Genomic DNA, 1,153,433 nt, shown 5'->3' on the forward strand with positions numbered 1-1,153,433 from the left:
TTTTATAGATTTGGGCTTTTAAATTTGATGTTAAGAAAATTCCAGCTGTTAGAGACAAGGTCATATAGATATCCACATCGGGGTTACTGAGGTTAGCTGCCCAAGCTGCTTCGTTTTTTTCCAAGTCGTCAGGGCTTTTATCAATGAGTATTTTATAGTAATCCCTGATTCTACTCGTTTCCCTAGTTACTATTTCTAATATTGGAACCTCCTCCATCTTGATCTTTGGCTTCCGTGTGATAAGGATATGTTTGATCTGTAGGAATTTAAAGTCTTGATTATCAAGTATGCCAAAGACCTGCTGTATTCTAGGGAATTGAGCCTCTCGAACCTCTTGAACCCCCCCACAAAAATCGCCTATTGTACGGATCCCTTGTTTTTCCCACCTTTTCCCCAGATCATCATTTGCAAGGTGGGGCAACAGTGAAGAGTGCCATAGAGGGGTATATCTAGAAAATCTTGGAGTGCCCATAACCTTAGAAACCTGCTTCCAAACTTTCCATGAGCCATAAATTACTTTGAACCGCACCTTTTTAAAATAGCTGGGTTCCAGTTGTCTCAGTAACACCCCAGAGGCTTCTCTCCCGAGCGAAAGTTCGTAAATTGTAGGTATATTTAAGCCCTGTGTTAATTCCTTATTGCTGTTAAACGATAGGAGAGTAGTAATCTGGAATAGAAAAGCTGCCCAATAATACTTCTTAATATTTGGGACTGCGAGACCTCCCCTTTCCTGGGGTAAAGTTAAGTATTTAAGGCTTCTTCTGATCTTCCCATATTGCCAGATAAACCTAGAGAAAGCTGTTTCCAACATCTTCAATAGGTTATCGTCAACTGCCAGAGGTATAGAGCGAAACAAATACAGTATTTTCGGCAGTATAGTCATTTTTAAATAATTACCCCTCCCGATGATAGAGAGGTGCAGCCCATTTACCCTCCTTAAGTCAATCTCAATATTTCTGATCAATATATCTGATCTGAACCTATTACAGGTTTTTAATGCAGCGATAAGGGGGTTTCTGCCTGCATCTTGGCCAGAAAGTATTATCGTACCAATTATTAAAAAAGGAGATAGAGGGAAGGCAAATTGTTAAAGACCCATATCCCTTCTGGACTCAACCTCAAAATTAATGGGACAAAATCTTTCTGAAGCCCAGTATGGGGTCAGAAGGGGAATTAGAACTGTAGAACAGTGTTTAAACTTGGAATTACTTATAGGAAAATATACTCTTGCTAAGGAGGGTGCTCTTCATCTTTGCTTTGTAGATTTAACAAGTGCGTTTGACCTCGTCAATCATACCAAATTGTGGCAAACCATGAATGAGCAAGGAGCACCCACTGATATAATTATATATTTGTCCCAAATGTACACATTTTTAACCTATAGAGTGCGTTATGGAACCAAGGGTGAATGTACCGAGGATTTTAGAGTTTAAGGGGAATACGCCAGGACTGTGTACTGGCGCCACTGATCTTTTTTTATATATCAATAATATAGATACCTACTTACAAAATGAAAATGCAGATACCCCAAAAGTTCAAACACGCAATACTCCAGTTTTACTCTATGCTGATGATGCTGTCCTTTTATCGAGGACAGCGAATGGCCTACAACATTTAATTGAGAAGTTCACTGAATTCATGTCAAATAAGGACTTAAAATTAAACCTTACTAAAACATTTGTAATGACGTGGGAAATCTAAGTTGAAGCATAAAAAACACCATGCTGGAGGAGTAGCTATAGGGAGAGTTATAACGTTCTCTTATTTAGGTCTTCTATTTAATAGTAAGGCCTCATGGAAACCACATATCGACTCATGCAATCTGAAATTTCTTAGAATAATTGAAGGAATTTTCAGATTTGCGGCAAATATGGGAAATAAACCCATAAGCGATATGGGGGAGAGCAAATATTACGTCCCTACAAATACAAGAGAATACATTTTTAAAAAGAGTATTGGCCGTCCCGAATTCCACAGCCAATTTTATAATACATAAAGAACTGTCGGTATCATATATTAGTGATTTTATAAATATCGCAGGACTTACATTCTGGCGATGGTTATGGGTCAAAGAGGAGAACAAATTTACAACGGAGCTGAAAAAAGGACTGTTTGGCCCTTGATCACAGTAAAACAAATCCCTGGCTAGAGCACATCTCTAATCTATTTAAATATTGTAAGAATAAACTTTAACAAAATGGATCCAGAGTCTATTCTGGATATAAGTAAGAAATATCTGAAGCTGAGATATACTCTAGCCAGTGAACAAGATAGACATGATGATACAAGACAGAAGCGAAGTGTTACTACTTACTGTGAAATTCCCTTGGTGGAGGGTATACAAACATATCTAACCCTAGTAAGGAACACCCAACACAGATACTACCTAACAAGGCTCAGACTTGGTACTTTACATTACCTAATTGCATTCTCCGATAAAGAAAGGTGGTGCTATAATTTCCCAACCTGCCCGTGCAATGGAAACACCCCACAGTCCACGTTGCACTTTTTATTATTTTGTACCTTCTACAGTGATATTAGGAACACTGTCTTAAAACCACTTTTCCTAACTAATCGGCTCTTTGATTACAAACAGGCTTTTATATTTTTATATAGCCTGGACAATATGAAAACTGTGTATTCTGTTATTCGCTTTATTTTAAAAGCAGTAAGGAAAAGAAGAGAACTATAATTTCTAGATGCATTATTATATGAGAAACCTGACTAGAGTAACTAGGTTTGTTTAACACTGAATTAATTTAAGAAACAGCCTTGTAGAATAAGTACACTTTAATACATGAGAACATTTAATATTCAAATGGTATATATAGTTGTGTATTTTTTAAATAAGTGTATATATTTTAACTGTGTATTAGGAGGAAGTTTTAACATTCTTACTGACAAATTATCTGTGCTCCCTCTAGTGAACTATTGGTACTTTGTAAAATGTGTATATATTAATTGTTTTTCTTGTATATATATTAAATTGTTTTTTGTTTGTAGTATGCCTTTATGGTTGTACATTTCTCACAAAATAAAGCTGATTTGATTTGACTTGAAAGAGTGGGTGGGCTGGGAAATGAGGATAGGCCAGGAGGGGAACCCCTCTTTGACCTTGAATCTAACCCTGACCAGGTGGAGCCTGATGGCTTCCACCTGGACAACTCGGATGTCCCAGAGGATACTACAGGAGGCCAAGAGGATGCCTCCTTTGTTCCTCCTGGGGAAGTGCAGAGTAGACCAAGGAGGTCTAGATCCTCCTCTGCAGAATCCAATGCCTCCGGACATTCAGTAGGGAACCTCATTTCTAATAAGAGGGAGACCTTCTTGTATAGGGAATACCAAATGCTTGAACCTGAGAAAGCTAGACTTGGACTCAGGCACGAGCAGCTGGCCCTAGAAGTCCAGAGGGCTAAGAAAAAACTGGGACTAGAGTCAGTGGCAGCAACAGTGTCCCTAGAGTTAGAGAAACGTCTCATGACCATAGGAACCTAAGCAAGATAGTCCCTCCCTAGCATGTTGGGGATGTCATCCACAAATGGATAACTGCTTTAGAAAGGGCCTGTAAAGTTTAGAAGGTCCCCAGTAGTAGTGGGCAGCTATCTTGTGGCTCTCCTTTGCTGACAAAGGTAGAGGTATGCTCCTCACTGTTAGAGAAGATGATGCTGATAATTACTCATTTTTGAAAAGTGCTCTCATTGATGGGTTTGGCTTAACCACTGAGCAATACAGAATGAAGTTCAGAGACACACAGAAAGCACAGACCCAGGACTGGGTAGATTTTGTGGATTGTGCCATTAAGGCTCTGGAAGGTTGGTTACATGGCAGCAAAGTGCATGACTACTTAGGATTGTACAATTTGATTATAAGGGAGCAGATCCTTAATAATTGAAAGAACCAGCTTGTGCACCAGTACCTGATGTCTCTGATCTGACTTCTCCCCAAGAATTGGGAAAAAAGGCAGACACATGGGTCAGAACCAGGGTGAAGGCGAAAAACCAGGGTAATGGTGGTGACCAGAAAAAACACGATTCTTCTAAGTCTCAGGATAAGGGTGGGGACAAAGGCGAAGATAAAAAAAAGAGTCTTCCCAAGGGCCCCAAAAACCTGCATCTGGAGGGGGAGTCACAAACATCCAAGAAAGGCAAGAAGAAACCTTGGTGCTATGCCTGTAAGGTAAAGACCCATGAGCAAAGGATGCGGATTGTCCTAAAGCCAAGGAAACTTCTACTACCACTGCCCCTAAGGCAACTGCACCTCCTAGCTCCAGTACAAATTGTAGTACAGCCCCCACGGGATTAGTAGGGTTAACCTTGGGTTCTGAGGTGGGTTCCGACTTACTCAGGACTCCAGCTCAGGCTGTTTTAGTCTGTGATGGTGGCATAGATCTTGCCACCTTATTGGTAAGTCCCACTAACTTGGGCAAGTACAGACAACAGCCTTTGATAAATGGACAAGAGGCAATGGCCTACAGGGACCAGTGTCACAATGGTGACAGAGAAACATGTGTCTCCTGACCAGATCATACTTGGACAAGTGTACCAAGCGACCAATGCTAGCAATGTCAGGACCGACCATTCCTTGGCAGTTGTGAATCTCAGCTGAGGAGGGGTAACTGGACCTAAGAAGGGTGTGGTATCTTCAGACCTACCAGTAGATTTTTTGTTGGGCAATGCTTTAGAAATTTCAGCCTGAGCTGAAGTAGCGTTCAGGACTCATCCAGAAATGTTGGGCATCTCTGCAAGTGTGCTGGCTGTGACAAGGGCTCAGGCCAAACAGCTTTTCACTGAACAGGCCCTGGAATAATGGACCAGGTGCCTTTCAAGAGAAGGAGCAGGAGGGTTAAGTCTGTGTCCTCCCCACAGACTCAGAGTGAAGATGAATCCCTTGAGGGAGATTATCATAGCCTCTGTGAAGGGACTGCCTCAGATGAACTTGAACCTGATCAGTTTGAGTTCTTTGGGACAGGGGGCCCTTCGAGAGCAGATTTGAGTTTGGGGGAGCAAACATGCCCCTCTCTTGAACCCCTCACACAGCAAGCCGCTGCTGAGGCCTCAGGGAATATGAGTGGGTCCCATAGGATATACTGGGATGAAGGACTTCTTTACTCAGAAGGTAAGGACCCCAAGCCTGGTGCCACCACGAGGTTGGTTATACCCCAGAAGATTAGAGGGTTCCTACTCACCCTTCCGCATGATATTCCTCTGGCAGGACACTTAGGGCAAAGCAAGACTTGGGACAGGCGTGTCCCTCACTTTCACTGGCCCCATATGTCTAAGGGAACTAAGGAGTTTTGTCACTCCTGTGCCACCTGCCAAGCCGGTGGTATGTCAGGTGGTACTACAAAGGCCCCCTTAATTCCACTTCCAGTGGTTGGGGTTCCCTTTGAGAGGGTTGGAATTTATATTATTGGTCCCATGGACCCTCCAACAGCCCCTGGGCACAGTTATATTCTAGTGGTGGTGGACCATGCCACTAGCTACCCAGAAGCTATTCCCCTTAGGACCACTACAGCTCCTGTGGTGGCAAGGGCCCTCTTGGGAACTTTTATCAGAGTGGGCTTTCCTAAGGAGGTCTGAACTGACAGAGGTACAAACTTCATGTCCAGTTATATAACTGCAATGTGGAAAGAGTGTGGAGTGACAAATTCACCACACCCTACCATCCTCAATGCAATGGGCTTGTTGAAAGATTCAACAAGTCCCTCAAGGGTGTGATCATGGGCCTCCCAGAAAAGCTTAGGCAAAAATGGGATGTCCTACTACCCTGCCTTCTCTTTGCCTACAGGGAGGTTCCTCAGAAGGGGGTTGGCTACAGCCCTTTTGAACTTCTGTTTGGACATCCAGTTAGGGGTCCTTTGTGTCTGGTGAAGGAGGGATGGGAGTTACCTCTCAATTCTCCAAAACAGGACATAGTGGACTATGTACTTGGTCTGCACTCCCACATGGCTGAGTACATGAAGAAGGCAATCAAAAACCTGGAGGCCAGCCAAGAACTGCAAAAAGCTTGGCATGACCAAAAGGCTGTCCTGACTGTTCACCAGCCAGGAGTTCAGAAGGTGTGTGTGTTGGAGCCTGTGGCCCCAGCAGCTCTCCAGGACAAATGGAGTGGACCCCACACTATAAATGAACAAAAGGGCGAGGTCACCTACATGGTGGACCTTGGCACTCCCAGAAGTCCCCATAGGGTACTGCATGTGAACAGGCTTAAACCTTTTGTTGACAGGGCTAACATGGGCTTGCTCATGGCAACTGATGGGGGACAGGAAGAAGAGAGTGACCCTCTCCCTGACCTGATCTCTCTCAGAACCCTGATGATGGAGGGGCCTTGGTAGGCAGCCTCACTGATCAGCAGCAGATTGATTGCAGGAAGGTCCGTAATCAATACAAGCATATGGTTTCTCTGACACCCAGTCAAACAACCTGGTGTACCCATGAAGTGGACATAGGCGAGAGTCTACCTCTCAAGGATAAAATCTACAGGCAGTCTGATCATGTCAGAGATTGCGTCAGGACGGAGGTCCAAAAGATACTGGAGTTGGGAGTGATTGAGCCCTCAGATAGCCCTTGGGCTAGCCCAGTAGTCCTGGTACCTAAACCTCACACCAAGGGTGGAACATGAGAGATGATGTTTTGTTTGGACTACAGAGGTCTGAATGCAGTCACTAGGACTGATGCCTCAGCCAAGTTATTGAGTGCATGCGACCTGACAGCTGGTTACTGGCAAATCAGACTAGCTGAGGATGCCAAACCAAAAACAGCATTTTCAATCCCTAGTGGGCCTTATCAATTTATTGTGATGGCTTTTGGTTTGAAAATTGCACCAGCCACATTCCAGACGTTGGTGAACACATTTCTAACAGGTCTGGAAGCATACAGTGCAGCATATCTAGATGATAATGCTGTCTTTAGCTCTACCTGGGAGGATCACCTGGCCCACCTCAAGAATGTTTTGGAGGCTCTGCAGAAAGCAGGCCTCACTATCAAGGCTACTAAGTGCCAGATAGGGCAGAGTAAGGTTGTGTACCTGGGACACCTGGTAGGTGGAGGCCGGGTTTAACCACTACAGAGCAAAATCCAGACCATAATGGAATGGGTTGCTCCAACTACCCAGACTCAGGTCAGAGCTTTCTTGGGCCTGACTGGGTTTTACAGGAGATTTATAAAGGGATATGGGTCCATAGTGGCTCCTCTGAATGATCTCACATCAAAGAAAATGCCCAAGAAAGTTCAGTGGACAGTCAGCTGTCAAAGGGCATTTGATGACCTTAAGCAGGCCATGTGCACTGCTCCCATTCTGCAGAGTCTTGATTACTCAAAAACTTTCATTGTGCAAACAGATGCATCTGAGTTAGGGGTAAGGGCTGTGTTATCACAACTGAATGCTGGGGGCCAGGATCAACCAGTAGCTTTTATCAGCAGAAGGTTGACCCCCAGAGAGAAAAGTTGGTCAGCTATTGATAGGGAGGCCTTTGCTGTGGTCTGGGCCCTGAAGAAGTTGAGGCCATACTTGTTTGGCACTCACTTCATTGTTTAGACAGACCATGAGCCCCTCTTATGGCTTAAACAGATGGAGGGTGAAAACCCCAAACTTTTGAGGTGGTCTATTTCCCTACAGGGGATGGACTATACAGTGGAACATAGACCTTGACTCTCCATATATTTCCACTTAGAAAATGAAGACTCAACTGGGCAAGGTTAGTCTCATCTTTTTACGTTTGGGGGGGTGTAGGAAAGTAGGATCTGCTTTTATGGTTACCCCCACTTTTTGCCTGGTGCTAAACTGTTACTGACTAGTCTGACTGGGATCCTGCTAATCAGGACCCCGGTCTATCTGCTTACTCCCTTAAATTGGTATGTTCAGTACTTCGGTACATCCCAGATTGGATACTAGGGTACCCTTATCAGTCCCTAGTATGTGGTACTAAGGTACCCAAGGCATAGGTACCCTAGAGGTCCCCCATGGGCTGAAGCATGCACTATGCCACCTATGCTAGACCTGCACTTAAAACCTATTAGTCACCCCTATAGCAGGCCTTATCAATCCTGTGTCCACCTCCCAGACAGAATTTAGTGTTTTGGGACAGGGTGGGTGCACTTGCCAGCACCACTCAGTCTGCATGAGGGGCACATTTGATATCTCCATGCATAACCCAGTTCAAACCAGTTCTGGGAACCGTTGGTTCCCGCTCTGGCGCAACACTGGATAAAGGACATGAGAGTAACCTCCCCACTGTCCAGGCCCTCCGCTGGGAAGGTCCCTTGAATCGTCCCAACCCTTTCCTTAGGGAACTTAAGGACTTACCTGAAGGTGGGTCCCTAGATTCGTCATGGGACAAGATTCAGACCAGACACCACTTCTTCTTCTAGCGTCTGGGCACTCTAGACTACGCTGGACTTCGTTTGGGTTCGAATTTGTCTCCCTTCCAGTCTGCTGCATTGTCTGTGCCTGTACACCATACAGGAATCTTCCAAGGCCTGTGGGCATCAAAGACGCCTTAAGGAATCTCCCTTAGAGTGAAGGAGTTACTCCCCTGCATTCACAAGCACCGCAACTAAGTCAACCGGTCTGCTGATCCTGAGCTCCTCCGGACTCCATAAAGTTTTGCAACACATGTGTTGGTTTTCCACAGCTTCGGAGGCTTGCCCTTCCCTCTCATCAAGTTTGAGGCCAGTATCCCTTGTGGGGGTTGCAATAACCGAACCACTGTGCACTGCGCCAAATTGCAGTTGCAAAGGCTTGTTGACTACCTTCCAAGAAGATCTTCAGGCTCCAAGTAGCCTCAACCTCGAGCACCTCCAGTGACCAGAAACTTCTGCCCCGCCTCATCGTTGTGCATTGTGGCCTGCCTCTTATGGTGAGCCGCTTGAGGGACCCACAGTGCCTCTGGCCTGTGGGTCCATTTGAGGGTCACCTTTGCATCTTCTGGGCTCTGCTGATTGCTCGGGGACTGGCCTGACTCCCCTGCTTTTGGTGAATCCCCTGGACCTTGCTGGTCCCAACATTGCACCTTCTTCAACTTCTGCGTGGGTTGCAGTTGCCAAGGCTTGTTGGTGCTCCCGCCGGACAACGACCCCTCAGCAATCGACACCTGACATGGGACAGCTCGTGCATGGCTCCTGGTCTTCCTCAGCATCGCCTTGTCCTCACAGCTGCCGAGTCAAGGTCATCGTCATCCATCCTGCAACACCCAACATCAGAGGGCATTCTTCTTCCAAGTCTCCTGGTCACTCCTGAGTGACTTAGACTCTGTCCCCTCTGCTTGCAGGTACCTCTCAACTAGAATCCACCTTTGGATTCCACGGAACACTTTCTCCTCTTCTAGCAGCAGCACTTTCCTGAAGTCCTCCATTGGGTTCAGTGGCTGTTTCCGACACCACTTCACACCTCTGCATCCGGGTACCATTGATGATGAGGATTGGCGGGACGCCATGATAGCCCCTCAGTAGCTCACTATTTACACCCAATCGGTGTTGGTTCAAACATATTATCTTTATTATGCATACCTTGCCCCAAACAGAATGTATCGGGCAAGCCTCCGTCCTACCTCCTTGTGGTGTGGATTCAGTGAATTTTTTTCACATGGTATGATCTTGCTCTGTGGTTGCGAATTATCGATGACCCGGAATCTATCGGGCATCCATGTTACTATTGCTTGGTATGCTTGAGGGCTCTAGAGACACGAGAGCGGAATGGTCGTTCCTGGGTACGGCCCTCTGGGTTGCCAAGCATGACATTGCTGCTCGATGGCTGTCCCTTGCCACCGCTGAGGCATGCCCTGGTGCAACATGTTTCCAAAATGAGACTACACATCTGAGCACCCATAGTGTGCAGCACCACTTCAGAATTTGGCATTTTTCACAGACCAACTTTATTCTTAAAGCACCTGGTTTGTTAATTTTTCAGAAGTGAACTGCAGTTTTGCATTTGTTCTTGATTTCTTAGGGACCGATTCACAAAGGGCTTCCGGACACATGGCGGAGGTATATGGTCATGGCGGGGGGCCCGCAATGGGTAACTGCAGTACGGAGGTCCCACAACAAGTAGAGCGGTCTCGCCACGAGTGGAAGACCATTTGTGAATCGGGCCCTCAGTGTTTACATATATGCCATTCCAAAATGCTCTATTCATCCCTGTATAGTTCTTCGGAATACGTTTTAAGAGAAGCTTTTCTGGGATTAAGTGTTTTAATCCAGTATTTACTTGTTCTTCCATTTTGGCCCTTGCCTATTATAATACACTGAGTGAGATCTTATGTCTTTGGGATTACCTTTTGATCATACCAGACTCTTTTTGCATTACTTGAAGAAAACGTATTATTGCCAGCTTAATGTCTTATCTCATAAAAGACGTTGAGTGTCCCCTTGGAAATTGAAACCTTGATAGCTAATATGTAATGCTTTGGGTCTCCCAGCCAAAGTATTATTAAACATCCACCTGTTTAATACGCTATTAGGTTAGGGTAATCTGTTTATAGAATATAGGTGCTAACACTTTACACATATTAATTAAAATGAACGTAAAACAAATTACACCCTGGACTTCAAATCTATCCTAACATGTTATATTATATTTGGTGATATTTACGTGTGTTGTTCTATTGTGCAACTGGTTATTTTAGCTGTATCATGCCGTAGAGAGGTAACTTTTGATGGTGCCCAAAGCAGAGCCCTGTTGGATGATGGAGCACGATGGTGCTCTAATTTGTAGGGGTGCATCATAATCATGGATAGTTCGCACCCGCATATATTCTTGTGTTGTATTAACTTTGATCATTAGAAGTGTGTCGTAATAATAAAAATGTGTAAGTGGACGAATAGAAAAGTATTTTGTACCATGCAAGAGAAATGAAATGGCGTTTATATTTGAAACTGTAACCTTTAGTATATTGCATTTGCCTAACGAAAAGCTCATGTGTAATGTAGTTCATTCTGATTTAAACGTGCACCATGATGAAGATTGCACGAGGAAATGACGAATTGTGCTTAAAATGTCATAATTATAGGTGTTGCAAAGCAAAGCAATATTAACATGTGTATAATTGTATGTGTAAAGGCCTAAATGAACTGTTCACGTTGTACATTTGAAGGACCTATTCGTTAATTCTTACGTTGGCTGAATAGTGTAGGCCTGAAATTGTAATTTCCCTGGAAAGCTCTTGCGTTTAGAGGTAGTCAGCGAATATCATGTGCATGCAAGGTTTTTTCTGTTCTCACGTTTCAGTTGCAGGTGGAAGAAGCTGCCTTTGTTAGAACGAACGCTCTTTGTTTTAGGAGTTAGGCATGGAGGAGAAGGGACACTTTGGAAATGGAATGTCGATATTTGGGAGCCGGTGTTTTTTCTCACCGAGGAGGCTTGGGAAGCAAGGTCATCGGACTGAACACTGGAAGGAGTGTGGAAGACGGTGGAAAATTACCTAGGAGATGTGTCCGTTGAGATGAGGTGATCTGTGGGCGTGTTTTACATTTTTGCACTTTGTATTAGGGAAAGTGTCCTGAGGGAGCAGAAGTAGAAGGAGACAGGATAAGTTAGGAGAAGAGGTTAGAAAATTGAGTTGGAAAGAGCATCTTAGAACGAGCTCTGTAACTTTGCTTACTTGATCCCTACATGTGAATGCACTTCTTAAGAAGTCTTCACGTGCGGACACCTTTTACTGACTTTGCCTGGGAAATGCTAAATAGGGACGGCACCTTAGAGATAGAGTAAGGATAACCTAATGCTTTTCACATTTCAGCCACAGATGAAGTCCGATTTGAATATTGGCGCCATCCTTGCTTGTGTCCAATTTCTAGAACTTTTCATCCTTTATATGATTCATCGGATCAAGCTTACTCGTAGACATGGTTTTGTATTAGTTCCCATGTATTTTTACAACCTCGTCTTGAGGTGTTTGTACATCCAATTGTTTTTGGCTTTGTAATAAACCCCCTAAACTGGAGTTTGGAGTCTGTGATCTTTTGAGCCATAGCTACTACTGACAGTTGAATTGCTTAAAATTAGTTATTTCTCCCCTTTACACTTCTCAGCAGGTAGAAAAGAGACATCGAACCAGGGTTCCTCATTAAAATTTTGGTAGCAGAACCCGGCCTTATCAGTGCCAAAGAAAAATAAACAAGAGAACTTGTGAAAGATGTGCAGATAAGGGATCAACTTTGTTCTAGAATAGACTTCATTGTGAAACTTGTGCTAAAATGCCTTCCAAATTAGCAAATATAATAAAGCAGTGGCTTTTACTTTTTTTCAGCAGATAGCCATATATTTAAGCATTGCTATCAAAACATGCGGACGTTTCTTTTTTTAAGGGATTTCTCTTCTCTGTAATACATCAGAAGCACAGAAGTCTGTTGTTTACCTTTATTGTTTTATACATTATGGAGGGTGAGGAAACAAACCATTGTCTCTTCCATTCAATTTCTTGCTATTTAAGACATCCTTTCAATATGAGAAAATGTTTAAGACATTTTGCCACTGTTTTCAGTAGCTTCACACCCGATTTCAATGTTTTTAACTTTTTTTCATTCCCACTATAAAGCAAAAGTTTTTGGAAAAACCTGCATTCTCTTTCACATCCATAGCAGCATAAAAATACCGCCTCATAATTGTTGAAAGTAGTATACCATTTCAAATTAACAAATTCTGTTTAAAAATAACTTGATGTTACAGCACCGCTCGCGCATAATTTAACAAATGTCCTTCTGTTCTTACATCGACTGTTACCAAGACAATCTGTATGCTTTTTTTATTTTTACTGAACAGTTGATCGGTAGTGCATTATCAATACATTGAGGACTGGTCCCAATATAATCATATTAAACAAATCAATTAATTATTACCCTTGTACAGGAATTTGAAATGGCAGGGCCGCCTGCATGAATTGGGGGGCAATGCAGCGTTGTGATTGGTCTAAGTGCCTTGGTTCGGCGCTCAGGTGGGGCAGGCCCGCCTGTCTGCTCGCAAAGAAGTTTGAACAAATAAAATGATAATAGCATTTAGGTATTATCATTTAATTTTTCCTTTAGTCACACTGCTTAAAAGCAGTGGGGTGACACTCCTCCGCCTTAGCGGAGGAGCCACCACTGCGTAATGGACAATATTTATATTTAAAAAGTGTCAGGATTCAGACTAGAAACAGACACGGAATCATTCAGACAAAAAACAGACACGGAATCGTGCGTAGGGCTAGTAGGAGCCAGCAACTAGAGAACATTACATAGGAAAGTGAAAATACTTGAACACTAGACCGCTGAACACTCTGGTACATTTGCACACTCACTTTCTGGTTACTAGTGCACTTCCAGGGCATAAGAGATAGAGCTGGTATTTAAGCCCAAACTTACATAGGACTATGTCTTGCAACATGTTATTAATTGTTGTGACTGTCCACTAAGTATTAGTATCTCTCCCTCACATTTGTTGTTTTGTTCCTTTTTTAATTCCCTTGCGGTTATGATTGATTCTATTACTCTTGATTACAGTGCTTCTTGAACAAGTTACTTACCTTCGGTAATGCCTTACCTGGTATAGACTATCTAGCCGCAGATTGCTTACCTTAGAATATTCCTCAGGCGTCAGACTGGATCTGGAAACTTTTGTTGAGCAGTACCTCTGCAGACTTGCAGGTGGCGTTGTTTGGCTCTGCGTGGTGTTGTCAGCGCTGTCCGTACCGGAAGTGACGTTTGCGGTGCCTATATAGGTGCCACCCCAGCGCGCTGATGTCAGTCTCTTTTTGCAACGGTCAATGCCAGAAGCTAAGAGCCACAATGAACATTGATCACTGGTGTGCATGTCCAGGGCCATTAGAGAGGGGTAACTCTGTCACTGTAATCGGTTCGCAGAGTGGGGAGGATGGAAGGGTCAGTAAGGAATCTTCAGGTAGATAGAGTCTCTAACAGATAAGATGTTACCAAAGGTAAGTATCTTGTTCATCTGATAGAAACTTGTAGGCGCAAATTCCTTACCTTAGAATAGATACCCAAGCAATACCTCCCTGAAGGAGGGGCTGCAAAACAGATTATACTAGAAAATCCTGCAGGACTAAATAGGTGAAGTGCCCGTCTGGACTGGACTGTCAAGGCAGTAGTGTTTTGTGTACATGTGCATTGACACTCAGGCTGCTGCCTGACAGACTTGCAGGACAGGACAGGCACTCCGCGGGCTAGCGCAGTTGTCACAGCTTTGGTTCTGATAAAATGAGCATGCAAGCCCTCTGGGAACCAATGTGTAGCAAGTTTTGATGAGTACTATCCAACGTGAGATCGTGCTGCCTTCCCTTTCTTAGCCCCGACATATCCTGCAAAAGTTGATCATCCACCCAGAACTCTTTGGTACGATCAAGACAGAACGACAACGCTCTTTATGGGACCAGGCAGTGGAGTCTCTCCTCCTCCTTAGTAGAATGCAGTGAGGCAGAGTGATGGACTGGCCTACATTGAATGGAGTTATCACCTTTAGCAAGAAGGATGCTTGAGTCCAAAGGACCAGCTTGTCTGGATAGAACTAGACACATGGGGGGTTAGCAGACAGTGCCTGCAGCTAACTGACCCACCTGGCAGATGTTATTGCCAGGAAGAATACCATCTTGATGGTGAGGAGTCTGTGTGGGCAATTGTATAGCAGCTCAAAGGGAGCGCATTAGGAATGTCAGGTTCAGGTCCCATTGAGGCATAACACAGAGCGTCGGAAACATTTGTTGAAGACCCTTAAAAAAACTATTTACAATAGGCAACTTGAAAAGGGCTGGCTGGTCTAGCAACTTCCAAAAGGCAGAGAGGTAACCTTTGATGGTGCCCAAAGCAGTGCCTTGCTTGGCCAAAGAAAGAATAAACAAGGGAACTTGTGAAAGAGGAGCAGATAAGGAGCAATTTGTTCTCTACACCAAGGCACAAACTTCACCCAACTGCAGGTGTATACCGTCTTGGTGGAGGAATGCCTGGCTTTCAGAATTACAGTGCAGACTTTGGGTGGGAGGTCAAAAGCTGTAAATTGTCATCCCCAATATCCACGCAGAAAGGTGAGCGTTCTCAGGTTTGGGTGCAGCACCCTGCCCTGTTGCTGCGACAGGAGATCCATCCGAAGAGTCAGCCTGATGGGAAGACCTATGCTCATGCTCAGGAGTTCTGGTTACCAAACTCTCTGCACCCAATCTGGAGGCACAAGGATGATTTGGGCCCAGTTGTTCCTGATATTCTTGAGTACTCTGGGCAGGAGTAGTATTGGTGGAAAGGCGTACAGGAGGCCGAAGCTCGACTTGAAACAAAACGCGTCTCCATGTGAGATCTGCCTTGATTACTCCAGTGTGCAAAACTGATGACATTGCCCATTCTCAGTGGTGGCAAACAGATCTAACCAAGGCTCCCTCCACTCTTGAAAGAGGCCTTGCGCCATCTCCGAATGGAGACGCCAGACATGATCCGCTAGGCATCAGCAGCAGAGTTCATCCGCACTGGTGTTCAGAGAGCCCGCCAGGTGCTGAACCACTCGGGATATGCCCTGGTGTTCCAGCCACATCTAGAAGCACAGCGTCTCTTGGCAAATGATCCACGACCCAACCCTGTCCTGTTTGTTGTAGCACCACATGGCGGTGGTGTTGTCTGTAAATACCTGCACTAGTCTTCACTTGATTGAAGGAAGAAAGGCTTTCAATGGCAATTGGATTGCCCGAAGGGCTAGAAGATTGATGTGGAACCCGGATTCTGCCAGAGACCAGAGTCCTGTGATCTCCAACTCTCCCACGTGGCCATCCCAATTGAGTAGTGACTCATCTGTCACTACAGTCCACTCTGGTTGAGGAATGGAGAGGGGTCTGCTGTTGACCCTATTGCGGTTAGCCAGCCAAAACAGCAGGTCTTTTGCAGTACCCTCCGAAATCTGGACCATGTCGGAAAGGTTCCCCTAATGTAGCGCCCACTGGATTTTCAGGTACCCCTGCAAAGCATGCATATACCAATGGGAATGAGTCACCAGCAGGATGGAGAAGGCCACGAGGCTCAGCAGCCTCACCGAAACCCTGGATTGAGGCTGAAGGATCAGTATCATAGCATGAATATCCTGGGCTCAGTTTGCAGGAGAATAGGCCCGAAATGGCACTCTGTCCAGAACAGCTCTGAGCAAAGGTAGCATCTGAGAGGGAGTCAGGTGTGACTTCGGCACATTGATAGTGAACCCCAGTGAGTGACAGGGTCTCCTGGTAGGGTACTGGATGAGGAAAATGGGGTCCATTAGGAGCGGGGCGATGGCGGCAGGCAATAGTCCTATTTGCAGGAGTCTCTGCGCAGGGCTTGGACCAGGCCCCATAAGGGCATCTGAAAGTGCTTCCTTAAAAGACACTACACATTTGGATGGGGTAACTCCTGAATGGAGCACATCTGCCACCAACAGTGACTGAAGGTGCAAGACCTCAGCTGCCCTCTTCACCGCCATAGCAATGGAGGCATCCATCTCCGTAGCCATGGTAGTGGGAGAGACAAGGTCAGTGTCCGGGGAGTTGTCCAAACCACTGGCATATGTCAAATCCTCATGCCAGTTGTCCTCAGCATCTTCTACAGAGCACCGATAGCCATAAGTGCCCTCAGACCGCTCCCAAGTCCAGGCCTATCAAAGAAATAAGGCACTCGCTCTAACAGGAGGGTCTTCTCCCTCCCGTCGGTGCCAGAGCTGGCGTTGGACGATGCTCGTCTGTGTCAGAGTCGCGGATGACGATGGGGATGGCGCCGATGTGGGGCATCGGCATTGGAGCAGGTGCTCTGAAAGGTTGAGGTGACTCAACCGGCACAGCTCCGGATCCATAAACGGATCCAAGGGGCCTGAATTGTGCTGGTGTGGACCCGCCAGCAGAAAAACAGTAGAGGCCCCTCCTGCGCCCAGAAGGGAAGGGCCACCCAAATATGAGGTGCATTGCCTCATTGAATGCTCATAACTGGGCAGGGGTTTCTCCAGCTTCTGGAAACTGTGGGAGGCATGGAGGCAACGCAGGCTCCACCACATAGCTAGGCCTCAAATGCCGAAGCTCCCTTGTCTCGTCAGAGGTCTTCGACGGATGTGGCAACGCTTAAAAGCTCTTTGGCTTCTTGTTCTTCTTTCACCTGTGGGACTTACTCAATTTCCCCAATGGCTTCGACAAAAAGCACCTGGAGTGTCTCTGTGAACGATCTTGGGACCTTCCTCTTGACATTATCTTTGGCGTTGCAGCGTGAAGCAACGAGGAGCTTGAGGGGCTGATCCCTCAATGCCTTGGGTTACATGGTGCGATAGTCAACACAGATCTTGGTGTCATAGTCACACTCCGAACACCAGAGGCACTCCAGATGTTGGTGCTATACAGTTTGAAACCAGCCCTCCTGGCAGACATTCTAACACACCAGGAGACAAATCCCCCCCACCCCCCCCCAAAAAAAATAATAAGTTAAAATAAAAAAGGGTCAGCCGATAAAGACTGGGGGTAGCTCAGGCTGACTGAAGCAGTAAGAAAAGAACTGCCATCAGCGTGCTGGGGAAGCACCACAAACAAAACATCTGGTGCGGACAACGCAGACGATGCCACATGGAGCTGAGCGACACTACCCACAGGTGCACAGGGGTACTGCTCAACAGAAGTTTCTGGATCCCGTCTGACGCCTTGGGAATATTCTAAGGTAAGGACTCTGCAGCTGTAAGTCTCTGACAGAAGTGCGCGATACTCTATATACTTATCTTACCTCCTCAATTCCTTTCCAGTGTGGTTACATATCTGGTATCCTGGTCTCCCAGGGGGTTGAAACAGCAATGTCCGCTGCTGAAACTTCGCTGTCTCAATCCAGTCTGTACAATGTATTTATTTGTGGTCTCTTATATATCACTCCTGTACCAACAATGTTATCCAGTGCCATTCCTTACCCGTGACAAATCCATTCCGAGTGAACTTGTTGTTTACTTCACACAACCTTGCATGGGTGTTAAGGGCTGTCAAGGTCTTTCATCTTCTCTGATAACCAGGTATCAGATACAATGAAATCTAAATTCATGTTTGTCATATAGTAAATAAAACTCATATTTTGCAATTTAAATGTAATTTTTAGGAAGAAAAGGGCTGTTTGTTCTGTGACAGACAGATGAAATCCTATAAACAGATCAGAGCCTACCTAAGACCTAGAGATTGAGATGCCTACATCTCAATACACTGGGTGCATAATTGTCAGGTGAGGGCAGATGTCACAAGGAAATCCCTTCTGTTTGAGAACGAGTGCGAACAGTACGAACAATAAGTCTATGTCCAGTCATATACTTGCTTTTATACAAAGAATAAGTATTTTATTTTTAACTCTACACATGAAAAGGTATACAACATTAAGAATCAACAACACAATCCCACTTGAGATGGGGGCTTTAGTAGTTGTCAGGCAAGTCCCTGTCCCACCCTTTCTTCACATAACGTGTTCAGGGTTATTCCCCATTCACTGGTGGCCGCATTATGGAATGCACATTATTAGACTGTACTTAAGAGTTCCCCTTTTACTCATCAGGATTTTAGTCTGCTAGTATCATTAGTAGCGAGTACCCAGATGCCAAACTGGAGCGAGCACCTAGGAGTCCTGCTAAGTTCGGAGAAGTTAGACTACTTCATACCCACTGTTCTCCTGAGCGGCACTGCCAGAGACCTCCTTAGTTGTCGAGGCAGCTCCCTGCTTGCACAGACATGAAAAGTTGGTTTTATCCAGTGGGTGGGTGGGTGGGTGGGTGGGGGACGGGGGGAATCCTTTCTTTGCTCATGACTGAAGCCCAGTGAGGGTGCAATGTCATCCACAGAGTCCTTGGCAGTCAGGTAAAGTTCCTTCGCAGTGCCGGTCCAATACACCAAACTTTGCCTCAGTTTGTCCTTTGGGTAGCGACCGTAATCCTTTGGTATGTTGGTACCGGCAGCTCCTCCAGGCATACAGGGCTACTGCAGTACTTGATCAAATGGGTGCAGACTTTCTTGGTGCACACGGACACGCTAAGACAGTAACGGGCCAGAGCAATTCAGCAGTGATAACTCATGGTGCTTCAATCATGGCTGAGTATCCAGGGACCCTATCCTGGCATACAGGGGTTGAAAAGTGAACACAGGAAACAACCCAATCGGTGAACAGCCTCACACCTCACTCGGGGAATCCTCTGCAGGGCTCCCCACTAGACCTCGCTCCCTCAATGCTCTCCTCTTCCTCAAAGGGCATATTGGTCTTGCAAGCAGGTGCTTCAGGCTCCAAGGTGTTGTCCCCTCACCCAGCACGGAGACTAGCAGGCCTTTGCCCCCAGTCATGGTCACAGGCAGAAGTCTTACAGAGTTTCCCCTTCTCACACTACCTGTCTGGCTGCTTGGAAGATGACACATTTTGGGGTCTAAGCCTCCCCTTGTTATAGTCCATTTCCAGACACCAAATATAAGATAGGGTGTGTCTTTAAAGTTTTATGTTGGTGGTCTGATTCTTTTGAAGTGGACCCTTCTATCCTAATGAGAGACTGCCTGTCACAGCAGGCAAGACCACCCAAAGCTGATTGTCCCACAACACAGTTCATGGGTGTGCCCAGAGCTCACACCTGGATGTCAGCCGCAGTGATATGTGGATCAAAAGGTTAATCCCAGACCCTCAGCCCTACTCTTTAGAAATCTGTTATAAGCCCCGTCTTCCTTCCTGAGATGTGTCCAGGCCCCTTCCTTGAGATGTATCACTGAATCAAAGAACAGTTTATTGAAGTGTAGAGTGTGTTTCTTCTATTTTCCCTCCAGTGTGAGTCCCACACAGTTCACAGGAACGCAACAAAATGTAAATCTGTCTGGGAGAATTCCTCTCCTCCTCATGTCTTCACCAGGCAGGCCTAGGCTTCACAAAATTGAACCCAGGTTCCTCCATGTAATGTACATTGATGGTACACTTACTCGGTGTACATTCACAACACACTTACTACCAGCACTGGTACCTCCATGCATTGTACCCTTACATGTACACACACAATCAGCACACACACTCCCTTTGAGCACACTGTTCAGCACTGAAGCTTTTCCATATTTAACCAGGGTATGCTATTTACAAACACACATGGCCACCACACAATATTACCCTATGCACACTGCACAACACTTCATACTTTGTGTATGTTAATTCACAAAAGCACACATACACCCAGCAGATGCTCTCATTGCGCATGCACTGCACAGCACTACAACTCTAATTGTCATGTTTACCTTACAGGCATAAATACACCCAGAATACGCAATAATCACACATGTACTCCACAGCACCACTCTATCCCTGTATTGTTCCCTTCACAGGCACACATACAACCAGCGCAGTCACTACTCTGTGCAGCACTCCACATCTACCTGATGTAGACCAATAAGGTCAATAACCACAGTATTGGTAAACAGCACACGAAAACCAAGTTTGGCAAAGGAGCTTAGATAGGACGCGATTGTTAAGATTAGCAGCACTGTTGATGAAGTGGTTTGACAGGTTATCACGTGTTCCAGGGAGTGTTTTACATTTACTGAAGTGCTGATAAGGTTACAGAATTCATCGACTATTCTGAAGAGCTCTCAGTCTGTGCGTATAACCTCAGAGATGTGCTGACACAGGTGGGACCTCTTCACTCTTTTATTGTAGATTCTGTATTGATCACGGAGTTGTATTGTTTCACTCCAAAGAATTTTATGCATCTGGCTTATTGTTAGTTTGGTAGTATCTGATTTTCAGAGGGACAATGATGCTAAAAGCCTTTGTCAGCCACTAGCGTAACTGTCACAATGTTATTCCAATTCAAGAACGTGGGAAAGAAAAAAAAAGTTTGTTGTAATGACTTTACATCAATTCTTTTTTACGGCCTAGGTTGTATTAGAACTTCAAGAATGTTTGATAGCCCTAGGAATGTCCGGCAAATAGTGATGCTACGATTGTTCTTTGTAGTAGGGTTGTTTCCACTGACCCTGCTTAACCTTATTTTTTATTTTATTTATAACGTTTTATATAGCGCGAACATGACCTAAGAGGGTATCAGAGGGCTTTACAATACAGTTTTTAAACATTAGATGATAGGGGTTATATACATACATTCAATATTCAACAATCAATAGCACACAGCAGCGGAACTTTTAAAAAGTGAGTGAGCCTGTAGGCCTCACTCCAGTTATACTGGATAAAAAGATTCTATTCACTACAAGGTATGCTGCCACTACTGCTCTCGTGCTGCTTAACTCCTGGTGAAGGCAGTAGCCTTCCACCCATTTGAGGGTAGCACTTTGGGCACCCCTCCAGGTCCAACAAGACCGCAATCCGTGAGACAGACCTATGTCGTGGCGCACACGCATGACTTGTGTTCAGCTATGACAAAACAATCTGCATTAGGGATCCAGACAACAGTACAGTTGGGCAGGGGTACATGTCTCTTACCATGCAGAGAGCTTTTCAGTCCCAACAGGTAGGGAGAGTGGCCTGCTGCTGAGCAACTTGATGTCCACCTGCCAACACTGAAGATCCTGGGTTATCTACTTCGAGATGCAGATGCCATAAGACAGATAACCTCCCATTGCAAGGCCTATATGTGCCATTGGATATAAGGGACCAAGAGGATGCATGAAGCCAGAAGCCTCACAACCATCCTTACTGAGAACCAAAACTGAGCCTGAAATATCGGGATCATATTCTTAATCTCCCATACTCACAACAGGGTAGAAAGGTCTTCAACGCTACCATGTGCCGGATGCCTCCTATGAAGGGAATCTTTCGCAGTGGTGGCAGACTGAACTTTGGTTTGCTGATGGAACATCCCAGGAATGAGAGACGGTGGATTATTGTCCAAAGGTAGCCCATTACTGACTGCAAAGTGCATGCCTTGAGCAGCCAGTCATCAAGGTATGAAAATACACGTACCCTCGATAGGCAAAGGTGGGCCACGATGACTGCAATCACCTTTGTAAATACCTGATGGGTGGCAGTGATGCCGACATGCATGATAACAAACTGGAAATGCTCAGAATCTAAGGTAGCATCTATAGGACTATAGAATGGGTTTATGAAAGTTTGTGTCCTGCAAGTCCAAGGACATCAACGAATCCCTGGTTACCAGGGTGGAACAAATCTTTGCCAGAGTGAGCATTTTGTATTTGTTCTTTGATAACAAGGCATTGAGGAGCAAAGATTAAAAGTCAGCCGCAGGTACCATATTTTTGTTGTTATTGCAGCTCTCACCGACCTGAAGTGTTGGATGCCCAGGCAGGTAGGAAAAATTGAATAGGGCCCCTTACAAGCGTTGTGCATCCAAAAGGGAATCAGATCTGTTTGGAAGCTGTTGCTGCAGATGAGGAGGTGGAAGAATGCTACCCTTGACTCTATTCCCTCAGACAAAATCACATACTCTAAAGCTGTGACAATTCTGAGTTGCTGGTAAATTGACTATGAGGGTTGCCACTGTCACAAGGATAGATACAGTGAGTAGCTTCCAACATTTCTTCACTGCTTGTGAAACTGATAGGCCTAAGAGAAAGTCTAGGGAGCTGGCCGTAATGCTGCTGTTCTTGAAGCATTCCAGTCCCAAGTTGGTCTTTTCCACATAAAGCCTGAACCCATCAAAAGCATTCCATAAGAGATGCCAGGATATTGCCAGAAAAGTAAGTGGTGCATCCGGGCACGATACCAGAGCACAACACAGGTGGCCATGGCATAGCCCATAGTCTGTTGTGTCAGGGTTCGCCCATAATACATGTGCAGCTGCGTCTTGCCGATCCTGAATTGTTGGGGGAAATGTTGTCTTGGATTCCTCAGGGACAGCCAGCAAGATCTTGCTGGCCTTATTCCAAAGGGCGTGTCTATAACAGCCCAATCGGCAGACTGTTCAGAGACCCAGAGCTAAATTGGCAGGTAAAAACACTTTCCTGCCTAAAGCATCAATGTGCTTCTACTCCCTACCTGGCAGAGCACAAGAGAAGGTGAGATGCCACATGCAAAAGGCTTGCAGATGTGTTACGAACATCTGCTTTCTGCAGTTGCGGCACAGTATAAAATTGGTAATCTAAAGGGGGACGATGGAGAGAGACTTTTTTGCTTGAGTCTTTTAGGTGTCAGTAAAACCAATGAAGTTGGGAGTTGAGTGAAATAGGAGTGGCACCTACGTGTGGCTCTGCACCATCACTTCTGGGGTGGCATGAGGCTGCGTGGGAGCAATCGATTTGAAAATCAAGATCAAGCCCGATGCCTGGAAATATTCTTAAGGTGAGCAATCAGTGGTTTGAAGAATCCAACAGAAACAAGACCATAGGCTCAATGCCCTCTACAGCATTTACACACCTATATCACTAGAGATTCCCTTTATGGAAGTCCTGGGTGAAAAAGTTTGGAATCAGCTTAGAACGGAATCAGTGGCAAGATACAGAAAAGGACAATTAACTTCACAATACACACAGAAGGCAAATAATCTGTATGTAAAATCGGATACAGATGATGATAATATGATAATGATAGAAAGGCTTCCATTCATAGACAATGAACAAAGTAGCGCTTGCTGGAGAGGGTGTGGTGATGAAGGCACACTAGCTCACAGTTTGGGTGTTCTGCAGTGAGATTTTGGCGGGTTGTTTGGGGGGTCTTTGGGGAGGTCACAATTGGAGAAATATCCTGAGGTTGTATTGTGGGAAGCACTTTTAAAGCAACATACCCATTGCACACCAGCAAAGGACAAAATAATTTCACACTAGGTCTTAGTAGTGAAGCAAGTCATTTTTAGTGAGATGGGCGTTTGACAGTGCATCCTTCAAGAGGTGGCCTGGTCACAAATATAAAGTGGATCCTGGGGGCAGAGAAACTTATTAGAACAGCTCGGGAGAAGAAATGTGATTTTAGGAAATAATGGAGCATTCTAAGAGACTACCTAGCTACAGTCTGTAATTCACTTCACTGTCCCAGTCGGCTGCGAGTCCTCAAAATCATCGAGGACCCTACCTCACCTAATGATGGCGTCTAATTTCATCAAGTTGTCCCAACAACAGTGAAGTTAATCTGAAGGCAGTGACATTTATTGATGAGGCTAATATCTGGTACCAGTGTATGACTTAGGGAGAACGGGTTGCCAACCTGTATGGAAAGGGTGTTCATGGGAGTGGAATGTTTACCATGATAGATGGTAATGTTCATGTATATGTTGCAAAATTCATTAAAAGACGTACTGAAATCTGATTGTAAGTTTTATCTGCAAAAAGGTCTCATGGTATAAAAATAACTAACTAACTAACTCAAATCACATTTATGAAAAGGCGGCTAAGAAAAATCATACTAATGTAACTTTGTGTGTTAATTTATAGCTGCAATTTATGAAACATCGTTCAGAATAGAATCTCTCTTGGGTGTAGGTAAAATTAGGTTGCAACAGTTCTCTGTTAACCAAGTGGTATACTTTTCAGTTCTAGTCGTAGTTAAATGACGTCAACATATTCATGGCTGGAGGTGCCCAGTTCATCACTCATGCCCTCCATGGGCTCTAAAGAATGTGAAAAGCAAGGAGGCAAGGTGGATTCCTGTGCCCCCATATGGTACTTCACAGGCGTAATCTGGTCCGGCTTCACTTTACCTTTTGATTTTGACTGGAAAGCTAGTATACGCAAACCATCTCCAAGCCATGGCGCCGAGTTCTCCAAATATTCTAGAGTTTAATGACATCCTTGATAAGTTGTACTGACTGCTGCTGACAGTATGTAGGTAAAATAATAGCCACCACATCAAGCACGCCCAGATGGTAAACCAGCAGCTGCAGAGTGGCAGCTAGTCTAGACCAGCCAGCTTGATATTATCATAGCAGATGGACCTCTACAAGCTGCTGATATGCAATACGCGATGGTGCAATAGATGCTAACTGGTGATTGTGCAATATATGTGGGCCACAGTAATATCAAAAGACAATTTCTTTAAAAGTAATGTGAAAAAACTAAACTAACTAGTCTGGTAAACATCTTTAAAATTACAGACATTACCCGATACCACAAATACCACAATGCTCAAAAAAAGGTGACTGGAAGATTATCACTTATGTCAAAGGTGAGCTTTAGGCCACCATTCATTGCTGGTAATTCAACAGAAGTGACGCATAAAAAATTCTGATTTAAGAGAAATGAACCTTAAAGCATGGTGCCATGGTAAAGCAAAAGAAAGAGATTAAGCTCTACCATAATACAGCAGTAGAAATTTAATGTAATTTCAACAATGAAATTATCTTAATAAAAATAGGTATTCACTAGGGGCCAAACAGTATGGCCTGGGGGTTGACCAAGAGTTTATTGAGGCTAGCGAAGATATGGGTGAGAGGGGGTAAAGTGATTGTGAGGGTTGGAGGCAAAACATGTACATGATTTGGATTGGCGGTCAAGGAACACACTTTGGGGGTTTCATCCCATACTGCCCACCTGTCAATTAGGCCCCATTCTTTATGAGATACAGATCGTTAAAGACATGAGTTTATCTAGTGTAAGTACTGAGTCCTGTTGTAGCTGAGTACTTATCCCTCGGTCCCCCACAGCAGCAAGCCTTCTTTGCTAGTTATTGCTACCTTTAAAGACTAGAGTTTACATAGGGACTAACTTGGTTACTAAATGGGATTGAAACACTATAGGAGGCCTCAGAAACTCATTCCGCTTTTAATCTATCTTTTTAATATCTTATCTGCCAATACTGGGTGCATTTAGAAACAGGCTCAATTAAGGTAGTAAGTATTATACAAAAAGAAATGATAAGACCCCCAATAAGGTAGACAGAAAAACAAAACCTTTACCAGTACATCTGGTCAGGTGGGAGGGTTTATGCATCGCACTTGAACACTTAACATCTAATCATGGCTTTACCACTTTGTAGAAATAGACAGGTAGTGAACACTGTTACACACATGAGGAGGGTCCCCTAACACAAAAAAGAAATCTGGAGAGAGCAGTCATTGCCACCATTCTGACAACAAATGTGGTGTAGAGAGCAAAATAGAAACTTGGAACTAGAAGAGGGTTTTTTTTAATTCCAGCCCCCCGCCATCTGATCAATTGTGCGTTTTTTTGGAAGCCACTTTTAGAACACAAAATACGGGTAGTAAATGTGTGATAATAAAACTTGATTGAAACCTAAAACACATTGGATTTTACCCACGTGGGAGTCATCACCCAAGATCAGACTCCACTCACTGTGGTGTAGTGGGAAAGCTGTGGAGCTGCACTGCTGGCACTCCTACCTGACGACAACCGTTGGATCTTGGAAAAATCATGATCTTTCTACGCCTTTGTTCTTATCAGGGATGAAGTCAAAACTTCGAAATAGAGACTGCACAGCAAATGATCACCAAGGGCATCAGTATGTAAAATAAAATAAAAATAAATCCCAGGAAAACACACTCAGCACCAGTTTATTCATAGATGTTTATGATTTAATTATAGTTTCATGTCCCAGATTACTAACATACCATAACACACTATTAATCTCAAATGACGTCTACACTCTTGTATTACGGTTACTACAAAGCTGAATAGCTATTAACAAACCTGCTCCTTATCCCTTGATTGTGGAAAATAGATTTTATGATCCATAAAGTTGTATTTTCCTACTTTTTATTTTACAGACAGTAAAATTGGTCAGATTATCTCAGTCGCCGTCACCAGTCCCTGGAGTGGCCAGTAACTCATTTTGTTTTTCTGACAGCCCTTGCTGATTTACCATTGCTTTGTGGGTGTTCACATTCGCCCTTAGTATCTCTACACAGGCGCGTTTCCAAAGCTGTGAAGTGCAGGACACCTTCTGTGCTTCAGGTCTGTAATTGCAATTAGCATGCAAATAAAAGCAGTGCCCGCTTATCTCGTTTGCTTGGCTGAATCAGTCGGCAAGTAAACAGCAGCAGAGTGCAGATGTTTACCAGGGGCCACATGAAAAGGTCAGGAGTGCCACAAGCCGTCCATGGGCTGTAGACAGAATAGTACGGGTATTAAAGGTATCTTATCAGATCGAAACACTTCAATACCTAAATGGAGTATGGCCAATCAAGGTGCAATGAAAGTCCTACAGACCACTGGTAACAGATAACTTTGACTGCATCACGAACACAGTACATGGTCTGCCCTCCCTGTAAAACCGTACTCTGATTGTAGGTCTGTTCTCTGCTTTATACAGCGCTCCCCTGCCTTTTTGGCTAGATTTGATCTATACAAACCAATTACATACATGCGCCACCATCGACGTCCCGTCATTGCAGTCAATGACCCTTGCTTGAACCAGATTGATACCTTTACATCTGCTTCTTTACATTCAGGTCGCTCCACCTTCATCAGTGGTCCCAGAAGAAGTCAGATTTCATCTTCACGTCACTAGCCTCATAGTGTATCGCAGTATTTCGGTGAAGTTTTCCTACCTTTTGTTGAGGTCCCAAAGCACTCTGCAGACTGGCAGTTCCAATACTGATGCATGTATGAGAGAAGGGGATTGCTTGAGGTGTCGTCTATTGGTGCAGAGAATTGCTGTGGTACGTGAGTGTGTTGTAGACATGCGATGTTTTTAGTTTGACAATTGATTTTCTAGTGAGTCCATTTGTGTAATGCATTCTTGATATCACTCCCACGAGTGCAGTGGTGGCTGTCACCCACGGAGAGCGGTGGGGAGGCAAACGGGTGGTGGGTGAATGCAGCGCAAAATAACGCTAACAAGATGGTCGACATGCATTAAATTATTGTAACTTTAAAACGGGAATGCAATGCAAGTCAGCGATTTAGTGCACATTACCACACACTTAAAATATTTTAAAAAATAAAGCTCACTTACCTGCTGCACGTCTTCACTCCAGTCCTGTGTCCTTCTCTCCTCCAGCACGGGCCCCAACAAACTCCCCTAACCAATCCTGGTGCTGCACTCATGCTGTTAATTAGCATGAGAGCAGCGCCAGGATTGGATACAGCAGGCCCTCTTAGTGCTCCAAAAAGCACTGGAGGCGTTTCCTTGCTTTTAACCCAGCTGTCTTAAGAGAGCTAGATTGAGAGGTTTATAGTGTGCATGTCTGGCTGGCCCTCGTAAGACAGCGGCCAAAGAGACATGCACACTTTAACGTGCCCTGCCCATCACTGCTGCCAGTCAGCAGCAGTCGCACTCCCGTGCTGACACTCGGGACGGGGTTGTTGAAAAATAAAATGGTAATAAATGAACTTTTTTACCATTTTATTTTTTATCTCTGGGGCATGGGGGGCATTTAAATCAGCAGGGCAACGCTGCTCTTCTGCCTTAATAGAGGAACCACCCTTCCACGATTGATACCTGTATCATGTGTGAGAGCCCTAAATAGGGGTACATGTATCCTAGGATATTCATGGAGAATAAATCTCTCATCACTTTGTTGACATCAGGTTGGAGCCCATTCAAACTTCAAGGCTTTTTACTGTAGTCGAAGTGATAGGTGGTTGCCCAATTTCCTGATGCTAAAGATGGGGAAGTCATCAATTTGGCACAATTCACAGTTATTTCTTTTTTCGAGGAGTTAGGAAGATTCTTTAACAGCCATTGTTCAAAGGCAAAAGATGTTAGCTGTACCTCGAGGTTTTCACCTTTGAGGGTAATTCAAGTTCTAGAATATTTTGCATGTCATCAGCATAGACGTAGCAGGTTCAATTTAAGGAATACACCAGTACAGGAAGAAGGGCTAGTTAAACACTGAAGAGTAAAAGCCAAATACCACAGCTCTGGAGGACGCCAGGTGATAGCAAGACCAGCTTGACCTTGTCCTTAAGGAAATCTTTTATTTGGTTGAGGACTGTGCCCTGTGACCTTGTAACATACAGGCTTAAGCCTAGTATAAGGTGGTTAATTGTGTCAAAAGCTAGCGACAGATCTAATAGTAGTAAGGCAGCAATCACATTACTATTTCCGGCAGAATTCATAGAGTCATCTCAGATAGAACAGATTCCTTGCTTTTTCCATTTAAATCCATTCTCTCAATGGCAGCTAATTGTTCTTTTTGATGAAGGTTGATATTTGGGCAAAGGCTGCCTTTCAAAAAGTTTACCCAAAAATGGTCCATTAGCTATTGGTCAGTAACTAGCAAGGTCATTCTGGTCAAGTCCCACTTTTATTGATTAGATGATGTTTTCATGTCACTTAGGAATTCCCCAACTGATAGGAAGAAGTTGATTATCTCTCTTCCGGGTTTGGTAGCAGGACTTGTGTAGGATTGATTCGAATGTTTGGCAGGCAAAGATCTGCTGGTAAACAAGCAATATTTTTGGGATTAATTGGGCCGGTGGTTTCTTTTTCGTGTAATAAGGTTGAACAACCACAGTATTGGTAAATAGCACAAGAAAACCTAGTTTGGCAAAGGAGCTTAGATAGGACGCGATTGTTAAGATTAGCAGCGCTGTTGATGAAGTGGTTTGACAGGTTATCACGCGTTCCAGGGAGTGTTTTACATTTACTGAAGTGCTGATAAGGTTACAGAATTAATCGACTATTCTGAAGAGCTCTCCGTCTGTGCGTATAACCACAGAGATGTGCTGACACAGGTGGGATCTCTTCACTCTTTTATTGTAGATTCTGTATTGATCACGGAGTTGTATTGTTTCACTCCAAAGAATTTTATGCATCTGGGTTACTGTTTTCATTGTTTCCTTGTTAGTTTGGTAGTATATGATTTTCAGAGGGACAATGATGTTAAACGCCTCTGTCAGCCACTAGCGTAACTGTCACAATGTTATTCCAATGCCACAACATGGGAAAGAAAAAAAAGTTTGTTGTAATAACTTTTCATCAATTCTTTTTTGCGGCCTATGTTGTATTAGAACTTCAGAATGTTTGATAGCCCTAGGAATGTCCGGCAAATAGAGTGATGCTATGATTGCTCCTTGTAGTAGGGTTGTTTCCAGTGACCCTGCTTAACCTTATTTTTTATTTTATTTATAAAGTTTTATATAGCGCAAACATGACCCAAGAGGGTATCAGAGCGCTTTACAATACAGTTTTTAAACATTAGATGATAGGGGTAATATAAATACATTCGATATTCGACATTCAATAAAAAAGAGGTAGACAGTGGTATATAGGATAGCTTATGCGGCTAATTGTCACCTATGAATTAAAGTCTTAGGATGTGAGGAGGAATTCCATTTTTTTGGTGTTAAGCATGATGTGGTTGCCAGTGTGCTAACATTGAGTATTATATAGAATAGCGTTGAGGGAAATGAAGTCATCTGGAGAGGAGATTTTAATGTACAGTTGTGTGTCATCCGCATACAGGTGATATAGAATGTTCGCAGAGTTCAGCGCGTTTGCCAGTGGTTCTATGAGTAGATTAAAAAGAATGGGTGATAGTGCTGAGCCCTGTGGAACCCCTAGGGTGACCATGGAGGGTTGAGAAAGTGATTGCTTCATCTTGATTCTTTGGGTTCTGTTATTTAGAAGGAGGTAAACCATTGTAACACTGGGCCAGCTAGGCCCATCCTTCGTTCCAGTAGGGACAATAGTTTGTCAAGCTTAACCATGTCGAAAGCGGAGGATAAATCAAGAAGTATCAAAAGACATGATTCGTTATGGTCTAACATTTTTAGTATGTCATCCATTATGTGGGTGAGTGCTGATTCAGTGCTGTGACCTTGACGGAAGCCGGATTGGTGTTTGTCTAGGAGGTTGTAGTTCTCAATGTGGTTGCATAATTGAATTTGTACACATTTTTCCAGCAGTTTCGCCAGGGTGGGGATGTTGGATATAGGGCGGTAGTTGTTAAGATCTGAGGAGAGGGAGTTGGCTTTCTTTAGTATAGGTGTGACCTGCCCTACTTTAAGACAGTCAGGTATGGAGTCTTGCCTCAGAGAGGCATTTACAATCTTTATTGGGGCAAATGTCCCATTAAGATTGTGGCAAGTTGAATAGGTGGGGACAGTGACCAGTTGGTGGAAGCGGAATGCTTCAATGTTGAAGAGAAGGCATTAGTTAGCATGCTTAGTAGGTGGTTGGACACAAAATGTGATTGGAGGATGCTTGAATAAGTCTAACCACAGGCAATCGCTCAGGGTAGCGCTCCAACCCATAGTTTTTTTGCCCACTCTGCCATCTCAGGTTAGACTCAACCATATATAAATCAGTATTTATCCTGCTCCAATAAGGATGTCTAGCCAAAACTGCCAAGCCAGGTCCTCCCTGAACCAGAACATAAGCAACTCAGTCTTGGGTTGCCTGTGTTCCGGTTCGGGGAGGACCTGACCTAGCAGTTTGGGCTGGACTGTTCCTACTGGAGCAGGGTCAAGACGAATTTGCATATGGGTGGGTCCAAACTGAGGTGGTATGGTGAGAAAAAGAATGATGGGTTGGGATGCTACCCCAAGCGATTGCTAGTGGCTAACCACCTACTAAGAATGCTAATTCATGTGAGACCCCTAAACAAAAACCATATTCAGAATGCAAGTGGTTAGACAAATTGCAAGCATTCCTCCCATCACCGTTTGTGTGCTTAACAGCTAGCGTTTGGCTGAGTATAGCAGAGTATCAGGCTACTGATATTGGCATCATTATAAGCGGTCTATATAGGGCACTTTGTCTACATGTCTATGACCGTGCCTAGTGACAATTCCTCTGACTGACACACTAAAACTTCAGTTAGTCTCGGACAATACACATTTAGGTGTGGGGAGAACATATTTTTGCATTAAGCATCTCATCATGCAGCTCGTGTTGCATGTCATGTTTTGGCTCATGTTGCAGCTCTTCGCATTGTGGCAGCAGAGGCAGTGAGCATGATCTATCGGACAGTTCATCCAGGTTCTCCACTAAGCTGATTAGAGACTTTAATAGTTTTGAATACAAGAGGGAGAGATATACACCATGAGGGCTTGTGGGAGAGTTGGCTGTTTGAAGGAGAAGCTTGGGATAAAATTAAGTAGTTAGAGGTTGGGGAGTATCTAACAGTAGGGGATGATTAATTTAAAGCCACAGGAGTTTATTAACATGTCCGTCTGTGTTATGATAAATATTGTAGCTGGGGGCCTGCGTGAGAGGGAATGGAGGGCAGTCACTGAATGTAAATTGTACTTGTAATTTGCATATCACTTACAACCCCTGACAAAGCGTTGAGGCACTCTGCAGGTAGTAGCACACTACAGAACCCTAGGATACCTTTAAATAGTTAATAGATTAGTAATATGTGTTTCTCCATTTTCTTGTGGCAAGTTTGTGCCCTGTAGTTCTTGTGTGTTCAGTAGAGTTTTCAGTAGGGCTAGAATAAGGGCAGTGGATTAGAAAAAGGAAGCCGTAAGATGTAATTTGGAGTAGCAGACATATGCACCTATTGGTTGGGTGAAAAGGCTAAAAGGGAGAATACATTTTTAAAAGGATGTTTGGAAGTCATAGTAGTCAGAAAGGTTTCGGATGAATCAGAGACATGAGGAATGGGACAGAGGTTTAAGAATAATAAAATATTTTCGGGCTTGTTTCTTTTTTTTTTTTTTTTAAGTTCAAATTAATGTGTGCCTTTGGGATTTGTAATGTAAAATGCAACACAGGAGGGAGGTAGGAGGGAGATGACAGAGATGTATCGGGGTCATGAAGAAGCTGAGATGGGATAAATGAGGTGGCGTTAGGCTGTGTTCAAGGGCTGAGAGTGTTTATGGGGACAAATGAGAGGGAAGGAGGTCAAAAGGGCACTATTGGTGAGGAGTGATATGTAGGGAGGAAGTAGTTCAGCATGGGGAAGGACGATTCGATTGGATGGACAAAAGAATAGGGGTTGGGTTAAGGGGAGAATTAGATGGCGACTGGTGTGTGGGAGGGAGCAAGGAGGTGACAGAATTACATTCTGAAATAATGGAATGCAACCTGGAGTATTTTCGTTTATGAGAACTGTGGTATTTCTTTTCCGCAAATATTGACTATCACATTCTATCTTGACCACAGATGGTGCTCAGTCTGAAACTCTGAGGCTAGGCTGATGTGTGGTTTGTTCAGCTGACAGTTGACAGTAATAGCAACAGATCCATAAATAGTAAAATAAGCTACACCTGTGTATGCTCAAACAACACAAAGGTCTGTGAACCTTGCTAAAAGGAAGGGTAAGAGAACCCAGATGGGGACATGGACGCTTTAATGGAGGGTCGGAAAGACTTAGCCAGTAGCATAGAGTACTTAAGGAAGGTACATAGACCGCTACAGTAGTAGGTCTGTGTATCGACCCAAAAGTAGCATTACAGTGGCCCAGAAAGGGCAGTAAATGCTAGTCGTAGGTGTTAGGGTCTCCCAGACATAGGTTGAGAGCAAACCAGGAGGGGACTTAAGATACTACTCTAGTAGGTCTTAGAGGTCTACTTAGAAGCTGAACAGGGGTAGGCACAGCCAGGCCACCACTCACCAGGACATAGAATGACTTCTTCATACATTACAGTAAGCTGAAAATCGTAATTGTAGCCAGTACCAATAAGGAATGGACATCATCCAAAGGTCAGCTGGCATTAGACATGCAGATAGCCAAGCTGCCAAAGTCAAAAACGGTGCAATTCAAGGTGGGATGCTTTTTGGATTCCTTGACCAGGGGAACTGCAGGAAAAGTGCTTGGAATTAGTTTTGAAATTAATGTCTGAACCACCAGACTAACTAGAGATGGGTGGGAAGACAAAAAGAGTGGGTCACATGGAGCAGGTCTATGGGCATCTAGCGATCTGTCTGAACTGCTGGGTCCAAAAAAGGGTTTCTGCCACGGAGCCACTACAGGGAACACTGAGAGCTTATTTAAATTGGAGCAAGAATCTGGGGAGGATTGCAATATTTCTGTCAAAATTGTAGACTTAATTTCTGCAGAAGACAAAATCAGTTCAAAGGGTCTCCATCGCCTCCCGAACTACTGTTGTAAAAGATTAGACCTTCTCTGAAGCAGGGTCAAATGGGTGGGCAGTTAGCATTTTGTGAGTCCTAGAAAATGTTGACATCAGTGGTTGATGCAACTTGAACACTAAATCTGATAAGCGTCGAGTGATACAGTAGATATCAATGATCTTACTGATACTCTGTATTCTAAATAATAACCAAAACAGATTAGTGATCTAAAGGCATATGTGATTGTCTTATGTATTCAAGTAATTATTTTGTTCTCTTATTAGAAATGTGATTGTCTTTCATATTTTCCTTGTCTCTGCCAGTATTTAAGTGTTAAATTAATGAACTTGTTCCCATATTAGAAAATGTTGATATTTGATATTATAGAAAGAGATCTTTCCACCATTGTAAGGGAGGAATAATATGGTGAATTGGCTGTCCTTTTTAAAAAAAAAAAAAAATATTTAAATTAAAGATAAATATGATTGCATTATTGCACAGTATAGAAATAATTACTTTTTATTAATAAAGTTTCTCTATCAATGTGGGGCTTCACCTTGATGTACCCAGGGGAATTTTAAAGTGATGAGTAAGATTGTGTAAGGAGTATGAATAGTGTGTGAGATCCGCTCAAATAAACCCAAAGGGAGTTCTTACCTGACTGGATACCCACTCCTCAGAGAGAACCCTCTATTTGACTAAAGCCATTTATGAATAACTAACTGGATTTGTAAAAGTGGTTTTGTACTCGGACGTCAAGGTATGTGCGCTTGCAAGTCTGATTTAAAAACGAGGCCTTGCTACTCAGACAGGACCCTGTCCTTGACCTGCAAATCTGTTTCGGCAAAAGTCGCAAGTCAAAATCAAATATTGTTTACTGGATCTTGGAGAAATCTTTAGAGTTGGTACTGTTGGTGGAGGGTGTCCAGCTACAATACCTTTTAACATTCTGAAGATAAAAAAAGTTAAGTGTAAATGGGCATTGGCGTCCTCTGTGCGGTCTTGACAGGTATGAGAAGGGTGCCCAGGTTTGGCACATTTAAAGAAGTCAGAAGGGTTAGAACGGACCGGGAGAGGATTGGACAACGCATCCCCTAAAACAAGGCCTGGAAGGAAGGGGCACATATCCCAGTTAAGGGCCAGTTTACCCATACAAATAACAGGCTACCTCGTCAAGTTTGGAGCCATGATTAGACTATCGTTATCAGTGTGTTGCATCTTGCTCTCTGGGAGGGTTGTACCTCTTGCCTGAAGCACTGCTTGCACAGCATCTACTTAGGACGCACACAGTGGTTTCACCCCCATGCTGGTGTTATTGATTCAGCCCGCTTGGGCACCGTGCACACCGTGCAACACAGCACAGCGTGGATTTCAATTACGGACGCGCAACGGGAGCCATGTGGGGACCGGCTCTGCACGGCTGTTCAAACTGCAAGACAGACTCATTAACAAAGCCATAAAGGCCACGCCAAGCTCATAAACCATTCCTAGAGTGTGGTGTGTGAAAGGCGAAGGTGGATCATGTGTAATCTGTGCCCAAGGGTCAGGACAGCAAGATTTATTTCTTTGGGTAAGGTCAATAGCAGCACAGCGAACCGGTAACCATCAAGGAAGGAAAAAGACAGGCTAACATGAAAAAAACACATTTTATTGCACTTAAGTTATAAGAAAATAAAATTTCTAAATGAATCAAACCATAGACACAATCCCTTTAAACAATGCGCTCCTCCATCATGCCAGCTTGTAACGTAACTGTAAAATTAACCAAAATGGAATCCGATTGTTTCAAAATCAGACTATAAATTAATTTAATAAAAAGGAGGAATAAAGAAATAAACAAAAGACTGCCTAGAATACAGTGTTAAACCACTTTCACAGTTCAGCTTGAGTTGTGGCTCTTGGAGAACAAGGAAACCCATGTTGTGATGTAATGTGTTGTGATTTTTTTTCATGTTTTGTCTCTGCGCTCACTGGGTCTCCATTTCACCAGCTCGCTGCAGCAACAACATTGAAACAGATGCCCTCTCTGCCCTGAATACTGTAATATACTAAGTCTGACCAGCAACGTAATTTTCCTTTGTTTTGCATTTTTGTAATTTTTTCTGAATGTTTTCAGTTTTATTTTGTATGTTCATTCCATTCACCACAGCCCTCACAAAGAAAAAAAAATCTCTCCACAGAACAGGCCGCAACGGCTTTGTTCTAAGGAATGTTTTTACATTTTGCCCAGAAGCAAGAAAAAAAAGCTTTGCACTCTCAGTTCTTTACTTGCAGGCAAACGTCTCTCTAATCACCCGAAACCCTCCCACTATCAAGCCTCTTAGAGGCACAGTAAGTTTAAGTTTCAGTGGCAAAAGTCTTTTATTTTATTTTTTCGGTACCAAACTAGAGTAAATTTGGAATTCAGTCTGGGACTAAAACGTCACAGCAGTAAAAACAAAAAAATGCTTTTTTCTCTCTTTCATTTAGCAGCATAAATATGTTTTGGCCACTGGGAATACAGTACAGCGGGTGGGACAACAATCCCGTTTTTTGAAGACCTACTTCTAGCACCGGCATCAAGAATTAAATCCATCTGAGAACTCAGGACAGCTTGCCACCTCAGAGTAACACACTGAAGAGTGTCGATGGAAGCAACAGTAAACAGATTAACAAAGGCTTAATACTGTGATCGAATGACATTGGCAATGGTTGGCAAAAAAAAAAAAGAAATACAAAAAAAAAGCATTCCCTGTGGATAAACTGTACAAAGACCATTTCACAGTAAAGGTTTTAGCTTTCCGAGACTGGGTATCGGCGTATACTTTTGATGCAGACGTTGTGAAGTAAAAAAAAACAAATCATCGATTTGTAGTCGCTACATTTCTTTGTTGTGGAGCGTAACAACTTCAACGCCGCTGTAACAGCTTGTGCTGCTTAATGGCCACTATGAGAAAAATGAAGTAATAATTGCACCTGGTTTGATTTCAAGAGTCCCATTTTTTGACAAAGGCCACGCCCTCCTTTCCGAGTTGGAAGGGAAGCCTTTCCAAAGGGTGAGACTGCAAGTGCTTCCCGTGTCAGTTAGAGCTTGCCATCTATGTCTTCTCATTCGTAGTCTGTAGGTCTCAAGATCTGTTGCCCCAAGCCAACATACAGCCTGCATCACCATGGCCAAGGGATTTTCATGGCGGGACGGTGGGCGAGGAAGAGGGGGCTGGATTGAGGAGTGACACAGTCCACGCACTTGGACAACATCCTCGGTCTGTCATTCACTTCATATCAACATCGAAGTCCAGCACCAGCAGCTTAGTCTCCTCAGTCCCATTCCGGCTTCCCACAGCACACACCAACTTTGTGTTAGACGCTCGTATCCGCCATACCACTCCTCCGCTACCCCCGCTTTCCAAGGTGACAAGATTTCTGATAAATTCACCAGTTTTTAAGTCCCACAGTTTCACAGTCCCATCGTCTGAGCTGGTGATTACAAAGTTCTTGTTAAACTGTAAACAGGTCACAGCACTCTGATGCTTGTTGGGTCCTAGGAAAGATCACATGAGTAGACATGGTTAGCAATATAACCCACTACTTCCTGGATTAGTAAATATTCCCAATGTACTGCATGCAACAAGTAGATATTTTCTAAATAAGCAGTTAATAGGGCACAAAACCTAGAGTCCAGACTGGAACTTGAGTTTGACTTCTAAATATTTTTAAAGAAGAGTATTTTGTGTTTTCAAGCAATCTTTAGTCGCATCCTGTAGTCTTATCTCTTTCAGCTGGGATTATGTATAATAACCAGCAACGCAATTGATTTATATGCTATATTGGTTATTTCAAATTGTTCAGCATCATTATTTTGGGTGTGGCATGTTTAGGTCTTGTGTTCTTTTACTAACGTTTTATTTTCTAATGAGTTCCGTGGATGTATACTTTGGCACACTCAGCTGTTCTCATCCACTATAGCCAGTGTGAACCCTGGATATGGTACTGAAACTTTATTTCTCAAAATCTGGGAGGGCTTCATACTGGCGATCAAGGAAAGAAATTTGTTCAGCACAACTAGACCTATCACAAATAAGTGCAGTAGAGCTGTAGGCAGATTATGAGTGACTGTATTACTGTCGGAAAAAAGGAGAAGCCGGTCCAATTTGGACGTTTACAGAATTCCTGTCCAAGAGCCAAGGGAGGGGAAGAACATTCCTGAGGGCCACCAAGGCAGACTCGACCTCCTGTTGGACTCAGATCAGATTTTGGCCTAAATATAGAGACAGTTTGACTCCGTGCTCTCAATAACCATCTCCTCTCGGTTTTTAATAATACCAGCAGTCCCTAATCAATAAAGGTGTTGCACCGAGGAACTGCAAGGTATTCTTAACTCACTGATCTGGATCCTGTCCTTATCTCGAAGCCTTTTATCTAAAAACTCCCTCCTGATCGGAGTCCAACAGGAGGTCGAGTCTGCCCTGGTGGCATTGTCCTACCAGGGTGGGGAGAGGTTGCTGATGATGAAGCATGACACAATTACATGTGTGAGGCTTCTTCTTCCATAAGAATTATCTTACTTTTAACCTGTGTACTATTGACATCCTGTTTTCTGTAAAGTGATACCACAATGGCCAAAAAAGAAAAGCTACAGAAACGGTCAAATGTACCATAGCTGCAATAAAATACCTACACTGGCAGCATACCAGAAACACTGAATAAATCATGAAAAGTGCATTTCAAATTATTTTCTAAAATAACCAAAATTAAACGATACAAGATGCAAAAATAGCCTTCTTACCCATCCCCCATGTTTTTATGAGGGAAAGGTGTTGTGTTGATGTTGGGCGATTAAACATTTCTATAAAAGAAAGCTTATTAATTCTAGGTATAGTGTAGGTCCTGTGAAGGGATGGTAAATGTCTATGTGGAGGTTTAAGGTTATAAATATTGTGTTTGACTTTAAAAAAAAAAAAGTCAGATGCCACTGCCATCTTGCAGAGTGCAGGACACAGAGCACAGTACGGAGGCGGCAACTCACTGCAGCCAGACTGCTTATGCACTCTGGGAGCCACTGCAAAATGTCATGGCCAATGGGCTAATTGGGTTGGAGGTCAGCATGTGGCTCTCCAATAAAACATCAAATTAGCAGATATTCTCTTCTCGTGTCATAGGAATGCAGACAATTAATCAACTCGTTCTTTTAGAAACACAAGATGTGGGGTCAATGCTAGGCATAAACTGGGTGGGACAATTCTTTTCATATTCAGAGTTTCACAAGTCAAGCCGAAGTTTTAACTTGCGATGATTTAACTAAGGTGGTAAACGTTTATCAGGTCTTTGAACAGAAATGCAAATCCAGAACAATGACCGGGCTTTTTCAGAATTATTTTATTAACTCAGCCATCACGTCCAAAAGTGTTTGCCTTGGTATGTAATCCACATAAATAATGCATAGGGAATGAGTGTGCTCTATGGGTTGTCCCAGCTTCTGTCAAAGCAGAAGAGAAGACTCAAGTCACTTGATTAGAAACATTTCTATTATTAACATTGATCTACAGTCATTCAACGTCAATTATTCCTCCAGCAGGATATTCTTTTAACGAAAAGCAAAATATGCCAGTAATTTACCTTGTAACGTCTGTAAACACTGTCCCGTTTTGATGTCCCAGATTTTGACAGTGGAATCGGCATTGCCAGAGACGAGGATGTTATCCTTGAGTTCCATTCCGCTTGTTAACGACTGGTGGCCTGTCAAAGTGTGAATGCAGTTTCCCGTCTCCACATCCCAAACTCTGATAGAGGTGTCAAGAGATCCACTCACTACATGGACTCCGTCAAACTGTAAAAAAATAAATATCAAGACCAGATCAAACGTAAGTCTACTTAGGAGGTCAACACAAAGTGGTGATTAGGTTTCTTCCGTAAATAAGCGAGTTTTTCTCTTTCTTCCTGGAAATCTCATTGGAATCAAAAACATGTGCTTAGTCAGATCACAAGTTTGAAATGCAAATCATGCCTGCAACAACACTGTAGCAGCACCAATTCATACTACTAAAGACAACATTTCCACTTGCCCCACAAAATCAAATCAGGAAATAAGAGAATGAAGGGGAAATGTGCATATTCCCTTTAGCATTTTTGCAAATGTACTCTACACTTCTACAACAATGCATATACAAGCCAAGCCTTAACTAGAAAATCTGACATGACTTTTCTGCGAGATAGCTAGGGATTAATCATTCAAACTTTGATGTACACGGCACTACACCCTGAGAAGCTGTGCTGGACACCGGTCCAATTACAGACTCTCAAGGCAACGTTCTCTTGGGAAACCTCAGAAGAACACTGAACGTCTGCTCTAGGTCCCAGATGGCAGCTCTTTAAGAGCCTTCCTGTCTGTGATGAGGCTGGGAAATCAGATCTACTTTGATTGTCCAAGGCATATCCTAAGATCAAAAGGCTTTCAAAAGTCACACCTGCAAACTTCCCTAACTACTTACAATTTCTACTAGTGGCATGCCTCTAATTCTCAGATCAGTACGTGTGTAGGTGCCAATAAACAAGTCCAATCAGAGCCAAACCTAGTCCCAGCTGTACAATGGACTGTCTTTAAGTCTAGGTTCCGCACGGACAGATGGTCACATATGTATAACAGAGAATAACCTTGTTTACTTAAATGTGAAAGCACGCCCTTCTAATGCACTGGCTTGGTGCACGTTGGCCTGATCTTGCCTCCTGATGAACACCTGAAAACTTAAGCATTCCTAATAATTTGCTTTCAACCGCTGTTTAATCGATGGATTAATGCAGCCACCTACAATTGGGGTATGTAAGGCTTAACAGCACAGCAGACGGCACTGTGCTAGTGCCAATTCTTCCATCATAGTTTTAAAGAGTCGCGGCAACGATGCGTGGGCCTGGCAGCCTCTCTGGATTGTAGAAGAGTGGCTCAGAGAGCCAGTTGGCAATCACCATGGTCTCCATTACTGTTGTTTCATACACATGCACCTGATTTTTGCATACTCGTTCCTTTCCATCTGTGCTTGGAAGCTTAAAACTAGTGCGTCAGGGGTCAGGGGTTTCGATAGATGCATGCCCCATGGCCTAATCTTAGTTTGTGACTGGAGGCAGAAACAAACCGCAAGTAACTGGCTAGAGAGCGAGGTCTGCAGTGAATAGGTTATTAATCAATATACTATGATGCTGTAGCTATTTTATTTAAAAAAAATAAATTAAAAAAAGGCAGTTCCCGTAACTCGAAAGCACACTGCCAGGAAAATCCGCTCGATGTGAATAATACATCTTGTTTGCATAGCAGACAGATAACAAGCATTCTAGAAGGCTCCACTTATTAAAACAACAGAAGGACTCGATCCAAACAAATATTAAAGGATGATCATGTTTACCCATTTAATATTCGCGCAGATTAGTGGCGTTCGAAAGCTGTGCCAACCTGACAGGCAGGAAAAGCATGAGGGAAAGCTTCCACGCACAGACCCACAATTTGCGACCTCGTCATACTGCATGCCACCAATTATTCACACATCCTTGAGAGTCTTGGACACATTCCTTTCATTAATAACCCCCAGCACTCCCTTTTCAGTAGTAGAATGTGTTTGCGCCACTCTATTTGCTGGGTGGGGGGGGGGGGCGAGGGGGGGGGGGGGGTGAGAGGGGGCAGCTCCCAGGCTAAGGCTGCCGGACATGCGATTTTAACTTTTACTTTTAAAAATCTAACATCTCAACTTTCATTTGCAGCTGTTATACTTCGTTGGTCGCATTTTAACCACACTTCTTCAATAGCCAGTGATGGCTACTGGAATGTCGCTTGTTGAAGTTTCATGTACCTGCAGCGGAGAAGTCTAGGACTCTCCCTTACAGAAGGATGACTAACAATGCCAAGCATCCTTGCTCTTCTAATCGGAAGCTCCATTCAACTAAATACTAGAGAGGTGTAAGAAGTTCTGAATATTCCTTAAATAAAATATAAATGCTCATAGGGTCGTATATTCTATTAAACTCTGAGTTGCTCATGGACATGTTAAACAGCCCAAAAATGGATTCCTTGTGGGAAGCAATGGTGGTTTATTAAACCACACTTGCAACTACCATCCCAATCGTAACAACATATTTTCCCTTCATTTTATGAGAGAATTTATTTTCTTGTTATGGCATTTTACTCTTCATATTAGCACCCACTACTTGGCCTTCAGGTCCCCCTCACAACTGTCCAGTTAAAGTAACACATCTCTTGTCCCTTTGATCGGTATTGAAACTTGGAATTGTCTCCCCATCACCACGAAACAGTAGTGCACATTCACCTTTTTAAAAACCACCCCAAGACCCCAATCCTCCAGGCAAATTATTGTCTCATCTGACGATTTCCCCTTCCATCTAAATAAATTCGGAAAAGCAGCATTTGCCTAAAGCAAAATATGACTAGAAACACCAAAATACTGAGAACGGGCGCCGAGATCACACGCTGATGGGGTGGTGTAGTAGCTTTGGTTTTTCTAGATCTAGTTACTATATCAGGCAAAGTTGACTATCAGCTGCTGCTGATTTGAATATAGGAGGAGTGAGATGAAAACCAATCTTCACGTTCGATTGAATAATTTTTAATTAACAAATTTCATCCAGATGGTGGACATCGGCCCTTTTGAATATTAAAAGACGAATGCTTAGCTTTAGGGATTGGAAGGGTGTGGTCGCCTCTACGTCTACTTGTGCAATAATAACACTCTGATACTCCTCAAAATAGGTCCAGATATGGATGACACCATGGAAATGATTTCAAGGGTTTCTCCCCTTGGGTGCTGATGCAATGTATCCCTTAAGGTTTCACCTTGGATTTATGTTTTTCCCCAAAGTCATGATTACGAATGAATACCTTTCATTAGAGCTAGATTACAGCAATGTTGTCTACTGGCATCTCATTAAATGATAGCAGCTTATCCTAAACTTGATTGAGTCCGAGGTGTAGGGACAACATCAACCTCAATCTTACATTGACTGCATGTCCAAGAAAGGACCAAGCAAAAAGCATCAAGATTGGATCACAAGGGAATTCACTGAGGGAGAGTTGTGTTCTTCCTCACTAAATAAGTCTCAGTCAAATCACACTCTGTGATTGAGGGACATCATGCACCTGATAATACCAGAGGCCAGATGTATCACACTGGGTGGGAGGTCCCTTTCGGTCCAGGTTACTTCCTTCTGGAATTTCATACCTGTACGACTATGGAAACAGACAGATGTGCTGAAACTCTGCAGGGCAGACAAAATGTGACGGTGTCAATACTAGAGCACCATTGATAGCAATAATCCTGCATGAATGCACTTCACAAACACAAGAAATACAAAACAATAAGTGATCTAACTAAGGATCACACATCTTTGACACACAAAATATTCCAATGTGATTGACTACATACGTTCTACACTCACCACTACTTTAGGGGGGTGTGTATGTGTGCTTTTTGTTTTACATAGAAATCGATCATGGGACATCCTTAGCCATGTATTTCATCCCCAACAGCCACAATGCTACAAGCAAATCGAACTGACTTCACCTGGACAGAGAAGAGGATTCATGAGATGAAGCCCGAGTTCTCCACTTGAGGGGGTACCAAGTGCCAAGACTTCTGATATTCTTGCATTTTAGTTTTTACTTTGTTGCAAGGGATCACATTTCAGATAGACCAACTGAACTCAACATCATCTTTCCCCAGGCTAGAATTAACTGATGAGGCAAAAGTCGAAATGGCAGAAAGGGCATGGTTTCTTTTCATGCCTAATTTAAGTGTATGTCAGTGTTGTCAGAATTTACTATGATGGCTGCATACTCCCCAATATTGTTTGCAAGAGGGTGTGCATTAAGCTTTCCCAAATAATGAGAGAGAAGACACATGTTAAAGCAAACCAATGGTGCAAGAGATCTAGAAGAAGCAAATAGCATTGCCCGTGATTTTCTGAGGCTAACATTTTCAGGCAAAAGAGCAAGAAGCTCACCCACTTCTCTCATCTGTAGATAACATCAAAAGCTATAACCCTACATATGAAACAACAACATCTGTCAAACAAATTTCAAAACCACATGTGACTGGCTACATATACAATGTTCAAACAAGCTCTCTTCGAGTCTAGACCGAGTGAAGAGCTTCAATCAATCAATATTTTCAGAGCACAATCTGTGTGGTTTGTTCTGGTTCTTGCCTTCAGCATCTTCACTTCCAATTAGGGGCGACTGAATAGGCTGCTTGAAAGAGACCTACAAGCTTGTCTATCTTTCAGTGGTGGCCATCTTACAATGGCTTTGTACCCATGATTTTCATTCAGATAAGCAGAGATGTGGTTTATCGTGGTGGTTACATGTATTCGCTACTTATCAAAGATTAGGAACCACAACCAATTAAATTTATTTCAATATTCTCCAGTCAGCTCTACTAATTGAAACATAAAAAGAAGAAAAAAAACAATAATCAGGCCACGGTGCCCGCTAAATTAAAAGCTAAGCTTTGGGTTAAAGCACTTGTTACAGATATCATTCTATTCTTGCAGCTGACTCCCTTAACTTGAACGACAGATCCACAAAATCACTCACCAAAAAAACCTGTCATCAACATCAAGGGGTCCCATTCAGTTCTCACCTACAGATAAAATGTGCCATATGTCTCTATGCCTTAATGATATGCTAGAATGTATAGACACACTGGTGAGGGTCACGCTTAACCAGTGAACAGACGTATATTTATGAGCCCGTACTTCCAATGGTACCAGCACCATATTTGATCCACCCATCCCTCCCTTCCTATCGCCCCAGCCAATATCCTCTCACATTACATTTGTGCTGGACAAATACCCCTATGAAAGAAACAAGAAGAGTATAAGCTCTAAATATATACACTGTCTAAAATAACACAAACATAGAAAAGGTTACATAAGTAATAATGGAGACCTCTACATAACTGCAACCTACAAATGCTAATGACAGAACCTAGACTACTCCTTTCTGTAAACCACACAAGCGAAGATTACAGAACGGATATCCCCCAGTCATGCCACCGACAGTTCTGTTCCATCAATTCCCAGACTAGAGTTGGTCTAAGTTCCTACACAATTAGTTACTTAAGTATATGTAGGTGCAGGAAATTTAAGACAAATGTTCTCCTTCTAAGCCCAGAGCTACAGATGGCAGAAATTAATCAAAGTTACTACAGCGTGAACAAAATACAGATTTCCCATTGTATAAACGTAACTCACTTGATTAGACGCCTGCCTTATAAAATGACTATTCACTATTGGTTGGAGCATAATGGCGGATGGCATTAAGTTAGCACTCTCATTCAGAGCTTGCAAACTACATTTTCCTAGCTAAAGGCAAGTACAATGAAGTACATATAATTCTTGAAGCCAAATACAATCACCTGATACCTGACCACAATTTAAGCACTTGCAAGAGGCTTAAATGACCTGACTTAAGGTGTGAACTCTACAATCGTACCTTGAATCTCTCTCCTGAAGTGAAAACATCAGAAGATTACAACATCCACTGTAAACAAAGAGCTGAAGATAGGGGAGGAGCAGTAGCCCTCATCTACCACAAATCAATGCCCAGTACAGGAATCATGGGTGCGCCGATGACATCCTTTCAATATTTGCTGATAAACATCACCCACCATTCTACCTCTGTTTTGGGTTTACTTGCTTAGACCATCCCTCTTGTAAAAAGTATCACTGCATTCTACTGGTGACCTCTTCAACTTGGAACCAAATATCCTGGTTTCTCTAATGGCATCTGAGCACGGGACCCAATGCCCATTCTAACAACTATGCCTTAAGGACAATGTAGGTTTCATCAAATTGTAGAAACAACAAAGCTTTTAACTGACTGTACTCTACACACATTGTTCTCCCTGATACTAAAAGCTGATATCTCAAATGATCAACATTTTTCCTCAACCGACTAAGCCTTATTTAATTTTTTCATCAACAGTGAATTTTATTTTAAACCAGGTCTGTTGAGAGATCAGGCACAATCTTTGCCAGCAAGAGATATAAATACTTATATTGCAACCAATTCACTTAAGCTGTTCTTAATCCAGACACCCTTTTCCAAAAGGCTTCTTTCTCATCTCAGTAATGAGGCTGAATTATTGGTGACAAAAACTCACATTCTCCAAACAATGTAGAAGAAGAATGCAGACAACTGGTTCAGTGACCAACTATGTACAATGGTATGAAAGGCCAGAGCACTCAAGTGACACGAAGGCCAGCAGACAACAGTGATTTGTGGATAAGAGTATGTCTGTAGCACCACATTAAGGTACAATGGAAGGCGGCAAGTTGTGAGTTAAGTAAAACAATAAAAACACAGTTTAATAAAAAGTATGTCTGTATCAGGGCAAAGAATGCCAGAAGCAGACAATTCCACTAGAGACCTGTCTTGGGTCTACAAATCACGTATAACTTCAAACGTTTTGCATTAGCTTTACCTTCTTGCAAGGATCCTTTTGTCAATCTCAGGGCACGTTATCAGCCACAAAATGGACACCCCTATACACCCAGCAGCACTTTATTTACATAACAAGCATTACAAAACCTCAGTCTCTCCACCCCTACTGCAAATACACTTCTGCACAAGAGTGAGATCACAAAGCTCCTATCATCCTTTACAAGATAATCTCCTCCTTCTCAAATCTGTATTGCACATCTCTTCAAGTAGGGTCTTCGAGCCCTTGCTCACATCATCATCAATCTCATTAAGAGGTGAAACCGCCATTATCATCCCTATGCTAAAAGACAAATCGGGGAACAAACAGGTATACTGTCAAACTACAGGCACAGCTTGGTCTTGCCATGCACTGGAAAGGCAATGAAGACAGCTGTGACAAATCGACTGTCCAGCCACCTTGCAAAGAATGATAAGAGAGGGAAATTGGCTTGTTTTTTCTCTGGGTGTCCTTTTCCCAGAAGCACATTACAAAAACGACTGTCAACAATGAATTTCAATACACATTAACCTGCATATTTTATTTGTGAACATAACAGACCATAATTACAAGGTTGTCCCTACTTTTGTGCACCAAACAATTCATTAATCTCATCTAAAGTGGTGAAAACTTCTGCAGATGCAAATATAGAAAGTGGCCAAGTGTAATGAGGGAATGGCTTACCTGTAAGGAATACACTCTGTTGGTATGGCCCTGCAGCGTATGTAAACACGTCTCTGTTTCTGGATCCCAAACTTTGACCATGAAATCATAAGCTCCACTGACAACCCTTCTGCCGTCATACTGAACACACCTTACAGCAGCTACGTGACCCATCAGAACATGTAAACACTGTCCTGTCTCAATGTCCCAAACACGAAGAGTTGCATCTCGTGACCCACTGACAACCCTATGGGATAAGAAAAAATGCAAATAAATTTACACCAATGGAATTTCAGAAACTACCTTCCAACAGCATCATCTTTCAGGAGAGTTACTTCATATTGTAGTTTTACATTTGCTTTCAATAGATATAGGTAACCGAAGTATGCTATTAGAGTTTAACTTCAACTGATTGCTAAAAATGCATTTTCAATGTAATAAAATCATTGTGACAACAAGAACGCAGATCCAAAAGGGAAGCACTAATCCCCCAAATGAAGAGTGAATTGATCCATCCCCATCGCCATTCTGTCATGGAGCCTTGAAGTCACTCAGAGGGGCCCCTGATAGCTCACTGTGCATTACAGATTACTCATTTTGTGCCTTTACAACCAACCACATCATTTCATAGTGTCAGTTTTTTCTTAGTCCTCAATGTAAATGGCAACTGACAGCCTAATGTTCAAACGTCTATCAACCTCGAGAATTAAGTTCTGCTTACCTGGAGCATCATATTTTTTTAAAATAGTAGAACTGAGGCAGGTATGTGCTTAGCCAGCTTGAATTATTATATGCATACAATGCCCCACTTTTACACAAAGTGGGTTTCCTAGGAGTCCCAATTTTCACAAAAAGTGTGACATTTTCAGTACCAACACAGAACATGAATTATGCTTGACGGTTTCAAGACAACATAGTTAATTAGAGATAGTAATATCAAGTGAAAGTCATGAACTAGTAAGGCACTGTGGGAAATAGTTGTGTGTTTAAAGAAAGGGATAAAAAAAAGGCAGGTTCTCAGACACTTACCTTTTTTCGTGGAGGTGCATGCAGCGAACTGTGGAAGTGTGTCCATATAACGTGTGTATACATTCTCCCGTCTCCGCGTTCCATACTTTGAGAGTGCGATCTGTGGATCCACTGATGATGATGTTGTCCCTCATCTGTGATGACCACACTCCACCCGTATGCCCAACCAACGTCCTTAAACACTGTGGGGAAAAACCAGAGGGCAGTGTAAGGAAACACGACTAGTTAGTAGCCTCAGTCAACACAGGTAAGCAAGAGTTCGGGCTTCTGGGAAAGAAGAGCCATGGAAATAAAGCAGAGGAGGCATCTTAGAAATGAAGGGCCCTATCACAATGAGCCGTGCTGGCTCAGCCCAGAGCCAGTTGTTTGCGATTAAAGTGTATAAAGTTCTCTGAGTGAATGCATGAACTTTAATCAACACAAATCGTAAAGGGAGAGAGCGACAATGCATTTCATGCATTCACTCAAGAGAAATTCTCCGTTATATATATATTAATTTCAGACACCACAAACATAAAAGTTTAAGGCGCTCGGCTCTGTGCTGAGCTGGGGCAGCTCTCCATAATACGGCTCCAAGTGTTTGTCTTGGATCTCACCTATTCAGACACCTGTAACTATGGACATTTCCATGTTAGGTGTTATGTCTCAAGTAACCCTCTAGCGACATGGGCACTCTCTCTTCCATTTTGTTCCACTACTTTCTGCCATATCAGTTGTCTCGACACTGTGCAGTATGTTGGAGTCGCTCAAGGGCACAATATCCTGAAAACATTTTTTGTTTACATTTTCCCCTTACAATGTAATGATAAACAAAAAATTCGGAACATTAGATGGTCTTTTTGGGACGGTGTCTGAGAGCTGCGTGGAGTGGGATGAGCTGCGCCTAATGGTGCTACTTAAATTCTGGGGTTGGTGTCAGTCCCTCCAAGGTGCAAGTCAAACCTGTAACAAAACCCTTCAGTATGTGTTTTTGGGTGTGCTCGGTGAGCAAATGTGCTGCTCCGGGGCAACAACTCCAGCAATGCCTGTCAACTACACTGTTTGACGGACAGCAACGCTGAGTTTCTGTCATGGGAAAAGTATCGACTGAAGAATGCGAGTGGAAAGGGCGTGCCGGGTATGTCACATCTCCTCAGGGCCCTGAGTGTTTAAAGACTTCAGAGCATGAGAAGAAGGTCAAGACATTTTTGCGAACACTAAGGGAAAATGTACTGCATGAAGAGTCTTTTCATAAAACACTTCAGTTCACTACTTCAGTTGCAGTCTGAAGGTGAAAAGTTGGAGTACTAGGAAGCACAAATGGACAGACAATCGCGCACCAATACCAAATATTTCTGCTGATAAACACATTGTCCACCAAAAATGACTTTCTACGCAAGTATAAAATATGAATTCAGTTTTACAAATAGAGGTAATTTAAGGACAGCTAACCCCAAAAAATTTGGGTTAGCAATAGATTGGGATGTCCTCAAAATCTACTCAGTGATTTTAGCTTCAGCCGCGAAACAAAATGATTCCGAAATAATACTGGTACACACCAGGCATGTGTTTCGGATTACTCTGATGTACAGAAAAAACGAATCCAAATAGGTGCATACTTTTTAGCTGTGCTGATTTTCTTGCAATGGCATCACCGTGCCTGTAAACTTCATGTGCAGCCACAGAGCTAATCCACAAAGGAGCAAAAGAATACATGTGAAACCTGAACGACCACAGGAAACACCAAACAGAAGATGTGGAAGAGATATCAAACGAACGAAGCTAACTTAGGGCACATTGGAGAAGGGAAATAAAGTGAAGAACGAGTGAATCAGTGAGGTGGGGTAAATTACTAACAAGTGTTAAGGTTGTGGCTGAATGTCACCTGGGAGGATCTGACACAAAGCGCGACTGACCACTGGGGCAAAAGCCATCCAAGTGACCTCTGCAAAAATAAGCATTCACACAAGGACTTCTTTCAAAGGCTTCTGCGCTGCACATCAGGCGATCCACAGGCTGCGACCTGACTTCTTACAACCGAAATGCAAATACACAGCCAAATGAACCTCAGATCAAGACCATCCCCACTACTGATAATTCCTACATTTTAGAAATCATACAGAGGAGGTAACTGTTTCTCAGTGTGGGCATGCAACTATGGAGTAAACTCCCATATAAAACTGGATCCATCCAGAAAAAAGAATTTGCAATTCAGAAGAGACTACGGTCCTGGATCTTCCCATTTATACTGCTTGCAAACCTATCCTCAACACTTTCCCACTTTCTGACACAAACGATATATGCCATCATAACTTGTCACATCAAGCCTGGAGCACATCCTGGGCTTCACACAGGGCGCCAATCCTCAGTTCTGATAGATGACACCACTACCAACCCTTCTCTCGTCCAGGCACCGGAGAATCAGAACTAATGACCCCGATCCGCAAAGCATTTTGAGGCTTTCAGGGGTAGAAAGCGCTAAGAAAATAGTACAGTTACCAGTCCAGTCTCTTACATGGAGCCTGCCACCTATATCTGCTTTCAAAAGAACTGGATAATGGAAAGAATGCTTGCTTATGCGACCAATGAGGGTGTTTTTGTCGCTGCCAGATGCTACAGTAAAAGGGCTTCTTTTCCAGGGGTCGTGGTCACTTTGATTGTTGCATTCTCTGCCATATAAAGTTGCGGGAAATGCATAATCGCAGAATGCGCTGGTGTTTAAAGCCAGTAGGACCATCAACTCTGCACATTTCACTGGACACGTTGTACATCCTAGACCGGCAGGGGCTACATTTGGCTCTTGAGTTCCCATTCCAGGAAGAATGTGTGATGAGAACCCAGATACTAAGACTTCCAGCTTCTGCTGTCTAGGAGCCCGCGTTCTTCTAAAGAGGTAACAACAAATGAAGGTCTACAGAGCTGGCGTGATCCAGATCATTTATGATTTGTCAGTGTGACGCGGGCTGCCGCTTTCAACCCGACACGTGCCACTTCACAGCACTGGCAAACACCTGGATAGTTGAAAGGAGAACAGAATGAAAGCAGACAAAGAGAAAAATAATACAGTTGGCAACTGTTACATAAAAAGAATCATAAACCTCTAAAAAATATCTGAAAAAACCAAAAATACAAAGAAACAATTGAAAGCAGGGCCAAAGAGGACGCAGGAAAGCAAGGTCAGCAAAATACTTCAAGGGTGACCAGAGTAATACAGATGACATGCCCGATTTCCCTGGAACTCCAGTTAGTTCCGTGAATAAAGAACTGCCCAGTGCCAAGCAGCTTCCACATCTGCCGAATAGCCGACGAAGGTGACCTTCTTGTAGCTGGATTTGCTCCAAAGAGCATTAAAAGGTTTGCATTTTATTGAACGTTTCTGTACCTGTGGCAGCCTCTAACTCCCTGTCTATCAGATTCCAGAAAGCAGTCTTAAAGGGAAAGCGCACCAAACATACAAAATGGACTGATTCTCCGGCACCTCAGCCTACGTGTCACATACATGCAGACTTTTCACAACTGCCCTATAGATGGTCAGGACCACAAGGGTGCTCCAATTGAAAAGAGGTGTGCTTTTTGAGAGCACCTAGACCAAGAATAAGCCCTACTGAGAGAAATCTCTAAAAAACTGTTTCTATGTGAAGTCCTCATCAAAACTGCACAATGAGAAAACTGAATGGCTGGATGGACCAGCGAGAACTACTAACATAGTAGACATCTCTTTGCTGAACAGTGCAGCGTAACAAGCCAGCGCACATTCCGGAAAGATTTAAGTAAATGTTATTGACTTTTCACTTCCTACTGTTTTGAAATTTATATTTTATGAATAGCTGGCAAACAAAATCAAAGCTTTCCAACTACAGAGGGGGTATGCATATCGGTAGCTTGTAACATATACTTGCATGGTATCAGAAGCTGCTTTTATCAGATGGCATCAACATAGAAAGTGGTAAATAGAGATCCACAAACAGCCAGCAATGTCTCCATGCAGACCCTTGCTGAACGGATATGACATCATGACATTAAACAGCCACGCACTGCCCCCTGGCTCTGAAAGAACGCCTGATGATCGATTCTTTTTCGCCTATATTTTATCAATATGATCTCAATGAACTCCTTTGAACAATATTATTCCCGAGCAAAAAATTGCCCACCAAAGTTACTTCAAAGTGACCCATCCTGCTTTTTAGAGGATTTATAATTACACTGCGTGGGTTTGAGGTATAATATTTACTTTGTACATCATTTAAATTTTTTGTTTAATGACATTAAATTGTTCAGTATTTCATTTTTGTAAACATTAGTAAGACGTTCATAGAGAATAGGCGCTTCTGTAAAGCGACATAACACACAAATAAACAATACAACACCCACATGAAAGGAAATGCACTGTGCATTTTTTAAACCCTTCTTTCCCTGTACATCCTTGAAAGCTGAATACAGTTTATAAAGCAGAGTGATGACGTAAAGGAATAGCTGACAGAACCCCAGTGACCATGTTCACTACAGTGTAGGAGACAATGATGCCTGGTCCTAGTTAATGGTTTGTTTGCGACAACCAATGAGAATATATTGATGAAACAGTTCTAGTGGGTCTTCATAGTGATGAGATTACATGTCTCGCACTATACACTGAGCGAGGTAGCCCCTACTTTGAATGCTACACTGAATACACAGTCTCTAGGCGCTGAAGAAAAGAACAGTGCAAAAAGTGCCAATGACCATACACTGTGCACGGACAGGATGTCCTATTTTAAATTTTTATTTTTTTACCTTAAACACACAATATAGAATTTTGATTTACAGATTAGATATTAAGTGCAACGTATCTCCTTCCTATTCACAGATGGGCCAAAAGATGAAGGGCCAGATTCACAAACAGTTTGCTATGACTTATTTTTGTAGAGCTCCTGGCTTACTAGTGAGCTGCAGGCACCTCTGCTGGTGCCAACATATCTGACTCTCTCAAAAGAGGAGCTTTCCATTGAAAAGCAATCTGATGGGAGCACCAGACGCACAATCACCAGCGAACCAACAGCACGACTGAGGCACGCCTCTGGCAATCAAAGCGTAGCGCTGAGGAACGTAACTGGGAAGGGCTACAATGCCGTAAAGAGCAATAGGCCCACCATACTGAAGATGTCTTCTATGCAACACAGCTATGGCAGCGTGAGTGAATTAGGCTATTCACCCACATAAGTTATGGAAGGCAGAGGGTTCAATGTAACTTAATCAACCTGAAGTAACCTACGATAAAAGACATACCTGCAATTGACACCTTTCCAAAAAGAAATGCAAATGAGTCACCAGAACTGTTTCAACAACACGAACAGTAAAACAAAAAACTACGACAAGGTAAATGAGGTGTTTAGATTTGCCTTTAAAGGTCTGTTTTAGGGACATCGTACGTTCTCTCTGACTCAAGAGAGAACGTAGGATGTCCCTAAAACAGGACTTTAAAGGCAAATCTAAACACCTCATTTTTTGACAATGATTCTTTATACACAGAAAGATGATGTATCTACTGATGAATCGAATGGCAGTCAGCAGACGCCATGTTACCGAGATCATACTACAAGTAGGAGTTTGAGGAGATAAAAAAGCCCACATATTTAGTGCCATGTCAAACACAGTGCAGTAACTATCCAACTGATGTGTGAAAAGAAGTGTGATTAGGCCGTGCGATAGGCCAACATTGACTTGTGACAGCTGATACGAGACACAGACCAACAGGAAGTCAATTTTTCCTGTGGTAAATAGGCAATATGAGTATTTCAACATTGGATGAGTTTTTATCCATTGCACTTACCATGTTTAAATAAATTATTGACTAGAAAGATACACAGTAGAAAGAATTGCATAAAACTTCAATTGGCAAGTACCTCTTATTGCGTTCTCCAAAGTCAGTGATTTGATTGTAAAAACCTTTTTTTTGGTACAGAAACATAACTCTTGTCCTTGGAGGAAATTATTTCCAAGTGCTCTGAAAAATATAGGCACTCTGCGTTCCTTGGTACTAGAGCAACTTATTGTTGAGTTTCTGTTTATGTGCAACATTCTACAGAACCAAAATTTACTCTTGCAAAAGCTATGTGCAGTCTGTAAAGTATATTTTATGATTTCCACTAGCCATTATAATGATTCCACAAAGTCCTACATGGATTACTGACAGACACTTAACAGATAACCTGAAGAGCAACTTACCTTGCCGGTGATTGCTGACCAAACCTTTAACGTGTTGTCGTCAGAACCACTAACTATTCGGTTTCCACAGAACTGTAGGCATGTGATCACGTGATCGTCGTGTCCCTTCAGTACCTGATGAGATAAACCCCCTGTTACAAACTGCAGGGAACGGGTGGCTTGCAGAATAAAGATAAACAAAAGGACGTGTTCCGATTTGTCTCAAGGTAATACGTTATGTGAAAATTAGCTTAACTTGTTCTTCTTACTATGGTGCAAAATAGAAAAGAAAAACAACAAAAACGCAAATGAAGGTAGATTTTAAAGTGGCAGTGGGTGCATGCCGTGCAGGTGAAGACTTGAGGTAGGCAAGTCAAAAACCGTAACATTACCATGGTTTGAAATGAGATAGTACCATGAAGTCAAATGACTCTGCCATATATGGAAGTTAATTCTCAGAAGTACATGTATTCAAAGGTGATTGATTAATCAAATGAAAGACCTTTAAGGATTGGGACATCATGTGGAGGAAATCGCAAGCGTAATGGTAGTTGTGGTCTTCAGGTTTTCAAATCATGAACAAAGTGAGCTCAGCAATGAGATCTGCGCATATGAAATAGAGGTTTTACAATGGATTGACCACTGCAATGAATTTTTAAAGTTTGCGCTGTTTCATACATGAAGTTGTGTATAGCTATGAGTGACTAATCCACGGCCACTTCAAAATTATTTTTTAAATGCTTACATTTTGTAGTCACCATCACCTGTCGCATATGATTAGGACTTGCAAGGAGTCGAAATGCGTTATGCGGCAAGACTTGCAGAGTTTAAAGAATTTCCACCCACCCACGTCTGGTGGACCGGTTTGCATGCTACTGAAGGAGTACATGTTTTCGTTTGGAATATATTGGTGACAGACGCACCCTGACAGGCCTGACCGGACAGCCTGAGCGTCCGCAGTGTTGCATGCTTTTGTGTCAAATTTGGTGTCAATCCTTTCAGCGGTTCAGGCAGTAGTCGTGTTCACAATCTCTATGTGAAATTGCACGTGGGAAATGAGTTTTGGGACCCCCCCTTTTTTCTCTCAGCCCTCGCTTGACGAATCACCCTAAAACCTTAATGACAGCAGATTCGTCAAGCAGTGCCAAAGTTATTAACACAACAAAAAACACTTTTCCTTTGGAAACCAGGTCCTAACTATAACTACCTACTGGCGACTGAGAGTAGGATGGATGGATAGATTTATATATATATATTCGTGGTTTTTTTTTTCAACCAAGCCTCGAAAATGTTACATCTAAATGTACTGCTGTTTAGAATGAACCCAAAGTAGAGAATGAGTCACTTCTGGGAATGTTCATTTTAGCACTACTGGTGGCTGTGTCTGTATGCTTTCTTTGCTAACTGGGTCACTTACAAAAGCTTATCCACAACAGAAGAAGGCCTGACAAGTGATTGGCATAAATGAGAGCAATTCAGTTTACAAAAAGATTACCTTAGGAGATTTCAGTTCTCCTCGTCGCCAGTTGGTATCGATTCGGTGCTGCCGTATGTACGCGCTTTTCCAGGGACTATGTGTGAAGCCAGGCTTTATCACTTTCCTCCTCTTTATATGTAACGGTTCATCGATGCCTTAGAGATGAAAGAATAAGTGCAACCTCATCTACTGTTCCGTTTCATCAGTCCACAAATAATCACAGAAGTTGTCAGACTCCATGAAACCCTACATGTATATGCTGAAGTAGCACATAACATAAAATCAAATACTTCTAAGACCACCAAGACTTGCAAACAATAGATGACGGTCCACTAATTTTCCCTAAATTCGAGCTCCCATGATTACTATTCAGTAACAAATCAACTGTATCAAAAGTCACCGTTTTCTCTTGTTCGAATGGTCACATTGGTGCATGTAGTAAGGGACAGTGTCTAGACCAAACTAGAATCTGTTGCAGAGTCACATAGGATGCACAGGCCCAACAGAAACCTGTGATTAGTTAATAACACCTTCTCTCACACAGAGGCAGATCCCTGGGAGTCTAGTAAACGAGACGGAGGTACTCAAGCCGCAGGGCTAAGCCAAACCACTGCAATTTAAGAACAGGCATGAAAATCAAACTGTTCCAGAATGCATTCCATGAAAGCTCACAGTTCCAGCGGCAGTCTGAGGACTATCATCAGCCATACTCTCACTTCCCCCTTTCTATCCCATCTAGTACGCTGAAGTAACTAGAAGGGGACACTTGACACTCTATGAACACTCTAAACAAGAATGAATGCGGAGCCTCACCATCTTCCTTGCATTTCTCTCTCCAGAGAAGGTTGTCTTCTGCTAGAATCCTCCAGTACCGACACGTCTGAGCAGCCTGCAGCAGGTCCTTGGGTTCCAGGAAAGAAAGCACATACAACGCCAGCTAGAAAGCAATGATAAAAGAACCTTATTGGAACTGATAAACTAACAGTCAGAGATGCAAGTACTAAAACGAAACGGGTTCAAAGCTGAGGGGGGGGGGGGGGGGGGGAGGCATGTGGACAGCGCAAAGAAGACCCGTGGGGAGTACCAACCGTGCACTTTTGCCGTTGCTGCTTAGATTTTGGCACTGCTGGGAAACAAATGCTGCACCACGGCATAGCCACAGTGTTGAAAGGAGAGTACATGGGCCTTCAACATATTTGTTCCTGGGGTTTCTTCTTCTCATGGGGGTGATGTCAATTTGAAATTAAACGGTAGCCAATCAAAGCATGAACTTCTGGTCGAATAGCCGGTCCATAGTGCAGGTGCAGAGACCCCTGAGGGCGCTGATACTGAATCCTCACATTGGAACACAGGTCTCTTTTCAACATTTACACCACCACAAGATTTGGGTAAAAAGGGCAGAGTGAAGCTTAGAGGGACAGGCACCCATGATGGGGATGAGCACATCAGTGTCTTGCAGACGGCTACCGAAACCTCTGTGCACCGGGGATTTCACGCGGGTGAATACAGGCTGGCAGTTAGTTTGGTGGCTTAGTGGAAGGACGCCAGGTAACATCTTCATCCTGGCAGGGTAAATGCAAAGGGTTGTAGGAGTGAGTGGCATACGGCTAGACATTTGATTTTTACATTTGGGAGGGGAGGCGCCACATTATGTATTGCTACTCCATTATTACTCTGCCCCAGCGTAGCAGTTAAAAGCAGGGGCAGTTGAATGTGGGGGTGAGTCATGCTCCACATAAACTTGTAGATAGGTTAAAAGTGACTACCGGATGTGTTTTTCACTTTAGATTTCTAAGTGACATCGAAGCTCTATGAGCTTTGCTCGTTGTTCCTTTGTTGTCACTCAGAGCTCACTCAAAGCCCCGTAGAGAAAAACATCCTGTTATGCACAGTTACCCACCTCTGATGTTATATACCCTGACCCAGAGAAGCAAGTGGTGTAAAATCACCTATCATGTACATCATTTTTATAAAAGGACACATGGTATATCGCAAGGGGAAACAGAGACCTGGACATTACCTGGAGCTTCCCCAATTCAATGTTAACCAATTTACGCACACTGGAAGGATTGAAGGCTGAGGTGGCCTTGTTGAGATTCAAACTTTTGACAAGGAGATGCCGGCTGTAAGCATTAACTCTCTGAGCCATGTAATCAGCTTAATGAAATGGCAATACGTGAAACGTATGGAAAACTGAACACTGTGAAACAGGAAAATATAGAAGGAAAGAACTTCTTTAGGGCACGGATAAGATTACTCCAATCTCTCTCTGATGTCTGGTGGTTTAAGCCATTCGAAATACTGGTAGTCTATCTCTGGTCAGTTATCATAGACAGAGTACAAAAATGCACGATGAAGAAAATCGGGGGCTGACGAGAGGTGGCTCATGAATTTGGACAAGTTTATGGTGGAGGAAATGCTGGCAATGTAAATGCGCAAGAAAAACACTAACATTTAGAGAGACGGGACAAAGTGCATGAGGCAAACATTTTTGAGGGCTTCTAAAACATGACGCCATGATTGGAGAGGCTTGATGAAATGTAATAAACCATTATCTTATTAAGTGCAGTAAATGGATGAGGCAACCTCAAATCATTAACGGTTCAAATAAACAAGTTACTTGCCTTCGGTAACGGTGTATCTGGTAGAAACATATATTAGTGGTAGATTCCTTACCTTAGAATTTCCCCAAGGCGTCAGTCTGGATTCGGATATTTTTTCTTCAGCAGTACCCCTGCGCGTTGTTAGGCAGCGACGGTCAGCTCCGCATCCGTAGTCTGCGTCGTGGGCACCGGATGATGTTGCGGGACCTACATAGACGCCGCCAATGCGTGCTGACATCAGGTCTTAACACGACTTTCCATGCCAGAAGCGCAGAACCATATAAGACACCGACCACTGGTGCGTCAAAACTAGGGCCCTTTAGGGAAGTCCCTATCCCTAGAAATCAGTTTGCAGAGCGGGGAGGATGGGTGGGGTGGTAAGGAATCTACAACTAACATGTCTCTACCTCTTCCAGATACATCGTTAACGAAGGTAACTACCTTGTTCATCTGATAAAGACTGTTAGTTGTAGATTCCTTACCTTAGAATAGCAATACCATCCCTGGAGGAAGGTCTGCGAACCAAGATTAAACCAGAAAGTCCTGGAGGACTGAACAGGCAAAGAACCCATCCGTCCGGAATTGGCTATCAAGGCAGTATTGTCTGGTAAATGTTTGCAGGGATGCCCATGTTGCTGCCTGACAGATGTCAAGGACTGGAACTCCACGTGCTAAAGCCGTGGTCGCCGCCGTTGCTCTGGTGGAATGAGCAAGCAACCCCACAGGAGGGTCCTTTTTCGCCAAACCACAGCAAAGTTTGATGCAAATGACAACCAGTCGGGAGTTGGTCCATTTTGAAAAGCCCGGCATTTCTTGGCACTCACACAGCCAATGAAGAGTTGATCGTCCACCCGTAAGTCTTTTGTGCAATGATGATAAAAAGACGATGAAAGTTTTCGGTCCAGGCGGTGGAGTCTTTCCTCCTCCTTGGAGGGGTGAAGGGGTAGATAAAAGGTGGACAGAGTGATAGATTGTCCCACATGAAAAGGCATGACGACCTTAGGAAGGAATGAAGGCTTGGTCCAAAGCACCACTATCTGGATAGACAGATAGAAAAGGGGGCTTAGAAGATAAAGCCTGCAGCTCGCTCACCCTGCAAGCAGAGGTGATGTCAACAAGTATGGCACTTTTGAGAGCAACCTGAGGGGACAGTTAAGAAGAAGCTAAAAGGGAGCACACATAAGAAAGGTGAGAACCAGATTTAAGTCCCATTGGGCATTACAAAAGGACATGGAGGGAACAGATGAGTAAGACCCTTAAAGAATCTGTTAACGATAGGAGATTTGAATAAAGAAGGCTGATCTGGAAGTCAAAGAAAAGTAGAGATGGCTGAAAGCTATCCTTTAAGAGTGCCCAAGGCAGAACCCTACTAGACAAAACAAAGTATATATAAGAAAACCTCTGAAAGAGGAGCAGAAAGGGGATCAACAGCCTTTGATGTGCACCATGCCACAAATTTGTTCCATATACAGGCGAATACCATTTTAGTGGTGGGACGCCTGGCTTCCAAGATAACTTCACAGACTTTGGGCGGAAGGCAAAAAGCTGTTAACTGCCGCTGCTCAATCTCCACGCAGGTAGGTGGATTCTGGACAGGTTCGAGTGAAGAACCCTCCCCTGCTGCTGCGACAGAAGATCCTCCAGAAGGGGCAGTCTGCACAGAGGATCGACAGCCATGCTCAGAAGGTCGGGATACCAGACTCTTTGTGCCCAGTACAGAGCTACAAGAATGACTTTAGCCCGATCACACTTGATCTTCTTGAGCACTCTGGGCAGAAGTGGTACAGGCAGAAAGACATACAAGAGGGCAGGCTCAACTTGCGGCGAAAAGCGTCACCGAACAACTGCCGCCTTGGAAACTCCAACGTACAAAACTGCTGACATTGCGCGTTTTCTTCGGAGGCGAATAGATCTAACCAAGGCTCCCCACACCGCCGAAAGAGACCTTGCGCCACCTCCGGATGGTGATGCCATTCGTGATCAACTAGGCACCGACGGCTGAGTTTGTCAGCCCTGGCATCCAGGGAGTCCGCCATGTGTTGAACCACCAGGGTCATGCCCTGATGTTCCAGCCATGTCCAGAGGCGGAGAGCCTCTTGACAAACAGTCCACAACCCTACTCCACCCTGTTTGTTGCAGTACCACATAGCGGTGGTGTTGTCAGTGAACAACTGCACTACTATCCCCCTGAGAGAGGGACGGAATGCTTTCAGTGCCAGTCTGATCGACCGGAGCTCCAAAAGGTTGATATGGAGGCTGGACTCCGCTGGAGACCAGACGCCTCTAATCTCTGCCTCTCCTATGTGGCCGGCCCATCCCAGAAGTGACGCATCTGTCACCACTGTTTGATCTGGTTGGGAAAGGGAGATGGATCTGCCTCTGACCCAATCTTGGTTGGTGAGCCATCACTGCAGTTAGTGCGCAGTTCCCTCTGAGATCTGGACGTAGTCAGAAAGATTGCACTGATGCTACGCCCACTGGAAATTTAGGTCCCACTGCAGAGGCCCCATATGCCATCTGGCATGATCCACCAGCCTGATGCAGGGGTCATGAGTCCGAGCAGCCTCAGAGTCATTCTCACCGAAATCCGGGAAAGAGGCTGAAACATCAAAGATAAAGCCCAAATATCCCGGACTTGCTACTCGGGAGGATAGGCCTGAAACTGCACTGTGTCCAGAACCACCCGATGAAAGTGAGCATCTGAGAGGGAGTCAGGGTTGACTTCGGCACACTGATAGTGAACCCCAGTGAATGCAGGAGGTTTGCTGTAGTCTGGAGGTGGGAAGAGGACAGCCTGGGGAGAGCCCGCCTTCAACAGCCAGCCTTTGAGATAGGGGAAGACTGGAGCCCCTGATCTGCACGGATGGGCTGCGACCACCGCAATCACGTTTGTGAACTCCCAAGGGGCACTGGTAAGGCCAAAGTGGAGCACAGCGAGCTGAAAGTGCACGTGGTCCACCAGAATCGAAGGTAACGTCTGTGGGCAGGCAGAACAGGGATATGAAAATAAGTGTCCTGCAAGTCCAACGCCACCAGCCAGTCTCCTGGGTTGAGTGCAGACAGAACTTGGGTTAGGGGGAGCATTTTGAACTTCTCCTTCAGGAAGAAAGAGTTGAAGGCCCGGAGGTCTAAGACAGGACACAGTCCTCTGTACTTCTTGGGTACCAGAATGTAGTAGGAATAGCAACCACAACCTACTTCTGGCACAGAGACCCTCTAAATAGCTCCATTGGCCAAGAGAGCCGATACTTCCTGGTGGAGAAGTGTCAAATAATCCTCTGTCATACAATCGTAAGAAGGTGGTATGCAGCTAGGGGTAGCCTCGAAGGGGAGGCAGTAGCCCCTTCGGACTACTTGCAGAACCCACCTGTCTAATGTGATGGATTGCCAGTGGGGGAGGTGATGCGGATCCTGCCTCCAACTGGCCGTTGATGGAACTGTAATATCAGACTTGGAAGGTTTGGAGGCAGTGGCAAGGGGGGGGGGGGGGGGGGGGCGTTGGACTGACCCACTGTCTGGCTCCTTGCCCCGCGAGGACGGTGAGTCTGGACAGTCTGCGTGACTCTGTGGCTGGGCGGACTGACATGGATATGAGGGAGCCGCGAGGCCCAAGGATATGGCCATAGCTCAAGAATCACTGAGGCGCTTATCTGCCTTGTTGCTGAAAAGGCGAGTGCCATCAAAGGGCATGTCCATCAAAGAAGCCTGGACATCCCCTGAGTAGCCATAAGTCCTCAACCAGGAGTAGTGTTTAACAGCTACTGACATGGTAATCATTCTGCCCAGTGAGTCGGTAGTATCCAGTCCACATCGTATGGTGAATTTGGTTGCATCTCTCCTGTCTGCCACTGCTTGAGTGAGAACAGCCTGGGCCTCCTCCGGTCACTGAGGCAGCACCTGTGCGACCATATTCCAGACAGTATGGGAGAAGCTGCTTAAGAGGCATGCAGTATTCACCAACTGCAATGCCCAGCTGGAAGAAGAGAACATCGTCTTCCCGAGATGGTCCAGCTTCTTGGATTCCCTATCTGGGGGAACAGAAGGGAATGCGCCTTTTGATGAAGAGGCTTGTACTACCAAGCTCTCAGGGGAGGGGTGTTTGGTCAGGAACGCTGGGACGCACGGAGTGGGGCGGTGGCGACGGGCAATCGTCCTATCCACAGAGGCCCCAGTAAAGGGCTTGGACCAAGTGCCCGGAAGGACGTCTGTGACGGCTTCATTGAATGGCAAAAGGGGGTCAGAAGAGGAAGCTGCAGGCTGAAGCACCTCTGTCAAGAGGTTAGTCAGCTCGAGGCTGAGGACCTTGGCTGCCCTCCTCACTACCACAGCATAGGAAGCTCCCTCCTCTGTAGCCACAGTAGGGGGAAAAAGCAGGATAGTGTCAGGGGAAGTGTCCATACCACTGGCATCACCAAGGTCCATTCTCCAGTCCGGTTCCTCAAGCTGGTCAGTTAAAGGGTCCAGCGGCTACTCCCAGTCTTCTTCCTCACCATCTGGCCCAAAAGGAATGCCAGGAATGAACACAGGGACGAAAGTCCCTTCCAGCGTCGGAATCGACGATGCTCCGGCTCCGTGTCCACTTCGCGGATGACAATGGAGTCGGCGCCAACCGGCGGTACAGTTGTCATCGGGATCGACGTAAGGGAAGGTCGAGTGAGATATACCGGCGTTGATTCAGATCCATGCCTGGAACCATGGGGACCCTCCGTAGCCGGTCCCGGTGCCGCCATAGTCCCAGCGCCCTGACCGACTCCACGGTGCCCGAAGGCGCGCTGACAGAGCCGAGCTGCTCAAATATGAGGTACAAGACCTCATATGACTTCTAAATTTGAGCAGGAGATACTTCGGCTCCCAGAAAAAGGAGGGAGGTGCTGAGCCATATCTGTAGTAGGCTCAGGAGATGGAGCCTTTGAGCGATGATGCTCGGGAATTCACGTGCGTCTGCTGACTGAGAGGGAGAATTCGAAAAACACCTGTGCTTCTTCAACTTCTTCTTGTGTTTCCCTGACTTACCGAAAGATGTCCCAGACTACTTCGAGTGCAAGGAGAGTGGGCTTCATGACCGTTCTCCAGACCTCCCCTCGAACGATAATGGGAACGACGTGGAGCCGAATGTTGGGCCTCTAGCAGCTTTCGGGATCACTCCTGTAAAGCCTTCGGGAGTATTGGCCTGGCACTCGGAGCACGACTTCGGGTTGTGGTTGCGCTCCAGACACAAAAGGCACATGAGGTGCTAATCCGGCACAGACATCATCCGGTGGCAGGAACCGCTGGGCTTGAAGCCGTTCCTTCAATGGGACATCCTCGATGCTCCAGGAGTCTACGACTCGAAAAAGACGTAGACAAAAAGTGACTGGGGGTAGCTCTGTCCAGATATGTGCTAGGCTGGCGCGCAAAAAGAAAGAACTGACGTCAGCTGCATGGGCGGTGTCTATTTAGATCCAGAGACGTCATCCCGGCTCCCACGACGCTGACGACGGACGCGGAGCCGACCGACGCAACCTAATGACGCGCAGGGGTACTGCTGAAGAAAAAATCTCCGGATCCAGACTGATACCTGGGGGAAATTTTAATGTAAGAAATCTACAACTAACAGTCTCTATCAGATAATAATAGCACAGGGATTTAAAGAAGCTTTAAAAGATACACATCGAAACAACAGTATGGACTGAGCAAGTGAATATCAGGATACCATGTAAGGTATTTATGTCAAGAGAAACGTGTCAATAGAACAGACATAGCTGTCCTAATCTACCATACAATTCGAGGATCATGGTTTCTGCCTGAAAGCTAAATCTGGAGTGAGGATATTTATACACTTTTTAAACTGGAAAAAATGCAATTGCCTCAAACAGTAGAAACAAGAGGAGGCAGGGGTGGGGGAAGATACAAACAGAAGATGCTAATCCTGAATAGGCATAGATTAACAGTCTGCACTTTGATGAAGCAGGTAGGTGACTGGATGTTCAGAGCAGTCATCAATGAAGAGAGAATCAAACCAACGTGTGGCAGAAAAAAACAGGCAGCAACTAAGGAAGCTAACAAAAGAAATGCAAGGTGAAATAAAGGCTCAGTTGGTGGGTCACTTGTAAGTAACAGAACGTGAGTTTGGAAACCACCAGTGATAACTAGGGGTTCTGTACAGGGAAAGGACAACCAAGTACAAATGTAACAGATATAGCGGGCGGAGGGGAAGGGACTTAGCTTCCACTAGTGCAGTAGGTTAAGCGCTAACGGGGAACAGAGACACCACTGAACCCTGATTATTGCTGTTTTTCTCATTTAAAACAGTGGCTCAGGGGGCAATTTCCTTCCTTGTATTATGGCTCATGATACACCGGCTATGCCAGTGGTACAACAAGAAACAAATAGTGAATCTAACCTCCAGTTCAACTGTTACCCCAAGGGCAAAGAAAGTAAGAGAGACATTGGAAGGCTACAGAAAAATAATGGTGTCCGGAAGAGAATCAGACATCGGAGAGACAGGGGATGTAGATTTGGGATAGGTCAAGCTTTAAACAACAGGTGGTAATTCGCTGACAAAAAGCAGAGAGGGGTAGAGTACAGCCAATATGGAAAGGCTTTAAAGTAGAAAATAAATAAAGATTTGTGTTCAATAGTTACATGGATGGTGATGGGTGGACGGAACCATGAGGTGAGATGAGAGTATGCGATGAAATGAATGGAATTTAAAAATGGAAGGAGAAGCAAGGCAGAGAGAGAATCCTGCGGAACAGGCTCTGAATAGGTAGTGGATGTGAGAAGGAAGGCTGACTAAAATAACATGGCTGGTGGTGAACGAAGTGGCCATTAAAAACTATTTGAGGATTGAGCTGTTAATGCAAATAGCGAGGCAGTGAGAATGTTTGTTTCAAAGCTATCTAATGAGGCACCATTCAGCTGTATTCATCTATAAAGGTAATTTATGGGAGGAGTGGGCAATAAGAGCTTAATTCTCAACGAAGAAAGGGGAAATGCCAAGAAAAATAAAGAAAAACAATCACACAGTATACTGACTACCTCACCCCAAACATGTTGGCCTTCAATAAATGGCAGTGAAAAGCCTGGTCACATAAACGCTTTTAGGGCCCCTTTGCTTGTTGCCAACAGTCCCCTGCAGGTAGCACTGATACGGCTCTTTCAGAAACCAGAGCATTTGGGGGACAAGAGTGATTGGGGCGCGGCGTGCGAAGTATCCCTGCATGGGGAGACAAAAACATGCTTCTTGGGAGGGTTCCCTGGGGATTGTTCACCTTTAAATGTTAAGCGAAGCCCTGAAGTCAGTAGCTAGTTCTTTTAGAAAGATTATTCTGCATATTTGCAGAAGCAACATTCTTTACTATAATAAATCCTCAATCTCAGGCACAATACCCTAAGGAACATTTTAAAAGTAATCGGAGAGAAAATCTGTAGATAATGCAAGCTTTTATGATGCTAAAACGTAGGCACTTTTCACAAGCAATAACGTTCTAACAAAGTTCCATCAAATCAATCCACTACAGTAACATAAAAGCAAATTGAAGGCATTCCAATGCACATAAAATAACTATAAATCTAAAATCAAAAGTTAACTAAGCCCAAGAAAATGCCACATTTGACAAACCTCATTACAACTTTACACTTCAGTGATATCCAAAGGAAGTAGTGATCTCATGGGTCAACTGTAATACTCCCTAGAACCAATGGAGCGTTAAAACAAATGACAGAGTCCCATTGCAGAAGATAACATTGTAAAGCATAAAACAGGAAAGCTAAGCCATAAAAATAAGTAATCAAATGCCATAAAAAGCTTGGAAAGAAAGTGGATAAAATCAAAGGAAAACAGCAGGCATCAATTGGGATGTAGTGTGGTGACAAAAATATGAGTGGTAAAAAAAGAAACCGCTGCATAAATGTACATGTGAAAGCAACAGTTTGGGAGTTCTGGAGCCAATACTGCATAGAAGACTCCAAGATGGCCAAGACACAAGTTTGACACGATCATATTGCCACCATTCACTTACACACAAATGGTGAGGTTCTACCTTCAAGATCCAAGGGTCTATGCTGAGCAATTGGTGCCCCTGTAGAGTTGTAGGCTAAGGTGGGACCTTTAACCAGCCATGAACATAGATACCCAGGGATTAATGGGCCGCACAATATTAAGTATGGAGAGGTGTAACGGGCTATCATCCACAGCTAACCAGCAACGCACTGCGTTGCAGTGCCTGGTGATCCAGATGAAGGCTCAGACAAGTCATTCTTACTGATGCAGTGCTAAAGAAGGAATCCTAGGAAAGCGCACCTTTTGAGATAGGACAGCGTGAAGTATACTTAGCCGCTCTGCACAGTATCAAACATTCATCATCTGTTAAAAACGTGTGCCTTCTTTTTCCAGCCAGTCACAGATAGCAATTCAAACAACTGCATAGAAAAACACTTTTCGAAGAGGTAGAATGCAAATGCATTTCCAACTTTCCCTATTGGAGAGTTCTGGACTAGCAGGTTTGCATTTTCCCCTTGGGTTCTTTTCCCATTATGGCTCGAATGCTTTTAGATGAAGTATATTATAGAGAGACAAAATGTTTGGAGTACAGCATGGTACAATGCCAAGCTGCAATTAACTGCTCGCTCTGATAACCGCAGACTTTCTGTGCTGAGAAACCATTACCGGCCTCTAAATACAGGTGACTAAACAGAGGAGCCGTCAAAGAACCCATCTTGCAGCAGTCACCACCCAGTGCTGAGCTGGAATCACTCGTTCACCCTGAATTCTATTCGACTGCATTTGATTACAGCACCCTTGAGATGCCCCAGGTATAGGGAAGTGGGCAGGACAGAATAGCATGTCACTCAAATTTGTACAACACAAAATCGTGTGTGCATGTGTGTTTGGCAGGCTAAACACACATGCGCACTTAGAAGTGCACAAACCAGTCCTCCTCCCTCTCCCATGGCCCTGGCCCCGCTCCTCCCTATGTACGCTGGCTTAACCAGCAGGTAAAAAATCAAACAATGATAGAATATTGTTTTATTTTTCACCTGCTGGCTCTGAGGCAGTGGGGTGACGCTCCTCCGCCATTGCGGAGGAGCCACCTCTGCACACCCGTTTCCCGTGTTACTTTATAACCAAGCTGACGCAAAGCGTCAGAGCAAACCATTGGCAACATGCCATCAGGAGAGTACCTAAAACCCCCCTACATCATGTGGTGTTACTTACATGGTGCAACACTACAGCTCCAAGCCAAAGCAGACACTGACGCTGCAGCTTTGGACCCCCCCACCTCTCTGCCACCCATCCGTGGGGCCAACACATTTAAATAATGCCCGCTCTCCAGTATCTGTGTGTTTGGGGAGTGGGGTGGTAACACAGATTTGTGCCCCAGGTAAACTCTCTGGGTGCTGACCAGCTACCAATGCGGATAGCGATGGACTCCGCTCTGAAGGACTGGACGCCCGATAGACTATCTCGTAGCTCTGCGCATCACCCGAGGGAGCCGCTCTGCCTGGGCTGCCTACTACAAGCGTGACGCTGGTACAGTGAGCACCAGCATGGATGCCAAAGTTAAAGGACAGGGTAATGTATGCCAGAACACTGCAGCACTGAGCCCCAGGCGCGAGAACCTCTATCTCAGCCTACCTACTACCACGTGAGCACCAGGTAGCAGCATTGAGGTAATTTATCAGAGAGAACAGCACCAAAAGTGTGGCTCCAGTACAGGAAGCATTTTAATGTCCCAGCAGCTACAAAATGTATTTTTCCCTTATCTGTACATACTTTAAACAGCGCATGTAAGAAGAAAACAGTATAAAATATGTACTCAAGGTGCCATAATTGCCCCTGACTGATAAAGTGAACAAAGACAGCAGAAAGGGCATTAAAAAAAAAAAAAAGAATACGGACAATTTCATATAAAGTTCCATTAAAGAATCAAGTTCAGACTTTTGCAAACTGTTAAAACATGAGATGGTGGCTGGTATTCTTTTCTGCAAAAAGAGGCAATCCTAAGTGAGCACCATTATTGAGGCCGCAGTTGCTGGTAATGCACGCCAGCACTCTCTGCAGCACTGAGTCCCTGACAGATGACATTACAATCATCTTAGCAAGGGGCAGAAGGCTAGTAAACTTCCATTTCAGGTATTTTGTAGCAGTTTCAATGTCTTTTTAGGGCTTTTCATTGTTTGAAAGTGTGCAATTTCAGATCTTTAGTTCTGTCAATGCACTTCATTGCTTGGTTTGACTTGCAAAAAAGTGTCACTCGAAGTGTCACTCGAAGTGTTACACATGTTGCCATTGAATGTCACTCATAACTACACTGGAAACATGAAAATGTCACACCTCTCTTACAGGGAACTGCAGTCATTAAGTCAATCCAGTTAGTGCCCTTTCATTTCTCATGCTTTGCAGCAGTTTAAAGATCTTCTTAGAGTTTCTCGTTGCTCAAATGGGTGTAATTGCTGATATTTATGTTTCCCTCTTCTTCATTGCTTAATTTTGCTTGCCAGAAAGTGTCACTCATAGTCATTGAAATGTCTCTCATAATCACACTGAAATTATGAAAATGTCACACATAGCAATCTGAAACCTTGGCAGCTATGCTCCACTGCCTTGTATTACAAAACAGAACAGAAAACTTCCCTGAGCTAACCGAATTTACAAGCACACTGTTTAAATTAGAAGACACAGATCTGGGAATCACTTTGTTCAGGCAAAGAGGCTTTCAAATGTTCTCAAAGTGAGAGCAATAGCGATTACCAGATCACACATAAAATAAAGGATGTCTCTTGAATTGGAAGCACGGGCCAAGGCAAAAAGTTGGACCACTGGCAACCAAAAAATAGCAGCTTGCACTCATGCCTTTTGGGGCATCTAAAATAAACTGTGGGCCCATAAAGTGAAAGTTTTTTCGCAACATCAGCAAAACAAACAGATGGTCCTTTCTAAAATGTTCTTATTAATTAGTGGTGCAAGTTGAATGTTTTTTGCCACTACACTTCATCTTGGCTCTCCTCAGGACCAGCTACATCATAATCTTTACATTAAAGGAAAATGTATATTAAATCAGAACTCCTGGACTTAGGGGAATACACGTGTTAATCACACCAAGAGCAATTATCTGAAACACACAATTAGGCGTTACTAGAAACATGTACGCAAAATGGCTCACCACACACCATAGATGTCCTGCAAGCTGTTTCAGAATGAATCAGTGCCATTGTAGATTTAATGACGAGGCAGGACAAAAGATCCTCACTGACTAGCGAGTGTTCACTGGGCACATGCTACCCACTAAGTTCAAGAATCACAACACAAGGATTGGGAATCGCATCACAAAAAGGAATACATATGTCAATGTATAAACATGATGGGTCTCAACCCCTCTTTTTCAACTAATGTTGAACCACATGGTTTAATTTATGTTTTATTTTATTTGAGGCTTTTGCAAAACACCGCAAAGTTCCTGACAATAGGTAGAGTTCTGGATCAGATTCCTAGAAGGAAGACAACAGATCGAGTTCTGGATACAAGCAGACATTTTTGGGAATAATATTTGCAAACACAAAGTTTTTGACAATGTTTGTACGCAGATAGGAAGGTAGTAAAGCTACAGTGAAGATTCAAAAGGGACAGGAGTATGCGGAAAGAAAAGGGTGGAAGCCTCCACTTGGCACAACGCACTAGTGGTGCCCCTTGTGAAAGATGCACCATCGGATTCAACAATCTTGGAGATCGACGTTCACAGCAACATGTGAACTGTTTGTTTTCCAGAAAGCCTCCGTTGGCTTTTTAACAATCTGAATAGCAGCTGCCTTCCTCAATGCTCCTAAGAACACGACTCCCCTATACACAGTGTTCAATACACATTCCTCAGTGACCATTTGAAATTCCATTTCACACATCTGCATCGCTGCTTGCAAGCATCCCCACAACTTCTCACATCAACCTCAATCCTTCTTCCATTTAAACACTCATCCACATGTTTAGTCTGTCGCTTTTCTACCTCTTTACCAATTCTCCCAATTCATCACCTACAATATATAAAAATGAAATGAACTTCACACCTGAGAGGAGCTGACAGATTGCCTCCTTTGGAAGATCTATATAAAAAGTGACAGTTTTATTTCGAAGATCAGTTTCCGATGAAACACATTAGGCCTGGCTGTGGATGAGCTGATCCATCAGGCGGAGAATATCTTATTCTTTCCACCATCTCTCCCGCCCACTCCTGAGCACCTTTGATAGGAGCCGAGACCTTCACTTAACACTGCTTTCAACGAACATGTGCTTTGTACGAAGGCAGCTTGGGGATGTGTGAGAAAAGTCCCTGCATGCTTGGCAACACATCCTGACTCCTCAATATACATACATACGGCCAAGCTCAACGTCATCATATTTAGGTTTTAATCAACACTTAAACATTCTTTGTATGTTAACCAAAAAAAAAATGTAAAGATAAAAAAGTAAAGTCATACTTCAACTAGGAATGAATGCAAATGCCCCATAGTGTGGGCAGAACTTATATAAAATAATAAAGTGAAGAACAAAAGAAAAAAAAAATCAGAAATGAGAACTGAAAAACACTAACAAACTGAAGGTATTCTAGCTTTGCAATAGGCCGGTATTGGCAATGCCAATGCTTGTGCTGCGCAAGTACCAGAAAAAATCAATACTGACCGGTGCGACTAGCATGGATTGGCTATCTTTTCTATTGTTTGTTTGTTACACTCACACCACTGCAAGATAGCAGGTATGTACACGCAATGTAACACAAAGACCCATCCATATAGGAACTTGGAGAGAAAGCGAGGATCTAGGAAAGAGCGAGAAGTGCAGGTAAAGAGCGTGGAGACGGCCTAGGATGCGATGGGGGAATGAATGATGAAGAGAGAGAGAGATGAGAGAGGAACGAGTGACCAGACATATGGGTGTAATCGCCAGCCAGGTGGGTCAACAGAGAAGGGAAGTAGGACAGGAACAACCAGATTCAACAATGGGAAAAAGAATGGACTATGCACTGTCTTTGAGCGCTAGATGACAAATGCCACAGTAAAAGCAAGAGGCGAAAGTAGTGCACTGCGGTCAGTTGTGGAAAGATACAACTCGTTCAAACAAAAATCAAGGTAAGGAAATAATGCCCCAGAAGCCTGGCGAACACAAGACTAGGGAATCAAGTCATCAAATCAGGAGCTGGGACTTGGAATGGGCATGAAAGCTATACCAAACACAAGGAGATGATGGACAGAGTGCAGACACTTTTCAAACACTCACCCCCGGTCACAGATCTGGGTTGAATCCATCATGAAAGTTATACTGTCATGATCAAGAAACTAACCCATAGCCTCAAATACCCAATGTATTGTATTTGTTATCCATAACAGCCGGAGAAAATGGTCTATAGCGAGAGACAAAAAATGGCACAGCTTCCTACCATGTTGATGAGTATTCCAATGAGCTCTTTGGGTGGGTAATGTCACATTACAACACAAAATACAATGTGCATCGGCAGAACGCGAGATCCTTACCTCTTTGGGGAGCAAGGAAATGAAGTCTCGTTGAAACTGAGGCTCAATCACTTGCATCATATGCTTCACTTGCGTCGGCTCACAACTGTCGATGAGTTCATCGAGAGCAAGTAACTTCTCCGGTCCACTCCAGCTCTGCGAAAGAGAGAGAAGAAGTTTAAATACTTGGGCAAAATATTATGTCAATAGGAATGCAATTCGAACAATGTAACATGTTTAAAATTCAACTGATTACACACCTGTTTGCAAATTATTTGCTGTAAAGTGTAATTTTGATTCAGTTATTGAACTAGAATTAGAACAATTTCCATACAATGGTGTCCAGTGAAACAAACAAGTTAGTTACATTCTGATACAATAATCCTCCGGATGACAACTATTCTTCTAAGGATGAAGGTCATTAAAATAGGTGTCCTCCAGTCTGCTGGAAAAGTACATCTTCTTTCGCAAAGATCAAAGGACACTGATTACTTTTTTAATTCCCATCAGAGCCAGGTCTGACCCAAGGGGTGGTAACGGGTGCTGTGGATTCAACAAGAGTCTTTTTCATGGGAAGAGTCATCATTACTGTGCAAGTAAACTCTGCTCCTTTTGCATGTTTGATATCCAAACTCTTGAATCATAACCAACAAAGGAGGGATGCTATGGACCAAATAATTATTTGACAAATAGGTTCTGCAGCGAAGCCATTACAAAGTATATGCCAGCATCAAATTTAGCGTCACAATAAAACAGAACTTTGCAGAAAGTGTAATGGCCAAGTTATAGTGTGCTCTCAACAGCAGGTTTAACTACACTACTTTAGTGGCTGTGATAAAAGAATGAGCCGGAGACATATTTCAAACCATACAATCAAAATATTCACAAGCCAATGACCTATTATACTAATATGTAAGAAAATGACAACTATGTTCACAAAGAACCCAGAAGCATGTTTAATCATGTCCTTGTTTGAATAGAAAGTTGGTCAGGTTTCTCCCCCAAACACATCAGAAACGTAAAATCTAGTGGATTGCTGCTAAGCGCAATACATTTTATGAAATTAATAGAATCTAGGCACTTGGGAGGAATACAACATCAGTTCACCCCTTACCTTGGAATGATATACAAATGTGTTCATTTTGTATAATTATTTAAGCATGGGTTTTCTGTCAGCTTTTATCAAGGACATGCATTCAGCATGAAGACTGAGATGTTTGAATGTTAGCTCGGAAGGACCTTTTTCCAATTATTTTGGCAGATGGACCCAGATGCTTCTTTAAGAAGCGTTGATTTGCACGCTGCACTTGCTCACTGTTGAGTGGCTCCTCCGAGTTTTTTTCATCGCCTTGTTTTGGGCCCCAATCCAGCTCTGGGCCTTAGCTTTAATCAAAAGCAGTGACAAAATGCCCAAAACGTCACCCAAAGTGAACCAGAGAGTGGGCTGTGTTACAAAGGTCTTTGAGGAGAAAAAAAACATGGATGTAGAAGTATCACGTGCCATGACAATGGGCTTGACTTGCGGGTGTGGATAACTCTTCGTTCCTCTACCCCAAGTTTGATTAAGGCAATTAAGATTGAGTAAACATCAAACTGGCATCCATCAATCAATCTATGCTTCTTTATAATCTTTAAATCCCCAGTGTCTCTATGTACATCCCCTGCTACACTTCAGGTTTGCTTGTATGCTTGATGTCTATGGCACCAATTACGAGTTGAGGTGCTATTTATCGCACCTGCTAAACAACTATTCCAATGGGTGAGTTATTTATCGTGTGCGACAAATAGCACCCATTACAAGTTGGTGGGAATAACATGCGGATTTTGGTGTTTAACACACCAAAAACCATATGATTTGGTAAATACCACATGCTTTCCCCCCATTAAATTTCGACAGGTTTGACTAGCTGAAATGTAACAACGGTTGAGGTATTTAACGCATTCAATAGTTGTCGAATTGCCTTAAATACCTTCCAACTCATAATTCCGACCCATGCGTAAACATGGGTCGGAATAGAATTGCCCACTTGTAATCACGCCCTACGTGTTGGTTTGTAGACAAGAGTACCTGACTCTCTCCAGCTTGTCCGGAAATCTCTCTAAATCTACCATATTTCTTAACTTGAAGTCAGGTCCAGCCTACTCACACAATTAGCGCCTCCATTTCCAACATTTATACCTCAAAGCATGTCCTACTCCCTGCTTCTCTTTCATGTAACCTATTTGCCTCTCCTGCAACAACCTGACCATTCAGATTTTAAAAGTCAGAGATGTACTACAGCCCATTTCATTCAAAAGTCTCCTTTGTCACTTCCTCTGATCACTCATTGTCAACTTCCTTGAAAAATCAGATCTGCTACTTTGAGGTGATCTTAGGGAAGCATAGGCACTAAACATACAACCAATACAACATTACATATGCCTTTTTGCTGTCTTTATAATCGACGGCATGCCTGGTGGTCTATGTGCATAAGTGCATGTTTGTCCACTGCCTTTGTCAGGAAATGCGTTAGTCTGTGTGACTGCATAGGTCTCTGTAGATATGCTGACCTGCATATATTTGCTATTGCTGTGCCAGCATAATGAATCAGTGAAATCACGGTTTAACACAAACTTTATTTGATGTACAGGTCACAAATCTGAATCCCACCACAGTCTATTTATAATTCCATCAGTCAGTGAGGTTAGTACCACTAAGCCGGGCAATAACACTTATTAGTCACAGAAATTAGTTACACCATAAGTGTGGTATGAAGTAATCTATACAAAGCTATTACATATGTAAGTGGTGCCAGGATATTGTGTGTCTGTGTGCATGAACTTTATAAAAGTCAAACTGATTGGCTTTGTGAATGCTTGTTTAATAGGTGATTATATTGGCTTTCTTATCTATACTAATCAGAAAAAAAAGAGTTTAACTAATAGGTCAGTGTATGGTTCGCCACCACTAATGTGTCAGAGAATATGTTCAACATAACCAAAAAACACAATAGACACGTTCTAGACATTTTGGACAAAGATTACTGCTGGGTTCACAAGGAGTACAAAGAACTGTACTGATGTAGCAAAGTACTGAATTACATTTTAACGATCACATTCAAGTGCAAACAGCATAAAAGGCCATCTGCATGGCCAATGGTCTTCTAAACCAAAATGAATATACGTGTGAAACATATAGAGAATATACTTCTGTTTCAGCAGAACAGAAATGATGACATGGCTTTTACCAAAAGCATGTGAGATTTGTAAGAACAAACGCACATAATCTGCCTGGAAAAGACTTGAATAGCTCCAGCTATAGTGCCTATCTGCATTATAGACAACAACTTCTACAACAGTCAATCAATCAATCAATGAGGGAATTGTAAGCGAGCTACTTCACCAGTGAGGGTCTCAAGGCGCTATAGGGAGCAGGGGGGGTCGTTATCCGCAGATCTGTTTAGCCGAAGAGCGAGGTCTTGAGGGTTTTCCTGAAGGTGTTCAGGGAGGGGGCGTGTCGGATGTCTGCCTGTAGCTCGTTCCAGGTCTTGGCTGCAATGTGAGAGAAGGATCTTCCGCCTGCTCTAGCTCTGTGGATGCGCGGACTTTCAGCCAGTGCGAGGTTGGAAGATCGGAGGTTTCTTTTGGGTACGTGGAAGTTGATTCTGTCGTTGAGGTATTTGGGTCCGTTGTTGTGTAGGCATTTGTAGGAGTGAGTGAGGATTTTGAAAGTGACTCTTTTCTCCACGGGGAGCCAGTGGAGACTTCGTAGGTGTTGGCTGATGTGTTTGTGTCGGGGGATGCCGAGGACGAGTCTGGCGGCTGTGTTCTGTATTGTCTGGAGTTTGCGGAGTAGGGACTTGTTGATGCTGGCGTAGAGTGCGTTTCCATAGTCCAGTCTGCTGGTGATGAGTGCGTGGGTGACTGTCTTCCTTGACTCAGGGGGGATCCACTTGAAGGTCTTGCGGCGGATGCAGAGGGTGCTGAAGCAGCTGGAGGTGACGGCGTTGACCTGTCAGTTTATGGTGAGTGATGAGTCGAGTACGATGGCGAGGTTCTTGGCGTGGTCTGAGGGGGTAGGTGGGCTTCCAAAGGGCAGTCGGCCACCAGGTGCTGTCCCATGCAGAAGGGGTGGTACCGAGGACAAGGACTTCTCGGCGTGGAGCTTCAGGCAGCTGTTGGTCATCCAGACTGCGACATCTTGCATTCCTTTCTGGAAGTTGAATTTGCCAGTGGTGGGGTCTTTGGTGAGGGAGAGGATGAGCCGGGTGTCGTTGGTGTAGGATACGATGTTGAGGCCGTGTTGTCGGAAGATGGCTGCGAGGGGGGCCATGTAGATGTTGAAGAGGGTGGAGCTCAGTGATGAACCCTGTGGGACTCCGCAGGTAATTTTCGTGGGGTCAGAGAGGAAGGGTGGGAGTCTGATCCTTTGGCTTCTTCCGGTGAGGAATTATCGGATCCAGTCCAGGGCTGTTCCTTGTATGCCTGCGTCGTGTAGTCTGACGACTAGCGTGCGGTGGTCGACGATGTTGAAGGCCGCTGAAGGGTCGAGTAGGATGAGGGCTACGGAGTAGCCTTGGTCCAGGAGGGTGCGGATGTCGTCTGTGGCGGCAAGTAGGGCGGTCTCTGTGCTGTGGTTGCTTCGGAATCCGGATTGGGACGGGTCGAGGACGGTGTTCTCTTAAATGAATCGTGTCAGTTTCCTCTGCAACTTTGGCTGCGAAGGGGAGGAGCGAGATGGGCAGATAGTTCTTGAGGTCGATGGCGTCAGCTGTAGGCTTCTTGAGCAGGGGTCTGACCTATGGGCGCTTCCAGTCGTATGGGAAGGTGCCTGTTTTAAAGGTGGTGTTGATGGTGCGTTGTAGTTCGGGTGCGATGGCGGCCGCGGCTCTGTGGTAGATGTGAGGGAGGCAGGGGTTGGTGGGTGCCCCCCGAGTGGATGCTTTAAATGGTCGAGGCGGTGTCTTCGGCAGTGATCGGTATCCAGTTGGAGATGGTGGGCTGGCTGGTGTCTCTTGGGTGTGGGGGCCATCTGTGGCGCCTTGTGGATGGTCGATGAAGTTGTCGAAGAGGTTTTTGATCTTGAGGTGGAAATAGGTTCCAAGCTTGTTGCACAGGTCTTGGGATGGGGTAATGTCTTATGCTTTGCTGCGTGGGCTGGTCAATTCTTGAATGACACTGAAAAGTTCCTTGGAGTTGGTCAGGATTTTGTTGTGGATGAAGTTCCTCTTGGTGGCTCTGATCTGGTTGTGGTAGTCTGTCATGGCGTCCTTGTAGGTGGTGTGGTTTTCGGTTGTCTTGGTGTTTCTCCAGGCGTCTGCAGGTTCGTCTTGCTTCTTGGAGAACAGTGGTGAACCAGGCGGCTTTCCTGGGACGTTGTCTGTCGGGGTTGCGTAGCGAGGCAAGCTCGTCTGCGCAGTTGGAGATCCAGGTGTGGAGTTCTCTGGCTGCGTCATTTGCGTCAGGTGCCCAGGTGTGGTTGTCTCGGGTGAGGGTGGAGTTAAGTTGCTCGTCAGTAACCTTGCTCCAGTTCCTTCGTGGTGGGCGTGGGGCTGGTTTGGGTGCCCCACAGTAGCCCGGTGTTACCTGCTGACGTTGCATCTACTACATATGAACAAGGAACATTCAATCACACGTGACAATAAAGAACAAGTGATAAAACCAATTATGCAGGTACGAATTCAAGGCTCTACTTTTCTTTTCAGCCATCCAGGAAAGCACAACACAAGAACCTGCCCTTCAGAATACTGTGCAAGAGAGCAGAAAAAGCCTACTTTTGCTGACTGGACTTTCGGACTCACTGAGAAACAAAAGGAAGAGTTCCACTGTGTATCCTGATCAGACACCAAAAACTCATGAAAGTACAGTCTGCACTACTCCTGCTGCTAAAAAGGAATGCACCCAAAAGTGGGGATTCAAACTTGGACCCACGATGCTGCAACCTCAACTGTCTTGAGTCTTCGATCCCACGCCATTGTGTGTGCCAGTCATATGAGCCCGATTTTCCCAATGTCCACACATCCTTCAATGAGCATGCTTTGAGGTGGCAGCAGGGTTGTGGCTCTACAAAGGAGAGGAGGCATCAATACATCTTAAAACACATGCAGTACAAGGGGGTCCCTTTAAAGAATGCAATACAAGACCTATATAAAGCCACTGTATAATCTCAAAATATCAAACAATTCTAGGTTAACATCTGTCAACGTATGTGCCTTTATTACTTTCTCCCCGAATTTCTTCAATTTTTTCAGGCATAAGAAAATATAATTTCATTGGCACATTTCGTTAACGTTTTGTTACCATCTTGTTTTAAGGATCTCCTGAAACTAAAAGACGGCTGCCGTGAAAACCCCATATCTACTGCTGCTCCATGGATTCACGGTTGCAGAATCATGAAACACAAAGACATCATTAGTCTGAATGGCAGATGTCGCTCGCCAGGCCGGTCGCCTGCCTATTCTCAACATCCTTGAGAAAGTACAAGAGCCCTGATCACCGCAGACAAAGCTCAAGTCTGAGAGGCGAAAATGTGTTAGTGTACACCGGGTTATTGGAGCTGTGAAGAAAACATACTCGTTCACTGCCCACAAATTACTACAAGTAACGCCTAATCTGCGCACGATGCAGTCATTTAGCGGTAGCAGGCAAACATCATTTTATTTTGTAGACATGAAATTACACATTAAGGAGTAGATGGGGAATTTTGACGGGCAATTTTCCGTACTCCACATTTCTACTAATGGGCGCCATAAAATGTGATGCTTTAGAGGCGGCCATCAGAGAGCCCTGCAGATTTGCATCATGATGATTTAGAGAAAAGTGAATAAGTAAGATGGCACACATCTGAGGAGCGTGCCTAGCTAGAGGTCATCTCAGCTCATCAAAGGGGTTTGATTTCTTATGCACACATGGATTAAAGGGAGAAAGAAAACAAACATTAAAGAGGACTTGCCGGTTTAACAACACACAGCACCAGAAGAAGGACTAATCACATCACACAATGAGGGAGCACTTGGGATTTTTACAACTAACACAAACAGAATAAATAAGCAGTCCTGAGGTTTTTTTGGCAGCTTCAGTGGTGAACAATATGCAGCCCATGTTTCATAAGAATTACCTATACTGAACAGAGTAACTGGTGAGGATCAGTTGTGTTGGGAGACTAATTGTTCTGTGGATAAAGAATGATAGGCAAAAAACAAACATTTCCAAGTTTTCTTTTTGGTGGTACCTGGCATCCCCAGGTGTATAGGTGAACGCCCATAAGGTATTTAAAGGTACTTCTGAGACGTTCAATACTAAACCTTTTGAAAGATGTCAAGGTGATGACGCCTTTAAGAAGCGTCGGTGTAAAGTAGTATCGAGTCACTTTCTCAGGAAGTTTACAGCTAACCCCTAGTCTACATCTGACGGCCAGATACTAGTAGGCAGTGACAATTTGCTAAATGCCATAGGAGGTTAGAAGAAGATCTTTCATGATTCGACATTCATCGGACACATATACAAGGCAATTCTATGATCTGCTGCTTTGGACACAGATCCTCGAGCTGCACTTCACTGATGATGCCCAACACAACAGAAACCTATGTGGGTTGTTTGTGTTCCTCTTTAGCTAGGGTGAGGCTTTGCAGTTCAGCCAGGACGGTCCATGTACAGGAGGGACCAAAATCAATGAGGAACAAGACAGACATCCGGGAAAAAAACACTACCTGATGAACCAGAATAATACAGATAAAATTCAGTGATTCATTCTTTCATCACGAAAGTACAACTGTCACCAGAGAAGAAAAATTGAGCAACAAATTAGTCCTTCTTGCACAAAAGCTGACATGAAGCACATTCAGACACACACACTATTTAGTTTTAGTGTCCACCAAAACCTCCCTTTGCTTAAAGGGGCCGAAGGAAAATCCTTATTAACGCAGGCTCGTATCGCTCGACACACTCTATTTTCTATGTTTCCAGATCAGAGTCAAGACTTTAACCTGCCTCAAAATGTGCAGTGGTAGTATTTCACATAAGACCAGGCTTCACATACACAGCTATCTTCAGAAACACCTAACAGAGGATATATATATATAGGCAAATAACCTCGCCTGACGGACACTACTTATACTGCATATATCAAGAGCTTGGCATAAACGACATCTCTCATTATACATGTGTTTTCCAATGCTAGGAGTATGTTGCAAAAGATTTACATGGTAAGGTTTATGTAGAGTAGTTTGCTATATAGTTGCACATAACAGTGGCGTTATTAGATTTGATTTAAAAGAGAGGTAACAAGGTGACATGGTGCTTCGCCGCATAACCTAGCGGAAAAAAAACGCAAGTAAAATGATGACGTAATACAGTTGAGTAATGTATGCTCCTGCTAAATTAATTGACACTGTGTTCATAAATGGCAATGGCCAGACACACAGATACAATATGGAAGACGGAGGTGAGCAAGCTAAAGGTCCTCGTCAGTCAGAGTTAGTGGCCACAGAACACTATTCATCCAGATCCATATTTCCACTTATGTGGTAATAGCAAGTAGGGCAAGTAAATAGGAAACCACTGACTAAACCAGTTAAGGTGCCAAGTGCTCAACCTAACTAGCGCATTTCACTAACACACTACTGGTATTGTCATTTTATAGTGCATTCTCAAGCAGTCTATGGGACGTTGACGACTAATGCACAGTAACATCTGAAAGTGCATTATTAATCCAAGTAAAATGCAGTATAACTTGAAAGACTTGAATAGAAGGGAGGCAATCGATTTAGGAGAGAGAGAGGTGTATGTGTGTATATATACACACAAGTACAGAAATACACATGCATGAATATATGTTCTAACATTCATACGAGCATGCAATGTTTTTAGAAGAGATGCTAACTTTTCAGCCTACAAGGTCAGTCCAATGAGGTCATGTCAGTACTGTATGACCTCAGCAATCATGCAGACACACTCCTAAGGCTTACGCACAGCATCATGTTTTGAATGTTGTCGTAGTCTATGGATTACAAATAGGTAAGGTTTGTTACTTTTTTTGCATGGTAACTGAGTCTAAGATGGCTGGACACCAGATTTAAATGATAGAACGCAGTGGCACTGACAGGGTTTAAGGAAAAGGGATCACTACTTCAGGTCATAATTCTCAACACTGCAAACGTAAATATATGTATTCTTCGCAGCTCTTTACAAAACACAACACATGGGAAACCCCCCTCCCTTCGGCGATCGATCATACAAAAAATGTAAACTAAAACGTTCCACATGCATAGCTTCTTCATACCAGTAGAAAAAGAAAACGGAGCACTTCCTGTGGAAGAACTTTATCACAAACTAAGGGCACAGTATAGCCAAAAAAACAAGAAGTAAGCCTGGCACACAGGTCTCTAAACTTTTTGATAGTGAGCTACTTCTGATCTATGAAAAACTTCCTGAATTACTGCCCAATACATGGATTAAACAATGGCACAAAAACATGATCACCCTACTTAAATAATACCGGTACAGCAACCATTTCTGATGCAGTAAGTGCACACCATTAGTGGCAGAAGAGCGGACAACGAAAGGTTGTGGTCCTGAAGAACCTGTTTTGTCTCTTTACTCTTCTTTAAGAATTATATGAGAAGACTCTGAATGGTTTTATGGTCTCTTTGTCATTCAATATATGGGAGGACACTACTCTCATTAGGAGAACTAGGGCCAAAAGATTCCATCATCAGGCTAACTGCACTAAAGTCCACAGTGTCCAGAATCGGCCCTGCCTTAGTGATTTAACATAAAGACTAGGTACTTGTAGACTTCACGGCACTCTACAAGCAATCATATCTTGACAGCCATCCCCATAAGTATAGGTTTGAGGCAAAGAAGAAACACAAATTAATAACAGAAGAGATTGATTTTAGAAGTTAAGTATTTTGAACGATTGATGAGGAAGTATGACAGTAGAGGTAAAAAAGATAAAAGGGAGCAAAAGGAGAGACGGAAAGAGAAAAATAATGTGATGGAGAAAAAAGAGGAAACAAGGACAAGTATTGGCAAAGCAACAGGCTTTTTCAATGTTTTTAATCATGTTATAAACAAAAGAAAAAAAAAGTGAAATGACGCAGTCAACACTGGCCACCTCATACCACTCCCCCCCCTTACTTTCAACCAAGCTGCTCAGCAGCCACAGTGCTATGCAACACGAGTTAATAAGATACTGACACAACCAAACAGTAGGAGTATTTGGCTTTGTCAATATTTGTGTGCCATGATGTAAAGCAGCCCAACTGTTGTGCAACTTGGTTTTCCCTAACCCTGCTGACCGAACGCCTACAGGAATTTGGGAATTAAAGACTGGGCTCTGAAACTGCTGACCTCATTTCTTATAGATAGATCTCCGAGGGTGACTGTGAATCAGTTCCAATCGGTCCCATTCTCCTTGCCATGTGAGGTGCCGAAAGGTTCATCCCTGAGCCCCACAATTTATTCTTTACGTCTCCCCATTTGCCAGGCTCATACGCTCTTTTGGCTGCAGGCTGTCTCATTTGCCAGCGACACTCAGATAATCATCTCGATTTCAAAAGACGTGGATGGCACTGCAGCCAATTTCAATAACTACATGACGGCAGATGGATGGGCAAGAACTAACTGAAGCTAAATGGGGAAAAGACGGAGCTGCTGCTCTTTGTAAGACATCCCCCATTTGGAACAGGAATTGGTGGCCCGATACGTTGGCTACCTTACCTATTCCAAAAGACACAGCAAAGAAGCTAAGTGTTATCCTGGATAGCAAGTGGTCACTGGACCTGCAGTTAAATCTTGCTAGGACAACCTGCTTTTGGATCATTAGAATGCAGAGGAAAGTCTTTCCATTTATTTCCCTCCCGGCACATAAACAGGTAGCTCTTGCGCTTGTCTCATCAAGGATTGATTACTGCAATGTGCTTTGCCTGAAGACCAACAAGATTACTCAAGCAAAGCTGCAACTAGTGCAGAATACGTCAGCAAGGCGTACCTTGGATATCCCTAAACACCAATTGGTGTCCAAGAGACTACATGAACTGCATTAGCTTCCGGTAACAAAGCGCATTATGTTCAAGGCTTTTTATTTTGAGGATTAGGCTCTTTACAGTGTCAGTTCTGTTGGAATCAAAACCATGTTTCAAAGGTACACTCCTACGAGAAATACAAATTGGGTAACTATCCAGAGTTAAGAAGAAGAGATGGCGAGGCAGAACTTACTCAGTCGCAGCATCAAGGCTGGAATGCTCTTCCTCATCAGCTCACGTGTCTGAAGCTGCATTTTCCCTTCAGGAAGGCCTTAAAGACCTGTCTTACCCCTTGGTACTAACACTAAAAGGTTTGAGCTTTGGCCCTATTGCCACTCTGGAGCCCGACAGCAGTTCTAACCATGTAATACTGGGAAACGATTTGAGAAGGGTTCGTTGGGATAAGGTGGCTCTTGATGAAAAGAGTGTGCTAGAAATTAGGGCATTCGTGACAGGATCAATGGGGAAAATTAACGACTGCGGTTCGCATGAGACACTCAAATCCAAATTGCCAACAATCCATAATGAGCTCTTTAGTAGGCTGAAAAAGTATTTTATAAACACCAAGCCGATTAGAGCAAATCGTAAGTTGGAACCCATCTTGTGGTATAACTACCTATGTAGGTCTACTCACAAGGTTCTTGTGAATGCCATCAAATCCAGGAACCACACTTCCATCCAACAGTCCAGGGCACTCTACAAATCCACCTTAAGAACTGCAAAAAGAGACTGGGACGAGGAGCGATGGAAGGATCTATTGCTGGCATGTAAAGGGAGGAACATGACCCAGTTCTGGGACTTAAAAAATGGGGGAACGGGCAAAGGTTGATCACCCCAAACAATAATGTGGATCCACACCACTGGGTTGCCTTTTTTGAAGCTCAATATCGTCAGGGTACGGAGAGGGAAACCACCTCTCCAGCTAGAAGTATAGATACTCCCTTGACGTTTAGTACCAAGGAGGTTGAGGTTGTTCTAAGGAACATCCCAAGTGGTAAGGCACCTGGGCCCGACTGCATTCCCCCAGATTTATTTAAACAGCTTGGTGATCTCTGGGTTCCCTACATCACAACCTTGATCAATTCTCTGGCGGGGGGTACTCCATTTCCATCTTCTTGGTCCGGGGCGGAAATCATCCCGATTTACAAGAAGGGGGACCGTTCCGCTCCGGCCAACTATAGGCCCATCAGCCTTATTGATGCCCTACAAAAAGTCACAGCTCGGGTCCTTCTGGGTAGGATCCAAAGCTGGATGACTAATGAAAATATTTTAATCTCCCTTACAAGTAGGGTTTCGGGCTCACATGGGGACTTTAGATCAAGTTTTTAGATTTGTCATGCTCTATTGGAGGGAGGTCATCCTAGGTAAGGGCCTGATTTTCGCAGCATTTGTAGATCTAAAATCTGCGTTTGATCTTGTTCCCAGATCTAAATTGTGGGATGTTTTGTTGGGACTGGGGACGCCTAAGGAATTGGTGGACTTTGTGGTTAAACTCCACAACTCTAACTATGCACAGGTCCGGTGGGGGAAACCAGGAGAGGTCACTGAGAAATTTAGTGTGGGGAAAGGCGTTCGTCAGGGGTGCGTCCTGGCCCCAACACTTTTCTCATTGTTTATTAATGGGGTGGTACAGTACTTTGATAACTTTCCCACAGATGCGCCCATGTTGGATGGCCAAAGTGTACCTCTGCTCATGTTCGCCGACAATACTCTGATTCTATCAAAAACGAGGCAGGGCCTCCAGTTGGCACTGTCTCGTTTTGAGGAGTTCTGTAGCGACCATGAGCTAGCGATTAACGTGGGTAAGACCAAATTTATGGTACTCCATGGGGCGAGGCCCGTTACTGCAAGAGTTTATATGAGCGGGAAGCTCCCGGAACAGGCCAATGTATTCACCTATTTGGGAATCACCATAGGAGAAAAATTGAGTTGGTCCCCCCAGGTGAAGTTACTAGCACTGAAACATTCCCAGTTAGCTGGGGCGCTGATAAAGGAACACAGGCTCTCCCAGACCAAGCCAATAGCTCCAGTTGTAAAAATGTTTACCCTGAAAATCATACCAGCTATTCTCTATGGTGCTGAGATCTGGGGTTGTAGTAATCTAACCGATTTAACATTGGCCCAAAACAAGTTTTTAAGATCTATTGTGGGCCTCCACCAATCGACTCCCCGCATTCCCCTCCTTCTTGACCTGGGTTGCAATGCAATCGAGGATATTGTGCACTTTAGAATGCTGGCTTTCTGGAGAAGGCTCTGGACGGTTCCAGAATTACTCCCATTTGCCAACGCTTTACTCGAAATAAGGGGTCTGGATCGTTCAAACAAGATTTTATGGCTTCTCAGAATTAAAACTCTTCTCACTGAGATGGGGTTGAGGGACTTATGGGTGTCTCCAGAGTCGGCTGTATTCCCAACGAAAGTACTGTATAAAGCAGCCTTCTGGGACTTAATCAAAAACCGGAGGCACTCCACCACGGGTGGTTTCCCACTGACAAGAGCTTTTTTGAACTTTAAAGATGACCCCCGGATGGAATGCTACTGGGATTTGATCATGAAACCTAGAGATCGCAGGTTGTTTCACCAGTTTCGAGTAGAAACCCTCCCGCTTAGGAAATTCACACGCAACTGGTCTACTGGCAAGGGAGACAAGTGTCCATTTTGCCCAGACTTTGTTGAAAATATTGACCACCTTTTATATGTTTGCCCTGCTTACCGCTTACCCAGAAGCGTGTGGCTTAAACCCCTGTGTAGAAATCTGGAAACAAACTCAGCAATGATTGCTAAAAGGCTCCTGAAAAATGGTGGCGACTCCACTATTACAATAGGGGTCGCCAAGTTTTTGAGTTGGTCCTGGGCAATTCGTGAAAGAGAAGGAGGGTGATGATCGCCAGTCAAGGACACATTCAGGATTGTTTTATCACGTGCTTAAAACTAGATGTATGTATATATGCAAAGCCCTTGGAATTATGAGTTTACTCCCTTGTACTCTGCACTTTATATTTTGCCATGCACTATATGCACTTTAGATCGTGACCTCCTGGCCCGTTATTGGGAATGCCATCACTAGGGATTTTTTGGTAGTGGTCCGAGTTGTCTTTCCGCGCCTTGCACTTTATAAATGTTTTGTACCTCACTATATACCAGGCCTCAGCATACTGGTTTGATACCAGAAACACTCATACAGGGACCCTCTTGGTATTCGCATGTGCAGGCTTTGTATGGATTTCCACACAATATTTATGGTGGAATTAGGAAAAACAAGGACTACTTGTACTTGAATGATTTTGCTCTTTTGCACATTGTATTTTATTATGTTCCTCGTTTTATATTATTGTATTTTTAGATTATGGTCACAGGGTCTGATATCAGGAATACTTTAGCTTTTTTTAAACTGTGTAACTGAAATGTACTGTTGTATGATATGACCACTTTTATGGCATTAATTTGTCGAATAAAGTATTCTTGAATTGACCTGTCTTTCCACTTTGTAGGGAAATCTAGTTCCCTTGGCATCTTTTGGAAGTAGCATATCGCCTAGTGGCATAGCAAGAATTTAGCGCCTTAACGCCCAAGGGCATTTGTTGCGCTCTCATAAATCTTGTTCATTTCATGTCATAGTAGTATCACTGTAAGGAGTTCCGTAAAAAAGCCTCATGCGTCCACAATCATCCGGGCAGACTAAGTGGACGACAGAGCAGACAGTTTTCAGTTAGTGGTCATGCTCATTTTCAGCATACACGGACGCCGTGTTATAGACTATGTAGCTCCTATAAATGGCATTGAACAACTGCCTATTTAAATCCTCCAAGAAGCATCCCAATAACTTGCAGAGAACTGACATTGTTTTAACCTGATTGAGCTACTTCTTTCAATTGCTTACCTACCTGATTGCAATATTTCTTTACAACTGTTTGATTCATTCTAAAATGCCTTCACAGGCGCTAAGTAATGTTTTGTAGGACTTGCATTACAGTTTGTCTCATTACAAGTGCTGTTCAAGTGCTGTTCAGTTCTTGTGCGGAGTCTAGAAATGAATGCTGGCAAAATCCTGCCAAATTCCCAAGATCAGCCGAAATCTCGAGAGTAGCGTAAATCTCGTTCGCCATTTTTAAGGAAGCCAGCCAGGATCTCCCTGCTTGTTACTGAAGCAGTTCCTTGTGGTGCTTGTCTTCGGGGGTCGGGGTGCCACGTTTCTCAGTTTTGAATCCATCCAGGTAAACCTCTGTCAGAAGGGGAATACCCACAATACAAACACTTGCATGTACCACCAGTCTTGTTAAGACTTTCAGTTTTGTTTTTCTTTTTAATGAAGCAACCTCGGACAAATATTTGAAGAGACTTCGGCACACCAACTCCTCGAGCATTGCACAATTGTATCACAATTTCCGGAGTCCTTTAGAGATAAGAGACTTTGGAGCCCTGAGAGCCCTACTGTTTATGTTGATGAATGAGTAAATCAAGCGAGAAAGGATTTCAGAAAAAGCATTATTCTCGGCTCAGGCTCATTGTGCATTAAGGTTGTGATATTCGGTTCTAAAGGCAATATTCTTTGCTGCATTAAGAGACTAAAAGATGGACCTTTAAGAGGAAAAGATGAGGACAGTTCAGAGGCCAAATTGTGGAAATAAGTTTCTTCTCACAGCTAAGTTAAAGACTAAGAGTAAGACTTGGTTAAAGAATTCAAGAACAAGTCAAACAGAAATAAGTTGGGTCTACCTTCTAACGGACGGAACACTTTCATTCCAAGTCTCCTTCCCCGCAGTACCCTCCCTAAATCCCTTCCCCTCATCGCTGGCTAAACTGAATCTCTGGAATGCTCACTGCATAATCGGTGCTGCCAGAAGGTGGGCATTTTGAGGGTTCTGCCCCTGAGGAACGTGGAGTCCTGTCAACCACGACAAGTCTTCATATGCGACCAGGACAACGGGTAGCCTCCTGATATTCCTTGCTGCAAATGGTGCAGCTAACAAAGTGAAAAAATAATTATATCTTGAACATAAATCTACCACTGGTGAAGCCAAACTTTGCATTAAGAAATAAGAATCTGAAACAGGAACTTGTAAAAACTCACAATGTCAAAAAACAAAATACTAGGCATTAATGTCTTTAATTTTCTACTGATTCAAAGGCATCACAGGTGTGGCTCGTGTTTGATATACAATCGTAGCAGGCACTGAATTTACAAATGGGCCAGAATAATCTACCCAAATTCAAATAATGTAACGGAAGGAATGTGATAAACGCTATTAGTTTTCCTTGTGATCTACCCTACATCTGAAAGACTTACTTGCAGTTGCAACATCTGAAAAAGCATTAATACATTTGAGCAGAGCGGGGCACAGAAGAACTTAAATGGTCACAATGTTAATACTTAGGAAATTAATCAGACTTTGGGGAAAATAGAATTACGCAATGCTTTAATACTCTATCCATATTCCATGTTTGTATCTGAAAACAAATTTGCAAATACAACTCGAGCTGAAAAACTGACTTTGGCTTCTGTGTCCCAGACTATATTTTCCAGAAGCCTGAAGCAAGCATAAAGGTTGCCCTTGCAATCATCGCTATCTGACGTAATAGTTACCCCAGCAACGAACAATGCAGGAAGCCAGCATGCCATTGCCTGAGATGCAGATAAACAGAAAAATAATGCATTAGCTAGTGCCATTCTTGTGTAGAGAGAGCGCGGGAGTGGGCAGCTCCACTTAAATCAAAGTCCCAGGCCAGAACCAAGCAATTAATGTACCCGCTAAGTGTTAACCTTTCTTAAGGGCTCGGAGGCATTGCAAGCAGTTACCAACAACCAATGTATACGATTTATTTCCATGAAGATCATGCATAACTGGTACAATTAAGTAGTCACGGAATCTAAGTATGCTGAGCCTACTATAAAGGGTAAGCAGCTTCAACGCGCGTAAGCTATGCACACTGTGGGCTATTCAGTGTGAGGTTCTAGATCATAACTATATAATTGTCTTTTGTAATACCACCAAATACGACATTTTAAATGGCCTGGTAATAATATGAATTATTATTTTTAAAGCTCTTCTGGGCAACTATAGCCATCGTCAATATTTACTGAAACCCAAACACCGCTTGCTACTCTGCTCAAATTTCTGTTTAAGATACATGGAAATGCATGTTCTGCCTCAGTCTTAAACTACAGGTCACGGTCATTAAGCCCTGCCATTTAATTACTGAGACCACCATATGAGCTCACACACTAAGATCACCATCCTCCGTAAGTAGGCATATTGTATCATGCACTCCTGAGGAAGACCACAAAACTGTTCAGCATCTTAAGTAGTCGAAATGCATGGACTACAAATAGGAGAATTTGTCACCCAAACAGATATAAAATGAGACCAAGCACTATTAACACTGCTTTTCTAAATTATCTTTACACTTGAGACATACGTGCTTGTACGTCAAGTGAGAGATACATGCAAGACACAGAAAAGAAAATATAAGGCAAATAAAGATGATGAATTATGTTGGTTAGACAACAAGATATTTTTTTCTGCTAGCAGCCACTGGAATTTAAGTTGTGCTGAAAAAAAACTCTGCATGACCGTCTATGAAGTTGCAGAGATTGTTAAAATAAATCAATGAGGATACATGAGGGGCGACATGCAGACCATATTTAACAAATTCCCATTTGATGACCAGGGGAAGTAACTTTACTGATAAATATGCAAATATGTCTATGTTCGCTTTTTAAATGCCGTAACCTATTTGGCACTCCAAAAATCATGGAGCTGCTCTGCTGTGAATTTAACTCCTGGAACTCACACACTGTACACCTGAAGGCGGTGGAGACCTTTGCATGGCTTGGTGAGAATCTTACTGGCAAGTAATACACGGGTTCCACCAATTTCCATTTGCCCCAAACAAAGATAGCAAGAAAAAAAATGAATCCTATTTCAGGCGACAAGATCAAAAATCACCATAAACGAAAAGCCAACTTTCAAATGGGCTCGCAGTGTTTAGTTGAAAACGTCCAACTTCTTCCCACACGTCTCCCTACATGAGTTTCAGAATGAGTACCAGATAAAGAGGTAAAAACACTTGTGTCTTTACTTTGAAGCTTACAATGTAGTTGTCCAGAAGTCATGGAGCTGGCAAAACATTAAAAGAGACCCTCGGCGTAAACAAATAACTGTTTTTACCAACCTTATTTGCAATTGCAAACAGAAACCGAATTCCTTCCACATCTCCGATGTGCTCAATGGCATGAACAGGCACATTGGTTTTCTTTTAGGTTACAGTTCCAGTGTTTCTGCAAACATCATAAGATATCTCATCTGGAACTCTCAGATGGAAAGAAGTCTTGCATTTTCAAACATTCCTCTTCACTACATCTGGGTATCTCTTGCACAAGCATTCCACCTGTCTCTCTTTATGTATGTGTTGAACCGTTTTCTTATTTACTTCAGCTTATCCCAAGCAATGAAGCAGGTGTGAGCCCGGCGGGTTCAGCACTCCAGTGATATTATACCAGTTTAACAAGTGAGCGGAGATGGGGTGGCTACAGAGGCACGCTCATGCCCATTACAGCATTTCAATTGTTGTTCTCCCGCCAGGATGTTCATTGATTTCCAGCTTTAACTGTGAGAAGTCAACATAGCAACTCTCTATAGCTATGGAATATGGATTATTTAAAGAGGCTTGTAATTAATTTTAGTAATCTGAAGGTCACTCCACCTGTGCGCAACTGGGTGTTTTCTTATCCCTCTCAATTCCACTCTACTTAGAGCTTGGCTCTCCCCTGTAACCCCAAGCACACTCTCTATGAAGAGCTTGCTTCTCTCCTGTGACCCCCGTGCACACTCTCAACGAAGAGCTTGGCTCTCCCCTTTGACCCCATGCACACTCTATACGAAGACCTTGGCTCTCCCCGGTGAGCCCGCGCACACTCTCTAAGAAAACCTTGGCTCTCCCGTGTGACAAGAGCTTGGCTCTCCCCTGTAATCCCAAGCACACTCTCTACGAAGAGCTTGTCTCTCACCTGTGACCCCTGTGCACACTGTCTACGAAGAGCTTGGCTCTACCCTGTGACCCCCATGCACACTTTCTACGAAAACCTTGGCTCTCCCTTTTGACCCCACGCACACTTTCTACGAAAACCTTGGCTCTCCCGTGTGACCCCGCGCACACTCTACGAAGAGCTTGGCTCTCCCCTGTAATCCCACGCACACACTCTACGAAGAGCTTGGCTCTCTCCTGTGACCCCACGCACACTCTATACGAAGACCTTGGCTCTCCCCGGTGACCCCGCGCACACTCTCCAAGAAAACCTTGGCTCTCCCGTGTGACAAGAGCTTGGCTCTCCCCTGTGACCCATGTGCACACTGTCTACGAAGAGCTTGGCTCTACCCTGCGACCCCCATGCACACACTCTACAAAGAGCTTGGCTCTCCCCTTTGACCCCACGCACACTCTATACGAAGAGGATGTATGACGTTACAACGCATGCTATTACAACGCATACCTTTACAACGCATTTTTTACAACGCTAGTACTACTACAACGCATAACTTTACAACGAATACTCTTACAACGCAAAACCTATCTAAATACTGAAAAGTGCTGTTACAACGAAATCTCTTACAACGCATACCATTACAACGCGATTTTTTTTTTTTTTAATTAAAAGTACAATAAAATCTGGCACGGGATGCAGGGAAATTAGGGGTTTTAGGGTGGGGAAGTGTATTAAAACGTGGAGAAAAACTGTACGTAAATCGACTGAAACGCATTACCAAATTAATACTCGAGTATTAAAATTAATACTCGAGTATTAAAATTAATACTCAAAATCCCCCATAAAATTCCGTTTTCACACATTTCAAAGTTTTACAAAAATAACGAAAATTTAAATAACAGTACATAGACATTTTTATCATGATTAGATCGGAAAGTAAGTAAACAAAGTAAAACATAAGACACATACACATAGGCGCCATTTTAACCATCTCACTTGTAAAACTTGTCCTACCACAGTTTCTATGTAAACAATACCAAAAGACATGTTCCAAAATGGATGCCAAAACGGAGCAAATGAATGAAAACAATATTTTTTAAAACGCATTTTTAAATTATCATTTTCCACAGTAAAACAAAGCATTTAAAAAAACACAACGAACGCAGTTTTTTATAAAATTAATAGTGACACAGAGTAAAACTTATAAATACAAGGGAGACACCATTTTGCACTCAGTTGATTATCAACTAGCAGAGAGAGCAGACGTAATAAGCTGACCCTCTGTCACCTGCACTGCGACCTCCTCAGAGAGAGCACGGAATTCACTCGTGAAAGCATAACAACAGAACAACTACTAGTAAGTTATTAATATATTTCTAAACGTTAGTTTTTAGAAAAATATATTTTCTTAAGCCACAAAAAATATATTTTTAATTAATAATAAAAACTTTACAAATGTACTGTTTCCAATATATTATCAATAAAATTAAACACAAAATTAAAACAAGTATTTTATTTTCCACAACCAGAAAATCGGAAGATTTTGACATTCCACAATAGCTGAACCTATTTGGTCACCCCCACCACGTTAACGACTGACAAACTCAATAGTTCAGGTAAATGTTATTTATGTGTAATGGTTTTACTTGTAAAAAATTTTTTAAAAAATTTCCTAAAGTCATGTATGGCAAAGGTGTTTTTTATTAATACTCAATCTCATCACATAATAAACGAAATATTACCATGATGCTGGAGTAACAATTTCTAATAAGACTTCAGTTAGTTACCACATCTGCAAAAGCGTTTCATATTACTAGGGCAAATATTTCTATTCTAAGTCCATGAATGTTCTGCATTTTACTAATTTAGTAATAGTTTCGAAATTACCTGTTATGTTTTTTTTGAAAAGTGCATCATATGTGCAGTATGTTTACTCTCACCAATTGTTACTCATACTCCTTTTTCATATTACAAATGGTTTTTATATTTTATTTTTTTTTGCAAACCAACGTTGACAAAGGAACAATTATTTAATTTTTTTTTTCCCACCAGTGAACATCTGTTCCCCCAAAAAACTTTAACCTCCTACAAGCATCAGGTTAAAGGCACGAAAACAAAAAAACAACTGGAAAAGGTATGTTACCTTTTCCATTGTATTATTACTATACATTATTAATCCTTCCTTTTGCAATTATTCCTCCTCTAACGTACCTAATTTGAAAAGTAATGGATAGTTTAGAGAAACAATATACTATTTCTACTCTAGAAATGAGCAACATTAGGGATATTTCTGTGTAGTGTAGGGGTACATATCTCTATTTCTACTGCAGTAAGGTGCATTGATTAGGACAGTGTCATGTAGTACAAGTTATAATGTATTTCAGTATTATTTTAAAGATACTCAGTTTCAACATTTCTAACCACCGTTAATTAACTTTTTATCCTCTTTTTTTTACCCAAAGAAAACAATTTAAAATCACAACTAAAATCTTGAGCCAACAAAGGAAATCATATTCAGCCACCTCATCCTGAAAAGCGAGTTCTACAAAACAAGGTATTTATTTACAGCACGGGTTCTTAACCTTCAAAATAGTAGACTAACTATCACATTGCTAAAGTTTTCCAAAAAAAATCAATGCAATTATGATTACATTTCCCCATTTCAGAGTTATATTTCATGTATAAAGGATGGTTTAGCATTACGGAAATTGTTATGTGCTGCAACTTATATCACATGTGCAATTTTTTTTGAAAAATTTAAAAAAAAGCATTTCTCAACTTCGTTCTGTTATCAAATTTTTTTCTTTTATCACTTTTCCAGACATTAATTTATCCATTCCACAACAAATCACCTCTTAAGTGTCTACACAAGCCTACACACCAATACCACTGAACAAGAGTCAGCAAGAAAAGCAATTTCGAAAGAAAAAGGTAATTTCAACCAACATTGTAAGGTGCAGCAGTTTTTAAAATGTACCATGCTGTAGAGGTAACAATTTACTATTCAAAATCCAGGAAGGGGCAGCAGTAGGGAAAGTGTTGGATAGTGTAGGGGTATCAATTTACTATTCAAACTCCAGGAAGGTGCATCAGTAGGGAAAGTGTTGGATAGTGTAGTAGTAACAATTTACTATTCTAACTCCAGGAAGGTGCATCAGTAGAGAAAGTGTTGGATAGTGTAGGGGTATTAATTTACTATTCTAACTCCAGGAAGGTGCATCAGTAGGGAAAGTGTTGGATAGTGTAGGGGTAACAATTTACTATTCTAACTCCAGGAAGGTGCAGCAGTAGGGAAAGTGTTGGATAGTGTAGGGGTAACAATTTACTATTCTAACTCCAGGAAGGTGCAGCAGTAGGGAAAGTGTTGGATGGTGAAGGGGTGCAATTTACTATTCTAACTCCTGGAAGGTGCAGCAGTAGGGAAAGTGTTGGATAGTGTAGGGGTAACAATTTTCTATTCTAACTCCAGGAAGGTGCATCAGTAGGGAAAGTGTTGGATAGTGTAGGGGTAACAATTTACTATTCTAACTCCATGAAGGTGCAGCAGTAGGGAAAGTGTTGAATGGTGAAGGGGTGCAATTTACTATTCTAACTCCAGGAAGGTGCAGCAGTAGGGAAAGTGTTGGATAGTGTAGGGGTAACAATTTACTATTCTAACTCCAGGAAGATGCAGCAGTAAGGAAAGTGTTGGATGGTGAAGGGGTGCAATTTACTATTCTAACTCCAGGAAGGTGCAGCAGTAGGGAAAGTGTTGGATAGTGTAGGGGTAACAATTTACTATTCTAACTCCAGGAAGGTGCAGCAGTAGGGAAAGTGTTGGATGGTGAAGGGGTGCAATTTACTATTCTAACTCCAGGAAGGTGCAGCAGTAGGGAAAGTGTTGGATAGTGTAGGGGTAACAATTTACTATTCTAACTCCCGGAAGGTGCAGCAGTAGGGAAAGTGTTGGATGGTGAAGGGGTGCAATTTACTATTCTAACTCCAGAAAGGTGCATCAGTAGGGAATGTGTTGGATAGTGTAGGGGTAACAATTTACTATTCTAACTCCAGGAAGGTGCAGCAGTAGGGAAAATGTTGGATAGTGTAGGGGTAACAATTTACTATTCTAACTCCAGGAAGGTGCAGCAGTAGGGTAAGTGTTGGATAGTGTAGGGGTAACAATTTACTATTCTAACTCCAGGAAGGTGCAGCAGTAGGGAAAGTGTTGGATAGTGTAGGGGTAACAATTTACTATTCTAACTCCAGGAAGGTGCAGCAGTAGGGAAAGTGTTGGATGGTGAAGGGGTGCAATTTACTATTCTAACTCCAGGAAGGTGCAGCAGTAGGGAAAGTGTTGGATAGTGTAGGGGTAACAATTTACTATTCTAACTCCAGAAAGGTGCAGCAGTAGGGAAAGTGTTGGATGGTGAAGGGGTGCAATTTACTATTCTAACTCCAGAAAGGTGCATCAGTAGGGAATGTGTTGGATAGTGTAGGGGTATCAATTTACTATTCTAACTCCAGGAAGGTGCATCAGTAGGGTAAGTGTTGGATAGTGTAGGGGTATCAATTTACTATTCTAACTCCAGGAAGGTGCAGCAGTAGGGAAAGTGTTGGATAGTGAAGGGGTGCAATTTACTATTCTAACTCCAGGAAGGTGCAGCAGTAGGGAAAGTGTTGGATAGTGTAGGGGTAACAATTTACTATTCTAACTCCAGAAAGGTGCAGCAGTAGGGAAAGTGTTGGATAGTGTAGGGGTATCAATTTACTATTCTAACTCCAGGAAGGTGCATCAGTAGGGTAAGTGTTGGATAGTGTAGGGGTATCAATTTACTATTCTAACTCCAGGAAGCTGCATCAGTAGGGTAAGTGTTGGATAGTGTAGGGGTATCAATTTACTATTGTAACTCCTGGAAGGTGCACCAGTATGGAAAGTGTTGGATAGTGTAGGGGTATCAATTTACTATTCTAACTCCAGGAAGGTGCATCAGTAGGGAAAGTGTTTGATAGTGTAGGGGTATCAATTTACTATTCTAACTCCAGGAAGGTGCAGCAGTAGGGAAAGTGTTGGATAGTGTAGGGGTATCAATTTACTATTCTAACTCCAGGAAGGTGCAGCAGTAGGGAAAGTGTTGGATAGTGTAGGGGTATCAATTTACTATTCTAACTCCATAAAGGTGCATCAGTAGAGAAAGTGTTTGATAGTGTAGGGGTAACAATTTACTAATCTTACTCCATGAAGGTGCATCAGTAGGCAAAATAATGGATGGAGTAAATGTTATGTTTTTAAAAAATATTAAATTATATCAGGCTAATTTTTTTATCTTTCCTCCTTTTTTCAGATAATGTCTAGCCTTGGAGCAGCCAACTTCAATAAATCCAGGAAGGGCAAAAATTTGTTAAACCATGGTGGATACATATATAGTAAGGAAAGAATAAGTTTAACTAGAAATCATTGGAGGTGCGTGCAATACTACACTACCCATTGCAGTGGCAGAGCGGTTACTGTTGATAATTTGGTTGTGAAAACCACAGAACATAACCACTCTGCCTCTGCAATGGATGTAGAAATCAGAGAGACAATAAATGAGATGAAAGCTATTGCAAGCACCTCCAATGATTCTACAGGATCAATTTTAAGGGAGGTTGCACAGCATGTCCCCAGTCATGTTGCTAGTAACATGCCTATAATACCCAATTTGAGAAGAATTATTCAGAGACAAAAGCAGGCAAGTAACATTCAATTGTCTACACCACATACATTCTCTGACATTAGAATTCCTCATGATCTTTCTATTTCTTTTTCTGATGAACCTTTCCTTCTGCATGACAACGAAAACCCTCAGAAACGTATTCTAATTTTTAGTACCCCACGTAACCTTGCTAAGTTAGAAAGTAGTGAAATTTGGATGATGGATGGGACGTTTAAAAGTACACCCCATCCTTTCACTCAAATTTACACTATACATGCTAAAATTAACAATAGTGTTATTCCCTTAGTGTATAGTTTGCTACCTGATAAGACTTCTGCAACATACACTGAACTTTTATCAGTGATTAAAAGTAAAACATCTGCAAGTCCTCGAAAAATTATTATTGATTTCGAATTGAGCATGATCAATGTGATCACTAAAACGTACACGGATACCCAAATTCAGGGATGTTTTTTCCATTTTTCGCAGGCATTTTGGCGTAAACTACAGAAAACATCCCTAGTTGCAGAATATTCTCGGGATAGCAAACTACAGTTTGAACTAAAAAAATTAACTGCACTTTGTTTTGTTCCTCCCGATAGTGTGGACGAGTACTACACTGCAATTATAGAATCTGTTTATTATACGAGTAACGAGGAAAAATTGGCACCCATTCTAAATTATTTTGAGGACACATGGATTGGACACCTAAGCAGATCGGGTCGCAGGAGGAAGCCACGATTCCATGTGGAGTGGTGGAACTGCTACACGAGTTGTTTAGAGGGAGAGGCCAAAACAAACAATGCCATTGAGGGGTGGCATAACTCCTTCAATCATACAATTGGAAAACCACATCCTAACTTCTACTCATTTTTGGAAACTTTGAAGAAGGAGCAAAGTTTCCAAGAAATGAGAATAGCACAAGCACTCGCAGGTAGTCTAAACCCACGAGTAACAGTCAAAACAAGGGAAATGTCTGAGAGACTATTGGCAATTCTACAACAGTTTTCGTTGTGTGTGGCTATAGACTACCTGGAAAATCTTTCTAACATTCTTTCTTTTTAAAACAATGAATTTACTTACTTTCCTGCTTTGCTTTAAATTATAGCAATTTTTAAAATGCAATTGGCATACAAAGATTTTTTTTTTTAAAAAATTTTCAAACAAACAAGTCGGGTTTCTTTTAATTTTTAAAACAAATCTTCATTTCCACCAAAATAAACCAATGATTACAAATATACTGTTCCATAGTATTTGAACCATTTTTCATTATCGGAACACCATTTTTCAAATTACCGAAAAAATCCAAATTAAATACCGTCAAAACCAATCACCAAATCTCAAACAGATGTATAATATACAAATCAAACCATATTCCAAAATGCACTTTGCAGCTGAATCATCATTTGCATTTCAATTTTTTATTTACAAAATTACAAAGTACGCTCATTTTTTGAACTTAGAAATGAAGATCGACAGTACGTTTTTTAATACGTAAATAAACAAATAAACTGTCTGAACAGTAACTTTTAATTTTGTAAGAGTTACATACTTTTTTTAAATAACTAACTTACTTTTAGCGACCCGACATAGGCATGTATTAATGACATTAATGTGGACATGTTTAACAACATTTAAGACATCTATTAGTTTTCCAGCAACCTCCCCTTATTCTTTCCTTACTATATATGTATCCCTTTTAAAGGTTTAATCTATAATATCAACTGAAAATATTTCCTACCTGGACGCAGATCAGCTTCCTGCTGCTTCCTCCTTCGATGCTCTGCAAAATGGCGTATTACGTCGACGCACACGTCCTTACGTCATCGCGTGCATCTCAATTTATGGCGGACTATTTTTTTAAATTCATCTGTAAATAAATGTTAATATATGTAAATAAAATATATATATTTTGTTTAAAAAATAAAACTTACTGTGATAAATTTTTGAAAAATATGCTTTTTTTTTAATGATTTTTTAAACAAATAAAAATGTAAAATCAATAATTGTTTGCTGTCATTATTTTAAATTAAGTTTTTTAAACTCCAATATTATTATTAAATAAATGTAAATTAACTAAATATGTTCCTTACCTTGACTCTATTATCTTTTCCCTTCAAAACTTTCTCTTTCTACACTTTCTGAACCTTCTTTTCTTGTTCCGCGGGTTGTATATTCTGAGGCTGGCAAAATAAATAAAGGACAAAGACGCTCATAGACTTCAATGGAAAAGCGTGGGAATTTATTTCAAAAAGTAAGTTATAATTGTTTTTTTAAATTTTCTAAATTTTATTAATGTTAAATTGGTAAATTTATTACTCTTTTAATATTTTAAGTTTTTTTTTTTTTTTTTAAATAAAATTATATTATTTTTATAATAATTAAACCAAAAATACTCTTCCATTACTTTAAAAAAGGGCACTTTCTTTTGTACTTATAAATACTCTAAAATTACTCTAGTATTTTAAATTAGGTACTCACTCATATTTATTTAAATTATAATATTAAATACTCTTTAATTTTTTTAAAAAATCAATCAATTTAGAAAAATACTCAACTAGTAAATTTGGTAATTTTTAAGTATCAACTTTTAATATTTAAATACTCTATTAGTTTTTTAACTATCCAACAAAACATTAATATTTTGATAATCTACTCACTTTTTTCAAATTAATATTGCTTTATTAAAAATAATTAAAATACTCAAGTATTAATTTAACTGCTATCCATCCAAACATTTCTACTAGACAAAATACTCAAGTATTAATATTTTGAAAAACAAATAACTTTTGTCAAATTACAATTGCTTTTTTTAAAATAATTAAACAAGATAAATATTTTTTTAAATGGAAACACAAAGAAAAAAAAATGCGTTGTAATAGTATATGCGTTGTAAAAGAACTTACCATATAACATCTTGCGTTGTAAAGACATGCATTATAAATGCATGCGTTGTAAAGGCATTTTCACATAATGCGTTGTAAAGGTATATGCGTTGTAACAGTACTTACCATATAATGGCACGCGTTGTAAAAGCATGCGTTGTAAAAGTTTTTGCGTTGTAAAAAATGCGTTGTAATAGCATAGCGTTGTAAAAGTTGCGTTGTAAAGGTGGTTCCCCATACGAAGAGCTTGGCTCTCCCGTTCTACGAAAACCTTGGCTCTCCCGTGTGACCCCGCGCACACTCTCTACGAAGAGCTTGGCTCTCCCCTGTAATCCCACGCACACACTCTACGAAGAGCTTGGCTCTCTCCTGTGACCCCTGTGCACACTGTCTACGAAGAGCTTGGCTCTCCCCTGTGACCCCACGCACACTCTATACGAAGACCTTGGCTCTCCCCGGTGACCCCGCGCACACTCTCTAAGAAAACCTTGGCTCTCCCGTGTGACAAGAGCTTGGCTCTCCCCTGTAATCCCAAGCACACTCTCTACGAAGAGCTTGTCTCTCACCTGTGACCCCTGTGCACACTGTCTACGAAGAGCTTGGCTCTCCCCTGTAATCCCAAGCACACTCTCTACGGAGAGCTTGTCTATCACCTGTGACCCCCGTGCACACACTCTACGAAGAGCTTGGCTCTCCGCTATGACCCTGCGCACAACTGCGCTGCATCATTAAGCCCTCAAAAAGCACCCGGGCTAGCATGCCTGAGCACGGCTATGCCCTCACCCAAAAATCAACATTACTAAACCAAAGAAAATACAAATAAAAACACAGAAGAAGCAGCACGTCAGCTGTACAACTATAAATAAACACTCACTGCAGGGAGAACACTCTTGGTGACGTGGGCGCCCTGAAGGGGTCCTGATGCGACATGCATCAGCTCCTTCGAAATCGTAAACAAATCGTACATCATTTTTCATTAGACTCCTTTTCTCGAAAGATTTTGAAAAAGAACATCAGATTCATTGTAACAGGCACTTTTGGACATTGGCTATGGGTTCCGAGCCCGGGGGCCACTGGCCTGACTTGGGTCCTGTGTCACTGGGTGCTCCACCCTGTCCTCGCCTGACCCCGCGCGCGAGTGCGCACTGCGTAGTGACCTTTGCTTTCCACTGCCGCCTTCCGATTTCAAACGTGGCGCATGGTTTGCCTCTATTGAATTTACGACTGTAGAGGGGAAGATGCTGATGCGAGACAAATAAAACCCAGGATGCAGCGCACAGCTAAAGGGCAGAGTTAGGAATGGCGGCTCGTGCTCCCCGACATATAAACATCGCAATTCAAACGGCACCGTGTTAGTGCGCTGCTTCAACACAACCGCGCCAATTTAAAGTCATGATTTCTAACAGGACAGAGTACTTGAAATTACAGTTTTTATTTGTTCTCGAGAGTAATCTGCACGGAATGGTCTGTGCTTCCTGTAACATCTGCACAACACAGCTGTCTGCGCTATGTCGCTCATATTAACCATCCAGTCAACGCGAGACCAGGCGCGTTAAAGAAACACCTGGCACCGCAGCCTCACAAATCAACTGCGCCTCGAGCTTCGAGTGTTATTATGTGACGCATAATTTGAAGGGAGCCCGGCCAGGACAAGCTGCAACAAGGCACAAATATGTAGTCTTTCTGGAAAACCAGATTTCAAAGCAGTGTTTGGTCCTGACAAGCCTTCCGAACGTCCCACTGGAAGCATGCAGAGCCCGCCCCTCGGGCAACAGCTACACGCAGTGTATATGGGGCCTGCAGGAACGGCTGTCGTGCGAGAGGCGCAGTCGAAAAATGCACGAGTCTGAGCTGCGTACTCTGCCTGCGTCACAAGTCCGGTTCCAGAGTTTGGGATCTGGGAGGGCCATGGAGAAGAATGGGTGGGCCAGAGTCTCCCAGGTGTCTGAGAGCTGGGTCTGGGCATGCTGGATGGTCTTATACGAATGTTCGATCATATAGGTTTCAACTGTGTATTTTCAGATGTTTAAACCTATGGGCTTGATCTCTTCTCCTCGCACTACCTAACCATCCTTTTTCTTCCGATTTTACTCGGCTGTCCCACTCACCTATACCTCTACATCCTTCTAACCTACTTTCTTCACCTCATGCTAGTTTCTTTCCAACATATCCACTTGCTTCCCTACTGTGCCTTATTCTTTCTTCACTTCACCTCATATTCCTCTCACCTCAACCTCCTCTCTTTCCACCTCACCCGAGATTCACTCTCTCCTGACTTCGCCATCCTTCCACTGTGCATCAACTTACTCTCACTCCACTGCCCCCTTCCATTTCCACCTCAACCTTCTTTCTCCTTGTCACCTTTAGCTCTCCACCTCACTCTTCTCTCTTTCCCTCATTGTCTTTTCTTCCTAGCCCTTTTATCGCTTCTTCACCCTCCTCTCAGACTTCCTCTCACTTCTCTCTCTTTGACTCACCTTCTCTCTCTCACCATCCTCTTTTTTTCCTCACTATGCCCCTCTGGCTCAGCTTCCACCCTATTACCCTCCTGTTTCTCTGCTTCACCCTCCCCTCTCTTCACCTCACCCGTCTATCTCTTCACCTCACCCTGTACTCCCTGCCTCACCGCTTCAGTCAGGCTCACCTTGTCTGCTGCTGCCTATGGGGTCATGATTTTGTGTATGTGAAGGATAAGGGGAGATTATGTGTTTGTGTGGGTGCAAGATGTGCATAATCAGGCCTGGCAGTTCTCGGCCTCTGGATCTGTTCTACACTGGTAACTCTCCAAATTCTAAACAGTGGCAGCACTCAGACCTGGATTATATAGCGCATTCATGAGATCTGCAAAGATCTGGGCTTATGCATATCTTAACCAAATAAGTGAGGTAACAATTGGAAGAGTAATCCAAGAGGCAATGTAAGCAGACATCAAATGTGGGCCTGTTTCTACTAATATCTACACATTGTGCCTAGAGTACATCTTCCAAGGTTGACGACTGGACTTGTAATTTGAAAACTACTTTCTCAACCACCATTTTGTTGTCAGTCTTATGAACAGAATGCATCTTAAGGGAACAAAGAGGAAATCTCTCATCTCTTGAAAGAAAAATCCTCTCCATGCGGGCGACGCTCAGAAAAGTTTAAGCAAAAAATCTCAAAAGCTTTAAAGTCCCACCTCAGATTAGGAGTTTGTTGCTTTTTAAGAGGTGCAGAGATCTCTGCAGGGGATGGGGCTGAAATTAAATCTGAATCTGTGGAAGTGCAGGTTGGGGTCCCTCTAATGCTCTGGGGTACTCGAGGACAGGTTTTCAAAAGTTTCCAAAATGTTCTGGTGCCCAAACAACCACAGGAGTACACTTCTATGGCCACATGGATCTCAGGGGAAGGCACTTAGAGACTCCCAGGATATCAGGCAGAGACCAACTGCCAAGTTCAATCCAGGTCCAGTAGCCACTGGTCAGCTGAGCATTTTGATAAAAGGCCTCTTGCAGCTTGTTGTATCCCTAAAGCCATATCAAATGTCAGCCAACAGACCCTAGTTTTTTTGTCCTGGATACAAGAGGGATCAGCTCTAGTTCTACAAGGCTCCTCTAAGGTCACAGACAGCAGGTCCAGTGATCTTCTGACCATCTACTGGTACAGACAGTGTTGTGAGGAGGGTGCCTTGGGGTGATACATTTATTATTGGCGGAGGCTAGTGGGTGGGGGCTACTCCTGTTTTAATCTGGTCTCTGTTTATCTGTATAGGACAGCCAGGCCTGCCACAGTGAAAATAGCTTTTGGGGCCTTGTTACCTTCGATGAACATGGTGATATTAATTTGTTATGTATCCCGCTTCCAGAATGGCTTGCACTCTACCTTGTGGGTTACAAGGCTTACACAGAGGAGGCGTTTTCACATTTAAACGGAGATCTTTGCCTGTCAAAGGGGTTATCTTAACATGTTACAATGCAGGTGTTACACTGCAGCAGTCAGGTTGAAATCGTAGGCCTGAAGCCATGTTTTGCAGGCCCACTTTGTGGATTGCACAATAGGTGCTGCAGTCCACAAGTGCAATTTAACTGCCATTTAACTTCCAGGCCCTAGGTGGATTTTTCTAGACAATATAGTAGGGACTTACAGGCAATGTAAATGGGTCAATTAGGAATAAGCCAATTTAGCCATGTTTTAAAGGAGATCACAGGCACTTTATTCCTGCTTAGCAGGGGAAAGGTGTACAGAGTTAAAAAAACAGCAACATCGTTTCCCGAAAAAGGTGCCAAAATTTGAAGTGATCATGCAGAAAAGCAGATTTCAACATTGTTGCATTTTTCTTCTTCCAGAAATGGAAGGCTGAGTAGCAAGGATTGATCTTGTGAAGCCACAGATTGTAGAAAGATCTCCACAGCAAGTGCATTAGCCCAGTATATTATCTTATCAGTTTAGAACCGGAGGGGTAACAGCTGCACTATAATCAAGGCCATCGGAATTATGCGAAGGGAGGACCAAATTATATATTAGGGTTGACTAAGCTAAGCAGCGCAATGTGGGGTAGTTTTTCTTTATTATTTTGTCATTTTTTACACCTTAACACTACCTTGAGCAAAGTTTACTCTCATTAGTACCAGTTTAAAACCCAACTACAGCAATAAGCAACTAAAAGATGACCAGTAAGTAAACCTTTGTAAAGGGGCTTCCACTGTGCAGCAACTTGTCATTGCGTTTTTAGTAGCTTTTGATCTGCTTATGAAGGCTTTTTGTTAAAATCTGCAAATTATGCAGCGATGACGGATTATGTCGCAAATGTGACAAATCCATAATTAGGCATAACATGCTGCATCTGCAGAATACATAATTATAGTGGCCCGGACTGTAAGACATTTCAGTCTATTTATGACAAAACGAACAAAAAACTGTTGGGTGAGAATAAATGCAGTCACCTGTGCCCCAAAGTGTAGTGTCTTTTCTTTAAGTTTCTTAGGAATTGCGTCAAAGCAGAAAGAAACATAACAGACCACTACTAAGACATATATCCTGATTGAATGCTCATTTTCACTTACTTCCCTTGCAATGGCAAAATTCTTCATATTGTTTCTGCCAAGAAAACGGATTCGATCTCTTAATTACTGGGAGCTTGTGGCCTCGATATAAGGGGGGGGCGGTGTCTCAGGTACCCCTTAAGTTTATACGTGCACATTAATAGCAGCCACCCTCCTGTGACCTCACCCCTCTCCCCAGGCATTTAAAGTAGCCCTAGACATTAGCGTTATAGATTAAAGCTGCACAATGACACTTTGATTGCAAGTCTGCAGGTCTGTGTGATTTTTTTATTAAACAAAAAGAACAGAAGATGTTTTCTTCTTGTGCATGGACCTTGGGTGGGCCATGGTGCTACTTTGGGTGGGCCTGGCCCACCCTCTAGAACCAGACCTGCTGCGTCAACGTGCAGCTGCTATAGAGCTAGACCCCCTTCGAGTCTGCACGACTGGTGCAACGTGATGCATCTGGCTAAGAGTGGAGGGGTCAACACCCCGCTCTCCCACCATTCAGCCCAAGGTCTATGAATATCTGTGAGATATGGGAGTCTCAGGGAACCCAGAAAAACAATCTGCAAGGGGTCCCATTATTTGGTGTTACGCCACTGGCCTCCTGGTAGAGGTGGTGCGGTCTCAAAAGGTGTGCGCACACTGGCTACCTAGATAAAATGCCTCACCTACTCCAATCGCTTCCATTTGAGATATGTGGTTTCCTCCTACAGTCAGTGGACATCTGTCCTTGGCTAAAGAACTCACTGCTGGTGTGAGTTGTGCAATCAGAGGATTCAGTGAGTAAAGTATAAAGCAATTGTAATCCAAGGTGCATCAGGAACACAGAAAATATGAATCAGAGTCTTATATGACCGACTTGGAGGCACATTATAGGCAGCTCGCCTCGTTGTCAAGACGATTCTCAACTGCCCAGTCTTTCTCAACAATTGATACTGATTGTGTTTATAAAGCGCACGATTACCTGAAGGCGTCTAGGAGCTGTTGTCTGCTAGAAAAATGTTCAGCTCATTGAGTGGCAGAGATGTAAAAGAACAGGTTTTGAGTTGTTTTTTAAAATAGAGGTAGTTTGTCTGGTCTCTCAGATTCCTTAGCATTTTGTTCCAGAGTTAACAGGTGGTGAAGGTGATACCACGACCACCGCAAGAAGCTCTTTTAATGTGAAGGGTTACAACTGTTCCTGATGTAGCAGGACTAAGGGTTCGACTCGGGTGTGCCATTTTAATTTAGTCTTGAGGTACTCAAGGCCTGTATTATGGAGAGATTTGTGGGCAGCGCATAATGCCTTCAAGGAAATTCGATTCGTAATAGGAAGCCAATGTAGCTGCAACAGGGGATTTGAGGCAGATTTAAACTTTGGGATTCTCTTTAAGAGGCAAGCAGCTGCATTTTGGAGAATCAGCAGTTTATTAAAAATCCGTTGTTGGGTGCCCATTTAAAGTATGTTGAGATAATCTAGTCTAGATAAAACCAGTGCAATGATTACCAACTTCTGCAGTTCAAAAGGACTAAATGAGAAAACCTTTCTTAGCGATTTTAGTAGAAGAAAGCAAGAAGAGGTAAGCTTGCCAATCTGGTCAGAGAAGGTAAAATTAACATCAAAAGTGACTCAAAGGTTTTTTCGTGCCAGGAGAGAGCGGGGACCTAAATGCTGGGGCCACCAGGAAGAGTTCCAAATAGAGGTCTGTCTCCCGAACAAAAGCACCACGTTTTTTTCAGAGTTGAGCTTGAGATCATTTTATCTCATCTCATTCAACTGAAAACCTCGATCATGCAGTTGTTGAAATGTTTAGCAGTGCTGACGTCTGTCGAGATTGACACCACGATTTGCGTATCATAGGCATAAGCAATTGTGGAGAATCCAAAAGAACGGATCAGTGCGGCCAGGGGGGCAACATAGACATTAAAAAGGGTGCAGCTCAAAGACCACCGTTGCGGGACGTTGCAGGGTAGAGAGAAGGGTTGCGATGTAAACTCTCCCATGGATATGGACTGTTCTCTGTCGAGAAGAAAGGAACGGAGCATGAAAAACAAATCTAACACTCCATCTCATGTCTGGCATAGGAAAACAGGAAGTGACCGCAGATGTATAGGCAACCTCAGCCAACACTATAGAACATACACAAACAACTAAAATCTAGGCACATATACTTATGCCCACTGATATGCAGCCCCAAGTCCTTATAAATGTGCACAGACGCACATTGACAAAACATATAAAAGCCCAACCTACCAATCCATGACAAGAATAGATCTCCCGATTTCTAAACAGGGGAAATATGCAGTTCAGTGTGCGTTATGTAGACTTACAGCGCTCCTTAACCCGCAGGCACACCAATACACCAAAAGTTTAGCAAATTGGTTGTAATTCATTTTACCATTGTTTATCCATCCCAACCAATCAAGTTTCATTAAACAAAGGCAGACACACCATATTAGGAGAGCACATCAGCGTGTAGAAAAAGCAAACAGAAAGGCATAACCAGCAATTCTGGCATGGCTTGATGCCAGGAAGGCCCAACATGCATTAAAATGTGTCTGGTAGGGTATTGCTTTTCCATATCGATATCACAGGTAAATGGACGCTGCTCCAGGTCTTCCCTTTTGGGAATGGGAATGCAACAAGGCTGTCCGCTCCCTCTGCTGCTCTTTACGTCAATCAGAGAATCCTTTGCATCACGGATAGGATCGGACTAGAAAATAAGGGGCATTCGTTTTGCCAGAAAGGTGCAAAAAAACTATATTGTTCGCGGATGATGTCTTGCACTCTTTAACCTTAACAGCCACATCTTTACAACAACCACTGATACAACTCCAAGACTTTGAAGCAGTTTCAGGATTTAAAATCAACACTGGTAAATCAGAACTCCTAAATCTCAACCTATTACCCGAGTAAATGACTGGCTTGCAGACAAAACACTTTGGATAACCAAAAAGTATAGTAGGTATTTGGGGATCAACATTACCCCGAAAATACACTGGGAGATTTCACTTTTCCCGTCATCCCAAATGCCATCACAACCCTGCCTTCCCAGCACCGCTACACCTAGGGCCTTTAGATTGTTGTAAAGTGGATGAGTGCCTAACTATCTCTTATTAGTTCAAAAATGAAGAAATTTGACCCTCTGAGGCCACCCGGGAACTACTACTAAAGTTTGTATCTGAGGGCCTACCCCAGGCTGCCTGCCCTACTTGGCTGATAGCATTGAATCTGTTCCACTACCAAAGCATAATGACAAGAGACGAGGGGTGAGTTATATACACTCAGTAGGCACAAGTGATTGAAGAGACTGTGGTTAATAGCGTCAAACTCAGACATGTTCTCTATGTTCACACACATTCTTCATTTACGTATTTTTTTAAGGTTTAAGTATTGACTTATGCATCAGCTTCGGTTTATAATATACCAGGTTTGAAAACGGATTAAAAATCATATGGATAAATAAAACACAAAGGCACACATAGCCAACACGTACAGGAAAACATACACAAAAAATCATGTACTTTTACATACAGAAAACTTCCATTCGGGCTATACGCAGGGCCACTGGAATTATGTGTCAGGGGAGGACCAAATTATGCAGCAGGGCTTACTAAATTATGTGGCAAGAAGAGGCAAATTATGCAGCGTAATGTGGCATATTTTGTGGTAGCATTACTTCATCCATTTGTCATTGTTACACTTCTTAACAGTGGCTGGACATATTAGTACCAATTTAATATCCAAATATAGCAATAAGATAGAGAAAGGTGACCATGCGGCCTTTTACAAAGAGCATTCTACTGCGCGGCAGCATTTGTTGATGTGTTTTAGTAACTTTTGATACATTTGAGCTAGAATTCTTTTTTAGTTAAAATGTGCAGAGTATGCAGCAATGATGGGTCATGCAGGAAATTCATAGTTATGTGGAAAGCGTGGGGCCCAAATTCGCATAATTCGAGCGGTTCCGGCTACAAGGTATGTACTGGAAATACATGTAAGTGCAAGCACACACGAAGCTATGGCATTAGTGGAAGGTAAAGAAGAGCAGGGGATGCCCAGAGAATGTATGAATTATTTGCAGGAGGTAAAGTGGGCACGGGCTTCTCTTTAAAGGTATTATTTAAGGCTTAATGGTAGGAAACTGGATTTATTGGCGGAAGCCTGTGTGCAACAGGAGCCATTGTTTTGGTTTAATTATTAGTGGCAGACCATGCCCACGGGGGAATGAGGGGAGATTGTGTCAAAACGTAAAGCAAGGGGCAAGGCACCGCAGAGCACTGCTCGCTGCCTTCAATTCCCTCACTTCAACCGCGCACGTCCTTATTGGGAACTGCACAGACGAGGGACATTTTATTATCTCACCGACCAGCTATGCTAGAATGCAGTTTTATTAAGGAACGCGATACAAATGTTCCTATCTTGAATATAAACAAATGTGCTACGACGTTTCATGAAATAATGTCCTCTCTGCAGCCTCGCCCCCAGCCCCCAAACATCAGGCAGACATGTTCGTGTAGGGTGGCTCCAGCACTCCAAACCAACGACAGCTCTAGCCCATCTGTGAGCATTGTCTCACCCTTAGCCCTATCCTACTTTCAGAGGCGCTTGTCAGGGGCAAGGGAGGGCAGGCTTCACTAAAAGAGCAGACGCGCATAGCAGCCCCGTCTCCGGCTGCGGCTACTTCCGCCGCAGTGAAATTCCAATGCTAAGGCCCCACAGCAAGCAAGGCCGTGCATAAAGCAAGCATTACTACTAAACAATCAATCGCAAAGTTTAAAAATGTTAAACCAACACTACCGTCGGCGTGGATTACAAAGACTCTGGAACTCTCGCCTGCAGACCACACAGGAAGCCCCTCACTGTGAACCAGCGGTCACAGAACGGTCTGCGTCTCCTCCAGAACAAGATACACGCATACTGCACAGTCCATCACTCTCACTCGACTGCAGACATATCAGCATTGCGTCCGGCTTAATTTTACATTAGGGCTGGGAAAATAAGTATGATTTGAACTGCACACAATCGGTTTCACTTCCGGTTAGAAGCCGAGTGCTTTCAGGGGGTTCACGGCGACCATCAGCGGTGAGACTTTATGTTGAACGAGAAGTTAAGCAAAGGAACACGTTATTGCATCCCTAGCTCCCTTCTACGTTGACGCAGCTCAAGGAGAATCCTCTTACTCATTCAGGATGGGCCATGATCCAGTACACGGAACTTCAAATATTTATTTTACTTCCCATTTCCCTACTGTATGCGCATGCAAGGCCCTAGACAATACGCAATGTATATTTGTTTTTAGAGACTCTGCGTTTGGGCCAGCACACAGACCTGGGCGAGCTGCTGGATCTCAAAGAAGAATGCTCCCACCTGTGACAATGCAGTAATCTGCTGGGCAGGAAGTACGAGCTAAAAGATATTTGCGAGTGGCGTGTCCTTCTCAGCATATCACCAGGAACAGATATTTACCTTTCGAGAGTGCGGAACGAGGCAAGAAAAGCACATGTGAGGGTGGGGTGGCCCAAAAGGGCCTGAGCGCCTCCAATTATGTTTCTATGTATTAAGGCATGCTCTCACACGTATTCTCCCGAACATGTAGCCACAACATGACTAAAAGAAAGAGAAGTGCAGGAGGCCTTGCCTCTGGTCAAGTAATGCCCGTAGATCGGATCTTTTAGGAGTAAAGATGAAGGCAAGACAGCTCAGGGTGCCGTGCAAGCTCTGACTGGAACCGTGGCCGACATGCAACGCAATGGTTTAAATCCTGGCAGGTCATTCGTCACCAGGCTGGTAAACCAGAAACACTGAGAAGGGGAAAAGTCATTGGTCTTCCGAGCTACAAGGTCTCTGCAGTGGTAGAGGGAGGTATACGAGATAGAACTATTATTGTCCAGTGCATCTTGGGTGCCCAAGCACACTAGATGGTCGTTGAGTGTCACCCCCAGAAATTCTGTCACAGAAACAACGTTGCGAGCTACCTCTGGAATTGATGTTATCGTAATAACCATGGTAGAACCATACCTACCACTGGAGTGCTGTGGATCTGCGCATGTTCACTTTTATTTTTGCTGTCCATACATATCTTCTACTGAACTACATTGCATGAACATTTCAGTGAGGTACTTAATATTTGCTAAGCTCACAGGTCTGGTTTTTCTGCTGACACAGAATTAGAAAATGTATTTCATCTATCTACATGAACTATGCATGCTTTGCTGTAAGGTTGCCTTTTACAACAATCACCAACACGCTCGACTGCATGCTGCTAGTTGTCCATTTGTCCATCATGCAGAAACGGTGCAGAAAAGCCTAGACTTCCTGCATTATTCAAGTAGTACAGTGCACTGGCCTCTTCAGATCCACGCTGCTATACAAGCCACCAATATAGTAAGCACATTAGGAACCTGGTTGTGAGCATCACAGACTTCGGGAGTGATGAAGCACAGACCTATGGTGCTCGAGTACCCATGCAATCTCACGCACTGTAGAGGACTTGTCCTGTGTTTAGTGGTCTTCTTCGGCTAGGGCCAATATTGTGCGCACACATGCATCATCACTGATGACCATTTCAAGATTCTAGTAGTGCAGTGCATTTTTACTGCTGATAGGTAATGAGATCTTGTAAGGCAGGGGCCGGCACTGGACACGCCGCATGTATGGTGATCGTGCTGGCACCCGATGACGCCACAGGGAGGTGGGCCCGGTCGCGCGCAATGGTGATGCGGCAGGCGCGCCTCACTTGGCATTGGTTTGCCAGCTCGTGCCCCGGAAGTGATGATGATCACTTCCGGGGCATGCGTCGTCCAAACGCCGGGGGCTGGTTAGAACCGGCTCCCAGCTGGGAATTAGTGCATAAAAGGCTGGGGAGCGGCGACTACAGCCTCCTTGCTCGCCGCCCCAACAGCCTACACAGGGAGCTCCTCAGCCTCGCTAGGAGGCTGCATTCAATTTCACTTCTTTTTGTATATCAGGTTGGCGGTACTCGGCAGAAACAGTGGGAGCTGCGACGCGGATCTGGGGCATTTCCAGTTGTCGGGAGGCAGAGACAGCGGGAGCTGCGACGCGGATCGGGTGCATTTCCAGTTGTCGGCAGACAGGAGCAGCGTGGGCAGCTGCCCTTCAGCTGGCACAAGGAGCTCCTCAGCCTCGCTAAGAGGTTTTATTCGATATTCTTTTTGTGATTTCAGGTCGCCGCTTATTATAGACTGCACGCTGATCGGGGGCAAATTTGTCCTTTTATCCTGTGGACAGGAGTAGCTTGGCAGGCTTACAGGGCGCAGAGGACCAGAAGACACCACCAGGCAACTTGAAGCAGTGTGTGCTGTGGCAGGCTTTGAACAGCAGAGAGCAGCAGCGTGGGTGCTGTTTTGGAAGTATTTTTTTGGGTCTCCAGGGCTCGTGTGCACTTCAAGGGGACACTGACAGGCCTGCATTCCAGCACTTCTGGGAGCCACGTGGGTTTGAGACTACTCACCTGACCCACTGGATAGCTGGCGGGCGTGGCTCTGGTTGCGTGGGTGCTTGTGGCCTGTCGTGTACCCCCTACGATTGCAAGGTAAGGGTCGGGCAGTGTCCCAGGCCACGTCGTACTGTAGGAGTGTGTTAGTGACTAGTATTGGTCTGTTTAGTCTGCTCCAAGGGTGCCTTTAGCTTTTTAGGGGGCACTATTAAGTTGGGGTAGTTGGTGACACATCTCTAAACGTGTGTTTCAAGCAATTTAGCGGTTTATAGGTGCAATGGCCCCTAAGGCAAAGCAGAGCGAACAGCGCTCTTGCATGGAGAATTTGATGGAAGCAATGATGCGTAAAATGGTTAATATGGAGGGCAGACTGATGAAAGTTGATGAAATGGGGTAAGCCATTGCGGACCTTAGGGATAAAGTTATCAGGCACGAAGAGGTAGAAGACAGGCCCAGAAGAACCGGGGTGGCTCCCAAGGCAGCATTCCCAACCGTCCCCAAAAGGAGTAGATCCGAGAAAGGTGCCCCTGGGGGTGAGGGAGCAAATGGACCCATTGAGCCAGCGGCCCCTGTGACAGTTCTTCTCAGTTTACATGGCAGTTATGGCAGAACGGTTCCCAAGCTTAGCAGCAGAAATGGCATGCTACCAGAGCATGATCACTGGTGCACATGACAAATATGGTGGAGTAGGATGGAAAGAATATGATAAAGATTTCAGAAGAGCGAAGGCTTCTGATCATGCCCTCACATGGGATCAAATTTATATGATTTCGTGGTTAGACCACTTTGGTCGTGTGTCGCAAGACAGTCCCAAGAGCCAGTCCTTTCGGTCATTTCCCCCCGCTAGCTCCAGCAGTGGGGGAAGGGAAAAGAGGGGCATGTTGGGATTTCAACAGGCGCACATGTACTAGGGCTGCAGACACGTGTAAGTTCAAGCACTCATGCTCTTTCTGTGGCAATACATCCCACCCCGAATCCAAGTGTTTTAAGAAATCAAAGGATAGGGGAGGATAGAGGCAGGATTGATGGTATTTCATTTACTAAAGCCCGTTCTCCCATAATAACAAGTGCATTGATTCCATGGTTAAATAGATACACTTGTCCTTCAACAGCCAGGCTGTTGCTAGAAGGTTTTAGAGATGGTTTTAGGATTCCCGCTCCTGATTATGTGGGGACACCCGAATGCAAGAACCAGCTCTCGGTGAGGGCCAATCCAGGGGTGGCAGCAGCAAAAATAGAGAAAGAGCTGCACTTGGGCAGAATTGCAGGGCCATTTGGCAGCGTCCCGGTAAAATAATTTATATGCTCCCCTCTGGGGGTGATTCCTAAAAAAGAAGCTGGGAATTTAGGCTGATTCATAATCAGTCTGCACCTAGGGGTCAATCCTTGAATAATGCCATTGATGACAAGCTGTGCACCGTCAAGTACTCATCCTTTGATCAGGCTGTTGAGATGCTCAGGGGTTTGGGACCTGGCGTGATGCTGGCGAAGTCAGACATCGAGTCAGCTTTCCACTTGTTGCCAGTCCTTCTTTTAGATTTTCATCTTCTGGGCTTCCAATTCCAGGGGAATTTCTACATGGATAAATGCATGCCTATGGGTTGCTTGGTCTCCTGTGCTTACTTTGAAAAATGTAGTTCATTTTTGGAATGTGTTTTTAGACAGGTGACAGGGCACCAGTATGTTTCGAATTACCTTGATGACTTCCTTTTCCTCGGATCACCAGGCTCCCAGGAGTGTGGCTGGGCACTGCGGAAATTTTGAACCCTCACGCAGATTTTTGGGGTACCAGTGGCACAAGGGAAGACGGTCGGGCCATCCACACTGATTGAATTCTTAAGGATAGAGTTCGACTCGGCCCAGGGTTGCTCAAAGCTGCCCGAAGAGAAGATCACAAAGTTCAGGTCAGCTTTGCAGCATTGCTTGGCAAAAGAGAAGGTTACGCTGCATCAGCTGCAGCAGACAGTGGGTCAGTTAAACTTTGCTTTGCGGGTCATCCCTAAGGCACAACCATTCTCACGATCTATCTCACAAGCCATGTCAGGTGTCAAAGCAAAACACAGTCACACCAGTCTGTCCAGCGAGGTTAAGCAGGATATGCGGATTTGGATGGCATTCCTGTGTGACTTCAACGGCACGGTACGGTACTATGGCCCGGTCCGCTCACACCTTCCGCAGAGTTAGGTTTAATGACCGACTCTGCAGGTAGTGCGGGCTTTGGAGCTATACTGGGTACGGATTGGGTGGCACAGCGCTGGCCGGCATGGTGGGTTCAAAGCGGTTTAACAGCCAACATTGGGTTTTTAGAGCTGTTCCCCATCTTTGTGGCATTGACAGTGTGGCCAGAGCAATTGAGGAATCAATCAGTGGTTTTCTGGCCAGACAATATGACTGTAGTTGAATGCATCAATCAGCAAGGTGTAAGATGATCCTACGCCTGTTGAAGGAAATAATTTTGTTGTGCACGAAACTGAATATGCAATTTAAGGCTAAGCATGTCCCGGGGGGGTTAAATCATGCTGCTGATGCACTCTCTCGCTTCAAGATGCAGGTATTCAGGGCACATCTCCCAGCAGCGGCAGAGAACCCAACACCTTTCCCAGAACGGCTTTGGCAACTTGGTGCCCCCAACTACCGGACCTCTTGGCAGCTAGCCTAGCACCCAGGACCAGGAGGGCATACGAAGGGGTGTTTTGGGCTTACTGTAACTTCTTGGGAAAAGAATGAGGGGGAGAGGTGGCATGACACAGGGGATGTTCTCTCTTACCTGGGGGCATTGAAAGATGAAGGGCGCTCAGCGGCAAGGCGACATGTAGCAGCTATCTCTTTCTTCGCACAAGCAAGGGGCAGGGCGGGCCCCGCTAAAACTTTCCCAGTCAGGAAAGCTCTGAAGGGGTGACAGTGCCTCCAAGGTTCGCAGCGGACCCACAGCGACCAATAGGTGTTAATACCTTGGCAATGATACTTGGGACTCTGAGCCAGGTTTGCAACACGGAGGCAGAAGTTTTCTTGTTCAGCGCCGCCTTTTCACTAGCATTTTACGGCGCTTTTAGGATTGGGGAACTGGTGTCAAAGAACAAACAGGATGAGCAGGGTGGACTGCAGTTTGGCCATCTCAGGATCCAAGGCGACTCCTTGTTCATATCAATCCAGAGATCTGAGACCGATCAGGAGACCCGCGGGGAAGGGGTAGTGCTGCGCGGTGCACAGGGGAACCTTTGCTGCCCTATCACCAACCTAGAGGCCATTTTGGCGCGCAGGCCCAAGGGTGCAGGGGGGCCATTGTTAATTCATGCTGATGGTACCCCACTCACGAGATTTCAATTTAAAAGGGTCATGGATAGTGCAGAAGGCAGGTTTGGACCCCAGCAGCTTTGGGTGAGAGTCTGTGAGGGCATTGAACCACTCTGTGAAAAGGATTAACAACAAAATGGAGAGGTTATTTCGGGCTCCACATTTACAGACTATCGCCCATGGGTGCATCAGGGGGGAGTCGTGCTTCTAAAAAGACGGCGTCCATTTGTCCAAATTGGGTAATGAGCTCTTCATGGAAAACCTTTTGGCTTGGTTACAGGTGTCAAGAGACAGGGCATGAGCTTTTGTTGAGCGATGGGGAGGGGGGGGGGGGGGGTGTATGGGGCCTGACAGTCGAGTAACTATGCAGGCCTGTGGCGGTAAGGTCATGATTGGTGAGCTTTAAATCTAAGGTGCTTAGAGGGCGGCACCATTATTTAATGAGGTCGCACAAGGGGGAGGGACAAGTGGTCTCTCATGAAACTCCAGGGGCCGTTACAGCCGGTTGGCTGGAAGGGTGCATGGGGAGGGGAGCTAAGCTTTCCAGTAGGCTGGTTGGCCACCCCACAAGCGCACAAGGGCGCAAGTAAACTGCGCATAACTGCAAGGGCCCCTTATGGAGATAATCTGCAGGGTGTAGGGGGGGTGGGGGGGGGGGGAAGTACCCTCCCGCTAAACGGGCACCCTTGCGCATGCACACTCCGGTTGGAGTGCGGGCATAGTTTGATCAGGATAAGGCGCCAGTCATTGACCTTGCCGTAGGCTCAAATAGGGATACGCAGAAAGATAACGTTATTTGATTATTGAATACTTAGATTCAGATAGAAATGTCTATGTATTAGTAATATGTTAAGGTTAGCAAACATGACATATGTACTTATTTATTTATTTTTTATTTATTTAAGCTTGTACCGCGCACAGCTACCCACAATGGGTTTCCCGGCGCCAGGGATAGACTGTAGAAGAAAAGAGAATGTCACCTTGACTTAAGGCCTCTGCCGACTATTGGTCACGCTTAGTAAAGAGCAGGGTCTTCAAAGCCTTACGGAAGCGGAGTAAGTTGGTCTCGGATTTTAATGCCAGTGGGAGGGAGTTCCAGTATTTAGGACCAAGAGTGGAAAAGGAGCGGCCTCCCATTTTTGCCAGCTTCCATCTTGGTACTGTGAAATTGCCAATGTCCGATGACCTTAATGAGCGCAGGGGTCTATAGGGTTTTACCAGCCCCTGAACATATACTGGGGCGCTACCCTGCTTAGCCTTGAACATATAGCAGAGTGCCTTGAAATTAACGCGTTCTGGGATGCTCAACCAATGGAGGTCACGCAAAGCGGCAGTGGCTGAGGTGCGTCTGGGGACATTCTTTAGCAGGCGCGCGGCCGCATTTTGCACCACCTGCAGCACATGTATAGTAGCTTTATCTGCGCCCAAATAGAGAATGTTGCCATAGTCCAGGCGTGATGTTACAAGTGCCTGGACTACAGTTCTGCGAGAAGAGAGGGGGAGCATCCACAAAATCTTGTGAAGCCATCGCAAGGTTGAAAAGCAGATGGCTGAGACCTTAGTAGCCTGTTGTCTCATAGTTAGCCTGTCGTCAATAATGACGCCCAGGTTGCGAACTGCAGTAGATGGTGTAGGCGCATTTCCCAGTTCGATGGGCCAATGGCGAGGACCCCAAAGATGTTTGTTCTGTCCCAGAATGACCACCTCGGTCTTCTCCCCATTCAGCTTGAGACAATTTCTCCGCATCCAGTCGGCCACAAGAGTGAGGCCCGACTTGAGTGCGGAGATGTTGTTTACGTCTCTTCCTGACAAGGAGAAGACAATCTGGGTGTCATCTGCGTAGGAAAACAGGGTTAGCCCAGCTTGTTCGACTATGGTTGCCAAGGGTTTAACATAAATGTTAAATAATAAAGGGCTAAGAATTGAGCCCTGGGGGACGCCGCGGGTGGATGGACAAATGGCGGAGGCAGCTTTAGAAGAAAACACTTGGAAGCTTCGGTCACTAAGGAAAGACGCCAGCCAGGCCAAGGCCTGGCCTGCCACACCTAGAGATTTCAGAGAGTCAATGAGGATGGAATGTGACACGGTGTCGAAAGCTGCGCTCAAATCCAGCAGGATGAGCGCCATGGTGTTTCCCTGATCGACACCGTGCCTAAGACTCTCTGTCACCCCCAGGAGGGCTGTCTCGGTTGAGTGCCTAGGCCGAAAGCCCGACTGAGAAGGATGGAGAAATCCAGTGTTTTCAACCAGTTTGGAGAGCTGAGAATTTATATGTCTCTCCAATATCTTTGAGAAAATTGGCAACAAAGATATAGGGCGAAAGTTAGCAGGATTTGAAGGATCTGCACCCTGTTTTTTTAATAACGGTACAACCATGGCGTGTTTCCAAGGTTGTGGGACATGGGCCTCGCTCAGAGAAGCGTTGAGTAATTTAATGATGGGGGGATGAGTGAGGGGGTCTAATTGTTTTAATATTTTGGCCGGGAGAGCGTCCTGTGGGGAGCCCGATCTCACACTATTTAAACAGGAGAGGAAAGAAATGGCGTCTAAGGGCTGCCAAGTAGTGACTACTGCATCAGTGTCATTGTTTTCCAATTTTTGGACTATGTCAAGGGCAGTGTACATAGTACCTAGAGGTGTAGTGAAATTTTCATAGATAAGATCAACTTTATCTATGAAGTAATCCGCTAAGGACTGACACTGAGTGCCATCAAGTGCCGGGGGAGGAGGGATCGAGTTAGCACCAGTCAATTTTTTGACAACAGAGAATAGCACCTTTGGGCAGTTTTGTGCATCAGTCACAGTTTTCCTTGTGTAGTCTGCTTTAGCAGTTTTACAACTGTAGTGGTATTTTTTTAAGGCTTCTTTATATGTGGCTTTACGTGAAGGAGAATAGCCTTGTCTCCATTTACGCTCCAAGGTCTTACAATGTGAGCGGAGGCTTTTAAGTTGTTCCGAATACCATGGAGCAGGAGGGTGGTGTGAAAATGCGGGCTTTGATGTCATTGGAAGCGCTGTATTGACTGCAGTGGTTAGCCAGAGTTCAGTGGCGCAATTGAGAGCGGCAGTTGGTAGTTCAACACATGGGAGTGTTTTGATCAGTAGTTTATTGAGTTCTGGCAAGTTAATCTTCCCCCAATTCCGAACTGGCCGCGTAGTTTCCACCTCAGGTCTTATTACTGTATCAGCCATGTCATAAGAGAAGGGGACAGCTAAGTGGTCGGACCAGGTGATTTGTAGGGCTTCACGAGAACAATCTAGGGACAGGTTAGATAGGATCGGGTCCAGTAAGTGACCGGCACAATGAGTGGGACCTGTGTTTAGAAGTTGAAGGTTAAAAGCTTCCAGAATAGGGAGAAGCTGATTCCTATTAGGGCACTCATGGTCGTCTAAATGTATGTTTAAGTCCCCTAAGATTGTGAAATTAGGCGCTTTAAGCAGTACTGGGGCTAGGAAGTCCGGTAACGATGTTATCCAAGGGCTCGCTGTCCCAGGGGGACGGTATACCAGTAGCCCTGACAGCGTAAATTGGGGGGTAATGGATAATTTAAAAAGGGCTGATTCACAATCTTTTTGAGTGGTGTCTACCAATTTACAAGTGTATACATTTTTGTAAATAATTGCAATTCCTCCACCCCTACCGGAAACTCTATCCTGACGAAGAATGGCGTAGTTAGAGGGAATGGCGTCTGCCACATCCGGGCCCGAGCAGTCTCTGAGCCACGTCTCGGTCAGGAATATAGCATCAGGTTGATTTTGATCTAGAAAATCGTGGATATTGTATCTATGTTGTGGTAAGGATCGGCAATTTATGCTCCAAAATCTTAAGAGGGGGCGAGTGGAAGTTGTCCTAGAGCATACCTGTCTCTTTCGTCTGCCTTGATGTTGGAGGGATCTGCATGTGGTAGGGGTTTTTAATGAAAAGTTGCAGCGAGGACAGCTGAACTTGTGAGGCGGGAAAGGGTAGGTGGAGCAGTTATTATTGGGAGCACCACGTAGCGCGAATAACTCTTCGGAGGAGTATGTAAGAGTCATGATGGCTATAGTGGCTTTACTCACCAATAAAGGGTATGCCAGAGCCCAGAGCCCAGCCTAGCGCGGACGAGCGCAGACGGGCAGGACTCTGGCTGGACTCCGGCGCGACTATGGCGCGCCCGCTGTGCGCGTTCGCTGCGCGAAGCAATGGGCGTCTGTTTTTATACTGTCCCTATCCAAAATGGCCGCCGCCGTCTGCTCGAGCGTGGCCCTCCTGAGTCAGCCCTGAATCGGCTGTACACCCAGGGAAGGAGGCAGGTGAGCGAAAGTGCAGCGCTCCCTCCAGAGAGTAAGCTCAGTATTTTAAATCGCCTGAGCGGTAAATAGATCGAGCAGCGCGAAATTCCGTGACTGCTTGCAGGGGGGGGGGTAGGACACAAAGGATAATCACAGTAACAAGTTAAAATCTGAATCAGAGCGTTTTTTAAAAGCTAGCAGCCCGGCTCAAGCCTCAGGCAATAGTGAAGGTAATCTCCAATGTAATCAATGTAATGCACTGGCTTTCTGCGTATTGTGTACTTAATGTATATAAAAATGTTTTGATTATTCATTTGTAATAAATACGGCCGGGGTTTAACTACCCCTAATCCAAAAATCCTTTGTGATAAATGACTTGCCGCCTATGGGGTAAGGCACTGGGAAAACGGGCCATTAAAAATGGTTGTAGTCAAAGCAAGAGGGGGTCTAGGCCGTACCTGGCCATATGAAGTATGTAGAATTCATTATGCTGCCTATGATTCGTCATAGTGCTAATATCAGGCACAAGCAGAGGATGGGAATAAACTGTCAAAAACCAAGATAAGAGCACTTTATACTGTTGAAACATGTAGCTGTCAAACATAGCTGTCAAACTGGGGAATGAATGCGACTGAAGCTATCCCAAAAGACAGCGCTTAAATTCTGTGGCACTGCTGTTTGACATTTAGACGCTACGGGTGGGGATAAGAATTCAAGGGTTGGTATCACTGAAATCTAACTTTGCTTTTATTTTTCATGCTCATGTGAAAGGATTACATTTTTAAATGTAATTTTTTACATACATTTGGTAAACCTTCGAAAGTTCTAAAAAAAAAAAAGGTGCCGATTTTCTTGAATATTTACATCAGTGGCATAAAAAGCGCAATCCGATTTAACTGGGCTAATAGTTTTTTGCATTATTGTCAAGCAAAAATAACAGTTTTTTGGGGGGTTTTTTGCAAAGCGTTTAATTGGTTTACTTTCTCAAGGCAAAAAGGCATGATGTTTAACTACATACCATGCACTAAGTACTCATCTGTTAAGACGATTGTCTTAACGCCCATTTGGGAAAAACATGTTGATTCAGCCCCCCAGCTGGCATGTAGTGCCCCAAAAAGAACAACAAATAAACAAAGAGCTTCGTGAGTCAGCAAAAAGAACCACAAATAAACCAAGAGCTTCGTGAGTCAGCCTCTACTAAGTACCATGTGTTGGAGGGACTGAAAGTCACATCATTGTGGGGTTTAAAACATGTAGTACGGTGAACAAATGTTTGGCTTGCCTATACATATTTTTTTAAAAAAACACGATATGAATATACAAATACAAAAATAAGAAAGCACTTCAACAAAGACGGGTCTTTTTTTATCCTGAAAATGCTTTTACTAAACTTTCCAACAAAAGAACAGCAAACTTTTTGACGACCCAAGAAAAACAGATTAGGCAGTTGGTCCCCCAGATAAGACATTTTAGCAGAAAAATGCACTTCCAAGAAGGCACGTTCATTCCCCAAAAACCGTCAAAGAACTAATATTACATTCTACAATTACAATTTGCAAATTACATTTAACAGCATGGAGCACAAAGATGGCTCACATCTGGGCTCCACCCTGGAGTCCATTTTTGGCACGTAAGGCCCGACATTGCCGCTGACCTGAGTGCAGAAAGGACACAACCATAGAGCAGCACAGATGTCTGTGTTGGAGGTTACCGCACAGGCAGTATTGAACTATAGATCTGGACCTACATCCTCCTCTCTGGTTGAATGAGGGCTATCATGGCAGCACTGCAGTAGTGGAGGAGCCCCAACAAGGCCAGCTGGAGGGTCCTTGGAGAGGCCAGCAGGTTTAGCACTAGCTTGGTAATGGAGTGTTACCCTCAGAAGTGCTGGGGAAGATTAGGAGATGCAAGCCGCTAACCGGGCGGGTGAGTCACATAACGAAGAACCTCACGGACTATCAATTCTCCCACAGTGGAGGAAGGAGAGATAAATGTTGCTATCACAATAGATTCACAAAGATGGAGGGAGCCCACTCTGTATAAAAGCATGGAAAGTGGTAGATCACGGACCTGGGGAACCGGGTTCGAGTCTCGGCAATGACGCTCAACATCCTGTGATTCTGGGCAAATCACTTAACCTCCCCGTGCCTAACAAAAATGAATGGGTTTATCTGTAATGAAACTGGCGCTCATGTAAAGCGCTCTGATTCCCGATGCATTGGGTCTAGTTCGCGCTATATAAAACTCTAAAAACAAAAAAAAAGAAAAAGAATGTTCTTGGCCTCTCCTTTGCAAGGGTTCAACCACTGGGCCACAACAGGGAGAAAAAAGATGATGAGTGAGCTATTACGTCAACAAGGAAATTATGGGTCTGCAAGTATTGCAGGAGACTGCGCACTGTTAAGTGTTTCTATAACGAGTCATCATGGTTTGCAGTATGATGCATACCAACCAAAGGGGCAAGCGTTCTTTATACCTAGCAAAAGCAAACTGCTAAGCTCTCAGAAGGAGGCTACTTTTGAGGATTCATAGGAGGAGCTGTAGCTTTTTCAAGAAGAACTGGGGCTGAGGAAATCTACTAATGCTCTCCCCACTACTCAATACAAATATGGAGGGAACAAAGCAAGCAACCAGGAAAGTTCAAAAGCATCTACAATTTCTTGTTTTATTTTATATCCCTGATGTACTCTCATTCTAAAACTAAATAAAAAATTTCAACACAAAAAAAAAAAAAGACAATGGATGCCGTGCCTGGTATGATTATTGTTATTATTGACCTGTTACCCAGGAAGAAGGAGGAGATCTTTTTTGCGGGAAGTAATATCAGACTGCAATAAAAACCGTAGTGCATGACTTCAAAGAGCCACTTAACTTTTTAGACAGTGGAGAGTTACTTAATCAATTGACAGTGTAGGGAACCAACAGCACTGGCCTGTAAACCTCAACAAAGCAGATCAAGATATAGACACACTTAGCAAATTTAAAATCTTCCTTATTCAAATTTCACTGGCAGGTCAACTGAGACAGGAAGGCTCATTGACCATGGGTTCACTAGAACCTGTAATAATGGTGTTCAAGGTACTGACTGTTGCATTAGGGTTCACAGAGCCAAGAACTCTGTGGTTTAACCACCTTATAACTGTCTGATCACACAGGCTTCTAATAACAACAGCTAAGTCCCTTGTGTAGTTAACACTTAGCTTCCAGGAATAAACTGTACTTTAAAGAATCAGCCTGACCAGATTTGTCATAAGAAAAAGAATTTCCCAACACAAGGCTAGAAAAACTCAATTTCCAGTATTTCTGTAATTCGCGGAAGCACATAGTAGGAGAAAATGCTATACAAAGGGAGCAGAAACAAAAAAAGATTTAGCATGAAGGCAAAAAGCATAAAGTGGAAGATAAAACACTGCTCCGGATATCGGGGTTTAAAGGTGTAGACATATTCATATCAACTGAAGAGAGAAGATTCAAAAGTACCAAGTATCAAGTCATATATCAAATCATGATTGACTTCGCGTCTTCAGTAGAACTGACAGAAACCGATGAGCAGTGATTAGAAGTGGTGATGCTCCTCAGGCAGTTAATAACTCGTTTTGGGAAAGATTCTGCAACACTGCAAATCTACAATGACTGGGTGCCCTTTGAAACAGAATGCTGCAATGGTTATGAGAAAATTGGCAGGAACTAGTACGAGTTTCAAATGATTGGCTCTAGGACTTCATCAATACAGACTCTCTAGTCTTGTGACGCTTTCTGACTTCTGAGATATAAGTAGTGCCTGCAGTACTGAGCTTCATCTACTGGCTATTACACCCAGTCATCTTTGTCTTTTTACATCCCACATTACTCTGCCAAGAAGCGTGGAAAGCAGCTATAAATACAAGAACTATCTAGGAGAGTCCAATACAAACACATCCCAGTCACCCACTGAACCCGCCCATCTAGGAACATGCGGGCAGCTTGTTGGGCTTCGGAGAAACTGAAAAGCACCTGCTCCTGGTGACTCCATACCTTCAAATACTCTGGGCGAGACAGTCTGGAGGCCTAGAAACATTCCAACAAGTGACGTTGGATTCAAACTTCTATTACTTACTAAAAGGGACATATGGAATACTCCACTCTCACCAGCTGAACGGTTTGATGCAGGAGACAAAAAACACATGCACCTACTGGTTTGTTAACGAGAAATATTTTCATGGTGTTTACTTTATTTACAGACTTGTCTGATGATAAAACAAAGTGTCTATGTTGTAATTTTTGGATTTGCATCTAACCGCTAGATGTGAATTTAAACTGAAGCAGTTGCTTGCTCATGCGCACTTAGAATGCTCCGAAGATCTCTCTGTGTCAATCTGGAGATGACTGAAGCTTCCATTACTGTGGCTGTGTGGGCACCAGGAGGATTACTCCCCCAGGAGGCCTGGGGTGACAAACAGGTCCACAGCTGCTGCATGTTGAGCATTATGAATGACATTAATAAGCGTGAGGAAACGTCAGTCCTTGGAGAGCTATTAACCCTCTCAGTCCGCACAGCCCGCGGCCATGGGTTCCAAAGGCCGGGATCCATCCCTCTTAGCCTCCAGCTAATGAGGAGCTCAGCGCTGCTCCTATAAAACTAATGAGGAGTCAAGCGCTGTTCGATGAAAATAAGCTGTTGAGGGGGGATTAAGGTAACCCCTCAGTCACGGAATAGCCCATATAGTGCATAAGCTACACGAAGCACACAAACATTCTATACCCCATACTGAAGAGGCAGATGGCGTGTTGCTGTCCCTCACAGGACATACACCAGCATCCAAATACCTCACAAGTGCTGTAAATGATCAATTGTGACAATCTAGATTACAGTGGGTCTCACACAGATATGTCTGGTGTAACATACAATCTCACAGTAATCCTTGCACTAGCCTGCAGAAAAAGAAAGGATTGGGGATTATGTGCTTTCTTGGCAGACTACAGGGGGTGTAAAGGACAGGATGACGTCTGAAACGAGCAGCAGGCACTGCATGTTTTTCAACCCCATTCAAGTCTTCAGGCAATGACTGGTACCAAAATCTAAAATGCAAATCCTCGCCGTTGCCAGTAGCACATTACAAGTCGAGCTCCTGGGATATAAATTGTATGAGAGGGGCCTGGGCTGTCCGTAGTGACGCTTTATTTTGTAATGCAGGGAGTTATGTACACATGGTCTATGTATTCAGTCAACTGTCTTTATAGTATTCGTCATTTGATCATATCAGAAAAGTCACTATTATATGATGTATTTTATTATTTATACATTACAAACAAAAACGCAGCAGCGATTAGTACTGTGATAATGGGCTTGTGTGGATACACTCTGTTCTTCCTTTCTTGGGTTATTGGGAATTTGTATTATGTGCTGTTCTGAACATCACATGTTTAAATAACTTAGAACTACACCTCATCAACAGAGATGTGGCTTCACAAGACAGTGGCCCTAGCATGCCTTAACACATACTACATTAGCTTGCTGAACCTACATTATAGTCTGGTACATTTGTGCCATTACATCTTATATCAAAAATAAAACCAAGTACAATCAATCCACACTTGTAATGTATATATAGATTTAACATTTGGGAGCTCATAATATAGTAGCGCATCGAAACCAGTTGCATAAACCTATAGAACCAGAACCTTCCATTCCATTAAAATATCGGGGAGTCAAGTCATTGAATACTTAACAGAATAACACTGGAACAATTCCTAAACTTTTGGTTGTCAAACCGTGATAAAGTGCTGCCAACCACAGATGTCATTAAAATAGCAGCAATAACAACAGAAAACCAATACGAACAAATGTAATGCCAGTGGGCAAGGATTGCTGTTACTCATTTACGTCTGAGTGTTCAATGGGGAGTCCTTGTTTTTCAACCTGTTGTGCCTTCATGGAGGCAAGGAACCGAGACAATTCTTTGCAATAACAGTGCAACCATTTATGATAGTTGTGGTGGGCAGCCTTCCACTGAACATTCCAGGCCTGAGTTAGAATAATATATTAGGTTTCAAATGCAATGTCAGCCACTACTGCCACAATGGTGCACATGAAAGCAAGGTTTTCCATGCAGCACTCCCCCATCATCAGGGCTCTAGATATTTGTGAATCACCACCATGCTCGGAGTACGCTACTACTACTGGCATGACTCAAAAGCCTTTGGAAAAAGTATTAGAAACAAAAAAGGAATATACTGTACTGTGTAGTACACGCACTCCTCTATTGAGCAGGGCACTGCCACACATCAGATCCACTTAGAATGGAAGCAGTCAGTGTTGGCTCTAGGGTCATTCCCTTTCCATGACCATAATTAATTATGTGGTGAACCCTTGTTGCTGGATCCATTTGACACAGTTAATTTCAATGGACCCCAGGTAACGTTCGTAGGAGTTGGGAAAGAATCCAAAGGGAAGTGCGGCTATGAGCACAAGAGAACAACTCAATGAACAATAAAGTTCCTTAAGAGCCTTTATTTACTGGACTTCAGCCATGAAAATATAGTCAACACAGACACTTACTACAAGTATGGAGGGGCGATCACCGTTCCCTTTTTATTACTTAAAGCTCAAGAAAAGAATGTCCTAGAAATGCCATGGCACTTGCCTTGCTCTGCATAAAAGTGATTAGTGAGAACAAGGTATTGACCGTGATAAATATCTCCTGACAGCAGGCTTACTATCACATTATTCCATATGGATTGCTCGAGGTCTAAGAAATGAAGTATTCAACAGTATCGCCAAGGTCACATGACAATCTAAATGTAATGGCAGACAAAACAAACTTAGATGAGTACAGAGAACCACCTTGATTAAGTAAAGGGGTGTAGGGCTTACAAACTAAGTTCACCAGGCCCAATAACCCGAAGGGGAGTTTTGTGATTAAAGATCATACAAATACTGTCTGTGTGTACCTAGTTTATTCCCATCAAAGTTGTTTTTTTTATACATTTATTTTTAACTCTGCAAAACGTTTAACCACAACTAGTGTTCCACGTGTATTAACCAGTTCAAGAAATAGCATGTCATTTTCTTCTCCATAAGTAATGTTAAAAAAAAAGTAGGCACATAGGAGTACAGAAAATCTTTGACTTAAGAACAAATTGGTCGGCACAAAATTCAAATCATGGAGCGGGGTACTCTGTTGTCAACATTCTAATAATCTGACAACTTTACCACTACGATGCAGGCAAATAAGGCTTTGAAATAGAGTATGGAGTCATAGTGGTCCTTTATGGCATGCTAACGAAATTAAGCTATCCATACACCCACCACCCCTTCCCATCCACAGCTCTTAACTATTGAATAAAATAACACACAGGGCTTGCCTGATATGTGGTGATCTGACTCCATTACATTCACTGTGTCCGCCAAAGTACTAATGGCTGAACGCTTATGGGTGGAATTGCTATTCTTAACAATTGTGAAGATCTCCAGAGGTACCTTTGCGATAGTTCCTGCAAATCAGAAATACCATATAGAAAGATAAGTGATCTTCAAGGTTACTTGAAAAGACTGCTGCAGCCACTTCACAATAAAAGTCTGCCAGGTAATAGTAACTTTGATAAGCTAACTTATGGATGGAGCTTTCTTTCCAAAAGAATTAAACACTACTCTTCACAAAATGTAACATTCCCTTCATGCAGCTCCATCTTTTGTTAGAAGAGAGATCATTCCACGTGTGCAAAAGAAACCCATTCAAAATGACACTCAGAACACCATGGCCGACGGACGTACTAAAGGGAATCTTCACAGTACATTTCTACATAGGAACTTCAGAACAGCCTCAGAAAAATTATTTCATAAATCCTACAGTACTGTATGTATACTGTGTGGGAACTAAAATCAGAAACTAATCATTGAGACTAGTTCATGATTCTGTTATTTTTATGACTAAACCACTATCTTGCCTCTTCTATCCTTTTCTCCTGTAGTTTAATCTCCCTTCTCCCAAATCTGTGTATTTCAATTTACTGACAAGCCCTTCAAAGAAATGAGCACTGTTGGGCTGCATATTTACAAGGACAATAGCAATTTAAAAAACAAAGTATGTTTTGTATAAAACCGCACTGATTCTGCATGTCTGAACAAAACAGACTACAATCTCCATTCTTAATTTGCCTTCACAAAAGAGCACCTTACAAGCAGGGTTTTTGAGCAAATTATCCTTATGTTCAGACCTGATTTCCATACGGTCTTTATAGGTACATTGAAAAATAAAAATGGGTAAAAGGGCATAATTAAAACGTGCTCCTTAGGTTTTATTCATGTTCAAAGAAGATGGAAGGAATCAATAAATTATGAATCACCATCATTAAAATGTTCTTAAACTTGGAGTCTCTTGCATAGTCTCACCTGCAGAAAGAGCTTCACCCTATGCAGAGTTTATGCTCCCACTCAATCAACTTTTGTAATTAAACACGTTTTAATCATGCTAAAGAGTTCCCAACAGAAGCCCACCATGAACCAAAGACATTGGATGTAGCATGCTTCATATGATGGAGCATGCTGCTTCTAGAGTGTTAGGGTTTTTCATCCTTTAAAAAAAAAAGCATAGCTACTGGTGTCATGAAGTAGGACTGAACAGACAGGCAGGTTTGGCTGGACCTAAATGAGGCCTATTATGGTTACAACACTTAATTTTCATGTGAATAAAAATGCACAGTAAGAGATGCAAGGCTTTAGAAAGTCGGTGCCACACGACATGTCAATTCCCTCAAGGCTACGCAAAGTCAGTGCGCTAACAAAAAACAAAGGTAATCTCCACAGCAAAAGAAAGTAATACCAATCTCCACAAGGTGAGCAGTGTAACAGATAATATTGCCTATTTTTACACAGAGGGTACAGTAACAGAAGATAGTTCCAATGTCAATATGGCTTGCAACACAAGTAAATGCCAATGTGAACAAGGTTAGTAGAGTAACAGATGACAATGCCAATGTCCACATGGCCAGGACCGTGACAGAAGATGGTGTCAATCTCCCCATAACCAGCAACAGAAGATAAAAGAATTCTCCACATGACCAGTATTCGACAATTATTCTAGTGCCCCTGTCCTCGTATTACCTTTTCCTGTGGATCTCCATACTAACTCCCAAACTCTAAACAGCCAATAAAATAACTCCATCGTGTCCATTCAGAGGTCATCAATTGATCAGTCTAATTTCCAATCAGTAACTAAGAGCAAAGGTACATTAATTATCAACTTGGCTACAAAGTTACAGGATATAAAGAACACTTTACAGGTTGTGCCGTGGATTCATTCAAGGTATTGTTTGGGAAGGGAGTACAAATTAAAGAATATTAAGTGAGTAACATTTCTAAACAATCTGCCAAGATTAAAAATTGGCACAATGCTTTCCAAAGCCATACTGCCCGGGTGAGTCCTCTAGCCCTGGATATAAAAGTGTAAGCAGAGACTAGGTGCTGTAAGTCTGCAATCCTTTATCAATGCATGCAAATATGTAAAAACTTTAGTAGCGCTTTATTAGTTATTTTTTTCTGCCATGTTTGACCTTCTGTAAAGAGAATTAGTTCCATCAGGATAACCTCAACCAGAATTTTAAAGCAAGTCTCTGACCCTTATGTTATATGCAATTGTTCCTGAATGCAGATCATTTGCATAAAATATGGCACGCTGTATGTCAGAACGCTAGGCAACTATTTAGCATAAAAACGGCACATTTGTTTAAACAATGGACAGCTGGGACCTTTGATGGGGTAGTGTGGTTAGCCATCGCTGTACAATACTGAAGCAAGACAGCTTAGAAGTAACCATGCCACATTCATACAGCAGAATTGGGTGCAAGATTTACCAACACATTGGTAAAACGTTCCTTCGGTAACAAGAATAAAAGCAGAAGACAGCGTCTGTTACCGTCTATTGAATAAACAAGGCATGAAGGGGGAAAACAGGCAGACAGCGGGCACCTCACCTGAAAATTGTGCTCTAATGGACAAGTGGCAAGTCTTATGGCAATTTTATGCTCGACTCAGGGAAGACGCAATGAGAGTCAGCGTGTGAGCATTATTTTTAATGTAATGTTTACTCAATATACTTTGCTCTGCACGCTGGAGACTCACAATTATGTAGTTTAAAATCTTTACTATATGTATGTTTTATACAAGAAAACTCCCCCCCCCCCTTTCTTGTTTTAAGGTATATTATCATTAAATGTATATTACGAAACTTGTATTCTCTCCTAGGCATCTAGGCTACAAACAGTTGGGTACATCAGTGGTCCGCTAAGTATCTTTTACAAAAGAAGTATCCAGAAGAAACCACTGCTTGTTTCTCAAAGTCCACACACCAGAGCCATATTCTCACTTCACCACTTATAAATTAAAGCTTTTGGGATTTTTACAAAAAGAACTAAGACTCGATTGCAATAAAAAGGGAGGAAGACGTATACCATTTTCTGGACAACCTGAAAAAGAAATTACAAAAACGTCAGTGTAAACCCTAGGGAATTACGCCTGTCCAACAACACAGACATGGCTTGAAACCGAAAGCACGAATAGAACACACTAGTGCTCTGGAAATCAAATCACAAAAGGATTCCTCACTTGTGTGATGGAAATAAGGAGGAGGATGCTTTCCACAACGTAACTGTCATTTATCACTTCACACGTCAAATGCAGACTCCCATTTTCGTTTGACTATGACCGATGCACAGAGCGGTAGAAAGCCACTGGGTTCAGTAGAGAGAGACTTATTACGGCAGCAATCGAGACAAGCCATTAACAACCTGGCCAGCCCTTGCCTTTAATTTCCTAAAACCATTTTCTTAAAATACATTTTCACTTAAAGCCAATTTATCTCTCGCTAGTCCTCAGTCAACACAGCACGCGTAAATTACAGCACCTCATTTAGGATGTGCGCCGGACAAGTATTGTGTTTTAAATAAAGCATGTTTTCTGTGTAAATCATTTGACACGAACAAGTAACGACTGTTTACTAGAGCGCAGTGCCTCCCCGGCCACACCCCCACCCACGCCAGGCACTTCATTATCGGCAGCGCCACGTCAGGGGGATGTTCTGATGTTCTATAAATAAAGAACAAGCCGCTTGGGGTTGGAGGAAAAACACGTTTTCCTTCCACAGCCTGGGAGAGCTGCTCTGAAGCCCAGGTGTGGAGTGGTAATGCATCCCGAGGGAGCGCGGGAAGCGCTGCGCCGTCTCGCGCACAGAGATGCAGCGTGTCAGAAAACGTGCTCGGCCAAGTCATTCGGAAGGACCCCGCACTGCGCAGATACTACTGCCTTCCCACTCCGGGAGACAGCAACGGCAAACAGCCCCAAGGCTTGGGGGAAAGAACAAACAATTACAGCTATTCGCGCCCCCTCCCCGTGCTGTGCCAAATAATGTGCATTATTGAGCAGACTAAATGATAGCTGTGGGAAGAGCATCTCGCGTCCCTCTCGGACAGGGGCGCTCTCTCTCAGTATTACATCTCCCTCCGCAGTGGTCGAGCATTCAACTCAACTGTACCTTTTTAGGTACTATGCTGCCTCCACAAGGCTAAACAATCCACATGGGGGACTGACTCCATTTAAAAACACGAACCAAGGTTCAAAGCAGAGTTTAAAGCAAAAGATTGGACAACACACACATCCTGTCAACCATAGCATGCTACTGAGAACAATTCGGCTTCTTCCCGGGCAACCTCTTGCCTGTGGCATTATGCCACTTACAATATATGCAGGATTGCTGGACTTGTAGGGCACCTGTAGATTGTGTATTGGCAGAACGTTAGCTAACTCTCCTCTGCCTACAAGGGCGGGCACTACTTCCTCCCTGGACGTTGGTCTTCATGTGCAACTTCCCAATCAAACAGCCGCCTACAAACCACGCCTGCCACCACTTTGCAATGCAAGATAGCGACAAGTTTTCATTTCTTTTTACAGCATGCACACTGCTGGCTCATAGAGGTGCTACACCCACAAATGATGAACGGAATGCTAAATAAATCAATCAAGAGATCTAGGTTAAATCTATTGTTCCCCGAGTGGGACGGGTATGCCCAGACGTGGGTCCCATGCCCTCCATGCCACTGGAGTCAAGCATTCTTGGTTGAAGAGGGCTGAATGCCCGAAACCGGTCCTAGGATGCTCGTTTCCAGTCCAGGGAGGACCTGGCCTGGTAGATCGGGCTGGACTGTTCCCATTGGGCGCAGGGTCAAGACTGATTTGCATATGGCTGGGTCCAAACTGGAATGGCATGGTGAGCAAAAAAAACGATGGATTTAGGCCCAGATCTCTGTACTGGGGTGAATGTATGACATTGTTCTGCATTCTGTCCATCAATTGTTCTTTTTGCATTTGGCTCAGAGGTGGGCAGGCAAGTAAATTCCTAGAGCTAGTTAAGTCAAGGGTCTGGTCTGGCTTAACTCTGGGAGCCACAACACAAGCCAACACATCAAAAGATTTGGCATTCAAATTACCCATTAAACATATTGAAAATATATAATAAAGACGCTTTGAAATTGAAAGTAAATTGCTTCGCACCGTAGATTATTTCACTGCATTAACTGACACATATATTAAAGCTGAAAAATTGAAACATAAAAGCAGCAGTTTTTGGCCTCAAAAACATTAATTGGGAAATCAAAGTCGAGTGCCTGGTATACTTGGCCCGACTATATTTTAGCCAAATGGTTCTGCTAGACCAAGACCTAGATATTCTGCGTGAACCATGTTCGAGCCTTGCCTCGCTCTCCGACCTCGACCTGGTGATCCATAGTGCTTCTGCAGACCAAAGGGGATCCACTTCCTAATCCCTTAAAGGCACTTTCTACCCTCACATAAAGAGTGTGTGATCTGAAAATCTGTAGATGCTATATTAAAGTATGTATTTCAGCATGCAAAATCTTTAACTAAAAAATGGCAACAAAACTAAAACTCAATTAAGGTGCAAAACAGCTGCAAATCAAGGGCAGAGGAAGACTATGTTTTTAGAGTTGGACAGGAATTAGTACCTTCCTCGAGATTAAACTTCTGAATGTGATATTGTAGATAGCGTTAAACTAAGGTTTTCAAAATCATGGTCTGTTAAAGACCATGACTCTACGAGACACCCATGTGTTTTCTGGAGCTACCAGAGGAGCCACTGCTCAATGCAGCTGCTAAACACGCAATGGATTGTATATGTAGCCATAATGCATGAGTTAGCAGCATTTGAATTCTCGCGGCAGAATGCCTTCAGTCTAATGTACAAAGAAAGCGGCATAAAACATCCAATTCTGATAATTAAATAAGGTCTCATTGGAGAGTCAGGAAAATGCATGGTAAAGAGTGCTGCACGGTCACTTAGTCATGTCAGGAACAGTAGTTAGATAAAAGTAGAGTTAATATTGTATGGTGATCCTTCAATCTTAAGGAGTGAGTGGGTGGTCTGTGAACCGAAATATATTAATTCTGTCCTCTACACTGAGGAAAAAAATAAAGCAGTGATACATTTTTATCAAAAGTGGCAGATCTCGCCACTACCAAGAGAAAATAGGCTGTTCACGTTAAGCCATTTAAAGATATCGTCATAAAAATAGTAAAAAATATGAAAGTGATATAACAGTACTCCACAAGCAAGAAGCTTCTGGCAAAGTCTTCTAAACAGCTGACAGAGGAAGTGGTTACTTTTTTCGGCAGTAAAATATCTGAAGTACACATTCTTTAACTTACAGTGGTTCGCTATCAAAGGAAAATATAAACAGCTGGGAAATGAGTTGGTTTGTGAAGTTCTTATTGAATAGCATTAGTTGGCCAGTAGAAGAAAGGGGCATAAATACCAACTTCTTTACCATCAGTCATGCGAGGCTTTTGAATACATTGTACATTTTGTGGGAATCAGGTGTGTTTCCTAAATGTAACCATCTGTTGTTCTGTAGCAAGTACTAGTTTCACATGAACTACTTTACATGCGATCCACATTTCACCTTCTCCTATTTGTGGAAGCAGTAGAAGTTAATTCCAAGCACGAGGTCGTGTATACCCTCAGACCTACTCTTGCTTATGGGCTTGGCATGTGACCGGCTTTATGTGGTTTATGTCCTGCTCTCAAGCTGGACCAGTACTGTGCAAAGCAGAGTGAAGTGAGAGGACATTGGCAGGTCTTCTACCCCAGGAAAGGCCCAAAAAATGGTAGCACTTGTTGCTTCACATGTTTTTTTTTTTTTTTTAACTACTCACTGATATTTTTCATTTCTAGCTGAGAGGAATAAACCTCAATATACCTTGCCATCATTCTGATATGTCGCACACTACGATTTTATTGATCATACAGTAGGTAGGCAGACTGTGGGGAATGTCCTGTGGTGTTAGGGTTTTAATCAAATCTATTAAGCTCTTTTAAATTCCAATTGAAAGGACGACTCCTAGAGTTTGATATACGCTGCAATTTAAATGTTTTGTTACTGCCGTTAGAAAAGCCGAACAAGTTTTGGAAGACAAGTCCTCACTTAGAGTATGATTATCTCTTTTCAAGACTTTTCAAAGGCTGCAGAGTTTTTTCCCAAGCTTGTCCTCATCAAGTAAGGTGTTTCTGCTGCTGAGGGCACAGAAGAGATCAACACCACAGAAGCGTGGAATAAGAAAGCAATACCAGGGTCTCCCCATGTCACATTGGAAAATGTGTGCTTCATCAACAGAGCTTGTGGGCAAAATATGGTTATGAGGGAAAAAGGAGACAGACCCAACAAGAGCAATGAGCATGGTGCTGGGATGTATCAGAGGCCTGCCCACTGATGAAACCAAAAAGAAGATTCTCTTTCACATGAACAATGTTTGGCAGCGAAACACACAAATCGTGGAGTGGCAGAGTAAATATGAAACCTTGGCACAATTAATACAGCAGTTTCAGCAATACTGCCAGCTGTCATTGGAAAGTTGCAGAAGTTCATCACACTTGCTTCCATTTTCAGTAGGCTAATGAAATGTCTTCCATGTTCCACAAGCCTTACAGATATGTTGTTCGCTTTTATAAGACCATGCACACATATGGTCAGTGTTCTGAATAGGAAAAATTGTTTGTTTCATTTTGTAAGCCTTTTGTTTTATTACTTAAAAATGCTAGACGGGTAGATTCAAATGCATCCATCAATTGGCAGGAGTGGGCCTGCATTCTTGCTTGCCAGGCATTTTAATTGAGGAGTAATGGCTAGTATGACTGGTGAATATAGCGACCAATGACAGGAATTTCCTACAAACATGCACAGGTAACAAGTCTACTTTTGGAGAGAAAAAAAATCTTAAATGGATTTGTGGCTACGGTGAATCCAATAGTTAATTAGCTTTAAATATACCTATACTATTAGCCTCTGTTTCTTTATGCAGAAATCTACACTGACCATAAGACCTAAAGGCATGATCAGTTTTTTCACAGACTCATATTTTAAAATGTATATATCTACAGGTTTTTCACAGGTGTTTTAAGTTGTATAGTACAGTTGTGGCACATTTTGTTGGGTTTACTCTCCTAATAAACATATTTATTTTGATCAGTTAAGGACAGAGGATTCTATTTCAGACTGTATGCACTGAACGATGCCTGTTATTTGGTGCTAACGACTCTGGACTGTTGGGGAGAGGAAATTTTAGGATACTTCTGTAGTTCTAAGAATTTAGTAGAATATATATTTTTTTACTGGTTGTACTGTACAGTTACGGCAAAATGAATACGATAGCCGCCTCTAAAATTTTATAATTTTCCGAACACAACTCAAAAAACGTTAATTTACTAATGTTGCGACTGATCATTCTCAGAGCTTGAAAATAATATGAACTAATAATTTTAGAACATATTTAAAATAGATAAAATTGAAAATCTTTTTCTTCAATGCACAATCAAGAGACCAGGAGCATGTGTACAAAAACTGTCAGAAATTGGTGCCACATGGATGAAGCACCAAATTTAGCTGAAAAAAACGTACCTGAAACATTTTGAGCCATTCCTGGAGACCTGCAGGAGGCTGGACAGATGTTATCCGGCGCCGATGCTGACCTTGCCCGTTCGCTGCTCTCAGGTCCCCAAAGGTAGTTGGCGTGGCTGAGCATGGCACCAATCCTGCCGTACTACAATTCAAACAAACAAGATGATAAGAAACTAGAAAGGCAGCTTGCATGTTGACTGCATGACACAAATAACATAATTGCAAAGTCGACATTTTATTGTATGACCCTCAATTTATTTTAATTTATTTGCTCATTTTTCGGGGGCGAGCTCCTCACTCTTCTTCTACATTCTACTCTACTAAAGCCATTTTAAAACCATAAGCTGTGTGGAAGCAAAAGTTAAAACTTCCAAATTCATGTACAGATCAAATACCAAGACACAACATCATCTTCTAGGGGCAGCCATTTCATGCCAGATCAACCAGTTTTCCAAATCACATGACTCAGTTACAGTACGTAATTGGGGTTTTGATTCAGTTGCCTAGGCCCTGCCATCTCTACCCGAGAAAGACCAGAAATACTTCACTGTTCAAAAATCAAAACTAATGGAAAAAGTTTCCAGGGAGGATTTAACTATAACACCAATTCATTGACTATCAAAACAGCCTAGGGAGGCAAAGCATCATAAAAACTATGTATTATCCCATGAGTCATCTCACTTCGACTAATATAAATAAGACAATGAATGTGCCAAGGACAAAAATAGGAAAACATGTCAACAATATGATGCAACTTCCCCTTTCAACACTCGCTGCTAATAGGACTGCTACTCTCGACATTGGACGCAAGTATTGAACTGGACTCCCTTCTATTAGGAAACTTAAAGGCAGCACTATGTGTTCATACATACAGATGACATCACTTTGTTGATACGTTTTCCTATTTTTGTGTAAGCTTTGTTTGGTACATTAATTGTTCCCAATAATCTGGGTAGGATAGGTGTTCTGGAAGGTGCAGTAAGGGACTGGCTAATGCCTAAAGGACTAACAGTACCGTCAATGCTGAGAAGGCTGCTAAGAATACTACAGGATTAAGGGCGGATTACAAAGTGAAAAACAATTGGAAATACTAAAATGGCAATGCACGAGTGCTATGATGCCTAATCCATGCCCCAGGGGTAATGAAATGTGCCTTGTAAAAGGTGTCCTGGGGAACAAAGAGTGTTGCCAACCGCTGCTAGTTGTTTGCCGATAGACCTTTGCTTCAAGATGGACTGCCTTGTCCTCCCTGTCTACTCTACGGGGGTGCCAACACCATGTGAGGCCACTATGTGGTCCGCTGGTGCAGTACTCTTTTTGTTTTTTGTTTAATTGTGTTGGGACTGCAGGATGACCTTGGTTGCTCCATCCTAAAGCTAATATTAGGTCCCTTGGTTGAATGGGAGGGAGCAGGCTGGGTCTCAAAGGATTGAGCATCAGTAGTAATGCACTTGAAGTGGAAACAGCTTGCTTCCGCCAGGTGCTATGAGAGGAATGGGTGTCATAACACGATGGCAGGACTCAATGTGATCCTTGAGCACACAGCCGGCGTGTTAAATAAATGTTTTCAAATTTAGGACACTGGTCACAACATGCCTGCAGGGACCTGATTACGGACTTCAAAGAGTTCAGGGAACTTATGACTACATTAAGAGATTGAGAGCAGGATTGTGCCAGAGGCAGTAAGTGAATTTCAGGTTTTTCCCTCTGGAGGTGCACCTCACAGCTGCAGGGGTGGACAAATCACAAAGAAATGGAGAAGTCAGTATCACCATTCTTCATACTCCTCTTACTCCAGGGAGTTGGGTAGCTCCAGGGACACATTTGCTGATGACATTCTTACATTGATTTGGATTCGGAGAGAGGGAAGGGTACTGCTGAGAGAGTAAAGAGCGATATTGGAGAACAGATATAAGGGCACTGAGGAAGGCATCTGCCTCTTGAATCCTCCTACGCCTCACTAGAGAAGAAAGAGTGAAGCTCTTTCCAGGACCCATTACGCGCACAATAGACTATACAACTTACTGAGAACAGCCTCTGCAGAATGTTGATAAAATTCTTGGGAAAGCCCTAGCTAAAAGGGTAAGAATTACAACAGGGGACCGATATATGAGCACCAATAAGAGTTATAAATAATAAAAGACAGTGAATCTGTGACATTTTGCAATGGACAAAGTGACACAGGGAGATAGGGAATTTGTTTTGGTGATTTTGGATGCCGAAAAGCATCTTGGACTAATTTACAGGAGGTGGTACCAAGTCTGACTTCACAGTTCCGAAAAGAAGGGACCTGGACAGGGGTGCAAGGCAAGGAAGGCCATGATCTCCACTCCCAAATACCCTGCAATTGACACACTTGTTTGCAGAATGAAGACTGCCTTTAGGAGCCAACAACATAGTCTGGGCTGGAATTACTAGTTGCCGATGACAAGCCTGTTTATTTGAAAAAAAAACGCTTATGTCGGTTGTGTAAAGTAGGAACATTCGATGACATCTGAGAAAAAATTGGGAGAAAATATTCTATTTGCATAGGGGCACTGAAGGATGACAGTGAGGGACTCTTCTGGTGCTCCGCCTGTGATGGGACAGGAAATCTTTCTAGCACCTGGGAATAACGATTGCCAACAACCCACTATGAGTGCTGAAGAGGAATTACGAGAAAGTCATAGCTGGCTTGTGAATATCAGTTACTCTTTGGCTCATTAATTCCGTGCCTACGATGGGATGGATAGCACTGAGGGAAATTGTGGTGCTACTCTGATGCCTACATGTGTTCCAGGGATGCAAGAGGCTGTTTCCTAGAAAAGTATTTTAAGAGGTTGACAACATACTGATAGAATTACTCTGGGAATGGAAGCGCGGCACCATTAGGCTTGAAGTATGTCCCATTTGTGAATACCAATAGCCAAACACTTAACTACAGTGAGCCTTTGTGAACTGGCCTAATAGCTTACTTGGATTTTGGACAACTGTACTAGAATCTCATCAACCTGGGCTGAGACTCCCCAAGTTGTTCAGACTTGTGCCATGGGTTTTTGAGAAACTTAGGCAGAGACCAGAAATATCCTAGACAATGTGATACATTGTAACGTTCTGCCTGGCAGCTATGACCACTGACTGGTTGCAGAAAATAGCCAATAGTAAGCCTGAATCTTCACAAAATCTGACAAAAAGGAACCCCAATCCGTTCCCCATCGGAAAATACAACCACAGAACTTTGTATTAATTTACTTGGAGCAGCTAAGGAGTGTTTTGAGTGCTTTTTAGACTTGAAAATGCTAGAACCATCTTCATTTTGTATTGATGTTTTCTTAATTTGTCCTATTTTCCTACTGGGCCATACAACACATTTTTCAAAGCTGCGGCTCTGACCGAACATTGAAGTTATTAGATATAAAACCGGTCTCATACTGCAGTTGAGTTCAACCTTCTTCTATCTACTGGAATAAACCTTGCAGTTCTTCCGTTACCCCTGGAGAATCAAGTGTACAGGTCATTACCAGGTTATACAAGCATTGACCTCGGAGCACCAAGGGCACCAGCGGTAATTAACAATCCCCCATGAACACTGCCAGTAATCACTCCCTATACCAGGACCTCGAGAAAAGGCGTCACAGGTATCCAATGTTAATATTACCCTACTCAGATGCATTGATTATTGACCTCAGACTGAAAGGAAGAGTTAACCAACAGGTTATAGAATCAATCATCTTATAATGATACATGATTGCAGCAGATACATACATCCACAGAGCCATCCTATTAGAGAAAGGTTCACTGGAAGCAATCCTTTTTTCGGCAAGCTGTCAATCATATATTATGTGAAGCCAGCAACAACTGTCTTGGAGATCTGTTGCATTGTTTAGGCTCCCAGAAACGAACTGGTGAATGAAATGAAATGAAATAAAAATAAAATTGATAAAGTGCAACAATCACCCGGGGGTATCAAGGAGCTAGGCGGACAATAAAGCTAAGAGGTTCCGGAAAAAGACAGAGTTATTTGCAGAATAGCCAGGTTTTTAGATGTTTCCTGAAATCTAGCAGATTGTCTTAATTTTAAGTTCTGTTGTAGGAGAGTTTCACGGCCTAGAGGTGCAAACAATGAAACCTCTCCCACCCCAGTTAGCTTTTTTAAATCTGGGGATTACAAGATTACCGCTTGTGGATGAGCGTAGAGGACGAGAAGGAATGTAGCGTTGAAAACTCAATCAAATAGTCTGGGCCGACAGCTTGTTGAGCTCTGAAGGCAATACAGAGTGCCTTAAAATGAATGTGTTTATCAATAGGGAGCTAGTGTAGTTGAATCAGAGCTTGGAAAGCTGATTTATATTTTGGAATGCCCAGTAGTAGCCCTGCCACGGCATTCTGTAGCGTTTGTAGATCTTGAAGAAAGCGCTTTCGGATATTGATGAAGAGAGCGTTACCATAGTCTATTTTAGAGGAGATAAGAGTTGTACCTACCCTCTTTTGTAGACTTGATGGGATATAAGGCAACACTTTCCTTAGAGTTTTCAGGCTGAAGAAGCATGAGGAAGTGATATGTTTTATCTATCCTTCAAAGGATAAGTTAGTGTCAATATTTATCCCAAAGTTTTTATTTTTGCTTTGTCACTGAGGGTAGGCAAAATCCCTAGTTCCTGGGGCCACCAGTTGTTGGACCAAAAAGATGGATCGGTGCCAAATAGCATAACCTCAGTCTTTGTGGAGTTCAGTTTCAGACAATTGCTGCTCATCCACTTCCCAATGAGGTGCATGCAATCGTGAAACTGAGCTGCCGTGTCCCCAGGATTGTCAGTGATCGATACAACAATCTGTGTATTATCTGCAAAAGAGACTAGGGAGAAGTCAAATGATCTGATCAGGTTTGCAAGTGGGGTCAAATAAAAGTTGAACTAAGTGGGGCTCAAAGATGAGCCCTGGGGGTCCCCACAGGCCAATAAAAAGGATGGTGAGGTAAAATCACTAAGAGAGACCGTCTGGATACGGTCTTCCAAAAAAGAAGAGATAAATTTAAGAGTAACCTTTGATCCCTATTGTTTCAAGGCGATCAATTAGGAGAGCCTGGTTGACCATATCAAATGTGGATGACAGATCCAAAAGGATCAGAGCCGCATTGTCTCCGCTATCTATGGTTTGCCTGATTTCTTCCGTAGCTGTGATCAGTGCCAACTCGGTACTATGGTGACTATGAAAACCGAATTTGTGCAAAAAGCAAGACCTCCATGGACAGAGCAATGCACTCTCCAACAAACCAAGAGATCTGAAGAGTAGAGGCCCCGCCCCCGACCTTCAAAAAGGCCTATCACAGGGAGCGTACTATACTGCGAAGATCTCTCACTCCCTGGACTGGAGTCTTGAATTGCTTCAGGCAATAAGGATGTTTATAATTTATTTAATTTCTTGGTCACTCAAGAAGAGGGATCTCACATAACTGAATCATGAAAACACGTGACAATAATCATTCCAACTGTGAAGTATTGTCTAACACTCAAAGTAACACTCAAAGTAAATGAAGTATTTCTCCTTACAAATAGGTGATATTACTACCAAACACTTTGATACACGTGTTAACTTCTCTAAAGGATGAACGTCCGAGTTTACCCTACCAGAACTGGAGCCTGGCACCTGCAAGTCTTTCTGCAGGACAGTCATTTTAGCCACTTTTCTTCTTCTCCCCTCTATTTGCCATGGTAGAGCAGGGTTTAAACTGCAGTACTAATGAAAAGGGGTGACCTTCGAGAATCTCAGTGAATGCTCTTATTGTGCACTTATGATAATGTGCGTTCCTCCAATGTGCAGCCAACTATGCTTGCTTTGGGAGCAGCTTTGTTTTACTACAAACACAAAGCAGTTCACATTCACCGGCTTATTCAAGCGATGTTAATATGCAAACACAAACGCCAAGGCCCTTTCATATGAGCAAACAAAGCACGTTGAGCAGAAGTTTCAGGTGAAACAAACAGTATGCTGTAGGTACAGCAACGGTCACGGAGCGCACCTCTGGTCTCGGTGCGTGGTAAGCCCCTCCCTTTCCAGTCCTCCCAGTGGTGTGAATGTAGGTTAGCCTGGAATTCCCTTGGATATAGTCTAACCCTTACTGTGCGAGCACCACACATTGCCAAACCAAATGAGTTCCTACTCTGGGTAAAAAAAAAAGTTGATAACTACACAGACAAAAAACCCAAGCGCATTATAGTAAATGAGAAATCGTTGCGCAAAATGGGGGATATCTGCAAACTCAAGCAGGAGTTATTTTAGTTCTCCCTCCTGATCATTCGACACTATGCCTGCTGTTTACACCAAGCCAGCCTTGCGTCCCATGCGGAATGGTAGACATGACCAAGTGTTATTTTGAACTAGTCATCACTTGGTCGTTCCCCATACATCGACTGCCGGGATAGTGCCCTAGGTAAAAAATAGGTTGCGTCCTCCCTGTTGATGATGGATAAAATTAGGCCGCAGGGAGCCCCTTGTGTGTTCAAGTCAGTCCCTGCCTGATGACATCAGAGTTGTGACTGGCCTCAGAAGCATAGATCTCTGCACCTCCCCCAACTCACCTGAACTACTCACAGGTAAGCTCTGCAGGCTGGGGCCAAGCTGTGTTCTTGGGAGGGGGGTTAATAGTATGTGGCAGCGGGGAATGAGAGGGCAAGAAAGCAGGCTGTCGGGTGTTAAAAACAGCGCCTGCGACATGTTAAAAAAACGAGTGAAAGCACTTTGATGTGCATAACTGGAGCCAGGTGAGAAGGACTCTGGTATCTGCATGACCTTCATGTAGAGAGCGCCCTACTTCCACTCTTAAGACTGGCGGCCTGGGCCCAGCTGGAGCATGTCAAAGGCCGGCCCCGTGTGGCGCTACAGGAAGCAGCATCCGTGGGCACGACGCAGCATCCGTGGGCACGACGCAGCATCCGTGGGCATGACGCCGCTTTTACACATCTTCAAAAATAGAAACGCTACAAAGCCAGTCCTTTTCTCAGCTGCCCTGTGTGGAAACTAGAATATCCCACAGGTATGTTAGGAATCCGAGGCTCTCTCCTTTTTAAGGACAACATTTAGATGCCCTTGAATACCGAGTAAAACTGGGCGCGGGGATTCCAGCACCCAGGTCCTGGGGTCCCGGTGTACTCTTTACTGCCCCAAATCTGCAAGGAACTTGGCTACAACTCCGGCGAGATGGATTTCAGAGAGACCCTCCCAGTGTATTCTGTCTGCACTCAGAGAAGTCTAACGAGGCCTCTGGTGTAAATACTCTGTCAGACTTCTTTCGAATCAGCACAATTTATGGAAAATTCCATTGACACAAACCTGGGGTTTGGTGGACCCCAGGGCAGCCCCTTTCTTTACTAACGACCTATAGCTGGGCCTCTGCTGTGTAGACCCTCTGTGACACTATCGAACAACTACCATGAAGATCATGTGAAACACAGGGTGGCCCCCAAGAACTCCCCTTTCTTCACTCAAGGACCACTGTCTGCCCTCAGTGCATTTGTTCAGCATAACCAGGCCTCGGCTATGGAGACCCTCGGCCAGACTCCTTTAGAATATACACAGCTTGTGAGTAGCAATCCAGAAAAACACAGAAAAATGGGAAGCATGGTCTACGTTCGCTGGGGTGGTGTTGTGATTGATCATATGAAGGCCATAAGTGAACAGAACAGTATTTTGGGGCATGGGATGCCTCATGCCCTCAATACGTACTAATTTGTTTTTGCTGTCACACTGAGGAAAACATCTTTACACACAGGACAACAGGAAGGGTTACAACCTAATCAAGAATTTAATGAGAAGCCAGTCTATGGGAATCCACCTTACATACACTCTCTCCATCAGTTTTTCTACAGTATCCTGTTATGACCTTCAAAAAGAGGTCACCATGCACACTCTGATCAAGCAAGAATTACTGGGCTGAGCACATCCCGAAAACACTTCAACAAAGATTGCATACAATTCCAAAATGGCAAGCACAAAGCGATCTGCCGCGACTAATTGCATCTGGCAAGCGGAACCCTTCAGTAGCGGTAAACTCCTCGCAGCGGGGGAAGTTCTGAACCCTTGCAAATGCTGGACTGATGTGATTGACTATGGCAGCAGCTAACAATTGGAGCTCGTTGTTACGTTAGGAGGGAGCAAGGGCATCAACATGTATAATCGCAGAACTCCTTGCCTATGCAGTAAATATAGTGCCAGGTGCCCTTAATGATGAACGGCTGACAACAACTATGCTTGAGAGAACTCACTGGCGGAATAGAGCCAATGCCCCAACTTGAGTTCACTTCTGAACTAATTTCACTCCGGCAACTTAGCAGAGTGCTCGATTCCCTTTGTGAGCACTCTTCTCAAGGTGTGTCTTGAGTGACTGGCAGTCAGAAATACGCGGGTTCAAGCTCAGTCATCTGGCACGGGGAACATCTTCTGCCTTCTTGCTGTGAATATGACCCATGGTGAAACAAGGCTTCATGTTTACGTTAAACCAACCCGACATTACAGGCAAACAAATCATAACAATGAATGGAGCCTACGTTACAGTAAGGATCGGTTGATATAGAGGGCCTTAGGATGGCGGCAGCTATAGAGAGGCGTAGATAGGTTTGTGCTGTGCAGTGCCAGACACGCTTACCCTGGACATGTCTGAATGCATGGAGTGCCAGGCACCTGTGCCCTGCGATAGCTTACACCAAGAAGGGCCCCACACGGGTCTGCAGCCAAGAATTGCCGTGCATTTGTGCCCTATTATAGTTTCCACTAACAGAGAGCGACACGGTTCTGAAGCCAGGGATTACCATGCACCTATGCCATAAGATGGTTTCTGCTAATGAAGATCCCACAGAGTTCTTCAACTAGGGAAAGTCATGCATTTCTGCCCTATGAGAGTTCCCACTATTGAGAGTGCGGCACAGGCCTGCAGCTATGGACTGCCATGTACCTTCGTCTTATGACATGTTATACTCCGGGCCCTATAAAATGTGCCCTGGGTCTGTAGGTATGGAGTGCCACACACCTGTGCCCTATTATAGTTTGCACTAAGGATGGACCCACACAGGTCTACAGCTAGGGAGAGCCACGAGACTGTGCCGCACGATATTTTAGACTGCTGGCCCTACAAATGTGCTTTGCGTCTACGGCTATGGAGTGCCACACACCTGTGCCCTATGATAGTTTGCACTAAGGATGGACCCACACTGGTCTACAGATAGGGAGAGCCATGAGACTGTGCCGCACGATATTTTAGACTGCTGGCCCTACAAATGTGCCCTGCGTCTACGGCTACGGAGTGCCACACACCTGTGCCTTATGATTGTTTGCACTAAGGATGAACCCACACTGGTCTACAGCTAGGGAGAGCCATGAGACTGTTCCGCACAATATTTTACACTGCACACCCTACAAATGTGCCCTGGGTTTGCAGCTAGGACGTGACATGTACCTGTAATTTGTCATAATTTGCACACAAGACCTCACGCCTGTACCCTAGGACGGTCGGCAAACATAGAGCATCCAGCACCTATGGTCTAGGATAGGTTTGTGCTAAGAAGGGCACTACACCTGTGCCCTGGGCAGGCCCACAGCCATGGCATGCCATCACCCTGTTCCCTATGAGGGCCCTACAACCATACCCTGGGTAGGTCTGCAGCGAAGTCTCAGACTTAGGACAAGTATGTGCTATGGAGAACCCCACACGTGTCCTGAGGCAGGGATGCTAGCCGAGCTGTCCTCACACTAAACATGTGTCCTGGCCACTGGGAAAACAGGGTACGCACAAGAACTACAGATATGGATGCATCAGTGAAGGTTATTACCTGGTGTACTCCGAACCTTTGCAGGGCTTCTTTCCTATAGAGAAAGAACGGACCTCTGAGCCATGGTCCAACTTTCTCTTCATCTGAAATGGGAGAAAAAAGGAGGAATGAATTACTGAATGTGCCAGATGCAGTGCGATTCATTGTAAAAGGTTACAGTTTACTTTAATTTGAGCATCTCACCAGTACTGTCTGGCCTTCCAGTTATTAGTCTGAGCAAACCAGGTCTTCAAAATGTGAATTTTTCACTGTAGATTTAACTGCATGATTCCACTCCAGTTGTTATGGGAACACAATTGCAATGCAGTCGATCAATATTTTCGGATTATGCGCTTTTGCTGACTGGCCCCATATCAAGAGGGCCACTGTTAGCTACCCCCACATTTTGAGACATGAACCCTTTTAATTATGGAGCTTGTAGTTTTACGTTTGCAATTGTGAGTATTGGCCTGCAGTTTCAGCATGCACACTGCATTTAGCCATTAAAAGAAATGCGACTGGCTGTTTGACCCACAGTACATAGGCCCTGTTGACATCTACGTCTAGGCTTAGATGTCCCATTAGTGCCTGTGTTGTTGCTGAAAAGTCCTGTGTTGCTTTGCTCTACATAGTTCAAATGAAAGGATACACTGTGATCTCGTCAAGCATCAGAACCAAAGGACTGTCCAGGCATTAATGGCTAAAATTCGGGGGTATCCATCCAACCTGTTGTGTAATAAGAGCTACTTGTGTTCAATGAAAGTCATTGTGAGTTACTGACATTAGTGTTGTAATAGTGACCACACCATACAAGATTACACTAGTGGCCACCAGATGTAAAATTACAAGCAGTGATCCCCTCAGTGCCTTAGACCAGGTTGCCAACACTGTTGTAAAAAAGGCTATGTCTTTTGGAATTCCTTTAGATGGGTAATGGCCCATGGCTGCAATGCCCCGGGCACATGTAACGAGAACCGTAAAGTCTCGCTAAATGATTTATCACTCAGAAGTAAGGTTTAAATATATTTCAGAAATCCATTTTATACAAACATTAGCTGGTGAGTAATGAAAATACAGACTTAGTTGTTGTCTTGAATACACAGTTTTGGCATAAATACAGTTTAGTGGTGCAGAATGCACACAGGCGAGCTACTTAAAGGTAGCTGGAGAGCTACCAGGAGCTCACGAGCTACTCGTTGGAGAAGCGTATGGTAGATATTTTTTTATTAAACAAAAAATATATATTTTAACTTTTTTCCTATTGCGATAGGGAATCAGACAGAGTTAAACAACGCTTCAGAGCTCAGATAAAACCATACTTAATGTTAGATACATTTTTCAGAGCACAAACAGCATTTGGCAGACGGTACTTGCTTATTACAGCTGAATACAGTTAGAATTACATTTGTAAAACAGTACCATGTAAAGACTGGGCACGCCTTGTGGCTGGGGGAAGAGGCAAGTCTTGGAATGGAGACATCGCTGGGGTGAAGGTGAACTTGCTACAAACTATTGCAAATTATCAGGAAATCGATAGAAAGCTGAAGAATCGGCGGGAGAAAGGCAGCTCCGACGTATTAGTTCTGATACGGGGACTAATTAATCAAAAGGGTCATGGGTTCCGACAGGCCTCTCTCAGATTTATGTGGGGATCAGGGCTTTGTGTACACACATGGAGACTGACGCTGCGCGCAGCACATTGATAGTGCTACGTTTCCAAACAACTTGCACTGGTGAGCAGGCTGGAGACCTGCCGCACATGCGGTGCAGGGACCTTCCACTGCATCCCCGCCTCAGGTGCAACCTCTGTGCAATAAGTACTCCAGCCTGGGCACTCGCAGGTGAGCAGGGTTACAACGAAAGGTGGCATCGTGACGTTGCACGTTCTCTGCTTTCATCAGCGGTGCTAACAGGGCACATAGGATCTGTTCTCACTCAGAAGACGAGCCAAGGCTCACCTCCACGGACCAAACCTACACACCCTGGGGCAACAGTGCAGCCAATGTCACGTGTAGGCATCTGTCGAGTGGGACAGCCGGACAGACGCCGCACTGCTGCGGGGACCGCTCACCCACGCGCCGCCGTTTACTTTAAAAGGTCTTGAGAAACAAACACAACAATCCGATCCGTGCGAAGTGCTCAGGGGAGACCACCCGAGCACGAGACTTTGAAAAGCAGGCTCCGGGAGGATTCCCCGGCCCCTCTGACCATTGAAAGGATGTTTTAATACTACTCTCGTTCTCTGTGCCCCGGGTCAGCTCCAGAGAGAGGGCACAGCTTCCACCGGTGAGCTATGCCGGGGAAGCACACCGGCGCCTTGGGCGAAAGCATCATCGGATCTCATTTACTCAATAGCTCTCTTCAATGCCTGTACGTTGGCATCTCTGGGGGCACCGATAGCATGCCTCCTCCTGGAGATATTGTTGCCATGCAGTGGGGCTTGGTAACATCCTGGCGCAGCAAGAGCCAGGTGACACCAGGGAACTGAACAGCCGCAATGTGCCCAAAGACTCATCAAACACTGTGTTTCGGGGGAACAGGGCACAGGTAGCAGGAAACACAAGGACGTGAGCATCCACACTCGAGCGCCCAGCACTCGGCCTCGGCGGGCGCAGGGGCAACATTTTGCAACACATCCTCACAGTGTGAATCCGAGCAATGAAACACAGATGCACACTCCAGGCACCGGAAGGCTTTTGGCCACGGCAATGGCAGAACAACAGTAATCAAAAAGAAAACACATTAAAAAGCAACACAACACGAGGCGCTCGCATGAAATGTCGGCAAGCAAAACCACGGCATGTGCATCGAAGCCCGCGGACTCCGCTTGGGAACTGCTCGGTGTACCAGCGCACTGGCACAGATGTTTAACATGCAGGTTCGGGTCCAAGGCGTCCATCCCCGGGCATCAGGGGGTATCGGGGAGCCACTTACTTTATAGAAGATCATCTTGAGCGTGCCGTAGAAGCCCATGGTGGTGGCAGGGGTCTCTCAGAGGATGCAGACGCCCCGGTGTGTAGGTGCCCAGCAGTGTGCGCCCTGCCCAGGTAGGTCTGTCCCAGAGTCTGCTATGGACATGCTCGGGCACGTCAGAGGCGGGCAGGAGCAGCGCGGTGAGAGCAAGGCAGCTCGCTCGCTGCACAGGCACGGTGTGCGCAGCGGAGCCCGGGGAGGAGGCGGCGCCTGTCACAGGCTCACAGAGAATACACGGCTCGGATTACAGCCTCCCTCCCACCGCCGCTGCAGTGGTGCAGTCCGGCTCCTGCCGTGCGCGCACGACGCACCGGGGCACTGGAGCAGACGGGGGCAGATGGGTCCGTCTGAGGGCGTGCGTGGCATAAGGCGGGGGTCGGGAAACGCAAAGAATGGAGCACTGAAGGCAGAATAAGTGACGCGCGGAGGGGACAACACGGAGTGTTTCTGGGGAGTAGGAGGGAGGTGGCTGAGAGAACGCAGAGGACAGATGTCCCATGGCAAAATGCTGGAGTATGAGGGCACAAGGGACTGAAGGGAAAACACAGGTGGCGCGGGGTGAGGATGATTGGGCCGAACGCAGGCCATAGTGTGATGGAGCACAAGGAGGCAGGGGGCACAATGGAGAGGAGGGGGCTGAGGGAATACAGACATGCGACAGCGAGGACCAAGTTTACAACGATTACGGAGGTGGCTATCGGAAATTACAACATGGAGTGGGCCATGGGCGGATGGACTAAGAGCCCCAGGAGGTGGGGAGGGGGGGGGGGGGTAGGGGAGGGGCGAAATGTTGGCGGCTGGGCACAGGGGGAGGCCGGGGGTTGACTATACTGCAGAAGGGCTAAGAGCAGAACTAAAGGGGGAGGGGGGAGATAAGGTTTATATAAAGAAATTCAGGTGGCATATGCGGGGAGCAGAAGGCACAGGACAGGATGGCAGGGGTCAGTGTGAACTGTGAGCGAACACAGTAGAGTTGAGGGCATAGGGAAAGGGGACATAGAAAAGGTGGGCAAGGACACAGTTGTGGCCAGAGCACAAGTGAAGACGAGAGGCAGATATAAAGGGGTAAGCGGGAAAAGTAATGCACATAGGACACTAACGCACAGCAAGGTGGCTAACGGTACAGCACGTAGAGGGAGGGGTGGCACTGAATATCAAATTGGGTTTTTGAGTAGGAGTCTTTATTAACTACGTTTAGGTGGTGAACGCAAGACTAGTTCGTTTTTACTGGGCATATTTTCAAGTGGGCAAAAACTATAACCAGTAACCCTTTTAGTGTCGGGTGCGAGCGTACTTATTTAAGAGGATTACTTTTAGGTCCCCACCACTAAAGGGCCACATTGAAGCCTTCTTTTTATATACACACACACACACGCCCAGAAAAGGACACAATAACACCCCCTTGCGTGCCAACAAGACTAGAGGTATATCGATACACCCGACACGTTTTTAGATCACGGACAGGGGTGGGCCGCGGCAACCCTTTTTATTGAAAAGCGTGCTCTCCTTTTAGCTGATAAACTAAATAAATGGGCATTTGTGATTTTCATTTTATAGCCCATGTTTACCTAAAGCAGCAGCAACTTTTTGGTGGCGCGCCACTGATGATGTCACTGTCGGGCAACTGCCACCACTATCCTGTCCTGTCACGATTCATTACTTAGTTCTATGGGGTACTGAACTACAGGGGAGGCAGAGAGTGCGGGGAGGCACTCTGGCAGAGAGTGCGGGGAGGCAGAGAGTGCGGGGAGGCAGAGAGTGCAGAGGCGGATTCAACTGTGACGAAGGCACCGAGACCTGCGGCGCAGAGGCGGAGAGCTCCCAGCACACACTGTGGCGGCTGAGCAGAGCACAGGTAGGGCACGGAGGGGAGGGGTGCAACGCCAGCCTCTTTCCCACCGTACCGCCGTGGGAGCGTATCTCGGGAACGCGGCTGTTTCTTTTTTGTCACTTGAGGAAGCAGGTGGAATGCTCCCAGGGATAATTTTATTGCATAAAGTGCTGCATACTTCAGGACTGGTCGACTGGATCAAACGGGCACATTTTCACTAATTAGGGTCGCGTTCGGCCGTGGGGCAACCCAGGCTTGAACGGCTGGTTTATGTAGCCCAAAATTACATGCTCGAAACCCACCGAAAAACAAAAGACTGTGCGGAACAACTGGGCATTTTAAGGTGCTTTGGCAGCGGCTGGTGCAATCTTTATTTGTTTTTATTTTAAAAGTTTTATATAGCGCTAGCTTGACCCGTAGGTAACAGAGCGCTTTACATACATACTGTAAAGAAAAACAGACGGAAATTGCATTACATAGTAGGCAGGCAGTAAGGAAGCAGAAGCAGGAATAAAAAAAAAAGTCCAGTCTTTGCCTGGTTTTGGTAATGCCTCGCGCCTCTGCCCCCACTCCCTGCATACGTTTCAGGGGGATGCTGCTGGAGGCTTCCTTGCTCTCACTAGAAATAATACTGCACTCCAGCGCCTCACAGGGGAGCTGTGCTCAGCTGCCTAAATTGCTGGGCATGGCCACGCGCACTTTCTTACCCGGAGCACGATTACCATTTGTCTGTTTGTCTGTAACGTAAACGGGCAGTGCTTACACCACAGCCAGGCGTCATCAATTCGTGCAGCGTTCTACAAATGCCTACTTATTTCTATTAACAAACAATTTTAGTATTATGGTCGTTTTTGTATCGAATCGAACACATTGTCTTACATTTTCGAATTTGCTCTGTTGAGATGCATCTTTCTCTGCAACACCTACCGCCCGTCACACAACGCTAATGTTCCAGACAAGATTGAGAGTAGGCATCGGGACATTTTTAATTACGCAGGAGTTACTTTTGTGATGCAATATTACCGAAAACTACGCAATTGTACCTGTTTGCATAATTTTTAGTAATTTCAGGCAAAATCCATACATAAGAACACAGGAAGAGGGCGCGAGCAGCTGTCAGCTGATGGTGTTTTGCTGAATTTAGCACTATTTGCTTAGTGCAAAATCCATCCTCGTGTCCATTTTGAATGCAAAGGCACATTTTGCGCCAAGAAAACAGCACTAAATGCAAGGTTAGACTTCTCACGTAATTCTGCTGTAATTTCCAGTAATTATAGTACAGCAAATTAAATGAGTCCCACCAACCCCTGAGTGAGAGTTACTGTTCAGTTATTCATGAGCACCAGTACTTCCATAGAAAATGCTCATCACAGAGTCAGCCTCTTAACTATGGGCCCTGTTTTGGTAGACCAAGGGATTTTTTGGGTTGCATTTTTTTATATAGCGCAAACTCGACTTAAAGGTGTAGGGAGTGCTTTTCATGAGAACCAGTTACATGGCATAGGGACCCATTAATCTTTTAGGAACGGGGAGAATAAGTGATTTGACTAGAATCACAGTATGTTAAGCTGATGCCTAGACTCAAACCTGGTTTCCCAGTTCCAATGTCGGCAGCTCTGGCTGTTACACCACATCCTCTCTTACTAATGGTATCCGGCAGCCTTTGCCCATCCACAGGCCATCATATTATATCAAACATTCCTGCAGACCCAGTAAACACCAGCCAGGCCAAGCACCCACATGCAAGGCTGTAACCTATTGGTCCGTTATCAAACAAATTTCCTTCTTCAACACACTGACTGACACTGGATCAATGGACCGCAAATTATCGGATCTATCTAAAACGTGTGATATCAATAGCTTGGTTGAAAAAGTTACGGATGACAGAACTGGAGTGGACTAAAGGATAAGAACGCAAGACTGGTGCAAACAGTATTAAATATCAGAGAGATCTAAAGGTGTGCTCTTGGGTGCAACAGTTTGCAGTATTAATGCAAAGTTAGCAACAGATGACTCTACTACTGCAACTGTATGATATTGTTCTGACAATGGATAACAAAGTAGGTATCACATGAGCAGTCAGCATGACTCGGTGTCAATAATGTGTCAGACTGGTTCAAACGAATAATGTCTGAAAACTCGCATTTATTTACTGTATTTGAAAAACATTTTATGCAGGTGGGAGCCATATCAGAACACTCTGGGTGTTGGGGAGGAAGGATTGTGGGCACCAGAGGGGATATTGAGGAAAGCAGGTCTTCTGCTGTGTGCAAGGAGGTTGGTGATACTCCAGGTAAGCAGAGTGGGTACAATGGAAAAGCCTTCGTTATGAATCAAAGTGGTCTTGTAATTTTTTTAAAAACAATTATAGAATATATATCTATAAGCATGAGAGGTGCAATCAACAAGAACTACTTAGTTTAGCATGCTGTACATTAAGGCGACACCAGCATCGCAGCACAGTCCTGGCCGGACACTAATCCGAAGTGCAGATTCTGGACTTTCTTGTCAACTAAAGCACCTGAAGTGATTCTGATTAGAAGGCAAGTAACTTCCCACCTGCAACTTAGTACAAGGACCTTGCCACACCAAGGCACCATGGTAATTTGCTTTTGGGGCACTCCTTTTCTGTCTCAATGACATTTTTAGGTTATCTGTAAAATTGGTGCAGTAAGGAAGCTTCCTTTAATGGCATTGATTTTAAGCCAAACCATTGAAGTCACAAGGACAACAGTAGCTCATGAGAGGCTACACTAAATCTCTACCTACGAAGGATGGTGGCAAAGCATCCATCTTGAACAGAGAAGAGCCCCCCTGGTGCATTACCAGGAACTAGTGGAATGAAAAAGATGAGTGGATCACTCTATCCTGGAGCGAAGCTGGAGCACAAAGGTGGTAACAGGTTGGTGGAATTAGGGGGTAAGGTCTGGAAGGAGGACAACAAAGGTGGCTCTGTATCGCCACACGGTAAGGTGGCGCCGATGTTGAAGGCAGACACTCATTCTAAGAGCAGGTGGCCTGTTTCCTCTGGGTGGGCTTCTCCTCAATCTATGCATGCTTTCCTCTTTCCACCTGGCTGACAAGGAGTGACCAATGAACCATAAGAACGGAGTCTGGACAGCTCAAAAGGACGTCCATAGGACCACAACACCTAGCCTGGTATGTAGACTCCTGAAATGTCTGATTCCCCTGTTCCCCCAGGAGGCCTTCACAAAAGCGAGCCATGGGTGCTACTACCACATCTGCTTTTAAGTTGAGTGAGTGAATCATTTGCCAGTCGGTTACATACATTCTATCACAGAATATGTATATGGCACTGTCGTCCCTCACTGACTTTGTAGAGTGCTGGATCAGACTATCACAGCTGATTGTGTGGAGAGTGACATTTACAGAAAAACAGTTCTTTCATAATCCTGTGATTTTGTTCAAACCATTTCAATAACCCCGAGAAATATGTTTTTTCAGAAACCTGCAGTTGAGCCAGTAAAACCTTTGTCTCCCATTGGTCCATTTTGCCCAGGTTATAAAAAACCCAAACACAAACTATGGAAAAACAGCAACTGTATGAGGAAGGAGGCCTACGCCTCCCACAAATGGAACTTTAATTTTAGCAGTACAGCTACAATACACAAGTACTATGGGCTGGTATTAGAAAAAAAGTTGCTTATATCGATATGGCTAGCTTGTTATCAACAGGCATTCAGCGAAGTGCCTGCTTGCCGAAGCAAAATTGGAGATATATATATATGCTACATACATCCCCAAAACACACAGGGCCTCACTACGATGCCGGTCGGACAAGCGTCCGACCAGCATCATGTCGGAAACTGGACCGCCCGACAAGGAGTTGGCGGCCCTGCTTCCATAATTAGGATGTGACCGCCTTCGCAGTGGTCACAAAGTGCACATTTCCTATTGCGGGCTTGTGCTTCGGGCTGCAGCACAAGCCGAAATAGGAAATGTACACTTTTTAAACATCAATGCACCATCAGGCAGGCACCATGCGGTGCCAGACACACAATGCATGGATGTTTGAGGGGTCACAGGCTTCATAGCAGAGGCCGTGGGGGTCGGGGTCCTGCTAGGGACCCCCAAAGTTAGTTTCCAACAGCCTCTCCATGGCGGTCGGACTGCTATAGGAAGGCTGTAGTAAATGGGCATCGTCATCCCCACGGTGGAGCCTGAGCAGGCACCGCCTCCATTTTGGGGATTACGATCCGCCCTCCGCACTGATGGGCTCCTGTCGAAGGCAGAGCGGATTCCCCTAGCACGCATCGATCGGACCACCTGTATCCTAATATCGCGGTCGAACTGATGCCTCAGATGTCGGGCAGGACGCCACCAATGAGCTGTAGGATGGCCTTCCGCCCGATATCGTAATGGGGCCCATAGTAGACAAACAGTGCCCTCTTTGCAAAAGGTCCAGTACAGATTAAAACTATTTTAATGAAAATCTGAGGACACACCGGACAAGGAAACCTACACATGAATCGGAAGTTGAACACTTTCAGTAAAATTAGGGAATTATTTTCAATACTGCACAGTTCCACCACTATGGAGAACTTGTTCGAGTAGTTTGAGACAGCTACAATAAACACGGTTTGAAGTCAAGGAATCGGTTATCCCTTGAGTGATACCTGGACGGGGCGAAGTAAAAACAAATTACCATGCCAATACCATATTGAATGGACTCTGGAGTCACCAGTACCACAATTAGGAAACTCTGCTCCACAAGCAGGAAAAAATCCAGCCAGAAAATCACAAATGTTCGATGTACTATTATGTTCTATAATATCAATTCTGCTTTCCATGTAGAAATACAACGTAACTCTCGTGTCCTGCCAAAACCAGGGTGCCTAAACATGTGGAGTTATTAAATTCTCCCATTCGGTATCTTTACTCTTACTGTACACACCTGTGAAAGTTTATGACTTTCTGCATACTGGGAGACAGGAAAACCCACCTGTGTAAAACAAATTCCCCACGTGAATCTAGTCAAACTATTTCTCATTGAGATTACCACAAGCACATTTGTTGTGTTAGGGAGTAGAAAAAATACACAGTATCACACGCTGTGTTTTAGGAGGTCTGAACTTAAACTCCACAAGAGTAAGTTGTAGAAAAATCATAAGGCATATTTATTTTCTGCAGACCAACTACTCAGATATTTACAAGATTCCCATACTATGCAATTGTAAACATTATGGTTTACAGCACTATCCCACTAGAGATGGTGCACAATGACTGTAAATCCCAAGAAATTAGTACATCTACCTCCCGGTGTACGTGGTCCATAAACTTGTTTATTAGAAATGCACGAGAACTGCATTAGATTCAAAGGTGTGCTTCCTAGCATTTCTGTCACCAGGGTCAGGGAGTTTCATGCAGGTAGAGCCTCCCTTAATTACACTACACAATTTTTCTTTTTTAGTTAATATCAGCTAAATAACATCAGCAGAAGGATCTTGACAGCTTCCTCGATAGTGCTAATAGATGCTAATGTGAAGGTGTTTGCACCAGGAACTTCAACCAAGTCTACAAGGACCTGAGCTATATGCTGACATCTAGTATTAATTTCTAAAGCAGCGTGGCTCAATCTGGGCCGATGCAAATTTACAAATCCCCCAGGAATTAATCTGCCGTAGACTTGCGCCTTAAACATCACTGTTAACAAAGGCCATAGTTCACCGAGACATTAATGCATTTGTTAAAATATTTGATAGCAGAGCACTCCAAGTGGAAACTGATTGTCCAGTTTTTACTGCAAGCCCCCTATCCTTGGTTGATGCAACCAGTCTCATATGGAACACTACTTTCTCATTTTACTATCTTTCGTCCCACTAGCGGCACGCTGCAGTTACAACATGGTCTTTTCTGGGACATACCATGGTCCAAGGACTGGCAGCAGATTCTTGAAAGAAGTCAGCTTTAAACAGAAGAGAAACAAACATATCTCATCCTTTACCCAGTGGTGTTTCTTTCCTGCTCTTGTTGGATTAAGTAAGGACAAGGCCGCCTCGTTCGCCCTCATTTGTTGTCGGCCTATTGACTTTTAAGGACTGAAAATACATAGCCTACCTTGTGTCCATTATTTTTGAGACATACAGATATAGCCTTGAGAAAGTACCATTTTTGGGACGAAAGAAGTGCCTGCTGAAGTGTCTATGAAATATCATCACTGTAACATCTGTAACTATTGGTTTGAATTGTACTGAGGAAAAAAAACATTACCTACAATACCACAGCAAAAAACTTTGGAAAATGAGAGAGTATTGTTTCATATGATACTGGTTACATCCACCATGGTTAGAGGGCTTGCAGTAAAAACTAAACGATAAGTTTACACTTAGAGGGCTCCGCTATCAAATATTTTAAAAAGTAGGTTGTGGTATGATCAACGTTTTCGGAGTTCTAGCTGGGACACATTGTGGTAACAGGTGTGACAATAGCGTTTTGAGCACACAGATGTTTTCTACTACAATGCTCTGAAGAGAGGGATGTGTGACATTTCTACCAGTTTTGCCTTCCTTTGTACAATGACATTAACACAAGAAATAATTCAATAACAGCTCACACTTGCAGCGTTCCACAATGTATTTAGGTTATGTAAAGGTGCACAACGAAACAAAGTAATAATGACAATAAAACAACGATGATGTGCTTCATTCCAATCTCAATGATGTGATTCTGATCCACTGTAGCGCTCTGCTGCCCACTCTGATTAGCTCTTATACTTCTCAAGAGTGCCTAGAAGCAATTATGGTATGCATTATGCAATTCAGGAAATTTTTTTAATAAATATACATTGTTTACCATACTTAACAGCATTGATGGTACAGCATAAATCATAAATGTGAGATTTAAAGGTCGATCTGCATCTTTTAGGATGGCGATAACATGTCAACAGCGCTTTAATTATGCAGGGTTTCTCCGGTCTCAGACCCAATAGTAATTAAAAACATACAGTGAAATGGGTCCCTATCGGCTCTTGTATGCATGTCCTTAACTTTGGTGGCAAAACACTGATTTCTGAAAAATTAATGTAAAAATAAGTTACAGTAGTAAATATCAGCAGCTGAGTTCCTCTTTATGTCACATGATTTATTTAACCATGCATGCTTTAAGAGTGTTAGCTATTTCCAGGATATTGTGTTTCACACACTGCAGCTTTTTGTTTATGCCATTCTCCTATATTAGAGGCCACGCCCCCACTTTTTTCATCCCACTGAAAGCCCTACGTGTCAAATATTACACTGCTTGCTCTTCAAAAACCATTCCATAGACTTATTCACCAGGTAGTGGAATCAGGATGAAGCGTAACAGCCAAGTACAACTAAGTCTGGGCGGTGAACTCCGCTCCGCTCGCAGAGGTTGCGGAGTTTTCCGCACTTTGTGTTACGCGGAGCTCAGAGTTTTTTTCCTCACTCATGTTCGTCAACTTCAAGTTGGCGAGTGAGGAAAATCCACCTCCCGGTGATATTTTTCCTCATTTGCTATTGTTAACGTCAAGTTGGCGAGCACGTCTGGCAAACAACAGGGTAATACCCAATTGACCCTTTTAATACCTGGGTAAGGAACAATAAAGAGCAAGCAACAAATTGGTACAAAAGGAAGAGATAAGAAAATAACTTTGGTCAAGAGCACATTAATTGACTCTATATCTAGTTTATTAATCTAGACAGATTTTATCAAAATATTTGGACTTTCCTGCATCAGAAATGACCACGGACCTTAATGGAAGCAACAAAGCAAAAAATACAACGACACAAATATACATAAATTGAACATGTGCCGAACGTCACCAACAAGAAAAGACTAATAAACACAAAAAAGTTAACCCCTAAACAAACATATAATTTTCTGTTAGTGTCCTCCTAATAATTTCAGGACGAACCACTGGAAGGAAGTCCACAGAGCGCGCTGCGACTCAACAAATTATTGTCGGACTTTCTCAGCACACTCAACAGTGAGTAACCACACTGTACTTATTTTCAAGGACTCCTCCTTCAAAACCGGGTCTACGCAATTGCGTTTCGGCCATATATTTTCCTCGGCCTCCTCAGGACAGGGTTAATACAAGGAATGTACACACAAGTGGTAGGGTGGCCCGAAGGACGCTCCTACGTGTGGGTCATCCGGGTCCACAGGTACCCAAAAGGGTGCCGACCCTTCCTTCACCAGGAAGTCCTCCCTGCTTACACTGGCTGGCAACGACTTGTATAATTAGCAGAACGATTACTACCTCAAGTACGGTTGACTGTTCCTGCCTGCTTGGATTTGAATTTTCATCCCCGTTCTGCTACGCGCGCTGTCGGCGCACAGTCCAGTGTCTTCTCTGACGTCGACGTCTTCTGATCTTCACCAATACGTAAAACATGTATTGGTGAAGATCAGAAGACGTCGACGTCAGAGAAGACACTGGACTGTGCGCGGACTGCGCGCGTAGCAGAACGGGGATGAAAATTCAAATCCAAGCAGGCAGGAACAGTCAACCGTACTTGAGGTAGTAATCGTTCTGCTAATTATACAAGTCGTTGCCAGCCAGTGTAAGCAGGGAGGACTTCCTGGTGAAGGAAGGGTCGGCACCCTTTTGGGTACCTGTGGACCCGGATGACCCACACGTAGGAGCGTCCTTCGGGCCACCCTACCACTTGTGTGTACATTCCTTGTATTAACCCTGTCCTGAGGAGGCCGAGGAAAATATATGGCCGAAACGCAATTGCGTAGACCCGGTTTTGAAGGAGGAGTCCTTGAAAATAAGTACAGTGTGGTTACTCACTGTTGAGTGTGCTGAGAAAGTCCGACAATAATTTGTTGAGTCGCAGCGCGCTCTGTGGACTTCCTTCCAGTGGTTCGTCCTGAAATTATTAGGAGGACACTAACAGAAAATTATATGTTTGTTTAGGGGTTAACTTTTTTGTGTTTATTAGTCTTTTCTTGTTGGTGACGTTCGGCACATGTTCAATTTATGTATATTTGTGTCGTTGTATTTTTTGCTTTGTTGCTTCCATTAAGGTCCGTGGTCATTTCTGATGCAGGAAAGTCTAAATATTTTGATAAAATCTGTCTAGATTAATAAACTAGATATAGAGTCAATTAGTGTGCTCTTGACCAAAGTTAAGTTGGCGAGCACGAGCATGGAAAATAAACCTACCGACGAGATTTCTCAATGTGGGCGGTCAGATTTCTCATTGCGACTGCTCGCATTGAGAAACCGTCTGTTCAAGTATAAAATCTACTCGAGCGTCAGAAAGGAAGCAGTGCCTGCTTGCGCTGTGCATGGTGCCGTTCGCGACGATTGCACAGTGCGGACAAGCACCCGACGCTGAAAATCACTGCGAACGGGATTTATCTAACACACTCCGCCGCTTGCGGAGCTCCACGTAGCATGGTGGAGTATTTTTATTTTTTTTTAACTTCGCAGAGGTCCGCGTACCGGAACTTCGCCCAGGCTGAGGTACAACCATCGGATCCTTGTGTATATTTTCTATGTAAAACGTTTGCAAACTGAAGGTTATATTTTTTTTAAAAAACTCGCCTGAATTAGGTAGTTCACCACAGAAATGTGAATTAAAGTTTGAGGTTTACCATGCTCCAACTAGACCTGCACATCATTGCTGGAGATGAATACGTTTAATAATTGTCTCAACCTGTTTACACTATTTCCATTTCTCATTTGCCAGCGCCATAGGTCTGCTAACCAATTTAACTTCCCAAGTCCTTTGTCACAAACACAGTCTACACAGAATTATTAAACAGTGTCTTAAAGTAATTTCCTTCTGCCTACTAAAACATCTGCTGCTGTCCAAAAGAACACAAATGGCAGGCCTTCTGCTTCAAATTCATTATGTTTCGAAAGGTCAACAAAACACTCCTGATAACCACGCAACGAGTTGTTTTAATGAATGCAAAGATGCAAGGGCCACTAAGTCCATTCTTCCGGGTGACACTTTGTTCTGGCACCTCCAGCAGTTTTTTGTGCGCATACTGTAATTAACACTTGTCTACTGCCTCCAAATGAGCCACCAGATCAAATTACACCAATCAACCACTAAGCGGAAATACCCAGAGGGGGCAGGAGGAAAAACCGGCTTCGCACCAAGTAAATAGATCCCACTTTTCTCCGACACATGTTGCCACAATCAGCTCTGTAATATAGAGAACATCTGCAGTTTAAATGTGTGTTCAGCTGTGTGTCCCAGAGACTTGGAAGTTCCCAGGGTTCACCTTTATTTGTGTTAACAGATCTATGCATTGTCTTTCTACATTTCTTCTGTATCTCCCAAACTGTGTAACACTAACACACACACACACACACACTAACACCCCCCCTCCCCACACACACACACACACATCATTTCATGCTTGAACCATGTTCTTTCTTGGATGAAGACGACATGTCCCTGCATGAATGGTAGAACATGAGATTCTACTCACGGAGCTTCAGAGCCTGGCTTGCTAAGAGTTCTCACAGTTCATACACAGGTGTGGCCTATGCTCGCCTGTACATCATTAAGGGGGTACGCTCGGGCCGTTCTAGAAATGCTCAATAACAGTGCATATAATGAGAAAAGGCCATATCCCGTGTGCTATACCTACGGTGCTTGACTGTATTAGCGGTGCCCTTGTATGTAGCGAGCACAGGGAATGTATGGGCAGAAGCCACGACAAGTATGCTCTACATTCAGCTGATGGCACACGCCACTCCCAAGGGAGGCACTTCAGTGACTAGCGATATAATTTGTGACGTTGTGTAACTGTCCCCAGTGACCACTCCAGTGGCGATGCTTATGGTGGCGTACTGTACCATACTGGCAAACCATAATGTTGCTGTAACGTTTCAGGCTCCACACACAACACACCACGCATTGCCACGATTCTTGACTGTTCGGAGAGAGATATTAGTACACACTGCCGCAAATCCACGAGTTTGTCTGATAGTTCTTTTGCTCGCTCCCGTGAACAGTAACATCAGACGAGCTACTGGCAGAGGGTGCATTTTAATACCAGATTGTTACAAATGGTTAAATGTGGTTAATACCGGTAGTGGCAATATGTAGGGGTTGAGGCTCAAAGACTTCCACGAGCTTGGCCTAACGTATGACATCAGTGTAGCTTTAAGCTGGAATTGATCAAACATCCGATATGTTAAGGATTGCGGAGAGATCGCACACCTATAGATATCCTTCATAAACCGCGAATTGACGCTCGGCTGAGGGGGGTGCAATGAGTGTTCTCCAAGCGGCCCTGCACTCTGAAGCAAACCACATCCCGTCTCGGTGGCAGAGACCGCAGGCTCGAGCGCCGCGAGTCATTCCTCGTCTGCCACACGAACACTTCTTTCTGGCTTTTACACTTGGTATGCAGGAAGCGAGCCGCAGATAAGGCGAATCTCTTCCCTGTGTCAGCGATCCTGCCTTTATTGTCATGACAACGCACTTTCCATCAGTCTGACGGTGAGAAAAGGGGGCGGCCACCTCCCACGGAGGCGCACGGCTCGACCATGGCATGCTCTCTGGCCCCGGGGAGGGCAGCACGCAGGAATGTCAGGCACGCAGGGGTCAGGCCCAGCCTTTGAAGCCTCACGCAGCCACTGTCAGGAACCTTCTGCCAGGCAATTTCACATTAACGGAGGCCGCGGGCGGGGCTTGGGAACCTGTCCGACGCAAAAGGGAGTCTCCGGCAACAGGTGTCGGCATCTCCGGATCTGTTCACACACTTCTCCCCTTTAATAGCGCGCGTGCTTCTTGCCAGGAGTCTTCCTCACAAAACACACGGGGACGACTACCATGTCTTAACTGCGCCAAAAATCCTGACGATGGAGAGCTCTATGCAGAGGTGCAGTATATGTGTTACCTGACACTTTCGCACAAGCATAACATTTACACAGAGGTGGGCGAGCTTGAAAATTAGCAGAAAGAGCCGAGCCGAAGGTATGGCTTGGCTCTTTGAGCCAGTGCACGAGCCGAGAATGTAGTGTTGCCTCAAGGACCACTGTTACGAGGGTCCCCAGGTGGTGTTGGGCCAAACTCCCCCCCTGAGCGTGTACGTAGTGGATACGCCCGACGTCCCCACGGACGGCGTGCCGTTTGTAGTAATAAATAGCCCGGAGCACTGGGCGTGACCAGGGATTACACTGGCCACTACCTGACAACACGTGTGGCGTGACCTTATTTCCAGGCCTTAGGTCCCGTCACTACATTGGCGACGAGAGTGGTCTCGCCACCCCCATCGCGTGCACTGGTTCCCTCCTATCACGCTCTTGCCCAAGGAGCGGATCGGCGCAGACACTGCAGCCCTGCTGCCTCCATCATCGGAGAGGCTGTGTGCCCCCTTCCCCGGCGCTGCTCCAGCGCGTGTTGCCCCTGCTGCCTCGGAGCCGTAGACACCCTGCCTGGCCTCCCTGGCTGCCTCATCTGTCGGGCCGTGCCCACTCAGCCCCGGCGCCTGCTTTATATCAGCCTGGATGCCTGCCGGGTATGCGGAGCCGGCACACGCGGTGCATCGGGACAAGCTTGCCATTCCTCACACTATACGCGTTCGACGCGGGACCCGAGCCTGCCGTTTTTCGCGCATCTCGCGTGCAACGCGGGACCCAAGCCTGCCGTTTCTCACGCATCTCACGTGAGGTGCCGATTCGACGTTTGGAGGCCCCAGGTTGCCCTTCTTGATCTCTCAGGCGCCTCATCAGCACTGCACTGGGTACCCGCGGCCGACGCCGGGGAGGTTGGTGTACATCCCCAGAAGTGTGCAAGTAAGGCTCCCGCTGCCCGCGCCCATCCTCTGCAGCCATGGCCAACATGCCCCCCCTGGAACCGTTCGCAGTCACCGGCACTCCCCCGTCGCAAGCCGCCCGGTGGAAGAAGTGGGTGGAACGGCTGGAGAACTACTTCGTCGCGGCGGACGTCGCGGCTGAGCGGAGGTGTGCCATGCTGCTACACCTAGGAGGTGAGGCGATCCACGACATCTCGAAGGACGTAGCTGAGGGTGGCCCACCCAGGATAATACGACACATTGCACGACGCTATCACGGCGTACTTTGAACCGTTCGCTAGCGCTGACTATGAACGGTTCCTGCTCCGCCAGGCCCGCCAGCTCCCAGAGGAATCGGTGGACATCTTCTACGCAAGGTTGAAGAAGCTGGCCAGCACGTGCACCCTCCCTGATGCGGACGACGAGGTTTGCGCTCAATTCATCCAGGGCTGCGCGTCCTCGAAACTACGCGAGAGGGTGTTGGAGGCGGACAACATGCCCATGCGCGACATCCTCACACTGGGGCGATCGAAGGAACTGTCCAAGGCCGGAGCCGCGCACATGGAGCCAAAGCCAGCAGTCGCAATCAAGACAGAGTCGGTGTGCGCCCTCAAGACCGAGGCCATCGACAACCGCACAAAGCAATCCCGGCGAAGAAATCCGAGACCGGCTCAGCCCTCCCCCGGCCGCGCCTGCGCATGGTGCGGAGGAGCAACGCCCCACAGAGGAGCATGCCCGGCACAAGGCAAGATCTGCAGCGCATGCGGCAAGGCCAACCACTTTGCAAGCGTGTGCCTGTCGGCACCAAGGAAAAAGCAGAGTGGCCCACCCGGAAGGGTAAGACAGCTGGAACCGCTACCCAGCACCTCTACCAGCAGTGACATGGACGACGATGAAGCGGATGTGACCTCCGTCCATGTCGTGCGGGTGCTCAACACCCTTGCAGCCACACCGTCCGCAGAACCCATGTGCACAGTCAATGTACAAGACCAAGCCATAGCGGCCTTGATCGACACCGGCATGTCAATCAACCTGATGGCTGCCAGCGTATACCAGACACTGAAGAACGCACCGACACTCAACCCAACGAGGGTGCAAGTATACGCCTACGGCACCAGTCGCCCACTACGCCTGTGCGGGATGTTCAGGACGGATTTGTCCCACGACGCCATTCGGCTGCAAACCAAAATCTACGTGTTGCAAGAAGGATCCGGGTTCCTGCTCGGCTGGCGAACGGCCCAAGACCTCGGGCTGATCCACTTTGCACTCACAGTCCAAACCCGCAACTTGGACTGTCTAGTACTGGAACACGCGCCACTATTTGAAGGAATCGGACTTCTGAAGGGACCCGCCATTCACCTTCACATAGACAAGTCAGTCGCCCCAGTGGCCCTCCGGCACCGACGCATTGCGTTCCACCTACGACCCAAGGTTGAAGCGGTACTACGGATATTCGAGCGGGCTGGAATTATCGAAAGGGTAAGCGGGCCCACTCCATGGGTGTCGCCCATCGTGGTAGCCAAGAAGCCGAAGCAGCCGGACGCAGTGCGGATTTGCGTTGACATGCGCATCCCCAACCTCACCATCAAGCGCGAGCGCCACCTGACACCGACCATAGACGACATAGTCGGAGAGTTGTCTGGCTCAAAATGGTTCTCGAAGATGGACCTAAGATCGGGGCATCACCAAATTCCTCTACACCCGGACTCCCGCCCAATTACCACCTTCTCCATGCACGCCGGCCTCTGGCGGTACACCCGGCTAAATTTTGGGATATCGAGTGCGGCGGAGGTGTTTCAGAACATTATTCAGAACGTCCTGCAAGGGCTGGACGGCGTCTTGAATGTCAGTGACGTCATTTTAGTCCACGCCCCGACCCTGGACGAACACATCCGACGCCTCCGGGCAGTGTTTACCCGGCTTCAAGAGCGAGGGCTGACCCTCCACAGGGAAAAATGCGATTTCCTACGTAAGGACATTAGTTTTTTTGGCTACAGATTCTCCGACCAGGGAATAGGCCCGGATCCGGAAAAAGTGAAAGACATCCACGCAGCCCCCGCGCCTACTTCGGTGACGGCCGTTCGCAGTTTTCTCGGGATGGTCACCTACTGCGGGAGGTTTATCAAGGACCTGTCCGACCTCACTGGCCCCCTCCGCAACCTCACAAAAGCCTCTGCCACCTGGGAGTGGGGTCCGGACCAGCAGGAGTCATTCCAGAAAACCAAGGCGGCGCTCTCAGCGGACACGACCTTAGCCTACTTCGATCCCCGGAACGAGTCACAACTCGTGGTAGACGCCAGCCCAACAGGCCTAGGAGCCGTGCTAGTACAACAACAAACGTGCGGAGAATGGGCCCCCGTCGCGTATGCAAGCAGAATCCTCACACCGACGGAGCAGCGATATTCGCAGATTGAAAAGGAGGCCATCGCCGTCCTGTGGGGGTGCCGGCATTTCCACATTTATCTGTATGGACACCCTTTTGTGGTAATCACGGATCACAAACCCCTCGTCCCGCTGTTCCAAGGCTCCTTGTCACGTCCTCCTCCCCGGATTGAAAAGTGGGTGCTCCAACTCCAGGAATTCCAGTTCACCGTGGAGTATCGACCAGGCGCCCGAAATCCAGCCGACTTCCTATCCAGACACGCCCGCCCGGCTACCGACTCGGAAGCCACGGAAGCCGCGGCCACGGAAGAATATGTCAGGATGATCGTGGAAAGATCCAGACCTCTACCGATATCACTGGAGGAAGTGGCGCGAGCAACCAAAGACGACGACTGTCTGCAGATCGCCATCCAAGCCGTCACGTCGGGAAACTGGAAGCCACTCCAAAGCCCGTCGTCCTTTCGCACGCCTGAGGCCCAAGCATCACTGAAGGCGCTACACCAAGTCAGGAACGAACTGTCCGTGTCTCCGGAAGGATGCCTCCTGAGAGGCCCCCGCCTGGTGCTACCTAGCAGTCTCAACCAACAGGCCGCACTCCTGGCACATGGCGCACACCAAGGCATCGTCAAGTCGAAAAACCGCCTAAGGAGCAAGCTCTGGTTCCCAGGCCTCGATAAGGTAGTAGAAAACACGATCCAGCGATGTCCTGTGTGTTTGGCGACCAGCCTACCCAACCCTCCGGCACTAGTGATCACTGAGGTAGGCCCAACGTCGCCATGGGGGCGAGCCAGTGCAGACTTCGGCAGTCTACCCGGGGGAAAATACATGCTAGTGGTGGTGGATGACTTCTCGCGGTACCCCGATGTAGAGATCCTGCCCTCAACTGCCGCAACCGAGGTAATCCCCAAGTTGGAGAAAATAATTGCCACCCATGGCCTCCTTGGCGAACTGCGCACGGACAATGGTCCACCTTTCAACGGTGCTGAGTTGGCCGAGTACCAGCAGTCCCACTGCCACAAGCACCGACGCATAACCCCGAGGTGGCCGCAAGCTAACGGGGAAGTCGAGAGGCTAATGAGGACTCTAAACAAGACCATTCAGATCGCACTAGCGGATGACCAAGGCCTGGAACTAGCCCTCTACCAATTCCTGCGCGAATACAGGCTGACGCCCACTGCACCACAGGGGTTCCTCCTAGCCGCCTCTGTTTTGGCAGAGCAATCAAGGACACTATCCCGCACCACCCCACATGGGAGTCGTCACCGAACCCGCCCAACCGATCCATGGAAAACAGAACAAAGACCAATCGTGAAGCGTCCCGGAAGAGGAGAGCCGCTGACAGCCCGATCCAAGTTGGTGACAGGGTACTAATGAAACACCGACACCCGGGTGGGAAGTTCCGCCTACCATTCGAGCTAGACCCTTGGACTGTCACAAACGTCAACGGTACCCGAATCACGGCAGTCAGGGACGGAGAAGAGGTCACTAGGAACGTATCGTTTTTTAAAAAGGTCCCACAGGAAGTCGAAGAAGATCTTCCGGAGCCAGGAGACCACCGCCCAGCATCATCCCCAGGCCCTCGGGAACCTACAGAGGATGAGGGCCCATGCACGACAGGGAATGGCTTGACCCCGCAAGCCCACGGAGTGAATGTGCCACCAGGGACACAGAGCCGCCCAGACACGGCCGTGGCAGATGGTTCCGAGGACATGTTTCAAACCCCACCGGACGGGCGCAGCCAGAGCAAGTACTATCTACGCCCATGCCCGCAGCCATCCCAGAAATACCGAAACTTTGTGGCCCGCTGTCAACCGCTGAAGTGAGAGCAGGGTGCGCCTCCGCCAAGACCAAGTAAGACTGTTCTGTTGTTTGTTCATGAGACTCACAAACTCTGTTAAGATGTTACGCCGCCATAAGCGGTGTTGTTTGGTTTTTGCACCTCCGGGTAAAGGAGGAATGTAGTGTTGCCTCAAGCTGGACTGGACCACTGTTACGAGGGTCCCCAGGTGGTGTTGGGCCAAACTCTCCCCTGAGCGTGTACGTAGTGGATACGCCCGACGTCCCCAAGTACGGCGTGCCGTTTGTAGTAATAAATAGCCCGGAGCACTGGCCGTGACCAGGGATTACACTGGCCACTACCTGACAACACGTGTGGCGTGACCTTATTTCCAGGCCTTAGGTCCCGTCACTACAGAGCCCTCAATCAATCAATCAGGACATTTGTAAAGCGCACAAATTACCGTGAGGGTCACAAGGCAGAGGGGGGTGCTGCCTGAAAATATTTGCTATGTAAATCATACAACAAACATCACGTAAAATATGATAGTCTTTTCAGAATTCGATAGTCTCTCCAGATTTCAAACTGTGTATTTCGTTTACAATCAATACGTCACATTATAGGAGGACGCCGAGAAGTACCTATTAAAAGTGATAGTTTTTAAACATGAACTTAGGCCTGTCCTCATATTGGCGACAGTGCCATTAGTTAACTATGAGGCAAGACGGCAAGATCTTTATCGACTAACGTTACAGTTTATTAAACCAAACACAATACGTTTTTGTGCAGCCGGTTGGTGAAATAAAATATTTGGTTCAAATCACACAATTTAAGAAGGGAAGCTGCAATTTCTGGCTTCCCTTTCTGAAATTCAGCCACCAACCGTTTTGCAATTGTTTCTCCGTTTCATGTTAATACATCGCTTTTACCTCTTTTTGCATTGTAGTGATGTTTTTATATAGCACGCAAAATCGACCCAAAGGTATTGGAGCTGCTTTAGATAAGCAATAGTTAAATTACACAAGGATACATTCGTGTTTTTAGGCACTGGGAGATCAGGGAATTTACCCAGAATCACAGGCTGTTGAGCCGGTGTCGAGAGTCTGTAAAATGACAGCTCTGACGGTAATCCCACATCCTGGGTAAACCACATGAAAGCTTGGCTCGTCAGGGGCTCGAGGTTCCAACAGGCCCTCGAGCTGAGTCAGGCTTCAGACTCGAGCCTGGCTCGAGCTTTCTGTAGCTCGTCCACCTCTACATTTACACAACATGGTTCAAGAAAATACAGTGCACTAATGTGTCATTTTAAAAGGTGGGCTACTGCAGCAGACAACATAAGCCAAAATGCCAAGACTATCTAAGCATATAACACGAGCCAAAGTGTCAAAGGATGGGGAGCGCAGCACGTACACCCCTGTAGTTGTTTAGTTCAGTTCTAAATATGAAACATACATTCTTGTAATTAGGATCACGTCTATTTTAACCCAAGCAAATTACTGCCATTTAAGGAAACTCCATAAGAAGTGATTAGATGCTTTCCGGTCTGAGTGCTATGCAAGTTGCATAAATCCGCATGAGCAAATAAAAAAACAACATTTATACTCTTATTCTGGAGGGTTCCGTGAAAATCCTGTTGTAACAAATCATACACGAGCCATAGACATTCTGCATGAATAAAGAATCCATTAAGAGAGAAAAAAGATACAATAAACGTGAGACCGTTTCCCCTTGTTTCACTAAATATTGTGACAAAATCCACTAGTTCCGCTCTGCCTATTGCGCTTGGTTGTCTCAGCTACCTCCCTCCTGCTCTTGTAAGAGGCCTGAAGACCAATCTGCAAAACTTAAACCCCCACACCAGTTGTACACACTTCAAGACCTCTTACACTTGCGTTAGCAGAGAATCTCATAATGTCCACCATTTCCCTCTTAGGCATGATCCCTTCTCATTCAAAGCATGCCCCAAAAAGGAAACTGACTACATTGCAAATGTACATTTTTTTGCACCTTTTTGTTAATCCTTTCCCTTCCAGTACACTAACAATCTTCCTTACCCCTGCATCATATTTTTATCTCGTCTCCCCCATGACCAAAAATGTAATTTTCTAAATAATACCCTTACAATCCCTGAACTACTGGCACACAAACCTTTGAAATGCAGCCGTGGCGGATAGGCAAACATAGGTCATGCAGACAAACTGATAGCACCCAAGTCGCATAAATGTAGAATAAAAGCAGTGCAATTCATCCTGTTGTTTTATGTGAAGATACCTGATAATAAGATGAAGCTATATCTACTGTGCAAAATCACTTCACTTCTTTGGTCATGGTTAGAAGCTCGTCAGTCATGGGCACTGGGCATTTATAAATAAAAATGCTTTTATTCAAATCCCTTAAATTTATGCTGCACCCTAATACTGCCTGCTTGGACACAATCATGGGGGAAATCCATTCCGTTGATTACACCACTTAAATGATGTTATATTTTTGCAATGCATTCAGTTCTCTTTCTCCTTCATCCTTAATGCTTATTGGAATATTCATAGGACTGTGAGTAACAAGTGTTGCACTATCTTTAAGTAGAACTTTGTGTGGGAGCTCTACTAATTTTCCAACTTTTCCTGGAAACACCAATGGAAAATCCTTACAAATATTTTCCCCAAATTTTCCATCAAGTCCTTTGAGTAGACTTGAGCACAACTATTTGGATCCAAGGTAATGTTCTTTAATCTCTGATCAAGCTGTACAAGAATAGGTGATCTTTTCTCTGCTATATATAGTTTTCCATGGACTTCCTCCTCTTGAACTCAAAGAAAGGGTCCTATACCCTAGTAATGTAATTGGTTCTTCTGTTAAACTTTCGGGACATACATCTGGGGTTTCCAACTCCTTCTCAATCACATCCTTAAATATCGCCTCCCACATAGTTCTGTCAACCATAGTAAAGGGCAAGCCAAGGTCCACCACAATACTCCGAAGTACTCCAGCAATTCTCATCTCACAAATCGGCTTTTTGCCTTGAGTTCAGATTCAAACCTAATACATTGTCACTAATAGTCAAAAACCCATTCTCCACTATGTTATGGTATGTTATAGGTATTTCCAAAGCGCAAGAATTACCCAGAGGTGTCAAGGCGCTAGACCTTAATACAGATTTCATAATGCCAACTAATAGTTAAAAAGACAAGTCTTCAGTGCCTTCCTGAAAGACAAAAGATCGGGCAAGGATTTAACCCCTTCGATGCTCATGACGGAACGGTTCCGTCATGAGCATCGGTTGAGCTGTGCTCATGACGGAACCGTTCCGTCATGACCACGCCCGCGCTAGAACCCTTCAGCACCGCGGGGGAATCCGTGCAGCGCTGAAGGGGTTAATATGTCCCAGGAGAGTATTCCAGAGTCTGGAAGCACACACCACGAAGATTCTACCGCCCCATGTTGAGTGTGTGATAGTAGGGTCAATAACATTTCTGGCAACCCTGGAGCGAAGAAGGCTGTTGGAATGGTAATACTTAAAACTATCTTTGAGAGCATTAGGGCTATGTCGGGCGATGCTTTATATGTGATGCATATGGACAGAGTGCCCCCTCACATGGAGGGGAAGGGCGCGACCCTTAGCACTTGGGCCTCCGTGGCCCAGGCCCCTCGCGATCCGGCAAAGTGCCGGCCAAGGGCGGCCCAAGGGCGGCCCAAGCCGGTTCCTGGGCTCCTGTCTTCCAGTCACCGCACCTCACTATAGGCAAGCGGCCGGAAGCATGCCAACAACGCTCGTCGTCACCGGGCTGGCCAGGCAGGGGGTATAAAGACCCCCAGCCCTTTGGCTTTGGCCTCTTTCCCTACCTGGCCATCCGGCGGCAACATGGAGAGGAGCAGATGAGCAACACTTTGAAATTTATGTTTACGGTTTTTTCACATGCATTTTCTTCACGGTTTGGTGACAAGTGTTCCAACTGTATTTTCATGTTTAATTTTATGAATATGTGTATTTTTAATAAAACGTATCCACAAAACAAAGCCTGTCTTTAATACTGTTGGTACCTCGTTTGGGTGGTGCGGGGGTCCGGTCCAGTTTGGGGGCTTCTGGGTCCTATGGCTTTAAAGCATATCCTTTGTTCGATCGGTAACCAGTGCAGCTTCCGCAAGGCAGATTTTGCTGACTGAAATTTGGGAATCTTCAGCAGTAGCCTTGCTGCTGCATTGTGGTGGGACTGACGTTTCTTTACAAACTGCTTTTGCATATTCAATCAGAGCCCACTACAATAGCCTAGTTTAGATATAACCAGACTTATCACAATGTTGGTTGGGAAGGAAGGTGGTGTATATGGAAGATTGTTCTTCAGTATCTTTAGTGTATAAAATGAAGATGAGATAGTGGCATTCACTTGATCCGCAAAGGCAAGCTTATTGTCCATAAGGACACCAAGATTCTTTACTTTCTAGTTGGCTCAGGGAGAGGTCCCAATACTTGAGGCCACCAAGCTGGTGACCAGAAAGAGACCTCTTTGCCGAACTGGAGGACCTCAGTCTTTGCAGAGTTCAGTTTCAGGCAGTTTTTGTCCATCCAGTAATTACCTGCTGGCGTACAGTTGTTCAATCTATTACTGGTACTATCATCCTTCCCCGAAACGGAGACCACTATCTAAGTGTCATCTACGTATAACGTGAGAGAGAAACCGAATGATGTAATCAAACCTGCCAATTCTGTTATATTTACATTGAACAGAGTCGGGCTTAGCAAAGAGTCTTTAGGGACTCCACAAGGCAGGGAAAAGGGTTTTGATTCAAACCCCGTAAAATATACTGTTTGGTCTCTCTCACTAATCTCCCACCCTTCTCAAGACTGGCCATATTTCCTCTGTGGTCACTATCAGTTGCGTTTCTGTGCTGTGGCCGCTCCTGAACACAAATTGTGTAGAGTCCATGAGCTGATGCTTCTGAATAAAAGTAGCCAACTGTTGGTCAAGGCGTTTCCTACAATTTTTGCGTGAAAGGAAAGCCTAGAGATGGGGCGATATCTATTGGGGACCTTAGGATCAAGATTACCCTTTTTTAACAGTGGAAGGATTGATGCCTTCTTCCATTGTGTAGAGAAGAAGCCAGATTTAATTATTTTGCTAAAAAATTCAGCGAGGTAACTAGCAGGGTATCTTGGGCCAGCGGAACAATGGAAACAAACTGGGCATGGATACGAGGGGAAACCAGACTTAGTTGATATATTCAACTCCGCTTTCTGTTCCTTGCTAGGAGAAGCAAATTCGGTGAGCGTATTGTGCTCTAGTTTGGATGAAGAAGGCCTACTCCCATCTAGGACAGATTTGTGACTAGAAAATAATTTATCATAAATAAGTTCAACTTTATTTTGAAAAAAAAAATGCCAACAGTTGCAAACAGATTGACTTCCTTCTGCCGTGTTTTTGCCTGGAACATTAGAGAAGTTCCTGACTGTAAGAAATAGTTCTTTCACCGAGTTTTCTGCAGCATCAGTCTCCCGATTGAAGTATCGTGACTTTTTTCCACTAGTAAGATTTTATAGTCTGCAAGACACTATGGACACCGTCACAACCAGAACAATCACACTCTAATTCGCCTACAACATATTTCGCTTGAGAAGACATGAGCGCCCTTCTGCACACACTAGCTAAGTGGCCCACAATCCCGCAACTGGAGAAGATTTCTTATGCGCCAAGTGTTCTTTACTGCCAAACTTGAACTTTCATATCTTTAGACATACTGACCTTGTTCCTAGAAGATTTACTATCCAAATCCTCCCCATCATTTGGTATTTTGATATTTGTTCCTTGTACAATAACTTTTCCATTCTGAAACCTTATTCTTCTTCTTCTCGGGGTCAAATTCATCAACAAATCTGTGTTATGTTTAAATGGTGCCGGTAGTCAATGATATGGTCCATAAAATGTATTCTTCAGATGCCAAGAACAGCATTTGCACTCCAAGGTCTCCTGGTCTCACCAAGGACCTTGGCAGAGCAACTTTGTTCTCAAAGTATGACATTGCCCAACTTATACATGTGCTGAGTACACGCCTGAATATATGTCCAGTGTGTGCAGGTTTCAACATTACACCAACCAGGAAAACCCAACTGTTCTTCCAGTTGGAAATAGGCTGCAGCAAGCATAGGGCCTATGGGCTGGAGCAAGACAGCCCCCAAATGAGGAAAGTTGAGGGGCAGCTGGTCTGGGTGACAGATACCCTCAGAAAGGCAAAAGGTATACAAGCAGAAGGGCTATGACATGGGTGCTGCACATGCTTCAAGGGAGGCCTGCGCTCTGGCAACAACAATGTAGCTGCCCACATCTAGCATAGGCCAATGCTCTATGATGAGGTACTATGGATCAAGAAACAAGGTGGCCACACGCAGAGCCTGGTAATCAGAAAAGATTGCCCTCTCTACCAAAGTCTGTGCACATTGCAGGAAAGGGTGTGTCAGCCTTTCCGAAAGAAGGTACACTTGGTGCGCTTCACTGTCTCTTGCCCTGGACACTGACCGGTGTAGGGGTGTCTGTATAGGCAGGGTGACCTAATCGGTCTACAACAGTATCTGGTCCGAAGGAGGAGCAGGGGCTGTAGGTGAGAGGGACATGGAACCTGAGGGTGAGCAAGCACTGCTGATGGACCGTCCTTGGAGAAACTTGAAATCAGCCCCAAAGAAATATCTGGCCATGGGTTGACCACAGCTGGTAATTCTGGTACCCTGATGGGGCATGCATGGAATTCCCAACAGCCCCCCGCCCGCCTGCTCAATTGGCAGAAGACTAAACTATGACTATGGTGTCGCCTCAACACACCAACTACTGAAAAGTACCTGTGTCTGCACCACCTGGTGTCCGATGTGACGGGCCGAAGAACTTTAGGGCAGTAAGTACAGACTCAGTACTAGTAAGGGGTTGATGGATCGCCATGGCGACAAAAAGGTTAAGAAGGAGACAATGGTCAAATACAAGATCACCAGCCACGAGAAACGACTCGCAACACAAGCAAAAAGGGGACAATGCTCATGACTCAAAACGTATCCCACAAGCACACAATTCCTCAAAGGTCACAAAAGACTTAATGGAAAGATTGTTCAGGGCCTTTAAAAAAGATTTCGCCAGACCAAGGGCTGAATTGGGTAAGGAACGCCATAAGTTAAAGAAAGATGTTCAGGATCTGGGGTAGAGAGTATTCTACCAAGAAAAATCCACAGATGACAAGTCTATGTAACAGAAATTCTAGTGGCAAGAGGTGACCACTCTACATGAACAAACCATAATCCTCCAGGAAAAGCTTGTGGACCTGCAAAACCACTCCAAGAAATGCAATCTACAGATTCAAGGGGGTCAGTCAGGGAGCAGTGTGTAAAATCTAGAAACATATGGTCAGCACATGTTCTGAAAACAGATGGAGCGTAAAGACTTGGACTGCATCAAGTTGGACAGGACCAACAGGGTAGTCGGCCCATGGTGGCAGGGGACTCAGGCATCCGAAAACACGGACTATAGTTCAGCGCTTCCAATCAAAGATGAAATCATGAACACAGCCAAGAAAGTAGAGGGCCTTGAATATGAAAGGCCAACACAGCCACGCTCCACCAAGTCCTCTCAACTCAGACACTTCAAAGATGTAGGTCATTCTGACCAATCATCAACTTTTTGAGAGCTAAGAACAATACCTAGAAATGGGGCTACCCGTTTCAACTCATATTTGAATGTAACAAGCAATTACACCAGGTAAAGTCCTTATCAGTGGTTAAATAAATCCTAGGCATTGCAGAGGACCTAAATGACTATGCTGACTAAATTGCCAGAAGCAGACACAAGCGGAAGCCAATGGAGAGAACAATGGAAGTTTTTGTCAAAGTAAAAGTTGGCCAAACCATTGATCGGCATAGTCAGAGAACAGGGAGCAGCCCTCCATTAGGCAAAGAAAGCAGGCACCGCCTGAAAAGATGGGGATTGAGAGGACCAGGAACCAGAGGAGGCCGACAATGACTGAGGCCTGGGCACAATGGGCCCCAATGGTCTTTTGAACAACGTAGATCAGAGCCCGGAGGGACTCTTCACTTCTGCCTACATGGTCAGAGTTCAGTCTGATGGGATTCTAACACCACTCAGTAGTGCCGCTGGTGGAGGAATCCCAGAGATTATGAAGATGTTGTAATTCATTTGGTTGATTAGAGATAGTTGGGAAACAGGCATGATGCTTGCAAATAATAGAGTAGAGAGATATTTTATTGAGGGGATTGTGTCAGGGGTGACATACTCGAATAGAGGGTTGGTGGCTGCCATGACCAGAGCTGAATAGGGGACAGGGGAGGTTGCACAGGCAGAGAGGGAGACAGAGCATGAATACAGGGCATACAATATCTAAGGAACCAGGATTGATCTTGTACAATGTACAAGAATTAGACTCCCTTAGCAAGTGTATAATGGCCCTGTTAAGAAGCAATCCTAAAGGCAGATTTTCCACCCACTCTTTTGTGGGTGGTATGTACCTCTGTTACGTAAAGAGAACATTAGAGGTAGATACCACCCACAAAAGAAAAAGAGATGGATTACATTGCCCTGTCCCCAGCGAAAAGAAGCTGCTCCTGCTTCCAGGATGGTCACAGAAGAAAAGGAGGTAGCCAGGGCCAGCCCGGCCTAAATAACTCCTGGTCATCAAAGGGTGGATGTAATGTGCAAATCACTCGCGAAACAGGAAGACCAAACCCAGAAGCAAAGAACCCCCTCTTCCTGATTTCAATCTAAAGGAGATACAATTTTCTCAACGGTGTAAATCAAATCCTACCCTACTTTTCTTTTATACACAAAAATTAGATTATAAAAATACCGGCTACAACCAATAGACAGCAATAGACACAAAGCAAGACTTTAATCAGCCGGAATGTTCTCCATAGCATGTCAGATTATACCAAAAACATGTAAGGAACAGGATGTCGTTGAAAACAAAAAAGCTTCAAATGGAATGTAAAATGTTTCCTGACAGCACCAACATTCAAATCTCGACTTTAGACTGAAAAATACGCAACAGTAAGGCCATTCTTAAAACAGGCTAATACCCCAGCCTTTTTTTAAATAAGAAACTGTGTGCATTCCTATATATGATATACAAAAAAAGTAAGCTATGACAAATTTGAAGGAGCGCCAGTTCACATGTTCAAAGACAGGTAAGTCCATGGGAGAGAACTACAAGCCAAAAACTGTGCTAAAAGGTCTGCCCTTCTTATTTTGTTCTCTGATCTTCAATTTCATCGTGAGAGATTCAGACAGCTCATATAATGCATTTATTAGGAGGGCCTCGGGCTACAACACTCCCACATTTCCCAGCAAGGCCATAATTCAATGTACTTTACAAACCATAATATTCACATGTTCTCATATTTGGCAGACTCGTACACATGGCCCAGTTACAAAATATCTTCCTTCATTACAAAGCCTTTGAAAAGAAATAACCCTGTTATCCGTGTCTAACCAAAAATTGCTGAGACATTGCAGGTTTCCAGGAGCAAATTTGGAGTTTTCAGATCTTGATGCTTATTTAGTAGAATTCCTCTTTTTGCACTGGAAATGAATACCAGGTTAGAGAGCCTCAAATTAATTTGTAAACAGATTACTTTGATAGTGTGCTTTCTTTGAAAGCTTATGATACACTGACCCATATAAATGCCAGTAAACACATTCTCTCTTCACTAAGGGGGCCTGAAATTTGAGTAATTTAATTTGAGCAATTTTGGAAAAAATATGCAATATGTAAATTAGGCATTTCATGTTATATTTTAGTGTGAAACGGGTCCTCGCATTCATTTAGGACACAAGGACACAATTTGTGCTAAGAAATAGTGCAAATCCAAGTGCTGCAAATAACAGCCCCTCACATTTTGTTCCTTCACGTTGTGTCTGTGCTCTCACGGTAGGATTTTTACCCACACTTACTTAAAATTAGGCGACACGGTGTCATTTCTCATAACAAGCGCAATTCAAAATGCCAGAACTCCATTAAAGTATACCAGCGTAATGACAATTGTGTCCAAGCCTATGCCAGACCCACAGCAGAGATAACACATTTTATTACAAAAAAGCGATTGTGTTCTATATTATCTTTTGCTCTTCACTGAAAAGCTTTAGAATTACTAAAAAATTAATTGAATATACTGTAGTGTCAGGGTTTTACTTCCTTCTGCTTGGGTCTACTCAATACTCCGACAGAGTATAACCATATTTTTGCCAAGAATGGTTGTTGGGCCTCGGCGGTGGGTCAACTGTTGTTTTCCAGGTGCTTTGCATCCATGTGGCCCCGTTGCACCACCCTTCACTTTTCCTTTAGTCTCTCTGGTTGTATATCAGAATATTAAGTATTTCACCTCGACCTACAGGGGGGTTGAATCCAGAGTGTTGAATACATCACTGTTTTGTCGAAGTATGAGTGGGTGAGTGTACATTTGTTGTTATTGACTCCACATCTGGGTACCATGGCATCGTATAAGTTGTCATGGTATGACGTTATATAAATTGTCAGGGAGCTTGCATATTTATGTAGGGATTGAAAGAGAGCGCCAACGCCCAGGAGTCCTTGTACTACCTGGGCAGACAAAAAAAGAGGGAATCTTAAAGCTGAAAAAGCCAGGTATTTCATGCTTTGCAGATTTCTATGTAGCTAGAAAAAGAGCGGATACTGATAGGAAGATAGTTCCAGAGAGACACAACTTTGAACGACAAAGCTGTCTCAACATGTAGAAGTTTACGGAATATGAATACATAGAGTAAAGAATCCTAAATTGATCTGTGATTGTACATGAGAACATATCATTTGAACAAACACTCAAAACAATGTAGGGGCCGCTGAGTTTAGAGCACTAAATCTTTCATTTGGATGTGGACTTGGGAGTGGTGAATGTTTGCTTGTCTATGTACACTTGCCTTGATAATGTGGTGGTGGTCGCTGTTCTGAGTAAGATGTTTTGGTGGGTTGATGTGAAACTCTATAATGTAGTAGAACACTGGCTCCCCCTCCCCCAAAATTGCCATGTTACTATAGTTGCTACTTCTTTTTCTGTGCACTTCATCTTTCCTAACCTCTCCTTCCAGGGAGTCCAACCCTGGTGTCCTGCTAGAAAGGCATAGAAAATAGTGTCTTCTGTTGCATCTTCTCTATTTCGGCCAGTGAAACCCTTGGTCACAGCCCTGACTTTTCTCTCTCGCTCCACTAACACCCGAGTATATCCAACAGGTTGGCACTCTGTATCTCATGGGTGGACTTAACAGAGTGAGCCTTGCTGGCCTAACAGTGCCTCCGAGGAACCAGTCCTCTGTTTCTCCTGGCTGGATGCCATGTAGCGTTATTTGGTGACTTAACAAGTACCGTGAATAAGCTGGTTCTCTGTCACTACTCGGTGGACAACATATAGCACTCCCTTGTGATTTAACTGTGCAGTCAATAGGCAGTCTTCTGTTTGTTACAGGTGGACTGAAAATAGAATTAATTGAGCAGTTACTCTGATGCTCCTTTGTGGACTCCATATACCAGTGGCTGGACCCCAGTGGGTTGGGTCTTTTAGTTTTGGCTTACAGATTTTGTTGGTCCTAGGTGGGCCCAACTGATGTATGTCAGTTGCTATTTCTACACATGATACTGTCCACCCAAAAGGCGGTAAATATTAGCATGTGCTACTGTCTATCCTCACACTCTCCATTACATCCCATGATAATGCACAGCGACATTAAACGCAATGTGTTTCCACTTCAATTAATCTTTATACACTCCACCCAACAATTGCCATATATACTAAATTACATAAAAACAGTCTTTCAACAAATTAATTAGGAGAATACCAAGACACACAATACAAATCAGTCCACTTGACAAACTTGATAGGGATATAAAGTTAGATATAAATAACGGAATCGGGCCATTCAAAAAGTACATTAGGCTTCGCAAGAGGCATGGAAATACCGTTTTCCAATATAATACAATTTTGGATTCCTTCTGTATTAGCAGGTGTAAATTGGGATCCTACTAATGACTAAATATGCTTGCTTTTAGTAACAAGGTCCTTTAAGTATTTGGGCAGTTGTGATTTGCACCCAAAGGTTGCATTTACCACAGAATGTGTACAATATCCCCAAGATACAAGGTGTACGTTCGATCCTTTTCAATTTTGTGAATATGTATGAATTTTCCACGGAAAAGGAGCTGAGGTTATAACTTCAGTTGCAAGAACAGAATATGCCTTCAGCATCAAGGAAATGAAGCAAGCACCGGGCGCATGCTGTGGAGTGTATTACACAAGTAAAATGTCCCAAAAAGCTGGTGTTATTTATTGAAACAAAGTAAAATAACTCGGGGTTCTTACCATTTCATTGATCATTCTGTGCATATGTATGTACCAGAGTACAATGTGGTATCAGAAAACACTGCTAAATCCCATTTAACAGTGCCTAAGGTGCACATGCTACAGCAAAAAAATACAACCACGTGTCATCCTTTGCCCAATCACACCGCATTGAGGGCAGGCAGACTTCAAAAATAAAAGGGGTATCCCTGCTGTGAAGTGCTCTCTGGGCAACTGGTGTCCTAGCAATATAACCCCCAGAGATGCGAGTCTGGCAGCAGAATATAAAAGGCCATGGAAAATCAGTACCCAGACAATGTTAGAACACGCTTTCATTAGCAGTTCACAAACCCTACAAAGAAAATGGAATCCAGACATCAAGGCTATTGACAAGTAATGACTACTAATTTTGAAACAAGGTTCAGCAGGTTGCCCGTAAAGGAACCTAATTATGAGGGCCTCATTCTTCTGCCCCTCCATGTTCGGCCACTGCAAATCAATTGTGTTTTCCCCTTGTTGCAGGGCCATTATTCTTCAGTTACCAATTGGATAAGCAATTAAAAGCAAAATTCACTAACTGTTATGTCCCAACTGGAAGGAGACCTGTTTTATGAAAACTCCCAATTCACAGTTACACCGCCATCATCCCAATTCATTGAAATGGTGCATTGTACGAACGGCCTACAACAGATTGTCTTCATTCAACACTCCCTTCCCTGCTGTTCTTGCAGCTCGGAAAAGCCAGAAACTTCAGAGTATGGAAAGCCTAATCGCGAACAAATGAGTGACGATATTGAGTAATTGGTATGTTACCACCGTACTTCGAAGACAGCAAGGGGGGTTCCTATTGTAAGGGTACCATATGCAACTGTAAGCAGACACTGAAATGCCTTGTGCTATTAATCATGTTACACAAAACCCGGCTTCACAGTAGTAAAGGGGGCATGTCATTTACACCTGCCTATGCTTTAATCCGCTTTGAGGCTAAGGCATTATTGTTAAGTACAATCAAGTCAGGATCCTGTGTCAGAGCTCTGAAGCTGCAGCGTGTCACTCACGAGCATCTCTTGGAATTCTGGTTCAAGTAATGTTGCATTGTACATGGATAATTCAAAAATATAAACAACGCGTTGAAACACAAAACTGACTAAACGACTCATTCCTGAAACAAAAAACTTGAGACCTCTGCCAAAATGTGAGTTAGACTAAATTGTGATTACAGAATCCTGGTGTGCGCATAAATTCATATCACTTACAAATGAACGTTCTCTGTTTGAAAGGTGCTGCCATGATCTCAGAGACCCGCATAAGAGCAACCACGCCTTCTGGGAAGTATTTAAAAGTAAACTAAAATGTACTAGTTTTGAAAACGATACACAAAGTGTCCAATCCACAACCATAGCAATGTACATAGTGGTCTGTAAATCCTACCAGCCTTCCCGTCTTGAAATTTTGCCACAAAACGCAAACGAAAATTATTGGGCAACTCCATCCCCCAATAATAACATGGTCTTTTGAGCCAACCACGTTTTTGCTGGGGTTACAGACCGAATTAACTGACAAATGCAACACCAACCCCAATAAGCAGACTTGCATATTCTATGCTATACTGGGCAAATACAAGCCATTACTTCAACAATACAATTTATACTTAAAATATCATTAGCAAACAGGTTTCAATGCACGCTAACTCAACTGTGTTCACCAGACTAAAAAACATATAGGAAATATTCACTTTATCCCAACAATGCTGGCATCTTCTGGGATGGTGTAATACACTGATGTCCCTTTACCCATTTCAGAAGACATACGCACTGTGGAAATTATGCATGGACTTGATTCTAAGGTTGATCTTATGTTGGGATGCACCACTATTAAACACGCTCAATTAAATGGTGGAATAATTAGAGGTAGATTCCATTCAAATGGACTAGATAAAAGCAAAATCGGCAGGACTCAACTTTTCAATTAAGTCTTACAAAGTTAAATTGTCCCTTTGTAGGTCTGGCTCGACAGTGCAGCTGGGGCCAGATATAATGTATTTAAAAAAAAGCGCTTTCAGGAGTGCTCCGCCCAGACGTTGGTTCATCTGAGTACAAATTTTGATTTGGCCAAAGCTGAGTGCTTCCACAGAAAGAGTGCTTAACTTCCAAGTAGTTGTGTGCGCCATGCCTCTTTGTCAAGTCATGCTATAGTGTTACAACAGGACCCTGATGTAAAGCCCTTCAAGTCTCACACTAGTCACTACAATTTTTCTCTAGCAGCAGGACACATATGCGGAACGCAATAATGAGTAATGTATTGCTGTATTGCAATCCAAGCCCCTTCCCTTTCCGTCCACTTCAGAGATCCTTTATCATGCCGCCCCCACAGAGAATGGTGCCTTTTCCTTTCTAATGGGTAGTTTAAAGGTTTATGGGCTTGAGAGACTTGCATATTGAGCTTTTTATGCTCCTTGGCTCCCCTTTGCTTATTCCTCTCTCTACCTTCCTGCCCATGGTCCACTCAGTCGTTACTTCATCAACCTTTAAATCAGGTGTCATCACATCGCAGTCAGTACATCAAGAGTACTATTCCATGGCAGTTTTTACATTTGTAGTGCCTTTACTTTGCAAGAAAATGTATAAGTAGCATTCTATATTTCAATTCCCCCAAAATAATTTATGAAATTCTAAGTTAGTATTTGAATTTAAAAAACTACAATACTATATTATATATATCTTTACTTTATATGTATTTCTTTATATATTTAATTAATTGTAACCCAAATTCTCTGTTCTACAACTGGAGTTTTAATTTAGCAATTACATTTACTTTGCATTTGATTTTTCTAAATATGAAATTAATGTATTTAATATACGGTAACTTTAAATTACTTATCACAGAACCCGAAAAACTCCTTAATACCTCTTAACGCTACACTTCTCTGTACCCTAAAAACACTTACTAACCATCAATGCTACCAATCCCTGAAAGCCAAGACCCTTACTGCCCCCTAAAAGCTACACTTCCCTGCACCCTTAAAACCTCTTTCTAGCACTTAATACTTCCCTTCCCCGAACCCTAATAACTCCTTACTACCCCGTAATGATTCCCTTTGTGCCCTCTCAAACCCTTTCCCATGCAGTACAGCTGTCTGTCCCTGAAAACCCATCAATGCCATCCTTTCCTGAACCAGCAAACCATATTACCCTTAACACTACCCACCCCTGAACCGTAAAACCCCTGTAATACCTCTTTATTCTACCTTTGTCTGCACTCTGAAAACCTCCACTACCACTTAATGCTATCCTTCCATGAACCTTAAAAACCCTTATTATACCATAAAGATGTCAAGCGTGAACCCTAAAAACCCTTACTATCAATTACAGCGACTCATCCCCAAGCTCCAAAAAGCCCTTACTATGCGCTAATGCTACCCTTCCACAAAGTCTATGAACTCATTCCTACCCCTTAATGCTACCATTATATGAACCCTAAAAGCCCTTTTCTACTTCTGGACACCAGTCGTCCATGAACCCTAAAAAGTCATTTTACACCTTACAGCTACCCAACCCTGATCCCTAAATCCCATTACTAACTCTTAAAGCTACCCTTTCCTTAAACCCTTACTACTCCTTAACACTGCCCTTTCCTGGACCCTAGAATCCCCTCAATAGCCCTTAACGCTACCCTTACTGGAACCCTAAACCCCTTATACATTTTACAGCTACCCACCCTTGATCCCTAAATCCCATTACTACCGCTCAACACTACCCGTCTCTAAAAACTTCTCCTTGACACTACCCTGAAACCTACAAACCCTTACTACCGCTCAACACTGCCCATCTCTGAACCCTAACAGCCCCATAGTATGCCTCAACGCTACCCTTCCCTGAACCATCATAAACCTTTACTGACCCTCAAAGCTTTCCTTCCCTGAACTCTAAAACCCTTTAGTACCCATCACCAGCCCCCTTTCCCTACCACTTAAAACTACCCTTCCTTGAACACTAAAATGCCCTTCCTACCCTTAAAGCTACCCCTTTCTGAAAACTATAAACCCTACCCCTTAACGCTACCTTTCCCTGTACCATACAAGCTCCTTACGACCCTTTACGGGTCTCTCAGGGACTCTCCAGCTGAAAGCGGTTGGAGCCCTATGGGAAAAAACAGAAATGGCAATCACTGGCTCCCTGGCAATCCCTCATTTCTAAGGGGATCCTCGTTGTCTCACCCGTGATCCCTGCTGTTGCCATCTCCACCACCCTGCCCGTAGTTATCAACGCCCCCGGTATTGGTAAGTATGGGGAGCAGGTACCGGTGGTATCAGGGATGTGGTTATATGGCCCTAAGCGTCGTCGAGCAACCGAAAATGTTGTTATGGCATCTAATCCTTCACTCTAACTTCAATAGTTCTGCTGACGACGGGGGCAACAATTGACCCCCCTCCCCCCGTCAAGAGATTTAGATGAAAAAAAGAGTCCATGCCGGCCGGAAGCGCCTGATAGCGGAGGTGCCCGCCTGACACTAAACAAAGAACGCACAGTTCAAGGGCTGCCGCATACCAAACACCACCTTCATCTTCGACTTTAATAACATCGCCCCAAAAACGCGATCACTGTGGAAATGTCGGTGCGTGGAGAGCCTCCGAGTCACTCCTGGCGTGCCGCGGCACGCGCGCACTCACACATCAATGGAGCGCGGGACTTCAAAGCAGGCGGATGCTTCAATATTTTATGGCGGCACTTTATTCCACATAATTCAAACTTTACAAATGGGCGGACCTTTCAGGCTATCCGTGGAAAGCACGTAAATCTCTGACGTCATTGAGTTGTATTCTCTAAAATGAATGACCAACATACTGCTCTTTGGGTGCCTGGCAGCCCTGAGTTCAGAGGTCTCCAGGGAAATGCATAATCATGAGAAAAAATGCCGTCGTCACTTCGGCCTAACCGGGTTAATTAATATTCTATCAAGCCCTCGCGCTGCTGAATACCTCTCCAGCTCTGAATTCATGGGGCTGACCTTAGACGTCGGCAGAATGATTTTTAATGCAGTGCGCTATCAGCGGGACCCGCTGGAACACATGCCCCATCTGGCGGGGCCCCATTCGCAGACAGTGCCGCTTCTGCCGGCTCCACACCCCTTTTCTGCGGGCCAGCTGTATGGTAATGAGCGCCAGCAGCTGAAACATACTGCACGGCAACGAAGCTGCTATGAAATGGGCAAAGCGAGACTCCCGCCGAACAAAGGCCGATGCCGCATGAACTTTGGAGATTAGCCCCTGAAGCAAGGGGAGGCGCGAGAAGGAAGGGTGGCGAGGGGGCAGGAAAAATGAAAAGCGGTGTATTGTGTCAAAGGCAGCCAAAAAGGGCTAATTGTCACAGCATGCTACAGCACCTAAGGGAGGGCTCTACCCCTGCTTAGACTCGCCCTTTCAGCCTGTTAAGTCCCACTCGCTGCCTCCTAATGATATGCCAAGCTCCAGGCTCATCACCTCAAGACCAGCCAGTGTTCAAGCAGGGCAAGCCCTTAATGAATACTTTCCATTCATTACCTGCAATCCGCTCGAACCACTGGGGAGGGCGCCATTAATAATCTGGAAGAATCCATTATTTATCACCGTTCCAAATGCTAATTTGCATGGGGACTTTTTTTTTTTTAAATGCCCAGGCCAATAACCCGGTTTAACTCCAGGCAACAGGTTACCAATCAAGAGACTCTTCTTCGATGCTGGCTAGAAGCCACTAATAACAACTGCAAACAAAACAAGCATTGTAATAGCCAATAGGTCTCGCCTTTGGGGCCTTATAAGTGTTTGGTTATCCAGCACAATATCCTTGGTGCAACAACATCAAGTGTTGCATGGCTAAACACTTATAAGGTCCCAAAGGCGAGACCTATTGGCTATGCCAATGTTTGTTTTGAGAGAGTGGCTCGTGAGGTAAGCCACTGTGAGGTAGAGATGCTGCGAGTGCTTTTACAGGAGCCCCTGTGACATTGCACCTTTTCAAAATGTATCTTGGATCTGGTGTAATACTTATAGCCCCTATTCCCGTCTTCTCGCTCCCAATGCATCCTTAAATGTCTCATGTACAGCCGGGATTGACACTCCCATTACCTCTGCCCTCCAGTGACACTTTACCTGTCACGGGTGGTGGATGTGGTGGTGGTGGACGTGGTGTTGGTGGTGGACGTGGTGGTGGATGTGGTGGTGGTGAATGTGGTGGTGGATGTGGTGGTGGATGTGGTGGTGGACCTGGTGGTGGACGTGGTGGTGGTGGACGTGGTGGTGGTGGACGTGGTGGTGGTGGAGGACATGGTGGTGGTGGAGGACATGGTGGTGGTGTTGGCGGTGGACGTGGTGGAGGTGGTGGACATGGTGGTGAACATGGTGGTGGTGGACGTGGTGGTGGTAGATGTGGTGGTGGATGTGGTGGTGGTGGATGTGGTGGTGGTAGATGTGGTGGTGGTGTTGGACATGGTGGTGAACATGGTGGTGGACATGGTGGTGGACAACGTGGTGGTGGGGGACGTGGTGGTGGTGGACGTGGTGGTGGTGGACGTGGTGGTGGTGGTGGACGTGGTGGTGGTGGTGGACATGGTGGTGGTGTTGGGCGTGGTGGTGGAGGACTATTGGGTAGGAGGGTGCTGGCAGAATGCAGATGGAGAAGAGGATCTCAAAGGGGGCACATGGGAGAGCAGAAAGAGGCCGAATATTAGATACAAAAAACGGTGAGTAGATAGAACACAAAACAGATTTAACGGGGTGGTCCCTTCTTATAGCGCATGTGAATGTTCCTTAGCACCCCGTTTTTAGTAAACAGGGGGCCATGGGGAGATTAATTGATTAATCACGCATGAAGCTGGTGTTTTTCGAGTCACGGCGTTGGCTTACCAATGTGTGATTCTGGGCAAATTAGTTAATCTCCCGTGCCTTCTAAAAGGCAATGTGTTCCTGTGTGAATGTGCTCTTGTGTAATGTAACTGGGTGTCTTGTAAAGGTCTCTACTACTCTTGAGTTCAGTTTGCACTGTATGAATCTGCAAAACAGCCAGCCAGCAGATCTTGTAGAGCAAGAGCCTATTATATCCGTTCATGTAGCGCACGCATAGCAATGAGGGCTCTGTACAGCCCAGTACTGCACACTACACAACAAACAAATATCCGTTCATGTAGCGCACGCACATCAATGAGGGCTCAGTACAGCCCAGTGCTGCATTTAAAATTTAAAGCGTATTAAAGCGCAATGCTCCGTTAATAAAAAAAAAGATGTCGTGCCTGCAGTGAGTGGCTCACAAAGAAAATAAACAAGCCAAGGCATCGCTCTGGTTGATGTTTGGGAGATGGGAGGGGTGTTCTGTGCAGAAAGGCATTACGGCGCTCTAGTCAATAAATAAAACAAGCGCGGTACGCGAAAGCGACCGCGTTTGGAGCTAAAAGTACATGCTGTGCTTACTGAGCCATGACGAGGCAGGAAAGCCGCGCTCGTTCCCGCGGACCCTATGCCAGGGCAGAGAGAAGGCGGGACATGCGCCTGCCTTTGGTCAATTACGCGCTGTCTTTCTTAGAAAGACGCATGCAAAGGCCAATAGTAGGTGAAGAAAACAAAAGCACACGCACGAGCGTGTGTTCCAAAGTTTAAAGCCCTTACTAAATGTCTCGCAGAGCAGCGCAAACTAAATGCTTACATACAGAAGAATATGCTGTACTGTTATTATAATTTTTTTTCCCCAGAGTTTTATATAGCGCAAACTTGAACCAAATCCAGTCAGGTTTCAGAGCGCTTTACGTAGCACCAGTTACGTTACATGAGGACACACATTAATTTTTTTTGTTTAGGCACGGAGAGATTAAGTGATTTGCCCAGAATCACAGGATGTTCAGTGTCATTACTGAGACTCGAACTCAGTTCCCCAGGTCCGAGGTCGAGCGCCCTAGCCGTTAGGCCAACTCCTCTCCCCTAAATGTTATGTTTGAGTACGGTAGTTATGTAGGGAAGAGCCAACTTTAAAGTAGTCTTCTGAAGATAAGATAGTTATCCATGGATCTTATGTTTGGGCGTAATCAGTGCCGTAGTTTGGCTGCTTGAACAGAGAAGGATGTGCCACCTATGGTTTTTTTTCTTGCATGTTGGGATTTTGAGGTGAGGTGCTAACCTAGAGCGGAGGTTCCTTTGTTGATGAAGAGCGTCCCTGTCCCATGTATTGCTTTGTGAGTGATACAAAGCAACTTGAATGTGGATATTCTGGCAACCAGTTACCAATGCAGGGCCCTCAAGGCACGTGAGATGTGGGCTTGTGGCTTTACATGTGGGAGTGGTCTGGCAGCAAAGTTCTGAATATGTTGTAGCCTTTTCATAGTTGCCTAGTAGAGGCCATTGGCGTAATTGAGTTTAGACAGTAGGAGAGATAGTAGCCTGGACCTTGTGTGGAAATCCCAGGTGCGGGAAGTTGCGTTGCAGAGTTTTTATAGTAATGAAGCTTGATCTTGCTCATTTATCTACTTGGGCATTCATTGATAGCTTGGAGTCCATGGTAATTCCAAGGTTTCTTACTTCCTTAGAAACTTTAGGCAGTGTTCCCAGGTCGTCAGTCCAGGCAGAGAGTGGGTAATAATTTTTCCAATCGCCACATGTGAGCATTTTTGTTTTGGTAGCATTCAATTTGAGATGGCTCCATGTCATCCAGTGATCAACACATTTGATGCAACTGAAAATTTGTGAGTTCCAAAGTCTTTGGAGCTTTCCAGTTTAAGGAGTGTTTGTGTGTCATCTGTTTAGTTATAGCATGTGAGGTGAAATTCATTGATCAGTGCCGTTAATGACTTTATATAGATGTTGAAAAGTATGGGTGAGATTGATAGATCCTTAAGGGACACCTGCTTTTGTGAAGTACAGTTTGAATAAGAATGGGGGTGTGGATGGCATTTGTTCTATTTTGAAGGTAGGATGTGATCCAGTCGAGAGCAGTCCCCTCTATGCCGGCTTTGTAGAGTCTTTGTATTAGAGGGTCATGGTCAACTGTGTCAAAGGCAGCTGAGAGGTCCAATCGAAGTAGTGCACCAACCCTGTTCCGATCTACTGAGTTCTTACCTCCAAGCTTCATTTAATGGAAAGTACTAGTTTCATCCACTTGAATACACTAGTTTCATCCAATCAAATCTACTAGTTTCATTCAACTGAATGCATTAGAGTCTTCATTTTGGACACCCTTGGCTTTCTACTATTGAACCTACTAATAGTATGTCAATAACACCACTGGTTTATCCCTATGAGCGTACTAGCTTCATCTGATTGCAAATTCTAGCTGCACTCTAATGAATGTACTACCTACCTACAAATTAACATCTTGGCATTTTTCTGTGGATTGTAAAAGTTTTATTATATTAAACAGATGTCCTGAATGTACTAACATCATCCTACTATACAGATTAGCTTCACTACATGAAATATACGATTTATCTAACAATCCACTAACCACCCCATCCCCAGGGAGCTTACCTAACCCCTATGCCAAAAGGGAACTTAACAAATTTGGAAGCCTTAATAACACTCAACAAGGAGACAGAGTTAACAAACCTAATATGAAGCAGGGGGAGAACAATTAAGCAGGCAGAAATTGGGTCAAGAAAAAATGGTTTTAAGAGTAAGGTGGAAAATGAGCAGGTTGGAGGCCAGCTTTGTTTCTGGCAGAAGAAGTTGCCAAGTACATGGTGCAAAGCACAAGTTTTTATCTTTTTGGGGCATGGAATTCCCAAGGTGAGGAGGGCTTCCTTACACGTCAGCTGTGTCATGCTTTTTCCAAAAGAATATTCATATTTTCATTCCATTAACCAAACTAGCTTCCTCTTGTTTAATGCCGAAGTTCTCTGTACTATGGTTTATCGCACATATCGGGCCACTAAACAAAAAATATAAAGGAAGACTGTTCTGACCACACAAAGGCAAACATATGCAATGCATTTACTATTCCGGCATTTCGTTTGTATTTGGCCTAATGTTCAAAGGCTTTGTAGCAGTAGCTTTATTTTTAGATTGTTTTTTATAGGTTTTGATCTTCACCTTTCAGTGCTCTTTTTTCCTTTCCTTTATGTTGACAGGAACCACTAGCAAATCAAATATCCTCCCGTCTTGGTATCAGTTTACCAAAGAGATGGGATCCACTTTTGCACCTGCCTGCTCTTACCATCGCTTTGAGAGGGATTTTTTAAGAATATCTAATAGCCTAAATACTCAAACTTTAAGGATAAGTTAGCCTCAACACAAACAAGCATTGGCATAGCCAATAGGTCTCGCTTTTGGGACTTTATAGGTATTTAGTTATGCAGCACAATATACTTGGTGCAACAATATCAACCGTTGCATGGCTAAACACTTATCAGGTCCCAAAGGCAAGACCTATTGGCTATGCCAATGCTTGTTAAAGACAGCCACTAGATATACATGCTTTGCTTCCCCATACACCCACTTTACACCCCCTGCTGGGATCAGTGTTGCCCTTGGTCACACCATAGACCAAACTTTGCCCCCCCCCCCTGAAAATGTTTGTGAGTATCCATTGCTGTAGCATATCCTTCGGAGCCTGCTCCCTCTTTACTTGGTCCTTGGCTGGGTACCCCCTGTCGGGTCACGTGACCACAGCTCTGGCTGAAGTCTCCCGGGGCGAGCATTAAACCATACTGACTACAGGGAGGGTCTACCTGTCCCCTCTCCCCCATTCTTCAGCTCCGGCAGGTTAAACATTTGCCCGCTTGTGCGTGCGGGGAGTTGGGGGAGATATTGCCGCCATTCAGAGGTGAAAAGGTTGAAGGGAAGGGGGAGACCAGGAGGAACCCCAAACAAGTCAAAGTGGGCGGAAAGGGGACAGAAGTTCACGTCTGGAAAAAAAACCACACGTTGATCAGTGACAGCAGCGAGGGCATCGCGTGAGAAGGCAGCAGGGAGAGTTCAAAACACAGCGAACCTGGGCATGCCCACAGGGCACCGGGGAGGTCTGTGGGGGGGAGGCTCCCGCCACGGGGGCGGCCACAGATAAGGACAGAACAATGCAGAGCTTTGGGAAATTCACACAGGGGTAGAGGGGCAATGGGCGGAGTGGGAGCTGGAGGCTTGTGTGAGCGAGGGGGAGCGTGTCAGTAGCAGCAGCAGCAGAGCCGCAGCAGGATACCCCTGTCTGGGGCAAGGGGTCTGGGGCAGGTGTCGGACTCACAGGGGCTCTGTTGGGGCCGCGGTGAGATATTCTCTTTTTATTCATTTTGTTTGCAGTTTTTATACAACGCATACTCGACCCGAAGGTCTGAGACCACCTTACATAAGCACCAGTTACATTACAGAAGGACATATTCATTTTTTGTAGGCACGTGGAGATTAATTGATGCGCCCAGAATCACAGGATGTTGGGCAGAGTATTAGCGATGCCTCCCAATTCTCATCACTGAGAAATGGGAGGCGCAGCTAATAGCAAAGGAATGCTTTATAAATGGGACAGGTTACAATGGGAGAGGGCCACAGTCAAGAGCAAACTGTTTACAAGAAAAAAAAGAGCTAGAAAAAATAGCAATAATCGTGAAAAAAGGAAAGACGGATTGCGAAAGTGAGAAACGGACATACAAGTACAAAAAAAAAAAAAGCTAGTAAAGACGAAAAACTGGTGAGAGTAAGAAAACAGAGAGAAAGAGAAGTTAAAAAATGAGAGAACGGGAGTAGAAAGAGATTAAAAAAGAATTAGAGCGACAGAATTATCCAGAGAAATAAAAGTAAAGAAAAGATCGAGAAAATGAAAAGACACACATTAGAGGAAACAGAAAGAAAACACAAAAACAGTGTAAGAAATAAAAGAAACCCATCTAGAATAAAGAAAAAAAGAGATGAGAAAAATCAACGGAATGTTAGGATCAGCGAACAAGAAAAAAGAATAAGAACAAGCGCGCGTGCACCTCGCGCTGAAAGCAAAAAAAAAATAATTGGCAGGAGAGGAGGAGGCAGCAGTGAGAGGGGAGAGAGGAGGGGGCCTGTGCCTGTTTCCCTTGCGGGAGCGAGCAGGAACCATCTGTTAATTACAAAAAGATGGTTTGAAAGCTTGCTCCCACAAGGGAATCGCCAAACGTGCACACGTTGCCATTCGATGCAATGTGTGCACATTTTTGCCTGAATCGATTTCTAAAGTTCTCCTTCTATGCAGCGCATGTGCGCCACGTAGGCGAGACCTGAAAATTGGGTTCACAAGCAAAAGCTCATATTCATATAATAAAGTATCGCTTCAACTTCTAGATACTGTGACGTTAAACTACAAGCTGTATTTTAGAGTGTTAATAATTAACGTCTTATTACATATAGCACATTGCTTTTTAATAACATAACTGCGACGCTAAACTTATGTAAAATGTTTTTTGTAATGAAACAGGAGCATTAAAAAAATCTGCAGCAGATATAAATGTGAGATTTTGCAAAAGAACAGTGGCAAAGAAAAAATTCCCATCAATCAAAGGCAATGGAGGAATAAAACGCAAATATGCTTGAATAATTTTTATTTTGCATTTCATTTTCAGACAAGTAATATATTGTAAGAAATTCCTTTAAACAATTGTATACATGCAAGAGAGATTTGGAAACGGATGCACTACGGAAACTCTGCATATGTCAAGGACTGTGATACCAGATCAACTACAACAAACGCACCAGGTCAGAAGAATGCAACAAACTGGGCCCACTGAGACAAATGCATCATAACAGAATCCATAATATGGTGTCCAGTGAGACAAGCGCATTGTGCTATAATCAGCTATGCTACTTGCTGAGGTCCAGTAAAACAGCTAGGCTGGTATTCGCGTGTGGGAAATAGGCCCGGCTCCAGAATTCTCAACCTGGGAAGGCCATGAAGATGCATGGGTGAAGCAGGCAAAATCAACTTTTACTGGATACATGGAAGGGGGGCATTGACACTCTTACTTCATGCTTCTTATTCAATGGACTTCCTTCCTCTTCTTGTGTTTGTTTCTCCCCTGTAGCGTAACTCATTTTTAACATTTTTTTTTAGGATGACCTCATTTCATGAATCAAAAAGAGGGACAGCCACAGACGTAGAAAAATAACTGCACGTTGGCTTTGATAATGGTTGTTGAAGGATTACACTTAATACACTCAGGGTCTCTTTTCTGAATACATATTTATATTCATATCCTCAGGAGGATGAAAATTAAGTAACAAAACACTCCCTATGCTAAGCTGCTCCAGGGGCAGGCTACTGGCGATCTCAGCCTATGGCATGTGCACGCATATGTAATCAGGCATTTGAATGGGTCGCAGCACCTTTTTTTTTTTTTGCAGCTGCTGCATCTGAAAAATGCATTTTGCTTTTTACCAATGCTGTACAGTGTCGCAAAAAACATTAGCAAAGCCAATAGGTTCAAAGGCAAGCCTTGTTGGCTTTGCCAATGCTTGCTTTGTTTACAATTCACATGTACTTTGTTTGCATATTATGTGTGCTGTGAAGTCTCCTTTTAAAAACAACAAGGATGGAACCACTGATGCTTGTATATGATTCAATGTGACCTGTTAAAATACAGTCGGCAACATTTTCAGGATACTGTAAAACCTCTCTTTTTTTGCCCTCATGTAAAGCAGGAGTAGCAAACTTGAAATTCTGATCAGTTCTCCAGATCAATACTGCATTTTAAATAAGGTAAACGTGTGGCTCTCGCCTATTTGCTGGCATGCGCTGCCTACACTGACTTGAGGAGAGTGGATTTTTGTATTGGTTATTCCATTTGGAGCAGTCCTGTTCAGACAGAGAAAGCGCTATCATCACTGGCAGAGATGCCCTAAAATCAAGAAAAAAACGTGCTCTATTTAAGGGTACAACCGAAAGTACCTGATGTGTTTAGTATGGAAAGCACCTCTCAGTAGCGACACCAAACAGCCGTATGTGCACCAAAAACACAGAGCATGTGCCACACTCAAGGCTGCGCTTTCCAGTGACTAATGCTTATATTTTTGCTGCGTTGCCACAAAACTGCAGTTACTCTTTCCAAAAGACGGCGAACTGCAGACGTTTTCATGCACTGACATTCACAGCATGCAGACCTAGTCTAGTGTTCTGCTGTGTTTACATTTCCCAGTGGATGTGCGTAGCAGCATAGCCATAATGTTTTAATTTGAACCTTTTTAATACTATTTAAGCTTGGCCCAGCTACATTGCATGCCGCCCTTGCTTATCATGTTACTGGGTGTCTAGAGCTACGCGGCTCTGTTTCAGTGCACTAACTTAGGATAGCAAGCATTGGCAAAGCCAATAAGTCTCAGCAGTGTCCAAGCTATTGGCCTTGTCAATGTGAATGCCTTTTAGCCATGTTGTCTAGAAGCACATCTGCTGTTCAGCCCGGCTGAAAGGCACTGAAAGCCCAGAATCACAGGCCGTTGAGCAGAAACCAAGTCTCATCGCCCCCAAGTTTAGGGTTATTGTCCTGCGCCTCCGAACACAAAAAAGCGCTGTGGCATGGCCTACATCATAGCGCTTTTTTCAGTGACTTTCAGCTATGCTAAACAGCAGACATCATGGCTAAAAGACATTCGCGTAGACAAGGCCAATAGCTTGAGCATTGCTGAGATCTATTGGCTTTACCAAAGCTTGTTCGGAGTTGATCGGATCTTGCTGAACAAATCTGAAAGCAATAGTGACAAACAGAAGTAAACCGAGGATGTGGTGAAATGGCCAGAGCTGCTGACTGGGGAACTAGAAAACCAGGTTGCAATCTCAGGGTCGGCTTAACAGTTTGTGCTTCTGGGCAAATTGATTATGCTTCCCCCTGTGTATGACAATTAATGTGTCATTGTGTAACGTAACTTGTGAGCACTTAAAGCACTCTTATACAATCGACAGGTGATAGCGCTATGGCAACAGGGAGGACGGAACAAGCGATACAATACCATCAGATAGTGCAAAAAAAACCTAAAAATAAAAACAGCAGCGACCGAGGGAGGTAGTGGGGGACGGGTTAAGCAGGAGGGCATGGGTAAGGGAGGGAGAGGGAGGTAGCAACAATGGTGGGTGTGGGGGGGGAATACCTTAACTGAAGCAGGATCAGAAACAAAAATGAATGTGTGATTGTGGAATGTAACTGGTGAGCACTTAAGCGCTCCAAGACCGTCTGCTTGGGTTTGCGCTATACTAAGACAGAGGATGGAGTGAGAGCTCCAATACCATCGGATCGTACAAAAACAAACAAGCGCAGTTAATGTTTTAACAACTTTTTAAGAAATGCATTTGCTTATGTGCACATGCATGTATTTTAGTGGTATGTATGTATAAAAGGGAGACTATGGCAAGAGCAAGGACGCAACAAATGCTCCAATACCATCAGATCATACAAAAAAAAAAAAGCATCAGCAACAAGTGATTTATTGGGGAGACGGGTCAAGCAGGTAAGCAGGGGGGAATGTGGAGATGGGCAAGCAATGACGGGAGAGGGCAGGAGGAAGCAACAACAGAGGAGTAAAAAAAAAAAAACTTCATTTAAGCAGGATCAGCGAGAAAAATTAATGTCACATTGTGGAATGTAACTGGTGAGCACTTAAAGTGCTCCAATACCACTGGCTTGTGTTTGTGCTATGGCAAGACCGAGCAAGCACTCCAATACCATCGGAAATAATAAAGAAGTGCTGTTTGTATTTTAACAACCTTTTAACGAAATGCATTTGTTTAGGTACATGCACATGTATTTTAGTGTTGTGTGTATATGTACAAGGGAGACAGACTGAAAACACAAGTGCCCCTACTGAGTGCTTGAAAACAAAGAAATAATTAGCTCCGCAAGCCAAGAACAGTATTAAGGAGACATGTGCTTAGCCCATGCGCTATGGGAGGGCCAAACACTAGAAGAGGGCATGACCCTGCACGTGCCATGACGAATGACATCAAAGGAAATGAAAGCGACGCTTAAGTTTACCAATGGCAGGAGATGGGAGGTCCGTAAGCCCACAGATAGAACACAACACATCTCTTCGAGCCAGCGTATGCGCTGTCTAGCCAAGCAGCGCATACACTGTCTAGCCGAGACCTAAAAACAATAGATCTCGCACAGGCAAAACCTACTGGCTTTGCCAATGCTTGTTATGTTTAGAAACAGGAAGATCCGTAATCACAAAATATGGAGCTGAGGCCAAGGCTAAGGAGATAATATGCCATATTTTCGAGGGAGGGTGTGGCGTGCCGACTATGGAACTGGGAACCCAGGTTTGAGTTCCGTCGTCGGCTTAACATCCTTGATTCTGGGCATTTCACTTACTCTCCCAGTGCCTAAAAAAATGAATGTGTCCATTTGTAAAGTAATTGGTGCTAATGTAGAGTGCTCCAATACCTTCGGGTGGTGTTGGCGCTATATAAAACTGCACAAAAACACCAGAAAGATTAAGTGTTACGTTGGTTTACACTAATGAACATGAGAAAATACATTGCATGGCAACCACATTAAAAGGACTACATTTGCCATGGACGCTGAGGGGCAGGCAGACATTGATGACATCAAGACTCAGCCTAGCTCCTTTGAAGAGAATTCATGCTAAGCAACAATGGCGCACGGAAACACTTCACTAGTGAATGCGGAAAAAGTACTAAAGTGTCCTGACGGAAGAAATTTGAAGAAATAGAGTCCCACCCTATGAAATGAGAAGCAACAAGGTGAGACACAAGCAGTTCAATCATTTCGCACATGAGAAACATGCCTATGCAATTACAGCAGAAGACACAGGTGTTTTAGAAGCTCTGACATGCCCTGTGATAATGCATACCCGATTTACTTGAGGTCTTATTTTCCAGCTATAAATACCATTACCGAGCGACCACATATGGTGTAAACACACACAGACACAAAATATAAACCGAGACTACACGTGTGCCAAGTAATACTAGTAGTGCACACATGCTCCAATAAACACGTCAACTATACACTAACAGGGCATTAAAAGGCAGAATACAATCACTCATTAGAACAAAACAGACTACAATGGGGGTTTAAAGCAGTAAGGGACACGGGGAAGGGCATAATTTGTGGATGGGGTAAGCACCGGGAGGTGAGAGGGAGCAAATAGAGTCTGGAGGGAGGTGGTGGGGGAAATGGAAAGTAGCAATGAAGGGAAAAGCAGTGACAGGTTTGCGAGAGGGGTTGATCTGTGGACAGGGCAAACATCGGGAGGTGCGAGGAAACAAACCGACAGAAGGGAGGAGGTGGGGGAAAGGAAAAGCAGCAACAATGGGAAAAGCAGTGACGGAGAGGGGTGATCTGTGGACAGGGCATGAGGGCGGGGGGGGCGGAGCTAGTAGAAGCACAAGCACAGTGTAAAGTGCTGAATTAGAAAGAAAAAAAGAAGGTCCTAAATTGGTCGTAAAAACGGGAGCACTGGATGTGTACAAGTATTTGTTCAAGGAAGGGGGGGAGCTAGACACAAGAGGAGGCATAACCATGCGTGCCAGGGACAGAGCCCATAGATTAAACACATGTCTCTCTGAGACAGTGCATGCACTGTTTAGCTATGACCTAAAAAGGGTTACAAATAGGAAATTCAAGAAAATGTAAAATGAGAGAAAGGGGGCAGTGTGATTGGAGGGTAGACATTGGCCAAAAACCTGCTTGAAAAAAAAACTGGCACTTTTCCTATTGATGTTAGGCAGTAACAACAAGAGAAACGGGGCCAAATTTGCCACAGGCTGGCTCCATGGCGCTCCCTTGGTGGTGAGACCGTGTGTTTATTTTTATATTGCTAAGAAGCTATTCTAATTAAAGTGCTGTAGATGACAACAAAGTGAAACCTAAGATCTGACTCAAGAGGTTGTTGGCAGAAACACGAGTGACTATTCTCAATGGAAATCATCCCTCCGGAGACGTGGGCAGGGCACTGCCTTGCAAGAATAATATGCCGTGGTAGCATACACACCTGGGTGATGTGAGAATCACTGCATGTCGGCAGAATATAAAATGGCACCCAAAAGGGGCGGGGGGGGTGAAGCATGATGTCATGCCAACAGCAGCATGACAGACATGTTTGCTTTCCTGTCCCTCGCCACAAATCTCTCCTACGGCTGGTGCATCAGCCTGGAAAAGAAAGTCACAGGGGCCTCCTGGCTTGCTTCTGGGCTACTTGGGGAGAGAATTACTACAATTTACAGTAACATGGAATAGGATACAGCAGATTAATGCATGAGATATGTTTGCTAATAGGAAAGTGCTAAGCAACCATGAATTGGACAATGGTAAACTGCATCTGGCAGCTGGAAGGTTGGCCCAAGCTACACACCTGTCTTTCTAGAGATATAAGCCTTTGTAGAAGTAATGGCTTATTACACCCTCTCTGGGTATGCTGTTCAGCCAACACGATCTCTGAGATCCATAAATATAGTATTTTTGGTAGCCCCTCGTGTTCAATGCTTATCTTTGGGGGACTGAGCTGTCTTGGCTGCCACTGCAGAAAGATGGAACTAGTTCTCGGAACATTTTAAGAAGAAACCTGATCTACTGAAGACTTGGCTCTTCTAAAAACTTAGATAAACGTCTGAATGTTTTTTTCTGGACTGGCATGCTTTCCTGTTTAAGTTGCAGAAGGTTTCAAGCACAAGTGGTGGTGAGAGTTGCGCTTTTGGACTCATCTTGTAGTAATGCAATATGCGGAGTTCAAAAGTTGACAAGTTATGTTTTCGCTGTTACTTCTTTATAGTGAGGGACAAGGAAGCTGGGAGAAGGCACAAGCATGGCTGCTAGCATGTAGAGAGGAGCAAGGACACGCAACGAGAGAGAGCCTCAAAGCCCAGCTGTGCCTTAAATTATACACAGTTTGATGAAGATTCACATAAAAGGATAACAAAAGTGGTGGTCTGCGAGGCGGTGGGAGGACTCACACTAGTCGTCAATTCTGGAGTGGGAAAAAGACTTAGACAGGTGTCAGTGGGTAAAGGAGGAAATTCAACGTAGCAGAGGTAGCCCTGGGAAGTGGGAGATGGTGTGGGGCCCGTGGCGGAAATACAGGGGTGAGCACCACGAAACACGATCGTAGCTGGAAGATTGGAGACAAACTCTCCCCTCGAAAGTGCGATCAGGAATAGTACAACTGTTAAGTCCTGTAATACCTTATTATACTGTTTGTATTGACCCACTGTATCGTATGAACGTGGCAAGATACCCTCCAGATGTATTAGAGATACCATGTTATATATAGGTGCCAGCTTTGTACTTTCAGATGTTGTACTATGTGATGAGCTTGTCTAATAAAAAGAGTTTTAAAAAGAAAAAAGGAAAAGAAAAGTCATGGTGTACAAAGGAAATAATACAGGAGGGTTTATCCTAGAGACCACAGACTACTTAATCAGCAAGAATCGCACCTGTGTATATAAGCATTTAATACGTGTATTTCTTTGTACAAATATGTATAATAATTATGTATATAAATATATAGATATTCTTTAGGTCTGCTTAACAAATGTACTCATTACTTATGGTTGTATTACTCTATGCTGAACATGTATATAGTTCACTGCATAGCTTTCATATCAGTTATTTGATAAGATGCTTATGGTTCTCTGTTATTCATAACAATATGTAAATCTTATCAGAACTATATCTATAATTGCTTCACTATTGAACTATTAAAAAGAAAAAAACCTGCACAAATAAATGGCTTAAAGTACAGCAACACTTGAAATTCTGAGTTTATTAAATACACCTTAAATATTGATATATTACCTTCCTTATACATGTATACTATCATGTACTTTATTTATTACTGTACTCCTACAGTTGGGCCTCTTCAATGCACTAACCTATGTTTCACCCTATACCTCTCTTAATGTATTATTTATCTCCACTCTCCGACTCATTCCAAACTTCATTCTGCTACTATGATCTCCAAAATATCCCTTTCTAGACTATTCCCTCCTCTATCCCTCCTTGCATCACCCAAACCTCATTTTACTACAAAGATCTCCCAAACAACCCTTTCTAAATTCTTCCCTCATGTAGCCTTCCTTAAACTCATCCAACACCTAATTTTACTACTATGATCTTGATAATTCATTTCTAGAGACTCTCACCTCCTCCATCTCTCCTTTACTCATCCCAAACCTCCTCCTACTACTAGGATCTCCCAATAAACACTTTCTAGACCCTTCCCTCTTCTATCCCTCCATTCTCCTTTTCCATCAAACTAACAGACTCGCAAGATCACCGCTCAAATTAATTCATATTTCCTTATACTAATTCACCACAAATCCTTTTTGGGTTCCAGAGTAGCGTGCTACTCATCAGAAAGTGCTTTAGCACCTCGTTGAGGGGAGTAAGCGCTATATAAATACAATTAAAATAAACCTGCAAGCAAGGGGGAAATTTCTGTAGGTAGAAAATAATGTGATGTCAAGATTTTCAGGACATCAAATTAAAATGATACTGTAAGCAAATAAGCCAAAACGTTGAAATGGCTTGCTAGAGGGAGAGGTGTGTATCTCTCAAGATATTCTGACAAAAATCGATTTTCAGTCGTGCCTTCTATTTTCTCACATAACATTAACACCCTAAAGACTGAAATGGTTGTTATCATTTTAAAAGCGTATTTTGCCAAGTACGTCAGCAGAAAGCTTTTGGCTTTCAAGCACATCTGGGGTGTGGCTAAAGATGCTTCACTCATTGCCGCGCATTGGTCACTGAATATATTTTCATCCTTCTTGGATTGGGCACCCAACAGTTTGAAGATGCCAATCTCAAAGAACTGTTTTCAGGGGTGATGACACAGATCTCGGCTTAAATGGCAGGGGATGGGGGAGGGGTAGTGTTGGAGGGAGTAGTGCAGCACTGCATTCCCCTGCCATTTCTACTAAAATATTACCACGGATTGCAATTTTAAAACTCCATAGTGGAAATGTTTCTCAATAACAACATTGCTACTCTGACGAAATACCCATAAATGTCACACGCAGTTCGTTTGTTTGGATTAACTATTAACTGTGTATTTACGAATTGTGCTAAGAACATAGTACATAATTAGATGTAGTAAAGTAGTCAAATCCTTCTCCATACAAAGTTGCAGGAAAAACGCCGCTGTAACTAAAAATAATTTGCGTATTTTTTAAGTTCACGGTAACTCACTTGAGATGTTATGACACTTGATAACAGGTGTTTATTGTTACTGAAACCAATGGTATCATTTTAGCTATATTGGAAGCAGTGCTTTAAAAAGTGCAGGTATTCCCTATTTAGTGTACCTGTTTAATCCTGAGAAATGCCGGTACTCTCCCATTAAATGCATTGCAGCAGTGCCGAGAAGCGCAGGTGCTCCCTCTTTCAAATTAAAGTAGTGCAGGTACTCAGTACCGGACAGTACCTGTCCATTTAAAACACCGATTGGAACGTTGAATGGACTCTCCGGATTTCAGCCTGTGGCCAAGAGGACAAACGCGTTCTGGAGTCAATGCAGTAGCCCACCATGCCATCGGGGTGTAATAAGTATTTAATCGACAGGGAGTGAGTCATAAATTATTCGATGCAAAGCAATAATGGTAATCTTGGGCCCATTACCAAAAAGGTCTGTGCATACAGTACAAGTTCTTCAGTTTCAAATAGTGCTCTGTGGGAGCCAGAACAGGACTCCCTGTGCCAGCCAGTGTGCATCTCCACATCTCAGACCCAATACACTCTTGGATAGTGATCATGGACCAAATGGAGTTTCATTCGCCAGCAGCTCGCAAATACAGAATCTTGTAATGAGCCAACTGAGACAACATTACTTTGAGAAGTATAGAAGTGCAGAGAGACCTTGCAGTTGAGTGAAGGAGGGGAGCAATTAAGGAAATCCCAAACCCATTTTTAGTGACTGTAATGCTAGTGGGACAAGAAGCCGCGGTGGAATCCAGTGGAAGAGTCCGCGTAAAGGGAGCATTGGCTTGAAGTGACTAGACTTTATTCTTCTGTTCGCTCTCACCAATACTGCTTCTATTTGACGCTATCATGACGTATATCAGAAACTGTATGTCAGGCTGTTTTTAGTCGAGCCTAGGCAGCACGCATGTGCTGTCTGAAAGATATGCTGTAATCACTGTATGGGCTTTCATCCAACCTATTGGCTTTTTATTTGTTGCTTGCATTTTCCTTTAGAAAGCGTTGCTTTTTATTGGTTAACATTTTATTTCTGATCCTCCTATGTGTGATTGGCTCCCTCCCAGCGGATTTCGCTAATTGTTCTTTTTTGTCAGCCATCTGAACGCGTCCACAGTTTCTCCTGGCTGACCACTGCACACAACAGCAGTAGTATTTCATTCATTGTTCATTCATTTTCTTGTTGTAGTAAGCACTCGTGGTTACGAGCTTCAATGCCTTTTAAGTACTTTGCTGGAAGATGATTTGCAGCGTGGTTAAACGGAGCGTATTGGCATGCTATTTTGTAAAACATTGCAACAATAGAACAGTGTTTACTTTGGAGGTCGCATTTCTGTGTTCACCTAATTTAGTTGATTTCTTTAACCTTGTGGTATCGCTGTGCTTTTCTTACTGATGAAGGTTGGTTCACATTTCTAATTAGTTAACAAATTGGTTTGTACGCACCAAAATAACTTGCTGCTGATTTCTATATGCATGCGCTGTACAGTGGAAAATCCTCATTCTTAGTTTTCTAGATAGTGCTGCTAGCTGCTTCTCTGGTTAGTGGTAACTCCTCATTCTAAGTCTTCCAGACAGTACTGCTACCTGCTACTGTGGTCCCGTCAGTAATTCCTAGATCTAAGTCTTCCACACAGTGCTGCAGCTGCTTCTCTAGTCCCAGTGGTAATTCCTCAGTCCTAGTCCTCTAGGCATTGGTGATACCTACTTCTATGGTCCCAGTGGCAATTTCTCATTCTAAATCCTCTAGACAGTGCTGCTAGCTGCTACTCTGGTCCCGTCTGTAATTCCTCATTTTAAGTCCACTAGGCAGTGCTGCAGCTGTGTCTTTGTTCCTAGTGGTAATTCCTCATTCTTAGTCCTTTACACAGTGCTTCTAGTTTCTTATCTGGTCCTGTCAGTAACTCCCCCATTTCTCTGCTATTAGCGGCTTCTCTGTTCCCAGTGGTAATTTCTCATTCTAAGTCCTCCAGACAGTGCTGCAGCTGCTTCTCTGGTCAGTCGGTAATTCCTCATTCTTAGTTCTTTCGGCAGTGCTGCAGCTGTGTCTCTGTTCCCTGTTGTAATTCCCCATTCTTAGTGCTCTAGGCAGTGCTGCTAGCTGCTTCTCTGGTCCCCTCATTCTAAGTCCTCTATGCAGTGCTGCAGCTGTGTCTCTGTTCCCTGTTGTAATTCCCCATTCTTAGTGCTCTAGGCAGTGCTGCTAGCTGCTTCTCTGGTCCCCTCATTCTAAGTCCTCTATGCAGTGCTGCAGCTGTGTCTCTGTTCCCTGTTGTAATTCCCCATTCTTAGTGCTCTAGGCAGTGCTGCTAGCTGCTTCTCTGGTCCCCTCATTATAAGTCCTCTAGGCAGTGCTGCAGCTGTGTCTGTTCTCAGTGGTAATTCCCTATGCTCAGTCCTCTAGGCAGTGCTGCTAGCTGCTTCTCTGGCCCCCTCTTTCTAAGTCCTCTAGGCAGTGCTGCAGCTGTCTCTCTGTTCCCAGTGGTAATTACTCATTCTTAGTCCTCTAGGCAGTGCTGCTAGCTGCTTCTCTTGTACCGTTCGTAACTCCTCATCCTACTCAAACTAATAAACCCAATTATAATTTCTGCAATATGGCATCAAAATAAAGCAAAAATACCAAACATTACAAAAACCAATAGCTCTAGCCAAACACTTTTAAGGTCCCAAAGGCGATACCCGTTGGCTATGCCAATGCTTGTTCTTGTTTCCTGGAGCTTACGCTATTGGTGTTATTATTATTTATGGTGCAACAGTCTGCTGCCACCCACCCTGTCTGATGCCATTTCAGGTGAGGACAATAACTGAGCCAGTAGGTATGGCAATGAAAGCACAGAAAAAATAGACATTGGGAAAAAAAGATATGCCATATTGTATTTTTATGTTAAGTAGCATGTTATCAGAATCATTAGCTACAGCTAAAAAAAAACAAAAAAAAAACTGTAATTGCAGCTCACATCCCCAGGAACAAATATGAAATGCGTAATAGGACAGTGAGAGCAAGCACCTAAGTCCCTGATAAGGAACACATTAACCTCGGAAATAAACAAAACATCCAGGAGCTCCGTAGAATGCCCAAGTTATGCCATAATGGCTGTTGGCCAACAAATACACCGAGACTGCTTCGGCGTCCAGTGTTGAGGCTCACAGACTCTCTCATTCCAGGGCAGTGGGTATGCACCAGAGTACAGCAGACCGAACTCTGCTAGGAACAGGTCTAGATATAAACAACAGAGAGGGGCAGTCTGAAGTGTGTGCCTTTGGCGACGCCGTAGTAAAGCTGCACATCTTCAGGCGTTTATTAGCGACCTTCAAATTGCCACGAAACAACATTACCACGTGTAGAGCCGGGGCGAGGCAGCCGTGGGTGTAGCATGCTGTGACAGGTGTAGCCTGAGTAACCACAAATTACTGCGGCCTCCCTGGCACGCGGGGAGACGTTAAACCCCACTAATCGTCTCAGGGGAATAATAATTAGTCATTAGGCTCGGGATAATCACGCTGTTGCCGGACGTGGCTCAGGTGTGCCGCGAGACATGACGACAAAGGAGAGATAAACCCATCAGCCAGGGCTACAGACGCTCTTAGGAGTGCTGGGGTTCAACGGGGCAGGCTCCTCGCATCCTCGGCAGCGGGGTGCTGGCTACCGCTCGCCCTCGGCAAGAAGCCACCATTGCAGCTCCCTCGCATCCTCGGCAGCGGGGTGCTGGCTACTGCTCGCCCTCGGCAAGAAGCCACCACTGCAGCTCCTCGCATCCTCGGCAGCGGGGTGCTGGCTACTGCTCGCCCTCGGCAAGAAGCCATCACTGCAGCTCACGCAACGTAAGGGAAGGAAAATAACCCTTAATGCTTCTCTGTGCTCCATCCACAACAGGAGCACGGTATTTTAAAGCAGACACCAACTACGCTGTCCAAGAAAAGGATCAGATTCCTGGGAAAAATTACAAATATTCTAAAAGGTTGGCCAAATCAACATTTTTACAACCTCAAACTAAATTGTCCAGAGGCATCTGACATGTATCGGATGTCTTTCCTCTGGCAATAGAAAGCCAATCTCAAGGTCCGAAATGGTCTGAATCCCCACCAGAGATGCATACGGTAATCTGTCCTGGAGTTCAAGAGCCATTTCCCGTTAGTAGGAGCTGTCTTGCTAGTCTTCGTGCAGGCTCGCACCTCTGAGGGCCAACTGGGTGTAATCTGCTGTGAATTACTTCAGAAGGACGGATTATCTTTGCTGCTCTTCCTCTCCGCACAACGACGTATTCTACATTCCCAGTCATGCTCTTACTGTTTCATGTGACTGCAGCGTTCAACTATGTAGCAGATGTCTAGCTGGCCTAATGTACACGTCTGTTTGAAATGTTACTTGTTGTTACAAACAAACATAACTAATGTGTAGTGACCCAAAAACATGGAACTTGATAGCATTTTATAACCCATCTTTACTCAATTCTACATGGTGTCTCGCTGTCACATTATTTATCCAGTCTTTTAATTTTAGTCTCCACCATTTCTGCTCTATGCATTCAGTGCCTTTCCAGTAACAACATATATCCCACCGTTGCCCATGAGCTCTGCACCTCACTGGTTTTCAGGTGAAAAGTGCTTGCCTTGTGTACTTATTTCCTTAGGGTCGATGGAGGGAGAGAAAAGCGCATGCGTTGTTTTGTATTCCTGGGCCTCTTCTCATAGGGCTCGAGGTTCAATCAACGCGCCGTGGTGGTAGTCCGGCTCTGAAGCGTCTCTAGCTTATGTTCTATGCTTCTGGAAACGAGGCCTCCAGAGCTTAAGGATGTCCTATCACTACATGTAAGGGAGTCACCAAGTGTCTAGCCCGAAACTCTGATTTAACCATCACTGTGCTGGGGGTGTAATAGAAGAAAAAGACCAGTCCCAGAATATGGCAGTAGTTAGATGAAAGCTCATCACTAGAAACACTGTGTCCTCCTGATGGAGCGATATGACAACACTGCCACAGGCGAACGCAGGTACCCAGACGAGGCATTTTCAGTTATATAAGTTGGCATAATTAAAGATAACGGTACCCCCTGCCTTTCAACGCAAGAGCTGGAGTTCCCTCTACAGTTTAAAACACACGTGTTTCAAGCTGCACAAACATGTTTGACAAGACCAAGATAACCCAAGTCCCAGGCTACTGCATTTACATGTATTGCTAATTCTAAGGCTGGGGACGGGGTGAGGGGGTGTCAGGTTCCCTTCTCTGTATCTTACATCAAGGGTTCCCTCATTCTTGAGTAGTTAAAAAAGTAACAAGGCTAAAGATGGAAACCCGAGTACTGAAAGTGTCCGTCAGTGTTGTGTTTCCGAAGTGATATATGCGCGCGTATATGGAATGAGGAGATGGGCGAGCAGGCTTGAACTGAAAAGAGTCTTTCCTCTGAGTGGTCAGTGGTCCTTGAAAAGGTCACCACAGTTCCTGTCGGGCAGGCTTGTTGTAGACGTGTGAAGGGTTGCTTCCAAGGCGTCCGTCTCCTTGCGGGGCATGTCCAGGGCCCACACACGTGTCGAGAGCTGCCCTGGCAGCTCCTGTCTCCAACGGATGATCGGCAATTTCAGCCTCCAGCCACTCGCTGGCTAAACCCCGACAGGTGTCAGGGCGGATAATGCGGGGCCCTTCCGTTGTGTCTGTAAAGATTTGTTTTGTCCAGTGTGCTGACACCCGCCTCCCATCCAAGCGCCCATCAAGACGCTGTGCAGGCCCTGCTGTAGCTTGCAGGGAAGGCCAGGCCACGGCGTGTTCGACTTCCTGTCTCCTCAACAATCTTGCCTGCTCCTCGGACGCCTCTCGGTGCGGCCAGGGCGGTCAGGGCGAGCACTTCCTTTTCATTTTTGCCTTACTACGAAATCAATGTTGGAAAATGGAATCGCAGTTGTACCTCGAGGGTTAGAGGCCTTCTTTACTGGTTGGCGTGCGTGAAAGGAAAGCATGATGACCCTGCATTCCACGACAAACAGTACAAAGAGCGTTCGCCGTGCTACCTCTGCCTATAATCTTCGCGCTGTAGTTAGACCGCCTATGAAATGTGATGAACAGAATCCCACATCAGAGTCCGCGCTGACCGAGGAGCCGGGGTTCACTGCTTGGAACATGCACGGTGCTTGGGGTCAGTCGGCAAGGCACACACAATCAACCCGGGGGTAGCTGTCGCAACCGAGAAGCTCTTTCCACGAACAAGAGCTTTCTCGAAAAATACATTTGAAAGGAAACGGAGGATATATTTGGTTGGCGTTAAAGACCAGCATTACAAAATTGTCTGAATGCTTTGCATGGGAGCTATAATTAAAACTTGCAACACAAGTTTATAACTACATAAGCGCAAATACTCTTCTGAAGTCAGGTAGACTGTAGGAAACACAACCTGCACACAAATAACAGCATTTCTACTACATTTGAGACCCTTGTTTTGCCCCGGGGACTGAAGCAGAGGCGTTCACCCGCAGGCTGTAAGGTGTACCCCAGCACTGAAAGTAAAGACACTGCCAATGGGTGGATCCAATAAGCTGAGTGGTCCTTCTGAAGTCATTCTTCTCAAACTGGCAACCATTCTCAATTACTTTGTGGCATAACAGCCACTTGTTCGCATATTAATCAGCCAACGGTGCCCTCAGACGATCCCAATATATATTTAAAGGAGTAAACCAGGTATGATAAATCAGAAAAGCAACTATAATATTTCTGCCAAGATACAATATATGATGCCACCCAATCCTTTTCTATTGCGAAATGTACAGATCACAGCACATGTAAAATGGATAGCAAGCAGAACTGCTAAATGATGAGCTTTCTGTGGGAGGGGGCAGACACAGCAGAAAGCCCTCAAGAACAACTTTGGCACAGAACTGGTAAGTGGTGAAACAATACCATGCTGCCCCACCCCAGTGCTAAACACAGCCTTGCCTTCTATTGTACTCAAGCACTGATCTGAAGCACATGATCACTGTGCAACTTGTGCACATGAATAGCTGGCAGTTAAGTCGTCAATGTATAAAGAACATATATATTAAGAAAGCGTGCCATGGAGAAAGGTACCTGTAGTTCTTTCAACGGACAAGACAAAGGCCATTTCGTCCGGAGTCCAGAAGTAGGGCATCACCCCACCACCTCGAACCCTCCCCGGCTGACTCGGGTGCTATGCTTTGTTCCTACTCATGGCTTTTGTTATCACTGCTTTACCCCCATTTTAAAAGTTTAGGGATGGCTAGGCAGTGATGCAAGATTCGTTTTGGGAAGCGTAGACATACTCCGAGAGTTTCAAAAGTCATCATACTCGTATGTCAAGAGACTGAGCAGCCAGCCATAGCACCATCGCTAAACTGTAATTAGAGAACAGCTCAGACATTGCTCACTACTTTCAAACATGCTTTTTTCTCTTCTAGCAGATTACTTTCTTATTTTCTAGGTGCGCTTTACAAATTAAGTGCACCGGCTGACAGAGAAAACTGAAGAGGATATTTAGGATCCTGCAAAGAACCCTTAATGGCACCCAGCAGCAGCGGCGGCGGCGGCGGCGGCGGCAGCAGCAGCGCGTGATGTATGTGTGTGTATATATATATATATAATTCACTGAAAAAATCATTGGTTTCAGGGGCGTTATAGTTAGCTGGACATTTCCCTCGAACAAAACCATTGAAATTCACCCGTTATAGTTAGTTCAGCTAACTATAACTCGCGCGCCCGCAATGCACTGCTGATGACGTCACATATTACATCACTGATGACATGGTCAGTGACATCACTCATGACATCACTGATGACATCTCAAATGACCTCACTGATGACATCATCCAGTGAATGTGTGTATTTCTGAAAATTAAATATGTTTTATATATGTATATCTCAAGGTCGATGGAAGAATAAATGGGTATATAAGTGTCTAAATGGATGGTTTTTTTTCTGAAAGATTGATTGTATAACTGACTCATTAAGTGTATCTTAGTGCATACATGGGTTAGTGAGTAATCTTAAAATATGTAAATATCTGTAATAGTCTCTCACTTTGTGTATAAGTGGGTGCATGGGTTGGTAAGTAGCTACATGCGTGTCTATATAGGTTATTTGTTGGTTTTTTGAGTATTAGTATGAGTGTCTGAGTGGTTCGGTGGGGGGTATTATGTATTGCATAGATGCATGAAGGAGTGACTCACTGTTTGTATGTGTTGAAGACAGCATGTGTGCAGGACTGTATGGGCGGATGAGTGTGTGTATGCGTGTGTTAGTGAGAGAATGACTGTTTCAATAGTGTTTATATTAGTAACTACATATATTTTAAACTATTATATGTGAGTATTGGTGTATATAAGTGAGCATATGTGAGAGTTAGAGATTGGAAGAGGTCCTGTATGAATAACTTTGTGTTTCTATTAGTGATTGTTTAAAATAGTAAGTATGTGTAAGTTTCTGTATAAGTAAGTGTGGTGGTGTGTGTATAACTGTATATGCAAGTAAATGGTTGTTTGATTCATTATTAGCATGAGTGACTATGTGTGTGAGTAACTCTATGGATGAGTGGCGGTGTGTAACAGGATGTATAGGTGTATGAGTACATATTATGAGTGAGTACATATATGAGTGACCATATAGGACTGTTGGTGAATGAGTACATGTGTATGTACATCTTAGAGTTACTGAATTGGTTGTTGTAACTGGTTTTGGTATGTCCATTGTTTTGACGATTTTAGTTTCTATTTCTGTATGTGTGTATCAAAGGTTATATTAGGGTAAGAGGAGGTCTGCCACTCTATCACAAGGATGATGTCATCAGTGATGTCATTTGAGAAGTCATGAGTGATGTCATGAGTGATGTCACTGACCATGTCATGAGTGATGTCACTGACCATGTCATGAATGATGTAATATGTGACGTCATCACAAGTGGATTGCGGGCGCCCGAGTTATAGTTAGCTGAACTAACTAGAATGGGGAAATTTCAATGGTTTTGTACGAGGGAAATGTCCAGCTAACTATAACGCTTCTGAAACCTATTTTTTTTTCAGTGAATTTCAAAGGTTTTTTAAATGCTAATTCCTAACTATAACATATCTCAAACCTATGGTTTTTTAAGGGAATTTCAAAGGTTTTTTAAATGCTAATTCCTATTTATAACTTATCTCTAACCTATGGTTTTTACAGAGTTTCATAGGAATTCTAAATCTTTATTTTTCAGTGCATCAATTGCTTTATTAACGTTTTTTATACTGTTTTTCTTCATTTTTTTAAAGTTCTTTTTTTTACATATTAAAAAAAAAAAAAATATTACATGTTTTTAATGAAAATGTTTTTTAAAAATATTTGTAAAAACTTTTTAACTATTTAAAAAAAAATATATATTTTGCAAACTATATTGTTAATATATATATATTTTTTTGATTTCGCACACCCAACGCGCTAGGAATCGCGCACCCAACTCGATAGGAGTCGTGCACCCAACGCGTGCACACCAGGTGGCCGCGCTGAGATAATAGCCCCTATCACAAATTTTTATTATCCCCGGGGACCCCATCCCCCGGGACTTATAAAACAACGTTGGGGACCGTGGGGGGAGCCCCAACGCCCCCACGGTCCCAGCCGGCTCCCCGCGTCCTTCGGGAGCCGGCATTGCTTTTCCACATGGGGAGCTGCTGACATGCAGCTCCCTGTGTGAAAAGCAATATGGTTTGGATTTTGAAAGAGAGCAGGTTTTCCTGCTCTCTCTTTCAAAATCCAAACGAAGTTTGATATGGGAGAGCGGGAGACTCCCGACCTCTCATAGCAAACAACAGTGTCCTGGGGGTGGGCACCCCAGGACACTGCAGGAGCCGGCCCTGGGAGGTGGCGGTCCCCAGGGCCCTCGGGGGCTCCAGGAGGGGGGCCACGCAGCCCCCCTCCCTCAATAAATAAAGCCCCGGGGGGTGGTGGTCCCCGGGGCTTGGGGGGGGGGGCATTGAGCCCCCCACCCATTTATTTTGTAGCCCCGGGGGGGTAGCGCCGGGGCCCCCCATTACATTTTACAGTTTTTGCCCCCGGGATTTGGTCCCCCCCGGGGGCTAATTATTAAAGAAGCGCAGGAGACCGCGCTTCGTTTTTTTTTATTTATTTACAGCCGGATCCGCGCACCCAGCACGCATTTTGCCGTATTTTCAAAAAAGGGGCCCTGGAAGTCCTTCTGGGACCCCCTAAGCAGGTCTAGAGGGTCAGAGTATTTCTACCCTGCCCCCTTTATATGTTTTACACACTTATTCCACAGACTTCTTCAGCCTCGCTTCTACCGAGGCACAAAATGGCTGCCAACAGTTCCTGGCTTCGAATGTTGACAACCACTTGACAGCCAATTAGCATTCAGTGTGTGATCGGGAGGGTGTGCAGAGGGTGCGATCAGGGTGCGCATAGGTGCACGGATCCTCCAAGGCCATAGATATATATGTACTTTTAACTGTAATTTTCTCAGGAACTACTCAACAGATTGACACCATTTGAGCAAAAGGCACGAGTCTGAACTGAGGACTACCTCTTTGCCAAATTTGGTGTAATTCCGTTTAGCAGTTCGGGCTGTAGCTGCGGCTAAAGGTCCTATGGGAAATTGCATGGGGAAAACACGTCTTGGGACCCCCCTTTTTTCTCGGCCCCCGCTTGACGAATCACCCCAAGACTTTCAGGATAGGAGCGGACTGGAGCTGGCCAAAAGTTTGGAAAATTTCGCGAAGATTTGTCAACTGGCGCGAGACTTATTGGGAATAGAATGTTGCGGATTTCCTATGGAAAATAGGTCCTCACTATAACTACCTACTGGCGACCGCCAGTAGGTAATATATATGTGTGTGTATATATATATATATATATATATATATATATATATATATATATATATATATATATATATATATATATATATATATATATATATATATATATATATATATATATAGACATACAGATGTGTGGGTGTAAAGCCATCATATTTAAATGCGAAATACTTACATTTGCATAGTAAAGGCATGCGTGGAAATTATTTTGTGGTAAAGACATGCGTTGTAAAGACGAATGCGCTAAGACCGCGTTGTTAAGGCATGCGTAGTAATATCATGCCGGCATATAACCCAAAAGAGCTGTGGGATAAGAGCAGCAAGTGTCTGTTCTTTACCTCACAAACACACTTTCTCTTCCGTGGAAGGAATGTGCGCAGAGCTGTTCTGAACCGGTATGAATGGAGCCCAGCAATTCTCCTCCGCTTACTGACGCATTCCTTCAAAGTATGTGCCGTCAACATTTCCACAGCGGAAAGAATGCCAACTGCAAGAGCGCTACTCTCAACACCGGGCTTTGTTTGGGAAGGTTCTTGAGGAAAAGTGCCAGCTTCCAGATTACAAGGAACTCAAATGAGTCACTTCAAGAGGGGGCCGGAGGACGCCAGACTAATCATGAAAAGTAGCTGAATAAGAAGCTAGGCGGGCAAGAAGAGCACCGGGACATCTTTGGACTCAATGAGCATTCCTGATGCTGGGCACAGAAAGTTAAAATAAACAAGCATAAACGCGCCATCCTAAAAGCAGGGTACCTCAAAAAGGCTTAAGCCCATTTTCTGTAGATAGTTTTAGCTAAGCCCCGTGCTCTGGCAGCTATTCTATATCTTAGCATCTATTTGAATGATCTTTTTTTTTTAAACAGGCTTTTAACCACAATCTCCTGGTGTATTAATAGAACAACGTTTCTTAAGAGACTCGACCACAATTATGGAAAACACTTTCTCTGTAATTAACAGTAAACATAGCTCTTTTGTGATTATGTACTCTAAGCGACTCAGAGTGCCACTGGACGACGTGTGGGATGGGCAGAATGTGGCCCTTTTGCCTTTTTAGCAATATGTGTCATTAAAATAGAGAAGATAAATTATAAAAATGAAGTGCATATTGATTACCATAAGCAAGACCCCTTGATATGAAGGAATGTTGATGTGCTACTCTTTTGTGAGGTGGACCACAGCAGGGATTCCTTGCCGCTCTCCAGTGATTACAAAGCTCTCCACGAAGAATACTGCGAAAGCGGCTGACGTGGTAACAGAATGGAAAAACAATAGTCTAGGCAAGGAGCAACAAGCTGCTTGTTGGTTCAACCAGACTGTGCCCAGGCACTACTTATATGGAACGTGTCTGTAAGAGCGAGGGATTCCAAAGTCTTTAACGTTTTGAGAAGGTGCTGAGCTGTTGTAAAGATCACACCACCTGCACCTACGTAATGACCCAGGGAACGTTCTTGCCTCTACTGACATTTCAAACCATGTTTCCTTCCTTGCACGAAGTTGCAGTCGGTGGTTATTCCCACTATAAAGTCTATGTCCCTATTGTGATCTTCCTGTGTTTAGTTGAATTACGAAGAATCTATTCACATATTAGCAAGTTGACTTGTTTCGTGGTATTGTTTCTGGCCCACAGGCTGCAGTAACCAGGGTACCCCTGATCTTATTCGTAAGCTAATCTGAATTGTCCTCCTGGGTGTCTATCCTGTGCTAATACTTGCTCACCCATATGAATGACATATTCCTATGCTCAGGTAGTAGGCCATTGGTGTTGTTGTGTTGCTTGACTTTGGTGCCTACTTGTTCTTGATCACTCATAGTTATAGTCATTACTAATCTATGTTTTTTCTTTGTTTAAATCATATCTTCTGCTATGCATTTGTCTTCCAAGTTACAAGAACCCCAATTTCCTGTGCTATTTTATTCTTTCATCACTACACAGGGCTATTCTCCTAAACGAAACTGCTGTTGTATAGTTAAAAAATTACCTCTATCACGCTACACGCATGTAGTGTCAGTAATTTACTTCTCTTGTCTCCCTCTTGTTTACTCGCAGGCTATGTAAGGAAAACAGCTGTCCAGATTAGCAGCGACTTCTCCATTTGCACAGATGCGTAAGGAGGGCAGCCACTCCCCTCAATGGGTGTCGCACGTTTCTTTTCCTTATTGTCTGGTTTGCATTCGAGATATGCGTGTGTCCTGAGGATACTGTCCTCTATCGCTAGTTTAGTGTTATTATGCGGTGAAGAGAACATGCAAGATGGAGGCTTGAGGAGAAGCACTGACACCATACTGAGACACTATGACAATTACTGAATATTGACTCGAGCACACAACATACCTTTATTCTTTACCTATTAGCTGCATCCTGCCACAGACTGCCTGCATGCATGAGGGTGGGGAATATAACCATGCACTTTGGTGAAAGAAATGCAGTGTACATTTGCCCAAACCTCTTTAAAGGCCACACCCACTACAAGGTGTCTTGGCAGCAGCATTGAAAGGGGCGGGAGTTAGGCTACGATTACACATATACTTGTTAATATTAGAAACAGGATGATTTTCGCCAGGACAACATCACCCAGATTCTGGTTAAACTGCACAGTTTGCAGGTAGATAGAGCTAAAGGGGTTTGGTGTCACCCATTTGGCTTAGCTTTGACTGACAGATAATTTCACACATCGCTACTTACTTAAAAATGCTTAAGTGAAAAATTATCTCTGGATTACAGGTTTCGGTAAATCAGGGATTGGAGAACAAACCTTCAATGCACAACTTTCTTCCTTTTGGAATCATATCGGTCTTTTCATATAGGCAAATAAACACTACCTGTATTTTGCAGGCTTGTAAAGACTCTGGTACACACTATGCAAGTGGCCCACACCCCCTGCTGGCAAGTCTCTCAAACTTCCTGGCCGTATAAGGCAACCTTTGAGCATAGGTGCTGATACTGGATAGAAATGCTAATGTGCAGGAACCTCCTAACTGTGGGAGTTGCTGGCCAGCTTCACCTGTGCACTGTTTTGCAACAGTGGCATATAGTGTGCTCATCTATGTGTGGCAACCTCTGTCCCTATCCTTCACAAGACTAGCTATTCATCAGTATTAAGTATATGAAAGCAGAAGGCTGGTCACTTCCCAGAAAAAAGCCAGCATTTTCCTGGACTACTACTGGACACTTTGCACAGGGAATATAATTGGGACAGCTTAGTGGGTGATTCACAGAGATGGAGTTCACTGATGCGCCATCACTTGGCCCCACCTGATTCAGCTCAGCAATCTGCCTCCTTTTATAATGCGGCCTGCAAAAGGCCAAGGCAAAGTAGAAACTAGTGTGTTTGGGCTGGACTGTTCCCATGAGGCACAGGGTCAAGACTGATTTGCATATGGCCATGTCTGAACTGGGGTGGCGTGGTGAGCAAAATAACGATGGATTAAACCCAGATCTATGACTGGGGTCAATATTTTGCCAATGTGCAACATTCCGTCCATCATCTTGTGTGTTTCATTTTCCAGGCTCACCCAAGTAGAGTTTTCACTCTCTGCCTCAGTGATCCAAATATTATTTCCTCTCTAAGGAGCGCCATGATTTCAAATGAGTTGATCAAGAGTCAGGTCTTCAGCACTCATAAACTACTACTGTGATATACCAATGCTTTACTGGCCGAATAACAAAGTGTGTGGTATCTCACCCATATGCACGATTTTGGGTCACTGCAAAGAGAGGCGATCAGAGGAGGCAGGGGCTCAGTTCCACCATTCATTTTCTTTTGTATAGCTACCTAAAGAGGACCCTTAGCCAAAACATACATTTCAAAATTAATTGGAAGGGATCTTCTACATTAATTAAAACACAGCAACGTATACCATTGATATGATGGATTACAACAATAAACAATGAAAAGGAAATAAAAAAAACTCTGCCAGTTTCTCCAAGATTGATCGGGCAGCGTGAGACATGGCCCTAGGGAAATGTTTAGGCTTGATGGGTTTAGTTTGTATAAATGGAAGGACGGAGACTGATCGGCCAGCCAATCGTACATTTAAGGTAGGCCATCAACCATGTCCCATACACTATATTTTTCTGCACGCATAGAACTTTGAACTAGTTAGGGACTTTGAGGTGGTGAGAGCTGAGGGAAGTGATTATTTCCCCTGAAAACTGGAAATAGTTGGAGGAAATAAAAAACGAAGAGATATAGCCATCCCTGTACAAATGGACTACCCCAGGAGGCTCTTCGCATGTCGGAATAGCATATAGAACAATTGGCTGCTTTTCAGCTGAGTCAAATCTTAGGAAGTATCCCCAATACTCTCAACCCAATCCCTCAAGTCGACGCTACAAAAAACTCAAACTTGGCTGGCCGAAAACCATTTGAAACTAAACTCCCTCAAAATGGAATTCCCCCTAATCGCACCCCCCAACCAATCGGCCATCATACTCGACTGGATGAAGCACCTAACAGCACCCAAAAGGCAACCTATCATTGTAGATTCAGCGAAATCGCTGGGAGTGACGCTGGACAGAAACCTAAAGATGCAGAAACATATCAGCGCCTCTACAAAAGGAGCAAATTTCCACATGAACACCTTGAGAAGACTGAAACCCTTCCTGCCAGCAAACGACTTCAAACAGGCAGTGCAAGCTCTAGCAATACCAAGAGTGGAATATGGGATGGTAGCCCTATGCGGCCTCCCCAGATCAACAACGGCCCAGCTAAGAGCCTCAATCATCTCAGCTGCTAAACTCATCACTGGCTCAAAAAGAAACTGTCACATCTCCCCAGACCTTAAAGCCCTCAACTGGCTAGAATTCATCTGAAAAATCGCATGTATGACGCACAGGGCCTCAAATCACAATACCCCGAGTTATCTAGCTCAGAAACTGGTTCTCCCTTGTGGTAATTGAGCCTCCAGGAATCTTTTTCTGAAACCACAACGATTTGTCAAGAAGAAAACTTACAACCAGACCTTCTCAGGAATGGCTCCCAGAATCTGGAATGCTTTGCCCACAGAAACAAGACTGAACCCTTCTACTGCCTCCTTAAAAAAAAAAGTGAAGTCGATTCTCATGGCTAAATTTACTTGAATTACTTACTTATCACTGTAATACAACTACTAGTCTTTATTAGTGATCACTTTATATCTGAATCACCTATATGTTTATTCCTCTATGCTTGTACCGTTTCCAACATCTTTAAAGCGCTCGGATAACCGCAAGGGTATTGTTCGCGCTATATAAAACCTTCAAATAAATAAATACTAATATAGGATGGTTTGAAAATGTAATCAGACAACTGGTCCAAAGTCTAAGGATGGAAATAAAAAGGAACAGTTTTGGAGAACACAGGAAGAAGAGAAGCCAGAGTAAAGATAAGGACTGGTTTAAGGAGGAATGCCAGAAATTGAAAATGAGTTTAAGAAAAGGGGAAGGAAGCCTGAGGTTAAAGTATGATTTAGAGGAGTTCAATTACCTTCAGAAGCTAAGGAAAAATATAAAATGGTTATTATGAAACAAAACAGAATGCATAAAGAGCTGCTGGGGAACCCTATTGGCAACAATAGGATCAAAAAATACAAAAAGGTTTTTGAAACAAATCCAAGAAGGCTTCGGTAAGATCCAGGGAACTTTGAACTGTGTGGTGACAGAAGACGCTTGGGAGGGGTATCGGAGAGAAATATATGGGAAATAGGCAGAACCAGTAAGGCAGAGAACTACATGTTGGCCAGCTATTGAGGAGGATATTAGTTCCCTCTTTACAGCAAGTAATGTCAGATGAAATATAGCAAAATTAACTCTGACCCGAGCAGCTGGTCCAGATAACCTCCTGGCGGTGGTTATAAAGACCCAGCCTCATTGATGAACATAATTCTTCTCCCAAATATTTGTTGGTATACTAGACTCTGGGCAAATGCCCGAAAACTGGGGAGGGGCAATTATCAGACCCATCCATAAAGGGGGGAGACATAAAGGCCTGAAGAACAATAGGTTAGTTAACATACTGGATGTGGGAGAAAAGGTCTTTGCAAAAACTATTCGGAAAAGACTTAAGGAATGGGCAGAAGTAAATCAGATTCTGCCTCCCGAACAGGTTTCTTTTAAGGAGGGCCACTTTACAGTCGATCATTGTTTCTCTTTTTGGTCCACTGCGCGAAAGCCGATGGAGCAGAGGGGGGGGGGGGGAATTTGTTCTGCTGCTTTGTCAACTTCCGGGCTGCATTCGATCTGGTGGACCGAAATCTATTGTGGTAGATGTTGACCAGGGGGGATATTCCTAGAGGTCTCCTGGCCATAATCCAAGAGTTACAGAGCTATACTTGGGCCCAGGCTATTTTGGATACAACGGGGACCTTGTCGCAGAAGATTTTAATTGGAAATGGGCTAAGACAAGGGTGCCTCTTGGCCCCCTTACTTTTCTTTCTCCCTATTGACAGCTGATTTACCATCTGACCTGGGCGTGATTCGGGGGGCAAGCCCTAAATTAGGTGGGAAACACATTGCATAGTCACTTTATGCAGAGCATCTAGTAAACCTAGATCAAACAGAGCTAGGTCTGCAAAGTTTAATGTGTTTAGTGAATATTGCAGCTTATAACAAGTATTCGTATGGAACCAATTTTAGAACCAATTTTATATTTTCACACAATATTATTTTCTGTCAATTTACTTAAGAAAAAGGAAGATAAAAATAAGGCAGAAAACATCTGCCTCAAGTTAATCCACAGCATAAATTAAATCCAGTAGCCCAGTTGTTATCTTCTGTTAAACTCAATTGAGCCGAACTGAGTAATATATTTGATTAATGTAACAAGGAGAAACAAGGAGGAAAATGCACAACAAAATTGTATTTTGACTTTATACATGCGGTTTTATCGACACATAAGATGTAGTTAGTGGTGTTTTTAAGAAAAAAAGTGATAAAGAGCCCTCAGAAATGGAACCATAACCAAACATATAGAAATAAATGTGAAAATTAAGTGACTTGAAATAAAAAAAGTTTATTGGTATACAGACCAATAACCTTTTTAAAGTCAAAATTCTATTTAATTGTACATTCTCCTTTTTTCTCCTTGTAACATTAATCAAATACATATATTACTCAGTTCCGCTGAATTGAGTTTAATATAATATAATAACTGTGCTACTGAATTTAATTTAATTTATGCTTTGGATTAACTTGTGCAGATATTCTCTGCCTTATTTCGATCTTCCTTTTTCCTTGGTAAATTAACACAAAATAATATTGTGTGAAAAAATAGTATGGTTGCTCTTGTTTTTTTTAAAAGATAGTGAATATTGCAGCCACAAAAAACTTGTAGTAAATATGGAAAAAAATAAGGTCCTGAGCTTTGGCAAAATGACAGCAAAATTTAGATGGTTCTTGGGCCCTACGAAGCTGAAAAATGTAAATGAATTCAAGTATTTAGGGGTTTGGTTCAAGATATCCGTGAAATGGAATATCCGTTTGGACGCACTGAGAGTAAGGGCCCTTGCTTCAGTTAGTGGTCTGAAAAAAATGTAATAAAGATTACAGAGAAATGTCAGATAGATCTGTTTAGAAAGCTCATACAGCCCAGACACCACCTCAGTTCCAAAATGGAGCTGAACTGTTATATTTAAGAGGTAAAAGTAGGTGGGATGCTTAAAAGGGGAAAAGTTTTTAAAAACTTACTGTCCCTACCCAGGTATTCTATGATCCAGGAAGTAAGAATGGAGACCGGAATGGTATCCTGGGATATAATGGCACGTATGGCGCTAATAAGATTCTGGCAGTGCCTGGGCTGCAGGGAGGAGCAAAAAATATCACTATGGTGTAAGAGTGAGATACTGCAGAGTGAATTGAAGTGGCCAAAGGGGGTTAGGGAAACCGTAACAAAGGCTTGCAGGGACATGAGAATCAAGTACTGCCCACAGAATTTACAAATTGAGATTGCTAAGAGGGAACTCAGGGTATTAGGGAAAGAAATATCTGGAGACCATCTGGAGGAGAAAAATCTGTGTATTTTATGATTAACTTGTCGCAAAATGAACAACAATTTCCGTATCTCCCAATTGTTGGCTTAAAATTTAACTACTAAGGTTAAGGATTGGAATTAATCCCTACTATGCCAACGACTGGATAAAAGGGGCTATGATTGAATCTAAAAGGGAAATGTACCTGTAATTTAGGCACAAAATGCGATACTTTGCACATATTATTAGATTGTTTAAAGGTCCTTGCTGCACGGAAAATGTTTTTATGCCCAATTTTCTTAAAATACGGTTTTGGAAATTGTACACAACCTGTTGCTCTGTTAATTGAAATGCGCTTTTAGGATATACCATGTGCTATAGGGAGTTTATGCTCAAAGGTAAACAATTTTCTAAAAGTGTATAGAACTAGAGCTTTTAGATATGTTTACGATGAAAAGTATTCTGCATAGAAAGGCGGAGTTATTAATGAATTTTGAACATTATGGAATTTTATGTAAGGTTTTACTCTTTTTATATAGCTTATTTAAGGGACTGTATTATTGGAGGTTTTTATGTGCTTAAGGACCAATTGCTCTAAATAAACATTCTTTTTGACTAACTGACAAAAAAATAAAGAACAGAAGGGACAATATTCTCTGCTATGGAACATTGGGAAACATTAAAGTTAGCATGTTTGCTTTTTGAACAGAGTCAAAATGACCTTAATGAACATTTTATGAATATTAATCGAAAATTACGTTTTTACAGACCGATTCAGAGTAGCAAACCATCAGAAATTGCACCACGAGAGTGGGGTAAATTGAAAAAGAGGCCACAGAGGGATTTAAATAAATTTAAAAAAAGCCCGAACCATGTGCAAATAGCTGATCGGTGGTCGAATTATTTTCATACAGTGTGCATGCTGGATCTGTTTGGCATGGCATGTCTGTCATCAATCATCCTAATGTCCTTGATTTTAGATTCAGTAGCGTGTATGCCATGTAAATGTCTTAAAGCACCGTCTCTTTCTCTTGGCTTCAGCTCAGAGATGTCTCTGCCCTGGCACGCTCAGCGCCTTCACACTGAAGGCTGATCAGTCCCCTGGGACTGGGGCTGAATCCAGCAGCAGTGCAAAGCATCAGCGTTCCCTTAGTAACGCCTTCCAAAGTGCATTTACAACACTATTTTGCGTGGCTTCGAAATAGCATGTTTGGTACAATCCTTTTCACTCTGCTTTCCAAGGGCTACTCACAACCCATCGTCAAGAAAAGGGTTCTCATTTGAAGCGGCCTGTACGGTCCGGCAAGAAACATAGGCACTAGATTATTCAAACACAGAGGGCTGCCTCGCAGGTGAGGCACAGTCCTGCTCTGCCGATAAAAAAAGGGCATACCAGGCTACATGCCAAGAGCCTGCTGATGTCAAATCAAGCTTACCAGCCGGTTATTAATTCTGAGCCACTCAAAGCTCAGCATCTGCTAATTCACCTTCTAGGAGTTTGTTATGCCTCACCTCCCAGGGCGCTTCCAAAGCAATAAACCCACAATGATTTAATATCAATGGTGAAAGAAGAGCGGGGGAAAGACGAGAGGGGAGACACTGCCCAAAGCCGGGATTTCAGATCTTTAGAGGGTGTAGTGCGAGTCTGCAGGGCAAAAAAAACAAAGGCAGACATCTTGGAGCTGTGGTGTGGACAGAATAGGGAGCCTGATGCTCTACAGGGGTGATGGAACCAAAGGGTGAGGAAGAAAACTGAAAGAGACAGGAATGTGAAGGGGAGTAAGAGTTCACAAGCAATGGCATAGCCAATAGGTCTCGCCTTTGAGACCTTATAAGTATTTAGCAGCATATTATCCTGGGTGCTACAACATCTACTGTTTATTAATGTGGAAACTTTGACACTAATAGGCACATTATAGTCCTGCATTGAGAAGTACTTATTTAAAGTGCTATTTTTGTACAACTGCTAGTCTGAACACGCGTATCTGAAAGTCCTTTATACGTAATAATGAGGAAAAAGAGAGACACCAGTTCTCCTTATGCACTCTGCTTGAGGTGTAACAATCAATCACACAAGTGTCAACTAAGGCACAAAAATGCACACCAGCAACTACATCCTCAACAATAAGTGTAAATTTAACATTCATGTAAAAAGCACTCTTACCCACCACACTTTTGTGTCGATGAAGGTGGTCCCCTAGTTAGGCTGGAGCAATATAAAATAAAAGTCTATGCCTGCAGGATAAATCTGAATTTTTTGCTGAAAGAGCAGGTGCTCTTATAAAAGGTTCCTTGTTGTTAATTATGTGAATTGAAACATGTGTGCCTCTCTCACAGTCCTGCTGGCTTGGTCTGTTTACCTTCCACCCTCTGGATATGAGGCATCAAGGAGCGAGATATCTGCTGAGACTCTGTACTACCCTCAGAAGCTGCGAGCATACCTTCCCACAGCATTACAAAATGTTTTTTTTTAAATGAAAAGATCTTAGATTACTGCCTATCAACTGTCCTTGTCTGCGTCAGCCCTCAATGTCAGCGAAAATGGGCCCGTATAGGAAAGGTTCAATTAAGAATAAACCTCCCACCCCGTCTTACAGAGGAAGCCAGCAGTTGGATGTCTCTTAGATGTTTGAGATGGTGCATCCCTTGTTCTATTGCCAATCAATGAGTTTCTAAGAACATGTTTTATTGCAGCAGGAACAGCACGACTTAGACGTGTGGTACCGAATGTCTGTGGAGACCAGATTATGAGGTAGCAAACTGGATAGGCAATGCTATAATATTGGTGTCCACCATGCATTGTAATAAACATTAAAATGCAGATTAAAATTCAAGTGAAAGGAAGTCGGCGATTATAATGAACAACGCACAATTTTTGCAAGGAAATGCGCAAAGTGCATTGTCATGTCGGGCCGGCAGATTAATACCAAACATCCACCCTGAGGCGGACAGTGGTGAATTAGCCATTAGATGGTGTTTGATTTACAGTGAAGAGGCTAGCGTGAGTGCTGTGATTGCCGTTCGCCACCCCCTCAATACACAGCCCAGAATTAGCAAATATTAACTTTGTGCAATTATCACAGCGATATGCAGCTGCAAGCAAAACTGGCGCTTTGATTTTTAGTGTCTGTTAGGCGTTCGACAAAAAAGAAGAAAAATAAATAATAACATTTGCTCACCTTTGATTGGCATATGAGGAATTTACACAACTGGGAGCCAACAATGTCAATAAACAGGGTGGGAAGCACGTGGCCAATTATCATTGTTGAAACCTTTAAGCACATGTGCGTACACACATTTATCACGTGTTGCTGTGGTGATTTGACCAACAGATTGAGCATTTCCAGTGGTATTGGATGGAAGTCTCGTGCACATGCGAGCTCACACACAGAAATTAACACCAGAGTCAAGCATATAGTGTGCCCCCGATGTCGGAATCATGAGCACCATTTAAATGTCCGAATCACTGAAATAAAAGGAGGACAGAGAGTTCAAAGCCCCTGGTGGAAACAAAAGAGAGCACTAGAGTGGGTCCCTGCTTCAGCCCCAGAGGACCGAACTGAGTAAACATTGTTTAATAACTCTTACCAAGCACGTGGACAGGTAGAAGATTAGACGCCAGGACTTGAAAGGAGAAACGAAAATGAACGAGTGGTGTGTGATGTGTGCACGCTGTGAGGGTGAATCAAGCGAAAGCGTGGCTTGTTGTGTGGGAGGAAGAGAGGGGAAGAGTGAAGGGGGAATCTATCATTCCGGATCATAATCTTCCTCGTCACGGTCCTTACATTCTAGGGTAAGCATAGTTTCAAATCCCCAAAATACGTCGGCCACAGTTAGAACTAATCTGCCACGGCCAATGGATGTCGAAGGACTACAATGCCAGCAGAAGACCGCTGACATTTCCCAAATTCATGCATAAGCAATGCGTTCAGTCACGGTTTTCACTTTGCTTTCTGTGAATTGTGGTCCTGGTTTATAATAGACTAAAAAAAGGCTACAAACCTCAGCCTGCTAAGCAAAGACCTGGACTGGATCGCCTACTCATTCATTGACTTGAAAGCCCTCTCGCACACAATGACACTGAAGAAAGAGCTTCCCAGCACACCCCCGCCACGGCGAAAGTGAGAGCGCAGCGCCGCAGCGAAAGTGAAAACGCCTACTCATGCATTGACTTGAAAGCCCTCTTGCACACAATGACACTGAAGAAAGAGCTTCCCAGCACACCCCCGCCACGACGAAAGTGAGAGCGCCGCGGCGAAAGTGAAAACGCCTACTCATGCATTGACTTGAAATCCCTCTTGCACACAAAAGTGAGAGCGCCGCGGCGAAAATGAGAGCACCGCGTTTGAATGACCCGTGACGACGGAGGAAAGACAGATGTCGGCGCGTGCACGCGTGCGTAACCGCACACTGGTGGCAGGCAACAGTCTTTAGTAGCACTTTCAGAAGCCAGCTACTAAATGTCTCGTGTAAAGCAGCGCATGCGCTGGCTCTAGCGAGACCTAAAAAAAGAGTGAACCTCACTGCTGAGTGCTGGAGTGGGAGGAGGAAGAGTAAAAGATAAAGGAGAGTCTGAGAATTAAAGGGAAGCAAGCAGCCAAAAGATGAGACTGAAGGTATGTTACGGGACTACGAACTAAAGAAGACAGTATCTCATATGTGTCCAGAGATATAGCATGACTGAGGTAACAAGTCATGGAAGAGATGGTATGGCTTTCGCCAATTTGAATTATTTTCTTATTCGTTTTAAAAAAAAGAAAATAATAATAATATTTCTGCCCAATGCAATTTAATAGGAACAAAGAAAGAAACAGGAAGAGTGGAACATCCTGTGCAGGATTTGAAGCAAAATATGGAAGCTCACCGATCTATATGCAGGATCCAAGCTGGTGCAACAAAATAGTTCGGTATGGTACTGACAGTTGTTACATACATTTACAAAAGCTAGACAGCTTTATATGTGAGAAGTGGAAGAAAAGATTAGTTGAAAATTGTGAGCGCTAAGCAAAATGCACTGCGATGTGCATAGAAATTGCGTGGATTTCTTACACAAACACATTGAATTGCCTGTGCATGGGCTGACGCTGCCTTCTAGGACCACAAATTGCTGTTCTTTCAGCAACATGATTGGCCATTGTTCAAACTAATCAGAAGAGGAACATGTGTTAATCCCATTCTGATTGGTCATTTAGAACAGCCCTTGACCTAACTCCACAAACAGACAGCGCCTCAGATGCACAGGGAGGAGAATTAATTTTACCCCATAAACCACAGCAAAAATACTGCCTACAGTTTGCCCCCTCTTTTAGCCCACTGAAGACATAAGTAGACTCTGAAAAATGGAGATCTGGACAAGGGTTAGCTTTCTCATATCTTGGACTCAAAACTATTTTGCCATCCCTTCTAGAGACAATAGCATGCACAACACTCTTGGGAACAAGAGGTGGAACAGAAAACACAGGTTTTCCAAGAAATAAAAAACATAAGCATTCTCAAAAACGAGCCACACTCTAAATGGGGGAGTCACAGTTTAAGCCTCACTTTCGCCAATGGACTGGCCCACCGCTAAATGGCTAAACCTGAAGCAACGTCAACAATTACATGCTTGATCTATAGGCTGTCCAAATTAAAATCTGAATTTTGCCTAAATGAAGGACCTGAACCACGTCTAATGAAAGAGAAATGCATTTTCATATATACACATTTTAATTGTGCTTTGGTGTATGCAATAGCTTATTTGAATTTAAATGCACAATCCCTACAAATCCAACTCTAATTAACACATGTATGTGCTCTGAATCAAAAGTGGAGGGTGGGGGGTTTTGTACTGTCTTATTGCAGGCCTTTGTGAATCACTATGATCCTCTTCAAATTTAAAATGGTTCCTCGGGAGGATGAAATAAGTGGGTGACTGGCACCAAGGCAACTTAGAAAATCAAACTAAAATGCAGGGAAGATCTTTAAATAGCATAGAAAGCATGATCAGAATTAGTTTTGAGCTGATAATCAGAACAAATATTAGCATAATGTGCTAATCAAATATTCTGTGTTAAAGGAGAACTTTCTTTTTGAAGATAGAAATGCATTGGGCCTGAAAAAGCACTGCAGTATAGCAGTATAGACAGATTGCAAAAGGGAAACAGGCGCAGACAGAGATTAAAAAAAAAAATATTCACAGTACGACAGGGAGAGCAACGCCTGGTAAAATAAGTAGGCCTGGGCAGAATTTTTAATTCCGCCAGTGGAAATGGAGGAATTTTGGTAATACTGTGTTACTCTTGCAACGCGGAATTACTGGTAAATTAGAATCCCGCCGGTGGAATTGAAAATGATGCAGTGGTTTCTAAAGTTTAGAAATCACCGATTACCACTCGGCGCCCAAACTGTAAAGTGATTTAGAGTTGTAATCACTGCAGAGAATGTAAAGGTGATATGCAGTGGTTTCTAACATTTAGAAACCACTGCTACCACTCGGCAAAGCCCTTACATACTCTGCAGTAATTAAAACTTTTAATCACTACCGTATATGGAAGGCGCCGAGTGGTATTACTTAGCGCAAATGCATCCTCGCGTCCATTTTTGGACGCAAGGATGCATTTTGAACTAAGAAAAAAAGTGCCAAATGCCCACTGCGGCCAGTTGCGGAATTCAACAGAATCTTGTGAAATTCTGATATAGTACTGCAGAATCAAACTCTGCAACTTTGCAAATTCTGGTTAAACACCGTAATGAATAAAGAAAAACATGCTAAATAAATTGATAACCAGGGCAAATTACAAACTTAGAGAAAGATGAAAAAAGGGACAGAAATAAACGCAGTGTCCGGTTTTGAGTCTTATCAATTTGTCGCAAACTGCATGTGTCGGCAATAATCCCCAGGTCACTTCACTTTCTTCTAACCAAATGGCGTGAAACTTGATATCACACCTTAGACATGCTTGAATTAGGAGCACACAAAGTCCAAGCGGGCTTTGCCTTGAATATGTGTCTTTATAAAGCTGTGTTATGGTCACATATTCATGAAGTCTTTGAAGAGGATGAACTCTAATTACACAACATGCAAACGTGTAAGACTACCCACCTAGGGACAGTAGATTATGCACCTTTATTGGCTGGGGTGGTCACCATACATGATTAATGCATGGTCCAAAACAGAAGGAATATTTATTTTCAGGTAAAATATCAAGACTGTAGAACAACTATAATAGCTTCCTGCTTCAAGTGGAATTCTGCGAAAACATTTAGTATAAAAGAAGTATCAGACAGAGAGCTTCTTTTTTATTGTGGTTACATTGCAAGTTTCTTCATAAGAAAGAGCCAGAAAGCTTTCAATCCCTGTCTCAGAGTTGACTGCAACCAGAAAGGCTGTTTCCAAATCAGCAAGTCATTGTCACAAGAAACAATAGGTTTGAAAGGCATATGCATAAGAAACGGTAAAGCAAGGTGGAAAATTCCCATTGTCTGGCTGGATCTCTGAATCAGAAATAAGTGACCGAGTAGTACTTCTGGCATGTTTAGATAGGAAAGGCAGTGCTTATGGATATGTGCTAAGGACCCGGTGTCAGTCAGGTTGAATCATAAAAAATAACCCAACAGTCAGAGAATCATTTAAAGGGTCCTCCTTTTGTGAAGACACCGCATTAAGTCAAAACCATTGGCTCTTGGGGAGCTATTTTCTGGAGTTCTTCCCGGTGGCACATCTTGTGATCTAAAATGCGCATGCTCTAGTTTGCCTGGACCCAAGCTCCCAAGTGCACAGATGGAAGAGTGCTCCTTCTGATGAGCAAGGAGATCTAGGAACTGAAACAGTTCCAGGAACTTGTAGCACAGTAAGTTAAGTTCAGGAAAGCATATCTGACAAGGCCATAATGGGTCTATAAATGAATATCATCACAGAAATGCTGAAATTCTACACAGTTCAATGGATCTTCTAGCAAAGGCATTGAGAACCTTTGCCAAAAAGTTTAGAAAAGCACTATCTTGCCCACTCCCAGACCAAAGGCAAACTTGGGATACAGTGGATTGCACTTTGTGGCAGAGGTCTATCAGCGGAAAATCACACAATGTTACCACCATAAAGACCCCCTAATGATTGCCTTGTTACTTCTGTGTAGCACGATTGAGCCTGCTCTAGGTATCTTCTTCCAAATTCTCTTTCATCTAGGTGAGGCCCAACACAAACAATGTGCTCTGGTAAAGGAAATAAGGCCATGACCTTTCCTAATTTTTCAGGAAGAACATAGCAAATGTGTTGTCTGAACGCAAAACATATTGCTTTGTAGAAGCAAGAGAAATAATTTACTTCCAAATTAAATGATCTGGAGTTTGAGGTGATCATGTGGAGAGACGTTTCTTTATGGATCATTCATTTATAACTCTGGAGGACTTGGCAATCAACTCTCCAAACGCATCAAATTTTAATTGTGATCTGAGGAGTGGTGCTTGAAATGGACCGCCCTTTAGTAAGCTGGTATTAAATGGCAAACACAAATGATAATTTAGGTTGTAAAGGAATAGAAGCATTTATTTGCATGAGGTCTTGGTTAAGTATATTTTAAAGGTCATATTGATGTTCAACAACTCAGTCTAAAGAAGGCACGAAAAGCCACATGGAAGAAAGAAGCCTGAAAGTCTGTGCAACCACTAGGTGGAGGTTAAATCTTGTGAAATGAAAAGTCAGATTGTCTTTTTCGCAACTAACACTTTTGGAAAGAAGAAGGTTGTGGCCTTCCAGTGCACAATGTGTAACAAGGTTCCTATGAAGTGCAAATTCTTGCATCGGATAAGATAAAACTTCTTTTGGTTGACGAGGGAAGCCAAGTAGTGTATAATAAATCATAAAAAGATTTTCATAACATTCTTCTGCAGTGCATTGACTAGCCCGCCATCTAGGTGTAGTGAACATGCATGTCTGCACTGAAGGATAGGAATTCACTAGAGAGAGCACTTTTGTGAACAGTCATGGAGTCTAGCTGAGTACAAAGGGAAGGTAGCCTGCTCTACAGTTATCTGTAACCATTTCTTGAAGACTCCATAGTTTTTTTTAATCAAAGCTTAATTAAGCTGGATGCAGATGTTTTGACTCATTTACTAAAATACAGGTGTCAGGGTCTGTATCAACTTTAGTTGTCTTAGCATGAGAATGTAAATAAGTAGACTATAAGTCTGCTCAAACATTAACTGAACTGAGGCTCAACAGAACTTGAAATCTACTGAGGCACATTGTAGGGCCCTTGCCCAAACTCAAAATGAGGGTATGGAGAGGACTAGGAGTTGAATTATGTGCATAAGAAGATATGTGTCCTTTATGACGGAAGTATAAAACTGTCCAGGAGAAACAACACAAAAGTGAGTTGGATCTAACTCCTACTCCATTTCAGAAGCAGAGAGGATAAAATCAGAACAAGGAAGGTTGAGGTACAACATGTTGTAATGAGAAAGTAATTCCTATAGGTGGTTAAACTTGGCATGAAGGGTTCTGAAAATTCATACAATTGATAACGAACTGTTCTTCCTTCTTCTGAACTCTTTCTTTGGTTTTGCATGCAAGGCGTGTCCAACGTAAGTTTAGTTACGTGTTTATACACAGATCTCTGATCCTCTGCCCTGCTCATCCATATCCATATCCACGTAGCCTTACGCATACTGGTAGGACTGGACATTTTCAGGCTCTTAGGCACAGCTGCACTGAATCTATAACTCACTGGTATCGATGTAGCGCTACTTGGACCTGCTACGTTGACCAAGGGAAGGCTAACTCAACCTCTGTTGGAAGAAATTGGCAACAGGGCTAAAAACTTAGGTGGGGGAATTTTGCCTTGGCGGGCTGATTGAACCCTAGAGATTTCCAATCCCTTTGATAACAAGGTAAAGCACTTTTATGGTACTTGCACAACATTCCCACAAGCAGACACTCTCCAGTGCTTATGCTTGTGGTTTGAAAGGCCACAATGGACGATTGTGGGGCCCGAATTGGGTAGACACACCTTAAAGCAATACTGAAAGGATTTCGTTTTAGGGTCCACAGCGAGCCCTGAAGCCTTATTACCGAGTTTCAACAATGCAACTTGTGATAAAATCAATGTTCTCTACTTATTGGTCTCGACTGAAGCATCTACAGTATCTATAAGCTCCACAATGTTAGGAGGTAACCAGTGCAGAAGGGGCAAGAAGTAAACAGCTGGAAGAGCACAGAAAGGACACGTGCTTTGTACACACACAGCTACTGAGAATTACCAGCTACACTTGAGGCTTTGTTTGAAATCTGTTGTAAAAGGCAGGTTCAGAGAAGAGAAATATAGAGTTTTATTCCAGCCAATTGAAATAGGAATAAACAAAAAAAAATGCACACTCCAGAAAGGAGAAACAGCTACAAAGAAATCCATTACCTAAAAAGTGAAATATTTGGAGACGTGATCTAAGTCTGTTGCCTCTGGATAGAATAAACAGTAAATACAACTGATGGCTCGTGACATGGGTGGAAAGAAACCTGCTCTTGCCAAGGAACACTCCTATTGAAGGACTTTCATAGCTCTGAAAGCGACAGCACTCTGCTTAAGACGATTTTTCTAACCCTACCTGTGGTGTAGTAGTCATATACAACAAAGATAAACCCGTTAACCATCCAGGAACCAGTGCAATATTGAATAAAAAAACAATGGCTCACTCTAGCTTAGCTTCAACAATATTTAGAAATATTTTCCCAATTATGGACGTTCAGTTTATCCACATACAGTCGTCAACACATACTAGTAGGCAGTGGCAGCATAGAAGAGCAAAATGAAATTAAATTTCCTACAATAATAAGGAGCAGAAATAAAGTGCGTTGTGGAAATTATACTATGCAAAATCGTAAGAAGTGTTAGAGTCTATCTAAAAACATGTAAGCACAATTGGTAAGATTTTAGATTTGGGCACATTTCTGGATGTATTTCCAACTAACCTATACACAACAATATGCCTCCAGTCCAAATGTGAAGGCCTAGATGGTACTTCAGTCTATAAGTTCGTATAAGGCAATCACCAGGATGTGTGTAAATACAGCACACAAGGGATAGTCTCATGGAAATTAATTTTTAGCAATTACTATAAACCAACCATTAAGCCCCATCATGAAGGGCTGTGGGAGAAGCGCACAAAGAAGAAAGTTTCAGAGCATGGGAGGGTTTGGTGAAGGGAAGAAGCACATGAGACAGAGCTAGCAGCACACAAGGGAAACAGCAGTGCGGGAAGGTATTGGGGGGCAGAAGCAAAAGAGTTTTACAGCTGGAAAACAGACATTTTCATTCAGTGTCAAGCCAAAAAGAAAAAAATATTTGCCTAAAAGTGAGCAATGGAAGACGATCAGGGAGCTGGCAAAAGAGTCTAAGCTGCAGGAGACGGATAAGTTGGGAAAAGGAAAGCCTTCAAATAAGAAGCAAGCAAATGAGATTGACAAAGTAGTGAACCAATGGTAAGCAATGGGCAGGCTTTAAGCCCCTGTAAACTCTTGACAGGTTCACAATAGACCTTTTGCAACCAGACCGTGTGAAATGGTCAGGAAAATAGCGCCAGCCGTCTGTCAGTTTCACCATTGCCTACCCGATAACCAAGAAAACATATTGCCACATCTATGTCTTTTAAAATTATGCCATAAAATATCCTGCAATGTCTATAAAAGACAGCTTTGGATTAACATAAATTAGATCAGTGGAATGCTATCGTTGTGGAGATTCTCAGTTTTACATAGGAGCCACAGTAACACTTGGCAGTGTAAGCAGAAACTTTTTTTTTACCTTTGGCTGCAACACACAAATGACAGGAGGAGAGAGAGAGAGACAAGAACTGGTGAGTATCTAAGGTTTGGGGCAGAAGAGATTCTGTCAAGTCAAGTGGAGCTAAAGATCTGCGGCCATCGTCCACCGTGGATGGTCTGTCTACGGGGGTTTGTTGGGGTCCACGACTCTTGCCTCCCTGCTCTCAAACACAGAGGTTGTCTGTTTATGCACACATTATTCCGCTGCTTTCTCAGAATGTCATATTGCAGCTGGAAAAGCCCGTGGCTTGGTTCAGCTGGAATAATCATCTCTGAAAAAGAAGTGGCACAATTAATTAACAAGCTGGAAACATACATTAACGAGCCATGCAAGCATGAAGCTCTCGCTTCTGAGGGCTGGCGTGTGGGTCTCCCGAAGGCCGAGTCCTTGGGCGGTGCAGTCATATGATCAAGAGCTCACTGGTGAGCACTTTCAGCCGAAGAGATTACTGAACGTTCAAAGCGGTCAACAGAGCAAACCGATCAGGAATACGTGCATTATGGCACTATAATGCCAATGATGGATCCTACAGTACACAAACCACAAGACAAAGACAACTGTTTGTCTATGTCACTTGAAGCCCGAAATGGCATTACTGGACTGTTAGCACACTCGATTCTTGTGCTCGTCAAACTGCATCTAAAAAATGTATGTATACCATATTTGAAACTGGCTACAAAATTCATAATTCTGTGAAATTGTGCGATTCCCGTGAATTACCAGTACTGAAAACAAAGACTAACAAAAGGTTAACATGTAAACATACTTTGTTGTTGATATTAAAAGGGACGCTGCACCCTGGTGCTCTATCAGTGAAGGGATGGGATAACATTAGACCAATGTTAGGGAAGGTCCATTTTCAAATGCCATCAGAAGCCGTCTTGCTTGCCCGGGCAGACAACATAAGGCAACAAGCCTATTATCGTTATGTCGCATAACCAAGATATTGCACAGTACCATATTTCACCAAGTTTAAAAATGTGTCATACACATGGAATGACACAATCACAGTGGACACATTATACACTGGGCGCTAATAAGCTGAATTACATGGACTACAAACATGCACTATATCTATTTATACTATGACAGTGAAAAACATTAGGCCCAATACCACTTAGTTAGAGCAACTGTGTAGATAAATGCACATTCACACATGTATTACTACAGTGCAGTGGTCAAATTTGATATCCTTACTACAGCACAGTGAAATCAACGCAAGAAGATCAGTTTGCAGCCTCACAAATTACTTGTAACAACTGCTTTACATATGGAAGAACGCTGCTCATAGTCGGAAGGCCTCTACAACGTAACTGAAACCTTGCTGCACAAATGTAACCACTTGCATCCTAGTGTTGGTTGAATACTTAAAAAATACACCGGCGTAAACCTTCCATGCAGCGATGCAGCATATCATGTTCTATCATCAATACTAAGGGACGGGAGCGGCATCATGTCCCGCTCAAGGCTTCGCGTCTCAGTTGAGTCATGGATTCAGCAGCGGAAGTAAATCGCATATTACACACGGCACATCTGTAAATGTACTCGTTATGTTATTAATAAATACATTTCGTAGAATAAGCATGTGTTCATTTATTTAAGAGAGGGAATAATTCAGTTAAGATATGATAATTGGTCATCCACAGAAAGCCATACTTCACTAGTGCAAACAGGCCATATTTGCCTTTTCTTTTACACCCACTGCAAAGGACTAACGAGGTCCACTGTGTCAGGATATGGGCACTGTATTATTCACCTCAAAAAAGTAAGCACTAAAATAATACTGGGGTCAACGGCATCAGTTGAAGTGAATACGCATCTGAAAGACCGGACAGTCCGGGTGGGTGAAGGGGAGTTCAAATACATAACTGAGGTTGAAGTGATCAATGCAATAAGCTCATTCATGCTTTAATTGATAGTCACTTTCAATTACGCAAAGGAAATTCATGTAATTTCCCGATTTTTATATTATGCAAAATTTCCTGAAATTCCACATTATGCGACTTTGCGTATTTTTTTAAATTTTTTTACCAGAGTTCCCATCCCATGTTATAAAGTCTCGCAGGATACGTGCAAGAGAAGATATCTTCCCGAGAGACATCTTATAGTCAATCCAGGCTCCTGCAAACATTGTGTGACACTTCTTTGTATTAAATGAACACGAGGCGTCGTGTGCTAGGTTTAAAAAAAAAAAGTGAAGCAAAATACTGACAAATCACATTTAGGTACAAAAGCGTAATTTCACGTGGACCACATACAAGCCATTTCGCCTGGTTCTAAAATGGCCAGCTGTGAGCCCGAGAGAACGGACACACATACGTCATGGTGTGCCTGCCACAGGCCGTCTGGTCAAGCTCTTTTAACCACTTCTACTCGTACCCGCCGATTTACTAAACGGCTCGTAAGTACGGTAATCGGGAAGCCCAGTCACAGGCTCTCTGGTGGCCAGAGGTGCCCACATTGCAGTCACAGACCCGCGCCTGCCAGCAAGGCCCATGTTTTCCACCTGTTTCTACCTGCACAGAAAAGTATACATTAGAGCACTTAAATTAGTTCATTAGGGGGAGGAGTCGGAGACCCTCCGACCTTTATTTGAGGAAGAAAAGCAAATCGATGCAATGCAGGAAGGTCAACAACATGGCAGACTCTGTTGCCGCTTGGAAAGAGCTGAAAATAGCGATCACTGCAGTATTTGCCTAATAATCTCTCCAGCTGCTCCCCAGAGGAAACCTGCGGGGGCCGACGAAGAGAGTAACACGAGGACCATCATCGGGGCAAGGGAAGAAATGCTGCAGGCTGGGGGGCCAGGGCGCATCTCGATGCACTCGGCTGCCCGCGGTACCTGAAAGAGAGAGCCCCGCCCAGCACAGGCAAACAGCAATCAATGGCCGACCCAAGGGCTCGGAAACACCACTCAGGGCTGAGGTCAAGCGCCGAGATCAGGCTGCGAGTGACACATTACTGCCCCAAACCAACCACTGCGCCTGCGGGGATCACGGGCCAACTTCCCTTGATTATTACAAGTGATGCCTTTTACATAGCGCTAAACGTCGCTACGAGGCTACTTCAAAGCGCCGTTTACGTAGGCTCACCATGCTGAACCTCTCGGGCACCTGCTACAAATGCTATTTGGAGAGCATTCTGTGGCGCTAACTACTTCACCAGCCCCTGGGCACTCTAAAGAGGAAAATTCTAAAATAAAGTAAAAAGAAAGGTAAAGAAGATAGACGAGAAAGTCAGAAACGATGAGAAGTGAAAAAGAGGAAAAAGATTAAAATAAAAAGCAGAAAGGTAGAGAATGTACAACCCAGAGAGAGAGAGAGAGAAAATATTTAACCAATAAAAAAAGAAATGAAAACCAAAGCATAAAACCAAACATCAAAAAAGAGAGCAGAGAAAGACATGTAATGGAAAAGAACGCAATTAAATACGAACACAAGGATAAAAGGCGAATGAGTTGTTACGTTGATTCCAGTACCAATTTCTTAGTTCTATGTTGAATCAGGAAGCCAATGGTTGCAGCCCTGGAAGTTAGTCCTGTAAGCTAATATGCCTGCAGAGAGTCATTTGCATCCGGCAGCGGTCTAATTGGGAATAAGTAAGGGAACTGTGTTGCAGGAGGCAAAGTGATGTAAGTAAACACAAGCAGGAATGCAGGAGTCTCTTCTATATAAAGCAGGATCTTTATTTGCAGAGCACAGACAAAGAGTACACCACAACCGCTGACCGGACACCAACTGCCCCCAGCTGGAATCCCCACAACGGTAACATGCTAGTACTAAGAACGCTACAAGCGTTCTAGGATCTGAACTGGGAAAGGACACAAAGGAAGGCTTGACCCACACACAAGAAGCAGGGTAAGTACTAACAAGGCTAATATGTAAATAAGTATTTACAACACATCTTCTTCCCTAAACCAAAACAAAGAAACAATATACCCCAAGCTACAATCACATCACTTGTGACACAAATAATCATCCAAATAAGCTGGAGGTCTGCGAGACCTCACCACTCTGGTCTCCTCGCGGTGAACAGAATCATTGTTAGCATGGGCTTGACTCTGTATATCAAAAGAACTACAAGCATCACCACCACCATCCTCCCTACAGCGGCTTGAACTCAGACCCGAAGTAACATCCTCCGGAGTAGAAAACAAGTAACCGCTACTGGTTGAACCTGAAACAGCAGGCGTAGGGAAATCCTTAACCACTGCAGACTTGCTATACAAAGCCACCCTCCGAAGATTCCACTTCTCCCCATTGTCAAGCACCATATAATGCTGAAAAACCTTCTTCACCACATGTGGACCCCTAAATTTCGAAAGACCCTTGGCCACTCTCCCCGATTTGACTTTGACTAAGTCACCCTCGGAAATTGTACTCCCCGTTTTAACAATTGTCTCTTGCTGAGTACAACCAAGAGCTGAATTTTTAATCCAAGAGGGAGCTAGTTTGGTGCCAGGACGTCTTCCCCGCATGAGTTCAAAAGGCGATTTAAAGTCCGCTTTATGAACAGTGGTCCTATAGGCCCATACCATGTTTCTGACCATTTCGTGTGCAAACCCACCTGAAACACACGACATCTGAATAATACCCTTGACCACTCTATTAGCCCTCTCACACACACCATTCGCTTGCGGGTTATAAAGAGAAGTGCGGTGATGAGTCACACCACACCCACTCAGAAACACACGCATCTTCTGAGACGTTAGTTGAGTACCATTATCTGTGATTAAAATTGAAGGATACCCCTCATCCAGAAAAATCCCTTTTAAAAACTGTATAGTGCAGTCAGTGGTTATGTCCTTAACGAACTCCACAGCAAGCCACTTCGAGTAAACATCCACTATTACAATGGCAAACCGTTGAGCAAAAGGCAATTCGTCCATTGGACCTATAAAGTCCAAGCTCACGGTATGCCATGGTAAACCCGGACAAACAACGTGGCTGGGCGTAGAACTAGACCCAATCTTGAGTCTCTTTTCACTGTCCTTACACACTGAGCAATTCTCCACCCATGAAGTCACCTGTGTGTCCATGGCAGGCCACCAAAAATCCATTTTCAACCTACGCTGTGTAAGAGTTTGCCCTAAATGACCCTCATGAGCCAACTTTACAATTTTCAGTCTTAAACCATATGGTGGAATGTATCTATCGCCTCTCATTAAGATCCCAACACCATACAATGACAGCTCATCCAACACCTTAATGAAAGGTCGCACCGGTGGTTGGACACAACTTTCCCGCCGGGAGCCTAATTTCACCAAATCAATCACCTTCTGCAAAACTATGTCTTTTTCCATGGCATCCAACCCCTCCTCCTTAGTGAAAGTACCATCACTCAAGGCGACCACATCTTGAATGACGGCAACAGCCTCATCACAATGCGTATCGGACAACTCCTTCAACGTAACATCCTCTCTAATAGGAAGCCTTGATAAACAATCCGCCTGTACATTACGCCAACCTTGAACATATGAGATGTCATACTGATACTCCTGAAGTTTTGAAGCCAATCTTGCCAATCTCGGTGAACCCTTACCCGTTCCCCCTGGGGACAAAACCTTTAACAACGGCTTGTGATCTGTTTTGAGCTGGAACTTAGTTCCCCACAAATATGTCCTGAAGTACTGGACACCCCAAGCAGCAGCCAATGCCTCTTTTTCTATAACAGAATAATTCTGTTCAGATGAGGAAAGGGTGCGAGAAGCAAAAGCAATAGTCTTTTCGCCTTCCTGCCATCTTTGCAACAAAATCGCACCTATTCCTATGGCACTGGCATCCACCATCAATATGGATGTACGACTAATGTCGAAGGGGGTTAACACTTTCGCCTGACACAACTCTTTCTTAATCAGGTTAAAACATTCCTCATGACAAGCACTCCAACAAAACTTCACCCCCTTTTTGAGTAACGATCTTAGGGTCATGGTTTTGCTAGAAAAATTCTCCACAAACTTCGAGTAAAACTCAATGAGACCCATAAAAGACCTGAGTTGCTCCTTATCCATGGGACGCGGAGCTAACTTTATAGCCTCAAGCAAATCCTTCTTCGGCTTGACTCCCTGAGCTGAAATCTCATAACCCAAATACTCTATGTTTTGGACAAGAAACCGACACTTCTCTTTGCGTAAAGTCAACCCAGCGTCTTGGATTCTCCCCAAAACTCTTTTAAGTACTACGTTGTGTTCTGTAATGGTGTCTCCAAAGACTAATATGTCGTCCTGAAAGAACACCGCTTTCTTAATCCCTTTAAAGATCTCGGAAACCATGCGTTGAAACACACTAGCTGCAGAGCTTAAACCAAACGGGAGTCTCGTAAACTGAAACGTGCCCTCAGTGGTAATGAAAGCTGTGAGTCCTTTAGACTCATCATGAAGGCGGATTTGGTGATATGCACTCTTTAAGTCTAACTTTGTGAAAAATTTTGCACCTTGTAAGGTTGAGACAAGTTCGCCTATATTTGGAAGGGGAAAGGTATCAGCCACAACATACCTATTCAATGACCTCAAGTCCACACAGAACCTAATTTTGCCATCAGCCTTCTGCGTGATGACGACCGGAGATACCCAAGAAGATGCCTCTACCGGTTCAATGACACCCCCCTGTAACATCTCCTCAATCACATTCTTGACTTCATCTTTCACTGAAAGTGGTACTCTCCTCACCTTATGCTGCACGGGAACTGTGTCATGTTTCATGACTATCTTGTGGACATATCCCTTCAACTCTCCCAACTCGTCCCTAAACACACTCCCTGCTTCATTGAGAATGTCACTGAGAGTGTGTTCATCCACAACCATGACTTGATTGGGTGCTCTGGGGTTCACGATTATATGCAAGTCATATTGATGAATCCAACCCAAGATTGGTGGACCATCAACTGCAACATAAACTTTCCCTTTGATTGACCTTCCTTCAAAGTGAATATCCGCATCAAAGTAGCCCAACAAGTCTATCCTCTCTCCTTGGTAACCTGTTGGTGAGATGTCACTCTCCTTTAAGGGTTGACTACCCCACTCGCCCCTGAATAAAGGCTCGGGAATAATTGTGTGTCTTGAACCCGTATCGACCATCAGAGTTACATTATGCTCATTAATCACAAACTGTGCTTTAGGTCTCACTTCTCTTTTCTCATTACAATTGCTCACACAAACATCCTCAACACACAATATTTTGTCTTTATCACGCTTTAACCCTTTGGATTCATCTTCAACGAAAGCTACACTAGCATTTCCTTTCGTCCTGCACATCCTAGAGAAATGCCCCAATCTCCCACACTTGAGACACTCTTTATTGTTCGCAAAACAGAACTTTGCGTCTGACTTATGGTTATTGCTACCACATCTAGAACAACAACCTCTGTCGTTCGAATATTTCCCAACATTACTTTTCTTTAAGGGATTCTTACTCTTGTAACCCAACGCAGCTACATTCTCTTCATGACCTGACTCACACTCAATGTTTGATTTGTCGGAAACTACAGAAATCAAACCCTGTTGTGAATTGCAACCTTCTAGCTCTTTTATACATTTTTCTGACTCTTCTACCACTTTGGCTAAATCTATAGCTACTTTCAATGACGGATTCTTAGCCGCCCACAGTCTCTCCTTTATCTTCTTATTGTTGCACTGCACTATGAGTTGATCACGTATCAACTCGTCATTCATTACCCCAAAGTTGCACTTAACCGACAGTTCCCTGAGGCGTGCTACAAAGTCATCTATTGACTCCTCCGTGCGCTGTTTGTGAGTGTAGAATTTGTATCTATTCATTACAAGGTTCTCCTCTTTACCAAACCTCACTTCCAGTCTCGTAACAGCTTCTTTATACTCATTAGGAATAGGCTGACCACTAGCTTGTAAAGCTTGAGGAAGGTATTGAAATTCTCGTTGACCCTCTTTGCCCAGGGCAGTCAGGAGTAATGCTTTCTTCCGTTTAGCAGGAAATTCTTGACCGTCTAAGGCGTCCAAATAGTTCTCGAACATACGTATCCAATCTTCCCAAGAGATCGATGGGGCCCCTGGTTCGCTAAGAAATTGAGGTGGAAGAGTCACATTGACTTGTTGGTTAGTTTGCTGTGCCATGCTGGCCTCCGTTTGCACTAAAGTTAATGTGTGACAATATTCTGAAAGTGACTCTTTAGCGAAAACAAGTTGTGTATGGAGTTAAAAATACATACTATTTGCTTATGACTCTTAATAGTTTCCTCCGTTTGTGAGAAAAGACACTTGTTCCTTTATAATCCTTAATCCCCACTTGCGGTGGATTTTGCTTCAGAGCTGTTCTAAAATTGCACAAACCCGACCTAAGACGGCCGCTCAATAGCGTGAGATTGTTAGCGTAAACTCGCGGAAACGAGTTGTTGTTGACAGTCAGTCCTGCTACTAGGCAACGCTCGCGCTCTACTGCCTCATACGCGCATTGGATTTATTGCCTAGTAACGCACTGTGTGGTTACGCACTCACGCTGTTATGTTCACGCCTGGCTGCGCTTCTCTTCGTAGCCGCTCACAAGATTCGAAAAACTCACAGTTCAAAGCGTGACGTCAATTTCTCTCCCAAATGTCGCTGAAGAGCCTTTTTTCGTAGTAAAAGATTTGGATTCAGGGAATCGCTACTACGTGCCGCACGTCGTGAGTTCTCCTTGGTTGTTGTCGCTCGTTGTCCGTCTGCTCTGCAACTTCCAATTCGTGTGCTCCTACGTCCGGTCTGCTTCTCCAATCGTCGCCAAAATGATGTAAGTAAACACAAGCAGGAATGCAGGAGTCTCTTCTATATAAAACAGGATCTTTATTTGCAGAGCACAGACAAAGCGTACACCACAACCGCTGACCGGACACCAACTGCCCCCAGCTGGAATCCCCACAACGGTAACATGCTAGTACTAAGAACGCTACAAGCGTTCTAGGATCTGAACTGGGAAAGGACACAAAGGAAGGCTTGACCCACACACAAGAAGCAGGGTAAGTACTAACAAGGCTAATATGTAAATAAGTATTTACAACACAAAGCAATGGGCTCCAAGAGGGTTAAGACAATGGGGTGGTATGGATAGAAGGAATCTGGATATTCCTCAACCAACCGACACCTAGAGCATAACAATGGACAGTAGTGGTGCGGGGGGGATTAATGGGGGGAGGGGGGGGGGAGTTTAATAATAATAATTTAAAAAGGAAAACACACCTGAAGCTGTCGACTGCCTCTCGCGTCACGCCTCAGCGTTCTTCCTTGTCCCAGCAGACACTGGGACAGCATTCCAGACTCCCTGTGCACTCCCCGTGCTGCTCTCATGCTATGAGAGCAGCACGGGGATAGGCCTGAGCGGGCAGGCTCGTTTGACGCTCTGCTCAGGCACAGGAGTCTGTGCTATTTCTCCAACCCGGTTGTTCAATACAGCCCGGTTGGAGAAACCTAAGTGCGCATGTGTGTTGGCCAGCCTTAGACAGCCAACAAACACACATGCACAAGTGCACAAGTCCTCCTCCCCCCTCCCATGGCCCTCCCTGCACACGCTGGCTCAGAGCCAGCAGGTGACAAATAGTATATCGTTTTATTTTTCACCTGCTGGCTCTGAGCCAGTGGGGTGATGCTCCACTGCCATTGCCAAGGAGCTGCCCCTGAATGGACAACTACAAGTCCCAGAATTTAGAGCTGTAGCAAAAAATCCAGACCTGGATTAAGGTGTCACATAGAACATTGAACATTCTTGCAACATATATGGATGTTGCATATGAAACAACAGTCACACAGTTTGAAATGGAGAGGCCTAATTCTTGAGAGGATATATTTTGGGAAATAGTAGAAAAGGCCTTTCGAATGCAGATGTGTGTATCAACATTCTAACGATCAAACATTTTCACTCACCTGGAAGAATGGGGCTTGCTGGTACGCCTGACTGCACAGCTGGAGAGCACACAGAGACTTGGGTCACAGGCTATAAAATCCCTGCAGCACCACCCTTCCTGTGTAACCTTCTCTCATCAGTGGCAGAATTTGTACGAAAAGGCGTGATCCCGTGTTTTACCAGCAGAGCACGGGCATGCATACAGGAAGTTCACAAGTTTTACCCACTGGAGTCTGCTGCCTTTCAGAATAGCTTATTTTTTTTTTACATAAAGTGTAGGAACTAATTTGGATTAATGGAACAAGCATTGGCAAACCTGTAATTTTTTAGTGTATTTTTCCCCCAAACCGCTGCAACAGAAATTAAAAGGGAGAAAGTGCTGAAAAGTAACAATGTTGCCATTTAACTCTTTCACCTTTGGACTGTTTGCACAACTCTGTGTTGGGGCTTTTTTTCTCAAAGTGGACATTAGCTGTTTCATGCACATGTTTCTCTTTGGTCTCTGTGCACTCAAACTATACGTTTCTTTTTTTGGCGCCATTAGGGCTATGTATTAGTGCAAAATCTGTATCAATATCTCGCTGCTGCCTGAAAGTATAATGAAAAATGTAGAGATATTTTTTAAAAAAAATCAACAAATATTCTCAGTATTTAGCTCTATTTTTCAAAAGGACAAATATAAATCCAAGAAAACTAACTGAGGAAATGTTGACCTGGAAGGATGGAGTCCAGCAATATCAAATATGCCAAGGTTTTCCTTGGGAATGTAGTTTGCACGATCAGTTATGCAATACTGGCATGTATGTTTTCTACATTTTTCTACAAACAGACAGATTGGTTCCCTAGACACCCTGGCAATAAGAACCCTGTCAATGTGCCAACCTGAGTCAGATAACCCATTGTACTGCAACCACCCCACAATCCACTAAACAATACTTGAGCAAGATGAGCTTCAGGTAACGACCAACCCCATGAGATATTACGGAGCTAGTAGAATAAGGAATAACACACTCAAGAACAGTAGAACACAAGGGATGCATTTTAAAGATTTTTAAAATCAAAATCACAGTCTAGTGCACAAGATATGATTTGTAACAATAATCAAGACAAATAAAATGCAGACACAGCGCTTACTAAAAGTGTGAGTAAGAGGAACCACTTCAACATGATTGCTGTTCAAAATGTATAGCTATTTTACCTTCAGTCAGCTACTTCAAATCCCCACTCAAATTCTAGCACAGCAGGAAATACAAACAATTTTGAGTTTCAGAGATGGTACACACTTGCAAATCTGTTTGGGCAATAACTACCTGAACAGTCCTATCTCCTTCCACCAACTATCCAGACACGTCCTCTCTGCAGGACTCCTACTTGCAACCATCGCATGCATACACAGAACCAGATCAGGAAGACCAGCATTTTCTTATATCACTTCTCGGGTGTGGAATGGCTTCCCTCTCCACATCAGAGACTCCGCCTCTCTTCCAATTCCGCAAGAAGCTGAAGACCTAGCTTTTAATTTAACCAACCTACCATAGGTAGGGTAGTCGCACACACCTACTCAGTGCTAGGACACCCTGGCAGGGATAGTGAGGTTTACAAATACACATAACGTAGCAATAGGGCTTATAGTTCAATGGAAAACAAGGCTTGCGATTCTCGTTTCATGAAGCCAGCTGCATTGATAAGTCAGTCAGAAGAGGCTAAGTAACTCCCGTCCCAGTGGACTTCAGTTGGAACTGGAGGCTTTGCACAGCCTGGCCCAGTGTTGCCTGCTGGGAGGATTCCCCTCTACCCTTCGTCCTCTGTGCTCTGCGTTTATAGCATCATTTCAGGGTTGTTAGAAACTCTTAACAAACAATTAACAGAAAGTGGCCTGGTGCCCTCTCAATTATTCTCATTCTGCGAGGCTGTTTTCTTTTGAATAACAATGGATGAGACACGTAGTTGTCAACTTTCTAGAAACTCCTAGAAATCAATAGCAACCTAATGTAAAAGAAAGCATACAGATTTAGATTAAATACTGTGAATATATTTGAGGTTGATTATCACACTGCATAACATAACATCAACTAAATGTGCACGGCATTAAACAAACGTATCCAGTAATTTAGTCATCACATGTATTCCCTTTTGAGTGACTGAATACCCAGAATCGAGAAGACAATATTCACAATAGGTGAAGAGCACACAATTGTGGCAGAATCTGCATTTATGGTGCTCAGTACATTTGATGACCAATTTCAAACTCGGGTCAAAACAATAAAAAACAGAATCATACAATGAAAGCAGGGATTCATCTATCAGCCCTCCCAACAAAGTGGACATATGTACATGTTCACGAGCTGTCACTCACAGTTTAGAGGGCCAGTGACTGAAGTGGACTGGCCTATTGCCTCATGCTGTATGTAGGCTATGATATGCAAAAGCAAAACATGACTGGCACTCAGTGGAGGCTCCTCCGCTATGGCGGAGGAGCGTCGCCCCACTGCTTTTAAGCAGGGTCAAGCCGAAACATAAAGTGATAATAACTTACAGTTATTATCATGTTATGCTTGGTGTCCTGCTGCTTTGCGGGTGGGCGGGGCTGCTCTGCTCTTGGAGCAGGGGAGGAGTGGTTTGCCCACTCCTAAGTGCGCAATGAATGTTTGGTCGGCCCTCTCGGGCTGCCCAAACCAGTCATGCGCACTTTCCCCGTTCTCAATGCAGGCTGCATTACAGCCTGCATGGAGAACATGCCCACCCCTCCAGCCCCTGACTGGCATTCAGACCAATCACAATGCTACATTGCAGCATTGTGATTGGCTTAGGGGAGGGAGCCTGGCTGACAGCTTCCTGTTCCTGGAGCCAGAGGCAGGAGCAGTGAAGCGGGACGGTAAGTTCATTTATTTTTTATTCCCCCCATGCGTGCTGTGACCGTCCTGCCACCTGTGAGCCATGCCAGCTGCCACTGCTGACACTTGAAAAGACCAATGGATAAAGAGAGCGGACCAAAAGCCCTTTTAAATATTGAAGTATACATTATCATGATTTTTCATGTCTACATTTTTATGTTTTTTTTTTAATACAAGGCTAGTGAGAGAGCTGCAGCGGTTTCTAGGCGAGACCTATGGAAAAGCCGATCACAGTGTTTGACTCCTTCTACTTCTGGCAGCCGTCAAGTTGAAGGATTTAATCCCAATCAGAAACACCAGTCAGTGATTATTAATGAGACAGCAAGAGTGTGTGTGTCATTGCGGATGAATGAGTGGGTGGGTGACTGAAAGAAAGAGTGATCGAGTGTATGGAGGAGGAGTAATTCAGCGAAGGGAATGCACTGCTGTCCTTGAAAAGCTGAACACGGATCACAGTGGCACAAATTCAGCAGGAGTAGAATCAAAGGGACAGGAGTGCCCAGGACCCAGTGGGCACACAATGAGCCACAGAGAGGGCTGCAGCTGGGAAGATAAATGCGGAAGATGACAGGATATTTAACACACAGTGGAAATGTACCTGTGTTAACAGGTTAAAGCCGGAGCTATTGGCGTTGCCAGTTCGCTTTTTTAAAGATAGCTGCCTACCTGCAAAATAATTGCATCAAACATGTTGCCATCTTTCATTGCTATTTCTTTTCTCACTCTTTTCAAGATGAGAGATGTGTAGCAGAAACGCTAGAATTGAAAAACGATGATAAATGTGGTTAAATGAGCAACTATCTAGGACTTGTTCCTTTTACTGCTTTGACAGTGCCGCATACTACCTCACAAGCATCATTTGTATTCCACATTTACCAGGCTGATATTTAGAACATCAGATTATTAATTGAACAGCATAGGATGCGCATGAAGGATTATCAGGAATATTTGAAGGGAAACAATGGTTTGATCATTGCTATCCAAGCAAACACAATTTCCCTCACTCACGAGGGCCCTGCCCTGCCTGCACTGATGATCCTGCACTCAAAAAGGCAGAGAAGAGTAAGCGATGCCTCGCACTGCTTCAATTGTGCCTACTTCACCAGGACTGAGCCGCCTGTGCAGCACTGCAGACTGACACATTCCTCTCGGGTATTCATTTACGTGAACCCTGGCATACTGCTTCAAGAAAGGAGGAACTAGGAAATATTTGGCCAGTCAGTCTGGCCAAAATTTTAACTAAGCTACCACAACTGAATACAATTTTACGAAATTTCGAATTCTGCCTCACTTTAAGTGAGCACCCACCTCTTGTAAAATCTTGCAAGCAACCAATTGAAGATCTGTAGGTTTCCAACGCAACTTGTTTGTTGAAGCCAGGTCCTCACGCGCTTCAAAAACGGCATGTTAATATCCGCAACCACAATTCAGAATTGATCACACCTCTAGCAGTAAGAGCTCCACAGGGAACGCACAATACAACATTTTACAAAAAGCGCACATTGTTATAACTATGCGCCAGGGGCTTCTGCAAATTAACAGGACACCCACTGGATAGGAAAATGTAACCTGATATAGCGTGTGACACAGTGCACAACCAGCAGCAGGTTCTAGATTTAGGAGTGTGGGTAATATGATGTAAAGGTAAGAAAGTGAAGAGGTGATAAGAAAACGTTTTAAGACCTCAGAAACGAGAGATGGGACACAAAAAACGGAGGGCGTCAGAACGTTTGTTTACTGCTTGATAGCTCACCTGAGGGACTTAAGACGGCTACTAGTGGGGTGCTTCTTGAGTCTCAAGGGGCAGGCAACAAGAGAAAGCAGTCAAGAGCAAAGCAAAAAGCAAAAGGGGCTGATACAACTACACGTCGCGTAGACGCAGCCCAGGCATCATTGGCTCACACAGTAGCCCCACGGAGAGGGAATCCATCCAGCTGCGTGATCTTTTTCGGAGCAGAAGACGTCCTGGAACATGCGCACCAGAGAAGTGTTAGAGTGCTAAATAATGTGAAACAGAAGGAGGACTAACAGAAAGGCAACAGTGTTTTCTTGGCACAAAACAAGGCGAAAGTGTTGCCCAACCTGGAATGTAGGTTTCAATGCTGGAAAAGCCGTGGTATTGCATGAGCACCCACAGTTACACCAGCAGGAGGTTGGGGATAGCAAGCGCAAGCAGTGAACCCAGAGGTACGTGATGCAGTGCGCATGTACTTATTTCAGACGGGGGACAGTATTACACAATTACAGTGCGTTAAGTGCAGCCCTAGTAGTAGAGCCCACTGGACTGCACCTCATACTTACTCCGGCTTGAGCAGCTTAAACAGTCTTCAGAGGAAATGTTGTGCAGAGCAAAGTGATGAAGTGTCCCCACCTCCTCCAAAGCATACTACAGCAGCACAGAAAGAGCAATATAAGCACAAGCATTGGCATAGCCAATAGGTCTCGCCTTTGGGACCTTATAAGTGTTTAGCCATGCAACAGTTGCATAACCAAATACTTATAAGGTCCCAAAAGCAAGACCTATTGGCTATGCCAAGCAGCCGCGAAAGTGATCGCGATCAAACATCAAAGCGGCAGTGAAAGCGAAAGTACTCGCGTCAAGCGCGGCCGCGCACATGCACTGTAGGTCTAGGCTGGCCTGGTAGCACTTTTTGGAGCCCTCTCAAAAAGTCTCGCCAGACCAGCGCATGCGCTGGGTCAGGCGAGACCTAAAAAACAAACCACTAATAAAGAAAACAAAAAGAATTGACAAGGATTAAGAAGTGCACTACTTTTTTGGTGGATGTGCCCAGGAAAGATGCCATCACACAGTGAGGAGAGCTGCTGACTGAAGTGGGCTTACTAATTGCCCTGTGCTATATATGCTGTGGTGGGAGGAAGCAAAATATGAATGACAATTTATCAGACTAAAGGGGAAAACTGCTGAACCAAAGGATTAAAACCGATGACCCAAGGCCCCCTATGTTTGTATACATTTATACATTTTCTTATTTTTTAACTTTTTGGGAAAAGCTTAGCCTGACAAACAGCTAAGTATGGTTCCACGGCGGACCTAAAAATGAGTGAGTTAATTTACCTACTGCATTACTGATGACTACATTATCTACCACAGATTATGATCATATTGAGATACATTTGTGAGTAAGTGCACCTGGTGCAGAGATGTATGCGTAGCTATTGATGACATGTTCCAAACTATTGATGACATGTTCCAATCATTCTGGGACACATCAGTGGGTTAATGCACCTAATACTGCACTCTGTAAGCATCCTGGATAGCCTCCTCCGGGCAGAGCACTGAAAGTGTAACCTACGGTCTACATTAGACAAAACTTACAAAACAAACATTCTAACATGTACATCTAAAATATAACAATTGCACATCTCAGACCACCTCAAACTCTAACCTCCCTAAGTGCTGCCCCTACGTTAAATCTGCCACTGAGGAGGGAACCAGAAGTAAACCACACAACCCTGGATAGCGAACAGTTTTGTTCTAGTGGCTGCAGTGTTTGCTGTCATTTCAGGGAACTTCACTTCTAACAATTCATTGAATAAATGTATAGTCTGGCTCAAGAGCAGCAGCACCAGAGAATAGGACATCCGCAACAGGAGGTTTGGAGGAACACCTATTACTAACACACGCTGTGGCGGAGAATACGCGATTTTAGAGCCACATGCCTTTTATCTGGTCTGAAGCTGGACTGCAAGCAAGGTTGGCTAGCCACATTTGCATCCAGGCTCTGCCATCTCAGTGCCAATAGGTACATTTAGGGGGAGGGTGTGCCTAGAATTAGCCAGCAGATACTCTCCCTGTATTGCAACCTTTGCAGATACTTGCTCTTTAGTGCTATGCAGAAAGTGAAGCGTACACCCGGCGCTTCATGGGTTGTATGAGCATCTTAAATGTCCAAACCCTGCCTTCAGTCTCTCAAGGAACCAAATCCTCAACAATATGCATTCAACATCCCCGGGAACCCATCTCTCCACAATACGTCTACAGCGCTGCCAAGCACAGCGCAAAATACTTTATCTATTGCCTCTCTAAGTACCTTCGGCATCTTCAAGCACTGCACTTTACTGTCTCTTTATGTGTCAGGCCCGCGAAGGACTGCATACGTCATTTCAATATGCACGAATATTACATATGCATGTACCATTATGTAACATGTGTATCTCCAGAACTACAGAATGGATTTAAAGACATTCATTTAACAAATCTGTTTCATTCCAACACTTACAATGCCACACAAAATACATCGGAGAAACCTACCACTCTTTAAACATTTAATTTGAACAAACTGTTACTCATAAAAAGCCGTTATTGGTTCAGGCAGCAATCCTTCCTGTACAAGAGCTGTTCTAGTATGAGTTTTGCTGAGCATTGAAAAAATGTGCAACAGGATTTCAACAGAAAATCAAGTACTCTTTGCACATTTACTGTGCATTCATAAACAAAATGAAGACATGATGAAAATAAATGGCCTGTGGCAAGACTAACGGAGGTAATGGAAGCGCAGGCTAACCCAAAAATTAATTCGCGACGAAAAGCCTGGCCCAAACAACCGCCGAGAGACATGGTGGAGGCGGCAGCTGGAACGTGCAAGCAAGCTGCAGCATACCCAATGTGCCTGATGCCCGCTGCTTGACTGATGAATGCAGCACAGAAGAGTATAGTGTCAGCGACACCAGCCCCAGTCCCTTGCCCGATCTCCCCGAGTTGTGTCTCCCCAGTTCGGCTGCATGAATCGATTTTAATTTCATAGACAGCGAGGGTGCATCAGCTACACCCAAGAACTAGACACTCCACTATGTCACCAACTATCCCAGAACAGGCACACATCTCTGCACACCACATGCGCCAATATAGGTAATGCCTCGACGGACTCGAATTCTTTGTCATGATACCGTGAACAATGAACGCCAAACAAAGATTAAAGTTTAAGATTGATGTATATCCTGTATGTTATGTAACATTTCCTATACACTGATTTACACACCTATGATTGATTGTCTCTGTGTAATGTGTGTGTGATGCAAAGTGCTCGAACACCCTGCACTGGTATGAGTGGCGCTATATAACTAATTCAATGCATCTGAGAGAGTGTGGTTATGGAGACTTCGTCACTGTTAAAGGGTGCTAGTGAGAGACTCCCTGGTGGAGGTGGTCATTGGGGGGGCGCCAACAAACATTGTCGCACAGGGCGCCACCAGCACTAAAGCCGGCCTGTTTTAATTTTTTGACATTTAAATTGTAAAAATTGCTTGGGGGTCCCCGGACTCCAGTAGTGATTCAGTGGGGGTCCTCAGGAGTCAAGAGTTTGGGAACCACTGCTGTATGGCAAATACAAAATCCAATAAAAAGGTTTATTAAAAAAAAAAAAAAAAATCTGTGAGACGAGAATCATACGCAGTTCAGCTGGATTTTATTCTGTGACTCAAGGAAGCCCCTTAAGAATTAATGCACACAGACCTGGCTCAGGTATTTGGTTGGAATACTGTTAGGTCTCCAGTAGGAAGGGGTCAACAGGTTATGCATCACTTACGTGGCAGAGAATGGCATTGCCCAGCTAAGTGCACACAGACAACTCCACTCAATGCCGCCTCTGACACCAGAGCTCACGGCTGAGTGTCCCGTCACCTGGAAGACAAAGTTCCCAACTGCTTCTAACACAATCTTCAATTCTAACGTCCCACCAAGGACACAGTCCTTTCCTTTCATACAAATGTGGCACCCTGAAGGAACCCAGTAGCATCTAAAGGATCGAAAACACAAATAAATACATTAAACATATACACTTACCCATTTCAGCGACAGTACCTGATACAACAGTACAGGGCGTAACCGGTAAAAGGGGCGTGAAGGAACAAGGAGTCTGAGGATTACTAAGGACTATGCCTCGTATCGCATCCTCTCAGGCTCCTCCAGCGAGTAGCTCGTGAGCTACTGGTAGCTCTGCACCTACTCGAAAGTAGCTCTCCAGTCCAGATAACTAAATTCAAAGCTTTTGCTTGGTTGAATTGGTATATGTATACCGAAACTGAAAAGTGTGTATTCCACAGGAAAATGTATGTATTTTCAGAACTCATAACCTGTTTTTAGGCAGAATTATTACTAATATTTCTCAGTTGGTGTCCAGGCATTGTAACTATTTCTGTTACGTGTTATCCATGTAGAGGCACTCCACATTACCACTGGCAACCGTGCCTGATGCACTGAGGTGACCACTGCAGGTAACCTTGCATCTGGTGGTCACTACTGTTACCTTGTCTGAAGTGGTCGCAATTACAACACTACTAATATTAATAGCTCATGGTGGCTCTAATTGATCATAATGATCTCTTATTGCAGGAAATGTTGGATGCCCCTTGCTCTATATTTTTCCAGTTTCAGAGGAACAGTTTGTATATATCTGACAGAAAAGACAGAAAATGCAGTTGCTTCTGGTCTGCTCTGTAAGGCTGATGTTTGGTCGGGTCTATGCATCAGTGAGGAGACCGAGCCATGAAGTACCACAAAAAAACATACAGCAACAACTGTGTCAGTAGGGCAAATATGAGAGCATGATTTTTCCCCCACACAGTATTACGGCATTCATGAGGACAACAGGTGTAAACATTTGAAAATGTAAAGTGCTCTCCAAAATAATCTACATTTAATGGGACAAGTGCAAATCAGAGATGGTGCAGACTGCACAATAACACACTGATATATCAAGAGCATAAACGCATCTTCTCAGCGTGACTATCATATGATTATACGTTTAGGCATCGTGTTGATGGTCAAAATAAACTGGGCACGCCTATTGTCCTATACAAGAGATTACGAAAATATAAAAGACTGCACAGAATAGAAAAAACACCCTGGTAAATATGTTCTACAGAACAAGAAGATTCAAGTTGCTAAAGTAAATCCTGCATACCACCTATCACTTTCTAGTTACCAGGTCAGAAGGGATATTTCAAGTTCCCTGATTGGCAAAGAGAATGCTCAAACATAAGGGAAACCAAAGAGTGAATATGTAAAGTGGCAGACACATGGCAAACCACCAAATGCGCCGCCTACACAAATATCTAAACGAGTTGACCAATCTGCGGCGAGGAAACTGGGTGTTGCACTAAGGTATATTTTTGACATGGTCTAGCAATATTTGTTGGAAAATACGTTCACATGGTAGAAATGATTTTTTAATCCAATTAAACTGACAGATTCCCCATTCACCGCACACACTGCATTCCAATACAGAGTCTCAGAAAACCCTTGGAGGCAAAACTGTCAGAGAGTTGCACAGGATGCAATATTGAAATAATTCACTAAAAATGTGCACATAAGGCTTATGTAACTCCACAATTATTATATAAAATGGAACCCGAGCTGTCTGATACTTATCTAAAATATACCACACAAAACAGGAGGTAGGGTGAAAGAACGGCTTTAATCCACTAGCAATTGCTGAATGTTTTTAAGAAAGCACACATGTTTTTTGAAAACTGCCCTCACCCACAGCAAGTTGTGGCATGCTTCATCATCGGGCTGCTACTAACGCCTCTGCGCAAACCAACGCTAGAGGCGGAGCAATAGGGAGGGGTAGACAGTACAACAATGATACAAACAAAAACAAAAGAAGGCTGGATCCTTAAGTGCAGAAAAGATGAATCTTAAAACTGACCCACCCCTCCATTATGCAGAATGGAGGGGTGGTGAGCACCTAATTAACTCACTCCACCACCATCCATTTGGGTATGTAGTCTTTTCACATATATATACCTTTTTAATCTGACAGGGGAATCCAGGAATAAAATTATAGAGAGATATCCCTGGGTCAGTTTTAAGATTCATCTTTTCTGCAATTAAGGATCCAGCCTTCTTTTGTTTTTGTTTGTATCATTGTTGTACTGTCTAGCCCTCCCTATTGCTCCGCCTCTAGCGTTGGTTTGCGCAGAGGCGTTAGTAGCAGCCCGATGATGAAGCATGCCACAACTTGTTGTGGGTGAGGGCAGTTTTCAAAAAACATGTGTGCTTTCTTAAAAACATTCAGCAATTGCTAGTGGATTAAAGCCGTTCTTTCACCCTACCTCCTGTTTTGTGTGGTATACATAATTATTGAGGAGGTTGAGGTAGGGTTTGTACCTTCTTCCCCTTCCCTTTATTGTGAGTAATAAACTTATCTAAAATACACATATGGCGGGAGTGTGGGGATAACCAAGTTCTGGAAGGAGGTGGTTGAAAAACTATACGCCCCTGGCAGCCATGACTCTGTAACCAAACATTTGATTTTGTTAACTGGTTAGTCCATCAAGAATAAAGTTACTAAACAAATGTCTAAAGTGGTGGGAATAGGGCTTGTTGTGGGCAAAAAGTACATTGCCTTTAGATGGATTAAGGAAACAGCCCTAAGAATTCAACAGGGGGACAAGAAAATGATCATACGGGGTAAGGTGGACTGTGAGGCACTTAAGAAACTGCAGTAACGAGCTGGTAGCCAGGAAGTCTATGTCAGGATGGAAACTGAACTGGAACAAAGACTGCTAGGTAGGAATATGGGAGTGCCGTGATGATATTGGCACTGCTAATTAGAAATGTTGTATTATAACTGAGATACTGCGACAATATGATTGATGAAGTGAGCTCTTGTCAAGAATTCCTGTCATGCGAGGGGAGGAAAACGGTAACCAGCGAAAACGGACTACATCTCCCAGGATGCTTAGCGGTTGAGAGGTTATGTAAACAGGAGAGCTGTTACATAACTCAAGGAAAACACGCCCTTATGTAAACAGGAGAGCTGTTACATAACTCAAGGAAAACACGCCCTTATGTAAACAGGAGAGCTGTTACATAACTCAAGGAAAACACGCCCTTATGTAAACAGGAGAGCTGTTACATAACTCAAGGAAAACACGCCCTTATGTAAACAGGAGAGCTGTTACATAACTCAAGGAAAACACGCCCTATAAAGGGAGGAACCGGGAGGTACAACGCTGTCGGATATTGTGTTTACACCAACGTACCTGCTTAGTGAAGAGCAGTGTTCCGGAGTGGTGCTCCAGTAAAGCAAGAACGGAGGTAGGTCGAGTCGTTACTCCCTGGGCCATGTCTTGCCCCATCGTCACCTGTGAAGGACCCGGAAGCTCTACCGGATAACCATTGAGCTTCGCTTTTTGACTCGGCTGAGTCAAAGCGCAGTGGCGCTTTTGCTGGTTGGAGTCTTAACTCCCAGCCCGACCAGAGATACAGGGACTGCCAGCTGTAACGCACACCAGGAAGTGTTTGCCGCGTTACAGACTCGGAAGTCCACAGGATCGATCGAGCGGCTGCTCTCGGTTCAGTCTTCTTTGCTTGTGATTGGGGTATCGGTGACGCATCACCAGGAGGTGACTCCGTGTCCCGGTGCAGTCTGAGGAAGAGGTTGAGCGGCTGCTCCCTTCAGGTAGAGACCCCGGCTGGGTGTTTCCCTGACTCCTCGATTCTCCCCAACCCTCTTCGTTCCCCTCACAGCCTACCGATTGGCATTGTCGGCCATTTCATTTCTGCCCTCTGTTGGCATACGCCGGGATCGGCGTATATGCAGAGGACGGCTAGGACCATCCGTGCTGTGGGCTGGTAACGTACTTAGCCTGGAGGATTCCAGTGACTATAACCTTTGTTTATTCCTTGTATTATTTTTGCCTTCATTAAAATAACTAAACCTTCACAAGTGGTTGCGTTCTCATTATCGTGTCTGTTAAACGATCCTGAGACGTTCAGGGCGTTACAGCTCTCCACGAAAGGAGAGAATGGGAGATGGGTAGCTCTGGGATTTATCCACGCGTTAAAACTAATTTAAAAAAAATTTAAATACACATTTGCATTTATGGGAATCCCCAACTACAAAAGAAAAATGGATACATAAAGATAACAGAGGCCTTAAAATTAGAAATACATTTTTAAATAAACAAACTGCTTTCAGGAGGTTTGCATTTTTAATCCATAAGAAATCATTTTATTTCCACCCTCAAAAAGTAGAGAGCAAAATACCCCCATTTCAAAACATTCTCAAGACTTAACGAACAGAGCATACATATAAGCAGGGGTTTAAGTGGGATGAAAAAACTGGAGGGTCTCTCAAAGGAGCTTGGCCAATGTAATTGAGGGCGTGGCTTAAAAACACAAACTAAAAAATCTGTGCTTAGCATAGTGTGCCCTCCGACTTTTATTTTGCTGTTTCTGTCCTTGCATCTAGATATAATACAACACGTAACATCATACCTACAACAAGTCAGGACTATTGGCTTTGTCAATGGTTGTTAGTAGCATTAGATAAATAAGCAGCAACTATGGCTTGTTGTATATAACATTGAAAAAGCTTCAACTTAGAGCCCTGGTGACACCAGGACAGTGTTGCTGCTCTCGAGTTTCAAAAAGAGAAGGGAAATCCAGAGAGAAAATGACTCTCTTTAAAGTATTCCCCTATCCCTACAGCACTCACCTGGAATTACGTCATTCTGTAACTTCTCCACATATGAGAAGTGAGCAATGTGAGCACGTGCACATGATTATGCCTGCTGTCACTGCAGTCCGTAAAAAAACTGACCGCCTGTGCCAGGGCACAAAACAGAGCCCGAAAGAGACCCGTTTCGAGGCCCCCTTTAAAAAACTGCCGGTGCTCAGACCCGGTGAGACCCGGCCCATTTAAAGCCCTGCATATAAGGGGGGAGAAGAGAGGTTTATTTAAGAATGTAGATTCTTGTACAGTACAGCCAATATTCCAAGCAATGTTAGAGAACATTACATCTGACATATGAGGAGGGAATAACCCTTTCTTACACCAGGAAAAACAAAGAATATAAGAGTTGTAAAAAAGCCTAGATAGCACAGCTGGAACACCAAATCTGGCTGCTACACCCACCAGCTCTTTATGAGAAGAAAAGAAAACCCCCAGCAATTTAACTTGATAATTTGCTCAGAGATAATCTAGAATTTGTAAGTCTTTTCATATTTCTCAGGCTCTGCGTGTAAATTAGTGAGACACATAGATCATGCATGATCTGTAGAAATACCTGGTATGTCTTTATACGTGTTGAACAACAGTGATGACAATTATTCAAGTACCACATATTCCACACTGATTTTTGGCACCTAAATAAGTGTATATCAATGTCTTTTGAAACCATTTTTCAACTTTAAATTAATGAAAGATTGACTTAAAACCTACTAGGGGTGCATTGCAGATTACATATAGCAGTATGAAATATGCACATAACTATCTGAGCAATTTTACCTGGATTAGAACATGCAGGTAACAAATACTGGTCTATGACTTTTATGTTCACACTATGCTCTGCAACAGCCACTTTACCCACCAAGCTACTTTAACATGGTTCAAACATGTGACCTGAAAGTGCATACAAATGTCTCCAGAAAATGCATTACCTCTAGTTATGTCAACAGTAATATAGCCTGAATCCTTGCTACACATCTCTCGATAGAAGGCGCCTTATCCCAACCTTAGTTTAAAATGCAGGCTGTCTGTGACCAATTAAGAAAGCCAGAACAGCTTTACTCCCACGTTTTCCTTGCTGCCAATGTCTTTGGGGGAAATGCACAGGCTCTCGTTCACCGAGCTCTCGAGGGCTTTTCCCTCCAGACTCAAGCCTTCAAGATTTTGGTTCTTTCTGTCACAACCTCCAATTCACGGGTCTCTTGAGAAAATGTTTTCAATTTCCAGCACTGAAAATGGTTGAAAAGGCCGCGGACACGGCAAAATGAGATAACCCGAATCCCTTCTTAGTGTCTGCACAAAGCGTTTACTTTCACTTTTAGTGAATGGATTAGAAAAGCGTATTTTGCAAACCGTATCCTTTCTCATTGAAGAGTCCTTGTGCGCGCGCAGCAATTCTCGTCCTAGATATTCCATTTCTGCAGCGACAAGTGGAGCAAACAGCACTGGAAGGCGGAGGGGTATTTTCATGATATCCGGCACTCTGATTACACCACCTGTGACTTTCATTTCTCAAATGACAACTCAGCCTTCCATCCCACCGAGGTTGTAAACTATTTGTTTATGCAGTATTTGGAAGATATGCCTCTTTTTACAGTCCTCCGTGGCATCCATTCATAGGCATATAAAAAGCTGATGAAAACTAAGAAAAGCAAACTTTCAAAGGGACCCAACTTGTGAGGGAAGCTATGTCCCAAACATGCTGGGGGCGGGGCGAGTCGGCGCTCATACAGGTGCAGTAAAGGATGCTACCCTGATGGATTTATGACACCATTTAGAGAGGTCGGGTAAACACTTCTGGCTGGGAGATAGCAGTAAAAAAATATTTATTTTTATGACGGCGGGGCACAGGAGTTAGGGGACACAGGTCTAATACATCTTAAAGACATTTGGACAGGACACCCCGTTTGAGTTTGTTTTTATAGTTATTACTTGTGGTCTCCGAAACGAGGCTATAATTTGACGCTGACCCCTTGCAAATATCAAATTGTCATGAAATACAAATTGAAGTGAAATATAGTTGATTGTAAAACTACTTAAAGTAATTTGCCCTTAACGTTCGAAAAGGTTCAAAACCAGTGCTCGGAAAGCTATGTGTCTCAGTTTCCCAAAGCCTTATCTTTCTTTACATTTAAATGTAAAAGTGTGAGGTAGGTGACGGGTTACAAAGACTATAACAGCCGGAAGCCAAAAGGAATCGGAGGGGGTCTGGAGTCTATGAATTAGCTAAAAGAAACCAAGCAAAAGGTCTCCGTCACGCAGTCCGTTAGCAACAGTTACTAGAAAAGCACTGCTGCCATCTGGTGGCCAAAGCTTTACAAACATATAACATTCTTTTTTATCCTACAGGGAAAACCGCCCATTTAGAAATGTGGCAGATGATTAACTAAATATACGGGCAACTACAAAGCCGTTTTTCTAGCTCATTTTAGGCCTCTAAGTGTCAATGCTGAGAAATTCGCGAACAATACATACGTTCACTTTTCAAATGGTAACCATTTTCGCTCATCAACTAATAGTGGAGTGACGCAAAATGACAGGAACCCAAGCAAAATGTGTTGAGGGGAACCAGAGTCTCCCATATCTCAATGAGATTAGGGCGGAGGAGCGTCGCCCTACTAATAAAAATGCCACCAAAGATGAAAAATAAAATAGTAATAAAGTTAATTTATTACCATTTTATTGTTCACTAACCTTATGTCCTGAGACGAGTGACAAGGTGGTATGGAGCCATTGCTGCTGAGTGGATGCAGGAGGGAGGAGGGAGGAGTGGTGGGCTGGGCACTTTAAACTAAAGTGCGCATGTCACTTTGGCCGTCTGTCTTGTGACGGCCAGCCAGACATTCGTACTTTAAAACTCTTCAGCTGGCGGCTGGCAAGCACAGGTCTCCAGAGCCCTCTGCAGCACTGAAAGAGGCCGCTCCATCCAATCCTGGCACTTCTCTCATGCTGGTTAACTGCATGAGAGCAGCAAACTGGGGCCCGTGATGGACGAGAGAAGGACGCCGGGACCGAAGCGAGGACGTGCAGTAAAGTAAGTTAATATTTTATTTACCTTTAAAATGTATTTAATGTGCTAATGTGAACTAAATCGCCGACAGGCATTACATTACTGTTTTAAAGTTAAACATTCTAACTTTAAAATGATGATGTGATGCATGCTGGTAATTTAGTTAATGTGATTACGTGCATGCACCCACCCATTTGCCTGCCCTACCATTCTCTGTAGTTGGCAGCCGCCACTGTATCTTACTGATATTCAATTGCCTTGGAATGAACTGGGGCCCCTTGGAGGGTCAAGGTTCACCTTGACTGGGCACCCTTGCAGAGGCTATAGGGGACTGTGTCCCCTGCTAATAGTCCCCATTTATTTTTAAGAAAATGTTCGACACCTCATATTTCAACTAATCGATTATTCTGAAAAGTGACCCGAAACCGTCTTTGATTAAAAATTAAAGCATTAGTCTCGTATGTTTGTGAACCGTTAACATGTAAGGATAACAGTAAATTAAGTGATTCACGGCTGGGTTTTTAGGGCGAGTAAACCGAAATTGGATTAAAATCTATCCCAGAATAAATGCATCGACAACATTGCTCAAATGGCTAATGATAGTTGTTGTGTAGAGAGCAAAGATACAGATCAATGCAAACGCTTTGGTTTCCTAATCAGCATGTAACGCGCTTTACTGGTCAAAACGATTTCTCATTAGCAGAGCAGCAACGCTGCTTCCAAGCAGACTCTAGTTCACCTACAGCGCCCGCCAGCATGGTGCCTCTTAAAACTAAAGTCTGATTAACAAGGGGGAAAGAGATCTCACTCTCAGGCGGTATGTCACAGCTTGCCACTGGACCGCCATTTTTTTCCACTCTGGTAGTGCAAGCAAACAGGTTGCTTAACTCCCCTTAGAATACTCCCCACGGGTGAGACCGGATCCAAAAAGTTTCCCCAGCAATGACTTCGCAAGGTGGCCGTGACATTCCATATTCATTCTGTACCGTCCCGGAAGTGGCAGAACGGAACCGCATATAAGCGTCACTACAACGCGCTGCTGTGCCTCCCACATTCAGAGAGTGAACCATTGTTGGCATAAATGTGCCGATTCCAAATGTGGGCCCTTTTAAGATGTTAAAAAGAGGCCATTCCTCAGATTGGGGCGGTGAGAGGGCGGTGAAGAGTCTGCAGTTAGATAACAGAATCCACCAGAAAGAGCGTAACAGAAGCTAACTTGTTCTTCGGAGGGATACTTCAAATTGTAGATTCTTTATCATCTTGGATCAGATACCAAAGCAGTATTTCCCCAAGTGGACGATCTGTCGAGTGAAATCAGACCAAGAAGTCCTACAGGACTGAGTAGGCGAAATGTCCTTTCCACCGGACCTGGCAGTCAAGGCAGTAGTGCGTCATGAATGTATGCCAGAATGCCCACATGTCAAGGACAGGCACTACACCTGCTAACGCAGTTAATATCAGCCTTAGTTCTGGTGGAATGGGCGCTCAAATATTCCAAGCAGCTGTTCTTCATGTACAGGCCTAGGGCTATACCCCTCAACAGGGTCCTCTACCTTCCCTTTTTTCACCCCACCCACCAAAAGCTGGTCGTCCACATGGAGGTGTTTGATATGAACAATAAAAAAGCTTAAAGTCTATTTGGGGTGTAACCGATTAAGTCTCTTCTCCTCTTTGGAGGGTTGAGGGGCAAACGCCACTGGCAGGGTTATAGACTGCCCAACGTGTAAAGGGGTCCCAACTTTAGACAAGAAGGCCGTCCGAGTCCTCAGAGCCAGTTTGTCTGGGAAAAATGAAAGTGCAGTGTAGTTCCTTCGACATTCCTGAAACGAACTCATGTAAAGAGGTGAAGTAATTGCAACGAGGAAGGCAGTCCTCAATTCAAGAAATGCAGGGATTAGCTCTGCATTGGCTCAAAGGGCGTACACATGAGAAATATCAAGAATACATTTAGATCCCACAGTGCCTTCACTACTATCTGGGAGAAAAAGCATGTCAAACCTTTTACAAACCCCATCAGATTATACGGAACACATAAAAAGGCCAAAAGGGTTGACAACCATTAATAGTGTCCACTGCAAAGCCTTTTTGGGCCAAAGATGAAACAAACAAAATAACACTCTCAAAGCTTTATGTGTAAAGGGCAAATCTTCTGGATACCACACCAGGCCACAAATTTATCACGGTGCCTGCACAAATAGATTTTCTGGAAGGGTGCTTGGTTGCAAAGATGCCATCAACCACTTCAGATGGCAGATCTAAAACATTCTACTGGCCCTGCTGAATATCCATGCATGGAGGTGTAGATTGTGCAAGTTTGGGGGAAGGACCCTTCCTTGCTACTATGACAGAATATCATCCGGATAGTCTGATGCTCAAGCCCAGAAGATCCGGGTGCAAAACCCTCTTGACCCAATCCAGAGCCACTAGGATAACTTGGGCCCAGTCATTCCTGCTCTTTTTTAGGGCTCTGGGAAGGAGCAGCAGAGGCGGGAATGCGTACAGGAGTCACTTTCCAGCTGGAATGGACCTGCTTACGAGTGTTATTGCAAAAATACCAAATTGCAAAACGTCCGAAACTATACGCTCCTGATAGTGGCAAAAAAGTGTAGTGAAGGCTCTTCCCACTAACGGATGATGTCCTGCACAACTTTGGGATGTAGACCCTCTTTGTGATCTGCTAAACACCACCTACTTAGCTCGTCTGTGTTGGCATTCAAGGATCATACCACATGGTTACAGACCAGGTAAATGCCCTGCAGCGCCAACCAACTCCTGAGGTGCCGAGCTTCCTGGTGAAGGGCTTCACTTCGCCCTGCTCATTTCAATACAACATGGCAGTGGTGTTGTCCATGAAAACCTCCGCTTGAAGAAGGGCAGGGAGGCCTTCAGAGCTAGATGAGTAGCTCAAAAATTGCAAAAGACTGAAATGGTGCCGGGTTTCCTTGGGAGGCTAGAGTCCTCTTCCCTACATCTCTCCCGATCCTCTGAAACTCAGCAGTGATCAGTCTGTCACCAGGTCAGCTCTGGGTGGGGAAGGAAGAGCAGCCTTGCATTGAACAAAATGTGCATGAGCAGCCACCACTGCAAAGCCTCAGGAATCGGGAGAGATCCTTGATACCGGGCAAAGCAAAATAAAAGCTTATCCAGTAGGGTGGGCTCCTACCGCACCCAGGATTCCCTTCCCCACAATCCTCACTCAACCTTAAATATGCAGTGGGGTGCCCTGGGGCCCGCCATCATTTAAAACCATTTTAAAGCCTTTTTTACTAGCTCCTGTGTGGAGTGGGGCTTCTTGCAGGGAGCCTGTAGGGCGCCACTGTGGACCCCATTATACAAAATTAAAAAAAGGAGAGGCCTGACCCACTCATTTATTATTCATTGCTCCTAGCAAGTATTGCTCCATAATGTTCAAAGGCTTTTTTGAACTGCATATTTCCTGGCTACTGGTGCCACTAGAAGAGGCAAGGGCATCACCAAACATGTTTTTAATGCTGAGGGGGGCAGCAGGGAGTGCTGCAGACCCCAGTAATATAAATTAAAAAGGTGAGTTTACCATCTTTTTAAAAAAGCACTCTGAGCCGGAGCTATATGCTTTGCAGCTGGAGTGTGGGGACCTCTAGACATTGGTTCTAAGGTTGTACTTAGTGCCTTGAAAAATGTTAAAAGAAAGACTCAAAGTTTTTTTTAAAGGTCTTTATTCAAAATATTTTGAAAATCACTTTAATTAAGCACTGCAATGTGTTAATTTATGGCAAATACATTTGCTTCTAGTCATTGGTGAATTGTTTGATGTGGACAGTATATTTGCCTTACTTAAAATGACACTGTTTATATTGCTACACATAGTAATGTTTGTGTGAATTTCTATGTTTTTTAAATATTTTTTTTACGTATAGTAAAATCTCCTTTGCTGTGTGCAGCATGGGTTTGGGCAGGCTGGGCACAACCGGCCCTGTGCCCAACCCCAATTGCACACAGCCAAAGGCCATGCATAGCAGGAAAATCTGAACCCAGCATGAGGCTGGGGCAGGACCTGGTCAGAGGTTAGGTACTGGTCTCCAACCTCACACCACACATGGCAATAGACATCTTCCTTAACGTTAAAAAAAAAAAACATTGAAATATACTGAAAAAACATAAGTTGAAATACATATATACATACAACCGTGATTTCAGCAGATCAGTGATTTGCTTTGAATAAGTAAGATTGTTCCCTCCGAAGGGTCCTTCAAATGCTAAATATTGCTCTCCTTCTCAAAACCAAATTTGGATCTAGACATAGTAAACAGGCTCAAGTTAGCAGATCACAGGTGTCACCCTGGCCTAGGTGGCAGAGGTTCCTGGAGGGCAAACATATTAGGTTAAAAAGAACAGTCCTTTATTCGAGCCAAAGGTGTCTTCCATGAGTTGTTTATATACTGTCACATCAACTCAGGGTCCATACGAGTCAGATCACTTTATTTTGGGACAATGCAGCAGGACTGAAAAGTTCCTTAAATACACAACACATTTCAGCAATCCAACCAGGCCTTTAAAGCTGCACTCATTACAATCCCTCAATCCTTAGCAGACAAAAAGTGAATCATGCTCTTCAAAACTCCTAGGAGTAACTCCTGGCTATATTTAGAAATCTAAAAGAACCACAAACCTGATGCCCTTTTCTAGGCAGACAACTGGTTTCCAAAATATAGCAGGAGATGAGAATTGCTGAACCTAGAGAGTGCTTTTATTCCAATTTAGAAACAAGATGACCTCTGTCTAGGTGTCACTGAGATGGAAGCAACTGCCTCTCAATCTTTACTCAATGCTTTGAAAGATAATTTACCAAACTCTCCATACAGGTTTTCTTTCATGAAATACCAAGATAGACCTGAACGTCACTGGCACAGGATTGACAGACCCTAATCCGAAATACATATTAGCACAGTGAATAGCACAACAATGTAACGGTTTGAATCAGCTTTGGAAAATGGTGATCCCGGCCACGGTCCACAGGCAAAAGAATTCTCTGCTGACCAGCTCATCCAACACTGTTCAGAACGCAGTCTAAATGCTATTTAAGGTTTATGTATAGTCCATAATGGACCCTTAAACTGGAATAACGGACAAGTTTGGCATCTTGATTGAGAAGCTCAAGTCAGGAAGCGTGTCAGGAACAAAAAGACAGCACATCACAATAAAAAGCCAGAGAAACCGTTCCCCGGGACAGAAACTGTTAAAAATAGAAAAAGTGGATAGGAACCGCAGTATTTATGGTAATGCCATACTGCAATCAATTTTCCAGAAAGGTGCCTAAATGAATTATTTATTTTTAAGAAGTACCATATTTGCATAAATCTTCTGTGTTCTCACCTCCAAACTCACAAAACCACGTTGCTTTAAGGAAGGTTATCAAAATATGGATCTCCTAAATTCTGTTTTGTATAAAAGACCTTTTTCTCTCTCTCCCTCCTTCTAGCTCCCAGCAGCAAGAGGCCAAATAGATGATGAATATAGGGCTCCAACAAATTTCGGCCATGAAATGCAGGCACCCTAGGTGCAATGCAGGCATGAAATAAACATGTCTTAGCTTTTCATGCAGCATCCCCATACCTTTTTTCTGTATCTCTTGTATAACTATTTCAATCTCTTCCTGTAAGACCGCCGATCTCCTGTCCTTTTACAGTTTCAAATAGAAGAGCTGCTACATCTAGTAGCAAGTTTATCAGACACTCCATCACTTTTAGACACAGTGGCTGTAGGCATCAGTACTGGATTGCCTGCCTACCTGCCAGCAAGACCAGTCTCGCCTGGGCTCCGCACCTCTGGACCAAGGAAAGGTAATAGGGAAACCAAAGAGACGTGGTAAGCTGACTTTGTCCACAGGCTGCCAGGAGTTTGAACCTATTCACTACAGCAGCAATACACCAGTGGAGAATCACTTAGCTTAACTCCTCTTGTATTAGTGTTGGATACTGAGTGCGAGACATTAACACGTCTATAGCCAGAGAAAGAGTCACACCTCTTTGAAGCACTCCCCACAACCTGCACTGGGACACTACGTGATCAGGCCAGCCATTGGGAGTTGGTGTATATGAATAATTAGTTTAGATTTTACAGGATAGGACCGTTGTTCTGGTGTCCCTGAAGCCCTCACTCCATCAACGGGCACTGCCACCTGCACAGAATTAGCACACGGCCGGGTCAGTCTCCAGTGAAAGATACAGTAATGCCTGAGGCAGCAGGATGGTTCACCCCCACGATACATGGGTTGAACCAAAAGGGCATTAATTAAAATCTAGTTGAAGACTCAGCCTTCCACCCTGGTCTATATATTAATTACATTCAGGAACAGTAAATGTATTATTTATAGCACTAAAGTGCTGCGTGAAAAACACGTAATATTTTTCAAACTGCGGACACAGCTCTCGTATTGTCACATCCTGCCTCTGTTTTTTTCACTATGTATTCAATGAGTTTAGCCCTGATCCTACAACAGAGGCATCTACAAGTCCCAGAATCCAAAGAAACGAAATAGAGGATAGGCTAAACTCACCGTTTACCAAGAAAAACGGATGCTCACTTGGTGGGGCTAGGGCAATAAAACCCAATGATTATATGAAATAAAGTACCTCCTAATTTTACATGATAAAAGGATATTTCAAGACGGAGGGAATTTCAGTGACCTCATAGCTGCAGCCTCGTACCTGTATAGGCTCAAGGAAGTGCTTGTTGACTTGCAATGTCCTACTGTACAGCTGGAGATACATTACTATTTACAATGCCACTGTTTCGATTCTCCTGGCATTATAAACCTCAAGGTCTAAGACGTGGTGCTTGTATATGTCACCAGATCGTCTACGTATCAATATAGGTCCAGAAAGCTGAACTCGCACTAAAGGACAGCATGACAACTCATTTGTGTACATTTTATCTTTAAAGTGCAAGCAAAATATACAATATAGTGGTTAAAAATCCATAAAAGACCAGAGTCAGATTATGGCAACGAGTTACAGGGTTCAGGAGCCAAACATGTTATATATTTCGCTACAGTTTAAACACTGGTGGTCTAGTGCACTTTCTTCTTCCATGTCCTGTTAATTATCTAAGGTATGCAGATGCAGAGCGATAACCCTAGCTTGTTTCGGCGCTTCCTTATTTTTATGGCAAGAGTCCAGGAAAGCACTGCTCGAACGGGAAGCAAAGATAAATGCTTAGCAAAATGAGATGTAAGCATGGGGAAATTACATAAAATGATGATTAACAATGCATATCCTTCTCCATAATTATTTTAATCCATTCTCGTTATCTGAAAAGTATGAGCAGATAATTATACCACTATAATTTGTCAGTCAAGTCAGACATAGCGTACCATCAATACTTCATCATGAAACGACTTCTGAGATTTTAGTTTGACTGGAATGACAAATTATATTTAAATATTTATCCCAAGTCATCTCAATATTCAAACCCAGCCGCGCATTATGTTTTTTGCAAGCCGGTAATCTTAACAAGAACTTTTAAAACAAATTTGATTGAGATATTCCACCGCTCACAGAAACCAGAGCGGAAATAATCCTATTTAAGAGTCCTGTAACAGTATAGCAAAATAGGATTCATGCAGCAACGCTAGGTTTAGGTTTATACAATGTAATGCCCTACACAGGGCCTATTTATCACTGCCCAAATCCATGAATACTGTCCAAATGTGAATGCTCACTGCCCACGTTGCAATAGAGATGAAGCAACCATGATGCAGATGCTATGGTCCTGTCCGCCTGTGTCACGGTGCTAGTTACGCTCACAGTACTGGTTTACACTCATGGCGCAATTTACGGGACTCCAGTATAATACTGTGCATACATGGGAGGCATGTGTCCTGGGTAATTTTCGCCAAACTAAAAAAAACATAAGTTAGAGGCGAAATTTCTTGATTTTTAATTTGTTGGCAAATCTCCTTGTATGATAAGCCACGATAAGTGTGAAGTCTCCTTAGCCCAAAACACGTAACATCAATACTTTTGAGCTAGATCATGTCTTAAATTGTGATGTAAACTGTTTGGTTAAAATACATATCAAAATATGATTTATCATTGGACTAGAGGTACCACCTTTCGTAGATATGGAGGCCCAATGCTCAGGGGCTTAGCCTTGGGGCGAGCGCAAGGTAAGCAGTGTTAATTATTTATTTATTTAATAGTTCTTACCTCTCGCATGTCAGTTTCACGGCCCCCCCAACACCCTGCTGCGCTTACCTGCACGGAACGCCACTGCATGGGCCCACCAATCCCAGAAGGCAAGCCACTAGGGCAGGTTCAAGCACAGCTCTTGGAGCAGCATTGGACTGTGTCTGCACTTCCCAATTTCATGCATCACGAGGGGTTAAACTAATTAATCACCCCAGAAAGGTTATGAAGTTGAGTAGACGCTTTGAGGTCTGGAGATTAAATCAAATATAAAGAAGGTAGAAACTCGCACGGTAATAATGTGCCTATAAACGGGCATCAAAGGTATTTCGGAGCATAGGGAGGAGTCTTGCACATACTCTTAGATGTCCTAGTGAGTCAGTCCCAAACGCTCAACTTCTTACTGGTAAAAGTGCAAAGTGGGCACAGTCCTTTCTTTTGTACTATATGTATATTAACATTACTTGCATATTCTCATTTTTTCACATTTTAGATGTTTCGGGCCAATTTACGACGTCATGAAAGAGTACAACAGAAGTACTAGTTTACATACTCCAAAGTCCCTTCGTGTATGGCCTCCCATAATATTTAGCTGCAGTAATTGAGGAGTTCCTGCTATATTCTTGGCTTGCATCACAGACGCTCATTTTGTGCGCCGTGGAGAGGCCCCCTGGGCCCACCATCCTTGCGTTTTCACCCAGCCCTCCACATCCGGTGGCACGTGCTGGCAGCTATTCTCTGAATCCGAGGCATCCGCCAGAACTGCGGGAAATGTCATCTCATTCCAGCAACCAATCACGGCCGCAGACCACACAACAAGGGCGAGAGTTGTATTTGAAGATTAAACAAACGCTGGCGATAAACAGCCGGGCCGCGCTGTGCATTCCTTACAGGGCCTACATCTGAGAGACCATGACCCGCTACTAATCTGTTTAGAGGGGAGCCGGGGACCGGCTGGAGGACTCAAGATGCAGCACTTTTTTTGATCATGCGAATAGAGGCTTCAAAGCATAATTTGAAATCTAACGTTATAGTTAGCGCCAAAGGTATGTAACGTTCTTGTGACCTCAAACTTCAAGCTGCGATGCGCTTTGCAAGCAACTAAGACTGCTTTGATTGGAGCAACCTCCACTCACACGACCTAAACTGCTGGGCAGGCCGGAAGCCGAATGCGTACCTGCTAACTTGAAGAACAATCTCACCTGTGAGGAGGGGGTGGGCAGGGTCTGTTCTGGGATTTTTGGGGCACAAGGCCGAGAGGAAATGTGCGAGGCCCTCTAATTTACATAAGTGATACATTCAAGGCTCCGGAAGCTGTTTTGTGCAGACTCCTCCTGGGCCGCACCTCCTCCTCTCAGCCACCTACAAGCACCTCTTTTACAGCTCCTACCAGCTGATGGTGTGAACATTGTTTGCGGGCTGAAAGTTAAAACTGTGGTGGCGCTTAATTGCTGGACAAAGGGCGCCCCACCTGCAAAATGTATCTCATTGTAACTGGGACAAGAGGAAGTGTCTCCCTCAGATAGGCCTCCCCCACACCATCTCTCAGAGGCCCAGGGAGTGGGCCCCCTCCCATGGGCCCAAGTGCAAGGAAACACCTTTCTTTCAGTTGGATCGGCAGGGGTATAAGAGCACCAGTGGTGTGTTGCACTGGGGGGGGGGGGGGTCATGTTGGTGGGCTGAGTGCGAGGCCCTGGGCAGCTGCCCATGCCTACCGCTGGCCCTGGGAGTGGGACCTTGAATGGGGTGGGGTCTCATGCCGAGAAGTACCTACGAGGCACTTTTGACCCCCACTCCTCCCCCTCCCGAAAAAAAGCTTGCTGAGGCTGATGCCAATGTCCTGGGGAGTTTTCAAGCCCCTTAATGGACATTGGCAGTTCAAGACTCAGAAAACGAGCTGGAAAACCACTATTTACAGTGGTTTTCAGCTCATTTTCCCTGCCACCGTGTGATATCGGCTCCTCACTGGGAGACCGTGTGATGGCAGCCGATAGATAACATGTGTCACACGGTGGCACTGTGTCAGCTGACAGGTATGCCGATGTGAGGAAGTATAATGACCTAGGCAGCCCCTTGCTGAGGCGCCAGACAGCTGGCACATGAGAAAGGATTGACAACCCAGTCCTGGCACACTCGAAGTGCCCTGACTGGCCAACAGGCAACTTAAGGAGATAGCCCAGCTCACCGGCCTTTTATCTACAGAGTAGTAGAGGTTACGGGGCACCTTGTCTCAAGACAGGAAAGCAAGACGAGGAAGCCAGACAGCCACCCCTCCACCCCATTGAGGGGATTATAAACACAGAGCAGAGACAGACCATAACTATAGGTTAACCTACACCTCAAGGCTAATCAAGCACTGTTGGAACATGCTCTTTTTTCAGGGTTATCCTTAAACTTTTTGTCTTACTCCTGTATTTTTCTGACTTTTTGCTGGCTTTAGGACTCTGGGCACTTACCACTGCTATTCAGTGCTAAAGTATATGTGCTCTCGCCTTTAAAGTTGGTATGATTGGCTTACACCTGTCTGGCATTTTTAATTTACGTTTAAATCCCTTGTACAGTAGTATCCCATATACCCAGGGCCTGTAAATTAAATGCTACTAGTGGGCTTGCAGTGCTGCTTGCACCACCCACCAAAGTAGCCTTTCAAACCTGTCTCAGGCCTCTGCCGCTGCAGGGCCTGCATGCGCAGTTTACTACCAGAGTGGAATGGCATGTAAAGTGGTTGCCACGTCTGAAACTCCCCTTTTAGTACATATACGTCACCCATAAGGTAGGCCCTTGCTAGATCTACGGGCAGGGTGCTGGGCAGGGTGCTGTGCAGGTAAAAAGTAGGTCTTAACTGTGTGGCATGTCCTGGTAGTGACAAACAGCCTATTTGGTTTCACACTGTTGTGCGGCTGCTCCTCTCATAGGTTTGCACTGGGTATTCCCTGCTATGTGTTTCAGTGGTCATTTTTTATATGAAAGGGGTAGTGTGGCCATGTTTGGAATAGCGGCTATAAAACCTTTTTATTGGTGAAAGCGGATTTGTTCTTACTATTTTAGAAATACTGCTTTTAGAAGTGGGCATTTCTGTGTGCTTACGACTCTTTGTGCCCTGCCTGGTTGTGTATTCAACATCTGGTTTAGACTGACACGAGCAGGGGATGTGTATTCACTATAGACAGTCAAAAAGGGGGTTAAGCTGTGTCGTGCCTTTCCTGGGTGACTCTTAGTGGGCTGAATAGGCCTGGTCTGCATTTAGAGTGGTGGGAGGAGTTGTAACCTGTACCTGAATAGTGCTGTGCCTACCTTTAACAATGGTGTCTCCGCCCACCAGTAGTGTGCCTGGAGCCAGGGCTGGGGATTGAATGGGGGTGTTGTGCACTTCTGAAGGTTGTTTGAATTTCGCCCAGAACGAAGCCTTTAAGAGTATAAATACAGGGGCTGTGACCCCATGATTTTAGACACTGCGTGGACTTGTAACCAGACATTGCTGGCTTTACAAATTGCACATTGCCAGGAGGATCTGTTGTGCTGCCAAGAGGAACCACCATGGGACTTTGTTATGCTGACCTACCCAAAAGGACCCTGAGTGCTGGACTACTGCCTGCACTCCTCCTTTAGTGCCCCAGTGTTCTCTAAGGAGTGCTGTTATGCCCCTTGTCTTTGTAAACTCTAGTGCATGGTGAAGCGCTTAATCTTTGGTTACTAAAAAGTCTCCCTGTGTTCTACTGTTGAAGAGCTCCCTTGCACTGACTGGAGCAAGTATTGCCAGGCACTTTGCACTTGAGGGAGTGTCTCCCTGCGCGTCGCTCCTTGAGATTCAAGGGAGCGTTCATACAGCTTGAAGTTTTGGGCTGAGCCCACACCCCTTCGAGTGCGGACCAGAGGAAGATTTGCCCCTGCCAGCGAGGCCCCTCGTCAGCAGGTCCAGCGCAACAGAGTGGATGTTGCTAGGTGATTGGCACAGCTGACCAGAGTTACCGGCTCCAGCCAGCTACACTCCTGGAAGCTAAGGAGGATGCGGGTGTTCCACTGACACCCAGCACTGTCGAAGAGGAGTCTCCGGTCCAGGCAGAGCAGGATGCCCGCTGGTCAGCGACCCGAGGAGGAGCCCCGCCCATCACCGGACAGAGCTTCACGGGCTGTGGGGAGTCCAGGAAACAAAGACCCCAGGAAACAAAGACCCCAGGAAGTGTCCTGCTGATCCGGGCCCCTTTACCCAGTGCCCTCGTGCCCACCGCAGTAAGCGTGCAGTCGCCCAGACAGCCTCCCGCCACAGCAGGGCACCGGAGCGCTGTGCTCAGAGCTCCTGTCACAGTGTAGGGACCCGGCAAGCACAATCCGGATCACTGGTCGTAGCGTGGGCATGTTATGCTCCTCGCTGCCTGAAGCATAACCTTCACGGCAAATGCACTGTGTGATCGCTGGCAGCTGCCTTTTTTGACATACCTTGGGGGCACTTGGGTAGTGTGGGGATACTGCAGGGTGGAACCTCGATGGTGGTTGCTGAGTCCCGGTGGTAGTTAGCCACATTTGGAAAGGTGACCAGAATACCTTAACCCATGTAGGATGTGCCCAGAGGCTTTTGCGCCCTACATAGTGCATGTGTGTGATGTTACCTGGTTATTTATGTGAGCTGGCTCTAACCTAACTGCATTTTATGCCGTAATGGTATGATGTATGTCGATTGATACCTTACAAATAACAGGATAACGAATACCATTTCAGAGTGTACATGGTATGCATAGAGATGGTGGGGTTTATCATGATACACACCATATCATCCTTGTCTATTGCACTAACTGATGTTATGCCAACTGTTTCCTAACATGTGCAACATGTAAGGGTGTACTTGATTGCACTACCATGTGATGTTATTACAATTGCCAGGTTGGTAAAGTGATTTATGATCTGTGTGACATCATGACAGATACCTAGATGCACAGTGAGTTATGTGATTGTGGTCTAATGTGTTTTTATGTATAAAACAAAGGATATTTTTATATGACCTTGAGTGGAGTCTCTTTTTGTGGTGTGCCTAGTGTGTCACTGGTGTGTGGGTGTGTTACGCAAACACTTTACACATTGCCACTGGGATAAGCCTGACTGCTGTGCCAAGCTACCAAGGGGGTGAGCAGGGCTTATCTTGTGTGTGTACCTCCCTTACTCTGACTAGAGATGTGGGTTCTGCCTGGCTTAGGTGCACAGCCTAGCCAATCAAAAACCCAATTTCTAACAAGCACCCTTGCCCTTCACAGGCAATCAAAAAGCATAGTATGCTCTGGGATATGGAGGAGGGGGGGGGAAGGAGATGTGCTATGCTTCAGAACATCACAACTTCACTGGAAACTTTACAGAGAGAAAACAGGAGTTGCATGCTGTTCCTTAGTCTGGGGTTCAAGCCATAGATCCTTTACAACTATGCATCACCCTTGCTCTCATCTTGCCACACACACCAATAACGACAATGCCTGCTCTACGTTGAACACTGTCACAGAGCTCCTCATCCCCAGAAATTGCCCATAAAAGAGGTTCTGCCCTACTTGCAGACCCATAAAAAGACTCTACGGCCTCACCTTGCCCACTTCTGATGGTGTAAGAAAATAAACAGAGCAGGGAGTCCTCTGTAACTACGATAACCATTTTGGGACTGTTGGACTTGGCCCTTCTGGCAGGTTCACCCCTGAACTTTTTGCTTTTATTGGTGACTTGGTGATGGTGCTTTTTGGTTTCTGCGCACTTTCCCTGTGTCCCAGAGTAAAGTGCGTGCGCCCTCTGAGTGCATGTGGTGAGATAGGCCTGCCCTCCCATAGGAATGCATAGGGAATGTATGTGTCCCTGGTAGTTCCTGATGCGTGGGGTGTGCAGGGTCGAGTCTGGTATGTACGGACTCGTGTGATAAAATGCTGCGCGATGATGTGTGCGGCGTGCATGTATCTAGTGTGGAAGTGCCACTTCTAGAAGTGGGCACTTCTGTGTGCAGTGTGAAATGTGTGCCTTGCCTGGTGATTGGCTGGCTGAGGTCAGGTGACGGGCTAGGGAATCCCCAGAGTCAGGGGGAGTCACCCAGTGGTGAATAGGGAGATCAGCAGCTGGATGGGTGGGAGGAGTACACCAGAGTCCTGAATAGGGCTGGGCTTTCCCCACACAATGCTGGCTCCGCCCCCTGTGGTGCGACTGATGACCCTGGCCTGCACTCTGAATAGGGAGAGGGGCTGAGCAAAACAAAGTGCTCAGGAACCAGTTGTAACTGGTTCGCCCCTTCCCTGCACCCTGAGACAAAGGGTTTTACTGTATAAAAATGGGGCTGTGTCCCCACAGAAACTGTTCTCTTGCTGATCCTAATTTGAGGGGGGCCTGCTGCTGGGCACCAGGAGAGACCGCCACTGGGGACTGCCTCCCTGCTGGAGGGCCCTGTGAGCTGGCCCCTGGGCCCAGTCTTTGCCCCCCTGCTTCTGAGGACCTTCTGTCTCCCCTAAAGCGCCTGGAAGCGCTTTTCTCTCACTTCTAGCGCTGGGAGCGCTTTACTTGTGGCAGCAGCGCGGCGCTGCAATTATTAGCGAGGGAACCCCGACGTAGGGATTCCCTGCTATTTAGCCATCTTCAAAGCGGGTGCCCACCCCGCATTGTGGTGCTCGAGCGGGAGCCTACCCCGCTTTATTGGGAAGTTATTACTCCTAGCGGGTGCCCACCCCGCCAGGGACTTTGCCGCTTTCGGTTATTGACCCCCCCCCATAGCGGGTGCCCACCCCGCATCACCGTGACCAACAAATCACCGCCGCAGCCCGGAGTCCCGGCCGCGTCATCCCACTGCCGCGCTGGGATTGGTCCAGCGGGAGGGAGTGTGGCCCACGTGATCGGGGCCTCCAGGAAGAAGCCGCGTCATGAACAAGTGAAGCGGAAGGGAGCATACCCCGCGCTTCCCCGGAGGGAGGAAGATTCAGCGAGTCTCTACGCAGCAGCGTCGCTGCTGCCCTGCAGGAGGGCTACCGGCCACTGCCCCAGAAGCGGAGACGATGCGGGAGTCCCCCCCAAGGACAGCCCGGTAAGTAAGAAGGGCTGGGGGACTCCGCACGGGTACTGTGGGTGCCGGTCCCAGACCGGCTGATTCTTCAAGCGGCCCCTGCCTTACAGAGAGCCTCGCTCAGCTCTCCAACGTTCTGGGGGCATTCTTTGCACGAGAGCGGCCCCAGATAACAGCGTGCTGCTCCCGGGACCAAGGCTCATTTTTCCGCTGCCCCGCCTGACAGTGGGCAGCGGCAGCGTTTGGGGACATTCTTCTTCTCGAGCGCGAGTGGCGCTCCAACGAAGGGACAGTGGTTGTCCAGAGCGCGAGTACGCTCCAACGACGGGGGCAATATTTGCATAGAGCCCTGACAGGCTCCAGGGGGCATTTCGTGTTGTAGAGCCCAGAGGGGCTCAGGGGGCCACAAGTGTTGCGTATTTAGAGTCCAGGAGAAGCTCCAACCCCTGCCATATTTGTTTAAGAAGGCACAGTGGTGCCCCAGCATTTCTCCAGTTGCCCAGCACTTAGTGGGCAACTGCCACATGTAGGTTGTGCTTTGTGCGCCCTGGTTTGCGCAGCCTGCGCATGCGAGCCCTGACTCTGCTGGACACAGGGCGCCCTTGCCCCTTCAAGGCCAGTTGGCCTAGGGACTGCCACAGGTGGTGGCTAGTGTGAGTTTTACGCTATAGTTCCTTTCCTGCACCTCTGAATGTGTGTTTATGCGTCATGTGCCTTGTTTTACACCGCTGAATGTATTTTATGCATCATGTGTTTTCCTTCCCTACACCTCTGAATGTGATGCATCATGTGTAATGTGCGTTTACCCCTACAGGTATTGTGATACTTAGGTGGTTGTTTTCTCCTAGTACAGGTGGTGCTAGTGAGGTCCTGGTTCCCTGCGCGATATTTTCCTAAGGTGGTTAGGGTTGCGTAGGTGGTACTTACCTGTTACCAGTAGTTACTGGTTGTGTGCTACATTTGCTATTTTGTACTACAGTATTTTATATCCTATGTGCTAATTTCCCCTAAGTGCTAATTCCTGACAGTGGTCCATGTGGCCCTGTCCCCTGTACATACAATCCCTTGTAAACTCTGCCCGTGCCTGTTGGCACATTGTAAAGTGTGTGTTCTTATCTAATGTGTTTTGGTAATACAAAGGCTATTTTTATATAATACCTTGTGTGGAGTTTCTTTTGTGGTGGCCTTGGGTGTTGTTGCTGGGTGCGCGCGCAAACGCTTTACACATCGCCTCCGGGATAAGCCTGACTGCTGGGGCCAAGCTACCAAGGGGGGTGAGCAGGGGTTATCTTTGGCGTGTAACTTCCTTGCCCTGACTAGAGTGGTGGTTTCTGCCTGACTTTGGCGCAAGCCTTAGCCAACCAGAAATCGCCATTTCTAACATTGGTGATCAGCGGTGGGATTTGGACTTGCGTTTGCGCTGTACCGCAGCAGCGACTGGCTGCACCACAAAACTCTGCATTTAGATAGTCACATGGTATAGGGATTATTGTTCTTAAATGTCATTTCTGTGGAAATGTGTTGCTTGTGCACTTTGAGTTGAGTGTCCTGCCAAGGACAGAAACCAGAAACTGTAGGAGGTAGACAGCGATTTCTGGGGTTGGCCTGCAGTAGAAGCTGGAGGAGGTAACTGCCCCTGTGCTGGTTGTTATTTCTGGGGTTGGCCTGCAGTAGAAGCTGGAGGAGGTAACTGCCCCTGTGCTGTTTGCTATTTCTTGGGTTGGCCTACAGTGGGGACTTAATTGGTAGGGAGTCACTAGCTCGGGAGGGTAAATCATCCCCCTAAGTGCATTGTGTTTTCTGGATTCACCAGAGGGTGGGATCCAGTGGTGGCAGCATAATAGTGTCCAGTACATTTGTTCCCCGCCCTGCGCCTAGAGTTTGGTACCTGTGTCACTTGTGGTCAGGTTGAGGAATCAGGGGTGGTAGAAACTGCCTTACCAGTCCGAGGGGAGGGTTGTGTGTGGATGAAGGGTGTGTGGCACTAGGCAAGTGAGTGTGAGTTCTCTGGGATAGAGAGCTTGCTGAACCCTTTTTGTGAATTGTGTGCTCCTGTTAAGCTCAGACCCCTAGGTTCCCTGTGTAATCTTTTCACCATATCGTCCGCCAGAATGGAACCTGCTTATGATTCCTGTGATCTAGCTTGCAGGGGCGGCTCTAGGCTCATGGTGGCCCTGTGCAGGGAGCGCAGGTAGGTGGCCCCGGAAGAGAGGGTCCGGGCGGGGCAGAGCTCAGGAAGGTGTTTTAATAAAACGCCCAGAAAAGGCGTTAGATGACCAGTAACATGGTAACAGAAAAACGACGTTTACTTTTTGAGTGCTCATCACTTGGATACTTTGTTTTAGAATCTGGGTCTCTGGAGGGACCCCTTTCAACAAGAAAAACACGTTGCGCGTCCGTAAGAGAGTTCGGCCACAAAATAGGATCCCTCCAATCACATAAATCATATTCAGAACACGGGTCTGTAACAAGGTCTTGCTCTTTGGCTTCCTTTTCAATACCAGCATCATCCGTCTGTAAACTCTGAACCTCCTTCAGAATGCCAGATGTTGATGGACCGATGAATGATGTTTCAGTTTCTCTGTCTGAGGGTCTTTTGTAATAATCCTCATCCTGAGTTGGTAATTGCTGCATGTTTGTATCAATTTCAGAGTCACCTTGTTCATTTTCATTGGTCTGCTCATGAGTATCATTCTGCTCATGGATATCATCATTTTTTTGTTCTTCTTTATGGTCGTCAGCGCCTGTTTTACCGAGTGCATCAGCAGTACTCTGGCCAGAGGATTCTCCATCTTTAGGTTTCCCTTGGGTGATAAAGTTCAGGATTGCTCCTTCCTGTGACACTACGAAAGCCTGCTGAGCCACCTTTCTCTTTTGTTTCGAATAACCAGATTTGTGTACTCGAATTCTCTTCATTTTGCTTGCAATGCAGCGGGCGAGGCTAGCAGTGGGTAGGGAAAAAAAGAAGACAATCAGCAGTGGCGGCTTTTTATTTTCTTGCAAAAACAACAGTTGATGGACAGAATGCAGAACAATGTCATACATTCACCCCAGTACAGAGTTCTGGGCCTAAATCCATCGTTTTTTTGCTCACCACACCACCCCAGTTCAGACATGGCCATATGCAAATCAGCCTTGACCCTGTGCCTCATGGGAACAGTCCAGCCCGAACTGCCAAGCCATGTCTTCCCTGGACTACACAATGAAGGACCAGCATACCTTAATGAACGAGTGAATTTCCACCAACCAACCAGGAAAATATGTTCCAGAACCATCTCCCTTGCAGCCACCCAATGCAGCCGCTGATAAAACAGTGGAGGCCGCTACTTCTCCCACCTGGCAGTGAAGACCTGAAAACCCTCCCCCTGCACCTCAGAGCCTCACCATCGCTCCAGCAGTTCAGGAAGGACCACAAGACTTCGCTGTTCAACCAACAAGCAGCATGATCCAGCAGCATGAATCCCACACCGCCTCGAGACCCTTATGTGTGAAGCAGCTGAGCTTTACAAACCCTGACTGATTGATAGTAATTACCCTTCCCACTACATGTATGACACATTATGAGGACTAGCCACATATGGAAAGTTTATTTGAAGAGTGTTATAAAACTATAGGGTAGATCATGTGACTTGGCATACAAGGTCTGTTTTCTCAGTCCACTGAGAACAGTAGAGCCTGGAGAATAGTTCATGATCTATTTGGGAAGTGACCTTAGCAGGAAGAGAGTAAGCTACCTTGAAATCATGGCACACAGAGACCTGTCTCAGTACGTCACTAACTGATCCTGAAGACAGCCTACAGGTAACCAAAGACTCGTCCACTTTACCACATTGTCAAAAGACAAAATACAATATATTTAATTAAGGTTTCTTGTATAGTGCCATATTCCAGCAACCAGTTCTGCTCGCTTTCAGAGCACCTATTAAACAAGGATTAATTACAGTGAGTCCTAAGGCTATGAAAAGGCACTAGAGGTTCACTGAAGAAAAATTAATGTGCAAGGAACATCCAGTCAGGAGACAACTTTCAAGCAGACGTACGAATCACTAGCACAGCGTACCAACGACCCCATGGGCCGTGGCATAAGCAAGGAAAATGGCCCCTTTGGCTGCTGCTCAGGAAGTAAAATATAGCAATTATCAGGGTTCAATGGGCCCCTGAGGGTTTTGGGTCTCAGTACCACTGTACTTGCTGAACCAATGGTAACTATGCCCCTAGTATGGACAGAGAAGGCTGCTTTACCAATTGCAAACTGAGGACTAGTTAAACTAGTTTTCTCTGCTAGTCACATGACAAGCACTGGAATGTAATTAAAGAAATGATCAAGAAGCCAGTCTCCTACCAAGGTCTCTGCAAAAGAGCATTAGATTGAGTTAACATGGGTAGGCACTGCCATCCTATTCCAGGCGTCCATCCATAGGTGCTTGCATTTCATGTCTGCCTCAACACCATATAAACAGACATAACCAAATGCCAAGTACATTCGAACACTTGATGTTTTAAAAGATGTGTGCAGCCAGATCCACTCATTAGATCACAAGTATCAGCTTCATACTCTGTTTTCCTGATTGTTGATAAGTAATTGTAATCATTTTAATGAATCCTTAACAATACGTCTAACACCTCGTACCCTGCTCTCCTCTTCCCCCCAATACGACCGTGCCTCCCAAGTTACACCTCCAAAAGTCACCATGCCTCCCCTCAGCCACAAGTAAACACCGCCCCTGCACTCCTGACTCACATTTCCCTCAACGTACAGCGCCGATCTGTACCACTCCCTACCCCTGGCGCACGGTGACCACCTCTCCGACCCGCGCCCTCTCAGAGATGAATCGTGAGAGAGAGGCTCTCTCTCACGATTCATCATGCCCTCCCTTCCCATGACCACCAGAATACCTCCAGCTCGCCACTTCACATGGCTTACCTCCACCCAGACCCAAAGCACACACCATCTACAATAACATCCTCACCCAACCTTCCCCACGCCCCCGGCTCCTCACCCCCATGGGCTGGGGTACATTCCTATGCCTGATCTGCCCTCCTCCCCAGGGCTCCCCCACCCTCGTCCAATGGCTCACCTTCCCTCAGGTTCACTCTGCAGTGGCACACGTTGACCTCCTCACTCCCCCTCCCCATGCCCTGACCCTCGGGCTGCTCACCTCGCAGCTGGCACCAAAGGTTGCACACTGGCATGCTATCCTCTGCAAGGCGGCCTTTCTTGCCCAGGGTCTATAGGCGCGCCGGTGCATGGCCTCGGACGGTCTCGGTGCTGCTCGCTGCACGCCGGGCACGGGTGCTGCCACCCCTCCTGCCGCCAGTGATGCATGGTGCTTCTGTAACCCCTTCGCTGCAGGACTCGCGGGCACTGCGCATGCGCGCGCATGCGAGCCTCCGGAGGTGCCAGATCTGGACTATTAAAACAAGCTCGATTCTCCTGGAAAAAAAGTTCTAAACAAGCACAAGACCTACCAGAAGAGCCCGAAACAAGGCCGACCCCACACAAAGACGAGACTGGGTTAGAAAGGAAAAGAGTATAAGAACAACCATTCAGCGTGCATCACATTGGATTTAGCACGCCTCAGTCGTTCATGCGCCAAATCCCTGCCAGGGGCCGCCACGAATATGTATTGTATCCGATTCCTCGTGGTGGCCCCTGGGGTTTGGTGGCCCTGTGCAGGTGCACAGCTTGCACATGCCTAAGGCCGCCCCTGTAGCTTGGCACCAGAGGCAGGAGTTGGAAAGGTCCTGTAGAGAGAGAGGTATAAGGGTGAGAGAATCAGACACACTGTACGAACTTCAGGCCCACCTGGTCCTATGGCAAGAGGTTCCATGGGATCTTGGGTACGGTACGGAAAGGGCCTGGGCCTCACACCTGGAGGGTGGTGGGTCTGTGGGGAGCCCTGAAGATTCAGAAGAGGAGGAAGAGGATGACAGTACCTGGGCGCCAGTAGAGAGTGAGGACCCCATAGGTAGGGAGTCCCTTGCTGGGTCCAGCGTAGGAGGCAGCGCCTCATCCCTTTCCCTGTCCCCAGAGGAGTGGGAATATAGGAGGAAAGAAAGGGAGCACCAGCTGACGTTAGAAAAGCTCAGGTTGGAGCATGCCCAGGCTATGGCGCAGCTGGAGGTCGCGAAGCAACAGCTGGATGTGGAGGAGAAAAAGTTGGAGACCGAGAGGGTCTTAGCGCAGGAGAGGATAGCGGAGGCTGAGAGGGCCTTCACCAGGGAGAAATCAGCTCTGGAGGGTGGACTATCCCCTGCGCGCAGTTTTAATTTTCTGGGCTCCCCAGGGAGGGTTGAGTCCAGTGGTGGTAGCTATATAGATTCCAGTGTAGGAAATCCCAGTCCCAGTTCCCCCAGTCTGGTACCTGTTTCCCAGGAGGAGGAGTTAAGGTTGAAATTCAGGGGCAGTAGGAAGCTGTCTCACCAGTCTTGGGAGGAGTTTGTGGATGGATGTGAGGATGCACTGTTTGATTGGATAAGAGTTCGCACGCTCTCTGATTTTGATAAACTGTGTGAACTGGTTCTCAAAGAACACCTGCTTAGTTGTTGTGTGCCGAGGTTGCGCCAACACCTGTTGGGGTGTGGATTGTCTGAGCCAGGTGAGCTTGCGGATGAAGCAGAGCGCTGGGAAAGTGCTAGAGGTTCTCTAGAGTCATTAGGGAGTGACTCCAAAAGTAGTGGCTCAGGTATCTTCCAGCCCAGCGTGGTGGAAGAGGCTCAGTGTAGCCCAGCTAGGTCCCAGGATAGCGAGGAGGGTGTAGGGGCTCACTGCCTGGCTCAGTGGAGCAGGAGTGAGAGGGTGACCGAGGGTCCCCAGACGCACGAAACCCTGCCTCAGGACTTGGATGGTTTCATGAGGGAACACCAAGTTGGGGACCTAGGCTGTCCTGTTAGTCCACTTGAGGAAGATCTCTTAGTGAGTAGAGGACCTGGAGCGCCTGTAAGCAGGGCTCCTGTGGTTCTAGAGTCTGGCAGTGCCGCTCCGGTAGGGAGGGTACAGGAGTCCAGTGTGAGGAGTGATTGGGGGATGAGTTTCCCAGTGGAAGAGCCAGTGGGTCAGGGACTACCCAGTTGGGCTAGGATCCAGTGTAGTGACCATGGTGACAACACTTCTGTTCTGGGGGATCTCTGCGCACTGTCAGGTGGACAGGGGACGGGAGATCAGCGCCAGACAGTCAGTCACTCGACATATGTGTCGTTTGTTAGCCTAAGGGGGATGGAGTGTAAGTCCCCAGAAGTCCTGGAGTGACAGGCAATTATTCCACCAAAGGTTCTAGGCCGGCGGTTGGAAGGCCAGGTTCAGGATCAGCCTGACCTGAAGGGTGGGACGTCTGTAACCAGCGTCCCGACCGGTTCTTCTTCCAGAGGTACCGCCCCAGTTGGTAGGGAGCAGGGCACTGGAAGGGGGTGCAGAGGGTGGGAGAGCCCACCTCTGACCCCGGTACAACCTGAGGGGTTAAACCATGGGTTGTAATGGCGTTCTAGATGTACCCCTCGCCAGAGGAGGAGGAACCCTAGGAGAAGAGGTAGGGGGAGGAGAGCCTTCCCTGCGACTCCTGGTCCGCCTGAGGGTGCAGACCCTAGGCTGGAGAACCAGTGCCAGTCTAGTCCTGTCTGGCAGACAGGAAGAGTGGAGACTGGCCGCTATGTGCCAGGGGTTACTACCCCCCACTCTGTGGTTAGGCAAGGACCGGTGGCACCTGGGTGGCCTAGGGCCTGGTCTTGGCCGCGGACAGCTTGGGAGTACCAGTGGGGTAGCCCAGTTGGTCCAGACAGTGGTTTTAGAAGGAATTCCATGGGTTCACCGTGGCGTAGAACAGGAGGGTGTCCCTGCAGTTGCGGGCCCGCGTCCGTGTTCTATCGCCCCAAGCAGGGAAGTCCATCACGGTGGTGATTGGTCTACCCTGCGTTTTGGCTGGAAGGGGGTTGTGTTGGACTTGACCCTTCTGGCAGGTTCACCCCTGAACTTTTTGCTTTTATTGGTGACTTGGTGATGGTGCTTTTTGGTTTCTGCGCACTTTACCTGTGTCCCAGAGTAAAGTGCGTGCGCCCTCTGAGTGCATGTGGTGAGATAGGCCTGCCCTCCCATAGGAATGCATGGGGAATGTATGTGTCCCTGGTAGTTCCTGATGCGTGGGGTGTGCAGGGTCGAGTCTGGTATGTACGGACTCGTGTGATAAAATGCTGCGCGATGATGTGTGCGGCGTGCATGTATCTAGTGTGGAAGTGCCACTTCTAGAAGTGGGCACTTCTGTGTGCAGTGTGAAATGTGTGCCTTGCCTGGTGATTGGCTGGCTGAGGTCAGGTGACGGGCTAGGGAATCCCCAGAGTCAGGAGAAGTCACCCAGTGGTGAATAGGGAGATCAGCAGCTAGATGGGTGGGAGGAGTACACCTGAGTCCTGAATAGGGCTGGGCTTTCCCCACATAATGCTGGCTCCGCCCCCTATGGTGCGACTGATGACCCTGGCCTGCACTCTGAATAGGGAGAGGGGCTGAGCAAAACAAAGTGCTCAGGAACCAGTTGTAACTGGTTCGCCCCTTCCCTGCACCCTGAGACAAAGGGTTTTACTGTATAAAAATGGGGCTGTGTCCCCACAGAAACTGTTCTCTTGCTGATCCTAATTTGAGGGGGGCCTGCTGCTGCTGCTGGGCGCCAGGAGAGACCGCCACTGGGGACTGCATCCCTGCTGGAGGGCCCTGTGAGCTGGCCCCTAGGCCCTGTCTTTGCCCCCCTGCTTCTGAGGACCTTCTGTCTCCCCTAAAGCGCCTGGAAGCGCTTTTCTCTCACTTCTAGCGCTGGGAGCGCTTTACTTGTGCCAGCAGCGCGGCGCTGCAATTATTAGCGAGGGAACCCCGACGTAGGGATTCCCTGCTATTTAGCCATCTTCAAAGCGGGTGCTCACCCCGCATTGTGGTGCTCGAGCGGGAGCCTACCCCGCTTTATTGGGAAGTTATTACTCCTAGCGGGTGCCCACCCCGCCAGGGACTTTGCCGCTTTCGGTTATTGACCCCCCATAGCGGGTGCCCACCCCGCATCACCGCGACCAACAAATCACCGCCGCAGCCCGGAGTCCCGGCCGCGTCATCCCCCTGCCGCGCTGGGATTGGTCCAGCGGGAGGGAGTGTGGCCCACGTGATCGGGGCCTCCAGGAAGAAGCCGTGTCGTGAACAAGGGAAGCGGACGGGAGCCTACCACGCGCTTCCCCAGAGGGAGGAAGATTCAGCGAGTCTCTACGCAGCAGCGTCGCTGCTGCCCTGCAGGAGGGCTACCGGCCACTGCCCCAGAAGCGGAGACGACGCGGGAGTAAGAAGTAAGAAGGGCTGGGGGACTCCGCACAGGTACTGTGGGTGCCGGTCCCAGACCAGCTGTTTCTTCAAGCGGCCCCTGCCTTACAGAGAGCCTCGCTCAGCTCTCCAACGTTCTGGGGGCATTCTTTGCACGACAGCGGTCCCAGATAACAGCGGGCCGCTCCCGGGACCAAGACTCATTTTTCCGCTGCCCCGTCTGACAGTGGGCAGCGGCAGCGTTTGGGGACATTCTTCTTCTCGAGCGCGAGTGGCGCTCCAACGAAGGGACAGTGGTTGTCCAGAGCGCGAGTACGCTCCAACGACGGGGGCAATATTTGCATAGAGCCCTGACAGGCTCTAGGGGGCATTTCGTGTTGTAGAGCCCAGAGGGGTTCAGGGGGCCACAAGTGTTGCGTATTTAGAGTCCAGGAGAGGCTCCAACCCCTGCCATATTTGTTTAAGAAGGCACAGTGGTGCCCCAGCATTTCTCCAGTTGCCCAGCACTTAGTGGGCAACTGCCACGTGTAGGTTGTGCTTTGTGCGCCCTGGTTTGCGCAGCCTGCGCAGGCGCGCCCTGACTCTGCTGGACACAGGGCGCCCTTGCCCCTTCAAGGCCAGTTGGCCTAGGGACTGCCACAGGTGGTGGCTAGTGTGAGTTTTACGCTATAGTTCCTTTCCTGCACCTCAATGTGTGTTTATGCGTCATGTGCCTTGTGTTACACCGCTGAATGTATTTTATGCATCATGTGTTTTTCTTCCCTACACCTCTGAATGTGATGCATCATGTGTAATGTGCGTTTACCCCTGCAGGTATTGTGATACTTAGGTGGTTGTTTTCTCCTAGTACAGGTGGTGCTAGTGAGGTCTTGGTTCCCTGCGCGATATTTTCCTAAGGTGGTTAGTGTTGCGTAGGTGGTACTTACCTGTTACCAGTAGTTACTGGTTGTGTGCTACATTTGCTATTTTGTACTACAGTATTTTATATCCTATGTGCTAATTTCCCCAAAGTGCTAATTCCTGACAGTGGTCCATGTGGCCCTGTCCCCTGTACATATAATCCCTTGTAAACTCTGCCCGTGCCTGTAGGCACATTGTAAAGTGTGTGTTCTTATGTAATGTGTTTTGGTAATACAAAGGCTATTTTTATATAATGCCTTGTGTGGAGTTTCTTTTGTGGTGGGCCTTGGGTGTTGTTGCTGGGTGCGCGCGCAAACGCTTTACACATCGCCTCCGGGATAAGCCTGACTGCCCGTGCCAAGCTACCAAGGGGGGTGAGCAGGGGTTATCTTTGGCGTGTAACGTCCTTGCCCTGACTAGAGTGGTGGTTTCTGCCTGACTTTGGCGCAAGCCTTAGCCAACCAGAAATCGCCATTTCTAACAGGGACAAACTGTCACTCTCCTCTAGCAGATTAGTGTTAGACCTGGCATCCTTGGGGTGGTCTTCCCCCATACGTTTTGCCTATCTTCTCCTGTTTTTGCCGATTCTTTTTGTTGGCCTTAGGACTCTGGGCAATTTACCACTGCTGGCCAGTGCTAAAGTGAATGTGCTTCTCCCCTACACATGGTAACATATGTGTATACACAGTTGACACATTTAGCATACTTGTAAGTCCCTTGTAAAGTGATTTACCATATACAGAGGGCCTGTAAATGAAATGCTACTAGTGGGCCTGCAGCACTGATTGTGCCACCCTCACAATTAGCCTTTCAAACCTGTTTTAGGCCTGCCAAGGCAAGGCCTGTGTTTGCAGTTTCATTCCATTTTGACTTTGCATTAGAAACCCTTTACCAAGCCTGAAGCTCCACTTTTATTTCACATCAGCCACCCCTAAGGTAGGCCCTACGTAGCCCATAGGAGAGGGTGCTATGTAAGTAAAAGGTAGGACATGTACGTTTAAGCTTTGCATGTCCTAGTTGTGACAAACAGCGAAATCAGTTTTTCACTACTGTGAGGCCTACTCCTCTCATAGGTTAACATTGGGAAGTCCTTAATACATCTGTACGCTGTAATTCCTGACTACCATTGCTTATATCTTTGGAATGGGATTGATAAATCCTCTTTACTGGTAAAGCTGGATTTAACATCACTATTTTAGAAATGCCACTTTTAGAAAGTCTACTGCTCTATGTCCCTGCGGCCTGTCTCCGATACACGTCTGGGGTGGGGTGGGGTGGGTGACAGATAAACTTTGTGCACTCTCTCTAGACAGTCGCAAACACAGGAAGGTTAGGTCTGAGTACCCATCCATAGTCATCTGCATTCTGATGGCCCTTCCTGGAGAGGAAGGGAGGGAGGGGCAGACACCTGCGCCTGAATAGGAAGTCCCCTGTCCTCACACAAAGGGCTTATTACTCCCTACAGATAGTCTGGAGCCAGGACTGGGAGGAAAGGGCTTCTGTGCATTTCAAAGACCTTCTTTGAAGTTACCCCCAATGCAAAGGCACACCTGAGAACCTATAAGAACTGGGTCTACGACCCCTTCAAATCAAACACTTCTGGACCTGTAACTGAACTCTCTCAGAAGAACTGCTGTGCTGCATAAAGGAATGATACTCTGTGGGATTGCTGCCCTGGGAGGACTGCTTTTTTCTTGTACTGCCCTGCTGCCTGCTGCTCTCTGACCCTGCTTGGGGAAGAGCTGGACTCTGCCTTCTATCCAAGTGATCTCCAGGGGCTTTTTGACTTGCCTCCTGTTGTTGAGACTCAGGGAAATTAAAGTCTCCACCCCTGCTCCTTAGCCTGGTCAACTGGAAGTGGACCTCGATACTTGCACCAATGAAAAATATTCATCTCCCGCCTGCTGGAAGCAGAACCGACACATCACTTTTGTTGCCGGAGTATAATCGCATCACAGTTTCAACGCACATCTTCGAAAACCAACGCATCACCAACAATGTGTGTGTGAAATCAACTGTGACATCGACCCCGCATATTGTGATTGCAACCTCGATCAAAGTACCCTGCTCCCCAGGCCTGCATAGCTCCTGTACCCGATCCATGCTCCATCGAGGTCGGCATGAACTGTTGACTTTGCCCAGGTGCAGTGTGACCTCACGTAACCTCTTAAGCAATATATGCTTCTAAGCGCTATTTTTACATGTACTCTTTTAAAATTCATATATCCACTTGTAATGATTTGATTTTTGTGGTTTTGGTCTGGTTTTATTCAGGAAATAATGTATTGTTCAACACCTGTGTGGAGTCTTTTTGTGGTGTTTTCATTGTGCTACTGTCTTTGTATGGCACAAATACTAAATGCATTGCCTCTTTAGATTTGCCGGACTACTCTGTGCCAAACAACTAGAAGCTGAGCACAGGTAATCAACTGAGACCCAGTTTCTAACAGCAACACTAAGATGCCAACTCCTCTATTGCATCATGAAAGCGACATGGCCACCTGCATTGTATCATTTGCAAAACATAAAAAAATTACACAGCAGGCAGCACAGCACATTCAGCGATTAGTGAGTGGGCAATAAATCTGCAGGACTTTTGGAGAGGTCTGGGAAGACACGCAACCAAAGTGACCATAATCATCTCTGCTTAGATGAAGTGTTGTAAGGTCCACAACACTACACTCTCCAGACACTCATTATAGCCAGTGGTAGACTGGAACTGGTGTCACTACTGCCTTCCCACAAAAGCAACGAAGAGGTGGTCCCTAAATGAGGTGCAGGCATCTTAAGGTTCAACATGTCGGCATTCAAGGAGTCGATTTCTGTGCCCGTTACATCTTCCTAAGCATCGCAATTGATAGATCTGCCAGAACCTAGGGTTTTAATATAGCGAAATAAAGGTAGGAAGAAAATGCTGCAGACCCTTGGCGGTGGGGCAGGCGCAACAATGGAAGCACTCATATACAACAAGCATGTCTACCTCGAGTGATACTTTGTAAACACCTCTTGCCTACTTTTGACAATGTTTCCTACGAAGCCTCTGGAGCTGTACAACAGTTGAGTCAACTAATAGAAAGGCAGACGAGAGAGTAAAGAAGGAATATTCATATTTATCAATGCATAACAATTCGCTAGTATGTTTGTGAATACAGAACGAACAGCTTGCAGAATTATACGTACCAATCCATTTGACCAAATTCTGTCTATCAAATTTGGTGAGGCGTGGTTTAGCAGTGTACATATCTAACAAAGACTTTCCCAACACATGGCTGTGGTGTAGTTCACCAACCCACAACTTCAGCACAGTGCTGCATAACTGCTGTGTTCCACTGGTTTTAGGACGGGATGTATTTTTCACTGGTGCAAAATAACCACTTCATGGGTAGCACCGTTTGGGCGGCATCTGTGATAAAGTACCCCTCATTGAAAGCGACAGTGCTTCTGTAAAATAAGGAGCGCTGTGGAAGTCTAGGCACAGAGTAAATATTTAGTCCCTAATTTAGAATAAATCATTAAAAACAGGTATGAAGCAGTAGTTAGCTTAAAAAACATGTTCACAGTATTCAAAGTTACTAGTTTTATTGTATTTAATGGGTGTCTCTACATCATCTCGAAATCAGCTGCCCTACCAGAAAAAAAGTTTACCAAATTTCTCACAAACACCCGGTATTTATTCACGTTATGTCTGTCTTTGCTTCGGTAATCATTCAGGAATAGTTCACATAGGTATGCAATGCTTGGAAGTGATATCTGTATGAATTTGCTGATCGAAGTGTAGCTTTTGAAGGTGTGAGGGGAGGGCTGGAGGGACCAGCTTTTGCATTTTTTTTTTACCATCCTTGACATAAAAATTCCAGCCACGCCAGTAACACTAGCCAGGTGAGAAGGGTACTACACAATGCCCTCTATGATTTGGTACAGTACTTTCTATCCTATTCTCCACCTGCTTCCCAGTAAACATCCTTTCTCGGCAGCTTCTACACTGACGTTCTGTTCCTTTGGAACTATGCAAAATCAGAAAGGTGCAGATAAGGGTCCGAAAGAGGAGCTGAGACACGTGTCCAGCTGGTTTTTACAACATTTATACTTAGAAGCAGGATGGCTCTAAATGGTGCTGTGACTGGCCTGTTATCCAGATCCCTCTGCCACCAGGCATGTCCCGATCCAGGATGTTCTTTCGTTCTTGGCACATAAGGCAGACTATAAAAGCACATCATGACTAACCAGTTGGTGTTTGAATTCTTTCAACATGCATGCATAGTTTGGACAGAGGAAGCCACTTGGGCGCCTGATGCTTTAGAGGCACTCCTTCCTATCTGCTTGGTGGAGCTCTGATGCATACACCGAATACAGGTAACTTGTTTCACCAAAAACTACAGTTCACATGAAGTAATGGTTAGAAGTTTTGTAACTAGGCCAAGGAGAAATTTTCATTACGCTGATATAATCATGTATATTTTCCAGCATTTTATCTTACACTTGTTACAAAAAACTCCCAAAATTACGTCATTAGTCCTGGTTGCGTAATTAAAAAACATACAGGTAAACTCCTGTTGTGGAATCACGGGATCAACGCGCATGGCCAAAATGTGATCAGCTGTTGTTTATATTATATGTCTCTTTTTTTTGCTATTTTTTTTAGCATGAAATGCACCCTCACATCCAAAAAAGTTGAGGACGCATTTGACACTAAAATATAGCGCTATATGTTGGATTTCATTTTTAATAATTATTCCAAAATTTCACATAATTTCCAGAAGAAATTACGTGAATTTCCACACCATAGTTATTACACCATAACACATTTAAAAAACCTCTGAAATTCACTGAAAAATCCGCAGATAAAGTGAAGCTATGGTTACAAAAAACAAAAACACCACCACTGATTGGCTCCTCAATCTGTAACTCATACAACAGCCATGTAAAGCATAACTCCAACATCAAATGAAGTGCTTCTGACAAGACGATATTTATACAAGTAATTAAATACCTAAAAGCACAACATTACGGTACAAAACTGGAATAACGTTACATTCATAATAGTTTCATTAAAAGTGTTAATGGTTAGCGATATGCACTCTAATCTCTAATAATATACACATTTGAAATTGTATTTGTCACATCAAATATAAACTCAAGAGATCTGCCATTGTGGTTACAAACCACTGAAAAGGTGCTGACTTCTCAAAGTTGATGGTAACCTATCCTCAAAGAGGGAGCGGTCACTGTTGGACAGGTTTCACTTTGGGAATTGAGTCAGAAGGCCTTGGGGGAGACGCCAGTGTTTTCCCAAAGAGAAACCTTTTTTTTTTTTTTTGTAAGCAACACTGAATCCTTTTATGGAACACTGCTGCCCACTTGGGAATGCAGGGATGGTGTCCTGCTGTTCTTTGCAGCCCACAGTCCCAGTGCATGTAGACCATCACAGAGAGCTGGAAATAGCAATTGGCTTCATTAGTCTCCAAAAGGCAAGTTGTGGTAGGACCCCCTACAACTGGAGATGTTGTGACATGACCTATTAGTACACAGGTCGCATTGCAAAATTACAGTCTGGTTTACATCGTACCCTCAATCACCGAAGTCTCAAAACACTGTAAATAAAAGGTGTTAATATTTCGCAACAAAGTGGTACTTCTGTTATCTGCTTCTGAAAATGAAACTCTACTGGTTGGGTCAAGATCTAAATCTGCAAGTTACATACTCAGAGTTCTCTGTAGAAGGAATACATTGCATATTATCTTGTTGCTCAGCTTGAAAAATCCCAATGAAAGCATCCCATTTACAGTTTTTACCTCCTAAATGCTTCTGAAAAATGTCAATCCTATGGGAGGAGAACCGACACACAGAAGCATAAAATCCAGGTAACAGAGTAAAAAATCCAGGTCTCTTTTACAATATAGTAGTGTCTTCTTTTGACAGTCCTTGTCAGTTTTTGAAAAACAGGAAAAACAAGCACATTCCGAAATGTATGATTGAAATAGTCAATGCAAAGACATTGTACGCTAATATTACACTGGTGCCTGCATGTTCAAATGCCCCGATATGGACATTAGACGCTGCAGCCAACGCCAAGTCTTTAATGGTGACACGTGGCAACAAAATCCCTTCAAAGCTGGTTATTTATATTCCTCAACACGACATGAGTAGCGACATCTCTGGTCTGAAATTCCATTAGGGTGCGGTCTATAGCCGTGGGAACATACCGTATTTTCCAGGAATACACCATACACCACAACGTTTTCCATTTGTTGTAGCTACGTGGTAAGCAAAGGCACCTCGAACAATCTTGTCACTGTCAATGAACAGACCAATATGATCTTCTGTACTAGAAAGGGTAAACCCCAAGGTACACAGGAATAAACACCGAATACACAGACTGAAGTAAAAAGGGTCATGTACAAACATGATGTCCAGAGATCTCCTAGCTTTGTAATTCTCCTTGACTCTCACCATCAGTGGTCTGTAGGATGCTGGATGGAGGTATAATAATAGCACTCCAGCGATAGGTTAGCACAGTGAACAATACACCAACCAAGCCCATTTGAAACATACAAGAGCGTTACAGCCAACTGATGACTGGCATCGTTTGTATTTGACGCTGCTCAAATCTGAAAACGAGCGATAAAAGGCACTCCAATTCGGAGAAAATTCTCTCAAGTGCACGCTGGCCTTAGCACACTCCACATTCTAGCGATCTCCAACCACTATTGACAGTCAGTTCTTGGTACAAATGGCTAATAGTAAGGTTGTCAGCAGAGTGTTTGCTTCCTAATGCTAGGATAATGCCCACCCAGAACCGTAGAAGAGTCCGTCTCACTCAATAGGGTGGTTTTCACCCAAGCGATGCGATTCCCAAGAAAGAGAGAAAGAATCTGGCATCGGAAAGCTGAGCTGACGAGAATGACTGTGTTCAGTGATGGACTATTGCGCCTTAGCCTGACAGTAACATTGCCAAAGATACAGCAGGCTTGACCATACCCCACTGGCAGATAGGAAGGCATGTGGCATACCTCATGTGCACCCCTTACATTTTCTCAACTAAGCCCAGATACACCGACTCTCTAGGGGTTCCCTCCGGTCTGAGGTATGTGTAACTTCAAAACTCGCCAAATAATTAATATCAGCCTTCTATCTATAAAACTGAGCATCAGATATCCAGAAAATCACTGGGCACAGTAAAAGTGCAGTCAAAAAGCAAGACAATCTTCCATATGAACTCACTTGTGCAAAAATGTTCAGACAGGTGAAGGGGTCCGGCATGCTGGAATTCAAAGAATGGGGTTCACATGTTTTTAAAATGAAAATAATGGCATTCACCATTCATGCACCCATGATCTTGAGCAACATTCCCATATCCACCGGACTGATCCAACCCTGCGCCAGTTCAGGAGAGAGTTTAGTACACAACTCTTTAAAGAACAATACATCATAATGCTGTAACAGTACACTTCACTTCTCAGAATCCAGCTACCTTTCCAGTCTTTTTGGCTAGGTTGGTGCTTTACAATACAAATATCACTTCTATGCATAGGTACATACAAAGAGGTCAGTGAAAGCAGCCGCCCTGAGAATGTGCACTCTATATAGCTCCATCCATAACAAACTGCTTCACCTGGTGCGGTATAAAATCCAACTCTGTAGGAAAGTGAGACAAGTATTTGTGTTCTCTTTTCCTCGATAAAATATCTTGAAGGATTTTTCTAGTTTAAACATATAATTATTGTAACATCATTCATACGTGTATTTATTACACTAGGTTACGCCCTAGTGTTGGATAGCTAGAGAATTATGCACTGATTCAAGATCTAGGAGTGCAGCATTACATAAATTTGAATACCCAAAGGAATAAATCAGGCTTTCATCCTTACAAGGTCAATATAAGCATCAGTATTGTGCAATTAGATAATAACAGCTGTCATGTATGACATCGCAAATCAGCACGCGTGGAAGCAAGTACAGTATATATACACAAGTTATTTTTAGGTGTGGGTGACAATGCAGCCATCTGAAGAATTCTTGTTACCAATTCTTTACAATACGCAGAGAGTAGGCTTTGGCTCCACTTCGAGGAGCATTCTTCTCTCACCTCCTGCGACTGGCTGTTTGGTGCATCATTCCTCCTTGTGGGACGTGCTACCACTGAATGCGCAGGGGACTATTTAACATCTGAAAACTACACTCATACTAACTGCCACATGCGATTCTTTGCTTTCTGCATAGAAGATATGCAAGAAACAATCTTTCTTCAAATGTTTTCCCCTGCATGAGCAAGTTCAAAAGGTATGGCTTTCATAAGATACACTGCATTTGTGGTTACATGTGTTTGAATGTGTTATCATATTAATGGGCGGCCAATTGGCCTTGATCTGCTTGTTGCTATGGTTATATTTTAGTGCTATCTGCATTTTATTATTATATCTGAGAAATCAGTGTTGCACTATATATAATTATCATCATTTTTTCCCCTCAAAGTCTTATTGGTATTTATAAGTAATAGCATTGCATTTGTATGAATGACCATTTACTTTCAATTACCATTTATCGACAACTTTCTGCCGCACACGATACTTTCGAATATAATGCATAAAGAGTGTCTCAATAAACTAACTCCCCTACTCCGCTCCCTAACTTCCCCAATTCAGTCCGTGCCAGGTTACATGGTTACGTGCACAATACAAAATCCTTCTGTTTGCTGGAATAATAAGCATGGTCTTGGCAGTTTTCCACCCTTATTCCCTGTTTTGGAAATCCTCCCCTCCCATGACCTCCTGAGATGTAGGTGTTTGGTCTCCCTGCAGTTCCGCCAGCATAGCGGCCCACACTAGTAAATCTTCCCCAACCTTATCATCCGACCTCACAAATTTCATTCGTACCAATTCCGCAGTCTCCCATTCACTCACATCCCTAATCCAGTCCGCAAGCCTCGGGGGCCGAGGACACATCCACGCTATAACTACATGTCTCCTAGCTGGGACCAGTCCCAGATTACCAAATCGCCTGCTTAGTTTCTTGTGTTTTGACGTCGGCAACACTCCCAGTAGTGCTTGCCGAATACCTCTGGGAATGATCCAGCCCGTGGCTCCTCGCAGACGTGCAAGTACTTCCTCCAAATAAGGGAGTAATAATGAATGGGGCCAGACCATGTGGAGGAAGTCCGCCCCCTGCTAGCTGCATCTGGGACACTCATCCCTCCAGGCAGGATAGATTAGGTGTAGCGTACGTGGCGTGAGGTACACTAGATGTATTAAATTGTATTGGAGGAGCTTAAACCGTGCATGTGCACTAACCCTCTTAACCCTTTCATGTACCCACCTCCATTCGCTCTCTGTCAGGAGTTCACCCACCAGTAAATCCCACTTCTGCTGTATTCCCAGGGTCTTCCCCGGTAAATCATCTCTCAGTGCTCTGTAGAGATGAGAAATCAGTCACCTGCCCTGCGCCATGTACAACAAGACTTTCAAAGTATTGGTGGTAGGAGGTTCCTCCAGGAACCCCGGCCAATGCTCACGGGCAACACTAGAGATTTTCCCATATTGCAGAAATTGACAGAGTCCTAGATCAAAGTTATCTTGTGCCTCCTCTCGCATCACAAATATCCTGTCCAATTACAGGTCTCCCAGCATCTGGCAGCCTCCATCCCTCCAACAGCGCACCGACATGGAGTCTGCGATACTGGCGAAAGGGTGAAAAGCCCACAGGGGCATATCTGGAGCGAACAGGGCATGTTGCACCACTCGTCGCACCACATTCTCCTATACTGTTGCTACATGGCGCACAATAAACAGGCATTCCTTGGGAAATCCACCTCCCAGCATCAGCAGCTCTGTCAGCGAACCTGTCACCGTAAGTTCCCGCTAGCAATTGCTTCTCTCAATTATCTTCACCGTCAAACCAGTGAACCGCATGCTGCAATTGAGAGGCCATGAAACAGAACTCCAAGCGAGGCACCTCTAGTCCTCCCTTTTCCCACATCCCCTGTAACGTTGCTAACTGCACCCTTCTACGCTTCTTACCCCAAAGGAGGTCTACCAGTAGACTCTCCAGTGTATGGAAACAATGCCGCAGGATTATATAGAAGGAGTCCTGCATTACATACAGTCAGCGAGTTAGAACAACCATTTTAATAATTGCAATGCGCCCCATGAGTGACAACGGCAGCTCTGTCCAGAATCGGATCAAGCCCCTCAACCCCTCAATGACCCGACCAACATTATGCTCGAGATGAGCCTGGCTGCTGTGTTCGCCAGGCGTATCCCCAAATACTGCGCCCCCTCCCCACGGCAGCTCAGAGTGCGATCGCTCCGCCACAGGTACCATGGCCAGTCTCCCCTATGGGGACTACCTTGGACTTCACGGGATTAATGCGAAGTCCCGAAACATCACCGAAGGTCCGTAACTCTGTAAGGAGCAATGGTATAGAGCTCTCCGGGTGTGTCAAATAGACCAGTGTATCATCCGCGTATAAAGTAACTATATGATTGGTCTCCCCTAGCTTAACACCCCAGGGGGCCAGTGCCATCTGCAGGCGTGCAACCAGAGGCTAATTACCATCAAATGTATATGTTGTTTACAACCAGGCGTGGCAACCATAGGCTGTGGTCAGAAATGCGGTTAATAATTTGGGAGAGCAGGCATCCCTATCAACTCACAAAACCCATTGTGGTTAGGCCAAAACACAGCTCTGACAGAACCTCTGCTCATCCCCTCTTGGATATGGCACATGCAGTAGGCAACACCCAGGGGAGTGTGTGCTAAGTTCAAGTACTACAACAATTTATTTGACTAAAGAACACATCATACAATTCCCCAATAAATTTAGACAGAGAAAATGTAATGAGTAAAAATGACACAAATATAATCAAAATAGATTAAGGGGAACCTGAGAAACTTTTTTTTAAAGTTTTATAGCAATATGCACCTAAAAAAGTGAAGAAATATGTTAACACAACAGGATGTGGTAGGCGCAACTACATGCTGAATGAGACGGAGCATAAGTCAGATACACAGAAGAGGGTTGCCCCAGTCAAACGTTTTGCCTACAGATTGCTTCTTACTGCTGGGAAAGCTTCTTTTAGCTAATCCTGCAGCACATAGGCCCTCAAATCAGGCATCTGGGCTTTAGAACTCTCAGCAGGCAGGTCTCCTGCAAGGTCCAGTCCTATTTAGGCAGCTGGGCCCTCTAGAGTCAGGAACCCTCCTGCTTTTTTGTGCCCTTGGAGCAGGTAAATAGGAATCCAATCACTTGACCTGTGGAGATCCATTCCCATCCCCTGGTGCCAGGAGATTTCAGGGATCCTTGAATCCTTGTAGGAGTTCTCTTCTTCCAGCAGGAGCCAATTGTCAGAAATCAGGATACTTCTTCCAGCAGGGCCTTCTTCTTCAGACTGAGTGGGGTGGTAGTGGTGGTGATGGTGTCAGATTTATCCTGTGCGCTAGGCAGCAATTAGGGAACTTCTACTGCTTAATCCTAGTATTTTTCATCCATTTCCCCCACCTCCTTTGTTAATATGTCATTTCTTCCTAACTGTAAAACTATCCAGGAGCCCCTGTTTCTAGATGGTGGGACCAGGCTGCCACCAGGCAAATCTGTCTCCAGCTTATTGGCCACTCCCTTACCTCGTAGGGTAAAAACTGGATTTTCCTCCTACTGTGGCTGGAGCCTAATTGTCTAAGAGGGTGAGGGGATGGATATAAGAAACCTTCCTTGGCACCTCCAGGCCAAAAGAGGTATTGCAGCTGCTGCCTTTTGTTCTTCTTCCAACTGTTCCAGTCTATTACCAGGTAGCCAATCCCTGCTCAGTGGTCAGAAGTTACCACGCAATGGCCTGTCCTGGGTCCAAAGGCAAGCCATTTGTCCTCTTAATCAAGTCTTTCATCCAAAGGTGTGTATTACATCTCTGGAGGTGTGATGAGTGCCAAATTGGGTTTTAAGCCAGTTCTAGCTCAGGCAGCCTAAAGTACATTTTCACTGTTACTTTTCTGCTTAAGTTCTCAAATACCTGACTTCACCATTAAGTTAGATTTTAAAAACTAAGCAGGAAATAACTATGAAGGATTTTTTGTATCCCTTTCCTAAGTGGATGTGGAAAATAAAGATCTTATTCCCACCTATGCCTAAAAGTGTCTTGTTTGGACTACACAGTGAAACCGATTAAAAGTTTTATTCCACTGTGAAGTACATTAGTACTCCGCCCTGAGGGTCTACAAGGCGCACTTTAGAAGTACCTTATGAATACATATTAATAGGCTTTTCCTACATGAAAATGCATTTTTACCTGTTGTGTGTTTGCAGCGCATTTAAACAGCAGCCTAGCCAGATAACAGTGCTGCTCACGGCATAAACATCTGCCATACTTTTGGTTGGTAGTAACACACACTGCAGGCCACATGACATTTTACTTTCCATGCCATAGGTGCACTTAAGGTACACATTATAAGGGACTTCTAAGGCAGGTAAATAGGGCAAACAGGAAGTTTCAATATACATCACATTTAGTGGGGAAGCACAGGGACTTTATTACTTTTGAGCAGTGGTAATGTGCATAGAAAAAGCCAGCAAATCCAGGCATGGAATACTTTAGTTATTTCCCACAGTAGTCGAGAAATGTGTCTTTTATGTAAAACATTCTACCTTGCCAACTACGATGGGAACTGGCAACGGTTGGCTAATTAAAGAGAGTTGAAGATAAAGGAAAACGTATTATTTACCCATTTAGTATTTTTGTAATGCACTACTAACCACCATTTGGCAAACTCGGGGTATTTTTACTAGGCTAAATATAAAGGAACATCTAAAGAAAATAATCAGCTGCATTAACCCAAGAGGAAAAGGATGGTCTACCAGCGAGGCTGCAAAAGTGTGAGCCTCTTATTATTTTCAGATTCAGCTAGAAGGAGGTCCAATTTAGGAATGCACATGCTCCCTTTATCTCAGGTAAACACTCCATCTTTGGTAATCTGCTCACCCGTTCTTTAAAATAGGCAAGCAAGTCGCGTGTAACACTTTAATTTGCCCCACCACTACTTTTCCATCCACTCACATGCTGCTGGCCTCTCAAGTAGCTTGAAGAGCTTTAAATTAGCACAAAAAAAGGAGAACGGCTAGAAGGAGAAGGCCTGCTAAATGAGCACTCTGGCTTTGCCTCCAGTGAGCCACACGATATGGCTTTCTATCTGCTATCATAGACACCCCGATGTGAGGGCACCAAAACTAAGACATTAGGAGCTGGTGTGCCCGGCCTAGGTCAGAGTTGGAAGAGCACGGGGCAGCATCACGACTGGGTGTCTCCCTAACCCTGTCTGATTTTGGAACATTGTGCTGCTAGTTGCAGATGGGCAAATTGTGTTAAAGCCACAGTTTCGAGGGGGCAAACTAAAGCCTATTTACTTCAATATGGGCTACTTCTTTGGATCTCTGGAAAACTGGGCCTAGAGAGCGCGATATTTACATATACTGAACAAATTGGTGGCCCTGTGAATGGAAATGGGGGGCATGAACTGCACGTCTTGTTAGCATTTAAAAGGGGTGATTTGGAGCAAAAGGCAAGAACAAAATCTAGCCTAGAGTGAAAACACTGAAAGCCACAATGATGCTGCTGGTTTAGCTTCTCAGATTGAATGTAATTGCAAAGTCAAAAATAACTTATCTTGGCAGTTCTATGAAAGCAGCAGGGATATAAATTTGATGTGCGTGTGGGCTTAAATCTCGATCTGCAATCTCCGGCTTTTCCAAATGCCCTGCCGCCTACCTTTAAGCACACGTTTCAGAACAGCCGTCAAATCCCTTAAAGATTTGCCACCGAGGTCACACGGCACCGGCCCAAACTGTACATGACAAGCTCTAACTCCCTTTCAAGCCCCCCTGCAAGCCAGGCTTTTGAACGCGCCTCCTTTGACTGAGCGGGCGTCGAGGAGTAGGCCGCACCTATTAACAAAACATCTATGTTCATCAGACTCTGTGGGCCAGGGAACTCTCATTTTACCCAGCTTATTATACTCAGATTTACACGCCTGCACTACTGAAACTGGACATACATCAAGGCAGGTCACCACTGAGGGTTCATCTGTGACAGAGCCGGACAGCGCCTAGGGGTACGCACCGGGATACGGCCGGGCAGAAGGAGGTGTGGTGGTTTAACCCCCCTGCACCACAGCATGGTGAAGGCAAAAATGACCGAGCCATATCCAGTCCTCTCGACGTACATGGCCCCTTCGTGAGGCAGATGGCTCGGGTGGACATCAAGTGACTTGTGTGCAGAACCGTCCGAAGGCCCCTCTCCTCTACCGGAATCGAAGACTTTATTTGAAGCAGCACCCAAGACGAACCGGCGGTCACTGCCGAGCATGCCAGAAACGCAGGCCGGGCGCAGCGGCGCACCCTTATCTTGAGAATTCATTTTGCAGTCCGTTTTATTATTAGAAACGAGCTCGGGAGAAGGCTGACGTCTGCAGGCGGAGTACCAGCCCACCGCGGGTTAAGCTGAACTTCCTAACAAACGTTTATCTCTAACTGCTAATACGGGTGCGAACCAGAGACGGCCGCAGTCTTGAAAGCGAGCCGCGGCGCTGGAACCCCTCTTACAGGGCATTACATGTACCAAGGGGTGCACCGCATGCAAGAGGACTAAAGTTATGCGGACCTTCGAACAGGAACATATCTAAAAGACAGAAAGACACTCGTTTGCTGTGTGTTCCTCCATTGCAGTGTTCAAGAAGCTGCGTCAGGCTCATGGCGCCTTCCAGCGGCTCGTGGTTTCTATATGTGCCCTCCACGCTGGATGCGGCACAGCTGAACCGAAGGGCACACGTTTCCCATGGGTTGGGTTACTGGGCAGGTACGGGTCTGGGGAGGAGGGCGACAGATATGTGGGTACGATGTTCTTTTTAGCATGTAATGCCATCTGCCATCATGATTCCACAGCTGCTGAGAGAGGTAATGGCGGCTTACAAATACCACAGACAATCCTGCACGATAACAGCAACAACAAATACCAGCAGCGCACTACAGAAAATTACCACTGGAATTAAAAGATAATTGGAATTACAGAAAACGCAAAGGAACTTGCTTCTCGTCCTGCGGAGGCAAATTAATTTAAAGTACTAGCCATTAAATGAAATCAAAAACGAAATGTCAAAGAAGAAAGCTTTCTCCTCAAGTGCAATTAAATGAATAGCAAAGTATCAAGGGCCCTTTTCTTCACTGACTGTTATCAATGCTTAAGCAATAAAATTGACAAGAATATGATTTTGCCTAAAGAGCTCCATTAACTTTATAGCAAGGCTATTTAATTGTGTAATTATTATAAGTGCAGTAGCTTACAAGCAAGAATACAAATGAAGCAACTTGCCTTTCTTCCTGAGAAGAAAACACAAGTTCCGTTAGAAAAAGAAGTTATGAAAAGTTGCCAGTTAGTTTAAGAACATATGTAGTTTCAATTTTAAACTCCCTTTATCCCCAATCTGAGGAGACAGCACCACCAAGTGGAAGGTGCTAGCACCACCATGTCGAGGGTGTTGCAAATGTGCTATAGCCATATGCGGGGAGGCCATAGTTGTAAGCATGAGACTGCCTGTCTAGACAATGCCTGGAAGTGAGCTCACCCCTCAACTCCCTAACAAGGGACAACCAGTAGCAGGACGCCTTTACTTTTATTTAACGATGGAGTGTGTCTTTGTGAATGGAAGAACCTAAGGAAAATATATCACAACAAAAAAAACCTTCACTTTTAGTCTTTGGGCCAGTTAATGGAAAAATACAAACCAAGACTAGGACAGCTTTTGTTAAAAAAAAAAAGAATATTCCAAAGACAGCCTGTCCAAACTGAGCTCCCAAATTGGACATGTGCATCCAGATATGAATGGGGTTATTGCGCATGTGGGGGAAAGCCATGTGACAGTAATGGAAGCACACGTCGGGGATAAAATGTCACTGCATTAAGCTCAAACTAGGTTGGCTTAAATCGCTTCTGAAACAAAGTTTCCCAGAATTGTCCAACATCTGGACACGCACTATGCACTCAAATGAGGAGAAATGGAGCAACCTGAATCGCGGCCACTGAGCGTGTGCCTCTATAGTGTTTATGAATAACTCTTAGAACAAAAAGGCGAGACAGGACAAGAACATTGTGTTAAATCCATGAGTGAGCTATCTCCTGAACAGCCGTGAATCTCTCTCTATACCGAGCACATTGTCAATCTGCAGAATGGTAAAGAGCTCCACCTGGAGGATTCTTCGAGTATTCAACTTGTATGCGTCCACATAGTGCACTTCCTGGAAATGACGGCTTATACAGGTTCACTACACACCTTTGTTGCTTACAGGAAAGCTGGCTTTAGAATTAGATGCTTACAGACCTCTGCTTACAAGTGCTAACTAGACTATCTAGATGTCAAAAAGCATTTAATTTATGTCATATACTCTCAGAAGGATACGTTTTCTGAGTTAATATGCGAGCTTACGGGCCACGCATTACTTTACTTATAGATACATCATCAAAGGTCAAGCACCACTCAGAGCGTGGGTTATGACTATTACATGTAATACAACAGAGTTGTCTCAGCTTGCACCATACTCTAAAGTTGCAAACATCAGGCTTGTGACTTGACATTTTTTTCAGCAGTAAAAGTCTGAAATCACAGGCTGGGTCTTATTCAGACTCACGGTTTCGCTCTCGTGTGCTCATCACTGCAGATTCAGGAACAGATCAAGGGACCATCATGGGCCCCTCAAGCCTGAAAAATACATCTCACGATGACGAGCACGACGGGTGTGAGCCAGGGAGTCATATTTACAAGCCTGGGCTCAAAACTACAGCATTGGGCTCAAGCTATATTAAAGGCACTCTTCAAGAAAGCATGACATCGCATCAACTATTATTTAATCTTTAGAACAGAGCAACTGTTAGACAGTTCTACAAACCACAAAAATGCACGACAATCATGCAGAATTCATCCGCGTGTATCTATGCAGAAATGCCACCTGTTCACACATCAGCAATCTAGTTCCAAGTAGCCACGGTTTAAGAATGCATGGAGGAGATTAGGTTTAGTGCCACCTGTGAAACCCATAAACCCTGGTGCCAACTGATGAGGCCTCGACCTTACTTAGTCAGATTGTGTGATCTTGGGAAATCACGTTTTCAACTCTTAGATAATTAACTGCTGATGAGTCTGCTTGTTTTAACGGAGTTATTTATCCCCTCCTGCTCCTCTCCACAACTCTTTGGTTAAAATAGGGAGCACTTGGCAGTTGTACTATGCAATATGCAATATGCTGATATTAATATAAACATTAAGACTGACCATACGGGGTTCACTTAAGTGCATACGTTTTTTTTAATTATTACTACATGCCTCAGAATTAAAAACCATTCTAAAACGTACTAAGAAATGGCCAAATACGTACACATTACCACTTAAAATGGAGATTCTATTACAGAAAAAGCGTTATGTGACAAAACGTGACTAGTAACTGTCTCGGAAAACATGCGAATTAAAAGTAACACATTAATACAAGCCGCAGCACTATTTCTGGTGTTAAGTGTGTTGCATACGAGTTGAAAGCGCGACAGCCAAATAAATCCTGAAAAGAGCCTTCGAGTACTATCCACAACACGGAGTCGGTGACAGATTGCGCGCAAAGCCTTTATTGCCTGTTCTTCCCATTCCATATTTTAGAACAATTTACACTAATGAAACGTTTATAAAACGAGATGCTCTCGGTTCCGGCCGGGCCTGCTGGGAGGCCGTGCTGCGGGCCGAGGCACGCGCTCTCTGGCCGCCCTGCGTGCGGTGCTGGGAGAGAGGTGCCCTCACGCACAGGGGGGTGTCCACACGCTGCCCCAGCGGGTCTCTCTGCGCCGGTGACTTTCAGAAAGTACAGACGGCGGCCATGAGCCCCCTGTCCATTTATAGGCAAGTGCTCGAGAGCCGGCAGCACTCCAGCGTTCACCCTTCAAACCACACCACGCGACGCTTCCCTCGTCCTCTAGATCACACTTCCGGTCAAACTCCCTCGAGAAAAACAAGAAATCCACAACAGGATGTAGCCACAGGCTCTTAATCTGTGTCCAAATTCGCGATATCTTCATATCAAACAATACCACGAATTCATAAACACAATTATAAACGGCAGGCGGCATACTTTCAATGTCCTTTCTAGTATTTCTTACTGCTCAAGCTCCTAGAAAGTAAAATGCGCGCACGTGGCATCCACGTCGTTGTCCCTACAGGAAGAGATCGGCATATTAAAAATGTAATTCGCTTTTGGGCGTAAATTAAAGTACTCTAGGATACTGTCAACACGAGCCTTTGAAGGCCAGCCGAGCCGGGTTTGTTTTATTAAGTTAGCTTCAATGTGGGTTAGCTCCACTCAAGTCTGAACAAAGTCACCTTGTCATGGTCGGTTTACTGTGAGTCACAGCACATACACAAAACTCCTTATGTAAGAACAGCTCAAAGGCACTCAGGGGGCCACGTGCAACCCAAACTCCGCTCAGACCAGGGCTGGCCTGGGAGTGGTCTATACTGCACGCTCTCTGGTCCAGTCGGAGAGGGGCAGGAGCGAGCGCGAGTCTGCTTGGTTCACAACGGGGGGAACGTCTACCTGTGACTGATATATATATACAGCAGTTTTATAAAGAGCGAACTCGACCGGATGGTATCAGAGCGCTTTACATAGGCTCAAACATCCTGTGATTCCCGGTAAATCACTTAATTTCCCCATGGCTAAAAAAACATGTGTCCGCAATGTAAAGTGCTCTGATACCATCGGGTCGAGTTCGAGCTTTATAAAACTGATTATATATATATATATATATATATATATATATATATATATATATATATATATATATATATATATATATATATATATATATATATATATATATATATATATATAGATATAGATATATATATATATAATATATAGATATAGATATTATAGATAGATAGATACATCACCTTTTTTTAACATTTGTTTTTAGCCATGGGGAGATTCAGAGATGTACCCAGAATCACAGGATGTTGGAGCCTTCCTGCCAGTCTCGAACCTGGGGTCCCAAGGTTTCAGGTCGGCCGCTCTAGGGTTAAGCCACACCCTCGGTGTTCAGCATCGATCCACTAGCAGAGCACTTCGTCTCTATCGCGAGGACAGGCTGCGTGCTCGTCTTTAGAATGCACATTAGCGTTTGCAACTGGCACAGTTCGCGAATTGAACTAACATCTTCCAACTTTTAATTATATTTTAATGAGTAATGGGTGCCATTAGTCAAAGGTTAAGAAAGGAAAACTAAATGGTGGCGGACTATGTTTACGAGGGAGCACAGGCTGACTTGGAATACTACTTGTAGAAAATGTAAAACTTTAAAGAGGACTGGTAGTTACTAACAGCTTAACGCCTCAGGACAGGTTCCAACATGCTGGACGCGCACACGCGCCTCTCAATCATCAGATGTGAACATGAACCATGTCCAAATCCTGGAGCAGCATCAAGTGAAGCACACGGCGCCTGAACACGTGTAATCTCAGCACCCCGAGCACGGGCAGGGTCCTGGACATTCTCTGTGCGGAGGGGAACTCGAAGAACTGCCCTGGGCACAGCGATCAACAAAGGCGCTGGAATTACAGAGTGCTTCAGAAGCTAGCACAGAGGGGGTTCTCAATCAGTTTCTATATGCAATCATTTGTTTTGTGCTCACTGTTGATAAAATCAATAGAACTGTTTTTGGAACACTGGTTTACATCCATTGCTGGAGGCAAGGTGCGACTCGAACTGAAGCACTGGAGCATTTTAGAAATAAAAAGCGATTTACTTACGACATGCTCGCGGCTGCACCAATAGGCGCATACGGCATACTTAGATAACAGGTAAGAATAACTCCGTGCCTGTCCAGGTAGGCAGTGTACAGCTATCTGTCAAGATACAAACTTCGCAGAATCCGTGCCAAGTAAAAGCGCCGTGGCCTGCATGGAGCTTGGCTTGCTGGGGACCGAGCCATTGCAATCGAGGACTATCTATATATAAACTAGCCGTCGCATGGTAACACGCTATTTTTATTTACCGTAATTGAAAAAAATGAAGATCTACAGGGTACGGAGAAATACATTGTTTTCTTCGAATACAGGCAGTAATTATATTTCAAAAGCAAAACGAATATTATCTAAAGGGAGTATGAAAGTTTTAAAAGTTCATGGCCACTTTAACTGAACCCCAAATCTTTGACAAAGCAAAAAAAGACAAAGTGGAGGAGAAACCGTGCCAACCGTTAACCCTTCTTCCCAAGACTCTTCTAGGTACAGTCCTTTTAAGTGAATAAAGCCAAGAGCGCGTGCAAGGACGCAGAGGTTTGTGGAATATAAAAATGACAACAAGCGATAGGCTGCTATTTCTCGAGATTGCACAGTGACTGGAGCGGAGGCATGCACAGATTAAACACCGACGCCTTGATGCAAAACCCAAGCTCCCTCACAGCTCGGGAGGAATGTGGCCCAGCATTAGGTTTCAAGCAAGTGCGTAGCAAGGGCCCCCTGGCCCCCTAATGCGACAAGCTACGCCCTGTTTTTACAGCTAAAACAACCATTAATTGGGGGTACGGTGTGCCCTTCCTCCCGGCTCCGGTACAACTGCACCTGACGCACCGCTGGTTCAAGTGTTTCAAGCTCAGAATATTTTGAGAGGCGACACTCACTCACCCGCCGGCGGCAGAACGGGAGGCCGTACGCCACGATGCTGATACAAAATGTCTTCATCGTCTGGTGCGACAGAGGCTCTTTGGCACTCTTGGGGTCGGCGGCGGCCGAGCCATGGCCCCGAGCCTGCTCCTCTGGCGTGGTCATTGGGCCGACGCTACCTCTGACCAGTTGCTGTATCTGCAATGCACGAGCACTGCTAAAAACCCAGCGGATAAGAAGACATTTTCAAATGAACGTGGCGCCCTGGAACCCAAGGCCTGCTGCTTTCCCGTCCAACCTTCTCTGCCCACTGCCCAGTTCGGTCTGCGCTCGGCGGTGCTCGGGCTGTCCTAGTTTAGCCAGGAATTAAAAGCCCCCAGACTGCTCCTGCCACTCAGGCCGCCGAGTCCTGCCTGCTGAGCCTAAGAGAGGGTGCGAGCGTGCGCGCGCACACAAACCTGTGTCGTCCTTATCTGTCCTTTCGGCCTTTCCACCCACAGGGACCCTCAGCACATATCCACTGGCTTGCTCGATAACGTTTAAAGGCAGCTAAGAGAACTCTAAATCAAGTTCTTCACTTGCCCAGGTTAACTTCTTCGGGCCCGATTCACACTTAAGCCAGAAAAAAACACACACTGGGCATGCAGTGCCGCAGGATGACTCCTAGGTTTGGAGAGCATTCTTGACTGTTTAGGAATTCACAGATAGTTCTGTAGTAGTCATGGAAATTCGCAACTGTTGCACAAGCCACTTCTGCACTCATAAATGGAAGAAGTTTATACTTCTAAGAGTAGCAGTGTGACTCCAACTGCACTTGAAACCATTATCCGTTTTCTCCAAGGGCTAAATATATTTTCCCATAGAGAAACTCATCACATGCAACTCCACCAATTATGGGCGTGCACCTTCCCAAATCCCATTTTAAAAGACATTTACACTCCTGCCCTTGACAGAGCTAAATCTACAGGCTTTGAGGGGTGGGAAACCACCTGCAAACTCTTAATGAGCACCCACCCACATGTGCTAGTTTGTGTGCAAACCAACTGTTGCTGACTAACCAACCACCCAATATTGCTCCAACCTCCACCCGTAATAGCAGAATTTGCTTACACAGAAATTCTGTTCCGCCCTTTTGGTGTAATTTCCATGTGAGCAAATCCTATATTCAAAGATAAAATCACACCACTTGTGATTCTGTGGACCATGACGGGTACTTTGCACTCTCAGATGGCATTTCATGCACACTCAAGGTGCATTTTGTCTTGTTTCACTATTGTCTTTTGAGAAAAAAAATTTGCTAATAGAGGTTTCAAAGTCCACAGTACCGAAATGATTTAAGGGGCTCAAACCAAATTATATTTTGGGTTCTTTTTATTATTCATATTTGTACTTAAGCTGCATTGGTATTTTTTCCTACTAGTGTAAAGCGATGGCAGAGTACCACTCAAACTACCAATGTACAGCTTGTGTGTTTTGCTTGATTTAATTTAGGGCTAGTAATGAATTTGTAAACACCTTTTCTGTTCTCTAAATTTGCTGCATATTCATAGGCCCACTAATGAGGGGTACCTGAGAGAAGGATAATAGGCCCTAAAATGACTTATTTTTAGCACCATTAATACAGAAAGGGATTTGGTCCCAGATATCGATTGATACCTTTGGAGAAGTGTTGCACTTACAGCCGTTAGAGGATAAAGTACAGGATGAGATCATCCTAATCGTAGTGCTGAAAACAGGATCCCTCAGCTTCTTACTTAACACAATTTTTCTGGATCTCCAGTACAAAACAGTGCATTGAACATCCACCTCATACACAAAACAAAGAGCTGCAAGTAATGTCCGCTAGTGACACCGGCACAAATTAAATCAAGGCCTGACAGCTGCATAAATCTAATGATAGCTTAAATCATTTTAGGCACACTCTTCAATGATCAGGTCACCAAGATGTTGGTGTGCTTGTATTGCGCTAAAGCTCATACAATCATATTACCAGCCCATTTAATACCACTTGCACAAAACTCAGTGACCTGCTCAGGACAAAACATACAGTATCATCAGGCTTGCACGAGCTAAGAGGCATGACCAACCATCCAGTGCCTTTAAAGACTAGAACGTAGATAGAATTAAAAAAAACACAAGATTTATCGCTTCCACAAATAAAATCTAAATAGGTCTGAGTACGACAAGTGCTGAGGTGATGAAAAGCCTTATGCATCAAAGGGTTTCTCATTCTGTGTCTATGGGAAATGCGTTGATACATTAGGACTTAGTTCGGCTCAAAGACAAAAAAATACGCATCTACCCCAACAACTTGGTGTCATCTTAATACCGAAATTCAGATTTTTTGAAAATTGTCGTGGAACATGCAATCACTGATGCCTTATTTTACGCCTTTGACTTATGTGCAAAAGGAGATTGCATTCAGGTTGGCTCAAACCAGCACCATGTGCAAAAATTTGAGTTGCGCTTGATGTACATCCCTTATGATAATGAAGTAAGCTGGCTCACATAGAAAACAAGGAAAACATTGGTGAAAACGGGCAGAACCAAAAAATCAGAAGTAGATACAGTCTGATCCGGCACAAGTAAGACTAAGGCAGTGTGAATTTTAAATTCTGCAAAGTTCTTCAAAGTTCACAGCTTTGCTGGTAGGAGCATTTTCTGACTAAATATGGTTCACGATTTGTTTACTTCAGTATGTGGGTGGTATCTACAAGGTATGCCTTCTTTTTAAATCATTCTAGGCCTTTGGAAAGAATACCAATAGCACAATGGGAAGGGAAAACTGTATTGGTGTCCTTTGCGCTGCTGGGAGTTGCTAGAGAAAAGAGTAGTCCCCATACAGATGCCAATAATCAGCATTGGGACTTGGACCATGCTTTAGATTAGAACAACCACAATAAATATTATCTCAAGGAGGTGGGCTGATAAAAAAAATAAATAGAATTCTTACTGTTCTCCATTTCCTTTTACATCAACGATAATGATCCGAAAAGTGCTTCTACTGTGCAAAGGCTTTGTGGAGTATTGAGAACCCTCTTTCCCATTTTGCAGAGACTTCAGGATTGAAACTGACAGATAGAATTTGGAGAGAACACACTGCTGTGAGAGGTGTTTTGACACTGGTGACCTAAATTATATTTGTTTTGAAAAATAAATGCCTTAACTGGCATTTAAGCACCACAAGGACGGAGATAGAGCCAAGCCATTATTGTTAATTCTAAAAATGTAAATGATATAAGGAATATGTCTAAGCTTCTACGAGCATGGGAGAGGACATATGTGTTACGAATAATAGAATAAGCGCTTGAACTAAGGAGCTATCATAGGAGGTTATTAGTTTTAGCCTAGACTCGGAGAACAGGGATTCCAGCTTGTGGCTAGAGAGTTGCCTTGGAATAAAAGTAACAGACATCGATGTTTCAGACGGGAACTGTGCCGGAAAGGAGACATTCAAAGTGGTCCCTACAGATGAATGTCCCTTAACACTGGAATCTGCCGTCAGCTTGGGACACCAAAGCCCATGACACCAGCCCTCGAAGTTAATGATGTAAAGATGTTGAACTCTTTAATAAAGGGAATGTTGTTTTGTAAGTACACTGTATTATCCGCGGTGAAACCCCAACGATAATAACTACAATATTGGCTCAAACTCCAATCCTTTGGATCTGAACGCCTTTGAAAGTACCACCCACAATACTTAGACACTTTCCGTAGTACTCCAGGGTTAGTTCTTCCTCCTACGTCAACCTGCAGGCATGGGTAGGATATCACACAATTTCTGGGCTTGGCGACATTGCACAAATGTGGAAAGGGAGAAAGGACTTGACTCTGAAAGATTAAATACATAGGAGGTTTCCTGTACTTGCACATCACCATCTCATGACTTCACAGATTCCATCCTGATCCTGCCATCTCTGAACATACTATTCTCCAAGACCAGCTGACAAAGAATCAAGGCGGCCTCGCTTGTTGCTAAAATATGGGAAAGCATTCCAGATAAGTGCAGTTGTTACGACTGCTTTTTGTTCTGCAAAAAACAGAGCGGATGTATTTGGTACTCTGGTTCAGTCTAAACTGATGCCCCCAGTACACTAAGATTCCCCTGCACCAAATGTGTCGTTGCATTAATGTGTCCACCAATTTGGCTCCTGATTCTACAGCATGCACTCTTCACGCAGTTGAGAAACATACCCAGGCTTCCCATTGAGAAAAGAAATACGTTTAAAACCTAAACAAACCGATCTTTATGGTAGGACCTAACCCGAAATCACCAAAGGGAGTAATGCATGTTCTTTGCTCTGCCAAGGTTCACTTGCAGACCAGATTGAGTGATACACCCCAGTGTCCTGCATCATCTTAGAAGGCTAAGCATTTCGCTCATGCCCAGCTAATATTGTACAAACGTTGGTGCCTTTCTGGGGTGTTGTATGAATGTGTTGTATGAAAGTGACATGTATGTAGTATGATGAGAGGAGTGATCGATGTGGGGACATTTTTTGAATTACTGTGACAATCTCATAGATTTATCAACTGTTTATATTTGTATACCCTGTGACTATACAGCTAAATATATATAAAGGAATAATGATCAATTCTGTATAGCTTAGCCTTTTTAGTAACAAGAAAATAATTCAATGTATATCAGAGAAGAATGTATATAAATCAAAAAAATGAAAAATAATTTATAAAAATAAATTTAATAGATAAACAGTATACACTTTTGGTGATTTTTTTCTTTATGTGAACCCACAAAAAGTGAATAGCAAAGTTAAAGCAATATAGGTCGAGAGGGATACTTACTAGTATAGTTTGTTGTGCCTTGTTCCCCCTGTTCCCTGACCTCGAATCAAGTTTTCTAGGGGGTTACCTTTTTCAAATTCACTTGCAGAACTATCAATGTGCAGCAGGACAATGTCATCATATCCCAGAGAACTCAGTGGACCCTGATTATGGCTCCATTTCACCACCTAAACAGCTAACAAGAGGCCACTTTTCCCTTCTAGTTCTAGGGCAAAGGCTCCTTCGCTATCCCACTGTCACTTAGTGGTATTTATACTAGGGTCCAATGAATACAGAATTTCATTCAGCGGTTACTGCATCCCATTAGGTTTTCACTGAGACTTCATAGCTTACAGGAAGTTGCTATTGGTCGTGGTGCGTTTTATTATGGATGCTTCAACGGCAATTCTGCCCGGAGGTGCATGTATTACAAGTGGATAAATAACTAAGTATAGTTTTTCCAGATGCCTTCAGGGCAAATTGCAAAGTAATAACCTTAGCAAATGAGGAACAGTGCATAAAAACGAACAACTTGTCAGGCAATTAAGAGTGCACACCCGCTGTCATTTTCTACCCATCGTGAAACTGCTACACTCTACCATTCGCTACCCACTGTAAAACTGCTACCAACCGTGATCTACCTCTGCTTCCACCACATTATCCCCTAACTCCAGAACTCTATTAAACGCACCCTCTTTCACTTCACTATGTTCTTTTGTGCTCTAACGTACCAACTCCTAAATCCAATTTTCCCCAGTGCTACTTGCACAAATTTACCACTTTACTCACTACCACAAGCCCAACTCACTCGCAGCTGTACGTCAAAACCAAACCACAATATCGACCCACAAACACTGCGCATAAAAACTGCAGATCCATACCCCAAGACTTGCAACAAAGATGCGATTTCACTTTGCCTGTATCGGCTGCCCCTCAAAGACATCACTGCCTGGTCTCTCCAAAACGTCGAAGGGGAGGATCTCCCGTGAGGGATACCAGAGTTCTGGCTCCTCCTTTGGTCTCTCTGGGATGGCTTGTCAGGCGCCCTCTTCCTCTCTCAGGAACAGGCTTCACCCCTCGGATGTGACTCCTGAATGGGGAATTAGGAAGGCTCACCAGGGTCTAAATAAGGGATGATTCGGTGCAATTCTAACCAAATGAATATTATATTTACACTATGGACCTTTGTGTACCTAAAGAAAGACGTTAAGCTCTTCTCTAGGATCTGCCAATGGGAAGTTGCGAAATTGGCGCCGCTTTCGCATACGATGTAAATGTAAATATAGTAAAGCCCTACAGAAATCAGAGAAGGGCTACAGACACACTATAGTAAAAAATAAATGGTAACAAGTCTTTTCGAAAGTCTGATTAAATAATAAGCCCTGCACAGGCCACAAACAATTATTTCAATGACCCTTCTGGGACAGGCTACCAGTGCACAGGGACAAGGCTGAGTTAGAGAGTAATCTCAATCGCTTAGCACAAGCATGGGCACATCTGATCACGTGCCTCCAGCACAGAGCTTCTTACCCCAACTGTGCAGCAGTGGCACTTACTTAAAAAGCAGGAACTGGTGCAAGCACTTAAGTCCATTTTCCAGAGCTTACAGTGTTTGGACACTCAGACTCACTTATAGAAAAGATCCAAAAACTGGGTGATGGAAAAGCAGCACATGTAGGGGATCTACATAGGTCAGAACACCATTTATCACTCATAGATAGGCTGCTATGTCTCCCTGGACTTGCTGTTAGAACATCACTTGCGTACAAGGGATCGCAGATTGAGGACCTAGATCAGAATACAACACAGCCTTCCTGACCAGGGCGAGCAAGAGGTCTGGAATTCAGTTTCATAGTGTAAGAAAATGCATATTTTTTCATGTTCACCCTTCACAGTTATGGACTGATGCCGCTGGGTTTTTGGCTCGGAGTGCACTGAGGCCTGCTAACCAAATGACAGTGGCAGTGTTCTAACCCCGTACAGAGTATATGTCGAATAGGATATCCCCAATCGGCAGATACTGATTTACTTATAAGTCCCAAGTATATGGTACCCAAGGTACCTAGGGGCAAGCAAGGCTGAGTTTACACCCCGGACTGCAGTACTGATTGTTCCACCCATGTGAGTTAAAGTATAAAATGGCTGCAGATTGGAAGGGCAGTTGTAAAACTGCTAGTTCAACGTTGCAATTTAAAGCAATGGCAAAGCCGCAATGTCCCATAGCAATACATGCAAGTATCCCCGAAGGAGGACTCTTTGGCCCTAAGGTAGGAAGCTGTATATTATTAAGTAGGACATGGATTATTATATATTTTTTTTACATGTCCCGATTGCAAAGCTTCCAAATTGTCGTTTTTGCTATAGAGTAGTTTGTAGCCAAATTGGCTAACACAGAGCTACTGGCTGACCACTCACCCCGGCTAACTTCTGAACAGGACTACTAAAATGGGGTCTTTAAGATATCAAATTAAGCATGGCGTTAAACCAGACTTGATGTTCAAGTTGAATTTAATGCCACTTTTATGGAAATGCAACTTTAAGAAAGTTGCCACTCTCTGATCCCGTTTGTCCAGTGGCATCACACGGTCCCTGGCCACCAGACAGCTTTCTTCCCTCCTGGGTAGTCATGTAAACAACTCTCAGGCGAAGCAAGAAGAGTAGTCTGCTAAAGGGAGAGGTCCCTTGCAGGAAGTCACTCAGGGTTTTGACCCAAAAGACGAGCTGAAAGGCAAAGCCACCTATGATGGACAAATGGCGATCACACTCCTGCCTCTTTGTTTAAGTAGACAGGCTGGCCATGGGGACAGAGAGGAAGACCAGTGACCAAACTGGTTTTCCTCGGGGCTTCATGTCCCCAGGTAGCCACACCTCTAGGGTGTGCTACCAAGCTCGTAACATTCGATAAAGAGTACAGACATCTTTGGAGTGGACAGAATAGTGCACTGTGGAATTACTAGATGCCAGACATAGCCAGAAGTTGTAAAAGGGTGGCAGGGATACTGGTAGCCCATGAGCTAGAGACCACATCATCTGGGCAGAAATATGGCATCCCTGACACCCTGACATCACAACGGAACTGGAGACAGGACCGAAGAAGGACTGCCCTGCTGATTCCGGAACATGGCAAAGAAAGAATGCAGAGTCTGCTGGACTGCACCTCCTGCACCTTTGGCTAGCGAAGAGAGGACTGTGCCTGTGGCTCCTGGCTTGATGAAGTTACTCTCAAGCCCCAGACAAAGAAGTGACTCCAAGGGTCAGTCAGCTAACCCCCTGCAACCAGCACCAGGGCCATCAAAGCTGAAGTAGCCCATCTTAGCACCTCAGTAGCCACTTCTGGAGAATCGCCAGTGACCGTTGCTGGTTGCCACAAGAGACCAATCCTCGATGGCCAAAAGTAGGACCCGAGCCAGCCAGACAATGAAGTATTGCCGGAGTACAGATTGGCACCCAAGAGGGACATTAGCCTCCACCAAAGGATACCGCTGGGATCGCTGTGGACGGAGACCGGTAGCCCAGCAGCAGCTGGTCTTCTACTGGCTCAAGGAGGACTTCGCGGGACCCAGACCTCTTTGGCCAAAGTGGCCTCAACTGACCCACGGACCAAGGAGTAATAGGAAGGACACCTCCATGGACCGCACAGCATCCAGAGCATCCTCCATCTCCTGCATCCACAGCATTAGGGCCCTGCATTGAAGTCTATGGCCATCATGCTGTAAAGTTCAGAACTAGACTGGAGAACACTTAGGTGGCCAGGCAACTGCCCAAATACTCCTTAGCGGACCCCCTGACCTTTTTCCTGTTGGATTTTGTTGCCCCTGTCAGGCCGGAGTAGTTGATCATAACTGTAGCAAACTTTTTAAAAGGTTGACAAACTTTTCAAAAGTTTACAAACGTTACGGTTACCATGCTTTTTCGCGGTTGGACTGAGATTTACCTTTTATTTAAAAATCTATACATCTGAAATCATCCGGTAACTTTGGCTTGTCTTAGTCTCTAAAATTCATAAAAATATAATCTATTTTTATTAATTATTGTGGGATTTCTTTTGCGTTGTGCAACTTTCTTATTTAGTTATTTGGGGATGTTAAAAATGCTTTACTAGTTCCTTTGTTTAAGCAACAGGCATACTTGGTACAAGAATAGGTTCCATGTGATCATTTATGAAGATGGGACCAGTGGGATCAGTGCAGCTACATTTAGAGTGTTACAAAAGGGGGTGGTGATGGACGGAGCATCAGAACCAATCAAACACTCACACCCAGTCAACAGATCTGGGTTTGATCCATCACCGTTCTTTAGCCCACTCTGCCACCCCAGTTCAGACATGGCCATATGCAAATCAGTCTGACCCTGTGCCTCATGGGAACAGTCCTAGGAAGCTTGTTTCGGTCCAGGGAAGACATGGCTTGGCAGTTCGGGCTGGACTGTTCCCATGAGGCACAGGGTCAGACTGATTTGCATATGGCCATGTCTGAACTGGGGTGGCAGAGTGGGCTAAAGAACGGTGATGGATTAAACCCAGATCAGTTGACTGGGGGTGAGTGCTTGCAATGTTCAACACTCCGTCCATCATTTCCTTTGGTTTCTGCTTTGTTCGCCATAAGTTGGCAGGGTATGCTCAGACGTGAGTCCCTTGCTCACTTTGCCACTGGATTCAAGCAAGCCTGTCTGAAGACGGCTGAAATGCCAGAAACCGGTCCTAGGAAGCTTGTTTCCGGTCCAGGGAAGACATGGCTTGGCAGTTCGCTCTGGACTGTTCCCATGAGGCACAGGGTCAGACTGATTTGCATATGGCCATGTCTGAACTGGGGTGGCAGAGTGGGCTAAAGAACGGTGATGGATTAAACCCAGATCAGTTGACTTGGGGTGAGTGCTTGCAATGTTCAACACTCCGTCCATCATTTCCTTTGGTTTTTACATTTAGAGTGTTGTCTGTTGCTGCAGCATAAACTAGCCAAATGTCCTAATAATGACGCATGATTCAACTATCTTAATGGTGCATATTCCCAGCTATAATCACAATCCATAAAAAGTGGGATATGCATGAATTTGGGGCAATGCCTCATACTGCCTCGTTCCCATTCCACCATACTCTTTTACGTCACAGTGGTGTCTCTTGTGTCATGCCCTCTTGGCAGACCATAGACCATCCTGGGGGCACAGCGACAAGCCATAGCCAGGCCTCCCGTCACATATGGCGACCTCCCGCCAGTCCATTGTCAGTGAGCTGACCTTATATCATCTCCAGGCTCTCTATGTGGGCTCGGCGTTAGGGGGTTCCCTCAAGTCAGTCAACATGGCCACTCATACTTTCACGTCATCCTCCAACTTTTCATCCTGTCTGACATGTTTCGTGCATACTTCCTCTGCCACTGCCCATTCATACATGACCCTAAGCCAGTCCCCATCTTTCGGGGGCTTCACCCCAGCCACTTTATAGCTATGCGGCGTTTCGCCAAAGCAGGCAGAGTAGTATACATTTCCTCCTACGTTTCCTATCTGCGGGTGAGGGAACCAGGCTCAACCTAACCTGCTGTATTGTGTAATGCAATGCCCCAACCAGTGGCTCTAATAAGATTCTCCAGCATCTCCTGCCAGAAGGATGTCAGGGGTGGGCAATGTCATACTACGTGTAAGAAGTCTGTCACCGGTCTTCCACATCGGGTGCAGCAATCCATTCGGGTATTATATATAGTATGTAGTGTTTTTGGAGACATGTCTGATGTACGTAATTGTACTGTATCAATTTAAATCTGGCATTGGCACTAAATGCCATTACCCCCTCATGTACACGTTCCCAGTCGCTAACAGTAATGGGCTCGAGTACCTCCTCCCACTTTGCGTGTCATCTCCGGGAGACTGTCCCACAATGCTCAGTATACAATTGAGATCAATGTATACCCCCCTTGCCATGACCAGTAGTGCTGTCAGTGTATAGGAGTGCAGCAGCTCCTCCGGGAAGCACAACCACAACTTGTGTGCTGTTGCTGAAATCCTTGCGTATTGCAAGTATTGGCCCGTCCCTAGTACACAGGACGCTGTAGCGTCCTCCCTCGTGATAAACTGGACACCAGGGTACCGGGCACTCAGCATGGCGCAACCCTCAACACTCCATTTCTATACAGACATAATTCTGGCTATCTCGAGGAACGGCTGCAGGGAACACGTGTATTACAGGCATCTCCCTTAGCCTACACACCTGGCAGATAATATAGAGTGTGCCCAGCGGCTCCCTTGAAACACAGGCAGCGACGACCCACCATGGGAGCCACACAAGAGCCCTTTCCACAGCTGTCATCGGGTCCAGCCAGTGGATAGCATGCTGTAAATATGTTTGCATGTTACTATGCTGGGGACTTATAAGCCCCCTTTTCCCAAGGTCATCTTGAACCTAACGTGTTATCACGCTGAAAAATATTCATCAATGGAGCCATGATTTCTCTCCAATCTAAGTGGATACAATTCAGAAACAATGAAATGTGAGAATAAATAGTGCATTTTGAAAGGAATTCAGGCTCTGTACCTATAAGCAAACTACTGACCTGCAGTACGTAATTTCTGGAGAATGTTAGGGATTGTGTATAAAATGATACTCAATACTAGGTATAATATCCTCCAAGCTGCGCTACTGGAAATAATTTCTCATCATTTAAATATACATTGGGTCTTCTGGCATAGCCTGCCTCCTACAGGTTAGGGTCATGGCTTGATGTGTAGGGGAAATCTTACAAGGATGTTTATACATCTTTTTGAGTATTGGCCAAACAGAGCTTACCAGATCCCAATGTCTCCGGAGGGAATAAGGTACAATAGGAGGACAGCAAACCACTCTTTTTCTATGTGAATGTTGCCCAGGGGTCTATATAGGGCAGAGAGCAGTTATTCTGCTGATTCGTGGACTTCAGGTCAGTATTCACACAGTTGGCAGATATCCACTTTTGCAGAGGCTGCGAGCTTAGAGTATTAACATAACTTGATAGAAACGTTACCAAAACTTCACCCTGGAACACTGTCGTGTGTTATTTGAGGTTACAAAGTGCTCAATACTAAGCAAATACTAGTATTACATGGTGTCAGACCAGACCTATACACGGGCATCCATTATTGAACCATTCAGTCAAATTAGAAACGACCATATTAGTGCTTAATCCATAGTAATAACACATTTCTAAATTATTCAGGTCTAAAAGTGGAAAACTGGCACTCTAGCGGGAGACTGGAAACCCAATGCAATGGTAATTACCTTGAGGAAAACACAATCTTGGACTTTAGCCTTCAGCCGCTGAAGATATCCTGGCACTTGTTGATAATCGGAGTTGGAAGTGGTTAAAATCCATTAGCCTATGTCATACATTTACTTCAAGTTTATTGTGGGCAGCATCTATAGAGGTGACAATTCATTCCAACACAGGAGGTTTTAGCTGGACAAAGCCAAAGTCAGTGGCGCGAGCAGGTAGGAACTGAAATGTATGCCATGCACAGGAGTCTTCTCTACAGATACACCACACACATTGTTAATGGTTCATCTGTTTGTGGTCAGTCAATAACTTGTCGGTGCAGAATTTGTGGGAGTGCAAAACAAAGACGTTCCCATGGCCAGTCCTTGAAAGGATGAGTGCTTCTGAAAGAAGGCCTTGATAGATTCCCAAGCTCTCCAGCACAAGGCTTGAGGAAGAGCTGAAGGAGAGCACTTCACTCACCTCTCGCTTCCTGCTGGGCGTGCATTTTAAAAGGTTCTGGTGTTCAGCCTTTAATCACAGAACATACAGCATATAGACAGGGATCCCATACACAAGAAAAATTAGAACAAACTAGCAGAATAACAGAGCCAGTCTTGGCTGTAGAACAACATGACCCTCACTTTGAATACCAGCACAATTGTCTGATCAACACATAGGAGAGTCAAATTCAAATTCAAAATTTAGCTTTATTGGGTTTTCGTTTTTAGATCACAAAACCGTAAAAGCACAATTTCACAGTATACATCACAGTTATTCCACAACAACCATTTAAAATCAATTATTAAAAAAAAATCAGAATACTTTTATCGTGTTCAGGCTGCACGTCAGCCATTAAAAACATCATTTCACAATATGAATCACAATTATTTAAAACACCCGGTTAAGATCAATTTTTTTTTCTTTTTAAATTCAAAGTTGTTTCCTATATTTAATTACACTTTTTTTAAAAAAGAGCAGTGTTTCTTGTAAAGCATTCATTGTCTAAAAACTGCAGTACCAAATAGGCAGGGCAGCATTGCCTCAAACCCCAGATTCTCAAGATAGGTAGGATCCAACTCTTTCTTTGGTCTGAATAGTATTTACTAAATAAAACAACATGGATTGTTGATTGGGGTGAAGATCCATCCCATGGGCAGTTTACTAAGTTTTTGGACCAGTCGTTTATCATAGGAAAGGATACGGAGTGATGGAAAAGATCTAATCTAAAGCGTGTAAGAACAAATCTGTCGTACCCAGTTATGTAATAAGTTAAGTATGGTTGCATTATAGTAGTAGAGAGAATCAGCTGGTTCATTTGTACTGTCGGTTTGAAAACCTCACTGGCATGTCTAATTTCCTCCAGGTGAGTCAAACATAGTTTTTAAGGTCTCGGGACCATCCGGTCTGCCGAAGGCAGAACCGGAAGTCGAGAGATTTAATGTTTTGGAGAAGAGGGGCTTGAACCCGCCCCTCTTCTCCATTGGCTGGCCTCTTGAATGCTGGCCAGCCATTGGAGAAGAGGTTTGTCTCTCCGATCAGGCCCCGTCCTTTTCGGATTCGGGGTCGTGTTTTTTGGCTACTTTTCTCATTTTCTCCTCCAGCCAATGGCAAGAGGAGAGAAGAGAAAAACACGCCCCCGAATCCGAATCCGTCGCTGCCTTTCTCCGAGGCATTTCTGCTTCGCCTCGGAGAAAGGCGGCGGTGTTCATGGCGTCCTCTCCCCCTGCTCTTGGCTCTCTGATATCTGCTATGGTTACTTAAAATTGTTTATATTGTCCGGATGCAGTCCGTAACTAGCACGGAGTGAATGACTCTCCAATCGTGTCTCAGAGGATCTAGGTCCATTACACTAAATTTTCTCCTTTATGAAAAGTTCTATTTAAGTAGCATGTCCGAGCCTTTTCAGAATCCTAAAATGTAAACGTACGGCGCTATTTTCCCCTGGCAGAGGTGGCAATCTATTTTAATTGGCATCTTGAACCCTGAACGATACGACAAATTGTTGGTTACAAAATATTGACAAATATGCTGCTAGGCAAGCAAAGCCCTCATGAGAGTAGAACATCTGCATTGAATGTAGATAGGAGGAATTCTAGTTCTCCTCTCAGTGTAATATTTCGGGTCGCTTGTTTCTATTATTCTCACACTGTAGTCTTTCTTCGTACTCTTTTCAATAACTTACGAGGACATCTTCCTCTTTCTCCACCACTATTGTGTCGTCACTCGGAAGGGCGTGGCTTAACAGCTTCTTTGCGTGACGTACTGGTGTTTACAGCTGGTAACACTGTGGTCGCCGGGAATTGTAGTCCCACCGTGTTCCCTGATGTCAGTGTTACCGACGTTTTGTACCCCACATCCCACCGTGCCTCTCGGTAGCTTCGGGAGAGCTGTGTGTGGAGCCGTACAGAGGGAGGCGGTACAGGGTGCAGCACCGACGGGCCAGGACAGAGGAGGCAGCAGGTATGCACAGGAAAGGGCGGAAAGGAGGCCAACCTAAAAGTTAGATGAGAGATATGAATTGCCATGCGGTTAGAAAAAATGACACATCGCCTACAGTTCCTGAAGAGGTGCAGGCCTGGACGTTGACAATCCATTAGAGAGGGATTCGTTTCTGTTGAAGGATAGGGGACATCTGGCATAGGGCTCTCCACCCTGGAGGGTGAGGGGAGAGAGGAAGGGAACTCAAGAGTTAAAAGGTAGCACGGCTGCATGTTACACATCATAGATGGGTGGGGGAGGTGATTCAGAGTTTAAAGGTAGAACGGCTGCTTTCTGCAAATTATAAATAATGAGCGAGCAGAGTGCATGAGTCTAGGCGCAGCTACATACTCCGATCTGGTCCAGGTGTAATCATGGCTTCAGTGAGCTCTTCAATTTTCTTGTAGTTTTTATATAGCGCGAACTCGCCCCGAAGACATAGAAGCGCTTTACTTGAGCACCAGTTACATTACACACAAGTACACATTCATTGTTTGTAGGCACCGTGATATTAAGTGAATTGTCCTGCGATTACAGGATGTTGAGCTGACGCCGAGACTCGAACGTGGTTCTCAGTTCCGAAGTCGGCACAATCAAAGCAAATATATATGTAGAAACATATATGTATGGATATAAGAATCAGAAAATAAGAAGGAAAGGAAAGAATCAGTAAAGAATTAAGAGACAGTTAGTAGCAGAGACACCTCACCTACTGCTTCATCATTTCACCCAACTTTGCTCAAGGGGAGTCCATTGCTTGAACCGGGTGAAAGCTCAGAGGTGACACCACTCTTCCGTGACAACACGCCTGCTCCACGGCGTGAACTTCCACCAGGTCAGTGTAGGCTCCCCTTTTTAATACAAATTCAAACACAACGAAGCTTCTAGCAAGCCTCGCCCACTCGTTCTCATGAGAGCCCATACCAGCCTGCTCCAAGGCCACTGCATCGGTTGATCAGGCCTTTGCTATGGCTCCGAGACAGACCATGTACATTCCTCTGATAAGAACTAGTTCTCTCTAGTCAGTAAAGTGTGAAAAACAGGAGAAGAGCAAAACATGCCCTCCCCACCTCTGTAGCTTCGTGCAGGCACAGAAAATAGCTTCAGTATGGAAAATGGAGTTAGTTAAGCCATGCACACAAAGGCCCAAAGCAAGATGGAATCAGAAAAGCAAGTATGACATGAAACCATGTCAAAGGCAATAGTCATCACTGCCATGAAGCAAGGTAAAGTCAGAAATCAGAATGACATGAAGCCATGTCAAAGGCAATAGTTCAACACATAATTCACATAACCCAAATAACACTATAGACTTTATCCCTCAGTATACAACATTGAGCACATGTGTGCACCACCAACCACAACACTGCACCTCAACATCCCATACCTTCTATTCTTGGCAAGACTATTCTACTAAAAGACAGCAAGATTACAAGACAGAAGAGAAGCAGGCATATGCAAAACCATCCTACATTAAGGCTAGGGTAACATAACACACATAAGTCAGTACAAAATGGTGGTGGTTGAGGGTCATCATAGGGTGTCAGACCACAAAAGTGGCTCATTCACTACAGTCAGTAACCAGCTTATGCAAAAGAGGGAATGGTATACCCAAAGTAACAGGCTATACCTCCAAAGCTGCCTGGGGTATAAGCGGCGAATCTAGAAACAAAGTCGAAGTCTACCCCTCCCAGAAACGCCTCCGTCAGCAGACCAAATACAGCTAAAGCCTAGCATCAAATCGCTATGACAACAACTGGTATATATAATATGCAGTTTAGAGGAATTTAACAATCATTTTTCTTCCAAGCAGTGGAATTTCCACAAGAAAAACTAGGTTTTACATGAAACATTACTGGGGTCTCTGAACAAAATGAAAAGAAACAACCTCGCCTGACTTTAATATATTGCTTTGCACAGCTGAACTGAGAATCGAAGATAAACCCTATATTTTAGACTGCAGAGGATAGAGCACACACAGTTCTAGCGTTTGGTGCCTTTCACCACAGGAGGCACGAATGTCACCATGCCAATGCAACAGGTTACCAGAATGTTAACTCACTCTGTCCCTTCACGGTGGGTGCAGGATGGAGAGCTGGACCACGTGCCTTGGATAAGAGTAAACAATCAAGTGTTCATAAAGAGAGGCTCACACACTGGAGAATGCGGGTACTTTTTTAGTTCGTTTTCTGAGAGGGGTGTGAGCAAAAGTGCAAAATGAAATGACTGAGCCAGAACAAAGCGGAATATTAGAAGGAGGTAGAAACATGGGCTAAGGCTTAGCTAAAATAGCTGGACTGCTGGAACATGTTCTCAGCGAATCATTCTTCACGGAAGGTAAACAAATAACGCAGACAAGGAGGCAGTTGACTGCCAGTGCTTCAGGAGAAAATGTGGGCTCCGATTCTAAATAGGCTCACATTATGTTATTTTATTCCTAATTTTCTAGTGTTACCCACTAATGTTAAGGCAGCGTGTAATGCATTCTCCATCTGGGAACATTTTAAGGCTGTTGTGGTTGGAATGTCCTCCACATAGTGAATAGACATGCACCCCAGCCCAGAGTGTCAACCTGCAATTAAAATTCATATTGCGACTTTTATTACACTAGATTATGTCGTACTGTAGCGTGTGCCTAGAAGCATAGGTCTATCCATGCCAGCGTGAGTTCCAGGGCCTGTCATGTGACCTACAGGGGTGCACCTAGCTTGCCCTAGGCACACAGTGAGTTATGTAGCAATGGGGCAACTCGATAGGCCACTGGACCCGGGTAAATTGTGGTACAAAAGATAAGTGTCACAAAGGAAAGCAGTCACTATACATCAGGAAAACAAGAAATGGTCTACGTTATCTAATCAAAGTCAGACACCACCATTAAATCATTCCACCAATGGATATGATTTTATTTCATCACAATATTGAGGAGAATCAAATCATAAGGTTCAATTTATTACACATTTAAATATTTTTGAAACACAGGTGCACACAGGTTGGAGTGATAGGTGCATGGGCGGGATTTGTGAAAAGTGATGTGGAAAAGGGACGGTAGTGCGCATATATACATCAGCAATTAATAACAACAACCTATCCAGCAAGATGACTGGCATATACATAAATGACAAATCATAACATGATTGAGTGGATGCAGATATACACTCTGTCATTTATGTTTGATAATCAAATAAAACAGTGTCGACGTTTCGACTCCTACACAAAACAGCAAACTTTGCGCCTTGGGGATGGAGTCTTCATCAGGACCGAGGTGACGAAGGGTAGTGGGCACCAGTTGAAAACAGCGAGAATACTTGAGGCTGGGGTTTGAAAGCTGGGCCTTGTGGGCTCTCAGAATTATTCACAGAAGATCGTAGTAAGCGATATGCAGGCCAAGGTTGATCATTAACCTATGGCTCAGGGCTACTGGAGGGAACGGCAAATCAGCTAGGGCAAGCTAGGTGACCTACAGGGGTGCACCTAGCTTGCACTAGGCAGACAGTGGCCAACTAACGATGGCTTGGAGTATCACATTAAGTGGCGGTGGCAGCGTACTACTGTAACCCAGACCTTTTTTCTGCATTAGTGGGAGTGCGGTCTACTGATACCACTTGTGTAAACTTCAGCTGTGATATATAAGCCTGAAACTTGTGCTGGATTCCTGGTCACAGAGAGAGCGAGAGAGAGTGCGGGCACCAGCACCCAGTGCATTAATACACATGCATTCTAGTATGACTCTCTGGATAGTTTGAGTCGGAGTACTGGTGCCAGTGTGGCCCATTCAGGATGCCCCTAGCTGAGCATGGCACCAGAAGAAGGATGAGGACAGCTACCCTCACACAGTGGAAGTGAATTGTCTGCATTCCTGTTCTTGGACGGTGGAGAAACAGACACAGGGGTAAGGAGGTCAGAGAAAGGGGTTCCTTTAGAAATTCCATAAGGACCTTTTTAGCAAAGAACAGCAGATTAGTCCCTCCGGAGCACTTCTATTTGGATGACAGTAGGGGTTTGGATGGGACTGCAGGTTCTGTTTTTGAACGGGAGGAAGTTTCTAGCCAGAGCCTGACATTTTGCCTGCCTCTAGATAACTGCTTGAGCAAGGTTGATGACAGCCAGTTGCAGAATTTGTGTCCATGTTGTGGATACACTTGCTTGGTTTATTATTTGCTGCGTGAGCCATCCTTTGCCCAAAGTCACTGTATGGAGAGCAGCCCGAAAATTACATTTGAAAGAGAACCCATCCAAACATGTTCTGTAGCCTCAGAGTTGATTTACATCCCCTGTATGGAAATTGTGTATACAAGAGGAATCCAAATCAACCCACTTTGTATCAGTTCCAAGTTCTTCTTGTCTAAGGGAGATATTAGTATTTAAAGAAAAAAAAAGGGATGAGGGGGTTGTGTAGAGACCGGGTAAAATATTAGGGTTAAAGGGAGGGGTATTTAATAAAAGGGTTTGTGGGTGGGAATGGGAGCAGTATATGGAAATGGGGAAGGGATCGGAGAGAACCTTTAGCAAGAACATGCCATTAACATGCATGGTTTAACAACGAAAAACGTTGTAAAAGCATGCGTGGTAAGGGCATTTTCGTTGTAAAGGTTATGCGTACTAATGGCATGCTCGTTGTAATGCATGCGTGCTAAAGGCATGGGTTGCAACGGAATACGTTGTAATATCATACAACCCAACCTGAGACCGTCCAGCAAACCTTGTCCTGGGTGAGGCCAGCACCGCGGTTCTCCCTGTGAAATGAAAGTCAAGTTTCAAGGACGGGAGTGCAACCCGCATCTGCAGCAGGTCTAGGACTGCTTCAAGGAACCAGTAGGTCACTGTGAGACTTATCATGCACACTATGGAACAAGACACGGAGGCACCTGGGCAAGTCCAATGGACTAGTTTGAGACTATATTATAATAAAAGAACAATTAATCATTGAATTAAGTTGCTCATAGATCCAGTGAAAGCTTTAGGAGTGATCTGCACCGGAGCTCAATCTAACCTGACCCCAACAGGGGGTTGTGGATGCAATAGCTGGATCTCGAGTGTACGGAGGGAAAGCGATTACCAGGAAGGCAGGTGAGGGTGGAGCGTCTCATTCAACTTGGTGCAACCTATTATGTTGTACCAATTGGCTTGTGTACTATTAAGTACTGCAATGGTATTAAAGTAATTTGTTTTTCATAAAAGATAAGCAGTGGGCTAGACATTAAGTTACTGTGTCTGTTGGTTGATGGCTTCTGAGCTCTTGCCCCTAAACCATCTCCTTCAGAAGCCTTTGACTACTCGCCCTTGGCACCCTGAGAATCAAGTTCAGAAAGCGTTGCGCATGGCCCGGTTTCTAGAGCCATAACAGGACGGAACCCAGGAAACTCAGCACCTCGGTCAGACATGCATCACAATAAAAAGTCCCAAATCCATATAAATTTAAAAAACAAAGCATCAATTAATTGAATGCAATTGCAACTATATGGGTAAAACTGAAACATTAAGCAGAATAGACCATTACTAACAGAACAACAAGACGCTATAGTTTTTAACCATACTGGTGAGTTCAAAGGGCTGAGTGAATAACTAGAAACAAGCAGAAGCCCGCACCAATTTGATCAGTTTTAAAAAAACAGTATATCTAAAACGTGGTTACAACAAATAATCTTTGAGATTACACTTGAAATGGAAATGTTGATATGACTATACATTTAAAGGCAATAATTATATAACTTAGCACCAGCATCCTTAATTGAATGCCTACTGGTTTCAACAAACTTCCACTTGGGAGGAACAAGTTTAGAAGATAGTCTAGAAAGAAATGTTGTGCTTAACTGCCTGAACTCAGTCATAAAAAGTGTGTGACCCTACCTTTTATGTTTAAAGTCAACAGTTTGTCTTTCCAACACATGATATTAGTGCCATGGCTTGTATCAAGGCATTTTGTGAAAATAGTACTGATTATAGATATCGTAAATAGGTGGTAATGAGGTGTTTTTTTACCACAGAAATTAAGGGTCAAAACATAACTTCTTATCAAAAGCTGTTCCCAAGATTCCAGATGGAACAGAAATGTTGACACGGTAGATCGGATAGCTCTAGGGAAGAGGGGCTACGTTTTTACAGTGCATCATTAAAATCTCTATTTACTAACATTTAAACAAAGACTGTTTTTGTCCAGGTTTTGACTGCTAATAACATTTTCTTCCTGAGCTATATCCTGTGAGTCCCAAATGAGGTCCAAAAGAACTTTGCTATTGTTGCGACAATTTAAGTGACAATATAAAAGGTCACATTTAAATCAAAAAGATTTACATTTTTCCAATGTAAAAAACTTTTTTACTTAACTATTAAAAAGTTTTCATTTTTACCAGGAACGATTTACTATTTCTAGCCCCTTCAGACACAACAGTCAAGCTGTTGTAATGGTGAGTTGTAGTACTAGTTAACATTCGAATTTAAAATCTTTTCAAACGAAACATTTTCAAACATAAAGCTTTTTCTTTTTTTAATTAAATGTTCACATTTTCAAACATAAAGCTTTTTCTTTTTTTAATTAAATGTTCCTTGCTAAAAAAAAATTATTAACGCTTTGAACTACATGCCTGGTGCCATTTTAACTCAATGGAATACAAGATCAACTGTTCTCTTTTTGATCCAGGATCTCACTGTGTGAGGTCTTCTGATCAGCACTTGATAGAGAAGGACTAGTTCTAATAATTAATAATAAGGTTTTTCTCCATTTCTGTCGAAGGATCCTTCTTTACATCTGTCAAACGAGTAGAAGGGGTGAGAGGAGGGTTGTTCAGAAGTTTATGCATCAAAATGTAGTCCATGGAGTTCAAATATATTATAAAGAAAAAAGGGAATCTGCTGCTGGGAATCTTTATAAAACTCTTATTAGTGGAACACAGACGCACACAAGACGCACTCTTGACTATCTGAACAACTGATATCCAAGGATAAGACATGTTTACTGCTTGGTTGACAATAAACCACATAACCAGGGCTTTAGGTGGGCCGGGTCTCACCGGTGCTGTGCACCAGCAGTTTTTTAAAGGGGGCCTCAAAAAGGGTCTCTATCGGGCTCTGTTTTGTGCCCTGACACAGGCGGTCCATTTTCTTCCGGACTGCAGTGACAGCAGGCACATCGATGTACACTGCTCACCTGTGGAGAAGTTACGGCATGACGTCATGCCAGGTGAGTGTTGTAGGGGAAGGGAAATCCTTTAAAGAGAGCCATTTTTTCGCTGGATTTCCCTTCTCTTTTCAAAACTCGTGTGCAGCAACATTGTCGCGGTGTCACCAGGGCTTTAAGTGGAAGCTTTTTTTAGTATTATATACAAGCCATAGTTGCTGCTGATTTATCGTATGCAACTAACAACCATTAACAAAGCCAACAGTCCTGACTTGTAGGTGTGATGTTACTTGTTGTATCATATATCTGTATGCAAGGACAGTAGCAGTAAAATACCAGACGGGCGGCACACTGTGCTGAGCACAGATTTTTAGCTTACGTGTTTACACATTGGTCAAGTCTCTTTGAGAGACCCCCCAGTTTTTTCATCCCACTCAAAGTCCTGCACATAACCATAGGCAGAAAGGAATATGTGCAGTGTCAGAGTGGACATCTCCAATACGAATAGAACTTGCTTCAATGAAAAGCAATTTAGGATTGAGTTGAGTAAAATTCCATGATCCATTACATATTTTTGTAAAGGAGTTAAATAATTGATAAAAGTGTTGAATTAAGTAATTTAGAAGGGAACTGGAAGTTTTTCCGAAATGCATTAAGCTGAACGAATATGTAATGTTAAAAGTATGTAATGGATGACTGATCTCAATTAGAATTAAATTATTATAAGGGAAAATATACATATGATGATTCATTTATTAATCCTCTTATGAAAAAGTGAATATATTTGAAGAAAAGGCTATATTTCCGAAGTATGTGCCCTCTTTAAATGGAACAAACAGTTACATTTTTCATGCTAGATATCCTGGAGTAATCCAGACCCTAGAACGCACACGGTGTCACCGCTCTTCACATAGTTACCTGCTGAAGAAACATCACACAGCTTAAATTAAGGTGAGCTGAACACTATTATACAGCAGCTTTCCAGCTTATCCGGAGGTTTTGCACAGTTTGAGTTCATTACGCATTTGCTTGTGTTTTTGGGAAGGGTCGTGTGGCTACTGAAGCAGTGTTGGAGTTGCCATGGCACACCTTTCTGCAGAACCCTGCCTTCTCCATGGGACCACTTCCAGCTCTCTCATAGGAGAAAATTATGTCAAGGTGCTAGGTCTGAGACATACATGCCTGGTGCATGCACTTTGTTCGCAGGTCTTCAAACTGTGAAGCAGGCCGCCCTTGCCGATGGCCGGGAAGGATCTCCCGGGGAATGGAATATATATATATATGCAATTCATGCCTTCTGTCAATTTATTAGACATTTTGTATAGTGGCACACGTGGCATAGGACGACAGCGTGATGGACCAGAGAGAAATCGAAGGAAACATTCCGAATGCTAGGGGGCAGCGCCGGATGTGTGGGGTGAGCCTGGCAGTCGTGGATTACAAGAATGCAGAGACATCGGAGCATGCATGCCATGTAACAAAACATCTAACACACAAAGCAGAGCTTTGGAAAAGCCACAGGACAGGATGGGGGCGTTCATGGGCTAACTTTAATTAGTGAGTGGGAAGAATGCATGCTCTTCGCGTTCATTTTCTGAGAAGTCCAAGTTGATAGGGTTGATTTCTCCCAATTAGAATACTTCATTGGAATCCCAAAAGACTGAACGCGGGCGCACTGCTTTCACTGTCCTCGGTCACTCTGGGTCTGTCATGGCCTCTTATTCACAATGTCTTTGGTGCGTAGATCTGCTTCTAAAGAGCACTCTTGAATCAGCCGCGCTGTTCGTGATACAACAGTCCACCCTCAAAGATCAATTAAAGTTCACACGTTTATAGATTCAAAGTTTCGAACAGACTACAACTAAACTCTAAGGTCCGTTCAAAAGCGATCACTGCAGTGAAAAAATGCTGCACGGTTAGCAGCAGCTCTGCGCCATCCCATCACTTACATGTTTTAGACTCTTCCCTAAAAGCCGGTTGACTACCGCCATCCTCTGGGCACACAGAGCATCACAGGCTTTCTTGCTAATGGCTGCTGTCCATCCTTCTCTCAATTTCAGAGACGGTAGTCAAAAATACGACAGGCCATAGTCAGCTAACAGTTTATACCTGGACTTTTAAAAAAGAGGCTTTTAACCAGAAATGTGTTAACGAGACTACGTTACGCAAGTCGAATCGTGTCAAATAAACGTAAACAACAACTTTTTTTGACAAGTGTTACATGCAAGAGTTATTTTCCTTTTAAAAGCCACAGACTTCCAACAGGAGCGCAGGGAAAAGGACCATCTGCACTGAAGTAGAGGCAACATAGGCTCCTTCACACAGTGACCTGCGAGGAGCGGATATCACACTGTAGCAGACAGTGTGATGTGGGAACCCATTCAGAGGGCGGGGTTCCAACTCGTGCGCAGGCTCCAGCACCAGCCCATACGCTTCGGATTGCTTCCAAGGAGCATAGAGTGGCTCTTGTACAGCAAGCCTAACAACACAGTCCACTAAAAGCACAGTTCTAAAAGGGCACTCGGGAAATATTTCAGTATTGTCATGGTATACCAACTTAGGAGGAGCCGCAGAAGTGTTGCAGGTTTTCCTGCTACAAGATCATTTTAAGACAGTGATGGCAAACAATGCTTTCTTTCATACAATTTCAATAAAGAAACCTAAAAGCCATAAATGAAAGAAGTAACTCCGAAAGAGCAAGTTACCTTCGACTACGCTCTTTCTGGTGGATACTCTAAATGCAGAATACTGATCTAGTGAATTAATCCAGGTTCCAGGCTGGACCCCAAAACTCTTGGAATTGCTCCTGCGCACCATTGACCTCCAGATGCAATTCTGTGCCACCTCCAAATATTGTTACTGCAAAAGGTTTCTATGCATCATCAACAATGTGTATTCTGCATTTTCACACATGATTTTACATATACAGACTGATAGTGAATGTTTTTTCAACAAATTTCGTATGATGTATAGAAGTGGGTTTAATAATATGCTTCAGTTATGCCACATATTTGTGTAAAACGCCATCTTGAACAAGATGGAAGTCACCTCTGTAGCTCACTTCAGATTCACCACCTGCGCACATCCTCTCCCCACTGACTCCGCAGTACACAGTCAAGCTGAGGTCTTATTTGTTTATTTTCATTGCGGTATTGGTTTACTCACGATGAACTTTCCATGGCGTGGACATAAAATTGTTACTTGTAACTATATCTTTTGTTTCTACATTGGACCTCTTCACTTGAAGAAAGTCTTATCGACAATGTTTCATATTTTATTGGATTTATCCAGATGAGCTTAACATAGACAACACTGGATAAATATTCATAAAATGGGTTAGTGCTTAGGTGCTAAAGCGATATGTTTATTTGCTATGTGCTCTGATTTGCCGAAAAAATGATGCATTTGCTTACATCATTCAGAAGCAGCAGGACTGTTGATTCAATATGCAAGAATTGTGTATAAAAACACAGGGATTTTGGGGGTGAGAGATTTTCCTCTTCTACTAGAATATATTCTGATTTTTACACACTAAGTACAACTCTGCATTCGAGAGCCTTCATAGCATTGAAACTGTACCACGTATTTGGAAAGTTTGTTATAAAACTCTTTATCTTTACATTGATCTAGAACTCAGTTATTGAGTGGACCCCATTACTTAATGAATTGCTTTACTCTGCTGATTTCATGTTTGCAGAGGTGCATTAATGTGTGGACCCATTGTCTATTAAACCTCAATTTTACCAATGTCTCTGATCCAGTAAGTGTGGGAGATTTGAATCAGGTACATTTTCAGGGTGTCTCCATTTTGGGGGCACTGTTCTGCTCCCGCATTATACAGAGCTGCATAAAGGGGTAGGCCCCAATTGGTTCTTTGCCCAGTTATGCAAAGAATAAATAACATAATTTATCTTTAAATAGCAGCGTTTAATACCCAAAAGTCCATTCCACAGAGTGGGGTGGACAGTGGTCAGTGAGGAATCTACAGTTAGACTGTCTACCACAAATAAAGTTATCAACGATAAGCATCTTATTCATCTGATGAATATTTCCAACTACAGATTTCTCACTTTGTGACTCAAGATCAAAGCAATGGCCCCTTCAAGGAGGAGGATTTGCAGGACTGCATTGACCAAATGACCTCATTGTGTACTTGTGAATCAATGCAGTATTCCCTGGTGAAAGTTTGGACATAAACCCTTGTGGTTAACTGGCAAATATCTAGAACCAGAACGGCCCGAGCTACAGCAGAGAAATTAGCCTAAAAGCCCTCCAGGGGATCTTTTCTGGCCAGGGCTTTTCACAGTTTCTGAGATGAGGTCAGTGTCTTTCCTTTCTTCGCACCAGCGAACCCAATAAAGAACTGATCAACCACTCAGAACTCCTTAGCCCTGTCAATGCAGAACTTAAGGTCGCAGAGTGAATCCTAACGGTGTAGCTTCTCCTCTAACATTAGGGACCAACTGCCCATGAACAAGACTGGGAGTGCAGAAACAAATTGCCGTAATCATTTACCATAGCATTAATCTACAATTCTACTTTTCATTTCCTTTCATTTTTCAGTCTTGCCTCTTCTAAGTAGATTCTATGTCAGGGCAAGTCAGACTTTATGGATTAGGGTTTCGGACAGTGGTAATGATTATCATTCAGATATATAATTGGAAATGTCAATTTTGTCCCCAAGCATCAATTTGTCAGCTTATGAATATACACTCATTTTTCGATCAAATACACAGTTTTCTTGTTATAACACAAGCGACTCCTCCAAACAAAAGCTTACCCTTTACATGAAAAAACACTTCAGTCCTGAAGTAATTCCTTTTCATTTTTAGCAAACTAACGTTTAGGGCCCAAACATCAATCTATCATTTCTATCAACTACTCAAATGAACTGCTGCCACACAAGGATACACGCTTCTTTAGACACCTATTTACCATATCATGCCAGAATTACTTCTACTGTGCTGGCTGCTGCATTGTACCAAGGGTAGCACTGGGAGCTATCATGCCATGGATGGCTCAGGTACCCTATGTATAGCCGCCTCTGTGCCAGGGCTGGCATTTTGCTCAGGCAGAGCACCATTCTATCATAGATGCCATCAAAGAGCCAATGATTACTACCAACAAGCCAAAGTTGCCTCAAAGAGGTAAAAAATACCACTAATATGCCACAGCCAGCATTTTGCCCACAGAAGGCACCATTCTACAGTGGATAGTTGCAAAATGCAAGGATTTAAAATGAAATATGCCAGAGTCAGGAGCCAACCAGCACACATGCGCACTCACCTTCATACATCACCCACACTCACATATACACACATGCTCACATCTCAACCACATATACAAAGACAGCATTTCAGAGTTAACTCAGGCCCTATTCGCCTCCCTTCCTTCCCACTACTTACTTACCATTTCAGCACTCCACGGTTCCAGGGTCTTCAGCCGTCTGGCTCCAGCATCATGACTAGAAGGTGGTGGGAAGGGGGAGCAAAGAGGTACACAATCATGGGCCACAGAAGGGTGGCACTGGAGACTACGGCTCAAAATCATCCTCTAGGCACCTACGGGTCAACAAACTTGCGACAAGGAGATTGAAAGTGGAGTGGGAGGCAAGTCACTGGCAATGGCCACTGCCCTGGCTGGATTTTATAGGCCCATGCTCCATGCAGGAACGAAATATATGGCCATGGCTCTTTAGTGCTTCTGTGTGAGCCTTACAGGCTGCACAAACCGCACCACCATATATGAAGGAAGCCTCTCTACTCTGGGAACAAGTCCAGACAAAGAGGGACAGGCAAGTGTGACAGCCAAATCATATGGGTTTTCCTTTTTTTTGTTGCAGATTTATATAGCGCGAACTCGACCCGAAGGTATTGGAGCGCTTTACGTGAGCATCTGTTACGTTACACAAGGACACATTCATTTTTTGGGTGGTCACGGGGAGATCAAGTGATTTGCCCAGAATCACAGGATGTGGAGTTGAACCCGAGACATGAACCTTGGTTTCCCAGCTCCAAAGTCGGAAGTCTAGCCGCGAGACCACATCCTCCCCCAGGACAGTGACCCCCTACACTGTTTTCTCAACATCAATGAGCGGCCAAAAAAAAGGGGCGAAGCCGTAACATTCATACGTAGGAGATGCCACTGACCAGAGGCGCACCTAGAGTCAAATTTCGGGGGGGGCTGAGCAAAAATTTCGGGGGGGGCTGAGCAAAAATTTCGGGGGGGGGCTGAACTTGAAGCAATAGGCAGAGTGGAGCTGCAGGGGCTCTTAGAAGGGGTGAAACAGCAAGGCCTCGTTAACATGCAAATGGTCTTTTAAAGACCTGTGAATTGCTCGGTGCGGCTGCTTTTTTGGCCGGGAAGCTAGTCTCCTCCCGGGCAGCCACACACGACGGGGGGGGGCTGAAGCCCTGTGAGTCCAATGGGTGTTGCGCGCCTGCCACTGACTGCATTTGGGGCAATAGAAAAAACAGAGAACAGAGGTAGAATCTAAGTAAAAGGACCCATAGAAAGAAATAATTAATTCTAAATAAACATGCAACACGCTGCTGTGGAGACTAAGAAAAAAACATGTTTAACCAATAAATAATGTACCTATGCTTTAAACTACGTTTTGAGGTAACTCAGCCGGAGTAGACTGCTTTGAACACGTAAATGGAATGTTCACGTTGAGAGCAATCACTATCATCTGGAAGGAGAGGGCAGCATAAGAGGGAAGCAGTGGGAATCCCCTCCGGCGTCTAAATGGCCACCATGTTACTGAGTCACGTCTGGTATATGAAGGATATCGAGATTTCTTAGGGCTTGTTACTTGGTAGGTTTGAATTCCTTTTCTCCACTGGAGAAAATGTGGAAGTTCATGTTATGCCCAATTGTTAATATCCAGTTGAAAGGTATGCATTTCCATGCTGAAATGTGCATTGACCTACCTTTTTATAGTTACTCTATTCAGATCATACATGGCCCTGAAGCAGGCTGCACGTTATGTGGGATTTGTCAAACAGAATTTAGCTAAATGAGTAGCTTCACAAGATGTAATCAATAAAATATTATATGCATAATTTGAAACATAAAGAAGGGTGAAAAAAGGAATACTGAAAAAAAGAGGCAAGATACAAATCATTAAGAAGTAGAGCAGTGAAAGTAAAACAGTAGTTGGGAAAAATGAAAATTTTTCCTGAAAATGAGGTGTTTCCTGTTGTATTTAACAGAAGGGATTTCTAAATTACTCCATTAACTGCACTTCACATGCTCCATTTATCCAGTAGCAGAAAGAACAGGAAAATCATTTGCTATCTTGGGAAAACGGACCCTATAACGTCGGTCCAAGCACTGTTGAAAGCGGTGCATAGACAAGACAACCTACGTGAAACAGCGTCCAAAGTGGAAACAGTTTTTAAATTGGGGGTACGCTACTTGCACCCCGAATAGACCAGTTCCCCTGGCAGCACCAGACCTCTCCATTTGTTTACTCAGGCCCCGCTGGGCCGAGTTGGAAGGGGCAAGTTGTGTTTTGTTCCTGATAGAAAGTTCTTGCCACCAGAACTGTTGGTGTTCAGCCACCTGCCCTTGAAAATATGTAAATCTTGGGGACCTTGCACAAGACCTGGCTTCTGTCTGGGCCTTGAAATCTCTCTTGGGCCCAGAGGCTTCTTCAGCAGCACCTCAAGGCATAGTGCCATCTGTGCCTAAATGCTTCAGGCCCCACGGCCTCCTAGAGGCCACGTGTAGAGCACATAGTGCTACGGAAATCAGGGTCTGCCTCCTTCTAGAGGTCACACTCCTGCAGCACCAGTACCTAGAAAATGCAGGAGCGCCCTCCAAGGTTCTCCCTCTGCAGGTACATCTCTCTACTGCCCTCAAAAGGGTGCAGGGGTGCCAGCACCAGTGGCCCTAGAGAATCAAATCCTAGTATCCAGATGCCAACTGAAGTCAATCCATCCTTGCAGCAGGGGGTCCACTGCCCTCTCTCGTCCAGCTAAGCATTGCTCCAACGTCGCTTTCCACAGGTCCTGGCTGTTCTCAAAAGTCTCTCTTTTTTTCATGGGTTTTTAATTGGGGGTGGAAAGTTCCAGAAGGTAGGCACCTCTGTCCAATCATGGGATAACACATCATCAGTATGAATGCACACTCACATCGGACAGCCTACACCAGGTCAGCACTGTGAGCAATTGAGTTACTGGGTGAGGGGGATGAAACCCTACTCAAGCAGCAACCACAATACTTGTCAGGGTGAAGTCACAAGCAAACCTCAAATTAACCTGTGCTCAACCCTCTGGTAGCTTGGCACAAAACAGTCAGGCTCAACGTGTAAAGTATTTATGCAGCACATCAAACATTAATCAAGTGAAAACGCACGAGAAACATCCCACACCAATTTAGATAAAATAGAACACATTGTAATAAATAAATCAAAACTAAAAAGACAAAAATTCAATCAGTAGAACCGGTTATATGCAGGTTTAAAGATTTTTGTAAAAATAGCACCTAAAAGCACAAAGCGCCAACTGTGGTTATCTAGTCGAGCTGCACCGGGACAAAGTCACAATTTCAGGCAGAACGCACTGGAGCGCAGGTCAGCTACAGAGACTCACTTAGGCCTCCTGAAAACAGTACATTAATCTATGTTGCGAAAAGATGCGAAGTCCCAGGTTGAGGATGAGTTGCACAGCAGAGGCAGTGGGAGGTCAGGGTGGAGTAATGCATTGTGCAGCAGCAGTTCTGTGGAGCTGCAAAGTAAGAGGCCGTGTTCTGGCGTGGAGATATGTCGTGCAGCGGTGAGGCATGCATGTGAGCGAGGTGATGTGCCAGACCTGCAGGATATGTGCAGCGCTGTGAGGGAGGTATGTTGATTCTGCTGAGTACACAGATGGGTTGGCTCATTTCCAAGGGTCCAGGACTAGGGCAGCACCATTGGGGAAGGCAGGACTCACAGACAGAGTCCAGGTGCTGTGTTCAGGATGGTTGGAAGACTGTTCTAACTCTGAGGTCTCTGATCAGGAGGCCAGCAAACTAGCCCCTGAAGTCACACTGGGGTCCTTGGTTTTGAGCTGAAGGTCCAGTCTGCCTCACCAGGGCAAGAGGGCTTCACAGAAGCAGGTCAGAACACCAGTGCAGCAGAATAGCAGTCCTTTCAGCAGCACAGCAGTCCTTCTTCCAGAGAGAGTCCACATGTCAAGTTTAGGTCCGAGGTCTAATATTTATACCTGGTGCCCACTCTGAAGTTGGGGAAGCTTCTAGAGGTTTCCACCCCCTCCTGAACTGTCAGGCATCCCCTTCCTCCCTGTCCTGGCCTCCAGTTTGTTTGGGGCCACAATAGACTAGGGTCAAACCCTTTGTAAGAGTGCTCAAGCAGGGCCCTTGTGATGTGCAAATGTGGTAGGTGACAGCTCCTCCCCCTAATTAACTTGGAGATGCCCATCCTGGCAGCACTTATCGTCTTGTCTCATTGTCTGAGAGCAATTGACAAATACCAACTGACAGCTATACCTAATCATGTGACCCAGAATACAGGCTGCAGGCATGAAACTGTTGGTATACAAAAACGCCAACTTTTTTAAAGTGGCATTTTCAGAATTGGGACTAAAAAAAAAGGCTTTACCATTAAAGAGGACATTGAATTACAATTGGTTAGCGTTCAAACTTGACGGTCTACCTACTCCAAATTGGGAGTTACAGCTTATTAAATGTAATAAGGTAACTCCAATGGGAGGTAGGCCTTGCAGTAGTGATAAACAAATTCAAGAGTTTTTCACTACCAGGACATGTAAAACTTAAAAGTACATGTCCTACTCTTCAAATACACTGCACCTGGCCCAATGGGCTATTTAGGGTCTACCTGAGGGATCACTTAAATGTATTAAAAGGAAGGTTTTGGCCTGGCAAAAGTTTTATTTTGCCAAGTCGAAATGGCAGTTTAAAAACTGCGCACACAGGCTACAATGTCAGGCCTGAGACAGGTTTAAAAAGCTACTCAAGTGGGTGGCACAATCAGTGCTGCAGGCCCACTAGTAGCATTTAAATTACACGCCACGCTATCATCTCACATGCTCAACCCGCAAGCCTTCATGTGCAACCTGCCCAGAAGCGGATTACCCCAGCTGCACAGCAGCAGATCTTGTTTTGAAAGCTGACACTGGCGGTTAGCACTCTCAGTCCACTTTCACAGATTTTAAAGTGAGTAAGACTCAAATAATAGCAGACGTTCTTAAATCAGGTAGTTTAAAAGCCGAAAATCAATGCTGAACACATTTCTCACATCATCCAAAAGAAATGCGGAAACAAAATCTAAGTAGCATCTCAATAAGAGTAAGGGCCATCAATATGTACAACAGTTGAGAATCAAAATAAATGTTTCTTCTTAAATCTGCAGTTTGTTAGTCAGCTGCTCCCCACTGACCCTATTCCCACATTGTAGAATGTACCAATTAAAAACATTCATTAAATAACTAAGTGTACATAACATTGCTTCATATTATTTGCCCAATTGCTAGAGTGCCTGTGCAGACTGGTGACAGAGGGTTTCCCAATGTTTAAAAACTTGGCAATGGTGTATGTACATATTATAAGAGATTATGAAATTACCCTTAATGTGTGACAGGGAGACAGACAGACACAGACACACACACCACTCCCCCTCCCCCTCCCCTCTTACACCTTTCCCCAATCAGTGAGCTTGGAAGGATTTAAACTCATAAATTCAAAACACTAGCTTAGACATTACACTTCTCGGATAGCCTTGTCCTCTCCCTGAAACCCCTGCATTCTGTCCCAACTCCTGCACCTGCCCCACGCTCAGTCCCGGTTGTCACATGCCCCAGCAAGTCAGACCCTCCGTCCTGCTCTACCATTCACTCAAAACTAGCCTAGGCAACTCCATCGATTTGAGCCTTGTGACACATCATGGTTCACATATGTCTTAAATGAAATTTAAAATGTAAGAGTCAGCCTCCCACAAAACTCAGGTTCTCTACTGTCTCCCCGCGTGCACATCCCAAATCCACTCAGATACGTGGAAACATGCGTCTCTTTCTCTTCTTCAGAAGGTAATGTACGCCCTTCCCTCATGCCCACGCTTTATGTTAAAAAGGAAATTGACAAAATCCGAGGTGTGGGAAAAAATCATTCAAAACAATCCCAAATGAGGGAGTAAACTGAATGACACGTTTTTCACCACTCATGGTTAACTGAAAGCAGAGGGATAAAAGAATATCCAAAGACATAAATGTAAATCTTGCTTGGAACACTATTTGGCATTCAATAAAGTACATGCCCACTATTTGAAAAATTGTGGTATTGTCTGGGAAAGGGTAAATAGAAATAAGGACTCCGTTTTTTTTTCCTAAAAAAGGACAGGCACAGTTATAAGAAGGAGAATAGCTTAATTTTCTTCCAGATAACTATTGCCAAAAGCATTACACATGGCCTTTTTGTCCTCTGTCAACACCAATACCCAGAATACCTATGACAATTGGAAACATCTCTTGGAAATTAACGTTTGCCAAGACGCCACCAAATTGGAGAAGCTGCGCCTATGGCAGTTGCGCCGGACTCAAGCCTGCGGGGTTGGGGGTGGCAGCGGGTGACGCCGCCACCATTCGCCAGTATTGAGGTCTGTGATTTGACCCGGCATGTGGTGACCTGGAAGCAGTTTAAGCACTTCCGGGCCACGTTCGCTCTGGGCCCCGTCCATAAAAGGTTCTGAGGAACGATGCAGTGGTCTCTTTCCTCTCGCCGCTCCACCGACAGGCTACTGCTGGTCTCCCAGCCAGAGGACCAGAACTGCACTTCTTTGTGTTTTATCCTGTTGACCCAGGCCAGTCATCAACAGGCCGAATAATGCCCTGGAGGTCTCCACATGGGATACATTGAGGGTATCCGTGGAGCTGAATAATAAGATAGTTGGTAAGCTGCTTAGATCACCAAGATGGCAGGCTACTCAGCATGGGTGTATTCCAAGGGGATAGTTTTTGGCCCAGGATGGGGTTCATCTCTCTAAACGTGGTAATGAGAGTTCTTAAGAACATCCTTGCATGGTTGATACATTGGCCACCTTGACATGACCATTGGGGGTGGGGGCAGATAGTAGGTGTACTATGCTGGCCTGTGGCAGGTGAGATCATGATTGGTGGGGAACTTCGGGTCCATAGAAGGCATCCTTTCACTTGGAATAGGTGGGACAGCGGTCTCATGGGGACCCCCAGGGGGTGCTTGCAGCAAGTCGGCTACAGGGTGCGTGGTGTGGGAGTGCTCGCTGCCAACAGGCCCTTACAGCCAATCCCCGCACGGGTGCCGCATGGGCGCCAAGCTAGCACAGGCCCTTGGGGTGGATAATGTGGGTGTCGGGGGTACCCGAGGTAGGTAACCTGGCGGGCAGACTGGCCCCCTGCACAACCTTACTCCGGGGAGGGATGCAAAGGGGGTGTGCCCCTCATTTTAGGAAGGGGCCCCTCACCTATTAACCAGTCATGATCTCACTCGTAGGCTCAATACTGGATACGCAGGGACAAGGCTAGATATGCTTAGGAACTTCTATGTATGAGAGTCTGTTGAGGTTAGCCATCCATCAAAAATTGTAAATACTACTGCACGTTTATTTATGGTGTTTCTGCATATATATTTTGTGAAGTGATATTGAGTGCATTTTTAATGTGAGATGTTTTGTTATCCTAATAAATACAACTGGGGGTTTACGACCCCTAACCCAAAAGTTTCAAAGTTTGGTGTGCGCTGTCTTTATCAATGGGGGGCAATGGAGGTACAGGTGGGAGGATCCGTGGTCAATTCATGAGAAAGGCTGGGTCTTGGCGATACCTAGCCATATGCATCCACTCGTCCCATTCCAACTACCTCAGGTTCCAGCCGCTCGTACTCAGTCAAACCACTGAAGAGGTTAACGCGAACGCCTGGAAAGTGGATCTTTGTCTTCCAGGCGATCTGTGAATTGTGCTACATGGGCTATTAGAAAGAGGGTTGATAGCTGGCAAAATACACATGCCAGCAGATCGAGAAGGTCACTCAAGTTTTGAAACATGTTTACTTACTCTTGTGTGTGTGCCCACATGCTGGACTCATGTTCACTTACGTTATCAGCAATTAAAGGATGTGTGTGGTTAGGAGACGGCACAGCCTGGAGTATAGAGTAAGCTAGTCTTACAGTGGTCAGACTTAACGCAATGGGTAAGAACTACAGCGTTTACCACACGGTCAAGCATCCTGTGCTAGGTGTGGCAGTGTCCATCCTGCTGTCAGTCTTTGGCCATCAGAAGATCACTCTGGCCCATAAGTGCTCCCAAAGCGTCCCTTCTCCCCCTTTGGTGCCACCAGTTTCAAAGCATATGTCTTGATCATTTCATTAGACACTTAAGGAGGCATCTCAGATATGCCCTGGCAAACTGACAGCTTGGCTGTGAGCATTGCAAGCATTCCCCAAATGTGTGTCCAATGCCTGCTGGTGAGTCCCACGATAAGTTCGCGCTATTAGCGGCGAGTGATCGTGCCAGTTGCTGCCCCTCCAAAAAAAAAACCTTCTCCAGCTGTTACCACAACTATTCGAAAACTTGTCAAGATATTTAATCTGCGGATGCACCGTTAAAAAGAACTGCAATGCACAGCAGGTAAGACAGACATGCTTGGCATTGCATTTTGAGATCACATGGGGTGCCTTGAAAAATGCCAACTATTTTGGGAGGGAATTAAGCCAACGAAATCAAAGACTCAGAGGGATCTTGCTATGCACACAGAGGCCTAGGCGGGAATGATCCTCAAAATACAGCAGGTGTGAGGAGGCACTGGCCTGAGCTGAGAGCAGCAGGATATTTCCAGCAGATCTCAGTGTTACTCTATGCGCAATGCAGTGGAAAGGCGGCTAGTACTGCACCGGTGCCTGCTACGTCTGGGACCGGAAGTCCAATGAGACTAGGGCAAGATTGTGTACAAAGTACCAAACCCTTGATCCAAAAACGAACAGCGTGTGTTCCGTGCATGAAAAACGTGTAAAGGTCTGGGGCCGGCTTGGATAATCTGCCTGGCTGGTACTAGTTAGCTTGCACGTTAGTGCTAGACAGCACCTATTGGGAACCGGTAAGGTTGTGTTATTTAGTTCCATTGTTTTAGCGGCAATCAGTGGCGTCTCAGTAAATGTTCATTTTTATAGTTTAGTTTCCCTAGTGCAGAAAAATGCCAACATCGATTTCAGTGGCAATATAGTGAACTGGCCCCAGCTCCACTCGACCCAAACGGTTCGGATGCTACTGTGAAGCCCTGTACATCCCTGTTTTACCTTTTTTAAGTGCCAGCTAGGAATACGTTTTCTCTATTCTAGTGCTACTTAACACAAAACAAGCCTTTTGGGGTGGCTTTCAAAATCCAAGCTCCATGCATAAGGCAGAGTAGAAAAAAACCTGCCCACTATTCAAGCCTCGAATCTGATTTGGCTTGCCCTAAAATCGCGCTCTTTCGTAGGTGGTGCTCTGCGGTGATGATTGACGTTTAGGCCTAAAGGTAACATTTCATCTAAGGCACAGCATTCTTCTGAAGCCCAGTTCTTCAAATAGATGTGTTTTTTTAACACTGTCATTGTTGTGTAAAATTCGGATACATATTAGTTTCAATGCCTTTAAATAGGGCCAATGCTACACTTGAAGAACCCGAGTGAGCTACACCTTCATAGCAACATCGGAATCCCGCAGCTACAGCTAGCAGAACCCCTGTGTGCTAACGAGGTACCTTACGACACGTATCTGCCAACCCCTATGCCAAATAAAAAGATCGGAGTTCAGGGTAGTAAAGTCCATATTGGAGCGCAATATAGACAGGTGGCAAGATGCTGCGGCAAAACCAAATGCTGATTCGGGACGCAATCATGCTGGTGACTGGTGCACTGCAATGCTGATCCCAGGCAAATATATCAAAGTGCGTTCAGGTGTTCAATGTTGATATCTTGTATGCTTTGTAATGCATTGTACAGCAATAATCCGATGTATCCACTGCATGTCAAAGACTACTGCTTCTCAAATCAGAAGGAAGCCCAAGAAACAAATGCTGACCAGCTCAATGCCCGGAGCACTTGCGCAAGCAGGGCCACACATAAACAATCCACAACCTGGAGCTTGGCCACTACCAGTAAAGACCTAAATGACTACTATGACACAGGGCCCAATCACTGCACAAGTGAAGGAAAGTCACATGAGCATCTATTGGGAAATAGTGCACGGTTACAGGGTCAAAGGCAGAAGGATGTATGCTATAGGTGTTTAGAAACTTATTTTAAAACTATTTGACATGAAATTAAGGACTGCAGATGTTTCTGTATCTAGAAATGTGGAGCTGCACCATCATAACGAGCAATGCATGATGAGGGCAAATCCATGTGTATGCTAGCTGCCAAAGTAGTGCAGCAAGTTATGAGCTTGATGTAGGCCTTTGGTTTAGCCTGCAGGCCACAAGTCTGAACACGGGTTTCACCCTTACGAGGATGGTACCTTACGCAGAGTTAAACTGGGTATTGCTAACACCTGTTGCGTACATAGCTTAAACGCTGCAATATTACACACTTTGAAAAAACGAAGTATTAATTATTTTAAAACAACTGGTTCAGAAATTATAAGGTTTACAGCCACGTGTACCAATAATTTCAGATGAACAGACATTTGAGAATGAATACTGGCTAACTCGTGAAGCGTCACTGGAATACGAGAGACATAGCATCAGATAATACTTGTACAGCACCTTTCAAATTGAAGTCCAGTTGCGATGTACTTCCCGATTTCCCCACATGGTGGCATTACAGCCTCAAATAATATTATGAGTACGCTGCGCGTAATATAAAATGCAGGAAGATGCATAAACGGAAACAGACTACAGGAGGTAGCCCATAAACCCTAAAGAGACCAGGGCAATAATCTGTAACAAACAACGTCTCAAGGGTATCTTTTCAAGGGGCAGGTATATACATATGTGTAATGACACAGTTACTTAGACAGGATTTAATCCAAAAAGTAAAGAAACCAGGGAAACAAATCAAATAAATGCAAAATATATTTCATGTAGTAAACATGTTGGACATATTAACTTCATATGTTCAAGCACGAGTCAGTAGCACTGCGTTACATTCAATGGCATGTAACCAACAAAATACTGCGCACAAGTACTCGTGAAGTATGGTGATGGCGCAAGTGACACATGACATGGTATGAACATTGAAAATGATGGGGGCAACAACAAGTGAGATAAAACCACAATTTACATGTTCAGGATACCGCGACAACAAATGACGAGAGGAATCAATTTTTAATGTGTAGGGTATCCGTAGGTGGGGGCGCCAAAAGTTCCACTGTGGGAGTCAACGGCGTTTCGGCCTGCAAAAGTCTTAGGCCATCATCAGGAACAGGTTACATTAGTTCAGTTGCAGTGCTGGGGAAAGAAGGATAAATATGGAGGGCTTGGTATACTCGGTGGACCAAGAGGGACAGGTAGTTTCCTAAAAAAGGAAAGAGGGGTAGAGGTGGAGCCCTGATAGAGTCATGGGTTAAAAAAAATGCTGCTAGAAAAACCGTGTGTCTAGGCTCCTGAAAGAAAGAAGGAAGTGAGAAAAGCGCTTAGGAGGAAATGAATTAGACTCACTCATTGTAGCCAGGAGTGAATAATCCAGGCAGTATTCCAGTCCTCGCAAAGTTCGGGACGTGAAGTAAGCTACTAAAGAGCTTCAAATTGTGAGAATATCTGTGGGAAAAGAAATTGACGCTCAGGCAGGCAGGTGAAAGGTAAACATGTGTGTGATGGATGTGATGGATAAATCTATCATGCGGTCATCTCTCCTGTGGTCTCGTTGAGAATGGATCAGGGGGCGACGGTGATTAGGAGTGAGATATTCACCGACTGGGCGATAAGTTCCATGTTACTGTCCTGTGTTTGTCGGGTTATGGGACAATAGCAGGTGTCTGGTAAGGAGGGGAACTGGGAAAGGAAGACCGAACGTGTGCTGGAAGGGGGTGCAGTGGAGCTGGCAGGCACTAATGGCGCTTAATGGTATTGGAAAGTCCAAAGTGAAGGAATCTTACAGGAAATGGTAAGGGCATTAAAGAGAACCAACGCGGTGGCGGGAATCGTTTGGGATGCCTACTGCAAGGTATCAGTCAAGTGGCAGGTTATACGTGAAAGCGGGAAACCCTGAGGCAGACGGGCGCTAATGACGTCCTGAGCTGAACGGAAAGACACTTAAAGAAAAAGTGCGGTGGTTGTAGGCGTTCCGGAATGCCTACCGCAGGGTACCGGTCAAGGGGAGGGTGCACATCAATGCGGGACAAATGGGGCTGCCAGTCGGCCGTGAATAGAAAGCGTGCAGCGGAGTACTTACTCATAAATTGCCGGAAGTAGGACAACGGGCAGCCTATGGGTCTGTCAGTGTGTCTGGAATCAATCGTAGAATGCCGGTAGAAGTCAGGCTGTGTTTACGTGAACGCAAAGGAGGACGCGTTAAGAGCGTTTGGCCGGTCACGTGATGGGGGCGGGGTTGTAACGCTAGAGCATGCACTGAGATAGTAGAAGGGATTAGTGAAGACAGACTGAGGCAGAAAGGAAAAAAGGATTACAACGTAGGTGGGAGCTCCATAAGTTGACATGATTTTAAAGAGTTGTAATTAGGGAAATGAAATAACAGTAATTAACAGTCACTGTGGGTGAAGGACAAAAGCATCATACATGTTAATTGATAATAATTGACAATATACGTCAATGTGGTCCATTCCTAAATCAAGAGGAATTAGTTTGGTTGGTCTTTGGGTACCCACATAAGAAGCAGTGACACGAGGAGCACACAATTGTAATAGCCGATTACATGAGCAGCATTGGCAATTTACACAGAAACAAGACAGTTAGTGATGATAGTACTTAGGATCTCAACATTGTAATGGATCGAGCTAGCGCAGTTGATCATGTAAAACATTAGTACAGCTAGCGAAACCATAGAGTGGGAGGAAGCTAGTCAACCACACTGCCTATATTGGGAACTATCAGGGGTGGAGGGATAGAGGGAGTGCCCGCAATGTGTGTATTCTCTCAGGCTGCGGAAGAAGGGAGTTCAGACAAAGGACAGAACGAGATGGGTCAGGACAAGGTTAAGAGAGTGTGGTATTCCGTTCATCCGAAGTGTTCAGGCCCTGTTCAATTGTGTTAAGACAGGCTATCCAACGGCATTCACATTGGTTTAGGAGTCTCTGGATGTCACACCCTCTTCTGGGGATGGAAGGTTGGTCGATCACCATCCAGGCAATGTCATTCTCATTGTGGTTGTGTTCCCGATATTGTGTAACCAATGGTGCAGTAGTCACCTCGCACCGGATGCGGCTGCGGTGTTGTAGAACTCGGTCCTTGACCATCTGAGTAGTCTGTCCAATGTATAAGAGATTGACCGTACAGCGGATTGAGTAATAGACATTCTGTGATCTACAGTTAGTAAATGATTTCAGATCATATTTTTGTCCGTTATGTTCGAAGCATTTCGTGTTCAATGTTAGTGGGCATTACGGACGATGCATAAATGCACACAGAAAAAGTTCGAGAACTATAAAACATTGTCACCCCCAAATGTAACCATCATAGAAAAGCAGCTGCAAAAACGTTTGCCAAATACTATTTTCAGTACAGGTGAATACAAGATATGATAGTACCGTTATTCGTTGTCAAAGAGAGCACAGTGCACAAACGTCACAGCATTAAAAATGGTTTCTGAAAGGTGCATATCCAAGTAACCAGAACAAAATTGGCCTACCCAAGATCTGAGAACTCAAGGCTTAAAATGGCACAATCTTGGCGTGCGTAGCTGCTTTATAGCTACATGGTCTACCCCCTCAACCCCCTCCTCCCCACAATCCCATCCCTCCCCTCTGCAAGCATGAGAATCCAGAGGATCCTGCCATAACAGTGCTCCTTTTCACTAGGTACATAAGTAGTTCATATCAATGAGTACTTGGTAAACAATACAACCAAAAGCCCTTTGGGTGGGTTAGAACTGTGGCCCATTAAACCATCCTGCACCACTACACCGAGTTTCAAGCTTGCATTGCCAAAGGCCCTAGCTATGAGTTTAATGTGCTTAGGCATGCAGCATTAGAGCAACAAACATGGGAAGGGGCCAGCCGCAGCGGGCAGAGAAGTCTGTAGTTAAAAAGCCCCTCGTGCAGTTCAGTGCAAGCACTTCACTAGAGGCAGAAGGATAACCCAAAAGCCAACAGTATTAGGGTAGAGATGAATACTCCACTGGGGTGAACCAAGACTTGACTAACACAGTCTAAAGCCAATGGTTGAAAGGAGATGACCCAGAGCCCACTCTGTACATTATTAGCGAAAGGCATTTCTGGCAGCTGCTGAGTCAAAACCCAGGACTAAAATGTGTTTGGGGCTAGAAGGATTAGATGGCTGTACATAGGTATGTGATTTTAGTTCCTCAATACATACAAAGCTGAATATCGTACACTCCTCTACAAGAATGTAACATCATCCTCAGTAGGGCACCATCACCCTCACAGGATACTCTTCGCTGCCCATCTCCCATTCCCCTTTTTGTTACTCCTCATCCTTCACTTGGCACCCCCTCTTCCATTACTCCTTGTCCTCTCTTCCCTTTCCCAATTCTTCAATTCTCCTTCTTTAATCCACAACACTATCATTAATCCCCCACTTTTGATTCATCACTCCTCACTCTTGTGTCACAATCATTCCAAACCCCAATTCACTTCCACCCAGGCCATTCCTCGTCACTTACTCCCCACTCTTCATCCCTCACTCCCCACCCCGTGTCCCTTCCCATTCGTCGGCCTTCACTCCTCACCTCTCTTTACTTCTCAAGTGAGGAGTAAGATACATGAATGAGATCTCTCCCCCATCCTTTTTCAGGGCATGCTCATCCCTCACTCCTCAATCCCTGCTGCCCCGCATTCATAGTCCTTCTCTTTCCTCATGCATCCTTTAGTTGAAAGAGTTAGTTGAGGGGAGTAAAGAAAAGCATTCAGTGCAGCACAGGGCATGCATAAAAGCCGCAGTGAAAGACTTGCTTTCCATGCACAGCCAGGCTCGTCTACGGCTTTGGAGTAAACGCAAGCAGGACCTGTGCACAGGATGTTTGCTTACCCACAATCCTTTTCACGATAAGTCACTTCTGTTTTAAATCCCATATGAATAAACATATACCTAGAGCTTTGGTGTTCTACATCACACATACAGTGCATTATGGAGGTCTTCTAATGTTCGGGGAACACTTCCAGCTCCACTTTGATAGGTCACTGTCCTGGGCTTCCTCATCTCTTAATTAAATTCGAAAGGGAAATATTAATGCTTTAGAATCAAAGTGCAGATATGGGAACGTGTAGGGCTGTTGACTCGATTCTCAATCATTTGTTGATTTGTGTTTGATCAGTTTGTTTTGCAATATTTGAAAAAAAGCTTGTATTTACTAGCTAAATGCATGTCTCGAAACCACTGAATCTTAATGAGTAAGACTACATTGGGCATATCGAGCACTCATACTCGTTATATGAGGTTGGAAATGGGGGGGTACGGTGGAGTCATAAGGTGGGGTGAGGTATAGGGAGCTATGAATGATAACAGCGGCAGCTCCTTCCCCAAGGCGGAGAAGCGTCGCCCCAGTTCTCTCTGAGCAATGCAAAGGGAAAATAAAATGATAACAGAACATTCTTATCATTTTATTTTTAGAATGAAGCCAGGTGAGGGAGGGGTGGGGCTTGGGATCGCGTCAGAGGGAGGAGGAGCAGTTGGTGCACCATATATGTGCATGGCGGTTTGGCTGGCTGTCTTGGCTGGCCAAACATTCATGCGCACTTCGCTTGTTCTCCACCCGACTGTATTGCACAGCCTGGGTGGAGAACATGCACAGGCTCCCACTCCCTGTCTGAGCGCCGAACCAGGCCGCTCAGACAATCATGAAGCTGCTGTCATGCTCGTGATAGCAGCGTTGTTATTGGCTAGGGGAGTCTGGGAGCCTGCGTGCTGCATGGAGCCAGGAAATCAAAGAGGACAGAGGAGAGACGGTGGCTAGCAACCGGAAACCAGCAGGCAAGCCTTTTATTTTCTTCTCCCTGCCCAGACCACCATTCCCTACCAGCCGCCACTGAATGATAAGCAAGGTACGGTGAGTAAGGAGCAAGGATTCAGATATGCGGCCTAATGGATAAGGAGAAGGGCTGAAGAGATTCAATAGGAGTAAAGGGTAAAGAGGAGTCGTAAGGAATGGTGGATAAGAAGTGAGAGAGCGCGAGACAAGAAATATGATGGGAGGGTTCAAAGAAAGAGAGGCAGACAAATGAAGGCTGAGGAGTGAGGAATGTGGTGAAAGGAATGGGCAGTAAAGGACACTGAGAAGAAGTTTAAGAGGGATGGTGCATGGAGGCATTAGAGATAAAGAGGATGAGAAGGTAGACATCGGCCTAAATGGATTCATGTTTATATTTAACTGAAACATGAATTTCATATTCAACAGTCAGTTCCAATGTGCTCATTATCTGAGAGAAGAGGGAAAGTTACGAAGGTGGGATGGATGGGAGCGAGGAACGAGAAGTGAGGGGCTTCAATGAAGGGCGGTCAGTGAGGGAAGGGGTGAAGAATGATGCTTGAGGGATGAAGAGCAAGGAATACACGTGAGGGATCAAGAAATATGGATAAAAGTGAGAGCCGATGAACTAGAGGGGATGGTGGGTAAGGTCTGGCTTGAGGGATACGCAGGGAGAAGAGGAGACACAGGGAAAAGGGGATATAAAGGGAAATATGAACAGGGAATGATGAGGGAAAAGGTAAATGGCTTGAGGGATCTAAAGTGATGGGTGATGTGAAAGGAAGATAAAATACTAAAATGGGAATGCCATGGAGATGTATACTTTTTTAGCTGAAACCTGACATTCAGATTTACTAAAGAGTTCAGATATGCCAATTTTGTACATCCCTCCAATTCAAAGTGAAAAGCACATAGAAGACTACAGAACCAACAAGGTCATTCCACTCTTAATAGTACACAGCCTAGAGTAAATCGACATTGGCGCACTGTGCTAGTCAGCTGCCCCTTTACATAGGCTAAAAAGATAACATCATCTCATGCAGAAGTCATTATGATTCAGGGAAGGGTGGGTACAGTCGAGGTTCCTCACATTGCTGGAATACAGCCAGTGCCAAAAATGGAAAGTTTCACACCGTGCCCAGCCCATGACGGAAGGGGCACTCAGGAAAACTTGAGCACATATAACTGGATTCAAGTGAATGTCATCTTGAAATCACAATTTTTGAATTGCTTAGATGGATGAACAAGCAGCAGCGTTAACGTCTGTGAGTAATCACAGGGCCATGTTTTATCCTAACATCTTTGGTACTGGACTGTACACTTTTTTTGGTAAGAAAAACTGGTCTAAGCCTGCTTACCGCATTTCAATGCCCACTGGTCAGCATAAACAAATGTAGACAGACTGACTGTATTAACTGCTGGCTCAGACTGTCAGATAAACACAAAACAATATAAAGAAATGTTGACTTTGATTATTTTCCTGTCAAACCCATCTAACCTGCTATTGCTCCATTCCTCTCACCCGCTCTCCAGGACGCCTTTGTTTTCCCTTCGCTGCTATTAACGAGCCGGAAGGCACTTCCGGTGGACTTCTGACTAGCCAAAGTAAACAAGTAACAAGCATTTGCAATGCAATAGGTCTCGCATTTACGCGAGTTTAAGATATTGGCATTGTAAATGACAATGTCTTTTATTTATGTTTTAAAAAACTATACATAAATAAAAGGCATTATCGTTTACAATGCCAATAGCTCAAACTCGCGTAAATGCGAGACCTATTGCATTGCAAATGCTTGTTGTGTTCTGTAATTGGTTGTGGTGTTCCAGCCTGCTGTCAGTGTCCCACGCCAGGGACACCACAGAGGTGTGTGTTATGCCCCTGTAGGAAGTGCACGGCTCTTGTGTACAGACCACTTCTTCCTTAAACGTTAATCTGTCAGCATCCAGGCAGCGAGTGATGTACGACGTGGAGGGGAAAGGTTGGCAGCCATAGCAGGGGCACTGAGGGGAGCCGAGCCATGGACACGCGCAGGAAACGCAAAGGGACCCGGCGGGTGACTTCTGTCTGCAGTGTTTGCAAACAGAGGCGAGAGCTTCATTTCCGCTTCTGAAAGCAGCCGCTCCCCAGGGAGCAAGCATGGCTTCGGGGTGCAGGCACTTCATAAACCGCGCCTCTTTCAGATCTTTACTGCTCTCTGCCTGCGCTGCAAAAAGGATTCGGAGCTTATAGGATGACAATAACAAGATGGAGAACGGATAGCACATGCCCTAACTGCCTCCGTCGCCTGCTGCTTTCCAGGGTCGGCTGCCCACCCTCCCCAGACCATAAACCGGATCTCGGTATGTTTGCTATTTATTCACCAAATTTAAAAAAAGAGTCCTCTGTATACCCAACTAATGCCAGTTTATTTGAGAACTCACTTACAGCAAGTAGGGATTCTTGGGATAGGAAGATGATCTCTGCGTGAAGAGATATCCTCTCAACAAGAACCATTCTAGAAGATAAAAAGTTATAGGCATGATCAAGTCACAAATAACCAATCTGCTAATCAAGGACGGTGCCCAGCAAAAATGAAAGCACAAAAGACCATTGCGACTTCACAATGACAGCCTACCAGATTCCTCTGGGCAGAAGAGTGTGAGGGGTGGCCAGCAAAAGGAGAAGGCTGTACCAGTTCTGCTCCAAAAAACAACACTGATCCACGTCTTTTGACACCACAGCAGACACTAATCAATGAAAGACGATTATTAATTATACTTGGCTTTTTGTCCAGGCAGCAAAAATTGTCACCTTTCAAATAATTAGAGCATTTGTTTCACTTCAGCTGATGAAACAAGGCAATGGCAGAGATGTGTTTTTAGTGAATTGTTTACAGGAATGGGGTCCTTAGTTAAATACGAGCTGATCTGTCTTCAATGAGCGTGAGCTCAAGCACATGGGAAACAGGCACCCAAACTAAAAGCTACAGTACCAACTGTTGAGGAATGTTCTTGTTTTGGAATCTTTAAGCCCGAAGTTCACTTTACACATCTTTTTACCTATGCTTGTTCATGAATTGAATGTAGAGGCTCAGCATTTTCCAGCATTACATACATGAGATGACAGATGTTTTGGTGAAACTACAAAAGAGATCTCAAGTTGCCCAATGCCAGGTATAAGTAGCTAATCTGGCCTGAATTATGAATTGAAAAAGCAGGTCTACAAACAGCACAGTGGACACTAAAAATAGGACACACACACACAGAAACTGAAATCTATGCTGTAGCAGAAAATGGTAAATTGAAATTAATACTTCCTTTGAAAAAATCCAAACAGTGTCATCATAAACATCACTTTAAAAAACAGAATCCTATTGTAACTGGATACCGCCGTAATATGAGGGTGGTTATCACTCTGCTCTGGGTAGGTCTTGCCTAGACAACGCATCTGCGGCCTCTTCGAGACATGCTGTAATTACTCTATGGGCTTCCATCAAGCCCATCCATTTTCATTCATGTGCCTTTCTAAATTCCTTTCTTTTCATTGGTGAAACGTTGCTATGTGTCCTGCCTTTGGGTGTGTTTTGAATTTTATGGCTACTGCCCTTGTTACATTTCCCCCTACACTTGTGCTTATTTACAGTTTGTTCAGCGCACTCTTTTTCTTTGATGTGGGCTTTTCTTCCAGTGTGCATTCCTTCAAAGGCAGTTCAACCATTGCCAGTACAGCTTAGCATTTACAGATCAGTATTTGTAATTTCTTTTTGATGAGGGCTTTTCTTCCTGTATGCAATCACCGAAGGGATTTCAACCATTGCTAGTACCCATCGGTATTTGTAACTTTGTTTCCGTTCTGTATTTTGTTTAGATTGCTATTGTTTAATTTTATTTGTTGCGATCTGTATATTTTTAGGTCTCGCCTGACCCAGCGCATGCGCTGGTCTGTCGAGACTTTTGTGAGGGCTCAAAAAAGTGCTATCACTGTAGCCTAGAGCTACAGTGCATGTGCGCGGGTGCCTCACTTTCGTGGCGGCACGGCCACTTTGATGTTTGATCGCGATTGCGATCACTTTCACGGCCGCTTTAATGTTCTCCGTGAGCCAGTTTTTTTTTCTCCTGTTTATTACTTCTGTGTAGTAATGGTGGCACCCGTGCGCCGCCATTACTACTGAGCAGTAATAAACAGAAACAAGCATTGGCATAGCCAATAGGTCTCGCTTTTGGGACCTTATAAGTATTTAGTTATGCAACTGTTGCATGGCTAAACACTTATAAGGTCCCAAAAGCGAGACCTATTGGCTATGCCAATGCTTGTTTTTTAGATACTGGGAGAACCAACGCGGAGACTCGAACCCAGTTCTCCAGTCCCAAATGCAGCAGCTCAGTATGTTACACCACATCCTCTCAGGCCACTAACTTGTTTAGCTTTCATAGTGTTTATACACTACAGTGGCATATGCAGACTTGACAGCCAATAGGCATGTCCCAATTCTGTTCAGTGCACCTGAATTGGCTGTGGTAATACGATCTCATAACACAGTAGCTCTTTATTATATATTTATGCTTCGACCTGGAAGAGCGCAGCTTTATTCTTCTTTTACCTATTAAAACTACCACAAGCAGTTTCCTATCTAAGATGGCTACTGCACTGGTAGCTCTCTCTTTTGTTTGCATTCTAAGCGCGTAATGCACCAGCTTCCGGTTCACAGCTTCAGCTTGTCTCTGGTTTATTTTGTTCTGCTCATATGTTTGAAATGTCAGCTAAATGCGTTCACCAGTCCGATTTCCAGTATAGCTAATAAACTTAAGGCATTTGTTTACAGCTTTCGCCATTCTTTTATTACATTTTTTAAATGGGCTTATCACTGCATTCGTTTTTTAGTAAACACGGGGCCAATGCCTAAGCTAACCCAGTTCACAGACCCATGTGGTGAAATAATTTGTGCCCCTAAGACCACTGCATTGGTCAGGGGAGAGAGTTCTACACAATGAGCCATGCTGTTATTTACTGTGTTTTATAAAGCAATAACTTGCAGCATCAATCACTTTACCAGCATTATCTTAAAGCCCAGGATGGCTTAATGATAAAACAAGTATATAATTAGAAGCATTATACAGCGCAGGCTTTATAGAGGTGTCAGCGAGCTGAATACATGAACAATATATTGCTCATTTGTATCAATTCATGACATAAACGGTCTTTCTGCCCTTAAATAGCACGCAGTTTGCGCTTGCTGCCCAATCCAGTGTTACTGATTTTATTGACCCCAGAAATACGAAGGACTAGCCTCCCTCTCTCACACACCTAGCCTAACAGTGTATGCATTAACCTCCTGAGCTATCACGCGGTTTCACTGAGTCCGATGCAGCATCTCTGACTAAGGAGGGCACGGCCTCGATGCTGGTTGGGTGGTCCTCAATAGCGGATGGTGACAGCATGTCTTGAGGTGGCTATTTCTAAATAAGTTCTGGTTCCCCGATGGCTTTCAGGCTACACCCCAGGGGTTCCTAAATGTGACCTGCAGTTGCTATCAAGTCACTTAATCTCGTATATGGTACCTTCAGCCAGCTCTGCCTGTTTGGTCAAAAGCACCCAGCACTCTCCATAAGAGTGCATGTGCTTTCCCACTTCTCTTAGCACATTTATTTACACAACATTGTAAAAGTTATACTTACAATGCGTTTTCCCTTCAAGCTGCTCACAGTGCGTTTGCAGTTTTGTCCTTCCACTTGCTCTCCTGTGCACTATATCTAAACCATTTCATCTAAGGCCTTTCCTATACTTTTACGTTCTCACATCATTTTGTAGGTGCACATGCCTACAAGCCACGTAGGCTTGTCTTGTTTTTATTAGGCACAGAGAGATGAAGAGATTTGCCCCCAGAATGACAGGATGTTGAGTCAACGCGGAGACTCAATCCTGGTTCTCCAGCTCCATGGTCGGTAGTTCTGGCCCTTACACCACTTCCTCTCCTTCTGCTCCCACTGGAATTCAGGTACCATTTATGCGCCATGATGTGGCCTACACTGTGTCTTAGCACTTAAATAGCTTCCTTTTAAAGTTATCCTTACGCTCTCTCATGGTTTCTTCTCATCACATCCCGAATATTGTTTTTGCAGCTTTGAGCATTCCTCGAAGTTGACTGAACTTTTGTTTATTTTTATGTTCACCACAATTGCAAGGGTTCCCCAACACCATTCATCTTACACGACCTGGGAAGGTACATTTGTATACCTGAAGCAAAAATTGGCCGGCCGCACCTTCTGTTATTCTGCTAATGATTTTAATTTGATAATAAAATATATTTTTTTTAATTGCTGTTTTATGTGCATATGACAGTTATTTGCTGCTCCAGTACTTTGGGGAAACCTCAAGAGTTATTCTAACCAATGAAGTCTTACAAGTTTTCTTCTGGAGGTAGGCTCTGTATCACATGTCTTGAGATGTCACTGCTGAGATGCCACTGCTTTGATTGTCACATGCGGTTAAAAGGGCTGGTGATGCGTTACTTCACTTTGGCAAACTTAACTCGTTTTGTGATGTAATGCCTGTGATGAACCCTGCACCTATCATTTTTTTTTCTTTTTTTATGTAGCACAAACTGAACCTGAAGGTATTGGAACTCTTTACATGAACAGCAGTTACATTACAAAAGGGACAACATATATATATATATATATTTTTTTGGGTACGGGGCGATTATGTGTTTGCACAGAATCACAGGCTATTGAGGCGAAGGCAAGACTCGGACCCGTTTCTCCAGTTTCCACGCCGACAGCTCTGGCAATTACGCAACATTCTCTGACCAATGCAGCAGTAGTGTAAGCATTACTAGGCTCTGGCATTTTTGTTTAGTATGGGAAAAATGCATGCTTCTTTATTAAGGGCAAGCAAACCTTCCTGTAGGAGGACTAAAGCACCACAACAGCAGTATGTTGCTTTTGCTATGGAGAAGCTAGCCATGGTAAGCTGCTTGTAGGCAAACTGCAGCCTTCCTCACCTTTAAGAAAGGCAGTTGTCTTTTAGAAATGGTAGGCCCTAGTTTACCCCTGAATTGTAAGGCATGTTGTCAAGTTTAAGAGACAATTTTTCTGAGAACATTAAGCTCTATTAATAGTCTGAATTTCCAGTGCTGCCGTGACTGGCATTTCAAGGGCTCCCGTGCACTGTGTTCTTGGTATGCTGCTTGTATGCCGATTGCTGATGTTTTGATTTTCAAGAACTTCTACCTTTGGTAAAGCTCTGGACGAATGACTCTGGATCACCACTGCAGAGTCTGAGGTAGAATTGCCGTTGCCGGAACATCATATATTGGGCTTGTAGGACATTTGCAGCTTTCTTCCACTGGTGCATTTGTTGCCTGATCAAATGGACCCTCAACACAGCCAGCAAACGTATACAAGCTTCCAGCATGCGTCGAACTTAAAGTTCCCCCCTTTATGCTGCGTGATGCACTGCTTTCAAGGGTAATGTCTTTGAAGAAAAAAAAAGAGTACAGCTTTCTTTAGAGCTCTGTAATTGTTCTGCCCTTGCCTCATCCTTTCATTAGCCTGGATTCTCATAATGACTCGCTTTAAATTTTGTAACTTTATTCCTGGTTATATAGTCACGATAAAAGGCATAAACTGTTACTACAGATTCGTACATACATGCTTTTTTCTTGGCGCGCATATTTCTTTAAGCAGTTTGCAACGCGACAACAGCAGAATATAATCTGTTGTAAACCAACACAGCTCGTTTTGTAGCAATATGCCCTCTGTATCGCCCTTGGATCACACTGGAAGCATTTCTACATTTTGTGTACCTACGCTCGCCATTTCCTCACATGGGCTTGTAATGAGATGTTGAAGATTTTCACACTTAAGAAGTGTTGCCTCTCCCGCCTCATTTGCCAAAAGCAGTATGAAGATGTAGAACTATGGTGCATTTATCAAATACTCCTGTTTTTCAAACTTCCCTTACAGGTATGTTTTGCTTTACAGTTGGGGCACAATTATGTGCCCCTTTTTAGGCTGAGCCTGCGAAAGTGTGCACTCGCTAGCAAGACTTTTGTGTGTAATAATGGGCTTGGAACCTACCCATAGCCTACCATTCGTTGGTGGACTATCTATAAACCAGGCCACATAATTCAACTACACAAATCCACTCCACCACACACAATTCCAAAACAATTCCAATCCAACCCACATAATTCCATTCCACACCATATACATCCACTCAAAACCAAAACACATGGGTGAAAGACATTGTCATTTACAACACTAATAGCTCTAACTCTCGCAAATGCGAGAGCTATTGGCATTGCCAATGCTTGTTTTTCAGCTAAAAGCACTGATCACCGACTTGGAGTTTCATAACATGCCTATTGACCTAGGGGAGCGTGCAGAGTGCTGTTGACTAAAAACCTAGGCCTCGCTGGAACTCAGTCTTGTGACAGGAGTCTGGTGACAGCAAGACAACAGAGCTGTTTAAAAGCAATACACATTCAGGGCAAAACCACGTTGTTCACATAAGTTTTCTAAGGAGCTATAACAATGAAATCAACAAAATTGGGTCTTTATTCCGTTATATGAGGTAACAAAATGTTTGGCATTTTAAAGTTTTACAGTGTAAAAATTCAGTCTATCAATCTACGGTGGCCGCGGTGCTGCCGCCAAGGTGTTATGGCAAAGCAGGAGCTTTTCAATATTTCCAGGCAACACATGCACCAAAGCACAAATGGCTAAGCCCATCACAGAAGATGTCTGTATCTCTATACGTATCTAGAAAAGGGAGGCAAAGACGAATTAAATCGTAAGCTTTATAAGTACCCCCAAATAAGTTTAAATGCTCCGTTACTATATATCAAAAACAGACTGATCTCGAAATGTAAATGTTAAATGTATATCGTGCTTTTTTACTATAGTAAAAAAAAATCTAAGTGTAATTCAGAGGTATATGCAATAGACAATGGAACAACAATATTAACATTTACTTTCTGCCATGAAAAAGTTTAATTAGCACGACTATTCAGAAATGACATAACTAAAATTGATGGACGTGAACTTTTAGCTTATCATGGATGAAAAAACTGTTAATCTTCTTTAAAAACACGTTACCAAGTGTATACATAGGTGTGTCCAGGAGTTCCTATTTCATTCAACAAAACTAAAAATAATAACATGAAGAGAGAGAAGTAAGATTCTCCATTAAGAGAAGGTCGCGGCACGCATAACAAATGACAGACGCTCACTTATACAAACGGATGTACAGTGCAGAAAACGTTCCTTATTGGGCTTTCCATGTGAGGGGGACTTGTCTGAAAATCGGCAAGTGCGGAGCAGCTACCCTCTGCATGGCGTCAGCGCGGCTAAAACAGGAGCATTCGTCTCATGTCACGTTAAATAGTTTAATCCGAGCAGCGATTCCGGCCAGCATGTATACAGAACGTAGAATACTATCTGGAGAAGGTAATCTTCTCTGAAACTTATTTGGAGAGTATAAGTATTTTTGCGGTTTTCATCGAGCGAGCGCTGAAAGGCCCAACTTGTACCCGGGTTTGTTGCAAGGTTTGTTTTTCGACACGCCTTGTTTTACAACATAATGTGAAGCTCGTTTGATTCAAATTCCGCACTCTTACATTATTCTGAGCTCGCGCAGATTAACAACGGGGTGGGAGAGAGGGGTGTCGGTTATACTTACAAGAGAGACCAGACCTGATAAACACCAATAAAAAAAATATTCCAATGAATGACATTTCATTGCACTTGTAGCACAATGCCCGCTAATGAATGAGATACTAGTCTAAAAGGCACTGATAAGGCCTTTGCACGCTTTAAAAAAATGTCACACGACGAAAACACGCGGGAATTACACATGGAGGCAAACTGTAAAGGTATATTAGCAATACCAACCATCAGCATAAAAGCATGGGTCCCCTGAAAACGGAAGACGGGCAAGCAAGCATTAGATGCCCACTCACTGCCCAGGCAGGTGCATTAGAAGCATTGTGCCGCACTTATGCATGCCAGCACTGAAACCAACCACAATGACACAACGCTATACTTGCAAATCACTATGCTCGTGTCGGACTCCATTCTATGATGCTACCACTTATGCTCAACTGCACAAGTGACATCACTTGATACCCCACCGAATACATGCAGTTCACTACTACAGACATGGATACCGCCACTGACACGTACATGAACACATGCACGCATCAATCTGATGCAGTAATTAGAGGCGCCAATAAAAGGCAACCCACTCCCTTATTTCCGGAGCGGCGCGGGTTTTAGCACTGGAAACTCACCAGTATGAAGTGAATCTTCTTGACACTTCGGTTGCCCATTGACAAAGAGGAGAGCAGAGAGCCGCTAGCACTGGTAGCCACTGGCGATCGCTGTGTAGCGAGAGCAGCAATGCGGGCTAATGAGCTGCACAGCACCTGCCTCCCACAGAAACACATGGCATACCCCGGAGGGGCAGAGCTCCGAAATACCCAGCCCGGCATAACTGCGCCATGCTGCTGGAGGGCTGCTGCAACACGTGGGCAATGATGACTCAGCCAACACAGAAAATAAATACACAAAGAGAGTTGAAATGATCCACGCAGTGCGCTCTAATTACACTGCTTGTAAAGTGTTTTCAAGTTAACAAACGACACACAAACTCAAGAAGTATCTCCACACAAAATTGGCAACGCTTGTTTTCGTAGCTCAGTGTGTTGTCGTGAAATACAAGACCTTACTCTCACCCAAACGTATTCAAATATCAGAAAATCGCCCTTGAAATGTGTCATTTTTTTACAAGTCCAAATCTCAGCGTTTTTTTATTTTTTTTTAACGTACAAAATATACTTTTTTTTATAATGGAAGATTTGTGTTATTGGCCTATTCAGCCTACCTAACGAATTCTCAAACCATTTCACAAACATGAAGGGGAAAGAATAAGATAATGTGCTGTAGTACGCTGAGCTGGCTTCAATGCGCCCTGAGTAGCACAGCGTTCCTCAGATAGGGCGCTCGCGCGCAGCTGATGAACTCGACTGAAGTAATGCTTCCGGCAGGCCCTGGTCTGAGCATGGCGGCCATTAGGAGGAAGCAGCCTGGCTTCAGGCACACTGAATGAATGATTCCCTAAGCTGTGCATCAGAGGGCAAACTATGATGAGCATTTCGTGTTGAGCAATGGGTAATTCTCAGCCACTGAACTAATGCAGCAGACAGTTGCCCAGTCTTAGCAGCAGGAATGTGTCGCGTCAGCAAATTCCCACCACAACATTAAACACAGAGACCAGAAACATCTCTGGAATGCTTCAGGGAAGAAGAAACACATGCACCCGGACACACAGCTGGTTTCGGAAGGCGGAGCTGTATTCCACGTCACAGTTACACGATAAAGCAGCTACAGCGGTACGACTGTGGAACAAATGCCTATTCACATACCATTAACTTTAAATGCCAGCTATTTATTTTGCCTACAGTTGTGTGCTCTGTTAGATGGTGATTTATTCTCCACCTCCCTTTGAAAGATGCTGTAATAAAAGGGTATAAGTAACACTGTAACACTGCAGCTACCTGCTATTTGAGGGCGTGATGTATTCTGGTCTACTTGGCAAATAATAATTGCAGTGCATGGTAAAACTGAAAGGATTGTCATCTAAAAACATCAATAGTAAAGTGCCCGCCTTAGTGAATGCTTTTTGAAAATTATTATTGCAAGCAAATAGCAGCAACACTTAGGTGGTTGCATATTTGTGTTCATTGTATTTTGTGATATATGCTATAACCATCGCACCCTGGCAATGAATTGCATTTATTTTTAGGTATACATGCAGATGTGATTAGGCATGCCACATGGGGCAGTGGGTTTCTCAGCCAGATCTGAAAAAATGCACATTGCAAAGGTGTCAAATAGGCCCAGGGCATTTTGATAACCTGTTATGGATTTTCAACATCAGCATAAAGGATGCTGGGGCCTTTAGACCAAAGGGTGTAATGTGCAGAGTGAAATAATATGTCTCATTAGACAAATCTGGATGAAAAACCAGGACTAGATGAGTTATGGTTACCAGATGACTGTTTCAGCAGGGACGCCATCTTTCTTTTGCAAACCACTGTTTTTGGGGTGGGTTAGTCCAATTGGCTCGGTTGAAATGAACCACGATTGTAACTCCTAAAGCACGTTGGACTGTTAAAGAAACACCAAGAACTGGAACATGGTGTCCCGATGACCTTATTGAGAGTCACCGTCATGACAAGGTCCAGCTGACGACTTCGATCAGTGACAGAATGAAAAGTGTTTTAACCTGCAGCACCAGTGGCTGTTTGCAAGTTTAAAGGGAAGAGTTTTGTGTAGGTTAATCAATGTAGGGGCCTCACAGAAGTGAGAGTTCCCCAAAATTAGATGCCGGAACAAGACTAGTGGGCAAGGCAATAACATTGAGAGGCGTTTCTCCCTACTCCCAGTCAGAAAACAACCAATACGAAAAGTCACTACTGATGTATTTTGTTCATACTGTACACATCTCAGACCAATTCTATAAGGAGAACTATACCTATACAAAAGGGAATGATGAAGAAGAAACAATCTTTTGCCTATTTGAGGTAGAATGTTATATATCCCAAAATAATAAGCACACATCAGAGATCCACCATGCAACCTTATTTCAAGGGATTTAACTCCAGAATCAAGACCCAAGTAGAACCTGTTGGAGAGGTTGAGTTTTTCTTAGCTCCACACATTTTAGTGAAAGGATAAAATCATGCCATGGGATATCGGCAAGGTCACTTAACGTTGGAAGCCAAAGACACACATCGCTCATAGCTGTTCAAAAAGCAAAGAACCTTATCACAAAGCATGTATAACATACTATGAGATGAATAAAGTAACAGGAAAACAAATATCACAGAACTGTAGGGTACAGACAGTAAAGCAATAGAAAAAAGCCACCAGCTGCAATGTGCAACAAAATATTCCCCTTCGCAGTCTAGCCACACACAGTCGCCACCTGATACTCTTTACAAAGGGATTTTGCCTCAGGGTAAAGCCACAAGCAGAAGCCGTCGGTATGCAATTCCCACCAGGAAATGGCCACCTATAGTTTTAAAATTCCAAACTCAAGAACCCCATAATCTGCATATACTACCTTAAAAACATTAACCATCAAACTAAAAAAGGGACAGGTGCCCATATCCCCTTTCGTGCTTAAACCAACACTCATTCCTTTCTTTTTGAACTCGTCCGAACCAAAGCCTATCCACTGACCATATATGTTTTTCTCATGCCACTTCTAAGCACATTTTATCTTTTGGGGGAGGGGGAGAGATTTGTGTACAAGGGAAGTGGAGGTTGCTCAAACCAACCCTAAAAATAACTTTTTAAAGCATCTGTTCAGACTGAGCACTTTTTAGGTTGAGCCTGGGCAGAGCATGCGCTGCTCTGCGTAGCATGCTGTATTAGAGTATGGCTTTGAAGCCCCGTCTACTCTCCGCCTATATTTGTCATTGGTTTGTGTCATTGTCCTTTGTAAAAGCTGGCTTCTGATTAGTTAATAGGCTTGTTAGTACCTCCTTAGTACCACCTTGTCTTCATTTGTAACCACCAGGGGAGTCCCGGGCTTCCAGGATTACATCTAAAAGCACTGCCCTAGCGCCAAGTTGCCCCGGAACCAGCCTGGTAAGGGTAGGACAGCAGAGGCCTACCCAGAAACCGCTGCGGCTGGTGGTGGATGCCAACAACTGCCTGCACTGGCTCTACGGCAGCTTCTACACCGACTGGGTGAGCATCGGCCAATGGAGCCACATGCTGGGCTACCTGGCAGCGCTAGCCCACGCCTGCTTCCGGGGTAACATCGAGCTCTTCGTTCTCTTAAATGGCGCCCTGGAGAAGGGGCGGCTACACAAGTGGGGCAAGCGGCAGGGCAACGGGCGCCACATGGCACAGCAAATACACAGCCAACTGCAAAACAAGGGCAGGCCGCCGCCCAAGGCCGGAGTTTATCTTTTTTTAAATAATAGAAACAAATAAACAGGGCATGGCACACTGAATCAGCCTGTCATTGCTTTGCTTCCACAGCAAGGTAAACGGAGCCACGGCCTGCCTGTTCTCCAAGCCCGGTTTATCCTTCTTCCGGCGCGCATCCTAGTGTTTTCACTGGCACCCCATTTTCCACCATCAAATCCAGGACTCCAACAATGTACTCATCCCACTGCTGCTCTCTGCTGTACAATCTGTCTACCTGCCCTCTCCACTATACCATCTCCTCACAGAACTACCCCTTCCGTGTCCGCCACTGCTCCCACAGGCTCTGCCTGTCAGGGCCGCCCTGGCCATGATTAGTGCCGAAATGCTGGCACCAACCACCTCCTTCCTGCTGACAGGACTGTCTGCAGTGACGGCCTGTGCTGCAGCCTGTTCGGTGATAGTAAACATAGGAAGTTAATGAGCAAGGGGCCTCTTAGGAGGGCAAAGGCTACAGCTCAGCCTTTCACACAGACTCACCCATCTCTGCCTGTCGAACCAGGACCTCACGCCCCTCCCGACCCTCTCATCTCACTTTGTCTGCCACCGGTTGATAGCTGGTCAACCCCCTTAGGCACAACCAGTTTTGTTTCTATGGGATTATCACGTCCTTAAACTCCACCCACCAGCGACAGCTTGTCACACCGCCTACATGTCACCCCTTTAGCCTGCTAACTTTCCCATTTTCATGTTCCGCCAGTAAAAACAAAAAAAAGTCTTGTATAGATATAACTCATCACTCATTTGGTACACTACTAGCCATGCATCTCAACGCCAAGCTTTCCTCCCTTCAGCACGTCCGTTGTCCTTCAAAAAAGCTACCTAATTATTATGAGCACCCTCATGTCTTCTGCTAGGCAGTGTATTAACTTACATCATACTCGCTGTAAAAGTTCAACTACCTAAATGATGTGTGTAAATATTGTATATTTGTAATGTACAAAGTGCTCTGATCTAGTCGGTTAGTGACGTGCCCACAATTCATTATTATTTTTTTGGTGTGTTAATCGAATTGATGTAATCGAGGTAAAACAATACTGCAACACCTAGAATGTGTTTAGTTAACACACGGAGGTCCACAGCTTGAAACGGCATCCTTGACGACCTGGATGGAGGTGATCACCCTATGGATACTGGCCTGCTCTATACTACACTCCAAAATACAGTTGACCTTCTCAATTTTTCATTTAACTTTGCTTGTTTTAAGGTATATCTTGCTGTAATGAGGATCTAATCTACCTTTTTACACAAACAGAAAGGATGATAATTGACAGCTAAATCGAAAACAAATGCCTGAACCAGTCATTTACAGTGTTTTTGCCAAACTGTATTGCAAATCAATTGAAAAATAAATAAAAAGCACTTCACAGAACCCCACTCCCTCGATTCTCCTTCAGGTCATTTGCATACTGTCCTCACAACTTTGTAGAAATCTTAGCAATCCTGATCTACCACCATTTTTTAATCACTCAACATAGCAACATTACCCCTATGTTTCTTCCAACCTAACTGGTTAACTCTTTTATCTTATAGAAAGCTGCTGTTGTAATTTTTTTCTTTTTAGTCCAATCAAATGACAATGGATTTTATTTATATGCACTTTGTACTTATAGTCGCTGCATTGCAGGTTTTCATAACATAAATAGAAGTCATTGTCATTTACAATGCCAGTAGCTCGAAATCTCGAAAATGCTAGACCTTTTGCATTGCAAATGCTGGTTCAATTCTGTACTAAAGGTGCTCCAATTTCACATCAAGGGTATACCACATGTGATTAATGTTATGATAGCATTACACATATTTAGAAAGGCTCTTCAACAATAATGTTAAGGCTAATACCCCCGTGAGCCGTGCTTAGTCCCAAATCTGTTCAGAAAATGCAATCTTAAAGAGACAACTTCTGACCCTGAGTCAATACACATAATCTACGTAACTAGTTTTCAAAGAATAGCTATGTTTTATGCTATATATTAATTGGTGCAGTTCTTCGAAAGCAAAGCAAAGGATAATCACTTTAAAATTAAAACATAATGGCTGAAATTAGCCTATGTTATCTATCACCCCTGTTTTAACATTAAGCAGCACGTTAGGTACTCAATATATACCAATATATAATATTTGGGATAATGACAATGTTTCTTTTCTTCACAATAAAAAAAATGACAGAATGGCATAAAAAAATGTAGTCAAAGCAGCGATGCCGGCGTATGAATGTTTACGAGCCGTCACTCTTCCATCATTCTACATTTACAAGTTAGTTTTTGTTTTACAACAGTAAGTAGGATCCTAGATTAAAAACCTCGCGCATTTTTATGGAATTGGTTGTAAGTTGTTTTCTTCGATGTTTGTAAGTGAAGAATATTATCTTGGTTCTATCGGATGGAGACACACGTGCTTCCTCCTCCTCCATACTCTACAAACTATGTTTCCTCACTTACACCTTGCTTCCTTATTTTAATCTCCCTTTAGTGTCCCCTTTCATAATCTCTCAGTTGGGAATCATGTTCCCCCTACAGCAAGCACCTCGCGCGTATTCCCTCGTTAGCCAGTCATACCCACCTACACTTACTGTTTTTTCAGTTTAATCTACCATCATGATTATTTAATGGCCCCTAAAGGTTGTTCTGCTACTATGCAGTCTACAAAGAATTATTTCCTGTCCCTTTTCTCTCTCTTGTTCATTTTCACTTCCTCAAGGTCATTACACAGACCACCCATTCTGCTCATTTTGGAAGGCTTTCTTAACTGGTGGCAATTGAAGACTCTGATCTCATAAGGCCTCCACCCCGCCACAGTAGATGAGTGGGTGTCATTTACCCAACCTCTGCCGGTGCTCTATACTTGTGCTATGTAGTTCTACAAAAGTCTGTTTGCAAAGGCAGAAGTTGATTCCCTGCAACTAAGCACGGCTCCACCATAATGATTTCTGCCAAGTGCGGACATAGGTAGTCACATATCTTCTATACCATTGATTCCATGGTTTTGACCTTACATTCTTACTCACTCCTTGTGCAAAAATATACCAATAATTAACGTGGTGGTCATGTGTAGTGATTTTCAAAAGCCTGGACTTTTGAAGGGTGCAATGGGTACTGCTTAGCTTTGTAGACAACCTTGGGTGAAAAGGACTGAGGGGTGCTTTGATGATAACAGCACTAATAGTGGGCTCTAGTGATTGAACTTACTTTTCCCCCGTTAACACATAGACCTTAATTAAGAAATACAAAGTGTTGTACCTGCTAAAGGGAATTTAGCTTAACTGCACTGAAAATACATCATCTTTACCTTATTAACTCACTAAAGGTGCAGTGGACTTCCTATACAGGGTGTAATGACTACCTACCAAAGGCTCAAAAATCTAATATTATAGCCTTATAGCCCGCCGTAGCGGGCTATACCGGCTTTTAAAGGCCCGCTGCAGCGTTAAAGGCCCGAGCCGAAGGCGAGGGACTTTAACTAACGCAGCGGGACTTTAATAGCGGTATAGCCCTGCTACGAAGGGCTATAAGGCTATTAGAACATTCTGCCACTAGAGGGCAGAATGTTCTTACAAAACGAAGCCTTCAGGGAGCGCGAGGGGATTCAAATCCCCTCAGGCTCCCTGAAGTCTTTGTTCACAGCCAGAGCTGTGAACAAAGACACATTGGAATGTTGGTGCTCCAGGCTTATACCAGCCATTATAAGCCCGGAGCACTCCATTGTTTTCAATGGAGCTCCCAACATTCCAATGTTCTAATATAGCCTTATAGCCCGCCGTAGCGGGCTATACCGGCTATTAAAGGCCCGCTGCAGCGTTAAAGGCCCGAGCCGAAGGCGAGGGACTTTAACTAACGCAGCGGGACTTTAATAGCGGTATAGCCCTGCTACGAAGGGCTATAAGGCTATTAGAACATTCTGCCACTAGAGGGCAGAATGTTCTTACAAAACGAAGCCTTCAGGGAGCGCGAGGGGATTCAAATCCCCTCAGACTCCCTGAAGTCTTTGTTCACAGCCAGAGCTGTGAACAAAGACACATTGGAATGTTGGTGCTCCAGGCTTATACCAGCCATTATAAGCCCGGAGCACTCCATTGTTTTCAATGGAGCTCCCAACATTCCAATGTTCTAATATTGGATAAGGTGAACTCACCCACATAATGTGGCATGCTTCATCGCTGGTCATCTCACCCCATCCTGGTAAAATGGTACTACCAGGACAGACCCAAGTTTACCTATGAGAGAGTTCTAAAATATAATCAAATCCTCGTTATTACAGGGATCCAGATAAAAGAGATAAAAAATACCTTAGGGTTAACCACAAGAAATTTCCTTTAATGAGTGGTACCTTCAGTACGATTAAAAGCTAGATGTTGTGGATGGTCTTTGGGCATAATGGCCCAATCAGCTTTAAAAGTGTCAACATGTTTCTGCCCACTCCACTGCCAAAAACCTGGCCGGGCATTCTTCAGGGCTATGTGTGTATCCCTAATTCATATCATTATTTGTGTACAAGCATACACCAGGTGAGACAGGGATTTTCTACCTTCACCTTGGGTTTTTGGATGCCAACACAGAAACATTCAGAAACAATGTGTGTCATAATATCCCTAAAGCACTCTCAGTGCAAAATGTGAGACACATACACCCTTGACAGCAAATGTTGTAATGACATGACAGTGTACGAGACCCAGACAATATTGGTGCAGAATGAGGCCATGCTCATGCAGTCCCACACAATATTGCTATGCTTAACAAGAATAGAATTGTAAAGTGCTGTATTGCCTGCTCAGGGTTGGTAACTCCTTTAGTCACACACTTGTTTATAAAAAAGAAATATACAAATCATACACACATCATGTGTTATCTGGGCATTCCTTATTTTAGGATTATGGTCTTGCTTTTTTCGATAGACCCTATCCAACCCAATTCTAAATGGATGCTAGGCCAATTCCTCATCATAATAAGTCCATGACCAGCTTAAAAAGGTGCTGCACTTCTCAGTAACGGCACTCTACAATTCATAATGTATCATCCGTTTGGGAAAAGCATATCTTATAGGACTGCCCTCACAATTTAAAAGCTAGAATCAGCTCTCTGTAGTACACATGCCCACCCGCTTACTCACCTCAAGGTGGTGTGCCTGGTGCTTCCACCTACTGCCTCCCAATAGTCAGCCGAACTGTGTGTTCAGAACTTACTACGGCTGCGCTTAAGAGCCTGCAAAGCGCTCGTGTTGGATGTGAATTGCATAACAAAATGTAAATGTAAAAATGTAAATTTGATACTTGTATAGCGCACTACTCACCCGTAAGGGTCTCAAGGCGCTTGTACGAATACCGCTGTGGAACCCATCCTGGCTTTCCCTGTGAGGTGTCCACTCCTGGGCACCCCCAAGGTGGAGGCCAGGCATCCTTAGCGTTGTGGGGGCCGTTGTGGAGATTAAGCAAGCTATTGCCCAGAGTTGCAGAGTGGGACTCCATGATTGGAATAGGCACCGAGGCAAGAATTATCAGGTCCGTGGAATTTTTGAGGCCAAGACCCGCCGAGGCGGGGAATTGAACCCTGGTCCCGGGCTAGACCTCTGCATCAGGGTCTGCCGCTCTAATCATTGAGCCACACTTCTCCACCAAGAAATCCCCATTTGATATTTGAACGTGTGGCGCATCCAGTCAGTAGTTCATACGATGAGTGAGAAGTAGATCTCGCCTTTTTCCAATCGTGGCACTTAGCTCCCCCCATAGGTGTCCCAATTGTACCCGCTGTATCAACTGTTTATTTTGCCGATATTTGTGGAAAAAGGGGCACAGAGTCCCCGTTTTGTTGCATGTAAATAAAGGCACAAGCTGATATTGTTAGATGCTTCATAGCGAGGTGCAATTATACATTTTCAATCCATGCAGACTTTGCTCTAGTATCACCAGTGTGATTCACTCAGGATAAATTATCAGGGTAAGGCATACAAACAAGTAAATAGGCCGGGCTTATTTTTTGTGGATAGATTCCTGCTCATAGTGATGTACAATCTGTGACTTACTATGCGTGCCTATTCAGCTGTACCAATGGAATATCATCATTAAGTCCTTGTGAGTTTGTCTTCATCCTCTACAACCAGCAGTGCTCATACCTTAACAATGCCATTCTCATATCAGTGTGAAATGGTTTGATTTTTTCAATGTTAAACACTCAATGTCGTCCTCAGTGTGACCCGTCTCAAGATAGTGTCTGGTTAGGTTGGTATTGTCCTTTTTGCACCGAATGGTGATTTTGTGCTCTCCAATCCTAACACATAAGTTACGCACAGTCATACAACAATGAGCAGGGACACTGCAGTACACAAATTACATTTTCTGAGTTACAGTTGGCCAGATTATTTAGTTGCCACCATGCCCTCAACCCCAAGTCTAAGTCTCTAGTTTTCCTCGTAAAACAACATACTCCACACCCTCCGTAAGGATAATGTCCTTTTGCTGGCGGTAAATTCCACAGGGTAGACACAGTTTTTGCAGAATCAATCTTTTTTGGGCGTGTGTATACCAACATATCACGCAAACTGTGTCCCCTCATAAAGGAGAAGATAGGCCTCTCAGCCGGAGATCAAGATCTTCCAGTGCTCTTCACTAGCTTCTTTACTCTTTGTGAGCAGGGACAAAATGTTGCAACACAAATTGGTCTTGTGATCTCCGACTTTCGTTTAGTAGTTAGTGATGTGTCCCTATTGTTGTAAGTGCCACTTTTTTTCGCCTAATTATCTTCTCAGGGTAACGTCTTTCTCTCAATTTATCAGTTAATTTATTTGCATGTTTCCTCAATGTACTTATGTCTGTACAATTACACCTTAGCTGGAAATACTGACCCACTGGTAGACCTTCCCTCAGGGAGAAAGGAGGGTAACTCTCAAACCAGATTAGGCTGTCTGTATCAGTAGGTTATAATAAACCTCAGTTTTGAGAGTCCCCTCCTCCGCCAAGATTCTCAGATCTAGAAATGCTATTTCAATTCTGCTCATAGTCAAATTAAATTTCGGATAGGTGTTGAAAGAGTTTAATCAAAATGCAAAAGATTCAGCAGCTTTCTCTGTACCTGTCCAAATTAAAAGGATGTCGATTATATATCTCTTCTATAGACTAACCTGCTGTTTGCAGTGAGTTTCATGTATCTGACCGACATTAGTTAGGATACAGGAGAGTCTACCGTACAGACAATGGGCCAAGGAGACTGCATTCACGCTTTCAGTACCAGGGACATATCTCCTTGCCAGGACCTCAAACTAAAGCAAAGGTGCTACAGCTGGGTGTGTGCTCATTTGGAGGCGAGGGAGTTTCTCCATGACAAGCCCAAACCAGAGGTGCCAGTTCACCCTGCTTGCCTCTACAAGGTAGATGTAAATATGTCCTTTCCTCTTTGAATTTTGGAATGCACTGGTGACTTGAGTTGAAATGCTGTACTGTCCCACTTTACGAGTGGCAGTTGTCAGGAATGTTTCAAAGTTACACTCTGACCCTACCTGGGGGGCAAATACCCAATGATTCAAAAGTATCATTCACCTCAAAAAAGAACATAAGAATATTCTAAGAGGAATCACACTAGCATACACAAGTGCACCAAAGACGGCACCTAGATGCACCGGTGGACTTTTCTGTGCAGTCCTCATATTGACTTAACATGGGCCTTCCAATGCAACAGTGTCAGCAGGCAGAACAGCCTTAGCGGCACATTCCGCGCAGTGGCTGGGAAACATTTCCGGCGCATGGGAGTGCTGCGGTCAGTGGTATACAACCAAGCATGAGGTTTATTATTAGCATTCAGCAGCTTATACCCCATTCCAGACCACGTAAAAAGGAATTGAGTTTCAACTTCAACATTATCTGCTGACTTAACAAAACTAATTCCCTGAAGAATCATGGGGCTATGGATAGTGCATGGCTGCTACGTCGCAAAGAAAATGCTGCTTGCGCCCAGGAGACAATCCATCTTTACCGTAGACAGGGCAAGTCTGGGAAACGCACATGAATTTTACAGCTTTTGGTTCAATCTTCAATTTCTCTCCTGCTTCTTTACTTAAACCTGCAAGAGTCGCCCTGTGCAGTGCTAAATATAGCAACACAGAGCACGAAGGCTTGGGGGAAGGATACGGTTACACATGCCAACAGAGAATGGAAGAGGTTTGGCCTTCCCTGACCTTGTTATTTGCTCTGGCTTTGTAAGCCTGCTGAGGTTATCACGACCCGGATAAAGGGGTTTGCTAAGCAGGTAAGGTTTTGAAGGGCCAGTGGTTCACGTACTAATTTGGAAGCAGGGCGTGAAATATATGTATGCAAATTATACACATACATCTCATGGGTTTTTGTAACGTGATGCATACCACCTTCTAGTAGTAATAACCCCTGCAAAGATGTACATTGAACTTGATGGTCGTTTTCATGGGACAGAAGCAGATGCTCTGTGGTGCTAGTTGCTCTAAGCGCGTAGAAAATGCAGCACAATATTTAGAACTGGAAACAAGCCAACAGAGCCAACACAAAGATACGGATCATGGACCTTGACTAAGAAGTGGCCGTGCTCTTTCACCACCGATGCAGTCTCAGAAGAACTAGAGTCCAATAGTGAAACTCGGCAATCTAGGAGGGACATTGGACCATTGCATCTGCTCCATGGACCTCAACACTGCTTGTTAGCAAAATAAAAAAGAGCCCTATGTTTTGTAACACTCTTAAAATAGGATAGACTGTGTATCAAGATTAGAACATAATGCTACAGTCACTATCCTGAGCACATTCTTAGTTGAGTCAGACAAAAAGGAGTACAGAACACTGAATCTTACTACTTTTGGTTTTCAAAGCACAAAATATATTAAGGCATCTTTAAGAATCCTCTACTGATTCACGGTTCCAACGCTTGATATGAATGACTGGGTAATAGGCATCATGTTCATCAGGGGAAGGCCTGGCCCTAAGGTTTACCTGAAACTTTTGTTCCAGTCGATCCTTGGCCTTCAAAAGGTGCAGCTTCACAAAACAGGGTTAGGGTGAGTGCATTTCACATTGCAGTGTGTTCAATAAGGGAACGACCTACATCTCTTCTATGGCAAAGAAAACTGAGAGTCTGACTTTGAAATGAAAAGAAAAAAAATCATAGCCAAGTAAACCCATTTTAGGTTTTCACTAAATAAGTAACTCCTTGGTTAGCACCGACAGAGTGTGGCTAGAGGCAGCCGTACCCTTAAAATTGGCACTATAAATCAGCTGGGTACCATAGAAGAATAAGGTGCAAACAGCTGCAAGAACAAGAGCAACTGTTAATGCTGAATTCAGTCCAGAGAAGTGCTAGCCCTGTTTTAGGGAGTAAAGCAAGACATTACTCTCTTCAGAGAAGATTTGAGGAGTAACCACTTTCTTTTTAGGACAACAGAATGGCATATGTTTTATACAAAACCATATTTTTCCCCATAAAATTAAATTAACTAATTGCGACGGCCTTAGGAGCTGGGTGTACATCTTCACTGCTGGCAGGCATTAAGGACATGTTCGGGCCGCCCTCATTTAAAAATAAAACCAAACGACAGCACTGACAGTTATGTGGGGATCGCCAGCCCTATCCCTCTCCAATTTGCTTCTCATCTGCGTGAGCTTCATGGCATTTGGATGCAGGACATGCCACAGTCAGCGCAGGACACAGATAGACTGGTCAGGATCAGTTTCATCTTCTAGACCGCGTGAGCATGCACGTCTTTGGTCATAAACTATCCATGAAGATATTCCGATGTGAAAATCCCAAGAATTCAAGAAAGCTGGTAAATGCTCCTCATTATGAAAAGGCTGTATGCATCAGTGACTAAGAAAACAATTTAAACTCTGCCCTGACACAAAGAATACAAATTCTGCAAAATATTGCTGTGTAGTTTATAAACAGGCTTTGTGGGTAATTTGACATGCAAAAAACGATCTGTAGGATAATGAATCTAAAAATGCTTCAGAATTGCTCCATTGCGAAATTGAACGCTCACAGATAAAAAAAAAAAATACAGAAAATCATGTTATGCAACAATGCGCACACATTTTCTTCTGCATAGTTCAAAAGTTTTACTGTCCTTGATGCTTCAACAGAGTCGTTCTGTTCTAAGAAACAATCTGTTTACTTGACAATTCAAGTGTATAATTAGGGTAATACAGTAGCACAAATCCTTTCTTCGATATATGGCCAATATTAATTTCACTCTTAAAAAAAAAGTAAATCTTTAATAAAATAACAAAACAAAAGCATTGAAAGTTCTTTACATCTTCAAACATTTTCACACAAAAAGCTAACAGGAAAATGCAAATAAAAATGTAGCTCTCAAAATGCAATGGGGGAGCAAAAAAGAGCTCAAGAGAACTAAAAGCAAGACTACGCTATGCGCTCAAGGACTCTTACTTAAAGACTCCATCGAGGTGGACAACTTCCTGTACAACTGCCAATCAGACTTCAGCCTACTTAGAGGCACCATTATTTACCTTGGAAGATATCTGGCAGGTCTTTCTGCTTAGGTGGCAGGAGAACCAGAATCCTTATCCTCCTCGATATCTCTGTTACACACAACATTGTGGACCATGGAAATTATCCTTGAATGGCAGCATAGCTCAGAATAAACACATAACTCTACTTCATCAGAAAGCACAAACAGCAGTTTAAAGTGTTTGCCAGCAACAGTGAGCCCTACACACCAGACATATGTTTTAAGATCATATATTCCCGGATGTAAAAGAAGTCAATGAGCCCAATGATAAAAGCTGACATATTGGATATCTAGAGACTGAACAAAGCTGCTCTCTGCTCGTCTTGGTGCCAAGCTGGAAGACTACACCACTCCACCCTGCAGCAAAGAAAATCACAAGCCTATGGGTACCGTTCATAAAAATCACACATCAGATGAATCCTCCTGGAGTTCAACATCCGATTCAAGTTCACTAGAGCCGTGGTACTTTCAAACTGGACTAGTTCATCACAATGTATCCAAGGCTAGAACAAATTCTTTCAAAAGCACCAGAGAACAAAGGAATGCTAGTCCCGAGCTTAAACAACTTCGAGCACACCCCTCCGGCCTTGGAAAAGCCCCATCAATTCCCTGCGCAGCAACGAAGCAGATTCAAAATATCCTCATGCAGCATCTTGGAGACAAAGCCCAGAACGGTTGCAGACCCCTGCGTTGCTGCCCACCCTTCCCTGAAGCCGTAGATCAGATCCCACAATGCTGAATAAGCAAAGTTGACAGAAACATAGAACAAAAGGAAGGCTAAGCCATCGAAGTACTGAGCCCATGGCTTTGAAAAATCACGAGAACACAATTGATGAACCGTTTCAGCCTCTCATCATTCAAGAGAGGCCTGACGATGGTATTGCCATGGCAGTGATAATAAATGTGGCCAAACATCATTCATTCTTTAGAGCAACTGTACGAATAAACGCAAACTCACACATTTATAACTACAGTGCAAAGATCAAATTCAAGTTTATTCCCAGAGTACAGCAAAATATTAAAAATGATAAAAAAAACATTTTCCAGCATTACAGATCACAAATAACCAAAGCTTTTTAGAAGGAAAACAGCTCAGTATTCAAAAGGTCTTCTCAATCTGATTGTACCATAATGACACATGTTATATCTTGCATCTTTCTATCAGTTAAATACCTTTTGTTAAAACAAGTAGGCATGAACAAATAGCATGGCACAAACCATATATGCAGATATGAAGAATCTAATATTATATTTAGCACAATTGTTGAGGGAGGGGAGGGAAATCATGACATACTCGCGGCTGCGCCCATCATGAGTCATGGCCACTCCACATTCAAAAGTGGCAATAAATTGCCCATGCACTCAGCACATAGATGATATATTCACTGGAAAGAACAGTTCAAAGGCGAGCTATGCTTGAGGCTCAAGCGCTCAAAACTACTGAAACTGGCCAATTAACTTTTAAAACACAGACAACTCATAACAGCTTTTTCAGTGAATGTCATTGTTTTTTTATGATTTACTTCATTTCCCACTCTGCTACGCATGCCCTTTAGTGTTGACCTGCCATAACTTACCTCAACCGCAATGTTTTTTTCTTTTTATTTTGGATTGTTTGCAAATTGGCATTTGCTTGTGGTGTGTGTTGCGAACAATAACTGGCAAACTTCAGTGGTTTCTCGTGTTTGAGTAAAAACCATAACACTGTTTTTCCAGTGAATTTCATATTTGTTTTAATTGATTTCCAACCACTGCACAGCAGGGATTGGCTGCAGGGCCACTGATTGCTGAGGCTAACCTTTGACCAGGCCCTGCATCTAATGTACTATGAGCGGCCCAACCCCACAGCTTGCATCCTTCAACTAAGCTCAGCAGGGGCTGGGAGCTAGGCCTGGCCTATATGGAGGTCCACTACCCAACCCACTAAAGCCTGCCAATCCCTGCAGCAACCAGCCCTTGGCTATGCACATCAAGAGTTAGGAAGACAGCCTTCCTGTGGCCAGGCCCTCAGCTCAACCCACTGCCTTCAGCCAACGACCACGGTTAATGGCCATGGCATAAGGAGCTGGGTGGAGGGCCCTGAGGGGGTGTGCACTGAGCATGGCCTGTAACCATTCCCTGTACCATATCCACTGCCGTCTGCTTACACCCAGGGTGCACAGCTTTAGGTCAAGGGCAAGACGGGTTGGGCATAAGGGCTTAATCTTTGCTTGTTAAAGTGTTTGCCATTGCATTTTTTTTACCAGTATGTAACTCTTCAGTCAGAAGTGATTCGAAAGTCAAAAACAAAATGGTACTCCGACACCTAAAATGGCCACTTGCTTGACTCAAATCATTAGTGACTCAAGAGTGTTTCGATTTTGGTGTTTTTTCCTGATAAGGTACTTGAATTTCTGATGCCCATAGGTACCACTTAGCAGTCAAGAAAAGAAGAAAGGTCTGTCCCTAGAGGAAGAAACCTGTATATCCCTACTGCCAACCACGATTGTCAGGACCAAATGCTTCTTTCACTCGCTAGTGATGTGGCATGCTTTATCATCTAGTCCACACACCCAGCTCAAACTCACTTTTGGAGGGAGCACTCACATATTCTAAAATCATGTATTTTAGCCTATAGTGACGGCTGGGTACACTAAGTGAGAATCTCAAGAAAGAAAGTTATATTTGCCTCTGGGTAATATCTCACAAAAAATACATTCGAGGGACCACTGGCTAGATTAAAAACAAACTTGATGTACTAGAAGCATTAACTCTGCTTTCTCCATTTAGTTGATCAATATGTTTCATTCGGTATAAAAGATTTGATTTTCTTCAGGACATATAGGATCCCGCTATTATGCCCTAGATTTCAGGGTCCAGTGTTTCTTGAAAAGTGCGTCAGTATAATTTACACCACGCACACTAACTCATTACCACTCCCACAATTCGGGTCGTGTATCTCATCTGGCGCTTATAAATTATCCTGCGCTCTTCAACTTTCAGAAATAGGAAAGAGGTAACACATTCTCAATATTACTCAACGTTACTTATTTTGTGAGTATTAAGGTGAGTCACTGCAAACATTAGTGACTTTAAGTGTGTTTTTCCACCAGTATCCACTGTTTTAGGTATTCCTATCCCCAACCGGGAAATCAAGTTTTCTTCCCTTCCAAATGTTGCTCAGCATCGTTGTGAAAGTCAGAGATAAACTTCATATGTATATTAACCCTATATATCCGACTTCTCGTGCACCCTGGAATGCCAATATTGTATCGGATTTATGTTTCACACGCAAAAATGTGACAATCACTCTTGTCTGCATATGTACATAAAATTGGGGTTATCATCACTCACTCCTAATGTAATAACTGGCAGGTTGGGTTCCCGTGTCACACGCTACAAACAAGGAACAGATTATGTTAGTTAGGGGGAACCTTGTGGTAAGAATCAATGGTGCAACACAAAGGTAGGTATTAAACAAATACTTCATTCCGAAGAATGGAAACCCACGATGCAGCACATCCAGCCAGAACAGATCCCAACGGCATACTGACAGCTGTCAGGAATCCTCCCTGACCGTTTGTGTAGCACGTGTGCCTGGTCAAATAATAATGCATGCATACCCACGCATATAGCCAATACCATGGTAACGCGCCTAACAATGCATTATATTACATCACCTCCCCCCCCCTATAAAAATGAAAAAGAAAACTAACCTTCAAGGGTAAAATGAAACTTATAAACTTCATATTTAAAGAAAGTCACAGTGTGCAACAATAGAACATATTCGGCGCAAATACAGTCAATATAGCAATTACGAAAGCATAGAATCATCAAACCTCTTGGGAACCCTTCTATTGCGGGAACCCACAGAACTCATCCCCGACCGGTAACTTGGCTCATCAATACTTCCAGAAGAACCCTCCTCAGAATGTACATGGTTACCTTCCACTCCGTTGCAAGAGTCTAGCTGAGCACTTGTGGGATATAACCATTGTGCCTAGTCACCATTTTGAACAGGGCCTTTCCTTTTGCACATAACACTCACTTGCTCTGGTGTAAGCTTCACTAGCTGCCTCTTGTTCCAACCTTTTCCCATTACAAGTGAAGCACCTTTACTGACTTTGTCCACTTGTACAGGTACGGAGAACTCCGACTCACCCTTCCTAGTTCTGATGGGATTTTTCATTATAACCCAGTCACATACCTCTAAATCTACCACTCCTTGACCATGTTTTTGTAGAAATGTTGCTTTTGTTTCATGCTAACTTGTTGTACTGACACCTTTGAGGCTATGTTATCTCTGTCCAGGCCTAAACTCCTGCCTGTGTGGGTTCTTCTTCTCAACCACAAGGAAAACAGGGTGTGCACTTTCATGCCCCTCAGCAATGAAAAAGGGGTCACGCCTGTGGTACAGTTGCACATTATAACTCAAGACTTTCATGGTGACAAGAATTCTACTAATGCGGTTGAACACATAGTGTGTACCATTGTCCATACTTACAATTTTACGTTCGCCCTCCAAAACAAACATTTGTTCCATATTTTTATAACAGTTTCAGGGCCTGGTGACTCTACAAATGAGCGATACATCCATTCAGAGAATGAATCTACGAGAAGAATGATATACTTCATTTAGAAGAACCTGAAAAATCTAAACCTACTTTTTCCCAAGCACTCTCATGAAAAGGTGTCGGGTACAAGAGTGTCTGCATACTCCTCCAGTGCTGGTCAGTTAGAAGATACTCAGGAAACCTGTCAATCAAAAGCTTAACTTGACTAGCAAAAGCAGGCCACCAGTAGTGCTGTTTGATCTTAATGCATGTGTCTTTGTGGTACATAAATAGCATAAATGTGCCTCAGAAATTATAACATTGCAAGTTTGTTGGTGGAACAAAACAATCTCTTCTGAGTATAACTCCACCAGCCACAGAAAAATCTTCAGCAACCTGAAAAAAGGATTTCAAATCTCCATCTAAGACATCCCCTCTGGCCAAACATGCACAATGTTCTCAATACCCTTTCTAAAAGTTTGATCTTCAGTATAGGCACTTGTTCATTCATAACCGAGTGATACTGAGCCCCTGCATCTAACAGTGCCACACACTCCACATCACCCAGTGAAACATCATCATCCTTATTAGCATCATCGTCTAAGCCATTCAGGACGAACATACTATGCGAAAATTCAAGCCTGGAATATGTTTGATAGTGAAATTGTATTGTAATTTAGAGACAAGTCTGGTGAGCCTGGCAGACATGTTACCTACGAGGACAACTAGTTAAGATGTGCATGTGCGGTTTGTGGTCTGTGTTCAACTCAAACCTGGTACACATTTATGTCCAGAAGTTATGTATAGCCCATACACATGCTAGAGGTTCCCGCTCTATGGTGCTATACTGACATTCATATTGCCTTAGTGTCCTGGACACAAATACAACAGTTTGTTCATTACCTGCAACCTTTTGACTCAACACAACCCCTAAACCATGAGTGTTAGCATCCACAGTGATAACAGAAGACTGATTCTAACAGAAAGCACTTAAGGCTGGAGCTGTTAAAATTAATGATTTGACATTCACAATGGCTATCTCCAGTTCAATTGATCATATGAACTTCTACCCCTTCCTAAGTAACACTCTGATATGCTCAACAGCCTGTGCATACCCAGGGACAAAGCGTGCATAGTATTCGCCAATTCCCAGGAATTATCATAATTCATCTTTGTCCACCGGTGCTTTTGCTTCCTCAATTGCATTGTTAAGAGACATTTTAGGTTTTATACTATTACGTGATTCATTATGCCCAAGATACTCTAGTTTGTTAGTGACAAACGTACACTTCTCCAGTCTGATCGTCATACCTCTTTGCATCAAAATAGATAAAACCTTTCTCAGAATCTTGCTGTATTTACTCACATCCTTAGCAAAAATCAAAATGTGGTCTTGGTACGCCTGCAAGGCAACGATGTCTCCAAACAAATTGGCCATGTGTTTTTGGAATATGCTGGCAGCAGACACCAGGCTGAAGAGCAATCTAAGAATTCTGAAAGCAAAATAAGGCGTCATGAATGTTAAGTCCAGTGAGGCGGTGCTCAGGGCGACCTGATGGCAAGTGGACCTTAAGTTGATTGTGGAAAACCACGTTGTCCCACCCAAACTGGATAATAGATCATGGAACTTGGGGAGTGGGTAGTAATCCACTACGTTGTTTTAACTGAGAGCATGCAAGTTGGCGCAAAATCTGATCGCGCCAGAATTTTTGGTTGTCACCACAATGGATGACACCCACTGAAAAGAATTTGTGGCTTGACTGATACCTTGAGACAACTCATCAAGTGTATTCTTTATCTCTTCCCTTATTCAGAGGCACTGAGAGTATCTTGTGAGCTATTGGTTGCGCATTAGGGACTAACTTAATTTGGTGTCCAAACCCTTTAACCATGCCCACATGCTTACCAAACAGTGATTTTAACTCACACATTTTATCCTGTACATCACCAACAAATGAAACTGGAAAATCAACAACCACTACAAGGTTGTAAGTCCCAGGGCCTAGGCGTAAACCCATTTTAGCAAGGTCCTGCCACCCTATAATATTTTTGCCCTACACAGCAACATACACTTTGATGTTAGTCTCTCTACTAAGACAAGACGCTATGGAATTGAAATAGCCTAGCATTTCAATGTCCTTTCCCCCAAACACCTTGGGATTTACATTTGTGGGAGACGAGACTAAATTAGTGCCCCAAAATTCGTAAAATGTGGTATCCCTCAGAATAGTGAACACATTACCTATGAAAGCCTCACAAATATGGGCTTTAACAGGCATGGGATGACTGGTACACTCTAAGGTGAGAACAACATTTTTAACGGATTCCGCACACAAAACCAGTTCACCGTTCGCCATTGGCTGTTTAGCACTCTTACACATAATTTGAAAGTGACCCATTTTTTTTCCTTTTACACAAAAGACACCTTTTGCCCACTGTGGGACAACAGGGAAAGTTGTTGAAGTGACTTTTTGAACCATATCTGTAGCAAAAGCCAAAAGTCTTCTTGCCGGTGTTCCTGAATGACTTTCCGTTCGTCTTCACAGCACAAAGATTCTGAAAAATCTTCGGTGGGGACTATGGCAATGACACCAGAATCATGATGCAGCATTTTTTAGGAACTCAGCACCCTCTGATGCTCTTGGCTAGGTCAACGTCACCCAACGTTGGATTCCTGCAACTTAAAGGTCTCTCCTGCACCTTCCGTGAAAAACAATTAAACACAAATTGGTCACGAATGTAAATGTCAAGATTGGGACCAAACACACATTTTGTAGCCAACACTCTAAGGACTGACACATATGCTTCCACGTTCCACTCTGGCTCTTGTTTACACTTGTAGAAGCTATGGCGTTCAAGCATAACGTTAGGCTCATCAGAGAATTGTTTACACAGCCTAGCAATAGCCCCCAGATAAACATTCCACAGGCCATCCCCAGGTAGTGCGTGTAAATGCGGTAGACTGTCAAAAATGTGTTGAGCTGCAAGACCAAGGCTACAATATAATATGGAAAACCTGCAAGTAGGGCTGTAACAATTAGCACAATGAGTTTCAATTAACCTAAACCGCTGAATCCATTTTATAGGTGGTTTATCAGGTTGGCCTAAAAATGGAGGTGGTTGTGTAATTATCTGCTGAGTGGCCATAATAGTATGTGGAGTAATTGAAGAGCAATAATAACAAGCATTGGCATAGCCAATAGGTCTCGCCTTTGGGACCTTATAAGTGTTTAGCCATGCAACAGTTACATAACTGAATACTTATAAGGTCCCAAAAGCTAGACCTATTGGCTATGCAAAGCGGCAGTGCGGCCGCGAAAGCAAAAGTGATTGCGGTCACGATCAAACATCAAAGCGGCCGCGCGGCCGCTAAAGTGAAAGTATTGCGGTAAAGCGCACCGCGCGCCTGCGCACATGCACTGTAGCGCCAGGCTGGCCTGGTAGCACTTTTTGGAGCCCTCTCAATAAGTCTCGCCAGACCAGCGCATGCGCTGGGTCAGGCGAGACCTAAAAACAATGAACTCTATAATCCAAACTAAAAAGTAATATTCTTTAACAGCCCTCACCACCAAGAAGTCATAACACTAGCAAATGCTGCTACTCAGCTAAAAGTGCAGCTTTTATTACTGTGATAACGCAGCCTGTCAGCTTCCCACACAATGGGTTCTCAGCCCAATCCAAATTAACCATAACCCATACGCCTCCGTCAGCTGCGTTAACAGACTACTCCTTTTTGGCTTACAGCACTGGGCGAAGGGCACATGGTTTCTGCTATCGCAGTGCCAATAAGGAGAGCTACAAGAAGAACAGGACCGGTATTTTGAGGAGAAGAGGGTCTCTTTCCTTCATTTGTTAAATCCTATTTATCATTGAAATTGCACTGTCTGCCACTTCTCCACTCAATTTCGAAACACTATGAAAGAAGCCACAGGCAGTGGAAAAGACCAGCATTGAAAGAGTGTCTCGACTCAAAATGTATCACTGCTGCTCAGTACTAAGGCATGGGTGCTGCTTAAGTTGGAAAAAAATGAAGTGGAGTTGCCCAAAGATTTTCGTAGGATCTTACCAGCAGGACAACCCATATGTTGGGGTTGCTGAATATGCCTGGTTTTGATTTCAATATCATGCCTTACTTTCCACCACACTGAATTTGGTATCTCTCTTACTCTTGCAGGTAATTTATTCACCTCCACTTTCTTCCTATAATTCTCTCAGTCTTTCACACCCTTTTGCTCTGGGTCAAACCCTGATGATTAAAAATAAGTCTGGGTCTCTAAAAATGGATGGCGCTGCATAACCCCTCCAACCACACACATAAATTAGGCACTGCAAGGTTCCAGAACAATGGCTCGGGGGCTGCCTGGCTAGTCGATTCTTCACTGATTAGAGGAAGTGCGCTCATCAAAACTGTCAGTTGCTGAGATGGGTCTTCTCTCCCAACATCGTATACCTGCCATGTCTACATGTCCTGCCGAACGTTCCATTGGGGTCTCAACTGCAGCACGCTGGTATATCCACTGCAGTGCTCAGTGAAAGTGGGCCAACGGCTGTGTACTCATGACTAAGAGTCAATGTATACAGAGCTACCATTAAAACCCATTCAAGTATCAATGGTTCCCAGTAAGACGTGGCCAGAAGATGCAGTATTTGCCACAATTTTTACGAAAGGTGTCTTGACGGATAATACACAAGACTTTGTATAGCTGTATGTGTGCGCTCTTCAGTTTTCAACAATTTTTACAGGCGCTTTCAAAACATCACTGGACACATTTCTTTAATATTCTCAATATTAATTTCTTAATGTGCTTTAAAAAAAACACAGTTTCATAGCAATTATCGCAAACAGTTTTAAAGGTAAGATAATATTAATAGGAATCAAAATTCCTGCACATATAGCTTGCTCTTTAAAATCTCACTATTTTGTACCATTATTAGGTCGAGGCTGGGCAGCACATGCGCTGCTCTGCGAGCCATGCTGTATCGGAGTATGAACTTGAAACTCTCTGCCAATATTTGTCATTGGCTTGTGTCATTGTCCTTCATAAATGCCGGCTTCTAATTTGTTAATAGGCTTTAGTCCCTCCTTAGTACTGTCTTGTCTTCATTTGTAATCTCCCAAGAGGACAGGCCCTTTTACTTGGGTGGTTACACAGTAGTCTTATTTATTCTGAAACCACTATTTTCTTTCATGGTTTCTCTTACTGCAGGCACTAAATGCTTTCTGCAACATTCAGCGTGCCATGAGCCCTTTTACCAGGCGCTTACATTAAAAAAAAGCATTTGTTTGTCATGTTCACAAATAAATGCTTTTTTTGGTAAAAACAGCCAATGCCGCGTTTTCACTTTAATAGCAGCCGTGGACCTTTCTTTAGAAAAGGCTTGTCTAAAGAAAGGGGCGTGGCCTCTATCAACGTAAAAGCGCAGAAGGGGGCACTTGTAAACAACAAGCATTTGCAATCCAATAAGTCTTGCATTTTAGAACTTTGACCTGTGTTGTACTTTATTATTGCACTTTTGCAGTTCAAAATTACGCAATTGCGAGACCTATTGCATTGCAAATGCTTCTTAAAAGATACTGTGGAGCACAACCCTGCCCAGCCCCGAGCCCGTCAGCTGGACATCTGGGGAAAAGTGCGGGGTTAATGGACAAAAAGAGAACGGGAAAAAAAAGAAAGTTCCTTAATAGGGCTGGAAAATAGTGTACTGGGAGTAAAGAGAAAACAGATATGGGGATGTAAAAAAAAGTAAATAAAAAGGAATCTAAAAGCAAAAACATGAGATTCATAATAGAGATAACGTAACTTTAAATAGTAAAAGTAAGAGTAGAACGGTGTGAAAAAGGATCGTTTCTATTACTCACAAAAGAGAGCTAAGTGAATCAATCATCTCTCGATAAAGTGTTACTTGAATTATCACACATATTATACCGAGGAGCATTCATTATAAACTCCAAACAAAAGAACGACAAACATAAGCAAATGAAAACTTAGCATACTGGTCCATTGGGGGCGCCCACGCACGCCCGCCAGCCAAACTGCGCACTGTCACTACAGAACACTACATAGAAAAGCCTACAACACTGGTCAGTGCTGTGCACCGGAATAATCAGTTAGCCGATACTGGAGTTCTGAGCCTATCCTGCAGGAACAACAATCACTGGTAAACTCTGCCCCTCCCGTATCATACACCTCAACCTGAACATCCGTGTGTACTCTACACCAATCCCGCCCCACCATGGCATCACAAAGCTAAAACATGTAAAGAAAAACATCACTTACATGGCGAGGTCCCGTCCCTTTCTCTTATAGAAATCAAGGACTCTTGTACCCTCAATGCTTTGCTCCTCTCTTACATAACTGTTTTTTTCTCTTTTCCTTTCAGGGCCTCCTCTTCCAGTGAGCGTGTCCTTCTTCCTCAAAGTGACCACATTCCAACAATTTATACAGACTCTGTTATTAATCTTTTTAAAGCAGAGCGATATTTCTCAGCAAATTCAGTAATTCCGGGTCGCATGGAAGCCAATCCCATGGCTGCGCATATTCCGAGGGTCGTCCTGTATCTGGAGGAACTGGTAATGTGTAAGTAGAATGGGGATTGGAGCATTGCCGTTTCTTCCTATAATCCTAATAAGCTTCGTAGAACTTCGATGTGCCCATTGGCTGTGGAGTCCTCGTCTGCTTCGTTGGTATGTAAACACTGACCTAGACAGTGTGTGTGTGCCCGAATTTCACACTGTTCAGTGCGGGCATAACGGACCTGGCAGTAAAATCTGTGCAGGGCGTTGACAGCTGGTAGCGTCCCGGGAGGCCCTGCGGTTGCCACTGGGCTCTTAGTGGGCTAAGGAGGGAGATGAGAAGAGGAGGGCGGTGCCGGGAGAATAAAAACAAGATAACACGACCAGCTGCGTATTCTCAAACAGCTGAAATTAAACAAGCCCGGCGGAGCGTGGCGCGCGCGCGCTTGGGGGCGGGGGAGCGGACCCTTTGAAGTGCTCCCAAAGAGCGGAGTATATGGCGGCACCAAGCGCGTGATTGTGCGTGTGCTAGCAATGCAATCCGCTTTTTGGGAGCACTTTTAAAAGCCCCTATAGTCTCGCTTTGCGATCGCTTACGCGATAGCAAGGCGAGACCTAAAAATGAAGAACAGTACCAAGAGAAGAAACCAAAAACCCCTACTGTCAACAGTACTTCAAAATAGAGAAAATAGCAGTCAAAAAATCAGGCCATAACACTGCCTGAAATGTATCTTAAATGAACAACAGAATCTGGTTTAGCACTCCAGACAATCAGTACAATAGCCAGCAAACTATGGCCACCGCATAAAAATGAGGTGGCGTCACTTCCTCACACTGTAATTCAGTGCACAAGTCTAATTCAAGATGGCCGCCGGCTGACGTAAGTAGAATCTATTAGGCGATGGGGCTCAGTAAGCACATATCTTCAACCAGCAATTGAAATACCTTCTAAAAGGCCCAAAAGAAATCAAAGATTTGGACCTGTGTAGAAGGCTAGATGCAGTGATGCTCCTCCAGGCAGCAGCGATACCCCCGCACAGTGGTACATCCGATAGTGATGATGAACGATGAACAGCAGCACAAACACCCAAAATTGGCAAATCCAAGCGTCTGTGGGCGAATATCTAGGTCGTCGCCAAATGTGTTAAGAATCAATGGTGCCACACAAAGATAGGACATTGAACAAAAACTTTATTCTGAAGAATGGAAACCCACGATGCGGCATGTCCAGCTAGAATGGATCCCGACGACACACTGACCACTGTCAGGAATCCTCCCTGAACGTTTGTGTAACGTGTGTGTCTGGTAAAATAATAACAATGCACGCGTACCTACACGTATAAACAATATCATGGTAACGGGCTTAACAGTGCACCATATCACAAACCTGTCTGTCAATAGCGGTATCTTAAGATGTCCGTACTCGCAACCGACTTGCTGTAAGCAATATTTATGGAAAAAAATAAACTGAGATTTTAATCACTACTTCATGGAATCACTGACAGAGAACCTATCTGTCAGTGCCTGTAATTCATGTATTGTCAAGGGCAGGTCCTGGAGCCAGTGTTTATATAAGGCGGCGTCCTCCTCCCTTTGCAATGCTGAGTGAACACCGTGCCATGATCATGTTGTCACGTTTCCAATAACCTCATACTGTAGTGAGTCTGTTCTGATCACCATCTTCAACTACATGAACTCATATCAATATAAGCAGGGGTGAACACCCAATAAAGGAATGCAGTAGTGTTTGCATCACATCAGTCCAAATATGAAATTTATGAAACTGTGTGTGAAGAATAAACAAAATATACTTCTTTGACAACACATCTGTAATAAAAATACATAAATACACACATGTACTAGGTTTTTTTTATGGTCATTTCCCGACCCCTGACCTACAGTGTGATGCAGAATTAATTACGAATGGTGGGTCATCCAACATTTAACCATTGGATATCATCACTGAGGCCTACCTTGTATTCGCCTATAGGAATATCTGCAGAACTACAGAAAACGTAGATGACCCGCCTGAGGCATTGAGGCATTAAGGAGAGAGATCAACATGCTGGTTGAAGAGACCTAGACTAATAGGTGGATTTTTAAAAAACACAGGCACAAGTTCTAGAGGCAGAGAACCCGATTATTCCAAGTTTTTACACTCTTTCGAAGATCCACAAAACAGAACACCAACACCCGGCCTCCCCATATTTTTGTGGATAAATTCGATGTTGGAGTTGCTGTAAGTTCAGTGGCCACAAGTACACAGTAATGGCTGCCACTGTGTATCACCACTATGTGGTATATATACACACACAAATTAATTTTAGAAGGGAGGTATTCAGGACTTAGCCGGGGATAAAAGGATCAGCTGTAGGCCATACCGGATGCTAAATAACCTTTACTCACAACAATATAAAACCCATCAAGACAACATGTCCACACAAAAAAAAATAGAATTGTGGATTATTTAGCCTTACTTTTTTAAGTTCTCCCTATTCCTATATTTATTTCACTTCCATACAAGTATACACTACCACTTTGTGTACTTACGCTCCTGTCAAGGCAGTAAAGTATTACAGCACTCTCACTCATAAATATCACACTCAAGGGATGTTCAGGGCAGAGACGCACACTATGGCCTCGGTGATCAGATTGCAGTTAAATCGAGTAAAGAAACCAGTGAGTTAAAGCTTTCAATCAAAGCTGACAGCAATAGCAATAGGAAAAGTGCCAATGGCCGCCTTCACAATCCTCTGCAAAGGGTGTAGCAGGCACTCGTGCAAATGTGACCCCCTAGTGGCTATAGAGTGCATTGCGCACACTTTTCAAGTGCATTTACTGACTTTGTGCTCTCCCTTCGAAGCTCTGAAAGCAGAGGGCTTCGTGTTCTTATTTGTCTATTGCGGCTTCTGGACCCGAGGACAGCATCATGTGAATATAAATGAATGTTCTGCTCGGGAATTTACGTTGTCCGTACAATAAGTGAGGTGTCTATATTACTTACACGTTTCTCAGCTTAGGTCTATTTGATAACTCTGAGCCAGTCCATGCTTACTTAAAACCAACCTCCTCTTTAGGAAAAAGCCAGCACAGATTAACAATAACTTGTTTTTAAAAAAGAGCGGTCTCTGGCTGCTTCTGCCATCTCAAAGCACAGCAAAAATAAGTTCTTGATTAATGATGAATAATAATTACAGCCAAAAATCCTCTATTTCTCTGTGTTTTATTTTTAACCAAGGGAAAATATTTTAGCACTTCTTCTTTTTATTAATCCACTATGCTGTCATTGAGGACTGCTGGGCCAATAGCAGCACAGAGTGAAATGCAAGGTGGTTAAAAACTGCGGCAAGCTGAAGCTTTAAGCCGTTTCCTTGAGTGGTCTGCACGTGAGTGGAGCATTATATATCGATTCCTAAAGCACTGAAGACCACGGGGGCCTCCACCTGCAAGTGTACCAAGAATGGTCAAACAAATGGGGAAATGCACTAACCTCCGCTTACAGTTTTAATGAAATAATCACTAAATACGGAAAACACAGATGAAACAGCAACAAACTAATATAGATAATTACAGATGCAAATATCTAAAACAAAAAATATCATAACATCTGGAGCCCGATTTATAAGCAACCTTAATGCTTTTGAACTCTCAAGGTCTAGAACCAGTGACCTGCCCTGCCAGTTACCACAGAACTCAGTAGAAGACCCTTTCCACACTGGGATACTTTACACAGTATTTCATCGATATGTTATCCCAATCTAAAGTAAAACATTTCTTAACCCAATGCCTAGTTAAGCGTTAATGCTATTGGGATAAACCAATGAAACCAACAAGCAGTGATTCTAGACAGTATTTATAATGTAAAATGGAAATATGATGTATGAAAATAGTAGTGTCCCAGACCTGAGCCATTTCTACAGATGGGCAGGTTTTTGAAATAATTTTAATTGCTTTCTTCAGAATATGATAATCAGACAACGTGCTCTCAGTTTTACAGGATGTCTCTCTATAGAAGCGTGTGTGTGTCTCTTAGCCCTACCCACTTTAAGCAGGATCAACCTACATCAGCCAACTATTCTTAGTGCAGGTTACGCCTGTAGTTCACAATACTTGGATTGATTTCCGTAATTTTAAGGTAAAGTGCAGTCACTTTTCCAACAATAAAACTGATTTCATTAAAATTAGTTTACATATTTTTTTGTATCTATTTCTTTATTGTTCAAGAACACGTGCTGAATATATAACCCCTTAGCAAGTGCATAGTGAACAATGACACACAGCTTCACTGTAGACAGTAGACATTATACACTATTGAACACGCAGCGCATCTTTGCCGGGGGACAGACCTGCTACAGCAACCCTGCCTACAAGCCCCAGGAGCCTGAGGGGCAGTGCCGGACAGGCGATCCCGCCCTTTGCTCACCGGGCGTTCCTTCAAAGCACCTCGCGTCTCCCGCTCCGCGGGAGACGCAGCGCATCTTTGCTGGGGGACAGACCTGCTACAGAAACCCTGCCTACAAGCCCCAGGAGCCTGAGGGGCAGTGCCGGACAGGCGATCCCGCCCTTTGCTCACCGGGCGTTCCTTCAAAGCACCTCGCGTCTCCCACTCTGCGGGAGACGCAGCGCATCTTTGCTGGGGGACAGACCTGCTACAGCAACCCTGCCTACAAGCCCCAGGAGCCTGAGGGGCAGTGCCGGACAGGCGATCCCGCCCTTTGCTCACCGAGGGAGTTATTAACAAGCAAGGGGGACGCGCTTTACTTACTCTCAGCTTCTAAGCCCAGAAAGCCTGCCGTGAGGGAAACGGCCCTGTGGGGAGTATCGCCCTGCCAGCCGACCACCGAGACTCCTCCCGCACCGCCGTGAGGTGAACGGCCCAAAGACCACAAGACCCAGCAGTCTATGCTCCGGGCGCCTGCCGCTGACGGCATCAGGCAGCGCCCGGGCTCCTCTTAAGTCCCGCAGGCTCCACGCAGCGCGGGACGCGCGCGGGCAGCGCCCGGGCAAAGCCCGGGCCAAGGGCAGGCCCGTCCTTGCCCGTCACTGACCGGAGAGGACTGGGCTGGACTAACTCCCTAACATCTGTGGTGGGGCTGCGCTCTCGCCATTGCACCATTTGTCGCTGCTGTGACTGGAAAGCACTCAGGAGGCTACAGATCCGGAACTGTGAGTTGGTTGAGTGGTGAATGGTTGCTGGTGATTTATCCAACCCTTCTCCCAGTTCTAGCCTTGGTTTGGTGTATTACCCTAGGCAATTGTGTTACTACTGTGGAAGGTTGGTCTCCCTCTGCTTTGCAATATGTCTAAAAAGAGGGTGGGTGACAAGGGGACGGGGGGAACCCTAGATGACTATTTAATACGAGCTGAGTCAGCATTGAACCTTGAAATTTTAGCGGTGGAACGTAGACTCTCTCTGGACCCTGTTTCTTCTTCCCTCCCTTGTGCAGAGTTACAGATGGCTTCGCCTGGCTCGGGTCATCTTAGTATAGTTGACGGGTCTATCATCCCCCCTATGTCTACCTCAGCCACTCTCTCTGTTCAGAAGTCATTGGTCACTGATCAGGCATATGATGATAACCAGAGTCCTGCTAGGGTCATCACGAGAGGGAGGTTGGCTCATAAAGGAAAAAAAAAAGTAACTACTTGTAACACCCAAAAAGGACAAGGATCCAGCAAGTCTGCTGCAGAGTCATCTTATCCTGAGCCTAGTGGGTCCTTGGTTGATGGACGTAATCCTGTTCACAATAACACTCCCTTGAACCAGGACCAGTTCCAGCCACTTTTGGATTTTCTCCTCGTAGGTCTTAAGGACCATTTTGCAGGTCTTTTAGCCCCCGTACTCCATAAATTGGATTTGGTAGCCGATAGATTGGATATTTTGGAAACTAGACTTATCGGCGACAAGCCCCCAGCTGTAGGGCCTCTTATACGAACACATGGGGCGCCAGTTTTAGGAGTGTCCAATAAGGCCAATAGTGTCTGTTCAACACGGCCAGTAGGAGCCTTGCCACCTTTACCATCTATGGGGGTAGAGAGGGGCTCCGATTTAGGCCTGGAAGTGGCTATTGCTAGGGGTTCCACCTTTAATTGTGATGAGCATAGATGCCCTCCCCAGAGTAATAGGGCCGGTATTGAGGGAGGAGTAGTTGGGGTTTCTACATTTCCCCCTAATTTACATCTTCCTCCCCAAGCCACCCAGTATTCTGTAGTTTTGGCTAATGTTCCACCACTTTTGGAAGGAACATACGAACATTGGTCAAACCTTAAGAACAAATCCCTGCACTATTTGAGCTCTAAAATTGGTAATTGTAGGGCCTTGTTTGATGATTTTAACATGGTCAGGCGTATCAACTGGATTGGCCAGTCTAATAAGTTCCTTTCTGGGGATTGCGTGGTGTTGAGCTTTAAGTCCCCAGCTTTGGTAAGATACATACTGGATATCTCTCAACACTTACCTTTAGTACCGAACTCGATTAAAATCCTACCTCTGGGCTTCTTTTATAGGCCAGGTTCTTTACAGCCAACGCGGGTTAATCATGCTTTTCCAACTTTTCCTGCAAGGTCCAATCTGCCCATAGTGACTTCCAATCGTTTTGATATCCTCTCAACACTGGAGGATAATGATTGACGTATGGTTGGTGTCTCATGTTCTTCATCGTCCGCTCTTGGGTCCTTGGGTCCTACCTGCCAACAGAACCAGGATATCACTACTGGGTCTCTTTTTCCTATAGGTATTTCTTCTACGTTTAATGTAGATGGTACCAATCATCCATCCCCTGTTGTAACAATCACCCCCCAGGTTGTTCCAGGACCAGCTGTGGGCTCAGGGGGTTGTTAACTCTTTTTTAAAAATTGGTTCCTGGAACATCGCAGGATTGGGGTCTAGACTTGAGATTCCAGACTGGGCTGATTTTATTGATGAGTCTGAGATATGGGCTTTTCAAGAGACCTGGGCAGTGTTTCCCCATTACTGCGCAGGTTTCTTGAATTTCTTCAAGCCTTGTGTCAAGGGTCCTAGGGGCAGACCCATGGGTGGTTTAACCACTTGGGTCCGCCAATGTGAAGGTGTCACGGTGTCAGAGGTCCCAATTGATAGTCCGGACATTTTAATTAATCAGGCTTCAATCTCGTAATGGCCTTAACTTTCTTTTAATAAATATCTATGTAAGGGGCCTACCGGGAGGCAAATGTTCCCCCACTTGTCTTCTCTTGGAAAACTTCCTAGGGTCTGAACCCAAATTTAATAACAAGGTTGTGGCTGGTGACTTTAACGTTTGTTTTGAGCCCTTGGGGGTTGACAGTGGGGACTTTACTGAGGATGAAGACTCCACTTGGGGTGTTCCCTTACTGGAATTGGAACCTATAAGCAAATGGTCCCAAGCTGCCCTGTTTATGAAAGGCCTGTGTTTAAATCAGGGCATGAGAGCTGCTAATGGGCGAACTGAATCAGACAGGTTGGGGAGGATGACCTTTGATAACGGCAGAACAGGGAGCCGAATTGACTATATTTTAGTCAATTTGGAATTATGGTCACTCATTCACGATATGGTGGTAGTAGGTAGAGTCGAGAGCGATCACAATCCTCTTGTGTTGTGTATTAATGATAACAGCTTTGCAATCCCTCAAACTACTCTTGAGGGTAGAATCCCTATGGATGTTATCCCCACAAATGATCTAAGAAGGGTGAGATGGCCGAAAATTGCCACTTGTGAAATGTCACGGGTCGCTATTAGGAAAGCAATATCTAAGACTATGGCCACACTTAATCAAATGAAGTCTCACTGTTTGAGCATGAATAACATTCGGGATATTCACAACACGCTCTTTGCTGAACTGAAAACATTCTTTGCTAAGCCCCATCCATCTTCCGGTAAAGGTAATGTACCGAGACCACGTACTTGGTTTAATAAGGATTGTAGGCAGGCCCGTAGTGCCCTGTTACAGGCCATTAAAACTGGTTCTCCCCTTACCATACGTAACTGTAGATTTGTATATAAAACTGCCCAACTCAAGGCCAAACAAATCTGGGATGAGGAACGCTGGAGGGACCTATATCAGGCTTGTTATGACCGTAACATGGTCCAATTCTGGCACCTTCTCAAATAGGGTAACAGCCCATCGGACATTCGCCCCACTAACCAAGTGGAGCCTCAACAGTGGGTTGCGTACTTTGAGGAGCAATTTAAGGTTGGTGATAGGATGGCTAACCAATTCTCCTGTCCATCTGGAGAGGGTAATCTTTTAGAATTTTCCCCTGGTGAAGTGAAGTTAGTATTAAGATCTATCAAGAGTGGTAAGGCCCCGGGTCCAGATTGTATCCCTGCTGACCTATTTATTCAGGAGCAGGATGTTTGGATCCCGTACCTAACCCTGTTGGCTAATGCTTTGGCGGGTGGTGCTGCTGTCCCAGACTCGTGGCTCGGGGCAGAGATATTGCCGATCTATAAGAAAGGCGATCGCTCTGCCCCGGGCAACTATAGACCCATTAGTCTCATCGACGCAGTACAAAAAATAATAGCCCGCCTTCTACTGGGTCGCATTCAAACCTGGATGTCTGACTTTGATGTACTGTCTCCCCTTCAGGCGGGGTTTCGTGCACATATAGGGACCATGGACCAAGTTTTCAGGGTTGTACTCCTCTATTGGAAGGAAGTCGTTTTGGGGGGAGGTAAGCTTTATGCGGCCTTCGTGTATCTAAGGTCCGCGTTTGACCTTGTGCCGAGGGACAAGTTATGGGAAGCGCTTTTGGGGATGGGCTTCTTTTATAGGCCAGGTTCTTTACAGCCAACGCGGGTTAATCATGCTTTTCCAACTTTTCCTGCAAGGTCCAATCTGCCCATAGTGACTTCCAATCGTTTTGATATCCTCTCAACACTGGAGGATAATGATTGACGTATGGTTGGTGTCTCATGTTCTTCATCGTCAGCTCTTGGGTCCTTGGGTCCTACCTGCCAACAGAACCAGGATATCACTACTGGGTCTCTTTTTCCTATAGGTATTTCTTCTACGTTTAATGTAGATGGTACCAATCATCCATCCCCTGTTGTAACAATCACCCCCCAGGTTGTTCCAGGACCAGCTGTGGGCTCAGGGGGTTGTTAACTCTTTTTTAAAAATTGGTTCCTGGAACATCGCAGGATTGGGGTCTAGACTTGAGATTCCAGACTGGGCTGATTTTATTGATGAGTCTGAGATATGGGCTTTTCAAGAGACCTGGGCAGTGTTTCCCCATTACTGCGCAGGTTTCTTGAATTTCTTCAAGCCTGCTGTCAAGGGTCCTAGGGGCAGACCCATGGGTGGTTTAACCACTTGGGTCCGCCAATGTGAAGGTGTCACGGTGTCAGAGGTCCCAATTGATAGTCCGGACATTTTAATTAATCAGGCTTCAATCTCGTAATGGCCTTAACTTTCTTTTAATAAATATCTATGTAAGGGGCCTACCGGGAGGCAAATGTTCCCCCACTTGTCTTCTCTTGGAAAACTTCCTAGGGTCTGAACCCAAATTTAATAACAAGGTTGTGGCTGGTGACTTTAACGTTTGTTTTGAGCCCTTGGGGGTTGACAGTGGGGACTTTACTGAGGATGAAGACTCCACTTGGGGTGTTCCCTTACTGGAATTGGAACCTATAAGCAAATGGTCCCAAGCTGCCCTGTTTATGAAAGGCCTGTGTTTAAATCAGGGCATGAGAGCTGCTAATGGGCGAACTGAATCAGACAGGTTGGGGAGGATGACCTTTGATAACGGCAGAACAGGGAGCCGAATTGACTATATTTTAGTCAATTTGGAATTATGGTCACTCATTCACGATATGGTGGTAGTAGGTAGAGTCGAGAGCGATCACAATCCTCTTGTGTTGTGTATTAATGATAACAGCTTTGCAATCCCTCAAACTACTCTTGAGGGTAGCATCCCTATGGATGTTATCCCCACAAATGATCTAAGAAGGGTGAGATGGCCGAAAATTGCCACTTGTGAAATGTCACGGGTCGCTATTAGGAAAGCAATATCTAAGACTATGGCCACACTTAATCAAATGAAGTTGAAGTCTCACTGTTTGAGCATGAATAACATTCGGGATATTCACAACACGCTCTTTGCTGAACTGAAAACATTCTTTGCTAAGCCCCATCCATCTTCCGGTAAAGGTAATGTACCGAGACCACGTACTTGGTTTAATAAGGATTGTAGGCAGGCCCGTAGTGCCCTGTTACAGGCCATTAAAACTGGTTCTCCCTTTACCATACGTAACTGTAGATTTGTATATAAAACTGCCCAACTCAAGGCCAAACAAATCTGGGATGAGGAACGCTGGAGGGACCTATATCAGGCTTGTTATGACCGTAACATGGTCCAATTCTGGCACCTTCTCAAATGGGGTAGCAGCCCATCGGACATTCGCCCCACTAACCAAGTGGAGCCTCAACAGTGGGTTGCGTACTTTGAGGAGCAATTTAAGGTTGGTGATAGGATGGCTAACCAATTCTCCTGTCCATCTGGAGAGGGTAATCTTTTAGAATTTTCCCCTGGTGAAGTGAAGTTAGTATTAAGATCAATCAAGAGTGGTAAGGCCCCGGGTCCAGATTGTATCCCTGCTGACCTATTTATTCAGGAGCAGGATGTTTGGATCCCGTACCTAACCCTGTTGGCTAATGCTTTGGCGGGTGGTGCTGCTGTCCCAGACTCGTGGCTCGGGGCAGAGATATTGCCGATCTATAAGAAAGGCGATCGCTCTGCCCCGGGCAACTATAGACCCATTAGTCTCATCGACGCAGTACAAAAAATATTAGCCCGCCTTCTACTGGGTCGCATTCAAACCTGGATGTCTGACTTTGATGTACTGTCTCCCCTTCAGGCGGGGTTTCATGCACATATAGGGACCATGGACCAAGTTTTCAGGGTTGTACTCCTCTATTGGAAGGAAGTCGTTTTGGGGGGAGGTAAGCTTTATGCGGCCTTCGTGTATCTAAGGTCCGCGTTTGACCTTGTGCCGAGGGACAAGTTATGGGAAGCGCTTTTGGGGATGGGCCTGCCTAAAGAGTTGGTTTCCCTCCTGGTCACTATTCACGAAAATACGTATGCCCGTGTTCGCTGGGGCAAACCAGGGGAGGTGACGGACACATTTAATGTGTCTAAAGGTGTCCGCCAGGAGTGCGTGCTCGCTCCAACATTGTTTTCTTTATTCATTAACAGGGTTATTAATTATTTTGCTAATACCCCTACTGATGCCCCTTCCTTGGCTGGTGTGAAGATCCCCCTTCTCATGTTCGCTGACGAGATACCCTTCTGATCTCGAAGACGAGACAGGGCTTGCAGTTAGCCCTGTCTCGCTTTGAGATCTTTTGTCGCGAACATGAGTTGGAAATTAACGTTGGGAAAACCAAGTTTATGGTTTTCCGAGGATCTCGACATATCAAGGCGCAGGTGTGTCTGGATGGAGTCAGTCTGGATCAAACGGCCGTGTTTTCTTATTTGGGGGTTACTTTTAGCGAGACATGCAGCTGGTCTCATCAGCTGGATCTTCTCGCACTTAAACATGCCCAACTAGGTGGAGCCCTGCTGAAAGAGCTTAAACATTCACTCACTAAACCCATGGCTCCCCTAATGAAGATCTATGGCTCTAAGATTCTGCCTGCCATTTTATATGGCGCTGAGATTTGGGGTTTCAGTAACCTATCTAGGCTGACGACAGCCCAGAACAAATTTCTCCGGTCAGCCATTGGTCTTCCACAATCCACTCCGCGGATCCCCCTACTATATGATCTGGGAATCCAGCCTATTGAGGACTTGGCAGGGTACAGACCCTTGGCGTTTTGGCGCCGCTTGTGGACCACACCCGAATTATCAACCTATGCTAATGCCCTTTTGGAGGTTAAAGGGCTGGTGGGTTCGCATAGGATACCTTGGTTGTCTGGTATTAAATCCCTGTTGATAGATCTTGGGTTTGGTGATTTATGGACCCACTGCGGCATTTCCATCGAAAAATGCCCTAAAGGAAGCCTATTGGGATTTTATTAAGAATAAGAGATATGTTTCCTCTATAGGGTCTTCAATGACTGTTTCATTTTTATTTCTAAAGGATGAGTCTGTCTATGAAAGCTACTGGGATACCATTTTGAAGCACTTTGATCGCAAATTGTATCACCAGTTTAGAGTGGGTGCCCTACCACTGCGAGGCCTCACCAAAAGCTGGAGTCCTCTTGGTAGTGACAAGTGCCCCTTTTGTGTAGATATGACTGAATCCTTGGATCATTTTCTCTTTTGTTGCCCAATCTACTTACTCCCTCGACGTGTTTGGCTTCGACCCGTTTGCAGATTAATGAGCACTCGTTCTGCACAGGTCGCTGGAAGGATCCTGAAAACCGACACATCAAAACCCATAGTAATAGGCGTTGCCAAATTTATTAGTTGGGCATGGGTTCTCAGGGCACGGAAACTTAAATCTTGATTTGTGTCTTAAGACCTTGCCGCTACCAATAAGTATTTTATCTGGACTATGATACCATATGGCGTGTCTCACATTATGTTTTATCATGTTGTGATTACCTTTTTTATCAAATTTACATTTTTATGTCCCAAGATTTTAGAAGTTTTATTGTGTATTGTAATTTGCAGTCTTTTATATATGAATTGTCTTTTTAATATGTGTACTATGTCTTTTATGATGTGAATCGAATAAAGACTAATTGACTGACTGACTGACTGACTGAACAAGCACTCGCTCCCGCCTCGCGGGACGCGTGCGGGTGGCCGCCGGGCTAAGCCCGGGCAAAGGGCGGGCCGTCTGTCGCCGTCAGGGGCCGAGGGAGGCCGGGCTGGGCCACCCATCTAACATCGCCAAATGGGTAAGCGCAAGCAGGGTAATCCTGCAGAGGGGGGAAAAGACGTCAAAGTTCCCAGGAAATCGGAGTCCATTATATCGTACCTGTCGTCTGCAGTGGGGGTTCTGACGAAGGAAATAGCAAATGCGGAGTTGGAACTTGGCCTACAATCAACCCCCTCACTCTGTAATCCGCTTGCATCCCCGACCAATAAGGGGCCCAGCGTCCCCTTGGAGCCAGTGGTGTCTGTGGCTAAGCCCCCTGTTATCGGTGATCTGCTTGCACCCTCGATAGCGAGTAACATCAGCCAGGAACCCACTGTCACGAACATACGGGGATCAGTAAAGGGTCCTAAGAAAACACCCAAGAAGACTAAAGCCCAAGTATCGCTAATGCCTGGTACTGCCGTACCTTCGATACCCTGGGGGACGTGATAGAGTCATTGGTCATCTCATGACTGGAGCCAATCCTCACAGACCTGGCTAAAGACATTGTGGGCACCCTGAACACTTGCGTTGCTGGACTCTTAAAAAAATGTGCCCGAATCGATGACTTTATGAGAAAGTTTAGGGCACAGAACACATTGGGCGCGACTGTAGTTAGCAAATCAGGGGATATTGCTGAAGCACATAAGTCCAAACCCCTGCTAAGTTGTACCAGTATATATAGCCCAGACCAAGGTAAGGACGCTGCCTCTCACCATGCAGTTAGGCCCCAACATTACCGGGGGGTTCCCATGGTAAAGGGCAAAGTAGTTCGAGCAGTTTTTCAGCTCGTCAACCCCATGGTTTGGTTAATTTGGCCCCTGATTGCCCTGCTAGACTCGACCTACCCCCAGAGGCGGCGCCCCTGGTGGCAATTCTTGTAGGAGTCCCGCAACTTCGGGCTGGGGAGTCTGAATCAACTGGAGCACTGATGAGGAAGGTTAGCTCCTGGTCCGCGAACTATTGTAGTGGATGGAAAGATATCGCCACAAGTATAATCATGGCCAGAAGGGTGGGGTGGTTAGGGCATCGGCCGAAGACAATTAAGGGGGATTGTATTGTAATTAATTTTAATAATCCCAATATGGCACACAAAATGTTTTGGGATGGATCAAAACCTGCACAGGAGGGGATGCGTCCAGTCTCTCTAGAGTTTTTTTACCCGTCCTCATTACTCCCCCAGGGTATTTTTAGCCCCCCCATTAACAACTTTGCCCGTCATAAGGCCCTGTTACCTTGCGGCTCCCACTCAGTACAACAAAATGACCCACGACATGAGACAAAGGGGGCCCAAATCTTGGATGGCACAGGCAGCACAGCCCCCCAACTACACACAAATGAGGCACAGGCACCACCTCTACTGCTAGGCAATCGCTTCAGTCCCCTATCAAATCTAGATTCTAACGATTGACGGACGGCCATAGTCAGCCCCCAAGAAGTTTACCCCACCACAGGAGTCGGTCCGGCTGGCTGCAAAATCATTAGTTGGAACATCGCTGGCATCAGACAAAAGAGGTCTGATCCCATTTGGATTGACTTCATAAAAAATCACGACATTATAGCGGTACAAGAAACATGGGACACCTCATTAAGTTTTCACTTAGATGGTTACACTAGTTTCTTGGTCCCAGCTACGGCGGGTATAGTGGGTAGACCAAAGGTGGGCTTATTTTCCTGTTTTCCGTAAATCTTGTGGGCTCTCTTAGGCAGCTGGATTCTGGTTCTTGCAACTTTTTAATAGTAGAATGGGTTATACCCAATTTTAGAAATGTTCTTTTGATTAATTTCTATAATCTCAGGGAGAAGGAAAATTTAAATTCACATATAGCCGCCCTGGGATCTTTTATTTCTGAACACAGTATTAATCAAAGCACAGCCTATGAGCTTATCTTAATGGGCGATTTTAATATTCACCCTTGTGAGGAGGGTTGCTATGAGGGGGCGTTTGAAGGACCACCTGGAGCTGCGATACCACACTTTGAGCACACCAGGCAGGGGGAGGCACTTGAAGAACTTCTAGCCAATTGTAACGTTTTCGAATCCGACCACACAGAAGGGGCGGTCAGGAGTCCCACCTTTAAGGGACCAAGTTCGGGAACTGTGATAGACTATCTTTTCATCTCAATGGGCCTTTTGCACTTGGTCAGGACATACGGGGCAGTTCCCTCGATCTTTAGTGACCATAATCCAGTATCTCTTGAGCTGAACTTGGGGGCCATATCCTCCACCGAGAGTTGGACACATGGAGTGGGGGTTTCCCTAGCTACAAAAGATCAAGGTAGGAGAATAAAGTGGAAGCGAGTGGTGCCTGACACTTTTTTGGAAACCCTAACTTCTAAGGTAGAAAGACAGCTGTCTATCTGTTTGGATAGCGAGCGAGCAGATAAAGAAATTATAAGTGCTTTTGAGGATATTTGCTCCCAGATCGCAGTGGACCTCACTAACACGAAAAATTATAGTGGCAACTCCGACCCTAGGTGGTTTGACAGTAGTTGCTCCAAGGCACACTGGGCATTACTCCAAGCATTAAAGAAGAGCCCTAAAGATAGGGCGAGCATAGCTAATCTACGTAAGGCCTATAAATGAGCTATTCAAGGGCGTAAGGATTACATCAAAAGGGAGGCCTGGGAAAAGCTACTGTCATTAGATGTCCTGCGGGATAGTGGCAAGTTCTGGGCTACCATTAATGACCCTTTTTTTTCTGGCCTAGAGAACTCCAATACGGATTGCGTCATTCAAGACGATGCTTGGCTTCATCATTTTGAGGAGATCTATGGAGCTGGTGGTATGAGCAACCAGGGTCTTCCGGTAGTAAATTATCCCATGTCCCCGATAAACTTTAATCTGGGGGAGGTTGAGAGAGCAATTAGAGAAACACTAAAGAATAAGGCACCGGGTCCTGATGGGGTCCCGGCAGATTTATATCTAAATGCTCCCGCTTTCTGGGCCAAAATTTTAACTAATGTTTTTAATACTTCTGCCTCCAATGCATTCCCAGCTTCTTGGTCTACCTCGGTTATAGTCCCGATCTTCAAGAAAGGCCAGCGTAGGGATCCCGCTTGTTACAGGCCTATTTCCCTGCTAGACTCTGCCGTTAAAATCTTGGGCAGAGTCCTTCTATATAAACTCAGGGAAAATGTGGAGAGACTAGGGGTGCTGTCCAACCTACAATATGGCTTTCGAGAAAAGAGGGGCACAATGGACCAATGCTTCAATTTACATCTCTTAATAAGCAAATATACGGTGGCCAAGGATGGGTCCCTATTCATGGCGTTTATGGACCTATCCTCGGCCTTTGACTTGGTGAACAGGGCTAAGCTATGGAGGATTCTAGATGACATTGGCATTGATCCCCCACTAATTAACTTCTTAGCTGCTTTACATGAAAAACTTTTCGCCTCCATCAGGGTAAACCAAGAGGGCAGATGCACACACCAATTCAGATCAGGGAGGGGGGTTAGACAAGGTTGCGTTCTGGCCCCCCTCCTGTTTACTATCTACATTAATGCCCAGGAAAGCTTTTTGGGCACCACTAAGGCAGACGTTCCGCGTGTAGGAGATCTATCAATCCCGGTGCTCCTATACGCGGACGACGCAGTTCTACTGGCCCGCACAGGGGTGGGATTGCAAAGGTTGTTGGACTCCTTTGCCTCCCTTATGGATCATTTGGATCTGAAGGTGAATATAACCAAATCTCATGTCATGGTTATGGGCAAAAACAGTTGCAGACACAAGACTAAAACCTTTTACTGTAAGGGGGTAGAGGTTTCAAGGGTTCGCACTTTTCCATACCTAGGCGTCCTTTTTGATAATAAAGGATCCTGGGCACCCCAAATAAAGTTAAAAAGTATTACCATGGCAAGGTCCACTAATGCCCTTATGGGCTTTTCGAAAAGGCTGGGGGCGAGGCCAATGGATGCCCTGCTAAAGGTATATAATGCAAAATGCATGGCCATCGCCCTCTATGGTGCCCCGCTGTGGGGCTACGTAGCCCAAGTTCAGATGCAAAGAGTAGAAAATAGGTTCTTGCGATCCCTTCTGTCGGTCCCTCAATCCACCCCCACTTTTTCCATTCATACAGAGGTAGGGATTGAATATGTCACTGATAAGCTGAGGTTGGCCCCCCTGGTTTGTTGGGCGAAAACATGGCTAAACAAGGAAATTAGGCTGAATCATGTCATACTAACAGACATTGTTGCCATGGAAAATGTCAAGAGGATTCCCTGGGTAGAGTATGTGAGAAAGTCCTTTGTTGACCTAGGACGCCCAGAGCTCTTCACATCCCCAGAGAACATCTGTGAGAAGGACATCCCGTGGATTAGGTCTAATTTTTTAGAAGGGGCAAGGCTGACCAGGGAGGAGATGGAGCTTAAAAAACCAGCAGTGAGACTGCATTACGCCCTAGTCACCTCGCCCTCCCTGGAACCATATTTGCATCTTGTAACTAAACCTTTTCATATATTTTTATTGATTAGGTTCAGATTTAACCTAATCCATTTTTCCTTGGGAAGTTATCCTGTGTGGGCAAAACCAGAACATAGCATGGCCTGCAGGTGTGATAATTTCTCAACTCAGGACACCTTACATTTTATCATGTTTTGTAGTTTTTATTCTGACATAAGGAAAAAATATTTGCTACCCCTATTAAGAGAGAAAGGGTTTATTCAAGTCAGACCTGCCCTAATTTACCTACAGATGCTGAGTTGCACTCGCGATATTTTACACATTGCTAGTTTTTTGGTGGCAGCTATGAGGTTAAAGAACAAAAAATTGTCCTCCCTCGATGACCCTGATTGAGGTTCCCTTTTTACAAGATATTAGTTAATGCTGATTTGCACATACGATCGTTTGTTCCTAGATTTGTATTCAATGACCTTCATATGAACTTGCTTTTATATATAGAGTGATTTAGTTCCACTTCTGTTTTAACGAACATGTTTAATTGAACTTTTTTATAAATTGTATAGCCAGGATCGCAAATTGTTGGGACTTTTTTGTGTGTTTGGACCCTGCTTTTATGATTTTTAAGTAATCGAATAAAGTGCTTTGACTGACTGACTATTGAACACACAGTAAAATTAACTGAGGCCAGGTTTTCTTTGTTACAAAGGTAAGAAATTCTTACAATGATTGTAAAGTCACTAGTCCACTTCACGATGGCCTTAAGAAGGTGCCCTCATCACCGGCTTTGCAAAATCAACCATCGCTTCCTCATAAGGTGTTTAATGCGGTGGCCAGAGCAGCTGTACGCCTAAAAGATTTCCCCTATCAAACCCAAACTTCAAGAGCTCAACTGACTCCCTGTCCGGCCGAAAGACAGTTGTGCTGAAACCAATGGTGCAGTGGTGGTGCAGCACCCCCACAAAACTTTAAAGAGTTTAATGGAGAATGAACAATAAAGGCACATTTGTAGTGTGTTTCTTTGGCAGCATTAGTTGCGTTTTCAAAAACAGACTGCTATATCAACCATACCTTTAGTGAGGCAACATTATTGGCTTGCACCCCACTCAAAAAGGTGTTCCACCACCACTAATGAAAGAGTTCTCTTTACTTGAATTATCCTCGTAAAAGAGCAAGCAAACTGTCAAAAAACAACCAATAACACACAACTCCAAACAGTAAAATCTCAAACTCAAAAACCACTCACAGAAAAAGTAAAGACGCAAGTCAAACAGTTTTTACAAAGGCACCCCTAAAGCTTACCCTACCAAATTCCGATTGTCACTTATCGAATCATGTACTTGAGAATTTCTCACAGTTATGTCTGTTTGTGGTCTCAAATGTAGCCATATTTATAAAGTGTAATGAGATGGAACAAAAAAGTCTGGCAGGCACACACGGAGAGAAAGGAGTGCTGATACAGCTTTTGTACAGAGTCTTGCATGGCTCGGTGACAGAAATAGAGGGCCTTGAAAAGGCAACATTTGCTTACAGGTAACTAATGAAGAGCGCAAGAGTGGACAGAAATACTCGTGCATATGTTAAGACATAAAATAAGATGAGTAGCCGCACTTTTAACCGTTGCAGCCTACAGAAAAGATGTCTGGAAAGTCCAATAAAGAGTTGGAGTTGTCTAACCTATTGGTGATGAGCGACTACACTAATATTTTACTGGATGAATCAGAGGGATAATTTTCTTCAAAATAAAAAAAGCAGGTAGCCTTAAGTTTATTGATACATGCTTCAAATTAAAGTTTAATATAAGAAAATGTCCCTAAATTATGCACATTGGAACATCGAGTGAGATAGACATCTGAAGACTTAGGCCACCAATTCTAAGTCTAGATGGAAAACAATTCCTAACATAATTCATCCAGTTGGCCACTGATCAAAGACAGCTTCTAAACTGGTCCTGAAGAAGTTCAGGTTCTCCATCCAAATGCAGAATATTTTGAGTAGCTTCCACGTAAGAATAGAAAAGAAAAACATAAGATGCTATATGGTCAGCAACAAAAGGCACAGAGATTGGATAGTGTGGGGGCTCAATGAGGAACCAATGGGAATCCCCACTGTTGACTATTTAAAACACAGAACCACCATAGTGGGCCATGGAGACTGCCCGAGTACATCCCTTCAGGAAAGAAGTGAACCAATGGAGTATGCGGTCATGTGAACCAACTTCAGATAATCTGTTCAAGAAATGGGCATGAGAAACCATGTTGAAAGCTGTTGATAGGTCAAGAAGAATAAAGGCAGAATAGCACACCGCATTCCTAATCATCCGGATGTTATTGTTGGCAGCAGTCAACATGGTTTCAGAACTGAGACTGGATCGGAAACCGGATTGGTAAGTGTTGAGAACAGAAGTATCCTATAGATATTTTGATAATTGTCTTAACACAGTCTTCTGTAATTTTAGCCATCAGAGGTAGTAAAGATATTCAGCAATAAGTGGACAGTATTGCTGAATTAAGTGTGTTTTTTTATTAGCAGTATAATAAGCAATGTTTTCCAAATAATATGCACCTTGCCAGAAGAAAGGGACGCATTGCAAGTTGATGTTATAATATAATCTTGTTTATATCTCTCAGTGTGCATGGTTATCCAAGAGTCCTCTGAAAGTAATCCATGTTTTTATTCTTTACATTACACAAGCACAGCCTGAACCAAGGGTATGCTCAAAGTGTTTACCCAAATACAGTAACAGGCGCCTTATGACCCTCACAATACATTGTGGAGACTGATAGTAGGTTGCAGTTGAGATTCCAGTGGAAGACAAATGTCTTGTTTCTAAAAAAAACTAGGAAAGGAGTATAATCACCAACTGGGCTTTTTAGCACTAACTGTAGACCTGCCCAGGAACAAGCCATTCCCTGCTTGAAGTGTCTTCTCCACCAAAGCTCAAATCGAAATCCTGTGCCCCCCTTCTCTTTAGCGTTGTGTTGGAAGTGACCTTGAAATCATCAAGATCAATTCAAGAAGTCAGCAATGCTCCACATGGACTATGCATTCCGTTGATATCTGGGTGCCTACTCTCAGCCATTCTTTATGGGAAAAGGCCAGGAAGCCGTGCCCTTTTCTAGTTGGCCAAGGTTATCGATTTTGAACATGGCACACCATTTGACTGTCAACCGGTATCCAGAGCATCAACCAGACAAGAACTGGTGCAGTTTCAAAACCAGTTACCTAAATGAATCTGGGCATCTGGAGAAGTTCTGCCGCCGCAGCACCTAAGGAAATAGGGCCATGAAGTACACTCTTAAATGTGTTGCTTTGGTACAGGATGCAATGTAAGAAGAGGCCAAGAGCTCTCGCAAATAACAGTATACTGACACCTATCCTGGAAGAAGAAAAAAAAAAGTTGCACTGTCCAATATATGGACATTAACTGACCCTTGACTAGGAGGTCAAAAGCACTGCCCAGCAACCTCAAGCCTGAGTGAAAGTTGTTTCTGTGGAATGGAATCACACGGGTGACACTAGAATGTTGCAGTTCAACCGGCCAGGAAGAAACCTAAGACATACGCTTTGCAATGGGGTCAAGAATGTGTAAGAAACATTTTAGGACTGTAGCAAACATACATGACCCTGGCACAACTCATACTGCCTGACTATGTGGGAGCCTGTCTGACTCCCCTTCAGCCAGATAGTGACATGGGTGATTTTCTGGTTTCACTTCAAACCTTAGGAAAGTGGTTATAACTAGGCGGTCCAGTTTTCAGCGGTTATGGTTTATGCATCTCAATGGTGTTTTCCAAACCTTTTGAAATCAGTGCTTATCAGTGTTTAATCCACTGTCTAGTCCCTAAATTAGACAAAAACTGTGTTTTGCCAGTCTTTACAAAACATATTTTTTTTCCAACAGAGTTTGTTGTAAAGCAAATATTTTAAAGGAGAAGTAATGCAGGGTAAATAGGGTCTCTCCATTGGCAATGTGTCCAATGGACTGTTTTAGGTATAGTCTGTGTATTGCACTCTCTCTCCCTTACACTCACGTCATTACCTTCACTCACATGTTGTTACCTTTTATTTACATCTCATTACACATTCACTCTTTTAGGACTCTTCCTGGTTTAGAGGACTAATAATGGGTTAGAAAAGAAAGAGTGCCGCCAAATTCGATGTTTAATAAACAAAATTCTGAATACAGCTGGGGGAGTCATTCATCTACTTCTTACTGAATATTATGACACTGAAAGAGTGAACATCCCTGCCATGTGAAACCTATAACATTATGAATTACACCACATTCATCTGTGGCCCTACATTCTAAAGCACCTGACATATAATACTTTAAGCATGCTTTCCACTGCTTTTCTGCACTCTTTGTCTGACGACATTAAGGTGGTTCTGCTGCTATGTCGCCATTTATAGCAGCTAAGTGTCTCCAAGGCAAATGTCTCACTTTAAGTCAGTCCCGACCTTTTAACAGACGTCGCATTGTATTTTGGGACTTGAAAGTTTGTGGTGAACATTGAGACTATGGGCTCAAAAGACCTAGCAATAAAGTGCATTTGGGTAAAAAGCCAGGCCAGGATTAGCTGAAGATATCACACATAACAATGAGATACCTGGTAGTTAAGGAAGTTGTTGGTATGTGGAAACTCTTCTGTGTGTGGTTGCTGTGTGTAGTTGGTGTGTGTGTGTTCCCCAATCAACAACATTTGATTGGAATAATCTCAGACAAGTCTTTCTTGCTGCTACTTTGTATAAAAAAATTACATAGTGTTGGCCTCTTCAGGAATAAATTAAAATACCACATGTTTTCTCTCTTTCCTTGCTTTGTATGGTATTTGTGTTTGTTGTTGCTCAGGTGTTTATCATTGCTCATATGATTAGAATGAGGCCGGTTTCCCTTTTAGTGGGGTTTTATCAATTACTATAGGTTTAAAGCTAAAAAAGTATAACCTAGTTATAGCTAGTCACACTGCTTCTGAACAGTTTGAACCATCGTTCTACCACATACCATTCCAGCAATGCCATAGTTTATAGGCATCTTGAACACAAACGGTAAATCCAAATTTATGGTCTATCGGCAAGAAACAGTAGTTATACTTTGGGTGCCCCTAGCAACCAAAAAAGTTGACCATGAGCAACTCTGCATGAGGTACGGGACCCTAAACTTTGATACACCAGGGGACCATCCTTGAGTACTGGCACAATCCTAGAACCTTTAATCGCCCATCTGTTATAAGAGACCTACTGGAGCGCTAACTGGTATTCCCCTGAACTGAATGTCCCCGTCACAAAACATTGTGGCTTTGATGACCTTGTTAACCTAACTTTGAAACTTTGACTTGAGACCCAGCAACTTGACATAGTAAAATAATAATTTTACTGTGGGTGGGAATCCAAATTCCCTCCTGGTTGTTTTCTTATAGGGTGAGTAAAATATGTTGGGGCTTTGTGACATTTTTGGCAGATTCTAAACAGGTAGGGCTCCGGGCTACTGCGTGTTCCTACTAGTAGCCAGGACTGCAGAGAAACTAGGATGAGGGTTGGACATTTCACATCATACATAAAATATTGTAATGTTCGGTCTTGGCACTTTGACTTCTTATCTGTGGTTTTTATCAAACAATATATTAAGAACTGAGATCCAATGTTTCTAATGATAGCAGACAACCTGTGAACATGTACCTATAGGCTAGGACTGTTGCTGGACCCCACTGTTATTTGAATTACACCTTATGGCATAAGAACAATACTACTATTTGGGTTTGTATCTCTACAACAGAAGGCGCTAAACCCTACTGGTTTGTTTTGTTGTTACTCAGTCAACTGCCCTACATGTCCAACATTTCAATAAGATCTATTATTTTTAAAGTCATAACTCTGACAGGACATTGATCTTATTTGGAGTAATTACTGTGTCGTGCTGGTTCTAGGCTCCAAACATATTACCGCTGTCTGGTGTTATCCTTGACTGCTCGCGCTATCAAGCGACAGAGGGCATACCCCTTGGATACTGAGGTGGTGTACTATAGTACTGTACTTTAGTACTGGAGGACCTGGGGCACAAGTGATAAATGACAGCTTCCCCACTGACTTTCCCATCAGCCAAGAAGAGCTGCATAGAAGCTACATTATCAGCCAAATTCTTAGAAGCATGCGTCGCTAGTACAAACAGGTGTAAGACGGAGTAGATGTCCTTGCGTTTTGCTGAATAGGTCTTTACTTTTGAGAGCATCACTTACTGTGGATGTCATCATTTCAAATTCAGCTATTTACACAGCTAAATCCTCTGATTAAGGTAAAGTCTGCAAGGCTAGAGAAATTAGGCGTTCTCAGCTTCTAAATGAAAAATATGGTTTAATATTTCCCCCGTAATAGTCCAGTTTTCACTTTATAAAATATGCCTATGAGATCCCCCCTACCTTAAATAGACTCCCAGCACCTGACCAATATGTGTCAGTTGCCACGATATTACTATGACTGCTCAACACCAATGAGACGCCCAAAGGAAGCAAAATACAACACTGCAGCTCTGCCAGATGCAGGACCGAGCCACCCAGAACCTCAAGGACGAGTACATGCTTACAGACTGCCTACTTTATACTACCCTTCCCCTGCCAAAATGCAGCAGGACACGGTTTACACAGCAAAAACAAATATATATATAAATATCACTCAGCATGGCACTTTAGCATGATGTCATCAAAAGATCTGAGGCACTTTGTAACTACCATTTTTATGTGTACCTTCCCTTTTATGGTGGGGCTTATATGGACATCCATTTCTGTTTCATCTCTTTTCTTACCTTATTATCAGAATAAATGGATCAAATAAATGCAGTCAATAAATTATGGGCTTGTGCTGATAGATCATCAAGGCCACCGAAATCAACTGCAAGTCCACAGAAAGAGCAATACATCGATTTTTCAGTTAATCTCAATATAGGGTTAATATTGTCATTAACACGGTTTCCTATCACTTCCCCTGTTGGCAAAGAATGGAACTTAAACACTAGGGGCAAGAGGGCACTACAGCACACCTTACCACCATCGTTTCAGAGCTGCCACCCAAAAATAACCTGCCTCAACTCTAGCAACCACTTCGTAAACAGCGTTTAACGTCAGCATGAAGAGCAAAACTAATAAAGAATGACCAGCACAATTAAAAAAAAAAACGTCTTCTAGAGTTGCAAAGACGTAACACAGACACACACTAGTAATAAAAAAATAACCACAGAAGCTTTGAAACTATTGAAGGGTAATAACTGTAAGCTAATTAGGCCATATTGCCACTTGATCTCTCAAGCAAGACCCCTTGCTTAGTCTGATTCTGGATTTGCGACTCCTCACCCCGGTTCTATCGACCAGATGTAATGAAGAATATACACTTTGCTGTGCAGGGATATATCCATATTCACCCCTGCACCACACATTAGTGTTGCAATGTGGCACGTTATTAGCATCAAAAGAAAATGAGCCTCTTGTGATAGTGCATGGTGGTGGTGGCTATATTTACAACCATATCAGAAAAACTTGGTAACTGGGTCAAAGGGTATGTGTAAAAGATGTATGTATGTATGTATGTATGTATGTATGTGCGGTCTTATATAGCGCTCAAATTACCCATGGGCATCTCGGCGCTTGCATTGGGAACCCGTCCTGGTTTTTCCCTGTGAGATAACCCGTACTGGGCATCCCCAAGGTGAAAGCCAGGCATCCCGCCGCGGGGGGCCGTTGTGGAGATTAAGCAAGCTTGTTGCTCAGAGCTGCATAGTGTGAACTCGTGCTTAGAGTAGGCACCGAAGCGAGAATTATCGAGTCCGTGGACAATTGGGCTCCAGACCCTGCCGCGTCGGGAATCGAACCCTGGTCCCGGGTCTGACCTCTGCTTCAGGGTATGCCTCCTCTAACCAGTGAGCTACACTTCTCCAAAGATGGCGTCACAATTTACTTTATTTCATTTTTGATGTATTTATTTATAGAGTGCTGCAATCCACTTTGCGTGTGCTCTAACGAAAATTGCAAATTTCGTCAAAGTGCAGCCTAGAAGCACTAACTGAGGTGAGCACACAATTCCACCATGCACTTAAACACTTTTACAGAGGAAGAGGTATACCTCTTTTGTGATATCACCTCATTGCGAACAATGTAGAAATCTGTTATATGGGAAGATAAATTAATAAAGCAGATTAAGAGAAGATGCACTTCACTGTCTTATGCCACTCTTACGTTTTGGAAAGAGTTGCTCTATTTCAAATGATATCCCTTCCATGTTTTTAATATCTGGCAAAACACCTAACATTGGGTGCTTCAAATCTAATTTTAAAAGTTTGGTGCTCTACTGAGAATCCTACTTTGGGGTACAAATACCCCCTGGATCTCTATGGTTACGCCAGTGAATATTTCCTCAGCCCATCTAAAGGACTACTACTGTCCAGCACACTTGGGGATTCAGTATGGCTGGTCTCATTCCCATAAGAAAGAACCATCAATTCATTTTGAAAGGTTAGTTATGGAAAGCAAGACTCATCTGCATTTCCTTTGTGGTGGATAAAAAGAATGGGAACTACAGCAGGCTGGTTGCAGTGGTCAAGGCATGTAAAGCCGACGTGAAACTAGTGGCTACAAAGAAAACCCCTCGGTAACAACTTCCATGTTCAGAGATTTAGTGTGAAGAAATGAGATGAAATGTTTTGATGAGCTGTATGTGGGAGCTGATCTAGCAAAAACCTAACTCTACCAACACCACAGAGGTCGACATGTTATTTGAAGTTCTGACCTTAACTAGTGTGTTGTACTTGATTATTATGACAAAGAACATGGAGAAAGTGGCAGAGCAATTTCTAAAATACATAGAATTTATCTGCAACATGTCGGATACTTTATTAATCATAAAAATAAGATGGGCGGCAGACCAGGGCCTAGTTGAAGTCAATGAGTGGAATGAAGCCATATCTCGCCCCGGGCAGGCGGTCACTCAATCCAGCCTGGAGAATCATACAGCTTATAAATCTGTATACAATACATTTTAAAAGACCTACATGGCTTGCCGTGGATCTAATAGGACCTCTTGTGTCTGGTGTAAGAGTGAGGAGGACATCTGTGTCCACTGCTGTGGCAGTGTAAAAAAAATTCAAATGTTTTGGAATAACGTTAATACTGAATAGACATCAGTCAAGAAAAGCAAATGTTACTGACCCCTCAATTGACAATGCTGTGTATCACTGGGCAAAGTTTGATTTATTCTATGCAGCTGTAAAACCTGAGGAGATATAGCTAGATATTGAGATAACGCCAAGTTTTCAGACATTGTTATATGGAGGAAAGAATGGATAGGTGCAGGGCTGCACAAAAGACCGGGCAGAGGATGTACTGGGAAATAGGAAAAGTTTGAGTCCCACAGGAAGATACCCGATTGAGCTACGGTTTAGCGAAAGCAATTGTGAACTCAACTAAAATTTCGGAGGGGTTGACCAGTGCATGCTGTGTATTTATGAAACCACTCAATAGACTGTAGCCCTAAACTGCAGCTCGACTTACAAAGCTGTTGCATCCTAATGTTATTTTTTCTTTTTGGTTGCACAGTTTCTAACGTGAGTGTGTGATTTTGGTTGAAATGTGCTGTTAGGCCCATAATGGTGATCTCCTGTGTTGGGCACAAAACCGTTTCTTCTTCTTAAGCACCACAAGATATTTGTATGTAAAATATGAATTTTCACGTCAAATCCTACATGACACTTTAACCAAAATGGCCATTCATAGTATATGCACTTAATTCAAGTACAAATGGAGGTTACATGTGCGGTGCAATTTTGGCCTGAAATGCTTATCAAGTGATGTACTGACTACATTTTTTAATCTACACACTGTGGCTATTTAAAAAAGTTTTACTGAGGTTCTGTGTTGTAATTAAAAGATTCCCTCTTGGTAAGCAGGAGTCAGGTAGCCAGGTCATGTAGAATAGCAGGTTGTCGGTTTATTGACGAGGTTACAGATAGCACAGTTAAGTACCCCGCCTGGAGCAGCATCCTCTCTACCCCGTCCACTCTCTCCAACTGCCAAGCAACCTCCAGTGACTCACCAGCATTCCATGACATCACACACTACTGAGCAGCGCAGGGAACAATGGAGGCGTATGCAGAGTGTATCACAAGCACAGCAGATTATAACATTCCGCCATGTTTTATACCAAGATTAAATGTATTTCCAGCCCCGCCTGCCCAAACAAATATAAATTCCGCCCTAACAGTACTAAATGATTTAATCTTATTCTTTTGTTGATGTAAACATTTCAGACTCTAATTACTAGCTTGCACGGATTTCAAGTGTAACTTAAACATGTTCTCAATAAAATTCCAAATGCATTTACAGAAATAGTACTGCTTCCCATCAGGGAGTCATATGTAAATTAACAATATTTGGACTTCAATAAGAAAGTATTGCAATTACTTAGACATAGACAAACCAGACTAAATTTCTTTAAAATGGAATCTGTACAGGCTCCAAAGCCTTGGAAAGCCTCAACACCCGTAACCATCTTAATTAAAAAACCCATCTGCTAGCTGTTTGAGAGTACAAGCATCTATTTTATACGCAAATGCTTTAAAAAAATACATTCATGTTGATTCCACAGCTGGCCCTGGTGAATGCAGCTATCTACATGCTACAACATAAATGGCCTCTAAAGGTAGAATCATCCTGTCACATCTGATGTGCAGCAGCGATGCGCTAAAAAAATTATTTAATTTGTAATATTGGCCTTCAAAATAACTTCAACTGAAGTGAACTTAACTCATTACATAATAGCTAAGAGACGAATTCCACACAGATGCTTGTGGTAGAAAGTAGAAACACCCTTCAAACTTCCTGGATACAATTTTGATTACAGAAAAGACAACGCGCCGCCTGAGGGCGCCAGATCCCTACCAAAAGCATGCAACGTTTAAATCAACTTAAGAGATCTTCAAAAGATGAAGCAGCCAGAAGTGTTAGAAACTGACCAACTGTTATGCAGAGTGAAAACAGCTGTCAACTTCCGGGTAGGCGATAGACCGCTATAGATAAAGGAGAGATGCAATATACACCCATGCATGAGGATGGCAAATGGCTGCAATAGGCGGATTTAAAATACAGTCTCCTCGTCGGCCCTGGTCGAATAAACACGAGCAAGCCTATACCTGGGGTGATGTAATAATACAACATTAAAACAGAGAACATGGACGGGCCACGAGCTGGACTCAGCTCACTGAAGTCCAGCGCCTGTGAATGTGAGGAAGAACGCTGTGAGTGCATACATTGACACTTACCAACAGGTCGCTTCGCTTAGAGCATCACAGGTGAACGCATGTAGACAGGAAAGCGGATTTACCAGTGTATATAATTAGAAAGTTGACTCACCTTAGTCTTTGTGTAGAAAAGGGGTGATTGCTGGTGTATTGATAAGCCCATGATGGTTTTGGAATTTAAGAGGCAGTCTCCGTTTGTGTGTGCATCCTCCCTGCCACTGTCCTCCGAGGGATCAAAGTCATCACTGTCTTGGTCCATTTCCTCCTCTTTCTCCTCCTCAGCAGCACGTTCCTCGTCGTCGTCCGGGTCTCCTCGGTCCCCCGTGGATTGGTCATCTGGCGAAGTGACGCGGTTGTTGTTCTCTTCCTGCCGCTCGTGGCCAGGTGTCCCGGGCCCACCTCCATTCCTCACGATGTGTCCCGCCTCCTGCTGCCGCTGGTGCTGTGCCTGCTCCTCCACCACCCTGTTCATCTGCTCCTCATCTGCGTGGCTCGAGGACGCGTTCCCCCGGACAGCGCCTCCAGTGCGTCGTCTCTTGCTGCCCACAGAGAGCAGATCGTGATTCATTTCCAAAAGCCAGCTTGCCACTTCTTGGACCTTGGCTAGGCTGTCTGAAGAAGCGAAGGTTTTCACATTCTGGGGATACAAACAAATGCAGCATTAATGCCAACGCTTACTGCGCTTCACAAACCTTACCTACGGTAACTTGGCCTCTTCAAAATGAATGCATGCCTAAGGCAAAGTCAGAACCATTTGGTCACACGTGACAACTTGCACCTTAACAAAGGAAAGCAAACTGCAATGCGAGAAAAAAGGACGCAAAACTGCTGGATTTGCATACGATAAACAACGAAAGATTAGCAGTAAAACAAGCATTTAAGACTGCCAGTTCACCCAAAGGAATTGTCAACAATCGCTCAGTGGTTCTTAATATTTAATGACCTTCTCTGTGGCCCTACGTACACTGATTTCCCAATGACTACTTGGGATTATTTGCACAGGCTGCCATTTCTGTACTCAGGAGTGTTTTTCCCAGGTAGCCCCTTCACATTACACTATTTTATGGTTTATAGCCTAATACAGCAAACACAAGGAGATGATGGACGGAGCGCTGAAACTTTTGAGACACTCACCCCCAGTCACCAATCTGGGTTGAATCCATCATCGTTCTTTAGCTCACTTCGCCACACTAGTTTGGACTGAGCCAAATGCAAATCAGTCTTGACCCTGCACCTCACTGGAACAGTCCAGCCCGAACTGCCAAGCCAGGTCTTCCCTGGACCAGAAACCCAGACCTTATAGTGACTGGGGGTGAGAGTATGAAAAGTTTGAGCGCTCCGTCCATCATCTCCTTGTGTTTGCTTTATAGCCTAACACACCAACATCATTGACATTTCACATTATAAACAGATTACAATGGCTTCTCAGGAGAGATCTCAGAGGGTCCTGTGCAGTGGGACGGGCCACAACAGGAAATCAACTAGACCGATCAAGCTCACCCATTGCAAAGGAATCATTTATATTTGCTTATAACAAATTGAGAATATCTGAGAAACTAAGTAAAACCTCTACACTATAAAAACATCCCTAAGTGCCAATGCATTCCTTCATGCAAAACCAAGATCTGTTCTTTTGCTGCAAAAAATGCAATCCACTTCTTCAATAATTTTGGCTCTCCCACACTTACTGTTCACATTAAAGCCAAGCTCACAGAACAGCCTTCCACCAAGAAGCAAATACTGTCATCTTTTGAAAAAGGTATCACACCAATAAGCAATACTACGTATTGCCATATCCTCCCACCCAGCATTAACCACCAGGTGTGACTCCTTTGCAAAAGAATAAAAGCACCGAAGGTTTTTCTCAGTAGCCTGCAACCGGCGATGCCGAACATCAGCGTTGAGAAACACCTAGACTGCTTAGCCTTGAGGCCAATGCATGCCTCCTTCTGCCATCACCCGACAACCTCCTCTCTGTCTCACGCTTGGAGGTTCTTTCTCGCCCTTGCTCTCTTCCTTTGTCACTGTTTTACAATATTTGACAATATTATGCCTTTATCTCTCTTCCTCTGGGACGTAGTCCAATAATGAAAAATTATCCAGGTCCCAAAAAATGATCGCTGGTGCCAACCACCTGCAAGAAGATACTGGTACCTGCAAACAGGATTACAATAGCCCCGGCACCCCGTCTGTTCCATATGCCCATGGTCCTAAGAATACTACCCCAGTTTCACCCCCCAGTTCAATGTGGACATTGGTTACCGAAACGATTGTATTGAGTGCAAGATGGAAATCAATCCAGAGAAAAGATTGTAATGCCCAATGTCGATTATCACATGAAATGAAGCCAATTTCACATGTAATGCAATTAGTTTCTATTACAGAAATGTTAATAAAATATTTCAACAAAAAAAAGATACTGGTACCTGCAGTAACTCAAATGGAGGTACCCCAATTAAAACAATCCATTCAATTCTAGTAATTAATAAATGTATGGGCCTTCAATATACTGTTTGCAAACTTTGTATACACTTAAATGACTGAAAGGCTTAAGAGCTCTCAGAATCAGCTGGAACTCCTTGCAAAATAGTCAGCATTCAAAATACAATAATGGACAGTTTGAAACTCTGACATCAACCACGATACAGCATAATAACAATGTGTATTTGTAAAGCGCATGTTCACACAGAAGGATATCATGGCGCTGAATAACAGATGTTTATTGTTATCTAACTCAGTGGTACTCGTTTTATCGACCTCAGAACGATGAAAGGCTGAGTGGAGCCGCCTGGATTTGAAGCAGTGACCAACAGGTCAAACACTGGCCCCAACGGGGAACACAGTAGTCCACAAAGCCACCAGACCCTGTGTAATAGCTCATAAGGCACTCCTGAGGCACAATAAAGAGCATGGTTCTGAAACTGGGGCTACTGAACAGGCAGCAGATAGCAAGCACTGACAAAGCCAATCGGTCTTGGCAATGCGAGAGCTATTGGCTGTGTCAACGTTAATGTCTTTAAGCCAAGTAGCCCAAGAGCACACAATTTAAGCACAGACACTGTGATTTATTCTCGTTTGCTGGTCTTCCCCTTTATATTTGTCTATTTTCTGTTTTGTACAAAGCATGTTAAAGCAGCTGCAAAGACACAAGTAGACCTCACCAAAATGCTTATTAACATAATGTGGACTATGCACTACAGAAAAAGTAACACTGAAATTATTTCATAGACCTTGCCCCCCGTGCTCAGCCTGGTCTCTCTCGTTCCCCCAATCCTTTTCATAAAGTTTTGGAGGGCAGCCCAACTTCGAAATATTTTGCTTATGCGGGGGTTAAAAGCAAAAAAAGTTTGAAGACCCCTGCCATACCCCCACAGGCTATTATCATTGACTGAGGTAACCAAAAGGTGACTTAATCTCCGCCACTGGTAATAACCCTGGTTTTGCCCACTGCGCCGCTCCAGAGACAAGCCATCTGCATATCATGTTTGGGCCTGCTAGAAAAAAGGAACCATTTAGCTAAACTTCCAGGCCATGTTGCCTGAGAACAGTGAAACAAGCAACTGCAGGGTGGGTTCAAACTATTGGGCATCCCGAGGTGCAGCTATATTCCTAAATCTCAGGGAACACAAGATCCACATCTGGGCATAACTGCTGCACCGAGGAAAATAAACAAGCACTGGCATAGCCAATAGGTCTCGCCTTTTGGACCTTATAAGTGTTTAGCTATGCAACAATTGCATAACTAAATACTTATAAGGTCCCAAAAGCGAGACCTATTGGCTATGCAAAGCGGCCGTGCGGCTGCGAAAGTGAAAGTGATCGCGATCACGATCAAACATCAAAGCGGCCGTGAAAGTAATTGCGGTAAAGTGCGGCGCGCACGCCCGCGCACATGCACTGTAGCTCTAGGCTGGCCTGGTTGCACTTTTTGGAGCCCTCTCAATATGTCTCGCCAGACCAGCGCATGCGCTGGGTCAGGCGAGACCTAAAAAGCGTTAAGTTGAAGGCTTGAATCAAACTCAGTCACAGGTAAACATAAATAGTTTATTGTTTGATTACTTAAAATCTTTATAATACTGTGCAAATTAATGATTAAAAAAGCATTACAAATCCATTTTAAAAAGCATACATCTACAAGTTAGGTTGCTAACTCACTCTCGGTAGCAGGGCCCAATATTCTGTTCCTATGGTTGCACTGCCAAACCTTAAACGTTTATGGAGCTGCAGACTCCGTTTTCTTCCATTGGACTAACATAAATGATCAATGTCGCTGCCAGCCGTAGCTGTTATGCAGCTACTTGTGTGTGTGAGACATATTGGGTGAATTCTGGCTTTCGAGCCAACAGCATCTTGCAAGGTGGAATGTTTGTACAGTTAAAAAGCGATACTACAAACACATTCCAGAAAGCAAAATCTGAGTGTATGAAAGAGCCACAGCTAGCTGAAACATCACACAGGCACGATACCACTTGACTGCAATGAGAACTATAACAATCAAGAGATAGGCGACCCAGAAAAGAACCCAGACAAGGAGCTACATGTGTAACCCTCTGGATATAGAATAATCACATGGGTGAGGAGTGAAAATGTACGCGATATGCGGAAGCGTGCATCTGTAAATATGAAGATCTGCTGTTTCGAGTACCTTCCTTCCCTTCCTGTGGGTTCTCGGTGAGAGGAAGTTGGTGTACCTTTTGATTCCATGCCTAATTCAATATGACATATCAGATCCATGTAGCCTGGTAATGGATATTTATTTCTTATATAGTTACCAAACCATCCATAGTTTCAGCCAAAACTACTACCGGAAGAGGTTACTGAAACAGCGTAAAATGAAAGAAAACATACGGTTCAGTAGTGTGCTGATTCGACCTCTCTTTTGATGCTTGTGGTTAAAATAACACATTTGGCACCCTCTTGATCCGGATGTATGTCATATTCAATTTGATTTTGTATCTGCTTGTCTAAAGACGGTCAGCGTGCAGAACACATGAACATAACAAAGAAAACACACAAGCTTTCATCTGGAGCCCATGAAACCTAAGTTGACTGGCTTGATCCGACATGGGACCTAAAGAGAGCAGCGCCGACATGACGCACCAGCTACAGGGTTCAGCTGTACTGATACTGCAAGCTGCCGGGTACTAGTGCCCTCTTACAACTCAGACGTGAGGACAAATCTTCAACCAAATGCCAGCTGTGTGAGGGGCAAACATAAGCACTGCCCCAGATTTTGACATTCTTGGCTATTTGCAATTTTCTGAATACAAAAGGAAGCAAACTCGATAGCTTTAAGGCTTATGTACTGTACAGAATTGTAGTGTGCCACGGGTCACAGCGCTTACTACTCCCTATGTGGGGGTACTGAAGCGCTTACCTGCCCCAACAGCAAGCTACACCATGTAGGTAGTGTGAGCCTTTGCTTTGTGCCTATGTGGATTGTGATTTCAAGTCATGCCACCACGGTTCTTCTACAAAGCCTACGAGAACCCTTGATTTATAGAGTTGTGTTGCAGGCAGTACACACAGTATGTACAGTGTTCAGCAGATATTGAGTTAATACCACAAACTGGTAGTGAAGGTCATCAAAACACACCTAACAACTTGTTTTAAATAGGGCTTGCTAGCATAGCTTGTGACGTCTTTCAGCGACGCGAATGACAGATTTTTCTATTTACCACTTTATTTTATTTCACTCACATACCTTGCAACGATCAATGGCTGAGTTTTGGCCAAGCATGGATTTATCGTCCGCGAGTCTTTGACTCACTGAGGAATTTTGACACGTATATCTGAGACAGCACTCATTTATTTATTTATAAAGTTTTATATAGCGCGAACATGCCCCACGAAGGTATCAGAGCGCTTTACAGTCAAGAACATAAATGGATGAGGTGTTATGCACATATTCAAAAGTGTCAATATGAACATAAGAACTAGCAAAATATAAGAATAACATACATAGAGGACCATGGAACTGCAGGATGTTTTACAATAGACAGTTAGTGAAAATTAGGTGATTGTGCTAGCAAACATATATACATATTAAGACCACAGTCGATTCACAATCGAAATAAAGTGTATAGTAGACCAAGAGGGACCCACCACCAGCTATAGCGTTACATAACATACAGTTGATGAGCAGTATGAGCTGTGCTAATGGTCAGAAGATTCGACCAATCACATGAGATAGGTAAAGACATTCGGGTCATGAAGATAACTCCGTGACATCCTAGAGTTGAAAATTAAGGCAAGTATTTGTTCATTAGATGTATTTTTACTTCTTTTTTGAAGGCGGTAAGGGAAGTGATTCCACGCACTACTGGAGGTAGGGAGTTCCAAATCTTAGGTGCAATCCCTGAGAAGGCTCTACAGCCGGTTCTCTTCTTGAGGAAGGATTGAGGTTTCAGAAGGAAAGTGTTCGCACTTCGCAGTTGTCTACAACCTCCAGACCTTTCTAACTTTTGAGCCAAGTAGCTGGGTGAATTGTTGTGAATTGCATTGTGTGACATGCAAGCCACTTTAAGGTGTATTCTTGCCTCGTAAGGTAACCAATTCAGGGCTTTCAAGGTTGGCGAGATGTGAGTATTTCTTTTTGTTCCTGCTAACAGCCTGGCCGCGGCATTCAGTGCAGCTCTTAGCGGCGCCAGCTTGTATTTAGGAAGACCACAGAGGGTAGTGCTTCCGTAGTCTAATCTTGATAACACTAAGGCTTGAACTGCCATTTTTAGATCAGACTGAGGGAGGAAGGGTTTGAGTTTCCTTAATATACTCCACTTATGATTAGCACCCTTGGTGGCGATAGAGATGTGCGACTGCATATTCAAATGTTTGTCTATAGCGATTCCAAGCGATTTTGCTGAGTCAACGATGAGGGGGACACAATCGAAGGAGGTTAGGTGTTTTAACTATAGGTCTAGCTTTGGTGTGTGGCTCGGTGGCGAGATGAGGATGAATAGGCCAGCGCCAAGCATGACACCACATACAGAAGCACTTACTGCTTCTCTAGAATGTTCTGAATGGGTTGGAGATGGAAATGCCGCCATTAAATGATGCTGTTCTAAGGGTTCGCTGGGGCTTTACATTGCCTGGGTGGCGCTGCGGGAATGATTGTGACACATGGGCCACAGGATTGCAGTATTTAGTCAAAGAAGGTAGAGGAGGTAATGTTGGTGCAGTAAACTGGCCTTGAAGTAGAACACATCTTTAAACAGTGGGTGCAATACTTGATTATGGAACGGCAAGCTTTAGAATATATTCTATTTAATTTATTTTGTAACTGGAATTTTAACATTTTTATTGCGCTTTCAAACCACTTAACCAAAAGTGGTGAATTAGAGATTTTCTGTAGGTAGTAGCATATTTAATTTATCGGGTTTGAGTTTTAAAGGGTGGAAATACTGATGCGAAGCCGCTTTACGATATATAAAAAAGTGTGCAGGAGCATTGACGTATGACTTGTACAGTGATCCACTGTGGTAAACGTAATGGGGCAACCCAGTGTCCCTCAGAACCTGGGTATACGTATTAAAATAAAAAAATTGGTTCTGTCAGGGTTTTCAATTACTTAGGGCAAGTAGCAACAGCTTACTTATAACACATATCAACGATTTGCAAAGGAAGAATATAACACACACCAAAATTAGGATTCAATAATCTATTCAGAAAAAAATTAATGTATTCAGAAAAAAATCAGATAATTATGGCTGTCGCATTTTACAATTTCAATTGCAATGTGAAATACGTGACTGTGGTGAAAAAGTGACATGTGGTGGTTGGTGATAAAGACAGTACGCTATATACAGAAACAATTGAGCGTGCAATAAAAGGAGGGGAGAAAGATTTTTTTCGTATGTCATTATTTTAGCACATTTGCTTCAGGATCCAATGACAAATAAGACTGTGATCATGAGCGTTGTGTAGACATATGCAGTACGCCGACGTTTTGACCCTGTGAGTTGCGCAGAAGTGTAATGCGTCAAGGTGGGTCTTCTTCAAGGCAGGAGGGGGGGGGGGGAATTGGCAGCCAAAAAGTAGATTTCTTTGGTATATCTCTAAATTATCATTTGCCTCCTAGTCAAATATGAGTTTGAGATTAAACCACATGCATCTCCACCAGTTTCTGAATACATAATTGAATCCTAATTTTGGTGTGTGTTATATTCTTCCTTTGGAAATCATTGATATGTGTTATAAGTAAGCTGTTGCTACTTGCCCTAAGTAATTGAAAACCCCGATAGAACCAATTTTTTATTTTAATAGTGATCTACTGTGGGCACTAGTTATGACAACGTCCCAAAAAGGTTACAGTTTCTTCAGTTTACTTCCCTCAACTGAAGAGTCAGAGATCAGCAGGAGTCGAGGGCTTGATCATGGACAAAACTGATATTTTTTTCATATACTGCCATAGACTTCAGCTATGTTTCAAGGTGGCACAAAGATCAGCGATGTGACCGCGCCATCACCGTCCAAACTAATTCATGATCTGCTAAAGAACCATACGTCTAGGATTTCACAAGTTACTACTGTAAGTGAGGATGTAAAACTAAGGAACACCACAGCCATCCTTGAGCATTTGGGACTTTGGGTGAGGTAATCCTAGACCAGAATGGTCAGGTGAAGCAGGGGTCTGAAACTCCTGCTTCTGGACCCCTAAAATATTTGCTTGGGTCCAGGGCAACAAGATTTCGTGTTTATTTCTTCTTCTTAACAACACACAGCACCACGTTGTATTTATATTATATTTATGGGAAAGAGGATTGTTTCTACTAAAGCAAGGTAGGTGTCCTGGTGTAGGAGTTGTTCAATCTTCTACATAGGAGTCGTTAATGAAAAGTCTTTGCTATTAGGGTGAGCACTCGAAGGCTGTGAGCTCAGCTTACTTTACTTGACAGTAGTTCTAGTATTAAAACAAGGACACCACCGCACATTGTAACAATTTGAGGTTATTTATGTCACTAGAGAGCTCTCTAACTACATGCAAATACACGCATAAGCATTGGTGAGTGCTTTCAAAATAAAGGAAAACAAAAAACTGAAACTACGAAAAAAACACATTTTACAAACTTATTGTACAACGTTAAATATTTCTCTGAGGCATCATCTAGTAAAATATGTTTGAAGCATGCCTATATTAAAAAGATGATTATTAACTGGAAATAAGTATAAATCCATTAGGGGCAGCAAAAAAATAAATAAGGTGCTTGGTTCCTAAAGAAAGTCACAAAAGAACACCACTGGTATGGTGCTGGTGCAGATGTACACCTTTCATGAATTTACAAGAGTTTGCAGAAGTAGGCCTGGAAACCTTACTTCTAGCAAACTGTGTGAATGTCATTTTCACATGAGCTAATATACCCGAGTGTATGCTTATGTAAAACTCTGATGAGCAGTTACAAGTTCACTTTTCCCACACTTTTCCCCCTCCCTTTTGATAATTTTTTGTGACACTGTCGGGAGCAAAACGTTATCTTTTTCCAATGAGGAAAGAGACTGCATACACTAATATGTTCGCTTGTGGGTGTCTAGAGTCACATCACTTCCTGTTTACTTCCTGCCCTTGTGCAGGAAGTTGGCAAAATCACCGCCTAGGTAGAATCTAAACCCTGATATAACATGAGCTCTGGCATAATCAAATAAGCTACTATAGATGCGATATAATGAGAATGTTGCCATAGTTGGACCCATCACTGCATGGCACCAAAACAGAAAAGTGGATTTTTACCGTGGAACTCGATTGCTAAAGGAACCACACCCCGGTCAAGCTAAGAGCTACATCACTTTAAAATGAACTTAAGAAGAGATCCGATCAACCATCCCAGAGAGAGGCAAGCCAGTCACACAAGTATACTGCACCAGCCTAACTGCAACTACCCTTGAGAAAAAGATGAAAGGCAATGAACATTGAGATGAAGATAAAAGCCCCAGCACTTTACAAAGAGTGAGAAGCACAGTGGGGCCCTGCTGCCAAACAGAAGAGGGACAATATTGTACTTGGGGAGTTAATGACTACTGATGGAGCCACAACTGAACCACTCAACTAAAGCATGCAACTTCACTCACAGAGGGCTGCTGGCGCTAATCAGAATGGGGAACTTAGGAACCTGCACTCAAACAGACGTATCAGAAAAACACAGGCTCGCACCAGGGGCCATACTGCATAATAATCTTCTTCCAAGGTGTCATTCATGGGCTGGATCAACATAAAACCAGGCAACTTATTTTTCACTCCTATGCAAGAAAGTCTACCAGGAGAGGTTAGTTTCATCACCAACTCAAATGAACTGGAAAAATGCATCAACTAGGCAGCATAACCCCAAATGATCTGGCCATAGGAAAGGTACCTTACCTCAAACAAGGGTTCAGCAACAAATAGGGCACAGTGAAAGCGGAGAGAGCTTTGCTAAATTTCAATTAACCATTTCAAGGGGCTTCTGTCAATAATGAGTGCGACTGGAATGCAAAGCAGTGTGCACTTAAAATAAAACTGAAACATAAACCAATACAGTGTCAACCAGCTCTATAAATGAAAGAAGCAGAGCGTGACTAAGGCATTCTCTTTCAGAACTGGACTTATACAGACATCTGGCAAACATATTATAATGTTAAACCACTTAGAACAAAATACATTTTAAAAAATCCAATTTTAACGATGAATTTCAGCAAATCAGTGAAGTTGCATCCACTTTAGCAAGGCAATGGTTTTGCTATCCACTTCTCTTTGTAAGGGGGGAAGCTCCCGAAGGTTTAGCTTGAAGCGGTTTCTGTTATGCAGCACTAAGCATCTGGATTACTGCCCGGAACTGAATATTTTAGCCATGGGAAATTCTGAAGCAATATTCCATAAACATTCTGTAGCATTTACCAAGGGAAATAATCAAAGGGCGACAACCCAAAGGGAAACAGAGTGCTTTCGGTGGTACTGAAAACGTATTCAGCATTTCTTATAAATATGATATTTCCAAGTAATCCATTTTTCAAAGTTATGCTATATTTTTAAATTTTTTTAAATAAAGAAATGAAAATATGTCTAAATAAACGATCAAATATAGCAATGAGGTCAATAGAACAGCATATTATGAGATTAATATAAAAGGAATAGCTAGAGTAAGGTCTATTCAGCTCTCACCTTGGTTCATCACTGTCATTCTCTTGTATCACCAGTAGGTGGACATAAAGGTAACCCAAATCCAACGCCTCTAAATTTGGCGCACGGCAAATATCATGCACTTTTAATCAATCAATATTTATATAGCGTAGCTTATCACCCCAGAGGGTATCCAGGCGCTAAAGATTATGGAGAGCCTTAGTCGAACAGCCAAGTCTTGAGTCCCTTTCTGAAGTCGGTGAGTAAAGGGGAGGTTCGGAGGTGGAGTGGGAAGTCATTCCAGGACTTGGTGGCAAGGTAGGAGAAGGAATGACCTCCACTGCGGCTTCGCCGGATGCAGGGGAAGTATTCTAGGGCGAGGGAGGTAGATTGGAGTTGTCTGGTTGGCTGGTGGAAGGTCAGGCAGTGGCTGATGCAGGAGGATCTGGCATTGTGGAGGGCCTTTTAGACGCAAGTCATCAGCTTGAACTGGCATCTCTTCTGGACGGGGAGCCATAGAGTCTTCTGAGTTAAAGGTGATGCTGGTTCGTTTGGAGAGGTCCAGGATGAGTCACTACAGTGATCTATAGCCGTTTGAGGAGAAGGGTGGTGGTTCCAGTGTAGAGTGCATATCTGTAGTCCAGTCGGCTGGTGACGAGGGCTTGAGTCACCGTTTTATTTGTGCTGACGGGGATCCACCTGAAATTCTTACGAAGCATGCGGAGGGTGTGAAAACATGAGGAAGCTACTGCGTTGATGTGGCACTTCATAGAGAGATCGCTGTCCAGAATGATGTTGCGATTGGAGGCATGGTTGGTAGGGGTAGGTGAGAGTCCAAGTGTGGTGGGCCACCAGGTGTCATCCCATGAGGAGGTGTTCCTTCTGAAGATGAGCAGTTCTGTCTTGTCCATGTTCAGCTTTAGGCAGTTGGATCACATTCAGTCTGCGACGTAGGTCATGGCGATCAGGAAGTTGGACTTGGGAGTGGTGGTGTTTTCTGTGAGAGAGAGGAGTAGTTGGGTGTCATCAGTGTATGAGATGAGGTTTATTCTGTGGGTGCGGATGATGTTAGGCAATGGCATCATGCAGGCGTTGAAGAGGGTGGGGCTGAGGGACAATCCATGGGGGTCGCCGCAGATTATGCTCTTGGGTTCGGAGATGAAGGGTGGTAGGCGGATTCTCTCTGTGCGTCCTGTGAGGAAGGAGGAGATACACTTGAGGGTGTTTCCTCTGATGCCGATGTGGTGGGATATGGTGCTGAAAGGCACTGAGAGGTTACGGACGATCAGGTCTGCTGTCTTGCCGCAGTCAAGGATGGATCTGATGTCATCGGTTGCGGCTATTAGAGCCATCTCGGTGCTGGGGATGGAGCGGAAGGAGGACTGGGAGGTGTCAAGTAAATGGTTTCCTTCCAGGTGATCTGTAAGCGCGCAATTAATGGCTTTCTCCAAGACCTTGGCCGCAAAGGGGAAATGTGAGATGAGGTGGTAGATCTTGAGCTCACTGGGGTCGGCAGAGGGATTCTTTGGGAGGGGTTTAACCTTTGTGTGCTTCCAGGTGTCGGGGAAGGTGTTGATGGATTAGTTGAGGATGTTGTTGAGTGTGCTGCCAATTTCCAAGGTTGAAGGAGTGATGTGGGCAGGGGTCTGTTGGTGCTCCGGAGTGAACGGAGGTCAGGATTGTGTTGATTGGCATGGTGAGTGGAGTCCAATTGGTGAAGTGGCTGTTTGAGTTGTCGGTGTGTCTCAGGAGGTGGCCGAGGTCGGTTGTCTGCGGGTCGAAGTTGCTGTAGATGTCTACTATTTTGCTGTGGAAATTGTCTGCCAGGGAGTCGCAGAGGGCTTGGGAAGAGCGGACCATGGTCTAGGTGGCAGACGGGCAGGAAAATTCGCTGACAATGCTGAAACGTTCTTTAGTATGATTGGCACTAGCCTCAATGAGGATGGCTAGGGCTTCCTTGAGGTGGTGGTGGTATTTGCTGAGGGCAGATTGGAAGGTGGTGAGGCCTGAGGGGATCCTGCTGGAGCCCCATCATCTCTGCAGTTGCTTGCACACAAGTTTGAAGGCCCGGAGTTTGGGGGTGAGCTGGCATGTCCTTTGGGTCTGCTGAGCTGGCCGCTTGCATGGGGGCAATTCTGTTGGCGCAGTTGGAGATTCAATCAGAGAAGTTTTGGATGGCTAACTCAAGGTTGTTGGTGGTATCAGGTCTTGTAGTGAGGAGGGGGGCAGTCCATTGGGTCTCGGTGGTATTGCTTCATCTGCAGAGAGCAGGGGAGGGAGCATGTAGGTGGGTTGTGGTGAGCCTGCGATGGAGAAGTGGACAATGCTGTGGTGTGTCCAGGTGAGCTCGGTGGTGTGGCTGAATCGGATTCTGTCACTGGCTGTTAAGATGGGATCCAGGGTGTGTCCTGCGCAGTTTGTGGGGCTGGTGTCCAGCTGCGTGAGTCTGAGGTTGCTCAAGCTTTCCAGGAGGTTGCCAGAGTTGGTGTCATTGGAGTCGTCGAGGTGGAAGTTGAGGTCACCGAGAAAGATGTAGTGCTTGGTGTCGACTGCCATTGGGGCGATGAGTTCTCAGATCGCGTCACAGAAGCAAAGGCCCGGGTGTCTGTAGGCGAGGGTTCCTCTGATTGTGGTGTTTGTGTCAAATTGGATTTGAATATGAGGTGTTCCATGAGGTGTTGTGTTTAGTGGTGGTGCATTGGAGGGTCTTCTTGTGGATGATGGCGATGCCTCCTCTGTGTTTGTTGACGTGGTCTATGTGAATAAACTTGTATGTGTGCGGCATTGCGATCGCGATGTCAGGGGTTGTGGATGGTGTGAGCCACGTCTTGGAGAGGAAGATCACGTTGAGAGTGGACGAGAGGATGGTGTCCCGGATTTTTGTGGCGTGCTTGCACAGTAAGCGGGCGCCAAGCAGCTTGCACTGGAACTGTTCCGAAGCGTTGGAGGACAGCTGTGTAGGATCTGCAAGGGCTTCGGTGTTGCAGGTGAATTGGCATCCATGGCAGGCGAAGGGTCATTCTGTGTATCTCGGGAACGAGATGCAACAGTTTCGGCTTCGTATATGTGCGGACTTCATAACTTAGTATCATATTTTTGAAACATAAAATATCCAACTATGGAAGGCCCCACCTCCAATTCAATCCCAGGGACAATAGAACTCAAAATGATTGAACACTTGCATACAGGCTTGGAAGTATTTTCGTATGATTCTTTTACACAATATAAGAGAGAAAAGTCTTAATGGGAAAGATTGCTAAATATAATCATGACTTCATTCAAGTACTGCTAGAATCTGCATGACAAATGAGAACATATACCTTCTTTCAAAGCATTTTGCTATTGAACCAGAATTTAAGTGAAACTGAGTTAATGAATGAATGCATTCCAAGTGTTCAAGTTGGTGTCTGAGGTTTACCATCAAAGCTTGAGGATTTACAAAGCTGTAATCACAGAGTAACCCTAATTGGATTGCTAGATTTATTTTCTTACTTGCCTTTGCCAGTTTGATGTTATTTCTTCCTCTTGCGACATCTACGTATTCTCATTTATTTATTTATATTAACCGATTACACTCAGAAGCGTTAATAAATGAAACACCCCGTTTTTATTTTTGTTCTTCTGCTTTCTGGGGCAAAAACCACACAGTAGAAAAGTTTACTGATTGAAATTGGGCTTCACATAGCCTCCAAAACACATAAAAGTAAAACAACAATTACTACAGCACACAGCCAAAGTAAGGAGGAAAATTACCTCTTATAAAAATTGGTCCTTTAAGGCTGCTTTAAATTTGAGCTCTGCCACAGGTGTATCTCTCCTGGTCTTGACAGGATCTTTAAATTTGCCCTGAGTACTTGTTTACAATGTTTTAGCATACAAAGGCAATGATTTGTTTAATCAATGGGGAGAGGACGCGGCCTAATGGCTAGGGCAGTCGCCCTTAAATCTGGGGAACCGGGTACAAGTCCCGGCAACGACGCACAACATCCTGTGATTCTGGGCAAATCACTTAATCTCCCCGTGGCTATCAAAAATTAATGTCTCCTTGTGTAACGCAACTGGTGCCCATGTTTAAAGCGCTCGGATAGCGGATACCTTTGGGTCAAGTTTGCACTATATAAAAGTCTGAAGAAAAAAAATGCAGGACTGGGACTTGCATAGGTGTACCATGGTGGATGGCCTCTCTGTATTATGGTGTGATCGGCTGTGAGGGATGTGCGGTGCCAAAAAAGGTAGACATTCATTCATTTAATATTGGAACTGAACACAACTTATATGCAAAATATTTGCTCTTTGCTCGCGCTATCGAGGTTCAACTCCTCAAAGCAAATTGCACTTGGAGCTCAATTTGGGGCCATTATTTGTTTACCGTCTTACCAACGACATCTCTGAATGTTACAACACAAATTTGAACACGCGCAAGAGTTCAATCCTGGAAGAGTTTAGATCCAGACTGGATTTGTCAACGCTAAATAAAGCAATTACTTTGTAAAATTTACCACTGCTGGGTGAACTAGTGGCAATGCAAAAAAATCAAGGCAAGATTCTGATCAGAAGAATCTTACAGGTGTACAGCCGTGAAGAAGACCTGTCCTCGATTTTGTCGTATGAGTAATCGGATTTCCTCTCATTCTATTCCTCAGCAACCATACATTAACTCCAGCCTTGAAGCTGCAATAAGGAGGAAATACTTACCTTTTATACTGTTGTGTATTCCCTTGCAACAATTTGAAGGGTCGTGGAATATGTGCTTAACGGCCATGAAGGAATGCAAATTATGCAGCTATAAATCTGAAGCATTTGGTCATTTTGTTTGCCTTTGCCCTAAGATATTAGACCTTCAGAGGAAATACCTACCGGCGGCATTCAGAGAAGCTAAAATGCAGATAATTCACAAGGCAGTGAAATTTTGTTTCAACTCTCAATCTAATGCTTTTATCAGTAAACTTGTGACATTTTTACATCACGCCTACTATTATTTTAATCAAAGGCAAAAAGGCTATTAGATCTCCGGAAGAAATATTACAGCCAGTGCTTAGAGTTAAAATATAGACATTTAATGAGACAGTAAATCTTGTTTTTAACATGCTTTTGGTAAATTCATGGAACCCTTAGATGCTATTTGTATCAAACTGTATAACGATCTTTCCCTTTTAGAAAAGAACTCCCACATTGTTTTAAATGATGTGTTTTATTATCCGTATTATTATTGTAATCTTTGGATTTACATAATAAATGATTACCAATATTCATTTAGCCTGTCTTTGAGATGGTTTAGGCAAAATGTATTTTCCTAGAGATTTTCGCATTATTTTACCTACAGCAGTGCAAAGTAAACTACATAGGCAAATATTCACAAACGAGGTTTTTGCACATGGAAATTCATGAATGGTGTACTACAAAATTACAGAGCATTTCATAAATTGACACATGGAACCCAAACAAAAATTCACATTAATCAGAGACAGAACTCCTCAATAGGGTTAGTTAAATTAATACATGTTGCCTCCTCCCATAGTCCTGCATTCACTGTATCTCAAAACAGAAACTCTGCCCAGGGAGATATGCCAACGGGCTCGGTGGGCTGTGTAGGCAGCCGAGCGCGTTCCCGTGTGTGAGTTAGGCGTCACAGGCAGTGGAAGCAGTCTGAGAACGGATAGCAGCACTGGTCTGTAAAGCGCTGACTGAAAGACAGACACAAGGGAAGCGTGCCGCTGCCTTTTCCTCCGAGGACACCTCAGATTACAGTCCCGTCGTCATGCTTAGCACGGAGGGCGCAGTGGAGTAACGAAAGTTTAAGGGGGCCGGCCCCCTGCAATGTACACGAAGGGGCCACCGCTCCGAGCGCGCAGGCCTGAGTACTGTGCTGAGGGACCCCCCTGCAGCTGTATTACGCCCCTGGGAGAGCGCATGCGCATTGCTAAAAGGAGGGCCAGGTGACACTCGACCTTGACACTCCTCTAGTCACCGGGTGAGGTCAGTGTTTGCCACTGCCAGTCAGACCAACCCCGCCTCTCTCCACCTGTCCAACTACGAGTCTTGGTCCTGCACAAACCTTTGCAAAGCAGTTTTCTTTTGCGTCTCATTCGAAAGTAAACGACATTCGAAAGTAAACGACAATCGAAAAAGCGACCTAGGACACATGATGCGCGTTTTTACAGTGACCTCGACTGAGTGGCTGCCGCTAGGGATTAATCTGCTGACGGGACTGAATGCTCCGAAACGATGACGAAAATGACCGTGGGAAAAATGACCAACCTCCCCCATCCGGAGCGGAAGACGAACGCGTTAAAGGCACTGATCAGCTTTCTGGAATTCAACTAGCATCCTGGTGGAATCCGCATTACTGTGCTTGAAATAGAGCAGAAGGGCAGTTAATGCAGCATCAAAGACAATAAACAAAACGATGATTTTATGGTGGGAAAACTGCAGTTAAGGACCTGACCCTAAAAACGATGATGCTACAGATAAAAAGCTTTGAGTATAATGCAGTATCAAAGAATAGGTCAGCTTTGTTTTATAATAATGTTTAAGATCAGGAATTATAATTCATTTGAATCTGTACATGCGTCCTCCAAATCCCACTACATGACTTTTTCAGACACCTAAATAATTGGGTGGGTATAGGGTGGTAGGGTCGGACAATACCTCTACCTGTATTTTAAGAATATGTTAATATTGAAAGCACTTACTTATTAGTTCTCAGGCGAGCCTAGACTGAAGAAGACCTGACCTGCCAGGAGAGATGCTTGGATGGGAAGTGCAAGCTGCAGGCAGAGCATGTAATGCATGAATGACTGCCCACTGCATTACTCGTGTTGAAACAGGGGATTACTCAAGGGCACAACCCGTGAAAAAGCAATAGGGGTCTGTAGGCCTTTATGGACCACTCTCAGTCCATACCAATGGATGCCCCAGAACCTGGCCCTTCGTGTCTACAACCCTCTTGCAATCCAGGAGCCAACCAAGGTGAGTGTTCATCTGTTTCTTCTACAGCGTCTGGAGGGGCAGGCTCCAGGGTTTCATCCACAGTTGGGAGGCCTTATACCCGATTCCTGGGTCCTTCAAACAGTATGCAGTTTCCACAGTGTTTTACAGCTGCCCCTTCCAAGAGTAGCCCCCTATTCCTTTGGTCTTCTCATCTGCACATGCCGAGCTGGTGGTGGTGGATATAGAGGTGGCACAACTTCTGTGAAAAAGTGTGATAGTGCATACGCGTCCACACCCGAGGGCCTTTTAAGCAATCTCTTTATGGTGGACAAACGGGATGGAGGCCAGCGGCCTGTAATCAACCTGAAGGAGTTTGAGTGGTCGGTTTACCACCATTTCAAGAAGGAAGGTAGCCACATACTCAGGGATCTCCTCCAGCCCAAAGATTGGATGGTACGCCTCAATTTAATGGATGCCTATTTAACCATCCCAATCTTCTTTACTCACCGCTGCATCCTCCATTTTCAGGGGCCGGGGGACACGTTCGAATTCACCACACTCCCCTTTGGTCTGGTCTTCGGCCCCCTTGTGCTTCACCAAAATAATGCGCCCTTTGGTGGAATTTCTCAGAGACTGGGGCGTCCGACTACCTAGAAGACATCGTCTTCATGGATCAGTGTCCTCAGTCTCGGTCTATGGACCTTCAGACAGCGGGTTCTCTCCTGGAGTCACTGAGTTTCAACATCAATTAGAAAAGGTCGGTCCTTATTCCTTTTCAGTCCCTGGTGTTCCTGGGTTTTGTGGTGGACTATGACCAGGACACTCTCAGCCTCCCTGCCTGTAAATTGACCAAGATAAAACACGAGCTGCGTCGCCTAGTAGCGAGACCCTCCACCTCCCTGAGACAGATTGGGGGTGAAGGGGGCTGTTGTCATCCTCCATTCAGGCCATTTTCCCAGGACCCCTTCTTTATCTGGCCCTCAAACGCTTGAAAGCCTTTCACCTCAGGAAGGGCCTCATATATTCCAGAGTGGTTCCTCTCTCAGAAGAGGCTTGGGAGGAGATTCTGTGGTGGTTGGCTCTTATGGAGGCATGGAATGGCCTGGTGATTTTTGGTTCTCTTCCGGATCTGGTCATAGAGTCAGATGCAAGCAGCACGGCCTGGGGGCGAGATGTGATGACTTTTCCACAGAAGGAATATGGTCCTCGCAAGAAAGATCCATGCACATCAATTGCCTCGAACTCTTGGCAGGGTAATTCGCAGTCCAGTGCTGGACCAAGGGCCGGGTGCAATGCTGTGTCCTTCTCAAGATGGACAATGTGGTGGTAGTGCGTGACATAAATCACCTCAGGGGTATTCGCTCCAGGAACTTCTCAGACATGGCCTGCAGCTTCTGGGATTATTGCCTAGAGAATCAGGTCTCGGTGACAGCGGAACATCGCCCATGGGCGACCAATCAGGTGGCAGATTGGCATTCCAGAGGTGACCAATCAGGTGGGTGATTGCCACTCCTGTCACCTCCAGAACGCGAATCTTTGGCGTTTGCACCCCTCAGTGTTTCAGGACCTTCATGACAGATGGTGCCCAATCACAGTGGATCTCTTTGCCTCTCACTTGGCCCACCAACTCCTGAGGTATTACAGCTGGCGTCTGGACACGGAGGCAGAGGCCACAGATGCCTTCCGCAAGGACTGGCAATCCAAGCGGGGCTACGCCATCCCTCCATTTGTGATGATCATGCGCCTCTCGACTCAAGTATGGAGACAGGAGGCAGATATCGTTCTGGTGACTCGGACTTGGAAATCACAAGTCTGGTATCCGGTTCTAATGGAACTTTCTTGGGGTTTTCCCAATCTATTTAACCCCGTTTTAGGATATACTCAAGGATGCGAAAGGGAATCCAGGCCATCTGGTCCTTCAGGGGTCTCTGTCGCTTATAGCCTGGTGGATTACAGGTAACGCTGGAAAGGCCTTTTACGACAGGCGGCATCCCTTCTCTCCGGAGCATGGACAGACAGCACCATCAAGCGCTATTAATTGGTGATGTCTAGATGGCTTGCCTGGTGTCATCAACATCAGGATAACGTGGGGACAGAGATTGTCCGCATCTTGAATTTCCTCACCGCCTTGGCGTTAGAGGGACTTGCATATAGATCTATCAATCCCTTCAGGGCGGCAATTTCAGCAGGCCACTCGCCAGTTGGTGACCATCCGGTTGGGGAGCATCCCCTGGTGCGTAAACTTGAGGCATCTGCCTATCCCTTCCCCTGGAACCCATATATTTCATCCTGCGGGATGTAAATAATGTCCTTAACATGTTCTTGTCTTGGCAATCCAAGAAATACCTCTCAAGGAAGAAGCTCTCGGCAAAGCTAGCCACTCTTCTTTGTTTGGTCTTACGTCGGTGGGTCTCAGATGTACGAGCACTGGACCCAACAGTTAGAGTTTTTACCCTGGACGGGGTCACTTTCCACATTTCATGATGTACAAAATATAATTCTCATCTGGTTACTTATCTTTCCTTTCCACATTCCCAAAAAGAATGCATTTTGAGGTGCATAAAGAGGTAAGAGGCTATGACAGCAGACACCCGCCTACATGGGGAGAGACAGCTATTAATAGTCCTAAGGAAACCATTCTGGGCAGTCTCTTCGCCTACCAACAGCAGATGGATTCGATGGGCCATGCAAGAAGATGGCCTAGGAACCAAACTGTTTGGGGCTCACTCTGTCAGAGGAGCTATGGCGTGAAATGCATTCTCCCTCGGAGCCCGTTTAGAGGATATCCTCAACACAGCGCACTGGTTTTCGGACTACATTTAAGAGGTTCTATTTCAAACCAGTCTACCAAACCTACTATGGCTTCTCCGATTGTGGATAAGTTTTAAACCAGCGTAATCCTCGTCTCCGGTTCAGATATAGAATGAAAAAATTCATAGCCATTGTAACAGAAACTTTAAATTCTATTAAATACATGGACACAAGGATTAAACCTCCCAGTATTGCATATTCCCTCCCTATGAAGCAGAGCACTATGTATGGGCGGGTATGCATTAGGCAGTTTGATATTAAACTTATAAAGTTGACTTTCTTCCTTTATGATGATGCTGCATGCGGATGATTCCGTTCGGAAGTATATTCCTGATATAGGTTCATACATCTCCGTTCCTTTCCCCTTGGATCTGATGGGTCAAAACAGGATTAAGGATGCCACTGTCTGTCTGCAGTCGCAGGAAGAAAGAGGAGGTGGCAACAGAAACAAGGGACTATGGCGAGGTCATAGCTTCAGCTGATTCAACATTGTTAAAGTTTAAACTGTGACTTTTTCCCCAAGGATTGTGGGAAATTAAGTCTGTTGTTTCTCTAATGGCTGCTGTTAATAAAGTGAAGAAAGTACAGTATAATACACGCCTCCATGTCCTTAACAGAATTGAAACCTTCCGTACAGATAGCTAGGACATTTTTCATTATCATCGCTTCACCAGGGCATAAAAACCAGTACATTTGCAGTAACCTACAGTAATTATATACTGCATACATTACATCTAGTATTTTAACAGTTTTTGACATTTAATCGAAAAAATATATACATCAATTGAACAGATAAAGACTCTGCCCCTATTTGACCCCTACCAGTAAAAGACCACAGATAGCCTGAAATGCTTCCAATTCTGATTTAACATAAACGTGAATTGGCATTGTTTCACCAACTTCGTGGTCCTGGTGTTTCCAGTATACTCCAGGACCCTTTATTCCTATTCTCCCTTCACAGAACTCATATGCCATTTGTGGTGTTTTTGGGACAACCACTAGCTTTGTTTATTGGCATTTCACAGTGGAAACACACCTCCAGCTCAGCCTTCCATCTAGCAATTACTGGAAACGCACTGTTCTTCCAGTGTTGTGCAATTTCTTGCTTCATTACATCTCATTTTAGGTGGGACATCACACCCATTTCTGTACTGTATAGCAGTTCTTTGTATATTGCATTTATCCCCACTGGGCCTAGACAATGTTTTTTAAGTGCAGTCTGCACATAATGCCAGAAGTTCAGTATAGCAGCCTCACCTGCTGGACTGGAAGACTGTGGAGCAAGCATCCCTGGAGTAGGATCCTCTGGGCTTGGTAGGTGGAAAGTATCCAAGGTACTGCCTAGAACGTAAGGGGAACGGTCATACCCAAGGCCCCTCCATAAAGGACAAAGAAGGAAAAGAGGTGAAAGAGGTCAGGGGATGCAAAAAAAAAAAAAGAACAATATCACTGTTTTATTTACAAGAAAAATGTTGCTTGTATGCAAAACATTCCGGATGCACACTGGGAAACATTACATTTGAATAAAAATTAGGGCTACAAAAGATGCCTAAACCTGAGAAAAACATCTATTTTTTCTCTTCTATGCCGCCTTCCATCTTGGGTCTTTCTAGGAGAAGAATAATGGCTATAAGAATAGATCTTTTCAATGTGGGAGGCTCACTACGGAAGAAAAGTATACCATATCTCAGCCCAGAAACCCTAGGCATGCCCTTAACTAAACTAGACCTAACATGGAAATAAGCATTGGCATCACCAATAGGTCTCGCCTATGAAAGAGTTACTAGCTTTGCCAATGTGTTTTAGCCATGCTGTACACCAGTGTGACTGCTGTTCAGCATGGCTAAAAGTTAGTGGCGCACAGTGGAAATGCGTAAAGTAGTATGGTTATACATGGAGTGGTTGCACACTTCCATTAGTGACAACACGTTTTCAATTGAAATGACAATTTCATTTGCACATACAGTTTTACTGATAAATAAAACTATACAGCGCACAAACGATAATGTGAGGAAATGCCATCATCAAGTGTATTAATTTGTTTTGATCGTATTCAAATATTTGTTTCTACCACACTTCAGAATTACCAAAAAGTGTACTTGTTGGACCAGGCACTTTCCACAGGGCTATCCCCAACAATTTGCCTTCTTCCTCCTATTTTCTGACCCTCTTTTTTGTTGCCTTTAGGACAATTTACCACTGCTAATCAGAGCTAAAATGCATGTGCTCCCTCCTTTAAACATGGTATAATTGGTAAACACCCGCTTGGCATATTTAATTTACATGCAAGTCCCTTGTAAAAATGGTATCCCGTAAACCCAGGGCTGGTTAAATGCTACTAGTGGGGCTGCCGCACTGATTGCGGCAGCCATAAGAAGACGACTTTGAAACCGGTCTCAGGCCAGCCACTTCAGATCCTGCATGCGCAGTTTACTGCCACTTTGACTTGGCATGTACAACTACTTGCTAAGCCTTAAACTCCCCTTTTACAACATATAGGTCACTCCTAAAGTAGACCCTAGGTAGCCCTATGGGCAGGGTGCTGTGTAAGTAAAAGGTAGGATGTGCCTTTATTGTGTGGCATGTCATGGTAGAGATAGTCTATTTTGTTTCTCACTACTATGAGGCCTATTCCTCTCATAGATTAGCACTGGGAAGTCCTTTCTATGTGTTTAAGTGGTAATTCCTGATCTATCGGGAGTAACTTTGCCATGTATGTTAGGTATGGTGGTGAAAAACCCTGCTTAGTGGTGTAGTTCGATTTTACATTACTATTTTAGAAATGCCACTTTTAGAAAGTGGGCATTTCTCTGTGCTTATAACTATTTGCGCTTTGCAGCCTGACTTCAATCCACGTCTGTGTCTGGTTGACAGCTACACTTTGTGCATACTTTCCAGATAGCCATTACACAGGAAGGGTTGGGTGTGACAGGGTTAAATCTGCATACGGATACCCTTCCTAGGCTGGGAGAGAGGGAGGCAGGGCACACATATTTGTATAGGCCGTGTTCTGCCCTCACACAAAAGGCTGATTTACCCCCTACTGATGTCTGGAGCCAGGGCAGGGTCTGAAAGCGTTGTGCACTTCTAAGGTTGCTTTATGAAGTCACCCCTAGATCAACGACAATTTTGAGAATAAGTAAAAGGGGGGCTCTGACCTCATGTGGTCAGAGCCCTTTTGAAACTGGGACTGGACCTCTGTCAGAAGGACAGCTGTGCTGCACAAAGGACTTATCTGGACTGCTCTTCTGCTGTTGCCCTGCAACCTGCTATCTGCTGGGTGGCACAAAGAAACCACTGGATTGCTTTTCTACCTGTTTCTCTGCTGACAGCTGCTCCCTGACTCTGTTCTGAAGGGGCGCTGTGGTGCTGCAAGGAGAGATCGCCCATAAGACTGCGGGTCTGGAGGGGCTGGTCTGCCTGACCCTCAAAGTGCATCTCAAGGAGCCCAGCACAGGGGGAGCACTGTTTTCCTGCTCTTTAGCTCTTCCAACCCAGGCGAGCGCTTTGCATTCTCCCTTCACCAGTGCTTGGTGAGCGCTGATTGTGCTCCTGGCCTCTGCATTCACAGCGCATGGTGAGCGCTTCATTTTCCACTTACTGACAAAGCTAGCGCCTGATGAGCGCTTCAGTTTTGGTTACGTCTTCCCCATTGCCTCAACCAGTACATGTTCAGCGCTATGCAACATTTCCAGTGTGTGCCGAGAGAAGCCCCGCTTTAGAACCATGTTGCCCAGCAACCCTGAGCACCCAACCTTTCTGACATCTGCTGCGAGGATTTCCAGCTCCATGCTGAGGGACGCTTGTGGGGTTCGGACAGGGGATTCTGTGGGCGGCAGTTGCTGCTGAGGTGGATGGCTGACGGTCAATAAAGATACGTCCTACTTACCTTGACTTTCTGTGCTTCCTAAAAACAAAACCACTGTGGTTCGTGACAGTTTGGGTGGTTGCGATGATGTTGTGTTCAAGGATGGCGGGATGCAGCTATGTAAGCAATTTGACAATGATGCCACTGTTACTGGAGCTGGTTTGGGTGGTACAGCTGTTAAAGGGGCAGTCAGGAACAGGAAACTTCCAGCACGGTATAGCGATTATGTTACGCATTAACTCATTTTGATTTTGTTTTCTTCTGCACCCTGTTATTTCTGTGCTCCTCATTATTGCACCATTTGTGTTAGTATGGTTTTATTTTCCTGTTCATTGTTCTACTAGTTATCATTTGCATTCTATGTTTTATGGAAAGAAGGGATATATGTGGGGTCCGGAATAGAATAGGAACATTGGGGACAGGGGATTCTGTGGGCGGCAGTTGCTGCTGAGTTGGATGGCTGAAAGTCAATAAAGATACGTCCTACTTACCTTGACGACTCATGGACATCTTTTCAACACTGCGAGTTCCAAGCACCCTAGCCGCAGAGGAGAGGAAGAAAGACCACTGCTTCATCAGCCCTGACACCGGTAACTCGCCCCTCCCATGTTGGGAGACCCACAACAGGTACTGTGCCTGCAACCTGAACCACAAACTCATGGCCAAGTATTAGCAGGATCTCCTAGCTCCACAACTGGCATTTCCGCACTAGCGCAGGGGCATCCACTTACTTAGTGGGTACTAAAAAACCCTTTTGGGGGCCCTACTCTCCCTGCTCCGACACTAAGTATGTACATTCGCCACCCCTAACAGAGACCGCTGAAGTCACACAAGGATTACCACTCTGGCACTAAGAATGTACATTCAACACCTCTAACGGAGACCGCTGAAGTCAGACAAGGATTACTGTAAAGCCCCAAGTAGTCACGCAGGGATTCCTTTGGCCTACACCTTCTCGAAGGCAGGATGTGTATTTACACACTTCACCATGCCATAGCTTGAAAAGTACTCAACTGCGGTTCATCATTTTACCTTTTGATGGTTTAAGTGTGATACTCTGCCCCAGTCGCCCATGATGGTATTTGGGGATTTGTGGTTGCGATAAACCACATTGCATTATTTACCCAGTAAATGTGGTGACGCTATAATTTATGCAATTATGATGGTACTTGGGGATATATGTAATCCCTAACCAAACTGCTGCATGTTATGCCATGACTATTGCTAATGTATGTTGTTTTGGAACCTGCAAAGATCTGGACAACGAGTAGCACTTCACTATTTACATGATAAGCACAGAAGTTATGATTCATGTCGTTTTGGTCTATGTGATATGTACAATATACTATATATTTTTATATAATCCTGTGTGACGTCTCTTTTGTAGTGTGTTCATTGTGTTATTGGTGCGCTTTACACATTGCCTCTGATGATAAACTGGACTGCTCTGCGCCAAACTAACAGAGGGTGAGCACAGTCTATCTCTGGTGTGCAAGTTACTTGCTCTGACTAGAGTGGTGGGTTCTGCCTGACTTAGGTGCATAGTCTAGCCAACGAGAAACCCCATTTCTGACAGTGCTTTATTCTTGATTTCCTAATTCGTATATTTTCTGAAATATCTGCACATTTCATATATAGACATTTAAATTTGGTGTTGTGGTAGAAAAAAATATCATACAGCCGTCTTGGTAGCCGGAGTACCCAGCATGATTGACACATAAATCCTCTCACTTTGAAGTCAGAGAAAGAAAAGTAAACACCTAAGTTCCCTGAAAGACTGGGCTTGACATATGACCTCAGCAAATGTGACAAGATAAGAACAAAATGTAAATGCCTGTTGATAGAAAGCGAGCACACATGAAAGAAAACAAGGAGCCCTCGTAAACAGGCTATGCTCCATAAGAGGGACTAGCTCAAACTGGACCGCCTAAAAGAAATAAAACCAGCAAGCAACTGAGTTACAGAACACAAATTCAATGGGAAGCAATGAGCGGAATGTATTACTGGGGAAGCTTTCAGAATCTTCCCAAGAAATCTTTAGCAAACCAGACAGCTGTGTTGGCTGCTGTTTAGCATGGCTAAACGTATGTACAGACTAATTATTGGTTTAAGTTAAGTCTGGTAGCAACATGGCCAAAACATGGAAATACTCTGCTGTCTAAGTTGGCAGCTTCAGTGTAGCCAAGTTGAGTGTTTCCCTTTTGACTTCTGAAACTGTCAGGAGTTATTAAAAAGGTGACTTAGTATTGAGGCATTTGAATTATCCTCTGTGAGAAATTGGATTATTACTTGGGGTGGGTGACAACCCATCTCAAGAAACAATTACAACCCTTGTCAGGGTGAACCTGTAAGGTCAGTAAATTAACCCAAGCTCAGTCCCTTGAGCGCTATGGAACAGAGCAGAGAGAATTAACTCAGGGAAATGTGTAAAGTATTTATCAAGTGCCAAAACAGTAATAAAGTCGAAATGCAACAAAATAAAACTCCCAAAACAAGTTAGATAAATAAGAGTGAAACTTAAGAAACAAAATGACATAAAAATTTGAAAAATCCAATGAAAGGGAACTGAAATATGATTTTTTAAAACATTTTAATTAGGATTAGCCCCAAAAAGTATAAAGTTCCAATGATAGACAATCGTCTTGGTGGTCAGGGACCGAGGAATAATTTGAAAATGAATGCGATGTGGTACGGGTCGGATACACCAACCATGTTCGTGCTGGCCAAATATTTTACCTTCTGAATTAGTCCTTGAGTTCCAATCCACAACACGTGTAAATTTTTAAAGTCCCCCACAGGACCTACGGAAGACACTTAAGAGACTCTCTGGGCATCAGGCAAAGGCCGAAATCAGAGTTTAGTCCAGGTCCAGTTGTCACTGGTCAGCTGCAGGAAAGGCTACTTGAAGCCTTTTGCATCCCTGTAGCTTTAACAGACGGACACACTTATGACCCTTGCAGTCTACCTTTTTTTTGCTGGGTACAAGACGAAGAGCAGGTCAAGTCCTTCAGGGCTTTTCTGAGATCATAAACTGCACATCCAGGCCTCTTCTGCTCCTTCACAAGTCCGGGGGGAGCATTTTGAAGTGGGTGCCTGGAGGTGCCACATTTATGCCTGGTGCTAGCTATTGGGTGGGAATGACTTTGGTACACACCCTAACTAATGGGGTAAAAGTTCCCAGGGCTAACCCTACCCACGTTGGGAAATTTCAAGATGGCAAAAGTCTTCTGCAACACTAAACTTGGGCTTTGATTGCTGGGGTAATCCTAACATCCACCAATCACTAAAATTCAGTTTGGTGCAATCACTATACCCAAAATAAACCCAGAGACACAAGACTGATACAACAAAAGTAAAGTTTTCCAGCACCCAGAGAGTGGATACACAGGAATTGTTTAGACACCCATTTCCCCTTCCTTTCAAGTGCGCCCCTAGAGATATATGTAAAGCCAGCAGACCTGACAAGAAAGATTTATCTTTGAAGCAGGAATTGACTCTGTAAAGTCCAAAAAAGATCTTCTCAGCCCGACCCTGCATATTCTGTCATTTTCAGAAGAGTCATCTGTTCCCATTCAGGCAATCCATTGTTTGCTCCTGGGAGGCACTTCACACCTATTTGAATGTTAATTACTGGCTGGCAGAAGTCTGAGATCAAATGCAAATTTAGCATCTAGAAAAGTCAGGTTTGGAAAAGATAATGTTCTAAAAGTTACTTTTCCTTAGTTATTTTTTTTTCCACCACTAAATTGGATTTTTAATATTTTTCAAGCTAATCCCATTCAGGAGATACAATATTATGATTTTTAATTTGTACTCTGGTGTTCTACATAGGACAGCTACGCCTGCCACTGTGAAAAATAGCTTTGGGTGCTGGTCCCTGTAATGATATGTTACATTAAATTCCTAAATGCCCTACTTTTAAATACCATGCACCCTACCTTGTGGGCGACAAAGCCTTCTTAGGGGGGGTGACTTAATAATATTTAAAGAGGAGGTTTAGCCCTGTAAAAAGGGTTTACTTTGACAGGTCGAATAGCAGTTTTTACACTGCCACACTAAGGCTACACTAGTATGTTCCAGTGGGTGACAAATTAGGTGCTGCAGTCCACTAGTGACATTTCGCTTACAGGCCCTGGGTACTCTTTGTACCATAGATTAGGAACTTGTAGGTAAGTTTAATATACTAATTAGAATTATGGCAACTGGATCATGTTTACAGAGAAAGCATAGGCCCTTAACGGTTAGAAGAGGTAAGTTGCACAGAGTTATAAAAAGTGTAAAAATATAGATCCCAGCAAAAGGCAAAAAATACTGGATGGCCACAAAGAAAAAGGCGGGTTTTCCTGTAGTCACAAAATGTAACTCTTTAGGACACTTCTCGATAAATTATTTGATTGGTCAATATGTGGACAGATGTAGGATACAGTTACAGCCTGAGCTAAGCCCATGCTCTTTGAATGATAATTAAGTAGAAGGTTATTATAATTACTACTGGCCAGCATGTATTTTATTTAAAGCAGCCAATGTCTCTTTTAAATATGGGCATAGGATATGGAATCCCTCGAGATTTCTGGGTTATGGCTGGATCTTGACTCCACTGACAGCTACATAATACAGACAAGCAGCCCCACCACCAAGGTTCATCTGTGTAGTCTCAAGGATCCACCCAGTATCCTTAAGCTTTTTACATCTATGTGCATTCCAAGAGTACTCTGGTTTAAGGTGAAGAAAGGGTGGGGGCATTGATGGGGATATTAAGCAACTTCTAATCAGAAGGTCGTTGTTTCCGCCTTCAAGGCTTTAAGCTTTAAATACCTAAATAAACATGAATGAAAATTACATTTATTATCTGGTGCTTCCACGTAAAACCTCGATTACACTTCGACTTCCAACAACATTGAGTCTTTGGACACAGAGTATGTGATTCGCAATTTATTATCAACACCGTCATCACTGTCAGCTCTGGTAAGGGTAGGGCGAACAGTCTATCACAAATCAGGTTGGAAACCTTCACTTACCATTGTAGGTCCAGAGCCACCTGGTCCAACACATGGATAGTGTCTGAGAGGCACCCCCGAGTTGGGCCATTCAAGGCAGAAAATGCACTGCAGGGCCTACATGTGCCAGCAGACAAAAGACAACAGAAAAGTACATATGACAATACAAGAAAGCCTTAGACCTAGGCCTGGGCGAAATTTAAATCACACAAGAGTAATGTGCATAAATTTGGGAATTTCACATTACACGTGTTACGTGAAATTAGTAAAATTGCGCCCTAATGCCAATTCACATAATAAGCAATATTTGCTGCAAAATGTTACGCCAATAGGCGCCATTTGCAGTAAAAATATACCACAAACTCACAGGAACAACAGAACCAGAGCAATTTCGAGCTAACATATAGCACATATTAGCAGCTTTGTATTTTGCATAATTATGTGTAATTTTGCAAATATTTCGCATAATTACCTAAAAGCACATTTTCTGAATTTCACACAGTTCTGCTTAGAACCATCCACAATGAACACAGGACAGAGACCAAAACATCGAGATCATATCCTGAAAGTCCAGAACTCGCTGAGTGGGCAGAAACGCTTTCGACATCACCATGTCCAGAATGCCCCCCTATTCAAGGGAATCATCTGCATTGTCCTAAAGTGGAATTTCAGATAATTGTTTAAGAACCCTAGAGAAGACAGAAGCAAGCTGGTCGGCTGAAGATGGTCCCTGACTGACTGTAGAAAGCTCATCTTCAGAAGTCAGTCACTGAGGTACAGGAATATGTGCACTTGCAACCCGTGAAGGTGGGGCGACACACCAACATCATCTTTATAAACACCCTGGTGGCTTAAGTGTGACTGAAGAGCAGGATGGCAAACTGAAAGTGTTCTTTGCCAACAATGAAGTGCAGGACTCAGCTGAGGGACTGCAAGACAACTACATAAATACATGCTGGTCCAAGAACACCATTCAACTTTATGTCACGATGGAAGACTAGCATTATGCATATAACTTTTATTAGCCATCTCTGAGCAGCAACCATTAAAAGCTTTCATATAACTCAAACAGCATGAAATATGTTCAGTCCCATAAGTAAAGGGAGTTACACCAACTGTCCCTATTCTTTTCGGGGACTCCCCATTATGCCTTTATCCAGCTATGACTAAACTCCTTTGCTAAGCATGGAGGCATGTTCTGGCAAAGTTCTGAATCAAAACAGGATGAATTGTGGGGTGGGGGGAATTTGGCAGGGTGTGTTGTATAGAAAGTGAAGGGCGTAACCATGGCTGACAACCTTCAGTTCAGTTTCGAAACTGTTCAGAGAGGGCCAGAAAGATCTTGCTTGTCATATCCTAGGAGGGTTATAAGTGTAACTGCACAACAAGCAGACCACATGTAGAAATTACAAAACCAAACTGGCAAAGACCACTTGCCAACTTCAATTCTCTATCAGGTGGGGCGGTAGGGCAGGCATTCAAGTTGACTTTGCTGCAGGAAGCATGAACTACAAGGCTTTCTGGAGTCGGGTGCTCTGCCAAAAACACCATATCACATGGAGCAGGTCAAGGGCCTTAAGGATGGAGGCACCTATTGCTGGCATTAAACAAGTCTTTGACCATGCCACAATCAGTGTGTGTGTCAAGGCCTGACTAAATGGCAACAAAGTCTCTGAGGTTGAAGGGCTAAAGTGCAAAATTTCATTAAGATTAGCTTTGGTTTCTACTGTTGGCAAATGTAGTTCCAGCACCTCTGCTGCCCTGTGAACTACAACTATAATGAAAGAAAGGTGCTAAGAGGGGACCGAATGGAGAGTCCAATTCAGTCTCAGGTGAAGTGTCAGACCACTAGCACTGTGGAGGCCTAAATATAGTTCATCATCAGCAAGCAAGGGGGCAACACACTATCAGTCACCTATCATCATCCTCATATAAGAAATTCTGCAATTCTTGTTTGGGATCTGACTCTGAGCCAAATACGTCATCAAGGAGTCACATATATTGGCGCCAAGGCAGTACTGGAGAGCGCTCATACACCATTAAGGGTGACTTGGCAATTTCATAACAAGACACTGGTCAAGATCAAGCTGAACTTAGCTCCTTATCCGAAACTGGAATTCTTTAGGCCAGCGGAGGTAAAATTGGTGTCTCCTCAAATAAAGAAGTGGAGGTAAGACCCAGCTCCAGTAGGGGTCAAGTTGAAGTCAAACATGATGATCAGCGTTGGAGTATGTCCTGCTTGTGAGGCTTGAAGGCACTCCTGGGGGACACGGAAATTGTCAGCAAAAGCTGCAGCATTGCCTTCTTGAAGGCCTCTACTGTTACAAAGTCAAGGATGGACAAGGAAATACGGGGCACACCAGCGCCAGCGGTGGACTGAGTTTGACGTCAGAAGACACACGCAGAGTCAAGCCTTTAGACTGCTGACTGCACTCTTCTTGTTGCTGGGAAACAGAATGAGGACTCATGGCTGAACATTTTACGTTTGCACCAAGATGTGTCCTTAGTGTCACCTTAGACATAACATGGGATGGTGACCAGGACCTGGAGTGGGACATGAAGTGGGAATAGACTTATGACTTGGAGCATGACCATTTTTTGTCTCAGAAAACTTGGTCTCTTGTTCCCTGATGTCCTTCAGGTGCATCAGGGAGCATTTGTTGCATGACTTCAAAGACAGATGTCACACAGGTGAGTAGCCAGCATGTGCTTCTTGTAGATGAAGCACAGCCTGAAACCTTCAGTCTTCTGGGGACACCTCCCTATGACAAGGTCACTGAAAATAATTTGATGAGGAACAGAAAAAGTTCAGGAACGGAGCACCGGATCCTCGTCAGAGGACAAGGAAATATAAGGCTGAGGCACCAATGAGCCGGGGTAGCACCTATATATGGCTCTATGCCATCACTTCCAGAGGTGGATGAGGGGTCCAATGCTGCCACCTATTGGGGGTGGGACAAATTAGTTAAAAGAGTTTCCAGATCAAGTCTGACGCCTGGGGCAAATATCTATCACAAATTCTATAAGAAATTGCTTTAATTTTATCTTAGTTATTTTGTGTAGTTTATTTATTTGTTATTTTAAATAAATACTGCAAACCTATTACTTCATTAGGCAACATGAAGCATGTTTTCTCAAATTCAGAAACAAAACCATCACTCGGACTTTGATTACCCCCAAACTTGACTTCTGCAATTCCTTCTTGGGGGTCATTCAGTTCACAAAACTACACGTACATCAAAACTTTGCATCTATGCTCTGTGGCGTAGCTTGAGGAGGCATATTTGGGTGTTACACCCCACCAAACAAATGTAATTTGTGGTAAATATTTGGGTACTGGTGCTTTAAGTCGGGATGGTGCGGTCTGTCAGATTTCACCAGGAATCTTTACATATACACAGACAAAAACACCCTCACTCTCTCTGTTTTGAAATTCTTCAAAAAAGTTTATTTTACAAAATATTGGGGTTTCTGTCACTTAGGACCCCTACCAATCCGCATTCTTCTCCCTTTCCATTGCCCCTTACGCCCCTCTGATGCGCTCGGCTTCTTATAAAATTTATTTTAACATTATATGGCAGCGTGATTGTTGGAAAATCTGAAGCTCACCACCCTCCGCCCCGGTCTATGTTCATCAACAACGCCAGACCTCAGGATTACATTCAATTTGTTGTGAAAGTTGCTCACTGAATAATAGTTACGGAAAACTTTAGTGGCAGTAAACTAAACTCTATACAACAAGACCCCCAACGGCCTTTGAGATCTTATGGCCCATTGTCAGACTAAGGCACTAATATTCAAAATATACCTCGACCCAACAAAACATTGATTGACACTCTCTTCCACTCACTTCCCTCTTCAGAATGAGCTCCAGTAGTGCGAGAAGATTTTCTGAGTCTGCAAAATCCCTTGATAATGCCATCTCTTAGGATCTCTACTCATTTTGAAAAGATCTAATAACATGGCTACTCAGACAAAGCACTGAACTTCTAGCATCCTCCTGATCTTGTGTCATTTCATCAAGCTTACTTACTAGTAAGATTCAGATGTTAATGGGGTAAACCGCTGCATGTCAAGGCATTTCTCTATGTATCCCCTTACTGTGATGCCTACACCATAAAGCAGGCCTGGTGAAATTTTAGAAAAGCAAGAAAACAGTCCTTTTTTTAAAAATACATACCCTGCGTCACAGCAAACCGTCTATGGCCTGCCTCAGGTTACCTTAACTATCAAGATTTATCAAGTAGCTGCCAGATCGCATATGCTATAGAAAAAAAACACAATAAATCATGTCACTACATATTTTTATGCACCATATTTTGTGTGTTTATTACATTATTAAACACTGTCATAAAATGCACCATTAGATTTTTCAGTCTCAATACAATAAATGAAACAGAGAAACCAAACTTTATAGTTTTGCTTGTAAGCTCATTGTAATATGGTTCACTGTGGGCAATTGTGAGGTAAACTTCGTTGCTGAGTATTTCAATTTAACAAGCTTGATGTACATACTTCAGCTGATATTCTTGAATGATTGCTAAAAAAAATTGTTACAAATGGTGGTGGGTCTGCGGAGTTTGATTGCAGTTCTAGGCTAGTTTTTGGGTATGTCCAAAAACGTAGAAAACATTTATATTTCTAGACAATTTCTTAATTATTATGAATACAAGTTTCCCAAACACCACTCCAGGCACAGCCAGTGTCCTATTGAAAAATCCTCCCTGTACCAAACAAAAGGTTTGCCTTGAATCAGAACGAGGGGAAAATACAAGACTGAGAGAGGAAATACTACATACAATAGAATATATTAACACTATTGTAATTTATCACCTGACCTAAAGCTTAATTTGTTTGGGAAGGATTCTATTTAGCAACAGTGGCTGGTAAGGCAATCAGGAAAACCACCTAGGGGCCAAAAGGTCAGTAGCAGATTTGGGAAGAGTAGCGGTTTCTTTGGGTGTCGGAGGTGGTGGCTAGGGACATCTGGCTACTAATGACTAATAAGTTAGTTCATGCTTTTCTCTCCAGCTCCTCACTATTACATTGCCCATCACCTCTGCCTTTTCTTCTGACCATGATTGTTTTTATTTTGAATAGTAAATGAATGGTACCAGACGTGAAAGGAGAGCTAATGAGGTATGTAACAACTAAATGAGTCAAACCAGAAAGAAGAGCGAAATATGCAGTCGAGCACATCAAATGCTCAAATTTCTTAAGGATCACTTGATCTTTCTTTAATGCTGCTCACACATCTGAAGTTCTAAATGAGCAGGAATCCAAATGGACTGTAATGTAATGTAATGTAATGTAATAGTGCATTTATAAAGCGCGAACTGTCACTCCGCGAGGAGCCTCCTGGCGCTGAGGGGACGAGGAAGGAGAAACTGGGAAAAGAAAAAAGAGGATGGGAAAGAAGTTAGGTTAGTGCAAGGCAACGGTCATCTGGGAAGTTGTAGATCCAGGTTTTTAATGCTTTCCTGAAGAGTAATTCCGATTCTTGCATCCGTAGGCCGATAGGGAGTGCGTTCCACGCTTTAGAACCAAGGTAGGCGACCGTTTTCCCTCCTTTGGTGGTGAGTTTAAAATGGGGTGGCTTTAGCAGATTAGCTGAGGAAGATCTAAGAGTCCTGGTGGTGGTGTAGGGAGAGAAACAAGCAGTGAGGTATCTGGGACCTGCCCGGCGGGTGGCTTTATGGGTGATCAGAAGGATTTTGAAGAGGATTCGTTTATGGATAGGGAGCCAGTGTAAGGTCTTAAGTGCCGAGGATGCCGAAGATCTACGTGGGAGCCTGAGAAGCACATTTACAGGCAACAAAGGTTTTGTTCATTCAAATTATGAGGAATAACTGGCCGTGATTTGTAGAGAGGGGCATGGATAAGGTATGTATTTTGGAGAAAAAAAAAGGATGACTAAAAAATAAGCTTCCACAAGAGTAGGAAGAGTTCATATGAATGAGCAGCTTTTGGTAGTGGTGGATTCATTCTCTGCTATAGCTTCTTCTGTGCATAAAGAGAAGATTTATCAACCTCTATTCTGGGGCTTCCCTTTCCTAGGGCTTGGTTAAATCCTGGTTGATATAGATGCACTTCAGTGGGGAAAGATGTGAAGGATCTAGATAGGGTAAATTCTTACGTCTTCACCAAAAGGTGAGCAAGGAAAATCTTCCTTTTTGTTTATTTACCCTCACACACCCTAGTGGTGTCATGCTTCATCATCGGGTCACCCCGACGCCTAAAAGTCGGGGTGGGCTCAACCACAGTGTTGGGAGCTCTTGATAGAAGTTGTTGACCTGGGGGGCTGAATAAGTTAAAATACCTCAGACAGATCCCCGGTATCCCTTTATTCTTGGGTCTGTCTGGGTAACTAAAAAACAAATATTGGGTCTTATTAGGAATCTTATGGTCCTAAGACCCTAGTGCCAACATGTTTCAGTCCTATAATGGCCGTAAAGGTCCTGGACTTTCATCAGGGCTAGGTTGGGCCTCCCTAGGAGACAGGACAGATGGGAATTCCCTATCCTGTACGTGGTGCAAGGGCAGAGTAGCTGCTCCTTGTTTGGGTGATTGATTATTTACCAATCATATATTATACTCCATCTGTAAAGAGAAAAACAGACAACAAAGAAAGACACAAAAACAAAAACAACATACATTTGTATAGTAATGTCATAGTGTCTCCGCAATATTGTGTCCCACATTGCGTGCTTTGGAAATAATTAAAGAACCACACGTGCCAAATTGTGTCTATGACATAGTGGTAATCAATTTCTTCCAAACTTGTGCCACTCACGTGCATATCTTCACATAATGCTATTACGTGACAGATGAATTGTGGGGTGGCAATTGCACTCAAAGACTTACCAAAATTCATGTCAGTACGTCTATATATTCACTAGTAACACACTCCATGCCTCACACTCACTCCACATTCATACCGTGTTTGTGAATAGAATAACGGTAATCTTAGTCATGTTCATTTATCATTATCCCTCCTCATCATGATTTTGTGCGTTAAAAATGAAACGAAACATTCCCTTACCCAATTCTTGAATGGTTTCTGTATCTCAGGGGACCGTAAAGCGTCTAGGGGTAGCTCTATAGTCAAACCCTAAAATTTTGACCCCAGGAGGTTAAGGGAAACGTAGGTAAACATAGTGAGAGGTTTTTTCTAAAAACCGCGTGTATAGACCCTCGTATTCCTCGTGTAGAGGAACACAAGATGAGAACGTTGGCAATGGAACTCAAAATGCCTATCCATAACTTACTTCTTCAAGAGTCCTGCCCCGCGTGCACACCTACTTGGCTTCGGTTCCCGGCTTTCGCGTTAGTAATGCGAAGGAGCCGCGTTTTTGTACCTCTGTGTTGTCATAGGTACTGATTGGTAGGCGACACTCGGCGCGGTCAGAAGTACGTAATGACGCCTATGACGTACAAGGAATCATGGGAATTGTAGTTCCTTGTAATAATCGTGAGACACTACGGAAAATGTATATCTTCTGATATATCGTCTTAATTTCTTTTCTCATTGTAAACAGACATAAAATCAAAATAACGTGCAATACTTAAGCGTTAGATGCAGTCTGTATCGTCATAGGTACTGATTGCTAGGCGACACTCGGCGCGGTCAGAAGTAACTGATGACGCCTATGACGTACAAGGAATCAAGGGAATTGTAGTTCCTTGTAATAATCGTGAGATACTACGGAAAATGTATATCTTCTGACATATCGTCTTAATTTATTGTCTCATTATAAACAGACACAACATCAAAATAACGCGCTAGACTTAAGCGTTAGATGCAATCTATAGTGTTGTATCAGTAAGAAATGTGAAGCACCATATGTTTTTCTGCTTCTCCGATTGATGACACGAATATGTTATGCAAAACTGTTTGTTTAATTAAATTATGCACGAGTCCCAAATTTTATTAAAAAGGGGGTCGGTATAAGTGATAATTAAATAGGCTCATGCTGTAGGTAAACCTAAGTAGGTTTCTCGAGCCGGGTAGAAAACCAACGTACTCTTACAGTGATCGTGGGGACTGTAATTGCCCAATTTGTGAAAAACCTTTTAATGCGTTAAAGTCATTAATACATATGAACAGTTCTCACTAATCCCCTAGTGATAGCCATTCGGGGAATTTTGATTTGAGTCTTGGTATCCAATGAGAAATATTTTCCTCGTATAGGGACTGATGCAATGTTGTAGAATATACGATGATCATATTCATTTACCCTTCATGAAAGGCAGATGTGCAAGCCATAAAATAATATGTTCAGGTACTGTTATTTTAAAAAAAAAATTGAATCAACGCTCCTATGGCCACCATATTAAGGTCCCTAAGTTGGATATACTTAAAAGTGTATATCCAACTTAGGGACCTTAATATGGTGGCCATAGGAGCGTTGATTCAAAAAAAAATTTAAAATAACAGTACCTGAACATATTATTTTATGGCTTGCACATCTGCCTTTCATGAAGGGAATATGAATATGATCATCGTATATTCTACAACATTGCATCAGTCCCTATACGAGGAAAATATTTCTCATTGGATACCAAGACTCAAATCAAAATTCCCCGAATGGCTATCACTAGGGGATTAGTGAGAACTGTTCATATGTATTAATGACTTTAACGCATTAAAAGGTTTTTCACAAATTGGGCAATTACAGTCCCCACGATCACTGTAAGAGTACGTTGGTTTTCTACCCGGCTCGAGAAACCTACTTAGGTTTACCTACAGCATGAGCCTATTTAATTATGACTTATACCGACCCCCTTTTTAATAAAATTTGGGACTTGTGCATAATTTAATTAAACAAACAGTTTTGCATAACATATTCGTGTCATCAATCGGAGAAGCAGAACAACATACGGTGCTTCACATTTCTTACTGATACAACACTATAGATTGCATCTAACGCTTAAGTCTAGCGCGTTATTTTGATGTTGTGTCTGTTTATAATGAGACAATAAATTAAGACGATATGTCAGAAGATATACATTTTCCGTAGTATCTCACGATTATTACAAGGAACTACAATTCCCTTGATTCCTTGTACGTCATAGGCGTCATCAGTTACTTCTGACTGCGCCGAGTGTCGCCTAGCAATCAGTACCTATGACGATACAGACTGCATCTAACGCTTAAGTATTGCACGTTATTTTGATTTTATGTCTGTTTACAATGAGAAAAGAAATTAAGACGATATATCAGAAGATATACATTTTCCGTAGTGTCTCACGATTATTACAAGGAACTACAATTCCCATGATTCCTTGTACGTCATAGGCGTCATTACGTACTTCTGACCGCGCCGAGTGTCGCCTACCAATCAGTACCTATGACAACACAGAGGTACAAAAACGCGGCTCCTTCGCATTACTAACGCGAAAGCCGGGAACCGAAGCCAAGTAGGTGTGCACGCGGGGCAGGACTCTTGAAGAAGTAAGTTATGGATAGGCATTTTGAGTTCCATTGCCAACGTTCTCATCTTGTGTTCCTCTACACGAGGAATACGAGGGTCTATACACGCGTTTTTTAGAAAAAACCTCTCACTATGTTTACCTACGTTTCCCTTAACCTCCTGGGGTCAAAATTTTAGGGTTTGACTATAGAGCTACCCCTAGACGCTTTACGGTCCCCTGAGATACAGAAACCATTCAAGAATTGGGTAAGGGAATGTTTCGTTTCATTTTTAACGCACAAAATCATGATGAGGAGGGATAATGATAAATGAACATGACTAAGATTACCGTTATTCTATTCACAAACACGGTATGAATGTGGAGTGAGTGTGAGGCATGGAGTGTGTTACTAGTGAATATATAGACTTACTGACATGAATTTTGGTCAGTCTTTGAGTGCAATTGCCACCCCACAATTCATCTGTCACGTAATAGCATTATGTGAAGATATGCACGTGAGTGGCACAAGTTTGGAAGAAATTGATTACCACTATGTCATAGACACAATTTGGCACGTGTGGTTCTTTAATTATTTCCAAAGCACGCAATGTGGGACACAATATTGCGGAGACACTATGACATTACTATACAAATGTATGTTGTTTTTGTTTTTGTGTCTTTCTTTGTTGTCTGTTTTTCTCTTTACAGATGGAGTATAATATATGATTGGTAAATAATCAATCACCCAAACAAGGAGCAGCTACTCTGCCCTTGCACCACGTACAGGATAGGGAATTCCCGTCTGTCCTGTCTCCTAGGGAGGCCCAACCTAGCCCTGATGAAAGTCCAGGACCTTTACGGCCATTATAGGACTGAAACATGTTGGCACTAGGGTCTTAGGACCATAAGATTCCTAATAAGACCCAATATTTGTTTTTTAGTTACCCAGACAGACCCAAGAATAAAGGGATACCGGGGATCTGTCTGAGGTATTTTAACTTATTCAGCCCCCCAGGTCAACAACTTCTATCAAGAGCTCCCAACACTGTGGTTGAGCCCACCCCGACTTTTAGGCGTCGGGGTGACCCGATGATGAAGCATGACACCACTAGGGTGTGTGAGGGTAAATAAACAAAAAGGAAGATTTTCCTTGCTCACCTTTTGGTGAAGACGTAAGAATTTACCCTATCTAGATCCTTCACATCTTTCCCCACTGAAGTGCATCTATATCAACCACGGTTGATCTGTTAGAGTAATTTAAGTGATTAAGTGACTATAACATAGGAGGAGTTACTCTGACTTTGTAACCTCTTTACCCTTCCAGGTATTGAAAAAAAGTTTTTTTCTACTTTACCTTTAATGTGAACACTTGGTTAAATCCTCCCTGCTCACGACTCCGGCTACCAAGAACCATTGTGGTTGGGTGGGGAGAAGTACCTGTGGAACTTTCTACTCAAAGACACCAATTTGCGCTCACTTGTGTTTCCACTTAGCAGGTAATGAGCTCAAACATCTGCCCAACTGCTTGTGTTCTCTGGACGGCTGGACAAAACTAGCTGGATATTGCTGGCAGATACTGAGGACGGGGAACCGTAAGGTAAAATGAAACACTAGGTCTTAGCTTTTTCAGAATTCACTTGGGAGTAGTACCACACCCAGTTTCCTGGAAAGGGTCAGGCCTTCTCATTCACTTCAATGTGTGAGGGTATGAACATTTTTGCAAGAACTGCTACAGAATCAGATGGGCCATTATTCTACTTTCAACAAACTCATGTCAAGCATAATATAAAAATAAACTGAGGAGGAATAAGAATTCAAAACAGACGCCTCGTACACAACAAACCCTGACACTTCAGTGACGCAAAGTTTCACATATGAAGCTACACTGAGAGGACAGCTTGGGAGACCGGTTTCACTCTGTTAAGAAAAAGTGGCTAGTGTAAGAATACAAGCTTTTTCTAACATGCGTTGCATACCGAATGCACCCAAAAATAACACGTCCACATCTGTAGAGCTGGAAGATGGTTCACCAGTAGAACACTGACAAAAATATGAAAAGGTGGCTTCTTGTAAGAGACACGCTTTCACTTTAAATATCCAGCAACTCTGCCCTGCAATCACAACATCCATTACAGTCTTCCCCGATTCCTAGCATGTGGTTGCCAGTAAATCACATGATCCGATTCCAAAATCAATTACTGCAGTACATCTCCACTGCCACAAACCTTGAGATGCCAAAGGGATATTGGGTAACTCGCTGCAAGGTCAACAATTTGCTAAAATCCTCGGCTCGGGGACTTTCAACGTGGCTCCAAAGGACACTGCAATGCATCGGCTTGAATCTGAAAAGAAACAAGTTACCTTTGGCTGGCTGGGGCACTCGATGGACAGACTCTGCAACCGGTCCGATGCATGGCTGCAGGACAGCACGTCGGAGCAGCAGGCCGCGCGGCCCAGCCTCTTCATTAAGGAAGAAATGATGCTGCCGCCGCAGCCGCACATTGGCTTGATCATTAAAGGTGGTTTTCCGGACGTTGACTGCAACTGGTGCTATGCCAAGTGCACTTGGACTGCTCCGGCTGCCTCATTCCGCAGCTCGCCGGGCTGGACCGAAGGGCGGCAAACAATACCAGCCCTGCAGCAAACACCAACCTATTTCTCATCAGCAATGAAATTCTCGGAATTAAAACAACGGAGTCGCCTGGACAAAACATTTAAAGGTAAGATGCTGTAGGGCTTCTAATCACCCTCTTGGCAATGAGAGCAGGAGAGGAAAGAAGAAATGACATTGAAGGAACTAACATCTCCAAAAAAGCACTTCCCTGGGCCACGACTGCTCTCCTCCATCAGCTCAGCTCCATTTCCCCACTTCAGTAGCTCAGCACATTCACCCTGCTCCCCCCCACTGCCGGTGCCCTCGGTTCCGGCAGCCAACGCGAATGAGCCACACCTCTCTCCTCGCCGTCCCCATGAACCCTGTGTGCTCAGGAACCGCTCGATACCCGGAGAGGAAGTGCTACTTGCTGCTGCAGCGATGCTCGGGGCAGTGAGCGCGGCTCACTGGGTGTATTCATTCCACCTGCCAATCAGAGGTGCTGACCTTTCAGGACTCGATGCTTAGTTGAAGCTGCTAATTACACAAGGATGCTGCTCTAACCTCATCATCCATTTGTCACAAGCGTTCAACAAGAAGCGGCAACAATCATCCTTCCTACGGTGATGTATGTAGATTGAGGTCTGCATAGAAATGCACACAAAATGCATGCATCTAATGTTCATCAGGAAGAAGCGGGAGCCCAGCATTTCTACGCAGAATGACTTAGTCGATGTTTGGTTGCACAATAAGAACTAGCAAGAGGTGAGCAGAAACCAGAGCAATTACTCTGCTATCTTGGACATGTTCCAAAATGCATAGACGTGACCCTTGAATAAAAGTTACATTTAGAGATGCTGAACAGACTATATCTCTACCCTGCGAGGAGCCTCTGCGGTGCCACGCGTGACTCCTTTGGAAATCAATGCACCAGCGGATTTCAGGATAATTGCAGATGAAATAATTGCCTCTCGCTAGCCCGTTTCTTGGGATACAAGCACTCGACTGCATTGACGGCATACTCATTGCAAGGTGTAAAAATAGCATGCTACAGAATTACACCGCTGAGCCTGACCAGAAATGAGACCTGTTCTCTAAGCTCACCTTGCTCCTGCGGTGATTCCTCTCTTTTACGCCAAGGTCGCTAACTGTGCCGCGACCTAAGCGTTCCTTTCTTATGGTCATTACACGGCCTCGGCTGTGAGGAAGGACTCCGCATGAGCATGAACCAAAACATAAACAACCCTTGCAGACGCAGGCTTCAGAGGCACAGAAGCGGAACGCAATAACCTTCTACGCGCCTGGTGGAGGTACCGTCTGCTGCTCAGAATGTTAAATCCAGGACTGCAGCTGGAACGGAGCTCGCGGGCTCTGCCGTTCCGCGAGCCGCTACCGGGCCCGACCGTGTGACGAGGGGGCCGCGCGCGCCGGATAGAAGGTGAAATACTCCGCTTCTGCGAGGAGCGCGCCAACTTCCACGGAGCTGCCCGCCTCTCAGCTCACGAGCACCTTTTGCAGGTGCGCCCAAGCGTGCCCGGGGAGGCGGCAGGGGGAGCGGAGGGTTACTTCACACGCAAGATTAGGATTTCACCTGCCCATCCTACCAACCACACAATGGGAGCCGCATACTTATGAAGAGTCCTAACTAGTTAAAGATGACTCCAGTCCCACCTCCAGCCCGCCGCTGACCGTGATGTGTACATGTGTTCAACTCTGACAGTACATGAACGATGGGACTATACAGAGGCACTCGTTTTTCAAATGCCTAAATCAAACTAAATTGCGAGCGACTCCTGCTTTTCCGGCAATAGGGACCCCTGAAGAATACGAGCGCCATTCGTTATTTATGGCTTGTTTTCCTAGTGTCAGCTGATTTAATGCGCTATCGATTTTCTGGCTCTAAATGCGACTAATGACAGTGCAGACAATATGGGGCTACAGTTCAGATGAGGGGGCGCTCAATATAGTTATTAAATGCACACGTTAAAGAGTGCTTGAAATTGAAAAATATAAGTGCTGGTACTCTGTGCCAGAGTACCTGCTTGTTTCTGAGAAGTGCCGATACTCTCCAATTAAAAGTACTACGTTGTCCTTGAGAAGTGCGGGTGCTCTCCCTTTCAAAATAAATTGAGTGGGGGATGGGGGGGTTGATTGCTGGTCCCTGCCTGCTGCCTACTGAACACTTCAGACGGTGCATTCGCTTAACTAGTGTTTTGATTTCTGTTACTGCTCACCTGCCGCTTCTGTTTTCAATTATTAACATATATACATATCTGTCATTGTAAACAAGAAGCAACAGAACACATGGCAAGCTAAGCATGACTAGGAGGCATAGGCACACATGTTTACACATGTTAGTGGAGCAACATAACAGATTAGCAGTGATAACAAGGAGCTCCCCAAGATAAGGGCACTGAGGCGGAATTAATCCCCCTGTAAAAAGGATATAATTTTTATATAATTATAGAAGGGTAGCTGTCCATGTTTAGTCAGTATCCAGGTGCCAAGTAACATCACATAGACAACGAGCGCAAAACAAAGTTCATGTCTAAAATGTCAATTGGAATCCAGAGGTGGAAATCACCACGTCAGTGTCAACTACCCAAGGATCATTTTACGTTGCGTATGTTCCCACCCTAAATTCCTTTCCACTGCCCAGCTGATCCCAAAGACCAGCTTTGGAGGGATAGAGCCTAGGAGTCCGAGGGGAGTCAGGTACAACAAGGCTTCAACCACCTTTCCCTCTAGTTGTAGTTCAAAAACTAGCAATAGCAAACCAACAGATCTCACCTTGTAGACCTATTGGCTTTACCAGTATTTAAGGCACAAGGGCATGGCTGCGTCATTCTGTAGGCGCACACAAGCATTATGAAGCATATGGATACCCTCAACACTCTCATGGAGTGCTTAACAAAAAAGAAAAAAGTAGTTCCCTAAATATGAGTAGCGGAAGGACACAAGTCAGTCAATCAAAAGGATGGTTCAGAGGTTAAGCTCCAGGGAAGCATAAGCAGAAGAAGAAGAATAAGAAGAAGAATAAGAAGAAGCGATTGAATAAGAAGCACACAAATGAGAGATACTGAGCCAAACAATGGTAAACAATGGGCGGGCTTAAAGCTCACTGGAAGTATTTGGTATAGTCCATATAACAGGTATTTACCTACAGACAGCTGACAGCTATCTAGTAGACAAGCCCTAATAACAAACATGCTATCCTACCAATCTAGTCTTCTGCCCCTTGTCCCTCCAGCCAAAATATTTTAAAAATAACAACTGGCATACTGTCAATCCCCTTCCCCACCAACCGTCCTTGGCAATACCCTTTCTTCTCTTCCCCCAAAACCCAAAATATTAGCCGACATCATTCTACAGTGAGTTACCACCTTCCATGTGAGCCCAAGTTGAAAAACAGTATGAAAGATGGGAACCCTCACCCATCCTCGTCGCCCCGCTCCAAGAGCTCCTCCTAGGCTTGTGGTAGTCAAAATAGTAATCTTCTGTGAGAAAGATGTGCTACTGTGGGCAGCAAGACACGTGGGCAGCTTGGCCTTTGAGGGTGCACACATCATATTATTTACAGATTACACAGTCACGGTGCAACAGCGCCAGGCTTCATTGATGGGAGTTAAACGCAAACTCAGAGACCTACACCACAAGTACTCTTTGCTTTTTCCAGTTACATTACAGATCATAGCTAATCGGCGCAACAACTGCTTTACAGCACCAGAAGAGGCATTGAACTGGGTGGAGCAGCAGGAGAAAGCACCTGCACCTGAATGCAGTTTTCTCTGTCCTCTGCAAAAGGTTACTGCCCTTGGCGTAGACCCACTCAACCGGGTCGGTGCACCCATCTCTACTGTCCTTTTCTCCCCAGACAACATTATATGCTCGCAAGCAGCCATTCACCCTGCTTTTTGTTCACATTACACTGCCCTGTCTAGTCCTGCGGTCTCCCCCTGGCAGTCCCACACTGCAGTGATAACATTGCTGAGTTCTTAGACAGGTTAATCTTCCCTGGGGTTCCTGCTATGCACATGGACGCTATGGAGTGTCCAATCACAGAGCAAGGGATTTGATGAAGTGTGTGACATATAAATCTCCAAGCTTAGATGGCCTTCCGATCGAATTTTACAGCACCTAAATGGATCTGTTGGTCCCAAGACTAGCAGAGTTATACAACTCTGTGCTACATTAAAGGGCATCAACTCTTTCTAAGAGGAAGGACTTCCTGGTTTCCATTTGCAAGACCCCTTAGATGTCTCTACCTAAAAGCCCCTAGTCAGTCTCAACAGGGACTACAAAATCCTGAGTTAAATTCTGGCGGCCGGATAATTTGGGAACATGCCTGGTATGGTCATTGTGACCAAAATTGCTTTATTTATGGTAGGCGCACGTCCCTCAACAGAGATCATCTCCATAGATTTCTAGATGAGGTGCACCAAGGTGGCCCTTTGCTGCCTGTCTAGTATTTAACTTGAACTAAAACCTTTGAAGAGATAGACTGGGAATACATGTTCACTGTACTATAGAAGGCCGGGCTAGGCCATAAGATGTTGCAAATTAATAAACTGTCGTATACCCACCTTTCTGCCAGAGTCCGAAGTGCCAGCTCACCTCTAATTTGTTTTCTAGGTGGGTCAAGCAGCAGGGATGCCAACTTCCACCCAGTTATCTGCATTAGCGATAGAGACTCTGTCCCTCAACTTTTGGCAACTGGGTCATGATTGCAGCACCCCCAATCATCATGAGACCCATATGGTGTCCTTGTACACCAATGACGTCTTGATAGATTTGAAAGACATTCACAGGGCGTATCAAGAGGGTGCAGGTGCCTCGGGCCCTCCAGGTTAACTTGTCGAATACTTGCTTGTTCCCCCTGAACCCCAATTGCCCTGCACACCACATAGTTGTGGGTGGGCACCTGGTCGCACTGGGAGCCCTCACCCTTCTAATAACTAGATATCCACATGTATCATGCTAACAAAGACTTACTTGATGGCAACCTGATGGGGGCAGTATCCTCGCTCAGGGCCCAGATTTCATTTTGGAGGTCTCTTTCCCTGATGGTCCAAGGCTGCATAGCCTTCGCCAAGATGATAACGTTGCCAAGCTTACTTTAATATTTCTTCAAACTCTCAATCCCTGTTCTGGACCTTAGATGGTCGATTTGATCTGGAATAATGGAAGACACATGGTTGCCTTAGCCAAGCTGAATCTTCCCACAGATCAGGGAAGGAAGTGATCCTAGGTGCTCCAGATTTGAGAACTATTACTTTGAGGCACAACTGTAATGACACGCCTGCTGCCTAGATGGCCATCATTTATTCGAGGTGGGAGACCTTGGCGGTCAGGACACATTAGACACAATAAGGGAGATCATCTTACCCAAATCTCCGTTGCCAAGGCACCCCAATAAGTTAAGCATAATCCACGATAGCTACGTTCGACCCTTGACTGTTCTCCAACTGCTCCAGGAATCTCCTTGAAAATTATCCATAGTTTTGAGAGAGTGTCACAGAGGGAGCTACTGAGGCATAGGAAAACTCAGTGATTACTCGTGTGGATGTTTTATTCCTGGAATAGGCTTTGATCCCATTTGACCCCCTGACTGAATAATTTGGTCTACCAACAGGCCAACTCCTCACTCTCAGACGCCTTACTGTAGTGTTGGGTTTCTTATTTGGCATTACCAATAACAAGCCTCCCACTCACCCACTAGCCCAAACATTGTTAACTTTTGGATTCAGTCAAAGACTAATCTCCTGGCTCATAAGAGTCAACCCAGACGAACTGGCAGATCCCTTAGCAAAGTTCCCTAATAAATGAGAACATGACGTAGCCCATCCTTTTACCGAAAAGGAGTGAGGGAAACTACTTTCCCACAAGGTTTCTCGTAATGCTGATTTTAATACATGCAACATAATATTTTTCGTTGTGCCTACTTAAAGCATGTCAAGGTAGGGAACATGCAAGAGTCCCTTATTTCAAGAGGTTAACGTTGCCACATTAAACACATGCTCAGGCACTGCCCCATTGTGAATGTATACTGTAATGAGTTCAGCGCTGAGTTGATAGCCACGACAAGCCAACATGAGCTATACAGCCTTAAATGCTGCGTTATTGGGTTTACACAAGTCACGCAAACAAGAGAGCAAAATTCTACACCGGACACTCCTCCTGGCCATACGCCTTACCACAATGAAATGGAAGGTCCTTCCCAGCCGGGAATATCCCGCTGGCATGACATAGTGTTTAGCTGGGACGAAGTAGTCACTTTCCTTAGACAGAAAAGAGGCAAGGGGATTATGCAAATTACCCACTGCAGCTTGATGGAATGAAAAGATACTTAGCTTTATAGAAGGTGAAAGAGGCTTTACAAGACCCCCTTGAGAGTCTCCCATTTTTTCTCGCACACTTGAAAGTTACACTTTGCTTCACTGAGTGAACGGTGCCTCTCGTGGACCTCTTGCCATTCTACTAGACCTCCCCAGGACTCCAGGTAATTATTTCTTTGGGGAGCCCTGCTAACTAGCAACATGGCGTCTTCTGTATGGTAAGTGGCAGGATTCCCTTTGCGACTGGCCCTCCGTTTCACATACTTATGTAACTTAACCAGGATTGTCACTGTTTGGTATTGCTGTACACGGTTTCTTTTATTTACACTGCAATATATCATATGCATTGTCACTATAGCTCTGATGGTGCTTCTCTACAACATGTTATGGTATCCGATTACAAACCAGACCACATCACCAACAACTGTAGGATAAAGACTCAAAGCACATCTCCTGAGTTGATATTATGCTCGTGCATTCTTCACTGTATAGCTTTTGTGTTTTTAAAACCAAAATTGTGTCAAAAAAATGGGAAATCTCCCAGATTCCTAAAAAATGGTAGCATATAGCCTAAATGATACAGAAACCTGCAAGGTTATTATCTTATTTGTGGCATGACAGAAAAATATAATGGCACCATGGGGAAAGCAAATGTAGCATTTAAAGAAAAATTGGGTCAGGTAGCCCGCCCCTCTAAGATTAAATTAATCTATAAAACAGGTAGGCGTGGGCTAGTGATACAGAGTTTTGAAACTCAAGGAGATGAGGCTGCCTCTTTAAGATAACATCAACTCATAAAGAGAACGAGTAAGCTACAAGACACACAGCTCAAATATATATATTTTTAAATGAAAGAGGCTTTCAGCATACCAGCGGGCTTTGAAGCGAGACACACACTTTAAAAATCTCTTCCTTATCAAGGCTTGGGGCAGACTGGACCGATGTCCTCTAGTCAAATCTGGGGCCACTACCTTCATTCAACATGACTGTTGATCCAAGAAAGCCATTGAGCAGACCGAGTCAACATCTCATGGTCCATTCCTCACTGGTTTGCTTCATGCAAACAATTATGCAGCAGAGATTCATTACAAACATGAATGTCTATGCTATGGGACACAAATGCCAAAACATCAACTCCTATCTATGACCTTCAATCATGTCAAAAGCGCAAGCGATTAACTCTCATCACTTATTAAATTCTTCATTGTCGACAAAACATCTTCTATGGTTTTGTAACTGTAAAGCTTGCAATGTCAACTATGTCCAGCAGGACAGCCTAATAACCAACATGAAACTTTGTACATAACATCACATGCATCCAACCCAGCACAGATTTCCATTTTATTTCATCAGGCACTATCGGCACTTAAAACCCACCAAAAATTCCACAGTACACATTAGGCTGACCAATAAATTTAAAAAAAACTACAACCCAGGACAGATCTGCTTTAAAGTTGGTTATCAAAGTGTTCACTTTAGGAAAAAGCCCTTTTTGGACTGTTACACCCCAACTATTGCTCCAAACGCTGAAGGTTATGACTCCGATAGTGCACTGGAGTCTGCTACCCAGATCCCAGTGCTTGTGCTCTGTCCCAAACTGTTATGTTCGACTTGGTAATCCCAAATTGGCATAGGCTTTACCCCCTTAAAAGTCCCTAGTATATGGTGCCAAGAGCATTGGTGGTAAAAGGAGTCCCCAGGGCTGCAGCACAGTTTTGTGCCACACTGGGTGACCCATGCAAATTATTGACAGCAGGCCTGCCATTGCAGACAGCAGGTGCAGTGCAAACTGATCAAACTACACTGGGCCCTCACCATGTGTGGACAGTCCCACACACTGCCTTTAATATATATACGGCACCCCTAAGGAAGATCTCCGCCAAATCTAGGATTTAAGGGACCCCCCCCTCCTCCCCCGACACCAAAACATTAAATCTGAACAACTTACTTCAAGAAAGGGCTAAGAGGAGACTTGTGTTGCTGACAACAGGACTTTGCCCACAGCACCAAAGCAAAAGAGGGACACCTTGTCTCTGGGGCAACAGACTTGGAACTTAGGAAATAACCCTCATCCTAGGCTAAAACTCGACACTCCCAAAGAGAGGGACCCTTGTGGAAGCCAAAAGCACACTCAATATCCCCTGGACTAGCGGCACTAGTCCCCTGCAAACTGCAGGTAAAAACACTCACCAGATCCCAAAAAATCACTGGCCATTGGGATTGCCTCAATCTAGGTGGTCCAGTGCATTGTGGGGGTTGTAATCTCGCCTGCCCTGAAGTTTCAACCCACTACGTTACTACCCTGGACCCAATGAAGTTCCAAAAAGCTTTTCATTGTGCTTACCGCTGCCAAGACTTGTTGGTCGCTTACCCGGTAACCAAACCCACACTCAACACTGCATCTACAGAGAACACTGTACAACCATCATCTGACATCGGCAGTTGAGTACCTGTTGTGTTTTTGCATTTTGTTTCTTGCAGTACTGTGTAAGCGGTAAAAACAGCACCACCTGTGACTCTCGTTCAGCAACAAGGACAGCCAGAAAAACTCTGCGCTAGGACTCCATGGGCTAGGTATACGTGATCTGACTGTTGTGGCCTGGTCCTGGGGCCCACATGACCATAACCCTTTAAGGATTCCAAGTAACTCTACCTGCAAGTGACCGATTGTCACAAGTGAATTTTGCCATTGACAAAGTTATTTTGTCTATGTATTTTACTGCACAGATTTAATATTGCTTCAAAAATCGATAAATCCGGTTATATGTATGTATTCCGTTCGCTTTGGTGTCTAAATTTAGATAAAATACACTATTTTATAAATTGGAGTAGGATTTCTCGAGTCGTGTCAATTACTTATCGTCCATGTTGCTACTCTGAAATGTTTAACACGCCTGACTTCTCTTTGCCACCCTACCAGGACTGAGCTAAAGATTTATTAGTGTGAATCAAAGGACCATCTTCGGGGTATTGTGATAAAAATTACATGGTAAGGCTACCCAGACATCCCACATAAAATTCCACTTTCCAAAACTCACAATAGTACTTTCCACTCAGAAACAACACATATGAAAACATCCAACAAAATCTATTGGAAAGAATCCCCTGTGCCCCTCCAACACAACACATCTACACTACGTAATTAAATATCTTATTTTCTCCAAATGGCAAATGACAACAGAACATGTTAAACAGACTCGTTACTTCCAGTCAGCTCAATCCAATTACTATAGCAGACGGATATCACAACTCGCCAACACCACTTCTACCTTCAGTGAAACTCTTAACATCCCGAGCTAAGGGACAAGCCAAAATAATCAAGACAACCCTTAAATGATTTGGCAGGCCTCTGGTTATACTCACTAAACTTAATACCCATCAGCCTATGAAATATTAATACACAGCTATCGTAGACAAGAGAACCAAACTACAAATACATTACTGATGTTAATGCACCCAAACCCAACCAGAATCAAGTTCTGGAGCAATGTGTATCCCAAATTACCTTGAGACACCAATACATTTCGCAGGACCTCTGGCAAATACCCATTCAACTTCTTTACCAATCGAAGTAGCAATCGAAGTAGCAATCATAAAAGTCTTACTATAAAGCTTACAGTAAACAACAACAAAACTAAACTACAAAAACGTTAGTGGCGTTACTGCTCATAAACCTAACCGGAGTGTGGTCTATGCAGGCCTGTGAGGGCTCAGGTTACACAGTTTCAAGGCCCCTCTCTCATATAACATTTAAAGATTTTAAAAACTACATTGTCCCATTTATGAATGATGAGTCAGATAAGGTGGTTAATATCATTAGATGGCACGAGATGCAGAACCTGCCATGTTTTCGCTTTTTTTGATACGTGTCCCTCATCCTGTCTAAGTCCCGCTTCAGTCTGTTAACCTGAGCCCTGCAAAACGCCTGACATGCCTTGATCTAAGTCAGAAACCTTGAAATGCATACTAGAAGGTACAAGACCATCAGAAAATTGCAAGGTCAGACTAAAGGCTCAATGCCGGTTATAAAAATACATCTAATGTAACATTTTATATAATGAACTAAGGACAACATTGTTGCTAACTTCATTTATGCCACTAGACAGCAACAAATAAAACAAGCATTTGCAATGCAATCAGTCTCGCCTTTGGGACCTTACATGTATTTTGCTATGCAGCACATTCGCATGTGTGCTGAAATATCTACTGTTCTTTAACATTGAGGGAAAGTAAGCACCAAACTGCGTGGCACGCCAGGTATGGGAACACATGGAGAGAAATATTGCCTTTCAGAGGGAAATGGTATAGTCCAAAGCTCTGTTTTTAATATAAAATCAGGGCATGCGGTGGTCATATCAATGAAAAAACAAGATTTGAAAAAAATATTGTCTCCGGGTGCTCGTCTTAGACAATTTCTATGGACTGGAATCTAGAGAATGCTAAAGTGATTCTGGTATTTTACTAACCTCTGCTGGTCGTTTTTTATCAAGACAGTTAAATAGAGGCATTTGAACAGAAAAAAAGTCCCCTAGTGGAAGCAGACAAGTCCTAGGCCTGATCTCCAGAGCCCACAAAGTACATACACATACAAGTATATACTAAAGTATATAAGTATATACTAAAGTATATACAAGAGGCCTTGAATGCTCGACCTAAAAAGGTGAGACTGAATTATTGAAACTGTCTGTTTATAATAAACGTTGTCCCGCCAAGCCCTTTTTTCTTTTCTATTCACCAGACAGGTAACTAAGGAGGGGTTGATGCATGACAGTGTGTAGTGGAGAAAGTAAACCATGAAGGGCATGGAGCAGAGACATATTAAACCTTTGCAGCAGTGGCGAGGTAATTGGTAGTGAATTGCTTTTGGTGTTAAGAACTGTACTTTTGAAAGAAATGTGAATTATTTATGGCTCATGCATTCATCTAATGCACTAGGTTAGGCGCAACAGAGGAGAGAATGGCATTTAGATGCTTCACGGTTTTTGTCTTTACCATATGACCTGGTGATCAATGCGGATAGCTGTTGGCCTTCTCAAACGTGCTTTTCTCTCTCAAATGTAGTATTGAAATACCAGTAATTCCATACTCGTCTGCGCTGCCAGTGCAGCGCTCGCACCACTTTGAAGTCTGTGTGTGGGTTTCTGAGGCTGGGCGCCAAAGATGGGCAGCACAAGCTGAAAACATCATAAGTGGGGGAAAGGAGAGCATGTGGCAAGTTCAAGGGCATGTTCTCGTCCCCTGCTGTTCTGAGGAAGTGAATGAGGTCACCTCGGCTGCCCTGTTAGTAAGTAAATGGTTTCCTCATTTTCTAATCTGGATTCCTTGTCAGCAGATCAATACAAGCAACGATAATCTTTTCATGTGCACGCTTTCTAAGAAGCACACACAAAATTCAGAGACATTTTGAAAACAGAGTATATTCTAATCTAGAGTGTAACATTTCTTGCTTAGTAGGAGAATAGCACAGGGAATAAACTATTCGTCTGATAAAGATAACATCTCAATTAAAGGGAACGGTTGAATCCATGGAACAATTACAGGAACAGAAAGTGTGACCCTAAAGAATAAGATAGATTTTTCAGATGCGAACAAATGACAGAATGATTGTAATAGAAAAAGCCAGGTAATCTATCAAACAAATCTACAGATATATGGTTTTCTCCCTCCCTGGACCAGTCTAGGGGGCTACGAAGACCAATCTAATAACTCAAGAAGAAAATAGATAGATTATCCCGTTGCATAAGGTGTGCTGTAGAAAGCTCAAATGAAATGTAAATGCCTGAAGAAGCTTAGCAGGTTCACCAAGAGCAAAGTAAAGTGTTAATTCAGAGAGGTCAAGAGTATAACAAATGTAAGCGAAGAGTCACATGGAACTAACAACATTTTGTTGAAGCATTTTGTGCAGAAAGCCGATTGGGTGGAAGTCAGCGAGGTATGCGAGAAGCAAGAGCTACCAAAAATGCCTCCATCAGACAAAAAAACAAGCAGCTGAAAATAATTTTCTACTTAGGTTGCCTGGGTCAAATGCCTGATCCAACTACTATGGAGCAGGCATAGTCGCCAAAGTTATACCTGACGCAATGTGCACCCAGCTATACTTAGCATCTGATAAAGAGGTTGGTTGCTAAGAATGTTAGCATATGAATCCAATCAGAATGCTTACACCAGTGTTTATTTAAGGGCCGAATCACCACCAGAGCCTGAAGTGGTTCTCCTTGCCTACAAAGGTAATCTCTGAGATTTCATGTAATACAATTCATGACTGCATGCAGCCTCTAACACAGTGAACGAACAATCCCCCTTAAACGCCTACTGAGTTTAACATATGCATTTTATAATAAATAAACGAGGCCCTTTGGCATACCGTTTCATAATAAATAAGTCCTACAGCCTTCATCATTGGCTTAAGACTGTAGCAAACACAGTCCGGGGTATGGAACATAAGCCTTTCTACAAGGCAACAAGAGCAATACAGACACTATTAGTGTAAGCGCACAACTTCTGCTCAACTAAGAGCTGTAATTGAGAAAAACCAAAATGTGGGGAAGCCCAAGCCCCTTTCCCAGTAATACATCTGGAAGCTTTTTATCCCTGTTGATCATATAAGGTATGTGACAGCCAGACCTAAAAATTGAGATTTTCGTTTCATTTCATCAGTTGCATAGGTTAGCTTTATGTTCCTGCTGTGGATTCTGAATTACAGTTTAGCAAATAGAATACTGTCAAGCCATTAGGAGCAGCATCTGTATGGTTACTCAAAGAATCATCTACATGGCATAGAGCTGTTATTGAGTAAGGTATATATTGGATAAAGTAACCCTTGCGTGCATGATAAGGCTAGTGCAAGTCACAGAGGAGGAGATTTCCAATATCCTTCTCATGTATGGCAGGGTTTTTTTTACTCCTTATAATACATAGTCACACAATCACCTTTCTCACAAGCCACTTTAATACCCGGCGAGTACCTCTTTCATATAAAAGAAAGCAGGTTTGCAAACATGAAGAATAAAAATAGAATCTCTAGTGTAGAATGAAACAGATCAAAAAAGTTGTTAGATATTTGTTGGACAAAATGTTAGAAGCAGTTTAATATGTTTTTTTTTTTAAATGGCACAATATAAACTTTTTTGTTGCAGTTTGATATAGTGCAAACTCAATTTGAAGGTATTCGAGTGCTTTACATGAGCATCAGTTATATTACACAAGGACAGATTAAAACATTTTTTAAATGGCAAACTATCTGTGGCAATTAAAAACTATTTGCTAGTCCCACTACCTACCAAGGCAAAAGACCCAAGATGGTTCGACTCCGCCTGTTCCATGGCAAACAGGGAACTGCGCAGGGTATTAACCACTAAGCCAAGGAATATAGTGGAGGTACAATCAGCTAGGAAACTTTATAAACAAAAAATAGCTGAAAGAAAAGCGGCACTCTTGATGGAACAATGGGAGTCCCTGGTTGTCAGCGCTAACATGAAGAGCAGTGGACCATTTTGGACCGCAGTTAGGAAAATGCGCGACACGGGTAAACACCTATCCCAAATTGGCTGCAATATAACCAGCAACACTTGGGAAGCTCACTTTTCCAATATATATGCTGCCCCTTTTGAAGAAACAAATACCCCAGACTTGGGACAGTTGCGAGACTTGCGGATCGATCATTCCGAGGTGATGACAGCCGTCAGAGAGAGCCTTGGCAACAAGGCTCCTGGACCAGACGGTCTTCCCATAGATATTATAAAGCACAGTCCAGATCTATGGGTACCAATTTTACATAATGTTTTCGACAGCCTGACAAGAGCGCCTATCCCTATGACGTGGTCCTCTAGTATTATTGTCCCAATTTATAAAAAGGGCGATAGGTCAGACCCAGCTAACTATCGCCCAATCTCGCTCTTGGACAATACTCTAAAAATACTTGGGCGAGTCATTTATAATAGGGTGGTAGAGTGGGCGGAAGATTCTGACCTACTGGATCCATGTCAGATGGGATTTAGGAGCGGGGTGGGCACGGTCGAGCAATGTTTGAATTTAAAACTAATAATTGATAAGTATACCGTTGCTCGATCGTCCCCTATATACCTCGCCTTTATGGATCTTTCATCTGCGTTTGATCTGGTAAACAGATCAAAACTGTGGCCCATGCTTCTCAACTATGGACTGGATGAGCCCTTAGTGCATTTTTTGGCGCATCTCCATACTGACCTTAGGGCTCAAGTTAGAATTGGGTCGGGGGGCGAAGTTTCCGGAGCCATAAAAATTGGTAGGGGGGGTTAGACAGGGGTGCGTTTTAGCACCCCTGCTGTTTATTATTTACATCAATGACATAGCAAAGGTTTTAAAACAAGTAACCAGAGATGTCCCAACTGTCCAGGGGCATCCCTTGCCAGTTCTGCTATACGCAGACGATGCGGTCCTTATGGCCCGCACCCCTAATGCCCTCCGTTTGCTTGTGGAAAACTTTGTCCATCATATGGAGGGATTAGACCTGCGTGTGAACTTTAAAAAATCTTTTGTCATGTCATGCGGACCTGGAAAACGGAAACTTAATGCCATCCATATCGGGTCCGACAAACTTGACTATGTAAATTCTTTTATATATCTTGGGGTGGCCTTCGCTGCGAACAACTCATGGAGTGGGCATTTTGCCCACGCCACGAGCAAGTTCTCGAAGGCCATCAACTCAATATTGAGTCTCCCACGCCCTAAAAAATTAGGGGCAACCAGTGCTATTTTAAAAATTTTTAGATTGCAGTGTATCCCTGTTGCCACTTATGGGGCGGAAGTTTGGGGCCCTGCTAAAAATCCCGGTATCCAACGAGAAGAGACACGTTTTTGCAGGAAAGTATTGGGTGCCCCAATTTCGTCCTCTGAATTTATTTGTCACAAAGAGTTGAACCTCCCTTATATTAGTGACTTTATCAGATGTAGACCAGCCCTATTTTGGCTGAGAATCTGGAGGAATAATGCTGCCTCCTTAACACAAGACATAATTAAAGATTGTCTTAAATGTGATCACGGCCTCTTAATTCCATGGCTTGCTGGGGTCCTAAAATTATTAAGCGCCGTGAACAAAGGAGCTCTCTTTTCAGATCCCTCCAGAATCGGATGTCAAGATAAGGCTGAGGTTAAACAAGCATTATACGCACTCTTTGAAACTGAAAGGATGGAAAGGGAAATATCCAAATCAACTGTTGTCAGATACATGGAGGATGACCTGTCCAGGCAACCCCTCCCACTCTATCTTACCTTGCCAATGTCCAGTTGGGAGAGGTCTCTGTTATTTCGATTAAGGGCAGGTTCTATAAAATTTTCGCTGGGCTTTCCTTTGGGGTATAATCACACTACAGAATGTAACCCCTGCCCCTGTGATGGTACCAGCAAACAGAATGATCTGCACTTTTTATTCTTTTGTAAATGTTATTTAAAATATATTAATTGGTTCTTAACACCCTATTTTAGAAAACAAAGACCCCTCTCCTTGGAGGAGTCCCGCTTGAAGTTACTCTCCCTGGACACAGAGGAACTGACCTTTCGTACCAGTACCTTTTTAAGATTAATAATTCGTGTACGCAATATGATGGAAAACCCTTGAAAGATTGCTGTCTTAGTTCCTTTTTAAATTTTTAAAAATATTGTATCTTGTATATTGTATTAATGAATTGTTTTTATGTCTGTACTTTTATGAATTCAAGTAATTCGAATAAAGGTCTTTTGATTGATTGATTGATTGAAATGGCACAGTGAGATTAAGTGGTTTGCCCAGAAACACAGGAGGTTGAGCCAGATTCGAATCTGGTTCCCCAGTTCCAATGTCAGCAGCTCTGGCTGCTATGCCACACCCTCTCCCTGTGCAGAACGTTTCTAACTTTTCTATAATTACCAAAGGATAGCAAAAATAAACTTGAGCAATAAATATCTCCCTTTCCTCTTGTCAATTTACAGGTAGAAAAACACAGCTGCTTTAATTACCTTTAGTCACCTGACCTGCCTTTCCCTTAGCTCCTGGCTTCGGAAGCAGGTATTATGATATCATACTTCAACTGTAATACCTTACTACAGTTGTGTTACAACGTCATTTTTTTTTATATTCGGCGACTAGGTGGTTTACCAGTTGCAGATTAGAAACTAGAGACAGGTTTTATACAGGGATTGATTAATCCCATGTATTATAACTTCCAAACAGTAATATCAACTCATGTCTAACAGCTTCAGCAAATAACTCGACTTAAACTAGTTGTGTTTTTTGGTAAAAGCAAGGACATCATATAAACTGGAAACAGCAGGCAGTGATCTGCACTGGAGCAAATGAAAGATCCAAATCCTACAGTCAATCTGAGACTTGTCAATCTGAGACATCCTCGAACAACGATTTCTTGCAAATCAACTACTCCTTGATCAACAATTTTGTACTGGAGAAAACTACAGCAGCATCCTTTTGTTAATGTTGCATTATCTGATCATGCACAAGCAATGCTTGATAAAAATCTACATAGGCGTTATTAAACATAAAAGAACAGCTTCTAAATTTCTAGGATAAAAACGCTGGAATGGTTAGTTACACTAACATAAAACGGGAACCGAGAAAAGCACAAACTGAATCTGAATGATGAGAGAGTTAAATGGGAAGTCATAAAAGATAGATTTAATATGAATGTATTATACAACAAAATCACAGAAAAAAAACTGGCATCAGCAAGATGTTGAGCAGCCTGGCCAAAAGAAAAAAGCAACAAAAAAAAAAAGAAAGTGTAATGATGCGGCCATGCCACTTTGCAGGTACATGCATGCGTGATGACATGTATGTGCACATGCCTCGTTACGCTGTGCTACCACAAAATGAGGCTGGCGCTATTTCTTTTATTTACCAATAAAAACTGGCAAATTAAAAAAAAAAATGTGGAATTTCTTTTTAAAAGGGAGATGGTGCGGCAGCCATGTGCTGTCAGGTCCTCCACCAAGAAACGACGAAATACAAATTCAAATATTACATTTTAAAATGCCAGTGAGTGTAGGGGAGGTTGATAATTTGAGGGGGGATAGCTGGATAACTCAATAAAACCACTGTAGGTAGGTCAAAAAAAAGTTTGAGAATCTCTTCTCAACCCCTGGTAGCTATGGGCAAGCCCAGTTAAGTGTGAGCTAAGTTCAAGCAGTACCAACAATTTTAAAGTAAAGTAGACAACACACTAGCATTTCCAAACCATTTAAAAACGTAGAGGGAAAGTGAATAAGCAAAAAGATTAAAAAAAAGATCGTCAAAACAGGTAAAGGGGAACCGAAGATATGAATTGCTAAAGTTTTAAGGCAAACCACCAACAAAAGTGAAGTACTCTGACAAATTAACGTTTTGCAGAGGACCAGGACCAAGGTGCAATTTCAGACAGACGTCAAGGACCGGCAGCCAGCTAACACAAGAAGGTGGTCCCAGTCAAAGCTTTTACCTAAAAACAATGGGTCTGATTCAGAGTTTGACAGATGGGTACTCTGTCACAAACGTGAATGATATTCCGTCTGCCTTATTACAAGCGCTATAGGATATAATGCACTTGTAATTAGACAGACTGAATATCAGTTATGTTTGTGACGGAGTAACATGCCCACCCAACCCTATACCAGGCCTTTAGTCCCCAACTGTTGGGAAAGCTTTCTCTCGGGAGTCCTGTAGCGCCCAGTTCTACAGGAAAAGCTTTTGGGCACCAGGTCTATCCCCACCCAGTCTGTTGCAGAGTCTAAACAGCTTGGCCTTTCTTTTTATGTCTCCGATGCAAAGCAAACTGAAGACTACCCAGTTGATCCTTGGCTAGCATTTCGAGTCACTGGATGCATCAGAATGCACAAGTCCTTGAGTCCTAGCATAATTCCTCATGAGTCAGAAGTCCGGATTCTTCTTCCAACAGGATCTTCTTCACATGGAGTCTTCCAAAATCGCAGAATGTTCTGAGGAGGAGGTGGTTAAGGTGCCATATTTATTTTGTGCACTAGCCAGTGATTGGAGAAATTCTAATACCCAATCCTAACTATTTTCTTTCAGTCCATAACCTCCTTTTGCAGCACTTCCTCTTTGTCTAACTGTAAAATTACCTGGGTTCCCCTGATTCAAAATAGCAGGGCTGCCATCAGGCAGGCCAATCTACAGTGTCTTGGCCACTACACTACCTGACATCTTCAAAACTTCTTTTCCTGCTTACTGTGACTGAAGACTGTGAGTCTGGGAGGGTCCTGGGAATGAATAAGAGAAGCCTTCCCTGGCACATACAAGTAAAAAGAGTTGGTGCTGAAGCTACCCTTTTGTTCTGCAAATTGCTCCTGTCCACTTCCAGGTAACTAATTCCTGCAACGTGGTCAGCAGTTAACTCAAAGTGGTATTTCCTGGACTCAGAGCCAGGCCATTTTTTGCTAAGCCGGAGTCTTTATCTCTCCCTGCCAAGGATGTGTATGCCAGCTCTGGAGGTATGATGAGGAGCAGAATCAGATTTAAGGCAATTCTGGCTCAGGCAGTCTAAAAAACAAGTCACTTAACTTCAGTAACACTATTTTTGGTAGATACCCTATATAACCACAGATTCCTCATCTTTTGAATAGTCCCCAGGCATCAGGCTTGATACGGAAACTTTGCAAGCAGTGCCACTGTGCATCATGCGGCTCCGCACTGACGTCATTTTGCTCACGAAGTCTCACATAGAACAGCATATAGGCTCCACTTGCGTGTGCTGACGCTAGTTGCATTCTAGCATGTCCGTGCCCCCCTATGTACAGAGGCCAGCAGCTAAGTGTTTTGACCAGATTTCTATACTTGGGGCTTGTTTAGGTGGAAAAAAGCCCAGTTCATCGAACGGACGGATGGGAATGTCGGTGTGGAATCTGTGGTTAGGTAGAGTATCTACCAGAAAGAGCGCTACCGAAGGTAAGTAACGTGTTCTTCTGATACATATTTCTAACCACAGCCCGCTCCTTTTTTGAATAAATGCCAAACCAGACCTCCCAGGTGATGAGTCAGTGAACTGGCTCAAACCAAAAAGTGCTGCAAGACAGAGTAGGCAATATGTACTTCTTGACAGACCTGGCTGTGTCCAGACAGTAGTGTCTAATGAACGTGTGGAGTGATGCCCTCCACTCTGCATGCCAAAACACTGGTAGCAGGCTTGGTCTAATGGAATGAGCCCACAAACACTCCAAGGGCTTCTTCTTGGCCAATGTGTAGCAGATTTAAATGCAGAGCAAGATCCACTGAGAGATGGTCCTCTTCTCCACTGCCATGCTATTTTTCAATCCAGAGAATCCCACAAAGATGATACCTGATATGATTGGTGGAAAAGCTAAAAGCTCTTTTAGGATCTAACTGATGGAGTTACTCCTCCTCCTTTGAGAAGTGTAGGGGGGAGAAAAACATCAGTAGGGTGATGTATTGCCTCACATGAAAGGGAGTCACAATTTTCAGAAAAAAGGAAGCTTGGGTTCTCAGAACCAACTGTAGAGTAAGGTGGGTTAACTGAGAAGGCATACAGTTCGCTCACCCACCACGCCAATGGCATGGTGATGAGGAACACTGTCTTGAGGGTAAGAAGCCGTAGTGGATAGCAGTGCAGTAGTTCAAAAGGAGTACACAGCAGGAAGGTGAGGACCAAGTTAAGGTGCCACTGGGGCATGATAAAGGGAAAGTGTGGAAACAAATGTTGGAAACCTTTAAAAAATGCATCACAATGGGTGATTTAAACAGAGTTGGTATGGCATCCGCCAAAAAAGCTGAAAGAGCAGACAGGTACCCTTAACGGTGCCCAAAGCAAATCCTTGCTGGACACAAACAGCAATACTTTAGATAACTTGGCTTGAAGTGGGTCAATGTGTCAAGTTGCACACCAAACCACAAACTTGTCACAACAGCAGATGTGTATGGATTTTGTCAAACGATAACCTCTATAACCTCTGGAGGGGGGTTAAATGCAGTCCTCTGTCGCCGTTCACTCTCAAAGCATGGCGGTGAAGATTGCACAGGCTAAAGTGCATGACCCTGTTCTGCTGCTGCGAACATCCTCCCAAGGTGGCAGCCTGATCAGAGGACAGATACTTATGCCGAAGAGTTCAGGAAACCATACTCTCCATGCCCAATCTGGTGCCACTAGGATGACTTGGGCCCAGTCATTCCTGATCTTGTTGCTGCATGAAGCAACAGAAGTGGTCAGTGGGGTAGGTGCAGTGGTGAGTAGATGAGGGGAGAAAAAAAGCAGCATACAAGGGCGAGCAACACAGACGGGAAAGAAGCACATGAGCAAAAAAGCAACCTGGTGTGTTGGAGATTCACAGAGTTTGTCAGGGGGAGAAGCACACAAGAGAGCTTGCAACATGAGGGAAACAGCAAAGCTGAGAGCATGGGAAGCACGAGACAGACAGCTAGAAAACACATACACTCTCATGGAGTGCTTAAGCAAAAAGACAAGAAGTAGTTCCCTAAAAGGGAGCAGTGGAGTGACAGAAGCCAGGCAATCAAAGAGATGGTTCAGGCTACGCTCCAGTAAAGGGGCAAACAAGAACAAGTTGGGAAAAGGAAAGCAGTTTAATTTGAAGCAAGCAAATGAGAGTGACAATTAAGTTAGGCCATGGTAAGCAATGGGAGGGCTGTAAACTCCCGTAAACTCTTGGTAAGGGAGGATATGAGTTTTGAGAAGTACACCCTCTGGTTTCCGGAAGTTCCAATAATTGATTGATGCTCTTATTCTGTAGAGGTTTAAGATTTCCATCGACTACAAGAGAGCAAAATTGACATTTTCAGAATACTCATTCGGATGCTCTGTAATCTACGTGTGTTAGGAGTTTTTTTTAAATGTAATTGCCTTAATTAAAAATGCAATAAAAAATACTTATGTAATAATTTTGTAGTTTAGTATTACTATGGATGGTGATTTATATTGATATTGTGTAAGCTGTCTTGTACCCTGTGATAATATTCAATCAAACGTACAAAAAACAACAGTTTATGATTAATTTCCAAATTACTTCGTTATTTTCAAGCAATTTAAACAGCTATTATGTTTTTTTTTGCAGAGATCTTACACTTACTGAATTAAAGTTTCCCAGCACTCAACTGGTAACATGCAAACAATAAGGTCCAACAAAAAGCAACCCTAAAAATCTTATAAGGATTGGGCAGGAGAAACTATGTGTTGTTATTGCATGAACATAATTATTCTATTCTAGGCACTAAGCTGGAATTGTGTAAAGTCATTAATATTTGTTTTAACAATCAAACATTGTTCTGGAGCTGTGCTGGCAATGTAAAGTTTTTTTTACTAATATTTTAATTATTAAGCATTCTTGTATAGCGCACGTGAATGAAGTGGTACTAAGGCAGTTCACATGTAACTCATTTATTAAGATTCATCAAGCCACAAAGACTAAAGCAGTAAAAAGAAGAGTAAAGGGTGGGGTTATGATCGGCAATTATAACATCATCAATAAGAGATATCTGCCTATTATATAGGATTAACTTAGGATAGAATTAGTTTAGGAACTGGCACAGGAGATGGTTGTTAAGCTGTTTTTTGAAGGTAAGAAGGATGGGCTTCATTCTGTTATCAAGGCACGCGTTATTAGCATAGAAAAGATAGAGACTGCCATTTCACTTTTAAAGCAATGTGCATAGCACATTGTACCAAACACACCCTAGACCACTATTCCTAAAGCACAAATGCCATGCCTACCCCACCATGCCATATCACTCTCATTTAGGTTAGTTTCGCTCTTGGTCATCCCTTCCTTCAAAATAGAAACTCTTTTTCAGTTTGATTGGCTATGGAATTTATACCCCTTGGAATAAGAATATTTCATACCCATTGTGAATTCCAGAGAGTTTTAAAAAGCTGGCTCTTCCGTGCACACAACGAAACTCCTTCCTGCCCAAAAGTGAAATAAAGTATTAACATGCAAGTTGGGGGAATGACTAGAACCCAAGAGCAGGACCACATCCTTGCCGTCTTCCTAGTAGAGCTAATTACCCCACTTCCAGACCTGAATTGTTTAAAAAAAAAAAAAAAAGAAAGAAATCCAAGCTATTTTGGGGTTCATATTGTAGGCAGAGGAAAATGGGAAATTGTCAGCATTTAACTTACAGTGGAGGCCGTACTATTTATCCGCTAGTGATAGCTGTCTCAAGACCCAATCTTAGCACTGAAAAAAGCTGATGAACTTACCCCCTTCTTTCGAGTTTGACAACCTTTGATCCCATAGCACAGCAACAGCCTTCACTCTATTTGCATCTCTATAGACCTTCTTTCTCACCAGAACGAATTTCACTGTCTCATATACAAATTACCTACCTGTTTATAGTCTTAACACAACCGTTCTTTTAACCTGGTGCTGGTTAGTACATTTTCTCTTTGCAGCACTGCTGAGAGTTCCTCTGCTATTTGGTTGAGCAAGAAGAGACATGGTCAACCTTTGCACACTATTTTGTTTGAACCCCCACTTGTATTACTTAGTTCTCATTGGCTCCTTAGCCTCCTGTGTAATTACCATGGTGAGCCACAGGTGTACTAAATGCTTTTGCCACTCTGTCCCGATTAAATCAACACCACGGCAAGATGACTCCCATGTTTTCCATCACCCATAAGTCTTAGCAGTTGGCCAGGTTATCATCGACATTCAACCCTAACTCAGGTTTCTCATATATAGTATAATTCTTGAACGTGCACTTGTACCTTGTGCATATCCAAGAAGAGATATTCCAGGTATCTATGACACTTGGTGCCCTTACCATCTCCTACCATGCACAGCTCCTTTTCATCCACAAACAGCAAATCAAAAGTGCTAGTTAAATGTTTGTTTATTTTTTGGCTAACCTACCTCTCTTGCCTACAAATCTAATTTCAGCAATGCCCAGAACAACAGTTACCAACTTGTGGGGATCCTGGAGTCAGCTGCACATGCAGATAGTGGGTGCCATCTAATGCACATCATCTGCAGAGGGTTGACGCCGCCTCGTTTGCATTAACAGCTTTCTATCTTTTGATCGCCTATGGCTGATTCTTCACCCCCTTTATTCCCTTAGTTTTCCCATTCAATAATAGTTCCCACACGGATCTGCAATGGTCAAAAAGCTCAAGAAGTAGCACGTTTCATGGCAGCTGCACATGTGGACAACCATCTGCAATCAGGCTAGCTCTGCTACTTCAGAAAACCTTTAACAAGACTAGAATTATGACCTGGCCTGCATCTCAAAACAACCCACAACAATATTTCTAAACTCCACCCCCACTCCACAAAATCATCAAAAAAGTAAGGTTTGTTTCCTATGTTTTTATTCGATATTCGCTCTGCTGCATCATAAGGCTTAGATCTATGTGCTACTATTGATGATTTTTCATGAGTCATTGAAATGTGAATTTCTGATACCTTGGGGTATGAATTTCTATAATAATTCCCAGTGGTTAAGCCATTCGTACCAACAGAATTCTAAATCATTCCCTGGACAAGGGCAAATTTCATTTTCACCACAGCACATCTCAAAATGAAGAGTAAGTAACTTAAAATTGTATATTTTGAAGGAGGAGATAAAGTTAATATACAGTCTATCTAATCATGAGCATACATCGACTACCTTTCCCACAATGATAATTATACTAACTAAATAGCCTGGGCTGGATTATTTTCGAATAACTCCGCAATTTTGTGGGTAACCCAGATATGCGCTGGTAGACACAGAGTGTGGATGCAGCTACTGAAAATATTGTTTTGCATATCTCTTTCAAAAAGCCAATAATATGCTCATATTACAACGTCCTACAGCATGTGCTGGAGTTGTACACCTGAGGCATGAATGTATTAATGGGCAAGTACAGGAATGTAAAAAAACATTCTGTTGATCATTATGAGCAAATTCGGGCTTAGCAAACTGGTGACGTGCTTTCAAATTGACCCTTCCAGCAAGTAGTCTTGATACAGCAGTTTTACTTAAAATAAGCAGGAATTGAGGTAACTATGTACATTTAGATGCATGAATTTTCCATTAACCTATTGTGAGGAGACAATGTCTTCCGTTACATTTACCTAGTTGCTTGGAGTAAGAATGTAATGCAGGATTCCCAGATGGAAAAACAGAAACTTGTAATAGCTTTCACTTGGACCCTATCGCCCAAGTTCCTCATCAATGAAGAACCTCACGTTTTAACACGGGGGTGACAGTGTAGAAATGTACCTTTTTAGGGGTACACTGGTGCAGGGTCACCCTCTCATCCACGAGTTCCAAAGACTAACAAAAAGAGATCGGCACTGGAGTTGAAATAAAATAACAAGTTTATTAATCACTCATGAGTGGGACCATGTCCATACAACACGCTCAAGTGCTGCAGGAGGTAGTACACTGAACTCACAAACCATCGACCTTATATACTGGTTTTCTGCAATGTAAGCATGTGGACAGAAATGGAGAGAACAAGTTTGGAAATAGCTATCAGCAAACATGGGCAGATAGATAACCACTTGGTCAGCAAATACGGAGGGGGAGCAGGAATGCTTATGGCAGCAGTAAACAGTCAACAGATAACATCTAAGAACAGGTGCACTAGCAGCTACAAACCCCCAGCACGTACATAGCTTAGCCATGTCAGGAGGTCAACTAAAATAGATGACACAAGCAGCGTGAAAAGGCAAACAGCAGAGTACGAAAGAATTACGAAGGAAACAAAATGGACACCACAGTCAAAATGGCTGCAGCTTATGCTAAGTAAAATATTACAGTCAAATATTACACGTTTCCACAACAGGAGAGCGAGGGGCCCGAAAATGACTAGATGTCAGAGGATCAAAGGATGTCGGAGTCACCAAATACCAATGCTTGGCTATTAATGAAATTTAAATAAAGCCAGTCGGTGCTCCACTTACTGTCTGCATAAAGGCATCATCTCCCTGGGTGACTAAGCATTATTAGGGTGGTAGTGGAATGAAAGACAATAAGACAAAGCCAAAAAAGATACCAAATTCAGCCATTTCAAAAGGCATTGGGGACAATGGCAATCCATTTTGAAAAAACAGGTAAGGCTCAAATAATGATAAGACGGGTGCTAAAGTGGAATAATTTTTATCAGCTGGTCAGAAAGGGTTTAAGACACTTCAAGGCAGCTCTCCCCAAAGCAAACCCTTTATTATTACGTGTGTTGAGAGATGTCGTGATTGAAGGCATTAAGCCATGTTTAAATATTTAACAGCATCAGCCCATTGGCATCGATGGGAGACATTTTCTTCCTAAGACTGTGGGCTGAAGGTATGGATCAAGTGAAACCAGGTTCGCATGTGTTAAGGAGATCGTTTCCCTTCAGGTTCACCCTGAGCTGCTCGGGATTTGCGAAGCATGGTAATGCTGTGGCAAGAATGATACTGAACATGGCAGTAATTGCTTGAGCCAGAAATGTCAAGCATAATTATTTTCAGCAAATGCACAATTAATATCAAAAAGTTTTCCAGGGCGGGGTTTTATGGGTAAGCCAGGGCAGTATGTCATATGTCCGAAGGAGTGGTTGGGCGGGTGTTGTTAAAGTGGGAAGGCATCCGGAGTTTGTTTTTTTACTCTGTCGTCCAGCTGTCCCCTCCTTCCTAATTGTTGAGAACCTGATTCTACAACCAAACAGCATGCAGAGGAGAAAATAGCACCTGACAATTAGGTCTCAAGCAGATACGTTGCGTGGAACTTCAGGAATGAAAGTTGTTTTTTTCTGGCTGATGCTTTTCAAAAGTCACAGCATTGGTTCAAGTTACCCTCCTTTTGAACATGTGTGCAGCCATTTCAAGAAATAAGATTGTTTCTTTAGTGAAACCATTAATCCTAATTATGTATGTAGCTGGAAATGTCCTCGAAGGGCTTAAAGACGGAGGTACAAAAAATGTCATGACCAATAAATGTTCCTTGGTAAATAATCCAAAAAATGTCTTTACAAGAAAAAATAGTACAATACTATATCAAATGGCTGCTAAAGCTCGTGTAATCTGAATGTTTTAAAATTATGATTATATGTATATAAAATGTTATTTATATTATTACATATGCTATGTTGAGAAGTATGCAGAAATCTAAATGGGAAATACATAAAGTGGGGTGCACTTGTGATACAAATTGTTTCAATCAGACCTACTCATTGTCAGGGTTTGTTTTCGGCTGCAAATAATTTGTTACGCAAACAAACTATGGACGGAATGCTGAATAAATCATACATTCACCCCCAGTCAAGAAATCTGGTTTAAATCCATCATTTTTCTGCTCACCATGCCACCCCAGTTTACACCTAGCCATATGCAAATCAGTCTAGACCCTGCTCCTCATGGGAACAGTCCAGCCCGAAGTGCCAAGCCAGGTGCTCCCTGGAGCGGAAACAAGCATCCTGGGACCGGTTTTGGGGAATTACCCCTCATCAGTCAGGTGAGCTTGAATCCAGTAGCACAATGAGAAAGAGACCCATGGCTAGACATACTCATCCCACTTAGGGCAAAAAGTGCTACGCAAACAAATGATAGAGGGAATGCTGAATAAATCATACATTCACAAGAGATCTGGGTTAAATCTATTGTTCTTTTGCTCACCTTGCCACCCCTGTTTAGACCCAGCCATATGCAAATCAGTCTTGACCTAGCTTCTCATGTAAACAGTCCAGCATGAACTTCCAAGCCAGATCCTCCCTAGACCGGAAGCAAGCATCCTGGGACTAGTTTTGGGGTATTACCCCATATCAGCCAGCGTGGCGTAGTGAGCAAAATAACAGTGGATTAAACCCAAAACTTTGTGACTGGGGAGAATGTTTGCATTGTTCAGCATTCCGTCCATCCTTTTTTCCATTTGTTACTTTTCCTGTCCCTCTTACAAATACTTTGTTAGGCACTTACAAGCAGTACACAGGGGTTTACCGTGGGTAACATGCAGTGCAAAAAGGTTACCACACTTTTTAGAGCACACCCTCAACTCCTAACCTTTGCGTATCTCTATGAATCTCAGAGACCTCTCTACTTATTTTGCAATAGAGCGATGACTTCATTTTGTGTTAGGTCATTAACAGCATAATGAAGGTTTGGTAATAGTGTTCAAAAGACGTTTCCACTCCAGAATCCTAGCACGTTTAAAAGTAAAGGGCAAGTATGAGCTAACGAATATATTACGTCTCAATTCCAGGCGAGTTCGAGGAAGGGGGGGGGGGGGGCAACGAGACCCCGACTTACAACATAAGAAAGGGCCTAAATTCCAGACTTTCAGCTAAAATGTGCCATTAGCGCAAAAACAACATTGCAGCAAGCATGCCAGTCTGCTTCACTTCAGACCGCGAGGCCCTGGCTCACTAAATATCCTCATGTTCAAACGTAAACTCTTCATCTGGTCCTTAGCCAAAGAAATGCCACCGCCTTTAAATCTTACAATTTCATTAAAAAGTCATATAATCTCGTGCCGTGTCATTACACTAGCCAACATTTCAGCGGATTCAAAACTCTTTCCCTTGTAGGTTGACTCATCTTCACAGAGACCTGCCTCTTTCTGGAAGCCTTGAACCTCACAACCTAGAAGGGCATGCTCACTTAACTCGGCTAACTGCTAAACGAAGAGAAGAAGGTTTAATTCGGCCAACAACAGGAATTGAAACGGCCACAGTATAAAACCGAGCAATGTTTGATAAGGATGGAGGGAAAAAGACACAAGCAAGAACACAAACTGAAAATGCTCAATGTATAGGTTAAAATAAACAATGCTCAACGATTCCGAAGCAGAGTGTGCCAAAAAGTGATTAATAATCCATGAAAGGGATAACTGCGGCAACGAAAGTGCTGAATACTAATGAAAGGCTGATCGGATATTGGCTCCATCCTCAGTTTAAACACTCCACTGTAGTGTCTGGAGACCAAGGTCATGACGAGACTTGTTCAACACTTCCACCCGCAGAACGGTACTACATATCAATTTGTTTAAATGTACCTGCTGTGTACGGTTCTCACAAAGAGCAAATAGTGTGAAGAATGGTTTTGAAATTCAGCTATGCATGTGCAGGCCATTGTGCCTGTGCTGGGAGTAGCTCTCTCAGAGCTGCTTTCAGCACAACCCTCTCTGTATCAACAGTGCCCTTAGAGTCACTGCCGTCATGCAGCCTGATCTATTTCCATTGAATGTGAAGAGCATGGTATACAGACAGGGATGCTTCCTGAGAGGATGGTGGGTCAGCGGCCAACGAAAAGTACGGTTATTAAAAATATTTGTGAAACATTTGGATAGGTTTAAGTGGTGAGGGAGAGTGTCAGAAAGCGATGTATTCTTTTTTTCCACACCACTTTTTATTTTTACAAGTTCGGCCCTGGGCAGGGCATGCGCTGCTCTGCGAGGGATGCTGTATTTGGCATATGGTCTATAGGGGAATTTGGACATGGACATCACTTTTAGTTGGTTAGTTGAGGTGCTTTTTAAAATGTATTTTCTCTGGTTGGTTAATATTGTGCATCTTTCCCGCCTTTCGGTGTTTGGTTCCCTCCCAGCAGACATCACCAATTAATTCTTTTGGTTGACCAGTTCTTGCCATTTCTTGACAGCTACTAATCAATACTTCTATATATCACTCAGGAAAGGGGGAACAGGGTACAGACATTAAGATTTCACCACATAGCTTAATTTGCTGCAACTATTCCAACTAAGAGCACTCTAGTAACTACAAGACAGATTTAACAGCCTCAAGCCCGCTTCTTCTATTTTGTCTCGGTTGTCCTCCCAACAAATCAAAGCGAAGAAGGTAAGAGGACAGTGGTGTGAAAAGTATAAATGCCACAATGTCTCCATATTACCCCTTAAAAAATGCTCCAAATACATGCCATTAACCACCCTATACAGCATAAAAGATTTCTCAGACCAGTACTCTTCATTTCAATTAAGGTCTCAAGTGAACCAATGATCAATTTCTCTTCACAAGACAGATCCACGTCGAAGTGCATGTCCATTTTAGAAATACATACCAATTGTGCTTTACACAATTAATAGAACTAAACAGAATTAAAAACGAAACAAAATGAATACAATTAAATCACTAACAAGTTCCATATCAAACAAAATAGTAACATCCCGAAAAAGCCCTTAGTGCAATGAACAACTGCCCCAACTGGTTTAAACAGAAGCAACAAAAAAGGCACAGTGCCACCCCCCCAACCCCAAGCACCTTTAAACATTTACCTTTTAGTCACTATGACGGACTGACAGTAATCCTTGCTTGACTCGTAGTATTTCCACTCTTAAAAGAATCAAGATAGGGTTCGGTAATCTAATTGCATTTACATAGTGCTTACTACCCCTGCCGAGCACTGAAGTGCTTTATTCCAGGCAGCACTCTGCCTGACTCTGAAGGTTAGTGGTTAATTCAGTGGTTATTGGCTATTGTTGGTAATTGGGACTAGGCCTGTGCTATGAAGGGGACTATTCCATGCATTTACTCCAGTGTCTCTGTGGTGAACTAAATTAGTTGGTGTAATTATTAGTGGGAGGAGGGGGTATGTGAGGTCAAGTAGATGGTTGGTGGGAATAGCAGATGTGCTAAAGACACTGTTTTTGTCAAGTTGCACAAAAATACTTTCAAAGGAGGACAGTCTCTGAATTTTGAGATGCGATGTGGGAAATTTGCAGAAATACAATAATAGACATTAAGGCAAACAAACATGCATGTGGTTTAGAGTAGGCAGTACTCAAGAAACAAAAGGCATGCAGAGGATGGAAAGTAAGGAGACAATCAGAAGTTTTAAGTTAAGGTCAATTTTTTCCTGAAGGGTTTGACGGAAAAGAGAAACGAGAGCATCCAATCTGTGTATGCAATCATTGTGGAAATGGAACATCATTATTACCAGCGAAACAGAGCTATATTTGGTACTACTGATAGGCCTCAGAATTAAGCTAACAGCCTGGCTTCTGCTACTGCGAATTCAGCAAGTGTAACCGATTAGCTCAAGTGTTGAAAGCGTAAAGTAACTACTGAAAGCATATAAAAGGAAATATCAAGAGCTTTAGGCTGCGCTTGAGAAAACAGTGTCCTCCTGATCATAACAGCCTGTCAATGCATAGAGAAAATAATGCAAACATCGAAAAGGAGATTTTTCAAATGCAGCAGCTGATGTCTTCCCTTAAAGATTGGCTCACATTACTAGTTATCGAAGCAAAGTGGGATCAATTTGGATGATCTATGGATTAGCATGGCAAAAGATGGGGGTGAGGACAGCCACCCCAGACAGTGGAAGTGTATTGCTAGCACTCCTGTGGCTGATCGGTGGAGACACAGACACTCAAGTGAGATGGGAGACACTGGGCTGCCTTTAGAAATGTTGCTGATCACTGCCTTTTGGTGGATGGAAGGGGTGAGGATGGAATTATGGTTTCTGTTTAAGGTGATCAAGTTCTTCAGACAGGCCTGCCATTTGTCATGTCCCCTTTAGCAAAGATTGCAGAATCTTGCGGGTTTGAGACAATCTCTTACGCAGACGACACCCAGTTAATTTTCAAAATCAACCCTAACGCATCTACTGAACCCCTACGTTTCGCATCCGGAATGATTACCATTTCCAACTGGATGACGGATAACTATCTCCAATTGAAACCCAGCAAATCGGAAATTCTGCTAATTGGGAAGGCTCCTCTCTTCTGGTCCGAGAAATGGTGGCCGCCTGAGCTGGGCACCGCACCAGCACCCAAACAAGTAGTGAAAAACCTGGGTTTTAAAATCGACCCGACCCTCTCCATGAAGGATCACGTAGCTGCTATCTCCAGCTCCTGTTTCTTTAGCCTTAGACTACTACGAAAGATCCTCCCCTTTCTCCCCATCAAGTATCGTAGAACTCTAGTCCAGGCCATGGTGATCAGCCGCCTCGATTATGGAAATGCTCTGCTGGCGGAACTTGGCCCGACACTGCTAAAAAAACTTCAGATTATTCAAAATACCGCTGCTCGCATGATCCTAAATCTCCCCTCTGGCACACCGTCAGCCCCGCTGCTTTTATATCTGCACTGGCTCCCTATTTCGAAACGAGCACACTCCAAGACCTGTTGCCTCACCTATAAGGCCTTAGACGGTAAAGGTCCTAAATACCTGGCAAATAAACTAACAAAAACTACCTCTACGCGTAATTTACGATCAAATGCGCAGGAGCTCCTGAAGACCCCCTTCATCCGTCTTACCCGCGCCGGGGGCAGGGCCTTCTCATATCTTGCACCGCGTTACTGGAACACACTTCCCATCGGCATTCGCACCTGCCCTTCCTTTACTATTTTTAGGAAACATCTCAAAACCTTCCTGTTCTGATTCTTAGAGTCTCTACCTATGCGGACGTGTCTTTCCCCCTCTTCTTTTCCCTTCTCAGCAGACCACTAGGTATAGCGCCGAGATGCCCCAGGGTGAGTCGCGCGCTCTAGAAGTGCCCATAACATAACATTAACTACTGCTTCAGAAAGTACTATGAAAGGCAGGCCATGAGATCTCAAGCCAGACCCAGTACCACCTGCAGTGAGAAACATCATTTTACACAAAGGCTGTGTCTCGAGGGAAGCCTGAGAAGGACACCAGAAAGAGAACCACCCCAAACCGATTCTGGGGGAATCTGCAAAACATCCACATTAATTTATAGAGTTGACATGCCACAGAGTCCCTGGATGAGGTACAGAAGAGAAGGGAGGGCAGCATGTCTACCGCTCAGAGATTGTGTTCACAACAGACATCTGCATCCAATCTCCCTTGAACAAAGTAAGGGAAGCCACAGAAAATCAGATTTCACTGTTTCCATCCATCAATCAAACACACATTCTTTTGATGCATTATAGCTGATAATACCTGGTTTCCCTGTATTATCAATTATCACTGTTTCTTCAATCAACCATCTAAAATGTGTCCCCCATACAATTTTAAAACAAGAACGGGTATCCTAGGAAAGAAACAAAAAACGCCTAGCTGAGGGGTTGTTCAGTCGTGGCTTAGTTGCAGGCCACAGCCAAAGAGACGTGCATATGAATGCTGGCTACTCTAAGGGGACAATCTGTGTGACTTTGTTCAGGTCCCAGTTCTGCTGGCTCTACAGTTACATTACCCAGCGGTGGTGCCCTCTTTAGGGTGGAGGAGCACCGCCTCGCCTGCTGCAGCAAAAGTAAATAAAATAAAATGGTCAATAGTCATTACCATTTTTGTGAAGTACACTGCGTCTCGAGTATTAGGGCGGGGCCATTCGTGCTACTCATTGGCAGCAAGAATGACTTGCCTAAAGCTTAAAGTGTGCATGTCGGATGGGGTGGCTGTCTTGCGATGTCCAGCCCGACATGCGCACTTCAGACCGCACCAATCTGAGCTGTATTAACAGCTAGGCGGACTGCAAACACAGGTTTCTAGTCTCAAAAGAAGCGCTGCGTTAGCCTGCCCAGACCAAACATGGTGTTACTCTCATACAAAAAACAGATGAGAGTAGCTACTGGATTGGTTAGGTTCTTTGGCTGTTTGCTCCTCTGTGGTTTCTGGGAACAGTGCCTTCTCCGAAGACACCAACCGGATGGTGGTCCTGCGTCTCCAAGAGATACTGAGTTCTCGAGATAATTGTGTGTGCCTGGCACGCCTGATGCCAAATACCAACCGAGATGGCCAAGTCTTCTAACTCCGATAACGAAAATGAAGGGGAGCACGAGGTTTGCTAAAAGAAAAATAAACGCATTATCTCTCTTCGGATTAATCCATTTGTTAAAGTTGGCCCTTTCCGCAGGGTCATCGCCAAACATTTTGCCTCTTTCCTCCTATTTTTCTGACCCTGTTTTCATTGGCTCTAGGATTCTGGGCACTTTACCACTGCTAATCAGCGCCAAAGTGCATATGCTCTCTGTTTAAATTATGACACGACTGGTTATCCATGATTGGCATATTTGATTTACTGGTGAGCCCCTAGTAAAGTGCACGGTGTGTGCCAGGGCCTAGTAAATCCGATGATACTAGTGGACTAGCAGCACTAGTTGTGCCACCCACAGGAGTAGCCCTGTAAATGTGTCGCACACCTACCACTGTAGTGCCTGGGCGCTCAGTTATAAACTGCCACGTTGCCGTGGCAAGTGGACCCACTTGCCAGACCCAAACTATCCCTTTCCTTGCATGTAAGGCACCCCTAAGATAGGCCCAAGGTACCTCCATGGGCAGGGTGTAGTGTATGTGAAAGGTAGGACATATACTGGTGTGTGTGACATGTCCTGATAGTGAAATACTGTTTATTTTGTTTTTCATATTGACAGGTTATCTGTCCCCATAGGCTTATCATTGGGGTTGCACTGTAACATTTTTACATGGGTAACTTTTAATAGGGACAAGATAGAAAAAGGAAGTTTAGGCTCTCTGAACTCCCGATTTCTTTTTTTTTTACGCACCTTTCGGTAAAGGTGGTTTTTAAATTGTGTGTTTGAAAATTCCACTTTTAGAAAGTGGGTATTTTCTTACTTTACCATTCTGTGTGCCTCTTGTCTGTTTGTGTATTCAGCGTCTGGTGCTTCAGTGACAGGAGCTAGGGATGTGCATTCGCTTTAGACAGTCACTAGGGGGCGTTGAGGTGTGCCCTGCGTTGCATGGGTGACTCATCACAGGGCTGAATAGGGCTGGCCAGTGGTGGGAGGAGAAGGCTTACACCTGAATAGGCTGTGTCCCCTTTTTCACAATGCTGTCTCCGCCCCCTGTCATGCTGCACCAGGGAGGAGAGGACTGGTTTGCACTGGGTTCATAGTCTGTTATAGCAAAGAGAGCAATGACATAATGGGGTATAAGTATTGCGCCTAAAACCCCAGGACTTTATATTACTTCAAGGACCAAGAGGACCTTGCCTAGAAGAAAAGCTGAAGGACTGTGTGAGGAGTGCTGCCTTTTTTGAGTAAGGGGTGAGTAGGTCTGCAGTTGCTGCTTCTGTCTGGGGTGGAGGAAAATGACTGACTCTTTTGCCCTGCTGTGGTAGCCTGCTTGTGAAGGACTCTCCAAGGATTTGTGTGTGCTGGCCTCTTGTTCTTGGAAATCTCAGGGACACAAAAAATTTCAAGAGAGATCCTTGCTGGATCTGAAGTGTCCTTCCTGGGAGGAGAGCCAGAGGAGCTGTGTGAGCAGAAGAGGGAAAGCGCACATGGCTGTTATGGTCAGCCCGAGAAGGCTGGCCGAACAGTCATTGCGCACTTGGGAGTGGCGGCAAACCACTCCTTGGCTGCTCTGTCAGCCTAGCTCGTCCCCTCTCGCCTTGCAAAGCTGCCTGGCAAAAACAAAAAAAATAACATGATAATATCAGAGTCATTATCATTTTATTGATTTCTTATACTGCAAAAAAAGTGAAAAAACAGTGGGACGATGCTCCTCTGGCTTAGCGGAGGAGCCCCCACTAAGGTTTTGCCTGGCTTAGGTGTATACCCTAGCCAACCAAAAACCCGATTTCTAACAGCATTCAACTGGCTTATCAAGTGATAAAGGGTGAGTTAGGCACCTGGCAAACTTTCTCACACATCCCTTGAGCCCCCAAATACTACTAATAGCCTAAACCCCTTCAGGGTCTTTCCCTTCACACGTAAAAATGGCATTAGTATGTACTTTTGTTATCACGTGGGTGTCGTTTTTTATAACTTATTTAAACAAAGTAAATTTTCCAACTGTTAGTCAAACTAATTTGACTGCGGTAGAGAGCTATAAAGTTGTTCCCGTTAGCCCTGAGCCCCAAGACCTGCTGCTGCTGATGATGATTCGTTGCATCTAGGTGAGGGGAAAAAGGTCCTCATCCCTTACTAGTCATGTAATAAGCATGTATCGTTCTTTGCTGTTTCTGGCCCAGAAACAGGGGAGAAACCCCTATCCCCCTAATTTGAAGTAGGATTTGTTCGGTGTGTCCAGGCGAGAGTATAAATTTTAAGTTGATTAGGATAAAATATCCAATTGGCCTAGGGCTTCCTCAGTTGTGTAATCCACAACCGCAGAAACCCATCGAGACCTGGCATTAGCCGAGACCAGAGAATCGTCGGGTTTACAAACCCTCCCGTTTCCTAAGATATCCCATTACCTGAAAACCCGCCCTGAGGAAGCCCTAGGCCTAATGGCCAGTTAGAGGGCGAAACACGTGTTGGCTGTGTCATCCATGTTCTTTTCTTGCAGACTAATAAAAGCACAAAAATTCTTATCATCATCATCGGATATACTTGCATCAATTGGATATTTTATCCTAATCAACTTAAAATTTATACTCTCGCCTGGACACACCGAACAAATGCTGATGATGATTCTCCTCACCACTTTAAAATGTCACTAGCCGCAACTGATATCACCTGCCAAAATGTAGTTGCACCAATTGAAATCTCAATAACGTGCAACACAACCAGTCTTCTGTTTGAGAGAGCGAGTGTGTGCAACTCCTCAAAACCAGACGTTTCTTCTCACCTGGCCCAAACGCTCACAAGCAAGAACACTGCTGCATTATCCACTGACCGGTGCAGTTTGGACACCAATCTCCTGTTCACCTTCATGCATTTAATTATTTTCGAGTTTCTATATGGCGCTAGCTAGACCCGAAGGTATCGGAGCACTTTACATGTTATGCATAAGTTTACAAGAGGTACATGTGAGGGTTTGTACAGGTCACAAAAAAGTCAGAGAGTCATGAAAAGTATGTAACAGTATGGCATTAACGTTATAAAATAGAGACTGCGAGAGTTAGGCAACCGTCTCAAAGGATCATATCAATGAGGGTTGGATCTGTAGGAAACGTAGTTCAGCCTGTGTGCGAATTGCAGTAGTTGTTAAGCAGTAGAGATTTGAGGTCCCTTTTGAGGCAATAAAGAGAGGAGCTGCAGCGGAGGTACTTAGGGATCGAGTTCCAGAGACTGGGGGCGTTTCCTGAGAACGCATGTGCCTGAGATGATTTCTTCTACAGGTAAGGAGGTATGAGAAGAGAGTTGGAGCGTCTCAGTACCCAGGACTCTTCCTGCTCTTTATAGTTTCGTTTCTAAGTATTTTGGCTTTTTTATGTGAAGTTATTTGTAGGTGATACAAACAGTTTTGAAGATGCATCTTCCTTCAATGGGAAGCCACTTGAGTCTATTGAGGGCAGGTGAGATGTGATCAAATAGTTGAAGTCCTGTGAGGAGCCTGGCAGCCACACTGAGAATTGCTCTTAGGGGCGCAAGTTGACTTTTCAGAGTTTCAGTTAGGATGGTGTTCCTGTAATCAAGTTTCGAATGAACTAGCGATTGCACAGTCATCTTCAGATCGTCAAGGGGAATAAACTTTTTGAAGATGTTTTAGTGCATAGGACGCTCCTTTGGCCGAGTTGTTGATGTGCTCTCTCATTGCCAATTTTTTGTCCAGGGTGATATCAAAGGACTTTAAGGAGTTAGAAAATGACAGAGAACAGTTTAGAGCATCCAAATTCTTGAGCCACTCTTGGATAGGTAAAAGGTAAAAAATTGTTTTTTGGGGAGAGGAGTAGTAGTTCAGTCTTGTTGGGGTTCAGCTTACGTGGGTGGTATTAAGCCAAGTGTGTACCGAAATGAGTGTGTCATTTAAGTGCTGGATGTCACTTGGTGATTTTATTTTGTAGTAGAGTTGTGTGGGCCGTCGGCATATAGGAGATATTTGATCCCTGCTTAGTACAAAATAACTCTATGGGGTTCCATGAAGACAATAAATAGGGCTGAGGGGAGGACTGAGCCTGTCCATTTAGCATTGATTTCAGTTGTAGGGGATTGCTATTGATGTTAGTTTTTCTTGTGTCACTCCGGTCCTTAGTTTAAGTGTTGGGGAGAAGTTTCCGTGTAGCCCTGTGTGTCGGGGGAGCAGGTGGTTTGGGATATCAGATTAGTGTCAAGGATGAGAGATTGTAACATTTTTGCAACTTTGTTAGTGAGAAAGTCGGCTATTTGTTCACAGCGTTCGTTTGTGGCTGTTTCATGCTGTGAGTTAAGGGTAGTTTGCTGTTTAATTATGTTGTAGAGCTCTCTTGGTCTGTTCTTTGCATGCTCAAGTTGGTCAAGAAAGAAAGTGGCTTTTTCTCTAAGATGTGTTTCTTGTAGTACAGTCCATTGGATCTTAGGAGTGAGAGGTTTTCTGGTAATGGGTTTTGTCTCCACAGCCTTTGGGTCTGTCTTAATTGTCTCCACTTATTGTCAAGGTCTAAGTTGAACCAGGATCTAGATTGGATACTTGTAGATCGCTGGTTGGTTAGGTCATCTACGTGTGAAAGAGAGGCTGCAAATGTAATTGGGCGCTGATCCTAGATTGAAGTTCCGTTAGAGGAATCTGTTTGATGTTCCCTGCGCAGTGTGTGGTTTTGTTGGAAGGGGCTGGGTAGGATATAGGGTGAGATTGAACAGTATTAGATGCTAGTCGGACCAGTCGATGGACATGATGGATAAAAGGTAGACAAGCTCACTCCTAGTAAATATTGCATTTAGGGTAAAGTCTTTATTGCGAGTCTATTTGCTGCAGAGTTTCTTGAAGTCATTGATTTCAAGCAGGTTTATTAGGTTACAGACTGCAGCATCTTCTGTGTCATTCCAGTGCAGGTCGAAGTCACCTACGAACACTTCGCTGGTGTCAGTTAGGGAGTACTGTGTAATTAGGCATTCAATAAAAGGTAGGGCTGTGTCATCGATTGGGGAAGTGTAGAGGGTTTGTTTGGGCTGGGTGGGTCCTACAAAGGGAGTTGGGGTACTGTTGAAGGAGGCTCAGTGGTGCAAGATCTTGAGTTGGGACTGGCACTATCATGGGCTATGTGTCAGTGTGGCCGTTTGCTTGGGTGGTTGCAGTGGAGGTCACACTGCTGCTTTCTTGACTAAGGAGTGTGTCAGAAGGTGTGACGATAGGGCAAAGTGTGGCAGTGGTGTCCTGGCGGCAAATGGGTTCACAGTTAATAGACAGGGTAGAAGAGGGGAGGGTGTTTTAATAGTATTACTATATTGTAATAAAATATCTTTTATGCTCTCAACCGTGAGTGAAATAATTAGGGCATGCAACAACATTAGCCCAACATTAAAAGAAGTCTTCAACTAAACATAAATAAAATTCCATCTATTCACACAAGCTTACAGGATACATCTTAAAATGACTGTAGGGCAATGCAGTACAGACACTCTGGTTCACTTTCAACTTTATAGCAACAGCAGAGGTGTAGTGATCTCTTATACAAAAGTAAGGTTGTTATTAATCACCATCACAAGGACAAGTTTGTTCTTTCAGTACCTGAATTAAGGGACTACTATACTGTAAACATGTTAAGGGCTTCTCCTAAATTTCTTAAACACAATAGAAAATTCAATTTCATCCACCCTTCCAACAGATTTGCAATGTTTCATAGTCAGTTAGGAAGTTGTAAGTTCCTTTAAATCCGGGAATACATTTAAAATATTCAAGAAGGTTTGGGAGTTTAAATGGCATAATTAATGTTTCAGGTCCAATTTGAACATAGTCAAATTGCATTTGCCCAACAACTCCAAGATATGGACTTGCTTGAAGCAAATTTATTTTTTAAAAAGCAGTTCTTGCATATATATGCAGACCGAATGAATGAATGGATGTTGTATTTATAAAGTGCAACTGTCGCTCCCAAAGGAGAACCCTGGCGCTGCACGGAGAAGACAGAGTTTATAACATTGTAAATGATCAGAACAAGAACTCATTGAATAATTGAATGACACAATACGTCAGGGGCCGCAAAGTCCCAGGTCTTTAGATGTTTTCTAAAGATGGGTTCAGATTCAATGAATCTCATAAAGCTAGGGAGTTGGTTCCATGCCTTTGTCGCCAAGACAGCAAAGGATTTGCCACCTCTGGTTTTGAGCAGATTTGTAAATGTGGATCTCAAGATCCTAGCAGTGATATAATGGGTGAATCTAGCAATTGGATATTGTGGCCCTACTGCTCTGTATGCTCTGAAAGTGAGAAGAATTTAAAAGAGGATCCTCTTGTGCACTGGTAACCAATGTAGGAGTTTAACTGCTGCTAAAGTTGATAATCGATGTGGCAATTTTAGTACCAGCCTAGCCATCGCATTTTGTACCACTTGCAGTATCTGAATTGTTTGTTTAGTGCCACCTGCATATAGACGATTGCAATAGTCCAATCTGGCCGTTATTAATGCAAAAGCCACTGTCTTTCTTGCTGCAAGTGGGAGGTAGTCAAATATTTTTTGCAGGGATTTTAATAAATTAAAGCACATCCCTGTCACTGCAAGGGCTTTAGGGCGAAAAGATAAAGAGGCATCAAATTTCACTCCAAGCTTTTTTTAGTATTTCCACTGTGGTAGGGGGCGGAGGTACAGAATTCGGCCACCATAGCTCAGGGTCAAAGGAGTTTGAGTTGCCCAGCAACATGATCTCCATCTTGTTGGTATTACATTTTAAGTGGTTAGATTGCATCCACTGGATAACTTCAGTTAGACAAAGTTTGAAGTTAAGTTCCAAGCCGATGGATGCTTTGTCCAAAGCCAAGATCAGCTGCGTATTGTCAGCATAGGATGTTGTTTTGATTCCAAAGGATGAGATCAACAAAATTAGGGGGGGGTCATATACAAGTTAAATAGCAGAGTGCTGAGAGACAAGCCCTGAGGAACTACTAAAGTAACAGTTTTTTCAGTTGAAAAAAAAGGTCCTGGAGTCACTGTTATGATCTGTAAGGAAGGATTTAAACCTTCTACCTATCAGGCAAAAGGTTCTGATTTTTATTTTTATTTATTCTTCTAAAATAATGGTTTCCAAAATGTCATGAGCACCGTATTTCATTAGGTCATCCGTGCCTGCTAAATTCCCAATCAGCAGTTCTTACATATATCCGCATCCAAATTATAACAATGAGGAATGAGGTCATCTTAGCTGAATGGGGCTTTAATTGAAGGGATTGGACTGCAAATAAGTAAGATTCTTTTACAAGACCACTGCAATAGCTGTTTACAGGAAAATCATTGTTGAATTTGGATGCGGATATATTAAGAACTGCTGATTGGGAATTTAGTAGGCACGGATGACTTAACAAAATACGGTGTTCATGACACTTTGGAAACCATTATTTTAGAAGAATAAATCAAAATCAAAATCAGAACCCTTTGCATGATAGGTAGAAGTTACACAGAAAGAACACTGAACTATAGCCCTGACGTCCTACGTTGGACGAAACGCGTTGGCTGAATTTATTAGGAACTTCTGTTGATGAACTGCTACAAGCTTGTCACTTAATATTGATGAACTGTCATAATCGTTGTAGAAACACTATCCTAAAGTGACGTGCAATAAATTGTGGATCTGTGGATTCAAGGAAATCTGTCTTTTTGATTAAATCAGTTGGGAACAAATTTGCATTTGCAAATACTGATTACTGAATACGGCGCTCCCTTCAATGTGGTATTTTTCATTGGAGGTGGTCCTGCAGCGGTGGGCTACAGAAGGTTGAGCGTGATTGATTGGATTAATAACATTGAATTGATATAGCAATAATTCTGTCCTGTGCGCACCAGTTGGAAGCCCTCACCACTAGGGATTATTATTGATTTTTTTTTACATACTAAATTATCTCCATCTGTTACTTGCTGATACAAATGACAACTTTGGCTATACAAGTTGACTTATACTGGCAGAAAAGCATTTATACACCCCATGACGCTGTAGTGATCAGGACTGCTTGCCGAGCACGGCAGCTTCTCATTGTTTCGATCTCCCTCAACACAGCTTTCAAATATTCCTTCCATTATGCACACAAACCTCCAGCTTGGACCTCTATTGTGTGACTGCAAAGACTGTCATTGTATAATCAGACACACCTGTGTATTGCTCTATGAAGGTTCCTAGAGAAGAGGGAGTTGTTCCTGTAATATACTTCTGTGCATATTTGTTGCATTATAAATAAAGTGGTCACTTATGTATTTTGCATGTTGTTGGTGCCACATCTTCTTCCATTTTACTCACCCCACACGTCACCCCGATTATCCACCAACACCCACCCAGCCCAGTTACCCACCCCTACCTGATTGTCAAAGACCGTAGCTCACCAATAGACCTAGACCTATTGGATTTGCTTGTTTACTTTGCCCTTATTGGACTCAAAAACGACATGTTTATACTGTGGTGGTAGCATGCCTTATTTCTACACTATGATGCACCTTCAAATTACGTTTTATGCAGCCGGGGTTTATGCTGCACAAAGATCATCCACATACATATTGGGTGAATGTATTTTTTAAAGTTCGGAGCATCAATCTTTGAAGGCACAGTAATTAAAAGAATTGGGGGGGGGGGGGTGCAGTGCATGCAGTTCTCTTTTCCTTCATAGAAAGGACTGACACTTGAAAAGAGGCACAAAGGGGTATTAATAAATGTGTTCTCCAAATGCTCACTCTTTAAAGCCACACTGGGCCCGGAATTGCTCCCCCAGCCAGTTTTACGTACTATAGAGGGAAAAGAGGGGAGCACGATTTTAATGAGGTTGCATAAAATTACTGAGCTGAGCACCAGCAGCCAGGGGCAGCTCTCCACCATGGCACACGCTGCCACACACACTTTAAGCAACTGTCAGTAAACCCCCCCCCCCCTCCAAACGACATCTAGCACTCCTCTCAACTACACGCCAAACCAAGGACAGCGAGAAAAAAAACAATGAACACAGAGCTCTGCTCCCACCAGCCTCAACATCTTTTATTGATTGCACAGCTGCACCAAAAAGCAGGTGCGAGAGCCAGAGCTGAGGCTCAGCACCTCCGTGTAGTATGCAGATGATAATACTGATCACGTGACACCGCCAGGACCAATCAGGGAATGAAGCTTTAAGTACTACCGTGAGTGGTGAGCAAATAATGGCGCGGGAGGAGGAGCGAGGGATGAAGTAAAAAAATGTTTTACCTCAATCTCAGCACAAACAGTGGAAGGATACTAATCAAAATAACAAGCAATCAGTAATTGGCCCAGGTTCCAAGGAAGGGAGAATCAAAGGAAGAGAAAATGAAACTGGAACACAATGACTAATCAGGAACAAGCAAATAAGAGTGACAATGAAGTTAACCAATGGTAAGTAATGGGCGGGTTCCAAACTATTCTTTTTTTACCTAAGTAACAAAATACCTCACAAGCGAGAGCACATGCACCGTCTCAGGCAAGACCTAAAAAGGAGAAAGGAGTACCCAATAGCATCTTTACCTGAAACAAAAATAAGAATAAGAAGCTGACAGATGTGGAGGTACTAAGATGCATGTATGCTTTGCAACACAAGGGGACATTTTTTGCTGGAAAGATGTTAATCTGGTAAAATACTTTTGTTTACTAAAACTGTTTTCAAAGGGCCCTGGTGCTCTGCCAACAGAGCAGCACCCTGAATAATAGGGAAGTATAGCAGAATACATCAGGTAAAAAGTGTCCCGATGGTAGAAAACCTTACAAAATGGGAGCACAAACACAGATTTCCCTAGCAATTTCCAATTTCATGGTCTAAAACCCACAACAGTGCAGCAAAACCACAATGGGTAGGGCTCAGGTCGAGGATAGACGCCGTCTGGTCTAGCTGCTGCAAAGCTGGCCACTTTCAGGGGAGTGCCAGGTTCCTTTCCTACTCCCTAATATACTGAACTCGTTCTGACACCGTAACACTTTCAGCAGCACATGCATGTTGTCTGCTTTTGTTCCGAGCAGCAACGTGTAGGCGGGGAAGGACTTATCAGATTCAAGCTGGGTCCTTAACAAAAGCTTGAGTTAAAAGGGCCATTAGGCCTCGTTTTGTTGGTGTATCCTGGCTGGGAGCTATGGGGAACCTCACACCTAGATGCAATGGAGGGCAAACGAAGGCTCACATCTTATCACTTCACAGGTAATTAAGAGAGAAATGCTTTTGACTTTGTTCAGTCCCATTATATAAGAGATATGCATACACTGTAAGAATGTCAGATGTGCTGGTTTGTCCCAGTATTTAAAGAAATAAAAATGTTGATACCACTACTTTTCGTTTATAGCGCTCTAACACTACAGTAAAGCACTATAAAAGAATTAAAACAAAATAGTGGTATTTAAATTGTTATTTGTGTACGTGTGGTGTTAACCCCTTCCATGCTGCGCAAATTCCGCCGCTGTGCTGACGGTTTCTTGCGCGGGCGTGGTCATGACGGAACGGTTCCGTCATGAGCACAGCTCAACCGTGGCTCATGACGGAACCGTTCCGTCATGAGCACCGAAGGGGTTAAGCGCTCTGACACCCTGCATTGGGAAGAGTAGTGCCACTACTCATCCCAATGCAGGGTGTTGAGCGCTTTACATCACAGGCACAGATTACACATTGACAATAAATCATGTGTGTGTACATCAATTGGAAAAGCGTGGTCTTTAGAAAAGTGCGCCATTAGGATTCAACGCCCCGGGATCCCGGCCACGCCCTCCCCCCTGACTTCAGGGTCATCCGATTGTTGGAGGTGAGGGAGGAATTCCTTCCGGGGCAGGACGTGACATCAATTCCTGCCGGGACCGGTGATGGGGGGGTGGAGGGGGAGGAGTGGGTGGGGGCCTATTTAGGGCACCTTGCCCGGGCCCTCATCCTCTCTTTCTTCAGCGCTGGCCCCGGTCACAGTGAACTCCGTCGCAATCGATCCACCCACCCGTCCCTTAGATTTAGAGTTTGGGAGGATGTTGGAAATCGATCTGTGAGTGGCAGTAAGGAAGCCAGAGAAATAGACTTACATTGTTTACGGGAGTCCTCCTGCATACTCCCCAGGCAAGCACTGAGGGGGAGAGACTGTAAGCTCAACCCAGAGAGAATGGGGACACCAGCTGGGGTCAAGGGCGCCAGGTTACAAACTAGGGCACGGGGCTGCGGCCCCTGGTTAGACACTACAAGCCCCCCCATTAAACAGCCTGGTGGTGGAGGGGTGAGTCCCTAGGGTAGCAGACAATGACTAGATGGCAGGGGCTCACATCTCAAGGGTGCAGGTGGGTTGCCCCTTGCGTGGTTCTCAGTTGGGGGACGCGAGCCAGAGGGCCCCTTAGTGCTGGAGCGATAGAGAAGTTTGTATATAATATTAAATCGGTCATTTTTCTTGCTGATGATTTATGATGCTAGGATCAAATGTAAATATTGCTTAGATATCTATTTAATAAATATGCATTTTAGGAAATGTGAATTTGATTAGATAAATATCGTCATGTTTATGTGCGATTGTTTGGATTAAACATGGCCTCTTTTTACCCACAACTCTGGTAATCAAGTCTTGATTGTAGGTTCCGTGGGGGCGGGACCGGGCCAACCTGGGGGGTCCAGGTCCTAATAAAGGATGTGTTACATAAGACGGTGAGGGGTACAAGGTGTGGGAGCCACATGTCCTTCATACCTCACTGTGCTATATTAGGATGACAATTTATAAACTGCAAGTAACAAAAGGATCTCTGTCTTAAAAGCAGTAGCCCACTTACACAATTACATCAAATAAAATAAAAAATTAGTCATTTGTGCGTTACATAATGTGCTTTTTAGAAGACATATTAACCCTCTATGCTACTTTGATTCAAAACTATGATTAGGCAAAACACAGATCTCTTCAGAAAATACATTATCCTCCAGAACTATCTTACCATTATTATTATTCCCTGAGATTTAGCTGGCACACAAAGATCATTGCAACCAATTAAGCAGAACAGATTTACTGCTGAATTTCTCCTTGTTTCTAATTTACTTGTGGCAGGGATTTAAAAAAAATAGGGGCCTCGTTTACAAAAATCTTGTCGTAGGGCAATGCAGCGAGGCTTCTTGCTGAACTGCCCTATGCCAATGTGAAAGGGCAGGAATGCACCTTATTTATGAAATATGGTGCATTCCTGTCCTTTTCCCATGTGCAGGCACACAATTTGCTGCCTAGCGCCAACGCAGGCACTCTTGCACCATGGTGCAAGAGTGTATGCATTGCATGCAGGATTGGACACATTTTTGCACAAAAACAATTCCTGAGAGGCTTTTTCTTTTTCTATGTGTGCTGTAGAATTCAGCATACATGGAAAGAGGAAAAAACGAGGAGAAATTAAAGCATTTCTCCTCGTTACGCCTGCTCTGGGGATGCGTAAGGTTTTGGCACTGCCCCACGTTTACATGATTCTGTAAATCTGGGGCAGCATCAAAATCCATAGGTGTTGCAATGGAACACCCACCACAACGCCCAGGGAACGTCTCCTTGACGCAGAGTAAGGCAACACAGCGCTTTAAGCTGCCTTGCCTTACTCCATATCTATAAAGCCATGCAAATCCACACAGGGAGGCTTTGTGTCACCTTAAAGATATGATTGAAAGGCTTGCTCAGCCAGAGCGTCAAAAAAGTGACGTTCCGGCAGCGCAGGCCTGTTGTAAATAAGCCACTAAATGTATAAATTGCGGCTCAGATTTTGCGTCTGGTTGCGTCAATATTTTGGTACAACCCCAAAGCAAAATCTACTTTGTTAAATATTGTAATGTACTCAAACGCACTCCAGAGAGACCAGACCTGCTAAACATATGTGGGGTTTTAGGATCTGATGTCACTTCTTGTGAGGTCATAGGTTGAGATGCCACATGCGATGTCACCCGCTGTGATGTCACTTCCTCATCACAGGAAGTGACGTCACTTCCGGTGATGTCACGCGCAGTGATACCACACACGGTGAAGTCACACCCATTCTGCCTAACTTGGTGAGTCCCACCACCATTTGTTTTAGGACTTTGTGCCCTCACAATGGGTAATTATCCTATCCTGCAGAAACTTCAGAGTGCGTTATTACCACAACGGTGTTCCAGGTGACCTCATAATGAGAGCCTTAGACAGACCCTTCAGTCTCTCTTTGACTACACTTTTTTTTACGTGATATTCTAAGTGACCTTGCAAAATAGGATTTCATACACAACGAAGAAGAGCAAAGAATGATGCAAGGTACAGTCATAAAATGTCTCTTACAACGAGCCGGTGTTGCTGCTTTCCATTAACAATAAACACCTTTCCTCCTAGAACTTAAGACGCAAGCAAATAAGCAATCTCTATAGCTCTCGCCTTCAAACAAACGACGTAATAAAAAAAAGCACATCATATTTGCTTGCACCGTGAACGACCACAATTTGTGGTGGCAGAAGAAACACAATAAATCTATTTCTTTATATGAAGCTAAGAGTATAATTGCCTCGAGGAGAGAGAGTCTGTACTCTCCGCCGGCTGCAGTGTCTGCACAGACGATAAGCAACAGTGATCGGTGGGTTATCACTAAACTAGGCCATGAGCAGGGAAGCCATCATGCCACCTCACAGCACACCTTTTCCTGTCTGGAGATGAAGCTACGCCAATCTCCTGTAACACGAGCACCGATGTTCCGAGCTGCAGCTCTGAACACAGCATCTGCGAGCTGCAATACAAAGGCACGGGCAAGGAAACCTACATTACTCCCTGGAACTTTACAGCCCTGAAGAGATCTTATCACGCTCGAACTTCGGCCTATTTAGTAAATACAAGCAAGAGCGCGTGTACAGCATTGCAACTCTACAACCCGCTTTAATCATTCGTAGGGCAACCACTTTCTCAAACGAGCCGAGGAAAATATTTGGAGATGTCTAAATTCCAGGCTGCTTCGCTTTGTCTCTGCTTATGCCATGGAACCAAATGCCAGAAGTGTGCCGAAAGTATCTCTCACTAAAATTGTGACTTCAATACTTTTATTAATATTGAATTTAAAAGTATGTTGAATAAATATATTATAAGGGAAACTGAGTTGTACATGTATTCATTGATGGAAAGGGGCGAGGTGAAATGCTATTACTATTCTATATTTAAATGTATCTACCATTTGTACAGCATGCAATCGCCACTATTTTAGCATCAAAGCGTTCAAGCTTTCCAGCGCACTCAGAGTCGAACTTGCGTGTCTGGTTGGGAAAATATGTGGTTGGAATAGGTCTAACCTATGTAACTATAAAAAATATAGCAGCAGTGTTTTGGCCCCACACGGACTAATTCAAGATAAAATGTAACCCAAAATCAACCCACAGAGTAATACAATATGGTTTATTAGGCATTCCAAGTCTTCTGATCCAGTAATACTCCAAACAAGAATTTTGAAATTTCACTGAAACAAGACAGAACACAAAAGTCTGATACCTTATTGTTTAAAAAAAAGAATAAACCGAATAGCCTGTATTCAATCCCCTTTTTAAAAGCATAATAATATGGAATAATTTCTAAGGAGATTTTGTTCCTCAATAAGAAATGTTCTTGTGGAACAGTCGGGAAAAGAGAAAGCAACTGCTATTTGCTAGCTCTACAATGCTATAAGTATCAGTATCACTTATTTGCAAGCGGCCATGTCAACTATTTCGCATAGATAAATTTGACCACTGTGATTGATACCTCTGTAGATGTTTTTTCAATCAGAGATGTCATATCTTAAATTAGTCTTTGTTAATACACACACTTAAATGTTAGAGTGAAGCAAGTCTTAAAAGGGGACAAACATTTTTCTCAAAGTAGTAGGTGTAGATTATATTCAGTATTATTATTATTATGCAAATGCTGAAAAGGCACAATTGATAACTAAAAGTTCAGCAGGCAAACACAATCTCAACCATTCCAGAGATACTCTCTTTCTGTTGGTTATTTTTGTTTCAGTTCTGCACTCTGTTATTTATTTTAGAAAATCTATTTATGTACAAGTTAAACGCCCCTCCAAATGGAAAAGCATCGTCCTACAACATCACCCAGTCACAAACTCAATCAGAAATTCCCTATGGCTTCAAATTATCTACCACCCCCTCACCTGCCTTTCATGGTGAAATTGACATCTCTATTTTTAAAACGGACAACATCCTCATCCAAGCCGCTGAATTCCACCTCACCACATTTGAACACCACTTCAGCACCTTAGCCCTCAAACTTTACAAATCAACTCCTAACCCTCCCTCCTCTCATCCACACAACGCCCTACCGGTTTTCCCCCTATATCTTACACCCCCTGCCCCCATTCATCCCCTATAGACTACACCATCCTCCAAGCATTAACCCCACTCTCCTCCTCCGCTGATATCTCACCTGCCAACACCACTCCTTCGCTGCCCTCCATTTTTCCACCCCCCGACCTCTCCTTTTCCTGATATGCCCACTACACATCCCTGCTCCCAATCCCCCACGCACTCTAACATCCCATCCTCTCCCTCCCCTAATACTCTGATTCCTTACCCCCTGCCTTCTCTCCTTTCTCCCTTCCTCTCCACCCTGTAACCCCTTCCATGCCACCTCCGGCCCCTTCATCTCCCCCTCCGAAAATTTGTTCTCACCCACAGAAATACTTATGCCCCTTACCCCGGAGAATATCCCTCTCCTTACCAGTCTCATCCTTCTAACATCACTTCCCCCGTCCCCTGAGGTCCCGTATCTCCTGTCCCCCTTCACAGATCCTTTCTCACCCTTAAACAGTAGCTCTCCTCCTACCCCCCCCACGGCCTCTCACTAATTCCAATTAACAAACCCCCTTCCAAAGCCAATACTGAACACCCCCACCCCCCTCCTCACTTCCAATAAAGTCCCACCTCACTCTTATAACCCAATCTCTACACAACATTGAACGTGAAATCCCCACATTGTCTAGAGATCTCTCTCGTCTTAGAATAGATTTCAATGCCCATAGAACCAGAACCCTCCCTTATCGGGTGAACGCCCCTTGGACTGGCCAAAAAAAACACCACCAACGACAAACCTTGGAGAACGACTCCTCTCCACTGCCGTTTGCATAGACCTCTCCGCACCTCCTGCCATCTCTCCCTGGCCGACAGCACTGACCTATGCAACTCCTACTGCCCCAACTCACCAATCAAGAATCTTCCATCCCCTTACTCCAACATCCCCGTTATATTGGGGACAAACAGAATTCCCCTCTCTCCTGGCTCTCCCAGACCCCCTCCTCAACTCACCACTATCCACTCTCGCCCTCCCCCAAATGTAATCCCAAACCTCTCGCATGCATGCTTGTGAATTGTCGTTCCACTGTCCGACATGCCTGAGAAATTTTTTAAACTATCCTTAGTGAATCCATTCACATTGCGTTCCTAACGGAAACCTGGCTTAACGACCATTCTACGAGCATTCTTGACCTACTCTCCCCTCCAGGATATTCTATTCTTAGAAAAGACAGACTTGACAGAATAGGTGGTGGATTAGCCATCATCTTCAAAGACGAAATTCAGATCTCACTTGTTAATAATTCCGAACACTCCACCTTCCAATACCTCGAAGCTGAACTTAAAGTTCAAGGTTCCCACCCAATTCGCCTACCTAATATCTACCACCCTCCTGGAGATCCTCTACCCTTCGTTGATGAGTTATCCAACCTTCTGACACAATCCTCAATATCGAACTCTAAAAATCTCTTCCTAGGAGATCTTAACCTCCACTGGAACGATACCGACGACCCCATTATCACCCTCCTCACCAATCTTCTCGAGAGCAATGACCTCATACAACTATGTCAGTCCCCTACCCACACCAAAGGAGCCATCCTAGACGCTATCATTAACAATAAGGACCTGGCCTTCTTGTCCAATATCGTACCCATCAACTGGTCTGACCATCATCTTGCATCCATCTCCCTCACATCTGCCTCTCCTCAGACTAGCCAGATCATCCTACAAGAAACACATTTTAAATGAAAAGTCATCCTTCTTCCGATCTCAACTCGATCGGGCAAAGAACAGGCCCAGAGAACTGTTCAACATTGTTCGTAACCAAACTTCTTCCGCACCGCCTATACCATAGGCTGCAACGCCCAGATGTGAAGAAATTGCTCTCTTCTTCTCGGATAAAATCGCGAAGATAGAACAATCCTTCCTCTCAAGTCTGATCCCTACCACCCCCAAATCACTCCTGACATCCCCTCTATAACTCTCTCGACACCCCCTGATCACACTAATCACACTTCTTCCCAGCTTACTCCTTTTCCCCACCCTCACCTTTCCTTACACACACTCACTATAATACCCCCCCATAATCTCTCCCCGCACTTACCCATAATCACTCCTCTTGAAACCAATCACCCTAATTAACAACTAAACAAGCATTGGCATAGCCAATAGGCCTCGCCTTTTGGACCTTATAAGTGTTTAGCCAAGCAGCACATTATCCTGTGTGCTGTGCCGCCAGGGATTGAAGAGCTATACAATTACTACACACTGGGTGTGAAAGAAAGCGTGAATAGTTTTATGGCTAAATATTGTCAGTATAGATGTTTTAAGTTTGACAATTGGCAGGACTACCTTATAATCTGTTTAACGTAGGTAAAGCCCCGAGGTACACCTAATGCTGGAAAAGGCGAATTTGGCGCGGAAAGATCTTGCATGCACATTACACCTAGCTAATTGCTGTAAATGCAGTTTGAACATGTACAGGCTCTTACTGGAAATAAAAAGAGGACTAACAGAATATCAATTGCACCACTAAATTATATACACTTAACTGCCTCAATTCGAAAGAGCGTTAGAATAAGGTGTGGCATCAAGGAAAAAAATAGAACAAGCTTCATGCAGCCAAAAGGATCGTGACCAAGAGGGCAGTATGCAGGGCTTTTGTGGGATGAAAAAACTGTGGGGTCTCTCGAAAGGGCGTGGCCAATGTAATTAAAGGCGTGCTTAAAAACACATACGTTAACAATCTGTGCTTAGCATTGTGTGCCGTCCGACTTGTATTTTGCGGTTTCTGTCATTGCATCCAGATATATGATACAACAAGTAACATCATACCTACAACAAGTCAGGGATATTGGCTTTGTCAATGGTTGTTAGTTGCATAAGATAAATAAGCAGCAACTATGACTTGTGTATAATATTGAAAGAGCTTTCACTTAAAACCCAAGTGACACCACAATGTTACTGCTCCCGAGTTTCAAAAGGAGAAGGAAAATCCATAGAGAAAATGACTCTCTTTAAAGGATTTCCCTTCCCCTACAAGGCTCACCTGGCATGACGTCATGCCGTAACTTCTCCACTAGTGCGAAGTGAGCAGTGTGAGCAGCGCAGATCGATGTGCCTGCTGCCACTGCTGTCCGGAAAAAAACAGACCGTCTGTGCCAGGGCACAAAACAGAGCCTGATAGAGACCCGTTTCGAGGCCCCCTTTAAAAAACTGCCGTGCTCAGCACCGGTGAGACCCGGCCCACTTATAGCCCTGGCAGTATGGTTCGGAAACTTGAAAAACTACTAATAGTAATACATAAACGAAATTTGCTGTTTTCTATGACACACATATATCAAACATATAAAATGATGATATGTTTATCAAAGATGGTAATTGTACATTAATTTAGACAAAAATATTGATGTGAAAGAGGTAACTGCTTCCATGTGATGAAGAGAACATTCTATGGGTGACCATTAACTAGAATTTACAAGTTAAACACAGTATTTTAACTTACGAGTCACAGCCAACAAACACAGCTACACTACGAGCACACAGGTGGTGTCAAAAAGTGGAAGGACCCCATCAGCTTGTATTCACGATTATTAGGAAGCAACGTATTGAGTGCTTAATTATCAAAACCTGCCTTGCTATGACCCTGGAAAACTGCAAAAAAAGTTTTACCGTTGTTTACTGTAAATATGTCACCATAATGGGGCCATTTGGTCCCTACTTAAGAGCGGCTGTATGCATGCCAACCAAACTTTCTAACGTTATGGGGTACTGGCGCCAAAACATGTTTAAGAGGAACATTTAACAACCTCTTGGGCAACTTCACTGGTGAAGCAAATTTAATTGCATCAATTACTGTATTTTCCGATCCCTGAAGGTAGCATTACCCGTGAACTTGTGGAGGCTGGGGCGTTTCAAGAGAGGTTAGTGGACTTTAGCGCCCGGGATAGTAGCGCTCCTCCTCTTTTCAACTGTGTACCGGACAAGACCGCATTTTTTACAGCAGAACTACTCCATGAACCATGCAAATATAGAGCATGCCTCCACATATAGTCCTCAGCCAACCCACTAGCGAGAATCAGATGATAGAAAAGGAACACATATCGCCCGTTCACTGTTCCTCCATTAGGACTATCTGTTCCCTATCTACTTAATGCAGTGTTTCAATAATGTTAATGCTGCATCTAAGTTCTTGTTAACTGGTGAGACACTGTCATAAGTTGCCAACAGTTAGAGTATACAAGCACACATGAAGGCTGTGTCACAGGACTGTATTAGGAAGCTTCCAATACCATGCATCAAAGGTAGGTGAAGGGAGAATTACATGCCTGCACAACCAGTCCGTAAACGTCCCACCCCAGTGAGAATGATTGGTGGCGCGGTCTGCAGTGTCAATGCGAGCATTCAATGTCCAAAAGGGAAAAAAACAGCATGCGCAACATGTACACGTTCTTACCAATCGCAAGATCGTGCATGCTGCTCCTTCGCCAAATGCTGCACCTCATTATCATCTCAGCCTGTGCGTAGAACCCCCCCGAGGGAGGGAGGGCAACTGGGACTGTACAAGGCCTCCAGACGTAAAACAAGGTTTTCATGAAAGCCAGGGCTGGCGCTAGCCCGCCTGAGACACGGGAGGACATATAATGTAAGACAAAAAAACGAGGTGAAACCAAGGTAAACGCCACTGCCACGCCAAGAAAAGAGGCAGACCTTATTAACGCAGCCAATTTCCAGAACTCTGCGACTGCTAGGCAGAATCTTTTTCGCAACATACCATTAGCGAAGGAACAAGGGGGGAGCCACTTAGAAGAGGATTCTTAATGCAATTGTTCGCCCACACTTATAAAAAGTAAAATACTGTGCAGTGCTGCAAAGGTTTAAACAAATGTTTAATAAAAACAAAACGAAACCCATTAAAAGAAAACATCTGTTTAAGCTCCCACCGTCGGGTTTCCCCAAAATAAACAAGCGCCATGAGGTTTCAGTAAACACTCGTGCTGGCATCCACGAGAGCGAGCAGCAGCGCGCGGACCATATGTTTTCAATTAGCGCGCACACCCCTGCTCACTCCCGCAAGGTGGATGCCAGCACAACCTCGAGTGCTGGAAAAGAGCTGACCAATTTCTAAAGGTCATCTCCTAGGGTTGCGCATGCGCGCTGCCCAGGCGAGACCTAAAAACAATGCCTCCTGCCATGATTTCCACCCTGTAACTGAACGTGATGGTTTTAACATCATTTCTAAACTTAAACCGTCCTCCCACACCAAAGACCCCCTCCCCTCTAACCTAGTCCAAGACCTAAAACATGTCATTACCCCATCTTGGACCTCTATCATCAATATCTCCCTTGCCTCGGGTTGTGTACCCACCTCCCTTCAACTTGGACAAATCACACCCATTCTTAAAAACCCTACGGCTGACCCCAATGACCGTAACAATCTCTGCCCCATCTCTAACCTCCCCCTGCTTTCTAAAGCCCTTGAAAAATGTGTCCTACTCCAATTAGATAAACAAATTGAAAAATTCAACTTTCTGGACCCCCTTCAATCTGGCTTTAGGAAAGGCTGCAGCACCGAAACTGCTATGCTCAACATTGTCGACGACATACACCACTCCCTTGACAATGGCGAGACCTGCCTACTAATCCTCCTTGATCTCTCCGCTGCAATCGATACTGTCAACCACGCAGCTCTGCTTAATGTTCTCAGAGATCATTTCGGCCTCAATGGCACGACACATAAATGGTTCGTCTCCTATCTCCAACACCGATCACAGCAAATTAAAATTCACAACTGCCTATCAAACCCCACTCCGGTCTCCCTTGGTGTTCCTCGAGGATCTATTCTCTCTCCCTCTCTTTTTAACCTTTTCATGGAACCCCTCACCCTCATTCTTAAACAAGCTGGGATCAACTACCACCTCTATGCCGATGATACCAAACTCTACCATAAGATCAAAACCCACGCTGACATCTTACACCTTAACAACACCCTCATCAAGATTCAATCCTGGTTCCAATTAAATCATCTCAAACTTATCCCCCAAAAAACTGAAAACATTCTCTTCTCCCCTAAAAACAACCACCTCCCCATTCAAACCTGGATCTCTGACCTCAATGCCCTAAACTGCTCCCTATCCCTTTCCAACTCAGTAAAATCCCTGGGAATCTCCCTCGATAATAGCCTAACCCTCAATGTACACATCAAAACCTCGCTAAAGGAGCCCTCTTCACTCTCCGTCATCTAAAGAAAATCAAGCCCTTTATCCCAACTGAAGATTTTAAACTAGTTGTCCAATCTCTTGTCCTGTCGCGTATTGATTACGGCAACGCCATCCTCACCAGAATCCCCAAAATCCACCTTGCTCCGCTTAAATCTGTGCTCAACCTTGCAGCAAGGCTCATCACCGACTGCAAACTCTTCGACCACATCTCCCCTGCCCTCAAAACCCTTAAATGGCTCCCCATCGTAGGCAGGTCTGCCTACAAAACCGCTTGCATTACACACAAAGTCCTCCACCAAAATACGCCGACATACCTCGCCAACAAAATCTGCATAGCGGGCAACACACAACCCTTAAGAAACACAAACGCTCTCCTCCTAGTCCCACCCCTACTAACAAAGAAATCCACTCAGTCTCGCTCCTTTTCCGGCAATGCCCAAATCATCTGGAATGCCCTCCCAAAAGACCTACGATGTAACCCCTCCTACTCCAGCTGAAAAAAAAACTCATAATGCACCTCCTCAATACATTTTGGGGTGTCTAACCTGCGACATGATCCAACGCCTAATAGACTTAAACTCACCCTTTTCCCCTTCCAGTCTCTCTGGGCCCCCTTCATTTCTAAGATTCTCTTTCCTCCCCGCCCCCCCCATCCCCTTGCCGCCACATTCTACTGGTGCTTATTTCACTCCCACCCACCTCCCTCTTCCTCTAACTCTCTCAGTACTCTTACACTACCGTCCCTTCCTACCTAAGTTTCCCCTTTGTCTCCCTCCTCCCGGTTTCTTGTCTAACCTCCCACCCCCCGCTGTCTACTTGCCTTTCCCCTTCTCACACCACCATTCAAAATCTGATCTCCCACTTCCTGGTTTTACTGATGTATATTGCCCTCGCTCTCGCTATAGGTGTTTTGTGATGTATGTTTACCTAAGCTGTTTTTAGTTTTTTAACATCTTGATTTTTTTCATGCTGTTGTTTTATTGTTCTATACTGTGACCTCCTTCCTACCCATGTAAAGCGCTCCGATACCTCTGGGTCCAGCCAGCGCTATATAAAACTTCTAAAATAAAAATAAATAAATACAAGTTACCGCATAATCCTACTTCAAGCTCTTTCCTGACCGCACCAACCTACAAGGAAAAACAAGCAAAAACTATTATGATTAAGCATTACAATCTTAATATTAGGTGAGTGGGTAACATACCCCATACCTAATTAGAGATCAAAGGGGGCTTTGGTCAATCACAGTGCAATTCTGCTAACAAACATAATGAAGGTCTTGGGAATCGTAAATTGAATTTTCAGCAGCTATATAGTCCTTACATTTGGTTCACTGAGCAGACGACGCCTTGAATAGACCAGTAACATTTAGGAATCATGTACAACTTTACTAAATAATGAAGTAAAATCCTGGGCACTGTTAAGCAATATGGAACATGAGCCTCCTGTGAAGTTTGCCTCATTCACAACTAATCATTACAAAGAAACAGTAATTAACACGACTGACACAAGTCTAAAATCTATATCCACATGATGCAAATTAAACCAGATTGCAAATACATCTTTTAACACTGATACAGTGACAATGAACAAAGAACGTCATCACATGAATGCTAACTTACCCAACAGTGGCTTAACCTTCAAGTCCATATCGTCTTCAAGACCTGCAACATCGCCTACAAAGCCATGACCACACGTTATCCAACAAAACTCGCTGGAGGCTAACCAATTTAAGCATTTATCACAACACTAGAAACAAAACCCTCACCAGAGAAGAGCTCCAAATATGCAACAAAAAAACAAAGACGCAAAACCCTGTCAGTGTAGTCTGACACTATTAAACATCTTCAGGTACTTCAGACTTTCACATCTTTACTGCCATTCAAATTATAAGGTGGCTTTCCAATGAGCCGACCATGGCGGAAAGACCGCCTGCTTCGAGTCTGCAGAATCGAAGGATTTGGGGTGCATACTCACCCACTTCCTTTTCTTCCCTTCAGTCTCCCACGTGGATCCCTTCCTCCAGGTCCACCTTTTACAGCAACATCTTGACTCTCAAGAAAACAACCCTGTTGAAGCCGAAATCCAGGTAAGTCCGTTTTGTACTATTTACATATTGACTGGGCACATATGGTCCAGACTCCAGCAATGGGAAAGTACTCATAGTAGGTATTTTCTTCACGTCATGAATGTGTGTACATTCAACACTTGTGCAGTCAAAATATACACACATGCATCGACACATGCATGTGGGTGGGTGGGTGGGAGACTCCCGCCGCCAGGGTACGGCAGTAAGTCCGCCAAACTCGTAATCAATCTTTACTTAACAAATCATTCAGTCTCAGAACCCTCGGGGGGCGGGGGGTGAAGGAATCACGTATGCTGGGGAATCCAGAGTCCGATCACGTTTATCCCCAATTCTTCTTGTTGAAGTCAGACCATTAAAGACTCCCCTGTCTTAAAAACATATCTTTCCTCTTGTGAGCCTCCCTTTAAAAGCAAGGTTACCCCAAGAAGTCAATTTTATGACCGGTGTAACCTCCAGGAGAAATATCAGGCTTGCTGAAGTACTTTCTTTTCACAGAGTAAATACTGCAGATTTTCTGGAAAAGGTACACCATGCACTTGAATCTAGAAGCATTCAATTCTCTTTAGTACCAATAAGCATTGTGTAAGATGGAAACGGCTTGCGCAAACACCAAATTAGAGGTTGTAAACCTTTTATTTAGTCAGATTTGTATTGCGCATAGCTGCCCCAGCAACGGGGCGTCCCAGCGCCACCAAAGACTGAGGCCATGAGCCTAGGAGGAGACAAAGTTAGGCAGAGAAGAGCCAGGTCTTTATGGCTTTACAGAAAGCAAGGTGGTTCTGGATCGCTCTGATGGAAGCAGGGAGCAAATTCCAGAGTTTCGCAGCAAGAGTGCGGAAAGAGCGGCCACCAGCTCTAGCTTTCAGAACTCAAGGAATGCTGACCAGTGCTTGGTCAGCAGATCTAAGGGAACGCCGCGGCACATAGAACTCTAGCAAATTAGCCAGCCCTAAAGGTGCCTGTAGGGTCAAAATCCTATGCGACATGCAAAGCGACTTGAACTGAATGCGCTTTTCCACAGGCAACCAGTGAAATTTGGGAAGCACATGAGCAACCGAGCAAGATTTCGGAAGTGCCACCAAGATGCGGGCCGCTGCATTCTGCATTCTCTGCAGACGCTTGATGCTGGACTTATTGGCACCCAAATAGACGGAATTGCCATAGTCCAGCCTTGAAAGAATAGTCGCCTGGACGATGGTCTGACGCACCTTGGGAGGAAAGAAACCCAACAGAGGTTTCAAACCTCGCAAAAGCCCAAAACAAACCCCTGCCACAGCCTTCGACTGAATGTCAAATGTCAGGCCACTGTCAAACCACACGCCCAAATTCTTTACAGCCTCCTTAGGCAGGGGGGCGGGTTTAAGACGATCCGGCGAACACTGCTCGGACCACATCTCCTGATCCTTCCCGAACAAAAGGACCTCCGACTTACTTGGCGTTCAACTGCAAGCAGTTTGCTGCCATCCAGTTCGCAACCACTAAAAGGTTCTCTTTAAACTTGTCTAGATTGGCGCTGCATTTCTGAGAGAAGGCGATCACCAATTGGGTGTCATCGGCATACGACACCAGAGACAATCCCCTACCTTTGGCTACCGAGGCCAGGGGTCGGACATAGATGTTGAACAATAAGGGGCTCAAAATTGAGCCATGCGGCACCCCCTGTTGCAAAGCAAACTCCTGCGAGTGAAAGGGTGGCACAGAGAACTGAAACGACCTACCCTCCAGAAAGGACCGGAACCAATCCAAGGCCACACCTCTGATACCGATCTCCTGAAGGCGCTTTAAAAGTATCACGTGAGAGACAGTATCGAACGCGGCACTTAAGTCCAAAAGGACTAAGGCCGCTGAATCATCGACATCCAGACTGCCCCCGGATCACTTCCGTCACTGCCAGCAGGGCAGACTCGGTACTGTGACGTGCTCGGAAGCCGTTCTGTGACGGGACCAGGATGGCATTCTGCTCGATAAACTCAGAGAGTGGAATTCACATGAGATTCCACCAGCTTCGCCAGAAAAGGCAGCTGGGAAATGGGGCGATAATTGCCCAAATCGGCAGGATCCAAGGAAAGTTTCTTTAGCAGTGGAATAACTTTGGCGGGTTTCCACGCCCCGGGTACGGATGCTAAAGACAATGAGAGGTTAACCAGATCAATGTCCACAGGAGAGATAAGATTATGAAACTGGCGGAAAAGGGCAGGTGACAAAGGGTCAGCCGGCGAGCCCGATTTGATTTTCGAACAAAGGGACTCAAATTCCATGGGGGAAAGGAGAGGAAAAGATGACAGTGTATTCCCCACCGAGAGACTGATAGCCCAACCACCTCAGCAGACGGGGCCACGGAAGGCAGTCCAAGATAAATCTTCTCTACTTTGTTCACGAAGTGCCTAGCCAGCTCATTGCACTGACGGTGCGAGGCAATCGGGGAGACCCCAGAAGAGCCCGCGCTCTTCATGCCTTTAAGCAGAGAGGGCGGGATTCGAACTAACCGAAATTTTATCGGCCACGTACTCCGCTCGAGCTCTCCGGATAAGTTTGTGGTACTGCTTGATGGCCGCTCTGTATTTACTTTTTGCAGCCACATCATAAGAACGTCTCCAGGCGCGCTCAAGCTGTTTACAACCCTTTTTGGCTGTAGTTAGCGAGTCATTAAACCACGGATTAGACGGCCCACGGTTCTTCCCCCCCAATTTGACCGGGATACAATTATCCAGACCTAGCGTCAGCCACTCATGAAAGCACGAGTTAGCCAGCTCTACGTCCAATGGCAACTGAGGCCTGTGGCTGGACAGGAAAGCATAAAAACAACCGATGTCCAGTTTATGCCAGGGACGTTTAAAGACTGGAACAGGACGGGTCTGCCTTTCCCTGCAGCCGCAACGAAAATGGGACCAGGAAATGGTCTGTCCAGGCCTGCGGAACCGGCGGCAATACCTTTAGCATGCTTAGTTTAGAGAATAAGGGGTCCAGTAGGTGACCGGCCACGTGCGTGCATTCAAGGACCCGCTGGAGCAGTTGGTAAGCCTCAAGGTCAGCCAAAAAGCTGGTAATCTCAGCCTTCCCACAATTCTCGAGATGGAGATTAAGGTCGCCTAAGATGGTGCACTGCTAGCGTGTAGCATGACTTTGTTCAGTAAATCTTCCCTGAACAGGCTAGAGGGGCCAGGGGGACAGTAAATGAGGAGACCAGATACAGTGAAGTTATGATTCAGCCTGATTTGAAACAGTGCACTTTCACAATCCACTATATTCTCCTTACTGAAACTACAGATGTAAACATCCTTGACAATAATTGCGATACCGCCCCCTCTACCAACTCCTCTGTTTACACAATTCGTCACAAAACCTTGGGGAAGGGCCAACCAGGGCTCTGCAACCGAATCTTGAGTGAGCCATGTCTCCGTTAAGAATAGCACATCCGGTGACTCATCAACTAGAAGATCAAGGACCTCGGCATGATGTTTCACCAATGACTGGCAATTCAGACTTAAACATTTATAATCCGTGTGGTCAGGAGGGCATGGGAAAGACTCCTCCAAAGGGAGTTGAAATGTGCAAAAGTTGCATTTAAAAGGGCCGTCTTGATGTACCCATGCTGACGAAGGACATTTGAACTCCAAGGACAGGAGCTCATCGCGCGAGTATCTGAGATGATCGGCGGAAAAATGGGCATGGGTTCTGGCGCTTGGCGACGTTCCGGTGTGGACGGGCGCAGACGGGCTTGCCTTTGGTGCGCCTTCCGTGCGGACAGGCACAGACGGTGCTTGCCTTTGGCGCGCCCGCTGAGCGCGTCCGCTGCGCGTTGGCAGCTGTGCCTCCATTTCAAGAGTCAGGGGAGCAAACACCGCTTGATGCATTTGACTCTGAAACCAAATGTACTTTCTCTATGACAGAACTTCTGCACCCACTACCAAAATGGTCTCTGCTCCTGCACATACGAGTGTTGTCAACTGCTGGGCAATTTTAATATTTCCTATATGATTACACATCCTACATCTGTAATATGAGATCTCTTGGAAAATCAAGTTTCTTATGCACTGCATTAATCCCAGACAAAGTATACTATTAAGAAGTACTCTATCGCCAGAACACATTTTTCAGAATGTTCTACAAACTTGGCAATGCCGGTTGCAGCTTTCAGAATGAGCTCAGTGCCAGCCCAAAGCCACTTTTGAGTTTTTCTGCTATTGCTTTTTATTAATATTTGGTCTCTGAGGACTTGACTGTATGAGATATGTTCAAAGTCCCATGCCACAGTAAGAGACCAGCGTGTGGTAACAAAAACTTAAATGGTTTCTCTTTCACCCTGTTTTCTCTAACAGAATTCGTATCTTTCCAAGGCAGGGCTGGTAATTTTCCCATATCGTAGGTCCACTTGTTTAACTGCTACCTCAAATACATCAAGCCTCTGACTTGGTTCAGTGCCTTAATAGGAGTAGATTCTTGAATCCTTTAATGTAATACCCCCCAAACAAGATTTTGAAAGATCAAGCTTTTCTCTAAAACGTCAATGTGGGACAAAAAAAGAGGGTACCACAGTTCCCATTGATTGGGAGGCTTGCCCGGAGACTGAAGCAATGGCCATGTGGAGAGTAATATACAGCTAATAATAAAGGGACAGTCCCATATAGAGAAAAAAAGAAAAACCCACTACTGCTTATGCAGACATTAGCAATGGTACCACTCTTGAGCTATGCAGATCGATAGAAGACATTTCCATTACATTCCTGTAGATTAACAACTTAGCCCAGTTATTCAGCTGCTGTGCATTTAAGTATCTTGGGTGTCCGCATCACTAACAGCAGACACACTTCAAGGTGCTTGCATCACCGAAGAAACATGCGTATCATGCTGCCGGAAGTCATTATGCACATAACGTTCTGAAAATCAGTGCCCAAGTCTAGCACTTCACTCAGGCTCTGCTGAACTCGTTATCAGAATGTAAAGGTGGAGCCTTGTGCTATCTTCGCTCAAACACAATAAAGGACGGCAGGCGCTGATCAGTAAATTATCTGTAGGTGGCAGCAAGATGGAAATGCATCAGATCTGCTCCTGTAACTAGAATCGATTACTTATGATCTTCCCACCGGCTTCCTGCAAACCAATCTCTTGCAAAATATGTTACAAATCCTGCCCGCCATTCTTATTCCAAATTATCCTTTGCATTCGGAATTTCATCCCTCGGGCAACCAGAATACATTCACACTGCCTACTCATGCAGACATGTGCACGCTCCATAACACAACTACCTCATGAGTTTATCTAGTTTACAATAACAGCGATTGCTATGGGATGGGAGTGCTTATGAATTACAGACAATATTGCGCAACTGCGCAATTTTTCACTACCAAAACATGTCACTACTTAAATCGAAACTGCTGAAACTACGGTATGTCTTTTCATAATCATCACTAGGCTTTTCAGATTTGTATAAGCCCCCGAACCTAGAGAGCGACATTGGCTGTGGAAGTATTTCGAGTGATGGGCCAAGGAGGATGGAAACCCCCATGATTACTCATTGCCCTTCCACCTAGAAGCCTTAGCACATTGACAGAAAGTACAAAGAGCCACTAAATGGGTGCTTACGAATAATGCTTATGCTACAAATGCACCTGACAGATTTCTTGCTACCATCTAGGAAAACACGCATGTTTTGTGTGGACCGAATTATAAACTCCTCTAGCAGCAACATCAGCACCCTTATTAAGGCTGAGTTATAACGCCCACGCTCTAGCAAAAGGAAGTTAGTTTCCATCCATATATAGAAGCAAACATACTTTATTATAATTTGCTTGTGTGAAAGCAGAACCAACAATCACTAAAATCGTTTTTTTCCTCTTTCCTCAACTCGTGCCCTTTCATCCTCTTCCACTCAGCCAAATTTCCCAACTCACTGTGATCCACAACATGTTCTTCCCTATCTCGCTTCCATTTAGCAATGCAAACCATGTGCCGCACTTTACTATCACTCAGAACTGCATTGAATAACACTTTCCTAACTTTCAAAAGTTGGGAGAATCCACACTCACTTTTCCTAACTCCAATCTAGCAGCAAGTTTAATTTCACAACCTTCGCCTCATGCTCCACTTCATAACTTGTCCTGTATGCCAACTAAGTACTGGCAATACTCTTCCTCACTTTCTCCACAGACCACTCGAAGTCTTGATTTAGGCATCCACCCTAGATTATCCTTAACAAATGGCACCCTGACTTTCATCATTACAAGCGGACTGCGACCCATTACCTCAAAAGGTGTAATCCTGTGCATGCTAAACATTTGCATCACCTCCTTCTCCCACTTCTGTCTATAGTTTATTGTCGACTAGATAAAACCCTTAACCACTCTACTGAAGTATTGCACACTTCCAATGCCTTCAGGGTGTTAAATAGAAGCCAATTTGTGCTCTTTGCCAATCCTATTTAATTAGAGTTGGAAACACAGACATGATATGTGAGGCATTCTCACTCACTATGCTGAAAAAAAATCTTGCCCAAGAACTTTAAATAGTATCACAATCTGCCTTTCGAGCTATTGGAATTTCAAAACACCAAGTGAAATGGTCTCACACTACAATAATATTTCTAAACTCACCATGCCCTCCTGGATCGACCCAAAGACATCCATTCTTAGCCTTTGCCATTGCATGTTGGGACTGCTAATGGGACATACTGTAAGTCTAAACAAGACTTATGATTTATTTGAATTGTTATATGCAACACAATCCCCGACCTTCCCCTTAAAATCTTTATCTAAACCTGGCCTTAAACATAAACTCTTCATCCTACTATTCATTTATATTCTTCCCAGATGACCTTCAAGACATATCAAGATCTCTCTCCCTCACACGCTACAGTGGAAACAACTGTGCAACCCTCACTAACAGATCATTTTTCACAGCCAACTTGTTTCTACCTCCTAAAAGGCTTTCAACTCTTAGTTCACATCCTTCTTCAATGGCCATCTTTCGCCCACAAACCTATTCACAATCAAAAAGGTCGTATCGTACAAAGCTTCCCCCATTATTCCTTACTTATTCCATGTTCTTCTTTGACCTATAGTCCGACCTCACAAAATTCACCACATTCACCAGTAATGGCATGCAGCCTTAAAAATATGGCACATTGTACTTTACCCAAGGCATGTATTGCACTTAACTGTAAACTAGTAATCTTAAAGACATTTGAGTCAATTGGGGTGGCGAAGAACTTAGTAACCTCTTCATGGCAAGAACCGTAGTAAGTTATTTATGGTCACAACATACTATTACCGGTGACAAGCACACATATTGCCAGAAATGTTCCATATTAAATGCATGTTAACATCTCCCTGTCAATCACAGAATACTCCTCTTAGATTGTTGTTAATGAGTGAGAGAAGATATCGATCACTACTTCTTTTCCATCACACTTTATTTGTTAGCACAGCTCTCAACCCTTTCCCACTAGCCACAACAGTTACCAACGTTTTACAATCAGGTTTAAATCCTTGAGAGATGAGGCACAGAAGATGTACTCCTCAAGCTTGCTTCTACTCAAACGTTGTATCTTTTTTCAATAACTGCCCAGGGTGGTATTTTTTTTTCTACATAGTTATCCACAATTTTACATTAAAATTCGACGAATGCATATGGTCCTAGGCCGCGCAAATGTAGGGATAATTGCTCCCATTAATCCGTGGTACTTACGTGACCCCGACATACGTAAGAAGATAGCTCGATCCACGGATCATTATTTCCTAGAAAATATGGGAACAGTGCAGTCAGTCTAAACGTTGTGGGAAGCCTATAAATCGGGTATTCATGGGGAGGCTATCTCCCTCATAGCGGGTAGGAAAAAGGACACGCAAAAAGACTTGGTAATAGCATTAGACAAAGTGCTTAAACTGGAGGAAGAATTGGAACATGTGGTGACGCCTGAGAAGGTGCACCTACTAAGCTTAAAGCAAGACAAATTTAAAGGTATAGCAACGGATAGAGCTAGGGCATTAGGGAAGGAAACGCAGAGTAGACTCTATAAACATGGAGACAAAGCAGGGAAATTGATAGCATGGTTGGATAGGAAGGAATGGACGGTCCGTCTGGTGCCCGAGCTGAATGGGGAAGGATCCGATCACGGACCCACAATGCATAGCCGATCGGTTTGCAAACCATTACCAGAAAGTCTACAGAACGGAGGGGCGCTACACGGAGGGGGACAATTTTGCCCTGCTTCGTGATATTGTGCTCCCCACCCTGACAGACGAGAACCGTGAGTACCTTGAGTCCGATCTCCCGACTGATGAGGTGGCGCAGGCGATACGGGCGATCAAATCCGGGAAAGCTTCGGGCCCCAATGGTATTCCGATCGAGCTTTACAAGCTGCGACCGGACAAAAAAGCTCCCCACATTCGTTGAATGTTTATAGACAGCAGAGAGAGAGGAACACTTCCTATAGATCAGAGAATCGCCAACATTGTGGTTATACATAAAGAAGGTAAACCTAAAACCTGTTGCATGTCGTATAGACAAATATCAATACTGAATGCAGAGCTCAAGATCCTAGCTAAAGTATTTGCTAAGCACCTCGAAAAAGTGATAAGCACCCTGGTTCATCCTGACCAATCTGGCTTTCTGCCACAACGAAACACTGCCTTGAATCTGCGCAGGCTGTACGGAGTGTTGGGTAGAGCTGCAACCATTTTAGAGCCCGCAGTCCTGGTATTGCTGGACGCCACCATGGCATTTGACATGGTGGAGTGGCCGTATCTCTTTGCAGTATTGGACAAGATGGGATTTGGGCACCAATTTGTGAGTTGGGTCCAACTGCTATATTCAAAGCCCATGGCCCAAGTCGTTGTGAACAATCGTAAGTCAGCAACGTTCTAATTCAGCCGTGGTACGCGTCAAGGATGTCCCTTATCGCCGCTCCTTTTTTGCCTTGGCGTTGGAGCCCTTGACAGCGTGGATTCGTAGAGATCCAATGATCCGTGGTATGCGATGGTTCCCTGTTTGGGAAGACAGGATATCGTTATATGCAGACGATGTCCTGCTGTATCTCACTTCCCCGAGGGCCTCTTTGATATGCCTATTAGACATCCTCGCAATCTTTGGCAGATACTCCGGATTTACCATAAACTGGTCTAAATCTGCGATTTATGTCCTGCAGGGAAAACCGCCTGTTATTCCCAAAGGCTCCCCGATACAGATAGCATCAGATGGCTTTCGTTACCTCTGAATATTTATCACATTGGACCCTACACTCCACTTTACTCAAAATCTCCTACCACCAATTCAGAGGTTAAAGTGTGATGTCAACCACTGGAAGTCCTTGCCTCTCTTTATTGGGCAAAGCTGCCCTGCTTCCTCTATGCCCTTCAAAACTCCATGGACCCAGTTCCCAAATCATATTTTAAAGAGGTAGAAACCCTGCAAAGAACTCTTTTATGGGAAGGTAAACCCCGGATTGCCCTAGCTAAACTCGCCCTCAATTGGTACGATGGTGGCATCAGTCTCCCAGACATTAGGAAATATTATTGGACGGCCCATCTGACCGCGATAAACCAGGGGATATATGGTCATCCGGATGATCCAGGCTACGCCATGGATAGATGGCTCCTCCCTGGTGGGGACTATCTTAGAGCACTCTATTCTAAAGCTCGTAAATACCCCCCCACGGGCCCGACTGCACACTCAGTCCAAGTATGGCACGAGGTTAACAAGCACCTGGGATGGGACCGCAGGCTCACATTGGCAACTCCCCTATGGCAGTCCGAACAGCTGGGGAGCCTCTGGCGAACTAAAGGGTTTGACAAATCGGATTTAATTGGCATTTACCCGGTCAAAGACCTCTGGGTCAAGGACGATGTTCTCTCCTTCACCTCCCTTCAGCAGCAATTTCGCCTGGCAGACACCGAGTACTATAGAAATTTGCATGTCCGGCATGAACTTCATGCCCATATAACTAGTAAGTCCTCCCTCCCCGATGCATCCCCCCTCGAAGATAGCCTTCTCGGGAAGATGACCATCGAGTATTCTATCTCACTGACCTACAAAAAATTAATAAATAATATGGAACACCCACTCCAGTCCCTTAGGGACAAATGGGTTAACGGCGGCCTAGAACTGGACAACAAAGACTGGCGGTCTCCTCCCCTAGGGAAGTAGCGATCCAAACAAGGTTGCGTTTAGTGCAATTAAAAATTCTACATAGAATTTATATCACCTGGCCGGGCTTGGTCCGTCAGGGTAGAATGGATTGTGGAGAGTGTAGACGTGGTTGTGGGGAGATAGGTACGTTAATTCACATTATATGGGAATGCGAACACATACAAACATACTGGCGTGCTTTGCACCCTATTCTCTGGGAAGTACTAACTGTAGACTTGCAGCCCGAGGCACGTAGGTGCCTCCTAAACATTTGGGAGCCTACAGACCTTACGTCTTACATGAAGCAATGGGTAACTCTGGCTGTTATGGTGGCTAAAATGAATATAGCACAGACTTGGGGGGCTCAAAAACCCTCAGAGCTGGTGAAATGGAAGGAGGATTTAGACTGGTGCATGTTCCGGGAAAAATCTGTCTATGTTGCCAGGGGGTGCCCCGGGATATGGAGCAACGTTTGGGGGCCCTGGAACACCTATAGAGGAGATATTTGTACCCCGCCAATTTCCATAACTGATGATGAGACTCTTGAAACCCCTTAATGATCATGTATTGCTTACAGTGATTTGCACCTCTGTAACCCTCGGTCTGAACATTGAAAGATGCATGGTCTCCTGCTCATGTTGAAAAATGATCTGTAATGTCAATTGTTTAACAATAAAAAGGTCAACAACAAAAGAAAAAATTCAACGAGCTCAGAGAAGCCCTAACATAGTCTAATTTTTAAGGAAGGGGCGCACTTGATGCCTTCTATTAACTTCTTTCTTGCTTCTGATCTTGTGACCTAATTATGTTACACTTTTTCTTGCAAACTTGTATTGAAATATTCTGACACAAGACCAATCCTTAACAAAGCTTCTCAGGAACTCCATCAACTTTGCATCATGATCAGATCTTCACCTTCCCATTACAAAGATATCATCTTGGAAGAAAACGATGTCCGCCACCCCCTTGAGCAGTTCATATATCAGTCTCCGTAACCTAGCCTCTGCTGAAGCCCAGACGAAAGGAATTCTTAAGAATCAATAGCATAATACGGGCGCGATGACGGCAGTTAATGTTGCGTTTTCTGGGTGTAAAAGAACTGTATGGTAAGCAGCTATTAAGTCAAGAGATGAAAACCATTTTATTCCTGTGGTCATTAATAGCAACTCCTTGATCTTTGATAGTGGAAACAAATCTACAATTTTTTTTTTGTTGAGGTCTCTCAAATCAATGCTTCGTCTCATTTTTTTCCGGTGGGACACTGTCACAACAAAAGGCTCTACCCTTTCTGATTATTCCATATGCTCTACCACTCCAGCCTCTTAATTTCTGTACAACATCTTCTCTAGAAGACAAGGATATATCATAAAACACTAATGCAGGTTCTGTAATGTTAAAATTCAGGTTCATACCTAGATCACCTTGGTCTCGCCAGCCAAGCACTGATTGTCTGTTTTCTGCTACATACAGCTTACACTCAGTCTTTCTGTCTTTAATCTGAAATACCAATCTGCCAATTGGTAACTCACAGCCAGTCTGTCGTAGGTAATACAATCTCACATGAGGTACCAGCCCTACCCATGAAAGTTGTATAAATCTGCGTGCTACATGTTTTACACTTTTTATCTTGAGAGGTTAGTCTCACCAATAATTAGTCTTAAAAGGAAGTGCACCAAAAGTTCAGCTGCTGTGCTTTAAACAATACATATGGTTCTCATATTGTGCAGTGATCTAGATAATAATTATTTTGTATCATCAATAAGCCTTGTGGTGCTCCAATGAGCTTCCCTACTTGTTCTCGAATGCCGTACTTATTCCACCACAGGATCGAAACAATGTTTGCAATTTTCCTCAATACGTGCCGCCTAAAGTCATATAAGTGTGACCTTACATGATGATGTGGTTGCTCTACTGAATGCGCAGACATCACTGTGTAAAACGAGATGCTGCCTGCCCCCAAAACTTGATCGACACAGAGATTTACGAGCCCATAAGACACCCTTTACACTATCCTCTTCTGTTCATAAAAAAGTCCTTTACCATGTTGCATTTCAGACGGTCCCTTCCAAGGCTTGTTGTGTGGCTGGATAGCCCAATGAATACCTGATACAGCACGTACATAAATTGTTCTGCTGCCCTCAAATTCACCAGGGTCATGTGGATCTGTCATGTCAGCGCTGGTACTGCATTCGATTGCTACTTTTTGCCAGATTCTTAAACCAAAAAGTAAGTAGAGAGGTGTTAAGCAATTCCGTTACTGCAGCCCTGGCAGGCATCAGGTAAAGGTGTTGGACCCATGCTGTGCTCCCACAACTGCCTTAAAAAGAAGCCCCACACAAACAATGCGGCATAGAGTACAGAATTTAGAACATGCTATGGTGGGTCAGGCGGGTAAACCAGGAGCAATGCACGGCATGACACATATTCAAATGTATTCAACACCCTACAACACTCATGACTTGATTTTACCACATACAAAATACTCATCAGTAGCCTTATCAACTAGAGGTAAGAAATCCATGCTGACGGGTAGAAATGCAAATATAAGTGGTAGTGAAATTCACAATTAAACACGTACTGCAAATGTATAAATGTAGCAGACCACAATCGATAAAGCTGTCAAATCGTTAAAGCATTTCTATGTATTTCCTACACATTCTACAACAGTCCTACACTTTCTACAGTAGGTTTTAAAAGAACAATCGTGTTTTTGGTAAGGTGTAAGATCCTTCCCTGGAGAGCTTTTTAATTGCAATGATATACTTGCTTTTTAACCAAAGGTCTACAAGTATGGCACAAGCCTCATGTAAAAAAAAAAATGCCCTACATTGGTATCGGAAAGTGAAAACTGGCAAACTCAGTGATAAAGACAACCATTGGTGTGCAATGGAATTTGTAATTCTATTCAGTCATTTACTCCGTGTCTCGAACAAAAAATGTAATCATAAGCAGAACAGACACTTAGCGCGGATTGGTGACAAGAGCAGTATTTATGGCAGATGGTAGAGAGTAAAACAAGGAAAAATACAGCTGCTACATTGAATACTACAGAGCGAGAAGAGACCTATTATAATGTACGCTAGGCACGTGATGTCACCATGAGATACTGTAGAAGGGGAGGCTGCAAGTTAAAAAACAGGGGGGTTAAGTGGTATTTTGAAAGGGCTCAACAAGATGGATCGTTACTGAGTTGGAGGAGGGGTGCAGGTTTCTGTCATTTGAAGCCAGGAGTTACAGTGGTCTAAATTTCGAGAAGTAGCAGGTGAGATGGTGATGGGAGTGCTGGATATTTAACCAAAAGAAGCAGTCAGTAAAGGGACACAATATGTGTGAGGTATTGGAAAAAATCAAGACATAAATAAATGTCAGTCAGTCAGTCAAAAACTTTATTTCGGCCACTCGAGCCATAAAAGTACATTAATAGATAAAAATCTTCACACATTTACACAAACTGATAAATATTTACATCCCATACATTTGTGCAAGATTAAAAAGACTGACAGCTACACAAGAATTTAAAGTTCATAAAAACAGTCATTAAAATACAATGAACAGAATTTACATGAGTTGTGATTTATTTTGGAAGCACACAGAATATAACTTGTAATGGATTTTTCCAAATGATCCTCCCCTATAATTACTTAAAAAACCCTCTCCTAATGTGCCACATGGCATTTAAAAAACAAGATACGGCAAATACAATTGGAGGATCAGTATCATATTTTAGCACTCTGTGGGCCTCTAGACAACGAACAATCCCTACGTTTTTGCATAGTTGGATTATCCAACGTTTACGGGGCAGAACATATGCAGGGCAGAAGAACAGTACATGAATTTCAGACTCGGCCGTTAAATTACATGCAGGACACACACTCGAGTTCCCTGGAGCCCATAAGCTAGTGTGCGCTGCCAGTGGTAGATTCCCCAATCTGAACTGCAGATACAATTTCCTAGCCATAGTAGGGTAGATTCCATCCAGAAACAGTTCTTTTTTGTATACCTCTTTAATTTGTAGGAACTCCATCGTCAGCCTGCCCTCTTTGGCACTTTCTTGGAGGGACAGTAGGTTGCATTGCCTATAATGTTTTAAAAGGTCCGACCTAGATATCAAAGCACAGGAAAACTCTGGGGATGACCATAGCTCTGGCCTGCCCAGCCTAGCTGAGAGATTCCTTATGTGGGCCAGCCACGGTATTTTACTGTGATTTAATCTTGGGAGGAGCTCCTTTAGCTCGACTTTGCAGGAGGACAGCGCTAGAGTTACCCATACCCGGTGCCAAAAGGTCAGAGGCCAAAGGGCAATCTCTTCATCAATTGGCCTCATGCCCAGATCCAAACAAAGGGGAACTGGTGGGGTGCTGCGTGAAAGGCCTATAAGCCGTCTCAAAGTTGTTTACAGGCTTGACAAGATCAGAGGTAGAACAGTGCCCCCAAAGCTCCGCCCCATATAGTGTAGCCCCCTTTGCTTGGGCCTTGAATATCTCCACTACAGGAGCTGCTGGCTTATATACAGATGTTCTAAACAATTTCATGATCCCGCCCACTGTCTGGGTTAGCCTGAGTCTTGCTTTAGCCATCGGGGGCCCCACCCAAGTTGTCAGATAATGTAATACCAAGGTAATCGAATATCCTCACTTTTTCAAGGAGGATACCGTTGAGAGAGGGGTTTGGGCGCGTACTCATCGGAGGATTAAAGACCATAAATTTGGTCTTGGATGAGTTAATCTCCAGACCTCTCATATAGTAAAACTGTGCAAATCCATCCAGGATGTGTTGGATACCTAGAGGTGACTTGGACAATAGCAGGGTATCGTCTGCGAACATCAACGCGGGTATCTTCCCCGTGGCTAACTTAGGGGCATCAGTGTCTTTTATGTTGTTGAGAAAATCAATAAGCCCATTAATGTAGAGACAAAATAGGGTGGGGGCTAGTACGCATCCTTGTCTCACCCCCTTTTTGACAGGAAAGCGTGTAGAGAGGTCCCCATATTTTCCACATCTTACCTGTGCATAGTTGCCAGTATGTAACCTCACTAACACATTAAGGAGGTAAGGAAGAATCCCAAGGTCGCTAAGCACTTCCCAGAGCTTCTTCCTGGGTTCGAGATCAAAGGCCAACTTCAGATCAACAAATATAAGATAGAGGCTGCCACCCTCCATCTTCACCGTTTTCCAGAAAAGTAAATGTGCATTCTACACATACCTGGTTTTAAACCTCTACATAGTTGGTTTTAAACCTGTGCATACCCGGTTTTGAACCTGTACATACCCGGTTTTAAACCTTCAGCATTTTTATATGCAGTTGAGAATATATAACCACATAGTGTGTGTACCCAAACTCTGAATATCTCTTTCATGTACTGCTGTTGTTTCTGGGAGTTTCAAAGTGCTATGCTCAGCATGTTTACACACTTGCAGTTTACACTTTGGATAAGCTCCGTGCAGCGTGTGAGGCCACTGTCAGAGCTCTGGGATCTCATGGTGAGAAAGTTCCCTCTACAAGCTTCTTATACATACCTACACAACACTGGGCCTTCCTACCTTAGCAGTGACTAACACTTATATGTTCCTTCCAGCCAACTTTACTCCTCAGCCCTGCTGGCTTTGCAGCCTCGTCTGGACGGATAGAGAAGGAGGGCGCTCCTTTTCCTACCTGGCTCCCAGCCCTTAGAATAAACTTCTCCACTTTATACGTACCGCTGGATCGCTCTCAGAATTTAGAAAGAAACTTAAAACCTGGCAGTTGAAACTCCAAGCAATAACTTTCTGATCCTCATAAGGATTCCCTTATAGGTGAGAGGTATGTGTTACAGATACAAATAATAAAACAAATAAGATATATCAGCCCTTGCTTCCTGGTGCAGTACATTATAGATGTGTTGGCAGTGTGGATCACTGTGGACTCCGTGCAGATCACCGGTCTGCAACAGAACATGAATGGTCTGAAGAGACAGAGTTGACACAAGGTTTGGATTTTTTCTTTGAGTAAAGGTTAGAGAAAAGGCAAAGATACTAAGAAAATGCTGTGCTTCGAATCTTGTGTTAATAAGTAGCAATTGATAGATGCTACACTGGTCTAGGAGAAGATGGTACACCACCTCAAATGCATTGCAGACATTAAGATTAGGTAACACTGGATGAGTGGTGCCAAAACACTAATTGGAAGCAAAGAATTGGCATTTTGAAACTAAGACTTGTTTCCCAACTTGATCAAAATAATACCTTTATATAGAACCAGTGCTTAATTTGTGCCGGTGCTTACTAATGCTCAGTGCTGTCACTTAATTCTTAACACAGGCACTTTTTGTGACAGTCCACCACATGGTGATGCTGTTTGCCTACTTTCAGCAGAGCACATCAGTTTAGCAGTGCAACATGCACTAAAAATAGTAATCACAGTGTCTTCACAGGCCGTGGTTACTGGCATTTTGCAGCAGTTGCAGAGGGTGACGCAAGCTACTGTTGCATCCTTGGCAATACCTTGGGACCAGGCACTTATTATTGTTATTATTTATTTATTTTTAAATTAGGCACTGTATAGAACTATCCAAAAATACATATAGTGCACCTGTCGCCCCTCCTGAATACTACTGCTCCAAGCCGATTGGTAGCAGGTGAAAACGTGGCGGCACTGCCTGAAAAAAAATCAACTACTGCTCTGTTTATTTAGGAATAGTATTTCCTCAAGCAGTGGATTTGTGACTCCAGTTTCAAACACCTGCCTCATCAATTCAAGAAGTGCCACCCCTTCCAGGCTGCCCTGACTGTCCATCTTCAGACTCTCCCAACCCATTTCTCAATGCGGTTCCAGAGTGCTATATCGATTGTAGGAGGCTGTGTAGGCAATACCAGTGATGCCAGGAGACTTCTAACACGGGCTGTCCATGCCTGTCAGGCATCTTTGTGGCGCAAGTCAGGCGATTACAAAGATGGGTGCAGTAACAGGGACATAAGGTTACCGAGAGGAGTTAGCACAATGGTTTAATGACTGTACGTGCATAGAATGAGGGAAAGCAGAAGATGTACATGTGCTCGAGCAGATTGTGATCCCAGCCAATCAGTTCAGTTGGTGTGGCGTGGCGTAGGTGGGATGCTGTCTAGAAGCAAAGAGGGGGGCTTTGAGGGATTTTCTTAACTGCAACAGAGACATTGCAAGTCCAAGGAGAGAACTGTTAATTGCTTTTGAAACATTATATATATGCGGATATAACATAGTGCGTCTTACTTAAGTGTTGATGTCTCTAAAAACTTAAGAAGGTGTGGCTATTACCTAACTTGATGCCCAATTTACGGACCTTTGAAAATGGAAGGTAGTTTTGGTGTTGCATGTCACAGCAGGGGTAAAGTGCGAACCTAAAACTCACCAATTCATCATACCGGTCTCGCCTCCTCGCGTCAGATTGCGAATTAAAATGGCTAGCTTTTGGTACCTGTTTTTCTTAGGCTCGAGTCTAACAATGCTTTCTATTAACTAGAGGCAACAATCTTAATGTAGAAAGAAAAGGGTCATTATAAAAAAAAAAAAGGAAAAGGTATATTTGGAATGCCTTTTCTACTTACGTCCATAAAATGCTTCTCTGCGCCATGTGTAAAAGAGTAAAACCCGAGCAGGCCTGTGTCGTCAGTCAGAGCAGGCACGCGTCTGTGCGCAGCTCGAGCCCCCCTGCTCTGGGTGGACGTGCACTGGCGGTCCTGGAAGAGGAGGCAGCAGTGACTGTGGCAGAGGACATGCTGCTGCGTGACGCGCCCCCAGAGCAGTCTCGCGCATCTCGGGGCACTTCGGAAAGGATCGTTAACATGATGCAAGACTCATATTTTCCAGTCGACGGAGGCGAAATGAAAACGCCAATTAAGAGCATTTAATAAGAGCAGCCTTTCCTCGCTGTTACGGCGCAGCAATCCGAGACGGCCCCGGCGTGACCTCTCCGCGATGCTGTGCGGCGTGTGGATGTCATGCTGAAGGAGCCGAAGAACAGTCCGTACATATTCAACATGCGTGCCAGCCAGCGCGACGCGAGGCTGGCATATTCTCTCTTTCACACGCCGACAGTTCGCACAACAAGGGTGCTCGCGAGCTTCAGTATCGCCTTCTCCCGCCCACGGGCCGTGCGGGCCGCACTGAGCCAGGAGGCCTCGCGACGAGGCGTGTCGGGCTCATATTCTCCAGAAGGACCGCGCGGGCTCCTCCACCAGGCCGTGTGTAGACGGGCACATCTGTAAGTGATTGCCGCTGCAGTCATTCAGAAGAGCTACTGTGGAGTTTAACATGCTTCTCGCAGACGGAAGAGGCACTCCAGAGGAGACAGACTCACCCGGCCCCCTTCCACTGCACCCCGGCCGCTCCGACCTGAGCTGCTGCTTCCCTCCCTTCCGAGCCTCAAGTGAACATGGCTAAGTTTCGTCTTCGGGACAGCAGGATTGCCAGCATTATGCTAACAGTTTTGCTCGCGCTATTTTTTTGTTTATATAATGTGCCACAGATGCCACCAGGGTGGCTTCGAATTGGTCATGCCGGGTCGGCCGGCTGCATTCAAAGCTTTCAGGGACACTCCGCAGAAGGCAGGGGCGGCCTTAGGCATGTGCAAGCTGTGCACCGGCACAGGGCCACCAGACCCCAGGGGCCACCATGAGGAATCGGATACAATACATATTCGTGGCGGCCCCTGGCAGGGATTTGGCGCATGAACGACTGAGGCGTTCTAAATCCAATGTGATGCATGCTGAATGGTTGTTCTTGTACTCTTTTCCTTTCTAACCCAGTCTCGTCTTTGTGTGGGGTCGGCCTTGTTTCGGGCTCTTCTGGTAGGTCTTGTGCTTGTTTAGAACTTTTTTTCCAGGAGAATCGAGCTTGTTTTAATAGTCCAGATCAGGCACCTCCGGAGGCTCGCATGCGCGCGCATGCGCAGTGCCCGCGAGTCCTGCAGCGAAGGGGTTACAGAAGCACCACGCATCACTGGCGGCAGGAGGGGTGGCAGCACCCATGCCCGGCATGCAGCGAGCAGCACCGAGACCAGCCGAGGCCATGCACCGGCGCGCCTAGAGACCCTGGGCAAGAAAGGCCGCTTTGCAGAGGATAGCATGCCAGTGTGCAACCTTTGGTGCCAGCTGCGAGGTGAGCAGCCCGAGGGTCAGGGCATGGGGAGTAGGAGTGAGGAGGTCAGCGTGTGCCACTGCAGAGTGAACCCGAGGGAAGGTGAGCCATTGGACGAGGGTGTGGGGAGCCCTGGGGAGGAGGGCAGATCAGGCGTAGGAATGAATCCCAGCCCGTGGGGGGGAGGAGCCAGGGGCGTGGGGAAGGTTGGGTGAGGATGCTATTGTAGATGGTGTGTGCTTTGGGTCTGGGTGGAGGTAAGCCATGTGAGGTGGCGAGCTGGAGGTATTCTGGTGGTCATGGGAAGGGAGGGCATGATGAATCGTGAGAGAGAGCCTCTCTCTCACGATTCATCTCTGAGAGGGCGCGGGTCGGAGAGGTGGTCACCGTGCGCCAGGGGTAGGGAGTGGTACAGATCGGCGCTGTATGTTGAGGGAAGAGTGAGTCAGGAGTGCATGGGCGGTGTTTACTTGTGGCTGAGGGGAGGCATGGTGACTTTTGGAGGTGTAACTTGGGCGGCACGGTCGTATTGGGGGGAAGAGGAGAGCAGGGTACGAGGTGTTAGACGTAATGTTAAGGATTCATTAAAATGATTACAATTACTTATCAACAATCCTGAAAACAGAGTATGAAGCTGAGACTTGTGATCTAATGAGTGGATCTGCCTGCACAAATCTTTTAAAACATCGAGTGTTCGAATGTACTTGGCATTTGGTTATGCCTGTTTATATGGTGTTGAGGCAGACATGAAATGCAAGCACCTATGGATGGACTCCTGGAATAGGATGGCAGTGCCTACCCATGTTAACTCAATCTAATGCCCTTTTGCAGAGACCTTGGTAGGAGACTGGCTTCTTGATCATTTCTTTAATTACATTCCAGTGCTTGTCATGTGACTAGCAGAGAAAACTAGTTTAACTAGTCCTCAGTTTGCAATTGGTGAAGCAGCCTTCTCTGTCCATACTAGGGGCATAGTTACCATTGGTTCAGCAAGTACAGTGGTACTGAGACCCAAAACCCTCAGGGGCCCATTGAACCCTGATAATTGCTATATTTTACTTCCTGAGCAGCAGCCAAAGGGGGCGATTTCCTTGCTTATGCCACGGCCCATGGGGTCGTTGGTACGCTGTGCTAGTGATTCGTACGTCTGCTTGAAAGTTGTCTCCTGACTGGATGTTCCTTGCACATTAATTTTGCTTCAGTGAACCTCTAGTGCCTTTTCATAGCCTTAGGACTCACTGTAATTAATCCTTGTTTAATAGGTGCTCTGAAAGCGAGCAAAACTGGTTGCTGGAATATGGCACTACACAAGAAACCTTAATTAAATATATTGTATTTTGTCTTTTGACAATGTGGTAAAGTGGACGAGTCTTTGGTTACCTGTAGGCTGTCTTCAGGATCAGTTAGTGACGTACTGAGACAGGTCTCTGTGTGCCATGATTTCAAGGTAGCTTACTCTCTTCCTGCTAAGGTCACTTCCCAAATAGATCATGAACTATTCTCCAGGCTCTACTGTTCTCAGTGGACTGAGAAAACAGACCTTGTATGACAAGTCACATGATCTACCCTATAGTTTTATAACACTCTTCAAATAAACCTTCCATATGTGGCTAGTCCTCATAATGTGTCATACATGTAGTGGGAAGGGTAATTACTATCAATCAGTCAGGGTTTGTAAAGCTCAGCTGCTTCACACATAAGGCTCTCGGGGCGGTGTGGGATTCATGCTGCTGGATCATGCTGCTTGTTGGTTGAACAGCGAGGTCTTGTGGTCCTTCCTGAACTGCTGGAGTGATGGTGAGGCTCTGAGGTGCAGGGGGAGGGTTTTCAGGTCTTCACTGCCAGGTGGGAGAAGTAGCGGCCTCCACTGTTTTATCAGCGGCTGCATTGGGTGGCTGCTAGGGAGATGGTTCTGGAACATATTTTCGTGGTAGGTTGGTGGAAATTCACTCATTCATTAAGGTATGCTGGTCCTTCATTGTGTAGTCCAGGGAAGACATAGCTTGGCAGTTCGGGCTGGACTGTTCCCATGAGGCACAGGGTCAAGGCTGATTTGCATATGGCCATGTCTGAACTGGGGTGGTGTTGTGAGCAAAAAAACAATGGATTTAGGCCCAGATCTCTGTACTGGGGTGAATGTATGACATTGTTCTGCATTCTGTCCATCAACTGTTGTTTTTGCAAGAAAATAAAAATGACACATCAAAATCTTTCAGCAGCCGCCACTGCTGATTGTCTTCTTTTTTTCCCTACCCACTGCTAGCCTCGCCCGCTGCATTGCAAGCAAAATGAAGAGAATTCGAGTACACAAATCTGGATATTCGAAACGAAAGAGAAAAGTGGCTCAGCAGGCTTTCGTAGTGTCACAGGAAGGAGCAATCCTGAACTTTGTCACCCAAGGGAAACCTAAAGATGGAGAATCCTGTGGCCAGAGTACTGCTGATGCACTAGGTAAAACAGGCGCTGACGACCATAAAGAAGAACAAAAAAATGATGATATCCATGAGCAGAATGATACTCATGAGCAGACCAATGAAAATGAACAAGGTGACTCTGAAATTGATACAAACATGCAGCAATTACCAACTCAGGATGAGGATTATTACAAAAGACCCTCAGACAGAGAAACTGAAACATCATTCATCGGTCCATCAACATCTGGCATTCTGAAGGAGGTTCAGAGTTTACAGACGGATGATGCTGGTATTGAAAAGGAAGCCAAAGAGCAAGACCATGTTACAGACCCGTGTTCTGAATATGATTTATGTGATTGGAGGGATCCTACTTTGTGGCCGAACTCTCTTACGGACGCGCAACGTGTTTTTCTTGTTGAAAGGGGTCCCTCCAGAGACCCAGATTCTAAAACAAAGTATCCAAGTGATGAGCACTCAAAAAGTAAACGTCGTTTTTCTGTTACCATGTTACTGGTCATCTAACGCCTTTTCGGGACATTTTATTAAAACACCTTCCTGAGCTCCACCCCACCCGGACCCCCTCTTCCGGGGCCCCCTACCTGCACTCCCTGCACAGGGCCACCATGAGCCTAGAGCCACCCCTGCAGAAGGTGATGACAATCCTGCTTAGTGCCCTCTCAGGTCGCCTGTGCTGCTGCTCCTCTCTCTTAGTCACACTGACAGGCTCTTCGGCACAGCTTGTGTTCAAAGTACAAAACTGTGAGACAGACATGCAGTTACGGAGCTCGAGTAATGCCAGTTCACCCCTCCAAGATGCAACTGATCCGGGTGAATAATGTGGGCAGTTGTTTGTTTGGTCCTCCAATATTTTTATTCAACAAAGAAAGTAAATAACTAAATGAGTTACTTGGTGGGTGAGTTGCTGAGCTTATTACTAAGTAAATTGAGTAGGCTGAGTGAGCTGGCCAACAAGTAAGGTTGCTCCCGTTCCCAACCTTCCTCGTCTATACCCCTTTTAAGCTTTGTTGCACCTCATCAGGATTTTCTATTGCATTTCGCCATGCTATATCATATATCTCTAAATTCTAAATTTAAAGTAATTTCGCACAGTTTATGGTTATCTCGGTTACCAACTGTATTCTCACCCACTATCACCAAAGACTCACCTTCTAACATGCAACACTCATGTGCAACCCAGTTCCAACGTCATAGACTCACAAATAGCCATTTTATTATTTGACATCTCACTTTGATGACAAAACTTATGTCATGTCATGAATACACCCCTAGCCATCTTTGCTATACTGACAACTTACTGTGAACACAACATAACCTGTTGCAACCACTAATTTTGACCAACAGCATCTGCAATTCCCCTGTGGATATACCATACTCACTCATACTCTCGAAACAAAGTACTCAAAGGGCGCAGACCACAGCACCTTGATTCTAGGCTCGACCTCTCATGACCTCCACCGCCCATTCCCTGAATACATTCCTCTTGGTACCACCTCAGGATACCTAACCATATGTTACCTACAATGCTATCTATTCACTTTTCTCAGTTTGTTCTCTCTTTATCTTCCTTCTCTCAAGCTCCTTCTTTGCCCTTTCCTCTTTCAACCCCTACCACCCACCCACCCCTCGCCTCACCCCCCACACGTCCCACCTACCGCTGTCCTCACCATTCCCAACCCACAGACCCAACCCTCCTACCCTCTCGCCACTGCAAATTACATGGGACAACTCTGACATAGCCCACACCCCCTCTCTATGCATAGCTTAAAGATTCTCTACCTCAATGTTAAGGAATTAAACCACCCAACGAAACTGCAAAAAAATCTTAGCCTTCACCCCATAAGCTCAAGGGTGACCTAGTACTCCTACAAGAGACTTAGGCCGCCTTGAAAAACACTTTTCTTCTAAAGAAGTCCTGGGTGGGTGACATATCCTGTGCCCCAACCATCAACAAGAAAAATGGCCCAATCACCCTCATTTTCATCCCCTTTGGGACACACTATTACTGCAACAGAAGCAGACCCTGAAAGCAGATGGCGGCTCATTACCAAACTTCAAAAAGATAATATTGACCTTATAGTTGTGAATATCTACGCTCCAAACAGCGATAGCCTACATTTTGGTCAAACTTCAACAAAAACTTGTCGCTCTTACCCGCGCTCTGCAGACTTGTCGTGGGTGGGGACTTTAACCTCCCTTGGGATGGTATACTAAATCGAAACTCCACTTTCTCTTTTAAACCCAACAAGCCTCACAAACGCGAAACCTCTGTAAAACCCATAAGCTCAAAGATGTTTGGAGACTATTCAATCCCACAGGCAAGGACTACTCATTCTTCTCCCACCCCCACAATTTTTAGGTCTCGCCTGACCCAGCGCATGCGCTGGTCTGGCGAGACTTATTGAGAGGGCTCCAAAAAGTGCTACCAGGCCAGCCTAGAGCTACAGTGCATGTGCGCGGGCACACGCGCTGCGCTTTACCGCAATTACTTTCACTTTGATGTTTGATCGTGATCGCGATCACTTTCGCGGCCGCACGGCCGCTTTGCATAGCCAATAGGTCTCGCTTTTGGGACATTATAAGTATTTAATTATGCAACTGTTGCATAGCTAAACACTTATAAGGTCCCAAAGGCGAGACCTATTGGCTATGCCAATGCTTGTTTCTCCTGTATTGACTATATTTTAGTTGATGAAGCACATGTCCCAGCTACATCAAACCCCACCATCGATCCAATCTTAGTATCTAACCACGCCTGCATTTCCATGCTCTACATTTCAAGCACTGCTCCTAAATCCAAAACATGGAGAATGAATGACCCCCTCACAGAAGACCCTACTTTTCAAGAAACAATCAGGAAAGAAATTGATCAATACATAGAAATAAACAGAAATTAAGTCCCTAATTCCGAAAGTGTGTGGGGCCGCTCGGAAAACCACCATTAGAGAACACATGATCTAACTAATGACAAGGAAAAACAAGCAAGACAGCCTTGCATTAGACCGACGGGAAAGCCAAATAAAAGCATTCGAAAACACCCTTTAGCCCTCCAGCGATAAGTCACAACTAAGCCAACTGACCAAACTAAAATACAACAACATCTTAAGCAACAAAGCCCATCTACTGGTTTAAAGATACAAAGGCATCAATGTATGCAGACATAATAAAGCGGGTACAATACTAGCTTATTATCTTAAACAAAACTATTGAACACCTAGGATAACCTCCATAACGGAAGAACACAGCATACCCGGCAAAAAAGATAAATACATTCTTGCTGCCTTTGAAAACTTTTATTGAACACTTTACACAAAAAATAATGACACTCTCTATGAATCCTGCTTAGAATAACTTAAAAAATGAACTTCCACAAAATAGATGAGGCTACCAAGCTCTTGACTCAAAATCCTATACACAATTAAAAAACTAAAAGCTAGGAAAGCTCAGGGCCCGGATGGCTTCCCAGCCTCCTTCTACCAAACATGATCCTCATCCCTGATCTCTCCGTTAGAGGACCTTTTTGCAAACATCGTCTCCACAAGCTCTACTAAACGAACAGCTGTGGAAGCAACAATAATAGTCATTCCCAAAGAAGGGAAAGAGCCATCTACTCCCGAAAATTACCATCCCACCTCCCTAATAAATATCGACCGTACAATCTACACAAAACAACCTGGAACCCATACTTAGCAAAATCATACATCCCTTCCAAACGGGATTCATCAGAGGCAGATGTAGCACGGATAACATTAGACTATTCAGCCACGCAACAGAGAAAGCCCCGCACCTAGATCACCCAGCCTGCATTATAGGAATAACGCTTGTTTGGGGACATCCTTGTCTCAACCAGCCATAAAGCCATTCTGTCTGAATGGAAAGACATATCCAAACTGTACCCCCACACTTGGCGGGAATGGGTACAATTCAACAAAAGGGAGGATAACTCACTAAACACATACCTAAAGACTACATCCAGGAATAAAGATAAAATCTGGTTCAAGCTAGACAACTTTATGCTTATCAAATCCCCATAACTGCTTACACTCCACCCCCTCCCTTCCCTACCCTCCTACCCTCCAACCCCTCCCACCTCCTCTCCTCATACCTCTCCTCCGACTGCTCTTACTTTTCTCTTGCTTGTCCTAACTCCTCTCTATTCTTAGCTCTCTTTTTCAATCCTCATAACGTAAACACTTGGGGTGATCCACACCAGAAATTCACAATTCAACCCCTCAATTCCCCCCATACAAACAATAACAGTACCCAGACGATCAGATCAGATCCATAGGACTATACAAACCCAACGTTTTTATTTTTCACCTCTCTCAACAAAACCGAGAATACTGTACTCCACTTCATTTATGTCTCCCCAACGGGAAACTGTTGATTCGTTATAGAGCAACCATATCTGTACTCTTATGCTCTTATAAAATCTCAATAAAAATGACTTGAATAAACAAAAAACGCATTTGAGTTCTCAAGAAGACTTAACCAACTCCCAAGGTTACAAGAAGTATCCATAACTGATGACATTCCTTGTATTCAAAATGCTCTTACTATGCAACTGCTTACGTCAAACAAGTCACAATCCTCTTAATGTTGGTACTATCAAAGTTTTAAATGAAATGGTCAGCGTAGTTAGCTCTGCTCTCGCAGTTACTTTGAACTTCTCATTTTCTACAGGTAAAGTCCCGAAGAACTGGAAGAAATGTTGTGAAGCCACTACCCGAAGAAGGCTAATGTGGATTCCGAGCTTAACTCTAGTTATAGGCTCATTACCCTGATCCTTTCATGGCGAAAACGGAGAAAAATACTTGGCCAACTGTCTGTCCAATCACATTGAGCATTACAATCTACTGGACACAGTTCAAACTGATTTTCGTCCTGGTATGGGCACGAGACAGCCATAGCAGCAGTACTCAATTATCACAGAATAAGCCTTGATGATGAACACCCTCCAAGGTTCATTCTACCTGATCTTTCTACAGCTGCTGACACAAACATTTCATCCTGGTCGACGGACTGGATGCTCGTCACTGGCCTGGTTCTTCTGTTTCTTAAATGGCCAACGTCACTCTACTGGATGACCCTTCATATCTAAATCTAGTGAGGTGAGCTATGTAGTCCGCAGGATCTCCTACATAATTTAATGTTCGTATTCGGCCATTTGTTAGGATCATTTAGATCCTTCGGTATTGACTATATGTCCTATGTGGATGATACCGAACTTCTTTTTGGAATGCATCGTCCTAGGGAGGAAATGCAACACCTTTTATAACCCTGCCTTTCAACCCTTCAATCCTGGATGTGAAATATGCTCAAACTCAATGCTGATAGAACAGAGGTGCTCATTTGTAGGCAAGTTCACTTTATGGAATGTTACCCCTTTGGCCTAGAAAACTACAGGTTCTCCCCTCCCAGTTAGCTTGGTCAAAAATCTTGTATTTAAGACTAGATAAAGAACTCTCAATTGAAGGGCAAATAAACAATGTTTTATCAACTGGTTTCCATCAATTGAAGCTTTTGAGGAATTGCTGAACAGTGATTCCTAGAAATATCAAGCTATGATGGTACTGCAGTTAATCTCTCCACACTGATTTGGGCCAATCACCTGAACATTGGCTTCCCCGAAACACTGCTCACTAAATTTCAATTGGTTCAAAGCATGGCAGAGAGATTTGTTTTTGGTTTCTGCAAATGTTATCATCTTACCGAAGCCTGGAATATTCTGGACTGGTTACCAGTGGTGTAAAGAATCCTCATTAAGTCCTTGAATCTGGACCATTGAGCCTTATAAGACACTTTGGCCCCAGCGATCAGGACTCGTATAGCTGAATATATGCAGACTCACCCCTTCGTTCTGTGTTTCAAGACTTATTCCTTATTTCAAGTGTTCTTCCTTAGAAGGAAAATCCTTTTCTGCCCTGGCATCCAAGGCCTAGAATCAACTTCCTGCACCTCCCCCCTCACCACTTCTGACCATGTGATATTTTGTAAAACTTTCTGATCTCTTTCAGTGGAAAGTTTCTTTCTCTTCAGGCCAAATAGTGTGTTGGCGCTCTATTTTCTTATCTGTCATGTGTTCCATTTCTTTTTTTATTAGCACCAATGTGCCTTCTGGTGTATGTCTTGGTTACAAATACCTTACTCGTTCTTTCATTCAACTGTATTTCTTTCTGTTTCAGGTCACTGCACATTCCCTTTCCTCTGTCCTCAAAACCTATATATGAAATATAGCCCAGCCCGAAGAATAACTGTTGGAAAATCCTAATACTGTTGACTAGGTTGGCCAGCAAAACCATGTTTAATATATGTATTTATTTATGGTAATTTATAGAGTGCAAACAAGACCCGGCAGGTCTAGGGTACTGCACAGCCTGAATAAAACCTAGAACATAAAAACCAAGCATTTGCAATGCAATAGGTCTCGCAATTGCGAGATTTTGAGCTATTGGCATTGTAAATGACAATGCCTTTTTCTTTAAGTGTTTAAAAAACAACCATAAATAAAAGGCATTGACATTTACAATACCATTAGGTCAAAGCTTCTGAAATGCGAGACCTATCGCATTGCAAATGCTTGTTGTTTACAAGCTTCCCATGCTGCACTTTGATGTTAATAGAGGCCACGCCCCTTTCTTTAAACGAGCCGTGTCTAAAAAAAAGGTCTGCGGCCGCTATAAAAGTTGAAGTGTGGTATGGGCGCTTTTACGAAAAAAAGCATTTGTCGAGTTGAGAAACAAATGCTTTTTTAAATTTAAAATAACCCAGTGAAAGCACGCATGGTGCGCTGAATGCCCTGAATGTTGTAGGATGTTGCAGGAAAGCATGTAGTACCTGCAGTAGGAGAATCACATTAAAGAAAATAGTGCTTACAGACTAAGATATACTGTGTAATAACCGAAGAAAAAAGGCTAATCCTCATGGGAGGTTACAAGTGTCGACAAGGCGGTACTAAGGAGGGACTAACAAGCCTATTAACAAATCTGAATCCAGATTTTACGAAGGACAATGACACAAGCCAATGACAAATATGGACAGAGAGTGGGCGGAGCTTCCATACTCTAATACAGCATGCCTTGCAGAGCAGCACATGTGCTGCCCAGGCTCGACCTAAAAATACACACAGTAGAGTTGAGGTACACAGTAAAGGCATTGGAGTACAAGACAGCCTGACAAACCATCTTAAAGTTGATTTCAGTCTTAAAGCAAATTAAGAGCAGAAACTAATATACTTTATGAGACAATAAAATCCACATTATGACAACAATAGAGAAAGACAGCTTGAACACCCTAGAACGGTGAGAGATATTGTGATTAAACAGCCGATGCTCGAGGAGGAAACTTTAAGTTAGATGATGCCATGGTATCAGCGTGTATTAAAGCGCAACAATGAGATAGGGAACTTAACATATTTGTGTAAGAGCAAGTTTTTAGTGACTTTTTGAAAATATGAATAGAAAGGGATATTCTGATTTTCGAAAATGTAGGGCATTTCCCTAGAAATATCTGCTAAGTGTGCTGTTTTTAGGTCTCGCCTAGCTATTGCGTTTACGCAATCGCTAGGCGAGACTCTAGTGAGAGGGGCATTTCAAAGTGCTCCCAAAAGTGGATTGCATGGCGAGCACGCGCACAATCACGTGCATCGTGCCGCCATGCAATCCATTTGGGGAAGCGCTTCAGCCCACTGGCGCGTGCACGTGTAGCCACAGCCTCGGCATCATACTTCAAAGGGTCCGCTCCCCCGCCTGGAATGCGCTCCCCCGCCCCCGCCACAGCATGCCGAGAGATTGTTTCCTCATGGCGCCTCTCACAACTGTCCCTCACCCACCACAGGGCTAATCTCACAGACGCCTTGCCATCCCTCGATTTCACTTTCATGCCCGTGTTCTCTTTGCCTTTCATCACACAGCCCGCCCCCCCCTCCGTGTTTTCTTGCAGCTTTGCCCAGATCTGAGTCTCAAACAACCAAAATTATAAGTTTGTCCTGCACGCTTTCTGCGCTTACAAAGTTAACATATGCCGCGCTCATTCCCTTTTCATCCTTCTAAGGTCGATAACATTAGCTCCATTAATTCTGCGTCTAAGGATTTAAATAACCATATGTTTTCTTGCAACTTTAGGCACTTCACACACACAGCCCCACTGCTCACACACACAGGCATCAAGGCAGCAACAGAATGCTCTGAGCCCCACCAGTGTTTGCCACACACACATGCCTCTCGCATCTCGTGTTTTCTTCCAGCTTTGGCCCGTGTTCTCTTTGCCTTTCAGCACTCAGCTTCCCTGTAACCACCATTTAACGACCATCCTGCCACACTCATTCCATTTTCATCCTCGCTTTCACTTTCATGCCCGTGTTCTCTTTGCCTTTCAGCACACAGCTTCTCCGTAGCCACCATTTAACGACCATCCTGCCACACTCATTCCATTTTCATCCTCGCTTTCACTTTCATGCCCGTGTTCTCTTTGCCTTTCAGCACACAGCTTCTCCGTAGCCACCATTTAACGACCATCCTGCCGTAAACACCATTTAACTACCATCCTTTTAGTTAAAATAAAATAATTGCCTCTAAGGGTTTAAGGAACCATAGAAATACAAGGCAAGGCAGCAACAGAATGCTCTGAGCCCCACCAGTGTTTGCCACACACACATGCCTCTCGCATCTCGTGTTTTCTTCCAGCTTTGGCCCGTGTTCTCTTTGCCTTTCAGCACTCAGCTTCCCCGTAACCACCATATAAATAACATCCTGCCACACTCATTCCATTTTCATCCTCGCTTTCACTTTTATGCCCGTGTTCTCTTTGCCTTTCAGCACACAGCTTCTCCGTAGCCACCATTTAACGACCATCCTGCCACACTCATTCCATTTTCATCCTCGCTTTCACTTTCATGCCCGTGTTCTCTTTGCCTTTCAGCACACAGCTTCTCCGTAGCCAACATTTAACGACCATCCTGCCGTAAACACCATCCTTTTAGTTCAAATAAAAGAATTGCCTCTAAGGGTTTAAGGAACCATAGAAATACAAGGCAAGGCAACATACACTCCGAATGCCACTCAGAGCCACATAATTACATGCCACATAACTACAATGGACTCAATACAACAGACACTCCAAAAACCAATCAGTGCCACATAGCTACACACCACATAATTACACATCGCTCAATGCCACATACACTTCAAATACCACTCAGCGCCACATAATTACACACCACATAATTACACTACACTCAATGCCACATGCATTCCAAATAACACTCAGTGCCAATTAATTACAATGCAAGATACACTCAAAATAACACTCAATGCCACATAATTACACGCCACTAAAATCAACATACACTCCACACAAAACCACTCAGTGCCACATAATTATATTCTACATAATTACACTATCTATTGCCCTCACTCTCTATCTATCCTATCTATCCCATCCATCCATCCATCCATCCATCCATCCATCCATCCATCCATCAATCTATCCATCAATCTATCCATCAATCTATCCATCAATCTATCCATCAATCCATCCATCCATCAATCCATCCATCCATCAATCTATCCATCAATCTATCCATCAATCTATCCATCAATCTATCCATCAATCCATCCATCCATCAATCCATCCATCCATCAATCTATCCATCAATCTATCCATCAATCTATCCATCAATCTATCCATCCATCTATCCATCAATCTATCATCTATCCATCAATCTATCCATCAATCTATCCATCAATCTATCCATCAATCTATCCATCAATCTATCCATCAATCCATCCATCCATCCATCCATCCATCCATCCATCCATCCATCCATCCATCCATCCATCCATCCATCCATCCATCCATCGGACTATTGCACTCTATCTATCTATCTATCGCATCACCACAACATCACTTAGCACCACCACAGCATCACTCAAGGGCACCACTACATCACTATGCGCTACCACAGCATCAATTGACGCCACAGCATCACTCGACACCACCATAACATCACTCACTGCCACCACAGTATCAATCTGTACAACCATTCAACAACAAATGGCTCTAATATCTTCTCTCAATATTTAGGCTTTATTAAAATGGCACAAAAAAAATGATAATATTTAACTTCTGTTCTTGGATTTTAGGCGCAATTAAATACACTAAACATAATCTTCACAAGAGTTATAAACATACAGAGTCATGATGCTGATGATTTAGATGATACATGTTCTTGTATCTCTTCTTTCTTTATGATATTTTATGTTGATGGATGATACCAGTGTCATGTTACTCTCTAATAAAATATTTAAAAAAAAAAAAAAAACAAGAGTTATAAACAAAAGTTTAAACGATTGCCATTATAATTTTCATTAACTTTTATTTAAGTATTAATTATTTGCAAAGATTAAAAGCCATTGTTCTTTGTAATATCAATACATCTAAGTCACGTAAATACAACACATATTGCAATACAAATGCTATAGGTGTCACATTTGCAACAGTTAAAACTATTGACATTGTACATGAGAAATCTAGTAATTTCAATATTTTCAATACCAACACATAAATAAATAATTAGTCAATTTACAATACAAAAAGCTCAAATTTTCCTAATGCGAGACCTATTGCATTGCAAATGCTTGTATAAGCATTGCTATTTCACTGGGTGAAGTCGTTTGAGCTTCTGATGCTGCAGGAGCCACCAGAATGATTGCACTTTTGAGCGAAGTACTATGGGTGTTAATGGCTTTATATACACGAGGCATACTACTAAAAGACATGCAAGTATCATTGCTCGATCACTTAAGGGATGATAGGCGTGAGATGTTCTTCTTTCTTTTAATAAGGAGCAGAGCGTTAGAGTGAAACACCACTTTTTAAATCAACCAGAAGAGAATCTAGTGAAACTGTAAGCAGAAAAATACCAACCCCGGATGCCTTCTTGGGATCAAATCAGATGGAAGGTGTTCGAGTTTTCTGAGAGGGCTAACAAGAAATCCGGCCGATTTTATTCATTTTCAGAATATAGGTATTTAGGTGGGAATGTTCAGCATTGGTGAAACTAAGGGATTTGGCCAATATTATATTTGGTAGTCATGGCTGTGCTTTCAATTAAATGTATCCATGTTTGACTTCTCAGATTGTTTTTACTACACATCTCAAAAGCCAGCAAACTATAATAATATAGTAATACAATATTTTGTGAGTTCTATTTAATATCTCTGGGACATCCATTTTTGAATGCCTTTTAAACTTGCTTTACTATGTTAACTAATGCTGGGAGTCAATCTTAAAACATACATGAATCTCAACGACCCGTTAGTGGAATGGCAACCCAATATCCGTAAATTAAGTCTACAAACGTATGATTCAAAGTGCTGTATACGCATCTCATTCTCATCTCCTAACCCCTTGTAGGGCCAGTTGTACAAAGAAGGTTAAGATGGCGATAGTGCCCAGCCCGTACTGAGGGGATGGGTCCATTTAAGTCTATGATGCAAGTCAGCACAAGGTGTGCACTACTTGAACTGTAGAATACTAAAATCTGTGTTGAGCCCTGTGTGTATGTCTTGTCACTTGAGTAAACTCATATTCCATATATACGTAGTTTAATAAAGTGTTCACTTTAGAAACTCAGCTGTGCAACTTTGAAGATTTAGCCAGCTATCCGAGCAATCCTAGAATGAATTAGTCTGCATATAATGACTGACTGTGCTTCTCTGGACTAAATAATGTAACTGCTCATCTTTGGAAGAATGAAGCGGAAATAAATACAACAGTGATCTTCCTGACATGAAAATGAGACAACCCTTGGAAGAAAACCAGGTATTATTCTCAATATAACAAGAGTTTTAGCAAAGGCTGTAAAAGGCAAAGAAGAAGAAAGAACAACAACCCACTAATCCTTCAAGATGAAATATCAGCCAATAAAAAGGCTGCCTTCTGAGGCAAAAACTAGAATGAAGGGGCTCAAAGGGAGAAGCCATCGGAAATCTGATAACTACATCAAAATCCCATGCTGGAACGAAAGGATTGGGTGGATATTTATTTTGCAAACGTTTAAGAACCTGACAATTACTTGTAATTTAAACAAACAGCCTTGAACAATTTTTTTTAAAAGCGCAGGACGAAAAAGCTACTAAATAATTCTTAAATGTGCCAGTGATAGAGCCTTTGCAGGGCAATGAAACTGCAAATTCATTAAATAATGCACAATCTCTCTAGACAATGGATCAATATAATAAAAAACACAGCTTGGAAAACCTTGCATTTGACTTGAAATAAACAATGTTATTTTATTTCCGGGGTATTTAATAAAGCAACTTATTCACTCAGAATGGGTCTCTTGGCACTACGGAAGGAATAACAGGAGTCATTTAATCATCAAAACATCTAGATGGTGAAAAGGTAAGTTCTAAGTCTCTTACAAAACTTAAGTTGAATAGGTTCAGTACGAATATATTCTGGGATCAAATTCCATAGCAATGCTCTCTAACAGTGCAAAGCTCAGAGGTATTTTGAATAAATTGTTTTCAAAGTAGCTCTGCAGGAATTATATTTAACATCTATTTAGACCTCCATAATATCACTAGGAAGCAGAATGGGCTAACCTATCAAGTTTCATATTTTAAAACGTAACGCTACCTGGTTAGGCTGTGACATCTATCCCCACTCTCCCACCCAACACCCAGCTATGATGGGAGAAACTCCCTCAAAGTAAGCTGATAAGAAGGGAACAGACCGAGATGTAAACTATTGATATAACATGATATTTTGGTAAAATCCTGTGTACTACCAAAACCAACAAAGAGGGGGTGAACAAAATGTATGAGGATGAGTGCCTCAGGTCACGGGGGATCAATGGAAAATTCCAAATGGGAGGGAGTCTTCCATTCTGTCTTATCTCCTACTTCGAGGTGACTACTCCTATTTTTTTGACAGACCCTCACCCACATTTTTAAATGTGTCATGCGTCATCCTGGGGTCCTCGCCTGGTATGATTGACAGTACCGGGTGGGCTCAACCACGTTTGGGGAGAAAATGGATGTTGTGGAGGATCACAATATTGGGACCATGGAGAAAAAGAATAAAATTGCCTGCAAGTGTCCTCTTCGTTATTTAGGGAATTTATTTCAGGGGATTTATTTCTAGGCCAGCTTATGGTAGAACACATTGAAAAATATGGGTGAGGGCCAATCAAAAACAGGAGTATTCCCTTTAAATTAGAATAAAAGATAGCATAGGAGGTTCCATCCCTTTTGGTATTTACTGTCGAATGCTGTGTAGTCAACAACATGTGAGCCTGCAAAAGCAAATCAAAATCATATGTATAATTATTTTGATTAAGTGGGTATATCAACATCACTTGTATTTTGAAAGTTTATCTGCACAAAGGAATTAGTGAGTTTTTTATTTAAGTTATAATCATCCTCCTCACCGGCCAAAAGGGGAAGAGGAAAATGCAGGGCATCAGAAAAAGGGGAAACAGGTAATCTGTCCCCTGAAAATACTCCTGTCCAGGATATATTGCTGAGGAAACTAGACTCCTTTAAAAATGCCTCAGCATTTTGTTTTACTATCCTAATGATTAACTATGAAAACGCCTAGGAGGACCACGCTGACGCCCGGACCAATGTTTCTAAAGCTAATGGCATCACACACTACGAAACTGGGGGTGACTAGGCTGGAACAGGTACTGGACCTAAAAACAGATTCTGAACACAGCACAGTCTATTGTGCAGCTACAGCTAAATATGCAGTCCCAACTCCAAAGGGAAGCTGCCCAATACCAATGACTCAGACATCAGGGAGACTCCTGAAGGAAGTCAACCAAGTGGAGGGCTGGAAATAACCATCAAAGCAAAGCCTCAACAAGATGGGCAGACACCATTAAGAAGGGAAGCTTATATGCAGGATCTCCTGCAGAGTAGAAACAGGATCAAGACATAAGAGGATTCCTTTAACCACTTGTGCCTTGAAAAAGAAGAGAGATCCTTATCTTTTTTATGATGCCTAATAATGCGGCTCCTGCAATGTTCTTGTGACCTCTGAACTTTAAAGGAGACTTTGTCTCATCTGAATCAGTAGATGCATCAATTCTCAGCAATGATTGAGGAAACAACTACAGAAACAGTCAGTGCTTCAGATCTGCACACCTGGAGGCCTAGGAAAACGAAACTGAAATCACTAACACCAGAACACGTAAGTAGCTGCAATAACGTTCGACTAAGATAAACCGAGCTCAACCTATGATGCTAGAGATGCCAGCACTGGAGCCACAGCGGCTGAAAACCTTCCAAAATAGAACCTGCCACTGGTGACGGCCCTCACAAGAAAACCATGGGTGCTAGCGTCCATCACAGGCTCTTTTTTTGTAGTAGGGCACTGAACCCTTGAACCAGCACGTGGAAATGCTAAACGTGCGGGAGAACTGAAAATGTACTGTATCCCTTGGTGTAATATTGGAATCCGAGGATGTACTCAGTCATGCTGTAAGATGATTTGAGATGTTTCCTACCACTGAGGTGTTTGGCAGTAGGTGGATAGGAGTCATTGCTTTTATGCTTTGGGGGTGTTTGGGGAGCTTCCCACCATCACAGTTTAAAGATACTGTTGGCCCATGAGAACCTCTTTTGGCCTCTACATCTTCTGTTGATTGAAAAGCTGATGAACGAAATGTGAACTCCTTGTTATTCTCTCATGAGAAAGAAAAAGGTTGCCTCTACGAAGCATCTCTCTGTACTTCCCAAATGTGGGCAGATAACAGCATCTATATAAGTTATATCTGATTGGTTAACTTTGGTTGGGTTATTGTCTTTTGTAGGAGAAACAATGCTTTTATGTAGAATATGTAAAAAAGATTCCAGGATAAATAATTCGACCTTAATACGAAGAATCAGTAAAAAGACTATTTTAATATTGATAGATGGACAGTTCAAAGAAAGAGATAAATAAAACAAGCATTTGCAATGCAATAGGTCTCGCATTTGCGAGAGTTAGAGCTATTGGCGTTGTAAATGTGTGAAAAACAGGACCACTCTTTAAATCTCACAAAATGTCATCCTAATTATAAAAGCAGGGAGGGGAAGTAGAAATGTTATTTACTTATTATAAGTAAATCTTATGCTTAGGCCGTATATTTATAAAATGGAAATAAATGACTGCATTTCAGCTGTGTGCTGTAGATGTTTGGTAGGCGGGGACGAGTTTAACAAGCGGCACAGGCCATTTATTATGTGTACATGCAAAGGGTATAGAAAGTTTGCTCATGCTGTGAAAGACTGGATCACCCCCCCAGCAATTGTATACATAGTAAGCTTGAACCGAAGGTATTGGAGCCTTTTACCAGAGTACTAGTTATATTAAGCAAGGTCAGATTCAGCAGACCACAGCAGGTGCTGTACATTTACTCAACACCATGGTGCGTGTGCATTTTTATTCCAGTCACCCTATTTTTTACTCAAAGGTACAGGGTTTGAGGTGTAAGCGCAAAGTACGCGTGTTAATTAGATTAATGATTAATTTCCCCAAATGCAACGTCCTGCTAGTTTGTTAAAGAACTGGGTAGCCCTGCACTCTTCCAGAACAGAGTTAGCACACAGATTCTCACTCGGCGTAGAAGTGGTGCCCATGCGTTACGCTCTTGTGAGCAGGTGCTTGCCTTTCTTCCGCGTGTGTTGCAGCACAGATAAAAAAAAGTTGCCATTTGTATGTTACGCCTTCCTGTTTAATAAATGGAGCATTTTTACAACCATCGACGCAGCCCTTTATAAATAAATTCCTAGAGACCCTGTCAATCCTACACGGTAGTATTTAACTGCGTCACACCAATGCACTTCAAGAGGTGCACTGTATAACTAGGTAAAACCAGTTCAAGCACACCCCGGCATCCCATCTTTAGGCTGTGCAGTTTTAGGCAACTCACCAAACATGCACTGTGGTTTAGCACATACTTTATAAATGCCTGCACCCCCGCTCTGCATGCCCGTTCTCCTTAATTCAAGCTGTGTGTATGTCTGTAATGCAATTGGTGGTGGCGTAAAGCGCTCTGATACCTTTGGGTCAAGTTTGTGCAATAAATCAAAGTGCAGAAAAATAAATATTTTTTATAAAAAGCCTACCTCTAGCACGTTCATTCTTATTCTGCAATGACACGTGCCTTCAGGTCCCTGTACTGCTTAATTGCACCCAGCTCTAGGCGAGTACCATGGCAGGCATAGTTTGTTGCAGAGCCATGGCATGTAACCGTTGTCTAGAAGCTGCGTCGCGGGGCAATAGTGCAGGGGCAGGAAGGGAGACAGTTGGTGTGGCTGTGCCATGTCAGTGTAGTTCTCTGTGCAGGCCAGGCACGGGGTTGCTGTTGGCCGATGGGAGGTGGTGAAGAGGTGCCGGTTGGGAGTGCCAGCTTCCTGAAACACTGATCTTGAGCTGGCGTGGGTTGGCCAAGAGCTGGGGCCCTGCGGCCCATGTAGATGTAAGCCAGCCCATCAGGGGGCGGAATGTGGCAGGGGAGTCAATTGGCACGCTGCAAAAAGGGCCGGATCTGTACTCATCGAAGATGAAGCCACTGCCATCACTGGGGGAGCTTGCCCTATGCCCACCAAAACACTTCTGGAGTGCAGAGTATGCGCGCCATGTGAATGAATGAACAATCTAGACTGGCATTGAAACATCTCTCAAAACTCAATTTACCTCGAAGTTCACGCTCTTTACCATTCTACACTGCAAATGAAGAACAAAATTGTTTTAAAAAATGTGAAAAGTGCTCTACACTCGTAATTTCCTTTGTAGCTCACGAGGTGGAAGTTCCCGCAGTTCTGTTTTTGTTCAGATGGGGGGATATACGGTATGAGTTATAGGAAACCGCTCGGTTTCACTGCTCTTTCGTGCATTCGGTTTCACATTGTGTGATAATGTATATAGCTCAGAGTCCGCCAGGGGCTAGGTAGGAGTGGCGAAATGCGGGGGGGTTGGTGGCGAGGGGTGTAGTGGAGATAAATATCCGAAAGGAAAAGAGGCAGGTCCCTAGAACGGGCTGAAGCAGTCGAAGAATAAAAAGGTGGGAGACGAGATCGGGATAAAGAGAGAGATTGCAGACGGACAGTAGGACGAGGGAGTACGAGAAGATTGATAAACAAAGAAGGAGGCAGGAAAAGGGTAACTGTCGGAAGGAGCAACGAGGGACGGGAAAAGGCACCAGCCAAACGGGTTGCTCGGCCTGGGGAGGCAAAGCGGCGGCAGTAAGCTGAGTGAAAGCAAATTTGTCATATGTTTACAATTACGGCGAGACGCGGCGGAGCGTGGCGCGCACGCTTGGCGGGGGAGCGCATTCCAGGCGGGGGAGCGGACCCTTTGAAGTATGATGCCGTGGCTGTGGCTACACGTGCACGCACCAGTGGGCTTAAGCGCTTCCCCAAACGGATTACATGGCGGCACGATGCACGTGATTGTGCGCGTGCTCGCCATGCAATCCACTTTTGGGAGGACTTTGAAATGCCCCTCTTACTGGAGTCTAGCATAGCGATAGCGTAAACACAATAGCTAGGCGAGACCTAAAAACGAAGGCCATAATATGGTATGATGAGGCAGTAATAATCCCTTTAACCGAATGCCCTCCATGCTCTTCTTCATTCTTGACCCTTGCTTCTAAGTGGCGACAGAAGAGTTCTTCTCGAATCTTCTACAAATATCCCTCGGTCTTCTTTACAACATTTCCTTCCACAGCAGGCAACGCAACATGTGGAGCCGGGCATGTGGAGTTCCTTTGCAAAATGTACATTTCTATGAGTGTGCCAACTCGGCTTGTTTTACAACAATAGATGAGGAGAAAAGTTGTGGAGTGGAGTTTTTTGCGAGGACATTTGCACGTTTATTGCAAGCAGGCAGAGGAAAGCAAAATATTAAACATCCTTAACAATGGAGAGATCTGCTAAGTGGATGAACTCGGCGGGTATTCATATTAAATTAGAAGGAGAAAAAGTGGGAGGGATGAGTAATGTTTAGTTTATTTGGGAGTTTCATAAAGTGCAATCTCTATCGAAGGGTATCAGAGAGCTTTACATGAGAACAGTTACTAGCGCAGGCCAACAGTTTACACAAAGACACTTCATATTTGCATTAAAAAGTTAACATCAGAATGTTTCAAATGTTGGTGAGACTTGAATAAACAAGCATTTACAATGCAATAGGTCTCGCAATGACATTATTTTGAGCTATTGGAATTGTAAAAGACATTGTTTTTTTTTCCTTTCTAAAAAAACAAAGAAAATGCTCTAATGCAAAATGGCAATAGATAACTTTTTTGTAACTGCGAAATCTATCGCATAGCATTTGTACTAGTGTGAGTTATCGGTATTGTAAATGGTACTGGTCCTTTCGCTAAGAGGAAGAGTACACAAGCATTTGCAATGCAATAGGTTTTGTACTTGCGACATTTTGAGCTATTGGCATTGTAAATGGCAATGCCTTTTATTTATTTGTTTAAAAAACCTGCAATAATAAAAGACATTGTCATTTACAATACTAATATGTTAAAGTTTCGAAAATGCGAGACCTATTGCTCTGCCAATGCTTGTTTTCCAATGTTCAGAGGGACATGACTGTATAATATTCGTTGTCGTATTGCTAGATGTACAGGATTTGTATACCTAGACGTGTGGCGTGCCAGGCGCCATCAAGCACTGTGGGCAGTGCATGCGTCATGGTTAGCTGATTAGTAAACATCTGGCACAGCTATTGCACCATTTCAGTATTACACATCCAGCACGACAGGCATCCACGTGTGTCCCTCGAAGAACCAAGAAACCGGTGGCGTGTGTGTCCGTGTGTGCAGAGCTGTGTGCTGTGATTCAGGTCTGAAGTGGGGTGTGTGTCTGTGTGTGCAGAGCTGTGTGCTGTGATTCAGGTCTCAGGTGGGGTGTGTACCTGTGTGAGCAGAGCTGTGCGCTGTGATTCAAGTCTAAGGTGGGGAGTAACGTAGCAAGTGCCATAGGCCATGTTGGAAGCAAGAAAATAGCACTTTGTGGCTGCTCTTGGAACAGTAAAATACGGCATTGGCAAGGTTCAATGGGCCCCTCGAGCTTCTGGGCCCCGGTGCAACTGTAGCTGCTGCGCCCCTGGGCAAACCCCTGCAGTGCACTTTGCACCACCCCCTTGGAGCCCAAGGGAACACTCTCCTGTGCATTTAGCGTGGCTGTCATGAAATGCCCCTTTAAGCACAGAGCATGTAATTCTAATCTTGGTATTTGGCCAGCCTTCCATACACATTATTATTAAAAGTCACAATTGATAATGACTCGTGTTGCTTTATTCTATTAACTCCCATAGAGGTCTGACTTCGATCAGGAGGGGCACTTCACCTTTTGAATACAAGCATTTGCAATGCAATAGGTCTCGCATTTACGCAACTTTGAACTATTGGCATTGAAAATGACAATGCCTTTTATTTATGTTTTTAAAACCAAAACATAAATAAAAGGCATTGTCATTTAAAAAGCCAATATCTCAAACTCGCGTAAATGCGAGACCTATTGCATTGCAGATAATTGTTTAAAGACCTGTGAAGTACTCGGCTGCGGCTGTGTGTGTGCCCGGGACTGTCTCAGCCCGGGCTGACACACACGACAGGGGGTGTGGGGGATGTGAAGGAGCTGAAGCCCAGTGTGTTTAAAAGTGCCTGAAAGCACGCGGCGGGGCGAGAGGTTGTTTGTTCCAGCAGTGGAACGATGTCAAAGTGAAAAATCAAAATGATTTTGGAGGTGGTGAGGTAGGCAACACTTGTGTAGAGCACAGCTACGCAAGATTATTTATGCGCTATAGTTAGAAGAGTTTGGGATCAGGGGCAGGGGCGAGTTCAATAATAAAAATGGGCTCAATATTAAGAGTGAGTTGTTCACTGATCACTTTTCGGTCAGGAAATAGGAGTGTGCTCAGTGGTCAGGTCGCACCTAATCCTCGCCGGCGCGAAATCACTGGCCAACCTCATACAATTTGTTGGCCCAAGTCCGTTGCCCTGTGGTCATGTGTCCACTTGTGTAAAGCTCTCCTCTGGCTGGCAGTCACAGCAAAGAGGACAATTATTGAATGGGAAAACGTTCAAAGAGTTGAGTGCTTTGTAAAGAAGAGAACACTTTCAAAGACCTGCTCGACAGACTCAAGTCTCACAGCCCGTTAAAACCACACTGTTGTTTTAAGGTGGGGCGGGTGGTGGGAGAGGAGACATGAGCCTGAGGTGACAAAGTGATCTGCTCCACTGGGCCATTTGACAGGGGAGTACCAGGTGGTGTCAACCCGCCGGGGAGGGCGCATGCCCCATATGAAGAGGCGAAATCAGCTCGAGATTACAGATTGGATTAACAGATGTGGAGCAGAGGGCTGGGGATGGAGTGAGGAGGGCGACGACTCATCCTAAAAAGAACACAAAAAGAAGTTTGGGAGCCGCATCCCTTCCCCCTCCATGACCAGTCCCCGGAGCACAGCAGCTCCCTTTGTGCTGCTTGTGACCCAGTAATTATGAGTGCGAGAACCAAGCCGGGCGCTTCCCTTGTGCTGGTATCAAGCCTCGCAGCCTAACAATGGAAAGGGGAGAGGGCAGGTCTGGGAAAAAGGCAGAGAGGGCGATGGCACGGGGAGAGAGGAGCTGCCTGGGAAATACTGGAAAAGGATCCTGGCGAGAGGGTAGAGGCACGGGGTGGGTATGGCAGAGGCACAGGAGTGAGATGGCGCAGAGTGAAAGGAATACGTGAGAAGCAAAAGCAGACTTTGGAAAAGCAAAGAGGAAGAGGGGACGGGTTTGAAACACACAACCGAAGAGAAGAGGAAAGGGGGAGAGAACAGATACCGACACAGGCGCATGACACAAGGAGACGATCTATGACATTCTATCAAACGGGAGAAATGGCCTTGAGAGCAACACTCAAAGGTATTATTGATATTGAAAGGAATTGTTTTTATACAGGGACATAAACATAATCAGTCTCGACTGAATGGCTCTGGCAAATCTGTGCCAGCAGCAGCCCGGGTTAGGAGAGCCAGTGTGAGGAGAGGGGGGTGGAGAGAGCAGGGCAGGCCGAGCAACTCCACTGTCTGCCGTGAGCCGGGTGCGTGACCGCGCTAAGACCACGCTAATTAGAAACAGATGGCCCCCCCTAAAGATAAGAAATTGCTTCATGACAGCCGTGAAGCAGACGACCCAGTCCGGATGGGCCGTCCAAAAGGGAGAAAGGGCAGTGACCAAAAAGCATCCTTTTCAATGGGAAGCCAGCGTTTAGCATAAAGCTGACGCGACCCAATGAAAATGATGGGTGGGGCTTCAAGTCTCCTTCTAAAATCTCCTCTCCCACAATATGTCTCGCCGAGCGAGCAGCGCATGCGCACTGCAACGATAGGCAAGACCGTAGAAATAATAATGACAATCCAAATTCATTTGAGGCAAGGATCATCACATTGTACTCCAAACGAGTAAGCATACCTCCAATATGGCACTGATGAGGCCAATGGAACAAAGAACAGTCTGGATCAGTGGTTCTTAACCTATGGTCCGGCAGTGCTTAATTTGTAAATAAATAAATAAATAAATAAATAAAAAAGGTGCCAGGTCTCTTGTCAGAAGACCACTGCAGGTACACGCCGCTCACGCTTGCTAAATGTACTCTCGCAGTAGCCCCCCCATTACTCTTAATTATGCAAGCAGGAGTAATCTCATAATCATCAGTAATTTTGTGTCAAGCAGTAATGCGGAAATCACCAAAATTACTCTGGCGTGATCAACATTCTGCTAGGGCCTAATTAAAGGACATTATTTCGGTTTCCTTTTTGTTTTTTCCATTTTTGCTGTAGGTACTACATTATTAAAGGAAATGGAATAACCATACTATTCCAAATTGCCATGAGGTCGATTACCGAACCTCTGTTACTTGCTCTTTTAAATTAACTACATCTTGTGCCAGAAAATGTGTGGCTTTGAGAAGATCAAAAACATCTCCTACTGACTTATTTTCTTCAGTTATCACTGCACGTATATATATATCAAGCATGTTCTTTCTACTAATGTAGAACGGGGCCATCCTCTGGCACGACGGACTGCACCGAGGTCACCCCATCCAGTGCACATTGTTGACTCTAGATGAAAACCTCTTGTATTGTGTGTTTATTTGTGGTGTTTGCTCCTCTTTGGGGAAGCCTACGGAGCTAAAAGGTGGGAGAAAGGACTTTATTTGTTAAGTGTAATTCCTTCAGTTCTCCATCTCAATGTAGTGCACTGGGGGAGGGGGGGGGGGGGGTCGATATTAACACATGCGTTTTTTTAGGTCAAGCCTAGCAACACATGCCCTGCTCTGCGAGGTACACTTTATATACTCTAGGGACAATAATTATATTGCTTGCATGATGCACAAAGCCCTTCATTTCAAGACCCCCATCTATCTGGCTCAAAAACTAGAACAATCAGGGGGCTGCAGAGGATCACGACGTGCACGTACAATGCTCCTGAAACCACAGAATTTCCACAAAAAGAGATCGAGTAACAGAGCCTTCTCTTGCATGGCCCCAAAGATTTGGAACTCTCTTCCTCCGGAAATCCGTACAATCTCCTCCACTGCTTCCTTCAAAAAGGAAGTGAAAAAAATCCTAATGCTCAAGTTCCTGCCGGAATAGCCAATGGCTACTAGCCTCCTTTACTGCCCTCTATTCGGTCATCTTGATTGACTTTTGAGATGATTATATACCTGTGAATAACATTGTTAGCATGCATTGTAAATACATATGTTCGAATGTTCCTCACCCATTACTGTATCCGCCCTACCCTTATGTAAAGAGGTCCGATACCTACAGGAGTCTTACACATGTCTTGCATAATTATGTAACAAATGTTTTGCTTCCCAATACTGTATCCCTCTTACCCAAAGTTGTGAAGCGCTCTGATACCCATAAAGGTCACTTTCGCACTATACAAAACTTTATAAATAAAAAAAAATAAAAAATCCCTCACCCCCTATTAGCTCCTTTGTTTGCATGTCTAAATTCCCTTCCTTTCAGGGCTAATTTTTACATATGTCCCTCCTTTTGGTGGGTGGTTTCTGTCCCTGGCGACTGGCCCTGTTGCAAGTATTATTACCCCTCTGTCCACTTTGGTACGTTTGTGCACTTCATTTTTAGTTTCTGACTGCTTTCGAAATGAAACTGCTCATTATCTCTTAGCCGCACATTTAATTTAACCCACGTTTAATAAAAAACAAAAATTTTACCAACATAAGCACGGCGCTCACTTAGCGCGCTTGCATTTTCCAACAAATACCATGTGTAAAAAAACGTTCTTTTTCTGCATGGTGCCCGCTTCATGGACTGGTGCAATAGGTCTGGATTTTTTTGTGGGCAAGGGGAGAGTATTTTCCTAAATCCTCGTGTATACGGATTTCACACCATATATGTGTTTTGCTTTAACAAGAGGCCTGGCGTTAGGATGACCAGAAGTCTCTATTTCCTGAGACAGTTTTTTTACTTGTTTCCAGGCGTACCTATACTTTTAGTAAAATTAAATACACGTCCTGGTTTTTAGCTGATGTTCGGGTGAGCATTACCACTGCAAGAAAAACACGTTCCACAGACTTTCATCCCCATCAAACTAGATCTGGGCGGAGTTCGCGGAAATACTCTGCGGAGTTTTGCAAGCTCCGGAGTGTGGCGCGAACTGCCGTTCGCGCTGCTCTTCTTGCTGTTCGTGCTGCTCTTCCTGCCGCTCGGGTAAAAATTCTACCTGAGCGGCAGCTCGCGCTCACCAACTTTCTGGTGGCGAGCATGAGTGGGGAAAAAACTCTGCTGCGCTATGCGCATGCACAGCAGAGTTTTCTGCACTTCGCAAGCTCCGTGAAGTGCAGAAAACTCCGTGAACGAAGAGGATTTCACCGCCCAGGTCTACAGCAGACCCTCTCACATGCTGTGTGATACAAAGGAAGGCATCCCTTAATATGCACCACTCCTGGCTTTTCTCACTTCCTGTCTAAGACAAGTGTTAGCAGCCCAAGCTCGACATGTGGCACAGCATGGCACGGCACGGCACGTTCAGCTTATCTTCGCTTATCAAACTGTTGTCTGTTTATGAAACCGCTACATAGGTATATTTTTGTTTGCATACATGCAAAGCAAGTATCATATTTTTGGAAGAATAATAAATGGTGTGCACGCATCAGTTAGCATCAACAGGTCAGCAGCTCCAAAATACCTGGAACACAAGCATACGTTTTTTACCCAGCAGTTTGTTGTCATTTGTCAATGCCAAAATACGCATATTTATTGTGAACTACAAAATGTACCTTAATTTTTTTACTCTGTATTTAACATGAAAACACCAATTTTGGTGAGTAAACACTATTTTGTTGTTCGTTTTAAAAGTGAACTATGTGTGGTAATGTCTCTGAAACTTGCCGATGCTCCACAGCACGGGTAAAATGCATTAGCAAAGCCAATACACCCCAAAGGCGAGACCTATTTGCTTTGCAAATGCTTGTTAAGCATCTAGGAGAAGCCACTTGTGGATCTGCTGCACTGAAGGCTATCTCTAATACACAAGTACAGTGGAAACATGCAGTTCTATTTAAAATAATTCCCTCTATTTAACATGTGTCACTCAACTGCCTCATGCACAGACTGGCGGAAAACATCTACCAATCTGAAGGTAATCGCAGTAAGGCTTTGGCTCATGAATCACACACTTCCATTCCTCCAGTTATTTTCCATACTGCTGTACGATAATTCATGGTCCTACCTATAGATGCAGAGGCACTTTTGTTTGGTGTACCACAACTGTTTCTGCAAATGGCAGACAATGACGGACACGGACAGTGGAGTTATATAATCCTGGGCAGGCACCGGCTCTGCTTGAATCTCAGGTCATTTGAGTACCAGTCCACCTTCACAATCCAGTCAGAAAATACTACTTGCTGCCAGCGCTCACTCTACTGCAACCAACAACTCATATCCCAACACTGGCTGCAACTCACCATTCATAAAACTAATGCAGAGCTGGTGCCAGGGAACCAGTTGACAATGCAGACTAAGGACTAGCTTATCACAGGAGCATCAGAGGTTAACCACAACTAAAGAAGCTGCACAAATAGTCACTCATGAACTACTGCTCCAACATGCAACCTTGCATCAAAGACAAAAACCCAGGTGTTATGAGAAGGCCAGGCCTTCAGAGTCAGGCAGAGAAGGAAAGGAGCTGGGGTAGGGGGAAGCAAAGCTGGACGGCGATTTGCTTGTTTACCTGAAAGTGTTGTTTACAATGAGTCTACTGCAAAAGTCGAGAATTTTCAGAGTGCTGCTCATTTTTGCACAGGAGCACACAACCTGACAATTTACTTAAATGTTGGCCATGGAACCACCACAAAAAAAGCATTTGTAAAGCCAATAGGTCTCGCCTATGCGAGATCTATTCGGTTTGTCAATGTTTTTTTTCAGTTACATAGTACAGTATGACTTTGTTTGGCCTGTCATAGTATAGTATGTAACAGGCTGTCATTGTATAATATGGCATCTTTTGGAATATCATTGAGGTATAGCTGCAGAGGTAGTCTGAGCATCATTTGTGGGTTGGGTGCTAGAAGCTAAAGGCTGAGCAATGAAAGGAGACTAAAACTACAGTGGTTGATGGTAGTGGGTGTCTAGAAACCTACATCCTCATTTAGGCAATGACAACACACAGTAATTTCTACTTTTAGAAAAAATAAGAAACAATAGTATGATCAAATATCTTTAAACATGTTACAACACAAATCAAACGTATCACACACAAGACACTTCAATGTAGATAAACAGGATACGGATAACCTGTCTGCAAAGCGAGTTCCTAATAAATAAAAATGGAGTATAAACAAGTAATCTCATCTAACAATCTGTAGCTACGACAACATTAGTTGAGCACTTTGTGCTCTATTCTCAACCAATGGGATGCATTCTTGATTTTTTTATGGACAATTTTAGTCATGCGAATTACTGCTATGGTGTTTTTTGTTTTTTAAACAGTGGAACAAAATTGTACATTAGGCGCCCAGATTCTCTTTCAAGGATAAACACGACTGGTATTGCAATTCTAAATTTCAAATATATCATTTTTTCAGCAACATTATTTGAAATGAAATAAATAGGCCACTTTGCTGAATAACATCATTTTGGTACAAGATAAATGTACAAGTGGAAGTTGTTCATTCTCATTGCACAGGAAGGGACGCAAGAGTAGAAGTAAAAATATAATGGAGTGAAGAAATTGGTTCCAGTGAAAGCAAATATTTTCACATCACTGTGAGAGTATTGTTCCTGCTCGTGATAGTAAAAGAAATGTGTTGCGAGAAGATATATTCCGGGCTTACTCAACATATCCCCAATAACGTGTTCCATTTACAGAACGCAGAAAATTCACACAAAACCTGACTGGCGTTATTTTTAATGACCAATGCATATCGAAGCAAATTGAAGAGTCTGTCGTATCATCTAACAGCACTGGCTTTACTCACCCTCAACCACACAAGCTATCATTGTACACAGTGCAAAATGTCCTTTACATAACCAAGATAAAGGAGAAAGGATATGGGGTGCATGGGCACGGTATAGCGGCCAATGGACAGGGTCATGAAAAGTGTTCCAAATTACCTGCAGGTTGAGATGTACTGATCTATCTCTCGAAAGTAAGGCTGGTGATAGCCAGTAATTGCGATAAGATATTCGTTTTGTATTGTGCTACCTGTGACTAATGTTCATCCTGAAGTCTCAATGCGAACATGCTGTTTATCTGAAGCTTGTTTCCATGTTTAATAAAAAGAATTAAAAAAAAAAAAAAAAGAATGGCACAAGAATTTGGATGCCCTCTCTGCGATACCAAAGGGGATGATGGACGGAGCGCTTGAGCAAATCAAACACTCACCCCCAGTTAACTCATCTGGGTTTAATCCATCATTCTTTAGCTCACTCCACCACCCCAGTTCAGACATGGCCATATGCAAATCAGCCTGACCCTGTGCCTCATGGGAACAGTCCAACCCGAACTGCCAAGCCATGTCTTCCCTGGACCGGAAACAAGCATCCTGGGACCGGTTTCGGGTTCATAACCCTCATCAGCCAGGCTATCTTGAATCCAGTGGCAAAGTGAGCAAGGGACCCACGTCTGGGCATACCCTGCCAACTTAGGGCTAACAAAGCGATACCAAGGGCACAGGGTCAAGACTGATTTGCAGATGGCAGGGTCCAAACTGGAATGGCATGGTGAGCAAAAAAACGATGGATTTAGGCCCAGATCTCTGTACTGGGGTGAATGTATGACATTGTTCTGCATTCTGTCCATCAATAGTTCTTTTGGCACTAAACTGTTCTCTGTCAACTTCTAACTCCGTAAAGTCCTTAGGTATCACCCTGGACAAAAACATGTCAATAAAAGAGCACATCAACAACTCTCAAAACTTGATTATGGTAACGCCATCCTAACTGGAACTCTGAAAAGTCACCTTGCACCCCTAAGAACGACTCTCAATGCAGCTGTCCGGCTCCTCACAGGAATTAGACGGTTTGATCACATTTCACCTGCTTCCCATTAAAGCATCTTCAAGATCGCTTGTATCACTCACAAAGCCCTTCACACAAAAAAAGCTAAAATACCTAGAACCCAAACTATCAAGAGCAGGAAGAGTCCAGACACTGAGAAGCTCCAACTCTCTTCTTCTCATACCTTCTAACCTGAAGAAGGAATCATCCCAGGCACGTATGTTCTCAGGAAATGCCCCTGGAACACACTGCCTAAGGACCTCCGCTGCAACCCTTCTCCGTCTTGCTTCAAAAGGAACACTCTAACTCTGACTATTTGTGACCTGTACAAATCCATACATGTACCTCTTGTAAACATATGCACATAACATGTAACATGCACTGATACCTTCGGGTCTAGCTAGCGCTATATAAAACTAAAAAATATGTACATAAATAAGAATTAAGCGTCTTCCTACAGGAGCCAGTAATCAGCAGTGCAGAAAGAAGGGAGTACTAACGATAGGGCATCACCAATAATGGCATACTCATTTATAAAGCAGTGGAGAGAGAAGCACAGAAATGTAACATGTCACAATCATACAAGCATACTATATCCAAACTGGTAAGGAATCTTATTATACGAGAGAAGGTGGGCGTAGCCATAAATCTGCTCATTACATCGAATAACAAATAAATTCCAAAATACCTCATCATATTCAACATTCCTAAAAGATATAAATAAGGCATATATTTTCTTGCCCACAAAAAATAAAAATAAAGAGTATCCCTGTTATACAAAATAATGTAAAATCTGCAGCATCCTGCCAAATCATACTTTAACAGGTTGAAAACCAAGGCCATATATAGCTATTAAAATCATCCTGCGACACCAGAACAAAAGGCAACCAACTAACATGTGAGAGATTCTAATGTCTTCAGTATCAATTAACTGAAATAAAACTTTTTTTATTTTTTATTTTTTTTATCAGCGAGGCGGAAAATTACGGGAGGACAGGGGGCAAAAAGATTTCGCTTGATTCATAGCCAGAGAAGATAGTATTAACAATGGTACCATCCAACCAAAACCATATGATGTCCGATTAAGCGGAAATTTATATTTACTCACAAAGAGAAATGTATTCACCAATACACTTACATTTTTTGTAAAATAGACTTCAACATTTGTTCCACACGAGATCTGCAGAAAAACCACAGATGTGATAGAATCCTATGTCAGGACTGGAGGCGAGGAGTATGCCTTCTTTCTTCACTTTATTCATTGGCAGCCAATCAAAACAAACAAGACTACATTTCCCAACAACCCTGGGGAGAAATGTAGTCAAACAAAATGTCCAATTAGAACTGTCCTGGGTGCACCAATCGGGGTCCTCCCGGCTCCAGATAGTCTGCCCTCACTGGCCCTTCCTCCTCTTTCTTCGCTGCTACGCAGTCGAGATAAGTGTTCCCTCATTGCTCTGTGTTTTTCTCATGTTAATGGTGTTGCATTATGTTTAACTGCCTATTGTGCTATTAGCGCGCTGTTATACTGCCTTGTGCTTTGACGCACTGTATTCTTTGTTTCCCTGCATTTCTGCTTCTTGAGTGACTGGATTGTTTCAGTTTATGCGTTCGGGCCCTGTAGCCCGTTTCTTCTGGTGTATTTTACATTGGGGCTCGTTCTGAGGCAGCGCTGTGTTTTCCCTTCACCACGCGCTGTTAGACCTAAGTTTACATTTTTATAGACGAGTGCCACGCCTCTGAAGGAGCTGCAGGGTCGTCTCCGCCCTTTATGCGGCTCGTTTGATGCACCCACGCTCCTCTGGCCGCCAGGGGGCACGTGAGGAGCGTTTCTAACGGCGCACACCTTCAAACCCTGAAGGGCTTGTGTGACGCGCCGTAGTTGCGGGTTTCGCTGGCCTGAGAATGCCGGAAGGTGTAATTACTGCGATCGGTTGCTGTTTTTCTTTTAAAGCATGATTGGCGGTGCATTTGTCACGCTCCACCAGGCACTTTAGGTGGAGTCTGTATTTATTTAATTTTTCCTCTGATGCCCTTTCAGGGTCTAGTATCAGCGCTTCGCTCAGTGGGCCCCTTAGTCCCAGGCCAGTATTCTTTTCTGCTGACTGTTTGTACCACCTTTTTTCAGCCACAAGACACTAGTGCCCAGGGGTTTACCCCCCCCCCCCGATTATTAGAGTTGCGAGGCTCCTCGCCCTTCATTCCGGCTGACACCCACCCTCCCATATAGCTGGTTCTTCCTCAGCCTGTTCTGACGCTCAGAACCTACTATTGAGGAACTCAATTACTTTTTACCTTTCATCATGGAGTTTGGGTACGATGATGATTCCCAAGGAGGGGAGAATGCCCTGGCCGACCTCCAGTGGGACGATGAGTTCTATGATGCTGTGGATGCGTCCATTTGCAGAGCGGTAGGGGAGGCTATCACCCTTCTTGAGGAGAGGTTAACACAAAAAATAGATCAAGCGCTTGCGCGCCTAACAAGCCTACCTGTCCCGCCCCCCACCCCACCCCCCCCCGGCGGTTCCTTCAACTTCACTGCCGGACTCCTCTCCTCCTCCTGCTAAAAGCCCTCAGGACGCGAGGGTGGACGCCACTGCTTTTAACAGACCTAAACAGGCCTTCCTGGTTTCTCAGTCGAGTCTACCACTGGGGGCTCCTCCCCCCTCTGTCCCTCAGGGCGCAGAGGATACCACCGATCCAGACCCCCACTGTGCCAGATGTGTCTGACATGTTTGATCCATCCAAGGACTTCCGACTGGGCTCCAGGGGATAAAGTGATGGAGTATGTAGCCTCTCGCATTAGAAAACCTTTGAAAAAGGAAGCCCGCAACTGCCCCCGGGCGGAATGTCCCCGTCAGTCTTTGGACGGTAAAGTAGCCCTCACGCCGGAGATTGACACCCGTATAGCGACATTCCTTCAAAAATTCATGCCCGACCCCAAAAAGGGGACAGACAGATCTTGCCGCTCCTGCCAGGATAAACTTCTTGATGTGCTAGGCCCTTTGACGAAGATCCTCGACATGGCAGAGGAGGCCAAGTCATCAGGCTCACTCATCTCCCTGGACTCTCTCTCTGGATGGGCTCAGAGAGCTATAGTTTTTCTTGGCAACGCTAACTGTGCCATTTCGACCGAGCGCTGTAGCTCTTTCCTCATCAAGGTGGACCCCAAACTTGGGGATCTTGCAGATTCTGAGGCCGGAGCAGTGCCCAAGGGGGCTTGTTTGGCGACCCGTTCATAAGAGAATTTGGAAAATTTGTTAACACTTTTACTTTACTGGACAGAGCACAGGCGCTCGACCGGCCGTGGTGCCAACCACCAGCCGAGAGGCCAAGGCTCCAATAGAGGACACTATCAGGACCGGTTCCACTTTGGCAACTTTTACCATCGAGAAGCTGCATCCTCTTCCAACGGTGAGTGTCCTCCCTTCTTCCCTCTTAAAAATAGGGCGGAGGCTGGGGAATTTTGTCCAGGCTTGGACTTCTGTTACGGGGGACCAGTGGGTTTTACAGACAGTCCAGGCCTTCCACATAGAGTACCTGGGCGTTCCCTATCAGCGCCACAGACCCCGTCCCATCCAGTTATCACTTCAGGATTCGGCTCTAGGAGACAAAGAGGTTTCCTCCCTCCTTTCCAAAGGAGTGATAGTGCCAGCGGTCCTACACCCACAGGGCTTTGTCAGCAACCTGTTCCTAGTGGAAAAACCAGATGGAGGCACGCGCCCAGTAATCAACCTAAGCAAGTTCAATGAGTGGTTGGTTCACCGCCACTTCAAGATGGAAGGCATCCATCTTCTCAGGGATGCGCTGCGCCCGGCCGACTGGATGGTCCTCTTCGATTTGAAGGATACTTACCTAGTAATTCCTATTTTTCCTCCCCACCGGCGGTTCCTCCAGTTCCTTTGGCGAGGCCAGACTTTTGAGTTTGCCTCCCTCCGTTCGGCCTGTCCTCGGCCCCTTGGTGTTTTACCAAGGTCCTCAAGCCAGTGGTGGAGTGCGTAAGAGCTTGGGACATTCGGATGATCATATACCTCGATGATCTTCTTATGGATGCTTGCCCTCGTCTGCTTCATCGTCATCTTCAGTTGACAGTGGACCTCCTCCAGGGTCTGGGGTTTGTTGTCAACGAGGCAAAGTCCATGCTCTCCCCCTCGCAGACTCTGACATTTCTAGGTTTCGTGATAGACATAAAGTCCTCTACACTCAGTCTCCCTCACCGCAAAGTCACAAAGATCCGCCACGAGTTGCGTCGGGCTCTGACCAGAGAGCAACTTTCGCTCAGAGACTTGGCGCGACTGGTGGGTCTTCTCTCTGCCTCTATCCAGGCGATTTTTCCAGGGCCCATCCATTATCACGCGTTGCAACGTCTAAAAGCCCTGCACCTTCGGAAGGGATGCCCTTACTCTGTCTCTGTCGGAGGAAGCCAAAGAAGAGATCCAATGGTGGCTCCAACACATAGAGGCCTGGAACGGTCGAGCCATTTTTGGTTCTACTCCAGATTTATTATCAAATCTGACGCCAGCAATCTGGCATGGGGAGCCAGGTGCGGCGTTTTTTCTACAGGAGGATTGTGGTCTCCAGACGAATGCAAATTACCTATCAACTGTCTGGAGCTACTGGCGGATTCCTTCCCTGCGTTGTTGGATCAGGGAGTCCATCCAGTCTTCGGTCCTTCTCAAGATGGACAACATCTCGGCAGTCCGCTACATCAATCATCTGGGCAGCTCCAAATCCAAAGCCCTGTCCGATCTAGCGGCCAGCTTTTGGCAATACTGCCTAGACTACCATGTATTGGTGACAGCGGAATACCTTCCAGGTCGGGAGGATTTGGTGGCGGATTTCCAGTCCCGCAACTTTCGGGATTCCAGCCTGTGGAAGCTGGACTCCGAAGTTTTTCGGAAATGTTACGGCCTTTGGGGGCCTTTCTCAATTGACCTCTTTGCCTCGAGGCTCAATCACCAACTACCTCGGTTTTACAGTTGGAGGCCAGACCCCTTAGCAGTGTCCACGGATGCCTTTCTCCAAGATTGGAGCCTGGAGTCGGGGTACGCGTATCCACCTTTTGCGATGCTTACCCGAGTGACGGCCCACTCCCGGCGCCAGAGAGCGGACCTGGTAGCCCTCTCTCTCCTGTGGAGGTCTCTGGTATGGTTTCCAGTTCTTCTGGAACTTTCCTGGGATTCTCCAATCCTACTCCCCTTTCTGCTGCATCTGTTGCTCAATCCCGACGGAGTTCCTCATCCCCTAGTTCTGCAGAACTCATTGCGACTTGTAGCAAGGAGGATTACTGGAGACGATGAATCCCGGGCCTTTTGGCAGAAGCTGAAGATCTCATCTCTAAGGCGTGGGCGGACAGTACCGTCAAACGATATCGATCCGCTTGGGGCAGGTGGTCCTGTTAGTGTTTGCGAGGGAATATCAATCCCTTGGACGCAGATGTAGTGTATGTTCTCAACTTTTTGGCTCCTTTGCCATCCAGTGTTTTAGCCTATCGTTCTATTAACACTTTCCATTCTGCTATCTCTGCTGGTCACGTTCCCTTCAACAACTCCCCTTTCAGGGAACACCCTCTTGTCTGTAAGCGTCTGAGAGGCATTAGGCTTTCCTTGCCTCCTGAGCCGCGTTACTCGGCTCTTTGCGACGTAAACCAGGTTCTTTATTTATTCTTGTCCTGGTTTCTTTCAAGGAAGGAGCTTAATTGGCTATGTTACTTTGCCTCATTTCATGCAGGATGTTTACTTCCTCGGGTGTGACCTTTACATTGCACCGTCGAACGAAGTGCCATACCAGGGTGATTTCTTACCCGGAGTTCCCGGACTCTACCAAAGTTGTGCGTTGTTCGCGGTCTAAAAGCGTACGAGGAAATGACGGAGGACTTTCGCCCTCCAGGCGAGCGCCAACTCCTCATTGCTCTACGTCAGCCTTTTAAGGCATTCTCTTCTCCTACCATTGCCCGTTGGGTTAGGTGGGTTAAGCAGGAAGCCGGCATCAGCCTCCGAGACTTTGGTGCCCACTCAACTAGAGGGGCGATGGCTTCAAAAGCATTTGGCTTGGGTGCCCGTTTAGAGGATATCCTCAACGCGGCAGATTGGTCCTCGGATTCTATCTTTAAAAGGTTCTACTTCAAGCCTGTGCTTGAAATGGCTCACCTCGTTGTGAGTAAGCTTTGAACTAGCATAATCCTCGCCTCCAGTCCTGACATAGAATGAAAAATTTCCTAGCTAGCATAACGGAAAGTTTCAATTCTATTAAGGGCTCGGAGGCGAGGATTATCCCACCCTAGGGATCGCTAACAGGATTTCCCCCCCGTATTGTAGTAAGTAAACAGATTTTGTGTTCTTGTTCTACTGGCATGAGCGGTTTGGTTTCCTGTAATGATGATGTCACATGCTCCCAGGCGTTCTCATTGGTGATGTTTAGTACATCTTTGCATGCTCTTTTGCTTGCTGGTCATGATGGTCAGATAGCTGCCTTTTGCTGTCTTCTGTCCACATCATATTTTCCCCATGAGTTGATGTCTCCCTTTTGTACTCGTAGGTTGAGACTCGAATAAACAGGATGCCCGAGTTTGAGTTAACGGCTGACTTCGCGCAAAGAAAGAGGAGAAAGGGCCAGTGAGAGCAGACTGTCTGGAGCCTGGAGGACCCCGATTAGTGCACCCAGGACTGTTCTAATTGGGCATTTTGGTTGACTACATTTTTCCCCAGGGTTGTTGGGAAATGTAGTCTTGTTTGTTTTGAATGGCTGCCAATGAATAAAGTGAAGAAAGAAGGCATAATCCTCGCCTCCGAGTCCGTAATAGAATTGAAACTTTCTGTTACGATAGCTAGGAAATGTTTCATTACATCCACTATCTACATTTTATCCTCCAATCTCACCAGTTAGAAATAATGCTCTTACCTTGGAAAATCTACTAATAGCAAAACTAGATACATTTGTGCTATTCAATTTTAATAAGGATATTTCCAAACAGCAACAACAGAAGAATGTTTTCCTCTGACACCTTCGGGTAAAGTTTGCGCTATATAAAAACGCATTAAATAAATAAATTGTACCCTTGTAGTATTGCACGCAAGGAATTAAGGCATGCCCGTGTAAATTACACAATAGAGAAATACACAGAAAAAGACAGAGAATGGTTTGTAACAGAAACTCATACCCAAAAAAAGACACCCACTATGTGTTTGATTTGTAATGCAGCTACAAATCGTCGAGGTCACTTCGCAGCGCATGGAGCAAAGGCTAGAGCAGACAGAGAAAATTATCATACATAAAGGCCATACCGAACATACTTCAGGCAAACATGCAGGGGAAATTGTTGGAGCTTGGATAGTTACATAGTTACCCCAGATAAACGGCCCTGACCCTCAAAGAGGCCGAGCAGGGGAAGTGGTTCTCGTAGAGTTTATTTAAGGAGCAAAAGTTTCCTGGAAAAGGTCCGCCATCAGTGTTTTTTACAGGATGTTGAAGTTAGGCTCGGTTTGAGGGAATAGGTGCAACATATTCCACAGTCCCTTACAATGAACTCTCGCTGTTGTACCCCATGCTTCTTTCATCTTCATTTTAGCATTTCAATTAGCTTGGTTCTAGTTTATCAGAGAATGAATCTCGGTGTCTAGTACGTCAAATTTACGAGCTAGAGCGGGAGGTCTCCTTTGAACACAAGGCACAGAACCCTGAAGGTAATTCTTTATTCGACTGCAGCCAGGGCTATAGGACTGGGGTAATATGGTCATGATTCTCAGCTTTCAACAGAGATTCACTGCTTGATTCTCTATCCTCTGGAAATTACTAATTTCATTCTTTGGTGCACCTGCCCAGACCATATTAGAGTAAGCTAGTCATGAAAATACTAGGGATTTTGTGAGTTCAAACTTAATTTCTGTTGAAGTAACAGAATTGTCCTTCTCAACCTCAGGAGTTGGAGGTTGGTGATCTTCACTACTGAAATTTCTTATTTGTGCCAAAATGGTTGGTGTGCCATAAGGTCAACAAAAAGGTTACATTAAAAAAAGCCTTTGTATAAAAAAGAGACAATGAAAACAAGCAAACTAATGACAGTGACTGAATAAATTTACAGCCTATACATTTTTGGTGCTGTTAGGAGACCTTACCAATGAGCCCCTGTTGGAAAGCGCTCCCCGGGGAGGCTGCGGAGTGTGCTCCCGTCCACCCTGGGGCCCACCTTTCCCAGAATTAGGCCGAGCAAGAGCAGAGAGGCCCTGCCTGGCAGGGTCTCGCACCTAGGTTCGCACGCGCTGCGCTTACTCTCTCTTCGGATAGAGGGACACCACACAGTAGGTCGTTTATAAGGCAATAAGTCTTTATCGGTAGTTGTCAGGGATCTTTTTGATCCGGTAAGCAGGTGCCAAAGTAAATGCCACAAGCGGCAGCGATCTTGTGATGAGGGAAAAACGGGGTAGCGGGACAGTCTTTGAATCAGTGTCTCTGCGAGGTATCCAGCGCCCAGCTCTCAATCCTCGAGCTGAGGGGATGTTGCTTCTCTCGGCGATCTCTACCGATCTTCTTGGAGGAACGGGCCGCGAGTCACTCAGCAGGCACCGGAGGGTCTTAGTTCAGGGAGCCGCGACGGCGTCAGCAGGGCTCAGATGGATCAGAGTTCGGGGAGCCGCGACGGCGTCAGCAGGGCTCAGATGGTCTCAGGGTTCGGGGAGCCGCGACGGCGTCAGCAGGGCTCAGATGGTTTCAGAGTTCGGGGAGCCGCGACAGCATCCGCAGGGCTCAGGTGGTTTCAGAGTTCGGATAGCGATCTTCTGTTCGGTGAGCGATCGAGCCGCGACCAGGTCAGCAGGCTCTCGTCAGTCCAGGTCTTCTCCGCCTCTCGTCCCTTCAGCCCCCCTTGTTATACTCCCCTTCCTCTTTGAAGTCCGGGGTCCTCGCGGAGAGGGGTCTGGTGCCTGGGGGGGCGGTGTGTCGGGGTTTCCTGTCGCTCAGCCCCTTGATCTGTTCAGATGTGTCCGGGAGGGACTCCAGATGCCCAGCAGGAGAGGCGCCCGCTCACCGGGGGCCTGGTGGCCGATCGAAACCTCCCTTGGGGAAGAGACCAGAGGTGTGACAGAGTCGGCGCCTCTCGGTCTGGTTTGGGGGGGTGTCGTTCTCCCTCGGCCGGGCATGCGTGTTGGGGACCTGTTCGGCCCTCGGGATGTTGGTCCACGGAAGCCGAAAGGCCGTGCCCACGAGGTTCGGCGTGTTTGTAGTGTGACTTGCTGGTCGGGAGGGCCCACGCCACGAGGCCGGTCTCACACGTGCCCCCCCCAGCTGAAAGGCGGGGAGAACTACCCATCCACTTGGGAGTTCTCCTCGCTGAAGCGGAAGAATCGGGACAGGCCGTCCGCGTTGGCGTGGTCAGTCCCGGGGCGATGTTCCACAGTGAAATCCATCCCCTGGAGAGAGATGGACCAGCGTAGCAGCTTTGGGTTTTCACCTCGCATCTGCATCAACCACCGCAGGGGTCGATGATCCGTTTGCACTCGGAAGTGTGTTCCGAACAGGTAGGACCGTAGCTTTTTGAGGGCCCAGACTACGGCGAACGTCTCTCGTTCAATTGTGCTCCACCGCTGTTCCCGGGGCAGCAACCTTCGGCTGATGAAGGCGATGGGCTGATCTATGCCTTTGTTGTCATATTGCGAGAGGACTGCCCCGATGCCGTGCTCCGAGGCGTCCGTCTGGACCACAAACTCCTGGGTGTAGTCGGGTGCTTTGAGTACCGGAGCCGCGCACATTGCGGCCTTTAGGGTGTCGAACGCCTTCCGGCAGGCGGGAGTCCAGTGTATTTTCTTGGGGTGTTTCTTGGAGGTTAGTTCTGTGAGAGGGCCGGCGATGCTGCCATAGCTTTTAATGAACCTGCGGTAGTAGCCGGTGAGGCCCAGGAAGGCTCGGACTTCCGTTTGGGTTGTAGGGGGTTCCCAAGACAAGATGGCGTCGATCTTCGGCTGGAGGGGGGCGACCTGCCCACTCCCCACCTGGTGCCCCAGATAAGTTACGGAGCCGTGCCCAATCTGACATTTGCTAGCTTTGATGGTGAGGCCGGCCCGGCGCAGAGCCAGCAGGACTTGACGGAGATGCTGGAGGTGCTCGGTCCATTGGGAGCTGAAGACTGCTATGTCGTCAAGGTATGCCGCGCTGAACCCCTCTAGTCCGGCCAGGACCCTGTTCACCAGCCGCTGGAAGGTGGCCGGGGCATTTTTCATTCCGAACGGCATCACTCTAAAGCGGTAGTGCCCATCTGGAGTGGAGAAGGCGGAGCGCTCCTTGGCTCCCTCGGTGAGGGCAATCTGCCAGTACCCACTGGTCAGGTCGAAGGTGCTGAGGTAGCAGGCGGCCCCAAGGCGGTCAATGAGTTCGTCGGCACGGGGGATAGGATGAGCGTCTGCTCGGGTGACCGCATTGAGGCCTCGGTAGTCCACGCAGAATCTCAGCTCGGGGGCAACACCCGGGGTAGTCGCTTTCGGAACCAGGACTACCGGGCTGGCCCAAGGGCTGTCGGAGGGTTCAATCACCCCGAGGTCTAACATCTTTGCTACCTCGGTCTGGATGCAGGTCCGGACCCGATCAGGGACCCGGTAGGCCCGATGTCTCACGGGCGGGCTGTCTCCGGTGTCCATGTCGTGGACACCAGCTGGTGACCCCAGGGGTCAGGGAGAAGAGATCCGCGAACTGCCCTAGTAGCTGGCGGCAGTCGTCGGTCTGTTGGGCTGTGAGGGCGGTCGACAGTCTCACTCCTTCCACAGATCCATCAGTTTCCTTCGCCCCCAGGGGGTCTGGGAGGGGCTCGGTGTCTTCTTCGGCCCCATCGTCGGTGGCTAGGAGTAGACTTAATTCGGTCCGTACAAAGTGGGGCTTGAGGCGGTTCACGTGGAGAACCCGGAGGGGGTTCCGCGGGGACCGCACATCGATGAGATAGGTGACTTGGCTCTTCCGCTCGATCACCTTGTAGGGCCCAGTCCATTTATCTTGGAGAGCGCAGGGTCTCACCGGGGCCATGACCCAGACTTGTTGGCCCGGCTGAAACTCGACCAGCGTAGCATTCTGGTCATACCAGCGCTTCATCTCTTCTTGACTGGCCTCAAGGTTTGCTTCTGCGAGTTCCCTGAATTTTCGGGTCTGGTTGCGGAGCGCCAAGATGTAACGGAACACGTCCGGAGGGGTCCCCCGGGGGGTCGCCTCCCACCCCTCTTTGACCAGGCTCAGGGGTCCTCGGACGGGGTGTCCGTATAACAGTTCGAATGGGCTGAATCCCAGGGATTTTTGGGGAACCTCCCGGTAGGCGAACAGGAGACATGGGAGGAGGACGTCCTACCTCCGGCGTAGGGGTTCCTCGAGGCCCATGATCATCCCCTTCAAAGTCTTGTTAAAGCGCTCGACTAGGCTGTTTCCTTGGGGGTGGTACGGGGTGGTGAATTTGTACGATACTCCGCACTGCTGCCAGAGGGACTTCATATAGCGGGAGATAAAGTTTGTGCCCCGGTCACTCACGACTTCGCGGGGGAACCCCATGCGGGAGAGGATCCCCATCAAGGCCCGGCCCACAACGGGGGCCGTCACGGTGCGGAGAGGGATGGCTTCGGGGTAACGGGTGGCATGGTCCACCAGGACGAGGATGAATCGGTGGCCCTGGGCGGTCTTGGGGTCCAGGGGTCCGACAATGTCGATTCCTACCCGCTCAAAAGGGGTACTGACAACGGGGAAGGGTTGGAGCGGAGCCTTGCGCTTGCCCCCACTCTTTCCGCTGGCCTGGCACGTGGGGCAGGACTTGCAGTGGGCCTCCACATTTGCTCGCATCTTGGGCCAATAGAAGTGGGTGACGAGTCGCTGGTAGGTCTTATCCTGGCCTAAGTGTCCGGCCAGGGGTACATCATGGGCCAGGCCCAGGAGAAGATTTCGGAAGCGTAGGGGTACGACTAGTACTCGGGCCGATCCCAACTCGGCCGACTTCTGTTCGCTGTAAAGGAGTCCGTTCTCCCAGTATACCCAGTGGGTGCCAGTCCGGTCGCCGGCTGCTTGGGCCTCGGCCTGTTGTCGGGGCCCAATGAGGGACGGGCAGGTGGATTGTTCTTGGCAGAGCTCTTCACGGGAGGGGCCCCCTTCGCAGGGCCACGGGGCCAGTTCTGTCAAGTCCCTGAGTTTGGTCAGGGCTTCGGGGTCGGAAGGCCCGGATTCTTCGCCGGGAGCGGTTGGTTCATCCAGAAGGGGGTCGTTGGCCTCTGGTGGTGTATCCTGGCTCTCGGGGATAGTGGCGGTGCTCAGGGGCCTGGCCTCTCCCCCCTCGGAGGAAGGCGCCCGGAGAGCCATTGAGCGCGTGGTGGCGCATACCCACTCGGGTAGGCCCATCATCTCGAGGTGGGCCCTTCGTTCCACTTGTCCCCACGGGGAGTTCTCCAGGTCGTTGCCCAGGAGGCAGTCCACGGGCTGGGAGGTTCGGACCGCTACTTTTAACTTGCCGGTGACCCCCCCCCATTCGAAGGGGACTAGGGCCATCCGGCAGAGGCTCTCGGAATTGTCTGATGATATGACGGGGCAAAAGGCGTCAGGCAGGATCTGATCCTCGGAAATCAGGTGGCAATGGACCGCCGTGACACTCGCCCCCGTGTCCCGGAGCCCCTCGATGCGGTGACCGTTGACCGTTACCTGCTGTCGGTACTTCTTTGTGTTGGCGGGCAGGGGCGTTCCGGGGACCATCTCCCGGTCCCCTAGGGAGACCAAGGCCATGGCGGCTGGTTCCCATTCTTCGGAGTCTTCCACCTCTTCTCCCAGGGCTACAGAGGCCATCTGTCGAGCCGGCGGGGTTGTGGTGGCGGTCCGCTGGTACAGGGGACACTGAGGGTCACTGGCATAGTGTCCGGTCTGCTGGCAGCGGAAACAGGTGATCCTCACTCGGGGCCCCGGCCTCCCGGGTGGCCCTGTGCTGGCCGGAGGTGGAGTGGGAAAAGGTGGAGATTGTCCTCTGGGAGGGCTGAGTGGGGATCCCCCCGGGAGCTCCCTTGGCCGGCCTTGGTTCCCCCCGCCCCTCTGGCGGGGGGGTCCCTGACTGTGGCGACCGTAGTCTCCCACGGGCCCCCGGGAGGTCCGGGTGTTCACCCACCGGTCAGCCTCGACGGCCAGTTTCCGAGGGTCTGTGAGTTTGCTATCCAGGAGGTGCTGGCGCAGCTCTACGAAGCAATTAGCGGCCAAGTGTTCCCATGCGATTAGGTCGAACAGCTCCTCAAAGGTGGAGACCTTGCTGCCCTTGATCCATCCGTCCAAGGCCCGGCTGTAAAAGTTCACGTACTCCACCCAGGTGGTACCGGGTATCTTTTTGCAGTCTCTAAACCGTTGCCGGTACATTTCAGGAGTGAGCCCATATCTCGCTACCAGGGCCTCTTTCATGTGACTGTAGGAGTTCATTACCGTGGAGGGCAGGTCCAGCAGGGTATCTCTCCCCTCACTCAGGAACCGGCCCCACAGCCCAGCCCCCCAGTCTTTCTGCGGGACTCGGTGGGAGGTCATGGCGACTTCGTAGGCCTTGAACCACTGCTGAATGTCGTCGTTCTTATAATATTCTCTCACCACATCCTTGGGGATGTGGACCTTCGGTTCCACGGTGGAGGAGATGGGTTGGGTTTCCGAGGGTCGGGCCTCCGCCCTCTTGGCCTGGAGCTCGATTTCTTTTAGGCTACGTTCGTGCTCTAGTTGGAGTTTCTTTTCTTCGTGTTCTCTCTGTCGTTTCTTTTCCTCTAGTTCTCCTTGTAGGCGTAACTGTTCCACCGCCAGTTTTTTTCTCGGCCAGTTTTATCTCGCCTTCGATTTTTAGTTTTGCTAGATCCAGTTTGTGGTTGCGACCTCTTTCTCGGTCCGCTAGTTCCTCAGGGGATAGGCCCCCCTCGGGGGCGCCGTTCCTCCCCGGGCTGCTTCGTGGTTCGTTGGGGGTTTCTCCTTCTGTTCGTGTCCGGGGAGCTTCTGCCTCGACCCAGGTTTTTAACGCCCCCTGGAAGTCCTCTTTCGTGCTCAGTCCGGTGGTAGCGATTCCAAAGTCTTTGCAAAATTGTTTCAGTTCTCGTTGCGTATAAGATTCTAACTGGTCTTTTTGAAATGCCGTGCTTGGGTTGGTGCCTGCGGCACCTAGGGAAGTTTCTCCTTCCATTCTTCTCGGTAGTGCGTCAGCCGTCTACTGCACGATCTCTAGGTGTTGGCTCGGATCCCACCGCTGCCACCAAATGTTGGAAAGCGTTCCCCGGGGAGGCTGCGGAGTGTGCTCCCGTCCACACTGGGGCCCACCTTTCCCAGAATTAGGCCGAGCAAGAGCAGAGAGGCCCTGCCTGGCAGGGTCTCGCACCTAGGATCGCACGCGCTGCGCTTACTCTCTTTTCGGATAGAGGGACACAACACAGTAGGTCGTTTATAAGGCAATAAGTCTTTATCGGTAGTTGTCAGGGATCTTTTTGATCCGGTAAGCAGGTGCCAAAGTAAATGCCACAAGCGGCAGCGATCTTGTGATGAGGGGAAAAAGGGGGTAGCGGGACAGTCTTTGAATCAGTGTCTCTGCGAGGTATCCGGCGCCCAGCTCTCAATCCTCGAGCTGAGGGGATGTTGCTTCTCTCGGCGATCTCTACCGATCTTCTTGGAGGAACGGGCCGCGAGTCACTCAGCAGGCACCCGAGGGTCTTAGTTCAGGGAGCCGCGACGGCGTCAGCAGGGCTCAGATGGATCAGAGTTCGGGGAGCCGCGACGGCGTCAGCAGGGCTCAGATGGTCTCAGGGTTCGGGGAGCCGCGACGGCGTCAGCAGGGCTCAGATGGTTTCAGAGTTCGGGGAGCCGCGACAGCGTCCGCAGGGCTCAGGTGGTTTCAGAGTTCGGATAGCGATCTTCTGTTCGGTGAGCGATCGAGCCGCGACCAGGTCAGCAGGCTCTCGTCAGTCCAGGTCTTCTCCGCCTCTCGTCCCTTCAACCCCCCTTGTTATACTCCCCTTCCTCTTTGAAGTCCGGGGTCCTCGCGGAGAGGGGTCTGGTGCCTGGGGGGCGGTGTGTCGGGGTTTCCTGTCGCTCAGCCCCTTGATCTGTTCAGATGTGTCCGGGAGGGACTCCAGACGCCCAGCAGGAGAGGCGCCCGCTCACCGGGGGCCTGGTGGCCGATCGAAACCTCCCTCGGGGAAGAGACCAGAGGTGTGACAGAGTCGGCGCTTCTCGGTCTGGTTTGGGAGGGTGTCGTTCTCCCTCGGCCGGGCATGCGTGTTGGGGATCTGTTCGGCCCTCGGGATGTTGGTCCACGGAACCCGAAAGGCCGTGCCCACGAGGTTCGGCGTGTTTGTAGTGTGACTCGCTGGTCGGGAGGGCCCACGCCACGAGGCCGGTCTCACAGCCCCTCAGTGTCCTACACATCAGGGGAAATTTTGGTGACCACTATGTCTTTTCTTGAAACCAATCGTCTCTGTTTTTAGTGTTTTCTCCGTCACCACACATTAAGTATATCTTTTTAGGAAAATGGAAAGACTGCTTGGATTCCTAGATTAAAAGTTTTTGTAATACATGCACATTAACAAAAAACACTTGCTAGCATTCAAAATTGAATCCCTGAGGTTGTCCTTTTACAACAATTGTATTTATTCCAATGGGGTATTTTATAAACCAAACTGTTACCAAATTATTATCACTTAATAGATTAGTCCTCCAAAATGTTTACCAAATTTATTTATTATCTTGGTTTGTGCAATGATTAAAAAAGAAAGGGTTTGTCACACAACTGTAATTTCACTTTGTTCAGTATAGCCTATATCGGCCATCTAATGTGCCTGATGGCACAGCATACCTCTCACCCTAATCAACCAACAGTATAGGAAGGCTCAACAATACTATCCCAGCTGCCTTTTTGACCATATGAATCAACAGAACCATCACATCATCAGTCGTACAACCAATGCCAGATCTAAACGCTAGATCGCAACATATCACCAACACAATAGAACAGAACAGCAGCGAAACAAGAAAATGGAATCAACAATCTCAACTCTGATGCTATACTGGATTGACCTAAATAAAAGCTAGATGAATCGCCTGGCCTTCAATCACAAACTTCAAAATCACAGTTGAGTCCAACGTCGGCTCTCAGCAAGAGCAACCTTCACTGTTATCTAACCAACCAAGGAATACCCCACCCCCCCCAGTGTCCAAGTAATCATTTTCATATCCTGTATATTAATCAATGCCACATTAAGGGGGTCATTGGGATGGCAGGCGAATTGCCACTGCCAGCGGCGATCCGCCCGCCATCCCAACCTGATTTACCCCCGCCATATTATATTGGCGGGGCTATTGTGGCAGACGCAAAGTTCGCCCGCTGCTTTTCCGCTGGTCAGCAATCGTTTTGATTGCCGGCCAGGCGGACTTGGGCCTCAATATGGTGTCAGTGCCTAGCAGCCACCACCATCCATATTAGGATGCTGGGTCTCAAAGGCCTTTCCATGGAAAGGCTGGCGGGGAATTGCAATGGGGGCCTGTTGCGGGACAGTGGGGGGTTTGCACTTGGGGGGTACCCATGGTACCCCCCTCCATTCCTATGCACAAGGTGGCAGGCACCGCGGGGTGCCTGCCATGTTGTGCATGGGAATGCACAACATGGCACTTTAGCATTGCGGAATGCGATCACCAGGGTGGCGGTCGCATCCTAATTCGCGGTGCAGGACCGCCGCACGTCTGGCGGCCGGTCCCAGCACCGCGAGGATGGCGGGCGGACTAAAGTTCGCCCACCATCCTACTCATCCCCTAAGTCTTGCACATAATGCAGTTATTCACCACTCATAATTGACACATATCACCCTCTTCCAACCATACACAACAAATTGAATAGCTACTTACCTGACTAACTGAAAATTTCTTTGAAGCATCGGCAAATGTGAATATGTTATACAAATGCTACAGCACAATTCAATGTTGTGTTTCCCTTGGAATTAGACCACCAACTGTCCTTCTAAATATCTGGACATCAGAGGAATGGTGGTTTAGACTACAAGCACCCCCAATCCTGAAGATGTATCTAAAGGTGACTAGAGACTATTACCAGCTCTCAGGCGCATCGACTGATAAATATAGGGCAGGTGCACCAGGAGGACAGTGTGGGAGGAAAGAGGCTGCCTTATATGGTGTTTCCTCCCGGAACAAGGTCAATCACACAAGAGTGGCTCAGAATAACAGGGTAAAGACATTTTATAAAATAACTACTTATTCGAGGAAAGGGATACTTCAGAAATCTACTTGCTACGTAAAACATCCACTGTCCCATTTGGTTCCAGGAAGTAAGGTGCCAAATTATGGTGGCTTTCTCATTGGTTCACAGCTCTAATAGAAGCCTCCCAGATTATACCAGGGCTCAATTTATATCAAAATGATGTTCTACTGATTCACTTTTTTCACACAGCAGTTGCTATAATAGAGATCCTGATGAAAGCTACGACACTTCTTGGGTCTTAGGCTGAAACATGTCGATCACTACTCCTTGCGCCGGCACCTAATGTTTGCAGCCGCACTTTCTATCTTCTGTTTTTAAACCCGGCACAGGGTAGCAAGAAAAAAAAACTTATCAGGCTAACCCTGTAGCTAGTTTTACTTACTCACTTCCTTGCACTGGATCTTTCCCAGGACTCCATTTGCTTTCATTTGGTTTTAGGAATACCCCGACCATCTGAAAACAAACCTGAGCTCCTCCCTCACAGCAAAGGTGTTGCAGCCCTCATCATTACTAGGCTTCATGATGCGAGGAGGATTCTATGTCAGGACCGAAGGCGAGGATTATGATATTCTTTCTCCACTTTATTGAATAGCAGCCATTTGAAGTAAACAAAATATAAACTACCATTTCCATGAACCTTGGGAATATCATTAAAAGAAATTGACAATTGAGTCCAACATGTAGATGGTCCATGCACCAATCAGCAGGCTCCAGCCGGGTGATAGTCCCTTGTCACTGGCCCTTCCTCCTCTTTCTGCACTGCTCGCAGCCAAAGATAAGTGTCATTCATTCCCTCTCGTTTTGACTGGGTTTGCTTCACTGAATTTATAAACTTTTATTGTGTTTTTTCATGTGTTAAAGTATGTTTTTTTAGGTAATTGCCTCTGTCACAGGTAACTGCCCTGTTATTGGTTTGTTAATGTCATTTCTCCTCAGGAGTTAATTGAACTCTTGATTGCCTTGTGCGCGCACCTCCATCCCTGCTATTGTGGGGAGCGGCGGTGCCCGTTTCATGCTGTTTCCTTAGTTTTCTCGCACTGTTGTGCTCCTGGTGGGCTTCTCTGCTTAGCGGTAGCCCGTCCCGGCCGCGGGAGCGTTTTTCTGCTCCTTTGCGGCCGTTACTTATTGGTGCAGGATTGGGGTGGAGTCCTCCTGCCGCCTGAGGGCGCATAATGCGCGTCTCTCGTCTCAGCACGCGCGCTCAGATTCCGCTCATTCCACACATTCTTGGAGTCGGAACGGCGGTGCCTTTGAGTTGAGCCTTGCTGTCTGGAGAGGAAAGCCTGCGCTGCGGGTCTGTACACGGTATTCAGCCCCTAAGCCCTGTCTAAAAGGGTCCGTATGTGCTATTAAGCACCTGACTATTCTTACGGTCCCGCAGGAGTCTTTAATTAAATTTATTGCCTGTAAGGGGACTGTGCTCTCAGACTTGTTTAGTGCCCATTGATCATTGCACCAGGCTGACAAACGGTCCTGGTCTCAAGCCCATTATTAAAGCGGTTTACTCCGCATAAACGTGTAGGCTGACACTTAGCCCCCTCAATACTAGGCATACCCTGCCAAGACAATCTTTTTCCTCACGCAGCTACTTGTGGTTGACAGGAAATAGACACATAAGCCTGTCAGGGACCCACAGATGGCGGATCAAGGGGAGGAGGAGGCTCAGCGCTCTTAAATATGATGAGGACTTCTATGATGCGGTTGACGCATCTATATATAGGGCGGTCTCTGGGGCGATGGCCCCCCTAGAAGAGCGCCTCTCGTGCCAAATTGCACAAACCTGCGACAAACTGTCAGGGGCTGTCTCGAATTCCGTCAACCCGCCTCAGGCTGATGGCCTTTCTACCCCTGACACACAACCACCATCCAAGAGTCCTCATGAGGCGGGGGTCGATCTTGACGCCTTCGCTAGACTTAAGCAGGCGTTCCTGGCCAGCACTGTTCCCCCAGTCCCACCTGCGCTTCCCTCAGACACTACTGATGGTGACCATAGGGACACAGATCAGGATGCAGGCCCCTCACGGCCCTGGCTCCCCTCTGCCCCCCCCCCCGGCTGCCCAAAATGACCAGGGTCTCTGTGAGGACATGCTGGACCCAGACGAGATCCTGCACCCGAGGTCTTCCAAATAGGCTAGGTCGGACAAGGTCGCAGCGTATGTGGTGAGCCGCGTTCGGTAGCCGCTCAAGAAAGAAGACAGCAACTGCCTCAGGGCATAATGTCCCCACCCGTCCTTGGAGGGCAGGGTCGCTATGACCTCAGACATCGACCTTGCAAAAGTTTGTCAAAGACCCTAAAAAAGGGATTTACAGATCTTGGCGTGCTTGCCAAGACAAGCTTTTAGACACGCTTGGCCCGCTCACGAAGATCCTGGATACGGCGGAGGAGGCTAAGGTTTCTGGATCCCTTAAATCGACAGATACTCTATCCTCTTGGGCGCAACGGGCCATTGTCTTCCTGGGGAATGCCAACAGTGCCTTATCCATTGAGTGGCACAGATCCTTCTTGATCAAGCTGGACCCCAAGCTTGGGGATCTGGCAGACTCCGAAGCGGGTATAGCACAGGGTGGCCTTTTTGGCAAGCCCTTCATTAAGAAGTTGGGAAAGTTTGTCAACACTTTTTTCTCATTAGACAAAGCCCAATCTTCTATTAAGAAGGTTTTTCATCATCAGGTTTTCCATGGGGCTGGTCGAGGAAGGGGGCACTTATCAGGACCAGACAAGATTCGGCAACTTCTACCCCACGGGAGGTCGACGGGGCAATAACAGAAGAGCCAGAGGCGCCAACACTTCCAGTAACACCATTGAGTGCCATTCCTTCTTCCCTTCTAAAGTAAAGGGACCGTCTGGCAAAGTTTTTCCAGATCTGGACTTCCATCACGGGAGACGCCTGGGTCCTCTAGATGATTCAGGGCTTCCGGATGGAGTTCTATTGGTATCCCTTTCAGTTTTTCTGCGGCGGACTCCGCCTTGGTAACACAAAAGGTACAGTCTCTACTGGCCAAAGGGGCAATTTCCCAAACCCTTCCCCATCCCAGGGGATTTCTCAGCAACCTTTTTCTGGTGGACAAGGAAGATGGGGGCAAATGCCCGGTCATCAATCTGCGCGAATTCAACAAGTGGCTGGTCTACTGCCACTTCAAGATGGAGGGAAGTCACCCCCTCAGAGATATCTTGAGACCTCACTATTGGATGGTACGTCTGGACCTCAAGGACGCCTACCTCTCGGTTCCTGTGCTTCCACCCCACTGGAGGTTCCTACAATTTTCTTGGGAGGGCAGAACCTAGGAGTTCACCACTCTTCCCTTCGGCCTGTCCTCGCCCCCTTGGTGCTTCACCAAAGTCCTCACACCAGTGATCGAATCTCTGAGAGCACGAGGGATGCATCTCATAGTCTATCTCGACGACATCCTGATGATGGCACAGTGCCCACGGACACTTGCACAACAACTTCAGACGGCGGTCGACCTCCTGCAGAGCTTGGGTTTTGTGATCAACGAAACAAAATCCTATCTGGTTCCCTCCCAGAAGGTGATTTTTCTAGGTTTCTCAATAGACTTCATCGAGACTACTCTCAGCCTCCCTTCCAGGAAGTTGGCAAAGATCCGCCAAGAGATTCGGCGAGCACTAGCAAAACTGCGCATCTCCCTCAGGCAGGTGGCCTGCATTGAGGGGCTCCTGTCTTCCTCAATCCAGGCCATTTTCCCAGGGCCTTTGCATTATCGGGCCCTTCAACGGATAAAGGCTGCTCACTTTCACAGAGACCTCGCCTATTCTCAGAAAGTGACCCTAACACCAGAGGCCAGGGAAGAACTCACTTGGTGGCTCGCCAACATGGAGGCCTGGAATGGACGAGCAATTTTTGGATCTGCTCAGGATATTGTCAAACAGTCCGATGTCAGCAGATTAGGTTGGGGAGCAAGGTGTGGCTATTTCACTAAGGGAGGTGTGTGGTCTCCTTTAGAACAACGTTTACATATAAACTGCTTAGAGCTCCTGGCAGGATCCTTCGCAATCCAATGTTGAACCAAGGACTCAATTCAATGCTGTGTCCTCCTCAAGATGGACAATGTGTCCGCAGTAAGATACATAAACGGCTTGGGAGGTACCCGCTCCAAAGCAGTATCGGACCTTGCAGCCAACTTTTGCCAATACTACCTGGATTGTCAGATCTTTGTCACGGCGGAGTACTTGTCAAGGCAGGACAATCATGACGCCGATTTCCAATCACGCCACTTCCGCGACATAAGCCTGTGGAAGCTACATGTGGGAGTGTTTGCGGATCTTCAGAGCATGTGGGGGCCCTTTTCGGTGGATCTTTTTGCCTCCCGCTTGGATCACCAGCTACCCCGGTTCTTCAGTTGGAGACTGGACCTGCTGGCAGAGAGCACGGATGCATCCCTGTAGAACTGGCATCCGGTATGGGGTTACGCTTTTCCCCCACTCACGATGATCACTAGGGCCTCGGCCCAGTTTCAGAGGTAAATAGCGTACGTGGAGATTGCAAGTTTGGTTTGTGGTACTTCTGGAACTTTCTTGGGATTCTCCAATCATACTCTCCCATTTTCCAACTCACCTTCTCAACTCGGCTCAACAGCCTCATCCTCTCATTGTAAAAGTGTCTCAAGCGCTCATGGTGTGGTGGAGTACCGGGGACGATGGGCGGTCCCATGCCTTTCAGGAGCAGCTCAAAAATTCATGTCCAAGGCCTGGGCAGACAGCACAGTTAAATGCTACAAATCCACCTGGAGGAGGTGGTCCCGTTGGTGTCTGCGCCAAGGTCTCGATCCCATGGAAGCAGATGTGACCCACATACTGATTTTTTTGGCCCCTCTGGCAGAGGACGGGTCGGCTTACAGATCCATCAATATGTTCAGATCTGCTTTCTCGGCTGGCCATGTTGTGGTGGATAGATCCCCTGTGGGGGAACATCCGTTTGTCTGTCGCCTTTTATGGGGTATATGGCTGTCTCTTCCCCCAGAACCAAGATATTCAGCGCTCTGGGATGTCAACCAGGAGCTCAACCTCTTCCTCTCGTGGCAGCCGAACAGATTCCTCTCCAGAAAAGAACTGCCAGCTAAGTTAGCCGTGCTCCTTTGCCTGATTTCCTGTAGGCAGGTGTCGGATGTCCACGCACTGGATATCTCCGATCAGATTATTTCCCCCTCAGGAGTTACATTCAACATCCACAGGCGGACCAAAAGGTGGCACGAAATCTATTTCGTATCCGGCTTTCCCGGATTCCCCTAAGATATGTGTGGTAGCCTGTCTCAAGGCTTATGAGGAGATGTGAGAAGAATTCTACCCTCCGGGCGAATAACAACTACTTACTGCTCTGCGGGAAACCACACAGAGCTGTTTCCTCCCCCACGATTGCCAGGTGGGTGTGCTGGGTGATGCAGGAAGCAGGCATTGATCTACACAAGTTTGGGGCCCACTCTACCAGAGGGGTGATGGCTTCTAAGGCGTTCTCGTTGGGAGCTCGTTTGGAAGACATCCTCAAAGCCACAGATTGGTCTTCGGACTCTACATTCAAACTGTTTTATTTCAAGCCGGTGCTGAAAATGGCACACTTGGTGGTAAGTAAGCTTTAAACTACCATAATCCTCGCCTCCGGTCTTGACAAAGAATGAAATATTTCCTAGCTATCGTAACGGAAAGTTTCAATTCTATTAAGGACTTGGAGGCAAGGATTATCCCACCCAGGGTTTGCATACTTCTGGAACTCTCCCACCCTCGTCATGGATTAAGTATGTATTTTGAGTCTTTCTTTGATATGTATAGTTTTCGCAATACGTTCTACAGACTAATATTTGCTCATATTTCCATTTTAGGGCTAATCCTTAGCCATGGCTGTACCCTAATATCTATCATTTTGATCGTAGGATTGGACGCAAGCAAACAAGACTCATGAATTGCCAATGGTGGCTGGGCTCGCGCGTTGAAAGAGGAGGAAGGGCCAGTGACAAGAGACCATCACCCGGCTGAAGCCTGCTGAATGGTGCAAGGACAAGCTACATGTTGGACTCTATTGTCAATGTTTTTTTTTATGATATTCCCAAGGTTCATGGGAATGGCAGCTTATATTTTGTTTACTTCAAATGGCTGCTATTCAATAAAGTGGGGAAAGAATAGCATAATCCTTGCCTCAGAGTCCTTAATAGAATTGAAAAATTCTGTTCCGATAGCTAGGACATTTTTCATTCCCCATGATGAAGCATGACACCTTTGTTGTGTGAGGGAAACTGTCCTTAAAAGGGAACCCCCCCCCGTAAGTCAGTTTGTTTCCCGTCTGTGACTGCACTCAGTGTTTCCGGACCCGAGGGCTTTTTGTGTATTGTGTCACTGACTGGAAGACTGCCCTCACTGGTCCCTCTTCTCTCCTCAGGCACTCCTTGTGTGTATACCGTTTTGAATCAAACACCTTGTCTTGCCAAATCCATAGTGATGCCAGAATCAGATTTGTCCTAACATGCACTTCAAGCGCACCTTAGAGGTGACCCCTGAAACCTGCAAGTCTCTTAGTGTGCTAGCGTCGTCCAACCTGCCACCACAGATGAGTTTCTGACCCACTGAAGGTGAAAGCCTACGCTCTCAGAAGCCATAAACAATGCCTGCTACGGAGGAAGGTGTTCACCCTTCCTCCAGCCAGATGGCTGGTGAATTAGCACGTCAAGACTAGAGGCTTCAAAGCTTCCGCCATTTTTGATATACGACCTTGGCTTCCCCCCATCCTGGGAAAAGCCACCCCCTGCCTTGAGCCCCATCAGGCACCAGAGCAAGAGGGATAATTAGCTAGTCAGAAGGTGTCTCATACTTACAGGCTGGGCATACCATTATGGTGGGACATCTGAAGTGGACTGTTGAAGAAGAGTTTCACCATCTCGTTTGTGTTGAAACTAGGAACTCTGGGTCAAATTTAAACCCACTCTCCACAGGGAGAGGACATACAGGGAGTGTTGTCACCCCAGGGGTGGCAGCCCATTGGCTATTACCTTACCCTCCCCTTAACACCCCTAAATTCAGTATTTAGGTGGCCCCCTGACATCAGGAGATTAGATTAGACTTCCTAGGAACTGAAGAGGACAAAAGAAGAGCAGTCACTGCGAGAACTGAGACTGTCTACGAACTTGGCGCAAACCCCTGCCTAACTGCTAGAACTTCAGCAATTGCAAAGACTCGGCTTGCCCAAAAGCTTTGAACCCTCACCAATGCTTAGAGGACTGTCCCAGCACTTCGGCAACCAGTTAGCATCTCCCTTTGGATGGAGGAGCCATTCCCCTGCAGCGGCAGACACTGCCAAGCATCTGTCCTGCCCACTGTGTTGCTGGCCTTCGGGCCCACCGAGGGAGCAGAACTTCAGAAAGAGGTCTTTGTTGCTCTAGGAGGTCAGATTATTCTCCCTGCCAAGTTTGGCGGATCCAATACCTCCAGGAATTTCCCAGCACCAATACCCTAGGCACCGGAGCATTTGCAGCAATCAAGGCTTGTTATGCGTCCAGTCCAGACCCCACTGATGCCGACACTAACCTACCGATGAGGGGCTTCAGGATCCATGAGGGCTTCAGCAAGAGGGGCCCTGCTGCAATGTTTCCTTCCTCTCACCAGGTCACCCAAGATCCGCGAGAACCTGCAAGTCCTGCGACCCAATGGACAAAACCTCTCCGCACCTGGGCCCCCCAACCCAGGGTCCACGGAAACTAACTGTATCCCTGAGCCCCAGAGAGCCTCACGAGCCGAGCCCGCCGTCTGGTTCTGCCAGACTTGTCCCCATGTCCATACTTAATAAAACTTTCTCTCACAGGTCCCCCTTCCATTGACTTTAGCGTGTTGTGCTCAAGGCTACCATCGCGACCAGCACCTCTGCACCCGGACACCCCAGGGCAGATAAACCCAAGCTGGTGGTTCTTGAGACCTTGGCTCCCAAACACCTTGAGTCCTGAAAGGCTCCCCTTTAAATATTTTGCAATAGCTGTATGCAGCGTTGTTTCTCCCATAGGATAACATTAACGCATTTGAGACTCATGCCTCAAAAACGTTATACAAGTATTTTTGCTCACTGTAAAAATTCATAACTCTGACGGTACTTACATGATATCGATGATCTTGGTGTCTAATATGATATAAAAATGTGTGTTATTTTTCTGAATTGGTCTCGGATTTTTCTTCTGGAGTGTGTCTCTTTTATTAACTCAGTGTGTACAACAAATGCATAAGAATTGACTTTATGAGTACATCTAAACTTTGCTAATGCAGCCTGGTTGCTAAAGAGACCATACTCACAGCTTCCACACGGCAGTAGTCCAAGATGTTTCTGCCTTATGGAATTTTGTGACGGGTCATCACACACAAAGTCGTCCAACTGTAACACTAACTTGCCCTAAGAAAAAACAGATCTAATTATTTTGCAAATGCTTGCTTTAAACGTGTCTCACTTACTCTACGGGGCACGCTGAACAGCCAGGAAGAGTTTATTATTAAACGACTCCACTTGCAGAGGTTAATACTGAAGCAGGACCCTAGCAGGGTGTGGAATTACATCTCCAAGTATGCAAGTGTTTGCCAGCAAGGCTCTTGGTGTCTTCAAGTTCGATGATCGATTAAAATGACTGGACTACCTGGCCAGGTTAAGTCATTTATCTACCGCCAGACACAGCTTTTTCCTGTGACTTCTGCATTTTATGTGTCGTTCTAGTACGTTTGCAAGGACGGTATGGAAGTATTACAGTGGCAAGCTGCAGCAACCAGGCCCGATTATGACCATAGTTGGTACTGGACCCTCTCAAACTTTTCACAGGCCGCCATCCAACAGGACATCAGTCTTTGATCTACAAGAACACAAGTACTGATTTTAAGACCACCCCATATGCACCGAAAATAGTTCCCATGTTGCTTTTTAGCATCTTCTATTTCAAATGTCATTAAACACAGTTAGTATGTCCTCATTTTTCCCCACAACTCCCATAACATTTTCCGCAGTTACCTATGACTTTAAGCCGGCGTTCCCAAAAACCCTCCAATGTCCAGACCTGGCACACTGCTTCCACTTAAGAGTGGAAGACATCTCGCCCTTGCCTCGCGGCTCTCACGGAGTGCCTCCCCCTCCCTCTCCCCCATTAGCAATCGATATCACTTTCGAATTCTGCAAATACTATTTTGAAATAAAATTGCGTTATTACAAACATAGAGAATGACAACTTTCTCAAAATATGGAACTCTTTTGGCGATCAATTTAGAGTTGATTGAGCGTTGAGATATGCAGGCAGCGCCAGTGTTCACACTGCTGTGCAGTGCTTTGGAGCCCAGTCTCTCATGCATTCGAAGCACACTGCACATTTATTTAAGCATGTAAAGTAATTTCATTTACAAGTGCAAACTGTACAAGAAGTGATAAGACACAGGTTACTATCACAGTTCTGCTGTGTCCCCAAATGCTCGCAGCAAAACAGTACAATGGTTTACTGGCCATCTTAGGGGCTTGATGACTTGTAAAGGGTGGCGAGAGACACTAAAACACAGACAATCTGGAAGCAGGTTGCCTGAGAAGAAACCCAACCTAACCTTAACAATAACCTGTTTCATGAGGTCTTCTGCAAGCGGAAACATCAAAAATCAACCTTGCGCATGCGGGAGAGTCTGAGATAAAGTATGCTGGTACTGTGGGGTACGGGGAGGGCAGGATCCTAGAGCACCTGCTTCTAATTACAGTACTATAACAACGCGTTTCAGCACCTCGAACCTGCTACAGTACCAGGGAAAAGGAATCCGTTCCACGTTTACCTTGTGCATTACAGCGCCACTTGTCTTGTTCCATACCTGTCGTTGCCATTCTTAGAAGACTGAAGACACATTTTTAAATTCAGGAACAGGGTGCCTTTCCTTCAGAATGTTAGCCACGTTCGCAGGCATTCTGATGTACCCTGCTTTTGATTTCTGAACGGTTTCTCCGTCTTAAAAAAACGGAGTAGCTGTCTTCCAATGATGGGCTCTGAAAACCATACAAGGCATTAAAAAGCTTTGGGAATATAATAAAAACTGCTCAATGAACTTGAAACTTATTTAAAATATTCCAATAATATGGGACCTGCTCCAGCAATAACAGAGTTCAACTTAGTGTGCAAGCTTTTCAGAGCAGCCGTCCTGGAGCCAGCTGGACCGGAACTTTCAAATACATCTGTCTTAATCTCTGTCCATTGTAGGAGAGGAAAACTAGTAGCAACCAATGGGAAAACCAGATTCACCCCAAGGGCCTCCGTCACAGTCTGACGAACTACAGCAATTCGTTTCCAAGTCCTGAAGCGTGAGCCACAAGAAACGTGGAAAAAGCTGCTACGCCACCGCATGTATTGTACTTCGGTACTATCGATCTGTGCATCGCAGAGTCCAGTCAAAGCGGATTTCAGAGCGCTGTACCTACCGAGAGGTTACATGTTTACTGTGGCAAATATTATCAGGAGACCAGTAATGGGGAAACGTCAGTGTGCATGACCATGCAGCTTACATGATGTAACAGCAGCGGGGCGTGCAATAGGTCAAAAGGACCTGACGGATACAGTGCTCGACCTCGGAGCTGTGGAACCAGGTACGCGTCTCGGCAGGAACGCTCAACTGGGCAAATCACTTAATCTCCCTGTGCCTAACAAAATAAAAACAAGCATTGGCATAGCCAATAGGTCTCGCCTTTGGGACCTTTTAAGTATTTAGTTATGCAGCAGGTCCCAAAGGCGAGACCTATTGGCTATGCCAATGCTTGTTATTTTATTTCTGCCAGCAAATTCAAAAGAATTGTCGCAAAACACAAGCGGAATCTTTCCTTTCTTGTCAGATCTGCCCATGTCAGTGCAGGAGAGGTCCTTTGAGTGAAACTCACCCTGGGGTGTTTGGGGAGAGGGGTCAGGTGTGTGGGCTGGTAAACGAACATGGTGGGCTCCACGAGGCTTTTTAATATGCTGTGGAGGTTTACATAATTTCTGTTTTGCATAGCTACAGTGATCAGAAGACGAAACCCTTTTACTATATATTTCCAGATCCTGCAAGGACAGGTATGGCAGCGTGGCACAAACAGAAAGGCAGACAATGCCACAGAGAAAGAAATCTGGGGGCTCCTCAGAACATGGACTACTGGCTGAGTCCCGGCAAAAAGCGCCGTGGACAAAACGTGTGCATATCGCAAGAAGCAATCAAGGCAGCAGAGTGCGTTAATGAACCTGCTACAGAAATTAGTGTGCAAATAAAAAGGTCACGGTTCTGGTGGTTATTATGTCACTGCAGTTGTTGACGCAACCTGCAAGTTTCATAATTAGTATGCAATTTCACGAATGAAAACACAATTCCTTCCAGAAGCCTGACTTGTCTTTCTTCGTCTATGTACAGCGTTTACCTTGCGGGAGCGAGCAGCGGCGGGCGCGATAATTGCAAACAGATGGCGCCGCTGCTCGGTCCCTCAAGGTAAGGTGATTCCAAGAGGTCACTCCAAAGTAGCTGAGTAGGCGAGACCTAAAAAATTAATGTGTGCGTCTATAATGCAACTGGTGCTCATGTAAAGCGCTCTGATACCTTCGGGTCTAGTTCGTGCTACATAAAACTCCAAGAAAAAAAAAATCGTAATAGGGCAAAACTGATGGGCATTAAAGAAATGCACACAAAGAGCTAAAACAAAGTGTGCGTGTATTACATACTCACTGAAAAAACCAAAGGTTACAGGGAAGTTATAGTTAGGCTACTATTTCACTCATACAAAACCATAGAAATTCAGCAGTTATGGTTACCTGAGCTAACTATAACTTACGTCCCTGCAATGCACCGCTTAGGACCTCACATATTACATCACTCATGACATGGTAACTGACATCATCCTTTGATTGTGGGTGTAAAGATGTATAGTAAGATAGTACAAATGTTAAATGAGTACACTTTGTGTACTACTAATGAGTGATACTATTTGTTACACATTATGGGAGTGGCTGTGTGACTGCATCTATGCGGAGTAGGTGTGAGTAGCTCTATGGATTTGTGAGTGGTTGTATGAGTGAGAGTGTCTGTATTGGCGTGTGAGTGTCTGTATTGGTGTGTGAGTGGCTGTGTGGGTAAGTGGGTGGGTCTGTGGTGTGTAGGTGAGTAAGTGGGTGTCAGTGGTATATGGGTATGTGAGATGATGTACGGATGAGTGATGGGGTGTAAGAGTGGATGTATAGGTGAGTGAGTGGGTGGGTGTGTGAGTGACTATCGGTGAGTGAGCAAATGTGTGAGTAACTGTATAGGTGAGTGACTATGGTTGAGTAAGTAGGTGTGTGAGTAGCTGCATGGGTGGCTGACTCAGTGTGAGTGATTGCATGTGTGAGCAAGTGACTGTGAGAGTAGCTCTATGAGTGAGTGGGAGGGTGTGTAGGTGGCTGTAGGGGTGGGTGAATGGCTGTGTGAGTGGCTCTATGGGTGGGTGAGTGGCTCTATGGGTGGGTGAGTGGCTTTATGGGTGGGTGAGTGGCTGTGTGAGTGCCTGTATGGGTGAGTGAGTGGCTCTGAATGGCTCTATGGGTGAGTGACTGGATGTGTAAGTGGATGTATGGGTAAGTGAGGGGGGGTGTGAGTGGTTGTATTACACCATAAGTGTCTGTGAGTGGCTGTATAGGTGAGTGAGTTGTTGTTTGAGTGCTTGTATGGATGTGTAAATGAATATTTAAGTGGTTGTGTGGGTAAGTGAAAGGGTGTGTGAGTGGCTGTGTCGGCGAGTTAGTAGCACTGTTAGTAGCTGTGTGGGTGGGTGAGTGACTGGCTGTTTGAGTGGCTGTATGGGTGGGTAGGTGGGTGTGTTAGTGTCTATGTATAAGTGAGTACTTGTACGAGTCTGCCAATAGGTATGTGAGTGGTTGTGTGGGTATGTGAGTGGATGTATGAGATGTTCTAGGGGGATGTGAATGAGTGTGTGAACGGTTCTGTGGATGATGTCATCCGTGATATAATTTGAGATGTCATCAGTGATGTCACTGACCATGTCATGAGTGATGTAATATGAGTGGTCATAAGCAGCACATTGCGGGGGCGTAAGTTATAGTTAGCACAAGTAGCTATACCTGTTGAAGTTCTATAGTTTTGTATGAGTGAAATGTACCTAACTATAACATCCCTGTAACCTTCGTTATTTTCAGGTAATTGTTAAGGTTTTTTTAAATTCTATTTCCTAACTATAACATCTCTCTAACCTATGTTTTAATCAGTGAATTTCTAAGGTTTTTTAATGTGTAACTGTCTGTGTGGGTATTACTAGATGTACCAGTGAGTGGTCCACAACAGAACATACCTGCTCTTTTAATGAAAAACAATATATAGTTTCCTCAAAATAAGTATCCAAATGACAAAGTTTCTACTGGTTAATTAGTAGGTGCCATCTCCTTGGGTAAACGTCTAGTATGTATTTTGCACTACAGCTCTGTAATGGAGTAAGAGGAAATGTCACCAGTGACATTGTGTGAGTTTTGTAAATGTTCTTGTTCCTTGCACACCTTTATCCGGACGTTTCTCATGACAATCTTCCTTCATAAAAGACGATGCAAGTACAAAATATATCCTTCCACCAAACAATGTTCATTCTTTTGAACTATATATAGTAAGTGCTTGTTTGTGTAGCAGAGTTTTGGTTATATTCCTCATTATGAAGAATGCGTAACCAAATTTTGTAGCATAGGCACTTGGGGACCTTTTCGTGTATAGACCATTTTCTTGATAAAACACAGATGGTTGTTTAGTGTCTACAGTAACGTGTTGTTTGAATTTATAATAATATATGTATATATTTAGAGTAATGCACCTGTTGCAACGCCTCATGGGGTATACGCGACCCCGCCTTACTTTTGGTAATAGTAAAACACATATTTAGACACTTTAAAACTTTAGTTTAAGTTGAGAGGTTTATTAATAGTGTATGAAAAGTACTATGATAATAAAGTAAAAACATTTTAAAAGGTAGTTTGAATACTTTTTGGGGAGTTCCAATGCCATCATGGACCGTGCTGGCACGTATTTCCAGATTCGCACTGGGGAAACAACTCCAGCATATTTTTGGCAGTCGTAAAACACAGCTATAGAAACATTTTGAAGGTTTACTCTAAGGAAGGAAGTTTACTATTAGAATAAAAAATTAGCATAATTAGAGAGCAAATACATTTTAAATGTGATTTTCATGCATTTTGCAAAGCTGCGACAGATCTGCGTCGGCATCGCAAATTCCATGTGTCACAGAAACAAATGGATTTGATAGGTTAAATATCTTTCTATCATCAATACAGGAAGGTCCCAACCCTTTCCTCCATCTTTAAGGAGTGGCTCGGATTTTTCACACTTTCTATTGCCACTGACTATTTTGTGTTTTTGCTTGGTGTTTTTTTTTTCCCCTACTGATTGAAGATGGCATCTCCTTCGGAGGATCAGGGACAGCAACATGACAATTCTTCAGTGGAAGAAGTAGTTCAGCTGAAAAAAAAGCATTGTTTAGCAGTTTTTTCTATCCTGCTAGGAAAAAAAAACACATCAATGCCAGAAAAAGGGACGTGTATGAAGATTTGTTCTCGTGACAGTGAGAAAAAGTACTCATGCAGTACTTCAAGCATGTGTAAACATCTCAGAACCATATATAGAACCCACCTGGCAAGAACAGAATTAGAGAGATTTAAGAGTCAGCAAGGAAGATCTGCTCCTGGAGAAGAACAAGAGGGCACATAATCTGCTAGTGGACAAATTGCAGGCATTCTGAACACTATCCCGGAATTCCAAACGTTGGCATTATTTGCCCAAAATACAGGGGGATATTCAGTGTAGATGAACAAGGTATACCAACAATAGTGCAGATAATTAATGTACACCATTATTATTATTTTTTTACAAATTATATAGCACTTACTGTTCTTGTGTGCTTTTTCTTCCGAAGGAGGTTTCACATTTTTTTCTTAAGAAACCAAAAAAGCAAAAAATACAAAATTGTAAAAAAGAAAAAAAAGTTTAAAAAAAACAAAAAAAAGGTTTTGGTAAAACCACTAACTCCAGTTTAGAACGAAAAATTATATACTAAATGTATGTTTGTAACAGTGTGAATACGTCTTGTTAGGTCTACTGGTATGTTACTGAGTTTTTAAATGAGTAAATGGTTGTGTAAGTGATTGAATGTGTGAGTGAGTGCATGTACTTGTTGTTATATGAACAATTAAGTGGCTGTATTAGTCTCTGTTACAGTGACTGACTGGGTGTGTTAGTAGTTGTATGAGTTTGTGGAAGGGTGTTTCAGTAGAGTGTAGGTGTGAGCGAGTGTGCAAGTTGTTCTATGGGTGAGTCAGTGTGTCAGTGATGTTTGACTGAGTGAATGCGTGCATGAGTGTATGTACAGTTATTGAATCGGTGCATGACTAGCTGTATGGGGGTGTGAGTTGTTGCAGGAATAAGAAAGAGCCTGTCTGAGTGACTGAATGGCTGAATGAGTATGTCTTAGTGGTTGTATGGCTGAGTGAGTGGCTGTAAGGGTGAGTGAGTGGGTGTGTGAGTAGCTGTATGGGTGAGTGAGCGGGTGTCTGAGTGGCTGTGCGATTGAGTGAATGGCTGTTTTAGTGGTTGTGTGAGTGGATGGATGAGTGGTTGTATAAATGAGTGAGTATGTGTGTAAATGGCTGCATGGGGGTATAAGTGGGTATGTCAGTAGTTGTATGAGTGAGTGAATCTGTGAGTGGTTGTATGGGTGAGTGGCTATATAGGTGAGAGAGTGGCTGTATGAGTGAGTGGGTGGGTGTTAGTGGCTGTATGGGTGAGTGTGACTGAGTGCATGAGTGGTTATATGAGTGAGTAGTTGTATGAGTGAGTGGGTGGCTATATGGGTAAGTGTGTGTGCATTACTGTATGGGTGAGTGATTGGCTCGGTCAGTGGCTGTATAGGTGAGGAGTGAATAGGTGAGTGAGTGGGTGCCTGAATTGCTGTGTGGATTGGTGATTGGATGTGTCAGTGGGTGTATGAGTCAGATAGTGGGTGTGTCAAAGGCTTTTTGAGTGAGTGGTTGTATGGGTGGGTGAGAGTGGCTGTGTGAGTGGGTGAATGAGTAGATGTGTGAGTGGTTGTATGGGTGCATGAGCTGTATGAGGGAGTATCAGGGGGCATGAGTGACTGTACGAGAGCATCAGTGGATACACAAGTGAGTGTGAGAGTAACTATGGGTGAGTGAGTGGCTGTAAAGGGTGAGCAAACGTTTCTCCCGAACACTCATGGGAGCTCCTTTTGCTAGCTTCATTTGAAAGAGATCAATGGCATCTCTGTTTACTTCTTCAGAATGCAGAGGATGGATGTTATAGTGTTCTTAAGTCTCCTCTGATCTGGATCGATCCACTTTTTCAATCAGTCTACTTGATGATAATGTTCCATGGTCTACATATGCTACATCTTGATCAACATCAACATTTTTCTAATAAACATTCTTTTGTACCTGGTATAATGTTGCTTTTTTATTTTACTATCAACTAACTCTTGCCATTTTTTTTATTCTTTGTAGGCACACCATTTACTAGAATGACAACGGGTTCCTGATCCTCTCTGTGTTCACCAACAGTTTCAATATTCTGTTTGGAATCTAGAGGTAAGTAAACAACTCGCCCTTTAAGGCCTTTCTGTTGGTAACATCTTCCCTGTCTAAGGCTCCATATGAACTATAGCCTGAAATGGGTGTACACAGTGTATGAGAATCGATTCATACACATTTAAATCTCGTTGTTCTTGTGGAATAAATACTACTTCTAACTTGTTATGTACTGCTCTAGCTGTCATTTTATTATTCTCAAACTTATCGGAGCAGTACTTACATATAACTTGCCATGTCCATAAGTCAAATCATTCCCCAGCAAATTCTTGCCACTTATATCTATTCTCCGTTTCTGTTTTTGAGACTACATCTGCATTGCGAGTTTGGCTTTTGTAGAGAGTGCGTTGACAACAAATACAAACACAGTTTGCTTTCTCAGAAGAAACGGTGTTAAAATTCCTAATCTCTTCTGTAGAGTTATCAAAACTAATCCTTGTGTTGGGTTCCTCTTCACCTCCACATACCAACTCCTTATTTTCTCTACACTCCTCTTCAGGACCAAAGAAACTAAACTGAACATTTTCACAAACTTTTTCTATTTCTGCAAGTGAACCATGCATAGGAGCTCAGTTCATTTCTCCTAAACATAGTGCAGGAGTTTTCACACAAAGTCTCCTAACTAAATTTCACATTTTAGAGTGGTGAACAGCTAACATTCTAAAATGTTGAAAGGTGCTTCAGCACACTTTATTTGATAGACATGCGAATGAATGTCCCTGTAACTTACTATAGTTCTTCAATTTGTATATATCTTATCCTTCCAAAATTGCAATTTTCGGTTTCAGTGTTCTGCACAGAAACTCACGTAGGAATGTTCTCAATTGATCCCTGACTGCTACTGCAAATACTGCTACAGTTCCACTTGTATATAGGGGCCGGTCTTCAAAGTGCATGTCTTACTTCTAAGTACATACCCCCCAGTCCTATGGCTTAGCTGTAGCCTACCTTAGTAGTGACTTATATGTAGTAGATAGAAAATGTAAGGTTTATAAGGAGTTTTAAATGTGAAGTTGGCCTAGCAGAAAAACAGCAAATACATACTCTACAGCAGCAGGCCTAAGATATGCTTAAAGGGCTACTTGTCTGCATGGGTGACTTGTTAGTGTCAGTCATCAGTACATATCTGAATGCATGCCTCAGTCCCTATTTGGGTGTGCCATTGGATATTTAAAAATGTATGTTGGTATATGACTAAGTCTCAGAGTAACTCTATGGGTCTCTAAATGTGTATGTAAGGGACTGAATGGATTAGTTACAATATCTGTTCCAGAGTATTAAGGTATGTAACTATGTGTGCAACTGCCTCCATTAGGCCGACTTACATAAGAGGTGTGTGTGTGGGGGGAGGAGGATGTGTGTGTGTGTGTGTGTGTGTGTGTGAGTGAGTGAGTGAGTGAGAGAGAGAGAGTGAGCGTGAGAGTGAGCGTGAGAGTGAGCGTGAGAGTGAGCGTGAGAGTGAGCGTGAGAGTGAGTGAGTGAGAGAGTGTGAGAGTGAGTGAGAGTGAGTGAGAGTGGGGAAGGGAGAGTGAGAGAATGTTGAAATGTCTCTGTGATTGGCTGTGTCTGGCTCTATCCTTTTGTAGATAGGTATGTGAGTTCTACTATGAATGTGAGACTGGATTTGTACCAGAACATATGGTCTGTAAGTGCACGTCAATCACAGAAACTGCAAAGTATATGTCTTATGTTTTAAGCACATAGCTCATTCCCTATAGCCTACCTACAGCCTATCTTAGGGTTGACATATGTAGGACAAGAGTAGTTAAAGTCTTGGGAACATGGTTTGAATGTCAAGTTGGCCTAGCAGTAAACCAGCACATATAGGCTTTGCAGCAGCAGGCCCGAGACATGTTGAAAGGGGTGCATGGGTGAATTGTTACTGTGAGCTCCTCAGTGCATACCTGAATGCGTGCCTCAGTCTCTATTTGGATGACTGTCTTAAAATATTTAAGGAAGTATGTTGGTAAATGACTGGCTCTCAGAGTGACTCTTTGGGTCTCTGAATGTGTATGAAAGAGGCTTCATGGATTGCTTACTGGCTGGGTTAGTGAGTTTTGGGGTTTTTAATTGTGTGTGCAACTCCCTCCATTACCACTACTACTACTACTACTACTACTACTACTACTTATTGGATACATAAGTGCTGTTTGTGTGTGTGAGTGAATACACAAGTGCCTCTGCCACTGTCTGACTGGGTGTATTAGTGGCTCTATCCTTTTATACATACGTGTTTGAGTTTCAGTATGGGTGGGAGACTTGACATTTGGGTCCGTAAGTGCTAATGTAACTCAATGAAACTTCAAAGAACATGTCTTATCTTTTAACCTCATAGCTCCTTCCACTATAGCCTACCTAAAACCTACCATAGGTGTGACTTAGATATAGCAGAAGAAGAGTTTAAGGCTTACCAACAAGTTTTGAATGTGTATACCCGGCCTAGCAGGAAAACTGTGTACACATGCTCTACTGTAGCAGGCTCGAGATCTGTTTAAAGGCCTATTTGTCTGGATGGATAACTTGTTAGTGTCACTTCTTCACTGCATACCTGAATGAGTGAGTCAGTGCCTATATGGGTTTGTCATTGGATATCTTAGAAAGTATGTTGTTACATGTCTGGGTCGGTTAGTAAGGGACTCTCAATCTGTATGTTGAGCACAGGGCGGGGGAGATAAAAATGCGAGCTGCTTGAGGGTCTGCGCCCAGAGCTCATTGATTTCGCACACTTGCACTCTCGTTTGTGGTTGCTATACTAATCGATTTTTTTAACTGCGCTATTTTAATCATTTTTAACTGTGTCGGTAATTGAACTGCTTTTATATACGCACCTTGAATTTGAAAATATGTGTCGTGGCAGCTAGTTACTCTTCCCGACCTTCGGTCTTTTCCCCACAGTTCTTACTTCCTGCTGTGACAACTAGAGACGCCATTTTGGGATGTGCGTGCTCTAGTTGATCACAGGGCGGGGGAGATAAAAATACGAGCTGCGCAAACGTCTGCACCCAGAGCTCATTGATTTCGCACACTTGCACTCTCGTCTGTGGTTGCTATCCTAATCAGTTTTTTTAACTGCTTTATTTTAAATCATTTTTAACTGTGTTGGTAATTGAACTGCTTTTATGTACGTACCTTGAATTTGAAAATATGTCTTGTGGCAGCTAGTGACTCTGCCCGACCTCCGTTTTTTCCCCCGCAGGTTCTACTTCCTGCTGTGACAACTAGAGACGCCATTTTGGGGAGTGCGCGCCAGCTATTATGCCGGTGAACGCTCCCATATTAGACCGAATGCTCTTCAGTATAACAGGGAGGAACTCTGCTTTCTTAACTCCAACAATTGTGAGGGTTGTAGAACTTGGGATGTTGCAGTGGAAAACGCTTATGTATTTGATAACTGCAAGTTAGTGCTTCCCCAGTCCCTGTCTGTCATTGTTGACACTTCTGGGGTAAGGCATGAGCCACTCGCTATTAAGGCAGCGCTGATCATACTCGCTCTGTCTCCAAACACTGTCAAGACATATTTGACCTGCTCGCAGACGAGTCCCTAGATCTCCTGTTTCTAACCAAAACATGGTTGACGCCTTTTTCTAGCCCGGTCATTGAAATGGCTATCCCTAAAGGGTTTTAAATCTCCGGAGCTGATCACAAATTGGGGCGGAGGGGGGGGCGGGGCGGGTTTTGCAGTGGTGGTGAAGGAAGACTGGGAATGTCAATTTAATGAACTAATGGACTCACCTGACATCGAAGCTCTTGACTTTTGTGTTAAAATCCATCTATCCCCACTATTGTTTTGGGGGGGATCCTGCTCCATCGACCCCCTGGCCCTGCTGGTTGCTTCACTAATTTGCTCAATAACTGGATTATGCCAAGAGCTCTACGTTATACGCACTTCTTGCTATTAGGCGACTGTAATATTCACCTTGACAACATGGATGGAAGTGACATGCGTGATTTCCAATCCGTGCTGCATGCGACCCAGCTCCAGCAATATGTAACCGCTCTGACTCACAGAGGGGGCCATACGCTTGATCTCATCTGTTCCAGTCTGCCTCTGGTGGTAGCATCCCCCCTGCAAGTTACTTGGTCTGATCACTATCTGATCCATTTCTCTTGGCATATTGCCAGGGGGACGTATTCGTCTAGGACATGTGGAACGGGCACGGGTAAGGTAACCCATAAAATACAGCCGGCTGCTTTTTATCAAGCCTTGACTGAATGTCGCCCTCAGCTCGCTGCGGACTTCAGACTTGCTCTTTCGCAATTCAATGTTAGATGGAGAAGGTGGTGGCTGATCTTACGCCACAAGTGAGATCCAAAGGCCGGAATAGTCCTCTGTTCAATCCATGGTTCTCGTCTGAGCTTACATGACAGAAACAGCACTGGAAAAGTCTGGAAAGGAAATAGAGGCAGGATTTTAGCACAGAGGCCAAAACTGCTCTGAAATCAGCCCAAAAATCATATTATGCTACTGTCGTTTTAGCGAAACGCGCATACTATACTGATTTGATTACCCGGTCGGGCAATAACGCTAACGAACTGTTTAAAATTGTGAAAAATGATGTGTCCCCCAAAGCCATCAGCAACACCCATGCCCCTTCTCCCGCTTGGTGTGAAGAGCTTTCTAATTTTTTTATTAATAAAGTTAGAGGGCTTCAATTGGCTTTCGGCAACCAAGATGCCCAGGCGACTCCGGTGCCTTCTGCCCAACTTATTTTTTCGCCTGCTAAAGTTACCTTTTCCACCTTTGATGCTCTATCGCTGATGGATTCTTTGGGTTCTCTATCCTCCCTTAAATCGGGCTCTCCAAATGATCCCTGTCCTGCTAAACTTATGGCCAGCGCGGCTGTTGTCATCAACCCGCTCCTTAATCAGCTGATCAATGCCTCTCTGACATTGGCCTCTGTTCCCACTGAGTGGAAACAGACACGGATTATCTCTCTTACCAAAAAGACGACCCTTGATCCCAACCTCCTGTCCAGTTATCGCCCTATCTCGCTGCTCCCTGCTATCGCTAAAGTATGCGAAAAAATGGTTAATAAGCAGTTAACTGCCTTCATTGAACATCATGGCCTTCTGCATCCGGCTCAATCTGGTTTCAGGGCCTCGTACAGCACGGAGTCTGCCTTGGTGGAAATCACGGAAGCTATCCGTGAGACTGTGGATGGTGGGGGCAGGGCAGCTCTGGTCCTGTTGGATCGCTCTGCCACTTTTGATACTGTCCCCCATTCACACCTTCTAGCCCGTTTACCGAATTTAGGTATCATGGGTGCTGCCTGTGAGTGGCCGACATCGTTTTTAGAAGGCAGAACCCAAAAAGTATGGATCCCCCCCTTCACGTCCACTCCCGAAGCCCTTTTGACAGGGGTTCCGCAAGGGTGCATACTGAGCCCACTTTTGTTTAATCTGAACATGACACCTCTTATTCAGCTGGCATTGGATCTGGGAGCTAAAGTTGTTGCTTATGCAGACGACACCCAGCTCCTGTTCACTTGGAAAAAATGACACATCCCACTGCTCATGTTAAAACGTGTTCGGCTGAGGTGTTCAATTGGCTTACGTGTGCTCAGGTGAAATGTAATGAAGATAAAACCGAGATTCTATTCTTTGGGGAGTTTTCCCCTCAGGTTTGGCATACTTTCTTGCCAGATGAGCCTCCCAGGCCCTCACCTTCAGGGCTCCCTGTAAAAAATCTCAGCATTTGGTTTAATGAAAAGCTGAGTTACTGCAACCAAATCAATAAACTAACAGGTACCTATTTCGGCATCCTGAAGCTCCTCCGGAAAGTTTTGCCTCTTTTGCCCTTAGCAGCAAAAGAAACGGTCGGCTGAGCTCTTGTTACCTCCCGCATTGACTATGCGAACACACTTTATGTGGGCCTTCCCACCTATCTAATGGACAGACTTCAGGTAGTGCAAAACGCAGCTGCTCGTCTGCTCCTTGACCTTCCCAAACAGTGTCAGGCAACATTTGCGTACTCTGCACTGGCTGCCGAAGAAGGCAAGGGTCTCTTGCAAAATAACGATGGATTAAACCCAGATCTGTGACAGGGGTGAATGTTTTGTCAATGTGCAAGATTCTGTCCATCATCTTGTGTGTTTTGCTGTTCGCCCTATGTGGGAAGGGTATGCCCAGACGTGGGTCCCGTGCTCACTACACCACTGGAGTCAAGCTGTGGATTTGGGAGTCTTTTGGGGGACCACCCAAAGGTGCAGGGTCCACCCTTCGTCCACGGGTCCGGGATACAAACTGAGACCAACACTAGAGCGCCGAGAGAAAGGATATTTATTACAATCTCATGAGATGGAGAGAGAGCATCGGCAACAGACACCCGCAGCTTGTCTGAGGAGGCAATCTCCTGAGTGCTTTGCTTCTGCACCTTTTATACCCTTCATCCCCACCCTGTGCGTGCTAGGTGAACAATAACAAACACCAATAATTTACAGACAAGCAATGGTCAGTTATGATACAATCAGCAGGTGGTGGCTGTTTGGCCCCTGCAGGGCATAGGTGAAAAAGGCATGATTATATGTCAAACAAAGGTTAATCTGATAAGTCCACAGATGGTAGCGGCGAGGCCCCTGCAGGGTGTAGGCGAAAAGCATGTTTATACGACAAGTAAAGTTCGATCAGATAAGTCCGCAGATGGTAGTTGTTGGACCCCTGCAGGGCACAGGAGAGAGGAATGATTACACAGCAAGCAGAGGTCAATCTGATAGGCCTGCAGATGGTAGCTGTTGGACGCCTGCAGGGCATAGTGTGCAGGGTGAGGACGATAAACATCTGGGAAACTCCCTGTCCGACTGGTTGAGCATGGGCTGGTCAGTTTGTGGCAGGTCAAAGCACGAACAGGGTGTGAGCGTCCGTGCAGGAATGTGGGAGGTCAAAAGTGGAGCTCCAGAGTGATCGTGAAAGAGAGAGAAGGTCAGTCATGAAGGGTATAGCACAAAATGGTGGAGTGAATGGCAAGATAACAGACCTACTTTTCCACAGTCCCTCCTTTTGCCATAAGCGAAACCATTTTTTTTTTTAAGTCAATTACAATGTTCATCAATAGCTGTGTCTCACGTTCAGTCCTTATTTTATCGTTCTTGACCTGTGCATTTACGGGGACTGACTTGATAGCATTTGCGCAGAGGCCACAGAGTGGAGGACCACATTGAAGGCAAAGACAACAAAAGAGAACCAGGGCAAGAGGTATCAGGATGATCATTAGAACCTTCCATCCCCATGTCAGCAGAAGTTGCCATATCCAAGAACCAAGGGACCATGGGTCTGTATCTTGATGGAGGTCAGAGGCTATTCGATGGAGTGCGGAAACAGCCTCGTAGACAGATGATGAATGATCCGGAACATACACGCAACAGCTGGTGCCGATGATGCGACATGCTCCTCCGCGGTCAGCTAGGATGACATCAAGGACCATGCGATTTTGTAGAGTGACGAGGCGTACCGCTTGGAGCTCCGCAGTGTTGTTGGCCAAAATACCAGCTGTGATGTTGACGGTGGCTTCCATGACTCTGGTGAGGTGGCGAATGGCTCTGCTGTTTGCCATTGGTCCCCAGAAGGGAAGGATGCCCTTCATGGCATCCAGGAATTGTTGAGAGATTGTGTCTGTTTGTTCACCCACATCGTTGCTGCGGCGGGCGTGATGATGAAGAGGAGAAGCAATGTAGACAGGGGGAAGGAGGAAAGCAATGTAACATGTGCCTCCCCAGTTCTCGTGAAGCCAAGTGTAGGCCTTTGTTCCACACACGAAGTAGGTGTTTGGGGAGGCAGCAAGGGGCGGTGGAGATGTCGTATTCAGAGTTGTTGTCACGACACAAGAGCTGTCCCCAACGTACTAAATACCTAAGCCTCTGATACACATTAGTCCAGGAATGCGAACAACAGCTAGCGGTGGGGTCTGCTTGGCGAGTGTCTTTGCTTTGAAGCTGGAGAAGCTTATTCTACTGGTAGAGTCGAATACCAGCATTTCCTCCTTCTCATCCTCAGACATGCGTGTAGAATTGTTCTTTGGACAAACAGCATTGCCAGTTTTGTTCTGCCAGAACTCATCTTGCAACTGTTGGACAGTGATGTCGGCAAGGCCGCTGGACCGATGGGCGCCTATGATGAGCGACATCCAGGCAGCGCAAGAGGCGTGTATAGAGTAAGAGTAAGGGAGGAAGGGAATGTTATTCTCCGTGGAGTGAGGCAGGAGACCACAGACCCAACAGTTTGTTTTATTCAATACCTCATTATGTTGATTCAACATTTGGATGAAGGTGTTGTTCCAAAACTCTTGTCGCCTATTTTGGAGATAAGGGGACAAGGAGACATGGGAATGTTCAGGAGGCGTGGCATCAGTGGGCAATATGGTATCCTTGGCTGGTGCCCCTTCCTCTAGGATCCAGAAGAGGATGCCAAAGATAATAGTGAGGAGGAGAACTGTCGTCAAAGCTATTGACCTGTTATTATGCAGTTTGTTACATAGTGCTATCTTCTTGTTGGAAAGTTCCATGGTTTCTTTGTTTGTCATAATCAGTCTTCTTTTGGGCTGTACAGCTGTTGGAGAGAAAAGGTGAGCCCTACGCGTTGCCGGTAGCTAGTGGTTGCTTCTCCTGGCTAGGCTTCTCAGTACCCCGCTACCTGGAGTACCAATCCACCCTTCCAGATAATACTACCGCCCTGCGACTTTTGGCTCACCTCCCCTGTCCGGTCGCTGGAGCTCCAGAGGCCATGCGTGGGCGTAGGTTGTATCTTTCTTTAGTTGGCACGGTGTTATCTTTGAATAATTCCAGTTCTGGTTCTGGGAGACCACACACAGGGGGGTCGCACGTTAGAACTTCCTTGTAGGTGGACAAGGTAGGATCAGTTTGAGTGATGCTTGTGGTCTTCCGGCAGTGCACAGCATGGATCCAGGATTTCTTGCCTTCCACTCGCAGGGCCGTTCTAGTGGTCAGAAGGACTAGCAGGGGCCCTTTCCACCGGGGTTCCAGCGTCTACTTTCGAGCAAAGTTTTTTACCATGACGAAGTGGCCGGGTCGGATGGGATGTCCCGGCCCGGTGGATCGATCAGGCAATGCTTCCTGGACCTGCTGATGAATGGAAGACAAAGTTTGTGTAAGTACGGACAAATAATCACTCAGCAATTCACAAGCTGAATCAGACAATGTGGTAGCAGGGAGTGCGCCCCAGATGTTCATTGGGCGTCCAAAGACCACCTCATACGGAGTCAATGAGGTGCGGGAATGCGGGACAGATCTTATTGATAGAAGGGCCAGTGGTAGTGCATCTGGCCATTTTAGCCCCGTAGTTTCTACTATTTTGGCTAGTTTGGATTTGATCGTGGCATTGTATCTTTCCACTAGGCCTGCTGATTGGGGGTGGAAGACTGCATGAAATGTTTGTCGAACACCTAATCCTGATAGTATATGCTTGACTATTTCTCCAATGAAATGACTCCCACTGTCATACCAAAGTGACTGCAAAGGCCGTTGTGGGGAAATAATTCCTTCAGCAATATCTTGGAGGTGGTTAGGGCAGTGTTGTCTCTAACCGGGTAAGCCTCCACCCATTTGCTGAACGCGCAGACAACCACCAAAACATATTTAAGGTTGTTGCATCGTTCCATTTGGATATAATCCATTTGCAGCACTTCAAAAGGTGATGTGGGGATGGCATATCCTGCCCGAGGTACCCGGGTCCCTTTACCTACATTGTAGCAGAGACAAACCAAACACTGTTGGACCAGCCTGGAGGCGGTAGACCGGAGTTTGTGGTTATCGCACACTTCCTGTAATATTTTAGTCATGGTGGCAGCATTGGTGTGTGCTGGCAAATGAGTCATGTTCAACAATGGGAGGAGATAAGCATTTGGCAATTTCCAAAGTTTTGCATCTTTGGATCGCCCACAAATTTTCTTCATCAAGCATGCCCTCCTTCTCCCAATTTTGAAGTTCTTCAGAGGTGGCAGTGGACTGGATGACCCGGATCTGTTGTCTAACATGATGCCACTTCTCTGCTTGGGATTTTACTATGTACATAGGGGTGTGTATTCTTCCCTGTGCTGTAGCCCGGGCTGTCTCATCAGCAAATGCATTTCCTAATCCTATTTTGTCTGTGACCTTCTTGTGTGCGTTGCATTTAACAATAGCTAATGTTCTGGGTAGTGTCAATGCTTGGAGCAATGCAGTGACTAAGTCACCATGCTGAATGGGCGTACCATGTGACGTTAAGAACCCTCTCTCCTTCCTAAGGATACCAAAACTGTGGGCCACTCCAAAGGCGTATTGGTTGTCGGTATAGATGGTGACAGCGAGATCCTGGCTAAGGATACAAGCGCGGGTGAGAGCTATAAGTTCTGCGGCCTGAGCCGATTTCTGAGGAATGCGTGCAGTCTCAACAAAGGTATTGGTAGTGGTGACGGCATAGGCAGCAGATGTGGTACCGTTTGATAGTTTAATACAAGATCCGTCCACCCACAATTGCCCATCCTGTTCCGTGAGAGTGGTGTCTTTTAAGTCTACCCGTCCCTTAGTCTGTTCTTCTGTTCGAAAGAGGCAGTCATGTGCAATGTCTGGGATGTCAGGATCTGGTGTGGGCAGGAGTGTGGCAGGATTCAAGGTCGCACATCTCTTTAGCGTGATATGGGGTGCTAACAGCGTAAGTTCATATCCTGTTAGTCGTGCACTAGTGAGGTGTTGTGTCTTTGTCTGATTCAGTAATATGTCGACTGCTTGTGGAACTAATACAGTCAATCTAGTTCCCAACACAATCCCTTCACTTTGTCGGATAGAGACAGCTGCTGCTGCAACTGCTCTAAGGCAAGAGGGCAGACCTCGGGCCACAGGGTGTAGGCAGGGCCGGACTGGGAACTGAAAGCAGCCCTGGCAAATTTCATCAGACCAGCCCCCGGCCGGCGCGTAGCGAGCCGGCGCGTAGCGAGCAAGCTAGCCCAACCGCCACTAGGGGAGTTGGGGGGGTTCTCCCCCCAAGAAAATTTTGGAAAACGACAGACCAAAATGGTGAATTTTACAGCACATTTTTCATTACATATTCAATTGTATCAACTTTCAAAGCACAGTAAATAGTAGATGATGACCTTAAAGAGCACCAGGTTACCCACCCAGTCATATGTGTACCCTTAGACATTCTTTCAGAGAGCACCAACAATAGACACAAGTAGCGAATCAGAGAGAACAAAGTAAAAGTGACACCAGCCCCCACATGGTGTATAGAGAGCAAGCGCAGTAAGCAACCACTACTAGGGGGAGTTTGGGGGGTTGAACTTGTCCCTCCCAAGAAAATTTGAGAGACGGAAAGGCCAAAACAAAGCATTTTTCAACACATTTTTCATTACATATTAGATTGTATTAACTTTTAAAGCATATTAAATTGTCACTCATGTTGTCACACATTAAGCACCGACATGTGATGTCACACATGAGCACACAGGCCACTGACTGAGGCCAGAAACTGTGGAAATGTCACACATAAGCACCTAGGCACTGACCCAGGCCTGGTCACACCACCAGGCCAGTACGCATGCAAACATCACACATAAGCACCTAGGCCAGTAAGCATGGAAATGTCACACATGAGCCTCCAGGTCACTGAGGCCAGAAACTATGGAAATAGCACACATAATTAAGCACCCAGGCCAGAAAGCATGGAGACGTCACACATAAGCACCCAGGCTGACAGAAGGCATGTCTCAAATGGCACCATGGCCAGAAAGCATGAAAAATTAACACAAAGGCCCTGGCCTTGACATGACATCTTTAAATAGCCTACTTAAGTGGGTGGCACAATAAGTGTTGCAGGCCCACTAGCAACATTTAATGTACAGTCCCTGGGTACATGTAGAACCACATTTCTAGGGACTTACAAGTAAATTAAAATTGCCAATTCAGTGTAAGCCAATTTTACCATGTTTGAAAGGAAAGAGCGCAAGCACTTTAGCACTGGTTAGTGGTGGTAAAGTGTACTGAGCACTAAGAGCCAACAAAAATTGCCTTTTTTGATGTCATAAAGCAGATGAAACCAGATTTTAATTTAGAGGAATCTGAGGCCAACAGGGATTTATCTAACCATGTCTCAGCAGTCAGTATGAACAATATGTATCTAAAAAACATTTTACATGTGCTAATGGCGCGGGGACTTTTTCCGTAGCTAGACCTAAACAAGAGTGCTTTAATTGTGCAGGGACTATCAGGTACTCGCTACCTGCACTTTAATTATGAAGGAATAGTACGGGCACTTCTCAGCACTACCCTCAATTCTTTTAATGGGAGAGTACCAGCACATCTCATCAGCAAATAGGCAGTCTGAGATGAGGAGTACCTACGATTCTATATTTCCATTTTGAGCACTAGTAAAAACTCTCCCTTTGGTGCAAGCTACTTTGGATGTTGCAATATTTTAAGGCCTTCCCTTCAACCAACCTCACCTCATCACCCTAAGGGTGTGGGTTTGCTTGTACACTGATTCACTGGAGAAACTTTTCACCACATGATGCATGGAAGGGACCTCGGTTACTAAAGACGGACGATAACCACTCACTTGCAACAGCGCATCCCTCCTTGTCACTGTGCAGTTTAGGACACTCCTTACCCAATGATCCTTCCTCATTTCTTATCCATGATAACTAACACCTGCCCTCTGCAGAGCTACGTCCCTCTTCAAACCAGCAAGTATAGCGTTACCTACATCATGTTACGCAAACTTACTAGCACATTCACAGGGAAGCCACATGGTGTGGGGTTGTTCCCCTTAGCAGCAGCAACTCATTGGTCCTGTGGGGGTTGAATTCGGCAGTCTGATGGTGGGGAGATTGCTCAGGGTGGTTCTGCAACGGAGCACCTGCACACAACAGCAGAGCAAAGCTTGGACTGGGCTAACTGTAGGACAGAAGTGCACCATCGGCCGAGGGGCGTGACTTTCCACCACCATGCCATCCACCGACGGAACGCACATTTGCTTTAGGTCCAGGCGTGGCGTACACGCACCAACGACTCTTCTCATTACTTCTGTAAGATTGACCGCATCGACATCAGTGACACAAAAACTGAACTATAAAGCCACCAGCCCCTTTAGACTGAGATTTTTGAAAGAGCAGAGGGACACGGGATACAGACACTAGTACCATGGGCTCGTAATGGCCATACACAAGCTCAGACTTCCAGACTGCACCGTGGTCCTTTGAGTACTTGGTGTATGATATAGTAAGTCTGGTCAGTCGATCTCTAGGAGACAGGTGTAGGTTCAAAGCTGGCTAATTTATTGTCCAGTATCCATTTTCTGTTCCCAGTGTTTCCTTGTGACTGTTTGTAGGGATCTTCCTCGGTGTGGGACAGTGGAAGTCAGTGGATTGCATTTCTTTATTTCTGCATTTCAACCCTCTGGAACAACTTTCATGGATCTCCTTGAAAACGAGGGAGGTCTTAAATAGTGGGGTGGTACACTAACAGTCAATATGGCACTGTAGACTAAAAGCAGAGGGCTGCCTGTTAAAATCGGTGAGGAGCTAAGGATTTACACACTTGAAGGAAACATCGTTCAGTTGGAAAGCTATGATACAGGTCGTGTGAAAAAGAATCAGAAGTAGTGGCACCCGGTGGTACAAAATAGATTTGCCAATGTTAGAATCTTACCTATAGGTGTAAAAAGGACCCTACAGCCTTCTGAAGAGGAACAGACAGGTAGAATGTTACACAACGGTGCTAAATGGCTGCTGTAATGATTTAGCAGTTGAAGTCAAGCATCTGGCGTCCCTTGTTAATTGCTGGTACCACATTCTGTGGAGCACATGTGAGGCGCTTGGAGAATTAAGTCATACCGTGCAATAAGCAGAGTGAATCTGCTTGTGTGCAGGGCCGGGCAGTAGTCTCTGGTGAGGTCTCAAGTTAATCGTAGCGTTTCCAGATGGAGAGGGTGCCAGGACTTTGAAGGCAATTGTTGGTTCCAGAATGGGACGCCGGGGCGAGATGAGGCCTAAGATTTGCTGCAGAGGCAGGAGACCGGGGCACAAGAGTCAGTTCGGGCCCAGGCCCATACAAAGTAGTGCGTGTGAGGTGCAGGATATCCACACGTCTGTGCTCTGAGTCTAAACCGGGGGCAGTTGCGGTAGGCGGGGCAATGCTCCAACTGGCATGAAAGACTAGAGGGCAGCCCAGAGCAGCTTGACCTGACATGCACCTGCACGCAGCACACCCAATAATGGCACATAGAGGCCCAACGAGATTGTGAGAGATCCGGGGGCCAGCTCGGCTCTAGGTCTGACCAGAGACGCCAAACACTGCACCACTCTGCTCCACTCGCCCAACTCCTGTCCCCAGCATTGAGAGTCCCACACTCACAAGTGGACACACACGCATTATGGAAACCGGTACATGGGGAAAACGGCGAACCTTCGACTTCGAGCGAATAAACTTCCTGTGTGACAATTATGAAAAGGAAGGAGCTCCACCTACTGTCCCAGCCCTGCACAATACCACCTCCCGGTGACCCACTCCAATTCCACAGCACCACCTACTGTCCCAGCCCTGCACAATACCACCTCCGGGCGCTGAGCGACTCCAATTCCACACACCACCTACTGACCCAGCCCTGCCCAATACCACCTCCGGGCGCTAAGCGACTCCAATTCCACACACCACCTACTGACCCAGCCCTGCACAATACCACCTCCGGGCGCTGAGCGACTCCAATTCCACAGCACCACCTACTGTCCCAGCCCTGCACAATACCACCTCCGGGCGCTGAGCGACTCCAATTTCACAGCACCACCTACTGTCCCAGCCCTGCACAATACCACCTCCGGGCGCTGACCGACTCCAATTCCACACACCACCTACTGTCCCAGCCCTGCACAATACCACCTCTGGGCGCTGACCGACTCCAATTCCACAGCACCACCTACTGTCCCAGCCCTGCATAACACCACATCCCGCTGACCCACTCCACCCAATTCTAAAGTGAAATGTTTCATTATGAAACTGTGCAAGACAACTTTTTAGGCACTGACCAGTAAGCACGTGCCTAAAAGATGTTCTTACTAAAAAAAAAAAATGTGTAATGAGAATCCTCTTCAAAGGCCACTGAGGAGTGTGGGTGTGTGAGGGCCCTTCCGGGTCCAAGGCTTTCCTGTGCATGCTGGTACTTGCATTAGCGTTTATCTGTCTGACATGGGACTACAAGTCCCAGAATGCAGAGGGAAATATGGCCCTGTACTATGACTAATTCTTAGAGTTGCTGAACTTGCTATCTCTGGTTTCCTGAAACTCCTGTACTTTGACATTGCTTCCGCAATAGGAGTCATTTATTTGTCGAGAAATGAAAACATCAGCACTCACCTACTACAATGACAAATGAAACTAAACTACATGAGTGACGAATCTCCACAGAAAATTGGCCTCTCTCAACTCCTGGGTTTTCAAATGACCAGCAGAGACAAAAGGCCTAAAGATGATGAGCTGCAAAAACCCCTCGTTTCAGGCTCACACCAAGATGCCTAAAGAATGCAAAAACACCCCATGTTAAGAAGCGATATTTTATGAATTCTAGGAATAATACAAGTCTGACTCAATATTGATGGAATCTCCGAAACAACAGCTAGCTTTAAAAAGAAAAAATACCGTAATAACCAGAGCTACCTCGCGGACTTTCACGAATCACCTAGAGCAGGGGCGACCTCCCAGTGCCCGCTGGCCCCTTCTGACACCCTGCGGAATTCACAAAGACACTGATAAAAGCATTGCGAAAAGCACAGGCCCTTACCGACGGTTAGCAATTGCAAAGTAAACTCGATTATCGTCCCTGGAGTCAGAGAAAGGGCGGAGATGGTTGCCAACAAGTAATGGCCAGTTTCCATTTCTTGTGAAGCGTTCACCTGCACGGCGCTTCCCAGTAAGTTGCTCCTCTCATCTAGATAACGTATCTCACATACATCACATCTCGTATCTGCGCACTGTGCATTATTTATCTGAGATAATGCACAGTGCGCAGATAAGAGATTATCTGAATGCACAATGCAAAAATGAAAAAAACAACACTTGACTCACCTGGCGGCGGGCGGCACCGGCAAACCGTCGGCAGCAGCCAGGGTCTGTGGACACTCACACAGTGCGGGGGGAGGGGGGGGGGCTAGACTATAAATAATTAAATTATGGGCAGGGTGGCGACTGCGAGAGAGGGCCTCTCGTCGTCATGATCTCACTCTGGATTCTGGAATCAGTGGGTCACGCGCACTTTTTATTGCACGAGCCCCAATGCGCATGTGTCGCCACCAACAGCCGCGCCCGCCCACCCCCCTAAGGAGGGTGAACTTAACTAACTGTGAATGACTAAGCAGGCCGCGCAGACGCGGGGGTGGAGACATCTGTGCGCCGCACCTCCCAAAATGGCCTTGAGACTGCTGCTGCATTATTTATCCAGCACTGAGATTGTGCTTTTTTCCCCCACGGAGCGAGGAGACAGTGAGAAGGGGCAGACACAGCAGTACAGTAGTGAGTAAGTGACTAGTGACTACTGTACTGAGTGCAGTACGAAAAATCGGCCCCCGGCCCCACCCAGCAACAAAATCGGCCCCCGGCCCAAAAACCGGCCCCCACCCCTGGCAGCCTACCGGGGGATTGCCCGGTGCCCGGCATTGCCAGTCCGGGCCTGGGTGTAGGGTGGCTGAAAAGTAAGCGCATGGGCGTGGTTTGGTGCCGTGAATTTGGGTCAGGACTGAGAGAGCACATCCTGAGCGCTCATGGGTGTAGAGGCAGAAGGGTTTAGAGTAATCAGGTGTGCCCAATACTGGTGCAGAGCAAAGAGCGTGGCGTAAGTCTTGAAAGGCTTGGTCGTGTTCATGTGTCCAAGGAAGAGGTGTGGGTGTGTCTTTTGTAAGCAAAGCAAGGAGTGGCTTAACTATGAGGGAAAAATCTGGTATCCATTGGCGACAAAAGGAAGTGAGACCAATTAGTGCACGAACATCTCTTTGGGTGGTGGGAGAGGAAAGGTGTAGTATTGTTTGGATGCGGTCAGGTGTGAGAGTAAGTCCCTCCTTAGACAGCAGACGGCCGAGGTAGGTCACCTGCTGTCTACAATACTGTAGCTTATTCTTGGATACCTTGTGGCCCTGTGATGCCAAAAAGCGCAGTGTAGTAAGAGAGGCAGTGCGAGCCAGGGCCGGAGTGTCTGCAGCCAACAGAATGTCATCGACATATTGGATGAGAACAGCGCCGGGTGGTAACTGTATTTGGTCGAGCTGTTGTTTAAGGGCCTGGCTGTAGATGCTAGGGCTTTCGGTATACCCTTGAGGAGCCCGACAGAATCTGTACGATCTGTTTTTTATGGTGAAACCAAAAAGATAGCGTGACTCAGGATGTATTGGTATGGAGAAAAAGGCATTTTTTAGATCTATTACTGTGAAGGTAGTAGCAGTTGAGGGGATCATTGTCAATATAGTTGTTATGTCAGAGACCACAGGATATTGTGGGACCACTAATTTGTTAATTGCGCGGAGGTCAATGACAAAACGGTATATTTTCTCAGAAGTGGATGTACGTTTCAAAACTGGAAGGATGGGGCTATTGCAAATGTTAGACTGAACTTCCTCAACTACCCCAGCTGCAATCATATCCTGTACTATAGTCATGAGAGCCTTTTCGCCGTCTGCAGAAATTTTATACCGAGGGAGGCGAGGAAGAGGTGCATTCTGTTTTACTGTTATGTGGACAGGATCCATCACAATCTCCCCCACGTCGGTGTCCATGATGGCCCACAGGGTGTCCGGTAACTGGGACAAATCCTGCTGTTCGGAATCAGTGAGACAATAAAGGCGAGATTCATAACCAAGGGGGCAATCATTATCAAACAGTATGACTCTGACATTCTGAGGAGAACAGCGAATGGTGGCTCTGAAATGCTTTAAGAGATCAATGCCCATCAAATTGTCTGGGCAGTTTGGGGAGAGCAGAAAAGAGGCCATCACTGCGTTCCCCTGTATGTCCAGGGGCACCTCAGTAGAAAGGGGGTTGGTGGAGGGCGTGCCGTCAAATCCTACAGATGTGACCGATAAGCCAGACAGGGGTGCCCTAGGAATCAGCTTATGTGAGAGGGCACTTTTAGAGGCCCCTGTGTCGACCAAGAATTTGCCCTGAGTTCCAACCACTGAAGCTGTGACATAAGGCCCTGATTGATCAACTGGAAGTTCCACTGGTTCCTTTCCCTGTCCCTGGCTGTCTCATGTAAATTCACTGTCTGGGAAGTGGTCACCAGAAAAATGTGCAAAAGCCTGTCTATTGTTATCGAAGACATTGGGGCGTTGTCCGTTGGAGGGTGGGACTCTTCCTCTACCTCTACTCAGTCCCCTTCCCGACCCATTGTATTTCGCTGTAAAAGAGGACAATCTGCGCGCCAGTGGCCTGTTTCCTTACAATATGCGCATTGGTCCTGGGACAGTTGATGTGGGGTGGGTGTGTTCCAGCAGTTGCGGGCATATAATTATACTGTGGACCTCTACCGTTTCCTCCCCCACTGATGCTTATTTGGGAAAGCATTACTTTTTCTTAAAGTTCTTTTCTTATCTTTTTCCTCCTCTTTCTTATTCTGCAGATGTTCATAAAATTGGGCCATAGTCAAGATCTGTGTGGGTGTTGCAGCAGGCCACGTGCTTTCGCTACTCTGTAACTTTGTGGAGATGGGTGGAGACAATCCTTTAACAAAAGTCTGAACTAGTAAGTGTCGACCTGTCTCAGTCGTCGAGTCCTGTCCACTATAGTCAATAAACACCTGGCTGAGGCGGGAGAAGTAGTCAGATGTAGTTTCCTCAGATTTTTGTTTACAAGCAGTGATGGCTGTCCAATCTACTTTCCTAGCTGGAATTGTGGCCTTCAATTTTTTTACTATGTTACCTGGCAGCTCTAAAATAGCTTCTGCAGGCCTTTCATCTGGTTTTCTGTCCCTATCCATTGTTGTAAAATCCTCCCACTTATGTTTGAACAAGGCCTCATCGTCAACTTTCCTTATGGGTCTCCAAATCTCTGGGGGCAGAATTAACCCAAAGAACTAATCTATGTCAGTCAGTGTCATCGTATAAGTGGTAATAACCGTGTCCAGCCCTTCGTAGAATCCCGTAGGATTCTTCCGGGGGTCAGGCAAGTCCTTTTTGAAAGTTAAGATGTCAGCTCGAAGCCACGGAGTGTACACCCAAATTATATAACTTCCTACTTTTGGCATCTGGACTATCCAGTCCTTCAGCAGTACCTGCCCCTCGAGCGGGGACAAAGACTGGAGCTGCTTCCCTTATTATTGCCATACAACCTCCAGTCGCACCGTCCATTACTAGTGGCTTTTCCTCTTCCTCCTGGTCTCTCCTTAGACCCTCCATCATTTGTAGCGTGAGTGCTAACAAACTGTTGCTTTCCTCAGCACTTCCTCTCCTCTCTGTCAACATACGATACAATCCTCTAACATGGTCTGCTGGTGTCACTTCGTGGCGTTTCTCATAAAGGGGGAATACTTCATAAGCAAATTGTTGTAGGAAGTAGCCCTTTTGAGGTGGTGCATAGGCCTCATAGATAGCACGGACTTGGCTAGAGGTGAAAAGATCCTCCAGGCAGGTGCGAACTAGACCATCCAAGGCCTGTTTCTGTGCGGATGTAATGCGGGGTGTGTGGGATCGAGCAGAAGATGTGGTCTCGGGGTCAGATTGAGCGGGAGGGGCAGTGGGATCGGGAGGCAGGGGTTGCGCATTTTCAGAGGGTACATTTCCATCGGCCGCCCGTGGGATAGGATGGGGAGGGACATGGTACGGTGGTGGCAATGGATAGAGGAGAAGCTCCTCTTCATGGGGGTCTGCTTGCGCTAGTGGTGTATGACGCACAGGATACTGACCAGACACATTCAACCTGTGTTCTCGGTCTGTGCAAGCAAGATTGGATGCAACTTTTTCCTGCTGTAATTCTATTAATGTTTGTTTATCGCTCTTTCGAGCCTCTTTCTGTAGCCTCGCCTGAGCCCCTCTCTCTCTTTCAGCTCCCTCCTTTTTCCATTGGCCCAGGGTGTCAAACATAGCTTGTCGCGACCTTCGTCTAAAGAGCTGTATTACTACAGCCTCAATTTTGTGAGATTCAAAAGAACCATATATGGGCCACTGAGTCTCTTTATCCTTGGACGTGTATTTATGCCATAATGAATTATACATTATGGGAGAAATACCGTATTTTATGTACATATCCTTACTTGAGGTACCTTCCAGGGGAGCCGGCTGACTATCTACCAACACCCTCGATCGAGATATACAACAACCAAACCATTGTGCAAATTTACTAAACGCGGGCATGTTTTTCTATGTTAAAAAACGTCTCTACAAATTTCTAGTTCGGACAAAAAGTCCACATTACCCGCCCAGTATCACTCTTTGCAAAGAGTGACTTCTTACCGAAGAAAACCAGCTAACCAAACAAATAACAAAAAGGTGTCGCAAACCAGCGACCCTACCAGAATCCTTTGTCTCGTTCTCCAGGCGGTCTCTTTACTGCAAAGATCGTCCAAGTCTATCGGGGGCCCGAGTCAGGACCGGAGCCACTTGCGGGGGTCTTTTTGGATGTAGTGAAGGTCGGGTGCTGGCTGCGAGGGTCTTTTTCGCGTAGGCATGCCCCACCACCGTCCGTTCAACTTCCTCCTCTGGACCCCTCAACCGGGCAGCCGCGTCTCTGATCGGACTCCACGTTGGGCGCCAATTGTGGATTTGGGGGTCTTTTGGGGGACCACCCAAAGGTGCAGGGTCCACCCTTCGTCCACGGGTCATGGATACAGACTGAGACCAACACTAGAGCGCCGAGAGAAAGGATATTTATTACAATCTCATGAGATGGAGAGAGAACATCGGCAACAGACACCCGCAGCTTGTCTGAGGAGGCAATCTCCTGAGTGCTTTGCTTCTGCACCTTATATACCCTTCATCCCCACCCTGTGCGTGCTAGGTGAACAATAACAAACACCAATAATTTACAGACAAGCAATGGTCAGTTATGATACAATCAGCAGGTGGTGGCTGTTTGGCCCCTGCAGGGCATAGGTGAAAAAGGCATGATTATATGTCAAACAAAGGTTAATCTGATAAGTCCACAGATGGTAGCGGTGAGGCCCCTGCAGGGTGTAGGCGAAAAGCATGTTTATACGACAAGTAAAGTTCGATCAGATAAGTCCGCAGATGGTAGTTGTTGGACCCCTGCAGGGCACAGGAGAGAGGAATGATTACACAGAAAGCAGAGGTCAATCTGATAGGCCTGCAGATGATAGCTGTTGGACGCCTGCAGGGCATAGTGTGCAGGGTGAGGACGATAAACATCTGGGAAACTCCCTGTCCGACTGGTTGAGCATGGGCTGGTCAGTTTGTGGCAGGTCAAAGCACGAACAGGGTGTGAGCGTCCATTCAGGAATGTGGGAGGTCAAAAGTGGAGCTCCAGAGTGATCGTGAAAGAGAGAGAAGGTCAGTCATGAAGGGTATAGCACAAAATGGTGGAGTGAATGGCAAGATAACAGACCTACTTTTCCACAAAGCTATCCTGGCTGAAGAGGGGTGAAACCCCGAAACCGGTCCTAGGATGCTTGATTCCGGTCCAGGAAAGACATGGCTTGGCAGTTCAGGCTGGACTGTTTCCATGAGGCACAGGGTCAAGACTGATTTGCATATGGCCATGTTTGAACTGGGGTGGTGTGGTGAGCAACATAACGATGGATAAAACCCAGATCTGTGACTGGGGGTGAATGTTTTGGCAATGTGCAACATTCCGTCCATCATCTTGTGTGTTTTGCTGTTTGCCCAATGTGGGAAGGGTATGCCCAGACGTGGGTCCCGTGCTCACTATGCCACTGGAGTCAAGCTATCCTGGCTGAAGGGGGGTGAAACCCCGAAACCGGTCCTAGGATGCTTGATTCTGGTCCAGGGAAGACATGGCTTGGCAGTTCGGGCTGGACTGTTCCCATGAGGCACAAGGTCAAGACTGATTTGCATATGGCCATGTCTGAACTGGGGTAGTGTGGTGAGCAAAATAACGATTGATTAAACCCAGAGCTGTGACTGGGGGTGAATGTTTTGCCAATGTGCAACATTCCGTCCATCATCTTGTGTGTTTCACTTTCAAGGCCCGGGTAACAGCGCATGCCACGCTCTACGAGCATGGCCCACTTTATCTCAGGAAACGCGTACAGTTTTACTCCCCCAGTGGACATTTACGTTCCACCGAACGTGCTTATGGCTGCTATCCCTAGATTCCGCTTGAAAAGAAAGGGCGGCAGCTCCCTGGCCTATTTAGCAGCTATGGCATGAACACCCTCCCTTTTGACCTGCGCAGTGTACAGAACTCTAACCAATTTAGGAAAAAGCTAAAAATGTTCCTTTTCAATTAAGCTGTTTTTGTTGTTCTCTTTTCTCTATTCTCTCTCCCTTCTTGCTGTCTCTTGGGCTCGCGCCAGGACACACTGAGTAGCTGTGCGCGCTATAAAACCGGGATAACATAAAATATGTAAGGAGCTCCATGGATTGCTTACTGGCTGGGTTAGTGAGTTTTGGAATATGTTAACTGTGTGTGCAACTGCCCCATTACTGCTGGATACATAAGAGGTGTATGTGTGTATCAGTGAATGTTTAAGTGTCTCTGTCACTGATTGACTGAGTGGGTGTATTATTGGCTCTGTATGAGAATTCTATTATGGGTAGGAGACTGCATCTATAAGTGCAGTTATGGGTCTGAAAGTGCACATGTAACTCTACAAACTGGAAACATGTCTTATCTTTAAAGCTCATAGCTCCCTATGGCCTATCTACAGCCTATCTCAGGAGTGACTTATATGTAGTAGAAGAGGAGTTTAAGGCTTAGCAACAGGTTTTAAATGTTAACTCCGCCTAGCAGGAAAACTGCATATATACGCTCTACTGTCCCAGGCCCAAGATATGTTTAAAGGCCTAATTTTCCGGATAGATGACTTGGTAGTGCGAGTTCTTCACTACATATCTAAATGAGTGTCTCATTCCCTATATGGGTGTGTCATTTGATATGCAAGTAAGTATGCCAATATATGTTGGGCTGTTTCAGTTACTCTATGGGTCCCTAAATGTGCATGTACTGGGATGTATGGATTGCTTACTGGCTAAGTTAGTGAGTTTTGGGGTATTCAACTGTGTGTGCAACTCCATCCATTGCTGCTGGATACATAAGAGGGGTGTGGGTGTGTGGGTGTGTGTGGGTGTGGGGGTGTGGGTGTGTGTGCGTGTGTGTGCGTGTTTGTGTTTAACTACCTCTGTCGCTGTGTGACTAGGTGTATTAATGGCTGGCTCTATCCTTTTACACATAAGTATGCGAGTACCACTATTGGTAGGAGACTGCATCTATAACTGGAGATATGAGTGTGCAAGTAAGCATGCAACTCAATGAAACTTGAAACATCTCCTCTTTTCTTTTAAGCTCATAGCTCTGTGCCCTATACTCAACCTATAGCTTACCTCAGGGGTGATATATGTAGAAAAGGACTTTAAGCCTTCGCAACATGTTTTGAATGCCAACTCTGCCAAGCAGGAAAACTGCATCTAAACATTTGACTATACCAGGCACAAACATGTTTAAAGGCCTACTTGTCTGGATGGATGGATGACTTGTTAGTGCCAGTTGTTATGGTATACCTAACTGACTGTCTCCGTGCCCATGTGGGTATGATTAAATATGTAAGTAAATATGCAGATATATGTCTAGGACTCTTAATTTGTATGTAAGTAGCTGCTTGGGTTGCTTCCTGGCTGTGCTAGTGACAACTGGGGCATTTAACCATGTGTACAACTGCCTCCATTACTGCTAAATACATAAGAACTGTATGTGTTAAGAGACTATTTAAGTGCCTCTGTCACTGCGTGACTAGTTGTATTAGTTGCTCTATAATTTTACACAAAGGTATGCAAGTTATAATATAAGTAGGAGACTGGATCGATAACTGGACATATGGGTCTGGTGGTGTGCATATAACTCAATGAAACTTGGAACACCATATCTTATCTTTTAAGCTCAAAGCTCCCTGCCCTATGGCCTTCCTACAGCCTATATCAAGAGTGACTTATAGCGAGTAAAAGATAACTTTAAGGAATTTATAGTTTTCTAAAAAGGTATCTCAGTGAGTGCATAGATAAATAGGTGGATGCGTTACTGGCTATACTGGTTTGTACCATTCAAACACATACCTTCCTTCCCTATTAGCTACCTACAACTTACGTTATGGGTGTTGTGTTTCTTTGGAAACTACAGTTAATCTCAATTCAACATAGCAGTTTAAACTGCAAAAACGGGATTTGCAGTACCACTTCTTACACATATTTGAATTTCCTCTTCTCTGTGTTGCATAATCAGACATACAATACCTCTACTAGTAATTTAGAAATCCCAACACAACTTCAGCATCAAACTACAGCCTTACAAATAAATGTAATGTACCAATTATGAATAAAGTAACAAAACTATATGCCGGGCAGAAAATATTCACTTGACCACTATCAAAGTTTGCAATCACCTAATTCCAACTACATTTGTTAGTGACTGCTTTATTATCTAAATCCATAACCACTTCACCTCTAAGTAACTAATATTTAAACTTTATTACATTTACCTGACACTTATAACTCACTAAATGTTTCTACATATACATTATCAATATCCCCATTGTTAACATACCTCTCAATTCATTTTCTTGATCCTCAAATTTTAACACACTTTCACTTAAAGTTTCTTCTCATGGAAAATGATAAGTACCACTCGATGTAAGGAAGAACCAGTAATGGCAATTTTCCCCCCTCTTTTTCCAGTGATACGGATATAGTTAGCAAATCAAAACAGTCTCTTCATTTTTTCATGTTTTTATTCCAGTTTTCATTGGTCAGTTTTTTTAACCCTTTATTAGTCCCCTGATAAGAAGCTAATCTGGAAGGGCCTGTGGGTGGATTCATGAATCCGTCGCAACGCCCAGCACAGCTCCCCCGTGCAATTTCATGAGGGAGTCACAAATCCATACGGGAGTCCGTTAAAGCATTTACAATGATTGTGGTATCATTTTTCAACTCCATTTGAGATCCTATCATAGTAATGAATTAGAAAATTGATATTTCATAAAATATGATGTCTCTAAATTACTCTGCATTCTAGTTTCAAAGAAAAGTGTATTTGGAGCCTCTACCCCACACTACTTTACTGCAGTTGCCATAGCAACCTCCTTTGAAACATTCTACTGCACCAGTAATCAAAAGTTCCCAGCAATTTCTAACAGGAGCATACCAGCTTCAAGTTGAACCGTAGCTGGTCCAGTTGACTGCTTGAAAATGTAAGCATACCTACAATAGCGTAACTTCTTTTTAAACTAACTAGAGCTAATCACAGATCTACTTACATTATCTATTAAATTACTATCTATTTTTAGCTACCACATTATTTTTAACACCAAATCAAATACATCCTTCTCTTAAACCAGGCCCACTCCTCCATTTTAACCGCCTTTCATGCTGTCAACTGTCGCATTCTGCTGCAGCCATCTCCTGTGTGCCACTGCTACTTCCTTTAAAATGGTTACAGCGTGGATTGTGGGTCAAAGCTATGTTTTTTTGGGCCACAGTGTGTTCTAGAAAGAGTGGCATTGACAGGGACTTGTTTGTGCCTAATGTGGGCATTGCTCCGATTGCCACAGAGGGTTAAAGTGGCAGCAATGGCTGCCTTTGGTTGAGAGCATTGCAGATTGCCAACACCCAGACCTCTTAATTGTGCACTGTGGTGGCAATGACCTAGTTACTCTTACACGGGTAGGATTGGAAATTGCAATGAAGGAGACCTTTGGTCAATTAATGTCACTTTTCCCTCACACTGCCTTGGTGTACTCCAACATTTGCCAAAGGCAAAAATGCAAATGGTCAGATGAATTCTTACCACAAATACACAAAGCATGGAAACATGTTAATAAAACTGTTTCTGCATTCCTTATAGACCACAATATGGGCTCCATCTACAACAACTTGCACTTTGACATGGAGTGTGTGTGTATATATCTCAAAAAAACAAACCTCTCAATACAGAGGTAAGACGAGCCTTCCAGCCGGTTTTAGTAGCAAAATCTCTTTATAGGTGAATGTTCTTTCAAGCATAACGCGTTTCAACTCTAACTGAGCCTTACTCATATGCGACACCTGATGTGAACAGTTGCCTGTTTTTTAAAGTTTCACAATCCATAAACATTGAAGATGGACTACGTCTTACCTCTGTATTGAGAGGTTTGTTCTTTTGGAATATAATAGTGGTGACGCCCGCCTACGAGCCCCTGTCCGACAGGAAGGGCTTCCTTTAGCGTCAAAGCTTCATTTGGAGATATACATATATATATATATATATATATATATATATATATATATATATATATATATATATATATATATATATTACCTACTGGCGGTCGCCAGTAGGTAGTTATAGTTAGGACCCTGTTTCCATAGGAAATCCGCAACATTCTATTTTGAATAACTTTGGCGCCGGTCGACGAATCCTCGCAAATTTTTCAAAATAGGTGGGGCGCTACGCTCCGCTCCTACCCTGAAAGTCTCGGGGGGATTCGTCAAGCGGGGGCTGAGAAAAAAGGGGGGTCCCAAAACACGTTTTCCCCATGCATTTTTCCATAGGACCTTTAGACACAGCTACAGCCCGAACGGCTGAACAGAATTACTTGAAATTTGGCAGAGAGGTAGCCATAAGGTCAAGGAAGTGCCTTTTGTAGGTTTGGTGTAAATCTGTTCAGTATTTCCTGAGAAAATAGCATTTAAAAGCATATATATATGTGGGCGGAGCCTAACCACACATCTCATCCTGAGATCTGATTGGCTGTCAGCACTTCATCCAAGAAGTGTTGGCAGCCATCTTGGGACCAATATACATGATAGCACCTCATTAAAAAGCATTGCAGTTAATAGAAGGTTTTAAGACTTTAGTTACATTATAAATCATTTGTTGATGGTACCATACTCATTTTAGGAATTGTGGTATGTTCTAAGGTGATTTTACCATGTGAAAAAGCCTTCTGCTGGGATATCATGATTGAGAGAAAAATATTTTCTCATGCTTTTACCACAGAGGTTTGGAAGGTGATCTATAGGCTAAACTGAGAGCTTATTTTCTGTAAATTCACATTATCTTTCTCAGTCATGTGAGAATGAAGTCTGACATTCTCAGTAAAACATGTACATCCAACAAGGGCAGAGACTGTCAGTTGATTCCTTTGTGTTCTACTGCAGCTTCCCAGAGTGTTCCAAAGAACTACTAGAGCGCTAACAGTCCTACTTATGATAAACGTATGGCACACCTGAAGCCATCTTGCTTGGATTAAAGTGGTAACTCTTAAAACATTTAATTTAAAAAGGAACAAAATGAGGGGGTTCATTTTTCCATAAAAAGTATGATTAGTGCTGCAGAAAGAAAAATTAGGGCACATTTTGAGTGACTTCTCAAATCCTCTTCTATTTCATTAAAAAATTCTGACATGCAGACTGAAACATGCACTTTCAATACCAGCAGCAGTTTTCCCTGGTGAGCAGTAGCTTTACTACAGTGATCTAATGAGCAAAAATAGTGCTAACATTCTGAATTTATGGCAAATGTGTGACACATCTGAATGCCTTCTTGATGGAATCAAAGTAAAAAACTGAAAGTATTTCCTACTGAGGAGACTGCAGTAAATGAGGAAATTAGGAAACTTCATAACAAATAAGTCTCCCAAGATGGCCACCAGAGACAAAAGAGCCCAAATGTAGCCCAAATATCACCCAGATGTAGCCCAAGTATAGCCCAATGACAGAATGTCCCAGAATGTTCTTAAAAACAACTAGAGCGCTTACTGTCTTCATTATGACAAAAGTATGGCACACCTGAAGCCATCTTGATTGGAATAAACTGGTAACACTTAAAACATTTAATTTAAAAAGGAACACAATGAGGAGGTTCATTTTGCCATAGAAATTATGATTAATGCTGAAGAAAGAAAATGAGGGCACATTTTGAGTGACTTCTCAAATCCTCTTCTATTTCATTAAAAAATTCTGACATGCAGACTGAAACATGCACTTTTAATACCAGGAGCAGACTTCCATGGTGCAGTAGTTTTACTACAGTGATCTAATGAGCAACTAGAGTGCTAACATTCTGAATTTATGGCAAATGTGTGACATATCTGAATACCTTCATGATGGAATCAAAGTAAAAAACTGAAAGCATTTCCTACTGAGGAGACTGCAGTACATGAGGAAATTAGGAAACTTCATAACAAATAAATCTCCCAAGATGGCCACCGGAGACAAAAGAGCCCAAATGTAGCCCAAAATCACCCAGATGTAGCCCGAATATAGCCCAATGACAGAAGTGTGCAAAACACTTATTATTTTGTGTTTTTGCAGTGTTATATAGTGCAGACTTGTCAGGTATTGGAGTGCTTTACATGAGCATTGGTTACATCACACAAGAACAAATTCATTTTGGTTGTAGACATGGGGAGACTAAGTGATTTGACCAGAATCACAGAATGTCGAGCTGAAGCAGAAACTTCAACCTGGTTCCCCAGTTGCAAAGTCTGCAGTTCTGGAAGTAACACCACATCCTCTCCCCTAAGTGCAACATTTAATCAAGTGGTCAACTGGATAAAAAACATAAAGATAACAAATAATTTAAAAGTGCTTTGTCGCTATTTGAAAACTCAGAAAATATGTCCTTATTTTAGTCTTTTAGAGCACTAACCATAATTTTGATGCCAATAAGACCCTCTCATATATGTAATTTCTAAAGGAAATGCTCTAGGTATTACAGTTTTGATTACATCAAGATGATGTCAGGCGTTCCACACTTTTGTAATAAATATAGAATGTTAGCAATCTAGTTGTTCATTAGGATACTGTTGAGAGGCAGAGGCCAGGGGCACGGACTCTGAAAATTGAAGGCAGGTAGGAGGGTGCAAAGGCAACAATTTAACCACACTGAGCAGACAGGAAGGGCCGTGGAAGCACAACAGACTATGGAGGGCAGTGGAAAGGGGGGCAGGGGCAACAAACCAACAATACAGGACTTGCAAGAGAGGCTGTTGGAGGGAAGATCTATTACGGGTCAAGGAAGCTAGGGGCGGTCCCCAGATCCCCGGGAGCCACCACAGAACTGAGCAGGAGAGTGAGTCAGGGACAAAAGGGGCACCTTAATTTGAGCCGGGGTGCCTAGGATTGCTTGCTCCAAAAATGAAGAAAACAGACATATGAGACATGGAATTGGAGGCAGAATACAATGGCAGTTTAATGAGAAGATGCAACTTCAAAGAAACCGCAGAATAGAGACATAAAGTACAAAATACAGAATCCAGATAATCATACAGCTGTCATGATATTCTCTGTATCTCAATTAATGTACTGACAGAGAGAGAGAGAAAACACATCTATAAATGCATCATGAGAAACAAGTTACACCAAGGAAAATGTTACCTAGGAACACTCACGTTTATTCTTAGAGCAAGCATTCCTGCAATTACAATACAAAATCTTTTAAATGCAAAAGTAAAGAGAACAATGGTTAAACATAACATGACATTTCATATAGGTAAAATAGAATAAGATACTTCAAGCAAAGCAGAGCAAGACATTTTAAGCAAAGGAAGACAAGAGCTCCCAGCTCTTGGGGAAAACCTGCACTGCCTGTTAACCTACATACAGACGGCGAGGTAGTCCGTCGATATCTGTGGGTGCTCCCTTTTTATATCATTTTGTGGGCTCCTTTGCACGCTACATCTACCTACGTATGCTACCCAAAAGCTTCGTCTGCAGATTTTACCAGACATTTCGTCATTTACCCACTTAATGCTGACAATGGACTGGGTGAAAAGGTCAGTCTCTCAGGCCAATCGCTTATCGTAAGTTCCATAGAGCAAGCAGAAAATAATGGGTATTGTACGGGAATTCAATATATTCATGTATAAAATCTCATCAGTTCTCCTAACTTGACGCTCTGCGGTTGCCACTTCCTTAAAAGCGGGAAACCTGCCCAGGAAGCAAGTACCAGTCCAGGATGCAGCCTACTGTATGTCGACAGCTTCAGGGGGATGTTGAACTTTGATACCGAGCACGGAGCACTCGGGTAGGGTGGGGGCTACTAGTTTGGAGCAGAAGGCCTCGCAGACCTGCCTTCAGACTGCTATACACTAAAATTGCAGAGCTATGGTCAATTTAACAAAGAGGCCAACATATTGAACAGAAGGGCCTACACAGGGGTTTTATGCTGGCTGAGTGGTAAGGATGTCTCAGGATAATTATATAGCAACACAGGACCCGCTGGTCAATTTAATACGGCCTACAAATGCAGCTGGCAGGGCAAGGACAAGGGTCTCATACTTCAGGTGTGGACAGAACGGGCCAGGGGGCCCCTGTGATACAAAATCTACCCTCCTTCAAGGCTGTGGCAATGTAATAGACCATTGTGGGCAGAAGGAAGAGGCAATGGTAGTACAACCATACATGCCAACAGACCCGATTCAGCCAGGAAACGTCCAATGTTTTTAAGCTCAAATGGGCTTTATTTGATCTGTCTCCTGTCTACAATATCCTCTTTTTCAATGTAACTCAAAGGGGAAAATCAATACCCCAGTTTTTTTTCAAAATCTCCCTCTTACCAAGTTCAAAATGTTCGCAAGTATGGTACATTGGATCATGGAAGGAAATGGGATAGGGACATGGACTTGGATAACAGAGGACAGGAGGCACATGGAGAGGTGCACCAAACTGACCCTGCAGGGCAGGCATCAGGGTTTGCAGCAGCACAATACACCACACAGGGCATGCAGGACGGGAGTGCAGCACAACAATCCATAGAAAGCAAGAGGGAGGGGACAGGACCATGCACATGGACAACAGAGAACAGAGGGGCAAGAGGCAATGGTAGCTAGCTGACCATAATGGACAGACAGGAGAGAAAGCTGCAGCATAACAGACCATAAAGGGCAGGAGGGACGGATCAGGGGCATTACAATGGAACAGACAAGCCAGGAGGGAGGGAGTAGGGCTGGGGGCAAGGGGGCAGGGCAGGAGCAGCAAGATAGCCATGGAGGTCAGGCAGGATGGGCACTAGAAGCAAGACACACCATGAAGAGCAACAGTGAGACTGTGATGGCATACACACAGACCATGGAGGGAAGGTGGGAGGGGGTCAGGGGCAGCTAACTGACCACACAGGGAAGGTGGGAGGGGCCATGGCAGCACAGAGGACCATGCATGGCAAGTGGGAGGGTTAGTGGCAGCACAATGGCTATGATGGGCAAGAAGGAGGGTGGAGGGGCATGCACAAAGGACGATGGAGGATAGAAGGGAGGGTCAGGACCTGTGCACAGACAAGAAAGTTCAGGGGAAGGGACCTCACAACAGACCACACGGGGCAGGCAGGAGGAGCAGTTGCAGCACAACAGACCAGGGAGGGCAGAAGGGTGTGGCAGTACAATGGACCATGTAGGACAGGAGGAAGAGGATAGGGGCATGGCATGGTGGAGGTGGCAGGGACAGGTTACAGTCATCTGACAATGCTAGGCAGGTGGGAGGGGAGTGGCAGCTCAACAGAACACTCAGAGTAGATAGGAGTGGCAGGTCCATGGGACATGGTGGGCAAAAAGGATGGAGCAGGGGCATGCACAAAGACATCGGAGGGCAGGGGGAAGGAGAATAGGGGCAGCAAGCTAAGCACAGAATTTAAGCAGGAGGTCAATGATGGGGCATAGAATTGGGCAATGGAGGGCAGGAGGAGTGGACTGGTACATCATACTAAATTGAGGGCAGTGGCAGCACATCAGACCATGCATGGCAGGAGGGAGGAGGCTAGTCCATGGATTCACACAACAGAGGATAGGGAGGAAGGGGATGGGGCAGCAAGCTAACTGTTCTGAGAAGGCGGGTATTAGGAACTTTATTGTTTTTAAAACATTGTGTCTGTGCGAACTACTTAAAATATGAACAAGTATGCAGCATAATCTCACTTTTATTCAGGAAGAAGAGGACGTTTGTGACTGTGACTCCGGGCTCACTTGGCAGAAACACCCCCTGACCCTCCACCCCCTATCGCAAAATGTAATGCCTGTGAAAAGGGTAGGTGAACACAGTGTTATATAGAACATAGTCCTGAGAGCACGATTGAAAATGAAAACTAGATATAGTGTATGGTATAAACTATGCACCAAAAAGTGTGATATAAGATGAACCGGGCGTGAAATATAATATGCAATACATTGTGCGCAATGACAGATTCATTGGAGAGTGCGAGATAGCACAGGCACTAGCGCGTGCTATGCGATATGCGCCTTGGAGTGTAATATGCACAGGGCAGTGTTGTGTAACCTAACTAGTCTTTAAAGTTGTAATATAAAATATGTGCTGGGGAGTGTAACGTTGCATATGCACTGTGACAAAGATATGGATCCCAGATTGTAATATGTATGGCATAGCACTGTGCGTTATAACATAGGCATCGAGGAAGGCACGTTAGATGGGGCAATATAACCCGTGCGAAGACAAGTGTGGCATGACATATTCACGGGGTGGTGTTACAGTGCACATGGGCTAGAGAGTGTCATAGCATATGCACTAGCTAGTGGAATACAACACAGAGGTGTGTGGCACTCGGCAGGCAATGGTGGGTGTAACACAGCATTGGGCTCTGTCAGGAGCGCCCTGTGACTCCAAAGTGATGTTCGTCCCCTTTCCAGAGAGTCAAATAAAAAGTATTACACATCCGGATGTGTGTTTTATTAACCGTGAGGGGGGTTTCTTGCATAGTTTTGGTCGAATTTTTGTCGAATCCCCTTTGAATGGCTTGGTGTGCATGTGTATTAAATGTGCCCGTCAATAGCTACCCATGTTTGTATAAATAAACGACAAGGGTGTCTAGCGGGATTAGGCACGGTAGGGCATCAGACATGTCAGAGCTTCACTAGTGGTGTAAATACATTCCACGTGGATTCATTGCATGCATAGTCGCCTTTTAATGAATATCACGCAAATCGTCATGGTGATAGGTACGTACGGTTTGTCCAGCATGTCCTAGGTGTGTCTATAAATATATATTTTTTAAAAATAATAAAAAACAGTGGCCGGCCCTGGGGATTGGGGTCAAAAAAATATAATTAGGAGACTGGCCCTGGGGGATGGGGTCATCAGGGCCAATAAATTAGAATAAGAAGGGGAACCAAACAGCCCCCCTTCTTAAAAAACTAAAATAAATAAAAGACTGGCATCGTGCCGTAGGCCATGCCCCCTCCGTGCAGCACTCTGCAAACGCGCCCCCAACAGGCATCTCCAGTATGCGCCAGGGAGCTGCGCTGCAGCCAGGTGTTCTGAGGCCAAGCCCCTTTTTACACCTCTCTGCAACGCAGCTCTGTGGCGCTTACTGGAGGTACCTAGTGGTCTAGTTTGACCCTAGAGACCCTTAGGATTCAAGGGGACTTAATCTCTCAACTTAGAACAGCCACAGGGCGCGTTTACACAGTGGTGAAGGGAGGGACGGGGCCTGAGGTGACGTGTGCAAACACGCACTATGGCACGTTTTAAATTGGGGATATAATTTCCCTTCAATACTGAGGGCCCCTGGGGGCTAACTAGCCCACCAAGTGCTTCCAGTAAGCGCCACTGAGCTGCATTGCAGAGAGGTGGTCCAGGCCGTGCCACTTTTTACACCTCTCTGCAACGCAGCTCTGTGGCACTTACTGGAGGTACCTAGTGGGCTAGTTGGACCCTAGGGACCCTCAGGATTCAAATGAACTTAATCTCCCAACTAAAAATGGACACAGGGCTTGTTTACACAGTGGTGAAGGGAGGGGACGGGGCCTGAGTTAACGTGTGCAAAAACGCCCTGTGGCCTGTTTTAAGAGGTAGTTTTAATCCCCATGCCCTATTATATACTAGGGGCTTACAGAGGAGGTCATGCTAATCACAGGGGGACCCCAACGCATAATGTTCTCTAGTGTATGTAGGTGTTTTCACTGTATTCTAAGTGTCTTTTAACATAGCACTGGCTCTAGGACTGGTTAGTCAGACTCAGTTACCACCAGTATCCGTCTGAAAAAGTTGAGGGTACAGGATGATTTTGCAACAAGGCTTCTTTCTGCTCTTCTTTTTGTTCTTTCTGCACGTTATCCTTCTTCCTGCACTTATCTTCGTATTTGAGGACTTCTGTTGCTTCTTTCTGCACTTCTTTTGTTTCTTTCTGTGCATTTTTTCTTCTTTCTTCACATGTCCTATCTCTGTAGGCATAGTTAGAAATTAGCATTTAAAAAACCTTTGAGATTCACAGAAAAAAACATAGGTTTCAGGCACGTTATAGTTAGGAATTAGCATTTAAAAAACCTCAGAAATTCACTGAAAAAACCATAGGTTTCAGGGGTGTTATAGTTAGCTGGACTTTTCACTTGTACAAAACCATTGAAATTCCCCCGTTATAGTTAGTTCAGCTAACTATAACTCGCGCGCCCGCAATGCACTGCTGATGACGTCACATATTACATCACTCATGACATGGTCAGTGACATCACTCATGACATCACTGATGACATCTCAAATGACATCACTGATGACATCACTGATGACATCATCCAGTGAATGTGTGTTTTTCTGAAAATTAAATATGTTTTATATATGTATATCTCAAGGTCGATGGAAGAATAAATGGGTATATAAGTGTCTAAATGGATGATTTGTTTTTGAAAAATTGATTGTGTAACTGACTGATTAAGTGTATCATAGTGAATACATGGCTTAGTGAGTAATGTTTAAATATGTAAATATCTGTATCAGTCTCTCACTTTGTGTATAAGTGGCTGCATGGGTTGGTGAGAAGCTACATGGGTGTCTATATAGGTTATTAGTTGGTTTTTTGAGTATCAGTCTGAGTGTCTGCATGGTTCGGTGGGGGTATTACGTAGTGCATAGGTGCATGAATGAGTGACTCACTGTATGTGTTGAACACAGCATGTGTGCAGGACTGTATGGGTGGATGAGTGTGTGTATGGGTGTGTTAGTGAGTGAATGACTGTCTCTATAGTGTCTTTATGAGTAACTACATATGTTTTAAACTAGTATATGTGACTATTGGTGTATATATGTGAGTATATGTGAGAGTGAGAGATTGAAAGAGTTCCTGTATGAATAAGTATGTGTTTCTATAAGTGATTGTTTAAAAGACTAAGTATGTGTAAGTTTCCGTAGAAGTAAGTATGGTTGTGTGTGTATAACTGTATATGCAAGTAAATGTATGTTTGATTCTTTATTAGCATGAGTGACTATGTGTGTGAGTAACTCTATGGATGAGTGGCATTGTGTAACAGGATGTATAGGTGTATGAGTACATATGATGAGTGAGTACATGTATGAGTGACTGTATAGGACTGTTGGTGAATGAGTGGATGTGTATGTGGATCTTAGAATTACTGAAGAGGTTGTTGTAACTGGTAATGGTATGTCCATTGTTTTGAAAATTTTAGTCTCTATTTTTGAATGTGTGTATCAAAGGTTATATTAGGGTGAGAGGAGGTCTGCCACTCTATCACAAGGATGATGTCATCAGTGATGTCATGAATGATGTCACTGACCATGTCATGAGTGATGTAATATGTGACGTCATCAGCAGTGCATTGCGGGCGCGCGAGTTATAGTTAGCTGAACTAACTATAACGGGGGAATTTCAATGGTTTTGTACAAGTGAAAAGTCCAGCTAACTATAACACCCCTGAAACCTATGGTTTTTTCAGTGAATTATATATATATATACACACACACACACATTTCTCTCAGAGAAAGGCAAAAAGATATTAATTTGAAAGACTGCATCCTGTTTTATGTGTAATCATCTACACACAATAAACCCAAGGCTCTTCTAAGAGCCACCCTATTACCAAGCAGTAAATAATTTTCATTTTAACTACTTACATTATTATTATTTTTTTTAAAACCCTTCGGAGTCGTGACTCTATCCCGGATCCGTAAAGCACAAATTTAATGTACAACAGCACATTTTTATTAAGATTTATAACTCTCAGTTTGAATGTGGCAATGGCACTGTGAGTAGTTTTGTGAGTGTGTAAGTGGGTGCATATGTCTGTCGGTGGGGCTGTCAGTGCATATGTCACTTTGAGTGGGTGTGTGAGTGGGTTCACAAGTGTCTCAGTGGGTCTGGGCGTGGGTGCACGAGTATCTGAGTGGTAGGTCAGTAGGTGCATGAGTCTGTGACTGCACCTATGAGTATGTGCATAAATGTCTGAGTGGACCTGTGACTGAGCACTTGAGTGCCTTAGTGGATCACTGAGTCTGAGAGAGTCTGTGAGAGGGTCTGAGAGTGGGCACATGAGTGTGGGTAGACCTAGGAGTGGGTGCGTGAGAATAGGAGTGGGTCTGTGAGTGGGTCTCAGAGTGGGTGCGTGACTAGGCATGTGAAAATGAATGAATAGTTTTTGGAGTGTCTAAGTGTGTGTAATTGGGTGCATAAGTTTCCCTGTTGGTACATACTTGCCTATTTGATTGGGTGCATGAGTGTCTCAGTGGGTCTGACAGTAGGTGTGTCAGTCTCTGAGTGGGTCTGGAACTGGGTGCATAAATGACTGAGTGGGTGTGTGTGCGTGTCAGTGAGTTTGTGAGTGGATGCATCAGTGACTTAGTGGATCTCTCAATAGGCATGTGACTGCCTGAGTGGGTGCATGAGAGTCTGAGTGGGTTGGTGAGTGGGTGTAAATCTGAGTTGGTTTGTGAGAGGTTGCATGAGTTTCTGGGTGGGTCTGTGAGTTTCTGAGTGGGTCTCTCAGTGGGTGCAGGAGTGTCTGAGTAGGTCTGCGAGTAGGTGCGTGTGTCTCTGAATGGATATATGAGTGGGTGCATGAGTCTCTGATTGGATGCTTGACTCTTTGCACATGACAATGACTGTTAATAGTTTTGTGAGTGTCTAAGTGTGTGTGTACATGGGTGCATATGTTTCTCAAAGCGTCTGAGTACATACATCACACTGAGTGGGTGCACAGTGTGAGTGAATCTGGGAGAGGGTGCAAAAATGTCTCAGTGGGTCTGTGAGAGGATGCATCAGTGACTTAGTGGATCTCTAAAAAGGTATATATCTGTCTGAGTGGGTGCATAAGTGTCTGAGTGAATCTGTGACTATCTGTATAAGTGTCTGAGTGTGTCTGTGAGTGGGTGCGTCAGTTGGTCTGTGAGTGGTTGCGTGAGTTTGGGTGGGTGCATGCATGCGTGAGTGGGTGGGTGCGTGAGTGTCTCAGTAGGTCTGTGAGTGGGTGCATGAGTTTGAGTGGGTCTCACTGTGGGTGCAGGAGTGTCTGAGTGGATGCATGAGTGAGTGAGTCAGTGAATGGGTGCATGAGTCTCTGAATGGATATATGAGTGGGTGCTTGAGTCTCTGAATGGGTCTATTTGTGTCTAAGTGGGTCTGTGAGCAGGTGCATGAGTCTGAGTGGATCTGTGAGTGGGTGCATGAGTGGGTTTATGAGTGGGTGTGTGAGAATGAGTCTGTTAGAGCATGCATTAGTGTGTGAGGTAGTGTGTGAATGTGTATATATATATATATATATATATATATATATATATATATATATATATATTATCTACTGGCGGTCGCCAGTAGATAGTTATAGTTAGGACCGAGTTCCCATAGGAAATCTGAAAATTCGATTTTGAATAACTTTGGCGCCGGTTGACTTATCTTCGTGACATTTTCAAAACTAATGGGGCGCTCCGCTCAGCTCCTACCCTGAAAGTCTCGGGGTGATTCGGCAAGTGGGGGCTGAGAAAAAAGGGGGGTCCCAAAACGCGTTTTCCCCATGCATTTTCCCATAGGACCATTAGTCGAAGGTACAGCCCGAACGGCTGAACAGAATTACTTGACATTTGGCAAAGAGGTAGTCCTCAGGTCAGGCATGTGCCTTTTGCTTAAATGGTGTAAATCCGTTCAGTAGTTCCTGAGAAAATCAAAAGTAAAATCACATATATATCTGGGCGGAGCCTAACCACACATCTCATCGTGAGATCTGATTGGCTGTCAGCACTTCATCCAAGAAGTGTTGGCAGCCATCTTGGGACCAATATACATGATAGCACCTCATTAAAAAGCATTGCAGTTAATAGAAGGTTTTAAGACTTTAGTTACATTATAAATCATTTGTTGATGGTACCATACTCATTTTAGGAATTGTGGTGTGTTCTAAGGTGATTTTACCATGTGAAAAAGCCTTCTGCTGTGATATCATGAATCATGTTTGAGAGAAAACTATTTTCTCATGCTTTTCCCACAGAGGTTTGGAAGGTGATCTATAAGCTAACTGAGAGCATATTTTCTGTAAATTCACATTATCTTTCTCAGTCATGTGAGAATGAAGTCTGACATTCTCAGTAAAACATGTACATCCAACAAGGGTAGAGACTGTCAGTTGATTCCTTTGTGTTCTACTGCAGCTTCCCAGAGTGTTCTAAAGAACAACTAGAGCGCTAACAGTTCTACTTATGACAAACGTATGGCACACCTGAAGCCATCTTGGTTGGAATAAAGTGGTAATTCTTAAAACATTTAATTTAAAAAGGAACAAAATGAGGGGGTTCATGTTGCCATAGAAAGTATGATTAGTGCTGCAGAAAGAAAAATGAGGGCATATTTTGAGTGACTTCTCAAATCCTCTTCTATTTCATTAAAAAAATCTGACATGCAGACTGAAACATGCACTTTCAATACCAGCAGCAGACTTCCCTGGTGACCAGTAGCTTTACTACAGTGATCTAATGAGCAACTAGAGTGCTAACATTCAGAATTTATGGCAAATGTGTGACACATCTGAATGCCTTCTTGATGGAATCAAAGTAAAAAACTGAAAGTATTTCCTACTGAGGAGACTGCAGTAAATGAGGAAATTAGGAAACTTCATAACAAATAAATCTCCCAAGATGGCCACCAGAGACAAAAGAGCCCAAATATAGCCCAAATATCACCCAGATGTAGCCCAAGTATAGCCCAATTACAGAATGTCCCAGAGTGTTCTAGCGAACAACTAGAGCGCTAACAGTCTTACTTATGACAAAAGTATGGCACACCTGAAGCCATCTTGATTGGAATAAAGTGGTAACACTTAAAACATTTAATTTACAAAGGAACAAAATGAGGGGGTTCTTTTTGCCATAGAAATTATGATTAGTTCTGCAGAAAGAAAAATTAGGGCACATTTTGACTTCTCAAATCCTCTTCTATTTCATTAAAGAATTCTGACATGCAGACTGAAACATGCACTTTTAATACCAGCAGCAGACGTCCGTGGTGAGCAGTAGCTTTACTACAGTGATCTAATGAGCAACTAGAGTGCCAACATTCAGAATTTATGGCAAATATGTGACACATCTGAATGCCTTCTTGATGGAACCAAAATAAAAAACTGAAAGTATTCCCACTGAGGAGACTGCAGTAAATGAGGAAATTAGGAAACTTCATAACAAATAAATCTCCCAAGATGGCCACCAGAGACAAAAGAGCCCAAATGTAGCCCAAATATCACCCAGATGTAGCCCAAGTATAGCCTAATGACAGAATGGCCCAGAGTGTTCTTAAGAACAACTAGAGCGCTTACTGTCTCACTTATGACAAAAGTATGGCACACCTGAAGCCATCTTGATTGGAATAAACTGGTAACACTTAAAACATTTAATTTAAAAAGGAACACAATGAGGGGGTTAATTTTGCCATAGAAATTATGATTAGTGCTGAAGAAAGAAAAATTAGGGCACATTTTGAGTGACTTCTAAAATCCTCTTCTATTCCATTAAAAAATTCTGATATGCAGACTGAAATATGCACTTTTAATACCAGCAGCAGACTTCCGTGGTGAGCAGTAGCTTTACTACAGTGATCTAATGAGCAACTAGAGTGCTAACATTCAGAATGTATGGCAAATGTGTGACATATCTGAATACCTTCTTGATGGAATCAAAGTAAAAAACTGAAAGCATTTCCTACTGAGGAGACTGCAGTAAATGAGGAAATTAGGAAACTTCATAACAAATAAATCTCCCAAGATGGCCACCAGACACAAAAGAGCCTAAATGCAGCACAAATATCACCCAGATGTAGCCCACATGTAGCCCAATGACAGAAGTGTGCAAAACACTTATTTTTTGTGTATTTGCAGTTTTATATAGTGCAGACTTGTCAGGTATTGGAATGCTTTATATGAGCATTGGTTACATCACAAAAGATCAAATTCATTTTGGTTGTAGACATGGGGAGATTAAGTGATTTGACCACAATCACAGAATGTTGAGCTGAAGCAGAAACTCCAACCTGGTTCCCCAGTTGCAAAGTCTGCAGCTCTGGAAGTAACACCACATCCTCTCGCCAAGGTGCAACATTTAATCAAGTGGTCAACTGTATAAAAAAAACATAAAGATTACAAATAATTTAAAAGTTCTTTGTCGCTATTTGAAAGCTCAGAAAATATGTCCTCATTTTAGTTTTTTAGAGCACTAACCATAATTTTGATGCAAATAAGACCCTCTCATATATGTAATTTCTAAAGGAAATGCTCTAGGTATTACAGTTTTGATTACATCAAGATGACGTCAGGCGTTCCACACTTTTGTAATAAATATAGAATGTTAGCAATCTAGTTGTTCATTGGGATACTGTTGAGAGGCAGAGGCCAGGGGCACGGACGCTGAAAATTGAAGGCAGGTAGGAGAGTGCAGAGGCAACAATTTGACCACACTGGGCAGGCAGGAAGGGTAGTGGCAGCACAACAGACTATGGAGGGCAGTGGGAACACCCTCTACGCCGGAACCACACACAAACTTCAAAAAAGACTCCAACGCATCCAGAACGCCTCCGCACGACTCATCCTGGACATCCCCCGACAAAGCCACATCACCGGACATCTGAGAGACCTGCACTGGCTCCCCGTCAGCAAGAGAATCACGTTCAGACTCCTCACCCACGCACACAAGGCTCTCCACGACCTGGGCCCCAAGTACCTCAACGACCGCATGACCTTCTACACGCCCACCCGCCAGCTACGATCGACCAGCCACGCCCTCGCCACCGTACCACGCATCCGCAGAGCCACCGCCGGAGGAAGATCCTTCTCCTACCTGGCAGCCAAGACTTGGAACTCCCTCCCCATCCACCTTCAGCTAACCCAAGACCATCTCTCCTTCAGGAAGCAGCTCAAGACCTGGCTGTTCGAGCAGTAACGTACCCCCCCCCCCCCCCCAGCGCCTTGAGACCCTTCCAGGTGAGTAGCGCGCTATACAAATGTCGTGATTGATTGATTGATTGAAAGGGGGACAGGGGCAACAAACCAACAATACAGGACTGGCAAGACAGGCTGTGGCAATATAATAGACCATTGTGGGCAGAAGGAAGAGGCAGTGGTAGTACAACCATAGATGCCAACAGACCCGTTTCAGCCAGGAAACGTCCAATGTTTTTAAGCTCAAATGGGCTTTATTTGATCTGTCTCCTGTCTACAATCTCCTCTTTTTCAATGTAACTCAAAGGGGAAAATCAATACCCCAGTTTTTTTTCCAAAATCTCCCTCTTACCAAGTTCAAAATGTTCGCAAGTATGGTACATTGAATCATGGTAGGCAGGAGGAATTGGGGTAGGGACATGGACTCGGATAACAGAAGACAGGAGGGACATGGAGAGGTGCACCAAACTGACCCTACAGGGCAGGCATCAGGGTTTGCAGCAGCACAATACACCACACAGCGCATGCGGGACGGGAGTGCAGCACAACAATCCATAGAAAGCAGTAGGGAGGGGACAGGACCATGCACATGGACAACAGAGAACAGATGGGAAAGAGGCAATGGTAGCTAGCTGACCATAATGGACAGACAGGAGAGAAAGCTGCAGCATGACAGACCATAAAGGGCAGGAGGGACGGATCAGGGGCATTACAATGGAATTGACAAGCCAGGAGGGAGGGAATAGTGGGTCTGCACATGGAAACAGAGGGCTGGGGGCAAGGTGGCAGGGCAGGAGCAGCAAGATGACCATGGAGGTCAGGCAGGGTAGGCACTAGAAACAAGACACACCATGGAGAGCAACAATGAGACTATGGTGGCATACACACAGACCATGGAGGGAAGGTGGGAGGGGGTCAGGGGCAGCTAGCTGACCACACAGGGAAGGTGGGAGGGGCCATGGCAGCACAGAAGACCATGCATGGCAAGCGGGAGGGTTAGTGGCAGCACAATGGCTATGATGGGCAAGAAGGAGGGTGCAGGGGCATGCACAAAGGACCATGGAGGATAGAAGGGAGGGTCAGGACCTGGGCACAGACAAGAGAGTTCAGGGGAAGGGGCCTCACAACAGACCGCGCGGGGCAGGCAGGAGGAGCAGTTGCAGCACAACAGATCAGGGAGGGCAGAAGGGTGGGGCAGTAAAATGGACCATGGCGGACAGGAGGAAGGGGATATGGGCATGGCATGTGGACAGGCAGGGTGGAGGTGGCAGGGACAGGTTACAGTCATCTGACAATGCTAGGCAGGTGGGAGGGGAGTGGCAGCTCAACAGAACACTCAGAGTAGATAGGAGTGGCAGGTCCATGGAACATGGTGGGCAAAAAGGATGGAGCAGGGGCATGCACAAAGACATCGGAGGGAAGGAGAATAGGGGCAGCAAGCTAAGCACAGAGGCTAAGCAGGAGGTCAATGATGGGCCATAGAATTGGGCAATGGAGGGCAGGAGGAGTGGACTGGTACATCATGCTAAATGGAGGGCAGTGGCAGCACATCATACCATGAATGGCAGGAGGGAGGAGGCTAGTCCATGGATTCAGACAACAGAGGATAGGGAGGAGGTGGATGGGGCAGCAAGCTAACTGTTCAGAGAAGGTGGGTATTAGGAACTTTATTGTTTTTAAAATGTGTGTCTGTGCGAACTACTTAAAATATGAACAAGTATGCAGCATAATCTCACTTTTATTCAGGAAGAATAGGACGTTTGTGACTGTGACTCCGGGCTCACTTGGCAGAAAAACCCCCTGACCCTCCACCCCCATCGCAAAATGTAATGGCCGTTAAAAGGGTAGGTGGACGCAGTGTTATATAGAACATAGTCCTGAGAGCACGATTGAAAATGAAAACTAGATGTAGTATATGGTATAAACTATGCACCAAAAAGTGTGATATAAGATGAACCGGGGCTTGAAATATAATATGCAATACATTGTGCGCAATGACAGATTCATTGGAAAGCGCGAGATAGCACAGGCACTAGCGCGTGCTATGCGATATGCGCCTTGGAGTGTAATACGCACAGGGCAGTGTTGTGTAACATAACTAGTCTCTAAAGTTGTAATATAAAATATGTGCTGGGGAGTGTAACGTTGCATATGCACTGTGACAAAGATATGGATCCCAGATTGTAATATGTATGGCATAGCGCTGTGCGTTATAACATACACATCGAGGAAGGCACGTTAGATGGGGCAATATAACCCGTGCGAAGGCAAGTGTGGCATGACATATTCACGGGGTGGTGTTACAGTTCACATGGGCTAGAGAGTGTCATAGCATACGCACTAGCTGGTGGAATACAACACAGAGGTGTGAGGCAATCGGCGGGCACTGGTGGGTGTAACACAGCATTGGGCTCAGCCAGGAGCACGCTGTGACTCAAGTGAGGTTCGTCTCCTTTCCAGAGAGTAAAATAAAAAGTATTACACATCCGGCGGTGGATGTGTTTTTTATTAACCGTGAGGGGGGTTTCTTGCATAGTTTGGTCGAATTTTTGTCGAATCCCCTTTGAATGGCTTGGTGTGCGTGTATATTAAATGTGCCCGTCAATAGCTACCCATGTTTGTATAAATAAACGACAAGGGTGTCTACTTGGAGAGTACCCACCGGCGGGGGCGCCGGGATTAGGCACGGTAGGGCGTCAGACACGTCAGAGCTTCACTAGCGGTGTAAATACATTCCATGTTGATTCATTCTATGCATAGTCGCCTTTTAATGAATATCACGCAAATCGTCATGGTGATAGGTACATACGGTTTGTCCAGCATGTCCTAGGTGTTTCTATAAATATATATATATTTTTTAAATAATAAAAAACAAAGGCCGTCCCCGGGGGATGAGGTCCCCGGAGCCATAAGTGGCCTGAGGAGGGGGGCAATGCAGCCCCCTCCTAAAGAATTTAAATTAAAAAAAGGCCATGACCCGGGGGTTGGGGCCCCCGGGGCCGATTAATGCCTTGGGAGGGCCAAATTGATTTTTTTCAACAAAAAAAAATTAGGGTGCAGGCCCTGGGGGATGGGGTCCCCAGGGCCAGTAAATTAGAAAAAGAAGGGGGGCCACACAGCCCTCCTTCTTAAAAAAATAAAATAAATAAAAGACCGGCATCGCGCTGGAGGCCACGCCCCCTCCTTGCAGCACTCTGCAAACGCGCCCCCTGGCCAGTTGTAAGTTTGGGAATTATTTCCCCTTCAATACTGAGGTTCCCTGAGGGCCAACTAGCCCAACAGGTATCTCCAGTGTGCACCAGGGAGCTGCGTTGCAGACAGGTGTTCTGAGGCCACGCCCCTTTTTACACCTCTATGCAACGCAGCTCTGTGGCGCTTACTGGAGGTACCTAGTGGGCTAGTTTGACCCTAAGGATTCAAATTAACTTAATCTCCCAACTAAAAACGGCCACAGGGCGTGTTTACACAGTGGTGAAGGGAGGGGACAGGGCCTGAGTTAACGTGTGCAAACAAGCCCTGTGGCGCGTTTTAAGTTGGGGAAATAATTCCCCTTCAATCCTGAGGGCCCCTGGGGGCTAACTAGCCCACCAGGTGCTTCCAGTAAGCACCACTGAGCTGCGTTGCAGAGAGGTGGTCCAGGCCGTGCCACTTTTTACACCTCTCTGCAACGCAGCTCTGTGGCGCATACTGGAGGTACCTAGTGGGCTAGTTGGACCCTAGGGACCCTCAGGATTCAAATGAACTTAATCTCCCAACTAAAAACGGCCACAGGGCGTGTTTACACAGTGGTGAAGGGAGGGGACGGGGCCTGAGTTGACGTGTGCAAACAAGCCCTGTGGCGCGTTTTAAGTTGGGGAAATAATTCCCCTTCAATCCTGAGGGACCCTGGGGGCCAACTAGCCCACCAGGTGCTTCCAGTAAGCACCACTCCGCTGCGTTGCAGAGAGGACAAGCTGGAATATAACATCAAGGCACAGCGCCTACTATAGGAAAGCACTGTAACTCACCTGAAGAACTGCGAAATCCAGCATGCAATATGGCATTGTAGTAACAAAGTCACGCCCACTAAAGGCTGTTCCATGTCAATAAAGGAGGAACAAACAGGTGATGTAAATGTTGTGCCTTGATGTTCAGCCCATGAGGAAGAGGCGCGATTGCCTCGAAACGCGTCGGGCATGGTAGAATCTGAGGAGGACTGACAGCGAGCTGCAGCGAGGCAGAGAACACCGCAAGGTGAACGACAGCGTCGAGTGCCCGCCTGAGCGCCAGGGCCATTGTGATACAAAATTGAAACGCGGCTGCCCGAGCCGCGGTAACAGGCTGAGCACCATTTCTAACAATTGAGCAGTGTGCCTCAATCAAGAGCCATTTGAGGTAGACAAAACCTGGGGTCTTATGGCCATATTTTGTAGTGTTGCTGAAAAACCTGACAGCAGCAAGGAGAACAGATCTTAGTGTTGCAAGTCTGTTCCCGAGGCCTGTTATCAGGGCAGAACTATACTCAAGTCATGAGATAATCACAACCTCATCTGTTAGTTTTATATTCTGGGGGTGAGAAGGCATTTTAAATTACTATGTTTATATGGATGGAATAAGCAGATTTAGATGAAACTTGGATATGCCCCTTTCTGTTTAAAGTTTTTGCCAACACAAACAAAAGGATTTTGCACTGGTATAAACTTAGGGATTCATGGAAGCAGTCTTTAAAGTTTCAAGCTAGAAAATAAAGGTTCTGGGTTAGCAGATGGGATTCGATCTCAAGCATTGTATTTTAGTTCTTTTTATTCCATATTTTTGTGTATGTAATTCATTGAAAAAGTAATCTTGGATACATAGTAATGCACTATGAAATATACCTTGGTGTCATCTGTGCAATGTTTGTTCTGGGCACACTACCTGCTACAAACTGGATTTTAGTCAAATTAGAAGAAGAACACTAGGATTACCATAGTACAATAACCACACACACACCCAACCCTCAGAGCCCAAGTGTAGTGTGGCCCAAAATGTAGGCCATCTTGAAAATGTCCTGCCACATGGCAATTTGGACGTGTTCGCAATAAGGCATAGATAAACTATGAAAATGGGCTAGGATTGGCACTGGGAATGTTTACCAAATTGGTTATAGAGGGACCAGGAGTGAAACCACCCACTTGCTTGTGCGAGGCATGAAGGGCATCCCCAGGCACCCACTTCAGAACTCTTTTCTGAACCCACGGATGATCAGAAAAGGACTGTTCTTGCTGTCTTCAACCTGTGAGTTTCTCTGAAGGACTTGAGCTGCTCCTTCGTGCATCTTGGATGAAGAAGTGGACTTCAAGGGTCCACTGGCTGACCTCTAGCATGGCTAACAAGAGACAACATGCTGCAAGAGGCCTATTCTTAGAATTACCCAGACGACCAGTGGCACCTGTACCTGGACTACACCCTGCTGTGGGCTCTGCCTGACAACCTGTGAGTCTCTAAGTGCCTCCCCAGAGGTCCTGGGGGACTTTAGTAGTGTACTCCTGTGGAGGTTTGGACTTAAAGTTTTGACTACGGCTTAAGGTAAACTCTGTGACCAGGTCGAACCTGGTTGATTTACCCGACCAGCGCTCCATGGCCATCAACCTAAAATTGGTCTAACGCAACCATAGACTATTATTGGCTCTTTGTGATGCTATTTTCCCTTAAATCTTTAAAAACTCATATATGTGGTCCAGGTTATTGGGATTATTGGATTTTTGCCATTTTGCCGTTATTTTGTTTACTAAATATACTCACTTTTAGATCCACCATAGTCCATTCCATAAAGGATTGAGAATAAAGGAATAAACGGACAGCAAAAAGGATGGCAATTACTGCTAGAGTAGGGAGTATGCTTAGCGTCATATGTGATTATATCAATAAAAACATAGATCTAGAAAGTAAATGAGAGCGGTACAGAATTAACAAAGTGGCAACAAATGCAGAAAGAAAACAAACAAAATGCTACTAAAACAATCAGTAACTTGTGATGCAATGCAAAATAAACTTAAAAGCTTTTGTGATAACCCTGTTATGAAGTGTGCATGGATAGAAAAAGAAGACCGATCTCCTACTTAATGAAAACTTGAGTGTACTGTAGGAGGTATCCTTCTCTTCGTAGGTCTTAATCTGTGTTTGTATTTTTTGTTCCAAATGACTTCTGTAATGCAGCCTTTTATCATTTATTCTCATCATATTTTATTTATTTTTACAACTTTAATTTGGGCCAAAAGACTTTCACTTGAAATGTTAAGCTTGGAATAAAATGTTAGATCTGTCTACAACACAGTCTTTGTTGCAGTGTTCTTTTTTATCTAAACTAACTAACAACAATGCAGCTTGGAATGAGAGAGCTGTTGCTGTAATTATATTAGGGGAAGAGATAATGAATGCTGGACTGCTACTACCTAAAGATGGAATTCCAGGTCCCAAATGTGATTTGGATATTTCTGTTGTTTTAAGGAAGGCATATCAGTTAAAACTGGCCAATTCAACAAAACATCTAAATATTACCCTGTTGTTAGCTTGAGAAGAGTGGCTTTGGACCACGGGAAATACATCTGATTTATATGAAGCTAACTGCAGCTTTTAGAAGTAGTTTCCCAGGCAACCTCACCTGCTGAATGTAAAGACCATTTCCCAGGCAACCAAAACTGTTTTACACTTTCCATAGAAATTCAAGCAAGCACAAGCTCAACTCACAGCCCAATTAAATTCAACTTAGGTCACCAAAAATAAAAACACAGATTTTTTTAGATTATGGAAATCTACATAGTACTATTGAACAGCAAAATAATCACAAACGGAAAACAAGAAATTTGGTATCTTATTACGTGTGGCAGATAAACAAATGACATTCAGATTGGCAGACAAAAGTGGTGCATTAGTAATAATGGACAGGTGGTAGTAGGAGTCCAAAACGAATAAACATCTGAAAGATGAATCCCACTAATCTAAAATTAGACCAAGACCCCCCCCCCCCCCCCCCCACCTCCACATGCATTTTGAGAAGGCTTGAATTCCGTTCTCATAAATGACGACAATCATGGTTGGGACCCACCGAAAACCACACTGCTAAACCATTTATTTGATACTTAAAATTTACAAAAATCAAGATGGAAAATATTTGGACCATTTCTCGCACTGAATAGAACACACATCATTTCAAGTATTCTAATGAATTTTTGATTAAACTGCAACAAAAAGGCATTGAAGCAGAGAAGTGGGCACTACTTCACAGTGATATCCAAGGAACCAACAAAATATTTTTACTGGAACATTTAACCTTCACACTATAACTCTTTTCAATCAATTTCTTCCGGCAAATGATGATGATGATGAAAACGAAGACAGATTTATAAAGCGCGCAGATGCTCCTGGGAGTGTCCTGGCGCTAGTCTAACAGCAAGTGGAAATATTACAGAATGTATAGCAAAGTTTTTAACCCTTTCCTTAAAGCAAGTTCGGAACATTCCTGCCTCAGGTGCAGAAGAAAAGAATTCCATGCAGGCGCACAGAAGAAGGAAAAAGAGCATCCTCCAATCCTTGTCATCCTCACTCTCGGCACTCCCAAATACGAGGACCGGAGGTTCCTGGTAGGATTGTAAAAGTGAATACGGGTAGCCAGGTAACATGGGCCAATATTGTGCAAAGAAATCGACACTAGTGCTTTAAACAAAATTCTCTTCCTTACTGGTAACCCGTGCAAGGAAGAAAGGTGCCTAGAAATCCTAGCTCTCCTCTGCAAATTCAGTAGAAGTCATGCCGTGGCATTCTGCACAATTTGAAGTCTGTGGATGGAACACTCCGGAAGACCGAGATATAAGGCATTAGAATAGTCCAGGCGAGAAGTTATCAGAGCCTGGATAACTGTTTTCCTGGCCGGATAGGACAAAGAACAAAAACTTTTTCAGAGCCCGCAGGATACCAAAACACATTCCAGTCACAGCACTGACCTGGAGGTTGGAAAGATGAGTAGTTGTCAAACTTAACTCCCAAATTCTTGACTGTTTCCGTGCAAGATGCAGGCAGAACAAAGCCATCTGGCCAGCATGCCGACCAGCTGGTAGGTGCCGTAGTGCCCAAAAAAAAACTATTTCAGTTTTGTCTGTATTGCAAATCAGTTATTTTTTATCCAACTAGACAAACACAGCAGTTAGGTACGATTTAATAGATTCGAAAGCTAGATCTGCCCAGTCTTTAAAGGAGAAAATAATCTGCATATCATCTGCATACAATACAATCTTGGCACCAAACAACAACTACAGAAGCAATTGGGGTAGGACAGACATTAAACAGAGCTGGGCAGACCCCTGCGGGGCCCAACTGAAATTGCCTTATTACCGGAAGCAAACACAGGAAGCCAGATCTCCATTGTCTAAGAAGGAGGTTAGCTACCTAAGGGCCAGACTCTTCACTCGAATCCTAGAGAGGCAATCCAGCAAGGAGGAGTGGGGAACCGTATCAAAGGCGGCAGGCAGATCTTACAGAATCAACACTGCCTTGCCCATGACATCCAATGTGCCTTTGATTTCCTCTGACACCTCGATAAGGGCTGTCTCAGTACCTAAATTCTTCCTGAAGCCCGACTGACTAAAATAAAGGCGATTGTTAGACTCCAGATAACAAGAAAGTTGTTTGTTGACTGATTTCTCCAAAATCTTAGATGGCAACAAGGAATTACAAGGCAAATTAGGGACAGCCGAGGGTTTCTTCAATAACGGAAGAATTTTAGCCTGACTCCAATCTCTAGGGACTATTGCGGAGGTCAGCGACTAATTCAGCATCTTATTTACCCATGGATTAATTACCTCTGCCGCCATGATTAATACACTGATGGGGCAAGGATCAGAAGGTGAGCCTGACTTGAGACATAGGATGGCTGCTAGCAACTCCTTAATAGAGATGGGTTCAAAAGAAGAGAGGGAGCACCCTACCTCTTTGGTCGCTTTAGTGGTACGGCCAATGGATTTTTGACAACACTAAGATATGCAAATCTCTTTATCAATAAATTCGATCAGGATCACCTTTTCCTATTGACCAAGTGGAACAGCAACCTACACATGTATGTATGCTTCATAGTTGTTATCTTCCTAATTAGGAAAGGACCTAAAGAAAAAATAATAGAAATTATATGAAAACTCATTAATCAACATGAATGCATGCAATTCACAGATCACATCGACAGGTAATGTTTACTTTTTGGGAAGTTAAAGTTTATGTGGTGGATCAAAAAATCGTAACAAACATTGATGGAAAACCATAACAGGAAAAATCTGCAACATGTTATTAGTTTTCACAACAATCCTCTTGAATTGAATTTGCCGTATAAAACATGTTGAGAATTAAATATCATTTCTAGAAACAAGACATCAAAACAGGAATAAAATAAGAGGTGAAGGGTTTTAGTGGATATCCTTAAAGTAAAATTGTAAAATGCTATTACCAAGTAAACAATTTACTTTACAATAGAGGGTGCTTTAAAATCTCGATTAACAAGCATTTGGAATGCAATAGGTCTCGCATTTGCGAGATTTTGAGCTATTGGCATTGTAAATGGCAATGCTTATTAATTATGTGTTTGAAAACCTACAAGCGGTGCGTAAACACGCACTTTCTACTTATGGTCCTTGCTTACGAGAAGCAAAGCTGGCAGTAACTGCGCCTCTTTTACTGCCAGCATTGCTTCTTGTAAGCAAGGACTAGTAGGAAATGTGCATGTTTATGCACCGCTTGCAGGTTTTCAAAACATATAAATAAAAGGAATTGGGTATTTACAATACCAATAGCTCAAATGCTAGCAAATGCGAGACCTATTGCATTGCAAATGCTCGTTTTAAAGTAAGCCGTTTCTACTGAACTTTTTTGCCCCAGCATCTTACAACAATTTGATCTCTGATCAATTAGGTGGTGAAATCTTCAAATTCACAGTCAGAAGACACAAAACGCAAAGCTGCCGTGTACGAGTCAATTGACTCTCCCTGATGGTGTTCACTGGTGAAAAATGTGTGTCTATTGAAAACCAACCTTTGTTGAATGTCAAATGGTTTTCCCAATATTTTAGCCTCTTCCCGATATTCATGAAGCTCATTCTCTTCATTAGAAACCTCATAAGATGTTCTTAAGTGTTCATACATTGCCTGGCAAAGCAAACCCCAAATTTTGCTCAAGCAACAATCTTGTCCTCTCTGGACAGTACCTATTGCACCCAATGTCACCCAAATACTTCATAAAAACTCTAAACCAGATTTTCTATTTTATAGGAAGATCTCCTGGTATTTGTAAGAATGGTGGTGACACATTTATACTCTGCACATATTGTCAGGAATCTGTGAAAAATCACCAAAGCACTGAGACCACAAAATCAGGTTACAGATGTCAACAAACATCAGAATGAATGTGTATCAGAACCGCAGTGTAAGACGTAGAGGAATAAGGGTGCGTGTCATTGGCAATTTGGCAATTCTCCCTCTCTTTTGTTAACTTGCAGTAGTGACAAACCTGGTTTCCTCAAGACACATGGAACAATCACAGGGCAAGCAAACCAACACAGACCAATTAGATCAATATGCTTTAGTCACTGGAGGTGGAAGGTCGTTACCAAGTTTGAAAATTCAAGCACAAGATGGCACAGCAAAGTCATTAAGCCTGACTTGTTCAAAGTATCAAAACTTAAAAACACCCTTGAAAATAAAACTGATCACATTTCTATGAAGTTTACCCTCCTGCAGATTTATCTGATAACTACATCTGATAAATGTAGTAGGTCAAAGAGAGATGGGGCGTGGGTGGCTACAAACCTTTGTCAAAGCACTGTCATAGCTCGAGTAAAGTCTGGAATCACAGGAAGGGGATGCCAAAGAGTGGCCACAAAGGAATAATGGAGGACTATTTTGTTTTACAGGACGGGTGGAGGATTTCTAAGTTGAACTCTTTCTAGAAAATTGCATCCAAATCAAAAGGAAGCCCAAAGGTCTGTCATCATGCTTTCACCCAAACCGAGAGCTCTGCCTACTGCTTTGATACTTACTTTTCAACATAGAGATGACATATTACGTCAAACTAAAAAAGTGGGCCCACTCAAGTTGAAGGCAGCAATGGGAATTAGATCTTATCGTCTACAGTACAAAATTGATGCAGCAATCAAGCTGAGACTGCTAGAAAAGAAGTGAAAGCGTGTTAATGTTTTCAGCAATGTTTAAAGTTATCAAAGAGGATATCAAGAAATCAGACAGTGCATGGGACTGACTGGAGGGGTGGGAAAAAACAGGACACAGCTCTAGAATACCAACAACCTTCTCAGGTCTTTACTGTCCTGGACCAGCTACTCTTCCAGAAGGCGTCAATCACTGAAAGACTAAGGGACAGAATGGAAAAAGGCTTGCAGTTTTTTTTTCTGTTTGTTTGTTCTACTTTACATTGCTTACCACTATGAACTGTGCTATTGTATCACTTGCCACATTAGTAGTCTGGGAGCAGAGCAACAATAGGGATAAGTTACCTTTTGAATCTATGCTGAAATTACCCGCTACGTTTAAAGGAAGAATGAGTGTCCTCAACAAAGGGTTGATGTGGGAGTGTGGCGTGGATGGGAGCAGGAAACAACCTGGTGGGTTTTCTCTTCTAAGCGAGTGGGTTGGTGGATTTCTTGGTCTACAGGATTCTTCTGGTTTTAGAAAAACTGTCAAAGGTGGAAGGGTAAGCTACATGGCCTTTTTTTTTTTATTTGGATCTATAACTCCCTTTAAGTGATTGAGCAAAGCTGAAACGAGCCCCATCCCTGCACGTTGATATCGGTTTCTCTTTTTAATTTTCGCTCCCGCATGAATATTTGTTGGTACCAATGTACTGAACTCTAACCTGGGACAAGGGGACAAAAACGTATCCAAACGTCTGGCATAAATGGATTTGGTAGAAGGGTGCCTGGCGGCAGGGATGACATCCACCACCTCAAGTGGCTGGTCAAATGAAGTATTTTCTCTGCTCAAGCTCCACACATGTAGGTTTAAATTGCACAGATTCGGGAAGAGGACCCTGCCTTGTTGCTGCAACAGAAGATCCTCCATATGTGGTAGCTGATGCTCATGTCACCTGGCATAATTGAGAAGGAGGATGAAGGAAGCTAAGAGACCAGGATGCCTTATAGCAGCTCTCACTATAATCCACGGCCGAGGCTGGAACACTGGAATCACAGCCTAAATGTCCAGGACTTGTTGCGGGGGAAAAAATGCCAAAAACTCCACTGTGTTCAAGACCGCTCCAATGAATGGGAGCCTCTGCAAAGTAGTCAGGTGTGAATTTGGCTTGTTGCTCAAGACCCCCAATAAATTCAACAGCTTCCCCACTGTCATAACGGATAGTGTAGAACCTGCCTTCCACACCTAGGCGTAGGGGGGGGGGGGGGGGTGATTGGCGGTATCTCCCCAAAATCCAAGGTGTGCTTGTGTGAACACCTGAAGGCAGGACAGTTATTTGAAAATACTCATACTATTGGTCCAAGAACACCATCCAGTCACCAGGGGAGAAAGGATCTGGTACAGCGCCAACTTTTGGAATTTGAGAACCCCAGCTTTTATAAGCACAATGAACTAACGAGAGTAACAACCCTCTCCTCTTTTTACTAGCCTCTTTAAAATCCATGAAAAAGTTATTATCAGTGTAATAAGGGAGAAAAAACCATCTCCGTCCCTCTAGCATCATGACAGAGAGGCAAAAGCATACCAAAGATTTGCAGTAGAGTCTAAATAAAGGATTCAGTCTTCTGCGGAGTCATCAATGACCCAGGGAACTTGGTGAACACCAGGACCAGCAGAGAAATATATTCTGCGACTAGAGACCTCAATGGTTCATAGTGGCAGGACTGGGTCGAGTCCAGCTTCCTTTTTTTATGTCTTAGAAGTTGACTTGAATTTACTGGCGGACCGCAGTCATGTAGTTGACCGCTCTCAGGAACGGCCTTGGGAACAAGACAGAGTCCACATTCATGACTTGGAGTGGGACTTTCATGAAGGTATCAACTTTTTGTTGTCAGAGATATACAGCTTCACCTCCAAGTCCTTGACAGTATTTTTGTTTCAAGAGGGCACATTTATCATACATACTAGAGACACCTCATGTGGGTCTATCGTTAACATTTATTTTCTACAGTGGTTGCATGGTTTGGACGCTGTATTTTTAGGTGGGGACATTGCTAACTAGGACACTGGAATTCGATTCAGATGCTGTTGGAATGCGGACATACTTGGAAGCTGTGCTCCGGATCCGCTTCGGAAGTCACAAAAAGAAAAGAACTGACTTCAGATTCCAGGGGTGGCTCTTTTATGTAGCTCCACTCTGTCACTTCTGGAGCAGTACAAAGCCAGTGTGGGGCTGCATAGTGTCACCTAGCAGCACACAGGAGCACTGCTGAAGAAAAGTTTCCGGATCCAGTCTGGCACCTGGGAAATATTCTAAGGTGAGGAATCTTTGGTTAGAAATATCCACCAGAAACTAGAATGTGGGAGGAGTGGAGGAGTGGAGATCAGATACAATTGCTGCAATGAGCAAGACCTCCATGATGGCGCTCTGGCCAAGAAGACCTCGATGGGCAGACAACCAGGGGTCATAGGTACACATACAGCCACAGTTATTATGGGGAATAGCAGAAAACTACTTGCATGGAATATTCAGATCTTAACAACCCATCAAACAATGTTGCGGATCCACAGGAAAGAAACATGCTTGTCCTAGGCTTACTGGATGCAAATGGTTGGCCTTCTGAGTTTATATGACCTGAATGTTGAGGATCTTTTTTACACTGCTAACACTGTTTTCCCCCTAACTACATAACCAAAGGATACTGATGAAGGACATGAGTTATATGCTGAAAGGAGAATGGAACAAGCTTAAACCGCAGAAACACATCCAACAAAAACACCAGGAAGTACTGACCAAATGTATGCAGAGGGCAGGTCTAGCATTGTAATAGTTTTTATCTACATATAGGTCCTAATTATAAAGACAGATGCGCAGATACAATACATGGAACCTGTCAAACCACTCCAGGTTAGATGTGACCAATACTCTCACACACAAGCAACTGATTAATCACAATAATTTTTCTAGGAAATGTTTTTTTTTATCCTTAGGGAGCGAAAGGGATTCTCTCCTTTGTCATGAAGTAGGTATTCGCCTCTGCAGTATCCACAGATGTGGGGATATCCAAAGATACTGGATTAGACGCCTCACTCACTTATCGTGACATGCTTCATCATCTGCGCCTATCCACACCCAGGTAAGATGATACCACCAGGGCGGACTCAACCATAGACGGAATGGGAGTTCTTATATAAAGTCAAGCTGGTCATGCAAGGATCCAGAAGCGTGATTAGTTAAAAATACCTCTAGGTATGCCTAAAGATGCTTCTTTATTTTTAGGGTACCTGTGGTATGAATATAAACGTGAATTTATAGGGTTCTATTGAACATAATCGTTCACTTATACCCTTTTTGCCAACAGATGCCGGCCCACTCAAAGATCCTGATCGGGTCTGGGGGCTTTGTCAGGGCTTGATTTTGTGTATCCCTGCTCTCTCTCGTGAATGCCGTCTGCCTTCAAAGTACTGAGGTAATCCCACGGTGTTCGATCTTTGAAGAAAGTGTGACCACAAGACGACACCACCCGCATGAACTGCTTGACCCTTGGATAAAAAAAAAATACATAAATCGAAGAAACTCCTCTGAAAAAGATCAAGACAGGTGAGAGCGTTAGGCCTCACGAGTTTGTATGGTGTGCATGCACGAGAGAGAGGAGGGATACACAAAATTCAGCCCCGACGAAGGCCCCAGAACCGATCAGGCTCTGTGAGTGGGCCGAAATATGTTGTCATAAAGGGTATCATTGAACGATTATGTTCAATAGAACCCTATAAATTCACGTTTTTATTCAAACCCCAGGTACCGAAAAAATAAAGAAACATATTTGGGTATACCTAGAGGTATTTTTAACTAATCACTATTCTGGATCCCTGCATGTCCAGCTTGACTTTATCTAAGAACTCCCTTTCCATCTTTGGTTGAGTCCGTCCTGGTTTCTATCATCTGTGGAACTAATCACTATTCTGGATCCCTGCATGTCCAGCTTGACTTTATCTAAGAACTCCCTTTCCATCTTTGGTTGAGTCCGTCCTGGTTTGTATCATCTGTGGATAGGCACAGATGATGAAGCATGTCAGGATAAGCGAGTGAGGTGTCTAATCCAAAATCTTTGGATATCCCCACATCTGTGGATACTGCAGAGGCGAATACCAACTTCCTGACACAGGAGAGAATCCCTTTCCCTCCCTAAAGATAAAAAAGATTTTTTCCTTGAAAAATTATTTTGATTAATCAGTTGCTTGTGTGTAAGAGTATTGATAGCGGGAGAGTGCAACTGGTTCAATTGTCTCTTGCTCTGCGTCGTGAAAACAGCACTAGATGTGAACTATACCTACAGTAAAACACAGGCCTCACATGCTAACCTGGAGGCTGTTTGAAAAAGCACTGCAAGACCTAGTGTACAGACTGTGATACATGAATTAAATGTCCCGTACGTGACATGGTAAGAGGCCTGGATTGGCACAACTACCTCATGTGAATCAATGGGTGTTTGGACAGTCTTATCGTGACAAAGCAAGTTGAGCAGAATGAACTGTGAAAACCAAAGAATAAAAATGAATTTGAATCACGTAAAGTTTGTGAGTCACTTCGTCTAAAGCTGTGCGATTGGTGAAACAGCACAGAGTTGCTGCAATCGTTGCTCAACTCTTTACAGAGGCATGTAATGGAAAACACTGAATTTAGTTTGTATAAGTAAGCTATGCAAAGCCACGGCTGAGACAAAAAAAGTTAGACAATTGGCAAACAAGAGGAAGAAGCTGGATGCAGAGGCACTCACTAGTCATTAACAAGCATTGGCATAGCCAATAGGTCTCGCCTTTGGGACCGTATAAGTGTTTAGCCATGCACCAGTTGATGTTGTTGCACCAAGGATATTGTGCTGCATAACTAAATACTTATAAGGTCCCAAAAGCGAGACCTATTGGCTATGCCAATGCTAGTTTTAATATGTCTTTGTCAGTTGAAGACCGACAACATTTCCCCCCGCCCCCTCCCTACTTTAAAACAATCTCAGAAGACCTGCGCCCTTTTAGGGTCAGTCGGTGGTGATGGATGTCAACAAATTCTGTGTACCTCACTCAGAGAGAGAAACCTTGCTTGCCCAAAATGTGATTTTTCAGGTCTCTGTTAGAGAGTTAGTGCGAGTGGTGTTTGTCTTCCTGCGGTATATATTTCATGAAACGGCTGAAAGCAGAGTGTTCACGGGGGTTAAACCCCATACATGATATATACATCGCTTCTTCCCAGAATAGGAAGATATGGCCCTGGGCTTAAAGTGGGGCGTGTCCAGTCAGTGCTCAGCACCGACAATAACTAGACTTGGACGTTGAAACGGGACCCGATTGGGCTCTGTATTTATATTCTTATCTGAAACAGTGACTCTTTCTCGACAGTGTGTGCAGAATTCCTTCTTAATATAATTGAGTGATGCATTTCTAGTTAGATTCCACAGGGATTACTTCTTGCTGCATGGTGTATGTGTCCCTATTTCCCAAGAGTATTTTCTTTTCTCAGATCTTTCTATAGTTCTTTTTTCTGGCCTCATGTGGCTTTTGTGAAGCGCCTACTGTGAACGGAGTGACCTTAGGCGCTTGGGCTGCTCCTGATGGAGTATGATTGACAGATTTGGAGTTGAAGCTAAAGGCTGTGCGAGTTTCTCATAGTTCTCGCCAGTGGCTCATAAAGATGTTTGGACTACATGCCTATCCAATTCGTGGCCTCTCTGCAGAGGGCACAGATTGTAAATCGTACAAGTGCCAATTGTACTTAGGATTCAATGGTAAAGCGTGTTCAGGAGGTACATAGCTGTTGAAAATATTTACACAACTAGGGAGAAGAAAAATGTAGCGTTCATTTGTGTTTGTACGTGTGGGGTAGGGATGGCGGAGTCGAGGAGGCGCAACTAACAACACCCAGACGAGTGAGTGAAAAGACACCTATGGAGAACAAGCACGGCTACGCTAATTACCAACAGATGGCCCCTACGCACCGCTGCTCGCGGTAGCCTGTAACTTAAAATGCAGAAAAACCTTGGAAGAATTTAGGACAGGCAAGGCAAATGTAAACAAGCGCGGCCACGCTAATTACAAACAGATGGCCCCTGCTGCTCGCTCCCACAAGGTGGATGCTGTGGCATGCACGAGTTTCTAATAAGTGTAGACCGATTACAAAAGGTCATCTCCTAGAGCAACGCATGCGAGCTGCACTAGGCTCGACCTAAAAAGGACACAATCAGAGCAATGATGAGATGCAAAGTGGGAGAAACTTATGATAAACAGAAGAAATTCACTCACACACAAAACAGATACACAAGAGTGAAAAATCGTGAAGATTATTAGAATGGCTTGCTAGAAGGGAAGAGCTACAGATGAATTTACTAACACTGTGTAATAACAGAGAGGAGCAGGTAATCCAAGTAATCTCTCGGGCAACAATCAACGGGGTCTTTCAAACTATTTTAACTATTTTTTCTTCTTAGCTACATCTGTCTTCACATGTGAAAGTACTAAACTTCTTGACCTCCAAAGATTTGATTAAACCTAGGCAAGAAGAAAGGGGAGATTTGGAAAGTTCTACTACACAGGGAGGATTCGTTGAGATCTATCCAGAGAAAAAATAGAGGCAAAACTCTTGTAAGCGGCACCCTTCTGGCAGAATTTTACATAACCTACTCAGAAATGGTGGAGGATAGGCTCCAAGAGATTTAGGCAAAGGCCAGACAAATGCTAATATCAGGGTAGAGATTATTTGAATCATAATTCATGAATTGTAATTGGATCTATATAGCGCCTACTACCCCCGACGAGGCGACAAAGTGCTTTTTCGGCTAGTGGCACACTGTTCCGGAACCCAAAAAGGATTAGCGGTGAATTAGTAAAGTGAAATATGAAATTAATTTGAGCAGTGGACATGTTAGTCTGTTATTTGGATTGAAAGGCTAGAAGAGGGAAGGGATTTTATGTACATAGCGCTTGTTACACCTGATGAGGTGTTAAAGTGCTTTTCGGCGGCTAGCAATCTACTCTGGAATCCAAAAAGGATTAGCAGTGAATTAGTATTAGTATAGGGAAACATGAAATTAATTTGAGCTGTGGACATGTTAGTCTGTTATATACCCCTATTAATGATGAACAATACTCAGTAAAGCACTTCTGAACAGACTAAAGAGGCTAATGAGACATTTGGTGCACCAACATCAAGAAGGAGCAACATCTTACATTTCTGAGGTGAATAGATCACCTAATGGGAACATGTGGAAGCTGCACTTGACATCATAAACAAATTCAATATCATGAGCTGAGAATATCATTATTATAGTACATGAATTTTGGGCCACACTTTATTGGATGGATTGAGCTCCTCTACACTTCACCTCCGAACAAGGTTCGGGATGGGAGATATCGGAGAACTGGGTGCTAAGAAAGTACCAGCCAAGGCTCTTTCCTCTCCTTCCTCTTATGCGCATTAGTAAAGGAACCACTAGCGAGTAAACTTAGACAGAACTTGTCAGACTGGGGCATACATGTGGAGATTAGCATGCAAGACCTTTTGCTGTATGAAGATGATATATTGATCTACTTATATGAAAAGAAGCCCAAAGTGTCCTCCCGCCTAAAACAGCTAGATAACTTTGGTAAGCAGACTAGTCTCCAAAAAAACTAACTGATGCTAGTCTATTTTGTTCGCTTTCGGAGGCCAATGGTGGGAAGAGAAATGCAAGCTCTACCAGATCTGAGGAGGAGATGTGAGGGTCACAAAAATCAACGCTTGGGCGTACAGCCTCCTCACAGAAAAATGTATATGATTTATTATAATGTGATTAGAGAGTAATAGTATTGAAAAAAATGTAATCCCGTCTTGCATCAGGCTCTGCCTCTAAGTTATGGGCATGGTTGCTCTTGTGAAAATGAACATGCATCCCAGTTGTCTCCAAATGCTTCAAGATTTAACGTGTCTCACACAAACCATGTGAGTTTCTTTTAAATTGTCCTCAAACATTTACCTGTCCACCAATTCCTCAAAGCATTATTTCTGACAAAAAATGATAAAAATTAATGTTTACAGTTTTTCCATTTAGCTTCCTGCTAAGAATTTCGAAATGCTTAATTGGAAGGGTATTCCTGGATTTTTTGCACTGAACTGCACCCTCAAGGAAGCAGTTTTTCCAATTAAAAATTATTACTTTTCAACCCTTTCTAAAAATACTTGGGGAATTTAAAACTTTCCTCAAAATATTCCAGGACTTGAGTTAGAATAGTAAATAAAACCTCGTGGAATATCTGGGGGCATTTGCTCTTTCCCCAAAAGGACTGGAGTTAGAATGGTAAATGTAACCTTCTAGTATCCACCATGCCCACTGCTGCCCTGAGGGCGCAATTCATGGCAAGAAACACAAACGAGCCATTATAAGCCTGACTACTTATTGCCTTTAATTTGATAACCTATTCAGTTTGATTGACAGAAAAGGGAGTTTAGTAGCCTCCTAAAATTTATGATTTTCCCTCAACTTTTCCTAGAAACAATGGCCTTGTGCTTGGTCTTCAAATTTTGTATTTCTAATTCGGGTTTGAACCAAGTTGCATCTGCTGTCTTCCAGAAATCAGCACCCACAAAGAAGAGTCTTTCTCATAGAAGTCAAACACATCCCAATTCATCTCATCTAAGAAAGGGGAGTTATTTGAAAAAGATGCTTCTACTTTCAACCCTACCCAAAATCTAATCAGTCCAGGAATATGAATTTTTAGTTTTCGAATATAAAGAAAAGTATTTTTTCTTGGATTCAACTATGTTCAGGTCAAATTTAGAGATGTGAGACCATCCATAACTACTGGCAATACCGAATTATTTAATAAAGTGAGACGACAAGGATATGTCCAGCTCAGGGTTCCTTACCAAACTGAGATCTTCACAGACTACAAGCTCCCCGTTTGAAAGAGTTTATGTGCTGACAAAGATCTGTTAACATAGGCACTTATCCACCGCTGGTAGCATTTGTTAAAGCCACCATGAATGTCCAGTCATGGAATTCTCACTTGAGAAAAGGATCCTGCAAAATCTACAATCAGGTCTTGATGCCTGGGAAAGGGAATGGAAACACCAATCGTCTCTTCCTAACAGATGAGAAATGGAAACTAGAAAATGAAAACTTCTGGTATAGAAATGTGCCTCTTGGACTAATAATCTTGGTTTCATCTCCTGTACATCGCAAGACGTGTTTAAAATCCAACATGTCGCTGAGTAAGCTATATAGCTAGAATATGTTAATCACTGTACATTGAAAAGGTCACAAATCTGCATTTCTATACATGCAGTAGCACATAACCGATGGCATGGTAAGGATAGACATTCATCATCTAGTAATATGTTTACATCTTGCATCAAGATACACTGTAAACTATGTCACACCACATCCAACACTGTTTTACGACAACAATCTCAAGGCCCCATTGACCAGGCTCCATAATGATGTGCTTCATTGGAGGACACTGCCCCTTACCTTGATCGGCAGGGCGGCATTGTTCAAAATGCTGGCGCTAGCTCGATTTCTGTATGCACTGCAAAATTCCCCCTAACAAGTCCCTGATGCCTATTTTACGAAGGTAGAGAGCGAGGTCAGAACCCATTTATGGGACAGGAAACACCCTCGAGTAGCTATGCACAAATTAACCAGGAGCTGGTACGACGACAGAATTGCGCTACCAGACTTAAAACAATACTACTGGGCCTCCCAGCTTGCAGTGGTCTTTGCCCCTCCATCCGAACCGGCATACCGTACGGACCAGTAGCTAATGACTCAGGGGGGATTCCGGCGCGCCCTCTACACCAATCCCAAATGCCAAAGCCTCACCGGTCCCACGGGCCAGACAGTAGCAATTTGGCATTGGGCGACAAAAGCATTGGGGTGGCATAAAAAACTGACATTACTCACTCCCCTGCGGGAATCCGAACAGCTGGGTCTATTGAGCAGCTGTGCGGGCTTTGATAAATGGGACCTATTCGGCATCTCTTCCATTGGGGATCTGTGGAAACATAATGAGATAATCCCGCTAAGTGAATTACAAGCCGAATATCAGCTGGCGGAGTCAGAAACGTTCCACTACTTACAAATCAGCCATGCCCCGACCTCAGTTGTGACTAGTGGAGAGGCTACACCCACGTCATCCCCACTAAAGGACCGACTCCTAACAGACCCAAGGTCACATAAAGCCATTTCACTTACATACCGTAAACTAATGAACAATAAACCTGACCCGCTGGTGCCCCTCCAGCAGCTGTGGGAGTCGGACCTTGGGTACCTAGAGGACGATGACTGGTAAGAAGCCCTCGCCTCTCCCAAAGAGGTTGCAATCCCAATGCGACTACAATTGATTCAACTTAAGACCCTACATAGAGTTTATTTAGCAGCCCAGACACTGGTCAAGATGGGGCGTCGTCCGGACCCAAGATGTCTTAGAGGGTGCACGGCTGAGGGTACCTATTTACATAGGATTTGGGAGTGTCCAGCCCTTCAGCCATATTGGGTGAGGATTGTCAACACACTTACCAGGGTATGCGATAAAAACGTTACTCACTCCCCGAAATTATGTTTGCTAAATATGTGGGAAGCCACTGACCTGACTCACACTGAGCGCACATGGGCGTCACTGGGGTTCATTCTCGTCAAGAGGAATATTGCTCAAATGTGGGGGACCGGGGATCTACATACATATAAAAAATGGGCCAAAAATATGGATACTGCGATGATTACAGAAAAGGATGTCTTTAAACACAGGGGCTGCCCTAAAAAGTGGGACCATAAATGGACTAAATGGAATGTGTCAAGTGGTGAACTATGTGTGTCTCTAACTGTCGAATTACGCAGGGTGACCTTGGGCATTGATCCCTTTCCTCCCGAGTAATATGTAATGCAGAAACTCATTCGCCATATTGTCTATGCCCCCTTTTTGTAATGAATGTTGATAACTATGTGGCCTCACGGCCTTCCACTGTACAATCGCAAACTTTGAATAAAATAAAAAAAGATGTTTAAAAAAAAGGTGCACTGTAAACAGGAATAAATGCTGCATCACATCCTAAAGAAGTTTGCATTCATAATTGAGGGTCTGGCCAACTGTAGATTGAGGTAAGGGTCATGTTTGCCACTGTAGGCTACTCAAAGGCCAAGAGAGGCACGTACAGCATATTGATTCATCTCATTTTCTAGATGCTCTGACAAGACACATGCAGGGCCTATCAGCATATGCAAGACTTTAGAAAGTGCAAATTATAAGTATTTATCAGTTATTTAGATCATTTATTGATTTATTTAGGCCAAGAAAAAAGAACTCCCCTTGTCTTAACCTAAGACGCAGCCCCTGCATCCTATCTTTCGAGAAAGGTCTCAAGACTTAACTCTTGAAATATTAACTCTGTGATGATTAAATACATTTCTTGGCCACATTGACCACCTTCAACACAGAGCTCATGTGTTCTCTTACTGTCATATCCGAAGTGAGTACATGACTTCTACTCAGTTGTTTAATGTTGTTCAATCCTACCATCCTCGCTCACCCCAGCATCTCTCACCTCCGCGTTTCTTGTATTACTAACTCATGTATACCGTTTTGCTCTGTAAAGCACCTGAATACTGGCCTGGTGACAAGGCACTATATATAAAAACATCTAATCAATGAACAAAAAACAATACCAAACATATCACTTTGAAAAAGAGAAGAACAGTCTTGATTGCTGACACAAAGCTTGATGTAGGCCATTAATAACTAGAGATCAATACATCCAATGCACATTCAAAACGTTTAACGTATCATTGCAAAGATGACTAGATTAAATCCTTCTCCCTACTCTACAAAATCGTGAAACCAGCATGGCTCAGACGGAACCATCTATTTACAGTACATCGGGCCTACCTTTCCCCGCTAAAACTCTCAAAGTACCAGCAAAATAAAAAGTGCAATAAATGTAATCTTCCCAATGCATCGGATGTTCATATGTTCAAAGACTGCCCTTCCATCGGCCGGTTTTGGGAAGAAGTTATTACATCGTTGAATTCCATTCTAGATGCCAATTTGATTATAACTTTGCCATTAATTGTTTTTGGATTAGACCCTAATGTAACAGGCCAGGCCAGGCCAGGTCATTTTTATTCTATGCAATGCTTTTGGCCAGAAGACAGATTTGTAAAGTCTGGGTTGAACCATCTGTGCCTCAGCATGCTGGCTGGCGGACGTCCTTAATCGAGACATCTAAGGTGGACTTAGCCAGGCTGGGTAACAAACGTAATCGAGCATTTTGGGACTTCTTGATTCATTGGAGATAGGGTGCCGGGGTTTTGTTTTTTTTCCCCCCCGGGTCTTATGATTATGCCTAAATAACTCCAAGGATCTAGGATCTTCGATCTCCGGTTTTTCCCACCAAGATCCTACAGGTTGCGACACACCTAGTTGGGGTGAGTGATTACTCTCTTTTTCTGGTTCATCATCATCCGCCAATATGATATCGTGCCTAGGCTCGGGAGAGAAATTAATCTTGTTCTCTAAAGGGGGGCACGCTAGGTGGTCGGTGTATTCAGAGAATGAGGGATTTGGCAAATGAGGACAAAAAAATTAAAAAAATAAAAATGTTTAACGTAACAAGGAAGGCAGAAAGAAGGATGCATAATGAGAGCAGGCATAAAGTAAGTAAGCGAAAGCCTTCCCTTACCACTCTCTAACTTAAGTGCCCCCCTTCCAAAATCACCATTTGTGAAAACACAGTTGCAAAAGCATTTTGAAGTTATTTTAGGGGGGGGAAATCTAAACCCCTTATGCTGAGAAACATCAGTATGCGCCTCTCACCTTTGTGAGGCTCCAGGAGCCATGGCTTGCAGCCTTATGCAAATCCGTTGCTTTGGTAGATAAGCTCCTCTTTGCCTCGGATGAAGCCACCAATCTGTGCACTCGAACAGACTCCCCAATGCCATTCGGGCTCTAAAAAGAAAACAGAAAAGACTGCGTGTTTAAGACCTGCTTGTGATCAACACAGCAAAGTGGCAGCTAATGAGAGTCAAAGTAAATGCTCAATTAAGGTGTTCATGTATACAGTATGAAGAAAAAGACACAAAACACAAAGTTAAAATACTAAATCACACTTTTAGTACCGCCGCTAACATACATTTCTATTGAGACCATGTCTTAGTGACTGGGTGCCACCTCAGTCGCATGAAATAATGTGATTTATTAAGCAAAAAGGGGACAGAAAATGAAGGGTAAGACAATCAAAGGCACTGGAAGATCCGAGATCTACTGTGGGAGTTCACATCCAGCAGCCTGACAAGGTAAGACCCACACCATGCTTTAGAGAAGGATCATAATACACATTGCATCATGGCCTTAAGTGAGGCTGCAGCTTCATGGCCAGGTGGTCATGACCCTTCCCCTACCTCCCACACTGTCCCAAAGGGAATATTTTGGAGTACGATTTTAGAATCGGTTTAATAGGGTCTAAGGAATTTCCAGAACTATTTCATTCGTGTATTACATTGGTTCAAATAAGCAGCAATCGTATAGCTCTGTTTAGAGAAAAGTGCAGCAACTTTTGCCCTCCAAGAACAGTAAACATTGAGGAGATTACACTGGTGGTGATATTTATAAAGCTGCATGCGGTCATACAGACTGTCTTCCCATAGTAAGGTCAGCATCACTGGGATATCCAGAACCATAATGAATCTCACTGTACATGCACAAGAGCCAAGCATAGGTGAGAAAAGTGTAACTGCAATAGATGGCACATACAGAGTGCATAAGAACAATCCGTTAAATGGAGACCAAGAGAGGTACAAGGAAGCTTGACTTTGCAAAAGCTGGGACACAATTGTGATCTCAGTCTCTGGACGTGAGGCATAGCGGGGTTGATTGTGTCATCACTTATAGTCACACAAGCTGAACGAATAATGAGCTGATATTATATCATAACGAATATGCTTTTAGCAGATATAAAACAATGAAAAATAAAAACAAACTGTAACAGATAATAGGTTCAATCTTCACCGGCAAGTTTGATTAACATTACTGGTTGACAAATGACATTTTTCGTTTCTTATTTGGTACCAAGTGTTCACTTTTTCACCTTTTGACTAATTTCTCATATCTGTTTTGCACTTTTAGGTTTTAATGTATCCAGTATGTGATTCTGGTGTGTGCTGTACACAGCCAACAGCACAAGAGACATGAAAAAGAAGTTCCACAATTCCATTTCTTCATCAACATTTTCCTCCACACAAGATTGGTCACAGTTCCGAATCAAGCGCAGGTTGGGCAACACAGGCGAGATCAATGATTGACTGTGTCTCAAATCACATCTCATTTTAGGCAGTACTCTTAATTCCAACTCTCTGAATTAGATCGGCCGATGGAGAAAGCAAACTAAAACCTTCAACAGTTCCTAAGGCTTCTAATGCCAACTGGTGAACAAGCCACACTCCCGACACTGGCAGAATCTGCAGACAACAACGGACTCTATGTTTCACTTTGCGGAGTCCAACTCTAAACCGAGTGCTGCTAGGTATGTCCTCTGCCTTTCATGAGGATTTGACAAGAACACTTAGGAGGAACCTTCGAGCAAGTACAGCAGAGACTGGAGAAAAAGTAGCCAGATTATGGAGAGTGAGGAAAGTAATAAGTATATGTGAGTCCGCTTTAGAGCGCTGCATGCTTCGTTTAGTGTATATTTGGAAGAAAACCTCACATAGTTAAGCTTCCAAGCCTTTGAACTGCTGCTGCACACATCGGAGGCATCCAATGTTAGTAAGAACTGTAAAGGACAGAGCATTCAAGAGGGCAGCCCCTTACACTGGAAGAAAACGTTGCGCTGCGCAAGATTAGTAAACAGATTACACTTTGAGTGCTACCCAGGTGCATACAAATTTGGCTGATGTTGCGAAAATATTTTCTACACGAATTGCGTTTTATTTTTGTGCAAATTAGGTGTACTGTGACAAATACGCTTGGGTGAAATATGTAAGCGAGGTATGCCTCCGAGCACCGACGTCGCATGAGAAACGCGTTCCAAATATTTCCCCTAACAGTTGCTTCGGCAGCGCGGGCAACGTTGTTTGTGCCACACGAACAGTGGCAAGCGCCCAGTTTCAGTGTCTAAGAAATGATCTGCTCAAACCAGTCTTCATGGGCGAAAACTAAGCGCATATTCGCAAAATGCATTGTGTGGAACTTATGCCAGAGTACATTCGCATAATAAAAATGTTGTCCAAGTCTACAGACATGTACAGCACCCGCAGGGTAAAAGTTTTATTTTCAATTTACAATTTAGGATGAAGTTTTAAGTCTCACCACAAAGTGGCAGCAATTTCCACAAGTGTGGGATGGCGGAGAGTATTATGTAAGACTACATCAAACTACAAGAAATCTAACCATCCTATATCGTGCAGTCGGGGGTAGCGACTGTAAAACGAGTTCCGCCCTAAATTCAGCTCTCAAAACTTCAATGTGAAGAAAACATTTTTCCTTCTAAACTTAAAAATCTGCACATTGGATAATTCAATGGGGCTTTCCATACGAAACCCAAACACTGGTAAAACAAAACAAAAAATCCTGTGGCAAATTTCCATGCTTTACCTTACCCAAACATTTTTCTTTTTACTAATCTACGCCGGAAGGCAATCGCAGGCAGAAATTGGAAACCTAGCCCTGCTGTGGAGAAGTGCACAACATTTTACAGGACTACTCAATTTTAGTCAATAACTAGTAAAACGAAGTAGCATTGAATTCCCAGCATACTGCACACCTGGCGCTGGAAACATGTCATCTAATTTTCACTTCGGAGTGTTGAGCCTGCTTCTGACTTTATCTCTGTGAGCTGACCTTGAAAATGTACTATATCCATTATTTAGTGCAGTAAATAGTACTCAGGGCTCCTGCAAAGACGGAACAAATAAGTACTAATTGTGAAACTGCTCATGAACCCGAAATGCCGGCTATTAAAATATGCATGGTCTATCTTTGCCTGTCATTAAAATATACATGGTCTCTCTTTGCCTGCCAATAAAATATGCATGGTCTATCTTAAAAATCAGTGAGAGCTTACATCTACGAAATTAAGTTCTGGCAACAGATAAGAGAGCTCTACTCACTGCTGACTGTGTACCTGCAACACTACAACCAAGTAAACTTCTCACCAAGGATGATCACCACCGGTATTGATTTTACACACTACGGAAAAGGTTCTGGCAACCTGTATGAGGGGCACTGGTGCACCCTCGATATATAGGGCTTTAGGCCCTGGAGAAGTACCAGGATGAACTCTCAAGAGGCTATATGGACGTAAACCATTCACAGGGAATGTAAAACAAGTAGTGGTAGTTTTTCACTTGATGCGGCACGGACATATGATTCAGGAGTTTACGATCCTCAAACAAACGGGGTTCAGCCCTAAAGACATGACATGGCTCAAACTAATATACAGAGACCCAGTGGCTAGAATCAAGGGAAATGGTGTAACTTCAGAGGTCTTTTCACTGAGAAAACGGGTGGGGTACGGTTTCACACTTTCTCCTATGATTTTTGCCTCAGCGGTGGATCCCCTGGCCTGCTGGGTCAGGAGGGACTCACTGTTTAACGGACTGAAATGAATGAATTTCATTATATGCTGAAGACGTCCTTTTTAGGTCTCGCGAGAGCTTTAGTAAACGGGGGGATTTGGAAGTGCAAACTAGTTCTTTCAGGCCTCCAAATACAGTGCATGTGCGCCGGGCGCGCGCACCATTTGGCAGCCTGCGTGATCATTTCGCGGCCGCTTTGATGTTCTCAGTGAGCCGCGCGGCCACCGAGAACATCAAAGCGGCCGCGAAAGTGCTCACCATTTGACAGCCTGCGTGCCTCTCTCCCCTACCCCCTCCCTTATCCCACTTCCTTATAGTGCGAGGAGCTGTCTATCCCTAGCGCGCGCTTCAACGTTCCTCCCCCACCACAGAGTGCGACTCGCGGCCGCGCGTCTTCCACAACTCCCGGGCTTGTTCTAGTACCCGTGCATATTTTTCTCTGCTCTGCCCCTCTAAGTACCCCCAACCCATCCCTTCTGCAGCCACTGCTGCTGTGTGGAAGGGTATATATGTTTATAAACTGCTACTTTACCAATAATCTAGTCTTAGTAACAGTCGCAATAAACTAACCACCGAGACCTGGACTGAATATAAACTGAATACAACATATTGTCTGTGATCACTAACTGACACTCAGCAGTATCATCACAGGTACAGTGTATGGAACAGCAGCCCATGCTTTCTTCACACATACATGAGGCACACCACATGCAGGAGTTGTGTACGCTTTGTTTGGAGGCAGAACAGGTACAATACACCCAGCTGTGGCGAAAGCGCAGGGGTCAGCGCTTTCGCCACTGCTATTCAACCTCTACTTGCAACCACTGGTAGAGTCGCTGGCTAAGATGAAGTGCAAAGTATTTAACTATGCCGACGATACGCAGCTACTGCTGAGCATCGACAACACTTCATCGGCACAATCAGAGGCCAAAGACATCCTACGCTTCACAGTGAATTGGATGTCGTCTAATCTGTTGAAAATCAATCCGGATAAAACAGAAGTCCTGGTTGTCTCAACTGCTGTGTCCCCTTGGAGTGATCTATACTGGCCCCAAGAGCTAGGCCCTGCCCCTAAATCCTGCCCCAATGTCAAGAGTCTTGGGATGAAAATCGATCAAGATCTCTCAATGGCTAATCAAGTCTCTGCTGTAGTTGGCTGCTGTACTAACTTAATCAGGCAACTACGCAAACTTGCCCCCCTGCTCTCGAGAAATATGCTGCAAACCATCGTGTCAGCCACAATAGTGTCTAGAATTGACTATGGAAATGTGCTGTACCTCGGCCTTCCGAAGTATTCCATCAGCCGTCTCCAGGTCATTCTAAACGACGCAGCACGCCTGGTCTTTGGAGTTCCAAGGAGGACCCATGCCTCCCCCTTGCTCCATCGATTACATTGGCTACCCATGCAGCAGAGAGTGGAGTTCAAAAGCATGTGCATCTGCCATAAAGCATTACATGGACAGGCGCCAGCCTATATAAAGGAAAGGCTCGAGCTCCACGAACCCAAACGCGTCTTGCGATCGTCGGGCTCTTTCGTATTGTCTCAACCACGCTTTAAGTTGACGACCAAAGGAGGCAGATCGTTCTCAGTACAGGCCCCCATCAACTGGAATAAGCTGCCAGAGGCTCTTCGTAGAGAGCCCAATCTCCTCCGCTTCCGGAAGGCCTTGAAGACTCTACTCTTCAAGAACGCGTTCCCACTTCATTAACAAACTGCTAGACCCGTTACCTTCTATCTCCTCCATCTTTGTTCTGTACTTGGTCAGTAGCGCTTTGAGACCTGTCGGTGAGTTGGCGCGATACAAAACCCAGATACAAATACAAATACAAGAGTCAAACGGAACAGTTTCAGCCCAGCAGATGCAAAATCCTCTCCCAACTCAGAACAAACTTAGAAAGGGTAACAGTCAAAGCTTCTCTTACATGAAAATATGCATGTCACTGTCACAGACCTCTAGAGTAAAACTGTTAACGATGCAGAGATTCGAATCCTGTTCCCAACGTCCAAAGTCGGCAGCTCTAGAGGTTACTCCAGTCTCTCTCCTGCTAGACATCAGTGTGTTTGGCTGCAACTTTCATATTGTTTTCCGCCCTCGCTTAAAGCGAGCTGTCGATGGAAAAGCCTGCTTCCGGGGCTGGCCTTGATTATCCTTCCAGCGCCATGCAGCCAATCTATCTTTTTACCTCCACCCAGGCCTACTCCCACCGCCGATATCCTGCTGTCCATACTAGGCGCCTTCATAGCAACATAGCGGTAGCTTAAGACGAGAGCTCCCGTAGGCGGGAGGGTTCGAGGCTCACCGTAATCCAGGGCAGCTCCCATGTGCGGGGGGCGCCTCCGAGACCACAGAGGCTGCTCTCACCTCCAGGTTGTGCCGTCAGAGACCGCACAGATCGCTCTTGACTTTAAGAAAGCCCTATCGCTGTTAGGAGACCCGCAAATTCACCCCACAAGCCTCTGGTGGTTCGGAGGGTTTGTGAAGGCGGTGCGTTTACTCACAAGGTAATGACTTTCACTTGCACCGCAACTGCACATTTTTACAGTTTGCGATATCTTTTGTAGCACCAGTCACCTTAACTGAAGTTAATTTCAGCCACGGCTCCTGCCTCCTAGGGGCATGGATATTTAATTCATTCACGTACCGCCGCCAGCGGCGAGTTGTGTAATGTTGCAATCTTCGCGTTGCGGAGCAATAATTTTCTAGCAGTTTAACTCGCCATCTTTGTTTATGCCACAGCTTCTGCCTTTATTAGGCACAGCTGTTTTGACCATTACGGTTGCAGTGGCTTATTTAAGCAGGACCCACGGAGCCTACTTCTTTTCGTGCACTAGTTTTCACTTTGTGCCCGTGTGAATGGCTGGTGCCGAGGCATTTTACTACTCCACTGCCTAGAGGTGATATGGAACTGAATTCTTTGCATGCAGTGATCATTAAAGAGGGGCATCAAATTATTTCCGTTGGGCTGCCAGAGCCACGGCAACGCTGAGCCGAGCTGGTGTGCTGCAACCCGCACAGCCTCAGCTGGCTCAACCCTCGACACTAACCCTTTAACAAGCATTGGCATAGCCAATAGGTCTCGCCTATGGGACCTTATAAGTGTTTAGCCATGCAACAGTTGCATAACTAAATACTTATAAGGTCCCAAAAGCGAGACCTATTGGCTATGCCAATGCTTGTTATGTGGTGCAACATAAAACAACCTTAGATAGATTTTTACAAATTCTGAAATATTTGGGAAATATTCTGGATTCCATATCAACTGGGAGAAATCAATGATATACCCACTGACCACTTGGAGCCCAGTTCAAATCCACCGATGTCCAGCAGAGGTGACTGGTAACTCTAAAGGGATTTAAATATCTGTAAATTTACATAGTAACATCCAGATGACTTTCTTAGCCACACCTTGTACTGTTTACCGCCACAGATTCAGGAAAGATGTAAAATGCTGGTGAAAATGACTGCTTTCATTATTAGGCACATTTGCGCTATTTAAAGTGGTGCCACTGCCGAAGATTTTATATGCTCTTTAGAATACGCCATACCTGGTTCTGGAGTGATTTTTCCAGAAATTAGAAAAGGCAAACAGACTACATCCTATGGGATAAGAGAGTACAACAAATAGCACTGTAGAAGCTAGTCAGACTCACACATGATGAAGACATTGTGCTCCCAGACGTCCAAGCATATTATTGAGCCGCACAACTAGTAGTGATTAAAGGTTTGGCCCTTGCCTCTAGGGAGGAACCCTGCTTTCTCAGGCCTGATAGACATGCATTTGGGCCTTAAGGCTATACAGCCGCAATATATGGGAAGAAAAATAAGATTAGCAAGACTCAGTAGCGACGGCTTGGAGGGCAGCATGGGAGGGAACTATGAACAGACAAACCGCCCGTGGGAAAGGTATTTGTTGTGGGAAGTGAGCAGCCTTAAAAAAAATCCAGAAATGGGATCTAATAGAAATAAGCAAATTGGTAGACTTGTGGGGCCAAACACAAATGAAAACCTTTGAGGCATCTATGTCTGAATACAAAATGGCAGGCCCTGAGTGGTTCTGGTATATGCAACTAAGCCATGCCATCACAGCACCTACAAGGAAAAATAAACACCAAGAATATAGCTCTCCACTGCAAGATCGAATCCTGGCCAAGCCATTCCCAAGAAGGCAATATCCACAAAATACAAGAAAATATTAAGCAATGCGTCAAATGGGTCAGTGGAAAGTAAATTGAAGTGCTCTGGAAGAGGAAGAATGGATGGAAGCAATACCGGATTCAGATTTGGAGGAATGAAAACAAACGAGTGTCTCAGGGCCTGTGGTCTAGCAAGCACCTTCCAACACACAATAGGAATGTTTTGTTTAAGCCCCTTTTGGGAGGACTCAAAGGCATCCCTTGTAAGAATCACAGAGTTCACAAGAGAACTTGGCTCAAAACTCTTTGTTTAGAGAATAAGGAATGAAGAAGCCCCACTGACTATAGGAAACTGTTCTGTAATCTGTAACAGATCATAGCAGGAAGAAATATTATTAAGATTATGGGAGCAGGAACGCCACCATTGCTAGAAGATTGGAAAAGAGACAGAGTGGACAAGCATGAACAAAAAAAATGTATATGAGGGAAGAGGGTGCCAAAGAGATATTACAAAATTTGAAGCTTACGGGTAACACAGGATTGTGATAAGGTATGCAACATGCTCAGTTGGGGAGTGATGTCCAAGAAAAGGGACAATGAATGAACACCACACTACCCTGCATGTAAAGATTGACACTCATGCAATACTTCTCAATGGGGTTTAATGAAATGTTTCGGACACTGGATGTTAATGGGTATTACTTGAATGATTGGTCACACAGAAGAAGACCTAGAATTATGCCTTGTTTCTTAGTGAAAATCAATAAAGTAAAAAAGAATGTCAATAAAGAGGGAAGGAGAGTCCTAAACAACTGCTTTGTTACAGTCATAGCACAGAGTCTGCCACTGCTAGAGCGATTTACAGCGGTCTGTTGTCTGGGTACCATCCATCACAGCGAGTCCATCACAGACCGGCCTATAGAAGTTATGGTGATGACCTGTGTAAGCGTTTCTGGTCCAGGTACATGATTGCACGGTGTGACTTGCTTGGTAAAAGGATTCTTGGCAGACTGGTCTGTGAAGGTTCACCAACCATCATTATGGGAAGTTTGCAGTAGATTTCAAATGCATGGGCTGTGGCTGAACGGTACTGGTGTTTAAGAAATAAAGACCAGAGGCTTTTCAAAGCTGCTTCTGCAGATGTTAGGTCAGTAGAATGCCTCTTGCCCAGCGGTCTTGCTCTTTAAACCATGCAACAGATCCGCATTCATGATAACCAGATATATTGGGGATGTCGGGGCTGTATTGGTTGAAAACGACCTGCTCTAAATACAGTCGGGTGATTTCGAGTGACAGGCCTTGCAGTTTAATACTGTTGGGAGCTCCTTGAAGCTCATCTGAGACGATACATGTAAAGTATTCTTTCTAAGGTGTTCTTGCGGGATGTTTTTGTATGTCGTGTCCAGGACAGACCTGTTAGGAACCCCTTGAAATGCAACTATGCAGCATTTCCCTGCAGTGTGGGTGCAGGCAGTGCTCGGTCGAATGTGTCCAGTTGTATGCTCTGTGTACCAGGTCTAGGTGGCAAGTATTATTGGGAAGAGACGGATTAGCCAGCGGTGAAGGGTTTGCTGTGCTGTTGGGAGCACATGGGGCGCTCTGTCTACAGGGTTGATCAGGCTGGTGTAGTTGCAGCATATACCATGAAGCGATCTTTCTTGCTGGCTAACTATGGAAAGAGGTCGCTGAAGCAGACAAATGCAGAGGGGCACATGAAGATTCACCAACTCCAACTAGCAGTGACTGCTTTGGAATGCCACAAAAAGTAACAAAAAAAGCCAGAACCCCCCCAAATATACACAGAGACGTTTTATCAAGACTTTCTGCACTGGTAACGTCGAGGAAAATTAAAGAGTGTCATTAAAATATGGCCTTCGAGCTGAAACTTGAAATATCAGCTGTGGACATGTCATCATGGTGTAGGATCACTGACTACAAGCTGCTAGTCATTCGGATAATATTGCATTGTTCATCAAAAACGAACAGTTTATTACTTTGGATATACTTGAGACCGCCACCGAGCAGTCACACAATGTAAACCTGAGCTACAATTCTTTTTTCTCGTTTATCCGGCAATAGATTGTCTCTCATAATCAGGAGTGCAAAGTGCTATTAAGCAGCAGGGGAGAACCAAATTATTTGGCAAGGTTGCTAAATTATGCGGCAAAAAATACGAAGCATTATGTGGCACATTCTTTGATAGTATTACTTCATTATTTTATGATGTGTGTGGTGTCGCTGGGGGCCTATGCTGATGACCCCCACTGGATAGGCCCAACACGTGTGCTGGAATAATTACACGGGACACTGGTGTGGTGTAATCTCCGTCTCCGCAGCCGTGGCGCTTCTGCCTACGTGCCTGCGTGACGTAGTATTTATTAGGGGCTGAAGTGACGTGCCCTGACGTGCACGCCAACGCGTGTCACGTCAGGGGTGATATCGCGACACTACATTCCTCCCCAACACACAAAACAACAAGATAGCATGACCCCAGATTCGTGACGGCACCCTAAGGTATGGACAACAGGTCTCATAGTGTCCCGCACCTCTGCCTTCGGCATCTGCAGTCTGAAATTGTAACAAACAAAAAACTTAAACAGTCTTACTTGACGTAGTCACGTAGCCGCCTGGAGGGCGCGGGGTGCGGCCGCAGGTCATATCGCACTCCACCACGGTCCACCACAACATCCTGACCTCCGCTCCCGGAGTCGCCATCTGCACCGCTCTCTCCGGTCTCAGGCACGCCGGCTGCTTCGGGTGGCAAGTTCTCTGGCTGGTGCTGCCTGATGTCAAGTCCATGACCTGTGGACTCCGCTCCTCCACTCGCCTGGCCCTCGAGCTCTACGAGTCTCTCATCTCGCGGCATGTCCATCATAGCCCTGTCCTGGCGTCGTTCCTCCACTCCGGAGGGCACTGGGACTTTCTTGAAGTATGAAACATTCCTTGTTATCTTTTCGGCCCCTTTCCGGGCTGTCACGCACGTGCCTCTGACTTTCTCCACAGTCCAGGGCTGAGGTTCAAAGTTCAGACGAAACTTGCCCCCTGGCATCCGATTGCGGATCAGTACATTGTCACCTGGGGCTAGTGGTGAGGACACTGCCCGCCGGCGGGCGTCGGCGTGAGCAAACGCTTCCCGTCGATGCGCATCAATGGCACTGTCATTGGGAGTTTCGGGCTTCCATTCTGGGTGATGCGGTATTGAGTCGGTGACAACCCGCCCCATCAGCAGGTGCGCCGGTGCTACTCCCGTAATTGAGTGGGGCGTTTGGCGATAGCTGCGGAGAAATGTGAAAATGGCAAGTTCCACAGACTGGCTCTTTTCATGGGCAATCCGTATCACTTTATTGAGTGTCCTCATGAAGCGCTCAGCTTCTCCGTTCGCTTGAGGCCATCGGGGGGTGATTCGCCGGTGATGAACCCCAAGAGTCTGTAGGTACGCCGCAAAGTCTTGACTCTGAAAAGGTGACCCATTATCAGTTCTGATCTCCTTGACGATACCGTGTGTTGCCATGATTTTCTCGAGCTTCGGAATTACTTCCTGAGCACTCAGGACCGTCAATATTTCCACTTCCGGGTACTTGGAGTGATCATCTATGGCCACCAAGGTGTGCCGTCCGTCTGGCAAGCTGCCAAAATCGACGCTGATCTTGGACCAGGGCCTCCTCGGGCGAGGCTCCATCACCACGGGGGCTGGCCGGGGCACATCTACGGTTAACTGGCACGCTTGGCATTCTCGAACGGTGGCCTCCACAATTTCGTCCATGAGAGGGAACCACACCTTGGTTCGGAGCCTTGACTTAGTCTTGACCATGCCTTGGTGACCGACGTGAGCCAGATCCACCACTCTCTGGGTGAGGGACGTCGGTATGACCAGCCGGTGGCCTCTCAGCAAACACCCTGTATTGTCTTCCGTCAGTTCTGTTCTCACATGGTACAGGCTCTCCATTATCTGTTTCGCCTGAGGCGTCAAACTCTTCCACTCCTCTCTGGCGCGGGCCCAGCTGTTGTCTCGGACCGCCACTCTTGCTCTTTGTAGGCACTCGTCTTCACTGGTGGCCTGAGACAGGCTAGCCATGGACACTGGCCGGGGACATGACCGCGCCGTGATGCACCGGACATACTCTTCTGTTTCTGCCGCCTCCTTCATTTCTTTTGGAGTGGCTGTACGAGGGTGGCGAGATAGGTAGTCCGCCGGGTTCCGCGCACCCGGCTGATACTCGATCTTGCAGTTATAGTCCTGTAGTTGCAACATCCACTTTTCGATTCTTGGCGGCGGCTTAGTGGAGGTGCCTGCAAACAGGGATACCAGTGGCTTGTGATCCGTGGTCACAACAAAGGGTTTGCCGTAGACATACAGGTGGAAGTGACGACACCCCCAATGAATGGCGATCGCCTCTTTTTCTATTTGGGAGTATCTCTGCTCCGTCTCAGTGAGGGACCGGCTGGCGAAAGCCACCGGGGCCCATTCCTCGGCACTTGTCTTCCTTTGCAGCAGGACCGCGCCCAGCCCGACTGGACCGGCATCGACAGCGATCTGTGTCAGCTTGGCCGGGTCGAAGAAGGCCAGCGTCGTGGCTTCTGAGAGTGCCTGTTTGACTTCCTCGAATGCTCGGCTCTGGTCACTGTTCCATGTCCAGGGGGTTGATTCCTTAGTGAGTTCTCTCAGTGGCGCCGTGAGGTTCGCCAGATCCTTGATGAACCTGCCACAGTAGTTCACCATTCCTAGAAAGCTCCTCACCTCCGTGACATTGGCAGGGGCGGCTGCCTCCTTGATGTCCTTGACCTTGTCCGGATCCGGGTTGACACCATCGGCCGAGAAGGTATAGCCGAAGAACTGGATCTTCCGGCACAGGAATTCGCACTTCTCCCGATGTAGCGTGAGGCCTGCGTCTCGTATGCGTCGTAGCACCTGCACCAGTCTCTCGTTGTGTTCCGCTACGGTCGTGGCATGGACCATGATGTCATCGCTGACGTTGATCGCTCCGGGGATTCCTGCGATCAGTTCTTGTATTACGTTCTGGAATACCTCCGCAGCGCTCGACACCCCGAAGCTCAGCCTCGTGTACCGCCTCAGACCTACATGGGTGGAGAACGTGGTTATGTTCCGGGATGCTTCGTCAAGAACTAACTGGTGATACCCCGATCGTAGGTCCAGCTTTGAGAACCACTTGGCGCCGGCCATTTCCCCAACAATGTCATCGATGGTCGGGGTGATGTGTCGCTCCCTTTTGATGGCAGCGTTGGGGAGCCTCATGTCCACGCATATTCTGACAGCGCCTGGCTACTTGGGTTTCTTCGCCACGACAATTGGCGACACCCACGGGGTCGGTCCGGATACTTTCTCAATGACCCCCGCTGCCTCTAGCTTCTTCAATTCCGCTTCCACCAGTGGCCTGAGGTGGAACGCTATGCGGCGGTGCCGGAGGGCTATCGGCTGGACAGTGGGATCGATATGCAGGTGGACTTCTTTTCCCCGGAACTTGCCTATCCCTTGAAAGATTTCCTCGAACTCCTCCAGGGTGTGGTGTACTGATTCTTGGTGTACTCCGAACGCGAACGTCACCACTCCCAGATCTTCTGCCGCCCGACAGCCCAGGAGCATGCCTTGTCCGTCTTCGGTGACGTAGACATTCGACGTGATGGACCTCGTCCCATGGGATATCACCGTTCTGAACTTTCCTCGTACCTTTAATGGTTCTTCCTGTCCATAGGCGAACACCGTGATTGTCGAGGGCTGGAGCGTGGGCTGTGGGCGCATGGATTTGTGCATCGCGGCAGCCATGATGTTGATGCTGGCTCCTGTGTCTACCACTGTCGTGACTTCTTGTGACCCTACTCGGATGCTGCATTGCGGCAGTCTCCTCGTCCGGCGGGCCGCCGTGCCGATCATGTGTACCCGGTGTATGACTTTTTCCTCCTCTTCATCGTCGTCCATGTCGCTGGCCCCCGGACCTCCTTCCTCGACCGTGTTAACGGCTTGGCGGGGCTTTCGGAAGCCCTTCGATCGGCACACTTTCTCAAAGTGGTTAAAACGTCCACACCCTCTGCACTTGGTCCCTCGCGCTGGGCACTCCGACGGGGTGTGGGGCGAGCCACCGCAGTACCCACAGGACTTTGGTTGTTCTTGAGCAGCCGGGCCTGGCTTTCGTCGGGGCCACCTCTGTTTAGGCTTGACTGCCTCAGCGTTGACCGGCTCGGTCTTTACTGGCACTTGCAGGGCCGCCTCCATGTGCGCAGCGCGCGCCTTGGACAGTTCCTTTGTTCGGCCCATCGTCAGGATATCAGCTAGGGGCTTATCGGATTCCTCCAAGATCCTCTCCCTCAGCTTGACGGATGCACACCCTTGTATTATCTGGCCTCTTATCTCCTCCGTCTCGTCCCGAAACCCACAGGTGGCCGCCAAGTTCTTTAGACGAGCGTAGAATTTGTCAAGGGACTCCTCCGGCAATTGGCGCGCCTGGCGAAATATGAAGCGTTCATAGTCGCGGTTTGCCATTGGCTCAAAGTGTTCGTTGAGCGCCGCTATTAGCGTCGTGTGCGTCTTGGGGGTGGCTTCCGCAAGCGTCTTCACTATATTGTGGATCTCTTTCCCACCTAGGTGAATTATCATTGCACGCTTTTGATCCCTGTGGACCTTCGTGGCTTCGAAGAATATGCGCACTCTGTCCTCCCAGTCTCTCCATCGGGCCGCAACCGTCGATGGGGACCCCTCGACAGAGAACGGCTCTATTGGCGGAATTGTCGCCATGTTGCACGTGCGCGGCTTGCGCTGGACAGAACCTCCTTCTCACGTGTGTGCTAGCGCTGGGCGAGACCTTCGGGCACGTGCGCTCTAGCGCTGGGCGAGACCTTCTCCACCCCAGGACAATGAGGGCCTCCACGTGGGCTGCGGGACCTTTACCCTTAGGCAGTGTCAGATTCCCCAGGGGGGGGGCTCCAGGACAGCAGGGATCGTGATTAAGGGCTCATGCAGGCTCAGGGCACTTGGTCCTACCTTCCAGGCAGCTGCAGGCCCAGGCGGCGCTATCTGTCACCACAGCAGACAGGAGGCAGGGCACGACAGGCGCTGCGCGCTCTCCAGGCCAGGGGGGGCAGGGCACGTGAGGTTAACGAAGCGCGCTGGGGCGCCGATGCCAGAGACGGCCCCAGCGCGAACCACCAGTCAACACGGAGCACTCCGGCGCTTCCGCGCACGTCTCAGGCAGACCTGGGAGGCAGGGACAGCAGCGCGCTCCGGCGGGGCACGAGCACCGCGAGCGAGGAGCGCGGACGGCCGCCACACCGACCGGACGCGCAGAGCTGGAGCGGGGGCACGCCCACCCTCGTCGCCAGTTTGTGGTGTCGCTGGGGGCCTATGCTGATGACCCCCACTGGATAGGCCCAACACGTGTGCTGGAATAATTACACGGGACACTGGTGTGGTGTAATCTCCGTCTCCGCAGCCGTGGCGCTTCTGCCTACGTGCCTGCGTGACGTAGTATTTATTAGGGGCTAAAGTGACGTGCCCTGACGTGCACGCCAACGCGTGTCACGTCAGGGGTGATATCGCGACACTACAGATGTGTACACATGTGAACGATGTCTGGGCAACGGTTTCACCTCTTTATTTCTACATTAACATCCAAACACAGTTAAGCAACCTAAAAGTGACCAGTCAATATTTGCCAAGGGCGATCCACTACTTGGCAACACATGTTGCTGCGTTTTTAGTAACGTTTGATCGGTCTGAGCTAGAAACACTTTTTAGGATTAAAATCTTTAGATTATGCAGCAAATGATGGATTACATGCCAAATTAGGCTATTCCAGAATTATGTGGAAATCTCCATAGAATTGCATAATTCCAGAGGCCCTGCTCTTAATCCTCGCATTCATTTCTCAATGCACTATTTCGCCTTGCATCAATTTCGGAAAATGTTCCTTCGTTGCCTCATTGAAATATGAAAAGTTAAGGTTAGGTGTGCTAACATGCTCTTAAACGAGCGAGTAAGGCACTTTTATTTGGTGGTGTTGGATAAAAGCATAATGATATATTACTCATATTTCATAGGCACCTACAGGTCATCCTTGATAATGTGACTGCTCTTATAGGGCCTTTACCCTAAAGTTTCTGAAAATATAATTATCAGGTTACTGAAACAAAAGAACGACTTTTACATAGGGCCGGAATATCTGCTGAAGTTAAAAATTGGTTCAGCAAATCCCAAAATATGTTGGGCACATGGATTTTAAAACCAGGCCAGAAAGTTAGATTTTGCTTGTAAGGCACGGAAATACTTAAAGAATATCCATGTTCACAAAACCAGAAAGAATATTATGAACCAATCACACTTTTCATACAGCCACATTTTGAAGCATCTCACGATCAAATGATGCTTTTATTTGGTCTTTAGAAGCTCAGTCGAAAACACAACAAAAACAAAAGATTGACGTAAAATAGCAGTGTACATTTGAAAATGAATGCTGCAGTTAAACTGACAAACTACCAAAGGAGCAGGCATGAACCGTAAAAACCATGAAAAATGCTTACCCCCATACTCGCACAAATAAAAATGATGGCTGGGAAACGTTGAATCAACATCTGCCTAGAATAGCATGAAAACAGAATATAAGTCCACTGCTAACCCTGTGCTTGAGAATCACACGGGCCGGCCCTTGCGTTTGTACAGACCGGAATCATGACACCATCCCTTAAGTGCCCAAACCATCACAATCCAGGGCAAACGCAATAATTGTACACCTCCTCTCCACACACGATGTAGCAGATCCTACTAGTAACTACATCTACAAAGTAAGAATTCCCAGGAAAGCCAGCGCCAGCCCCACCAGTGTCTTTTCCAGTGGACAGCCCACAGAGAGGTGTCATCACAAAAGGACACTGCAGTCTGGGAATACTAGAAATACTACTAACACCTAAGGATTACAGTGAGTTGGAGGAGTAGTCAAACTACAACTGAATATGGTGTTCCTGCCACAGAAAGAAGAAAAAGTCAATTTAAATGATGTAAAAACGGAAAGTGTGCAGTGGCTGTACACATGGTGTATATCTTGTTCAAAAGGGTCCTTAATTGACAGTTGCAGCGATTTGGAAGGCCTCCAAAACCACAGTGACAGTTGCAGCGATTTAAGGGGCTTCCAAAACCACGGTGTCTCACTTCGTCTTATTTGGACCACAGTGACATTAAGGAAAAAGGCATATATGGTGGTACACTGTTGGAGAATCACAAGTTTTGGGCTTAGAAGTCTTGCTTTATGCTCAATCAAGGTCTCACAGGAATTGGAGTGTAATAATGATCTACGTGCAGTTGTTCTGTCCTGGTTGTTATACCAAGTGCTACGATGCGACAAGCTGCTAGATGGAACTATGGTATTGTCCTGTTTTCGCCAACTTTGAGGATGTCTATGCTCGGGGCTCTCCGGGTCGTGTTGACTGTGAGTTATGTCTGCAAGGGAGTGAAGATCCACTCCGAACGGGACTTGCACGTGTGTTGGCTGCCGCAGGATTGGCAGTGTCTAGCAGCGTGTGCACTGTTGTGGGACTTTGTGAAGTGTGCACACTACCCTGCGATTGACGCGACGCTGCATTACATTTGGCAATCTTTAGTGCTGAGTTGGCGTGCGGTATCTTTCTACAGCTTGGACCTGTTCTACTTGTTGTGTGGTGGGGTGCGGAGACAATTGCACAATTGGAGACTTTTGGGCGCTTTGTGAGGTGAGCCATCATTTTGTATTATCTGTTTTGGCTGCGCTTTACTGATGCCATTTTAACCGCTCCATTCACATTCAAACATTTGAAAATGCCTGCTCGTGCCACTCACCGTTGTTCGACGTTGCGCGAGGCTGCTGTGGAACTTTGGGTGACGCCTCTTCTACTCTGCTGCTCGAACACCCCGTTTGGACGTTTTGGTGCGCGGACGCACCGTGAGCCACTCTGCAGCGACGTCGATGACGTGCCACCATTTTGTGGTTGGCGGCCGCTATTGTGTGTTTCCTTTTGGTAGTTCCTGTTTGCGGCAGACTATGTGCCTTCGTTAGTGCCAACCATTCTAAATAAAGTTTTTCCTATCAACAGTGGATCGGGGACAACGCGGTGTTCGTGAGGGAAATTCTAGTTGTAGGATCTACTGACTACCTGGATTTCGCCAGTACTAGTTGAGGAATACACCGTGAGGAATGGTGAAAACCCAATTTTGTTGCACACTGTGTGTATATATATGTATGTACTTACAATGATTCAGGTACAAAAGTGACCTGTAACTCTCACATGTTTTCTATTGAACATTTGGTTTTGTCATAGCTCTGTGTTTATGGTGGCTGTAATGGTTTATCATTCTTTTTGGTGGAGCTTGTGTTTTTTTTTGGGTTCCCTTACATAAGGGAAGTGCTGTCCAAGCACAACTCGGGTGAGAGGGTGCATACTAGCATGTGTGGTGTGGGCATATTACTTTCTTTAGAGGCATATGTATAGTGTGTAGTTTATTAAGCCACAATGTTCTCATTTATCAGAGGTTAAGATAGTGAGATTAGCACATCTTTTGTCGTGATGCCACAGATTTTCGTTTTATTTTGGATGGGGCGTCTAAGGTCCTGTGGGTGGTCATCACATGGGAGTGTGTAACCTCTTCAAGGGGTTTGGAGTACCTAGGTTAACCCTCACACTGGGTTGGGTTATGGCTTTGTCCATAGATAGTTGCGCGCAGTACTAATGTACATTTTTTATGGTTAACCCTCACACAGGGTTGAGTTATTGTTGAACACAGGGTTGAGTTAGTGTTGCACACAGGATTGAGTTTTAGTTGCGCGCAGTACTTATGTATGTCCCTTCATGGGAGTTTCTATGGGTGACGACCCATATACATGTTTGGTTCCCTTTCTTTTGGGATTGTTGTAGTAGAGTATGCTATCTTTAGTGCTACTCTAGGTTATTACTTTGGGCATTGGTTGGGTGGGGTCTTTTACCCTTTGCGTTGTAGTGCATTATGTCACAGTGTTTAATGCAAAATGCTTCAAATCTATTTCGGGTAATGTTATTCTTGCTTCATAATGTTTTTTATTTCTTTAAGGAAGGGATGGGAGATATTGTTTATCAAATGTATTTATCTTATCCGTTCTTTGTATAATGGTTCTTTCTCATGCGATGTTTTATTTTTATGTTTGCATCCGTGGCACTTGTACCATTATTCATTTTTCTTGTGGATAGTTCTTCCTTGATGTTTTATCGCTAGCATGTTTGTTTTCGTTGAAGAAAAAAGGATAATGTCACCTGGAGCCGGGATGCATATTTAAGTCTTCTTTATTATCTCTCTGTCCAAGATACATCAGTCTTGACTCCAGCCAGCCTAGTGTGGTACCAGCCCCACCAGGAGCAGCCTCCCTAGCTGCTCAGCCCATCTTCAACTCAGGATGACACTTGTAGCCATGTTGTAGGTTTCAAAGCCTTCTTTATTAGTTCCAGTTCCAGATCACTTCAGACAAGGTTCAGCCACGTACCAGCTTCATCATTAGCCTATCTTAGGCCCTTGTTACAGCCTCTATGTCAGCCCATGTAACAGCCCCACCAGGAGCAGCCTGCCTAGCTGCTCAGCCCATCTCCAACTGTCATCACTCACCCACACAGGCACCCAGGCATTCCATTCATCACAGTCACACCAACATTCCGTTACCATCTCTCACTCTGGCTGAGCAGCTAGGAAGACCTAGGCTAATTACAATTAATGTAAAACTCAGGATATAACATTATCCCTTTCCTTTTAAAATGAAAACAAAGTTTACATTACTACATCAAAGAACTATACACAAAATAAACCGTAATGTCCATAACTCAAGGATGCAACCAAAAGTAAAACATCACTAAAGCAAGAAAAAAGCAAATTAAAGAGAAGATAGGAAAAAACGACATATCATAATATAACATGCATCAACATTACCCATCCTCCCTCATGAATAGTATTATAACAATTTACAACGCACCTAACACTGCGTACTTTGGAGAAGACTTAACACTGTCTAACTAGCAGTGACCCCCTCCTTCTTTCCCCTGAACATACAAAATACACGTGGTGAAAGATGAACACACCACGACAAACACCCAAGGCCATATACAGACATCAAGGGTGAACCGACACTACAAATACACGTGTACCACAATATGAACCACATAGAGGGTACACACAGTGAGGCGCAGGGCGACTTACACACGATCACAACTGAAGCGCAGGGCGACTTACACAGGACAACACGTGATGCACAAGGCGACTTACACACACAACAACATCTGAAGCGCAGGGCGACTTACACAGGACAACATGTGACGCGCAGGGCGACTTACACACATACAACATCTGAGGCGCAGGGCGACTTACACAGAACAACACGTGAAGCGCAGGACGACTTACACACAACACAAAGAAGTGGGAAACCACCCACCAAGACCATAACCACCCTCACATAAGAGAAACTGTGGCATACACAAACAATGTACCCTTGTACATACATCAGGAATAACACCCACTGGTATAAAGATGATAATCCATATACCTACCCCCATGTAGAGGACACTAACTGGGACTTAAACCCAACCTCACCCCTATTCCTAAGGGATAAACTGTGATGACCACCCACCATGAGACTAAGGTGTCCCATCTAACAACAGCATAAAACAACTGTGGCATCACGACATAAAATGAACACTATAACACATCAGCAAACTATACCCAACGCCGGTGAGCGACCTCTCACCCGAGTGCTAAACTAGACATAATGTTCTTGTTCCTCAACTTTGAAATTTTCACAAGTGCTACTTTGACTTTCAAAAGCTAACTGACAGCACTAAAACTAAAGATGCACAACACATCATTGATCCATTGTCAAACCGGCCAGAGTATCACCATAGCTGCGGGGCTCCTTCTGATATCACGTTTCCACACCGTCACTGTTATATTGGCATTGAAATGTATCATCCGCTTTGGTAGCTTACCGGCAAAAACAAAGTTCGATGAGAGTCTGACCTCGTTGTGGAGTCGACGTGAGTCTGACAGTCCTCCTTCAAACATTGTTGCTTCCATCACGTATAAGTCGCGTTGTCCCTAGACTGCATGACGAAACTTTATTTAAAGATAAACGAACAACAGCATGGTTGGCAGCAAATATCATGCATGGCAATGACGAAGGCAAACACAGCAGATAGCCTCCAAACTCAAGATGGCGGCACGTTATACGACGTCCGCCGGGTGGCTCACGGCACGCTGTAGCTCGCAAAAACGTCTAATGACAGAGCTCTGCACTGTAATCAACGTCACAGAAGATCGAAGAGGGTACTCGCGCAACTCCAAGAATAATGTGAGTGGCACGCGCATATTTAAATTTTAACTTGCAAAAGACCGTTGTTAGATCCAAAAAGCTGAGTGCAGATCGTTGACGATAAAACGTTCACTAAAACTTGCCATGCTCTCGACAGATCTCATGACATTAAGCCCCTTCTGTTGTCTACTGCCGTCGGCGGTGAGGGCACATAAACAACATGTTAGAACCGATGTCCATTACACGTGTGCCACGCCTCACAGACACTTTGTACACCCAGCACAACTTCTATTACGATAGAACAAGGCACTGTGTAGATTCATGAAGGCAGAGATACACCAGTATCTAACAACAAAGTCAGACGTCACATTTCCTTTAACACCCTTGCCTTTTCCGGATTATCTTCAGAAACCAAGCAGATCATAACAAAATGATCTCCAGGCACATAACTTCTACAGCATTCAGTTTGCATACTTGTACATTCTATGTGCCAACAAAACACCAATCTTAGCAAAACCACACTGCTACTGTGTGGTAACTGTGAAAAAGTTTCACTGAGTTAGTCCATTACTCACATCAGAAATGCCACTATTCCTTTAGCAGTAGTTACATCTATACTGCAGATCCAAAAGGAAGTGGTAGGGTGACAGGCAGTCATTTCACACCCTAACATACAGACCATACCTGTGGTCAAGTCCATGGAGCAAGATCAGGCAGGACACAGGTTGGGGCCGTCCGATGACAGGACACTGGTGGGGCCGGCTTGCCTTTTACTCCATACTGTTACATGCACATTTCTTTTTTTTTTTTTTTTTTTTTTTGTAGTTGCGCTGGTTCTCACAGTTTCTTTGTAGTTGCGCTGGTTCTCACAGTTTCTTTGTGGTTCCTTGGTTTCTGTTAAGTCCTTAAGTACGCTTGGGTCCAGCCCCGCTCGTCGCCAAAATTATGTTATGCTCTGTACATGAAGACACTGGTAGCCATGTTGTAGGTTTCAAAGCCTTCTTTATTAGTTCCAGTTCCAGATCACTTCAGACAAGGTTCAGCCACGTACCAGCTTCATCATTAGCCTATCTTAGGCCCTTGTTACAGCCTCTATGTCAGCCCATGTAACAGCCCCACCAGAAGCAGCATGCCTAGCTGCTCAGCCCATCTCCAACTGTCATCACTCACCCACACAGGCACCCAGGCATTCCATTCATCACAGTCACACCAACATTCTGTTACCATCTCTCACTCTGGCTGAGCAGCTAGGAAGACCTAGGCTAATTACAATTAATGTAAAACTCAGGATATAACAAAGTTCATACAGTTTCTCCTTATCTGCCACAAGGTTTTGGTCAAGCAAATACAACTTGTGAAAGTATGCTACATACGATATTACTTGGTGAAAATGGGACTCTAGAAGAAAAAAAAGAAGAAAAAAAAAAATCACAATATCTGGGCACTTGCCTTACAAATGCAGGCCCAACCCTCGCCCCAGTATAATGAAGACCACATCAAAATGATGACCGCTTTCTTGGGGGGCATAAGGACAAGTGAACTGATAACTCATTGTACTGTATGGCAACATTTATACAACGCTTTCTATACCCAAGTGAGGCACCGAAGCGCATTCCTTCATGGGTAGTGTAGCATCCACCCCAGCCTGGGTACCTGCCCCCCCAATGCCTACACTACACACAGTGCTTAATAGTACACATCTTTATTCCTCTGTGTGTAACTGCGAACTCAACATTCTTAACCAAGCTTTCAATGCATTCTGCTCTAACACCTCCATCACAGTTTTACAGAGTCTGGTAGGAACCAAAAAGGTTCCATCATAAAAGCTCCTAAGACACTACATCTCAGTCTTGGTTAAATAAAAACTCACAATTTCTTTTCTTTACAAATCAGCATATATACACATACATTTATATCTGTCCAATTAGTCTTTTTGGATTATCAATCACACTGCCTGATCTGGTTATTGAAAGCTGGGATCTGTTGTCTTCAGTGTCCGAGATCTTCAAAGATGGTGAAGAAACAACAGTCTTTGTTTTTTCAGACTCATTTTTTGGTTTATCACTTTGATCAGGAGATCAAAGAGTTTAATGCTTAAAGTGAGAAAAGTCTCTGGTTACAGACTTCCGAGGACGCTGTCACCATATGTCACCATATGTCCCATGGCGGATACCACTTGGAAGGAATCAACAACATAGGGAGCATCAGACTTCCTTCTTTGTATCTGGCGCGTGACACCAAGAGCTCCTTCTTTGAATATGAGGTTCTTTGCCTGTCGCCTCGTCTGCATAGCTTTCATTTTCTGCTTTTTAATCAAGTCCTTTGTGTGAATGGTACTTTCACTATTTTCTCGTTAGGTGGTTCATTGAGGCAAATTGGTAGTCATTGGGCTCCCGAAAATTAAAGTCGCAGGACTTTCGCCGGTGTTCAAACGCGGAGTTGAACGACAGGCTCGTAGGGTAGAATTCAGTACAGTTTTCAACTTGAGCCATACTAGAGTTGCAAGCTGTACTACTTTCTTTGGCATACTCATAAAATGCTTAACAAGTCCACTAGCTTGCGGTCAAAACGTTTTACTCTTCCGATGCTTTATGCTTTATGGAAATCCTTAAACTCCCAACTATTAAAGGGCGTGCCATTATCAGACTCCACGATGGCTGAAATGCCCCATGTCGCAAAAATGTTATCCAGTTTATCAAAGACTCATTCATGAGTAGCGGGTGAAAGATCTTCTATCAGTGGGAAGTGGGAATATTCATCCACAGCTACCAGCAAATGATGTCCACTATCAAGTGGACCATAGAAATCGATGGCTATTTTCTTCCAGGCATACTTACGGAGGTCTGACATATTCAACGTATGTTAAGTCCTGTTTGTATAAAGGCAGTCGCATAGATGACAGGCCTCGAGTCTCTTTTAAACTAACTGATTTAAGTATGGGAACCTAATTCTATCTCGGAGAGCTCTCTTTGTGGCAACTATACCACTATGTCCTGGGTGAGCCACTTCAATCATTCTCCGTTGCAGCGTCCCTGGAATTACGATTGTCGACCCTCATAGCATGACTCCTTCCTGAGCCGTGGAGAGTTCATCTTTAACGTTCTTGCATTTTTAATATTCAACATCATTGTTCAGGGGTCAAGTGTTTCGGTTCCATGACTGATGTGTAATTATATCTTTCAGTTTCAGCATGTCACTATCATAACTTGTGGGAGTGACAATCTGGGCAAACAATATGGCAGCTGATGTATTTGTTTTGACAATGAAATTGATATAAGCTCAGCCATCTTGGATGGAGTACCTCAACCTTGTATAGGCACTCTGGAAAAGTAGTTAGCAGAATTCAGATCCTTTCCTTGACGATGCACAATGGTATAATTGTACTTTTGCAATCGTAATCCCCATCTTTAAATTCAAGGAGGTATCTTGGCTTATGACTTGCCAAATATAGTCAGTAAAATAGTCAGTAAACATTGATGATCAATTACTAGTGTAAAAGGTTTCCCATACAGGAACACATGGAAGTATTCATAACCCCATACCACATCTAAACTTTCTCAGATTGTGAATAAGCACTTTCAGTCTGGGACAAACTTCTATAGGCATATGCCACAATATGTCGTCGGGCATTTGGCTGACCATTGGCCAATGTGCGGTCCAAGAATAGAGACTAACTAACCTGACAGGGCTAGCATCAACAACAACCTCTGTATGTAATGGATTAAAGTAGGCAATATCAGCAGCACTTTCAATGGCATGTTTAATTTTCCTAAAACGTTTTGTGCATTTACAGTAGCAAAGTATCTTTTGTATCATGAACAGTAACTGGCCATGGCAAGAAACGAACGTTGCACCGAAACATCTTGTGGGGAATCTGCATTTGAAAGCACTTGGACTTTTTCAGGATCAGGTGTCATGCCCTTATCTGAAAAGATATGGCCAAAGAATGTAAACTTCGTCTTGTGAAACTTGGATTTGTCTGCATTTAATGTCAAAGCTGCATCAGTAAGTAAATGACATACTTGTGCGACAGCTTTATTGTGCTCCTTTTGTGTAGCTCCGAAAACCAATGTCATCACTATAGTTGAATGCATTCACAACAGGCTATATGATACGTTAAATTACGTCTTGGATAAGTTCTGCAGCTGATGGCACACCAAAACTGAGTCTCTTGTAATGAAACAGGCCATGTGTAGAAAATATCGTAATGTACTTGCAATCTTCTTCGAGTTCCAACTGATAATAACCTTTATATAAATCAAGGCTAAAGAACACTTTTGCACCGTTTCGGTGGGTTATCATTTCAGCAATATGTGGAAATGGATATTGTTTTCTTTCAATTGCCTTGTTTGCCTGACACATGTCAACGCATGTGCGTACAGCTCCTTCACTGTCCTTTTTAGGCACTACGACCATGGTGTCGGACTCAGTAGAATGCTCAATAATATCATGCTTTAATAACAATTCAAGTTCTTTTTCAACAGCTTCTTCTAAGTGGAAAGCAATTTGTCTATGTCTCTGAGCAACAGGACGGACATGTTCATTAATATGCAATTTCACTGTCAAAGTCTTAAGTTTTCCTAAGCAATGAACGGAATTGACTTACTATTTCGTGAAGAGCATTCATATTGTAATTAATGGAAAGAAGTCCCATATCAGCAGCTGTGCTGAAATAGACAGGCACTTGACGCCTTACCTTGAAGCGCATGGATGGTTGTGTGCACCTTCATTTTCTCATGTTTCATTGTCGCAAAAAAAGAACCATGACTTTTTATGGGAGTCAATGCAGCCCATTATTACGCTTTTGTTTTCGATGGAGTAAGTTGTGGTAATGGAGACTGTGAGAAGTTGGCCTGATGTATGATGTCACTAGTTCTAGTGTACACCTTATATCAGTCCAAACAACCCTTATGGTGATTGGTTGTAAAGTCAACCTTATAGACCAGCTATCCTAGTGGTAGCATGGACAAGAGCAGTCTTAGGCTAAACTCTGAATGGCATGTGAAGCCAGCTGTGATACCATATATAATCCCTTGAATACCAAATGAAAGGACACCACAACAGATATATATATATAAAATAAAGTGTATTTATTCTAGTCAAACCCTCAGCACTCTTTATGAGATTAGAGGTAAGTACAACACAGTCTTATTTATGCATACATTAAGTACATGAAGTCACACAGGTAAGTAATACAGTTAGGCCCTAGGGGCCACGCAAACCATATACTAAAGAAGTGGTATAAGGACCACTGTCACAGAAATAGAATAGGCCTAGGCCATCGCTGGGGCTACACTACACTAGCAACAGTTAGGAAGTGGGAGGCCCACGGGATTCAGGTGCAGAGTGGAAACACTCACGCGTAATGCGTAAAAGTCGATAGAATTACTAGCAGTTAGAAATTAACAGTTTAAGGACACTTCTGAAGCAGCTAGAGAGTCGAGACTCGGAAACTAGACCCTAGGATAGTCACTACCCTTGTGAGCACCAAAGTACCCAAGTTACCTAGCCCACGGGCTGCGGGTGCATAGTTGTGAACTTGCGTCGGGTTTCGTCGTGGACTTCTATGGATGCCTGAAGGAAAGTTGCTGACAGGCAGTCAGTGAAGAGTGTCCGGTGGATCCCAAGGCTGGGATCAAGAAGAGAGGAGACCTGCAAGCAGAAGGGACAGAGTCAAGGTCACTAGCCAGTGACCACGTGGAACCAGGAAGGAACCAGGCGATGTCGTGAAGATTGCAGGTGAAGGTGAAGCTTGTCGCTGCAGCCACGGGGACCAGGAGACGTCGAGGACGACCAGGAGGCGAGCTGTCCCACGAAGGCTCTTGCTGTCGGCGGCGTCGAAGTCGAACTAGGACTCACCAAGCCTTGGCAAGCGGAACCCACGAAGAACGGAGGACTTGCTTCTGGTGGAGACCAGGAAGGTCTGGGGTGCTTCTCTTTTGCAAAGAAACGGGAGCCAGTCTGGAGGAGCCAAACCAGCGGTGAAGATTTCAGGGTGCGTCGTCACAAAGGCTACTAGCCAACGGGCAAGCAACCGGACAGGCGCGGCAAGCAGGAAAATGCAGAAGGGCCCCACGCAGGACTCGTGGAGTGTGGGGGGCTGATCTTCGGTGCAGTTGGTGCTTGGGGCTTCTCAATCCCCAGTGCACAACTTCGAGGGTGCCTCAGAAGCTGCGCTGGAAGATACTAGCCACTTTTCCCAGGTAGCCGGTCCCATGTCTCTCGTCGCCTCCACGGATCTCAGCTCGGCTGTGGATGTGGATCAGGGTCGGAGAAGTCTGGAAGTCCAGGCTCTGGTCGGGCTCTGCAGTCGGTCCCTCGTAGAACTTCAGCAAAGCAAAGGGTAGTCTCTTGATGGTGCCTGTTTGCACAGGGTAGCCACTCCTTGACCACAAGGGAGATTCTTCAGTCTTCTTCTTTCATCGAATGTCGAAGGTCCAGAGTTTCTGTTCAAGTTGCAGGTTCAGGATAATCTAATCTCCTGGGGCCCAGCTACCACTCTTATCCAAATCTGGGGGGCTGGGTACCTGCTAGGTCACGCCTTATGGGTGGGACCTGGGAGGGGGGTGGTTACACCCCCTTCCCTTTGTCCAGTTTCGCGCCAGGACTGGGGCTGGAGTGCCCCAGCACCGGTTTGAACTGGACTATGCACGGGACACCTTGTGTGCCCCAGGCATGTCTCATTCTTTTCATCCCTCCCTGCCCCAATACACTAAGGCCTGTCTGGGGTGGTGCTTGCACCTCCCAAGGCAGGAAACCTATTGTCCAAGCCTCCCTTGCCGGGATCACTCCCAGCAGCAGGAGGTCAGACTCGTGTCTGTGGCAGCAGCATCCATTTTGTGATGCTGGGGCTCTGGTTAACTTTAACCGGGTAAGTAGGTTACAACATGTCTTCTCCCTCTAGAAGGGAGGGATAATATCCTCATCCCCAGAAATGGGATGGGGGTATTATTCCAAAGTGTTAGACACCTTACACGACATGTTTTGATAAAGCCAAACCATAGTTACCATAACCGTTTAAGATTATAAGGCACTTTAAGAGTATATGGTAGGCTATATCATAGAACAGCTATAAGGACATGGTTCCGAAAGCTGAAGACAGGCTCAGCTCATGCTAGAGCACCATCTCACATGTTACCAAGCACTCTGCCTCCAGGATTGTTAAGGCCTGCCATAGGAGTGGCTGATAGGTACACATGTGTCTATATGTAAGTTAGGTATAGGAATACTACACTTAAGCAAAGAGTGATTACACTACCTTGCCCCAGCTGAGTGATCAGCCAGTTGTGTCATAATGGAAGGCCAGGCCAGGGGTGGCATAATACATGCTGCAGCCCCTGGTAGGCCTAGGGTACACCTATGCCCTGGGTACCTAGGGTACACTGTACAGGGGCCAATAAGGTGATCCTATCCAAATAGGTTATGCACCTAAAGTACATAGTTCAATTTAGAGAGAGAACAGCAGGGCTGTGGGTCTGATTAGCAGGCCCACAGCCACATCTAAGTCGAAAACCAGTAAAGCAAAAGCAAAAAGTGGGGGTGAACATAGAAAGCAGACCCTACTCTCCTACAAAGACAGTTCATTATATTTCTCTTCAGGCACTATGTTTATTGAGGCACCACTGTCGATGATAAAAGGCAGCAAACATACATTTATTTTCAATGTCATCTTTGGACAATGTTTATATGACTTTGGTGCTTTATCATGTCAATTTGTATATGACGGACCTCTTTTCTCGCATGCAGCTAATCCAAAATGTGCATGCTTCTCGGAGGTAAACATCGACATGGCAAAACCAACTCGATATTGAGGCAGATGAACAGTTTGGCGAAGATAGACTTCGTTCAGTGTCGATTTGTCTCAAGATATGTCGCCACTAGGCCCTGTGGGCATGCGTCGAACGTTGCTTCTGGAAGGTTGTGGCAGCCATTTTATCTTCATGCCGTGACACACATACTTTTTTCTTCACTTTTCAAAATGTCACAAAATGGTACTCCTTTCCACAGCCTTACATATCTGTCCAATGGCGGGACATTTATCTTAGAGTGGTAATGAAAATCCAAATCTAAAACAACTTCTTTTTAAGATTAGACGTCACTTTGTGTCCTTCTGTCTTTCGCCTTAGTTTACTTTTTAAGCTCATGACTGACTCACTCAGAGCACCTCCGGCCTCCATGTCAGCAGCTTGTCTTTCAGTATACTCTTCAGCTCTGGCAGTTATCAACACTTCCTCCAGACTAAAAGTTTCTCACAGCATTCGTCGTATGAATCAATCTGACAAGTATTAATCTAGAACTCTAAGACGCATAGCTTCTACATAATTAAATTCATTGATCTTACGGTGTTTGATCAGCAGAGTATCGAGTCTCTCCACAAAATCACCAATGGTTTCAACAACTCTTTGTCATTCTTGACTGAAAATATATCATTCGCAATCAACGTTTGGCTCGGGATTGAACTTGAGATTCAACGTTTCTTTAATCTGGTGGTACGTGAGTTATTCGTCAGTTTACGGCATTTTCTTTATGACTACTTTCACACCTTCACCAGCAAGATTTTTGAGATACTTGATAGTCCTTCTGATATCAGTCTGAAATCATCAAATGTCTCTATCCAAGCAGTCCATCTATCACCAATAGTTGGGATTTTTGACGCTATAGAAAGGTGGTGGTGGTAGTTTCAGGAACGCAGCAGCCTTGTAGACCAGTGTGGAACTTACTGACACTGCTGGTGGATCACTGTGACTTGGTTTAGGCAACTCATCTGTGAGATCTTGCGAAGTGCTGGCCTTGAGATCACTTTTAATGATAGCTGGAAACATGACTTTCTTCCCTGCCATCTGAAAAATTTTACTATTCCGAGTGTCGCTATCAGCTCTTTATTTTTCAAAGACTTGTGAAGTTGTTCTGAGCCCCACTCTGCAGTTCTGGTGGCTGGCCACTTCAGGTACTGATGGCTCAGTAAACACAACCCCGGGCACTTCTCTCTGATCCACTTCACTGAGTGTTGTGGTACGGTGACTCTTTAATGGATTAGGCAAGTCATTTATTTCTTCTCTTCTAAATGTCAATTTGCATATTCTGACACCTAGTTGATCTCTGCCTAGCAGTGCTTCTGTTCAAGCATTATTTAGCAAGTTATGATTATCAATAGCTGCGCTTCGTAAACCTGGTTGAATCTGCCTACAGCATTAACACTCTGTATAATGTACAACTTTATCTTGCATGACAATGTGGTACCTTCATGTATGGCCTGACCAACAAGTTCTCGACCATTGACATGTAGATTCTTTGTACGGTTTTCGAAATCTTCAAATGCTTCACAGCGGCTGGAGCTGCACTTTGACTCTACATGCATTAAACGTCAATTCTGTACTATGACAGCGACACACGTGGCACATACAAGCAGTCTGCCTGGATCATGCAAACTCCCTGGGAGAGCACAGTCATTCTTCGGGCTACCTATCCCTATCTCATCGTCAGTTGTAGTGTCCCCCTCAGCCTAGGTACCTGTCAATGACTACACCGCACACTGAGCCTAATATTACACGTCTTTATTCTTCTGCGTGTAACTGCGAACTCAACATTCTAAACCAAGCTTTTAGTGCATTCTGCTCTAATACCTACGTCGCAGCTGTATGACCTTGGGCAAGAACCAAATAGGGTTCCATAATATAATAAAGACTTATAAGACACTACAGGTACAACATTACACCATGCAGGGTGTGTGGTTCGCAAGGTGTTGTCTTTGTTTTGATCCTATGAGGGAAGTGTTTCCATGCAGAGTGTGATTTTCACAGAGGTGCAGTTATCGTGTTATAGGGTGCCATGCTTACCAGTGTGATGGAGGAAGAAGTGTGAGAGAGGCACACAGTTTACGGCTTTCAATTAGCTGGCTCTGCTAGTCCTTCCATGGCATTATTATTTTCATAGTCCTCTTAGCTGGTTAGTGCAATGGGTTGTCCACTCTGAGATAATATGTTTAAAGTGTATAGTCCTGAACAGGTACAGGATGATGGAAAAGGCATGGATCGAGGGATCAGCTGTGATGGATTTTGCTACAATCATTCCATATCTGAATGCTATTGTGAGCTGTCAGAAGTGGTGAACTAAGCTACATTTTTCCGTTGGTCAGTCGTATTTGGCTGATTTCTTCAGTCATTCAATGCCAGTTCAGTTGGTGATGGATGGTTTATTGCTGTAGACTGGTACAGTAAAAAAATGATTATGCCGTCTGTATGAACACAATTGACTGCCCAACACCTGAGTGTTATGGAATTAGTATTTATATGAGCCAGGAGGGTTACATACTGTATCATATTGTAACTGCATTTATATTTGTACCACTTAAACCCAGGCTGCACCAGAACCCAGGGTTAGTAGCTTGAATTTTTTTTATTTTGGTGTATTGTTGTTTATTGGGATTAGTCTTGCACACTTGATGAAACCACGCCATGCAATTAGTCCAGTCTCTTTATTGTAGATTAAATTAATAGGCGTGCTCTTTGGGGGGCGGTGGAGGTGTGAAATTATGCAATGGTTGGAAGTATTAATAGAGGAGCTACAAGAAATTAGGCATTGTTTGGTTCCAGGATATGATTTTTAAAGGAACATTTGTAATCTTTGAAATGAGTTGAGGGAAATGTTCAGAGATAAAACAATATGGATTAAGGCAATCATACATGTGAGAGATTTAGAGTAGGCTGTTCTCAGAGGATGGCGTGAGAGGGTGGAAAGGAAGGAGGGAGTCATTAAAAACACAAGCATTGGCATAGCCAATAGGTCTCGCCTTTGGGACCTTATAAGTGTTTAGCCATGCAAGTGTTGATGTTGTTGCACCAAGGATATTGTGCTGCATAACTAAATACTTATAAGGTCCCAAAGGCGAGAACTATTGGCTATGCTTCCAGCTGCCTGAGTCCGGGGAGCACGGCCCCCTTAACAGTCATCCCTGCCCAGTGACTGTCCGGGCTGCTGGTGCCCGGCTGAACCACTCCTGCCCTCGCCCGGAGCCCTTGGCCTGGTATTATCATCTTCATTATCAATGTCCTTAACGGCGTTTTAGACATTTTCATAAAATAGCTCTCAGCCAGGGGCAAAGCACTATCAAAAATAGTGGATTGACTAGTGAAAAATGTTTCACTGCAGCATCAGTTTTACCTGGGGAGAGAGTGTTTTCTATTTGCAAAGAAAGGCCTGTGTAGCTGTGATAGGATATTGGATTGTACGTAGGTCCATGTAAACCAGAGAGCAAACAAAAGTAAAAAAATTAATCAGGTTGGAGAGTTTATGTGGGAGTGCACGAGAACACACCTGGGAACAGCTGCTCGCGCCCATCAATTCGACCCTGCAAGTGCACAAAGGGTGAAACTGACCTACCATCCTGCATGCAAAAACCTAGTGCTCCCGTGTCTCGTGCACAGACTGGCATTCAGAAGTCATTTACATTCGGATCACACACAAGTATCCTTTGTAGCCTAACGAGGCATCCCTCCATTGCAGTGCTGTAAGAGTGATGGTTTAACCTACACCCGCAGGCACCACTTGGACCACAGCGGCTGCTGTTCCTCAAAACACCGCCCTTGTGGCAGGCCGGGTAACACGCTCAGAGCACCACCACGAGATGCTCCTACTGGGGAAATAAGGCAGCTTCCGGCTGTACTTCTGAGGGCCGATAGAGAACCCCAGGTGCCCCAGAAGCCTGGGGTCTTCTCTGGGGTGACTAATAGTGAGTTGAGGCAGAGACCGGCTGCTTTCTTGTCAGAAGATCTGCTCCAAATAGCGCCCTGGGAGGATGCAGACATGCGAACAAACTCTATGGTTACTGTTGCTCTCCTTGTGCTTTTGCACCATCTAGGTGCTCATAAACTGCGTGTTTGTACATGCAGATGTTGGATTTGTTTTATTTAAACTAAGCACATGCCACGTGAACCTGTTGGTGGCTCAGGGAGGAGATCTGCTGATCCTCATCTTCTAGATCCGTTATTTCGCAGCTGCTACCGAACCCACATGCACAGCTGGTCCCAGAAGGGAGCTGGATGGGCCAACTTCTGGCACACAGACTGTCTGCCTCTGCCTAAAACTACACTCCTCCCCACGACCTGCTGGGTAGCTTTAAAAAAGATATCCTTACTGTTAGTTAAGAGGCAGTACTTTATAGCCACGGTTTTCATTCTAATTTTTAAAAGAGCTGCTTACAGTTGCCTTTCTTGCAGCCAGTAGGCGGCTCCCACGGGGTCCTCGTGGGAGGGATGCGTGACGCATCATGGGTCACACCAGGTCACAATGAGTGAGCGCCACCCTGGACCCTGGCGAGCGATGACTGGGTGTTCCGTCTGTCCTGCCAGAGAGCACGAATTTATTTGACCTCGACGGAAAGCAGAGCCCGGGTTAGGTGGGGAGGGGGAGAGAAAGCACAGTGAAAAAGCATTTGGATTGGTCCAGGCTGGGCGAAGCACACGCTGTCTCTTCTGTGTATAGCCTTTAGTGTATTTATCTTATTCGTGTATTCATCTCGTAGGCAGGGGTAGGTCGGGCAGCTATTTACTAAATGATACACTTATTTATTTGACCACGGCGGAAAGCAGAGCCCGGGTTAGGTGGGGAGGGGGAGAGAAGGCACAGTGAAAGCACTCGTGCATGTACGGCATCTACCTTGCAGTGCCATCTGTTTGCAATTAACAAGCACGGCGTGGGCGCAATAATTGGAAACAGATGGTGAAGCTGCTCGCTCCTGCAAGGTGGATGCCGTACATGCACGAGCGCTCATTGGAAACAGTGCAGTACATGCATGAGTTTTCCAAAAAGTGCAGACCGACTGCAAGAGGTCACTCCTAAACAGCGCTTGCGCGCTGATTAGGTGAGACCTAAAAAAGGAGAGTTGATAATCGAAAGCTTTTAGTCAAAGTTAGCTCCCATGCAATGCCTTTAGGAATATATATTTTTTTAAAACATCTTTTTATTGTTTTATACAAAAGTAAACAAAAACAATCGGCAATGGCACAGTCATACTGAGACAACACAATGGTGACAGACGCAAAGAAAACTACATGGTTCAAATGGTAACAAATTATCTTTTGAGTTGCCTCAAGAGGATAGTAATTCCTCCTCCGAGGAATGCACAGGCGCTACACAGATTCCTCCCGGTAGTCGTTCCACCCAGCCTACACCGCAGACCACTTTCTGGGGCATCCTCGTGCTACATATACAGTCTTTTCCCTGAGTATACACCAATCGAAACTCTTCTCCCATGAAGCCAGGGTAGGTGGAGCAGCCGCTCCCCACTCCTGGGCTATATCTCATTTGGCCCCCAGTGTGGCCCAGAGCCTCGCCATACTCGTTAAGCCAGTGGGACCCGTCATGTTAAGAAGACACCGTTTAGCCTCAGGACGAATGGTTTATGTAGCACCTTCTCCATCACCTTATGTATTGCTCACCAATACCTTCGTATCTGATCACAGTCCCACATTATGTGGATGAAAGTACCCACTTGCCCACAACGGCGTCTGCAGTCACTCTTCACTCCTCCCCATATGGACTAGTTGTGGCCCTGTGATATATGTCCTGAGGAGTATCTTTAGTTGAACCAATCGCAGACGTGCCGAGATCGCCACCTCTCTAGGGGAGGCAACTGCTTCACGCCACCCCTCGTCATCAAACTCTAAGCCATCTCTTGCCCAGTGGGTCAGGGGCGTGATTGATCAGTTTTTTATATGTAAGGGAGATTGCTTTTTGGGGAAGGTAGCCGTCCAGCAAACTATCTTCTAATGCTGAAGATTCTGGGGTGTTGTGCCTCTCTGTAGGGCCGTGGTGATAGTGTGTCGAATCTGCATGTATCGGAATAGTTCCGAGTTGGAAAGTTCATACTGCTGCTGAAGTATGGCAAAAAGGACCATAGCACCCTTAACCCAAAGATCACCCAGGAGGGTTATACCAATCAAGTCCCACTTATCAAACCCTTTCGTAGACCAGAGGTTACCCAACAATACAGAGTCCCACAGCAGTGTAGCCAGCGTGAGCTTCCGGTCCCAACCTAGGCTCTTATTCACGGTGTGATAAATAGTCACAGAGTGTTTGGTGGACCGTGAGGGGGAGTCTCCGGGGGTTGGAATACAAGGCTCTATTAAAATTCCCTCCAGGCAACAGCCACCTGCCCATAGTAAAAGCAGGGTCGTCTGGCTGGCGATACGTACATTGATTAATAGCCGCTAGGTGGGATGCCCAATAATATCTCCGAATATCGAGGAGGCTGATACCCCCGTCATACCAGTTTAGGACCAATTTGTTGAGCGCTATCCAGGGCCTTCCCTCCCACAGCAGCTCCCTCTGCAGCCCTTCGATTTCTCTAAAATACCGAGCCGGGACCGGATCTGGATAGTTTTGCAAGGTATATAGCAGCCGAGGCAGCGACATCATTTTAAATAGTGCTGCTCTGCCCAACAAAGAGAACGGTAATGTGCTTTTAGGAATATTAAGGCAGCTTTTTGAGACAGCAGGCACACCTGTAGAGAGGAATAACATTATTTTCATGTGTTGCAATATCATTGAATGCAATGAGAACATCAGGAACCACACACACCACAGTCACACGTGAGTAAATAGAGTTAAAATAAATGTGTTTTCATTTTTCCATGATATCCGATGAAAGGAAAACACAAACGGGAATGTACTTTAAATGTTTGTGCTAGAGATGCGTGTCCCTTTTACCTCTAATGATCAGAGTGAGATGAAGGAGAACATAGACTTTTTAGAGAGGTTGTGTAAAGTAATGATTCTCAGGGCAGGCATGTCTAGCAAAAGTCTGTAATATGTTTTACTGTCTTCAAGCATCACATATTTTCTTTTAAACATTGACAAAACTGTTAGAATTAAAACAAGCATACATTTAGCCTTTTTTTGCCTCTCACCATATATACATCCAATTAAAATATGCATATGAATATTTATACATACATTAATATATACTTGACAACGAATAATATTCCCCTAAGGTAACACATTCAGCACAAGGGAAACAAAAGCACATATTCCACCAATTTCGTAGTTAAAAAAACCCATTTATTAAGAGCCTGAAGTTAAGTGTTATGCAGTCTGTTTTAGGACACTGGCAGCTGACTGTGTTAAAGGAGTATGAAGTCCTCTTTCTTTTGCTCCTCATTGGTCTGTCTCTTTCTTTCTTTTTATTTTAAAATCGTATTTTCAAAAAACGATAACGGTGTTTACTGAATTATGGAAAACGGTATATTTAATAAGCTGCTTTGGTAAGACACAAAGCCAGGCCACGTCTCTAAATATGAAAATCATATCATTACTATGGAGGATCAAGTAACATGCGTGGCTTACAAACACAAGAGGTGCATCACCTACAGCAGTTCTACAGATGTGTACCCATATGTAAACTATAATAATTAACTAAAAGTGGCAAAAGTCCTGCATGCTACACCGCTTGTAAATGAAATTCACTTACAGTGAATTCACAGCCAATGTCCCAATATGTTAATTTTAAAGCCAAGCTCCTCAGCTATACTTACTGACCAAATGGGGGTGTCTGAAGGTGGAAGGACACTCTGAAGGGCAGCTGGTTGGGTCTAGAGGTGAGCTCAGTAGCCACATTGAGGGTCTCTTAGGGTAAAGCAATGGCCTGATGGAAGTGTCCAGGGGCACCAAAAGATTCTCGAAGCACAGCTAAGCTGTTTAAATATCAGATGGTGGTGTCTCAATGCAGGATTAGGTATAGCTGCACATGTTTGCGGGCAGAATAGAGATATCTATGGAGCAGATCGACAGCTTGTGGATGGTTTCAGATGGTTAGTTTGTGGTAATGGCATTAAAGAGAGTGAGCATGTCTGAGGTTTGTGAAGGGCTGAAAGCAGGCGCACGTTTGCCAAGGGACTCACAATGGGATCTTATGACCAACAGGATGGAGTTGTCCTTTGCGTTTAAGGGCTTGCCAATGTATCTAGAGGCCAAATAAGGGTGCCTTGAGGCTGCTTTAACCTGAAGCACTCCGAACAGAAGTTGAGGATCATTGATGGCCAGTTCAGGGAATTAACAGATATGCTGTGGGCGTCTCATTGTACACTGAAGATTTCTATGCTTGGCCAACATTCTTCGATGGTTTGTTGGAGATGTCTGAGCCATGCCATGGGTATCTAAGGCTATCTGAGGGTGTTGAAGGACCAGATATGAGAATCTGATATAAAGCTATCGCTACAGGCCGGAGATGGGTATATCACTCTTGGAGAGCTCTCTACAAATGACCAAGGGTGATTTGGAGTTCTCAGACCCTGAAAGTTGTCTGAAGGTCTTTAAGTGCTACTAGTTGTGTCTGAATGTGAGATGATGATTGCCGATAGCAGGAGGCATCTGAAGGCCAGTGTCTCAGACATGTTGAGTCTTTGATGGTCGCCTAATGTGTCTACAGGCCAACTAAGGAGCTCTAAGAGCCTACCGGGAGAGAACAGACTGAGGATTTGTAATGGCATGCTGATGTTTTCGGAGGTCATGCTAGAGGTTATTGTGGGGACACAAAGAGTCTCTGAGAGTAGACCAGGGGCTTTAAATTAGCATTTGTGGTAAATGAAGGAGTGGTGAAGGTCTCTGGTGATGTGCAGAGCTCTATAAGGACCAACTAAGTTTTATAAAGGAAAGTCAGCAGACTCCAAGTGGTGTAAAGCTGCCGGGAAACTCCACAGCTACTCTTCATAGTTATATTTTTGATTTACTATCAAATACGCAATCCCCTGTGTTTGTCTGATAATGTGTCATTTCACGTTTAGTAGCGGATTATGACAGGGCTTCAGCAAAATAATTGTGCATTTCAATTTTGAGTTGTGTGTGCACTTTAAAATTTCTCCAGTACATCCCTTTACGTTGTTTTTCATAATTTGGTTACATGGCTACTTTTTTTTAGTTTGATATGCCATGTTATACATGCAAACACTCTTAGTCTAGGTGGGAAGAGTCGACATTCTTTAATCTAAATAGAAGCGTTATTTAAACTCTCTTGACATTTCCTCGACTCTAATACAAGTAAATGGGAAACATAAATTCTCCTGATTTGAGCCCATAAATCTGTTCTTAAATGAAAGAATGTGCATGAGAGGTTTTCGCTGTAGTGAAGGCCTGACCTGCTTTGATTTGGGCCATAATCGATGCACTGGTTGTGGAAGTAAGAGAACCAGAGGCATGTATATTGCTTTCACCAGACTGTTTACTTCTGTGAGTTTGAGCATGTTCTTTTGTCATAGGACAAAGTAGTAATGTTAAATAATGTCCCATACTTAAAATGTGGGTATGTTTAATCTTGATTTTCAGATTCACACATAAAGTAAATTGTATTGTATTTTATTTGCATTTATATAGCGCTTACTACCCCTGACAAGTGCTTTATGTCAGGCAGCACCCTTCTCCAGCTTTCCCCTCCCACTGCCTGGTGGCCTTTGGGTGCATCAGGAAATATTTTTTGTATTACAAAACAACAGGTTATACGTTGGTCTAGCGAGCTTAAAAAAGCTTCATGGACATACAGCACAAGCAGAGACCTTCAGTCATACCGAGGGGAAATCCCTTAAAGAGGACCGAATCCCATCACCCATCGGAGTGGCATGCTTCATCATCTGGGATCTCCTCTTGGTTGAAACACCTAGTGCAGCCAAGGGCTACAAGCCCCTCACTATGAGGGAGGAGCTCAGGGATGTTTTTTTTAGATGTTATTCAGTTATAGGATCTCCTAAAATCTATCAAATGTAAAGTGTTGTAATTTAAGAGTGATGGGCACAGTGCACTAGTGGGAAAAGTGATGTGCGATTTAAAATTGGCTACACTTTTTTCTTTCTAGGTGTTGTCAACAAACAGTAACCCACTGAAACCGATACGACAGGTTCTGTAGGTTGTATACGTTTGTAGACCTGATTTCTGGACAAATGCAGTCAATATTTCGTTAACTCCTGGTGTCAAAGGTTAAAAACAGTGCACATGCAGTTACGAAATATTGACTGCATTTGTCCAGAAATCAGGTCTACATGTTTTGGCCATTGTGATCTCAAAGGTATCATGGCCTTCCTCAGGACCTAGATGTTCTATGCTACTGCGTATCAGTGAAAAAAGTGAAGTTGTTATCATGACCTTTTGATCAAAACGTATACAACCTACATAACCGTATCGGTTTCAGTGGGTTACTGTTTGTTGACAACACCAAGAAAGAAAAAAGTGTAATATGAAAATAATTATAACAACAAAGAGATCAAATGCTTGTACTAATTAGTCTGGCAATCACGTTGGCCATAAGTACCCATCATGACTTATTTTTAGAGTGCACTCAGAATATTAATTTGTTATGAGTACACTCTAAAAATAAGTTTCTTTCTAGGTTTTGTCAAAAAACGTAACCCACTGAAACCGAGACGACGGGTTCTGTAGGTTGTATACGTTTTGATCAAAAGGTCTGGATAACAACTAAACTACCCCACCCTACAATGGCACTGCTGGCTTCCCCCTTAAGTGGGAGTGAGTTATGCAGAGCAATAACAAAATCAGGATACAACAGCTTTGCAAAATGTGCATGTGGCAGTTAAAGGTAATTAAATAGCAGTATAAAACATTGGTGCTTTGAAAGTGCGAAGGCCAAATTAACAGCAAACAGTCAAAACTCAAAGTAGCAAGATGATAAGCATCGTAGATACTGTTTGACTCATAGAAGATATGCTGCTCATTCGAAAATGACATCTTTGTTTCTCATTCAGGAGATGTCAGCTGATCTATGTACACTGAGCAACCAGAGGTGTATACGAGTCTGCCAACACCCAGTGACTAGAGCGTTAAATGGTACTGTCCAGGGGCCGAATTATGCAATGCAGCACATTCCCCTTGAGAGCGCCAGATTCGGCACTAACAAGGAGAGTGCATCGTATTACACTGAATGCACTGCCCCAGGGCAGCAGTGAACTCATTCTTCCCTGGGGGCGGCGCATTCAAGTGAAAAACGGAGCGGCTTTGAAGCAGCTGCTCCATGTTGGACTGTGCAAGCAGCAACCCGCCTGCACTTTTAAGGAGGATTAGATATCTCCTTGACTGCCCATACCGCGCTGACCAGGCGCTTCATTGTGAGTTTGGTGCCCAGGATGATGCCAAAGTTACACGCGTGGTTCGAGGGGTTGGTGTGAGTCCGAGTTCAGTGGGCCACCAGGAGTCGTCCCATGGAGATTTGTTCCCACAGAAAATCTGCACTTTTGTCTTGTCCGAGTTCAGCTTTAGACAGTTGGACCTCATCCAGTTGGCGACGCTGGCATTCTGGAAGTTCCATCTGGTGGGAGAGGTGTCTTCATTGAGAGAGAGGATGACTAGGGTGTTGTCAGCATAGGAGATAATGTTCAGTCAGTGTGTGAGGACAATGTCCGCTAGCGGAGTCATGTAGGCGTTGAACAGGGTGGGACTGAGGGAGAAGCCTTGTGGGAACACCGTAGATGATGCTCCTTTACTCGGAGGTGAAGGGGGAGTAGGCTGATTGTCTGAGTGCGTCCGGACAGGAAGGAGGTGATCCACTTGAGGGCGTTTCCCTGGATGCCGATGTGGTGGAGTCTTGTAACGAGGGTGTGGTGAGAGACGGTGTTTAAAGCAGCGAGAGATCAAGGAGGATCAGGGAAGCTGTCTAACCTCGGTCGAAGAGGGTTCTGATGTGATCGGGCACGGAGATCAAGGTGGTCTCGGTGCTGTGGTTGGTGCGGAGAAGGAGAGCGGGAGATGGGGTGGTAATTCTCGAATTTGTTCGGTTTGGAGGAGGGCTTCTTTAGGAGGGGTTTAACTTCAGCGTGCCTCCATGTGTAAGGGACGGTGGGCGTGGTGATGGATGTGTTGAGGATGTGGGTGAGTGCGATGCTGATTTCCTTCTGTCCCAGGTGGAGGATGAGGTGGGGCAGGGGTCAGTTGGTGTTCCGGAGTGGATAGTGGTCATGATGGCTGACATGCTCAGCGTCGTGAGTGGCTTCCAGGCGGTGAGCAGGTGGTGATTGGAGTCGGTGGGTTGTGGGTCGAAGTTGCAGTAGATGTCAGATACTTTTTTATAAAAGTAGTCTGCCAGGGTGTCACAAAGGGTTTGCGAAGGCTGATGGTGTTTTTGGTTACTGAATGGCAGGAAAACTCTGACGATGCTGAAAAGCTCCTTCATGTGATTGGAGCATGCTTTTAAGGGATATTTTGGAGGTATTTTTTTGGGGAGTTTTCTATAGTGTGAACTTGACCTGAAGGTATCAGACGGCTTTACATGAGCGCCAGTTGCATTACAGACGGGCACATTCATTTTGTTAGGCATGGGGAGATTAAGTGACTTGCCCAGAATCACAGGATGTTAAGCGTCCCTGCCGAGACTCGACGCCGGTCCGCCAGCTTCGAGAGCGACCATTCTAGCCGTTAAGCCACATCCTCTCCAGACTCCTTCTTGGCTTCTTTGAGGAGAAGCTGGTAATTGCTGAGCGCCGATTTGAGGCCTGCTGGAATGCCATTGTCTCTCTAGTCACTTACATTCTCATTTGATGGTCCGGAGTTTGGGGGTGAAACCAACTGGCATGCTTGCTGGACGGTTTTATGGGGGTGATGGTGTCGGAGCTGTTGGAAATCCAGTCGGAGAAGTTCTGGATGACCTGTTCCAGGTTGCTGTTGGTGGCGGGATTGGAGGTGCTGAGGGTTGTTCTTCCTTGGAACTCTGTGATTTTGTTCCATCGGCGGTGGGGGGTGGGGTTGGGGGGTTGGTGGTGAGTCTTGGTGGGCCTACGATGGTGAAGTGGATGACAGTGCACCGCCTGACAGCTTCTTTGGCTCTGCGCCCTGGTCTATAATACAGCGAAAGCGTAAGGCAACGGGATTCCCTCATTTGCATGGGGAAACACCCCTATGTAAATGAGGGAACACCCTCCGGTGACAGCGCTGGCCCTATATGTGCGTCGGCACTCTCTTTATGTCAGACAGGGTGGCACAAGCGTCTGTGGCCATTTCTGTAATACCAAAGTACTCGGGACGTGCAAAGGGGGCGCATATTCCCGTTGCGCACCTGGGACTCTGTTGTCAGTTTGAGATGGGGGTCTCGGTTTCTCTCGCTTATGATTTGTCAGTTTTTCCAGGTCTGCAAGTGTGTGTCTAGGACATAATTTCCCGTTCAAGAAATACGACTTTGATTATGGATAAATTGTGATTTGATATGATGCTTTTAAACTTCATCATGCATCCAAGGCAGTGTTTTAAATAAAAATATAGAAGTGCAGTTATTAACTATTTTGAGTACCTTTTTCTTCCTGAGAAGCACAGGTACTCTCCATTAGAAATAATGCGTGGATGCTGAGAAGTGCAAGCACTTTCTCTTCCAAATGAAAAAATAGCAGTTAATCAGTTCTGGGGCCGTATTATGGAAGTGCGTGTTTATGTTGAACAAAGATTATTTTGTTTCCTTTTTTAAAAAAAAAAAAGCATGTCACATGTCATGTTATTGATAAAAAATGAAATACACTGTCCCACAAATGCTAACCCAAGCCACAATCATTAGAGGGGATATCATGAAGATAACATATACGAAAGCATACATTTTTCATGGCAAGCTTCCATTGCTTCCATCTTAATACTCCTAGTGCTTCACTTTTATGACAATGAAAACTACAAGACCAAAGCGCAAAGGTAAACAGAGATGTGCATGTCTCATCTGACATTAGCCAACTTAGCGACCAGTGAGACTCGGGCATCCCCCATGGCCTCTTCTATACTGGCTAACGAATGATGATTTGAAAAGAACTAGGATAGAGACAGCTGTCTGCGATACCCGTGCCAGGCTATTCGTTCAAACGTAGAGCGATGCCCCTTGCAGGATAATATTCATAACGGGTACAATTAGGGTAAGCATAGTTTATCACTGATGTGGTATAAATATTTGCCTGCAAAGCATTCGATAATGGCTCAAGCATTTCTGACGGCCACATCGGTGGCTTACTGTTTTAAGCGGTGATTTATAGACTGTCAATCATCAACATTTACTTAGAAAGAAATGAACACTGTGCAAGGATGGGTGTGAAGCCTAAGCTTGGGTGGCACACCACTGAGGTACATGCGGGCTACTGTTTGGTCTTGTGTGGCAACAAAGTGTTGTGATAAGTGTTTCCATTTGTGTCAGCACTGTCACAGATTGCCAGTGAGGGACATCCGCCCTCACAGCATCTTTTAGACATGGGCTGCAATATGCAGGCTCCCGGGGGTGGGGTGGTAACTCCTCCTATGTGTATATGCTGCAGCATTCCTTTGTATACAAGTAATCATGTGTGCTTCAGTGAGATACTTCGCCACAGGCTCTCTTTTTTGCTTCATGTAGCCCACCCGCCAGCTCCGCTCCGCCGACCACACCCTCGCCACTGTCCCCCGCATCCAAAGAGTGACGCCCGCCGGCAGATCATTCTCCCACCTCGCCGCCAAGACATGGGTCTGCCGAAGGCGGATGGGGAGGGTGTTCCAAGACCTACTGACCTTCAGAAGACACCTCAAGACCCGGCTTTTCGAACAGTAGCAGCATTTCCCCACCCCTTAGCGCCTTGAGACCATCACGGGTAAGTAGTGCGCTTTACAAATGCTTTGATTGATTGATGTAGACATGATGGGGGCACCTCAGTCGGAATGTCCTACGTGCCCTCTCACGTGTGGTAACATTACAGTGTGCACCAACGACACCAAGATGCGGAAACGAATACAACAAAATCGTCATAAAGGACCAGCCTTGCATTATACTCTTCCCATAGAGTATCTGTACTTCTCCCTACACGGTGGGCACACCTGCACGTTCCCCTGGCTTGGCAGCCTCACTGTAGCAGGCTGGCGGCACAAAAAGGCCCATCTATGCTCCTTGGGTAGTTTCCCTCCTCCATGAAAAAGTTTTGACTGTGCCTTCACAGAAGGTCAGCGGCTACAGCTTATCTACCCTCACACAATGGCGAATTGAAACAGGAACTCGGCGCTGTTCGGGCCGACAAAGCTACCAGTATGTCTAAGCCAATAACGTGATTTCTTCATTAAAGCCACTTATAAAGCAACCTTTTGTTAGCCATTGTAGCGTCGTAAACCTCAAGCAGCGCCACAAAGTTTGAACGTCTGAGTCAGCCACAAAACACAGCTCTCCTTCACTCCCTCTCATACCTGCACTACGTAATGAAACTCTAAGACGGAAAGAACAGTACAAGCCGGTCGCATCCCTTAAAATCACCTTTCGGCACCTGTACGCGTGCAAATCTAAAGGGGCCGATGAGATAAAGCAACCGCAACAAGAATGAAATCCGTAATCTTGTATTGGAACCTGACGTGGAAACTGGAGAACCCATTTTGTAAACATGGCTAGAATAAAGCGGGAAAAATGGGCCCGACTTACCAAATGCTCCAAACAAACAAAACGTAAAGGAAAACTAATCATGGAAAATAAGTAATTCAACTTTTTACACATGCTTTTCGATGCGCCACCTAACACCAACATTTCCACTTCATGTAACAAATAATTTCTGAACCATTATAATGCTTCGGCCTTGGGAAGATAAAGGAAGGAACAGGCAGTGCAGAGTAGGAGGAAGCTGATGCACCTCTTTTGATTACATTTTTAACCATTGTTCAGTAAAATATTTATTCTATTTAGCCCTGGAATAAACCAGGCTGCAACACCACTTCATAAAGGAATTTTTTTAAGCTGGCCACATTGCTCCAGAACTATGAATGGGAGACTTTAATACATAGGTTGATGTACAAGGCAACAAACGCAGCAAAATAGCTGTGGATATAACAATCAACGTCGATTTCTGGTGCTAAATTTATTAAGACCCTCAACTCATTAAGAATACATATCTGCCCAATCAGAACCCTCTAATAATAAAAATAGCCAATTGGGAAGTGGAGCATCAAACGTCAACAGATCATTCCTTAATCAAACTTAAAATGACCAATGGATCTGCGCAGGTCCCTGAAGGGGAAACTCGCCCAGAACGGCTTATGCCCCCGCTCATTCGATGCAACTGAATGCCTACCTTAAGTGAAGCTCACTATATTTTTTATAACCATTCAAGTGAGTTTACAAAACAGTAAATATGCCATATGCAGGAAATCAAAAATGAAAAGAACTGAATGCACATGAAAAGATACAAGTCAGTGAGAAAAGTGGGGGAAAAAACCAAGATGCAGTACAACTACCTCTCTCCACATCTGGCTATCCGCAGTCACGCAGATGAGCCTGGTCAAATTCAGATGGTGGGCGGAACAAGCGCTCCAATACCATCAGATCGTGCAAAAAAATAAATAAAAGGAGCAGCGACAAGGGAGGGAGTGGGGGGACGGGTCAAGCAGGGAAGCAGGAGGGGATGAGGAGATAGGCAAGCAACGACGGGAGAGGGCGGGAGGAAGCAAAAATTAAGGGGGGAAATACCTTAATTAAAGCAGCATCAGCAACAACAAGCATTTACAATGCAATGGTCTCGGCATTGGTAAAGTTAGAGCTATTGGCATTGCTCATGACATTATTTTTGTTTATGTTTTTGTTTTTAAAACATTTAACCCCTTCAGTGCCCGCCCCTTTCCCCGCCCTGTGCCGGCCGTTGTATTAGCGGGCGGGGTTTATGACGAGCTGGTCTCATCATGGGCACAGCGCAACCGCGGCCCATGACGAGACCAGCTCGTCATAGGCATTGAAGAGGTTAAAGAAACGGCATTGTCATGAGCAATGCCAATAGCTCTAACTTTAACAATGCCGATACCGTTGCATTGTAAATGCTTGTTTCGCGGGGGGGGGGGGGGGGGCTGTGCTGAATTTTTAAGCAATAGGCAGAGTGGAGCTGCAGGGGCTCTTAGAAGGGGTGAAACACCAGCGAGGCCTCATTAACATGCAAATGGTCTTTCAAAGACCTGTGAAGTGCTCGGGTGCGGCTGTGTGGGCACTGGGAAGCTGTCTCATCCCGGGCTGCCACACACAAGGGGGGGAGGGGGGGATGGAGCCCTTTGAGTCCAATTGGTGTTGCGCGCCCGGTACCTGGGGACGGAGATGAGGAAGTAAAGGGGGTGGGGGGAGGAGTAGAGAGGTGGGAGTGTAGGGGCCGCCACAAGAGGGCCCTACCCCAGTTTCTGCCGCGTCCTCGGACAGCAGCCCTTCATACCCTAAGCCCCGGCTTCGAGTAGCACTCACCAGCAGACACGGCTCCTCCATGAACGCGATTCCTCCACCCCAAGGCCAGGCTTCAATGCGCACTCACCTGTAGCCCCTCTTTACCCCGGCTGCAAGGTACACGCACTTGAAAGCACATCCAACGTCATACCTTCACCCCGCGTACAGGCTTAAAGGCGCACTCGCCTGTAGGTGCCGCGACTCAGTGAAGCCACCCCAGCTGCAATGTGTACTCACTTGTAAACACCTCTTCCTACAACGCCATACCTCCACCCCAGACCCAGGCTTCAAGGCGCACTCACCTATAGGCTCCGTCTCCGTTCAGGTAGTTCTGCCCCGGCCCCATGCCAGGGGGGTACTGCAGGCTGGCCAGGTCGTAGCGGTGGTACTGCTGCTGGTAGGCCATTCAGTCGCCCTGCATGGGGGCATAAGCGGCATTGTGTGCCCAGGTGTAGGGCTCCATGCGCGGGCTGCCCCCGGGCCCGTGGCCCATCATGGCCCCGGAGGACAGCGCGTACTTGGCAGAGTCCTTCTTGAGGGCAGCCTTGCTCTTGCGCCGGGGCTTGTACTTGTAGTCCGGGTAATCCTTCATGTGCGTGGCCCGCAGGCACTTGGCTTCGTCTATAAAGGGCCTCTTCTGGTGGCAAGGGCGAGTGAGGTCCTGGCGAAGGCGCAGAGACCCGGAGGAAGTGCGGAAGCGAACGAGGGGTTGGAAGCGGGCGAGGTGAGGGCCAGGAACACCACAGCCTTTCTCCGAGGCAAAACAGAAATGCCTCGGAGAAAGGCAGCGTCGTTTTCGGATTCGGGGGCGTGTTTTGCTGTTATCTCCTCCTTGAGACTTCTTGCAAAAAACACGCCCCCCGATCCGAAAAGGACGGGGCCTAATCTGAATGACTGACCTCTTCTCCAATGGCTGGCCAGCATTCAAGAGGCCAGCCAATGGAGAACAGGGGAGAAGAGGGGCAGGTTCAAGCCCCTCTTCTCCAAGTCATTAAATATCGGAGCTAGACTGCGCAAGCGCAGCCTTCGCAGCCGAGACCTAAAAATGAATGTGTCACTGTGGAATGTAACTGGTGAGCACTTAAAGCACCCCAATACCATCGGCTTGTGTTCACATTTTGGCAAGACGGGGTGAGTGCTCCAATACCATCGGATTGTGCAAAAAAAATAAAAACAAGTGCGGTTCATGTTTTCACAACTTTTTAAGAAATGCATTCGGTTATGTACATGTGCATGTATTTTAGTAATATGCGTGTATGTGTACAAGGGAGACTATGGCAGGACAGAGGATGGAACGAGCGCTTCAATACCATAGGATCGTACAAAAAAAAAAAAGCAGCAGCGATGAGGGAGGTAGTGGGGGGGGGAAAGAGGGGGACTGATCAAGCAGGAAACCAGCAGGGGATGAGCAGTTAAGCAACCAAGGACTGATAAGGAGGGAGAAAGCAACTATGAAGAGGGGGAAAAATAACTTAATTGAAGCAGAATTCGCAATAAAAATGAATATGTCATTGTGGAATGTAATTGGTGAGCACTTAACGTGCTCCAATGCCATCGGCTCTTATTTGCGCTATGGTAAGACAGAGGACGGAGCGAACTCTCCAATAACATCAGATCGTGTAAAATAAGAAATAAACAAATGCAGTTCATGTTTTAACAACTTTTTAAGAAATACATTAATTCATGTAAAAGCACATGCATTTTAGTGGTATGTGTACAAAGAAGACAGCCTGAAAACACAAGTACTCCTATAGAGTGCTTTAAAACAAAAAGGGAATAGCTGCGCAAACCAGGAACAATGAAAGAAGAGTTGTACTACGTCATGTGCTATGGAAGAGCCAAACACAAGAAGAGGACAGGACGGGCACATGCAATGAAAAATGGCATCAAAGAAAAGGAGAGCGATGCTGAAGTTTACCAATGGTAGGAGATGGGCGGCCTGTAAGCCCACAGATAGAACACACCCTGTCTCTTCGAGACAATGCACGGTTGTCAAACCGAGACCTAAAAATAATAGATTTTGCACAGGAAACCTACTAGTTTTGCCATTGCTTGTGTTTAAAAACTGGGAGATTTATCCATAATCACAAATGTGCAACTGAGGCCGAGACTAGAGAGACTATGTGGCGTCCTCTTGGGAGAGGATGTGGCATAAGGGTCAGAGCTGCGGACTATGGAACTGGGAAACAGTGTTCGAGTTTTGGAGTCAGCTCAACATCCTTGATTCTAGGCATTCACTTAATCTCCCTGTGCTTACAAAAATGAATGTGTCCGTATGTAAAGGAACTGGTGCTATTGTAAAGCGCTCTAATACCTTTGATTGGTGTTGGTGCTATATAAAACTGCACAAAAAAGTAACTGGTGCTAATGTAAAGCACTCCACTACCTTCGGGGTGGTGTTGGCGCTATATAAAAAAAACAGAAATAATCAGTGTTAGGCTGGTTTACAGTAGTGAACATGAGTACATGCATTGCATCGGCAACATTATAGGACTACTTTGCGATGACACTAAAGGACAGGCAAACCTTGATGACTTCAAGACTCAGCCTGGCCACTTTGAAAAGAATTCAAGTTAAGCAGCAATAGCAAACGGAAACACTTTACCGGTGACCGCGGAAAAAGTAAGAAAGAGTCCCAATGGGAGAAATGTGAAGAACTAGAGTCCCACCCTATGAAATGAGAAGCAACAAGGTGAGACACAAACAGTTCAATCAAGTCGTACAGGAAAAATGTGGCTATGCAATTACAGCAGAAGATATGGGTATTTTAGAAGCGCTGAAATGCCCTGTGATAATGCATATTAGTTTCACCTGAGGTCTGATTTTCCAGCTATAAACACCGCTGCCGAATGATCACATATGGTGTAAACACTCAAAAAACACAAACGAGCACACACAAACACATCCCTGGGTACCCACATGCACGGAATATAAACAGAGACTACACATACCAAGTAATAGCAGCCTGGCACACATACTCCAATCAGCACATCAGTTATACACTAACAGGACAGTAAAGGGCAGAACAAAACCACTCACTAAAATGAAACAGACTACAACAGGGGTTTAAAGCAGTGATGGGAGAGGGGGTGATCTGTGGATGGGGCAAGCACCGGGAGGTGCGAGGGAGCAAGCAGCAATGGAAGGGAGAAGGCGGGGGAAACGAAAAGCAGCAATGGAGGAAAAAGCAGTGACAGGGTGATCTGTGGACGGGGCATGGGGCAGGCGCTGGTAAAAGCACGAGCACTGCGTAGAGTGCTGAAAAAGAAAAAAAAAAAGAGGTCCTAAAATGGTCGTAAAACACGAGCAGTGGATGTTTCCATGCACGTGGTCCACTCTCTGGGGGAGGGCTAAACACAAGAAGAAGGACTAAAGACTTACCCGCTGCGGGATCCTGACGAACGAACGACGCTGCATGAACGAAACCGAGACGGCCGGTGCCCAGAAGCAATTGCCATGCACATATCCCTCTTTTTGTTGAACTTCCCTTGACGGCCAGAAAATCGGCTTACCCTCCATCTTTGCGGAGCTGCGGTTTATTCTGCTCACAGATCAGACAGCATTGTTGCGAGCCATCTATCTCTATATTCTGCCCTATAGTCTGAACCTGAATTGATCTGACTCTCCTTGTGTTTGATGAAGACACCGGCCTGATATCAGTACATTGATTATCCCTGCGCTGAGATTAATTGTTTTATCGAGTTATGCCACATAATGAAGACGTGCAATTAAACCCCTATATTTAGAGGCTACAATTATTTTTTTTTTTTTAAAAGAACACGTATAGCCTTTGTCCCCCTCTACCCACCAGTCTGCGCCCTGATGAAGGTGGGACCCTAGTTCGGGTCCAATACCGAAACGCGCGTTGGCGCCTATACCTTCAGCATCTTCTACTTCATTGTACCGTATGCCTTCCATCTGGATGATATATATGTTCATCGTCCATACGACTACATTGTTGCAAATTTTGACATCTTGACTGTTATGTACTAGTGGAACTCTGATGGAATGAATGTTTGTATGCATGTGTTGAGTGTTAAGCGGGACTTGTTGCTATTTGTTTATATCAATACCATGTATGGTTATGTATATTTGTTTCACTACATTAATATGTTTATGTACAAAAATTCACAAAAAGTATCAGAAAATATTGAGTTTGTTTTATATATAAAAAAAAAGGCACAATAACCCAAAAAATTATATTTTTCTATCTAGCTATTCAGATTGATATTTTGTTATAATCAGATTGTCGTCTTCAGCCCAAGCTTAGTGCTTTTTGATTCTGTGACCTATGCATTAGGCCCATTTATATATCAAAGAGGGTGGGTTCTTCCTCTCGATTTATACTAAACACAAGAAGAGGCATGACCATGTATGCCATGGACAAATGGTGACAAAGAATATGAGACAGACGATGCAGCGAGCAAAAGGGAAGCCTGTAGGTGTGCTGAAGCCCACAGATTAAACATAGTATGTCTCTTTCAGACAGCAGATTTACTGTCTAGTCAAGGTCTAAAAAGGTAGATGTTCTATGGCACATGGAGTGTGCACCGAAATGTCAGACAGATAATATGATCAATGCTAAAAATTTACATCAGAAAAGATGAAATCTTACGCCATGACACTCTTCAACATGATCAGGGCCATATTGGAATGGCCACTAGCTAAAGCATGACTGAACTATATGAACAAAGAATATGCTGGGTGTCTGATATTCTAATAAATGAAGGGTCTAAAACTTTGCAGTGAAGATTATGTGATTTCCCGGGAGTGCGCAAATAAAATTTAAGACAGGATGCCTGAAGGACAAAGCTATTTGTTTGTCCGTGCTTAAGAATCTCCAAGATGAAACATCAATAGATATCACCCTAATTAGCTTGACTTCTGAGGTGTTCCCCATCAAAATCAAATCACTCAATAGCAGGTTTTCCCCAGAACACTGTTTGAAGGTGTGAAGTGTTCTTAAAGACTTGAGGAAAATCACCTTGTGTTTTGGCAACAACTGAAAATAATGTGATCTCCACCTTCATTTTGGACATGCACAGCGCTTCAGCAATGCTTCTTCAGCATTTCTTGCTTATTTTATTATTGCCAATTTTTTAGACAGTCAATACCATATGCAAGCTCTTTCAGGTACCATTGGTTAGATTGACAATATGCGGGCCGCAGTGTTTTCAAAGGATTCACAATTATTTCAGACCATATGTGAACTGGATGCAGAAGTGCCTTAGTTCACCAACATCGGTATCATGGAACTACAGTTACAATGAAAATATTTTAGTCTGCATTAAAGATCTTAGTTTTTTTTTTCTTTTTTTTTGAGTTCCTTTGCCCAAAACAGAAGTGGTAGTTTTATTTTTTTTTTAAATTTCTTTATTGCGGTTTTAAGGTTCACGGCACATAGTAAAACAGTAGCATTTTACAAACTATTCCGAATAAGAAGCCTCACAGTCTCTGTCCAGCAACAGTTAGTCCAATTAGGGTTGCCTTTGAAGTGTGTACTGAACCAGCAATAAGCATGAACACTGTCAATAACAATTATATGAACTTGTAACTGAACATCCCCCCCCCCCCCTCACCCCACCCCCCTCGCCAGGCCCACCCACCTAGAGTTTACCTAACATCATCTCAATCAGAGGTATCCTCCCTTCTCTCCCCCTGCCTGGGGGATTAAATCCCCATATGACTAACATCTGACAACACTGTCTGTGTAGAATTCGGGGAGCTCCTCCCTATCTCCTGGACCATTAGCCCCCACGCCTGCAATACTTCCGGGAGTTTGGCATCCCTCCTAGTGCTGCGCATATGCCCCTCCTCCGCTAATGCCCATTCCTGCAGGTCCGTCTTCCAGTTCGCAACCAGCGGCCCACTCTGTTGCAGCCAGTTGATTGCTATTCGCCGCCTAGCTATCACAAGTCCCAACACCAGGAACTGCCTGCTGGAAGTCTGCATTAAAGATCTTAGTTATTTCAAATTTGCACATCTGAGGTTTTTACTCTTAAGTCTGAAATCAAGTGGCAGAATTCACCACCAATCCCGCCTCTGCATGAAAGGTTCAACTACCATATTTGCCAAGGCAAAAGAAGGGAGTTACCAGAAAGTTCCTTAGATGCAGACCTATGAGTGCTATGAGGCAGGCATTTTAAAACTATTACCAAGGAACAGAATTGCTAGACAATTGACAGCTCAGCGAACAATACACATGGATGTCCACCTGATCATCTTTCCACTTCAGCCAATGAAGAGAATATATATAGGGCAGGTAAAATATGTTATTGAGAAGAAGAAATGAGTGACAGCAAGACTGAGCCACAGAGGTCTGGGAGCACTCACCAGGTGGAAGTCAGTATGGTGCAGATAGGATGGTTAATAGTAGAAGCACGTGGCAGACAAAATACAGGGAAGCATATCTCTGGATAGATTTGAACGTTAGGATGAGAAGCGTGCACCACTCTCTTTTTCCAATGAAGAACCAACCCGCCCGGTGTCTAAAGCGTTGGGTGAAGTAGGCTGAGATAGAGAAATCATTAGTGGTAAATAGGTTGCAAAGATGATTAGTTTGACAAGGAGAGCAAAAGCATATTTATGGAGATCCATCAGTAGGCTATTACAGTGGGTGCTGTTTGTGCATGGCTCGTGAGTTGATGGGGGATGTATCTGTGTGAAAAGGGAAGTAGATTTTATTTAGCTGCAATTGCTTTATAAGAGACATAAGACTTGAGTGACTCACAGAAAACAAACGGACAGTGAAATACGGGTATAGGAGACAGAATGATTTACACTCAGCAACATACAATCATGAAATATGTGCCATAAGGATAAAAAAACCAAGTAGACACATTATGAAATCTGACACACAACATCTATATGTCATTTGAACTATACAACATATGTCGCACTTATACAGACAGCAGTATAATAGTTCGGCGGATTAGGTGCCGAGACGCAAGACCTGAAATTTTGTACACTAAACCAAGCCACGGGAAGGTATGCTCCCTAATAAAAAACGTCATCTTGTCAACCAGCACCTGTAATATTTGTAGGCCCATGATAATCTAGGTACCAAGATGACAAGGTATAGCAAAAGCTGAGCTACAGAAAAACACATAATATAGATTACAATTATATTTTGACTAGTAGATTGTTTGTTTTTCTCAGCATGCAGTTTATATTTTTTCTTACAAGAACTCACAGTGAGGCGCTCAGATAAGGGGGGAGGAGAAAGGAGTAATGAGAGAGTGTGTGACAGAATGACAGACAGGACAGAAAGAGAGGCCAGCAGTCACAATCAGAAGAAAGGACAAAAACATGAAACATGGCCTCAAAAAGGGACTTGCAAAGCTCCAAATGAGAGAAGAGGTAGCCACATAAATGAGGGCATCAAGGACTAGAGACACAGAGAAAAGGGGACACAAAGGCTCGAAAGAGTTAAAAGGGATCTCATAAGATGGGAGTACAGACACTTAAAGGTCTATTTAGTTTTTGAGAAGACAAAGCAGTAGACTAGAAATTTTGTGTATGGAAAATTAGAGAATGCTATACAAGAATACTTTCTGGCAATGTTGTTATTTAAAGCTAAGAAGTTAAAGGAATGGAGACTGGTGAGTGATAATAGAATCAACCAGATACACAGTTTGAAAATATTACATATTATACATTGGGCTTAGCGACTGCATTATAGGTAGGAGGTCATGAGTAGAAAGGTTGATGGTAGAGAGGTAGCGTTGACCAAGCCGAGGAGCCTTTGCATTAACAAGGTGGGTTCTGAGAGCAGTTTTGGAAGTTGGAACTTAAAGAATGTTTTTGAGATTGAGCTCAATGGCATCCCACCGTTGCAAGGCATGAAGTTGGTACGAACAGGAGTGAGATTCAATGGAGGGATGTTAGGGAACAGTGATGCAGTGAAGGTTGGCAGATATATGAAATGGCTATTTATCAGATTGTCAAATCATGGGCATCTGTTCTGTCAAACAATATGAATAAAAAGACAAAAGTTTGTACTGTGCTCTGTTTTCAATGGAAAGCCAAATACCCGGTGTCTACTTGGAGGGAGAAGCAGCCGACACTGGGAAATCTTAAAGTGGAAGCAGATAGGAGCCTAGCGCGCAACCAAGATGGCCGCGTAGGTGCGAGGCTCCCGAGGACCTCCGCGACCTCCTGAATTAATCCTGGCGATATCCTATCCTTGTTGAGGGGAATGTGTCGGTGAACCCGAGCTGAGGCGCCACCCGTTTTTTGGGCTCGAATCGGACCCCGAACACCGGTGGGAGCATCGATTGAAGGTTGCGGCCTTCTCCTCGCCGGCCCCCCGGATTGGAGTAGTGGGGCGATCCGGGGACGAAGTGAATAACAGCGGCGAGCGGGGCTGGGCGACTCGCGTACCCCGCACTTTCACTTTCGCTTTTGCGCCCTCCTTGCTTCAGGCGGGGTCGGGCTGCGGAGCGGGGTGCGGTGGTGTTGCCTTGTCCAGGTGCCCGGCTGACCCGCCGGCGGTGGGTTGACCCGCGGCCCGGTGGTCGCCCCCGCCCCCCCCCCTGACACCCGTGATTTGGTGTGGCGGCCCGTTTGGAGATCTTGGCACGACGGTGGAAGGGCCAGCATGTCCACCAAACAAGATGGCGACCGGGCGAAGATGAAGACAACCCGCCGTGGCACGGCGCACCAGGCCAATAGTATGGATCGCTACACGCTCCAGAAGGGTTCTCCGGAGACATCGCGGTCATCCCTGGTGGGCCCGACGGAGGCACCTGCCCAACCGGTGGATCTGACCCTCCGGGACGTCATGGGCGCCATCGCAGAGATGAAGGCCTCAGTGGACCAGCGTTTCGATACCTTGGCGCAAAAAATTGACTCGGTCCTGGTGGATGTGGGCCTTGTGAGGGCAGACTTGTCAAAAACAAACGACCGAGTCGACTCCCTGGCCCACACCACAACGAGCCTCACGACGGACGTGGTGGCCCTCCAGAAGGAGGTGCGCCGGCTTGGCCAGGCGAGCGCCCTGATGGACCGGCGACTGGAGGATTCCGAGGGTCGGGCCCGGAGGAACAATGTTCGCATTATTGGTGTGCCGGAGGGCCGAGAGGCGGAGGCGGCAGATCTCTTCGTGGAAGAATTGATCCTGACCCATCTCCAGCCCCGGGGGCTGAGTAAGCTTTTTGCGGTGGAGCGTGCCCACCGGGTCCCCGGGGGCCGCCCTAAGATCGGTGCCCCGCCGCGGCCTCTTATTGCCCGGATTTTTAATTTCCGGGACAGAGACGCCATCCTCCAGACCTCCAGGCAACAGGGACCGGTCAGGCTGGACAACATGGATGTACACTTCTACCCAGACTTTACTCCGGCGGTCCAGAAGCAGCGACAGAGCTTTCTCGGTATTAAACGTCGCCTAAGGGACCTAAACCTCAAGTACTCAATGCTCTTTCCGGCTAAGCTGAGGGTGGAGGTGGATGGCCGTACGCACTTCTTCGACCGGCCCGAGGCGGCTGGGGACTGGTTAGATACTTTGCCTGGAGATCGGGGTGGGGGGGGCGCGGCTGGCGGAGAGGGCCCGCCGGATCAGAATTGAGGGGTGACTGTATAGGCCTTGCTCTGGATATTGTTCCTTTACCATATATTGCTTTCGTATGTTCCCCTCCCATGGAGGTCGGGTGGGGTCGGCTGGGGGCTTCCCTCCTCCTCTGGGGGACTAGTTAGTACTTAGCTATGGGGCGACAGGCACACTGCACTTTGGGGGGGCTGTCTGGGCTCATGCAGGGGTGCAGGGAGGGGGGAGTTCTGTTGGGACCGGGGGGTGGGGGGGGGGTGTTGTTTGTTAGCACCGCAAGGCAAACCCGCAACTGTTTTGTTGTTTTTAAGATGCTCGGTGGGGGACGACCGATTGTTTCGACGTATGATGGGGGGTAGGGATTTGACTGTGTTGTCATGGAATGTTAACGGCCTGGGGGATAGGATCAAGCGTGGTGTGGTCCTGCAGTATCTAAAACGTATTTCACCAGATGTTGTCTTCCTGCAGGAGACGCACCTTATAGGTAACACCTTTCATGCAATGAATCGGCGGGGATATCGTTTGGCGGCCCACTCCGGCTTCACTTCGGGCTCGCGGGGGGTGGGTATTATGGTCAAGAACTCGCTCCCTTTGGAGATTGACGAGGTGCGCCATGATGAGAGGGGACGCTACACTGTTCTGGTGGGACGAATGGAGGGTAGAGTGTTTATCTTTATATCAGTGTACGTCCCGCCTGGGTTACAAGCCACTACATTTGCGGACCTGGGGCGCCTCCTTCTGGACCTTCCGGGTGGCCTGTTGGTGGTTGGAGGGGACTTTAACGCGGTTGCCTCTGGGTCTATGGATCGCCATCCCCCTAGGGACCTCCCCCGGGCACAGGCGTGGCTGCCCGGCCTTTTAGACACGCTGGGCCTGGTGGATTGCTGGCGCTTAAAGCATCCCGTATTGCAACAGTACACCTTCCACTCGGGGGCCCATGGTAGCCTCTCGCGGCTTGATTACATCCTTGTCCCGGCGGCCCATGCAGGGAGGGTGGGGGAGGTGCGCCACTTGGCACGGGGTATCTCAGACCACTCCCCATTGTTGTTGCATTTCGATGTCTTCCCGAGGGGGGATGGCAGGGTGGCCCCGATCAATGCATGGTATTTGCGCGACCCCACCATTCGTGCCGACTTGATCAAATCCTTACAGCGCTATTTCGATGAGAATGTGGGGTCGGTCCCGTCTGCCATCTCCCTGTGGGAGGCCTTCAAGGTGGTTCTTAGAGGGGAGGCCCTCTCCTTTATTTCCAATGCCCGGCGGCGCGAGCAGGAGGAGGTGACCCGGGTTGAGGCCGAGATTGCAGAACTGGAGGGTGACCTGGGGAGCGGGGTAACAGACGCCAAGTTACATGTTTTGCATTTGAAGCAGGCGGCCTATCGGGCCCTCGTCACGGAGGCGGCCAGGGGCCTCAGTAGAGAGCAGCAGGGGCGATTGTATGATGTGGGTGACAAGGCTGGCAAATTGATTGCGTGGTTGGACAAGAGGGAGAGAGCGAGCCGCGTGGTGCCTTTGATTGAGAGCGTGGATGGTGTGTGCGTCACTGAGCCGGAAGCCATTGTCTCCTGCTTCGCGGATTATTTCCGCGAAGTCTACTCCCCGGTTTCTCCCTGCTCGGAGGAAGATTCCCATGCCTTGCTTCGGGACATCGCACTGCCCTCCCTCACGGTGGAGGACAGGGATTCGCTGGACGCCCCTCCCACCTCGGACGAAATTGCCTCGGCTATTCGCTCGGTTGCATCCGGCAAGGCCATGGGCCCCAATGGTATTCCCATTGAGCTATACAAGTTACGCCCGGATGTGTTGGCGCCCCACCTGCGCGCGATGTTCCTTGCGGCCCACTCGCGGGGCTCCCTCCCGCCGGACCAGCGTCTGGCTACAATTGTGGTGATCCACAAGGAGGGGAAGCCCCGCGAACGGGTCACATCCTATAGGCCGATTTCGCTTTTGAACGCGGAGCCCAAAATCCTCGCCAAGGTGTTGGCCAACCGGTTGGTTGGCGTGGTGGGCGATTTGGTCCACCAAGACCAATCGGGCTTTATACCACACCGCAACACGGCGCTTAATCTGCGGCGCTTACACGGGGTGCTCGCGCGTGTCCCATTTGTGCGGGAGCCGGCCATCTTGGCGTCCTTGGACGCCACCATGGCGTTTGATACGCTCGAATGGCCATATATTTGGGCGATGCTGGCGAGGTTTGGGTTCGGCCCGGGCTTCGTCAGCTGGGTCAAATTGCTATATTCGGGCCCGTTGGCGCAGGTGGTGGTGAATGGGCGAGTATCTGCCCCATTCGCGCTGGGGCGGGGCACGCGACAGGGTTGTCCCCTGTCGCCTCTCCTGTTCGCCCTGGCCATGGAGCCCCTGGCGGAGTGGCTGCGGTGGCACCCTTCTATCCGTGGTCTCCGCTGGACCCCCGAGCATGAGGACCGCGTGTCCCTCTATGCTGACGATATCCTTTTGTATCTCGCCTCCCCGCGCAAGTCACTGATCGTCCTGGTTGATGTTTTGCGCTCCTTCGGTCGCAACTCAGGCCTGGTCATCAACTGGGCGAAATCCTGTGTCTATGTGCTCTCCGGGGAGGCCCCGGTCCTGCCACGGGACTGTCCGATCCAGATTGCCTCCCAGGGTTTCCGGTACCTGGGTATATATATCACTCTTGACCAGGAGGCCCGCTATAAGCGGAACTTGCTGCCCCCCCTCCAGCGTCTGAGGGAGGACGTGGTGCGCTGGCGGCGTCTGCCGCTCTCGCCGCTCGGCCGAGCGGCCTTATTTAAAATGATGTCCCTGCCGCGCTTCCTCTACGCCCTCCAGAATACCATGGACTTGGTCCCGGCACGCTACTTTCGCGAGGTGGAGGGCCTCCAGCGGCGCCTGTTCTGGGACGGGAGGCCGCGTATTGCTCTGGCTAAATTGACGCTCCCGTGGTACGATGGAGGGGTCGCCCTCCCGGACATCAAACGGTATTACTGGGCCTCCCAACTAGCTGCAATTAATCATGGCCTTTACGGGCCCGCCTTGAACCCGGCATTTGAGATGGACAGGACGCTTCTGCCCGGTGGCGATTATAATCGAGCGCTCTACTCTGGCGCGCCCGACTCCCGTTTGACGGGACCGACGCGTGTCATGGTGCGTGTCTGGCACGCGGCTAATGCAGCTATGGGGTGGAAGGACCGTTTGACCCGAGCGTCTCCGCTGTATGCATCTGAGAGGTTGGGCTCCCTGTGGACGTCGAAGGGCTTCGAGAAGTGGGACACGATCGGAATCAGCACGGTGGGAGATCTCTGGACGAGGGGGGGATTCAAAACCTTTGAGACGCTGCAGGCGGAGTTTCAGCTGCAGGGCAGTGAGTACTTTCGGTACCTACAGGTCCGCCATGCGCTGGGCTCCGTCTTCCCGGATGTTGCATCCATTCCGGAGTCTTCCCCCCTGGAGGACAGAGTGCTAGATGGCCATGTCCCGGACAGCACGATCTCCCTCATATACAAAAAATTGGTTAACGATAGATCGTGTCTGCTGACTAGTCTCCGCGAGGCTTGGGTTGCCGACGGGCTGGAGCTGGACGACGAGGATTGGATTTCCGCGGTGGCCTCTCCGAAAGAGGTGGCCATCCCGGCTCGCCTTCGTTTCGTCCAGCTCAAGATCCTTCACCGGGTCTACGTGACGGGGCCAAGGCTTTTACGTATGGGTTTTGCCGGTGATGGAATGTGTAAGCGTGGCTGTGGTGCGTTGGCGACTTTCATGCATATACTGTGGGAGTGCCCGAAGGTGGAGCGATTCTGGCGTGGTGTGCATGAGGTTCTACGAATGGTTACGCGTGTCGCGCTGCTGCCTGAAGCGAGGAGATGCTTGCTGAATGTCTGGGAACCAAATGACTACTCGGTCCCGCAGACGCGGTGGGTGACTCTGGGATACATGATAGCCAAGCGTGATATTGCTCAATTGTGGGGATCCCAGAGGCCCCCTGCGGTGTCGGCCTGGAAAGAGCATATGGATTGGTGTATGTTTCGTGAAAAGGTGGTGTATGTGGCGAGGGGTAAGCCTGGGGCGTGGATGAAATTCTGGGGCCCCTGGAACGCCTACCGCGGGGGTATTTGTGAGCCGCCGCTGCTACCGGCGGCCTCGCCGGCTCCGTCTCCCTAGATGGCGCCCCTCCCTTGGCCGTGGGCGCGCGGTCCCCCAGTCCCTGATCTACTCCCGTCCCCCTCTTCAGAATTTTGCTGCTGGTTTGGATCCCCCACTTATGGAGCACGTGTTGTCACTTTGGATCGAGGGTTGCCTTGCGGTTGTGGTTTGTTTATGTTGTTTTGCTTTAAGAAAATGGAACCGTACTGTGGGCATGGAGCTGTGAGGCCTGCACCATTGATTACTCCTGTCTTCCTCCTCTGCACCGCTGAGAAATTTTTTTGCTGTGTGTATGTAATATGCTTTTGATGCTCTAGCGGCCGGCCGTGTGGTTGTAGGCCCATACCTGTAACTTCTATAAACTGCAATAAACGGTTTCAAAAAAAAAAAAATAAAAAAAAAAATAAAGTGGAAGCAGATGACGAAGTTTATCATAGGACAAATCCTACTTTACAAAGACCGATTAGTAAACTATTACAGAACACACATTTCCTCATGACCAACACATTGATGAAGGACTTAGCGCTGTGGAGCGCGATGATGATAAACCGTTAGCATAATTAAATGCTACAATCGGTGAGGTGAGAGGCATACGATATGGCGGACACCTGAATCCAGCATTCCCAGCCAAACAGCTGTAATCTTATTCCCTCCCTCTACTCACCCAGTCAGCACAGAGACCCCTTCACCCGCTTCACCAGAAACTGAGGGGCATGTCATGACCCGAAGTGAGGCTGGAACTGGACATGGTGAGACATCTTGCAGAGTTCCATCTACAATGCTTCAAGATAGACAAAAGCACAAGGGTGCGAAAAGATACACCAAAACAGCGACTCTCTGAGGGAAGACAGAAGAGTGACTGTAAGACTCATGTCAGTCGAACGGAGCAGGAGTAGCAACTGAAAACAATCAGCTCCATGTATCTGTGGAATTGGCTGCAATGGGCTGTATACTCCATCTGCAGGGTTTGGTATGATTTAAGGACTGTACCCAGCTGAACATCTTCCAGGGTAGATATCCCGATGAGGTGCCATTTCCAGAACCCCACTAGGGCAGTCACCTGTGGAGGCATAGTCCCCATCCTAGTGAAGTCTGCTCTGTCAACTTGCCCCATCATTTCATTTGTTGGAGCGAAGAATGCCATAGATTCAGTACTATCTGTGTTGCCAGGGGAAGGCCATCCCTCACCCCACAGATGCATGGCTATTGAGGAATCCCTAATTGCTCGATTGTCTAGGGAGAATGCCAGGTCACCCAGCGTGTCAAACCACCAATAGTTTATGATGAGTAGGTGTGCTGCCATGTAATCGGGTTTGATGTCTGCAGTGGCGATACCACCGTAGTAGACTTGTTGAGTGCAATACCTTGGGTGCCCCTAACCATAGGAACAAGTTGAGAATGGAATTTAACTTGAGTACCTATCGTCGTGGGATAGGGTATGGGAAATTCAGCAGTTGGTAGAGAAATCTGGGTAGAGATACCATCTTAAAGATAGTTGACTGCCTGGTCAAGGACAATGGGACCACCAACCACATTTTTATGTCTTCTCCAAGGCGGGTCAGCAGAGGCTCTACATTAAGTGCTCATGCCACTTTCTCAACTAGGGATACAAAACCACCCAGGTGTTGGATTCTCAAACCAGAAGCCCAGTCAAGACTCTGGGGACCTGTGCCAAGTGCAAGCACCGTGGATGTTGAGGTATCAATGTAAAAGCCAGAGGTCTCTCGAAATATCTGCAGAATCTGCAATATCTGGCATCCCGTGGAGTCTGCGGCCGTAAGGAAAAGATGGAGATAATCAGCGTATTACGCTATCCTATCTGACAGCCCCCACCCATCCGAAACCCCACACATGGGCGTCCACCGTCTCCCACACAGCCAACAGCTCCATGGCCAAAGCAAACAGGGGGGGGAACAAGGGGAAGCCCTGCTGCATTCCCGCTGTATAGGAAAAGATTCCAAAGTGGCTCCAGCCACCCACACCGATGCCGTTAAATCCGTATATCGTAATCGGAGATGAGCAATGTATCATGGGACGAATTGAGGCACCAGAAAAGCAGGAATAAATATTCACAACCTACGGAATGGAACACTTTGTTGATATCCACTAGAAGGAACATCACTGGTTCTCATAGACTTTCTGCCAGTGCCATTGCATTATATACGCGCTGTATGTTGTGGCGGGTCAACCTGTGGGGCATGAATGCTGCCTGATCTGGATGGACCAGGTCCGGGATGTGCTATATCAATCTATTTGCCAAAGCTTTGGCCACTATTTTGACCTCCACGTTGAGTAGCGAAATTGGGCAGGAGGAAGAAAGGTCATCGTTCAGCTGGCCCGGATTAGGGAATACCACGATTGCTGTATGATGCCAGTCAGGTGGCATTATGGCTTTGGCAGCTGCAGATACAATCACACCCAGCATGTGATTGCGGTGTTTAGGCATGTATGTGATAAAGAACTCAAAAGGGAACCCATTGGGCCATTGGCTTTGCCAGTGTTCAAATCTGGCACTGCGAGCGATACCTCCTCCCCGGTGAGTTCATTGTCCAACTGCCTCTGGGCTGCATGGGAGAGAACCCTAAGTGGCAGGGCGTGTTCAAAGTCCTCCATCTGTGTCTTGATCAGTACTTCCTTTACAGCATAGACTTTCCCAAGATGGGAGGACAAACAACTGGCAATTTCCCCAGACTCACTGAGCAGTGCTACGGACCAATGCATGATCTTTGGGACTGGAGGAGATCGGGGGATGCCCTGGCACAATCTATGGAGCATTTGGCTCGATTTGTCGCCTCATTGGTAGATGCGGATTTGCGAGGCCTGCCACGCCTTACTAATCAGTTTGGTGGTATTGTTGCTGTGTTAATGTGAACTGCCTGTGAGCGGTTTGGCCATCATGTTAGCAGCCTAATGTGTCTAATTCTGTGATCCTATTCTCGAGGTCTTTCAGCTCCTGCCACCAACTCCATCGCTCCCCTGCACGGTGGCTAATGTCTGCCTCGCATTAGCAGGGGTTTTAGGGCCTCCCATAAGGTCTGTGGGGATGTCACGAAGACTTATTATGTGTAAAGTAATCGGCAATGGAGCGTTCTATATGTGGTCGTTAGTCATGGCTCTGGAGGTGCCTGGGCGACAGATGCCAAAAGAATGCTGGGCACCGATGACCCACTCGGAGATCCAGGACCAATGGAGAGTGATCGGATAAACCTCTGGGTAGTACTATAATAGCGGATACTCTATGGAGATGTGAATGTGAGAGCAGGAAGTAACTGAGTCAAGAGCACAAGCCATGGGCTCAGAGAAGAATGTGTAACCCAGCTGAGTCGTTATGTACTCCCCAAACATCAGTCAAGCCCAGAGCTGATATGAAGTAGGATAAGTGAGTTGCACCCAACTCCTAAGGCTGCCCTGTGGTCACCATCTATCCATAGCCAGGGCCACTACTCTGTTCCAGTCGCCACTGGTACAGTGAGTCAGTCAGGCAATCCACTCCATAATCCCCTATGAAGGATTGTCTGAGGGGGTATATACACTTATCAGTGTGAGAGGTTTTCTGTATAACATCCCTATAACAACCATAGTGGTGTGTTGAAAGGGGATAGTCTGTTTGATCAGCACACCCGTGCCCCTTGAACCCTGAGTGGTATATCTGGGTGCATCCCCATCTGACTTAGTAAGGGATTTACTTCCTGACAAGGTAAGTTTCTTGTAAAAGAAGGATGTCCGTCCCCGCCTTCTTTGCCTGTCTTAGGACTGCTTCTCTCTTAATCGAGTAGGCCGTTGTCATTCCATGACATCACACAGAGGTGGTTAACCCAGTCATGCTGTCTAGGGGGACAGATGTCCGGGGCTTGTGGCGATGTGTGGTGATGCATGTGGGTGGGAGGTACGGAGGAGAATGCGCCAGGCAGGCATGAGAACACAAAACTAAACAAAAGCAACATAAAAAACACAGTATCTAGGATGAATGTGCAGTTATGGTGAAAACTGATTCCTCGACCCCCAAGCACCTATAGTTCGAGAACAGGAAGTATTTGTTGCGGGGTAGACCGTACCCAGATCCCAAAGAAGAACCTCACTCAGTCTTCCCCAATGGATCCCCATACTCAACATTAACTAATTGTTTGGGAAAAACTGGGACGTGCAGTAAGAAAATGTGCCTTCATAAGGAGAGGATGCACGGATGGCGTTAAGGAGGGCCCACTCTTCTACAAACCGCACTGAATTATGGTTTGGCCATTTCCGCTGCAGGCATAACCACCCCTCCACCCACCTGGGTGATTGACTGTCAGGATGTGTTTCATGAGGATGCGGCATGCAACTTGAGGCAGGCACTCTTCAGAGCCACCCTCCTATAAGGCATGAGTAATCAGGCAGGGTCCCCTCCCTTTCACTTCAGACCTACATGGGCGCGGAAAACAACACAAGAGCACAGAGACCACTGGAGAGCCCTAACGTCACTGCCTTGGTGCCTCCCCCACTGCCGCCAGGGGCCCGCAGCACGCAAGATCCTCACTGATGCATAGGGTTATGGAGGGGTGGGCAGGCAGGCGGACAAGACAGAGAGACAGACAGACAGAAAGACATGCCGAGTTGCAATGTTCAACCGGGGGTCCACGTGCCACCCCGACCCTGGTGCACAGGTAGGTGATGGAGGGTCGTCCGGCACCCCACGCCAGTGGTATCTCCACTCAACCCGGGGCTCTGCACACTCTTTCACTGAACATTACCTGCAGGAGGTGTGGTGTCGCTCCTGTCACGTGGTCTCTCTCTCTCTCCCTTTCTCCTGTGTGACAGAAGTCGTGGCCAATTATTGTGACCGCTTCATCAGAGACCTCACGACCCGGACGCAAAATCTCTGAGAACTCACTAAGAAGTCAGTGCGGTCGGCATAGGGTCCCAAGCAGGAGGCTGCTCTTCAGGCCACTAAGGACTACCTATCTTCCAACACCACATGAGCATATTTTTACCCCCGGAAGGATACCAACATAGCTGTGGACTCTGGTCCTAAAGGATTGGGGCACTACAGATGCAACGATCCACTGAAGATGACAAATGGGTCCCTGCGGCCTTCGCCAGTCGTTCTCCAACTAGCATATTCTCAAATTGAGAAGGAGGCAATAGCCATCTGTGGTAACTGGGCTGTATCTAAGAGGGTGACTGCAGTGACAATGTAATGTCACTGCTGTCAGGCTATTGTGTCATAGGTGGGCCTGGAATGTTTAGTTATGAAATGTTAGAGCAGTTATTGATTTAAGTTGCTGGGAGATAGATGGGATATTCCTTTCCTCTTAATAAACTTCAATTCAACTTCAACTTGGCTTCAAGACCATCTTTATTGGATCATCTATTAAGAATCCTACACTGGCGTAGTCGGCAGCTCGAAGAACCAGCTGAAGTGAAGGAAGAAACCCAACAAACCACAAACGGGCTTCCAGCTTTCCTGAGGACATTCCTCCCTGTTCGATCACTGGGAGGTACTGTCATGAGTTATTGTATTTAACTTTTATCGCACTCATTCTGGTGTTGCTATGAATCCTTCACGGCTCTATTATCGTGGCTGCATGGTTTGCCCTTTTTCTTCCGGTGTGTGAGACGAAAGAGACTCGGCTGCCTAATCACAACATATGGGCCGAGAGAGACTTTACTAACACACACCTCAGCGCACTTATCCCACGATCTCTTCAGATTTCACGGTTGCAGGCGCACCTTCCCTCCAGCTGCGTGTGTAAAGAATTCTGGCACAGGGCACATGGACGGTGGAGCACAGCGGCAGGATCTCTGCAGTTTCAAATCACGTCTTGCAGCTTCCATTTCCCGGTTGTGCCACCCTTCTCCTCAGACAGTGTGCATACTGGATTCCAGCAGTTGGCACAGGAGGGGCAGAGCACAGTGGCCTCTTGGTATGGGAAGTGTGGTGAGTGCAGAAAAGGTAGAGTGCTGACTTCTCACACCTACGCTTCCTTTGAGCTGGTTCAGCTAGAACGCTAACTGACTCACGTAGTCCTCTGTGTCCTTTGTGACTAGTAATATCAAGCAAGCCTGTCTGCATGATGCTTATTCAGTGACAGGAACATTGTATTGATTATATTGAGCGTGTTTTAGTCTGTTGTACCTCCTACGTTCTGCCTGTTCAGTGACAGGCACACTACTTTGCACAGTTGGTTTTAATGCCTGTTCCGTGACAGGCACACTACATCGCGTTGTGTCACTAACGGACACACTGCATCATATTGCATGGAGGTACTCTCCCACTCTTTGCCCTTTCAGTGACAGGCACACTGTTTTGCAAAGCTGCATTTAATTTCTGTTCAGTGACAGGCACACTACATCTTATTGTTTGATTTAAGTCTACTTATCTTTTGTTCAGTTATATTACCACATGGATTTGTAAAATTTATGTAGTTGTTTACTGGTTCTTTTGCAGCGTACTTTATTTAATGTTGAGCTCTCCGCTGACACTCCGGTATAAACATTTCTTTGCTGTGTGTTACTAGTGCAAGGTGGAAGTGCTCACATAAGATTATTGTTATTTGCTGCTTATTAGTCTTACAATATCTGGCTTGGATTAAGCTACAAAGCAAAACGTCACTGCCCCCCTTTCTTTCTGACGACACCTGGTGAGCCTATCATAAGGTGGCAGAAATTGAAGAAGGTTTTTGATCGGTATGCAAAGGTTTGTGGAGTGTTGAACATAGGTCAGCTCTTCTTCTGCACTGCTTGGGGTCAGAAGGAAAGGAAATCTTCGATCATCTTCCAGAACTACGAGATGCAGAATCTGAAGTTTTGAATGAGTATGAAATCTGTATAAAAAACTGGATAAGCATTTTTTACCAAAGGTCAGCACAATACTTGAGAGATACCACTTTGCAAGGAGAATGCAAACTGGAGGCGAATCAGTTGACGGATAACTGACTCAACTGAGAAAACTAGCGTTGTCTTGCAAGTTTGCGGATCTTCTTGAGGAGCAAATTACAGACCAATTCATGTTGGGCTGCGTAACGGAGAAAGTAAGAGAAGAACTGTGGATGAGAGATGAACCTTCTTTAGATGAAGTAATACAGGTTGCAAAAAGGGCAGAACATTCTTTGAAATGTGTTGCTACAATTAAAAATGGAAAAGACCTAACGGTACAAGTTGTGAAGGAGAAACTTAAGAAGCCTGTTGGTAAGAGTGATGATGGGGGGGTGAAGTATAAAATGACTATACGCAAGTGTTACAGATGTGATAAAACAGGCCATTAGGCAAAAACATGGGGTGTCTTGTATTGAAGGCGGTTTGCTCAAAATGCAATAAAAAGGGGCACTTTGCTATTGTGTGTAAATCAAGACCCACCAATTCGAATGTAAAGTGTGTCGAAACTGATGAGCACCAGGTTGAGAAAGATGTTGAGCATGGACAGATTATTTTACAGGTTGGGAGTGCAAAAGGGAAAGGGAAATTTTGTCCTAGTGATACCATTTTGTTGGAAGGAAAGTCAATAAAAGTTTTATCTGATTCTGGGGCAAAAATCACTATTGTGTCTAAGAAATTCTTTCAAAACAGTCTTGAATGGAAAATTGAACTACATATACCTGATCTAAATCCATATGCCTATGATGGTGAACCCATAAGGTTGATAGGGTACTTTGTTGGGTTGATAGAATATAAACAACGTTACGTGTTAGGAAAGATATATGTCCCGGAGAAGGGAGACAGTATAATAGACTGGTTTCATCAAGGGGTTCTGCGGGTAATGTTGGACCCCAGTGGTGAGTTCCCTATTTCGTTAAAGGAGAGAGTGAATCAGGTCATAAATAACACATGCAATGCTGGTGGAGGGGAATGTGAGGTTAAAAGATCCTTTCCCAATGCGTTGAGGGAAGAACTTGGGTGTCTGAAAGGATTTCAGCATGAGATACGCTTATGTGCTGGAGCAAAACCAGTATGCTGTAAAGTGAGAGGGGTTCTGTAGTAAACTAGTTCTTCTCCCAACATGGCCACTACACCTTTCTCTATGTTTCCTCCTACTAAGCCTCCCAGAATGCCTGTGTACATTCTATGTTGTACGTGGAGGTTCCACACTTGTCAGTTGGGGTCTGGTCAGCTGGCGAGGTGTGTTGCTCTGCTGTAACTTAATAAACCTAACTTATAACTATCAAGAAGTGTCCTGCTGTCTACCTGAACTTACATACAACATTTTGGCGACGATCTTGGCTGACCAGACCAGACAAGCAGACTAAGAAGAACACCGCAGCACGAGCAGCACCTCGCACCAAGAACCCAAGAAGACGTTTCACTCAAGAAATAAGGAGTAAAGAAACCAGAAACCTGTGAAACGCCAGCATGTATTAAGAAACCAAATAAAACCAAAAGAAGATATGAAATCAGTTTGCTTCCAGTAACTTAAGAAGAAAACTGCGTAACCGGAGAAACGCTAGAAGATTTTGAAAAACGGAATTTAATGTAGTGTGAAACTAGCTACTGCCAAAACAACTCACACGTGTGAAGTTCCAAGGTTCCTGTCACACAGTAACGGAAATCAATAGAGCAAATCGGCTCCATGTTATATGAAAAAAAAATATACATACGAAGGAAAGACTAATTTGGAGGTTCTGGGCACAATGCTCTGTGAGGTGCTAACTGTTTGCCATCAAGAAACATCTCCGGTTGGTGACTGGTGAGCATTTCTGTACTTTCACTATTCTTTTAGTGTCAATGTGCCTCCCGTCCGTACCCAGTCTATCTTACCGTTGGTCCTGTTGAGAGATCTTCGTGTAGCGCTGTTTTCCTCTCACTGATGACGTCGTGGAATGTCCGTCTGTGTTAGCGGAGGAGTAGCACGCTCTGTGTTCACGTAGTGTGTTCAGCGTCACAACAAAGGAAGTGTCTTGGGGAAACCTTTTCAGTGTGTCATCGCGCAACGTCAAACCTCACAGCGTAACGTCAGGAAGCCATCTTGAAGTTTTTCTTCTGTTGTATTTTGGTCCCTATGGTAACACAAGTTACGGGATCACTTCATTTCTTTGCTGTTGCCTGGCGCGAAGACTCGCTTCACTCAAGTGGGGCATTTAGAACTGTACTCGAGCTGGTTAAAATATAGCTGTAGGTGGAGTTACCAAGTTTGCTAGATTCACTGAAAGCGCTAAGGGATCCAAAGTAATTAACCAAGATAGAACAGCCCGGTGTCAAGCTTGTTGTGAGACTTGTAATGTGAAACTGTTCTACATTTAGAGTGACATCTAGTGGATCTTGTACGTATAACAGAGAACCTATCAGAAAGTCAAAGTGGTTTTATGAAAAGTTGAACTGTCACCTCTTCAAAAGTAATAAAGAAGGGATATCTGCACCGGTCATAACGGTATTCTTATGCAATCTCCTGCTCCTAAGCGTGAAGAGGCTGTATTTAGTGTTTTGAGTACTGTAGTTTCCCATGATCAAGGAGCAAGGTATGCAAAGCTTTATGGAAGTGGAATAGTCTCACTTGAAGAACACGTTTAGTCTGACTTGAAGAACACGCAACTTGTTTAATGGACTCAGTTTATAGTTGACTCCGGAAGATACCTTTTTAAATTGTATCTCATGTGTTAAAAATAAAATAAAACATTTGTTTGCAAGAGAGATTGAAGCGCATGGACTACTGAAGCACTTAGGCCGTATAAGAGCACGTAGAACTTGGGAACATGGTGAAGAACTTGGAAGTGAGTGCAAGAGTCCAGATGCGGGTTAGAGCATCTTGAACAGGGACAAGCGGCTCACAAATAGTAAATGTGTTACACAAAGAGCTCAGTGAAAAGAGTTCAATTAAGGGAAAGCGAGCCCATATGCGGGTTACTGGACCCAAACCAGGGACAAATGTCCTACAACTGGAAACTGGTCCTAACCTTCACTGAGAAGCAATATGAGGTCAATATTTTCAGAACCAAAAGGGGTCAAAGGTATCCCAGAACAAGAAAGGCCCCGGTGTCGGAAAAGGACAAAAGAGTGGACAAAGGCCGTCCCAGAACAGGGTGTGGGAAAATTCGTTCAAGAGGGGACAAAGGTCGTCCTAGGTCAAGAAGCAGTAAACTCATCCAAGAGGGCACAAAGGTGTTTCAGAACAAGAAGTGGACAAAATTTGTCCAAGAGGGGTCAAAGGTATCCCAGAACAAGAAAGAGACAATGGTCGTCTAAGAAGAGACAAAGGTCGTCCCACAACTATCAATGGACAATGGTTGTCCAAGAGTAGGCAAGGACTGGACAAAGGTCATTCTTGAGAGCACAAAGTCTATGACTGGTATGGCGATCAGAGGTGGGTCAGCGGACCCAGAACAGGGTTTTACGTTCCACTTCTGGATGCTGGTCAGGGAGCTCTCTACCCTGTCTGTGAACCAGGAGGGGACAAATGTTCCGAAACTTAAGGTTAAAGAAAAAATAAAAAAAATAAAATCAAATTCTGAGGTGCTCGATCAGAGCAATGGATCCAATAGTTAAGGAAGAGGTCAAGAACTGGTTAGAGGGATCCAGACCAGACGGGACTTCTAGTTAAAATTATATTTTAAAGTTAACCTTCATCTTCATATTCGAGCGCAAAACAGGTCGAAGAAAGTGAACTGTCTCTTTATGTTTCTTTTGCTGGTCAAAGTCTGATAGGAGAAAGTGGTCTGATTTTTCCTGTTTTGGTCTGTCTAAGGGGAGTAGGTGGTGGTGATACCTATTAGTTGTTTTGGGTGGTGTGTTTCACCTCACATTTCACTCTCAACGCTCTTTGCCCTTTAACGCTCGTTTATCTCTTCTATCTTTATTTTAGTTTCTATTATTGAGAAGGAGGATGGGTATGTATTACATTTCTAGATGAAGGAGGAGGATGTGTAGTTAACAAATGTTCTTCCTCAACATGGCCATTTGCGGCGTTTTGTCTTTTCTAGATAAAGGGGGAAGATGTGTAGTAAACTAGTTCTTCTCCCAACATGGCCACTACACCTTTCTCTATGTTTCCTCCTACTAAGCCTCCCAGAATGCCTGTGTACATTCTATGTTGTACGTGGAGGTTCCACACTTGTCAGTTGGGGTCTGGTCAGCTGGCGAGGTGTGTTGCTCTGCTGTAACTTAATAAACCTAACTTATAACTATCAAGAAGTGTCCTGCTGTCTACCTGAACTTACTTACAACAGGTTCCCATAGCAATTTGAGATGAAATGCAAAGAGATCGAGAAACTCAAAAAGGGGGTATTATTGAAGAGTGGCTTGCTCGGGTGGTCTCAGCTCGCAAGGCTAATGGCAGTCTAGGCCTTTGTGTTGACTTGAGGCATCTCAATAAGAGTGTGATAGTTGACAAGTATCCCCAGCCTAATATATCAGAATTATTGATTCTAATTGGTGATGCGAACGTTTTTAGCACCATTGATCTGGCGTCTGCCTACCACCAGGTGGAAGTGAAGGAATTCTCCAGGGATCTAACGGCTTTTATCACTCCGTTTGTAACATTTGGATTTATCAGGATGACGTTTGGGTTGATTTCGGCAGCATCAGTCTTTCAGCAAACCATGGAGAGAGTTTTTAAACGTTTAGAGGGTCTGCGTCTATCAAGATGACATCCTTGTGTTTGGGAAGAACGAGGAGGAGCATGGGGTGCGCTTGAAGAGTGTTTTGAGAAAGCTTGATGACTGAAATCTAACCATTAAGGCAAAGAAATGTCATTTTACCACAAACACCATCAATTATTTGGGACACACCATCTCTGGAGAGGACATAAAACCTAAGGCTGAATTGGTGAATACGATTTTGCACATGAGTTCCCCTAAATCTCGAGAAGAGTTACTTACGTTTCTAGGGATGATAGAATGTAGAAAATTTCGTGGAGTTGAGTGCAAATATGAGGAGACATTTGCTCATAAAGGGTGAGGTGTGATTGGAATGATGTCTGTGAGACAGAATTCACAGTTTTGAAGAAGCTTAATATGGCTCCTAACCTGAAGAGATTTGATCCCACTAAAGAATCGATAATCACCACGGATGCCAGCCTCAAAGGGCTAGGTGCAGTACTACAACAAAGAGGGAGTGAGTGTCTTAATAACATCATATTTGTGTTGCGTAGTTTAAAAGAGGCGGAGTCTCGTTATTCAGCGATTGGTCAATTAGGAAATTAGGGAAATATTTGTGGGGTACGAGATTTGAGATCGGGACTGATCACAAACCTCCGTGAGACTTTTAGTAAAAAAGGAACTGATCTAGTGTCAGGAAGAATAACAAGGTGAGTCATTGCTCTACAAGAATTTGAATTTGTTGTGACTTAATAACAGGGATTGCGAATGGAGTAGCTGACACTTTGTTGAGGTTTGTTGAATGTGAGTGTGATGATCAAGAGGATTCGGAAATTGGGTATGATGAGAAAGAATTTGTGTGTATGATTGGCAATGGAGTTGTTTTGGAGATTCAGTGGCTTGAGGAATTGGTGGCTGATCCTTTTCTCTTAAAGGTTTTGTCATTGGTGAAGAATGGGTGGCACACCAAGAGGAAAGTCTCTGAGGAAAGCAAATTGTTTTGGGGAGTCAAAGATGTAACATGTGGTGATCTTCTGTTTCAAGGCACTAGGTTGGTGCCCCCTGTTAAACTTCAGAGTAGGCTCATTGAATTAGCTCATGTCTCACATTTGGGCATGCCCAAGACAAAAGAAAGGTTAAGGTCGGCATACTGGTGGCCTGTCATGGGTCTACAAGGGGAGAGGTTAGTGTGAGACTGTTTGCCCTGTTTGAGGAGTGAAAAATCTAAGATGGTGACGGTTCAGCCCATGGATCCCAGAGAATTACCTCTGGGACCGTGGAGGGGAATTGCTTTGGACATTCTTGGTCCCATTGGTGGAGGTGGACAGCAGTATTATGTGTTAGTTGTCATGGATATGTTCTCTAAGTGGCATGAAGTATGTTTGACGGTGGGAGTGGAAACCAGACATGTACTAACATTTTTGGAAAAGTTAATGGCAAGAGAGAGGTATGCAGAGGTTCTGTTGACTGATAATGGTGTTGAACTAGTCTCATGAGAAATGGAAGAATTCTTGAGGAGACATAGCATAAGACACAAGAGGTGTGCTCTCTATCATCCGGAAACCAATGGCATGGTGGAGAGGTTCCATAGGGTTCTTAAGGAGACCACTAGGACAGAAAAAAACAGTGGTTTGCATTGGAAGGATGAAGTTGAAAAAAAGTGGAAATGTACAGGTTGACACCGCATAGCACAACTGGGAAATCTCCTTTTGAGCTGTTCAGGGGTAGGTTACCCAACACCATGGTGGAGACAGCATGGGTGAGAAACTTGGAAGGAGTGGTGAAAGGGAATGTGCTTGGAAGGAGTGATGATGGTTGACGAAAGAGAGAGTTGGATAAAATGCTAAAAAGAAAGCAGAATTTTGAAAGCAGTAAAGCGGTGAAGTGGACTACAGTTGTGGTGGGAGACACGGTTGTGATTAAACATCCAGGTTTGGGTGGAGGTTGTCCCAAATTCTTAAAACCCATTAGAGTCATCAAACTGTTTGATAATGCATTAAAAACACAGGATCACCGCATTTGGAATCTTGGAAGAATGGTGTGTAAGGGTCCGGAGTCTCTCGAGTCTCTTCCTGAGAAAAAGGAGGTGAGGTGAACGGAAAAGGTATGGATGGAGATGAAGTGAAAGGTTTCGTCGAGGATTAGTAGGAAACCCTTGTTCCTGATAGATTTTGCATAGTGATTTGCTTGCGTACATTTTTCATGGGCTTTGCAGTGCATTATGTTTTTTTTTTCATCTAGTAGGGTAATTAAAAACATTTTTTTAAATTAATGTACACCTGCTTTTGTAGTTTTTTATGTCTCACCTGATCCAGCGCATGCGCTGACCTGGCCGAGACATTTAGTGTACAGGTTTTGAAAGTGCTGCCACACGGCCTAGCGCTTGCGTTCACGCGAGCGTGCACACGCGCAGCCGGCAGCTTTCAGCGCCCAAGGTGCCATCTGGAGCTTTCACTTTTTCCGCTGCTGCACGTGCAGCACTCGCGTATTTGGCGTTGCGCGCGCACCCCTGCTTTCATTTTTACCGTCTTGTTCTAATGTTATAGGGCGATCACTAACTTGTCATCGGGCCGCTCAGTCAGTGCTTGGATCGCGATTACTCTCACTTTTGCGCCGCCACGCTCTTGCATGCTTTTTTTTTTTTAGCGCGATTACTTTCACTAACTTGTCCTCTCTTGTAGAGCAACACAATAATTTTTTAACGAAAACAATGCAGTAAGACCCTTGATTTGGCATTTGATACAAATGGTACAAAGCTGAGAATGGTGCAAACTTGTTTGTACACCTTGGGCAGGAAACCTTGAAGAAAAGCAGCACCCACAGCTGCATGAGCATGCTCAGCAGGTTGGGCAATACAATAATAATGCTCAATTACCTCATTCAAGCTATCAAGATAACCAGCAGCATATTCATCTTTATTCAGTTTACAGGTGCTAATTTTGGCCCAGTCAGTCTAGACTTACCCCCTCCATGTCAGTATTTACCAGTGTTTTTGTGCAGTTGTTGGAGCAGCTGCATCAGCTGGGCCTGTTGATGCCAATTACGCTTTTCTAACAACTGCTCTTTAACTCAGCTTGGAATGATAAGACACAAATTTTGTGAAACTGCTGTTTGTTGGTCACTAGGGGGGCGGGCGGGCTGGGAACTAAGGCACATGGCAGTGGCATGGCCCCCTGTCCTGCAGCTGGGGCACTCTGTAAAGGGAGGAGGGCATCTGTGAGATGACATGAGGCTTCTTGGGAATTATCACTGCCTTTCTCAATACAGTGGGATGTTGAATATTGTGGGGGGTTTCTTTCAAGTCTCCCGCTCTCTGTCCGAGGAGATGCCTCCGACTGTCCCAGGTTATAGTCCGGGTATCTCCCCTTTCACTTCACTCTCTCGCATCGCCGCTGCATGGCTCTGGAGGCGCGAGTGTTACAGCCTCTTCTCTCACACCCACTGGGCCATCCTCTCTCACTTGGCCTGGTGCATTTGCCTGGGTATCATTTGATGGTGCCCCTTTTGCTGGCTGTATCGCTGCTGCTGCTTCTTACTGGGTAGCAATGCTGGGGCGTTCCTGTTCTCACTGGGTGAACTGAAAACATCTTACATCCCCTTCTTTTCTTCTGATAGTTCTAGTTTCTCAGGTGCCACTTTGAGAAAATAAATAATGAGGCCTAGTAGCAGGGGTGCAAGCATTAATCCTGTCTCTCCAGTGGGATATTTGGTTTTGAAGCCTCTCGTGTGTCCCTTTCAAGCCCTGCATCTGAGACTCTTGCTTGTGTCTGTTGGCTTCCTCATGCCAATGTATGAAAACCGGCCATTGCTCAACATCAACCTTGCTTTTGGGCTTATTTAATCTTTTCCTTTTATTATTTATGCATGCTTGTTCACAGGTGCGTTCTTCTGAATATGGTTTCATGCCATCTTCATGAGTGAGTCCAACCCACTGCTTTATATACCCGCGTGTGCTTTTTCAAAACTGGAGGTAAATCGCATAGCTGGGAGTCCCTTTACCTGGGGCTGGCTTGGGTTTTGATATTTTCACCCCCAATTTCCCTGACTACGCCCTCATTCACACTACTCGAAAGATGAAGTGTCCGCCAGCCTCATGCCCTAGCTCATCCTGCAGAGAAGGTGAGGTAGCAGGGTGGGGGATCTTTCCCATCTGTTCTCATGGACGGAAGTAGAAATGGCCTTTCCCGCTTGTACACGGACACCCTTGTTTTTGAAATCTCCAGCCCTTTGAGGCGTGCAGAGGTTCCACGGTGCTAGGGTATTAGACATCCCTCTTTCATTAATGTATTCATCCCCCAGGAACGGTGCTAGGGTATTAGGCATCCCTTTTTCATTAATGTATTCATCCTGGAGAGAAGTGCTCCACATCATCACACTCTAGTGAGAAAGAGAGCGCCCAGAGAGAGCCTGCAGGAAAGTTTCCAGTACTGCTGAGGTGCACGTTGGTGACTGCTAGAGGCATGCGTGCTACGCACAATATAGAAAGAAAAGCATTAGCAAAGCCAATATGTCTCGCTTTTTGGACCGTATAAGTATTTAGTTATGCAGCAGAATATACCCTTGGCGCAACAACACCAACTGTTGCATGGCTAAACACTTATAAGGTCCCAAATGCGAGACCTATTGGGTATGTCAATGCTTGTTTTTCTTGTACATAGTTTAGTCTGTTGTATTGTCGTGTAGTTCCTATATTACCTATACAGGAGCTGTGCGTTCCGGATAACAAACTGTGGGTTTGGTGGCAGACTGGCTCTGAGCACCCCCACCGAGAATGTTAGCTCACAGTGCCACTAGAATCTCCTCTTATCGGGGAGAGAGTAGTTTCTGGCAACCTTAGAACATGACAACCCTGATCCCCCAGGACCGTGGAAACAATGTAGTACTCTTTGCTCAGTCGCTCATGCTCACTTATTCGGTCTCAGAGAGTTACACAGAAGAAACAGTTGGGCGTGTTAAAATAAGAATTTATTGCACAGTTGTTCTTCTAGTATAAAATAGATGTGCTGCAACAACCGTTAAACAGTAGCAGATATATATGATTAGCAGTACAGTGAAAATAGAAGGATAGTACAGTTCTACCATCTTGCAATAATCATGAATACATACATGAATATAAAATGCATGATAAAAGTGCACGTACTCCTACAATACCTATCTAGATGTACCTAAGTGTACCTAGCATGGGAGTAGGCGTGAAGCCAAGAATCCCTCTAGGATTTAGTCCAACCCCATTACCTGAAGTGAGAGAAAGTGGGACCCTGTCCTTGTCTAGAGTTGGACACCCCGCGAGGGATGTTTAGACCACTGTCAGCTGGAGCATCTGCATGCAGGAGCAACAGCGTCTCTGGTCAGTGTGTCGACCTGGAAGTCGTGGTTCCCTCTACCAACCCTAGCAAGATGTACTGTATTTATACCAAAAGTATCGAGGGTTTCTTTGTCCCTTGTTTCTTGTATTAAGCCATTGTTGGATTTGAGGATGACGTATGGGATGAACCTTGTATGTAGATATTATGCAGGTGGTGTGTAGCCCATGCCTGGTTTCCAAGAACCCTCATGAATATTCATTTAGCACTCTAGGAGTCCATTGATGAAGTTAAAAGACGCTATTGTTCAGGGAAAAACCCTCCTTCTGCACCCAGGACCAGAACTAGGGAAAGGTTCAATCCCGAAGGCTCCTTACTCTGTAGTAGAAGGGAGGTAATGTAGGTGAAGGTGTATGTTATTACCTGGGCCTATATTAGGGTATCTATATGAAACATAACAGTATGATAGGAGGAAGGTGTGTGGTAACTGGGCTGTATCTAAGAGGGTGACTACAGTGACAATGGAATGTCACTGCTGTCAGGCTATTGTGTCATAGTTGTGCCTGGAATGTTTAGTTTTGAAATGTTGGAGCAGTTATTGATTTAAGTAGTTGGGAGATGGATGGGATCTTACTTTCCTCCTAATAAACGTCAATTCAACTTCAACTTGGCTTCACGACCATCTTTATTGGATCACCTACAGAGAATCATACACCATCCACTGCGGATGTCACCATTTCCACCTTTGTGCATACGGAAATCCGTTCACTGTGACGACAGATCACAAACCGCTACTACCTCTATTCAAAGGTACTGCTGCGAAGGCACCTCTGCGGATTGAGAAGTGGATACTCCAACTCCAGGAGTAGAATTGTACCCCAGAGTAACGACTTGGATCTCACATCCAGGTGGACGACCACTCCGGCAGAAGACGACGACGCAGACAAAACTGAGGAATATGTACGATATGTGACTGATCGATCACATCCTAGTCCACTTTCTGTGGAGGTCCTATGCCAAGCTACTAGCCAAGCTGAGTGCCTTCAAAAGGCTCTTGAGACATTGAAGACCAACTGATGGCACACTTTAAAGAAAAATTGGTCTCTACTCACCCCATTGGCCCGGTGAATCTTCAGTCAGGAGTTGAGTGCTGACCCAAATGGGTGCCTGTTGAGAGGACTTTGGGAGTCTCTCAGATGGGCACCTAACTCTTGTGATGATCGATGACTACTCCAAATATCCTGAGGTGGGTATTATCTCGCCCTTAAGTGCCAGCGAGGTATTGCCAAAATTGGAGAAGATCCTGGCCACCCATGGTTTGCTCTAGGAACTGCACACCAACAACAACCAGCCCTTCCAAGGGCAAGAGATGTTGTCTTATCTCAACTCTTTAGGGATAACTCACAAAACGATTACCCCGAGGTGGAAGGTTCATGAGAACTTTGAACAAAGTCATCGGATTGCCTCAGCAAGCCAACAAGGCCTGGAACGTGTAATTTATTTATTCCTACGAGACTATCGCCAGATTCCCTATTCTATCACAGGCCGATTTCCAGGGCACCTCTCATGGGTCAAGTAGTCTCGGACACAATTCCCTACCATCCAGAATGGCTGCTGGATCCAGGCAATGATCACAGTGTGTATAAATCGATGGAAGAAGTCAAATTATCAAGCTAGCCGTCGCCGAAGAGCTAAAGTATCTGGCCTGCAAGTGGGTGATGAATTAATAGTTCAAGATCGCTGCCCGGGCAGCATATTTTGGATACCTTTTGAGAGACATCCATGGACCATCGTCTCACTGCAGGGCACCCGCATCACTGCTCAACAGGGACAAGAGACCATCATGAGGAACATTACAGAATTCAAGCGTTTTCATCGGCCACGTGACTGTTCTTGAGGGAGCGGTATTGAGGCCCCTGCACTGGAGGACCAGTAGGGTGGTCTGACGGAGATTATCCAGAATGGGTGTCGTCAGAGTCCAGCCCCGATAGATCAGGTGTTCCAAGTGTGGCTGTGGTCTCCCCACAGAGTTCCTCTGACCGTGTTTCTGATCTGCAGCCCAGCCGCAATATCTGTACCCGGTATGGTCTTCGAAGCAATCCTGTACCATCCACTAGAGTGAGAGACCATCTGGTGTAAGAGGGTGTTGTTGAGTGTCTGAGGTCAGGTAATCTTCGTTTTCAGGTATGTGACTTCATTTTGTGGGTGCTACCAGTGGTACCTGTGGGACTTCCTATACAGTATTGATTGTTAAGTAGTGATACACAAACGTTGTTTGACTCTAATGTGTTCTCACTTTGTATTTTGGAAAGGAATGTAGTGTCGCTCCAGTGACCTAACTGGAGCGACCGGGATTGTTCCACTATGCCTCCAGGATATGGGTGTGTGTCCCCCTACAGGCGTTTTGTTGTTTTGGTTTGGTCCGCACCATGTGGTACGGATAGAAGCTACCCCAGCCGGGCACTGTCAGTAGGAAGACCCGTGCCAGGGAAGTATGCACCACGACACTGACTCTGTGTAATTTATTATTAGGCCGCCGGGCCTTTAATCCATTCCAACATTCCTCCTCTGGTTGTGGACCCCGGGATTGCGCACCCGGCCGCAACACAACAGGCAGGATCTCCAGAGGGCCTCTCAACACTGGCATGGGCTGATTACTTGTCCCTTGGCCTCCTGTGTCGCCCCCGAAGTGTGACAACCCCTGCCCGCTGTTATCTGCCCATCATGGTCGAGGAGCGTCCAGTCTCCCAAAATGGAGCCCCCCAGCACTGCACATGCCCCCACAGCTTTGGTGCAACTAGGGATGGCACCCCCTGACGGGGTGTGTTTGTCGAATTCTTGGCGGACGATGGGTAACCATACGGAGCTGTTCTAAAGTGTGGCTGCCATGTTCAGCTGTCAAGCCACACTCACCAGAAAGTGATTTTCCATATACATCAGTGCAGGACAAGACCTCACACTAAATTAATGAGGAGCAGCAGAATACATTTCTAATATCAACTGTGTATGTAGTAGTAACAGAATGTACACTGTTACATTCGTAGCAATCTAACTTGTTACAGAGTTTGTTCGGGTTACCCTATCGAACTTGAGCTCATTATTCCACATACAAAGCATTTCTTTTTCCTGCTCTAACCCGTAAATAAGCTATTAAGATGCATAATGTACCATAAGCTACTATTAAGTCTAAAAGGCTGTAATTTGGTCTTATTTTTGTTACACTGAAAGATGAAATCCAGCTGCAGGTCATGGGAAGACAACTTTAAGTTGTTGAAGGTACAGTGGCTAGACTTACTATAAAGGCTAATAACAAGGGAACATGGTCTTCGCAGAACAAACATTTTACATCCACGTTACTACAGGGACATAATGTCTGCACTGCTAACACCTCAATGGAAAAGCAGAACAGAACAGGTCATGCCAACTACTATCCTTTTAACAGAAGGGATGGCCTCCTGGTCAAAGAAAAAGAAAATGGCGCCTGAACATGGGCATAGTGACTGTGTAGGTGGGAAAGGATTAAACTTTCACTTAATGAACAAGCATTGGCAATGCAATAGGTCTCGTATTTATGAGAGTTTGAGCTATTGGCATTGTATATGACAATGCTTTTTATTCATGTGTTGTTTTTAAAACAGATAAATAATAGGCATTTTCATTTACAATGCCGATAGCTTAAACTCTCGCAAATGCGAGACCTATTGCGTTGCAAATGTGTGCTGCCCAGGCTTCCTATCTGTTGAAAGACGCTACATGTCTACACTCAAAGGAGGCAACCTCTCCGGGCCTCACCTTATTGAGGATATCACCTCCCGTGCCAATGAAAACAACTCCAGCCCCTCCTCTACTAGACAGCAGAACTCTCAGAAGAAACAGCATTACCCGGAAGAACCTACCACTAGAGTTGTCAATTCTAAGTGGTCCTGTCCTTCGAGTGAGGCTAACGTGGGGGCCTCTGCTGATCGTTGCGGAACGGACTGCATCAGTGGTTGTGCATTAGTGATTGACTCCTCTGAGGCAGAGGTGGTTGGAGCAGCACCCAGCCCTTCCCTTGTTTGTAGGCAGAGAAAGGCTGGTTAAATCTCCAGGGTATTGGAGGCTCGTGCGAGGCTGTCAGCACCAGCTTCTTACGTGCTATCGTGGGTGACAAGATCCCATGGGCCTTTGAATGGCAGCGCTATTTTCTTGCTACAAACAGATAGTCGGCTATAACTGGTTGGTGTTCTCTGCGGTCAGATGAATGTACTTATATGGCAGCACTGGGAAGGATGCAGAGACGACTGGGTCGCACTCGAGTCACAGTAGGTTGGTAGTTTGTACTGACCAGTGTTTTCAGCACATCGCCTCTTGAACTCATTGGGTCTTGTACCCATGCGCAAGCAGTGCATGGCCCATACTCATACGCCTTAAGGGTTGGGCTGGGTACAGTGCGATTCTGATGGTAATCTGTGGTGCAGGGATGTTTATCTCAGAGCTGGGTTCAACTACAAGCGGGCGGTGAAAGGGTTACCTTAGTTTAAAGGTTAAGATGGATTTGACTTCACTGTATGCGAGTCGGTCATTTTATTGACATTTAACTCAGTGTGGAGTTTATTGATTTTGGTGATTTATGAAGTGCGAGCGTCCCCTTTCATTTATTTCAGAACGCTGTATACAGTTCACTAGCTGATGGAGTCAGTTCAGCGTGAGCTTAGAAGCTTATGCTCGACTTGAATTTACTACGAGAAATTGTGATGTTATGTTATGTAGATTTGCATAGCGCCGTCGTTTGTGTGTAGACATTTAGGATAGCAAAGGGTTTATGTCACTAAACATGGGGGGGCGGCGGGAGTATCATGAATAGGGACAACGGGAGGGGGCAGGAACAAAGGGAATGCGGACAACGGGAGGGTGCCAGGAGCATGGTGAACGCCGACAACAGGAGGGGGGCGGGAGCTAACAAACACAACAAGAAATTTAAATGCAAGAAGAGGCAAAAGAAGTAGTGCGGGTAACAAAACATATGGCCGGTATCTAAAGGATCCATGCAGCAGGGGCAAACGCCAGGGCGGAAAAGAAACAGCCACAAGTCGGGACAAATTTACTGAATCCACCAACCAAAACTATGCCATTCAGAAAGGCAGACTAAGGGTCCAATCACAAGTGGTGGTCGTCTTCTAACTTCACAGAGACATTACAACAAGCCTCGCAAAGGAGCGCATGCGCGCTGCCTCTAGGCTCGACCTTAAAAGGAGGTCAGGAAAAAAGTAGAGTGGGTAGAACAGTGTGAACTTGTGGTTGGCTCGGCTACTAGCAATGACAGACACAAGCATCAGGGCTGCAAACCGCAACAAGCATTGGCATAGCCAATAGGTCCCGCCTTTGGGACCTTAGAAGTGATTAGGCATGCAGCATATTAGCCTGATATATGATACAAGAAGTAACATCATACCTACAACAAATCTGGACAATTGGCTTTGTCAATGGTTATTAGTTGCATAAAATAAATAAGCAGCAACTATGGCTTGTATATAATATTGAAAACACTTCCACTTAAAGCCTTGGTGACACCACGACAATGTTGCTGCTCCTGAGTTTGAAAAAGAGAAGGGAAATCCAGAGAGAAAAGGACTCTCTTTAAAGGATTTCCCTTCCCCTACAACGCTCACCTGGCATGAAGTTATGCTGCAACTTCTCCATCATTGAGAAGTGAGCAGGCGCACATCGATGTGACTGATGTCACTCCTGCTCTACAGGATGGTTTTGTGTTGTTCTACAAAGGGCAGTGCTAAGTGTCGTGTCTTATAATGAGCGAGACGTGGTAGAACGAACTGATCTGATTGAAACACAGATCAATAGAGTGGCAAAGTGGTTCACAAAAGAGCCCATCAGCTTCGACCACAGGGTCTCTCGCAGCTGTACCCTCCCATGCCCCATAGTTTGAATCAGCCTGTGATTGAGTGATTTTCTGCATGTTACAAAAATTAGCAGAATTAATAAAAACTGAATGAGTCAGTGAATTAATAAATTAACTATATTGCACGTCTCTTTAAACTAAACCATATCAAGGCACTTCCTGGTTAGGAGAGGCAGGTTCACAGAGACTAGAACGGTTTGAATTTTAAAGTGCTTTAAAGAATCCAAGTTGTTGCTGTGGAACTCAACAGCATGCGTTTTGTCGACCTTGCAACAATGAGACGCCAAGCCTGTCCCGCCTGGGCTCCAAGCATTGCTTGCCTGTGGGTGGCACTCAGATTCTTGCAGTAAATGTATTGACGGATTGAGCTGTCTCGATGGCACCACCAGTGCTGCTGACACAACGCATTGTAATCACTCCAATTACTTTTTCATTCGAGAACTTGGTGCCTTTGTCTTTTTGATGATTTATTAAAATTCAAATCACATACGTATATGTTGCATAACTAACCCTCTCCCATGGGACTCTGCAAGAGGGAGGTCACGTGAGAAAGAGGTTGGCAGGGCTTGGTGGAGGGTTCCGCCAGGCTCCTGTCTGGTGGTGCTACTCAACAGATGCTACAGATTTCTCATGCAGTCACATTAAGTGTTAGCTGCCTTCACGTTCGATAAAGCATATCACAGCCCCACGCGCTTTCACTGCTTGTTATCATTCCAGAACATCCGAGCGCCAACCTCCGAGCGCCGCGAAGCCACAATAGTGGAAGTTTAGCACTACACATATATGCTAGAAGCGATATAATTAAATTACAGACCAACATACAACACCGTCCGTCACCTGCCAAACATGTACGTCTGCTTGCAATCGCTCCGGGACGTCTAAGCGCTACGATGCCATACTAGTGAAATGTAAGCGCTACATACATGCTAGCAACTATAGCATTAAGTTACAGACCTATATGCCGGGGTTAAGGCATGGGCAATGCCCCTATCTCCTTCATGACACAATGACACTAAACTCGTATGATAGCTTTCTGTGACTAGATCGGCTCAAGTCAACGTCCTCTGGTTGAAACCGTCTCGCGCTCTACCAGAGGTAATTAACAATAAATCAATGCGCAGACATTCCTATATTCATGGCATTGGCACAGTGACAACAGTTCAGTGCAAGAAGCATGAGGATGGAGGTGGCTCGATGCCCATAGATCAGAGGAGCCTTGCCAGCTGGGCGGGTAAGGCATACCACGCTCACACAACACGCTGCCACCCTGATCAATGAACTAGGGTCGTCATTAACATTTAGAGGGGATTTAGTAACGTATTTGAGTGAGGCTTCCCTGCGAGCAGCTATTATATCAGAGAGAGTCGCGGTGCCAGCAGCCTGACCGGGCCGCTGCAGGCTGTAAGGCCAGGCTGTAAGGATGCCTTCACAGTATAACCCGCAGCTGGCACCTTAGGGCGGGAGCAAAGCGCTGACTGCAGCACGGAACCACTGTGTTTACCCCCACGAAGCCAAGTAAGCCAGTATAGAGAACAAGCAGGAAGTGGGATAAGGGAGGGGGTGGCAAATGATGAGCACTTTCGCGGCCGCTTTGATGTTCTCAGTGGCCGCGCGGCTCACTGAGAACATCAAAGCGGCCGCGAAAGTAATCAGGCAGGCTGACAAATAAATAGTGCGCGCGCCCGGCGCACATGGACTGTATTTGGAGGTCTGAAAAGCCACTAGTCTGCACTTCCAAATCCCGCCTACTAAAGCTCTCGCCAGAATAGCGCTAAAGCGCTGGCTCAGGCGAGACCTAAAAAGTAATTTCTCGATGACTTTTTTCACTAGTCTCATGGGAGGGAAATGCATAAAATGGAAGATAAAATAGACATTTAACGTTCAGCAACATTTTTCAGTTTTTCGAAGCGATAGAACTATTATTAACGGAAAGTTTGTGGATTTAATCAACGTTTGTCATGAGAGGTAAATGAATGGGCTTCTATATCTGTGCCAATAATTACTTCAGAGAGTATCCTCTTGTCATTTATTTGATTGGCACAGTACTGGCACTAATGCGCATCTGTTACTCTTGACTCTAGAGTTGATATTTAAAATTTCATATTTTTGTCACTTCTAAACGCCTCGCATGCAGTGCATGCGCTCGGAGCAATGTTATGTTATGTTATGTTATGTTACATACATTTGTAATGCGCACTGCTGCCCCAGCAAAGGGGCGTCCAGGCGCACGGCAGGTAAAAATGCAACACCACAAGCAACACAACAGAAAAGAGGAAAGAGAATGTATTAAAACAAAAAGGTTTTTAAGGCCTTGCGAAAAACTAAAAGATCATCAAGCAGGCGCAACTCTACAGGAAGGGAGTTCCAGAGCTCGGCTGCTCTGATCCGAAAAGAACGGCCACCAGCCCGACACAACCTGTATCGGGGAATCACAGTGAGTGCCTGACCCAAGGATCTCAGGGGCCGAGCAGGCACATACCAGGACAAAAGATCCGCAAGAATAGAAGGGCCTACCCCCCTCAAAATCTTGAACGCCATGCACAGCACTTTAAACTGAATTCTGGCCCGGATAGGCAGCCAGTGCAGTGATCTCAATGTGCTGGAGGCAGAACAAGAACGGGGTAGGCCAACAATGGCTCTCGCTGCAGAGTTCTGAACACGTTGGAGGCGGGTGACCTCAGCCACATTGGACCCTACCAGAAGAGAGCTGGCATAGTCCAGGCGAGATAACACTGTCGCGTGGACAATCAGCTGCCTGGTGCGATGGTCAAAGAACTTCAAAACAGGGCGAAGCGACCGTAAGATACCAAAGCAACAGGCCGCGATTTTCTTCGTGTGGCCAACGTAGCTGAGGGAGGGGTCCATCCATACTCCTAGGTTCTTTAATTCCGTAACCGGAAGGGGGGCCGGCCCCAGCTCCACAGGCCACCACCTGTCCCCCCATAGCTCCGATCTCTTACCTACAATCATGATCTCTGTTTTCTTAGCGTTGAGCTGGAGACAGTTGTTCCTCATCCAGCTCGCCACCGCCCTAAGTCCACTCTGAAACCTGGGGGCATCCCGGTCGGCATCCCCGCTGATCGTAACCGCTAGCTGAGTGTCGTCAGCATATGAGACCATAGTCATGCCCCATTGCTTGACGACCTCAGCCAGCGGTCTCACGTAGAGATTGAACAACGTGGGGCTCAGCGAGGATCCTTGCGGCACCCCCTGCTTCAAAGGATGGAATTGGGACTGGAACGGTGGAACGGCAACGCTAAAGAAACGATCGTCTAGAAAAGACCGGAACCACTGGAGGGCAGGTCCACCCAGCCCAATCTCCTCCAGGCGATGCAACAGGATAGGGTGCGAAACAGTATCAAACGCGGCGCTCAAGTCCAGTAAGACGAGCGCTGCTGTCTGTCCCGCATCCATCACCGTGCGAAGATGTTCAGCCATGGAGAGGAGGGCGGTCTCCGTGCTGTGTCCAGCACGGAACCCATTCTGGGTGGGATCCAAGATGTTAGCATGGATAAGGTGGGCAGAAAGAACTTTGTTGACATGGGCCTCCAACACTTTAGTCGGCCACGGAAGTAAGGAGATGGGCCTATAGTTTTCAGGTTTCTCTGGATCCAGGGACGGCTTCTTCAAGATGGGAGAAACCACTGCCCGCTTCCAGCTAGCGGGTACCGTGCTTGATTCCAACGAGATGTTAATCAGGGAGTGAACCACGGCCCGTCCCACAAACGACTGCTCTCTAAAAAGAGTCGCAGTGAGGGGATCAGCGGGGGACCCTGATTTGACCTGCAGGGCCAGGAGGTCAAACCCCTCTGATGTCAGCGGGGGCAGCACGTGCAAGGTGGTACCACCATAGATATTGATCGGAGGCCCTGTACAAGGGAACGTCCGATAGATGTTTTCGACCTTTTCCAGGAAAAATCGAGCAAGAGCCTCACAGTGAGAGGTGGAACCAGTCGTCGTGATACAGGCACGCTTTGCCAAAAGGTCCTTCATCACTTTAAAGATGGTTTTAGAGGGGTTGGAGCTGTTGCCAAATTCAGTAGCGTAGTAAGCTGCCCGAGCTTGGCAAACAGCCCGATGGTAAGCTTTGACGGAGGCGAGATAAAAAGCTTTCTTCCCGCTATCGTACGCCTTCCGCCAAGCCCTCTCTGCTCGCCTACACCCACCCTTGAGAGTACGTAAGGCACCATCGTACCACGGACTAAAGTCCCTGGAGCTGACTTTACAAGCGGCAATAGGGATAAGGGCGTCAAGCGCCTTGGAGATCCAGGAGCAGAACTTCTCGTAACCTGAATCAACCAGCATCGCAGGTTCTAGAGGCTCCTCGGCGAGGACACGATGTAAGTGCTCCAGCCGTAATTTACTCCATTGCCGCCTTGTAACCAGCTTTGCCGGGGGAACAATAACCATTCCTGGCAAAGGGGTGCAGATGGTAACCAAAGAGTGGTCCGTCCAGCCAAGAGGTGTAACGGCGGAGACAACCGCGTCTGCCAAATTGGTGAAAAAAGGATCTAAGGTATGGCCGCCTGAATGGGTAGACTGACGAACCATTTGCACCAGTTGAAGGGCCTCCAGGTCGGCAAGAATACCGCTAACCGAGGGGGAGGTAAGGTTCTCAAGATGTAAGTTGAGGTCGCCCAAAATCGAGAAATTAGAACAACCTACCACCAAAGAACTAACCACGTCGGGGAAGGCCGCTCTAAACGCCACATCACTCCCAGGGGGGCGATAAACCACCATCCCCGAGAGTGTAAAATGTGGGGTGACCGAGATCTTAAACACCGCACTTTCACATCCCGGAATGGTCAGACCAGACCAGCTGCCAGTGAGGCCAGGTCGCAAGGCCAGCGCAATACCCCCTCCCCTAGTAGATCGGTTAAGGGTGAAAACCGAAAAATCAGAGGGAAATGCCAAGTTGATAATGGCCACATCGTCATCCTTCAACCACGTCTCGGTGATGGCTACGATGTCCGGAGCCTCTTCCTGTATCAGGTCAAACACGGCCTGATAATGCAGCACCAGAGACCTGGCATTCAGGCTGAAGATGCGAAGAGAATGCTTGGCACGGATCTTACTGGGGGCAGCCGTAGAATATTCGTGTGCGCTCAGGGTAGGGGAATCTAAAGACCACCTACCACACGCACAGTGAAAGGGGCCTACTAGTGGGTGTATAGGGGGAAGGGTACAACTCACAATTGAACGACCAATACCCCGCAAAGTGTCGCCAGAATACACCAGCATGGTAGCGAGAGCCGAACCCGAGACCAATTCTCAAGAACCCCGCTGCGCCCTGCGCGCCCCTAGCGCGGACGGGCGCAGACGGGCAGGACTCAGGCACGACTCCGGCTAAGCGACGGCGTCCCGCTGCGCGGGAAAGGACGACTTTAAATAGGCGTTCCTTTGAGCCAAGCGAGCGTCAATACGCTCCAAGATGGCGCCCGCAAACAGATATTAAAGCCCAAAGCAAGATGGCGCCTAAAGCAGCAGCCCCGGACCACCCACGGAACCCGGACCCGCCAAGTGACGGTGTTTCAAACAAATTACATGCGGTAAGAGGGAGGGGGGGATCTTTACCCAGGTCCTGCTAAGACGGAGTGACAATAAAAGCCAAAAAGCAATAAAACAACAGTTAAAATACAGGGCGAGCAAAGCGCTCGTAACAGCGTGCTGAAGGTAGAGGCAGTACCTGACCACATGGCTAATAATAAATGGTTAACCTGAAAGGCCAAAGTAGCATGGCACAACAACTGCACCAGTGGCATACTAATCAGATGGTATGTGTGAAGATGCAGAGTACTTTTACGCCACCCACATGAGTAACTTTGAAAGCAAGCCTTAGGAACAGCCATGGCAGCCCAGAACTGCCGTGGTCAAAAAGTGCAGCCAGAGCCTACTTCTAGCATTTGCTAAGCCACTGCAAGAAGTGCCTGGAAGCCCACAAGGCCTTTATTCATAGTCTGCAAAAGCTGCATGCTAAATATGGAGTTAGCGAGTCTCTACTGCAGCAAGATTCAAGTGCTAGGATACTACAAAACATGGTGCTCTCAAACATTTTCCAAGGGTCCAAAAAGTATAGTCTGTGGCATGGCCAAGTGTCGCATTGATGCCAGCAGTGGTGGGTATAGGGGGCAGTGAAGCTTGCACATGAAAGGGACAGGGAGTTGGGTAGTTATTTTGACGGTCAAATCATAACCTTCCTATGCCTTTTCCCCTTAATTGCCATTATGTGGTAGAGGTAGGTTAGCCACAAAATCTCAAGACAGATGCCTGGATCTGGCTCAGCTCGAGGGTCTCTTGGATCGTTGAGCTCAAAAAGAAACAAGCCTTTACATGACTTTTGCCTGCCACCCTCGCTCTAATCTCATGCGCCGAGAATGAAAGACAAAGCATCAAGTTTTGATGGAAAACATGGGAGGGTAAGATATACCTATCTAGTGGAGTAATTGCAGAATAGGAAACCAGAAAACTTGGGATCAACGATCATGAATTAATAAATGCTACTAAATACAGTGATATCATTGGAAGGTCAAACGCTCTAAAAATGTTAATGAAAAAAACTCTTCAAAATTCTGGAAAAGTGTATCATATTTTTACACGTTTGTTACACAAAGTCTTTAAAAGTGAAGGTATTACTAAAGATAAGTGGTACAGGACACCTTCTTTTCCTTCACTTTAGTTAAGGTGTAAAGTATGAGATCTTTGGTCCAAGGGGAGGGAAGGTGATTCAATTTTTTGAATAACAAACCAAATATAAACTAGAAGCGACGAAGACCTTCCGCTACCTGCAGGTGTGCCATGCCTTGATGGCAACAATCCATGAGATGAGGTCCTTCCGTAAGCATTGTCATTGAAGGAGAGTTTATTAGACGATCATATGAGCCGAGGGGCGATCTCCCTTACTGATAAAAAGTTAAGTAAAACCCTCCCGATACGCTCCTTCCCATGCGTCACTGCTGGGAAGCAGACCTAGATAACCTAATTGAAGAAGACTGACATGAAACCTTAGCCTCCCCCGAAGAAGTGCAGATCAGAGCACGGCTTCGATTAGTGCAGCTTAAAATACTCCACAGATACTGTATATCTTATAATGCCATGGTCAAGATGGGTAGAATGACTGAGTCAACTTGTTGAAGGAAGTGTGGACAGGAGATATCCTTTTTAGGTCGAGCCTGGGCAGCGCGAGGTATGCTGGGAGGTACAAGGCATGCTGTATTCAGGTATGGACTTGAAGCTCCGCCCATTTCCCCACCCATCTTTTCAATTGGCTCCTGTTACTGTCCTTTTTAAATCGTTTCTTTTGATTCATGAATAGGCTTAGTAGTCCATCCTTGGTACTGCCTTGTCTGCATTTGTAACCTCCCATAAGGACTGGACCTTTTACTTGTGTTTTTACACGTTCTGCTTTATCTAGCCTGCGGGCACTGTTTTCTATAATGATTTTCCCCTATTCCCCCTATGATGTGCCTTCCTACAAAGCACGCCGCCCACTTTTATGTTTATCTTAGTAATGATGGTCCGCTATAACTATAGCTGCCGCGCTTCTTTATATATTTTATTTGTCAGTGCAGCCCACTCTAATTGTGGCGGCTGCGCTACAGAACTTTTCTTTTTATATTTGGGTGAAATCCCCTATATGGTGCTTTCACTTTAATGGTGGCTGCGCCCCTTTCTTGAGATGCTGCTCGGAGTATTCAGGTTACAGCGAGCCACTTCAAAATAAAGTGGCCAGACCACCATTAAAATGCAAGCGCAACATGGGGCGCTTTTACTAAAAAAAACATTTGTTTGACAAATTCTCTCTGCTCTACACCACTTCAGGACACACTAACAATTTTTTTTTTGTAAAAGCGCCCCATGCTGCGCTTTCACTTTAATGGTGGCCGTGCCCCTTTCTTTAGATGTGGCTCGCTGTAACCTGAATATGGCGAGCAGCGTATAAAGAAGGGGGCGCGGCCACCATTAAAGTGGTATTGCATTTGCGAAAGTTTGAGCTATTGGCATTATAAATGACAATGCCTTTTGTATGTGTGTTGGTTTGCAAAACACACAAATAAAAGGCATTGTAATTTACAATGCCAATAGCTTAAACTCGCAAATGCGAGACCTATTGCATTGCAAATGCTTGTTTCATATTATTTGGGAGTGCCCAGTAATTCAGATCTTCTAAGGCTCTGTCATGACCTGTATCAATAGTGTATGTGGAAGCGATTTTACGCCATCAGCCTAGTGGTGTCTTCTTTACGTTTGGGATGCCACAGACTTAAATCATAACTTGTGTATGAAAGCAAGGGCTGCCCTAACAAGTGGGAGAAGATCTAGGGTAGATGGAAAGCCTATAGGGGTAGCTCATGTACCAACCACATTGCGCTGTCCTCAAGGGCTGATACTATTGATCGTGCTGCGTCTGAACTACACCAACCTGTAACTAGGATATAACACAGTTTGGGACACTGTTTGGGATGAGATAGCGTTAAATGTACTTGTGATCCTCATGTGAAATTCTTGTGGTGTTCATATCTACTGCTGTCTTACTACGTGCCTAATATAAAGATGTTTAAAAAAAAAAGCATTGCTAAACCATATCGACAAAGCCAATAGCTCTTGCATAAGTTAGACCGCATGCTATCCCTGGGGCCACAGGAGGTCATCTGCCCTGTCTCTTTAGAAGCACATCCAAAGCTTGAGGAACGCAGGATCCAGACCCAAGTTCTTACCGCAAGCAGGCACAGACAGTTGGTTTCTCAATTTGTGTTTTTCTCCAAGTTGTGTTCTCAAGTCTCTGAAGTGGGAGCCTTCTTTATAGTTGTCACTGGGACTGATTGGTGTTGCAGCCAGTGTATATGGCAAGAATTTTCTATCGCTTCATTTTATCCCTAATTCGAAACACCTCCTCTATTTTTCTGTAAAACAATCTCAGAAAGCACTATTCGGAGGTTTCAAAGTTACCAATCATCCCAAAAACTATCTTATTATAATGAAAATGCCCCTTACTACACCAGCGAAAAAACCACCTCACTCTACTTCTGAGCTCATAGCATCTCTTAGGGCATCAGGAGTCAGTCTGGCTATATTGAAGGCCTTGTTGCTCACACCATAGCCCTGCTTGCTAGAAACACGTTACTATTTATATTTCTGCCTGTCCTTTGTATATCACCTGTGCTTTCCCGGCCCTCACATTCCGGATTACTATGGATGAATGTTAGTAAATAGCCTCCCATTGGTCTTCTTCCGGAGATCTGCCAGCAGGTCACCTGCTTCAAAATACTTTTTATTTTTTATTTATTGATAGCCACTACATGCCTTAAAACAGAGCTGGTAAAATTACTGTTAGTAAGGAGGAGGTAGCTAGGTAGCAGCAGCCTGAGGACTGTCCAGGACAGTTGAGCAAATACAAAATAAAAAATCATCTTTGGTGCACATTTGCCCAAAATGTATTAGCACCAGTGAATTTGATTTTTGATAAATATAATGCTGCTAAAGGGATTTTTGTTGCCGTTCGCCAAGTCAACAGCTTAAAAAAGCATGCCGATTAAATAGACCACAGAGAAATGCTCGTCGGCTTGTATAGATGAGATACGGCCCGAGGACCGCTTGCGGACCTCATGAGCTTTACATGGAGCTCCTTCGTGAACAGCAGCTCTGGACAGATGTTTACTTGACAGAGCAACAACATCTAGAAAGCTGTCAAACGGACAAGCATTAGATATATCAATAAAGTCCCATTTGACAAAGCCCGGTCTTTTCCTCAGCATGGCTAACTGTTCGGAATCTCATAGTGGTGTTACATGGGTAATCCAGCCTTCACAACCCAAAAGTTAGTAGGGTAAGGAGAGTGGCGTGGAGTGTTGTAGAGAGGAGTGTTATGAAGTGGCATTGAGTGGCTTACAGTAGAGTTGAGTGGCGAGGAGAGATGTGAAGTGGAGTGTCATGGAGTAGTGTGGAGTATCGTGGAGGAAGTAGAGTGTCGGAGCAAAAGGGCTGAGTAGAGTGTTGCAGAGTGGAGTGGCATAGTGTGTCCTGAAGTGGTGTAAAGCAGAGTGGAGTGGTGTACAGGGTGTTGCGTAGAGTGGATTAGAGTGTTGTAGAGTAGAGTGGCGTAGAGCGGAGAAGATTGTCATTGAGTGGAGTACTGTGTCATAGAACAGTAAACTTGCATGGAGTGGCACAGAGGGAGTTGCATAGAGCGTTGTAGATTGGAGTAGTGTCGTAGAAAGGCATAGAGTGGACTAGAGTGCTGTAGAGTGGAGTGGCATAGAGTGTCTGTGGAGAAGAGTTTAAAGGAGAAGAGCATCACAGAGTATCGTGGAGTAGAGTAAAGTGGCCTAGAGTGAAGTGACGTAAAGTACAGTGGTGCAGAGAAGATTGCCACAGAGTGCACTGGTTTTGAGGAAAGCGATGTAGAGTGCATTGGTGTAGAGTGCATTGGCATACAGTGCAGTGATGTAAAGTGAGATGTGATGTAGAGTAGCGCAGCGTGCAGTGGATAGAGTAGAGCACTGCAGAATAGATTGTAGTGAGGTAGAGTGCAATGGAGTGGAGTAGAGTGGCGTGGCGCAGAGTGCAGTGGTGCAGAGTGGAGTAGTGCAGGGTAGAGTGCAGAGGCATAAAGTGGTGTAGAGTGCAGTCATGCAGAATAGAGTGCAGGGCTGTAGAGTGGTGCAGAATAAATTGCAGTAGGCTAGAGTGCAATGGCGTGGAGTGGCACAGAGTAGATGGGTATAGAGTGAAGTGGCATGGAGCGGCAGAGAGTGGCGTGGAGTGGCATAGAGTGAAGTGGCATGGAGTGGCACAGAGTGGCGTGGTGCAGGGTAGAGTGCAGTGGCATAGAGCACAGTCACGCAGAGTAGAGTATTAGAGTGCAGGGTCGTAGAGTACAGTGGTACAGAGCAGAGTACAGTGATACAGAGTGCAGTGAGGTAGAGTATAATTTTATCGATTATAGTGGTGAAAAGTGCTGTAGTGTAAACTACTTGGCAGAGGTGCAGTGGCATAGGGTGCATTCGTTTTGAGTATAGTGGTGTAGAGTTAATTGGCGTTGAGTGCAGTAGTTTATTGTACAGTGGCATAGCAATGACTACAGAGGCATAGAGTGGTGCAACGTAGAGTGCAGTGGAGTAGAGTGGCAGAGAATACAGTAGCTTAGAGTAGATTGTTTCAGAGTAGAGTCTAGTGGAGCAGGGTAAAGAGTTGTGGTGCAGGGTAGAGTGCAGTGGCATAGAGTAGAGTGGTGCAGAAGAGTTGAGTGGCGTAGATTGCAGTGGCATAGAGTAGATTAGGAAGAGTGGAGTGGTGCAGGGTAGAGTGGCATAGAGTGGAGTGGCGTGGAGTGGTGCAGAGTGAAGTGGCCGAGACTGGAGTGGTGAAGAGTGCTGTAGTGCATAGTAGAGTCGGGTAGAATGTACTGGCATAGAGTAGAGTGAAGTGGCATAGGGTACAGTGTTAGAGTGCATTGGTGCACAGTAGATTAGAGCGGCGCAGAGTGCAGTAGAGTGGAGTGCAGTGGCATAGAGTAAAGTAGCGCAGGGTAGAATGGCGTAGAGTGAAGTAGAGTAGGGTGGCATAGAGTTCAGAGGCATAGAGTGCAGTGCTGCAGAGTATAGTGCAGTGGTTTAGAGTAGCGTAGATTACATTGGTGTACAGTGCAGTGGTACAGAGTAAAGTGACAGACTGCAATGGTGTAGAGTAGAATGGCGTAGAGTGCAGTGACAGAGTAGAGTATAGTGGCGTACAGTGTAATGATACAGAGTAGACTGGCATAGAGTGTTGTTGCAGTTGAGTATAGTTGCATACTATGCAGTGGTGCAGAGTAGATCGGCATAGAATGAAGTGGCATAGAGTGTATTGGTTTTGAAGAAAATAGAGTGGCATAGAGCGGATTGTTTCAGAGTAGAGTGAAGTGGCTTAGAGTGCAGTGGTATAGAGTAGAATGTCAGAGCAATGGTGCAGAGTAGATTAGAGTGGATTGGCGTAGAGTGCAGTGACACTGAGTGGAGCGATAGAGTTTACTGGAGTAAAGTTCAGTGGCGCAGAGTGGCAGAGAGTATAGTGTTGCAGAGTATACTGTTGTAGAGTGCAGTGGTGTATAGTAGAGTGGTTTGGAGTGCATTGGCGTAGAGTGCAATGGCGCAGAGTGGAGCAGAGTGCAGTGGTGCAGGGTAGAGTGGAACAGAGTGCAGTGGTGCAGAGTAGATTGGTGTAGAGTAGTGCACAGAGTGCATTGGTTTGGAGTAAAGTATTGTAGATTGCAGTGCCATAGTATGCAGCGGTGCAGAGTGGAGTGGCGCGGAGTGCAGTGGCACAGAGTCTAGTGGCACACAGTAGATAGTTTCAGAGTAGAGTGCAGTGGTGCAGAGTAGGTTAGAGTGGCGTAGAGGGGATTGGCATAGACTGCACTGGTGTACAGTGGAGTGGTACAGAGAACAGTGGCATAGGGTGCAGTGTTGCAAAGTAGGGTGGCATACAGTGCAGTGAAGCGGAGTGGTGTAGAGTGCAGTGGTGCATAGTCGAGTAGTGTGGGGTAAAGTGCATTGGCGTGGAGTAGGTGCGGTAGAGAGGTGCAGAGTGGAGTGGTGATGAGAGCAGTGCTCTGACACAGAGTGGAGTAGTGCAGTGACACAGAGTGGAGTGGTGTAGTATAGAGTGGTGCAAAGTAGAGTAATGTGGAGTATGCATGATATGGTAGAATACTGCCATTACAGACAACACATCTTCAATTGAAATGACCATTACATTTGTACTCATTTACAGTTGTACTGATAAAAGTATACAGCACGCACATGAACAATGTGTGGAAATGTATTGATTTGATCGTCAGCACAATTTATTTACAGATATTTCAATTTTGTTGTATGCAAAAAAAAACTAAACAACGCCGTACAGCCTTTCTCAAACAGACCACCACTAGCCAGCATGAGTGTCACATAAACTCTCTCAACTTTATAAATAAATATATAAAATAAGAACAAGAATTTAAGGCCCGTTTACAGAAAGCGAGTTCATGAAAGAATACAGTAAACAAAGTTTAGGCAGCAGGAGGGACGAACTCGAGCTGGACAGCCTAAAGTAGATAAAGCCAGCAAAGAAAGTTTTACGAACCACAAAGGCAAGGGTAAGCAACGGGCAGAATGCATTCCTAGGTCAACTTTCTGAATGTCCCCAAGATGTCTATAGCAGACCAAACAGCTGTGCTGTCTGGTAGGCTGCAACCTAAAAAAGGCAAGAAAGGCATCACACCAGAAGAACCAGCGGACTAGTGGATTGTACATTGGCACTACACTAGCTGAAGGGGATAGTTCAGCTTGCCACCCACCTTTGCAGTTCCCATGAAGTCCGAGAAACTGTACATTCAGTTTAATTACTATAAGAAGGAACAGTAGAAAGTTATTCAGAAAAAAAGAAGGGACCTGGAAAATATTTGTCCTCCAGTGGACCTCCTTTGTAGAGATTGAGTTACCCAGCTTTGAACCTTTAGACTGATAACCCACTGCTTTTGCAGGTCACCAAAAGTCAAGTATTCAGCATTGTAGAGCCATCGCTAGCTAGACCGTCAAGCCTTGCCGATGACTTTTGAGCTCCAGAAAATAAAGGCACAATCCTAATATGAAAGAAGCCAGTGGGAAAAGGCTTCAAAATAATACTAGAGGCAAAGTGATTTTGGCAGCTAAAATCATCATCTGGCCCTGCTCAAACCTTTTCACGCTAAAACTCAAGTGCGAATGAGATCTCATCATGGAGCTATTGTAGGCCTTGCACTACTGGAGAAAAAGCTGCTGACTGAGGCGCCACAGTAGGCTTACCATGCTTCATCGCGGCCAGCCTGAAAAGGCACTTAGGACCCAGTCAAGCACATCTGTAGATTAACATTGGTGCTTTATTGTTTCTTGATGCTGACAGATCTCAACATCAAAAGCTCATTATCACCTAATCCAATTTTCCCACTTTGATTTTGTTTTACTCATTAAGCTTTCCCTCTTTTAACTAAATTGTTTGAGAATAGTACAGTTTGATTTCTTACCTTTAATGTTGTTTGGTGCAGCTTTAAATACTGATCACATTTCTCTGAGAAAGGCCAGAAAGGCCAATTGCTTTCCGACAAAGGGTTAAGCCCAAGATTTTCATTATGCCTTGCTCTCCCCATCTACAATAATCCAGATTCTTACAATAGAGTTTCTGTAAATTAGTTGAGATGGGAGCAAAAAAAAAAAAAAAAAAAGAGTGCACCTCACTCACTGTAGTGTCACTTGCACTTGTGGTCATTACTCCTATTTTCTCTAGAATATGGTTTATTCACTGTCCTCAGACCAGTGTGTGACATTTCTTATTTTGAGAAGAGTGCTCAGTATGCCAAGTTCTTCTTCCTCTAGACAAAAAGAGAAGATTGAAAATCTCAAACTTTACGAGAGTAAAGCAGCTTCTTAATCCTAGCCACATCAGGTTTACAGAGCCTAGCCAAATAAGGCTCCAGCTGTAGAGCACACATCAATAATATACTGTCTGCAGATCGTAACTGCAGTTGCAGCCAATGTGACGGTCATGTAGTGGACTCCCAAAATAACAAGGATCTAAAAAGCAACAGATTCGAGCTCATACCATTGGCAAAGGGTTGCTCTCTGGTGGAGGGAGAAGAGCAACTTTATATACACAAGAGACTACTAAATGAGCTTGGAAGGTTGCATACAAAGGCAACACCTCGCATAACTCATGTATAACCTCTACAAGCCGATAAAATGTTTTAGAATTATTAAGTACAATTTGGTATTCTGACAGAACGGTGACAGAACTGGGTGAGAAAAAAAGGCCACAACAAAGCATCACTCTAACCTTAGAAAAACATAACACGGCTCACAAAATCCGAGTGGCTGTAATGCCATAATCTACGTGGCAGAGAAAAAAGCCAAAAGAAACATTTCTGGGTCACTGTTTAAATCCACTTAATGATTGAGGGTTCAAGACATAGGTCAGCTAGAATTAAAAGAATCAAATTAGGATCTCAATATTGACAGGTCTCAGCAGTGCAATTAAACAGATAAAGAAGTCCATAACAAGTGCCCCTATAAAATTACATTCCTCTGGATTTCTACAGGTTCCTATAACATGCAGATAAAACCTGCAACATCCAGGTTAGATCTCTTACCTAGCCAAGTGTGAAGCAAAAGACCAAACCTAATCCACTTTGCAGGAAAGAGGATTAATATTTAAGGTCGGATCTCCTCCTGGTTGCTTGTAGAATATCCAAGTTGGCTTTCATCAAACCAAACCCAGGAAGCAGAAAAGTGAAAGTAGTTCTTCAAGAAACAATCTGCCTAGTCAAGAAGCAAAGGCTGGAGCTGAAAGCAAGCCCTCCTCCCCCTACCAGCAGCACCACCCAGATAACAAGTTGCAGCATCTTGAGAAGAAGTAAAGTGGCTTGGACATATGGTGCAGCACTTTAGAGAACAAGAAATGATTTGCTCAAAAAGGCCATTTTATTTTTTTTATAAAGTTTTATATAGTAGGAGTATGACCTGTGAGGGTATCAGAGCGCTTTACAGGTGGGCGAAGTAAGACAAGTAGGAGACAAGAGAACAGTTGCATATACAAGAGAGGTACAATCAGCGAAAAATATCAGCAGGATAGTAGTCATGATCAACAAATAAATGACAGTTGGACCCTTGGAAGAAGGCACAGAAAAACAGGTGAAAGGAAGAAGGCAGCAAGGAACAAGGCAGAGAAGGCATAAAACAGAAGGTGAGGGCAAGAGAGACAAAAGGAGGAAAGAGAGGGCAGGATTGACACCCGTCCATTTAAAAATCAAATGAAGCACTCTTAGAATTCTAGAAGAGAAGAAAAGAGGTAGGAGAAGATTAAATGTCCATTTAAGAGGCAAAAGTAGAAATCGTGCTACACGGCTTGGAGAAGAATAGGTTTATCTTGCGAGGGTGCCAATGGCGAAAGACAAGGGAGCAACAAATTAAAGGCAGCACAGAGCAAATTACTGAATATGTACGACTGTTTGCTGGATGGCCAAAGGAGGAATACAGCTGACATGTCCAATGACCAAGAGAAAAATGTATTAAAATCGACAAGCAAGATTCACAAGCAAAGAAAATGAGAAGCTCTGTTTGGTGATTTCATATAAACCGATGTATTGTCACTATAAGTCATAACACTTATCCATGAAGGAGGAAAGAAAGAATACCTTGAAAGATTGGAACACTACCTGCTACTTTATGATATAGATGTGTGCCCGATTATTTGAGGGGGGAGCTATAGGTTGCGGTTCTCCACATTGGCCAAGACAGACTTGCATCTATACCATATCAGTTAATAAACACCTAATTGGTTCATGGCAAAAGAAGGGTAATTTTCGATAATGTTGCCCCTTAACAACGCTTATTAGACCCGGTCTGGGAGATCGAAATCCAGGCTGCATGTTTACACATTTTTGGAGTCAGAAACTGAAGAGGTAGTTGGACTCTTATAATACCAAAACATGCAGAGGGAAACTGAGCACAAACAGCACCAATCATTAAAGCTCTCTGGAACTACAATAGATTTGTGTCTGCCTGATTTATAGCATTCCAATTTTGGTTGAAACCAGGCCTCTCCTTTGGTGAAAAAAACAGGGGCTGTACAACTGAGTGCCTCTTCACCTCAATGAAAGAGCCACTAGAGTGAACTTGAGAAAAACTTGTGCAAGCTGTCTAATAAGCCCAATACAATTAAATAACAGAGATAAGAACTAAAGAAGAAGAAGAGTCACTGTCCTAAGTGAAACAGGACCACACAAGCCAGTCACACAGATGAAGGCTAACGTGGACCCCTTGCTGACAAATGAAGGTTTCCAACCACCATCACCTTCGTGAAGATGCAGTGAGTCAGGCTCAACCCAGCAGTTAGTATCTTACAATGGTAATAAACTTCTCCCACAAAAAACGTCAAACACTTTGAGATGACCTACAGAGAAAGATAAAGGGAACTCCCTTCAGGCCCAGTCAGTCAAACACCCGGAGGACATATAAGATTTGAACTGGAGTTAGGATTTTGAATGATTCAGTAGGGGTGAAATGACTGTAGAGCTAGAGGTCAAAGATGGTGCATGCTCCGCTTGTCCACTCTGGAAAAACGAGCAGATGGTCAGATTCTGTTCCACTGTGGAGCAAGACCCCTGCAGCCCCAAATTCCAGAAGCTTCGGACCACTAAGTCTATAGATAACAAAATGTTGATGGATGAAAATGTTTGAATTAAGGATGAAATGGAAGGCTTCTCAATGGAATTGCCTTGGCTTGTCTCTGATGTAGATATGGAGTCTGTTTTGTAATGAGACATAATGTCACCAGTGAGGTCAAACAAAACTGCACAAGAATGCAAAAGACAAGTGGTGTATTCTGGCCTAAATTCGGAACTACAAATTCAGTACAAAATATTTCTTAACAAACCACTATCCACTTGGGTAGATTCAACGCAGCAACAAAAAACCAAGGTTAGACAATACTTGACCATATGCGCTACAACCTCAGATAATGGCAACTCCTCAGGGGAGCATTTCATTCAATTGTTTTTTTAGCATGTCAGTGATACTGTAGCACAAGACCCATGGCATGCAGATCAGTCATTACCCTATCCAAAAGGAGAAATCCATCCCAAATTGTTAGGTCACATCATCTTCTGTTTAAGTATTTCACTCTCTGGAGAGAGGTAAAATAGATTTATGCTTTTTCCAGGAAGGAGTCTGTGCAGCATTTTACAACTTCTTCTTCTTTCCTGTTTGCCCTCGGGTTTCAGCTATTGGTGGTACCAGAAAATACCTCCTGGATCCCTGATTAATCATTAAAAAAGTAGGCTCTAAAAGCCCCGGGCAGCTTTCACAGTAGAAATCACTGTCTACGTCTTTCCTCTTCATGTGCAGTAGGTGTACTTTTTGAGTTGCTCAAAGAATTCAACATACTACTCCCTAGCCTCAAGGTTAATAGATGAGCAACCAATATTCATGTAGTTAAGCAGATTTGTAAAATGCACTGTCATCCTGCAGGGTATCCTGCCATACCTAGAACCAAGTGTCACTAATTAAAAAGCAAGGTCTTTTGCAGAATTCAAGAAGTGAGGAGGAGGCTCTTATGTTTAGTCGTAAGTCATTCCATGCTTTAGTAGTGATATAGTAGAAGACTCAACCGCCAGATCTGCTTTTCCATATGCATGGGATATGTGCAAGTAGGAGTCCGGACATGCGGAGGTGTCTGGAAGGTTTGTGAAAGTAGATGCGGTTGGTGAGGTAAGCTGGGCCAGTGTTATGTAGAGCCTTGAAAGTGTGGGTGAGGTGTGTGAATTGTGTTCATTTGTATATTGGGAGCCACTGGAGCTCCTTCAGGTGTGATGTGATGCAAGTGCAGCCTGGGAGGTTTAGGGTGATTCTGGCTGCCCTGTTCTGAATGGTCTGAAGTCTTCTGGTGAGTGAGTTTTTTTGTTGAATCCGGCATAAAGGGTGTTCACACAAGCTTGCTGGTGACCAGGGTGTGTGTGATAGTTTTCCATGTGCTGATTGTGAGCCATTTGAAAACCTTCCTCAGCATCTTCAGGGAAAGCAAGCATGAGGCAGTGACTGCCTTGACTTGGGTGGCATGTCAGGAGGACGATCCTGAGGATCTTGGAGTGGGCGAGTGTTGGTTCTCGCTCTGTTGGCCACCAGGCAGAGTTCCACGGTGAAGTGCCCTTCCCGACAATCAACATTTCGCTCTTGTCTGTGTTCAGCTTTAGACAGCTGCTCTTCAACCAGCGGGCGATTTCAATCATGCAGGCATTGAACTTGATCCAGGTACTGGCCGTCTTGTGCGTGAGGGAGCGAATGAGTTACAGGTCATCGGCATAGGAGAGGATGTTGATGTCATGAGAGAGGATGATGATTCATATCCTTGTAACCTTATCGACATGGCCCAAACTGAAGCTTGGCACCAACAAGTATTTGCGCCATCTACGGACAGCACTTCGGCACTCTGCCCATTTACACTAAAGATCAGAAAGAAAATCTGACAAAAATTGCATAGTTTGGTATTTCGCACTGCCACTGGTGGCCTGACATAGGTTTGATATGCATCTCGCCAATGGTATAGAGATGTAGAAGTCAAAGGGTTTTTCCTCCTGCATAGGCAGCCGCCACCATGGCACAAGAGTGAGCCAGAAGGGGTTGAAGTGCAGAGGCACACATAGCACTGTCTTGTTAAGACTTGATCTCACTTGCTACTTCCAACATGTCTGCTTGCAATGGCCACTACATGGTGAGCATTCAATTTCCATGAGAAGAAAGGAAAATGCCCATTCCTTCAGGCCCATTGACTTTGGATTGTTTTCTACTCTCTTCTCTGTCAGGGTACTTGTGAGGGTTGGAAACCAGGGAAGGAGCTTCAGGTGCAGGGTATCAGGCATGTGGTAAAACCACTGAAAAGGGTGTGAATTCCGTACCAGTTTTATAGAGGACGCAAGTTAAATTTGGGAGGACATATCTGTACAATTAGATCTTTTAAGTAATATTGTATGGCAGTGGTTCCCAAACTGTGTGCCGTGGCTCCCTGGGGAGCCGCCAAACCTAGCCAGGGGAGCGGTGCACCAAGCACTTTAATGCATTTAATGTTGAAGGGTCTGTTGGCTTTAGTTAAACTAATTAGACTTAAACGCATGATGTTGATGATTTGTTAGTGACATGCCTAAAGCTGTAAACGTAGTGCTTAATTGATAGCATATCGAGGGAGATGACCTCCATATTTCACTGGATACCCATGTTCCAACACTCCCAAAGTGAGAGGACGATGCCAGATTTATTTTGTTTGAATCGTTAATAGTTTCGTTTTTTTCCAAATGCATTTTACACCAATGCAAGTTATCAGGAAAGTACAGTTGTCCTCTCAATTAAACACACTAAGTATTATTAAGTATTGACATTTGTACTGGAATCATAGGTACTTCCAGTACACATTTCTTTCAGTACACAAACATTTCTAGACAGGCTTGATCTCTCCTGGAGCACAGGGGCATAATTCCAACATTTGAAAGCAAAAAAGATGGACATTAAAAAAAATAAAAAAAAATAAAAAAAAAGGAATTTATTTTACTGGCATTGATTTGGAGGCAATTTTAGGGAGCAGACAGCAAAAATAAAGCTGTATGTGGTTTACAAAATCATGAGTCACCCTGCTGAGACAGGTGTGTTGGCACGTATGACATGGGTAGAAATGGAAGTGTATGCAAATATTCTTCAAGAGCAGAAACCCTTTGACAATGGGGCCTACATGCATAGGGGTGCTATATAGCACTGTAAGTGGGATAACAAAGTTTTAGATGGTACTTTAAAAAAGGCATGGGCAAAGAAGTGTAACTAGGAATATTTTATTAGAGGCGCCGCGTTAGTAATACGAAACACCCTGCGTATATGATTATAATAGCTTCATCAGCTTCATCCCAATCATTTTCACGAAGAAAAATGCAAGTACTCCAGAGGACGGGCTTACACCACCCCTCCCTCCCCAAAAAAATAACCGTGGGGAGCCATGGGCAAAGGCCAATGGGTCAAGGGAGCCGAGGGTCGAAAAAGTTTGGGAACCACTGCTGTATGGTATTGATGGCCATAACCTGTTAAAGATGCCAGGGAAGTAGCCTTCAACATGCTATTCCTCCATTGCATTTGCCACACGGCTGCTGAAAAGCCATAACACACAAAGCCCTAGAAGACAGAGGGTGCCTCTCCCAAGAACTGCAACAGCAGAAAGGTGATGGATGGAACGCTTGAATTAATTTCAGCCACTACCAATCACTCAGGCAGCATTCCACACCATAGTTTTTCACCCACCATGCCACCTCAGTTTGGGACCCGTCATGTGCAAATCAGCATTGACACTGCTCCTCAAGAGAACAGTCCAGCCCGAACTGCCAAGCCAGGTCCTCCCTGAACCGGTATTAAAGCAACCTAGAACCAGTTTTGCCCTAAGAAGGGCTCATCAGACAAGTATAGCTTGATTCCAGTGGCACAGTAAGCAAAGGCCTCACATTTGGGCATACCAGTCTCACTTAGGGTGTCAACTGCAACAACATGATGGATGGAATGCCAAAATGTATCTCAGCTACTGGCAATCTCTTGGGCCGCAACCCAATCCCTCGTTTTCTGCCCACAATGCCACCTCAGTTAGGACCCAGTCATATGCAAATCAGTCTTGACCCAGCTCCTCATGGGAACAGTCCAGCCCGAACTGCCAAGCCAGTTCCAAGAAAACCTAGGACATGTGCATTATTGTTGCTCTTAGAGACAATGAAAAGGAGTCGAGGGCACTAGAAGACTACCTAGAGCCCCTTCCAAATTCTCTTTCCACAACCGAAGTGTAAGAGGAATCGTGGCGGAGCTGAAGAAGTGGTTATTGACTGTTGCTATCTTTTTAGAGGCTCTCTGGATAACATTCTTTGGATATCAGGGCAGATATGTCCTCTGGACAGTAAACAGAAGTCTAGGCCCTTTCACAGCGCAGGACTCCATGGCAAAGTGGTATTTTCAACTTTTTGTCTAGCCTTGGCACTGTGTAAGTCTAGTGCATGCACTGAGGTTTAGGCCGGTCCCTGGTATTGAGAGGTCCAGAAACTGTTCTGCGACAATTGATATGCATTGAATTACTTACGATCTATGCCCTGAATAAGTCACATAAAGTGGTGGTGGCAGGTACCATATTTTTGTGAAATAATTAGTATAACTAGATCTTCTTCTTTGTGTCAAACAAAGCGTAGTTTACTGACTTCTTTTGTAAAGTTCCAATTTTATGTGAGTGTGTCGACAGCGTAAAACTGCAGTGAGTGCTTATCAAATCCATGGTCAGCAGACACTGTCGGTAGTACTGCAACCAGTAGGTTGCATTTGAGATGGCCCCTGGTTTAGTATGGAACAAGATGGAGGTTAGATAGGACTTTCCCAGCTAGAGGATGTGTATTGACTGCATTCCTGTGGCACGGGTGAAGGAAGCGCGTTGAAGACCAAGACATTGAAGGAAGGGAGGATGGAAACAATGAGGAACTTAATAGCAGAAGACTGCTCATTAGTTTAACCTCAGCTCTGCTATTTAGTAGGTGGTAGGAGTGAGGTTTAGGACTGTAGTTCTTTAGTTCAAAGTGATAAAGTTGAAGGAGCGTGGCCAGATGGCAGCTGTGTAGCAGATCAAACATGGAGCTCTGCTCCGTATGGACCTGTAAGCACCATCGGTGGCGTTTTGGGTGCAGTTGTGGAGCCTCAGACAAAGGGCCCACAAGCCAGATGCAGGGCCTCCTCGCAGAGCTTTTGCCACCAGTGCAGCGCCACAGTCAAGTGGCTTGGCCTCCCAGCACACACCAACCAGAATCAACCTACATGCCCTTCTGCCGCTGAGCTGGTGCGCTCCACGCTGCAATATGGCTATGAAAAGTTCCAAGAATTACACTAAAATCAAAGAAATGCTGAGCAAACCCATCCACCACAAAATGGAGCATCACCCAGGCAACCCACCCGCTCTCTCCTCCCAGGACACAGCTCCTGACTCTGATGCACTGTCATATGAGGAACAGGTGACCCGCACGTTCCTGGAACTGCTCTTTGGGGCCTTGAGAGAGGATATTGCGGCCAACGTCAAAGGGCTTCAGAAAGACTTAGGAGAGATGTGGCAAAGACTAGACACACTGGAGCAGTCCGGCGACTGACGTGAGGAGTAACTTAATGAGTACAGACGTGAACTGTTGAACATGCGAGACAGAAATGAAGACCTATACTGCAGCCAGGAGGACCTTAAAAATAGGTCACACCGCTCCAACATCCGCATCAGGAGTGCGCCGTTACAAACAAATTCAGGGAGACTGGAGGACTGAAATGCGGCTCTTCAGACAAGTGGTGCCGGAGCTGGTGGACAAAGACATTCAGCTAGAAACCACGCACAGGGCAGGCAGACCGGCGAAGACCCCAGGTGTGCCTCAAGACATCCTCACATGCCTCCACTCCTATAAGGAATAAGAAATAATCATGGCAGCTGTGCGGAACCTGCCTACCATCACTTCTGAAGGCGCGAAAGTTAGCATCTTCCAAGATCTCTCTCCACTCGCCCTCTAGCGGCGCAGAGTACTGCTTCCGGCCAATGCCTTCCTACGAGGGAAAGGGATTCAAAAACCAATGGGGACATCCTCTCCAACTTCTTTTTTTCTGGAATACGGAGACTCATGCAATTTGCAACCTCGAGGAGGCAAACTCCGTTCTAGGACTTGTACTCACCTCGGAGGACGAGACTCGCCACCATAAGCTCGGTCCTCCTCCCACTTCACCGCTAAGCTGTAAAGGCAGTTACACGCTGTGAAGCCACCAGCATCTGAAAGCCATAAGGATTGAGCAGTGCTTCTGAGACAACTGCAACAACAGGGGAGTACGTCAGAGACTGAAAATGAATGATCCCTGGCTGCTGCATCAGTCGACACCTGTTGGCGCTCACATGCAGACATGGACCTCTGCTCCCCGGACAGCCCTGGCGACACTGTTGCAGCTGCACACTCGTACATTTCCCATGCGGCGGGGCTCCACCGCTCCTCCACGACCTGCTGCGGCGGTGCCAGGCTGTCTGGAACATGGACCCACGCCCTTTGGAAATGTTGGTTCCCAGGAGTGGGAACACTATTGCTCTGTTGTTGTCTTTGTTTCTCCATACCTCTCCTTTCACTGCTCTCCCTTAGCCATTCCTGCTGTAGTAGATGCCGTCCTCCAGTCCCATTGGGGGCATGTGTGTTACATGCTCCCGGACTTGCTTACCCCTGCCAGTAGTCGGGGCATACCGGATCACCCCATTCCATGATCAAAGTCCGTAGACTTAATGTCAGAGTCCCCCCGTGGAGCAATTGGCACTCCTTTCTATGCTTAAAGTCAAATGTCAACTTACATCAGGAAGGGCTTTAGCCAACCCTGATTGCCATTTTATTGTAACGGCGTAGACTAAAAAGAAATCTAAATATTTTACAAAAACTGAAAATTCAATACATGGCAATGAATCAGTAATTAATCATATGGAACATATGGAAAGTAGAAAAATGTGTTCACATTTTACACTTTAAATAAACCTGGGACGGGCCCCGAAGGAAAACTTTCAGAAAATGATACACTTTCAGCAGAACGAGGTTTTAATGTAACATTTGTTGCTCATAGCAGTCGACTACACTACCCTTAGACCCTTTCCTGTTTTCATCCTGTCTGACCCTCTCTTGGACTTTTGCACTCTGCCTTCTCTGGTTGTGTCTTGTCCCTTGATCACCTTACCCTACTGGCCAGTGGTTGTAGGTGGGAAGTTTTGTATTGTTGATATTCCATTTAGAAATAGCCTTGATAAAACCGATTTAAACCACAAAGTGAGAAAGCTTCTAGGCAGGGCCTGCCCTTTTTGCTGCCCTCAATTACTGCCCCAGAAAGGCTGATGACAGCCAGATGTAAAGATCTGACACCTCACTTGACCTTGTTTTGGAAACTCCCGCTTGAAGCCAGCATCACTGTAAAGTGCTGTAAGCCTTTACCTGTGTCTAGGCGCAGCCAGAAAATAACATTTGAAAGGGAACCAATCCAAACCGGTTTTCAAATGTTAGACTGTGGAACCACATCTACTTTCTGGAAAATGTATGTAAAAGGAAATCTACGCCACCCTACTTCGTTCTGGTTCCAAGTTCTTTATGACCAAAGAAGGGAGAGCTCTGCATATTACACGAAGGATGTCTGTGTGACCAAGGCTGCTGTCTGAAAGAACAGAAAATAACCCAGTGAGAGGGCATGCAAAACTAGGCTTCAACCATGTGAGGCAATAAACACCTGACCTGCTTCAGTGCCACTTGTTTCTGTAATGTTATGGAAGCTGCAAATCTGAAAATCGGAGCTGGAGGGCTGGCAAAGATGTTTTTCAACAACCAAAATGATTCAGTCAGAGTGCACGGGCATGTAGTGTTTGTCTAGAGAAGTATGACTCAGCAAGCATTCGTTTTCGAGAACTGGCACTGGCTTGGGCACTGAAGATGGATTTAAGTGGCAAAGAGCGTACAAAAGCTAAATATGAAAGCAAGAGGCTTGCTTGTGTAGGTACCACCAAACAGTGACTAAATATATGAAATGGTACACTTTGCAAGAAGATATCCAATCACCAACAGCAGAAGAAGAGGTCTGTCCTCAGAAGAGTTTGTGAATGCGAAAGAGGGCAGAGCACGTGGATTGTGCAGGAACACTGGTCTCTCTTGAAAAATGTGTTTCCAAGCACCGTGAAAAAGAAGATTTTCTGGAGAGGACGTGCCAAATAGAAATAGGGACTGGATGCATTAATTCCTCTTTGCAGTTCACATTGTTGTGCGTCAGTGGAAATAGAGAGGCCAGCAATTAAAATGTCACCAGGTAAACATGCAAAATAATGAGTTGGAACGCACCATGAGCCGGGATGTAATTCCTCTGGAGGCTGTCCAGCCACATCAAAGAAATAAAAGCAAAGTCGGATCGCTCGTTTTAAGACTGCCGAATATGACGGCACAGCAAATAAAATGTTCCATCCATTACTTTGTGTACAATCCCTGGCTCCCTCTGGGATCCCACATCCTGCCCACACTCCCCCCTTCCAGTTTCTTGCTGATGTTACCTCTTCACCCCATGACGACTACTCCAGGATTTTTTATGTACAGGAATGATCGCATGAAGAAATAGAAACATTCGCCATAGAGCCCCTGGCGGTCTGGATACGGATGTACGCACAGGTGCACGGCTTTGAATGGGGAGCAGGGCTTTCCAACAGAATCGCACTATACGCGGATGACGTTCTTTACTTCCTCATGTCCCGTCTACAGGAGGATATCAGAGTTTTGTCTGTTGAGCCCCCATCTTTGACCGGTCTGCCATCTTTAAAATGGTATCACGCACCGGCTCCTGTATCCGTTACAGATTTTCCAGTACAAGGTTCCATGTCAGTGGTTCTGCAGACTGAACTCCATCCTTACCACGTATCTTTGGAGAGGAGGCACTCCCCGTATAGCCCAAGGCAACTACTTTCAGTCCACATACTGCAGAGGAATCACCACTCCAGATATTGAATCATTACTGGGCAGCCCATCTCCTTATAATCAATAACTGGTGGTCAATGGAAGGCACTCCTATCTGTACGGAGAAGGTGACAGGAGTCCTCTTTCCCCAGCAACGAGGGTCGTATTCCATCTCTATTGCTCTTCTGTCCGGCGGGTGGGGTGGTGGAGCAGACTGACAGAATGGAAACGTTGTGGAAGGGCCATGTACTCACACAAGTGGCAGCAGTAGGAGGCTTTCACAAATGGGATCTGATCGGAAGCTCTACTGTGGGAGATATTATGCAGGTATTGAAATTGTTCCAGGCCCTACAGTCGGAATATCAGCTGCACGTTGCCAATTTCATAGCTACGTTCAGCTCCACAATGCTCTGACCCTGTACATTACTGCTCTGACTGACCTCACCAAGTTTAATCCCTTAGACAACAAACTCTTTATGGGCAATCTGGGAGATCATAAAGTCACTAAGGCCTACCAGGCACTTATTTCAAACCAGCCAGACACCTTTTTAGCCCTTAGGGCAGCACTGGAGATGGACGTGGGGACTCTGGAGAATGAAGACTGGACTAAGATGCTGGCAGTGGCTTAGGTTGATCCACATCTCCACAGGGTTTATTTCACACGCCATAGACTCTGGCATAATAGTTTGATTGCCTGCCCCACCTGTCTCCAATATGGTGCGGGTGAGATTACCATTATACCTACAATGTGGAGTTATCCTGAGTTACAGGGATTCTCGCGAGGATCGACGGCCTGCAAAGGAGAAGTCCTCCCCTGGTTGATCCCGATGGACCCCATGTTGACGCTTCTCCATCTCACTGACGGCTTGGGGGATAGGGGCACAGCATGAGTGGGGCGGTCTGAGACCTCCCCATTCCTTGCAGTTAGAGGATGGGACTAGATCATTGTATGGGATTGGAATTAGCAGTCAAGCAAGGCCAGGGGTTGTCCTCAGAAATACCTTAAGATATGACAGAGGTGGGTAGACTATAGGGGTATGGTGCTGAAGCCACCCTGACCTGAAATACAAATGATCCATGATAAAATTCGGACGTTTGAGAGATAGGAGCTGGCTGGAGGGAGTGGTTGCTTATGGTTGGTGCCAGGAAATTGTTGTGTGTCATTAATGTATGTGGGATATGAGGTAGGGAAGGGTATTTACATACAAGTTTTTATTTTTTTCCTTATGATGTCACTGATCATTGTTTGACTGTGTATTGTACCATCAGGCCTCATTCTTTTTACATGCATCACAAAATAAATAAAAGTGTGTTTGAAAAAGAAATTGAAACGTTGCCCACCTCATTTTTGCTCAATTTGTTAATTCACCTCCCTGAAAGTCTCACACAAGGTGAAGTCAGAGATCACTGGCTTTGTGAAGATCTTAATACAATAGGCTTATAAATGCCTGCTTGGTTGATCAAGGAGAAGATAAGCCGAGGGAAAAGTGAATCAATCTTGTAAGAAAAGTCAGGTCTAAATGACTTGGGTAAACACAAGAAAGTTAAAGGAATGAAACGCATGGCAAAAGTGGACACTGTAAATGTATATCGTCAAGCAGCAGGCACCACTGGCCACAAAACCATGAAAATATTGAAGGTGAGTCTACCATTCTCACATTAGTAGCATACATGTCCCTAATTCCACCTGGCCTTTGACCAGTGCTCAGTAAAATTGCCCGAGTCAATACATGTAGCGTTTTTTCTTTTGGGCAGTTTTACAGGTGATTCGAAGGTCTGCATACCAGAATGTGGGAGAACAGGCTATTTTAACATGTGTTTTCCCACCTAATAAACATGTTTTCCCTAGAAAAATGCTTCCAGGTTTCTGCTTCCAGGTTTCTCCTGGAAGAATTTGTGCTGGGAAAAATCATTCATCAGAAAGCAAATTATCCAGAACCGGGAATGCTGACAATCAGGTTGTTGGACCGGACATCCTTGGAGTAGCTTGGCTCAGGCAGGAAGGCTTTCCCTCCAGCATTACATGTCGTGCTTGCATCACACCCAACTCGCACTTCAGCGCTACACCACTTCCAAAAATGACGCTACACCGAAACAGTGTTCAGGTTTAGAAAATAAGTTTTATCTTTCCTTTTTAGGTGCACTCAATTAACATTATCCATTACAACTCAGGATTAACATTACAAGGTCTTCAGAACAACAGTGTAATTCCTTTCTTTGCCCCAGTATAGCACATTCTTAACCACTATCATATATGTCGAACCAGCGCCTTGATTCTAGTATTCCAAATTACATCCCCAGATATACCACTTCATGTAATATTTTCTTAACACAATTCTCCAGATGGTCAGCAGGCCCACAGTTGGCCCTTCAGACAGTTGGGTACACTAGACACCTCACTTCTTAAATTCTGGTCTATCATCTATGATCATTCTTATACAATAGGCGCTATATTGGTGACTTATCTGGTTGGTAGGAATCACTGTAACATTTGAGCTTACACCTGCCGTTTTTTTAGTGACTGGTAGTCACACTAATACGGTTAAACATCTACGCATAAACCATCCCAGTTACTGGGAACCAGACTAACACATTTGAACCTCACTTCTACCTCTCCTCTGCGAGTTCCCAATATATAGATCACAGTTTCGCAGGTATACCTCTCCTGGCTCTGGTAGTTTCTTATATCCTAGTATCTGGCTTTAAGTTCACCAACCCCCCGTGCATTTCCTCCCCTCTGCTCATGCCCCGCTTACTGTCAACCTCTTGGTCCTCCTCTCATGAAGATCGGCGAAGTATGAGCTGAGTTCTCACTTCTTCCGGGGTTGACGGTTCACTGTGCAGACACGGGGGGGGGGGGGGGACGACCTTTTCAACACAGGGGGGGCGGTAATGGAACACACCCGCCTACCACCTCCCCCGAGGACTTTCCTGCTCTTGAGTCACGCTATGGGAGGCCACCTTGCTCTCTCACCCCCAATTCCGCTGGCTTAGGGTATTTCCTGGTCGGCTATTCGGCTCGATCTTGGTTCCCCCTACGCAGTTACTGGGAGACGCGCCGCCTGAAGCAACACGGTGTAGAGGCGCGGCCTCCTCCGACTCCCAGCGGCAGGGGGCGGCGCTTTGACGTCGGCCCCTGTCACAAGTTACTGGGGAGACGGCTTCAAGGCATACTGGCGGCGTCTCTCCTCAGCTGTTCCGACGCGTCATCCACACGCCGGCTCTCACCAGGAAGTCCCGACTCTCTCTCCGGGCCTCCCGGCTCACCTCAGGCCACTCCCCCGCAGCACCCGGCGATCCCTCACCTCGGGTTAGCGGCGGTGATCTCCAGTCACAGCGCCTCTCAGGGACAACGTACAGGCCCACAGAGTCTCGACCAGTGGCGGTGAGTCTCGCACGCGTGGTGCTTCCTGAGTACAGGATACTTTCTGCCACGGCGCCGATCGACACATTCAGTCCCTGGGCATCAGGTGATAGGGTTACGCCGCGCTCCGCTGGCACAGCGCTGGGGGCAGTTGCAACTCGGGCACTAGAGCGCTCAGCTGGAACAGTGCCTCACTGTCCCACAAAAAGGGGGGGGGCTGAAATTAAGGGGTGCAAGGGACGCACCGCAACGGTCAGGTAGTCAGCCACTCATTTGCTACGGTGGCTCAGTCACTTGTTTCCAGAGTCTCAGGCAACAACAGGGAGGAGGGTGGTGTAGTCCCTGGCGGTGGCTCCTCACCTGATCTTCCTCCCGGGATTCTGACTAACAGGAGCCCCTAAGTCAGAGATGAGTCCCCAAATCCATGGCTGGAGTCAGGGACAGGTCAAGAGGTCGAGGGTGTTATCAGCTGATGGGGGAAGTCACGCAGATCCTAAGACCTGTCATTTCCCTCTCCAGTGCAGCCACCTCCCCACTCAGGTGCCTTACTCCTGTCTACCTCACAGCCCACCAACCTCCTCAAATGGCCGACCGACCTCACCTCTATTTATAACCTGGGCCCTGACTGGCCAGAGTGGTCCAGAAGGTTCCGGAACCCCTCATGGCAGTCTATGGCCCAGGTTCCAGGGTGACAGTTCAGTCCACCATTTTGTAAAAACTCACTCTTCCTCCATTTTAGTGCAGCACCTTGCGCCTTTCCCTCAGTTAGTGAGAACGGGGTGCCCAGAGCCTCTACATCAACACCCAAAAAGAGTTAGTGGACAGGAAAAAAAAAATGAGAGGGTAAAGGGAAAAAAAATATAAATGAGGAGGGAACAGCCAAAGGGCTGACAGGTCTAACACAGGTACAAAAAAATGTTTGCACCTGATCTGACATTTAACCAAGCAATGCAGACTGGCCTGGCAGTGTTCTCTGTTGGTGGGACCTAGAGGTCTGAAAACAACTCATAAGTGCCCGCTGCAGGTTGTGCAGAGCTTTCAAAACTGGACGAGTGGATTCATTTTAACTTGCGTATAAAATAAGTAAGGCACTGTCAAATGATACTAGCTACCTCTCGATAACCTTCTGAATAGCAGGTAAAAATCCAAGTTACTGATCACCAAGGACCATAGAAGCTGGGTTAGAGAAGTGTGAGAAAGGGAATAAGCATTCAAGGTTACTTTCAGGTTCTATGAAATTAGAAACCAAGTTTATCAGCAGGCACACAAGATATTTTTATTCTGGGACTGTAAGTCTCCCCTATAAGAAAATGTAGCAAATGGGAAAAGTGACTAGCCAAAAACTACATATTTGTAGTTTGCCAATTTGATGGTTGACTTGCCAGGTTAGCTTTGGAAAAGTGCTAGAAACCCTTCTCTTCACGGACATCTGAATATCCAGCACTACTGAGGGGATATTCTTCTTTCACCATCTGGACATGATTGGGAGTCGCATAAAAAACAGCAACAGTTTGCAGCCAGCGTTCCAAAAGACTGGACCTGGTCATTTGTCCAAGTATACAAATACAAGAGATGTGTTTCGTCACTTCATAAAGAGTGCAGCTGAAAGAACCTGTGTATTTTTCAACTATTTCAGGTTTACCGAGTTGGAATCCTTCTGCTCCCTCAGAACATTTACATGCCTCATGTATGTGTGTGCCTGTCTTACGCTCCATTTTGTGACAATGCGATAACAGTCAAATCATTTAAGTTGCTAATGCATCACCATTCTTCCCTTGTTTGCTTTATTACTTGCATGCTGTAAGCCATGTCTTGCTTGAATATAGGTCACCAGCTAATTCAAACATCCACTTAACCTAGTTTCAAGGGGCCTGTAAATCATTCTATTTTCACGGGTTCCATTTGATTCCGTGCAACCACATTCACTTGCTGACCTTGTGACTCAATATAGTCACACAGCTGTCTTTAATATCGGTTCTTCCACTGCTCTCACTCAGGGACATAGCAGGGACAATAAATCAATGCTGCTAGGAGAAAATCAGGGAGTACACGTGAGCTAATGCAAAGGAAGCAGGACTAAAGATTATCTTTCTGCGTGAAGAAAGAGCTAGTACTGCAAGAGCGGGGCAAGGTGAGAGGCGGTGCATTAAGGTGAAGAGAAGCATGGGGAACATTCGTGTGAGGAGGTCAATCGAAGGAAGTTGTTGGAAGTGTCAGAAGGACGGAATAACTGAGGATCTAGATGCAGGAGAGATTTCTATATAAGGGTTAGAGTGGATTAGAACCTATAAGGTACAACTAGAAACATGCCCTAGACAGCACTACCACCTCAGTGCTGGTGGTAGTGATTTGCAGTCTGCCACTTTTGAAGGCAGGGAAAGCCCTCAAAGTCAGCTTTGTGATGACCGCGCTTTCGACCTACATCTCAGCTGGAGGCACAATGTCTTCTAGATTCGGTATGAGTGACCCTGAATGCAACAGCCAACATCACTATATGATGGGGAGTTGACATGGACGTAAACTGCACTTTTAAAATTGTTCTTTATAAGTCATACAGGTATAAAGTAGGATCCTCTCAGATTCAGTAACATATCATACTGCATTCATGGCATTTCATTGATATATTACGTGTCATCATTTGGTTAAATACCATTACATTAATAAAAATCATGAAATAGAAATAAAATCAAATGTTCAGTTAGACAGTTACAGGCACTACTACACCTTGGACAACACAGTTTTCCCCATCAAGGCCAATTTAATATGACTCAAGTGGAGTTAGATTCGAGAAGTGATAGCTCAAATTTAATACTGCTCAAGTCTTTTGGTGCTTATGGATTAATACTTTCTGAGCTTACAGCAATTTACCATCAGACTTGGAGGCAAGTGGCATGAAAACATATTTCCATCCCCAAACTGCTCTAGTTCACTTCATCTTCCTCTGTTTACATCATGTTTCTATCACTGGCGGAGTTGGAAATTTCCATTTGACAGCAATGGCCCCGTTTGAGAGCGCCACTGCTAGGTGGACATGTTTTCTGTTGGAATGGTCTGCTTTGGGTTTAGGCATTAACCCCGAATGACGTGTTGGGTCCATGGAGATGTTGCTTGTTAGTCAAGATAGTCATTTGGTTGCACACGTTGCCCCAGAAGGCCTGAATCACTGACCATGGCCAAGTCATGGTGTACAAATCTGCCTCATGGGAACAGCATCTAGGGTATGTGTGTAACATTTGGGGAGACAGCAAGCAACCTGGCTAGACTGAAGTATGTGTGATGCACAAGATTTAACTGTAAAAACTTAAGCCATGCATTTCTGTAGATCTTGGATACATCAGAGGACAGTGGACCAGTCGCTATCATCGAGTTCTGTATCAAGATCCCCATCCCATTTATGTCTCAGGGCTGTTAAGTCCCTATTCTGCTTTATCCTGGGAGGTTCACAAAGGTATGTGACTCTGTGGTGGTGATTTGCCATGTTGGTAGTATATCTAAGACTTCTTCAGTTTCAGGTTCGTTGTTGGAGTTGCCCCATGTAGCTACTGCTGCTTTGCAAAGAGCTGCATGTGATAAGGACTATCCGGGGAAAGATTATATTCCTCTTTGATGTCCTCAAATGACATGAGATTCATGGAGTCATAATTGGCCTACAGTGGTGACTGAATCCATTCAATACAGTTAACTGCAGGTTCCACCTGCCTAAATCTGGCCAGACACCGCAATGATACTTGTGGGGAGTACGCTATCTGTTGCCCAGTTTTCAATGGGTAGACTAATCCAGCAAAATCTTGCAACTTGTAGGAGAAAAGGATGGTGTGCTGCCCGAGGGAGATATCTATACACATTCTTTGGGATAGAAGGAACACTGAGGAAGACCTCGCAAAACCAGTTTCCAAAAAGCCTGTCAGGTCGAGCCAAGTAATCACATAACGGAAGCTGTGCCGCTAAGTAATAGCTGTTGAAATCCGATAAACCAGTATCAAAAGGAAGGAAATTTTTTCCAGGGCCTCCCTTCATCTACCTGACATCCACAGCAACTCCGTTAATCAATGATGATATCTTGGAAACAAGGCTTGGATAATATAATCAGTAAAGTGGTAAAATAATACAGACATTGAGGCAGAAGCACCATTTGAGAAAACGCCAATTGCCCCAATGGCAATAATGGAAGTTTCTTCCAAAATTTAACTGAGGCTCTTGCAGAGGCCAGGTTTCCAGCAATAGTGTCAGAAACGCTCCTATAACTATTAACTGCAGATAACAATACAGCCATTTTTAGAGCGCGAACAGCTACCTCCAAACAGGTGTCCCGGCACTAGAGCGACAAGTGACACGCGGGAGACAAGCATCGACCAAAGATCACATGGAATTAAGCTAGGTTAAAAAGCCACGTTTTTGCTACATCCTAAATTGTGTTTTAGAAGTAATCTGGCGCAAGGAGTTAGGGAGGAAATTCCATAACATGGACGCCCCAAGCATAAAAGATCTGCCACCCAGCCGAGCTTTCTTCACTCATGGAGTGCAAAGCAATTTCTGGGAATTGGACCTCAGAGCACGAGTCTGCATGTAGACACCTAGCCTCTGTTTCAAATAGCTAGGGCACGTTCCATGGCTTGCCCGAAAAGCTAGGGTTAGGGTCTTAAATTTGATTCTATTGGCTACCGGAAGCCAATGTAGTTCTCTAATAAGCGGAGAGATATGTTGCAGAAAAGGAACATGTCTGATCAATCTCACAGTCGCATTTTGAACCATTTGGCGTTTCTTAACAAGGTAAGCCTCTATAAAAGCCGCTTGCGTAGTCCAGGCGGGCAGTTACTGTGGCATGAACTACGATCCGACTGCAGCTCTCTGGCAGCAGATATATACATTTTTGCAAGTTTCTCAAGCTGCTGAAGCAGGCAGTTGTTACCTGCTCAATTTGGGCTGAGAAAGCTAAATCAGCCTGTCATTTTACTCCCAGATTTTTGGCACTGCCAGCTGGTGCGTGTGGCGAGCCCATTTCCGCCGGCCACCACAGGTCTGCGGCAGGGGGCTGGGTTTTGCCGAAAAACACAATTTCTGTTTTTATCAGTATTCAGTTTATTGTTGTCCATCCAGCATGCAATATCTTTTAAGCGGCCTTTAAAGCACTTAAAAGAATCTTTGGACTGCTCCTTAAAAGAGATAACCAGCTGGGTGTTGTTGGCGTAAGAAATCGCCTTCACGCCTCAGTTGGCTATCATAGAGGAGCCAGATAAATGTTGAACAGCGGCGGGCTTAGGGGCGACCCCTGCGGCACCCCAGACCATAAATGCTTGCGGTTGGATTGATGCGGTCATTGGGCCACCCTTTGAGTGTGCAAGTGGAGAAAAGACTTCAGCCAGGGTTGTGCAATTAACCCCACTGTCCAAAAGATGTTGATCCAGTATAGAGTGGTCAACTGTGTCAAATGCCGCTGAAAGATCCAGGAGCACCAGCATAACTGATGCCCCTGAATCTAATGGCATCCTAATTGAGTCTGCTACCTCTAATAGCGCTGTCTCTGTGCTGAACCCAGCTCGAAAACCGGATTGGGTATTGTGCAGGATATTGTGACTCTCGATAAAATTGGCCAGTTGGCACTGCACTACCTTTTCTAGCATTTTTGTTGGTGCTGGCAACAGAGAAATAGGGTCTGCAATTGTTCAATTCCCCTGAATCCACATTGGGTTTCTTCTTAAGGGGAAGTAGAGTGGCGTGTTTCCATAAGTCGGGGGAAGATGCCGGAGGAAAGGGAGGTATTCCATATTTTGGACAACACATCGCAGGTGGAATGTGCCAACTCTTTCCAAAGTTTAGGAGGGCACGGGTCCTCCGGCGAGCCTGACTTGCAGCCCTGGATCACAGCCAGTGCTTCCTTCTGAGAGATAGGTGTAAATTCAGAAAGGAGAGGCACAGGTGCTTTCCTTACCACCACGTCAGAATTGACGGTAGCAGTTATAACAGAAAAAGAATTGTAGACCTTGCCAATTTTGTCATAGAAAAAAAACGGGATTCTCTCAAAGTGCCAGAGAGGGCTGGGCATCAATTACCAGTTCACGGGGTTTGAGGAAGGAGTTGACCACCTTGGAAATTACCTTGCCCGGTCTATCGGAGTTACTTGGCAATGTGATCTCTCCTTGCCTCCTTCATCAATATTATGCATTTCTTTCAAGAATTTCTTCGATGTCATTTTAGTAGTAGCATCATAATACGCCCTCCACTGTCGTTCCAGGCGCTTGCACTTGCTCTTCATTGCCCTAAGCGACTCGGAGAACCATGGGGCTGAAGGTGATTTCCTCATGGATTTAGTGACTCTGGTTGGTGCCGTAGACTCTAATGCGGCGGCAATCCAATTATGTATGTCCAAAGTATCTGCATTAGGATCTAGAGATAGAGGCGGTTGGCTGCCCATCAAAACTGGGCCTAAGCATTCAGACGTTAACTTCTTCCAGTTTCTCTTTAGAAAGTATCTAGAGCTTTCAAGCAGGTTGGGTTTTGCCAGGTTAAAAGAGAAAGGAATAAGAAAATGGTCCGACCAAACCACCTGATTCGGCACTTCCATTTGCAGAGACGAGATATTAGAAAATATCAGGTCAAGGGTATGTCCTGCTTTGTGAGTAGGGAATTTAACAAGTTGGGGCAAATTAGCGCAATCCAATGAGGAAACCACCTGCATTGCCTGAACACAAGTGGGATCATTTACATGCAAATTAAAATCCCCTAATGCAGTAAAGTTAGAGAATAAGGGATTTCTGTTCAATATAATTGCAAAGTTCCAGGTGTATGTTTGGTAGACAATCAGGAGGCCTATATACCAACAGACCTGAGAAGGAGGTTGTAAGGCTAGTCTTGATGCTAAAATGTAGGCCCTCGACCATGCCCATATTCAATAATGCTGAGGAAGCTATGTCCCAAGAGTCCTTGAAAATGATCGCTACCCCCCCTCTTTATTCTCGCTCCCTGTTTGTGCAACATATTTTAAACCCAGATGGAATAGCGAATGCCACTGCTGTAAGGGTATCATCCTTCAGCCATGTTTCAGTTAAAAACATGACCTCATACTCATTTCCTGCCAGTAAAAACCACAACTCCTCTATATGCTTTGGTAAGGATCTACAGTTTATTAGGCATGCCCTAATCTGTTCAATTGACTCACTCTGCTCCCTTTTAACATCCCTTAAGCCTGGGACTCCTGACGCCCAATTGCAATCAGTGCACAAGCTGAGAGCCGTATCTGTTGCCAGGTCACATCCATGAGGCCTGGGGCAGGTTGTAACATTAAGGGACAAGAGATCAGATCTAGACCATTGAATTACCTCATTTTTGGACGAACGGGCAGCATGGCTGGCGGTGGTCGTGATCCGGCCGTGGCCGGGCACAGACGGGCTTGCCTTTGGCGCGCCTGAGGCACGCCCGCTGCGCGGCCGGGCACACATGTCGATTAAATAATGCCCCCCGGTAGCGGAAGGGAGGGGAAGGAGGGCGGAGCCACGTACCTCCACACAAACAGCACCAAGCTGCGGTGGAACGGGGACCGGCGGGGGAGGAAAAGTGCAAATGCATAAGTATGTTTAAAAAGCTCTTACAACTGTAAAAACGAGCAGTGAAACAAATAAAAGCAGCAACTAAATTCACAGGCTAAAAACAATGGTGACCTTGCCTTCCGGCGTGCTGTCACCTATCGCTACCTGGAATTGTGAAATTCGAAGGACAGATCAAAAGATTCACTGAGGCTCTGGGATCTGTCAATGGGAAAATATAGTATTTAGCTATGTTAAATACCTGTCCTGATACCCTTCCGAAAGGACTCTATTCAGCGAGATTGGGTGCTCCTGCTCCATAATTACTAGTCCATCTCTCACCCTTCCTTTCTCAGCCTGTCAGCTCCGTAGCTAGAGCAAATATGAGTGGGGAGATAGAGGGCATCTCTGACAGGTGTCCTTTATGGACTTCCCAAGAATCAGTTATCACTTTGTCCATCATGACCTGGGCTGCAGTGTTAGAGTAAAGCAGAATGATCAATGAAAGAGTTTCCTCTGGATAAATGCAGCACTTGGGGTTCTTCTGGAAACATAAGGCTCATGTAGCACTGAATACTTTTCTATGCCTTCTGGAAATAAAAAATACACTTTTGCACTGTGCTTATGCCAATTTGTCAAATTCAAATCAAATCTGGTATTAGCGGCAAATGCTCAAAGTCAAAATATGCCAAGTTTATAAATGTTGCCCAGTTGACAGATAACCCTAAAGGTTTTAGCTGTCAAAGTTCATGCAATATGGTATGTCAGAAGTGTAACTAGGTCAATCATAGTTGAAGTCAAGGTTTTATGCTCAAATGTTTTTGCCTTTGACATCAGGCACCAAAACAATCCTAGCAAAACTAAACATCATCAATTATCCAGAAGAGACATAACTCCCACTGCAATAATACAGATAAAACACTTAAAGGAGTGGTTATACTTGCAATACAACAAATTCAACTACAAATACTACAAAAAAATATTCAATATGAACTGCCAACAAAAAATATCATGGATCACTGCGCTTCCTGGGGTCTAGAATTAAAATGACCAGAAATACCCATGTTTCCCTACTGTACGATCTTGAAAGACTGTTGCCCTCTTATTACTTTTAAGATTAAACCTCAACATTCATTAAATGTCACTAATTGGCCAAAGGTTTGAAGAATCGCAGATATCATTGTTCATTCAAATTTTTAGGTACTGAAGCCTGTGTCTGCCTGTGGGATACTGTCCTTTGACTTTCTCCAGGCCAGAACGAGTGGAAATCAAGTTAGTATCAGGTGCTTGAAAGGTGAGTTGTAATTCAAACCAAACCGTCAAACTCACCACTCAAAAATGACAAAATAGTGTATCATACGACACATCCCATAAGTATGAATGTTTAGATTTGCTATAGCTTCCTATACCGACAACAGAGACACTCTCACCGGACACTACAAACATCACCACTGCACAAATCGTGATGATACTTGCTAGTCAAGCACACTATAGACTCATAAATATGCTAGAATTTATAATTGCATTAATACTTCTCAAACTATTTTGCAAATTAACATCGTGCCATGCAGCACTGGGATGCCTCCGGGTAGCCATGCGCTATATAAGAATATTTTCATTCATTCATTCATTCATTCTTTCATTCATGCATGCATGCTAACAAGATATTTACTCTTCACTCTTCTACACAGACCAAAGCTCAATACGCCACTTCACAATATGGCAATTCTAGTACAATAATCAGAAACCACTGAAATAAAAACCAGCACCTTAACAACTTTCAACAAGCATGACAAACCTTCACACACATCCATAAGATTACCTTTTGGAAAATCATCAAACTAATGTTAGACAGAAAGGCTTTTTGACACTTGGACCACACTCTTCCTGAAGGTTCCTCCACACAGTCACAGCATAAAAGCTATTCAGATTACACACAAAGGTAGGTTAGAAAAAAAAAAAACGAAGACATAGGTCAATAATTTTGAAAACCATTGCTGAAAAAGGCAGTCACCACATGTATTGTGAAGGAAAGATATCCAGCAGTGAAATATTTTATGAAATGTGCATCAAGCCGTACCAAAACAGAGCATGCAACAGCCTGCCATATCTTGTGTCCACTGCAGCAATTTCGAGAGTCAATGTAATATCGGCATGATCTTATTTTTATCCTAGCTCTACAGCGCTGATAAAGAGGGAACCATAGGCAGCCTAAGATCCAGAAGTATTAATTGAATCCATCAGGAACTTATTCTTGGGTATGCATCATTATCTTCAAAATAAGGAATTCTGAAAAAGCCTCATAATGCAGCCTTACAATGGAAAGATGTATACATCCCAGAATCTCAGTGTTCAACTCTTACCTGGAAAAAACTTACACAAACACTAAAATCGATGAGAACCACCTTTACAAGGAGAACGCCATTTTTTAAGTCAAAATTCTGTCTTCTTCTGGAGAAATCTCTGCCTCACTGGATTTTTGAGGGTTTGTTCATTAACTATTTATTTACAATACCATTCCATAACAACATTTTATGAAAGAGACAGGTGTTGCATAAGCTTCCATCAGATTCCAGTATTAACTTTGAGATTGTCTGAACAGAATATAAAATTCTATGGCCACTGTATCAACAAAGGCTTCATGAGGATATTGCTGGATTGGCCACATGGTGAACCAAGAAATTAATACTGAGACTTCTGGTGATTTGCTCCTAAAATGCATAAACTACAGTACTGAAACTTTGTAGGCAGAGAACCTACAATTAAAGCACTGCCAAACATTAAATACATAGTAATTTTGCCATGCTAGATAGTTTCACATCAGGATACAAAGCAGATTAAAAATGTCCTACATGTGGAGAGGAAGATGTGGATGTTATGAAAATGTTAATCAGCTGTAAGTCACTTAGATGGACACAATGGTACACAAAATAAGTGAGATAGCATCCAAAACAAAATTAGAATGTGTTAACGCTATAATTTCTGGTACAGATGAGAATATTAATAGAAATAGGCTGGGTACTGTTTTATTTCCATCCTTACAGCTCAGTTCTTCATCGCCAGATATTGGATATATCCAGATCCTCCTACTGTTGAAGAGTGGTGGATACCACTGTGCAATGTTCAGGCGTGTAGGTGTAGGGGACTGCCTATATTGAAGTTGCTCACAGAGAGGGTAATCTGAAAAGGGTAAATTGAGAAGTGTTCCTGAGATTTTAAATCTCCACTCCTGTCCATGCTAAATGATTAACACCATTGCATTTTGGATCACGTGTCTTGTATGTAATCTAATCTAGATCATGCCTTGAGTGTATATTCTTTAAGGTGAGTTGCTGCAATTTAGTCATTGTCTGTGAACATACAATAAAAAATAATATTTGGAAGAAAAAAGTTTATTAGAGGAAAACACTCCTCCCCATATAGGGTTAAGTCATTGTATGCAATTCATTTCACTGTAACATTAAAGCAGACTGAACAACATTACCATTCTTTTCTGGCACATCCACTTAGTAAATGACATGTCTTAGGTCTCGGGCACCAGACATTGTAAGCGATCTGTTGGTGGCCTATTGCCTATAGTGGCTGGTTTTATTGCCACCCATCTGCTTGCGTCTTATTTGTTAGATTATGCGGGCCTTCCTTCCTTTTCTTCTGTTTGTCACTCTCCTGAAGTATAGACACATTTACTGTGTTTATCCACTGTTTGCTTTTCAAGCATTTTTTTCTTTTGGGTTAAGCACTCCATAAAAAGAACATGAGTTGTCCAGCTGTCTCCCTCGTGTACTTCTCTTCTCTGGCAACTCCGAGTTGCTCTCTGACACCGTGCGCTTCCCCCCTCACCCGTCCTGTACTCGCCCTCGTGTACTTCTCCCCCCACCTCTGAGCTCTCTCTCACCCACTGGTTCTTCCCCAAAGTCCACCCTTCAAGTTGCTTCCCTCCACTCCGCCTTCCATAATGCTTCCTGGCACCCGAGCCCTTCATGTTGCGCCCATCACCTGCACCCTCCATGTCGCATGTTGCTCGTCTACCTGCTACCCTTTTTCATTTTTATTTACCAATCCAACTAGGCAAATAAAAATAGAAAAATGTAAATGCGTCATTTTGTAGTTACACACATGTGGTACGCTCGTCTGCATAACAACATGGCTATAACATTATACTGCCTTTTTCTGTTTAATTTTGTCAAGGTGCACAGCATCAGCGATGCTGTGCAGCATGCTTAAAAACTATTGGAAAAAGCAATAAGTGCCAAAGGCAAGATCTATTGGCTTTGCCAAGGTTTGTTCACATTTAAGTTTCAAAATGCTAACATGGATGCTAACGGTGGCTACTACACAATAGCTCCAGCTTTACTGGCACAACTATTAATAAGGTATTGGATAACAAGAAACTTTAAGCAAGTCATTAAAAACAGATATCCAGCTTTGCTCACAGCACAACAGGTTAGATAATGGCATGGCTCATATGGTCACTTTTACCTACATAACTATAGTTGGCAGCGTTTGAAACCAAGTCACCTGCAACAAACGATATGCAAACAACATTTAAACTGGAATGATCCAGCTTTCCTAATGTTTTTGACGCAATAGTCCCTCAAACTAGCCATTGTACAGATATGCAGATACAATTCATCACTTCTAAAATGATAGGCTTAGAAATAACATTATATAAATACAATAAACAAAAGTAAAATCAAGTAATGCACAAAGAAGTGCCAATAAAAGTATTTTAACAAATTGAAATAGAAGTGCTACAATGTGGAAAAGTGTGCAATGGTTTCTCAAAATAAACATAAATCATTCATGCAAGGCCATGGCACATAAAGCACAAAAGTCACACAATATTATTAACAAAAATCGGTTGCCACTACTGAGCCATATTTCTTCTTAATTATGGTAATAGACATGTTTAGGAAAAAGCCATTCACGTTCACCAGTCCGGGGTGTACACCATGGTTGAATTAAAGATGCTTTTCTTTATTTCTGCAAAAACAACAAGGTGATGGATGAAATGCTTGAATTAATTTCAACCACTGGAAATCGTTTGTGCCGTATCCCAATCCATAATATTTCGTCCACCATGCCAGCTCAGTTGGGACCCACCGATATGCAAATCAGTCTTCACACTGCTCGAATAGGAACAGTCCAGCCTGAATGGTCAGGACTGGTTGACCCTGAACAGGAAAACAAAGAACACTGGACCGGTTAGGCCCTTATTTGGGCTGTTCAGCCAGGTATAGCTTGGTTCCTGCGGCACAGTGAGCCAGGGACCCACATCTGGGAATACCTGGCACGTTTAGGGCATCAAATACAAAAACAACAAAGTGATGGATGGAATCCTTGAATTACTCTGAGCCACTGGCAATCACTCGGGTCGCATTCCAATCCATCATTTTTCACCAACCAAGCCACCTTAAATCAGAGGCAAATCAATGAGATAGAAGTACTACAATGTGAAAAAGTGTGCAACAGTTTTAGAAACAGAATATAAAGCCTTTCTGCTAGGGCACGCCACATGAAGCACAAAAGTCAAGCAACATTATAAACAAAAATCATATGCAACTACCAAGTCATATTTCTTCTTAATTATGGTAATAGACACATTTTAAGCAAACGCTATTCACGTTCTACGGTCCAGTCTGCAACATGATAGAATGAAAGAGTCATTACTTTATTTCTGGTTCTCCTGTCGGCATTTGAATGCCTGTCTACCCATAAATCATTCACTTAGTTATTTAAGTACAGCTCATATTTTAGTTGCATAATGCTGGCACTGACTGGTAAAGCAGGCTTAGGTTAATCAGGCCAAGTTGTGGTAAAGTTTAAAAATGTTAATAAAGTGGGAATCTGGTACATAAAAAACAGAAGCTAGAGTTTTAGAACAGTCTACCATCTAATTAATATAGGGTTTCAAGTGAAAATATGCATTTGAGAATACAAACTATTTTTAAGGGCATGTACAGGGGAAACAACCGCATACGTTACAACGCATGCCATTACCCCGCATGCCGTTGCAACGCGAAAGGCTTGTTGCAGGGGGTAGAAGGTGTTGGACTTAACTCCAACACCTTCCCTACTGTTGCACACACTGGAATTGGAATAGTAAATTATACTATTATAACTTTCAGCACATCCCCAACAGCAAGTCCGGGTTAAGATTTGCGTTGCAATGGCATGCGGGGTACTGCCATGCGTTGTAACGTCACATAACCATGAACACCATAGATCTCCATAAAATTCCCTCAAAGTTTCTTTAAAAATGACAATTTGTTATCCCTCGCTCATTTGGAGCGCATGTAAATAAAACATAGCTACGTGGCATTTTGGGGGAGCTTACTGAAGAGAACTTGCATAGACCTGGGCTGATGGTGGGGCTATTTGGGAAGAAGTTGCTTGCCACCACTGTAAGTTATAAGGAAATCTTCCCACAAGGATATGTTTATACACTAGAAACATATTCACTGCTCAATCTCGACTGGGTAAAATAAATGTCATTTGTGACCAGGACAAATGCATTTTCACTCGGTCACCATAGATAAACCAGCGATCTTCCGGAAAGAAATCCACTGTAGGAAGTTATATATTTTATATTTATATTTATGGTATTTATAAAGCGCTCTGCAACCCTACGGGTATCCTGGCGCTGTGAGAGTATAACTGAGACAGATGTGCATCATGAGTAGGATGAGTGATCAGTTTGTTTCTAGGGTAATTAAACTTTGGGGAATAGCCATGTCTTTACCTTTTTCGAAATGCCATCAGTTTGCCTGTTTTCTTAATAGCAATAGGGAGGCTATTCCAGAGATGGGCTGCCGCTATACTAAAGGCTCTGCCACCATGGGTGGCTTTCCTGATCCTAGGTATACTGATGAGATTAGTGGAGGAGGATCGAAGGGTCCGAGTGGGTTCATACCATTTAAATTTATTTTGTAATGGTAAGGGGCCCACCCCATGCACTGCCTTAAAGACAGTGCATAGAGATTTGAAGAGGATCCTCTGATGCACGGGCAGCCAGTGTAGTTCAGCCAGTGCAAGAGCGGTGGAGAATCTTCGTCCTCGGGAAAGTGCCATTTTAGCTGCTGCCGCCTGGATGCTCTGAAGTCTGGAAATCAAATAAGCAGGAGATTCCAGTAACAGAGCGTTACAATAGTCCAGGCGGCTGAGAATAATGCTCCTGACTATGGTGGCTCTAGTCTGTGCTGGTAGGAGGGGCAGCAGCTTTCGAAGGCCTCGCATTAAGGCGAAGCAGCTGCTCACCTGCTTGTTGACATTGGTCTCTAGACTCAGGTTGTCATTAAAGCTGACCCCTAGGTTCTGCACTGATTTTACTGGAGTTAGTAGCTCCCCTGACTCCAGAGGCCAAAAGTCAGCAGGCAGGCTTCTAGCAATTCTACCTACTTTGCAGTGCATTATCTCGGTTTTACCACTATTGAACTGTAGTGAGTTACTATTTAGCCAGGATGCCATTTCCAGCATGCAGGTGTGGAAGGTCTCGAGTGAGTCTGCATGAACACCATCAAGAGAAATCATCAGCTGCGTGTCATCCGCATAGCTGATCACGCTAATGCCGTGAGCCTTGATGATGCCCATCAGGGGTTGCATGTAAACATTAAAAAGGATCAGACTGATCGCAGACCCCTCTGGGACCCCGTGTGGAACTGTAGCAAACTCAGACTGGTATGGAGGGAGTGCTACTGCCTGCCATCTGTCCGTCAGATAAGAGCGGAACCAATCGAGCGCAACTCCCTCAACTCCAAAGCTTTTCATCCTTGTCAGCAGGATGTCATGACTCACCGTATCGAATGCGGCGGACAGGTCCAGCAAAATTAAGATTGCTGATTCTCCCCTGTCCGGCCTCATTCGCAGGTTGTCCAGGACCATCAGCAGAGCTGACTCCGTCCCATGGGCTGGTCTGAAACCGAATTGCTCCTCTTCAAGGATGTTGTTAGTTTACGGGAAGAGGGACAAAGATCTGCTGACCAGCCGTTCCATGATCTTAATTGGATACGGCAGGAGCGATATAGGTCGATAGTTCTTATGGCAATTGGGGTCCAAGTTTGATTTTTTTAGTAGGGGGGTGACAACTGCCAATTTCCATTCTTTCGGTACGATACCTGTGTCGAGGGATTGATTGCATAGCTGACGAAGTACTGGAAAGAGTTCCGCCCCAAATTCCTTTACTATTTTGTGAGGTAGGGGGTCCAGTGGGGATCCCGATGTTATATTTAGGGCTGTATGCGCAAACTCTTGTTCTGTCGGAGTCTCGAATTTATCCAAGATAGCCTTTGGCATGGGGTGTCCTTTTCCTTCGCTCTTCTTCCCGTTCTCCGTGCTGCTATTACGCTGCATTGAGGTGGGGGCATCCTTCATGCCCTCAATTATTTTGGTAATCTTTTCCTGAAAGAAGGAGGCCAAACCGTCACATAGTTCCTGTGAGGGCTTGATTTTGCTATTAGCACATTCAGGATGGAACAGATCTTTTACTATCCTAAAGATGTCACGTGACTTGGAGCTTTTTAAGATTAGATCTGCAAAATAGTTTGCTTTGGCTGTGGTAATCTCTTTCTTGTACTGAGTTATTGTCTGCCTCCAAAGTAGTCTATCCTGCTCTATATAGTTTTTCCTCCAGTGCCTTTCCGCCTTTTTACATACGTTTTTCAGCTCTTTCAGTGTTTCCGTGTACCAGGGCACGGAAGGGTTGCCTCTTTTTCTGATTACTTTCATCGGTGCGATATGATCAAGTTTCTTGGTTACCTCATCGCATAGTAGGCGATAGTTTGTGGTAATATCGTTCTCTGGGTTAAACAAGGTCCCAACTTGAAAGAGGTCAGTCCCCTCTTCCTTTTTTCTTTTTAATAGTCTCTTCCAGTCACGACTGATGAAGGTCCTGATCTGCATGTTTGCCAGTCCTATATTACCCAGAGTGTGGATATTGAATATTAAGAGATGGTGATCTGACCATCCTACTGGTTGTATTATTCCCTTGGTTATAAGATCTTCTGCAGCGAAGATTAGGTCCAGAATATTTCCTTCCCTATGTGTGGGGGTGGTTATCCATTGTTTTAGTCCTAAGTTGGCACAGGATTGTGTGATGTTGTAAAGGGCCGTGTCTAGTTGGCCGTTGGTCCACAGGTTAAAATCTCCCAATATCAATAGTCTGCTATGGGAGATTGTCAGGTTGTTAATGACAGCGATCAATTCCTGCTGTTGCATAGCGTTAATGTACCCCGGTGGCCTGTAGCAGATTAGGCCAGTAAGACAATGGCCTGAATCATGCTTGATCGATATCCCAAGAACTTCAACACATGAGACCGTATCAATGTCCAATGTTGCAATGTTCAAATCTTCCCTGAAAATGATTCCCGTTCCTCCCCCTCGTCCCTCGGTCCTAGGTTTGTGAACAATCTTATACCCAACAGGGCATGCCGGCCCCAGCTCGGATTCTAGTCCAGCCACCGTCCATGTTTCAGTTAGAAACAGAATATCCAGGTTGCTGGATTCGATCAGTAGTTGTATCTCAGTGGCATGTTTTGGGAAGGATCTAACATTTAGTAACCCACTTTTTAATTCTCCCTTAGGTGTATGTCCTTGTTCTTTATACGATGTCTTGTCTAGCGAGATGTGCCAGTTGCCTGAGGCCTGGTCAGATTTAAATAATGGTTCGAGTGGGCGGGGGTTGATATGTGGCAGGCAAACTAGGCAGTTAGGGCAGGGATTCTTATCCTTGGATGTTGTGTTAGGGGCTAAACGTGGGCAGGTTGCTTTGCCGGCCAGTGGATCCAGCATTATCAGGGTATCCCTACTATATCTATAAGTCTCACTATCCGGGATAAGTCGGGCAAGGGGGGTGGCCCTAGGCCCGGTCTCGGCGCGGACGAGCGCAGACGAGCTTGCCTTAAGCGCGCCTTTGGCGCGCAAACGTCGCGCCCGCTGCGCTCGTCCGCTGTGCTTCCGGTGAAAGCACATCCTTTATGGAAGTGGGGAGAGTGCAAAGAGGGGGTGTGGCCAGTACAAGTGGGCGTGTCTTGTGGTTTCGGCAAATGGCGGCAGGGCTGAGAAAAACACCCGCCCGCGACAGCAATCAATCCGCTGTGCGGGGATGTCTGTGCCTGAAGGAGTTAGGTACTCAGGGTATCGGTAAGTTTAGTTTTTTAAAAACACAGTATTACAAAGTAAAATACATCAATTGCCACTACTCCCGGCTGCGCCTCAGGAGGTTCCAGTTATAATGCCGCGCTCGTATTCAGCGCGCGTTATGTACCTGGTGAGGAGGTGTTGGAGGGAGGACCACCGGGGAGTCAGGGGGACCACTCCGGGGCACCTTCCTACCGCAAAGTTATAGCCGAGCGCCGCTGAGAAGTCTCCTAGGTGAGGTCCTTCTCCTGTGATCGTACTAGGCCCAGTAACACCACCACACAGGACTCCGTATCAGTTGCTTATCTCGGTACTTTATCAATGGTAGCGCATTCAATATTTACAGTGTGATCAAGTGATCCAGGAAGAGTCTCAATGTCTTTGTAGGGACAGGGTAGCGGGACAGTCTTAATACCAGCCTGGTACGGGGAGGCTCTGCGCCAGACCTTGCGTGCTGGTCTCAAAGCAGCTCGGACGTGGAGAGCCGCGACGGTGTCTACAGGGCTCGGTTGGTAGTTCCGCTTGGGTTGAGCCGCGACACAGTCAGCAGGGATCCGGTGGTAGGTCCGCTTCGGTCGAGCCGCGACGAGGTCAGCTGGGCTCTGATGGTAAGTTCAACAAGGTCGGGCCGCGACAGCGTCAGCAGGGCCCCAAAGGTTCGTGAAGGTCTTTAAGCACGGTGGAGCTGCGACGTAGTCAGCAAGGCTCAGAGCGTGGTTCTAGAATGAGTCTTTTCTCCGTAGGGTCAGCCGCGATCCGATCAGCAGGGCCCTTGACTCCGGGATACAACTGCCGTCTTGTTGCCGGGTCGCCCCAGATATAGGTCTGGAACCCTTTGATGTCCAGACCCTTGCGCCCGGGGGTGCGGAGAGGCCGGGTTGGGAGCGGCCAGACGCCCAGCAGGAGAGGCGCCAGGCCCCAGAGAGCTGTGGGGCTATGGCACCTAGGTGTGGAAGGACGGTTGGGGGTCCCATCGATACTGCCCTCCGCCGGGAGTGGGAAGTGTTCACGTGGTATCCCCCTGGCCAGGGGTGGGCGCCTCGAAGTCGGGCCTCGCTGGGACCGAGGCCGGGTGGAGCGGGGTCACGTAGGCAGGTGCGTAGAGTCACGTATAATCCAAAATGGAGGAGCCCCGAGGTGCAGGGGACCTTGTGCGGCTTAGCGAGGGGGAACAGGACCACGCCACGAGGCCGGCTCCAACACGCGTCCCCCCCCAGCTGAACGCAGGGAGAGTCACCCATCTCCTTGGGGGTTCTCCTCGCCGAGGCGGAAGAATCTGGACAGGCCGTCGGCATTGGCGTGGTCGTTGCCGGGCCGGTGCTCCACGGTGAAGTCCATCCCTTGCAGCGAGATGGACCATCGCAACAACTTGGGGTTCTCGCCCCGCATTTGCATTAGCCACCGCAGGGGCCGGTGGTCAGTTTGGACTCGGAAGTGGGTGCCGAAAAGGTAGGGCCAGAGCTTCTTGAGAGCCCATACCACCGGGAAGGCCTTCCGCTCGATGGTGCTCCACCTCTGTTCTCGTGGCAGCAGTCGGCGGCTGATGAAGGCCACCGGTCGATCGAGACCCTCGGTGTTCATCTGGGAGAGGACCGCCCCAACCCCGTACTCAGAGGCATCGGTCTGAACCACAAATTCCTTGCTGTAGTCAGGGGCCTGTAGCACAGGGGCAGCGCACATGGCCGCCTTGAGGGCTTCAAACGCGGTCTGACAGCGGGGCATCCAGTGCACCGCCTTGGGCTGCTTCTTGGAAGTGAGCTCCGTGAGGGGCCCCACAATGCTGCCATAATCCTTGATAAATCGCCGGTAGTAGCCTGTGAGGCCTAGGAAGCCCCGGACAGCTGTTTGGGTTGCGGGGGGCTCCCACGCCTGGATGGCATCGACCTTTAACTGGAGGGGCGCCACCTGGCCACTCCCCACCTGATGGCCCAGATAGGTCACAGATCCTTGACCGATCTGGCACTTGCTGGCCTTAATCGTGAGCCCGGCCCTTTGGAGAGCGGCCAGGACTTCTCCGAGGTGTCCTAGGTGCGCGGCCCAGTGGTTGCTGAAGACTGCAATGTCGTCGAGGTAGGCCGCGCTGAAAGCTTCTAGCCCGGCCAGGACCTTGTCCACCAGCCGCTGGAAGGTCGCTGGGGCGTTCTTCATACCGAAGGGCATCACCCGAAAGTGGTAGTGCCCAACGGGGGTGGAAAAAGCGGATCGTTCCTGGGCGCCGGGGGTGAGCTTGATCTGCCAGTACCCAGCGGTGAGATCAAAGGTGCTTAGGTAGCGGGCGGCCCCGAGGCGATCGATCAGCTCGTCTGCCCGTGGCAGGGGGTGGGCATCGGTCTTGGTGACTGCGTTCAGGCCCCTGTAGTCTACACAAAATCTGAGTTCCGGGGGGGTGCCGGGGGCGGCGGCCTTCGGCACCAAGACCACAGGGCTGGCCCACGGGCTGTCGGAGGGCTCGATGACTCCGAGGGCGAGCATCTTGGAGACCCCGGTCTGTATGCAGGCTCGGACTCGGTCGGGTACTCTGTAGGCGCGGTGTCGCACAGGGGGGCTGTCCCCGGTGCCCACGTCGTGGACGCACCAGGGGGTCACCCCGGGCATGAGAGAGAAGAGGGCAGCGAAGGGCTGCAGCAGCTTCCGGCAGTCATGGCGCTGTTCTGGGGTCAGGGTGGCGGAGAGGTGGACGCCCTCCAAGGAGCCGTCTTGGCCCGATGACCCCAGGAGGTCAGGTAGGGGCTCGGAGTCGCTTTCGCCCCCATCGTCGGTAGCCAGCAGCAGGCTTAGTTCGGTTCGGGCAAAGTGGGGCTTGAGCCGGTTGGCGTGTAGGACCCGGAGGGGGTTCCTTGGGGACTCCAGGTCGACCAGGTAGGTGACGGGGCTCTTCCTCTCAACCACCTTGAAGGGCCCGGTCCACTTGTCCTGCAGGGCGCAGGGGTCCACGGGCGACATGACCCAGACTTGCTGGCCCGGCTCGAACTCTATGGTGGAGAAAGAAGGCGAGATTCAACAAAGATTTTCTGAGGAAAGGTCCTGTGTACGCTGAAATGTATTATTCCCTAGTACTCTGTAATACTGTTGTGAATTTAATTGGAAGATTATATCATTGTGTTCTTAAGTGCGTTGATTTTAGTGTATCCAATGTCATGGGTCTGTTTCATCATTTACCATCTTACGTTCCATGATATTTTTAACTGTAATATTCTTTATTGTATATTTAAAAAGAAGAGAGATGTGTTGTATTTTAATGCATCCTCCTACGTGTTCCAAGTTTCTGCTGCTCAGCCAGTGTGTGATGTCATCTAGAATGTAGAGAGTGTTTGTGGGATTGGAATGTCAGTTGGAGATATGGGCTGAGGAGCAGGATGCTGCTCCTGGTGTGGCTGAGCTATCTGCTTATTAACTTGAAACTAAGATCTAATTAACCTTTTTATAATCTACACTACGGCCTCTGAACTTTGATTACAACAATAAGCAGCAGAGATTAGGGGGAGATTAGATTTACTCCCCTTTAAAGCAATTTAAAGGAAAGGGAAACAAATATTACTATTTTTCAGGTAACAGATTTGTGGAGCAAATAAGTGATAAAGAGCAATGCTGAGGAGCAGGAAAAAAGCTGCGAAAGGAAACAAACTGAAGGGAAATTGGGTCAAACTCTGTGTGGAGCCCTTTGGAACCTTGTTGACCAACTATGGCATCAACATTCACAAATATGAGGACCATACTTAACTCTACTTGAAAGTCTTCTGCACTTCAGATAGCCAATGTTTCAAACACTGCACCTCATCCAGACCTGCAGTCCAACACGTATGTGAGCTTAACCACAACAACATAGAATTCCTATTATTTGCTAAGAGCAGTAAGTGTCAGCTAGTTCAAACTTGGCTCGATTACATGAACCTTAATGGCTTCGAACCCAAACTTTCAGCTAATGCCAAGTCATTTGAATTGACCCTGAACAGAAATCTCACCTCACGAAATCCATTTCAAAGAAAACAAAGACGGCCTATTTCCAACTCTTCCTGCTAAAGATAGTGTAGCTGTGAGGATTGTGACATATTATATAGTATGGCTCTGCTACCTCACCATGTAATACACTCATAAAACTGTCTTGGGTCCAGTCAGGCTCGTTTTTAAACCCTTGGCTGAGGCTTTGGGCAGCAAAGCTTAAACAAAGGAACTTGTGTAAAGCATTTAGAAGCACCAAACAACGAAATAAAAAAAGTCACACAAGATGAAAGAAATCACACAAATTTAAAACAAGCATTTGCAATGCAACAGGTCTCGCATTTACGCGAGTTTGAGCTACTGGCATTGTAAATGACAATGCCATTTATTTGTTTTGTTTTTTGAAACATAAATACAAAGCATTGTCCTTTACAATGCCAATAGCTTAAACTCGCGTAAATGCGAGACCTATTGCATTGCAAATGCTTGTTATTTCTTGACAGTGTGCACTGCATGGATCTTTGGAAATTAAATACTTCCTTCAGACCAGCTGTTTTGCTTTGTTTTCCCTTAGCACCTGAGTTTTGAGATAGCAAGGGAAGAGGATGGATCTGCAACCCAACTTATGAGACAAGCCCGCTGCAGCGCGAGGCACGCGCGCGAGAGAGGCGGAGGGGTGCACCCATGAGTGGTGCGCGCGCGCTGGAGAGAGCTCTTTTTCGAAGCACATACTCGTGCTTGGGGCGCGCAGCTGCGCACTCCCGCAACAAGCACGAGGATGTGCTTGGAAAAAGAGCTGCACGACGGCTAAAGGTCTCCTATGCAATGCATGTGCGCTGCGTAGGCGAGACCTAAAAAGTTAGTAGGTAATCCAATCTCTGCAATCCTTCTTACATTTCATGTTTTACTTCATCTTACATTCTGTAAGAGTTATTTGTTTTTTTCAAATGTTGTTTCCATATTTTTTTTCATTCAACATCTTGTGTAGCTCAATCTGTGAGTTCTGGTTGTGAATGGATGTCTATAACTAGGTATGATGGAGCGCTGGAGCAGAGCTTAATGCAGTGCGAGTTTCTCATACTGCGTGGCACCAAAGTCCCAAGTGTGTTGAGAATACATGCTCAACCAGTAATTGGCCTCTCTGCAGAGAGCACAGGACTATAGTCATCTATGTGCCCGCTGTAATTACCAATTTACGTGAAAGAGCATGAAAGGTATTCACAGCAGCAGTGAAATATTGACAGAGCCAAAGAAAAAGATGCTGCTGGTGAGGAGAAGGAGAAAATGTGGGTCTTTGGGTGAGTATGGACACAGTAACAGGGAGGCGGAGCAAGGGATTATATGCAGGACAGAGGGAAAAGGCAGTGATTAAGAGGACGTGTGAAAAATTCAGGTGAGGGATTTCAGAAAGACGTAGGGATTAAAAGGGCATAGGTGTCTGAGGAAAGTGGTGCGAAGGGGAGAGAGTGATTGAAACACCCCAAAGATCGCTGTAATGTTTAAAAGTCTCTCAGTTTTATTGTTGAAACATTTTCTATTCTAATTATTCGCAACAATATCACTGTTCCGCATGAATTCGATAGTGCTAGCAAGCACTGGCAAATCAAATAGGGCTGGTGTGTTGTAAGCACATGATCAGTGTGCGATATTTGGGTGAAATAACAAAAGCTCACAGAGCAGCACCGATACACTGGTCAGGATGCATGCCCACACCCCTAATTACATGGGTCACCCCCTTTTTAAGGGATGGTTGGTTATGCTTTTTGGCCACACTCGGCTGACACTTGGTCACATCATATGAGCGTGTCACCCACATGCTGACTAGTGCCCTCCTGCTCAGTGGGTACATTGCCTGGCAATGTGCACGTGTTGCTCGGCTGATTGCTTCTCTTTTGGCAGGCAGGCAGGGACTCCAACCAAAGACTATCCCCAGGAGGATGCAGAGCGAGGCAAGACCTCAGAAAGTCATTCAAACTTCTAGATTTGATTCATTAAGGCAAAAACCTTTACCTTTTAGCTGAGCACTGAGGAAATGCAGTGAGCTCATACTGATTTATTGACAGAGAATACAGTACACAAAAAAGTTTATATGTTACTAAAATTTAGCAATTTGAAGCCACTTATGTTGTCCAATTATAAGCATACATGCAAAAACAGGAAAGTAAGAGTGATGATGCGTTTCCAAATAACCATTCACAAAAATTGCAGGCCAAAAAAAAAAAATGTTGCTAAACTGTTATGCATCTTTAAATACGATTTCCCGGACACCATTTAGTATGCCTATGTTTAATAATAAAATAAACAAGCAAAACAAAAAAACAAAAATTGTTGCGCGCCGGCTTCCTTCAACTCTGGGTCCGAGGCGCGCGTGCACTGTTTAAAGTGAAAGCACGCCGGAGCCAGAGTTGAAGGATGACGGCGTGAACAAGATGGCGGCAGACTTTCCACTGTCCCACGGACCGCGCATGCTGTCTGCCATGGACAGATGGCGAGAGCAGCCTTCTTTGCCCATGCAGGCGCGTGCATGAGCCCACGGCGGAGAATTGATTCCAAAAGGTCTCCTCTCGGACGAGAGCAACGCATGCGCTGCTTTCGCCAGGCAAGACCTATAAATAGATTATATTCTTATGAGTTTTAGACCCCAATTAGGAGGCACTGGCTCAAGCACTTTCAGCCATAATTTTTTGTTTGTCGCATTTCACAACAAAATACTTCAACAGCTACTTAAAAAACATTCAACATCTCGCCTTGCTTGCAGAACTACATGGTATTTCACACACAAAGGCGCTAGACTCGGAGCTCAGCAGCTCACATAAGAAATTACATTCTCAACTTTTACCAGACTATACTTCTCTCTACTGGACTAGGGGGCCTGCTGAGCTGCTGGGCTCATACATTTAGCAGACCCAGAACACTAACTACTGGGGGAATTAACCAAATAAAAGACCACAGAAAATTAAACACAGTAGAACACTTTAAAAATGATGCTAGTGCAGAGCTAAAAGAAAGCGCCTTTCAAGCATTGCATTCTCATAAACTATTCAGCATTGCAAAAGAAAAAAAAAACAGTAAGATAAAGAGATAGGAAATGGATTATTATACTTTAAAGAAATCCTTTCTTAAATATTGCATGATCACATTTATACACCAAAACAAAAGAGTTTACAGCCCCAGTCCAATGGTTTATACTCACATAGAGAAGAAAATGCCCAGGGCAAAGCTAAGGCTGGCTCGTACTACAAACAGGCGCTACTATATGGAGCAAAGTGTACGAAAAGCAAGACGTAACTCCACTTAAGAGCGTGCCTGGAGGAAATGATTAATTTCCAACAGTTAACAATTGCCAAGAACTTAAACAGTGACATTTGCCAGTTCATAAAGGCTGTTGTCGCAAAAGGGCAGGAAAAACCAGCCAGTACCTGGGCATTCCTAGGCTACGGTTAGAGGGTAAAATGATATTTTCAAAACCGTGTCAGTACAGCTTGTAATAACGTCTGTGGAGACTCGGAAAATCAATGTGCATGGGCAAGTTATTGTGCTGAAGCAGTGTCTAACTAGGAGGCATAGATCTGTGCCTACTAACCACATTGCTAACCCACTCCTCAACCATTTCCAATACACTTGTATCATCCTACCCCCATGTCTAACCCAAACCACTAAATCAGAACCGGCCCCCTGACCACCAGTTTCTCCTACTGCTCGATTTCCCTCCTTAATATGGAAGTAAAGATCTGGGCAAAAACCATAGCCAAACTACTGCTGACAGTGGTGGGTTCATTGACCCATCCGGATCAGTCCGGATTTATGCCCGTTCGGCTACGTGCCACAATATCCGAAAAGTACAGAACGCCCTGGCCTTGGAGAGAAGGCTCTGCTTCTAGTCGACTTTCAAAGAGCTTTAGATTCCATAGAGTGGCATTATCTTTTTGCTCTCTGCACCAAAATGGTCTATGGACCAAAATATAACAGTCTGTCTGGTTCAAATACTCCATACAAATCTCACTGCTTGAATCAGAGTTGGAGGTTAGATGTTCCCAGCCTTCCCCATACCAAGAGGAACAAGGTATTGAACCCCTCCTCTTCCCGATACCCTTTGCACTGGCTAGTGAGCCTTTAGTGGAGTGGATCTGAGTAGATGCACAAATGAGTAGCCTCGAGTGGAGTCCAGGCATCTCAGATGAGATTTCTTTCTACACAGATAATGTGCTCATTTATTTGTTGGACCACCCCGGTCTGGCCCACGTGCTCTCCAGATCCGATTATTAGAAAACACTCCATACTGCACATTAACGTGGCTAAATCTTCTTTATATCTGATAAAGGGGTCGACCCCGGCCGCCGACCTGGATCAGGGGTGTGGAATTTAATAAAAAACATACTTGTCCATGGGGCAGGTTGCTTCATAAATCTACTTGTCCTGTAACAAAATCCACTTGTGCCTTTGGTGCCATGTAGTGTGGTGACAAATTATGGCAGCAATCTCATTATATATGAGCTTTGATATGGCCTCTCCGATTATGCCAGGGCTCATACCATAGTACTGTTAGAAAACTTGCAATCCCCTTATGTTGCCACGCTTTTGCAGATCTACGTACTGGGGCTGAAGGTAGTGGTACGCAATAGTTCCCGGTTTAGCATGCCCTTTTGAGTCTGTGCAAACCTACTAACATGCATGTTTTAAGGGTTTTCAACAACTCTTCTCTAATCTTTTCCCATACTGAGAAATGTTGGGAATTTACTCCTGACAATGGCAGACGTAAATCTTCTTCCAGAGTTGGGAAAAAAGTGGTTGGAGGGATAGTGTACTTGCAAACACTCAGATTGTTTCATGAGCGAATCTACACATGCACATTTGCTCATGCTAAAATGCAGTTCACAAATATTTTCTAGGAGTACTATTTCTAATCCTACTTCTGTAAATTCTTGGGAATTCACAAAAGCCGTATAGCTGCACTTAATGCAAGGATATATACCATGAGTGCACTTTTGAGACTTTATTTAATAATTGAGCCCCTAATTTGGTCTGGCGTTGACCGTGACCTTTTGCATTTACTACATTTCTGTCTCTCTCTCTCTCTGTATCGAATGGTTTTAGTGTGAGTGACAGCATTCTGCTCTTTCACAAGGAGCATATTGGCCCACAAAGTAGTTTTGTTCAGTGACAGTAACTACTGTGGCAGTGTATGCTTTCTGAGACCAATTTTTTTTTTGTTGCTTTTGCCAATGGTTGTTATAAAGGTGAGGGCCCAGAAGCTCCCACATCAATAAAGTTTTACAAAAACCATGTCAAAACAATTAACACATTGACAAAACAAAAAAAGCTGACCACCGATTTCAGACCTACTGGTTTTGCCAATGCTTGTTTATGTTGGTTTCCCATGATCTTATTGAAACTGGTTACACTGATTTTACATTAGGACTATTTTTGGAAAATACTAGCATGCATCAACACATGTTACTAAAGGATGGTACCTGAACATTTACAGTGTTTAGCTAAATGTTTTTTTTCCTGCTTTCATTTTTGTATGGACATTTTATTTTGAAATCAAAGAATCATCAATCTTGCTTTCAAGCTTCTGCAAATATTTGCATCAAATCAGAGAGCATTCTGGGAGCATTATACATAATCTAATATTGCTGAACTTTAAAAACGTGTGTACACATTTTAATGCTGGAACCACTGTCAGTAGTGCAGTCAGAGCTTACAACTTTCACTTTCAAAGAATGAACCATAAATACAAGTTTGAACAGCATTAACATACCTATAAAAATATTACCTTAACTGCAGACAGTGCCCTTCCCTGATCCATAATGTGGTACTACAAACTGGCAGCCAAAGGGTTTGTGCTCCCAAGGACAAAATACACATGAAAACTTGTTGCCCTTGACCCCAAACAATATGTCCTGGGCGTCGGGCTATAGGAATTCCACATCCCTGCTGGACATCAAGATACAAACAGAAGGCTTCTGCTATCTGGGATTTTTCATCATGGAGGACTGTGGGAGGGTCCGAAAGGAGAACCTATTACCTCTCCTCCATAAATTACATTAGGATTTTGACTTTTGATCCCCGCATCCATTTTCACTGCTGGGAAGATTGGCAATTTATAAAATGGTTGGACTCCCCTGCCTATTATATCAGTAACAAAACGACCCCTACCCGGTCCTTAGTAATCTTTTCAAGAGTTTGAATTCAGCACCTTAGTGATTTCTTTGTAACCAATGACCTCCTAGAATTTCAATCACTAAATGCTACAAGTTTGACAGCAGCCTGCCCACACCGGATATTCTTTCATATTATAGAGCGGCACATCTGGTTGTGATGAATGTGGTTTGGAGAGGGAGATACCCCGGTCCTATGCTTCAGGGAGGTAGGCTATGCAGGAAACCCCAATCGCCCAATATCTGTACGAGGAGCCCTTCCCCCCAACCACATGCTCCCCCTGGCAACAAGAGTAGTCATTCAAGACTGGAGAGATGTACTTCCCGATCTTGGTTTATTTATTTATTTTATTTATAAAGTTTTGTACAGCGCGAACGTGACCCTAGTGGGTATTAGAGCACTTTACATGAAGAGAATACAGTTAAACAAATGGTTCTTGTCAACTGGCAAACATGCGTGAGAGCCGAACATATCATAAATTAAAAATAGGTTAACAGGGACTGGACTGGAATAGAGCCAGTACTAGGAAGGACAATCTACATAAGAGTTTGGTATCTATACCTTTTCAATGTCACTGATATATTGATTTAGGATAAGAACTTAGTCAATAGATAAGATTTGGCTTCTTTTTTTAAGGCAGAGGTGGAGGAAATTCGGCGAAGGTCCCGTGGTAAAGAGTTCCATATCTTCGGTGCGATAGCCGAGAATGCTCTAGCCCCAGTTTTCCTTTTGTGGGTGGTTTGGGGTTTCAGAAGCAAGGTGAGCGCATTTCGTGAGGGTCTGATGCCCCCTGATATTTCTAGCTTTTGGGCCAGGTAACTGGGTGTGTTGAAGTGGAACGCTTTGTGCGTCATGCAAGCAGTTTTCAGTTGTATTCTTGCTTCGTATGGTAGCCAGTTTAAGGTTTTTAGGGCTGGAGAGATGTGCTCATTTCTTTTAGTTCCGAGGGCAGGTTTTGCTGCTGCATTGAGGGAGGCTCTTAGAGGGGCCAGTTTGTATCTTAGTAGGCCACACAGTGTGGCACTACCATAATCCAGTCTGGGTAATACTAGGGCTTGGACCACTTGTTTTAGATCTTCGTGTGGTAGGTAGGGTTTAAGTTTCCGCAGAATGTTCAGTTGCTAGGTTGCTCCTTTGGTGGCTGCACTAATGTGATCCTGCATATTTTGGTGTTTGTCTAATGTAATACCAAGAGATCTGGCAGTCTCTATGATGTGGGGCGAGCAATTGAGGGCTGTAAGATGTTTCAGCCACAGATCAATCTTGGGGTTGTTATTCGGCAGGGAGATGAGTAGAAATTCAGTTTTATCAGCGTTGAGTTTGAGGTGGTTAACCGTGAGCCAAAGGTGTGTATTTTGTAGGATGTAATTGAGGGATATAATGTCATCTGAGAGGCGCTTTTGAGATAAGGCTGAGTATCATCTGCGTACATATGGTAGTGGATGTTAGAACATTTTAGGAGGTTTGCTAGCGGTTCCAGGAATAGGTTAAAGAGAATGGGGGAGAGAGAGGATCCTTGAGGAACACCAAGAGTTATCGCATGTGACTCAGACAGAGATTGGTTCATTTTGACTCTTAAGGATCTGTTTTGGAGGAATGAAGAGAACCATTGTAATACGACCCCTGATAAGCCAATCCTTTGTTCCAGTAGTTTCAGTAGGTTGTCGTGTTTGACGGTGTCAAAGGCAGCAGATAAATCAAGAAATATTAGAAAGCATGATTCGTTATGATCTAGCACTTTTAGTATGTCATCTACAATAGTGGTTTGCACAAGCGCCTCAAAAAGTCGACCCCATTGTGGAATTTGGCTGTCACAGGTGACAGGCTTGGAGGACTTCAGAGAGTGGGACCTTATTGGTTTCTCCACTCTGGGGGACATCATGACAGGAACAACTGTTAAGTTCTCCTCTAGCTTGAAGGCAGAATTCGACCTTCAGAAACTCAATTTCTCCAGTATCTGCAACTCAGACATGCACTCTTGCCCTATACATATGCACTGACGGAGCTTCCAGAATTCAGTCCCATGGAGGCGCAGGTACTGCTCACTGCTCTCGTCTGCCATAAACTCTTCTTTATATAAAAGTAATTGGTTACATACAGGCCAGATACCTTCCCTGGCCTGAGAGCTACCTGGGAGAGAGACCTCCACAAGACGTGGTGATTGGTGGGAAGTTCTCTGCTTCCCTTCTGATGCAGCTATTGCTGAAAAATGTTGTTTCATACATTTTAAATATCGGCATAGAGTATACCGTACATGCCCCAGACTATGGCGCATGGGTTTGAGCACCCCACCGCTTAGTCTGACATTGCACTGTGGAGATTTTCTACACATGTCTGGGGCTGCCCAGCCCTGTATTCCATTGGGAGGGGGGGGGGGGGGGGGGGAAGGGGAGGGAAGAGTCTACCCATGCTTAGGAGGTCTGGGTTGGCTACTCTCCCAGGATCCTAGAAATACATTGCTACACATTTCAGATGATATTGAGGGCAATAGATATAAATGGGCCCTCTTGGGGATAGGTCTGGTGGTGGCCAAAAGAGATATAGTCCGGCAGTGGAAGTCGATGGCTGCCCAGTCGGTAGGGGAGTGGAAGGCAGGTCTAGGCAGATGTATGGTCCTCGCCTGGCCAATATCTGCTGCAAAGGGCTGCCCCAAACAACATGTGTGGATTTGGGGGCTGGTCCCTCTACCATTGCATTGTACTTGAAGCCTCAGCAGGTCGCCCTTTGCCTATGGATAAGAACATGCATGTTGATGGAACAAACTGAGAAGGCTGTGGTGGTCGGGACACGGGGGAAGCAGGGGAATCTGAGGAGTGGAGGAAGTGGCAAAGATTGACATTCAGGCAGGGTAGAAAAGACGTACCTCATTTAATTTTGTTGCTTTTATACCATCTGGAGGAGAGGGCCCAGGGCTATATTGTGTTTTGTTTTTCGGGACAGTGTATAGTTACTGTTAATGTTAAGCTGGAGTAAAATTCCAATAAAATATACTAGAAAAAACCCTAACCCCACATCTAGCCTATGTTCTATGGATTACCTTAACCATAGCTTAAGCACTTTTCCTTATTCTACAACTTAACATACCCTTATTCCTAACCCCATCACATATTACCCTAATCTTTTCCAGGTTTCTTCCTCACCTTTATTCAAACTATTCCTTTTTATCTCCCAATAAATGTTTTCTCATGTTTTTCCTTTCCTAGTTTCAACCTATAGGGAAACATATTACATGGACAAAGTACTACATGTTCAGTATCTTACTTTAAGTTTTAAATATTCACAAATGCACTTAGCAAACACAACTCAACCCTGCTCATTCCAGCCTAGAATGTATAAATACACAGTTTGTTATTTCTCTGTAGGGATCCTCTGAGATTCCCAATCCAAGTTCTTCACTTGGTTCCAGAGGATAATTGGGTGATTGCAACACCCCAGAAGTTAACAGTCTCTTTATACCATACCAAGAAAATATAAGCTTCAAATGTAGCTGCAGGAGGCCTCTATGAGCATTCCATTAGGTTGACAGAGATTAGTATAGTGCTATGCTATTGTTACTATGGCCTTGTAATGAGGTTGTGTAAGGTGATTAATGTCCTGGTCTCAATGTTCTGTCACAGAGCGAAATATAATGCTAATTGTCAAAACACATCTGTTAATTCATGAAATATGCACTTATCTCTGCAATATATGCTAAAATCCCAAAACTGCTGGATATCACAACAGATACAATCTTACTTTTAGATGCCCATCAACGGCATGCCTCATCCGTGCACGCACAATCTGCCAAGGGAAGTTCAAGCAGCAATATCCCTTAGGAACATGGGACCGTCTAAAGTGTGCATCAGAACTATACCAGCAACTCTTCATAAAGCCAACCTATTCAAATAATCCTTTGGCTGCTAGCAAGTAATGTCGGGAGAACTTCATGTATCCTAGGTGAACTCTAACTCCCAAATATTTGAAATGTAGACTATTTTCTCCACCCTCGCCCTGATTTCCCTCAGTAACTACCTTCCTTCTATGGTTTTATATCACAGAAAACAAATCACATTTTCACCACCACCCCATCCATCTGGAGTGTGAACTTGCATTTCTCCGTAAGTAACAACCTCAAAATCCTGGAAGGACTGTCTTACGTCTTCTGTCTTTATACCCTATCGCTGCATTCAACTCACTGAATCTTTACTCAATCTTTAAAAGATCATAAAAGCACAAGTTAAAACAGTACACATTCTCACAAAATACCAATCTTAGTTCAATAGAATAAATAAAACAATTAAAAATACAACAGTTCTTCAAATATCATACAGGACCAGCAGCGGCCAAAGAGCTCTATAGCCTCTCCTACATTTATTATTATGCCTTGCCATTACAGGGGGTGGTTTCTTGCCCCATACACCTTCAGTTTCATGAAAGCATGCTAAACGCCAGACCATCCCCGACCCAAATCTAAATAGGACAGACCTCTTCCATCGGGTTACTTCTAACCTAAGGTACAGGGGGATATTCCCAGCATTCACTAACCTGCATTTACCGGAGAATAACTGCTTTGAGTTGTAAACAGAGCATTATGCCTGGTGCTTTATGGAACTAAAATTAAACAATGCAATTATTACAAATATCAGAGGGAAATCAAAAAGACCAAACCGCTTGCAGACATAAGACAATGAATGTGGGGAACAATTTCAAACCGGATAAATGTTTTAAAACTGTTCAGAGTAAAGGAGTAGAAAATTCGAAACATCACTTTGCCTCTTTTCCAGAAGCACAAAAACATTTGTCCACATTTTGACAATACTCTTGCTTGACAGTGCAGAGGTGGTCTTACAATTTTAATTACATATCACAAGCTGCAGAAGCTCATAGTAACAAGATAGAAAGTTCGGTTTGGCTATTTTAGAAATATGAATTAGGCATATATACTCCTTTTAGTTTTAAGTATTGCTATTTTGAGAAGCTAGCTATCAGCGCTGGTACTGTACTGCCTAAACAAATATAAAATACATGAAGGTAACAAGCCAGCATCTGAGTTTTGGCCCAGTTCTTACAGCAGTGTAATTCCATCGGTAGAACTTAGCATTTTACCACAAGACTGTTGACTTTATACTCTGTGTATTGACTCTTTACTGAAGGCCACAGCAGCATAGAACAACTAGTACACTAAAACTCAATTCCCACAGTACACGGAACTGCGGAAGAAACCCAAGCAATAAACAGAAAGGAGTTCCCACCAAACAGGAGGTCCAGAGTCTAGAAACAGGCTTGCTTCTGGGTTCAGCACGTTCTACGCTGCTCCTTAATGACTCAGTTAAATCTCTGTTGTTTAACATGGGAATCCTAATAAGCTTTGTACATAGCATTTCTCTAAGAAAATCATAAGGTAATCAACAAGGAAACACACTAGCCATATATGCTGCCCTGTGTCTACAAGGTTTGCTATAAACTTCCGGTTTTCTTAATTCAAACATTCATACACAGCACAATAACTGTTTATAGTGCTTTTTGTGTTACTTTTGCAGACATGCAACTGCTCGATTTTCAACACTGAAAATATAAAGTGACTATTAGTTTAAATGCATAATACAATTCAATGTAAGTACTTTGTGGCAGCTAAAGTGAGCAGTTAAAAGAAGTTACAGATAAACATTCTGCAGCCCACGAGTATGCAGAGGTAATGCAGAACATACAACATGAAACTAAATTCCTTACAACTGTCACGTATAACTGTCTTGCAACTGTTTGGTCATGGCTATGCTAAACTGTGAACAGCGCGGGTCCTTCACTAAGGCGAAGGAGCATTGGACCCGCTCTGCTGCGAGTGCAGCAGGTACACACAGAATATTAAAATGGTCAGTATCATTTTATTATTCTGTGTGCCGCCGGCCGTGCTAGGGCGAGCGTGATGGTGGGGGGAAGGACCGACAGATTCCTGCATAATGTAGGATGACTGCACAGTGTACACGACAGACTGGTCGGCTGTCTACAGCCGCCTAATCTGTCATGCGCACTTCAAAGTCTGCAATCCAAGTGCCGAGGGATTGCAGGCAGAGGCCCACAGCCTCAAAGAGAGCGCTGGGTTAGCCTGCTCAAAGCAATCGCAGCTCCCGGATTAGTTGGATTTGTTTGCAGGAAGTAAACCACCCTCCTTCCTGCTCGTCATCATTGTCAGGGGAGAGGAGAAAGGCAACAGATCGGTCAGTTTTACGGGGCGCTGTGCCCCACTGATTTTCACAGTTGCTAGCCACCCCTGACTGTGAAAAACAAAACTGCAAAAACATAACCAAGTGAAATACTGAGCCTTACCAGTGGCACCTTTCAGAGCAGTGAAGTCCCATTAGGGCATATACAGAGTACTATACTGGAAACCAGCTTCAATAATCTACTCAATCATGTGAATGCAAGCTCTGTTCAGACTTATTAGATCAACCATGGGCTATTATTATAAAAGTACCATAAATCTCACAAATCAAAGTATATATATAGTTATAGTTAGTACCTAGTTTCCATTAGACAAGAGTTCTTTGACTTGCCTATATCTTTGGCGCTCTTTGACTAATCTTCATGAAATTTCCCCAAAAAAAGGGCCCCGGGGATTTTAGTTGTGCATGGAACGTTTTTCTGGTGATCCATCAAGCATGGGCCGAGAAAAAACAAGCTTTCAGTTATGCGGTGCCTGAAGTTAAACTCAGACAAGACTGAAGTACTCATCCTGGGACCTGCCCCCTCAGCCTGCTAGGACTTCTGGTGGCCTGCCGCACTGGGAATCCATGTAACCTCTGTATCATACTCGACTCGTCGCTCACAATGAACCGCCAGATCATCCTGCTTCCACACGCTCAGCCTACTTAGAAAGCCTTTCAGATGGATCCCCACAAAATCCAGAAAGACGGTCATCCACGCACTCATCACCAGTAGACTGGACTACGGCAACGCACTCTATGCTGGCTTCATCCAGAAACAGCTCAGGAAATATCAGAACATACAAAACACCGCAGCCAGACTGGTCCTCGACATCCCCCTGCCGCAGCCACATAACACAACACCTCCGTCAACTCCACCAGCTTCCAGTCAACTAGAGAATCACCTTCAAGCTCCTCACACATGCCTACAAAACTCTCCATGATGCAGAACCAGCGTATCTGAAACTGAAACCACCACCTCTCATCCCATGAACCCGCCAGACAACTTCGCTACAACCAACTCTAACTGGTCCCACGGATCATCAGTGATGTCATTTGAGATGTCATCAGTGATGTCACCGACCATGTCATGAGTGATGTAATATGTGACGTCATCAGCAGTGCATTGCGGGGGCGCGAGTTAAAGTTAGCTGTACTAACTATAACAGGGGAATTTCTATGGTTTTGTACGAGTGAAATGTCCAACTAACTAACTAACTTGGGACTACTTAGCATAATGACCAATAAGAAGCCACCATTTAAAAAGGCCAGGGACAAAAGCATAGCTGGGTGGAAAGTGGGTGGAGCTTCATGCCCTAGCCTGAATACATTGAAAAAAGAGAATGAGCCTGTGCCTTGTGTTCTTTGCAAGCTGAAGAATTTTGCTAAATAGTCAAACATATTGATTTCAGTTTGAACTGGTATTTTAAATGTAACCTTTTTATTTTCACTAACTTTTGTTCTTCGCTACTTTTTTTCAGTGTGAAAAAGACAAGTGTTTGGTTATATCAAAACTCTATACAACCTTGTTTACAAAAATGTGTTAATAAACAAATAAAGCATAAATGTGCCGTACAACATTTATCACAATCACATTTTACATAACTATAATGTGAAACTCTACGAAAAACATCCAATATATATATATATCACAATTGATAATACACTCTTAGTTATGATCCTAAAGACTCTTTTAGTGTCTATATTCGGTATCCAACATAATACCGGGAAAGTCGTTATTTTGTGAACAATTGAGATATTCTCTCTATTCACAGATTTGAATTATTCAGCAATCATCTGTGTTTTTATCTGCCGACGCTTTTCAAATCCTGGGCGTTGAGTACCAGGAATCTCATCAGGGCAACTGAGTTTTAGCAGCAATGGTGATTTCTGAGGATTATTATTAGTCCTCTCTTTGTGGTATACGCTTCAGCAAGAGATGCCTACTCTCAGTAGCTGGGGGTTCTTCTACTTGTCTTTTGGTCCGTTAACAGTTAGTGGGGAAATTGCGTGTAACGTCCTTATTGCCGGGCATTCACTGTCTAATGCGATCTCGGCATTTCAAACGCTCGCTGGAACGTCTCTTCACAGTTGCGGCGCTCGCTTATTTAAATTAACTCGCGTTCTCTCATCTCAAACTCGATTAAACTGCAAATGCTTTCATTTCCTATTGTCCTTCGGTCGTTGTCTAGCCTGAATACAGCAGGTCTCGAAGAAACAGCGCAATCGCTGCCAACGGAAGAACTAAAAAAGGGGTCCCAAAACACATTTTCCAATAAATGCATTTTCAATTGACTTTTTTTGACTACTTAGACTGATGTGTCTGTAAAATGGCTGAGCATATTTTTATTACATTTGGCAGGAATATAGATTATGGTTGGACAGGATCCTTTTTAGGATTTAACAAAAATACTTTTAGCCACTTTGGACATATAAGGACTAAAACTTGGTGAGATCTGAGGCCACCAAATGCTTCGAAATGCCACAAAATTACTGCGGTACATGCCATTGACAAAGCAGTATACAACCGAGTATTGGCTGCCTTTACAAAAGTAAAAAAGGAAGCTATGTTGCTTTACCCACACTTTGACCGTGTTCTGGGTTAGGACCTTAGATATAGTTAGGTAGTAGATTTTATAGTTTTCCCTACCTCTTACCATTTTAATAAAGTGGTAAGAAGCACAAAAAATTAATTACATTTTTCTATTCAAAATCAAGAAGTACTGCAGTACTACCCAAGAATTAATGCGGTAAAAAAGAAAAAATTAAATAGGCAAAAAAGAAAACTTACACATACACTGCACTAAACTATATTTCACAAATATAGTGTACTAAAGTGTATTATCAATTTTCAACAATAACATATTCTACACAAGTATATGTGGTACCACGGTGATATATACAAATTACTGTGATACTAATTTAAAAAAAAAAAAATTAAACGTACATTTGTTAAAAATGTAAAATACACTGTACTACACTATATTTCATTAATGTAGTGTACTACAGTGTATTTTTTTAATATAACTTTTTTTGTTTCTTTAACGACTACAGTACATTCTAGGTACTAAGTAGGTAGGGAACGACAATAAAACCTACTACTGACCTGTAACTAAGGCCCTAACCCAGAACATAGCCAAAGAGTGGTAAAAACAACACAGCTGCCTTTTAATTTTGTAAAGGCAGACATGGCACTCAACTCTACAACATGCTTCTCCACTGTATGCCTCTCCAGTCTAAGCCACTCCACTATACGCTATTAAGACTCTACGCTATCCACTGTATGGTATTCCACTCTAAACTGCTCCAAGGTATGCCACTCTGCTGTATGGTGTGCTACTCGACTCTATGCCACTCCACTATATTCCACTCAACTCTTCTCTATGACATGCCACTCGACTCTACAACACACCACATCAATTTATGACACAACTCAAATCTACGGTAAACCACTGCACACTATGACGTGCCACTCCACTCTATGAAACTTTACTCCACTACACCACTCCACTTTACTAAACTGAACAATACTTTACCCCACTGATCAACACTCAAGTCTCAACTCCACTGTAGAACACGCCACTCCATCCTCCACATTACGCTACTCCACACCACTATACACAATTCATGCCACTCCACTGTGCGACATGCTACTCCACTCCAGTGTATGCCACTTCACAATACACTACTCAACTGTACGTCACTCCACTTCACTGTATTCTACTGTACGCCACTCCATGATATTCCACTACATTCTCCGCCACTCTACTGTAAGCCACTACAGTCTACAGTATGCCAGTCTATGCAACTCCAATCAACAACACTCTATGCCCCTCCACTCTACTACACAATACTCCACATTATAGTACTCCACTATACAATAGTGTATTGCACTGTACAACAGTTTACTCCACTGGACAACTCCAATCTATGTGAGCGTATGGTACTCTACTTTACTCTTATGCCACTGCATGATACTCTATGACACTTCACGCTATTCAACTCTACAAGAGTTTGGGGGCACCTGGCAAGATGGCCGTGTGCTAGTGCAGCTCTGCTGATCGGAGTCATTATCCTGCCATTATCCTGCAACTCCTGTCCAACAATTTCCCACAACTGGTGATTTCCAGACAGCGTTACACCCTCGCCACCCTTCAGCTGCAAATAAAAAAACAGAATTACGGAGGGTGTGGAGGCTACACGCGACATAACCTCCCTGCGGCCTGGCCTCACAAAATGGCAGCCTAATCACCGCGCAGATACCTGCGGGACTGCTGTGGCGCTGGGATCGCTGTGCGGGGCTGACCGCCTGGCGGACTTCGGAGACTGCGATCGCTGGTGAGTGCGGGCCGCTGTGCCGGCTGTGGACTGCGCGGCCGGCCCGTCTGCGGAGAGCGCTTTCCCCCCGACGCCGGGCACCCGGAGGCCGCGGGGTGGGCGGCCTGCTTCAGTGTTTCCCTGACGCCCGGGTCCTGCACACCGAGCAGGGCGTGACTGCCACTGTGATTCCGCCACAGACTGGGGCCCCTCCTGGCAGAGAAGGCTGTAGCTGGAAGCACGACGGGAGGCGTCGCTACAGAACACGAAGCCCTGCAAGCCCCGCTGCGTGTGTGCGAGGCGTGGCACCCTCTCCATGTGCTTGCCTGCCGTCGCGGCGGGGAGGCATGTGCCCACCCTGAGCAGCGGGCTGCCGGCGCAGCGGGGCACAGTCACCCATTGAACCTCTATGCAGCGGAGCCACTGCGACACCCCTACCAGGTGACAGAGAACAATTGCTGGTGAGACTTAGCCCACTGCGCGTCAAAACCCTTCTAGTGCGCCGAACTATAGCCCCAATTGCCTCGCTAACTGACCACACTCTACGAAGTGCAGTGTCTGGTGGCGGTGCTGCCGTGATGGTGGACTCTTTATCCCGCATCCTGTAATATCTTACAGTGCTATATGTGTCTTCCCTGGTGCGAAACAAGAAACCACGCTATCCCGACGAGCTGCACCTGTTTCACTGGTCTACTGGGACCCTTGCTGCACACCGCACCCTCCCTGTCTTCACACACGCGTGGCCCAACCGGAACATACGCAGCCAGACAACATGATGGGCAAAACGGATCGTGGGCAGCCCCGGATCACGTTCGAGCCTAGAAGTCCAGCAAGATGCGACTGCACGCCACCTCGGATTCTGAACTTGACAACCCCACAGACAGCTTGGCTGCCATTGAAAAAACACTCACTGTGGTTCAAAGTAGTCTTCAGAGCATTGATGGCAAGACAGACCACCTCAACCTGAGAATGGATCACATGTCAACTAAATTGGATAAACATGCACGACAACTGGGCGATGCGGAGTTGCGCATCTCTGAAGCCGAGGATGGCCTACAACAAGTGACCACTAAGACAACGTCCATGGAGAGGGTGCTTGAGGTGATACAGGCCAAGAACAAAGACCTCGAGGCACGATCGAGGAGCAATAACCTGCGCATTATGAGACTGCCCGAATCTACGAACACGGGCTGTCTCGAGCCGTTCTTGGAGTCTCTGCTGAAGGCGGTCTTCAGTGCCGAAAATCTATCACCTAAGCTGATTGTGGAGCACGCACATCCTTCCCTCACCGCTAGGCCACCACCAGGATCACCCCCGTGCCCCATCATCGCACGGCTCATCAATTATAGAGACCGGGACACCATTCTCCGCATGGCCAGGGATAAAGGGACGATTATCCATGAGGGCAACACTCTGGGCTTTTATCCAGATTTCACTGCCACAGTGCAAGCGACGCGTAGAGAATTTCTACCAGTGAAGAAACTATTGTTGGCCGAAAAAGTGACCTATGCCATGCTATACTCTGCCCCGCTGCGCATAGAAGTAAATGGCAGTTCCAAAATCTTCGCCAAACCTAAAGATTCAATGGCCTATGCTAAAACATTAAAACGCAAGACCTCTCCCAATCCGGAAGAAGATGATGGTGCAACAGGATCGACGAGCACGGTGGAATGATGTAACTGCACTTAAATTGGCACACCGACACTTACCGCTGAGAGCGATCCCGCCCCGGGAGCATAGCGGTGGACGAGGCTGTTGATTCAAGATGCAGCTAAGCTCTCACTGTTTTCTATGTTGTCTATAGTCGCTCATATAGCGAACTCTGATGTGTAATGTTTAAATGCGGTTAAGGATGGGTAGTTGAACCACTTTACTCCGATCAACTCCCTTTCACACGGGAGGGACTTGGTGTTTCTGCGCCCCTCCCCGTGGGTGTTCCCCATTGGAGCTATGGGATGTTTTTATTTTAAGGGGTTACTGGTTGGGGAGGATAAGGATGGCTTTGGCAGGTTGGGATTGCTGAAGTGGGGGGGACGAAGTGGGTGGGGGGGTGGACGGGGTGGGTTGCTGTGGCTGAAATGTACTAAACATTTAAATTGCATGACATACCATGCTATGGTGGGAATGCTTTGCAGTACTTGTCTTATACTACACACACAGGGGCGAGATGTCACATGAAAAACTTGTGTGTCTGGCATGGAAAGACAAGTCGAGTGGGGTGGCGGGGCACGCTCCAAAATCTGCAGGAGTTATCAGGGCAGACATGGCGGAGCTTGCATTATCGGACGTGTGGCGCCTGAGGAACCCACACTTACTGTCGGGCACACATTTCTCCACCGCCCACGTCAGCTGGTCTCGTCTGGATTACTGGGTGCCAGTAGCGACACCAGTGCCACCTGGGTGACAGCCATAGAGGTGTTCCCTAGGACATTGTTGGACCATAACCCTGTTAGACTTGAACTCCATATCCCGCAAACCTTTTCCCGAGAATTCACGTGGCGGTTTCGCAGCGAGGCGCTACTTGATCCTCTCTTCACACAAACCATACGAGAGGCAATAACACAACACTTTGCAGACAACAAGGGCACGGTGAATAGCATGGGCACCCTATGGGAAGCTTTCAAGGCAACAATTCGGGGGGTGAATTGGCATGACAGCTGGTATCCTGAAGGACATTTGTGGACAGATGTCCCGGACTGAACGCACACTGCAGAATCTTGAGCGGGAGTACGACCAATCCCCCACCCTAAAAATTTTAGCCCAAATCAAGGAACACATCACCACATACAATTTGTTAGCGGAAGATGAAGTTTGTTATCTATCCAAATGCCAGGTTGCCCGCGCATATGGAGAGGGGGGCAGACCAGGCTATACCTTAGCTTTAAAGATTAAAGCCAGAGAAACTGCACATACCATTGTTAACATTACGGATGACACTGGGGCAGACCATTACTCCACCAGGGACATAGTGGATCAGCTCATGGCAGCGAACACGGACATATATGCATTACACATTAGTGCACCTGCTGCAGAACTTGATGACTATCTTTCAGATATTGCCTTAGCATGGCTCTCGGATTCACACAAGAGAATACCTTTGGCAACCCATCACAAAGGACGATATTAAAATGGCGATAAAATCCCTACCAAATAAAAAAGTTCCAGGCCCCGACGGCTTCACCTGTGAATTCTACAAGGAGTTTGCGGAGGAGCTGACGCCCCATCTCCTTGAAATGTACGCGAAGGCGTGCGACACTGGTTCACTCCCTGCAACCCTACAAGAGGCCCTTATCATAGTCTTGCTTAAAAAAGACAAACCACCAAACCGCTGCGATTCCTATCGCCCCCTCTCACTTATAAATATAGATGCAAAGCTGTTGGCGAAAATACTGGCCACCAGACTCACGCCGCTGATGCCCCTTCTGGTCTTGCCGGATCAGTCCGGCTTCATACCCAAGAGATCTACACCTCATAACCTCCGCACCTTGTTTGCGATGTATCACATTCTGGATCCAGGGCTGCAGGCGGTGATGCTTGACGCTGCCAAAGCCTTCAACTCTGTATAATGGAGCTATCTGTTTCACATCCTCGAACGCATGGGCTTTCCACCGCAGTTTCTCAATTGGATTCAATTGCTATATGCTGCCCCCTCGGCACGAGTCCGCATTGCGGGAATTACCTCAAATTTTGTACGCATTTTCAGAGGGATGCGACAGGGCTGCCCCCTGTCGCCGCTCAAATTCGCGATAGTACTGGAGCCTCTCGCTTGTATCATTCAGCAGCAAAACAAGCACAAGGCATCAATGCTGCAATTTGTCCACCACCCTGTGAGTATATCTCTCTAACACAGATGACATGTTGTTATTCGTTAGAGAACCTCAGACTTTTTCATCACCAGTGCTTAGGGAGTATATTCGCTTCGGTCGGTTTTCTGGCCTTACCATTATTTGGTCCAAGTCAGTGGTCGTCCCGCTCACCACTAGCACCTCGGCTCACTAGCTAGAGTTCCCTCTGCTGTGGCCAGTAAAATTCTTGGGAGTCTGTGACCCAGATGTCGTAATTCGCGCAAACTATGGGACCGCCTGCACAAAACTGGAACAACAGGTGGACAGATGGATACGCCTGCCACTATCGCTAGCAGACCGGATGGCGCTGGTAAAAATGGTCAACCTACCTAAACTCCTATTTTTCTTCAGCACCATCCCCATATTGCTACCCTCGACTTTGTTTAAAACGATACGTACACGTTCATATTCGCATGATTTGAAGGATTCGGGGGTCTGACCTATGGGGGTCGATCATGAAAAAAAGAACGTCACCTGCGTATAGAGCTATTCGATCTGAAACTTCGGCAGACCCTTCGAACCCCCTGATCTGGGCATCTAAATGAACCCAGGCCGCAAGTGGCTCTAAGTCTAAGGCCAACAGTAATGGGGAAAGTGGGCATCCCTGCCTGGTGCCCCGGCCAATTTGGAAGGGTGAAGACACTCTGCCGGCCAGATGCACTGAAGCAGTCAGCCCATGGTATAATATGCGTATGTATGATATGAATTTGGGGCCGAAATTTAACCGCTCCAGGAGGATGAGTATTTCCAAGTGACCAAGTCAAATGCTCTGTCGATGTTGGCCAGAAGGAGGGCTGCAGGGCAGTGAAGGTGATCTACGGCGGCAATCGCATTGTGAACTCGCCAGGGCATAAATTGTGCCTGATCCGGGTGAATCAAGTCAGGGAGATGGGCCAGGAGTATGGTGGCAAGCGCTTTGGCCAGGAGCTTTGCTTCTATGTTTAACAGGGAAATTGGCCAATAGGAGGCATGAAGCTCCGGAGGAGGACCCAGTTTCTGGAACACAACTATTTTTGTGTGTCTCCATTCTAGGGGCATGTATGTGGTCTGGGCTGCTTCCTTTACAGCCGCCAGATAGTGAAGGCCTAGCAGGGCCATGTAACCTTTGTAAACTTCACTAGGGAGGCCATTGGGGCCTTTCCCGTGTGCAGGTCAGCCAATGCAGTGGCCAATTCCCCTAGAGTCAGGGGCCTCTGAGGAATATCATCAAAGAACTACTCGATCCCGGAGGTGCCAAGGACTTCCTGAGCTGTGTATAAAGACTGGTAGTGGTCCGCGAAGCTGTCAGCAAGCGCCGCAAGTTCCGTCACTAGCACATTATCAGAGTCACAAAGTCCTAGGAGTGAATTGTATGCTTGCGCCTGTTGATATAATCTGTAGAGGAGTCTCCCGGACTTATCGCCCCATTGATATATTCTATTCTGTGTAGTGAGCCACGCTCCCACGCGCCTCATCCATCAGCTCACTATGATAGTGTTGCTGCAATAGGCGCAACTGCCAGCGCGTAGCAGCCCCATCTTCGTCTCGAGCCCAACGTTCTAGTGTCATGATTTGTGCCTCTAACTAGATGAGCGACTGTCTCCGACGTTTACGCTCTGCTGCGCAGAAACTGATGTCCACAGTGTAGGCTTCATAGCCTGCCACACAATCCAGGCCAAGGAAGCCGTCCCTTCATTATGTGATATGTATTCTGAAAGCGCTTTGTGGGTGTGCGCACAGTACGCCGGACTCTTTAGGTGCCACACCAAAAGCTGCCCCCGGAAGGGAGGTCGGCTCGGGCCTATCAAGAGGTGAATGACCACGGGAGAATGATCCAACAGGCCCCTGGGAAGGATCGTTGCCGTCGGTACTCTGTGAGCGTATGCGCGGGGAATTAATATGTAATCTATCCTGGAGTATGAGGTGTGGGTATGGGAGAAAAAGGTGTAACTGTCATCCGTGTGGTTATGTGCCCTCCATGTGTCAACCCACCCCACAATATCTGCCAGGGTCCGCAGCTTGGAATCAGGGGGGTCTCTCAACAGTTCCCGTAGAGTGTCGTCTGTCTATGTCCAGCGACATCACATCATTCCAGTCACAACCCACCACTGCAAGCCCTCAGGCAGAGCACCCCAGATCCCCACCAAGTGGTCCAAACAACTCTGGCCAAGGGAGCATAAACGCTACCGAACACAGTGTTCCCCAGCAACAGTCCCATGCACTAATGTATATCGACCATGTGTGTCAGCCCATTTCTGCACCAGTGTAAATGCGACCCTGTGGTGTATCAAGATGGCAACACCTCGGGAGCCCCCCATGAATCCTGCGTGAAATGCGTGCACATATCCATAATGGGCCAGACAGGGGGTCTTTGTGCCAAGCATATGTCACTCTTCCAAATGAAGAATGTCTGCACCTATGTGTTTGGCTTGACGGTTCACCGCACCCCGCTTGATCTTATCCAGCATGCCCCTCATATTCCAGCTCACTATGTATAGCTGCCCGGGGGGGATGTGCTATGGGTTCTGCCCCCATCGTAATATGAGGAAGTGATACGCAGTACCGGATGATCCGGGAAAGCTTAATTCGAGGGACTTTTGAACTACACAGCAAATATGCATCATGCGAAACTAACAAGAACATCTGCCCCCCCCCCCCCATCCTACCCCGATACCTCAAAACAGCTGAAGTATCTATCGCGGGAAGTATTGCATCCCGCCGCCAACAGAGAGGCGGAATACAGTCTCTCCAAAGGATCCCCTGAGTCCCTATAATGTCCCAAGTCCTACAGGGGGGACTGGAGCAAACCCGTAGGTATGGCCCATACTTGACCTGAACACCAGCATGTATGTATTGAGGTAACCAAGACCACCCTCCAGGGGGGATCAGTCTATGTGGCTTGGAACGATATTTGTTTTGGGGTGGCATATTCACTGGGTCCTGTTTGCTATTCTTAAAGCGCCATGTGGATCTGTGACATCATTTATCCGTAGGTTTCAGCTGTGAAGGGCTCGAATCTCGAGTCGAAGTCTCTGCATAGTGGAATATATGACTTCATGAGCCTTTGTTCACCAGTTCTGTGCTTAATTTGATCTGGTGGTTTCTGGTGCTTGGCACCGGCACTTAATTGTCAACACTGGCACTTATGACAGTCTGCCACATGGTGGCGCTGGTAGCCTAATTTAGAAATGAGCACAACAGTTGTTTATTCATTCAGTATACTTTAAAAATGACTACTACCTGCCGCCCAAGCCATTCTTATAGCGTTGGGGGCTTGGAATAGCCAGAATTGTCATACTTGTAGGAATGTGATAGTTAGTTGTTGTATTGTTATTTCCAGCGCTGGCAAGGGTAATAGGTGTTGCAAAATGCAGTGGCCTCCTGAAGAGGGCCCTGGCACTTAGTTTTATACAGATTAAGCACTTGTAGAGTTTTTTTTATTTTTTGGTTTTTATTGACATTATGCATTGTACAAATATGGTAAGACGAAGCATTTCAAACTTGTCTGTCTTTTTCCATAATAAACCAACCGTAAAACCTGTGGCTATCAGCAGTGCATCAAAACATACAGTTAAATCGAGCAAGATTATCGTGTATACATCGTAATGGGATGCCAGTGGTGCAGTACCATAAACAGATTAATTTACAGGGTCAGATGCTGTAGTAGTGTCCCGTGAGAGGAGATATTGAATCAACGGACCCCAAATGTCCTTGGGTCTAGATACAGTGGGCAGTTCCTCAGCATATCGGGCCAGGGTCTCTTGACAATACACTAGATCCTTCAACCACTGTGTAGTCATGGGGCAGACACGGTTCTCCCAGCATATAGCCACGCGGCGCCTAGCAAGTAGGATCGCTATATTAGCAAGTCGTCGATTCGCTCCCTTCAGGGTTGGGATGAAGCCCAGTAGGCAGGCGTGTGGGTTGCATTCTATGGTTAGGCCCGCGATATCATTTAGCATGGTTATCACCGCTACACAATTTTCCGCCACTTTGTGACAGTCCCACGCCAGGTGCCAGAAATCCGCCCAGGGGTATTGCTGCATTTGCATCTATCATGGTCTCCAAGACCACACTTGTGTAGCTTGGCGCAAATATTTGAGGTGGATTAGTCTGAGATTGCTGTTGGGTGTTAGCATGGTAGTCGTTTGGCAGCAGTATTCCCAGTCTTTTGGTGTGAGTGGTGGGTCTAGTTTTGTATTCCATGTCATCAGACTTTTAACTGAGGCTGATTGAACATCATCCCTCGACACTCGGTAGAGTTTAGTGACTAATTTACGTCTAGGGGAGCAACTGAGTAGTGTATGCAGTGCTTGGTGAGTCGGGTGTTCCTCTGGGAACATGGGATAGTGTACCTGTATGGCCTTCCGAAGCCTGTGAATAGTGAAGATGAACAGAGGGGTCTGATTTTGTATATAGTCAAGGTCCTCTTTCCGTATGAATCTGCCGTTAACAAACAGATCCTGCATCTTGTCTATACCTGCTCGGGAAAGGGTGCGCATTGTGCTCATCTCGTGTGTGACTGAAATCCCAGCATGGTGTGCGAGCGGGAGCAGCGGGGAGTATTTAGGGAGTTTGCCAGCTCTGCGACCCAGTGCCTGCCAGGCAGCGACTGTGGAGTCCACTGGATTGATCTCTGCGCGGGGGTGCCCCTGGGTGTGTAGGTCAGGATGGATCGCAGTGGGACAGAATGCGCATCCCCGTCCTCCACAGCAACATGTGGAACATAGTCATGAGTACGGTACCAACAGTAGGCATACTGAGCCTGGGCGCAGAGATAATATAAATATATATCTGGCACATTAAAGCCACCTCTTTTGTAGTCAAGAAAAAGAGTCGTAAGACTCACTCAGGCCTGTTTACCTGCCCAAATCAGCTTAGGTATATGAACGTGAATAAGTCAACACTATCGCCTCTACGTGGGTCCTCGGGCGACTACAGATGGGCAGCGGATCTCGCTCAGACTCAGGTCAGCATGAAACATCTGGGGGTCTTCATAGCGGACAGACAGGAGGTCTCTAGGTCACACAATCTAGACATGGTTTTCGCGAAGGTTAAAACAAAGTTGAAGTCATGGACGGGTTTGCCCCTCTCCTTGTACGGCTGTTCGGCAATATATAAGATGATATCTCCCCCTCGGCTCTTATATCAATTACAAAATCACCCCATCCCATTCCACAGATATGGTTCACACAGATCAACTGTGCTAAATAGGTTCCTTTGGCGGGCGGAGTGGTCAGACTTGCACTTTGCACCTGTTTTCTCTCCACTTACTGTCGGGACATAGTGGCCGTCGACATACAGTCATATTAGGCAGCCTCTCATCTACAAGTTCTCAGTGACTGGTGATACTGCCCAAGAGATGAGCCAGCATACGCAATGGAGAGATGGCTACTAGGAGATCCGTTGCTGTACAAATATTTATACAGCTCCCCAAATGCGGACGCTGTCCCCCCAGCTACCAAAGTTGTGATGGCAAAATGGCAACAGACTCTTCGCCGAATAGGCTGGCTGAATCATCTCACATGCGAGGCCCCGTTATGGCGTAATCAACTCCTCTCACACTTGCAACATCTACAGGGCTTACAGGGTTGGGACCGGATTGGGATTTCCACTCTGGGGGATGTTCGCCGAGGCCTCACTCTCAAATCCTTTTCAGACCTACAGGACGAACATTCCATGCCACACACTCAATTTTTCAAATATTTACAGTTCCGTCACACCCTTGTTCCCTATCTTAGAAGCCTTACGGCCCTCCCTGAATTTAGTCCATTGGAAGGGAAACTCCTCATGGGGGACCACAATATTTCCTAAATATATCAGACACTAGTCACTCACAACACATCCACACTGAAATCCCTCAGAGAAACCTGGCAATCTGATATAGGTCTGATTGACAATGATGACTGGAGAGAGGCTCTGGAGTCCCCCGGGGAGCTGTAGTCTCAACATGCATGAGTCTGATGCAGATAAAGTATTTACATAGAGCATATTATACGAGCCTGAGGCTTTATATGGCAGGGCTCATTGCCTCCCCAGCGTGCCTACGCTGTGGGGCGGAAGAAGTCACTTTCCTACACGCGGTATGGACATGTCCGGCTCTTGAGAGGTTCTGGAGGGGAGTGCTTCGGTGCCTAGCTGGAGTGGACCATACACAGTACTCCACGACTTGCGTTATTACACATGTCGGAGGACATCGGGGGTAACAGGTACAAACACCACCTACTGTTTCTGGGTCTGACCTTGGCTAAACGAGACATAGCCCGCTCTTGGAAAGCGAACTCCCCACCCCTCTTGGGTGTTTGGAAGAGGGGATTAGATTTCTGCATGGGGTTGGGGGAGACTGTATTTATGGCTCAGGGATGCCCTCAAAAACGCACATGCATATGGCTGAGCTGGGCAGACTACAGAGGCCTTGTCTTGACCCCATCGACACCACAGCCCACATCGCCAGACTTAGAGGTTCCGCTCCATGGCTAATGCAGGGCCTATGTATACTGCCAATAAATTGATGACGGGATGGATTAACGGGATTGCGCCACTGGGACACAGTCATTTCAGTGATCTTGCTCTTTTTTTCTTCTATCGCAGCTTGTTCCTTTTTCTTTCTTCCTTTTTTAGGTTGTTAAAATACAAAAGTATCATACTGTTTACTTATGTCAATGCTATATCTTAGCCTGTACATGTATAAAATGGCCCTTGAGACATGATGTTAGCAAAAGAAAAAAAAAAAATCAATAAAGTATGTTCTTAAAAAAAAAATACAATGATTAAAGCTTAGTTATGGTTAAAGCTTGGTTATAGTTAAAATTGTCTTTATTCCTTCTCTATAAATCAAACTTAAAATACACAAAAATTAGAAATTCTAAAGGTATAGTTATACCTTAAATTAATAATTTATGCACGACCTTTAAGTTATTGTAACTCGCGAACACACACACACTGTTGGCAACACGCTAGCCCCACTACAACTAGGCTGGGTAAGCAAAATAAATAAATAATAATAAATAAAAAGCATGTTTTACCTTTAGCAACCCACTGGCTTTGCAATGGTTTTTCGTCCTGCTATACAGTAGGGCAAAAAAAAAAAATATATATATAGGGGGGCTATGACGCAGTGGCTGCATCACTTTGTAGGTGTGTTTGCCTACAAAATGACACATTTACTTTTTTTTTAACCCAGTTGGACCAGTTAAAAAAAAAAAAAAAGTAAGTAGCACAAGAGCATTTTTCTTTTTTTAAAGTGCTGATTAATGGAAGCAACACAGAGGGTGGGTGGCAGGAAGCAACATGGATGGCGTGGGGACAAAAAGCAACACAGATAAACTACACGAAGGGAGGGGCACAGAAGCCACAGCAAGGGGGACAAAGCAACACAGAGGTTGAGGGGGACAAAGCAACACAGAGGAGTAGAGAGGAGAAGCAACAGAGCAACGTGTAGTGGGTGAGGTAGAAGGACACAGGCAAAGGAGAGCAACACAGGGTGCAACCAAGGGCGAGAACTACACAAGGGAGACAGCTGGAAAAGACTTGCACTTTTAGGCTTCTTAACCCAAAAGGAAAGTTAAGTGCTTGAAAAGCAAGCAGTAGAAGGACAAAAGTAAAGTATCCATACTCCAGGAGAAGGACAAACATAAGAACATCATAGAAAGCTCACACAATCTAAGGAATAATAAGCAAGCAATTGAGAGTGATAGTAAAGCAATCCAATGGTAAGCAATGGGAGGCCTCTAACCCCACCATACGCCCTCTTTTCGCCAACAGACAGCTTGCGCTGTCTACTGGACAACACCTAACAAGCATTGGCAAAGCCAATAGGTCTTGCCTCATGCATGTTTTTCAGCCTTGTTGTACACCAGCATGGCTGCTGTTCAGCGTGGCTAAAAGTTAGTGGTGTGGAATAGAGTGGAGAGGCGCAGAGTGCTGTGAAGTAGCGTGGAGTGTCAGAGTAGGGTGGACAAAAGAGGAGAAGGGTTTTGTAGAGTGGAGTATCAGAGTAGAGTGGAGAAAAGTAGTGGGTCGCTGAGTGGAGAAGAGTACAATGTCGCAGAGTTGAGAAGAATAGAGTATTGTGGAGTGGAGAACAGTAGAGTATTGTGGAGAAGAGTAGTGTGTTGTGCAGGAGAACAGAGTGTCATGGAGAAGAGTAGTGTTGTAGAGTGGAGTGGAGTCCAGAAGAGTTAAGTGGCATGGAGTGGAGAAGCATATAGCAGAGTGGTGTGTCGTAGAGTGGAGTGAAAAAGAGTGGACTGTCGTAGAGTAGTGTCAGAGTGGGGAAAAGTAATGTTGTGGAGCAAAGCGGAGTGTCGTGGAGCAGAGTAGAGTGTCAAGGAGTGGAGAAGAATAGAGTGGCATGAAGTGGCATGGAGTAGAGTGAAGTGGAGTAGAGTAGAGTACAGTGGAGTAGAGTAAAGTAGAGAAGCGTAGAATAGAGTAAAGTGGAGAAGAGTGGAGTAGACTGCAGAGGAGTAGAGTGGAGAAGAGTAGAGTGTCGAGGATTCGAGTGGAGAAGAGTAGAGTGTTGTAGAGTTTAGTGTTGTGGAGTAGAGTTTAGTGTTGTGGAGTAGAGTTTAGTGTTGTGGAGTAGAGTGGAGTTTTGTGGAGTGGAGAACAGTAGAGAGTCGTGGAGTGAACAGGTGAGGAGGGGCACAGAGTGGAGTAAAGTGGCATACAGTGGAGTGGCATAGAGGGAGTTGGGCAAAGTGGAGGAGAGAGTCATGGAGTGGTGTAAAGTGGGGCGGCATAGAGTGGGGCGGCATAGAGTGGAGAGGCATAGAGTGGAGAGGCATAGAGTGGAGAGGCGGCATAGAGTGGAGAGGCGGCATAGAGTGGAGAGGCGGCATAGAGTGGAGAGGCGGCATAGAGTGGAGAGGCGGCATAGAGTGGAGAGGCGGCATAGAGTGGAGAGGCGGCATAGAGTGGAGAGGCGGCATAGAGTGGAGAGGCGGCATAGAGTGGAGAGGCGGCATAGAGTGGAGAGGCGGCATAGAGTGGAGGGAAGTAGAGTGGAGGGAAGTAGAGTGGAGGGAAGTAGAGTGGAGGGAAGTAGAGTGGAGGGAAGTAGAGTGGAGGGAAGTAGAGTGGAGGGAAGTAGAGTGGAGGGAAGTAGAGTGGAGGGAAGTAGAGTGGAGGGAAGTAGAGTGGAGGGAAGTAGAGTGGAGGGATGTAGAGTGGAGGGATGTAGAGTGGAGGGATGTAGAGTGGAGGGATGTAGAGTGGAGGGATGTAGAGTGGAGGGATGTAGAGTGGAGGGATGTAGAGTGGAGGGATGTAGAGTGGAGGGATGTAGAGTGGAGGGATGTAGAGTGGAGGGACGTAGAGTGGAGGGACGTAGAGTGGAGGGACGTAGAGTGGAGGGACGTAGAGTGGAGGGACGTAGAGTGGAGGGACGTAGAGTGGAGGGACGTAGAGTGGAGGGAAGTAGAGTGGAGGGAAGTAGAGTGGAGGGAAGTAGAGTGGAGGGAAGTAGAGTGGAGGGATGTAGAGTGGAGGGATGTAGAGTGGAGGGATGTAGAGTGGAGGGATGTAGAGTGGAGGGATGTAGAGTGGAGGGATGTAGAGTGGAGGGATGTAGAGTGGAGGGATGTAGAGTGGAGGGATGTAGAGTGGAGGGATGTAGAGTGGAGGGATGTAGAGTGGAGTAAATTATAGAATAGAGGGAGTTGTGCAGAGTGGAGTAGAGAGTCATGGAGTGGCGTAGAGTGGGGCGGCATAGTGAGGGGCGGCATAGTGAGGGGCGGCATAGAGTAGAGGGAAGTGGAGTGGAGGGGTGTAGCTTGGAGTGGCATAGAGTGGAGTGGCATATAGAATAGAGTTGAGTGGCGTAAAATGTTTCTGAGTACAATAGAGTGGCGTACAGTGGAGAAATGGGTCGTAGAATGGAGAAACTGGAGTGGCACAGAGTGATGTAGCATAGCTTGGAGAGAAGGGGAGTAAACTGTCAAATTGGAGTGTCGTACAGTGGAGTGTCAATGTTGTAGTGTGGAGTGTCGTATAGTGTTGCAGGGTGGAGTGGTGTAGAGTGGAGTGGTGTAGAGTGGAGTGGTGTAGAGTGGAGCGGTGTAGAGTGGAGCGGTGTAGAGTGGAGCGGTGTAGAGTGGAGCGGTGTAGAGTGGAGCGGTGTAGAGTGGAGCGGTGTAGAGTGGAGCGGTGTAGAGTGGAGCGGTGTAGAGTGGAGCGGTGTAGAGTGGAGCGGTGTAGAGTGGAGCGGTGTAGAGTCGCGTGGAGAAGAGTCGCGTGGAGAAGAGTGGCGTGGAGAAGAGTGGCGTGGAGAAGAGTGGCGTGGAGAAGAGTGGCGTGGAGAAGAGTGGCGTGGAGAAGAGTGGCGTGGAGAAGAGTGGCGTGGAGAAGAGTGGCGTGGAGAAGAGTGGCGTGGAGAAGAGTGGCGTGGAGAAGAAAGGCGTGGAGAAGAAAGGCGTGGCGAAGAAAGGCGTGGCGAAGAAAGGCGTGGCGAAGAAAGGCGTGGCGAAGAAAGGCGTGGAGTGTCCTGGAGTTTACCAGAGTGGCATAGTGTCATATGATCAAGGGGCGAAGAGTGAAGTGTTGTAGAGTAGTGGAATGTGGAGTAACAGGGTATTTGTAAAGCGCAAACTAATCACCCGTAAGGGTCTCATGGCGCAATAGAGTGGAGTGAGTGGCATAGAGTAGAAAGGAATGGAGGGGCGCAGAGTGGCAAAGAGTTGCACAGAAATTAGTATGCATGGTGTTGTAGTGCACTGCCATTACAGAAAACAAATTTTCAATTGAAATAACCATTACATTTGCACAGACACAGTTTTACTGATAAAACTATACAGCTCACAAACAATGTGTGGAAATAGCATCACCTTATGTAATGATTTGTTTTCATCATATTAAAATATTATTTTCCATCACAAACTGCCCAAAACAATATGCTTCATTTGTGCTTTCTCAATTCTGATATATTCTAATGTATTTGCATAGTTCATTTACAGACATTTAAATGTTGTTGCGTCTAGAAAAACCCTTTCCTTTCACACACCCAGAATCCTCTCACTTTGAAGTCAGAGAAAGAAAAGGAAACACCAAGCTCTCTCTGAAGATGGGGCCCAAAATTTGACCTTGGTCTCTGAATGCGCAGCAAATATGGCAAGGTAAGAACAAAATGTAAAGGCCTGTTTACAGAAAGCGAGAATACAGTACACGGGCTACGATCCACTGGATGGACAAAAAAATGCTGGACAGCCTAAAACAGATAAATCCAGCAAATCGGAAGCCAACACATGTGAATTCCAAATCACAAAGCAAATGGTAAGCAATGGGTGAAATGCATTCCCAGGGAAGCTTTCAGAATGTCCCCTATAACTCTTTAGCAGATCAGATAAATGTGCGGTCTGGTGGGCTTCTACCTAAAACGGAATAGGAAACTTAAAATTCTGCTCCAATCAAAATAATCATGTTCTAGTACTGTTTTCTAATTCAAAGTACAGCACCAACTATATTGACAGCCACAAGAATACAAGCACATCAACCCAGTATCTTTTCAAAATGAAAGTCCTTGATTGTGGAGGCATCAGATCTTTAAAAAGCAGAGAGGGGATGTTCAATATATTAGTCAAAATAATATTTTCCTGGAGTGTGTCTTGTAAAATAATCAGGTCTGTGAAGATCTGAAGAACAATGGTGTGATTATTTTTTAGTACAACATCCCTGATGGTATTAGCATTTTCTAGCTACATGTGCAACTTAAGAGCACTTTAAATGCTTGTCTGCATGAAAGGGCAATTTCATTTCAAGGAGCTCTGAACAATTGACGATTTCTGTGGGCACTGATGGCAATGCTTGCTAATGAAAACAAAAAAACTTATCAAGGAGCAGTGACACAAAACAAGTTTTTAATTACCACTTAGGACCCTCAATTTTAATTCCTGATAATAAACCTTAAAAGGAAAAGATAAGTTAAAAAGGAACTGACAAAAATCCAACAACTTCTCAGAAAAAGTTTTTAAAAAATCAAAATTGGTGTGGGGAAGTAATATTATAGTACCTCTGTCATAGAATGACTCCCTCTTGATGCAGGGTGCCCTGTCGAAATTTGCTGTGAAGGTCAATAGCTCTCCAAATTTTCGAGGTACCAGATCTAATAGAAGCATAACATTTTTAGGCTGGAAATTCCTTCACTAAGGCAGATGAAAACACAATTTCAGCTTCCTTCTGACCTAAGTAAGTCTGGACCTCTCTCCCTGTCGCTGGGCTCCTACTACTGCTATTATGCAGTACCTTTTAAGTTGTACACATTGTGGAATTTAAGAGCCTTTGCATCTATCTCTGCTTTCTGAGCCTAATTGCACCTGGCCTGAACTATTTTTAGCTTGTTTAGTGGGTAATTGAACTTTGAATTTATGTGGTCGAGTAGGGATGGATTTTTTTAACATTATATATTTTTTAAATTTGTTCTGCAATTGTGGCACTATCTTGCACATTTCGAAAAACTTTTCTTATAATAGTGTTATCATCAAAAGGCCAACTTCACTTAAAAAAAAGGTGTGTTTTGGTTCAATGAAAGAGCTAACTGAACGTTCAACTCCAAGGGTTATATTTGATAATCAGAAGAGCTATGCCAAAACTTATCGATTGTCTTCAAAATAAGGGCTAAAATCTTATAACCAGGATCCCTACTTAAATGTCCCACCCTCTAAAATCCATGTTTCATGAGCATTGTAAGACACCAGAAATATGTTGCATTTGTTCTGAGCACAATTGAACAAATCCATCCACTTTTAAAAAAAAAATTAAAACCCACAAACACCAAAGTCCCTAATCAGATTGCGCCAAAATTTCCACTCAATAATTATTAATATATATTAAACCTTAACTACAGGAAATGTGCTACAAAGACTGGAAATGGATTGATCCTGCCATGGTAAAAAAAAAGAAAAACCGTGGCGAACCCAAGAGTTTTGACTAGGAAGGGGGATTATTCATTAGGATCCCTATTTTCCATTTTTTACGGATTTTTACAGATAAATACAGACAGAAAACAATGTGTTTTCTGTCTGCATTTATTTTTAAAAGTCAATACATTTAGAAACTTTTACTCTTTAAGTAACTCTCCGTGCTGTCTTTCATGAATTGTAGCCCAAAAGCTGAGCAGATGGTTTGCAAGGGGAATTTAAAAACAGGATTAAATTTCTATAAATAATGGCATAATGTCAACATATATTTGTGGTATAACGCTAGTATTTAGTGAATGTATTGTTGCATAATATTTGGCAGCTTAAATAGCTAAATAACAACAGACATCAAAGTAAGAGTGCGTGTCTATCAGTTGAATAAATATGGAAATGTACAGTTTTAGAACTTCATTTATACACAAAACACCCCAAAAAATGGATAAATACAGATAAAATGGCCAACAAATAAATATTGATAAATTCAGATGGAAATGTTAAAATAAATACCATAATACTGGGAGCCCAAATTATTAACCATCTGATTGTCTGTTATATGCTGCAAAAATGTGTTATTCGTTAATACCCACAAGTTATTAAATATTACGCTTTTTGTATCCAATATTGTAGAAATTAAATGCATGAAGTCGCATGCGAGTCCTAAGTTGTAACAACAATTGTCAAGGACTAAACAAGCTATTGGCCGTGTCAATGTGAATGTCTTTTAGCCATGTTGTCTAGCAGCACATCTGCCATTCAGTATGGCTGAAAGTTACTGAAAGCCCAGAATCACAGGATGTTGAGCCGACGCAGAGTCTCTTCACCCCCCCACCCAATGTTGAGTTTATTGTCCTGCACCTCCTAACAAACAAGCATTGGTAATGCACCAGTTTCGCCTATGTGATGAATAATGAGCCGTTTCATCAATCACCGTCCGGAACGAAGGAAAGAACTCCTTGACCAGTATCGTGGGAGTGGAGAGGATGTGGTGCAGCGGCCAGAGCTGCTGACTCCAGAGCGGGGGATCCTGGTTCTAGTCTTGGTGGCGTAACATCCTGTGATTTTGGGCAAATCACTTAATCTATGCGGGTGATAAGATGCACTATATAAATCTGCTGCAAAACGAAAAAGCAGAAAGAGGCTAAACTTTATGAAAAAATAGTTTCACCTAAGCATATGTTAACAGTATTTCAGCTACAGGAAACCTATAAGAGAAGCAGGTGAGGAACAAGCATTGGTAAAGGCAGACAAATATACCACAGCCAATACCAAAATGACTGAAAAGTAAGCACAGAAACCAATGAAAAGCCAGGAATTAGAGGAGGCGGGATATAAGCCACTTTTAGGCTTAAAAAACAATACATTTCACAACCACATTGTGAGCGCTGTGTAGGCGAAACCTAAAAAGCACAAAGACGTGGCCTGCGCTGGCCACATCCTCACGCTTATTTCAGTGCCTTTCAGCCATGCTGAACAGCAGATGTGCAGCTAGACAACATGGCTAAAAGACATTCACGTTGACAAGTCCAATAACCTGGGCATTGACGAGATCTATTGGCTTTGCAAATGCTTGTTCAGTGATGACAAGGTCTTGCTGAACAAATGTAGAAGTGATAGTGAAAAACAGTCGAGGAGCTTTGAAGTGTAGTGAGAATGTGGATTAACAGCCAGAGCTGCAGACAGGGAAACTGGGGAACCAGGTTAGAATTTTGGGGCCTGCTGAACAATTTCTGATTCTGTGAAAATCACTTATGCTTCCCCCTGCATACAACAAGGAATGTGTCTTTGTGCAATGTAACTGGTGAGCACTGAAAGCTCTCCAATACCACTGGTTGGTGTATGGATAGATGGAGGACGGAAAAAGCACTCCAATACATTTGCACAACGCAAAAAAAAAAACTTGCAGCAACGAGGGAGGTAGTGGGGGGGACAAGTCAAGAAGGGAAGCAGGTGGGGATGGAGAGATGGCCAAGGAACAATGGGAAACAAGCATTGAAAATGCCATAGGTCTCGCCTTTGATTAAGTTATACCCATTTGATTTGCTAATGGTATTGTATAGCAAAGCAAATGGCTTTAACTTACTGAAAGGCGAGACCTATTGCATTTTTAATGCTTGTTTATTCTTTGTTGACTTGTGTTTCATCTTGCTTGAGGCATTACTAAATGCTGTTCACTGTTTCTCAATAAACTCAAACTTGGAAAAAAAAAAGACTGTGGATGCAAGGGTCTGTGTGAGTACTAAGCCAGATAACTATTTAAATATTTGTTTTTACTTCATTTCCCATAGTGCGTGTGGAGGTCGCAATGCTCAGGGTGGGGGTCTGAACACTGAGGTGGGGAGCTGGGGTTGTGAATGCCAAGATGAGGTTCATATGGTCAGGGTGGGGGCTCAAACGCTTAGGGTGGTCTCTGAACTCTCAGGGGGACACAGATGGGGGCCGGGGTTGGGCGAGAAGGGGGTAGTACCAACGCTGAAGGTGATGGTGTTCCCGTGCCCAGCAGCACTCAGGGTGGAGGGCCCTTTAATTCTTAACGAGGGGGAGTGTGGGGGGAGCAGGAGGGGGAGCACGGACTCGACAGGTCCAGCTCCCCGGACAAGTTTCCGAATTGTCAAATAAAGTTATTTTCTAAGTGAAAGCAGGGGTCGGTCAGGAGCCCGTACAGACGAGGGCAGCCAGTATTTCATGTCCGGGGGGGAGCGGATGAGGCCCAGACTACCCCCACCCCACGCCGCAGCACACTCTGTTTCTCTGTGCTTTCTCTTCTCTCTGTGGCTCTTTCTCATTGTGTCTCTTTCTCTCAGTTCTCCTCTATCCTTCCTTCTCTTTCGTGGTGTGTTTCTCTGTCTGCACCCCCACCGTCATGCCCCACTCTCTTTATAAGTTCTTTATCAGTGCCCTTCTGTTCTCTTTACCGCATGGCGCTCCAGCCCTCCCTTTTTGTCACGTGCACGCGCAACCCTCGCCTCTTCTCTAAAGTCAAGCAAAAATGTGTTACGGGTCATGTTAATGTATGTACAACGAAGGCTGTATAGCTGTTTGGCGTGCATATGTGTGTTATTCCCAGATGCACATAGGGCTTTCAAATAAGAAAGGGACAGAAACAGACACCAGGGGCCTATTGTTCACGGCCAGAGTGTGGTGTCAAATACAATGTCACATATTCCCATAAATATAGGTTTTCATTCTCTCATTTGACAGAGCCATGTTATACCGTCACAGGAGCCTCGTGTGTCGATATGTGCTGTTTAATAAAGATAACCTAATTACACACATCAAATTCACCAATCTCTTCAAAATAAAAACTTTAAAATTGCCAATGTTCAAAAATGTAAACGACCTGTTGACTACCGTCTCCGTCCTGCCCTCAGGGGGGAAACCATTTTCCATTTTGGTTTTGGGGCCGACTCAACTACTGGCAGAAACAATAACTCATACACCATCTGAGAGATCGCATCAGCTGTTGTTTGTCACTAGCCACAAGGGTACAGTGTATGTCTTAGTGACACTTCTCAAGCACTTCAGTGAGACGCCGCCATCGCCGCCGGCCCAGCCCTACGGCCAGCACTGCACTTAGCACTGCGGAACGCACTGAGACCTACACGGACAGACACATAAAATCAACACACTGCACTTCAATTCACACAGCCAGCCAGACACACAAGAAGTAGAATAAAGGCAGACAGCTCTAAAGTCAATACTACACGCACGCCCACTGCAGTATACGAGGAAAGACACACACACAAAGGCAACTCAAACAGCACTGCAAGCATGGACACTGAACGCTCCTGGAAAGCTACTCCGACACACACATATGAAAAGAGACACAGCAATACACACACCCGTTCACTTGAGGTGCGCACACACTGTTGGGAACGTGGTTGTTGTCATGAGCAGTCACGAGCGGAGTTCTGTGTTCCAGCTCGTGACTGACTCGTGTCGTGGGGAAGAATGTTTAGCTTCAAAAAATGGTGGAAGGTTGGGAATGAGCTCTTTGCGGTTGTAACGTTATTCCTGACTTGAACGGATTGCATACAGACGTGTATTAAACTTCACGTCCTACTTCATCCTCCTGGTCCGTGTTTTCTTTTCTATGGATGCCTGCACTTCCAACACACACATTCTCACAAAATAGATACACAATGCGGAACCAGAATTAAATTTAATCCGGAACTTTATTCATTCATTTATTTTATTTATTTTTTCTTCGTGGAAGCTACGATCTACGTGAAAAAGGACCTTTTCTTCTTCCAATAAGGGACCTGGGAACCGTAAAAGGAAATCGGAAAAGGAAATATTCTTACTTGTTGATGCTATTTTGGCCTGTTTTCTTAGTCTTTGCTCAAGGATTCTACTGGCAAGCCACTACCGTCACGGATTAGAATTCTGGAGGGGCAGACATCATCATTGCTTCGAGGCGTATGGAGAACGCACGCTGACGTGAATGCTGTGCGTCAGTGTACGTGAAGAAGAGTGTTTCGTTTCCTGGCAACAAGGACGCGCGCTAACGTTGCGCACCACGTCATACAGGAGGCTTTTTCCAATTGCTCTGCATCGTTTCCTGGCAACAGTCCTGGCAACAAGGATTTCTACCGTGGTTATTCATACGGGAAGCAGCTTTTGGGTAACATTTACTACTTCGGTGACACGCACACCGTGTGTCATTCACACTATTGTTATTTCTGGAACAAAAGCATATTATTTAGTCAGAATATGTAAAAATATTAATTTATTTTGTTGTTTAGCATCAATACTGTTTTTTCTGCTTTTACTGTCTTCACCATGTCTGGTATTGTTCCTCCTCCATCATTTCTAGCTTCCCCTGGTGACCCTCCCATATCTTGGGAAATATGGGAACCTGTTTTTTTAGCGTATGTAGAGGCGTTAGAGGGTGAGGAGTGTGAACCGGAGAGGAAACTTTCACTTTTGAAACACTGTTTAGGTGGGATTGCGTTGAAAGAATTCAAAAGCTTACCTGCACTGATTAATCCTGGCAACATTAACGTATATGACTATGCATCTTCACAACTGAATTTACGATACGGAAAAAAAAAACCATTGTAATGGAGAGATTTATATTTTATTCACGAAAGCAAAAAGATGATGAACCCATTGAAGATTTTGTATCGGCTCTCAGATCTTTAGCTATCACGTGTGATTTTGAGCATATTTGTTATGAACAAGTCCTACGTGATCAAATTTTGATGAGAACAAACAATAAAAAAGTTCAAGAGCGTCTTTGGACCACTTCAGACATGTCATTAAATAATGCTATTGATATTGCGAAGTCAATTGAACACTCAGAAAAATTCGTAAAAGAAATTAGAGGAAATGACAAAAATGATGTTTTTAATGTTTCTAAAGACTCTGACAAACAAAGGAAACATTTCCCACAAAAGTCTGACAAGTCGTTATAAGTTGATGGTAAAGCCAAAAGTAAAAAATACGAAAAAAATAATTGCCCATTACTTTGTTACAGATGTGGAAGTGACAGCCATTTAGCTGATTTTAAGAATTGTCCTGCCATAGTGAGAGTTTGTACAAAATGTAATAAGAAGGGTCATTTTGGGAAATTTTGTAAGTCAATTCCTAGAAAAGTCAATTACATTTGTGATGATAACGATAATCCATGTGATGACAATGACTATGAAGTCAATACTGTTATTAACATGTGTGACGGGGTGAAGGTACTAAATTTCCGTCATGTTTTATCACTGTAGGTGATGTCGACTTAGAATTTTTGGTAGATTCTTGTGTCTGGTATACTATTATTTCGTTAAACATTTTTCGTAACAATTGGCCCACGAAGACTCTGTTTCCACCTGATGTTTCTCCTGGTGGATATACAGGACACAAAATTGACCTGGTTGGTTTTTTTTGCACAAACTTAATATTTTCTGGTCGTCATATCTTTGGGAAGATATATGTAGCAAGATCAGGATTGTCACTCTTAGAATGGCCCCACCAACGCCAATTAGGAATTAAAATTGATCCCAGAGCTGATCCTCCTGTCTATGTAGTAGACTCTTGTAATTTTACCCACAATCAAGATCCTCAATTAGTCAATAGGTTGAAAGAATCTTTTCCTGAGGTTTTTAGTGGAGAGTTAGGAAGATACAAAGGGTTTGAACATGTTATCAAGTTACACGACAATGCAGTTCCTATGCGACACAAAGTGAGAAATGTTCCTCTTACTTACAGGGGCAAATTGAAGGACATGCTCAAGGAACTATGTAATAAGAACATCATTGAGCCGATTGAGTCATCACCTTGGGTTTCTCCCATTGTGATTTCGGTTAAGTCTTCAGGTGAGCTTAGGTTATGTGTGGACCTTCGCAGTGTAAATAATGTGATTTGGGTGGATTCTCACCATTTACCCAATCTTCATGAGATGGTTTCCACGTTAGCAGGGGCTCAAGTGTTTTCCTGCATTGATTTGGCTAGTGCTTATCACCAAGTGGTCCTTTCTGAAGAATTAAAGAATATTACTGCATTCATCACGCCTGAAGGGCTTTACAGGTACGGCTGCATGCTTTTTGGTCTTGCTAGTGCTGCCTCAGTGTTTCAGAGACTCATGAGGGATACCTTGGAGGGACTAAATGGAGCGATAGCATTTCAAGATGACATTCTTGTTTATGGTAAAAATAATGAGGAACATGATTCGAATCTAGTAAGTGTAATCGCTGCTTTAGCCCAAAAAGGTCTTACACTTTGTCTTGATAAATGTAAAATCAAGGAAAAGGAAATAGTATATTTAGGACACACAATTAGTGGAAATGGGATCAAACCTAAACGAAATCATATTGAAAGTATTATAAATGCTCCCACACCTATCTCCAAAGAACAACTTGTAGCCTTTTTAGGTCTTATTGAGTTTTACGCTAAATTCATACCAAATTTTGCCTCTAAAGTGGATCCTTTTAGATGTTTATTAAAGAAAAATGCAAAATTTATTTGGACCACAGACATGTCTAAGGCATTTCAAGATTTAAAGGATTTCATAGTAAAGGCTCCATGTCTTAAACCTTTTATGTGTGGTAAACAATGCATTATCATGGTGGATGCTAGCAGTACCGGGTTAGGTGGTGTTCTCTTACAAAGAGACAATGGTAAAGAGCGGATTGTGGCATATGCTTCGAGAGCTTTGAGAGATGCAGAGAAACATTACTCAGTTATAGAGAGGGAGCTGTTAGCTTGTGTTTGGAGAGCTGAACATTTTAGAACCTTTTTGTGGGGTACTAAATTTACCATTAAAACTGATCATAAACCTCTTGTGTATTTAATGGCACCAGGTGGTGGACGTACCATGTCCGCACGTCTTGCAAGACTTGCTTCGAGATTGCAGTCTTTCCAATTTCAAGTTGAATATGTCCAAGGCAAAGTTAATGTACATGCTGATTGCATGTCTAGATTAGTTTCACCTATGGCATTCCCAGACAAAATTGAAGATGATGATTGTGAAGTAGCTTTTACCATGGGTGATATTAATTTAGTATTTGGTAAACAAGCTGGTTTGCAAGAAAATTTTTGGTTGCTAGAAATGGAAAAGGACACAGAGTTAATTAATGTCAAGAAGTATTTGCTTCAAGGTTGGCCAGAACAGAGGAAGTTATCTGGAGATATGATGGGTTTCTCTAAGGTTAAGGGGTGACAAGATTATTCCTCTTTTTTCTCTTAGGAATACTATTCTTGAAATTGCTCATGAAGGACACTTAGGGATTTCATTTACCAGGAGACGTGTCAAGGAATCTTTTTGGTGGCCAAGCATTGACGTATCAGTTGAGCATTTTGTACGTTCATGTGTTCATTGTTCCAACAGTGACAAGTCTGCTGTTGCTCTACGTCCGGAACCCCATCCTGTAGAGTTTCCGTTTGGTCCTTGGTGTAAACTTGGGTTAGATATCATTGGCCCTTTCAATATTTTACCTAAACACGAAGCGTTTGGAATAGAACTTATTGATTACTATTCCAAATGGCCTGAAGTTAAGATGGTAAAGGAAGTCACTTGTCAGAGTGTTATTGAATTCTTAGATGAAGTCTTTTGTAGGGAAGCCATTCCTCAAGAAATTGTACCTGACAACGGACCACAATTTATTAGCAAGGAAACGGAAGATTTTCTTGTTAAATGTGGAATTATTCACAATAGAATCGCTGTTTTCCATCCTGAAGCGAATGGTCAAGTGGAGAGATTTAATCGTGTGGTTAAAGAGGCTGTCCAATTGTCTGTCAAGGGTGGGTTGAATTGGCGAAATGCTTTGCAATCCATGTTATTAGCATACAGGACTTCTCCAAACTCTGTCACCTTGATCAGTCCTTTTGAACTTTTAAGACGGCGTAAACCTAGCACTAATTTGACTCCTTGGTGGATGAAGAAAAACATAAAGGGGTTCATTGATTTTTTTAAAGTGGATTATGAAGCGGTGCAACGAAGAGTAGAATCATACAAAAATAAAATGAAAGGTGCAATGGAAAAGAAATTGGGCTCGGTAACTAAACAGGTGATCAAGGTGGGGGATTTGGTTCGTATAAAGAAAAAAGAAGGTGCAAGTAAAGGTTTGTCAACTTGGTCATGTCCAAGGAAAGTAATTGAAACATTTAAGAACGCTGTCAGAATTGATGGTGGTTCTGTCAGGAATTTAAACAGAGTTTCTTTGTTTAAGGGTGTTACTACTCATCAAGAAGATCACACCAGTAATGTATTTTTGGATTTGGGGCATAACAATGACCGTGAGGATTTATCTCCTCCCAGTGGTGTTTCTGATAATTCAAGGATTGGGCGCACTCATCGCCTTCCTGCTAAGTACAAGGATTTTGTCATGAATTAATCTTGTAAATTATTTTAAGGTATTAGTCAAGATGTTATTTTTATTTACTTTTGTTACATTGTTTTTTTTAAGGGGGGGGGAAGGTGTGTTGGGAACGTGGTTGTTGTCATGAGCAGTCACGAGCGGAGTTCTGTGTTCCAGCTCGTGACTGACTCGTGTCGTGGGGAAGAATGTTTAGCTTCAAAAAATGGTGGAAGGTTGGGAATGAGCTCTTTGTGGTTGTAACGTTATTCCTGACTTGAACGGATTGCATACATACGTGTATTAAACTTCACGTCCTACTTCATCCTCCTGGTCCGTGTTTTCTTTTCTATGGATGCCTGCACTTCCAACACACACATTCTCACAAAATAGATACACACTGGTGCTCCTGAAGGTAAACAGACACCACAGACCAACACACACAGCACAGCTACTTATCTGAGCAAAACATCTGTGGCAAACATCTCGAGCAATGCACACAGTAGGCGCACTGCTGTATGCAGTGCGCCTACTGCATACAGCAGTGTGGTGCTGAACGGAGAGAGTGCATTTTACCATTGCTTGTACTGCACATTGCCAGACAACGCCAAAATAAACCCAAAGAACAGTGTTTCCCTTCTTCAGCGACTTAAATAACATTAACAGAAAGCCTCCAGCTACCAGCAGGAGAGTGTAGATGTGCACACACAGGGGATGCCACCCTGCATCCACATTATGTGGAAACAGGTTGTTCTGCGAATGAGAGCAGTCGTGAATCAAAGCACGAGGTTAAGTGAATAATTAACCGGTGTTGCACTGTTAAATCTTGGACCATAAACATTTAATTAACAGTCTTGTGGTTACACACAAACACGTACTCCTCCAGCTATACGGCCATTTATTTTTGCATAGCAAGCATGCCCTTGGTATTAATACATATGTGTGAACACACCCCTCCCTGGGGGAACGTGCACAGACGCCCCCCTGCTGAAGCCATCTGGATGGGGTTGCTGCATTGTGTTGCCTTCAGTGCACGCAGCTCTGCAGTTGCCTGACAGATACGGCAACAGACCCTGGACCGAAAAGATTCTCACATGAAACAGCAGAAAGAAAACTATTACCATTCGAACTGACTGAAGCGCATAAAATGGCAAAAGACCAATCATGGTTACAGAGAGAGAGGTGGGCGCCTGGCTAAGGAACTGAGTCAGTAGAGCGGCCCTGTGCGGGAGGAAGGGGCGGTGGCTGTGAATAATCAGTGTTGCTCCGCCGGCGTAGATTGACTGCGGAGCTCCCTCGATGGCCCCTACAAAGCCCGCACAGCTGCGCCCTCCCCGCCCCGCCAGCAGAAGGATGTTGGGGCCGTCTGTAGGGGAGTCGTGCGAGACTGCCATCTTTGCTGCAATAACCTCCTCCCATGCCTTCAGTGGTACAGGCCGTGTGAAATGGCAATAGCTCCCAAATAGACCGAAATGGCCAACAGCTCATAAAAAGACTGAGGAGAACTCCTGGCGCATGAACCCCATGCACACAAGCCCATCCCGAATATCCTATTACATGTTGATAAAGAGAGGGTGTTTCACCCCAATTTGTTGTTCTATCACATACTAATAGTGTGAAGTATTCCATTGATAACTCATTTTGATTTGATGCTTTTCATTTCAAACACATTCTTCAATACCACTTTAAGTTCACAGAGACACTTTAAAAATGACACCCGCGCGCGATTATCCCACATCCTTGAATCAAACAGGGTACGCGAAAGTCTACAAGGCATTTCGGAAAATGAATATATCAGTTAACAAGCTGTCGCCACGCAATGGAATGCTAAAGTGAATGCGCGGCATGCACGCTGTGCCTGCCTGCAGCCCTGCCTCCTTTTAGGACGGCCCATCCGGACTGGATCACGGCTTGTTTATATAACACGCCTTGTGAAGTTAAGAAAGTGCTTCACGACAGATGTAAACCAAGCCATCCAGTCCGGAGGGGCCGTCCCAAAAGGCGAAAGGGAGGCAACCAAAAGAGCTCATTTCCAATGGAAGGCCACCGTTTAGAATAAACGGTGACGCCAGCCAATGGAAATGAGGGGCGAGGCTTCAAGCCCTCTTCTCAAACACCTTGTTGACAATAAATCTCGCCGAGCAAGCAGCGCATGCGTGCGCTGCAACGCTAGGCGAGACCTAAAAAACCTTAATTGAAGCAGGATGTGCGACAAAAATGAATGTGTCATTGTGTAATGTAACTGGTGAGCAACTAAAGCGATCCAATCGGCTTGTGTTTGCGCTATGGTAAGACAGACAACAGAGCGAACGCTCCAACACCATCAGATTGTGCAAAAAAAATTAAAAGCAATTTCCGTGTTTTAACAACTTTTAAAAAATGCATTTGTTTATGTACACATGCATGCATTTTAGTGGTATGTGTGGATGTGCAAGGGAGATGGCCTGAAAACAAAAGTACTCCTATGGAGTGCTTGAAAACAAAAACAAATAGCTCGGCAAATCGGGAGCAGTGTAAGGAGATGTAAGTGGTCCATGTGCTAAAGGAGGGCCAAACACAAGAATAGGGCATGATGTCTGCATGCCATGACGAATGGCATCAAAGAAAATGAGAGCGACGCTGAAGTTTACCAATGGTAGGAGACGGGTGGCCTGCAAGCCCACAGAAAGAACACAACACATCTCTCCGAAACAGCGCATGCGCAGTCTAGTGGAGGCCTAAAAATATCAGTGTGGCACACTGTTTGTCTTGATCATGCACCCTCAGCACATACACAGATGTTACTTCATTAATAAAAACAAATGCAGCTGCTCAAGACTAAAGACTGATGATGGGCAGTACAGTCCTGCCAACATTCAAAATCGATATGGCCCACAGGGTTATCTTGTAGTGCGAAATACAGACAGTCTAACCTTAGATATACGTAGCTACCACATTCCAATAACAGAGTTAGCTCGCAAAAAAAAAAACTTCGGTCTTGAAATACAGAAAAAAATTGGTTTAAAAAACAAACTCATTATTTTCATCATGTTTCTATTGCCAGTTTAAATATGCAGTAATAAAAATATAACCATTCGCTTGATTAATAACAGCCTAGAAGTGGCGTCAGTGGCCACATATCCTGACCAGTCAGGCTGATGAAGTAGCACTGTAGTTTCCAGACAGACTAAAGAGTAGGGCCCCTCATTGCGAAGATTGTGAACTGCACTGTCGTACCTAGAAATTATTTTAGGTGGGGGGGAGAAGAGTGCACAAGGGGCCACAGATAGAAATGGTAGGTTACCTACAACAGACAATCATGAAGATTGTACGTGTTTATTCTAGATATATATGTGTGAGTGCTTTTTTGTTCTACAAAAAACAAAGGTTAAATATATGTTATAGTTAGGAAAACGTTATTTATGTTTAGTATACAAACCCAAATTAAACTCCACAAGCATTAGAGATTCTGAAAGTTATACTTATTTCTTAATGTAATGGTTTCTGCAACACTTACGCCTTTACTTCTATCTTAGTTGTGCCAAGCACACCTTAAATTACATAAAGATACATTAAAAACTTTAACTTATCTTTTGAAATTGTCATTTACGCACCACTTTCATATTACTAAAAGTCATACTTATAACTCACATTTATACTTGCACATCACTTTTAAATTAATTTCCCTCACGCAACTCCATACACAGTGTTGTCACCTCACTCGCCACATTACATTAACTATAATTCACCCCTTCTCCATGCACTAGCTACACCCTTGGATATCACCTAGGTTATAGCATGTGAAATCATTGCAGTAATTAAAACACGAATATGATATCAGAAATTATATTATCTGCCAGAACACAGTGCATGTTATAGTGTGCCCCAGTACTGTACTTACAGTGGAATATAGCACAATTGTGTTTTAGTTTGAGGAACAGTCGAACACAAATCGAGCTTTGCGTTGGATAGTAAATCCCACCCAAACTCTTTGCGCCGGGTTTGCAAGACTTGTGATGCAAACCTAGTGCAAAGCATTAGAAAGTCTGGGCTTAGTTTTTCTGTAGACTCTCAGACAAACTCTTATGCCCTTTTTCGTCTGAAGCATTTCTGAAAACCTCTCTGTATGTCTTGTGCCTCATCTTTTTCCTCTACAGTACCCTCATCTCATTCTCTCCTGCACATATCTACTTACAATCACCTCTCTCTACACACACACACACACACACGCACACAAATGCACCCACTCATATGTAAGCACTACCTTTTATTTTTTACCCTGTCAATATTTTGACAGTTGTGTACCCTCCTTTCCAAATTTCACACAGAATCACATTTACAACTTTCACATGTGCTCTGCAGAGAGGCCAAGGATTGAAGGAACACATATTGTGAACCCCTTTGTGACTCACTCATGGGAACTGTGAGAAATTCCCTCTGCTTGTAGCCTAGACTCCACAGCTCTCAATCATGGTCTGTTATAACCATCCACCTACAGCCTAATCTCACATAGATATATAGAGGCAGCTCTTTTCATAGTATGCACTATTTATGAGCAACATGTTGCATGAGAAAAATAACCACAACATCCTGAAAAAAATCAAGTAGTTCGGGAATTCAAGAGTAAGTAAAACGTGAAGTTTACATGGGAACAAAATCCCTATCATTTGAAGGTGGGGCACAAAAGGGGGAAGGGAACAGGACAATTTCACAGGTGACAAAGCCACCCTCTGCATGCTTCCATGCCCTCCGACCCATCCTCTAAGCCCCTCCACCGCCACCCCATAAAGCAACTAGTGAAGAGAAATAAATGAGTAAACGAAACGCCAACAGAGAGTTATTGAAACAACAAGAGAAAAGGAAGACAAACATTGGACTATTACTTCCAAACAATGTTAGCAACTGAAAACTGGGCATTTCAACTACTCCTAAAACATATGAACCATTACGGCAGACAATGACACGCCATGAAAAGAAAATTCATCCCTGTGATTGCCCAGCATGTAACAAGGAATTTAAAACAAAGTTCAGCAAAACAGACCATAAATCTTCATTTTCAGTAACACGAGCATTCGGTAAAACTGCGGAAAAACCTGTGTTTTTTAGGATCCGCCTGAACAGCGTTCATGCGCTGTCAGCGAAATCAATTGTTAACAAAAAAAGAAGCTTAAAAATGAGCTAAGAGCCCATCCGTTACTTATGAATGGTTGACGTCCATGTCACTTGTTTCCTAGCTTCTCACTGATCAGTGCCTCCTTCTCCTTCCTCCTAGCACTTCGTTTTCATCCCTGCTGTGGAGCATGGACATAGTACAACTTCCAGTCTGTGGCCAGTGTCCTTTCACTGGCCGCACACGCCTGCAGGTACTTTTTTTCCCCACTTTTGGACCTCTATTCTCTGCAGTCTGTCTCCCGCCCCTCCCTTGTATTAGCTGTTCCCCCGCCCTCCTACCGCTAACCCTTGTGTTGCAGTTCCCTCCCTCCTCCCCCACCCTCGTGTAGCTTATGTTTTGTAATTAGTCTTTTTGCTGTTATATATAGCACAAACTCGACCAGAAGGTATTGGAGCACTTTACATGAACACCAGGTACATTATCCAAGGACATGTTCATTCTTTTAGGTACGTGGAGATTAAGTGAGCTTTCCCCCCTCCCCTCCTTTTGTTGCTGCTCTCACCCCCTGCCTGTGCCCTCTTCATGTTGCTTCACCTCATCCCGCTGTCTGTTGTTGCTCCCTTCCTTCTCCGCACCTCCATCCTACGGCTTGCCACCCCTCCCTCGCAGCTGGTTTATTAAAAAAAAAAAATTATGACGCAGTCAACGCTGGCCGAGTCATAGAGCATTTTCTTTAGTTTTAAGCCATGTTGCACAGCAGCCCACACTGCTATGCAACATATCAAAATAAATACATTGACAAGGCCAAGATATCTTGCGTATTATTTTTTCTCCAGTAACACTGAAAGTCACTTCGGGGACACCACAAATGTCTCAAAGCGAGGTTCCCTTTCACGGACACAATAAGTAGTAATGATATAAAATTGGAACAAGTAGGTTACAGAGTCAGGGCTTATTCTCAAAATGATACAAATAGCACTCTGCAAGCCACAACAAGCAGAAAGAAGCACGTTATTATAAATAGTTCTGATAATGAATGCCCTTTTATTTTTGCCAGCCACATATTGCTCCAGCAGTCTTTCAAAAGAAGATTATGTGCCAAAGAGCATAGAAGATAGGGTAGCTGGCAAAATAATAACTCTATGTAAATGACATATCACAAACTGAATTCAGTCACTTGGAAACCAGATATTACCTCGGAAGGACAAAAGGGTGCGATGGCTGTTTTTGGCCTAATATAGAAATATAAAAAGTATTTACTTAAAACATCAAAGTCTTAAAAAGGAAATAAGAAATTCTATGTAATCTGTACTACAAGAAAGCAAAATTTCGGAATAAATTTTACAAGACATGTAGCAGATCATAATTCAAAGTGACGTTTCTAGGTGAGCGATGGAAAATATGACTACCCTTCTTCTTGGGCCTGCCGCATGTCACCGTGAAACACATTTGTTCTAGTGCCTTACATGTTAACAATGCATATAACAGATGTGTTACATCCAATCACAGTACAAGATTACAACAGGGATTACCTCTTTACTGATTATCTATTTACTTACATTACTGAAGTGCGTTGCTGGTATGTTTTTTTTGGTACTGGCTATATGGACATTCTGTATCAAATACAAGAAATATCTGAACAGTAACTGACATGCACCACAGAATTACAGTTGAAGGGAGGGGTGTGTGTACAAGAGTAGTAGCTTTTATGACTTTTTTTAATAATCGAATAAAGCTTATTAGAAATTGAAAATTGAGTAGTGTGACTTTCCATAGATAGAATGAGAGATGGTGAAACTGCCCGTTTTTGAACTGGAAATAAAGAGCTGTCCTTACTGTTGACTTGGAAGTATTGCAGTTCTGCTGAGAAGTAATGATAGGCCTCAATAACAGTACTAAAGAACTAAGAAAAGGTGATAGTAACGGGGCATTAAATGTATAGCCCTAACGAGAAGGGCTGGGTCTGCCCCACTGAAAGTATGACAACTTGGAAGTGCAGGTGCTATTTATTAAAGCATTAGCCCTGCTGAGAAGTCATATATTCTATATCATTAAGTATTAAACTGCTGATGCGAAGTACAGGCACTGCCATGTTAAACGTATTATAAAAGGGGCCTTCTACCTTCTGTGTAATAATAGCAAGCAACTAATATTAAGTGTTGCAATAGTGACCACATCAGACAAGATTAAATTAGTGATCACCATGCCAAAGATTACCAGCAGTGATCACCTCAGTGCAACAGGAGGACTGCCAGCGGTAATGTAAAAAAAAAAAAAAAGGCTGTCAATTTGGAATGCCTATACATAGGCAATACGTCAGCCACAGCTGCAGTGCACCTGGCACAGAAGTAATAATATTAGTAAAAAGTCTCTGCAAATGATTTATGACTCAAAGATCACCTTTAAAAACATTTTGGAAATTCTGCCATTTTTCTCCCCACATTTCGTCATACACATGTTAATTTAACCAAGCAAAAAAATCAAATTTAGAAAGTCTGGGATGCACACAGGAGAGCTACTGACAGGTAACTGGAGCGCTACCAGTAGCTCACAGCCTACTCATTACACTCATGCTTTGAAATTCTGTGCTTGCTCTGTTAAACATATTGCATTTCTGCTGCTAAGTGTTGTTATTATTTTGTGAAGAGTATTGCCTCTGTATTCTTGTAAAGGGCTGTTTGTATCTAATTTGACTGCAGTCGATTTTTTTCTTGTGAAATGTGTTTACTATTTTGCTTTTTCTGTTGTAAATTTTATATTGCTTTATGGGATTTGTTTTTGTTTTCTATATTTTAACTGTAAAGTATGTGCATGTCTTAGTTGTTACTGAGTTTTGCACCTTGAAGCTCCGAGTTCAAGCATTGTTTGTGCATAGTAAATAATTAATTAAGCAGTGGTAGTACTAACCCCTAAAACGTATTAGTGTCCTGCCCAAAAGTGTTGGTACAGTCCCATAAGAAGCATTACAGTCCTGCTGACACGGTTTGATGAGATGAATGGGAGTCTTGCTGAGAAGTGCTGACCTCTTTAACAGCATTACACTACTCTGGAAAGTGCTAGTACTGGCACATTAACAGTATTGATGTCCTCTTCAAAAGTGCTGGTACAGTCCCATTAAATGTATTACATTCCTGCTGAGAAGAGCAGATGCTAGCCCCTTAAAGGTATTACAGTCTGACAGCGAAGTGCTGGTACGGTCTCATAGAATTATTAGAATCCTGCTGAGGAATTGCTAATACTTCCCCAATAAAAATGTCTTGCGGTTTTGCTGATACTGCCTGGTTAAAAGTATACCAGTCGTGTTGACAAGCACTGGTGAAGCCTCATTAAGATTATAACAGAACGATTAAGAAATGATGGTACTGACTCACTGATAATATAATTGTGCTAGCAAAAGTGTCAGTGTTCCATTAAAAGCATTATTGTCCTAATGGCAAGTGTTGGTACTCTCCCAAAGAAAAGATTACATCCAGCGTTACAGCTGGTGCCATTAATTAAAAGTACTACTGCCCTTGAAAGTAATGCCAATATGGTCCAACAAAATATGCCCCAGGGACGGACAGAAGTGTTTATACCATCATGTTGAAAGGAATACCTCTCCATAGACTAGTGTGATTATATTGACCACATTCCAACTGGTTGAGTGGTGCAGTCCTGTTGACAAGAGTTCATACTATCAATTCAAAGTACTGCAATTGAACTAGGATGTATGGGTACTGGCCACCTTAAATGTTTCTAGTCTGGCAGCAAGTGCAGGTAGTGTTCCTTTAAATTTAAAACAGCAAAGCTGCCCAGTGTTTGTACTACGCAATTTAAAGTTGTATTCTTGTGGAGAAATGTTGACACTCATTACAAGCATTGCAGTAGAATTGTGAAGAGCTAAAACTAGCTTTTGACAGGTATGACAGTCCCTCTGAGAAAAGCTGTCTCTCTCCCGTAAAATGAACTATAGTTCTACTGGGGATTAATGAAACGGTCCCACTAAAAGTATTACAGTCTAGCAGCAAATAGCCAGTGCATTCCTGATAACAATAATACAGGTCTGGTTAATGTTCATAGTATTCAACTAAAGGATGCACAGCAATGGAGAGAACTATTGCTACTTGCCCTATTAATATAACTGTACTGGTACTACACGTTTAAAAGTATTGGCTTTGCCATTAGCAATATTAGTCTTGCTTTGGTGTATGCGGTTGTTTCAGTTCTAGCACTGCCTTACCGTGAAGAATAGGTACTTAGTCAGTACAAGTAGTGCAGCCCCATCAACAAGATATGGCAGTCTCACTGTTTGTATTAGACTGCAGCTGAATTGCATCGGCGCTTCCAGTTAAACTTCCTTCTGAGAACTCCTGGCACCACCCGAACAAAACAGACACGGCCCTATTTCAAGAGCGCCGGTATTACGTCAATGACGATGCTACAGTCTATTTGAGAAGTGCCAGGAATTCTTCCATAAAAACCCGACAATCCGGTTGATAGGTGCATACACCGAGTACTCCAAAACAAATAGATAAACGCAGTACAGTATTGTTTTGAAACAGATCAGGGGGTTACAGCTTTCACTGCTTGTGTGCATTTGCATATCCTGGAAAAGGCAGTAAGCTGTACGGCGCGCTGGAGGATGCTAGGCAAGCAGCGGGTATTCTTGTGCTGTCGCTCCAGGCAGCCAGCGTCCAGTCCCAGGCTGCAAGGGCTTCCAAATCACAATGCTCAGACGCTGGGATTCGAGCGAGCACTAAAGTGACATGTTTCTGATAGGTGCGCAATAGCATTGAGCTTTGGGGCGCGATAACGAGACAGGGCGACAGCTTCAGCATCCATCCGTGTGACAGACAAGGTTAAAGCAGGACACGGGCTGCAAGAGCTGCGTGTAGCGCCGCATACCGTAGAAAGATCCGGTGCAGGGCAGCCAATGCGGGCTGGTTGGCAGCCTGGAAGTGCTACCAGGGTCCCCATCACAACTCCCAGAGGTTGCCGTGGTCTGGAGCACCACACACATACCACCCGAGGGGTGACGGCAAAGCAAGGGGCGGGTCCGCATCCTTCACTGAGCACTAAAAGGGAGCATCCACGTGAAAGGCATGCGATGTGGGTAGAGGGCATGCCGCGGGAGCTGGCGGGCACATGGTAGAGGAGATTCCCACCAGGAGGGATGCCCAGCTGAGGTTGGCCCTTCCTGGCAACTGCATTTTCAAGGGAGTGGAAGGTGCTCCTCAGGGAGTTTAATGCAAGTTCTGCTCTACTAGGCTCTAACACTAAGCGTCCCCGCACTCACCTCTCAGCGCCGTCTCTTCTCCCCAGTGATCTATTGCTGAAACGGGCGCCTCGCTGCCCAAGAAGATGGATGCAGGTGGTGGCGCTACATCCAGCTCCCGCGGCCCCGGGGAGCCACCTCCGCTGCCCCCTGCGGGGCTCCCCGGTGATGCCCGGGGGTGCGGTGCTAGACACGGTGGAAGCAGCGGGAGCAGCAGATGCACACACTCGCTCACATACAACCAGGGCACGGCGCGCACAAAGTACGTCAGTCGCCCGGCAACCGCCGCATGCCCGCGCGGTCCAGTGACGTGTGCGGGAAGAACAGAGAACAGCCAGGGAGGCAGGTACGGGTCTGTGGGGGGACTGGGGCTGGTACAGTTCGGGTTGGAGCGAGCCGCCGAAGCTGGGCTCTCACCTATGATTGTTCAAGCCTCTTCCATCGTTCATACTTACGCGGTTTATGAAGGAAACCCCTCGCTGTATCTATCCAAACTTGCTAACATGTCCTTAACGTTGGTGATCGTCATGTATGGAAATATCGCTCGCTGTAAATGGTGTGGTTCAGTGGCCGAATAGGGTTGTCGCCCTCATACTGTTGCTGTAGTCCCCTCTTAGTTTGCTTAAGTGTTTGAACATGTGGCACTGTTTGTGTTTAGGAGATTGGTTTCTTTGAACGGCATTTGCTTTCGGTGTAAATGTTCCCACAGAGCAGAGTTGTCAGCTTGGGTCTGACTGTTTAATGTTTGGCTTTTGTAGGTGCTTTATTTTGTGCAAACACATCGCATGCATTTCGCAAAGACTACTTCTTTTACGCGTAAAATATAATGCAGAAAAATAAAAATTGGTTATGTGTAATAGACTGGGTGGATCTCTGAGGTGTACAACAAATATTGTAACAAGATGGTAGAAAAGTAGAAATACCCTCAGTCCCGTTGAGTATTGTGTCTTATTCTAAATGCATTTTTATAGCACTTCTTACTTCTCACGAGGCGCTTTATCGTTTCTGCGGACGGATAGCACGCTATTCCATGGGCGTACCATGGATGGAATACCATGTCTATCTTTTGTACTGTGTGATTGTGTAGAAATTGTGTGTGAGAACAAGACGTGTGTCAGTCCCTTGTGTATGCTATTGTGACAATGCATTTGGTTGAAACGAAAAAGGAGTGAGTAACAGAACCCTTATGCATAAGAGATGGTCGCCTACCATATGATAGCAAAGACTAGAAATAGTGATATATCTGTTCCAACAGAGAACAATGGGAAGTTCAACTAAGACTTGGGCTGTCTAATTACGTTACACGTTTAGTTTTGTTTAGTATATTAACGATACCCTGACCCTAAGTTTAGTATAGAAAGTTATACATTTTTCAGTGTCCAATTTAATGTATGCAGTTCAATAACCTTTATTTCCTGGTGCCATTAGCAGAGTGGACATACTAAGATTAATACAGTAAATACAACAGAGGGTATGGACTGTTCAGAAAAGCTATGGACAGATTATGTATGCTCCTTGGAAACCACTTTGGACCCGCCAAGGAAAAACCCACTGTAAAGGGCAATTTAACTACCCACCATTGACATATATTATTATTATTATTATTACTGAGTTTTATATCGCGCCTGGTTACCCTTGGGCATCCCCGCGCTCTTCCAGGAAAAAAAAAAGGCACCATAACACAAGACAGCGGCATTAAGCAGGGAACAGGTGGGTCTTTAAAAGTTTTCGGAAACGTAAAGTACTCGTTTCAGAGCAAAGGAATAACGGAAGGGAGTTCCACAGAGTTGCAACGTTTATGGAAAATCTTCTGCCGCCAGTCCTAGCCTTCCTCACTCTCGCGACTTGCAGCAGATGTTGGTGATCCGAGCGCAATGTACGAGGGGCCTTGTAGGGTTGAACCATCTCCCGTAGGATGGGTGGCCCTTTACCCTGCAGGATTTTGTGGGCCATGCAGAGTGCTTTAAAATTCACCCTCTCTCTGATAGGAAGCCAGTGAAGCGCCTTAAGCGCCAGGCGGGCAGATTGACGCCTGGGAAGATCCGTCAGGAGCCTAGCAGCAGCATTTTGTACTTGCTGCAGTTTGTTTAGGGTTGTTTCTGGGGCCCCCAGAAACAGCGCGTTGCTGAAATCCAACCGTGAGATGATGAGTCCCTGGATTAGCAGCCTCCTCGAAGCCATCGGGAGGAGAGGTAAGATCTTCCGGGCAGCCCGGAGCAGACCAAAGCACACGCCTGCTGTTATTTTAGCGTGTGTCCTAAAAGAGAGGTCCTGCTCCAGCCACACCCCCAAGCTCTTAATCTCCTGTTTGGGGGTGGGTGCCACTCCCAGGCAGCTGGGCCAGCTGCTCGGTGAGAGGGAGGGAGGGAGGGGAATTCCCCAGCATCATCAATTCGGTTTTCGAACCGTTAAGTTTGAGTGCTGAGCTGCACATCCACGTAAAGATCTGAGATAAACAGGTGTGCAGCCGGTCGGGTTGGTTATCCGACTGGGGGAGCCCTACCACCAACTGGGTATCATCAGCGTAGCTGATGATCTTGATACCCAGTGGCAGCACCACACTCTCCAGTGGGGCCATATAAATGTTAAACAATGTAGGGCTCAACGATGAGCCCTGTGGCACACCACACTGGAGAGGGACAGATGTTGATTTCTCCTGGCCTTCCTAAACCTCAAACGTCCGGCCCTCCAAAAATGACGCGAACCATTTCAGGGCCATCCCGGAGACCCCCACCCCCGCCAGCCGTTGGAGTAACACCTGGTGGTCTACGGTGTCAAATGCCGCACTAAGGTCCAGGAGGATCACTGCCACCGATCCCCCTGAATCCAAAATGCTCCTGGCATTCTCCACGACTGCGAGCAGGGCAGTGTACGTCCCCTGACCAGGGCGAAAGCCCGTTTGGGAATCACCCAGGAGGGAATTGGATTCCTAAAAACCCGATAGACGCCTGTTCACGAGTTTCTCCGCCACCTTGCTAATGCCGGGGAGCAAAGAGTTAGGCCTAAAATTAGCAAGGCCGGCGGGGTCCAGGCTAGGCTTCTTCAAAAGGGCCTTAACAACCGCTCCCTTCCAACTGGGGAGCACCACTCCTTTGGAGAAAGAAAGATTTATAAGGTCAGTCACCGGGCCGCCGATGATAGAGGCGACCTGCTTCAGGTATTTCATCGGTACAGGGTCTCTCGGTGACCCACTCTTCACAGTCGCCAGAACCCTGAGAGCTTTCTCCACCGTAACTAGACCAAAGGAATCCAGCTCCACTGCCCGCGGCCCTGGGCTGCCACCCGAGTGTGTCTCCTGGGCTAGCTGAGGAAGGGATGCCAAGATGTTTTCAACTTTGGTCTTGAAGAAAGAAGCAAGTTCGGAACATTTCTCACGTGGGTTGTCGTGAGTAACCAGGGGTTCAGGAGTATGCAGGAGTTCTCTGATAACCCTGAAGGATTCCTTCGAAGAGTTGGAAGAGAGACCTATTCTCTCCTCGAAAAACACAGCCTTCGCTGCCTTGATGGCAGATTTATAGGTACCGAGAGCCACCCGATATTCTGTCCAGCTGTTTTTACTCCAATCCTTCCTCCAAGTCCGCTCCATCCTCTTGCAGCCCTTCCTGAGTGTTCTCAGCTCTGGTGAATACCAGGGGGCTGATCCCACTCTTCTACCCCTGGTAAGTAATCTTTTCTTAGGTAGAATGGCATCGAGCGAATTGGTCAACCAGGTGCTAAGGTACACATCGGCTACCAGCGGATCGGACCCAAGAAGGGGCCGGGACGACTCCAAATGTGTTGCCCAGATGTCCACTGGAAGCCTAGACCAGGCTCTTCCAACCGTAAATACCCTGGGAGTTGATGCCACTGCGACATCAAGCTGCCATTGGGCCGGGACCATAAAATGGTCTGTCCAGGGCAGAGCCAGCGCGGGCAATATTTTGAGGCGATCCGAGTTTGAAAATATGGGATCAAGCAGATGTCCCTTTGCATGCGTTGCACCCGAGTTGGCCAGGCTGATCTCAAACGCCTTGATGTCAAACTGCAGATCTGCACCCAGAGAGCAAGAGGGGTCGTCAAAGTGAATGTTGAAATCACCGAATGCCACAAAGTTGGCAGTAGAGGAGGCAAGGAGCGCGACCGTTTCGAGAAAGGAGTTGATAAAATTGTAAAGGATGGCAATTCCTCCGCCCCGGCCCACAGGTCTGTCTAGATGGAATATGAGGAAGCCTGGTGGAAGTGCTCTAACCATGTCCGGGCCGGAGCATGAGGAAATCCAGGTCTCCGTTAGGAACAAGACATCCAATTTATGGTCAAGGATGAGAGAGTTAATTTCCGTCGCGTGGTTGGGTAAAGAGCGGCAGTTCAGCAAAGCTAGTGATAACACAGAGTTATCCAAATCCAGATTGCAGGCCCCACAAGGGAGGAACGGGTATCCATCCGCGTGAGCAAAGCTACAAGTAGATACAATAGGGGACCGCCAAGAAAGAAGGTCATCCCTCCTATACCTGATACATGTAGGAGGTGGCTCCTGTGAGACAGGCAGGGGAACCAGCCCTGAGCCCGTCTGGGCCCAGACGGGCTGAACTCTGGCGTAACTCCGGCGTCAGTCCGGTGTCCCCGCTGCACGTCAACATGACTACCTAAATACTCTCCTAGCGAGGTAGAGAGAGGACTTCAACACACGCTAGGACCCACTCACTTAAGATGGCCGCCACGGGACAGGGGCTAAGGACCCACAAAGAGCGGTGATTTCACTATTATAGTGCAAGTATGGTGACAGAGGTGGGGGTATGCGAGGCCAGGCTGATTAAGAACAAGGGATAAGTGTTCAGAAACAAGCTAAATAAAAGGCAAAAAACGGGTATTTTAAAATCAAGGAACTGCCAAGAGCAGCGCTCCAGGTATAGCGCTCACACTGGAATAGGGCGGCACTGCAGGATTTGCCTACCTAAGTACTCTCCTAGCGAGGTAGAGAGAGGACTTCAACACGCGCTAGGACCCACTCACCTAAGATGGCCGCCACGGGACAGGGGCGAAGGACCCACAAAGAGCGGTGATTTCACTATTATAGTGCAAGTATGGTGACAGAGGTGGGGGTATGCGAGGCCAGGCTGATTAAGAACAAGGGATAAGTGTTCAGAAACAAGCTAAATAAAAGGCAAAAAACAGGTATTTTAAAATCAAGGAACTGCCAAGCGTAGCGCTCCAGGTATAGCGCTCACACTGGAATATGGCCCTATGGGTCTACCTAGGGATGTCAGAGCAACAAAACATATGTTTGGCTGTATACAGCCAGCTGTAGAATATTGTTTGAGAAGTCTATGCAGGAGTGCCAGGGACTAGCCTTATGCAACTAGTCATCAGGGGTGTGGAATTTATTAAAATATCTACTTGTACATGGGGCAGGTTGCTTTATAAATCTACTTGTCCTGTAACAAAATCCACTTGTCCCTTTGGTGCCATGTTGTGTTGCGACAAATTATGGCAGCAATCTCATTATATAAGAGATCTTATATAGCCTCTCTGATAATGCCAGGGCTCATACCATAGTAGTGTTTGAATACTAGCAATCCCTTTATGTTGCTACGTTTCCGCAGATCTACATACTGGAACTGAAAGTAGTGGTAAACAATAGTTCCAAGGTTGGAATGTCCTTTTGAGTCTATGCAAACCTACTAACTTGCATGTTTTAAGGGTTTTCAACAACTCTTCTCTAATCTTTTCCAATACTGAGAAATGTTGGAAATTTACTCCTGACAATGGCAGACGAAAACCTTCTTCCAGAGTTGGGGGAAAAAAGTGGTTGGAGGGAAAATAAACTTGCAAACACTCAGGTTTTCGCATGAGCAAATCTACACATGCATATTTGCTCATGCTAAAATGCAGTTCACAATACAGTACTATTTCTTGCCCTACTGCTGTAAATTCTTGTGAATTCACGAAAGCCATATAGCTGCCCTTAATGCAAGGACATATACCAAGGGTGCACTTTTGAGACTTTCTTTAATAATTTGGCCCCTAATTTGGTCTGGCGTTAACCATGACTTTTTGCGTTTTTAAAAATTCTTTCTCTGTTTCGGCTGGCTTCACGGTGAGTGACAGCATTCTGCTCTTTTACAAGGAGAATATCGGCACACATAGTAGTTTTGTTCAGTGCCAGTAACTAATATGGCAGTGTGTGCTTTTTTGAGACCAAAAACAATTTTTGCTTTTGCCAATGCTTGTTATAATGGTGAGGGCCTGGCAGCTGTCGCATCAATAAGGTTTAACAAAAACCATGCCAAAACATTATTTTCCTAATTTCATTTTTTAGGAACATTTTATATTGAAAGCAAAGAATCCTTAATCTTGCTTTCAAGAGTCTGCAAATATTTGCATCTAATCGGAGAGCATTCTGGGAGCATTATGCATAGCCTCATATTGCTAAACTTTGAAACTGTGTGTCCACATTTTTATACTGGAACCACTGTCAGTAGTGCAGTCAGAACTTACATTTACTGAGAGCATTCACCCTAATAATAAATGCTTTCAATTAATGAACCATAAATACAAGTTTGAACAGCATTAATGTATGCACACAAATATTAACGTAACTGCAGGCAGTGCCCTTCCCTGATCCTTAATGTGGTACTGCAAACTGGCAGCCAAAGGGTTTGTGCTGCAGGGGGTTGGGCCTGCCTGCCCCAAGGACAAAATGCACATTAAAACTTGTTGCCCTTGACCCCAAATAATATGTCCTGGGCTATAGGAATTCCACATCCCTGAGTCATGGTATGTTCTCTAAAGCAGGGGTTCCCAACCTAGGTTGCCTGCACCCCCCAAAGGGTGCGAGGTGGTATTTCAGGGAGGGAGTGTGAGAAAGAGGGAAAGTATGTACTGTGTGCATAATAGAAATCCAGCAAGACTTTTGTAGGGGGTGTGAACAGTAATCAAACATTTCCTAGGGGTGCAGGGGATAGAAGATTGGGAACCCCAGCTCTGAAGAATCCATCTAGGAACAGCAATGGGAATAGGCAATACAATCAAACTTAGTATATGCTCTAAGAAGTCCACACAGAGTAGCATTGAGCAACTCTTAGAATGGGCATTATGTAACTAGCCACGGTATGTGGGCTAAAGAGCCTGTCCAGGAAGCGAGGGTTAAACCCTGTTGGAACGAGTAGTCCAAGCAGCCATGATATGTGCTTCAGACCAACAGTAGTCTATAGTTTGTAGCATCAACCTGCAAGAGAGGAGCATCAAATACGAAGGTGCAGAATCAACACTGTCTCAATAATTGTTATATACAGATAAGTCTTCTGAGGGTGACATGGATGAATTTTCTAAAGAGGAACTGATGTGCCTGTCAGTGTACGTCTATTGGATGAACAATGTTGCGTAGGAAATTGTTTGGGATTGAATGAGACTAAGAAGGAGGAGCTTTAGGAGGGAGAGTGATTGAACAATAATGACCTGATCTTTGGGTCCACCTTGGAGTAGGTTGGTGTTACTCACAGGAGTGGGGAGGTCTGAGGTGAGAGGACAATGGTTACTAATTTGGAAGACATCCGGAAATCGATACGGAACCAGTGTCTCCTCCTTTGCCACTAGATTAAATTGAGACAACCTCGTTAGAACGGCGTACCCGCCCACTAACTTCCTAAAGACACTGGACTAATCAGGACACATTCCCTACGGTTCGTGCTTCCCCGAATCTTCTACCTTCACTTCTACACGTCACATCAGGCTGCGTAACATTCCCATTGAGGACTTCACGTAATAAGTGGACAACCTGCCCTTTTTACACCTGACTCGCAGGGGATTGCCACTTTTGGCCTCCTTCCCCTCCCACCAAGAACTTAACGCGGACCTTTGGTCCCCATTTGCTCCCCTTTGCCGGGTTGGAATTATCACCAGCCTCGCGACACTGCAATGATTTTCTGCACAGCCCTGAAGAAGTCACAGGTTACTTCCCTTATGTGGTGAAACACGTGTTGGCTGGTTGTTTTTCTTTGTTAAATTATTAAATACATTTGCATATTATACTGGTGTCGACCACAGATATTCCTACAATACGAGACATTTCAACCAATGTTATAACCTTATTACGTGTGCCCAGCACTGTGCTTTCCTGTTTTTTAATTCGGAAGACAAATGAGGTTAGCAGAAGAGAGGCTTTAATAGATAAGGGAAAACAGGGCTTGGGTTCTCGGACATCAGGCCCAACAGGAGGGGGAAGTCACTGCTTGTACTTTGGAAAGTATTTTTGGGTCCCACCCAGGAGTTATTTATCTGGAGTGTTTAGAGTTAATTTCTTGTTAGTGTTTTAACTGAGAACAATGAGTAAGTTACCCTGTTTTAGACACACTCTCATGATGTATAATAGATTTAGTAGCAATTTCTTATAATAATACATAGTTATTCTTTGATTTCTTGCTGGGAGAGGTGTGGTTTGTTAGTGGAGGAGTATGGTGTGTGGCCCAAGACCCTTCCAGTTACTAACAGGGACAAACTGGAGAGGCACCCTTTTCTCCTGATGCCCTTTCGCCAAAGGATCCTCAGGCATTGGGATGCCCTGGGGAAAGCAAAGAAATGGCTTGCAATAAAGTGTAGGTTTCTACACTTGAAACACAGAGAAAGGCTAAGCAATTTTAATTCAGCAAGGCAGGGTTTGACTGCACAGAGAAGGCTGCCCCCTGAATAAGCTCTGGGAGATCTGCTAAGTCGCAATGATCATCCAGACGAGGGGGTTCATTGAGAGTGCAGTCACTCCGAAATGAAGTAATAGATCCTGAGCACTACTTGAATTGGTAACTGTGTCTCTACCCCCTTCCTCCTTCTAACACAGAATACTCACAGGTATTAGAAAGCTGACTGGGGGCGGAGAGGCGCAGCTTGTTAGCTGATGAAATATGAGAGGAGCATGGACAATTGGTACGCATTGAGCCATGAGCCCCTGAGACGCTGTAAAATTATAACAACACTATTTTGCATGCCAGGTGACAGGGATGTTTAAGTTTGAAGTTCTGTGCCGCCTGTGTCACTGGTCCCCGCTGACCAGCTGACATTGACTAATTGTGACAGCTGGGGGCCCCTGGGACTTATTCTCATTGTTGCCCAACATTGTTGGCTCCAAAGAAGGACCTGAGAGGTTAGCAGTGTTCTGTTCCAGTGGTGGCCTTGTTAGAGTTGTACACATCATAGCATTTTGCATGAGCCTGATTGGTGGTAAGGCTCTTTTTGTTCCGGTACTACATTAACTCACACTCTACCGAATCCCATGCAACAGACGATATAGAGGTCTGTAGTGGGAGGTTTGCGTGTTTATGCAGCACGAATACACATTAGTGCCTACACCTCTTTAAACAGTAAGTAGCATACAATCTTGAACTGAAGGCAGACGGCTCTGCTCCTGTTAGTACCACTGTCTAGATTGAGGAACCTTCTGATTGTTGTTTATTTAAGAAATGTCTGGGAACAGTAAGTCTGTCCAGTCACAGCTTGCAGCCTCAGAGATGGCAGAATTTACATTGTAAACTCTGAAGAGGGACTCTACTATCATTAAGTCATCTATTGACACAGTCAAAGACAGTGCTATGGAGACTGCAACATATGTGTAATCCATTCAAGTTGACCTCGCTATGTTCCAGTCCATACTGGAGGCCTTTGATGGGCATTTAGAGGCATTGGAAGATCAGCTAGACAGTGTGAATGCAGGCCTTGATTATAATCGGGATCTATGCAACGGGCAGAAATAAATAGTGGAATTGGAAGTTAAAATCTGAGGGAAATTCTCAATGGGATAAAAAACTTGATCCATAACAATTCCTCTCATCCTTCCTAGTGCAAGTTTGGCATCACATGCTCAACTTTTTGCTGGAAATTCAGTGAGCACCCCATCAGGTAGCGTCAAACCCGAAAAGGTCCCTTAGCTAACTGTAGGCAAGTTGCAAGTAGTCTGCACCTGGGCAGAGCAAGACGTTTGACACTTATCTTGTTACCCTTCAGTTAGTTTGCCCAGGTTGGGTGTTACCTATTTTCTTCTCTTGTCTAGATTCCATTTTCTCTTATTCTCATATACCTAGAGACCTGGGTGGCAGGTTTGTGACCCTTCAAATTAGGCACAGCTATGACTTTTAGCCTGAGTTGACTATTTCTGTGTTGGATGTCTGGCCAAACAGCCCAATGCATTAACACAAGGAAAGGGGAGACGCAGTTATTTGTGACAGTGTCTGTCTTGCCTGTATCCGAGACAAGTGAGCGTAATGCACCTAGGTAAATCGATGCTAGCTTCACAATTTCTCAGACAGTAAACTTCCTCTGAGATGGTGTGAAAAATTATTATATATATATATATATAATCTACTGGCGGTCGCCAGTAGATAGTTATAGTTAGGACCTAATTTCCATAGGAAAAGCGTTTTTTGTTTTCCCAATAACTTTGGCACCGGTTGACGAATCTTCGCGAAATTTTCAAAACGTATGCCCCGCTCCGGTCAGCTCCTATCCTGAAAGTTTCGGGGTGATTTCCCAAGCAGCGGCCGAGAAAAAAGGGGGGTCCCAAAACATGTTTTTTCCATGTTATTTTCCATAGGAAACTTTAGACACGGCTACAGCTCGAACTGCTGAACGGAATTACACCAAATTTGGTAAAAAGGTAGTCCTTGGTTCAGAAAGAGACCTTTTTGTTAAATGGTGTAAATCCGTTCAGTAGTTCCTGAGAAATTAAATATATATGTGTGTGTGTATATTAATATATATTTGTGTGTGTGTGTGTGTGTATATATATATTACCTACTGACGGTCGCCAGTAGGTAGTTATAGTTAGGACCTTGTTTCTATTCAAAAAGCGTCTTTTCTTTTGCCAATATCTTTGGCGCCGTTTGACGAATCCTTCGCGAAATTTTCAAAACCAAGGGGGCGCTCCGGTCACGTCATGTCTTGAAAGTTTTGGGGTGATTCGTCAAGTTGGGGCAGAGAAAAAAGGGGGGTCCCAAAACGCATTTTCCCTATGTCAATTTCCATAGGAAACTTTAGACACTGCTACAGCCCGAACTGCTGAACGGAATTACACCAAATTTGGCAAAAAAAGGTAGCTCTTGGTTCAGAAAGCGACCTTTTTTTTAAATGGTGTAAATCTGTTCAGTAGTTTCTAAGAAATTCAAAAATAATAAAATATCTATCTGGGCGAAGCCTAACCACACATCTCATTGTGAGATCTGAGTGGCTGTCATAATTTCATCCTGGAATTGCTGGCAGACATCTTGGGACCAATATACATGATAGCACCCCATTGAAATACATTGCAGTGCATAGAAGATTTTGAGGGTCACCAAAAGGAGAACTATAAAGGGTGATAACAGACTTTAGTTACATTAGAATTCATTTGTTGATGGTACCATACTAATTTTAGGAATTGTGGTGTGTTCTAAGGTGATTTTATCTTGTGAAAAACCTTCTGCTGGGATATCATGAATCATGTTTGAGAGAAAACTATTATCTCATGCTTGTCCCATAGATGTTTGGAAAGTGATCTAGAAGCTAAACTGAGAGCATATTTTCTGTGAATTCACATTATCTTTCTCAGTCATGTGATAATGTAGTCTGACATTCTCAGTAAAACATGTACATCCAACAAGGGCAGAGACTGTCAGTTGGTTCCTTTGTGTTCTACTGCAGCTTCCCAGAGTGTTCTAAAGAACAACTAGAGCGCTAGCAGCCTAATTTATGACAAAAATATGGCACACCTGAAGCCATCTTGATTGGAATAAACTTGTAACACTTAAAACCATTCTGACCAAATCCATGTTCCTTTTTCCTGGTGTATTTCTGCAGCTATTTTGGTGAAGCTTTTGTGTGGCTCAATTAACATTAAGGGCGTTTAATGTATTTGACAGTGTGAATCCTTAAGAGAGGACAAGGTGAAGTGATAATGTTCAGATGTGGTAGAAGTAGGGGGCACTAGGCTATGAACAGGGTAATATGTTACAAGTCTACAAAATAGACCCCAAAATCCCAATACTAACAATAGAAAACATACAAATATCCCTATTTTTCTCTTTCTAATCCCAAATGGTCAGCTTTTAGCGGGGGCATTCGGGGCAAGTACTTCTATTCCTCCTAATAGATCAAAAACACCTTCCCAAAGGGCCTTAATGATAGATCGACAACTCTACCCATTTCAACCTAATCTATATACAAATACCTATTTCAGAAGAACACCTAACACTATTGCCTATTCTGATCTTTTATACCCAACCTGTATGTTTCTTAACCTTCCTTCCTCTTACTGTAGTATTTGTTGTTTGATTGCCAAGGTAACAAAGAGTAGCGTAACGATCAGCCAGAAACAGAGCAATGTAATCTCAATTCTCCCAAATTTCCCTCACTACACTATCAAAGAGCATTAAGTCCCAAGTGTCTTTTGCTTCAAAGCTTTACTTGCAAGCTTATGTACTGGTCTGGGCGTTGGCAGTCTTGACCACCGGCATGGGTTGCCACTTCTCCAGAGATAGTTTCTTCAATCAAAGTCTATAGTTCTTTTGGCTCTTGGACGCATTTTGTCAGGATGGTCAAACAGAATCTGTTCATCTGGGTCAGGCATGATGGCAGCAAGTTATTGTTTCAGTGACACCACTTCACCATGTTTCAAAAGATCACTGTCTCCAAAAGGCACTTGCTGAGAGATGTGATCATATTCAGGTATTCCTCTTGTTATCCACTGATCATATGGCAAAGGGAGTGGCACTTGCTTTCTCCACATCATTGGCATGGACCCAGTTGTCTGCGCCCTGTGTACTGGACAGAAGTCTGGGTGGTGAAGAAAACTTGCACTGGCCTCTGAAACTGTTGGGTAAAGACACCATCTCTAGGCCTCAGCTTGTGTCCTGGTCCTTTAAGACTGGGAGAGAGACTGTCCTTCACCTGTGAATAGATCAAATGCAACTCTTTTAGTCAACACAGTAATCGACTAGAATGGTAAATTCAATGTCAGATTGTCCTTGATCTTGGTACACCCTATACATTTGGTGGTCAGCCCATAACCATCTCAACTGGTTGCAAGACCTTCAAAGGGCAGGCCAGGGGGTGCAAAATATCCTGTTGAAACGGGGTACCTTTTCCTGTGCTATAAGTATGGCACATCATGCACCTCTTGACATAGAACTCAACCACCCTGGGAATCAGATTATTGAACCATACATGATCTGACGTGGCCACTATTCCTTTAGCACTGATATGGGCTGAACTGTGGGCCATGGTAACAATAACATTCACATAACAATTTGGAAGCATTCATCTTTGCTTTCCTGACAGATCTATCCAACATCCTGTCGCATCCTGACACCCATATCTTTTACACTGTTCCTTCTGTTCCTCCGTAGCTTCTTCCTGTTCTTCCCTAATGAAATCTATTGTCTGATTAAACATATTTACTTCTGGTGTCCATCTAACTGTCCCTACAGTATACATTAAACTATACTCTAAATAGGCTGTTTGTTTAACTGGTTCATTGGCAAAAGTATTTTCCTGTATTACCTCATCTATAATTTTCTTGCGGACAAAATCTTTAACAATAGCAACTTTTTTGTTGTTAACATCAAGGTATCCAGTATCTTTACTATTCATTCCCCATACTGTATCTTATCACTATGCAAAAAAAAAATCTTTACTTAATTTACAGGCTCTAGTCAAAGCTGTCAGCTCCACAGATTGCTCTGACATTTGTTGTATTTTTCATAACTCAACCACAGATTTCAAGGGAGTAACTATATAGGCCGCTATACTAGAGCCATCAGGTAGTTTGTAACATGCACCATCCACGAACAGTTCCCCTAGTGGGTCAGATATAGGGGTATCTGGCAGGTCTACCCGTCCCTTAGTCTCTTTCTCAGTAATAAATATGCAATCATGCTTCTCATCTTGTTGGGACTCAGAAAGGGGTAGTACAGTGGCTGGATTCAAAATGTTACAGCATTTCAGAGTGATATTTTGGAGCAAGAAGTGTCAACTCATACATACCCTGTTAACATCGCACTGGTCAGGTGCTGGGTCTGAAATATTTTTTTTAGATATCCACTAAATATGGTACCATAACTGTCAAATTGTGACCTTAAATATACATTTCAGATTGCTTTATCGCAGTGGGGTCCAATGTGGAGGAGAAATATGCACATGACCTATTCCTTTCTACATGGGACCGTGCCAAGCTGCAACCATCTTTTACATGCAAAAATTGTAATAATCAGGTTTTACCTGAAGCAGGAGCATCACATAAAGCATTTTTTTCAATTACAAAAAGACAGCTTCACACTGATTAGTCCAAGGAAGCAGCATGCCTACATGCTTTAATGTTAAAGCAAGCAGGGGTTTTGTAATTAGTGAAACATTTGGTAATAAACGCACAGATATTAGATTGAGTCAGTGGTTTCTGCAAATTCTGCACCAATTATATCCTATGTTGGTGTAGCGTCTTACCCCCTTCGACAGGAGGAGACCTAAATAGGTAACCTTCTGTTGACAATACTGTAATTGGAAAAGAGATACTTTGTCCCAAGAAGGCTAAGTGATGCAATAATTTCTCTGTAACTTGTTTCAAACCTTCTGCTGTATTGTTATGTCTCCAATGAGTAGCTTATAAACTACCAGCAGCTCACCAGTGTACGGTCCAACCTGTATTTAAATAAATTAAACTCATGCATTCAAGACATCTCTTTTGTATTTCCACAACTCATAAACTGATGTCTACAGAAAAATAGTTTACATTTCGAAAATGTACTTACAGCTATTATTTCAGTTGGAGATATTTTATTACTCATAATTATATCTTGGGGCAAGTGAGTATTGCAGCTATTGTTTGTATCTAGTACCCATGTAATATTTCAGTTCAAATTGTCAAAGCCTCTTTTTTTATCTTTTTTTTCCCATTACTGCTGAAAACCCTTCCTAATGCACCAATGTCATCACTACTAATACTCTTGGATCGGTGGTCACTTTTTCATCACTAGTAACTTTTGTTACTGAAAATATTGGAGACCCTTGTACTAACATTCAGTTGTTGTGAAATAGGGCTTTGAACGGGGATGCCAGAAAATCCCATTGGTTTATTAACTTTACCTGAGAAACAACAGAAAGATATTGAGGGACTACTATGTTACTTTTCTCTCAAATCCATCACAAATTGATAAACTTGTATCCTGTATTCCCTTTTAAGGGCAGGAAGAATAGGGCTATTACATACATTAGAGGAAACTTCCTCAAAGTGAGTTAAGAAATCAGGGACGGCCTCTCCCTGTTTTTGTTTACAAACAGTAAGGAGTGCCCAATCTATTTTCCTAGCCGGAACAATCGTTTTTATATAAGTAAGTATGTTACCAGGCAGATCCAGAATGAGCTGACTAGGTTTCTGACCAGGTTTCCTATCCCTATCAGCTGTTATTATGGCAGCCCAATCTCCTCCCAAATCAACAGCATGATCTGGTGGCAGGATCATACCAAAAAAACCATATCAATATCTGCTAAGGTCATGATACAAGAATCAATGGCTGCCTGTACATCATCATAAAATCCCCTAGGATGTTTCCTTATGTCTGGTAAGGAGGCTTTTAAAGTAAGTACATCCATCCTTTTCCAGGGCGGATATATCCAATTGTATAAAAAATGTCCTCTAGCATTGGGACCATTAGGGTCATCATTATCTGCATTCCCTCTTTCAGGAATGAACTGTGGCGCAGCTTCCCTCATAGATCTTGTTCGGGGAGAGGAAGAGAGTTCATTCCGGAATCCAGTTATTGTTGCTTTGGCAGCATTAACTCTACTTACAGAGAAGGCCCCTATCTGACATTGTCGATTTAATAGCTCTAATATTATCTGGACCATTTCGCCCTGTAGTCATCTCCCATTGAACCATATGTTGATGAGAAAGCTTACTTATAGGACAAAGAAGCTCACCTTCCGAGAAATCCTGTATTTGATCTATCATTTCTCCTACCTCCATTTCTAGATTACTCAACCAATTTAATACCATCAATCTTATCGCGTCCTGACGAAACTGAGGTACAGTAGAGCGAAGAACTCGAGGGGTCTGGACAGATGAAGGAAGCACAGAATCATTAGTCATTTCAAATGCAGTGGCCTGAGGTGGAGGCGCAGAGGCTTGGGATGGGTGTGCAGTAGCCTGGGTTGGAGGGCGTAAGGAATGTACCGGTACTGGTTGGAAAATAGAGAGCTGGACAACCGTGGGCAAAGAAGGGGGAGCCAGAGGTACAAGGGGGGCAATATTTAGGGGTCCGGGGGAAGAGTGTTAAAGGTACATATGGGGGTGGGGGTTGTTCTATCAACAACCCATCAATATCTGAATCCACATCTTCTTGGTGGACCTGAACTGCTACAGTTGATCTAACTATATATTCCTTAGATATTAATAAACAATGCTCTCTATCTAAACATTCCTTTTTCTCCTGAATTTCCTTATCCTTCAATTCCTTCTGATACTCTGTTTTCCTTTCCTGTTTCCTTTGTACCTTCGCTGCCTTGAGCTGCCGCTCCTTCACTTCTTTCCTCCACATACGCAAACTGTCAAACATAGCTGGCCTAACTTTCTTTAAAAACAATCGTTTCTCTAAATACTGAAGTTTGTGAGGGTCCATGGTTCCCTCTAATGGCCATTCTAACTGGGGATCCCCTTTTGTATATTTGTTCCACAATGCATTATACATGATGGGACAAATACCATATTTGATGTACATCTCAAAATTCGGCGTACCTTCTGGTGGCGCCGGCTTACTTGCTTCCAAAATGCTCAGCTTATCGCAGTAGCGACAACAAAACTTCCAAAGAGTGCTAATCATATGCATATTATATAAGATTAAAAAAAATTATAAACAGAGAGAAATAAAAAATATTCTCACATTACCTGTAAGAAAAAATGTTAGCAAAAACAAATTGCAAGTTCCAAAACAGAGTCTAAGTTTCAAAATACTAAACAGATCCTAGGTTTCAAAATTCCAAACAGGTTCCGAACGAAGTACCAATTCCGAACGGATTACCAAGCAAATACCAAGTCAAGACGAATATCAAGTCAAGCAAATACCAAACAAATCCTAACCAAATGAACCAGTTCAATACAGATTTACCTCATGCGTAGTCTTCGACTCCCACCTGTCGATCCTCTCTGATCCACAAATGACCATCCGAAGGTCCCAGTCAAGGCCAGCAGCCTCCAGGAAGATCTGAGTCGGAGAGCTGAAAAATCACCTTGGCCCACGAGCAACACTAATCTCATCAGGTGGTGCGCTCCTCAGCGAAGTTCGTCTTACCGACATGATCTCCTCCCCCAGTCCAACGGCAGGCCTTTGATGGGGCCCCGCGTTCGGGCTCCAATTTGTGGAACAGATTAATTTTAATCTGCTTGGTGCAGAGTCACCACCCTTGCCACCGGTCCTTATCAAGTAAGGAGGAATCAACAGTGGAGCGAAGTACAAACCATAGGTAATTTATTAAGCATTCAGAATGGGTCTCCGTCCAACGAGCACCATGGAGTTACTCAAGGAAGGAGCACGCTTGAACAATGGCTACATGGGTTTTTATAGGGAAGATCACAAACAAGGAACGCCCAGAGGTAAATAGAACTTTGGAAAGAACACACAAATGAGCTAAGGCAAGAATCTGACAGCCTCGGTGTCTTGTGCAATTTCTACGTTTTAAGGCTGAACAACAAAATGTGCTATTCTGAGTAGACTTTACTTAAGGATTAACTATTGCCTGAAAACCTTCGAGCAAGCTGACTCTGCATGTTTACACAGCCTACAATGTCCCAACCTGCAAATTTGTACTCCTGTTTATACACAGATGCGGTGTCAAAAAGAGAGCCAGGCTGAAAGTAGGGCAGGGGTGAAAAATGGATGAAGCACAGCTTAATCAAAAAATGAAAGAATCAGATTTTACATTTTAACAGAATCAGTGTGCAGAAGTTATTTTTAATTCTAGATGATCCATTTTTAGCGCAGAACCCTTCATCAGTGTAAGTGTTTTTATTCCAGAACTGACAGTTTTTTCATATTTGTATTGTAAACTTGTAAACTTCCAAAACAAGTTGACTGACATTAGAACATTGTAGGATCATTTGTTAAATTTGAACGCGGATAAGCCCAACACTGTTTTATAATTATTTGTATTCGATAAATTTAAACATTGACTACAGTTGATGTTAATGTTTTGTACATTAATTAACTACTTGAAAGCTTACTCCTTTGCCTCTAGTGCTAAGGCCTTTTGTAGGATATTTTGTGTAGGTTGCACTTAAACCTTCATAACATTGTTTTCCACAAAAGGTACCCATACCACATTTGTGTTTTTTTCCAGCATCCTGGGGATTCTAAAGGTACCCAGAATTTCTAGATTCCTCTGGCAGGTACCAAGAAAAATAGCAAAATAAAATACTAAACTTGGCTTTAATTTGGGAAAAATAGGAAAAGAGTGTTGTGCAAGAAAGTGTATACATATATGTGTAAAAATAGCATCAACAACAAGTTTTCTCTGATAGCTTCACCATCTTCCCAGCTTTGAGGAACAAGTAGAGTTCTATTTAAAAAAAACAAAATTGGTTACCAGCGTATTTGCATTTTTCTAATAGGACTTAAATTTTTCCTAAATGTTATGCTTTCAACCTACTTGCAGCTTGTGGTGGAAACAGGTGTGAAACCTATGGGTGATCCTGGAAAGATATACATTTCTGAAAAGTAGACAAAACCCTGAATTCAGCAGCTGTTTAGATCCTCTGTATTTACCCAAAGAACCTAATTGCTGAAATAAAAAATAATGAAAATGAGTAGGCAAAGCAGTCATTTTTAACAATGTTTTCACCAATACGTTTTTGTCATGATGGCCAATTTCATCATCATCATCAAATACTTTATTTTTGATCACATGGATCTTATAAAGTGCGTAGTGCCATACAATATAAAAATGTTGCAGACAATAAAAATCGTTTTACAAGGTGCAATATGTAACAGTGGTTAAAACAATGCAAAGTTAAAAGTCAGTTTTCAGGAGATGGTCCAAGACTTGCAGTACATTGATTGTAAAACTTAGAAGGGAACTCATATAAAATATTTAAAACGTTTGATCCATAATGCATGCCAGAATCTGGCCAAACCAAATACAACCACCCTACGAGTGTCGGTAGCTAAAATTCTCATAAACTCAAGGTAGTGACCAGGTCCAATCAGTTTACAAAATGGGACGATCAACTTACCCCGCAGACTTCTATAATGGGGGAAGAAAAATAACAAGTGGACTATTGATTCAGAGCAAGCCTTACATGTGGTACACTGATCACCTGTGGGAGCCTTACTACACCACTTTTTACAGAACAGTTTGGTGGGTAGAGTTGTATAACAGAATTGTATAAATAATTTCTGTGCCAGTGGTGGAACAATTTCATCAATAGTTTCCTCATAAAATGGGATGAATTTAAAACGAGTAAAATCCTGGGTCAGTATACCCACCGGTTTAGCCATCTCCTTCACCACAATAGTATCCCAGTATATCTCTTTGACCCTACATTTTGGGATGAGAGACAATTTTTCAGGAGTGGACCAATACTCCTCCATCCGAAGTCTCCTAAGTAGATTCTTAAGGGAACTAAACCGCGGGATAGAGTTTACCTGGGATCGCTCAAGAGATCAATCGTCATTGCTATGCATGGGGAGAGCTCATTAACCGACCACAAATGGTGCCAGAAACATTACCTGCTTGTAGTCCAACTTGTGCACTAACAGTTTTTGGCCCAAGTCCAAGAACATAGGAACCAAGGGGGTACTAGTGGGAAGGTTTAGCATTGAATGAAGAAACCAATTTTCTACAGAAGTAAGACAGTTTGTGTTCCTAATGCCCCTCAATTCGGCCCCATAGAGAGCTCCCTCCAGTATCTTGGTATTATAAATTTCCAATCCATCCCTGTCTAGGTAATCAATCACCCCATTTATAAAACGGGAGAATAACGTGGGCGCTAGAACGCACCCTTGTCTCACTCCACATGGAATTGCTCAGTGAGGTGACTGTTATCCCCCCACCTGATTTGAGCTACATTTGAAGAGTGCAACCAAATTAAAATTTTTAATAGGTTATGGGGTAGGCACATCACTGCCAACAATCTCCACAACTTGGCTGTCAGTACTAGATCAAATGCAGTACATAAATCCACAAAGACAAGATATAGTTTACCCCCTCTAATACTGACCTCCCTCCAGTAGATAATGCCAATGTGTTGATGTTGGCACGCAGCCTGCTTGGAAGTCACTCAGGATATGATGCTCTGAGATCCAATCCTGGACTCGTTGCTTGGCCAATTTACAAAAGCAATATACTGTTGCGTATGATAGATTCTTCTGGTCGGGGGAAATTATGGTTTGTAGGTTCAATAAAAACACACATTGACCAGAGCCAAGCACTGAGCTGCACCTTATGATTTTTCAGTGTATACCAACTATACTACAGTTGATAAGGTACACTAATGAATGAACAATGGCCATGAAGGAAACCTATGTATTTCTGAAATGTACACAAGATACTGAGTTTAGGAACAGTAGTTATATATGCACCTTCCTACATAGTCGCTTACATTTGTAAGCCACACATTCATAGAAATCCAATTAGTACCCAAGTAAACATACCAAGTCATTTTTGAAGACTAGATTCCCAGGGGAATCCAATGTGGTGCCATGCCTGGCTGCCATGAAATATTCTTGCCCACAATGTGCTGCAAACCTCAAACTTTGCCTAAAATCATGCTGTTTCCTCACATTTCTGCGAGGGACAGTTGCATATTTTGCAGGGATCCACAGTATTCCTACAACCCAGCCTTTCCACACTTGTCTGGATAAAAAACACAATCCCCATATGTGTGGCTGGGCATAGTACCTGAGACAAGAATGGCAGGAATGGATCAACCAGGGACAATAGGAGTCCCTCATCCTTTGGTCTGTTTTTGATCCAGTCCCTGGTGTCTAGTTTGATTCCTGCCCCTCAGGGCTAACTTCCGCTCTGCCTTGGGTGGCAGGGGTTTGGGGGGGTGGAGGGGTTTGACGGGATTGCCCCTTTTGTGGTGGGTGCATGGCAATATGCCAGAGTGGGCTGCTTCAACACCATTTGCTTTTTTGGGGGTGGGAGGGGAATAAATAAATCTCTTGCATCTATCAGGTTTTCTACCGCCCAACCACCCCAGGAGAGCAGATTGCAGACAAACCCCTCAATCTGCCTTGCAAGTGGTACAGAAAGACTGTAATTCCTCCTTTTGGGGTAGGGACATGAACCTATGTAGGGCTGTCCTCACCTCCTCTGTGGAGCTGTGAATGTGCGCTTCCCAAGGGACAGTGCATTCAGTGAAATAGGGAGAGGCTGCTTCAAATACGATCCATGTTTCATAGTGAAGGCGGCAATCCACCTGCCCTTTAAAGACAGGATAGAGATCCCTTTGCAGTCAGGTGCAGTGAGTGACTGCACCGCCCTCCAGGGGGATGTCTTGGAAGGGTATTTGGACCCCCTTTCACACCTCCGGTGGGTTGCTTTCAAGGGACATGCTGACAGTGCGCCTCCTATGGGCTCCAAGGGCAGAGTCAAAGTGATTCCCTCATTTATATGGGGCCAGGCTCCCATGCAAACATGGGATCGCCCTCTAAAGATAGTGCTGGCGCTACATGTTCACCAGCACTACTAGCAGTATTACAGAAGGGGCTGCACATGCGTCTGTGTCCCTTCTGTGCTGCAAAAAGTGGACGCGCACGCCCATTGTGCCCGAAAGCACTGGCTGTAGTACGGCCCCGGGTGTCTAAGAGGCCTTCTACTTTTATAGGGGGCAGTTTTGGGGTAAGCACTCCCACCCCCAGTCCTTCAGAAAGACTGTAATGTCCCTGTTTGAGGCGGGAGCATGGCCCTATGCATGGGGGATTGCCCCTTTCCTGTTTTTTGTTGTTGTTTTTTAACGATTATCCCTGGTACCCAGGGTAGCAGATAGGAGATAAACATGCCCATCTGCCCCCCAAAATGTTGGGGTAAGCACAGGCCCTTGCCCGGTGGTCGCTCCCCTTACAAAAACGAATCCTGGTGTATAGTCAGGCAATTACATCCCACTGTGATCATCCAATGCTTTGCAGGGTAAGGAAGGTATAGCTGGAAAGCAGTTTCTCAGCTTTCCATAGATAACTCCATTTTGCAGAATTTCCAGTAAGTGTGGAGAACGGGCTGTTTTCAGCCCCCTCCGCACTTACAGGGAAACCAGCGTGCTGTCTCCTGGGGGCTGGTCCAGCAAATGGCGGGGGCTGAGGGGGGGCACTTGAACTGCACACAATAACTGCATCTCTGGTACCACATGCATGCACGTGACCTCTATGTCCATGGTGCTTGGTTGTGAGTGTTATGGACGCGAAGGTCACGTTGATAGCATCCAATCGGTTAATAATTATTTAACATACGACAGCAGTTGATAAATCGAAACTACTATGCCTTTTTAATTGAAATAGGAAACACACTTGGAAATAAAATGTCTAATGTCAAAAGTTGTGGATCAATTCTAATCTCTTATTTAAATTGCAATTCTTAAATGCTTTCCCCACACCAAGCAAACCTGTCCTAGTTCTAGAGCTTTTCCCGAGGGGCCAGTTTATAAAGGTAATTGCTCCAATGCTCTATTGGTAGCATGGCTATTACCATTCCGCTTCCATTTAATGAAATATTTATCTATCATTAGCACTTTCTGAATCTGCCACTTTGTTAGTGAACTCTCTGATAATGTATTTGTCACACCATTAAATCATTTCTCCTGTTAGGTGTATTGGTTCGCCTATTTTTAGTTTGATTCTTTCAATAATAGAGTTCCAATATGCCATCAACATATGTTTGTGACCTGTACAACTATTCACATGTACCTCATGTAAATTTATGTACATAACATGTAAAGCGCAGGGCAGTATTTATGCTCCGAATACTGAGCAACAGACCTTTTTTACTTTACTGTAGGGGAAGCTGGCGTCCTACTTGTCTGGTCCAGTGATGCCGGGAGGTGACTTAAATTCCATTACAGATGTCGCCCTTGACAGGTCTCACCCCCCGCTTCCGGTAGCACAAATTAATAAGATCGCCAGGGCTTGAAGTACATGGCAGTCGAATTGGGTGTTGTTGGATACCTGGAAGGAGCACCACCCACGTGAGCGAGACTACTCCTTTTTCTCCACGCTCCATGAGTTGCACGTTAGATTAGACGCGATACTTTGTTCCCCTGACATACACACGGCGGTTCAGCACAGTGAATACCTGACCAGAACGATCTCGGATCATAATCCCCTGCTGCTGAGACTTCGTTGGGCTCCACCGCGCCCAGTGATCCAGACATGGCGTTTAAATCCGGAGCTACTGGAGGACCCGGTCTTCTGGGAGGTGACAGGAACTGGGATGACCCAGTATTTCCGGGAGAATACAGGTACAGCGTCCTCACTGACAGTGGAGTGGGACGATTTTAAAGTGGTGGTGAGGGGACTCTGCATTGCTTATAGGATTGGGGTACGAAAAGTTCTCCTCCAGGAAATAGACACCGCGGACCAGCGCTTGCGCGACTTAGAGCGTGCTCGCCCAGAACATCCAGCTGGGCAGGAGGAGCTGTTGGCGGCCCGGCAGGCAGTAGCAGTGGGGGTTGAGAAGCTGCGATGTTAAGTTTATAAGAAGTATTTGGTACGCGCCCACGCAGATCCAGTGGGGAGTATATGCTACACTCAGCAGGGCATAAATCGCCTTTTTTCTGACTACTGTGAGGGACTTTATTCCAGTAGAGTCTCCTTGGACGAGGGTCGTCTAGAGGGGGTTTGAGCAGAGGCGGATTTGCCGGCCCTTGCTAAAGCGGAAGCAGATCTGTTGGGTCAAGACATCACATTGGGGGAAGTAAGAGGTGCAATCAAACATATGACGCGGAAGAAGACTCCAGGGGTGGATGGTTTGGCGATTGAATTTTATGCATCTTATGTTGAGCTGTTGGCCCCTAGGTTAGTGGCCCTCTATAAGGATTCACGGAGGGTGGGCCGGCTTCCTGCTACGACGCGTGAGGCGCTTATCATACCTCTGTTGAAGCCTGGGAGGCCCACCTCTGACAGGACTGCCTACCGTCCACTCTCCATGCTTACCACCGACTATAAGATCTTAAGTCGGATACTAGCCACTCGCCTCCTGCTGTATATGACCCGCCTAGTACATATGGATCAGGCGGGGTTTATACAGCAGGCAACGTTTGTCGCCTGCTCCGTGTTTTAGAGGCCGATACGTACTCGTAGCATACTGCTGCCATATTCTCGGTTGATATCGAAAAGGCCTTACTTATTTCAGGTACTGCGTGCCTTTGGATTGGGGGAGCGGTTTGTGGCTTGGACAGCTTTGCTATATAGGGACTCCACGGCTTGAACTAAGTCAGGAGGTCTGATATCGGCTGCCTGTGCAGTAAGTAGAGGGACTCGCCAAGGGTGTCCTCTATCTCCGCTATTATTTGCACTGGCCATAGAGCCACTGGCGGCCCAGGCCCGAACGGGGAGGTGGTTCAGGGGGCTCCAGGTGCATGATACCCATTATATTGCGCTTTACACGGACGACCTCCTCCTGTTCCTAGCCGACAACCAGGAGGCTTTGCTGGGAGCTAAGCACCTGCTTGGACATATTGAAGAAATGGCAGGTCTGGGAGTGAACTGGACAAAATTGTGCCTGTTCCCCACCTCCAAGACAGTTGAGGGTCCTCTGTCTACGGAGGATGTAAAATGGGAGTATACCTGTATAACGTATCTGGGGGCACGTATCTACCATGAACAGAAAGATCTGGTGGAGGGTAATATTGGCAGGGCTATACGGGGTCTCCAAGGCAGTATGGACTTTTGGCAGTTGTTGCCGCTGTCCCTGATAGGGCGGGTGGCGCTCTTCAAGATGGTGGCACTCCCCAGGCTGCTATATTATTTTCGGACGCTTCCTATTTGGCTCCCTGCGTCGACTTTTAAGAGGCTTCAACAGATGATAACGGGGTTTCTCTTGCCCTCTGGCAGGCGACGTGTAGCTTTGCACACTCTGCTACGCCCGCGGGGGGAGGGAGGTCTAGCAGTTCCGTTCTTCGAGTCCTATTATTTGGCGACCCAGCTGCAATGGTTGACTCAAGTGGTGGCTCAGGAGTTCCGGGGAGTGGGAGATGCTGCGGGGGGCGGATTTCTGCCTATTTGCTATCTAGGATTATTTTACAACAGCCGCTCCGCCTTGGGGACCTCCCTGGGGACGTGCAGACTTTTCGGTTGTGCTGGAATAGGAGTCAACAGAGGTAGCGGATCGACTGCCCGTACGCTCCAGAGATCCCGTTGTTAATGTGCCAGCAGTTGCCTCATGGGGGCAACTGGTCGGCGCTTACGGGATGGTGTGCTTCGGGATTGACATCTGTGGGAGATTTATATGAAGATAATGTTCTGCTGCCTTTTGAGGCCACCCGTGACCGTTTTGATCTCCCTCGCGGAGATTATCTGCTGCATGCGGCATTAGTGTCGGCTATTCAGCGGCGATGGAAAGGGGGGCTGTCTGAACCTAAGACATCAAGGGCTTGCCAGTATGTAGTGCTGGCGGCCGGTACCATTAAAGCTGTTACTTGTTTATATGCGCGGATGACTTGTGAAAAGTTGCCCTCTCTTCTGAGGTTGAAGCAACAATGGGAGGAGGACATTGAAGGGGAAATTAATGACAAAATCTGGGCTGAATTGCTTGAGCGCCCCTGGAAATGCTACAGGAACGCCCGATTTCAACAGATTCAATTTTTTATTTTGCACAGAGCTTATCTCACCCCAGTCAAAATTAAACGTTATTTTAAAACACTTGCAGCACCCTGCCCCCGCTACAACAGAGAGGAAGCGGATTTCTGCCATATGATATGGGACTGCCCCCGGATTGGGACTTATTGGCGGGAAGTGTGGACACTGCTTTGTGATGTTATGGAGAGGGATATTGAATTTGGTATAGGTCCATGTTTATTACACTGGTTCCACCCACACTTCGAAGACAAAAATAACTAGTAAATTTATAGACCTGGGGCTGGTCCTGGCCAAAAGGGAAATTACTGCTAATTGGAAGGCGCAGGGTTATTGTGTTGTGGACACTGAGCCGAATGCCCTGTTATGTCTCAAGCTAACAAGTCATGCCGGGGGAGTTGCTGGAGGGGGTTGGTGGGAGGGAGGAGGGATTGTAGCATGTTATAGGGTTTATGATTTCGTGCTCATTTTCTTTACTGTGATCCAGAGCTTCCGAATATACTACCTGTTATTGCCCTTTATCACATTGTGCCTTGCTATAGAAATGCGATGGTGGGCCTTGTTGGTGGACCACCGCACGGTTCTCCAGGATAGTATTGAGCACTTCCAATTGTACCCGTGGATTAATGAAAAGACCGTGTAAGGAGACATGTGTATTAGGGAAGATATATGCGAGCGGAAGCTCATGTTTGAATTGTTTATGAGTAATATAGGATGATAATCAATAAACATATTTTACAAAAAAATAACATGTAAAGCGCTCTGATACCTTCGGGTCTAGCTAGTGCTATATAAAATGCAAAAATAAATAAATAAATATGCTTGCATGTGCCCATCATAACATTACATTTCTTTTGTGTTGCTCCCACTGTGCCACTGGAACCAAACTAAACCTAACTGAACAGCCCCTGTTAGGGCAAAACTGGTCTTGGGTTGCTTTTATTCTGGATCATGGAGGAACTGCTGGGCAGTTGGACTAGGCCGTTATGATTGAAGCAAGGTCATGAATTATTTGCATATCACTGTGTCCAAACTGGGTGTGCTAAATAACGATGGACCGTGATGCAGTCCGAGTAATTACCTGTGGCTGAGATTTAATCAAGCATTCCATCCATCACCTTTTTGTCTATATCATAACATCCTCTTCAGATATTGTCCTAAATCTCGATTGTCTTTTCCATTGAAAATGCAAAACACCCTGAACCACTTCCTAACCACCTGCAAACCCTCTTTTCTGTTTTTTACTTCACAAAAAGGAAGTGGCCCCATGGGGACTACCCACCCCTTTTTCAAAAGTGTTACCACCCAAAATTCAGGAGTCACTAATCTTTAATGCTTTTCGACCAGATTGTTTTTGCAAAACATTGTCATAGCACATACTGATTTGCAGTTTAGAGTGGGCGCCTATAGCACGCTCCTTCCTCAGTGCAAATCTGTATCCATTTGTACATGGTTAAAACTCTTAATTTGCGTCCCCAAATTCACCTAGTTTACAGTGCAGCATTAGTGACCGAAAAATAGGTTTGTACATCAGGCTCCTAGTGCTTTATTTTGTGTTGCGGTTTCTGTGGCGTGCGCTCAGATGCTTTTGTCGATGAGACAAGTGTAGCCTCTGGTCACCAATGTTAATGCTCAATTACAAAGCATTTGAACATGATACATTTGTTGTTACGGCAGGGGAGTTGGACCAAGCAATGATAAGAGTTCATCATATTTTTAATTACTACTAGTCATTCTTCTTGAGGAATGAAGAATTATTGTAGCATAGCTCATTCAGTTGTTAGTGGTGAAAGGTCTTGGCCATTGTTTTGTGCAAGTAGGTACACTTTTAAGGGTTTAAACTCCAAGCATTTCATTCTGGTTCTTAAAAATAAATTACTTTCCTGTAATCTGAAGCTTGAAGCTGGTGCTGCTTTTAGAATTGAGGTGCAGACATTCCCTTTGAGAGCCAATAGTTTGAGGAAACTCATGCAATGCCTGTGCCCTCTCAGCTTCACAGTATGAACTTGCTTAGGTGGTTTGTTAGAAATGGGATTTTTGGTAGGCTAGAGCATGTGCCAACACCAGGCAGAAACCATCACTCTAGTCAGGAAAAGGGAGTTACACTCCTAAAATAACCCCTGCTCAACCCCTTGGTAGCTTGGCATGAGCAGTCAGCCTTATCCTAGAGGCAGTGTTTAAAGCATTTGCACATAACCAACAGTAATACAGTGTAAGCAGTACAAAAGAAAACCACACCAGTTTAGAAAAATATCCAATATTTTTATTTACTTAAGACAAGACCAAAAACGATAAAAATCCACAATACAGTACTTAAAAATATTCGATTATCAAAATATGCTTGAAAAACAGTTCCTTAATGTCGATAGCTCCGTCCGGGGCTATCACGGCATCGTGAGCAAAGAAATCCAAACAGTTCTGGCTGACCGCGGTGTCACGGGCCAGCTACGGTGTTGGAAAGACCTGCAAACAGTACCTTTTAGAAATGCAGGGCGTCGGCGACCTCTTGTGGCGCTTCCGAAAGCACAGCATCTGCAGGCGTCGGTTCCGGAGGTTGGTGCAGGAGTCGTCGGGGCCCTCGAAGTCACACGCGTGGCAGATTGATTTTCTCTCTGTTGGAGTCAGGAGCGCTGCCGTCGGCAGGCGTCGGGTGCTGCATTGCGAAGTGCAGCGTGCAGTGCCCTCAGGTCGCGGTGCGAGCAGCGGCTCGGTGGCAGCGTCAGATGGCGTCATCGGTGAGATCAGGCTCACGGTGCGAGGTGAATGCGGTGCTGGCAGGTCACGGTGCAAGCAGCGTCGTCGTCGTTGCTGAAGCGCTGTCGTCGACTGACTAACTGAAGTCGATGGCGCTGGCATGGGTGGGTCAAAGCTGCATTGTGGTATGAGAGCAGTGCGACGTGCAACTTTACGAGCGGTGCCCTGGAACCACGGTGCAAGCAGCGGCGTTGATCTCGGTGTGGAGCGGCGGCGGCGGGGATACCAAGGCGTTGTTGTGAAGCGAGGCGCTGTGAAGTGCGGTGCCCACAGGTCGCGGTGCGAGCAGCGGCTCGGTGGTGGCATCAGCGGGCGTCGTCAGTGAGACCAGGGTCGCGTTAGTGCCCTCTGCGGTGCTTTCAGGACACGAAGTCGGCAGCACCGTCGTAGAAGTTGTCGGTTTGCTTTTCTTCTGTTGCAGCACAAAACACACAGTCCCCAGTGCTGAGGGCAGAAGAGCTTGGAGTCTTTGCTGTTCCTGAGACTTCTTGAACGGGGGGCAAGCTCTACCTCAATCCCTTGGAGAAACTCACAAAGTAGATTGCAGAAAGTTCAGTCCAGTCCTTTCACGGCCCAAGACAGAAGCAGCCACTGCAGGCCAACACAGCAGAGCACACAGCAAAGTGGTGGTTCCTCCTCACAGCTTCTCCAGCTCTTCTTCTTGGCAGTTTTCTTGGTCCAAAAGAGTTCTAAAGTTCAGGGGTCTGGGCCCCAATATTTATATCCCAAAATCCTTTGATCTCTTAAGCAGAGAGTGAACTGTGCCCAGCCAGAACCAATTTTGCCTTCTCTGGTGCGACTTCCTAGCAGGAGGTGGAGACGGCATGGTCAGAGGCAGACCAGGCCCTTTGAGGTGCAAGGAAATCTTCCCCATCCCCAATTGCAGCCCAGCCCTTTCCTGACCCACCTAGACTATCTGGAGCAACTCCTGCTCCCCAACCTTCTGTCATCCAAAACCCAGACAGGCAATCCACATTCCAGCAGAGGCACACGGGATGACTGAGCAAGAAAATACCTACTTTCTAAAAGTGGTATTTTCAAACACAGAATGTAAAAATCCCATTCACTAAAAGATGCATCTTTAGATTCTGATTGCAGGCATACTGAACTTTATTTTCCTACCTAATTCCCCGGGCCAGTTATGTTTATAAGATGTTATAAACAAACTCCCCATTCTCTCCTATGGGGAACAGGTAACCTTGCAATGGTGAAAAACAACATTGGCCGTAATTCGCTATCAGGACATGCTACACCTTTCACATACACTTCACCCCGCCACCCCACAGGGGTACCTTGGACCTACCTTAGCGACATGTAAGAAAAGGGATGGTGAAGGACTGACAAGTGTGCGCACTGGCCAAGTCAACATTGCAGTTACAAACTGCGCGCAGACTACGCAATGGCGGGTCTGAGTTACCTTTTCAGGGCTACTCACGTGGGTGGCACAATCAGTCCTGCAGGCCCACTAGTAGCATTTCATTCACAGGCCCCGGCACACTCAGTGCACTTTACTCGGGAGTAACAAGTAAATCAGTTATCCATTCATGGAAACACCAATCCATAACACAATTTACCACAGGAGCACTTGCACTTTACCACTGATCAGCAGTGAGAAAAGTGCGCATAAACACTATGCCAGCAAAAACAGAGTCAAAACCGGGAGGTCAGAAAGCAAAAATTCAGGGGAAACACGCCAAAAAGATGCCAAGTCTAACATGGTTGGAGAGATATTCTTCAACATTAGAATTTGGAATTCTGTTTTCATTTCCTCTCTCTCTTTTTTTTTTTAAAGCCCTGGCCAGGAAGGCTTGTTCACTGTACTCTGTTGTTCAAGATCTGGCAACATTTCATCCCTATAAGTAATAGAATCTGGACTGGGTCCTGACATACTCCTGCACTTACTTTTTAGAAGTTTGCTGAAAGGGCCACATAAACCCAGGAGCTGTGTAATGCTTTACTGTAATGTAAGTCAAAAGGCCCCACAGTAAGTAAAGGTATCTTATCCTGTGGGTCGCTAGGTAATTGAGTAGTCTATTCTCACAAAGACTTTCAGGCATGTTCAAAGGAAATATTCACAATGAACTAGTAGTGCTAAGAGTGTTGTAACACATGTTAATGATTACAGGTCTTTTAATCTGAATGCTTATTAGAAAGCAGATGAGCTCTTATAAACAGAGTAGGAGGTCCAAGAATATGATCAAAGAAAGGAGGTTTCCGAATCACATGAGGAGAAGACCCCACACAATCCAGTTACATTTGAGGGGTAGACCATCATTCATCAAACACATGACAAATAGTTGTCGAGGTGGTACAAAGTTGAAATCAGAAGTCCTTAGTCTATTTGTGGACCTGAATAATGTATAGACTCTGCTACCAATTATGCAGAGGGTTGAGGAAAAACTCCAGTGACTGCATTGTCACTGTCCAAACAAATGGTAGTTGCAGTTTAGGGCCCACGTTTACAATCACTGGTGCCAATTAATTATTCAGTGTGTTTTTGTGATGGCGAAATGAGATAACTGTATGGCCGTACTGTACTATTTACAATGATCAGAGGAAATATGGCTTTTGCAGGCAAAGGCAGTTTGACTTGCATAATTATATGTGCACCACCAATAAGCACATTTTGCTAAACTGTTTTTTTCCCAATGTTATTTTCGTTTTGTGTGTAAAAAATATCTTGCTGTGGCAATAACTACTGTATATTGTGCTGTTAACAAATAATACAATTTAAAAGAAAAGAATCTCCAGAAGATACCAGAACTCCTACTAGTTTTAATTGTCTTGTTCCCTACCTATCCGTTTTAGGTGGACCATCAGCTAACTAGATGAGATGTGGAACTTTTGTTGGAATATTAAGGCAGTTTCACTGGTCCCAGTGAACACTGGAGCCTATAACCCGGTATGGGGACATAGGAGGGAGTCAGTTTCAACGACTGAAGTGAGGGATTCAGCCAAAGTATCATCAGTGTTTCCAATGTACCCAGAGGGTGCTGACACTAATCGATTGAGCTTTAGGGCAGCAGCACCCTTTCGTGGGACCTTTTGAGGCAGATCTTGTTTGAAAAAAATCATCAGTACCCAGAGACTCCACACCTTTTTTACACAGTGATTAACCTTCCAAGAAATACTTGCAAGAGTGTGTGCCCAGTGAATCCTCCTCGTAAATGGTAGAAAAGTCCCAAGAGCTGGGCGGGCTATTCTGACTGTAACCAAAAAGCATTGCAGTTATATGGGGGGAGGGGTGTATAGCTAATGGGCTTCATGCACACCCGGACAGGACCCTAATTAGCAATTCAATGGCAAAGCAACCTGTCAGGTGGTTACGCCCCAATAATCCACCAGGCTTCAAGAGGTAATTGCAGAGAAGACAGGTTGTGCTAAATATGATTTGATTCTTGGAATACATGTCCCAATATCCAAAGGTCAAATGTATTGTTCTAAATTTATCTGAAGTCAAGTGACAAAAGCAAAGGAACAGCCGACAAGTGTTTCGCCCATGTGGTTGGCAGGGAAGAGCTTTTCCAAGGCATAAATTATACTGTTCCAATCGTGGTCGTATAAGGTTTCTCGTAAAGCACGGAAAAAGTCTCTGCGGCCAATCAATAAAATAAAAAAATTACAGTCTCACTGCGCTCCATCTCGTTACAAAGTATGGGGTCTCCTTCAGTACTGTTTCCTGTCTCCACATCAATTGTAATCCAGCACAACCTGAACAAGAACTCACCAGAGGAAGTTTCCCAGACACAGAATGCAGGCTTTGATAGGGTCAGCCGCTGAGAGCTGCTTTAATCTTATCGTGCTAGACATTCATGAAAGGAGGAGACAAAGCTCCTCTTATTTTTTGTTTTTTGCAAGTTAGATTTCAGAAGCCGAAAACAAGCCTAGTGGAGGGAGGTAAAATAGCAAAATAATGAGCTCACCTCACACAGAGGATAAGCCCTGTAAAATTGAAGCCCCATATCCGGTCTGATAGGTAGAGGAACCAGGATGAAGTCCTTTATGACTAGCGGCTGGACTCAACTGCACAGAGGAATGCTTACCTTAGGGAGCTGCAGTACTTTTTGAAGTGACATCGTTCTTTCCAAGGAACCTTTTTCTGTACTGTCTGGCAGTGTAAACAATTCCCAAGAAAGAGCAGTTGTTGGATGGGCTTCTGGAATAAGCTACTGAACTGGTTCTCTTCCTTCCTCCCCAACCTTAGCCATCTGACAGGAATTGGTCACAACACTTTCACACTATTCAACAAGGGTTGTGAAGAACCACAAGGATGCAAACTGACACCATTACTGTTTACCCTCTACTTGGGCACCTATAGGAAACTGTAAAAGAGTTTGGAATCCTAATACACCAGTACACTGTACCTAATAACCTCGTGGATAACCGACATGTCCACATCAAAAATATTTTCTCAAGAAAATAAAACAAGGGATAAAAAACAATGTCTTCCTTCTTACCCCCTCTCCCAAAGCAGACTTCAAACTGGCAATGCCAATGCATTAAAACAAAGTTAATAGCTCTCTACTGGACGACCTCACAGCGACTTTCTACCTCCTATCCCCCTTGGTGAAACTCCTTTGTTTGCTCTGATAACGCACACCAATAAACTGGCCCTATCTGCCAATCTTTTAATTCATTCGCTTTAGAAAATAAAACATTTCATTACTCGAACAACTGAAAACAGTGGTGTTTACATTGATTATGTGTGGTCTAGACTACAGTAATGCTGTACTTGTTGGGGAGACAGGGTAGGCACGATCTTCCTTCTCCCTTATCTAGGGGGCTTTTTACACCTCTGCCTGGCTGATCTATTCAAAATAATTTTTTCACCACATCTCACCAGCGCTTCCTTGCTACCGATCAGAGCTCTACATCTCGGATATCCCTTCTGTTTGGCATCTCCACTTATTATTTCCGAAGTGGGGGCTTAGAAGTAAATATTTGCTTTTTCTTCCAAACCCTGTTAAATCCTATTCTGTGGCTGCTTTCCAGTAATGGAATGCCCTACCTCCATCGCTCAGGTCATATCTGGATTTTTCATCTTCAAAACTTTGCGGACAGCTTATCAGTTACATTTTTATCTTCATTAACTGTGATTAGTGACTCTCCCCTTGTGTCATATCCACTCCCCTTCCCCTACTTAGTTATTGATCTCCTCTCTTCTTAAATCCGTACACTACTGCATGTTTTTACTTGGTTATTTGTATGGGGAACTATATACAATTATACATAAAATGTTAGTGCTGGATTTTTTAACAGGATGTATGAAAGTGAGTTTGACCTCACAATCTGCCCAACATCCAGTGTATTCTTTGACGGAAGTACAGTATTCATTTATAGTTCTGTTATTTGTAAAGTTATTATTTTTTACATTTTTATATAGGCATTCGAATCATCCTTTTATTTATTCACATTCTGCCTTGTGCAAAAACATTAATTCGACAGAGCGGCTGAGCAAAAGGTGCAGTATGCTCTCTTGCTAATAGATACCTTGTTCCTTCACAAAGTAGAACTTATCCATAGGAAAGGTAAAGTATTGATATAATATAAAGAAGATATAGCAAAGTGTTTCTTTAATGCAGTTAAATGAAGAATGCATATTGCCTGCATATTACAGGCAAACTCTTTGAAGGTGTTATAAGCATACTAAATTAAAGACATTCATTGGCTAGACCAGTAGGTCTAGATTTAATGTGGTAACACATGCAGATTCGGTACATAAGTACGAGACCCACTGCAGGGAACAAACAGGAGTGAACATAACGGGCTAACTGCATAATGTAGTCCGTCATTAAGTTCACAGCGAGGTGTAAGGTTACATCCAAACAGTCAGAAAAATTAGCTGAGAGACAAATGCACCACTGGGTCGAGGTAAGAAGTGATTGACAATGTCTCCAGCCCGTGGATGATGGAAGGTGGTAGAAAGAGGCAGACCCGCAGCCCACGCTATGTTTATTGCTATCAGCCGGTCTCTTTGACAGCTGCACTGTCAAAATTTAGACCTAAACAATTAACTTCTGCTAGAGATACAGTGCCAGTCAACTGATTTTCCTTAAAGGTTCCAGAATACTTTGCAAATTACAATGTTTTTAGAGCCTTGCAACTGTTGAGTGTTATTGTAACATTAACTCTGGGTGTCTGCACTAAGCAGTAAGTATCAAAGTGTACTCAGAAGCTGTCTATCCATAAAAACATTGTGACTAAAGGAAACATTTTTAAATGTTTATCATTTTTGTTTTATAACCCAGAACGGCACTGCTGCTCTACTTAGAGTGTATCTCTTCATGGTGGATTAGTGAAGGAGAGACGTATTTGAGGTGACCACAGAAAATGGTCTGTTTAGCCACTGGTCGTATACATTGATTTTCTGTGTTTTTCAGAATATGGTCCCACAGAAAGTTGCCTGAGCCTTTTAGCTCGAGGATTGGATAGAAATGTAAACTCAACCAAATGGTAATGTGAAGTGGTAGGGAAAAAGTTAAGAATGATTAGAATAAAGGTCGGCAGGGCTAGTTGGCTCACCTCCTAATAAATGTCTTGGGGCCTGATTTAGAGTTTGGCAGAGAGGGACTCCATTGCAAATGTGATCGATATCCCATATCCTGTCCTCCTTATTGCAATTGAGGCATGATAGAAAACACCTGTAATAAGGCGGAAGGAGTAACTTATCTGCTAATCTCCAAGTCAGGCCCTTAATGCTGGGCTATTGCCCCCATTAAGAGAAATATCTGGAAATCCCCTAAGTAGTTCAGGCAACATCTTTGTATCTCAGGGCCAGTAGGGGCATAAGTGTATTACTCTTTTGACGAGGCACAATCCAAATGGGTTCATGCCAGTTTAAACCAGACAGAGAAATAGAGCAAAGGATGTTATGAATATGGCCATTGTTACTTGGGAGACTGTTTTAAATGTGTTTTAGAACACTATTTCTGGAATCAGCCAGAGAAAAGATGCTAGGTCTGTGGAAAAGAAGAATAGAAAGAGACAAAGAAGTGGTTGAACAGCACCGGGTTCTGCGCCTACTAGGCATGTGAGATCAGTGTCACCAGTGTCACATTTTCTTTTCCACAATGGAAATACCAATATCAGAAACATTTAACCACCGTCCTTCTGTTACCATGAATGAATGTGGTAATCAAATCAGCACATAGAAAGAGGGATGATAGCAAGGAGAGAATCATTAATGTGGTTATCCCTGTACCATTTAGCACAACGTAAATATAGTTGGGCGAATGCTTATCCTGAGTGTATATCATTACCACTCAATACCAATAGGATTAGATCCAGTTTCGCTACTGTATAACTTTCACACAATTACCAAAGCCAGCTAGGCTCTCTCATTCAGGGCAATGGTAATGTCTGCACAAGATAGTGGCTTCCTTATTTATAACAGAGTTTAAGCTTTTTTAACCTATATCAACAAGAAGGTATAACGTTTCGTATAAAAAGTGAAAAATAGTGAAGTTCCGATAGATCATTGTCAAATGATATAGTAAAGTATATAGAACATGACACAAACATTCCTCAAGCTGTTTGTTTTGCTTTCAGTGATCTCAGCATTTCAACGCCTTAGACAGCTGAGACATGGATTCATATTCCCAATGTCATTGGGAAGCAAGCATTGTCAGAGGATGACAAAGGATAAAGTGTAATTAGATCAGTGTATTGAATTAGGAAATAGGATCCTGCTAGGTCCTACAGGCTCCCCCCCCCCCCCCCATTCCCCCACACACAATAGCCCGAGACTGAATGGGTGCTCTGCGGGGTAAGGAGTGTGCACTATGATAAAGCATGCCACCTAGTGTGGGTGAAGGTCCAGAGCCCTAAATAAAATACATTTACTAGATGTCCAGTGCGCTTAATTTGCTGGCAACTAGTACCCATTTTTAGCACAAGGCAAGCAGACGGGGCAAAAACCGAGATAATTGAGGTTGTGTGCCTCTGTTGTCCTGGGTCCTTCCTACAAAGGCTGTGCAAACTGGGTTAAGTACACCCTTAACACATTTTATTTTCTGGGTAGCGGGAATCAGCAGTCAAAAGCTTCTCTGAGAGGTATTGTGAGGAGGAGAGATTCGCAATTCAACAGTCAACCAGCAGACAAAATAACATACAGCCTGTCAGCCAGGTGCTTGTATTAGAAAAAAGATAAGTACTTTAATAGCAAAGGAAAACACATACTGCACACAATTAATGGGGTTCAGCTGCAGGGTTCCACAAAACTAGGATCAAAGTGTGAGTTCACTACTTCTCTTTATGTGTGCAGTGTGTCAGTGCCAGGACTCGTACATCAGTTCAGTTTGTATTTTGCTGCTGTGTACTTCTGCTGCAAGACATAGTCTCTCAACACTGCATCATGTGTTACCTCTCTGTGCAAGCGTGTTTGTGTTGCGCTGGTAGCAGTGTACCCTTTGCAGTTACATGGGCAGCTTCTTTCTCAGCAGGGTCAAGGTTATGTCGGCCACCTCCCCTGTTTGATCGTGTCACTGAACAGGCCTCGAAAAGTAAAACAATATAACCAGACCTGCAGGTCTAGTAACTTTAATAATCTACTTAAACTAACTATGATACGCTTGACCCAAAAACTCATCTCAAATTGTGCGATCCTTGGCAAATATTTTCTTTCACTAAGTTGCATTTTCTTCATTATCACAGATAAAAACACCTTTAAATATGAGTTCAGCATGTCTGCTGTACAAAAAAGTTTGTTCGACTTAATCGACTATACTTATGCTCAACGTCTGATAAAAAATAGAGCCCACATGTAGGGTACACATGACCAGTGACTTGCCTCTGAGTTCACTAATCAGCCTTCAGCAAATATTTGTCATTTCCACATCACCAAGTAAAGTGTTCTGATTAGTTGTGAGCCTGATCCTATTAAAATCTTTGATTCCATTTCACTTATACGAATTACGAAAAAGGACTTTCCTATCTACTGATAGTTCATTTAGAAGCTTCTTAAATGTTGTGTGTCTAGCACAGTTGTCAGACAGTTCGCTTTACAAAATCCTCTAAGTTTGCAGTCAGAGACAGGAAAGTAAACACTAATCTCAAGGATAAAATAAGCAGCAATTTATAAGAAGACATACGTTGACATTTGACCCCTTGTCTTTGAACACACTGCAAATATGACAAAATAAAAACAAGATTTAAAGGCATCTTTATTGCTCATTACCTTTGTGAATGAACAGAACACCTGCTGTTTGCCAGCTCAAGCTCCCTCGCCAAACCAGGCAAGTACGCCCTAAAAATAGCTTGCCCTGATAAAATATGACTCCCCATAGTGAGTGGGGGAGTAGATTTCTTGAGGCCTGCTGAAGAATACAGTATACATAAACCAAGGGGATTGCCCATATTGCCCCACCAAACCTGGGCTACAAATATATATATATACGAAGGGGACCTAACTGCCGGGATTACATTGGCAAGAAGGGAAGCAGTTCTTCATTTGCTCCATGTCCACTGGGGTAAGATATTTTTGTGAACTTCTCAACGGGGCAGCGATATCCAATCGGACATGAATGGAACTATGTCCTAGCAACAATGGCATCAACTACAGAGACCATAAGGCCATGTTTTGCTGACGCCCATAAGGGCGGGACTTTTTGATTTAAATAAAGCTGTTTCCGCACTAATCTGCTGTCCGGATGTTGTTGAGCAGAGCCAGTGATCAAGAGCATTATGCTCGAAACGCGTTTGGCAGTCACAGTAATGGGACACTGAAGGCTGACTGACATTCTTGCTGCCGGTAGCTGTGTGTGTATACTCCTCTGTGTGTGACCTCCTCATTGGGGCAACTCGTGGTTTATGATATATATATATATATATATATATATATCAAAAACAAAACCGCCCCTCTCCTTTGCTCTCTGCAGTGTGGGTGCACCGATTGCGCGGGCGATAGCGCAATTACTTATTCCACAACACCACTTTCTTTCTTGCATTTTGCTCAAATGACACGGCACGATATTTTGTGTCTTTATATTTGTTTTTTTAGTAAATTGATATTATGATTCTGCGACCTATTGGCAATTCCAATATGGCCGCTGTGGTTACGGTGACTTTTGGAAACCACATGTTAAGTCCTCTGTCGACTTTGCCCGTCAGCCCTGTTGTCCAATGGGATAATGTATTATTTAAATGTGATTTTCAAACACAGCAAACTAACACTGACGAAGGCCAAGGTGCCGGAACGCGTGTGTTAGTCTTCACGGAGATGTTATTTTTCACGGAGAACAACAAATAAAGCTAAAAAAATTTTTGGGACTGAGCCTGAGTGCGCCGCACGTTCTTTCCTGGAGACGTGGTGTTGTGGAATATATATATATATATATATATATATATATATATATATATATATATATCCATCCTTCCTTCCTTCCTTCCTTCCTACTGGCGGTCACCAGTAGGAAGTTATAGTTAGGACCTTGTTTCTATTCAAATAGCGTTTTTTCTTTTGCCAATATCTTTGGCGCCGTTTGACGAATCTTCGCGAAACTTTCAAAACTAATGGCCCGCTCCTGTCTTGAAAGTTTCGGGGTGATTCGTCAAGCATGGGCCGAGAAAAAAGGGGGGGTCCCAAAACGTGTTTTCCCCATGTTAATTTCCATAGGAATTTTGAAACAGGTTACAGCCCGAACTGCTGAACAGAATGACACAAAATTTGACAAAAAGGTAGCCCTTGGTTAAGAAAGAGGCCTTTTTTTAAATTGTGTGCACCTGTTCAGTAGTTCCTGAGAAATTAAAGAAAGAAAGATATTGATATTTGAGCCCCGGGCACAAGCTTCATTCTGATTGGCTGCCAACACTCTAATCCAGAATGTGTTGGCAGCCAACTGGCAGAATTTGCGCTGGGTGCGCGAATCCTGCCGAAAAGTTTTAAAAAATGAAGCGCTGGCTCCCGCGCTTCATTTTAATGAGGCCCCCGGGTGGGCAAGGTCCCCGGGGCAATGTCAAAATGAAATAGCGACTGCTATGCTAATTATGTGCGGGGGGACACGCAGCCCCGGGGACCGCCACCTCCCCAGGGCTTCTTTTAAAATGAATGCCTCTTGGCGCACTGGTGGTGGGGCGATGAAGTCCTCTTGTGTCCTGAGGACCTTAGGACACAAGTGGACTTCATCCCCCGAGCAGCAGTGCGCCAAGAGGCGCGTTTGCAGTGTTGTAAAAAGGGGGCGTGGCCTCGGAACCACCTCTCTGCAATCCAGCTGTGTGACGCTTACTGGAGGTACCTGGTGGGCTAGTTGGCCCCCAGGGACCCTCAGTATTCAAGGGGACTTATTCACTTAGAACGCGCCAGGGGCGCTTTCGCAGAGCGGTGGAGAAAGGGGGCATGGCCTGTGTCCACCTCTCTGCAATCAAGCTCTGTGGCGCTTACTGGAGGTACCTGGCGGGCAAGTTGGCCCCCAGGGATCCTCATTATTCAAGGGGACTTAATCCCCCAACTTAGAATGTGCCAGGGGGCGCGTTTGCAGAGTGGTGGAGAAAGGGGGCATGGCCTGTGTCCACCTCTCTGCAGTCGAGCTCTGTGGCGCTTACTGGAGGTACCTGGTGGGCAAGTTGGCCCCTAGGGACCCCCTGTATTTAAGGGGAATTAATCCTCCAACTTAGAAACGTGCCAGGGGACGCGTTTGCAGCGTGGTGGAGAAAGGGGGCGAGGCCTGTGTCCATTTTTCTGCAATCCAGCTCTGTGCACTTACTGGAGGTACCTGGCAGGCAAGTTGGCCCCCAGGGTCCCTCAGTGTTCAAGGGTAATTCATTCCCTAACTTACAACGTGCCAGGAGGCACGTTTGCAGAGTGGTGGAGGAAGGGGGCGTGGCCTAATATGTGAAGTTACCAATCCTGCTGTGTGTGACTTACTAGAGGTATTAGGAAGGGTTGTTGGCCCCCAAGGTTGACATTGGGGGCTAACTACCCCTCCTGTTACCTCCAGTAAATCTCACACAGTGGGATTGCTATGAGGTGTTCGGAGGCCACTCTCACCTTTCTCCACCACTCTGCAAAAAGCGAGTGCTATGTTATAGTTAGAAATTAGCATTTAAAAAACCTTTGAAATTCACTGAAAAAAACGTAGGTTTCAGGGACATTCTAGTTAGAAATTTGAGTGGCAACAATAGTTAACCGGCATCTGCAGAATCAAGCCAGACCTAAAAAAGCTTAATGAGTTAAGCACTCAATATTGAAATCTGCAGTGGCGTATAGACCACAAGTTTCTCAGTAAACTGAATACCCTTAAATTGGGTTAAGTAGCATGATGTGCTATCAAATATTGTTGCTGTTGTTATTTTTTTAATTATTATTAGTGTTGGTGTTACACTTTAAGGAAACGTAATACACCCTGTATACTGCACCTGGCTTGAACCTCAGTGATAGTAACTTAAACAAGCATTGAAAATGCAATAGGTCTCGCCTTTGATTAAGTTAAAGCCATTTTGTTTACTAATGGTATTGTATTCTGGCTCATTTATCTCATGCAACTAACAACCATTGACAAAGCTAATAGTCCTGGACTGTTGTGGTATGATGCTACTTGTTGCTTATATATCTGGATGCAGTGACAGAAACAGTAAAATACCAGTCAGGCGGCACACAACGCTAAGCGCAGATTTTATGCTTTCCTTTTTTTTTTTAAATCCACGCCCTTAATTACATCGGCCTCCAGTGTTTCATCCCACTTAAAACCCCGTATGTCTCTACCCTGGTTCCTACTTGATAAAAAAACACCTTGCTTAAACCTTTTTGGTATTCCCTCCTAAAGAACACACTTCTGTCCCTATTGCAAATATATGTCTTTTTCAAATAAAAGATGTACATTTAAATCTGCTGATAGTTGTACCTGTACTTTAAATGTTGCCTGTTGGAAGTCTTGCTTCTCATTGGAACAGCAGAAAGATTAACGCCCCTCCTTAAACAAGCATTGACAAAGCCACCAGGTTTGGCTTTTGTATATTTTACGGTTTACTGTTTGAGAACTCCTCTCATTTAGAGGGCAGTAGAAATGGAATGCAGAGGTAAAAATATGCGGTAATTGGGTTACCGCACATCTATACTGTTACCTCAGATTTTTTACAGCGAATTAGCACGGTGCTTCTTGGTGACCCCCTCAATATTACCACGAGCATAAAGGTGGGGTGAAAAGTAGCAGAAACAAGTAGTAGGGCAGATACAGACGAATCAATGAGCCTATATTTTCAGGAATGTCTTGCTGTCATACTTTGACTGAATGCATGCTGAAGTAGTGCCAATCTATGTCGCACTCGGAATAAGGCGCTACTTCCCACATCACTGGCCTCATTTAAAGGTCTTCTATCCTTACGAGATGTGTGCACTTCTCTAGCATCAGCACATCATCGGTGGTAACGGAATGCAAAAGTTTGGGTCTGTGATCTATTTGCATTCAATTTATACTGCCACCAAATTACATAAGAGTCCGCATCTCATCTACAGTTACTGGATGAGACAATGTTTGTAAAGAGTTAGTGCTCAGGTCCTGAGTTTTCCTTTTTTTGGCACTTCTATATAGCAGGAACTCGACCCAAAGGAACAGGACCCAACCAGTTACAATACACAGGGACGCATTCATTTTTGGTAGGCACGGAGAGATTAAGTGATTTGCCCAGAATTACAGGATGTTGAACCGACGCTGAGACTGGAAACCAGTTCCAAAGTCGGCAGCTCCGGCTGTTATGCCACGTCCTCGCCCATTCATAACCAAGTGCATTCTGGTAATTGTAGTCCTGGTTTGCTTCAGTAGGCCCAATTCAGGTAACACATCTGAAGAAATGTTTCTCTTCTCTGTAAAATGAATTGGCTGGCAGGGATGAATGTACTGAGACCCTCAGGGGTCCTGTGGGGTGCTGTGGTCCCAAGCGAAGAGCGGGAGGAGGCTGGCCAGGGAGGTGTCACTGATGCCTTCACGCTAATTGGAGTGAATCAAAGGCTTTTGGTAATGCGGCCCTGTGATAAAAGTTTAAACAAGCATTTGAAATGCAATCGGTACGATTGCATTTCAAATGCTTAAGATAAAAACTGAGCGCAGCGCCGCTTCACGGACACCGCGCTCGGTTTCTTTATATATTTCTTAACTTTAACACTGAGCGCGGTGTCCTTGAAGCGGGCGCTGCGCTCAGTGCTAAAGTTAAGAAATATATAAATAAACCAAGTGCGGTGTCCGTGAAGCGGCGCCGCGCTCAGTTTCAAAGTTAAAAAACAAACATAAACAGAGCGCGGTGTCCCTGAAGTGAACACTGCGAAAATGTAATAATAACATGGCAGCGATCTGAGAAAGAAGGAGGGGAGGAGCGAAGAGAAGACAAGCTGTCTCCTGTGTGAAAAATATAGTGCGTCCATCTCACGCTGCGAGTAAAGCATCCAGTCCCCGCGGGCACATCTTTTGTCTGTCCGCGTGCACATCTGGAATCCGTATTGATTCCAAAAGGCCCTCTCATAGCGAGAGCAGCGCATGCGCGCTGCTAACGCCAGGCGAGACCTAAAAATAATTTCCTTGTACACATCACGCTCCTCAAGTTCACATCAAATTGCACACCAAACAAACAGAATGCCAAATGCAAGAGACCTCACACTAATATTAGGAAGTAAACGCCCACGTTCCAAATGACAAAACGTAACAGGGATCTTTAACAGTGGCCCTATCCAGAAACATCAGCACGTCAGTTTACCTACGGGGCATAAGGATTGCGAGGAGACTTTACCTTTTTAGTTGATGTTTATTATGACCTTGACTTTCTTTAAATAAGTTTTCCATTGAGATAACTACAAAGAAAGGCAGACAGAAAGAGAGAGAGTGACAGACAGGTAGAGAGACAGATAGATAAAAAAACAGGTGGACAGGGCGACCGATAGATACTTACAGCTAGCCAGACGGGGGACAGATAGATCCCCCAGGATATTGCGGCATAGATTTGCACATTTTGCGGGAAAAAATTTACATTTTGTGGCAGTATTACGCATTTTGTTTTGCTCCAATTTGCATCACAAAATCATAGTATATACATTCCTGTGTGATGAGCTCGTTCCTGCTCTCTAAGACACCCCTACCTTTTTTGACTTCAGATCGATAGATCCTTCATTTCTTTAGGATCCACCTCTCCTCACACTCTGCTGACTTTGGACAGTCTGGTTTTCGCTACACTAGATTGCGTCTCTTCATAGCACTTTGCTTAGTTATGATGGATAGATTGCACTTTGTAGCACTAATAACCACCTCCCTAAGAGTGCTTCCTGATTATAGATAAATCTGTCTTGGAATTAGTACTAGAAAACACCTGTCCATTGCACCTCCCTGTCTTTGGATGGTTAGGTCTTCGCTACCCTGGGAAGTGTTGTCTTGGAGTTATCAGTCTTTGTTGTGCTATAAGCCATATTTTTAAGCGAGCTTCCTATTAGGAGGTCCCAATATATTCTGAGGGTGTGTGTCTGTTATAGTATGGTGCCAGGTCTGATAGCGCCTGGATCGCCTCAGAGATGTTTCCTCTGAGCACACAGTTTGCTGTGTTTCTGTGGGGGAATTAATCCGTTTTGCATTCAGTTGCTGTATTCCAACCCACTGTCTCTCTTTTCTACACATAAAGAAAGACTGCAGTACCACCTAAACATCAGGTAACTGGGAGCAACAAAAAGTGCTCACCTCCAGAACGTCACTGAAAACATAAGGGGAATCTATAAGAATATGGGTTAATGTTGAGACATGGACAGGGTAGAGTCTTCTACATTTTAAATCAGCCAATCTTAGACCCTAATCCCTTATACTGCTCCCTTTTCAAAAACAAAATCAATTTCTGACTAGTATGTTAGGACCACATCACAGAGATTAACTGTGTAATTTCGTTTTTCTAAGTGCTTTATTTATTTAGTGTCTGCATCTTGCTGTACTGTTGACACAGTAACTATTACAGGAAAGTAGAATATTAGTTTGAGAGATTTAATGTGACATTTGTTTTTAAATGCAGGAAAAGCTGGACACGATATGACTGCCCACCACAGTAGTGTTTTCTTAACTGTCAGGAAGAGTATTCCAATGATGCTGTGTCCTTAATTCAAACCCAAGCGATGGGATGGTTGCTGAAGATCACACTTACAAGCGGGAACCACCATCCTTTTACTGCCTCTAGCATGCCCCTACTTCCCCAAATGACAGTGATCTCCATTTTTCTGCCACTTATTCCTGGCTGTCTGCTGCCATTGCTTCCTCGGCACTGCACTTGTCCTCCTCTCCACCACCTACACTTCTTCGTTGATCCAAACAACAATACAATAGACATTGTGGAAAAACGTCATTTTATTGCTTATGATATCAAGTATTAGAGAGTTTCTTCAACGTTGGTCATGCTTTTTGTAAACGTTTCTGCTTACTTGAAAATCGTACTAATTAACTTTTGCCAACTGCTAACGTCAAATTTTAGGCTGGAATATTCTCCTGAATGACAGTACAGGGGTGTGAACTTTAATAAAATATTTACTTGTCCATGGGGCAGAGTGCTTCATAAATCTACTTGTCCTATAACAAAATCCACTTGCCCCTTTGGTGCCATGTAGTGCAGCGACAAATTACGGCAGAAATCTCATTAAATAAGAGCTCTGATATAGCCTCTCTGATTATGCCAAGGCTCATACCGCAGTAGTGTTTGAATACTTGCAATCCCCTTATGTTGCCACTTTTCCGCAGATCTACATACTGGAGCTGAAGGTAGTGGTAAGCAACAGTTCCAGGGTTTGAATGCCCTTTTGAGTCTGTGCAAACCTACTAAACTGCATGTTTAAGGGTTTTCAACAACTCTTCTCTAATCTTTTCCCATACTGTGAAATGTTGGAAATTTACTCCTGACAATGGCAGACGTAAACCTTTTTCCAGAGTTGGGAAAAAAGTGGTTGGAGGGAAAGTGAACTTGAAAAAACTCAGATTTTCGTATGAGCAAACTTACACATGCATATTTGATCATGCTAAAATGCAGCTCACAAATATTTTCTAGGAGTACTATTTCTTGTCCTACTTCTGTACATTCTTGGGAATTCACGAAAGCTGTATAGCTGCACTTAATGCAAGGACATATACCATGGGTGCTCTTTTGAGACTTTCTTTAATAATTGGGCCCCTAATTTGGTCTGGAGTTGACCGTGACCTTTTGTGTTTATTAATGTTCTGTCTTTCTCTTGGCTGGCTTCACTGTGAGTGACATCATTCTGCTGTTTCACAAGGAGCATATCGGCACACAAAGTAGTTTTGTTCAGTGCCAGTAACTACTGTGGCAGTGTGTGCTATTCGAGACCAAAAAACAATTTTGCATTTGCCAATGTTTGTTATAATGCTGAGAGCCCAACAGCTCCCCACCAATGAGGTTTTACAAAAAACATGCCAAAATAAGTCACACATTGACAAAACTAAAAAGCTGACCACCAATTTCAGACCGACTGGCTTTGCCAATGCTTGTTTATTTTTGTTTCCAATTATCTTACTGAAACTGTTTACACTGATTTTCCATTATGAATGTTTTTGGGAAATACTAGCATGCATCAAAACATGTTACTAAATGATGCTGCAAAGAAACGGTACCTGAAATGTTACCGTAGTTTAGCAAAACGGTTTGTTTCTTGCTTTCGTTTTTTAATGAAATTGTATTTTGAAAGCAAAGAATCGTCAATCTTGCTTTCAAGCTTCTGCAAATATTTGCATCAAACCAGAGATTATTCTGGGAGCATTATACATAGCCTCATATTGCTAAACTTTGAAAACGTGTGTACACATTTGTATACTGGAATCACTGTCAGTAGTGCAGTCAGAGCTTACAACACCCTAATAATAAAGGTTTTCAATTAATGAATCATAAATACAAGTTTGAACAGCATTAACTTATGGACAAAAATATTACCTTAACTGCAGATAGTGCCCTTCCCTGATCTATAATGTGGTCCTGCAAACTGGCAGCCAAAGGGTTTGTGCTGTAGGGGGTTGGGCCTACTTGTCCCAAGGACAAAATACACATACAAACTTGTTGCCCTTGACCCCAAACAATACGACCTGGGCATCGGGCTATAGGAATTCCACATTCCTGCAGTAGCATGAGGATCCTCAGTTTTTCAGTAAAAAATAGACCTCAAGGATATGTTTTTTTTTCTTGATTTGACTCTAAGCATAAGCTAAATTATAACTTGGATCTGTACTTCTCCTTATCTGCTGCCCCCACGTTATCACTTGCACAAGTTCGCAGTGTGTGTTCTCTCTCAGATGGGTGTTTGCTTCCTTGAATATTAATATGTCTGTGGTCAATCTCTGGGCACCTTCTATGCTCCTCCACCTCCTTTGTCAATCCCATCGAACCCCACACAAGCAAGCCTTGGTTCACCACAGGGCAGTGGTTCCCGGGCACAAGCATAGTGTGGGCCTTGGGGCACCCCGAGAGTGAAATCTGTTCGGCTTGCCATTCCAGTCCCTGAATTCGAGGCCACACTGGGATACACTGGCAGGGATAGCTCATTAAACCTCCCCTGGTCTGATCTGCAGTCATGTACGGCATGACGCATTTGTTGTGGTGAATGTGCCAGAGAGAGAGAGTGAGAGGAGTGATTGTGCTCGCAGGGAGGTGGGCCTTCATTCTTGCTGCTCACAAGAGGGGCCACCGCTGGTCACACCGTGAGAGGTGCTGCTGCAGAGCACAGGCAGCCCTGCCCAGCCATTCCAACGGGCCCTCATCTGTGGACACGACGAGTCGCACAGTCCGTAGAGAGAACAGTACAGAGGAGGCAGGAGTGAAGCACTAGGGGAACCGGTATCTGCTGTCCTGGTGCGGGAGGAGGCCCAGTGCTGTGGACAGCGGACATGTGCTGCCCATCACAGGGCCAGAGAGGACCAGCTGCCCATCACAGGGACAGCCTGCTGACACTCACCGTAGGGTTGGGGGCTGTCATCTGCTTTTGACCCTGACGCGGGGAGTTTTAGCTACCCTCTCATGAGGGACCCCTGCTGTCCATCACAGGTGGATATTTGTGCTGCCCCTAACATTGTCCTATACTCAAAATACCTGCAATTACCATCAGCCCAGAAATTTACCCCACCAATATCCTGTAATACTTACACCTCTGACCCCCACGCAGTAATGCAAGCAGGTATCTATAATGTCTGATGGCACCACATAGTGACGTGCGCGCATACAGCCAATAAATTGTCACCATTGTTTTGGGCTGCCTACTGGAAATCTTTTTTTGCGGCCAAAATGATAAATATTGCCATGCACTGCTAATTAACCCACATATGACATCACTGATTGCATCTTCTACAACATCATTGATAAAATCACTGCAACATTTGCTGTAAAATTGTTGATGAGAATACTGTGCATGGCTGGGACGCAAATTATAGTTACCTTAGGGCACGAGTTATAGTTACATGAGATAACTGTAACTATAACTGCTGAATTTTTATTGTTTTGTGTGTGAAATCTGAACCTAACTAGAACGGTCCTATAACCTTTGTTTTGTTTAGAATATATATATATATATATATATATATATATATATATATATATATATATATACACACACACACTCAAACACATGCATAGCAATTTAAATATATTTGGCAGACTATAAACTAAACATTACTGAGGCCTGTGAAAGGGGTAGTGGTCTGCAGAGTGCCTAATTCATCGAGTTCTCCTCGACACACCTCTGCCAAGATTTACTAATATTTGAAGCGAAGCAGCACAGAAACCAAAGCTGCAACGCATGCTTGTGTTAAAGGGAGTGAGAAAAATGTACCATAGCTACTAAGATATGGCACATATTTTCTGTCCCCCAGCACTGGCGGATTTCTGGCTGCCATGCACCATTGCACACACTGCGCCTTATACAAGTGTGTGTGTGTTTTTTCTAAAGCACAGGGTTTTTTCATGTTTTTTTTTCTTTTTCTGGAAGGGACTCTTCCAATAAAAAAACTATCCTTGAAGACTTTTCCCACTTTGTATGAGTGCTATACAATGCAGCACGCATGCAAAGTTAGAAAAATAAGGAGAAATGAAGGCTTTTCTCCTTGTTATGCCTGCTTGTAGAGGGTGTAAGGTTTGTGGTGCAAATCCCTCTCTACGAATGTTAGCAGAAAGAGGTTTGTGTCAAAACACATGGGTGGGTGAATAGGAATGCCCAAATACCTCCCACGCAACGCCCCCAGGACTCAAAGTAGAGCATAGCGCAACTTTGTTTTACTTTGAGGAACCTTCCAATGCAAATCAAGCGATGCGTTAGATAGTGAATCCCACCCGAACTCTTTGCGCCGGGTTTGCATGACTCGTGACGCAAACCTGGTGCAAAGCGTTAGATAATCTGGGCTTAAGTTTATTCTACAGTCTCTCAGATAAACTTCGTCTGCCCTTTTTTGCCTGAAGCGATTTTGAAACCCTCCCTCTGTATATCTCATACCTCATCTCTTTCCTCTCCAGCACCCTCTTCTCACTCTCTCCTGCACATATCTCCCTCTCCGCACACACAAATGCAACCACTGACCTGTAAGCACTGCGTTTTCTATATCTTTTGCCTTGTCAGATTCGTCTGGAATCACATTTACAATTGGCACACCATACCATTGTTCTATACGATATGCAGAGAGGCCAAGGACTGGATGAACATGCATTCTGAACCCCTTCATGACCCACTGATGGGCCCTGTGAAACCTTTGCTCTACCTTGGACCTGAACTCCAGTCGTGACCCATTATAAAAGCCATCCACAACCTGAACTCACCCATATAAATAGAGGCAGCTCTTTTCACAGCACGAAAAAATGCATGAAAAAATACAGAAACTCAACATCCTGAAAACATCGAATACTGTTTAGGAATTCAATAGTAAGTGAAACCATGAAATGTAATTGGTAAAGGGAATAACATCGCTTTTCCCAGGCTGCGAGTATAGCGTCTGATTTGGCTGTCTCCAGCTGTCTTCTGCACGGGAGGGTGGAGGGTTTCAGGACAATTTCAGATGCGGCACTGGCCCACAAAGACCATAACCTCCCCCCCCCCTCCCCCCCCCCCCGTAACGCCACAATTGCAGTGACATCGTTTAGAGTCGTACACCACAAATAGAATCATGTGCCCGTAATAATTCCTCCCTTTTAAGGAGTTGTTTCCACAATTCATTATATACTCAGTCCTGGGGGTATGTTCGTAAATGGATGTTTTCCCATTCATTCCTCTGAAGTTATCTTGTTGTGGAATGTCTGGCTCTGTCCCAAGCGCCAATCCACTGCCAAAATAAACACAATGTGTTCATGGGACGTTTCTGTGACATGACTGTGTATTTTCTTTTAACTCCATTCCTTTCGCAGGGCAGTAAAGCGCTGTATATTCTTTGTTATCAAATGCAGCGCACTAAGAAGGGCCTGCGCAAAGGGCCCCTACCTATGAATTAGCGTCTCACCTCTTTAATGTAGACGTTTGATCCTGAACACAAATTCAGGAAGTGATGTCTTGTATCAAATTAAATATCGGATACAGAACATTTCATCATCCTAACAAGGTGCAGTCTAGAACCTGCCGGTGGTCGACATTACGCAATTGATAGCAAGTAATGTTTGTGGATTCGTGACTAATGCCATTTTAATTTGTTATTGTGAGCCGATTAACCTTATTTTCAAAATAAATACCTAGTGTGGAGGGAGCTTGATGCTGTAGTTGGGAGTATTGTGCAGCACATTGACATTCTACAAACCCTTAAATGTTGAATAAGCACAAGATTAAGACTTGGGCCTCGGAAAATAATATTTAAAGTGGGTTCAATCTGGTTCATTCTTTCCTGAATAGTTCAGTTATGTGATGATTTTACTCTAATGTGTCCAATTCCATACTACTTAAGGATTGTGGTTTTCTTTGTTGGTTTAACAGTCAGTTTTCCAGTTCCTGGGACAGTTAGTTATTACTTAGCAGTGCCTTGGTGGGGGATGTAGTTTATTGCTAACTCCTCAGGGTCTTAAGTTCTGTTGTGCTACAAAATGTTAGCCAAGAATCCCTTCGCATACTTGGCTCTTGTAGAAAAGAAGGCGAGCAGTCGACACTCACTCTAGGGCGTGGTTTAAGTTTGAGTTCAGTGATATACTTTATTTACAATCGGCTAAACGCAGGATAATTTGAAATGAGATGAACAAAACACACGTGAAGATCCTATAAGCCTCTGAAGACAAAATTAGGACTTGGAGTAAGTTATTCAGCTTTTGAGCTCAAAAGAAGTCTATGTGGAGTGTTTGACAAAACTCGGCAAACTCCGGATCACTTTTAATTCCGAAAGAGCTGTGTGGTCAAATTTCAGTTTAAGGTACCAAGAGAGTGACAGGAAGCTATTGGGCACCTCATCGTTAACCTCCAGTGGTTTAAGGTACCTATATCTAGTTGTGTTTGGTTTCTCCGACTCGTCTTGAGCGACCACACCAAGGAGCAAGTCACACGGGCCAGTGAGTCTTGGCAGGACAGTCACCTTGCAGTCAAAGCAATCCCCAATTCAGTTCCATACGCTATGGGTGGTTCCAGGGCACAGTAGGGCAGTCCTTCTTTGGTCCTCTCACTAGTGCGGAGGTGGTTTGCGGTCTGGGTGTCACTTTTATGTCCACAACTTGCCCTCTGGAGATACGGTGACTACTAGCGACCTCCTTCCTTATGACGACCTCCTGCAATGTGTGGCATCTAGCTATCCTAGAGGGAAATATTCTGCCTACTCCTGAGATGGCAGAAACCCTCTATCGGTGTGGAGCTTGGTAGCTCACCCTAGACGTGTGACAAAGTGATGGCTACATGCCAATGGGAAAACTGTTTGGTCACTGTTTCCTCCTCTCTGCCCCTGAAGCCAACCTTATACATAGGGAAAAAAACAGCCCTTCTTGTGTGTGTAATACATTTGCACTTCAAAGGCAGCTTCCTCTTTGAAGCTCACCTTATGGGCTCACACCTTGTTTGGCCTTCCTGCCCAGGGGAGCTAATACCTCTTCCAACGGTAGGCCTTATTGTTTTTCTTACTGTCGTTCACAACTTCCCCCAGGAGGTCAGAAGACTGTCTCGTGGCCTGCAACTGTAAATGATCACAGGAAAACCATGGCAACAGAGTGGAAACTTTCTGAAGTTGAAAAGTTGCATTGAATTCAACTTGGACATCAGGTCAGGTGTAATGTAACAATTCTTTTGATACTTAGAAGAACCAAATTTAGTAGTCCCATTCAGAAGTTAACACAGCGGAGGTGTCAGACATATCACTGTACTTGCCAATGAGGCTACTAGACTTTCTAAAGCAAAAACAACAATTTTGGGTTTTTACTCTTAGGACTCATAACAACACGTCTTACTTTTTTTTTTATAGAGGACTCCTCCGGAGGGCTTTTTAGGCCTACCTTAGAATGACATATTTATTGAAAGGGAAGTTCTGGAATTTGTCATTATTTTAAATGGTGAAGTCGAGTTAGCAGTTTGAAAACTGCTCTGCCAACCAACAATGGCAGGCGGAAAGTCTTGCTTTGCCATGTCACATTCGTGGTGGTACAGTAAGTGCTGCAGCCCACAAGTGACACTTTAACTTACAGGCCCTGAATACCCCTTGTGCCACATACTAGGTACTTAGTTAACTTATGCCAATTGTGAGTGAGCCACTTAGACATGCACACTCCAAGGGTCAGAGCACTGGCACTGAGGTTTGGCTAGCAGGCCTCAGTGCAGTCGGAGTAAAAAAAAGAAGCATCAGTCCACAACTATGGGGGTGATCATTTAAAAAAGGGCATTTCCTTACACACTGCCAATCCTGGAATTTAGTCGCAAGAACTAAATAGAGGCCTCCTTGTGACCATTAAGTTGGGAAGCTGTTTACTGGTAAAATAAGAAGGGAAAAAAATAGTGTATGGATTTGCTTTTGTGCAGACGTGCGCCCTATTAGCACCATAATACTGCGTCAGACTATTTGACACTAAATGTCACTTTATATAGTTGTGTTAAGGACTTAGGAGCCAGATGTATCTAATATGTTTCCATTCACAAAAGCTCCTATTTAGTGTTTGAAACCGTAAAAATGTTTTCTTGGATCTACTAATCCTATTTTCAGAGTTGAAAACGATTATCCGACTTTAAAAATCGGATTGCAAATGTATATCGATTCAGCATCTGAAAGGGATGTGTTGTAGACATCTCTTCCAAATACTGAATCTATGTACTTTGTATGAATATTTTGCCACCAAAATTGCAAAGGTGAAGAGGTCCCCTTGTGAAGTAAAACAAGTTTTAAGAAAACGTTTTTAAAAGGAACCATCAAATGTAGCCCCATTTCCTTTAAGAAAAACGAGCGGTGTTAAAAAAAAAAAAGTTTGTTCCAATTGATTTGTTTCAAAGTAATCCCAAACAAAGTGGTATGCTGACTCCAGCCTGCCATGATCCTTGTGATGGCCTCCAGTCGTGGTGAGTCGCAATGGAAACTTACCTTATTAACATTCTTGAGGTAGGTCTGATTGCGACCAACTATGATTTGGATTTATTAAAAAAAGACCTATTAGTACATAGGTCAATTCTTAAAAATCTTTACTGGTTGCAAAACTATTGGTCGCAATTTGGGACCTATATTTTGGAACCAGATATTCATAAATCTGCCATAAATCCTTGCCCTGAGGAAACTATTTAATATAAATACGCTGCTGTTCTGGGCCTTTGTTTCTGTACCTGAGTTCATGTCATCAAACATTGTTTTGTATTTTACTGTGCATCACCCACAAGGCCTTCCAAAGAAGGCCACCATCTCTCCAAGGTCTACTGGAAATGCCACTTGACCTGAATCATAAAATCAGCATCCATGAGCTTGATTATCATTCAGCCTTGCAAATGATAGCAGTGTGAGCACAGCTCTCCTGTTTTTGAACAGACACGGCGCAAAACACAATGAAATAGGATCAAAAGTGCTTGCGGGTGAGTGCAGACCAAACGTCCAGTCAACATAAATGCCTTCCCCTCTGTACTTATTAATACTTGGAAACTGCTGCCAAGTGGTGTGCTGTATAAATCTCACAGTACGAACTTCTTATTTTTATTTATAAATATTATATAGCGTGAACATAACCCTTGCGGGTATCAGAGCGCTTTGGAGTGTTTAACGAGATAGGGAATATAAGGAACAACATTATTATCAAGGGGAGAACAAATTATGATAGAAGCCTCCAAGAGATACGACCATAGGGTCCAAGATATACAAAAACACAGAAACATGCGTGTGAGAATAAGTAGATACATAAGGGCTGATTCTGATGTCGTTCGGAAAGCATTCCTACTGAATCGGTTCTGGAATGCTTTCCGGGTGACTCGGATCGGGGGAGACCAAGCAAGTGATTTCGATGTATCCGGATGCTTCTGGATACGATTCAGCTGGACTCCCATTGACTTCAATGAGAGCCTGTGTTCTGAACGAGAACACAGGCTCCCATTGAAGAAAGAGGTGGCTGGGGAAAACCTTGCACACGGTGGCAGACACCCTATGGTTCTTGCCACACTGTGCATGGTTGGAAAGGGGGGTCCCTTGGTTATCCCCATGAGCCTCATTTGGAAGGCCCCTGGTGAAGGTGGGCCAGCTATGGGGCCCAAAGACCGATTCCGGCAGCTGATTTGTTCCAGAGAAACCGAATCGGAACGGCAGTCGGAATCGGTCATCGTACTCGCTCACTCTGAAACAGAGTCAATAGAGCTGTAGGATTCAGCTCCGAAAGACGCAACCTGTCCAAATGCCTTTCGGAACTGATTTGGACAGCCCTAACAGTTTCCAGGCATCATAATCGTTGCCCTTCCGAACAACATCAGAATCGACCCCTTAGTGTTCAGGAGTGGAAATCGTGGATTCTATGTCAGAAATTTGTTCAGCAATATCATTTCAACTTCTTTCTTGAATGAAGCATTTGAGGGGTTCAGTCTGTTTTCAGGTGGTAAGGGGTTTCAGATTCTTGCTGCAGTACCTGAGAATGTGCTGTTCTTAGTTTTGACTCACAACCAGCAGTTTGTCTTTTTTCATTCCTCGTTTCCACGGAACCCAGCATCTTTTCTGTGGCCAATTCCAGAAAATGTGTTCTAAAATACATTTTAAATAGTCTACCTGGTCAAAAGAGTAATTCACTTATGCCCATACTGGCCCTTAGATACAATGATGTTGCCAGAACTACCCAGGGGATTTCCAGATACTACTCTTAACTTCTTGGGCTCATCAAGCACCTTCACACGTGCACATTAGATTAGTTTCTGCAGTTACTGATCCACTCAGAAATTAATACTGTGGATATGTTGCTAAATAGAAAGTTGGATCTCTCACTGCTTTGTCAGTATTTTTATTAATGATTTGCAAGAACCTATACAGAAACTTTAGTCACACATATCTAGCAATCAAAACAACCTTTGTTAACTCCTTGTCTCCTTTTGAAGAGAAAACTCTCTATTCACTACAATGACACATAACAAAGAGTACTCCGCACAGGCAAATCCAATACAGAGCACATCATGCCTTAGGAAAAATAGGTGTTGAAATGTCGGTTTACGAAATTATTATGAAAATGAAATAAAGTCCAATCTGATTGAAGCATAGCTTCTTTCTCCAGGGTCCCCGCATGTCTAACAGTGAGGTGACTGAGAGTGCAGGCAAACAGTAGCAGGTAATGGAGCTGGTTTCCAGAATGGAAACTCGTAGAGTTTGAGTTGGTCGGGTTCTGTTTAACAAGATGGCCTACTTTCCACCAATTTATGCCAGCAAAATAGCTTTAATTGAATGGAAAGTAGAACGCGCTTTACCATAATTTGTTTGTTTTTTAAGTGCAAATAATCTATGTATGTTTTTATTAATCTATCTATCAACTGTATACATAAAACATTCTGCTCCATATTCCAACAATGCTAGGCTGAAAAAAGAGAGACTAAAGTGGAGGTGCTAGAGCCTTGAAAGACTCCCCACTTGTCCATAAAGAGGGAAATATTTCTCAGGATTTAGAACACTATAGTTTTGTCACACAATATTTAGTCTACAGTATTCTGGTTCCATGCTGGCAAGAGTTATCTCTTTAATGCTTCATTTGGTTTATCGTCGCAAACAGTTGCTGTCGCCCTGAAGAGCAGGTCCCACTGGAGCTTCACGTTGGCAGGCTTTGTGCGAGGTCGATTCTCATCACAAAGAAGTCACTTGGCGGTCACAAGGACCCCAAAACATCTGTAACTTCACCTTTTCTTCAGGAGGGTGGGGGGGGCACCTCCTAGGGAGTATGACTCATTCTAACAGAGGACAGCAGCAGGGATCAGGCAGGTCCAGTTGGTTCTGGTCAACTGGGAGGTTGCAGGAGGCCACTGTAAGCTTGTTGTGTCCCTGTAAATCACACAACCAACTGACACATGGAGTCACTTTGAGTTGCCTGAGTTCACAGCAAGCAGGTCAAATCTACCTTCTTCCGTCAGCCTCTTCCTCAGACAGCAGGGCAGTCCTACTTCTGAATCTTCGACAGGTCCAGGAGTATTCTGATGAGAGGTTCTGAACATGCAATGTTTTTATACCTGGTGCTGGCCTTTGTGTGACCTACTCCCAAAACTGGTTCTAGTCAAATCTTCCCCTTCCCCTGGGTCCAAACCATTTATGGTGACAAAGGCAAGGGCAGGTTTGGTGTCCGGTTCCTTTGTGTGTGCTACAGGCAGGGCCCTTTGAAATGTAATGAGGGCAGTGAGCAGCTCCCCCCCAGACGTTATGTCAGGAAGACCCTCTCCCCTCACACCTAGGCTTCCTTTGTCTATCTATCTGGAAGCAATACACAATCCACAACAGCGGGCCGTTGACTGTCATATGACCTAGGACAATGGAAGAAAAGGATATTTGGTTACGACAGACAAATGCTAACTTTCTTAAAGTGACATTATAAAAACTATAACTTAAAATCAGTTTTGTTTTGGCCGGGTCAAAATGGCAGTTTAAAGTTGCACCACAGGCTGCAGTGGCAGACCTGAGACATGATTAACAGTGCTACTTTAGTGGGAGGCACAAAGGGTCCTGCTGCCCACTAGTAGCATCTAATTTACAGGACCTTATTAGAGTTAGTACCATTTACCAGAGACCTGTTAGGTAAATTAAATGGGCCAATCTGGTGTGGTCCACTTTTACCATATTTTAAGGAGAGAGCACAAACACTTTAGCACTGGTTTGCAGGGATGAAGTGCACAGAGTCCTAATGCCAACAACAATAACTTCAGCAAGGTAAAGGAGTGAAGGCAAAGGGTTTGGGAGAACACCAGGCCAAGGATGTCAGGTCTAGCAAATCTTAACAGCAAAGGCAGTAGCAAATTAGGCAGGAAGTTGTCTAGATCTGCTAGGCTGAAAGAAAACCTTTTCAGTAGCAGAGAATCCACTGCAGTGTTAAAACAGCCAGACACATTACTGCTACTTAAGGTCTGGTTAATAAGATAGCAGAGCATGGGTCCTATAATAGCAACGTTTTTTGCTGAGAAATGGTCTTCAGCAATGGTAATAGAGGCCAACAAACATCAGACAGGTCCACTCATATATATGTATCTGGATTTTGGAAACTCTCTCTATCTGTTTCTGCCCAGCAAGATACTTCACCATCTGCAGCTTGTCTAGAATGCAGCCAGTAGACTTCTAATGGGTTCCCAACACCACGATCATATCACTTCGATACTAAGGGACATTCACTGGCTCCTGATCAGGAAAGTAATATTTTCAAAAGACATGAAGATTATACACCACGTTATACATTCAACTGAAAAGCTAAATTTGAACTACACACTCCAAATTGTATATTACGCTCAGCAGTGATATTTCTGTTGGACATTTCTAAAAACAAAAGCTGTCACTTTCAGAGATAGGGCTTTCCTGTCCCCGCCTCAAAGATATGAAACAATCGTCCTCTTTATCTTCAAGCTCTCTCTCCTCTACTGACATTTTGGAGGAAACTGACCTTTAATTTTATAGCTGCTTTTTAGGTCTCGCTGAGTCAGGGCACATGCGCTGCTCGGAGAGACTTTTGTAGATGAGTTTTCAAAGTGCTGCTGGCTGGCCTAGCGCTTGCGTGCACGCGTGCAGCCGGCAGCTTTGCAATGTGTACAGCCAGCCGCGATCACTTTCACTTGTGCGCGCAGCCTACTTTCACTTTTCGCGCGCGCACCACTCGCGTTTCTTGTTAATTCCTTCAGTCTAGTTTGCAAAGGTGCAGAAAAGAACCAACGAAAGATAGAGAGCTGCATTCTTTGAGGCGGAGAAGGAACAGTAGCCTACAAAACCACCACTCTCCTCCGAAAACAGATTCCCCAAGAGTTACTGAGCATGTACACATAAACAATTCCCGTAGTTTCAAATATTATGTCCCATAAAACGAGACTGTCCTTTAATTATTATTTTAATGTGTTTTCTTTGTTGGGAAAAAGAAATCCCATCGTGGGATAACAAATATTTGGCTAAAAACTAAAAGCGTTGGCACCCTGCCAGATCCAGTCTCAAACTCCACACTTTACCTAGCCACCCGCAGGTAATCTTCAGAATATCCGTGTGTGTCATTCTGCCTCGCTTCCGGGTCTGAGCAGCTTTAAACACGGACTGCAGGGAAAGCAAATGGGAGAGCTTGTTTCTTGTGACCAACAGGTAGTTGGAAAACAATGTTCGCTCCGGAAGAAATAATACCGGAAGTTATCGCCTCAGTTCCGTTGTCACTGCCAGTGAACGGAGTGCTGTTGATCCGTGCGAACATTACACTGAAATTCTCGCCCGCTACTAGAGCTGTTCACAAGAACTGGCTAAATGGTTGTAGACAACCTTTTCTGTGACTGCATTTTTTTGTAAAACGCACTGGTCCTACATTGAGAGGCAAAGTGTGCGTATACTATTTAAATGTTCTAAGTATCGAAATTGAGCCCCAACTTTATTATTGTGCTTTTAGAAAATTATTAGGCACCCCTTCGGGATCGCGTGTCCCCTGCTCTACTGAAACCTTCTGAGCTCTGCCTATTGGACAGCTCGGACGAATGCACTACCACTGAAGGAGCAGGCGAACCTGTTCTGGGCCAGGCCTGGGCTTCAACAGACAGAAGCAGCGCCGTGCTGAGCATAGTTGCTGCCATCATTACCTGAAAGTATACTATTAAAAAACTCAGCGAGTTCGGTTTGGGCCTCATGACAGAGCCTCGTCAAAATAGATAAATGTAATTTTTCAATATTAATACGTTTCCAGGCTTCATTAAGACACTGCACAGCTTAGTAGCACAAGCTTCCCTTATCTGCAAAAGGCCACATATATGCCTGTTGGGTCTAAGTTCAGTGAGACCTAGAGGTTTGATAGCCAACAAGTTATCAGGGAGAGCAAGAGCTGAGCTACAGGTGTGGCTTGACTCGCAAGAGTCCGTGCACGAGCTGAGAAATGACAAATTGTCCATGTAAACCATGCAACAAATATGTCAAAATATTATAAAATCTATTCAAAATTCTATTCTTTTTAACATGTCGAAGAGTACCTCAGATTATACCCTTGCATTGAGTGTCATTTATTAAAAGCGATAGGTTTTAAACATGAATTTTGAAAAATCCTGCTCTCTGCTAAGATGACAATGCCATAAGAGAAGTGACAGGCAAGTCATTTGTTCCCAATATGTGGCCTAGATTGTTAATTTAGACTGGACATCATCAGCTTCTAATAAATCATGCAACTTTTGTACAGCTAACTTCTTGAACTCCCGTAAATGAAGGGTGCGCTCACATGAGAATAAAGAACAAGCATTGGCAAAGCCAATAGGTCTAGCCTTTAGGATCTAATAAGTGTTTAGCTATAGCTATTGGGTTTGCCAAGGTCTTTAAGCTATGTTGTGAAGCATTATGGCTACTGGGCAGCATGTTGAAAGTTCTAATAAAAAAGTGTTATAAGCACCTTACGTACAACCAAGAAGACATTATGTACATCTGAACGACTCAATTAAACAAGCATTGGCATAGTCAATAGGTCTCGCTTTTGGGACCTTCTAAGTATTTAGTTATCCAGCACAATATTCTTGGTGCAACAACAACTGTTGCATGGCTAAGCACTTAAAAGGTCCCAAAGGCGAGACCTATTGGCTATGCCAGTGCTTGTTTAATTTCTCGCCTGTTATGTCTTCCAATAGTGCCAAGAAAGTCTTACATGCACTTACAAATACAATGTTTCATAACAGTCTATAAGACAAACAATAGATTAAAAGTAAGAGTCAAGGATCTTCATGATTTCAGGAAAAACAGTGGTGGCAGTTGTAATAAAAATGAATAACCAAACAAACAAAAGCATCACTACCAGAGTTATGCTGTATTAATTATATTTAGATTTCTTCCGTTGCAGGATTGATCCCTTCCATTTTGGGGTTTCTTCTTTGTAAGTTTCTTCTCAAGCTGCCTGAATTCTTCATCATGAGTGACATACCAATAACTTAGAAGTTGGCATGTGAGTGGCAGAAGATGGCAGTAGAGATGGAATAGTGCTAGCAGAGGTCAAGTCAGGGTCTTGGCCCTTACCATTAGCATCTCCCATTCAATCACTCCCATTACATCGATAAAGACATATTGTGTGGCCAATGCATGCTCGCTGTCCTCAAACTCCAGGTTAATGTTTCCTTCTTGACCAATGTTACTCTGTGGCATCCACTAGCTCCTAAGGAGACCGGGATGTACCTCCAGCCATAGATTAATTGTGTGGGGCTGATTGGGCTTTCAAAGACTCTATCTCAAACTCAAACTGAACTTTGAAAGGACTTGAAAAGGTGTACCGCCCTTAAGTGATCTTATCCATGAATGGTGTTCCTTTTAAGGGGCATAGGAATGTATGAAAGAATTATCTTTACAACTAGGGCTTGTAATATTTACATTTTGAGATGTAATTGTGAGGAAAAGTGTGTGTTGCCATTATGCTGCCACTATTTTGACTATAATTTTTTATGTGAACATACTCAGTGACTCTCCTCTATGTCTGCATTCATCATGATGTTCACATTTCTGAATTATATGTTGTTGCTGGGTTTTGAAATGTGCACATAATTGTGTTCCATTTAACACGCTTATTATAGTGTTTGTTTTTGCTTGCTTGTCATTAAGTATTTATTTACTTGCTTATAGAGCGCCCGAATCACCCCATAAGGGTATCTCCGCACTAGGACCGCCTAAATGAGCTGATGAGGGACAATCAGAACAGCAAGGTTTTCAACAATTTTCTGAAGGCCAGGTAATCCTTGCATTGACGCTGTAAATGGGGAGTTTGTTCCAGTAGTGTGGGGCCAGATGATAAAAGGCCTTACCACCTAGGTGGGATTTTTTAAAGCGCGGGACTTGGAGCAGGGCATTGGCTCCGGAGCGGAGGGGTCTGGAGGGAACGTAGTTAACAAATTTATCATTTAGGTAGCTGGGGCCTAGGCTGTTTACAGCTTTGTATGCCATACAACAGATCTTAAATTTGATCCTTTTCCGTATTGGCAGCCAGTGTAGTTTTTGAAGCAAAGGGAGTGATGCGGTTCTAGAGGGGGCATTGGTCACCAGTCGGGCCGCGGTGTTCTGAACCACTTGGAGTCTGTTTAAGGAGCTTTCATTGGCTGAAATCAGCAGCACATTACAGTAGTCCAGGCGGCTTAAGTTTAGAGCCTGGATCAAGGTTTTCCTGGTTGATAGTGGCAAGAAGGGGAAGACTCTCCTGAGCATGCTGAGGATATGGAAACAAGCTCCAACAGTGGAAGAAGCATGATCTCCCAGTGTGAGTTTGTGGTCCAACCGAACTCCAAGGTTTTTTACCACCTGTTTTGGACATGGGGTAGGACCTAATTCCTCTGGCCACCAGCTTGGGGACGATTTCACAGTGGCTTCGCCAAATAGCATTATCTTTGACTTAGCAACATTGTGTTGGAGAAAATGTACTTTCATCCACTCCGCTATGGCCTTCATACCTTCAGCAAAGGTGTTAAATTAGAGTTGGATTTGTCAAATGATAGGAGTAGTTGGGTGTCATCAACTTAGGATATGGGGATAAATCCTAATTTCCTCAAAAGTCTCGCCGAGGGAGTAACGTAAATGTTAAACAAGGTGGGCCTCAGGCATGAGCCTTGTGGTACACCCTTGGTCACCCTGGTAGTCAGTGAGTGGAATGGGCCTAGGTTAACGGTCTGAGTTTGGTGGGACAGAAAGTTGGACAACCATTTCAGTGCATTTCCTGTGATGCCTATGTCTCCCAAGCTTCTAAGTAGAGTCTGGTGGGAGATAGTATTGAATGCCGCGGAAAGGTCAAGCAGCACTAAAAGCACCGCTTGACCATTATCCAGCAACAGTCAGATGTTGTCCGTGACTGCCACCAGTGCGGATTCTGTGCTATATCTGGGATGGAATCCCGATTGGGAGGGGTCCAGGCAGTTAGTGGATTCAGCGAAGCCTGAAAGGTGTTTATTAATGTGTTTTTCCAAAACATATGTGTGAAGGGGAAGAAGAGAAATGGGGCGATAGTTAGTTACGTCTTCCGTAGAGATTTTAGGATTCTGTTTAATTGGAAGGATCTACGCAGCTTTCCAATCCAGGAGGAGGGTGCCTTCCTTCATGGAGCTGTTTAAAATGGAGCAAATGGGGCCGGCTAGTTGTTTGGACAGAGTGGCGGCTACTTTCGCAGGAATGAGGTCCAGTGGGGACCCTGATTTAGCGCAACTTATTAGGACTTCAGTCTCCTCTGTCGTGAAGTTCTCTAACATGTGAGAGATAGGCAAGGCTGGTGGGAGATCAAACTCTGGATCAGTCTGAGGATCTTTCGTAGAGGTAATTTTATTATAAATCATGTCAATTTTCTGGGTTAGATGGCTAGCCACAATTGGATGGCTCCTAGATTCAAGCCCTAAAAACCAAAGCTACTGGCCCCATGGGAGGAGGGGAGGGGAAACCCCTGTTTGTCAGAACTGCCTCAAGGAAAGTTTCCTGCGTGGATCCTAGGCGACTGCTCCCGTTACCCTCCCCTCCTCCCATGGGGCCAGTAGCTTTGGTTTTTAGGGCTTGAATCTAGGAGCCATCCAATTGTGGAGTGTGACAGTGATCACGCCCACACAGTGGTACACTCTTGCCACTTTTGGTAAGAACGGAGCCCCCATTTACATATTTAGGTCCTGATGAATGCCCTGTACCCTCCTGGGCCAAGACGGCAGAAACATGTCGACCTCTAAACACAACGGTTAGGGGACACTAATTCCCCCACATACCGTCACCTGCTTTTAAACATCATATAGTTACCTTTCACATTAAAAAACACAATGAGGATAACTATAATGATTTTTAATCTCACTCACTCATACCCGGGCCCCCACTTAGTTTAGAAGTGCATCCCTGTCGTCAGGTGTATGCCCGCCCTCTATCAAACCAAGGTTTTAGAGGGCGAGGACTGGTCAATGATGAAGCATGACACCAGGTGGTGTGTGAGACCAGTCCGTTACTTTTTGTGAGATGTCCCCACTCACAATATAACTCAAACCTTATAGTGGTTATCACTTTAGGAGCAGCTCTTTTGTGGTTAAACAGCCATCTGGGAGTGCCATTGCGATAACTGGGTTGGAGTGTGGCTTAGTCCAGGTTTCTGTCAAGAACCCTATATGAGGTGTTGGTGGAGGACAGCAGGTCCCATATATGAACTGCATGTTTTGGCCAGAAAGGAGTTCCAACCTTTGCTACTATCTGACCTAGGAGGGTGCATACTGTCCATGGGAAAGTGATCAAATCTAATGCCCTGCTCTGTGGCTATATTGGCTCTCTGAGGTTGAGCTTGTATGCTTTGGAACTTACAGTTGTTGCATGAAAACGGTCCCATTACTTCCGTGGGTGTGGAGCATGCCATATTTACTGTTCCTCTGTTTGTGTAGCCGTTATTGATCATAACCAGCTCTCGACTAGTGTAGGTGTGAGAAGTCCTCACCGTATTAGTCAGATTTTAGGCAAAACCGGCAGGGGTTCCTGCTCCTGGTGACGTCCAGGCGCGGACGGGCGCAGACGGGCTGGCCTTAGGCGCGTCCGCTGTGCGTCTGTCCAGGCATGTGATTTTATACAGAGGTAAGCTAGACTGCTAACCTCCTGTCTGGATATGGTGGGAAGTGGTCGAGCCTCACTTTCGGTATGTGGCGCCTCCCCTCCAAACAAACGGAACAATCCATGCTGGACTGGGGAGGACGCCGATTCAAAGTGCAAGAGGTGAGCTAATTCGAAATAAATGTGGAGGTTTTTAAAATAGTTTTTGCAAATACGACGAGATTAAAAGCAGTTAGACAGCAGAACAAATGATGTGAGAGCCCTTTCCTAGGCGCTCTCCTAGTGCAGGTAATCAGCTAAGCTCTGTGCAATTTTAAAACAAGATAGGAATAATAAAGGAGCCCTTTCCCAGGCACTCCACAGTTATGTGCACTGTTACTGAGCAAATCACCTTAGCAGCCTTGAGTATGTAAAACTTAAGTGTGGCATTATATTAATTCGGGCAAACATCACAATATAACACAACTTCAGATTACAGAATTTCTTTAGATGTAAATGTAAAGCAACAATGCTATTCTTTTTTTTGTACTCTGTTTATTAAACTTTGGCAGTCATACGGCAGATGTTAAATACAACCACAGTTATGACAAGTAATCCAGATAAGATTTACCTTACAGTTTACAATTCAAACCATCAGTGACCCATTACATTTCTTTGCCATTTTCCTCTATATTGTTCCCTTCCCAGCGGGTTCTGCCTATCTGACTGGAGGGCGAGACACATATACTGCCTCTATGGGCATTCTGTTTGCCCCACAAAGAATGCCATTCTTAGTGGTCCAGTAATACTAAAGCATAATTAGGGAGACACTAAACTAGACTACACTAAACTAGTAATAAACATAAATAGGCTGTAGCATAGGAAGTTACAGGAAACTTCACATGCTACCTGTTGAGGAAGGCTAGTCCTACGAATAGACATTTATGCCTCACTGGAAGAGACGTCAGTCATGCTGGGACACAAATTTAGATTGTTTCTAACAGCATGTCTCCTATTTTTGACAGTCCTCCTTTAGTGAAGCAGCCCTCAGTGAAACAATGCAAAATGGCTACAGTAGTTTATCCTTACTGGATGGATTAGTCCTTCCTTTGTATAGAATGTCTGGGACAGCACCACTTTCTGTTGTGTGTGTGAAAGGCTGCAGTGGGCTGAGGGAAGGGAACCCGACAACTATAGTCCACACTGCATGCACCCGGCTGGAAAAAAAACACATATCATTTGCTACATGAAGCTCATTTCACTCCCAGCACAGGGTGGGTGCAGCCCCACCACAGTAAGAGAAAACTATAAATGTTCTATCCATAAAGAGAATATAAAGGGTGCTTCTCCAGCTGAGGCCCAGTGAGAGCAGCAGCCTTAACGGAAAAGCGGTAACCTTGTCAATATTGTGGCAAAGCAAGATCTGTCTCAATAATGTAACAACTGTTTACAGTACTTGCTCCCTAAACTTTGCCAGTCCAATACTTAACTGAAGCTCATCAGGCAAGTCTTGAGGTCTTGAGAGATCTTCTCAAATATTAAGGTATTCCCTTTCTACTCAGATTACAAAACAAAAGAGATTCAGCTATGGGCTTCTTGCTTCTGGAACAAGGCTGATTTGCTAATCTCTTTGTCTGGAGCGGTACAGTGAGCAAAACAACGGATTGGAATGGTACCCAGAGTAATTACCATTGACTGAAATGTATTCAAGCATTTCACCCGTCATCTTTTTGTAGGTCTGGCGTTAGGCAAGACCATTTGATTTTACTAAGATTGTATGTAAAATATACTTAACTATAGAGGCTTTCACCGAGCCCTCTTCGTCCATTGGTCTGTTAGTGTGTCATCCACATTTTTCTTCTGCCCTCTACAGTATACACCACAGGAAGTGGGTAATCCCACTTCACCCCTTGGCTAACTTCTCTGTAGTTGATGGCATTCTTCCATTTCACAAGGAGCGCATCCACATACAAAGCTTTTCCTTTAATTGATATCGTAATGTGTGCTTTTGAGACCAAAAATCTTTTTGTTTTTTTGTTGTTATATTTTTCAGATTGATTAGAGCCTGGCACTGTCCATAGCAATAAAGTTTTGCAATACCTCATGACAGAACACATATTGAAGAAGCCAAAAGGCCAATGTCAGACCTATTGACTTTGCTAATGCTTGTTTTTCCTTGAATAGACGCAGTGGCATGCACAGCATTTTCTATGGAGCAAGCTGAACCTAACAAAGTAATGATTTATGAGCTCTTCAATAAAACTTAACTTGTTAAAAATGAGAAGAAACGCACGTGTTTACGTCGAATGAATGAATGAATGTGTGTTTTATAGAGCGCATAGTAACCCGGAAGCATCCCAGCGCTAATAGGGCATTGTAAAACTTTAAATATCTGCAAATAATTGAGTGTGTTCAACAGGTATATCCAACATCTCCTTTCTAGAGGTGCATTGTCATAATATCCATTTACTGTGTCACTTTGTTTCCTAGGTTTTGTAATATTCATTTAGAGGCTTTTTGAAAGAGGAAGAATTTCATTTCTAGGATTTCATTTTTTGTTCATGCTTTTTGAAAGGGAAGGGAGCTGTTTGCTGAGAGATGTCATTTTAAGTATTGCACTTTTTTTTATTTTAGCTGACGGAAGTATTTTGATTCTATTTTGTTCATCTTGAAAGACCTCTTTTATGTTCCTAAATTATATAGCTCCACGCATGAACATGCACTGAAAGGATTTTGTGCGTCTGCAATTTCTGACTTCCTGGCTGATGAATGTTTTTAATGGTTTCCAGTTATTTTTATATTCTTCTGTATATACTTGAATATTCTGCAACTATCTGTTTCAGCAATAGATATGTCTTTCTGGCTAGAACTCTACCAGTGCGGAAAATAGGGGGAACCCAGTTGGATCCCGGATCTGGTAGCAGTTATGCAGCTAGTTATGGATCTGGGATCCAAGCCAGCCCAAGTGAAATAAGCTGATAGATTTGTTCCCAATGTAAGTAACCGACACCGGGACACATTCAGCTGCGCCCGCATGTTGTCTGCTTCCGTTCAGAGCAGCATCTTGCAGGGAGTGAGGGGGTTTATTATTTCCCCTTCCAGCTGGGCCCAACGCATAGGTATCACTTAAAGGGCCTTTGGTTGGAGTCTTATCCTAGCTAGGAACTATCTGGAGCCTAACATCTAGAGACTAATACACCGCTTGTTATCACTTCACAAAAATACATGTTTTTCCAGAGGGCCTGTATCTCTGTAGATACATTTGAAGACTATTATCTGTGAGTTTCTCTGTTTGGTAGAGAAGATTGAAGCTTCAACTAACGTGATCTTACGCTGATAACTTCTCAAGCTGAGTATAAACGTGTGTACCAGGCTCCCTACACGGGGCTCTCCTTGCCAAATCCCAGGGAGATTTTTCTCCAATTTTTCTGTGATCACGGCTGTTTTTAATAAATACATTGTGCATACTCAAGCAGAGTACTGACGTTTCTTCGACACTAGTGCGAACTGCATAATGAGTTAGTTAATTTATTTTCTAATATAAATAAATATGGCAGCATAAAGAATGTTTTTTGGGTCCTTCCCTACTTGTGCAGTTGGAAGGAGCACAGACAAGAACACGTTTATGCTGCAATCATAGTCTGCTGTGTAGGAAGGTAATTGATTCTAACCAGGGCCGGCTGTAGGGCAGTGTGACTGGTGCAGCTGCACCTGAGGCCAAGCCGTTTAGAAAAAATGTATGGGTTTAAAAGCACCTGCTGCAGATTTCCTTGTGTTTCCAGCAGTTTTAGGCAACAATAAAAATGCGCTTCTGGAGAGAGTTCGAGATTTGTGTAGTGGCATTTTTGACTCCTCATAAAGTAGAACAGGGGATTAATGTGCCTGCTGCCAAGAAAATGTGCCATGCAGATCACAGCACTGTATTTAATTTGGATCGTTCAGTAGGATACTACTTTTGTTACAAAAAGAGCAGCCTGCAAACTGCATGGTATAGGTTATGTTTTTTTTCTCCCCAGTCTTTCTTCATCCTAATGTTGCTAAAAAGGGTTTATTTGGATAGAAATATATTCTGCTTAGTAAAGCCAACCCAACCACTGAGGTACGTTTTAAATCCTGAGTTTGTGCTTCTCCAGACCAAGCGATCTTAAAATATACTCCCTACCAGTATGGATGGCGTGTGATTTCCCCACCTTGCAATCCCTATTGTCTTACGTAGCATTTCCTATAGACTAATTTACACCTGTATGATTAATTATCTCTGTATAATGTGTGTGATGTAAAGTGCTTGGACACCCTATACTGGTATGAGTAGTGCTATAAAACAGATGAAATGCATGTGAGAGAAAGGCTATGGGGAGATGAGAGGCACTGATGAAGGCTGGTAGTGAGGGGATTCATGGAGAAGGAGGCAATTGGGAGTACACCAAAAAAGAAAGTCCTATCAGGGCAACCAGCGCTAAAGTTGGCACTGGTTCTAACGCTGGTTTGTCTAGCAGCAAAGTTATAGGGCTGCCACTTTCTGTGTTCACAATTTAACACCCTAGTTCTGTATCATGGCTCTGTGGATCAAGCCTGGTCTTTCATGATTGTATTTTTTCACATCACCTGAGCCATCATTGAGTCTGTGAAACATCCGTAGTTTCACACTTCCTCATATAGGCTGTTTTTCACTGCAAGAGCTGCTGAGCTGAGCCTCTTATGCCTGACTAGGCAACCTGTGGAACACTAGCATGTTATAGTCTTAAATTCCAACACAAGGAGTTGCAACTGTTTAGGAAGGTCAGAACCAATGTATAAGGGGGATTGAATGTGTTGGAAAGAGCATACAACTCATGGACTCTAACCTGCAAGCAACCAGTAGATTGTATGAAAGGTTATTAGTTTTGTATTTAAGGCCTGGGTCCTGATATGCCTTGCTATAGCCATAGCCAACCAATCACAATCTAAATACACTTTCAAGATCTCTGCAAACCTACATTCTGTCTCAGACAAAAGTCTTACACTCAATCTACACTCACATTTGAGACTCAGTGGCTCCAATGCCAAAAAGCAAGTATACTAGCTGTGATGAAACATAATGTCCCCTCACAAACTGGCTATAAAGCAGGAGCAGAAATAATGGCTGATTTTGCATGTTCTTGTGCCAGCTGTTGCTCAGTTTGTTTTGCTGTACTCGCCACAAAATCCAACTCTTTCCAATGGAATTTCCTCATAGGTTCCATGAGATTCAAATAGTCCAGCAAAAGACAACAATTTGTCCTTTGAATAAGGTGCGAGTGCTTCTTTGATGGCCTCCACCAAACGTTCCAATGTCCAAGGTAGGCACCTCTGATTGGAGCACATACCTTGAGATCAGTCCGAACTTCCCCTAGAATAGTAACATGATTTTCATTATTTGTGGTGAAGACAATATTACTTGACTCTTAAAAGAAACGGAGCATAACTCTTTGGAAAACGGGCACCGCAGGCATCTTTTGAAAGCAAAGCAAACCGAGATGTATAATGAAAGATGTTAACAAGCATGACTCCAGTACCATTTCTGTCTGATGATGATCCAAAAACCGGTTGTACCTTCCAATAATTGAACAATTTTGCTAATATTTTTGTAGGCGGTGACGGTTTAGGTTCCTTTGGTTATGCCGTAAACCGTCCCCTCCAGCATGCATTGCAAGTCTTTCCTCGCGTTAATAGGTACCTCCTTTGTTTTACTGCTTTACCATCCTTTTTGAGGCCAATTTTATCCTTGTAATGTCCTCAGCTTCTGAGAAGGTATATTGTATAAAACTTTGTACAAGACGAGACTGATAATACTGTTGAGAAATATATACAATGTAAATCGAAGGACAGGGATTCAAAAGAATTTTGAGAAGTCTCCGATTCTTCAATAGAAGACTACATACTCCCTTTGTGAGCATATATATCTTAAAATGTGCAAACCTTGCTTTGAAAGTCACATCTCATTTGCTTAAAACTTTGTCGGACAATTAAGAATGAGAGAGTTAGGTGAGACTGAGTCTGCCTTAATCCGCAGACCACAACCAGGCACTTCAGTTGAAAGCAAAAATAGGCCTGAGTTAGCCACTTTCTTCTGTCTGCACAATAATCCTCTGTCACTACCATGACCATTTCTTTAATTTTGCCACACTCCCATACTCATTTATTAGTGCATATCTCCTCCTGACACTGCCCTTGGTATCCTTACTCGCTTTAGCAAAATCCCCTTTGCATCCGCAAACTGTACACTCTGGCAATTATAAACATTCACTATGTGAAAAACACTTACACACTTGCAACATGTTTATTTGCTAACATTTGCCGATCTTAGTTTGAGGCTTAGTGAGGAGGATTATACCAGGATTATGCTTTAGCAACAGTAGACTTTTAAAAAGCCTTTGGCACTTTTAGGCTGGGTTTAACTGTTTGAGGTGCACAAGATCTCCACTATCTTTTGCTTTGCCCATGGAACCGCTGTAAGCAGTCTTCCGAAAAGATATGTACAATGGAGGAATAAGAATACGAAATTCTGTGCACAGGGAGCCGTCTGGGCTCAAGGTTAACCTAACAAAGTCAACTTTACTATCCCTTGGAACTTGGCCGAAGTGAATAAAGGTACTTTTTTAGATCTAGGGCTGGAATGGTAATTAGATGGCTTAAATTATTTGTGAATAAGGATTGCCTCCTGCGATTTATCTGGTAAAGCTTTACACAAGAAAGGTGTCAAAAGCGGTAAGGAAGTCAGTCCCATTTGTGGTCCCTCCTCCCACTATCTACGATAGGGAGAATAAAAGTGGTTAAAATGATTATCTTATTGCACTATCTGTATGTTTTCAAGGCATCTTCTGCAGGCTCCCTAGAAAAATATTTAAGGAGTGTTACAGTTGGCTCATCTCTCCGATATGGGCACGATCGAGAGACGTGGGGTACGACTGAATACATTGAAATTGCCCCACAAGAAAGGCTTGGGTCTCCCAGAATACAATGATATTTGACAGTCCAGATGCAACACATAGTCCGCTGGCTGTAGGAAACACCCGGCCAGGAGAAGACTCTTCTATCTGAATGCCAAGTCGTAAAATTGACTCCGGGGTTCTAAAGTTTCCTAGCTGAACACATGGCTAGAATTTGAAAGTGGACCTTGGATAGGACTCTAAAAAATACTCCATCTCGTGCTAGTGCACCTCTATAGGGTCTTCCGAAAAGTAGTAGTTCTAAGAGCAGAGGCCAAGGGAGCATGGTGGGTTAGAGAGGGATGAATTATGGTGGTGGATTTATATGATCAGAAGTGATTTCTTATATTTTAGGAGACTCAAAAGAAGTTTGGGGTCTCTGCAGGTCAGTTTCTCATGTATTCCATCTTAGCTAGTGCGATTAGGGCTGGTTGGAATACTTTTCTAGTCTAGTTTCTTGAATCAGTTATTCTTTCAGAATTTACCAGATTGAAAGAGGGTGGATGATATTTTTCCCCAGTTTGCACAGCCCTTTGGGGACTGCAACAAAGGACCTTCCTGTAAAGATCCAATAAAATAATGACTTAACATATTCTCAAACTGATTCAAAATGGAATAGAGGGTTTACCTGTACTACAGATTGTACGAGTAATGCCCAGTTTAAACTCATGCAATGAAAACATTTATATAGAGTGTATTATACATCTACACTAATCCATATAACATACCCATGTAGACTAAAATGTGTTTTCAGTGTAGGATTCCGCAAGCCGACTTAATGCATCTTTTTCGGGGGCGAAGCGAGGGGGCAGTGGTGGGCACCACATGTAGGCTGGGGGAGATAAAGTACAATGTACACTACGGCATTGTATCTTGGGTGTAGGGGATTGGGGTGTAGCAGAGGAACACAGATTGGCCTTGGTAAGCCCGGATGATAAGTTATTGGAAGATTTTAGGGAATGGTCTAGCCTCTGGCAGGAGTAGTCCACAGACCCTGTAGTACAATCCCTCCCTAATGATAGTTCAGAGACATAACTGACTTACCAATCGCGACTAATATGTACTGCAGCATTGTGGGATTCTACATATAATATGTTGTATGTTCGCTGCTTGTGAACACAATGCACAGTAGTGTGCTTCTTTTTGCTAAAACATTGTTGAAGCATTCCATCTTTCTTACTATCCTGTTTAAGGTGATTTCCGACAGCTTTTCTCACTTCTCCCATCTTACTTTCATTATTTTATTCATTCATAGATTTCACCCAGGTAACTTTTCTTTAGCGATTGCCACAGTTACCGCCTCATCGAAGTCGGTATCACTTTTTATCCAAAGACATGCTGAATTTTCTTACTATTGGTATAGACCATTAACTATTTCCTTAATATTTCATCTAAACTCACCTTGGACCTAAGCACGAAATCTATACATAATTAAAACTATGATTAGGCATGGGGATTAAAATATCTTTCCTGCCTTGCCATAGCTAGTCATCTTCTCCCACTATAGGAATAGCGGCCAGCAGCATTGTAAGAAAAATGCTCGTTACGCCAATGACAGACAGCGCAAAAAGATGCATTTTCTTCATTCCATTGGATTATTTTCTGTATCGATGGCAATCGCATATGTTAGACACTCTTCCTTCCATCTCTCCTAAGGTATAGAGGCTCAGCTTTACATTATAAACACTCTTTTGTGGCTTGTCAAATAGTTTTAATATCCTGGAGAAATGTGCACACCAAATGAACACTGTACGTCATATAAGATATCGAAAGACAAACAGCACATGTGAATGGAGAATTACAACACAAAATAAACTGCACAATTCATGTGCATATCTAAAAACACCACAGCCTGGTTATCTCTAAGAATGGCTGAAAGCCTGCTCATTTACCTATAGATTTCCGTCGTTGAAGGAATAACCTAATTAACAAATTGAGGTAATAAGATAAACCATCTTTATAAAATAAACAACTAGTACTTTGCGTGCATATTGCAGTATGCCTAAACAAAAACTGGTCCAGGGAGAGATGTGTCCCACTTCTAGATATGTATTCATAGTGCACCCTGAAATGCATCAGTAGTGGAAGATAGAATGTTTTGAGATCCTTCCTACGGTGTCACAAAGTGGACCACAAAGATGCATGCAGTAACATACATCAATAAGAATTACTTAGGGTTCCTTTACTTTATTTCACCCATTGCTGAAGTGCCCAGAGCCATAGGACAGCAAGGAAAAAAATTCAAACACCAAAGCCCTTGTCCGTTTTGCACAGATATATCACTTTAAAACTGACAAAGATAATAAAGCACGCATTGCAATACAGGTCGGTGGGCAAATAAGATTGGTGCCTTACCAGTCTTCATCAATTACAGTTTTAGCTCTGAATTAGGGCCACACCACTCCACCCAGACTCATCCTTTCAGCCAATGAAGATCAGGGATGCCCCACCAAACAGAAACCTCCCGGGCACCTGAGAAAGAATGTCTGTGGCCACAAACCCACAGTACTGATGAGAGGTGGCTAATCTTTTAAATTTACAAAGGCTTTAAGAATGCTCACTGGTGAACAATTATTTGTGAGCCCTTCTCGAGACAGATGAACTCTGCTCACACATGGTGAGGGGTGAAGGCTACCTCAGAGAACATCACCAATTTTCTTTTACAATGTTCCTACGATATTAGGTGTGCACACACATCACTTAAGGTACTTACCCAGAAGATACAGGTTACAGCATCTGGCAGGGCGCCTCCCCTCGAAGCAAATGCCTATCATGGGATGTCCAATTGTAAGGTTCTAGTCACAGAAAACGTGTGTGTGTCTGTCTGTCTGTCTGTGTGTCTCCGTGTCCAAAGTACCCAACGTACAAGGAGCACTCGAAGGGCAACATGCTCATGAAGAACCTTCATGAAGAACCTTCATGGTATACAATCCGCTGGCACAACGATGACTTTAAGCAGTTCAATTTGCCATAGATGCCTGACGCGTTTCGAAGTGTCCCCACTTTTCTTCAGAGGCTTTGGCAATTGAAGGCGCATAGGACACCGCCCTCATCATTTAAATGCTCCAATGCATGCCCTGGATGGAACGCTCTGCCGCGACTAGCAGAGCATTATGGGCCTTGTAGTGTCCTTTGTCTCCAGATTGAGCGTGCAATGTTGCTGCTGTAACATTCATAGCCCCCAGATGGGCCTCGGTGTGCGGGGGGATATGCTAAATCCGTTGCTGCCCCACGAATACGGCCTGCTCGAAAACAGACCGCGTGGCCCCGGGATGTGGCATGGCAAGGGAGCGAGTTATAGTTACCTTAGGGCACGAGTTAGAGTATCTTGAGGTAAGTAGAAGTATAATTGATGAATTTCAGTGGTTGTGTGTAAAATCTGAACCTAACTAGAACGTCCCTGTAACCTTTGGTTTTGTTAGTAAATTTCCAAGATTTTTTAAATTCTATTTCCTAACTATAACGTCCCTGTAACCTATGTTTTTTCCAGTTTCCCCCCCCATAAAGTAATATTTAATTACCATACATTAATCCAACCGCCACCGCGCACGGCCTTCAGTCTTTTGCAGCGGGGGGGGTTGATCGGAGGCCCTGCAGCCAACCCTCCATATGCAGCCAACCCTATACTTTAAGTAACTTAGTAGATCAGAGCACCTGCTACTGCAATCTGGAGTTTACAGATTTAAACATAGATGAGTTATTTTTTCCTTCGGTGATAAAGTGAGTGACATTGACTTGGTTTTAGCGCATAGAGACCATTCTGATTGAAATATGTGCTATGCAAATGTGTATTACCTCCAAAAATTGGAGCTGGGCTTGTTGGACTTTGAGAAGACACCGTTCAGTATTAAGTTCTCTGTGTAAAGGTGTCTGTTTGCACACACACCTCCTATTTAACAGATACAATGTGCAGTGGACTGCACACATGTCTCATGTGCTTAGGTGTGCTTGCTGTCGGCATTACATCCATTGTGCAGTATTACTACTGGGTACATATTTCATACGAAGAGTGTGTGCATGTACTCGCTTATAAGATAGCTGACATTGTGTGCAATTGATATGTCTATGTCTGTGTGCCTGTCGTTGTGTGTGACTTTTCAGGTGTGCAGGTGATTGTACAAACATCGCATATGTAGGGCACGAACATTGACGTTAGTGGGTGTCCTCTAAAGTCAATAATGTGCCTGATTGTATCCTCATCTCGTATACAGTGCATAGGTCACAGTGTCTCCTGAGTTAATGTCTCATGTGATGCACAAATTGGCACATTAGTTCTCTCTCTCTCTCTCTCTCTCTCTCTCTCTCTGTCTCTCTCTCTCTGTCTCTCTCTCTCACACTCTCTCTCTCTCACACACTCTCTCTCTCTCTCTCTCTCTCTCTGTATCTCTTCCTCAGTCTCCATTTTTACATCTAGCTCTCACCCTCACTCTTTCCTTGTAACTCAATCTGATGGTCTTTTCCACTCTATCTACATCTTATTCTCTACTCCTCTCTTTCTCCTCTTCTCTCTCTAACTATATCTATGTCTGTTGCTACTTGTGCTGGTGTAGCAGTGCTCTTGGCCTTTTATACTGCCGGTGACAGCAGCAGCATCCCACCTCGGACAAGAAGCCATAGAGTTCCTGCCAGCGTACCACAGCCTGCAGCCCTTGGGGGTGCCCCCCAGCTTGACCCAGAGGCTGTCAGTGTCGACACTAACATAAGCCTTTGTGGGACTCCATCTACTAGGACAGGATTGTCTCCTGCCAATCACAAACTATAATCAGGGAGGCCAGAGGCAGTGAATCACAAAAGTGAGCAGGTTTCATCCACAGTGACATGCTCAACATTATCACCTTACTAGGTTTGAGAGTGCATGTCTGGGTCACTTAATCACAGCTGACATTGATTCCGCTGGACACACTTGAAGGCGCAGACACGGTGGTGGGCAAGACGTGCTCCATCAGGCACCGTGTGTGCATAAAGATTACCCTGTCAGGAGCCCTCCAGCTGCCTGCTTCACCCCTGCTGGCTGCAGAAGCTCTCTGCCCATCTACCTTGGTCATTGGGTGTGTAGCCTTCGTCTTGAGGAAAATTAGCAGTCCAACAGCTAGGCTCTAACAGACATGATGCAGCTCAGTTTAAATGTGCATGATCATCTTCTACATGTGGGAGAATGTGGTAAATTACCTTAAAATGCTTACTTAAACCCCAGATGTGTGATACCTGGCAAGGCTGCCAGGGTACAAAGAAAAGCAAGCGTGTGAGATAGCTTATTTTTTGCTCAATTTTGCTACAGATTTGGGGAATCTTCGTGAAATTGTGGCAACCTTGTAAAATAAGGTGTAGGGTGTCAGGGTAGTTCTACCCTGCCCCCTTCTTTTTTTTCTCTTTTTTTCTTGGGACTCGGACGACTCTTATCAGTCAATTACTGTAAGGCATCAGATTTGATGCTGTTGACATCATCTCAATCTAGTTTGTTGTAGTCCTGTTGATCTACATCTAGGCTTCCGTTCAACATCCAAGTCATCATTCTGGGTTCACTTTCAGTGGACATGCACAGTCTTCCTTTTACTTAGCTTACTGCAGTTATACAAGAGAGACCCAAATGTGCACTAGTGATAAAGTCAGAAAGGCAAATGTTAATTTCACAAATAAAATGGTCGCACTGTATACCACCCACCTCTACTCTATTCCCCTTTACTTATTAATATTTTCCCGCATTAGCATTAGTAAAATAGCTCGTTTTCGTTTAAGCTAAGCAGATGCCATGCAAGACTCCATTTTAGTACTTTCTGCTCATGCGCAAGAATTTCCCTCCAAGCGGTAGCTCGTCATACTGCGTAGATGCAGTTGACGCATGCGCAGTAAAGACCGTTCAAAGCGGTTTTAGTCCTTCGTTCATGTTATCCACGTTAGTAAACACATAAGCAAGCTTCACTAACCCGCGTATTCATGTGCTGCGCATTAGTTTAAGACACAACAATTTTAATAACTTGTTAGTGAGTTAAAGGAGCGGATTGCTTACGAGCAAGTCTCTTTTCTACGAGTTCTTGCTCCATCACCTTCTTCATAACGGATTCTGCATACTTTGTCCTATATGAAATAATCTTTGAGTGACCTAAGTAAGAGTGTTCCGCAATAGTCCTGACGAACTGCTAGTCGTGCTCTAATCTTTCCGACTTGTTGATTGAGTTCAGAGCCTGAAATTCAAGAGCAGCCTAGTGGTGTTAGATTTCTCATAAAAATCTTGTGAATGCAAATGCTTTTATCCTTTATGTAAGCTTTAGTCAAAAATAATGCTTAAAGTAGATCAGTGATATTGAGCATCAGAGGGATTTTTTTTTGCCGGAGTTTCCTCAGTAGCCAAGGCTGTTTTTGTGTTTTTTTATATGACGATCAGCGTGCATGGCATGCTGATGTCATTTCAGAGAAAAAGAAAGTGAAATTAACCGATCGTCTCATTTGACTTTCGCTGCATCAGTGCTTGGGTGGCTCTTTCAGCCCTCGCCCCCAGCCACACAAGTGAAGTAGCATTCTTATTGAACAAGTGGGAGAATGCTGGGTAGTAGGAATTCTGTGGATTCCTGCCGATTCCAGAAGTTTAAGTCACAGAAATGCAAAGACAATGTGCAATTTTAGGCAAAATTTGAGGTTTGCAGGGCATTGTGCATAAGAAGACTTTGTGGGATCCACGCGAAGCATACCACCCTGGACTCCCCTGGGTGTCTAGTTTTCAGAAATGTCTGGGTTTTGTAGGTTTCCCTTCATGGCCCTCAATCCCCGGCCAAAAAAACACTGCTTCCCCGGTTGCCAAATCAGATTATTTTTGTGACAGAAAATGTTGATGTCTACAAATTGGGTATCATTTTTATCAGAAGACTTGGGGGAATGCTGGGTGGAAGAACGTTTGTGGCTCCGCGCAGATTCCCGAACCTTCCATCACAGAAAGGAATGGAAAACGTGTTTAGTCAAAGTTTGAGGTTTGCACTGGATTCTGCTAAAACAACCTGGTGAGAGTCACACAAGTCACCCCATCTTGGATTACCCTAGTTATTCAGTTTTAAAAAATGTACAGGTTTGCTGAGTTTCCCTAGGTGCCAACTGAGCTACAGCCCACTTTGCAAAAAACGGGTCACTTTTGAGTGGAACATTGTGATGTATCTATGTAGCATTTTCGGCCTTTTTCCTGTCGCGGGAGATAGGCCTACTCACACAAGTGAGGTTCAATTTGTATCAGAATACTTAGGGAAATGCTGGGTGGTATTAAGTTTTTGGTGCCCAGTAGATTCCAGAACTTTCCAGAAATGTGAGCAAAATGTGTTTTTATAGTCAAAGTTTGGGGTTTGCAAGGGATTCTGGGTAAAACAACTTTGTAAGAGCCATGCAAGTTATCCCATCCTGGATTTCACTGGGTGTCTAGTTAAAAAAATGTACAGGTTTGCTAGTTTTCCCTTGGTGCCGGCTGGGCTAGGGCCCAAAATCCACAGCTGCCCATTTTTCAGTGGAAACGTGGTGTATCCATGTTTAGTTTTGGGCAGTCACCTGCCGCAGGCACTAGGCGCCTACTTGCACAAGTGAGGTAGCATTTTTATCAGAAGACATGTGGGAGCATAAAATAGTAGCATATTTATTATTACCAATTGGATTTTGCTGCATTTGTGCCTTCCAAAGGTAAGACAGTGTGTAAGAAAAAAAGCATTTTGAAAAATACCCTCTAAATCATATGCTTGTATGGGTACCCACAAATTCAGCGCAGTACAAATAACTGCTGCTCTTAAACTTTGCATCTCGTGCCAATTTTAGAAATACATAGGTTAGTTTGATAGCTCTTTTTAACTCTACAAGTTTCACCATATAAATTGGTGTAACTCAGTACAGTATGAAAAATCATTGAACGGTTCAGCTCACTTGTTGGCTCTGGGTACCTCATGTTCTTGGAGAACCTACAAACCCTATATATCACCACAACCAAAAGGATCTAACAAACCTAATAGTACATTGTTTTTGTACATCGGCCATCATGACCAAAAGTTACAGATGAAAACATTGTCACAAATGGCTGTTTTTTTCCTACTTGTTTTCAATATTTCTCATTTCAACAGTTGGTTTCTTTGGGAAAACCTTGAGGGATCTACACATATGACCCCTTGCTAAATTGCTACTTTTGGCTACTTTTCAGAAATATATAGCTTTCCTGTATCGCCCGTGTATTTCACACTGGTTTGCACCACAAACGGGAAGTAGGTTGAAAGCACAAACAAATTGGAACAATGGGCACTTCTTTGAAAAATGCTAAAAATGTGTTGAAAAAAATTAGGTTTTTCGGTTCAGCTCTGTATGTTTCTGAAAGCTGGGAAGATGGTGACTTTAGCACATCAAAACATGTGTTGATGCCATTTTTATGAAAAAAAGAAACTTTTATGCAAAGCACTTTTTTTCCTATTTGTCCCACAAAACTCAACATTTAGCTATATTTTGGCTATTTTCATTGTCCCCTCCAAGGGATTCTACAAATCTTGGATACCTTTAAAATGCCCAGGATGTTGGAAAAAAAGGACAAAAATTTGGCATTGTACCCAATGTTGTGGAGGCCTAAGAGTGAACCACCCCAAATAGCCAAAAAGAGCTCAGCACTGATGATGATGGGCGATGGGCTAGTTTCTGTTTACCATGTTAACCTGGAAGATTAAAGACCGAATTTCACCTCTTCATCGCTACCTCTGTGAACTGGACGGTGCTAAAGTATGGGCATCATGGCAGCATATGATATCATTATACAACAGAAATGAAATATGAAATTCTGCTAAAATGGATAAAGATGCATTTGGTTATTATAAAGGTTCCCAGTTGTGCTCTTTATTTGTTTGGCTCACAGCAACCCTTTTTTCTCATTGTAATGCAAGTATTTTGTCTTTATCCTCAGTGTAAAGGTCGCAAATGCATTTATGCCAATGGTATCCTTGAGTAAGGATGTTGAAGGATGGCCTTTTCTTTAACACTTTCTCTTTTTCCCCTTAGGATGTAGAAGAGCAGCGGTAAAGAAAGAATCACAACACAAGATTCGGCATCAAAAGTGGTTTTGTGCGTTATTCCTTCGATGGTACCCCAGAATATCCTCACTTAATGGATTTGGTTCTTAAACACAAAAAGCTTCCTTTAGATCTGCTATCTTGGTATTGAACATTTATACATGTGTGTTATGTTCGTGCAAGTCATTGCTTAATGCACTGGAAATGTTTTGGTACCAAAATGTGGTTAGGGAAAGAAAGGACTGATTAGTTTCATCACCATCGGTAGTTTGGGATTTGAGGTATTTAATCCAGTGAAGTCGCTGAGAACATTTGACTGAAATGTCCTTGCCCTACTGAGTGCTTCAATATCAGTTTTTAAGGATGTTGAGCTCCATTTCTGCTCGCCGTTACGGCATTGATGATCCTCTGCGTCTTAGGCGAGCTGAAACAACAAGGCGAGTGCTGAGCTTGGAGCTAAACAAAGATCGCGATGTGGAGCGGATCCACGGAAGTGGTGTGAACACACTAGATATTGAACCTGTTGAGCAAAGGTACATGTTGTCCGGGGGATCAGATGGGGTCATCGTACTCTACGACTTGGCAAATTTTAGTAGAAAGCCCTACTACACTTGCAAATCAGTGTGCACCGTGGGCAGGAGTCACCCTGATGTACACAAATTCAGCGTGGAAACAGTTCAGTGGTATCCCCATGACACTGGTATCTTCACATCAAGTTCCTTCGATAAAACACTGAAAGTATGGGACACAAACACATTGCAGCCTGCAGACGTGTTTCATTTTGATGGAACAGTGTATTGCCATCACATGTCTCCAATAGCGACAAAGCACTGCTTGATAGCTGTTGGCAGCAAGAACCCCAAAGTGCAGCTGTGCGATTTAAAGTCTGGCTCATGTTCTCACATTCTGCAGGGTCACAGAAGCGAAGTGCTTTCTGTGTGTTGGTCCCCACGCTATGAATATGTCTTGGCAACGGCAAGTGCGGACAGCAGAGTCAAACTGTGGGACGTACGCAAAGCATCTGGGTGCCTGATTACTCTTGATCAACACAATGGCGAAAAGTCGAAAGCTTCAACAGAGGCAGCGAATACGGCCCACAATGGAAGGGTGAACGGGTTGTGCTTTACGAGTGATGGGCTTCACCTTCTGACCACAGGCACCGATGACCGGATGAGGCTCTGGAACAGCGCTTCCGGGGAGAACACTCTAGTGAATTATGGTAAAGTTTGCAATGAAAGTATGAAAGGGCTTAAATTCACTGTCTCCTCAGGCTGCAGCCCAGAGTTTGTGTTTGTGCCATACAGCTGCACCATTGCGGTGTACACCCTCTACTCAGGGGAGCTCGTCACTATGTTGAGGGGACATTATAGCAATGTGGACTGCTGTGTCTTTCAGTCTAATTTCCAGGAGCTTTACAGCGGAAGCAAAGACTGCAATGTTCTCGCTTGGGTGCCAGCACTGCGAGAGCCTGTACCTGATGAGGATCCAGAGAAGTCTGGGCCACATGCGCGCATGCACCCTGCTTTTGAAGATGCTTGGAGCAGTAGTGATGAAGAAGGGTAAATTATAACTAAGCAATCATTGACAATTCTTGAACCAACTGCCTTTGAGAGCCAGGAGTGACCTGGGGCATTGCTACATGATCAATTACTGCGAACTTTGCTGGTATCATTAAGGCAAAAGAGCGCCTTCTTGGTCATCCCAGAGCATACAAACTGCAGCTAAAAACTAATGTGTGGGCGAACACCAAAAATATATTTTGAGGGGAAAAGAACCCATCCTGTGAATGTGCCTGAAAAGCACGGTTTTCTATTTGAGACTGTGTTTTGTAATACAATTCAGAAAAATGATTCACTTGGAGTATTTTATATATTCTCTTTAAAATATTTTGAAGCTTCAAACTCAGTTACTTTTCAATAAACGCCTCCTGAATTAAAGTTTGCATTTAACATGTGCGTATAAACAGCCTACACTTATAAAAAAAAAAAAAAAAACAGACCGGTATTGAGGTAAGTTTATTTATGGCAATGACAAAGATTGGCAGTCATCCGTTATAGAAAAAGAAGAAACTGTACCTAATGTTTTACTTTCCAGCCAACTCTGCTCTTCGTTTGCTCTGTGAATTGGGATCATCAGGAGATTAATGCTACCGGGAAAGGTAAAATGAGAACAAAGCGCTTCTCTGATAAACACAAGATGTGATTTCATCCTGGAATCGAAAATAAACCAAAACATGACATGGCTCAGCCTCCTATCTCAGCTGTGGGCTTTAGGGACGGATGAAATTACAGAACTGTAGGCTAATCACAGTGATAGCAAAAAGAAGCACATGAAAAGTAGGTTAATATAAATATATTGCTCAAAAAAGTGTTTTTAAAGTGTATATCTGTTGGAGAAAGCTTGATACATTAGGTGGAGGCAACCTTACAGGATGGTTGGTCGGTTCTTTCCCCATCAAGTATTCTAAAAGCGTAATGATGCACATTTACATCTTAATTGTTGCATTGATTTGTCCTTTACAGATCTATTTTGGAAATGTCATTGCGCCACAAGAGCCGGAAAGTTGTTAGATTGAGATATTATATAGGCGCCTCCATAGGAGCCATGATTTTACCTTACAAGACTGGTTCAAATTGCTTGCTCTATAGCTCTCCCTACACTGTTCTGCTTCTTACCCATAGATGGCCCATGAGGAGCTCCTAAATCAGCTCCACCGAAAGCGGTCGTTGTAAGCTCCAGCATTCTTCACCAAACCTTAGGAGACCATATAGAGCCGGGTGGTAGCACACTTGTTGGCTATATAGCTGCTGGCTGGCCAGTTCCCTGGCAGCTGCAAGCATCACTAAGTCAAGCCTGGCAAGGAGGAGAAGGTAAGCTCTCACTTAGGCTGTAGATTGGAAGATTGAGAGGTCTTTTTTCTGTTCTAAATAATCACACTGCCACCTTGCTGTCATCCTCTCTACCCCAACCCGCTTAGTTATGTATCTGGGATAAAAGCACATTACTCCAGTTCTCATCTCAATGTTTACCCCACTACTTATCCCATCTCACATTATAGAGTAATACACGAACACACTTTCTCTTTGTTAAAAACATGTTCAAGATTCAGATTACAAGAACAAATCATTAGCATCTTGTTTGTGTTATAGACCACATGTGTAAGCGATTGACAGCCATAGAAAACTGCCATGCAGTCCAAACCTAAATATCGAATCATACAGTCTTATGTATCTAATTTAAGGGTGATAGAAAATGGGTGGCAAGAGCGTCCTTTATAGGATGGAGATAAGGGGGCGTGAAGGAAGCACAAAAGGACATACTGACAGTGTCAGGTGGTGGTCGTGCTAAAGAAACTCAACTGGTTGAGTCCTAACAAGTCGTTCTGGAGGGAGAGGTGCCTATGTTTCTGTGCAGTGGGTTATCCTACACAGTGAGGAAATCAACATGACCTAGGGCACTAAAAAAACTGCTTAAAGGAGAAACTACAAGGACGCAGAGCTAGAAGTACCAACCAGGACAGAGGAGGTATCAAAACAAGTTCTATCCTTCAGCATCTAAATTACGTGAGAAGTAGGAGTCTTCCCCCCCCCCCCCTCCCCAATCGTGAGCAGAACAACCTATATAACTACAGAGTGAGCAATATGGGAACGATTCGGTTCAGGGGTCCAATGATTAAGCCTCCTCTGCCGCGGCTAACACTTTTCTAAAAGAGCAGGGTTGCTCATAGAAAATGTGCGTGTGAAGAAGGGGTCGTCACAGTCCGAGAGTGGTACCGTGTGAAACCCCCCCCCCCCCTTTTCTTGCTTTTTTCTAGCAAAAAAGGGTAGGACACCTCGGTCAAAGTGCAAGTGGAATGGTGCTATTTAGGCAAATGAGGACAACAAAAAAACCTATGTAACTACAGAGCAGATCTATAATTAGGTCTATTCAGGAAGGGTTCCCAAAGGTACTAAAAAATAAGTACTGATTCTGTACCATGTGAGGTCATCCTCATGCCTTCCTACAGCTGGTTTTAGTGAGTCGGAGGAATATGCCTACTCCAGTAGGTGACATTACCTTCTGTTGTGACATCAGTTTTAAATCAGGATGTCAGTTTGCACTGCCTAGCCAGAACTTTCAGACGGTGTTATGTGGCAATATTCTGGATTCTTTAACCCAAAAAACCTAACACATTGGCTCAAGGCCATTCTCTTATTACACTCTGCTCCTGCAATGTATTTGAAACTAAACTTGAGCTGCATCCAGAGTTTTCACTTTAATCAATGATGTGTTGTCGTATTCACTCTTTTGGAAAATAAAAAAACAACACTATTATATTGATTTGCCAGACCTAATGCCTATGTTTATTTTATGTGCATAAGTGCCCTTGAGCAGTAACTGCGAATTACGCTTGGTTAGTAATACACTTGTGGTATGACAGTAACTCACCAAACATTATTCTAATCGCATGTGTCCATCAAGTTCCAGCCCAGGTCCCGCTCTGTGAAGCAGCCATCTTGTATAGAAATTCCAAGGTATTTGCGTGCACACTTGTCTTTAAGTAACAAACTATCAGTTTTTACGCATTGCCAGCAGCACAGAAACAACATGTACCTCCTCATTTTCTCTCTGTGCACCTGCCTTACATATATGATGTAGCAGCCGCTATGTTCAGACATTTCTAAATGAACTCTCTCAGTATCTAAGATGAAAAGATGCACCTGGTTAATTCCGGCAGTAAGTTAAATTTCCTAAATTCAGAGTTTGTGCCATTCTGCTAAAGCAGCCAATTCTCCCTTTGTCCACAGAATTTAGACCACCAAAATACAATATACTTTTTCTTTTTAACACAGTATTTGTTAAGCATTTGCCTCAGGGGTCTTACATCAGTGAGTACTCAGCAGACATGAGCATGGAAGCACAGATCTGAAAGAGGCTGTTAGTTATTGATTCCTTACCTTAGAATAACCCCAAGGCATCAGACTGGACCCGGTGATTTTTCTTTAGCAGTACTCCTGCATGTCTGTAGGTGGCATCGGTCGACTCCACGTCTGTCATTGGCGTCATAGTCGCCGGAATGACATTGCAGTGTCTACTTAGACACTGCCCCTACGCGCTGAAGTCAGTTCTTTCTTTTTCCGCACCATTCTTCCGCAGATCCAGATATAGCTACCCTTTTAGTCATTTTCTGACTTAAGTGTTTTTTGCAACTTTTGTTAAATTCTTATTTTTAGTTTTTAGACTCCTGGTGTATGAGGGATGGCCCATCGATGGACCATGTTCAAACCATGCGAGGCCTGTAACCGCCTGATGTCGGTTACGGACCCCCACCTCGTGTGCCTCTGGTGCCTGGAGCGTGACCACGACCCGAAGCCATGCTCCGACTGCCAGGCCTTGAATCCGAAGACTTTTTGGGAGCGGTCCCGAAAGCTGCTGGAGGCCCGGCAGTCGGCTCCATGTCGTTCGAGGTCCCGGTCGAGAGGAAGGTCTTGAGACCGGTCGCAAAGCCACCACCATTATTCATCATCCAAGTCTTCGACATCTTCGGGTAAGTCGAAGCACAAGAAGAAAGTGAAGAAGCAGTGCTGCTTTTCTCCTTCTCCCTGTCCATCGGCCGATGTGACGCGAGACCCGGAGCGGCGTCACTCTCAAGCTCGGTCTTAGGAGCCTGCTCCAGGGACGGCTCTGCGTTTACCTCCTTTTCTCAGTGCGGGAGCGTCCCATGCCCTGCTTCGAGCTTTCTACAAAGTGCTTCTCAGCATCTTTGTGCAGAGTGACTCTGCCGGCGCGTCTTTGGGCCGCGCGGACTCTGTTGAGGGCCCTGAGATTTCGATGCCAGTGGCTTCAACCCCGGCGGGCCCTCAAGGATCCAGGCCTCTATCCGGATCGACGACGGCTGACCTCACAGTACCTTCCCCAACGTCGATCCCGATGACGCCCCCAGCCACTGTCATGCCCTTGATCGTCGTGGACCCCAGCGTCACCACTGACTTTGACCCGGCGCCAGACCGGCATCGGCCGATTTAGGAGCCAGCGCCGGAGGGCTCTTTTTGCCACGATTTACTCCCTGTACTGTCGTTCCCACCATCATTTGGACACCATTTAGGAATTGAGATCCATTCCCAATCCATGCCGGGTTTTGTGGAAGCCAGTCTGCTCATGCTGGAAACTCCACTACCTATAATCCCCTGCTCACTGCTTTGTCTCCACCCCTGCAGGTCAAGGATGGGTGGAGGAATTCAGCTCACCTGTAGCTGGCTGCTGCTAGCCTGCTCACACCTGATGCACGTAATTACTGTGAGCTCTTTTAAGCCCCAGCTCCCTTCAGGCCATGGTTGGTCATTGTAGCTGTATACCGGTGAGACCAATCCTTTTTTCCAGTGTTTCCTGAGCCTTTGATATCCTTGTTTTCAGTGATTCCTGAGATTTAGTTAATCCATGTTCCTTGATTCCTGAGCTATAGCTATTCCTTGTGCCTGAATTAGCACTGCCTGCAGTGCTACCTTGTTTCCTGAGTTCCTGAGCTATAGTTCTTCTTTGTTCCTGGGCTTCAGCTATTACTTGTTCCGGATTTGCACTGTTTGCAGTTTCCTGAGCTGTAGCTATTTCCTGTTTCCTTGAACCAGCACTGCCTGCAGTGCTACCTTGACTCCTGAAGCTTCAGTAATTACCTATTCCTAAACCAGCACTGCCTGCAGTGCTACCTTGACTCCTGAAGCTTTAGTAAATCCCCGTTCCCTTACTAGCACTGCCTGCAGTGCTACCTTGACTCCTGAAGCTTTAGTAATTCCATGTTCCTGAACCAGCACTGTCTGCAGTGCTACCTTTACTCCTGAACCTTAGCTCAATTCTTGTTCCTGCCCCAACTCTGCCTTCTATGCTACATTGTTTTCTTGATTCCTGAACCTGCACTATTCTAGTATACCCTTGTAGCCTGCTTTTCTGTATATCATTTTCCAGTCCTTTTCCAGTGCCTTTCTTCCAATTTCCTTGGTTCCAGTTCTAGTTTGCTGTCTTTCTATTCTGCTGTCTTGCTTTTGTTACCTTTTATGTTTGTTACCTGCTTTCTGCCAAGTGTGCCCTGTGATTTCCTTCCTTTCCTGTTAAGCATTCCTCCTTGCTAGCTCCTTGTCTATTGTGCTTGTGTTTAGTTCTACCCCCTTGCTGTTACTGCCTTGCATGTTCCTGTTTGATCACCAGGATCCGTGGGCACAGCTGACTACCTAGGTGGTGTTTCTTATTCACTATGAGTATTGTCTTTGAGTTACATTTATAACATTACCATAGGTATAAGCTCCACAGACCCAGCCTTTGCATGCATATCCTACATGTGGGTATTTTCAGTCAGTATTTGTAACAGCAATTGTGGGTGAGAAACTTACTGAGTTTCAGTCTTACCGTGTGGAGCTCCTGAGTGATTTACCCCACACTCCCCTTTATTGTTAATGTTGTTTCATATATATGTCTTGCACATTCGTCCTGGGTGTAGTTATTCTGAATGCTAAATTGCCTTGTGAGTGCCCTTCCTTTCTGAGTCTTACCCATCTTGTTCACTTGTACAGGCTTCCCCTTTGGATCCCTTTTTCTCCTCTGACTCCCTGTATAATCCTGGGCAGCGCTGTACTCCTCTTACTGTGTACGTTTTCTACCCAGTTTCCAGTCCTTGCCCAAGTCCCTGACTGTGTTCCCCACATAGTCCCGGACAGTCCCTGACACTTGTGTGCCACTGTTCATCCCTGTTGTTCCTTTTAGGCCTGATTGGCAACCAGAGGAGGGTGAGGAGGACTGGGAGGGGTATGTGGACCCTTTAGCTGATCAACTTGATGAGCCGGACTGGCGAGAGGACCTGGGTGACACCAGTGGCCAGTCCAACCATACCCCCTGCAGAAGCCTCCAAACCCTCGTCCGACCTTTCAGGGCCACCAGAGTCCAGTGGGCAGCAGGATTTGCCATCACCTCCCACACTGGCACACCATCACCGCGGACAGGTGAGTTTTGCAGATAGTCCGAAGGGGCTACTCCCTCCCCTTCGAGACTACCTCTCCCTCCATGCCACCATCCTTCCATTGCATGTTGGAGGATAATTTTGCCCTTCTCCACCAGGAAGTTGCAGCTGTCTTGGCAAAGGGAGCTATCGAAAGGGTCCCTGTGCCAGAAGTAGGTTGTGGTTGCTACTCCCACTACTTTCCGGTACTCATGAAGGATAAAGGCCTGCGTTCTATCGTAGACCTCAGGGCCCTCAACTGCTTCCACCGGAAGGAGAAGTTCAAGATACTCACGGTGGCTCAGGTCCTATATGCCCTCGATCCCAGAGACTGGATGGGAGCTTTGGACTTGTAGTATGCATATTTCCATATCCCCCGTCCTGCCGGCCCACAGGCATTACCTGCGGTTCACGGTAGGCCATGAGCATTTTCAGTTCACCGTGCTCCCCTTTGGCCTTACCAGCACCCCTTTGGTTTTCACAAACGTGATGGAGGTGGTTGCAGCTCATCTGCGCAGATCAGGGGTTTCAGTCTTCCTCTATCTCGACGACTGGCTGTTGAAGGCGAGCTCGCCCCAGGCTGTCATCTCCCACCTCCAGACTACGGCAGACCAGCACTCGCTGGGGTTCACACCTGACTCTCCCTCAGATGCTCACTTTCATCTGAGCTATTCTGGACACAGTGCAGTTTCGGGCCTTTCCTCCCGAGCAGCAAGTCCAGGATATTCTGTCAATGATACTGATGTTTCAGCCTCTATCCCGGATCTCGGTGAGAATGACCCTGAGGCTGCTGGGCCTCATGGACTCCTGCCTCCTGCTGGTGGATCATGCCAGGTAGCATATGCGGGCTCTACAGTGGGACCTGAAGTTCCAGTGGGCGCAGCATCAGGGCAATCTTTCCGACATCGTCCAGATCTCGAAGGGGACTGCATGTCAATTGCAGTGGTGGTTAATGAACCAAGATTGGGTCAGCAGCAGAACCCTCTCACTTCCCCAACCAGAGCTGACGGTGGTGACTGATGTGTAACTTCTGGGAAGGGGCGGCCACCTGGGAGAGGCGGAGATCAGAGGACTCTGGTCTCTGGCGTAGTCTGGCCTCCATATCAACCTTTTGGAACTCCAGGCGATTTGTCTGGCACTGAAGGCATTTCTTCCCTCTATCAAAGGAAGAGTAGTGCAGGAGTTAAAAGATAACACCACCGCCACGTGGTAATGCAACAAACAGGGTGGTATGGGGTGGGGTTGTGGACCCTATGACTTCGTCTTTGGAGATGGCTGGAACATCAGGGCATGTCCCTGGTGGTTCAACACCTGGCAGGTGCGCTGAATGCCAGGGCAGACAAGCTCAGCCATCGGTGCATGATGGATCACGAATGGCGTCTTCACTTAGAGGTGGTGCAAGGTTTCTTTCAGCAGTGGGGAGAGCCTTGGTTAGATCTGTTCGCCACCAAAGAGAACACACAGTGTCAGCAGTTCTGCATGTTGGAATTTGCAAGGCGGTACTCACTCAGCGACGCTTTTCGTCGCGATTGGCATTGCGGCCTCCTATACGTCTTCCTGCTGTTACCACTCCTGGCTCGAGTGCTGAAGAAGATGAAGTGCGACCGGGCCCAAGTCATTCTTGTGGCTCCAGACTGGGCACGAAGAGTCTTGTACCCTGAGCTCTTGAGCATGGCCATCGATCCTCTGATCAGACTGCTTCTTCGGGAGGATCTTCTGTCACAGCAGCAGGGGACGTTCCTCCACCCAAACCTGTCCAGCCTCCATCTCCTTGCGTGGAGATGGAGCGGCAGCAGTTGACAGCTTTTGACCTTCCACCCCAAGTCTGTAATGTCATCTTGGCAGCCAGGCGTCCCTCAACCAAGTCTATAGGCCTGTAAATAGAACAAGTTTGTGGCATGGTGCACAGCAAAGGCTGTGGATCCCCTTTCTGCCTCCCTTTCGGAGGTACTCTTGTTCATCCTCTTTTTAGCCCTGCAGGGCTCTGCCATGGGCACTCTTAAAGGCTACCTTTCAGCCATATCTGACTTTCTTCGCCTTCCTGATCAGTCTTCTCTTTTCAAATCCCCTATGGTAACTAGATTTCTAAAGGGCATTACTCATCTCTTTTCTCCTTCTCCTTTCATAATACCCTAGTGGGACTTGAATCTTGTCTTGATGTACCTTATGTGTGCTCCTTTCGAGCCTCTACATAACTGCCCTATCAGACGCCTTACTCTGAAGACCACTTTCCTTGTCGTCATCACCTTTGCTCGCAAAGTGAGTGAGCTTCAAGCTCTATCCTCAAAACCTCCTTTTCCTGCTGTTCATCCAGACAAACTAGTCCTTCGCACAAGGCCCTGTTTTCTTCCCAAAGTGGTTTCCTCTGTCCACATAGGACAGACCATCACTTTGGCCACTTTCTTCCCACCTCTGCACCATTCCAGGGAGGAGGAGAGACTCCACTGGCTGGACCCAAAACGTGTGCTGTCTTTCTATCTAGACCACAAAAAAAGATTTCCGGTGGACAATCAACTCTTTGTTGGCTATGTGGGCGCCAAGAAAGGTCAGGCTGTGCAAAAATGCACCATCTCTCGATGGGTTGTTCTATGTATTCAAATCTGCTATTCCTTAGCGAAAAAGAAAGCTCCAGTGGAACTGCGTGCCCACTCCACCAGGGCTACGGCAGCTACTACTGCCTTGGGGCGTGGAGTCCCACTCATTGACACCTGTCAGGCGGCCATGTGGGCATCCTTGCACACATTCACCAAACATTATTGCCTATACAGTCAAGTCTGGAGAGACTGCTATTTTGGCTATTCTGTTCTCCAGGACTTTCTGGTGTGAACTTAGTTCGCAGACCCACCTCCGGAGTTGGCATTGCTGGGGTATCTATTATAGGGTAAGGAATCTATAACTAGCAGTCTCTTTCAGAATAACAAGTTACTTACCTTCGGTAATGTTGTATCCGTAAGAGACATATGTTAGTTATAAGATTCCTTACCGCCCCACCCATCCTCCCCGTTCTGCGAACTGACTTCTAGGGATAGGGATTCCTTTCCAGGGCCCTAATTATGTGGTCCAGTGGTCAGTGTTTTGCATGACTCTGCGCTTCTGGTGTGGAAAGACGTGTCAGAACTGACGTCAGCGCGCAGGGGCGGCGTCTAAGTAGACACCGCAACATCATTCCAGCGACCACGACGCCACCTACCGACACGTAGGGGTACTACTAAAGAAAAATCTCTGGATTCAGGCTGACGTCTGGGGGTAATTCTAAGGTAAGGAATCTATAACCAACATATGTCTCTTACAGATACATCATTTCCGAAGGTAAGTAACTTGTTCATCATGTCTATTCCTTATCTGTCCATCCGTTTGGTGTAACTCCCTGGAGTAGTACAAGGCAGTAACATCCTTGGGTAGCTGTGTTGTATGTTAGTGTGGGGCATAGTCAAAACCTTGGACCAAACATTCAGTGGCTTCCAAGTGTTAAGCCCAACCATGCTGGGAAAGAATTTGTAACCAAGGCCCCATACAATAAAATTAATTCCATGAAATGGTCTATCTGGCGATGTCTATATAGGTCGAGTGAATTTCACTTAATATCCAGTGACTTTGGAATATTAAAAGAAGAGTTTGCTTAGCAGACAAAGTACAGGGCACAGATAAGAGCCACTGCGCTCCTTAGCATAGCTCTCTCGGTCCACCTCTGAACTCCGGGTCTCCAGCTGTTTTTGTGACGTGACTAATACAAGCCCTTACATGAAATACATCATTCTTCAACCCCAATCAGGCAATTCTTCCTCTTGGCATCCCGCCCGGATGGTTACTTCACCGGCATGGCGGAACTTTGAGCGATTAACTTCTAGTGGGGGAAATTTGGCTCGCCCCGGGGACCCTTAACTAAGATTGTGGCCCGCATCCATTGATTTGCTCGGAGATTGAGCAGCTTCACTTGACTGTGGACCAGCTCATGAAGTAATTTGCTATTGGGTGTTGTCTTGGTGTGATCCTTGGAGACACATATATACAGAAGTCTTAAAATATTGGCGGAAAGAGCGCCTCAGTATTCCTGGTTTGAAGCACCTTGATTTGAAGTTCTTGAAAGATATTTACTCCCATGCTGCGGATTCATCGTTCATAGACTTTTATCGTATTTCCTATCGGACGCTGTGGTATTCATTATTTTTTGTCCTGATGATGACCATTTAACTCTAATATGGTTGACACATGTGGCCCTGATTGAATTGAAGAGGACGCATTTTTTGTTGTGTTGTTTCTGTTTTGTCTAAACCACATATATGTACTTTCTCCACAGCCACTTTTTATATATACACATTATATTGTCTTTATGATTGTTTATGTAACTTGTTTAGCGCCATTAGTGTTTTACTGTTGTTATTTATCATTGTCTTATCAATAAATGTTTTACATATATATAACATTCGAACCTGTGGGGGTATCGCTTGTTTAAAGTATTCCTTTACTCTTTTCCTTTCTCTTTTTTTCTCTGTTTTTTTTTCTCTTGATTTCAAACATTTTCGGTTTAATTCATTGGCACTTTTACTTTGTATTTAACACTACATATGAGATTTAACTTGAACCTTTGTTAGGATTCTAGTCTTTATTTAGCCCCAGGTTCAGGTCTTCCGGCTGCCCCGGTTGGTGGTAACTACTTCTCTTGGCTACCGGCATCAAATATTCCTGTGAACATCAGCCATTATACAGTTCTGAGTGCAGCCTCATTATACCTGTTATATTTATTTACTGGGGACTGTTGACATGGGAGGAACACCACAGAGCCAATGCTTTTCAGCAGTCTTCAGAAGCCTTTCTACAGGAGTGAATACTGTGGAAAGCAAGTGCTAGCCTGTTGCCTAGACCCCCAATCACCGGCTGCTCCTATTCGAAGGCAAGTACTTAACTGCTCGACTTGCAAGTTGTTAGAGGAGACCCACCAAAAACATTGGTAGTCAAGAAGTTCCCTTCTATCAGGTAAAAGTGACATGTCCAAAAGGGTGAGGAAGTCATCAAAAAGAGTGTGCCTGCACATCCACTGCACCACAAGAAACCTGTGAAGACTGAAAGAAAACACTCCCCAGTCATCATACAGAAGGCAATTGGGGTGGTGGGCAGGCCAGCTCTAAGCTAACCACCACTACAAAATGTACACACAACTTCAAGAACCTCACAAATGTGGGAGTGGCACAAGAAATATAGGCCATTGCTTTGCATGAAACAGCTCATATATCGGCCAGTGTCACGCGCCTCTGCCACATTTTTCCCTCTGGTATTTTCTCCCATCCAGAACCTCCCCACCCCCATGCTATGCGCCTTGTAAGCAGGCAACATGACTGGAATAAGAACATCATTTGCTGCTTCAATATTAAAGACAAAAAGAATCTGGTAGCTACCATGGTGACAATATAGCCCCTCTTGCCTCAAAAAGACCACCCTCACAGCTTCTTGTTCTCAGGCCAAACCTACCTTCCTGATGATAAATACCTTCCTTGTGCCCATCTGACCTATACAACAACATTGTACCAGTGTGCCATGCACAATGTGAGGGATGTTGGAAATATTAGGCCCCCTTCAGTTTGAAGTTGGCATTGTATAGATAAGTGTAGGAATTTCGTAATTACTCGGATGACTTCATACAGAGTAGTGAAGAAGGGATTTCTTACTTGTGTAAAATTCATTAAGACCGAGCTCCCAACTTGTCTCTCCTCTTTATGTGTGTTGTCTCTTTCCAGGAACGTTTGAGCACTTTATGGAGTAGAATCCTAAACTACTGTACTTGTTTCCCTCTTTATATTATTTTTCTAAAATATTAAAATGTGTTTTATTAGAATAAAGAGAGAAAATTATTCTTTCATCAGTTATGTCACATATCACTTATGCTAACAATCCCCCGCTAACAATACAATAACCCACAAGTTACAGAACTCCTCCACTCATATCTGACTTCCTCACCCAAAACCAATGTTATCACTTCTCCCAGTTATTAAGGTCAGGCACTCAAACTCAACCACCTAATTTGAGTCCAGGGTCCTCTGCTGAACAGAAAGGTCAGATTGGTTGCCACATAAACCTATCAAACTCACAAAAAGTGATGAGAGAAATGCTTGGAAATAGTATAACCACTGGCAGTCGCTCAGAGTAGCTTTCACCCCATCACTTTTTGGCCCACCATGCCACCTCAGAATGGACCCAGTGATAGGCTAATCAACCTTGATCCTACTCCAAAAAGAACATCAGACCTGCCCAAACTGCCAAGCCAGGTCCTCTCTGAACCGGAATTCAAGTAACCCAAGACTTGTTTCGGTATAATTGGGCCAGTGGTTAGACTTGTTGCAGACATTCTTCCCATCACCTTTTGTGTGATTGATGCCACATAATTTTGCTCAGCTCTCTATAAATATGGCGTTGTTAAGGCTGCTGTAAAATCAAAATCTCGTGTCTATATTATGGAAATGTATCAGTGAAACTGGCAAGCTGACCACGAACAATGCGTTATCTGGAACCATCATTGTTATGAATGCAATTGCAGCTGTGCTGTGAACCTGGCCTTGAAGTGAAGGACAAGGTCATTCCGATCCCATCATTGATAAAAAAAAAAAAACTGGTTCAAAAAGTCAATAATCTACATTGATGACCTCTCTTCAGAGATACACTCTTGCACACACCTCTCTTCATCTGTTAAGTATTTTTGCTATTTTTTAATCTCCCATCCTGTAACACCAGTATCTACTGCCCCCACTCACCTTGTGTTGTACCTGCTTTCTTCTCCCTCACCCATCACATTGTTAGGTGAATGAATGAAATGTGAGTTAAATAGCACAGCTCTGCCAGCACAATTACATCAATGTACTGTACTGCTGAAAGGAGATTGGGTACAGAGGACTAAAAAGAGGTGATTAGATTTGTTTCCTAATGAGAACATGGGACCTGATTCACAAAAGCAGTGGTAGGGCAGTCTCCGGACTCTGGCAAAATCTCTACAATGAGAAACCTGATTGCGGAGATTCCGCCCCAAGCCCGGAGATGACTCCCCCACGACTGCATGGCATTTGCCACAAGTGCAGAAGCCCTTTGTGAATCATGCCCATGGCCCTCATCTGAATTCCTTGGACTGCAAATCATCTTCAGAACTCTACTGTTTTAGGGGCGATGGGGGATATAAAGGCTCTTGATGGAATAGTGCAGGGTTATTTATGTCTGAAGTTAGGACTGAAAATATCAACATATTCGTTTTTGTGTGGAGTTTACCTAGTGTTACTGTTACGTTTTGGCTCCTTTCTTTGTATATGGTGGTGAACACCAATAGCATTCCAACTTCCATTTCTGCCTTCCTCTTTGTCCATTATCGACAAACTCAACAGAGCCTGCCATTAGAAATGCCACGTATTCTGTGTGTGTTAAAATATCACAGCATTCATATTGGTTGGTGGTTAGTGTTCATGGACTTTATCTGCAACATCCAAGTCTCAGTACCTGGAATACAGCCTCAGTGCGTTTGGAGACCTAGGGCAGAACAGTACTTTAGGGTTTCCCTTCAAGAATGCTGAGTGAGATTGCCAAGTCGCATCTTTTAAGAAATGTGTGAGCAGTTACTTGTATGTCCCAGACCCTTCATGCATAATTCACTATTACTGATAGTCTTTTTTTATTCAGTAGCCTCCAAACTCTAATTTGCTGACTAGGAGCTCATAGAATAGCTGTAATCTATCTGATGTAGACATTCCCTCCAGTGTTGTGTCGCTCTAGATTGACTCATACGGATATTGATCATTTTTTAATATGGCCCAAACCTCCTTTTATAAATGTTGTGACCAAGGACATGAACACCATATATGAAAATTGTCTTCTTCCGCACTCCCTCAAGCATTTTCCATCAGTATTAATGTTTGAGTCTCAGCTTCCTCGAGGATCATTAGATTATATAATGTTTCATTTATTATACATGGCTTCCACAGGAAGCCTTTATCGTGAACATCCACCATGAAATCAGCGACTTAACAACAGTAGATAGTAAAAGAGGTTGCCCAATGTTGTTCCGTCAACAGGTGACATCCTTGCTATCTTTTGATCTGTCGATTTGCCCGAGTCTCAGAAGACCGAGTTTGGCGGGAGAATGAGGGTCGATGGTGACACCAGCCTTCTTCTTCCCCTTGTCTCCACAAATACAAGGGAGGCAGGAGAACGCGGGGGGTGTTGTGCCTCCGCCATCCTCCTGCTTCCATATGAGCATGGATATCTGCAGACCCACATTGAGAGGAACGAACAACCTGTGCTGCCAGGCTGTTATTTTTGCAGAGCTGCTTCCTTTGGGTGGGAAGGCATTGAGGGTGATGGAGGTTGATTGGAATATCAGTATTGGACGAGAAACACCTAGGACCTTCAAGATGTTAGAAATAGGTTTTTGATGAAACATAAGTGGCAAACATTCAGGCAATAATTCTGTCTCCACCCTGCAGAGTGGTTGGATTAGGGACTTGAAGACAGATTGGCCGGTGTAGAGGATGGACGATTGAGTAGTCCTGATGCTTATTCAAATGGATGTCCCTGGCAGAGACCAAACATTGCTGCACAATTGGTCAGTAGAGAATGCGCGTCATTTATGATCAGGGCCTCTGAAATTATGGGATTGTGCAGCTGCTGCATTTTTTGCATAAAGGTAGATTTGTCGCATTTGCCACCTAATTCATCATCTGCTGCATAATTTGCACATTTTAATGTAAAAATATTGTTTCTAGCTCAAACGGTCCAAAAGTTTACAAAAATGCAGTGCCGAGTGTTGCTTCGCAGTGGAAGGCCTTTTGGGGAGGTTGACTGGTCACCTTTCTGTTGCTTAGTTCTATATTTTGGTGTTAAACTGGTACTAATGAGGCACAACCAATGCCCAGACAATGTTAACAAGTACAAAAATGACAAAAGTATGAAGAAATACTGTCACCAAATGTATTACACTGCATAATTTGCCTTTTCTTGTTGCATAATTTAATCCGCCATGCCGCATTATGTGGCCCTCCCCTGCCACATAATTCCAGTGGCCCTGGTTATGATGCATCCACCTGTCAATGTAGGAGATACAATTTATTATGGTATAATGGCATAATGAGAGGTCTAATGTATGTTGCTAAAATGGAAAACAAAGTTTGTTTAAAAAGGTTTTTAAATGCTTTTTCAAGCTATGTTAATTTCCAGAAATATGCTTGTTTATTTTCGAGAGACAGACAAATTTAGGATGTGCAATTAATCCAACACTTCATTTTCACAAAGACGCAGCGCCCGATTCACAGAACTAACTTAAGACAAAATCCTAAACTTACTTCCATTTTGGTATTCACAGAAGGCACTTACTCATTTTGGTATTCACAGAAGGCACTTACTCATTTTGGTATTCACAGAAGTTAGGAGTCCTTACTTTAGGACTCCTAAATGCCTTCTGTGAATACCGAAAGTCTTAAAGTTAGGATTTTTCTCAGTTTAGTAGTAGTATAGTTGGGACTCCTAACTTTAGGACTCCTAAATGCCTTCTGTGACTACCGAAAGCCTTAAAATTAGGATTTTTCTCAGTTTAGTAGTAGTAAGACTCCTAAACTGAGAAAAATCCTAATTTTAAGACTTTCGGTATTCACAGAAGGCATTTAGGAGTCCTAAAGTTAGGACTACTAACTTCTGTGAATACCGAAATGAGTAAGTGTCTTCTGTGAATACCAAAATGAGTAAATGCCTTCTGTGAATACGAAAATGGTAGTAAGTTTAGGATTTTGTCTTAAGTTAGTTCTGTGAATCGGGCCCCATATCCTGTTCGCAGATACCAAATAGCTTTGCCATCTCTGCTGCAGGGTGTACTGCCGGAATATTGTATTTAGAATGTCATCTGACATAAATATTGTATCTTTAATATTATTTACAAAATACCTCCCCGTTCGAGTTCAAAATAAAATTTCTGCACCAAACAAAAGATGTGCTTGTGTGTATGTGAGGCTTTGCTGTAGATGCAATTTTTGGTTGGTGTGATTTGAAAACTGGTGGGTGTCCTTGTTTCGAGAGGGGCACGTTGTTGGATTTTTCAGCAGAGCATTTGAAAATTAATGACAAAACGCCTGTTTTAGAAAATAATGAAATCATTTACAAACCAGCAAAATTCAGAAAAAAGGGTCGTTCGTTGCATGTAGTACTCGACTAACATTTGAGCGTGGCAAACATCATATCTATCAATTTGCAATATGATATGCAAAAGTTAGAATCGAGCAAGAGAAAACGGCTTGAGACTATAATAAAGGAGGAAAAAACCCCAAACAAATATAGCAACTTAAAAAAATAAAAGTGAGCATAATGTATACATAAAAGGTCATTTAACATTCATTTCTAGGAAGTCAGCCCAGGTGCCTTACCACTTAAATAGGACACCTCTTCTCTTTCATATGAATTATTTGAACTCTGCCTGAGAAAACCGGTCAATCATCAAAGCTTTTGTAAAGTCAATGTTTTTTCAGTCTTTGTTATTCACTCACTGCCTTACTTAACGTGTTTAATGCATTCGATAGGTTAACCTTTTAATGTATGTTGCTGGTGTTGTATTGTGGCACCATGTGCGATTTTGCAAAGGGGATTTTTAAGGTGGCTCAGGTGTTGGCTGGAAGCCACTGTAATGATTTAAGGGTGGGGGACTTCGAGTTTGAGGCCATCTTTCTGTCTGCTTGTCTTGCTGCCATATTCTGAACCAGTTCTAGGCAAAATATTTGGTGTTTGGTAATCCAAGGTAAAGTTAATTGGCGTGGCCAAGTCTGGTGTTTGTTGTAGTTGTTACTACTGACCAGTCCTCGGGAGCCTGAATGGGAAGTGATGAAAGAGTAGGAAGGCACTGGGAAGGGGTGTGCTATTGTTTAGTGAAATCTTATTCTGTAGCTTTGGACCTTTTTGTTGGGTTTGGACAGGTGGAATAAGTGACAAAGGATTAGTGGCAGTGTTTGATGACAGAAAATGGCTGTATATTTTCCATTCGAGTCAGTAAGTCTACCAAGTACTGTTACGTTTAATGTCTCTTCTTGCCACCCATTAAGCAGTGACAGGTATTTGAACCTTTTCAGCCCCATCCATGTCATTTGAGGTACCTCATCTCTCAGGACTTCTCCTTCGCTTGCATTGTCTCTTCTGCCAAATTCTGCTCCAAATGGTGTTTTATTGCATCATTCACCATATCTCGTCATATATCATCTCTCTATCCAATCACTATTACCCTCCATCAATCCTTGAAGTAATTGGCATCTTCTGCCCCTTCCATCCTCATGCAACATATTTGGTTCTCCTGGCCCTATATCCTGGTAGCTGGGATTCATAACCCTTTCACCTAATTGCCTTTCTATCCCACTGGAAAGTCCTTGATCTTTCATTTCCAGGCAGTGCTGAAGTGAACTGTCTCCCCTGACACTTCTACCTATTTTTATGTACCGAGTCTCTTCTGCCTCCGCTGACTGCTGTAGTTGCTACTGTAGGTCCTCACAAATCTCTGAATAAAATTCAAGTGATACTGGCAAAACCAGGTTTGTATTCATAATGTTTTCATACTAATCTTTCTTGCCTGCTGTTGCCCAAAGAGTTATTCGTACTTAGCTAGTAGCCCATCTTCTGCAAATCCTACTGGTAGTAAATAAATATAGAAAGCCATAGAAGCAACCCAGCGCCTACTTAGCAGGAGATCACCACAACACTCTCCAGAGGTAACTATACATACATATGGGACAAGAGAGTAGCAAATCATAGACAAGGCGGACACACATGTATACAAAGGGCAACATGTTGATAATGTATAATGTGGAAAGGACACAGGCCCAACACACTCAGTGTTTTACATACAAAATTGAATATTTACAATAAATGTTTAGGCCATTTACACTCAATATTTTACATTCAAAATTGGATATTTCCAATAAATGTTTAGGCCATTTGAAATATTTTCCTAAAGAAATATCACTTCCATCACACCAAAGCCACTAATCAATACTAACACCCTGAACCACTTCTCTAAGTATAGCAAGTATTTCAATATCAAATGTTTAGGCAGAGGATGGAAGGAAGAATTGGTCTATAAGATTGTATTTTAATTCTCATTTGAAAGCAGCTAGAGATGCAACAGTTGGGACGGGGAGCTCACAAGAGTCCCCCAGATAAATAACTTTTTTGTCCAGAAATGAAAGTGTTTATGCCCTGATCATTCCAGTTTGTACGGGCCGTACCCACGCTCGGAGGGCGTGGTTACGGGCCGTACCACCATTGGAGTGGTGATGTAGGGGTACGCGCCTTACCCACGCCCTCCGAGCGTGGGTACGGCCCGTACCACGCGTACCCCTACATCACCACTCCAATGGTGGTACGGCCCGTAACCACGCTCGGAGGGCGTGGGTATGGCGCGTACCCCTACATCACCACTCCAATGGTGGTACGGGCCGTACCCACGCTCTGAGGGCGTGGGTACGGCCCGTACCACCATTGGAGTGGTGATGTAGGGGTACGCGTGGTACGGGCCGTACCCACGCTCTGAGGGCGTGGGTACGGAGCGTACACCTACATCACCACAACAATGGTGGTACAGGCCGTACCCACGCCCTCAGAGCGGGGGTACGGACCGCATCACCCGTACCTCTAGGGCACCAGTACATTAGTGATACAAGGCGTACACACGCCACAAATGTTGGCTTAGGGCCTGGTGCAGCATATAACCAGTATATTGGGATGTGTTCATGGCCAGGACAGCCGTGTACAGCACCAAGGGTGCGGGTGGGTGGCTGCCAAGGAGTCCCAGCAATGGACAGAGACATGTGAGGGGTGGGTGCCTATCACTCCCAGCAGTGGACAGAGACATGTGAGGGGTGGGTGTAGAGGAATACCAGCAGTGGACAGACATGTGAGGGATGGGTGCCTATCACTCCCAGCAGTGGACAGAGACATGTGAGGGGTGGGTGCAGAGGAATACCAGCAGTGGACAGAGACATGTGAGGTGTGGGTGCCTATCACTCCCAGCAGTGGACAGAGACATGTGAGGGGTGGGTGCCTAACACTCCCAGCAGTGGACAGAGACATGTGAGGGGTGGGTGCAGAGGAATACCAGCAGTGGACAGAGACATGTGATGGGTGGGTGCAGAGGAACACCAGCAGTGGACAGAGACATGTGAGGGGTGGGTGCAGAGGAATACCAGCAGTGGACAGAGACATGTGAGAGGTGGGTGCAGAGGAACACCAGCAGTGGACAGAGACATGTGAGGGGTGGGTGCAGAGGAATACCAGCAGTGGACAGAGACATGTGAGGTGTGGGTGCCTATCACTCCCAGCAGTGGACAGAGACATGTGAGGGGTGGGTGCCTAACACTCTCAGCAGTGGACAGAGACATGTGAGGGGTGGGTGCAGAGGAATACCAGCAGTGGACAGAGACATGTGAGGGGTGGGTGCAGAGGAATACCAGCAGTGGACAGAGACCTGTGAGGTGTGGGTGCCTATCACTCCCAGCAGTGGACAGAGACATGTGAGGGGTGGGTGCCTAACACTCCCAGCAGTGGACAGAGACATGTGAGGGGTGGGTGCAGAGGAATACCAGCAGTGGACAGAGACATGTGAGGGGTGGGTGCAGAGGAACACCAGCAGTGGACAGAGACATGTGAGGGGTGGGTGCAGAGGAATACCAGCAGTGGACAGAGACATGTGAGGGGTGAGTACAGAGGAATACCAGCAGTGGACAGAGACATGTGAGGGGTGGGTGCAGAGGAATACCAGCAGTGGAGTCATGGGGGTGTGTACATCATGATCAGATGAGCAGAACTCCATGGGTGTATGTACGCATCCCTAATGTTCGACTATGTCGATAGTGCCATAACAACACATCACTGACAGCAGTGTCCCACTCCCATGAGGATGGATGTCCTTCCCCCACTGCATGACACAACACATGTGGGTGTGAGGACAAATGACACATGCATACCCACCCCTGGCGGATGCAGCACAATACACACACAGAGATCATGCCACAAGACTGTATACTCATGTCAATGGCCACTACACTAAGAGAGCCAAAGGGAACGCACACTGTCACGCACATCCCAGGACTTATAGGAATGTACAGGTGCTGGGACAGGCACCAAGATGTTGCCTCTCATGGAAGGAATAGGGTGGACTTCCCACAGATACAATGCCCACAATTGTCAGTCAGGTGCTCAAATACCCTGCAGAACAAGTACCAAATGTGTGCTAGGCTGGGATAACACACATGCATTGTGCGGAAAATGCTGAATGTCGCCATTAAGGCATGACAACATACTCAATAAACAAGTACAGTGACTAATAAGGATGGCACAGACGATGCAGCCGGAGACATTGCTGAGCAGGCATGGCCATAGTTGAAGAGATCCGTCACCAACAAAGGAAATGTAGACACAGGTCAGCACAACAAAAGTGCAACTCCCTGCAGGGTAGATGTCAGATGCCACAGAGGAAGGAACACTCCTTGGGACGATGTCTCCAAACACAAATAGCACACACGACCAAAGATACTTTACAGAGACATTGTGATGGCACGCAGATACCATGGTCCACCCCATTAGCATCAGACTACAACTTTTTCCTGAAACATAACACATTACCACCACCCCAACTCCGGGACCATCAGCACCCACATCAATACCTGAAATGCAAAGGTGTTCAAACTGAAAAGAAAATGCTTTATTCAGCATTAAATGAAAATGTATTTAAGGACACTATTTACAAAGGCACATGGCCAGTCCAGATCAGAAGTCCTTGGGGGGGACACATGGCCACGCGTCTCCCCTAGCTTGCCTGCACATTAGAACCCTCAGGTTCGTCGACTACGGGGGGGGCATCATGTGGGGAAGGACCAGGCACCGCAGAGACAGGAGGTGTAAGGGTAGGTGTGGTGGGTGCAGGGACGGACGCCTCCACCACAGGGGCTCGGCGCTGCACACTGCTGCCAGGTCGTCCAGCGTCTCCCCTTCACCCGAAGAAGACACAGCCTCAAAGGAGGGGGGGGTCGGAGTGATGGGGTGCAGCGCTACTGGGGGAGGGGGGAGATGGGGGGGGACTCAACTCCCCTACCCGTGGAGTGCCGTTCCCGTTTGCGGGCTGGCGAGCCAGAGGGGCTGAGGCCCAGCACAGCCAAGTAGGCCTCTTTTTCAGGATGTGTGGTAGGGGAGCCGAGGGGAGTGTCTTTGGAGGGACTGGGTACTGCGCCATGCAGCCTCGGACTGTGGCTGCGTGTATGCCTGTGTGCCCCAGACCCAGTGGGTGTGCCCTCATCCCCCTGACTGCGTGCCAGGAGGAGTGCGCTTGCCCTTACATGGTGGTCTGCTGCCTGTGTCTGGTGGGGTGCGTGCTTGGGAATGTCTGTGTGTGCTTGGGACAGGTATGGGAGTGGAAAGTGTGGATGGTGCAGGGGTGGGGGGGGACGAAGCGCTGCAGGAGACTCACTGCTGCCGTCAGTGAAGAGTCCATGGACCTCAGCAACATCCGTTGGTCAGACATCGCTGATGACATGCCCTCCATGTACGAAACCATCTGTGTCATCATTCGGGTGTGGCCATGGAGGACATTCAGCATCAATGTCTGGCCAACCTGCAACTGCCGCAGAATGTCCACAGACTCTGCAGTGAGGGCAGCAGGGGGGAAAGGGGCAGGGGGTGCGGTGCCTGGCACGAATGAGACACGGTGTTGCCTAGCACGGACAGAAGGGACCGGAGCAACTGGGAGGGCGGTGATGGGAATGGAGGGGGCGGTGACAGATGTAGTGCTGCTGCCAGGTGTCGTAGCAGCCTCCGCCCCCTCGAGGAGTTCAGCCTCAGACCCGTCAGTGTCATAGTCAGTGTTGTCACTAGACAGGTCCTCCGCCTGACTTCCCCTCGCCCTCCGTGCCACTTGCTCCCGCAGTCTCGGCAGCAGTGGTGGCAGCGGTGCTGGATCCCTCCTCCACGTCCATGCAGGTGTCTCCCTCGGTGTCCTCTGATGATGCTGTGGGCAAGGTGAAGAGACAGAAAATAATCAGACACCTGTATACAACAGACACATGAGTCCAAACAAAAATGTCACAGTGCATATCAGGAAATGCATCATGAGTAACATCTAGAATAGTCCGCACATATGTAACCCTGCACTCCCCAGTTGGTTGACCCACCATGACACTTGGAAACAATGGAGATCATGACACAACAGCAAATAACTTGATATCGAATTATACTGAGAAGCTAGTGTCTGGGGACAGTTGAGCACAGCAAGACTATGAAGCCATGCCGTTTGCGGGCTGGCAAGCCAGAGGGGCTGAGGCAAAGCACAGCCAAGTAGGCCTCTTTTTCAGGATGTGTGGTAGGGGAGCCGAGGGGAGTGCCTTTGGAGGGACTGGGTAGTGCGCCATGCAGCCTCGGACTGTGGCTGCGTGTATGCCTGTGTGCCCCAGACCCAGTGGGTGTGCCCTCATCCCCCTGACTGTGCGTGCCAGGAGGAGTGCGCTTGCCCTTACGTGGTGGTGTGCTGCCTGTGTCTGGTGGGGTGCGTGCTTGGGAATGTCTGTGTGTGCTTGGGACAGGTATGGGAGTGGGAAGTGTGGACGGTGCAGGGGTGGGGGGGATGAAGCGCTGCAGGAGACTCACTGCTGCCGTCAGTGAAGAGTCCATGGACCTCAGCAACATCCGTTGGTCAGACATCGCTGATGACATGCCCTCCATGTACGACACCATCTGTGTCATCATTCGGGTGTGGCCATGGAGGACATTCAGCATCAATGTCTGGCCAACCTGCAACTGCCGCAGAATGTCCACAGACTCTGCAGTGAGGGCAGCAGGGGGGACAGGGGCAGGGGGTGCGGTGCCTGACACGAATGAGACACGGTGTTGCCTAGCATGGACAGAAGGGACCAGAGCAACTGGGAGGGCGGTGATGGGAATGGAGGGGGCGGTGACCGATGTAGTGCTGCTGCCAGGTGTCGTAGCAGCCTCCGCCCCCTCGAGGAGTTCAGCCTCAGACCTGTCAGCGTCATAGTCAGTGTTGTCACTAGACAGGTCCTCCGCCTGACTCCCCTCGCCCTCCGTGCCACTTGCTCCCGCAGACTCGGCAGCAGTGGTGGCAGCGGTGCTGGATCCCTCCTCCACGTCCGTGCAGGTGTCTCCCTCGGTGTCCTCCGATGATGCTGTGGGCAAGGTGAAGAGACAGGATATAATCAGTCACCTGTATACAACAGACACATGAGTCCAAACAAAAATGTCACAGTGCATATCAGGAAATGCATCATGAGTAACATCTAGAATAGTCCGCACATATGTAACCCTGCACTCCACAGTTGGTTGACCCACCATGACACTTCGAAACAATGGAGATCATGACACAACAGCAAATAACTTGATATTGAATTATACTGAGAAGCTAGTGTCTGGGGACAGTTGAGCACAGCAAGACTATGAAGCCTTGCCACCTCTTGTTCACTGTAAACGAAACAGTATTGGTGCACCCAAAGCCAAATAACACACCTCAATGCTGAAGGTGTCCCCACACTCTGAGACCTGTGAGTGCTTTCGAAACCATAGCCAAAAACATTGCAATCCCTTGGGACTCACAACACTTTACACAATGTACATGTTTAGAATGTGTGAATGTGCCACTTTGTGAACAGAAGACACATCTGCCTGTATGACAGAAGTCACACACTGATGTGCACACAAAAATAATTTTACACAGTCATTGTATGAGCTGGCAGCCGAATTCTAATAAGCCACTGTAAAGAAGAAATGGGGTATCAGTAAGTACATATACATGGCACCACGGTGGTCTGGATGACTTGACACTCGTAAGTTGGTATCAACAACAACCAAGGACTTACACACATGCAAACACACTGTGTGACATGGATATGTATAATCAGAAAACAAGTGGTAATCAAACTGTGCCTTCCAGTAAAATGTGCCAGCGTGTCCACGGAAAGTGTAAAAGTACTTTATTTTGCACTTCCCTGGGAGACATCTGTCATGCAGGCACATTATTGTCCTTCACAACCAACTAGCAAAATGAAGCATATGAAAAATTGAGACATGTTGACAAGTGTAGGGAGTGCCAAGGTACAATACTTATTGACTAAAAACTTGAATCATGCCACCTGTCACATGGACATGCGTACCATGATGACACAGTTGGCAACACATCTGACCCACTGCCTGTCATGTGGAGTGGCACACATGTCCAAGCACAGGACAATGCATTAGCTAATGGGCCTGCAATGTGTCGGGATAAGGAGCATCTGCACTGAGGAGACACCCTCATGGCAAGCAAGAATGTCCACACAGATGTCAGCACACACAGACCAAACTACGTAGCATCTCGACCACACACTGGTGGCAAAAATGGATGAGCATGAGCCATGTATTTGCATTTTTGACACATGCTGCAAAGCAGAAACATTAAACCCAGCACAACATGACTGGGTCACTGCATGTTGAGTGTCTGTCCAGACAATTATCACACACAGGTCAGACCCGGCAAGGAGACATAAGGTTTGGACATGTAGGCCCTGCCCGCACAAACCCCCCATACCTGAGACAATGTTATTGAGACAGATCCAGAAGTTACACCTCTTATTCTGGGTTTACTCAAATGTGCATCAAGAATTCCTAAATGTACTCCACATCACCTCGTGAGGCTGCCAACACATATTTGTGACCAACAACCATCAACAGATAGTTGTACATAGACACACAGGCACTGCCCAGTGTGAGGATGCACAAGCAAAATGGGGTCAGCCTGTACAATGGGCACATGTAGCACACTTTAGATAAATACAAATGAGGGCAGGGAACTATGCCACAGAGGCTAAACTATGCTGAACACACAGAGAATGGGCACAGTGTTGGATGACACACATGATTCCGATGCAAGGGTGTCTTAGGGGACTGTAGTGGGAACACTGCTCCATGGTCCTGGAATTATCTGACTATAACATGAGCTACCGTCCTGGCACTATGCATATCTCCCACTCATGCACATCATGTCTGAGGCCACAACATCGGTCATGCATGCTGCAAGTCTGTTCATTTGAAAACTCACACTCCTATGTTGAGACTCAGCATCATTGCCAACTAATATGGACCCCCAAATGACTGAACAGGACAGGGCACAGGCAAGGTAACAACACATGTCTCAGACACCCCCCCCCACATGATGCAGAAAGCAATGTGCACTTGGATTAACTGTCAGCCTAGATGACCATGTGCAATAGTGATTACACACAGACCAGGGAACACATGTCAAGGAGGGGAAGGGAGGAAGAACAGCACCGTTTGACTCTGAGGTACAGGATATGCACTGCACAAATTAACCCTCGCTGTGTATCCAAGCGACTGATCACTTCCAAAAGCTGGTGACACACAACAAACACACATGTACCTACCCCCTTCCTGCTGCTGCAACTCCTGTAACCGCCTATCCAAGTCAGGGAAGACCACTGCCAGGACACGCTTCATCTGGTGGGTCAGTCGTCGGCCCCCGCCGTGCTTGCGTGGAGGTAAGTCCTTCAGCTGCCACCGGGCGATCCTCTGGGTCCAGCACCGGATGTCCTGCCAGCGTTTCCTCACCTGGGCGGGGCGCCGACTGCGACCCTCCACCGATCTCACGGCCCTGACGGCCCGCACCCATAGCTCCCCTTGGCGTAGGCAGTTACCTGTGAGGATGACAAAGTGAGACAACATCACTTCACCTGCTCATGTCACAGAGACACACATTTGAACATCTTTGATATGTTGAACAGGGCACAGTATGCTGGTAACAAATAGCACCTTTGTCATAGGTACATTAGCCTATGTGGAAGCCCCAATGCACTACATGGCATTGAAAGTACACAGGTGGCATGAGGGGTGCAACACACTCCCTGATCATGGCACACACTGTGCATCACATGCAACACCAGGCTGATGGACAGCACCTCCAAGCAGTCACATGCCCCAGGCCACTGACGCAACCTCAGCAGAGTACACAGACACACACAGGCACAGATCAATCACCTGCCATTGGCAACAGCGGATACAAACCTCACTCTGCACATGTGCCACTTGCCTGAGGGGTGTCACAGGTGTGGTGCTAGCTCAGCAAGTCAGACACTCTGCACGGCTTACTTCTCACATCAGATGGGTGGAGCTGTTGCCTCCTCCATGCAGCTGTGGTGCAACACTCCACATAGACACTCACCCACATGACAAGGAACATTCACACACATCAATGTCCAGGGGGCGTACACATCATTTGGACACTCTCACCACAGCTCCACTCAACTCACACACATCTGTGGGTACAGTCACCTGTCACACCGGGGGGGCCAGGGAAACACCTCTGGACAATAGGACAAAAATTGCCCTAAGGATTGGGCAGGCTGAATGTGCCATGCACTATGCAGTGAGGAGTGCACACAGGAACTACATCATGCTCTGCATGGGAGACATAAGCCATTCCCCCCCCTGGGACCCACTCTAAACAATATTGCATGTCTGTCACACCTGGACACAATGCCAGAAGTGACACTCACAAAAAAGGTGCACAGTCAAAGCTAGTGGAGTCAGCACTCACCTGCTCCCCTGGTATCCCATACAGGCTGGGGTACTGTGGGAGGATGACATCAAGCAATGCCTCATTCTCCTCATGGGTGAAAGGTTGGGCCCTCTCCACAGACCTTGACATGGTGCCAGAGGAAGCACAAGCAGCAGCAGCGGTATCGAGTGAAAGGTAGTGCAGGCAAGTGCCCTCTCATGGGTTCTGGCTGACTTATATCTGCCTTGCTGGGCTGTTTCATTTACAGGAGTACAGAGTGATTGGTCAGTCTCATTTGCATCCTACGTTTCCTCCAATCCCTTTAAACATACCCCAGTGAGGGCCTTTGCATGGTTCATATTGTGAAGTCAACAACCACTTCGCAACATTGTATTTAGTTGCCAACTGCCTTTTCCAGGCCACATGATTGAAAATTTGAACTTGAAAATCGGTATCCATGACAACCAGCATGCATTTAGGCCCTAATACTTGTCCCTCATGTGTCCCTATGTAATTTAGCTATCCACACACAGGTACGGTGCGTTTCACACTTACCCCTACCGCACCAGTTGCACAGTGCGTTTGACACATACGTGTATGACCAGTGTGAACACGTACGTGTACTACCAGTGTGTACACGTACGTGGACTACGGTCGTACCCGTACGTGTCCGACCGTAGTCCATGTACATGTACACACTGGTAGTACACGTACGTGTACACACTGGTAGTACACGTAGGTGTACACACTGGTCGTACACATACGTGTACGACCGTAGTCCACATACGTGTACACACTGGTAGTACACGTACGTGTACACACTGGTCGTACACGTACGTGTATGAGCAGTGTGTACACGTACATGTACGACCAGTGTGTACACGTACGTGTACTACCAGGTTGTACACGTACGTCTACTACCAGTGTGTACACGCACGTGTACTACCAGTGTATACACATACGTGGACTACGGTCGTACACGTACGGGTACGACCAGTGTGTACACCTACGTGCACTACGGCAGTGTACACACTGGTCGTACACCTACGTGTACACACTGGTAGTACACATACGTGTACTACGGCGGGAACACCAATGTGATGATACGGACCGTTCACACGCCCTCCGAGCGTCTGTACGGTGCATTTCACAGCTTACACAGGTGATAGGAGGCACACACGAATGGAATGGAGGTGTCAGACTCGTGCACGGCTGTACATCAAGTCATAGTCATTGCAGTCCTTCATATGCAGGGCCTAGGTGTGTCAGGCAGTGATATGGCACATGTCTCCTCATGTTTTAGCACAATAGATGTGTGATGACCTGTGTACACATGTCATGTGTGATGGGGCAGTATGTGGCACACTTCCCCTTCCCACTTTGCACATGTGTGCATGTAGTACAAACGTGTCAAGCACTGCATCACTGGTATGGCACAGTCACCAACACTCGCAAATGTCCCCTGATGCCAGGGACAGGGACACTAACACCTGACATCTAAGTACCAGCGTGCCCCGATGTGACTATGTCCTGTGTGTGTCATGTGTTCCCATGAGCTTGCTGTTGGTGTTCCGTCAACTGCATCTGCTGTTGCTGCATCCAACATGTGTCTGTGTGTAGATGGACATGGCACACATATACGCACACCATGCCACATGTGGAGTCACAAGTTACGTGTGTCTGGATGCTTCAAAGATGATTTTATGACATGAGGACATATCTGCGCCGTATCCATGTCTGTGTTTTCCACGTGTACCCCTTCATCGCTATGTGTATGATCTGTACATTTCCAATGACATGTGACCTGTGCGTCTAGCTTGCCGCCAGCAGTCTGTATGAGATGACATCCTTCAAATGCAGATATGTGGATGTATGTCACTCCTGTGATGTCTCTGGCTGTTCACTTACACTGGCCCACAGCTAGTTTCGGGCCAGGTCATGTAGAACTTGACTATCAACGGGTGTAGCTGGCTTGTCGTAGGAGTATCACCTGGCTGGCATACGTGTCCTGGATGTATTGCACAGACCTGACTCTGTATTTAGCAGATGTGTAGTAGCAGTTGAGCATGTGCTCAGTTCATTGACATTGATGTTGTTATGTACTAACTGTTCGTTATTCCTTCCAATTTTCTGCAGGGCACCGCCTCTCCCCCGACCAATGCCAGACTTGGGTGCCATGAGGGAACGTGACTGCATAAGACGTTACCGCTTCTCACAACAGTTGATTGAGAACTTGACCGCAAAGCTTGAACAACACCTCCAACCGCGACACAGGTATCCTACTGCGCTGACCCCCAAGAGGAAGGTGATGGCAGCCCTACATTTTTTTGCCACCGGCACGTTTCAATTCACCATAGCTGATGTGGGTGGCATGTCACAGACCATGTTCAGCCGTGTCCTGCATGATTTTTTAGAAGCCATGTTGGAGCACCTGGATGAATTCATCCATTTTCCAACTCGTGAGCAGTTGACAGGTGTCAAGGGTGAGTTCTATGCCCTGGGAGGGATGCCCCATGTAATTGGGTCTATTGATGGGACACATGTGGCTTTGGTACCACCACAGGCACAGGAGGTCGCCTATCGCAACCGTAAACATTACCACTCTATAAATGCCCTTGTGGTGTGTCTTGCTAACATGCTGATTTCCCATGTCTGTGCACGTTTTCCAGGGTCAGCACACGATGCCTACATCATGAGGCGTAGCAGGGTGCCAGAAATGATGCTGGGGCTGCACAACAAACGAGCATGTCTTGTTGGTGGGTATACTCTGTTTGTTCTTTGTTTAGCGCTATTTTTGTATCTTACGGCATCTCCTGACCCACTTCTTTACATGATGTTTCCATGTAGGGGACTCTGCTATCCCAAACATGCCATGGCTGATGACGCCCCTCCGCAACCCCAGAACAGCTGCAGATCACCGTTACAACAACACACATGGGCAGACCAGGCGAGTGATTGAGAGGACGTTTGGCCTCCTGAAGAGCAGATTCCGGTGCCTTCACAAGACAGGCGGGTCCCTCCCATATGCACCGGTGAAGGCCTGCAAGATCGTCCTCGTGTGCTGCATGCTGCACAACATGGCAGTGGAGAAGGCTGTGCCACTCATCCTGGATCCGGATGAGCAGGAACATCCACCCGTGGAGGATGAAGGGCTTGGTCACGAGGCAAGTGAGGATGAGGAGGAGGAGGAGGAGGACGACGACATCCGGAGTCAGCTCATACGCAACTTCTTCTCTTAATGGTGAGTCCATGGGTCTGAGTGTGCACGCCTGGAGCCTTGTGTGGCATGTGTTGCAATGTGTGTGTCCAGCTGACTGTATGCTCGAGTGATGATGTCCTTCCACACATTTTAGCTTAGACACTCAATTTTAATATAGCATGGTAACACACTTATTCCTGTAGAGTAAATGACCATGCATGTGAATGACAATCTCTTCCCTGACTTCTTGTGTGTCTGTCATCCCCAGGTAGTTTTGCATGCTGTCTGCTTGTGTCATCGTTGGCCTCCCGCTATTCCTCATGAGTATTGCAACGTGTGCTGAATCAGCGTCCCATGCACAGACATGGGGAAAAGTCTATTTGGATAAGGATTGCTGCACGGCATTTTGGTGTTGGTAGGTGTTTGTAATGTGTGGGCACTGCTCCTGTGCATGTTGTGTTACTATACATACATGTTGACTCACCATGGGGCACATGACATGTTGCATGACTCCCATGTATTGATAGTCACCCTTCGTAGCAGTCATCTGTGATGGGACTGTGGATTCTGATTTCTGATGAAGGCATCAATGTGTGTACAACTTCCCTCTGAAACATACGGGATGCTACGGGTGGACATAGTGTGGGACATCCCCATTAGAGGATAAATGGGGAATTGCAGCCCCTCCGTGTGCAGCAGGGGGTGTTTGGCTCACACCCTTGGGTTGTGTGCCAGTTCAATGGATTTACAGCATCTGTGTTGTGAAGAGGGTGTCCAGTGTAGGTCCCACATGTTCTGCCAAATGACCTGTGAGTCTGTTCATATTGATGCATTTCCCTAGGTGTGAACCTGAGTAAGAATGGTGTTCCTCACCCTCCAAGGTGCCTCATCTCTGTCAATGCAGGTCTCTTGCCACTTTGCATGCCGCATCTCTGGCATAGTTGTCAAAGATTGTGCATATGAGTCTATGTGTCGTTTAGCAACATGCATGCAGTTCTTCAGGGATTTGAATATCCATTGTGCATGACGTCCATGGTTGTGTATGTATTTGGGCATGTTGGTGACCACAACAGACCGTCAACACCTGCTGAGGGTGTGTATCCTGTGCGCAGCTCGTCCTTCAGTTTAATGATCCGGTGTCAGTCATCTTTGGTGATTGTGCATCCATTGTATCTGGGTGTGCCATGGGAAACCGGACACTCCTTCCTTTCCATACGCCTGTTGCAGTAGTCTTTTCTGACATCCTTGTCTTTGTGTGCAACTAGTGGCATAGTTTCCAGGTCATGCCGCCTGCTGCTGCGGCTCCTGCAGCAAGGGCACAGAGAGTTTACAGATTCGGCAACACACACACCTCAAAGTTGCTCCTCCCTTCCTCCCTCCACCCATTCATTTGGCTGGCATCAGCTTGTCTGTGCCACTGTTGCGCCCATGCGGTGCCAAAGGCTGGACCGTCAGCGCATGCAACGTGCACATTGCACGAACCTTATGTCCTTACATGACCCACATCACACTACAGTCTGATGTTGCAGCCACCCTCCAAGCATTGTCCATCCAAGGAGCTACCGCCTGCTCTCAGGCATACCCTAGGTGCGCACAAGACACCTTTGCATGATGATTGTGCAACTCCAACTGCCTACACAGCGCTGCCCCGCCTTCCAGGCCCTGTCACACCAACCAGGTAATGTCCCTCCTACTCCCCACCGGCTCCGCACACCAGCAAGGCCATGGGAGTGGGACTCAAGCCTTCAGCATGTAGTATAGTGGCATAATCTGGCACATGGCCCAGGTATCATCTCTCAGCGTGTCAATCTTCAATGTGTCCAGGTCCCCCTCATCGGCATCACATGCACACAGCACCTCTTCATCAGCTTGTATGCCATTGACAGCCAGGTGCTCCTCACCCTCACCAAAGACGCAGCCATTGGCAGTTCCAACATTCAAGAAGGCATTAGATCCATTAATGAATGGCTGAACATCAGCCACCTGAGGCTGGACTTGTACAGGACTGAGGTAATCATCTGAGGATTGTCCCCTTACAGGTGGGTCAACTGCTTGTGTCCCACCCGCAAGAGCCCTGCACATGCACCCAGTCGCCACGCACACAAGATGATGTGCATCATGGATTTGTCACTCACATTTGCCATGCTAATCACCAGCATCTGTACCTCAGGGTGCAACACCCTCTGCATGATGCACATGATCCACAGATAGATACACTCCAGGGAAAGACAGACCATGCCCCAGGCCCACGACACCAGCCGTGTCAACTACTGCCCCGCCCTCTACGGAGCAAGTACATCCTAACTCCCCGGAAACCAGTCCACATCCAGGCTGCATGTGCACACCTCATCTTCAACATCCTGCACCCCAGCCACATCACTGTCCACCAGAGATAGCTGCAATGTATCACTGTGTGCTGCAGGATGACCTTCAGACTCCTCACCCACACTCAGGAGGCAGGCCACAAACCCAGACCCCACACCAACCTTGGCCGTCTGTCATCCGAGACACCGTTGTGCCAACTCCGTGCATCCGACCTTGCCCTGGCCACCATTCTTCACATCCACTGTACTCCAGCATGCAGGACATAGTTCTCCCACCTGGCAAGACATACCTGCTACTCCCTCCCCGGCAACATCCACATGAGCCATGACCTCTATGCCTTCAGGATACTCTTCCCAATTGGTCTGTCCACACAGTAATGCATGCCCCCCCTCAGCAGCTTGAGGCCATCACGGGTGAGTATTGTGCTCCATGTCTGTATAGTATGATACATTGTGACCCATGTGTGTCCTGTCCCAGACTCAGATTCCAGGGTATGGATGGCTGGAGTTAGTTCAACACTCATGCATAGTTTGAAATTTCCCCACACGTAGGTTGTGTACTCATGCAAAATGAATGCAACATGTAATTGTAGAAAAAGAGATTTATTCTCGATGGCGGGCCTGTTTAGTGTGGACAAATAGGTGCTATACAGTGTGCATGGAATCCAAAGTTCACAGGGGGAGATGGCATCCTTGTCAGTTGGAGTCATCAGAGTCCAGACCACAGTCTTGGTCATCATTGGTCAGACTGTGACCAGCAAGTCCATGTGGCAGAGAATGTCATTGGATGAGGTGCTGCTGTTGCGCCAGAGGGCCAGGTGCCAGGCCAGGTGACCTGGGAGATGTGGATGGTCCGCTGCCTCTCACGGTCTTTTCCGTGGACGACCCACCTTCCTTACGGGACCCTCAGATGCAGGCCTTGACAATGCTTGCGACGCTCCGTCGGACGAATCCCTCCCTGTGGCTGGTGCTGGTCTTCGCCTGGTGGCACAGGGAGGGTTGCCCATGTTGTCGGCGATCCGACGGAGTGAGCGGCTTATGTCCGTTTGCACCGCCAGGAGCTCAGCCAGTCTTGCCTCGATCCATCCTTGGTGTTGTTGTTGACTGGCGTGTTGCTCGGCCTGCTGGTTCTTAATCTCGTTGAGGGTCCCCACTACCTGGCTGATGCCCCTGGTCTCACGCCGGTATGTCTCCAAGATGTGGCATATGTGTGACATACCGGTTCCCTCAGCTGGCTGGTCAGGTTTGCACCTCCGCCTGCCTCCACTCCCACCACCCCTGCCCACACGAGCCTGGCCTGCCGTTGTGGGCACATCTGGTCTACCGGACCCCTGAGGGATGGCATTTGCAGGGTTGTCTGCCTCCTCCTGGGTGGCCGGAGAACCTTGTCCCTCCAGGTCAGACTGGCCCAGTTGTTCTGTGCGGGCAGGGCTCCTGGGTGTCTCCTGGGATGTGGCAAGAATGGGGGTGGTGGTTGGCACAGATGTACCTGATGCAGGTGCTGCAGGGGCTTGGGCACCAGAGGGTCCAGGTTGGTTGGGGTCATCCACAGAGTGCTGAGAGTCGTCGCTGCCGGTGGGATCATCTTCCTGCCGAGCCTGGGCCTGTGATTGTTCCCCCCAGTGTTGGGGGGAGATCCATGACGTTGCCCTGTGTGTGAGAGAGAGGCAATGTTAATGCTGTTTCATGCGAAATCCATGTTTCATACATGTTCTGGTTGCCACAGTTCCTCCAGGTAGTTGTATGTCCCTAGCACTCACATCAATGTTCACTTGTGGATGGGTATTTTGCAGGGGACTGATTGAAATGTTATCCAGGGTCTTTGACATGTCGCATTTGGCCTTGGATGCTTTTTTGGCTGTGGCTTGATCTTGTTGTGTCACATGTCCATTGTGAGAGTGTGTGACTCCCTTGGCTGCCCCGGGGGTGTGTGCCTGTGTGAGGAGTGAGTGATCATCACTCAGCCCAACGCTGTTCAACATCCACATGGCCCCCCTCACACAAGTGGCCCGCCACCACAACCTCTAAGACATCTCCTACGCCCACGACACCCAGCTCATCCTCTCCTTCACCAAGGACCCTCACACCGCCAAGACAAACATCCACGAGGGTCTGAGGGCCATCGACGTCTGGATGCGGAGTGGCCATCTGAAACTGAACTCGGACAAGACGGAGGTCCTCATCCTGGGACCCACACCCTCACCCTGGGACAACTCCTTGTGGCCAATCGCTCTAGGGACATCACCGACACCCACCAAACACACACGCAACCTAGGATTGATCCTTGCATCCTCCCTCTCCATGTCCAAGCAGGTCAACGGCGTATCCTCCTCTTGCTACAACACCCTACGCACGCTCCGCCGGATCTACTGGTGGATCCCGACTTAACCCCTTCAGCGCTGGGCGAATTCCGCCGCGGTGCTGAAGGGTTCGAGCGCGGGCGGGCTCATGACGGAACGGTTCCGTCATGAGCACAGCTCAACCGTGGCTCATGACGGAACCGTTCCGTCATGAGCATGGAAGGGGTTAAACAAGTAGAACAGTGACACAGGTCCTCGTCAGCAGCTGACTGGACTACGCCACTGCACTCTACGCAGGACTCCCATCCATACACCAACGGCGGCTACTACGCTTCTGAAACGCCTCGGCACAAGTGATCGTCAACGCCCCCCGCCACAGCCACATCACCCCCCTCCTGAGAGACCTGCACTGGGTCCACATCGACAAGAGGATCACCTGTAGGCTCCTCAGCCACGCACACCAGGCACTCCACACCGCCGGACAAGCCTACCTGCACATCAGACTCCGATTCTACACCCTGTGATACGGGCTGTTCGGAAGCCGCCGCTTCCGTGCCCTTCAAGATGGCGGCAGCCGAGTTCCATGGAGGGGACTGTGGCGGTCTAGTCCTCCAGATGGGGGCGGATCGCTCGGCTCGCGATAAGACGGGCGGACGAGAGGAGGGGGAAAAAGCGGAGGAGGAGAGTACAGCGAGTGAGGAGACGACAGAGAGCGAAGAAGCGGAGGAGTACGAATCGGCGGCAAAGACAGCAGCGGACACCGAGCAGCCCCAAGGGAACAACCGGGAAGAAGCCCCGACGGGCGGCGAGGCCCCAACCGAGATCCCTGCAGAGTCCAGCCATCCCTCGGAAGGAGAGAACGCCAAGACTCCCAACGCTACGGTCCTGGAGGACTGTGGCTCCAGGTCAGTGTCTTTCCTGAATTATTTCAAAGTGCTGACTGGGAGGGTGAAAGCTGGGAGACCGAGTAAAACAGGGCACTAGTCAGAATACCCCACTCCTCACACTCCCTACCCTCACATACCGTGGTGACAAAATGGTGAAGGGTCAATCACACCCATTAAGAGTCTAAAGGTCAAAATACTGACGGGAGGTTGTTCTTTTCTGTTTCTTTACATACCGGGGACGCCAAACCAAACCGAGCAAACTATAAAGGAATCGCCTGGAAGCCTTCACGCAAGAGAGACTTATGGAAGTGGCCACCGGAACTGTTTTGTTGCTTCTCTAATGTCCTGGATCGTTAATGTTTTTCTGTTCCTCCCTTCCCTATACGGACTCCTAAGTTACTATACCCAGACCTTGTCCATAACCTCAATAAACCACCAACCTACTTTATTCCGTGTCTATTCAGTCTTATCTCGTGTAGTCAGAGTGCAGGTGTGGGTCCTGAGAGACCTACAAACTTATAGTGGTGTCAGAAGTGGGATAGTCATCTGAGGCCTGAAGATGACACAACCCGTAACCCTCCAGGACATCATCACCCAGTTAGCTGAGGGACAGAGACATTTGCAATTAGTCCTGGAGCAACAAAATGAAAACGCCCAGAAGGAAAGGGAGTCTTTTCAGACGGCTATGACAGCACAGGCCGCCCTGTTAACAAACAACCAACAGGTGCAAGACACTGCCATACTGAGACTAACGGATGTGATAGCCAACACCCGGGTACATCCCCACGTCCCTGGGAGCGTCTTACAAAAGTTCCAAGAGGATGAAGACCCTGACTATTTCTTTACAAACTTTGAAAGAGTAGCAACGACTGCTGCCTGGCCTCCAGAAAGGTGGGGTCAGTACATCGCCCCGCTCTTGTCAGGCGAACTACAGGCAGCCTACCAGGCGGCCAACACCGCGGGTGTCACCCCCTACCAGGACATTAAGAGAGCCATCTTGGAACGACTAGGATGTGATACCGAATATTACAGAGCACGATTTCGCAAGGAAAAATGGGCGACCGGAGACAATCCCAGAGCTTTGTTCTATCGCATCAAAGATTTAGGAACCCGTTGGCTTCAACCCAGTACTGCCTCTGTAGAGGAGGTGGTGGAGAAAGTGTTTTGGAACAATACTTGGATGCCCTACCCTATAACACGAGAGCTTGGGTGAAACAGCATCCGGCTCTAACTTCACAGACAGCCATCGAATTAGCTTGTGCATACCATAGGTCTCCGGACTTTAAAGCTCAAACAGCCAGAGCCCCGTTAACCTCCCTTAAACCCCTGTCCAAACCCTCCAGTGAAGGAGATAGGCGACCCTTGCCCGTAACAAAGCCAGTTCCCAAACCGTCTCCAAAAGCCACTCCCGCACATCTGGGGCCCCAATGTTTTCGTTGTGCTGAGTGGGGACACATAGCCCGGAATTGCCCCTTGAACACAGATCACGCAGAGCCCATGGAGGTGGGGTGGTCCCGCGGAAAGGTGTTAATGACAGGAGGCAGTAGACAGAGGTATAAGAAATCGGTCAGGATAAATGGGAAACCAATAGACGCTTTACTAGATACCGGATGTCACCACACCGTAATAGCCAAAGAAGTACTTCCGGGGGCAAAAGAGTGTGATGGGGAGACAGTGCTTGTGTCCTGTGTCCATGGTGATGTGAGGGCCTATCCCTTAGCGGAGGTAATGTTAGAGATAGATGGTTACCCACAAGTGCGAAAGGTGGGGATGGTACCGGGACTTCCAGAAAAAGTTTTGTTAGGCACCGACCTTCCTCTTTTTCATGAGTATTTAACCGGACTTATGCAGTCAGGAGAGGAGATTGACTGGTTACAAGAGGCCCCGTTCTGTACTGAATCCATAATGAGACCCCAAGACAGGGAAAAGAAATCCCGTAGCGAAAAAAGAAGAAATAAAGAACAATACACTCGAGCCTGTTCTGGTGTATCCTCATGTATGCTTTCTTCCCCAGACGACAGCAATACCCCCGCCCGCAGCTTCCGAACAGCTCAGAAAGACGACAGCACCCTGGTACAAGCCTGGAAGCATGTTCAGGAACCTGACCCCGACAAGGTAGGCCCTTATTTTTTTGTAAAAAATGGTCTGCTGTATAGGGCCGTTGGTGGTCCAGGTCGGAGGTATGAACAGCTGCTGATACCAATAGCTTTCAGGGAACAAGCCCTGCAATTAGCTCATAGTCACGCAGGAGGGGGTCACTATGGTCAAGAACACACCCTAAAACACCTGTTAGAACGATTTTATTGGCCAGGAGTATATCAAGAAACCGCTAGATTCTGTGCAACTTGTCCTAAGTGCCAAATGATCAATCCTTCTACAGATAAAAAGGTACCTTTGTGTCCTTTACCCATCATTGACGTGCCTTTTCAGAGAGTTGGTATGGATTTGGTAGGGCCACTCATAAAGTCAGCAAGGGGACACCAGTATATTTTGGTCCTGGTGGACTATGCTACTCGTTATCCCGAGGCCATTCCTCTCACTAGTATGACCACGATAGCAGTAGCTCAAGCTATGATTTCTTTCTTTTCCCGAGTAGGTTTCCCGTTGGAACTGTTAACAGACCAGGGAACTCCTTTTATGGCCAAATTAATGAAAGAAATCTGCAAATTATTAGGGGTGCGCCAAATCCGAACCTCAGTGTATCACCCCCAGACGGATGGTCTAGTGGAACGGTATAACCGAACCATCAAGACCATCCTGAAGAAGCTGATTGGAGACACAGGAAAAGACTGGGATCGGAAATTGCCTCTGGTCTTATTCGCCATCAGAACACACGCGCAAAAATCCACAGGATTCAGTCCTTTCGAACTCCTGTTTGGACGTACTCCTCGTACGTTATTAGAAATGGCAGCAGAGCAGTGGACTGAGGAGGAGGATGAAGGGAAACCTCTTTTAGGGTACCTCAATACCCTGAAGGAAACCTTAGCGAATCTGTGGGACACCGTTCATCAAAACATGGAGAAATCACAGGCTAACCAAAAAGAGCAGTATGACCGCACCAGCAAAAGGAGAGAGTTGAAAGTGGGAGATAAAGTGTTGATTCTGTTGCCTTCTTCAGAAAAGAAACTGTTGGCAACATGGCAAGGATCGTATACAGTGACCCAGAGAGTCACTCCGGTCTCTTATCGAATAGCGGTACCCCACACCAATAGCCCAGGACAGACATATCACATAAATCTGTTGAAGAAGTGGGAGGAGAAGGAGGCCGCTACCAGGGATGATAAGAGGATACAGTCAGTATGCCAAGTAACCATAAACAAACCTTTGGATATATGTCTGAAACTCGAGGGGAGGTTCAATGACGAGATACCCCAGTTGGGATCTAGGCTAACTCCTGAACAGAGAGTGCAAGTACACGAGTTATTGGATCAATACCCCGGGTTAAGTTCTGGGAACCCGGGTCGTACATCACTAGTAGCACACGACATTATCACTCAGGAAGGAATGGTGGTGAATCTAAAACCATATAGGATACCACAGGCTAGGAGAGGAGCTGTAGAGGCAGAGGTAGAGTCCATGCTCAAAGCCGACATTATCGAACCCTCACACAGCCCATGGCGTTCACCCATTGTGTTGGTGCCTAAACCTGACGGAAGTCTCCGTTTCTGTATAGACTTTCGCCAGGTGAACGCACACTCCAAGTTTGATAACTACCCAATGCCCCGGGTTGACGAACTAGTCGAGAGGTTAGGCGAAGCACGAGTCATGTCCACCATCGACTTAACAAAAGGGTATTGGCAGATCCCTTTGACAAAGTCCGCCAAAGAAAAAACGGCGTTTTCAACTCCATCCGGTCTCTATCAGTTCAAGGTGATGCCGTTTGGTCTCCACGGAGCACCTGCAACTTTTCAAAGACTGATGGACGTTCTGTTAAAAGCACATCGGGACTATGCCGTCGCCTACTTAGATGACATAGTGGTATATAGTCCCGATTGGGACACACACTTAACCCATCTCAACAATATCTTCAAAACCCTGAGGCATGCAGGGCTTACTTTAAATCCCAAGAAAACCACACTTGGGACACACCAAATAGAATATTTGGGTTACACAATCAGGGACGGTACGATTCTACCGCAACACAACAAACTAGAGGCTATACAGAAGATTCCCCGCCCTTACACCAAGAAAGACGTTCGAGCCTTTTTGGGGTTAGTGGGTTATTATCGAAGATTTATTCCACATTTCTCCGAACTGGCGAGTCCCCTCACAGACCTACTGAGACGCACAACCCCAAAGGCCAAAATAGACTGGGGGAAGAGGCAGGAAGACAGTTTCAATACCCTAAAGACCGCTCTATGTAGCGCACCTGTTTTGTCTTGTCCAGACTTCCATAAACCCTTTGTGTTACAAACAGACGCCTCGGATAGAGGGGTGGGGGCTGTACTATCCCAACCTAATACCCAAGGGCTTCTACAACCTGTGTTATTCCTAAGTCGGAAACTGTTCCCCAGGGAGACCCGATATGCAACCATGGAGAAAGAATGTTTAGCCATTAAATGGGCCATAGAGTCCCTGCAATACTATCTATCAGGGAGACATTTCTTTCTGCTAACGGACCATGCTCCCTTAACCTGGCTAGCCACGAATAAGGACACCAACGCCAAAATACTAAGATGGTTCTTAGCGCTACAACCTTTTTCGTTTCAGACCATACACATTCCGGGAAGGTTGCAAGGCAACGCGGACTATCTCTCCCGATTTCCCGTATCTGAATGGCCCGATCGGCCATCCCGAGGAGAAAGGCAGTGTGATACGGGCTGTTCGGAAGCCGCCGCTTCCGTGCCCTTCAAGATGGCGGCAGCCGAGTTCCATGGAGGGGACTGTGGCGGTCTAGTCCTCCAGATGGGGGCGGATCGCTCGGCTCGCGATAAGACGGGCGGAAGAGAGGAGGGGGAAAAAGCGGAGGAGGAGAGTACAGCGAGTGAGGAGACGACAGAGAGCGAAGAAGCGGAGGAGTACGAATCGGCGGCAAAGACAGCAGCGGACACCGAGCAGCCCCAAGGGAACAACCGGGAAGAAGCCCCGACGGGCGGCGAGGCCCCAACCGAGATCCCTGCAGAGTCCAGCCATCCCTCGGAAGGAGAGAACGCCAAGACTCCCAACGCTACGGTCCTGGAGGACTGTGGCTCCAGGTCAGTGTCTTTCCTGAATTATTTCAAAGTGCTGACTGGGAGGGTGAAAGCTGGGAGACCGAGTAAAACAGGGCACTAGTCAGAATACCCCACTCCTCACACTCCCTACCCTCACATACCGTGGTGACAAAATTGTGAAGGGTCAATCACACCCATTAAGAGTCTAAAGGTCAAAATACTGACGGGAGGTTGTTCTTTTCTGTTTCTTTACATACCGGGGACGCCAAACCAAACCGAGCAAACTATAAAGGAATCGCCTGGAAGCCTTCACGCAAGAGAGACTTATGGAAGTGGCCACCGGAACTGTTTTGTTGCTTCTCTAATGTCCTGGATCGTTAATGTTTTTCTGTTCCTCCCTTCCCTATACGGACTCCTAAGTTACTATACCCAGACCTTGTCCATAACCTCAATAAACCACCAACCTACTTTATTCCGTGTCTATTCAGTCTTCTCTCGTGTAGTCAGAGTGCAGGTGTGGGTCCTGAGAGACCTACAAACTTACACACCCCCACCCGCCAGCTCTGCTCCGGCATCCTCGCCCTCGCAGCTGTCCCCCGCATCCAACGTACGCCCGCCTGCAGCAGATCCTTCTCCTACCTCGCCGCCAAGACCTGGAACACCCTCCCAACCCACCTACGACTGACCCAAGACCTACTTGCCTTCAGATGACTCCTCAAGACCTGGCTCTTCGAGCAGTATTGGAACCCCCCCCCCCCCTCAGCGCCTTGAGACCCTCACAGGTAAGTAGCGCGCCTTACAAGTACCCTGATCGATTGTTGATTGATTGACGGTGCCTGCTGGTGGGTGTAGTGTGATTTGGCAGTTGGTCTCCCAGGTGATGTATCTGTCCCCCCATGGAGCATGCTGCCATGTCAGTGAGTGTGTGTTCCTGTCCCAGATATCTGAGCTGGTTGTGTTTGTGCTGGGGTACGGCGTGTACATGCGCGGGTGGGGTGGGGGGTCCGTACGACTCGTACCCCGGGCCCAAGTGTACCCGGGGTAGTGGTCGTACAAAGTTCGCTCTGTACGGGACGTTTTCCCTACGCTTGTGTATTCGGGACGCCGATACGGATCGGACTTGTGCGCTCGGACTTCAGTTTTACGACTCATACGTAAATCTGTCCGGGGACGTCTCGTAGACTTTTCTCGAGGCAATTCCGATGTAATTTTACGGTACGAATCGTACTTCGCCGTTTGTATGGGACTTGTACGACTCGTACGTAAAAAAATACGGATACGAGTCGTACGGGAAATTTTTTTACCCGATCGGAATCGGCACCCAGGTGTTAATATTTTTACTATAATTTTTATAGTTTTTTGTAACACTGTTTGTAATTTGGAATGTTTAAGTAATGTTTTAATAATTGATCATGTAGTAGTTGATGGGGTTTGTGTGGAGTAGGACGGGAAGTAAATTAAATTAGAATTAATTTCATTTTATTGTTTATTTTGTGTTGTAAATTAAATATGTAATTGATTAATAATTATTTTGGACTGAATTTTCACTTTTGAATACTTGAGGACATTGTATTGGCCATGTAAATGTTATTGTTTGTAGTAGGGTTTCCATTTTGATTATCCAAAATGGGCATTGGGCTTGCATTGGGAGAAAAACAAAGAGGATCAAGAGCTGCAAGTGAATTCGGAGCGCCCGGGAAGCACAACTAGACGATCTAAGTAGGTACGCATCCCGCAGGCAATATTCAGAGTTATTACGGATGAGGAGAGGCAGTCTCAGATCATGGTGACTATTGTAGCTGTTAAGGCCATCTAAGTAAAATTGCTTGAATTGCTTTCTTACACAATAATGGCAGCCATACGTATAGGGATTTCTGAACGGGATATGATAATCAAGCAGGTAGCTGATGAATTGGTAGCTCATAGCACTGTGACTACGATATCGGATATCAGTGATCATTTGACACTAAAACAGAAGTGCAATAAATTGGAGAAACTTGCCAGACAGAAGGAGACAAAATAGTGGGAAGCCACAACTCTGGAAAAGTATGTGGAATATGGGCACGCGTCCAGAGGACTGACAACATTAACTGTTCCTTCTTATGAGCGCCCGAATCCTGAAATGAATGCTGAAAGAGTGGGCAATGAATACTGAAAATTGTTCTAATGTAATGATGAACATTTTTATCAAATATTCATGGCAGGAACGTAATGACCTTCTAAAAGAAACTGACAGTCTTACACAGGAATTACAGCAATTGTATGTCAAGGAATTTTTTTAACAAATTCCTGAAGGAAATGAATGAAAGAGTAAATACATTGGAAGAAGAGATTAAAATGAAGAAACAAAGGAAGTTTTTGAGAGATCATAAAGACTATCAAATGAGAAAAAGTCCTAACTTTTAGTTGGAATTATGACAATCTGAAAAATGATGAGAAAATTCTACAGAATCAGGCTATACCTTATAGGAAATTAGTGGGTACTGGCAGTGAGTCTAACTGTGAATATAGGGAAAATGATGTATCGGAAGAAGGAGCCACAGGGCATTTAGAACACAGCAATATCAAGAATCGAAAGTTTGGGGATGAATTCAGATGGATAAACTGAGAAAAATCAACTACAATGGCAAAAGGGCAGGGGAAAAGGGAGGGGAGGAAGAGGAAGAGCAAAGGCAAAAGAAACTGAAAACAAGAAGAGGGCACAACAAAAAAACTAGCCACTCATAGGAATAACAAGGGGACAAACATCAGGACAGTAATGGAGAACACAACAAATGTGCTAAATCTGTGTGATCGAACATTAACCAGTACTGAATTAAATGTATTAAAATTGGGTATATCCTTCTATCCTATGAATGCATTTAATTATGTTCAGAGCCGCATGGATCTTTATAAATCTACCAGAAAACTTTCATTATACAAGAGGTACACACTAAAGGGTGATCATCCTACCTCAAAGACTCGGGGAGACAAAACGAGTAATCATAGTATTAGTGATGTTGATGTATTGTTCATGTTGCCACAAGTAAATCCAGAGAGTGGGAATATGGCTGACAAATCTTATGGCGTGACACGGAAGCTTACATTATGCAAATCTCCTTTATTGCTCAGCTCACAGCAGCAACAATTGAAGAGATCTAGAACTTCAGAAACAGCAGGGTATATAGTCCCTCCAAACATAGTCTTCTCCCTTCTTTGTTGCTGCTGCTTACAATTATTTACCAGTACACCCTGTATACCACTCCTAATCACCTCCCATTTGTGAGACGCCCAATTTATTCCTTTTAGTTCTGTTGGAGTCGGACGGAAGTTCCCTGCCTCCACCAACTCTTCTTTTGTACTTTTCTCGGCTCCTTAAGGCAGAGGAAAACGTTCGCTACACGGGATCGGCATCTTTCAAGCCGACCCGTTCAAAACGTTGCCTCCGTACCCGGCGGCGTTCCACTTCTATGGCAACCCGACGGCTCGAGCAGAAGCACTTTGAAGCCGCGCGGGTTGCCATGACAGCAGAAAAGAAGGAACCACGCCTGGGAACCGCATTGAAAGACCGGCTCATGGAAAAACTCAGACTGTTTATATTTGAACAACTAAAGAAAAATAATAAAACAAAGGTGATTCACTCCTTCAGAACAATGCGGTGGGTCACCATCGTCTTTCCAACGCCGGCTAACCGCTGACTGGGGCTACCGGTTAAACTATTAAAGTGCATACGTTTTTTTTTTAAAGGAGGAAGTGGAAGGGCAAAAGCCAGAAAAATAGATGAGGGACTCCAACAGCAGGCACAAATCTAAGGAAAAACCATTAGCAACCCCTGGCAGCCATTTTTTCAAACTGGGCTAAGGTAAATTGGGCAGCTTTAAGTTGTTTTTGACAGTTGGAACCTGACTGACCCCTAGGACAGCCTCCTTTTCATCAGCAGTCCACTGCTTTCTAACTTTATCAATAATTATGTCCTCTGAACCCTCAACTAGCTCCATGGAGGATAGATTGGAGGGTCTTAATAATAAAGCCCTAGATAGGATAATATGGTCACTTGATGAGACCATTAACCAAAAATTGGAGGTCCTATCAAAAAAAGGTTGGCCAGCTACAGGACCCTCCGAGGAGGCCACAGAGACCGATAAAAGCCAAAGAAAGAGACCTACAGCTGATAACCTTCCTAAAGGTGCTACAAAAGCCAAGACTTCCAACCCATTGACTTCACGCCATGGCGGTGACAAGGACAGTGCCTTGGGCACAATAAATGGGCAAGAGATCGGCCCGGTACTACCCATCCCCATCAATAGTGACGATGGTCCAGAGGATGAGATCAATCTCTCATACTCCTCCGAGTTTAACTCTGAGGAAGAGGATGATATAAGGAACATTGATACATCTGGTGAGGCATCTAAGGCCTTTGGGTCAAAAATGGGGATTGTAGACCCCTCTGGTGAGTGCATGTTTGACCCTTTCCTCATCAAACACCCTCTCTCCACCGAGTGGGTCCCTTCCCAGCAGGTAGGCAAATACCTTTCCTTCTGGCTCTGTAAGGAAATCGTGAAGGACGTGAGGTCTCGCCTCAGATCTGAGTGGCCTCAACCATCCCTCCCAGACAAGGTGGCCTCAACCCCAGACCTAGACAACAAAGTGGTGGCGTTCTCCACCAAGATGGGAGAGACCAGAGGAAAGGCCTTGGCAAGGGCACGAAGTCTTGCCAAGATCGACTCATGGATATTACGGGCCCTCTAACAAAAATGTTTGAATTAGCAGAAAGAGCCTACCTTGAGGATACCCCCATTGACCCCAGAGAGCTGCGCCAGTGGGCGCAAAGGGCCATTTGCCTACTTGGCAATGCCAACACAGCACTCTCCAATGAGAGAAGAAAGAGTGTTCTATTAAAGATCGACCCCAAGCTAGTGGAACTAACTAACAAGGAAGGGGGGAGATTTATATAGCGCTAACTCGACGTGAAGGTATTGGAGCGCTTTACATGAGCACCGGTTACGTTACACAAGGACACATTTCATTTTTTTGATAGGCACTGGGAGATCAAGTGATTTGCCCAGAATCGCAGGATGTGGACGCGACCCCGAGGCTCGAACCTTGGTATCCCAGCTCCAAAGTCGGCAATCTAGCCGTCAGACCACATCCTCTATCCAATTCTCTTTGGGGAGGAATTTATCAAAGAAATGGCTAAATATGTGGGAGTATTTAACTCTATACAGAAATCACAAAAGAACATAAAGAGAGTCTTCCACAATAGGGTTTTCGGCAGGGCCTAGAGAACACAGGGTCGGTTCCCGGGCCGTGGCCAGAGCTCATCAAGACCCTACATGGGACGAGAGGCAAGATTCTCTCAGGCAGGATTTACGGGCCATTCATCCTTCTACCCTCAGAAGCAGAGATTCCGTGCCGGAGGCTTCAGGGGTGAAAGGAGGCAAAGAGGCTTTTCAGCAGGTAAGACTTATGAAAGACCCTTCAGATACCCTCTATAAAGGTGGGAGGAAGACTAGCCCAATTCTGTGGGAACTAGAACCTGGTGAGCCAGGATCCTTGGGTCCTGAATACAGTTATAGGGTACAAGATAGAGTTGGAGATGAGACCTGTTATAAACCTAAAAGATTTGAACAAATGGGTGGTTTACCATCACTTGAAAATGGAGGGAATCCACCTTCTCAGGGATGTATTGAGGGAAGGGGATTGGTTAACTCGTCAAGACCTAAAAGATGCATACCTCACTATCCCTATCTGGCCCCACATCAGAAATTTCTCCTGTCCATGTGAGAAGGCAGACTATGGCAATTTTGCAGACTCCCCTTCGGTCTTTCATAAACCCCCTGGTGTTTCACCAAGGTCCTACGCCCAGTAGCCGGCTGGATAAGAGCAATAGGGGTAAGACTGATATTGTACTTAGATGACTAAAATGGCCCAATCCAGAGAGATGGCATCTCAACACACAGATCTCACAATAAAACTATTAGAACATCTAGGATTCGTCATAAACATGAAAAACATCATCCATAACTCCAAACCAACCAAGCCAAGGCAATCAGTTCCTGGGTTTTATCATAAATACAGTTCAAGCGGAGTTAAAATTCCCTGGGGAAAAATTAAGAAAAGTTTGGAAAGAGTTAAGGAAAACGCTAAAGAAAAAGGGATTCCCCTTGAGAACATTAGCAAGGATATTGGGCCTCTTGTCCTCAATGATCCAGGCCACATATCTGGATCCCCTGCACTACCGAGCCCTCCAGAGACTCCAGGCCAAAGCTTTGAGATCGAATCAATCCTATTCCCAGACAATATCCCTGGACACGGACTCGAAGAAAGATTTGCTCTGGTGATTGAGGAATGCAGAAGCTTGGAACGGCAGAGCCATTTTTGGGGAGGAACCAGAGATAATAATAGAGTCAGATGCGAGCTTAGAGGGATTGGTTGCGAGATGTGGCGACTCATCAACAGAGGGGCCTTGGACAGAACAGGAGAAGGAGTTACATATTAACTGCCTAGAACTATTGGCAGGCTCCATGCAATTCTCAGCTTCACCAGGGACCTAATTAAATGTTCAGTCATGCTTCACATGGACAATGTATCGGCAGTCAGATACGTGAACAAAATGGGGGACCCCACTCCAAAGGAATGTCGGACCTAGCCAAGAACTTCTGGGCCTTCTGCCTCAACAAGGACATCTCGGTGATTGCCGAACATATTCCCGGTCTGAACAAGGGTGTCGCAGACTGGTTTTCCAGAAATTTCAGATATTCCAGCAACTGGAGGCTAGACAGGGAAATCTTCTTGGCCATTCAATCGATATGGGGATCCTCTGGCGGTAGATCTCTTTGCAGACAGGTTGAATGCTCAATTACCAAAATTTTTAAGCTGAAGGCTGGATCCTCAGGCCTTGGTGGTGGATGCCTTTCTTCAGAATTGGCGAGGGCTAGCACCTTGTGCTTTCCCTCCATTTGTCATGCTACCAAGGCTACTATTACAAGTTTTCAGGAACAGTAAGGTAACAGTAGTAATAACGCCCCTCTGGAGGTCTAGGGCATGGTTCCCAATTCTGATGGAAATGAGTATAGACCTACCAATCCTTATACCAACATTTGAGGAAATAATTACAGGTCCTCAGGAAGAATGTCACCCCCTTGTACAACAGGGCCTTCTGTCCTGGAGGATTTCAGGAGAAAGTGGCAGATGCCAGGACTTTCTGCAAATGCTTTCAGACTCCTATCAGAGTCATGGGCACCTGGCACAAGAAAAGCATATAGACTGGCTTGGCAGAAATGGGTTTGTTGGTGTCTTCAACGAAACTACAATCCTGTTTTGGCTGATCTAGTACATGCAATTAACTATCCCATTGGACCTCCCTTAACGTAGCCCGGCTGCAGGGGACAACCTGTGCCACCTTCCCTTCTTTCCCCGTCCCCTTTGCCGACTTCCCCCCACTCACTCTTCTCATCACTGATGATACCGGGTCTCACTTGGTGACTAAGCTATATAAGGCATGTTTGGCGCTCCGGGTGGGGCGGGACGGGGAGCTCCGACGCTGCTGGGAGATCGACATTGGACATCCCCTGGCTGACAAGGACTGGGACTTCTGTCTTGCAAAAACGCACAAGGTATCCCTTAACCATAGGCATAAACTGCTCCATTTTAAATTCGTACATAGGATCTATATAACCCCTAGTCAATTAGCTAAGTTTGACCCCTCTAAACAACCGATTTGTCCCAAGTGTAACGCCCTGGATGCAGATTTTGCCCACATGGCTTGGTCCTGTCCCCCTATTTTGGCTTATTGCCAGAAAGTATTTACTACAGGTGAACACCCTAAATATCGATTCAGAAATATCGAATGCCCAGAATATTGATGTTAAAATTTAGAATGGACAGAATATCGAATCACCAAAATATAGTAGGTCAGAATATCGAAATTAAGGTAAGAAATATCGATTGCTATAATATCGAATTTAAAATATCGTTTTCCATAATATCAAGAGAAAAAAATTAGTGTTATGTATGTTAGTATATTTGTTAAAAATATATATTATATGTGTAATGTATGTTTCATATTTTTAAAGTAATGAATGTTATGTTATTTAATTTTTGCGTAATTTAATTCCGTAGCGGGTTGTGGGTTCATAGGGGAATAGGGTGGGACGTAATTTAATTATAGTAAATTAAATATTAGTTTTTATGAATTAATAATTATTTTTAATTTAATTTTGCGTTTTAGTTCTGTAGCGGGTTGTGGGTTTATAGGGGAATAGGGTGGGAAGTAATTTAATTGTAATTAATTAAATATGTATTTTTATTTGTATGTATTGATAATTAATTAATTATTAATTGGTAATTAATTTTAATTAATGATAATTATGTTAATTGTTTTAATTTATTATTTGGAGTGGGTTGTGTGTTATAGGGGAATAGGGTGGGAAGTAATTTAATTGTAATTAAGTAAATATGTATTTTTATTTATATGTATTGATAATTAATTAATTGTTAATTATTAATTGTTAATTACTTTTTATTAATTGGTAATTAATTTTAGTGAATTTTAAATTGGTATTGATTAATTAATTTCTTTTTATTTACATATTAAATCATTACTTTCCCTACTGTTGCACTCTCTGGAGTGGGAATAGTAATTTTTACCCCTATGCTATCCAACGCTTTCCCTACTGTTGCACTCTCTGGAGTGGGAATAGTAATGTTTACCCCTACGCTATCCAATGCTTTCCCTACTGTTGCACTCTCTGGAGTGGTAATAGTAATTTTTACCCTCCCGCTATCCAACGTTTTCTCTACTGTTGCACTCTCTGGAGTGGGAATAGTAATTTTTACCCCTACGCTATCCAATGCTTTCCCTACTGTTGCACTCACTGGAGTGGGAATAGTAAATTTTACCGATACGCTATCCAACGCATTCCCTACTGTTGCACTGTCTGGAGTGGGAATAGTAATTTTTACCCCTACGCTATCCAACGCTTTCCCTGCTGTTGCACTCTCTGGAGTGGTAATAGTAATTTCTACCCTCCCGCTATCCAACGTTTTCTCTACTGTGGCACTCTCTGGAGTGGGAATAGTAAATTTTACCCCTATGCTATCCAACTCTTTCCCTACTGTTGCACTCTCTGGAGTGGGAATAGTAATTTTTACCCCTGCGCTATCCAACGCTTTCCCTACTGGTGCACTTTCTGGAGTGGGAATAGTAATTTTTACCCCTACGGTATCCAACGCTTTCCCTACTGTTGCACTCATTATTAATTAACATAAAAATTATTACTTTCATTATTTTAAGTATTATATATTATTTATTTTTATATTTAGATATGTTTATTTATATATATTTCAATATATTTTTAATAATGTTCTAAATATTTTTTAATTAAGATTAATAATTTTATAATATTATTAAGTAAATATATATATATATAAAAAAATGTACATTACATTTATTAGTTTTACATTTTAAGCTTTTTTACCTTAGTTTAACTAAGTTTTATTTAATTGTGTTTATTATTTAATTACTTTTATAGTATTTATATTCCATTTAAAAAATTCGATATTTTAGTTAACTATATTTTAACATTCTATATTTTGTACTCGATATTTTAGTACTTACCTGTTTGTAGATAGGCATGCTATATTCTGTCCCTCGATATTTTGGAGTCGATATTTTGGGCAGTCTATATTCTGTCCCTCGATATTTAGTCACTGATCCTTTACTACATTAACACAAATGATAGAAACACCCCTTGTACCATCTCTGGAACTAGGCTTGTTGGGACTGGTCAGGCATATTAAACTATGTTATCGACGCTTTGCAGCGATAGCGCTGCTGTTGGCTAAACGTGAAATCGCTGTCTTCTGGGGGGTAAAAGCTCGTCCAACCAAATCCACCTGGCTTCGGAGTCTGGCATACTGTAGCGTGCAATCTGAGATTTATGCCTCACTCCAACCTCCAGGCCCCGGGACATTTGGTGCATTTATCACTCACACCTCCAACGCACACTCCTTACTTCACAGACTGCCCCTCCTCCACCGGCCACCACGAATGCAGAATAGATTGTAATCAGGCTCCTCTGCCAACCCCTCGACCAGATACCTCCTCTTCTACATCCCCGCTGATTGCGTTCCTGTTATCAGATGTGCCTTCTAATCGCTGCCCATAACTGATGGGGACTTCATTTCACAGCCCCAACGCTGGAACCTTTGTTTCCTTTTTTGTATTTCAATTTTGAGGACGTTTTATTTATTGTTCATTGTGTAGTATTGAGTCTGGAATGTGTTTTTGGTTTTTCCCTTCATCCGCATCTGTTGGTTTATTGATTCATAGAATCTTCGGCAGATTTTTGGATTTACATTATTGTGATTTGTTTATGTGTGTTTGGTTTATTGTTATTGATGTCTTGTATTTTTATTTAATTTCAATAAAAATCTTTTAAAAAAAACAAAAAAACTATCCCATAGGACTCCCCATAAAGCAGTTTCCTCACCCACCTTAGCAAGATGGGTGAAAGATGTTATGAGAGAAGCAGGAATAGATATATCCATATTTGGCGCACACTCCCTTAGAGGGGCCTTAGCTTCAAAAGCTTTTATGGAAGGTGGAGGTCTGCAAGTCATCCTTAGAGCGGCGGACTGATCCAATGAAAGTATCTTCAAAAGCTGTTATTTCAAACCTGTAACAAATGTGTTGAACACACTTTAAACTTGCATAATGTTAGCCTCCGTGTCATGCCATAAAATGTAGATTTTTCACAGCCTAGTGGGTAGAAAATCTGGATTTTATTAAAGACACAGAGGCTAAGATTATCCTTCCACTAAGTACCCACCCTGGGTAAACGACTAAAGTGGATTTTTTTTTGTCTTTCAGATTAGAATTTTCAAAGAACTAACGGATGACTACATTAAAGTTTTGGAAAAAGAAATTATCTTCTTCGCTGGACAAAGAAGGGAGAAGACTGTGTGGAGGGACTATATACTTTGTTTGAATGTTTTTGAAGTTCTAGATCTCTTCAATTGTTGCTGCTGTGAGCTGAGCAATAAAGGAGATTTGCATAAACTTAGCCTCCGTGTCTTTAATAAAATCCAGATTTTCTGCCCACCAGGGTGTGAAAAATCTACATTTCTTAACTTAAAACATATGGGTATTGTTAGACAGGAGTTGTCCCAGTGAATTTAGGGCCAAATCCACCTTTGTTTCTACCTTTTCCCATGATACGATTGATACTTTTGAAGCAGTTGTGCTACAAGACTTCAAAAAAGTATTGAAGAAAAATAAATGGCAAGATGACAGTCTGACCCACAGTGAGTGACAAGCTATCAGGAACCTACAGACAGATACTAGTATTGTCATCAGGCAATTGGATAAGGGGGGAATGTGTTTATTTTATCCAAAGATATGCATTTAAAGAAGGGTTACAGTCAATTGAATAGCAGACTGTGTTATGAAATGTTACAAAAGAATGTGATGGCTAAATGTAATCATATACCATGACAAACTGACAGAGTGGAGGAAATGTGAACTGCTTGAATGAGAGACATACAGTATTGTGAACATACTAAAATTCCCATTCCCTTTCTGCTCACCAAGAAACATAAGGATGCTGTTAATTCCCCAAATAGGCCAATTGTCTCCTCTAGGTGGGGGTCTTTGTTGGAGAAGACTTTGAAATGCATTGATTGCTTCCTTTTTAGGTCTCGCCTGAGCCAGGGCACATGCGCTGCTCTGCGAGGCTTATTGTAAGGACTTCCAACTCCCAGAGCTTTTCCTCATGTTTTTGGTTTTTTACTGGCATGCATTTGAATGCCCATTGCGTAGTGCTTCCACAGAAGAAAGCATGCAAATGGCCAACGACTCAGGCCTTATCTTTAAATGTACCCTCTCATAGCCTATGTGTCTCGGGAGCGAGCAGCGGCGCCATCTTTATCCAACTATCAAGCCCGCGCTTATTTACATTTGCCTGTCTTGCGGTCGCGTTAATTGGAAACAGATGGCGTTTACTTTTGCAGCCGTGCGTCTCTTTTTTCTTTCAACTTTGATGCCTATTCCCCCCTCCCACCCGCTCCTCAGCAAAGTACTTTTGGTGCACTTATGCACTAGGTTGCTCTGGGGTTCTGGACTGAGCCTCGAAGCCGCGCCCCTGTTCCCCACCGTGGCGTTGCCGGCCCTGCTCCACTCAAATCCCCTTGGGCTCCTCTCTCCTCACACCTCTCTCCTACTCCATAGCCGAGGATATGCATTCAAGGGCTGGGGCATGCACTGACTGAGGCCGTTGCACCCTGTGATAGTTGAGATCTGAGGTTCTGTGCCCTGGAAGACTCAGATACTGACGCCCATGCACCCTGTGATAGTTGAGATCTGAAGTTCAGATGCAGAGGCCCTTGCACCCTGTGACAGTCGAGATCTCATGTTCTGTAATCCTCATGCTGAGGCCCTTGCACCCTATGACAGTCGAGATTTCATGTTCTGTAATCCTCAGATGCTGAGGCACTTGCACCCTGTGAAAGTTGAGAGCTGAGGTTGTTGTGTCCCGGAATACTCAGATGCCAAAGTGTCCTTGAATGCTAAGAAGCTGATGTGTATGCATCCTATAGTACTTCGGAGGGGATACACAGGAGCTACACGCATGCGCTCTGCCAGATTGAGTCACGCTCCCTGTGACTCAAACACTCACGTTCCATAGGTTCTGCTTCTTACAATGAAGAATATCATCCTTTGCAGCATGGGTGCAATCTACCCAAGTGTGGCATTCATAGATATTGTTAACTTTTTAGCTATTTAGGGGTCCATATTTGAACCTTCGTTTGTAGACATCGCACAGAGGCCAAACTCACGGAGGGGTCTCGGCTTTCCTTCCACGTGTTGTGTGTGTGTGTGTGAATCATGCCACCTCTTAGTCTGCGCACCGCTCCCTTGGTTTTGTTCAAACCACATCCCCCTACCCATGGGGTCGGAATTTCCCCAGCATGCTCACTGAAACAGAATAACTTCCTGGAGCTTTTGTTCCCTGCACGTCCACTAAAGACGCCCTCTTTCTGGAAGCCGCCTTTAGTAGCCTGCTTGACTCAATGCTCTATCAACCAACCACGCACTCCTAATAAAAGGATCTTTTCCCAAACAGACAAGCCATTTTAGCTCCTTCATGCCGCTCTGACCCTGTAGAATGACTAATCTGATGTGATGCATGTTTCACGCTATGAAAGTGCATCTGCAAAACTCTGTGAATGAAGTGGCATTTGTTTATTTGTATATACGGTACAACTCTGGCTTCCTACTAAACTGAAAGTCATGTAAAAAGCTAGAAGGCGAGGCTTCAAAGCTACTGCTGCAGACTTTAAATCTGGTGAAGCAGTTTCCTGTAACCATTAACATATGTGACAGTTCAAAACCTACAATGCTATGAAAGGTAGCCTACAGGCGTATGTTTGTTTTGCTTGCAATCTCCCTTACACCACCCACATAGCCACCTAGTGCTACACGTAGTAAAACCTGTAAATGTTAAGCACCCAGAATAATGTGCTGCATGGCTAAAAACTCATAAGGTCCCAAAGGCGAGACCTATTAACTATGCCAATGCTTGTTCTCTTTGTCACTGCTCTACCATCCTACATTCAGGACAGTGGGGATTTTCTTGCCCATAGTGAGGGAATATATTGGTAGGAGGATCATCTATTACTAATGCTAGATGTAGGCAGTATTTACAGCAGTATCAATCATGAGAACGGGATCCATGCATGTAGGTATTTCTTGAAAAAGAAGTCCCTGTCATTTTTATTCCACACTGAAGTGATTATTGAAATGATTTAGCTTTACCTGCACAACATTTTTTTTGTGTTAGAGTATATCAGAACAGTCCAGGGCACTGCGATGGGTACAAATGTTGCTCCAAGTTTTGCCTACCTTTTTCTTGGTTGGTGGGAAGATCAGGCAGTCAGAAACTCAATGACAACAACCTGAATCTAAAATGTACTAGCCACATGAGCAGAACTGACATTGATTTCTTATATATCAAAGTAGAGGTAGTGAATAACAGGCTCACTACTAAATTGTTCATAAAGGCCACGACAAGCAACACTCTTTTACATGCCCATAGTCATCCTAGAGTATTGAGACACAACATTCCTTACGGTGAACTCCTATAGGCTCGCCATAATTGCAGTATGGAGGAAGCCTACAAACAGGAATGCAACAGTATAATGGCAAGATATAAAGAGAGGGGTTTCTCTAAATCCACATTAGATTCTGCCCTCCAACGGGCACAGCAGATCCAGAGAGAGAAACTTCTTATCTCCAGACCAGTTACTTCAGCTTCCAATTCCAGCATCTTGAGATTCATCACTGCTTACATCCACAAGGCTAGTGTGGTCAGACGTATTCAAAGGACGCATAGGCAAATTCTGATGAGGGAAGAGAGCTTGGTGGATGCAATTGAAGGACATTCAGAAGAGTTAGGACCTTGAAGAACAAATTGAGTGAGAATGACATTAGTAACATCTACCCCTCAGATAATACCAGAGAAGGGTTCTTTCTTTGTATACAGTGCAAAGTTTGTAGAAACATCTGCAAATATTATTCACCTACCTGGGATGCAGAGAGAACCATTGATAAACATCTTACTTGCACCTCCAATTTTGTGACCTGTGTTTTAGTTTGCCCATGTGAGACATGGTATGTGGATGGCACAATTCACCCAGCAAATAAAAAATATATTTTGGAACATCCTTCAGCCATTAATCATGATGACAAACATTATCCTGTGGCTAGACACTTCATACAGCTTCATGGGGGCAACGGCATGTTTCTTATATTTTTTTCTATTGACAGAATATCGTACACAAAAAAAGGAGGTGACAGAACATGGTCCTTATGATGTCTGGAATCCAGGTATATGCTGGAACTACTCACTATGGCCCCTAATGGGCTTAATACTGATGAGGAATTGTGAGAAGTTGGCCTGGTATATGCTGTTCACTAGTTCTAGTGACCACCTTGTACCATGCCAAGCAACCCTTATGGTGTGGTTGTAAGTCAACCTTTTCGGACTAGCTGCCCTAGTGGTAGCGTAGGCTAAGCAGTCTTTGAGGCTAAACTCGTGAAGCGTGTTAAGCAAGCTGTTTTACCAATAGCAACCCCCTTTTATACCAATGAAAGGACACCACACAGATATATATTCAAAATATATATGTATTTATTTCTCAAAGTAACCCCTAGTCTCTTTATGAGCACAGGAGCACAAATCGTCAAACAAGATTATCACAGAATACACAGAAGTTGCACTTTATATGGATAGGCCCTGGTGGCCACTCGAACCATATACTAAAATAGTGGTATAAGTACCACGAACAGAAAAGGGAAAAGGCCTAGGGCCTCTAGAATCGCTGGGCCTACAAGGAGCTAACGTCAGTTAGTGACCAGGAGGTCCACGGGTGGCGTGTGCAGAGCAAATAGTCACACGCGTGCTCCCATAGGTTTCAATGGGTGCGTAAAAAGTACAAAGTTACTGCAAAAGGAATCTTCCGGGTGACCTAGGAACTTAAGATTTGGAACACAGGCACTAGAGATGTAATACTACACTTGGGCACAGGTGTGCCAGCTTTACCTCACCCACAGGAAGCGGGTGCATAGGCCTCGAAGTGCGTCGGGTTTCTTCTATCTGTTCCGTGGGGCCTGTAGACAAAAGTGCTGCAGGCAGTCGGTCGGGAAGAGATGCAGTGGATCCAAGAGTGGATCGGAGATGTTGAAGACCTGTAAGCAGAGGGGACAGTGTTCACAGTCACTAGCCAGTGACCAGCGTGGCACCAGGTGGGTACCAGGCGATGTCGGGTGCAAACAGGAAGGAAGGTGTAGCTTGACTCTGCAGCCACGTGGTCCCTGAAGGTCGACGACGTCCAGGAGTCGAGTCACGAGCTGTCCCACGCAGGCTCTCGCTGTCGGCGGTGTCGGCGACTTGATCGAAGCAAACAAGCCTTGGCAAAAGCAATTGTTGTAGGCAAGGAGTTTAAGCTGATGGTTCTGACCAGCAAGGTCAGAGGAACTGCTCCTTTGGAGGGAAGCAAGGGCCAGTCTGGAGCAACCAGACCAGCGGTGTTTGTCGTAGATTTCGTCGCCAAGATGGCCACTAGCCAGCGGGCCAGCAACCGGTTAGGCGCGTCGGGTGGCAAAATGCAGAAGGGCCCCACGCAGATCGTGGAGATGCTGGAGGGCTCACCTTTGGTGCAGATGCTGCTCGAGGGTTGGGCTTCTCAGGACCCAAAGCACAACTTGGAGGGAGCCTCGGTTGTTGCACTTGTCAGCTTGTCGTAGTCGTTCCAAGATGGCTGGCTCCACGTGTCTCGGTGCCTCCACGGGTCTCCTCTTTGCAGGGACTGTGGATCGGGCGGTGAGAGGTCTGGAGGTCCAGGTCTTGTCAGTCTCTGGGCTCGGGCTCCGGCGGGAGGCGGCGGCAAAGCAGACGTTGATTCGCTGGATGGTGCTTGCGTTAGCAAGGTGGTCACTCCCTGACCACAGGGGAGATTTTCTTCAGTCTTCTGTGCAGCAGAATGTCGAAGTTCCCGTCTTCTTCTTAGTTTCAAGTTGATTCCAGGATGTCTGAAGTCTTAGGACACAGCTCCTACCTTTAAGCGGATTCTAGGGGCCGGACTACCTGCTAGGTCCCTCCCTATGGGTGGGACCAGGAAGGGGGGTGGTTACACCCCCAATCCTTTGTCCAGCTCGCCCCAGGCCCGGGACTGGTGTGCCCCAGGACCGGTTTGAACTGGCATATGCACCGAGGCTCCTTGTGAGCCACAGGCATGTCTGGTTTCTTTCAAGCCCTACCTGACCAATACACAAAATCCTGTCTGGGGTGGTGCACGCACCTCCCCTGGCAGGAAACCCTTTGTCCACACCTCCCAAGCTGGAAGGACTCCCAGCAGCAGGAGGGCAGACTTGTGTCTGTGGTGGCAGCATCCATTTTGTGGAGCTGAGGCTATGTCTGATTTTACCCGGGTTTCAGGCACTGTACATGTCGTGTCCCTCTAGAAGGGTGGAATGCTAACCCCGTCGCCAGAATTGGCGAGGGGTTAGTATTCCAATTCGTATGACACCTTACTCGACATGTTTTGATAAAGCCAAACCAAAGATAGCATTTAACCGCGAGGTTCATAATGCACTTAAGAGTATATGGTATGACGATATCTGGAAACAGTAGAAGGAAGTTGTTCCGACCACTGCAGACAGGCTCAGCTCATGCCAGAGCACCATCTCACATGGGACCAAGCACTCTGCCTTCAGGATTGTTAAGGCCTGCTATAGGAGTGACTTATAGGTTACCAGGTGTCCCATTTAAGGTTAGGTATAGGTATACTACACCTAAGTAAGAGGTGATTACACCAACTTACCCCAGCTGAGTGATCAGCCAGTTGTGTCAGATTGTTAGGCCAAGCCTGGGGTGGCATAATACATGCTGCAGCCCCTGGCAGGCCTTGGGTACACCAATGCCCTGGGTACCTAGTGTACACTGGTACAGGGGCTGACAGGGTGATCCACTTCCAATTGGTTATGCACCTAGGGTGCATAGTTTTAATTTAGTAGAGAGAACAGCAGGCTGGGGGTCTGATTGGCAGGCCCACAGCCTCAATATGTCAAAAACCAGTGAAGCAAAAAGCAAAAATTTGGGGTGACCATAGGATAGCAGACCCTACTCTCCTACACAACCCCCCCCCAAACGCTGGGACATTAAACTAGCCTTGACCAGTCTCGTCTTCATGTCCTAAGTGGAAGTACCTGGAGAGACCATCTGCATTCCCATGGTCAGTACCTGGCCGGTGCTCCACTGTAAAGTCCATCCCCTGTAGGGAAATGGACCACCTAAGCAGTTTGGGGTTTTCACCCTTCATCTGATTTAGCCACAAGAGGGGCTTATGGTCGGTCTGAATCTTGAAGTGAGTGCCAAACAAGTATGGCCTCAGCTTCTTCAGGGCCCACACCACAGCAAAGGCCTCCCTCTCAATAGCTGACCAATTCTTCTCTCTGGGGGTCAACCTTCTGCTAATAAAAGCAATGGGTTGGTCTTGACCATCTACATTAAGTTGTGACAGCACAGCTCCCACACCCAACTCAGAAGCATCTGTTTGGACAATAAACTCTTTAGAGTAGTCAGGACTTTTCAGGATAGGTGCAGAGCACATGGCCTCCTTCAGGTCATCAAATGCCTTTTGACAGCTTACTGTCCACTGAACCTTTTTGGGCATCTTCTTGGATGTCAGATCATTAAGAGGAGTCACAATGGACCCATAGTTCTTAACAAACTTCCTGTAATACCCAGTCAAGCCCAAGAAAGCTCGAACTTGAGTCTGGGTGGTTGGAGGGGACCAATCCTTGATGGACTGTATCTTACTCTCCAGTGGTTGAACTTGGCCCCCACCTACAAGGTGGCCCAAATACACAACCTTACTCTGCCCTATCTGGCACTTAGTAGCCTTGATAGTGAGGCCTGCCCTTTGCAGAGCCTCAAGAGCCTTCTTCAGGTGGATCAGGTGATCCTCCCAGGTGGAACTAAAGACAGCAATGTCATCAAGATATGCTGCGCAAAAGTCATCCAACCCAGTAAGGACTTGGTTCACCAGCCTTTGGAAGGTGGCAGGTGCATTCTTCAGACCAAAGGGCATCACCACAAACTGATAATGCCCACCTGGGGTTGAGAATGCTGTTTTGGCCTTAGACTCCTCAGCTAACCTGATTTGCCAATAGCCAGCTGTCAAGTCAAATGTGCTCAAAAACTTTGCAGAAGCTAGTTTGTCTATGAGCTCATCTGCCCTTGGAATAGGGTGTGCATCTGTCCTGGTGACAGCATTGAGTCCTCTGTAGTCCACACAGAACCTCATCTCTCTCTTGCCATCTTTGGTGTGAGGTTTGGGGACCAGAACCACTGGGCTAGCCCAGGGGCTCTCTGAGGGTTCAATGACACCTAATTCCAGCATTTTATGTACCTCAGCCTTTATACAGTCCCTGACGTGGTCAGGTTGTCTGTAAAGTTTGTTCTTTACAGGCAGACTGTCACCAGTGTCCACAACATGGGTACACCAGTCAGTTTGACTAGGTATCAAGGAAAACATATGTGAAAATGATTGTAGAACTTGTCTACATTCAGTCTGCTGATGGGCAGTGAGGTTGCCTCCAAGGGTCACTCCTTCAACTGAGCCATCTTCAGGGTTCTGAGACAACAGGTCTGGGAGAGGGTCACTCTCTTCCTCCTGTCCCTCATCTGTAGCCATGAGCAAGCCCATGTCTGCCCTGTCAACATATGCTTTAAGCCTGTTAACATGGAGTACCCTGTGGGGACTCCTGGGAGTTCCTAGGTCCACCAAGTAGGTGACCTCTCCCTTCTTTTCCAGGATTGTATGGGGTCCAGACCATTTGTCTTGGAGTGCTGCTGGGGCCACTGGCTCCAACACCCATACCTTCTGTCCTGGCTGATACTCAACCAAGACAGCCTTTTGGTCATGCCAAGCTTTCTGTAAGGCCTGGCTTGCCTCAAGGTTTTTGGATGCCTTCTCCATATACTCAGCCATCCTGGAGCGGAGACCAAGTACATAGTCCACTATGTCTAGCTTAGGCTTTTTGAGAGGTAACTCCCATCCTTCCTTCACCAAACACAGTGGGCCTCTCACAGGGTGCCCAAACAACAATTCAAAGGGGCTGTAGCCAACTCCTTTTTGTGGGACCTCTCTGTAAGCAAACAGAAGGCAGGGTAGAAGGATATCCCATCTTCGCCTGAGCTTTTCAGGTAATCCTTTGATCATACCCTTTAGGGTCTTGTTGAATCTCTCAACAAGCCCATTGCATTGTGGGTGATAAGGGGTGGTGAACTTGTAGTTGACACCACATTCCTTCCACATAGCTGTCAAGTATCCTGACATAAAGTTGGTACCTCTGTCAGATACTACCTCCTTAGGAAACCCCACTCTGGAGAATACTCCCAGCAGGGCCCTGGCCACAACAGGAGCTGTAGTGGTCCTAAGGGGAATTGCCTCTGGATACCTGGTGGCATGATCCACTACCACCAGTATAAATCTGTGCCCAGATGCAGTGGGAGGATCCATGGGACCCACTATGTCTATTCCCACTCTTTCAAAGGGGACCCCCACCACAGGTAGTGGTATTAGGGGGGCCTTTGTTGTGCCACCTGATTTGCCACTGGCTTGGCAGGTAACACAGGAGCGACAAAACTCCTTTGTATCTTCATTCATATGAGGCCAGTGAAAGTGAGGGACAAGCCTGTCCCAAGTCTTGTTCTGGCCTAAGTGTCCTGCTAAAGGAATATCATGGGCCAAGGTAAGAAGGAAGCCCCTAAATTGCAGAGGTATAACCAACCTCCTGGTTGCACCAGGCTTGGGGTCTCTAGCCTCTGAATAAAGGAGCCCTTCATCCCAATACACTTTATGGGTACCTTGAGCATTCCCAGCAGCCTCAGCAGCAGCCAGCTGTCTGAGGGGTTCAAGAGAGGGACAGGATAACTGAGCCTGCCTCAAGTCAGCCCTTGAAGGTCCCCCTGTCCCCAGAAACTCAACCTGATCAGGTTCAAGCTCTTCAGGGACAGTTCCTTCAGGGTCCTCTAGATCAGCTTCCTGGGAAGGCTGATCATCACTCTGAGGCAGGGGGGAAGGCACAGCCTTGACCCTCCTGTTCTTCTTCTTGGTAGGCGCTTGGTCCATTGTTCCAGGATCCAAGACCTGAGGTTCAGTGAGGCACTTTTTGGCCTGTGACCTGGTCACAGCAAGGACATGTGATGATATACCTAACATCTCTGCATGAGTCCTGTACTCCACTTCTGACCATAGAGAACTCTCTAGGTCATTGCCCAACAAACATTCTACTGGGAGGTCTGCACTAACCACAACCCTTTTGAGGCCAGTTACCCCTCCCCATGAGAAGTTAACAACTGCCACACTATGTGAAGTAGTGGCATTGCTGGCATTGGTCACCAGGTAGTTCTCACCTGGTATGTACTGTCCAGGATCCACAAAGCCTGGTGTCACCATAGTGACACTGGCACATGTGTCCCTGTAGGCTTGAGCCACTTTGTCATTAATTAAAGGAGTCTGTCTGTACTTGCCCAGGTTACTGGGGCTCACAGTCAGGGACAAATCAATGTCCCCATCACAGATCAAGACTGCCTGTGTCAGGGTTCTGTCTAAGTCAGAATCTCCTTCAGTTCCCATAGTGATTCCCACTACACCCTTTGTCTGGGGACCAACACTGCTAACAGTAGTACTGGGAGCAGGTGCCTTAGGGGCAACAGTGTTGGGGGCTCCACCCTTTTTGCAATCACTAGTCCAGTGAGTTGTATTTTTACAATGATTGCACCAGGGTTTCTTTTGACCTTCTTTCTTCTTTTTGGACTGTTGGGACCCACCCTCCTTAGTAGTAGTTTGGGGCCCTGTTGAAGACTTCTGGTCTTTAGGTTTCTGATCTCCACCCTTTTGGTCTGTTTTCTTCTGATCACCCCCTTGGCCCTGGTTCTGGTTCTTTTGCTTAACCCTGGTTCTGACCCATTTGTCTGCCTTCTTTCCCAATTCTTGGGGAGAGGTCAGATCAGAGTCAACCAAGTGTTGATGCAGTTGCTGGTTTTGACAGTTATTTAAAATCTGTTCTCTCATCATCAAATTATACAATCCTGTAAAATCAGATACCTTACTTCCCAGCAACCAACCCTCCAAAGCCTTAGTGGCACATTCAATGTATTCAGACCAGTCCTGAGTCTGTGTCTTTTGGGTGTCTCTGAACATTAACCTGTACTGCTCAGTGGTTAAGCCTAACCCATCAACTAGAACACTCTTCAGGACTCTGTAGTTTCTGACATCCTCTTCTCTAACAGTGAGGAGTCTGTCTCTGCCTCTTCCCTCAAAGGAGAGCCAGAGGATTGCTGCCCACTGATCTTCAGGAACCTGCTGTACTTTGCAGGCTCTCTCAAGAGCAGTTATCCACTTGTGGATGTCATCCCCACTTTTGTAGGGGGGCACAACCTTAGACAGGTTTCTATTGTCGAAAACCCTATCTTTGTCCTTAGGGACAATGCTGCCACCAGTGGGTATAGACCCACTCTCTTTATGCTGTCTAGCCTTGCTAAGTTTCTCTTCCATCAGGGCTACTTCTAGCTCCTGCTTCCTGATCCTCAGCTGGGCCTCTTGCATCTTGGCCTCATGTTCCCTCCTCTGAGGGGTGGTCATCCTTCTCCTGGAGTGACCTTGAGAGCCTCTAGAGCCATGGGAAGCATTGGAGTCACCTGAGCGATTCCTTTGCCTTCCCAGCCCTGTGTTAAGTCCACTGGGGAGATCCAGTGGGTTGAACCCACTGTCAGTCCCCAATAGCCTTGGTTTAGCTGGGCCAAGTATAACACTTGGCACTGGGCTAGTTCTCCCTTCATCCTCACTACTGTCAGTATCCTTTTCACTCTCATCCTCTGTGGTAGGCATCCCATCTAAGGGGTGACTATTGGGAAGGGGTACTTCAGTGGCATCTTTAGAAGGGGGGCCTCCTGTTCCTGTCCCTAAGGGGGCTAACTGGGAAGCTTTCTTGAGTGCTCTCTGATTCTCATCATTCTGTAAGAGCTCTCTGAGCTCAGCAGAGTTTGGGTTCTTGGGCTGTTTAAGGCCTCTAAGAGTTGCCAAATGCCTGAGCTCATTCTGATTAAGGGTAGCAAAGCTGGATGGTGCCCTCTGGGGGTCACTCTCAACAGAGATGGGTACAGTGGACCCCTCTGCCCCGGCCATTGCTCTTAAGTGTGGGTGGATGTGTTGCAATCTACCTACACTTGGGTTTACCTACTAAACCTATCTAGTAGTTGTAGTCAGGGTGTGCTACTCCCTTTGCTCTACAACAACTAAGTTCAGTAGAACTTATGTATATCTAATCTTGTTTTATATGTACCTACAGGTACCTATGTGATCTTTCAATTGGTAACCAAGAGATTACAATGGTAAAACACAGCAAGCTCAAATCCAACCGCTGCTCACCAATGTGAGAAGTTGGCCTGGTATATGCTGTTCACTAGTTCTAGTGACCACCTTGTACCATGCCAAGCAACCCTTATGGTGTGGTTGTAAGTCAACCTTTTCGGACTAGCTGCCCTAGTGGTAGCGTAGGCTAAGCAGTCTTTGAGGCTAAACTCGTGAAGCGTGTTAAGCAAGCTGTTTTACCAATAGCAACCCCCTTTTATACCAATGAAAGGACACCACACAGATATATATTCAAAATATATATGTATTTATTTCTCAAAGTAACCCCTAGTCTCTTTATGAGCACAGGAGCACAAATCGTCAAACAAGATTATCACAGAATACACAGAAGTTGCACTTTATATGGATAGGCCCTGGTGGCCACTCGAACCATATACTAAAATAGTGGTATAAGTACCACGAACAGAAAAGGGAAAAGGCCTAGGGCCTCTAGAATCGCTGGGCCTACAAGGAGCTAACGTCAGTTAGTGACCAGGAGGTCCACGGGTGGCGTGTGCAGAGCAAATAGTCACACGCGTGCTCCCATAGGTTTCAATGGGTGCGTAAAAAGTACAAAGTTACTGCAAAAGGAATCTTCCGGGTGACCTAGGAACTTAAGATTTGGAACACAGGCACTAGAGATGTAATACTACACTTGGGCACAGGTGTGCCAGCTTTACCTCACCCACAGGAAGCGGGTGCATAGGCCTCGAAGTGCGTCGGGTTTCTTCTATCTGTTCCGTGGGGCCTGTAGACAAAAGTGCTGCAGGCAGTCGGTCGGGAAGAGATGCAGTGGATCCAAGAGTGGATCGGAGATGTTGAAGACCTGTAAGCAGAGGGGACAGTGTTCACAGTCACTAGCCAGTGACCAGCGTGGCACCAGGTGGGTACCAGGCGATGTCGGGTGCAAACAGGAAGGAAGGTGTAGCTTGACTCTGCAGCCACGTGGTCCCTGAAGGTCGACGACGTCCAGGAGTCGAGTCACGAGCTGTCCCACGCAGGCTCTCGCTGTCGGCGGTGTCGGCGACTTGATCGAAGCAAACAAGCCTTGGCAAAAGCAATTGTTGTAGGCAAGGAGTTTAAGCTGATGGTTCTGACCAGCAAGGTCAGAGGAACTGCTCCTTTGGAGGGGAGCAAGGGCCAGTCTGGAGCAACCAGACCAGCGGTGTTTGTCGTAGATTTCGTCGCCAAGATGGCCACTAGCCAGCGGGCCAGCAACCGGTTAGGCGCGTCGGGTGGCAAAATGCAGAAGGGCCCCACGCAGATCGTGGAGATGCTGGAGGGCTCACCTTTGGTGCAGATGCTGCTCGAGGGTTGGGCTTCTCAGGACCCAAAGCACAACTTGGAGGGAGCCTCGGTTGTTGCACTTGTCAGCTTGTCGTAGTCGTTCCAAGATGGCTGGCTCCACGTGTCTCGGTGCCTCCACGGGTCTCCTCTTTGCAGGGACTGTGGATCGGGCGGTGAGAGGTCTGGAGGTCCAGGTCTTGTCAGTCTCTGGGCTCGGGCTCCGGCGGGAGGCGGCGGCAAAGCAGACGTTGATTCGCTGGATGGTGCTTGCGTTAGCAAGGTGGTCACTCCCTGACCACAGGGGAGATTTTCTTCAGTCTTCTGTGCAGCAGAATGTCGAAGTTCCCGTCTTCTTCTTAGTTTCAAGTTGATTCCAGGATGTCTGAAGTCTTAGGACACAGCTCCTACCTTTAAGCGGATTCTAGGGGCCGGACTACCTGCTAGGTCCCTCCCTATGGGTGGGACCAGGAAGGGGGGTGGTTACACCCCCAATCCTTTGTCCAGCTCGCCCCAGGCCCGGGACTGGTGTGCCCCAGGACCGGTTTGAACTGGCATATGCACCGAGGCTCCTTGTGAGCCACAGGCATGTCTGGTTTCTTTCAAGCCCTACCTGACCAATACACAAAATCCTGTCTGGGGTGGTGCACGCACCTCCCCTGGCAGGAAACCCTTTGTCCACACCTCCCAAGCTGGAAGGACTCCCAGCAGCAGGAGGGCAGACTTGTGTCTGTGGTGGCAGCATCCATTTTGTGGAGCTGAGGCTATGTCTGATTTTACCCGGGTTTCAGGCACTGTACATGTCGTGTCCCTCTAGAAGGGTGGAATGCTAACCCCGTCGCCAGAATTGGCGAGGGGTTAGTATTCCAATTCGTATGACACCTTACTCGACATGTTTTGATAAAGCCAAACCAAAGATAGCATTTAACCGCGAGGTTCATAATGCACTTAAGAGTATATGGTATGACGATATCTGGAAACAGTAGAAGGAAGTTGTTCCGACCACTGCAGACAGGCTCAGCTCATGCCAGAGCACCATCTCACATGGGACCAAGCACTCTGCCTTCAGGATTGTTAAGGCCTGCTATAGGAGTGACTTATAGGTTACCAGGTGTCCCATTTAAGGTTAGGTATAGGTATACTACACCTAAGTAAGAGGTGATTACACCAACTTACCCCAGCTGAGTGATCAGCCAGTTGTGTCAGATTGTTAGGCCAAGCCTGGGGTGGCATAATACATGCTGCAGCCCCTGGCAGGCCTTGGGTACACCAATGCCCTGGGTACCTAGTGTACACTGGTACAGGGGCTGACAGGGTGATCCACTTCCAATTGGTTATGCACCTAGGGTGCATAGTTTTAATTTAGTAGAGAGAACAGCAGGCTGGGGGTCTGATTGGCAGGCCCACAGCCTCAATATGTCAAAAACCAGTGAAGCAAAAAGCAAAAATTTGGGGTGACCATAGGATAGCAGACCCTACTCTCCTACAGGAATCGAATGTTCACTTAGGTTGAAGTTTTGGCTGATATTATCTGGTATGTATGTAATATACTGTTTTTACTGATGACCTGCTGTTCCTTTCTACTTATATCCCTAGTGCAATTATGCTTTTAGGATATTTTTTTATTATTTTTTTCTTTTTCTACACTGGGCTAGTGGAATTTGCGAAAATAAGGGCAAAGTTTCTTCTTGAGATAAGATAAAGATTTTATTTCTATTTTTGTTTATGTTTTCTCTATAGTATTTGGATGTAGTTCACATATGTGTATGTAGTCATACGTTACTTTCTTGTACAGGATGCCAGTGGTTTTTGCCCACTGAGGCACAATGTGTAGATAACCTATACTCACGGTTGTTCATTTGCCCACTTGGAGAGTATTTCGAAGATTTATATGTTGGGGCAATTCTACCCATCTGGATACACAATCCTTTGATGTGAACTCTAAACATTGAAGGTATTACTTCATGTTGTGATGTGATATTGACATAAGAAGTGTCTATCTGTTTTCTCATTACCATTCGTGTATGATTCTACCGTTATTACTATACAACACTGTTTAGTTATCTGAAGCATTTGGACGTATTTATGAACATTTTTCTTTACGTTGTCAAGCATATATTGCTCTTTGTAAGAAATGAAGAATTACTCATTTACCATTTATTGCATTCATTTATATTGTTTAAGGTTGCATTTGACTTTGTTACCTGGCATATTGCTGTAACGTCAATGCATTTAAGTATACATTACAAAATGGCTGCCACATTTACTTTTTTAACTCTCTTAATATTTTTTAATGAGGCCTTTTTTATTGTTCATTACACTTTTGAGCACATTTATGATTAGTGGTGAGAGTTGCACTTTTTATCTGTGAACAAGGTGGTTTTCCGCCAAAACGTGTCAGGTTTCCCTGTTTCCGCTGCAGGATAGGACAGAAAAAATCAGTTACACTACACAACCCCACAAGCGCAGGTGAGAATAAACGGAGCAGTTTCCCACCATTCCCCATCACAATGGGGCACCAGGCAGTGTTGCCCCATATCAGCCCTTCTCTTTCCACTGGCTATTCAGCCCCAAGTGACATGGATCCAGTCCGATGCACAGATCTGTGGCTTTGACTGGGGGGTGGCAACAGAAGACAGGATCGCCCTATATGTGGACGACGTCCTTCAGTTCTTCTTGCGGCATTCTGAAACGGGGCTCTGGCTGATTCACGTTCTCTCTGTTTTTCTCGGCCTCAGGACTAAGGGTGAACTGGGACAAATCCCTCCTGGTGCCCATCAGAGGAGATTGGCTGGACGAGACCTGGCACCCGGGAATTCCCATATGTTGTCTTAGGGACTTGTACCTAGGGGTACACATATCTTGGGTGCCTGAGCTCACACGGAACCTCAACCTCCACCCATTGCTGCATAGGACCAGGGAGGACTGGACGTGGTGGAGCAAACTACCACTCAACCTGATGGGCAGGATTGCCCTACTTAAAATAATCATACTCCCTTGTATGCTCTATGCACTACAGAATTCCCCCCTTTTGATTCCACAACCTTGGTTTAGTGCGCTGACCTCTCTAGTGTCTCATTTTCTCTGGCCAGCAGGCCAGCTAGAGTGGCATTTAACAAATGTGTCTGGTTACTAACGATGGGGAGCTAGCCACGGCGGACATTTGGCTGTATTAGTGGGCACCATATTTACTGACTGTGAATGACTAGCTACACAGGGGTGGGAGGAATCAGCGTTTCAGGAGGTAGTAGCACTAATAGGGCTGGACAACATCACACATATTCTCTATGGTGCACCCATCACCACACACTTGCCTAAGGGACCAGCGTGGTCTTTTGGACTTGGAGGGCAGAACTGAAATTGACGGGCTGAAACCACAAAGTGGTGAGGCTGGAGGGATTCTATGGATGGGACAGAGTTGGTATATAACACTTGGTCGAAATCTGGGCCAAGTCCAGTATCCACTCCTTCCAGGAACTGCAGACTGAGTTTCACATGCATAAATCCCACTTCTTTTGTTATTTGCAACTCTGACATGCCCTGGCTACTTATCAGTAGGCTCTTGGGGAAGTTCCGGAGTATAGTCCTCTCGAGGCCCGAGTGCGATGGGTCACTTGGGTAAAGGACGGATCTCCCAGATTTATAGGATCCTAATTATGCACTCACCCAACCAACTGGATAACTTGATAAAATGGGAGGCGTGGATTGGCCCATGGCAGGGGACTTGCAAATGCATGTATGGCTCCTCGTACACTGGCAATTCTGGTTTGGCTCCACCTCATCCAATTTAAATGCCTACATCAGGCATATCTCACGCCTCATTGCCTTTGGAAGGCCCAGTTGTGCCTATTGTCCATATGCCTATGCTGCTCAGAACCTAAGGAGGTCTTCTACCATGTGGTATGGTTTTGTATGATCATCTAGCACTTCTGATCATGTATCTTCTTCACACTGTCTAGAGTGGTGGGGCAGCTGCTTGAGTCTACTCCTAAGCAGGGCTGGAATGGGAACCTAGAGCACCCCAGGCAATGTTGACAGACCAGCCCCCCTGCAGCTTTTGTTATTGGGGGCCGATATAGCAGAACTACTGCAAAACCAGTCCCCAGTATTAAAAACAGCCCCCACTGTTGCAAAATCGGTCCCCACCCTTCCAGCCTCCCAAGGAAATGCCCAATACCTGCTACGGCCTGTCCAGTCATGTTCTTACGATTGCCTTTCTGGGTATCCTTGACGATATGGGTGGCCCGAGGGGGCAGGACATTGGTGGAGCTGGGGACATTATTGGACAAGAGAGACATTGCAAAACATTAGAGAGCCAGAGTCCCACTGCAGCCTGGAGGAAGGGCATAGACTGGTGGGCATGGTTGGAGGAGACAATCTGTGCGCACGTGGCAAATATTAACTATGTTAGGGCAAGTGGTGGGCCTACTATGGGTTCGAGAACACAGAGGAGTAAAGTTTTAAGGGCCAGGCTGGACATTGAAACTCTGGGTCGGGCGTGATGGAGGGCCAACAGGGAAGATCATGTAATCACAGTGGTGATTTGTTAAGAGCAAAGTATGTTTTGGGAAATGTCAATAAAATTGTTATTTAAAAAAAAAAAATAGTTACATCAGCCACTTTGGAGTGCGCATTGAGAGGACGATGTTTGACATTGTTCGGGTTTTTGCACCTGCACGTGCTCCATTGCACGTGCTCCATTGCCACAGGGCTGGGAGTGGTGAGAACTTTGTGATTTAAATGTGTTTGTATATATGTAGATATATATATATATATATATATATTTATATATATATATATTTGTATGATGGAACCACACATGCCATTACAATGCATGCCTTAATAATGACCACGTCTTTACCACGTATACCTATACAACAAACATCTTCAGCATGAATATGCCTTTACCACACATGCCTTTACAATGAAAAAACAAGTATTTAGCAGGTAAGTATAAAGCCTTTATATATACATATATCTCCAGTACTCCTTTTCTTATTCGATTCTCTGAGCCCAGGAATCAAAAAGGCACAGACTCCTCTTATTTGGTGCAAATATTCATTTTTTTTTTGTGCTGTGCCGCCATGACGCGTTTCAACCCACCAGGGGCCTTGATCACATGACTTGCTACATTTTGTCTCCCCATTTTTAAAATGACAAGTGCATGATTAATTCATGAATCTAGAAAACAGACTACCCGTCTGAACTCTATTGTTGCACTGCATATTTTAACAATCTTAATAGCCTACTCTTTTTTTAACAGATTTTTGAATATTTAAAATTTTGTAAATATGTAAGATTGTTGAAAAAACAAGAACTATGTGGAACACTATTCAATTTTACTGTTTAAATACATTTAGTTAGCAAAACACAGAATTTGTTTTCTTAATTTTGATCTTGGGTCTGACGCATAAAATTCTAAAACCAAATGTACAATTCCAAAATTACTGTATAAATACATTTTTGCAGAAACACCTTCATTCTTTATAAAAATATAAATATGTCCGATGCTTAAAATCATACAGTTAAGATCACGACATATCGAACTATGTGCAAATTACGCAATTATTGTATGACTGTATGAATACATTTCATTAATTTGTACATAGATAAGGCATTTCTGGATATCATATCTCAGTTATTTCTTCACTTGGTTTTTCTCTTGTATCATCCCCACCCAGACCTAATCTGCCTTAGATAATGTTCAAAAATTAATTCTTGAATATAGCTATGTTGTTTGTTATTTATACAGTGCAAATAATAATACAAGACAGTGCAATTAATGTTTAAATGTGTTCTGCGTTCCTAATACTCCCAGAGTATGAACACACTAGTAAAGTGCCATTGTGCGTTAAAACATTTACTGTAACATGAGCCCATGTCACAAAGAAGAGAAAAAGGGGAAAGATTTTTATATGGGTAAGAGACTCAGCGTGTTAAAACCATATAGTATTAGTTCTCTGTTTTTCTATTTCATTATGTAACCAGTACGATCAAACAAACTGCTGTTAAAGCCAAGTGTGCAAAACTTCTGTAGTATTCAGCCCTTGTGGGCTCTTAGTATCTAATTCAAGGATATGCCTGGTTTCTAGTCACCTTAGTGTAGCATCCCTGTTCCCTCCTCGTCTTAGTGGGGGAACGCTGTCTATCACATAATATTTCAGATGGTCTAAGTTGTTTGCATGGACCTCTCTAAAATGTTGGGCCACCGGATACGTAATATCATTACTTGTTATGGCCCGTATGTGCTGGAGTATTCTCTTGTGGACCTGCAGTTTTGTGCTTCCCGCATAACGCTGTCCCCAAGAGCACTCCAGCACATGCACCACGAGCTCTGTTTTACATGTTACAAACTTCTCAATTACAGTCGGGCTATCCTTGAATGGTGTTTGATAAGAAGTCTTGCTTTCACCATATTTACATGCCTTGCATGATACACATCTCACAAAGCCTTTACGGTTGGACAGCCATTTTGCATTTCTTCTCACTTCCAGGCTGCTGCTTACTAAGCAGTCCCCTGTACTCGGAGCCTTTCTGTATGTTATTAGTGGGGGATGGCATTCTCTCCCCTATAACTGGGTCACTTTGCACTAAATGCCAATTCTTTTTTACAATTTTTCTTAGGCTGTCTCTTTGTTTGTTGTATGTAAGGATCAGTCTAGGGCCGCTTTCAGTGGTTGTTATGCTTAATGTTTGCTTGATTTTGCTAGCTGATGACTTGAACAACAGGTCATCACGTGGTTGGGCTCTAGTTCGGCGGATTGCCTCATCCACCGTTAGCTCTGAGTAGCCTCTGGCCAAAAAGTGAGATTTACACTCCTCCTGTGCTTTTACTAGGTCTAGCTCCCTGCTGCAAATCCGCCGTAACCTCAGCATTTCACCATACGGTATGCTATGGATTGTATGTTTGGGGTGAAAGCTGCTAGAATGTAGGATGGTATTGCCAGCTGTGAGTTTGTGGTGCAATCTTGTTTCTATCTTGTTGTTAGGCACATAAACCTCTACATCAAGGAAGCAGATGGATATATCACTAATATCATGTGTGAGCTGTAAATTTATGTCATCGGTATTCAGCATATTGATGAATTCCTCTGCACTTTGTTTGTGAACATGCCATATCATAAATAGGTCATCTATAAAATGAACCCTTTTTACTACATTTCTGGCCAATATGTCTGCATATTTTGATTTTAAGACCATCTCCTCCCACCATCCCATGTGGAGACAGGCGTAGCTAGGTGAAAAACGTGCGCCCATAGCTATCCCTCTCACTTGATGATAAACCTGTTGCTGAAATAAGAAGTAGTTATTATTCAAGACACATTTCGTTAGATCTATCAACATTTTGTTATGGGAGTGGAATTCTATTGGTCTCATGCCTAAAAAAAGTTCCATTGTGGTGATGAATTGATGTATATAAATTGCAAACATCCATTGATATTAATAAATAATCGCTTTGCCATTGAACACCATTCATCTGTTTTAAAAAGTCTGTGATGTCCTGTATATACGATGGAAGAGTCTTTACGTGTTCTTGTAGAAACAAATCAATGTATATAGAAACATTTTCATTTTGGCTTTGTATTTCAGAAATGCCACACATGCCATTACGATGCATGCCTTAATAATGACCACGTCTTTACCACGTATACCTTTACAACAAACATCTTTATCATGAATATGCCTTTACCACACATGCCTTTACAATTAAAAAACACGTATTTAGCAGGTAAGTATAAAGTGTATATATATATATATATATATATATATATATCACAAACAGTCTCTCTCAAACACGAAGAGAGTGTGACAACAGCTCCGGGGGATAAAACAAAAGGCTTTATTGATGTTAAAGCGCTGGCAGTCCAAAGGTCCCTGAAACGCTAGGCAGACGCGTTTCGGCTTTACTTAGCTTTCATCAGTGCCCCATTTCAGTGTCCTCAATGTTTCAGGAGATCTGCCGCTCTGTTGTTCAAAAGTTGATCACACCCCATCACGTGATCACTGGCTCCTCCTATGCCTCACAGCTGCAAGGCACCTCGCGCTTCTCCTGCTGCTGCACTGTATTCTGGGCATTGGAGTTCACCTATGGAGCCCAATACAGTGACGGGACTTCCAAAACATCAAATGATGCCACCAAACAGTGTTGGACGGTACTCCCTCGCCGCTGCAGCTCTACAGCAGGTAAAGTCCTTCGTTTATCTCCCTTATCAGGCAGAGTAAATTCTGCCTACTCTCTCCCCACTGTAAAAATTACCCCTATGTAGGGCACTGGGGGGGCGACGCGTAGCAGTTTTATGCACACACAAAAAGGTCGCAGGAAAACGCGTTGCTCCAAATCGAGAGGGTGGTCACTCAGCCAGCACCTGCACGCTGGCGAAAATATCACAAACAGTCTCTCTCCAACACGAAGAGAGTGTGACAACAGCTCCGGGGGATAAAACAAAAGGCTTTATTGATGTTAAAGCGCTGGCAGTCCAAAGGTCCCTGAAACGCTAGGCAGACGCGTTTCAGCTTTACTTAGCTTTCATCAGTGCCCCATTTCAGTGTCCTCAATGTTTCAGGAGATCTGCCGCTCTGTTGTTCAAAAGTTGATCACACCCCATCACGTGATCACTGGCTCCTCCTATACCTCACAGCTGCAAGGCACCTCGCGCTTCTCCTGCTGCTGCACTGCATTCTGGGCATTGGAGTTCACCTATGGAGCCCAATACAGTGACGGGAGTTCCAAAACATCAAATGATGCCACCAAACAGTGTTGGACGGTACTCCCTCGCCGCTGCAGCTCTACAGCAGGTAAAGTCCTTCGTTTATCTCCCTTATCAGGCAGAGTAAATTCTGCCTACTCTCTCCCCACTGTAAAAATTACCCCTATGTAGGGCACTGGGGGGGCGACGCGTAGCAGTTTTATGCACACACAAAAAGGTCGCAGGAAAACGCGTTGCTCCAAATCGAGAGGGTGGTCACTCAGCCAGCACCTGCACGCTGGCGAAAATATCACAAACAGTCTCTCCCCAACACGAAGAGAGTGTGACAACAGCTCCGGGGGATAAAACAAAAGGCTTTATTGATGTTAAAGCGCTGGCAGTCCAAAGGTCCCTGAAACGCTAGGCAGACGCGTTTCAGCTTTACTTAGCTTTCATCAGTGCCCCATTTCAGTGTCCTCAATGTTTCAGGAGATCTGCCGCTCTGTTGTTCAAAAGTTGATCACACCCCATCACGTGATCACTGGCTCCTCCTATACCTCACAGCTGCAAGGCACCTCGCGCTTCTCCTGCTGCTGCACTGCATTCTGGGCATTGGAGTTCACCTATGGAGCCCAATACAGTGACGGGAGTTCCAAAACATCAAATGATGCCACCAAACAGTGTTGGACGGTACTCCCTCGCCGCTGCAGCTCTACAGCAGGTAAAGTCCTTCGTTTATCTCCCTTATCAGGCAGAGTAAATTCTGCCTACTCTCTCCCCACTGTAATAATTACCCCTATGTAGGGCACTGGGGGGGCGACGCGTAGCAGTTTTATGCACACACAAAAAGGTCGCAGGAAAACGCGTTGCTCCAAATCGAGAGGGTGGTCACTCAGCCAGCACCTGCACGCTGGCGAAAATATCACAAACAGTCTCTCCCCAACACGAAGAGAGTGTGACAACAGCTCCGGGGGATAAAACAAAAGGCTTTATTGATGTTAAAGCGCTGGCAGTCCAAAGGTCCCTGAAACGCTAGGCAGACGCGTTTCAGCTTTACTTAGCTTTCATCAGTGCCCCATTTCAGTGTCCTCAATGTTTCAGGAGATCTGCCGCTCTGTTGTTCAAAAGTTGATCACACCCCATCACGTGATCACTGGCTCCTCCTATGCCTCACAGCTGCAAGGCACCTCGCGCTTCTCCTGCTGCTGCACTGCATTCTGGGCATTGGCGTTCACCTATGGAGCCCAATACAGTGACGGGACTTCCAAAACATCAAATGATGCCACCAAACAGTGTTGGACGGTACTCCCTCGCCGCTGCAGCTCTACAGCAGGTAAAGTCCTTCGTTTATCTCCCTTATCAGGCAGAGTAAATTCTGCCTACTCTCTCCCCACTGTAAAAATTACCCCTATGTAGGGCACTGGGGGGGCGACGCGTAGCAGTTTTATGAACACACAAAAAGGTCGCAGGAAAACGCGTTGCTCCAAATCGAGAGGGTGGTCACTCAGCCAGCACCTGCACGCTGGCGAAAATATCACAAACAGTCTCTCTCCAACACGAAGAGAGTGTGACAACAGCTCCGGGGGATAAAACAAAAGGCTTTATTGATGTTAAAGCGCTGGCAGTCCAAAGGTCCCTGAAACACTAGGCAGACGCGTTTCAGCTTTACTTAGCTTTCATCAGTGCCCCATTTCAGTGTCCTCAATGTTTCAGGAGATCTGCCGCTCTGTTGTTCAAAAGTTGATCACACCCCATCACGTGATCACTGGCTCCTCCTATGCCTCACCGCTGCAAGGCACCTCGCGCTTCTCCTGCTGCTGCACTGCATTCTGGGCATTGGAGTTCACCTATGGAGCCCAATACAGTGACGGGACTTCCAAAACATCAAATGATGCCACCAAACAGTGTTGGACGGTACTCCCTCGCCGCTGCAGCTCTACAGCAGGTAAAGTCCTTCGTTTATCTCCCTTATCAGGCAGAGTAAATTCTGCCTACTCTCTCCCCACTGTAAAAATGACCCCTATGTAGGGCACTGGGGGGCGACGCGTAGCAGTTTTATGCACACACAAAAAGGTCGCAGGAAAACGCGTTGCTCCAAATCGAGAGGGTGGTCACTCAGCCAGCACCTGCACGCTGGCGAAAATATCACAAACAGTCTCTCTCCAACACGAAGAGAGTGTGACAACAGCTCCGGGGGATAAAACAAAAGGCTTTATTCATGTTAAAGCGCTGGCAGTCCAAAGGTCCCTGAAACGCTAGGCAGACGCGTTTCAGCTTTACTTAGCTTTCATCAGTGCCCCATTTCAGTGTCCTCAATGTTTCAGGAGATCTGCCGCTCTGTTGTTCAAAAGTTGATCACACCCCATCACGTGATCACTGGCTCCTCCTATGCCTCACAGCTGCAAGGCACCTCGCGCTTCTCCTGCTGCTGCACTGCATTCTGGGCATTGGAGTTCACCTATGGAGCCCAATAGAGTGACGGGACTTCCAAAACATCAAATGATGCCACCAAACAGTGTTGGACGGTACTCCCTCGCCGCTGCAGCTCTACAGCAGGTAAAGTCCTTCGTTTATCTCCCTTATCAGGCAGAGTAAATTCTGCCTACTCTCTCCCCACTGTAAAAATTACCCCTATGTAGGGCACTGGGGGGGCGACGCGTAGCAGTTTTATGCACACACAAAAAGGTCGCAGGAAAACGCGTTGCTCCAAATCGAGAGGGTGGTCACTCAGCCAGCACCTGCACGCTGGCGAAAATATCACAAACAGTCTCTCTCCAACACGAAGAGAGTGTGACAACAGCTCCGGGGGATAAAACAAAAGGCTTTATTGATGTTAAAGCGCTGGCAGTCCAAAGGTCCCTGAAACGCTAGGCAGACGCGTTTCAGCTTTACTTAGCTTTCATCAGCGCCCCATTTCAGTGTCCTCAATGTTTCAGGAGATCTGCCGCTCTGTTGTTCAAAAGTTGATCACACCCCATCACGTGATCACTGGCTCCTCCTATGCCTCACAGCTGCAAGGCACCTCGTGCTTCTCCTGCTGCTGCACTGCATTCTGGGCATTGGAGTTCACCTATGGAGCCCAATACAGTGACGGGACTTCCAAAACATCAAATGATGCCCCCAAACAGTGTTGGACGGTACTCCCTCGCCGCTGCAGCTCTACAGCAGGTAAAGTCCTTCTTTTATCTCCCTTATCAGGCAGAGTAAATTCTGCCTACTCTCTCCCCACTGTAAAAATTACCCCTATGTAGGGCACTGGGGGGGCGACGCGTAGCAGTTTTATGCACACACAAAAAGGTCGCAGGAAAACGCGTTGCTCCAAATCGAGAGGGTGGTCACTCAGCCAGCACCTGCACGCTGGCGAAAATATCACAAACAGTCTCTCTCTAACACGAAGAGAGTGACAACAGCTCCGGGGGATAAAACAAAAGGCTTTATTGATGTTAAAGCGCTGGCAGTCCAAAGGTCCCTGAAACGCTAGGCAGACGCGTTTCAGCTTTACTTAGCTTTCATCAGTGCCCCATTTCAGTGTCCTCAATGTTTCAGGAGATCTGCCGCTCTGTTGTTCAAAAGTTGATCACACCCCATCACGTGATCACTGGCTCCTCCTATACCTCACAGCTGCAAGGCACCTCGCGCTTCTCCTGCTGCTGCACTGCATTCTGGGCATTGGAGTTCACCTATGGAGCCCAATACAGTGACGGGAGTTCCAAAACATCAAATGATGCCACCAAACAGTGTTGGACGGTACTCCCTCGCCGCTGCAGCTCTACAGCAGGTAAAGTCCTTCGTTTATCTCCCTTATCAGGCAGAGTAAATTCTGCCTACTCTCTCCCCACTGTAAAAATTACCCCTATGTAGGGCACTGGGGGGGCGACGCGTAGCAGTTTTATGCACACACAAAAAGGTCGCAGAAAAACGCGTTGCTCCAAATCGAGAGGGTGGTCACTCAGCCAGCACCTGCACGCTGGCGAAAATATCACAAACAGTCTCTCCCCAACACGAAGAGAGTGTGACAACAGCTCCGGGGGATAAAACAAAAGGCTTTATTGATGTTAAAGCGCTGGCAGTCCAAAGGTCCCTGAAACGCTAGGCAGACGCGTTTCAGCTTTACTTAGCTTTCATCAGTGCCCCATTTCAGTGTCCTCAATGTTTCAGGAGATCTGCCGCTCTGTTGTTCAAAAGTTGATCACACCCCATCACGTGATCACTGGCTCCTCCTATACCTCACAGCTGCAAGGCACCTCGCGCTTCTCCTGCTGCTGCACTGCATTCTGGGCATTGGAGTTCACCTATGGAGCCCAATACAGTGACGGGAGTTCCAAAACATCAAATGATGCCACCAAACAGTGTTGGACGGTACTCCCTCGCCGCTGCAGCTCTACAGCAGGTAAAGTCCTTCGTTTATCTCCCTTATCAGGTAGAGTAAATTCTGCCTACTCTCTCCCCACTGTAATAATTACCCCTATGTAGGGCACTGGGGGGGCGACGCGTAGCAGTTTTATGCACACACAAAAAGGTCGCAGGAAAACGCGTTGCTCCAAATCGAGAGGGTGGTCACTCAGCCAGCACCTGCACGCTGGCGAAAATATCACAAACAGTCTCTCCCCAACACGAAGAGAGTGTGACAACAGCTCCGGGGGATAAAACAAAAGGCTTTATTGATGTTAAAGCGCTGGCAGTCCAAAGGTCCCTGAAATGCTAGGGAGACGCGTTTCAGCTTTACTTAGCTTTCATCAGTGCCCCATTTCAGTGTCCTCAATGTTTCAGGAGATCTGCCTCTCTGTTGTTCAAAAGTTGATCACACCCCATCACGTGATCACTGGCTCCTCCTATGCCTCACAGCTGCAAGGCACCTCGCGCTTCTCCTGCTGCTGCACTGCATTCTGGGCATTGGCGTTCACCTATGGAGCCCAATACAGTGACGGGACTTCCAAAACATCAAATGATGCCACCAAACAGTGTTGGACGGTACTCCCTCGCCGCTGCAGCTCTACAGCAGGTAAAGTCCTTCATTTATCTCCCTTATCAGGCAGAGTAAATTCTGCCTACTCTCTCCCCACTGTAAAAATTACCCCTATGTAGGGCACTGGGGGGGCGACGCGTAGCAGTTTTATGAACACACAAAAAGGTCGCAGGAAAACGCGTTGCTCCAAATCGAGAGGGTGGTCACTCAGCCAGCACCTGCACGCTGGCGAAAATATCACAAACAGTCTCTCTCCAACACGAAGAGAGTGTGACAACAGCTCCGGGGGATAAAACAAAAGGCTTTATTGATGTTAAAGCGCTGGCAGTCCAAAGGTCCCTGAAACACTAGGCAGACGCGTTTCAGCTTTACTTAGCTTCCATCAGTGCCCCATTTCAGTGTCCTCAATGATTCAGGAGATCTGCCGCTCTGTTGTTCAAAAGTTGATCACACCCCATCACGTGATCAATGGCTCCTCCTATGCCTCACCGCTGCAAGGCACCTCGCGCTTCTCCTGCTGCTGCACTGCATTCTGGGCATTGGAGTTCACCTATGGAGCCCAATACAGTGACGGGACTTCCAAAACATCAAATGATGCCACCAAACAGTGTTGGACGGTACTCCCTCGCCGCTGCAGCTCTACAGCAGGTAAAGTCCTTCGTTTATCTCCCTTATCAGGCAGAGTAATTTCTGCCTACTCTCTCCCCACTGTAAAAATTACCCCTATGTAGGGCACTGGGGGGGCGACGCGTAGCAGTTTTATGCACACACAAAAAGGTCGCAGGAAAACGCGTTGCTGCAAATCGAGAGGGTGGTCACTCAGCCAGCACCTGCACGCTGGCGAAAATATCACAAACAGTCTCTCTCCAACACGAAGTGAGTGTGACAACAGCTCCGGGGGATAAAACAAAAGGCTTTATTGATGTTAAAGCGCTGGCAGTCCAAAGGTCCCTGAAACGCTAGGCAGACGCGTTTCAGCTTTACTTAGCTTTCATCAGTGCCCCATTTCAGTGTCCTCAATGTTTCAGGAGATCTGCCGCTCTGTTGTTCAAAAGTTGATCACACCCCATCACGTGATCACTGGCTCCTCCTATGCCTCACAGCTGCAAGGCACCTAGCGCTTCTCCTGCTGCTGCACTGCATTCTGGGCATTGGCGTTCACCTATGGCGCCCAATACAGTGACGGGACTTCCAAAACATCAAATGATGCCACCAAACAGTGTTGGACGGTACTCCCTCGCCGCTGCAGCTCTACAGCAGGTAAAGTCCTTCGTTTATCACCCTTATCAGGCAGAGTAAATTCTGCCTACACTCTCCCCACTGTAAAAATTACCCCTATGTAGGGCACTGGGGGGGCGAAGCGTAGCAGTTTTATGCACACACAAAAAGGTCGCAGGAAAACGCGTTGCTCCAAATCGAGAGGGTGGTCACTCAGCCAGCACCTGCACGCTGGCGAAAATATCACAAACAGTCTCTCTCCAACACGAAGAGAGTGTGACAACAGCTCCGGGGGATAAAACAAAAGGCTTTATTGATGTTAAAGCGCTGGCAGTCCAAAGGTCCCTGAAACACTAGGCAGATGCGTTTCAGCTTTACTTAGCTTTCATCAGTGCCCCATTTCAGTGTCCTCAATGTTTCAGGAGATCTGCCGCTCTGTTGTTCAAAAGTTGATCACACCCCATCACGTGATCACTGGCTCCTCCTATGCCTCACAGCTGCAAGGCACCTCGCGCTTCTCCTGCTGCTGCACTGCATTCTGGGCATTGGAGTTCACCTATGGAGCCCAATACAGTGACGGGACTTCCAAAACATCAAATGATGCCACCAAACAGTGTTGGACGGTACTCCCTCGCCGCTGCAGCTCTACAGCAGGTTAAGTCCTTTGTTTATCTCCCTTATCAGGCAGAGTAAATTCTGCCTACTCTCTCCCCACTGTAAAAATTACCCCTATGTAGGGCACTGGGGGGGCGACGCGTAGCAGTTTTATGCACACACAAAAATGTCGCAGGAAAACGCGTTGCTCCAAATCGAGAGGGTGGTCACTCAGCCAGCACCTGCACGCTGGCGAAAATATCACAAACAGTCTCTCTCCAACACAAAGAGAGTGTGACAACAGCTCCAGGGGATAAAACAAAAGGCTTTATTGATGTTAAAGCGCTGGCAGTCCAAAGGTCCCTGAAACGCTAGGCAGACGCGTTTCAGCTTTACTTAGCTTTCATCAGTGCCCCATTTCAGTGTCCTCAATGTTTCAGGAGATCTGCCGCTCTGTTGTTCAAAAGTTGATCACACCCCATCACGTGATCACTGGCTCCTCCTATGCCTCACAGCTGCAAGGCACCTCGCGCTTCTCCTGCTGCTGCACTGCATTCTGGGCATTGGAGTTCACCTATGGAGCCCAATACAGTGACGGGACTTCCAAAACATCAAATGATGCCACCAAACAGTGTTGGACGGTACTCCCTCGCCGCTGCAGCTCTACAGCAGGTAAAGTCCTTCGTTTATCTCCCTTATCAGGCAGAGTAAATTCTGCCTACTCCCTCCCCACTGTAAAAATTACCCCTATGTAGGGCACTGGGGGGGCGACGCGTAGCAGTTTTATGCACAAACAAAAAGGTCGCAGGAAAACGCGTTGCTCCAAATCGAGAGGGTGGTCACTCAGCCAGCACCTGCACGCTGGCGAAAATATCACAAACAGTCTCTCTCCAACACGAAGAGAGTGTGACAACAGCTCCGGCGGATAAAACAAAAGGCTTTATTGATGTTAAAGCGCTGGCAGTCCAAAGGTCCCTGAAACGCTAGGCAGACGCGTTTCAGCTTTACTTAGCTTTCATCAGTGCCCCATTTCAGTGTCCTCAATGTTTCAGGAGATCTGCCGCTCTGTTGTTCAAAAGTTGATCACACCCCATCACGTGATCACTGGCTCCTCCTATGCCTCACAGCTGCAAGGCACCTCGCGCTTCTCCTGCTGCTGCACTGTATTCTGGGCATTGGAGTTCACCTATGGAGCCCAATACAGTGACGGGACTTCCAAAACATCAAATGATGCCACCAAACAGTGTTGGACGGTACTCCCTCGCCGCTGCAGCTCTACAGCAGGTAAAGTCCTTCGTTTATCTCCCTTATCAGGCAGAGTAAATTCTGCCTACTCTCTCCCCACTGTAAAAATTACCCCTATGTAGGGCACTGGGGGGCGACGCGTAGCAGTTTTATGCACACACAAAAAGGTCGCAGGAAAACGCGTTGCTCCAAATCGAGAGGGTGGTCACTCAGCCAGCACCTGCACGCTGGCGAAAATATCACAAACAGTCTCTCTCCAACACGAAGAGAGTGTGACAACAGCTCCGGGGGATAAAACAAAAGGCTTTATTGATGTTAAAGCGCTGGCAGTCCAAAGGTCCCTGAAACGCTAGGCAGACGCGTTTCAGCTTTACTTAGCTTTCATCAGTGCCCCATTTCAGTGTCCTCAATGTTTCAGGAGATCTGCCGCTCTGTTGTTCAAAAGTTGATCACACCCCATCACATGATCACTGGCTCCTCCTATGCCTCACAGCTGCAAGGCACCTCGTGCTTCTCCTGCTGCTGCACTGCATTCTGGGCATTGGAGCTCACCTATGGAGCCCAATACAGTGACGGGACTTCCAAAACATCAAATGATGCCACCAAACAGTGTTGGACGGTACTCCCTCGCCGCTGCAGCTCTACAGCAGGTAAAGTCCTTCGTTTATCTCTCTTATCAGGCAGAGTAAATTCTGCCTACTCTCTCCCCACTGTAAAAATTACCCCTATGTAGGGCACTGGGGGGGCGACGCGTAGCAGTTTTATGCACACACAAAAAGGTCGCAGGAAAACGCGTTGCTCCAAATCGAGAGGGTGGTCACTCAGCCAGCACCTGCACGCTGGCGAAAATATCACAAACAGTCTCTCTCCAACACGAAGAGAGTGTGACAACAGCTCCGGGGGATAAAACAAAAGGCTTTATTGATGTTAAAGCGCTGGCAGTCCAAAGGTCCCTGAAACGCTAGGCAGACGCGTTTCAGCTTTACTTAGCTTTCATCAGCGCCCCATTTCAGTGTCCTCAATGTTTCAGGAGATCTGCCGCTCTGTTGTTCAAAAGTTGATCACACCCCATCACGTGATCACTGGCTCCTCCTATGCCTCACAGCTGCAAGGCACCTCGTGCTTCTCCTGCTGCTGCACTGCATTCTGGGCATTGGAGTTCACCTATGGAGCCCAATACAGTGACGGGACTTCCAAAACATCAAATGATGCCACCAAACAGTGTTGGACGGTACTCCCTCGCCGCTGCAGCTCTACAGCAGGTAAAGTCCTTCTTTTATCTCCCTTATCAGGCAGAGTAAATTCTGCCTACTCTCTCCCCACTGTAAAAATTACCCCTATGTAGGGCACTGGGGGGGCGACGCGTAGTAGTTTTATGCACACAAAAAGGTCGCAGGAAAACGCGTTGCTCCAAATCGAGAGGGTGGTCACTCAGCCAGCACCTGCACGCTGGCGAAAATATCACAAACAGTCTCTCTCCAACACGAAGAGAGTGACAACAGCTCCGGGGGATAAAACAAAAGGCTTTATTGATGTTAAAGCGCTGGCAGTCCAAAGGTCCCTGAAACGCTAGGCAGACGCGTTTCAGCTTTACTTAGCTTTCATCAGTGCCCCATTTCAGTGTCCTCAATGTTTCAGGAGATCTGCCGCTCTGTTGTTCAAAAGTTGATCACACCCCATCACGTGATCACTGGCTCCTCCTATGCCTCACAGCTGCAAGGCACCTCGCGCTTCTCCTGCTGCTGCACTGCATTCTGGGCATTGGAGTTCACCTATGGAGCCCAATACAGTGACGGGACTTCCAAAACATCAAATGATGCCACCAAACAGTGTTGGACGGTACTCCCTCGCCGCTGCAGCTCTACAGCAGGTAAAGTCCTTCGTTTATCTCCCTTATCAGGCAGAGTAAATTCTGCCTACTCTCTCCCCACTGTAAAAATTACCCCTATGTAGGGCACTGGGGGGCGACGCGTAGCAGTTTTATGCACACACAAAAAGGTCGCAGGAAAACGCGTTGCTCCAAATCGAGAGGGTGGTCACTCAGCCAGCACCTGCACGCTGGCGAAAATATCACAAACAGTCTCTCTCCAACACGAAGAGAGTGTGACAACAGCTCCGGGGGATAAAACAAAAGGCTTTATTGATGTTAAAGCGCTGGCAGTCCAAAGGTCCCTGAAACGCTAGGCAGACGCGTTTCAGCTTTACTTAGCTTTCATCAGTGCCCCATTTCAGTGTCCTCAATGTTTCAGGAGATCTGCCGCTCTGTTGTTCAAAAGTTGATCACACCCCATCACGTGATCACTGGCTCCTCCTATGCCTCACAGCTGCAAGGCACCTCGCGCTTCTCCTGCTGCTGCACTGCATTCTGGGCGTTGGAGTTCACCTATGGAGCCCAATACAGTGACGGGACTTCCAAAACATCAAATGATGCCACCAAACAGTGTTGGACGGTACTCCCTCGCCGCTGCAGCACTACAGCAGGTAAAGTCCTTTGTTTATCTCTCTTATCAGGCAGAGTAAATTCTGCCTACTCTCTCCCCACTGTAAAAATTACCCCTATGTAGGGCACTGGAGGGGCGACGCGTAGCAGTTTTATGCACACACAAAAAGGTCGCAGGAAAACGCGTTGCTCCAAATCGAGAGGGTGGTCACTCAGCCAGCACCTGCATGCTGGCGAAAATATCACAAACAGTCTCTCTCCAACACGAAGAGAGTGTGACAACAGCTCCGGGGGATAAAACAAAAGGCTTTATTGATGTTAAAGCGCTGGCAGTCCAAAGGTCCCTGAAACGCTAGGCAGACGCGTTTCAGCTTTACTTAGCTTTCATCAGCGCCCCATTTCAGTGTCCTCAATGTTTCAGGAGATCTGCCGCTCTGTTGTTCAAAAGTTGATCACACCCCATCACGTGATCACTGGCTCCTCCTATGCCTCACAGCTGCAAGGCACCTCGTGCTTCTCCTGCTGCTGCACTGCATTCTGGGCATTGGAGTTCACCTATGGAGCCCAATACAGTGACGGGACTTCCAAAACATCAAATGATGCCACCAAACAGTGTTGGACGGTACTCCCTCGCCGCTGCAGCTCTACAGCAGGTAAAGTCCTTCGTTTATCTCTCTTATCAGGCAGAGTAAATTCTGCCTACTCTCTCCCCACTGTAAAAATTACCCCTATGTAGGGCACTGGGGGGGCGACGCGTAGCAGTTTTATGCACACACAAAAAGGTCGCAGGAAAACGCGTTGCTCCAAATCGAGAGGGTGGTCACTCAGCCAGCACCTGCACGCTGGCGAAAATATCACAAACAGTCTCTCTCCAACACGAAGAGAGTGTGACAACAGCTCCGGGGGATAAAACAAAAGGCTTTATTGATGTTAAAGCGCTGGCAGTCCAAAGGTCCCTGAAACGCTAGGGAGACGCGTTTCAGCTTTACTTAGCTTTCATCAGTGCCCCATTTCAGTGTCCTCAATGTTTCAGGAGATCTGCCGCTCTGTTGTTCAAAAGTTGATCACACCCCATCACGTGATCACTGGCTCCTCCTATGCCTCACAGCTGCAAGGCACCTCGTGCTTCTCCTGCTGCTGCACTGCATTCTGGGCATTGGAGTTCACCTATGGAGCCCAATACAGTGACGGGACTTCCAAAACATCAAATGATGCCACCAAACAGTGTTGGACGGTACTCCCTCGCCGCTGCAGCTCTACAGCAGGTAAAGTCCTTCGTTTATCTCCCTTATCAGGCAGAGTAAATTCTGCCTACTCTCTCCCCACTGTAAAAATTACCCCTATGTAGGGCACTGGGGGGCGACGCGTAGCAGTTTTATGCACACACAAAAAGGTCGCAGGAAAACGCGTTGCTCCAAATCGAGAGGGTGGTCACTCAGCCAGCACCTGCACGCTGGCGAAAATATCACAAACAGTCTCTCTCCAACACGAAGAGAGTGTGACAACAGCTCCGGGGGATAAAACAAAAGGCTTTATTGATGTTAAAGCGCTGGCAGTCCAAAGGTCCCTGAAACGCTAGGCAGACGCGTTTCAGCTTTACTTAGCTTTCATCAGTGCCCCATTTCAGTGTCCTCAATGTTTCAGGAGATCTGCCGCTCTGTTGTTCAAAAGTTGATCACACCCCATCACGTGATCACTGGCTCCTCCTATGCCTCACAGCTGCAAGGCACCTCGCGCTTCTCCTGCTGCTGCACTGCATTCTGGGCATTGGAGTTCACCTATGGAGCCCAATACAGTGACGGGACTTCCAAAACATCAAATGATGCCACCAAACAGTGTTGGACGGTACTCCCTCGCCGCTGCAGCTCTACAGCAGGTAAAGTCCTTCGTTTATCTCTCTTATCAGGCAGAGTAAATTCTGCCTACTCTCTCCCCACTGTAAAAATTACCCCTATGTAGGGCACTGGGGGGGCGACGCGTAGCAGTTTTATGCACACACAAAAAGGTCGCAGGAAAACGCGTTGCTCCAAATCGAGAGGGTGGTCACTCAGCCAGCACCTGCACGCTGGCGAAAATATCACAAACAGTCTCTCTCCAACACGAAGAGAGTGTGACAACAGCTCCGGGGGATAAAACAAAAGGCTTTATTGATGTTAAAGCGCTGGCAGTCCAAAGGTCCCTGAAACGCTAGGCAGACGCGTTTCAGCTTTACTTAGCTTTCATCAGCGCCCCATTTCAGTGTCCTCAATGTTTCAGGAGATCTGCCGCTCTGTTGTTCAAAAGTTGATCACACCCCATCACGTGATCACTGGCTCCTCCTATGCCTCACAGCTGCAAGGCACCTCGTGCTTCTCCTGCTGCTGCACTGCATTCTGGGCATTGGAGCTCACCTATGGAGCCCAATACAGTGACGGGACTTCCAAAACATCAAATGATGCCACCAAACAGTGTTGGACGGTACTCCCTCGCCGCTGCAGCTCTACAGCAGGTAAAGTCCTTCGTTTATCTCTCTTATCAGGCAGAGTAAATTCTGCCTACTCTCTCCCCACTGTAAAAATTACCCCTATGTAGGGCACTGGGGGGGCGACGCGTAGCAGTTTTATGCACACACAAAAAGGTCGCAGGAAAACGCGTTGCTCCAAATCGAGAGGGTGGTCACTCAGCCAGCACCTGCACGCTGGCGAAAATATCACAAACAGTCTCTCTCCAACACGAAGAGAGTGTGACAACAGCTCCGGGGGATAAAACAAAAGGCTTTATTGATGTTAAAGCGCTGGCAGTCCAAAGGTCCCTGAAACGCTAGGCAGACGCGTTTCAGCTTTACTTAGCTTTCATCAGCGCCCCATTTCAGTGTCCTCAATGTTTCAGGAGATCTGCCGCTCTGTTGTTCAAAAGTTGATCACACCCCATCACGTGATCACTGGCTCCTCCTATGCCTCACAGCTGCAAGGCACCTCGTGCTTCTCCTGCTGCTGCACTGCATTCTGGGCATTGGAGTTCACCTATGGAGCCCAATACAGTGACGGGACTTCCAAAACATCAAATGATGCCACCAAACAGTGTTGGACGGTACTCCCTCGCCGCTGCAGCTCTACAGCAGGTAAAGTCCTTCTTTTATCTCCCTTATCAGGCAGAGTAAATTCTGCCTACTCTCTCCCCACTGTAAAAATTACCCCTATGTAGGGCACTGGGGGGGCGACGCGTAGTAGTTTTATGCACACACAAAAAGGTCGCAGGAAAACGCGTTGCTCCAAATCGAGAGGGTGGTCACTCAGCCAGCACCTGCACGCTGGCGAAAATATCACAAACAGTCTCTCTCCAACACGAAGAGAGTGACAACAGCTCCGGGGGATAAAACAAAAGGCTTTATTGATGTTAAAGCGCTGGCAGTCCAAAGGTCCCTGAAACGCTAGGCAGACGCGTTTCAGCTTTACTTAGCTTTCATCAGTGCCCCATTTCAGTGTCCTCAATGTTTCAGGAGATCTGCCGCTCTGTTGTTCAAAAGTTGATCACACCCCATCACGTGATCACTGGCTCCTCCTATGCCTCACAGCTGCAAGGCACCTCGCGCTTCTCCTGCTGCTGCACTGCATTCTGGGCATTGGAGTTCACCTATGGAGCCCAATACAGTGACGGGACTTCCAAAACATCAAATGATGCCACCAAACAGTGTTGGACGGTACTCCCTCGCCGCTGCAGCTCTACAGCAGGTAAAGTCCTTCGTTTATCTCCCTTATCAGGCAGAGTAAATTCTGCCTACTCTCTCCCCACTGTAAAAATTACCCCTATGTAGGGCACTGGGGGGCGACGCGTAGCAGTTTTATGCACACACAAAAAGGTCGCAGGAAAACGCGTTGCTCCAAATCGAGAGGGTGGTCACTCAGCCAGCACCTGCACGCTGGCGAAAATATCACAAACAGTCTCTCTCCAACACGAAGAGAGTGTGACAACAGCTCCGGGGGATAAAACAAAAGGCTTTATTGATGTTAAAGCGCTGGCAGTCCAAAGGTCCCTGAAACGCTAGGCAGACGCGTTTCAGCTTTACTTAGCTTTCATCAGTGCCCCATTTCAGTGTCCTCAATGTTTCAGGAGATCTGCCGCTCTGTTGTTCAAAAGTTGATCACACCCCATCACGTGATCACTGGCTCCTCCTATGCCTCACAGCTGCAAGGCACCTCGCGCTTCTCCTGCTGCTGCACTGCATTCTGGGCATTGGAGTTCACCTATGGAGCCCAATACAGTGACGGGACTTCCAAAACATCAAATGATGCCACCAAACAGTGTTGGACGGTACTCCCTCGCCGCTGCAGCACTACAGCAGGTAAAGTCCTTCGTTTATCTCTCTTATCAGGCAGAGTAAATTCTGCCTACTCTCTCCCCACTGTAAAAATTACCCCTATGTAGGGCACTGGAGGGGCGACGCGTAGCAGTTTTATGCACACACAAAAAGGTCGCAGGAAAACGCGTTGCTCCAAATCGAGAGGGTGGTCACTCAGCCAGCACCTGCATGCTGGCGAAAATATCACAAACAGTCTCTCTCCAACACGAAGAGAGTGTGACAACAGCTCCGGGGGATAAAACAAAAGGCTTTATTGATGTTAAAGCGCTGGCAGTCCAAAGGTCCCTGAAACGCTAGGCAGACGCGTTTCAGCTTTACTTAGCTTTCATCAGCGCCCCATTTCAGTGTCCTCAATGTTTCAGGAGATCTGCCGCTCTGTTGTTCAAAAGTTGATCACACCCCATCACGTGATCACTGGCTCCTCCTATGCCTCACAGCTGCAAGGCACCTCGTGCTTCTCCTGCTGCTGCACTGCATTCTGGGCATTGGAGTTCACCTATGGAGCCCAATACAGTGACGGGACTTCCAAAACATCAAATGATGCCACCAAACAGTGTTGGACGGTACTCCCTCGCCGCTGCAGCTCTACAGCAGGTAAAGTCCTTCGTTTATCTCTCTTATCAGGCAGAGTAAATTCTGCCTACTCTCTCCCCACTGTAAAAATTACCCCAATGTAGGGCACTGGGGGGGCGACGCGTAGCAGTTTTATGCACACACAAAAAGGTCGCAGGAAAACGCGTTGCTCCAAATCGAGAGGGTGGTCACTCAGCCAGCACCTGCACGCTGGCGAAAATATCACAAACAGTCTCTCTCCAACACGAAGAGAGTGTGACAACAGCTCCGGGGGATAAAACAAAAGGCTTTATTGATGTTAAAGCGCTGGCAGTCCAAAGGTCCCTGAAACGCTAGGCAGACGCGTTTCAGCTTTACTTAGCTTTCATCAGCGCCCCATTTCAGTGTCCTCAATGTTTCAGGAGATCTGCCGCTCTGTTGTTCAAAAGTTGATCACACCCCATCACGTGATCACTGGCTCCTCCTATGCCTCACAGCTGCAAGGCACCTCGTGCTTCTCCTGCTGCTGCACTGCATTCTGGGCATTGGAGTTCACCTATGGAGCCCAATACAGTGACGGGACTTCCAAAACATCAAATGATGCCACCAAACAGTGTTGGACGGTACTCCCTCGCCGCTGCAGCTCTACAGCAGGTAAAGTCCTTCTTTTATCTCCCTTATCAGGCAGAGTAAATTCTGCCTACTCTCTCCCCACTGTAAAAATTACCCCTATGTAGGGCACTGGGGGGGCGACGCGTAGTAGTTTTATGCACACACAAAAAGGTCGCAGGAAAACGCGTTGCTCCAAATCGAGAGGGTGGTCACTCAGCCAGCACCTGCACGCTGGCGAAAATATCACAAACAGTCTCTCTCCAACACGAAGAGAGTGACAACAGCTCCGGGGGATAAAACAAAAGGCTTTATTGATGTTAAAGCGCTGGCAGTCCAAAGGTCCCTGAAACGCTAGGCAGACGCGTTTCAGCTTTACTTAGCTTTCATCAGTGCCCCATTTCAGTGTCCTCAATGTTTCAGGAGATCTGCCGCTCTGTTGTTCAAAAGTTGATCACACCCCATCACGTGATCACTGGCTCCTCCTATACCTCACAGCTGCAAGGCACCTCGCGCTTCTCCTGCTGCTGCACTGCATTCTGGGCATTGGAGTTCACCTATGGAGCCCAATACAGTGACGGGAGTTCCAAAACATCAAATGATGCCACCAAACACTGTTGGACGGTACTCCCTCGCCGCTGCAGCTCTACAGCAGGTAAAGTCCTTCGTTTATCTCCCTTATCAGGCAGAGTAAATTCTGCCTACTCTCTCCCCACTGTAAAAATTACCCCTATGTAGGGCACTGGGGGGGCGACGCGTAGCAGTTTTATGCACACACAAAAAGGTCGCAGGAAAACGCGTTGCTCCAAATCGAGAGGGTGGTCACTCAGCCAGCACCTGCACGCTGGCGAAAATATCACAAACAGTCTCTCCCCAACACGAAGAGAGTGTGACAACAGCTCCGGGGGATAAAACAAAAGGCTTTATTGATGTTAAAGCGCTGGCAGTCCAAAGGTCCCTGAAACGCTAGGCAGACGCGTTTCAGCTTTACTTAGCTTTCATCAGTGCCCCATTTCAGTGTCCTCAATGTTTCAGGAGATCTGCCGCTCTGTTGTTCAAAAGTTGATCACACCCCATCACGTGATCACTGGCTCCTCCTATACCTCACAGCTGCAAGGCACCTCGCGCTTCTCCTGCTGCTGCACTGCATTCTGGGCATTGGAGTTCACCTATGGAGCCCAATACAGTGACGGGAGTTCCAAAACATCAAATGATGCCACCAAACAGTGTTGGACGGTACTCCCTCGCCGCTGCAGCTCTACAGCAGGTAAAGTCCTTCGTTTATCTCCCTTATCAGGCAGAGTAAATTCTGCCTACTCTCTCCCCACTGTAATAATTACCCCTATGTAGGGCACTGGGGGGGCGACGCGTAGCAGTTTTATGCACACACAAAAAGGTCGCAGGAAAACGCGTTGCTCCAAATCGAGAGGGTGGTCACTCAGCCAGCACCTGCACGCTGGCGAAAATATCACAAACAGTCTCTCCCCAACACGAAGAGAGTGTGACAACAGCTCCGGGGGATAAAACAAAAGGCTTTATTGATGTTAAAGCGCTGGCAGTCCAAAGGTCCCTGAAACGCTAGGCAGACGCGTTTCAGCTTTACTTAGCTTTCATCAGTGCCCCATTTCAGTGTCCTCAATGTTTCAGGAGATCTGCCGCTCTGTTGTTCAAAAGTTGATCACACCCCATCACGTGATCACTGGCTCCTCCTATGCCTCACAGCTGCAAGGCACCTCGCGCTTCTCCTGCTGCTGCACTGCATTCTGGGCATTGGCGTTCACCTATGGAGCCCAATACAGTGACGGGATTTCCAAAACATCAAATGATGCCACCAAACAGTGTTGGACGGTACTCCCTCGCCGCTGCAGCTCTACAGCAGGTAAAGTCCTTCGTTTATCTCCCTTATCAGGCAGAGTAAATTCTGCCTACTCTCTCCCCACTGTAAAAATTACCCCTATGTAGGGCACTGGGGGGGCGACGCGTAGCAGTTTTATGAACACACAAAAAGGTCGCAGGAAAACGCGTTGCTCCAAATCGAGAGGGTGGTCACTCAGCCAGCACCTGCACGCTGGCGAAAATATCACAAACAGTCTCTCTCCAACACGAAGAGAGTGTGACAACAGCTCCGGGGGATAAAACAAAAGGCTTTATTGATGTTAAAGCGCTGGCAGTCCAAAGGTCCCTGAAACACTAGGCAGACGCGTTTCAGCTTTACTTAGCTTTCATCAGTGCCCCATTTCAGTGTCCTCAATGTTTCAGGAGATCTGCCGCTCTGTTGTTCAAAAGTTGATCACACCCCATCACGTGATCAATGGCTCCTCCTATGCCTCACAGCTGCAAGGCACCTCGCGCTTCTCCTGCTGCTGCACTGCATTCTGGGCATTGGAGTTCACCTATGGAGCCCAATACAGTGACGGGACTTCCAAAACATCAAATGATGCCACCAAACAGTGTTGGACTGTACTCCCTCGCCGCTGCAGATCTACAGCAGGTAAAGTCCTTCGTTTATCTCCCTTATCAGGCAGAGTAATTTCTGCCTACTCTCTCCCCACTGTAAAAATTACCCCTATGTAGGGCACTGGGGGGGCGACGCGTAGCAGTTTTATGCACACACAAAAAGGTCGCAGGAAAACGCGTTGCTCCAAATCGAGAGGGTGGTCACTCAGCCAGCACCTGCACGCTGGCGAAAATATCACAAACAGTCTCTCTCCAACACGAAGTGAGTGTGACAACAGCTCCGGGGGATAAAACAAAAGGCTTTATTGATGTTAAAGCGCTGGCAGTCCAAAGGTCCCTGAAACGCTAGGCAGACGCGTTTCAGCTTTACTTAGCTTTCATCAGTGCCCCATTTCAGTGTCCTCAATGTTTCAGGAGATCTGCCGCTCTGTTGTTCAAAAGTTGATCACACCCCATCACGTGATCACTGGCTCCTCCTATACCTCACAGCTGCAAGGCACCTCGCGCTTCTCCTGCTGCTGCACTGCATTCTGGGCATTGGAGTTCACCTATGGAGCCCAATACAGTGACGGGAGTTCCAAAACATCAAATGATGCCACCAAACAGTGTTGGACGGTACTCCCTCGCCGCTGCAGCTCTACAGCAGGTAAAGTCCTTCGTTTATCTCCCTTATCAGGCAGAGTAAATTCTGCCTACTCTCTCCCCACTGTAATAATTACCCCTATGTAGGGCACTGGGGGGGCGACGCGTAGCAGTTTTATGCACACACAAAAAGGTCGCAGGAAAACGCGTTGCTCCAAATCGAGAGGGTGGTCACTCAGCCAGCACCTGCACGCTGGCGAAAATATCACAAACAGTCTCTCCCCAACACGAAGAGAGTGTGACAACAGCTCCGGGGGATAAAACAAAAGGCTTTATTGATGTTAAAGCGCTGGCAGTCCAAAGGTCCCTGAAACGCTAGGCAGACGCGTTTCAGCTTTACTTAGCTTTCATCAGTGCCCCATTTCAGTGTCCTCAATGTTTCAGGAGATCTGCCGCTCTGTTGTTCAAAAGTTGATCACACCCCATCACGTGATCACTGGCTCCTCCTATGCCTCACAGCTGCAAGGCACCTCGCGCTTCTCCTGCTGCTGCACTGCATTCTGGGCATTGGCGTTCACCTATGGAGCCCAATACAGTGACGGGATTTCCAAAACATCAAATGATGCCACCAAACAGTGTTGGACGGTACTCCCTCGCCGCTGCAGCTCTACAGCAGGTAAAGTCCTTCGTTTATCTCCCTTATCAGGCAGAGTAAATTCTGCCTACTCTCTCCCCACTGTAAAAATTACCCCTATGTAGGGCACTGGGGGGGCGACGCGTAGCAGTTTTATGAACACACAAAAAGGTCGCAGGAAAACGCGTTGCTCCAAATCGAGAGGGTGGTCACTCAGCCAGCACCTGCACGCTGGCGAAAATATCACAAACAGTCTCTCTCCAACACGAAGAGAGTGTGACAACAGCTCCGGGGGATAAAACAAAAGGCTTTATTGATGTTAAAGCGCTGGCAGTCCAAAGGTCCCTGAAACACTAGGCAGACGCGTTTCAGCTTTACTTAGCTTTCATCAGTGCCCCATTTCAGTGTCCTCAATGTTTCAGGAGATCTGCCGCTCTGTTGTTCAAAAGTTGATCACACCCCATCACGTGATCAATGGCTCCTCCTATGCCTCACAGCTGCAAGGCACCTCGCGCTTCTCCTGCTGCTGCACTGCATTCTGGGCATTGGAGTTCACCTATGGAGCCCAATACAGTGACGGGACTTCCAAAACATCAAATGATGCCACCAAACAGTGTTGGACTGTACTCCCTCGCCGCTGCAGATCTACAGCAGGTAAAGTCCTTCGTTTATCTCCCTTATCAGGCAGAGTAATTTCTGCCTACTCTCTCCCCACTGTAAAAATTACCCCTATGTAGGGCACTGGGGGGGCGACGCGTAGCAGTTTTATGCACACACAAAAAGGTCGCAGGAAAACGCGTTGCTCCAAATCGAGAGGGTGGTCACTCAGCCAGCACCTGCACGCTGGCGAAAATATCACAAACAGTCTCTCTCCAACACGAAGTGAGTGTGACAACAGCTCCGGGGGATAAAACAAAAGGCTTTATTGATGTTAAAGCGCTGGCAGTCCAAAGGTCCCTGAAACGCTAGGCAGACGCGTTTCAGCTTTACTTAGCTTTCATCAGTGCCCCATTTCAGTGTCCTCAATGTTTCAGGAGATCTGCCGCTCTGTTGTTCAAAAGTTGATCACACCCCATCACGTGATCACTGGCTCCTCCTATACCTCACAGCTGCAAGGCACCTCGCGCTTCTCCTGCTGCTGCACTGCATTCTGGGCATTGGAGTTCACCTATGGAGCCCAATACAGTGACGGGAGTTCCAAAACATCAAATGATGCCACCAAACAGTGTTGGACGGTACTCCCTCGCCGCTGCAGCTCTACAGCAGGTAAAGTCCTTCGTTTATCTCCCTTATCAGGCAGAGTAAATTCTGCCTACTCTCTCCCCACTGTAATAATTACCCCTATGTAGGGCACTGGGGGGGCGACGCGTAGCAGTTTTATGCACACACAAAAAGGTCGCAGGAAAACGCGTTGCTCCAAATCGAGAGGGTGGTCACTCAGCCAGCACCTGCACGCTGGCGAAAATATCACAAACAGTCTCTCCCCAACACGAAGAGAGTGTGACAACAGCTCCGGGGGATAAAACAAAAGGCTTTATTGATGTTAAAGCGCTGGCAGTCCAAAGGTCCCTGAAACGCTAGGCAGACGCGTTTCAGCTTTACTTAGCTTTCATCAGTGCCCCATTTCAGTGTCCTCAATGTTTCAGGAGATCTGCCGCTCTGTTGTTCAAAAGTTGATCACACCCCATCACGTGATCACTGGCTCCTCCTATGCCTCACAGCTGCAAGGCACCTCGCGCTTCTCCTGCTGCTGCACTGCATTCTGGGCATTGGCGTTCACCTATGGAGCCCAATACAGTGACGGGATTTCCAAAACATCAAATGATGCCACCAAACAGTGTTGGACGGTACTCCCTCGCCGCTGCAGCTCTACAGCAGGTAAAGTCCTTCGTTTATCTCCCTTATCAGGCAGAGTAAATTCTGCCTACTCTCTCCCCACTGTAAAAATTACCCCTATGTAGGGCACTGGGGGGGCGACGCGTAGCAGTTTTATGAACACACAAAAAGGTCGCAGGAAAACGCGTTGCTCCAAATCGAGAGGGTGGTCACTCAGCCAGCACCTGCACGCTGGCGAAAATATCACAAACAGTCTCTCTCCAACACGAAGAGAGTGTGACAACAGCTCCGGGGGATAAAACAAAAGGCTTTATTGATGTTAAAGCGCTGGCAGTCCAAAGGTCCCTGAAACACTAGGCAGACGCGTTTCAGCTTTACTTAGCTTTCATCAGTGCCCCATTTCAGTGTCCTCAATGTTTCAGGAGATCTGCCGCTCTGTTGTTCAAAAGTTGATCACACCCCATCACGTGATCAATGGCTCCTCCTATGCCTCACAGCTGCAAGGCACCTCGCGCTTCTCCTGCTGCTGCACTGCATTCTGGGCATTGGAGTTCACCTATGGAGCCCAATACAGTGACGGGACTTCCAAAACATCAAATGATGCCACCAAACAGTGTTGGACTGTACTCCCTCGCCGCTGCAGATCTACAGCAGGTAAAGTCCTTCGTTTATCTCCCTTATCAGGCAGAGTAATTTCTGCCTACTCTCTCCCCACTGTAAAAATTACCCCTATGTAGGGCACTGGGGGGGCGACGCGTAGCAGTTTTATGCACACACAAAAAGGTCGCAGGAAAACGCGTTGCTCCAAATCGAGAGGGTGGTCACTCAGCCAGCACCTGCACGCTGGCGAAAATATCACAAACAGTCTCTCTCCAACACGAAGTGAGTGTGACAACAGCTCCGGGGGATAAAACAAAAGGCTTTATTGATGTTAAAGCGCTGGCAGTCCAAAGGTCCCTGAAACGCTAGGCAGACGCGTTTCAGCTTTACTTAGCTTTCATCAGTGCCCCATTTCAGTGTCCTCAATGTTTCAGGAGATCTGCCGCTCTGTTGTTCAAAAGTTGATCACACCCCATCACGTGATCACTGGCTCCTCCTATGCCTCACAGCTGCAAGGCACCTAGCGCTTCTCCTGCTGCTGCACTGCATTCTGGGCATTGGCGTTCACCTATGGCGCCCAATACAGTGACGGGACTTCCAAAACATCAAATGATGCCACCAAACAGTGTTGGACGGTACTCCCTCGCCGCTGCAGCTCTACAGCAGGTAAAGTCCTTCGTTTATCACCCTTATCAGGCAGAGTCAATTCTGCCTACTCTCTCCCCACTGTAAAAATTACCCCTATGTAGGGCACTGGGGGGGCGACGCGTAGCAGTTTTATGCACACACAAAAAGGTCGCAGGAAAACGCGTTGCTCCAAATCGAGAGGGTGGTCACTCAGCCAGCACCTGCACGCTGGCCAAAATATCACAAACAGTCTCTCTCCAACACGAAGTGAGTGTGACAACAGCTCCGGGGGATAAAACAAAAGGCTTTATTGATGTTAAAGCGCTGGCAGTCCAAAGGTCCCTGAAACACTAGGCAGACGCGTTTCAGCTTTACTTAGCTTTCATCAGTGCCCCATTTCAGTGTCCTCAATGTTTCAGGAGATCTGCCGCTCTGTTGTTCAAAAGTTGATCACACCCCATCACGTGATCAATGGCTCCTCCTATGCCTCACCGCTGCAAGGCACCTCGCGCTTCTCCTGCTGCTGCACTGCATTCTGGGCATTGGAGTTCACCTATGGAGCCCAATACAGTGACGGGACTTCCAAAACATCAAATGATGCCACCAAACAGTGTTGGACGGTACTCCCTCGCCGCTGCAGATCTACAGCAGGTAAAGTCCTTCGTTTATCTCCCTTATCAGGCAGAGTAATTTCTGCCTACTCTCTCCCCACTGTAAAAATTACCCCTATGTAGGGCACTGGGGGGGCGACGCGTAGCAGTTTTATGCACACACAAAAAGGTCGCAGGAAAACGCGTTGCTCCAAATCGAGAGGGTGGTCACTCAGCCAGCACCTGCACGCTGGCCAAAATATCACAAACAGTCTCTCTCCAACACGAAGTGAGTGTGACAACAGCTCCGGGGGATAAAACAAAAGGCTTTATTGATGTTAAAGCGCTGGCAGTCCAAAGGTCCCTGAAACGCTAGGCAGACGCGTTTCAGCTTTACTTAGGTTTCATCAGTGCCCCATTTCAGTGTCCTCAATGTTTCAGGAGATCTGCCGCTCTGTTGTTCAAAAGTTGATCACACCCCATCACGTGATCACTGGCTCCTCCTATGCCTCACAGCTGCAAGGCACCTAGCGCTTCTCCTGCTGCTGCACTGCATTCTGGGCATTGGCGTTCACCTATGGAGCCCAATACAGTGACGGGACTTCCAAAACATCAAATGATGCCACCAAACAGTGTTGGACGGTACTCCCTCGCCGCTGCAGCTCTACAGCAGGTAAAGTCCTTCGTTTATCACCCTTATCAGGCAGAGTAAATTCTGCCTACACTCTCCCCACTGTAAAAATTACCCCTATGTAGGGCACTGGGGGGGCGAAGCGTAGCAGTTTTATGCACACACAAAAAGGTCGCAGGAAAACGCGTTGCTCCAAATCGAGAGGGTGGTCACTCAGCCAGCACCTGCACGCTGGCGAAAATATCACAAACAGTCTCTCTCCAACACGAAGAGAGTGTGACAACAGCTCCGGGGGATAAAACAAAAGGCTTTATTGATGTTAAAGCGCTGGCAGTCCAAAGGTCCCTGAAACACTAGGCAGACGCGTTTCAGCTTTACTTAGCTTTCATCAGTGCCCCATTTCAGTGTCCTCAATGTTTCAGGAGATCTGCCGCTCTGTTGTTCAAAAGTTGATCACACCCCATCACGTGATCACTGGCTCCTCCTATGCCTCACAGCTGCAAGGCACCTCGTGCTTCTCCTGCTGCTGCACTGCATTCTGGGCATTGGAGTTCACCTATGGAGCCCAATACAGTGACGGGACTTCCAAAACATCAAATGATGCCACCAAACAGTGTTGGACGGTACTCCCTCGCCGCTGCAGCTCTACAGCAGGTTAAGTCCTTTGTTTATCTCCCTTATCAGGCAGAGTAAATTCTGCCTACTCTCTCCCCACTGTAAAAATTACCCCTATGTAGGGCACTGGGGGGGCGACGCGTAGCAGTTTTATGCACACACAAAAATGTCGCAGGAAAACGCGTTGCTCCAAATCGAGAGGGTGGTCACTCAGCCAGCACCTGCACGCTGGCGAAAATATCACAAACAGTCTCTCTCCAACACAAAGAGAGTGTGACAACAGCTCCAGGGGATAAAACAAAAGGCTTTATTGATGTTAAAGCGCTGGCAGTCCAAAGGTCCCTGAAACGCTAGGCAGACGCGTTTCAGCTTTACTTAGCTTTCATCAGTGCCCCATTTCAGTGTCCTCAATGTTTCAGGAGATCTGCCGCTCTGTTGTTCAAAAGTTGATCACACCCCATCACGTGATCAATGGCTCCTCCTATGCCTCACCGCTGCAAGGCACCTCGCGCTTCTCCTGCTGCTGCACTGCATTCTGGGCATTGGAGTTCACCTATGGAGCCCAATACAGTGACGGGACTTCCAAAACATCAAATGATGCCACCAAACAGTGTTGGACGGTACTCCCTCGCCGCTGCAGATCTACAGCAGGTAAAGTCCTTCGTTTATCTCCCTTATCAGGCAGAGTAATTTCTGCCTACTCTCTCCCCACTGTAAAAATTACCCCTATGTAGGGCACTGGGGGGGCGACGCGTAGCAGTTTTATGCACACACAAAAAGGTCGCAGGAAAACGCGTTGCTCCAAATCGAGAGGGTGGTCACTCAGCCAGCACCTGCACGCTGGCCAAAATATCACAAACAGTCTCTCTCCAACACGAAGTGAGTGTGACAACAGCTCCGGGGGATAAAACAAAAGGCTTTATTGATGTTAAAGCGCTGGCAGTCCAAAGGTCCCTGAAACGCTAGGCAGACGCGTTTCAGCTTTACTTAGGTTTCATCAGTGCCCCATTTCAGTGTCCTCAATGTTTCAGGAGATCTGCCGCTCTGTTGTTCAAAAGTTGATCACACCCCATCACGTGATCACTGGCTCCTCCTATGCCTCACAGCTGCAAGGCACCTAGCGCTTCTCCTGCTGCTGCACTGCATTCTGGGCATTGGCGTTCACCTATGGCGCCCAATACAGTGACGGGACTTCCAAAACATCAAATGATGCCACCAAACAGTGTTGGACGGTACTCCCTCGCCGCTGCAGCTCTACAGCAGGTAAAGTCCTTCGTTTATCACCCTTATCAGGCAGAGTAAATTCTGCCTACTCTCTCCCCACTGTAAAAATTACCCCTATGTAGGGCACTGGGGGGGCGACGCGTAGCAGTTTTATGAACACACAAAAAGGTCGCAGGAAAACGCGTTGCTCCAAATCGAGAGGGTGGTCACTCAGCCAGCACCTGCACGCTGGCGAAAATATCACAAACAGTCTCTCTCCAACACGAAGAGAGTGTGACAACAGCTCCGGGGGATAAAACAAAAGGCTTTATTGATGTTAAAGCGCTGGCAGTCCAAAGGTCCCTGAAACACTAGGCAGACGCGTTTCAGCTTTACTTAGCTTTCATCAGTGCCCCATTTCAGTGTCCTCAATGTTTCAGGAGATCTGCCGCTCTGTTGTTCAAAAGTTGATCACACCCCATCACGTGATCACTGGCTCCTCCTATACCTCACAGCTGCAAGGCACCTCGCGCTTCTCCTGCTGCTGCACTGCATTCTGGGCATTGGAGTTCACCTATGGAGCCCAATACAGTGACGGGAGTTCCAAAACATCAAATGATGCCACCAAACAGTGTTGGACGGTACTCCCTCGCCGCTGCAGCTCTACAGCAGGTAAAGTCCTTCGTTTATCTCCCTTATCAGGCAGAGTAAATTCTGCCTACTCTCTCCCCACTGTAATAATTACCCCTATGTAGGGCACTGGGGGGGCGACGCGTAGCAGTTTTATGCACACACAAAACGGTCGCAGGAAAACGCGTTGCTCCAAATCGAGAGGGTGGTCACTCAGCCAGCACCTGCACGCTGGCGAAAATATCACAAACAGTCTCTCCCCAACACGAAGAGAGTGTGACAACAGCTCCGGGGGATAAAACAAAAGGCTTTATTGATGTTAAAGCGCTGGCAGTCCAAAGGTCCCTGAAACGCTAGGCAGACGCGTTTCAGCTTTACTTAGCTTTCATCAGTGCCCCATTTCAGTGTCCTCAATGTTTCAGGAGATCTGCCGCTCTGTTGTTCAAAAGTTGATCACACCCCATCACGTGATCACTGGCTCCTCCTATGCCTCACAGCTGCAAGGCACCTCGCGCTTCTCCTGCTGCTGCACTGCATTCTGGGCATTGGCGTTCACCTATGGAGCCCAATACAGTGACGGGACTTCCAAAACATCAAATGATGCCATCAAACAGTGTTGGACGGTACTCCCTCGCCGCTGCAGCTCTACAGCAGGTAAAGTCCTTCGTTTATCTCCCTTATCAGGCAGAGTAAATTCTGCCTACTCTCTCCCCACTGTAAAAATCACCCCTATGTAGGGCACTGGGGGGGCGACGCGTAGCAGTTTTATGAACACACAAAAAGGTCGCAGGAAAACGCGTTGCTCCAAATCGAGAGGGTGGTCACTCAGCCAGCACCTGCACGCTGGCGAAAATATCACAAACAGTCTCTCTCCAACACGAAGAGAGTGTGACAACAGCTCCGGGGGATAAAACAAAAGGCTTTATTGATGTTAAAGCGCTGGCAGTCCAAAGGTCCCTGAAACACTAGGCAGACGCGTTTCAGCTTTACTTAGCTTTCATCAGTGCCCCATTTCAGTGTCCTCAATGTTTCAGGAGATCTGCCGCTCTGTTGTTCAAAAGTTGATCACACCCCATCACGTGATCACTGGCTCCTCCTATGCCTCACCGCTGCAAGGTACCTCGCGCTTCTCCTGCTGCTGCACTGCATTCTGGGCATTGGAGTTCACCTATGGAGCCCAATACAGTGACGGGACTTCCAAAACATCAAATGATGCCACCAAACAGTGTTGGACGGTACTCCCTCGCCGCTGCAGCTCTACAGCAGGTAAAGTCCTTCGTTTATCTCCCTTATCAGGCAGAGTAAATTCTGCCTACTCTCTCCCCACTGTAAAAATTACCCCTATGTAGGGCACTGGGGGGGCGACGCGTAGCAGTTTTATGCACACACAAAAAGGTCGCAGGAAAACGCGTTGCTCCAAATCGAGAGGGTGGTCACTCAGCCAGCACCTGCACGCTGGCGAAAATATCACAAACAGTCTCTCTCCAACACGAAGTGAGTGTGACAACAGCTCCGGGGGATAAAACAAAAGGCTTTATTGATGTTAAAGCGCTGGCAGTCCAAAGGTCCCTGAAACGCTAGGCAGACGCGTTTCAGCTTTACTTAGCTTTCATCAGTGCCCCATTTCAGTGTCCTCAATGTTTCAGGAGATCTGCCGCTCTGTTGTTCAAAAGTTGATCACACCCCATCACGTGATCACTGGCTCCTCCTATACCTCACAGCTGCAAGGCACCTCGCGCTTCTCCTGCTGCTGCACTGCATTCTGGGCATTGGAGTTCACCTATGGAGCCCAATACAGTGACGGGAGTTCCAAAACATCAAATGATGCCACCAAACAGTGTTGGACGGTACTCCCTCGCCGCTGCAGCTCTACAGCAGGTAAAGTCCTTCGTTTATCTCCCTTATCAGGCAGAGTAAATTCTGCCTACTCTCTCCCCACTGTAATAATTACCCCTATGTAGGGCACTGCGGGGGCGACGCGTAGCAGTTTTATGCACACACAAAAAGGTCGCAGGAAAACGCGTTGCTCCAAATCGAGAGGGTGGTCACTCAGCCAGCACCTGCACGCTGGCGAAAATATCACAAACAGTCTCTCCCCAACACGAAGAGAGTGTGACAACAGCTCCGGGGGATAAAACAAAAGGCTTTATTGATGTTAAAGCGCTGGCAGTCCAAAGGTCCCTGAAACGCTAGGCAGACGCGTTTCAGCTTTACTTAGCTTTCATCAGTGCCCCATTTCAGTGTCCTCAATGTTTCAGGAGATCTGCCGCTCTGTTGTTCAAAAGTTGATCACACCCCATCACGTGATCACTGGCTCCTCCTAGGCCTCACAGCTGCAAGGCACCTCGCGCTTCTCCTGCTGCTGCACTGCATTCTGGGCATTGGCGTTCACCTATGGAGCCCAATACAGTGACGGGATTTCCAAAACATCAAATGATGCCACCAAACAGTGTTGGACGGTACTCCCTCGCCGCTGCAGCTCTACAGCAGGTAAAGTCCTTCGTTTATCTCCCTTATCAGGCAGAGTAAATTCTGCCTACTCTCTCCCCACTGTAAAAATTACCCCTATGTAGGGCACTGGGGGGGCGACGCGTAGCAGTTTTATGAACACACAAAAAGGTCGCAGGAAAACGCGTTGCTCCAAATCGAGAGGGTGGTCACTCAGCCAGCACCTGCACGCTGGCGAAAATATCACAAACAGTCTCTCTCCAACACGAAGAGAGTGTGACAACAGCTCCGGGGGATAAAACAAAAGGCTTTATTGATGTTAAAGCGCTGGCAGTCCAAAGGTCCCTGAAACACTAGGCAGACGCGTTTCAGCTTTACTTAGCTTTCATCAGTGCCCCATTTCAGTGTCCTCAATGTTTCAGGAGATCTGCCGCTCTGTTGTTCAAAAGTTGATCACACCCCATCACGTGATCAATGGCTCCTCCTATGCCTCACAGCTGCAAGGCACCTCGCGCTTCTCCTGCTGCTGCACTGCATTCTGGGCATTGGAGTTCACCTATGGAGCCCAATACAGTGACGGGACTTCCAAAACATCAAATGATGCCACCAAACAGTGTTGGACTGTACTCCCTCGCCGCTGCAGATCTACAGCAGGTAAAGTCCTTCGTTTATCTCCCTTATCAGGCAGAGTAATTTCTGCCTACTCTCTCCCCACTGTAAAAATTACCCCTATGTAGGGCACTGGGGGGGCGACGCGTAGCAGTTTTATGCACACACAAAAAGGTCGCAGGAAAACGCGTTGCTCCAAATCGAGAGGGTGGTCACTCAGCAAGCACCTGCACGCTGGCGAAAATATCACAAACAGTCTCTCTCCAACACGAAGTGAGTGTGACAACAGCTCCGGGGGATAAAACAAAAGGCTTTATTGATGTTAAAGCGCTGGCAGTCCAAAGGTCCCTGAAACGCTAGGCAGACGCGTTTCAGCTTTACTTAGCTTTCATCAGTGCCCCATTTCAGTGTCCTCAATGTTTCAGGAGATCTGCCGCTCTGTTGTTCAAAAGTTGATCACACCCCATCACGTGATCACTGGCTCCTCCTATGCCTCACAGCTGCAAGGCACCTAGCGCTTCTCCTGCTGCTGCACTGCATTCTGGGCATTGGCGTTCACCTATGGCGCCCAATACAGTGACGGGACTTCCAAAACATCAAATGATGCCACCAAACAGTGTTGGACGGTACTCCCTCGCCGCTGCAGCTCTACAGCAGGTAAAGTCCTTCGTTTATCACCCTTATCAGGCAGAGTAAATTCTGCCTACTCTCTCCCCACTGTAAAAATTACCCCTATGTAGGGCACTGGGGGGGCGACGCGTAGCAGTTTTATGAACACACAAAAAGGTCGCAGGAAAACGCGTTGCTCCAAATCGAGAGGGTGGTCACTCAGCCAGCACCTGCACGCTGGCGAAAATATCACAAACAGTCTCTCTCCAACACGAAGAGAGTGTGACAACAGCTCCGGGGGATAAAACAAAAGGCTTTATTGATGTTAAAGCGCTGGCAGTCCAAAGGTCCCTGAAACACTAGGCAGACGCGTTTCAGCTTTACTTAGCTTTCATCAGTGCCCCATTTCAGTGTCCTCAATGTTTCAGGAGATCTGCCGCTCTGTTGTTCAAAAGTTGATCACACCCCATCACGTGATCAATGGCTCCTCCTATGCCTCACCGCTGCAAGGCACCTCGCGCTTCTCCTGCTGCTGCACTGCATTCTGGGCATTGGAGTTCACCTATGGAGCCCAATACAGTGACGGGACTTCCAAAACATCAAATGATGCCACCAAACAGTGTTGGACGGTACTCCCTCGCCGCTGCAGATCTACAGCAGGTAAAGTCCTTCGTTTATCTCCCTTATCAGGCAGAGTAATTTCTGCCTACTCTCTCCCCACTGTAAAAATTACCCCTATGTAGGGCACTGGGGGGGCGACGCGTAGCAGTTTTATGCACACACAAAAAGGTCGCAGGAAAACGCGTTGCTCCAAATCGAGAGGGTGGTCACTCAGCCAGCACCTGCACGCTGGCCAAAATATCACAAACAGTCTCTCTCCAACACGAAGTGAGTGTGACAACAGCTCCGGGGGATAAAACAAAAGGCTTTATTGATGTTAAAGCGCTGGCAGTCCAAAGGTCCCTGAAACGCTAGGCAGACGCGTTTCAGCTTTACTTAGGTTTCATCAGTGCCCCATTTCAGTGTCCTCAATGTTTCAGGAGATCTGCCGCTCTGTTGTTCAAAAGTTGATCACACCCCATCACGTGATCACTGGCTCCTCCTATGCCTCACAGCTGCAAGGCACCTAGCGCTTCTCCTGCTGCTGCACTGCATTCTGGGCATTGGCGTTCACCTATGGCGCCCAATACAGTGACGGGACTTCCAAAACATCAAATGATGCCACCAAACAGTGTTGGACGGTACTCCCTCGCCGCTGCAGCTCTACAGCAGGTAAAGTCCTTCGTTTATCACCCTTATCAGGCAGAGTAAATTCTGCCTACACTCTCCCCACTGTAAAAATTACCCCTATGTAGGGCACTGGGGGGGCGAAGCGTAGCAGTTTTATGCACACACAAAAAGGTCGCAGGAAAACGCGTTGCTCCAAATTGAGAGGGTGGTCACTCAGCCAGCACCTGCACGCTGGCGAAAATATCACAAACAGTCTCTCTCCAACACGAAGAGAGTGTGACAACAGCTCCGGGGGATAAAACAAAAGGCTTTATTGATGTTAAAGCGCTGGCAGTCCAAAGGTCCCTGAAACACTAGGCAGACGCGTTTCAGCTTTACTTAGCTTTCATCAGTGCCCCATTTCAGTGTCCTCAATGTTTCAGGAGATCTGCCGCTCTGTTGTTCAAAAGTTGATCACACCCCATCACGTGATCACTGGCTCCTCCTATGCCTCACAGCTGCAAGGCACCTCGTGCTTCTCCTGCTGCTGCACTGCATTCTGGGCATTGGAGTTCACCTATGGAGCCCAATACAGTGACGGGACTTCCAAAACATCAAATGATGCCACCAAACAGTGTTGGACGGTACTCCCTCGCCGCTGCAGCTCTACAGCAGGTTAAGTCCTTTGTTTATCTCCCTTATCAGGCAGAGTAAATTCTGCCTACTCTCTCCCCACTGTAAAAATTACCCCTATGTAGGGCACTGGGGGGGCGACGCGTAGCAGTTTTATGCACACACAAAAATGTCGCAGGAAAACGCGTTGCTCCAAATCGAGAGGGTGGTCACTCAGCCAGCACCTGCACGCTGGCGAAAATATCACAAACAGTCTCTCTCCAACACAAAGAGAGTGTGACAACAGCTCCAGGGGATAAAACAAAAGGCTTTATTGATGTTAAAGCGCTGGCAGTCCAAAGGTCCCTGAAACGCTAGGCAGACGCGTTTCAGCTTTACTTAGCTTTCATCAGTGCCCCATTTCAGTGTCCTCAATGTTTCAGGAGATCTGCCGCTCTGTTGTTCAAAAGTTGATCACACCCCATCACGTGATCAATGGCTCCTCCTATGCCTCACCGCTGCAAGGCACCTCGCGCTTCTCCTGCTGCTGCACTGCATTCTGGGCATTGGAGTTCACCTATGGAGCCCAATACAGTGACGGGACTTCCAAAACATCAAATGATGCCACCAAACAGTGTTGGACGGTACTCCCTCGCCGCTGCAGATCTACAGCAGGTAAAGTCCTTCGTTTATCTCCCTTATCAGGCAGAGTAATTTCTGCCTACTCTCTCCCCACTGTAAAAATTACCCCTATGTAGGGCACTGGGGGGGCGACGCGTAGCAGTTTTATGCACACACAAAAAGGTCGCAGGAAAACGCGTTGCTCCAAATCGAGAGGGTGGTCACTCAGCCAGCACCTGCACGCTGGCCAAAATATCACAAACAGTCTCTCTCCAACACGAAGTGAGTGTGACAACAGCTCCGGGGGATAAAACAAAAGGCTTTATTGATGTTAAAGCGCTGGCAGTCCAAAGGTCCCTGAAACGCTAGGCAGACGCGTTTCAGCTTTACTTAGCTTTCATCAGTGCCCCATTTCAGTGTCCTCAATGTTTCAGGAGATCTGCCGCTCTGTTGTTCAAAAGTTGATCACACCCCATCACGTGATCACTGGCTCCTCCTATGCCTCACAGCTGCAAGGCACCTAGCGCTTCTCCTGCTGCTGCACTGCATTCTGGGCATTGGCGTTCACCTATGGCGCCCAATACAGTGACGGGACTTCCAAAACATCAAATGATGCCACCAAACAGTGTTGGACGGTACTCCCTCGCCGCTGCAGCTCTACAGCAGGTAAAGTCCTTCGTTTATCACCCTTATCAGGCAGAGTAAATTCTGCCTACTCTCTCCCCACTGTAAAAATTACCCCTATGTAGGGCACTGGGGGGGCGACGCGTAGCAGTTTTATGAACACACAAAAAGGTCGCAGGAAAACGCGTTGCTCCAAATCGAGAGGGTGGTCACTCAGCCAGCACCTGCACGCTGGCGAAAATATCACAAACAGTCTCTCTCCAACACGAAGAGAGTGTGACAACAGCTCCGGGGGATAAAACAAAAGGCTTTATTGATGTTAAAGCGCTGGCAGTCCAAAGGTCCCTGAAACACTAGGCAGACGCGTTTCAGCTTTACTTAGCTTTCATCAGTGCCCCATTTCAGTGTCCTCAATGTTTCAGGAGATCTGCCGCTCTGTTGTTCAAAAGTTGATCACACCCCATCACGTGATCAATGGCTCCTCCTATGCCTCACCGCTGCAAGGCACCTCGCGCTTCTCCTGCTGCTGCACTGCATTCTGGGCATTGGAGTTCACCTATGGAGCCCAATACAGTGACGGGACTTCCAAAACATCAAATGATGCCACCAAACAGTGTTGGACGGTACTCCCTCGCCGCTGCAGATCTACAGCAGGTAAAGTCCTTCGTTTATCTCCCTTATCAGGCAGAGTAATTTCTGCCTACTCTCTCCCCACTGTAAAAATTACCCCTATGTAGGGCACTGGGGGGGCGACGCGTAGCAGTTTTATGCACACACAAAAAGGTCGCAGGAAAACGCGTTGCTCCAAATCGAGAGGGTGGTCACTCAGCCAGCACCTGCACGCTGGCCAAAATATCACAAACAGTCTCTCTCCAACACGAAGTGAGTGTGACAACAGCTCCGGGGGATAAAACAAAAGGCTTTATTGATGTTAAAGCGCTGGCAGTCCAAAGGTCCCTGAAACGCTAGGCAGACGCGTTTCAGCTTTACTTAGGTTTCATCAGTGCCCCATTTCAGTGTCCTCAATGTTTCAGGAGATCTGCCGCTCTGTTGTTCAAAAGTTGATCACACCCCATCACGTGATCACTGGCTCCTCCTATGCCTCACAGCTGCAAGGCACCTAGCGCTTCTCCTGCTGCTGCACTGCATTCTGGGCATTGGCGTTCACCTATGGCGCCCAATACAGTGACGGGACTTCCAAAACATCAAATGATGCCACCAAACAGTGTTGGACGGTACTCCCTCGCCGCTGCAGCTCTACAGCAGGTAAAGTCCTTCGTTTATCACCCTTATCAGGCAGAGTAAATTCTGCCTACACTCTCCCCACTGTAAAAATTACCCCTATGTAGGGCACTGGGGGGGCGACGCGTAGCAGTTTTATGCACACACAAAAAGGTCGCAGGAAAACGCGTTGCTCCAAATCGAGAGGGTGGTCACTCAGCCAGCACCTGCACGCTGGCGAAAATATCACAAACAGTCTCTCTCCAACACGAAGAGAGTGTGACAACAGCTCCGGGGGATAAAACAAAAGGCTTTATTGATGTTAAAGCGCTGGCAGTCCAAAGGTCCCTGAAACGCTAGGCAGACGCGTTTCAGCTTTACTTAGCTTTCATCAGCGCCCCATTTCAGTGTCCTCAATGTTTCAGGAGATCTGCCGCTCTGTTGTTCAAAAGTTGATCACACCCCATCACGTGATCACTGGCTCCTCCTATGCCTCACAGCTGCAAGGCACCTCGTGCTTCTCCTGCTGCTGCACTGTATTCTGGGCATTGGAGTTCACCTATGGAGCCCAATACAGTGACGGGACTTCCAAAACATCAAATGATGCCACCAAACAGTGTTGGACGGTACTCCCTCGCCGCTGCAGCTCTACAGCAGGTAAAGTCCTTCTTTTATCTCCCTTATCAGGCAGAGTAAATTCTGCCTACTCTCTCCCCACTGTAAAAATTACCCCTATGTAGGGCACTGGGGGGGCGACGCGTAGTAGTTTTATGCACACACAAAAAGGTCGCAGGAAAACGCGTTGCTCCAAATCGAGAGGGTGGTCACTCAGCCAGCACCTGCACGCTGGCGAAAATATCACAAACAGTCTCTCTCCAACACGAAGAGAGTGACAACAGCTCCGGGGGATAAAACAAAAGGCTTTATTGATGTTAAAGCGCTGGCAGTCCAAAGGTCCCTGAAACGCTAGGCAGACGCGTTTCAGCTTTACTTAGCTTTCATCAGTGCCCCATTTCAGTGTCCTCAATGTTTCAGGAGATCTGCCGCTCTGTTGTTCAAAAGTTGATCACACCCCATCACGTGATCACTGGCTCCTCCTATACCTCACAGCTGCAAGGCACCTCGCGCTTCTCCTGCTGCTGCACTGCATTCTGGGCATTGGAGTTCACCTATGGAGCCCAATACAGTGACGGGAGTTCCAAAACATCAAATGATGCCACCAAACAGTGTTGGACGGTACTCCCTCGCCGCTGCAGCTCTACAGCAGGTAAAGTCCTTCGTTTATCTCCCTTATCAGGCAGAGTAAATTCTGCCTACTCTCTCCCCACTGTAAAAATTACCCCTATGTAGGGCACTGGGGGGGCGACGCGTAGCAGTTTTATGCACACACAAAAAGGTCGCAGGAAAACGCGTTGCTCCAAATCGAGAGGGTGGTCACTCAGCCAGCACCTGCACGCTGGCGAAAATATCACAAACAGTCTCTCCCCAACACGAAGAGAGTGTCACAACAGCTCCGGGGGATAAAACAAAAGGCTTTATTGATGTTAAAGCGCTGGCAGTCCAAAGGTCCCTGAAACGCTAGGCAGACGCGTTTCAGCTTTACTTAGCTTTCATCAGTGCCCCATTTCAGTGTCCTCAATGTTTCAGGAGATCTGCCGCTCTGTTGTTCAAAAGTTGATCACACCCCATCACGTGATCACTGGCTCCTCCTATACCTCACAGCTGCAAGGCACCTCGCGCTTCTCCTGCTGCTGCACTGCATTCTGGGCATTGGAGTTCACCTATGGAGCCCAATACAGTGACGGGAGTTCCAAAACATCAAATGATGCCACCAAACAGTGTTGGACGGTACTCCCTCGCCGCTGCAGCTCTACAGCAGGTAAAGTCCTTCGTTTATCTCCCTTATCAGGCAGAGTAAATTCTGCCTACTCTCTCCCCACTGTAATAATTACCCCTATGTAGGGCACTGGGGGGGCGACGCGTAGCAGTTTTATGCACACACAAAACGGTCGCAGGAAAACGCGTTGCTCCAAATCGAGAGGGTGGTCACTCAGCCAGCACCTGCACGCTGGCGAAAATATCACAAACAGTCTCTCCCCAACACGAAGAGAGTGTGACAACAGCTCCGGGGGATAAAACAAAAGGCTTTATTGATGTTAAAGCGCTGGCAGTCCAAAGGTCCCTGAAACGCTAGGCAGACGCGTTTCAGCTTTACTTAGCTTTCATCAGTGCCCCATTTCAGTGTCCTCAATGTTTCAGGAGATCTGCCGCTCTGTTGTTCAAAAGTTGATCACACCCCATCACGTGATCACTGGCTCCTCCTATGCCTCACAGCTGCAAGGCACCTCGCGCTTCTCCTGCTGCTGCACTGCATTCTGGGCATTGGCGTTCACCTATGGAGCCCAATACAGTGACGGGACTTCCAAAACATCAAATGATGCCATCAAACAGTGTTGGACGGTACTCCCTCGCCGCTGCAGCTCTACAGCAGGTAAAGTCCTTCGTTTATCTCCCTTATCAGGCAGAGTAAATTCTGCCTACTCTCTCCCCACTGTAAAAATCACCCCTATGTAGGGCACTGGGGGGGCGACGCGTAGCAGTTTTATGAACACACAAAAAGGTCGCAGGAAAACGCGTTGCTCCAAATCGAGAGGGTGGTCACTCAGCCAGCACCTGCACGCTGGCGAAAATATCACAAACAGTCTCTCTCCAACACGAAGAGAGTGTGACAACAGCTCCGGGGGATAAAACAAAAGGCTTTATTGATGTTAAAGCGCTGGCAGTCCAAAGGTCCCTGAAACACTAGGCAGACGCGTTTCAGCTTTACTTAGCTTTCATCAGTGCCCCATTTCAGTGTCCTCAATGTTTCAGGAGATCTGCCGCTCTGTTGTTCAAAAGTTGATCACACCCCATCACGTGATCACTGGCTCCTCCTATGCCTCACCGCTGCAAGGTACCTCGCGCTTCTCCTGCTGCTGCACTGCATTCTGGGCATTGGAGTTCACCTATGGAGCCCAATACAGTGACGGGACTTCCAAAACATCAAATGATGCCACCAAACAGTGTTGGACGGTACTCCCTCGCCGCTGCAGCTCTACAGCAGGTAAAGTCCTTCGTTTATCTCCCTTATCAGGCAGAGTAAATTCTGCCTACTCTCTCCCCACTGTAAAAATTACCCCTATGTAGGGCACTGGGGGGGCGACGCGTAGCAGTTTTATGCACACACAAAAAGGTCGCAGGAAAACGCGTTGCTCCAAATCGAGAGGGTGGTCACTCAGCCAGCACCTGCACGCTGGCGAAAATATCACAAACAGTCTCTCTCCAACACGAAGTGAGTGTGACAACAGCTCCGGGGGATAAAACAAAAGGCTTTATTGATGTTAAAGTGCTGGCAGTCCAAAGGTCCCTGAAACGCTAGGCAGACGCGTTTCAGCTTTACTTAGCTTTCATCAGTGCCCCATTTCAGTGTCCTCAATGTTTCAGGAGATCTGCCGCTCTGTTGTTCAAAAGTTGATCACACCCCATCACGTGATCACTGGCTCCTCCTATACCTCACAGCTGCAAGGCACCTCGCGCTTCTCCTGCTGCTGCACTGCATTCTGGGCATTGGCGTTCACCTATGGCGCCCAATACAGTGACGGGACTTCCAAAACATCAAATGATGCCACCAAACAGTGTTGGACGGTACTCCCTCGCCGCTGCAGCTCTACAGCAGGTAAAGTCCTTCGTTTATCACCCTTATCAGGCAGAGTAAATTCTGCCTACACTCTCCCCACTGTAAAAATTACCCCTATGTAGGGCACTGGGGGGGCGAAGCGTAGCAGTTTTATGCACACACAAAAAGGTCGCAGGAAAACGCGTTGCTCCAAATCGAGAGGGTGGTCACTCAGCCAGCACCTGCACGCTGGCGAAAATATCACAAACAGTCTCTCTCCAACACGAAGAGAGTGTGACAACAGCTCCGGGGGATAAAACAAAAGGCTTTATTGATGTTAAAGCGCTGGCAGTCCAAAGGTCCCTGAAACACTAGGCAGACGCGTTTCAGCTTTACTTAGCTTTCATCAGTGCCCCATTTCAGTGTCCTCAATGTTTCAGGAGATCTGCCGCTCTGTTGTTCAAAAGTTGATCACACCCCATCACGTGATCACTGGCTCCTCCTATGCCTCACAGCTGCAAGGCACCTCGCGCTTCTCCTGCTGCTGCACTGCATTCTGGGCATTGGAGTTCACCTATGGAGCCCAATACAGTGACGGGACTTCCAAAACATCAAATGATGCCACCAAACAGTGTTGGACGGTACTCCCTCGCCGCCGCAGCTCTACAGCAGGTAAAGTCCTTCGTTTATCTCCCTTATCAGGCAGAGTAAATTCTGCCTACTCCCTCCCCACTGTAAAAATTACCCCTATGTAGGGCACTGGGGGGGGCGACGCGTAGCAGTTTTATGCACACACAAAAAGGTCGCAGGAAAACGCGTTGCTCCAAATCGAGAGGGTGGTCACTCAGCCAGCACCTGCACGCTGGCGAAAATATCACAAACAGTCTCTCTCCAACACGAAGAGAGTGTGACAACAGCTCCGGGGGATAAAACAAAAGGCTTTATTGATGTTAAAGCGCTGGCAGTCCAAAGGTCCCTGAAACGCTAGGCAGACGCGTTTCAGCTTTACTTAGCTTTCATCAGTGCCCCATTTCAGTGTCCTCAATGTTTCAGGAGATCTGCCGCTCTGTTGTTCAAAAGTTGATCACACCCCATCACGTGATCACTGGCTCCTCCTATGCCTCACAGCTGCAAGGCACCTCGCGCTTCTCCTGCTGCTGCACTGCATTCTGGGCATTGGAGTTCACCTATGGAGCCCAATACAGTGACGGGACTTCCAAAACATCAAATGATGCCACCAAACAGTGTTGGACGGTACTCCCTCGCCGCTGCAGCTCTACAGCAGGTAAAGTCCTTCGTTTATCTCCCTTATCAGGCAGAGTAAATTCTGCCTACTCTCTCCCCACTGTAAAAATTACCCCTATGTAGGGCACTGGGGGGCGACGCGTAGCAGTTTTATGCACACACAAAAAGGTCGCAGGAAAACGCGTTGCTCCAAATCGAGAGGGTGGTCACTCAGCCAGCACCTGCACGCTGGCGAAAATATCACAAACAGTCTCTCTCCAACACGAAGAGAGTGTGACAACAGCTCCGGGGGATAAAACAAAAGGCTTTATTGATGTTAAAGCGCTGGCAGTCCAAAGGTCCCTGAAACGCTAGGCAGACGCGTTTCAGCTTTACTTAGCTTTCATCAGTGCCCCATTTCAATGTCCTCAATGTTTCAGGAGATCTGCCGCTCTGTTGTTCAAAAGTTGATCACACCCCATCACGTGATCACTGGCTCCTCCTATGCCTCACAGCTGCAAGGCACCTCGCGCTTCTCCTGCTGCTACACTGCATTCTGGGCATTGGAGTTCACCTATGGAGCCCAATACAGTGACGGGACTTCCAAAACATCAAATGATGCCACCAAACAGTGTTGGACGGTACTCCCTCGCCGCTGCAGCTCTACAGCAGGTAAAGTCCTTCGTTTATCTCCCTTATCAGGCAGAGTAAATTCTGCCTACTCTCTCCCCACTGTAAAAATTACCCCTATGTAGGGCACTGGGGGGGCGACGCGTAGCAGTTTTATGCACACACAAAAAGGTCGCAGGAAAACGCGTTGCTCCAAATCGAGAGGGTGGTCACTCAGCCAGCACCTGCACGCTGGCGAAAATATCACAAACAGTCTCTCTCCAACACGAAGAGAGTGTGACAACAGCTCCGGGGGATAAAACAAAAGGCTTTATTGATGTTAAAGCGCTGGCAGTCCAAAGGTCCCTGAAACGCTAGGCAGACGCGTTTCAGCTTTACTTAGCTTTCATCAGCGCCCCATTTCAGTGTCCTCAATGTTTCAGGAGATCTGCCGCTCTGTTGTTCAAAAGTTGATCACACCCCATCACGTGATCACTGGCTCCTCCTATACCTCACAGCTGCAAGGCACCTCGCGCTTCTCCTGCTGCTGCACTGCATTCTGGACATTGGAGTTCACCTATGGAGCCCAATACAGTGACGGGAGTTCCAAAACATCAAATGATGCCACCAAACAGTGTTGGACGGTACTCCCTCGCCGCTGCAACTCTACAGCAGGTAAAGTCCTTCGTTTATCTCTCTTATCAGGCAGAGTAAATTCTGCCTACTCTCTCCCCACTGTAAAAATTACCCCTATGTAGGGCACTGGGGGGGCGACGCGTAGCAGTTTTATGCACACACAAAAAGGTCGCAGGAAAACGCGTTGCTCCAAATCGAGAGGGTGGTCACTCAGCCAGCACCTGCACGCTGGCGAAAATATCACAAACAGTCTCTCTCCAACACGAAGAGAGTGTGACAACAGCTCCGGGGGATAAAACAAAAGGCTTTATTGATGTTAAAGCGCTGGCAGTCCAAAGGTCCCTGAAACGCTAGGCAGACGCGTTTCAGCTTTACTTAGCTTTCATCAGCGCCCCATTTCAGTGTCCTCAATGTTTCAGGAGATCTGCCGCTCTGTTGTTCAAAAGTTGATCACACCCCATCACGTGATCACTGGCTCCTCCTATGCCTCACAGCTGCAAGGCACCTCGTGCTTCTCCTGCTGCTGCACTGCATTCTGGGCATTGGAGTTCACCTATGGAGCCCAATACAGTGACGGGACTTCCAAAACATCAAATGATGCCACCAAACAGTGTTGGACGGTACTCCCTCGCCGCTGCAGCTCTACAGCAGGTAAAGTCCTTCTTTTATCTCCCTTATCAGGCAGAGTAAATTCTGCCTACTCTCTCCCCACTGTAAAAATTACCCCTATGTAGGGCACTGGGGGGGGCGACGCGTAGCAGTTTTATGCACACACAAAAAGGTCGCAGGAAAACGCGTTGCTCCAAATCGAGAGGGTGGTCACTCAGCCAGCACCTGCACGCTGGCGAAAATATCACAAACAGTCTCTCTCCAACACGAAGAGAGTGACAACAGCTCCGGGGGATAAAACAAAAGGCTTTATTGATGTTAAAGCGCTGGCAGTCCAAAGGTCCCTGAAACGCTAGGCAGACGCGTTTCAGCTTTACTTAGCTTTCATCAGTGCCCCATTTCAGTGTCCTCAATGTTTCAGGAGATCTGCCGCTCTGTTGTTCAAAAGTTGATCACACCCCATCACGTGATCACTGGCTCCTCCTATACCTCACAGCTGCAAGGCACCTCGCGCTTCTCCTGCTGCTGCACTGCATTCTGGGCATTGGAGTTCACCTATGGAGCCCAATACAGTGACGGGAGTTCCAAAACATCAAATGATGCCACCAAACAGTGTTGGACGGTACTCCCTCGCTGCTGCAGCTCTACAGCAGGTAAAGTCCTTCGTTTATCTCCCTTATCAGGCAGAGTAAATTCTGCCTACTCTCTCCCCACTGTAATAATTACCCCTATGTAGGGCACTGGGGGGGCGACGCGTAGCAGTTTTATGCACACACAAAAAGGTCGCAGGAAAACGCGTTGCTCCAAATCGAGAGGGTGGTCACTCAGCCAGCACCTGCACGCTGGCGAAAATATCACAAACAGTCTCTCCCCAACACGAAGAGAGTGTGACAACAGCTCCGGGGGATAAAACAAAAGGCTTTATTGATGTTAAAGCGCTGGCAGTCCAAAGGTCCCTGAAACGCTAGGCAGACGCGTTTCAGCTTTACTTAGCTTTCATCAGTGCCCCATTTCAGTGTCCTCAATGTTTCAGGAGATCTGCCGCTCTGTTGTTCAAAAGTTGATCACACCCCATCACGTGATCACTGGCTCCTCCTATGCCTCACAGCTGTAAGGCACCTCGCGCTTCTCCTGCTGCTGCACTGCATTCTGGGCATTGGAGTTCACCTATGGAGCCCAATACAGTGACGGGAGTTCCAAAACATCAAATGATGCCACCAAACAGTGTTGGACGGTACTCCCTCGCCGCTGCAGCTCTACAGCAGGTAAAGTCCTTCGTTTATCACCCTTATCAGGCAGAGTAAATTCTGCCTACTCTCTCCCCACTGTAAAAATTACCCCTATGTAGGGCACTGGGGGGGCGACACGTAGCAGTTTTATGCACACACAAAAAGGTCGCAGGAAAACGCGTTGCTCCAAATCGAGAGGGTGGTCACTCAGCCAGCACCTGCACGCTGGTGAAAATATCACAAACAGTCTCTCTCCAACACGAAGAGAGTGACAACAGCTCCGGGGGATAAAACAAAAGGCTTTATTGATGTTAAAGCGCTGGCAGTCCAAAGGTCCCTGAAACGCTAGGCAGACGCGTTTCAGCTTTACTTAGCTTTCATCAGTGCCCCATTTCAGTGTCCTCAATGTTTCAGGAGATCTGCCGCTCTGTTGTTCAAAAGTTGATCACACCCCATCACGTGATCACTGGCTCCTCCTATACCTCACAGCTGCAAGGCACCTCGCGCTTCTCCTGCTGCTGCACTGCATTCTGGGCATTGGAGTTCACCTATGGAGCCCAATACAGTGACGGGAGTTCCAAAACATCAAATGATGCCACCAAACAGTGTTGGACGGTACTCCCTCGCCGCTGCAGCTCTACAGCAGGTTAAGTCCTTTGTTTATCTCCCTTATCAGGCAGAGTAAATTCTGCCTACTCTCTCCCCATTGTAAAAATTACCCCTATGTAGGGCACTGGGGGGGCGACGCGTAGCAGTTTTATGCACACACAAAAATGTCGCAGGAAAACGCGTTGCTCCAAATCGAGAGGGTGGTCACTCAGCCAGCACCTGCACGCTGGCGAAAATATCACAAACAGTCTCTCTCCAACACAAAGAGAGTGTGACAACAGCTCCAGGGGATAAAACAAAAGGCTTTATTGATGTTAAAGCGCTGGCAGTCCAAAGGTCCCTGAAACGCTAGGCAGACGCGTTTCAGCTTTACTTAGCTTTCATCAGTGCCCCATTTCAGTGTCCTCAATGTTTCAGGAGATCTGCCGCTCTGTTGTTCAAAAGTTGATCACACCCCATCACGTGATCACTGGCTCCTCCTATGCCTCACAGCTGCAAGGCACCTCGCGCTTCTCCTGCTGCTGCACTGCATTCTGGGCATTGGAGTTCACCTATGGAGCCCAATACAGTGACGGGACTTCCAAAACATCAAATGATGCCACCAAACAGTGTTGGACGGTACTCCCTCGCCGCTGCAGCTCTACAGCAGGTAAAGTCCTTCGTTTATCTCCCTTATCAGGCAGAGTAAATTCTGCCTACTCCCTCCCCACTGTAAAAATTACCCCTATGTAGGGCACTGGGGGGGCGACGCGTAGCAGTTTTATGCACACACAAAAAGGTCGCAGGAAAACGCGTTGCTCCAAATCGAGAGGGTGGTCACTCAGCCAGCACCTGCACGCTGGCGAAAATATCACAAACAGTCTCTCTCCAACACGAAGAGAGTGTGACAACAGCTCCGGCGGATAAAACAAAAGGCTTTATTGATGTTAAAGCGCTGGCAGTCCAAAGGTCCCTGAAACGCTAGGCAGACGCGTTTCAGCTTTACTTAGCTTTCATCAGTGCCCCATTTCAGTGTCCTCAATGTTTCAGGAGATCTGCCGCTCTGTTGTTCAAAAGTTGATCACACCCCATCACGTGATCACTGGCTCCTCCTATGCCTCACAGCTGCAAGGCACCTCGCGCTTCTCCTGCTGCTGCACTGTATTCTGGGCATTGGAGTTCACCTATGGAGCCCAATACAGTGACGGGACTTCCAAAACATCAAATGATGCCACCAAACAGTGTTGGACGGTACTCCCTCGCCGCTGCAGCTCTACAGCAGGTAAAGTCCTTCGTTTATCTCCCTTATCAGGCAGAGTAAATTCTGCCTACTCTCTCCCCACTGTAAAAATTACCCCTATGTAGGGCACTGGGGGGCGACGCGTAGCAGTTTTATGCACACACAAAAAGGTCGCAGGAAAACGCGTTGCTCCAAATCGAGAGGGTGGTCACTCAGCCAGCACCTGCACGCTGGCGAAAATATCACAAACAGTCTCTCTCCAACACGAAGAGAGTGTGACAACAGCTCCGGGGGATAAAACAAAAGGCTTTATTGATGTTAAAGCGCTGGCAGTCCAAAGGTCCCTGAAACGCTAGGCAGACGCGTTTCAGCTTTACTTAGCTTTCATCAGTGCCCCATTTCAGTGTCCTCAATGTTTCAGGAGATCTGCCGCTCTGTTGTTCAAAAGTTGATCACACCCCATCACGTGATCACTGGCTCCTCCTATGCCTCACAGCTGCAAGGCACCTCGCGCTTCTCCTGCTGCTGCACTGCATTCTGGGCATTGGAGTTCACCTATGGAGCCCAATACAGTGACGGGACTTCCAAAACATCAAATGATGCCACCAAACAGTGTTGGACGGTACTCCCTCGCCGCTGCAGCTCTACAGCAGGTAAAGTCCTTCGTTTATCTCTCTTATCAGGCAGAGTAAATTCTGCCTACTCTCTCCCCACTGTAAAAATTACCCCTATGTAGGGCACTGGGGGGGCGACGCGTAGCAGTTTTATGCACACACAAAAAGGTCGCAGGAAAACGCGTTGCTCCAAATCGAGAGGGTGGTCACTCAGCCAGCACCTGCACGCTGGCGAAAATATCACAAACAGTCTCTCTCCAACACGAAGAGAGTGTGACAACAGCTCCGGGGGATAAAACAAAAGGCTTTATTGATGTTAAAGCGCTGGCAGTCCAAAGGTCCCTGAAACGCTAGGCAGACGCGTTTCAGCTTTACTTAGCTTTCATCAGCGCCCCATTTCAGTGTCCTCAATGTTTCAGGAGATCTGCCGCTCTGTTGTTCAAAAGTTGATCACACCCCATCACGTGATCACTGGCTCCTCCTATGCCTCACAGCTGCAAGGCACCTCGTGCTTCTCCTGCTGCTGCACTGCATTCTGGGCATTGGAGCTCACCTATGGAGCCCAATACAGTGACGGGACTTCCAAAACATCAAATGATGCCACCAAACAGTGTTGGACGGTACTCCCTCGCCGCTGCAGCTCTACAGCAGGTAAAGTCCTTCGTTTATCTCTCTTATCAGGCAGAGTAAATTCTGCCTACTCTCTCCCCACTGTAAAAATTACCCCTATGTAGGGCACTGGGGGGGCGACGCGTAGCAGTTTTATGCACACACAAAAAGGTCGCAGGAAAACGCGTTGCTCCAAATCGAGAGGGTGGTCACTCAGCCAGCACCTGCACGCTGGCGAAAATATCACAAACAGTCTCTCTCCAACACGAAGAGAGTGTGACAACAGCTCCGGGGGATAAAACAAAAGGCTTTATTGATGTTAAAGCGCTGGCAGTCCAAAGGTCCCTGAAACGCTAGGCAGACGCGTTTCAGCTTTACTTAGCTTTCATCAGCGCCCCATTTCAGTGTCCTCAATGTTTCAGGAGATCTGCCGCTCTGTTGTTCAAAAGTTGATCACACCCCATCACGTGATCACTGGCTCCTCCTATGCCTCACAGCTGCAAGGCACCTCGTGCTTCTCCTGCTGCTGCACTGCATTCTGGGCATTGGAGTTCACCTATGGAGCCCAATACAGTGACGGGACTTCCAAAACATCAAATGATGCCACCAAACAGTGTTGGACGGTACTCCCTCGCCGCTGCAGCTCTACAGCAGGTAAAGTCCTTCTTTTATCTCCCTTATCAGGCAGAGTAAATTCTGCCTACTCTCTCCCCACTGTAAAAATTACCCCTATGTAGGGCACTGGGGGGGCGACGCGTAGTAGTTTTATGCACACACAAAAAGGTCGCAGGAAAACGCGTTGCTCCAAATCGAGAGGGTGGTCACTCAGCCAGCACCTGCACGCTGGCGAAAATATCACAAACAGTCTCTCTCCAACACGAAGAGAGTGACAACAGCTCCGGGGGATAAAACAAAAGGCTTTATTGATGTTAAAGCGCTGGCAGTCCAAAGGTCCCTGAAACGCTAGGCAGACGCGTTTCAGCTTTACTTAGCTTTCATCAGTGCCCCATTTCAGTGTCCTCAATGTTTCAGGAGATCTGCCGCTCTGTTGTTCAAAAGTTGATCACACCCCATCACGTGATCACTGGCTCCTCCTATGCCTCACAGCTGCAAGGCACCTCGCGCTTCTCCTGCTGCTGCACTGCATTCTGGGCATTGGAGTTCACCTATGGAGCCCAATACAGTGACGGGACTTCCAAAACATCAAATGATGCCACCAAACAGTGTTGGACGGTACTCCCTCGCCGCTGCAGCTCTACAGCAGGTAAAGTCCTTCGTTTATCTCCCTTATCAGGCAGAGTAAATTCTGCCTACTCTCTCCCCACTGTAAAAATTACCCCTATGTAGGGCACTGGGGGGCGACGCGTAGCAGTTTTATGCACACACAAAAAGGTCGCAGGAAAACGCGTTGCTCCAAATCGAGAGGGTGGTCACTCAGCCAGCACCTGCACGCTGGCGAAAATATCACAAACAGTCTCTCTCCAACACGAAGAGAGTGTGACAACAGCTCCGGGGGATAAAACAAAAGGCTTTATTGATGTTAAAGCGCTGGCAGTCCAAAGGTCCCTGAAACGCTAGGCAGACGCGTTTCAGCTTTACTTAGCTTTCATCAGTGCCCCATTTCAGTGTCCTCAATGTTTCAGGAGATCTGCCGCTCTGTTGTTCAAAAGTTGATCACACCCCATCACGTGATCACTGGCTCCTCCTATGCCTCACAGCTGCAAGGCACCTCGCGCTTCTCCTGCTGCTGCACTGCATTCTGGGCATTGGAGTTCACCTATGGAGCCCAATACAGTGACGGGACTTCCAAAACATCAAATGATGCCACCAAACAGTGTTGGACGGTACTCCCTCGCCGCTGCAGCACTACAGCAGGTAAAGTCCTTCGTTTATCTCTCTTATCAGGCAGAGTAAATTCTGCCTACTCTCTCCCCACTGTAAAAATTACCCCTATGTAGGGCACTGGAGAGGCGACGCGTAGCAGTTTTATGCACACACAAAAAGGTCGCAGGAAAACGCGTTGCTCCAAATCGAGAGGGTGGTCACTCAGCCAGCACCTGCACGCTGGCGAAAATATCACAAACAGTCTCTCTCCAACACGAAGAGAGTGTGACAACAGCTCCGGGGGATAAAACAAAAGGCTTTATTGATGTTAAAGCGCTGGCAGTCCAAAGGTCCCTGAAACGCTAGGCAGACGCGTTTCAGCTTTACTTAGCTTTCATCAGCGCCCCATTTCAGTGTCCTCAATGTTTCAGGAGATCTGCCGCTCTGTTGTTCAAAAGTTGATCACACCCCATCACGTGATCACTGGCTCCTCCTATGCCTCACAGCTGCAAGGCACCTCGCGCTTCTCCTGCTGCTGCACTGTATTCTGGGCATTGGAGTTCACCTATGGAGCCCAATACAGTGACGGGACTTCCAAAACATCAAATGATGCCACCAAACAGTGTTGGACGGTACTCCCTCGCCGCTGCAGCTCTACAGCAGGTAAAGTCCTTCGTTTATCTCCCTTATCAGGCAGAGTAAATTCTGCCTACTCTCTCCCCACTGTAAAAATTACCCCTATGTAGGGCACTGGGGGGCGACGCGTAGCAGTTTTATGCACACACAAAAAGGTCGCAGGAAAACGCGTTGCTCCAAATCGAGAGGGTGGTCACTCAGCCAGCACCTGCACGCTGGCGAAAATATCACAAACAGTCTCTCTCCAACACGAAGAGAGTGTGACAACAGCTCCGGGGGATAAAACAAAAGGCTTTATTGATGTTAAAGCGCTGGCAGTCCAAAGGTCCCTGAAACGCTAGGCAGACGCGTTTCAGCTTTACTTAGCTTTCATCAGTGCCCCATTTCAGTGTCCTCAATGTTTCAGGAGATCTGCCGCTCTGTTGTTCAAAAGTTGATCACACCCCATCACGTGATCACTGGCTCCTCCTATGCCTCACAGCTGCAAGGCACCTCGCGCTTCTCCTGCTGCTGCACTGCATTCTGGGCATTGGAGTTCACCTATGGAGCCCAATACAGTGACGGGACTTCCAAAACATCAAATGATGCCACCAAACAGTGTTGGACGGTACTCCCTCGCCGCTGCAGCTCTACAGCAGGTAAAGTCCTTCGTTTATCTCTCTTATCAGGCAGAGTAAATTCTGCCTACTCTCTCCCCACTGTAAAAATTACCCCTATGTAGGGCACTGGGGGGGCGACGCGTAGCAGTTTTATGCACACACAAAAAGGTCGCAGGAAAACGCGTTGCTCCAAATCGAGAGGGTGGTCACTCAGCCAGCACCTGCACGCTGGCGAAAATATCACAAACAGTCTCTCTCCAACACGAAGAGAGTGTGACAACAGCTCCGGGGGATAAAACAAAAGGCTTTATTGATGTTAAAGCGCTGGCAGTCCAAAGGTCCCTGAAACGCTAGGCAGACGCGTTTCAGCTTTACTTAGCTTTCATCAGCGCCCCATTTCAGTGTCCTCAATGTTTCAGGAGATCTGCCGCTCTGTTGTTCAAAAGTTGATCACACCCCATCACGTGATCACTGGCTCCTCCTATGCCTCACAGCTGCAAGGCACCTCGTGCTTCTCCTGCTGCTGCACTGCATTCTGGGCATTGGAGCTCACCTATGGAGCCCAATACAGTGACGGGACTTCCAAAACATCAAATGATGCCACCAAACAGTGTTGGACGGTACTCCCTCGCCGCTGCAGCTCTACAGCAGGTAAAGTCCTTCGTTTATCTCTCTTATCAGGCAGAGTAAATTCTGCCTACTCTCTCCCCACTGTAAAAATTACCCCTATGTAGGGCACTGGGGGGGCGACGCGTAGCAGTTTTATGCACACACAAAAAGGTCGCAGGAAAACGCGTTGCTCCAAATCGAGAGGGTGGTCACTCAGCCAGCACCTGCACGCTGGCGAAAATATCACAAACAGTCTCTCTCCAACACGAAGAGAGTGTGACAACAGCTCCGGGGGATAAAACAAAAGGCTTTATTGATGTTAAAGCGCTGGCAGTCCAAAGGTCCCTGAAACGCTAGGCAGACGCGTTTCAGCTTTACTTAGCTTTCATCAGCGCCCCATTTCAGTGTCCTCAATGTTTCAGGAGATCTGCCGCTCTGTTGTTCAAAAGTTGATCACACCCCATCACGTGATCACTGGCTCCTCCTATGCCTCACAGCTGCAAGGCACCTCGTGCTTCTCCTGCTGCTGCACTGCATTCTGGGCATTGGAGTTCACCTATGGAGCCCAATACAGTGACGGGACTTCCAAAACATCAAATGATGCCACCAAACAGTGTTGGACGGTACTCCCTCGCCGCTGCAGCTCTACAGCAGGTAAAGTCCTTCTTTTATCTCCCTTATCAGGCAGAGTAAATTCTGCCTACTCTCTCCCCACTGTAAAAATTACCCCTATGTAGGGCACTGGGGGGGCGACGCGTAGTAGTTTTATGCACACACAAAAAGGTCGCAGGAAAACGCGTTGCTCCAAATCGAGAGGGTGGTCACTCAGCCAGCACCTGCACGCTGGCGAAAATATCACAAACAGTCTCTCTCCAACACGAAGAGAGTGACAACAGCTCCGGGGGATAAAACAAAAGGCTTTATTGATGTTAAAGCGCTGGCAGTCCAAAGGTCCCTGAAACGCTAGGCAGACGCGTTTCAGCTTTACTTAGCTTTCATCAGTGCCCCATTTCAGTGTCCTCAATGTTTCAGGAGATCTGCCGCTCTGTTGTTCAAAAGTTGATCACACCCCATCACGTGATCACTGGCTCCTCCTATGCCTCACAGCTGCAAGGCACCTCGCGCTTCTCCTGCTGCTGCACTGCATTCTGGGCATTGGAGTTCACCTATGGAGCCCAATACAGTGACGGGACTTCCAAAACATCAAATGATGCCACCAAACAGTGTTGGACGGTACTCCCTCGCCGCTGCAGCTCTACAGCAGGTAAAGTCCTTCGTTTATCTCCCTTATCAGGCAGAGTAAATTCTGCCTACTCTCTCCCCACTGTAAAAATTACCCCTATGTAGGGCACTGGGGGGCGACGCGTAGCAGTTTTATGCACACACAAAAAGGTCGCAGGAAAACGCGTTGCTCCAAATCGAGAGGGTGGTCACTCAGCCAGCACCTGCACGCTGGCGAAAATATCACAAACAGTCTCTCTCCAACACGAAGAGAGTGTGACAACAGCTCCGGGGGATAAAACAAAAGGCTTTATTGATGTTAAAGCGCTGGCAGTCCAAAGGTCCCTGAAACGCTAGGCAGACGCGTTTCAGCTTTACTTAGCTTTCATCAGTGCCCCATTTCAGTGTCCTCAATGTTTCAGGAGATCTGCCGCTCTGTTGTTCAAAAGTTGATCACACCCCATCACGTGATCACTGGCTCCTCCTATGCCTCACAGCTGCAAGGCACCTCGCGCTTCTCCTGCTGCTGCACTGCATTCTGGGCATTGGAGTTCACCTATGGAGCCCAATACAGTGACGGGACTTCCAAAACATCAAATGATGCCACCAAACAGTGTTGGACGGTACTCCCTCGCCGCTGCAGCACTACAGCAGGTAAAGTCCTTCGTTTATCTCTCTTATCAGGCAGAGTAAATTCTGCCTACTCTCTCCCCACTGTAAAAATTACCCCTATGTAGGGCACTGGAGAGGCGACGCGTAGCAGTTTTATGCACACACAAAAAGGTCGCAGGAAAACGCGTTGCTCCAAATCGAGAGGGTGGTCACTCAGCCAGCACCTGCACGCTGGCGAAAATATCACAAACAGTCTCTCTCCAACACGAAGAGAGTGTGACAACAGCTCCGGGGGATAAAACAAAAGGCTTTATTGATGTTAAAGCGCTGGCAGTCCAAAGGTCCCTGAAACGCTAGGCAGACGCGTTTCAGCTTTACTTAGCTTTCATCAGCGCCCCATTTCAGTGTCCTCAATGTTTCAGGAGATCTGCCGCTCTGTTGTTCAAAAGTTGATCACACCCCATCACGTGATCACTGGCTCCTCCTATGCCTCACAGCTGCAAGGCACCTCGTGCTTCTCCTGCTGCTGCACTGCATTCTGGGCATTGGAGTTCACCTATGGAGCCCAATACAGTGACGGGACTTCCAAAACATCAAATGATGCCACCAAACAGTGTTGGACGGTACTCCCTCGCCACTGCAGCTCTACAGCAGGTAAAGTCCTTCGTTTATCTCTCTTATCAGGCAGAGTAAATTCTGCCTACTCTCTCCCCACTGTAAAAATTACCCCCATGTAGGGCACTGGGGGGGCGACGCGTAGCAGTTTTATGCACACACAAAAAGGTCGCAGGAAAACGCGTTGCTCCAAATCGAGAGGGTGGTCACTCAGCCAGCACCTGCACGCTGGCGAAAATATCACAAACAGTCTCTCTCCAACACGAAGAGAGTGTGACAACAGCTCCGGGGGATAAAACAAAAGGCTTTATTGATGTTAAAGCGCTGGCAGTCCAAAGGTCCCTGAAACGCTAGGCAGACGCGTTTCAGCTTTACTTAGCTTTCATCAGCGCCCCATTTCAGTGTCCTCAATGTTTCAGGAGATCTGCCGCTCTGTTGTTCAAAAGTTGATCACACCCCATCACGTGATCACTGGCTCCTCCTATGCCTCACAGCTGCAAGGCACCTCGTGCTTCTCCTGCTGCTGCACTGCATTCTGGGCATTGGAGTTCACCTATGGAGCCCAATACAGTGACGGGACTTCCAAAACATCAAATGATGCCACCAAACAGTGTTGGACGGTACTCCCTCGCCGCTGCAGCTCTACAGCAGGTAAAGTCCTTCTTTTATCTCCCTTATCAGGCAGAGTAAATTCTGCCTACTCTCTCCCCACTGTAAAAATTACCCCTATGTAGGGCACTGGGGGGGCGACGCGTAGTAGTTTTATGCACACACAAAAAGGTCGCAGGAAAACGCGTTGCTCCAAATCGAGAGGGTGGTCACTCAGCCAGCACCTGCACGCTGGCGAAAATATCACAAACAGTCTCTCTCCAACACGAAGAGAGTGACAACAGCTCCGGGGGATAAAACAAAAGGCTTTATTGATGTTAAAGCGCTGGCAGTCCAAAGGTCCCTGAAACGCTAGGCAGACGCGTTTCAGCTTTACTTAGCTTTCATCAGTGCCCCATTTCAGTGTCCTCAATGTTTCAGGAGATCTGCCGCTCTGTTGTTCAAAAGTTGATCACACCCCATCACGTGATCACTGGCTCCTCCTATACCTCACAGCTGCAAGGCACCTCGCGCTTCTCCTGCTGCTGCACTGCATTCTGGGCATTGGAGTTCACCTATGGAGCCCAATACAGTGACGGGAGTTCCAAAACATCAAATGATGCCACCAAACACTGTTGGACGGTACTCCCTCGCCGCTGCAGCTCTACAGCAGGTAAAGTCCTTCGTTTATCTCCCTTATCAGGCAGAGTAAATTCTGCCTACTCTCTCCCCACTGTAAAAATTACCCCTATGTAGGGCACTGGGGGGGCGACGCGTAGCAGTTTTATGCACACACAAAAAGGTCGCAGGAAAACGCGTTGCTCCAAATCGAGAGGGTGGTCACTCAGCCAGCACCTGCACGCTGGCGAAAATATCACAAACAGTCTCTCCCCAACACGAAGAGAGTGTGACAACAGCTCCGGGGGATAAAACAAAAGGCTTTATTGATGTTAAAGCGCTGGCAGTCCAAAGGTCCCTGAAACGCTAGGCAGACGCGTTTCAGCTTTACTTAGCTTTCATCAGTGCCCCATTTCAGTGTCCTCAATGTTTCAGGAGATCTGCCGCTCTGTTGTTCAAAAGTTGATCACACCCCATCACGTGATCACTGGCTCCTCCTATACCTCACAGCTGCAAGGCACCTCGCGCTTCTCCTGCTGCTGCACTGCATTCTGGGCATTGGAGTTCACCTATGGAGCCCAATACAGTGACGGGAGTTCCAAAACATCAAATGATGCCACCAAACAGTGTTGGACGGTACTCCCTCGCCGCTGCAGCTCTACAGCAGGTAAAGTCCTTCGTTTATCTCCCTTATCAGGCAGAGTAAATTCTGCCTACTCTCTCCCCACTGTAATAATTACCCCTATGTAGGGCACTGGGGGGGCGACGCGTAGCAGTTTTATGCACACACAAAAAGGTCGCAGGAAAACGCGTTGCTCCAAATCGAGAGGGTGGTCACTCAGCCAGCACCTGCACGCTGGCGAAAATATCACAAACAGTCTCTCCCCAACACGAAGAGAGTGTGACAACAGCTCCGGGGGATAAAACAAAAGGCTTTATTGATGTTAAAGCGCTGGCAGTCCAAAGGTCCCTGAAACGCTAGGCAGACGCGTTTCAGCTTTACTTAGCTTTCATCAGTGCCCCATTTCAGTGTCCTCAATGTTTCAGGAGATCTGCCGCTCTGTTGTTCAAAAGTTGATCACACCCCATCACGTGATCACTGGCTCCTCCTATGCCTCACAGCTGCAAGGCACCTCGCGCTTCTCCTGCTGCTGCACTGCATTCTGGGCATTGGCGTTCACCTATGGAGCCCAATACAGTGACGGGATTTCCAAAACATCAAATGATGCCACCAAACAGTGTTGGACGGTACTCCCTCGCCGCTGCAGCTCTACAGCAGGTAAAGTCCTTCGTTTATCTCCCTTATCAGGCAGAGTAAATTCTGCCTACTCTCTCCCCACTGTAAAAATTACCCCTATGTAGGGCACTAGGGGGGCGACGCGTAGCAGTTTTATGAACACACAAAAAGGTCGCAGGAAAACGCGTTGCTCCAAATCGAGAGGGTGGTCACTCAGCCAGCACCTGCACGCTGGCGAAAATATCACAAACAGTCTCTCTCCAACACGAAGAGAGTGTGACAACAGCTCCGGGGGATAAAACAAAAGGCTTTATTGATGTTAAAGCGCTGGCAGTCCAAAGGTCCCTGAAACACTAGGCAGACGCGTTTCAGCTTTACTTAGCTTTCATCAGTGCCCCATTTCAGTGTCCTCAATGTTTCAGGAGATCTGCCGCTCTGTTGTTCAAATGTTGATCACACCCCATCACGTGATCAATGGCTCCTCCTATGCCTCACCGCTGCAAGGCACCTCGCGCTTCTCCTGCTGCTGCACTGCATTCTGGGCATTGGAGTTCACCTATGGAGCCCAATACAGTGACGGGACTTCCAAAACATCAAATGATGCCACCAAACAGTGTTGGACTGTACTCCCTCGCCGCTGCAGATCTACAGCAGGTAAAGTCCTTCGTTTATCTCCCTTATCAGGCAGAGTAATTTCTGCCTACTCTCTCCCCACTGTAAAAATTACCCCTATGTAGGGCACTGGGGGGGCGACGCGTAGCAGTTTTATGCACACACAAAAAGGTCGCAGGAAAACGCGTTGCTCCAAATCGAGAGGGTGGTCACTCAGCCAGCACCTGCACGCTGGCGAAAATATCACAAACAGTCTCTCTCCAACACGAAGTGAGTGTGACAACAGCTCCGGGGGATAAAACAAAAGGCTTTATTGATGTTAAAGCGCTGGCAGTCCAAAGGTCCCTGAAACGCTAGGCAGACGCGTTTCAGCTTTACTTAGCTTTCATCAGTGCCCCATTTCAGTGTCCTCAATGTTTCAGGAGATCTGCCGCTCTGTTGTTCAAAAGTTGATCACACCCCATCACGTGATCACTGGCTCCTCCTATGCCTCACAGCTGCAAGGCACCTAGCGCTTCTCCTGCTGCTGCACTGCATTCTGGGCATTGGCGTTCACCTATGGCGCCCAATACAGTGACGGGACTTCCAAAACATCAAATGATGCCACCAAACAGTGTTGGACGGTACTCCCTCACCGCTGCAGCTCTACAGCAGGTAAAGTCCTTCGTTTATCACCCTTATCAGGCAGAGTAAATTCTGCCTACTCTCTCCCCACTGTAAAAATTACCCCTATGTAGGGCACTGGGGGGGCGACGCGTAGCAGTTTTATGAACACACAAAAAGGTCGCAGGAAAACGCGTTGCTCCAAATCGAGAGGGTGGTCACTCAGCCAGCACCTGCACGCTGGCGAAAATATCACAAACAGTCTCTCTCCAACACGAAGAGAGTGTGACAACAGCTCCGGGGATAAAACAAAAGGCTTTATTGATGTTAAAGCGCTGGCAGTCCAAAGGTCCCTGAAACACTAGGCAGACGCGTTTCAGCTTTACTTAGCTTTCATCAGTGCCCCATTTCAGTGTCCTCAATGTTTCAGGAGATCTGCCGCTCTGTTGTTCAAAAGTTGATCACACCCCATCACGTGATCAATGGCTCCTCCTATGCCTCACCGCTGCAAGGCACCTCGCGCTTCTCCTGCTGCTGCACTGCATTCTGGGCATTGGAGTTCACCTATGGAGCCCAATACAGTGACGGGACTTCCAAAACATCAAATGATGCCACCAAACAGTGTTGGACGGTACTCCCTCGCCGCTGCAGATCTACAGCAGGTAAAGTCCTTCGTTTATCTCCCTTATCAGGCAGAGTAATTTCTGCCTACTCTCTCCCCACTGTAAAAATTACCCCTATGTAGGGCACTGGGGGGGCGACGCGTAGCAGTTTTATGCACACACAAAAAGGTCGCAGGAAAACGCGTTGCTCCAAATCGAGAGGGTGGTCACTCAGCCAGCACCTGCACGCTGGCGAAAATATCACAAACAGTCTCTCTCCAACACGAAGTGAGTGTGACAACAGCTCCGGGGGATAAAACAAAAGGCTTTATTGATGTTAAAGCGCTGGCAGTCCAAAGGTCCCTGAAACGCTAGGCAGACGCGTTTCAGCTTTACTTAGGTTTCATCAGTGCCCCATTTCAGTGTCCTCAATGTTTCAGGAGATCTGCCGCTCTGTTGTTCAAAAGTTGATCACACCCCATCACGTGATCACTGGCTCCTCCTATGCCTCACAGCTGCAAGGCACCTCGTGCTTCTCCTGCTGCTGCACTGCATTCTGGGCATTGGAGTTCACCTATGGAGCCCAATACAGTGACGGGACTTCCAAAACATCAAATGATGCCACCAAACAGTGTTGGACGGTACTCCCTCGCCGCTGCAGCTCTACAGCAGGTTAAGTCCTTTGTTTATCTCCCTTATCAGGCAGAGTAAATTCTGCCTACTCTCTCCCCACTGTAAAAATTACCCCTATGTAGGGCACTGGGGGGGCGACGCGTAGCAGTTTAATGCACACACAAAAATGTCGCAGGAAAACGCGTTGCTCCAAATCGAGAGGGTGGTCACTCAGCCAGCACCTGCACGCTGGCGAAAATATCACAAACAGTCTCTCTCCAACACAAAGAGAGTGTGACAACAGCTCCAGGGGATAAAACAAAAGGCTTTATTGATGTTAAAGCGCTGGCAGTCCAAAGGTCCCTGAAACGCTAGGCAGACGCGTTTCAGCTTTACTTAGCTTTCATCAGTGCCCCATTTCAGTGTCCTCAATGTTTCAGGAGATCTGCCGCTCTGTTGTTCAAAAGTTGATCACACCCCATCACGTGATCACTGGCTCCTCCTATGCCTCACAGCTGCAAGGCACCTCGCGCTTCTCCTGCTGCTGCACTGCATTCTGGGCATTGGAGTTCACCTATGGAGCCCAATACAGTGACGGGACTTCCAAAACATCAAATGATGCCACCAAACAGTGTTGGACGGTACTCCCTCGCCGCTGCAGCTCTACAGCAGGTAAAGTCCTTCGTTTATCTCCCTTATCAGGCAGAGTAAATTCTGCCTACTCCCTCCCCACTGTAAAAATTACCCCTATGTAGGGCACTGGGGGGGCGACGCGTAGCAGTTTTATGCACACACAAAAAGGTCACAGGAAAACGCGTTGCTCCAAATCGAGAGGGTGGTCACTCAGCCAGCACCTGCACGCTGGCGAAAATATCACAAACAGTCTCTCTCCAACACGAAGAGAGTGTGACAACAGCTCCGGGGGATAAAACAAAAGGCTTTATTGATGTTAAAGCGCTGGCAGTCCAAAGGTCCCTGAAACGCTAGGCAGACGCGTTTCAGCTTTACTTAGCTTTCATCAGTGCCCCATTTCAGTGTCCTCAATGTTTCAGGAGATCTGCCGCTCTGTTGTTCAAAAGTTGATCACACCCCATCACGTGATCACTGGCTCCTCCTATGCCTCACAGCTGCAAGGCACCTCGCGCTTCTCCTGCTGCTGCACTGCATTCTGGGCATTGGAGTTCACCTATGGAGCCCAATACAGTGACGGGACTTCCAAAACATCAAATGATGCCACCAAACAGTGTTGGACGGTACTCCCTCGCCGCTGCAGCTCTACAGCAGGTAAAGTCCTTCGTTTATCTCCCTTATCAGGCAGAGTAAATTCTGCCTACTCTCTCCCCCCTGTAAAAATTACCCCTATGTAGGGCACTGGGGGGCGACGCGTAGCAGTTTTATGCACACACAAAAAGGTCGCAGGAAAACGCGTTGCTCCAAATCGAGAGGGTGGTCACTCAGCCAGCACCTGCACGCTGGCGAAAATATCACAAACAGTCTCTCTCCAACACGAAGAGAGTGTGACAACAGCTCCGGGGGATAAAACAAAAGGCTTTATTGATGTTAAAGCGCTGGCAGTCCAAAGGTCCCTGAAACGCTAGGCAGACGCGTTTCAGCTTTACTTAGCTTTCATCAGTGCCCCATTTCAGTGTCCTCAATGTTTCAGGAGATCTGCCGCTCTGTTGTTCAAAAGTTGATCACACCCCATCACGTGATCACTGGCTCCTCCTATGCCTCACAGCTGCAAGGCACCTCGCGCTTCTCCTGCTGCTGCACTGCATTCTGGGCATTGGAGTTCACCTATGGAGCCCAATACAGTGACGGGACTTCCAAAACATCAAATGATGCCACCAAACAGTGTTGGACGGTACTCCCTCGCCGCTGCAGCTCTACAGCAGGTAAAGTCCTTCGTTTATCTCTCTTATCAGGCAGAGTAAATTCTGCCTACTCTCTCCCCACTGTAAAAATTACCCCTATGTAGGGCACTGGGGGGGCGACGCGTAGCAGTTTTATGCACACACAAAAAGGTCGCAGGAAAACGCGTTGCTCCAAATCGAGAGGGTGGTCACTCAGCCAGCACCTGCACGCTGGCGAAAATATCACAAACAGTCTCTCTCCAACACGAAGAGAGTGTGACAACAGCTCCGGGGGATAAAACAAAAGGCTTTATTGATGTTAAAGCGCTGGCAGTCCAAAGGTCCCTGAAACGCTAGGCAGACGCGTTTCAGCTTTACTTAGCTTTCATCAGCGCCCCATTTCAGTGTCCTCAATGTTTCAGGAGATCTGCCGCTCTGTTGTTCAAAAGTTGATCACACCCCATCACGTGATCACTGGCTCCTCCTATGCCTCACAGCTGCAAGGCACCTCGCGCTTCTCCTGCTGCTGCACTGCATTCTGGGCATTGGAGTTCACCTATGGAGCCCAATACAGTGACGGGACTTCCAAAACATCAAATGATGCCACCAAACAGTGTTGGACGGTACTCCCTCGCCGCTGCAGCTCTACAGCAGGTAAAGTCCTTCGTTTATCTCTCTTATCAGGCAGAGTAAATTCTGCCTACTCTCTCCCCACTGTAAAAATTACCCCTATGTAGGGCACTGGGGGGGCGACGCGTAGCAGTTTTATGCACACACAAAAAGGTCGCAGGAAAACGCGTTGCTCCAAATCGAGAGGGTGGTCACTCAGCCAGCACCTGCACGCTGGCGAAAATATCACAAACAGTCTCTCTCCAACACGAAGAGAGTGTGACAACAGCTCCGGGGGATAAAACAAAAGGCTTTATTGATGTTAAAGCGCTGGCAGTCCAAAGGTCCCTGAAACGCTAGGCAGACGCGTTTCAGCTTTACTTAGCTTTCATCAGCGCCCCATTTCAGTGTCCTCAATGTTTCAGGAGATCTGCCGCTCTGTTGTTCAAAAGTTGATCACACCCCATCACGTGATCACTGGCTCCTCCTATGCCTCACAGCTGCAAGGCACCTCGTGCTTCTCCTGCTGCTGCACTGTATTCTGGGCATTGGAGTTCACCTATGGAGCCCAATACAGTGACGGGACTTCCAAAACATCAAATGATGCCACCAAACAGTGTTGGACGGTACTCCCTCGCCGCTGCAGCTCTACAGCAGGTAAAGTCCTTCGTTTATCTCCCTTATCAGGCAGAGTAAATTCTGCCTACTCTCTCCCCACTGTAAAAATTACCCCTATGTAGGGCACTGGGGGGGCGACGCGTAGCAGTTTTATGCACACACAAAAAGGTCGCAGGAAAACGCGTTGCTCCAAATCGAGAGGGTGGTCACTCAGCCAGCACCTGCACGCTGGCGAAAATATCACAAACAGTCTCTCCCCAACACGAAGAGAGTGTGACAACAGCTCCGGGGGATAAAACAAAAGGCTTTATTGATGTTAAAGCGCTGGCAGTCCAAAGGTCCCTGAAACGCTAGGCAGACGCGTTTCAGCTTTACTTAGCTTTCATCAGTGCCCCATTTCAGTGTCCTCAATGTTTCAGGAGATCTGCCGCTCTGTTGTTCAAAAGTTGATCACACCCCATCACGTGATCACTGGCTCCTCCTATACCTCACAGCTGCAAGGCACCTCGCGCTTCTCCTGCTGCTGCACTGCATTCTGGGCATTGGAGTTCACCTATGGAGCCCAATACAGTGACGGGAGTTCCAAAACATCAAATGATGCCACCAAACAGTGTTGGACGGTACTCCCTCGCCGCTGCAGCTCTACAGCAGGTAAAGTCCTTCGTTTATCTCCCTTATCAGGCAGAGTAAATTCTGCCTACTCTCTCCCCACTGTAATAATTACCCCTATGTAGGGCACTGGGGGGGCGACGCGTAGCAGTTTTATGCACACACAAAACGGTCGCAGGAAAACGCGTTGCTCCAAATCGAGAGGGTGGTCACTCAGCCAGCACCTGCACGCTGGCGAAAATATCACAAACAGTCTCTCCCCAACACGAAGAGAGTGTGACAACAGCTCCGGGGGATAAAACAAAAGGCTTTATTGATGTTAAAGCGCTGGCAGTCCAAAGGTCCCTGAAACGCTAGGCAGACGCGTTTCAGCTTTACTTAGCTTTCATCAGTGCCCCATTTCAGTGTCCTCAATGTTTCAGGAGATCTGCCGCTCTGTTGTTCAAAAGTTGATCACACCCCATCAAGTGATCACTGGCTCCTCCTATGCCTCACAGCTGCAAGGCACCTCGCGCTTCTCCTGCTGCTGCACTGCATTCTGGGCATTGGCGTTCACCTATGGAGCCCAATACAGTGACGGGACTTCCAAAACATCAAATGATGCCATCAAACAGTGTTGGACGGTACTCCCTCGCCGCTGCAGCTCTACAGCAGGTAAAGTCCTTCGTTTATCTCCCTTATCAGGCAGAGTAAATTCTGCCTACTCTCTCCCCACTGTAAAAATTACCCCTATGTAGGGCACTGGGGGGGCGACGCGTAGCAGTTTTATGAACACACAAAAAGGTCGCAGGAAAACGCGTTGCTCCAAATCGAGAGGGTGGTCACTCAGCCAGCACCTGCACGCTGGCGAAAATATCACAAACAGTCTCTCTCCAACACGAAGAGAGTGTGACAACAGCTCCGGGGGATAAAACAAAAGGCTTTATTGATGTTAAAGCGCTGGCAGTCCAAAGGTCCCTGAAACACTAGGCAGACGCGTTTCAGCTTTACTTAGCTTTCATCAGTGCCCCATTTCAGTGTCCTCAATGTTTCAGGAGATCTGCCGCTCTGTTGTTCAAAAGTTGATCACACCCCATCACGTGATCACTGGCTCCTCCTATGCCTCACCGCTGCAAGGCACCTCGCGCTTCTCCTGCTGCTGCACTGCATTCTGGGCATTGGAGTTCACCTATGGAGCCCAATACAGTGACGGGACTTCCAAAACATCAAATGATGCCACCAAACAGTGTTGGACGGTACTCCCTCGCCGCTGCAGCTCTACAGCAGGTAAAGTCCTTCGTTTATCTCCCTTATCAGGCAGAGTAAATTCTGCCTACTCTCTCCCCACTGTAAAAATTACCCCTATGTAGGGCACTGGGGGGGCGACGCGTAGCAGTTTTATGCACACACAAAAAGGTCGCAGGAAAACGCGTTGCTCCAAATCGAGAGGGTGGTCACTCAGCCAGCACCTGCACGCTGGCGAAAATATCACAAACAGTCTCTCTCCAACACGAAGTGAGTGTGACAACAGCTCCGGGGGATAAAACAAAAGGCTTTATTGATGTTAAAGCGCTGGCAGTCCAAAGGTCCCTGAAACGCTAGGCAGACGCGTTTCAGCTTTACTTAGCTTTCATCAGTGCCCCATTTCAGTGTCCTCAATGTTTCAGGAGATCTGCCGCTCTGTTGTTCAAAAGTTGATCACACCCCATCACGTGATCACTGGCTCCTCCTATACCTCACAGCTGCAAGGCACCTCGCGCTTCTCCTGCTGCTGCACTGCATTCTGGGCATTGGCGTTCACCTATGGCGCCCAATACAGTGACGGGACTTCCAAAACATCAAATGATGCCACCAAACAGTGTTGGACGGTACTCCCTCGCCGCTGCAGCTCTACAGCAGGTAAAGTCCTTCGTTTATCACCCTTATCAGGCAGAGTAAATTCTGCCTACACTCTCCCCACTGTAAAAATTACCCCTATGTAGGGCACTGGGGGGGCGAAGCGTAGCAGTTTTATGCACACACAAAAAGGTCGCAGGAAAACGCGTTGCTCCAAATCGAGAGGGTGGTCACTCAGCCAGCACCTGCACGCTGGCGAAAATATCACAAACAGTCTCTCTCCAACACGAAGAGAGTGTGACAACAGCTCCGGGGGATAAAACAAAAGGCTTTATTGATGTTAAAGCGCTGGCAGTCCAAAGGTCCCTGAAACACTAGGCAGACGCGTTTCAGCTTTACTTAGCTTTCATCAGTGCCCCATTTCAGTGTCCTCAATGTTTCAGGAGATCTGCCGCTCTGTTGTTCAAAAGTTGATCACACCCCATCACGTGATCACTGGCTCCTCCTATGCCTCACAGCTGCAAGGCACCTCGCGCTTCTCCTGCTGCTGCACTGCATTCTGGGCATTGGAGTTCACCTATGGAGCCCAATACAGTGACGGGACTTCCAAAACATCAAATGATGCCACCAAACAGTGTTGGACGGTACTCCCTCGCCGCCGCAGCTCTACAGCAGGTAAAGTCCTTCGTTTATCTCCCTTATCAGGCAGAGTAAATTCTGCCTACTCCCTCCCCACTGTAAAAATTACCCCTATGTAGGGCACTGGGGGGGGCGACGCGTAGCAGTTTTATGCACACACAAAAAGGTCGCAGGAAAACGCGTTGCTCCAAATCGAGAGGGTGGTCACTCAGCCAGCACCTGCACGCTGGCGAAAATATCACAAACAGTCTCTCTCCAACACGAAGAGAGTGTGACAACAGCTCCGGGGGATAAAACAAAAGGCTTTATTGATGTTAAAGCGCTGGCAGTCCAAAGGTCCCTGAAACGCTAGGCAGACGCGTTTCAGCTTTACTTAGCTTTCATCAGTGCCCCATTTCAGTGTCCTCAATGTTTCAGGAGATCTGCCGCTCTGTTGTTCAAAAGTTGATCACACCCCATCACGTGATCACTGGCTCCTCCTATGCCTCACAGCTGCAAGGCACCTCGCGCTTCTCCTGCTGCTGCACTGCATTCTGGGCATTGGAGTTCACCTATGGAGCCCAATACAGTGACGGGACTTCCAAAACATCAAATGATGCCACCAAACAGTGTTGGACGGTACTCCCTCGCCGCTGCAGCTCTACAGCAGGTAAAGTCCTTCGTTTATCTCCCTTATCAGGCAGAGTAAATTCTGCCTACTCTCTCCCCACTGTAAAAATTACCCCTATGTAGGGCACTGGGGGGCGACGCGTAGCAGTTTTATGCACACACAAAAAGGTCGCAGGAAAACGCGTTGCTCCAAATCGAGAGGGTGGTCACTCAGCCAGCACCTGCACGCTGGCGAAAATATCACAAACAGTCTCTCTCCAACACGAAGAGAGTGTGACAACAGCTCCGGGGGATAAAACAAAAGGCTTTATTGATGTTAAAGCGCTGGCAGTCCAAAGGTCCCTGAAACGCTAGGCAGACGCGTTTCAGCTTTACTTAGCTTTCATCAGTGCCCCATTTCAGTGTCCTCAATGTTTCAGGAGATCTGCCGCTCTGTTGTTCAAAAGTTGATCACACCCCATCACGTGATCACTGGCTCCTCCTATGCCTCACAGCTGCAAGGCACCTCGCGCTTCTCCTGCTGCTACACTGCATTCTGGGCATTGGAGTTCACCTATGGAGCCCAATACAGTGACGGGACTTCCAAAACATCAAATGATGCCACCAAACAGTGTTGGACGGTACTCCCTCGCCGCTGCAGCTCTACAGCAGGTAAAGTCCTTCGTTTATCTCCCTTATCAGGCAGAGTAAATTCTGCCTACTCTCTCCCCACTGTCAAAATTACCCCTATGTAGGGCACTGGGGGGGCGACGCGTAGCAGTTTTATGCACACACAAAAAGGTCGCAGGAAAACGCGTTGCTCCAAATCGAGAGGGTGGTCACTCAGCCAGCACCTGCACGCTGGCGAAAATATCACAAACAGTCTCTCTCCAACACGAAGAGAGTGTGACAACAGCTCCGGGGGATAAAACAAAAGGCTTTATTGATGTTAAAGCGCTGGCAGTCCAAAGGTCCCTGAAACGCTAGGCAGACGCGTTTCAGCTTTACTTAGCTTTCATCAGTGCCCCATTTCAGTGTCCTCAATGTTTCAGGAGATCTGCCGCTCTGTTGTTCAAAAGTTGATCACACCCCATCACGTGATCACTGGCTCCTCCTATACCTCACAGCTGCAAGGCACCTCGCGCTTCTCCTGCTGCTGCACTGCATTCTGGACATTGGAGTTCACCTATGGAGCCCAATACAGTGACGGGAGTTCCAAAACATCAAATGATGCCACCAAACAGTGTTGGACGGTACTCCCTCGCCGCTGCAACTCTACAGCAGGTAAAGTCCTTCGTTTATCTCTCTTATCAGGCAGAGTAAATTCTGCCTACTCTCTCCCCACTGTAAAAATTACCCCTATGTAGGGCACTGGGGGGGCGACGCGTAGCAGTTTTATGCACACACAAAAAGGTCGCAGGAAAACGCGTTGCTCCAAATCGAGAGGGTGGTCACTCAGCCAGCACCTGCACGCTGGCGAAAATATCACAAACAGTCTCTCTCCAACACGAAGAGAGTGTGACAACAGCTCCGGGGGATAAAACAAAAGGCTTTATTGATGTTAAAGCGCTGGCAGTCCAAAGGTCCCTGAAACGCTAGGCAGACGCGTTTCAGCTTTACTTAGCTTTCATCAGCGCCCCATTTCAGTGTCCTCAATGTTTCAGGAGATCTGCCGCTCTGTTGTTCAAAAGTTGATCACACCCCATCACGTGATCACTGGCTCCTCCTATGCCTCACAGCTGCAAGGCACCTCGTGCTTCTCCTGCTGCTGCACTGCATTCTGGGCATTGGAGTTCACCTATGGAGCCCAATACAGTGACGGGACTTCCAAAACATCAAATGATGCCACCAAACAGTGTTGGACGGTACTCCCTCGCCGCTGCAGCTCTACAGCAGGTAAAGTCCTTCTTTTATCTCCCTTATCAGGCAGAGTAAATTCTGCCTACTCTCTCCCCACTGTAAAAATTACCCCTATGTAGGGCACTGGGGGGGGCGACGCGTAGCAGTTTTATGCACACACAAAAAGGTCGCAGGAAAACGCGTTGCTCCAAATCGAGAGGGTGGTCACTCAGCCAGCACCTGCACGCTGGCGAAAATATCACAAACAGTCTCTCTCCAACACGAAGAGAGTGACAACAGCTCCGGGGGATAAAACAAAAGGCTTTATTGATGTTAAAGCGCTGGCAGTCCAAAGGTCCCTGAAACGCTAGGCAGACGCGTTTCAGCTTTACTTAGCTTTCATCAGTGCCCCATTTCAGTGTCCTCAATGTTTCAGGAGATCTGCCGCTCTGTTGTTCAAAAGTTGATCACACCCCATCACGTGATCACTGGCTCCTCCTATACCTCACAGCTGCAAGGCACCTCGCGCTTCTCCTGCTGCTGCACTGCATTCTGGGCATTGGAGTTCACCTATGGAGCCCAATACAGTGACGGGAGTTCCAAAACATCAAATGATGCCACCAAACAGTGTTGGACGGTACTCCCTCGCCGCTGCAGCTCTACAGCAGGTAAAGTCCTTCGTTTATCTCCCTTATCAGGCAGAGTAAATTCTGCCTACTCTCTCCCCACTGTAATAATTACCCCTATGTAGGGCACTGGGGGGGCGACGCGTAGCAGTTTTATGCACACACAAAAAGGTCGCAGGAAAACGCGTTGCTCCAAATCGAGAGGGTGGTCACTCAGCCAGCACCTGCACGCTGGCGAAAATATCACAAACAGTCTCTCCCCAACACGAAGAGAGTGTGACAACAGCTCCGGGGGATAAAACAAAAGGCTTTATTGATGTTAAAGCGCTGGCAGTCCAAAGGTCCCTGAAACGCTAGGCAGACGCGTTTCAGCTTTACTTAGCTTTCATCAGTGCCCCATTTCAGTGTCCTCAATGTTTCAGGAGATCTGCCGCTCTGTTGTTCAAAAGTTGATCACACCCCATCACGTGATCACTGGCTCCTCCTATGCCTCACAGCTGTAAGGCACCTCGCGCTTCTCCTGCTGCTGCACTGCATTCTGGGCATTGGAGTTCACCTATGGAGCCCAATACAGTGACGGGAGTTCCAAAACATCAAATGATGCCACCAAACAGTGTTGGACGGTACTCCCTCGCCGCTGCAGCTCTACAGCAGGTAAAGTCCTTCGTTTATCACCCTTATCAGGCAGAGTAAATTCTGCCTACTCTCTCCCCACTGTAAAAATTACCCCTATGTAGGGCACTGGGGGGGCGACACGTAGCAGTTTTATGCACACACAAAAAGGTCGCAGGAAAACGCGTTGCTCCAAATCGAGAGGGTGGTCACTCAGCCAGCACCTGCACGCTGGCGAAAATATCACAAACAGTCTCTCTCCAACACGAAGAGAGTGACAACAGCTCCGGGGGATAAAACAAAAGGCTTTATTGATGTTAAAGCGCTGGCAGTCCAAAGGTCCCTGAAACGCTAGGCAGACGCGTTTCAGCTTTACTTAGCTTTCATCAGTGCCCCATTTCAGTGTCCTCAATGTTTCAGGAGATCTGCCGCTCTGTTGTTCAAAAGTTGATCACACCCCATCACGTGATCACTGGCTCCTCCTATACCTCACAGCTGCAAGGCACCTCGCGCTTCTCCTGCTGCTGCACTGCATTCTGGGCATTGGAGTTCACCTATGGAGCCCAATACAGTGACGGGAGTTCCAAAACATCAAATGATGCCACCAAACAGTGTTGGACGGTACTCCCTCGCCGCTGCAGCTCTACAGCAGGTAAAGTCCTTCGTTTATCTCCTTTATCAGGCAGAGTAAATTCTGCCTACTCTCTCCCCACTGTAAAAATTACCCCTATGTAGGGCACTGGGGGGGCGACGCGTAGCAGTTTTATGCACACACAAAAAGGTCGCAGGAAAACGCGTTGCTCCAAATCGAGAGGGTGGTCACTCAGCCAGCACCTGCACGCTGGCGAAAATATCACAAACAGTCTCTCCCCAACACGAAGAGAGTGTGACAACAGCTCCGGGGGATAAAACAAAAGGCTTTATTGATGTTAAAGCGCTGGCAGTCCAAAGGTCCCTGAAACGCTAGGCAGACGCGTTTCAGCTTTACTTAGCTTTCATCAGTGCCCCATTTCAGTGTCCTCAATGTTTCAGGAGATCTGCCGCTCTGTTGTTCAAAAGTTGATCACACCCCATCACGTGATCACTGGCTCCTCCTATACCTCACAGCTGCAAGGCACCTCGCGCTTCTCCTGCTGCTGCACTGCATTCTGGGCATTGGAGTTCACCTATGGAGCCCAATACAGTGACGGGAGTTCCAAAACATCAAATGATGCCACCAAACAGTGTTGGACGGTACTCCCTCGCCGCTGCAGCTCTACAGCAGGTAAAGTCCTTCGTTTATCTCCCTTATCAGGCAGAGTAAATTCTGCCTACTCTCTCCCCACTGTAATAATTACCCCTATGTAGGGCACTGGGGGGGCGACGCGTAGCAGTTTTATGCACACACAAAAAGGTCGCAGGAAAACGCGTTGCTCCAAATCGAGAGGGTGGTCACTCAGCCAGCACCTGCACGCTGGCGAAAATATCACAAACAGTCTCTCCCCAACACGAAGAGAGTGTGACAACAGCTCCGGGGGATAAAACAAAAGGCTTTATTGATGTTAAAGCGCTGGCAGTCCAAAGGTCCCTGAAACGCTAGGCAGACGCGTTTCAGCTTTACTTAGCTTTCATCAGTGCCCCATTTCAGTGTCCTCAATGTTTCAGGAGATCTGCCGCTCTGTTGTTCAAAAGTTGATCACACCCCATCACGTGATCACTGGCTCCTCCTATGCCTCACAGCTGCAAGGCACCTCGCGCTTCTCCTGCTGCTGCACTGCATTCTGGGCATTGGAGTTCACCTATGGAGCCCAATACAGTGACGGGAGTTCCAAAACATCAAATGATGCCACCAAACAGTGTTGGACGGTACTCCCTCGCCGCTGCAGCTCTACAGCAGGTAAAGTCCTTCGTTTATCTCCCTTATCAGGCAGAGTAAATTCTGCCTACTCTCTCCCCACTGTAAAAATTACCCCTATGTAGGGCACTGGGGGGGCGACGCGTAGCAGTTTTATGAACACACAAAAAGGTCGCAGGAAAACGCGTTGCTCCAAATCGAGAGGGTGGTCACTCAGCCAGCACCTGCACGCTGGCGAAAATATCACAAACAGTCTCTCTCCAACACGAAGAGAGTGTGACAACAGCTCCGGGGGATAAAACAAAAGGCTTTATTGATGTTAAAGCGCTGGCAGTCCAAAGGTCCCTGAAACACTAGGCAGACGCGTTTCAGCTTTACTTAGCTTTTCAGTGCCCCATTTCAGTGTCCTCAATGTTTCAGGAGATCTGCCGCTCTGTTGTTCAAAAGTTGATCACACCCCATCACGTGATCACTGGCTCCTCCTATGCCTCACAGCTGCAAGGCACCTCGTGCTTCTCCTGCTGCTGCACTGCATTCTGGGCATTGGAGTTCACCTATGGAGCCCAATACAGTGACGGGACTTCCAAAACATCAAATGATGCCACCAAACAGTGTTGGACGGTACTCCCTCGCCGCTGCAGCTCTACAGCAGGTAAAGTCCTTCTTTTATCTCCCTTATCAGGCAGAGTAAATTCTGCCTACTCTCTCCCCACTGTAAAAATGACCCCTATGTAGGGCACTGGGGGGGCGACGCGTAGCAGTTTTATGCACACACAAAAAGGTCGCAGGAAAACGCGTTGCTCCAAATCGAGAGGGTGGTCACTCAGCCAGCACCTGCACGCTGGCGAAAATATCACAAACAGTCTCTCTCCAACACGAAGAGAGTGACAACAGCTCCGGGGGATAAAACAAAAGGCTTTATTGATGTTAAAGCGCTGGCAGTCCAAAGGTCCCTGAAACGCTAGGCAGACGCGTTTCAGCTTTACTTAGCTTTCATCAGTGCCCCATTTCAGTGTCCTCAATGTTTCAGGAGATCTGCCGCTCTGTTGTTCAAAAGTTGATCACACCCCATCACGTGATCACTGGCTCCTCCTATACCTCACAGCTGCAAGGCACCTCGCGCTTCTCCTGCTGCTGCACTGCATTCTGGGCATTGGAGTTCACCTATGGAGCGCAATACAGTGACGGGAGTTCCAAAACATCAAATGATGCCACCAAACAGTGTTGGACGGTACTCCCTCGCCGCTGCAGCTCTACAGCAGGTAAAGTCCTTCGTTTATCTCCCTTATCAGGCAGAGTAAATTCTGCCTACTCTCTCCCCACTGTAATAATTACCCCTATGTAGGGCACTGGGGGGGCGACGCGTAGCAGTTTTATGCACACACAAAAAGGTCGCAGGAAAACGCATTGCTCCAAATCGAGAGGGTGGTCACTCAGCCAGCACCTGCACGCTGGCGAAAATATCACAAACAGTCTCTCCCCAACACGAAGAGAGTGTGACAACAGCTCCGGGGGATAAAACAAAAGGCTTTATTGATGTTAAAGCGCTGGCAGTCCAAAGGTCCCTGAAACGCTAGGCAGACGCGTTTCATCTTTACTTAGCTTTCATCAGTGCCCCATTTCAGTGTCCTCAATGTTTCAGGAGATCTGCCGCTCTGTTGTTCAAAAGTTGATCACACCCCATCACGTGATCACTGGCTCCTCCTATGCCTCACAGCTGCAAGGCACCTCGCGCTTCTCCTGCTGCTGCACTGCATTCTGGGCATTGGCGTTCACCTATGGAGCCCAATACAGTGACGGGACTTCCAAAACATCAAATGATGCCACCAAACAGTGTTGGACGGTACTCCCTCGCCGCTGCAGCTCTACAGCAGGTAAAGTCCTTCATTTATCTCCCTTATCAGGCAGAGTAAATTCTGCCTACTCTCTCCCCACTGTAAAAATTACCCCTATGTAGGGCACTGGGGGGGCGACGCGTAGCAGTTTTATGAACACACAAAAAGGTCGCAGGAAAACGCGTTGCTCCAAATCGAGAGGGTGGTCACTCAGCCAGCACCTGCACGCTGGCGAAAATATCACAAACAGTCTCTCTCCAACACGAAGAGAGTGTGACAACAGCTCCGGGGGATAAAACAAAAGGCTTTATTGATGTTAAAGCGCTGGCAGTCCAAAGGTCCCTGAAACACTAGGCAGACGCGTTTCAGCTTTACTTAGCTTTCATCAGTGCCCCATTTCAGTGTCCTCAATGTTTCAGGAGATCTGCCGCTCTGTTGTTTAAAAGTTGATCACACCCCATCACGTGATCACTGGCTCCTCCTATGCCTCACCGCTGCAAGGCACCTCGCGCTTCTCCTGCTGCTGCACTGCATTCTGGGCATTGGAGTTCACCTATGGAGCCCAATACAGTGACGGGACTTCCAAAACATCAAATGATGCCACCAAACAGTGTTGGACGGTACTCCCTCGCCGCTGCAGCTCTACAGCAGGTAAAGTCCTTCGTTTATCTCCATTATCAGGCAGAGTAAATTCTGCCTACTCTCTCCCCACTGTAAAAATTACCCCTATGTAGGGCACTGTGGGGGCGACGCGTAGCAGTTTTATGCACACACAAAAAGGTCGCAGGAAAACGCGTTGCTCCAAATCGAGAGGGTGGTCACTCAGCCAGCACCTGCACGCTGGCGAAAATATCACAAACAGTCTCTCTCCAACACGAAGAGAGTGTGACAACAGCTCCGGGGGATAAAACAAAAGGCTTTATTGATGTTAAAGCGCTGGCAGTCCAAAGGTCCCTGAAACGCTAGGCAGACGCGTTTCAGCTTTACTTAGCTTTCATCAGTGCCCCATTTCAGTGTCCTCAATGTTTCAGGAGATCTGCCGCTCTGTTGTTCAAAAGTTGATCACACCCCATCACGTGATCACTGGCTCCTCCTATGCCTCACAGCTGCAAGGCACCTCGCGCTTCTCCTGCTGCTGCACTGCATTCTGGGCATTGGAGTTCACCTATGGAGCCCAATACAGTGACGGGAGTTCCAAAACATCAAATGATGCCACCAAACAGTGTTGGACGGTACTCCCTCGCCGCTGCAGCTCTACAGCAGGTAAAGTCCTTCGTTTATCTCCCTTATCAGGCAGAGTAAATTCTGCCTACTCTCTCCCCACTGTAAAAATTACCCCTATGTAGGGCACTGGGGGGGGCGACGCGTAGCAGTTTTATGCACACACAAAAAGGTCGCAGGAAAACGCGCTGCTCCAAATCGAGAGGGTGGTCACTCAGCCAGCACCTGCACGCTGGCGAAAATATCACAAACAGTCTCTCTCCAACACGAAGAGAGTGTGACAACAGCTCCGGGGGATAAAACAAAAGGCTTTATTGATGTTAAAGCGCTGGCAGTCCAAAGGTCCCTGAAACGCTAGGCAGACACGTTTCAGCTTTACTTAGCTTTCATCAGCGCCCCATTTCAGTGTCCTCAATGTTTCAGGAGATCTGCCGCTCTGTTGTTCAAAAGTTGATCACACCCCATCACGTGATCACTGGCTCCTCTATGCCTCACAGCTGCAAGGCACCTTGTGCTTCTCCTGCTGCTGCACTGCATTCTGGGCATTGGAGTTCACCTATGGAGCCCAATACAGTGACGGGACTTCCAAAACATCAAATGATGCCACCAAACAGTGTTGGACGGTACTCCCTCGCCGCTGCAGCTCTACAGCAGGTAAAGTCCTTCTTTTATCTCCCTTATCAGGCAGAGTAAATTCTGCCTACTCTCTCCCCACTATAAAAATTACCCCTATGTAGGGCACTGGGGGGGCGACGCGTAGCAGTTTTATGCACACACAAAAAGGTCGCAGGAAAACGCGTTGCTCCAAATCGAGAGGGTGGTCACTCAGCCAGCACCTGCACGCTGGCGAAAATATCACAAACAGTCTCTCTCCAACACGAAGAGAGTGACAACAGCTCCGGGGGATAAAACAAAAGGCTTTATTGATGTTAAAGCGCTGGCAGTCCAAAGGTCCCTGAAACGCTAGGCAGACGCGTTTCAGCTTTACTTAGCTTTCATCAGTGCCCCATTTCAGTGTCCTCAATGTTTCAGGAGATCTGCCGCTCTGTTGTTCAAAAGTTGATCACACCCCATCACGTGATCACTGGCTCCTCCTATACCTCACAGCTGCAAGGCACCTCGCGCTTCTCCTGCTGCTGCACTGCATTCTGGGCATTGGAGTTCACCTATGGAGCCCAATACAGTGACGGGAGTTCCAAAACATCAAATGATGCCACCAAACAGTGTTGGACGGTACTCCCTCGCCGCTGCAGCTCTACAGCAGGTAAAGTCCTTCGTTTATCTCCTTTATCAGGCAGAGTAAATTCTGCCTACTCTCTCCCCACTGTAAAAATTACCCCTATGTAGGGCACTGGGGGGGCGACGCGTAGCAGTTTTATGCACACACAAAAAGGTCGCAGGAAAACGCGTTGCTCCAAATCGAGAGGGTGGTCACTCAGCCAGCACCTGCACGCTGGCGAAAATATCACAAACAGTCTCTCTCCAACACGAAGAGAGTGTGACAACAGCTCCGGGGGATAAAACAAAAGGCTTTATTGATGTTAAAGCGCTGGCAGTCCAAAGGTCCCTGAAACGCTAGGCAGACGCGTTTCAGCTTTACTTAGCTTTCATCAGTGCCCCATTTCAGTGTCCTTAATGTTTCAGGAGATCTGCCGCTCTGTTGTTCAAAAGTTGATCACACCCCATCACGTGATCACTGGCTCCTCCTATGCCTCACAGCTGCAAGGCACCTCGCGCTTCTCCTGCTGCTGCACTGCATTCTGGGCATTGGAGTTCACCTATGGAGCCCAATACAGTGACGGGAGTTCCAAAACATCAAATGATGCCACCAAACAGTGTTGGACGGTACTCCCTCGCCGCTGCAGCTCTACAGCAGGTAAAGTCCTTCGTTTATCTCCCTTATCAGGCAGAGTAAATTCTGCCTACTCTCTCCCCACTGTAAAAATTACCCCTATGTAGGGCACTGGGGGGGCGACGCGTAGCAGTCTTATGCACACACAAAAAGGTCGCAGGAAAACGCGTTGCTCCAAATCGAGAGGGTGGTCACTCAGCCAGCACCTGCACGCTGGCGAAAATATCACAAACAGTCTCTCTCCAACACGAAGAGAGTGTGACAACAGCTCCGGGGGATAAAACAAAAGGCTTTATTGATGTTAAAGCGCTGGCAGTCCAAAGGTCCCTGAAACGCTAGGCAGACGCGTTTCAGCTTTACTTAGCTTTCATCAGCGCCCCATTTCAGTGTCCTCAATGTTTCAGGAGATCTGCCGCTCTGTTGTTCAAAAGTTGATCACACCCCATCACGTGATCACTGGCTCCTCTATGCCTCACAGCTGCAAGGCACCTCGTGCTTCTCCTGCTGCTGCACTGCATTCTGGGCATTGGAGTTCACCTATGGAGCCCAATACAGTGACGGGACTTCCAAAACATCAAATGATGCCACCAAACAGTGTTGGACAGTACTCCCTCGCCGCTGCAGCTCTACAGCAGGTAAAGTCCTTCTTTTATCTCCCTTATCAGGCAGAGTAAATTCTGCCTACTCTCTCCCCACTGTAAAAATTACCCCTATGTAGGGCACTGGGGGGGCGACGCGTAGCAGTTTTATGCACACACAAAAAGGTCGCAGGAAAACGCGTTGCTCCAAATCGAGAGGGTGGTCACTCAGCCAGCACCTGCACGCTGGCGAAAATATCACAAACAGTCTCTCTCCAACACGAAGAGAGTGACAACAGCTCCGGGGGATAAAACAAAAGGCTTTATTGATGTTAAAGCGCTGGCAGTCCAAAGGTCCCTGAAACGCTAGGCAGACGCGTTTCAGCTTTACTTAGCTTTCATCAGTGCCCCATTTCAGTGTCCTCAATGTTTCAGGAGATCTGCCGCTCTGTTGTTCAAAAGTTGATCACACCCCATCACGTGATCACTGGCTCCTCCTATATCTCACAGCTGCAAGGCACCTCGCGCTTCTCCTGCTGCTGCACTGCATTCTGGGCATTGGAGTTCACCTATGGAGCCCAATACAGTGACGGGAGTTCCAAAACATCAAATGATGCCACCAAACAGTGTTGGACGGTACTCCCTCGCCGCTGCAGCTCTACAGCAGGTAAAGTCCTTCGTTTATCTCCTTTATCAGGCAGAGTAAATTCTGCCTACTCTCTCCCCACTGTAAAAATTACCCCTGTGTAGGGCACTGGGGGGGCGACGCGTAGCAGTTTTATGCACACACAAAAAGGTCGCAGGAAAACGCGTTGCTCCAAATCGAGAGGGTGGTCACTCAGCCAGCACCTGCACGCTGGCGAAAATATCACAAACAGTCTCTCCCCAACACGAAGAGAGTGTGACAACAGCTCCGGGGGATAAAACAAAAGGCTTTATTGATGTTAAAGCGCTGGCAGTCCAAAGGTCCCTGAAACGCTAGGCAGACGCGTTTCAGCTTTACTTAGCTTTCATCAGTGCCCCATTTCAGTGTCCTCAATGTTTCAGGAGATCTGCCGCTCTGTTGTTCAAAAGTTGATCACACCCCATCACGTGATCACTGGCTCCTCCTATACCTCACAGCTGCAAGGCACCTCGCGCTTCTCCTGCTGCTGCACTGCATTCTGGGCATTGGAGTTCACCTATGGAGCCCAATACAGTGACGGGAGTTCCAAAACATCAAATGATGCCACCAAACAGTGTTGGACGGTACTCCCTCGCCGCTGCAGCTCTACAGCAGGTAAAGTCCTTCGTTTATCTCCCTTATCAGGCAGAGTAAATTCTGCCTACTCTCTCCCCACTGTAATAATTACCCCTATGTAGGGCACTGGGGGGGCGACGCGTAGCAGTTTTATGCACACACAAAAAGGTCGCAGGAAAACGCGTTGCTCCAAATCGAGAGGGTGGTCACTCAGCCAGCACCTGCACGCTGGCGAAAATATCACAAACAGTCTCTCCCCAACACGAAGAGAGTGTGACAACAGCTCCGGGGGATAAAACAAAAGGCTTTATTGATGTTAAAGCGCTGGCAGTCCAAAGGTCCCTGAAACGCTAGGCAGACGCGTTTCAGCTTTACTTAGCTTTCATCAGTGCCCCATTTCAGTGTCCTCAATGTTTCAGGAGATCTGCCGCTCTGTTGTTCAAAAGTTGATCACACCCCATCACGTGATCACTGGCTCCTCCTATACCTCACAGCTGCAAGGCACCTCGCGCTTCTCCTGCTGCTGCACTGCATTCTGGGCATTGGAGTTCACCTATGGAGCCCAATACAGTGACGGGAGTTCCAAAACATCAAATGATGCCACCAAACAGTGTTGGACGGTACTCCCTCGCCGCTGCAGCTCTACAGCAGGTAAAGTCCTTCGTTTATCTCCCTTATCAGGCAGAGTAAATTCTGCCTACTCTCTCCCCACTGTAATAATTACCCCTATGTAGGGCACTGGGGGGGCGACGCGTAGCAGTTTTATGCACACACAAAAAGGTCGCAGGAAAACGCATTGCTCCAAATCGAGAGGGTGGTCACTCAGCCAGCACCTGCACGCTGGCGAAAATATCACAAACAGTCTCTCCCCAACACGAAGAGAGTGTGACAACAGCTCCGGGGGATAAAACAAAAGGCTTTATTGATGTTAAAGCGCTGGCAGTCCAAAGGTCCCTGAAACGCTAGGCAGACGCGTTTCAGCTTTACTTAGCTTTCATCAGTGCCCCATTTCAGTGTCCTCAATGTTTCAGGAGATCTGCCGCTCTGTTGTTCAAAAGTTGATCACACCCCATCACGTGATCACTGGCTCCTCCTATGCCTCACAGCTGCAAGGCACCTCGCGCTTCTCCTGCTGCTGCACTTCATTCTGGGCATTGGCGTTCACCTATGGAGCCCAATACAGTGACGGGACTTCCAAAACATCAAATGATGCCACCAAACAGTGTTGGACGGTACTCCCTCGCCGCTGCAGCTCTACAGCAGGTAAAGTCCTTCGTTTATCTCCCTTATCAGGCAGAGTAAATTCTGCCTACTCTCTCCCCACTGTAAAAATTACCCCTATGTAGGGCACTGGGGGGGCGACGCGTAGCAGTTTTATGAACACACAAAAAGGTCGCAGGAAAACGCGTTGCTCCAAATCGAGAGGGTGGTCACTCAGCCAGCACCTGCACGCTGGCGAAAATATCACAAACAGTCTCTCTCCAACACGAAGAGAGTGTGACAACAGCTCCGGGGGATAAAACAAAAGGCTTTATTGATGTTAAAGCGCTGGCAGTCCAAAGGTCCCTGAAACACTAGGCAGACGCGTTTCAGCTTTACTTAGCTTTCATCAGTGCCCCATTTCAGTGTCCTCAATGTTTCAGGAGATCTGCCGCTCTGTTGTTCAAAAGTTGATCACACCCCATCACGTGATCACTGGCTCCTCTATGCCTCACAGCTGCAAGGCACCTCGTGCTTCTCCTGCTGCTGCACTGCATTCTGGGCATTGGAGTTCACCTATGGAGCCCAATACAGTGACGGGACTTCCAAAACATCAAATGATGCCACCAAACAGTGTTGGACGGTACTCCCTCGCCGCTGCAGCTCTACAGCAGGTAAAGTCCTTCTTTTATCTCCCTTATCAGGCAGAGTAAATTCTGCCTACTCTCTCCCCACTATAAAAATTACCCCTATGTAGGGCACTGGGGGGGCGACGCGTAGCAGTTTTATGCACACACAAAAAGGTCGCAGGAAAACGCGTTGCTCCAAATCGAGAGGGTGGTCACTCAGCCAGCACCTGCACGCTGGCGAAAATATCACAAACAGTCTCTCCCCAACACGAAGAGAGTGTGACAACAGCTCCGGGGGATAAAACAAAAGGCTTTATTGATGTTAAAGCGCTGGCAGTCCAAAGGTCCCTGAAACGCTAGGCAGACGCGTTTCAGCTTTACTTAGCTTTCATCAGTGCCCCATTTCAGTGTCCTCAATGTTTCAGGAGATCTGCCGCTCTGTTGTTCAAAAGTTGATCACACCCCATCACGTGATCACTGGCTCCTCCTATACCTCACAGCTGCAAGGCACCTCGCGCTTCTCCTGCTGCTGCACTGCATTCTGGGCATTGGAGTTCACCTATGGAGCCCAATACAGTGACGGGAGTTCCAAAACATCAAATGATGCCACCAAACAGTGTTGGACGGTACTCCCTCGCCGCTGCAGCTCTACAGCAGGTAAAGTCCTTCGTTTATCTCCCTTATCAGGCAGAGTAAATTCTGCCTACTCTCTCCCCACTGTAATAATTACCCCTATGTAGGGCACTGGGGGGGCGACGCGTAGCAGTTTTATGCACACACAAAAAGGTCGCAGGAAAACGCATTGCTCCAAATCGAAAGGGTGGTCACTCAGCCAGCACCTGCACGCTGGCGAAAATATCACAAACAGTCTCTCCCCAACACGAAGAGAGTGTGACAACAGCTCCGGGGGATAAAACAAAAGGCTTTATTGATGTTAAAGCGCTGGCAGTCCAAAGGTCCCTGAAACGCTAGGCAGACGCGTTTCAGCTTTACTTAGCTTTCATCAGTGCCCCATTTCAGTGTCCTCAATGTTTCAGGAGATCTGCCGCTCTGTTGTTCAAAAGTTGATCACACCCCATCACGTGATCACTGGCTCCTCCTATGCCTCACAGCTGCAAGGCACCTCGCGCTTCTCCTGCTGCTGCACTTCATTCTGGGCATTGGCGTTCACCTATGGAGCCCAATACAGTGACGGGACTTCCAAAACATCAAATGATGCCACCAAACAGTGTTGGACGGTACTCCCTCGCCGCTGCAGCTCTACAGCAGGTAAAGTCCTTCGTTTATCTCCCTTATCAGGCAGAGTAAATTCTGCCTACTCTCTCCCCACTGTAAAAATTACCCCTATGTAGGGCACTGGGGGGGCGACGCGTAGCAGTTTTATGAACACACAAAAAGGTCGCAGGAAAACGCGTTGCTCCAAATCGAGAGGGTGGTCACTCAGCCAGCACCTGCACGCTGGCGAAAATATCACAAACAGTCTCTCTCCAACACGAAGAGAGTGTGACAACAGCTCCGGGGGATAAAACAAAAGGCTTTATTGATGTTAAAGCGCTGGCAGTCCAAAGGTCCCTGAAACACTAGGCAGACGCGTTTCAGCTTTACTTAGCTTTCATCAGTGCCCCATTTCAGTGTCCTCAATGTTTCAGGAGATCTGCCGCTCTGTTGTTCAAAAGTTGATCACACCCCATCACGTGATCACTGGCTCCTCTATGCCTCACAGCTGCAAGGCACCTCGTGCTTCTCCTGCTGCTGCACTGCATTCTGGGCATTGGAGTTCACCTATGGAGCCCAATACAGTGACGGGACTTCCAAAACATCAAATGATGCCACCAAACAGTGTTGGACGGTACTCCCTCGCCGCTGCAGCTCTACAGCAGGTAAAGTCCTTCTTTTATCTCCCTTATCAGGCAGAGTAAATTCTGCCTACTCTCTCCCCACTATAAAAATTACCCCTATGTAGGGCACTGGGGGGGCGACGCGTAGCAGTTTTATGCACACACAAAAAGGTCGCAGGAAAACGCGTTGCTCCAAATCGAGAGGGTGGTCACTCAGCCAGCACCTGCACGCTGGCGAAAATATCACAAACAGTCTCTCTCCAACACGAAGAGAGTGACAACAGCTCCGGGGGATAAAACAAAAGGCTTTATTGATGTTAAAGCGCTGGCAGTCCAAAGGTCCCTGAAACGCTAGGCAGACGCGTTTCAGCTTTACTTAGCTTTCATCAGTGCCCCATTTCAGTGTCCTCAATGTTTCAGGAGATCTGCCGCTCTGTTGTTCAAAAGTTGATCACACCCCATCACGTGATCACTGGCTCCTCCTATACCTCACAGCTGCAAGGCACCTCGCGCTTGTCCTGCTGCTGCACTGCATTCTGGGCATTGGAGTTCACCTATGGAGCCCAATACAGTGACGGGAGTTCCAAAACATCAAATGATGCCACCAAACAGTGTTGGACGGTACTCCCTCGCCGCTGCAGCTCTACAGCAGGTAAAGTCCTTCGTTTATCTCCTTTATCAGGCAGAGTAAATTCTGCCTACTCTCTCCCCACTGTAAAAATTACCCCTATGTAGGGCACTGGGGGGGCGACGCGTAGCAGTTTTATGCACACACAAAAAGGTCGCAGGAAAACGCGTTGCTCCAAATCGAGAGGGTGGTCACTCAGCCAGCACCTGCACGCTGGCGAAAATATCACAAACAGTCTCTCTCCAACACGAAGAGAGTGTGACAACAGCTCCGGGGGATAAAACAAAAGGCTTTATTGATGTTAAAGCGCTGGCAGTCCAAAGGTCCCTGAAACGCTAGGCAGACGCGTTTCAGCTTTACTTAGCTTTCATCAGTGCCCCATTTCAGTGTCCTTAATGTTTCAGGAGATCTGCCGCTCTGTTGTTCAAAAGTTGATCACACCCCATCACGTGATCACTGGCTCCTCCTATGCCTCACAGCTGCAAGGCACCTCGCGCTTCTCCTGCTGCTGCACTGCATTCTGGGCATTGGAGTTCACCTATGGAGCCCAATACAGTGACGGGAGTTCCAAAACATCAAATGATGCCACCAAACAGTGTTGGACGGTACTCCCTCGCCGCTGCAGCTCTACAGCAGGTAAAGTCCTTCGTTTATCTCCCTTATCAGGCAGAGTAAATTCTGCCTACTCTCTCCCCACTGTAAAAATTACCCCTATGTAGGGCACTGGGGGGGCGACGCGTAGCAGTCTTATGCACACACAAAAAGGTCGCAGGAAAACGCGTTGCTCCAAATCGAGAGGGTGGTCACTCAGCCAGCACCTGCACGCTGGCGAAAATATCACAAACAGTCTCTCTCCAACACGAAGAGAGTGTGACAACAGCTCCGGGGGATAAAACAAAAGGCTTTATTGATGTTAAAGCGCTGGCAGTCCAAAGGTCCCTGAAACGCTAGGCAGACGCGTTTCAGCTTTACTTAGCTTTCATCAGTGCCCCATTTCAGTGTCCTCAATGTTTCAGGAGATCTGCCGCTCTGTTGTTCAAAAGTTGATCACACCCCATCACGTGATCACTGGCTCCTCCTATATCTCACAGCTGCAAGGCACCTCGCGCTTCTCCTGCTGCTGCACTGCATTCTGGGCATTGGAGTTCACCTATGGAGCCCAATACAGTGACGGGAGTTCCAAAACATCAAATGATGCCACCAAACAGTGTTGGACGGTACTCCCTCGCCGCTGCAGCTCTACAGCAGGTAAAGTTCTTCGTTTATCTCCTTTATCAGGCAGAGTAAATTCTGCCTACTCTCTCCCCACTGTAAAAATTACCCCTGTGTAGGGCACTGGGGGGGCGACGCGTAGCAGTTTTATGCACACACAAAAAGGTCGCAGGAAAACGCGTTGCTCCAAATCGAGAGGGTGGTCACTCAGCCAGCACCTGCACGCTGGCGAAAATATCACAAACAGTCTCTCCCCAACACGAAGAGAGTGTGACAACAGCTCCGGGGGATAAAACAAAAGGCTTTATTGATGTTAAAGCGCTGGCAGTCCAAAGGTCCCTGAAACGCTAGGCAGACGCGTTTCAGCTTTACTTAGCTTTCATCAGTGCCCCATTTCAGTGTCCTCAATGTTTCAGGAGATCTGCCGCTCTGTTGTTCAAAAGTTGATCACACCCCATCACGTGATCACTGGCTCCTCCTATACCTCACAGCTGCAAGGCACCTCGCGCTTCTCCTGCTGCTGCACTGCATTCTGGGCATTGGAGTTCACCTATGGAGCCCAATACAGTGACGGGAGTTCCAAAACATCAAATGATGCCACCAAACAGTGTTGGACGGTACTCCCTCGCCGCTGCAGCTCTACAGCAGGTAAAGTCCTTCGTTTATCTCCCTTATCAGGCGCAGTAAATTCTGCCTACTCTCTCCCCACTGTAATAATTACCCCTATGTAGGGCACTGGGGGGGCGACGCGTAGCAGTTTTATGCACACACAAAAAGGTCGCAGGAAAACGCGTTGCTCCAAATCGAGAGGGTGGTCACTCAGCCAGCACCTGCACGCTGGCGAAAATATCACAAACAGTCTCTCCCCAACACGAAGAGAGTGTGACAACAGCTCCGGGGGATAAAACAAAAGGCTTTATTGATGTTAAAGCGCTGGCAGTCCAAAGGTCCCTGAAACGCTAGGCAGACGCGTTTCAGCTTTACTTAGCTTTCATCAGTGCCCCATTTCAGTGTCCTCAATGTTTCAGGAGATCTGCCGCTCTGTTGTTCAAAAGTTGATCACACCCCATCACGTGATCACTGGCTCCTCCTATACCTCACAGCTGCAAGGCACCTCGCGCTTCTCCTGCTGCTGCACTGCATTCTGGGCATTGGAGTTCACCTATGGAGCCCAATACAGTGACGGGAGTTCCAAAACATCAAATGATGCCACCAAACAGTGTTGGACGGTACTCCCTCGCCGCTGCAGCTCTACAGCAGGTAAAGTCCTTCGTTTATCTCCCTTATCAGGCAGAGTAAATTCTGCCTACTCTCTCCCCACTGTAATAATTACCCCTATGTAGGGCACTGGGGGGGCGACGCGTAGCAGTTTTATGCACACACAAAAAGGTCGCAGGAAAACGCGTTGCTCCAAATCGAGAGGGTGGTCACTCAGCCAGCACCTGCACGCTGGCGAAAATATCACAAACAGTCTCTCTCCAACACGAAGAGAGTGACAACAGCTCCGGGGGATAAAACAAAAGGCTTTATTGATGTTAAAGCGCTGGCAGTCCAAAGGTCCCTGAAACGCTAGGCAGACGCGTTTCAGCTTTACTTAGCTTTCATCAGTGCCCCATTTCAGTGTCCTCAATGTTTCAGGAGATCTGCCGCTCTGTTGTTCAAAAGTTGATCACACCCCATCACGTGATCACTGGCTCCTCCTATATCTCACAGCTGCAAGGCACCTCGCGCTTCTCCTGCTGCTGCACTGCATTCTGGGCATTGGAGTTCACCTATGGAGCCCAATACAGTGGCGGGAGTTCCAAAACATCAAATGATGCCACCAAACAGTGTTGGACGGTACTCCCTCGCCGCTGCAGCTCTACAGCAGGTAAAGTCCTTCGTTTATCTCCTTTATCAGGCAGAGTAAATTCTGCCTACTCTCTCCCCACTGTAAAAATTACCCCTGTGTAGGGCACTGGGGGGGCGACGCGTAGCAGTTTTATGCACACACAAAAAGGTCGCAGGAAAACGCGTTGCTCCAAATCGAGAGGGTGGTCACTCAGCCAGCACCTGCACGCTGGCGAAAATATCACAAACAGTCTCTCCCCAACACGAAGAGAGTGTGACAACAGCTCCGGGGGATAAAACAAAAGGCTTTATTGATGTTAAAGCGCTGGCAGTCCAAAGGTCCCTGAAACGCTAGGCAGACGCGTTTCAGCTTTACTTAGCTTTCATCAGTGCCCCATTTCAGTGTCCTCAATGTTTCAGGAGATCTGCCGCTCTGTTGTTCAAAAGTTGATCACACCCCATCACGTGATCACTGGCTCCTCCTATACCTCACAGCTGCAAGGCACCTCGCGCTTCTCCTGCTGCTGCACTGCATTCTGGGCATTGGAGTTCACCTATGGAGCCCAATACAGTGACGGGAGTTCCAAAACATCAAATGATGCCACCAAACAGTGTTGGACGGTACTCCCTCGCCGCTGCAGCTCTACAGCAGGTAAAGTCCTTCGTTTATCTCCCTTATCAGGCAGAGTAAATTCTGCCTACTCTCTCCCCACTGTAATAATTACCCCTATGTAGGGCACTGGGGGGGCGACGCGTAGCAGTTTTATGCACACACAAAAAGGTCGCAGGAAAACGCGTTGCTCCAAATCGAGAGGGTGGTCACTCAGCCAGCACCTGCACGCTGGCGAAAATATCACAAACAGTCTCTCCCCAACACGAAGAGAGTGTGACAACAGCTCCGGGGGATAAAACAAAAGGCTTTATTGATGTTAAAGCGCTGGCAGTCCAAAGGTCCCTGAAACGCTAGGCAGACGCGTTTCAGCTTTACTTAGCTTTCATCAGTGCCCCATTTCAGTGTCCTCAATGTTTCAGGAGATCTGCCGCTCTGTTGTTCAAAAGTTGATCACACCCCATCACGTGATCACTGGCTCCTCTATGCCTCACAGCTGCAAGGCACCTCGTGCTTCTCCTGCTGCTGCACTGCATTCTGGGCATTGGAGTTCACCTATGGAGCCCAATACAGTGACGGGACTTCCAAAACATCAAATGATGCCACCAAACAGTGTTGGACGGTACTCCCTCGCCGCTGCAGCTCTACAGCAGGTAAAGTCCTTCTTTTATCTCCCTTATCAGGCAGAGTAAATTCTGCCTACTCTCTCCCCACTATAAAAATTACCCCTATGTAGGGCACTGGGGGGGCGACGCGTAGCAGTTTTATGCACACACAAAAAGGTCGCAGGAAAACGCGTTGCTCCAAATCGAGAGGGTGGTCACTCAGCCAGCACCTGCACGCTGGCGAAAATATCACAAACAGTCTCTCCCCAACACGAAGAGAGTGTGACAACAGCTCCGGGGGATAAAACAAAAGGCTTTATTGATGTTAAAGCGCTGGCAGTCCAAAGGTCCCTGAAACGCTAGGCAGACGCGTTTCAGCTTTACTTAGCTTTCATCAGTGCCCCATTTCAGTGTCCTCAATGTTTCAGGAGATCTGCCGCTCTGTTGTTCAAAAGTTGATCACACCCCATCACGTGATCACTGGCTCCTCCTATACCTCACAGCTGCAAGGCACCTCGCGCTTCTCCTGCTGCTGCACTGCATTCTGGGCATTGGAGTTCACCTATGGAGCCCAATACAGTGACGGGAGTTCCAAAACATCAAATGATGCCACCAAACAGTGTTGGACGGTACTCCCTCGCCGCTGCAGCTCTACAGCAGGTAAAGTCCTTCGTTTATCTCCCTTATCAGGCAGAGTAAATTCTGCCTACTCTCTCCCCACTGTAATAATTACCCCTATGTAGGGCACTGGGGGGGCGACGCGTAGCAGTTTTATGCACACACAAAAAGGTCGCAGGAAAACGCATTGCTCCAAATCGAAAGGGTGGTCACTCAGCCAGCACCTGCACGCTGGCGAAAATATCACAAACAGTCTCTCCCCAACACGAAGAGAGTGTGACAACAGCTCCGGGGGATAAAACAAAAGGCTTTATTGATGTTAAAGCGCTGGCAGTCCAAAGGTCCCTGAAACGCTAGGCAGACGCGTTTCAGCTTTACTTAGCTTTCATCAGTGCCCCATTTCAGTGTCCTCAATGTTTCAGGAGATCTGCCGCTCTGTTGTTCAAAAGTTGATCACACCCCATCACGTGATCACTGGCTCCTCCTATGCCTCACAGCTGCAAGGCACCTCGCGCTTCTCCTGCTGCTGCACTTCATTCTGGGCATTGGCGTTCACCTATGGAGCCCAATACAGTGACGGGACTTCCAAAACATCAAATGATGCCACCAAACAGTGTTGGACGGTACTCCCTCGCCGCTGCAGCTCTACAGCAGGTAAAGTCCTTCGTTTATCTCCCTTATCAGGCAGAGTAAATTCTGCCTACTCTCTCCCCACTGTAAAAATTACCCCTATGTAGGGCACTGGGGGGGCGACGCGTAGCAGTTTTATGAACACACAAAAAGGTCGCAGGAAAACGCGTTGCTCCAAATCGAGAGGGTGGTCACTCAGCCAGCACCTGCACGCTGGCGAAAATATCACAAACAGTCTCTCTCCAACACGAAGAGAGTGTGACAACAGCTCCGGGGGATAAAACAAAAGGCTTTATTGATGTTAAAGCGCTGGCAGTCCAAAGGTCCCTGAAACACTAGGCAGACGCGTTTCAGCTTTACTTAGCTTTCATCAGTGCCCCATTTCAGTGTCCTCAATGTTTCAGGAGATCTGCCGCTCTGTTGTTCAAAAGTTGATCACACCCCATCACGTGATCACTGGCTCCTCTATGCCTCACAGCTGCAAGGCACCTCGTGCTTCTCCTGCTGCTGCACTGCATTCTGGGCATTGGAGTTCACCTATGGAGCCCAATACAGTGACGGGACTTCCAAAACATCAAATGATGCCACCAAACAGTGTTGGACGGTACTCCCTCGCCGCTGCAGCTCTACAGCAGGTAAAGTCCTTCTTTTATCTCCCTTATCAGGCAGAGTAAATTCTGCCTACTCTCTCCCCACTATAAAAATTACCCCTATGTAGGGCACTGGGGGGGCGACGCGTAGCAGTTTTATGCACACACAAAAAGGTCGCAGGAAAACGCGTTGCTCCAAATCGAGAGGGTGGTCACTCAGCCAGCACCTGCACGCTGGCGAAAATATCACAAACAGTCTCTCTCCAACACGAAGAGAGTGACAACAGCTCCGGGGGATAAAACAAAAGGCTTTATTGATGTTAAAGCGCTGGCAGTCCAAAGGTCCCTGAAACGCTAGGCAGACGCGTTTCAGCTTTACTTAGCTTTCATCAGTGCCCCATTTCAGTGTCCTCAATGTTTCAGGAGATCTGCCGCTCTGTTGTTCAAAAGTTGATCACACCCCATCACGTGATCACTGGCTCCTCCTATACCTCACAGCTGCAAGGCACCTCGCGCTTGTCCTGCTGCTGCACTGCATTCTGGGCATTGGAGTTCACCTATGGAGCCCAATACAGTGACGGGAGTTCCAAAACATCAAATGATGCCACCAAACAGTGTTGGACGGTACTCCCTCGCCGCTGCAGCTCTACAGCAGGTAAAGTCCTTCGTTTATCTCCTTTATCAGGCAGAGTAAATTCTGCCTACTCTCTCCCCACTGTAAAAATTACCCCTATGTAGGGCACTGGGGGGGCGACGCGTAGCAGTTTTATGCACACACAAAAAGGTCGCAGGAAAACGCGTTGCTCCAAATCGAGAGGGTGGTCACTCAGCCAGCACCTGCACGCTGGCGAAAATATCACAAACAGTCTCTCTCCAACACGAAGAGAGTGTGACAACAGCTCCGGGGGATAAAACAAAAGGCTTTATTGATGTTAAAGCGCTGGCAGTCCAAAGGTCCCTGAAACGCTAGGCAGACGCGTTTCAGCTTTACTTAGCTTTCATCAGTGCCCCATTTCAGTGTCCTTAATGTTTCAGGAGATCTGCCGCTCTGTTGTTCAAAAGTTGATCACACCCCATCACGTGATCACTGGCTCCTCCTATGCCTCACAGCTGCAAGGCACCTCGCGCTTCTCCTGCTGCTGCACTGCATTCTGGGCATTGGAGTTCACCTATGGAGCCCAATACAGTGACGGGAGTTCCAAAACATCAAATGATGCCACCAAACAGTGTTGGACGGTACTCCCTCGCCGCTGCAGCTCTACAGCAGGTAAAGTCCTTCGTTTATCTCCCTTATCAGGCAGAGTAAATTCTGCCTACTCTCTCCCCACTGTAAAAATTACCCCTATGTAGGGCACTGGGGGGGCGACGCGTAGCAGTCTTATGCACACACAAAAAGGTCGCAGGAAAACGCGTTGCTCCAAATCGAGAGGGTGGTCACTCAGCCAGCACCTGCACGCTGGCGAAAATATCACAAACAGTCTCTCTCCAACACGAAGAGAGTGTGACAACAGCTCCGGGGGATAAAACAAAAGGCTTTATTGATGTTAAAGCGCTGGCAGTCCAAAGGTCCCTGAAACGCTAGGCAGACGCGTTTCAGCTTTACTTAGCTTTCATCAGCGCCCCATTTCAGTGTCCTCAATGTTTCAGGAGATCTGCCGCTCTGTTGTTCAAAAGTTGATCACACCCCATCATGTGATCACTGGCTCCTCTATGCCTCACAGCTGCAAGGCACCTCGTGCTTCTCCTGCTGCTGCACTGCATTCTGGGCATTGGAGTTCACCTATGGAGCCCAATACAGTGACGGGACTTCCAAAACATCAAATGATGCCACCAAACAGTGTTGGACAGTACTCCCTCGCCGCTGCAGCTCTACAGCAGGTAAAGTCCTTCTTTTATCTCCCTTATCAGGCAGAGTAAATTCTGCCTACTCTCTCCCCACTGTAAAAATTACCCCTATGTAGGGCACTGGGGGGGCGACGCGTAGCAGTTTTATGCACACACAAAAAGGTCGCAGGAAAACGCGTTGCTCCAAATCGAGAGGGTGGTCACTCAGCCAGCACCTGCACGCTGGCGAAAATATCACAAACAGTCTCTCTCCAACACGAAGAGAGTGACAACAGCTCCGGGGGATAAAACAAAAGGCTTTATTGATGTTAAAGCGCTGGCAGTCCAAAGGTCCCTGAAACGCTAGGCAGACGCGTTTCAGCTTTACTTAGCTTTCATCAGTGCCCCATTTCAGTGTCCTCAATGTTTCAGGAGATCTGCCGCTCTGTTGTTCAAAAGTTGATCACACCCCATCACGTGATCACTGGCTCCTCCTATATCTCACAGCTGCAAGGCACCTCGCGCTTCTCCTGCTGCTGCACTGCATTCTGGGCATTGGAGTTCACCTATGGAGCCCAATACAGTGACGGGAGTTCCAAAACATCAAATGATGCCACCAAACAGTGTTGGACGGTACTCCCTCGCCGCTGCAGCTCTACAGCAGGTAAAGTTCTTCGTTTATCTCCTTTATCAGGCAGAGTAAATTCTGCCTACTCTCTCCCCACTGTAAAAATTACCCCTGTGTAGGGCACTGGGGGGGCGACGCGTAGCAGTTTTATGCACACACAAAAAGGTCGCAGGAAAACGCGTTGCTCCAAATCGAGAGGGTGGTCACTCAGCCAGCACCTGCACGCTGGCGAAAATATCACAAACAGTCTCTCCCCAACACGAAGAGAGTGTGACAACAGCTCCGGGGGATAAAACAAAAGGCTTTATTGATGTTAAAGCGCTGGCAGTCCAAAGGTCCCTGAAACGCTAGGCAGACGCGTTTCAGCTTTACTTAGCTTTCATCAGTGCCCCATTTCAGTGTCCTCAATGTTTCAGGAGATCTGCCGCTCTGTTGTTCAAAAGTTGATCACACCCCATCACGTGATCACTGGCTCCTCCTATACCTCACAGCTGCAAGGCACCTCGCGCTTCTCCTGCTGCTGCACTGCATTCTGGGCATTGGAGTTCACCTATGGAGCCCAATACAGTGACGGGAGTTCCAAAACATCAAATGATGCCACCAAACAGTGTTGGACGGTACTCCCTCGCCGCTGCAGCTCTACAGCAGGTAAAGTCCTTCGTTTATCTCCCTTATCAGGCGCAGTAAATTCTGCCTACTCTCTCCCCACTGTAATAATTACCCCTATGTAGGGCACTGGGGGGGCGACGCGTAGCAGTTTTATGCACACACAAAAAGGTCGCAGGAAAACGCGTTGCTCCAAATCGAGAGGGTGGTCACTCAGCCAGCACCTGCACGCTGGCGAAAATATCACAAACAGTCTCTCCCCAACACGAAGAGAGTGTGACAACAGCTCCGGGGGATAAAACAAAAGGCTTTATTGATGTTAAAGCGCTGGCAGTCCAAAGGTCCCTGAAACGCTAGGCAGACGCGTTTCAGCTTTACTTAGCTTTCATCAGTGCCCCATTTCAGTGTCCTCAATGTTTCAGGAGATCTGCCGCTCTGTTGTTCAAAAGTTGATCACACCCCATCACGTGATCACTGGCTCCTCCTATACCTCACAGCTGCAAGGCACCTCGCGCTTCTCCTGCTGCTGCACTGCATTCTGGGCATTGGAGTTCACCTATGGAGCCCAATACAGTGACGGGAGTTCCAAAACATCAAATGATGCCACCAAACAGTGTTGGACGGTACTCCCTCGCCGCTGCAGCTCTACAGCAGGTAAAGTCCTTCGTTTATCTCCCTTATCAGGCAGAGTAAATTCTGCCTACTCTCTCCCCACTGTAATAATTACCCCTATGTAGGGCACTGGGGGGGCGACGCGTAGCAGTTTTATGCACACACAAAAAGGTCGCAGGAAAACGCGTTGCTCCAAATCGAGAGGGTGGTCACTCAGCCAGCACCTGCACGCTGGCGAAAATATCACAAACAGTCTCTCTCCAACACGAAGAGAGTGACAACAGCTCCGGGGGATAAAACAAAAGGCTTTATTGATGTTAAAGCGCTGGCAGTCCAAAGGTCCCTGAAACGCTAGGCAGACGCGTTTCAGCTTTACTTAGCTTTCATCAGTGCCCCATTTCAGTGTCCTCAATGTTTCAGGAGATCTGCCGCTCTGTTGTTCAAAAGTTGATCACACCCCATCACGTGATCACTGGCTCCTCCTATATCTCACAGCTGCAAGGCACCTCGCGCTTCTCCTGCTGCTGCACTGCATTCTGGGCATTGGAGTTCACCTATGGAGCCCAATACAGTGGCGGGAGTTCCAAAACATCAAATGATGCCACCAAACAGTGTTGGACGGTACTCCCTCGCCGCTGCAGCTCTACAGCAGGTAAAGTCCTTCGTTTATCTCCTTTATCAGGCAGAGTAAATTCTGCCTACTCTCTCCCCACTGTAAAAATTACCCCTGTGTAGGGCACTGGGGGGGCGACGCGTAGCAGTTTTATGCACACACAAAAAGGTCGCAGGAAAACGCGTTGCTCCAAATCGAGAGGGTGGTCACTCAGCCAGCACCTGCACGCTGGCGAAAATATCACAAACAGTCTCTCCCCAACACGAAGAGAGTGTGACAACAGCTCCGGGGGATAAAACAAAAGGCTTTATTGATGTTAAAGCGCTGGCAGTCCAAAGGTCCCTGAAACGCTAGGCAGACGCGTTTCAGCTTTACTTAGCTTTCATCAGTGCCCCATTTCAGTGTCCTCAATGTTTCAGGAGATCTGCCGCTCTGTTGTTCAAAAGTTGATCACACCCCATCACGTGATCACTGGCTCCTCCTATACCTCACAGCTGCAAGGCACCTCGCGCTTCTCCTGCTGCTGCACTGCATTCTGGGCATTGGAGTTCACCTATGGAGCCCAATACAGTGACGGGAGTTCCAAAACATCAAATGATGCCACCAAACAGTGTTGGACGGTACTCCCTCGCCGCTGCAGCTCTACAGCAGGTAAAGTCCTTCGTTTATCTCCCTTATCAGGCAGAGTAAATTCTGCCTACTCTCTCCCCACTGTAATAATTACCCCTATGTAGGGCACTGGGGGGGCGACGCGTAGCAGTTTTATGCACACACAAAAAGGTCGCAGGAAAACGCGTTGCTCCAAATCGAGAGGGTGGTCACTCAGCCAGCACCTGCACGCTGGCGAAAATATCACAAACAGTCTCTCCCCAACACGAAGAGAGTGTGACAACAGCTCCGGGGGATAAAACAAAAGGCTTTATTGATGTTAAAGCGCTGGCAGTCCAAAGGTCCCTGAAACGCTAGGCAGACGCGTTTCAGCTTTACTTAGCTTTCATCAGTGCCCCATTTCAGTGTCCTCAATGTTTCAGGAGATCTGCCGCTCTGTTGTTCAAAAGTTGATCACACCCCATCACGTGATCACTGGCTCCTCCTATACCTCACAGCTGCAAGGCACCTCGCGCTTCTCCTGCTGCTGCACTGCATTCTGGGCATTGGAGTTCACCTATGGAGCCCAATACAGTGACGGGAGTTCCAAAACATCAAATGATGCCACCAAACAGTGTTGGACGGTACTCCCTCGCCGCTGCAGCTCTACAGCAGGTAAAGTCCTTCGTTTATCTCCCTTATCAGGCAGAGTAAATTCTGCCTACTCTCTCCCCACTGTAATAATTACCCCTATGTAGGGCACTGGGGGGCGACGCGTAGCAGTTTTATGCACACACAAAAAGGTCGCAGGAAAACGCATTGCTCCAAATCGAGAGGGTGGTCACTCAGCCAGCACCTGCACGCTGGCGAAAATATCACAAACAGTCTCTCCCCAACACGAAGAGAGTGTGACAACAGCTCCGGGGGATAAAACAAAAGGCTTTATTGATGTTAAAGCGCTGGCAGTCCAAAGGTCCCTGAAACGCTAGGCAGACGCGTTTCAGCTTTACTTAGCTTTCATCAGTGCCCCATTTCAGTGTCCTCAATGTTTCAGGAGATCTGCCGCTCTGTTGTTCAAAAGTTGATCACACCCCATCACGTGATCACTGGCTCCTCCTATGCCTCACAGCTGCAAGGCACCTCGCGCTTCTCCTGCTGCTGCACTTCATTCTGGGCATTGGCGTTCACCTATGGAGCCCAATACAGTGACGGGACTTCCAAAACATCAAATGATGCCACCAAACAGTGTTGGACGGTACTCCCTCGCCGCTGCAGCTCTACAGCAGGTAAAGTCCTTCGTTTATCTCCCTTATCAGGCAGAGTAAATTCTGCCTACTCTCTCCCCACTGTAAAAATTACCCCTATGTAGGGCACTGGGGGGCGACGCGTAGCAGTTTTATGAACACACAAAAAGGTCGCAGGAAAACGCGTTGCTCCAAATCGAGAGGGTGGTCACTCAGCCAGCACCTGCACGCTGGCGAAAATATCACAAACAGTCTCTCTCCAACACGAAGAGAGTGTGACAACAGCTCCGGGGGATAAAACAAAAGGCTTTATTGATGTTAAAGCGCTGGCAGTCCAAAGGTCCCTGAAACACTAGGCAGACGCGTTTCAGCTTTACTTAGCTTTCATCAGTGCCCCATTTCAGTGTCCTCAATGTTTCAGGAGATCTGCCGCTCTGTTGTTCAAAAGTTGATCACACCCCATCACGTGATCACTGGCTCCTCTATGCCTCACAGCTGCAAGGCACCTCGTGCTTCTCCTGCTGCTGCACTGCATTCTGGGCATTGGAGTTCACCTATGGAGCCCAATACAGTGACGGGACTTCCAAAACATCAAATGATGCCACCAAACAGTGTTGGACGGTACTCCCTCGCCGCTGCAGCTCTACAGCAGGTAAAGTCCTTCTTTTATCTCCCTTATCAGGCAGAGTAAATTCTGCCTACTCTCTCCCCACTATAAAAATTACCCCTATGTAGGGCACTGGGGGGGCGACGCGTAGCAGTTTTATGCACACACAAAAAGGTCGCAGGAAAACGCGTTGCTCCAAATCGAGAGGGTGGTCACTCAGCCAGCACCTGCACGCTGGCGAAAATATCACAAACAGTCTCTCTCCAACACGAAGAGAGTGACAACAGCTCCGGGGGATAAAACAAAAGGCTTTATTGATGTTAAAGCGCTGGCAGTCCAAAGGTCCCTGAAACGCTAGGCAGACGCGTTTCAGCTTTACTTAGCTTTCATCAGTGCCCCATTTCAGTGTCCTCAATGTTTCAGGAGATCTGCCGCTCTGTTGTTCAAAAGTTGATCACACCCCATCACGTGATCACTGGCTCCTCCTATACCTCACAGCTGCAAGGCACCTCGCGCTTCTCCTGCTGCTGCACTGCATTCTGGGCATTGGAGTTCACCTATGGAGCCCAATACAGTGACGGGAGTTCCAAAACATCAAATGATGCCACCAAACAGTGTTGGACGGTACTCCCTCGCCGCTGCAGCTCTACAGCAGGTAAAGTCCTTCGTTTATCTCCTTTATCAGGCAGAGTAAATTCTGCCTACTCTCTCCCCACTGTAAAAATTACCCCTATGTAGGGCACTGGGGGGGCGACGCGTAGCAGTTTTATGCACACACAAAAAGGTCGCAGGAAAACGCGTTGCTCCAAATCGAGAGGGTGGTCACTCAGCCAGCACCTGCACGCTGGCGAAAATATCACAAACAGTCTCTCTCCAACACGAAGAGAGTGTGACAACAGCTCCGGGGGATAAAACAAAAGGCTTTATTGATGTTAAAGCGCTGGCAGTCCAAAGGTCCCTGAAACGCTAGGCAGACGCGTTTCAGCTTTACTTAGCTTTCATCAGTGCCCCATTTCAGTGTCCTTAATGTTTCAGGAGATCTGCCGCTCTGTTGTTCAAAAGTTGATCACACCCCATCACGTGATCACTGGCTCCTCCTATGCCTCACAGCTGCAAGGCACCTCGCGCTTCTCCTGCTGCTGCACTGCATTCTGGGCATTGGAGTTCACCTATGGAGCCCAATACAGTGACGGGAGTTCCAAAACATCAAATGATGCCACCAAACAGTGTTGGACGGTACTCCCTCGCCGCTGCAGCTCTACAGCAGGTAAAGTCCTTCGTTTATCTCCCTTATCAGGCAGAGTAAATTCTGCCTACTCTCTCCCCACTGTAAAAATTACCCCTATGTAGGGCACTGGGGGGGCGACGCGTAGCAGTCTTATGCACACACAAAAAGGTCGCAGGAAAACGCGTTGCTCCAAATCGAGAGGGTGGTCACTCAGCCAGCACCTGCACGCTGGCGAAAATATCACAAACAGTCTCTCTCCAACACGAAGAGAGTGTGACAACAGCTCCGGGGGATAAAACAAAAGGCTTTATTGATGTTAAAGCGCTGGCAGTCCAAAGGTCCCTGAAACGCTAGGCAGACGCGTTTCAGCTTTACTTAGCTTTCATCAGCGCCCCATTTCAGTGTCCTCAATGTTTCAGGAGATCTGCCGCTCTGTTGTTCAAAAGTTGATCACACCCCATCACGTGATCACTGGCTCCTCTATGCCTCACAGCTGCAAGGCACCTCGTGCTTCTCCTGCTGCTGCACTGCATTCTGGGCATTGGAGTTCACCTATGGAGCCCAATACAGTGACGGGACTTCCAAAACATCAAATGATGCCACCAAACAGTGTTGGACAGTACTCCCTCGCCGCTGCAGCTCTACAGCAGGTAAAGTCCTTCTTTTATCTCCCTTATCAGGCAGAGTAAATTCTGCCTACTCTCTCCCCACTGTAAAAATTACCCCTATGTAGGGCACTGGGGGGGCGACGCGTAGCAGTTTTATGCACACACAAAAAGGTCGCAGGAAAACGCGTTGCTCCAAATCGAGAGGGTGGTCACTCAGCCAGCACCTGCACGCTGGCGAAAATATCACAAACAGTCTCTCTCCAACACGAAGAGAGTGACAACAGCTCCGGGGGATAAAACAAAAGGCTTTATTGATGTTAAAGCGCTGGCAGTCCAAAGGTCCCTGAAACGCTAGGCAGACGCGTTTCAGCTTTACTTAGCTTTCATCAGTGCCCCATTTCAGTGTCCTCAATGTTTCAGGAGATCTGCCGCTCTGTTGTTCAAAAGTTGATCACACCCCATCACGTGATCACTGGCTCCTCCTATATCTCACAGCTGCAAGGCACCTCGCGCTTCTCCTGCTGCTGCACTGCATTCTGGGCATTGGAGTTCACCTATGGAGCCCAATACAGTGACGGGAGTTCCAAAACATCAAATGATGCCACCAAACAGTGCTGGACGGTACTCCCTCGCCGCTGCAGCTCTACAGCAGGTAAAGTCCTTCGTTTATCTCCTTTATCAGGCAGAGTAAATTCTGCCTACTCTCTCCCCACTGTAAAAATTACCCCTGTGTAGGGCACTGGGGGGGCGACGCGTAGCAGTTTTATGCACACACAAAAAGGTCGCAGGAAAACGCGTTGCTCCAAATCGAGAGGGTGGTCACTCAGCCAGCACCTGCACGCTGGCGAAAATATCACAAACAGTCTCTCCCCAACACGAAGAGAGTGTGACAACAGCTCCGGGGGATAAAACAAAAGGCTTTATTGATGTTAAAGCGCTGGCAGTCCAAAGGTCCCTGAAACGCTAGGCAGACGCGTTTCAGCTTTACTTAGCTTTCATCAGTGCCCCATTTCAGTGTCCTCAATGTTTCAGGAGATCTGCCGCTCTGTTGTTCAAAAGTTGATCACACCCCATCACGTGATCACTGGCTCCTCCTATACCTCACAGCTGCAAGGCACCTCGCGCTTCTCCTGCTGCTGCACTGCATTCTGGGCATTGGAGTTCACCTATGGAGCCCAATACAGTGACGGGAGTTCCAAAACATCAAATGATGCCACCAAACAGTGTTGGACGGTACTCCCTCGCCGCTGCAGCTCTACAGCAGGTAAAGTCCTTCGTTTATCTCCCTTATCAGGCAGAGTAAATTCTGCCTACTCTCTCCCCACTGTAATAATTACCCCTATGTAGGGCACTGGGGGGGCGACGCGTAGCAGTTTTATGCACACACAAAAAGGTCGCAGGAAAACGCGTTGCTCCAAATCGAGAGGGTGGTCACTCAGCCAGCACCTGCACGCTGGCGAAAATATCACAAACAGTCTCTCCCCAACACGAAGAGAGTGTGACAACAGCTCCGGGGGATAAAACAAAAGGCTTTATTGATGTTAAAGCGCTGGCAGTCCAAAGGTCCCTGAAACGCTAGGCAGACGCGTTTCAGCTTTACTTAGCTTTCATCAGTGCCCCATTTCAGTGTCCTCAATGTTTCAGGAGATCTGCCGCTCTGTTGTTCAAAAGTTGATCACACCCCATCACGTGATCACTGGCTCCTCCTATACCTCACAGCTGCAAGGCACCTCGCGCTTCTCCTGCTGCTGCACTGCATTCTGGGCATTGGAGTTCACCTATGGAGCCCAATACAGTGACGGGAGTTCCAAAACATCAAATGATGCCACCAAACAGTGTTGGACGGTACTCCCTCGCCGCTGCAGCTCTACAGCAGGTAAAGTCCTTCGTTTATCTCCCTTATCAGGCAGAGTAAATTCTGCCTACTCTCTCCCCACTGTAATAATTACCCCTATGTAGGGCACTGGGGGGGCGACGCGTAGCAGTTTTATGCACACACAAAAAGGTCGCAGGAAAACGCATTGCTCCAAATCGAGAGGGTGGTCACTCAGCCAGCACCTGCACGCTGGCGAAAATATCACAAACAGTCTCTCCCCAACACGAAGAGAGTGTGACAACAGCTCCGGGGGATAAAACAAAAGGCTTTATTGATGTTAAAGCGCTGGCAGTCCAAAGGTCCCTGAAACGCTAGGCAGACGCGTTTCAGCTTTACTTAGCTTTCATCAGTGCCCCATTTCAGTGTCCTCAATGTTTCAGGAGATCTGCCGCTCTGTTGTTCAAAAGTTGATCACACCCCATCACTTGATCACTGGCTCCTCCTATGCCTCACAGCTGCAAGGCACCTCGCGCTTCTCCTGCTGCTGCACTTCATTCTGGGCATTGGCGTTCACCTATGGAGCCCAATACAGTGACGGGACTTCCAAAACATCAAATGATGCCACCAAACAGTGTTGGACGGTACTCCCTCGCCGCTGCAGCTCTACAGCAGGTAAAGTCCTTCGTTTATCTCCCTTATCAGGCAGAGTAAATTCTGCCTACTCTCTCCCCACTGTAAAAATTACCCCTATGTAGGGCACTGGGGGGGCGACGCGTAGCAGTTTTATGAACACACAAAAAGGTCGCAGGAAAACGCGTTGCTCCAAATCGAGAGGGTGGTCACTCAGCCAGCACCTGCACGCTGGCGAAAATATCACAAACAGTCTCTCTCCAACACGAAGAGAGTGTGACAACAGCTCCGGGGGATAAAACAAAAGGCTTTATTGATGTTAAAGCGCTGGCAGTCCAAAGGTCCCTGAAACACTAGGCAGACGCGTTTCAGCTTTACTTAGCTTTCATCAGTGCCCCATTTCAGTGTCCTCAATGTTTCAGGAGATCTGCCGCTCTGTTGTTCAAAAGTTGATCACACCCCATCACGTGATCACTGGCTCCTCCTATATCTCACAGCTGCAAGGCACCTCGTGCTTCTCCTGCTGCTGCACTGCATTCTGGGCATTGGAGTTCACCTATGGAGCCCAATACAGTGACGGGACTTCCAAAACATCAAATGATGCCACCAAACAGTGTTGGACGGTACTCCCTCGCCGCTGCAGCTCTACAGCAGGTAAAGTCCTTCTTTTATCTCCCTTATCAGGCAGAGTAAATTCTGCCTACTCTCTCCCCACTATAAAAATTACCCCTATGTAGGGCACTGGGGGGGCGACGCGTAGCAGTTTTATGCACACACAAAAAGGTCGCAGGAAAACGCGTTGCTCCAAATCGAGAGGGTGGTCACTCAGCCAGCACCTGCACGCTGGCGAAAATATCACAAACAGTCTCTCTCCAACACGAAGAGAGTGACAACAGCTCCGGGGGATAAAACAAAAGGCTTTATTGATGTTAAAGCGCTGGCAGTCCAAAGGTCCCTGAAACGCTAGGCAGACGCGTTTCAGCTTTACTTAGCTTTCATCAGTGCCCCATTTCAGTGTCCTCAATGTTTCAGGAGATCTGCCGCTCTGTTGTTCAAAAGTTGATCACACCCCATCACGTGATCACTGGCTCCTCCTATACCTCACAGCTGCAAGGCACCTCGCGCTTCTCCTGCTGCTGCACTGCATTCTGGGCATTGGAGTTCACCTATGGAGCCCAATACAGTGACGGGAGTTCCAAAACATCAAATGATGCCACCAAACAGTGTTGGACGGTACTCCCTCGCCGCTGCAGCTCTACAGCAGGTAAAGTCCTTCGTTTATCTCCTTTATCAGGCAGAGTAAATTCTGCCTACTCTCTCCCCACTGTAAAAATTACCCCTATGTAGGGCACTGGGGGGGCGACGCGTAGCAGTTTTATGCACACACAAAAAGGTCGCAGGAAAACGCGTTGCTCCAAATCGAGAGGGTGGTCACTCAGCCAGCACCTGCACGCTGGCGAAAATATCACAAACAGTCTCTCTCCAACACGAAGAGAGTGTGACAACAGCTCCGGGGGATAAAACAAAAGGCTTTATTGATGTTAAAGCGCTGGCAGTCCAAAGGTCCCTGAAACGCTAGGCAGACGCGTTTCAGCTTTACTTAGCTTTCATCAGTGCCCCATTTCAGTGTCCTTAATGTTTCAGGAGATCTGCCGCTCTGTTGTTCAAAAGTTGATCACACCCCATCACGTGATCACTGGCTCCTCCTATGCCTCACAGCTGCAAGGCACCTCGCGCTTCTCCTGCTGCTGCACTGCATTCTGGGCATTGGAGTTCACCTATGGAGCCCAATACAGTGACGGGAGTTCCAAAACATCAAATGATGCCACCAAACAGTGTTGGACGGTACTCCCTCGCCGCTGCAGCTCTACAGCAGGTAAAGTCCTTCGTTTATCTCCCTTATCAGGCAGAGTAAATTCTGCCTACTCTCTCCCCACTGTAAAAATTACCCCTATGTAGGGCACTGGGGGGGCGACGCGTAGCAGTCTTATGCACACACAAAAAGGTCGCAGGAAAACGCGTTGCTCCAAATCGAGAGGGTGGTCACTCAGCCAGCACCTGCACGCTGGCGAAAATATCACAAACAGTCTCTCTCCAACACGAAGAGAGTGTGACAACAGCTCCGGGGGATAAAACAAAAGGCTTTATTGATGTTAAAGCGCTGGCAGTCCAAAGGTCCCTGAAACGCTAGGCAGACGCGTTTCAGCTTTACTTAGCTTTCATCAGCGCCCCATTTCAGTGTCCTCAATGTTTCAGGAGATCTGCCGCTCTGTTGTTCAAAAGTTGATCACACCCCATCACGTGATCACTGGCTCCTCTATGCCTCACAGCTGCAAGGCACCTCGTGCTTCTCCTGCTGCTGCACTGCATTCTGGGCATTGGAGTTCACCTATGGAGCCCAATACAGTGACGGGACTTCCAAAACATCAAATGATGCCACCAAACAGTGTTGGACAGTACTCCCTCGCCGCTGCAGCTCTACAGCAGGTAAAGTCCTTCTTTTATCTCCCTTATCAGGCAGAGTAAATTCTGCCTACTCTCTCCCCACTGTAAAAATTACCCCTATGTAGGGCACTGGGGGGGCGACGCGTAGCAGTTTTATGCACACACAAAAAGGTCGCAGGAAAACGCGTTGCTCCAAATCGAGAGGGTGGTCACTCAGCCAGCACCTGCACGCTGGCGAAAATATCACAAACAGTCTCTCTCCAACACGAAGAGAGTGACAACAGCTCCGGGGGATAAAACAAAAGGCTTTATTGATGTTAAAGCGCTGGCAGTCCAAAGGTCCCTGAAACGCTAGGCAGACGCGTTTCAGCTTTACTTAGCTTTCATCAGTGCCCCATTTCAGTGTCCTCAATGTTTCAGGAGATCTGCCGCTCTGTTGTTCAAAAGTTGATCACACCCCATCACGTGATCACTGGCTCCTCCTATATCTCACAGCTGCAAGGCACCTCGCGCTTCTCCTGCTGCTGCACTGCATTCTGGGCATTGGAGTTCACCTATGGAGCCCAATACAGTGACGGGAGTTCCAAAACATCAAATGATGCCACCAAACAGTGTTGGACGGTACTCCCTCGCCGCTGCAGCTCTACAGCAGGTAAAGTTCTTCGTTTATCTCCTTTATCAGGCAGAGTAAATTCTGCCTACTCTCTCCCCACTGTAAAAATTACCCCTGTGTAGGGCACTGGGGGGGCGACGCGTAGCAGTTTTATGCACACACAAAAAGGTCGCAGGAAAACGCGTTGCTCCAAATCGAGAGGGTGGTCACTCAGCCAGCACCTGCACGCTGGCGAAAATATCACAAACAGTCTCTCCCCAACACGAAGAGAGTGTGACAACAGCTCCGGGGGATAAAACAAAAGGCTTTATTGATGTTAAAGCGCTGGCAGTCCAAAGGTCCCTGAAACGCTAGGCAGACGCGTTTCAGCTTTACTTAGCTTTCATCAGTGCCCCATTTCAGTGTCCTCAATGTTTCAGGAGATCTGCCGCTCTGTTGTTCAAAAGTTGATCACACCCCATCACGTGATCACTGGCTCCTCCTATACCTCACAGCTGCAAGGCACCTCGCGCTTCTCCTGCTGCTGCACTGCATTCTGGGCATTGGAGTTCACCTATGGAGCCCAATACAGTGACGGGAGTTCCAAAACATCAAATGATGCCACCAAACAGTGTTGGACGGTACTCCCTCGCCGCTGCAGCTCTACAGCAGGTAAAGTCCTTCGTTTATCTCCCTTATCAGGCAGAGTAAATTCTGCCTACTCTCTCCCCACTGTAATAATTACCCCTATGTAGGGCACTGGGGGGGCGACGCGTAGCAGTTTTATGCACACACAAAAAGGTCGCAGGAAAACGCGTTGCTCCAAATCGAGAGGGTGGTCACTCAGCCAGCACCTGCACGCTGGCGAAAATATCACAAACAGTCTCTCCCCAACACGAAGAGAGTGTGACAACAGCTCCGGGGGATAAAACAAAAGGCTTTATTGATGTTAAAGCGCTGGCAGTCCAAAGGTCCCTGAAACGCTAGGCAGACGCGTTTCAGCTTTACTTAGCTTTCATCAGTGCCCCATTTCAGTGTCCTCAATGTTTCAGGAGATCTGCCGCTCTGTTGTTCAAAAGTTGATCACACCCCATCACGTGATCACTGGCTCCTCCTATGCCTCACAGCTGCAAGGCACCTCGCGCTTTTCCTGCTGCTGCACTGCATTCTGGGCATTGGCGTTCACCTATGGAGCCCAATACAGTGACGGGACTTCCAAAACATCAAATGATGCCACCAAACAGTGTTGGACGGTACTCCCTCGCCGCTGCAGCTCTACAGCAGGTAAAGTCCTTCGTTTATCTCCCTTATCAGGCAGAGTAAATTCTGCCTACTCTCTCCCCACTGTAAAAATTACCCCTATGTAGGGCACTGGGGGGGCGACGCGTAGCAGTTTTATGAACACACAAAAAGGTCGCAGGAAAACGCGTTGCTCCAAATCGAGAGGGTGGTCACTCAGCCAGCACCTGCACGCTGGCGAAAATATCACAAACAGTCTCTCTCCAACACGAAGAGAGTGTGACAACAGCTCCGGGGGATAAAACAAAAGGCTTTATTGATGTTAAAGCGCTGGCAGTCCAAAGGTCCCTGAAACACTAGGCAGACGCGTTTCAGCTTTACTTAGCTTTCATCAGTGCCCCATTTCAGTGTCCTCAATGTTTCAGGAGATCTGCCGCTCTGTTGTTCAAAAGTTGATCACACCCCATCACGTGATCACTGGCTCCTCCTATGCCTCACCGCTGCAAGGCACCTCGCGCTTCTCCTGCTGCTGCACTGCATTCTGGGCATTGGAGTTCACCTATGGAGCCCAATACAGTGACGGGACTTCCAAAACATCAAATGATGCCACCAAACAGTGTTGGACGGTACTCCCTCGCCGCTGCAGCTCTACAGCAGGTAAAGTCCTTCGTTTATCTCCCTTATCAGGCAGAGTAAATTCTGCCTACTCTCTCCCCACTGTAAAAATTACCCCTGTGTAGGGCACTGGGGGGGCGACGCGTAGCAGTTTTATGCACACACAAAAAGGTCGCAGGAAAACGCGTTGCTCCAAATCGAGAGGGTGGTCACTCAGCCAGCACCTGCACGCTGGCGAAAATATCACAAACAGTCTCTCCCCAACACGAAGAGAGTGTGACAACAGCTCCGGGGGATAAAACAAAAGGCTTTACTGATGTTAAAGCGCTGGCAGTCCAAAGGTCCCTGAAACGCTAGGCAGACGCGTTTCAGCTTTACTTAGCTTTCATCAGTGCCCCATTTCAGTGTCCTCAATGTTTCAGGAGATCTGCCGCTCTGTTGTTCAAAAGTTGATCACACCCCATCACGTGATCACTGGCTCCTCCTATACCTCACAGCTGCAAGGCACCTCGCGCTTCTCCTGCTGCTGCACTGCATTCTGGGCATTGGAGTTCACCTATGGAGCCCAATACAGTGACGGGAGTTCCAAAACATCAAATGATGCCACCAAACAGTGTTGGACGGTACTCCCTCGCCGCTGCAGCTCTACAGCAGGTAAAGTCCTTCGTTTATCTCCCTTATCAGGCAGAGTAAATTCTGCCTACTCTCTCCCCACTGTAATAATTACCCCTATGTAGGGCACTGGGGGGGCGACGCGTAGCAGTTTTATGCACACACAAAAAGGTCGCAGGAAAACGCGTTGCTCCAAATCGAGAGGGTGGTCACTCAGCCAGCACCTGCACGCTGGCGAAAATATCACAAACAGTCTCTCCCCAACACGAAGAGAGTGTGACAACAGCTCCGGGGGATAAAACAAAAGGCTTTATTGATGTTAAAGCGCTGGCAGTCCAAAGGTCCCTGAAACGCTAGGCAGACGCGTTTCAGCTTTACTTAGCTTTCATCAGTGCCCCATTTCAGTGTCCTCAATGTTTCAGGAGATCTGCCGCTCTGTTGTTCAAAAGTTGATCACACCCCATCACGTGATCACTGGCTCCTCCTATACCTCACAGCTGCAAGGCACCTCGCGCTTCTCCTGCTGCTGCACTGCATTCTGGGCATTGGAGTTCACCTATGGAGCCCAATACAGTGACGGGAGTTCCAAAACATCAAATGATGCCACCAAACAGTGTTGGACGGTACTCCCTCGCCGCTGCAGCTCTACAGCAGGTAAAGTCCTTCGTTTATCTCCCTTATCAGGCAGAGTAAATTCTGCCTACTCTCTCCCCACTGTAATAATTACCCCTATGTAGGGCACTGGGGGGGCGACGCGTAGCAGTTTTATGCACACACAAAAAGGTCGCAGGAAAACGCATTGCTCCAAATCGAGAGGGTGGTCACTCAGCCAGCACCTGCACGCTGGCGAAAATATCACAAACAGTCTCTCCCCAACACGAAGAGAGTGTGACAACAGCTCCGGGGGATAAAACAAAAGGCTTTATTGATGTTAAAGCGCTGGCAGTCCAAAGGTCCCTGAAACGCTAGGCAGACGCGTTTCAGCTTTACTTAGCTTTCATCAGTGCCCCATTTCAGTGTCCTCAATGTTTCAGGAGATCTGCCGCTCTGTTGTTCAAAAGTTGATCACACCCCATCACGTGATCACTGGCTCCTCCTATGCCTCACAGCTGCAAGGCACCTCGCGCTTCTCCTGCTGCTGCACTTCATTCTGGGCATTGGCGTTCACCTATGGAGCCCAATACAGTGACGGGACTTCCAAAACATCAAATGATGCCACCAAACAGTGTTGGACGGTACTCCCTCGCCGCTGCAGCTCTACAGCAGGTAAAGTCCTTCGTTTATCTCCCTTATCAGGCAGAGTAAATTCTGCCTACTCTCTCCCCACTGTAAAAATTACCCCTATGTAGGGCACTGGGGGGGCGACGCGTAGCAGTTTTATGAACACACAAAAAGGTCGCAGGAAAACGCGTTGCTCCAAATCGAGAGGGTGGTCACTCAGCCAGCACCTGCACGCTGGCGAAAATATCACAAACAGTCTCTCTCCAACACGAAGAGAGTGTGACAACAGCTCCGGGGGATAAAACAAAAGGCTTTATTGATGTTAAAGCGCTGGCAGTCCAAAGGTCCCTGAAACACTAGGCAGACGCGTTTCAGCTTTACTTAGCTTTCATCAGTGCCCCATTTCAGTGTCCTCAATGTTTCAGGAGATCTGCCGCTCTGTTGTTCAAAAGTTGATCACACCCCATCACGTGATCACTGGCTCCTCTATGCCTCACAGCTGCAAGGCACCTCGTGCTTCTCCTGCTGCTGCACTGCATTCTGGGCATTGGAGTTCACCTATGGAGCCCAATACAGTGACGGGACTTCCAAAACATCAAATGATGCCACCAAACAGTGTTGGACGGTACTCCCTCGCCGCTGCAGCTCTACAGCAGGTAAAGTCCTTCTTTTATCTCCCTTATCAGGCAGAGTAAATTCTGCCTACTCTCTCCCCACTATAAAAATTACCCCTATGTAGGGCACTGGGGGGGCGACGCGTAGCAGTTTTATGCACACACAAAAAGGTCGCAGGAAAACGCGTTGCTCCAAATCGAGAGGGTGGTCACTCAGCCAGCACCTGCACGCTGGCGAAAATATCACAAACAGTCTCTCTCCAACACGAAGAGAGTGACAACAGCTCCGGGGGATAAAACAAAAGGCTTTATTGATGTTAAAGCGCTGGCAGTCCAAAGGTCCCTGAAACGCTAGGCAGACGCGTTTCAGCTTTACTTAGCTTTCATCAGTGCCCCATTTCAGTGTCCTCAATGTTTCAGGAGATCTGCCGCTCTGTTGTTCAAAAGTTGATCACACCCCATCACGTGATCACTGGCTCCTCCTATACCTCACAGCTGCAAGGCACCTCGCGCTTCTCCTGCTGCTGCACTGCATTCTGGGCATTGGAGTTCACCTATGGAGCCCAATACAGTGACGGGAGTTCCAAAACATCAAATGATGCCACCAAACAGTGTTGGACGGTACTCCCTCGCCGCTGCAGCTCTACAGCAGGTAAAGTCCTTCGTTTATCTCCTTTATCAGGCAGAGTAAATTCTGCCTACTCTCTCCCCACTGTAAAAATTACCCCTATGTAGGGCACTGGGGGGGCGACGCGTAGCAGTTTTATGCACACACAAAAAGGTCGCAGGAAAACGCGTTGCTCCAAATCGAGAGGGTGGTCACTCAGCCAGCACCTGCACGCTGGCGAAAATATCACAAACAGTCTCTCTCCAACACGAAGAGAGTGTGACAACAGCTCCGGGGGATAAAACAAAAGGCTTTATTGATGTTAAAGCGCTGGCAGTCCAAAGGTCCCTGAAACGCTAGGCAGACGCGTTTCAGCTTTACTTAGCTTTCATCAGTGCCCCATTTCAGTGTCCTTAATGTTTCAGGAGATCTGCCGCTCTGTTGTTCAAAAGTTGATCACACCCCATCACGTGATCACTGGCTCCTCCTATGCCTCACAGCTGCAAGGCACCTCGCGCTTCTCCTGCTGCTGCACTGCATTCTGGGCATTGGAGTTCACCTATGGAGCCCAATACAGTGACGGGAGTTCCAAAACATCAAATGATGCCACCAAACAGTGTTGGACGGTACTCCCTCGCCGCTGCAGCTCTACAGCAGGTAAAGTCCTTCGTTTATCTCCCTTATCAGGCAGAGTAAATTCTGCCTACTCTCTCCCCACTGTAAAAATTACCCCTATGTAGGGCACTGGGGGGGCGACGCGTAGCAGTCTTATGCACACACAAAAAGGTCGCAGGAAAACGCGTTGCTCCAAATCGAGAGGGTGGTCACTCAGCCAGCACCTGCACGCTGGCGAAAATATCACAAACAGTCTCTCTCCAACACGAAGAGAGTGTGACAACAGCTCCGGGGGATAAAACAAAAGGCTTTATTGATGTTAAAGCGCTGGCAGTCCAAAGGTCCCTGAAACGCTAGGCAGACGCGTTTCAGCTTTACTTAGCTTTCATCAGCGCCCCATTTCAGTGTCCTCAATGTTTCAGGAGATCTGCCGCTCTGTTGTTCAAAAGTTGATCACACCCCATCACGTGATCACTGGCTCCTCTATGCCTCACAGCTGCAAGGCACCTCGTGCTTCTCCTGCTGCTGCACTGCATTCTGGGCATTGGAGTTCACCTATGGAGCCCAATACAGTGACGGGACTTCCAAAACATCAAATGATGCCACCAAACAGTGTTGGACAGTACTCCCTCGCCGCTGCAGCTCTACAGCAGGTAAAGTCCTTCTTTTATCTCCCTTATCAGGCAGAGTAAATTCTGCCTACTCTCTCCCCACTGTAAAAATTACCCCTATGTAGGGCACTGGGGGGGCGACGCGTAGCAGTTTTATGCACACACAAAAAGGTCGCAGGAAAACGCGTTGCTCCAAATCGAGAGGGTGGTCACTCAGCCAGCACCTGCACGCTGGCGAAAATATCACAAACAGTCTCTCTCCAACACGAAGAGAGTGACAACAGCTCCGGGGGATAAAACAAAAGGCTTTATTGATGTTAAAGCGCTGGCAGTCCAAAGGTCCCTGAAACGCTAGGCAGACGCGTTTCAGCTTTACTTAGCTTTCATCAGTGCCCCATTTCAGTGTCCTCAATGTTTCAGGAGATCTGCCGCTCTGTTGTTCAAAAGTTGATCACACCCCATCACGTGATCACTGGCTCCTCCTATATCTCACAGCTGCAAGGCACCTCGCGCTTCTCCTGCTGCTGCACTGCATTCTGGGCATTGGAGTTCACCTATGGAGCCCAATACAGTGACGGGAGTTCCAAAACATCAAATGATGCCACCAAACAGTGTTGGACGGTACTCCCTCGCCGCTGCAGCTCTACAGCAGGTAAAGTTCTTCGTTTATCTCCTTTATCAGGCAGAGTAAATTCTGCCTACTCTCTCCCCACTGTAAAAATTACCCCTGTGTAGGGCACTGGGGGGGCGACGCGTAGCAGTTTTATGCACACACAAAAAGGTCGCAGGAAAACGCGTTGCTCCAAATCGAGAGGGTGGTCACTCAGCCAGCACCTGCACGCTGGCGAAAATATCACAAACAGTCTCTCCCCAACACGAAGAGAGTGTGACAACAGCTCCGGGGGATAAAACAAAAGGCTTTATTGATGTTAAAGCACTGGCAGTCCAAAGGTCCCTGAAACGCTAGGCAGACGCGTTTCAGCTTTACTTAGCTTTCATCAGTGCCCCATTTCAGTGTCCTCAATGTTTCAGGAGATCTGCCGCTCTGTTGTTCAAAAGTTGATCACACCCCATCACGTGATCACTGGCTCCTCCTATACCTCACAGCTGCAAGGCACCTCGCGCTTCTCCTGCTGCTGCACTGCATTCTGGGCATTGGAGTTCACCTATGGAGCCCAATACAGTGACGGGAGTTCCAAAACATCAAATGATGCCACCAAACAGTGTTGGACGGTACTCCCTCGCCGCTGCAGCTCTACAGCAGGTAAAGTCCTTCGTTTATCTCCCTTATCAGGCAGAGTAAATTCTGCCTACTCTCTCCCCACTGTAATAATTACCCCTATGTAGGGCACTGGGGGGGCGACGCGTAGCAGTTTTATGCACACACAAAAAGGTCGCAGGAAAACGCGTTGCTCCAAATCGAGAGGGTGGTCACTCAGCCAGCACCTGCACGCTGGCGAAAATATCACAAACAGTCTCTCCCCAACACGAAGAGAGTGTGACAACAGCTCCGGGGGATAAAACAAAAGGCTTTATTGATGTTAAAGCGCTGGCAGTCCAAAGGTCCCTGAAACGCTAGGCAGACGCGTTTCAGCTTTACTTAGCTTTCATCAGTGCCCCATTTCAGTGTCCTCAATGTTTCAGGAGATCTGCCGCTCTGTTGTTCAAAAGTTGATCACACCCCATCACGTGATCACTGGCTCCTCCTATGCCTCACAGCTGCAAGGCACCTCGCGCTTTTCCTGCTGCTGCACTGCATTCTGGGCATTGGCGTTCACCTATGGAGCCCAATACAGTGACGGGACTTCCAAAACATCAAATGATGCCACCAAACAGTGTTGGACGGTACTCCCTCGCCGCTGCAGCTCTACAGCAGGTAAAGTCCTTCGTTTATCTCCCTTATCAGGCAGAGTAAATTCTGCCTACTCTCTCCCCACTGTAAAAATTACCCCTATGTAGGGCACTGGGGGGGCGACGCGTAGCAGTTTTATGAACACACAAAAAGGTCGCAGGAAAACGCGTTGCTCCAAATCGAGAGGGTGGTCACTCAGCCAGCACCTGCACGCTGGCGAAAATATCACAAACAGTCTCTCTCCAACACGAAGAGAGTGTGACAACAGCTCCGGGGGATAAAACAAAAGGCTTTATTGATGTTAAAGCGCTGGCAGTCCAAAGGTCCCTGAAACACTAGGCAGACGCGTTTCAGCTTTACTTAGCTTTCATCAGTGCCCCATTTCAGTGTCCTCAATGTTTCAGGAGATCTGCCGCTCTGTTGTTCAAAAGTTGATCACACCCCATCACGTGATCACTGGCTCCTCCTATGCCTCACCGCTGCAAGGCACCTCGCGCTTCTCCTGCTGCTGCACTGCATTCTGGGCATTGGAGTTCACCTATGGAGCCCAATACAGTGACGGGACTTCCAAAACATCAAATGATGCCACCAAACAGTGTTGGACGGTACTCCCTCGCCGCTGCAGCTCTACAGCAGGTAAAGTCCTTCGTTTATCTCCCTTATCAGGCAGAGTAAATTCTGCCTACTCTCTCCCCACTGTAAAAATTACCCCTATGTAGGGCACTGTGGGGGCGACGCGTAGCAGTTTTATGCACACACAAAAAGGTCGCAGGAAAACGCGTTGCTCCAAATCGAGAGGGTGGTCACTCAGCCAGCACCTGCACGCTGGCGAAAATATCACAAACAGTCTCTCTCCAACACGAAGAGAGTGTGACAACAGCTCCGGGGGATAAAACAAAAGGCTTTATTGATGTTAAAGCGCTGGCAGTCCAAAGGTCCCTGAAACACTAGGCAGACGCGTTTCAGCTTTACTTAGCTTTCATCAGTGCCCCATTTCAGTGTCCTCAATGTTTCAGGAGATCTGCCGCTCTGTTGTTCAAAAGTTGATCACACCCCATCACGTGATCACTGGCTCCTCCTATGCCTCACAGCTGCAAGGCACCTCGCGCTTCTCCTGCTGCTGCACTGCATTCTGGGCATTGGAGTTCACCTATGGAGCCCAATACAGTGACGGGAGTTCCAAAACATCAAATGATGCCACCAAACAGTGTTGGACGGTACTCCCTCGCCGCTGCAGCTCTACAGCAGGTAAAGTCCTTCGTTTATCTCCCTTATCAGGTAGAGTAAATTCTGCCTACTCTCTCCCCACTGTAAAAATTACCCCTATGTAGGGCACTGGGGGGGCGACGCGTAGCAGTTTTATGCACACACAAAAAGGTCGCAGGAAAACGCGCTGCTCCAAATCGAGAGGGTGGTCACTCAGCCAGCACCTGCACGCTGGCGAAAATATCACAAACAGTCTCTCTCCAACACGAAGAGAGTGTGACAACAGCTCCGGGGGATAAAACAAAAGGCTTTATTGATGTTAAAGCGCTGGCAGTCCAAAGGTCCCTGAAACGCTAGGCAGACGCGTTTCAGCTTTACTTAGCTTTCATCAGCGCCCCATTTCAGTGTCCTCAATGTTTCAGGAGATCTGCCGCTCTGTTGTTCAAAAGTTGATCACACCCCATCACGTGATCACTGGCTCCTCTATGCCTCACAGCTGCAAGGCACCTCGTGCTTCTCCTGCTGCTGCACTGCATTCTGGGCATTGGAGTTCACCTATGGAGCCCAATACAGTGACGGGACTTCCAAAACATCAAATGATGCCACCAAACAGTGTTGGACAGTACTCCCTCGCCGCTGCAGCTCTACAGCAGGTAAAGTCCTTCGTTTATCTCCCTTATCAGGCAGAGTAAATTCTGCCTACTCTCTCCCCACTGTAAAAATTACCCCTATGTAGGGCACTGGGGGGGCGACGCGTAGCAGTCTTATGCACACACAAAAAGGTCGCAGGAAAACGCGTTGCTCCAAATCGAGAGGGTGGTCACTCAGCCAGCACCTGCACGCTGGCGAAAATATCACAAACAGTCTCTCTCCAACACGAAGAGAGTGTGACAACAGCTCCGGGGGATAAAACAAAAGGCTTTATTGATGTTAAAGCGCTGGCAGTCCAAAGGTCCCTGAAACGCTAGGCAGACGCGTTTCAGCTTTACTTAGCTTTCATCAGCGCCCCATTTCAGTGTCCTCAATGTTTCAGGAGATCTGCCGCTCTGTTGTTCAAAAGTTGATCACACCCCATCACGTGATCACTGGCTCCTCTATGCCTCACAGCTGCAAGGCACCTCGTGCTTCTCCTGCTGCTGCACTGCATTCTGGGCATTGGAGTTCACCTATGGAGCCCAATACAGTGACGGGACTTCCAAAACATCAAATGATGCCACCAAACAGTGTTGGACAGTACTCCCTCGCCGCTGCAGCTCTACAGCAGGTAAAGTCCTTCTTTTATCTCCCTTATCAGGCAGAGTAAATTCTGCCTACTCTCTCCCCACTGTAAAAATTACCCCTATGTAGGGCACTGGGGGGGCGACGCGTAGCAGTTTTATGCACACACAAAAAGGTCGCAGGAAAACGCGTTGCTCCAAATCGAGAGGGTGGTCACTCAGCCAGCACCTGCACGCTGGCGAAAATATCACAAACAGTCTCTCTCCAACACGAAGAGAGTGACAACAGCTCCGGGGGATAAAACAAAAGGCTTTATTGATGTTAAAGCGCTGGCAGTCCAAAGGTCCCTGAAACGCTAGGCAGACGCGTTTCAGCTTTACTTAGCTTTCATCAGTGCCCCATTTCAGTGTCCTCAATGTTTCAGGAGATCTGCCGCTCTGTTGTTCAAAAGTTGATCACACCCCATCACGTGATCACTGGCTCCTCCTATATCTCACAGCTGCAAGGCACCTCGCGCTTCTCCTGCTGCTGCACTGCATTCTGGGCATTGGAGTTCACCTATGGAGCCCAATACAGTGACGGGAGTTCCAAAACATCAAATGATGCCACCAAACAGTGTTGGACGGTACTCCCTCGCCGCTGCAGCTCTACAGCAGGTAAAGTTCTTCGTTTATCTCCTTTATCAGGCAGAGTAAATTCTGCCTACTCTCTCCCCACTGTAAAAATTACCCCTGTGTAGGGCACTGGGGGGGCGACGCGTAGCAGTTTTATGCACACACAAAAAGGTCGCAGGAAAACGCGTTGCTCCAAATCGAGAGGGTGGTCACTCAGCCAGCACCTGCACGCTGGCGAAAATATCACAAACAGTCTCTCCCCAACACGAAGAGAGTGTGACAACAGCTCCGGGGGATAAAACAAAAGGCTTTATTGATGTTAAAGCGCTGGCAGTCCAAAGGTCCCTGAAACGCTAGGCAGACGCGTTTCAGCTTTACTTAGCTTTCATCAGTGCCCCATTTCAGTGTCCTCAATGTTTCAGGAGATCTGCCGCTCTGTTGTTCAAAAGTTGATCACACCCCATCACGTGATCACTGGCTCCTCCTATACCTCACAGCTGCAAGGCACCTCGCGCTTCTCCTGCTGCTGCACTGCATTCTGGGCATTGGAGTTCACCTATGGAGCCCAATACAGTGACGGGAGTTCCAAAACATCAAATGATGCCACCAAACAGTGTTGGACGGTACTCCCTCGCCGCTGCAGCTCTACAGCAGGTAAAGTCCTTCGTTTATCTCCCTTATCAGGCAGAGTAAATTCTGCCTACTCTCTCCCCACTGTAATAATTACCCCTATGTAGGGCACTGGGGGGGCGACGCGTAGCAGTTTTATGCACACACAAAAAGGTCGCAGGAAAACGCGTTGTTCCAAATCGAGAGGGTGGTCACTCAGCCAGCACCTGCACGCTGGCGAAAATATCACAAACAGTCTCTCCCCAACACGAAGAGAGTGTGACAACAGCTCCGGGGGATAAAACAAAAGGCTTTATTGATGTTAAAGCGCTGGCAGTCCAAAGGTCCCTGAAACGCTAGGCAGACGCGTTTCAGCTTTACTTAGCTTTCATCAGTGCCCCATTTCAGTGTCCTCAATGTTTCAGGAGATCTGCCGCTCTGTTGTTCAAAAGTTGATCACACCCCATCACGTGATCACTGGCTCCTCCTATGCCTCACAGCTGCAAGGCACCTCGCGCTTTTCCTGCTGCTGCACTGCATTCTGGGCATTGGCGTTCACCTATGGAGCCCAATACAGTGACGGGACTTCCAAAACATCAAATGATGCCACCAAACAGTGTTGGACGGTACTCCCTCGCCGCTGCAGCTCTACAGCAGGTAAAGTCCTTCGTTTATCTCCCTTATCAGGCAGAGTAAATTCTGCCTACTCTCTCCCCACTGTAAAAATTACCCCTATGTAGGGCACTGGGGGGGCGACGCGTAGCAGTTTTATGAACACACAAAAAGGTCGCAGGAAAACGCGTTGCTCCAAATCGAGAGGGTGGTCACTCAGCCAGCACCTGCACGCTGGCGAAAATATCACAAACAGTCTCTCTCCAACACGAAGAGAGTGTGACAACAGCTCCGGGGGATAAAACAAAAGGCTTTATTGATGTTAAAGCGCTGGCAGTCCAAAGGTCCCTGAAACACTAGGCAGACGCGTTTCAGCTTTACTTAGCTTTCATCAGTGCCCCATTTCAGTGTCCTCAATGTTTCAGGAGATCTGCCGCTCTGTTGTTCAAAAGTTGATCACACCCCATCACGTGATCACTGGCTCCTCCTATGCCTCACCGCTGCAAGGCACCTCGCGCTTCTCCTGCTGCTGCACTGCATTCTGGGCATTGGAGTTCACCTATGGAGCCCAATACAGTGACGGGACTTCCAAAACATCAAATGATGCCACCAAACAGTGTTGGACGGTACTCCCTCGCCGCTGCAGCTCTACAGCAGGTAAAGTCCTTCGTTTATCTCCCTTATCAGGCAGAGTAAATTCTGCCTACTCTCTCCCCACTGTAAAAATTACCCCTATGTAGGGCACTGTGGGGGCGACGCGTAGCAGTTTTATGCACACACAAAAAGGTCGCAGGAAAACGCGTTGCTCCAAATCGAGAGGGTGGTCACTCAGCCAGCACCTGCACGCTGGCGAAAATATCACAAACAGTCTCTCTCCAACACGAAGAGAGTGTGACAACAGCTCCGGGGGATAAAACAAAAGGCTTTATTGATGTTAAAGCGCTGGCAGTCCAAAGGTCCCTGAAACACTAGGCAGACGCGTTTCAGCTTTACTTAGCTTTCATCAGTGCCCCATTTCAGTGTCCTCAATGTTTCAGGAGATCTGCCGCTCTGTTGTTCAAAAGTTGATCACACCCCATCACGTGATCACTGGCTCCTCCTATGCCTCACAGCTGCAAGGCACCTCGCGCTTCTCCTGCTGCTGCACTGCATTCTGGGCATTGGAGTTCACCTATGGAGCCCAATACAGTGACGGGAGTTCCAAAACATCAAATGATGCCACCAAACAGTGTTGGACGGTACTCCCTCGCCGCTGCAGCTCTACAGCAGGTAAAGTCCTTCGTTTATCTCCCTTATCAGGTAGAGTAAATTCTGCCTACTCTCTCCCCACTGTAAAAATTACCCCTATGTAGGGCACTGGGGGGGCGACGCGTAGCAGTTTTATGCACACACAAAAAGGTCGCAGGAAAACGCGCTGCTCCAAATCGAGAGGGTGGTCACTCAGCCAGCACCTGCACGCTGGCGAAAATATCACAAACAGTCTCTCTCCAACACGAAGAGAGTGTGACAACAGTTCCGGGGGATAAAACAAAAGGCTTTATTGATGTTAAAGCGCTGGCAGTCCAAAGGTCCCTGAAACGCTAGGCAGACGCGTTTCAGCTTTACTTAGCTTTCATCAGCGCCCCATTTCAGTGTCCTCAATGTTTCAGGAGATCTGCCGCTCTGTTGTTCAAAAGTTGATCACACCCCATCACGTGATCACTGGCTCCTCTATGCCTCACAGCTGCAAGGCACCTCGTGCTTCTCCTGCTGCTGCACTGCATTCTGGGCATTGGAGTTCACCTATGGAGCCCAATACAGTGACGGGACTTCCAAAACATCAAATGATGCCACCAAACAGTGTTGGACGGTACTCCCTCGCCGCTGCAGCTCTACAGCAGGTAAAGTCCTTCTTTTATCTCCCTTATCAGGCAGAGTAAATTCTGCCTACTCTCTCCCCACTATAAAAATTACCCCTATGTAGGGCACTGGGGGGGCGACGCGTAGCAGTTTTATGCACACACAAAAAGGTCGCAGGAAAACGCGTTGCTCCAAATCGAGAGGGTGGTCACTCAGCCAGCACCTGCACGCTGGCGAAAATATCACAAACAGTCTCTCTCCAACACGAAGAGAGTGACAACAGCTCCGGGGGATAAAACAAAAGGCTTTATTGATGTTAAAGCGCTGGCAGTCCAAAGGTCCCTGAAACGCTAGGCAGACGCGTTTCAGCTTTACTTAGCTTTCATCAGTGCCCCATTTCAGTGTCCTCAATGTTTCAGGAGATCTGCCGCTCTGTTGTTCAAAAGTTGATCACACCCCATCACGTGATCACTGGCTCCTCCTATACCTCACAGCTGCAAGGCTCCTCGCGCTTCTCCTGCTGCTGCACTGCATTCTGGGCATTGGAGTTCACCTATGGAGCCCAATACAGTGACGGGAGTTCCAAAACATCAAATGATGCCACAAAACAGTGTTGGACGGTACTCCCTCGCCGCTGCAGCTCTACAGCAGGTAAAGTCCTTCGTTTATCTCCTTTATCAGGCAGAGTAAATTCTGCCTACTCTCTCCCCACTGTAAAAATTACCCCTATGTAGGGCACTGGGGGGGCGACGCGTAGCAGTTTTATGCACACACAAAAAGGTCGCAGGAAAACGCGTTGCTCCAAATCGAGAGGGTGGTCACTCAGCCAGCACCTGCACGCTGGCGAAAATATCACAAACAGTCTCTCTCCAACACGAAGAGAGTGTGACAACAGCTCCGGGGGATAAAACAAAAGGCTTTATTGATGTTAAAGCGCTGGCAGTCCAAAGGTCCCTGAAACGCTAGGCAGACGCGTTTCAGCTTTACTTAGCTTTCATCAGTGCCCCATTTCAGTGTCCTTAATGTTTCAGGAGATCTGCCGCTCTGTTGTTCAAAAGTTGATCACACCCCATCACGTGATCACTGGCTCCTCCTATGCCTCACAGCTGCAAGGCACCTCGCGCTTCTCCTGCTGCTGCACTGCATTCTGGGCATTGGAGTTCACCTATGGAGCCCAATACAGTAACGGGAGTTCCAAAACATCAAATGATGCCACCAAACAGTGTTGGACGGTACTCCCTCGCCGCTGCAGCTCTACAGCAGGTAAAGTCCTTCGTTTATCTCCCTTATCAGGCAGAGTAAATTCTGCCTACTCTCTCCCCACTGTAAAAATTACCCCTATGTAGGGCACTGGGGGGGCGACGCGTAGCAGTCTTATGCACACACAAAAAGGTCGCAGGAAAACGCGTTGCTCCAAATCGAGAGGGTGGTCACTCAGCCAGCACCTGCACGCTGGCGAAAATATCACAAACAGTCTCTCTCCAACACGAAGAGAGTGTGACAACAGCTCCGGGGGATAAAACAAAAGGCTTTATTGATGTTAAAGCGCTGGCAGTCCAAAGGTCCCTGAAACGCTAGGCAGACGCGTTTCAGCTTTACTTAGCTTTCATCAGCGCCCCATTTCAGTGTCCTCAATGTTGCAGGAGATCTGCCGCTCTGTTGTTCAAAAGTTGATCACACCCCATCACGTGATCACTGGCTCCTCTATGCCTCACAGCTGCAAGGCACCTCGTGCTTCTCCTGCTGCTGCACTGCATTCTGGGCATTGGAGTTCACCTATGGAGCCCAATACAGTGACGGGACTTCCAAAACATCAAATGATGCCACCAAACAGTGTTGGACAGTACTCCCTCGCCGCTGCAGCTCTACAGCAGGTAAAGTCCTTCTTTTATCTCCCTTATCAGGCAGAGTAAATTCTGCCTACTCTCTCCCCACTGTAAAAATTACCCCTATGTAGGGCACTGGGGGGGCGACGCGTAGCAGTTTTATGCACACACAAAAAGGTCGCAGGAAAACGCGTTGCTCCAAATCGAGAGGGTGGTCACTCAGCCAGCACCTGCACGCTGGCGAAAATATCACAAACAGTCTCTCTCCAACACGAAGAGAGTGACAACAGCTCCGGGGGATAAAACAAAAGGCTTTATTGATGTTAAAGCGCTGGCAGTCCAAAGGTCCCTGAAACGCTAGGCAGACGCGTTTCAGCTTTACTTAGCTTTCATCAGTGCCCCATTTCAGTGTCCTCAATGTTTCAGGAGATCTGCCGCTCTGTTGTTCAAAAGTTGATCACACCCCATCACGTGATCACTGGCTCCTCCTATATCTCACAGCTGCAAGGCACCTCGCGCTTCTCCTGCTGCTGCACTGCATTCTGGGCATTGGAGTTCACCTATGGAGCCCAATACAGTGACGGGAGTTCCAAAACATCAAATGATGCCACCAAACAGTGTTGGACGGTACTCCCTCGCCGCTGCAGCTCTACAGCAGGTAAAGTCCTTCGTTTATCTCCTTTATCAGGCAGAGTAAATTCTGCCTACTCTCTCCCCACTGTAAAAATTACCCCTGTGTAGGGCACTGGGGGGGCGACGCGTAGCAGTTTTATGCACACACAAAAATGTCGCAGGAAAACGCGTTGCTCCAAATCGAGAGGGTGGTCACTCAGCCAGCACCTGCACGCTGGCGAAAATATCACAAACAGTCTCTCTCCAACACGAAGAGAGTGTGACAACAGCTCCGGGGGATAAAACAAAAGGCTTTATTGATGTTAAAGCGCTGGCAGTCCAAAGGTCCCTGAAACACTAGGCAGACGCGTTTCAGCTTTACTTAGCTTTCATCAGTGCCCCATTTCAGTGTCCTCAATGTTTCAGGAGATCTGCCGCTCTGTTGTTCAAAAGTTGATCACACCCCATCACGTGATCAGTGGCTCCTCCTATGCCTCACCGCTGCAAGGCACCTCGCGCTTCTCCTGCTGCTGCACTGCATTCTGGGCATTGGAGTTCACCTATGGAGCCCAATACAGTGACGGGACTTCCAAAACATCAAATGATGCCACCAAACAGTGTTGGACGGTACTCCCTCGCCGCTGCAGCTCTACAGCAGGTAAAGTCCTTCGTTTATCTCCCTTATCAGGCAGAGTAAATTCTGCCTACTCTCTCCCCACTGTAAAAATTACCCCTATGTAGGGCACTGGGGGGGCGACGCGTAGCAGTTTTATGCACACACAAAAAGGTCGCAGGAAAACGCGTTGCTCCAAATCGAGAGGGTGGTCACTCAGCCAGCACCTGCACGCTGGCGAAAATATCACAAACAGTCTCTCTCCAACACGAAGTGAGTGTGACAACAGCTCCGGGGGATAAAACAAAAGGCTTTATTGATGTTAAAGCGCTGGCAGTCCAAAGGTCCCTGAAACGCTAGGCAGACGCGTTTCAGCTTTACTTAGCTTTCATCAGTGCCCCATTTCAGTGTCCTCAATGTTTCAGGAGATCTGCCGCTCTGTTGTTCAAAAGTTGATCACACCCCATCACGTGATCACTGGCTCCTCCTATACCTCACAGCTGCAAGGCACCTCGCGCTTCTCCTGCTGCTGCACTGCATTCTGGGCATTGGCGTTCACCTATGGCGCCCAATACAGTGACGGGACTTCCAAAACATCAAATGATGCCACCAAACAGTGTTGGACGGTACTCCCTCGCCGTTGCAGCTCTACAGCAGGTAAAGTCCTTCGTTTATCACCCTTATCAGGCAGAGTAAATTCTGCCTACACTCTCCCCACTGTAAAAATTACCCCTATGTAGGGCACTGGAGGGGCGAAGCGTAGCAGTTTTATGCACACACAAAAAGGTCGCAGGAAAACGCGTTGCTCCAAATCGAGAGGGTGGTCACTCAGCCAGCACCTGCACGCTGGCGAAAATATCACAAACAGTCTCTCTCCAACACGAAGAGAGTGTGACAACAGCTCCGGGGGATAAAACAAAAGGCTTTATTGATGTTAAAGCGCTGGCAGTCCAAAGGTCCCTGAAACACTAGGCAGACGCGTTTCAGCTTTACTTAGCTTTCATAAGTGCCCCATTTCAGTGTCCTCAATGTTTCAGGAGATCTGCCGCTCTGTTGTTCAAAAGTTGATCACACCCCATCACGTGATCACTGGCTCCTCCTATGCCTCACAGCTGCAAGGCACCTCGCGCTTCTCCTGCTGCTGCACTGCATTCTGGGCATTGGAGTTCACCTATGGAGCCCAATACAGTGACGGGACTTCCAAAACATCAAATGATGCCACCAAACAGTGTTGGACGGTACTCCCTCGCCGCCGCAGCTCTACAGCAGGTAAAGTCCTTCGTTTATCTCCCTTATCAGGCAGAGTAAATTCTGCCTACTCCCTCCCCACTGTAAAAATTACCCCTATGTAGGGCACTGGGGGGGGCGACGCGTAGCAGTTTTATGCACAGACAAAAAGGTCGCAGGAAAACGCGTTGCTCCAAATCGAGAGGGTGGTCACTCAGCCAGCACCTGCACGCTGGCGAAAATATCACAAACAGTCTCTCTCCAACACGAAGAGAGTGTGACAACAGCTCCGGGGGATAAAACAAAAGGCTTTATTGATGTTAAAGCGCTGGCAGTCCAAAGGTCCCTGAAACGCTAGGCAGACGCGTTTCAGCTTTACTTAGCTTTCATCAGTGCCCCATTTCAGTGTCCTCAATGTTTCAGGAGATCTGCCGCTCTGTTGTTCAAAAGTTGATCACACCCCATCACGTGATCACTGGCTCCTCCTATGCCTCACAGCTGCAAGGCACCTCGCGCTTCTCCTGCTGCTGCACTGGATTCTGGGCATTGGAGTTCACCTATGGAGCCCAATACAGTGACGGGACTTCCAAAACATCAAATGATGCCACCAAACAGTGTTGGACGGTACTCCCTCGCCGCTGCAGCTCTACAGCAGGTAAAGTCCTTCGTTTATCTCCCTTATCAGGCAGAGTAAATTCTGCCTACTCTCTCCCCACTGTAAAAATTACCCCTATGTAGGGCACTGGGGGGCGACACGTAGCAGTTTTATGCACACACAAAAAGGTCGCAGGAAAACGCGTTGCTCCAAATCGAGAGGGTGGTCACTCAGCCAGCACCTGCACGCTGGCGAAAATATCACAAACAGTCTCTCTCCAACACGAAGAGAGTGTGACAACAGCTCCGGGGGATAAAACAAAAGGCTTTATTGATGTTAAAGCGCTGGCAGTCCAAAGGTCCCTGAAACGCTAGGCAGACGCGTTTCAGCTTTACTTAGCTTTCATCAGTGCCCCATTTCAGTGTCCTCAATGTTTCAGGAGATCTGCCGCTCTGTTGTTCAAAAGTTGATCACACCCCATCACGTGATCACTGGCTCCTCCTATGCCTCACAGCTGCAAGGCACCTCGCGCTTCTCCTGCTGCTGCACTGCATTCTGGGCATTGGAGTTCACCTATGGAGCCCAATACAGTGACGGGACTTCCAAAACATCAAATGATGCCACCAAACAGTGTTGGACGGTACTCCCTCGCCGCTGCAGCTCTACAGCAGGTAAAGTCCTTCGTTTATCTCCCTTATTAGGCAGAGTAAATTCTGCCTACTCTCTCCCCACTGTAAAAATTACCCCTATGTAGGGCACTGGGGGGGCGACGCGTAGCAGTTTTATGCACACACAAAAAGGTCGCAGGAAAACGCGTTGCTCCAAATCGAGAGGGTGGTCACTCAGCCAGCACCTGCACGCTGGCGAAAATATCACAAACAGTCTCTCTCCAACACGAAGAGAGTGTGACAACAGCTCCGGGGGATAAAACAAAAGGCTTTATTGATGTTAAAGCGCTGGCAGTCCAAAGGTCCCTGAAACACTAGGCAGACGCGTTTCAGCTTTACTTAGCTTTCATCAGTGCCCCATTTCAGTGTCCTCAATGTTTCAGGAGATCTGCCGCTCTGTTGTTCAAAAGTTGATCACACCCCATCACGTGATCACTGGCTCCTCCTATGCCTCACAGCTGCAAGGCACCTCGCGCTTCTCCTGCTGCTGCACTGCATTCTGGGCATTGGAGTTCACCTATGGAGCCCAATACAGTGACGGGAGTTCCAAAACATCAAATGATGCCACCAAACAGTGTTGGACGGTACTCCCTCGCCGCTGCAGCTCTACAGCAGGTAAAGTCCTTCGTTTATCTCCCTTATCAGGTAGAGTAAATTCTGCCTACTCTCTCCCCACTGTAAAAATTACCCCTATGTAGGGCACTGGGGGGGCGACGCGTAGCAGTTTTATGCACACACAAAAAGGTCGCAGGAAAACGCGCTGCTCCAAATCGAGAGGGTGGTCACTCAGCCAGCACCTGCACGCTGGCGAAAATATCACAAACAGTCTCTCTCCAACACGAAGAGAGTGTGACAACAGCTCCGGGGGATAAAACAAAAGGCTTTATTGATGTTAAAGCGCTGGCAGTCCAAAGGTCCCTGAAACGCTAGGCAGACGCGTTTCAGCTTTACTTAGCTTTCATCAGCGCCCCATTTCAGTGTCCTCAATGTTTCAGGAGATCTGCCGCTCTGTTGTTCAAAAGTTGATCACACCCCATCACGTGATCACTGGCTCCTCTATGCCTCACAGCTGCAAGGCACCTCGTGCTTCTCCTGCTGCTGCACTGCATTCTGGGCATTGGAGTTCACCTATGGAGCCCAATACAGTGACGGGACTTCCAAAACATCAAATGATGCCACCAAACAGTGTTGGACGGTACTCCCTCGCCGCTGCAGCTCTACAGCAGGTAAAGTCCTTCTTTTATCTCCCTTATCAGGCAGAGTAAATTCTGCCTACTCTCTCCCCACTATAAAAATTACCCCTATGTAGGGCACTGGGGGGGCGACGCGTAGCAGTTTTATGCACACACAAAAAGGTGGCAGGAAAACGCGTTGCTCCAAATCGAGAGGGTGGTCACTCAGCCAGCACCTGCACGCTGGCGAAAATATCAAAAACAGTCTCTCTCCAACACGAAGAGAGTGACAACAGCTCCGGGGGATAAAACAAAAGGCTTTATTGATGTTAAAGCGCTGGCAGTCCAAAGGTCCCTGAAACGCTAGGCAGACGCGTTTCAGCTTTACTTAGCTTTCATCAGTGCCCCATTTCAGTGTCCTCAATGTTTCAGGAGATCTGCCGCTCTGTTGTTCAAAAGTTGATCACACCCCATCACGTGATCACTGGCTCCTCCTATACCTCACAGCTGCAAGGCTCCTCGCGCTTCTCCTGCTGCTGCACTGCATTCTGGGCATTGGAGTTCACCTATGGAGCCCAATACAGTGACGGGAGTTCCAAAACATCAAATGATGCCACCAAACAGTGTTGGACGGTACTCCCTCGCCGCTGCAGCTCTACAGCAGGTAAAGTCCTTCGTTTATCTCCTTTATCAGGCAGAGTAAATTCTGCCTACTCTCTCCCCACTGTAAAAATTACCCCTATGTAGGGCACTGGGGGGGCGACGCGTAGCAGTTTTATGCACACACAAAAAGGTCGCAGGAAAACGCGTTGCTCCAAATCGAGAGGGTGGTCACTCAGCCAGCACCTGCACGCTGGCGAAAATATCACAAACAGTCTCTCTCCAACACGAAGAGAGTGTGACAACAGCTCCGGGGGATAAAACAAAAGGCTTTATTGATGTTAAAGCGCTGGCAGTCCAAAGGTCCCTGAAACGCTAGGCAGACGCGTTTCAGCTTTACTTAGCTTTCATCAGTGCCCCATTTCAGTGTCCTTAATGTTTCAGGAGATCTGCCGCTCTGTTGTTCAAAAGTTGATCACACCCCATCACGTGATCACTGGCTCCTCCTATGCCTCACAGCTGCAAGGCACCTCGCGCTTCTCCTGCTGCTGCACTGCATTCTGGGCATTGGAGTTCACCTATGGAGCCCAATACAGTGACGGGAGTTCCAAAACATCAAATGATGCCACCAAACAGTGTTGGACGGTACTCCCTCGCCGCTGCAGCTCTACAGCAGGTAAAGTCCTTCGTTTATCTCCCTTATCAGGCAGAGTAAATTCTGCCTACTCTCTCCCCACTGTAAAAATTACCCCTATGTAGGGCACTGGGGGGGCGACGCGTAGCAGTCTTATGCACACACAAAAAGGTCGCAGGAAAACGCGTTGCTCCAAATCGAGAGGGTGGTCACTCAGCCAGCACCTGCACGCTGGCGAAAATATCACAAACAGTCTCTCTCCAACACGAAGAGAGTGTGACAACAGCTCCGGGGGATAAAACAAAAGGCTTTATTGATGTTAAAGCGCTGGCAGTCCAAAGGTCCCTGAAACGCTAGGCAGACGCGTTTCAGCTTTACTTAGCTTTCATCAGCGCCCCATTTCAGTGTCCTCAATGTTGCAGGAGATCTGCCGCTCTGTTGTTCAAAAGTTGATCACACCCCATCACGTGATCACTGGCTCCTCTATGCCTCACAGCTGCAAGGCACCTCGTGCTTCTCCTGCTGCTGCACTGCATTCTGGGCATTGGAGTTCACCTATGGAGCCCAATACAGTGACGGGACTTCCAAAACATCAAATGATGCCACCAAACAGTGTTGGACAGTACTCCCTCGCCGCTGCAGCTCTACAGCAGGTAAAGTCCTTCTTTTATCTCCCTTATCAGGCAGAGTAAATTCTGCCTACTCTCTCCCCACTGTAAAAATTACCCCTATGTAGGGCACTGGGGGGGCGACGCGTAGCAGTTTTATGCACACACAAAAAGGTCGCAGGAAAACGCGTTGCTCCAAATCGAGAGGGTGGTCACTCAGCCAGCACCTGCACGCTGGCGAAAATATCACAAACAGTCTCTCTCCAACACGAAGAGAGTGACAACAGCTCCGGGGGATAAAACAAAAGGCTTTATTGATGTTAAAGCGCTGGCAGTCCAAAGGTCCCTGAAACGCTAGGCAGACGCGTTTCAGCTTTACTTAGCTTTCATCAGTGCCCCATTTCAGTGTCCTCAATGTTTCAGGAGATCTGCCGCTCTGTTGTTCAAAAGTTGATCACACCCCATCACGTGATCACTGGCTCCTCCTATATCTCACAGCTGCAAGGCACCTCGCGCTTCTCCTGCTGCTGCACTGCATTCTGGGCATTGGAGTTCACCTATGGAGCCCAATACAGTGACGGGAGTTCCAAAACATCAAATGATGCCACCAAACAGTGTTGGACGGTACTCCCTCGCCGCTGCAGCTCTACAGCAGGTAAAGTCCTTCGTTTATCTCCTTTATCAGGCAGAGTAAATTCTGCCTACTCTCTCCCCACTGTAAAAATTACCCCTGTGTAGGGCACTGGGGGGGCGACGCGTAGCAGTTTTATGCACACACAAAAAGGTCGCAGGAAAACGCGTTGCTCCAAATCGAGAGGGTGGTCACTCAGCCAGCACCTGCACGCTGGCGAAAATATCACAAACAGTCTCTCTCCAACACGAAGAGAGTGTGACAACAGCTCCGGGGGATAAAACAAAAGGCTTTATTGATGTTAAAGCGCTGGCAGTCCAAAGGTCCCTGAAACACTAGGCAGACGCGTTTCAGCTTTACTTAGCTTTCATCAGTGCCCCATTTCAGTGTCCTCAATGTTTCAGGAGATCTGCCGCTCTGTTGTTCAAAAGTTGATCACACCCCATCACGTGATCACTGGCTCCTCCTATGCCTCAGCGCTGCAAGGCACCTCGCGCTTCTCCTGCTGCTGCACTGCATTCTGGGCATTGGAGTTCACCTATGGAGCCCAATACAGTGACGGGACTTCCAAAACATCAAATGATGCAACCAAACAGTGTTGGACGGTACTCCCTCGCCGCTGCAGCTCTACAGCAGGTAAAGTCCTTCGTTTATCTCCCTTATCAGGCAGAGTAAATTCTGCCTACTCTCTCCCCACTGTAAAAATTACCCCTATGTAGGGCACTGGGGGGGCGACGCGTAGCAGTTTTATGCACACACAAAAAGGTCGCAGGAAAACGCGTTGCTCCAAATCGAGAGGGTGGTCACTCAGCCAGCACCTGCACGCTGGCGAAAATATCACAAACAGTCTCTCTCCAACACGAAGTGAGTGTGACAACAGCTCCGGGGGATAAAACAAAAGGCTTTATTGATGTTAAAGCGCTGGCAGTCCAAAGGTCCCTGAAACGCTAGGCAGACGCGTTTCAGCTTTACTTAGCTTTCATCAGTGCCCCATTTCAGTGTCCTCAATGTTTCAGGAGATCTGCCGCTCTGTTGTTCAAAAGTTGATCACACCCCATCACGTGATCACTGGCTCCTCCTATACCTCACAGCTGCAAGGCACCTCGCGCTTCTCCTGCTGCTGCACTGCATTCTGGGCATTGGCGTTCACCTATGGCGCCCAATACAGTGACGGGACTTCCAAAACATCAAATGATGCCACCAAACAGTGTTGGACGGTACTCCCTCGCCGTTGCAGCTCTACAGCAGGTAAAGTCCTTCGTTTATCACCCTTATCAGGCAGAGTAAATTCTGCCTACACTCTCCCCACTGTAAAAATTACCCCTATGTAGGGCACTGGGGGGGCGAAGCGTAGCAGTTTTATGCACACACAAAAAGGTCGCAGGAAAACGCGTTGCTCCAAATCGAGAGGGTGGTCACTCAGCCAGCACCTGCACGCTGGCGAAAATATCACAAACAGTCTCTCTCCAACACGAAGAGAGTGTGACAACAGCTCCGGGGGATAAAACAAAAGGCTTTATTGATGTTAAAGCGCTGGCAGTCCAAAGGTCCCTGAAACACTAGGCAGACGCGTTTCAGCTTTACTTAGCTTTCATAAGTGCCCCATTTCAGTGTCCTCAATGTTTCAGGAGATCTGCCGCTCTGTTGTTCAAAAGTTGATCACACCCCATCACGTGATCACTGGCTCCTCCTATGCCTCACAGCTGCAAGGCACCTCGCGCTTCTCCTGCTGCTGCACTGCATTCTGGGCATTGGAGTTCACCTATGGAGCCCAATACAGTGACGGGACTTCCAAAACATCAAATGATGCCACCAAACAGTGTTGGACGGTACTCCCTCGCCGCCGCAGCTCTACAGCAGGTAAAGTCCTTCGTTTATCTCCCTTATCAGGCAGAGTAAATTCTGCCTACTCCCTCCCCACTGTAAAAATTACCCCTATGTAGGGCACTGGGGGGGGCGACGCGTAGCAGTTTTATGCACAGACAAAAAGGTCGCAGGAAAACGCGTTGCTCCAAATCGAGAGGGTGGTCACTCAGCCAGCACCTGCACGCTGGCGAAAATATCACAAACAGTCTCTCTCCAACACGAAGAGAGTGTGACAACAGCTCCGGGGGATAAAACAAAAGGCTTTATTGATGTTAAAGCGCTGGCAGTCCAAAGGTCCCTGAAACGCTAGGCAGACGCGTTTCAGCTTTACTTAGCTTTCATCAGTGCCCCATTTCAGTGTCCTCAATGTTTCAGGAGATCTGCCGCTCTGTTGTTCAAAAGTTGATCACACCCCATCACGTGATCACTGGCTCCTCCTATGCCTCACAGCTGCAAGGCACCTCGCGCTTCTCCTGCTGCTGCACTGCATTCTGGGCATTGGAGTTCACCTATGGAGCCCAATACAGTGACGGGACTTCCAAAACATCAAATGATGCCACCAAACAGTGTTGGACGGTACTCCCTCGCCGCTGCAGCTCTACAGCAGGTAAAGTCCTTCGTTTATCTCCCTTATCAGGCAGAGTAAATTCTGCCTACTCTCTCCCCACTGTAAAAATTACCCCTATGTAGGGCACTGGGGGGCGACACGTAGCAGTTTTATGCACACACAAAAAGGTCGCAGGAAAACGCGTTGCTCCAAATCGAGAGGGTGGTCACTCAGCCAGCACCTGCACGCTGGCGAAAATATCACAAACAGTCTCTCTCCAACACGAAGAGAGTGTGACAACAGCTCCGGGGGATAAAACAAAAGGCTTTATTGATGTTAAAGCGCTGGCAGTCCAAAGGTCCCTGAAACGCTAGGCAGACGCGTTTCAGCTTTACTTAGCTTTCATCAGTGCCCCATTTCAGTGTCCTCAATGTTTCAGGAGATCTGCCGCTCTGTTGTTCAAAAGTTGATCACACCCCATCACGTGATCACTGGCTCCTCCTATGCCTCACAGCTGCAAGGCACCTCGCGCTTCTCCTGCTGCTGCACTGCATTCTGGGCATTGGAGTTCACCTATGGAGCCCAATACAGTGACGGGACTTCCAAAACATCAAATGATGCCACCAAACAGTGTTGGACGGTACTCCCTCGCCGCTGCAGCTCTACAGCAGGTAAAGTCCTTCGTTTATCTCCCTTATTAGGCAGAGTAAATTCTGCCTACTCTCTCCCCACTGTAAAAATTACCCCTATGTAGGGCACTGGGGGGGCGACGCGTAGCAGTTTTATGCACACACAAAAAGGTCGCAGGAAAACGCGTTGCTCCAAATCGAGAGGGTGGTCACTCAGCCAGCACCTGCACGCTGGCGAAAATATCACAAACAGTCTCTCTCCAACACGAAGAGAGTGTGACAACAGCTCCGGGGGATAAAACAAAAGGCTTTATTGATGTTAAAGCGCTGGCAGTCCAAAGGTCCCTGAAACGCTAGGCAGACGCGTTTCAGCTTTACTTAGCTTTCATCAGTGCCCCATTTCAGTGTCCTCAATGTTTCAGGAGATCTGCCGCTCTGTTGTTCAAAAGTTGATCACACCCCATCACGTGATCACTGGCTCCTCCTATACCTCACAGCTGCAAGGCACCTCGCGCTTCTCCTGCTGCTGCACTGCATTCTGGACATTGGAGTTCACCTATGGAGCCCAATACAGTGACGGGAGTTCCAAAACATCAAATGATGCCACCAAACAGTGTTGGACGGTACTCCCTCGCCGCTGCAACTCTACAGCAGGTAAAGTCCTTCGTTTATCTCTCTTATCAGGCAGAGTAAATTCTGCCTACTCTCTCCCCACTGTAAAAATTACCCCTATGTAGGGCACTGGGGGGGCGACGCGTAGCAGTTTTATGCACACACAAAAAGGTCGCAGGAAAACGCGTTGCTCCAAATCGAGAGGGTGGTCACTCAGCCAGCACCTGCACGCTGGCGAAAATATCACAAACAGTCTCTCTCCAACACGAAGAGAGTGTGACAACAGCTCCGGGGGATAAAACAAAAGGCTTTATTGATGTTAAAGCGCTGGCAGTCCAAAGGTCCCTGAAACGCTAGGCAGACGCGTTTCAGCTTTACTTAGCTTTCATCAGCGCCCCATTTCAGTGTCCTCAATGTTTCAGGAGATCTGCCGCTCTGTTGTTCAAAAGTTGATCACACCCCATCACGTGATCACTGGCTCCTCCTATGCCTCACAGCTGCAAGGCACCTCGTGCTTCTCCTGCTGCTGCACTGCATTCTGGGCATTGGAGTTCACCTATGGAGCCCAATACAGTGACGGGACTTCCAAAACATCAAATGATGCCACCAAACAGTGTTGGACGGTACTCCCTCGCCGCTGCAGCTCTACAGCAGGTAAAGTCCTTCTTTTATCTCCCTTATCAGGCAGAGTAAATTCTGCCTACTCTCTCCCCACTGTAAAAATTACCCCTATGTAGGGCACTGGGGGGGCGACGCGTAGCAGTTTTATGCACACACAAAAAGGTCGCAGGAAAACGCGTTGCTCCAAATCGAGAGGGTGGTCACTCGGCCAGCACCTGCACGCTGGCGAAAATATCACAAACAGTCTCTCTCCAACACGAAGAGAGTGACAACAGCTCCGGGGGATAAAACAAAAGGCTTTATTGATGTTAAAGCGCTGGCAGTCCAAAGGTCCCTGAAACGCTAGGCAGACGCGTTTCAGCTTTACTTAGCTTTCATCAGTGCCCCATTTCAGTGTCCTCAATGTTTCAGGAGATCTGCCGCTCTGTTGTTCAAAAGTAGATCACACCCCATCACGTGATCACTGGCTCCTCCTATACCTCACAGCTGCAAGGCACCTCGCGCTTCTCCTGCTGCTGCACTGCATTCTGGGCATTGGAGTTCACCTATGGAGCCCAATACAGTTACGGGAGTTCCAAAACATCAAATGATGCCACCAAACAGTGTTGGACGGTACTCCCTCGCCGCTGCAGCTCTACAGCAGGTAAAGTCCTTCGTTTATCTCCCTTATCAGGCAGAGTAAATTCTGCCTACACTCTCCCCACTGTAAAAATTACCCCTATGTAGGGCACTGGGGGGGCGAAGCGTAGCAGTTTTATGCACACACAAAAAGGTCGCAGGAAAACGCGTTGCTCCAAATCGAGAGGGTGGTCACTCAGCCAGCACCTGCACGCTGGCGAAAATATCACAAACAGTCTCTCTCCAACACGAAGAGAGTGTGACAACAGCTCCGGGGGATAAAACAAAAGGCTTTATTGATGTTAAAGCGCTGGCAGTCCAAAGGTCCCTGAAACACTAGGCAGACGCGTTTCAGCTTTACTTAGCTTTCATAAGTGCCCCATTTCAGTGTCCTCAATGTTTCAGGAGATCTGCCGCTCTGTTGTTCAAAAGTTGATCACACCCCATCACGTGATCACTGGCTCCTCCTATGCCTCACAGCTGCAAGGCACCTCGCGCTTCTCCTGCTGCTGCACTGCATTCTGGGCATTGGAGTTCACCTATGGAGCCCAATACAGTGACGGGACTTCCAAAACATCAAATGATGCCACCAAACAGTGTTGGACGGTACTCCCTCGCCGCCGCAGCTCTACAGCAGGTAAAGTCCTTCGTTTATCTCCCTTATCAGGCAGAGTAAATTCTGCCTACTCCCTCCCCACTGTAAAAATTACCCCTATGTAGGGCACTGGGGGGGGCGACGCGTAGCAGTTTTATGCACAGACAAAAAGGTCGCAGGAAAACGCGTTGCTCCAAATCGAGAGGGTGGTCACTCAGCCAGCACCTGCACGCTGGCGAAAATATCACAAACAGTCTCTCTCCAACACGAAGAGAGTGTGACAACAGCTCCGGGGGATAAAACAAAAGGCTTTATTGATGTTAAAGCGCTGGCAGTCCAAAGGTCCCTGAAACGCTAGGCAGACGCGTTTCAGCTTTACTTAGCTTTCATCAGTGCCCCATTTCAGTGTCCTCAATGTTTCAGGAGATCTGCCGCTCTGTTGTTCAAAAGTTGATCACACCCCATCACGTGATCACTGGCTCCTCCTATGCCTCACAGCTGCAAGGCACCTCGCGCTTCTCCTGCTGCTGCACTGCATTCTGGGCATTGGAGTTCACCTATGGAGCCCAATACAGTGACGGGACTTCCAAAACATCAAATGATGCCACCAAACAGTGTTGGACGGTACTCCCTCGCCGCTGCAGCTCTACAGCAGGTAAAGTCCTTCGTTTATCTCCCTTATCAGGCAGAGTAAATTCTGCCTACTCTCTCCCCACTGTAAAAATTACCCCTATGTAGGGCACTGGGGGGCGACACGTAGCAGTTTTATGCACACACAAAAAGGTCGCAGGAAAACGCGTTGCTCCAAATCGAGAGGGTGGTCACTCAGCCAGCACCTGCACGCTGGCGAAAATATCACAAACAGTCTCTCTCCAACACGAAGAGAGTGTGACAACAGCTCCGGGGGATAAAACAAAAGGCTTTATTGATGTTAAAGCGCTGGCAGTCCAAAGGTCCCTGAAACGCTAGGCAGACGCGTTTCAGCTTTACTTAGCTTTCATCAGTGCCCCATTTCAGTGTCCTCAATGTTTCAGGAGATCTGCCGCTCTGTTGTTCAAAAGTTGATCACACCCCATCACGTGATCACTGGCTCCTCCTATGCCTCACAGCTGCAAGGCACCTCGCGCTTCTCCTGCTGCTGCACTGCATTCTGGGCATTGGAGTTCACCTATGGAGCCCAATACAGTGACGGGACTTCCAAAACATCAAATGATGCCACCAAACAGTGTTGGACGGTACTCCCTCGCCGCTGCAGCTCTACAGCAGGTAAAGTCCTTCGTTTATCTCCCTTATTAGGCAGAGTAAATTCTGCCTACTCTCTCCCCACTGTAAAAATTACCCCTATGTAGGGCACTGGGGGGGCGACGCGTAGCAGTTTTATGCACACACAAAAAGGTCGCAGGAAAACGCGTTGCTCCAAATCGAGAGGGTGGTCACTCAGCCAGCACCTGCACGCTGGCGAAAATATCACAAACAGTCTCTCTCCAACACGAAGAGAGTGTGACAACAGCTCCGGGGGATAAAACAAAAGGCTTTATTGATGTTAAAGCGCTGGCAGTCCAAAGGTCCCTGAAACGCTAGGCAGACGCGTTTCAGCTTTACTTAGCTTTCATCAGTGCCCCATTTCAGTGTCCTCAATGTTTCAGGAGATCTGCCGCTCTGTTGTTCAAAAGTTGATCACACCCCATCATGTGATCACTGGCTCCTCCTATACCTCACAGCTGCAAGGCACCTCGCGCTTCTCCTGCTGCTGCACTGCATTCTGGACATTGGAGTTCACCTATGGAGCCCAATACAGTGACGGGAGTTCCAAAACATCAAATGATGCCACCAAACAGTGTTGGACGGTACTCCCTCGCCGCTGCAACTCTACAGCAGGTAAAGTCCTTCGTTTATCTCTCTTATCAGGCAGAGTAAATTCTGCCTACTCTCTCCCCACTGTAAAAATTACCCCTATGTAGGGCACTGGGGGGGCGACGCGTAGCAGTTTTATGCACACACAAAAAGGTCGCAGGAAAACGCGTTGCTCCAAATCGAGAGGGTGGTCACTCAGCCAGCACCTGCACGCTGGCGAAAATATCACAAACAGTCTCTCTCCAACACGAAGAGAGTGTGACAACAGCTCCGGGGGATAAAACAAAAGGCTTTATTGATGTTAAAGCGCTGGCAGTCCAAAGGTCCCTGAAACGCTAGGCAGACGCGTTTCAGCTTTACTTAGCTTTCATCAGCGCCCCATTTCAGTGTCCTCAATGTTTCAGGAGATCTGCCGCTCTGTTGTTCAAAAGTTGATCACACCCCATCACGTGATCACTGGCTCCTCCTATGCCTCACAGCTGCAAGGCACCTCGTGCTTCTCCTGCTGCTGCACTGCATTCTGGGCATTGGAGTTCACCTATGGAGCCCAATACAGTGACGGGACTTCCAAAACATCAAATGATGCCACCAAACAGTGTTGGACGGTACTCCCTCGCCGCTGCAGCTCTACAGCAGGTAAAGTCCTTCTTTTATCTCCCTTATCAGGCAGAGTAAATTCTGCCTACTCTCTCCCCACTGTAAAAATTACCCCTATGTAGGGCACTGGGGGGGCGACGCGTAGCAGTTTTATGCACACACAAAAAGGTCGCAGGAAAACGCGTTGCTCCAAATCGAGAGGGTGGTCACTCGGCCAGCACCTGCACGCTGGCGAAAATATCACAAACAGTCTCTCTCCAACACGAAGAGAGTGACAACAGCTCCGGGGGATAAAACAAAAGGCTTTATTGATGTTAAAGCGCTGGCAGTCCAAAGGTCCCTGAAACGCTAGGCAGACGCGTTTCAGCTTTACTTAGCTTTCATCAGTGCCCCATTTCAGTGTCCTCAATGTTTCAGGAGATCTGCCGCTCTGTTGTTCAAAAGTAGATCACACCCCATCACGTGATCACTGGCTCCTCCTATACCTCACAGCTGCAAGGCACCTCGCGCTTCTCCTGCTGCTGCACTGCATTCTGGGCATTGGAGTTCACCTATGGAGCCCAATACAGTTACGGGAGTTCCAAAACATCAAATGATGCCACCAAACAGTGTTGGACGGTACTCCCTCGCCGCTGCAGCTCTACAGCAGGTAAAGTCCTTCGTTTATCTCCCTTATCAGGCAGAGTAAATTCTGCCTACTCTCTCCCCACTGTAATAATTACCCCTATGTAGGGCACTGGGGGCGCGACGCGTAGCAGTTTTATGCACACACAAAAAGGTCGCAGGAAAACGCGTTGCTCCAAATCGAGAGGGTGGTCACTCAGCCAGCACCTGCACGCTGGCGAAAATATCACAAACAGTCTCTCTCCAACACGAAGAGAGTGTGACAACAGCTCCGGGGGATAAAACAAAAGGCTTTATTGATGTTAAAGCGCTGGCAGTCCAAAGGTCCCTGAAACACTAGGCAGACGCGTTTCAGCTTTACTTAGCTTTCATCAGTGCCCCATTTCAGTGTCCTCAATGTTTCAGGAGATCTGCCGCTCTGTTGTTCAAAAGTTGATCACACCCCATCACGTGATCACTGGCTCCTCCTATGCCTCACAGCTGCAAGGCACCTCGCGCTTCTCCTGCTGCTGCACTGCATTCTGGGCATTGGAGTTCACCTATGGAGCCCAATACAGTGACGGGAGTTCCAAAACATCAAATGATGCCACCAAACAGTGTTGGACGGTACTCCCTCGCCGCTGCAGCTCTACAGCAGGTAAAGTCCTTCGTTTATCTCCCTTATCAGGTAGAGTAAATTCTGCCTACTCTCTCCCCACTGTAAAAATTACCCCTATGTAGGGCACTGGGGGGGCGACGCGTAGCAGTTTTATGCACACACAAAAAGGTCGCAGGAAAACGCGCTGCTCCAAATCGAGAGGGTGGTCACTCAGCCAGCACCTGCACGCTGGCGAAAATATCACAAACAGTCTCTCTCCAACACGAAGAGAGTGTGACAACAGCTCCGGGGGATAAAACAAAAGGCTTTATTGATGTTAAAGCGCTGGCAGTCCAAAGGTCCCTGAAACGCTAGGCAGACGCGTTTCAGCTTTACTTAGCTTTCATCAGCGCCCCATTTCAGTGTCCTCAATGTTTCAGGAGATCTGCCGCTCTGTTGTTCAAAAGTTGATCACACCCCATCACGTGATCACTGGCTCCTCTATGCCTCACAGCTGCAAGGCACCTCGTGCTTCTCCTGCTGCTGCACTGCATTCTGGGCATTGGAGTTCACCTATGGAGCCCAATACAGTGACGGGACTTCCAAAACATCAAATGATGCCACCAAACAGTGTTGGACGGTACTCCCTCGCCGCTGCAGCTCTACAGCAGGTAAAGTCCTTCTTTTATCTCCCTTATCAGGCAGAGTAAATTCTGCCTACTCTCTCCCCACTATAAAAATTACCCCTATGTAGGGCACTGGGGGGGCGACGCGTAGCAGTTTTATGCACACACAAAAAGGTGGCAGGAAAACGCGTTGCTCCAAATCGAGAGGGTGGTCACTCAGCCAGCACCTGCACGCTGGCGAAAATATCACAAACAGTCTCTCTCCAACACGAAGAGAGTGACAACAGCTCCGGGGGATAAAACAAAAGGCTTTATTGATGTTAAAGCGCTGGCAGTCCAAAGGTCCCTGAAACGCTAGGCAGACGCGTTTCAGCTTTACTTAGCTTTCATCAGTGCCCCATTTCAGTGTCCTCAATGTTTCAGGAGATCTGCCGCTCTGTTGTTCAAAAGTTGATCACACCCCATCACGTGATCACTGGCTCCTCCTATACCTCACAGCTGCAAGGCTCCTCGCGCTTCTCCTGCTGCTGCACTGCATTCTGGGCATTGGAGTTCACCTATGGAGCCCAATACAGTGACGGGAGTTCCAAAACATCAAATGATGCCACCAAACAGTGTTGGACGGTACTCCCTCGCCGCTGCAGCTCTACAGCAGGTAAAGTCCTTCGTTTATCTCCTTTATCAGGCAGAGTAAATTCTGCCTACTCTCTCCCCACTGTAAAAATTACCCCTATGTAGGGCACTGGGGGGGCGACGCGTAGCAGTTTTATGCACACACAAAAAGGTCGCAGGAAAACGCGTTGCTCCAAATCGAGAGGGTGGTCACTCAGCCAGCACCTGCACGCTGGCGAAAATATCACAAACAGTCTCTCTCCAACACGAAGAGAGTGTGACAACAGCTCCGGGGGATAAAACAAAAGGCTTTATTGATGTTAAAGCGCTGGCAGTCCAAAGGTCCCTGAAACGCTAGGCAGACGCGTTTCAGCTTTACTTAGCTTTCATCAGTGCCCCATTTCAGTGTCCTTAATGTTTCAGGAGATCTGCCGCTCTGTTGTTCAAAAGTTGATCACACCCCATCACGTGATCACTGGCTCCTCCTATGCCTCACAGCTGCAAGGCACCTCGCGCTTCTCCTGCTGCTGCACTGCATTCTGGGCATTGGAGTTCACCTATGGAGCCCAATACAGTGACGGGAGTTCCAAAACATCAAATGATGCCACCAAACAGTGTTGGACGGTACTCCCTCGCCGCTGCAGCTCTACAGCAGGTAAAGTCCTTCGTTTATCTCCCTTATCAGGCAGAGTAAATTCTGCCTACTCTCTCCCCACTGTAAAAATTACCCCTATGTAGGGCACTGGGGGGGCGACGCGTAGCAGTCTTATGCACACACAAAAAGGTCGCAGGAAAACGCGTTGCTCCAAATCGAGAGGGTGGTCACTCAGCCAGCACCTGCACGCTGGCGAAAATATCACAAACAGTCTCTCTCCAACACGAAGAGAGTGTGACAACAGCTCCGGGGGATAAAACAAAAGGCTTTATTGATGTTAAAGCGCTGGCAGTCCAAAGGTCCCTGAAACGCTAGGCAGACGCGTTTCAGCTTTACTTAGCTTTCATCAGCGCCCCATTTCAGTGTCCTCAATGTTGCAGGAGATCTGACGCTCTGTTGTTCAAAAGTTGATCACACCCCATCACGTGATCACTGGCTCCTCTATGCCTCACAGCTGCAAGGCACCTCGTGCTTCTCCTGCTGCTGCACTGCATTCTGGGCATTGGAGTTCACCTATGGAGCCCAATACAGTGACGGGACTTCCAAAACATCAAATGATGCCACCAAACAGTGTTGGACAGTACTCCCTCGCCGCTGCAGCTCTACAGCAGGTAAAGTCCTTCTTTTATCTCCCTTATCAGGCAGAGTAAATTCTGCCTACTCTCTCCCCACTGTAAAAATTACCCCTATGTAGGGCACTGGGGGGGCGACGCGTAGCAGTTTTATGCACACACAAAAAGGTCGCAGGAAAACGCGTTGCTCCAAATCGAGAGGGTGGTCACTCAGCCAGCACCTGCACGCTGGCGAAAATATCACAAACAGTCTCTCTCCAACACGAAGAGAGTGACAACAGCTCCGGGGGATAAAACAAAAGGCTTTATTGATGTTAAAGCGCTGGCAGTCCAAAGGTCCCTGAAACGCTAGGCAGACGCGTTTCAGCTTTACTTAGCTTTCATCAGTGCCCCATTTCAGTGTCCTCAATGTTTCAGGAGATCTGCCGCTCTGTTGTTCAAAAGTTGATCACACCCCATCACGTGATCACTGGCTCCTCCTATATCTCACAGCTGCAAGGCACCTCGCGCTTCTCCTGCTGCTGCACTGCATTCTGGGCATTGGAGTTCACCTATGGAGCCCAATACAGTGACGGGAGTTCCAAAACATCAAATGATGCCACCAAACAGTGTTGGACGGTACTCCCTCGCCGCTGCAGCTCTACAGCAGGTAAAGTCCTTCGTTTATCTCCTTTATCAGGCAGAGTAAATTCTGCCTACTCTCTCCCCACTGTAAAAATTACCCCTGTGTAGGGCACTGGGGGGGCGACGCGTAGCAGTTTTATGCACACACAAAAAGGTCGCAGGAAAACGCGTTGCTCCAAATCGAGAGGGTGGTCACTCAGCCAGCACCTGCACGCTGGCGAAAATATCACAAACAGTCTCTCTCCAACACGAAGAGAGTGTGACAACAGCTCCGGGGGATAAAACAAAAGGCTTTATTGATGTTAAAGCGCTGGCAGTCCAAAGGTCCCTGAAACACTAGGCAGACGCGTTTCAGCTTTACTTAGCTTTCATCAGTGCCCCATTTCAGTGTCCTCAATGTTTCAGGAGATCTGCCGCTCTGTTGTTCAAAAGTTGATCACACCCCATCACGTGATCACTGGCTCCTCCTATGCCTCACCGCTGCAAGGCACCTCGCGCTTCTCCTGCTGCTGCACTGCATTCTGGGCATTGGAGTTCACCTATGGAGCCCAATACAGTGACGGGACTTCCAAAACATCAAATGATGCAACCAAACAGTGTTGGACGGTACTCCCTCGCCGCTGCAGCTCTACAGCAGGTAAAGTCCTTCGTTTATCTCCCTTATCAGGCAGAGTAAATTCTGCCTACTCTCTCCCCACTGTAAAAATTACCCCTATGTAGGGCACTGGGGGGGCGACGCGTAGCAGTTTTATGCACACACAAAAAGGTCGCAGGAAAACGCGTTGCTCCAAATCGAGAGGGTGGTCACTCAGCCAGCACCTGCACGCTGGCGAAAATATCACAAACAGTCTCTCTCCAACACGAAGTGAGTGTGACAACAGCTCCGGGGGATAAAACAAAAGGCTTTATTGATGTTAAAGCGCTGGCAGTCCAAAGGTCCCTGAAACGCTAGGCAGACGCGTTTCAGCTTTACTTAGCTTTCATCAGTGCCCCATTTCAGTGTCCTCAATGTTTCAGGAGATCTGCCGCTCTGTTGTTCAAAAGTTGATCACACCCCATCACGTGATCACTGGCTCCTCCTATACCTCACAGCTGCAAGGCACCTCGCGCTTCTCCTGCTGCTGCACTGCATTCTGGGCATTGGCGTTCACCTATGGCGCCCAATACAGTGACGGGACTTCCAAAACATCAAATGATGCCACCAAACAGTGTTGGACGGTACTCCCTCGCCGTTGCAGCTCTACAGCAGGTAAAGTCCTTCGTTTATCACCCTTATCAGGCAGAGTAAATTCTGCCTACACTCTCCCCACTGTAAAAATTACCCCTATGTAGGGCACTGGGGGGGCGAAGCGTAGCAGTTTTATGCACACACAAAAAGGTCGCAGGAAAACGCGTTGCTCCAAATCGAGAGGGTGGTCACTCAGCCAGCACCTGCACGCTGGCGAAAATATCACAAACAGTCTCTCTCCAACACGAAGAGAGTGTGACAACAGCTCCGGGGGATAAAACAAAAGGCTTTATTGATGTTAAAGCGCTGGCAGTCCAAAGGTCCCTGAAACACTAGGCAGACGCGTTTCAGCTTTACTTAGCTTTCATAAGTGCCCCATTTCAGTGTCCTCAATGTTTCAGGAGATCTGCCGCTCTGTTGTTCAAAAGTTGATCACACCCCATCACGTGATCACTGGCTCCTCCTATGCCTCACAGCTGCAAGGCACCTCGCGCTTCTCCTGCTGCTGCACTGCATTCTGGGCATTGGAGTTCACCTATGGAGCCCAATACAGTGACGGGACTTCCAAAACATCAAATGATGCCACCAAACAGTGTTGGACGGTACTCCCTCGCCGCCGCAGCTCTACAGCAGGTAAAGTCCTTCGTTTATCTCCCTTATCAGGCAGAGTAAATTCTGCCTACTCCCTCCCCACTGTAAAAATTACCCCTATGTAGGGCACTGGGGGGGGCGACGCGTAGCAGTTTTATGCACAGACAAAAAGGTCGCAGGAAAACGCGTTGCTCCAAATCGAGAGGGTGGTCACTCAGCCAGCACCTGCACGCTGGCGAAAATATCACAAACAGTCTCTCTCCAACACGAAGAGAGTGTGACAACAGCTCCGGGGGATAAAACAAAAGGCTTTATTGATGTTAAAGCGCTGGCAGTCCAAAGGTCCCTGAAACGCTAGGCAGACGCGTTTCAGCTTTACTTAGCTTTCATCAGTGCCCCATTTCAGTGTCCTCAATGTTTCAGGAGATCTGCCGCTCTGTTGTTCAAAAGTTGATCACACCCCATCACGTGATCACTGGCTCCTCCTATGCCTCACAGCTGCAAGGCACCTCGCGCTTCTCCTGCTGCTGCACTGCATTCTGGGCATTGGAGTTCACCTATGGAGCCCAATACAGTGACGGGACTTCCAAAACATCAAATGATGCCACCAAACAGTGTTGGACGGTACTCCCTCGCCGCTGCAGCTCTACAGCAGGTAAAGTCCTTCGTTTATCTCCCTTATCAGGCAGAGTAAATTCTGCCTACTCTCTCCCCACTGTAAAAATTACCCCTATGTAGGGCACTGGGGGGCGACACGTAGCAGTTTTATGCACACACAAAAAGGTCGCAGGAAAACGCGTTGCTCCAAATCGAGAGGGTGGTCACTCAGCCAGCACCTGCACGCTGGCGAAAATATCACAAACAGTCTCTCTCCAACACGAAGAGAGTGTGACAACAGCTCCGGGGGATAAAACAAAAGGCTTTATTGATGTTAAAGCGCTGGCAGTCCAAAGGTCCCTGAAACGCTAGGCAGACGCGTTTCAGCTTTACTTAGCTTTCATCAGTGCCCCATTTCAGTGTCCTCAATGTTTCAGGAGATCTGCCGCTCTGTTGTTCAAAAGTTGATCACACCCCATCACGTGATCACTGGCTCCTCCTATGCCTCACAGCTGCAAGGCACCTCGCGCTTCTCCTGCTGCTGCACTGCATTCTGGGCATTGGAGTTCACCTATGGAGCCCAATACAGTGACGGGACTTCCAAAACATCAAATGATGCCACCAAACAGTGTTGGACGGTACTCCCTCGCCGCTGCAGCTCTACAGCAGGTAAAGTCCTTCGTTTATCTCCCTTATTAGGCAGAGTAAATTCTGCCTACTCTCTCCCCACTGTAAAAATTACCCCTATGTAGGGCACTGGGGGGGCGACGCGTAGCAGTTTTATGCACACACAAAAAGGTCGCAGGAAAACGCGTTGCTCCAAATCGAGAGGGTGGTCACTCAGCCAGCACCTGCACGCTGGCGAAAATATCACAAACAGTCTCTCTCCAACACGAAGAGAGTGTGACAACAGCTCCGGGGGATAAAACAAAAGGCTTTATTGATGTTAAAGCGCTGGCAGTCCAAAGGTCCCTGAAACGCTAGGCAGACGCGTTTCAGCTTTACTTAGCTTTCATCAGTGCCCCATTTCAGTGTCCTCAATGTTTCAGGAGATCTGCCGCTCTGTTGTTCAAAAGTTGATCACACCCTATCACGTGATCACTGGCTCCTCCTATACCTCACAGCTGCAAGGCACCTCGCGCTTCTCCTGCTGCTGCACTGCATTCTGGACATTGGAGTTCACCTATGGAGCCCAATACAGTGACGGGAGTTCCAAAACATCAAATGATGCCACCAAACAGTGTTGGACGGTACTCCCTCGCCGCTGAAACTCTACAGCAGGTAAAGTCCTTCGTTTATCTCTCTTATCAGGCAGAGTAAATTCTGCCTACTCTCTCCCCACTGTAAAAATTACCCCTATGTAGGGCACTGGGGGGGCGACGCGTAGCAGTTTTATGCACACACAAAAAGGTCGCAGGAAAACGCGTTGCTCCAAATCGAGAGGGTGGTCACTCAGCCAGCACCTGCACGCTGGCGAAAATATCACAAACAGTCTCTCTCCAACACGAAGAGAGTGTGACAACAGCTCCGGGGGATAAAACAAAAGGCTTTATTGATGTTAAAGCGCTGGCAGTCCAAAGGTCCCTGAAACGCTAGGCAGACGCGTTTCAGCTTTACTTAGCTTTCATCAGCGCCCCATTTCAGTGTCCTCAATGTTTCAGGAGATCTGCCGCTCTGTTGTTCAAAAGTTGATCACACCCCATCACGTGATCACTGGCTCCTCCTATGCCTCACAGCTGCAAGGCACCTCGTGCTTCTCCTGCTGCTGCACTGCATTCTGGGCATTGGAGTTCACCTATGGAGCCCAATACAGTGACGGGACTTCCAAAACATCAAATGATGCCACCAAACAGTGTTGGACGGTACTCCCTCGCCGCTGCAGCTCTACAGCAGGTAAAGTCCTTCTTTTATCTCCCTTATCAGGCAGAGTAAATTCTGCCTACTCTCTCCCCACTGTAAAAATTACCCCTATGTAGGGCACTGGGGGGGCGACGCGTAGCAGTTTTATGCACACACAAAAAGGTCGCAGGAAAACGCGTTGCTCCAAATCGAGAGGGTGGTCACTCGGCCAGCACCTGCACGCTGGCGAAAATATCACAAACAGTCTCTCTCCAACACGAAGAGAGTGACAACAGCTCCGGGGGATAAAACAAAAGGCTTTATTGATGTTAAAGCGCTGGCAGTCCAAAGGTCCCTGAAACGCTAGGCAGACGCGTTTCAGCTTTACTTAGCTTTCATCAGTGCCCCATTTCAGTGTCCTCAATGTTTCAGGAGATCTGCCGCTCTGTTGTTCAAAAGTAGATCACACCCCATCACGTGATCACTGGCTCCTCCTATACCTCACAGCTGCAAGGCACCTCGCGCTTCTCCTGCTGCTGCACTGCATTCTGGGCATTGGAGTTCACCTATGGAGCCCAATACAGTTACGGGAGTTCCAAAACATCAAATGATGCCACCAAACAGTGTTGGACGGTACTCCCTCGCCGCTGCAGCTCTACAGCAGGTAAAGTCCTTCGTTTATCTCCCTTATCAGGCAGAGTAAATTCTGCCTACTCTCTCCCCACTGTAATAATTACCCCTATGTAGGGCACTGGGGGGGCGACGCGTAGCAGTTTTATGCACACACAAAAAGGTCGCAGGAAAACGCATTGCTCCAAATCGAGAGGGTGGTCACTCAGCCAGCACCTGCACGCTGGCGAAAATATCACAAACAGTCTCTCCCCAACACGAAGAGAGTGTGACAACAGCTCCGGGGGATAAAACAAAAGGCTTTATTGATGTTAAAGCGCTGGCAGTCCAAAGGTCCCTGAAACGCTAGGCAGACGCGTTTCAGCTTTACTTAGCTTTCATCAGCGCCCCATTTCAGTGTCCTCAATGTTTCAGGAGATCTGTTGCTCTGTTGTTCAAAAGTTGATCACACCCCATCACGTGATCACTGGCTCCTCTATGCCTCACAGCTGCAAGGCACCTCGTGCTTCTCCTGCTGCTGCACTGCATTCTGGGCATTGGAGTTCACCTATGGAGCCCAATACAGTGAGGGGACTTCCAAAACATCAAATGATGCCACCAAACAGTGTTGGACGGTACTCCCTCGCCGCTGCAGCTCTACAGCAGGTAAAGTCCTTCGTTTATCTCCTTTATCAGGCAGAGTAAATTCTGCCTACTCTCTCCCCACTGTAAAAATTACCCCGATGTAGGGCACTGGGGGGGCGACGCGTAGCAGTTTTATGCACACACAAAAAGGTCGCAGGAAAACGCGTTGCTCCAAATCGAGAGGGTGGTCACTCAGCCAGCACCTGCACGCTGGCGAAAATATCACAAACAGTCTCTCCCCAACACGAAGAGAGTGTGACAACAGCTCCGGGGGATAAAACAAAAGGCTTTATTGATGTTAAAGCGCTGGCAGTCCAAAGGTCCCTGAAACGCTAGGCAGACGCGTTTCAGCTTTACTTAGCTTTCATCAGTGCCCCATTTCAGTGTCCTCAATGTTTCAGGAGATCTGCCGCTCTGTTGTTCAAAAGTTGATCACACCCCATCACGTGATCACTGGCTCCTCCTATGCCTCACAGCTGTAAGGCACTTCGCGCTTCTCCTGCTGCTGCACTGCATTCTGGGCATTGGAGTTCACCTATGGAGCCCAATACAGTGACGGGAGTTCCAAAACATCAAATGATGCCACCAAACAGTGTTGGACGGTACTCCCTCGCCGCTGCAGCTCTACAGCAGGTAAAGTCCTTCGTTTATCACCCTTATCAGGCAGAGTAAATTCTGCCTACTCTCTCCCCACTGTAAAAATTACCCCTATGTAGGGCACTGGGGGGGCGACACGTAGCAGTTTTATGCACACACAAAAAGGTCGCAGGAAAACGCGTTGCTCCAAATCGAGAGGGTGGTCACTCAGCCAGCACCTGCACGCTGGCGAAAATATCACAAACAGTCTCTCTCCAACACGAAGAGAGTGACAACAGCTCCGGGGGATAAAACAAAAGGCTTTATTGATGTTAAAGCGCTGGCAGTCCAAAGGTCCCTGAAACGCTAGGCAGACGCGTTTCAGCTTTACTTAGCTTTCATCAGTGCCCCATTTCAGTGTCCTCAATGTTTCAGGAGATCTGCCGCTCTGTTGTTCAAAAGTTGATCACACCCCATCACGTGATCACTGGCTCCTCCTATACCTCACAGCTGCAAGGCACCTCGCGCTTCTCCTGCTGCTGCACTGCATTCTGGGCATTGGAGTTCACCTATGGAGCCCAATACAGTGACGGGAGTTCCAAAACATCAAATGATGCCACCAAACAGTGTTGGACGGTACTCCCTCGCCGCTGCAGCTCTACAGCAGGTAAAGTCCTTCGTTTATCTCCTTTATCAGGCAGAGTAAATTCTGCCTACTCTCTCCCCACTGTAAAAATTACCCCTATGTAGGGCACTGGGGGGGCGACGCGTAGCAGTTTTATGCACACACAAAAAGGTCGCAGGAAAACGCGTTGCTCCAAATCGAGAGGGTGGTCACTCAGCCAGCACCTGCACGCTGGCGAAAATATCACAAACAGTCTCTCCCCAACACGAAGAGAGTGTGACAACAGCTCCGGGGGATAAAACAAAAGGCTTTATTGATGTTAAAGCGCTGGCAGTCCAAAGGTCCCTGAAACGCTAGGCAGACGCGTTTCAGCTTTACTTAGCTTTCATCAGTGCCCCATTTCAGTGTCCTCAATGTTTCAGGAGATCTGCCGCTCTGTTGTTCAAAAGTTGATCACACCCCATCACGTGATCACTGGCTCCTCCTATACCTCACAGCTGCAAGGCACCTCGCGCTTCTCCTGCTGCTGCACTGCATTCTGGGCATTGGAGTTCACCTATGGAGCCCAATACAGTGACGGGAGTTCCAAAACATCAAATGATGCCACCAAACAGTGTTGGACGGTACTCCCTCGCCGCTGCAGCTCTACAGCAGGTAAAGTCCTTCGTTTATCTCCCTTATCAGGCAGAGTAAATTCTGCCTACTCTCTCCCCACTGTAATAATTACCCCTATGTAGGGCACTGGGGGGGCGACGCGTAGCAGTTTTATGCACACACAAAAAGGTCGCAGGAAAACGCGTTGCTCCAAATCGAGAGGGTGGTCACTCAGCCAGCACCTGCACGCTGGCGAAAATATCACAAACAGTCTCTCCCCAACACGAAGAGAGTGTGACAACAGCTCCGGGGGATAAAACAAAAGGCTTTATTGATGTTAAAGCGCTGGCAGTCCAAAGGTCCCTGAAACGCTAGGCAGACGCGTTTCAGCTTTACTTAGCTTTCATCAGTGCCCCATTTCAGTGTCCTCAATGTTTCAGGAGATCTGCCGCTCTGTTGTTCAAAAGTTGATCACACCCCATCACGTGATCACTGGCTCCTCCTATGCCTCACAGCTGCAAGGCACCTCGCGCTTCTCCTGCTGCTGCACTGCATTCTGGGCATTGGCGTTCACCTATGGAGCCCAATACAGTGACGGGACTTCCAAAACATCAAATGATGCCACCAAACAGTGTTGGACGGTACTCCCTCGCCGCTGCAGCTCTACAGCAGGTAAAGTCCTTCGTTTATCTCCCTTATCAGGCAGAGTAAATTCTGCCTACTCTCTCCCCACTGTAAAAATTAGCCCTATGTAGGGCACTGGGGGGGCGACGCGTAGCAGTTTTATGCACACACAAAAAGGTCGCAGGAAAACGCGTTGCTCCAAATCGAGAGGGTGGTCACTCAGCCAGCACCTGCACGCTGGCGAAAATATCACAAACAGTCTCTCTCCAACACGAAGAGAGTGACAACAGCTCCGGGGGATAAAACAAAAGGCTTTATTGATGTTAAAGCGCTGGCAGTCCAAAGGTCCCTGAAACGCTAGGCAGACGCGTTTCAGCTTTACTTAGCTTTCATCAGTGCCCCATTTCAGTGTCCTCAATGTTTCAGGAGATCTGCCGCTCTGTTGTTCAAAAGTTGATCACACCCCATCACGTGATCACTGGCTCCTCCTATACCTCACAGCTGCAAGGCACCTCGCGCTTCTCCTGCTGCTGCACTGCATTCTGGGCATTGGAGTTCACCTATGGAGCCCAATACAGTGACGGGAGTTCCAAAACATCAAATGATGCCACCAAACAGTGTTGGACGGTACTCCCTCGCCGCTGCAGCTCTACAGCAGGTAAAGTCCTTCGTTTATCTCCCTTATCAGGCAGAGTAAATTCTGCCTACTCTCTCCCCACTGTAAAAATTACCCCTATGTAGGGCACTGGGGGTCGACGCGTAGCAGTTTTATGAACACACAAAAAGGTCGCAGGAAAACGCGTTGCTCCAAATCGAGAGGGTGGTCACTCAGCCAGCACCTGCACGCTGGCGAAAATATCACAAACAGTCTCTCTCCAACACGAAGAGAGTGTGACAACAGCTCCGGGGGATAAAACAAAAGGCTTTATTGATGTTAAAGCGCTGGCAGTCCAAAGGTCCCTGAAACACTAGGCAGACGCGTTTCAGCTTTACTTAGCTTTTCAGTGCCCCATTTCAGTGTCCTCAATGTTTCAGGAGATCTGCCGCTCTGTTGTTCAAAAGTTGATCACACCCCATCACGTGATCACTGGCTCCTCCTATGCCTCACAGCTGCAAGGCACCTCGTGCTTCTCCTGCTGCTGCACTGCATTCTGGGCATTGGAGTTCACCTATGGAGCCCAATACAGTGACGGGACTTCCAAAACATCAAATGATGCCACCAAACAGTGTTGGACGGTACTCCCTCGCCGCTGCAGCTCTACAGCAGGTAAAGTCCTTCTTTTATCTCCCTTATCAGGCAGAGTAAATTCTGCCTACTCTCTCCCCACTGTAAAAATGACCCCTATGTAGGGCACTGGGGGGGCGACGCGTAGCAGTTTTATGCACACACAAAAAGGTCGCAGGAAAACGCGTTGCTCCAAATCGAGAGGGTGGTCACTCAGCCAGCACCTGCACGCTGGCGAAAATATCACAAACAGTCTCTCTCCAACACGAAGAGAGTGACAACAGCTCCGGGGGATAAAACAAAAGGCTTTATTGATGTTAAAGCGCTGGCAGTCCAAAGGTCCCTGAAACGCTAGGCAGACGCGTTTCAGCTTTACTTAGCTTTCATCAGTGCCCCATTTCAGTGTCCTCAATGTTTCAGGAGATCTGCCGCTCTGTTGTTCAAAAGTTGATCACACCCCATCACGTGATCACTGGCTCCTCCTATACCTCACAGCTGCAAGGCACCTCGCGCTTCTCCTGCTGCTGCACTGCATTCTGGGCATTGGAGTTCACCTATGGAGCCCAATACAGTGACGGGAGTTCCAAAACATCAAATGATGCCACCAAACAGTGTTGGACGGTACTCCCTCGCCGCTGCAGCTCTACAGCAGGTAAAGTCCTTCGTTTATCTCCCTTATCAGGCAGAGTAAATTCTGCCTACTCTCTCCCCACTGTAATAATTACCCCTATGTAGGGCACTGGGGGGGCGACGCGTAGCAGTTTTATGCACACACAAAAAGGTCGCAGGAAAACGCATTGCTCCAAATCGAGAGGGTGGTCACTCAGCCAGCACCTGCACGCTGGCGAAAATATCACAAACAGTCTCTCCCCAACACGAAGAGAGTGTGACAACAGCTCCGGGGGATAAAACAAAAGGCTTTATTGATGTTAAAGCGCTGGCAGTCCAAAGGTCCCTGAAACGCTAGGCAGACGCGTTTCATCTTTACTTAGCTTTCATCAGTGCCCCATTTCAGTGTCCTCAATGTTTCAGGAGATCTGCCGCTCTGTTGTTCAAAAGTTGATCACACCCCATCACGTGATCACTGGCTCCTCCTATGCCTCACAGCTGCAAGGCACCTCGCGCTTCTCCTGCTGCTGCACTGCATTCTGGGCATTGGCGTTCACCTATGGAGCCCAATACAATGACGGGACTTCCAAAACATCAAATGATGCCACCAAACAGTGTTGGACGGTACTCCCTCGCCGCTGCAGCTCTACAGCAGGTAAAGTCCTTCGTTTATCTCCCTTATCAGGCAGAGTAAATTCTGCCTACTCTCTCCCCACTGTAAAAATTACCCCTATGTAGGGCACTGGGGGGGCGACGCGTAGCAGTTTTATGAACACACAAAAAGGTCGCAGGAAAACGCGTTGCTCCAAATCGAGAGGGTGGTCACTCAGCCAGCACCTGCACGCTGGCGAAAATATCACAAACAGTCTCTCTCCAACACGAAGAGAGTGTGACAACAGCTCCGGGGGATAAAACAAAAGGCTTTATTGATGTTAAAGCGCTGGCAGTCCAAAGGTCCCTGAAACACTAGGCAGACGCGTTTCAGCTTTACTTAGCTTTCATCAGTGCCCCATTTCAGTGTCCTCAATGTTTCAGGAGATCTGCCGCTCTGTTGTTTAAAAGTTGATCACACCCCATCACGTGATCACTGGCTCCTCCTATGCCTCACCGCTGCAAGGCACCTCGCGCTTCTCCTGCTGCTGCACTGCATTCTGGGCATTGGAGTTCACCTATGGAGCCCAATACAGTGACGGGACTTCCAAAACATCAAATGATGCCACCAAACAGTGTTGGACGGTACTCCCTCGCCGCTGCAGCTCTACAGCAGGTAAAGTCCTTCGTTTATCTCCATTATCAGGCAGAGTAAATTCTGCCTACTCTCTCCCCACTGTAAAAATTACCCCTATGTAGGGCACTGTGGGGGCGACGCGTAGCAGTTTTATGCACACACAAAAAGGTCGCAGGAAAACGCGTTGCTCCAAATCGAGAGGGTGGTCACTCAGCCAGCACCTGCACGCTGGCGAAAATATCACAAACAGTCTCTCTCCAACACGAAGAGAGTGTGACAACAGCTCCGGGGGATAAAACAAAAGGCTTTATTGATGTTAAAGCGCTGGCAGTCCAAAGGTCCCTGAAACGCTAGGCAGACGCGTTTCAGCTTTACTTAGCTTTCATCAGTGCCCCATTTCAGTGTCCTCAATGTTTCAGGAGATCTGCCGCTCTGTTGTTCAAAAGTTGATCACACCCCATCACGTGATCACTGGCTCCTCCTATGCCTCACAGCTGCAAGGCACCTCGCGCTTCTCCTGCTGCTGCACTGCATTCTGGGCATTGGAGTTCACCTATGGAGCCCAATACAGTGACGGGAGTTCCAAAACATCAAATGATGCCACCAAACAGTGTTGGACGGTACTCCCTCGCCGCTGCAGCTCTACAGCAGGTAAAGTCCTTCGTTTATCTCCCTTATCAGGCAGAGTAAATTCTGCCTACTCTCTCCCCACTGTAAAAATTACCCCTATGTAGGGCACTGGGGGGGCGACGCGTAGCAGTTTTATGCACACACAAAAAGGTCGCAGGAAAACGCGCTGCTCCAAATCGAGAGGGTGGTCACTCAGCCAGCACCTGCACGCTGGCGAAAATATCACAAACAGTCTCTCTCCAACACGAAGAGAGTGTGACAACAGCTCCGGGGGATAAAACAAAAGGCTTTATTGATGTTAAAGCGCTGGCAGTCCAAAGGTCCCTGAAACGCTAGGCAGACGCGTTTCAGCTTTACTTAGCTTTCATCAGCGCCCCATTTCAGTGTCCTCAATGTTTCAGGAGATCTGCCGCTCTGTTGTTCAAAAGTTGATCACACCCCATCACGTGATCACTGGCTCCTCTATGCCTCACAGCTGCAAGGCACCTCGTGCTTCTCCTGCTGCTGCACTGCATTCTGGGCATTGGAGTTCACCTATGGAGCCCAATACAGTGACGGGACTTCCAAAACATCAAATGATGCCACCAAACAGTGTTGGACGGTACTCCCTCGCCGCTGCAGCTCTACAGCAGGTAAAGTCCTTCTTTTATCTCCCTTATCAGGCAGAGTAAATTCTGCCTACTCTCTCCCCACTATAAAAATTACCCCTATGTAGGGCACTGGGGGGGCGACGCGTAGCAGTTTTATGCACACACAAAAAGGTCGCAGGAAAACGCGTTGCTCCAAATCGAGAGGGTGGTCACTCAGCCAGCACCTGCACGCTGGCGAAAATATCACAAACAGTCTCTCTCCAACACGAAGAGAGTGACAACAGCTCCGGGGGATAAAACAAAAGGCTTTATTGATGTTAAAGCGCTGGCAGTCCAAAGGTCCCTGAAACGCTAGGCAGACGCGTTTCAGCTTTACTTAGCTTTCATCAGTGCCCCATTTCAGTGTCCTCAATGTTTCAGGAGATCTGCCGCTCTGTTGTTCAAAAGTTGATCACACCCCATCACGTGATCACTGGCTCCTCCTATACCTCACAGCTGCAAGGCACCTCGCGCTTCTCCTGCTGCTGCACTGCATTCTGGGCATTGGAGTTCACCTATGGAGCCCAATACAGTGACGGGAGTTCCAAAACATCAAATGATGCCACCAAACAGTGTTGGACGGTACTCCCTCGCCGCTGCAGCTCTACAGCAGGTAAAGTCCTTCGTTTATCTCCTTTATCAGGCAGAGTAAATTCTGCCTACTCTCTCCCCACTGTAAAAATTACCCCTATGTAGGGCACTGGGGGGGCGACGCGTAGCAGTTTTATGCACACACAAAAAGGTCGCAGGAAAACGCGTTGCTCCAAATCGAGAGGGTGGTCACTCAGCCAGCACCTGCACGCTGGCGAAAATATCACAAACAGTCTCTCTCCAACACGAAGAGAGTGTGACAACAGCTCCGGGGGATAAAACAAAAGGCTTTATTGATGTTAAAGCGCTGGCAGTCCAAAGGTCCCTGAAACGCTAGGCAGACGCGTTTCAGCTTTACTTAGCTTTCATCAGTGCCCCATTTCAGTGTCCTTAATGTTTCAGGAGATCTGCCGCTCTGTTGTTCAAAAGTTGATCACACCCCATCACGTGATCACTGGCTCCTCCTATGCCTCACAGCTGCAAGGCACCTCGCGCTTCTCCTGCTGCTGCACTGCATTCTGGGCATTGGAGTTCACCTATGGAGCCCAATACAGTGACGGGAGTTCCAAAACATCAAATGATGCCACCAAACAGTGTTGGACGGTACTCCCTCGCCGCTGCAGCTCTACAGCAGGTAAAGTCCTTTGTTTATCTCCCTTATCAGGCAGAGTAAATTCTGCCTACTCTCTCCCCACTGTAAAAATTACCCCTATGTAGGGCACTGGGGGGGCGACGCGTAGCAGTCTTATGCACACACAAAAAGGTCGCAGGAAAACGCGTTGCTCCAAATCGAGAGGGTGGTCACTCAGCCAGCACCTGCACGCTGGCGAAAATATCACAAACAGTCTCTCTCCAACACGAAGAGAGTGTGACAACAGCTCCGGGGGATAAAACAAAAGGCTTTATTGATGTTAAAGCGCTGGCAGTCCAAAGGTCCCTGAAACGCTAGGCAGACGCGTTTCAGCTTTACTTAGCTTTCATCAGCGCCCCATTTCAGTGTCCTCAATGTTTCAGGAGATCTGCCGCTCTGTTGTTCAAAAGTTGATCACACCCCATCACGTGATCACTGGCTCCTCTATGCCTCACAGCTGCAAGGCACCTCGTGCTTCTCCTGCTGCTGCACTGCATTCTGGGCATTGGAGTTCACCTATGGAGCCCAATACAGTGACGGGACTTCCAAAACATCAAATGATGCCACCAAACAGTGTTGGACAGTACTCCCTCGCCGCTGCAGCTCTACAGCAGGTAAAGTCCTTCTTTTATCTCCCTTATCAGGCAGAGTAAATTCTGCCTACTCTCTCCCCACTGTAAAAATTACCCCTATGTAGGGCACTGGGGGGGCGACGCGTAGCAGTTTTATGCACACACAAAAAGGTCGCAGGAAAACGCGTTGCTCCAAATCGAGAGGGTGGTCACTCAGCCAGCACCTGCACGCTGGCGAAAATATCACAAACAGTCTCTCTCCAACACGAAGAGAGTGACAACAGCTCCGGGGGATAAAACAAAAGGCTTTATTGATGTTAAAGCGCTGGCAGTCCAAAGGTCCCTGAAACGCTAGGCAGACGCGTTTCAGCTTTACTTAGCTTTCATCAGTGCCCCATTTCAGTGTCCTCAATGTTTCAGGAGATCTGCCGCTCTGTTGTTCAAAAGTTGATCACACCCCATCACGTGATCACTGGCTCCTCCTATATCTCACAGCTGCAAGGCACCTCGCGCTTCTCCTGCTGCTGCACTGCATTCTGGGTATTGGAGTTCACCTATGGAGCCCAATACAGTGACGGGAGTTCCAAAACATCAAATGATGCCACCAAACAGTGTTGGACGGTACTCCCTCGCCGCTGCAGCTCTACAGCAGGTAAAGTCCTTCGTTTATCTCCTTTATCAGGCAGAGTAAATTCTGCCTACTCTCTCCCCACTGTAAAAATTACCCCTGTGTAGGGCACTGGGGGGGCGACGCGTAGCAGTTTTATGCACACACAAAAAGGTCGCAGGAAAACGCGTTGCTCCAAATCGAGAGGGTGGTCACTCAGCCAGCACCTGCACGCTGGCGAAAATATCACAAACAGTCTCTCCCCAACACGAAGAGAGTGTGACAACAGCTCCGGGGGATAAAACAAAAGGCTTTATTGATGTTAAAGCGCTGGCAGTCCAAAGGTCCCTGAAACGCTAGGCAGACGCGTTTCAGCTTTACTTAGCTTTCATCAGTGCCCCATTTCAGTGTCCTCAATGTTTCAGGAGATCTGCCGCTCTGTTGTTCAAAAGTTGATCACACCCCATCACGTGATCACTGGCTCCTCCTATACCTCACAGCTGCAAGGCACCTCGCGCTTCTCCTGCTGCTGCACTGCATTCTGGGCATTGGAGTTCACCTATGGAGCCCAATACAGTGACGGGAGTTCCAAAACATCAAATGATGCCACCAAACAGTGTTGGACGGTACTCCCTCGCCGCTGCAGCTCTACAGCAGGTAAAGTCCTTCGTTTATCTCCCTTATCAGGCAGAGTAAATTCTGCCTACTCTCTCCCCACTGTAATAATTACCCCTATGTAGGGCACTGGGGGGGCGACGCGTAGCAGTTTTATGCACACACAAAAAGGTCGCAGGAAAACGCGTTGCTCCAAATCGAGAGGGTGGTCACTCAGCCAGCACCTGCACGCTGGCGAAAATATCACAAACAGTCTCTCCCCAACACGAAGAGAGTGTGACAACAGCTCCGGGGGATAAAACAAAAGGCTTTATTGATGTTAAAGCGCTGGCAGTCCAAAGGTCCCTGAAACGCTAGGCAGACGCGTTTCAGCTTTACTTAGCTTTCATCAGTGCCCCATTTCAGTGTCCTCAATGTTTCAGGAGATCTGCCGCTCTGTTGTTCAAAAGTTGATCACACCCCATCACGTGATCACTGGCTCCTCCTATACCTCACAGCTGCAAGGCACCTCGCGCTTCTCCTGCTGCTGCACTGCATTCTGGGCATTGGAGTTCACCTATGGAGCCCAATACAGTGACGGGAGTTCCAAAACATCAAATGATGCCACCAAACAGTGTTGGACGGTACTCCCTCGCCGCTGCAGCTCTACAGCAGGTAAAGTCCTTCGTTTATCTCCCTTATCAGGCAGAGTAAATTCTGCCTACTCTCTCCCCACTGTAATAATTACCCCTATGTAGGGCACTGGGGGGGCGACGCGTAGCAGTTTTATGCACACACAAAAAGGTCGCAGGAAAACGCATTGCTCCAAATCGAGAGGGTGGTCACTCAGCCAGCACCTGCACGCTGGCGAAAATATCACAAACAGTCTCTCCCCAACACGAAGAGAGTGTGACAACAGCTCCGGGGGATAAAACAAAAGGCTTTATTGATGTTAAAGCGCTGGCAGTCCAAAGGTCCCTGAAACGCTAGGCAGACGCGTTTCAGCTTTACTTAGCTTTCATCAGTGCCCCATTTCAGTGTCCTCAATGTTTCAGGAGATCTGCCGCTCTGTTGTTCAAAAGTTGATCACACCCCATCACGTGATCACTGGCTCCTCCTATGCCTCACAGCTGCAAGGCACCTCGCGCTTCTCCTGCTGCTGCACTGCATTCTGGGCATTGGCGTTCACCTATGGAGCCCAATACAGTGACGGGACTTCCAAAACATCAAATGATGCCACCAAACAGTGTTGGACGGTACTCCCTCGCCGCTGCAGCTCTACAGCAGGTAAAGTCCTTCGTTTATCTCCCTTATCAGGCAGAGTAAATTCTGCCTACTCTCTCCCCACTGTAAAAATTACCCCTATGTAGGGCACTGGGGGGGCGACGCGTAGCAGTTTTATGAACACACAAAAAGGTCGCAGGAAAACGCGTTGCTCCAAATCGAGAGGGTGGTCACTCAGCCAGCACCTGCACGCTGGCGAAAATATCACAAACAGTCTCTCTCCAACACGAAGAGAGTGTGACAACAGCTCCGGGGGATAAAACAAAAGGCTTTATTGATGTTAAAGCGCTGGCAGTCCAAAGGTCCCTGAAACACTAGGCAGACGCGTTTCAGCTTTACTTAGCTTTCATCAGTGCCCCATTTCAGTGTCCTCAATGTTTCAGGAGATCTGCCGCTCTGTTGTTCAAAAGTTGATCACACCCCATCACGTGATCACTGGCTCCTCTATGCCTCACAGCTGCAAGGCACCTCGTGCTTCTCCTGCTGCTGCACTGCATTCTGGGCATTGGAGTTCACCTATGGAGCCCAATACAGTGACGGGACTTCCAAAACATCAAATGATGCCACCAAACAGTGTTGGACGGTACTCCCTCGCCGCTGCAGCTCTACAGCAGGTAAAGTCCTTCTTTTATCTCCCTTATCAGGCAGAGTAAATTCTGCCTACTCTCTCCCCACTATAAAAATTACCCCTATGTAGGGCACTGGGGGGGCGACGCGTAGCAGTTTTATGCACACACAAAAAGGTCGCAGGAAAACGCGTTGCTCCAAATCGAGAGGGTGGTCACTCAGCCAGCACCTGCACGCTGGCGAAAATATCACAAACAGTCTCTCTCCAACACGAAGAGAGTGACAACAGCTCCGGGGGATAAAACAAAAGGCTTTATTGATGTTAAAGCGCTGGCAGTCCAAAGGTCCCTGAAACGCTAGGCAGACGCGTTTCAGCTTTACTTAGCTTTCATCAGTGCCCCATTTCAGTGTCCTCAATGTTTCAGGAGATCTGCCGCTCTGTTGTTCAAAAGTTGATCACACCCCATCACGTGATCACTGGCTCCTCCTATACCTCACAGCTGCAAGGCACCTCGCGCTTCTCCTGCTGCTGCACTGCATTCTGGGCATTGGAGTTCACCTATGGAGCCCAATACAGTGACGGAGTTCCAAAACATCAAATGATGCCACCAAACAGTGTTGGACGGTACTCCCTCGCCGCTGCAGCTCTACAGCAGGTAAAGTCCTTCGTTTATCTCCTTTATCAGGCAGAGTAAATTCTGCCTACTCTCTCCCCACTGTAAAAATTACCCCTATGTAGGGCACTGGGGGGGCGACGCGTAGCAGTTTTATGCACACACAAAAAGGTCGCAGGAAAACGCGTTGCTCCAAATCGAGAGGGTGGTCACTCAGCCAGCACCTGCACGCTGGCGAAAATATCACAAACAGTCTCTCTCCAACACGAAGAGAGTGTGACAACAGCTCCGGGGGATAAAACAAAAGGCTTTATTGATGTTAAAGCGCTGGCAGTCCAAAGGTCCCTGAAACGCTAGGCAGACGCGTTTCAGCTTTACTTAGCTTTCATCAGTGCCCCATTTCAGTGTCCTTAATGTTTCAGGAGATCTGCCGCTCTGTTGTTCAAAAGTTGATCACACCCCATCACGTGATCACTGGCTCCTCCTATGCCTCACAGCTGCAAGGCACCTCGCGCTTCTCCTGCTGCTGCACTGCATTCTGGGCATTGGAGTTCACCTATGGAGCCCAATACAGTGACGGGAGTTCCAAAACATCAAATGATGCCACCAAACAGTGTTGGACGGTACTCCCTCGCCGCTGCAGCTCTACAGCAGGTAAAGTCCTTCGTTTATCTCCCTTATCAGGCAGAGTAAATTCTGCCTACTCTCTCCCCACTGTAAAAATTACCCCTATGTAGGGCACTGGGGGGGCGACGCGTAGCAGTCTTATGCACACACAAAAAGGTCGCAGGAAAACGCGTTGCTCCAAATCGAGAGGGTGGTCACTCAGCCAGCACCTGCACGCTGGCGAAAATATCACAAACAGTCTCTCTCCAACACGAAGAGAGTGTGACAACAGCTCCGGGGGATAAAACAAAAGGCTTTATTGATGTTAAAGCGCTGGCAGTCCAAAGGTCCCTGAAACGCTAGGCAGACGCGTTTCAGCTTTACTTAGCTTTCATCAGCGCCCCATTTCAGTGTCCTCAATGTTTCAGGAGATCTGCCGCTCTGTTGTTCAAAAGTTGATCACACCCCATCACGTGATCACTGGCTCCTCTATGCCTCACAGCTGCAAGGTACCTCGTGCTTCTCCTGCTGCTGCACTGCATTCTGGGCATTGGAGTTCACCTATGGAGCCCAATACAGTGACGGGACTTCCAAAACATCAAATGATGCCACCAAACAGTGTTGGACAGTACTCCCTCGCCGCTGCAGCTCTACAGCAGGTAAAGTCCTTCTTTTATCTCCCTTATCAGGCAGAGTAAATTCTGCCTACTCTCTCCCCACTGTAAAAATTACCCCTATGTAGGGCACTGGGGGGGCGACGCGTAGCAGTTTTATGCACACACAAAAAGGTCGCAGGAAAACGCGTTGCTCCAAATCGAGAGGGTGGTCACTCAGCCAGCACCTGCACGCTGGCGAAAATATCACAAACAGTCTCTCTCCAACACGAAGAGAGTGACAACAGCTCCGGGGGATAAAACAAAAGGCTTTATTGATGTTAAAGCGCTGGCAGTCCAAAGGTCCCTGAAACGCTAGGCAGACGCGTTTCAGCTTTACTTAGCTTTCATCAGTGCCCCATTTCAGTGTCCTCAATGTTTCAGGAGATCTGCCGCTCTGTTGTTCAAAAGTTGATCACACCCCATCACGTGATCACTGGCTCCTCCTATATCTCACAGCTGCAAGGCACCTCGCGCTTCTCCTGCTGCTGCACTGCATTCTGGGCATTGGAGTTCACCTATGGAGCCCAATACAGTGACGGGAGTTCCAAAACATCAAATGATGCCACCAAACAGTGTTGGACGGTACTCCCTCGCCGCTGCAGCTCTACAGCAGGTAAAGTCCTTCGTTTATCTCCTTTATCAGGCAGAGTAAATTCTGCCTACTCTCTCCCCACTGTAAAAATTACCCCTGTGTAGGGCACTGGGGGGGCGACGCGTAGCAGTTTTATGCACACACAAAAAGGTCGCAGGAAAACGCGTTGCTCCAAATCGAGAGGGTGGTCACTCAGCCAGCACCTGCACGCTGGCGAAAATATCACAAACAGTCTCTCCCCAACACGAAGAGAGTGTGACAACAGCTCCGGGGGATAAAACAAAAGGCTTTATTGATGTTAAAGCGCTGGCAGTCCAAAGGTCCCTGAAACGCTAGGCAGACGCGTTTCAGCTTTACTTAGCTTTCATCAGTGCCCCATTTCAGTGTCCTCAATGTTTCAGGAGATCTGCCGCTCTGTTGTTCAAAAGTTGATCACACCCCATCACGTGATCACTGGCTCCTCCTATACCTCACAGCTGCAAGGCACCTCGCGCTTCTCCTGCTGCTGCACTGCATTCTGGGCATTGGAGTTCACCTATGGAGCCCAATACAGTGACGGGAGTTCCAAAACATCAAATGATGCCACCAAACAGTGTTGGACGGTACTCCCTCGCCGCTGCAGCTCTACAGCAGGTAAAGTCCTTCGTTTATCTCCCTTATCAGGCAGAGTAAATTCTGCCTACTCTCTCCCCACTGTAATAATTACCCCTATGTAGGGCACTGGGGGGGCGACGCGTAGCAGTTTTATGCACACACAAAAAGGTCGCAGGAAACGCGTTGCTCCAAATCGAGAGGGTGGTCACTCAGCCAGCACCTGCACGCTGGCGAAAATATCACAAACAGTCTCTCCCCAACACGAAGAGAGTGTGACAACAGCTCCGGGGGTTAAAACAAAAGGCTTTATTGATGTTAAAGCGCTGGCAGTCCAAAGGTCCCTGAAACGCTAGGCAGACGCGTTTCAGCTTTACTTAGCTTTCATCAGTGCCCCATTTCAGTGTCCTCAATGTTTCAGGAGATCTGCCGCTCTGTTGTTCAAAAGTTGATCACACCCCATCACGTGATCACTGGCTCCTCCTATGCCTCACAGCTGCAAGGCACCTCGTGCTTTTCCTGCTGCTGCACTGCATTCTGGGCATTGGCGTTCACCTATGGAGCCCAATACAGTGACGGGACTTCCAAAACATCAAATGATGCCACCAAACAGTGTTGGACGGTACTCCCTCGCCGCTGCAGCTCTACAGCAGGTAAAGTCCTTCGTTTATCTCCCTTATCAGGCAGAGTAAATTCTGCCTACTCTCTCCCCACTGTAAAAATTACCCCTATGTAGGGCACTGGGGGGGCGACGCGTAGCAGTTTTATGAACACACAAAAAGGTCGCAGGAAAACGCGTTGCTCCAAATCGAGAGGGTGGTCACTCAGCCAGCACCTGCACGCTGGCGAAAATATCACAAACAGTCTCTCTCCAACACGAAGAGAGTGTGACAACAGCTCCGGGGGATAAAACAAAAGGCTTTATTGATGTTAAAGCGCTGGCAGTCCAAAGGTCCCTGAAACACTAGGCAGACGCGTTTCAGCTTTACTTAGCTTTCATCAGTGCCCCATTTCAGTGTCCTCAATGTTTCAGGAGATCTGCCGCTCTGTTGTTCAAAAGTTGATCACACCCCATCACGTGATCACTGGCTCCTCTATGCCTCACAGCTGCAAGGCACCTCGTGCTTCTCCTGCTGCTGCACTGCATTCTGGGCATTGGAGTTCACCTATGGAGCCCAATACAGTGACGGGACTTCCAAAACATCAAATGATGCCACCAAACAGTGTTGGACGGTACTCCCTCGCCGCTGCAGCTCTACAGCAGGTAAAGTCCTTCTTTTATCTCCCTTATCAGGCAGAGTAAATTCTGCCTACTCTCTCCCCACTATAAAAATTACCCCTATGTAGGGCACTGGGGGGGCGACGCGTAGCAGTTTTATGCACACACAAAAAGGTCGCAGGAAAACGCGTTGCTCCAAATCGAGAGGGTGGTCACTCAGCCAGCACCTGCACGCTGGCGAAAATATCACAAACAGTCTCTCTCCAACACGAAGAGAGTGACAACAGCTCCGGGGGATAAAACAAAAGGCTTTATTGATGTTAAAGCGCTGGCAGTCCAAAGGTCCCTGAAACGCTAGGCAGACGCGTTTCAGCTTTACTTAGCTTTCATCAGTGCCCCATTTCAGTGTCCTCAATGTTTCAGGAGATCT

General features: G+C 45.6%; 2 protein-coding genes across 5 annotated transcripts; one reads left to right on the forward strand and one right to left on the reverse strand.

Moving 5' to 3' along the window:
- Positions 1-35,421: 35,421 nt before the first annotated feature.
- FBXW7 (F-box and WD repeat domain containing 7) lies at positions 35,422-842,372 on the reverse strand. Of its 4 annotated transcripts, XM_085641667.1 has the most exons (13): positions 842,235-842,372; positions 656,005-656,136; positions 409,670-410,194; positions 144,981-145,063; positions 135,181-135,322; positions 71,687-71,821; positions 56,394-56,517; positions 55,599-55,735; positions 54,125-54,238; positions 47,945-48,126; positions 46,937-47,162; positions 39,390-39,600; positions 35,422-37,314 (listed from the first exon to the last, which is right to left on the reverse strand). In XM_085641667.1, exons 3-13 carry the CDS (start codon positions 410,123-410,125, stop codon positions 37,046-37,048), a joined length of 2,079 nt encoding a protein of 692 aa, XP_085497793.1. In that variant the 5' UTR covers positions 410,126-410,194; positions 656,005-656,136; positions 842,235-842,372; the 3' UTR covers positions 35,422-37,045. The 4 variants fall into 4 exon arrangements, with proteins under 4 accessions (XP_085497793.1, XP_085497794.1, XP_085497795.1 ...); XM_085641668.1 differs by lacking the exons at positions 409,670-410,194; positions 656,005-656,136; positions 842,235-842,372 and adding an exon at positions 355,848-356,062; XM_085641669.1 differs by lacking the exons at positions 409,670-410,194; positions 656,005-656,136; positions 842,235-842,372 and adding an exon at positions 302,937-303,240.
- A 50-nt stretch (positions 842,373-842,422) lies between these two features.
- ERCC8 (ERCC excision repair 8, CSA ubiquitin ligase complex subunit) lies at positions 842,423-926,023 on the forward strand. The gene is made up of 2 exons (XM_085641671.1): positions 842,423-842,559; positions 921,699-926,023. The coding sequence occupies exon 2, from the start codon at positions 922,073-922,075 to the stop codon at positions 923,270-923,272; it is 1,200 nt and encodes a 399-aa protein (XP_085497797.1). The 5' UTR covers positions 842,423-842,559; positions 921,699-922,072; the 3' UTR covers positions 923,273-926,023.
- The last annotated feature ends 227,410 nt before the right edge of the window (positions 926,024-1,153,433 follow it).

The sequence above is a fragment of the Triturus cristatus genome, chromosome 2_2 (genome assembly GCF_964204655.1).
Source record: "Triturus cristatus chromosome 2_2, aTriCri1.1, whole genome shotgun sequence".
Classification (NCBI taxonomy): Eukaryota; Metazoa; Chordata; class Amphibia; order Caudata; family Salamandridae; genus Triturus; species Triturus cristatus.

Excerpts from the sequence above, each read along its gene's own strand:
- ERCC8 (XM_085641671.1), top strand. The coding sequence starts at position 922,073 with ATGTTGAGCTCCATTTCTGCTCGCCGTTACGGCATTGATGATCCTCTG.
- FBXW7 (XM_085641667.1), bottom strand. The coding sequence starts at position 410,125 with ATGAATCACGATCTGCTCTCTGTGGGCAGCAAGAGACGACGCACTGGA. Across the intron at positions 56,518-71,686 it reads TTTCCTTGCTCCCCAAAGAG|CTGGCGTTGTATGTGCTTTC; the intron begins GTAAGGATCTCG and ends ATTGCTTTCTAG. Across the intron at positions 48,127-54,124 it reads GGTCAGCAATCACCGGCAAG|TGTTTAAGGACGTTGGTTGG; the intron begins GTAAGTTGCTCT and ends TTTTCCCCACAG.